This window comes from Peromyscus maniculatus, chromosome 17 (genome assembly GCF_049852395.1).
Source record: "Peromyscus maniculatus bairdii isolate BWxNUB_F1_BW_parent chromosome 17, HU_Pman_BW_mat_3.1, whole genome shotgun sequence".
Taxonomy (NCBI): Eukaryota; Metazoa; Chordata; class Mammalia; order Rodentia; family Cricetidae; genus Peromyscus; species Peromyscus maniculatus.
Window position 1 is genome coordinate 59,758,408 of NC_134868.1, and position 1,021,820 is coordinate 60,780,227.

Below are 1,021,820 nucleotides of genomic sequence, written 5' to 3' on the forward strand. Positions count from 1 at the left end.
TATCCTCTTATCTATGTGGGATTGGCCTTGGTCTGCAGCATAAGCTTAGAATGATCCACTTTATTGTGGGCCATTTGTCATGTCCAGGAATACACTGATTCTCCATTGCGGTTCGGTGACACCCGCATTGTAAACTAAGTCACCCCAGAATCTAGAATCTGTGCCTCCCTCTGCTGGGCCAATGAACCTGGCAGAGTGCTGGGACTACTCAGGTTGCCAGTTCTCTGGTCGTCAGGCAGAACTGGACAGGCTGCGCTGTTGAGTTTTCCTGGCTATTTGTGTCTTCCATTATTCAAAGTAAAATTTAGAATTTCAGTCTATTTCCAGTACCGAGATTTGGTACTTTTTTTTTTTGGTGCTGTGTCAAGTGTTTGAATTAACTTAAAAGAACTCCAGCTTCTCTGATGTTGAGTTTTTCACAAATCTTTGTGTTTGTTCCTGTTTCTTGATGTCTTATAAAATTTTCCTGACACAGCTCTCTGGTGTCCCTCAGCATCACCTCTACCTCGCTGCCCCTTTTGGGGGACTTTTCTTGTATCATAGTTCATGGTGCCCTTCATGTGTGGTGCACAAAATTGTTTATCTTGGCAGCTGTGAATGGCATTGTGTCATCTGAGATTTACTAAAATAAAGTCAATGTTTTTATTCTAGCTTGAACTTTGAACTCTTGCTGACCCAGTTTCTTTCCCTACATTCTCCTTTTGTAATGGCTTTTCTAAACTTCATGCATAATTTTCAATTTTATTTTGCTTAAATTTTATCTCATATTTCCTCAACTGTAGCCCTTCTAAACTGACTTAAAATATGGGCATCTTCTTAGAGAAATATTATCAGCCACCAGAGTCTACTCTTTAGACATGAACTAAGTGTAAAAATTCCTGCTCCCCAGAAATAGTAGTAACAGTACTACCAACACCTCAGACACTTTCCTCTAGGCCCTCCCTCCCTCCCTCCCTCCTTCCCTCCCTCCCTCCCTTCCTTCTATTTATATATCTACCACCAATCTATCTTCCATCTATAAATGTAATACCTATCTTTATTATTTTGTCTTTTTTCAACCCATTATCAATGTCATCTATATATGATCTATCAATCTACTTAATATCTGTCATTATCTGTAATCTATCATCTAAATATTATCTACCTATGTTTCTTTCTTCAATCTATCTGTCTGCCATCTACCTGTTGTCTATCAATCTATTATCTATTTATGTATTTATCATTTATCATCATCTATCTATATATCTATCAATCTAACTACCCACCTGTCAATTATCTCTACCTAGGTCTAAATGTCAGTGTCTTTCTATATTTCCCAAAAGACAGCCTAACCCCAACGTGATAGTACTGAGAGGTGTGATGGTTAGGGGTGCTCAGGACCTCATTATGAAGTCCTTAGGGTTGAATTTGGATGCACAAGGGCCAGCTGCCCCTGTGGGAAAATACTGCAGAAGGTGATGTTCTGTGAAGCAGTAAGTGATTCAGAAGCCCATTGAACATGAGCAGCTCAGCTCTGAGGAACAGAGAGGCTATGCCTACTACTTTGTAGAGTTTCCTAGCATGCAAGCCCTTGAACTTGGGTGCATTGTCCACGCAGCCTGAAAAGACCCAGAAGGCAGCATGGTGCAGGCTTGTCCTGGGGTCCTGGGCTGCTGTAGGGATCCCTTCTCAACTGCTTTTGCTGGAAAGCTGGAGGCAAGGTGTCTGTGTGGATGGGAGGCCACCCTTCTGCCATAACAGTGAATTTCATGGAGAGGCCAGTGAGTATTCCTAGGCAGGTGAGACTGGGGATGTGGAAGGAACAAATGTGGAGTCATGAACTTGGGAACTGGAACTGTTCCTTCAGATCATCTGTGCCAATGCTCAGCCTTGACTCTTAATGACTTATAGCTACACCCATTGATCAGTGCACCCCTCATCCCTCATCAGAGAAGCTCCTCCTTGTAGTAGATGGTAATTATCACAGAAACCCCCTAATGTTGGCAGACTCCCCCCCCCACACCTTCCATTTCCCAAATAACTGACAGAGGGCTCAATTATAATTATAAATGCTTGGCTGATAGCTCAGGCTTATTACTAACTAGCTCTTATAACTTAGATTAACCCATATTTCATATCTAAGTTCTACCACGTGACTGCTGGCTTGTTACCTATTTTGTACGCATCTTGCTTCCTTTGTGTCTGGCTGGCAACTCCGCCCTTCTTCCTCCCAGCATTCCCAGTTTGGCTCTTCTACTTAACCTTATCCTGTCCAGCTGTTGGCCAATCAGCTTCTTTATTAAGCCAATTACAGTGACACATATTCACACAGTGTAAAGGAATATTCTGCACCCTCAAACTGGTTAATGTGGAAGGAATTAGAGGCTATGGACCGCTCAGTCCTACATGGGACATACATAGTGCATCTCTCCTCCCAAGGCACAGAGATCTTTGTGCGAGAGGGTATAAAAAGATTTTAAGAGCCAGGGGGTGTCAATAACATCAAAGAAATGGTGCTTTCCAGACACAATGGAGAAGTTTCATATATGAACTCACAACAGTTGTGACAACACACACATAAGACCTCTGCGAGCTCCAGTCAAACGAAATTCCAGCATGGAGTGGGCAACGTGGGCACAAAATACCAGCACGAGCTGAGGAGCTGTCGGCACTTGATAGCTTCTGGGAGAGGGAGTGTACTATGAAAAGACACCATGACTAAAGCAAATTATAGAAGAAAGAGTTGATTGGGGGGGTTACAGTAACAGAAGGTTAGAGTCCGTTACCATTATAGCTGGACCGTGGCAGCAGGCAGGTAGGTACAACCTTTGCTGGAGCAGTGAGTGAGAGCTCAGATCTGATCCACAAACATGAGACACAGGAGAGAGAGGAAGAGAGAGAGAGAGAGAGAGAGAGAGAGAGAGAGAGAGAGAGAGAGAGGGAGAGGGAGAGGGAGAGGGAGGGAGGGAGAGGGAGAGAGGGAGAGGGAGGGAGGGAGAGAAAGAGAGAAGGGGAAGAGAGAGAGAGAGAGAAAGAGAGAGAGAGAGGGAGAGGGAGAGAGAGAGAAAGAGAGAAGGGGAAGAGAGAGAGAGAAAGAGAGAGAGAGGGAGAGGGAGAGAGAGAGAAAGAGAGAAGGGGAAGAGAGAGAGAGAGAGAGAGAGAGAGAGAGAGAGAGAGAGAGCGAGAGGGAGAGAAAGAGAGAAGGGGGGGAGAGAGCGCTTGCTAACTGGGCCTGGTGTGAAACTTCGAAGCTCACCCCAAGTCACACACCTTCAACAAGGCCACACCTCTTAATCCTTCCCACACAGTTCCACCCACTGGAGAAAAAGTTTTCAAATATACGAGCCAGTGGGGGCCGTTCCCATTCAAACCACCACAGAGAGAATCATTTTCTTTAGTGATGTGACCCTGGTTACGCTAACCACACTCCAAGGCAGGCTCCACTCCCAAGATGAGCTGGGCAACACAATCTGAACTTGATAGGGATAGAAAAAGAAATCTTAAAGTTGGGAGGGGAGGGATGGAAGCCATCATGACTGGTTCTTATTCACCCCTCTCTTCCAGTCCTCCCCGGCTCCCATTGACCCCACATGCCGCCACCCCCCTTTTTTCCCTAAATTCCCTCAGGCTTTTCCATGACACACCTTCCATCCACTTAAGTCCCCTTTCCCTCGTGGCCTGGTTCTTTTTCACAGGTGTGTACACATATAAATTCATTCCACAAGTGAACTGGCACTCGCGTGTGTCTGGTGAACGCCGTATGGAAACTAACACCGTGCATGTTTCCGTTGGCTATTGATGACAAACCTATTTCAATGTCCCTTTGTCTTTAGGCTCAGGGAGAACAGAAAGTGAGTCTGGTAACTGGCTCTTATACAACCCAGGGCACACACAGGGTTGACCAGTCATCCCCGAAAACCAGGAGGGATTCACTTCTTAGAGAAGTTTGGGGTTTCAGTATCAGAAGACAGACTGAAGGAAATCCCATCTCCACTTGCACAGTGCTACGTTAGAACTGCACCTTGGGCTGAAGGCTTAGTTAGGCCTGGCTCTATTTGTACACATGGGAGGATGAGGAGGAACACAAGTGGGAGGAAGGAGGAACTAACTCCTCCTCCTGAGGGGTGCAGAGGTTGAAGAAGAAGCAGGGCCACCAGGCAGGAGTCACCGTGAGGGCCCAGGCCTCGGTATCGCTGGTCACTGCTTCAAAGTGGAAGCAGTTCTCCGTGACGCCGCCACAACATCTTGACGCACATCTGGTTTTGTGACCTCCACCAGGAAGCCTTCCTAGATACTCAGGCCAGAATGTTTCTCCTCCTCTGGGCTTGCACACCGCTGCCCTCTGACAGGTGCCTGTGGCTCCAGGAGCACACTGCGGCAACGGGACAAGCAAGGCTCTCCACCCATCCGCTTGCCTCCTCGCCAAGCTCTTTCCATCTGGCCTACAATCTTCTCCCTCTCTGACGTTTGGCTGGCCAGGTGACTGCCTGGAGCCAGTGAGGATCAGCACCCCCGAGGCCAGAGAGGCCAGGCAGGTGTTGGTGTGCTGCATCTCACTGCTCGGAAACTCTGTCCGGCCATGAGAGCTTGTCTGAGAAAGGTCGGAGGAAGCAGAGTTGAGCCACAATCCTTTTATCTGAGGTCACCTCCTCTTCAAGCCTCCATTTGTAAGCAAACCCAGCCAGGCCTGTGGAAGCCGTCTAGATGGTCCACACTGACCAGGTATGAACTCCGTCCAGGTCAGCAGAGACCCATAGAGTTGGGGATCCAATGGCACTTCTGTGTTAGGTGAGATTTCCTGTTTGCCACTCACATTGTTGAGGCAGCAGATAGCTGATACACCGGACTGACGCTTGGCATGCTGGGAACTCATCTAAACAACACAAAAGGATCAGATGCCGGGACAAAGGGTCTAACCTCCTGTGAGATCTAAAGCCTGTTGTATGCTTGGCTTGCTGTAGCGCCCACGAGGGCCCATCAAAAGCTTCCTACACAGTTTGAAATCACACTTTGTAAATTCAATGATTTCTAGTCCTTCTGGAGCACCCAGCCGGCAAATGTGGGTTTTAATTAAGCAAATGCGAACACTGAATGACCCAGGCTGAAAGAAATCAGGAGGAAGAGAAACCCATGCCTCAATTTTACCCCATGAATTCCAAGTGTCTGGTGATAAATCTTAAAATGATCTAAGGCTTGTTTTTCCATGATGCCAGGAGGAAAAATGTATAGAAAAGGGGTCATATTTTAGAAGAACAATAGTGTGCCTGTTACAAACACATATATATTTCTGTTCGTCATTATGGAGGTATTTGTGTGCTTGCCAAGTGTGCTACACGCCTCAGATTTAAAAAGCCAGAGAAAGATGGTTTTAATAAAGTTTCCTAATGTAATAGAAGACGCATAATAACATCCTGCTTCAAATCTCTGGGAAAAGAAAAGTTCTTTTTGAAATGCTTTTTTTTCCCCCTTCAAGAATTATTTTCAACTAACAAGAAGAGGAAGGAGCAGTGAGGCCCCGAGTTGCCCCCTAGACTCATGGCTGCCCTTTTCATGTGGTTGGTTGGGGATATTATTAGGGGTTCAGATATGCTGTAATCAGACGAAACAGCCAGAGAGCTGAAGACGAAGGAAGGTCCCCAGGAAAGCCAGCTTTCCACTTCTGTCATGGGTCACATCGGTCGATGACCTCACACGAAACCCGCACACGGAGATCTGTGTCTTGTGACCCAGCGCTGGTCCTGGAAGACAGGGGCTGTTCTCACGTGAGTACAGGCGGTCCTTCAAGTCAAGGCAGTTACATAACTGCAAAGCAAAGACACACGATCTCTGCAGTCACCGAGGAACCTCTGGCAACCAGTCAGCCGTGACCTCAGTCGCACGCACGTCAGAGCAGCCACACTGGGCTGTGGGTCACGGGGACGTCTGTACCTGCTCTGTGCCTCGTGATTTAGTCTCAGGAGTAAAAGCACTGGGTTTTTTTTTTATTATTATTTTATTATTTATTATTTCTGTGTTCTGTGGATTTTGCTGGAGGCATGCACACTGGGCGAGCTGGCGAACAGGACCTGCTCGGGGACCCAGGAAAACCCTGCTTCGGCCCTCCTTCGGCTTGTTCCTAGAAAGGAAGGGGTTTGAATGGCACCCTTTAGTGTCAGGCAATGCCCTGGAGGAGGTAGTGACCTCAGTGCTGTTTGTGAGGGACAGAGACACCCAGGGGAGGCACTGTCCTTAGCAAACAGGCAGAGGTGGCTATTCCCGATCGTAATCAGGCACTTGTTGTCTGTGGAATTGTGACAAACTAGGACAGGTCCCAGAGGAACCGCTCAATGATAGCCTCATCCTCCAGCCTCATCTTCTCATCCTCCAGTTCCGGGTCTTCCCCCAGAACTCTGTCCTGGCTCTCAGAGCCCTCTCCCAACTGTCAGGCATACCCCAGTTTCTTTGCTTTGCCGCCCCCCCTTAAGCTCAAAGGGGTGGTACCAAAATCCCGTGGCCTCTGAGTACACACTTAACTGCTTTGGCATCGGTTCTTGGTGTCTGTTATTCTTTCCACACTAGAGAGGAGGAAGCCAAGGTGGAGAGGTTGTCCCTGACGCTGCCTGCTTAGCAAAGACATGCACACCCCAGGTCTGCCGGGGTTCGAGGCCTGGGTGATGCTGAGCTGTCTCGCTGTGTGTGTGCCAGTGTCTTGTCAGTCATCATTTCCTGGGTGGCAGGGTGGACACTGCTGTGGTGTGGGGACCATTCACGATCAACACCACGGCAGCAGCACCAGTGACTAAAGCAGATGACCCTCCATCACACAGAGGAGTTCATCTGATGGCCAGAAGGTTTGGTCTTAACAGTTTGAGGCTTCCAGAGGGGCAAGGATGGCTCTTAATCACCTCTGGTGTTCCCTGGCATGTCCTGTTGGTTTACTAAAATGCTACTGAAGCGTGATAGTAAACTGCAGCCTGCCCTTCCATAGCCCCTGCCCTAACTTCAGACTTCCTGAAAGCTGCCCCAGGACAGTCCTAACCCCATTACTCAGGATGCTATGTCTTTCTTTTCTGTTTCAAGAGCCCGGCATTCACTCACCGTCTCTGTTTCTGGCCATTCTGGGCCGCCAAGTGCATTATCTCTTCCTCCATGGCTCATACAGAATGCCCTTCCACCCCCCCACTCCTATCTCCTTAGTAAAGCTTTAATGAAGGGATTAACTGTGTGAGGCTTGGATACCTTCTTTCTTATCCACGGACATCATGGCCTGAGGAAGACAGTGTATCAGCTGAACTTGACCCCTCCCTCGGCATGGGGCTAACCGTTGTCTCCCTTGGTCAATGAGATCTAGACTCTGAAATAGTAGCCCAAGAAAGAAAGGATTTTTGTCAGGTGCTTCCTGACATCACCATGAGAAGATGCCCAGGCAAAGATGCTGGCCTCGGATACAGAGGAGGGCTGTGGAGCAGAGCCATGGACCCTCACCTCATATGGCCACAGCCAGCTCAGCCCCGGACCACAAGTGAGTCCATCAAGAGCAGATGAGCCCCCTCTTCTAAATCTGAAGGCAGCTATTAAGAGCAGATGCTTATGGTTTGGGGCACTGGGCTTCTGGGCGTTTCCCACACTGCCCTATTGTATCAAAGGCAACTGATATCTATCTATCTATCTATCTGTCTGTCTATCTGTCTATCTATCTATCATCTATCTATCATCTATCTATCTATCTATCTATCTATCTATCTATCTATCTATCTATCTATCATCTATCTATCTATCCTCTATCTATCATCTATCTATCTATCATCTATCTATCTCTATCTATCTATCTATCTATCTATCTATCTATCTATCTATCTATCTATCTATCTATCTATATCTGTCTATCTATCTATCTATCTATCTATCTATCTATCATCTACCTCTATATGTATATAGATATTTTCATTCTAAATTAACACTCAGTTAATTCTGAAGTCAGTGCAATATAGCCTGAGGTTTGAGAATATTTAAAAGATGGTGAATATTAGAGAATTGGCTTTTTGATCCAAGCATTTTTTCCCTATTATATCAAGGATGAAGCTTGTTTTTTTGTTTCATTGTTATTGTTTTAATGCCTTTTTATGGGCATCTTCTTAGATGATTTGGGTTTCCTTTTAATCTCTTAATATGGTATATTAAAATACCCGTGTGTTCCTTGAATAATTTTACTTGAACATGAACTATTGTCATTCTAATACAGACATGGTCTGAAATCACTAGCATTTTATTTGGAATTTTAATAGGCCTATTCATAGCCTGTCACTTTCTTTTTCTGTGGCATCTCTGTCAGGCTGGGGGCTCAGAACTGTGCTGGCTTTGTGTGAGCATTGGGGGGGGGGGGCTTCCTATAACCTCCTCCTCTCCAGCGCAGCCGGGCAGTACGCTATCAGGTCCAGAGCTGAAGAGAGCAAAAGCCCCCAGACTCCAGACCTGGCCTCTCTGGGGGATAATACCGTGCAATCCTTCATATTTCCCTCGAGACTGTTTATGTTAGACCACAGACTTATTCTTCAGTAGGATTTTTTGGGAAAAAAAAATTTCCATTCTCTACCCTTCTACCCTTGAGAGCAAACCTATCCATTTCTGTAAGCTTTTCCAAGGTATAATCACAGAGTCAGCCATGCGTATTATGGGGGTGCTTACCATATTATTAATCTTCTACCCACTATGTTCTCATTCCCTATTTTGTATAATGTGTTTTCTCATTTTTCTGGAAGCGACTGCCAGATGTTTGGCGTTCTGATTCATTTTCTTTTTAACTCAAAGAACGAGCTCTTAGATGTGTTATCAAATCTGGCTTTATTCTATTTCTGCCCTTGATTTTCTTTTTAAAAATCCCTTCCTTCCTCTGCGTTGTTTCCCTCTATTTAACTTCCCAGAGTGAATTCTTCATTTGTTTCTGTCCCCCCCACCCCCCACCCCGGTCTGATAATCAGTGCTTTATGGATAGACTCTGCCTTTGAACAAAGACTAATTTTATTTCACTGTGGTCAGCATGCTTGGTCTCTGTTATTTCTGCCTTTGAAACTCAGTGTGGGTTTTTGAATCTGGTCTGAGGCAGCCTGGACTTCTGTATGTGTCCCGTAGATGCCCATAAAGAATGCACACTTGTCAGGAGAGTACATGTTAGAAGGGTACTATTTTCATTTACAATGCTGTCACTCAGGTATGCTGACAGTTGATTTTCTGATTCTGTTCAAGGCTGGGGGACAGTTCTTCATTTTCTAATAGCAGATTATTTACTTTCTTGAATAAAAGGGCATTGATAAAGAGTGTCTATAAAAGAATGCCTTCAGAACTTTCCTCCCATCCTTTCTCCATCTTTCGAGTCCCCTCACCAAAGTAAAGATAAAATCAGATGAACAGATCTCACTATTTTGGTTTTTGTCTGCCCTTCCAGAAGCTTCTGTGGCTAGTTAGGTAGATGCCAGTGCAAATCCTCATTTCACACCTTGATTCTTAACATCTGTGATGACAATGTCTTCAGATTTAATCTTTTAAAAGTTGTGACATCTCCCTAGTTAGCAAAATAATTCCATCCTGATTCAAAGGAAGGTTAATGTCCTTTTACCTGGAGTTCAGAGAGCACGCCTATACTGCCCCGCAGTGTGTCTCGTTGGCGGTGTATCTTTACCTGGTGCCCACGAGTTATCTTGTCTCTCAAGTCTAAAGTCTAAAGCATTTGTTTTTCTTACTTTTAAAATAGTTCATGGTCTTCAGAGAAATGAAGAGTATAGTCAGCCATTAGTTTAGTCAGCAACACAGGCCAGGAAGGCACAGGCAGACGTGGACAGAGCATCACCGCCAGAGATGGTGGGTGCTCTGCACAATGTTTTCCTAAGAGAAGCATTTCAAGTCAGTTATAATCTCTGTGCTGATTTGCATGAGAAATGTCCCTCATGGGCTCACATCTTTGAGCACCTGGTCTCCAGTTGGTGGCGCTGTTTGAGGAGGTTGTGGAGCCTTTGAGAGGAAGGTGGAGCCTTGCTGGAGGAAGTCCATCAGTGGAGGTGGGTTTGGGGGTCTATCATCTTGCTTCTAGTTCACTCTGTGTTGTGTTTGTGGTTGAAGATGTGATCTCTCAGCCTTTTGTTCTGGCTGTTAGCTGCCACACTGCCCCTGGTCTTTCTGAAATAGGAAACCAAAATACATTCTTTTATTTCCTGAAGTCACTTATGGCTGTGGTGCTTTATCAGGGAGCAGCAAAAGGTAAATACACTCATTCATTCTTGATGCCCTACTGTGCCCGGGTTTGGCCCAGAGAGCACCTTTTACCATGGTTCAGCAAGCTCCATACCTCGCCAGCAGTTGCTTGCTGTCCTGTTCTCTGGGTTGAGAAGCTGATGGAGAATCACCTGACTGAAGGCTGGTACTGGGGATCCTGGCCCCGAATCATTCAGGAAAATGTACTGGGGAGCTCATGGCTGCCTGAGTGTCAACACATCTGGGCACTTGGGATAGTTTGAACATAAAATGTCCCTACAGGTTCTTGAGCGTGAATACTGTTCCCAGCTGGTGGAGCTGGTGGGACGGTCATGGGACCAGCTGAAGCAGGTCACTGGAGAGGGGCCTTGAAGGTGATATCTGCTCCTGGTGCTGGCCTGAGCTCTACTACCTGTTCCACCAAGGCGTGAGGGGCTACAGCCTCACGTGCCCCAGGGGCCCTGCCTCCCCCACCACGGTGGACCCTCTGAAGTCAGATGCTTTCCAGTGGCTTCTGTCGGGTGTTTTCTCACAGTGGCAGGGGAATGGACTAAGGCATGCTTCCAGGAATGGTGTAATGAGCTTACCTTGCTATTTTCCATTGAATTTTAATGTAATAATGTTTACACATACATATTCCGGCTCCATAAATGTGTCTCTTTTCACTCAAAGTAGCGGTTTTGACCACTCACATCATTTGCATGATTACTAATTTATTGTGCTACATGAAGAAACTTTTTTTCCAAATACATGAATGTATTCTAAGTGCTAATCTGGCTGATGCAGGGACAGGGGAGCACGTTGTTTCCTCTTGGCCTCCTCTGACCTTAGAGCAGAGTACTACATGCTAAGTAGACTTGAAAGAGACCTCCACGTGAATATTCGGTAGGTTCCAAAGGAAGTTCTGCTTACTCATCATCATAGGGATTGATTTTTACATTTAAATTGTATTTTGTAAACGCTACTGAATTTCTTTTTATTTTCTTTATTTTTAATTCGTGTGCAAGTGTGTGTGTGTGAATGTGCGTCATACCAGGGCAGGAATCCATGGAGGCCAGAAGAGGCTTTGAATCCCCCAGAGCTGGAGTTCTAGGTGGTTGTGAGCTGCCCACTGTGAGTGCTGGGAACCAAACTGGTTCTCTGCAGGAACAGGAAGTGCTTTTAGCCTCTGAGCCATCACTCCAGTGCCCGCCCCCCCAATACTGGATTCTTAGAAATCACATGAGACAACAGAGGAGTCCTGCTCTGTCATCCTTGCATGAGACCCACTCTGTGAAAATGACCTCATCCCCTGTTTATTTTCCTCACTATTGTGGCAGGGGTGTCCTCTGACGTCACCCGAGAACACAGTTGCCCAGCCCTCCATGCCACAACACTGTCCACGGGCCCATCAGTCGTTTTGTTTAGGTTTGATGACCATTCATTTAATGCCTACTGTAGATCTTGTAGCATTGATTTCATGGCCAACAGGACTGTAACACACCGTTGTGCCGTCACGGTGGATCAAGCGCATCCTCAGCTCTGTGCTTGGGGTGATTTTAAACCAAATCGATAATAACAAGCACAGAGCGTATTCTCACGAGGACAGCAGAGGGCAGAGCATGATCTCTGGTACCCCAGCTAGATCGGAAAGGTTCTGCTCAGCACGTTCTCCCCGTGCACGTCCACAAGTGTTGTAAGCATTGACCTTGGTATCCGAAGTAAATTTCAGTAAAAAGACAATTCACAACCATGAAATCTATAAACAGCGACTGTGTCCCAGCTGAGTCTACCCACTGTAATTCTAACGTGAAATGTCCCCCACAGGCTGATGGTTTGAACAGTTGGTGTCCAGATGGCGGTGCTGTTTCGGGAAGGTGTGGAGGGGATGGGGTCACTGGGCACAAGCCTGGGGTTTTATAACTTGTTCCCGCTTCTTGGTCTCCTAAGATGGGCGGCATCTCAGCCCGTGTTCCCACCATCACGAACTTCACCTGCCGTGGTAGACCACGCACTCTCATGCGTTCTGCAGTGCTCTGTTTGCCACGGGCACATCTGCTATGCCTACTTCTTACCGACCGATTGAGCTTCCTTGTTTGGAAGTTTTTCTGATGTTAGAATTAGCTATCCTGGCTTTTGGGAACCACCTATTCCCCACACTGGGTTGCCGCGCCCAGCCTTAATACAAAGGGAGGAGCTTAGTCCTACCTCAACTGGATAGGCCATGCTTTGTTGACATCCATGGGAAGCCCACCCCTTTCTGAACAGAAACAGAGGAGGAGTGGATGGGGAGGGGGGCTACAGGGGAGGTGGGGGTTAGGGGGAGGGAACAGAAGGAGAGGAATGAGGGGAAACTGAAGTTGAGATGTAAAATAAATGAAAAAATTAATAATAAATAAATAAATGAATAAATAAATAAATAGAATTAGCCATCCTGGCTTTCTGGTTAATGTTTGGTTGGAATATTGTTTTTCCACCTTTTCACTTTCTGTCTAGATCATTAAACCTGCCTTTGGCTGCCTTCTGTTTTGATTTCCTTCTGACAATGTCTTCTCATTGGGGCTCTAAGCTGTTCGTATTTAATGTGGTCACTGAGACGCTTGGGTTTGAGTCTCTGGTTCTGTTGCTCAGGATCTGACATCTGAGACCCCTGAAGCTCTGCTCTTTGATTTTGGTACCAAGAGACATCCTAGATCACCTCACACTTTCCTCGCCTCAGTCCTGAAGCAGCTCCAGTCGTCACCGGAAATTGGCGTTTGGGAACCAGGAGATAGGTAGGAAGCATGCTCATTGCTTCTTGGGTCAGTCATTGTCTCTAGCCTGATCGATGGGCAGACCAAGAAAAAAATCTACAGATTACACATGCCCATATCATATCTATCTCTAGATCCACGTGTGTCTGTGTACACATGTTTACAACACCCGCCTCTCACTCCAACTCAGCCTAACAGCGTCCATGCACCCCCGACCTCTGTGAGTAACTCATTTCTATCATGAGCCCTGGCTACCGTTACCCCAACAAAACAGCTCTTTCCCCCCTCAGTCTTGGCATACACATAAATTGGCTTCAGAATTGCCAACCCACACCCCCATAAAAACAAGCTTGCCAGAGCACAGTATTTTTAGCTCATCCTATTGGAATCTTGAACACTCTCTGTCCTGTGCAGAGGCCAGGCTCTGGGGCCCATGTGTCTTTCATCTATGTTGTATCTGCCCCTTTGACATTGCTTTCCTTCTTGGTGGCCCAGTCACCTCACTCTTGGGGGGAGAATCTACTTTGGGATGATGGGAAATACACCCCACCCCCGGGGCAGAACCCCCAGCTAGAAAAGATGAACTGATGTGGTAATTCCCAGAAGGTGCTGCTCCTGGCCCTTCCGGATGTGGTACCTGGCCCTGCCAGTGCCATACTCCAGAGTCTGCTTTTCCTTGGAACCAGCTTGAGGTGGTTTCAATAGCAATGGTCCCCATAGACTCATGTGTCTGAATGCTTGGCTCCCATAGGCTCATAGGGAGTGGCACTATTAGGAGGTGTGTGACCTTATTAGAGTAGGAAGTGTGGCTTCATTGGAGGAAGTGTGTCTCAGTCTTTTCCAGCTGCCTGCCGATCCAGATGTAGGACTCTTCAGCTACCTCTCCAGTACCATGTCTGCCTGCATGCCACCATGCTTCCTGCCGGGACAATGATGGGCTAAGCCTTTGAACTGTAAGCCAGCCCCAATTAAATGTTTGTTTGTTTGTTTGTTTTTTATAAGAGCTGCCATGGTCGTGGCGTCTCTTCACAGCAATAGAAACCCTAACAAAGGCACAGCTGAACCAACATGGGTAGAGGAATGCCTAGAACTGACCTTGAAACCACTGAAAAGAGTTCTTGTGGGGCAGAGGAGTGGAGAGGAGAGGCCACAGTTCATGACCCAGCCTTGGGACCAGGGTCCTCATTTAACTTCTGGCTCTTAAGAAATTTCTGGGCTGGGAGATAGTGATGCACGCCTTTAATCCCAGCACTCAGGAGGCAGAGGCAGGTGGATCTCTGTGAGCTTAAGGCCAGCCTGGTCTAGAGTGAGTTTCAGAATGGCTAGGGTTACAGAGAGAAACTCTGTCTCAAAAACAAAAACAACAAAGAATAAAGTAAAACAAACAGAAAGAAAGAAGGAAAAATTTTAAAAATAAAAAAAAGAAAGAAAATAAATCTCTGGTCTGGCAGAGCTGGGCACTGTTATATCCCATTTTTTTCTAGAACATACATCTGATTTCTTTCTTAGTTTTCACTTAAGGAAATTTGGAAATATAATTGGAGGAAGTTCTTCATGCAAATATTCATGGAATCACTGTTCCCAAAGGCCTCTGCATTACTCCAATGCTAGAAAGTTGCTTGTCTGTTTATTCTGATCGTCTCAACAGTTAAGAAGATGTTACACTGTCTTAAAATTTCAGCCTCTTTTTTGGAGGAGGAGGGTTATTCTGTTACAGAATTCATCTGACTGGGATTTGGGAGGACTCTCAGCCCTGGGCCATTTCACCAGGCTGTGTGACCAGGCTGCATCCAGGGCACCACCTCTGGATCCTGCTCCGGTCCGGCAGTGACTTGCATGTGCAGGCGGTAGAGGCTTGAATGGTTGCCAGTAACTCGAATCGGCGTCAGCAGAAACTGTGCTTGATCCCGAAAACTTGGTTTCCCTGTTTTGTAGGTGACTTCAGGAAATCAGATTATTTCTCCTCGGTGCACAGATGACTGAGCACTCACAATAAGTGTATAGTCCTTGGGTCTGTTTTAAGACAAAAGGCGAACCCTGCGTACACACAGTACTGCTATTCAAAAGGTGGTACACAGCATTTGCATTTACTGACTCAAACCCTGCTCTGCACAGGTACCCCGTCCTGCGGCACCTCGGACACCTGCCCCCAAAGCTGCAGGAAATAAATGAGAGATACGCTTTTGAGTGCTAGCCTCCTGTGCTCTTGGTTGCAGCAACCCAAGTGGACTAAGACAGAAGGCATTGTGCCATTAATTTGAAACTGTCCTCCGCTATTCAGTAGTCCAAGCTTCAGAAGCCCCGGCATGGACCAAATCCCAGTATCCAAGGCAGTGCTTCTTCCTAAAGAGATAAGGCACAAAGACACCTGCTGGCAGGTCCAAACTCTTGCTGTCCCTGGCCCCCCGAGAAGGAAGACTTATACCCTGAGCAATGTGTGAGGTTCAGAAATTGGGAGAGAGAGTGCATTGTACGAAGCACACAAGCATGGATGAGGCAGCGCTCCGCACAGAGGCCAAGGTTTCAGAACAAGCATTGTAGGCAGAGTGTGAAGAGTGCCGAGAAGCTGACCGATCCTGTGCCCCGCCACCCTGGACAGTGTTCATTCTCGGAAGGGTCTGCCTGCCGGCGGAGCCTGCTGCTGTCGGGTGTGTGTGTTGCTGTTGGTTCATTTCTTCAGGGATGGGGCTCACTAGGGAGATCAGGCTGGCCTCGAACTCACAGGCTCCCACGTGCTGGGATTCCAGGTGTGCACCTCTGCCCTGTAGGGCCATTGCTTTGAAGGGAGCATCCCACTTTCTGAGAAGAATATGAGCCCTCTGCTGTGGGTGATTTGGAGCTATTGTCAGAGTGGAAGATTCTCTCTCTCTCTCTCCTGTCAATCATCTATCAATTATCTGTTCATATCATTTATACCAATCATTTACCTGTCCATCCATCCATCCATCTGTCTGTCCATCCATTCATCCACCCATCCTTCTAATAAAAGCAGAACACAGAAAATCAGGCATATGGGACTGTTCTCAAAGCAAGGAAAAACCCCTCTCTTTGGATAGTCAAAGGCCCGTGACCAGAATGGAAGACCCACACTGTCACACCTGGCCCACGAGGAGTCTTGCTTTCCTGGCTATGTGCATTGGTGGGGAGTCACAGTTGTCGGAGCCCCTCACGGGGGCTGAGGGAGGGAGGATGGATGGCTAAGGAGGCCTCTGCCATAGGCCTGGTCCCACTGTTGCCATTGTGAGCACATTGTGACAGAGATGTAGGCAAGCACGCCCGTCTCTCCATAAGGTCAGAACTTACTGAATAACAACAGATTCACGGAGTTTAGCAGTTTTGGTGGCGGCGGTTTGACATATGACCTACTTACCCTGACAATCTGGGCGAGGTGAATGAGGTTCTTTTGCAAAGTAGTATCATTTCCATCTTAATCAGTGATGTCAGCTCCCGTATCGCACAGCACAGAGTAAGCATATCCACATGTGTGTATGTGGTTTACAGAACGAACGCGGGTTAAAGAGGCCGTGGCAGGGTTCAAAAGGCTTCAGAAGTGGCTGGGAATGTCTGTGTTGATAAGATAAAGAACCAGACCAGAGGATGCTGCTGCTGGAGTCAGGGTTTGCAGGCGAAGCCGTGGAGTCCAGCTGCAAGGTAAAAGTCTAACTGGGTTGGAAGCTGGAAACAGCGGGCTAGCTCCGGAGGGGCAAACTGGACGAACCGGCAGTCAGTGGGACGGACTGTGTCAACAGTGGGGCTGGAGCGGGGCTGGAGAGTCCTTGGTCCTTGATGCACACACGGGGTGCATGGGGTCCAGGTGAGGGTGTTACGCTCTTTCCTTAGTCTGGTCAGCCTGGTAAGTCCTCAGGCATGGTTTCCCTAATAAGATTTTAACACACTCGTGTGCCCCCACAACACCCCCTGGTAAACCCAGAGGGTGGCTCCCTTTCCACCTCCAGGAATGAGTAAAGTCATTTATGTTTGTGCCGCAGGGTAATGCCTGGCAGATGGTGCTGTCTGTGTGCCCACCTAGGGGCTGGAGTTCATCCTTCTCCCTCAAAATGGAGTCTCCTAGGGCGATGGGCAGCCTGGAGAGCCACTGTTCCCTACAGCACAGAGTATCTGGAGCAGGGCACAGCCTGAGCTCTACAGCTGGCCTGGTTTTCAGCCCCTGTTTAGAGTCTCGGTATGAGGCTTCTCTTTGCCCTGCATGTCCGACTCAGGAGTCCACACCATGAAAGGAAAACCGAGGGAATGTCGCTGGGAGTCGGGGCTGGCTCCTGACTTTTCCCAAGCTCATTGCAGAGATTTCAACGTTCGCTGCAGCAATGATGTCACATCATAGACACGGGCAATAAACACCTTCTATTGTGATCCTTTCTCAATGGAAATTATTGTTCACAGGAGACAGACACTTGGGGAAAAGGTCTCAGCTTTGGCAAGGTGGGCGAGTCGCTCAAGGTCTTAGAGCTGTGAGAGGCAGGGCCGGAAATCGCAGCTCAGCCAGTGAGATTTCACAGCTGATGCTCTCTCCTTGTGGCGCACAGGGAGTGGGCAGGAAGGCAGACACTTTTACTTAAATGAATTAAGCAAGTTTTTCCCACTGCGATAAATAATTCAATGGGGGTAAGGTTTGGGGTGACCCCAGGGCTGGCACCAAGAGAGAAGTGCTGGGCTACCAGCTACCTTGAGACTTGAACCAACTTAATCTTCCCCAAATTGAGTGAGTAGTTTCACAAAGCAAAGTGCACTCCATGCTGGCTCTTACGGGATAAGTAAATCAGCATTTTCCCCTTCCTTAAATTATCCTGAAAGTGAGGAGCAAACCACACCAGGCCACGAGCTTCTCTGCATGTCATGACGTCACCACATCTGGGGAAATGTGAACACATCTGGGGTCTCGGATGATGAGACCATGATGGGCTCTGCTGGACTTCTCAAGACACCCCTTATAGCTCCACTTGCCATCTTTCCCATAAAGCAAGGGGCACCAACGGTTGCGCTGGGCATTGATTGGCGAGGCACAGTTCTGCTCCTGCTGGGCCAGCATTGGCTTAGGGATGAGGACCAGAAGACATCAGTCCTTTTGTCCTCACTGGGGAGGGCAGGGATGCTGCAGTCTTGGTGGCTGGGACCCATCCCTTGGTGGAGGTGCCTTGTCCTGAAGGACAGCTGTGTCAAAGCTCCTGAGAAGCCTCAGGGACAACATGCAGTTGGGACAGGAGTCATCATGTGGGGTTTGCAGTCAGCATCAAGCCTCCTGCTTCCTCTGCTCCAGAGCTGAAGACCTGTGCCCACAGCAACAACCATCTCTTGCCATCACTGACTGGGTCTTCATTCACATCACACTTCTATCCCCGGCATGGACGAACTGGCAGAACAAGGAGGCAGTCATGGGCTCTGCCCCACCCGGGTGCCACTTTTTATTTTATGCAGCAGCAGATAGATGACTGACATGGAGGCAGATGAGTTCTATGACACCAGCTCACGCTTCAAGCTCAACTGAGGGGCCCACACTTTAAAGGGAATGGTGATGGAGCCTTTGGAAATCTGCTTCGCCATTCTGTAGTTTACTACCTCTGAGATGGGAAGATAATATGCCTGCTTCCTTTTGCCTGAATTGCAAGTCCAAGCTGAGGGTGAGCCAAGGAGACAGTAGACAAACTTGAGTCACATAACAGTCGACTTCCCATGAGAGATCTGTAGGGAGCAACATAAACACCCTCACTTAGCAACAGAACAACGACCCGACTGAGACCCAGCTTTCACTGTCGCCCGGATGCTGAGTGAAACCTGAGGCATCTTAATTCAGGAGAAACCTGTGCAGACTTCCCCTGTCTTCTAGCGCACGGGAAGACAAGATGGCTCCATTTCCCTCCATGCTCTGGTTGTTCCCTGAGGAGTGAGTCCTAAGCGCATTGATATGCACCGACATAAGGGCTCCTCACTAGGAAAACAGATTCTGGTCCTTTGGGGGAAAGCTGTTACCGTAAAACCAGTGCTCTGAATGATCAGGTTAATTTAGGATCCATTATGCAATGGTGGCCATGATAGCAAATGTTACACCAGGATAGTCTCCGAGGGTTGTAGCCATTGCACTCAGACAAGCCCTGGGCATGAATGATCTGCAGGTCTTTAGAGATGTGGGCTTCGGATGGCTGTCGATCATAAAGATGCTAAAATGAACATTAACTAGTAGCAGAACACATGTCTCAAAAAGATTTATCATCATATAAAAGTAAAACCGATGGCACCCTCCTCACCAGCAGAACGTGGGCAGCAGGGCCGTCTCTTCTGAGGAGCACCGTGAGTGCTCCACAGGAGGCACAAACACCAAGAATGGTAGGTGTGGCCGGCTAAGCCCAGCCAGCCGACACCCTGGAGTCAGCTATGGCTGTGACTGCCAAGGAGCTGAGGCTGGGGGATTATGTGTGAGGTGCCTGCCAGTCGAGATGAGGTTTGCTCAGCTCCTACTGGCCACAGAAGTGGGAGGCTTCCTTCTTGGCAGGCCTGGTGGAGCCACTGGGCACAGCTGAGCCAGGTCCTTGGATGTCCTAGGCATAGGCAGGCTCCAAGAAGCCAGGCGCTGAGGAGGAGGCTCTTGGCGGCAGGTCCTGTCCAGTTCCTCTCCTCCAGCATGGCTCCATGGAGGAGAGGAACAGTCTTTAGGTGTGCTAACACCTGTGGTTGTAAAATTTACCTTTCATACAAGGGCACCAAAAGGCTAGGAATTTCCCCTAAACAGAAAGATTAAAAATCCCCAGGATCACTCATTGTTTTCAGTGGCTTGATCATAGGTTATGAAATAGACGGCAGACATTGCTCAATGTGATTTTCGCTTCTTTGTGCAGTTTTTGCATAAAGCTATTTCCCTGGAAATTGGCCTAAGAAATGAAAATTAGAGAAAACCAACAAAGATCACGAACTCTACAGAGGAAATCAAGTGTTCTAGTAATCTAATCAAATTAGAAATGATCAAATAGCCCAGTTCTGGCACAGGAAATAAACACTTGTGCATAATTCAGTCCCCACGCTACTTCCACCTTGTGGTATATGCTAAGTAGTATAACACCCAGTGTCTGTGGCCCCTCCAAACAAGGAAACAGACGGCCAAGTGGGCAGAGCCATGGCAAATAAGCAATTTTAATAGTAACAAAGTTGGTCGCATTATTGAGATTATGCCTCTCCGTCCATAAAATACTTTGCAGTGGTTTCCATTTTTAAGGAAGGAGAGCCCTACAGTCTTCCTTTTAGACCAGTGGTTCTCAACTTGTGGGTCGAGACCCCTGGGGGTCAAAAGACCCTTTCACAGGGGTCCCATATCAGATACCCTGCATGCCAGACATTTACATTATGATTCACAACAGTAACAAAACTACAGTTGTGAAGTAGCAACAATAATAATCTTATGGTTGGGGTCACCACACCATGAGGAACTGTATTAAAGGGTTGCAGCGTTAGGAAGGCTGAGAACCAATGCTTTAGAATCTTGCTCCTCTGAAACAGTGCGTTGGTTATTATCGTGGCCTCACTGGTGATAGGAGCCCTCCCTCCAGTCAGAAGGACCAGAGTCACTATTGTGGTGGTAATCTAATTGTACTGAATTATTATTTTGATTGTATGTTAATAAATAAAGTTGTCTGGGAGTCAGAGCTATTAGAGCCATAGCAAGAGTGTGGCGGTGGTGGCACACGCCTTTAATCCCATAGATATCTGTGTGTTCAGGGTCAGAGCTATTAGAGCCATAGCAAGAGTGTGGCGGTGGTGGCACACGCCTTTAATCCCATAGATATCTGTGTGTTCAGGGTCAGAGCTATTAGAGCCATAGCAAGAGTGTGGCGGTGGTGGCACACGCCTTTAATCCCATAGATATCTGTGTGTTCAGGGATACAGACAGCATTGGAGACATATGCCTTTAAGACCTAGGGGGTTGTACATTCAGACAGTGACGAGGCAGTCATGTGTTTGGGTTTACAACCAATGAGAAGGCAGAACAACATACTATAAAAAAACGAACCGACAGGAAGTAGGTCTCTTTTTCGCAAAGCTGGGACAGCAGGAGGAAGGGTGAGATTTTAGCTCTGAGCTCTGACTTCTCGGCTTTCTCTTTTACATTGTTTCTGTGTTTCTTATTTAATAAGACGGTTGGTTACATCTACATCTGGCGCCCAACGTGACAAGAATCCATTAAAAACCGCTTGGCTTGACGGCAGGTCCGCTTTCCCGCAAGGGCGGCAGGCGGTGGCAGGCGACGGAGGAAGCGGCAGGAAGCGGCCGGCGTCCTAGTCCGAGCTGCCGGCTTCCTAGTCCGGGTAGCAACTTCTAGCCCGGGCCTAGGTCTGTGAGCAGCTTGCCTAAAGCCGGTGCTACAAACAACTCAGACCTGCCCTGCCGAACAGGGCCCTGCCTGTAAAGCCAACGCACGTGGTCGGAGCTTAAGGAAGCCAGACCCAAGCCTTGACTCGGCACAAGAGGGAACACGTGGCTGCATTTAAGCTTTAGCCGGCTACGCTTTCTTGTGCGTTCTCTCTTTCCTCTCTCTCTCTCTCTCTCTCTCTCTCTCTCTCTCTCTCTGGATTTACACCTGGGACACTAGGTGGCTGCTTTGAAAATCCCCTCGGATTTCTACTGTTCTACGCAGATTTGGTAAGTCATAATATATCAGATATTTTAAAGGAAACTATCTAAAAGAGAATTTTTTTCCACATTAAAAAACAAATGGGTTTTATGTGTACATTGGAAGAAAATTGGTTTTTGTTTGAAATTTTAGGCAGTCTGGCAATGGAACAACTATATAATATTAGTATTGGTGGAATTATGCACCTTATCACTATAATAATCCACATTTTAATATTTAAAAAGATAGTCAATTTAAGTGCCAGGATAACAGCTTTAGAAGAACTTGTTAAACCTGTAAAAATTCAGACAGAAGAAATTAACAGTGAAGTTGTTTCAAGTCGGGATCATAAGGTTGCAGAAAGAAAGCCTGTTTTCACACAGTCACCCTTAATTTATCCTGTAACCGTACAGCATATGCCTGATCAAATGGCTACACAAAATACTTGGGCTCCAATTGAAATGTTGGATTTAAAAAGGTTTAAGGAGGCAATAGTATCTTATGGCATGCATTCCCCATATGTAAAGCAAATGTTAAACACTTGGTCAACATATAATAGGATAATACCACAGGACTGGCGGGACCTTGCACAAGGTGTTCTGGAACCCAGCCAGAGACTTCAATTTCTGACTTGGTTTAAGGAGGAGGCTAAAAACATAGAAAAACAATGGAGGGATAAAGGAATACAAGTTTGCCAGGATCAGCTTATGGGCGAAGGCCAATATGCTTCAGCACAAACACAATGTTTATATGATGTCCAAACCCTAATTTTATGTCGAACGGCAGCCTTGAATGCATGGGACAGAGTTGAGGAACCAGGAAAAAAATCTGAGTCATTTACAAAGGTGATGCAAGGCCCAAAAGAGTCTTTTACAGATTTTTTACAAAGACTGGCTTCAGCAGTAAAGAGAATGGTCTCGGATTCAGAAGCTAGTAAGGCAATAATTGAATCTTTGGCCTTTGAGAATGCGAATGCAGCATGCAAAAGAATAATCAGGCCATTAAGGGCAAGATCTGCACCTATGGAAGATTGGATTAGAGAAACAATTAATGTTGAAGCTGATGAGCATGATGATACATGGGTAGGAGAAGTAATTTCAAAAGGTTTGAGGAGTGTTAGATGTTTTGGATGTGGAAAGCAAGGACATTTGAAAGGGGACTGTAGACAGGTCATTCCCAGAAACAATGTTTCTTCAAGGAACAATGGCAACAGAATGCCCCTTCCTTCTGGAGTATGCAGAAGGTGTGGTAAGGGAAAACACTGGACCAACGAATGTAGATCAACAAAGGACAGACAGGGTAATCCTTTGCCTCAGTCTTCAGGAAACTCCCAGAGGGGCCTCAGGCAGGCCCCCAGTGCAAATCCAGTTCAAACCTTTCCTGCAGCCATAGAGGAAATGCCTGCTCTGGAGAGCGATTAAATAACCAAATGCCTATTGGAATAAATCATGCTGGTCAGGATGATGAAACAGAGAGAATAGAAAATTCAGGAGAAAACATAAAGAAAATTTTTTGGCAAACTTCTATTAATGAACAAAGACCAAAATTAACAATAAAAATAAATGGTGTTTTGTTGTCTGGTCTGGTAGACACAGGTGCGGACATTACCATAATTGCACCAGAATTTTGGCATCCAACTTGGCCTCTTCAGGAGGTAAACGTTCAACTGTTAGGAATTGGGACATTATCTCAGGTGAAACAGAGTGCAAGATGGCTCGAATATATAGGTCCAGAAGGACAGAGAGGAAAATTAAAACCATATGTGGCTAACATAACTATGAACCTGTGGGGTCGAGACTTGTTGCAACAATGGAATACTCAGATTAACATCCCTCCAATCTCAGAAACAAATCATAAACTAGCACATGTTACTGAGAGAAATATTAGAAGATATTGTTCTAATGAGTGGTCACCAGCCATCCATATTATACAAGAACAGGGCACAATAACTGATGATCTTCCAAAGACACCAACAGCTCTACCTTTAAAATGGTTAACAGACAAGCCTGTATGGGTCCAGCAATGGCCTTTAACAACAGAGAAACTCCAGGCTTTAGAAGAGCTGGTAGAAGAACAGTTAAATGCTCAGCATATTGAAGAATCAACCAGCCCTTGGAATTCTCCTGTATTTGTTATTAAAAAGAAATCTGGTAAATGGAGAATGGTAACAGACCTTAGGGCAATTAACAAAGTAATTCAGCCAATGGGTTCTCTACAATCTGGGATGCCTTTGCCTACTCTGTTACCAAAAGGATGGCCTCTCATAGTTATTGATTTAAAAGACTGTTTCTTTTCAATACCCTTACAAGAAAAAGACAAAGAAAGATTTGCTTTTACAGTGCCTACTTATAATAATTCTCAACCGGTTAAAAGATTTCAATGGATGGTCCTCCCACAGGGAATGTTGAATAGCCCAACTCTGTGCCAATATTTTGTACAACAGCCATTGGAAGTGATACGTAAAAAATTTCCTAAATCTATAATTTATCATTATATGGATGATATTTTACTAGCTGACTCAAATGCAGATACTTTAGAAATAATGTTTGAAGAAGTAAAGAAAATTTTGCCTTGCTGGGGATTACAAATTGCTCCTGAAAAGATACAAAGAGGAGATTCTATTAATTATTTAGGATATAAAATAGAGCTACAAAAAATTAGACCCCAAAAGGTGCAAATTCGGAGAGATAGACTACAGACTCTTAATGACTTTCAAAGATTATTTGGAGATATTTCTCATCTACGAACTATTGTTGGGGTAAAAAATGATGAACTGACTAATTTGTTCAAAACCTTAGAAGGTGACAAGGACTTAAATAGTCCAAGAGAATTATCACCTGAAGCTGAGAAAGAATTAGCCTTGGTAGAAAAGAAAGTGCATGAAGGACACGTGAATCGTATTGATCCAAAGCTGGATTGCATTTTGGTTATCTTACCTTCTAGGCGTTCTCCTACTGGAATATTAATGCAGAGGGAAGATATTATATTGGAATGGATATTTTTACCAAATAAACCAAATAAAAAATTAAAAACTTATGTGGAAAAAATCTCTGACTTGATTTACAAAGGAAAATTGAGACTTCGTCAATTAGCAGGCATAGACCCAGCAGAAATTGTCGTACCATTAACTAAGGAGGACATTGAAAAATTATGGGCAGAAAGTGAACCTTGGCAAAGAGCTTGCAGTAATTTTTTGGGAGAAATTAACAGCAAATATTCCAAAAGCAATAGAATTGATCTTATAAAGAGAGCTGAATGGATCTTGCCTCGAATTGTACAGCAAAAACCCATATCTGGAGTTCGTACATTTTATACAGATGCCAACAAAGAAGGAAAGGCAGGTTACAAATCAGAAAATTTAAGTAAAGTGGTTCAAAGTCCGTATAATTCAGTTCAAAAATCAGAATTGTATGCTATTCTGTTGGTATTAATGGATTTTTCAGAACCTCTCAACATAGTAACTGACTCTCAGTATGCTGAAAGAGTGGTGTTACATATTGAGACTGCAGAATTTATCCCTGATGCTTCAGAATTAACTTCACTATTTATTCAATTACAAGATACAATCAGGAAAAGGAATCATCCGTTATATATAACTCACATTCGATCCCATACTGGTCTGCCAGGCCCTCTAGCACAAGGCAATGATGAGATTGATAAATTATTGATAGGAAATGTGCTGGAGGCCTCAGAATTTCATAAAAAGCATCACGTCAATAGTAAAGGTTTAAAAAAGGATTTTTCCATAACCTGGCAACAAGCCAAAGAAATAGTAAAGAAATGTCCTACTTGTTCCTTCTACAATCAAACGCCATTACCAGCAGGATGTAACCCAAAGGGTACTCAGAGAAATGAAATCTGGCAGATGGACGTGTTTCACTTTGCAGAATTTGGAAAATTGAAATATGTACACCACACTATCGATACTTATTCAGGATTTCAATGGGCAACTGCTTTGAGTTCTGAAAAAGCTGATTCTGTAATCACTCATTTGCTAGAAGTTATGGCCATCATGGGTATACCTGCACAAATCAAAACTGACAATGCTCCATCATATGTCTCTGTTAAAATGAAACAGTTTTTTGCTTATTACAATATAAAGCATATTACAGGCATACCACATAATCCTACAGGTCAAGCAGTTATAGAAAGATCAAACAGAACTCTAAAGGATATGCTAAATAAACAGAAATGGGTAACAAAACCCCCCAGAAATAGACTGCATAATGCTCTTCTAACTTTGAATTTTCTGAATGCCAATGAGAAAGGAACAACAGCTGCAGAGAGACATTGGATAATAGAAAAAACTACAGAATTAAATCAGCCTATATACTTTAAGGATGTGCTGACCTCAGAATGGAAACCAGGGTATGTATTACATTGGGGACGAGGTTTTGCTTTTGTTTCTGCAGGAGAAGATAAGCTGTGGGTACCGTCAAAATTGATAAAGGTTCGATTTGAACAAGAGAGACCTCTTAATTGAGGAGGTGATAGTTCATTAACCAGCATGAACATCCAATTTAAACTAACTTGTATCAATAACACATGCCTTTTCATTTAATCAGATAATAACTTGTCAAAAGGAAACATCCCCAAAATTAGTCTTGGGGAAAGGTTTTTGTTTTTGTCTTGTAGGAGAATGAAGGTTAAGGAATCTGAAGAACACTGGACAAATGAGACACCTGAAGAAAAGGGACAAATCATCTATCCCAAGAAACAGAATGAAACGGTGTATGGGTATATATTATCTAAAAAATTTTATGTCTTCTTAAATGTTTGTTTCTGCTTTTCTCTAAAGATTTAACACTATTGGTTTTCTAATAGTCCCAGTTCAATTAAAATTTAAAGCTGACTTTGGAGTTGGAGAATGGCTCTCTCCTTCTTTAAACTCAAGCATGTTGTTAAAAGGAAAATGCAAACTCCCTGTATCATGCCAGAATAAGAGCCATCTTCTGCTATGGTACAGGACAAAAGCAAAATTAATTAAGGGACTATTCTATTACTAATCTCAACTCTTTGATTCTATTCTGATTCTTTAAACTTTTCTCAAAGTATAAATTTTATATCAAAATTTACAAGATTAATATATATATACATTTTAAACTTTGTTAAGATATGTATGGTCACATAGAGTACTAACTAATTCTAGAAAAAAGGCTAGCTGCATATATATGTTTTTGTGTTCGAGTCTCTTATCAGTTTTCAGCAGGAAATCATGGCCAGGCCTAACATCAACTGAAGTCTCCAGAAAGAAGATGGGGCCCCACAACAACAACAATTCCACTTGGACAATAATAATATCATTAAGCTGACAAACATCATCCATAGATCAGCTTTGAACTACAAGGTGCTCAGAGCAATTTTGAGATGACTAGCTGAGATGATCCAGTCTCAAAGACTACTTGAATAAGGACTTGAGATAAACCCTGAACTTTGGCCTTATACACAGACTGGATAATGAAGGATATAGTTACCTCTCCTAGAATTTGACAATTAACCTAAAATTTTTCTTTCAGGATAAAGAAAACTTCGCCCATACCCAGCAGGAAGCAATTTTAAGAATACGACGCCCACATTCCCAAAGAGGTGGTGTGGGGCGGGTGGTCTTTTGGTCTTTTTAATGGGTTTTGGGTCTGGGATAATTTTCAGTATTTAGGGGGGTTGGTTACAAGTTATTGTCAAGGGTTAGGAAAAAGGCTAAGCAAAGGAGATTAGATTTAAGGTTCTTGTTTAAAAAAAAAAAAGAAAAAGAAAGAAAGAAAAGAAAAAGACAATTACTAATTTTAAATACTTTACATTGGATTGGATTGTTTTATATTGTATACAAATTTGAAATTGATATTGTTAGAAAATGCTATATGTATATTTCTAATTGTATTTATACCATTCATTTAACAATGTAATGCAAATTTCTGATCCTTGAATGTTATTATTATCAACTATTAGGATATAAAGAAATGAAAGTTAGTAGTTAGACATTACAATAGAACTTGTAGTCATATTAGATATGTTTTAAAAATTGAGCAGAGATGTTTTAGACAGGTCATCTTCAAACCCTTCAGAGATCTACAGAATATGGCATTTACAATGTTTTAATAACTTAGAAAATTTTTCTTTTTTGAGACATGTCGGCTCCTGGCAGTACCAATCTACTTTAGAGAAAATATGGGCATTGAAGAAACTGCATATGGAGTCAACTTTCATTCTGGCCAAAGTTAGCCACTGGACAACAAAGTATCCTCGAATCAACAGGACAAAATGGACAGACAGATCACGAAACAAGGGACTACTGATTCTTGCCAAAACAAGTGTGGTTATGGCTTTATCAAAAGGCATCTTCTGAGGCCAGGACAATATGGCCCCATCCCTGAAGTGGCCTTCGCATGCGGAAAAGGTACGGTGCCCTTTTCTTCGAAGGCAGCTTAACAGGCAGAGGGCCGATGGATTCTGTTGTACAACGGAACAGCAGCTGAAAGCTCATGCCTCTCAAAAGTAGACTGGCATTTAATAGAGGGATGTGGAGAAGAAGGGGATGCTGAGATGAAGCCATATATACACAGCCAAGAAGAATGGACAGCTGAATTAAAAAACTGTCAACAATTTCCAGAATTTAAAATCCTGAATCATGACAGGACACTAGTGGAATTCAGGTGTTTCTGGTACGTGGACTGCTCTCACCCAATGTGAGGTTGAACTGTTGACCTTGTGTACATCCTACTTCACAAATGAGTCTGTCAGATACACTAAGCCTATAGGCTGAAGATGATGCCCCAACACTGCGGAGAAACCTCAGGTGACTGTCCAGGCAGCTGGCTGTTTCTGTCAACTCACAAAATTTTTTGGAAGTTGCTTGCATGCACTTCCTGTTTTTTATTTTTGTTAGCTAATTATTCCCTTCTTGGGTCTCTGAGGGAGTTGAAGATTAGTTAGTTATGGTTGAAGATTAGTTAGTTATAGTTGAACATTAATTAGGATAGAAAGTACATTAGATACATCTTGGAATTACCAAAATAGGATAGATAATGGAATTATTTTCTCTGATTTGTCAAATACCTGTTTAGGTATTTATTACTTGTATATATTGTATATAGTTATTGTACTTTTGTATATAGTTTTTCTTTTGTTAGTTATAACCTTTTGCTTTTTTTCTTTTTATTAAAATAGAAAAGGGGAAATGTGGTGGTAATCTAATTGTACTGAATTATTATTTTGATTGTATGTTAATAAATAAAGTTGTCTGGGAGTCAGAGCTATTAGAGCCATAGCAAGAGTGTGGCGGTGGTGGCACACGCCTTTAATCCCATAGATATCTGTGTGTTCAGGGTCAGAGCTATTAGAGCCATAGCAAGAGTGTGGCGGTGGTGGCACACGCCTTTAATCCCATGAGATCTCTGTGTGTTCAGGGATACAGTCAGCATTGGAGACATATGCCTTTAAGACCTAGGGGGTTGTACATTCAGACAGTGACGAGGCAGTCATGTGTTTGGGTTTACAACCAATGAGAAGGCAGAACAACATACTATAAAAAAACGAACCGACAGGAAGTAGGTCTCTTTTTCGCAAAGCTGGGACAGCAGGAGGAAGGGTGAGATTTTAGCTCTGAGCTCTGACTTCTCGGCTTTCTCTTTTACATTGTTTCTGTGTTTCTTATTTAATAAGACGGTTGGTTACATCTACACACTATTAGCAGGAAGCCTTTACAAAAGAGGTTTATTTTTGTGTTGTATGTGTGTGTTTCTGTGTGGATATGCGCACTTACGTGTGTGCAGGTACCTACAGAGGCGAAAGAGTGTGGGGGATCCCCTGGAGCTGGAGTTACAGGTGGGGAAGCCTCCCAGTAAGGGTGCTGGTAACTGAACTCCAATCCTCTGTAAAGAGCACCAAGTACTTAACGGTAAAACCATCTCTCCAGGCCCTCCCCAAGAAAGTCTTAATTATTGTTTGAGTTCTTAGTTTATCAATGAATATTGATATCGATGGTTACCAGTGAATGAAAGAACTGCAAAAAAATGTTTACTAAGGTGCAGAAGAGTGACGCCTGATCCTGCCTGGAATAGGCTTATGTTTGGGTAAAGAATTAGTGCTTTAAGGTGAGATAATCTGTGGGTCTCCAGCACAGGTGAACACAGGCGTCTGTCATACCCGAGTGAGGACAGTAGCACAGTGTCCTGAGACGGTGTGTGTAATGTTTCCTGGGGTCCTAAATTTGGAACTTCTGATTTCAAGTCTTAAATTCTCCTTGTGAGTTCTCCTGATTTAATAACCAGGCTATACACATCAATGGAAGTGCATTTAGAAGGAGCATTCTGCTCCCTGATTCATGACTCTCTAAGCTGCTCTCTGTCTCCGTCTGTCTCGATGTGCATGCGAGTGTAGGCACGTCTGTGTCATAGCTCATGTGTGAAGGGTCTCCTCTTCAGAGCTGTTTGAGATGGGCCCTCCCTGTGTTTCACAGTTGCATGCACCATGCTAGCTGGCTCAGGAGCGTCTGGGGTTTTCTGGGCGTCACCTCCCCTCTCACAGAAGTAGAGCCAGGATTGTAGATGTGCCCACTGCATTCAGCTTTACGGAAGCTCCCGGGACCTGAACTCAGGTCCTTGCATTGGCCCAGCGAGCGCTTTGAGCACGGATCCCTCTGCCCACCCCTCCAGGCTCTCAAAGGACCAGCAGAGGTGTCTGGGTGAGGCTTGCAGTCGCCACACCCTTGCTTGTTGGCTTGGCATCACTGTGATGTTCACTGGTGACCAGGCACCCAGACTGTAGTGCCCTGCTTAGAAATGCCAACAGGGGGACTTTAAAGGACATTTTTAAGTTGAAATTGCCCAGGACTTCAGAGCCAAGCCACACATATGCTAATTGCATACAAATCACATACAAATCATATGCAAATATAGCTTTCATCTCTTCCGTTCTCCTCCTGCTTTGATGTGGCCCTGGGGAAGAGTCCTCCTGCAGACCATTAATCTAAAAAGTTGATTTAACAGCTTCTTCCTCTTTAACCTTTTGTTATCTAATTGCCTTCATTAGCTGGGGTGATGCATAAATGCACTGTCCAGAATTTCTTAAGAGGTCTTCGTTCCCATAAAGGGTTTCTTATCTGGTAAGCAGCCTTAGTACACACACACACACACACACACACACACACACACACACACACACACACACACTAATCTACTCACACACGCACATGCACGAGTGTGCACAATTTGAAAGAGGTCATAGAAATTAACATACAATAGAAGGGGTGGCCGTGGGAGGGAGTTTGGGGAGATGCCAGGCAAGATTCCTACACTTGCAGATGAGAGGGGTTAGTTCGAGAGCTCTACCGCACAGCCTGTGACCACGGCAAACAGTGACAGACTGGGCAGTTGACAAGCGTAAAGGGAGAGAATAAACGTCCTCGTGAAAATGAAAGCTGTGTGAGGAGCTGCTGTCCTTCCTTCTCAGGGGAAGACATCCATCCCTCCTTCTGAGGTTCCAGTAACTAACAGAAGCAGGACTGTACCAAGGTTCATGCTGAGGAACCGGAGAGTTTATTGGGTATAGGTGAGGGGTTACCTACAAGGGCGTAGACACTTGTCACACCTGGAGAGCCTTTACCCAGCAGGGAAGATGGCTTCCCCACAGCCAAATAGATGGCGCACCTCCTCTCCTAGTCTCCCCCAGCATGTATACTCTAGCTCCTCCCCAAGGCCACAAGCCACCAAGGCACAGATGTACACCACAGGCGGTAGAAAGAGGCTGGACACTCAGGTCAGGGTCTGGTGGCCCTCTCCATCCCCCCACGAGGGGGTGTAAATAATCAACAAGCCCAGCTCGGGAAATCTTTTTCAAGAGAGCATAGCTGAGATCTCCAAGATGGCGACTCACAGCATGAGGTGATGGGTGTTCGCCAGCTAGGTGCCAAATTCCGCAGTGTGCCTACGCTTCAAACCATCACATTTCCCCACAGCAAACACACAACAACCCCGGGTCAGTTAAGAATGTACGCAGAAGACAGATTTGTCACAGTTCTTATGTTCTAGAGGTGCTGTGCGCGGATAGGAACGGCCTCTCTGGGAACTGCTCTTCGAAATGCTTTGCTTCCTGTCCCTGGGAAAGTCCAACATGCCCAACCAAAGCTGCACCCACAGCAATGGAGATCATTCAGCTTTTCAGAACTCTGTCAGGTACGTTGCTACCCATCATTATCCCTCAGGCCCCTGGCATAGAGGAGAGTCAATGACTTCATCTCTTACATCCATTGCCAAGTACACCCAAAGTACTCAATGAGTGTTTACAACTGGAAGAGGGAGCCACAGGCCTGTTGTGTAAGGCAGATAGCTCCAGGGAACGGTGCCACAGCACCCCCAGTGTGAGTCACACCAACACAAACTCCCCCTTGGATAGAGTCCCTGGGAAGCAGTAGAAAAGAGCAACTGGGTTCCAGCCAGCGGATGCCTCCCTGTTTCGATTCCCTGCCTCTCTCTGGCTTCTTTAAAACCTTCAAAATCCCACAGAGCAGCAGCTGTGGGTGAATCCCACTCATGCTTGGCAGAAGAATCCACGGTAAGAGTGCAGAGCCCACTCCCACCCAGATCACCTCAGCAGCCAGCTTCCTTTTCAGCTCTGGGCTGGCAGCCATCTCCCTCCGGTCCTCTTCCCTCCTGCAGCCAAGGGCACTGGTCTGCAAACACAGACAAGGGGTGGTTACTCCGTCCTTAGCTGGGCCATGGCCCCGGCTGTTCCCTGTGATGGGCAGGAAGGAGGTTAGTACCTGGTGCAGTCTCAACATCCCTGAATTTATAGGAGGTCAAGGGGAAGATGTCTTGTAGTCAAGACATCCTGCTGCATCTGGAGATACTATGTGCCCGCCTGGACATTACTTCAGTGTATTGTATGATTCACAGACCTATCTAAAGTGGTGCCTGTCATTAGTATTAAAGAGAATAGACTTCAGGCGATAGCAGTGACCTTTTAAAATGGCCCTGGCCTCTCAGGAACTACACAGACCAGGCAGAGAGAATCATCGTGGACTTAACTGTGAGCACCTTCTGTTTTGTTCAGCATTTCTCGTTGCTGTTTAATGAATGCTGATATGGTGGTCACCATGTGCCAGGATCCATGCACGTGTCTTCCCAATATTAATTCTCTAAACATCCCTGTGTGGCATAGACCATTTCTGCTTTCAAGCTTCAGTAAATAATTGGACATAAAAGTCTGAAGTATTAATATTTGATTTAGGCAGTGTCAAGCCCAAAGAAACAGAGTCTCAAAGCCTGAGCTTTGAGCTGTTACATGTGGTGGTACCTGGGCTTTTTTTTTCCTTTCTTTCTTTCTTTCTTTCTTTCTTTCTTTCTTTCTTTCTTTCTTTCTTTCTTTCTTCCTTCCTTCCTTCCTTCCTTCCTTCCTTCCTTCCTTCCTTCCTTCCTTCCTTCCTTCCTTCCCTCCTTCCTTTCTTTCTTTTCTGTTCTTTTCTTCTTCTTTTTCTTTTCTTTTTTTTTTTTTTTTTTTTTTTTTACCATAGCCATATGTCTGCTGAGAACTTTTGCCATTTGTTAGTCAAATGCAAGAATGATCCCCAAAGATCTGACCCTGGAAGTAGTCCCAAGAAAATTAGGTTCTTTCAGAGTTGGGGAGAGCCTGCACCTAAGAGTTCATCCGAAAACAATCAGAGTTGGGTGTGATCTTCTGGCAGGAAGCGGCTGCCGAGGCCTGGCCATCTTCCATCGAGGGTGGCTGGGTTCTGTTCTGCCAAAGACACAGGCGTCTTGAAGATGATGTGCAGGGCAGATTGTTCTCAGAGCCCAGGCAAAACGGTCCATGGAAGCTGAACAAAAAAAACACCTAAGATTTTAAAAACTCTGGTGAGCAAGGATAAGGTGGGAAGCACCAGACCTGGCCCAAAGCAGCAGGAAACCTCTCTGCCAGCTTCCCAGGGAGCCAGCCACCTTCATCTGTAGGGCTTCTGAACACACTCGGAAGCCAGAGGGCTCCAAGGCCATCTCTCACTGTGAGAGTGCACAGGGCTAGTTCCAAACAGCCACATGCTTCTCCTTGAAGATGAGCATTTGGGGCAGGCATGTTTCCAAGCCCCTTTGGACCTCACCTGCTGCCGTCTGGACTTTGTATGTGTTAAATAAATCTTTGCTGAGTGAGCCCGTCACAGAGCTCATTTCATTCTGTTATGGTTCATCTTCAGAGCTGACTTGATCAGATTCAGCATCATGGAAGAATCTGGGGAGACACACCTCTGGGCATGTCTGTCAAAGTATTTCCATATAGATTAACTGAGGGACCGAGAGATCCACCCTGGGTGAGTGGCTGAGGGCCACACAGTACAAATGGGAAGAGAGGAGGCCAAATGACTGCTAGTGCTTCCCTCTGCCCTACCTGTCACCATGCTGTGAGATGCTCGTCTCCACCACATGCTCCAACCACCATGATGCTGGTCGAAGCACATGGGGCCAAGCAAGCATGGGCTGAATCCCCTGGAACTACAAACAAAGGAAATCCTCCCTTCCTTTACGTTGTTTCTGCCAAGGATGTCATCACAGAAATGGAAAGAAACCAGTGCACTTGGTTACTGTGCTGGAGAGTTTTGTATCAGCTTGACACAGGCTAGAGTTGTTTAGGAAGGGAACCTCAACTGAGAAAACACTGGCTGGTAGGCAACACTTTGGGGGTGTTTTCTTGATTCATGATTGGTAGAGGAGAGCCCAGCTCACTGTGGGTGGTGCCACCCCCTGGGCTGGTAGTCCTGGGTTCTATAAGGAAGCAGGCTGAGAAAGGCAGAGGGAGCAAGCCGGTAAGCAGCTCCCCTCCATGGCCTCTGCACCAGCTCCCACCTCCAGGTTCCTGCCTTGACTTCCAACTTCCCTTATGACCTCCCCCACCCCACTTTTTATATGGTTATCAGTACTAATAGATCAGGGATCCACCCTACTTCTGGATGACCTCATCTTGACTAGCAATATCTACAGTGATAACCGCTGCCCAATCAAGCCATATATCCTGAGGTAGTGGGGGTTAGAATTTCAGTTAGAATTCAGCAGGATTTCTAAGGGAACAAAAATCAAAATGTAACTGGTCTTGTTACAGCAAAACCAGTGACACCAGCCACAGTTGATTTTTACAGGTTCAGACAGGGCCAATGGGAAAGGCTTTCTCACAGTGCCTGTGGCCTCTACAGGAAGGACTCATTGTAGCATGAATCCTAATTGGTATTAGTAATAAAAACCCAGAGTCAGATATGGGGGTAAATGCTGAAAGATCAGAGAGACAGAAGAGCAAGCCACAGCCACCTCCTCTTACCTGGCCAACTCCTCAGCCTGAAAGAGACCAAGCCCCTCTCCTCCTCCCTTATATCCTCTCTCTGCCCAGCCATATCACTTCCTGTCTTCACCTCCCAAGGGCTGGGATCAAAGGTGTGTGCCACCACTGCCTGGTTCTGCTTCTCTTTAAGACTGGATCAGTCTTGAGTAGACCAGGGTGGCCTTGAACTCACAGAGATCCATCTGCCTCTGCCTCCCGAGTGCTGGGATTAAAGGTGTGTGCCACCACTGCCTGGCCTCTATGGCTAACTAGTTAGTGGCTTAGCTTCACACTCTGATCTTCAGGCAAGCTTTACTTGTTAGATCACAAACAAAATATCACCATAACTCACAAGTGATCAATGGCTGGAAGCCCGGAAGGCCTGTTTACTTCCATTCCTTATGGCTGGGCTGGGATCTTCAGACAGGCCTGTCCAATTGAGTGCCTACATGGTCCTCCAAGCTGAGCTTCCTCTACACAAGGCGGCCTCGGTGCTCTGGGGGTGAAGGTCCAGAGAATGAGGAAGAAGTATCTTTCATCGTGGCTTCGGGAGGTCCACAGCCATATTTCCTCCACATGCTATAGATGAAGCCCTACCGCCTCCCAGATCTGAGGGAAGGGGAGCAAGCCATGCCTGTTGATGGTGAGGGGGAAGGAAAGTCGTACTGAAGGACGTGGGGCAGTGGATGTAGTACTGGAGGGAAGTGGTTTCATCCTATTTCAATGTGACCATTGCCCACGGTGGAGTAGAGACTGTTGTGATGCCTTCAGACCTCAGCTCCAGAGTTACAGCAGAGGGATAATAAGCAAGCACCAGGGGGGTCTTTGGAGCAGTGTGTGGGAGGGTCACCAGACCTTCACCCACTCTCCTGGCCACCCCCTCCTCCATTCGCATGTGTCTTGGAGATGCTGGTGTGTAAGAGGTCGATGGATGTCTGAGGATGAGAACTCCAGTGAGGCAGCTAGCAACTTCACATCCATGCTGGGGGGCAGGGGGACTCTTTGGTGATGCAGGTGTTTTGAGCCATCCAAGCTCCTGTAGGTAGCCTCATGGCTTGTTATCTTACTAAGCTGAGCTTGGATGGAGTCATGTCTCTAGCTTGTTGTTGGTGCCTTATCTGGGATGGAGAAACCTTTCTTCATGTCTCTCCAGGAAAAGTCACACAACATGTGGTCATGTTTGAATTTTTTTGCCTGCCACACTCAGCCTTCACGATGGGATCGGGCATGGTTAGCTGTAGATCAATAGGCCATTGACGTGAGCCTGCCTGTCCATTGGGGTTCTTGCTCATCTTATAGTTGTTTTTCTGTTTGAAATTATTTATTTATTCTTTCATAATTATATATATATATGATATATATGTATGTATGTATAGTACTTTGTCATATTCTTCCTATTTTCTCTCTTATGTCCTCTCTTCCCAGTGAAACCCCTTATTATTCTCAGAAAGCCATCCTACTTTGTTCTATTTGTGTGTGTGTGTGTGTGTGTGTGTGTGTGTGTGTGTGTGTGTGCACATGCGCGTGTCTTACTGCATTTAATTATATGATCATGGGGATGGAGGAGTTACTTGAACAAAGGAGGCTCACCAGTGGCTGCATCACTGAGGAATCTAACTTCCCCATTAACGGTCTTCATCCCCTTAGGAAGAGGTGGGGTCTTCTGAGACCAGCCCTTACCAATGATGGGATGTTAGTGCTCTTCTCCCCACCCTCCACTTCTTTCCACTACCCTCCTCTTCCCCTCTTCCTCTTCCCCTCTTCTTCTTCCCCTCTTCCTCTTCCACACTGGACATGCCAGACATGTGCTCCATCACTGAGCCACTGTGCAGTATTGGCAAGAATGCTAGGTCTGCAGAATCTAAACTTTGTCCTCAAATAACGTCTTGTCACACGGAACTTTCCACCCCTTCCTCCCACACGCCCTGCACTGTGGATGCCTGCTTTTTGTGCGTTCATAAGGAAGTTAGAATTAGTCATCATGTTTATGTAAAAATACATCCATTGGCTTTTAGGGGGCTTGTTTTTGGATCTTGGACTGAACATAATGTGTTTCTTTGATGCTTAATAACTGAATCATTTAAGGACGAGAGTTTTGCCTCGGGGACAAGCTTTAGCTACAATTCTTGAACTTCACAACTTTGTAGTCTTAAGGTTTTATCTTCAGAATAATTTGTAACACCCCCTATGGTAAACACTCAAATGTGATGACAATGGACCAGCTGCAGGGCCAGAGACCCTCTCCACAGACCATTCTGGAGACACCCAATGGACACAAACAGCCGAGAGCAATGCCATCCTCCGACCCTCCATGCGGGTCTGACTAACCCTCTCAGTGAGCAGCTGCACACACACACCCAGCCCTGTGCAGAGGATTGGACGGTAACCGGGGAAACCCCACACTGTGGAAGAGGGAAATGCATGGTTTCCCACCGCGATGATGTCCGGATTCTGGGTGTCCTTCCAGAATACAAGGGGAGGTCTGCACATGTCTGGGGAAAGCCCACACATCTGACAGGGAAAGCACTTGAGTGTTTAATGGGGAAAATTATTTCTGAATCCCTCCTCTGGGGTCCAATATTTGGAGTTCCAGGCTGATGTTCTGCGGGACCTGAGGGAATGCCAGGCTCTGGTAAGGTTTATAAAAACTTGAAAGTAAGATAGGATCATGTAGGAGCCACATCTCCACATGCGTGTAACAACTTGGTGGGCCTGGGGAAGGGCAGGACCTGTTCACTGTCTTCTTCCCAAAGCAAACCGTAGAGGTCTTCATGTGAAACCATTCAGCATTTATCCCAGTCAGAGAAGAGGCGGATACCCTATATTCTACACTGGGGCAAGGGCAGGCCTGTTGACCAGTGACACTGGACCCAGCGTTCACTCATAATGAGGATGGAAACTTGTCATGTCTTGGGAGTTGGTCCTGGACGACAGCAACTGTATGGGAAGTGTGTGGGTGGGGGGTCCCAGGTACAGTCTTCCCACCAGGGATGTAGGTGCCCTGCTGTTCTCCCACTTACTCATGAGAGGCAAGAATCACTCTTCATAATCTGGGCATGGCAGATCTATCTTCCTAGTTCCTCACCCCAGTTGGGGAAAACTGGCCACCACGATGGTTTTGCTTGTTCCCACCACACAGCCCTGCCCAATGAAGAGTAACCGGGACATCACCAGGAGAGTGGCATAGACTTGTCTTCAGAGCCTCCTTCTTGGTCCTTCCACCCCTTCTGTGGCCAAGAAGCAACCTGTCCCCAGATGTCCCGTTCTGATGGTTTTCCGCCAAGTGAAGCTGTGAATGCCTTAGACGCCCCGTTTGGTGTGTTCACAAGGAAGTTAGAATTACTCATCGTGTTGACATAAAAACATATCCATTGAAATTTCTGGAGCCGTTTCTGTATCTTCTTGGACTGACTGTTAAGTTGTTGTTATTTCTTTTATGCTTAATACTTAGTATGTTTAAGGATAAAAGTTTTGCCTCAAGGGACCACTTTGGCTACAATTTTTGGATTTCATTATCTCGTACTCTCCAGGTTTTATTTTCAAACTAATCTATAATGCCGGGTTTAAATTTAATTTTGACCCAAGAGTATTTATTAGACTTTTTATTCTGGAGAGATATGTTTTAATGAGAAAAATTACAAAAAAGAAATAAAGCACACATTACAGAAACCAGGCGTACTGGCGGCGATCAGACACAGGACTGTCATCTGGTCTTGCTAGTTCTCCCAGGGGTTCTGTTAACTACTCATGCCAAACATGTGAGTGCCCTTCCTGAAGGAAGTAAAGGAATAGCACACTGCCTTCTACCATGCCACCTGACACATGGGGAAACTAAGGCAGCCTGATCTGTCCCCACTTAGGAGAGTCGGTTAGGGACTGCGTGCTTGAATAATTTTCTTCACCTTCTAGATGCTTCTTTTCCTGAATCTCCCTTCAGTGGTGCCAGCCTCACCCTTCAGGCACCCTTTCCCTCTCTTCCACACAAACACAGACCCTTCCTTACCCCGATGCTTTCTGGAGAGCTCCTCAAGCCCCTCCAGCCTCATTTTCTGATCTTCCACCATGCCGACTCTGCGGTCCACCACTCCTCACCCTGCACGCTTTCTGTGTTACATCCTGAGTTGCTTCTTTTCATGTCTCCTCTGTTTTCCTTCGGCGTCAGATGTGTGGGCCTTCCCCCGGACACGTGCAGACCTCCTCTTGTATTCTGGAAGGGCACCCAGAATCCGGACATCATCGCAGTGGGAAACCATGCATTTCCCTCTTCCACAGTGTGGGGTTTCCCTGAGCACAGGGCTGTGTGTGTGTGTGTGTGTGTGTGTGTGTGTGTGTGTGTGTGTGTGTGCATGCAGCTGCTCACTGAGAGGGTTAATCAGACCCACATGGAGGGTCGGAGGATGGAATAGCTCTCGGCTGTTTGTGTCCATTGGGTGCCTCCAGAATGGTCTGTGGAGAGGGTCTCTGGCCCTGCAGCTGGTCCATTGTCATCACAAGTCAGCAGGGCAGCCCTGTATCTCCAGTGTTTCCCACATGCCCAGGCCTCATGCCCTTCCCCACGGTGACCCTCATAGCTGAGGCATTCTCACATTTCATGGTGTACATCTCGTAGATTTTGTGGGCATCCCTGGTTGTCTGTTATGACAACTGATGTGACATATGCTTATAGTAGTAGCTTTCCTATCACTGTGACCAAACTAAGTGACAGAAAGAAGGAAAGAATGATGTATGGTGGCGTACCGTTTCAAAGGGCTTCAGTTCATTGTAACTAGGAAGGAATGGCATTGTGCTCAGTTCGCGGTGGCAAGGGCTGACCCTATAATCTTCAAAGGCCAAGGGATCCATTTCTACCAGCAAGGTCATGCCTCTAAGAATCTACAGCCCCTCCAACAACAACAACAACAACAAAGCACAACCAAAGCTGGGTGTCGTGGTGCACGCCTTTAATAAAGACAGAGGCAGGAGGAACTCTGTGAGTTTGAGGACAGCCTGATTGACATAGTCCATTCTACTATATAGTGAGAACAAAACCAAACAACAAACACACCACCAGACGGGAATAAAACACTCAAAATATGAGCCTCCGGGGCTGCTTCAGATTTGAATCATAACAATCCTTCAACATCATTTCCAATGGAATGGTCACCAGCTGCATCCGTTCCTTCACGGGGAGACAGCTGAACCGTCCTGGAAGGCCTGATGTCAAGGAATCACTAACTCCCGGTTGGTACCCAACAAAGGAGAGCAAGTTTGTTGAGTTTACAGGGTTAAGGGGACGGGAGGAAAGAGAGAAGGACGAAGGAGGAGAGGGGACTGAGTTCTTGATTCTGAAATTTGCAGGATAATTAGAAGCACACATGAGGTGGAAGCAGAACCTGTTCTGACTGCAGACCAGAGTCCCGGTGGAGAGAGAGGCCAACACTAAAATAAAACAGGCCGAGAACATTTTGTTTTATGTGCATATATGCTAATATTTTTTTCTTTAAGAGCTCTAACTGGAATGCAAATTCTATCCGGGCAGTTTTATTGATGTTTTGTTATAATTTTAGAAGCGAAGAACATATTATGCTTTTTATAAACCTCGAGGCTTTTAAAGCTGCTGGCGAGCTGGCCAGCATCCAGGTTTTTTTTTTTTTTTTTTTTTTTTTTTGCGTTCTGGTGAAGATTCCTATGTTGTTCTTTTCTGTGCTATCTCTCCGCCAAGGGCCCTCACCACCCCTCCACCTCTCTCATGGGAACCTCATGGGGCCCTGCAGGTTCCTTCTACAGCCTGGGACAGCCACATACATTTGGTGTCATTTGTCTACAAAGGAGGTTTTCAGATCTTTACAGTGCAGAGCAGGGACAGCATGGGAACCAAGTCCTACCACACAGCTGTCCCCACCTGGCTCACGTAGGTTTCCTCCCAAGCTAACTTTGGCTTATCATCTTCCCTTTAGGAAAACTTTCCCCAGGTAAGCCTTGGATTTGCACTCCCAGGGGAGAGAACCTGGCGTCTCTCTGAGAGGGGCTAGTGACCAGGGGCTCTGTCTGGCTGCAAGCCAACTGGCTCTCAGGTTGTCAGCAACACAGGACACAAGTAAGCCTGCCGTCTGCCTAGGACACCCAGGGACTTGCCACAAGTGGTACACTGCAAATTTTCAACTTGCCTTAACAAAATTTTCCTTTAAACGTGTACATTTTTGTCATATACTCCAACACAGAGGAATGTGAGCCAATAGCTTCTTGTGCCAAACTGACGCTTTCTGAGTAAGTCATAGCTGGAGAGTGGAAAACAGTCTGAACGCTCCCCTAATTAACATGTTAGACGGCAATTAATCAACTTTTCCTGCAGTACGGGGCACGGATGACATCGTTCATTACAGAGGAGACCATATCTCTGCTTAGATAAAATGCTAATTTGGGGTTCCTAAGACCCTTGAAAGCTTTAACAAGCTAATCATATTTTAGCAGGGAATCTCCTAATGTCATGGTAACTGACACTGATTGGAGAACATTTTCGGCTACCTGTAACAGACATCCATGTCACACACTCCTGTCCCTTATCCTGTGAGTATTCTGGGGTACTGGACTGTCATGGGCCACTGGGGATTTCTCTGCCTCATAGTTTAGTGAGGAGAATGGAGTGTGTGTGTGTGTGTGAGTGTGAGTGTGAGTGTGTGTGTGTGTGTGTGTGTGTGTGTGTGTGTGTTAACCATGTCAGACGCTAGCTCAAACCTGCACTCAGTAGGTCTGGTGTATTGGTGATGATAAAACAAATAAATGGGTTCTCTATTTTTCCCAGGACGGCTGCCTCTCACAGGCTTTTCTGTTTTCTGGGGGAAAGCAAGGAAGTCCGGCTTTAGTGGAAAGGAACACATTATAAGAACTTGGAGAGAGGTGAAGGGTGTGGCAGAAAGGGTGTGGGGATTATCGCAGCCACGCAAGCCTCGCTATAGCGGGAAGAGTGGTGAGAAGCCAGCCAGACATGACTTAGTGTGCAATACAGCTGAAGGCTGAGGACCAGCCACGTGTCTGTCTGGAGCTTGGTCCCAGGAGCCAGGGCCATTTAACAAGGGGAGTCGCCCAGCTAGACTCTCCTGCTGTGCTCTCTCCCACTCTGACCACAATTCCAGGAACAGGGAGTCTGCAGGTGGAGGGATGTCTGGGGTTTGGCAGTCTCCTCAGCTTGCGGTCCAACTTGTCCTCAAATCAGAGACCCTCTGGGGGCCAGAAGCCGGAAATGGAGACACCTTAAACCCACATCCACCTTGAGTCCCACAGGGACCATCGTGCTTCCTGCCCCGCTGCGCCATTCACCCTCCTCCCCAGATGTGCTTCTCCTGTCCCCAGTGACTGTGTGGAGAAGGCGTTGGTGCTTCCAGCCGCGGGCCGGGACTGTGCGGGCGGTGTAGTTACTGATGTGGCGTCAACACAAACTGACATCAAATCTGACAAAGAGGCAAGGGTGTGCCTCTCCCATAAACCACAGTCTCACCTGAGACCACCCCTGCACACAGATGTGCACACTTCATAAACTGTAGACTTGTCTATTCTGTGCACACTTACACTCAGAATAACAGCAAACTGGGTTGAGAAATCTTTAAAATGCAGTTCTCCATAACTGAGCATATTTGATCCAGGAATGTGATAAAAAGTCTTGGGATGAGCAGTGTGTGTGTGTGTGTGTGGTGTGGTGTAGTGCATGTGTGTGTGTGTGTTGTAAATATGTATGTGTGTGTATTGTGCATGTGTGTGTAGGGAGTGTGAGGGGTGCGTGTGTGTGTTGGATGCATATATGTGGTACGTGTGTGTTGTAAATGTGTGTGTTTGTGGTGCATATGTGTGTGGGGCGGTGTGGCGTGTGTCTGTGTGTGTGTAGTATGTATGTGTGGTGCTTATGTGTGTGTGTATGGTGTGTGTGTGGTGCATGTGTGTGGGGTGCGTGTGGTGCTTGTGAGTGTGGTGTGTGTGTGTGTGGTGCATGTGTGTGGGGTGTGTGTGGCGTGTGTCTGTGTGTGTGGTGCTTATGTGTGTGTGTGTGTGTGTGGTGTGTGTGTGGTGTGTGTGTGGTGTGTGTGTGTGTGTGTGGTGTGTGTGTGGTGCATGTGTGTGGGGTGAGTGTGGTGCTTGTGAGTGTGGTGTATGTGTGTGTGTGTGGTGCATGTGTGGGGGTGTGGATGGGCACATGTGTGTGCATGGGAGCATTGGCTCACATGACAGCACCACCAGAAGCTCAGAGGCTGCCGTGTTAATCACATGGCCGAGAGCCTGGAAGGTGGGGTAATTCAGTGGAGCTGGCTTTCGAAACCTTTCAATATTTTATACACTCTCCTACTTCGTGTTTGCTTGTATTATGAGGTTCGCTACAGTGTTCACGCCTCAAGAGTGCAAAGGCAAAGGGCACAACTAAAATGTTGGAATGCTGTGCAGCCACACTGGAGCATTTGTGCAGCGGACCAGCGAGCCCATGGCACGACTCTCAGACTAAAGCTCCAGTGAGACACCCGGGTGCATGGGTCAAAAAAATCTAAAACACCGTTCCCTGCACCACTCCCTCCTCTTATTCCAGACATGCTTGACTTTTTTTCTAGAATTTTATATAAATGAATGGCATGTGATCTTTTGTTTTTTTTTTTTTTGTTTTGTTTTTTTTTTTTTTTTTTTTTTTGGTTTTTCGAGACAGGGTTTCTCTGCGTAGCTTTGCGCCTTTCCTGGAGCTCACTTGGTAGCCCAGGCTGGCCTCGAACTCACAGAGATCCGCCTGGCTCTGCCTCCCAAGTGCTGGGATTAAAGGCGTGCGCCACCAACGCCCGGCAACATGTGATCTTTTGTTTAGCAAGGTAAAAGTCCCTCCAATCTCTTTATCTATCTATCTATCTATCTATCTATCTATCTATCTATCTATCTATCTATCTATCTATCTATCTATCTATCTATCTATCTATCATCTATCTATATCTATCTATCATCTATCTATATCTATCTATCATCTATCTATCTATCATCTATCAATCTATCTATCTATCTATCTATCTATCTATCTATCTATCTATCTATCTATCTATCATCTATCTATATCTATCTATCATCTATCTATATCTATCTATCATCTATCAATCTATCATCTATCTATCTATCTATCTATCTATCTATCTATCTATCTATCTATCTATCTATCTATCTATCCATCCATCCATCTATTTATCTATCTATCTATCTATCTATCTATCTATCTATCTATCTATCTATCTATCTATCTATCTGTCGAGAGTAGTGGTCCAGGCTGGGCATGCCTATGTTTACTCCGCTTCTAGTGTGTTTCCTTCTGCTTTGCCTCCTCCTTTATATGTTTCACATATTAATACTTTCTAAAACAAAAACTACATGTTACCTCTCACATGCGGATTCTAGCTCACCATATCTGTCTGTCTATCTATATCTATCTGTCTGGGTGTAAATGTGGGTAAAGTCTAAAAATCACTAGAAAGGCCACCAGGCCCCCAGGCCACCAAGACAGTTAAGAAGAGAAGCTAAGGAAGGGGTGTGTGAAAAGGACACGTGTGCCAAGAGAATGGAAAGGAACTGGGGGATGACGCCATGGAAGATGGGGACAGACAACGGGGGTGATAAGGGAGGCAGAGAATCTATAAGACATGCTGTGGTTGAAAATTCCAAATGATATCTAGTGCCTATCATGCTAATTTAAAGTTAAAATGATCTCCATCCATTGTATACACGTATGAAATGACCCAAGAGTAAAAAAAAAATAATAAATAAAACTAAAATTTGAAGGAATGTTTTCTATTTCCTCCTTTGGCTTACTCAGCTCAGATCTAGACTCCTACTCCCAAATATCCATTGGGTAGACATCTCATCCATCAGGCACTGGGTAGCCATCTCATCCGTTGGGCACTGGGTAGCCATCTCATCCGTTGGGCACTGGGTAGTCATCTTATTTAGTTTCTGTTGCTGTGGTAAAACACCGTGGCCATGAAAGCACAAAAACCGCTTATGGGGGGAGGGGTTTATTTCATCTTACAGCTTACAGTCCATCATGAAAGAAATTCAGGGTAGGAACTTAAGTCAAAAAACCTGGAGGCAGGAGTTGATGCAGAGGTCATGGAGGGGTGCTACTTACTGGCTTGGTCAACCTGCTTTCTTATAGAACCCAGGACCACCAGCCCCGGGATGGCTCCACCCACAATGAGCTAGGCCCTACCCCCATCAATCATCAGTGAAGAAATAATGCCCTACAGACTTCCCTCAGGCCAGTTCAACAGATTCATTTCCTTGATTGAGGTCCCTTCTGCCTAGATGGCTCTAGCTTGTGTCGGGTTGATGTAAAAACTACCAGCACTTGGGGTAGAGCTCCATGGCAGAAGGCATGACAGTGGGGACATATTTTCCAGAGCTACACTCTCTCACCCTGTTCATCCCTCCTCCCCAGACATCTTTGGCACATCTGAATTCAGAGATGTTTGGCTCCGAGGTAGGGGAAATGTATTGAGGTACACCTACTACCTCATCCATCTTGTTATTTGCTAACTCCTGGCACCAGGAGCCTGGGACCTGGGATTGGCTGAGAGGTCCTGAGCAGAGATTTGGATGAGATGAACTACAGCCAGATCCCTGTCTTCCCAGCAGAGGTCCTGAGGAAGGCAGCCCACTTACACTGCACCCTGGTCTCTTTCATCTGCTCACTCGGGGCCAGGTTCATCAGCCCAGAATGTTCGCTTCCCCCAGTGAACAGTGAGAAAACAACACACCCACATAGTGACCTGAGCTAGCTAACCGTCCATCCTGCCTTGGAGACAGAAGGACTCTGGGATTTCATTCTGGAACAGGCAGATTTTATAGGCACAGTCTTTCCGGTGTTTTCCAGTTACCTGACACAGAATGTTTTGATATTGTTCCTCTAGGCTAGTCATTAGTCATGTGACCTATTGGTACCATACAGCTCATCACCAGCCCAGCGTGGTGAAGCAGGCTGGAAGAGAAGCAGCCCTGTCCTTTGGTGTTGGGCTGGCCTCTGCACCAGCCCTGGCACCCACAGCGTACAGGACCGAATCTCACTGTGAAGCTTGGCTTTCGCAGCCAAGGGACAATGCATTTGTGCTGAAGCACACACCTAAAGTTGCACAGGGGTAACAAAGAGCTGGGCATAGAGTCCTCACTTCTTAACCAAAATCCAAGCTGTCCACACGCTCAGCCTCCTTTGACGGCTTTTGTCTTTACTAAAAAAAAAAAAAAAAATAGTGAATTCTTCCAAAGTTCTTAGAGATGTGATTTAAAACTGTTTTAACTCAAATATGCCCTGTGAATGCCTATGTCTTCAGACAAAATCCCCACTGTGCCTGCAGATCTCTGTAAACAAGCCTGGATTTATTTAATTTTTAAATATCTGAGGTGCTTTTTATCCTTCTGAGAAACTGACACCGAAAGTCTCACATCTTTGAGAAGGAGGAGGAAGAATGTGACCAAGTTTTGTGCAATCCTGTCAGAGCCGATCCTGCTGTCTCTGTAGGCCTGGGCCCCTGGATCCTCATGTGCAGAATTTTTAGGGTGTGTATTTGGGATGATAAAAGGCTGGGGGACACTGGGGCTTCTTTTTCAAAAGACCTGAAAACATGACCAGTATTAAGCAGCACCTTCACAAGGAGGCTGCAGAGGGTCAAGGTCACCAGCATAGCCCGCCAGTCAATTGTACTGCCTCTCCCTAGCTGGGAAGCTGCCCGGAGTCCTGTGAGTCTCCATAGCTGTAAAGCAGAGATGCCAATAGTAACCCCAGAGGGCAGGGCTGTGGGTGGAAACAGAGGCGTGACTTACTCTGCAGGCTTCATGCTGACTGTGACAGCTGCCTGCAGAGGTTCCTCTCACAGCCATCCTCTCCTCCTCTTCAATGGGATCAGGAAGAGGGCACTGTATTTCTCTCCATGCAGCTCTCTGGGGTTTCTACTCACTGGCCAACTTCCTAACATCAGGGAGTTCTGGAGGACACGGGAAACCAAAGCTCTCAAAGTGCAATAGGATCAGTATCCTCATCTCTACACACCCTGTGCTGTCCCTCCTCAAACCCTGTCCATTCTCTCGAGCCAGTGTATGTGTCCACTGTGACACTCTCATGGCCAGAAAAATGCTTGGGAATGACATTACCAGAGTTAACAGTCACTGTCCTCAGCATCCTCTATCCCCAGCATCCTCTGTCCTCAGCTTCCTCCATCCTTAGCATCCTCTGTCTCCAGCATCCTCTGTCCCCAGCATCCTCTGTCTCCAGCATCCTCTGATTCCAGCATCCTCTATCTTCATCATCCTCTGTCCCTATCTTCCTCCATCCCCATCATCCTCTGTCCCAATCCTCCTCCATCCTTAGCATCCTCTGTCCCCAGCATCCTCTGTCCCCAGCATCCTGTCTCCAGAATCCTCTGTCTCCAGCATCCTCTGTTCTCAGCATCCTCTGTCCCCAGCATTCTCTGTTCCCAGCATCCTCTGTCCCCAGTGTCCTGTCTCCAGCATCCTCTGTCTCCAGCATCCTCTGTCCCCAGCATCCTGTCTCCAGCATCCTTTGTCCTCAGCATCCTCTTTTCTTGCATTCACAGTCTTCAACAGAAAATGTGCCCAGCATCTGCTATCCCAGTATCTGTTACCCACATCGTCTTTTCCTGGATTAACATAGGGAAGTTCTGTCCATCCACTGGTGTCTAATTTTTCTTTCCCAACACTGACTGAGCTAAGCATCACCCTGTATAGAATAGAACAAAACCAAAGACAGTGGTCCCACGTCTCCTAGGAAAAGCCCCTTTGTGTTACTCTAGAGGTAATCCTGGTCTTTGGAGCAGGACTGACACCCACATCCCTTCCTAGAGGTGGAGCTCTGCCTCCGCTGTCCTGTCCTATTTGCCTCATTCCTGCTTGAAGGTGAAGCTCAGTCAAGCCACGTCCTTTATTCCTCTTCCTCCTCCTGCCTACAAAGGGGGTTGTTTGGGCCTGAGTCTCCTCCAGTCTCCTCTGGCATGGTATAAGCTCTATTCTATTTTTCATAGACTCTTTCTTGGTAAATTACAAGCTGCTGGAGAGAGGTGAATGTGCTGTATTCCTCGCTCACTGTATCTCCACAGTCAAACCTGATGCAGGATAAATTCTTGACAAGCCTTGTCAGAAGGACTAGAAATTGCTGGGCCAGGCCAGCAGGCAGATCCTACTCCCAAAACCATTCATTACATTGCTCTCAGGAGTTGCAGCCAAGGCCACCCTCTATTTTTGCACGGGACAATGTTATTCCCTTATGGACAGGACAGTGCAGGCTCTGGACAGAGGCCCCTTGAGCAGACCCAGTCAGACGAAACATCAAAACACACACACACACACACACACACACACACACACACACACACACACACACACACACAAACCCAAAACCTTGGTCTGGAGCAAATGCTTCCACTATTGACTGCAGCTTTGTCAATACGTCCTGGAGCTTTGGAAATCTTGGGATTTCAAGCCCTGTGGCTGAGTGACCTGGTCTGGGGTGTATTGTGGGTTCCAGAGTTCTGGAAGCTCACCGTGATTCTAGCCTCATGTGTTCATGCAGCAGAGACTGCTCTCGCTCCCAATGCCATTGTTACATTGCATCCAATTCATTATGTAAAGCATTAATTACACTACGAGATGTTTAATAAAACTGACATGGGAAGAATTCAATGAAGATCTTGCTTCAGAGGATGGAATTATTGAGGTAATTACATCAGCTGCTCTTCTTGTTGCTGTGATAAAACTCTTGAGAAAAGCAATGTAAAGGTTAATGTTGACTTGCAGTTTGGAGGTATATGTAGTCCACCATGGCAGAAGGCATGGCGTTGGGAACCTCAGGCCTCTGGTCCCCTGCATCCACCGTCAGGAGGCAGAGGAGGGTGACTGTGGGGCTCAGTGTTCTTTCTGCTTTTTATTCAGTCCAGGATCCCAGCCTGTGGTATGATGTAGCCTGTGGGGCGTTTACCCACCACCCCCACAGCTTCCCAGAGTTTTCTTGAGTGCGAGCAGCAGGAAATATTAGATAGAAGGATTTATAGCGGAGAATCTTGCGGAGATAAACAGATAGAAAATAAAGGATAGCCTCGAGAGGGCCTGGAACCTATTCCAACGGGCCCCGACTGTCTCTGGTCCAGGGTTTTTATAGAGACGCCAAGGGGTGGAGCAAAAGACCTCCTCCCCCAGCACAGCCAAGTGCAGGCCATCTCAGACACCTGCACTCAGGCCCGTGGTCCTGATCATCCTCTATTCGGACCTGCTGGGTAAAGCCACGAGGAACCCCAGAACGGGCTCCCACAGTAGCCCACATTCAAAACGGCTTCCCTCCTCAGCTGAACCTCTCTGGAAACCCTCACAAACCCTCGTGGAGGTGTGTCTCCCGGGTAATTCCCATTCCCACCAAGTTGACAATGAAATAACTTTCTCTGCAATTACATCATTCCTGTGAGTCTATATTAGTTCCTTGAGTAATTTCTCTTCCTTCTGAGGAAAAGGGATGGAGGTTGAATAAAATCCTACTGAGAAGCTCTAAAGTAAGTCTGAGTCAGGAACCTGGCTCTGTCTCACCTGGACATCACAGGCTTATGCCATATTGACCAGCTGGCCTCGGGATCTGTGATCAGACAGGGGGTCTCTGCGATCTGAGAGACAGTACAGATCCACACCTCAGACCCACGGTCATTCTTCCATCCACCCACCCCTCAGTTCTCTGTAATGAGATATGCCAGCGTTGATATGGAATAGGCAGTCAGCAATCTGTTAAAACTGTGTAGGGGCAGCTCATGGTGTGCTAAAATGTTGGCTTATATCCAACAGGTGTGCCGACAAAATAGGAAGTTAATCATTTCTCCGCCCTTGGCCCACACTTAGCTTTTATATCTGGTATTACAATCACTTCCTTTTATCCCCTGTCATCTCTTTGACATAAATTTTATGTTGGATGTCCTTTATGGTTTTCTATCTATTTTTATCCTCCTGTGAGCTTTAGAGTTGAATGACCTTCACTAGGAACACACACACACACACACACACACACACCCCTGATGTTCTCAAGGTGGATAGTCATGTTTTCTGTAGCATCTGCATTTTTTTTCAGACACAAGATTACCATCATCTGTTGTCAATAGAATCTCTTAGTGACTGCCTCTACCAACAGTATTTGATCTCTTTGCAGCTCATTGGTCAACCTAAATCAAATGCACGCACAGGGAAGTTGTCCCAATCTTAAAATTCTAACAGTGACCATTGTAAAGCCACATGGAAACAAGCAATCATCCAAGCTCTACTTCAACCCATAACTTGTGTTAGAAAAAATACGCATGCATATATATATATATATATATGTATATGTATATGTATATATATATATATATAGTCACACAAAAAAGGGAATCTGAGGTATATGAGATACACGGTAACATTAAATACAAAGCCACATCTGTGAAGATTGCAGGAAACATCACATTAACACTGTTTTAATTATATTTATTTATTTATTGATGTGTATTCCTGCTGTGTGTACCACGGTGAACGTGTGGAGGTCAGAGGTAACACAAAGGACTCAGTTCTCTCCTACCATGTGGGGCCTGGAGATGGAATTCACGTCCTCAGGGTTGGCAGCAGCTCCGCTACCTGCTGAGCCATCCTGAAGGCCTGCAGCATCACACATTTTAGGGTGTTCTGTGCGAAGAGTTGTCGAAGTGAGTCCATATCAACACGCAGAGGCCAGGGATGGGTGGGGGTGTGGCATTTCCTGATGCTGACGTGATGTTGCTCCAGTGTGTATCCACAGGCCAACCTCTTCCCTTGCAGACCACAGCTATGTGAAGAAGACTCAGAGCCCTGCTGCACTGCATGGGAACCTCTCCGCCCCCGCCCCTGCTGTCATGGTAACAGGAGTTAGGCCTGGCTTGTCCTCCTACTGAGATCTGGACCTGTACGGCAAGCATGGGGTCTGTGCACACAGAAACCCTCTCTCACTCCATGTTGCAAAGCATGGCCTGTAGACCAGGGTCCTGGCATTTCCAGGAAACTTGTTAGGGAGGCAGAGGCAGAGGCATCCCCCAGACACACCCAAGGAGAACCTGTAATGTGCACAGATCCTGGGATTCGATCCTCACTTCCTCAGGTGATGTGGGGTCGGCTCCCTTCCCCTAGGCTGCCCTCTGCTCTGGCTGTCTGCGCTTCCTGATCAGACTGTGGATAAGGAGACCCCAGGCAGGCCTGGGGCGGATGCCAATCCACGGCTGCTCTGCGCATGTTTGGTGCTGCTCACCATTGGCTAGAGAATGAGAGCTCCTGGGATCAAAGTGGCTGTTTCTGTAGCATCACCCCACTTTTCCATTTCAAAAGGAGGACACCACTTGCATAATTATCCTATTCACAGCCAAATACTAATAATTACTGATAATTATTGAGGATTAAACTCTAAATATCAGTATCACGCAATAAAGCCCCTTATTTCTGTGTAGGAGAGAAAAACATACACCAATCTTACAGCTACCAAGTGTTGGCTTCTGACCCATGGCCTATCAACTTGTGTGTGTGTTAATTTATAGTCTCTATAGATCCAAAGTGCATTTTTTTGCTTTGCACACACACACACACACACACACACACACACACACACACACACACACACACACACACAGCGTGTGTGAGAGGGAGGGAGGGAGGGAGGGAGAGAGAGAGAGAGAGAGAGAGAGAGAGAGAGAGAGAGAGAGAGAGAGAGAGAGAGAAATATGAGGGTACATTAGTTTCATAGTGGGTCACTGTGGACTTATTCAGGTTTTATTCCTATTTTAAACATTTGAACCAGATTTAAAACTCAGCTCCTAGGGACCCTGAGCTGTGTGTGCCTGTGACCTGTTTTCTTGAAGTGTGTATATGCATGGACTATGTTTGGCAGGGTTGGCAGGGTAGTGAGGAATTCTCCACATCTCTGAATAGACATAGACACCAGACAGACTGACACTTGCCAGGCAAAGCAATCGCTCAGTGGAAATAGTCCCTGGCTTGTTGGGGGCACTTTTGGCCTCCAGCATTAGCGACCCAGTATAGAAACCCACTGCCCCACATGTACCTGCTCACAGGCCTGGGAGTGCTGATGGCCATGGGACATTGAGGAGGCTCCTGCGGCGACAGGCAGATGGCCACCCTGCAAAGCCCTCAGAATGGGAATAAACAGAGCCTGAGCTAATGTTGCCGCCTTAGTCTGTAGACGCCTCTGCCTCCTTTCCCTGCCTCTCCGAGTGAGCACAAGACTTTGAACGTAAGAGTTATTCAATCAATACTTAGTTAAATTAAAATTCTCTGAAATATTTGTTTGGGTTGACATTTACAGCCGATGCCTGCTCTTGCTGATTGCTTGATTGCCTTTGGGCGACAATTAGAAAGCGCTTTCTGTAGTATTTTGAGCCTTGACTTGACAGGCGAACACAGGCAGCGAGGAAACCGGGGTCCCTGTGAGTTAAGCTTTAAGTCTGGCTTAAATGTATAAAGTTGGTGTGGAAAAATAACCGGGTAACCCTAAAGCCGCATCACCTGAGGGTGACCCATACTGCGGAGTTCAGTCGAGAGTGAAGTGTTCCTGGATTTCATCTGAACTGCTGCGTGTGTGGGAGGCAGCCAAAATGCAGTTTGGGTTGATCTAGAATGTAAACAAATAAACACATTAGGGCAGATCTGTAAATACTGACAACGTGGAAGCAAGGCTCTTTCCAGGGCTTGCTGTTCTTCCAGAAGACCCAAGATCGGTTCCCAGGACCCACATGGAGTGACTCACATGTCACTCCGGCTCAAGGGGATCTAGTGACATTTACTAGCACTCACACTCATGTGCACACACTCCCTCTACACCCACATGCACACAATGAAAGATAACACAAAACTTTACAAATAGAATCTTTAAGAGCCGCGTTGTAAAATAACGTGCGGCAGTTACACTGGGCTGCGGGGGGAGCCCTTTGTGGACCTGGCTGGCTGCACAGCACAGCCCCCTCTGTGGTGCCTCCAGCCCCCGAGCTCACACAACATCCCCATGACATGTTTTCAGGAAAGCCTGCTGGTGGGAGCTGGTTTTAAAATGGTCCGAAAGTGTCCTGGGCATACCAGCTTGCAGGCTTGCAGGCTTTCATGGTCCCTGCCCTCCTCACCCCATAGCTCTAAGGCAATGGAGCATCACCAGTGCCAAGGTCTGGTTGTCATGGTGATTCAGTGTCCCTGGGCGGATTCCTTGGGAATGATCAAGTCCATTTGGCATCTCTTCCATGGGAGAGCAACCTGTGCTCCTGGAATAGAGTGGGAAGGACCTTAGAGTGGATACGAAGACCCTCCTCCCACAGATGGGATGACATCCCCAGGTTCCTCAGGACATCCTGTCACCTGGCCCACAACTGGAAGATCCAAACTACAACAGAAACTATGTGATGCCTTACAAGAAGGAATTGTGCTTGAGGGAGGTCTGGCTTTCAAACTCATCACATCTCAACAGACGGAGAGGGATAGACAGTCCAACAGACCAGCAGGAAACATCTGGGCTCCAGTGCCATCCTGGACCTTGGTTTTCTGTGTGGTTTGTGACCAAGTCTCTTCATGGTTCTGACAGCTTCCTCATTGGGGTGAAGAGTCCAGATGACACTTGCTAATGCCCAGACATCCTTCAGGATGTCCACACAGAACGCTGATCAGCGGGAAGTGCTTCTGGACTCTTCCTCTGTCCACATGCCCAGGAACTGCTCAGAGGAGGCTGCTGGCTGTTTGGCACTGTGCCTCTCATCTGGCTTCCTGTTCTTGTCTTTCTAACACAGACAACTCAAGTTACCTTTGAGAAAAGTCAACCCCAATCAGCCCAGGCGAAGGATCTGTGTGGAAGTTTGGTGGAGCTGAAATTCACATACTAAATAAAATAAAATAAAATAAAATAAATAATAAGAATAAATTAATAAAATAAAAAACAAAAAAAATTCACATTCCTCTTGGGTCCTGTTAAGGTTTGAGTCTGAAATGTCTTTCAATTTTTTACTAAGAAGTCAACTCTTCCAAAGTTTTTAGGGATGGAAATTAAATACTTATCTTTATTCAAAGGTGCCCTATGGAAACCCAGTTTCCCATCAGAAAGTACTGGACATTCAGTACCCACTGTGTCCTGGGATTGCTGCAATCCAGGTTGAACTTGTGTGTGTGTGTGTGTGTGTGTGTGTGTGTGTGTGTGTGTGTATTCCTCAAAGTTCCTCAATCTGACACCAGAAGTCACTCATCTTGGAGGGACGCTAAGTGGGGTGCAAACCAATTCTGTGCGCTCCTGATGTGGAGCCCGGAAACTGATGAACTGATGCTGTCACTGAGAGGCAGGGTCTCCTGCTGGCTCCGTCTGTGCAGGAGTCTTGGTGCCCCTGACTGGATGGTGAACTAACTCACATGGGGAGAGAGGCTTCCGCTGTGGCTGCTTAACGCCAGCAGCCTCTGGATGCTGGGAAGCTCTGGGGGTGTTTGGAGATGCAAACTGGCTAGGGGACATGGGTCACTATGCGTGCAGCTTAAAGCTTCTGTCTCATGCCACCTTACAAGCTGTTTCTGTCAAGAATTTTGGTCACAGCAGTGGGAAGTAACCAACACAACTCGACAATTGGCTTCTTACGGTCCAATCTAACTCTCAAAATGAAATCTTAGATTCACAGTGGTCACCATTCTTCAACTGCTTAGATGACATTTCTCTGCTCCTGGGCAGAATGCACACCATGCCCGGAGCTCAGCATGGTGTTGATGTCTACCCCAGCCCCCCCCCTCACCCCACCCCCACTCTGTCTGCCTACTTAGCCATGAGGGAAGAAAGAGATGGCTCAGCCACCATGAACATTCCACTTTTCCCTGGCTTCTGACTTGCCATCATTTGAAGTCATTTTGTCTGCTGTTTGTTTGGTGATTTGTTTATTGTGTATGTTGTGGTGCATACATGTGTACATCTATTTGTACACGTGTGTGTGTGTGTGTGTGTGTGTGCGTGTGTGTGTGTGTGTGTGTGTGTGTGTGTGTGTGTGTGTGTGTAGCGGCCAGAGCTCAGCACTGCATGTCTTCCTCCCTTGTTCTCTCTGTTGTTTGTTTGTTTGTTTGTTTGTTTGTTTGTTTGTATTCAGACAGATTCTCTTCACTAAGCCTAAAGCTCATCAATCAGATGAGGCTATACAGCTGATGAGCTCTAGGGATCCACCTGTCTCCACCCCTCAGCGCTGGGCTTAAAGACACGGCACCATGCTCGGTTTTCACATGGGTGCTGGGGGCCTGAACTCAGGTCCTCATGCCTGTGTGGTGAACCCTTCCCTGACTGAGCCATCCTCTGTTCCTGGGTGTGGAAGATTATCCTGCACCGGGGGAGGGGGGGGGAGCAGCAATGTGTGCAGCTTCTGTGCTGAGCGCGGCCGTGGTCGATGTCCTCACGGAACACCACGTCCCTGCTCTGCCCGCAGACTCCACGTCCCCAGGAGGGGCTGCTGACTGACAGGGGACACTTGCCAGGGCGACACTTTGCTCCCAAGTCCCCAGGCGCCCATCACGCTGCTCTGACACATGTCCACGACACCGGGACAGATGGCGGAGGCTCCGCTCGTGGTCACAGGTGGCTCGGCTTCACTCAGCACCAGAGAGAGGCTTCACCAAGGTCAGGGGAGGATTGGTCAGTCAGGACTTAAAGAAACATTACCGGGAGTCATAAATCAGCAGAGCAAACAGAGTCCCTCAAGAACAAGAGGAGCCGGCAGCAGATGCCTTGAATCTCACAGAAAATTTCTCTTTTAAGTCAGTGTTTAAAGTGACAGCATTCATGGGGGGCAGGGGGGGCAGGGGCAGGGGGGGCTCACTTTAACTAGAAAGACCTCTGTACTTGTTGCCAGTCCTTAGACACCTGGGGTGGGCAGGATCCTGGGAACCCCCCTGAAAGTCGAGCCTGGACTCCAGGTGTACATCTCTCACGCTGCGCGGCCAGCCTCTTGAGGAAGAGGCCTTGTCTGGGCCCAGAAATGCATGGACTCACAGCAGTTGGGAAGCCAGAGAGGGGCAGGTCTCGGCCTACAGCCTCTGGACGGTAAAGCAGCGTCTACATAAAGAGGATCCTGACTGGCTTACAGATGCTGGTCTATCAGCGGCAGACCCTGCAGGCATTCTAAATGAGGCCTGCTGAGTGGGCTGGGGCGGGCCTTCCCTATTCCCAGGATGCCCCTGCCTTCCTTGCTGTTTTGTGTTCTTTTCTATTTTCGGTTCTCTTTTGAGCCCAGAGCACCAGTGTCTATCAAATCCATTACAAAATGTGATTGTGAAATGCCTCCTGCCTCAGCCAGCTCAGCAATGCTCCAACCGGGGCAACTGTCCTGTGTCATCATTAGGCCATTAGCAAGCTGTGGGGCTGTCCCTGTCCCTGGACAGACATCCTCATTCTGCCAGCAAAGAGACGAGCTGGTCTTATTATTCCCCCCACACACACACTTCTCAAACCCTGACTGGAACCTAGGCCAGTCAAGCCTGAGACCTCACTTTATCTATGAATGGGTATCAAAAAGTAAGGGTGTGTCTAGCCGTCCAGTTTCTTGAATTTTTTGAGTGCTTTCCATACCCTTTGAAACATTATTTTATCGGTGACCTTTGTGGGCTCACTCTGCAGTTAATAGGAAAATATTCCACCACTGTGAGTTACGTAATATTGAAAACTGTCGAAGTCTAGACAGTGCTGGGAAGGCCATAGCTGGAGTACATTCTTGGCCAAGAAGAACCATTTGGCAATGGACTACAGACCGGGGTGGCTCGCTGTCTCTGCCACCAACCCTCTGTCCCTCTCCTGTTTAGTCTCCATACCCTGTGTCTTTAGCGGGGCACAGAGGGATTAGTATGGAGTCAGGGGCACTCCGCCCTTTCTGGCGGTGTGCAGCCGGTCTGTGTTCACCGGGAGATTTCTCGCTGTGTGTGTTTGCTGCTCCTGGTCGGACAGTTTGAACTGGTGAAGAGGTTTTCAGAGAAGCCGAGGTAAGAGCAGTGACTGCAGAAGATCCTGCCCGTGCTCAGTGTAAACGGAGGAGGGCACAGAGTCTCGGGCGGCACCACCATGGAGCAGTTGCTGGCTTCCTGCAGGCTAGAACACAGCACGCCCGCCCAGTCCCTCTATCCCTCTTCCAGCATATGCCTGTGGCGGGAGGAGAAGTAAAATAAATAAATAAACAGACAAATAAAATTAAAAAGACCTGGCCACTCAGTCCTCACCTCCTGAGACATCCCATGGCTACTCCAAGGGTGATGGGATGTGTGAAAAAAAAAACAAAAAAACAAAAAAACAAAAACAAAACAAAACAACAACAACAACAACAACAACAAAAGCTGTGCACTGAGATCAGGGACAGCCACAAGAAAATGTGGCAGATGAGCCTTCAGAAACTAAAGCGGTCCTTTGTAAGCCCAGTAGAAGCATGTTTAGAAGCTAACAAGCCAGGTGTGTGTGTGTGTGCGCGCCAGGATCTCCGTGCAGGATGAAGCGGCTGGAAAGACCTGGGAGAAGACCTGCAGTTACTCCTTCAGAGAGTAAGTTTGGATAAAGAGGGAAAAGAGCCCTCTGGTCACGGGCACATCACCTGACTCCGGGACGGAGATCACGCGCAGCGGGTGGGTGTTGTGCTGCACACAAGTTTGGCACTCGTCACACGGACGGTGGCTGAGCACAGCCTCTGCCACCTGCCCATTCTCCAGGGCCCTTGCTCGCTCTGTGCCATCATACCTAGGAGAAGGTCTGGGAGGGTTGGCTTGGCTGTGCCAACAGCAGACCTGAGACAAGGCTCAGGGGGGAAATATAGAGGACAAGAAGGTGGGTGTCTGAGGGTCAACAGCCAGGGGACCCCATCTGCTTATCTTTAGAGGAGCCACACCACACGGCTGTCTCAGCAGCTGAGCCAACAGAATCCCACAGGTCAGCAGAACGTCATTTGTATGAGTGCCTCATTCTCTCTCCTCTTCTCTGGATGCCCAAAGCCTCCCGTGTGACGCCACCTTTTGATATCACAGGCCCTTGGGTGTCCCCCACCCTGGTTTGCCGCTGGGATCTTCAGCTCTAACCCACCCTGTGCTGTCCCCAGGGGTGCTGGAGGTGAGTCCGCATGGGGCTGGGAGTAGAGAAGAAGGGCGGGGCTCCCCGCACCAGCAAAGATCTAAAGGGACTCTAAGGTAGACAGGACGAGACGTGGGACCTTTATCAGGACATCAAGCTTCCTAGTAACTGTTTCTTGGAAATGCTCTGATAGTATAACATTTATTGATTTGTTTGACTGTTGTGCCTAGCGCTTGTATCTGTGTGTGGTGTGGTGTGTGTGTTCCACATTGGGAGCTTTCTTTAATCACTTCCCATCTTTCTTCTAATGTTTATTTTGGGGGAGCGAAGTGTATTGAGAAGCAGAGCAGAGGACGCCAGGCAGAGGGGAGCGGGTCTTGAAAATGAATTGCCCCCCACTTTATTTCATGACATGAGGTCTCTCACTGAACCCAGAGCCCATCACTTCATCTAGTCTGAAGTTCCAGGGATCTGCCTGTCTCCATCCCCACTGCCCAGCGCAGGTCTTATGGGCATGCACAGCCACATCTAACTTCACCTGGGTGTTGGGGGGTCTGAACTCAGCTCACCATGCTCGTAAGGCAAGCACTTTATTGCCTATGCCCGTAAATACTGGCTCAGCTCTGAAATCCAACAGTTTACTAGGGAAAGTTATCATTCACTCGCTCTTCTTCCATTGGGAAGAAACACGTCTCCTGGAAGGATAAAGGGCTCGGCGCTGACATGCTATAAGAAATGCAGCGTGCAGACAGGGCTGCTCTCCTTACCAAGCGGGTGATTCAATTAGTGCATTCAATTAAAATGGATGGACAGCCCCCAGATGCTGCGGGATCTGGTTTCTTCAGCCATCTCACCTTGCAGGGGCTGGAAGTTACCCGCAGTGGGGCAGTTGCACCAAGGTCTGTGTGATTATTTGAGAGAGCCAAGGCTTCCAGCTTGCCCCATGAGTCTTTCGATAATTACCTCACTCCTCCTCAAACCAGCCACTTCTCCTATCAGAGCTCACTGAGGGAGAGCGGCCCACCCGAGACAATGCTGCAAAATGCTGACTTGCCATTCTTGAGTGTGTGAGCCAAACACTCGCGTCTTGGTTGAGTCTCCAACCTGGAGAAGACTTTTCTGTGAGAATGCATGCATGTGCGCGCGTGCGTGCGAGAGAGAGAGAGAGAGAGAGAGAGAGAGAGAGAGAGAGAGAGAGAGAGAGAGAGAGTTTGCTCTCTTCCTCTCCAGTTACGGTTTAGAGAGACAGCCCTACTGGAGATGACCACCTACACAGCACTATGATTGGCCACGCAGCTCGGAAACTAACCGATGTAAACTGACTCAGAATAAAGATATGCAAATCTGCATGATGGCCCACATGTGGCCGGTGTGGGGTAGAAGTTACCAGGACTAACAGCTTAGCGGGGATGTATGGTCAAGGATTACTGCTTTCATGTGTCATAATTATTACCAATAAAATGACCTTGAGGGTTCACCTTCTCCCCACACTGAGAGCCTTTGGGGGATGATGCCATTTGAATCTTCCTGGAAGCTGAGGCAGGAGGTCTTGTGAGTTACCAGGAGGCATGACCCACCTGACTCATTTTACAGGCAAGAACATATGTTTGAGCTTCAGTGTTTAAACAGTGCTCACTTCAATGACACTAAATCTCTTGTATTTCCTCAGCCACCAAGGATGATGTCCCTGTGACCAGCATTTGTTAAGTGCTTGGTAGCTCACCAGCATAAGGCCTAGCGATAGGCCACGAGGCCCTTGAGGAGAGGAGGATGTTCGCGTTGCCTCATTTCTGGACCCTTCATTGGCTTGGTGCAAGCCTGTGACACTCAAGGTGGGGGTTGAGACATCACCTCCTGCCGAGGCATAGGAGCCCTTGACAGGAGATGGGCCCCTTCACAAATGCTTGGGTGGGCGGGGCATGGTGGCTGTGGTGCTTTCCTGAGCGTCTCACGGGTTGGTTTGCAGCTTGGAGACTCTGCTGCTTCAGTTCTTTCCGACCTCCAGAGATGCACCGCACACCCCCTCACTTAAAAAAAATTATTTTATGTGTATGGGTGTTTGGCCTGCATGCATGTGTCGTGTGTGCATGCCTGGTGCCTGTGGAAGCCAGAAGAGGGCCTCAGATCTCCTGGAACTGGAGTTACAGATGGTTGTGAGCCACTGCGTGGGTGTGGGGAACCTAAGCTGGGTTCTCAGGAAGAGAAGCGAGTGCTCTTTATTGCTGAGGCATCTCTCCAGCCCCAGCTCCTCTCTGTTCAGGGTTAGCAAGACCCCTCATACACCTTCCTGTGTGACCTGATATTCTCTCCTCTGCTGTCTGTATCCCTCTGTGCACTCACAGAATGAAGTCCTGGTACCAGTCAGCCTCTGCCGGACCACAGGGAGGGCCAGTCTGGTGCGCTGTAGGAAGAAGGAGTCGCATGGTTGGTCCACTCCACGGTGACAGCTCACAGGGCCGTGCATGCAGTGGCGCTCTCAGGTTCACACGCTCCCAGAATCTTAAGGACCCACTTGTCAAAGAAAGCCAGGCCGGGGGCTCAGCTACTTGGGAGGCTGAGATGGGAGAATTGAAAATTCAAGGCCTGCCGAGGCTGCAGAACAGTTGAGGGCCGGGATAAGTAAGGAATATTACAGTGAAGCCCTGTCTCAAAATACAAAGTTAAAAGAGGTAGAAGACTTGCTTTGCATATACAAGGGTCTGGGCTCAGTTCCCACTACTACAGACAGGAGAAAGAAAGAAATAAGGGAGGAAGGGAGGGAGGGAGGGAGGAAGGCTGGCTTATCAAATAATGAACAAGAGAACAGAGTTTGAGACGAAAATGCGGCCCCCGCAGAGGTGTCCAGCTGTGGAGAGGTGCAGCTGAAACCCACCAGCAGACCTTACCTCCCTGCTCCAGATGAGAGAGAGAGAGAGAGAGAGAGAGAGAGAGAGAGAGAGAGAGAGAGAGAGAGAGAGAGAGAGAGAGAGAAGTCCACAAGGGACATGTCCTGGTTCTAAAGGGTTATGATTAGAGCGGACTTCAGACAAGCTGCTTAATCTTCAGGTTCTCAAGTGACTATCCATGGACCGTCTGAAAGTTCTTAGAGGAACATTCTAGAAACACTTCCAAGGATCCAGCTCCAGAGGTTCCTACGTTTAGTGTGACCCTCCCTCTGCTACTTAATAGACAGACACAGGACTCGTGGCGCTTGGGTGGGTGGCTTTAACAGGACTGTAGAGATAATGGGCCATGGCGTCAGGGACAGGCCAAGGGCAGGGAGGAGGGACCAGCAACATGTGCCTGCTCCCTGTTCCCCCCAGAATCCTCAGCGGCAAATCACCATGTTCACACCTGAAGGTACGATCCTTCCCTCACTGACACTAAGGGGAAGTACAGGGTGCTCTGTGGGGTGGAAGAGACAGCTCCATGTCACGGAGGCCCGGGGACTCATCACTTTTGACCTTGGCTCTACCTTGTGTTATTAACTTCCTGTGGGCTTCCTCTCAGATTCTCAGTTGGATTGGAGTCTGGTTTCTGCTGGGTGAGACTCTTCCAAGCAGTCATATAACTCATTGTGGGCAGACACACCCCTTCTCCGTCAGTACCAGTGGGACTTTCTCAGGATGCAGAGGACAGGACATGCAGCAGGGCTGTCTGGAGGTGGCCTCCTGGTGCCGCAGCTGGCTAGCCTTGGAGACCTAGCAGAGCCATGGGGTCGGCTCCACTTCTGTCCGCATCTAGAGCTCTGCCACTGGCTAGCAACATTTTCTTTCCTATGATGTGGGATGGGTCTCCTCCTCCTGTCCTGTGATGGGCGTGCTCACCCATTGAAATGACAGAATGATTCCCGAGTCCATGGGCAGCTCCTCCATATACTTGCCTAGGTGGCTGGATGCCACGGAAGTTGAATGTCTGGTGTATTTTTCAAGTGACTATCCTATGTAGTTTCTGGAAAGGTAGACTCCTGTCAATCTCTGAGATTTAAACGGCAGCCATGGGGGTGGGGTGGGGAGGAGATGACTAAGAGATGGGTGACTTAGAAGGGCTTTGGAGCTGGTCTCTGCTTTGCTTTCTGCCATGAACTAAATTGACAAGGACCTATATTTGTGGGGCCCTCACTGTGTGCCCACCCCAATTCTCTTTGTCGGGTCGGGGCTCACCCAGAAACAACAGCAGCTAGCTTTCTGAGAGACAGACAGCGGCAGCATTCCAGGCCCCTGCACCTGCCTCCACTTGTCCCCGAGGTTCTGCAGGACAGGCAGCCTTGACGACAGTCCTGTTATTTGTCACGTTTCGAGGCACTGGGAAATGACTGATGTCTGCTGACCTCGGGGTCAAGTTCTTTCTCAGAGTTTTATGAGCCATGTGATCTTGTGGAGGTAATAACAATAAAAACGCGTGTAACGCCAGGACTGTGACTACTGGGCGCTTGCTACGTGTCAGGTGTGGTACTGGGTTCTCGCTAGCACATCAAAGCTGTACCCTGGGAGGCGGGGTGCCACAGACCTTATCGGGCCAGCTCCAAAGAATGCTCTGGGCATCAGACATAAGTGTCAACATACTTTGCTCTCTGTAAAGCTCCAGCCGAACAGGCTGTGCTATTGACTGATCCTGTAGGAACACCTTCCTGACTCAGGGCGGACAGGACAAGGGGTGTGGCCAGGAGCTGGGTCAGGTTTACACTGCTGGGCACAGAGGGGTCCCCTTAGTGTCATCCAAGCAGAGCAGGTGAAGGCACAGACAGAGGGGCTGCCTTCAGACAGGACGCCAGCTCTCCAAATCTACTGCCCTGTGTGTGAAGGCCAGCAGAGTGGCCACGGTCCACATCAGTTCCAACAATGGTGCCTTCATTTAAAAATAAAGCTAACATTTTATGGTATGGCGAAGTCCGAAGCAAGAGCCGGCCAGTCAGCTTCTCAGGAACATCACTGCTACAATCTAACCAGCGGCTTCCACAGAAGGTCTGATAATTACCACTGAAGTAGGATGTTGGACCTCTTTCAATGACTTCCTTAGTCATCCATCTAGCGCTAATTATTACCAACACATGCTTTATTGTCCCAAGTTATGTGCTAAATGCGCTGTGTGTGTGTACTTTGAACTCAACTATACAATTTGCCCCCAGGTACTGGAGGGAAATTGTATTTTCCAAGAGCAAACTTTAATCAAAAGCCAGGATTTCATTAAAGGACCACAAACACTTGACAGTCGTGTGTGTGTGTGTGTGTGTGTGTGTGTGTGTGTGTGTGTGTGTGTGTGTGTATTAACAGTGCCATGTGATAAATTAAGCATGCCAGAGTCATATGTTGGAGTCGTAATTTCAGAATCTCACAATCTGGCTTTATTTGGAGATGGGGGCCTTACTGAGGCCATTAAAGCAGGATTTCAGAGGTCTCAGGCAAGGCGCCTGATTCTCCTGAAAGGGAAAATATGGACATAGATGTGCACAGTGGGGACATCCTGTGGGGAGGAGACAGGGCTCAGGGTGGCACATCAGAAACCAGGGAACCCCCAGGGTGATCAGTACTTCACCAGAGGCTGAGAGAGGAGCCAGGACAGCCCCTCCAGCTCAGAGGGCCCGCCATGTGTCACCTGCACCCTGGCCACTAGGTCCAGTGTGACACGGCTGGATCCTGTTGTCAGAGCCATTGGTTTACTCTACGTCACAGAGGGCCTCAAACTCATACAGATTCACAGCTGCTAGAAGTCAGCAAGATGGACAGATGGTCGACAGCAGGTTCATCAGCCACTGGGAAGCCACGATCCTTTTCTTACCCACTGTAATCTACGTGTACATGTCCTTTCAATTTTCTTGATTAAAAATAATGTGAAATCAAAAGTGCACAGGGGCATACAGGTGGATGACGTGGCCAAGAGAACACGCCTGCCTCACCTTCATTCAAGTCAACAAAACAACGCGTGGCCTGCATTCCAGGGATCGCGTTCTTGCTGTGTCCCAGGCACTGCATGCATAAGCCAGCACCCTCTGACTTCCATTAAGCACAGACTGCTTTGTAAAGACGGGAGCAAGTGCCAGCTGCCACCTGGTCACCTGTCATTCGTGTGCTGCCACTGGCCCATGGTACTGGGTCTTCTGGATAGGTGCCACTCTGTTGCAGGACTACGTCACAACACACCCCTGAGTCCACCATTAACGGATGTAGGTATTATAAACAGTGGTGCGGGGGATGTTTGTAGTTAGTCTCTGGTGCACAGCCACGTGCAGTTCAGGTGAACAGGAAGCAAAGGGCGGAACGGCCGGACTGTAGAGCGTGTAAGCTGAGTGCCAGCTGATACTACCGATGATATGCCATTCTCATGTGGTTCTGGCTGGTTCCATGGACCCTTCAGGGATGGGCTCGTTCAAGTCCTGGCTTTTTAAAATGGTTGCTTTTGCCGGGTGGTGGTGGCACATGCTTTTAATCCCAGCACTCAGGAAGCAGAGGCAGGTGAATCTCTGTGAGTTCAAGGCCAGCCTGGTCTGCAAAGTGGATTCCAGGACAGGCTCCAAAAAGCTACACAAAGAAACCCTGTCTTAAAAAAAAAAAACTAATAAAATAAAATAAAATGGTTGCTTTTCTGGTCTACCCTTTTTGGGTACAGGTATGAAGAAATTCCCTGTCCTAGCAAGCATCTCATTATAGAGACCTGCACTGTGCCCAGGTGTATTGTAAAGTCCTTATCCACTTCATGTATGTTAATTCTACAAAGTATTTTTATTGTGACATCTCCATACAATATACAAGGCACTTTGATTCTATTTACCCCCAACCACCCATACTTACCCCTCCCCTAATCCACTGACTGTAGTCCCCACTTGTCTTAGGGTTTCTAGTGCTGTGAAGAGACACCGTGATCTCTTATAAAGGAAAACATTTAATTGGGGCTGGCTTACAGTTTCAGAGGTTCAGTCCCTTATTGTCATGGTGAGAAGCATGGCAGCAGGCAGGCAGACATGGTGCTGGAGAGGGAGCTGAGAGTTCTACATCTTGATCTGAAGGCAACAGGAAGTGAACTATCACACTGAGGATGGCTTGAGCATATATGAGACCTCAAAGGCCCCCTCCACAGGGACACACCTCCTCCACCAAGCCACACCTCCTCCACCAAGCCACACCTCCTCCACCAAGCCACACCTCCTCCACCAAGCCACACCTCCTCCACCAAGCCACACCTCCTAATAGTGCCACTGCCAATGACTAAGCATTCAAACACGAGAGTCTGTGGGGGCCGTTCCTGCTCAAACCACAACACCATTATACCGCCATGGGTATTTTTCAACTTATGACAGAAAATATGGGACATTCGCCTTTCTGAATCTGGCTTATTTTACTTAATAAATGATGTTCATTTTCCTACAAATGGCGTGCTTGTGTTCTTTGTGGCTAAGCCATAGGCCCTTGTGTGTGCCCACCACCACGTCCTCAGCTATTCATCGGTTGGGCACCGCGGCTGGTTTCCTATTTTGACTGCCGTAGGTGGTGAGAAGTGAGCACAGCATGTGGTGATCTCTGTGGTGGGACGGCTTTCCCAGGCGTAGTGTAACTGGGTCTGTGGTAGCTCTATGCTTGGTTTCTGCCGGGTCCTTCACAGTGATTTCCACGGCTACTCTTTTCCCCACCTGTCTTCACCAGCATTTGTTGTCCGTTTTCTCTGTGGTGGCTTCTCACTGGGATGAGGTAGCATCTTGCTGTAGCTCTGATTTCCACTCCCCTTTAGATAAGGACGTTAACCACTTTAAATGTATTATTTATGGGCCACCCGTGTTCCTCCATTTGGAAGGCATACATTCAGCGGATTTCCCACTGCATTTCCAATTCTGTTAGTGGTGACGTTCATGAATGAGGTTCTTAAGGAAGGATAATTTACCTTGCTCCTTCCACTTCCGGGTAGCATGCGTTTCACAACTATGTAGGAAATCTTGGCATACCTCAAGGCCATGAAAGTTCTCCACATCTCACAGAACTCCCTCCTGTGTGGGCCGCGCTCTTTTGTTGTGAGGTTGAAATAAACACACTTGCAATCACAGACTTCGTGTGCTGCTGAGATCTTCACCCAAATGGTGGTATATCATCTCTGCACATGTGTGTATAAAACACTAGAACTCACCACAAAATCGCAGTCGAGCGCACGCTCTTCACTTCTGATAGCCTTTCTAATTTCCTATTCCTAAAGTACCTGGAGGTATTTTTGCTGAGACTGAGTTGAATCCACAGATGAAATCACAATTTAGTGTCCAGCCCCTAATCCACGAACAAAGACTCCCTTTATCTAAGTGTGCGTTAACTTTTCCCTACGACATTCCTGCCATGCCTGTGTTCCATGCTGACTCCTGGGCGGGGGTGGGGGGCGCTTTCCTTGCTTCCGCAGCTTGTGCTGTTCACAGTGTCAGATTCCCACACGGTCACTCCCGGATCACAGACGTGCATCCGCACTGGCATGCTGACGTCATCCTCCTCTACAGGCGACGTCAGCAGTCTGTGGCCCCCTTAGGTTTTCTATCTAGAAAATCGTGTGTCCTGTGAGTAAATACAGATCTGTTTCTTTTCGTTTCATCTTCATAGTTTTCTTGCCTTAGTGCGTTGGTGAAGAACTCCTGGAGGATAATTTACCCCACACGGTGACACTATCTCATGACTGTGGAGAGCTGGGACCCCTCACTGGAACAGCCATTTCAGTCAGTGTCATCAATACACATCAGCCTTATCTGATTTCAGAAGCCCCCTTTTTACCACTAATAATGTTTTTTAAAAATTCATGCCTATAACTGGGTTTGATAAGATAACTCATTCATACATACTAAGGTTTGATTATTAATGTAACGGGTTATAGTGGTCGAATCATTTGCTTTTTGTGATCGTCTTGCCTTACTTAGCCTTCTGAGTGCTGGATTCCAGGTGAGCCATCATTCTACAGGAACTCATTTTTTAATGCTGAATGTCGCATTTCCTGTCCCATTTGGATGCTGAATTTGCATTTTAAGTATCAATTGCACTGTGGTTCGATGTACTGCTTGCTTAACATATTAGCGGATTTAATTTTCTAGTATTGTGTCTTAGAAATTTACACCCAGACAGGCAGGTCCTCCTCCAGCTCAGTGACAGAACCAGAGGCCCACACTTCATTTCAGTTCCCCTGGGCTCCAGGACACCCTTTCCTGGGGCTACCTCACCATCAGGGGTCTCCCTGGGGAACTTCTTGCCAGGCAGCCCTGTTCATCCTGACCCTCTCTGACCTGCATGGCTCTGCTGTGCGGCCGAGGCCCCTTCCCTCACCTTGACTGCAGCCTTCAATACAACACCATGACGTGCTGTCGTGAGGACGGACCTAACGCCACAGCCCCTGTTGAAATAACACCACAATTCCCCATTCCCTGCAAGCTGGGAGCACACCGGAGAAGCACACCAGCTTCTCACATCTATCCCACACCTGTCCATTCCCTTAGCATCACCTTTTGAGTCTGTGGCCCAGCTTGGTGACTCTTCACACTGGTCACCCCCTGGAGTCATCTGTGGGGACAGAAATACCGAAGCAGCAATGGGATAGCCCCGAGGAGCTGTGGGAGGGGAAACATGGCTCCCCAAGGCCTCTGAGCTGTGACAGACAGCCATCTCTGGAGAGCAGGAAAGAAAGCGGGGGCGCTTTGCCAAGGTGGCCCTTCTTGTAATCTCCATAATGGGTTTCTCCCTCACTCCAATTTAGTGAAGACGGAAACAAATGTAAGAAATGCAGGGAAAGCCACTCTCCCAGGAGGGAAGGCGGCCAGCGTGCAGTCACATAACTGCCCTGCAGTAGTGGAACAAGGGGAAGGAACACAGGTCTGCAGCGCTGTCACAAAAGGACATTTGTCATCGAGCTGTAGGAAGTAAGGGAGTGGGGTGGGGTGGCAGAGGCCCCTTGTTCTTCACAGCACTCTGCATCAAGCTAGCATGGCGGTGAACGAAACTTACCTGATACTCTGAACTGGGGAGGGGGGCGAAGGGGGAGGGGAGCCCAGTTAAAGATTCCAAAGAGAGGGAAAGGGCAAGGGAGGAGGTGAGGGGCATGGGGGAGGCAGAGAGAGAGGAAGAATTTAATTCCACATTTTACCTCATCTGTAATTTGCCAAGATATTGTAATGAGTATCGACCATGTTCTCCATATAACTTTCTGAACTGACTCTTTCTAGAACAGTGGAGTACATTCCATTTTGTATTATATCAACAGCTGGGTTCCCTGGCAGTTAGCAGTCACCTCAAGAATGTGTTTCTTAGTCTTTAATCCCAAAGGCGTAGTTTTGTTGATTGTTTTATTTTGTTTTCAGACAGAGTCTCACTATGTAGCTCTGGCTGTCCTGGAATTCACTATAGAGATCTCCCCACCTCTGTTTCTCAAGTGCTGGAACTAAAGACATGCACCACTATGTCCGGTCAACAAATACGTATTCCAAAACTTGTTTTTAAGGGGATGCTGGGGTCTGCTCTCCAACCGACTAACAGGTCTCCTCCCAGGACACAGTCCTATAGAGAGGAGCATTGTCAGGAGCAGAGCCCAGTGGCAGGTGGAAGTGACAGCCATACACCTGAGGGGTTCATGAGAGTTACGACATGGGGAGCTGTGGGGCCAGGGAGGTGGAAAGCATCATAATCCTGTGGTGGTATTGTGTCCCCCAATACACTGTGTACTCTAATAAACTTATCTGGGGATCAGAGAACAGAACAGCCACCTGATCAGACAGGGGTGGCACACACCTTTAATCTATCACTCGGGAGGCAGAGATCCATCTGGATCTCTCTGTGAGTTCAAGGCCATACTAGGAACAGAGCCAAGCAGTGGCGGCACACACCTTTAACCCTAGCACTTGAGATCTCATGCCTTTGCTTGGGAAGGACACACACCTTAAATTCCAACACTAGTTAACCATAAAGGTCTGGAGGTCTGTACAGACAGACAGAAGTGATGCAGCTGGGTGGAGAGAGGAAGTGATGGCAGGGCACAGAAAGGTATATAAAGGCGTGAGGACCAGGAACTAGAGGCTTTTAGCAGCAGTTCAGCTGAGATCCATTTGGGTGAGGACTCAGAAGCTTTCAATCTGAGGATTCGTGGAAACAGGATCAGATGAGCAGTTGGCTGCGGCTTGTTCTGCTTCTCTGATTTTTCAGAATTTATCCCAATATCTGGCTTCAGGTTTTTTATTGACGAGACCTTTTAAGATTTGTGTTACATAATCCATCTCTTGTTCCCACAAATGCAGGGACCCTCCCTCAGGTGATGAGGAGCAGCAGAAGGGGCCATAGGGTGCCTCCGGTTAATCCAAGGAAAAGGGGATGCTCCTGCGGAATGGAGACCTCTCCCAAAGACACAGAATAGAAAGAGCAGTGCCTCAGGAGCTCCAAACGACCTCCATGAAATTCAGAAGACATGAGCAATGTAACAAAGAACTAGTGAAATTCAAGGTGGTGGCGGCCCTGCCTTCTAGGAGGAGTTAAAGCTGAGACAAAGCATTCTGGGGGTGAGCAGGGAATGAGAAGAAATGAAATGGCATCCCAGAAGGCTGGGAGGAAGGAGACGAGGCGATAGGGAAGGATGTTTAGGAGGGAAGCTGGGGATGGCTCAGTGGCCCGAATGCTTGCTGGGCATGCATAAGGACATGGGGGCAGACTCCTAACACCCACATAGTCCCAGGCATGGGGGGTCTGAAGCTCCCTAGCCAGCCAGCTTAGCCAGATCTGCGAGACACAGGCTCAGTGAGAGACCCTGTCTCAAAAAAAAATCAAGGTGGGGAGTAACTGGAGAAGATCTTAGTGTGGACCTGCAGCCTTTGCACACACGTGTGCATCCCACAGCCTTCACACGCACGTGTGCATCCCGCCATTAAAAAATGAATTCAGAGATTAGATAGAATTTCACAACAAATAAGCAGTGGGATAAAGATGGAACATTGGAACTCCACTGGTGTCTCTTGATATAAAAAGGTCGAGAGTGCTAACACGGGCCCTGTGTTCAAGCCTGTGGTACCAACAGGCCCAGGATGTAAGCCGTTGATTTGACTGCAGTCAAAAGAACAGGGAAGGCCTTTGGGTATCTGGGCAATGAAATTAGTTACTTTATGAAGAAAGGAAAGTCAGATTGCCTTCAGAAAGTCTAATGGCAACATGGAATGATATTTGTTATACCAGAGGAAAAAGTAAGCCAGCAAAAAAAAATTCCTTATTCTAGCATATGGTAGCTACATATGAAAGGGGAAGGCTATTATATGCTCAGAAACTTAGCCTTGTTCTCGTTTAGGCTCTCTCTCTTCCCAAAGAATGTGCTAGAGAAATTGGTCCAGACAGTCAAGTTAATAAAAGGACAGTGAAGGAGACCTTGGAAATTCTGCAGGTAAGATGCCAGGACGTGAGGGAGCCATGGCTTTCCTGGTCACCAGGCAGATCAGGCACAGTCCAGAGCACATTTAGAAGTAGTGACCAGTCCCCTCCCCCTCCACCCCCCAGTCCCAGACCCAGTGACCACATCTCCCCAAAACCAGCTGGACCACTGAGATAAGAGTCTCCTATTAGAAAGAGAGGCTCAGCCCTTGTATTGATAAGCTCTGAGGTCAACATTGAGGATATCATGCTTCTAGGGGGACTGTGTGGTCTCTAGGATATGTATTAATTCACTTTTCCACATTCAAAGCAGAGTTGACAAGGAGGTATTTGGAAACTCCTCTTGTCTTTTGTGTCTTTTGGTACTTTCCAAAAATGTCCCACTCTGAACACTTATTCATTGCATATACCTCAGAAATTTCTAGAATTTCCCCTTATCTTCAGATATATTTAAATATTTACTTATGTGTTTAAATATTTAAATATCCAGAGTAAAGAGGTCATCACTTCCAAGGACTCGATTTGTGTGATTTTAAGATTCTGGTGAGAGACAAGACTAGTTTGAAAACACCTCCCATTCCTGGCGGGCACCAGCCTGGAGGGCTCTGCTGAGGGGTCACCCTATGTAGCCCTGACCTCAAGCTTCCTTATTCATTTGTGTTCCCTGTAACTTGCTCTGTATAGGTGCTCACTGTTCTAGGCTTCAAAACAATTCTCCAGGAGCCTTTTTGTCCATCTCAACATTTACTCCAAGTGTTATTTGTGACTGCTTCTTCCCACTGCCCTTCTGAGGCCAGCAACCAGTCACCCAGCCACCGCGAATCATCCAGGGATCACCTGGTTCTAGTCCCATCTGTATTCATTTTCAACATATAACATCCTTTAACTGATCTGTACTTAAACTCAATACAGTCTCTCTCTGTCACACACACACACACCCACACACCTCTCCCCCCACACTACTCTGAAACCCACCTCTAAGGACAATGCATTAGTTTATATTCCCAGAAGCCCCAAGGGTCACTGTTTCAAACTCACTCAGAGAAAATGTTATCAAACTTCTGCCTCAGCCAAGGGATAAGAGGGCCCCCCATGGTTTCAAGTCTTATCTTTTCAGAGAGAAGCCGACTTGCTTTTCCTCTGGTGTGAATCCTCACTCCGTTCTTCAGCTATTAATCTGAGAGATAGTCTTCTATATTAATCAAGTAACTATTGCATCTAGCAAATAGATCACCATCACTTCCCCCAGCTTTGCTTCTCTCCTAATGCCATCAGGTCTTTGCAAAGTTTTCTGGGTTTGCAGCTTCCAAGTATTGGAGAAGTTACCCATGTTGGACACCTGCCCTGAGTCTGCAAGAGTGTCCTGTCACCCTCCATTCACATGCAAAAGTGACCTGGCCCTTGCTCCATCCTTGTTCATACACAGCCTTCTCCACTCTCACCCAGAACACACAGATCTAGAGTCCCCACACATCCAAAGACTCCCTCGATGCTTCCACTGAAGTAGCCCATCTCCAAGCCATGGCCTGATGCAGCTTTCATGGAAACTCCTTTCCCATCTGTAAGTCTCCTGACTGCCAAAGTTGGTCAGCAGTCCAGGTACCCTCCTACATCCCCATCCCAAACTACCGGACCCATCCTGGCCCTCCTCGATGTTTCTGAGTCAGTACATCTGATCCTGTTGTGTTGAAGGCAAGGGGTGTATGCCACAAATGTTTACTTAGTGTATGTGTGATGGGTGACATTGCCGACCTGACAGAATCTAGAATAGCCTGGAATACAGACTTGTGGGAGTTTTGATTACATCAATGGATGTAGGAAGGACCCATCATACCTGTGGCCAGGATCTAGACTTAATAATCCAGGAGAGCAAGCTAAGCACAGGCCTTAACAGCTGCTGTTCTCTGTTCTTGGTTAGGGATGCTGTGTGGCCAGTTCATCCCAACTCCTGCCGCGTGACTTCTTTGCCTGGATGGACTGTAACTGGGACTGTTAGCCAAAAATAAACACCTTCTATCTAGGTTGCTTTTTCTCAGAGTATTTTATGATCACAGCAACATTGGGAGCAGCCACACAGCCTTTTATGAGCTCTGCCTTGATTTTAATTATTACAACTTGCAAAACACATCGCGTGAAAGATGCACCACTACACTTTCGCCCGGCTGTGTTGACAGTGTGCAGGAGCCGCTGAGTTTCTGAGCAGAACAGCATGGCTGAACTATGACGGCTGGATATTTGCCCCGGCACCCCCTTCTCTAGGTTGGAGCAACTGAGGAACACGCCAACTTGAAATGAAAAGAAAGAATCACTTCCTCTCTTAGGTCTCTTGAATTGACGAACGGCATGTTCCCTGAGCGCCTCTTCTGAGGCGCAGAAAGCCATTGTAGAAATACATAAGACAAAGCCCCCCAGAGGCACCTTCTTTCCGACAGATTTCAACCAGAGCCGATGGACAGGTGATTGTGACTGTCTGGACACTGTTGTGGGTCACGTATGTGACAGAGTCTGACCACAGAGAGGGACCGACCCAGAGATCCAAACTCTAATCCTGACATGCGTCACTGCAGGACTGCTAGGACGATTCCTCACTAGGAAACACTCTGCTGGGTTTATTCATGGGCATATCGGAAAGAGAGGCCACTGTGAAAGTGAGGAGCGCGCAGGAGAAAGTCCACTCCCACACGGGGAGCAAGGAGCAACCTGGGGCAGGTCTGGCCAGGCATAGGGCAGTCTTCTCCCTTCATTAACACAAAAGCACGTGGGTGGGAGTGTTTACCCGCACTGGTGTGTCTGATGTTCTCATGAACCCCCTGCCATCTGCGGGGTAGATCAGGTGTACTGCTTTACTCTGTGCTAGAGGCAGCCGTCCTGACGTTCCGGGGATGGCTGCTGTCACTGTCACCTCCAGGGTCACTGCGGCACGTCAGAAGGTCCCTTGTCCTTTTAGGCGAGAAGACAGCAGGACCACACGGCAAGACGTCTTGCAAAAACAACGTGAACTTTCTTCAGGTCTGAAACACAGAGCAAGTTCAGTCACTTTCCCTTGGTCCTGATTCACAGGAACTAAGGACACATGCACAGGGACTTCTGTGGTCCACGATGTTATCTACAACCCCCCAAACAGTGACTCTGGAGAAGTGACCACTCTCTCCTCGGACAGGGACAGATGTGGGGAGTGAGGCTGGGTCTCAAGCCTGGGTTTCTAGTGTGTCCCACCCCACCTGTCACGCACATGGATCTGCCTGCTTCCCTCCAGGGGTCATTTGCTGCTGGCTGCTTCCTTTATTTTCTAATGAGAGATCAACACAGTGTGTCCCACGACAGGGCGGATGCCTCGGGCACAGCTGCCCGTGGACAGTTATGCTGACAGCTCCTTCCATCCATGGTCTACTGAGGGCCGACCCACATGGCTGCTCTAGGCATCACAAAATCATCGCTCAACACTGCAACATAAATATTATGATTTCAAATACTTAGTCTTATGACCATGAAGGTGGTGGTGTGTATGTGTGTGTGTATACACTCTTTTAAGATTTTATGGCTTTATTCAATTGTGTGTGTGTGTGAGTACACATGCACACATGGGCACAGGCTTGCACGTAAGCATGTGTGAATTGAGTCCAAGTGCCTACAGAAGCTCAAAGGGAGAGTTGGATCCCCCTGCAACCAGAGTTATAGGTGGTCATGATCCACCCAACTTGGGTACTGGGGCACAAACTGGGGTCATCTTCTTAACTGCTGAGGCGTCTCTCCAGCTCCATACGTGACACTCGATATGACTAACGTGAAACTGAAATCCAAAGGCTCTCCTCGTGCTGAGAACATCTCAGCTGCTATGGTTCCAGTGACATTCAGAAAGGGGCCCTGCAGTACAAGGGAACACAGGGCCTGGAGTCACGCCAGGCAGGCTCCACCGGCCTCTCTCTTCCCGGCCAGCGGCATTTCTCAAGTTACGCTGTCGGGTGGCCAGGATATCAATGTCATTGCCCAAAGTCAGTACGAACTCTGTTGATAATAAAGTGGGAGATGAAAAAACAAAACAAAACAAAAAACTAGACAATGTTGAACACCTGCACACCCAACAGGAACGAAGGTCCAAAGCAGGTCTGCTAGTCGCAGGTCTGGGACCCAAGGTGAGTTGGCCGGGGTTGTACTGTTCTGTTAGCTCCGTAAGCTACTCCCTGTGTGGAGAACAGCAACACTAGCAATAGTTGGGCAGGGAACCGCTAAGCCCCAGGGACGCCGTCATTGAATTGGCTTAGCTTTCCGGAGAGCATCCTCCTCTCTCCCAGCTGGGGCCTCTGCTCGCTCTCCTAGAACACCTCTCCACTGCATGCCATACTCCAGAAGGACACACAGGACGTGACTGTCACTCGCCTTTCCCTGAACCCTTTATTCTTGAGGAAAGAGATGGCGCCTTCCACATCCTAACTTTATTTATTTAACCCTCTGCAGAGGCATTTGGAGATGGAGATGGGCTGCACCTGTAATCCCAGTCCTGGGGACACGGCAACAAGAGGATCAGGAGTTCAAGGTCCTCTTCGGCTATAAACCGAGTCAGAGGCCTGCCTCGGCTGTGTGAAACCGTCTCAAAAACCCGAACAACAACAGAGACATTAGAGAGGAGCATATGCCCTTGTGGTTTGTTCTGAGGAGCAGGGACGCTGGGCCCACACAACACTCAACCTTGGTTCCTACCTCACAGGAAACAGCTGCCACTCAAAATGGTGACTCCCCACTTAGGGCTCTCATTCCTATCCAGCTTTCCTGTATTCTCTTCAATGACTCCTTCCCTCATAAATATATTTTTAAAAGTGCTTCCTGCACCTCTGAGCTATTGATATTGGTGTTCTTTGAGTATCAGAAGAAACTGACTTTTACAAATTGACTTGCACATTAATCTATTATACCCTTGAAGCTGTGGGGTATACTCATTAGAAACTTAATAGTAATAGGAAGTTTTTGTCTTCTGTTGCATGCCTCAGAATCATATGACCTACTAAAGGCTGACAGGTTATATTAATTTTTCTCCACTAGAGTTAATCCAGTCAATGGATTAGTTTCTGCTCTGCTCTCATGACTTCAATAAAATGTATTTGTGTTTGTATATATGTCCTAGTCACTAGGGACAGTCAAGGTTGAAAATGTCTAATAGCAGGAACGAAAGATGGCCACACATCAGTTTGAACTACTCTAGAATTTCCCTTACATTGTGATCATCTGAACTGGGCAGAAGTAGGAATGAGTGAGTTCTCTCTCTGTGTTTCTCTGAATGGTGACTTTTCCTAGGTAAAGAGATATTGCTTTGTTTCTGGGAGGAACCATTCAAAAGCAAATGGGAAGCCACCTTCATGAAGTTCCTCCCGCCCTTGACTCTACAGAGTGTGGGAGCCCTTGATGCACAGAGGCCAGAAGATCCCTGTTCCTCTTTGAGGCAGGAGCCCTCTCTACCACCGTGACTGTGGGGACGGAAACTGGACAGGGTGGCTTCTTGAATAAGTGGCTTGGTACTCCAGAGAACACACTGAGTGTTAGTGCCAGGAGATCTGACACATTTTTAAGGGAAGGTGCAGGGGCTGTTGATGAGAGGACCGCCCACAGAGATTTCTCCACAGGACACTGGATCCCCTGCAGCTAGAGTTATGGGTGGTTGTGAACCCTCCGATGTGGGTGCTGGGAAGCAAACTCAGGTCCTCTAGAAGAACATCAAGTGCTTAACCCCTGAGCTATCTCTCCAGCACAACGTAAAACAGCATCTTCGTGTGTGTATAGTGTGTGGTATGCATGAGGGGGGGGGGAGAGAATATGGGTAGACACGTGCCACGTGTACAAGGAGGGGTTTTAGTTCTCACCTTCTACCTTGTTTGAAGCAGCGTCTCTTGTGGACCACATCCCTGCTTGGCTGACCTGCAGTTTTCTATGGCTTCTCCCATCTCTACCTTCCATCTTACCAGGAGCTCCAGGATTGCAGATGCACATCACCAGGTCTGGCTTTTATGTGGATACTCGGGGATCTGAACCCATGTACTCATGCTTACATTGATAGTGTTCCACCCAGGGAGTCATTCCTCCAGCCTGACCTGCCTCAACCGGTAATGGAGAGCAACCTGCCTCCCAAATTAACTTCCCGCAGTCCTAGGAGCAGAGCAGAGGCAGGTTCTGTTTGGGTGAGGGGAGATTCCAGAAAAGCTGTAACTAGAACTCACTCGTCTCCAGTAGTCAGTGCTGTGCCCCACAGAACAAAGGGGCAGAGGGAACTAGGGAGCGTCTCGGGGTACTGGAAGGCAGTTCTGAGTGCATCTATCACGTAGTCGTCTTTGCGTGGCTGAGTCCACCCTGGCCTCATTGGCACAGGGCCCACACACTCTGAGAAGGTACAGAGGTTAATCTCTCGTTTTGTCGAGTCTCTAAACTCAAAACCTCTGAGACAAGACTTGGAAATGGCAGATGAAATCTTTGCTGTGTTTTCCTCGACTCTAAACTATGTTTTAAAGTAAATGTTTCACTCTTATATGTGCAAAATACAAGTACCCCATCTTGTGGGGTGCTAGGAGAGAAGTTTTAAGATGGCTACAGACCAAGCGAGTTGGCCAAGAGTACTCCCGAGCCGCCGAAGGCTCCCCTTTGTCCGGGAGCTTCCTGGAAACGGTTTTGGAATACAAGGTCCTGTCGGACAGACTTCCACCTCCCTGGTCCTGCTGTGTGTGCATCCGTCTGTGTACAGGGATGTGCTGCAAAGATGGGATCGTAACTGCGTGAGTGTCTGCAGGGGCTTGGAGTTTTCGTGCAGGAGAAGGGACGGGGTGCGAGTTCCCTGTCCCAGGGGCGCTAAGGCTACAGTGACAGATGACAAGGGTAAGTGTGTCTAAGGAAGGCTGATGCTGCTTGGGGGACAGAGGGCATGGGGAGCTGGGTCCCTCCTGTGGGACTCTGCTTAGGGGACAGAGAGCATGGGGAGCTGGGTCCCTCCTGTGGGACTCTGTTTAGGGGACAGAGAGCATGGGGAGCTGGGTCCCTCCTGTGGGACTCTGCTTAGGGGACAGAGAGCATGGGGAGCTGGGTCCCTCCTGTGGGACTCTGCTTAGGGGACAGAGAGCATGGGGAGCTGGGTCCCTCCTGTGGGACTCTGCTGGGAACCTCTTTCTTTCACTTTCTCATTTCCACCATTCCTGGGTCCTGCGGGAAACCCACATAGTAACTGCTTATCTCCACCTTCACGTCCAATGCCACACTACACATGAAGAAGCTTGATAGGCAGGCTGAAGCCATGAGCCAGGAAGGCCTAGCTGTAGCAAAGGCAGCCTTGAGCTTATCCTCAGTCAGTCCATGGGGGAAGTAAATACAGGAGGCAGCTGGCTCTGATTTCAGGGAAGAGGACATGGTGACTCTGCTGGCCACCCTTCACCCGATTCTAGTCTCGACTCCTCATCCCTCAGTTCATCATCGTTCTGGGCTAAACGGTTGGTCTTTGGTGGCTGTCAAGCAACCGAATAATCTTTAGATTTATAAATGTTCCATAATGTCAAAATGGCTCTACAATTTGGGGGAGGAAACGATAAATATGTTTTTTAAAAAAATGTTTTACAGCCGGGGTGGTGGTGGTGGTGGTGGTGGTGGTGGTGGTGGTGGTGGTGGCACATACCTTTAATCCCAGCACTCTGGAGGCAAAGGCAGGCAGATCTCTATGAGTTCAAAACCAGCCTAGTCTACAGAGTGAGATCCAGGACAGGCATCAAAAGTACACAGAGAAACCCTGTCTCGGAAAAAAAAAAAAGTTTTACTAGTCTTAAAGTGGCTCAGACTGTAAGAGCCAGCATCCATAGCAGAGCATATTTTTGTCACTGGCTTTGAAAGTGGATAGAAAGAACTTTGGTTAAGGGCTGGTGAGATGGCTCATGCCCACTGCCCAATGACCCAAGCTCCATCCTAGAGTCCACAGAAGAAGGAGAGAGTAACCTCCCAAAAGATGTCCTGTAGCCTCCATGTGAATGCTGTGGGATGTGTGTGTATGTGTGTATATGTACGTGTGTGTGTGTTTGTGTGTGTGTGTGTGTGTATGACTTCTCTCGCATGTGTACACACACACACACACACACACACACACACACACACACACACGCGCGAATAAATGAATGAATGAACAAAGAGTATTTTAAAAAAGAAATACGCTCAAAGGTCTGAAGTCTTGCAAAGCTAATGAACACAGATAAGTCTGAAACATTGTTTCAGATGTTTATTGAACAGCCAGTGAAGCAAGCCTCCACAAGGGGCAAGTGGGGCCTTTTAAAGCACACAGTCACTCCCGGCCTCTTCCTCACCAAAAGCCAAGGGAGGTAGAGGGCTTGTCTCTGCTGTTTGCTCAGTAAGAACTTCCAGCAGAAGGCTCTGCTGTAACCAGAGGCTTATGCAATGAAAATAAAGTGACCCCGTGGCCCATCCCCTTGGTGACTTCCCTTTCTGACTTCCTGGAGATTAATATTTCCCTATTGACTTAGCGCAGTGGTGTGTGTGTTGGGGGAGGGGGTTTTTTAGAATCCAAAATATTACAAAGAGTGTTCATAAATATTGTCATCTGATCTAGGCACCATGCCAAGTTTTTAATCTTATTACAACATCAGAGAGGTAATTTTTTTAACCTGACACATACCCAGGGTTCTATTAAAAGCCAGACTCTGGAACCATCTGGAGTAAACTGTGGTAGGCTTTGTCCACAGGAGTGGACGCAGCCCTGATGGATAGGGGAAAGCGTAGGTTTATATTAAAGCCCAAAGAAACTGGGTAAAAACTATCCCTTAGGTGGTTAGACACCAGGGTAGTTTCCATTACATCAACAAACAGGGAAACCAAGCCGCAGGAAGAAGCGCTCAGCGTCGTCGCATGCATCTGTGTTAAAAAGGCAGAAAAGCCAGAGCGCAGGGCGCTGACCGAGTCATGCTCTGCCCTGGAAGTGAGGGGCTCCCTTCAAAGAATGTGATGGCAAGTGTTGATCTGGTGATTTTACAGAACGATGTCTGCGCTACCCCCCACCCCCACCCCACAGTGGCTCTTCCTCTTCTCGCTGAACATCTTGGATGCTTCCTGGGCATTCATTTAAACTGTTCCCTTTCTGTCTCCACTGATCCGAGGACAGACAGCCCACATTATCAGTGAGTAGGCTGCATGAGAGAGGATGTCTCTTCTGCTCCAGGTTCAGCGACAGTGAAGTCTAGGACTGGCATTCGTGGCTGGCCACATGCCACTTGGCTGAATTTCTGTTTCCATCAGAAATCAAGAAAATTTCATGGAGAGATAACAAGTGTTGAGATCCTCGAGTGTCTGATGGGAATCTCTTTAAAATTCTAGAAAATCTAGGGCCAGAGAGTTGGTTCATTGAGTAAAGGCTCCTGCCACCAAGCCTGGTGACCTGAGTTTGATGTCTGAACCCACACAGAGTCAGGAGAGAACTGACTTCTGCAAGTTGTCCTCTGACCTCCACACAGTGAATGAATGAATGAATGAATGAATGAATGAATGAATGCAAAGTGTGAAAAGAAAGAAAATCTTACAAAGTGTCAGCTTTGAGCTCTGCTGCATGGCCGTGTAGAGACATCAGGTGTTCACAGGCGACTTCCCGTCGGCTGACCCTGTTCCGGGCCTCACTCCTTATCAAACAGAATATAGAAGGGGCGTGTTGCTCTACTTAGAGCAAGGATTGGCTGGGGAACTAGAGCATCGTTCTAGATTATGACAGCATTATGTCAATAGGAAATGGCCAATCAACACATAGGGGCTTGTTCAGGAAACTGAAAGCCTGGTGTTTCAACCAAAAATTTTCTGGGCAACAGAAGCGAAACATTCCCTTTTTACTCATCATGGTGACCCATTCTCATGGAAGGTGGCGGGAGCAGGAGCAGGAGCAGGGACAGGGTGCGGGGTGCTTTATTTAACAGTGCTGGGTAAGGCCCAGTGCAGTGGCTCACCCCTGTAATTCCAGCACTAGAATGGCTGAGACAGGAGGATTGCCAGGCAGTCAAGGTCAGCTGGCGCCGCAGAGCAAGACCCTGTCTCAAAACAACAGCAGTGGGAGGCTGCTGGGAGCAGGTGTTCTGGAGCACACAAGAGTGATAAAGCCAGGCTCTGTCTCCGTTTTGTCAGATTAGTACAGGAACCTCCGCAGCTGGGAGATCCTAACAACAAATCCGTTGCCTGCTGCATCTCTCCTTCTCCCACAGCACCTCTTCTTCCTGGACATCACTGGGACTCTCCTTAGGGAGAAGACACCCGGTGACTCCCTTTACCATCCATTAAGACGACACTGTCTGTGTGGACCCCAGAAGAGGTTCCTTCTTTCGCGGACACACAAGGTAAGCTACGGCCACACCCCACATGGGGCAGAGGCAGGAGGATCCCGATGGCATCCTGTTCTATCCTGTCTCAGCCAACAGACGGACTGGGGGTGGGGGTGGGGGTCGGGGTCGGGGGCTTGGGAGAGCATCCTGATGACAGCAGTGCTGGAGAAGGATCCAAAGAGGAGCTGGGCCGTGTGAATCTCCTGGCTTCCCTGTTGTCCTGTAGCACAAGGGGAACCAGGTGACGAGAGAGAAGCAGAGGATCTCTCCAGACTACGTCCATAACCTTCTCTTAACCTGTAATTGTAGTGGAACAAAATAAAAAAGATCCCTGGAATGTTGATTTTAACTGGCCTTTCACTGGCCGCCTCAGCACTGCAGTTTGGAGGTCCAGGACGGGCCAAGCTCAGGGTGGCTCGGGCTTCTAAGGCTTTGGCTTCTTCACGTCCATATCTGTGTGCCTGACACACCTTTTAAGATAGATTTTTAAAAAACAGATTACCTTAGAGGAGGCATTTCCAGATTTCCACTTGCAAACAGTGTGCTTCCAGATACTTTTCAGTCCACACTGTCCCTCTAACGGTCTGGGCACCTCAGGGTGGGCGGCAGCAGCAGCAGCAGCAGCAGCTGGGGATCTTCCTCCATGGGTTTGTTTGGATCATAACAGGAATTCTGGGTACTTTTCCCTCCAGGAGACTAAAGGGCAGTGTGAAGAGAGTGACAGGGCATGGCAGTGGAAAATCCCAGCTCCCCTCCAAGGAGTGACTTCCCAGAGAGTAGCCCTCACCAGTGGTCTTTGTTTACAGCAGTCACATGCCCTGTAAGATTTATGCCTGTGGCACAGGACTTGAGGGTGGAGTTTTCCCCTCTGAGATATGCAAATCTGCCCTGGAAACAATGGAGCTGAATTAAAATATCTTGCACAGCGAGCGGAGTTGCTGCTTTCTTGACAATGTTAGCAAAGCCATTGTTACCTCTCATTGCACCAGCCCTCCGGTGACTGTCACATCTGCTCCTTAGAATGAAGTTCCCTTCTTAAAAGGAATTGCAGAACAATATTTTATAATTACCCAGCGCTGACTGCAAATGAACTGCATTTTAATTTTTCCAAGGAATTCGAGACCGTTGCTATTAAGGCGTCCAGAAAGAAGGGGAAAAGGCTGCGCCTGGCCTTTGAAGTCCTTTGAAATTTAATTGACCATCAGGCCACTGAGCGTCTTGGCACATGACCATTTAATAATAGGAAACTCAGCCTTGCATCAGGAGGAAAGGTGTAATTCATCAACGCTACACCCCATTTACATGGCCGTCCACCGAGATTTCTGGGGAAAAGTGCAGAACACACACTTTTAAGTAATTTATGAGCCTTTGAGTAGCGTTAAAGCCACTGAGTCCTGGCAGTAAGAAAAATGTTTGTCGACAAGTATGCTTAATACTTTTAAAAACTTGAGCCATGACTATACCTTGCCTGCTGCCCAATTAATAGAGTCACTGGGGTGGGTTTTTTTTTTTAATTAAGGATTCTGATAAATAGAGGAATGCCTTAAAGTGTTTAATTTAAGCAAGAATACTGCTTTACATCCAAACAAAACCAATTTTCTGACAATTCTCATTTGATCCTCAGGAGACTCAATTTAAACATACCAGTGAACTTTCATACTTCCTCTGGGGCCCTGAGGCATGCTTATCATAAAGAGATAGAGCCACCTTTTTTTTCTTTCAAAGTTTGATCTAAAAACAGCTCAGGCCCTGTGGCCTTGGGGTTGTGGGAGGAGGACTCTGAACTGAGACACCCCCGCCCCCCGGAGCTCACAGGGACTCTGTAGCTGGTGCTGATCTTCCCTCTGAGGACCTCTAAAGCCAAGAACAGTCAGTCACTCATGTCTGGACAGAGGTTTCCAGGTGTGTGATGCTGAAACCTCACAGAGGATTACAGTGTCCAGTCTTCAGTCACATCAGGACCATTTCCCTAATATCAACGGACGCAGACCTGCACACAGTAGGGTGTCCCCCATCAGTCTGCACCAAATGTCATATGTGTTATATACATCTATAGGTGCACACACCTACAGCATCAAGACCTCTGTTATATGAATGTGTGATGGAATTGCCACCCCCAAATTCCAAAAGTCTTAGCACACAAGTGTAAGAAATGAGGCTCACACCTTCTGTGCAGTCTTAAGACACCATCATGTATTTGGTACTGAGCCAATTATACACTCGACGCCGTACACATACAAGTTTAACTTTTTTTTTTGTTTGTTTTTTTTCGAGACAGGGTTTCTCTGTGTAACTTTGCACCTTTCCTGGATCTCGCTCTGTAGACCAGGCTGGCCTCAAACTCACAGAGATCCGTCTGCCTCTGCCTCCCGAGTGCTGGGATTCAAGGCGTGCGCCACCACCGCCCGGCACAAGTTTAATGGATGGAGAGAAGAACGACAGTCTGATAGGTCACTAACCTGCTCAAGGTCACAGAGTTAGGAAATGTGAGCATACTGAACTCTTGAGGACCGCTGCAATCCTTAAATCCCCACAGGCACCGACCACAGGTCAGACCCTGCCAGAATTGCCTGTACTTGGGCTTCCTCACTGCACTACAATGCCTGACGTTGAACAAAGCCCTCCTCACCACGCACGCACACCATCAGATGAAAAGAACGCACCCTGCTTCATTTACCTCACGAGCACGTGTTTACTCAGTTACTTACAGAGCTTGCTTTGAATACGTGCAAGCAAATAACGTCCTAGGTAGATGAGTGTGCTGGTTGATAACGACCTCTTGTTCTGATTTGATAGGACTTGCAGACTGTTCCCACGAGAAGATGAGAAGGGCTGAGACAGTAGCTCAGTGGGTCAAGTGCTCCATGTGCAAGCCTGAGCACCCGAGTTCAGTCCCCAGCACTCACATAAGAAACTGGGTGCAGTGGGCCGCACCTGTCATTCCAGGCCTGGAAGGTGGAGACAGGAAGATCGTGAGAGCTTATTTGCTAAATAGTCTAGCCGATCAGTGAGCTCTCGATTCAGTGGGAGATACTGTCTCAAAAATAAATAAAACATGAATAAGTGGGGGGCAATCGGGAAAGATGCTCAATGTTTAATCTCTGGAACATTCACCTATGTGCACATACAGGTATGTTATATTTGTGTGTGTGGTGGTTCATATTTGGAGAAGTTGGCTTCAGGTAAGCAAAACAAAATGATGACTTCAAGTTGCTTTTGCTAGACACACTGTATGATTTGCCAAATTGTATAAACAGCTATCATATAGGAGCCTTCCAAGATAAACAATGATTGAGTCTGGCTGTGAGCACAAATATTCAACAAGGAATTTCCCATTGGACTCTAAGGCCCATCTACACTGTCCATCCATGTCCCTGGGAAAGCACTGTTGATATAATTTACCATCTCCATGTAAGTTTTAACATCTGTGATGGAAGAATCTACTTGCCATGATAAACACTGCACGACCAGCCATAAGGGGCTGCGCCTACGTCGAGCCATTCTGCCGAGGGAGTCACAAATGCAGCCTGCCCCACACCTTCAGGTCATCTTTTTTTATGCTGGTGTGTGCCAGGCAGCTGGCTGCACCTGAGGAAATCTGTTCCATCTGACCCCAGAGCTCAGGGTTGGGCTGGGCACCCAATAACGGACAGCGCAAGCCAGTCAAATGCACATCTTGCTCATTGTATTCTCAAGCGACGTTTTGCCTATACGCAATGCATTTGCAAAGCTGCATCTGCAATAATGCAATAGGAAGGCACACTCCTCCTCATGTCAGGATCCTGGTAACTGAAAGGGACATCATCTCCAATGCAGCCCTTCAATGCATTCATATAAAACCTGTTATTAGCGTGTCTCCCACATAGAATGGGGCTGAAAGAAGGGACTAGTCCTAATATTTTAAACCACATCCTTTATTCAGCTGAATCCATTTACTTCAAATAGTCTAGGAGAGATAAAAATTTCCCTGCAGGAACCCACTTATTCTGGCAACACTTTAGTGGGATGTGACTTTGCAAATGCTCAATGCTATCTATTTTCCATGTTCTGCTTCCTGTTGGAATTTGTGCCCATCGTATTTGCCCGAAATGTGTATAGTTACAGAGCTGCAGAGATATCCCTAACGATGTTTTTGCTGAGCTTAAAAAATAACCAGTGCTTCAAGAGAGCCTGCTATGAAGCGTGGCTGTCTGACTTGTCCCTAGTAAGTACTGTGACACGCACCACACTGATTCCAAAGCAAACAACAGCCTCTTAACAATAATTGTTAATTAATTAATAGATAACAACCTTTGAAAGCGTGCCAAGTAAACTTTTCACCAGCAATTTCCACATTAAAAAAATCTATAAACCTTTTTTATTTTGACAAAAATAACATACTCCAGCCTGACCTCATAACATTTGTTTTAGTTTTTTTTTTTTAACTTGAGTGTTTTGTTGCTAAATCCCATGTATGGCTGAGTACTTCATTTTGAATAAAAAAACAAAACAAAACAAAACAACAACAACAAAAACAAAACAAAACAAAACAAAAAAAACAGAGGTTCGTGTTCTTTTAAGGGGGCATATCCTCCAAAATAGTTGACAGATTCAGAAAATGTGTTTGGAAGGCATGGAAAAACAAGCATCAACCAACCACCGCATGGCCACAGAGGCTTATGCTGTAAGTAGCTAGCGTGTCCGTGAACACGCCCTCGTGGGCTGACGTTCACACCATGGGAAAGACACTTTGAAGAGAAGACACTGCAGATGAACGTGTCATGCTGTGAACTCCAAGTGACCAATGCTGTGAGCAATAAAAGAGCAGGAAAGGCAAAGAGGGTGGATTAGGGTGACCTGTGAGCAAAGCCTGGAAGGGGACGGGAGGCAGGGGACACTTGGAGGAGTGTGCCTGGGGTGGCAAGAGGCCACCTAGTCAATGGCAGAAGCAGCAGAGAGAGGCAGAGAGCTGGGGAAGAGGAGCAAAGAGGTGACACCAGGAGCTATCGGCCCTTGGAGGCACTGGAAAGCCCCAGGCTTGTCCACAGAGAGACACAGGGAGTCCCACAGGGGTCCAGGAGAAGGTATCCTGGGCAAAGGGAAGAGAGCCACAGGTCTGCCTTTAGTGGGACAGACCGCTCCACACAAACATGTTCGAGTGCTGGCCTACCATGACTGAGACATGCTTTGCAGAAGTGACTGGGTCCAGATCAGGTCATTAGAAAGGGTCTTACTCCCCTATGACTAATTCGCTACAAGGAGACAGATGTGCGGGTCCCGCCATGGGGACTTGGAGACAGACTGGTTCTGTGCCCTACATGCTGACCTTGGAGCTGCTGTTTCAGAGACTTTTCTAGGTCTGTGAAGAAACATCATGACCAAGGCAACTTATAAAAGTGTAGTTGATTGGGGCTCATGGTTCCAGAGGGCTACAGTCTATGACCACCATGTCGTAGAGTGTGGAAACAAGCAGGCAGGCATGGTGCTGGAGCAGCAGCTGAGAGCTCACATTCTGATCCACAGACGAGAGAGAGAGAGAGAGAGAGAGAGAGAGAGAGAGAGAGAGAGAGAGAGAGAGAGAGAGAGAGAGAGATATGATTGGGAATGGCATGGTTTTTTTTGAAACCTCAAGCTTACCCCAAGTGATAGGCCTTCTTCAACAAGACCACACCTTCTCACCCTTCCCAAACAGTTCCACTAACTGGGGCCCAAGTATTCAAATACATGAAACTATGGGGCCATTCTCATTCAAACCATCACAGCCACCATAGGCTGAAGTGAGGATAGATGGTCCCTTAGAATCTCCCATGGCAGCACAGATCTGAAGACACCTCAGTTTTGGACTTTTAGCTACCAGAATGGTGGAGAATAATGTGGTGTGGCCCTTGGGGGTAGCAGGGAGTGAGACAAGTGTGAGGAACTGTATGCCTTAGGCCATTGCTTGTTTCAAAGTGTTTATTCGTCCACAATGCAGGAGACATGATCTGACAATGCTAGTGCATGCTGGGGTACCCGCTCTTCCTAGTGCATGCTGGGGTGCTGGCTCTTCCTAGTGCATGCTGGGGTACCCGCTCTTCCTAATGCATGCTGGGGTACCCGCTCTTCCTGGGTGCATGCTGGGGTACCCGCTCTTCCTGGGTGCATGCTGGGGTACCCGCTCTTCCTGGTTCATGTTGGGTACCCGCTCTTCCTAGTGCATGGTGGGGTACCCGCTCTTCCTAGTGCATGCTGGGGTACCCACTCTTCCTAGTGCATGCTGGGGTACCCGCTCTTCCTACTGCATGCTGGGGTACCCACTCTTCCTAGTACATGCTGGGGTACCCGCTCTTCCTAGTGCATGGTGGGGTACCCGCTCTTCCTAGTGCATGCTGGGGTACCCGCTCTTCCCGGTGCATGCTGGGGTGCTGCTCCATTCTGGCCATCTCCTTGGCTGCTTTTCATCTCCTTCCCTGGTCTCTTCCTCAGTCTCTTGTACTCACAATGTGTGTATGACTTCTGCCATGTGGGAAAACAAACATCCAGTCAGAAGGCTCTGTCACAAGGCAGGTGCCTTGTAACCCAGCTGCCCGGCAGTCCCTGAAGGAGGGATATCAAGGTGTGCAGGTGGTGCTCACAGCACAGCATCCTCCACTAAGGCCGCATTCCTCCTCTATAGCTGTGTCGTTTACATGTGATGGACACACGTGTGAGGTGAGGCTCTTTAATGTACCCATCAGCAAATCTACCAGCAAGGACTCGGGCCAACTGCTTCATGGGACTCTTTTAAAGAAGAACATACTAGAAAAAAATAACCATGCCATAATGTCTATATTCTCTTTAAATGGACTCCGCTTCATCACTCAAACGTGCCAAAAAAAAGAAACAAACCCTGTTTTCCATGTCTGAGTAATTTGGCTGAGGCAGAGTCTGTGGACACCTGCTAGAGGCTGAGTGTAAGGAAGGGTGAGTGTGGAGGAGTGGAGTTTGAGGGAAGAGTGTGAGGAAGAGTGTGAGGGATGAGGGTGATGGGGAGTGTGAGGGAAGAGTGTGAGGATGAGTGTGAGGGAGGAGGGTGAGGATGAGTGTGATGAGGAGTGTGAGGGAAGAGTGTGAGGATGAGTGGTAGGGAGGAGTGTGAGGTGGAGTGTGAGGTAGGAGTGTGAAGAGGAGTGTGAGGTGAAGTGTGAGGATGAGTGTGAGGAAGGAGGGTGAGGATGAGTGTGAGGGAGGAGGGTGAGGATGAGTGTGATGAGGAGTGTGAGGGAAGAGTGTGAGGATGAGTGGTAGAGAGGAGTGTGAGGTGGAGTGTGAGGTAGGAGTGTGAAGAGGAGTGTGAGGTGAAGTGTGAGGAAGTTTGTGAGGATGGATGTGAGGGGAAGGAGCGTGAGGATGAGTATGAGGAGAGTGAAGGATGAGGGTAAGGGATGAGTGTGAGTGAATGAGAAGGCAGGTCTCTCGGTCTCTGGGATTCCAGCTGAGGCGAAGACCTTCCCTTGCTCAGCACAGACACCCAGGCTTCCTTCAAAATCAAATCTTTTGGTCTTGCTGGGATATAGTCAGGAAGCCCCTAAAATTTCCACCCTTGCCTTCCTGATGTGGCTGATGCCGCCACCCTGGCTCTCCAGAGACGGGGGTCCTCTTGCTCTTATTCTCGTGAATACTTTGTGCTTTTATCAAAGTGACCATGGAGCTCCCTGGTGGATGCCCCAGGCTTGTGACTCCCTCCCTGCGTCTGCCCTGGGAAAAGGTAGTGGGCTACTCCAGCTCCTGAAGTGGCAGCCACCCTGCCTGTGGGAAACCAGACCTGTTGGTTCCCTGCCCAGCTCAGGAAGGACTCGCCTCTCTCACAGGCTTCCTCATGGTGCTGTGCTCTCTACCTGTTTAGCTCTGTCCATCAGTTCTGGGGTCCCTACCCCTTAGCAGCTCCAGGCACACTGATCCATGCAAGTCTTGTAGGACTTACAGCTCAGGAGGTCACCTCTCATAAAGACAGTTGCCCCTCTGTATCCGTGAGCTCTGCCTCTGGGGATTCAATTCAATGAGTTCAATTCAAGTCAGATTGAAAACATTTGATTTTTCTCTTGTAATTCCATAGAGTAAATGGCTTTTGTTTTCTAAAAAACCACAGATATGACATGCTTAAGGTTTATGAACACATTGATATAATTTTGTAGTTAAGGCAGAAATCTGTGGTGCCCTAATACGAACCATTCCTGTGCAAAGAATGTCTGTGGCTCATGCTGGTGTGTGAACGCATGGACAATTGCAGCTGTGATATGTGTGATGTTATTGTCGGTGAGCACTGCAATCTCACCCGCAGATGAATCTCGGATTATTACCGCTTGTCCTCTTAGGTTTTTTTTCCTTATGATTTATTTTGGTACATAATTAAATATTGTTTTGCGCACACACACACACACACACACACACACACACACACACACACACACACACACACAGACGTACTTAAAAAGAAACCTGCCTCTGTTCTGAGTACACAGTTACTTTCCTATGCCATTGCTTCTTAAAGACACAGGATGGCAATTGTGCTCAGTGCTTACATCATAACAGGTGTGTCAGTAACTTGCAGATAGTTGTTGGTATAATATGCAGAGGCTACATGCAAGACTGTGCCATTTCAGGTGTCCACTTGAGTGCCCCCATGTTTAGGCAGCTGCAGGGTCTGGAAAGGCCGTGAACCTGGCCCCTGTGGATCCTGAGGGATGACTTCTTAGTGCCTCTCATCAGCATCCACTAGATCTGGGAGAACAAAGTCCACCAGTCTACACCAGACACGCTACCCAGGTTCCTGAATGCCCCTCTTCCGATACCTGCTGACAAATGACAGGTCAAGGATGTTGGATGCGGCTCTGGCCACATTCCTGTTTACAGGGCAGGCAGCTCCGCCCCTTGGCTTTGAGGCCTTAGTGAAGCTCAAGGCAACATCAAGTAGCCACAGTTTGGACTTACCCACATGCTTTGCAAGTAAAGGAGTCCTGGCACACGCACACTTCCTGCTGCTCACTCAGTCCTGAGGGTCTGTTTTGTACGGAAGCTTGCTTTTCTCTTGGAAGGCCCTATAAAGGCCAGGTTTATTAATGGTACATCCCAATCCCCTGCCATCCATTTGGCATCCCCCAGGAATTCCCCTCTGCCCACACAGAGGCCTGAACATTCTCTTGGCCTGCTCCTAGCAACCGATGCCCATGAGTTTGTGGAAAAGCAAGTCGATACAGGAATGGATGTACTGTCTTCTCCAAAGGTGCTCAGGCTGGTGATTTTCCACGTGGAAGTTCATGATCGATTTTCACTCTGACCAGAAATAAAAGCATTTCCCACCTCTACAGAAAAGTGCGTGTCTGTCTCCATTGACACACAGAATGAGAGGTGAGCTCTCTTCTTCGGTGAGCCCAGAGCAAGAGCCTTGGAGAGAGAGGAAGTGAAACACCCCCGTTTGGAAACAGGAACACAGGAGTGTTTGTGGGTAGATGTGTTTGGGAGCACACTTGCCTGTAGAGGCCAGATAACCACCACAAGCGTCGTTTCTCGGGTGTGCTTTAATGAGACAGGGTCTCTCATTGGCCTGAAACTCATCAAGCAGGCTGGGCTGGGTGGCTAGGGAGCCACAGGCGCCTGCCAGTCTCTCTGCCTCTCCAGTGCTGGGGTTACTAACACTCACTATCATGCCTGACATTTTTAAAATGTGGGTTCTGGGGATCAGACTCAGAACTTCATTCTTGCAAGGCAAGTGCCTTCCCAACTGAGCCAGCAGCCCCCAGGAGCATGCTTCATGACATAAGAAATCTGCAGTGGGTTGATCCAAAGCCAATGCATTGGCTAAGTGGCCAATACTAAGCCAGAGTCCCAGAAGGCCCTAGATGGTCTTCTCTGCAGCCACAAGCCCCTCCTTTCCGGTTAAGCACCCCCTAACTTTGTGTCAGCCACCCCCATTCAGTCTTATGTACCTTCCCACTCTGTTCTTACTCCTATGGCCCATCTGTTTACAGCATGGCCATTCCCAAGACCACATGAGGCTGAGTCATGATGGCACATGGCAGGAACCCCATCCTTTATATGGCTGGATGAAAAGGTCTGATTGGATTCAGGTCCCGTTCCCCCAGCAATGTTACCCATGCCACTGTGCACACATGAAGTGGTTTGTCACCTTTTGTAATGACAACTTTTATTAAATGTGCTCTTTGACAGCTTCACACATGCGTATAGGGTGTCCTGGCTGCTCTCACCTCACCCTCGCTTATCTATTTATTATTATTATTATTATTATTATTATTATTATTATTATCAAATATCTTATCTATTTACCTCTCCTGTTTCTCACATTCATGTTTTCTTTTTGCTTTGCTTTGTGAGCCATTCAGTTAAATATTGGCCTGTGTGATCACCTGTGTGATCGACTGCAACTCTGGGCATGCAACTGAAGACATGATGATCCCCCTTCCCAGTATCCATCAGGAGCCGGTGCCTAACGCCTTCATCTGAAGGTTCCTCTGGAATTGGAAAGTTCTTTCTAATTAATTTACTAGTTAGGATCTTTGGAGAGTGACTCTTCTCCTCATCAAATATTCTGGCACTTGCCATGGCGTGTTGAGGTTGAACAAAGAAAAAACGTGCCCTACTCCTTCCTCTTGCCGCCAATCCAGAACGGTGGACTCATTTCTCACAGGTGCCCCCTCCAGTCACCGATGCTTAGGCTACGGTAAAGATCCTGCCAAATTGCCAAGGTCAATATATACATCAGCTGTCTGGAGGCAGGGTTACCAAGAACAGAAGTGGTGTCTGGGCTGCTTTCTCTGTAAACACGAACTTGACATTTCCAGGGACCTGCCCAGCCAGCTGTGTGGAGTAGCATTACACTGGCCCAAGGCTGACTGGGCCACTAAAAGAAGGTGGTCTTTCTGGGCCTGCTTATAGCAAGGAGACACTGCACAGGCCTCCGCCTGGGAGAGCAGCTCGCCCAGGCCCAACCTAGCACATTCATGCCATCGCCCTCCATTTGGGCACTGGGGGATCTGGAGGTGGTTAGATTCTAGGCACCCTCTAGGTTGCAGCTGCTGCTGTGTTGGCAGCAATAGAAGCCACCTTCCAACTTGAAGGACACCTTTAGGACCTTCAAGAAGCGCAGGGCTGAGAATGTCCTCAGGTTGATGGCTTCCTTCTGTGTCTCCATGGGGTAGGAAGAGGGGAGGGGACATTACTATAGCCCCAGTGACCCCTGTCTGGCTGTCCCTATGGTGTCTGCTTCCTAAGGCAGACACTGAGGACCAACATTGCCTCCCCCATGCCCGACGTGTGGCTCTGTGCATGGCACACAGACGGTGGCACACGGCTCAGCTTCCACCTCTGGCTCAGCGAATCATAGCATGCAGGAAAGCAGGCCACTGGCAGCTCTTCCCGCCTGGCCGGTTTTGGGCTTCGTGAGTTCCGTGCTTCCCCCATACCGTGTGTGACACGGGGCTTCCAGAGAACACCCAGACTGTGACCCAAAGAGCCACTTGTGTGGCAACGGTCACCTCCACATCCTTTCGTTAATGACTCTGAGTGAAGAGGCCAGACCTTGGGTCTCTCAGCAGCCAAGATTCCTATGGATAGTTCATGTTTAACAAATGCAGAGAGAGAGAGAAGAGCTGTACCCCTTGATCCAGGTGTCGGCCTGCATCTTCCAGCACCTGCTGGATCCACAACGTGGACACACTGACTTCCACACCTGCAGGCTGACATTTAGCTTGCTCGCCCCTCCTTTCTTCCAGTTGGGAGAAGGCGACATCTCCCTGTACATGAAGCATCCTGGCCACCAGCCTTCTAGTAGAAGTGATGTCCTCTGTACCAATGCAGCTCTAGTGGGTTCCTGTGCCACCTGCTGACTAGGGAACAAAGAGGCAGGGCTCCCACTAGTCTGTTGGACAGGAGGTTGACCGGGGAGGTCAAACCCCTTTGATCTGGGTCCCCATTCTTGTTGTTAAAAGAATGTATGCATTGATACAACAGGTCAGCAAGCGAAGCATCCATCGAGAAGAGGACATTTTGAGAAAACCAACACCTATCCGTGAGGGGACAATGTGGAGTGCTCCACCTGGAGGACCATACTGAGGTGCTTGGGATAATGATGTAGGGTGTTTAGTGAGCAGCCCACAGCAAAAGATGTTTCATAATTGTATCTCAATGCTGGAGCTGGAACTACACGTGACTCAGGGCTAAGATCAGAGTCACTGTGGCACAGAACCAGGCTGACAGCCTCTGAGGGGAGCTGGGTGAGAGAGGACGGCTCTTTACAGTCCAAAGGGAGGATGCACAGGAGAGGGGGAGGACCGGGAGGGCCAGGCACACAGCCTCGGGTCCGACACTCCTGTCGCACTCCAGCCGTGGTTTATGGAGTGCTCCTGGTTCCGTCTGACTCCATTAAGCACTTCCATTTCCCTAAAAGACAGATTAATCTATTTTACTAGGTTGATAATTGGAGAGTATTAAACCTAAACACCATTTTAAAAGTCACTGAGAGACTTCCAGCTGCTTCTCTCAGGAAGTGCAGCGTGCTGGCTATCCCGGAGTCCCAGGAGCCAGCCGAGGACACGGCACTGCCCAGGCTGGGGTGCATCAGCCTCATCCCAGTAGCCAACTCTAACTCTATGTGGATGAGATAGAAAATAGAGCTCGTGGCCACAAGCAGAAAGGCCCAGCAGTGAACTTGATGCCCGAGACACCTGACAAGAGTCTTGTCTCTCACGGTGTCTTCCTTGTGTCCTTGGCTCTACTGTTCCCTCTCCCATCCACCCTCAGAGGCTCTGGTTACTCTCCACCTGCAAAATATTCCACCGAGCCTAGGAGACGCCATCAATTCCCTTCCACATCTCCCTCAGGAGCCCCACCTTCCTGGGGAGTCCCCCCTCCCTCTCTGTCTCTGGCCAGGTCACAGATCATTCATCCATTACTCAGGTCTACAGAGTAGGGTGTTCAAACAGGCTGAGGAAACAAATGATAGCTGGATCCTTATGGTGCTTATGTGGATCCTTCCTCTCTAGAACACTGAGGACAGAGGCCACCCTGAGTCCTCATCACCAACTGTGACATCGAGTTGACTAGTTACTTCCCCTCTTTGGTGTAAAAAAATGGCTGATAAAAGCAACTTAAAGAAAATGGTTAATGCTGGCATACAGTTTGAAGAGATACAGTCCATGGTGGAGGGGATGGTGGGCAGAAGGAATCCCAGGCAGCTGGTTACATTGTGTCCACAGTCAGGAAAAAGAGATGGGGGAAAGTTGGTCCTCAGTCCATTTCCCACTGTTGCTCCTTATTCAAGGGATGTGCTCATGTCTGCTGGTATGCAATGATCCACTCTACAAAGTTTCCTAATTATCACCCATCTTGTTTGGAGACAGACTGAGCTCAATTCCAGTGTCTGCTACTATTAAAATACCTGTTAGCCCCATGCACATGCAGACAACACTACATGAACTCAGTGGGTTTTTTATTTTAAGAGAAAACACTAAGTTGGGAGGGGAAAGTGTGTGGTGGGGGGAGGGAGACAAGGTAAGAACAGGAAGTGAAGGGTTCCAAACACATTATATCCATGTGTGAATATGAAATAAAATAGGTTTTTAAATAGCCGCAAGCAACATTCCTGGACATAACTTTTTTCACTTCCCCCCCTTTTATTGAAAATAGATTCTTTTCTCATTCAATATATCCTGATTACAGTTTCTCCTTCCTCTATTCCTACCAGTTCCTCCCCAAGTCCCCTCCAGATCCATTCCCTTTCTGTCTCTCATTAGAAAAGAAAAGGCTTCTTTTTAAATTTTATTTATTTTTATTTCATGTGCATTGGTGTTTTGCCTACTGCCATATGGGTGCTGGAAATTGAACCCTGGTCCTCCAAAAGAGCAGTCAATACTCTTAAACACTGAGCCATCTCTCCAGTCCCAAGAACAGGCTTCTAAGATCTAACAATCAAACATGACATAATAAAATATAATAAAATGAAGCAAAAACTATCATATTGAAGTTGGACATAGCAAACCTACAGGAGAAAAAGAGTTCGAAGAACAGGACCAAGAGTCAGAGACACACTTAATGAACGTAACTTTTAAGTGAGTCAAATATAACCACCTGTGTGGGGCTGGAGAGATGGCTCATTGGCTAAGAGCACTGACTGTTCTTCCAGAGGAACCAGGTTCAATTCCCAGCACTCACATGGCAGCTAACAACTATCTTTAACTCCAAGATCTAACACCCTCACTTAGAAATACGTGCAGGCAAAACACCAATGCAAATAAAGTAAAAATAAATTATTTTTTAAAAGGCTAAAAAAAAAAAAAGAAGGAAAGAAAGAAAAGACACCTGCTGATGCTGGTTACCTCCTCAGGTACACAGGAAAATGTCAATAACAATGCCTTAGATTTTTATATCAATTACGAAAATAAGAGAATCAGAATAAAAACAGTAAGTTATAGGAAAATATGTGATTCTGATGTCTGACTATATAAGAAATCTCAAAGTATTCAGGGCCACTGAATAAATGTTAATGTAAAATAGAGAACAATTTTCACATTCACTAAGAAATTTTTACTTTCTTAGGTTAAGGCATGAAAGGAACAAAATTACAATTCATGTAAATTCAGAAAACACCTAGAGTAGATGTATCATGAAGGTATGGTAATAAAGGTATGGTAATAAACGTGTGTGAAAAGCTTGGGCAACCCAAGAACTGTAAAACTGCAGGAATTGGACCGAAGGGATTTCCCAGTGGTTAAGGGGATAGGCTGTTCTTGCAGAGGACTCAGATTTGATGCTTGGCACCCATATTGAGGCACACAACTGTGTTTAACTCCAATTCCAGCACTCAGCACCCTCTTAGGGCCTCCATGGGCACCTGCATGCACACAGTGCACATAAATTCACACAGGCACATACATGTACACATAAAAGACCTTTTAAAAAACCTAACAGGATAGGAGAGATAGATGGATAATGGGATAGAGGAGGTACAGGTGCTCCTCTGCTGAGAACACTTGGCTTTGTCATCAACCAGAGAAAAGTATACGATATGTCACAAGGTACGACTGTGACTATTCAAGCCTTGCAGTGAAGAGGAGTGAAGAGAGGGGCATTCTCACACACAATTGGGACGGATTTCTTTGGAAGCCTTTCAGCAGTGTATGGGACACTCTCTGCTGTTCAGTACCTGAGGATCATCACTCCTGTGGGTAGAAATCTGTATGGGAATGATGTAAAATATAAGTAAAAGTGTGTAGAACACATCCACTCAGATGCTGTATGTGACTTCAAAATAAATCCTAAAAGCAGTGATACCTAACTGCAGGGAAATGAAGACGAGCAAGTGTCCTGTGCATCTGCAGAACAGGGCACAACCATTAGATGAGGTCCCTACAGTGGCTGGAAGCGCATCCCTCACAGGCAGATCCAGGGTGGCAGGTGGCAAGGAGAACCCCCAAATCTACCTGCCTTGCTCAGGAAGCTCCCACAGTTAAGTGGGTGCAAGTGTGGGTACAGATATTTAATTCCTGGAGAGTGTCCGACCCTTGAACTGTGATCCTTAAACTCCAAGGCTGGAGAAGCGCTTCTGGGTTCAGGACCTTGGAGAACTCCAGTGCGGTGGTAAGAGGGCTGAGGGTGGCAGGCTGCGGTGGGAGGCCATTACCTCCCCGCGAGAGATGCTTGCTGTGGGGCCACTGTGGCTGAGTCAGGCAGGGCCTCTAGAGAGGGCAGGGCCATATGCATGGATGTACCGATGCACAAGACCCAGGCCTTCTTCCCGAGCAGGTGGGAGAGGCTGAAGTGGGAGGGAGCATTTACTGATCCCGTCTTGAACCTGGTGTGGTACAGGGTTCAGGCAACGTTAGAGCTCCCTGAGGAGAGAAGGAAGAATGAAACGAAATGATGTCACCTCACTCAGGGGTTAGGCTGAAGGGACGGCGGTGGGAAACCAAAGTGAGCATGCCACTTGGCAGCTGTCCTTGGCTTTGGGCAGTGTGTTCTGTGGTCATGCAACCAAGTTTATAAGGATTTGAGGGAGTTCTAAGAGTCAGCAAAGCTGTGCCAACCCCCAGACACTCAATGCCATGCCCTGTGCCGACCCCATGCCCTGTGCTGACCCCATGCCCTGTGCTGACCCCATGCCCTGCACTGACCCCATGCCCTGCACTGACCCCATGCCCTGCACTGACCCCATGCCCTGCACTGACCCCATCCCTGCGCTGACCCCATCCCTGTGCTGACCCCATGCCCTGCGCTGACCCCATGCCCTGCGCTGACCCCATGCCCTGCACTGACCCCATCCCTGTGCTAACCCCATGCCTGCACTGACCCCATGCCTGCACTGACCCCATGCCCTGCGCTGACCCCATGCCTGCACTGACCCCATGCCAGCGCTGACCCCATTCATGCAGTAACTTCCTGCACGTCGTCCTGTTTGTCCATCTTGTGAAACCTCATCTTGATTCCATGTAGTGAGTCACCAAGTGTGACTTCTGGGGTGAAGGCAGCCTCACAGAGGGATCTGGGATATGCATCCCAGTGCAACACCTGTTGGGGTACCTTGTGGTTGGTGTGGATTCCTGCGGCAGTCTTGACCACACAGAAGTGAGTAGAACAAGCCCTCAACATCAGGCTCTGCCATCTCCCTTCAGGAAGTCACATGACTTTGATCTGAATGTAAAGGAAGGATGATTTACATGGAATTCATTTTGAAAATAACCATCCATTCATATACAATGTGTTGAGAAAGTGATTTGCCCTTTTAGGATTCTTTCTTTCTTTCTTTCTTTCTTTCTTTCTTTCTTTCTTTCTTTCTTTCTTTCTTTCTTTCTTTCTTTTTAAGTAACTTCGTTAAATATATTTTATTTAATGTTGCTACCAATTAGTGTGGCTTAGCACTATATCAAATTCTATTTGAAGGACATACATAAAGTATTATGTTCTTTCTAAGTAAAAGGGAATAGCTAATAAACACTTGCCTAGATTGAAAGACTGAATTCTAATACTTGAAGGGTAGGGTGATAATTTGGTTGGAGAAGTGATTGCCTTGCAACCATGAGGCCCTGAGTCTTGCTGGGAAGCCAGTCTATTCTAATCAGTGACTCTTAAGCCAACTGGAGATATCTTAAACAAAACAAAACAAAACAAAACCTACAACATGGAGGGCACCTGAGAACTGACCCGAGGCTGGCCTCTGGCCTCCATACATACCTGCACACGCAAAGATTTGAAAGCCTCTGATTTTTTTCCCTTCTGGAAAATGCCTCGGCTATGTTCTATGAAATACTAGCTATCACATGCCATAAGCTATAAAAGAAGGGGACAAGGTCATATTTTCAGTTTCATAATGACTGGAGCTTCTATGTAGTCAGAAACTAAAGGAGCCAGGTTCAGAGAAAAGACAACACTAGACCCACCTGCCTTTCTGAGAGTGAGAAAGACTACTTGAAGATCAAGGCACACAGACCTACAGCAGGCAGACAGACGCTGACCCCTCCCCAACCCCCCTACCCCATCCCCTGCCCACCCCACCCCACCACAGGTGCGGAACAGATCCCAGAAATCCCAGATGAGGGGTCCTTACCTTGCTACCATGTCTGACTCTTGAACTATGGAACCCCAAATTAAAGAAGGACCAAATTAGATTTATTCTAAAATGTAAATTTCAGTGAATATTTAAAAAAATCAGTTAATATAATTCACTATTCACTATAGTTTTTGTTTGTTTGTTTTTTTCAAGACAGGGTTTCTCTGTGTAGCTTTGTGCCTTTCCTGGAACTCACTCTGTAGCCCAGGTTGGCCTCAAACTCACAGAGATCCGCCTGCCTCTGCCTCCCGAGTGCTGGCATTAAAGATGTGCGCCACCACCACCCAGCCATAATTCACTATAGTTTTAAATTAGACCAGAAAGCCAGATTGTCTCACTAGTGTGAAAAAAAAAGTCGATATAAACTTTTATATCGTTTTAGTTTAAGGTTATTAGTCTATTTGAATGGAAGAATTTTTATTTAAACTGAACTTAAAAAAAAAATCTTAAAACAAATATTTTACCAAATCACAGAGTGTAAACATCTCCTCTACAGAGGAACAAAGGGGCAGGGGAGAGGTGGCTGAGCCAGGATGTGCCACGGAAGCATGAGGACTTGAAGCCAGGCTCCCAGAACTCATGTAAAAGCCAGGAGCAGCAACACGTTCCTATCCTCCCAACATGGGAGAAGTGGACAGGACGATCGCTCCGGGTCACCGGAGAGTCAGGCTGGCTGACTCTGTGAGCTCTAGGTTCAGTGGGAGACTCTGTCTCAGAGGGTAAGGTGGAAAGAGATTGATGATGACACCCAACATGGACCCCTTGCCTGTGTTCACACACACACACACACACACACACACCTTGGACCCCTTTCCTGTGTACACACGCACACACACACACCATGGACCCCTTGCCTGGATACACACACACACACACACACACACACACACACACACACACACACACACACACCCCTTGGACCCCTTTCCTGTGTACACACACACACACACACACACACACACACACACACACACACCCCTCACATACCTGTGCGCACACATAGGAATATGCACACAAGAGTAGATTAAAGAAAGACTCCACCCTTGTACAATGTTAGTGGCTCTAGCCTGGGAGTAAGATGAGGTTTGCTGAGGAACATAAAGGAATTTGAAAAAGAAGACATAAGAATAATGGTATCCCACAGTATCTCCAAGGAAATCTCCTCATATGTTCAAAATATGAGGACTGGTAAGAGCGTTGAACAAAATCAGTGTTTTATTTCTTTGCCCAAGCAACAATTTAAACAACAATTTTTCAAAAAAAAAAAAAATAGAGTTTTGTATACACATAGTATTGACAAAAAGAACAAAGGATGCAGAATGCTCGGAGGAAATCTAACTAAATCTCTACAAGGCAACATTACAAGATTTTGTATGAAGAAAGTTGAAACTCTCCTAAGCGGATGGGGAGATGTTCCTTGTCTGTGGGTAGGGAACTCGGTGTCTTTGAAGATGTCCAACATTCCTAAATTCATGGCGATCCTCGCGAGTGGCTCATTAAACTTGTCAAACTAGTTCCAATTGTAACAGAAACAGAGTTCCCTAGTCGTCTAAGAGCCTTTTGTAGAATGAGCTGATGGGGTTTGCCAGTGGGGGTTCCTTTAACTGCCCAGTAGTTAAGACCCTGATGTATCGGCCTCTGGTAAACAAGGGCATCATCATAGGGAAGAAAAGAGAACACTGAGGTTGACTAGGCAACCGTGCAGACCTGACATCCCAGGGAGGCTCAAAGTCACACAGGGCGAAGCCACATGTTCAAAACCACCTTCCAGAGGTGGGGAGAGAAAAGTGAATTTGTATTATCATGCTGCAGACACAAAGATTTGATACAGGTGCAGTCAGCCCCAAGCAGAGAAAGGGGACGTGGGACTAACTACTTGAGAATTCAGGTCGGGAGAAGGAAACAAATGTTTAAACAAAACAAAAACCCCAATCCAAAGGAAAGTGGAGAAATTTAAGTAAAATTAGGACCTGCCACTCATTCAAAAGACAGCTTAAAGAAAATGGAGACTCATGTAGCCCACCGGGGAGCATGCATGTCACAAAGCATGCCCGCAGGCTAGGGGGAGGACGTTGACGTCTGTGCTGGTGGAGGGGTTTGCAACTTGCTTGCTCACTTGAAGTAATTTTCATTATGTGCGAAAATTATAGATGCAGAATTAATATCAGAAATCCAATTCCTCTATATAAAACAGTATGTGAGAGAATATACGTGTATGTTCAAGTGATGTTGAGTAAGAACTTTGTTAAAAAGTATATGATGAAGATGGGGAGATTCACTGCAGGGCACCCTCTGGAACTCCTTCATGTTTTTTTGCAAAGCAAGTCCCCTGGATCCTGAGATGTCTACACTTTGCTGCCGTGTGGAGAGGCTCCTTCTGTAAGTGGCTTACAGCCAGAGGATGAGACAGAATGACAGCAGCGACTGAATGTGTGAAGGTGGCCCCTTTCTTTTTTAGAAGATTCATTTTATTTGTTTGTTTTGTATATGTGTGTAGTGTGTATGCACATGAGCATGCAGATGCCCATAAGGTCAGAAGAGGGCGTCTGACTTCCTTGAGTTACAGTTGGTTGTGAGCTACAGAACATGGGTTCTGGGAGCCGAATTCTCACCTTCTGGAAAAGCAGCAAGTGTGTTCTTTTTTTTTCTTTTTTTTTTTTTTTTTTTTTTTTTTTTTTTTTGGTTTTTCGAGACAGGGTTTCTCTGTGTAGCTTTGCGCCTTTCCTGGAACTCACTTGGTAGCCCAGGCTGGCCTCGAACTCACAGAGATCCGCCTGGCTCTGCCTCCCGAGTGCTGGGATTAAAGGCGTGCGCCACCACCGCCCAGCCAAGTGTGTTCTTAATTGCTGAGTTGTTTCTACAATTCCCTCTCCCCCACAAAAAAAACCTACTTTTTTTTTTAAAGATTTATTTCTTTATTATATATACACAGTGTTCTGTCTTGTATGCCAGAAGAGGGCACCAGATCACATTACAGATGCTTGTGAGCCACCATGTGGTTGCTGGGAATTGAACTCAGGACCTCTGGAAGAGCAGCCAGGGTTCTTAACCTGTGAGCCATCTTTGCAGCCCAAAAAATACTTTTGAATTTAAAAAAAGTCCAAAAATTAAACCAAAAACATAGAACAATCTTGCTAGAGTGCATGGGGCATCCTGGAAGGCCCTTTGAGAATGGGCTTCAAGAGAGGGGCGCGAACAAAAGGTGCAGGCTGTTTTCCCGTTGGTGACTCTCTAGCTCCTGCTACCACTGTTGGGATCTTGGATGTTTTTGATCTCATTATTATTTTAAGACAATCGTAAGGTACTAAATACTCATGAAATTAGTACTTCATCCTAGACAGCAGCGGCCATTTCTTCCCCTTTCAGTTTTCACTCTTTTCCTCATGGGATTCTATTTTACAAGATCAAATCATGGTATTTCTTTGTCTTTTCCCCTAAGTTTCATGGTTGCATGTTTTAACACTTGGCTCGCTCTGTTCATCTGTCACCTCAGTGAAGGAAGACTGGGGGAGCACCTTCAAAGCATCTTCAGTATGGCTTTTGATGATGCTGACCACACCTGTGGAAGGTCCTGTGTTAATCCTCAATGCAGTGAAATGCCAGTTTTCCAACCCAGCATTTTACCCTGTATGGCAGGGTTGATTTCAGACTTACACTTGTCTTTCTGTCCTGCAGGTGTGCTCTACGCCACCCTCCAGATTCTGCACTTCCTAGGGGAACTAGTGGCATCTGCAATGCCATCCCACTCTCTTTATAGGGAACTGAGAGGCCTGTTCCTGGGACTTCCATGATGTCAGGGAACACCTGCTTCTTGAACCAGAAAGCTCAGAGACAAAAAAGCAGCTTGACCTGCCTGGGCTGCTGTTGCTCCAAGCAAGGTGAAGCAATATGCAGGGGCCGATAGTTGCTCCTCTTTCGGGGAGGTACCTCAGGCGATAGCCTGTGCTGGATGGGAAATGAGCAAGATGGGTCTTCACCTGAGGACTTCATCTGGCAGTGTGGTCTGTTGTCCACACTACCCTTGGCAATGACTGCATGGGGTGGTGGTGTCAGTATCTAGTATGCCTCTGCTTTATCCAGGAGACAAGTGAGCACTAAGAGATCCAGGGGGACCAGGAGACCTGGGGGACCAAAAGGCTTGGAAGACCAAGAATCCTGGGGGGACCAACATACATCATGAGACCAAAAGACCTGGGAGGGGACTGAGACACCTGGGAGACCTAGAGACCCCGGAGAATGTAAATCCCTGGAATTTGGGGGTAGTCCCCACAGTGCCTGTGGGACCACTGAGCACACCTGTGGCTGATGAGCCTGAAATGATTCATTTTGTCCTTCGGTCGGTACAACTTCATCGCCAGGCCTCATAACTCATAAGCATGTCAGGTGTGACCGTGAGCTACACAGGCAGTTCCTGGTACTGTCGTCCAGGGGGATCAACCAGACACAAAACACAACAGTAATCACTTTTGATTGAGTGACATTCACAGACTTTGCTGCAGTGTCCCTTTCCTGTGAGATGGTCAGCTCCTAATCTGAGAAGCAGGTGTTGGCTCTCTGTGACATGGGTACTCTCAGTTCTCATTTTAAAAGTGTTAACTCTCACAGTTATGTTTGAAACTGAAATCCACCAGGGCTTAAGGAAAAGGGGGTTCCCTTCCTGTGGCAGCGACTTGGGACAGCAGACATCATTTTTGTCGGAAAGAGAAAACTTATTTCAAACTTAAAGAAGGAAATGACCACAGAGGCAGGTGGCCAGTGAATGAGTTACGTTTGAGAAGCACCTGGACAGGAAGGGAAGGGAACGTCATGCCGTGTGTAACTGTAAGAGTTACACGTGGAGCTGATCCTTACATTTTACCCATCCCCTGCCGTTTTCACTCCTGGAAGGTTCCCCACAACACAGGCTGATGGTTACAGGCACCTCTTTGAAGCTGCGGTGCCGGAGACAGATCCAGCCAGCTTCCAAACCAATTTAAACATGATGTGCTCAAAGTCAGACGCTGATGCCGTAAAATAAAAAGATGTGTGAGAACAGGATTTGTCTTAAGAGTTAACAGTTCTCTTCCCGCTTGGCTACATTTATTCCTCTTCCTGGGCACACATAATTTCTTCAAAAGGCAAATCTATTTAACTAGGAAAGAGGTTAATCTCCCTCCCTCCCTCTCCCTCCCTCTCTCCTCCTCCCTTATTCCTCTCCCTCTCTCTCCCCCTCCCTCTCTCTCCCCTCCCTACCTCTCCCCTCCCTCCCTCCCTCCCTCCCTCTTCTCTTCTCTTCTCTTCTCTTCTCTTCTCTTCTCTTCTCTTCTCTTCTCTTCTCTTCTCTTCTCTTCTCTCTCTCTCTCTCTCTCTCTCTCTCTCTCTCTCTCCTCTTTCATTTTGTTTTGTGTCTTTGTGTTCTGAAACTGCATCACTCTGCATAGCCCAGGATAGTCTCAAACTTTTGCAGATTCTCCCGCCTCTGCTGGCCGAGGCTGGACCTCAAGCTTGCTTACCCCATCACACCACATACTTGTTTCCTCGTTCTAACTTTGTGTCATCGTTTCCTGGAATCTTCCCAGAGGTGGACCCTAATGTGACATTTGACAATGAAACTCCCAAGGTTCAAAGATTAAAACCATATCAAAGCAGTCTATTACCATGTTTTTAGTAGGTATACATAAAGTATGGTCTTAAGAGGAAAATGGGGGGTGGGGGCAGATAGAAACCACTTTCCCTACAAGTTGATAAGGATGGGCTAAAACAGCAACACCAGAAATTAAAACTACAGTTAAGAAAAATACCAGATGATGTTGTAATAACATGTGACAATTTCTGTTTTCCAATTCTATGTCACAACCATAGATGCTTATGAAGACCAAAGTCCTAACCACATAAAGAAGTGAGCCCTTATGGAGGCAGAAGGGTACAGAAGCAGAGATCTGCACTCTGGATCACTGCACAGGACGAGGCTCCCAAAGTATCCACAGCACGTTCAGTCACTTGGTGCTTGCTGGGTTTTATGATCTGAGCTGAAGATATACTAATGGCCAGTACACCGGTCCATTCTAAGACACACAGTGCAGGATGTGAATGTCACCCTGGACCCTCTACGGTGCTGTGAAGTCTTAAAAAGGAGCTCATATTTACCCAGATGAAGGTCAAATATCGGTACATCTCAGTTTTTGTTTTGTTTTATTGTTTTGAATTACACTGCATAATGGGGTTTTCAAACGTTCAAACTCAGAACCTAGAAGGTGGGCACTGTTCCACTCTATATGGAGTAACATTTTAAGATAGGGTAACATGTCACTTTCTTTCAGCCTGGCAGCAGTGCTGTGGTCTCTAAAACACTGAGAAGAAGCAGCCAATGATGGAAGGCCTGCTGCTGTTAATCTCCCAGCAGTAATTCTTAGGGTGTGTTTATCCATAGGGCAGTCAGTCTTCAGTCTTCAGTTCCTCCATTTCAGGGGTCGTGGCTGCAAGGTTCTGCCTGCATGTCACAAACGTCACTTTGCATTTGGGAAATTTGGAATGCTCACACTTCTCAGTTACTTCCCTATGGTTACTGTCGTTTGTGTTAGATGTGTGTGAAATAAGGCCAAAGTGTAAGACATGTGTGAGGAGGCAAAGGGCTCTGACTTTTGGTTGCAGCCTGGAATCTAACCCAGGGTTCCACTCATGCTGGGTCAGTGATCCACCACTGAGCTACATCCCCAGCCCTAATTCTTCCGTTGTAACCTTTTATGAATCCGCGGACTCATAGGACAGGTGGTGGAAATTCCCTATTCAGGAATTAAAAACCTTCAGCTCAGCACCCCTGACTAAGAACCGGTACTTAAGACACCCGTGCTTGGAAGGGTGAAATTTTTAATGTCCCCACATCCTGCTAAGACCGTCATGTCGTCGTGTGTGAACCCAGCAATGAAACACTTACCAGTTCACTGTTGCTGAGACATTTTTTTTTAGATTTATTTTTATATGTATGTGTGAACATCTACACATATGTCTGTGCACATGCCTAAATGGTGCCCATGGAGGCCAGAAGGTGCTCGATCTACCCCAGGAACCAGTTACAGGGAGTTGCTGGCCTCCACGTAGGTGCAGGAAACTGAACTCCAGTCATGTGCAAGCACAGGAAGTGCTCTTAACACTGACCAGTCTCTCCAGCCCTGGTAATTCACTTTTCTAATATTTATTTTATTTGTGTATACGTATGTGTATGTCTGAGTAAATGTCACGAATATTTGGGTGCCCTCAGAGGTCAGAAAAAGGCATTGAATTCCCTAGGGCTTTGTAGACAGTTGTGAACCATCTGTCATGGTCCTTTGGAAGGCAGTAAGTACTCTTAACCACTGACCCACCTCTCCAGCCCCAATTACTGTTATTGATACTGTATGCCCACTTTTGTTTTACATGTAGAATCCCAAGGATATGATTGGCAGTGCACACGTCAATCAAGCCTTTGGGTTCCTCCCCTCCAGGTAAAGAACCACTCTCTCTGAATACAACACTAACTTTCCTACTGCCATTATCTAGCAGCATACAGTAAAATACAGCATCCCCTAAACTGAGACTAAGCAATTCAAAAAAGAAAAAGAAGCCCAGAGGTGGTGGAGGCGGCGGCGGCGGCGGCGGCGGCGGCGGCGGCGGCGGCGGCGCACGCCTGTAATCCCAGCACTTGGGAGGCAGAGGCAGGCGGATCTCCATGAGTTTGAGGCCAGCCTGGTCTACAGAGTGAGATCCAGGAAAGGCACAAAGCTACACAGAGAAACCCATCCCATCTCCCCCTGCAAAAAAAAAAAAAAAAGAAAAGAAAAGAAAAGAAAAAGAAATGGCTGCATATTAGAATGAACTAAGGAGTTGTTAGCACACAGTTCTAATTATTTTGCTCAGAAACATAGCCATGGTGAAGACATGTGGACTGACACTTGTCATTCATAGTTTTGAGGGTATGTTTTCTTTTCCACTCATATTTTTCAAAAATTTCATTTCAATATCTTTCTATGTGACTTTGGCTTATTCTAAAAAGAATCTGAGGTTGAATGGCCAATGTAAGGGAAAGCATGTTTTGTTGTTAACTCAGGTGTGATCTAGTAAGCATCGAATAACCCTGAGCTGCATTCTTGATTTATTGTGTTGCTTTGTTTTCTGAAACTTTAAATCGTCATTGATAAATATTTTCCATCTGACTGTGCTGAAATGTGCACGGATGAGTTCTAAAGTTACTGGTCTGTTTCCAAGAAGTCTGTTATATCTCAAATCACTTTCCTCCAGGAGTCCAGCAAAGTGAATATGTCAGGTGGGAAACAATTTCACAGAAAACCCTCCAGCCACCAGTGGAGGTAGAGCTGTGCTCACTGGATGTCTTGCGGAGAGATGTCGCCAGTGGGTGGCAGTATGGGTAAGAGGCAGCACATTTCCTGTGTTATCCTTGGGCTGGTTTAAACACCTTAAATACAGACTCTAGAAGCAGCCTGCTCACGGCTGTGGGGACATGGCAGGTTTCAGAGGCGGGCATAGTTCCACCAAACATCGGGGTACCTAGCGGGAGGCAGCTGGCTGTGTCTGTTACTTTGGGAGCAACCTGCAAACCCAGGCCAACTGCTTGCTCCTGATCCACACACAGCACCCATCAAGGAGCACAGGTTGACTTTGCTCTCCTGAGGCACCGGACTGACAGAAGGTCACTCCCAGCTGTCTCTACTCTACTCTGCATCCAGAAAATATAGCTGTGTCATTTTGGAGACATTCTTAATGTCACCGGCATCCGCTCTGTGGACTCAGGAACACAGTTCTTACTTCAAACGTGAAGGTGATTTTTAGCATCCAATAAGCTTTTCTTTTAGGAAAGCCCTCACTGAATGAACACCCATGACTATCAGAACTGTTGAATCAATATTTTTTAATGAGCAGAATGAATACTAAGTGGAAAGACACCACAATATCCAAGGAATTAATATAATCAATTTATACAAACTCCTTTCTTTCTTCCTTTCCTTTTCCTTCCTTCCGTTTGTTTGTTTTTCTTCATGTTTGAGGCAAGTTTTTACTGAGCAGTCCGGACTGGGCTGGAGCTCACTATGAGTAGACCTAGGCTGGCCTTGAACTAGATTCACCTGTTTCTGCCTGCCTGTCTTTACAAATCCTGATTGTGGAACTGTTTGCACTGCCCAGCACAGATACCAAGCGGAGTAAACAACAGTTAACATTCTCGCAGGGAAGTTATCCTGTTGCAAACACAGAGTTCACAGGTTACAAAATTCTTGTGCAATTTCAGTTGAAACATACTAGCAAAGAGATGGGAGGGGCATATAATGCCGGAAGTCCTCTCATTAATCCTAGATGGGCAAAAGTCTGCGCAAGGTTCATTCACCAGAGATGCAAAGGCTTTGAATAAGCTTGTGAACCAAGTTACGAAGCCCAGCAAAACAACGCCATCCTTTCTCAAGAGTAAACAGACCTGCCAACATAAACTGGTGTTAGGCTTCCTGGAACACGTTTTAAGGGAGGGCTGTTCACACTGGCCATGTAGCTTTCCACTTAGTCAGTTTTTAGACTTGACCTAGACAGAAAAGCCTGTCAGAAGAATTGAAGAAAACCTATGTACTTCTCTCCCATACTTGCCTCTCTACATGAAGAAAAAAAAATCTATGATCCTTTTTGGTAATAGTATTTATATCATGGGTTTTTAAACACATTTTACCCACTTATACAATTAATAACTTAATGAAAATACTTAAATTATTCCAGTAAGAATTTTTTTATTTTAATAAAAGAAGCATAATTGTATGAATCTATGTTAAGAAAGTCCCAAATCTTCCTTGATAACAAGTTATAGACTCTGGGTGTGGTGGCATATATCTTTAGTCCTAGCGCTCAGGAGACAGAGATGGGCAGATCTCTGATTTAGAGGCTAGCCTGGTCTACAGTGTGAATTCCAGGACAGCCAGGGCTACACAGAGAAAACCAAAAAACAAAAAAACCAACCAAGCCAAACCCTATGGCTATTTGTCAGCTGTGAATGGGAAAAGAGGGTTTTAAGATCCTAAACCAGGGAGAAAACCTGTAGGCAGGCTCTCCACTGGCAACTGTCCAGGTAAGGGGCACCCAGTCCTGTGAGCCCAGCAACGTTGACAGATGTGAGGAGAACAGTTGGAAAATCACAAGCTACACAACCAGTTTCCAGCAAATAAACAGCTTATCTGGCAGCGGGAAGGAGAGGGCAAGGTGTGCTGAGGGGAACCTCTCATTTTTGCACTTGGAGCTTCAGAACGACAAACACCGCGCTGTAGAGAGCCCTGCCGCCGCCGCCGCCGCCTCTGTGAGCAGAAACGTCCTAAGTAGTGGTGTTTCTCCCTGGCCCCTCCTGTGTCACGTCAGCTTGGCCACTGAGGCAGCACAGAGAACGGCCCACTGGCCAAGGAGGAGCTTCTGACTTGGGGTACTTCACACTAACACAGCCCCAAGGAAAGCCACGCTCCAGCGGGCATGGGCACAGAACGTCACCACTGAACGCATTCCTAAAAATCTAATTTTGTATGAAGAGTCAAAATAAAAAAAGGAAACAACATGGTTACCAAAGATACTTTCTCAAAGGGAAGCACAGGACGCTGACATAGCGGCCTCCTTGTCCTTTGCTACTGCAGGTTACAGAACGCACAGGCCCATTGATGTGTCTCATAAAGTGGGATGTAAATTATCACAATCAATAAAATCGAGCCACATTTTCTTCAAGCGCTAAGACAAAAAACCCTGCCATGTTGTCATGTTTCTTCTGGGTAGAGATAACACTTGGCGATAGAAGAGGAAGAGCCAGCACCCACAAGACAGGGTGTTCCGCACACACATGGGTGTGCGGTCACACGTATTCGCACAACGCAGGAGCGCACATTTGCAGCGGCGGCCTTCGCTGCTCTTACTCTTAAAGGGTATAGTTTAAAATGGAGGACTGACTTCAACGCACCCTTGTAAAGGTAATTTTATGATGATATTTACTACATTGATGATTTTTCGCAAACTTTTGCTGCTCATCAATAATCCTAATCATAACCATATACACGCTATAAACAGAAGAGGTCCAATATTAGCTTGGGGTTATCTTGGCACATAAAACTCACCATCAGAGTGTTTAGGGCACATTTTATACAAAGGTTAAAGCAACCATGGTCTTCAAAAATCACAATACGCAACTGTTTTTCTTAAACGTGTCATTGTATTGGCAATGATTTTTGTAAATGACGCAGGGCCTTCCAAGGCGAACCTCCAGGACTCAGTACAAAATAACCAAGGTTATAGTGTCAGATAAACTCTTGTCGCGATTTGTTTCATTTAGATACTTTCCCCCGGATGGGCAAGGGTTTGTTTTGTTTACCCACCACGATCAGGATTCCTAGCCTGCCCTCTGTGAACTCGGATCACTGCCCTTTCTAGCGGCCCTCACTCTGTCAGTTAGGAGACGTGACGGGCGGGTGCTTATTTGCCCTCGACTTTGAAAGTCACAAAGGCCACGTAGATAGAGAAATTCAAAGCAGTAGTTCAAGGGCATCTTTGGCTTGGCTCTGTGCCCGCGGCCGCGCTCTTAGGTACGGCCACGCCCGCCAGCAACCCGGGTGCGAGGTGAGCAGGGCTCGGGGTGCGGGCCGGGAGCCGTAAGGGCGCGGGGCGCGAGGAGGACGCCCGCCAGCACCCGCTCCCAGCTCCCCGCTCCCGCCCAGGCCCGCCCTTTCCCGGCACTATGGAAACCGCATTTTCCTACGCCAACACGCCCTCCTCCTCTCTCCTATTACATCCAGAACAGGCGACTTCCACTTCCCGGGAACCTGACAAGTGAATGGCTCTGATGACGCCCCGGAAAGAGCCCACGGCCGGGGGCGGGGGCGGGCGCCCGCGGAGGGTGGGGCGGTTCCGGGGCGCCCCTCGAGCAGCGGCGAGCGGCCGGGGAAAAAGCACGGAGCTGCCATCGACCCAGGGCTCGGGGCAGCGATGCTCGTAAACAAGCCCGGGCCGCGCGCCTGCCACCCACTGCGGGCACCGCCCTGCGCCGCGCGCCCACCCCGGCTGCTGGGGTCCGACCCGCCGCCCCGCACCGGCTCCGACCTCCCGCCCCCGGCCCCCCCTCCGCGGCGGAAGCCTGGGACCAGTTAGTAGGGCTCGAGGCAGGAGCAAAAACCCCGCACGCGCCTCCGCCGTGGCCAGCTTCCCGCCCTGGGTGGCATCGCCCCCGCCCCGCATCCACAACGAGCCCCTGATTAATGAGCCCGGCCCGGCCCCCGCCGAGCCCCGGCCGGGCCTCGGCGGGAGGGGGAGGGGACGGCGGGAAACGCGGCCCCGGTGTCGGCCCGCCCCCCCCCCGCGCCTCACGCCCATTGGTCGGTCTCGCCGTCCGTCGGGGGACGCGGCGCCAATGCGGGGCGGTGGGGCGGGGCGTCCGCGCGAGTGTGCCTGCGTAACGCAGAGTCACGTGTTGTTTTGCTCTTAGTTCAGTCACTCGGTGCGCGATGTGTTACTCACTGTGCGGCGGGGACCGCGACAAGCCCGGGTCGTCGTTGGCGGCGGCAGCAGCAGCAGCAGCAGAAGCAGCAGCAGAAGCAGCGGCCCGAGTGGCAGCGGCGTGGGCCCCGAGTGTCCGGACGCAGCCCGGCGTCGCGCAGCGCGGAACGGCAGCAGCAGCAGGCCGGCCGCGCGCGTCCTAAGCTCGGCCCCGCGGCTCGGGGACCCCGACTCTCGGCCCAGCCAGCCAGTCCCCGGGCGCCGCCCGAGAGCCCCGGAGGCAGCGTCCGCGGACAGTCGGAGCCGGGGGGCGGCCACCGCCCGCGCCGAGCATCCTTCCGAGCGGCGGAGGGCCCTGCGCCAGCGAGCCGCGCGCGCCTCCTAGCCCACCGCTTGGGCCCGGGGGACGCGCGCGCGCGTGGCCGGGCGGCCGGGCGACGGGTGGCGGGGAGCCGCCCCCGCCCGCGCCCCTCGGCCCTCACCATCCCCTGCGCGCCCAGCCGGGCGGTGCGGCCTGAACTAGCGGCGATGGCTAGCGCGCCCCTGCCTGGGCCCCCCGCGCCAGCGGGCGGGGACGGCCCGAACCTCAACAACAACAACAACAACAACAACAACCACAGCGTGCGCAAGTGCGGCTACCTGCGCAAGCAGAAGCACGGCCACAAGCGCTTCTTCGTGCTGCGCGGCCCCGGCACGGGCGGCGACGAGGCAGCCGCGGCCGGGGGGTCGCCACCGCTGCCGCCGCGGCTGGAGTACTACGAGAGCGAGAAGAAGTGGAGGAGCAAGGCGGGCGCGCCGAAGCGAGTGATCGCGCTCGACTGCTGCCTGAACATCAACAAGCGCGCGGACGCCAAGCACAAGTACCTGATCGCCCTCTACACCAAGGACGAGTACTTCGCCGTGGCGGCGGAAAACGAGCAGGAGCAGGAGGGCTGGTACCGCGCGCTCACCGACTTGGTCAGCGAGGGTCGCTCTGGCGATGGGGGCTCGGGCATCGCGGCCACCGGCGGGTCCTGCAGCGCCTCTCTCCCAGGCGTCCTGGGCGGCTCGGCGGGCGCCGCTGGCTCCGATGACTACGGGCTCATAACGCCCGCCACGGCAGTCTACCGCGAGGTGTGGCAGGTGAACCTGAAGCCCAAGGGTCTGGGCCAGAGCAAAAACCTGACGGGTGTATACCGCCTATGCCTGTCTGCGCGCACCATCGGCTTCGTGAAGCTCAATTGCGAGCAGCCGTCGGTGACGCTGCAGCTTATGAACATCCGCCGCTGCGGCCACTCGGACAGCTTCTTCTTCATCGAGGTGGGCCGCTCGGCCGTCACCGGCCCCGGCGAGCTGTGGATGCAAGCCGACGACTCGGTGGTGGCGCAGAACATCCATGAGACCATCCTGGAGGCCATGAAGGCGCTCAAGGAGCTCTTTGAGTTCCGGCCTCGCAGCAAGAGTCAGTCGTCCGGGTCGTCGGCCACGCACCCCATCAGCGTGCCGGGCGCGCGCCGCCACCATCACCTGGTCAACCTACCCCCTAGCCAGACCGGCCTGGTGCGCCGCTCGCGCACCGACAGCCTGGCGGCCACCCCGCCAGCAGCCAAGTGCACCTCGTGTCGGGTCCGTACGGCCAGTGAGGGCGACGGCGGCGCGGCGGCCGCGGCCGGGACGGCGGGAGGCAGACCGATGTCGGTGGCCGGGAGCCCCCTGAGTCCCGGGCCGGTGCGCGCGCCCCTGAGCCGCTCGCACACCCTGAGCGCCGGCTGCGGAGGCCGGCCGAGCAAAGTCACGCTGGCGCCGGCAGGGGGCGCCCTGCAACACAGCCGCTCCATGTCCATGCCCGTGGCGCACTCGCCGCCTGCAGCCACCAGCCCCGGCAGCCTGTCCTCCAGCAGTGGGCACGGCTCGGGCTCCTACCCGCTCCCCCCCGGCCCCCACCCGCATCTGCCTCATCCGCTGCACCACCCCCAAGGCCAGCGTCCGTCCAGCGGCAGTGCCTCCGCGTCCGGCTCCCCCAGTGACCCGGGTTTCATGTCCCTTGACGAGTATGGCTCCAGCCCTGGCGACCTGAGAGCCTTCAGTAGCCACAGGAGCAACACGCCCGAGTCAATCGCGGAGACCCCGCCAGCTAGGGATGGCAGTGGGGGCGAGTTCTATGGGTACATGAGCATGGATAGACCCCTGAGCCACTGCGGCCGCCCTTACCGTAGGGTCTCTGGGGATGGGGCCCAGGACCTGGACAGAGGACTGAGGAAGAGGACTTACTCCCTGACTACACCTGCCCGGCAGAGGCCAGTACCCCAGCCTTCCTCTGCCTCCCTGGATGAGTATACTCTCATGCGGGCCACCTTCTCTGGGAGTTCAGGTCGCCTCTGCCCATCTTTCCCGGCATCCTCTCCCAAAATGGCCTACCACCCTTACCCAGAGGACTATGGAGACATTGAGATTGGCTCTCACAAGAGTTCCAGCAGTAACCTGGGGGCAGATGATGGCTACATGCCCATGACCCCTGGGGCGGCCCTCAGGAGTGGTGGCCCCAGTAGCCGCAAGAGTGATGATTACATGCCCATGAGCCCCACCAGTGTATCTGCCCCCAAGCAGATCCTGCAGCCCAGGTCAGCGGCGGCAGCCTTGCCGCCCTCAGGAGCAGCAGGGCCAGCGCCCCCTTCAGGACCAGGGAGGACCTTCCCAGTGAACGGGGGCAACAACTACAAAGCCAACTCCCCAGCGGAGAGCTCCCCAGAAGATAGCGGCTACATGCGCATGTGGTGTGGCTCCAAGCTGTCCATGGAGAACGCAGACCCAAAGCTGCTCCCCAACGGGGACTACCTCAATATGTCCCCCAGCGAGGCTGGTGCTGCCGCGGGCACGCCACCTGACTTCTTCTCAGCGGCTTTGCGCGGAGGTGGCGAGGGCCTCAAAGGTGTCCCTGGCCACTGCTACAGCTCTCTGCCCCGCTCTTACAAGGCCCCCTATTCTTGCAGTGGGGACAGTGACCAGTATGTGCTCATGAGCTCCCCTGTTGGGCGAATCTTGGAAGAGGAGAGGCTGGAACCCCAGGCCACCCCAGGGACCTCCCAGTTGGCCGGCGCCTTTGGGGCAGCTGGGGGTGGCCATACCCAGCCTCATCACTCAGCAGTGCCTTCCCCCATGAGGCCGAGTGGTAGCGGTGGCCGCCCTGAGGGCTTCCTGGGCCAGCGCTGTCGGGCAGTAAGACCCACGCGCTTATCTCTGGAGGGACTGCAGACCCTTCCTAGCATGCAAGAGTACCCTCTACCCACAGAGCCCAAGAGCCCTGGCGAGTACATCAACATTGACTTCGGGGAGGCGGGCACCCGTCTGTCCCCGCCTGCCCCGCCTCTGCTGGCCTCAGCGGCTTCGTCCTCCTCGCTGCTTTCAGCCAGTAGCCCTGCCTCGTCCCTGGGTTCGGGTACCCCGGGCACTAGCAGTGATAGCCGCCAGCGCTCCCCGCTCTCCGACTATATGAACTTGGACTTCAGTTCTCCCAAGTCCCCTAAGCCTGGCACCCATAGTGGGGACACAGTGGGCTCCATGGATGGCCTTCTCTCCCCAGAGGTCTCATCCCCATACCCACCACTGCCCCCTCGCCCTTCGGCCTCCCCCTCTTCCCTGCAGCAGCCTCTGCCACCCGCCCCGGGAGAGCTCTACCGCCTGCCTCCAGCACCCGCTGCCACTTCCCAGGGCCCCGCTGCTGCTGGCCCCTCATCGTCCTCGGAGCCTGGGGATAATGGTGACTATACCGAGATGGCCTTTGGTGTGGCTGCCACCCCGCCACAACCTATTGCGGCACCCCCAAAGCCCGAAGGTGCCCGAGTGGCCAGTCCCACATCGGGCTTGAAGCGCCTAAGTCTCATGGATCAGGTGTCTGGGGTAGAGGCCTTTCTTCAAGTCAGCCAGCCCCCTGATCCCCACCGGGGTGCCAAGGTCATCCGTGCGGACCCACAGGGCGGGAGACGTCGCCACAGTTCAGAGACCTTCTCCTCTACCACCACCGTCACCCCTGTGTCCCCGTCCTTCGCCCACAACTCCAAGCGCCACAATTCGGCCTCGGTGGAAAACGTCTCTCTCAGGAAAAGCAGCGAAGGCGGCAGTGGCATCCTGGGAGGAAGCGATGAGCCACCCACATCCCCGGGACAGGCACAGCCCTCGCCAGCTGTGCCACCGGCACCGCAGGCTAGGCCGTGGAACCCGGGCCAGCCCGGAGCTTTGATTGGCTGCCCCGGAGGCAGCAGTTCTCCCATGCGCAGAGAGACCTCCGTGGGTTTCCAGAACGGCCTCAACTATATCGCCATTGACGTGAGTGATGAGCCGGGGTCCTTGTCGCCGTCTCAGCCGCAGCATCCACAGCCAGGAGACAAGAGCTCCTGGGGCCGGACCCGTAGCCTTGGGGGGCTCCTCAGCTCCGTCGGAAGCACTGGCGCCAGCGGGGTGTGTGGGGGCCCAGGCACTGGAGCCTTGCCCTCAGCCAGCACCTACGCAAGCATCGACTTCTTGTCCCATCACTTGAAGGAAGCCACAGTCGTGAAAGGTGAGGTCCTTTGACCTTGAGGCTGGGAGGGAGGGTGGAGTATTGGGTGGCTTTGGATGTCACTCTACCCCAGTGGTTCCTCGGCTGCCATGTTATTGTTGTCTTTCTTCAAAGAGCTCGTCAGGAACATTGACTTGGGTTTTGAGTTAGAGTTAATGCCTCCCTGTGGGCAGGAGACTTTGACCTTGTTTTTCGGGCCAGCCATCTCTTGCCTGGGTCTGTGTGGTCCTGCCCTTCCCATCTGCTGGCTGGGTGGGGTTTCTACAGAGTGTCCACTCCAGAGGAAAGTTGTTTAGATCTTCACAGTTGGTGCTGAGAGGCTCCAGCTACTTACTGTCTCTGTGTGTGAGTGACTGGGCCCCAGGTCACTGCTGCCCAGCTCTAAGGTTTATTGAAACATATCCAAGAGTCCCTCAGGAAGTAAGCATGAGTCTTGGTGGCTGCTCATAGGAGCCACCTGTCATTTCAAGTTCACATTGTAGACTGGGACAAGCTTGTCCATCAGAGGCACCATGGTTCTCATAAGGGAAATGGTAGTAGTGTGGCTTGGCTTACATAGCCTGATGGCAGCTGTTCTCACCTGAGCATCACTGGGAGTTTCCTGGAGGGTTTCCTGTCTGTGGGTACTAGGCAAGTAAACCTCCCAGGATTTCTGGTGCTGTAGGTCCAGGACCTGGCAAAATGGCGTTGTTAATAAGTCCCCAGGTAATGCTGGAGCTGTTGATGTAAATCCCTAGGGAGGTTTGGGAACTCGGGAGCCACTGGAAGGCCCTCGTGGGCTGGGTGGAACAAGGAATAGGGTTGGCATAGGCACAGGATGGGCTGGGCTTCTCAGAGCACCCCAGGCGGTAACACTCAGCCATGTTTCAGGATCAGGGATTGAAGTGCAGGTCTTTTCCAGAAACAGTGGGACTGGAGGATGCCTAGCACAGTCTCTTCCCCGATTATCAAATATCCCCCAGCACAGAAATGGGCTTGCTGTGCACCTGGCAAAGCCTTCTGTGTGTCAGAAAGGCTGGAATGTAAGAGGAGTCGGGGGCTGCAGTACTGTGTTTCTATATGGGGTTGCTGGCAGAACAGGCTGGGGGCCACGGTGGAGCCAGTTGGTGTGATTTGGAAGCAAGGTGGTGGTCTGTTTCACAGAGACCTGTACATTTTCAGTTCTTAGAGTAACCGGAGCAATGGAATGTTATCTATATTCAGACTGTGTTTTCTAGTATTTTGGGGGCTGTTAATTCATAGGCTTCAGGCTTATAGCTTGGGGAAAATGCCGTTATTCTAAGGTAATGGATGAAAAACTCATTCTTTTATTATTATAATTAAAACTGGAGCAGAGGAAGAGGAGTCTCCAGGAATTACCAGTAGTACAGCGCTTCAACATCTAATTAAATCAACTAGAAGTTGGCACATTGTCTCCTCCATGGTCAGTCGCTCAGGTGAAGGTCATTTTGTCAAAGCTTTATTAAATAGTACAAAATTTCCAATGCTGGGCAGTTAAGAATCAACAGCCACAGACCATCTAAACACGGCAGGGTGTGACTGAATGGGGAGAGTCTGTCAGCCCCCACACACCACTACATCCCCCTACACACACACACACACACACACACACACACACACACACACACACCCGCCACACACTTACTGAGCAACGTCCATGTCCCTGGTGGAGGGGTGGGTAAACAGGCAGTTGGGGTTGAGTGGGTGGTCTCCTCCTCTGGGAAAACCCAGACTGAAGTCTACACTTTGAAGCCTGAAGCCTGTGGTACAGTCATTACATTCAAAAAAGGATTCACTGGCAAATTAGAAAGAATGCTGATCCGCAGGGGTTAAATTTGTTTAGACACCTGGTTCATCTAGCCCTGCCTAGGGTTTCCCACCAGGATAAAATTCCTGTCAGCCTGCAGGATTCGCACATGTGAAATCCAAACAGTTCTTCCTACAGGAGACATCTTGGTTACTGTTATTCTGAATTCTGTGGATATTATGCTAAACTCCTTTCTGAAAAGGGGTATTTTACAGGAAGAAGAGATAACTACAATTCATCTATTGTGCCAAAGCCACATGTTCAAAGGGAGGCATGTATGCCAAATTAGATTTCTAGCAAATTGACTTGAACAGAGAGCAGCGTGTGTGGGGGGGGGCGTGCATGAGCACTCTTCCCTCACAGAGCTGAGCCCTTGATTTGTAGAAGCCAGGCTAGAAGCAGGAGTGTGACACTCAACTGCAGAATGTCCTTGCCGCTTACCAAGCTGTGCCCAGGCTCTTAGCAGTGCCCTGTGCTTCTGCCCCAAGCTGCTCACTCATACTCTCCTGGACAGACCCCATTAGTTACACAGACACGGAATAATTTAGCTCACCCCGGGTAGTATGTAGTACCTAAGTAATTCAGACATAAAGTCCTGGCAGTATTCCATAGTCGATTGCAGTTGAATTGGGAATGGGGGTGGGTTTTAAACACTCCTTATTAAGAAGCTGGTAAACCCCAGGTATGTGTATATGTGTGTAGTTTGATTAATCTGTCAGAATTATCTTGTTTGGGAACTGGAAATTAATTGGATTAACTGTGTTTTAAAACTTCTTATAAAAGTATGCACATTATTGACAATAGGATTATAGATTGGTGTGCTCCTTCAAATGTCAGTTTTCCTCCATAGAGGGATTTTCATTCCTTTAGTTTCTGGTGGTAAAGAGGCTGATTGGATAGATAAGTACTGTGGAAAGCATCTATATTTAGTTCTGTTTGCTCAAAAGACTATCCACACATCCTTCTCTAACAAGGTTGTCAGATAAATGAGGTGTTTCCAAAGGAGCTGGGGCAGGGTGTGTGTGTGTGTGTGTGTGTGTGTGTGTGTGTGTGTGTGTGTGTGTCTTGATTTAGTCTAGAAAGTTCCGCCTTTGGAAGTGTTTGATCCCCGGAGTCAGCCGGCACAGGAGCTTTGCAAGCCTTGGTGGGTGCCTTCTAGACCTAGTGCCTGGGGGATGAAGTAGGTGCTATGCAGGGTGCTCTCACTTCCTAGGGACCAGGCAGCTGAAGTGCTAAGGAAAACACTCTGGCTTGGGTGAATGAAAGTCACGTGGCCAGTTCTGCTTCCTTTATTGAGAGAAAAGCCTTTAGAGAGTGAGAGGGAAGGAGGGTGGAGGGAGGAAGCCGGGGTTCTGGTTGCTAATCTCCTCGGAGAGCCGTACCCGCGCTTCTGGCTGTGTTGTCTACAGAACAGTTGATTCCGGCCCTTCCCCTGCTGGGTCACATAGACATGAGAAGAAGAGTGTCCTCGGCCCTTCCAGAGGGAGCAGCGTGAGGAAAACAGCAGTTCTGTCTGGTCAGGAATGTGGGCCGCCGCCACCGCGAAGGGACTTTTGGAAACGAGTGCTCTTGAATTAAAACTTAATAAAGAAAACCCAAACTCAGTAGTCTGGGAGTGGAGACAAAGCCTTCTTAAATGCTTACCGTCCCTGACGCATGGTTGGCTGTGCTTGGGGCTCTGAGAAACCCACCTTGGTTCTTTAAGAATTCTGTAAAGCCAGGTGGTAGCTCAGCCTTAGAGCAGTGTGAGAGGAGAACAGCAAAAAACAAAAACAAACAAAAAAAACCCACCAAGATTTGTTCCAGAAAGGGGGGAAAATGAAAGTAACAATGTAGAGATTCCAATTACATAGTAGCAGAACAATTAGGAAAAACAGGCCTGCTGTCTGCCCTGGCTTCAAAGCGCACTTTACATTCCTGTCTGTGATGTGCTCAGGTATTAAAAGCTGTTGACAAGATGAGGATGTGTAATTAGAATATACATTTTAAAAACTGACTCTTCATGCTGGAAGCTCTAACTAACAGCCAGGCCCACAAACTTTAGATGTTTAATTAGCCGGAGTTCAGCAGGGATTCAGTTCTGTTTGTTGACTTAACTTGGGGGTCACTCCTGAAGTTTTGATTTCAGTACTGTGCTGTCCGTCTGTAGGGTAGGAACATGCTGGATTCTTTGCTCTTCACCCCCAAAAGAGCAATTTTCATAGCCGCAGCTGGGCATAAAGGCGTTCTGTTAGATTCCTGTTAACATCTTTCTCTGGAAGCATATTCTGAGAGCTAGGTAACTTCACTATCAGATTTGGCAAGACAGCCCGCTTTTTATTTGGTTTTGGGAGGGGGCATTGGATACTACAGAACTGAATGTTTTCCGCTCACCTTGGGAACTTAAGGGAAAATGTAACTTTATTCTTCTATCTGCATTGCCAGTTAGGGTGGGGGCCCCTTTGACTCGGAGGGGAGCTCAGCTCCAGATGCAGCCTCTTTGCCTGGAGAACTGTGGTAGGGGTGGAGTCTCTTCAGTCCCCCTAGACCAGCACAAAAAGTGTATGTTTTCCTGCAAGATGTGCCAAGCGTTTTACTGTTGCCATTTTAGTACTGACCTGCTGCAGAGGTTGTGTTCCTTATCCGGCTCTGGGTTTTACGGCAGCAGTGCTTTCCAAATCTAAACAGAATACTCTTTATTTTCACTGGTCTGAATTTATCAGTCAAGGCTGCAGGGGGAAGGGGCGCAGTTGAAGGGTTTAGTTGAGGTGGGTGGCACCGGGAGGGTCGATGCCAGTGTGTTTCTGGAAGGGGCTGGTAGGGGATGCTGGGGTCAGTGGCGGCCACTGGTCTTTTGTGGGTAGTTTCCTAGGCTCATACGGAGGGTGCCCTGAAGTAACACATGCAGAAGAAAGTTGGAATAGACAGGGAAGCAAGCTGCACACCAGGAGCTGCTTGCTGGGTACAGAATGTGCCAGACACTTCTGGGCTTGGCAGTCTTAATTGAATTCATTGTGTTAGAATGCCGAAATAGAGTTGGGTTAAAATATACAGGCTGTGTATGGATGATAAAGCAGTCCATTTAATAATTGCAATTTCTTTTTCTGCTAAACTAGAAAACATACTGAGTTTTACACAGTCATAGTTATTTGTCCAAAGACGTGCTAAAAAAGAGCAGGCAAATGATTTAAACACTGTCCCACTTTCTTGCGTGGTATTTATGCAATGACATTTGCAAAATATTTCTTCTTGTGCATTTACTGAAATTGGGTCAAACGTTTGGATCTACAATATATCTTAAAGATAAACCTTTACATGAACTTTAAGTACCAAGTCTTTTAATATTTATTTTAAAAAGCACCAGGTTTTCTAGAAACACTTGTTTAGAGCTGGTATCTATGTTCCCATACGTTTTTTTCCCCCCAAAACCCATAGTTCTTTTTTTTTCTTTCTTTCTTCCTAATTGAGACTTGAATGCATCTGTCTTTTCTGAGGACATTCAAATCTTTATACAGTCACCTCAAGAATATTGATCCTCTATTGTTTTACTCTATAGAGAGTTGGTATAATTCCTAGTGATTTATCATGGTATTTAAGCTTGGGGTCTTTTTCAAAGCATAAATGTAAGCTCTATAGTTCATCCTGGAATACCATTTTCACTATCGCTTCAAAAGCCTTATGTTGGCATTGGGGTGACTCTGCTTTTTCCCTGTGGTCACAGTGTAGTGTTTTAATATTTATTACTATGACACAAGATTTCTCTACTCATTCTGTGGACTTAACTCAGGCCATCTTCAGGGACCAAAGTGTACTATTAACAATCCAGAAACGTGGTAAACACAATATGATGCTGAAAGAATTCTGCCCATTGGGTGTGATGAAAAAGAAACGTATTCTGAGCAGTACTGAACGGTAACTTCACAGGGCACAGTGGGCGAAATTCAAACCTTTATATGGTGTTTTTATTTCTGTAAGTATAATGTCATGTGACATTCATGCATCTTATGATATATGCAGAATCCGCTTCTATGTGTGTGGGTGTTTTGCCTGTATTTACGTCTGTTTATGTCTGTGCACCGTGTGTGTGTGTGTGTGTGTGTGTGTGTGTGTGTGTGCGCGCGCGCGCGCGTGCGCCTGCCGGAGGCCAGAAGAGAGCATCCGATCCCATGGAACTGGAGTTACAGAGGGTTGTGAGCCACTGTGTGGGTGCTGGGAATCCAACCCAGGTCTTCTGAAGGAGCAGCCAATGCTCTTAAGAGCTGAGCCATCTCTCCATCCCATCTCAGTTTTTGATGGAATTACAGAGCCTGGTGGTCAGAGAGTCAAGCGACCTGTCCAAAGTCACGAGGACAAAAGGACGGAGCAGTGTTGGCTCCTGTGGCCGTAGCCCAGGCTCTTTATGTTGGGTTCTCAGCTTGGGAAGCACAAAAACCACGCTGCCTCAGAATTTCCCGGCTGACTTCTGTTTCCTGTTTCTGTGGTAGTGAGTTAATCTCTCCTTTTCCCTCTCACTTCCCTCCTTAAAATTTCAGAGTAAAGTGGGAACAGTTCAGGAAGAAGAATGGAAGGATGGACGTTGTGGGAAAGTCCTCTCACTTTTTAGATTTTTTTTTAAGCCAGTTTCCACCTGTTAATTTGAAGAACTTTGGTGTTAATTTCCAACCCGCCCCCCCTTTTTTTAATGAGCCCTCTTTTGTCCATGGATTTGTGAGCTTAACACCTGGTGGTAACTTCTCAAGGTCCAGCCATGCTTCCCGGATCTCCCCTGAGTGAAACATTTCTATTCCTCCAGCAGTTTTTAAGTTTTAGTAAAGAACACAGGGCACGGACATAGCACTTGATACAAAATTTAGCATCCACGTACATTGAGCCCCTTCAGCTCAGTGTGGGAACAGTAGGGGATGTGGGGCGGGCTCCAGGAGAGCATCTGAGGACACAGAGCCGGAGTGGCAGCCACTGCTCAACAGCGATTCAAGATCAGATTGAGCTAGGGTAGAGCGGTTACGACGTACCACCAGGAGAGCATTGAGAAGGTGGTCCAGAGGCTGGCACGCCTTGGGTGCACTCCTGAGCACTGTGCTCAAGTCTCTCCTGGGGTCAGCCTGCTCCGGTGGATGACAGAGCAGCTGAGCATGCGCAGCAGATCCCACCAGCCCCCTGCTGTTGCGGCCCGTTCAGCGAACTGCTTGGGTCGAGACAGGGATGCATTTGAGGGAGAAAAGCAAAGTGCCTAGTGAGAAGATTGCTCACACAACAGACGGGGGCCGGGGCGGGGGGGGGGGGGGGGATGTTGTTAAAAAGAAATGTTTCTAGGCTAGTTCAACATGAAGGCTGAGGCGACCTGGCAACCCTGAAGCCTTCGCTCTTCAGGACAGAATCAGCCCTGCTGACCAGTGATGCAGGCTGGGTTCATAGTCTCAGCCTCTGTGTCCTGTCCCTGGAATATCATATACCTCTCACAGCCCGTTAGCAGCTTCCAAAGAGATGAGTCATTAACTCAGCTAATGATGAGTAGATTTGGAAACACCAATTCAGAATTAGCCTCAGGACCAACCAGTTAGGGGCTAATCATCTGTTGCTGAGGTGGTTATCTTTTTTGGGACCAAGTATTCCATGGGGTCTTAATGTTCTTAAGGTCCTTAAAAAAAAAAGTTGCGGGGAAAATCATTTAGCTAGATTTTTACAGGATGACAAATGGGTTTCATTCAAATTGAATTGGACACAAGCTGCCCCCTTCGGAGGTGGTGTGGTTATGAAAGAATACTTAGGCAGAATACACCAAGAATTCATTAGATGCTCAGAGTTAGAACTGGAGGAGCGCCTTGGAAGGCCTAGTGCCCTAGGTGATTATCTTGCTTATATGCTGGCTTCATCCTAGAAGAGGATTCCTTCTCACTAGCTGAGGGCAGCCCTGGGCCAGGAGCCTGCCATCATGAGCAGCGTGTGCCCAGAGCGGGCTGATGGAAGGAGACTTCCACAGGACAAGCAAACCAGAACCAAGGCAGCTTCTCCAAGGTTCAAGGGAGGGTCGGGTTCAAAGCTGACCGTCTCAGCCTTCATGGGTCTGTGGAGCACTCTCTAGACAGAATGTTTAGGACAGAAGATGGACTCTGGCTGCCCTAACAGACCAGTCCCAGCCACTGTCTCTGTAAATCAATTAAAGAGGCAAAGAGACACGTGCTCCGTCAATGGAGGAGGAATGAGGAATGGTTCCACGCATCTTGTGACCACGGGTCCATCTTGGGGCACCGACTTGTGTGTTGGGTTTAAATAGAGGAAGGATTAGGGCTAGGGTCAGGGGTCTTGTGTAATTAAGCAGCCCCTGCCGAGCTGTGTCATCCTTATCTCAGTTCTGATTCTCCAGGATGGTCCAGAGAAGTACTTCCTGCCTGGGGGGACAGCTGGCTCCGGCGGGGTGGGCTGCCCGCGTGTTCATAGGTGATTGCCCTCGTGGGGGTGGGGGCGCTGCCTCGGGAGTCTCTGCTGTTCCTGGAATCACAAGTGGCTGAAAGTCTACAACAGCAGCTTATCTCTGTTCCTTCAGCGTCAGAGGGGGGTGGGGTAGATTAGGCAGAACGAGGCTGGACTCTGAGCCAAAATGAGACACACACACACACACACACATGCACGCACGCACACACGCACACAGTTAACATATCAGGCTTTTGTCCTGTTTTTAGTTACTTTGTAGGCTTATATGAGAAGGAAACACTTTTTTGCTAAAGTAGCTTCTAGCTGTATTTAATTATGAAGTTGGTCGTGAGGACTGGGGACTCCATTTCCATCTTCCGGCGTGCTGTGAGAGCTCTTGCTATCACAAGCATAGAAGACTTTTCCAAGTATGGCGTGTGTGGATTCCCTGAGCGCGGCCCTGTGCCTCGCTGTAATTGAGCACACGCCGGGGAAAACCACCTGTCACTGCGGTGACCCTGTTGTCCTCTGCCTTCTTAGTTGTCAGAGAGGCAGGGGGATCCTCTCTTCTCCCCTGGAGTAGGCCACCCTGGGCCACTGCCCTACCCTCACCCCTGCTCAGGATCTTGGCTGCCTGGCCCTGGCAGATGGAGAAATAGTGACGTGGGGTGAGGAATCTTAGAAGTAGATTGAGATGACCCCGCTAGATTTTAAAAGTGTACCAATAAAGCAGGAGCGTCAGGCGGGGTCCACCACAGTGGTGGGTTAAGGAGCGCCACTGAGAAGCTGGTTTTGTGTGACGAGGTCAGAAGTGGAGCTGCTTCGGACTGCGGCACCCAGTGGGTATGGGAGGCTCTGGTGGTCACGTGGGATGCTATTCTGGACGTGGAGACCTGGCTTGCCTTGCTGTGAGTGTGGAGCGGAGGATGGCCAGCGTGAGCTTGGAGTTCTTCCGGCCTGTTGGTGTGCGGAACGTGCATAATGGATGGGTCCGGCCAACAGCACGCGTGGTTTTAAAAACTTGCTGGTGTTTGGGAGTGGTTCAGCCTCACTTTGCTGAATTCCATTTTAACGAGTTATTGCAGAGACAGTGCCTCAGAGCACTGTCCGCCTTGGCAGGCTAGGCATGAGGCTCATCCTCTGTTTACCTCCACAGTTTGTTATCCTCCTGGAAGCCAAGGCATGACTTGCTGCTTTCCAAGGGAAATCGAGGGGAAAAATTCTTTACCATGGTTCATGTAAACGGGATTTCACAAGTGTATACACATAGAAAATTCCTCGTAGGCAGATCAGTGTATAAGCTGGTGTTCCCGAGGGCACTCTCCTCACAGAGAGGCATTCTCACTCTGGGGCACATCTTCGTCCCCAACCCTCCAGCATCCTTTCATCGTTCAGAGATGGGGGGCCGCCTCCCTGCAGACCTGCATTCTGAGGGGCCGTGCCTGGATGCTGCTGGGTTTCCTTCTCTTGAGTGGCCCCTTCCAGCTGGTGCAGGGGGGGTTGGCAGGAGACTGGAGTGCATAGGACGGGAGTGCCTGCTGGGCCCGAACGACAGGAGCAGGTGGCATGTCCTTGTTTGAGGTCTATCTAGCTATCCAGGAGGGTTGGCTTTGTCTGTACCCGCAGCCCAGCTTTTCATCCTCTGTCTCCAGGAGCCTTGACCCTGTCTCTCTGACCCTGGGCCTTAGTGCCCTAATGTGGGTGGCCTGGGCTGAAGTTGTCTCTCTGGAAGTGTGGTCCATACGGACTGGCAGGCTTGGGTCACCTTATGAGCATGCTGGCCTTTGGCTGCTAGAGCAGTGCACTGCCTGAGGAGTCCCGTGGATCGTGTGGCGTTGGCTGAACCGTGGGCCAGCGGGGGCTAGAGGGAGGCAGGGAAGGGCAGCTGCTGTGGTGGCTGGGTGCTGTGCCACATGGTGGTATACAGTAGGTTTGGACTTGGTTCTGTCTGTCAGGGTTTGTGTAGAGCAGGGAGGCAGAGACCCCTTGGCCTTCTGAGGCCCTTAGCTTTCAGTGGGCTGGAGTCACCTCCAGCAGGAGTTCCCCTTCCCACCACGGTGGTTCACGCTGTCAACTGAGCTGGTTCTCCTTTTGCGAGGACCTGCTTGCCTGCCTAGTTCCAGGTGCTTCCCAGTGGTCCCTGTTTGCATTGTTCCTGGAAGCATCTTAGGGGGATGGGGCTGTGACAGCAGGTCCCCTTTGCCCGACTCCTGTGACTCTCCCAACAGCCAGAAGAGCCAGCCTTCCTCAGCAAGCTCAGGGCCTCAGGGTCTGAAGAAGTCTTTGTAGTTCACAACATGGCATGTGGCTGCATGCCTTCATGACTAATGTGAAGGAGTCTGGCCCCAGAGTGTGAGTCACATGAGAAAGCATGTGCTCCTTGATGTAGAAAATCAGTATTCATGTATGTTTTGTTTGTAGTCATTATGGTTTCTATATACAATCTCCTTTGATAGTTTCACTGTGATACAGGGGTTGGCGGGGAGCTGAGGTAGGGAGAGAATATCCCTATCTTCAGGAGTAGGTGTGGTTGACCTAGCTGAGAAATCACCTGGTTGATGGTGGCCGTGGTCCACCTTGAGTCTAACTCTGGCTATTGTAACCTCGTGCCTCCCAAGCATACATCCCATTGAACCAGGGAAAGCTGTGTGGGCTTCTGGGTGGGTGGGTGGGTCTTCCCAGCTCTGTTAACCCAATCTAGAAATTCCTTCTCGACAATCAGTATGAGCCCTCGTATCTCCCAAGCGGATTGGCTATCAGTTGAAGGAGAGTACATGAATCTGCTCTGAATATTTATTCTACTTCTCCATAATTTGACAGGAAAAAAATAGGTTTTATAACTCCAATTGTAAGCATTTTTATAGTGTACATAAAGCATAGTTTTTACATCTGTGTAAGCATCATACAAAAATGTGCTGCATCTGAAAAAGGTGTCCTTAGAAGATACCTGCCATTTTAATGCTAGTTCATGCACCAGCTATGGAAGTATAGCCCTTGGCATCACATTTTCAAGCGACCTAAGAGAGCTTTGGCTTGATGATGAGTTGCAGGTGGGGTCGGTGTCGGTTTCTCTTTGCGAAGCTGAGTTTCCCCCAAGCTTGCGTTTGGAGGTGACCAGATGGAATGTGTGCCTGGCTGTGCTGTAAGAAGCCAGAGAGGCTGGGTCTAGAGAGCGCTGGCTTCACACTGGTCTTATGACTCGCAGGGTCCGTAAGAGGATCGCTTGGCCTTTAGCAGACAGTGTTGCATTTCTGAGGAGCGTAAGCTTGCAGATAATTTCCAGAGGCATCGGTTAGTCTCAGGTGTAACACACAGGTGGAAAATGTGTGGTGATGTTTGGACGAACCTGCCTGTGTCTCCTCTTGGCGTTCCTTGTTAAAGGCTGGTGGGTTCATGTGCCTTTGAAGGGTTGGCGGACTGGTTCTGTGAGGGATTGGACAGTGAAGGTTCATGCTTGGTTGTCATAGCTACCCAGCTGTGCTAGGTGAGTGACAGTGGCTGTGATCCCGTAAGACTTTATTTACAGAGATTCGGCCGGCCCCTGCTGCGCACCACCATCCTTTGTGAGATGGAGAGTATTCCCCTTCCTAGGTATCTGAGACACCACCTTCAGGTTTCCCTTTGGAGGTTGTGTTTATCTTTTCTGCTCCGGGAAGTGGCGTAAGCTGTAAGGGTGTCTGTTGTTGTTAGTTGAACTTAGCTTGACTAAGGAACATTGTCCTGAGGGCAGAGGACATGAAGGCCAGAAGGACATGGTCACATGCAGTCTAGCAAGCAGGCTGGTTTCTCAGGGCATGTGTATATCACCTAGTCTTACTCATTACATAGGATCAGATACTAGTATGGTATTTAATGTCCCTTGAAGAGAGTTCTATAAAAAGCCAATGAAAAAAATTTGCCCGATCTCATACATAGAATCTTTTAAAAAAAAAAATCCAGGTTAAATGTACAAAGAGCAGAGAGCTCCATGAACCTGGTTGTCATGGGGCTGGGTTAAGTGTGGAGAGGGAAGAGGGACAGACACAAGGAAGCCAATGCATAGGGCAGCTGGCTCTTTGGAGTCCACAGCGTGGGACAGCTCTGTTAGGGAGTATTGTTTCTGTTTTCAAACAAGTAACCTTTAGCTGCTCCTTGCTACCAAAATGTAACTAGAGGAGGTGACAGCGGGGAACTGGTTAATCCACTTCTGGTAACCTTTCTACTCTGTAAGCGTGCCCCATAGCATCCTGCCTTAAGCCTCCTTTCTTACAAAACACAACCCAACAAATGGTTCAGGGCAGAAGAGGAGACGGGGCTTGAGTGGACTCTTCTTCTTCCCTCACTCCCGCTGGGCCCCCAACATCTGTCCTGGGGGGGCCAGAGGGGCCTCCCGTTTGACAAACATTGGGGAGAAGTTGTCCCTGGCTCACTCGGGAGGCCTCATCACTCTGACGTCTCCCTCTGGTTTTAGCCGGGGTTAGAGTGTCCTAGTTTGAGAGAAAGGGTCCCCTAGGATATAGAAGACTCTGGACTCCCAGGGCCCTGGGCCGGAACATGAAAACAGCTTGGCCCTGTGACGTTGGATCTGCACCTGCCGGCAGCTGAGGCTTCCTGTCGGGGAGAAGCTCGCGATGCCCACATTAGGAAACAGCCATTGAAACCTTAGCTTGTAAAAGCCGCCGAGGCTGAGCTGGCAGGTTCCCATGGGCGAAGCTTTGGGTGTGTAGAGAAAGTTTAAAGTGGGGTACTTCACAGGCTGGGGGGCCTCTGAGCACGCCGTGGCTGGGCCATTAAGAGGCTGTCTTCCTTGAAGGATTAAAGCTGCGTAAAGGGGAGATGGTTCCAGTCTTGAGAAAGCTACGCGGCTTCATCTCCCGTCTGGGATGGATTGTTCCATTAGCAAGTTCCAGCTCGAAGGTAGGGAGTTTGTTTAATAACAAGCACTCAGAATGAAAGGATTTTAATTGTCGGTGGAAGTGAGAGCTCACGTGAAAGAAAAGTCCGACTCTCTCAAGCAGGTCGTCACAGGGAGCTTAATCATCCATGTTTTCCTTGTAAATGATTTTTTCCAATTTAGATGAAAGGTTAAGTAACCGTTTGCTTTTCTTAGAATCTCTGGCGGCTTTGTTATCACACCCAACCTGACTTTTTTTTTTTTTTTAATGCTCTTAGCAAAGTAAGAAGATACTAAATTATCAGGCATATTTTTCTAGGAATTTCTCTTCCAACTGAAAGGCCTGTTTTCCCAACTAGTTCTGTGTTTAAATAAAAAGCCTAAGCTGGGCATTGAGATGGGCTTGAAGGATATGGGACCTCACCAAAGGGCTCATTTCTTCCTTAATTTGGTTTGCTACTAGAAACATAAAATACGTGGCCTCCGGTTTTCTTTTGTCATGCAAATCAATATTCATCTAAATAGCAGTAGTGACCCGGAACCCTGAATAGGTTAGGAGTCCACACCTGCTCTACTCTGTAGTGCGCAGAGCCTCCCTGGGGCTCCAAGTGAGGGTCTGTGTGTGGCTCTTCGTGGGAGAGAACGGCTTGCAGAGGTCTGGAGACAGAGCCTCAGCTCCCCAGGGCAGAGCTGTCCTGACCCAGGTATATGCCTGGGATCTTGAACATTGACGTGTGAAAGGCCTTGATGTCAAACGTGCAGAAACCCAGCGTCTCAGGAGACATCCCAGCAGAAGTCCACCTGACTCAGGCGCCCCTGTGTCTGTCTTATTTCTTGCTAACAGACTCTGGGGTTGGTGCTCAGCTGGGTAGTGGAGTGGGACTTCCTTGTTTTGTTACTTGTCCCACAAACTGTGAAGACCTTCTCCCTGGTCCTTCAGCAGTGTGTCTGTCCTCTGTCTTGACCTCAGTCCCCTGTCCTCTCTCCTCCCGCCGTCTGCTCTTCTCTTGAGATCTGAGCAGAGTCTTTGGAGGTGGAGCCACTGGGGCTCATTGAATTCTTTCTGCCCTGGGAAAAGGTGACCTGAAGGCTCGTCCTCGGGGACTGTGTCCCACGTGGTGCATATCAGTGACATAAGTCATCGGTGACAGCTGAGGGAAGGTGAAGCATAGTTGGTCTCTGTGGCAGAGCAAACAGACGGAAGTTGCTTTGCTAATGGCTTTCATTGTTGCTACCTGTCTGCTTTTCGTGGCTCCAGGCACTTGCTGCTTTGCAGGGTTCGTCTCAGATCTTATGGATTTGGGTGTAGAATTGCAAGGAGATTTCAAATCCTGTGACTCCGGTCTCAGTATGAGCTACCGCCAAGCTCCGGACAGGGGTTTGTGGGTCTGTCCTGTGTGCAGTGCAGGATCTTCCCGGGTCTTTGTTTTACCACTGGGACTGGGCAGCGCCAAGTCTCTCCTTTCTGAAGGCACATGCAGAGCAGAGTGACCATAAATTAATCATCCTTGTGTTGCTTCCAGTGGGTTTGACATAGGTAATGAATAAATAAATGTATACTGGCATCTTGTCCTTAGGAACTATAAATATTTAAGGTTGGGGATGTCAGATTAGCAGGGTTAGAAAATACTTTCCTTCCTTGTATTCTACGTGAACCAGCCCAAAGTAAACAGAAAGGCGTGGGGCACACGCATCCTGGTTCACACGCAGAGGGCACACATCCTACTTTCCACCCGGGTCAGTTCCCAGCTATGGTTCCTCTCCTGATGGACTGGAAAGGGTTGGTGAGGGCAGAGGCCTGACCTTAGGTGTCTAACCCCCAGGCCTAGGCCAGCCTCTTGAATGTGGCCCTCCTCAGGCATACATTATCCTGGCTATGGTAGGCCAGGGCTCTGGCCAGCATGGGCAACATAGATTTTGCCACCTGCTCACACTGGAGAAAGGTGTTTTGGACGTTGATGTAAAGATAGCCAGCTTCAGTCTTAGGCCTTCTTTTCATAAGGATAGACAAGTGGAAGTTCCTTTCTCTACCTCCCTCTTCAGTGGTACTTCCAGTTTTAGGGCTCCTTGGAGTGGGGGTAGTTATGAACACTTGGCCTTATCTTAGCTTCTATTTCTTGCTGTCTCTTATAACTTAAATTATCCTGTTTCTCTTCGTGTACATTTTACCTCGGGACTTTTTACCTTTCTTTCCTTCTGTACGTCCTGCTTTCATTACTGACTGGCAGCCGCCTGGCTTTGAGGCATGTCCTTCTCTTTCTCCCTCATTCTCTCCTCCTTCCTCTCTCTTCTTTTCTAGATTCTTTTTCCTCCTCATTTTCTCTGCCTGCTGGTTCAGCCTAGTCCTCTCCTGCCCAGCTATTGGCAGATCAGCTTTTTCTTAGACCAATCAGGTGCCTTAGGCAGGCAAGGTGAAACAGCAACACATCTTTACATAGTTAAACACATCTTTACATAGTTAAGTACATCCTTATATCATTAAACAAATGTGACACACCTTTACACAGTTAAATAGTCCACAGCAGAAACAAATGTAGTTACATTTCTACAACTGTAGGTCCAGTGAAGCTCCCAGAGTCCCCTTGGTTCCCTGTTTCTGCAGCTCCCCCCACCCCCAGGGTGGCTTCTGATGTCTCATCCTGTTGACATTCATAGAGGTTCCCCAGGTCTCTCACACTGTCTCTGTCAGCACTGTGGCCACCTGAAGACTTGTCTTAAGGAGCTGTTGGTAACTGTGGTTCTCTGTTAGTGTGTAGACACACTCAAGTTGAAGTCCCATGATCCTCAAGGAGTCCTGAGGTCCCCATACTAGTATTAGGATCATTTGTAGGCTGTAGGAGTGTTTGACCTCACAGCAGACAAATTCCATCACCTTGTACTGCCCTGGTGTGTGTGTGAGAGAGAAATCGTGGGATGCGCCCATCCTGAGCACACCGGTCTCAGAGCTGGCTGTGGTGCTGATTTCCCTGTCCTGTTGCGCATGTGCTGGGCACTCGTTCATCCCCCCGAAAGAATGCTGTTTTTTCATGAAGAGACCGTACTTGAGGATAGAATTCAAAAAGAATCATGCTGAAAGGACCGTGCATGGCGAACGAGATTCTTCCTGCTTCTCAGCTCAATCTTTGTCTTTAAATACTGTTTGACTTGATATGTGCTCCCGAAGACCTGATGCTTGGGGTTGGATGTCTCGGCCACATGGCATCCCTAAGAAAGTGCAGCCCTCACTGGCCCTTGAACACACCCGTGTTGTAGCGGAGACATGGAGGGACTCCCAGAGCTCCTTCCAAGAGCGTGGGTTCAGCTTCCTCTCCCCAAGTGTTGTGTAGAAATCAGTGAACTTGATTGGTGTTTTCCTGGAGGAGTTTCATTAGGTGAGGGTCACCTGAGTGACAAGATGCTGTCATTTTGTTGTGAAACTTAGGCCCTGCTTGTTAAGGTGTGCCAGCAGCCAGGTGCCACCGTACCCTGGAGTCTCTTGGGGTGAAAAAAATCACAGTGATCAATGGTCAAGACAGGACCTAGATGTCCGACATTTTCCTTAGGAAGAAATACTGAATTCAGTGTCTGTCGACTTCATTTGCATAATGTGTATCTCCTAATTGTTGAAAGAATGTAAAGCTTACAAAACAAACAACCATGATTTGCACAGCCTCCAAGTGTCACGTTCTCAGGGGAGGTAGAAGAGTTGGGGTGTTTCCTCTGTCTGCCCAGATCTGTGTTTTCCTGGAGAGTAGCCACACATTCTTATTTGTGCTGGGTGTTCCTTAGGGGCTTCTTTTCAGCTTCAGGGCACACTGCAAATGTCCTTCCTGCTGAGTCAGGCCTGTGAACTCAAGAACACACTCACACGCACACTCATTCTCTCTCAGTAGAGAATGAGGTTCAAGAGTCAAAGATTAGAATTCCATTCGATGTTGGAATGTTGGTGTGCCTGGCTGTATGATGATATTAGAGCTAAGAGAGAAAAGGTCTGACCAGTTTAAGACCTGGTGTAGCCTTGTTGCTATCATCAAGAGTGATGTAGTGTGGTGGTATTGTGTTCCCCAAAATATTGTGTATCTTAGTAAACTTATCTGGGGTCAGAGAACAGAAAAGCCACTAGATACTTAAGATAGGCAGTGATAGCACACGCCTTTAATCCTAGCATTCTAGAAGCAGAAATCCATCTGTTCAAGGATACAGCCAAGCATGGTGACTCACGCCTTTAATCTCAAAAAGCGAGCCTTTAATCCCAGGGAGTGGTGGTAGAACACAGAAAGGTATATAAGGCGTGAAGACCAGAAACTAGAAGCATTTTGGCTGGTTAAGCTTTTAGGTTTTGAGCAGCTCAGTTCAGCTGAGAGCCATTGGGATATGAGGACACAGAGGCTTCCAGTCTGAGGAAACAGGATCGGCTGAGAAGTTGGCCAGGTGAGCTTAGCTGTGGCTTGTTCTGTCTCTCTGATCTTCCAGCTTACTCCAATACCTGGCTCAGGTTTGATTTCATTAATAAGAACTTTTAAGATTCCTGCTACAATGTAAAGTTAGTATGTCAGTTTATTTTAAAAGCCAAGGAACTTTTAAGATAAAAAGACAGGGTCATCATGATGTGACATCAGTTTTCCAAGTTATGCAGTTCATTGACGAAAGAGCATAAGTGTATACGTGTACACACACACACACACACACACACACACACACACACACACACAAAGGTAAACAGGGACTTTACACACTTAAGAGTGGAGTCTGGTGGTAGAGGTATGCTGCCCCTCCATGGGAGGGGAAAACAGGTGCAGCTGGTCACATGACCCCATGATAGTCTTCCTGCCGCCCAGCTCAGCAGGAGAGTTGGTGCTTGGTGCTTGGTACAATGTGTACAGGCTAAGAGGTGCTGAGAGCCGTGTGGCAGCAGGCATGTGGCTGTGAGAACTTTCAGGTTTAGGGTGTGGTTTTGTCGAGACAGGGTTTCTCTGAGTAGCCATGGCTGGTCTGGAGCTCACTGGGTAGCCCAGGCTGACCTCGAACTCACAGAGATCCTCCTCCCTCTGCCTCCCAAGTGCTGGGATTAAAGGGGAGAGGTCCCTGTATTAGTATTGCAACCATCTGTAGACTGTAGGAGTGTTTGACCTCACAGCAGATAAGTTCCGTACATTGTATCACCCTGCCCAAGTCTGGGTCTTGTTAACAAGAGGGGAGATAACAGGCAGTTTCCTGGGGCAGAAGAGTGGACTCCAGGCAGCCCTTCTTCCCTGGAGGAGTCAGAGGTTGACAGTGGTGGTACAGCCCCTCCGCAGATCAGTGAGGTGTGCGGTGGCTGTCATTCATCCCCAGTGCCTGGGGAGGCAGGCCGGTCCCCCCAGCACAGAAGCTTGTCCTGAAGGCCAGAACCCTGCCCATCCCCTGTGACTTCTTGGGAAAGCGTCGGGGACGGGACGGGACACGTTCCTCACCTATGTGCAGATGGATTTGAGTGCACCCTGCTGCCCCATCTCCAGGACGGCCATCTTGAATTTGCATCTCCCTAGTGCCTCATTTCTGGGGAGAGGCCCAAATCCCAAATTCAGGTCCATGGGTTTGGGGGAGCTCTGGGCTTGCTGTGGTCCCTGGAGCATGGCTCACCAGTTATCTGATCTTTTTTTTCAGAGTGAAATGCTGCCGGCTCCATCCCCACCACACGGAACTCCGAATCCATTTGAAGGAGATGCTTAGCATGTTTCCAACCGACGCTGCTCACTTTCCTTTCAACGGGAGCAACTCTACATTTTGAGACTTCTGTGAATTGTGTTAGATAAGGAACCAAGAGGCAAGGCCCCCCCTCTCGCCTGTTCCCACACGGGGCACTCGTCGCCATCACACCGTTTGTGTTGCGTTTTGTTTTGTTTGTGAACAGATGAGTTGATGGAGTACACTCCAGGAGATTGGACGTTTCCATTGGCCCTCGTTGATCCTGGCCGTCCTTGTCAGTCCTCTGTTACTTTCATTTTGGCAAAGTGGATTAATCCCTCAGCATGCAAGGAGATGCTACAATACCCATGAAAGTGGTCAAATCTGGTATTTACTGGCTTATGGTCAAAACTACCACAGTCCTACCTCAGTTCAAGGTGAAGCCCAATTGTTTGGCAGGGTTCAGGGCAGCTCTGCCCCAGTGTGTCACATGCTGACCTCCGTCTCTCTGATAAGTGGGTGTGGATTCCAGTCCAGGTACCTGCAAATGTTTACTTATGCACAGAGCCCGGTGTGGGACTGACAGTTAATTCTCCGTGGGATTGGACTCGAAGACGGATTAATCCTAGTAATTCCTGAATGTGACTGGAGCAGCCTCCTTCTGGAAATCGTCAGCCGTCTTTGGGGGTAGGGGTAGGGAGGGGTAGATCTCTGTCCCTTTAATGGGTTTCCTGACTCTTCTCTCTTCAGATGGTAAAAGCCTTTTCTCCTGCCCGCAAGCCTCCTGACTGAACCTTAGCTCGAATTCATTGAACCAAAAACTCAATGTAGGCATGCTCAAAGCTCAAGGCTGGTTTGGGTTTGGCAAATTTTGTTTTTTTTTTTTAAAGATATTATCTCTGACATAACGTTGCTTTGTTGGATCAACAAGGCTGCCCTGAACAGGAGGGGAAGGCATTCCAGCCGTTGTCCTGTTAATGGCAGAAGAGGAAATCCCGCCTCTCTCCCTACACGCCTGTCAGCAGTTCTTGACAAAGACTACCCTGGTTCTGTTTTCAGTGTTCTGAAAATGTCAGTGTTGTGGAGTTGTTTTGTGTGTCATCTCGAAGGGCTGAGCTTGCCATCAGAATATCTGTCACCTTGCTGCTCCATCACAGGGCTGGAGACCCTGCCTCCCCCGCCCCCCACACACCCCCGCCCCCCAGTGCCTGTCTCCTTCATAGTCCTGTAGAGGCTACACTAATTCTTGGAAATGTGAGTTGCTGGTTTGATTTTTTTTTATTGTCATTTTGTTTTTGTTTGGGAGAATATATATATATATATATATAAGTATATAGATATATATCACTATAGAATAATACAGTGGTAGGAAGAGGCTTTTTAGAGGACGACCAAAAACTTCCATGTCTTAAAAATGTATTTAACAGCAGTGCAGCTGTCTCCCCGCTTCTGTGCCGGGCTTGTAGAAGAGGGCTGGATTGCAAGACAAAGTTGAATGTAAATTGGCCCGCACCCCTCACGCATTCTCAAGGTTTACCTTCCTGTAGTTACACACACACCACAGCAGTGCACGGGGTGAAGCGCTCCAGTGAAGGTCCGTTTGGGTGTGTGCTGTGCTTTATCGGGATGCTCGAGAATCCCCTGAAACTTGGAACGCGTGTGGGGTCTAGGGACCCGCCCCGTGTTTGCTTCGTAACTAAACCCCCCCCTCCCCCACCCCCGGGGACAGGAGGGCCCATCAGCCGACGACGACGACAGCACACTTAAGCAGATGTGACGCGCCCTCCGTGTTCGGCACGGTCACCGATGGCACACGTCCCTGCTGCGGCCAGAATGAGCTAAACAAGAATACACTAAGTTCCCCTCATCCTGTACATTTCAAGAAGAGCAGGCATATGCAATATTTACATCCTCAGTTTAGTTTACAGAATGGAACCAAAATGTGTGAGTGTTACGTCGGCCACACTTCGTGCTGTGTACTGGGTCTTTGTACATTTTGCCTGACTTAATCTTAAATTTAAACTATTTTTTGCTATATAAACTTTTAACAGTTATTAAACAGTGTTTTCTTTGGGTACATGTTGTTTCAGGATTACCAAGATGTTAAATATATTTCTCGCTATTGTGTTTCCACAAGAGGCCTGCCCACCCTGCCGTCTTCCGCTGTACATGCTGTATATAGGGGTCACGTGATGCCGCTGAAGACGAGAATAAACTGGAGTAGATTAATGTGCTGTATTTAGTCTGTATTGACCATGGATGCCCTCCTTAATAGCCATATGCAATAAAATAAAATACATTATTTATGAAATGAATACGGATTGGAGGATGTTTTTCTGCATACATAACCAGTTTAGCTTGAAACCAGCCTAAGCAGTGTGTGTGTGTGTGTGTGTGTGTGTGTGTGTGTGTGTGTGTGTGTGTGTGTGTGTGTGTATGTGTGTTGTTTGGGCTTTTGTGTGGTTGGTTGTTTTTGAGACAGCGTTTCTCTCTACCTAGCCCTGGCTGTCCTGGAACTTACTCTGTAGACCATGCTGGCCTCATAGAGATCCCGCTTGACTTTGCCTCTCGGTTGCTGAGATTAAAGGTGTATAACACCACCCTTGGGCCCCACTTGGATGCCTTTTGATTTTAAAACTTTTGTTCTAAACCGAAAATGCCCCCTTAGTCATAAACTGACAAAATCGACTCAAGGGAGGAAGTGTTTATTTTCTTTCACAGTCTGAGGGTCCAGTCGGCCACGGCAGGAAGGTCAGAGCAGGAGCTTGAAGCTGCTGGTCACATCACAGCTGCAGCTTACCTCCCGCTCCCCTTTGTTCTGTATTAAATTGTGTGTGTGTGTGTGTGTGTGTGTGTGTGTGTGTGTGTGTGTGTGTGTGTGTGTGTGTGTGTGATGTGTATGCCATAGACAACTTTCAGGAGTCAAGTTCTCTCCTTCCACCCTGTAGGGCCCAGGGATAGAACTCGGTTTGCCAGACTTGCCTGTGGGTGTCTTTACCCACTGAACTGTCTTGCAAGCTCCACTTTGTCCTGTTGATACCACCCAGGATTCTAGCCAGGGGATGGTGCCGCCCACAGTGGACGGCTCTTCCCACCTCCATTAACCTCATCAAGATACCACCCCCCACCCCCCCGCAGACATTCTCAGAGACCCATCTCCCGGATGCTTCTAGGTTCTGTCAAGCTGACAAAACCACTATTTTAAAGAGAGTCCTTGTGGTGGGCTGGGTGCTGTTCTAAGTGTTTACTTCTAAGTGTGTTAATTCCTTTCTGGCTCGCCACAGCCTCACAACACTGTGTTTTTCTCTTTTATGGAGTGTGTGTGTGTGTGTGTGTGTGAGAGAGAGAGAGAGAGAGAGAGAGAGAAGAGAAGTAATTAGCATAAAGCAGGCCATTGGGGCAAGAAGCATTCCCAGCATGGTGGAGTCAGTGTACTCCCTTCAGACACTGTTACACCTGAGGTGTGGCCTAGGAGCAGATGACACTGAAGTGATATTGATAACTCATTGGTTTTTTTTTATTTTTTTAATCAAGGGCAGCTTTGCCTCTGCCGGAAGTGACTTCTCTGCATATATCCATCCACTTTGCTCTGCTTAGCACTTGCAGTTAGTTACTAAAACCTAAAGGATCCTTACCTCAGAAAACCTCTGTAGGCTGTGTTCACTCACACTAGAGAGTAGACATGAATCAGCCTCCGTGGGATGTGTGCTCTGGCCTCAAAAAGTTTCCAGACATTACTCCATTGCTTTTCCTACACTGCTAACCCAAGGGAGGGTCTCGACCCACAGGTTGAGAACCACTAGTTTAAATGCTTGAAAAATTATGCATTTGCTTTTTTGTTTTGTTTTGTCTGGAGATTGGGTTCTCCTGCCTCAGTCTACCCAGTGCTTGGGGTTGCCGGGTGTGTGCATCACACAGCTTTCTGCCTTTGCTCTTAAGGCTCACCCAGCATGAATCTCAGAACACTGAGCATGTCGCTGTATCTAATTGGGAAGACTTGGAACCCTGTGTGGCTGGATTTTCCTAATTCGAAGGAACATTGTTTTTATCTTTGAGTTTCTTTGTTTTCAAGTGTTTGGGATTCCCCGCCATGGGGACCATTTCCCCGCCAGCTTTACCCTGATCTGTTCATCCATCCACGTCTCTGTGTTCACTGGATCCCCAAAACTTGCCTCTGTCTGGTCAGTGCCTGTGCCGGCCGGGCCTGCATGTCTTCCTGTAGCCGGTGTATTTATGAATACTGTACAATGTTGGTGCCCATCTTGGCTTTAACTGAAAAGAGTCAATTGAGAGATTGTCCAGCTCACACGGCCTGTGAGCATGTCTAAGGGGGGTGGGATTGATTTTTTTAGCTGATGTAGGAGGGCCTAGCCTACTGTGGGTGCCAAGCTTTCCTGGGGAGGTGGTCTGTATAAGAAAGCAAGCTAAGTTGGAGTCTGCAAGCCTCCAAGGTTTCTGCTTCAATTCCTTCAGAGATGGACTGTGACCTGGAAGTGTGAGTCACCTGTACCCTTATCTCTCCTAAGGTGCTTTAGTCACAGGGCAGGAAATAAGGACAGTGGGGTTTCCTTCCTTTTACTAAATTATGTTTTAACTATTTCAACTCAAGTGTCTTTTATTTTGATAGCACTGGAGTTCCAATCCAAGACCTTGCACGTGCTGAATGAGGTTTCTGCCGTGAACCACATCCCCACCCTGATTTTATATTGATGGAAATGATCGGGTTAACCTGATACAGTCCAACCTCTCCCCTTCCCGTCTCTTCAGGCTCAACCTTTGCCTCTCACCCCAGGACCCAGTGGTAGTAAAGTGGCTCTTTATTTTAATGTCACCAAATTTGAATCTCTTTACAACTCTGCGCTTTGCATAAAAATCATTTTACAACTGTGCGCGTCCTAGTGCATTGAAAGCTTTTTGTTCTAGAGAACTAGTCACTCTGGTGTATGAGTCAGGATGGGCAGGCAAGGCTGCCGCAACGTGCAACCCCCTGATCCCAGAAACTTAACTCCAAACAGCACACCCAGTGGTTGCTGGCCACAGCAAAGCGTTCTGCTTTACAGTGTTCTAGAATCCTAGGTGGGAGGAAGACACCGTCATTAGCTCCATGATCCCTGCCATGAATGGGAATCATAAGTTGACTACCACACCCTATGATTTACACTCAAGGGACTTCTGTCATACCTGCTGTTTTCATTGGCCAGTGTGGAGGCCTTGGAGACAGCTTCAAAAGCAGAAGGAAGCAGCCTTACTGTGCACCTGGAGGAGGAAAACTAGGCTGTTCCGCAAGCTGATGATTTTAATGTCCACACAACCACTGGTCTTCAGTGCAGACCTGGTAACTCACCATCTGGTTCCAGAGTGCCACCTCCATCTTTGGGTTTGCGCATGAGTGCCCTCAAGGGAAAAGGAACCAACCGTGAGACACAGCAGCTGGCAACACTGCATCCCTGTCACGTGGCCACTGTGCGCAGAGACACCACGCCCCACACCCGTCTCAAATGTGAAAACCCTTGGTAATAAACCTGGGTGAAGAGGGTCTCGACCTGTCCCATGTTCTGCTAGTGATGGGCTCAGGACTGAAAGCAGTCACAGGTCTTCCTCACTGTCAGCCTGGACGGAGTGCAGTCGTGTAACACCCCGTGAGTTTTCACTCAGCTACTTTGTATCCGGCTGCAGCGCTCACACTCGGCCCCTCCCTCCCCTGCTTGCTCTGAGCCAGGGTCTCCTGTAGCCCAGACTGGCTTCAGACTCCCGCCAGGTTTATGTGGCGCTGATGGTGGACCCTGTGCTTTCTTCATCCCTGCTACAAGCGCTCTACCAGCCGAGCTCCATCTCCACACAGCCTTGCATAAGCATTTATCTCATCTGTTGGCTTTGGGGAAGGATGACCTCACTCAGGGAATAAAGCCCTGAGTCGTCCTAAATAAACACCACTGAGTCCAGGTGACACATTAGTGTCTTACACGCGTGGGAATCGCGCTTGACACGTTACAGAAGAGGCCAAATAATAACCATCCTGGCACAGTTAACTGCTGGCGAGGAGACTCGTGAGGTTGGTCTTGTTAAAACTGCATAGTCCTAGGCTATGGGACATCTCTCTTTTTTCAGTGAGAGGGCACAGATAGGGTACAGTCACCTGGGTTCTGGCAGGCAACTCCTAGCTTGGTGCCCTACCGAGGTGCCTTGGGTCAATGGAGCGATTGGTTAATGAAAATTCACGAGACTCTGGAGGCCTTTCAGGCTCTCCCGCTGAGAAGACAAGAAGTGTGCCGTGGGCTCCCGGCTGTGAATGGTGGCTGCCTCTGGATGCAGACAGGAGAGACGGGGTACTTGGTGTGCATCAGAGAGGCCCCTCCTCACCCTCCTCCTCCTTGTGCAGTCTCCCTGGCCCCGGAGAGGGGGTGGCAGAGCTGGGGTCTTGTATCCTGGGCCACAAGTCGGAGAATTCGGACAGGGCTCGAGTGGAGGGCGAGGAGAGGGCATGGCATGCTTGCTTGGTCTGTTGTGTGCATGAGAGGATGGGAAAGCTTCACTGGGTGGTCCAGGAAGTGCCAAGGCCCTGAGGCAGGGCCATGCTCAACAAATCAAAGAGGCAGGAAGGAGATCAAGGACCAAGTTGTGCTCTGCCACGCCACTCTTCGCAGCGGTGAGAAGCGATTACAGACACAATTGATCACAGTTGGCCCTCTGTGTGGCTGGCCTTCTCCACTACTTTGTAACTCGGTGTGGGGTGCTAGAGGTGAAAGGTCAGCCTTAGGCAGAAAGCAGGAGCCCCTTCTTCTGAGGGTTCTCTTTGGAGGTGGGTCTGTTTTATGGCTGAGGGCAGGCCACAGATGGACTGACCTTTGAGTAGACAGTATGTTCCACAGCAAAGCACACACGTGGTACCTAGACCCCATCCACATGCAGGTTGAGGGCCAGGCATCGGTGAAGTCCTGGGGACCAGTTTTCTCTGCTCCTGGGTAAAGGGTTTGGTTACCTTGGTGACCCAGCACTGGTGCAGAGACCGGAAGGCAGGACCCCGGTGCCTCTCATCTTGGCATGCCCAAGGACAGTGTGTAGGAAGGCTGGCCTTGCTGGTCCCTCAGGGATGACCTGCTGCACTTCAGTCCTGGTGCCCTGCGTGTACTGTGCAGGCCAGTCTGGTCTCTGTTGCAGGACGCCATGTGTGTACCTGTCACTGCTGATCTCTTGGAAGGTTGCTGACCTGGGAGTGAAGGAGCTGGACCCATGCTGATGGAATATGATGCTGATGGGACCATGCCCCATGCTTTCAATGGCCAAAGTACCAGGCTGCATTTTTCGTTATCTACTGATGTAAATGTTAGCCATTCTCTCATTTGTCACATTTCTGGAAAGGTCCATAATGCTTAGAGAAGGGGAAGCCAGTGATGGCTCCCTGGTAGAGGTATTGAATGCTGAACACATGATTAGCCCAGTCGGGAGGAGGTGGCCTCCTCCTGTCACAATAACCAAAGCACAGCTTCAAGTTAGAACCCAGCTTACCTTTACCACCCACTGCCATGGTTGCTTGGTGCTACAAGGCTGAGACCTGCCCAGAGCTGTGGCACTGGCGGTGGGTGAGCAGCTTCCCTGGAACGCACGGAGACCAGGTGGTGGCTGATGCCACTGCCCCGTCTTCATGAACTTCTTGTGTGTGTAAGAACGAACCTGGTTCAGCCCTTTTGCCCCTGAGACAGAAGGAGAAAAGTCTTCAGAAGTCTGTGGTCATGACTTCTGTGGGGTCACAACCACCGCATGGGTAAGCAGGGGCTGTAGGCTTGCCATGACTCCTGGGTGAAGTCCTTGGCTTTTTTTTTCCCTCCTCCTCCTCCACCACTGGTCCTTGGGTTAATTTTCCCCAAGCCATCCATCACTGGCTCTCTGTCCCCTGCCCTGCCCTCTCAGCCAGGCCTGGGCAGAGTCTGGCCCTACTGCTGGACTTGCTGGGGTCTCACAGACAGAAACAGGCTCACGCCGCTGCTTCTCCAGACCCAGAGGGAGGCGGCATGGATGCCCTTGGGCTTTCTAGGATCGGCTCAGCGTCGTCCGGTCCATGTCTGCGGCAGCTCCCTGGCCAGCGGCCAGGCTTTTGTTGACTGCTCTGGGAGCAGACGTTCTCCTTCCTCCCGCCTGGGCCATTTTCTGAAGACATTAAGCTCTTGGCTCACTGTCCTCGCCTCCTGCTTCCGGCTGCGCTGCCTGGCACAACCACGTCCGGTCAAGTGGCCGAGCCAGCTCTGAGTTCCTCTGTCCTCCGAGCATCGCGGGCCACAGCAAGGCCAGCGTTGGGTCCTCTGTGAGTTATTAAGGTGGGTGCACTTCCCAAGGCTCTGAAGGCAGGGTGGGCACATGAAGCTCCCCCCACCCCACCCCCCCACCCCACCCCCCGCTCCCCGGCAGTGTCCAGCTTGAACAACGCCTTTGGTGTGAGTCAAGTGTGTGCCTCCCAACTTGTCTGAGGGACAACAGCTGCCTGGCTGGGTTTGCCCTCCACGATGTAAATCCCAGCCTTCCTCTGGAATTGAACTCGCCTCCTGGCATCCCTGGCAGGCCGATGGAGGTCAGCAGGCAGCTGGCAGAAGCTCCCAGTCACTAGCGGTTGTCTTCTCTCCGAATCGTGTTGACCACAGTTGCCCCCCATCTATCCCTAAGGCACCAGATACATTAACAACGGCAAACACCCACCTCTTTGCGTGGCACTCTCCAAAGAGAGGCTGCAAAGCCCCCAGGCTCAGGATGGTGACCCATCCCTCCTGTTCACCCCACCCCGCACCCACATCCCACTGCTCCCTAGAAAGCTACCTAGAGGCACCCAGGCGGGGCTGAGGACCTGCGCAAGGCTGAGTCAATAGCCAGCCACACCTGAGGCCCCGCGTCCTCTGCAAAGCAGCTTTCCGGCTGCTCCCTGGCGGCAGCACCTCCACTCACAGCTGTTCCTCTGGTGACTCAGGCAGGATGCGGGGCCAGATGGTTAGCTTCTTGACTGTTTCAGGAAAGCTCCCACCCACAAGGGGCCTCACACGGGCCACTTGCGTTCTGGGGCTCCAGCCTTTGGTTAAGGGCCTTTACCAGCTATCTTGGAGAAGGGGAAGAAACATTGTTCCCTTTGTAGTCAAGAACAGGTGGGTAAGTGAGACTTTGAATGGCAGTGTGGTACATAGTACAAGTTAGCCTCTGCCTCCTGCCTGTCTCTCTGCCTGTCTCTGTATCCGTGTGTATCCTTTCTCCCCCGCCCCCTCCTCTTTTCCTCTCTGTGTGAGACAGGATTTTTTTTTAATGAACTTGGGGCTCACAATTCAGCTAGGCTGGTTGACCAGCCTGTCAGCCCCAAGGAGCTCTCTGTCTTTGCCTCCCTAGTGCTGGGATTACTGACAGTATGGTTGCACCCGGCTTTTATGTGGGTGCTGGGGGTTCATGCTTCTATGACGTCACTTACTGAGCCATCTCCCTAAGCCCCTTCGTGTTGTTTTCCAGACAATAAGATGATTAAAATACCACCTTGGATATGGAGGAAGCTAAGAGGAGCCATCTATGTGGGACTCAAAACTAGTGGCCAGTGAGGGACAGAGCATGTTGCTTCGAACCTTGGGGACATTGATGATACCGGGCAGGAAGTTGTTTACGAAGTTCTCAGGCTCTGTGATCAGCAGCAGGCAGAGGAGTGAGGTCCCTCAGCCTGTCTGTGTGTCAAGATGAAGCCCTCAAAGATCAGGCTGCAGCGCCTCGTAATCTGCCTCGTTTCTCTGTGCTCTGCCCCCCCAACAGTGCTGGGGTTTAGCGCAGGGCCTCACAAGGCTAGACAAGCACCCCACCACTGAGCCATCTGTCCACCCTCTTCTGACTTTTTATTTCCAGATGGAGCCTCGCTGTGTCGCCCAGAATGATCTTGAACTCGTGAGCCTCCTGCCTCAGCCTCCAGAGTAGCTGGGGTTTCTTTTCTTTTTATCACTCGCAAAAGCCTAATTGATAAAGACTGAAATGAGGTAAGCAGAGGCAAGGTTGAAGAAGGTTCTTTTGTGTGGCAACGGGCACAGTAGGACCTCTCTTCTACATGAACGATCTCCCCAGGAATGAAACTCGGTCCCTGACAGATGTCCTCCTTGATCACCTGTCTACATTAGGTAGAGGTCTTCCGTAGAAGTCATTGATTTTATGATAAGTGACAAGCTTTCAAATAATCCTGTAAAGGAACCCTGAAGGCCCTTCACAGATTCACTAAGTGACATGCTCCATGACGGGTGACAAAATCAAACAGCAGCTGGGAGCATGTGGGAGGCTTAGCAGGAGCTGGAAGTGAAGAATCCCTAAATCCCGAGCCTAGGGGTCCCCCCACCCCATCACTGCATACGGATCCCCAGCCCTCCTTCAGCTGGGAGCAGAAGAATTGCTGAGAACCGCTCTGCTTCCTGTTCTCCTGGTCCTGCCACTGATCCCCCCACAGCAATGCTGCTGCCCCCATGAGAAGCTGTAGCACAAATGCACACACACACACACACACACACACACACACACACACACACACACACATGCACACACACACACACACACACACACACACACACACACACACACACGCATACACACCCCTTCCAGCAGCCTTGCAGCTTGCTGAGGCCAACAGGATATGGAGGAGAACATGAGATGAACTAACAGCAGCTTCAGTGTACCCATGAATCCAACTTCCTTCTTCCATGTGCTCCATGCTGGGACCCTGCTCCCCTCTTCACTGCTTTCAGCAGCGGGGCCAACAGGACAGATGTGACCGTTGACCGTGTCCTGAGGACTATCCTAACTCATCCCTGCTCATACCCTGCTCATGCCTCTGGCCAGCGCTGCTGTCTCCACGACTACCTGTAGCCACCTGTCATGCTCTCCATCCTTGGTCTCTCTACTTCCACCAGGGTCATTGTTGCTCCTGTCCTAGGGATGACTTCCTCCTTCAGGGCTGTGCTCTGTGGCCTTCTGTCATGGGCCAGCATGCTATAGAGCCGGGCTTACGTTCTCCATCCCCTACTAGCCCCCTTGAGACTCCTCAGCAAGGTGCAGATTCCACTGCTGCTGGACTAACTCCCTCATGCTCACACCCTCCCTCCATCGAAGTCCTCCTTCTGGTCTCACCTTCCCAGCTGCTTAATGGAATCACCTCCCACGTGAGTTCCTAGGATGATTGTGGGTAACACGGAGATGGCTCCTTCGGAATAAAACATCATCAGTCATTAACAGTGGAACCTCCAGCCACCGCCTCTGTCGCACAGACTCCTTTCCTGCTGGACATCTGTCACTTGCTAATGTCCTGGATGTTTGCCTGGCTATCGGTCGTGACTCTTTCCTATCAGAATTTGACCTGAGCGGTTGGGCAAACTTTGTTCCCTTCTGTTTCTTCACACGGTGGGGGCTCATTGACGACTTTGCTAGCTTCATGTTACAAAAAAATCTTAGACATTTCTTTTCCATCGGGTGTCATAGTGAATAGTCTTGGAGTTGGGGAGTCCCATGCCCTCTGGAGTACAGAATCCTGGGAAGGCACACCGGACACACGACCCCCTTTTCCTCCCAGCCTTTAGCTATTCTGTGGGTGGGGGTTTGCTCTTCCACAGAGCCAACCCCTCTGTTAGAGGATTCAGTTAACTCAGTTCATGACTTTTTTTTCTATGATGACTTAATCCTGCTCAGTCCTTAGACTTTGCATCCAAGCAGGCAGGCAGCTCGCTTGCTGAGGGAGGGAGGTGCTGCCCTGGACATCCTGTTATTCTTTTGGGCCTCAGTGATGGGGAGGGGTATGCTGGGGCCCAGGGAAGGGTTTCACGGCCTGACTGGGAGGTCTTCTGTATTTGGGATATTGTGCATTCCTCACAGCTTGATCGCTGCCAGCAGTCAGTTTGGCTGGGGGTGTGGGGTGGGGGAGATGATTCGTGTGTGTGTGTGTGTGTGTGTGTGTGTGTGTGTGTGTGTGTGTGTGTCACAGGAAGGGCATGTCTGAGGATGAAGCTCAGGCTGTGTGCAGACACAAGGGATCTCTCAACTCCTCCATCCACTGCAGTCTACACTCTGGGCTTCCATATGAAGCTCATCACGTGTCCTCACTAATCTCCTTTTCAGAGGAGTCTGAAAAGGCCAAAGGACGGCATGCAGGACGTGGACATGTGACAGACACATTCCTCAGGGCTGGTATGTGGTAAGCAGGAGGCCTCCTTTCCCCACACTCCTCTCATGGGGAGTTTAGGTTATAATTAACTCTTTCGTGGACATACAGGTGAATACAGGAAGAAAACAGCCCTTTCGTTTGACTTCCAGCAAGGCTAGAATTTGATTCTGGTGAACATAGGTCACTCCTCATATCACAGATATTTGCCTGGCTAGCTTTGTTGTCTCTTGCCTATCAGAATTTGACCTGACTGGTTGGGGAAGCTATGCTCACTCTTGTTTCATGCACACAGTAGGCACTCACTGAATACTCTGCTAGCCTCATGCAGTGAAAAAGCTGAGCATTACTTTTGTGTAACCGTCTACAGTCTTCAGTCTTCGGGTTGGAGGCTTCAGTTCAGTTTGAGTTCTGTGCCCTCTGCTACACAGACAACTATTTCCACGGGCTGGGACTCTGTTGTTTGCATTTTAGACTCGTCTATTCTTAGGCATATGAAGTCAGCCTGCCTTTGCTGCAGATTGCTGTATCACTGCATTTTATAGTTTGAACTTGGGTTTTGTTGTTGATTCTTTGTTGCTGTTTTAAACCGGCTTCTATTCTGTATCTCAGGCTAGCTTGGAACTTACTATATAGCTTCACCTTCTGGTCATCCTCCTGTCTCAGCCTTCCAAGAGCTGGGGTTTCCATTACAAACCATTACTGGCTTTCCCTTAGTTTTTACAGAGAATGGGATCCCTGTAGTTCTAAATAAATGGTTACTTAAGATAACCCAAGGGGATCATGACATGGTCCAAATCATGAGTGATCAACCTGAGGACATCACTGTGACTTGATACCACTTCCTTAGGTCACAGAAGCATTTCCTGTGTAGACCTCAAAGGAGGGCTAATTGTGGGAGATGGTTTACATCCTCACCACCACAGCAAATCTTCCATTACTGAACTATAAGCTGAGTTTCAATCTGGGACATAGTCTGATGGTTGCTCGGGTGACCGAGTGACTGATCTTTTGTGCCCTTCAAGCATGAAGCCACCATGTCTCCCTCAAAAATCAGGAAATAAAACAAGCCCACCCAAGTATTCCTGCAGCGTGAGTCCTGCACACACTTTTCCCAAGCACTGCGGGGGTGGGGGGTGGGGGGTGGGGGGTGGGGCTGGGGGCTGGGGAATGAGAAAAACAAAAACACTAGAAAGCACTAGACCTAACAATGAGGAAAGCGGGGCTGGAGCCGTGCACACAACTCCCGCCCCCGACCCCCACCACACACTCAACTCTCCGTATTATGCATCCCTAGGGGAGAGGCCACAGTTAAGCCCAAGACAGAGTTCATAGAGGTAAGGTGTCTGAGCGGATGGGGATTTCAGAGTGAGCTACACACACACAGGCATGCTGGAGAGCCACAGAAAGCGAGTGTCTGTGCAGAATCCAGGCAGCCTGCAGGCAGTCCCGAAGAAAACACTTTAATTAATATGTAAAACAGCAGTGGGAAGAAAAGCCAGGTTAATTTCCAAACCACATCAGTAAGGGCACATTCGGGTTAGGAAACCTTGGAGACTTAGAGGCAGGCCGTCTTGTTTGAAGCCACAGAGGTGCTTTTGTGTGAGAGCCGCTTCCCAAAGGCCCTTTGATCTCCCCGCACAGTGCATTCCTTTCTCTGTGCTTAAAGACGTCCCGTTGACCGGCAGGCTGTTGTCTTTCATTCGCACTGTGCCCTCTGTTTTGGTGGGGACCTAGGAGCCGGGGCAGTTTCTCCTCCCGTTTCTGGCTGCTTGCCCCGTCTCTCGGCCAGTCATCTTTGGCCTGGGTGACCACGGCCACCTTTTGGCTCCCCACAAAACTCTTCTGCGCACGTCTGCGCTAAGCCTTCAGCTTACCTATTGGGCTAAGGTCCAGAAATGACGTGAGCTGAGGGCATGGGATGCGTACTGTGCCCAGGGCCAACATCTGCCTGAGATCCTGGAGTGTTCCAGTTCAGGTGGAGGACCCCGAGGGACAACGCTTTCTTCCCTTGGCCAGATCACCTCTGCGCCGCCGTACTGGCAGTGAGCGCCATGAAAACACTCCTACAGCTTCCTGTGTGAGCTTCCTGGCTCCTCCGTGCAGTGTGTGTGTGTCTGAGATCCTGAAATTCAGAATAGCCTGTGCCCACCTCACCCCCTTAATTGCCAGGAAAAACCCAACCTATCCACTCACCACCCTTAAGGCCCTAAGACGGGCAGGAATCTACCCTGGGCCACACACTCCTTGGAGAATCAAACTTCCTAGGGAATTTCTGTGGTGGAGCATTAGCCTAGCATGTTCAAGGCCTTGTGTTCCATCCCCAGCACAGCAAACCATTTGACAAACATGCAAGCTTCTTCATACTTCTTCAGAGGTTTCTACCCAGGAAATGTCTGTACCTTAGTCCCATTTTCTTTGGCCCCTTGTCTGCCACTGGTTCTGGTCCGGGGAGTTGCTGTGGGCTCCCAGTCACTAGCCGTTTGTTGTCTTCTCTATCATGTCGGCCAGAGTTGTCCCCCATCTATCCCTAAGGCACCAGTTACATCAGACACTGCAGACACTGGCGTGGAGATCAGATCGCGCTGAGCTCTGCATCTCTTGCTATACCTCCAGTGCGCCTGCCAAACCCTCTCCATCCATTTCCGTGAGCGCAGAGGCTCTGCATGGGAAAATGAAGCCCACATTCCAGGACCATCCATCAAAGCAGCTCCCATCAGATACTTGCATCCTTGTGGCTGGAGACGTGCGGGCGGCCTGGGTGCCAGCATTCCCGCTGAGGAGGTCCATTAGGGCTGGCTTTCACCATCTGCCCTGGTCGATGGTCTCTGCCCAAGCTTCGCATTCGCCCCAATCTCCAGGATGATGGGAGAGTAAAACTCACTTCCTCTGGTTGCATTTATCTTATGGTACAGATGGCAGAAAGGCAGAAAGGAAGCTGCCTGGGAGAACAAAGGAGACTAACCAGAGGGGAAGGGGAGGGGAGAGTAGCAGGGTATGGGGCGGGGGATGCTCAAAGAACATCATATACTCACACACAAAAAGGGGTTACGTAATTCCAGTCCAATAAAATAAAAAAGTTGACAAACAAAACAGAACATTTCTTGTCTCTTAGCTGATCCTTGCAGCTCCAGGGTTCTCCCTTCCAGAACCCCTCCGAACTCCGTTCGCGAGCATTCCTGCTGAAGCTTATCCAGGGGCCTTAGGGCGAGTGTGTCTGTGGAGAGAGTCCTCTACCCTCAGCATCCTTTGTTGCAGGAGCTGGCCAGCACAGCAACATGGAGGGTGCTGGCCACCACAGCTTTTGTTCACTGGACATGTATTCCGTGCTGACGGAGATTGTCTAAATTTTTTTTATGGAAAGCTCCATAAAGCCAGTGAAGTCAATGCTGAGTTTTACAGGCCAGGAAAACCAAAGCTCCCACAGGATAAAGGTTTCCTCAGGGGGCCACATGGTGAATACAAGATGTCGCCTGGGAATGGGGGTGTCCAGCTTGCCTGCATCTCCACATCTCACTCATTGTTTACTCAGCCCTGGTTTGGATTTCTCCACCAAGAACCACCGTGAACACGAGGTTGTGGATGTTTTTTCTAAAGTGGATTACTTACAAGTTCTCTCCCTCCAACACGCAGTGAGGTTTTGGCAGCCGGAGAAGACTCATTCCCTAGCTGTTACCATAGGTGATTTTCCCAAACTACTTCTTTGAGCCTGGGGCCATCATCCAGTTCACAGCCTCTGTTAGCACAGAGGAAGCCTCAGGTAACCCTGCCTGATGCACCTCTGATTTTGGCACTAAATTCCTGCTGGAATTTGAGTAAGGGAAACGGGACCGTCCTTCTCATTTTCCTTGGGAGCAGCGGGCAATCAGCTGAGCTTCAGAAGCGGGGCCCCTTGGTTCCCACCTGCCCTGTCCTGCTTTCTGAATCTGAGATGGGCCACTGGGGAGTCCTGCTGCTTTGGCAAGCAGGTGGCTTAGCCTGAAGATCGAAACTGTGCTTCAAGTCTCAGGGTGTGAGTCCCTGTGGTCTGAGGGGAAACCTGTCCATACCGCTTCCTGTCTCAGCACAGATACTCAGGATGTGATTTACACATCAAGGGTATACAACAAACTCAGCACCTTCGTGGTTTTGCTGGCCTCGTGTGAGCTCTCTGCCTTAACAGCTTGCCACCTGCCTCTTGCTTACGACCGAGTGAGTCAGCCTGACGAACCAAGGAACCACTGCTCTGACTTGAGCCCTTCAATCAACCCAGACTCAAGAATGAGAGCCACGGCAAACTCAGATCTCCTTTCTGCTTGGGGACAGCTAGATCTTCAACCCTGGGGGCCAAGTTTGGGTGTGTGAACAATGCCAGCCGAATCTGGACGAAGGAGGCACAGCCTGCCCTGTCCAGCCTGGTTCTGACTTACTGCCCTTTCCTCTCTCGATGATTAGGTGAGCCTTACCTGGGAGGAGCCCAGAGGAATACCTGGGTGAGGACTAAAGGAACATTTGGGGACAGAGAACGCCTGGTGGATTGTGCCTGTTAATGGGCATTGTGCAAGGTGAGACCCACATACTCTCTCCTTAGAGTGAAAATCCACCTGCAGTGATGGACATGGAGGACATGAGGGTCTGTGCTCACTGGGAGTGACCATCGATCACCAGCACATGACTGCTTTCCAAGGTCAGGTTCATGTGCATTCCTGTTTTGCCTGCATGTATGTCTGTGTGAAGGTGTTAGATCCCTTGAGACTGGAGTTACAGTTGTGAGCTGCCATGCCGGTGCTGGGAATTGAGCCTAGGTCCTCAGGAAGAGCAGCCAGTGCTCTTAACCACTGAGCCATCTTTCTAGCCCCGCCCCCCTCTCTTGAGACAGGGACTCTTCTGGAATTCACTATATAAACCAAGTTGACCTCAAACTCTGCCTCCCCAGTGCTGGGATTAAATGCATGCACCACCACACCCACCTTTCTTTCTTTCTTTCTTTCTTTCTTTCTTTCTTTCTTTCTTTCTTTCTTTCTTTCTTTCTTTCTTTCTTTCTTTCTTTCTTTGTAATAAGGTGGATTAAGTTTTTTTCTGATAAACATGTGACTTCACTTTTTGTACCACCCACAAAATGACTTGGGTGCATTCAGACCCGGTTGGAGAAATGAGGATCGCCATCCAGCGCCTCTGTTGTTTAGAACCACAGAGCAGGGAGTGTGGCCTTGTTGGTAAAGAACCTGACATAGAAGAAGGCCCTCAGTTTAATCTCTAGCACCCGTGTGTAAAAGCTGGGCACAGTAGCATGTGTCTATAGTCCCAGCACAAGGCCAATGTAGACGACAGATGGACCCCTGGAACGCACACTGCCCAACTAGTCTTGTCAAATTAGTGGGCTCCAGGTCCACGGAGGCTCTGTCCCAAAAATAAGGTGCGTGAGTTGGCAAGAGGGTTCAGTGCTGCCCAGCATAATGGCCTGAGTTCAAGCCTTCGGGCCTCCGTGGTGGAAGGAGAGAATCGACTCCCACAAGCTGTCATCCTGACTGTCACACACGCCTCCCTCCCCCACACAAAATAAGTAAATAGATGTAATAAGAATAGTCTTTAAAATATGACGGGAGGTGACTGAGGAAGACTCCCGACATCAGTGTCAGACCTCCACACTCACATGCACACACATGTGTGCACACAGGTGCACATCCACGTACTGCAAAACACACAGAATTCCCACCAATAAAAAGCAAAATGAAGTAAAAACAGAATCACAGGGCTGGGGATTTAGCGCAGTCAATCGCAAGGCCCTGGGTTCGGTCCTCAGCTCAAAAAACAAAACAAAAACAGAATCACAGTGCTATCTTCAGTTTTCCCAGTCAAATAAGAACTACAAGGACCCGAGTGGAACTGATAGGTCTCCCCAAGACCACACATTCACACAGTCTAGAGTTCCCTGTGTTCATTGCTCAGGCCTGAGAGAAGCTGAGAGGTGTGAGTCCTCTGGTGAGTTCCAGAGGATTCCATCCATTCACCGCCTTGGCTGAGGAGTCCAATCAAACAGCGTCTGTGACCTACTCCGACAGGAATTCGGGATGTGCAAAGGGGGGATTTTTCTTTTCCACTATCTTATCAGCCAGACGACTCATCCATGTGGCATCGGCTTGGTTTTGCAGGCTTCAGCTATTCTTGGATCCCGGGAAAAAAAAAACTTTCTGCTGTGGAAAAATCAATGCACTTGTCTCTGACATAGATCTACCAGGCTGCAGGACCAGATAGATGCCCGAGTGATACCTGGAGTGATCACCCTGACCCTATCTCTGTTTGATGAAGAGACTTGAAGTTAAATAAAACTATCCAGCTTAGGTAGGCCATTGTTTTCATAACAAACTTGGTGATTTCAGAAGCAGAAGGAAAGCCACTAGAATGGTTTAGAATGATTTCCTGGTGTTTTTGAATCCAGGGTTCTGTTTGTAGTTTCAACGGTAAAACCTTTGAATTTGGCTCTGTTTGGAGCTCTGCAAATTAGTGTGAGTTGGTGTTTTTTGTTTTTTCTTCTTTTCTCCTGGTTTTATCTGAGATTCTGTTTGGTCTGGGTCCTGGTGCCCATGTGTGTTTGTGAACAAGATCTGCTTCTGTTGGCTCCTGTCAATAACAGGAGAAGCTGCGCTGCCCGGCTGCCCGGCTGCCCTGTACCCCTTTCATCTGCATTGCCCCGGAGGTAAAGAGCTGCTGCAGGTACCATCCAGCCTTGGGGGCCAGAAAGAGCTCTTAGGACAATCAGCCAAGGGGTGGCCAGTCCTGGCACACACCAAGGAGTCTGACTTCCCTGTCCTGCCCTCACACACCCGCTGAAGGGACCAGAGGGAGCAGCCTATTTTGCATGCTTGTGTCTCTGTTGGGACAGGGAAGGATGGCCCCTGAGTCTCTGCGGTGAGAACTTTGCCCCACGTTTACCCTTGAGGAAGGACTGGGATTTGGGAACCTTGTCCTGTGAGAGTTGAAGGCTTTCTGGTTCCCCAACTGTAACCTCTAAACATCCAGGGAGTCGAAACATGGGGACTTTTTTGTAAACTTCAGCGTTTTCATAGTATAAACGTCAGCGTGAACGTAGTTGTATAATTATAAAAATCCCACCTAAGTATAAATATTTTAATACGGCAGCAGACAGCAGCTCCCTTCATCTGAATGCAGGCTTATTACAGGGTCAGCAGCTCCGGCCTCCTCACACGCAGTCATTACACAGAGCGAGCCCGTCATTTTCATAAGCCGTCTCTCTTACCCTCTGTACCGCTGGCTTTTCCTGGGCTGCAGCATGCTGTGGAGCCTCTCTCTTGTTTTTCTCTTCACCAGAAGTGAGCGGATGTGGGATGAGGGAGGTGACCCTCGGGACTGCTTCACGAGCCCCCTCATTCCAGGCCCACGATGTAGATAAGCCATGCTGGGAGGAGTGTTCCTTGGTTTTCTGTTACTGGGCTAGAATTCAGAGACAGAGAGGGAAAAGGGCTGATTGCAGCTCACAGTTCAAGGCACAGTCCATCATGGCGAGGAGGTCAAGGCAGGGATGCTTGAGGCAGCTGATCGCACTGTATCCACAAACAGGAAGCAGAGAGATGAGCTCCGGCTGACTCCCACTGTCCCGGGAATGGTCCCGCCCACGGTTAAGCTGGGTCTTCTCACATCAGTGGACACAACAAAGGGAATCTTTCACAGGTGTGCTCAGAGACCCATCCACAGATGATTGTAGATTTTGCCAAGCGAGGGCACATTCACCCTCATACACTGCCACCCAGGCAGCAAGCTAAATCTTGAAGGTCAGTTTGGAGCCCATCATAGCATATGACCGACAGAGGCCATGAAGTTGGCATGACTCTCTGCTTGCCTCGGCCTCAGTGACCTGAGCAGGCAGGTGAAGCACACCGTCAGAGGGAAGACATGGATTGAACGAACCAGCCAGTGACAGCGGCTGCCTGATTCATTTTCAGTGAGGCTCCCTCAGCGTGGTTCTTATGTGAATCTTTTCTCTTTGGAGGGAGGGGGGGTTTAAAAATGAAGTTTGAGTAGGAACTCAATGCCTTGCACATTCAAGGTAAGCATTCTGCCAGTATGCCACACACCCTCGTTTCCCCTTACTTGCTTTTCAACAATAATTGGAACTCAACAACAAAAATGTTCTCCCTTCCTTCCTTCCTTCCTTCCTTCCTTCCTTCCTTCCTTCCTTCCTTCCTTCCTTCCTTCCTTCCTTCCTTCCTTCCTTCCTCTTTCTTTCTTTCTTTCTTTCTTTCTTTCTTTCTTTCTTTCTTTCTTTCTTTCTTTCTTTCTTTCTTTCTTTCTTTCTTTTCCTTCCTTCCTTCCTTCCTTCCTTCCTTCCTTCCTTCCTTCCTTCCTTCCTTCCTTCCTTTCTCTCTCTCTCTCTCTCTCTCTCTCTCTCTCTCTCTTCCTTCCTTCCTTCCTTTCTTTCATTCGTTCTTTCTTTCTCTCCCTTTCTTTCTTTTTTCTTCCTTCCTTCCTTCCTCTCTCTTTTTTATATCCTTCCTCTTTTTTCTCTTCCCTCTCTCCCCCCTTCCCTTCCTTTTTACCTCCCTCCCTCCCTTTCTTCATTATTGGTATCTTGTGAATATACTCCTAAGCTTATCCACAGCATTTCACCTTCCTTAGCTGTGCCTTAATATATCACCACAGTGACTCTTACAGCGAACAGAACAATCCCTTTGAACCCTGAGACAGGTGAATGACCTTTTGAAATACACACACACACACTGTGGTGCAATGCAGCCAGGTACACCAAATGACTGACAGCTGAATAAAAGGTAGTTTTCTCAATTGAGGTCCAGCTGCCAGCCAAGGCTGGCAGCTGGGAAATTCTTGCACATTCTCCTAAGTGTCTGTCATCGATAATATCGAGGCTGTGCGTATGGGTAAGTAGTTACTGCTGTGATATTTAAAGAGCCTTGTTCTTTTATTTTTTTTTTCCTTCCTGGAATAGAGAACCAAGAGAACAGAGTTTTACAGACTGAAAACGAGAAGCAAACAGAACAGTGCCTCATTCTTCAGAGTAAACAGAGCAAAGGCCAGCGGTGGCAGATGCAGCCAAGAGCTGGCTCTGTGCAGACAAAGAGGAGATTATGAAAACAAAACTCTCTATCCACTGAAATCATTGTCTTTAATTACCGACCCAGGAGCCTCGTTTAATTCTTCCCGTTTGCACAAATGTTTGGAGCAAATGATGCTGAGAAGCACAGGTCGGAAACCAAGATTGTTCCGTGGACCGGGTGGGGAAGAGCTGGGGGTGACACAGATCTGTCCTCCCCTTCTTTTGGCAGGCTTGGACTGCTTCTTCTTCAGAGTCCTGCAGAGACCCCTCCTCACTGCCCCATCCCCCGCACCAATTCTCGCTCACCTCCTCCGTGGTTCTGAAAATCTACACAGTGGTCTTATCGCCACCGCAGCACAGGGCACCAACTTCAGAGCCCTCTCTCACACTGACGCTGGGGACAGGAAGTGGGCTCTGCCCAGGACTCAAGTTTGGGAGATCAAATAGCAAAAGGGAACATGCCTCTGCTGTGCTCTGATATCTGTAGTTCCGGACACACCACGGCGCAGGAAGCTCCCCCTGGGGCAGGGTGCTCAGTCTGCCTCCTTTCCTCCCACAGCCTGAGCATGGTGTGTGAATGACTAAATTGTGAATGACTGATGAACAGATGTGGAAATGGGCCCAAGCGGTTGCACTTTTGTTTTAAAAGAGAGAGCAAAACTCTGTGCTTTAGCCAGAGTAGAAAGAGAACAAGGTGGACTGTGAGACGCCCCAAAGAGACACCCGCATCCCTCCGCACACGTCGGTAGCCTTCCCCTGGGTTCGCCGATGCCCGATAGCCCTGGTGAGGTTACTCTTGTGTGCCTAACAAGCTATGAGCACCCTAACAGGAGCCCCTAAAGATGGAGTAAGTTCAGCAAGGCAGCTGTTTGTTTCCCATGAACTCACTGGTCCTTCAGAACCCTGGGGCAAGTCTCTTTTCACGGGTTTTAAAACAGAACCCACTGCAGATTGTAAGGATGCCCAGTTAACATAGATGGCACCAAGTTCCTTTAATGCTAACAATGAATTCTTGCTTTGGACTCCATCAGAAGTTTCTGCAAATGTAATACAAAGGACTGAGTAGCTTCTAAGAAAGGGTACTATCCCTCTCATTGGGTAAACATTCATTGAGAACTGTTCAGCATCCATCGGATGCTGTTTTGAAAGACTAGTTACCGTTTCCATGACTTGAGTGTCATCTTTGGCTGCGGCAGTTGACACGGTGATCTGTTTCCACGTCAGTGGTCATGGCCTGAGGTTGGGACCATGGGCATCAGAAACACATTTGGTATAGAAAATGATTATTATTAGTGTGTGGCACATGTATGTGACATGGTTTTCAGTACTTTGTGAGTGTGCATATACACCCATGCACACCCATTGATATATCATTTCTTTAAACACTTCTTTCCTTTCATCTCAATAAAATATTTGTCTAACAAAAATATATTTGACACGTTTAGGCTGTTGATTCCAGAGATTTCTTCCTGGGAAAACAGACAAACAATTAAGATCTTTTCAGGCCCATAGTACTGTTTGAGGCCTTCTACAGTCTAAAGCCCAGCTCCTTAAACTGGGGGTCATGAACCTGCATGGGGTATGAATGGAAACATTGGGCTTGCAAAATTTTGACAAAGCAAAAAAACCTTTGGACACACAACACCCAAAAGTTAATTCAGAATCAATCATACAGTGCATCTGAGGTGATTCTCACGATACCTACTCCTGTATCAAGTTCACCACAGCCTCGGCTCTAAGCACACCGAAAGTGTGCCTTCTGTGGTGCAAGCCCTCACACCACACAGTGCCAAAGAAGGCTCCCGAAATGCCTCGGTTCAGACTCACATCTCTTCCATGCTATGAATTTTAGTGCTTTGACTGCGTTTTCTGTCCTTGGAGAAACAGGACACTTTAATGATGGGAAGCAAAGGGTTTTTCTATTTTCCTTCTGCCATGTAAGTATCATGTTACTATACCTTTGGACTATATTGTATTAGAATGTTAGATCTTAAAACTTGCTGCTCATGATGTTGACTTGAATTTCATGAAAAAAAAATTGTTCAGTGCATTTTGGCTTGAAATTAGGACAGAATTTCTGATAACTTCTGAGTGGTCCGACTTACCCCTCCCTGTCTGCACAACACATTTATATGAAGTGCTGCCCTCAGCACTGTCGTTTATAAAAGCAAAATATCCATCAACTCAGAGTGGTGACCACTTAATCCCAGCACTCGGGAGACAGAGGCAGGGAGCCCTATGAGTCTGAGGCCAGCCTGGTCTACATAGCAAATTCCAGGCCAGTCAGGGTTACACAATGAGGTCTTATCAAATATTTAGCCAAGTTTTAATTCTTTATGTAAAAATGAACAAGCATATCCATCTTATCAACATGCAAATGTGCTTTTCACTTTTAACAAATGATAAAAATAAATGTAGCAAAGACTTGTCTTAAAATTATGATTTATTATCCACAAGTATCTGACGTGTATACCTGTTTTATACAGCTGTATACCCGAGGTCACACTGTAATTTATCAGGTGGAAAGTGGTCACCAGTGGAATGTCATAAATCCCGCTTCAGACGGCAAGGCTTCCTATGTGTGCATATCGTGTGTGTAGCTGTGTGTGTCGGTCATGAAACCATAAACGAGAGCGTGAGAAGGGAAAGGCGGTTGTACACAGGGAGAATGCAGGAAGGATGATCAGCAAAATAGAGTGTGGCAGAAAATGCCACGGGGACAACGGTCCTGCGTGTGCTGACTGAAAAAGCCCCATTTCTAAAACAGAGCAAGAACCGTGTTTAAAAAAATTGGTGTCGTTGTCCTTTCTGTAACCCAGGCCGCAAGCAGCAACCGGACAAGGAGCCTGCCCTGCTCCATCCGCCCTGAGAGTTTTATGGCTGCCCCCTCCCACTAAGCTGCCTTCACTCTCTCTGCTGGCCCGGAGCCCTTTCCCATTAATCAGCCCTGCTCTTCATCTGTTCCCTGGACCTGCAGTGGCCCAGAGGAATTCCAAGAATTCCTTTAAAGAAAGAACATGAGATTTCCTGGTAGGACTCACAAGTGGCCCAGAGGCCCTGCCTGCAACAATCCGCCAGGAGCTGTGGCTAGATTTAGGAGCTGTGTGCCCACTAACCTCACAGGACAGTCTTACCTGGGAGTTATAACTCAGTCTTTGCTTTTCAGAGGGTGTGTGTTAACCGGCATTATGACTTCTTAGGAAAAGGTTTGGTCTTCAAAGTAAAGTTAATTTTCTCTGGCAGTAAACGTACACAAAACAGACGGAACATCAAAGTCTCCAAGTATGAGCCGATATCCCCGTGCCTCCATTTCCTCTCAGGAGTCAGTTTCTTCTGCCGTCCAGTTAATTAGGCTGCAGGACAATCTGACAGCAGGGTGGTTTTCTGGATCCATCCCCCAGGTGGCCTCACTCAGGAGGCCCCCCCGGAAAAGAGGTGGAGGCCTGGGTTCCTGCTTGGCCAGCTTTGGTGTCTACATGCCTACAAACACATCCATGGGGGAGAGAAGGCCTCTCTAGGACTCTGCCCCCTCCCTGGCTGGCTGCAGGCAATTGGGAGAGTCCAGAAGCTTAGACTTCCCTAGAGGGCAAAGGTACCTCTGACATTTGTGTGTGCCTGGAATGTGCGGGCTGTGAGCGGTGGGCCTCAACTTCCTCGGTCTTCCGTCCTGAGTGTCTGTGCTGGTAGGTGGCAGAGGAGAAGTAATTTGCTGTGGCCCAGGTGGTAGGTGGGCGGTGGATGTGGACCTGCCCCGTGGCACTGTCCTCTGGCCTCAGTTCCGTGATCGCGGCATGCTTTGTCCCCCTCCTGCCGCCATCATAGCGTTCCGGATTCTTTCTGGGTCCCTCACTCCCATCTGCTGCTCCCCTTAGATGTTTGGAGGTCTGTCAGTCATGTATACCACGGATTGTTGGGTTGAGATCTCTATTAAGACTCCTGTATTGCTCCCCACTCATTCACTCATTTCCTTTATTTGCGTGACTTCTCCTTCAGGACATTCAAGGCAGCAAAGCAGGACTTCTCACTTCCAAAGATCCTGGGTGGAAGTCCTCTGCTCTAGAAAGGACAGCCACCACTGCCTGCGTTACAGTTCACAGAAGCTGTGCTGCGGATGGAACTGTGTCTCCTCCATGTTCACATGCTAAACTGAAGGACCCCCAGTGCCGTATTTGGGAGCTAGGGTCTTACTGGTCTAATTCAGTGTGATGGGGACCCTCACTGAAAGAGGGACATTTACACGTGTAGAGGTGCAGAGGGAAAACAGAAGGCAGGGAGGAAGTGGTGACGGAGAAGACAGAACACCAGACTCCCCAGCTTACACCTCAACGTCCCCGTGAGCTGTAAGAGAATTGACCCAATCCGTAGCACTTCCGGTGGCTTCTGAGGTGGCCCCAACAGCGTAATAAAAACAGCAATAAATAGCCTAGTACCCTCCTGCTATCTGCCTTTAACAGCAAAATGCTTTGAACATGGCATCCGAGTTAACCCTCCCACAATTTAATGGGACCTGTAGATCTGGGGCTGGGGCCTGAACCTGCCCTGGGATGGGCACAGCAGCAATGAGACACCAGGGTCTCCCAGTTTGGCTGCCATGGCGTGTTACTTTTTCCCTGCCTGTCCCCACTGTGAATTGTTCTTGTGTCTCAAATGTCAGCAGCAGCCGCCGCCGCCGCCACTGTAAGTTCTCCAAGTCAGGGGGGCTTGATGTTGAGGACTGTGGCTCTCAAGATCCACGTCTCCCGAAGCCCAGGCTGTGCTGAATGGAGAAGGTGATCTCCCAGGCAAGCCACGGCCTCAGATCGGAAGCACATACGCTGTTGTTACTTCTGGCAGCGGATGAGTGTGATCTGAACAAAGCCAGCCTGGTGCTGTGCGCAGGCCGTTTATGAATAGATCACTGTTCACAGTGCGCGGCTGAGCGTGGCCTCAGCGCCAGCCTGAATGTGGGTCATGGGTAGTGGCAGCAAACTGGTGGAGGAGGGTGGGTCTGAGGGTTTCTATGAGAATGGGACATTTCAGCTCCTTCCTGTCCCCATCCCTCAGTAGGTAACCACGGGTCTTCCCACTTGGCCGGCCTTGCTGGGGGCTTTGGGAAGCCGACTCTGAAGCTGTTTTGCTATATATAGTGATGGATTCACATTCTAATCTTTGGTCTTTTCGAGTGAGTTTCTTTTATTTGATATGCATTGCTTTTTCCAGAGATTGGCCTTTTCTTTTTCTTTTTCTTTTCTTTTCTTTTCTTTTCTTTTCTTTTCTTTTCTTTTCTTTTCTTTTCTTTCCTTTCCTTTCCTTTCCTTTCCTTTCCTTTTCTTTTCTTTCCTTTTCTTCTTTTCCTCTTTCCTTCCTTCCTTCCTTCCTTCCTTCCTTCCTTCCTTCCTTCCTTCCTTCCTTCCTTCCTTTCTTTTTTTTGTGGTAGGGTTTCTCTGTGTAGCCCTGGCTGTCCTGGAACTCACTTTGTAGACCAGGCTGGCCTCAAATTCACAGAGATCCACCTGCCTCTGCCTCCCAAGTGCTAGGATTAAAGGCGTGCGCCATCATCGTCCAGCAAGGCTGGCCTTATGTATACATAGATTACCATACTAAATTATTAGAGATATCATGGTAGGTGTTCAGTGTTTCTAAGCGAACAAACAGAACTTTCCCCAAACATCACCTGAAGTAAAAAGTCTTCCCAAGTCTGGTGCCTCGGGTCTGCCATACCAGGTACTCTCGATGCTGAAGTATAGAAGAGTCAAAAGTTTAAGACCTGGGGCTGTAGAGATGGCTCAGTGGTTAAGAGCATTTGACTTCTCCTCCAAAAGACTTAGGTTCAGTTCTCGGCACCCACATGGAGACTGGGCCACCCATAACTCCAGTCTCAGGAGATCTGACATCCTCTTCTGGCCTCTGGAGGCACCGGGCACATATGTGGTGCACATACAGAGAGGCGGGCAAAAAATTCATACATATGAAATGAAAATAAATAAATCTTAAAAAAATAAAGTTTAAGGCCTACCTGGGCTACAGAGTGAGTTGAGGGCCAGCCTGGGTAACTTAGTGAGACCCTGCCTCTAAAGAAAAGAGGGCTGGAATGTAGGGGTGGAGCCCTCACCTAGCATGCACAAACAAGGTCAAAGTTCTCCCCTTAATGCAAATCTTCAAGCCAGGGATTGCTCTAATTACCCTTCCTGAACCACTGCTCTTGCGAATCTGTGAGGTTCTTGCTGCAAAGGGTGACTAAACAGTGGATCTGGAGGCTGTGTGTGACATTGCTCCCATAGGACTTCCTTTCGGGAAGAGTTACAACATAAGAACTTGAAGCCTCGGTTTCCAATCCACCCCACTTTGAACACACGTCTGACTTTACCATGCACACCCTTCATTTACACAATTGTGCTTTTTCAATAGTCCAGGTGAGAAACAGGCCACCCCATACCTCAGTGGGCAGTGGGAGGCCAATGCAGAGAGAGAGGAGAGAGAGAGAGAGAGAGAGAGAGAGAGAGAGAGAGAGAGAGAGAGAGAGAGAGCTAGGACCTAGACAATTTAAGAGCAGAAAGGATATCCTTGTGGACAACTGACAGTTTTTACAGGAGACAGACTTCCAGTTGAGGGGACATGTGGACTTGTCCAAGGTCACACACAAGTAAACAGCCATACCGAAGCTGTGGACTTGGCCGTTTCCAGCAGAGCCAAATGCTAGCAGTTGCTTGTCAATTCGAGTAGTGTTGCTGTGTGGTGGATGGTCATTGCCATTTTTTTAACTCCTTGACCCCTGAGGGCCTAGGATAGAGCCTGGAGCCCAGAGCTCAACTGTGTGTCCTTAAAGCACCACGGGACAAAAGCCTCTTTGTCCCCATGGTCACTTTAAAGTGAGTCTAATATTCACTCAAGTATACAGACACCCTCAGCCCTTGAATAGCGTCGCTGCAGTCGGAATGAAATTCACTTTTTTTTTGCTACCTGTAGCTAATGATTGCAAACCTTTATGGGAACAGAAAATGACAATCTCCAGAAAAACGGGGGAATTCATGGCAGAATCCCCGTGAACCTTCTGTGTGGGCTCCAGGAATTTGCATCATCACAAGAGGAGCCACAGTGAAATGATCTGAACAAAGGGCATGTTAATGAAATCCTTACTCAATAGCTCTTGGTGATATTTAAGGCCACCGGGTCCCCCAGCACAGTCCTAGATCCGCAGAGGTCAACTAAAGTTTTCAGGGAGTGTTGAGCTATCCCGCCTCCAGGTACAGAGGTCCCAACAACCGTGGTAGGGGCTGCCATCTGCATATTCACTCAGCTCCTGTGGATCCAGACAACTGTGGGCTGAAGACAGTTAGAAACACTAGATAATTAAAATAACTGCCCAATAAAAACCAAATCGAAAGCACACAGCACAGCTACACTTGCACAGCGTGGACCCACCATTAGCCTTTCAACCCAGATATGATCTGAGGAGGGGGGAGATGCTGTGTGAACTCAGTGCAGTGTAGCAGCCCCCCCCCCCCCCCCCCGCCGCCCCCAGCCCCCGGTCTCCTAGAGCAATACCCTGCAAGGAGCAGGCATTTGCAGGTAATGTTGTCAGGCCATGCGGGCATAGTTCATTGTGTTCAGAGTAACAGAATGATTGTAAACATTCCTGCAACAGAAGTCCCACATCCCTATTCTCTTAGCCTCTTCCTTGCACCGTTCAGGAATCTGAGGAATCTTTCATGTGGAGATCATGAGCTGCCGGCTGCCCCCTCTCTCTTGTGCGTTTATAAAAAAAAAAAAAAAATGACGCATTTATGGCTTTAAAATTCAGATCTTCGACACAAACACTGCTCTGTGACGCCCTGAATGTGTTCTAAGCACAAAGCCACTACTTTCCAGTTATACATAGGCGAGCCCTTGTGTTATTTGTTTTTCCGAGCTGACGGAAATTGTTTCCCAGATGACGTGGGAGCTGCAGCCTGATGAATGAAGCAGACCTGGGGGGTGGCGTGGGGGGAGTCATGCCCTGCCCTGGCTCAAGGATGTGGAGGTTTGCGTTGCCACTATAGACCCCAAAGCTGTAGAGTGGGTGAAACTCACCCACCCATCAAGGTATCACCGAGCTATGCAGACTGGCTGTCCTGTGTACCCGGCAGTTGCCTCGGCTACACCGCAGACATTCCGTCTCAATCCCATCTCGCTCTTTGCCCAGGCCTGCTAATCTCTCTCTCCTCAAGTGCTAGCTGATAATTTAAAGTGTGGTCACTCCCAGGAGGATTACATTTCACGAGGGGCCTCCAAGATAGAAAATACCTCCATGAGAGGAGCTGGAGGAGGGGAAGGGGCTGTTATATTTTAACCCGATCACACACTGAGTTTCAGATCATTTCATTCCCATCCAGCTAGAGCCCAGGGAAGTCTGCCCCCATGGGCATGACAGCGCCCTCCATCCCCGAGAGCTCTCAGTACTATTTCTTCCCTGGAACGCAGTCCATCACAGCAACTTCAGCCTAAAATCTGGTCTATCTACCTGTGTCCTGGCTACAAATGGCGTCGATTTCATCTAGAGCAGAATCTTGGAGACTGCCACTGCTTGCTGCCTTGGCAGCGTTGAGTGTGGGAACTACATCTGTGGGCTCCATGATCGCATGTGCAGGTGGACCATGCTGTTGGAAACAGAAGGCTGTATCTTATGCTTTGAGCTTAAAATACTATTGCAGCATCTGTTACCTGTTTGCTCAGGTATTTGTCATGCTTGGGGGAGGAGCCACCGGCCTACCAGGCTTGACTCACAGTGGTTTTATGTTGCCAATATCACCTATGTATCAGATCACTATAGATGGGCATGCATGCCATGTCAGTCTTTTCGATCCGTTCTGAATGTCAGGAGGATTATAATAACATTGATTTATGAGTTCAAAATCAAATGTTTCTGGGATTGTTTCTCCAGTTATCTGACACTACACCTGGGCATGTAGCTATAGATGCTCCAGTCAGAGGGGTTTTTCTTCTCTGTCTCCCATTTCAGTCTCCTTGACACCCCAGTCAGGGGCGTCAGCATACACTCACTATGTGGGCATGTGGGAAACAGGCTTTGTACGGGCTCCTTTTGCTTTCAAGGTGATGATGTCTGGTTTGGACTTGGTTTGGCCGACACCACAGCTAACATAATGATAGTATTCTCTTGAAAGAGGCTTTGCCCTGTGTTTTAGTTAATGTGGAAGCCCACAGAGGTTTCCTAGTGAGAGTTGAGCTTTCCTTACATAGCAGAACTGCATAAGAGGATGATTGAACCGTGGACCTGGATACCAGGTGTCTGGAAGGGTCTACACTTGGTTGTATCTAGCAAGGGGGAGGTCTTTTGCCTTGCCTCTTGGCATTCTTTTTTTTTTTTTTTTGGTTTTTCGAGACAGGGTTTCTCTGTGTAGCTTTGCGCCTTTCCTGGAGCTCACTTGGTAGCCCAGGCTGGCCTCGAACTCACAGAGATCCGCCTGCCTCTGCCTCCCGAGTGCTGGGATTAAAGGCGTACACTACCACCGCCCGGCGCCTCTTGGCATTCTTATAAAAAGTCCTTTGAAATAAAGTTCTGGGCCGGTGGATAAGGATCCAGGCCCTCCTGTGTTGCTGTTTCTCTCCCCTGTATATTTCTATCTAAATCTCTTATCCCTCACTCCTCAGAAGCATCCAGTAAAGGTAGGAGCTGGTCCCCCACCAGTTAAAGAAGATAGACTTCAAAGTCCCATGGGTGGGACTGCACACTGCCCCAGGGGAGGGACACACAGCAGTTAATGCCCAGCTGTCCCTGCTAACTCTTGGCAGCTGTCTTCATCCCAGGGTATGGGGTCTACTTTGATAGGAAGCAGAAATAGTATCAGTCCTCTTGAACTTGTAACACTTTGGTGAATGACTGACGGTTGCTAGGTTTTCTTTCAATATCACCTTCATCATCATCACCATCATCATCATCATCATCACCATCATCACCATCACCACCATCATCATCATCACCACCATCATCATCATCATCAGCAGCAGCAGCAGTGGCGGCGGCATTGCCATCATCATCACCACTGTTATCACCATCATCTTTGCCACAATTATCTCTATGATCATCACTACAGTTATCTTCCTCATCACCACTACCATCATCACCACCATCACCACCACCACCACCATCACCATCATCACCACCATCACCATCATCACCACCATCACCATCATCACCACCACCACCATCACCACCACCACCACCATCACCACCATCACCACCACCACCATCACCACCACCACCACCACTACCACCACCACCATCATCATCACCATCACCACCACCATCACCACCACCATCATCACCACCATCACCATCACCACCACCACCACCACCACCATCACCATCATCACCACCACCACCATCACCACCACCATCATCACCACCATCACCATCACCACCACCACCACCACCACCACCATCACCACCATCACCATCACCACCACCATCATCATCACATCACCACCATCACCATCATCACCACCATCACCACTACCATCATCATCACCACCACCACCACCACCACCATCACCATCACCACCACCATCACCACCATCACCATCATTACCACCATCACCATCACCACCATCATCATCATCATCACATCACCACCATCACCATCACCACCACCACCACTATCATCATCTTAATCAATTTGTAGTGCTGGGGGTAGAACTGACCTGATATTTTCTTCTATTTATTTTTTGATTGACTGATTTTGAGTCAGGGTCTTGTTGTAGAGCTCAGACTGACCCCTAACTCTTGACCTTCTGCCTCTGTCTCCCCAGTGTTGGATTATAGGCACACACCATCAATTCCACTGTCATGTAATCCTTACCTTTCATCTGAATAATACATTGTCCCATGGGTTAAGAGACTTACTTTTCCCAGAGACAATAAGGAGGTTCCCTTTTGGTGCCGTGTTTTACAGTTGGTCGAAGGAAGGCAGAGGCCCCTATTCTGGTTTAGGAGGTGACCCCCCCCAAGCTGCCTGCACATTTAGCCTCTATCCTACCCAGTTTTGCACGCCTTGTAGGAAACTCTTCTAAGAAAACTCACCAATTTCTGGGCAACTCTCTTCTAACCACCTTTGAGGGGCATGTTCATTTCCCAGTGGATATTAGGCCTTTAATTTAAAAACATTTTTCATGGGTAGTTAAAAACACACAAAAGCAAATAGCACAGTATAAAGAGACACACCATCACCTACCATTGGCAATAACAAGCTCTCTGTCAGTTCCATTTCATACATTGTCTCCCACCCAGGGTTAGAGTGGGTAAGTGAGGTGTCTGGGTGAACAAGGCCAATCTTGTTGGTGTGTGTGTATGTGTGTGTGTGTGTGTGTGAGAGAGAGAGAGAGAGAGAGAGAGAGAGAGAGAGAGAGAGAGAGAGACAGACAGACAGAGACAGAGAGAGACAGAGACAGAGAGAGACAGAGACAGAGACAGAGAGACAGAGAGACAGAGAGAGAGGGAGAGAGAGAGAGTTCTGTAGGAGAGCTTGCTTTTCTAACATGTAGGACTGCATGTATGTAGCTCCTTGAAACAGTACCATCTGCGGTATGTCCTGAACATCCCACCCTTTGTCTTGCTTTTAAACTGAATTACTTCATGTGTGTATTGGCAAGGTATCAGATGTCCATATGTAAACAGAAAATTACAGTTGGTTCTCTGGAAGTCGCTGTCTCCAGATGGCTGTCACTGTGGGATGAGCAGTATGTGTTCGAGACTGGCTGAGGGGACAGCTTCACAGTGAACCCGGGTCTGGTCACTCCGGGTCACCTGAGGCGAGCCACTGAGTCCATTCTTTCAGGCTATACTTCCCCCTTCTCTTCTTTGTTTTGAGACTAGGTCTCTCTATGTATCTCCAGGTGGCCTTGAACTTAAGATGCCCCTGCCTCTGTATCCCGTGTGCTGGTTACAGGCTGGTTCCTGAAGCCCAGCTCGTTCACTGATTTATTAAGTACATATTGAGCAGCAACCCTATCAGGCGTGGTGGAAGACGCAAGGCCAGTGCATCCCATTCTCCCAGTCTGCGGAGAATGGCACAGGACTATGTGATGGTTGGTTTTCAATGTCGACATGCCATAATTTATAATTACCTGAGCAGGGAGCCTCAACTTAGGACCTGTCTTGATTGCTTTAATTGGTGTGGGAAGATCGTGTCTTAGTTACTTTTCTATTCCTATGATAAAGCACCATGACTAAGGCAATTGATAGAAAGAAGGGTTTATTTGAGCTTATGGTTCCAGAGGGATAGGAGTCCATCACCATCAAGGTAGGGAAACCCAGCAGCAGGAACATCTGGGAGCTGAGGGCTCACATCTGGAACCACAGAAGGAAACAAAGAGTGAACTGGGAGTGGTGTGTGGCTTTTGAAACCTCAAAGCCCACCCACCCCCAGTGACAGGCTTTTAGCAAGGCCACAACTCCTGAGCTTAGGATCCTCCGTATCATCTTGAAGAGCAGCTAGTGTTCTTTACCATTGAGCCATCTCTCCAGCCCCTTTAAGAAACATCTTTAAGACCTCAAGTGGCAGGATTCTTGTGTCTCAAGGCCCCGACAGGCATCTGAGGGTTCCATCACCCTTCTCAATCAGAAAGTTTCCAATCTCAGCTGTTCTGTTACTGAGGGATGAGGAGATGGGGTTTATCATCCGTCCTTTCAATGCTGTACGGAGAGCAAAAGAGAAATCACATCCCGGTGTCTTGGGGGAAAGCTCTTGGCCAGATCACTGAAAACCGGACCTGCAGAACTCAGCCAAGATGAGGTGCAGAGCAACTGAGGCAGCCGAGAACACCAGGTTTCTAATGAGGCCGTGCTGACAGCAGACTCCCAGCAGAGGCGTGGAGGGCAGTTCCCTCAGATTGCTGGGAGCCAGACTCCCGCTAGGTCCCAGGCACACAGCCAACCTCTTCCGGCTATGTTTCCTCATCTGTGAAATGGGGTGTGCGGCCTGCCGCGCTTCCCGGTGAGCAAGGCTCTGGCATGAATGCCTGGCAGGCCGCCAGCCAGCAGTGTGCATTTGCTGTTATTTTTATACAAGTGAATTTGATAACAAGCTAATTACTGAGAGTCAGCTTCCTGTGAAATCTTACTTGTCAAGTTCTGCCCCTGATTCCGTTTATTCATTTACTCAGGATAAAATACACATTCTAACTAGCTGTTTCTCCTTCAGGTGTTCATGAATATTCATTGAGAGTCTGCGACCTAAGGACAGGGGCTGGTGCTGGGTGGCTTGTGTGACACCTGCAGAGCCACCCTGCCTGGCTCTGTGGGAGTGTGGTGTGTGTGTGTGTGTGTGTGTGTGTGTGTGTGTGTGTGTGTGTGTACGTGTGTGTGTGTGGTGTGTGTGCGTGTGTGTGTGTGTGTGTGTGTGTGTGTGCATGTGGTGTGTGTGTGTGTGCATGTGTGTGGTGTATGGTGTGTGTGTGTACGTGTGTGGTGTGGTGTGTGTGTGCCTGTGTGTGTGAGCTCGTGCGTGTGTGTGTGTGTGTGTGTGTGTGTGTGTGTGTGTGTGTGCATGTGTGTGTGGTGTGGTGTGTGTGGTGTATGGTGTATGTGTGTGTGTGCATGTGTGTGTGGTGTTTGGTGTGTGTGTGTGTATGTGTGTGTGTGCATGTGTGCGTGGTGTATGGTGTATGTGTGTGTGTGCATGTGTGTGTATGGTATATGGTGTGTGTGGTATATGGTATGCATGTGCATGTATATGTGTGTGTATGTGTATGTGTGTGTGTGTGGTGTATGGTGTGTGTATGTGGTGTGTGGTGTAGTGTGTGTATGTGCATGTGTGTGTGATGTATGTTATGTGTGTATGCATGTATGTGTATAGTGTATGGTCTGTATATGTGAGTATATGTGTGTGTGTGTGTGGTATGTGTGGTTTGTGTGTGGTATGTTGTGTGGTCTTGAACATCATTTTCACCTTCAAGAAGGGCATAATAGCTAGGTACCAGTGAGGGTCACCACAATGAAGCAGGGGACACAGGGCTGACTTCCTGTGCCTCTATTGGCTGCACTGGGTTCAGCAGTGATGCTCACAGATTAGCCTCTCTCCCTGAGGATCAGGGAAGGGAAAGGCTTGTGTCCCGTCCGTGGCTTTCACATGGGAAGGGTGCTACAGTCCACTAGCATCGCTCCGTGGCTTCCACGGATGCCCACACCGAGCTCTCTTCCTGTGGCCCGTGGGACATTCTGACGTGAGTGCTATCTTTACACCGAATCCCCTGTTTTCTGTCAATGCCGCAGCCTGATTTTCTTAAAACTGTGCTGTTTCCAGCGGCCTCCCAGGAGGACCGCTGGCTCCGCTCCAGGCTCCTATGAGTGTTTCTGCGGCAGCTGCCGGACCCCCCCACCCCATTTCTCCTGTGACAAGAAGTGCGTGTCTTTGCATCAGGTTGCATCAGATGATGTCAAAAGGCTGGAAGAAAACAAAGTGCTTTCCCAGGGGAGTGGATCCTTCGGGACCAGAGCAGAGATCCTGGGAGGCACCACACGGGTTTCCAGCCGGGACTGGCTTCCTTAACTTTATCTTCCGGGCCTTCCTCACGGTGGTGGCTGTTTGTTTCCTGGTCTAGCAAGGCCTTGGATGTGGCTAAGTAAGCAGAGGCCTTGCCTAGAATGCTCAAATCCCTGCGTTCCACCCCCAGCACTGAGAACACTGGGCACTGGGATCTACTCTAATCTCAGCACGAGGGAGGTGGTGCGGGTGGGGGGTGGGGGTGAGTGGGTGGGGGGTCAGAGGCTCAAGGCCAGCCTCTGCTACATAGCAAGTTCAAGACCAGCCTGAGCTTCATGAAAATTTGTCTCAAAACAAACAACAAACAAATACCAAAAAACAGGCAAGTGAGAAGAAAACCCCAAACCCTGAACCAGATGTGAGAGAGATGGGCAGAGCTGGTCCAGTTCACAGGACTTTGTGTGAAGTTCAGGATAACACCTGTAGGTGTGTCACAGTCGTAGTGTGAGGGCAAACAGGATGAAACCAGCCACACTCCTCCCCCATTTATAATTCTCCACTGCAGGGAAAACAGGGTGTTGTGAGCTCTGAGGGGTGGGCGGTCCACTGGGTCTCCCAGACCCATCTACCTTGGTGCCATTCTCTGGGGCTGATAAATAGGAAGGACTGGTCAGGGCCTCTGTCCAAAGCTGTGTTTTCTCAAAATATCCTTGGCACTTCCTACCACACGTTCCCAACTCCAGGCCACGAGGGAGCTGGAAGGCCAAGGAAAGCACTCGTGTGTGGTCAGGGCCTCACCTCACCTGTCCTAGCTCTGAGTGTGTCTGGTCTGGTTCCCCTCACTCCCCCGTGGGGGCTTGGAGAAGGTGGTGACGGAGCTGGGGGTGGGGAGGACCCAGGCTTGGCACCAGGGACTTTTCTTGGGGTCTTTGAGTCCATGGATGGTTAGTGAGTAGATGCCAGGCATCACACAGGGTTTGTGGGACGGCGCAGAGGGTCAAGGCCCCTGTCGCACAAGCCTGGCAACTTAGGGATGAACGAAATCCACAAGCTGACCTTTGACCTGCGCCTGTGTCATGGCATGAGCACCGCCCCCCTCTCTCTCTCTCTCTCTCACACACACACACACACACACACTCCAAAGTTGTCACACAAACCCAGCAAGACATCCATCCAGTGGTATCATTAGAGTGAGGCCCCCACAGCCCCCCCCCTCTCAGTTCACTCCACCTCAGTGCAGAGAGGGATCATGTCTCCAAGGGGACCAGTCCTGTCCTGCTCTGCCTACAACTCCCAGCGGCCCACCCACCGCTGGCTCCTGCTCTCTTTCGCCTCTGCCCAGCCCACCGTTCCCAGCTCCTGCTTTCTCTCTGTATTTTGCAGCCCCGGGGTTGGTCCTGCTCCCTCTCTCTCTGGCTGTTTGTGGGTGTTTTTTTCCCCCTTGCTTAAAACCACTGGCCCCTCCCTTGACCAGGCCCCTGGGGCCCTTCAGAGCTAACTACCTCAGGGAACCTTCCTGTCTCTCAGATGAGGCACAGGATCTGGTGCTATCCCTGGGCCACTGTGTGGGAGTTTCTTCCTCAACTGTTAAGGAACAGGCCGAATACTCTGGAAGTGTGCTGAGGTAATGTCATGCTTTTCAGTTCCAGGAACAGGGTTACCTCCTCTCAGCCACAGCAGCCACCTGCTAGGGTGAAGGGTAACCCACGAGGACACAGAAAAATACAGTTTATTCCTCCAGCAGGCCCCTGACATGCTGACTAGAACATGCTGACTGGGACTTCAGAAGCACAGAGGCACCCAGGCCCCAAAAGTAGGCTCTGTAGACAAAGAATAAGGTCTTCCAAGCTGGGAGTCTCTCCTTGAGACAGACCCACAGCCGGGCAAGATGGATTTGATCATGGAGGTCTGTGTGAGCTGGGTGCTGACGGCAAAGGAGGTAGATTGTGAGGGCCCACTGAACTGGAACCCGAGCTCAAGGCAGTGAGGTCAAAGCATGTTGTCAACCTCAGAGAGGCTCCTGTGTCTGTGTGGACTGGGGGGAATGTGGGTGAGCAGAGTCCTTGCAGAAGTCCCTGGGTGGAGAGGCAGGCTGTCTGCTCACGCATTCTATGAAAGACTCTGAACACATGTGAACGTGGGGGTTGCCTCTGCTCCCACCCCGAGTGGTCCCAGCACACACAGGCAGACAGCGCCCAGCGCAGTGTATCATGATATTCCCACAGGTGCGTGGGGGCATGGAGAACACGGAAAACAACCCAGGGACATCTTAGAGACAAAGATTGCCTGGACCTGGAACGTAGTGGAAGTCAGGAACGATTTTAGGGAACCCATGGGCCAAGGAGCAGGGGTATTGGGTGGTGAGTCCTGCGGAAGACAAAGGCAGAGTCAAAGGAAGCAGCCATTCTCTAGCTACCAGCTTCAGAGCAAACAGGGGATCACATTGAGTTGGCATATGGTGCCTGTGACTCTCGGGGGGGGGGGGGGGGAGGATCGCGATAGGCTGGAGTCTGACAGAGACTTGGCTTGTCTGTGGTTATTGCTAGTCATGGTCTAACCTGTGTTACATTCGGGTCTGTATATGACTCTTGTACCCATAACGGAGTAGAGAGCAGCAGGGATATTATTCAAGTTCTGTGGTCTCGGTAGCTCGCCGTATCAACCCAGTTTACTGTTGTAAAAGTTCAGTGACAGCAGGACAAGTGGAGCCGTGAGAATGGAGCCCCCTGGACAGTGGCTCCATTGTTGAGGCCCAAGGTGAGGCTGGGCACCTCAGGGCAGACAAAAGAGGGGGAGGGCTAACTAGATTTTTCTTTCCAGACAAACCCTCCATAACCCACTTCTGCTAGCTAGGGCCCGCCCCTCTCTTTCCAATAAAACCATTGTATTATGAATCCATCCTGGAGTTCTTGAGTCCAATCACCTCTCAGTGAGTCAACTTACGAGCTGGGGACAGACTCCAACACATGGGCCTCTTTAGGGGTCATGTCACATTCAAACCACAGCAGTGACAATCCCCTCGCCAACTCCACCTCAGTGGCTGCTATGGCACCTGCATACAATTGAAGGCAAACAGTATTCCTGGTGTCAGTACCTAAACCTTTAAACTGGAACAGGAAGCTTATTTTTTTAAGGGGTGTGTACTTATGTTAATAATAGTGAACAGTGGCCTAGAAGGAAAAAAATACATAATAGAATAACTAAGATTGCTCACTGCAGCATACAATAAATATAGTGGGATTACATTTTCTTCCTTGACAACATGCAGAGTCTCATACTGACTTTGATACACAAACACATGCATTGGAAAGCAAATGACACTGAAAAATGTAGAAGGGAACTGATAAGGGACTGGAAGACAAATTGAAAAGTTAGTGTTCATATCAGTTGGAGTAGACTGTAAGGAGAAAATAAGGGTTAAACTGGGTTACTCTACACTGAATTTAAAAGGGACAGTTAGACATAGCATGACACCAAGGAGACATGTTTGGAAGAAGATGGCAAAATCTCAGGATATCTCACAGAAAACCACTAGGCAGAGAGTAAGAACTTGGCAAAGTGTAATTTGAATAGGATACTTTAATAATATTCCTATTCTTTTAAATGTTTATTTAAATTTTTGTACATGTGTATGGGCATGAGCATACAATGGCACTTGTGCAGAGGTCTCAGGACACTTCTAGAAGTCACTTTCTCTTTCTACCACCCGAGTTTTGGGGACTGAACTCGGATTGTCTGGGCTAGCAGCAATACTTAGACCCCCTGAGATACCCCACTGGTCTGTCTCTGTGTTTTGTACACATTAAAGAGGTGTATTTTTTAAAAAGAGAAGTGAATAGTGTGATCATCATGTTTTGTTTACTCAGAATTTGCTAAAAACAAAACCAAGCAACCAACCAACCAAAAACCCCTGCTCTGTTCAAATGCCTGTGGTCTAGTTACATTGTTGTAGTCTCAGGAATAGCACATCAAGATAAAGACCAAGGCTCTGCTTCCTGCCAGGCACAACAGCCGTACCTAGAGAATGTAGCAACCCCTGGAAATTAAAAACACTCAATGGAGAAATTGAAAGTGATTAAAGAGATTATTAGAGGATAAGGATATCAGAATTCATGGATGTAACAGGGTGGGTGCCAGGGGAACCTTCATGAGTTTCAAATGAGAAGTTGCAAATCAACTCTCCATCCACTGGGATGCAGAGACCCTCCGGGACAACAGCCTGAGAGAGCAATTGATGAAGGGAGGCAGCTTGGCGAGTAAGTGCCTGCTCTGTAAGCAGGGGAGCCTGAGTTCAGATCCCAAGCACCCACATAAAAGCTGGAATACTGGTGCATGCCTGGAACGCCAGAGCCTGAGAGGGAGACAGATGGGTCCTGGGGGCCCATGGACCAGCCAGTCCGTCTAGCTCCAAGATGCTCCAGACTGAGCAAGAGATCTGTCTGAAAAGGTGAACAGGGATAGGGAAGACATTGGCAATGACCTTTACCCTCCACACGCATGAGCAAGGAGGAGGGTCCTTGTGCACACATGTGCACAAACACACGGACACCACACACAAAAGGAGGCCGGGGGTGGGGGGTGGGGAGGGGAGAGCGCAGCTGGTTAAAACCCCTGCTTTCTGTGCTCCCGCTGGCTGCCCTGGTCCCAGGGTGCTGAGCTGTGAGTGTCTCCCTGTTGTGCTGGTTTGAGACGGTCCAGGGACCACACGGGTAGGAGGGACAGCTTTCCCCTCTCAGTCCTGGCTGGACTTCAGCCTGGCCTTAGCCATCTCTGACGCCCAACTCTGATTCTCTCTAACATTCCCATCCTCCGCGTGTTTTGATCTGTTGTGTAACTGACTGACCCTCTCGATACACCTGGCTGGACTTTTTTATGTTTTTCTTCTCCTTCTGGTCGCCCCAGAGGAGGAGGCTGCTCTTCTAAGCAGCCGGCCGGTGCCCACCCAAGCTTTGTTTTGCCAGCGCCTCTTGGCTCTTGGGCTGTTTTCGCTTCTCCTTCCCCTCCTCCCGCTCCTGACTGCAGCCGCTTCTCTTTATGGGTGCAATTTCCTCGGCTATCTCGGCTATCTCGCTGGCTCAATTGGGTGTTTGATTATTATTTGTTTCCTCCTGGGCCAGCCCTTTCGCCCGTTCTTCGGCTGCCACTATCAGCTTGGCGTGTTCCTCTGCCTGGGATGGCCCTCGGTTCGGTTTTTATGAATGGAGGGCCGGGCCGCTTTGCGCAGGGCTGGTGCGGGTTCCCTCGGCCGTGTACACATCTGTTTCCTGTGCAGTCTCTTCCTTGAATGGCCACTGCTGCTGCTTGGCAGTGGGCGAGGCAGCAGGAAGGCCCGGGCCACCTCCCCACGCTTGCCTGGGCCGGCTGCCAAGCTAAGGGAGGGTTTTCCCAGGAGCTGATAACTGCATTACGGAGACTTCCTGGCTTTCTTGGTTCAGGGCGGCCTGGTTGGTTGCCTCAGGAAAGGTTCGCAGCAGCCCAGGCCAAGAGAGCTTCCGGCGGAGGCAATCGGTGCAGCCCCCCACCCCCAGCCCACCGGCAGTCACCGGTGGTTTAGCTGCTGTCTGCAGAACCCATTCATGGAAACTGAAAGGAAAACAGTATTTTTTTTTTCCAATCTCTAAATCTCTAAAACACTGCTGCTTACTGAAGGGCTGTTTGTGTGCTGGCTTCCCAAGCTTTGGGTATGGTTTGGGATTGAAATGTCTCTCAGGCTCAGCTGCCAGGCGTTGGTGCTTCGTGGAGGTGACTGGATTTTCGGGTCTGCGGCCTCTCTGGTGGCCTCATAGCTTGATGGCATCGTTGGGAGGTCATGGAAAGGAGGTGGGTCCCCAGAGACCTGTGTCTTTCTTTTCTCCGGGCCCTCTCTATGTGTTTACTGGCCACCATGGGTGGGACAGCTCTACTCTGCCCCATGCACCTGTCATGATGCTCAGCCCAGAAGTGATGGAGCCCAGGGGACCACAGACTTGCAGCAGGCCACCACGCCTATCTGTCAGTCTCTGGGAAAATGAGTTCTGTCTTCATTCCTATGACACACACACTTTAGTCCCTAAGCCATCCCCGCAGCCCCAAATCTTTCCTTCCTTTGTGTGGTTTACACCAGGTATTCTGTCACAGTAAAGAAAAGTGACTGCTACACCCTGGGACTGGATCGGACACCCTCTGTCATCTTCTATTCACACAGGTTTCCTTGCGATGAATATTTTTTTTTTATTATGGCAGCGGATAGGAATTTGCTCTTCTAAGACAGAGCCTCATGAGGCAGAAGGGAAGGCAACCCGATACCAATACTGGGAGTGTCCAGGGCATGAACTCCAAGCAAGTCCAGCTGTCCAAGAAGGATGTGTTTCCCTGGAAACACATGGCTGCCCTGGGTGCAGAGTGGCAGTACCCTGTGAGTTTGTGGGAGTCGCCCCGAAGTTTGTAGCCTGGACCACAGCCTTTGGGTCTGAGTCCTTCCTCTCCAGCTAAAGCGAAGGGCTAATCAATCTACTTACATCAGGCTTGCAACCCCCACTGGGAAGTACATATCATTGAAGAAAGTATCTGGGCCTCATCTTGGGAAGACGTTCTCAATGCTTCTCCTCTTCTGCCGTTCCATTTCCCCCCTTTCTAGCACTGTTATGATTTCATTTATGTGTTTATCTTAAAGAAATAATACTAATTAGTGAGAAAGAGGAGGGTTTATATGAGCGAGAATTGTTGAAGCCAAGGTTGGATAAAGCACAGGGACAAATAACCAAATGAATGGAAGCACATGAACTATGAACCAAAGGCTGAGGGGCCCCCAACTGGATCAGGCCCTCTGAACGGGTGAGACAGTCATTTGGCTTGATCTGTTTGGGAGGCAGCTGTGCGCTGGTGCCGGGTCCTGGGCTCGTTGCATGAGTTGGCTGTTTGAATCCTGGAACTTATGCAGGGACGCTTGGCTCGGTCTGGGAGGGGGGAATGGACCTGCCTGGACTGAGTCTACCAGGTCAACCCCGGTCCTCGGGGGAGACCTTGATCTGGAGGAGGTGGGAATGGGGGGTGGGCTGGGGGGAGGGGGAGGGGGGCAAGAGGGGGAGAACAGGGGAATCTGTGGCTATTATGCGGAACTGAATGGTGTTGTAAAAAAAAAAAGGAGTTAGATTAGTCATTGATGTTACAGAAAATTTTTAAAAAATTTCAGTTGAGCCAAGAGCTAAAAAAAATGTAAAAGAATTAAGTAAAGATGTATGTATATTTTAAAATTTAAAATGCCAATAAAAAATAAAAATCTACCATAAAAAAAAAAAGAAACAATACAACTTGGAAAATAAGTAAAATGAAGCCCTCTGCTCAGAATCCCTATTGATTTCTGGGCTCTTAACCGTTAGGGGAGGGGGCAGCACATCAGGCTAATTCCTAACATTTGTTTGATGGATAACACTGCGTTTGAGAGCACATTGACTTCCATAGTATTTTATTCTCTTGCTTGCTGTTTTGATTGACTTGAATCCTAAGCCAGGCACACATACAAAATAGTCAAACTGTCCGTGGCTTTTGCCTGTTTAATATAAGAACCTGACGCTTGAAATGAGCCGATTATGCACCATGCTCAGGAGCCAGTGAGACAGGGGCAGGAAAACGGCTCCTCTGTATCACTGATGACTGGACCCGAGGACAGTTCCCTAAGACTGGAAGAGAACAGGTCAGAATCATCCACTCTCAGGGGCCAATAGCTATGCTTGTGAAAAGTTTGTTGTCAAGGCCTGGCAGGACTAGATGGTCTCGAAGAAGAAAAACCTGGCACACCTGCTGGAAAAAGTGAGCGACAATGAAGAGAAGACTCTTAAAATATTGCCGTAGGACCCAAGAAGAAAGAGGCCATTTGGACAGAGCTCTGCCTCGGCCTCTGAGGACAAACTGCAGATGGTTCCATCGCTTCTCACATACATGCCTTTCTGAGAACTGGAATCTTACCACAGGATGGCACAGCTTCCCTCATCCCAATCCGTACAGAAGTAGCTCATCCAGTCTCCCTTTCGGGGGTGTGAAGCTTTGGGACTTAAAGGTGGAGGCTACACACACAGCTCCAAGCTTGACGACTCATCGTCCTTCAGGGTTCCAGAACCCAGCAATGTGGAGATGTCTCATAGTTGACAGGGGTGTGTGTCTAAATTTCCAGATGCCTCTTGGGCACGTTTGGAGAAACATCCCAATTCCTGGCGGGAAGGCCGTAGAGGTGCCTGGCTGTGGTTACAGCCCATCAGCACCACCTGGGATTCTGCAGCTCATAGACTTCCTGGGGTGGGCTCCCATCACACCATCAGGACCCCAGCCTGCTGTCTCCTCCAGAAGTAAATGTCCCTGCCTCCTCCAAGGTGAGCTCACGGACTCTGACTCCATGACTCTTTTTTCCTGTGTTGCTTCTGTGCAGGCTTCATTGTTGGTGGCAAGTCCCTTTCCTTCTCCCACACCGGGCTCCATTCTCCACCTGATGTTTCGAGCTCCCCTTCTTGACTGCTTATCCTTTTAGCTACGTTTCCCTCCGAGTTCTCTTAGTGTATCTTTGGGCCAAGGAGCAAGGCTGGAGCACTTGTAGTACCCAGTTTCTCACTCTTCAGATTTACTCAGAAAAGAAGCTGTGAACTTAGAACTCAGACACACGGCATCCACTTTTTTTTGGGGAAAAAAAAAAGACATGTAATTGGACCGATTATAAGCTTTTGCAGTGTTCGTGGGAAGCCTGTGTGAGTTTCCCCATTTGTGAGAAATCCTGTGTATAACATATAACCCGTATCCCAATGAGCAAATGGCCAATATCTGAAGAAAGAAAATGAGAAGGTGAAGGGTAGGGCAAGAAGTCAGTCTGGGAACCAAACTCAGGGGCTTAGAGCTAGTTCAAGAACAACGCTTGAATTCTACTGGTTGCGGAGAGAGACCTAAGGAACTAAGCAGATGGACTAGAAGCCACTGTAAATGCATAGAAGAGTGGAAAGAATCCATCCTTTTCCGACTTACTTCGGTTGGGATGGAGGGTGATTTTTCCCAGCAAGCAGATGTAAGTAAGGGCAGTGGGTGAATAGCATAATCTTATAAGAAGGTTTGATATGGGTTTTAATGTGGCTTCAACAAAGGGGACTGAGGGCTGCATTCCAGTGCCCTGGGGGGTCTCCCAGCCTGGTTCCTCAGCAGAGAAGTGAAAATCTAGTTGAGGTGACTATGCAGGTTTCTTGTGGTGGACAACATCTTGCGTATGGGATCCCTTGTAAGCTCAGTGACTCATTAGATGCTACTAGCTGAAGACACTCTGGAGTTTTCATGATGGCCATGGACCCTGTAGGCTCTATCCTGCTCTCCACAAGTTTTGGGAACGTGGCAGCTACCTGCCTTGCCCTGTTCTCTGGCTGTGCATCTTTATTCTCTTTTCTCTTTATTTATTTTTATTGCCCTCAGTTCAAACCCAACATGATATCCCCCTCACTGGCCTTCCATCCAGTTCATCAAACATCAACTCTCAAGTCATTATTACTAGCTCAGATGTCTTTCTGGAGCGCCATATAGCCAACCCCACAGACATCGTCCCCCAGCATCCTACCTCTCACTCCAAGTGTACAGAGCTGAATTTGTGACCTTTCTTTATAACTGATCCCTTGTGATAGAATACTGTTTTCCTTCCCTTCAAAGTTACCTCCTCCAATCCTTCTGTCCTGTGTAACAGAGTGATCCCACTAAAAACCAAATCTAATCACGTTTTCAACTGATTACAACTCTCTGGTTTCCTCGTGGCACCCAGAGTTATTTGGAAGCTCTTTACGGCCCACCTTCTCGGCTCTTCAAGTGTTTGTTCTCTGGCACATGAGCCCTTCAGCCATACAGGAAGGTGGGCTGTTTTCTTTTGGCATGCACGTCTGTCGGTCGGGACACATGTACAGATGGGCGTACTCTACCACGATCAGGATTATAAACAGTTCCATCGTCCCCAACCCACCTCAGGTCCACCGCGCCAACTGTGCACCGCCTGCCCACTCCTGTTCTTGACAACCCTTCCTCTAGAGAGTGTCACTGCGGGTTTGTCTTCTCAGTGGTGTCCCTGTCAGGGACGGGGCTTTACAGACCCGCTCGCCGGCGAGCCTCTAAGATCCATCTGTGCCGTGGCTGTGAGCTCACCTCCTTTCATGGCTGAGTTGTAGCCAATGCCCACAAGGCCCACGGCTCGTTCATTCACTCACCTGTGGAGAGACACTTTGGTTGTTCAAGCATGGGGCAATTATGACTAGAGTTGCCACACATGCATTCCAGAGTGGGTTCTCCTCTGAAGACCTAATTCTGTTTCTCTGGGGCAAACACCCAGGTGTGGAGCGACAAGGTCTCACAAAATATTGTGTCTTATGACTTATTCTGAGGCTCTTTTTTATTACTTTACTTTTTTACTCATTTATTGTTTTCTCTAGGCTAGAATTCGGGCCTAGGAACGTTCACCTAGCATGTTAGGTGAACCCTGAACCTCTGAGTTAGACCCCTTGGCCCTGTTTTGATTTTTAAGGACAAACAAAAGCTTTAAGACCAGAGCACTTTCATTTCCTATTCTCAAGGCTCTGGGACAGACCATGAACTTTACCCTGTGGCAATAAGTTCAAAGCATTTCCAAATACATTTAACTACAGCATTAGGTAGTATGACAACCACAAACAGCTTTAAGAAGTTTTAAATTTTACTTATTGATTGAGTGCATGTGTGTGTGTGTGTGGGGGGGGATTGTAATGGAACATCCATGGAGGCCAGAGGACAGCTTGCATGAGTCAGTTCTTTTCTTCCATCACGTAGGTCTCAGCATTTGAACTCAGGCCTCTAGGCTTTGTGACAAGAGCCTTTACCTACCGCCTGTCTCCCCAGCCTCCTTATGTTCATCCTGAGAGTTTCCTATGTTGAGATAAAAGATGACCACAGTTACAGGGCTGTGAAGTTCCCTTTCTCTCTCGGTTACATCAACAAACTGATAGAGCAAAAGGGTCCACAGACACGGATAAGACATGGAGAACTTCTAAGTATGGCCTCATCCTACCTCTCTGAGATACATGGCGGACAGTGGAAAAGATGTCCCCTCTGGCTATCTTGAGTGAAAGTATGCATGTCGTATCTCTTCTGCAAACACGAGGGTGTGATTTAAGATTCCTGAAGAAGTCTGTAGGTAGGCCAGGGCAGGGGGAGACAGTTTTTATGTGGGAGCCAATTAATGTCGGCCCTCAGCCACACTGCTCTGATCTGCCTTGGGAGGCAGGCAGGCAGGCAGGCAGGAGTGCATTGTCGGGGGAGAGGTGCTGCCACAGGTTTCTATCCAGAAAAGGCTGCGGGTTGTTGGCCCTGAGTTGGAGGCGCATGTGTCCCAAGGAGAGCAGCACTAAGTACTGAGGGGAACTCCCTTGTGTTTTCATTCTCCATTGATGGACAATACTAGATTTTTGCACTTTCCCAAAACCCAGAAAACAGATTAGAAGTCATAATTTACCTGCCTGCTTTCTGTCTTCCTCAGGCTCCAGGCTCTTGCTCCTCAGCCACCCTCTGAGGCTGTGGGACGTAACCTGGAGCTTGACTCTGAGATGCGCAGTGGGGTGCCTGAGGGTGGCTGCCTACTCTATGCCTTCCCCCACAGGGGATGCATTAGCCGGGGATGCTGACCTGAAGGTCACTAAATCAGGTCATTGGGTCATGCCCTCTCACTGAAGAAAACAGACCTCACTGGCCAAGTTAGGCAAGAACGGCAAACAGCAAGGCCATCTGCTAGAGTACACAGTGTTTCCTGAGTTCTCAGTGTGCACGTGAACATCTGGGCGCCCTTGGTAATAAACAACTCCTAGTGGGGAAGGAAGCCGCTCCTGAAAAGACGAGACTTTCGGGACAATTCAGTGGCGTCGCTCTGATTTAAAGTGATGTGTGTACGGGACAACTGGGGGGAAAGCAAGGAGGAAAACAATGCAGGGAGATTCCACTTCTAGATCAATTCCCAGAAATCCCAGTAGGACCAAGAAACAGGCAACAAAAGTGTTGTTATCAATGTAAAAGAAAAGATGGTGGTCTCCGGCCAGTAGGCTCACCCTTTAGCAACGCCCCTTCCTGAGGGACATGGAACACAAGTATGGGGCATTTAGACACCAGTCTCCAGAGATTCCTAAGGAGCATGAAATGACCCACGCTGGCCGGTTTTATGCCAGCTTTACCCAAGCTACAGTCGTTTAGGAAGAGGGACCCCTCCACTGAGAAAAAGCTCCTACTAGATTGGCCTGTGAGCAAGCCTACTGTGTGTTTTCTTGATAGATAATTGATGTGGGAGGACCCATCCCGCTGTGGGTGGTGCCATCCCTGGGCTGGTGGTCCTGAGTTCTATACGAAAGCAGGCTGAGCAAGCCATGGGGAGCAAGCCAGTAATCAGCACTCCTCTATGGCCTTGGCTTCAACTCTTGCCTCCAAGTTCCTGCCCTGACTTACCTGGGTGATGGACTACAAGCTGCAAGATGGAATAAACCTTTTCCTTCCCAAGTTGCTTTTAGTCATGGTGTTTTATCACAGCAATAGAAACCCTAGCTAAGACGCAGACTCTGTGAGCCCTGCTTACACCCATATACACGTTTGATGGTCTATATTTCCTTCATTCCTCCTTGACATCCTCTCATAAGGATGGTGGGTGCTTTCCCCTCATCTGTGACCTGGGTAAAGGCGAGACTGACTTCGGCACAGATCAAGAGTCTGTTTTCCAGTTCTCCCTCTTCTCTGTCCCATTGGCTGATTTGGATCCTACGTCTTTCAGCCATACCTCTTGCACCTTGTCAAGAGACAAACTGTGCTGTGTCTTAAGGGAAGAAAGCAAGCCTCCCATCCCCAGGCTTAGACTGGATGGTACTGATGGGGTCAGGCGGGAAGGCTTGGCTTGTAGCATTTTCCTTCCCAGAAGGGTCCTGGGGAAGGCACACTGGGGCAGGTTTTAGCTCCAGCCTGATGGTAGGTAGGCTCTGCTTTCCAGGGGTGTCCTTTCAGAGAGCCCACGGAGGACATCCCCATGTTGCATGTACAGGATGGGATGAGTTAGTGGGAGAACTTTACTGTGCTAATGAGACCAGGAAAGTCCAACACAGGGTAAAAATACACTATGAGTCATCGGTGTTTAGAACTAAAGGCAGAAAAACACCTACTCATGCCACCATCTGAAATAGCTGGACATAGGATGCTGAGGCGGCCCTTGCTCTGTTCCACATGCCACATGCACAGAAGTGTGCCCACAATATCCTGCTGTGGTTCAGCCTGAAGCTGTTTCTTTAATAGGGTGGCTCTGGCACAATGCTAATACGAATGAGAAGATAGGGTGGCCTTCCATCACGGGTCAATGTCCATTACCTCCTGGTACCCAAGTCCTGGCACAGGCTGTCTGCCAGCAGGTTGAGGAAGCACTCAGACCTGTGTATAAGGCTGCAGGGTACTCCTAGGGACCAAAGGGCCACAGCATCAGCTGATGGTATGGGTCATGTCGCATGTCACTTCTATGGAGTCTTAGCAGGGTGGAAAACATGTTTTGACATAGCTTCAGGGATGGCATGCCAGTGCTTCTAATTGCATTTTCTTATAAGATTGTCAATTAACATGCAATAGATTCTGTAATGTGAAGCAATCATGTCGCCAGCCTTTGGGGGACAAGGAAGGGGTGTGAACGTTGATTGGCCATGCCACACATGCAGATATGCAGATCCATCTAGGACAGAGGGGTTAGTTCTCTCTTTTCAGCACGAGTTCCGGGACTCAAAACTCAAGGTATTGGGCTTGTAGGCAAGTGTCTCTACTCACTGAAGGATCTCTTTGCTTCTTCCTTCTCAGACATTTAAAATGATCATTCTTACTGGCAAAATGATGGAGCTGAGCACCTGAACACACTCTTACCTGGTGGGTTTGCCTCATACAGAGAAGCCAAAGAGAGCCAGGCGGGCGGTGGTGGCGCACACCTTTAATCCCAGCACTTGGGAGGCAGAGGCAGGCGGATCTCTGTGAGTTTGAGGCCAGCCTGGTCTACCAAGTGAGATCCAGGAAAGGCTCCAAAACTACACAGAGAAACCCTGTCTCGAAAAACCAAAAAGAAAAAAAAAAAAAAAAAAAAAGAAAAGCCAAAGAGAAGCTCTGCTTGCCCTACCAGCAGCAGTGACCCGGGGTTGGGGGGCTGATCTGGCCCTTCCTGCGTCAGCCTCAGAGTTTGTTTTGTGATTGGCGAGATCTACATGTGACTGCCGACACATTCTCTACCCTGGCAGCAAGTTTTGCCCAGGGTTTGCCGTGAGGTGTGATGGTGAATTGAGACTTGCCGCCGTGTGCAGGCAGTTGGGGGGACACTTAGGCAGATGTCTGTCCTCTAAGCTGGCAGGCTGGGGCCACCATCACCGCACTCACGTTCTGCCTCTGTTTCTTCAGCTTTCTGTGCAAATAGGACTCTGGTAATAACCACGGACCGAAGTGTGGCCACACAGAGTGTCAAGTCGGCCCCACGTGGTTCACCCATGTGTTCCAGTTTGTGAGCACCCATCCTCATTCTCACTGAAAGGAAAGGAAAATGGAGGCTGAGACTTGGGGAGCGCTGGGAGTCTTCCCCTTGCTATTTAAGTGGGAGAAGAGAGGCTCAAGGCATCATGGGAAGTGTTACTCTGAATAGCCAATGGCTTCTTTGGAAACAGCTGCTAAGGACTTTGAGTTTCACTTTGAGATGCTCATGAGCCCAATCTTCCACAGCCTCAAGGCCAGGCAAGCCCATGCATATCCAGGCCTTCTGTGGAGAAGACCCAGCCTGAGCTCAGGGCAGCTGCTCTGTATGCCTAGGCAGGTGAGGCCAGGAGGCCTGGCTGTTGGTTTCATAGAGAGTTGGGCCCCAGAAGGAGCATGGCCACTGTTGTTCAGAAAAGTAGAGTGATAGGCGTGAGCAAGGCTGGGGACCTTGTCAGGGTTGTGTTCACATTGATGGTGGATTACCTATCACAGAGTTGGGGGAAAGGAAACCAAAGACCCAGCTGCTAGAAACTGTAAGAAACACGTTGTCCAAGGCCATGCTCACAGAAGCACCCGCTGGACACAGTGTTAGGATTCCTCGCAGACAAAGACACTCAGCCTAGAGGTCTGAGACTTTGTACCTGTCTCATGAGAGAAAGCAGTGGAGGCTGTTTAAACATCAAAGTTGCAGGGGCCCAGATGTGGACAGATGTGTGTGTGTGTGTGTGTGTGTGTGTGTGTGTGTGTGTGAGAGAGAGAGAGAGAGAGAGAGAGAGAGAGAGACAGAGAGAGATAGAGAGAGACAGAGAGATAGAGACAGAGACAGACAGAGAGAGGTCCTGTCCACAGCATGGACGCCTGTCTTTCCCTGACAGGCCCCCATGTGTGCAGAGGGCAACACACATTCCCTGCATTCTTCTCTGTCCCCTATTTAATCTGCAGGGTGTCCCTAAATCAGGACAACACACACCTTCTCTCTTCTTGGCACCACTGGGTTCCCACCAGTCGGGCACCTGCCTCAGTTTCCCTTTGGGGGTATCAGCCTCCCAGTGTGCGCCAGCTATTTCAGCTGGTGTGGAGCAACCCACCCTGGAGAGGTGTGGCCAGCGTAGGGCAGGCTCTCGTGGGTTAATTATTCACCTAACAAATAAGTGATTGAATAAAATGACTACTCAGAAACTCGAAAACTCATCTATACTCCTGGACTTGGTCTCAGGAGGGCCGGTGTTTGTTTTGAATTCTGCTGCATTCAAGTAACTTATTTATGCCTCTTCCAAAAAGAACACAGGGTATCTTACAGAATGTCCACGAAATGAGTAAAAATAGACACTGAAACCACAGGAAGAAGGAACACAAGGCGGCGGCTACCTTCTTATAGACAGGAAACGTGTGTTTAAAAAAGTACCTCTCTGGTATATTCCAAGGTAGAATACAAGAAATGCAAGGCACCCCAGGACGATGATTCTCCAAACATCAACGTGTATTCTCCTGGCTAGACCAAGGATTTTACCCTTAAAGCTATGACCCTTCTGAAGGGCACTTTCAAGGTTAGGACTATGGAAAGACCTTTCTCGGTACACAAAAACAAAAAACAAAAACAAAAAAACCCCAAAAACTCTGCAGTGGGTTACCTTTTTCTTAAGTCTTTGGCTCATTCCACAGCTTATCTGCCAGAAAACGCTTGAACTGATAAGAAAAAGAGCAAGTCCCAGCCTTTTCCAAGCAGCTGCTGAGACATTTCTGTGGGCAGCTGGGCTCCTGGGAGGAGGCTTGCAAAATGACTGGAGGTTTTTTTTTTTTTTTTTTTTTTAACCCAGCAAGACGAGAAAACAGTCCAGTTTGGCAAGGGGAGGCTTTACTGTGTTCTAATTTTCTGATTCCCTAGATAACCAACAGTCCCGGCACAGCCACAGTGACCCCCCTGTGCTGTCTTAAGCATAAGTAGAGGAATCTTCTTTAGGCCATGTCCCCACAGAAGCTGTGTGCCCCTGTGTGCCCAGTACCAGCCCTTTCCAGGGATCCAACTGCATCAAGTGACTAGCGAGGCTGCGTGTATTCGGGGATCCCCGGCACCACCACAGAGTCAGCCACAGCACGGTACTTGAATGCAAAAGTCCAGATTTGTTCCTGTCTCCGTGGTCCGGCAAATGTACATTTGGGCTTGAAACCAGTATGTGTCTCCTCAACAGCTGCGGTGAAGCGATCCGTGGAAACCCCGTGGAAACAACTCAGCAACTCAGCAAAGGGCAGATTCGGGGAACACAAGTGACCCCTCAACAAGTGCAAGCTGAGGAACCTCACGGAGGCGCTTCCTTCTCTCTCCTCTGCCCCCCATCAAGGTCATTGAGAGCGGACTTCTACTTAGCACGTGGAGCCCACATCTAGGCCAGCCCACCCGTATTTGGGCTTCTCTGACCTCAGGCCCCCACACCTGTCCCTTTCCTCCTTATTTGCCTGCGTTCTGGCCTGCCGAGCCAGGCTCAGCGCCTGCGGATTTTCAGTACCGCGTCGCCTCCCCCCACCCCCACCCCCTCCTGTTGCCTAACTTTTCCTTTAGCCCAGACCTCAAGGAGCCAGAGCCAGGGGCCTCTGCGCCTCCTCGACACCGGGCTGCTGCTGGGTCAGCTGTTGGGATGCAGTGAATCCTTGCAGCCTGGGGTAAACATCACCTTTTCCCTAGTTGACCTGCTCTTGTTGAAAACACACCCACCCTTGCTGCTCGGATTACAAGTTTAGACTTGACCTTGAGCCAAGTTGCTTGTTTTCTGCTTCTCACTGGGTTTTGCATGGGAGGCCACTGGGCAGGCTGCTTGGACGCTACACAGGCCCTCTGTTCTCCGATCGGCACACAGCGGGGCACATTGATCTTGATTAAGTGATGCTTAATGTGGCAGAAGCATCATCTGGAAGGCCGTGTCTCACCTGTCTCGTTTTAAAAGATGTGTCGGTTGCCTCCCCGACCTTATTTTCTTTTCATGTAGGATGAGATCTGACGTCAGTGTGCTTAATCCCTTATTTGATCCTGGGGTGCCATATGCCTTGTGGAGAGGTTCAACATTTGAGGCAATCGCAGGATGTCCTGGAGTACAGGTGGGTAGTCTTGGACCTTGGAATTGTAATTTGGAGATTAGTGACATCACCACCAGGTTGGGAAATGTTGACATGCAACAAAAATCCTCAAAACTGAAATAGCACTGGGTGGGGCGTACTCCTTCTACAGCCAGGCTCCGGTTATCTCCACGTTTGTCCGGCTCCATGAACTTTAAACTAATGAATCTTCCCTTTGTGAAGCAGAGCTATCTGCACCACTAGATGTACTCAGGCCATTCTGTGAGCCCATGAGCCCTCTGGGGATTTGTCTGCTGCTCTGACCTCTGATCCTGCTAGATGTGTTGAGCTCGTCCTGGACAGGGTACCTTATTTCACTCTCTGCATCTCAGGGGTAGAGGCTTGCCCTGGAAAGGTGTGGCAGCTGTGTGGAGGGCTGTCATTGCAGGCGATGTATCCAGAGAGCTGGGCATTGAAGCCACTGGGGTCTGCATGTGTGGGATGCTCCGCCCCTTTGCTAGGGTGAGTCCCAGTATACTCACAGGCTTTTCTTCCAGTTCCCCTCCTCGCCCTGAACTGAGCACCTAGCTATCTCCACATGCCTGGGCATTCTCAAGGGGACAGACACACTCAGGCAAAGCCCTGAGCTTAGAAACACTGCCCATTTATCTCATCTGTCCATGGGAACGCTCCCCTCGTCCCTATCAGGGTGCACAGCCCATTGCCTCCTAAGAGCTAATCTCTGTGTCTTCAGTCTTGGCTACTCTTGTGAGGGACAGGCCAACCAATACCTTCCTGACACCTTCCCAGTGTTGAGGTCTCTCTGGGTCTCCTCTTCTCCCTTCCTCTCTCTGCATTTCCTTTCCACAGCTTGCGTGTGCTCCTGGCATCCAAGCCCCTGCCCCTCCCCACCATCAAAGGATGTTCCATGGCTTGTCCTCACTTAGTAGGTTTATTAAGTTTGTTATTTGTGTTAGAAACTGGGCTGGACCTTATAGAAGAGAAAAAGAAAAAGCAGGTCAGCGAGATGGCTAGTTTAATAAAAGCGCTTGCTGCACAAGCTTGAAGGGTTCAACACTGGAAATTCTCATGGAAAGAGGTGGCAGTGTGCATCTGCAATGCCAGCCCCCCACAGAGAGGTGGGGGGTGGAGAAAGGAGAGGCGCACAGCAGTGCACAGGCTGGCTAGTCTGGAATACACAGCATGGCAGAAACAAGAGAGGTCCTGTTTCAAAAACAAGACGTAGGAAGAGAATGGCTTCCCAAAGCTATCCTCTGACCTGCACAAGTATGCTCTGGCATATGCTCACAAGCAGTGCATGTCCACACACACACACACACACACACACACACTTAAATATGAGTGTGCTTGTGCACACGCAACAAATTGCAAAGAAACAAAACATTTAAAAAAGAAAGACAAGGGAAAAGTCCATTATTCAGAAAATTGCTCTTCCCTGCTTTCTCTGAGATCCAGTCTCCACATATCATATGTCCCTGAATGTTCTAGAACTCAGGATGTAGCTGATGATGACCTTGAACTTCTGGTCCTCCTGTGAGCTGAGATTACAGCCAGGAACCACCAGACCTGGTTTCTGCAGCACTGGGGATAGAGCCCAGGGCGTCGTCATGTTCCGCACACACTCTATAGTTAAGTCTATGTGTAACCTCACGGTTCCATTCTTTGCTCAATGGTGTCGGATTTAGTTGACCTGTTACACTGGAGAGCATGAGGCTGGGAGGGGGTATCAGAAGCTCAATGTGAGGTCGACAAGGACCTCAGGGACTTAAGGACCTCAGGGACTTAGAGGTATGGAAGACAGAGGCACTGGGAATGGCCTTTAAGGAAGGGCCTTGGATGGTAGGAGCAGAGGATGAGATGCAAAAACTGGCAGCTATAAAAAGCTCAGGGCTGGGCGGGTGGCATGGATCTGGATCATGGAGCAAGGTCGTTCTGGAATCTTCCCCCCTCTCCACTGCTGGCGTTTGAATCTAGCCCCTACCGACATCACACTGAACAAGCGCTGCTCTGTCACAGCACTATCTCCGGCCTCCAGCCCTGGGAGCCAGGATGGCGGCAATAAGCCGGATCAGGATGGTGACATTCACACAAGGCTAACAGCAATGGGGGTGTGAAGACACACGTTACAGCCACACCGAGACATATGACAGTCCCCAGCAGGTGATATCGGGATGAACCAGACTTCGGTATACTGGCTCTGGATTCTGTCGTGTTCATCCCTCTGGTTTCTTCAAAAGCAGGCAGTGGCTGTGTGAGAGGCAGGTGACGGGTCCCCAGGGTACACACAGTTTCACAGAGCTGGCACAGGTCATGAGGGCTTCTCTGAGCCCTGCTCATTGCTACAGGTCTTGGTAGCTTCGAGGTAGCTTCATGGCAGCTTCTTTCTCATTCTGTCTTGATGGTTCTTGATGCAACTCCCAGGTCCAGGGTTGATCGACAGAGTCCTGCACTTTTCTGTCTTCATCTTTTCCTGTGCCTTCGCAGGGGTTCCACGGGAAGTGGCCACTTCTTAGTGCCACAGAGGCGGCTAGCCCTCAGGAACGGGGGTCTTGTTTTCCGCAGCACTGGGAGGGGCCAGGGCACATTGTTTTTCAGCAGGCTTCACACTGCACACCAGCTGGTGTCCTGCAGGGAGCCCAGGGCTTAGAGTCCAAGACTTACCAGTTAAGCAACCTGGGCTGTTCCTGGATGGGGAACATAAGACTTATCAGCCACCAGCACTGGATATCTGTAACTTAATGAAATAATTCTGACTTGGTGAGTTAAGTTTGGTGGAGGATGTAATGATGTCATGTGGGATCCTAAAAGACCCTGTACTGGTTGGTTTTGTGTGTCAACTTGACATAAGCTAGAGTCATCAGAGGAAGGAGCCTCAGTTGAGGAAATGCCTCCATAAGATCCAGCTGTAAGGCATTTTCTCATTTAGTGATCCATGGGGGAGGACCCAGCCCATGGTGGGTGGTGCCGGCCCTGGGCTGTTAGTCCTGGGTTGTATAAGAAAGCCAGCTGAGCAAGCCATGGGAAGCAAGCCAGTAAGCAGTACCCCGCTGTGCCCTCTGCATCAGCCCCGGCCTTCAGGATCCTGCCCTGCTTGAGTTCCTGTCCTGACTTCCTTCAGTGATGAACAGCAATGTTGAAGTGTAAGCCAAATAAACCCTTTCCTCCCCAACTTGCCTTTTGGTCATGGTGTTTCATCGCAGCAGTAGAAACCCTAAGACAGACCTCTTTTCTAACACTAGCCCAGAGATACGACCACCGATGTTCTCCAAATTAAAGCTGTTTCTCCAGTTTTTTCTATTATTTTTATTCTTAAGATTATAATTAAATTACATTTATTCCTTCCCTTTCTCCCTCCACCCCCCTCATGTGCTCCTCCCTGTTCTCCATCAAATCCATAACATCTTTTTTCAGTAACTGTCATTGCATGCATATATGCATGTGCATATGCATATATATTCCAAATATAACCTGCTCAGTCCATAAAATGTTACTTGTATGTATGATCTCAGGGCTGACCATTTGGCACTGGAGAACCAATGGATGTGCTCTTCCCTGGGGAAGGCCACATCTCCTGCTCCCAGCTTGCCTCAGTTGCCTGTAGTTCTTTATGTAGGGTTGAGACCTCATGGACTTTCCCCTGGCCACTTGGGCATATCCATTGATGTCACCGTTGTTCAGCTCACAGTTGGGTAGTCATGTTGGTGAGACTTTAACTTCTGATGTTACTAAGAGATACAATTACACAGCAAACTCATCAATCCTCCTCCAGTCTTTCTGTCCACAATGTCCCCCGAGACTTAGGTTCCAGAATGTTTCATAGTTGTTTTTCAGGTTTTCAAACTGCACAGCCTCGAGTATGTGTACTATGATTAGCATTAAGACTTTGCAAAGAGTAGTGTAAATGTTGGAGCGGAACTTCAAGATGACGGGCAAAGTAGATGACAGCGAGCCGAATCCATATCCTGTAATACAATAGAGTATGTCTTATCTGTTGTATGTCACCTTTTAAAACAGTAAGTCTTGCCCGCACTTGTATGTGGCAGACAAGGAGAGGATAGTGGCCACATGACCCGATGAATGGATGAGCCTCCTACAAAGTTCCTTCTCCAAGAGAGACTGTTCCTTCTTCCATCTCTTCATGCCACCACACAGGGATGCCCTCTACTTTAGAGCCAGATTTGGTGTTTTGTAGAATCACATACCATCAGTGGCCATTTTCTAGCTAGTGGGGTCCTTGTGTGTGGATGGACTTTTACATTGGCTGTCAACACCAGTGGCAAGGCCATGTGTGGGTCTTGCTTCATCCCAGCATTCTTTACACACTTCCTTTTCCGGTGTGTGAAAATAAAAGCCTGGTAGCCTGGGAACTCAGGTCCCAGTCTAATACCTCAGTTCCAGTGCATTTGAGGTTACGGTGTCTATGCAACAACAATAACAAAAACCAGAAGCCAGACACTGGGTTTTCATCCCTACCCGAGATGTTTGAAGTAGAGGAGGCTGCAGAATAGGAAAAGCCATTGACTCGACGAACAGATACTTATTAAATCCCTGTTGTGTTCCGGGTATCTTGTGGCAACATGCTTTCTTGTGCTCCGCCGGGCCTTATCCTCAAGAAGCATGTAACCTGGAAAAGGAAGGTCGGTCAGATGCTGCCTGCCGCATAATCAACAATGAGAAGATGAGGTCAGGTAAGGGGTGGTGTCCTGCTGGGCCTGGGACCTGAAAGTTTAGATGGAGTTGTCAGGGGAGGCTCATGGGAACAGCCTGGTAGACCAGGATAGTTCAGATTTTATGTTATGAGTGCTCAGGCACATGGTAGAAAGGGATATATTTGAGATGTAGTTTACCAATGACATTTGTATGAGTTTTAAATGTAATTTAGCTATTTTTTTTCTTTAGCCCACACCCCACATTATAATACTTCTAGAGATAATGGCAAAATTAACTGAATAATGTGACAGAGTATTATTATAAAGTGGAGATTTATAAGCCCGCAGTAGATAGCTTTGAATCTATTTTAATTTTCACCCAAGGATCAGAGTCCCCAATACTGATTTAATAAATATGTCTCAGTTTATTCTCTTCACTTAGCCCCCATGCACCCCATTGCAGTGATGTTTGGCTCTTGACTTTAATCAGTCTCTTTGACGGCTCCTTTTAACTTTGCTCCGTATCTTGAATGTGACTAACTGATGCCTTAAGACACAGCGTTTGTAACTTGTATTCCTCAAAACCACAGCGATGAAGTTAAAGGCACAACATAATTATTTTCAAAACAAGTAGACTTAAAAACACATAAGGCTATTACATAGTTAGATTCATGTGCAGTTGTAGGAATAATAAGAACAGATTCTGTGCCAAGTTTCTCCCAAGGGGGAGATTTTGGAAAACTACAGTACATGCATAGCACATGGATCGTGCAAACGGGCCACACTGTGAGCGCCTGTAGTCTGTACTCAGTTCTTTTCCCTGTGCGGGTCCACATATCTCCCAACCCTGAGTGACGCCACATCCCCTTCCCTCTCTCCACATTTCCTCCATCCTTGACTCCTGGAAAGCATACTTGGTCTTACACTTCTGAAATCGTGCCATTTAAAAAGTGCTAAGCAAGACAGGTCTTGAGAGATGTCTCAGTGGTTAGGCACTTGATGCTCTTAACAGAGGACCCGGGTTCAGTTCCCAGAACCCGTATCAGGTGGTTCCCAGCTCCTTCTAACTCCAGTTCCAGGGGATCTAAAGTCCTCTTTTGGAGTGAGTGCACAGGTCAGGTAGGACCCAACACATCAAGGCTTTTGCAGATACAAAGGGTCCAAAGAGAGGGCTGGGGCTTCCTGGCAGGGTGCCTGCTGTCCTGGGAGGTGGTTTTGTCTCGTGTCTTGCTTGGAGGGCAGCATGGACGCCTTGAGAACAGCCCAGGGAACTGCCTGAGCTTTGGGGAGAACCAAGCCTTCCTTTTCTACTTCCATACTCATTTTCTTTCTTCATGCCCCAGGGTCTGTGCTTACCAGGCTATCAGGCCATTTACCTTTAGGTCTGTCCTAGGTTTCCAAGCAACAAGGAGATGCAGCTTATTTTCCCATCACGGAGGTGGACATTTGGGACCTAAGCCCAGGGCTCTGCCGTCATCAGGGCTTGGACAGACGTGTGCACCCTGGAACACAAAGCCGGCTTACTCGGGTTGAGAAATCGGCTTGTCCGCAGGGCCAGCTCCTACTGGCAGTGCTCCGTCTCCTATAGACAGCAAGCGGCAAAGCCCCTGAGAGGAGCTGAGTGAAAACACATTTCATTGAGTCGGGGTTTTGTTACAAAATAGATAAACTTGCGCTGTTTCCAGGCCAACGGGATTCAAACCGCTGAGCTGCTGACCAAGTTGGCAGGGCCTTCTGGAAGTCTCTCGGCTCCACTGGAATGAGCTGCTTCTCTGGGAGAAGCCCTCAAAGGGGAGCGTGTGAGCGAGCCAGGAAGTGGAGTAAACCGGGTCCCCCAGAACATTTGATTGTAACACTGGGCATCCGTCCAATCCCAGGGGCCTTCGTCCCGGAAGAGATCATGGCTCGGTGATGATGCAGGGGAGAGGTCATGTGTGCAGCGTGGTGGAGAAGCCAGGGTCTCCCATTAGTTTCATTGTATTTTTGTGAAGGTGTAATCACGTGTTGTGACGATGTGATGGTGTCCCCATATGGTTGCTTGCGGATTATTCACAGAGCTGTGTCGCTGATGCCACAATCCCATGTCAGGACATTTTTATCATGCCAGAAAGAAACCCTCCATTCATGAACAGTCACCCCCTCCCCCCAAGTCCCATCGACTCCACCCCCTGCCAACCACCAGGCTCTTTCACAACCAAAGACCCACATGTATGTGGGTTCCGTCCCTTATGGGTGATTCATGCTATCACCTGCGCCAGTGCTCTTGTGACTACATACCATTCTGTTGTGTAAATAAAACACATTTTTTGGTACCTTCACTTTTAAAATCAGAATTAAAAAACAAAACAGAACTATCCAACACAAGAGGCTGTCTTCGATTTTGCCAGCCTTGACACAACGCCTAAGAATTGATGACGGTTCCTTTTGTGGTTTTGCTGAGGTTCCCATGTGTTCTCACCCCATCTGGCCTTCGTTCTTCTGCTGCTTGAGTGTGGCTTGGCTGGCACTCTGGGCTGGGTCTCAGGTAGCTCGTGAGGTTTCCCAGCGAGGGGCCGACCCTCTGTGAGGCTCTGGGGCGGTGGACTAGGTGTGAGGAGGCTCATTCTTTCGTCTCAGATATTTGTTGAGAAAACATGTCTATGTCCTCCCCCAATTCAGGCCCGAAGTCATGCTACCCGATGTTCCGACCCGAGTCCCTGGTGGCTTCATGCCATTGACAACCCACCAAAGGACAAGGGTTCCAGCTGGACAAGGCAGGGAGTGACACTGGGCCAGTACCACGTCCCAGTGAGGCCTTCCTGGGCTCAATCAAGGCACAATACCAGTGAGCCAAGTCGGGGACAGGGTGTCCAACCCTGGGCAGAGGCAGCCAAACCCAAGGCACCAGGAGTTCCAGCAGGTTCCCCGGGGTGGTTGAGGTAACTGCCGCACAGTTGCAGAGTACCTCTTGTGAGTCGGCGGAGGAACTAACACAACCTCCCTGCCCACCAGATGCCAGGCTGCAGGGGTCTGCACAGAATATGGGAGGGGAGGGGAACCCTCAGCACAGGCAGCCTTGCTACTCAGGGCTGTGTGCCTTTGCGCCCCAGTGCGGGGAGTGTGGGGGGGTGTCACTGCCCCGACTTGACCCTGCCCTGGATCCTTGTTAAGGCCGCAGCAACTCTACCTTCTCCTATGAAGTCTTCGGGAAGCTTGCAGGCTCTGAGGACTGTGTTCCCTGTTCTCAGAGCGGTAGTTACTGCCTTTCCTGCTTCAGGCCCAGGAACAGTCTTGGCCTGTCTTGCCCATGCAGAATCCGAACCAAGACATCCAGGAGACTGGCTCCTGGACTGTCGCTCCGTCAAGGGTCACCTGCTAGGAGCATCGCCCCCAGGTCTGTGTGCGGAGCCCAGGTGTGCAGGGACAGTGGAGACGACACAAAGCAGCCTCTGATGGACAGTTGCCTCGATGGTGGGAGTGGTGGACAGGCTGTGCTGTCTCCTTTGAGTAAACGGAGAGGTTGCCAAGTGCTGCCTGGCCTCCGCTGGCTGGCAGAGGCTCCTCCTGGCACCGTGTGGATGTGAACTTCCCCCTCAATCCCTGGATTTATTTTGGGATAATGGGCTGTGGAAAGGTTACAGGAGGCCGAGTCTGGCCTGACAATGAAGCTCCAGCCATGGCCAGAGGAACATGGGGCTGTGGCTGAAGCTGCCTCAGAGCCCATTTCCTCTGATGCCATCTGAGGATCCATGAAATGGCCATTGCCGAAGACCTTCAGTTGGTGGGGGATCTGGCGTCCTCCTCGCCCCCCCACTTTGTCCCTGTGGCAGGGCCAATGAGCTTGGCGTGTCTGTCTTGGGGGCATCCTCTACCAATGCTCTGCAGTGGGTACTTTGGAACAAATGCAGACCATCCTCAAGGAGGAGGAGGAGGAGGAGAAGGAGGTTTGGGCTGTGTTCTTAGTGCTGCTCACTTTGGACAAGCGGTCCCTGCTGAGGAAGCACCAATATCTCTCAGGCCTCCAGGAACAGCTGTCTAGGAGTGTGTGTGTGTGTGTGTGTGTGTGTGTGTGTGTGTGTGTGTGTGTGTGTGTGTGTGTGACTTTCAAGGACTCCTTCCCTCAGTTTCTCTCCCTGTGCCAGACAGTCTTCCCAGCTCCCCTGGCAGCGAGCGAGCGAGGCTAGTTCGTAGTTAACAGCTCCTGACCTTTCAGCATAGGCTGCTATTGCAGAGCTCAGGTCTGATTGACACCAGGCTAATTGGTCCACTGTAGCTGCAGTCACTAAGCTGTCGGGAGAGTCTGCACCCCGAACCCCATGGCTGCCTTTTGGTGGTGATCAAATACCTGACCAGAAGCAGTTCACAGCAGGAAAAGTTGATTTCGGTGCGGTGGGGACTTCCAGACTGCCGCGGTAGAAAAGATAGATGCACTGTAGGACAGGCCCTCAGGGTGGCGGCTCACACACCGGGGAGGGGAGGAATAGGCGGCAGTGAGCGGACAGGAAGTGGGACTGGCCCCCTCCGGAGCAGCCCCCCCTCCCCTGCCTCTCCCTGCTTCACCTGTGCAGGGAGCCCCCCCCCCCCAGAGCTTGCTGAACGGACCAGATGGGGTGGAGGGTACTTGGTCACTAGGGAGTGGGATCCACCACCCACGTCTCCATTAGCCTGTGAGTCAGAGCCTTTCAGGCCAGAGGGCCAGAGAGCTGGATCTAAACGTTCCATCCATTTCCAGTGGGGGCCTTGGTTTTCCCTGACAATGTGAAGCCATTTGGAAAAAAAATCAAAAGAATAGAAGCAGAAAGGTTAAGTTTTCAAGCAGGCCAAGAGGCTCAGGTGACCTCCTCCCACGTCAAACAAGTCTCCCGGTGCAGGCCACCTAGGGCCCCCCTTTCCTTGAAGGCCGTTAGAAGGCGCCTCCCCTTTTGTTTTTAAATCCCATTCTCTGTAAAGCAGAATGTCTGCTCTGGCCATCCCCCTTCCCCTGCCTTGAGTGGGAAACAATTTTATTTTGACTGGTTGATTTTTTTTCCCCTCCTTTAGAATCTGCGCCTTTATTCCCAAATGTAAAATTCAAGCTTCAAAGCAAATCCCCCTCCAATCAGTGCCAAATAAGGCAAGAACCCTCACAAAGCCTGGGATTGTCAAGGCCTCTGTTCAGGTTTCAGCCAGGCTTCAGCAGGGCATTCCTGAAATAGTGCAGGCCGCCTCTACCTCCAGGCACTTAGCAACCCGACGCCTTTGAATTTGCTTAAAACTATTAAGAAGTAATTAAGCAGTTAAAGGGGCTTTTTCAGCCGAGCTGAGGTTGGGGGGAGGGAGGTGGACTCAGTGAATGGAAGGCCAGTGTCCCGGCCTTGCTTTCCTCTGAGCTGACCTTGCAGGGTAATACATTCATCCTGTATTTTTCTGCTACTGCCAATTTATGGCCTACAGGAAGCTAATCTTGTACAATGACTACCTTCCTGTTCGTAGTCCCTAAGTAGAGGCAAATGGATTTGGTGGCTGATAGGCTCTCCAGCAGTTCCCGGGAAACAGTGCTGAGCCCAGCAAGATCTGATAGGGGCTGCCGCTCTTAACGGAGGCTGTATAATTAGGTTCCTGTTTGGGCTGCCCTGCACTTAAGAACAGAAAATAAAAAGCTGTCCTCCGGCCCCGCCTACCTCTGTGGTTTCAATCCCAAGCTAGAGAGAGAGAGAGAGAGAGAGAGAGAGAGAGAGAGAGAGAGAGAGAGAGAGAGAGAGAGAGAGAGAGATATGGGCTTTGAAACGTGCTGGAGAGATGCAGTCACCATGAGTTCAGGGAGGGAGATGAGGGCCACCCACAACACTGTGTTATCAAAGTCTTTGATGAGAAATGGAAACCGGTGTTGTGCTTAAGAAAAAAAAATTCACATAGGAGTAAATTCTGTAATGAGTTAATGAAAGATGTTCTCATTTCAAAGTCAAATGCATTCTTAACCAGAGAGAGGGGGAGAGAGGGGGGCGGAGAGCTGGAAGAAAGGAGGTGAAGGGTCAAGATGGGGAGGAGGAGACAGAGGAAGGGGAAGGGGGAGGAGAAGAGAAAGGGAAAGAGAAGGGGGGAGCTTTTCTTTTTTGGGGAGGGGTAAATTTACAGGCTGAGGTGGCCTGGATTAAAATGTAGGATGTTGACAAAAGACAGGGTAATTAATGAATACATATACTCACCTGTGTGTATGTGGGCGGGGGAGGGGTGAGGGGCAGGTGCATATGCTCACCTGTGTGTGGGGGAGGGGAGAGGGGCAGGTGCATATGCTCACCTGTGTGGGGGGGGGAGGGGAGAGGGGCAAGTGCATATGCTCACCTGTGTGTGGGGGAGGGGAGAAGAGAGAGGGGAGAGGGGCAGGTGCATGCGCTTTTCTGCCTGTGGGTGTACATTCCTGTGTGTGCAGAGGTATCTTCTTTTATCTCTCTGTATTATTATTATTATTTTAATTATTTTGAGACAGGGCCTGGAGCTCACCAGCTGGTTGACCTGTCAGCTCCGGGGAGCCTCCTGTTTCTGCCTTCGCTGGACAGAGGTTACGTGTGTGTTACCCCACACCCAGCTTTTAGGTGGGTGCTGGGGGGTCTGAACTCAGCTTCTCAGCTGAGCCCAGATGAGTGATACCTTTTCAGATGTACAAATAATGCAAACAGATGAGGCGGGAAAAGGTCTCTCTGACAAGCTCCTGGCTCCCCCCAGCCCCGCTGCCCTCCTCAGCCCCGCCACCCCCACAGCCCCCTCCACCCAAGGCCTCCCTGGCTCCCTAGCTCACTGATAGAAGCCGGACTTCATGTCCACATCGATCTTCCTGTGAACTGCATTCACTTCCTGTTTTATCTTGTTCCAGAGATATAATGGGCCTGATAATGCAGCAGGAGACAGACTCTTCTTCAAGTTTGAAAACATCACCAAGACCAAAAGAAAACGATAGAGATAATCTTATGGAGGGGCGAGAGAGACATGCTTCTTCAGCAGGTACGACCTCCTGTCTAGAGGCTCTGGCTTACAACACAACACTGTGGCCCAGGGCTCAGTATTTCTCAAAAGTTCTATGGGATTGGGAAGGACCACATTACCGTAAGCACAAAATGACTGAAGGCCTGGTTCCCTGGGACCTCGGTCCCAGTGTCCTCTGAGGATGTCTAGATGGGCCAGCTGCTGTGAAGTAACCTTGAATGAGTAAGAAGGCTTGGCTTTGTCCTGGTCCTGGGCAGGGTTGTCCATTTCTACGTCACACCCTACTGTAAAGGTAAGCACATTAATACCCGATTAGTAGCACCCTATCAAGACGAGGGATCATGGGAAAAGGGAATGAATGTACATTGCACATGACCGAGGCAAACATGTGATCTAAAAATTCTCTATGCCAGCGAGCAGCCAACTACATTATTATTAGAATTATCAACATCCATAGGCTTGCCTTCTGACTTAAGCACTGTCCATAAATGGAAGAAATGGTATGCTGGCCTGAGTGGTCTGGAGTGGGATGGAATGGCCAGATAAGGAGACTTCAGAAGGGGTTTCCTCCTGTGTCTTTTTAATGGTGAGATCCTAAAAGTCACGGGGCTCTTGTGTGTAGGCTTCTTTCTGCGTGTCTCCTTTAAACATGTGAGCCGAGGCAGGAGTCAGGTCTGACTGCAGAGCCCGCCCGAGGAAGGGCGCTCCAGTTGGCCAGCATGGTCCCTGATGAGCTGTCAGAGAGAGGAGGGCAGAGCCACAGTCTGGGCCTGCTCCCTCCAGCTGTGGAGAAGTCACAGTTCCTGTCCGGCGCTTTGACAGTACAGAGGCCTTCCCTGAGTCCCCGTGGCTCATTACTTGTTGAAGTTGCACATTCAGGCCTGTGTGTTCTGCCCTTCCCTAGTCCCTTCCTGTCCTAAGACTTGACGGGAGCCTCCTCGGAAGGGGTTGAAAGATGCATGTGCAGGGTGCCTCCTTGCATTGGACCATCTGCCTCTCCCACACCAGCCATCTCCTGCCTGGGTTGTCAGATCGGGACCTGCCGCCTTTCTTTTTCCTACAGTCCCGAGCAAAGAGCAGCCTGCGTGGAGCACATGGCCATCATTGCCGCTATATGCTGGCAGGATGAGTAGCCGAGGAGACACATGGAGTGACCTGGGGTTGTCCCCTGGACTTCACACCCTCCTGGACATTTTCTCTCCCCGCTCACCTCTCCTTGCCACCTAGAAGGGAGACAGGCTGGGCTGGGCTGGGTGTCCAGGAGACTTCTGTGACCACAACAGTGAAGAGGCAACAGCCCATTAACAGACAACTGCCAGCCGGACTCAGGGCTCAGCCAGCATCGCCACAGAGCTCTGTTTCCATGGCAATATTTCCGGGGTGCTTCTGGACACAACTGCTGAAATAGCTGAGATGACTGGGATGGCTTTGTGCTCGGGCCTGGGTGCTGTCACTGCCCAAATATTGGAAAGAAAAGGCCCCCTTCAAGTTGAGGACGATGGGCGGAGATCTTCCAGTCCGCCCGCCCGCTCTTCATGCCTAGTATGTTCCAGGGGAGGTCACAGTCTGCGCCATCGCCTGTCTGAGTGGGACATTTCCAAAGAGGGAATTCACATCACAGGATTTCCAGAAAGTGAGGAGGTTTTCTAGGAAATCAGAACCTACCTGTGTTGGAGGCTGGAACGGGGGCCTCCCATTGCCTCAGGCTGCTTGAGAGTGAGCTGTGTGCAAACGTGTTCAGAGCACTCTTGCTGTAAAGGGCTTTGATATTCAGGACCATGTCAGTGAATGTAAGCCTATAAAAAGAGAAATACTGCTCAGCCTCCCTTCCCCCAGGGGTAGTATGTGAGTGAATGAGTGAGTGAGTGAGTGAGTGAATGAGTATGTGTGTGTGGTGTGTATGTGTGTATGTGTGTGTATATATGTGTGTATGTGTTTGTGTGTGTATATATATGTGTGTATGTGTGTGCATATGTGTGTGTGTGTGGTGTGTATGTGTATCTATATGTGTGTGTATTTGTGTGTGGTGTGTATGTGTGTGTGGTGTGTATCTGTATCTATATGTGTGTGTATGTGTGTGTGGTGTGTATGTGTACCTATATGTGTGTGTATGTGTGTGTGGTGTGTATGTGTATGTGGTGTGTATGTGTATCTATATGTGTGTGTATTTGTGTGTGGTATAAGGGAAGAGGGTTGGTGACTAGAGACAGAGAACCTGAGGAGTCAGGTCCCCTATCCTATAGCACAGTCAGATGCCTGCGGTCAGGAGTCACTTACTGTGTCTTTCAGAACAGCTAAAAGAAAGGGTCTGAGTGTCCGCAGCACTGAGAAACGCCCAGTTGAAATCACAGAAATAGTCACCTGCTGGCGTTGATCACTGCATTGAACACATGCTGGAGCATCACACTGCACCCAGGGACACACACAATTATTTTATCAGTGTGCTGGCTAGTTTTATGTCAACCTGATACAGCCTGGAGTCACGTGGGAAGAGAGAACCTCAGCTGAGAAAGCGCCCTGCTTCAGTGGCCTGTGAACCATTTTCCAGATTGATGAATGATGAGGGAGGGCCCAGCTCACCGTGGGTGGAGCCATCCCTGGCCCGGTGGTCCTGGTTCTATAAGAAAGCAGACTGAGCAAGCCAATTAGCAGCGCCCCTCCATGGTCTCTGCACCAGCTCTTGTCTCCGTGTTCCTGCCTAAAGTTTCTTGCCTGGCTTCCCTTAGTGACGAGCCTATATAACTCTTTTCTGCCCAAGATGCTTTCGGTCATGGTGTTTTATCACAGCAACAGAAACACTAAGACATAAAAAGGAGAAGAAGATGGTATAGAGACCTGTAATCCTCGCTACTTAGAAGGCTGAGGCAGGAGGATTGCAAGTTTGAGACTATCTTGGGTCATTTGGTGAGCCCCCGTTTCAAAACAAAAAGAGGGCTGAGCACGTAGTTCAGTGGAACAGTACCTGCCCAGCAAGCATAGGAACCAAGTTTCATCCCAGTAACAAAGAGGAAAAATAATAAAACCTAAAACATAGAAACATAACAGCCCGGAGGAACCATTGACAGCACTCATAAATCAGAATTCCCACGTGTCCTGTAATGAGTCACTTGGGGTTAGGTGAGGTTCCAGTTGCTTCTTTATCTTGGGCCCTGCCTCTGAGGGACAACATTCTTTGCTCCTTCACGGGATCATCGTGACTGCCTCAGCCAGGTGCTCTCGAAAGTGTCATGTGAGATGGTGTGTATACGGGCTTAGCAAGCAGCTGAATGGTGTCACCATTGTCCGGGGGCTAAGATAATCTCATCTCCCCTGGCTGGGTGTTTGAAGAGAGTCTGAGGACAGCAGTGTCTGGACTCTCACATGTACACAGCCTGTGACCAACCTGCCTTGCATTTCCTCTCTGACGGGGCCAGCTGATCGTCTCCAATCTCTGGGTGGGCAGCTGACAGGCATCAGCCGTGGGTGTCACTGCCCTTCATTTAGGATGCTGCAAAGCTGTGAGGGATTTCATCACTGAGCAATGTGTTGGCTTTGAGGGGTGTGTGTCTGTGTGTGTGCACGCACTCACACGCGCATACACATGTGCACACACTCGAGCTTTTCTCATTAAGCTGGGACTTGACTTGTGTGACCCGGGACTACTCTAAATCAGAGCTGTGGAGCCAAATGGGCGTGGATTGTGAAGCCCCCACAGATTTTCAAACCGCTTTTGAAAAATCTGAATTGCTTAAAAACAAGTGTATACTACAGAGAAACCTCACGTTCCAAACAAGCGACCTTTTCCTGTTCCTTTTGGAAATGACTTGTCCATCGGTCCCGAACCCTGCTCCATGGCTCTTCATGAACAGGGAAACGGTGCTGCAAATTTTAGCACAGCCAACAGAGGCAGGGGATTGGATGGACTCATTGCCACAGCCTGGCAGTCCTCAGGCTCCATTCATGTTTGCCTACAATGTACTTAAAAAAGATTAAAAAAACAAAAAAGGAAGCTTAGGCAATGGTGATATATGCCTTTAATCCCAGCACTTGGGAGGCAGAGGAAGGCAGGTCTCTGAGTTCTAGGCCAGCCTGGTCTACAGAGTGAGTTCTAGGACAGCCAGGGCTACACAGAGAAACCTTGTCTTGAAAAACAAAACAAAACAAAACAAAACAAAACAGAACAAAACAGAACAAAACAACCACAACAAAATGGATCTATCCTGAGACTCACTTGTGTCCAGCTGCCAGCTCTTCTCTTTGTCTTCCCAAGCCTTGTCTCGGATGCTGCTGAGCTGGGCCTGTCGGATCCTTCCTATGACTGGTCCACATGTAGCATCTTTGGCCGCAGAAGTCCAGGGATGATCCTGTGGCCCCTTGTTCTGGTCTCCCCGCGAACAGCCTGTGACTAACCTGCCTTCAGATCAGTACTCTGTTACTCGGGTGGGCCTGGGACTTCCTACTCTTTTCTTCTTCTTCAGTCAGTATTGTGGGGGTTACCTACTTTTAGAGATTTGTTTATTCTTATTTTATGTGTCTGAGTGTGTCTACATGTATGTCTACGTAACATGCGCATGCAGTGTCTGCAGGCTGGATGCCCGACTTGCTCAGGGTCAGCCTTTGCAGTAGTTAACACTTTAGTGTGCAGACACTACCTTATAACCACACATGCAGTTGGAATGGAAGGCCACACAGGAAATGCCAACAAGCCGGCAGAGGAGACTGAGCTTACCACTGTAGAATAAGGAGCCAGGCAACATGATGGGGTTGTGTTAGCTGCTTCCACATCATTGACCAAAACATCCAGCAGAAACGACTAATGGGAAGAAATATTTGTTTCTGTTCATGTTTTTACACCATTATGGAAGAGGTCATGGCATCAGGTCGTAGGCTGTAGCCTTCAAACGCACCCCTCTAGTGATCTACTGCTTCTACCAGCTAGGCTCTACTTCCTTGAGGTTCTGCAGCCCCCCCCCCCCCCCCCCCAGTGTAGTGCAACCAGCTTCGGAACAAGCCTTCAAGACATGCACCTGGGGATAATTCAGATTCAGGGATTTGGACCATTGTACAGGGACCGGCTGGCCTCTCGGAGAGCACAGACACAGGCTTCCAACTTCTTAAATCCCTCAGAGGCACAGTGACAGTCATCCTTGGATAGATTGTCAGGGCTTGTAGACAAAGAATTTATGTGATCAAATTGGCGTTGGACATCAAGTAGATAAAAGAACTCACTTTTCTCCCCCTCAGACAGGATTGTGGCCCAGGCTGGCCTCCAACTCGCTATGTAGCTAAGGATGACCTGGAACATTGGATCCACCATTTCTATCTTCCCTGTGCTGGGACTACAGGTGTGTGTCGCCACACCCAGTTTTATGTAGTGTTAGAGATCACACTTAGGGCTTGGTGCATGCTAACTAAGCCTTAGTTCCTGGGCACTAAGCCCCAGGCCCAGCCTGGAAAATGAATGTTTTCAGATGACATACAAGTTAAAGCATCTAGTTACTTTTTTTTGCATGTTCCATTACACTTTAGCCAATGTCAGGACACCTTCAACTATTTATGAAAACAAAAACCCAAGTGCTTACTTTTTTACTTACTTTAAAATAGTCCCGCTAGGGCTGGGGGATAGCTCGGTCGGTTAAACACTTGCTACGATGGAAACACGAGGCTCTGAGTTCAAGGAACCGGTGTTGGATTCACGCTCCTCACTGTGGGGGAGCAGACACATGCAAACCCCTGGGGTGCTCAGCCAGCTGGTCTAGCCTAACTGGTGAGCTGCAGGCCAGTGACGACTCTGTTTTCAGAAACAAGGTGGAGTCTAGGGGGAGTTGGGGGAGGGGAGAGAATACGACCAAACTATATTGTGTGAAAATTTCTAAGACTAAATAAAATCACAAAAAAAGAAACAACGTGGATCAAAAAAAATCAAGGTGGATGTCTCCTTAGGAACAGCTCCTGAGGTTGACATCAGGCCTTCGTGTGCATATGAACACACGTGCAAACACACATACACACATATAGCTACACAAAATCTGGTTAAATTAGGAATTCAAATATAGGAAAAGTGTGAAGATCTTTGTTAGAACACCAACTAATCTAGAGAAGGTATGTTTTAAGCAGTAAGCCCACTGAAGAAACTGTAGAAAAAGTCCATAGGCCCAAATATGCCAAACCAACATTAAAAATTCTAAACTAACAAAAAACAAAAACAAGAACAAAATTAAGACAGCTACAAAAGCCTAAATAATTTCAGTATTTTTTGTAAGTCGTCAGTCACCCTATAGATGTAAAGTAGGCCTTGATTGATGTTACCCACCAAGAACAAAAGGGTGACTACTCCAAAAAGGATTTCCAAGCACAAGAACAACCAAAACACAACTATAAATGGTCATGAACTTGACCAAGGATCACAAAAATGGTGTTAGCTAACATAAAGTATCCCTGCAGCACCGTGTGTCCATTGCATGTGGTCATCGCAGAGGGTGAGTTCGGTGGGACAATCATCACCACCATCACTAACATCATGACCATGACCACCGTTACTTTATCATCAGTATCATCATTACCATCACCAACTGTCGTCGTCATCATGACTACTATTACAATGTCACCATCATCACCGTCACTACCAACATCAGTATCACCATTATAGTCATCATCACCGTTATCACCACCATTATCATCGTGGTCCTCATCTTGAGAAGGGGGAATTGAAAATAGGTGATTGACACAAATATCTCAGGTCAGCTACGGGTAGAAAGACTTCCCACATCCACATTTTACGGTCAGTTCAGGTTAGCACACTTGTTGCTTCCCAGGTCTAGAACTAGCTGGGCCAATCAAGACTCCCCCAGATCATTAGACAGCCAACACGATTCTCTTGATTTAAGAAGGGACATTGTGATTTCGGGAAGGAATGCAGTACTCTGCCTACAATCAAAACCACCTAAGTAGCAGAGAAATAGAGACTATGCTGAAAGCCCCCCTTTCATCTGCTTCTAGTTTATTTTTTCAAATTTTACTACTTTAAAGCGTAGAGTATAGATTCTGGCTTTTCAAAAGACAACAGAGCCTTGAGTTGTCCTTTTTAGGCACCCTCCTGCCACTTTGAAGTTCTGATTTACAGCCCAGATGTTACAATTAACCCTGCCACTGGCAGGAAGCCAAGCTGACCTGCATAAAGCTGGGACCCCAGTGTCTGGTCAGGTCCTCACAAATCCCACTGTGGAAAGATACTTGTTGGATTATTCAAGAAAAAAAAATAATACAAGCAATTGGTGGCATCTAAAACATGAACTACTTTCAAAAGAGGAATCTCTGGTATGATCTGATAGCATCCCTGTCAGGAGCCAGAGGTCTTATGACTTCGGTAGCATATCTTCCTTCTGCTCCCTGAACATGCTGGACCCGTAGCATTGGACGGGCAAAGTATGGGCATTCAAGAGCCTCAGTGAATCTAAGAGCCAGGGTCAAGTCTTGGGATGGGCATTAGCTGGTCCTCTGTGCTCTGAGCCCTCAGCCCCTCCGCGGTTGCATGGGTTCTGGGTCTAGTATGTGCTAGACTGGGTCTCCCCGCACCCATGGGGTGGCCATTTGAAGGGCGTTTTCCCAAGTGCATATCTAATTTCACATCTTCCAAAGCTTCCCTGTGTCTCACCCTTCCCTGCCAGGCTCTCCTCATCCCTTCGGGGGTCTTGGGGGTGCTTTCCTGGGCCACTCAACAAAGTGCCACAACTTGGTTGACTGAACATGGCAGACTTGCGTCAGCTCACGGCTCTGGATGGGAGGGGTGCAGTCACCCGTGGCCGGGCTGTTCCTGGACCGGAGGCTGACCCTGCCTCTCTCTCCTCATCTGGTCCTGTCAGCAGTCCTTAGCTGGTTTGCCGACACCTTCCTCTGGCCTGTGCTGTCTTCTTCACATGGCTCTTCTCTGTTTGCATTTCTCAGAGTTGCCCCCACCTCTTAACTCACCCTGATCCAGCAAGATGTCATTACAACCGATTTTATCTGTGGAGATTATTTCCCAAATAAGGCGCCATTTTGAGTCCCGGGGGGACGTGAGCCTGGCACCCCACTCCAGCAGGGATAGAACCATTGCTCCAGAATGTGGTTCTGCCTGGCCCCCAAACCGACCGAGTTATTAGTGCTGAGATGGGAAGGTGGCCGTGTGGCCTTCAGGGTGATGGGATGGGGTTATGGCATTGATCTGAACAGTGTTCTTAATTCCCCTTATTTTGGAGGACTAGATCTCTTATTTTCTGTGGTTACATCCTTTCATCTTCTGCTTCTAAGACCTAGGAAAGGGTTCAGGTTCACTTTGAAAACTGCCTGTAGCTGGAGGCTCCTCTCTACTCTGCCCTCTTGTTCCCTGTTTCTCTGCCATCCGTGCCCCTGACCTCCACCATCACTGACCCAAAATTCAGGCCTGATAGATGCTGCTTCATGGTAACCCCTTATACCTACCGCTCTGTGTTTGGGGTACATTCTTTGAAAGCAGGAGAGGCATATCGTTTATTTTTTGTGTTTTTACTATTGAGTAGAGATATAAAAATAAGCAGGGCATGAGCCTAGCCAGAGATGGTCACTGAAGGTTGAATGAATGGGGAGTGATATGTGACATGCACAGGGCTGTAGGCTCTGGCAACCGCTATATCTAAGGGGCTCGACCTTCTCCAACAGGACCAGGGTAGGGCTGTGAAAATGAAGAAAGGCTGTGTGTTCACTTGTCAAGTTGCTCTGGGAGCCGCTGTCTGAGCCACGGGTCATCAGTCCTGACTTTCTGCTGGGGTCACTTATTTTTAGTAAGAAGGGCTAAGGTGGCTACGGAGAAACACATGACATCACCTGCTCTCCACCACCTCCAGCCTCGGTCACTGCAGGCAATCCCGAAGGGCAAAGCCCTCAGTGATGAGGATGCTCATTTTTGCCCTGAAGTATTTTCCATCAAGGAGGGCCCTCAGACTTACTTCGTCTGTTGCTTTAAGTACCTCTTCTGGGAAGGATTCTTTGGCTGTGCAAATAATTCTCAGCCACCGCTGCTTCTAGAAGAAAAATAGTGGAAGCCTCAGCTGACCTCTGCCTGAAGGGCCGTTACCCCAGGGCAAGGACTGGCTGGCAGGAACAGTGCAGTGAGGGTCTGTGGTGGCTGGTCCCTTGGAGAAGCTCCTTTTCTGTTCCAACATCTTTCCAAGGGATGCATTAACATTTATACATGGTGATGGTGAAAAGTTTTCTGTGTTAGGCTGATGAAAACATCCACCAGCACTCTGTGTGCGTGCGTGCGTGCGTGCGTGCGTGCGTGCGTGTGTGTGTGTGTGTGTGTGTGTGTGTGTGTGTGTAATACGTATGTGGACACGTTGAGTTGGAGTTCCATATGTAATAGCTGAGGTCCTAGAGTCATAAATCATATTAAATCTCTAGATTTCTTCATCTGATGTATCTGCTGCTAGGTACGCCTGACCCACAGCCACATATCTCCATTCCCCCTGACCCCCTCCCCCATGACCATGGCTCTGCTTTCTCTCTCCGTATATTTTAATTTTTCTTTTAGATTTTTACATAAGTACAATCACACATGTCTTTCTCACTGTTTAGCTGAACAGGATGTGTTCTGGGGTAGTAGCTCCCTCCATTTCAGAGATGACTGTGGAAATGGCAGTCCAACACTACGTTGCCCATTTTGAAAATGTATAAGGTTGCTATGTTACTGTTCTATGATGCTTTTTTGAGGGAGACATCAACGAATGTCTCTTCATGCCAGAAAGGCCGCCAGGGGCAGACTGAATTGCTGATTCCATTTGGGTCTAGCTTGGTGAGCCCATGAGTTTATTGGTGTTCCCTACAGGGGCAGGGGTGAGGGGTGATTGACAGGAGCAGGGGTGAGGGGTGATTGACAGGAGCAGGGGTGAGGGGTGATTGACAGGAGCAGGGGTGAGGGTTTCCCTACAGGAGCAGGGGTGAGGGCTTCCCTACAGGAGCAGGGGTGAGGGGTGATTGACAGGAGCAGGGGTGAGGGTTCCCTACAGGAGCAGGGGTGAGGGCTTCCCTACAGGAGCAGGGGTGAGGGGTGATTGACAGGAGCAGGGGTGAGGGTTCCCTACAGGAGCAGGGGTGAGGGCTTCCCTACAGGAGCAGGGGTGAGGGGTGATTGACAGGAGCAGGGGTGAGGGCTTCCCTACAGGAGCAGGGGTGAGGGCTTCCCTACAGGGGCAGGGGTGATGGGTTCCCTACAGGGGCAGGGGTGATGGGTTCCCTACAGGAGCAGGGGTGAGGGGTGATTGACAGGAGCAGGGGTGAGGGGTTCCCTACAGGAGCAGGGGTGAGGGGTGATTGACAGGGGCAGGGGTGAGGGCTTCCCTACAGGAGCATGGTGACTCAGAGTCAGGCACGTCACCAAGAATGTCCACCCTGGAAGGGGTGAGAACCCGTCAGGGCTGCATCTCTGGAGCTTCTTCACAATGCCCAGGCCTCGACTCTTCTAAGTCCCAGGAGGTTCCTTAGCCTCGGTTGTTTTATTCCCTGCTTGAGCGTGGTCAGCTGTCGCCTTCCCTAGCTCCACGCGCCTCCTCTTCCCTCCAGCGGGGACGGTTTCAATTCACAGATGTGAATTTGAATCACCACACAACATACATCAAACAGAATGATCTCTTGTGAAAACAAAACAAAACAAAACAAAACAAAACAAAACAAAACAAAAAACAAAACAAAAAAACCACACGAGCATTTATTAGGGCTCTCTCTAGAACTGACCCTTGCTGAATGGACGCGGCACTAATTAAACCTTGTTGGTTATCTCCCAGGACGAGTTGGTGTCTTTAAGTCAGCCAGGAGACATAACATGAACGAATCTGTATTTATCTAGACGGGCGTCCAGGCGGGACAAACACCAGATCCAGGTAACGGTGCTCCCTGGCTGTTGGTGAGACTTAAACCAACTTACAGCGGGCGAGTTTGCAGCCTGGTTTGAGCTCATAGTTGGACAAATCTCTTCTAAAATCCCAGCCGTAGTTTAGGGCTGTGCTCTTGGTCCCAGTTTTGCCCGGTGAGGGAGGGTACCGTTGCTTACTATGACTTGCTCTTAGGTTTCTGGATTTGTAGCCTAGAAAAGCGCATCCATTAAAACGAACTGTTTGTAGTTTAGTCTATCCCAGGAAGCAAACGTACTCTGGGGTGTGCGGTGTTCTGATGCTGTCGATTCAGACACACACGGATTAAAAAAGGAAAGCAGCCGTCCAGTTCATTTGATACCTGGTTTCAGATCAGAGAGAATCCAAATGCGCTGTGTTCTGCCCTGCCTGCCTCCCTCTGAATCTCCTGAGACTCTTTCCTCTCTCAGATTAAACAGACTCACCTTTAATATCCTGTTTCTGCAGGGCTTGGGAGCTCTTCTATATTATAAACCAAAGCTTTGCACTGGGATTCAGAAACCTTTGAAAGCGCAGTATTTAGATCCTGACAGTGTGGCCTCAAGCGTGGGCCACACTGTCCCTTTGTCTCATAGACGGCTACTCTAAGGCCCACTCACTTCTGATGTTGCCCGTGAAAGTGGACGGCTGTTTTCTCGAACACGCAGTTTTACAAAGCCATGGCCCAGTGGACAAACCGCAGCCGGTAGGAGAGGCACAGAGCCCAGGAGGTGAGTGCTGGGCAAAGCAGGGTCAGAGGCCATGTAGGGACACCGGGCATGGGGTGGCGTGTCTGCCGGTTGAGCTCACATCATGTGAGACAGGAGAACAGATCAAAATCATCAAACACAGGAGTGCCTGACCTCGGGGAAGCAAATGGAATTCTCCCATCTTGATACCACTCACTGTTAGATCTACCGTATCAGAAGTCCAGATGCATTGTGACCACTTCAGCTCACAGAGGTAAGTCATGTGAGGGTGAGGGAAGCTGCTGGCTGGTATCCCCCTTTGGGGGGAAGTGTTGAGAGGAAAACTGGTGCCTGCCCAGGTATCAGAATCATCTGCCACCTCATGTTCCTGTTCACACGACACAGCTTGCATTCAGTGGATGTTTTCCTTGCTGAGCAGAGAGCTACAGGCCAGTATGTCACATGCTGTTCAGGGTACTGCTGCCTTCTGGGATGAGACACGGACATTGTCCTCCACACAGCCCAGAATGTGCATGGTGCTTCAGTTTGGGAGCCAAGACAGAGTCTAGACTGGTCACTTGAGTGTTCCAGATCCAGCAGCAGCCTCCAGCCTTCTGTGGAGTTGCGGTTACCTCGGGGAGGACATGCCTCAGTCAGAGCAGCTTCCTGGGAATCCAGGGGACCCAGTCCACCACAGGAAGATATTCACACTGTCCACTGTCCACACCGCTCTGCAGCTTAACCACTGCTGACTGTCCAGAGAGATCTGCTTCCTGAGAAGGAAGTCTGTCCACAGCCCTTAAAGGTTTGCCTAGTGATCCATGGATATGAAGATGTTTTTAAGACAAAGTTCCACTATCTGGCCTGGGTTTGGCTTACTCTGTGGTAATCCTCCTGTCTCAGCTTTCTGAGTGCTGAGATGATAGTTGTGCACCCCCCACCTACGCATAGGATCCAGGCTTTTGGTATCCTACATGAAGTCTGTCACTGCTGTGAGGTCGGTCTGGACTTGTTTCTTCCCTCTGCCCAGCTTAGCTGGCTGTTATTCATTGCCGGCCTGGGAGAGTTCTTGGGAAATATTGTACTGGTCCTCCCATGACAGGAAGGAATTAAAGGCGGAAGCAAGGCTCTGAGGGATTAGAGCTGAATTCTTCCTCCCATACTGGAAACAAGCCTGTGGATTTGGTCTGAACTCCAGCCTGGCTTAGCTCACCACACACAGTCAGCCCTGCCAGACTCAGTCACCGAGTTCATGCTGCCCTGACGGGATGCAGAGCCCTTGGCTCAGCTCCTCTCCAAAATCTCAGGGGAGACCTTTGACATAATTTCAGTGTGTCCAAGTTCAAGCCACTCCGGTTCAAATCCACGGGTGCTTTCTGGCTTAGCGTCGTCTAAGGGTTTAGAAACCACAGTCACAAATCCCTGTCCTCAGACTCACAAGCATGTGCGCACACAGATGCCCAGAGTCCCTTCTAACACAGCCTAACCCCTCTTCCAAAGCATGAAGTGAGCCCCATTTCTCTTTGAAAAGCCACGGTCTCTACGTCTTTGGCTTTTTCTTCACAGTTTGCTTCCTCAGATTGCAGCCCCCCTCTTCCTCTGTTGCAAAAGTTACATCTGGATCGACAGGAACCGTCAAGAGCAGAACACCTTGTTCCAAGCGAGAGCCGGATTGTGACAGGGCTGTCCTCACCATGGCTTCCTGAAAACAAAAGGGTCCCTGCAGTCTCCACACATGACAGCCATTCTGAACATACAGATTCCACGCCTGTGGGGTTTTCCAGGTGGTCAGAGGCGGAGAAGGCAGACCTTGCTGTGTGAGCACTCGAGTCTGGCTTCTTGTTATTGGCCACGAATTTGGTGGACTATTTGCTTTGTCTCGTCTTTTCTGATGGGGAGCTCCAGGGAAGATTCCTGTGAAGCCACACGCTGAATCCTTGATGAGAGTTCTCTGGGGGAAGTTCATGCCCCTGGATGACTTCCCGTTCTGGGATGTTTAGCCTCTCTATCTCAGGTCCTTGACAATAAGGAAACACTTCATTCCCAGCCTGTGAGGGAGAAAGCTGTTTCTGCAAGTTATGACAGGAAATAGCAACCCGGACAGCCACAGCCCCCCCCAGACTCTCGTTTCCTCTCAGTGAACTTTGGCGTTGCCTGGCCTGAGCCATGGCTGGTTACCAAGAGGGTGGCTTCCAGATGCCAGATCCCTCAGACAGCCACCGCTTTCCAGAACTTTATCAGAGTGACCCACGTCAGGGTCCCAACTCTGCGGCCTCTGTCTTCTCCTGTGAGGATGAATTCTGGGTGGGTGCTAAAGCTGGTCGGCCATGTTCACAACACCATAGATTGAAGGTTCAAGCGGACAGCCAGTACTAGTCTTCCTGTTTCAGACAAAATGGGTACAGGCAGAAGGGAGCTATGGAGTGTCATTTCCTGGAAACTGCCAAGCTGTCTAAACCTTAGAGCGATCGATGGGGGCCAGTCATATGCTTTCCTGTCGGGCGGTCATTACAACTCCTAAAATTGTGTCCTGTGAACCACTGAGCCCATATTTTACCCCATATGCTCATGCTATATGTGTGGATTTTCATTTGGTAGCAAAGGGGAGGAGAATTTACAGCCCCCCTCCCCCCCACCCCAGCCCACAATGGGCTCTGACTGCTTGACACTTGTCCTCATTTGCCATTGATGGGCAGGGGGTCTCACTGACCGGCTACTCGCTGGCACAGCTTGGTTCTGTTTTTGTGTTTGGAGCAGGTGGCCTCCCTTCCGGTCCTCTTAAGTCAGATCAGATCCTGCCCTGTCCTCTGGCGAGGTTCTAGACACTTCTCTTTCAGCTGTTACCTCCCAGCAGCACAAATACAGGTGGACCCTGGGCCTTGGGACTCCAGATGTGCAGGCCGGTCAAGGTTCTGGAAGGCAGCCAAGGGGCGAGACGTCAGAGAGAGCCGGAGCCACAGAGGGTTTTGTTGTCTGAAGGAGCTGCCAGAAGGTTCTAGATGCAAGGCCTCGTTGTTCTGTCTCAGAGCTGATGTTCTACACACGTCTTCGGCTGTGTTTATCTGGCTACAGTGCGGCGGGCACCTTCCGTTCCTTCTCACTGTCCACGTCCCTCTCCGTAGCAATGTTTTTTCTTTTTTATAAAAAAATAGTTTGTGACATTTAAATAAGATAAGATTGCCAAAAATAGGAAAGCAATTGGATATTTTTATATGTTTTCATAAAACAGGACTTTTTTTTTTTTTTTTTGCTGTGGTTGTGTGTTCTTAGTAAATGTGTGTTGAATATATGAACAAATGATGACCTGCCATTGGAAATGGGCTTGTTTCATACTTTGAACATGGTTTAATGTGTGTGTGTGTGTGTGTGTGTGTGTGTGTGTGTGTGTGTGTGTGCTTGCACAGGCACATGGCCATGCATGTAGAGGTCAACATCATCAGGTTTCTCCCTCAATTGCTCTTCACTTTGATTTTTGAGTTAATGTCTCCCATTGAACTTGGAACTTACTGATGCATCTAGACTGGCTGCTGAGGGTACTCTAGGCATCATCTTGTCTCTGCCCCTACAAAACAGAGTGTCCAGATATTCACCACCATGACAAGCTTTTGCAGAGGTGCTGGGATCCAGGCTCTGTGAGTCAGCACTATGTCAACTGAGCCATCTCTCCAGCCCTTAATGCTAATTTACTCAGATTTTCTTCTTTGAATAAACTTTTAAAAAATCTTGAAATAAGTTAGATTTACAGATTTGATTTCCAGAGCCAGACTGGAGATTCAATGTTGATGACATCTTGTATAATGATGAGACTCTTGTCAGAACCTAGCAATGAACACAGAGAGACTAATATGCACTCAACTACAGGTCTACTCGTAGTTAACCAAGTTGTTAAATTAATGCTCTTTCATCTACTTCAGGGTCCATTTCAGGATGCCACATTGCATTCACAACAAGTTGAGAATTTTTTTTCCTTGTGAAATTATAAGAATAAAATGTCCTCAGAAAATAGCAGTCAATGGATTTATAAGAGTTTGGCAGAATTATTCTATAAAGAACAAGGTAGTATTTTAGATTTTATGGTCCATCTAATCTCAGCTGCAGTTGCTTAATCCTGACACGGCAGTGCAGACAGTGACACTTGGTAAGCGATGTGTGGGCCCAGGTTGCAATAAAACTTTATTTATAAAGACAGGTTGTGGGGAGAATGCATCTTATGCTAATGGATCTAAGTAGTCCCCATCCTGCTCCTGGAATACTTTGTGCTCCCATGTTCCTTTCTCCTCATCCCTCAAATTCCTGGCCACCATGGCCCCTTTGCTGCCCCCATAGTTGGCTACAACAGAATGTTGTATAGTTAGAATCTTATAGTCCTTTTCAGACTGACTTCTTTCTCTTGATAGATAGAATGGATTAAATTTCCTCAATTGCTTTTTTTTTTTTTTTTTGCGGGGGGTGGGGGGAGAGGGTTGCGCTAGAAAGTTCTTTGGTCCTTAGCACCAAGTGATACCCAACTGCCTGGATAGGTACCACGGTCATCCATTCACTCACTGAAACTGATCTTTTTTCTTTTTTTTCTTCCTCTTTCTTTCATGGTCTGGTAATTACAAATAAAGCTGCTGTTTAAACGTTGTAGGTATTTGTGTGGACATAAGTTTTCAATTTATTTGGGTAAATAACCAAAGGATATGAACGCAGGATCATACCACAGGAATGTGTATAGTTTTGTAAGGAACTGTCAAACTATCCTCCGAAGTGGTATACCATTCTGCATCCTCCCTAGCAACGCAAAGAAGCTCCAGCTGCCACCTCTGTGCCAGCACTTGCTGTAACCAGTGTTGTGGACGTTAGCCACTTAGTGGATGTAGATCATCTTTAATTTTCAGCTCCTGGCTGGCCGGAGGCTAAGCATCTCCACATGCTTGCTCTTTCTCACCTTTGTGTGAGTCACCCAAGGTCTTCCGACCGATTCCCAAAGATGGCTGTTTTCTTAGTTTTAAACTTTAAGAGTTTGTACATGTGTCTTATAGAACACATACAGGATGTGCTATTATCTTTTTTACAGCAGAAGTTTTAAATTTTAATGAGGACCCCTTATCAATTATTCCTCGGGGATCTGGAATCTTATATATTTTGCCCGAGGACTCATTACCCCACTCAAGACCGCAGGCTTTCTGCTCGGAGTTCTGCGGGTTTGTGTTTGCTTCTAGGTCCGTGAAGCAGTTAGAGTTAATTTTCATGAAATCTCTCTAGGTTTGTTTTTAAAAACATGCAGTCCAGTTTCCCCAGCATTTGCTGGAAATGCCTTCCTTCCTCATTGTACAGCTCGTGGGTCTTCGATAGGGGTCGTTAGCTTTACTGGGGAGGGCCTCTTTCTGGATCATCTGCCCTGCTTTGTGGGTGTTTGTCTGTCCTGAGAACTGTAACGCCGTAGTGAGCCCTCCACTTCCCGTCTTCTTCAACACTGTGTTGGTTGTTTTGTGTTTTTTCAAGTCCTTAAGACTCTCGAAGGGTTAGGGATATGGGTTTCTCCAACTCTGTTCTTTCTCTGAAGGTGTTTGCTAACAGGCTTTGAGTTTTTTTCTTTTCTTCAAATGTCCTTGGCGCTCACACAGCTCTTTGTGTTGCTTCGATTTTCCTTCTGGGTCGACTGTGTGCATGATGCTGTTTGTTTTTGTTAAGGTTCTGGAAGTTGTCAATGCCCTGGTTAGATCATATATACAACCCAGTTTGTGTTTAGCACTTGACAGCTGGAGACACTGAACTTCGCCGCGTTTATAAGGTGTGGCTTTTGGCATGCTTAGTGAAAAACAAAACAACTATAAAAAGGAATTTCTGAGAACATCTCAGCCTCTGAGTAATCTTACTTTACTTCCTGCTTGGTCTAAGAGCTGCTGACCCTCCTGGGAAGGCCAGGATCCACGGCCCTGGGGATGGGGCTGATGATGGGGAGGTAAAAAGGAGGAGGTGGGTGTGGCGTGGTGGAAGCCTGAAGGCTGCTCCCATTGGCTTGCCAGTGAAGGCTTTGGGGCCCTAGGATGAGAAGAAGGACTTAGGATCCAGGGATTGTTATTACTGGGGAATTTCATAGAGTGACTGATGTATTCATCATGAGGAAGAATGAGGATTTGTACACTGATATTTACCACTGGGTTTTGGGTTTGTTTTGTTCACCCTCAGCCTTCTGGGCAGCAGGCCATGATGGATTAGAAATCTGGGGAAAACAGTTGCATAAAGGTTTGCTTATGATTTTTTAAAGGCATCACAGACCTCCTGCACCCCTGAATGTAAGTCTGCCCTTCGGAACCCTGGTTGAGAAGGCCCTTTCTGAAAGACGTATTGCCGCATGTCCGCGTGAGGGCTGCCAAAGCATGTTACAGACGTGTGTGCTCTTTGAGCCATGATGGTTTTCTCCTAATGCTGTGGACCCTAGCCTGTCAGTACACTATGGCCTATGGGTCCAGTGAGACCAGAAAGCTGTTTTTGTAGGTGAGAGGGCCTTGGACCACAGCCGTGAGAGCGGAAGCGGGGCAGGCGGAGAGGAAGTGGGACCTCCCTGAGTGCCGCCCGTGCCTTCCTCCGGTTTCATCTCTAGAACCCTCCACTCCCCTCTGCTGCAGGTTCTGGGTTCGAGGCTACTCGGTGCTCTCACTCCTTTCCCAGCTGCCGCAGCTGCTTTCTGTTCCCTCCCACTAGACTCTGGCTTGCTGGGACCTTGTTTTTTTGGACTCAGATCTGCTCTCAGGCTGTCCTAGCCCTGATAATTTCTCCCGAGTGATGGTGATAATGTAAACTGGAGTCAAGATCCCTCCAATCTCTTTCTTCCACGTGCGTCTCAGCATAGAGGCTCAGCAGAGCGTGGCGAGCCTCCCTTGCATCAACTCACACCCCCACGCGCCTCACCCCTGCTTTCCTCAGATCTGTACTGGGGCCTTGCTGGGAGCGGGTGTCTGGCCTGTCTAGTTGGTTCCTATATCCCCTGCTCTTTAAATAGAGCTTACTGTGTGATGGTAAGAAGTGGTTGAGAACCTGAATGGATAAAAGCACTCTGTTTGCTGTTGATGGATGACGTGAGTCTCCCTTTCTTACGTGACTACTGGGACAGTCCAGGGAGAGAGCATGTCTTACACCTGGCCATCACTCAAGCAAGTGCTTCCATTTGTATATCCTGAGCTCAGGAGAAGGTGATATACCGTGGTTTTAAGTTTCATTGAGGGGCTGGAGAGATCGCTCAGCCTCTGAGAGCACTGGCTGCTTTTGCAGAGACCTCACATTCATTCAATTCCCAGCACCCGTTGACAGCTCACAACTGTCTGTAACTCCGGTACCAGAGGATTTGACACCCTCTTCTGGTACCAGCAGGTACCAGGCACACATGTGGTGTACAGACATATACATAGACTAAAAACATCTATATACATAAAATATAATAATTATGCATTAAACAGTATTCTAACAAAGAGTTTCATTGATTCCTTATTCAATAATTCCTTGGAAAACTCCGCACATGCAAACAGAAATCCCAGGAAGCACGATGTGAGGTCAGGGTCCAATGGCAGAGGCTGGATTCCAAGTCAGGCCTAGGGGCTTATTGCAGAGCTTTGTCTCCTGACTAAGCATCAGCTCTCATGGCTGACTTCTCTCTCATCCACGAGAGAAGGAAAGCCCAGTGCCCTGAAACCCTGTGTGTGGAAAATGGGTTATCTTTTTCAGGATTAGTTCTTAAGAGTTTACTCATATCTGAAACGGGCAAGGCCAATAGAAGATTCAAAAATGGCCGCCTGACTCACTGGTGTCTCTATGTGGTGACAGGATCCCCTGCTGTGGTTAGAGGGGCCTATGAAGGGTCAGCAATACTCCCAGTGAACCCTGGCTTGCCCCGAGCTGCAGGTCTATGGGAGGTAGTGATGGTTGTTGGGAGCTCAGGAAGGGTCTTCTGGGAAGAGTGGCTCATGGTGAAGAGGCACTAAGGCCCTCGTTGCTTCAACTAGATGTGCCAGAGCTCAGCTGGAGGGCTTTGTGTCTTGACCCCTGCAGAGCTCAGCCCACATGGAACACAAGGGAAGATGGCACCCTCTGTCACCCCTCATGAAAGGATGAGCTTTAGGAACCCGGCTATCACCCACAAAGGGCAGACTGGTTTTGATTAAAGATCAAGAGCGGTGTACATATCTGTTCCTGGACACAAGCTATCGTGACAGACATCTGTGGGCCTGGCATCCGGCCACACACAGACACGAATGCCAGGCACTGTGGAGGCACCAACCACGGGTAGACAGACTGGTGTGTCGGTGGGGAAGTATCTGCTCCGGTTATGTTGATTTGTTTGCAGAGAGAAACCAAGCCAGGCCTGCTACCTTCTGCAAACAGCCAGGAATGCTCTTGAGGGCTGTTGAGAAACTAAGGACCTTTGTGTTAAAATTAATACACATTTTGCCTATTAACTCATGACACCTTAGACACTTCAATACTTTCCTTTTTCTGTTCTGTTTTTTTGAGACAGAGTTTCTCTCTGTGTAGCCCTGGCATCCTGGAACTCACTCTATAGACCAGACTGGCCTTGAATTCAGAGATCTGCCCATCTCTTCCTCTTGAGTGCAGGGACTAAAGGTGGCCACCACCATGCCTGACTTCAAATGCCTTCTATCAGTGTGTTGGATGGTGACTTTTTTTCATCTTTGATATACAATGCCTAGGATGGTACCTATCCTCACACCCGCTTAGTGACTCACTTATCTGTCTTTTTTGCCTCCCTGAAGCCAACAAAATCAAGAGGGAAATCTCAGTCACCCTGTGACCTCGCAAAGCTCTAATCCTTACCGGTGTGTTTCTATGGCCCCAGGAACCCAATAGATTTTAACCAGGAGGATCATCTGCTAAGAGCTGCTCACTTGGATTAAAGAATGACAACCATGGGAAGATGGAGCTGCTCTCCAGACCCCTTCCTGTAAACACAACACAGGGGAATAATTGCTTAAGTAGCACTCACACTTTGGAAATGACTGGTGTCCCAGAGAGGCAAAGATCCTATACTATGCCATATTTTGGGCACTTCAAATGACTACCATGTGCCCACACCTATATAGTCTATGATTTAGGGAAGAGATCTTCTGAGAACCACCACTGGACAGAGAGAGAGAGCAACCCCAGACCCAGGCATGCTGCTTTGACTAAAACAGACTCAGCACAAACCTGTCACGAATGGGTTAACTTCGAACTGTAGGTCTATCACCATTCCTTAACCCCTAAGCCATCTAAGGAGACACTCACCTGCTTGGCCATAAGTAGAATCCACAGATACGTGTCTGAAGGTGTTCTGCACAGTCCAGAGAACGGTCTGTGACAGCTGTGTTTGTGGTTTTGAATGGGTGAGCTTATTAAGCAGATGGTGAAGAAAGTTGACTTAGTCACTGTCCTACTGATGTGAAGAGACATCATGGCCGAGACAACTTACAGGAGAAAACATTTTATTGGGGGGTTTGCTCATCATTTCAGAGGGTTAGTCCATGGTCATCACAGCAAGAGGCATTGCGGCTGATAGACTGGCCTGGAGATGGGGAGGTAGCTGAGAGCTACATCTTGATCTGCAGGCAGCAGGAAAAGACCGAGGGGGGAGGGAGGAATGAAGAGAGAGAGGGGAGAGAGAGAGGTGGGGGAGACTGGGCCTGTTTTGGAACCTCAAAACATACCTCTTCCAAGGCCATACCTACTCCAAGAAGGCTACAGCTCCTAATCCTTCTAATTTTCCTCACCCGGTTCAGCAGCTGGGGACTAAGCTTGCAAACAGACGAGCCCATGGGGGCCATTCTCGTTCAAATCACACAAAAAGTAATAAAAATAGTGAGTAGCAGAGAGAAATGACAGACAGCAACACACCACCCAGTCATATGCTCACAGCAGCTGAGACGACTGGAGCAGCCGAATTGAGAGAGCAAAAAATAAGACAACATCATTAAATACGGGGAGACGGGGACTCCAAACATGGAGCAGAAACTGACCAGGGAGATCCCATTGAGGCAGCTGGCTGCAGCTCTTGATTGAGATAGAGTCCAGAGGAGGGCAGATTGTAAAAGAGGCTTCCAAGTTAAAAAAAAACAAAAACAAAAACAACAAGGCACAACAGAAAGGTGACATCATCAGATGAAGCATCCTGGACGTCCAGCCTAAACCGACTGGGGAGGTTGACGCAGACAGCTGGCGTTCCTGATTGCATTGTGAGGTCTTCTCCACGCAGGTCATGGATCAGCTCCCAGCTTTCTCACTACAGGCATTTTTATATCACGTGGCAAACTATAGTAACCTCCGTTGGAAACAAGTTTTCCTTTAGGTGCTCCCAAAGACACAATGTTTTTTGTTTTTGTTTTTAACACTTTGAGACTCTAGGGGAAGGGGTGGGGGAGAGAGCGGACAGCCTGAGCCAGGGCAGGGTTTCTTTTGTTTGTGGACAGGGGGTCTTGGAAGACACTTGACAGAAACCCACTTCAATCTGAAGCATGGGGGCAAATCCCACTTCCGTAGACAGCTTTTCAGTGAGCTCAAACAGCACACGGCTCTTTACCAACACAATGTACATTAGAGGAAATTAAGGACAGTATTGGGGAGTCAACCCGGACCTTCTAAAGTGAAATGGCATGTGGGAGAGGAGGAGACCAGGGACTCAGGCTGCAGCTGGCCGAGGGACCTGCAGATGCCCAGATGAGTCAGCGTGGGGGGCAGTGTGGGCCACACAGCCTCTCCGTGGGACGCTTCCATAAAGCGTGTGGCTTCATGTGTGAAGAGTGTCTCTGCTAATGTGATCAGACTGGCACCGTGCAGGTCGGGGCCGTGAGCAGGCCAATGAGCAGCACTTACTAGGAAGGGCGTTTGGGCACAGCTGCCTGGGTGAGAAGAAAAGGGCAGGATGGTGGGGCCACTGTGTCCACAAGCCAGGGCTTCAGACTGGCACCTCCACTGGTGGCAGAGAGAGGCAGCAGGGGTCCTCTCCTGGAGCTGTGGCAGCAGACTTCAGGCTTCCAGAACTGTGAGAGGACAGCGTGGTGGCTGTCCTCAGCCACTCAGGTTATCATCCTTTGTGCCATACCTAGGGACCGGCACGGGGGCTGAGCAGGGGGGAGGGGTAACCTGGATGCAGTGAGGCCACAGCATCTGGCATTACAGAGTGGCAAGCAGAGCGGTGTAGGGTGTGGCACAGTGCGGCTGCCCTGGCAGTGTCTGTGCGCACATTGGACCGTGACGTCACGGTGGCGGTAAGGTAGACTTTGGTGATGGGTTCAGACACTCCTATTGAGAGCAGAGCAGAGGAGGGGCCACTCACCATGCAGAAGTGAGTGAGAACCAGGACGGGCAGACAGCAGAGCCCCCAGGCAGCTTAGTACTAAGCGTGGCTTCCTGGGCTGAAGACCATCTTCCCGTCTTTCTCGTCTCAGAGGCAGATGCTCAACCCTTTCCACTGTGGAGGAGTTGGCACCTCATCAGCCCACAGGTTCTCGGATAGGAAGCAGGCATTTAATTTAGGCGGACCTACCTTTGGTCAGACCCAGGCTGCCCTGAGCCCTCCAGGGGATGGGATGCGATGCAGTTTTTCCCATCTCTGCCAGGGTAGCCACGGCTCTACCCCCTCTCGTCACTGTACCACCCGATCCTGCAAGGCTGTTCTGAGGGCGGCATCCCCAGCTCTCAGCCCTTTCGGCTTCCCACGGGGAACTCAGAAGCATGCTTGACTTCATCTAATCCTTTATCATTGTACATGGTTCATTTGACTTAATTCCCTCCAGTTTCACGTCTCAAGGAAGTTTTTCTTGAGTCGTGTTTCCGGTTGTTTGGGGAGGTTCTACCAGCTGGACATGGTACCTGTTTCCAGACCTCACAGGAGAGTCTTTCTGGCGTGTGAGGTACTTGTCTTGATACTTGGACAAACTACCCGACAAAGCAACTTTTGGAGGGAAAGATTTGGCTCACAGTTTGAAGGACAGTCCACCCTGGTCAAAAGGTCACGGGTGCAGGGGACTGAGGCAGCTGGTCGAGTTGCGTTCGCAGAGAGGAAGCAGGGAACAATGGACGCTGGTGCTCAGCTCACTTTTTCCTTTTCATTTGGTCTGGGTCTCAGACGGTGAGAGTGTCACTCACATCTAGTATGAGTCTTCTCACCTCAATTAACCTGACCTAGAAACTGTCTCAATGACATGCTCAGAGACTTGTTTCCATGGTGATTAAAATCTCACCAAACTGACAGTCAAGATGAACTTTTGCAGAGAGTAAATGAACTCAGGAGATGTGGGCTCAGAATCTCCCAGAGGCTGCAGCCTGACTCAGGTGGATGGTTGGTCTCTTCACTGTTTCCATGCGCCCTCAGGGTACCTCCCACCAGCCCCTTCCCTCTCACCTTCCGCATCCAGTCTGCAGTCTTCTTGTGGGATCAATAAGGGAAGTAATAGTTAAGGAACTGATCTTTTCCCCCTAGAAACAGATAATCAATGATCTATAATTAAAATCAATCAAAACTCACTATATTTTCTATTATTTTAGAATCTTCGATGACTCGTCACAGTGACAGGAATATTTGTTCTGTGACTTCCCAGACTCCAGTGCATGCACTCTGTCCTGGGCAGAAGTCCGCACAGTTCCCTCATCTTCCTTAGCCTGGAATTTTCCCTAAAGAGAGAAAATGTCCAAAGGTGAGGAGGACCATCCCCCTTCTACCTGGAAGTGCTTCTGTCCTTATTCCTGGAGACTTGGATAGGGACACTAGCACACAGAGAAAACAGTGTTCCCAAGCAGTTATGTAATCAAGACCGCTGCACCACACAAACAGGCACGCAAACGTGTTGCCTTTTCGGTGTTTGTGGGGACCTATTGCGCAATCTGAATTCATTGCACTGACCTTGTAAACAGCAGTGAAAATCCCACTGAAAAAAACAGCCAGGGTTGAGCTGAGGGAGGACAGGGGAGAGGAGGTCATCCAGTAAACAGGCACCTGACCTAAGTTGGCCTTGTTCCTACCAAAGTTTCTGGACAAATAAATGATGCTCCCAAGGTTAAAAACCTAAGAGCTTGCAAACGGAAAAAAGAACCAAGAAAGGGATTGTGGGGAAAAGGAATCCAGGTCAACAACAGGTGAGAAAAACCACGTGTGTGGATGCCAGTGTTGGGAACAGTGAGACAGAGGAAAACGGTGTCTCTTGTCTCTCCTCAGCCTTGGCCAGACTGAGCACTCTCCTCCGAGGGAACAGGAGTCCTGGGAACACAAATGTGAAATATGGAGAGTTGGTACCCTGTGTTTTCTCTGCTTCTGAACAGCACAGACTGGTGTCAGGCTATGAAAAGAACCAGTCTGTCAATATGTCGTTGTTTTTCTCTACCAGCAAGGAACACTTTCAGAAGCCCAAAAGATCATGGCTGCCTTTCTCATCAAATGCCCCCAGGAACTCAGATGTGGGAAGCTAGCTACACTTTCCTGAGGGGCAGTGGCAGCTCAGCTCGTCTGACCCTGTGCTGTGGGTGACAGCACACTGCTTGGATCAGGTTTCCTTGAAGCCCACATGCCCCCACTGTGGGGGTACATCAGGCAAGAGAATCATTTGGTTTACACTGCCCAGAGGAACACACACTTCTGCACAGTAAGAGATTTAAGAGAGGATGTCAGGCCACTCAAGAGATCTAGGCCACCTCAAGATCCCTTTCCTGGAGTTGTGTCTTAGTTAGGGTTTCTATTGCTGTGAAGAGACACCATGACCACAGCAATGCTTATAAAGGAAAACAATGAATTGGGGTGACTTACAGTTTCAGAGATTTTGTCCGTTATTATCATGGCATGGTGGGACATGGTGGCATGCAGGCAGACATGGGGCTGGAGAAGGAGCCGAGGGTTCTACATCTTGATCCATAGGCAACAGGAAATGAACTGTGTCATTGGGCATAGCTTGAGCACAGGCGACCTTAAAGCCCATCCCCACAGTGACACACTTCCTCCATCAACAAAGCCACGCCTCCTAATGGTGCCTTTCCCTATGGGGAGCATTTTCTTTCAAAGCACCACCAGCTGTGTGACTGGCCCCTCTCATACCTGCACAGCCACCCCACTCAACACTCAGCCCTCCTGGGAGTTCGGGAACAGAAGTGAACAAAGGCTGTCTTGTCCCCAGCAGGGTGGTGAGTAGGAAAAAAAATGCAACTGTAACCTGTCTTCTGTTTACAGTCCCCTCTCCTTCTAAACACCTTTCACCCCAGCCTTCTTGTCTTAAAGAAAGGAAGAATTTATATCAAGCTGTGATGTATTCTCACCACCTGCAGTGGACCAATTAATTGTTCCAGGCTTTAAAAATTGTGTAAGAAAAAAAAAATAAACACAAACTCCAAACCACACACACACACACACACACACACACACACACACACACACACACCAACGTAGTGATTTTAAATACACACTAAGTGAGTGACAATGTTATCTTTTATAAAAGGCCTTTAAATACAGACTCAGAAGAAAAACAATGGAAAATAATCATTTGGTATATTTCCCCAACATGTTGCCTTTTTACTTCTCAGTGTACATATTTTAACTTTGGCCAAGAAATCTGTCCTCCTGCTCATTGCTGATCAAGCAGCATCTCTAGGCACATCTGTCGCTATGGCAAAGGACTGGGAAGGATGGTGGCTCTGGCAATGTGTCACGCTCACACAAGTGTGGGCCTTAGCATTGTAAAGGATGGTGTACCACTAAATCAGAACCACAATGAGCCATTTCTGGAGATGCAAGCCTCTTATCCTTAAGAGTTGTAGGTGAGGGGCAAAGTCTGGTCTCAGCCGCTTTCATTGGACGGTGCAAGCATAATCCCAGGAGAAGTTAGAAGACAGACTTGAAACAGGCAGACAGTTATCTCAAGGCAACTCGCGCATGATTAACCAGGAGATGAATTATTCAGATGAGGGCTGCTGTGGGAATCCAGAGGAGGGAGGCTCAGTAGGCATGTATGATCCAGAAAATGCTCATGGAGAAGAGGGCAGACTGATCCTAACACTGGTCAGGGTTGGTATGAGCTGGGGAAAGTCACAGAAAAGGTAAAATGTGTGTCGAGGGCTCGAGAGGTTTTCTAAAATAGGGAGTCTGTGGTGTGAGAAGGTCGGGGTTCTACATTGAAAAGGTTTCTGTCTGAGATGCTTTGTTGAAACGCTGAGGGGCATTATCTATTTTATCCATATGGGGAAGGAGGGGATGCTGAAGGCCTTCGGATGGGTTGTGTTTCCTACACATTCCTGAAGGATGCCAACTCTAACAATGACTGTCATGTGCACACTGTGTGGTCAGCCCTACCCAGCTTGGTTTCAGGGTGGCCTTACTCCAGACCCTGTATCTAGAGAGGTATTTGAATCCCAGTGGTATTTTCCATTTTATGTTTTCTGACCACCTATAGTTCAACCTCTCCAAACTAAGTTCCTAATCCTTATATAGCCTTGCGCTCAGTGGCTGCTTCTGCATCTCTCCCTAAGTTCATGCCTGCTTTCTGCAACTGGCTGGTTTTCAGGGTTGCAGGGCTAAGTCAGGTTCCATCCTGGCATTCTGGTGTTGTGGATAGTCCTGGCTTTTATATGAGAGGCACCAATAGGCCATATGTCTGGCTCATCTCTTGACAACGTTCTGGGTCACTCAATTCTTCTGCACCTGTTTCTAAGTGCCAAGTACCAGAGGAGCTTCTGGATTAGCGTGACAGTAATAATTCTGTTGTGCATCCCATCTTTCATATAGCCAACTTAGCCATGCTGACTATGGGGGATAAAGACTCCTTGAGGCTGAAGAACATATAATATTGTGTGAAACACATTAGAAAAAAATGGCTGCCATAAATGTAGTGAAGAAGTGTAGGCCTATGAGAAGTGAGACGATCTGAGCTATAGTAGAGGTCAGAATTTTAAAAAGTGATGTATGTGGGAGACTCAAGTAAAAGAAGGCCCAGGATGGGTGGAGCTGGGTGGTTTATTGGCTCCAGGGAACAAGAGATGACTGGAGATGTTTCAGGGTGGACTTTACAGAGAATGAAGAAGGATGCCGAAGGAGCTTTGAACTGGTGAATGGCTCAGTGTAAATTCATAACCAGGCAAAAGTGGGCATTTCTCAGTGTCTTCCAGAGAGAGGGATGGCCTTCATGGCATTTGAGGGAGTTTTCTGAGGTGTATAGTACCAATGCAGTAAGTTCAAATGAGTACGTTTGTTTAGGAAGAGGAAAAGGTGGGTGCGGTATCAGAGGGAGAAGAAGGAAAACCGAAGGAGAGCAAGACAGGGACGTTGATGTGAGATGACTCAGGGTCACAGATGTCCAGAAAATAATGTGATTTCAAAACGAACAGAAGGCCAGCCATGCCCTCTACCAAGAGGTAATTGTGAATACGGAACAAGCTCACAGTTGAGTAGTGAGGAGCTCACTGCATTCACGGGCATAGCGATCTCCAGAGATTAGCTGGACCAAGGCAGCCAGGCTGTTCACACCACACCTCAATGAGTTTCCATCTGGATTACACTTGGGTGTAAGAGTTAAACCTGAGAAAGCTGGCAGTGAGAAGAATGAAGGCTGTATCTCTAATGCTTGTACTCTCCATCCATGTGTGTGTGTTGGGCATGCATGTCTGCATGCATGTGTGTGCATATGCAAAGGCAAGAGAAATCAGTATTCATAGTTATTCCCAAAGATGGAAATGACGAGAGAGAGAGGACTTAGTGACTGAGAAAGGAGGAAGATGCTGTTTCCTGGTCCGTCTCTTGACCTGTTTGTAAGCAGCCGGAGGTGAAGTTGTTTATCTTGAAGTAGGTGTATTTGTACTATGTCTGCACGGTGTGATGGGGGAGGCCATAGCACCCAACAGAGAGGGTGGGTTGTTTCCAATGTCGTCCTTGAGGCTACCATAGCAACACACCACAGGCTGCTGGCTTAGACAACAGAACACTGTCTCCTCACAGGTCTGAGATCACGTGCCAGCTCAGTTCCTTTCTGGGAGGCCTCGCCTCTTGGCGGGCGGCCTTCTTCTGTGACCTCAAGTGTCTCTGTCCTGCGCATGTGCCCTCCTGCCATCTTCCTATGAGGACAGCGGTCCTGCTGGGCTGGGGCCCGATTCTCATGTCCTTGTTTACCCTGAATTGCTCCTCGGAGAATCTCTTTCCAAGATCAGTCACACAGAGATCTGGGCTTCACCATGCAAGCTTGGGGCAGAGCTCTTACTGCGACCTCATCCTTTGTCTCTAGGGCTTCGAGTGGGCATGGGAAGAGTCTGGCTGGAGAGGAAGCTGAATGGCCTGCCCAGTATGCTCATGAGGGCAGACGCACCTTCCCTTAGGTCTGAAGATGGTACAAGATGTAGACGGAACAGAGCGGTGAGTGGCCACAGGAAGGACCATGGAAACATCAAGTGCTCTAATCAGGCGTGCACAGGTTTCCCAAATGGGAAGAGTGCTTTCGTGGCACAGGAGGGTGTCTGTGGCACCGGAAACACGCGATGTCTCTAAGGGGAGCTGGGCAGCCCACTGTTCCCACAGCTGTGAGAAAGCGAGAATTGGGAGACAGTTAGACGGCGCTCTATTTGTAAATATTTGATTTTACTTGTTGACAACGTTGTGTACGAACACACTGTTCTTTGCCCCCTCCATCACCCTCTCTCTCTTCCACTGAGACAACTTCAGCAAGCATCCTCCTACTGCGTCATCTTTGTGACCCACTGAGTTTAGTAAAGGTTGCTTACAGGAGTGTCAGCGGGGTGGGGGAGGGGGGCGGGGGAGGGGGGCGGGGGCGGTGCTTATTTACTAGACCGTTCACAACTTATCAGCAGCTATGGTAGCACTGAATAAAGTGACACCCCCTCAGCTAGCACCCACTTCCTGCCGAGAGGGTGTCCCTCAGTAAGAGGTTTGGTCTCCTGAGTCCCTTCTCCATGCATGACAGCATGGTGACAGGCCAGTCTCGTGCAGGCTCTAACCTCTGTAGTAAGTTCCCGAGGGCAACAGCCATGTCATGTCCAGAAGACACTGTTTCCCAGCATTCCTTGCTAACATTTCTTGTCACCCCCTGTCTTTGGATAGGTGACATGTTGCAGTCCTCTTGTGACCCTAGGTTGGACGCGTTCCCAGCAGTCACCTGCACTGGCCCAGGCTTCCCCCTGACCATCACACAGCGTTGATAAAGTCAGTAGCCATTGGGCACGATGGAATGCTGAGTCCTGTCCCCACCATCTGCGATTACCACTGCACTCAATGTCACTCTCTGTCCCTCATGGTAAGACCGAGCTGCGGCAGGCATATTGGGTATCATTTCGAGCATTTCTGCTGTGGATACCAATGGAAGTGGGCGATCCACTAGGATCTTCATGGCTACTGGGCCATAGTCTAATTCTGATGCTCTGTGTAGATTCATCTGTAACCTGGATGTTTTTTTAACTTCATATTTAAAAAAAATTGATAAGACACATTGTATAAAGACCTCCCCTCCCCTCTCTTCCCATTCTCTCCTTCCCCTCCCTTCCTCTCCCCTCCCTTCCTCCCTTCCCATCCCCTCCCCCTTCTCTTTCTCTACCCTCTCCTCTTCTCCCCTCTCCCTCCTTTTTCTCCCACCCCGAGAGAGTAAATGGCCAGTAGCAGCAGCGTTTGGTTGGGAAGGGCCTCCTGGGAGTTCGGTCATTCACAGAAGCAACCATGTCCCCTGATGCAGTCCCTCTCCTTTCTTACAGCTTGTTAGTAAACCTTTCATCCCAGCTTCTTCCCTGGTGCGCTGCTGGCACTCTAGGGCTTGCCTCTTCCTGCCTTTGATGCAGGGACCTTCACCTCCCTGGCCGTCTGTGAGGTTCAATCCCCTGGCTTTCTCAGCCTCTGCTTTTAAGCCAGGAATGCCCCACTTCCTTCCTTCACACGCATGCATCTCTCCTACCTCAGCGCTGGGCGAGCACCCCCAGACGAGGCGGAGAATTTCTAATGGAAAGCTGCTGGTAGCCTACCGTCAATGCAAAGCATCAGCCTTGCTTCCTGCCTGTCTTTCTCTAACAAATCCATCCCTGGTGAACTGAACACTGGTGTAATGGGTTTAAAATGACAATGTTAGGAGAAACTTAGAGGCATGCATTACAGTTGCCAACAACACATCCTCCTGGATACATTTCCTGTGGTCTTGGATATTAAAAATGGATGAGGTCTGTGCATCGCTTAAGTTCTCTGTTGGCACGAGCCCTCCGGTATAGACCCACTCGGACACGAGCTCTATGCTTTACAGCACACTCCTTTCACTGCGAGCCCGCTCTTGAGTTTGAACTTGTTCCTGTCGAACTTTTCACAAGCAAGAGTCACAGGTAACGTGGCTCACGGAATGGGTAGTGGCTCAGTTGTCATTAGTGGCTAAGATGTATGCTGAGAGGCCACCCAGAGCATCCTTCTACGGGAGAACCCCTGCATCTCGTTTCCTAGGTGAAGGCAGTGCACCCGTGGGATACCTGACAGGCATCCCTTGGCTTTGGAAGCTCGACCTTGAGGTTGAGCAGCTTCTGCTCTTGCTGTTCCCTCTGCCTGTGAGCTGATGCCACCGAGTTCCTGGGGACAGCAGAAGAGACAGGACAGGAAGTTCGAACGCTTATTGTACAGTTGGAGGTCAGGCATTAAACCAGGTGGGAATGCATAACCAAGGAGGCACCAGCAGTGGGGGTACTCGGCAGAGAGCCATTCCTAGAGAAGGGAATTGAAGGGGACATTGAAAAGGAGAGAAGTCACTGGGCAGTGGTGGCGCACGCCTTTAATCCCAGCACTCGGGAGGCAGAGCCAGGCGGATCTCTGTGAGTTCAAGGCCTGTCTGGTCTAGAGTGAGTTCCAGGAAAGGTGCAAAGCTACACAGAGAAACCCTGTCTTGAAAAACCAAAAAAAAAAAAAAAAAAAAAAAAAAAGGAGAGAAGTCAGTAAGTAGTGGGCTGGCTCAGAAAGACCGTCTGTGGGGGAAGGATAGCTACACACCCGTCTAGGTCTTGGCCTGTGGAAGGCTCATCTGCAAGACAGTGAGGCCTGAGGCATGGAGGAAGCAAAGAGGGCGGTGTGAGGCCTCAGGGCTGAGGAGTTGGGAGCAAGCTCAGGTTTGAAATTTGTCAGCTTGATGAAGGTGCACACGGTATGGCCGCACATAGCCCGTCTACGTTTCAAACAGGGCCCTGCATCTTGGGAATGAACAGGAAGATGCAGGGGTGGATTCCAGCTGAATGATGTGTCAGTGGTGAACACTTGACATAGCACAGAGCGTGGGGGTGACTAAAGGCACGGGACAGGCATGGGCTATCCGGTTTTGTGCAGTTTTGACCTGACCATGCTTTTCAGGAGGCCAGTGTGCCTGGCTCTGACACACCCTTCCATAGACTCTCAAGTACAGGTAGAAATATGAGATGGGAGTTTCAGTTCATCACGCATCTGATTGTTTTCTAGATAGGACCTGTGGGTGGGATGGGGACTGGACGGGGAGAATAAGCTCTTGGGAGGGGAGAAACTGAAGTTATGGACAAGAGAATATAGACTTGGAAGATGGGATGTGAGGATAGAAAAGGGTGATGGGAGAGTGATGGGGAGAAGCAGAGGAGAGGGTCTGCCAGGCTGGAGGGAGTTTTTTAGCAGATGGGAAATTTCTGGTCACTTTGAGCAGAAATGAAAATAATTATACCCAAGGAGGGTGAAGAAAGGCGCGATGAAGATCCTGGTCTGCGTGCTATTGAAATTCCTCCCATCTGGCAAGGTCAGACTCTAAAAACAAAAATGTTTAGTCAATGAGAAAGATTGGTCAGGAAATGACAGGATGCAAGCTTTGTAGTTTGGGGACGTTGCCATGGTTACCTTGATCCAAGCGCTATTTCGGGAGCTGCAGACATAGCTGTAGTCAAGGCTGAGGACGTCCCCCTTGAATGGCGCTTCCGCACTTGTGGGAGAAACATGGCCAGCGTCCAGCATGGAGAGCAGGGAGAAGGTGGAGAGGCAGACATCGCACAGACACTGGATCTGGGGCTGGAAGGGAAGAGAGTGGGAAGTTGCTACTCAGGCTGAAGGTTAAGTAATCCTAGGGTGCTGAGGGCTAGTGATCCTGGGGGTGGCCATGTTGTTTCTCTGCGCTGGTACCTGGTACTCGCCCAGAGAGAGGCCCAGCCTTTGTCCTCCTGGTGAAGGCTCCTCCTGCCCTCCTTCATCATTAAGACATTGGCAACTGGAAGGCCTTGTTGCCAATGTAAGGACTTCCCTAGAAGGAAGACTTCTGCAGGCCCAGGGCCCCCCATGAACGGACAACCCCTGTCATCAGGCTCGATTTCATAGGATACAGGAGGCGGAGTCAGCAGCCATCTTACTTTACCAGTGGAGACCTAGGCAGGAAATGAAATGAGCTGTTACAACCCGCATTTATAAGTAGACTTTCCTTTAACCATTAAAAAGAAAAAAATCCCTTCTAGAAGTTAAAAAAGTGTAAATGCGGATTGATCTAACATTTTTTTAGGGCCATTGCCCTAAAATGTAAGTTTAACATTTCTGCATCCCTGCCGGTTATATAACTTAGTTCCAGGCAAAGAGCATGGCGTTTAGAAACTTCCAGGCTAGACTGTGAGACCTCCCCCCGCCCCCATACCTTGCTTTTCACTTCAAACTCCAGTGCAGAGCCCTGATCAGGAAGTGTGCCCTCAAGTCCCATGCTTATCTCATAATGTGAAATACAGCCCCAACTTTAAAAGCCCTCAAACCTTTAATAGCTCTCTTTAGAAGCCCAAAGTCTCCTAACTGGGAGTTCCTATAAAATACTGTTAAGCTTCTAACATAGAATGGCACGGAACAGACGTTCTTATTCCCAAAGGGAAGACTCAGTGACACAGCAAGGAATTGTCACATGAAAACAAACCCCAAGCTCGTCAGGGAAACACCAACTCCCACAGCTCCATGTCCAGCATCTGGGGCTTAGAACAGAGTTCTGGGCCCCAAAGGGCTTGGGTAGCCTCTCACCTCGAGCTCTGCACACATAGCCCCTGCAGAATCTCCAATAGCCTAGGGTCTCTATTGCAGGTGTAGCTTCACCATTATGGCTCCATGAAATGGCTTCTCAGGGGCCCTCTGCAGGGGCTCCAACAATGCCTCGCCTTAGCAGCTCCCACGACCCTGTCAGTCTTGCATCTTTCATGCCTTCAAAACCAGCACCATGTGGGTGGTGCTCAGGGCACCGCCGAAGTCTGCTCCTGGGTGGAGATGTAGTCTGCCTGCGTAAGTCTCTACTGTTCTTTGCTGCTGTGAAGGCTAGACTAGTTGGCCTGTGAGCTTCCCTGGGAGTTTTCTATCTCTATATTCCATTTCCAGCTGGAGTACTGTCAATACAGATGTGTGCTACCTAATCTGGCTTCCCACATCTGTTCTGGTGACTCAGCTCAGCTTGCCAGATCTGCGTGGCAAGCTCCTTACTCAAAGTCCAGGAGTTGCATTTTATTTTATTTTATTTTTAAATCTCTGCCCCCTCCCATATCCATTAATGAACATTGGGTAATGATGATGCTATATATGCCAAGCATTCTTAAGTAAAACAGTTCTCTTGTTTTGAGACAGGGTTTCACGTAGCCCAGGCTGGCCTGGAACTGGCTATATAGCCAAGGATGACCTTGACCATCTGATCTTCCTGCCTCTGTCTCCTAAGCTTGGGATCACAGAAGTGAGTCACCACACCAGGCTTTTGAAGTGTTGGGGGGGGGGTGCGTTAAACCCAGTGCTTCATGAGCGCAAAGTAAACACTAACAATGAGATTCATTCCAGCCTCATTCTCTTGTGCTGAACTAACGGATTCAAGTAAGGCTTAGGAAGGTGAAACAATGTTGAAATAATGTCAGCGTTGTAAGCAGACAACCCCAAAGAACGCCAGGAAATTAAGTGGAAAACAGAGCGAAACACAATCACCAGGAGACAGTCCTGATGCATATCTAAAAACGACAACAATTGCCCATTTTCACAGGAAAATTCACCCGAGACCCTTACTTTGGAACTTGTAAGTTTGAGGCCAATAGAGCACAAGGAAGTATGGGCAAACCCCCTTTGATGATGGGTGAGGGAGGCAGGCTAGCCAGAGAGACAGCTTCCTGGGACACTGGCTTTACCTTACACCCAAGTAAGGACAGCAGATGTGACTTCAGTGAGGTCCAAGGTACCAGAGTTGATGGAATCTAGAAAGCATCTTCCTTGTTACTGATGAGGCTGGTGAATCTATGTCTCCCACCTGTCAATTCTGGCTTTGTGTTCAACTACCAGGAACATGACAATCGCAGCACATTAAAAGGTATCAAAGTATTAAAAGCAAAGCATCCAGTGCATAGCCTCCGGACAGCCATATAGTGTTGGCAGATGCAGACTGCGTATGGCTCCCTGCGGCCTACGGAGCATGCTTCAGTTGACTTCATAATGAAGTTATAGCAATGCCATTTTCACTTAATGGGGTAAGTTTATTAGCACAGCTAAAACTCTCAAAATAATCAATTTATAAATTGAAATGAGCCAACAGGGTGAGAGAGCCCCCGCAGATACCAGGTCAACGTTTAAATCGATAATATTGGATGTCACTGGCAACACGTTGGTCACATAGCAGAGCTGACGCTGCAAATAATATCAATGGGCAATCAAATATGATTTAGCATCAAAAAAGACATGTAGTGGCATCCATACACCTAGTTCCTCTGCCTAGGATGTAGGAAGACACAGGAGGTTTACATCAACGGAGTATCTGGAGAGCAACTCGCTAAAGAGTTTTGGATACTTCCGATGTATGAGACCAAAATGTGTGGGCAGTGGTGCCAGCGTGGCTTTGTGAAAATGGGACTGGATGGAAGCAGGGCCTTGAGATTCATGTTTGGTCCCTCTGCTTCCTGGCTGGCTGACCTCGATGAGCCTTGTGTCTCTCTCTGTCTCCATCATACATCTCTGTGAGGTGGGGAAGAGCAGTTCCAGGGGAGGGAAAGTCAGGGAGGTGGAGGCATGTTGGGAGGGGCATAGCCCCACCTGGCCAGAGGCCCTGGAAGAGAGGGACAAGGTGGTCCTAGGCAGAACTCCGGACTCAGGCAGCCTTGCATGTGGGAGCAGGTATTGGGCTTAGGGACCAGGGGCAGATAGAAGCGCATCTGAGGTCAGTTTGCACTGTTATGCAGGGACCACTAGCGCTGGCACGGGAGGATGCTGGGCACCCAGCTCATTTCCCACTGAGGATTCTGCACCTGTCCAGTTGCCAGAAGCCACCTTGCTGTATATGATCTAGCTCTAGCTCTTAAGAGCTTCTGGGACACAAGACCCCACAAGGGAGTTCCCGATAACAGGAATTTGTTTTCCTGATTCCCCAAGTTCAAGGTCAAAGTGTTGGCAGCACTGTGTCTCTGTGAAGGCTCCAGGACATTCTGAACGTTGTCCTTTGTCCTCATCTTCCCACCGTCTGTGTGTCCAAACCTCCCCTGTTGCTCCAGACTCGCACAGGCCTCAGTGGAAGCTCTGCCCTCACTGTCTGTCTTCCCACAGGGTGTGTCTGAGTCTTTGCCTCTTCTGAAGATCCCCAGACTTAGGTCTCATCCTGTACAATCAAAATACCCTCACCGGAGCGTGCCCAACATTTGTTAAGATGCTGTTCACCATGAGACCACGTTCTGAAGTCCTTGGTGGACATGAATTTGGGTGGCTCTTTCAATGCCTGTTTGTCTTACCGTCTCTGACATTGCATCCTCAGGATGCCCCTGGTTCCTGCCACTCTTTGGTTCTGGGGCAGTCATCAGGATTGATGCCTTAGGAAGAATGGAGCTTCGTCCAGTTTTCCTTCCCTCTTCCGAGAAGCTTGGTCTTCAGTATTTCTCCTTGCAGTTATTGCCCTCACCTTGGCCGCCTTCACTAAGCTTTTGTGCCCTGGGAGGACTGTTCTCACACAGGCTGCTTGCTATGGCCGGGAACAGAGGTCCATCTTCCTTGTTCCTGCCTCCTACCTTGCCTCGGTACATCTTACCTTTTATAAGCTGTAAAGTAATACCTCTCGGAATTTATACACAGTACACTTCCTCTAGTTACCAACATGTAAGGAGTGTTTCAAATCTATAAAACTATGTGAGTAGCTTTGGTAACTTTTTAACTATGGTAACCTACGTGTTCCTTTATGTGCACCATTCTCACAAGCAACTCTTGACTTGCTCATGGAAATACCTTTTCCTCTTTCAAACCTGGTCAAGGACGACACAGAAATTACTGCCCTGTGGGTAGTGCATCCAGGCAGCCAAACACGGTGCTGTGGACTGAACTAGCTGATGACATTCCCCGGGTGGAAGACACAGGTACAGGGAGAGCATTGCTGGCTCCCTGAAACCAATGGTTGCCTCGGGTTTTCCTTGTAACATCCCGTGCCTGCTGACTGCTTCTGTCTTGTTTATGATACCTCTGACTAATTAAATATTAGTGCATTTGATTACCTCTCAGGACAGAGGGCTTCCATGGGAAATAATGATTTATTCATCTCCATAACAAAATTGATTCCTGTGCACTTTTCTCCTCCGCGGTCGAGGTAGCCTGGGCTGCTGGCTCCAGGAGTCTGCACTGTATCTGGCTTTCTGAGTAAACGTGCAGGAAACTGAAGTCAGCCGTTTCACCCCTGTGCCTCAGTTATTCGATCTGCAAATGGGTGATAATTAGACCTTCGTTAGAGAGAGGAAGCAGGACATCTGGAGGGATGGGGAGGCGATGAGCCCAGCATTCGTCTTATCAGAACCGCGGGCATGTGAAAGTGCTGTGTGCGCCTATTACTTGACTGTGAGATGCTTACATGCACCAGCACTGGGTTAGCCATGGGCTCACCAGGAGGCTGAATTTTAAAGATGGCAGAACCCTGCCCTTGGTATTTAATGATTTCCTGACATGATCAGAAACCACAGTGCCGGTCGTACCATTTGGCATCTTTATGAGCATCACATACAAGGATGCTCCGGCTTAACCTCTCCAGTGGGAAGAACTGGGAGGGGACCATGGGCAGGGAGGGGACATTTTTGACAGCAGACAACTAGTGTCTTCCGAAGCTTTCTGCAGCCACTCTCCTCAGAGCTCAGAGAGTACATTCCATGTCAGAGTCCCCCAAGTATGACCCCACACTGTAGGGGACGTAGCCTTATGCACGGTACTCACCAGTGATACTTTTGTTTATGTTGCCGCATTCTGTTTTAACATGAGTCACAGTGCCAAGGCAGAACAGCTGAGAACAGTGTAAATCCATCAAGGGGGATAAATAGGAAAGTGTTAAGCACATGACTGCTAGACTGTGGTAGAGGCCTGGACGCTGCTTGGATGAGCACAGTGTGAGACTCTTCACCACAGTCCCCAGTGACCAGGACACTAGCCGCAAAGCTTGGCAAACTGGTTAAACAGGAACACTTTGTTTTAAATCTGAACTCTTGCACAGGCTCTAAGGCGACCTTTGTTTTTCCCTTACACCTTGAGGCATCTTTCCATGTTGGTGAATATGCCGGTCAGGAGTTGGTGTCACTGTCCACACAGCTGTGGAGCCGTTGGGTCTATTTGGTTCTTTAGAAGGGGGATAGAGTCACAGCGAGGGAGTGTCTACACTGAGTTGGCCCTCAGGTTATCTTAGGTTAGTTTAGGCGGGAAGACCCAGGACACTGTGGGTGTTACCACTCTCTAGTCAGGGGATCCTGAGGTGTAAGAGTGGAGACATGGAGCTGAACGCGTGAGCAGTGACAAAATTTGCATGTGTTAACTTCTCTCTGCTCACGACTGGTCGGGATGTGACTATCCATTGGAAGTTCCTGCCTTGACTTCCTCATAGTGATGGGCTGTTACCTGGAACTGTAAGCTGAAATAGGGCCCTCTCTCTCCTGAACTATGTGTGTCAGGGAATTTTATCACAGAGACAGAAATGAAACTAGAACCACTGAAGGTTTCAATCCACAAGGGAACTCCCCGCAAGTTTCATCTGATCTAATTGGGATGACTCTGCCTGTGACTTTCAACAAACTTGAAAAAAAATGCAGAAAGAAATATAAAGTGTGGGATAAACGACAGGAGTGGAAAGTCGTATTTCCAGGGTGTCTTTTGGGAGACAGAGGAACTCATAGATTTTGTTTATATTTCAGGACCGTGTTGTGGAAGCCTTTTTGCTTTAGTGTTGTGGGCTTTGTTTTGTGCTGTGCTGTTTCTTAATGGTTTCCCAGGAATTAAACAAATGAAAGTAATGAAAATGTTAGGGCACTATAGACAAGAGGCTTCGTCTCAACATGGGGTGGGGTTGGGGTCCCAGGTTAAGGAGCTGGGGGCAGTTTGTTGGGGGCACCTGTGGGGACATGAAGATGGGGAGGTGATGGATGCATTGAGGGGGCAGGACTGGGAAGGGGGAAGCCCCACATGTCAGTTCCAGCCCTCAGGCCCCTGGGCAGACACTGATCCTATGTGTGCTCTCTTCATGGATACACGTTGGGTGCCCAGACACCTGGCAGGTCTAGGTATCTAAAGCGCACGTGGGGTGTGGCAGAAGAAGCCCCAGACCACCATCCTCTAGATTCCACGTTCTTCCAAGAGTGGGCAGGACCTGTGTTAGATGCACAACCCGAGTGTCTGGTACCCACATATGAATATCATTACCTGTCTAGTCGGGTAACTTGGTAGATGGGTGATGTCATGGTCTCTCCTTTCTTACTCCATCTTTAGATCTGTCTCTGTGGCTCAAGCTGTCTTTCCCAGTGTCTCCCAGGTCCCTGCTCTTCTTTCCTTCCAAGCTCTCCCTTTACCCAAGGGGAAAGCCTTTAGAATTTACTATTATTATCATTATTATTGGAGACAGTGTCTAGGCTCTCACGTTGGAACTCACTTTGTAGCCCAGGTTGGCTCTGAGATCCCAGCAACCCTCTTGCCTCAGCTTCTCAAATGCTGGAATCGCAGGCATGAACCTCAATGCTTAGCTCCGTTTTGACCTTCAAGAAGCCTCTTTAATGGATGTCACAAGTCCACACGATTTGTGGTGGATTTTTTCCAGCTTCTTTTTTGCATTCATTTGTTCAGGGCCATTGTTTCCTTGCTAATCACCTCCCACTTCATTGATCTTGTCTTTTTTTTTTTTTAATTATGGAGTATGTTTGTCACTGAGATATAAAATGAATAAAATAAAATAAATGTAAAGGATGACAGAGTTAGTTTATTTTTTTGTGCAAGTCTGTTTGGAAGACAGAGTTAGCACATACTGATAACTAAGAAGAGCAATTGCAAATCATTTTCACTTCAGACCCAAATTCAGTGGTGAGAGTTTGGAGATACGGAAGATAAGCACAAATGACAGATGATGGTGTGTGGTGGTAATCTAATTGTACTGAAATATTATTTTGATTGTATGTTAATAAATAAAGTTGTCCGGGGGTCAGAGCTATTAGAGCCATAGCAAGAGTGTGGCGGTGGTGGCACACGCCTTTAATCCCATAGATCTCTGTGTGTTCAGGGATATAGCCAGTATTGGAGACATATGCCTTTAAGACCTAGGGGGCTGTACATTCAGACAGTGACGAGGCAGTCATGTGTTTGGGTTTACAACCAATGAGAAGGCAGAACAACATACTATAAAAAAACGAACAGACAGGAAGTAGCTCTCTTTCACGAAGCTGGGACAGCAGGAGGAAGGGTGAGATTTTAGCTCTGAGCTCTGACCTCTCGGCTTTCTCTTTTACATTGTTTCTGTGTTTCTTATTTAATAAGACGGTTGTTTACATCTACAATGGTGGGCCCGGGAGACAGCCTCAAGACCCTGTACATGGCAGTGAGATACCTCAGCAGCCACAGAACCCTGCAGCTGACAGGAGACCCTGTAGACTGGGATGAGACCCACCGATGATGGTGGACTCTTTAAAACAGCTATAGGACCTGGTGGATGGCCTTGGGATCCTTCAGATGACTGTGGAACCAACAACCCTGAGACCCTGCAGCCCATGGTGGGATGGCTCTGGTTGACCATAAAGAGAAGTTCATCACCACACTGCTGTTTCCTGGAGCTTTCTGTAAAACCCTTTGTTCTTGCAGAAACTTTGGGAAACGTGTGACAATGGGAAATGCCGAGACACTGTCGCTCTGTCACAGGATGACCATTCCTGTGTGTATTTATCCTGACCATTAAAGCGACATTATTCTCCACAGACTGAATATCTTGATTCTCAAAATTAAAATTATTCTATGATTATTTCAAGCTTTTGTTTTCTGAAATATATGGAACAGGTGTAACATGATTCCTAATGTTTAGCTATCCTTCAGTTCTTAGAAATAAATTTAACCCAATGGGAAGGAAGCACAACAGTTAGACAGGTCTCACTGGTATCATGCTTCTGGACACAGCTTGGTGCTGGCAAAATTCACCCAGGATTCTGCTGCTGCAAACACCTAGATATGCTGAACAAAAATAGACCAAGGCTCGCTCCAAGGAAGGGACCAGATTCCAGAGCCAAAGCCAGTCCGGTGGCACTCAGTAGGAGCAGCTGCATTAGGCCAGTGGAGGGTACTGGAGGCTGGAGGCATCGTTAGCCCAGACACATGAGGACAGGGGAAGAGCTGAAAATCTTTGTCCCGTCTTAACCTGAGAACTTGACCTATTAACATCCTCAGAGAAAAGACAGCAAACCCCTCTGAGTTTCCCGTTAAAGAAGTGACACAAATTATCCCCTTTCCTCGGGAAGACAGTGGAAGATTCTCTATGTTCTGGGAAGAAAATGTTGTCAGCCTGGAATTCTGATGCGGAGAAGCAGTGAGGGTACCCAAGTGCACTTTGTGACAAATGCCAGGAGTTCCACACAGGAAACGCTAATTGATGCAAATTCTGAAAGTTGCAGGAAGAAGGGAGGGATTTCCTGTGGAGTGCCCCAGACAAAGAAAAAGAGCACAGAATGGAGGCGTGAGAGGGTGGGCTGATCTAAAGGAAGATCAAGCATGTGGAGTCATAGCATGGTTCCCCAGGTAGCCACAAATGGAAGGAAGCTGCATCGCCCCAAACAACACTGATATCTGTAATAAGCAGATATTGGAAAGACTGGCTTGGTTTGGACTGGCCTGAGCCCATGGGGTTTTTTGCCATGTCCAGACTATCACTTAAGAATTATAGAGATGCATAGTTCTAAAGAGATGGATGAAAAGAGGATAAATAAGCAATGAAATGTATTCTATTAGCACATTATCAAGTGATGAAAACCAGTGAAGTAACATTCAAAGAGAAAAACAAAACAGATCCCATGTCACACAAATGCACAAAACTCCAGAATAGTCACTTTACTGGCATGTCCAACCATCATCAGACACATCAAAACAGGCTCAACCTTATGAGTGTGTGTGTGTAACTGTGTGTATGTGTGTGTAACTGGGTGTGTGTGTAACTGGGTGTGTATGTGTGTGTAACTGTGTGTATGTGTGTGTATACATGACTGGGCTGTTGTCTCCACTTGTATGGTGATGCACTGACCCTCTGTGTGACTGTATTGTATTTGGAGTTAGTTTTTAAAGAGGTAATTAAGGTTAACTGAGGTCACAGGCCAGGCCTTTATCCAATATGACGAGTGTCCTTCTAAGAAGTGCCGGACACTGGCATGTTGGCACCAGGGAAGAGGGCGTCTGAGGACACAGAGAGAAGAAGGTATCAGTTGTCATGGTGATAGGCCTCAGGAAAAAACAAGACTGGACCTCCAGATTTCCATTGCTTACGCCTCCAATTTGGTTATAGCATGTTGGCATGGAGAACATACACTAAGCGGCGGCATGTACGTACATTCCAGAACATACGAGGATGAGTGAGACGAGGAGAAGACAGGAAGGGACTTGCGGCATGTCCAGCTGGTGGTTTCTGTGGTGGGGGTGGGGAGCTGGACATGGCTGAGGCGGAAGATCCCTTCGACATGCAACGGAGAGCAAGGCTTCAACCTGGCCAGTACTCGCCCCTGTACCTACTGTGGCTTACACTTGGCTACACTGTGTTAACGCCTACATGAGATGCAACACACAGACAGAAAGATGAACAATTAAAGAAAAGCTCAAGGGGCTTCCAAGTAGATAACTTAGGGCAGTGCTTGGCTTTATTTGAAAATGTGAACGTAAGAATAAAAGGGCCCTCGGGGTTGTAATGAGTGTCTTTCCGTACACCAGGAGGCAGTGGGCATGTTCATCTCATCACTATATGTTTTTATAACGTATCAGCAGACTATCCATTTCATGTGTACTCAACACTTCAGAAAATCAATTAAAATGCTTCAGATTTATTTATTATTGTATGTGTATGAATGTGTTGTCTACATGTATGTGTGTGCACCATGTGCATGCCTGGTGCCTGCAGAAGTCAGAAGAGGGTGTTGAGTCGTCCCTTGGAACTGGAGTTAGAGACAGTTGTGAGCCATCATGTGGGTGCTGGGAATCAACTCCAGGTCCTCTGTAAGGGCAACAAGTGCTCTTAACCACTGACCCAATTCTCTGGCCCTCATTAAAAATTTAAAAACAAGAGCAAGAGTAAAGAATAATGATGCTGGTGGGTTCAGAAATTCAATCACGTTTTGTTTATCAAAGACACCTAATTAATAAGATTATTGGGGAAAAAGATTTGTCTAGTAAACCCCCAAATCCAGACAAACAATGGGGGTTTAAGGGAAGACTGTCCCAAATACTGTCTGAGATCTTGGAGTACTATTCTGAAGTGTTGCCCCCTGTTTACAGGAGATGCCTAGTAAACTGAGGAAGCTCCCCCTTTAGATTGGAGTCTGGTGAGCCTAGGAAGCATGAGACCATTCACGTTCTTGTTCAGAGAGCAGCCCCCCACCTCCCCCCTGCCAGACTGAATTCCCTTCTGACGCCAGGCATTCTTCTCTTAGCTGGGCTGCTGTACAGATGTATCTATTCCTTGGGCACCTTGCATGTGTCTAAGAACAAACTCATTATCTTGTCTCTTAAACAAGGTAATGGTTCCTCCCCGAACTCCCTGTTTGTGTCAAGGATGTTGTCTTGGGATTCTTTGTTGCAACTGACAGAAACTCAATGGGCCTGAGTGGAGCTGAAAGACAGTTTGCAGCGGCCTGGGGGTGGTGTGAGTGGAAAGGGGATATCCTTGGGCCCCAGGGGTAAGGAGGGGGCTCTGTGCAGCCTCTTTGCCTCACCTCTGCTCTCTGCTCTGCGACCTCGTTTCTCCTTGGGTGTTTGTAGCTCTCCCGTTGAGCGTTACTGTAGTTAGTGTTCTTTTTCCCTCTTCTTCCTCTCCTCCTCCTCCTCCACTTTGTTTTCTTTTTAATTAGCTGATAATACCTGTGCCCGTCTGTGGGGGTATGATACGGTGTTTTATAGAATGATCATGTCAGGTATATTAGCATGTCTATCACCGCAAGTATGTGATTTCTTTGCGGAGAGGACATTTGCAACCCCCTCTTTTAGGGCCTAGAAAATGCTCTGTAGGAAAGAGCATGTGCTCTTCAAGATGAGGACCTGAGTTCAAAACCCCAGTACCCACTTAAAACGCTGGGCCAGGCTGTGTGTGCCCATGGCCCCAGCACTGGGCAGCAGTCAGGCAGCCCTAAGAACTCACTGTCCAGCCCGCCTCGCTAGAGAGCCGGCTTCATATTTGGTGAGAGACCGAGTCTCAAGGCAAGAAGGTGGTGAGCACTATAGGAAGAAACCTGATTCCTTGCCTTGTTTTCCACATGCATACTCACATGCTGGCACCACATCCACACACATAGCACACACACACATACATAACACACACTCACACACACACATACATAACACACACTCACACACACACATACATAACACACACTCACACACACATACATACATAACACACACTCACACACACATACATACATTCACACATATAACACACATACACACACACACTCACACATATGCATACATAACACACACACATACACACACATAACACACACATACACATGCTCACACACATAACACACACATATATAACACACACATACATACACACATACACACACATAGCACACATAATACACACACTCACACACATAACATACACATACACACACATAACACATACATACACATACATAACACACACACTCACACACATAACACACACACACAAACACATAAAAATTGCAGAACTTGTCTCTCAACAGATTTTGGAATGTGCATTACCTCACTGTTAGCTGCAGTTGGCATTCTGTGCTAAGCACCCCTATTCAACTGAAGCTTTGATTTGCTCCTTAGGTCCCCTCTCCAGATGCACCCACTGAGTTGATTCCTTGGTAACTACGTGTCTACCCTCTTCTGTAAGTTTGGTATTTATTTTTAGAATCTGAGTGACACCATAGGCATTTTATTCTTTGTGTTCTTGCTTATTTCATCCATGCTGCAAGAAACGATTGGTTTTCTCCCTTCTCTGCTCGACCATCCCTTCCTTCTTTTCCTTCTTCCCCCTCTTTCTCACTTTGACAGGATCTTGTATAACCCAGGCTGGCTTCAAATTACTACTCAGCTTAGAATGACCTTGACTTCTGACCTTCCCACATGGACTCTCTTGCAGCTTTGTGCTTGGACTTTTATCTGGTCAGGCTACTGGCTAGGCCGTGACTGACCTCACATTCCCCATTGTACTCACTCTGGTCACTGTGTGCTGGTCCTGGTGGTGAGAAGCTTTCCTTCTGCTCAGTCTCAAAGCTGAAGACTCTTGCTGCGAGTCCAAGTGGTCGCACCTTCACAGTGCCTGACTGGCAGCCATGTTTTCCAGACCGGCACCAGCTTATCATCAAAGCATTCTGACTCAAGATCCATTGTTCTGAATACAAATCATGAGGCTGCACCCAAGAAATGGTAGTGGATCCAGAGTCTGCCCCATAGTTCTGAAATCTCAGATATTTAGCTATATCAAGAGATATGACAATATTTGGATTTAACGTCAGAGCAGAGCTCAGATTCCAAACACAAGGTTGTTGCCCTTCTACAAAGCAGGGTTCAGAGCACAGACCACAGGAAGGACCATCCACCTGTGCATTGCACCTCTCGTTAGCTCCTTGCTCTCAGGGTAGCCCTAAGGTCTGCTTAGGTTTTACAGGTGGAATTTTGGGCACCACTATATCAAATGTATTAGCATCTCCATTCTATGTGTCACCTCCATCTGTAAATCTGTTTCCATCAAACAAGCAATCAGAGTGTCTCTGGGAGGATTTGTTCCCCCACCAACAACTCTGATGGAGAATTTGTCCCCCAACACCTCTGATGGAGGATTTGTCCCCCGGCACCTCTGATGGAGGATGTTTACCCCCGGCACCTCTGATGGAGGATGTGTACCCTCAGCACCTCTGATGGAGGATGTATACCCCCAGCACCACTGATGGAGGATTTGTTCCCCCGGCACCTCTGATGGAGGATTTGTCCCCCAACACCTCTGATGGAGGATGTTTACCCCCAGCACCACTGATGGAGGATTTGTCCCCCAACACCTCTGATGGAGGATTTGTCCCCCAACACCTCTGATGGAGGATTTGTCCCCCAACACCTCTGATGGAGGATTTGTCCCTCCTCAACACCTCTGATGGAGGATGTGTACCCCCAGCACTTCTGATGGAGGATGTGTACCCTCAGCACCTCTGATGGAGGATGTATACCCTCAACACCTCTGATAGAGGATATGTACCCCCCATATCTGATAGTTTCATCACCCTGTGGCATATTGCAGGCACCACCTCTCCTTCCTCCATTGCTTACTGGAGACTCAAGATGTTGAGGATAATTCTGATCCTCCAGCTTGCACTGATTATAACAACATTAGGTAGGAAGATGCTCCCGTCATTCACCAATGAAGAAAGTCAAAGTGACGTGAAGTGCTTTGAAGTTGCCATCATTTTCCTTTTAATCACTTCAGATTCTTTTTAATTAGAAATTGGGGATGGAAGAACCAGCTTCATCTGTCCCTTCCCTTGGTTCACTGAAGCCGTGATTTGGGCGCTCACTCTGGATGCTGTTCTTGTCCTGCTCGGAGGCTGCCCTGGGCTCGAAGGGCTGGAGCTAGGAGGTGCTCGGTGGCCTCCTGGCCCCAGTCTTCTCAGGAGGACCTTGTCTCTGTGGAGGGCAGAACACTTTACAGCCGGCGTTCCTTGGTGGCACAAATGCTTGAGCAAGTTGGTGGCAGCACTACAAGAACTGCTTTGGCCCTTGCCTGGTTGTGGCTGCCGGTCAACGACAGGAAAGCAACATCTCAGAGTAGCTTTCTAGCTAGAACTGCAAAGGAGGGAGTCTGAGCCTCCTTAAGTCCCTTCTTGTAAAGCGACAACACTTTATTCATCTCATTTATGCAAAGGTCACCAAACACATATACAGCTGATGAGTGGGAAAGAGTAGAAGCACTTCAGAGAGCACCAGACTGCAGAGACCCAGCAGGAAGATGCGGGCATCACTGTTGGGCTGTAGCAGAACTTCTGCCAGCCAGGGCATTTTGTCAGGCCCCAGTGCCCATCGCAGGGTTCTGTCGAGCCTTCCTGTGTCTGTAATGGAAAGGTCTGAGTCAGATATGCAAACCACGAGTTTGAACATTCCCAGCTGTGCGTGCCTCTCCTGCCTGGACTTTGCACTTCATGTAAACTCGGTGCTCGCGCCTGACTGTGTATAAAGGGCAACAGATTGTGGAAAACAAGTCAGACTCGCCCCTGTTTACCACAAACCAGCCAGCTAACAAGGGGAGGGTTGTGAAACTGGGTAGTCCAGGTCACCCTTCTACATACCTAAGAGCATGGCCCTGTGGCGATGGAGCCATCTTCTAGGGAACAAGGGACTGCCGGGCTGTAGGGTGACCTGTGTGTCACCAGCCCTTCCAAGCGTCCAGAGCATGAGAGGTCTCACTGTGAGAATGGAAAGATGTCCTTTGAATGAAGCATGCAATGGGAATGATTGGGCCACTTTGCTGTATTTCCTGTGGTCTTAAGGGAATGTGGAGTTGAGGAGTCTGGGTGTGTGGGCAGCACTTCAAGCTTGCTTCCTTCAATTTGAAGAGGTTCTGCCCAATATGTTCCTCCATCATCCCTCTTCAAAACCAGAAGTCAAATGAGGCTGCCATTGGCATCCTTGTGACTTTAATCTACTCTTGCTTCCTCCTGTTGATGATGTGTTGATGATGCTCGTGATGACGGCCTTGCACACTGTCACGTGCATTAGCAAGGACACATGGTCCCTTTATAAAACAGAAGGAAGACTGGCTTTTCTAATCATCGGTGATGAATGAGGGAGAAAGCGTGTTTGAGTTTCTGGAACATTCCTGGTTTGCTTTGATCCATCTTACTAGATGTAAGCTGTCTTGAAGAGTGAAGACTTTGAACGGCTTTGCAAAGCTAGTAAGTTTCTTGCAAAACCTTCAAATCAAAAGACTATTGATTGGCTCTGACGTCAGCTGACTGCTAGCTGACCACAGGCTGCGCCTGAGGGAGGCCAGCGTTTTCTCATGACATCAGTCCTTTGGCCAAGGATGAGAGGGACAAGACAGATCTTCAGCGGGGAGACTTCAAAATAAATGCCTTTTAAATAATTTTTGTTTTCTTCTGAAAAGAAAACTGGAACTCATTTCAAGGAACTCCGTAGCAAGCAGCAGTGGCGGCCAGCGTGTCCGAACACAGCTGAGCATGCTGGTGCAAGTGCATCACTTATCTGCAGGGCTTCCCTTCCCCGTCATCAGTGCGGGAGATGGGATGATTGTGACGATCCACCTCCTGTTTGCATGGTGAACGTGTGCCTTAGCCTGCAGGCCTTCCAGTGAAGTCTTTCCTGTCCTTTTGGGGCAGTTGCAGCAGAAAAAGGAGCATCAGAACCTCTGCCATGTGGTGGATTTGAGGGGGCATTTTGCAAACAGCTGCAGGAGACTCAGCCAGCTGTGTGTGTGTGTGGGGGGGGGCAAGGTATTCATGATCGCAATTTCCTCTGCAGATTCACCTGTCTTGCCGGGCCTCTTCGCTGGTTCTGTCCAAGCCGGGAGCACTCGTCCCATAGTACTGTCTACAGGCCACGATCCACTGCTTCTAACTGGTAGACAATTAACAGCCCACACTCACTGTCTTCAGTTGCCTTGAGCAGTGGATTTGGTGACTCTTAAACCACTGTTGCCAGGGGAAGCAGAGGGATCAGCTCTCCTGACATTCTGGCCACATTTCTACCAACTGCTCCACAGGCTTGTCCCATGCATGCTTCTGTTTAAGGAGCTCTTATTTTGTACAGTTGCTAACTCAAGCCCAAACCAAACTTCTCTAAAGTGCACACATTTTCTGGAGGGCACATCACAGTATTCTTGCTCTATGAGAAACTGGGTTGCCCGTTGGTGTTGTGTTTGGGGGCTGTTTTAAATTATAAATAAAAAAGCACAAAGGAAAAAAAAAGACACGATGCTCACTCAATAGGAGGTGCTTATGTATGACATGAGAAAGCTAAGGTAGGCATTGCTGGGAGCATGGGCGTCTGAAGGGCATCCATACTCAGCTGCTGTGCCCCTGTCCTTGAACCTTGCAGGCAGCATGGTCTTAGGTTAAGCCTGAGGGTGACTTGTACTCAGTCACTTAGTATGGCCACTTCCACCTGCCTGTCTATGTAGACAAACCTGAGTGTGTGTCGGGTCTCACTCAGTCCCAGCAGCTGACCTCCACCCACTGCTTGTGCCTGTCAATCCAGAAACTTTCATGTCCACAGACACCTCCTCTGTTTTGGGTCTTAGCGATGCTGGTCTGACCACATCTCTGCAGAGGTCCTGGTTCTGAGGGTCTGCCTGACCAGTCCTGGCACAAGGCCATCAAGACCAGGATCTTGAAGTCTATTGCAGCTTGGACTTTGTAGTTCTGGATCTACACATACGTTTTAGAGAATAGGTAGCTGTCTCAGACAGAAGCGAGGACCAGCTGACCCAGATTTTTAAACTGGGGTCACAGTTCTACACTGGGTACATATGGGGGCCATGAAAAAAATGGGGAACAGTAAAAGGTTTCTGAATAGGCATTGGGCAAAAATGAATTCAAAAGCAAGCACCTAAGGACTCTGAGGTGTTTCGGTGACTGCGTTGCCGCCTTGGTCCTAACTACGCAGCGTGGGCATTCTGCACCATGTGCTGTCATTTGCCACAGCCATGAATGCAGCCTGAAACACCTCAGCTCAGACTGGAGACCACTGTGTGTTATCAACTGTAGTGTTTTCCGGCACATGCTGAGTTTTCTTCTGGTATAGAAAGCTAATGCGTTCATGTTGGAAGACATACTGTTACAATGTTCCTCCTGTCCCTCCTCAGCACCAAAGTATCAGATTAGTCATTCTTGGGATTGCATTGGGCTATGTTGTTTGATTTTTAACATTTAATGTTTGAGTCACTGACTTGAACTTCATAACACACACATACACACACACACACACACAGGCACACACACACACACCCATTGGATACATTTTAGCTTTGGATTGAGAGGGAATTTCTAACAATTTTTTAAAAGATCCTGACTACACACCTGCTATTTTGTGCTTTGTATTTTGTAAAGTAGTGTTCTCAGCACTGATGGTTATAAAACTCAAAATTTCAATCAATTGAAGATACCCTGTCCTGCAGTATCAATTATTCAGCCATGGGTTTGCTCTTTTTTTTTTTATTATTATTATTATTTTACAACACCATTCAGTTCAACATAATAGCCACAGAATCCCCTGTTCTCCCCCTCTCACCCACCCCTCCCCCCAGCCCACCCCCCATTCCCACCTCCTCCAGATCAAGGTCTCCCCCGAGGACCGGGGTTGACCTGGTAGACTCAGTCCAGGCAGGTCCATTCCCCCCTCCCAGACCGAGCCAAGTGTCCCTGCATAAGTCCCAGGATTCAAACAGCCAACTCATGCAACGAGCCCAGGACCTGGCACCAATGCACAGCTGCCTCCGAAACAGATCAAGCCAAATGACTGTCTCACCCGTTCAGGGGGCCTGATCCAGTTGGGGGCCCCTCAGCCTTTGGTTCATAGATCCTGTGCTTCCATTCATTTGGTTATTTGTCCCTGTGCTTTATCCAACCTTGGCTTCAACAATTCTCGCTCATATAAACCCTTTTCTTTGGGTTTGCTCTTAATGGAAACAACAAAGAAGCCTGCCCATCTCATCTGAATGGATTAGAACTTTACATTTGTCTTTAATAATTGGTAACATTGTATGTACACTAAAGGACTGTTTTAAAATAGGTTCCTTTGTAATTTGTTATTGGTAAACCTTTTATTTGCTTATCTGTCCTATATACCTGGATGGCATATGTTTGTTGAATAAGGAGACATGAAGGGAGAACTTTAAGGACCACTGATTTATGACTCTAATCTCTCCTGGCTTCAGCCTCAGAATTTTAATCCTAAGTGTGCCAACCAGAGAGGCTCTCTGGCTTGATTTGGGACTGATGTGGCTGTCTGGGAACCTTTCTCGGGGGCTCTTCCTGGGGGTAGAGGCTGAATCCATGCATGACTTTCTCAGCCCTCTGGTTTAGGGCTCTCTTCCTTTCTCTGAATAGCTTGGAAAGATGCCCTTTGGCACCCTGAATACTGACAGGTGTCAGAGGCCAGAAGTGAAGGAGTGTGGTTTTGCAATCCAATGTAGCTTTCCCATGAGTTATGGGAACCCAGGGAAGGCATGCAGTTTCAATTCACTCAGTTTCTTTGAACCTTCCACCCCATGTCTGAGAAATTCTCCTGATATTCACTCGTCTGCTCTTTATAGCACAGTGATGATCATGTGCAGAGATTTGAACCTTCTGAGTGTGGGCAGACACAAGACACGGCAGGGTGAGTCTGCAAGACTAGCCATGAAACTAAGCCAGCATCCGACTATTACTATGCTATCAAGAAATACAGCACAGGGGATGCTTCCTCTGACACTCCACCTTGAGTGTGTGTGTGTGTGTGTGTGTGTGTGTGTGTGTGTGTGTGTGTGTGTGTGTGTGTGTGTGGTGTATGAATAGGTGTGCACATCACGTGTATGTACATGCCCCCATACATGTGCTTCTGGAGGCAGAGGTCTATGTCCAGTGTCTTCCTCTATTGCTCTCCACTTACGTTTTGAGACCACCGTGGAGCTGGTGGACTGTCCAGGTGGGCTCACCAGCAAGCCCTGGGATGGATCCTCTTCTTTTTGTGTCCTAGTTCTGTGATTACTGGTGTGTGTGTTTCCATGGACAGATTTCTAAGTGGGTGCTGGTGCTCCAAACTCAAGCCCTTGTGTGTGTGTGTGTGTGTGTTGCAACATCTTACCACGGGGCCATTTCTCCCTCTTTTATCCAGAGGTTCCTAAAAAACAGAATTCTCAGAAGCAAGCAGGGTACATTAAAATCCCCACTCGGTGTTTGGTTTTAACTCTGGGGTAGGAGCGAACCAGTCACCTCTGAGCTGCAAGACAGGTTAGGAGAAAGCATTGGTCAGCGGTCTCTCACCCATGCCTTTCTTCTTTGTCCCAACAAAGAGGCTTCGGAACTTTATTATTTATTTATTTATTATTTTTATTTTTTTTTACTCATTTGCTTTTGTGAATGGGGAAGAACAGAATGAAAGACTCTCTCAGGGGCCCCAAAGCCTGGGCTCTGTGATTTAAACTAAGGTATAGACATGATGCAACTTGCATTAAACATACAGTGGTTGTCGGCCTGGGCAGAGTCTGGACATCTGGTCGGAGCCGCCCTGAAGAGAACAGCTACCTCTTCATAGAGGCAGAGCCCCAGACATGGCTGACCCTGGAACGTACAATGACCTTGTTTAGAGCATACCGTACCTCCATGAGGTCATCAGTGAGATGTGTGATACACTCATCTCACAGACCGGATGTGTAGTAGGTCTAGGGGTGGGGTGGGAGGAGGTTGCTTGAGTTTACTATGACTTCTCCCCTGCATTCATACTTAAACTCAATCCCCATGGGGCAGAGTAAGTGGGCTGGGGCATGATTAAGTCAGGCAAGCTGGGAGGAACCAACCAGGTGCGTTTCATTCTTCCATCCTCCATAGCCATGTGAGGTCAAGGGGACATCTTGCAGCAGAATCTCAGCTCATCAGACCCCAAGCATTCTCAACCTGATACTGGATACCTGGTTTCCAGAACCATTCATGAGAAACTCACTGCTCTTACTTCCAAATCCCCACTTTGGGGTCCTTTTTGAAGTACCAAGAGAAAAAGTTGCTTACAACCTCCCAACTCTGACGAGCTTTAAAGAATTCAAGTCTGGTCCCTGTCCTGAACCTCTGAGGCATGACAATGACATTGCCACCATCAGTGATTCCTACGAGACAGTCCAAGACTGACCATTCACACCGAGCAGTGGACTTCACACTGTCCTCAGCAGCGGACAGTCCATCACTATAGGGCCACTCCAGTCACTGTACTCTAAGTCCCTTCCTCTGCTCAGTCTGGCCCTCCTAGGAGACAAATGTGACAGCTATGTTCCCCCGGGGTTTCCCATAATCTCAGGTCCTGCCCATCCTGAAGCAGGTGACTCAACCCCAGAAAACCACTTCCCCTCCAGATCACCATCTGCTTGGGATGAAAGAAAAAGGGGTTTCTTGTCTTGGTTTATTATTTTTAAAAGTCAAGGTCTCAATTAAGCCCCAGTGGTTCCCAGGGACATCTCTAGCTCCCAGCCTTCAGGGCTGGAGCAGGCACAGCCAGTTGGATGGTACAGGGGACGGGGATAGCTTGTAAATCCTTCCCAGAGTCACGGTCGGTCTCGTCGCCGTCAGCGCCAGCTCCCCAGCTCTTACCGACCCGTGATACGGGCATCATTACAGCCTCCTTGCACTCATCCTTCACACTTTCGGAATGGGGGAAAAGGGAGATTAATTGTAGAGCGAGACTCTTCAGCAATTTGCTGAACCTATACATTCCTGGCATTAATCTTCCCCCAAGTGCCCTATCATTAACTTGGAAAATCACCCGGGCAAAACCATCACGTAGATACATGCAAATGCAAACACATAAATAGTGTGCAGAGCCAGAGGGCGGGGGGAGGGAGCTGTCGGGCACCAGAGAACCAGCTGAGAAGGAAGATGATCCATGGGGCTCTTTCTCCAGAAAGCTCTGTCTGTGACTGTGCCATTTATCTACAGCCATGCACTATTTATTAGAATGGCTTACTTTGGGCTTGGGCTCTGGAAAACCTTTCCATGTCCAGGTTGTGCTCAAATCTTATGAACAAAAATCACTTCATTGTCGCTCTCCCCGAACACTCTTCTGCCCACTAAAGAGTCTAGGGACCATTTGCCCACTAAATTCTCCTCTGCTCAGAAGGAAAAAAATAGGCAAACATATGCTGATTCTGAGGTTTTTCACATTGTAGCATTTTTTATTATGCCGAGTTAGATTAGTCTTATCAGATATAAAATTGGCCAGAGCACTGGACTGCTCGGTGCAGCCTGGAAGACTGACTGTCCACATGAAGATTTGATTTTTAGATAACCAGAGGTCTCTGTGCTCATAAAATCATACTGGCCAGCAAGGCAGGGAAATCGGCGTCCTCCGGAGGACAGTGGCCCTTGAGTCTGGGGGGAGGTTGCGGGCTTTGTTCAGGCCACTCCTCTGCATTCTCTACTCAGTGCGGACTGAAGCAGCCAACCCGACACTCAGCACTGCCAGCATGGGGGAAAAGAGGAAGCGTGGGCCCGTGTCCCGTCCCCCTCCCCCACCCCCCCACCCCCCGCCTTGTCCCCCCTCCTCGTGACCGCTGGTAAGTAGGGTCTTTTAAGTGTTTGGACCAAGAAGGATCTCTAGGCTTAGTTCTGTACCCACGTCTTCCAGCTAGCTGAACTAGCTAGAGCAGAAAATACAGGTACGGTAAATGAACACATAGTGACTCTGAAAATGGAGATTTGGGGAGACACCAGCACTTAGGTTCTTTTCTAATTTTATTTGAAAGGTGGGTATGCTTGTCATATCCATCCTGTGAAGCTGATGCTTGGGCACCAAATTCAAGCCTGAATTTAAATTATTTAAAGCAGAGGTGGAAGCTCTTTGCCAGGACTTCTTGAGGGTAGAGTGGAGCACACGGTAAGAATTAGATCCTAGACCCTCATGAGGCCATATGTAGAGATAGCCATATGTAGAGATAGCCCCACATTCTAGCAAGGTTCTTGAAGTAACAAGGGGCTTGCTCTTGAGATCTTTCAGCAAGCAGAACCGGTGACTTGGGTTCTCTCAGCGAATAAGAAAGTGTGTTCTTGGGTTGTCATGTTAAACGTCAAGATCTCAGCAGCACCAGGAGGTGTAGAGCAGCAGCAGCATCTTCCAGTTAACAGGAGAAGATGCTGTGGCCTCTGAAGATCAAAACCCCCTTCTCCTTGAATCCTGCTCTGATTATCAGGAAAATCCATCAGTCACCATCCATGACACTAACTGAATATATAGGACAGTAAGTAGGACAGTCACGTGACACTGCGAAAGAGCGCCCGACAGAGCAGCGTAAGGGCTCTCAAGCTGGCGCACAGTTTCAGGGGGATGGAGTCCATCACAGCGAGAAAGACAGAGCCTGTCTGTTGTGGGGGAGAACAGCAAAGGCGGGTTTTTAACACGGGGAACCGAGAAGCAGACAAGAATTGGGAGTGTGTGCCAGGTAGTACCCTTCTAAGGCCCGCCTCCTGGGATCGACTTCCACCAGCTGTGCATCTTCCAAAGGTTACACAGTCCCCAGAATGGAGCCACCGGCTTGGGAACAAGCATTCAAACCTTGAGCCTGAGAGAGGAGATTTCAGAGTCAAACCACAGCAAGTCGTACACAGAGTATTACCAAAGTAAGAGGAGTCGGACTGAGCTCTACAGAACGCAGTGGGTTTTAAAAGATACTTTAAGCCAGGAGGTGGTGGTGTATGCCTTTATTCCCAGCACTTGGGAGGTAAAGATGGGAGGATCTCTGTAAGTTCAAGGCCAGCCAGGTCTACAGAAGTAAGTTCCAGGCCAGCCAAGCTGCCCAGAGAGACCCCATTTTCAAAACAAACAAAAACAAAAGATACTTTAAATTATGTAGCAAACTTATTTTTAAGGACTAAATATGGTAGGACCTGTGTACACAATGCATTGAGAATGCATGGCTGTTGGATTTCAATAGTATGTCTGTGATGTGGGATGTCCTTCTATATGCTGTGAATATGTGTTGCTCTCATTGGTTGATAAATAAAGCTCCTTTGGCCCATGGCAAGGCAGGATAGAGCTAGGTCAGAAATCCAAGCAGAGATACAGGAGAAGAAGGGCAGAGTCTGAGAGATGCCTTCCAGCTGCCCAAGGAACAACATGTCAGCAGACCAGTAATGCCACAGCCATGTGGCAACACTTAGATTAATAGAAATGGGTTAATTTTAATGTAAGAGCTAGCTAGTAATAAGCCCGAGCCTTCAGCCAAGCATTTATAATTCATATTAAGCCTCTGAATGATTATTTGCAAGCAGCCATGGGACAGGGTGGGACAGAGAAACCTCCGATTACACATCTGTATGCCTATGTATATGCATATGTGTGTGAATTCATGGGTGTCTGTGCACACATGTGCAAATATGCATGTGCATAATTTAACAGTCTCAATTAGCAATGTGTGAACTATGCAACCCTGTGTAATCTGTCCAGGACTCTTCAGATGGTCTCCCAAGACCCAGCCTGCTCTTTCATATATGTGCCTATCATGTACTTCTTATATTCCTTCACTTGTTCGGGCTTCGTGATGGGAAAGGCTGAACTCTTCTGCACTGAACATTTTCCTATTGCAGTGCTCTGATAGAATTCTGTGTATTTGGGTGGGGGTATGTGAGCAATCTTTTCTGATATGAAAAGGGACACACATTGAACATGACACCCAGATCCAACATTCCCGAGGCTCTCTGAGTTGGCTGTCCTGTCTTTTGAAGCTTGCTTGGCAGGTTCATTTTTGCCCCGAGAATGCGCCTAAGGGAAACGTTAGGCTTCGGACACTCTAAAAAATGTCATCAGATGACTGGACACAGCTCTCACAAAAGACAGATGGCAGTCACCAGAGAATAAAAAAAAATAACCACAGCTAGGAGTTATAAATAGCCTATAGAGGCTATAGAGGTGGTGCTAGATGAGTCCTAGTCAGGATGAGCTTGAGTCAGGAGCTCTGAGCTTCCCAGCCCTGTGATCACACACCACTTGAATTCTTAGGCTTGAACACTGCCTGCTTTGTCTGCCCTGGGAGGGGGAGGGGGATGCAGCTGAAGGTCCCTGTGTGATGTTCCTTGTATACCAGGAAGCATCTCAAAGTGAACACGGCACAGAGAGTGTATGGCGGCTGCCGAGATGCTCTTCCCAGAATCCTGGTGTACAATGACTCGAGAGACCGCCAGCTGGAAACGATTCCATTCCTTACCTCTTCTAGATGAAACTGGAATGCTGTGTTCTCATTGTATTCTTGGAAACAAATTCTCAGAAACAAAAAGACATCATTTAGCTGCAATTACGCCAAATGTTCCTAAACAGGTGTTGGTGAAGAGATCAGAATCCTCACCCACGTTCCCTGGGAATGTAAAGTGGTGTAGAGACTTGGGAAAAGAGTTTGGCAGTTCCTCAGAATGCTAACCGCAGAGTTAGCACGTGACTCTGTCATGCCACAGCTGGAGACGTGCCCAAGAGACTCGAAGACTTCATGTCTACGCAAAAAACCCGCACACAAATGTTCTTGTGTGCTTATCCATACGGGCCAAGTTGGAAGTAAGCACCCATCAACAGATGGCTGAGTAAACAAAATTCGGGGTGTCTGTGCCATAAAACACTTATCAGATATTTTATATATAAAAAAAGATGAAGTCCTGATCCATGCTGCAGCATGCACCAACCTTGAAAACATTATGCCAAGTGAAAGCCGTAGCAATAGGGCACATATTGTGTGATTCAATTTATACTGAAATGTCCAGAATAGACAACTCCATGAAGAGAAAGTAGGTTAGTGGTTGCTAAGAGATTGGAGGGGCATGGGAGGGGAAGGATGGCCACTGTTAACGTGCTTCATGTGGAGCGGATGACAGACAGCGGCTTTGCAACTCTGTGAATGAACTAAGCAAGTGACCGGGTTATATGGTTTAAAAGTGAAGTTTATGATTATGTGAATGACATTTCAATACAATTATTGTGAAAACACGAGCTCCCTCTTATTACTCTTATGGAATCTCATACATGCATATAAGGAAATGTGATCGTATCCATCCCCACGTCCCCTCCCGACTCCCTCCACATCTCTGCCCACATTCACCTCCTAACGTCACGCCAGCTCACCCCTGGCTTTGAACAGTGAGCTAGGTTTCCTTGGTTGCTGTGAGACACGCTCGGCCTCCAGCTAAGCTGAAGCTCAGAGCTGGAGACAAACGAGAACAAAGCAATACCGAGTTGCACTTCCACGTTGGAATTTCGTGTTTTCAAACATCCAAGGAAGATCATCCAGAGAATGAATCAGAAAGATAAGAGACTTTTGTGCAATACTGTCACAGATGGTCTGATTTAAACACATTTCGGGTGAGGATAAATACAGAAGCCTGCAGTGTTACAGGATATGAGACCAGATGAGCAATTCTTCTGAGAGAGTGTTTCTTCAGCGTCTATGGGAGCTGACAGGAGGTTAACAGCACCACTGTACCTCAGCTGTGGTGTTTTGAAAGGCCTCAACCAGCCATAAAATCGACATCCCATTCTCTTTGAGAGAACGTAATTTCAAAGAACAACCTATTCTGCAATAGTATATGTTTGATAAAGGTTTAATGAAAGAATTCATAAAATAATAGGCATGTGAATAGGTAAATGTGGCTTCCATAAAAGTGGAGTGAACTGAGGTTCAGCCCCACCTGGGTGGGAGCTAGCATCTCCCCTCACTTTTATATAAGTATTGAGGTTTTAAAGCATTTTAAAAAGCCAAATATCCAAAAGTATGTCAAACTACGTTTGTTTATGGCATGTGTTCCAAATGGCTCTTTCATGGGTTCATGATTAATAAGAATAAGAATTTAAACAATAAAAAATGAGAATAGTATTTCCTGAAAAGTAATTATTTTGGAGTAAAACTTGCTTCTAAGTTGCATCATGTAACTGTAAAATGATTTTGTTAGAATAAAGGAACTCCAAGATAGGAGGAGGCTTTTCATCAATCTTTATTGGTTTTTCTCCCACACACTCACTGCACCTAGAATTCCACAGAAATAGGTAATGTTCTGTGCACATCTATGGACATTTCATGGTATAGTCATCTGTAAATGTGTGTCGTTTGCCACGGGCACAGGGAGCTCACTGGAACATTCTCTAATGTGACACTTTTCATGGAAATTCCTTTGATATTTTGGGTCATTTCCCAATTCTGGAAACCTTCCCTTTTTTTAAATGTGAAAATTTTCTGTTTCAGACTGCCTTGGTTCACAGGTCTTGACATGTGATAGTTGCTACTTGAAGGACTGTGAACGCTCTGGTTGCGTTCTTCTGAAGTGACCAGTGACATGTATTACAGTCAAGGTAGTCCCCATCAAAGTCTCTGACAAAGCCAAGGCTTGAGGATCGTAGTGGACCGATGCTTCAGGTAAACCTGCTGGTGTTGGAAGGTTGCAGAAACTCTTGGCTTGTGTCTTTCTGTAGATATGCACACTCTGAGATTAGCATGGACCGAGAACAGAGGAATGTTCTTAAATTCGAGTAGGAATATGTCACAAAGCTGGTTACTCTCACTTTGCCTTACAAGTAGAAGATATGTTCTCAACCCAGAGTCTAGATTCCCTAGACTTGATTGGAAAGCAGTGTCTTCCTCAATTTTTTGGCCCTCTTCACCACAACTTTTAATGAATGAGGAAAACTTTATCACCCACCTTCTTGACCCTGAGCCCATGAATGCTGCTCTTGATGCTTATAGGGGGCAAAATTCTCTAAACTAACCCTCTTTCTGTAGTTTCACTGCCTCTTTCTACTTCCGGGTGTCTTGACCACTTCAAAGTCTTACTACCCATTTGTTTACCCAAACGGTGAGATGGCTTCATCCATGACAGGGCTTCTGAACCCTACACATTTATAACCCTGCTCCGTACTCTTCACGTTTATCACCTGTCTTGGACATGTGGCCAGCCCATTTACAACTTTGTTTTGAAGCTAGCGTGTGTGTGTGTGTGTGTGTGTGTGTGTGTGTGTGTGTGTGTGTGTGTGTGTGTGTGCCAGGGGCTGGGTTATGAATCCTGGGAGATCAGCGAGTACTCTGATTGATAGTTGCAAGGTATTCCACACGTGGTAAACTTGCAATAAACGTCTGTTGACTGAATGAGGGAGTGAGGAGAGATTAAAGCTGAGTCAATTGCTCATCTGAGAGGAGCCTCAATGGTGAATGATTAAACTGGGTGTGGTGACTTCCCAGATCTCTTCCTTGGACTTGCCTGTGTTTTGGAAGCTGAGGCGCCGCGGTCACCTAGTAATCAGACATATGGACATCCTCCCCTGAACTGCTCTGGGAGGAAGAACTTTGATCACCACACACAGTGTTCAGAGGAATGTGGCTGTGCGGAGAGCCCTGGCTGTTCATTCTGTACACTGTCCCTGTCACTCTTCGGTCCCAAAAGTCATACCTGCTTCTGAAAAATGTAGAATTTCTCTCCAGAATCTATCCATGTAACCCAAGACGGTTCTGTTTACCTTGAGTGACAATGGGCTTGCTCTTGTAATTGAGACTTTAGTTTTGGTTCCCCCCCACCACCACCACCTTGCCCCTCTCCCTTGCAGTAAAAGGTGGTAGTGAGAGAGAAGGATTCCAGCAGAGACCTGGGTACCTTCTCTCAATGGGCTGTTTTCAAAGGTTCCAGTGCAGGCCCCTCAGGTGCCAAGGGTCAGAGGCAGTCCAAACAAATGCTTGACAATAATAGGTACAAAGGACTCCTGTCCTTGGTGAATGGTTAACCATTAGCTATCATAAACAAAAAATGTCCCATACATCCGATAAACAGCCTTGTAGAAGAACGCAGCACACACAGAAAGAAACCACATCCTTCAAATTTGAGTCAACAGCAGACAGTACCTGAGGGGCTTTTACTTTTGAGGGGTTTTCATTAATCATGTTGATGGACATCCTGCCTGATATCTTGGACCTGGTGACATGCTTGTACCATAGTGAAAATGTATACTCAGCCTCCTGTGTTTCTCTGTTCCTGTCGCCATCCAGTAGCTATTTCATGGGGGTCCATGCCCAGAAGCCACAGTGTTGGGATGCCTCATCCTCCCTCTCCCCCTCCCTCACCTCCAGTTTCTCTTACTCTAAGGAATAGAGCAGCTAGCTCTGACACTCCCTGGGACAGGAGGACTGTGAAGCCTTGAGAAGGAAACAAACAAATAAAACAAAGCCAAACAGTTTGCTGTGTTTTCAGAGAAGCCTAAGAATAAAAGTGTGACTATATAAAAAAACACAACCAAACAAAACACAAAGACGCCATTCCACATTTGGCTGGAATGTAGGTAGGTGCATGTGATCACTGAGTGGCCAAGTTGGAAGATTATTCAAATATTTTCCAGCATTTTAGAGATTCTATTGAGGATTTGCTTTGCAAGTGGTGTGAGAAATGATTTTCTTCTCTAGGTTCTGAGTCAACGAAGGCACAGGCAGAATTAGCACGGTTCTTGTGTAGAGGGGATTATTTAGCTTTGCAGCTCTGGTTGGAATGAAGCTTGTAGACCGGTCAGAGCCAGGGCAGACCTCAGGGACTTAGGCAAATTATCATAAAAATGAGAACGAATTGGACGTCATAATTGGTGTGCTCGGCTGTCATGGGTCAACACAGATACTGGAGAGGAACTCATTAGCCTGGTCACTAGAAAGACACAGTCAGAATTTGGCTACAGAGATGGGTCAGTGGCTAAGAGGATTGAGCTTTGGTTCCCAACACCCATATGGGGCAGCTTACAACCTCCTGTAACTCTAGGTCCAGGAGATTAGATGCCCTCTTCTGGGATCCTTGGGCACCTGCATTCACACACACACACACACACACACACACACACACACACACACACACACACACACACTAAAATTAAGAGGACGTCAGGAGTCTCTTCCATTCTTTCTCCAATACTCCTTTCTCATCTTTGTTACATGTCAGCAACAACACAACACAACATGTGGACCTAGAATATTAAAGTCATGCAGGGCCAGGGGCATCATTGGAGACCAGGAAGGAAAAGGGGCTGACGAGACAGAGTGTACGCAATGCCAGCTATATGTCTTCTGAAGCACAGCCTGAGGAAGTTTCCTATTGTGGCTGCCTTGCAGGACGCGGATGAATCTGGTGGAGCCCATGTGCTGTGCTGCTCCGGCTGAACCAGACTCTGGGCTTACTGTCTGCTCCCTTGGGGACTCTTCTCACTGCCAGTGCGGAGTATGGAGACCAAAGCCTCAGCCTCGAGAGGGTATCATAGCATACATTCTGTGGTTCTGTCACCACACAGTGTTAGCTCCAAGAGAGCTGCTGAAGGGCTCCAGGACTCCTTGCTGGAGAGAACCCCCTGCCTCAGAGGTGTCAGTGTTAAGCAATGGTTAAAGGCTGGAAGCCACCAAGTACTGGCTCAGGGTATACCAAGAGTACTGTGACAAAGTGCTGTAGCACGAATCCTAATTGGTTTTAATAATTAAAAACCCGGAGCCTGATATCAGGGTAAATGCTGAAAGATCAGTAAAGGAGCCAGTCACTAGAGAGACTTCTTACCTCTACCGAATCCTCAGCCTGAAAGGGGGCTAAGCCCCTGCCTCCTCCCACCTTATATTCCTCTCTCTGCCCAGCCATATCCCTTCCTGTCTCTCTCTCTCTAGTGCTGGGATCAAAGGCGTGAGATCCCAAGTGCTGGGATCAAATGTGTGAGCCACCACTGCCTGGCTGTTTCTCTTTTAGACTGGATCCATCTTGTGTAGCCCAGGGTGGCCTTGAACTCCCCATCTTCCTGCTTCCTCCTCCCAAGTGCTGGGATGAAAGGTGTGTGCCACCACTGCCTGGCCTCTAGTGGCTAGCTCCGCCCTCTGATCTCCAGGCAAGCTTTATTTGTGAGAGCACAAACAAAATATCACCATAAAGTACTTTCCTTCAGAAAGCTTGGACAAGCAGAGGTGACCCTGTCCTTACTGTTCAGAAATGTATCCCCCGTGACTCAACCTTTTGAGTGTGACACTGTCTCAACCCACATAAGAGGACAAGCTTCTGAAGTAGCTTCCCTGTCTGCTCTTCAGCTAGTGCGTTGGCCACATTTTCAACTGTCCCCACAGGTTTGTGTCTCTTTTCACCATTGTTTTTACATTTAGCATTTAAACCAGACACTTAATTGTTACCATTTTGATTTTGTTATTTTTAAGGGAATTCTCTCTCTCTGTCTCTGTCTCTCTCTCCCTCTGCCCCCACTCTCTGTGTGTATCTGTTTGTCAAGCTCGTGACTTACTATTTTTTTTAAACGTATGCTCCCCATCTTAAATGTTCATCAGCCATGCTTTTACTTTTCTGATTGACAGTGGTGCTGGGAGTAAGGTAAGTCATCAGCTCTTGCTGTAGACGGAGCAGAATCCTGGCATCCCTGACTGTATTGACTGTCTGTGGTGTTCACCGTCACCATTATACACTAAACACAGCAACTCAAGGCGGGTGTGAGAGAAACCTCCGTTTACCAGGACGCAAGGACAAAGGCCAGATTCCAGCCCAGATAAGGTCGGTTCTGGAACCTCCCTTGCACTCTGCTGTACCTTTCTGCTCCTTCGTTCTCTGAGCTTGGCTACAAAGTCCTTTACCATCTTTAATCTGTAACTCCAGCTCCCCGAGTGGGTGACTGTGGCAGTGTTTCGGAGACCCTCCTCTGCTCACGTTGCATGGAATGCATACCACACAGCAGAACTGAGAGTGGCTGGCTGTGTCTGGTACCGTCTGCCTGCTTTGTCTTCGCCTGAGTCAGAAATGTGCCTTGCCATCCGGGTCCTCTCTGAAACCCTCCTCCTGTCCTCAGAAGCCCTCCAATCACCTTCTAGATGCCTTTGACACCTGGTGGCTTGGGAAAGCCTTTGCATCTTGGTCCCCGCCTCCCATAATTCCTCTTTCCTCTTTTTCCAGTTCACTTGTTTTTTCCAACCCCTGGGGAAGTGGATCATCCATGTGTCTGTCAGCCTATATACATCCCACAGTGGGACTGTCTGTCCTGCACCTGAGACGTCCACACACACTAACCTGCCCACAGAGGGACTGTCCACCTGCACTTGAGATGCCCCCACACACTAACCTGCCCACAGAGGGACTGTCCACCTGCACCTGAGACACCCACACACACCAACCTGCCCACAGTGGGACTGTCCACCTGCACCTGAGATGCCCCCGCACACCAACCTGCCCACAGTGGGACTGTCCACCTGTACCTGAGATGTCCACACACACCAACCTGCCCACAGTGGGACTGTCAATCTGCACCTGAGATGTCCACACACACCAACCTGCCCACAGTGGGACTGTCCACCTGCACTTGAGATGCCCACACACCAACCTGCCCACAGTGGGACTGTCCACCTGCACCTGAGACACCCCCACACACCAACCTGCCCACAGTGGGTCTGTCCACCTGCACCTGAGACGTCCATACATGCCACACACTCTTACTCTTCCACCGGCCATGTCACTTCATGAAATGCGAGCTGGAGGGGCACATGATGTGAGCTTTGGAAACAGAAAGAGATCTCACCTGCTTCCAAATGTTTGCACTGAGATTATGACATTCTCAACTCAGGGCACACATGTGTTCCTGCTCTTCATTACCCCGGCTCCTATACAGACTCTGGTCTGTGTCTGGGGAGATATTCTGTCCGTGCAGGAACACGGTCAGTTTAACAGACTAAATATGTAGATCTGTTTTCTATCAAATAAAAGATGCCACTGCCTTACAAGTTGTTCTTAACTATCAAGGGTATAATAACTCATCTATTTTTTTTTTTAACTTGGATGTTCCAAGTTTGTTAGCTCTCTTTTGGGACTGTACCTACATACCTGGGTCTGCATTTATGAATGACTCTGGGAGGGAAAAACCACCCTGAATGAATGAAACATGGGCTCTGATTTACCTCATAGGAAAGCTCAAAAGATAGTTAAATGTAACAACAACAACAACAACAACAATAATAAATCTCAAACAAATGAGCAGCAAAAGGTATTAGCTCAGCTTGGTGTGTGTGAACTGTGTTCATCCTGGCTCTTTATCTCTGTAGTGCGCACAGGTGTTCCATCAGGGACTGCGCCTTGGGCAGATACCGTATCTTACAAGAGTCAGCTGAAGAGGGAAGCTGGAGGGATGTGGAAAGAAATTGGGACACTCGGTTTTCTCCGTAAACAATGCCTGTTCTCCTGAAGAACTCATGACTGGTCAAAGTGCAGAGAATGAGTGACCGTGGAGTGTTCAGCTCTCAACGGAACATCTACATCCCTTCCCTCCCCTCACAGGCTCTGGGAACAGTGTGAGAAGAGAGGTCAGCACAGAGTCTTCTGGACCGCACACGGCCGGCCGGGGAACTCTGAACTCGGAGCAGCTGCTGTTGCCCGCACACAGATCAAGCCGGTCAACAGAGATGCAGAGCGGCTCCCGAGGTCCTGCTTCCAGCTGTGGAGATTTTGCCAGTCGCTGGAGAGTTTTCTTCAGGGGTGTGGGCTCTAGTAGGGCGCCCATCCTCCATGGAGAGCTCCAGAGCCCTGCAATGATGGGCGGCACTAACTCGAGTCAGAGTTTTCTTGTTGTTGTTTTTTTTTAATGGAAGACAAGAAGTCGTGGAAGGCAGATGTGGCAGGGAAGGGGACCAACACGGTTCAGATACACTGAACCTCAAATAATAAAGTAACTTGCCAGGCAGTGGTGGCGCACGCCTTTAATCCCAGCACTCAGGAGGCAGAGGCAGGCGGATCTCTGTGAGATGGAGGCCAGCCTGGTCTACAGAGTGAGATCCAGGAAAGGCACAAAGCTACACAGAGAAACCCTGTCTCAAAAAAACAAAAATAAATAAATAAACAAATAAACAAACAAATAAATAAATAAATAAATAAATAAATAAAATGACTTTATGTGGTTTATTTTTAATGAAATAATTTTATATTAAGAATCCATAAAGCCACAGCAGGAGCCCCTTTCCTGTTTCAAAAACTATGGCTTTCCTCCCCCTCCCCTTCCGAGCCGTGGAACCTGGCACACTCTCTCCGCATGAGCTAACTGCCCTGGATCTGAGCATCCCACTGGAAGCCTACCCGCCCCGCCACCCTCCGGATAGAGGCTCCGTTTTCAGGATTCCTCCTGCATCTTTCTCAGCAAGTCCCAGCCGAAGGGGGTCCTGGCCAGGGAAGTTATCCCAGTGTGGTGTTCCTTGCGACTCTAACTGACTCAGTCACACCCCTTTCTCTGTGGGGAAGAACCCGTGTCCCTAGCCTGACATTTGAAGAAGGGCATGCTCCAGTTTCTGCTCCAGTCTCCGCCCCAGGCAGACCTGAGACACAGGCCGGGAGGCAGCCTTGGCTTGACCAGTGTAGGCTCACACAGGAGCAGGAAATCTTACCTGGGCTGCTGCTGACATCCTGGATGTCTGCCACCCTCGATGCTGGCCACGGAGGAAAGCGAGGGAAAGGCTAGTGCTTGTTATTGTTGAAGGGGATCCAGACATTGAGCAGAACTGGGAGGGCCTTTCTCTCATGTCATAGGCCATCACAGAAACACAAACTTGTGAATGGCACGTTACCCTTTCCAGACCGGATTACCCAGGAAGTGGCCTCCAGAGGAGCTGGAACCATCCAAAACCAACACCTGGTGTTAGAAACGTCACAGAGCTTTGTTTATATTTCACGAACCAATGGTTGAATCCTATTCTGGTTAAGTGAGACCTATAGGTTTCCCAGCTTGAGGCATAGGAAAGGTGACGGAATGGACTCTGGTGCATGCGTGGGACGGGCGTGGCTAGGCGTGGCTGCATCTTTCAGGGGAAGCACCTAACAGCTCAGGGCAGTGCAAGTATGGAATGGGTGTCCCTTGGGCATGTCACAGCCAGTATTTGCAGGCCTTATGTTTTCACGGTGACTCCGGTTCTCCCAGTGTGGGCAGCAAATCCACCTTTTCCCACATTTGATTTGGTTAGAGAGTGAAGCATACTGTATCCATGGTGGTGTTCATGTTGGGAGAGCAAATGGAATGCACTGGAACCCAGGACAGCAGGCCACATGCAGGCAGAGGACATCCATCAAAGGATGAAGGAGAGAAGTCACAGAGGAGGTCTCACTGAGCTTTTGCTCTCTAGCAATTGGTCGTCCAATCGGCCTTCCCTCTGGCCAGACCGCCTTCCCATCCTGGCTTTGTTGCCCGCCAAGCTATTGTATTCTCTGTAGTCTGCTGTGTGGTTCCCACGCAGGAACCTTGTCCTGTCCCTGAGGAAGTGCAGACGCCTCCAAAGGGAAAATCGCCTGATCATATGCAAATAGGGCCGTGTTTCTTTAAGGAGCCACTGGGAGTGCCTTGTGACCACCAGGGCCCTGGTCAGGATGGGATGTCCAGTCCGAGACTCTTAGACAAGATACTTAGCGGAGTCAGATGCGGCCGTGTGCCCATCCCCAAGGGGAGATGAGGGTCTACCCTACCTGACGTGTTTAAAACGGCCGCAGAACATAGATAGAGAAACAAGCCCACAGCAGCCGGGTCCACATACGGGCTTCACTAATTGGACTCAGTGGGGGCTATTTAAAAAAAATGAGGATGGGATTTGTGAACATACCTCAGTACTCAGTATTTAGGACTTAGTTCCCTTCAGACCCTGTTCCCCTCCTGGTGACTAAAGGCTTGTTCTCCTGTCTGGGCACAGCCAGGCAGCACGTTGGTGTGTGGTAGGTTAGGACTGGAGACAGACAGACAGACAGACAGGAAGCAGGCGGTGGCGGAGCTGTGGTGGGGAGAGGTGGAGTCCCGTGTCAGATATTCCTTTACCTGGTACTGTGCACAGCACCTAAGAAGACTGCATGGACTTAGATACACACCGAAGTGGTTGAGCTTAGTCTTCCTGTTGTTAGCTGGCTGTGACTCCCACCTTTCCACGTTTGGTAAGAGTTCTTTAGAGAGGCAGAACCACCCCATCCCACCCCACACATTGACACGTGCATATACTCACACAGGCACAGTCATGCACACACGTGTATACACTCACATGCACACTCACACTTGTACACACACACTCACACACATACTCCTACATACACATGCATACACTCACACATGCACACACACACTCACACATGCACCCTCACACTTGTATACACATATTCACACGTACATATACTCACATGCATAACACACTCATTTACACATACTAACACAAATACATGCATTCACTCACATGTGTATTAAAACATTCACACACACGTACACACTCATGTACATACATGTATACACTCATACATATACACATACATACTCACACAAACATGAGCACACACATACACTCACACATTCACACTCACACTTGTACACACTCACACACACAGAGGACAAAACATATGCTGGGCAGTGAGCTTTCCCACATGATGAATCTTCCATATTCTCAGGGGAGGCCAGGCTTGTTTCATGAAGAGTGTGGGGCCTCTCCCCTGCTGGAAGTCAGAGTTCTTCATCTGAGAGAACATCTGCATGGAAGAACACACACACCTACATACTGCACATGCATAACACACACACACACACACACACACACACACACACACACACACACACACACCACTCATACATATACTTTCTCACATACTACACTTATACACATACAAACACCACAATACACACACATACACACCACACATACACACACATACAGACAGACACATACACACACACACATATGCACGGTCACACACAACATATGGACATGAACCTGAAGTGAGAAGTGAGAGAGAAGGCAAAGACTAAAAATACCCTGGGATCTCTCTGGCTCCCCTCAGTCAATCTTCAGGAAAATAGAAAATGTGAGTGAGAGTTTGATTTCCAACCCAAGGGAAGATCCTATCGTTACCAAATTCTAGCGTGTTCTGTGAGAGCTGTCAGTTAGGTAGACTTCTGAACTGAGGCTCAGCACATCTTCTGTTTAGAAGGAGGCCGCTTGCTGCCTTAGAATCCTCTCCTCCGCCCGTGTCTCCTGCTAGAGAAATCAACGGCTTTTCTACTTCAAAGGCAGAGCCGTTCCCAGGAGCCGAAACCTCTGGGTGGGAAACAGAGTGGACGAGAGGTGGACACGGGGCACGTAGGTGTGCTGATTACCAGGCGGCAGGCGGCGGCAGGGGATACTACCTGATAGACACCGTGCCAATCAACTGTGACAATCAATTCAGGCTCCACCCACCAGAGAGCCAGCTTCTCCAGCTGGGTTCTGCCTCCTGAAGGTTCTGTAGTTCCCCAGTGTTAGGGGGTGGGGACCATGTTTTCACACACACGAGCCAGTGGAAGACATTGTGGCTATCAAGCCTACCCAATATTTCAAATAAACACAGTTGAATGTACTAGAAAGGAATTTGAATGAAAAGCTTGATTTGACATATATCAGACAGACTTGACAATAAATATCTCAATATAATACTCAACCATGGAACCATTTATTATGTGAATTGATTGTCACCACAATTGCACACCAGATGTGCCCTGGATATCACTATCTGGGTGCTGCACTATCTCCATTCAAGGTCCACACATGCAGAATTAGGGTGCTGTGCAGGGACATGTGTCTTGTCTCCTGGTGACCTTCAGCAAGGGCCGAGCAGCCTTAGGGGTTCTCTGCTAGAGAGAGGAAAGAGTTAGTGTTCTCTAGAGAGAGGGAGAAGACCAGACAGACAGACGGACTGGAGAAAATGGAGGGACGTATTAGAGGGACTGATGGGTCAGATAGATGATTGATAGATGACAGATGAATATGTTAGACATGACAGGCAGGTCGGTAGACAGATGAGAGATGGAGAGATTAGATAGATGACAGGTAGACAGGTAGACTCACAGGCAGGTGAACATATTTGTTGGGTGGGGTGGGGGGTTGGCTCACGCAGTTATGGAGGAAAGAAATCCCACCTCGGGCGATCTGTGAGCTGCAGATCCTGGGCTGTCAGGGGAAGGGCTCAGTCTCATTCTTCACGCCCTTGAGCTAAGGAAGCAGACAGGATAATTTTTGGTCCTTGGGCGGAAAAGCATCTCAGCAGCAGGAAGAAGAAACCCTTTTTCCTGGCTTTTTGTCCTACCCTCCTGTAATGGCTGGTTTGTGTGTCAATTGAACACAGGCTGGAGTCATGAGAGGAAGGAAATTGAGGAAGGCAGTTGAGAAAATGCCTCCATGAGATCAGCTGTGAGACATTTTCTCAATTAGTGATCAGTGTGTGCACTGCACTGCCCCAGACTCCAGTGTGCAGGGACTGCAGGTGTGTGCACTGCACTGCCTCAGACTCCAGTGTGCAGGGACTGCAGGTGTGTGCACTGCACTGCCTCAGACTCCAGTGTGCAGGGACTGCAGGTGTGTGTGTGTGTGTGTGTGTGTGTGTGTGTGTGCACTGCACTCCCTCAGACTCCAGTGTGCAGGGACTGCAGGTGTGTGTGTTCACTGCACTGCCTCAGACTCCAGTGTGCAGGGACTGCAGATATGTGCACTGCACTCCCTCAGACTCCAGTGTGCAGGGACTGCAGGTGTGTGCACTGCACTGCCTCAGACTCCAGTGTGCAGGGACTGCAGGTGTGTGTGTTCACTGCACTGCCTCAGACTCCAGTGTGCAGGGACTGCAGGTATGTGCACTGCACTGCCTCAGACTCCAGTGTGCAGGGACTGCAGGTGTGTGTGTGCACTGCACTGCCTCAGACTCCAGTGTGCAGGGACTGCAGATATGTGCACTGCACTGCCTCAGACTCCAGTGTGCAGGGACTGCAGATATGTGCACTGCACTACCTCAGACTCCAGTGTGCAGGGACTGCAGGTGTGTGCACTGCACTGCCTCAGACTCCAGTGTGCAGGGACTGCAGGTGTGTGCACTGCACTGCCTCAGACTCCAGTGTGCAGGGACTGCAGATATGTGCACTGCACTGCCTCAGACTCCAGTGTGCAGGGACTGCAGATGTGTGCACTGCACTACCTCAGACTCCAGTGTGCAGGGACTGCAGGTGTGTGTGTGCACTGCACTGCCTCAGACTCCAGTGTACAGGGACTGCGGGTGTGTGCACTGCACTGCCTCAGACTCCAGTGTGCAGGGACTGCAGATGTGTGCACTGCACTACCTCAGACTCCAGTGTGCAGGGACTGCAGTGTGCAGGGACTGCAGGTGTGTGTTCACTGCACTGCCTCAGACTCCAGTGTGCAGGGACTGCAGGTGTGTGCACTGCACTACCTCAGACTCCAGTGTGCAGGGACTGCAGTGTGCAGGGACTGCAGGTGTGTGTTCACTGCACTGCCTCAGACTCCAGTGTGCAGGGACTGCAAGTGTGTGCACTGCACTGCCTCACACTCAGCTTTAGCACAGATGGTGAGTTTTAAAGGATGATTTCTGAGACTCTTTGGGACAAGGAAAGGTTCACCACAGAGAAGCCTTCTTCTACCAGGAGGCTGTGCGGCCATCGCATTGATCCCAGAAGTTCTAATGTTTGTGTGTTTTTAAGGTGCTCAGCCCTATGAGCTGTGTGCCTATGTGCATGAAGAAACAGGATGGAGCCTTTAGGCATACACCCTGGGTTCCCTCAGGTTTTGAGAAGACCAGTTGTATCTGGCTACGTCAGAACTCCTCTGGCTTGCCTCTGTCATAGGCCAGTCTAGAAAGAATGCAAGAGAGACAGTATCATTGATGTAGGACCCAGATGCTGCCTGCTTTTTACAAATGAAATGAAGAAATAGGTTCACTCCCTCTTGGCTCCTGGAAAAATGTCCCATCATACTCTGGGTGTCATACAAGAACACATCTGCTGTCCTACGGTAAGAATGGAGTCAGTCTAGCTTCAGTACAAATAAACACAGTGGCCCTGGGGAGCTCGGATTTCCTCTTCCTCTTTCGTGGTTCCTCTTGGCAGGTTCTCATGGGAATCTGGCTTGCTGTGAGTGGACCTTTGTGCTTCTTGCTCACAAGGATGAACCGAGGAGAGGTGGCTAAGATTGGCAGTTGGGTTCCCATTGACGAATGTGGGCAGATCTCTAGTAGATGACCGTCCATGACTGCTGTCTTTTTATTTGTGGACTCAATAATCTCACCAACTAAGCTTTGATATCCCCAGGTGTAAACATATCTACCAATGGCACCATGACTGGGATGGTGAACAGTGACCCAGGGTGAAAAAATAAAACAAACCATAATTTTCAAACTAGGATGCTTAGTGATGCTTCCTATAATTTTATCTTTTTTTTTTCCAGACTTTTACATTCAGGATACAGAATCTCATGATAAACCAGAACCATTCGAAAACATTAGGTGTAAAAGCCTGGAGTTTTCCTTGATTGCACAGTGCACTTGAGAGCCTAGAAAGTTCAAGGGTGTGCCCAAGGTCCCACGGCTCAGCAGGGGCAGAGGCTGGGCAGTGATACAGACCTCCTCTTCTTAAGTCCCTGCTCCCTCTGCTCACTCAGTGTAGGCTTATCTTGGATTCTGGGTCAAATGGAAACTTCTAAGTCACTCTGTGCTCACACACATGGGCTGTGTCATGCCAGTGACGTGCCTCCCTTGGGAAACAAAACATGTCCCTCACAGTTGTCCCCTTGTGCGTAGACAGTGGCAAATGCTTGTTTGCTAAGCCTTCTGTCTCCTCCACCTCTGTGTCCCATTGAGATCATGGAAACACAAAGTAAATAACCACAGAGAAAAATGCCCCTGAGAGTATTTATTTAAGAGTATTGTTCCAGGATATGCACAAAGATAAAGACTGTGTAATGAATGGTAACTCTGGAGGCCAAGCACCAAAGTGTTCTATCCTGTACCAGCAGTTAACCCTGGCCAGGAAGAGGCCTTAGAACATGCCCTTATAAAAGAGTCACCTTGCCAAGCTGCCAACTGGTTCTCTTTACCCTAGAGGATCAAGGAACAGAACAAAGGGAGGCAGGCAGGTGGGAGCTGATGCAGTCATAGCTACAGGGGTATACAGACAGGTAGGGGTTCCCCCCAGGGAAGGGACAACGGAATGGGTGTCACAGAAGAACATTCATACTAGGCTGTACCCAGAGGTCCCAGAGAGCCAAGGTAGGGTTGTGGGCCCATGAGACACTTGTACCCAGGAGCGATCGCTAGCAGAAGTGTGAGAGCAGGAGGATGCCAGCCTTGGAGAAGTCTCATGCCATGGTGGAACTCGGCATGCCGCTTCTCCGGGGCTACGAGGAGAACCGATGTGCTCCAGGTTCTGGTGTATCCAAGACGCAGGGAAGGGTCTGTGGTTCAGAGTCCAGTCCGTTTAGCTTTCAGCACCCCCACCCCCATGGAAGTAGCAAACAACCAGACACCAATTTGGAAGTGTGTCAAATGGAACGCAAAGCGGAAACCCGCTCACGTCTCTGCATGCTTAATGATCATTGACTTTTAAAATGGGTTTTGAAATAAAAAGCCTTCTGGAGGAAATACAGATTTGAAAGGATTACTAGAAAGCGTGGCTCAAGTACCCCACTCTTCTGCATTAATTCCCCCTTAGGTATGGGCTTGGCAGCCTCCTAATTTCTTATACTTGTGTATCTGCAGTGCAAATTGTTGGGCAAAAATGTCCAAGAGGCCACGGGGTGGGACTAGGAACAGATTCTCCCTAGCTAGCCCTGTTTATTCACCACTAGCCCATGACGCCACTGCACATGGGGGCTTATGAAAAATATAATCAGACAAGGCAGGGTATTGCAGCTTCCTGCTTCACAGTACATACACAGTCACATCTAATTGACACAGGATGCTTCCTATTGCTTTTTCTAGCTTCACCTCTTTACTAGATGTCGTGGATTAGACTCCTGTTTCATTGATGCCCCATTGGGCTGGGTTGGCTGGCCAGCCAGCTCTTGGGATCTACCTGTTTCCACCCCTACACAATTCTGGGGTTACTAGCCTAGGCAGCCATGTCTAGGTTTTTACCTGAGTGCCAGGGACTTGAACTCAGGCCTCCATGCTTGCCAAGCTCTTATTTACTGAGTCATCTGATGCGCAAATCTAATTAATCTTATCAAAAAAACCAAAAAAAACTAGGAATCAGACATTGGGGTAAAAACCTGAAAGATCAGAGAAGCAAGAGAGCAGCTGCAGTCGCTTCCTGCCTCTTCCATTTCTTCCGACTAAAAAGGGCCGAGATCCTGTCTCTGCCCCTCCTTATCGCTTCCTGTCTCCTCTCTGTACAGACCTCCAGACCTGTATGGTTAACGAGTGGTTAGCTCCGCCCTCCGACTTCAAGCAAGCTTTATTTGTCAGAACACACACAAAATGTCAGCTATCTCCCAAGCTCCTACATATGGAATGTCTCAGTACTAGCCTGGTATGCTGTGCGCTCTGTAATTCTAGTACTCAACAGGTTGAGGCAGGAGAACCTTGAGTTTGAGGCCAGCTTGCTCTCTATCGTGAAGACACTGTCTCAAAAAAAAAAAAAAAGAAACCAAGGGCTGGGCATGTGACTCAGTGGCAGAACATCTGCTCAGAAGTGTGCATCCAAGCTGATCCATTCCAGTGGCTGCCTCTGCCTCTCCCTCCCGTCCCGTCTCCCATGTTCTTCTCTCTGTCTCCTCTGCGTGTACATGTTTGTCTTAGGATAAGCTTATTTTTCCTTCCCTGAAGATCTTCGGCAGAAAATTATATATAGTATTCTATATAATTACATCTAATACATAATTATATGTAATTCTGCTAGGGATGTTACACGGGAAGCAGAGTCTAAGCTCCTCACTCCCTAGTGAGTCAAATCACGGCGATGGTAAAGATGTTTCCTGATTGAGATGAACTGGGACCCGTCTTTGCTCTTTTGTTTACTTTTCTAATTTACTCATGCAGAGAACACAGGAAGGAACGAGAGAATAGGAGCAGAAAGAGAAAGAGAGAGAAAGAGATAAGCTGAGAAAAACTGAGCGGAGACCAGAAAGCAATTTCGGGGAGATGAGTGGAGGGAGGAGACGGGGACAGAGGAGGGCCGGGAACAAGGGCCTGGAGAGAGCACAGAGGCAGGACAGGAGGAGCGTAGGGCACTTGCTCAGAGCCCCACAAGCTCTTCCCTGTTTGGTCTCCCAGCTACCCCAAGAGCAGCACATGGTGACTTCTCTTCAGAAGAGCTGGGGACCCTGCTGGTTAGGGTCCTGTTAGCACCTGGTGGCAAGGGATCAGAAACCTAGATCCAGTTCCTTCTACTTGGCAGTCCACAGTGCTCTCAGACAGAAGCACCCAGGACAACGTGGGTGCCTCCCGGCTAGAAGAAGGGGAGGGGAAGGGAGGGGGTGAGGCAGGGAGGGCTGCTGCCTTTACCATGCCGCTTCAGCTCTGTCATTGGGTTGTTGCATCAGAGAAGCCAGAGCTCAACCAGGCATTAGTCACAGAATTTTGTTTTTCACTTTTCTTTCTGTTGCCTAACGTGGGCCAAAGCTCAGGTTCCAACCCCAGGGTAGATTGCAAGGTCACAGGGTAGGGCCGCGGTCCCTCCTCAGTGAGTCAGCACACCCAAGGCCGCAGGAGCCTTGGGAGACACCATCAGATAGGAGTGTACAGGTACACATGTCACCTGCCAGCAGCTCGGTCCTTTCTCCTTTCTGGCTCAAATCACCTTAGCTTTTCCTCCACCAGTCTCCTGCAGAGAGGAGCAGCCGGCCGCCTGGGTCTCTGCTGTGCCCCCGGTCTTTGTACAGTTGGAAGTGTAAGAAGCTGTTGTCCTGAGCTCAGAGGAAGGAGCTGTAGAGGGCAAGAGGAGGAAGAGGAGGAGGAGGAGGAGGAGGAGGAGGAGGAGGAGGAGGAGGAGGAGGCAGCCAGCAAGCACCAGTGTGTGGGCCGGGTGCCAAGTCGGGAGGGGCAACTGGAAGGGTCCTGGCTAGCATCCTGACCTCTGGACGCATTCATAGGCCCCATCGCCCAAGAGGCAAGAGCAGTCACTTCCCTAGGGTCTGCAGCTGCAATATCTCCCTCCCAGTCCTACAATGCCCCTGGTCACCTCTTGGCATGGGGCGGCACTCCCGGGGGAAATGGTCACAGAGGGTGGTGTCGGTACCCACTTCTCACTGCTGTGTGGGTCCTGAGCCAGCAGGGATGTCACTGAGGGTCCCCCAAACAAGACCAGATCTAGCCAGTCTGCAGGGTGTGTAACTCTAAGAAATCTGTTCTCTTGAATAAACAAGCTGGTGGGAAGCACAAAGTCTGAAGGAAACCATAAACTTGCCCGTGTTAAGGTGGAAGGTTCCCTCCCGATCACGGCTCCTCACGGTCCCTGGAGACACAGACATTAACTTGATTCCGGCACAAAGGAGCCCGGCTGGCTCTCTGGCCACTTCCTTGCTCTTGGCTTTCCAGTAGTTCAAAGGCTGAAACAGCAAAAGTGATTCGACGCACTGAAACCTCTGTTCGTGGTTAGGAACTTCAGAGTAAACAACTCCCACCAATTCTCAAACACAAATAAAGGGGCCAAAGAGAAAACTCACCCACGGTAGAACAAACCCTTAAGTGGATTTTCAGTCTTTTGAAGTGAGAACTATGACCAACAGTACTGTGGTGATCTTGCGTGTGACTGCTGCTTCTTTACGAGTTTGCAAAAAAAAAAATTACACAGCCGTGAGAATACCCCGAGCTGCCTTGCTTACTTGCTGGAAGATGTGACTCAGTCTGACCAGAGAGTGGACCATACCAAAAAAAGTGTCAATATTTTGAGGCAGTGCATTAGAATGACATCACTTAGGTCTTCACTGGAACCTCTTTGGGCATCTGATTGGGATTTAATGCGCCGACTTAGGAAGGAAATGTATTTATTTTGAGTCATCCCATGTTGCTTTGAATTCCCCTTACACATTAAGATGTAGTGATGGGTCCCGAGGGATGCAGCAGTCCACTGACACTTAAGCCGTGTTTGAGAGACCGTTTGTAAAGTTGGTGACGTCTTAATGACCAAGAAGACCTAGTCAAGTTCAGAACTAGCCATCTTTAGATAAATCATCCTGGAAACAAAACCAGTGTGTTTTCAAGAGTTTCTGAATGAGTAGATTAATGAAGGTTTCTTACTGTTGGACAACACAGATATCCACGGTGCCTTTCGCTGTTGGGGCACACCTGGAGGAACTCAATCTTACTTATTTCACCTTGTCTCCGGAAGAGGAAGAAGACAAGAGCAGCAGGGGTGGAAATCTCTAAGCCAGCGAAGCACCCATCCCCAAATATGCCCAGGGGCTAGACACTGGCCCAGAGCTTAAAGCGCCCACTAGGCAAGCATGGGAGCTTGAGTCCGAATCCCCGGCACTCTCCTGAAAACTGGACACAGTGGCAGGAACCCAATCCCTGTGCCGAAGACGCAGAAGCAAACCTCTCTGGCTGGCTGACCAGTAGGCAAGTTCAGGGCTTAGTGAGAGATCTCACAATAGAAGGTGGAGAGTGACTGAGGATGGCCCCTGATGCTGACCCCTGGCGCGCACACACACACACACACACACACACACACACACACACACACTTGCTTATGACTCTGCCTTTGGCTATCTAGCCTCTCTGTTAACTTTGATTTCTGAATAAATCCTTTTGCTCATTTCTCATTTCCGTACAATCTCCAGTTGGGCATGGGCACGTTATCGTGCTTCACATTTTTGAGTAACTCCAAGGTTCTGCAGAGGTGGATGAGACCCAGGTCCTAGTGACCCACAAGGGACAGTCCCCTGGGTTGAACACCACTACAACTCCAGGGCCCATAGCCTTTGGACATGCGTTTTCAGTGTGACAGGGAAGAGGGACTTCATTTACAGGGCAACGGTCTGCCCAGGTACAGGCTGCCAAGAACCCAGCTCCTTTCCCAGAAATAATACTATTCCTAAGAGGGAAGATAAGTATCCCCTCCCAGCAGAGTTAAGGAGAGATAACTGTGATCGCACACACCCAAAGGTCGATCTGCCTGTGTGTGCATGTAACAGAAACCTCTCATGGGAAATACAAGGGTTCGGGGCACACCTGGTCAGTGTCTGGGCACAGCAGCCCCAGATGTGGGTACCTGCAGGGGTCATTTGCAGAGCAGCAAGAACGGGAAGGCCACCAGCTTAAAGTCCTCCAGTTATCATGGGCTGAGACTTCAGGGAGGTGAATCAGATCAAATCTGTTTTACTTGCAGCCAGATAAGCTCATGCAGCATCCTGCACAATAGCAACTTCTTCTCTGCCCAAGGTCCTAGAGTGCAGACTGGGAGCAAACGCTGCTTTCAGGCGAAACACCTTGGCTTTTGCTGTAGAGGAAGAGACTCCCAGGGTCTACAGGGGAAAGCTGAGTATATTCTTGCGGTGAATAAAACACAGGAAAAGGATCTCTCAGGCAGGACTTCCAGGGGACTATAGAGCAGGCAGCAAGTGGTTGGGGTGGGATGGGGTGTGGGGCAAAGGATGAGAGCCACCAGGGGAGCGTGGCAGGGAGACTTCAAGGACCCAAGTTTCTGCTGTGTGTTGTGGCTTCTACTGTGTGTCTCTGTGTGTGAATGTGTGTGTATCTCTGTGTGAATATGTGTGTTTGTGTATGTCTCTGTGTGTGAACTGCGTGTGTGCATATGTGCATGTGTCTGTACTGGTGCTTCCTAGGTGACCCTGGGTGATGTGTGCAGGACAGGAGGAAAGACTCTCAGAGAGGTCACGACTCCAAGGCAGACATCTGCATATGTACTGAGCATCTCCACAGGCTGGAAGAAGATATTGGATGTCTTAGCACAAGGAAATGACAAATATTTGAGGACAGAGGTACAGGGTAAGAAAATTCTTAGTGAAATAAAGTTTAGAGCCTTTGCGGCTGACACAGCTATGAGCTCATACCTGTGTGAGGAAGGGCAGGATGTGCCGAGCTCACATCTGAGGGAAAAGGGCAGCTTGAGCTGGCTGCCACCTTAACCTCTGAGATGCCTTTAACTAAAGGAGAAGCAAGGGCTACTTATCATTGACATGTGCTACTCACCTGGAACTTCGTGTCTTCCAGATTATTCCATAGTAATACTACAACGAGGCTGAAGTATGTAAACAGAAACATCCTAAAGTGAATAAGGCACCCTCCAGAACATTCTTCTGGGGTAGTGCCATGAAAAATAACCTCCACAGCCAATTGGTTTCCTCACACTGTGTGTGTGCCATGAGTCTGCAGACACAAAGAGATGTCTACACTTGCACTTCTGTGTGGGTGAGTGATCCAGGCAGTGGAGCCCCCACAGCCATGGCCTGTGACCTTCCCCATACTCTCCATGGCTTGATGAGACAATGGGAAGCCTCAACATGCCAGTAAGAAAAATCCTTGCTCGTTAAAAAAAGGGTATCAGGATGATACAAGAGTTGATTCATCAACAGAGAGCAATAGCCTAAGAGGAAAATATTCCCAGGGCTTATAAATACAAGAACTGGTAGTGATGAAGGAGAACTAGAGGAATCAGAAGATGCCAGAGATCTTAATACTTGCCTCTCAACAATGGAGAAAGAACGCAGAGAGAGGCCTGGTGGGGATTTAAAAGATCCCAGTAGCAGCAATCAACTTGACTTAACATGACCGTGTCTCAAATGCTCACAGACTGTTTACTAAGATATGTTTTTTTTTTTTTTCGGACATTAAATAAAGGAAATGTAAATACATGTGTACACAAGGGCGCACGTGCACACACACAGACACACACACAGACACACACACACACACACACACACACACACACACACACAGTAATGTTTTGAGCTGTTTAAATTTTAATATTCCAGGTTCAGGAGCAACCCGTAGTCTTCCAGCAACTGAGTGGAATGAGTGGATAAGCATGTTGTGGTGTGCCTCCATGGGGGACCGCGCTGCAGGGATGAGGATGGAGGTCTGCTTCCGGTCCCACTCACCTTCTTCTTCCAGGTAGAGTCTCACTTTGCTTTGAACTTGCCAGTCAGGCTCGGCTGGCTTCTCCTCAGCTCTGGGATGAAAAGAGTGGACCACCATGACCTTATTATTTCCTGTGAGTTCTGAGAATCAGCTTGTATGTCAGGCTTGTAAGGCAAGCACACGTTACTCACGGACCCGTCTCCCTAGTCTTTCTTCCATTTTAGAGTGGCAGCTACTGTGTCCACAGGTCACCTGGAGGTAAGTGGCGCCAGAAATTGTTTGCGCTGCCTGTAATCTCCAATATTTGGAGATCCCACCCCTTCCCCCTTTACCCCTTTACCCCCCCCCCAGTCACCAGCATTTGAGGAAGAAATGGACTTCCACCGATCTGACTGTGGAATACCTATTCTGGGTAACCAGAAACTCGAGGAGACTATGAGCAAAGGAACCACTTGGAGCAAGGGAGGACCTAGCCCATGTCAATCTCCAGGCAGGACTTTCACAACTCCAAAGCTCTTCCCAGCCACTTCCTCTCAGTTCTCCTTGCTGACTGCTAAGTCTGATATGGCGTGTGGCTTGACTCATGCAAGGTTTACTTAAGCAATTCATCATGGTGGTGGCAGCTTGGTTTTGGAAAGCCCTGCCTGGAATCTGGAAAGATCTGGGTTGAGGGCTGCCAAACCAAAGCCACAGGAAAGAATCGTCCCATGACATTGGGAGGGTGAGAGAATCATCTGAGCTCCACCACAGGCAAACTAAATCCCCACAAAGGACTCTCCCTTGGTCCCTTCATCAGATCCTGGGGAAGGCAGAGCAGGGAGGAGACAGCAGAGGAAGTAGTGTATTGTGGCAGTGACCTCACGTCCATGAGGATGCAGGATGGCCAGCCACATGTACCCCTGGACCCAAGATGTTGGTTCTTAGGAGCAGTGGCAGAGATTTAAATATATCTATAGTGTCACATCAATGATACATACTTGGTGGCCCTAAATTTTCCATTTATTACAAGAACTTTTCATTAGAGACACGTTGATAGATGATAGATGTAGATGATAAATAGATGGATGACAGGCGGATAGATGATAGACAGAGGGCAGACAGACAGACAAACAGATATCATCTCTCCCAAAGACAGCAAGGTCTCTGATAAAGGAGATGAACACAGGTAAAAACCTGGCGAATTGAAGGCAGAAGTGACAAAAGCTACCGAATTCGGGAACTGTGCAGCCAACTCAGCCTCGTGTCAGCCAGGGAGGGGCAGGGGATTTACAAGGCTCTTCAGACCGGCACGCAAGGGTGGAAGGTCCTGGAACTGCTCCGCAGAGACCCCTTCTGAGTCATGCTTCTGGCTAAGGAGAGGGAAGCGGGCCTCCGCAGTGCCTGTGAGCAGCATTCATTAGCACACGGCTTGAAGCACCCTTCCGTGGAAATCTGATCTACACCTAGGTATGATTTCATTAATATGTTCACATTATCTCAGCCCCGATTAGATCTGAAGATGGGCCCTGGGCTGTCTAGATAGGAGCCTCCTCAGATGCTCTGTGAGTACATTAAGGAAAGCAGGCTTGGACAGTGCTGGATGGCAGGAGATAAAAGGGAGGACCATGAGTATCCGGGGGTGTGTTGGGGGGAGGCGGCATAGGGGAGGAATACAGATCAGGCTAATCGCAGATCAGGGAGAGACACAGGCTGGATAAACAGGGTAGAGCCAGCCTTTCCCTTAAGATATTGAGAAGTACCCAGGGAAACTGAGTCTAGGAGGCTGTGGGGAGGCTGCAGGGAGCTGCATGTGGCCACAGGTCTTTCCTGTAGTTTGAAGCTGGTCTAGGGGGGAACTGAGCCCTCAACCGCAGAGTGGTGAAGTTTTTGTGGCCCCCGCCATGCCCACCCTGTGACCTCAGGTGCATGTGAATGGTGTTGGATCCCCCATCACCGCAGGCCTCCTGGGTAAGGATACAGTCACTAAGGGTTATTCAGCATGTGACCCCCGCTAGTGCCGGACACTCAGGAGCCGGGCAACAATTATCTGAGAAGATTTTAGCTTAAAAACATTCCAGAGCCAGCTGTCATTTAGCTGGGGAAGGAGCTTTCTTTCCTCTCAACCCTATTATCTGCCTGTTTTCATCTCCCTTTCTTCCTTGTGTGTTTATTGAGTGACTATCAGAGATGGCACCCTCAAAGATAGGCTTATGCTGTAGAAAGGAGGCAGGCAAGCTGCCTCAAGCTTCCCACTGGATTCCTGATGTGACCGACAGGAAGGATGAGCTGTTGAAGATCTCAAAACGGACACCGAAACAGCCCGGCCTGTGGGATGCTTATTTGATGCTTATCGCTTAGACTGGAGAATCCACAGCGGGCATCTCTGCCTGATGCGTGAAATGCCGGTCTTTTTGATACCAGGTGGGAGCCAGGTCATCTGTCTCCAGCAAATCCTGCCCCTGGGGCTGCTTGTCCCTAGCACCCCATCGTAGCAATGTGAAGCTGACATCAATTGATTTTAGTTTCTTCCAGTTCGGACGTCCTCAGTCTCTGTCCTGCATAGCTGTGCTGTCTAGGACAGTGTTGACTGGAAGTGCTGCAGGCAGGCACTCATGTCTCCTTCCAAACTTTGACTTTCCGTGGCTCATATACGGGCTTGTTCTGTTTGCTTTTTGCTGCGTAGATGCCAGGTCTTTCTTTAGTTAATTTGGGAGTATTTATTATTTATAATTTTTTAAATAAAGGTTGCCTACTTCTTTTTTAGATTTTTTTTATACCTGTAGATAATCCCCAGGATTGTTTACTGTGGTCTCGTGACCCTTTGGGTCTCCTTGTGGAGGGCACTGCCCCCATTTGATTCTGCTTTGAGTCCCTATTTCCCCTGCTAAAGCATCTCTCCGGAGCTTTATAGATTCTACCTTTTCAAAGAACCCACCTCTCATTCATTACTTTTTTCTCTTTTACCCAACTCTCTGTTTTATTTATTTCTGCCATTTTAAGTATTCTTTTCCCTCTTAACTGTGGGCTTAGTTGGCTCCTCCTTTTCAGCCCTTGAGATGCAGCATTAGGGCTGCTTCTCCAGGATCTTACTTTCTCTGATGTGTTTAAGGCCATCAGCTCCTTTCTTAGCCCCCCTCCCCCTGCATCACACACCTCTTTTTCCCTTGGGGCCCTGAAACTTTATACATTCTATGGCATGTTTTGCTTATTTCAAGTCCTTTCCTAACTTTGTTTTATCGATTGACCTCTTGTCTTTGAACGCAATGCCTAGTTTCTATGCATTTAAACTAGTCATCTTATTTTAAAATAGTTCATCCTAATTTTGATAGCCTTGTGGTTAGAAAGGTGCTATATGATTCAAAACTGTTGAAATTTATTGAACTACTTTGTAATTGGTCTTCCAATCTATGATGGAGATTATTGTGTAGGGGCTTGGGATAAAATTTAACATTCTGTGGTTGGACAGAATATTCTAGTTATAATCTAAATAGGGCCACCTGGCCTAAAGTGTAGGTCGAGTTCAACATTTCCCCATTGGCTTTCTTTCTGAGTGAGATCCATCATCAAGGTTGCCTTTATATGGATTGCCAGGTGCGGCTGTGTGTCCCCTTCTTGGGTACTTCCAAAGGATGGGTGTGGTGAGCTCAGTGGCAGAGTTGTGGATGCCATGGATGCCGATTGCCTTTCTTCTCTGTCCCTAACCCCCGTGCCGCCGATGCCACTGGCAGCCCTTTCTGTGGGGCATGCTTTCCTGTGCATTGCCGCAGACACTGGGGCCTTCCTGAGTTGGACAGGAATCTACGGTTGCTTTGTTCTGGGAGGGTGATAACTGAGATGGGGACGCCTCCATTTGGTCTGTTTGAACCTCGCTTATTTCCTTGGGCTCACTTCCCCTCTGTTCTCTGTATCTACCCTCCCCTCTGGAGGGACCAAATCAGTTTTGAGCCTCCCGGAGGCCTTGGAGTCTCTGATGAGCTCCCAGCCTGGGGCAGTTGGCTGCGTGCACAGCTACAATTCAAGTGCTGTTTCCCCGTTTCGGAAGGGTTTGGAAAGTCCCCTCTTTCAGCTGGCTGGCAAATAGCTAAGGGAGAGCCCTGTTTTCTGGTCATTCTCATATAGTTCTGTTTGGAGACACAAAGGAAGCATCGAGGTCTCAGAAATAAAACTTCAAATTGTTAACTACGTGGTAACTGACATGGACCCTCACTAATATCCCAACCGCACAGCATGAACGGTTACGAGAGGCCAGGCTGAGCTGTGATCTCCTTGTGCTGTACTTCTCCTTAGGAAATCACCCCATGAACAAGCCTTTCAGGGATGGGTCCCCATGAAAGGCTTTGACACTTCCTTCTAGTCACAGCCCATTCCGAGTACTTCTCCCGTCTCCACCATAGCTGCTGATACACCTGCCTTCAAGGTGGACACAGCACTCCTTCCTCTTTGAAGGTCCTTGTCCCTCCCTCCCTCCCTCCCTCCCTCCCTCCCTCCCTCCCTCCCTCCCTCCCTCCCTCCCTTTCCCCTCTTCTTCCTTCTCTCTCTCTCTCTCTCTCTCTCTCTCTCTCTCTCTCTCTCTCTCTCTCTCTATCCCACCCCCCCTCTCAAGACTGGATTTCTCTGTGTAGCCCTGGCTGTCCTGGAGCTCACTTTGTAGACCAGGCTATCCTGTAACTCACAGAGATCCACATGCCTCTCTGCCTCCCTTTCTCCCTTCTTATCTTCCTCCTTTCTCTCCCTCCTTTACTTAAGACACAGAATGCTAGCTTCTAGCTGCTCAAAAAGGTGCAGCTGGACCAATTGTAAAACATGCCCTGTCCTGAGGTCACCAGTCACCAGCCTCTGCTCAGTCACTGGGGGTTCAGCACTGCCCCACTGTAACCACATTCCCAGCCCCCCTGAAATGATAGCACCTGAGTGGTCCCCGAGAGGCCTTGCTCCACCTCCCTGGTCACGCCCTTGACATGAAAGATGCTGATTGTGGAAAGATTTGGGGCTGTACTGATGCCAGCACCAAAAATAGACACTCGTCCTTAGAGTTGAGGGGACAGAGCAGAAACACTTGGGGGAAAAGAAGACAAATTAATTAGCTTGTCAAATTCTTCTTCTTCTCGGCGAGCACCGATGCAGGACTCTTGCGTAATGAAGCATCATTTGCCAGCAAGGGGAGCGTCCATTTCTGTTCATCTCTTCAAATTCCGAAGGTGTTTTTCAGTCAGCACAGATTCCACAGCGGTTACACCAGAGGGATGGAGGGCAAGCCCATGACACCAAATAAGTCAAAGTGATCTTAATGCTGCATGTCTGTAGATCTGGCTGTTACAACCTTGAAGCGTAACGCGAAAACATGGAAACTCCGTGGATGGTGAATGAAAGCTCGTGGGCTGTTTAAAACAAAAGTAACAAATCCTCTCAAGTCTTCAAAAGCACATTTCAGATGGATCAGACACGGTGACACCCACTTACCTGTCAGTCACAAGGAAGGTAGTTTCCATAATGCTGGGATGAGTCACAGTGCCAAGTATTTGGACCACAGGGAGCATCCTTCTACTGTGGTTGGCTGTAGCATTCTTCCGGAGTGAAAACCTGAAGCAAACGAACAATAAGAGAAATCAACAGCCATCCTGCAGATCCTGCCACTGACTTCACCAAGAGTCACGTCCGGTGATGAAACAGAGGTGCTTTTCCATTTCCTGCTATTAGGCTGTTCTCTACGACCATAAACACAACATTTGGATGTGACATGCAGAACTCTGAAAACTGCCTCAGAGATCTCATTAGTAAGCCAGGTGGAATGGCACATTTTAATTCCAGCACCCAAGAGACAGAAGCAGGAGGATCTCTGGGAGTCTGAGGCCAGTCTGGTCCATGTAGTGAGTTCCGGGCCGTAGGGAGGCCATATCTCATGAAACAAACAATAAATAGATACACAAACTGATGACAAAATATTTTATTGTCCATTTTATCTGTTCAATGTTGTGATGTGCTTTGAATTAAAATAATCAAAAGAATCCCTATAAAAATAAGAAATCTAAAATAATGCAGACATAGTTGCTGTGTTGGAGGCTGGAGCAGACACTGTGTGAAAAGAGCTACACTGTAGATCCATCCTCAGTGACTGTCCTGAAGTCAAATCCAGGAAAAGGTGTTCCGAACACACTGTAACCGCATGGGCACTGTAAGGACAATACCTGTCCAGTGGGAGGGGGGGCAGGTCTGGGGGGCTGTATCCAGTCAGCAGTATGTTAGTTTGGTTGTCTGCATCCTTTCTGAACCCTGAGGTACATACCTTCATGGTGGCTCTTCCTCTGCTCCCTCTCATCTGGGATTTGTCTGGATGACTGAACCCAGCTTGCCTGAGAATGAAGCTTTCTCCAGGTTCTCTGGTTTCTTCCAGGGGAGTGGTCAGGAAGGGGATCTGAGGAACTCATCACCTAATGTCCCACAAATGACGTCATTCCACTGCCAAAATAATTCCGGGGCTTCTGCAGTCATCCGTACAGGAAACCAGTTCAGTGTCTCAGAATGGCAGTGTTGGAGTGGGTGGGAAAGTTGGAGTGGATGGGAAAGCAGGGTAGAGTTGATCTGGAAATGCTACCGTCCATGCAAAGGCAGGGCTGAAATTCCAAGCACTCTTCTTTCTCTTAGAAAGGAGTTAGATCATCCCTAGCAGGGAATTCTCAAGAGTTAGAGCTTCAGAAGCCTCATGTGAAGGAAGAGAAACTAGTTTATTCTAGCTTTGGCTGGGGAAGGCTCTGGGGGGCACCCACAGTGCCCTACATTGTCATATGGCAGGCAGGACATGACACCCAGTGAGTATCCTCATTAAACAAATAGCCAAGAGTAATTATGTCCATGAATGAACACCCGGAGTAGCTAAAAGAACTCACTCAAGAGCTTGGTTGCTGAAGAGAGGGCTCAGCAGTTAAGAGCTCTTTCTGTTCTTGTAGAGGACACAGGTGTGGTTGCCAGCACCCACATGGTGGCTCACAATTGTGCACAATTTCAGATCCAGGGGATCTAGCACTCTCATCTGGCCCCTGAAGGCACCAGGAACATGTGTGGTGCACATACAAACATGCATGGAAACACTCATCCATGCAATAAAAAAATAAAGGGAGCTTTGGCCAAGTTTGATGTTAGAGGTGAAATTTGGAAGAAATGGGATGCGTTCTCAAGATAGCGGCTGTCATTCCTATTGTCCTGGCCCTAGAAGGCCACCGTAGTCCTCAATGGGAGAGGATGCAGATGAGGTGAGGGTTTCATTTTCTCTTTCCTGTGTTTTCTTAGAATACCTGATGCATTATTGTATTGCTCGCCACATTTAGCTCTGCTGTTACTTCATGAAAAGCATATTACTGAATGCGAAGGCAAAAATCATGAGTTTCTATTTCTCCATCTGATCTCCGTCTACAGCTATGAATCCAGAGAAAACTGAGGCCAGATCTCTGACCCCCTGCAGTCCCTGATCACACTGGCTCATGTGCTCTAGCTGGGAAGGTACACAGCAACGCACAAGGAACCCACAAACTGACTGTGAGTGGGGCGAAAGGAGACTTGGAATTTTTCTTTATTAAAAATATATAAACACGGCTGGATTCTGTGAGTAGGACTGGCTGGTGTTAAGTAGAAGGTGACTTCTCACATTTTAGGAAGGCTGAGCACTCCCACTCAATGTGGGGCGGTCCCTGCCAACAGGATGGAGGATCTCTAAAGAGATCTGCAGCTCCAGTGCTCAGCCAGAATCCCTGAATCGTATCTCTCCTGGTTGCCTCAGGAAGACTGTCATCTTTGCCTCTGTACCCATGGACCCCTGGGAAGTTCTAGAATATTGATGTATTTCTGTGCTGAAGAAAGGGGGCTTGTAGGGTGGGGTCCGTGTTATAACAAGAGTGCTGGAGGTGAATCTGGAAGAGAGACTTGGTGGAGGATGTGGAGCCGACAGAAACGGGAGAATGGTGAGAGGGGGCGGGCATAGAGAGTCCTCAGGGTGTAGTAGAGACATGTACGGAACTGTCCAAGAACAGGGTTAACAGTTACAGGTAGTGAGGGATTAGGAAGCCAACAAGCAAACCTCAGGGTCTGGCAAGACTTCCTGGGGCCCAGCGACCACACTCCACCTTTAGAGCATCCCAAGATCCCCCATTCCTTCTCATCGTGACCCATTGGTGCTGAATCTGTCCAAAGCGTTGAAGACAAGGTTGTGGTGGTACCTGAAGTTCAAAGCCACCTTAAATGTTAGTAATGAGTCTACATCCCAAAAAAGTAGATTTGAAAATGCAGTCTTGATGGATTTTTAAATACAACCCAAGCCTCACGAGGGACAGTTCTTTTAAAAATAAGAAGAGGGTATGGGGGGGGGGGAGGGTCCTGAAGTCTCATGTAGCTGTGACACAGGCATAAAAGTGCTGATTCTGTGTGCTCAGGGCTCCCCTCCTTTTTCTTATGGAGACTTAGTATATTATGCAAATCACTTTACAAATTCGGCGCAGATGTCATTAATAAAACATGAAGGAGGCATTGGGGTCGTCAATTAGCATTTTCATTGTGTTTCCAGGCTCATCTTACAGCTTACTCTGCCCCGTGAAAACGGTGTCTCTTTCCCCAGAATCCACTGCTGGATGAGAGGTGTCGGGTCTGTGACAAAGGGTGCAGGCCTGATGGGGGACCATGGAAGACGTAGTGGGAACACAGCTGGATAGAGTCACTGGTGCCCCCATCCCTGCTGATGGCTGAATGCAGAGTCACTGGGTCACTGCTACTTGCCTGCTGGTGGCAATGTGGTACAGGCTAGCTCCTGAACCCTTGCTGATCAAAGTCATGTTCAGAAATAGCAGCAGCCTCCATCCATCACCTCCAATAGCTTACAACATTCTCTGCTGGCTGCCTTAGAAGCTGCCTCCATGGTGTGGCTTGACCTCACGGGGCGTGCTCTTGGGTTTCTGTGAGGAAGGTCATGGGTTCTTGGATACAGCATCGGGTTCTAGAAACCTGTCTGTAGTCTGTAGACATGGAAAGCCTTGGCTGCTTTGTTCAAAGCAGCTCACGCTGCTCAATCCATGTGAACTTATTATTTGAAGAGAATTAAGTTCCACTTAATAACTCTTGTGAGACTCTAACCTGATGGAGTCTCAGGTGGGAGGGTGGGGCTCTCACTTACTCTGACAAAATACCTACAAGAAGCAACTTAAGGAGGGGAGGGCTTATGCTGGTTCACAGATGTTCATACAGTGGAAAGTCACGGCGGTGGGAGCTGGAGGCAGCTGCTGACATTGCACCCACAGCCAGGAAGCGGGAAGATGGAAGCCGGAACTCAACTCTCTCTCTCCTTTTTATTCAGCCCGGGACCCCATCATGGGAGTGCTGCCCACAGTCAGGATGCATCTTTCCATCTTAACCTACTAAGAGATTTCCTCACAGACACGCCCAGAGACTCTTCTCTTAGGTGATCTTATGAATTATCACACAGATGGATCAGCGACATGGAAACTGTATTAGTTACTTATCTATTGTGACAAGACATGGCCATGGCAACTTATAAACTACAGTGTTTAATTGGGCTTCTGGTTTAGGGAGTTAGAGTCCACCATGGTGGAGGGAAGGCATGGTGGCAGGAACGGCTGAGAGCTCACATGAGCAAGAGGCAGAACACACAGGAATGGTGAGTCTTTTGTCTCAAAGCCCACCCCCAGTGATACACATCTTCTATCAAGACCACACCTCCAAAGCCTTCTCAAACAGTTCCACCAACTGGGGACCAAACACTCAAATTCCCAGAATTTGGGGGGAACATCTCCTTCAAACACCACAGAAAACACTGAATGAAAATCACCCTGCAGGCGCCAGGATGAGAGAGACATCCAAGTCTCCTAGCTCAGATCAACTTGGGAGAAACAGGCAATCACTCACCAGACAGAAAGCTTGCAGTTGCCCTGAACCAGGTTACCGGCAGCTTGTTCCTTAGGGACTGAGGAGGGCAGAGAACAAAGGAGGTGGATCTGATACCCCACCAGGTTGTGAGAGCCAAACAGTCCATGACGGCCGACCACTCCGAGGTGGGAACACAGGCTTGGAGCCTCATCTGCCCCAAAGACTGATCCCAGGGAAGTTACTCACACCCTTCCTAGGTATCACCTCATCTCGTCCCATACTGAGGAGGCATTGGATGGGCCACACTTCTCTGAGTAACTCTAGCTGTGTTCACCTTTCAAATATTTAACTTTTATCTGTTTAATATTTAGTAAGGTTGAAGGAAGAAAAGATGAATTATTAAAGAGATGAACGCTTTTAAAATCCGAAGAGGGCAAAGTTATAGACTCATAGCTTTGTCTCAAAAACTCATTCCATAGGCACTGATGTTTTGGGGGGCCATGTTAGTGGAAGTACAATTCTTACTAACTTTCGGGGAGCTTTGCTATTTTCCTAGGATTCCCTCTGCTGTGGATTCCAGAAACGATTCAAAAGGAACCAGCTGTGGAGGGGCTCATGTCCCTCCTAATCCAGAACCTGAACAAATATTTGGGGGCACAGGTTGCCTGGCACCCTCTGCCCAAGGGCTCTGCCCCTTCAGACTCTAATTCCATAGACAATGGGCTCGCCATTGGAACTGTGCTCTCCGTGGGTAAGGAGAGGTCTGGGAGGCAGGTTGGGCCCCCCACAAGCAGAACCCATAGGTGGGTTTGTTAGGAGGAATCCATTGCTGGTATCAGTGCAGCTGGCTGGTGGGGGCAGGACAGACATCTTGAAGGGAAGGAGAAAGGAGCGCCCTGCCCCCCCCCCCCCAAGCTTCTTTCTGTCACAGATGGGATTGAAATCATCACCTTTTACACTGGCCTGTGAGAAGGTAGGATGCTGTACCCACCCGGTAAACTGGGGAAACTCCTCACTCTAGCTTCTGAGGTTGTTGTTGGTGGCACTGGGGACTGAACCCAGGGCTTCACGTCTGCTTGATAGGCAGGCAGGCAAAATAAACTACGCATGTCTGCTTGCACCCGCCAGATCCCTTCAGTGAGATTTGACCTTGAAGAATGAGGGAATGTATTGGTTGAATTTGCTGTTTGTCCTTGAAGAGGCTACGGGAACTACATCAGGTGGCTTCTTCCCTGGAGAGCAGCTCAGGGGGTGGGGGGTGGGGGTGGGACTCAGATGCCCTCACCCCTGAAACATCACTGGAAATGAGCCTTCTCCTTTCCTCTCCCTCTTTTCCTCCCTTCCCTTCACCCCTCTTCTTCGGTTGAGTTCGGGGTTTTTTTTTTTTGTTCATTCCTCCCTTCCTTCCTTCCTTCCTTCTTCCCTCCCTCCCTCTCTCCCTCCCTCCCTCCCTCCCTCCCTCCCTCCCTCCCTCCCTCCTTCCCTCCTTCCCTCCCTTCTTCCTTCCTTCCTTCTTCCCTCCCTCCCTCCCTCTCTCCTTCCCTCCTTCCCTCCCTTCTTCCTTCCTTCCTTCCTTCCTTCCTTCCTTCCTTCCTTCCTTCCTCCCTCCCTCCCTTCCTCCCTCCCTCCCTCCCTCCCTCCCCCCCCACTTCTCTGTAGCAATCCCTCCGAACATGAGCTCTACATTTTTAACAACCCTAAAGAGATGTGGCACATTAATGTTGCCAGTAGCCACCATTCTGACCAACAGACCCCTGAGGTGCCACTGATCACCCCACTTTTCAATCAGTCAGCTCTTGCTTCTGAGAATGCGCTGTTTCCTTAGGTTTGTAGCATTAGGAGTGACCTGCAGATCAGTAAATCAATCCGCGAATCTTCCAGTGCGAGATGCCCTCAGTTTGGGATGGGGCTTGGGAGTGCCTCCCTCTCCTGCCCCAGCAAGGTCTTGCTGAGGTGGTTCTTGCCCGTTACTATTTTGAAAATACCTGGGCGAGCCCACAATTCTCCTTCATATCTGGGCCCACATGTGCCACAGTCCTGAAATTAGAGCCCAATACTATTTTGTAAATATCTGGGCAGGTCCATGAACCTCCCTGATAAGTGATGAATACAAAATTGAACAAATGAGGTTAATGATTAAACAAAGGTTTGAGACCCAAGCCAGGACTTCCCTCCTTATTTCTGCTCTAAAACCAAATTCCGACGGTCCGGCCACACGGGTTGTCCCAGAAGCCAGTGACAGAAGCCAGAGGACTGCTAACTGCAGATAAGGCACAAGGGCTTGTGCCATCTGCTACAGCCTGGTTCTAGACTGTCCACAAAGGCCCCAGGGGGCCATACTGAGAGGTGGGGGGGGGCTTTATGAGTCTGGGCCCAGCGAGAGGTTATAGGTCACCAAGAACAGTGCCCTGTAGAAGGACTGTGGGACACTGGTCCCTTACTCTCTCTGCCTTGTGGCTGCCATATGTGAGGTGAGTGGCGTGTTCTAACACACGTGGCTGCCCTAGTGTGCTGACTCATGACAGATCCAAGAGCAGGAGGGCCAATCGATCAGGGACTGGAGTGTCCAAAACACGGAACCAAACAAACCTCTCATCTTTAAAAGCTGTTTTTCCCAGGTGTTTTATAACAATGGGCATCTGAGTAACACAGCCCTGCTAGAGCGTCTTCATGGGAAGGAGGAAACAGACCTGTGGCAAACGGGTGATTGTGTCTCTTCTAGCCCAGTGATCTTTCCTACCTCGAGGCTGGTCCAGGAATACAGCCCATGGCACTTTTCCCCACCGTGCCGTGGGCAGGAGGGTATGTGTCCTCCATATGTAGCTGCGGAGACATCTGTGAATCAAAGTCCCTTGCTCTGGAAACCTTGACAAAGAGCTGGAAGAATCCTCTTCCTCGGATCTCATCGTGGACAGGGAAGAAAGGGATGGAGGAGATGGCTGGGTTTCTCAGCTCTATCGGCTCAGGGCTCAGGACGCTTAGTCTCTGGACACGAGCATGCTCTTTAGACAAAAGTGATCATTAAAACTGCAAGTCAGTGCTATAAATGAGGGGTATTGTGAGTTCATCCGGGTAGGGTGCTGCCTGGAGTGTCCACGGTGGGTCTTGTGTTAGAGGAAAGAATTGCATTAGAATGCACACACACACACACACACACACACACACACACACACACACACACACACACAGTGGGATGGTAACATGGTAACATCGTAGACAGTGACCAGAAGCAGTACTCAGTCTCAGTTTCTCATTCTGACTTTAGCAAGTTGTCAAGTTTGGGGCTATTAAAGTCGTGACAGTTGCCAGGGAACTTCACAGTTTCGTATGCATATTTCTGTTGCTTCTACACACAAAAATGAAGTTTAGACATAAGAAACTGAGAAACAGAACCCCACCAAACAGACTTCCTGACCCACAGGACAACTGTCTGCTTTTGGCCCCGCAGCCAGAGTACAGCAGATGCGCACACAGGTATAAATATGCTTTTGTCATTCAACACAAACTGAAGAAAAAGGGCAAATTGGAAACTCGAGATAAAACGTCTCCAAGCATTAGAGGAAGTGAGAAGGGAAACACTTGTCATTTGAGGTTGGTGGAGCTCTGGGCTATTTGTAGATGTGGGCGAGCTCTATGCTTTAGAGAGCCTTCCAATGTCATCCTGCTCCCCGTTCCACCAGCACACTGCTGGGGCCTTGCCATATAGAAAGGAGGCTCTCTCCACGGAGAGATTCCAGTCGTGGGCTGAGCACCTGGCTTTGGGAATTGCCGGATCTCAGATGAACATCTGTGGGATGGGCTGCAGAGATGGCTCTGTCTGTCACGTGCTTACTACACCAAAGTCTGAGTTCAGATCCCCAGAATCCGTGTAAAAATCTGGGGGTGGTGCCTTATTTACAATCCTAGCACCATGAGGGTGGAGATGGGAATTTCGCTCCCCCAGCTGAATCAGTGAGCTCCAGGTCCCAGTAAGAAATCCAATGAAAACAAAACAAACCAAGGAGGTCTCCTGAGGATCGACACTTGCACACGGTATGTGGAACTGAAATTGACCTTTGATGCTCTCTAGCTGTCTGCCATGGTGGTTGTTGGTGGCATCTTCATTTCACAGAAGAGAAGTCTCTTGGAGCAGCCCCAGGCTCCACCTTTCACCAGCCAGGCCAGCCTGAGCACAGGCTGGAGACCAAGCTTGACTCAGGTAACTCTTGATGTCCCAATTATTAAGTGACCTTCCAGAAACCACAAGATTTCTTCACTCGGTTTCCCCATCTGTACTCATTAGGAATGGTACCTATACTGGGTAAAACTGTGATGTCAGACAGCTAATCTTACTGCATGGACTATTTCGACGTAGATGTGAAAGTGTTTTGGTTTACCAATCAATCGATCTGTTTGTCAAGAGCTGCTGTGGGCCAGGACCGATACTAGCCAGGGTGTGAGAGCTGAGGGCGACCAATATGCCTTTCTCATGGAGCTCATGGTGCATCACGGGCAGCTGTTCATCAAATGAGGGTCTAATTCTGCATTTAGGACCAGGGAGGCATGCTTTGAGAGAGTTTTACAGAAGCTGCCATCAGGGGCAGTTTGGTGGTTTTGGTTCATCCAAGCAGACAGCATATGGGGGTAGCTTGTGGGGACAAGGTTCTGAGGTGACACCAACCTGAGAATTCAGTGTGCTGGAGCAGAGGGAGAGAAGCTGCAGGGATGGTCTGGGGGTGCACCTGTGGCCCCCAAACACAGGGGGAACAGATATTAATGGCATTGTGAAGCTGCTTGAGGGTGCTATCCGTGTCCCTTGTCTGTCTGAGCAACAGCAGACTACACAGCAGGGCTCTGCGGAGGCAGACATGGTTCCCCCTCCACTGTGCGTTGGCTAACAGGCTAGCTGAGGTCTGCAGACAGAAATGTTTACTTTGTTTTCTAAGCTGCACATTGTGTGGAAGGCCCTTGAGCCTGAAGAGTGGAATGTAATATCACAGCGACAGATGCACACACATGTTTCCTATGTGCTACTATTCACTGTCGCCACTCTAGGGAATCAGCCTAGGCATCCATCAGCAGAATGGATTTAGAAAATGAGACAGACACAGAGGAGTTTGATTCAGTCACAAAGAGAATGACATGGACACCACATCATCATCTTAGCAAAATGAGCCAGACTCAGAAAGACAAGCAACACACATTTTCCCTCATGAGGATGCGAGGTTTTCATATACATAAAGTCTATGTATTTAAAAATATCCATAGTGGGGCTGGAAGGATGTCTCAGTAGTTAAGAGCATGCAACACTCTGCCAGAGGGGCGACTCAGGGTCACCTCTAACTAAGCTCCAGGGCATCTGTCATCCTCTCGCCCCCGAGGTCACTGTACACATGTGCACCCCCCACACATACCTATAATTACAAATACCTCTTTAAAAAGTACCCATAGTGCTGAGTTTCAAAAAGACATGGACCAATGTGTCTTGACTATGTCTTATATTTTATATACATACAATTTATGAACATATATTCATAGAAATGTATTCACGTACATATATGTATATATAAAACTGGAAGCAAGACTGCATAGGAAAAAGGCAGGTGAGGTGTGGAGAAAGGGGTGAATCCTTGGCCAGATCCTATGAGGTGCTTACATGCAAATGTCTTCAACACCTGCTACTATCACGTGCGATGAATACACACCGCTAATAAAAAACCTTCCTGGTTTATTCCTTCCTGGAATAAGGACACTTTCAGAAACACACAACACAAGGAATGTTTATTTTGCTCTATCACTCTGACATGTTGTAAATTGTGGCAAATATTTTACACACTTGAGCCCCTGGTAGGGGCCAGGGAGAGAAAGTTGGTCAGGACAGAGAAATTTAGGAAGAAAAGGAATTTAGATCTCCCCAAACCAAGAGAATACGTTGGTGCTGCTCATTTTGTAAATGAATATTAAGGAGAGTGATTTAAAATGTGAAAAGAGAAAATCATCAGACCGCATGGGTGTGCGAATCACCAAGTAGGCACCTGACCAGGCGGTCCTGAGTCTAATGCAAACAGATGGTAAAGGAGTACCCGGAAAAACGCAGAGGGAAGGCTGGGCGGCAGGAAGGAGGGAGGCTGGAAGGCCCGCGGGGGCACATGATGGCGGGATTCAGGGCACACAAGCAAAGAGGTGAAGAAAACAGAGTTAAAAGGCAGATGTCACATGAAAACAATCAGAGGCTCTCCACATGGAAGAAACTGTCTCCTCAGGTCCCACCAGGCACCGCCCCATGTAGCGACACTCCAGACACCCCAGTACAATTTAGAAATCTGATGCTGCACTTTGGGGTGGCATTGGTGGTCGTCTGCACATTGGCCATGACGGCATGGCGGGTGCCTGGGCAAGGGCATGGTTTTCACCCAGGACAGGCACTGAGAAGGGAGGAGGAGGGAGGGGTGGGTGAGGAGAGCGTAGTCAGGGGGCCTTTTGATGCTCAGGCAGTAACTGGGGTTGGAAATGTTTGGGATTAAAGGATGGGACCACAGGTTGATTGAAGAGCACAGTCACATTTCCTAAGGGGCTCACGGGGTTGATCGCTCTGGGCTCTGTTAAATTCCTGGTGGCTGATGTGGGTACCTTGGAGTTACAGGGATGTAGAGGGATGGAGGTGTCCATCAGAAAGGCGACTGTCAGGATGTAATGGGGATGAGTGAGACTTGGAGAAGAGAGGCTTGTGGTGAACAGAAGCCTGAGGTGAACCTGCCTGCACAGGGTAAGCAGGACCCAGTCGTCATCACGTCTTACCTCATGGTGTTGTCGCAGGACACATGTGCACACGGCACCCAGAAGGTGGTCCTGCCGTGGTAGCCAATGTGTTGTGTTTTCCAGGAGGAAGCTGACTCTGGAAGCAGACTATATACAACCCAGTGATTAAATGTAAGTGGATCCTTTTCACCCCACAGAGTCGTGTGGTGTACACCGCACAGCCCTGGCGGGTAGAGAGCAGCCACCATGTTCGGACACTTGGCTTGGCGTCTGTACACTGTGGACATCATGGCCGTCTTCTGCAGAGGAAATGTGACCTGATGAGGCTCTGATGGGAACTTCCAGCTCCCGGGATTCCAGGTGTAGCTTTCTCTTGGTGAAGCACTCCAGGGGTTTGTTACAGTCTCTCCAGATAATGGCTTTCCCAATGTGTGTCCCTCCCTTGCTGGAGCAGTGTTCTGTGCTCCAGGCTGTAGTTTCCATACGGCAAAGTCTTTGTGCCGTTGTAAGCAAGAGCACGGCCCGGCACAGACGAGTCCACAACGTCAGTGCCCACTGCTGGGGTCGCACTGCAGCTCTGTCTTGACTTGTCAGCATTGGTCCTGGATGTGTGTGCCCAGGAACAGTTAATCGACAGCAGCGAGCTATGTGAGGGATTAGGGAAGGAAGAAGAATTACAATGAATGTTTTTAAAAAGAAACGACAAAAGGCATTTTGTTAAAGGTAAACTTTAAGGAATGTAGCAGAAAGATTTGGAGGACAGCCAACAATGTGCGTGTGTGTGTGTGTGTGTGTGTGTGTGTGTGTGTGTGTGTGTGTGTGTACATGCATGTGTGTGCATAGTTTCTCAGTCTTCAGATTTTCTTAAGCAGAGAGACTTACAATTCTAACAAGATTCTTCCCTACAAGTTCTATGGATGTTATGTTAGACCTTTCCCACTTGGTTGATGGGCTTTAAAAACAACACTCAAAGAACCAGAAGGTTCGCTAACACATTTTATTAAAAGTCAGAAAAAGCCAACTACGGTTGTAGACACAGTGCCTTTGTGGTTTGAATGATGGAATTCTCTTAAGTGTTGTCAAGGACTTGGTTGAATGTGTGTGCATGTGCTAAAAGTACCCCAGTATTTCTTTCCTGTCTTGGGTTCGGTGACAGACGGCAAGATGTTTGCTGTCTCTGCTTTGGCCCTCCTGCCTCCCCTACCCCATCAGATGCCAAAATAGTTCATCAGCTTTATTGATAAGAGAATGGCTTCTGTCGTTGGCTGCAGTTCATAGCCTGGCATTCTGGCTCCATCGCCTCTCCTTAATGCTGTGGAATGTCTTTTCCACTCAGTCTTGCCTTTCAACTCTCATGGTTTGGCTCTTCAAGGGAATGAGAGATGTTCTACTGTGTGTTGGGATGGGACACAAACATCCTCCGCTTACCCTTCCTCAGCTGGCTCTGCAGCTGGACTTGCTATCCACTGTTGGGACACAGCTGGGTCTGGAGGAGAGGAAGATGGATAAGGTGTGCACCCTGATCTGTCTGTCTGTCCTGTGCACTCACTGTCCCTCTGCACCCTGATCTGTCTGTCTGTCCTGTGCACCCACTGTCCCTCTGCACCCTGGTCTGTCTGTCCAGTGCATGCCCTACCTACCTCTCTGTCATGTGCACCACTGTCCTTTCTCATGGTTGAACCAAGTACGTTCTTTGCTTGTTCCTTTCCTGGACAGCAAGTGCCTTGTTTTGAGACACATAGAGCTGAAGATTTGTCCATTTGTTCTCCTCCTGCCCCATACACTCCCCATGAAATTTCATCTATCACTCTCTCTGAAACACCATCTGTTTGTGGATAATCCCCGAATCTCAGCCTCCGACACAGCATCTTCCAGGACATGCAGACTACAGGCCCACTTGCCAGGTCTGAGCCCACCTGCCCTTTATTCTGCTCTCCCTGGGGCTGGTTTCCACACAGTGCCGCCTGTCTCCGTTGGCGGCATCTCAGTGCCTTGCATTTGGTACTCGAGCTTGTCTTGACGCCCCTTTCTCTCACATTTCTTATTTATTTATTTATTTATTTATTTATTTATTTATTTATTTATTTATTTATTTATAACATAAACACTTTCAAATGACACCCTTGACTCTCCAAACCTCCTGCAGCTACTTGATCCAAACTTGCAGTATTCTTCTCCAATGACTTACAAAGTTGAAAATGGGCCTTTTCCTGCCTGGTAATGAAGGGGTTGAGAAATCGCCTTGGAGGGGACCTGTGGTATGTATTGAGGGCCCGCACAGTGTATTCTGCGGCTTAGACAGACTCTGGTCTCTGAGGGATACACACAGCATTGGTGGCAATCAGAGAGGCTTGGAAGGATCTAGATGTTTGTCTGCTGTGAGGGCAGCAGGTGAGCAGAATGGGGGGGAGGGGAGCCAGCAGTTGCTGTCTGTGCCCGGAAGACAGGAGTGCAGCATCATGGAGCTGACAGAGGCAGCGGGAGGGAGAGGCGGGATCCAGAACACAGCACAGCAAGGTGTCCTCACACTCACCTGAGTCTCCCGGGATTCACTCTCAGCAAACATGCTGGAGTTGGAGCTTTGGTACAGAAAAGACCGAGTCAGCGAAGATGACTCAGCAAAATAGAGAGAGGGATTCTCAAGGGACCAGCAGCCAAGGCTGCTGACTCATGGGGCCCTCCTCCTGGAGGGAGCTGGGGAAGGGCAGGGGAGGGCGGGGGAGGGCGGGGGAGGGCCGAGTAATAGAAGCAAAGAAGCTAGCGTAGCCCCACAGCACTGCATCTGCCTCAGTCTTTCTGGGGACACTCAGCAACACATGTGAGGGAATCCTACCATGACGGCTGCCTTCCAGGAAGCAGAACGTGGTGAAAGTTTGTGAGGGAGGGGGAGACCCAACTTCACAGCGTCCCCATGCTGAAGTGTTACTTAAAATACTTTCCTTGTGCACACGCACACACATACACTCAAGCGAGCATGCATGGACACATATATATGCTCACATAAGCATGTAACAATATACACATTCTCTTTTTCTGTTTTGTCTTTCCAGACAGGGTTTCTCTGTGTAACAGCTCTAGCTGTCCTAGAACTCACTCAAACTCACAGAGCTCTGCCTGCCTCTGCCTCCTGAGTGCTGGGATTAAAGGTGTGGGCTACCATGCCCAGCTCAACATATTTCCTTATACAAGCATGCACACACACACATAGTTGCTCATACAATCATGCATGTACACACATGCACTAACAAAAATGCATGTATATATACGTGCTTTCATACAAGCATGTAAGCACACACAGATTCTCATAAAAACATGCATATACATACAAAGACACTCATACAAGGATTCATGCACACATACAGATGCTCACACAGAATGTATGTACATACCCAAATGCTCATACATGCATGCACACACACATACCCTTATACAGCATGCATGTCAACACATGTGCTCACACAAGCATGTATGTACACACAGATGTTCACATAAGCAGGCATGTACACATAAAACATATAAACACATATACATTCACACACTGAAGAAACCTTTAAGGGTAGATAAAATGTGGATAAAAAGAAATCAGACCCGGGTGAAGGCAGACACTGAAGCTCCATGCCAAGTGTGGAGACCAAATTTCTCACCTATTAAATGTGGCCAAATATGAGTATGCATGTGCACATGTGCACACACGCCCACCCACAGTGCCCTGCACCAGGGGAAGCAGCCACCCACTGGAAATGGGAAGCAGAAGCCACCGTGACTTACTTCTGTTTTCAAAGACTTGAGACACCACAAAGAGCAGAATAAAAATGGCCAAGGAAGCGCAGACAGTGTGAGAGGAAGGATAGGAAGACGCACTGGCAGACTACTTCAGAACTGATTAAAATCAATGAACCAAAGACACCCATGGAAGGAAGGAGAACGTTGCCATTAAAAGAGCAAGCAAAACAAATGTCGCCCAAAACTGCTGTGTGTGGTAAATGATCTCCTAGAACCAAGAGAGAAATAGCTGTGTGTCGGAAAGAACAAGAACTGAAGGGATCGTAGTCCTCATCCTCTCTAAAGGGACCTCAGGAAGCATGGAAAACACCCACGAGGTTGGCGTGATCAGCTGATCCAGCAGGAAGTGGGGTAGTCTAAGCCAGCCCTGGCTGGAGAACGACAATCAAAACGTCAAACTTAATCTACAGCCAACAATATGAGACACTACGCACCGCTCCAGCCAATCATCCTGCTGGGGGACGGTGAGCGGACAGCTCCACGTCTGTCTTGTTCCTGAGAAGACATCGTGTCTGTTGAACTTGCAATTTTCCATCCTAATTGGAGACGTTGAGCAAATTAGGGAAAACTAAACATGATACAGAAAACAGAAAGATAAGACCAAGAGTTCAAAAGAAGACCATAGAATTAAAATGCAATAGTAATCTCAATGCATAAATTTACAGGATAGCAGAAGATTCCCGGATTGGGGGAAAAATCACATTATATGTCCTTTGTGTGAGATTTGCCTAAAGCCTATGCAGAAATGCTCAGGTAATTAATTGAAAAATGGATGTCAGGCAAAGAACAACCACAGGATGCTGGGCATGGCAATATTAATACCAGAGAAAAGAGCCAAAAGGCAAAACCACAATTACAGATGAAGAGGGCCATTATGTCTTGATTTAAGTTTAAATTTCCCAGGAGGTTATAAAAAGTCTAAATATTTATAGATGTAATAAAATAGTCAAAGAACATTTTAAAAAGTGACAGAATTATATGGAGATATAGGCAAATCAATTAATAGATGGAATCTATTCATATAACTTGGTTAGAGATTGATAAATCAGACAAGAAATATTTAGTACAGAGAAAAATATTTGAGCCATACAATTAATAAGCTAGGCTTCACAGACATTCAAGGAAAATTCAATAATTTCAGAATCATGACTTTCCTTGCTACAAAGGCAATTTACATAAATATCATGCCTGTATCACAAAATAAGTCAAAGTGAATTTTAAAGAATTAAATTACAACAGGTCACACTCTCTGATTACTGTAGCTAGAGTTTTCCTGCCTTGTCCACAGTCAGGACAAATCTTTGTCACCCGCCAGTCCCACAGCCGTTCAGACCCAACCAAGTAAACACAGAGACTTATATTGCATACAAACTGTATGGCCGTGGCAGGCTTCTTGCTAACTGTTCTTATATCTTAAATTAACCCATTTTTATAAATCTATACCTTGCAACGTGGCTGGTGGCTTACTGGCATCTTTACATGCTGCTTCTCCTGGCGGTGGCTGCAGTCTCTCCCCCCCCCCCCACCTTCTTCCTGTTTCCCCAATTCTCCTCTCTCCTTGTCCCGCCTATACTTCCTGTCTGGTCACTGGCTATCAGTGTTTTATTTATATAGAGAGATATCCACAGCAGATTACAATGCAATTAAGTTGTATATCAACAAGCAGAAGACCAAAAGTATGAATGATAAACACCCTTGAACATGAATACATTCCAGAAGTTTTAAAACTTTTGATTCAGATGTCAATCAGGAGATGGCTTGTCACTTGCTGGTCAAGCCTGAGTCCCTGAACTCCATCCTGGGAATTGAGGTGGTGAGAGAGAACCAGCTCTACTACGTTGTCCTCTGACCTCCACACTTGTGATATTGCATGCACATTTCCCCCTACCCATAACAGTAAATAAAAACTTTAAAATGTAAAGGAAAACAAATCAAACAATAACGAAAATGGCATCTATCAAAATATGTAAGAGCTTGTGCACAAGGAGCATCACATGGAGAGAGAGGAGGGAAGCCAGAGAGACCCAGGAGCTAGCTCACTCCTTTGTTAGAGCTCACTTCCAAGAGAACTAGCCAGAGCCTTCTGAGGGCACACCTCTAATGACCTAACTACCTTCTGCTAGACTCCGCCCTCCGAAGGATCTACCATGTAATGATATGGGCACACCAGAAACCAATGCTGCCTCCCTGGGATAAGTCTCCAGCACAGTATATGCAAATTAACACAGGATGTAAGGAAAGAAAAGAAACCTAACTAAGACGGGCAACTGGATACACAGAGCCACGGTGAGTGTGTGTTCTCATTCCATCCATTACTGCAGGATAGTCACAGAGGCAGGGGCTTGAGACGTATGGTCACATCACCTCCATAGTCTAGAGCAGAAAGAAACTAATGAACTATGCTGTCTGCTTTCTTAACTAGCTTTCTTCATCTTACACAGTCCAGGGCCGTGCCTAGGGGATGATGCCTCCCACAGTGTGCTGGGTCAATTAACAATGAAGACAATCCACCATAGACAGGCCCACCTGATTCAGACCATTCTTTAATTGGGACTCTTTTCCAAGATGGTTCCAGGTTGTGTCCAGTTGAGAGTTCAAATAATCAACACATCAACAGTGCATCAACAGGGACTGTGCCCGGTGTGAGGTGAAGCTAAGGAGAAATGAGTGCCTTGGAGACTGCCAGTGGAGATTTGGGGAGGAAAGCACCCAGCTGGAGTACTTAGAAATACGGCTGAAGTTGTTTATGCATAAACACAAATAAAACTCCATGTTTGTCCGCGGTGAGAGACGACAGACAGCAAAGATGGAAGATTTAACTTCAAGAAACCTCAACAGAGAGGCCAGATGAGTGTTTACCAGTTACTTTTCCACTGTTGGGATAAAAACACTGTGACCAAAGCAACCTATGGAAGAAAGAGTTTTATTTTGGATTATAAGAGTCCATCACAGCAGAGATGTATGGCAGCAAAGCCGCAGGCGTTCTGGATGGTGTCGGGGAGGAGGCTGAGAGCTCACATCCTCATCTGCTCTTTAGTCAGGAGAGAAGGGACCTGGGGGACGGGAGTGGGGGGCTGTTATGAAACCAGCAAGTCAGAAAAGTTGGATCAACCCCAAGCCTTCCTGATTCCCACAGGTGCTGCTGGATACCCCAGAACATTTCCCACCTGCCAGCACACTTACCATTCCAAGTTAAAAAACAAAACAAAACAAAAAACTCAGACAGAGAGGGAACTGTTCAAGCCCGACTTCCTTTTTTTTTTAAAAAAAACTCAGGAAGAGAAAATTATGTCATTGAGCATATAGTGACCAGCACTGAACTTCTGAAAATACCTGTAGTCCACGCCCGGAGTCTGTTTCTGAAGCCCGACCCCATAGCCCAGGCCTGAAGTCCACCTCTGAAGTCCATGCTTCACTCAGGATGTCCTCCACATTGGTTTTAAAAACACAAACATTGGTCTATCACTTTACAGTTTGTTCCACATGCTGCAGTCGGGAGTGGGTGTCCAGACACTCCACCCACCCGCCACCCCGAGTACTCTGAGTAGTTTCCTTACCTAACATTGTGGGGTTTTCTGTTCTATTTTTCTTCGGGCTCTGACCGAAATGCAGTAGAACTGTCAGGGGTTTGTGGAAATGCCGATGACTACAGCTCATCTTTCCAAATCCAGGTTGACGCTCCCCTGGTGGGAGTCTAACGTCTCTCTCTAGGTGATCTAGCTGTAGTTGGTGTGAGGCTGGCACTGAAAAGCACTGTTTTGTATGTCAAGCTTGCCAGAGGTTTTGCTTATCCAAAGAAGGTGTTATTTTGGCCTGGAGAGATGGCTCAGAGATTAGGAGCACTGACTGCTCTTCCAGAGGACCTGGGTTCGGTTCTCAGCATTCACAGTTGTCTGTAACTGGGAGTCAATGGGATCTGATGCCCTCTTCTGGTCTCTGGGGGGCATGAGGCTAGCATTGCAGACACGCATGCAAGACCCATACATATACAAAAAAATGTTTAAGAAGAAGGCATATTTGAGAGCATTTCACCACAAGTTGAGAAGATGCGGTTCAGTTTACTTCTTGTTGCTGTGATCAGGCCTCCCAACCAAAAGCAAGCTAGGGGATAACAAGGTTTATTTGGCCAACAGTACCGAATTATAGTCCATCACTGTGGGCAAGACACAGGTGGGTTACAGTCATAGTACATCCACACTCAGGACAGCGAGAAATGATTGCTGCCTGATTGTCACCTCCTTCTGCTCAGCCAGCCATTTCCTTTTTTATATAGTTCAGGGCCATCTACCTAGACAATGGTGCCACCCATAATAGGCTGAGTCTTCCTAATGAATTAAGAATGAAGAAAGTCCACCCCAGACAGGTCCACCGGCGGCGGGATCTAGGTAATCCCCCACTTGAGTCTCTCTGCTCAAATGATTCTAAGTTGTGGGGAGCTGACACTTTAAATTAGTCATCAAAGATACCTTTTACTGAGTATCTACCGACTGGTAAGCAAGTGTGTCTCCTCCCTATTGCAGTGAGCCCTCCACTTTACAGGTTCTGCTTCTGACGTCATCCAGGACCAGCCTGAGGCCACTTATCTCTGTCCTCAGACACTCCTACCAGGACTGTCCTGTGAGAGAGATCATGAAGATTATAATGAACATCCCAAGATGGAGTCCATTTTCTTAGAGGAACAAAGACAGAAGTGAAACCACTCAGCTATAAGCTATTTGGTAATTTAGATGCACCCCCCCATTTCCTCACATCTTTGATGCTCTAGGCCAAACCATCATTTGAAAAAATGAAAAGGTAAAAGAATTGGCATGCCTGTTCAAGAATCCATATTTAAATTGTTCATAATTTGATTATTTTTACTGGTTCTATTAATCAGAAGAGTAATTAAATGCAAATGTAAGCATTTAAGGCCTCAAAATTTATGCAGAAAAATCTGAGTAGAATTCTAAGAATATGTATGTATATGTGATATATAAATTATAATTGAAAGGCCTTTCCAAGAACATTTGCTTAATAAATAGAAATGAGAGTGGGAATTTTTGCAATGCTAATTACCATGCTACTTTTCTCTCTCCAAGTCTGGCAAGATGCTATGAGACATGTTACAGGTACCCAATTGGAAGAGACACAATCTCTAATGTCTATTTCATGCGAAGAACCAAAGATCAAAGAAAATCCACAGGATTGGGGGCAGAGAGGGCTTCCAAGAACCCTGTGATTATTAACGGATGTCTGTGCAGCAATGAGGCGGAAACACTCCACTCAAAGGCACCAGAGAGTGTCGAAGTCCAAGTCCAGAACATGATTTGGAGTTAGTCCATGCATCAGTTTAAAAATAGAAGACGGAGAGGGCCGGTTTCAGCCAAGACTGCCTCAGCTACCCTTTTACTGAGGAAGAGAGTGTGGCGAGACACACACAGGTTTGCTGAGGTGTCTCTGAAGCACTCATGTTAGCAAGTGAGCAAAGGTCTCATGCCGTGTTCTGGCACCAACTGTCCTCAGGTGGGTTCTGGAGATGTAGAGAGATCAGGCTGGAACTCAGGGGTAGCCACTGGCACCTCGCCTCCTGGTGAGTACTTTGTTCCCTGCGGGCTCTGCCAGTGCCTGTTCTCAGTCCTTTGTGTTGCTAGGTAAAGGCTGATTTCCACAGTCAGTGACTCGTAAACTAGGAACACACATCACCAGGGGTTCAAAGCCAGTAACAAAACCTGAGCTCCCTGGAAGATACTGGATGGTGCTAAGACAGTCGTGAAAAGCCCCTGCCTGACCAGAATCTCTGCCCTAGCCTTTAGCTTCCTTCTTCTCGATATTATGGCTCACACTGACAAACACGCGATTGTACCAGTGGATTCTACCTGATTGGAACAGTTGCCGTGAAGAAAAATTATCAAAGCATGGTGGCATTGACCTTTAGCCACAGTGCTGTTTGCCTCTCAACTCCTAGGTAGGTCTGCAGTGGGAAAGGACATCAACTTTGCATATTGGGAAATGTTGTGGGTAGCAACCGGGTTCTTTATTGGAGTCTGCAGTGGAAGCCAGGTGACAGTCAAGAACGTGGTCCTAGAGTCGTGCATTGGCCTGGAAACCTAGTGTCGTCTGTGGGGGTGAATCCAGGTAGCTCATAAGAACAACCAAATCACTACATCCTTCTGAAAGCATCACTCACTTTCAGGGGTAGTAGACTGTGCCAGTTCCATTTAAAATGGAAAAGACCGGAGAGAGTATCCTAGCACATGACCTAATTGCCATCACTATATGGGGATCCCAGACTGATCTAGTAGAATTTTGGGAGCGTTTGGTTTACCCATGACCTGCCAGGTAGCTCACCCTACTGGAGCAGATCACAGTGCACAAACTTGGTTCTTCGGTGCTCTTGTTTCCTGCAAAAGAGAAGCTTAGGTGTGGGAATGGGAAGCAATCTGGACTCTCATCCTGACCTCGGCTCCTTCATGCACCATACATTCAACAAGACCCCAGGGCACTGCTTTGGATGACTGTTGTATGATGTGTGACTGGCTTCCCCATGATAGGTTTAGTCACTTGTCACGACATCCTCATCCCTTCGTGTACATGGGATGCTATGGATCCCCACAAGGACAGTGGAATCCAAGGCAGCCATTTCTTTCTTAAACATAACATTCCTCTTTTGAATACTCTGTCTTCATGAACATGGAGCCCTAATCTAGTGTGACCCCAAATGCAGGCTGTGGATTAAGCAAAATATACCATAAAAGAGTTACTGGTAAGTGTCTTCCTTGGACTTGGCTCCTCAGTGGCTTTTCCAGTCACAGGTTTCTGGCATCCTTGCTGGAGGTGAGTTCTGTTGGTCTCCCAGCTTCGGATCCATCCCACACTCACTGCTCTAGTTTCTCCTCAGTGTGGAGTCCAATCTGGAGGATTCTCCCTTTCCTGTCAAATCCACTGTGGTGCTCCGGACTTGCCTCTGTGTGCCTGGATCTAACCTTGAGTAGATCTAATAGAAGGTCTGAGTCTCTGTTAATCGATTATCCTGGCAGCATCAGGGCAGCACATGGTTGGAATTTTCTTTGAGCTGCCATCTCACAAATAATAACACGGAGACTTCTTATTAATTATGAAAGCTTGGCCTTAGCTTAGGCTTGTTCCCAACTAGTTCTTATAGCTTAACCCATATGTTTTAATCTACATTCTGTTGTGTGGCTCTTTATCTCATCTGTCTGTACTGTCCATGCTGCTTCTTCCGCATCTGGCTGGCCACTCCACCTCTCTTCTTCCCAGAGACTTCTTTGTGCCTAGAAGTCCCACTTACATTTCCAGCCTAGCTATTGGCCATTCAGCTTTTTATTACACCAATCATAGCAGTACATCTTCACATCTTCACACAGTGCACAAATATCCCTCAACATCAGGACCACTCCTTGCTCTGTCCTCAGCACTTTCTAGCTGTTGCCTAGTGGGCAGGCTATCAGATACCAGTGACATGAAATTCTCTGGAATCCCTGTCAGGCCTTGCTGTGGGTTGGATGTGTCAATGTCTCCCACAGGGCTCATGTGTTTGAGTACTTGATCTCTGGCTAGCGACACTGTTTTAGAAGATTATAGAACCTTCAGGACAGGGGGCCTTACTGGAAGAGGTGGGCCACTAGGGGTGGACCCAGAGGTTATGTAATTTGGGCCATATTTCCCCACCACCATCTACTTCCCGATTGTCTATACAATGTGATCAGCCTCCACATGTACCTGCTGCCCCGTCTTTCCTTTTGTGATGAGGACGGCCCTCAGAACATGAGCCAACACAAGTCCTTCCTTCCTTAGGTTGATTTCGTCAGATATTTTGTCACTGTGATGGGACCGAGTACAGATCCCCTCTGTGTGGGGTGGAGGGGGCTCTACCAACATCAGGCAGCTCCTAATGAAATTACTTAATTTCTCACCACTCCAATCATTGCCATTTGCCCAGGAATTGGCATTAATAGCGATTTTGATTATATCTGTACCAGCCCAGGACTTCTTGACTGTTGTTTAGCTAAATGGTAATGGTCTGTGATGGTCATTCTCAAGCCTGGTATGGTCTCCATCCTCTAAAGTACATGATTTGAGTACCACACACTGTTGATCCTCAGGGATTCTGTATGGGCAAATTCCCCTCCTTATCTCAATTTCCTGGTAACTTCAAAGTCAAGGTTCTTGGTGGTTCTGCAGTTAATTGTGGACTCTATAATGAGTGCCCCAAAACTTGAGATGTCCAAAGTACTGGTGCCCTGCAGTTAAGGGGGAGAGGTCCTTCTCATGATCGCCCGGGCCATGTTTCTACATCTTCGTGTCTTTTGTTGTTGACTTCAGCTTAAAGGCTCCGTGGGCAGCACCGCTCTCTGATGCTCTGCAGGAATACGCATGTGTGAGATAAACTTCATTTGGACTGAGTTTGGTCACAGGCTTGGGGCTACCGAGTCGGTGATGCATAGACCTGACAACATGAAGCAGAAGCCCACCTGAGACAAGGTCACATGTTGACCAGTTGATAAATCATGACACACAGAGACTCTCGGACCCTGAGCCCCAAGGTCTCCCCAGCATCAACATCTTGGCATTCACAGACTCAGCAAGGATCCTGTCTTCAGAACACAATGGCTGGAGACATCAAGCATCCACAGCATTTCAGGGACGCCCCACATCTGACACTGATATATCTCCTTTGATGGATGTGTTGTGTTCCTGAGCGAAAATGACTTTGAATGAGACCAGACCCATTCCTCCAAGTGAAGGTCAAAAGTAGAGACCCAAACTCTTGCACCCAGACACCACACACCCAACTGAGAGGATCTAGGGGTGCTCTGTCTTGGACCACAGTAGCACAAAACACAAACTCTCTTCTTTAGGTTTCTTTTGTCCATTTTTCCTCCAGTGCAGAAAGTAGCCAAGACAGTTGCAGGGGAGAATGCCGCTGTGACACTTCTGCCTCTGTCCAGAGCTTTGCAGGCACCAGGTGTCCCCGGCAAAGGTAGTGCTGGTGACTCCCCAAAGAGACATTAGTCCTGTCCTGTTTTAGAGCATATCCTGGGAGGGGGGAAAAAGTCTCCCTTGCCAATCAGCTGGCTATTAAACTCCCATCTGCCAGTTCATTTCTGTAGGCTACAGACCATCTGAATGTAAAATAAGCCATTTCATAACTCAGCCCCTTACACCTTAAAAGAGGTGTCAAGTATTTTAATTGGTCTGGGAACTTACCTGCGGGAACTTCAGTTCATTCACTGCCGTGGCTTACTTAGCATGAGGAGCTGTGTAAAACAGATGGTTCCTTTTCCCCCATTGCCCCGTGATTCATTCAAGCCTGTGTTCTGGTATTATTCAGAATTTCACTTTCTCTCTTATGACCACATCATCACCTCATGAAGAAATCCCAGGGAAAATGAGTTCCAACACATACCAACTCGTGGATTTAACTGTACTCTTACATATTAATTTCTACCACTTACCGGATCACATAGTGTAAGATAAATGAGAATCAGGGACAGTAGTAACATCTGTGTGTCCTTGGTCATTCTACACGTATTAGACAGTTGCTGCATTCAAATGAAGGAATTAGTGCCACACAAATGTTGACAGGACTGTGGGGTGTGTCCTGTGCATGTCCTCTGCCTCTACCTTGCATGTGTAAAGAAAGACAAGTGGGGGCCGAGGTACAGCGACCTATGGGCTGCTCCATCTCATCCATCACACGGAGGCCCCACCTGAGTTCTCAGGATGGACTTCACCGAGCTCAGGAGTCAGGGCTCCTGTTTACGATGTGAGCAGGCACCACTAACACAACATGAGCGCCCTAACACAACACGAACGCCCCACTGGCCGTTCATCAGTCTTATTCTAGCTTTTACTATTTGTGGCTAACGTTGAGTTGCTGTTTCTTCACAGGCCCAGCTCTTTGGTCGTCGGCTTCATGAGCTATCAGACGTCGATCTGCTTCTGATGGGGAGACAGTGATGAGAGATGGATTGTTTTTTGAACGCCTTTCCCTTCTATTAACATCTAAAATCATCTCTCCTGAAAATCATAAACAGGGCAGCCAGCACCATTCTCCATCTGTGACGACGATGAGACAGCCTTTTGTCACCTGGCCTGGTCCAGAAATATTTCTAGAAAACACAGCTTCTGTGAAATCCAGGTTGTCAGCATGAGGGAAAAGCTGGCAGGACACAGGGTCCCGTTGCTAAGAGCTTCCTGGCAGGCGGCACGTGTGCATGGTGGCTGTGGGTGACACCATGAGAGAGGAGAGAGTTCCCAATAGCTGGAAATGTAGTTTCACCGTGACAAGGAAAAGGGAGGAGATCCAGGGCAGGGGCTTCAGCCAGACTCTGTCTATGCCGGGTCAGCCCTGGACCATGAGCAGTCACCTGGATTGGGAACGATGTGTTCAGATCAAGTAGCATCTCTGCCCAGTCCCAAGTCATTACTGAGAGCGAGTGTGAGAATCCGGGGTTTCCTAAGGGAGGGAGTCAAAGTGCCACATAATGGTCGGCACAGCCTGGGTTTGCTGCAGCTTTTAGGGGGTTTTGAGTACAAAAAAAGGTAAATATGCCCGTTGTTCACAACTCTTAGGTCTACCCCTTCAGAAAGATCAGGGATATCCCGGGAGCTTGTGACATTTGTTGTCAATACCATCCACCTGAGGAACTGAAGTGACCTTAAAATCAGGGGACCCCATCTCTTTCTACAGATGAGGAGAAAAAGCCCAGAGGTTAAACAGGTAGGTCAAGGATGCACAGATAACTTCTGATCTATTGGGACTGTAAGCCACCTTATTCCCCGGGTAGATTTCGGTAGATGGACAAAATTCAAACATGGGACATGGAGCACCTCAGTCATTGGTGACATACCAGCAAGGCTCAATGAAAACAGGACCCAGAGGTAGGGCCACCAAAGAGCCAGAAGTGAGAAGGGTGTTTTCTCCTCTGTTGCTGTATGCCCTTTCCCCTCCATTGTGTGTTGCAAATAATTCCCTTGTTTTTAATGAAATACATTATATTTTTTCTAGGCTGGCTGCTCTCAAACTTTTGATACATTCTCATGGTATTTTCAGCAACTCAACCTGACATCGAGACCCCTGACATTGACAAGGTCTCTCTCTATCTTGATGTATGAACCACGTCTTCTTGCACATTTTTGCTTTGCTGCAGCTGTGGAACACTCACACCCTCACATAGTCCCCAGGACCCACAGCAGTCATGAAACATGGCAGGAAGAATCAGAGATCCGTGACACTGCTGAGGCAGGGCATTCCGAGCATCACAGTTTTTCTAAAATGGAGAGATCATGAAGAGAAACAACAGAGGCCTGACAGCCCAGTGCTGCTGGACAAGAATGAACGAATGGTCCAGCATCCTCCTGGTTTCCATGGGGACTTCCCCACCATGCAGAGAACAGCGGGAACCTGCGTCATGTCTGCAATCCTCACAACCAACACTTGTAGTTGTGTTGTTGGCAGATAGAAAAATTCCCCAGTGCAGGATGTTTGAAGACTGTAGCAGAGTGTAATAAGGGGCCTTTGGACATGTGAGCCCCCTCTCTGGGGGTATTCCAATCTCAGAGAGTTGGGCCCTGACTCTGACACATCAGCCATGAAATCTGCTGAAGAGCAAGTTGTCTATCAGCTTTATTTTCTGCAAAAGGCAGAGAATCAAACTTGCCTACCTCTGGTGTTGCTGTAAGAATGAGATGTGTCCCTGTGTAGGAAGTAATCAGCATGCTAAAGATTTCTACTGTTTCTTCTTTTGCAAAATTACGACAATAAGGATAAGTGTTTCAGAAGCTGTTGTGAGTACTCGGTGGCCTACACTGGTCAAGTCCTAGGGGTTGACCAGTTGGCTGGCTTAGATGGTGTAATGGTGAGCTTCCTTCTAAGGAGGTGTGATGGGATCTGTACCAGCAGCATGGCTCATCCACATTGTTCAGGGGATACTGTTGTCCAGCCCTCTCTGAAAGTGTACTCTCATGAATATTTGTATCAGCAAGGTGAGTCTAACTTGGAAATATATACTCACTAAAGTTAAGCTCCTGGTCCCTGTGCTCATTGCAAAGTCCCTGGAATCTGTTCCCATGCTACCCACTTTAACCACAGGATACAGGTTACACCTCACCCTTCAGTAGGAGAGTCCTTTACAATTGGAGTGTTTCCTCTCTCCTGCACAGTTTAGTTTCCAAGGCAAAGGGCTAGACAGTTAGTGGACACTATCTCCAATTCACACATGAAGTCTATTATGTAGCTACTTAGGCAATATATCTTGGCTGGAACCAGTTTCCCCCAAATCACTGTGCTAGGGTGTTGTACTCAGGACACAGTTGCAAGTTAAGGACCTAGTAGTGACTAATAATTTAAGTTTTTATAGCCAATGCTTTCAGACTCACTGGAGCTGAAAGAGTTTCACATTTAGTAAACATTTAACATTGCCTTCTGTACTTTGTAAACCAGCATCGTAAACCAGAGTGGCTCCATTTTAAAATACTGTTGGTCTAGAATTGAAAATCATTTCCATGTTATGCAGCAGAGTGGGGAAGAGAAAAGAGCAGAGGCAGCCAGAGAAGGAGGTGTGGGTGAAAGAGCAGGATGTCGGCATCCAGAAGTCCTTTCAGAGCTATGTGCTACTCAATGCCACCGTTGACCCGCCACAAGGGAACTATAGCTTAAAAAGGGCAACCCAAAACGTTACCACCTAAAACTATCTATATACACTAAAACAAGACAAAACAATTTTTAATTTAAAAAATAAAAACTCTCTCTCTCTCTCTGTGTGTGTGTGTGTGTGTGTGTGTGTGTGTGTGTGTGTGTGTGTGTGTACATGGTGTCTACAGAGACTAGAAGAAGGCTCTGAATGCCCACGTGCTAGACTTATAGGTGGCTGTGAGCCATCCAGTCGTGGTACTGAGGATAGGACTCAGGGCCTCTGCAAGAGCAGCGAGCACTCTTCCTAACTGCTGAACCATCTCTCTGGGCCCCCAAACAATGATTTTTAAACCATAGGATAAAAAGCAACCCCCAAATATTGTAATACAGAAATAAAAAGAAGGATTCCCAAGCACTGCCCATCAGAATCTGCCACACACGGCAAGACAACATTGAATGGGAAACTGGAGCCTTAAGCAGTGTAAATAGAGGGACTGAGGCCAAGGAAGCGAAGGCTGAACTACACACATTAGAAAAGAGCAAAAACCCAGTTAGCACCGCAGATGGAAAGTACCAGTAAATATAAGGAAGAAACTCAGTTATCAGAAAAGTCGATGTTAAAAAAGGATCTTGGAAAAATGTAAAACCAGACCCACTGAATGCAAATGTAATTGCAGGCGTCACATGGAATATGGTTAGGCTTGCACAGTTTTGAAACAGTTAACAAAAGAGGAAAAAGTAAAAGCTTTATTAAGCCCAAGATTATTTGATTAAATATGTGCACCAAACACTGAGATCTAGACACATAGATGAGCCCAATACTAACGAAATTACCCGTCAGCAAGGCCCCCGATGCAGATGAATCATCAAAGAGGAAAGAGCTAACACTGAAAAGGCCTTTCTGAGTGTGTCAGCTCAGGGGGTGCTGGGGAACCTTTTAACGTGGATTCTGGAAAGCGCAGAAAGCCGATCCCCAAATTTAAAGATAATTCGACTATGAATTGTAAATAGGAAGAGATTTAGAATGTACGGATTAAACTCATGTGAATATCGATGTAATAATCCTACACTCACTTGCTTATGGGACGTAAATGCTTATAAAAAATGACAACCACAAAGAAACTCTGTAGTTGTTTAGATCAGAAAGAAGGCTACATCGGGGATTTCTCAGACAGCTTCTATCTGAATGTTGTCTCTATTGATCCTGGAGTTTACATCTGAGTCTGTTTAAGGACAGGTCTATGAACTAGGAATATATAGAGACTGCCTAGACATAAACAACTCTACATCTCAACACCCGACCCAACATAGCATCGTGTTTAGAAGCAGCAGTCTTAATAAGGGTGGCCACAAGCAAGGAGGGTTATAGTCAGGGCCACACAACTTTTGCACTATTATATAAGAGAAAAGAAACAAGGGGCATAAATTCTGGGGGGGAAATGTAAAATTTAAATAAATTAAGAAATATATGTGTGTATGTGGATTTCAGACATTGTAGCGATAACATAAGTATTTGGGGAAAGCCAGCTTGATTAGTTATGGTGCACCTTTTGCTTATAGCTATTATCTGCAGGAAAGAAACTGATGGAGTGCAGTTTCCTTCCCTATTACCAACACCAAAATAAGTTTCATATGGATGAAAATACTAACTGTTAACAAAAGCAATAGAGTGAACCCCTAAACACACACATGGACACACATGAAAACACACACTTGAACATGCACACACACGAGAGAGAGAGAGAGAGAGAGAGAGAGAGAGAGAGAGAGAGAGAGAGAGAGAGAGAGAGATACAAAAACATTTATTAAGAAATGGGATTCCTAAAATAAAAGAAACTCAGAAGACTGACGTATGTATTACATTATAATTTTGAAATTTATTATGAAAACATGCACACAATCAAAAATCTCCCTGTGACTTCAGCTCAGTGATGGTGCTTGTTTTGGTATCCTGGATCATAAAACTAGAAAGCAATAAAAACAGCAACTACAAAACCCATGAGGAAATGATCCATTCAGGAAAATTACCAATAACACAACTTTATTTTTTTATTGTGCATGTTCACAGTAGCAGATTAGACAACCTGTGAGATTCTTCCCGGATCTGAATTTCTATAACTGTGTATGTCTCATCCTTCACAGCTTTACCACCTGGGTGGTTACATCAAAATACTCACACTGAACTCCTCACCCAGAAAGCACCAGAATGAAGCTGAGATGGATGGGTGTGGCAACCTGGAGAAATGGCCACTGGGGTTTCTGGAGGGTGGTGGTGAAGTGCCTGTAGGTTTGGACCTCACCAAAAAACTCCATAAAAATAGCAATTAGATACCCACCCAAGTCATGCCAATACCATTTACAATTACATAAAATAATAAGTTCCCCCTCTGAACTCACATATGAGTTGCTGGAGCAGGTCACACACATCCTAAAGAAATGAAGAGCCATCCGACAATGAAAGAGTCAAATCCTGATAAACATGGCCAAACACGTCACCAACAAGAATGTTAGAGCTGTAAAATCAGAGACAGAACTGAGCACTGGACTCGTAACAGTCAAAACTTTCTTCCAGTTAGAATGAGATTTGATCTTGTGAACTGAAATAGCATGTCATGAACATAAAAAAAATCAGCTTAGATGAAATCAAGATATATTATCATTAAATACTAAATATAGAAGAAAATAGGATTATTTAAGCACGTGGCAGGGTGTGGCATAATACATGCAGAGGAGAATTAGGATGTCATCAGGTTCAATTTTTGAAAGAGCCCCTGAACTGTGGCTTTGGCTTGAGTGGCTTTCTGGGGACACACTTTATGTCATGAACAACACAAGACCCATGATGTAAATGCACAAACACAGTTACTAGAAAAACACTGTGCATTTGTCCCTCCCCTAACTTGCTCCAACTCCACCTTCCCTGGGTCCTTGACTGGCTAACCTGAGGCAGGGCAGGATGTTACTTGGCTAGAAGTTCAGCTCGAGCATCTCCCAATGACATTAGCAGACGAGGAAACCTTTGCAACAGACTCTGGGATGGAAAACAGAGATTTCCAACCCCGTGTGGGACAGAGCAAGCGCCTGCAGGGTTCTGAGGCAGGAGCTGTGGGATATCCCTGCACTGTTCCAGCATAAGACAAAGGGGTGTCTTTCGGAGCGAGCACTGAAGGCGAGCAACCACTGGCTGAAGTCTCTGGTGTGCAGGAAGAGACTTTGGCTCTGCCTCCCTCGGTCCCTTTGTTGGACGCTGTTTCATATCGCCATCCCGAGTGAGACAGGTTTCTGAGGGAAGGCACCGAGTGCGGAGCATCTAATCCCCGTAAAATTGGGCGGCTTTGCATAACCAGAAAAGACCTGTTTATTTCTTATAACTGACCCCCTTCGATGCTTGTGACCTGGCTGCTATTTGGGAACGAAGATTTTGTCTCCAGGTGAGAAAAAAGCTAAAGCCACTCAGAGAAGCAGCGTACAGGGAAGGGCTTGTCCCCCGTCCGCACAGTGAGGGTCTCCCAGTTCTTCCCACTTAATCCCTGCGTGGTGTCGGTAAGTGGGAAAGTTAAGGGAACTTTCTCTCTGCCCAGCTTCTCTTTGGGATGAAGTCTCCCATCATATTGAAGTGCTCTTTGCGCCGTGGAGTCTGAGAAACATTTACACAATGAAAAATCCCAGGCCGCACGTCTCCCATCCAGGGGAGGGAAATGCGGCCCCATGGCCCCAGGCTCTGAGAAATAACATCATGTTTGTCAGGGATGGAAAGGTCGCTCCTACTTGGGTGTTGCTCACCATGGACAGAGAATAATAGGCAGGCTGGGAGTGAGCAGGCGTGGGACGACATGCTGTCTGTCTGTCTGTCCACTCCCATTCACAGACTCTCTCTCGCTTCACTCTTCTTTCTGCGGATCGTGACCCCCCAGAGGGGAAGGAGCCAAGCGGTGACACCCGCAGAATTCTAAACAGAAAACAGACAAACAATCAGCTCGGTTCATAGCCAGGTCAGCTGCGAGTGAGGAGTCGGCAGGAGGAATCCGAGGCCACAGAGATGCTGGGAGTACAGTGTGCAGACTGTACTGTGTGTGTGTGTGTGTGTGTGTCAGTGAGTGTGAGTATGTGTGAGTGTGTGAGTGTATATGTGAGTATATGTGTGTGAGTGTGTGAGTCAGTGAGTGTGGGTGTGTGAATCAGGGAGTGTGTGAGTGAGTGTGTGTGTGTGTGTGTGTGTGTGAGTCAGTGAGTGTGTGTGAGTGTGTGAGTCAGGGAGTGTGTGAGTGAGTGTGTGTGTAAGGGTATGAGTCAGGGAGTGTGTGAGTGAGTGTGTGTAAGGGTGTGAGTGTGTGTGTGAGCACACATGTATGTGTGTCCATTGCTTCGTTCTGTGGTGTTCATTCTTCATCTCAGATCATAGCCCACAATGTAGGTATTTCCGTGTAGACCCCGTCACTGTTCTCACATGTGTGCCCTCCTTCAGCAGCACTGTGTGTCTTTAGCTGTGCGTGTTAAGATGCTCATGGAACCTCGAATCCTTACGGAGCAGATAACTGGGGGCTTTAACACCAATACCCACTTACAAGGCTGGAGCGTCACCGCGCAGCCAGTGCGTGTGAGATGGGGAAACATGATCTACACCCAAGCAGGGTCATCACAAATAAACGTGCAGAAATAAGACCGTGCTGCCTCCGCTTCTGAGGTGGTTTCTCAGCAAGCGGGGCCTCCTCCACGGCTTGACTGATCTGGTCTTTGACCAGGAAAGCGGCTCCTGAAGGAGAAGCCCGGATTGGAGCCTAGAGCAGCCAGAGTGAGGGTGTTAGCTCAACTTTGCGTCCTTGGGAAATATCCCTGTGCCGTTTACAGGGGAGGTGACTGTTGTCAGTCCCGGAGGCAGAGAACACAGGGCTGTAGTTTGCGCTTTTGCCCAGAGTGACTTGGAGATGGCATGTGGTCTAGAAGGTGCCTGCTGTCCTGGGGGAGGTTTGGCATGGTGGCTTTGACGAGCACAGGCTGAGCCTAGCGTTCCAACATGGGGGTTTGTAGAGCTCCTCAGACACAGCCACTTGTCCCTGTCTCCACACCAGCTGGCATCCTACACACCGCCTGGGTTGTCACATTTGTAGTCATGAGAGAAATTTACAGTCCTGCCTGATTTGATCAACAACTAAGTTTGGACCAAGAAGGTCCAGGACATTAATGGCACGTTTTGGCTGTATTTATGAGTTTCCAGAGAGGTTCAGTTGAAAGGAAAAGGTGTGGTTTGCATATTGTGGCACCTCCCCTAGGAATGGGGTCCCAGATCCAATGAAAAAGAAACCAGGAGAAATGACCTCTGTACTCTAGCTGCTCTGTACTCCAGCCCCCGGCACCCCAGTCCTGTACCCAAGCCCCCGGCACCCCAGTCCCCGTGAACCCCAGCCCCCCTGCACCCCAGCCCCCCTGCACCCCAGGCCTCCTGCACCCCAGCCCTGTACCCCAGCTCCCCTGCACCCCAGCTCCCCTGAACCCCAGCTCCTCTGCACCCCAGCCCCCCTGCACCAAAGCTCCCTGCACCCCAGTCCCTGCACCCCCCACTAGCCCGTCTGTACTTTAATCCTGACTACACCACCTAGCTTCTCCTTTAATCTACATGAGGGTTTTCTTCAGCAGACCTTGGTTGTGTTGATTCTCTCTAATTCTGACCAAGATGGCCTTACAGGGCCTTGATCCCTCCTTCTTCAAATATCGGCCACCAGCCCACTGGAGCATGTGGCTCTGGCAGGCCTTGCCCTTCTCCCCCATTCCCCCTGCCTTGCTAAAAACCCTTAGATTACATTCCTAAAACTAGCCGGCAAGGTCCATTCCCTTATTTGGCCACTTCCTCCCCCTGAGGCTGACTACCAAGGTCCAGCTATCAAAGTATTGAAGTCCAGCAATCAAAAGCCCCCTTTGGCTAACCTAATTAACATGCCCAATTAAAGTTAAACATCATCCTAACACGGGGTTTCCCCTTTACCTTTATAAACCACCACTTTCCTGTGGGCCACGCCTGTCTCCTCTCTATCCAGAGGCTGTCCTTTGTCCCTGCAGGAGAAATACCCCTTTCTCTTCTCCCTTGTTCCTGCCCCTTATCACCTCTACCTCCTGTCTTTGTCCCTTGCCTTCTGTCCTTCTTGGACGAATAAATCTCTTTCGTGCCGAGAACTTGGTCTTGGAGTGTCTTGCGCCCACTCTGAGTTGCCCTGCACCAAGAGGGTTGAAAATCTAGAGCAGGGGTTTTCTGGAGCTGGCCAACAGCCGAGGAGGGTCAGTGATCCTCAGGGGCAGAAAGAAATAGCAAGGGCCTGGCAGTCTCCAGTACCTCCTGTCAGGAGACTCTCCAGGCTGCCCTGCAGGGAGGGAATCCCCGGGGAGATGAAACAGGAACCCACAGAGGCCAAGGTCACTGAGCCCCCAGGAGGGCTCCAGGGGGGAGAACTGAGGGTCCCTGGAGAGAACGCTGAAGGTTGCAGAGGCCCTTGGGACCTTCAGCCCGAGGGCACTGTGTCCCAACCAGAACACGACCCCACACTTGGGAAAAGAACCCTTTGAACAATTGGGAGGAAGAGTCCCCTGAGCTCCCACAGCCTGGGAAGGTCACATGTTCTCATTATCTGGAGAGAAGACTGCTTGGGCATCAAGGGGATTTGCAGAAGGGTATTGCCTCAGGAGTGGGCAGGCTCAGCCCTGAACTAAAGGTCACTTTGGCCCCACTTTACAGAGCCAGGGTGCAAAACGTGAAAAGACCCAAGTGTTCCCAAGTGGTTTAACTGTGTCCTACATCAAAGAGCAGGGATGTTTACAGGGACATAGAAATAACCAATACCCAGCAAGGTCAAAGATGTAATATTAGCACACCAATCAGTCTGGCATGAAGAAAAAAAAAGGCAGATCAACAGACTTGAAACACAAATGCACCTAAAATAGCATTCGGAGTTGGTAGGACAGGACGGTGTGGGAACCACGTGGCTATGGCCTTGCGACCGAAAAGCTGCTGGAAGACAAAGCTTTGTTTGAGGCAGACGCACAAAATGAAGCCAGAGGCTAGGAGCGCACCCAAGGGAAGTGGTGATGTCTAAGAATGTAACATGGACAGCCAGAGCAGAGCATCCCGACGTACACACCAAGGCTGGTGGGTGAGGACTTGGCCAAAGAAAGCAGCCGGCATGAAGAACGGCAAGGGGGTTCCATATCCCAACAGCTTGCCTTGCAAACCCGAGGACCTCAGCTCAGCCCACAGGATAAAGGAGAAGAGAAAGTCAGAGTGGTGGCATTTGCTTGTGACCCAAGTGCTGGAGGCTGCAGGCTGGAGGCTTGCCCGATGGCCAGTCTAGCTGAGTCCATGAACTCTGGGACAGTGAGAGACCACGGGTGGGCAACATCTGAGGAGTGACTGCCGTGGTCCTCCCCTGCTTTCTAGCTCTCTCCACCTGCGCCTGTGCACTGGGACTCACAAGTGCACCCGCACACACTCGAACACATATAGGCATGCGCGTGTGACACCTCACCTATGCATCCCTAGAGCCCTTAGAGACAGGAAGAACAAGAGAGGCATTCGAGAAAAATGGTGTCCCCAAACTGCCCCCACATGGAAAACAGGCATTAACATTTCCCAGGAGGACCACCCTAAACATTTGCTTGTGTGCATTTGCACACACATGTACATAGCAGGAAGCAACCACCACCTGGGTGCTTGATGACAGACTGCACAAAGCGACTCACGTCCAGACCTTCAGAGGTATGACTTGTAGCAGGTATTTCCGTTTTGATCCCCAGAGGCACCTTCTTGTCCCTGAGTATTCACGGTCACCGTGAAGGACTTCAAACAGGCTGCCTCGACTTGGTCTCGAGGAACAACTCGGGGCTCTGTCACATTACCTACTGCCCTGTGCACCCCTCGGGCAGGACACAAACGGTCATCTGACCTGTCCCCAGGCATCTCAAGCCTTGGGGAGTGGTGGCTGCCCAGACCACCCACCGCTCTGCTGGTTTCTGTCCTGGGCCACCTCGCTCCAGGCTCAGTGTGGATGGCCTCTGCTGTCAGAATCATTGTGACCTGTGCCTTTACTTCTGGGCTGAGATGGACAAACAGCACACTCTGTCCCTTTCTGTCCTTCTTAGACATGTCTTATCAACACACATGCATGATACAGGCAGCAGGGTTTCATAAAGACAGTTCCTGCTCTCTCTCAGCACACTTGGCCTTGTTCACTTTCCTCCCCTTCCTTCCCCTGCCCTTCCTTCCTCTCCCCTTTTTTCCTCTCCCCTTTTTTCCTCTCCCCTTCCTTCCTCTCCCCTGCCCACTTCTGCTGGTTTCTTTGCCTCAGTTTGCCTTCCACAGGTGTTGGCCTTGCTGTTCCTGGAACTGCTGGCTGGGCAAGCCATGAGCAAGTCTCCTGTTCCAGTTGTGAGACGAAAGGAAGGACTTCTTGTATTTCAGTCTAAAAAGGGGGAACACCTTTTAGGGTTTTGTAAAAAAAAAAAAAAAAAAAAAGCATTAAACAAAGTCATGCTTTAAACCAGCTTCATCCACCAGCTCATGACTTCACTGTGGCTTAGGGAGTCTTGATTGTGCTCCTACATTTCTGTACAGAATAGTGGACATGGACCCAGCTTTGTGGATTCTATTAGGGTAGTCTCTTCATCAATTTGGGCTTATTTTCCACATATAAAAGTGTGTGGATAAATCATTACATATTCAAGTCATCTGCCATTAGGTCTCAAGCGTCTGTGAGAAGCGTTTCAGTATGTTTTTGTCCCCCTCATCACTCCCTCCCGGTCTCTCTCCTGAGGCAAGCTTGACCCTCTATCTGTTGAACCAATATAAAATACTTGGAGAGCTTAAAGGACATGCATGTACGTGCACGAGAGAACTCTCTCTGTGTCTCTCTCTGTCTCTGTGTCTCTGTCTCTGTCTCTCTCTCTCACACACACACACACACACACACACACACACACACACACACACGCGCGCGCGCGCGCGCATTCATGCACACTCCTTGCATTTTGGGGGTAGGCACATGAGCACACAGCCCTGCCCATGCTCAGTTGTTATTTGGAGTAAAAAGTAAAATCCCAAGAGTGGAAAAGTTGCAGTTCACAGTAAATTCAATTAAGAATGAAGATGCCTCGTGGTGGGTGTGACAGTGAACGAATAACTCATTGGTTTTAATTTTAAGACCACAATAGAATGCAGTGAAGCTTTGAAACAGTTTCCAATCTGTTGGGCTCCCTCGATGCTTCATTTGAGTGTACAGGGTTATGTCTCCTGGGTGAATAGACAAGAAAACTGAGGAGCCTGTGGCTGGTGATGAGGAGCTGAGCAAACTGACTATGTGAAGCTGGTTCTCAGCAGCTCTGTCCTCACAGTATGCAGAGGGGTGAGAGGTAGCTTTCCACCCTCCAGACTGATGTGAGTCTCTCCCCATCTGCTGGAGGACAGGTACACTCCACAGATGCCTTTGCAACATACAGAATGTGCTTCTGCTCTATCTAGATTCATCCATGGTGTGTGTGTTGTGTAGACCCTGTCATCAAATGGGTTGGCCCCCAGGTTCTAGGACAAACAAACTATGTGATTTTTTTTTTTTGTTGTTGTTGTTTTTTGGTTTTTCGAGACAGGGTTTCTCTGTGTAGCTTTGCGCCTTTTCTGGGACTCACTTGGTAGCCCAGGCTGGCCTCGAACTCACAGAGATCCCCCTGGCTCTGCCTCCCGAGTGCTGGGATTAAAGGCGTGCGCCACCACCGCCCGGCCTGTGTGATGTTTTTGAGAGCAAGAGCACACCAGGGCCCATTCAGGTGACTGCCTCAGACATGGCATCAGAGCAACCACTGATTCCTCCAGAGGCCAGCAGGCAGGAAGAAGCATGCACTCACCAGATCTGGCATTTTGACTCTAACCTTATCTATTTACCAAATCAACTTTAGTTGCGTCTTTGAGGCCAAGGTCTCACCCTATAGGCTCAGGCTGGCCTAGAACTCACTATGTAGAGGCAATTCTCTTGTCCCGGCCTCCCAAGTGTGGAGAGCACAGGCACTAGTCATGTCACAGAGCCCGGCTGGCTTCGCATTTCTGGATTATGTGACAATATCGTTCAGCAACTAACAGCTACAATTTGTGTCTTCTTTTAACAGCAGTATGGTGTCTGACATGACTTCAGAAGTGATATTCTTCACTTGGGTCTCCAGGGTTTGCTAGATGGGAGCAAGTGAATGGTGATGTCACCAAGGAGGGTTTGAGCTGGTCATGTTGTCCAGTGCTTAACATGACAGATAAGTGAGCTCCAGAGTCTTCTTTAACAATAATTTCTTGTTAGCCAGGCATGGAAGGGAATTACATCTAGCACATGGGAGGTAGAAGCAGGAGGATTAGAAGCTTGAGCCAAACCTTGGCTACGCAGGGAATTTTAGGGCAACCTGTGCTACGTAAGACCCTGTCTCAAAGCAACAATGATTTTGTCAACCTAGCGATGGATTCACAAAATACATCATCCATGTTCCCAAACATACTCTTTGTCTGCATGCCTGCCTGTCTGTCTGTCTGTCTATCTCTCTGTGTCTCTGTGTCTGTATCTATCTTTCTGTGTCTCTGTGTCTGTATCTATCTCTCTGTGTCTCTGTCTGTCTCTGTGTCTCTGTTACTGTCTATCTCTCTGTGTCTCTGTCTGTCTGTCTGTCTCTGTTACTATCTATCATCTCTCTGTTGTCTCTCAGTTACTGATAGATTGCCAAGTAGACTAGGCTGAGTGGCCATGGAACTGAAGAAATCAGCCTGTATCCAGGCCCCATCACCAGGATTACAAGCACACTCTGTTTTGATCATGGCCGGCTTTTCAGACATGTGTCCTGAGGGGCATATGTCAGGTCCTCATACCTGCACGGGGAGTACTTCACACGTGGAGCTATCTCCCCGCCCCCACCCCGGCCCCCGACTGATCTCTTTGTTCAGCTGGGCATGGCTGCTAGTGTAGAGCCGAGTGAAAGCGGCTGAGCTGGGCTGGACTGATCTGGACACAGGTGCAGCCATCCTCCTCCTCTTCCTCCTCCTCCTCCTCCTCCTCCTCCTCCTCTTCCTCCTCCTCCTCTTCCTCCTCCTCCTCCTCCCAGTAGTGGAACCATGGCGTGCATTCCTGACAGAGAGGAATGTCTTTCTAACCACCTCACCACAGAGCACTGTGAATGAAGAGGCCTCATGATTGGTCCCCGGGTGAGCACTCTGTAGAGAGCAACAGAACTGTCAGGTGAGGTGGACAGACACCAAGTCAGCTCTTAGCAGAGCTCTGGGAGGCTGGGTGTGCTTAGTTATACAAGGAACTGAGCTGCAGTCGGGGCCATGCTTTTGTGAGCCATTGCTGATGACTATTTAGTTTTGAGTTTATGTATTTCTTTTCCAGAGGCAGCAGGAGCTTTTGGGCCCACAGGCCTCGTTATTATTTTTGTTGTTCTTGTGGATTCTTAACCATGCTCAGCCGGTCCAACAGCACTCACCGTTCCCACTCTGCTGCGACGCTACGCATCAGTAACTGTGTCTGTTAGGGACATCTCGATCCATTAGCACCAAAATGTATTTTAATGTACTTTAATTTTAAAAGCAAACTCCCCCAGCCACGGTGGGACTTTTCTCAGAGAAGAAAGAGCATTGACAAGCTGAAATAATGAGCAGATGAAGAGATTCCGGTTGGTGCAGAAATCACAGCCCTGGAGCTCCTGAGGTCCCTTGGGTCTGGTCCTCCTCAAGCCTTGGGTTTTATTTAGACATTTGAAGGAAGCAGTGGTGGACAGCTTAGAAGGCCTGCCCACACTTCCAGCAAGCTCTCATTGTTTCTGCATTTCTCCCTCGAGTCTGCAAACTTGATATCTGGCTTTCTTTCTGGCTCAGGGTTCACTTGGTCTTAAGCTAGAGTCTTAAGCAGCACAGGGTGGAGCATCCTGGCTGAGGAGACGATGGCTCTCACTGCTTAGAAGGCTGCTGAGCGTCATATCCCATCTCACACAGGGCATCATCCTCTGCTAAGTGCAGTCTCTTAGCTCTTCCCCAGCCTGAATCGATTCCCATTTCCACTCTGGATCTCTGGGCACATGGGAGGAAGTCCTATGTCTCTCACATCTAGATGTTCAGGTACCACAAGGAGGTTCTCAAAGGTTTCCAGTTCTACACCACTGAGTATTCATTCCGTCTACCAGTCTTCTGGAACCCAGGGCTGTCCTTAGACACGGACACTGGTCACAGCAGGAGATCATCAAGGGCTGCTCTCTGTTTCTGGTTGTGCTTTTTGTTAGAACACACACACACACACACACACACACACACACATACACACACGTCTTTTGCTCTGTCCTGACTATTGAGCATGAACTTGGCTTTGACTCTGTCTGCTGTTTTTGTATAACGGAGCACCACCTCTTCTTTTGGACCCCAGCAAAGTGGCTGGCTTCCCCATGAGGCATCCTCCAGGACTACTGGTCTACCTCTTCCCGAGTCTTGCCCTTGAGGACTCCATAATAACCTTAGGTGTGTGGTTTGGGGACAGCATCTAGGAAACAAGCCAGTCTCCGTGGTAACTGTGTTCGGTGTGATACCGTGTGTGCCTCCGCAGGCACAGTAAGGGAGCTGTTTAGATGCTAGGCATGACAGTGCTGTCGATCCTAAATTACCAAAAGGCATTGGCTTCAGTTTGGACTGTGACTTGAAACTCAAGCAAGAATGTCTTCTCTCCCTTCAATGGACACTCTGAGCATTAGCCACAGCAAGCCTCGTTCTTTAAACATAGGAACATTTTCTGGAAGCATCCTTGGTATCAAGATAGCTTTGACCCTTTCTCAATTGTGTGTATTGTTAAAATTCTTCCCAAAAAAGGCTAAAAGGGAGGAAAATAATACAGATACTTGGACACAGCAGGCTGTGAAAATAGAACATTAGATGGACATTTGTGTGTTTCTGAGCGTCCAGGATCCCACACGAGGGGTCAGGAATTTCCACCAGATTTGTTCATGGTTATAATGCTGTCATGGTATCTGGCACAATCAGTAGAAATTACATTTCAGAAAAGGGAAATAAAGAGCTAAGGGATGGCGACATGACCAGTACTTGTAATAACGGGGATGAAGAGAGAGAGAAAGGTGGGTCCCTAGGGCTCAATCTAACCTCATTGATGAGTTCAAGCCAGTGAGAGACTGTCTCAAAAAAAAAAAAGGTGGATTGTGCCTGGGAAATACCACCCAAGGCTGACCTCCATCACCTACAGGCATGTGCACACACGTGCATCTATAATTGCACATACAAGAGTGCCCACATGAACGTGCATATATACGTATGTGTGTATGTACATGCATGCATATACACATAAACACACATGAACACAAATATTCAAGAACTGTTGAAAGCTTTTATTCCATTTATTTATTTTTTGGGGGGGGGTACTGCACACCGTGGAACACATGTGGGAGTCAGGAGATGACTCACAGGAGTCACTTTGTGCCACCTACTCTGTGAGTCCTGAGGATCAAACCCAGGTCACCGGGCTTCTCTCTGGCCCCAAAGAACATTTTTAATGGCAAGACTCAGTGTTGTCTGAGTTGGGACCCAACTGCATTGCATACACGACTCAAAATATTTTTGAATATTAAAAAAAAAAAGCCAACAAAACCTGGCTGTTTTTCCCCTGGTACTGTCTTTTTATTTTATTTTTTTTTATTTTTGTAACTCTAGCTAAGTGAAGTCACCCCCACAGCCAAGGTCAGCCGAACTGAGAAAACAGAACAAAAACACACAGAACGGTGATTTTTCAGAAGGAAACGCAGCATTCATGCCCATAGAAGCAAACTTTAATCCGGCAGCCGAGAGGGGGTGAGAGACACAATGGCCGCATGGGGCTGATGGAGAACTCCGGCTCCATTCTCCGCTGGAATATTTCATGGATGCATTCATCGCGCGCTCTCCAGAATGAAAGCAGCGAAACAAACGAGGGAGCTAATCTTTAGTTCAAATACATGAAAAGAAATTGAAATCCACTTCATTCCCCGAGAAAAAGGAAGAATACAAATGAGGCTCATTGTGAGGTTTCTGGAAAGGAACGACACACCACAGCTGCAGGAATGCGGCCTGACAGCCTCCGCCTGTCAGCGGGGAAGTGCCATTTGGTCAGGAAGGGTGAATGCTGCAGGCTGCAAGGACTGAGTGTGTCCTGCACAGGGCAAGAGCAGTCAGGTTTCTGCAGACATGCTGTGGCCCTGACTCCCCATCTGGTGTGTGTGTGTGTGTGTGTGTGTGTGTGTTTAGGTGTGCATGTATGAGTATGTGTGTTTAGGTGTGCATGTGTGTGTGTGTTTAGGTGTGCCTGTGTGTGTGTTTAGGTGTGCATGTGTGCATGTGTGTATGTATGTGTTTAGGTGTGCCTGTGTGTGTGTATGAAGGCCAGAGGATGATATCAAGTTTCTTCTTCAGTTGTTGTCCACCTTAGTTTTTGAGTTAAGGTCTCACACTGAGGCAGACTGGCTGATCAGGGATCCTCTTGACCATAACCTCACGGTATACAGCTTTTTCACATGCCTTCTGGGGCTCCGAGAGCTCAGGGCCATGTTCTCGTGTACCATGTTCTTTACCGACTGACATATTCTCTCCCTCGGTCCCTCCTCATCTGGCTTTAAAGCGTAACTTTGGGCAAGAGCTTCATTCTGTGCACGGGGCAGTGAGGATTGTTGTCCTTTGGACCTCACATGCGCATAGACAGTGCACCCTGAATCCATCAACATGCTTAGGTGCCTCTGTCCTTACAAATTGGTTGTGCAGATCCAGGAATACACACAAAGAAAAGAAAGTCTGTGACTTAAAATGATGGACTGTGGTTTTTTCCTTCTTTTGCTTCTTCCTCTGATTATTGGATGTGGTGAGTAATGCTTGCTTGGTGCATGCATGTGAGTGTGTGTGGTACCTGCATATGAGTGTGTGGTACATACATGTAAGTGTGTATGGTGCATGCATGTGAGTGTGTGTGGTTCACGCATGTGAGTGTGTATGGTACATGCATGTGAGTGTGCAGATATGAATGCGAGTGTCTTGGTGCATGCATGTGTGTATGGTGCATCCATGTGAATGTGCAGATATGTATGTGTGTATGCAGAGACCCGAGGAAAGTGTTGGATGTCTTCCCCTATTCTGTCTCATTGCATTGAGACACAGTCTCTCACTGAACCAGAAATTGGCTGGCCAGAGAACTCCCAGCATCGTGTGTCTCTACCTCCCAACGCTGCAGGGAAAGCACAGGAATCTCCACCTGGCTTTATGCTGGTGCCGAGGATTCGAACTCAGCTCCCCGCTCTTGTTTAACTGAGCCACTGGCACAGCCTGATGCATGTCACTTGGACTCCCATCTCACGTCCAGATAGAAAGAGAGGAATATGTGTGCGTGTTTATAATTTCCCCTCTCACTATCCCCCCCCCCCCTTGTTCTTACCAGGCGGAGACTTATCTACTGATGTTTGTGGACAAAACTCTTCAATATTCCTTGCTGTGGACCACTCAGATAATCATGTTGTCTACACAGAAAACCCATCTCAAACCCAGGCATCGCATGCATGTCCTCCTGAAGAACATGTTCTTTAAAGGACTTCATGTAGCATCATGCAAAGCAGGATGTCAAGGCCTAGATGGTCACTCGCATTAATGACCCGCTGAAGGGCAAAGCGTGCCCCTATGGCACGTGTCTTGTTTTCTCAGCCCTTGTCTGACGTGTTGTGTCCCGGGGTAACGTCTCAGAACTTGGGCTGTGCAATAACTGAGCTAGAACGAGCTGGACGACGGCTCCTCCTCAGCTCGCTATTTCACAAGTATGTAGCAAAAGAGAATAGGGGCAGACTCATTAAAAGCCAATGTAGCAGACAAAAAACGGACAGCAAACTAGACAGCAAAATCCATTTAAAAAGCAAGATTTAAAAAAACGATTTCTTACAATCTTAGAAAGGGTATTCTAAATAGAAAATGATGTTATGAAAGTTGTCTCCGTGAGTTCAGCTGCTGTCAGGAAAGAGGACCATGATGGGGCTGCAAAGGCAGCGTGTAGCCAGCTCTCCACTCTGCCCTCCGGGAAGCCAAGGCCCAGGCACAGCGGATGTGGTGTCCACAGAGAATCTTTTTGTGGCTCATGTACAGTCTTCTCATTGCGTCCTTCCACGGCCGAGAGCAGCTTCTCTCTCTCCTCTGCTAAGTGTTCCTCCCCACTCACCATGATCTCCTCTGCTAAGGGCCGCCCTCCCCCTTCCCTGGGGACTCAGATCTCAAACATGGGTTCTGAAGGATACAAATAAATACACCAAATACGCCGTCTGTCACGGAGATGGATAACACATTTTTTGACTACAACATGTTCACCATAGAGAAGATGAAAAACAACAGAAATGAAATAAATAAGAGAGAAAAAGCCACCTGCATTCCATTGAGAAGACAGAGTGTTAATGGCCATCCCAGGTAAGCTTATTCACACTGCAGAAAGAGCTCGGGCTGTGAATGGAAATCCACAATGGGATATAAAGAGCGAACAGAGAAAAATCTGTCTTGGCAGTTGCCAAAGAAATGCAAATCACAGCCATACCTGTAACCACCTTGTCTCTGTTCAAGAATTTTGAAAAGGGCAAATCCCAGCTGGGCCCACAGCAGGGCCGCCATAAGAGGCAGTATTGCCTTCTGGAGGCACATGGGCTCCACAGATAATGCCATGATCAGTCTGGAAACAGTGACTCCAGGTCCAGACTCCGACTGTCCTTCCTAAGCTGGCCAGATGCAGGAGCAGCCCTCCTTCCCTGGCCCTTCACCTGGACAGGATCTGGGAAGGAATCAGTGAGAAAGCTTCCAGCCTGTGGAGAAAGTTGGCCCCTTTCTGAAGGACCCAGGGAGTCAGTCTCACAGTGTCATCCACGAGGCCCACACCATGTCCACCTCTGCAAGCTTCCTCAGCTTAATTTGGCCATCTGGGACAGCTGTCCAAGAGTGTGGCTGCTTTTTTTTTTTTTTTTTTTTTTTTTGGTTTTTCGAGACAGGGTTTCTCTGTGTAGCTTTGCGCCTTTCCTGGAGCTCACTTGGTAGCCCAGGCTGGCCTCGAACTCACAGAGATCCGCCTGGCTCTGCCTCCCGAGTGCTGGGATTAAAGGCGTGCGCCACCACCGCCCGGCAAGTGTGGCTGCTTTACGAGGCCAGACTGCTGATGACAGCCAAGTCCTGCAGTCGGCCTCTGGGCCATCTATGGGAGAAAATGCAGTGTGTGTGCACATGGGATTTTATTTGTTCATAAAGAATAAAAAGTCATGTCTTTTTGTGGGAAAATGAGTGGAATCAAAAGTTAATATATAAAACAAAACAAACCACACACATATGGGATGAAATGGAAAGGGGGCGTTTAGGACCAGGAAGAAAACTGGCAGGATACGTTCTCTTCCTCCTTCCTCATCTTCCTCCTCCCTACCCTCCTCCTTCACCTCTACCTCTCCATCCTCCTCCTCCCCATTCTACTCCTCCAACCCTCCTCTGCCTCCCCATTCTCCCATTCCACCTCTTCATCTTCCTCCCTCTCTTCCTCTCCCATTCCACCTCTTCATCCTCCTCCCTCTCTTCCTCCTCCTCTCCCATCCTACCTCTTCACCCTCCTCCCCCTCCTCCTCTCCCATTCCACCTCTTCATCCTCCTCCCTATTCTCCCCGTTCTAGCCCCCCTCACCCCCTCCTCCTTTCTCTTCCTTTCTCTTTACTCTATACTCTCACCTTATTTGTGTTTCTTTCACACTATAAACCTGCCACTCTGACATGCTCATCTAAAGTATAAAATAATTTTTGTGATCAATTATTCAGAAAGAATAAGAAGTAGACTTCTGCAGTGGAATTGTGTAGGGAGGTGGTGGGTTCTTCTGCTTGTCAGAATATCTTCACTGTGCTTCTGAGGGCTCATGGCTTTGCTCCCAGGGCAGTGTGTGTGTGTGTGTGTGTGTGTGTGTGTGTGTGTGTGTGTGTGTGTGTGTGTGTGTGTAGGGGGTGATAGGAGTCTGTCTGTGTTTTAAGTGGAGCCTGAGCACCTCCTCTGAATAGCTAATCATAGGGTGAGTTGGGAAGAATAATCACACCCACAATAAAGTACTAATAAGCCTCAGGAACTATTGGTCATTGCTTTTTTTTTTTTAAAAAAAATCTGAAACTGCCTAGTTTACACAAAATACACTGAGATAGGAGTCCATATTTCAAGTTTGAATTATTAAATCAAGAATGGTTGTTTGCAGATGTGTTGGTAAAGTCAGCCTAAAGCAAATACAAAAATGAACAGATAAGCCAGCCCCACACTAAGATTTCTTTATGGGGATTTCCACTTGCAGCCAGAGTGACTGCTTTCAGTGGGTGTTGTCTTAGCTGCAGATGGGATCTTCTGCCCTGTCCTAGGCTCCTCAGAGCTTGCAGCTAACCCCTAGGGTGTGGTCATATGGGTGTAGAGGAGTCCTTATTTAAGCCATCTACACACAGAGCCTGGTGTAATGAAGCTGTGGTTCCTTACCCCTAGGGGACTCAGAATCCATCCTTTTGGGGAGGTAGGAGTAGGGTGGCATCTCTTTGTTCTTACAAAAGTTCCAAGGAGGATAGGAGGATATGAAGTGCTTGCTTATAAACACAAGGACCTGAGTCAGGTTCCTAGCATCCACAGAAAAGATGCTGAGGTTGGTAGGGTACACTTAAAATCCCAATACGGGGATGTGGAGACAGTTGGATCTCTGGGGCTTGCTGGTTGGCCAGCCTAGGATACTTGGCGGATTCCAAGTCAGTGAGAGATCCTGTAAGGTGTGGATAGTGCCTGAGTAAAGCCTCCAGGGTTGAATTCTAGCCTCCGAGTCATTTACATGTATGAGCACAGGTGTTTGCAGGCAAGAATGCTCTCATGAACACTTGGACACATGCACAAGCACAAACACACACACTCACAAATACATACACATTCCCAGAGGGAGTAAAAGACAACCGTGCTCATGTTGGTGATGCTTGAAATCATGGCAGCCATCCTGTAGCCAGGACTGGTGCTAATAAGGAGTGTCACTAGAAGGAGAAAAGCCTAAGAAAGTAAAGGACATGAGCAAGTGTGATACATTTGTGCAATGCATTTTGGTCATTTCCATCCACTATGGTCTCTCTATGGCTTCTCATAGTGCTTACCCCCATCTTCCTCCCAACTTACGCCTATACTTCATGAGTAGAAAAAAACACCTTATAGGTGATATCAGCCCAAGACTTCTATTTAATAAGATTATATTAGTTGGGATTTATGTTGCTGTGATCACACTGATACAGCTGAGACCTTCCGGCCTTGGAGACCTCGATCTGAGCTGTGGCTTTCACACCAGGAGCAATGCTCAAACCCAGAGACCAGGGCTCAGCGTGAGTCTTGCCATGGCCATAGTCTCTGTGTGTAGCTTCATCTCAACAGCAAAGCGGGGCCACTCTTGGGAGCAAACGTCCTGGAGGAGACTAGGGCCTTCTAGAGGTTAATAGTGCAAACATTTCCATGAAGACGTCGCTGAACATTTTCTTCCCCACATCTCACAAGGTACAGGCGGCGTGTGCCCGAGAGTGGCCTTGGACTGTCACGGGGGACGAGATGCAGATGTATGGGTGAGAGTCCTGCTGTTGTTTCCAAAGCCAGACATTTAAACGATCTTTTGGAAATGTGAAACTGCTCCATTTTACAGAACTGCTTTTAAATAGAGGCACGTTTTCATGGTGCCATGTGATGGCTTTCACATCCATCACACGTAAATGAGGGAATGTTTCCATTTTTTTAAGCTAATTTTCAGCTCAGCAAGTATTAGTAGAATCAGCCCACACAGAGCTTTGTAGAATTCTTCAAAATATTACTTTTACTGCAGTGGGGGCCACAGACCAAAATACTTGGCCACAACAGATAAAGACATACACTTAAAACATATCTTATTCATTTGTTGAAGTGTCATGTGTTTGCACAACGGATTTTGATCATATGATCCACTTTTATCTGCCTCTGGCTTCCCCTGGTATTGCCCCCATCTCCCTTCTAATTTAAACATACATATTTTGAATGGAAAAAGAGAACTCTTACTGGTGATTGCAGCCCATGGCTTTCATTTAATAAAGACTGTACTAGTTAGGACTTGTATTGCTGTTGTACGAAACACACTAACCAAAAGCAACTTGGGGAGGAAAGGGTTATTTCATCTTACAGATCACAGTTCCATCAAGGGAGGTCAGGGCAGGAACTCAAGGCAAGAACCTGGAGGCAGAAACTGAGGCAGTGGCCACGGAGGGATGCTACTTATCAGGTAGCTTCTGGGATCACACTCAGCCAGTTTTTAAAGTACAGATCAGGTCCACTTGCCTAAGAATGGCACTGTTCTCAGTGGACTAGACCCTCTTCTATCAGTTGGAATTTAAGGAAACATCCTAACAGTTTGTCCTCTAGGTCCCTTCTGGTTTGGGTAGTGGCCTGGCACTGTAGCCTCCTGAAGTCTGGGGTGATGTAGGTGGGATATCCTATCACCCCTTGGCCATTTACAGACTTGGTGCCCCTCTACCCTGGCACATAAGGACCACTCCAGTTTCCATTGATATCAGAGGCTATAGGAAAGTTGTTAATTGACGTTGTTTTATTCAAATTCTTAAAAGTTGATGATACTCTTCTCATTAACTTTGGCCTTCTAGGTCTATCCAATTCTATCTTAAGCATTTGAAGCCATGGCTGAGATGCGGCCTTCCATCTGTAAACCATTGGGAGCCATCAGCATCTGGAGGCAGAGTCGATCAGGCTAGCATCATCATGAATGCATATGAGTCCTTGCCTGGCTGTGAAGTTCATATTAAGATGTAATTTGGATAATGAGTTGCCTGCTATTCATTAAATTACTGCGTGCCATTATTAGGCTCTGTTGATAATGCCTTTTAATTTCAGAACACCATGATTCCCCATGGATGCGGAGGAAGAGGACAGAGTGTTAGCTTATAGAAGACAGGAAGGAAAGGGTGGAGCTTGAGCTCCAGCCACTAGGGCTTTTCCCCAGTGCACACACAGACAGCAGCTGGTCTTCCTCACAGCACCACATCTGGCAAGCTGCGTATTTACTGTGTGTGACTGAGAGAGGCTGGTGGAGAGGAAGTGTGGATATTACAGGTGATTAGGTGGAACTGCCGTGAGAGAGAGGGCAAAGGACAGTGGTGGTTTGTCGTGGAGAGCATCAGGGCATCTTTCAGCTCCTCCCTAAGCCCAAGGGTGAGCATAAGAAGGTGAGTGGAGGTGTGGAGGGGACTTCCGCACAGAGCCTGTAAGGCCTTCATCTTGACAGAGGAGAGAACGCCAAGTTGCTTGTTTCCTGGGTACTTGGATGATGGTGTCTTGATTATGGGTGTCTAAACATAATCGATGATTTCATTGTGGGACCTGTCATTCTGTGCTCAGATCTCTACTGAGGTCAAGTAGAGATTCAAAATCCATTTTCTGGGAGAACTAACACACACATGCGATGGGAATATTTGTTTCACTCTCCAAGGATGCCTGCTTTCTAATCCCCTGAATATATGCAGGCTGCCTTTTGGGCCGAATAGACTTTGCATGTGATGGAGTTCTGGATGCTAACATGGGGCGATCGTGCTGGGCCACCCAGGTGGGACTGACAGAATGACACTGGCTGGTTTATGAGGAAGAGGGAGGCAGGAAAGAGGGCCGGAGGCTCAGAGGGGCAAGGCTTGGTTAGCTGCTGCTGCCTTTGAAGACGGAGGAAGGATGAGCAGCCAAGGATGAGGTGAGGGAGAAAGAAGCTGGAGTCTCCCCTAGAGCCCTCAAAAGGAATGCAGCCCAGGCTGGGCCATGGCCGTAGCCAGGGAGACCAGTCGGGCCTCAGATTTGTAGAAGAATGTCTGCCTGGTTTCACATCACCAAGCGAGTGGCCACCGGCTGCAGCAGTGCAGAAAACAAGTTCAAACCAAGGTTTGTTGACATCAAGCCAAAGGAAACGGCAGATTTGTAGTGTGTGATCTACTGAATAGATGCGGAGAAAGAAAGATCCTGACGGGCCTCCAGCTTCTGTTACCGAGTTCTTCCATTCCATGTTTCAAAGGCTGAGATGAGCTGGGATTTGATTTCAGATTCAGAAAAAGATCTTGGCCTAGTGGCCCCCTTCCTTTCCCCATGTATAGAAACAGCTGCTTAGGAGGCTGAGGCAGGAGGGTTGAAGTTCAAGTCCTGCCTGGACTCTGGAGCACATTCAAGGCCCAAACTGAACAACTTAGAAAGACCTTGTCCCAAAAGTAAGAGGAGGGTTTAGGATTTGACTTTATGCATAACTGGCATAAGCAAGCCTTATGGTCAGTCCCTAGTGCCCCCTCCCAGTACCCCTCAAAAAGTTCAGAGGGGTAGGAAGATGGCTCAGTAAAGTGCTTGCTACATAGGCTACACCTGAATTTGGATACCCAGAACCCACATAAAGAAAGGTGTGTGTGGTGGTGTACACCTAGAACCTCAGTGCTGGAAAGAATATGGAGCTTTGTGAGCAGCCATTCGTTCTGAATGTAAGTACCACACTCTGATAGACTTCACCTCTGAATAATGAGGTGGTGAGCTATAGTGGAAAACATCTAATGGTTCCTCTGGCCTCCATGCTCACACATATGCATGCCCCCCCAACAGGTATGCACACACCAGGCTCCTCTGGCCTCCATGCGCTCTCTCTCTCTCTCTCTCTCTCTCTCTCTCTCTCACACACACACACACACACACACACACAGAGGTATGCACACACCAGGCTCCTCTGGCCTCCATGCTCGCTCGCTCTCTCTCTCTCTCTCTCTCTCTCTCTCTCTCTCTCTCTCTCACACACACACACACACACACACACACACACACACACACACACACACACAGGTATGCACACACCAGGCTCCTCTGGCCTCCATGCTCACACACATGCACACCCTGCCCCCCTCCCAACATGTATACACACCCCACGTAAGTTTCAGAAAAGAGAAAGCTCCCCAGTTTTGAGACATGGTCGCTAAGTTGAAGGGGTAATAATATCTCAACTTCTTTGCAGTGTATCCTGGAACTGGGTTCGGAAAGGACAAGACAGTAAACTGGATGGAAAAATCACTGTTTCCATGTCTTTGTCTTCTCTGAACCAGTATTTTTGTATCTTTATAAAAATCAATTAGAAATTGACTTAAGAGTTGTTCTAATAGATTTTCATGTGTGATGGTGGTCCCTAGGAATGAATCCTCAGTTTACTTTCTGCGTAAACTAAGGAGATTAACTCTTTATTTTTAAGAGTAGTAGTGATTTCTTAAATAAAGTAAGAATGGCCCTCTCTGTCTATGCATCTGGCAGGAATTGGGGGGGGGTTCATTCCATATTTCTATGGTAGTTAGCTTTATTTCAATGGTAGTTAGCTTGTTTTTGTGGTAGTTATCTTATTTCTATGGTAGTTAGCTTTATTTTTATGGTAGTTAGCTTGTTTATTTCTATGATAGTTAGCTTATTTCTATGGTAGTTAGCTTTATTTCTATGGTAGTTAGCTTATTTCTATGGTAGTTAGCTTATCTCTTTGGTAGTTAGCTTATTTCTTTGGTAGTTAGCTTATTTATTTCTATGGTAGTTAGCTTATTTCTATGGTAGTTAGCTTTATTTCTATGGTAGTTAGCTTGTTCCTATGGTAGTTAGCTTATTATTTAAATGGTAGTTAGCTTATTTCTATGGTAGTTAGCTTATTTCTATGGTAGTTAGCATATTTCTATGGTAGTTAGCTTATTTCTATGGTAGTTAGCATATTTCTATGGTAGTTAGCTTATTTCTATGGTATTTAGCTTGTTTCTATGGTAGTTAGCTTGTTTCTATGGTAGTTAGCTTGTTTCTATGGTAGTTAGCTTGTTTCTATGGTAGTTAGCTTATTTCTATGGTAGTTAGCTTATTTCTATGGTAGTTAGCTTGTTTATATGGTAGTTAGCTTGTTTCTATGGTAGTTAGCTTATTCTATGGTAGTTAGTGCTGTGGGCCGCAGGAATATATCATAAGAACTCAGCTGGTTATGGCAAAGTCACTACCTGGAGGAATCAGGGAATTCCTCCAGAGGAAGCCAAATCCCAAGGAGTTTTTGGTGTTACTTGGCTTGTTATATATCAGCTGTATTCTGTTATGAAAATCATGTGTGCTTTCATAGTTTTCCCAATTGATTTTTCCCTAAGAAGGGCTAACAATGTGGACTGATCACTCTCTGGACATACACATTCCAGGCATTTGGAGAACAGCCTCAGGAAAGGCTTTCTCTTGAATCAGATATCTCCCCTAGCCACTTTCAAGGACTAAAGGAGGCATCACCCAAGTGGTCACCCAATTTCCGAGGATTAACAGTGATAACAACCCACAGGCGAGTCTCCTGACTTAAGGTAAATTCCACAAGGGACACCGTCTAGGTCAGGTAGACATTAAGTAATAGCTTTACACAATTTAGCTCAGACCCCTCCTTTCTTACAGCCTTACTAACTTTATAGACCTCTAACTACTTACCTAACCACTTCTAGGAATATTTAGATAACCTTCTGTGCTAACAGCTATGCTCAGCCAGAACTCCCAGTTCAAGCCTCCCTGTAATTATCACTATTGGTAGCATCTGGCCAGGCCCATCACCGGATGGAGGAAAGTACCTTATCAGAGATACCTCTGTACTCTCTAAGAACAGACTTAAGCATCCAGGCTACCTGTTTGAGAAGGCCTGGCGGATGTGCTAATTAAGCTTAACTTTCTCCTTTCCCAAACCTTACCTCCAGTTCCAGATCTCCCTTTAACTATCACCAGAGGCATCTAGCTGTACACAGGTTGCCTAGAGACTGAGCACACTTTCCCCTACCCTGCAGAAAAACGGCAGACAGCTTGTACAGATAGGAGCCACAGGAAAAAAGAAGACAGTTTTATTTTCTCCCATTGACCTAGCAACTTATAGATTTTTAACATCTTTTAACAAACACATGTAAGATTATAGTTGTGCATGTAAGATCCCTCTTCTTAGGTATTACCCATATTTAGCCTTTAGTTAATTCATTAGTCACTTCCCCTTTGGGTCACAAATGGTAATTAACAACTAGTGCCCCTCTTTGTAATTCTTATCAACCCTCCATTTGATCCTGATAGCGGACAATCACTGCCTGAGGAAGTTCAGGCTGAGTGTCCTGGGTGGAGGGGAGGATTGTGATTTTGGGGAGATATATAACTGTAAAGTAGAGGACAGAGAGGGAGAAGAGAATGGAAGAACTAGATGGGTAAGAACTGGAGAGGAATAAACTGAGATGGGGAAGAAGTAGATTGAAGGGCTACAGGAGAGTACTAGAGGAACGAGATGGAAGATGAGAAAGAGCCAGATGGGGAAGAACAAGATGAAGTAGAACGAGAAGAGGAGAGAAGAGACGGGAGAGGAGATGATATGGGAAGGAACAAAATGGATGAGAACCTAGAAGGGGCAGAACTAGATGAAGGAATTAAGATAGAACCTAGAGGGGATCGTAGACAAGTGTAGAGAGAAATCCGGCTAAAGATGACCTAAATATGAGAGCAGAATGTAAGCTTATAACTGTCACAGAATAATAAAGTATATGGACAAAGGAGTTTCGTGTACATAGATTCATTTCTTTTCATCAAAGATTAATTATCAGCTGGTTGTAGATTCTTCCCGGACCCTGGGAGGGGACTATCGAGGGGCTGGACCTCCATAGTCCCTGATAAGTTAGCTCGCTTTCATCACTGCCGTTTACCTCTGAACTCTACATTTCTGTAAGCGCTTTCCTCAGAACCTCAAGGGTAGTGTGTTATGAAACTTATTTTTTCCCCAATAGCTATATAGATCTACTGCTCTCTGATGAGATTTGGGAAACATTTCAGTTTTTTTCCTTAAAAATATTTCCCTTTATTATCCTTTGGTTTCTAAAAATAGGCTGGAATTAAATGTCATGTACCTTTGGAATTCGTTTTACAAACATACTTGGTAACTAGGAAACTCACATCGCCATTATTTATAATCCAGAAATTATTTCCATGGCAACCGTTAGAAGGTCACAATTACGGAGTATGGTGGAGGCCGGAGACGGTTGAAGAATTTGCCAAAGAAGAAGGCTGACTTGCAGGAGCTGGTGGTTGATATCCCGGCTGCACACTTCTTTAGCTCCATCTCTGCTGCTGTGAAAACACTCACCAAAGCAAGCTGAAGGGGGCAAGCTCACGGGCTACAACCTATGACCCAGGGAAGCCATCCCAGGAACACAAGGCAGGGACCTGGAGGCAGAAACCCAAACAGAGGCCACAGAGGAATACTGCTTGCTGTCTTGCTTCTGGGTTCACATTCATCCCCCTTATACAGCCCAGGCTGCCTGCCTTAGGATGGTACCATCGATGGTGGCCTAGGCTCTCCTGTTATCAATTAGCAAAAGAAAAGAAATGCCCCGTGGATGTGCCCACAGGCCAGTGTGGGAGAGGCAATTCATCAACTGAGGGTCCTTCCTTCTGAGTATATCGAGTGACAACCAACTTTAGCTGTCACACACAGATTGGTAAGGAGAGGTCTCAGGGAAGAGGCAGCAGGCCATTTAGTCAGGTGCTCTGATCCACAAGGCTGAGGAATTGCACACCCACCTCACTCCGGGCTGGGCACACACTTATAGTGCTACTCAAAGACTGCTTGGTCTTGTGACATCGGGAGGAGTTTGATGGAGCTGGCTCTTAGTGCCTCGGGTGTAACAGAACATTGGAATGCATCGTCTCTCTGATACTTGGCCTAGTTCATACTGAGTATGTAGCATACCACGCTGGGCTGGGCAGAGCCTGGGCACAGACCTGCAGGAGAAGTCCTGGTCCTCTGTTCTTACTGAAACCCCCCAAAAGGTGGAGACAGACCTCACAGGGCCCGCATCTGCATAATCCCCCGAGACGGTAGAGGAGTCACAGGCCAGTGAAGGCCAGGGGTCGGACACTGCGCACAGAGTTTGCCTTCCTTCTTTTCCAAATGTGTGAAAGGCTTGACTGGAGTCTCAAAGCACTTGCAATCCGAAGCAGAATCGTTGGTGCAATTGCACACGTGTGCACGATGATTTGGGGAGGAGGAAGGGTTGTGTTCTTAGAATGAGGTTCCTCTATGTAGCCCAGGCTGGTGATTCCCCCTGATTCTCTCTCTCCAGTGTGAGATCAAAGGTGTCACCACTACCTCAGCAGTCGTGTGAAGTTTGAGAATAAGACTCATGAGGGTAAATCTATGGTACCAGTAAAGGACAAAAGCTCCGTATCTTTACAACTATCCTTGGGGTTAAGTCTACTGTCCTCTGTCCCTGTTGCTGCTCATTTGCCATAACCCAGTGATGTGGTGCCTAGACATGCTGCTCAGCCAAGCCCAGGCCCACCAAAGAACAGAGACTCTAGTCTGTTCCATGCGTCTGCAAAGGGAAGGCTGGAGACAGGGACCATCGCTCTCAGGTCCCAGTGAGCACAAACTGAAGGGTGATGCTTCTTGTCCACACCAACGGCATCATGAGACACAGAGTGGAACACGGTCCTTCATGAGGAACTGCACTCCAGGTGTGCATTCCTGAGGTACGGTAGTCCAGACGGGTCCCATGGTACTGCGCGGCTTGGCTGCTTTCTGGAGATGCGCCACACCTGTCTTCATGAGACCCTGTGTGGACAGGTCTTCTACTGCTGTCAGGCTAGATTCAAGGGCTGTCCCAGATGTCTACTTGATAAAACCCTCCTCCCTGGACAACAGAGAAAAGAAAGGCGTGTCTCCAAAAGCTCTGGAGCAGAGCATGGCAGGAGCGCAGCAGGCAGAATGCACACACATAAAACAACAACGCAAGGAAGCCCTGAGCAACTCAGAAGTAAGCCTCCGGTTCTACTACACAGAAGGGACTCATAGACAAAGTCAACTTCTCTAATGAAATGGAAGAGGCGGTAGAATGCAGAGGCCATGGACACCTTGGTGGTCAGCTGAGGAAGGAGACCTTAGTTATGCCCTTGGGCATTACTTCCAAATCCCCCGAACACAGGCCAGGACATGTTTCCTGAGGCCATCTCTGTGTGCTGTGTTACAGAGGGAGGTGTGTAAATGGATATTTCCTATTCTGACTGTCTGGTCCCAAATAACCAGCTTAGAGGCTGAATATGAATTATAAATGATCAGCCAATAGCTCGGGCTTGTTACTAGCTAACTTTTACACTTAAATTAACCCATATTTCTATTTATGCTTTGCTCAAGGCTTTTTACCTCATTTTTTACATGTCCTGCTTCTTCGGTGGATGGCTGGCATCTCCTCTGACTCTGCCCACCTTCTTCCCAGAGTCTTCTGTGTCTGGCCTATACTTCCTCTGTGTCTGGCCTTTACTTCCTGCCCAGCTACCAGCCTGTTAGCTTTTTATTAATCAATTAGAGTAATACATATTCATAGTGTAGAAAAGGATTGTTCCACAGCAGAGGTATGTGTGTCAATAGGGAGTCATGCTGACCCTGCTGTTTACAAACCCTACATACTTTCTTTTGGAGGGGGACAAGAAAGGGTTTATTTCTCTTCCACATCATAGTCCACCACTGAAGGAAGTCAGGGCAGGAACTCAAGGCAGGAACTGAAGCAGAGACCACAGAGAAATGATGCTTAGGGTAGGCTTACTTGTCCAGTCTCCTTTCTTATACAACTGGGGGCCACCTGCCCAGGGACAGCACTGTCTACAAGGTTCTGGGCTCTCACATTTAATCAAGAAATTAATCAACAGTTAATCAAGAAAATACCCCACAGACATTCCCACAGGCTGATCTGTGGGGACAGTTTCTCAATTGAGGTTCCCTCTTCCAAATAATTAGCTTGTGTCAAGTTGGCAAAAACTAACCAGGTCTCTCTTTCTCTCTCTCTTTCCCTCCTTCCATCCCTCCCTTCCTTTTGCCTTCCCTCAAGGGTGTAGAGTCCATGGCTCATTTTCTAAAATATATATTTTATATCACTATATCTATATCTATATCTATATCTATATCTATATCTATCTATCTCTCTCTATATATATATCACAAAAAACCTTACCAAATGCAAATCATCTTAATGATGAATGGCACTAAAGATTATTAGTGAGGAAAACTATAGAAATTACACAAATACACAGAAACTGAAAAATATACCCTTGAATGACCAATGAGCTGTTGAAGAAATTGGGAAGTTGGAAAACTCCTAGGTTCCAATAGAAATGAAATCACGACTTACCAGACCCGTTAAGTCCCACATACTTTCATAGGCAGTATCTCTTCTGTGTCTGAAGATTCCTGATCTGGAAGATAATGCAAATATGAGTTTGTTATGTATACTTTGTCTATTAATAAGAATGAAAGCACTAGGCCAGTATGACATGGCATAGGAGTGCTTAATCCTAAGACTAAATAACACAGAGTGAAAGGAACATGGGAAACCCTGCCACACATGGCTCTCCACACATGGCTGTTTTTACTGGTGCGTTAGTGAGCTTTTCCAAATTGTGCCCAAAATATCTGACAGAAATGAGCAAAGATGTATTTGCTTACAGTTTCCGAGGGTTTCAGAAATAAGACTGAGGATGACAACAGGGATCACACACACAATCTAAGAAGGTGACTCTGGGCTGGTGAGTCCTTGGTGGACAGTGTGCGGGAGATCATAGGCATGGCTGGATTAGATTTCCAGACAGAACTTAGGCCAGTGATGATGGAGACACAGATTAAGATCATGTGAGCAGGAGACATCTGATTTGACTCACACACGGGTCTCTCTGCACATCACTCTTTCCGTTTGCATATTAGTGGGCTCTTCCACATCATATTCAAACTATATAACAGAAACAATGGAGGTTAAGGAAAGAAGGATGCACTTGCTTACAGGTTCAGAGGGCTCCAGCTACCACGGTGGAAGATATGACAGAGAGCTCATTTGACAGTGGGCCAGGGGGCAGAGGAAGGGGTCTCAGAACTGCGCTGCCTTTCTCCTTTTCCTTTTTATTCCATCCTAGACTCTAGTGCTAGACCTAGAGCCTGGTGCTGCTCACATTCAAGGTGGGCCTTCCTCTACCAGCTAGTCTCTGCAGGTCCAGAGACGTACCTCACTAGTCTTCTTGGTGATTCTCAGTCCAGCCAAATTAGCAAGATGGGAAGACAGTGGGGTGGTGACTCAAACCTAGACAATTAGTTAGTGTGTCAGGTGATTACACTCTACCAAAATGGATCAGCCAGCGGAGTGCACAAGTTTAACAGATCATCCAACCATTGCAGGATAACTTCTAGCTCAAGTACCATCCTCTCTCTACAGTTGAGCCAGCCTGGGTAGCGGGTACCAATGACAATGGTGGCAGAACTGTGATGTAGGCCGTCCAGCCACATGCTGGTTAGGGCTGATGAACAAATAATAAAAAGTCTAGAGCAGTGGTTCTCAACTTCTCTAAAGCTGTGACCCTTTAATACAGTTCCTCATGTGGTGGTGACCCCCAACCACAAAACTACTTCATTGCTACTTCATAACTGTAACTTTGCTATTGTTATGAATCCTGATGTCAATACCTAATATGCCGGATATCTGATATTCCACCCCTGTGAAAGGGTTGTGACCTCCAAGGGGGTCATGACCCACAGGCTGAAAACTACTGGTCTAGAGGAATGCACTTTTTAGTGCTGCTTAAGTATCAAGAGACCCACAGCCTTGCTGGACTCTGCTAATGCTCAGGTAGCCACAGAAACATTCCTCTGCAGGAACTGGCCAGTCACATCCCTCTGCTAGCAGGGGACAGACAAGCAGTCAGTCCTACACACGGAAGAAGAGCCGGCCTAGAGCAACTGCAGCCATGACTGGTCACTGATGGCATTCACAAACACACTTCCCCACCGTCCACACGTATCCCCCGCTCAGGTGACCTGAGGCCAGCCTCCAGGTCGCCCTCCTAGTGCACATATTTTCTGTGCCTCTCCTTGCCTGTCAGGTAACTGCCCTCCAATTCCGCCTGGAGGAACCCATGTGAAAGGATACAGTGTAGAGCCATTCTGCCCGGAAAATACATCACTGGAAATGGATTCTCGTAGGTTTGTTGTTTTCAGTTCGTTGTTTTGTTCAACATAGAAACAGGAAGAAGGCTTGGGATCACAAGACTAGTTTCTATAGACTTAGAAAGCCTCCCCCTTAGAGGAGGCTCCTCTTGGGAGGCACAGAAGCCCCAACTTCTCCAACGGCAGATAGTGTTGCCTTAAATTCCCTGTTTTTAACTTCTAGGAAATCCTCCGCTCTGAACATTGTTTTTATTTATGTTTGTGTGTATTGGGGAGTGGGCATGCGCATAGGAGTGCCAGTGTCTGTGGAGGCCAACGCCATCGGATCCCCTGGAGCTAGAGTTACTGAGCCACAGTGTGGGTGCTGAGAACAGAATTCCAGTCCCCTCTAACAGCCATGCTCCAGCCCCACAAACCATCCTTTTTAAAATGAGGTGATCACCATGGACTGGGTAAGGAGGGCCACAAGTAACACAGGCTCTTACTGGCACATCACGGACCACAAGTCTTCAGTCAGTTCTGTTCCCAAGCTTCTGAACACACAGCAGTCCCCGTCATTTATCATTATACCACACACACTTCAGACAGCAAACTGCTTCCTCTGTGTGTGTGTGTACGTGTGTGTATGTGTGTATGTGTGTGTATGTATGTGTGTGTATGTGTGTGTATGTATGGATGTGTATGTGTGTGTGTATGTATGTGTGTATGTGTGTGTATGTATGTATGTGTGTGTATGTGTGTGCCTGTGTGTATGTATGCATGTATGTGTATGTGTGCGTGTGTGTGTGTGTGTATGTATGCATGTATGTGTATGTGTGTATGTGTGTGTATGTATGTGTGTATGTGTATGTGTGTATGTGTGTGTATGTATGTGTGTATGTGTGTGTATGTATGTGTGTATGTGTGTGTATGTATGTGTGTGTATGTATGTGTGTATGTGTGTGTATGTATGTGTGTATGTGTGTGTATGTATGCATGTATGTGTGTATGTGTGCGTGTGCGTGCATGTGCGTGCGTGCGTGTGTGTGTGTGTGTGTGTGTGTGTTCTTGGGGTACAGACTGCAATGAGTGTTACCAAATAGTATGTGTTGCAAACATTTGCTGTCACAAGAGCTTAACTCTCAAGTGTTTCCTATCGACACGAACAATGTGACCTTCATTATTTAGGAAAAATGGAGATATTGATTCCAGGGTTAGAGAGATGGCTCAGCAATTATGAGTTCTCTCTGCTCTTCCAGAAGACCAAAGTCCGGTTCCCAGCACCCACACTGGACAGCTCACAGCTGCCTGTAACTCCAGCACCAGGGGAATTCAATGCTCTCTTCTGGCTTCTGGTGGAAGACTTGGCACACACATACAAATAAATACAAAATAAATTTTTAAAAAATGCTTATTTATTATTTTTCATTTATACAAATTATTTGTAAAACTTAAAGACTAATTCTATCCCCTTTTACCTTAAAAATAATCTATATTTATCTTTCCAGTGTGTGTAAAAGTCCTTTATGTTTTCAGTACAGGTGAAAGTTCCTTAAGGGGCTAATTTTAATTGGTAGGGAGTGGAGTGTCTATTTCAGTATTTGACATATTTTTAAACAGTAATAATTTTCATAATAATCTAGAGTTGACTTAGTAAAGAAAACGAACTCTTGTATTTGTACACAAACATGTGGCCTACTCTGTGACTGCCCTGTGTGTTGCTTGTGACAGCCTCAGGGTGTCTCAGCGAGTGTAAGAGCCATGGCTCTAGGGTAGTCCGACATTTTGTTAAGAGGCATGGATCTAGGTGAGATGCAGATGAAGACTCATGCATTCACCAAGCCCGGGCTTGAGTTACACACAGTTCAGGAATCAAGCGCTAGAGGCCAGCAAGGCCACCGGCATCTCCAGTGAGAGTCAAGCCTTTTCACAGAAGTGTGGGGTGCTTTATACAGCGAGGAAAGGAACCCCGGGGAAAGAGACACCATCTCAAGTGAGAATTAGAACCAGGAAGGGGGTCCTCAAAGGGTTGACAGTGGAGAGTGGAAGAATGTGTGATACTCCTAGGAGGAAAGGCAGACTGAGGGCATTTCAGGCACAAAGGAGACCTGCACAGACTCCAGAGTCCACAGCAAACCAGTAGGCCTAGACTCTAGATCGGAGCATGACCTATGAGTGGGGGAGGAAGACTGGAAAAGCGAGGCCAACACATGCTCAACACGACCAGCGTGATGGTTTAACAGTGATTTTCAGTTTGTGTGTGTGCTCATGGGTGTGCAAGCACATGTGTGTGGAGGTCAAAGGTCAACACAAAGTGCCCCCCCCCCAAGAGCTCTGCATTATTTTTGAGACAGAGTCTCTCGCTGAATCTAGAGCTCATTGGCTTGGCTGGCCAGCCAGTGAGCTCAGGGGATCACCAGACTATACCCACCCAGCACTAGCATGAAGGGTGAGTAGGTCGCACTATGTCTTCCCGTGTTTCCTGTCTCTACTTTCTGGCTAAACCCTCTGCAACTGTGAGAAAAACAAGTCTCTACTGTTTTAGGGTGCTCAATTAGATATTTGCTCACAGCAACAGGAGAATCAGTGCCACTGGCCTCGTGAGAAAGGCTTCAGGCTATAATCTTGGACGACAGGTGTAATGAAAAAGACGAGTCAGGCAAAGGACCGTCATGCCTTTGTGACTGAACAGTGACTGGGACATTCTGGCATTTGGAGGTTACATCAGGGGGGAGGGGAGCTGTCTAAGGCATGACTGAAGAGGAGGGATGTGTGTGAATCTAGAGAAGCAGAGACAGCAAGGGGGAGAAGTGATGGGGACAAATGGTGACAAGTTCTTGGGGTGGTGGGGGAGAAGGAGCTGCCGTTGGGGAGGGGGATACGGCATCAGCTGGGTTGAGGTTCTCAGGAGACAGCCAGACAGGGCTTTCCGCCACGCGGCAACATCTAATCAAGTACCTGAAGGTAGAACATGGAAAGGTTTCAGTGAAGAGCCCTGCTGTGGTTCCATGGCCGCCGTTCACTCCCAGGGGCCATCTAGCTCAGTCAGCCGCATTTTCGGTGGTCACAATGGTGGTGTTTGCCAATGGTGTCTAGTGGGCAGATCTTAGGCACAGCCCTTAAATACTGACAAACCTTCCACAAGGCACAGCCCCCACTCCATGTGACAGTGATTTAGCTGGGCCCAAATATGAGTGGCAGTGAGACAGAGGTAAGAAGACGAGATTGGCCGAGTCCTGGGTCTGCTACCATCAGGAGAATGCATGGGGGAGCATGAGCTACATGATATTCTGCCTGGAAACCAAGAAAACATACATGTAAGACAAGCAAAGCTTTGGAGAGGAAAGAGGAGGAAGAGAGAAAGACAGGGGAAGAGGAGGACAAGGAAGAGAAGTTGCAATACTGAAACTGAGTTCATGGTCTCTGGTACCATGGCGGTAGGTTACAAACTACCTCTCCTGTGGTCTTCAGCCCTGCTCTGCGCTGGTGCCCTCACCAAATCTGTGGAAGACGCCCTCCACTTCACATTCTATTGTATTCTCAGCACCTGGGAGGGGGACCTGGCTCAAGGCAGATGCTTAACATGGAAGATTAAGTAACATCACAAACAGAGATGCTGTGGCTTGGGAGAGATTGTACGACTAGCTAAAGCTCCCAGAGCTGGTGGGGACAAGGGTAACCCAGCGCCAGCTCTGAGTGGCAGCTCATGATCAACTCTGTTGGTTCCTGTGTTTTGGTTGACATTCTAACTTCCCAGGGCCCACGCTCCTTTTTCTTAAGCGTTGAGGTCTACCCATTTCAAAATGAGCTTTAGAATCTCTCTGTCCTCCGGCCTGGACCTCCCCTTCAGTCATTGCAGCCCTTGCTTTCTGTCCTGAAATGAACTGTGGGAAACTGACCAGAGCCTGTGCACATCAGAGCCTGTTGTGAGCAGGAAGAGGGAGGGACCCTGATGTACACACACAGCTCCCTCTTCGTCCTGTCTATACAATCCCAAGAATCCAGGGCTCGATAATTGGTGGGAGGTAGAACTGGGATATGCAGAAAGCCTTATTATGGGTAAGGGGAGGGAAATTATACAGAGCCCGGCCACAGGAATGTGTTGACTCCTGTGTGGAACCTCATGGTGTTTGTTGCTGATCCGGAATACGATGTGTCACATTCACACCCGTTGTTATTATTATCACAGGAGGGTGGAATATAGTCCTGACGGAAGGGAAGGCTATTGATAGCCTCCTGATTCCCACAGAAATTCAGCATACCTTCACACAATGGAAGAGTGGGCCCAGAAAGACCGGTCTCGTCCTCTGCTGGGTTTAGTCTTATCACAGGTAACAGATGGTTTGCCTTGAACTCTATGGCTTCAGTACACTTGAGTAAAGAGTACCTGAGGTGGGGTGGGTGGTATTTGTGAAATGACTGGGTGTGTGTCGAGGGCTGCTCAAAAGCACAGGGTCTCTCATTATGCCTCCCACATCTGCCTCATCAGCACTAACTACATTGTAAGCGGTAGCGGCCGAGATCAAAGATTCACCATCACACCCAGGTCCACTCAGCTAGCCAGGTTTCTCATCCTGCTAGCCTGTTAAAGGGATGTAAAATGCAGGCAAGGGTGTGCTGAATGTCTCCGAGGGTCCCTTTGTGATGACCGAGATGATGGATGGGTGTCCTTATATCGAAGTTATGCGATTCTAATCACAGCCATGTTCACTACTGCATCCCCTCTCCTCTGCCCACAGCGATGTGCACCCCCTTTCTCCACCCCAGCTGCTTTCTCTTGTATCTTTCCTCCAAGTTAATTTCAATCCTTCTGGAATCTGTGAGATTTGCCAACTTCTCAGAAACAGCCTTGTCTTCCTATGGGGTGGTTTGTCGGAAGCTCTCTGAGTCCCCAGAGGGAATCGGCACACTTAGAAATGACAGAGATCCTGGAAAAGCTATACCAACTGGAGTTTTCTGGATGGCACCAAGCTGGGCAAAGTGAGCAGAGAAATTGCCTGAGAAACCTTGGTTCTCTTGGGGCAGAAGAGCCCAGTTCAGGATGTCAGTCATCCTCTGAACACGACTTCTGGAGACAGACAGTGTATCCTTCGCTTCTCGGATCAAAGAGGACAGAGTAGGGTGGTTGGATGAGCTAGCTGCTTCAGGGTCCCACTCCCCAGGCTCAGCCATGCACGGTAGGTCCTGGGAGCTTCTCTCCCATGGGGGAGAGGAAGAGAGAGAGACATGGCATCCTGCGTCCTGCAGGAGCCTCGTTGTGGTACTTCCGTTTAGACACCTGCACAGCCGAGGAGACCCACTGCACCTTCTTCTTCTCTCTCTGTACCTGGTCACAGGGCTGCCTCTTTCATCACGGCTTGAGAGGTGAGAGCATGATGTAGCGTGTTTGATTTTCTCAAAAGACGTAAGTGATGGTGGGCTGTCAGAAACAAGCACACATCCTGGAGACTCTCCAGTAACCTAACAGTGTCCTCAGGGGTTTGCCTCATGTGGTGAGGGATGAACTCGCTGGGTGATTGCCACACAAGACCCACCAGTGGTTTTGAAACAGCATACTCCATGCTGAATGTCTCATCCAATGAGGGCACTACATCCTGGTGGCTGCTTTTTACAAAGTGGACCCCAGATTCAAGATGGCCCACCGTGTATTTTGTTTAAGTGCTGTAAGTGTGGCCCCTAAAAGCAATCTGTCTCAGCAACCAAGTATGGAATCCATACAGGCCAAAGGGAAGCACACATATCATCCATAGCCTTACCATACAAGGGGCCCAACTCTATCAAGAGCTCTGGCATTGATATCCTGACACTACACACATAATAAGAGGAACAAGCCCCAGCCCTGTTAAAGCTAACCTTTCCCAAGGGTCATAGGGGAGTGCTGTTCGTGTGCTTCCATTAAATAGAATTTTCCTGCGCATCCTCCCTTTGAGTGCCTCACTTACACTTTTTTTTAAAGATATTGGCAAATTCCACACGGTGTACGCATCCTGAGAAGTGATGGTCCGGGACCCTCCAACCATCCACTCCAGCTTTGTCGTTCTAAACAAGGAGGCATATTTACCCTGCCCTCCAGGCCTCCAGGCCTCCAGCCCCATCCAGGGGTTCACGAGTCCCTGACACGATCACAGCGGGGTGTGCACTACTCGGCCCAATGCTGTGTCACAGCTGGGCTCACACACCCCGGGTTCATGGGAGTATGCCTGTCAGAGATCTCCCCACACATTTTATTACTCAATGGTACATGAAGAGGTGGAATTCTCCTTGGAGGATGCATATTTCAGACATTGCAGGCCATTATGTTTTTAACTGCAGACACATGCATTCCAGAATATGGTTTTAAACTCTGGCGTGTTTCATCCTAGGGAGGCTCGTGTTTCTAGTGAGGTACCCTGGTAATGACCCCGGTCCTGTGGAGACTGGTCACGGGTGTTTGTCAACACAGCTCACTTAACCCCACTGGAAGAAGGCTATGGTCTGAGGTAGGACTGCAAAGAAAAAGAGGAAAAAAGTATATGTAATTTGTTTCAGAAACATCGGTCCACTCATATGTTTAAAGAGACGGGAAACTGACAAGTGAATGTAAGTGTGAGTGACCACATACAAGGATGCCCAAAGTTACCTAGGGTCAGCACAGTGACCAGGCTGCTCTGGAAATTTCAGATTATCCCCACTTCCTCCCTGCCTCTTCCTTCTGTTCTTTCTTGAGCACATGCGCCTGAAGATGTGAGTTTGGATCCCAGCTCAGTGCTTGTTAGAGGTAGACTTCAGACACAGTGTTTAACATCCCTAAGCTGTGTTTTCTCAGAGCTGGCTCAAGACAGCAATCAGTTCCCTCCTCATGGCATGGGCTTAAAATTCCACTTAAGTGAGGTGTGCATGTAAATCTCAGGGCTCGGCTCCTTACAGCGAGCCACACATGTTAGCAATGACCACTCTGCTTTCCAACTTGTACTCGCTTCAATGAAAGGGGTGAAAACACACCACTGTAACCCGAGTTTCGGCGTGAGGATGCCAAGGAGAAAAACGACATGTTCTCGAGTAAGCTGTGCCATTTGAATGATCAGTGTGATGGTCGTCAGGGGAACGCTTCAATTTGGAGCAACGACTGAGACACTGTGGCTTTCCCAGCCAGTTTGCCGCCTGCAACAGCCCTGGAGGATATCGGGCAATGAAACCAGGTGAGCGACGAACATACTCCATAGCATGAGCAACCCTGAAGGGGTGATGCTGTGTGAGAGAAGCCTGCACGGTTCCCAAAACACGCAGTGGCTGCAGCAAGGAGAACAGTCGACAAAGCACGTGTGGTGGTATTGTGTTCCCCAAAACGTTGTGCACCCTAATAAACTTATCTGGGGTCAGAGACAGAACAGCCACTAGATATAGAGGCCAGAAAATGGTGGCACACACACACCTTTAATACTAGCATTTCAGAGGCAGAGATCCATTTGGATCTCTGTGAGTTCAAGGCCACACTGGAAACAGCCAGGCCTGGTGGCTCACGCCTTTAATCTCAGGAAGTGATGGCAGAAGGCAGAAAGGTATATAAGGCGTGAGGACCAGGAACTAGGATGGTTAAGCTTTCAGGCTTTTGAGCAGCACAGTTCAGCTGAGATTCATTCTGGATGAGGACTCAGAGGCTTCCAGTCTGAGGAAACAGGATCAGCTGAGGAACTGGCAAGGTGAGGTAGCTGTGGCTTGTTCTGCTTCTCTGATCTTCCAGCGTTCGCCCCAATACCTGGCTCTGGGTTTGTTTTTATTAATGGGAACTTTTAAGATTCGTGCTACAAGCACGTTTGTGATTGACAGGGGATGAGACGTCAAGGCCCAGCTTTGGCAGTGACAATCTACACCATGAAACACCGACAAGCAACACTCAGTTTGGTGCCAAGTCCACTAGAGCCCATGGTACCACGCTGCAGAAAGTGACATTTAGGACACGGGAATTAAATCCTGCTGTAGAAAGCACGCATCGCATGGAAGGTCTTAGAGCTCGTCAGATCTGACCAGAGCTGGAGAGCTGAGGAGTCAGCCAACGGCTTTGTAGGATTTATCAAACAGAAAGAGAGACAAGTAAGTGCTCATCCTGGGCACATCAACCTTCCAGAGCAGTCACCACACACAAACACACACACACACACACACACACACACACACACACACACACACACACACACACGATGGCAGGTTGACTGTCTCCGGCAGCACAGGCAGTTCTGAGTCATTGGAGGAAAGGCGTGCGTGAGCTTGCCTCGGGTAGAAGGTGGTCCCTGCCTGTTCCGCTTTGAAGGCGACTGTGAAACGTCTCCGAAGGCTTGTGTGTTTGAACGCCTGGTCCCCAGCTGGCACTGCTGTGTCAGGGGGTCTTAGAGCCTTCTGAGCTTGGGCTCTCACTGGCCAGCACTGGATCATAGAAGTCAGGCTGGAACACGTAGCCCCACTTCCAGGTGGGCTCTTCAGGTCCTGGAGGACGAATGCTGTCACATGGACCCCCATGGCCTCTGCAAGGCCTTCCCACCACAAAGGACTTTACCTGCTCAAAGTGCAGGCTTAAGTAGACCTTCCTCTAATAAACTACTGTTTCTTTCAGGTGTTTCCTCACAGCCCTGACACAGCGCTCCTTGTCGCGCTTGCCACAGAGAGGAACTCCCACTGCTTCTGGGTCATCGGCACCATAAGTACCAACTGGCACAAGTCCCCGGGCAGAGCACCCTGAAGAAACCCAAGCATGGTTCCAACTAACAGCCGAGGCTACAAGCTGCGGAGGCCTGATTCCAAAATAGAGCAGGAAAACCTCATAAAATGAAATTAAGAGGTGCCGTCAAAGCTATTAATTTTTAAATGCCATGGGCTGAAATGTGTGCAAAAAAAGTTGGTGTGTGGATTCACAACCCCAGCACCTCAAACTGAGCGCATGTTTGGAGACGGGGTCCTGATGGGGGAATTAAGTTTGGGCAAGGTCCTAGCATCAGACTTTGCAGCAATGTCATTGGTGGGTGCCCTTATGGGAAGGGAAAGGTGGAGTTACCAGGGAGAGGCGCAAGGGGAAGGTAGATCCCCCCCGCCGAGGAGAGAGAGCCCAGGATGGAGATCTTCTCAGGCTCCGTAGTCAGGCTTCCAGACACTTTGATCCAGGGCTTTGGGCCTCCTGAAGTTTGAGACAATAGATCTCTGACAGTGTGATGTCATCTCAAGTGAGTTAATACATCAAGGAAAACGCCAATTAGAACCACCATGTCCTTCTGTGGAAACTATAAAGTCACTGAACTGTATAAGGCTGCAATGGACCAAGAAGAGCTTTGGACATAGTTAACACAGACGTAAGTAACTAAAGGGTTAAGGACGGATGAGAAGGTAAGAACTGATGGGGGATGGGTTCCTAATGTATAAAAATGGGTTTTAAGACCTAAGACTGAGTGATGCTAATATTTAAATAAACTTTTAAATGTTGTTCTTAAACACAACGAGTAGGAATCATGCAGATTGCAAGAAAGGATGACATTTAATAATTAGATATTCCCAGAGCATCGTCTGACAGGGTGTGAAACCAGAACAGAACAGAACAGAGGTTCTTTTTCTAGTGCAGGAATGATTACTGCTTCCATCTGAAGACGGCAAAACCATGGGTATGTACAGCTACAACAAAACCCATAGCCTCATTATGGCTCTGCTATAAACGTCGAAAGCAAACACTCCTTGAACCTGGGGGAAATGCTGACTTTTTGATCCCCTCATCCTCCCAGTTGAGAGCAGCGAGGCTTTGCAGTTCCCAGGAGATGTGGTGTCATCAATGAACGGGTGTCCTGATGCCTGCACCCACCAGTTTGGTGCAATGAGGGCTTGAGTGATAGAAGTCCCCAGAATCTTGTATCAAAAGTATTGGTAACCTACATGAACATATTTTGAAAATTGGTAGAGCACCTTATATTATTTAATTGGAACCATTGATCATTATCGAAATTAAACAGTAAATGCTACTTCTAAAATAAATATTAGGGCTGTCCTGCTATCTCAGGTTCTCAGGAGGTGGAGGTAGGTAAACCACAGGCTCACAATTCACCTAAACTACACAATGAGTTTAAAGCCAGCCAAGGACACTTAGTGAGACCCTGTCTCAAGTGGAAAACAAAAAGAGGAGCCTTCAGTTGGTAAAAATGCGTGCCAAGCATGTGCAAAGCCCTAGGTTCAAGTCCCCAATTCCTAAAATAAAATAAATGCAGACTATGTTGAAAATTAGAGTTTTAGATATTGTTATCATGAACATTTTATTAATTCAAATAACAGTAACATTTTGGAAAAAAATACATACAGGTCAAAGCATTGAAAATTTGACTCATTTTCAGAAGGACAGTAATCTCTTTGGCTAACAAAAGCAGCCTGCTTTCAGTTGTACAATTCTATACAAGCATTTGGATTGGAGGTCACATAGTGAGTTAAACCAAGCCGACTCGTGAAGAAGACTCAGCGGTAAGTCGCGCCGTGAGTGTGATGTCAGTGAGGCTGGACACACGTAGACCTCAGATTGCATACTGTGGCTTGCACATTTTGAGGATAACTGCTGTTTAGTATGACAGATCATTCCAAGGAAGACTCACATCCCTCCCTTGAAGTCCTCATTCCCCCACGGCTTTGGAAGAGTCCTATGTAGTCTCCATGTCCAGTGGGACTCCTGAGTGCCTCCTATAACTGTGGACATTGGTGTTTAGACGATGACAAAAGCAATTATAAAAGTCACAAATTGTTTAGAGGTTGCTATCACTTTAGGGAAAGCCGTGCTAAGCACACCGCATGCTAAACATGCAAAATACCTGTAACACAATTCAGTTAAACAGTGTGTAAAGGAGGGGGTGTTTCTGTTTGCGGTGCTAATGTCTGACTAGTTAATGCATGATACACACGAATGCATTGGACATCATCACTCCTGTTGTTAAGACTTGTGTGATCACAAAATCACCAGTCTTCCCAGTAAGCCATTAAGAAAACATACAAATGAGAGCTGAAATAAGAAAAATGGAATTTTACAAAAAATTTCTTCTCTTGCGAAATTAGTTTAAACTTTGGGTTTAGTGTGATATCCGTGTCTTACGTTGCTGTGGTAAAATGATACCCTGACATGAACAGCAGAAGGAAGGAAGGGGTCACTGGGCTTATCACTCCACTTCCTGTCCCCCGCTGCAGTGGAGTCACAGATGGTCACGTGACATCCATATTCATCAAGAGCGGAGTGACAATGGACACGTGCCTGAGCGTGGCTTACCTTCTCCACACTCAGATGGCTCTCAATTGTGCTCAGTTCACACTGGAAATGAACCTGCACAATCAGTCTAAATACCCACAGAGAAATGTCAGGAGTGGTGCCATTGACAAAAGTATTCTGACATTTCTCAGGAAGATCAATCTTGAGAAACGAAAGACTAAGTTTTTGGAAAAAAAAAAAGAGTAAGGAAGACATGTTTTATTATGGGTTATCGGTGGCTGGTGGGCCAGGGAACAGATTGAGGGATAAACAGATGAGGTAACAGAGTGGAGAGCTAACCTACAGAGTGGGAGATAATCTTTGCCAATTATACATCTGTTGGATGATCACTATTTAGATCATAGGAAGATATAATCCAGTACTTTATTGTTTTAAAGTTTTTACTCTGTAATGTTACATCTTTCACCTCTATTAAATATTACAATACTGCTAAATGTAAATAAAAAATAGAATTTACAAATAACTGTAAAAGTTTAGCACCCCAAATAAATAAGTGGCACTGATGGCATAGATCTCACCGCAGGACTGAGGGCAAGCAGGCAGAAAGCGAGCCTCTCACTCCTAGTCCTTTTACCCAGACTGCCACCAAAAGTGCCACCCATGTTTACTGTGGGTCTTCCAGCTTCAAACAGTCTGATCAAGAAAATCCCTCCAGGAGCGGTCAGCAGCTCGCCTTTAGGTTGATCCCTGAGCCAGCAAAGTTGACAATCAAGATTAACCGTGACGTATGGATGGCTTGGGTGCCTCTAATAGCAGATGACTGAATTTTTAAAAAAAGTGGTCTATTGCCCCGGGAGAGCAGATCTGGATTATGTCATTTGGGGGAAAATGGATAGAGCTGGATATCATCATGTTAAATGAAATAAGTCAGGCTTAGAATTACAAATATGTCTTAGGATGACGTTTTTCCTCAAACATGGAATCTAGATTTAAACATGTATGCACACATGCAAACACACACACACACACACACACACACACACACACACACACACACACACACACACACGTGCACACCTGGAAGGAAAGCTATATAGAGGGAGGAGGATGTTCTTTGGAAGGGAGGAATGCTTCCAGAGGGTGCTGGGAAGGGAGCAGCGGCAGAGAAGAGTGACAAGTGCACACAGACGTCTGATCATGAAAATCGTTATAAAAGAGAAAATACACTGACTTACTTAGGAAATTGTCAGCGAGGTGAGCTGCCACAGTGTGGTAGTTTGAACGTCATTGGCTCCATAATCTCATAGGGAGTGGTGCTATTAGGAGGTGTGGCCTTGTTAGAGGAAGTGTGTCACTGTGGGGGTGGGCTTTGAGGTTTCCTATGCTTGGGAGACTGCCCAGTGTCTCAGTTGACTTCCTGTTGCCTGCAAGATGTAGGACTCTCAGCTCCTTCTCCAGCACCATGTCGGCCAACACACTGCCACACATGGTGATGATAATGGACTGAACCTCTGAAACTGTAAGTGAGCCACACCAATTAAATGTTTTCTTTATAAGAGTAGCTGTGGTCATGGTGTCTCTTCACAGCAATAGAAACCCTGACTAAGACACACAGTATTGTTTAAAAGAAAATAAATACCATGGCGTTACTCTAAAATAGTGTATCTCCTTTTAAAGGAAATGTCCACAGCAGTAGGTTCCAGTACATGTAGGGAAGACACAAGGGGATACTTTTCAACTTCCTAGACGGTGTCAAAGTTTACAATCACAACAGCAATGAGAGAACATGGTGGAAGTGGCCGGCACAGCAACACTTCACGAGAATGAAGTGTAAATCCACAGATTGGAAATAACAGGACAACCAGGATGGCTCACAGAGGTTGCCAGCGGATGGCTTATTAAAGAAATAATACATATAATCCATACACATGTTGATGTGTCTGCCTCAGGAGGCTGGGGAGACACGTGCTCAGTGGATGAAATACGCGTCATGCCAGCAGGAAGGTCTGAGTTCAGATCCCGAGCACCCGTGTACAATCTGGAAGTGCTAGCGTGTGCTTGGGATCACACCACTGGAGCAGCAGAGACAGGAGCATCCCCAGGAGCTCACTGGTCAGCCAGTGGAACAGAATTGTTGATCTCTGGGGCAGTGAGAGACCCTGTCTTAAAAATCAGGGTGGAAAACAATTGAGGAAGGTGCTGAGTATCAACCTTCAGCCTTCGCATACATGCCCATGTGCACATCCACACAAACATGTACACATCCACACAATATAAAAAAAAAAAAGGATATTTACCCCAGCTTTCAAATTAAATAATTTTTATCATGTTAGTGACTGTTTCCTCTTGAGTATATTTACAAAAATATATTGTTGTGTGCTATGGTCTTATTGTAAAGTTACTATTTTCCATGTGGTTACTAACAACTATGAGGTATTTAAGATGTTCCTGGCTGGACTGCAGGTATCACTTATCCTATGATGACTATTCTTGGTGGGAGCAGTAATTACCGTGGTGTTCATTAATGGGGGGTGGGGGGGCAGCTTTCTATTTCTGTTCTTTATCATATGCCTGTAAGCTGGATTTCTGCTAAAATTAAAATTTCTCCATCAGCTGATTTTCTATTTCTGCTCTGCCTCCTCTCTCAGTTGAAAGAGTTCATCATCCCTGGAAACACCAGACAGAAAATGGGGTGCTCAAGTGAGCCAAGATAACTTAACCTGCCTTTCCTGGTGTGTGGTACCAAGCATGTATGTCTCCTCTGTCACCAAGAGGAACTCACAGGGTATCAGAGAAGGGATGTGGATAAGGCATCTTGTCAGCATTTATCTTAGGGGTCCAGATCCTCTCATCTGAGAGGAGGTGAAGGGGATTTGGCAGCTCAGCACTGTGGATGTATGAGTTTTGAGTCTTATTCTGGAACAGAAAATGGACACTCATGGGACGGTTGGTGAAATTTGAGTGAAGTACGCAGGATGGCCAATAGCACTGTAGAGAAGTACCCCTTTTGTCCAGGATTGACTCCAGCATCATGGCTACTGAGAGGCTGTCGCTGGGACAGCAGAGGTGGAAGATGAACAGAATTCTTTATACAATGTTTGCAACTCTTTAAAAGTCAGCAGTCATTTCCAGACAGCAAGTCAGAAAGCATATACTGTGGGTGTAGTGAGGCCCGGCGGGTAGATTTTATCCACGCGCCTCCTGGGTTTTAACTACTTTCTGCACTGTATTCTGGATAATGACCCTTTTATGAGAGTGTTAGTGTTTCTGGCAAACACATGCTATAGTCCCATTTAGAAAAAAGTATTGCCACATTTCACTGCACAGAATAATAGGTTTCATTTTCACATTTTCATGCATGCACATAACATTTTTTGATCTTATACACACTCCCCATTATCATCTCCTTTAAAATGATTGACAGTGTCATACTTGAATATAGTGCCCTAGGATTACATCCACCCCAGCTGCCCTCTCTCAGTCCTTCACTCCTGCTTACTCCCTTCTTCTTCCCAAAAATTCTTTCTCCTTCCCTCACTTCTCTCCTTGGTTTTCTTTATTTTTTTGCTCCCTGACCCTGGGCAAGCAGTCACAGCTGCTGTGTGTTCGTGATTTTACCACCAACTTGTATCCAGAAGACAGTGCCCCCGACCCTCTCACTGTTCCTCATTCTGGCTTCCAGATCGTGCAGGCAGCTGTTCCCTGGGCCTTGGACAGATGGACATGGATGTGTCAGGGGTTTGCTGTGGGATGTTCTGTATGTTAAATGTGTTGCTCTGATTGGTTAATAAATAAACCACAGATTGGCCAGTAGCCAAGCAGGAAGTATAGGGGGGACAAGGAGAGTGGAGAATTATGGGAAGTGGAAGGCTGAGGAGAGAGATGCTGCCAGCCACCGCCATGAGATGATGTTAAGATAACGGTAAGCCACGAGCCACGTGGCAACTTACAGATTAATAGAAATGGGTTAAGTTAAGATAGAAGAACTAGATAACAAAAAGCCTGCCATGGCCATACAGTTTAAAGTAATATAAGTCTCTGTGTGTTTACTTGGGTCTGAGCAGCTGCGGGACTGGTGGGTGAGAGAGATTTGTCCTGACCATGGGCCAGGCAGGACTAGAGAAATCTCCAACTACAGGGGTTCAGTACTCACTAGTCACTCATTCTCAGCACTTAACTAGCGGTGGATCCCCATGCAGTCCCAGCTGCACTATAGTCAGACAAAGACTTCCATACATGCCACAAAATGGCATGTATCATACAACACTGTGATGTTTGAGAGCTTTAGTTGGGGGTTTATTTACAGGAGAGTCTCAAGCTGACCATGTCCCCAACAGAACAACCATTTAAAAGAGGTGTTTGGAGCTGTACAAATGTAGCTCACTACTAAATAATCTGAATTGTTAAGTTGCTATGATCAGGTGAGTCACCGATTGAATAGGCATCACACACCCCCAAAAGAGAAAAAGATTTACTCAGACTACACAGTGGTTTTATACAGCTATTTTGGACTCCTTTGGATAGTTCAACCTTCAATGACTCATATGTCGGTGGCAACCAACAGATGTGTAATTAGACTTAAGAACTCTTCAACAGGAGGGAAATCATGCCTTATACTGGAAATGTAACCAGCTTTCTGGGGCTAGTGAGGTCACGGACCTTAGAAAAGAACCTATTACCACCATTTAGCTAGAACAGTATAATCTCTTTCTACATTCTAAATCTTACCTTATATCCACAATAAGTGTAGCTACCATACCTCATCAAAGCAGTCTCTCCTTAAAGCAAATGGAGGTCATCACAGAAAATCACAGCTGCTCACAATGCAGAGAACAGGTTGTGGGGCGCTTAACACTGACCAATACGTCTACATCACAGTCCTACTTCTGTCACTTAAGGAACGCTGCAGACGAAGGGGTGGAATTACTGAAGGCCAGCACAGGACACAGGGCAGCGTGTGATGAAACGGCCTCTCCTAGAAATGGCTGTGAAGACTGGAACAACATCAACATCAACAGGCATGTTGATGTAAAGGGGGGAAATTTCATGAGGCACCACCCTCAGAAAAAGAACTACAGGTAACTAGCTGTAATGACTCCTGGGAGAGGGACAATTAGTCTCTTCCAGGGGTGAATCCCCTGATTGGTTGTGCAATGCAGAGTGGTCAGCCTTGAAACCAGATACACACCACCAACAAAAATGGACAAGTTGTATTTATATTTATTTATGCATACATATACATACATACATACGTCTAACAATAATATAATCAAAGAAAGAAAGGCTATCAATTTGAGAGTTGGAGGACATGGGAGGGGCTTGAGGGAAGAAAAGGAGGGGGGAAGTGACGTAAATCTGTTTCAATTAAAAACTTATTTCAAAAAACAAAAGTGCTTCCTCTGAGCACAGTGGTGGAATATGCTAATAAGATTATGAACTTGATCATAAATGTTCTGTCCATTGAAGTAAAGTGGAATCAGTTGACCATCTTCACATAAGAAAATGTTTTTGTAACTTATGATGAAAAAAACAGAATTTAAGTTTTATGGAACTGATGCCAATCGCAAACTACAGCATCTTAGATGGTTTGTACTGATGCATAGATTTAAAAGCAAAGAGAGAGACTACAGACAAGCTAACAGGCAATTATAGACAGAAAAGTGGATGACAAGTAATTGGATGAATTGATGGATGTATGGACAGATGGATATGTTAGTGGATGGATGGATGGATGGATGGATGGATGGATGGATGGATGAATATATAACGAGTAGATAGATTGGTAAATAGATGGATGAGTGGATAAATAGATGATAGAGAGATAAATAGAGAGATAGATAGATAGATAGATAGATAGATAGATAGATAGATAGATAGATGATGGGTAGTTTAATGATCAGAATGGATGGATAGATGGATGGTTGGGGTAGATAATAGGTAGATGATTGGTGATAGATTGATAGATGATAGATAGATAGATAGATAGATAGATAGATAGATAGATAGATAGATAGAAGATGGAGAAATAGACAGCTAGATGTAGAGAGAGAGAGAAGAAATGATAGATGAAAGAAATAGATAGATAGATAGATAGATAGATAGATAGATAGATAGATAGATAGATAGATAGATAGATCAGTAGATAAATAGATGAATGGGTGGATAGATATATGGATAGATATGAATAGGTAATGAGTGATAAATAAGTGAATGATGGATAAATGGTCAGATAGACAGACACACAGACAGGTAATACATAAGAAACAGAATGCAGAGAGATGTCTGTGCTATACTACACTGTCCAGGAGTATTGTTGTTTTTTGCTCTTTTGGGGGGCCCACCACCCAGCTCCCAAATAAATCACATACAGAGGCTTATTCTTAATTATAAATGCCCAGTCTTAGCTTGGCTTATTTCTTGCCAGCTTTCCTTAACTTAAATTAGCCCCATCTACCTTTTCCCTCTGGGCTTTTCCCATTCTCTTACTTCTGCAAATCCTACTCTTACTTTGTGGCTTGCTGTGTAGCTACATGGCTGGCCCCCGGAGTCCTCGTCCTTCTCTGGCTACTTTTTTTCTCCCAGATTTCTCCTTTTCTATACTCTCTCTGCCTGCCAGCCCTGCCTGTCCTTTCTCCTGCTTTGATATTGGCCCTTCAGATCTTCAGGTGTTTTAGGCAGGCACAGTAACACAGTTTCACAAAGTTAAGCAAATGCAACATAAACAAAAATAATACACCTTAAAATATATTCACCAACACAGGAAAGCTTGAGAATGGAAACCATGCCTTCAGTGGTCTCAGCTCAGGCCTTTGAACTCTCATCCAGGTCATATGGGCTCTGCACGAAGTTCTCTACCAAGATTCTCAGGTACTGCCTGGGACTTCCTACCTTTTTCCTATGCAGTGCCCTCACACAGGCTTCTTTCCAGGGGGAAACTGAGGCCCACATGCCTCTCCAGTGCTTTCTGAGCTCTCACACAGAAAACAAAAGCCTTCCTCAGTGTGTGAAACTGAGGCAGCTTCATGGGATGGCTGTGTTCAGATGGGAGCTCTGAAGTTCCTTGGAGAGAAACCATCACCTCTTCCTGCAAATGTGGAAAGAGACTGGAATCCAGTACTCCGGCAAGCCTTGGGAACCTCCTGTCTCCATCCCTACTGTATTAAAGTTACAGGCAAAATGTGGTCACACACAACTTTTTACGTGGGTCTGGGGGTTTAAACATGGGTCCCCAAGCTTGCACAGCAAGTGCCCTTATCCACTGAGCCGTCTCCCCAACCCTATCTATTTCTTTTTTCCTAAGATTTTTCTGGATCAGATATTCAATCTTATAATAAGAAAAAAAAAAAGCATAACCTTCCCTGCCCAAAGGGATCAGAGCCAAATGGGAAAGACAGAAATAGGGTGAGAGAAGCCGTGTTTGCAAAAGATGTGGTTGGTCCAAGACATAGGTCGTCCATATATGCTAGAATCTCTATTAGTGAGAACAGTTTGATTTTTGGGAACATACTGAGCCACACCAGCCATGCAGAGTGAATTCCATCACAGCCTCACCTGCCTTTCATGGCACCTCAGACAATTTATGACTTGCCACGGATATGCGCAAAGATATAAAATCAAACAAAACTGCTCTTTCCTTCAGAACATCTGTCTCCCGTATGTGGCAGTTATTGGGCAATTTCCTGAGGAATTTATTATTAAACCAGAGGGAAAAAAGAAGTCTCGGGATAACTACGGAAATCCCACTGTGTTAGGCATAGTGGAGAGAATGCGCCCTGAATGCTGGAATGCTAAGTAGGCTTTCAATGAAGGTTTCCTCACCTTCCAGCACTAACTCAAACTCATCCTTTGCCTTGGCTTTTTGGGATGAGAGACCAGGTTAGAGATGAGGCCGGCTCAGCCCCTGTGAGCACCAAGGCCCCATCTGGAGGCTTGAAACATTGTGGTGTCCACCTTCTTTCAGAAACTGTCAACCCAACTGATATTTTCTCCAAGATCCCTTAATAAGCGCCGAGTTAAAAGGTGAGTTCTGTAAGGGAGTTCTCAGTGTCTTCAAGACTGTTTGCATTTGACAGGAAGATCAAGACAGCTGTACTCCCAACTGGCCCTCCCCCCTCCCCCCCTCCCGCTGGCCCTCCCTCCCTCCCTCCCTCCCTCCCTCCCTCCCTCCCTCCCTCCCTCCCTCCCTCCCTCTCATCCTTCTCTCTTTCCTTCCTCTCCCTCCCTTGCTCCCTCCCATCTCTCCTTGACTTCTCTCCCCTTATCTGCTCCCCTCTTTACCTTCCCCGGCTCCCTTCCCACCGTCCTTCCACGTTTCCTTATTTTCACTCTCCTTTAGCTTTTTATATATTACTGTCATTCAGCAGCAATTAACTATAAAAGAATTGTACTGGTTAATATACACAACTTTTGTTTTATTTTTTTAATTTGGTGGAAACAAGGATAACAAACTTAGGCTCTGAATAAAAAGGCTAAGATGGTTTGTGTTGATCTTCACATGCTGTAGAATCCTGGACCCTCACAGCTCTGCATTATTAATGTCACATGGGTGTTACTGTATGGCTGCTATTGTGACTTTTATTTTAACAAGCCAAGGAGAGAAGAAGACCGATTGCTTAGCCACAGTGTTCATGAGAGTCAAAGGTGTAAGGATGCAGGGCATCTGAGAAAGCGGCGTGGAGGATCCTTGGTGGGGCGAGGCTGAGACGCTGCCCCCCCCCTTCTCCCCTTCACAGGTGCTGAGCCAGGCTGGGTTTCTGACACCCACTTTGTCAATGCCCCTGCATGGAGGGCACCCCAGGGTCTATCCTTTCTCCACAGAGGAGCATAGGTGACCCTTTTGTTCCTAAGTAATAAGAGGCATAGCGCAGACACCTCTTCAAACATCGTCGGGAGACAATGCCGTGCATGCAGCGAGTCTTTGTTCCAGTTCTCGATGAATCCTAATGGAATTTCCTCACCAGTTCCACCGCCCATTCCAAGCGGTTTCTTGGGACAGGGAAATTATGATCTCACCAAAGGGAGCAGACTGCTGCCCCTTTCCTGATAGGGCCTCCTAAAGTTCTGAGAAAAGGAGCTGTGGAGGGTTTTTTTTTGGGGGGGGGAGGGTGCAGCACAATGAAAAACAAAATAAAACTCCCTTTGCTTCATGTGCTTAGAAAGCGCCCATGTTATTTGTCCCAAGGTGTCTGCTCTGGAAAACTTGCCAGCCGCAGGGCAGGGCACTTCGGTTCTTTGAAGGTTGCATTGTGGTGAGTTGAATAACCCATACGATAAAGTCTGAGTGCACGAGTTGGAAAACTTGCAGCGTATAAACTTTTACTGAGCTAAACGTCCCTTCATTAAAGGGGGACAGCACCTTTGAACTGTGGGGCGAACGTCTGCGTGGTAATAAGCTGCGTGTGGATTATGACATTTCTATTTGATGTTTAACGGTTCTCGGAATGGCCCTGCATATCTGAGAGTCTGACTGAGGTGAAAACTCTTGAGTTTACAGCAACCTAGCTGAGAGCCCCAGCACTGGCCTGCCCAGCTTTCTCGGGGATGAACCCTGGTTCTGCTGCTCTGAGGAGGAGCTTGGGGGCCTTTGCAAACAGCTGGGAGGAATTTTGTTCAGCCTTGCAGGCCCCAGGCGATTAGGGTGCTGGTGAGAAGAGCCTGTGCTTGTGGCTGTCACTCCCCTTGGAGAAGGCCTGAGTTGGAGAGGACAAAGGAGCAGAGGCTGCCGCCCAGGAGCAGGCCGGGTGGCAGGAAGCACAGGCCTCACTCTGGGGATGGTTTTGACAGCCGAGCGCTTGCAACTCACAGTGCTCAAAGGGAGGCTTTTGGCAGAGGGCTGGAGGGAGGCGCTCCTGGCACAGCAGAGCAGATGGGCTCTCCCCGTCTAGACAGAATGGTAGTGTCTCAGACGGAAAGGTCTCCCAGGCCAGACAGTCCTGAAGCACCACTCTGCTGCGGGGCCTCTGAGGCCCAGGAGGAGGGAAATAAGAGAACAGCAGGGGCGTCCTTGCTGGCGGGGTAATTAGCAGGGTGAGCTGTCTGCACAGCCTGTGTGTGTGTGTGTGTGTGTGTGTGTGTGTGTGTGTGTGTGTGTGTGTGTGTGTGTGTGTGTGTGTATACGTGTGTGTGTGTGTGTGTGTGTGTGTGTGCACGCAAGCGCGTATGCTTACATGTGTTGTATGTGTGCATACGTGTGTGTATGCTCGTGTGTATGTGAGTGCATGCTTACATGCGTATGTGTGTGCATGCTTATGTGCATAGTGTGTGTATGTGGTTTGCAGTTCCCTACACATGACCCATGAGCTCTGTGTAACAGCCTTCCACCTGGTTTTCGAGGCAACTGTAGAAAGTAAACCATTCTGTAGCTGGATTTGCTTCGCAAATCAGGACAAAAAAATTCCCTTTCCATAGTTGATTTCAAATGTCAGATTTCTAAAGCAGGACCCCGAAACTCAGAATCCAAACAATGACGCGACTAAGTTGCCTCAGATTTTGCATTTAAAAGGATGTGTCGGAATGAATATTAGTGGGGAGGATGGATATTTTCAAATTGTGGACTCAGCAAACATGAAAATCTTATGCTTAAGGCACAAGTCCTTTGCAGCTTTTCTGTGCTGAGGGCCTGACTCTGCTGTCTTCTCCATAGGGAGTGCTCCTTGCATGGCTCTTGTAGCTATTGGTTGTGTGTGTGTGTGTGTGTGTGTGTGTGTGTGTGTGTGTGTGTGCATACATCAGCTTGATGGTATTAGCATAAATTTGAATGCGTTTATTTCTGTAGATCTTGGTTTGTAAAGAGCACCGGGGAAGGAATTTGGTCCCTTTCCTGGTGATGTGCTACAAGGCACAAGGCATCTTGTACCTGCCTTAGAACATGGGTGTCTTGGGTTCATTTATACACAGAGCAAAACCATCTCAGTGTATCTCAGTGTTTGCTCCGATCAACGTCCCGGCCCTCTGCTTATAGAACAGGGCAATTAATTGTCTTTGTCTAAAGTTGACACAGATTTGAGACACATGGTCTGTGCTGTGCTCATGGGGTTTAACTAGAGACCTGTTTTGTACAAAACAGTGCGGAACACTAACACTGAATGTGGATGTTTCCTCCACTGTTATTTCAAGACACCTTTTTAAACCATGCATAGGTCATGTGAAAGGTGCTGCATGGCAATGTCCAGAATGCCGTCCTGCTGGAACAGGCCCTGCAGTGGACAGGAAGGTGTGCATGACGGCAGAGTCAGGAGGCACCATTCTGCTGCCCTGGACTCCGTGTTCTACAAAGAATGTGCGTGTGGCTGTTCCAGAGAAGCATTCACCTCTCTCCCGGGAGTCTTGATGTCCATGAGGAATGCATCCCAAGCAAACGAGGTGACAATGACAGTGTATGGACAACGTGGTCCCTGTCCTCAGTCTCCATGCTGCCTTGGTCCTTACGGGATCAAGTGGAGAAAAGGATAGAGGCTTTGCTACATGCTTGGATGCATGGCTGCCAGGAACAGCCACGAGTCTATTTTAGCCTGTGTTTTGTTGACCTCAGCACTTAGTGTTATGCCTGATACATAATCTAAGATTGCTGTTGGAAATAAAATCTAGAGAGGTCCCTAGAAATGGGAAAGACATGGCAATCAGATAACAAACAGTGTCAGCCTCCATACAATAGGCACTTGGCACAAACTGCAAGACACAGCTGTTGCTCCAAAATTGTCTCTCCAAATATGGGTTTAGAATGGCTAAATCTCACTGTTAATAGAGCTGAGAAGTTGCTGCCTTTGAGCTTGGGCCTATAATAATTTAAGGTCACATTATACAGTGTTTAGTAATGTAAGGAGAATTATTTTTTAATTCGATAGAAACATATCTATCATAAAATAATTTACTTCAGAGAGAAAACTATTTTCTATGCTCAGTGGAAATGCTCATCATTTCCCTGTCCTCAGCATCAAACCAGTAAATGAATCTTTTCTCAAAAACTAAAAGCCCACATCTCTACATAAGGAAACAGAAAAGTCAACTACAGGCAAAGTACAATGCAGGCGTTTCTCCAGCTGCCCTAGTCATAACTCTAGGGTTAAATAGAGGCTTACACTTGAAATGGCTATGGAAATGGTGGCGAGTGGGTGTTTTGGAAAGCCGAGATTCTAGGGAAATTATTTTTGTTGTACATGAGGTTTTTCTGCTTTCAAGTTTTAGCATCAGCAATATAATATGGTAAATTTTAAAACAATAGAAATACTTTTTTTTAGCAGTTGACAAAAGAAGATCGCCTGTGGAGAGGCCGGAGGGAAGACAGTCCCATCGGTATTTCTGAGCTCTGCTACACGTTCTTGGGGGTCCTTTACAAATTCTCCCTAGAGCCTCGCTTTCCCCGTGGACCCTCGGGGGTCGCCTTCTCGGCTTGGCACATTGCACCTGCTCCTAGCAAGCAGCTGTCACATCTCAGTTGCCTTCCACCTCACTGTCACCACTGTCTGTAGCTGGTTCCATCTACTGCCCATCCCAGCCTCCCTTGGGAACCCCACAAGGCATTTGATGCAGACACCTTCCCCTCTCCAGGCTGAATCCAGCTGTATGTTTATATCGTCCTTTCTGCTCTAAGTCACATTGGGTTTTTCATCCAATGTAGGATTTCATTTGGAATCCCATGGCTTATCCTGATTCTGCCTCTCTCTCCCATGGGTCCCCAGTCACAGGGTCCCTATCAAAGATCATCTTCTTCCTTTCATCAGCCCTGGTGACCAGTCTGGTTTTCATTTGAATGCCCGTGTCTAATGACATCTTCCTCTGTTTTGAATCTTTCAGTGGCTTCATATATTGCTCTGAGATGAATTTGAACTTGATATTCTGGCCAGCAAATTTCATGGTCCTCTTCCGAGCTGTTCATGTGGTCAGCTTTTCCAAGACTTCCTGGTGCTGAACATGCAATCTTTCCTTCACAGAATATTTCCACTCTGTGCTCGGTGAGACCAAGCTGCTATCTCTTACTCAAAACCAGATCGACCACCATCTACCCCAAGAAGCTTCATGGAAAACTAAGTCAGAATCCTCTTCAGAATCAATCTATGTACTGCCTGAGGGAGACACTGTGATCCCAGCGACGTGTCAATGTAAGCAGTTCTGTCACTGTGAAAGCATCGTGCACATGGAGAAACTGGTCATACCTACTGTAGGAAAAGGATGGTCACTGGTTCCCCCGTTCAGGGTCCCCATCACTTTTCATTTTGTTTCAGTCTAACCACGGGATATGAGCTAACGCTGTTGAGACCACTGTCCTCAGAGTGTGAAGGCTGAGGAACCACAGTGGGATTCCACTGAGCCCAAGAGAATGTAGTGTAAGTATGAGACATCCCAAGGATCAGGAGACACACGAGACACTGCCCATGTCCAGGGCTGACTGTTTTACACCGAAGGTCATTTTTATAAGTGGAAATTTACTCTAAAATAGTGATAAAAAGTGTAGACCGGAAAACACATAAATCAGAAGAGAGTCATTCACCACCATCACTGCACATGGTGCAGTGTGCACAGCCGAGTGTGTCGTCATCGTGGGATTAACACACCACCTGTATCACCCCAAGTGTGTGAGCGACATACTGAGTGCGCTATGACATCACGGGGACTGCCCTGGCTCCGGGAGACTGGGAGCGTTTGGTGGCTCTGTTTTCCTCCCAGTGATGTGCATGTGGGTGGTCAATCACTGCTCTTGCTGTGTGGTTCCGTGTGCCCTGGCCGTCTTCCCTTTGTCTTAGAGGCATGCCCTGGCAGGACCCCCAAGTCCTGTGCCATGTGGTGTACAGTTGAGTACCTGTCTCTTGGGTGACTCAGTAGATGCCGGGCTGTGTGTAACAGATTTGGATCTGCTGAGAGGCAGAACTGGCTCATCATCTTGACGCCAGGATCTGTCTTGCCTCTCCCTGGGTTTTGTTTACAAGCCCTGTGGTAGGTTGAAAGGGACCGATACCCAAGGCCATAGGTGACGGAGACACCATGAGTATGTGTGGCATTGCCAAGCAGTCAAGCCTCCAGGCTCAAGCCTCAGTATAGCCTTTCCTGACCCTGTGACCTTATTCTGACTGCTGAGACTCTTTCAGCTAAACACACACCACCCAGGGAACTGGGAGACGGTTTAGCAGGTAAAGCTCTTGGGATGCAAGCTCATATGAGAACCCATGTCTGGTCTCTGGAACCCAAATTAAGGAAAAGAAAACAAAATTGGTGTGGCGGTGCGAGCCTACAACCAACAAAGCGGGTGTGGTTATTTGTGCCTATGTCCCCCAGTGCTGGTGGGACAAAGACCTGGCACTCACTGGCCAGCCAGTCTAAGGAGGAAGGCTCCAGGTTGGTAAGTGTGAGCAGCCTCATCTCAATAAAACAAGGTGGAGAGCAACTATGGAAGATGCTTAGGTTTGACCTCTGGCCTCTAGACACACGTGTACACACCCCCACACCCCCGTGTCGCACCTGGGGCCTCTTTCTACAACGCCCATGTGGGCGGTGGCCCCTGTGTGGGGTGAGGAGAGCTTCCCCGGGTAGCCGTTCTCATCTCTAAGAACTGTCATTTCCAACCAACCATCCCTTCATGGGGTCAAAGTGCTTTGTACAGACAGATTTCCCGAGTTCTGCCGGACATTTGTCTCCACACAGCAAGGCTTCTTACGGCTTGTTTGTCTAAACCGGGCATCCCTTTAGGTTGCCCATGGTGCTTTTCTTTACTTTCACACCGTGTGGTGCCCTGATACACAGTTTGGAAATAAGTCAATATTCAGAAGCAGTGACAAGAAATATTGACCCAGCATCTCTCACTTAAAATCCTGATGTTCACCCAGACGCCTGGCAGCACCAACGCCAAGTCTTCTTCTCACAATTTCACATTTCTTCTCCTCTGAGGCGCATCTGCTGTACATTTAATTACCAATAATTGCCCACCAGGTGGAATGGTACAAGAAGTAAATATCAATAATTAGTAATTGTGTAAGACAGTTCATTTTTTTTCCTTTGGAGAGATTTATTTCTACCATTGCTCTCGAGCACAGCCCTTGAAATATGAGATAATGGATTTTTATTGATTTTCAGCTGAACATTGAAGACGTACAAAATACATTTCCATAACTTTGATAGCCATGAGCTTGAGGACATATTGATCTGGGAGACATGATACATTTGTTTGTTTAGAATATGATCCTTATGAAAGGAAAGGATGCTCGCCAGCAGATGGATAAGGCATACTGCCCTGGAACAGGAAGTGTGTGGATTGAATGCATGCAGCCCTGTCCAGAGGGTTCAGAGGGTTCAGAGCCCCCTGCAGGCCCATGCTGGGCCAGCTCAAGAGTGCCCTCAGCCTTCTCCATCTATGTGAAGTGTGCACATAGGAGCCACCATATTTAGTGTGTGTGTGTGTGTGTGTGTGTGTGTGTGTGTGTGTGTGTGTGTGTAAGGAGGGCTTGGAAGAATGCAAGATCACACTCTGGCTTTCTCAACAGCTAGCTAAGTGGCTTTGTGGTCAGGGTCTCTTCCAGGGAAATCATTCTTCCTTGTGAGCCGCCAAAAGCAAGCGCCTCGGAGGCCCTTCAATAAGGAATCCTCTTTTCTTGCTGAGATGAGAGAGGTCTGCAAAGTTCATTCAGATGCAAATGGAATTAGTGAGAAATGAAGTGCTAATTTATTTGTCAGAGAGCCCCCTCGGCCTAGATAAAATAACCGGACCACAGCAGCCTCACTCCAGTCACAGCAGCCATCTTAGAAAGTAAATCAGTGGAAGCAGCCTATACAGTCAGCCCATCTGTCTATTGATCTGGAGGACTTCAAGCAGGAACCCGACAGCTCCCAGCCAGTGTGGCTGCTTTTTCCAGTTCCAGTGGAAATCAGATGGGATTTAAGCCAGGCCCTGGTAGCTGGTCATGCCCTGTTCCTGTGGTGCCCTCAAAGGGGAGTGGAAGGGCCCAGATGCGCAGGAGGCAGGATGGGGTTCCCGCCTCTTTTACTCATTCTGTGTGACTTGTATTAGAAAAGAGCACACATAAAAAGAGAATTCGGAGGTACAGCTCACACAGCTGCTGTCCGGAGCCTTGGCAGGAGCATGTGAAAATGTGTGAAGCTAGACAATGTCTGTCCTGATTATATGGGAGGGTGTGAGCAGGCCCTGGAAGTCAACAGAAACATGGAAGCCATAGACAGAATCAAGACACTATGCATTGCGTGGTAAAGGTCTGGCCACTAAATATCTGAAGCCGAGCAACTTCATCAGCAAGGTGAAACACGGGTGGCATGTCCATCTGGTGCCCGCTCCTCCTGTGCTCCAAGGTGGCAGCTTCCGGCAGGCGGGCGGTCCGTTTCTCAATACTGGATTTCCATCTCTGCTCGGCTCTCTTCTTAAAGCAAACCCTACTAGCTTAACGTCCGAGGTGTTGAGAGACCGGCTCCTAAGAAGCATCTGTTGTTGACCACAGCCTCATCCTTTTTGAAAGACACAAGTGGAAGATGTGTGGTATAATTCTCAGCCTCAACTACTTGTAGTCTGATTAGGGTCTGAGCACAATAATTCAGAAAAATTTGGAGCAACGTAGTCAAAGAAATGATCTTGCAGCCAGGTAGCCAGATGTTTCTCTGGGTCTGCCTTGCCCAGCAGTCCAGATGAATCTCCCCCACCCATGGTCCCACAGCTGCTTATAAAATAATCACTCAGAGGCTTATATTAATTACAAACTATATGGCCTATAGCTTCAGCTTCTTGTTAGCTAGCTCTTACATCTTAAATTAACCAATTCCTGTTAAGCTATGTGTCTCCACGTGGCCATGGCGCTACTGGTCTGCTGGCATCTTGTTGCTCCTTGGTCGGTGGCTGGTCTCTCTTGATTCTGCCCTTTTTTTTCTCTGTATCTCTGCTTGGATTTATTGCCTGGCTGTAAGCTTTCTTGCCATAGGCCAAAACAGCTTTATTATCCAATGGGAGCCATACATATTCACAGCATACAGAAAGACATCTCATAGCAGAGCTGTGAGGATACCAGAGTCATCCAGTCTCCCTCCCCCTGAAGTAGGAGTGTTAGTAGAAATGCAGAAATAACCCACTCTTGAATTTTAAATTATAGCCAGATTTTTTTTTCTGCTACTGAAATTATACTTTCAAAGATTCCCAATGTTTCCAAGAATAATTCATTAATAGAAGCAAAGGAAAGTGCACGCACCCAAAATAGAAGGTCATTATCTGGTATTTTTATGGGAGAAAGTAGCATGAATATTGTCAAAGAAATGTGTGTTTAAGAGCAAAGTTGTATTTAAAAATTAATCGCTGATCTTTTCTAATTGTATCCTTTGTCCCCATCCAGGATGTCCTTTGTCTCCACGACGGGAGGATTCAGCCTTCCAGCGTCACCCGACTCCAGGCTTGCCTGCTGGCCCTCAGCAGTGCCAAGACTCCATGTGTTCAGAGTCTGCCCAACGGGGCTTCGGGGTGGAAGTGGGTTCACGTAGCCCTTGCCTGTGAAGCCTGTCGGCCGTGGTCCCCGGGTGGCTCTTGTCTCACTAGATGCAGACGGATTCATTGCAGGCGCTCCGCAGATGTCCTCCAGCTAACCTCAGTCACACTCCAGGCAGATGTGGCTCCTGTGTCCCAGGGCACCCTGGAACAGCCGGCCACACAAGACCTCTCATCACCAGAGAGGAAACAGGCACAGGGATTCCAGGAGACTCGCTTGGTGATGACGTCAGAATCACTTTCCCATGACACTGCCACCATTTGCTTCCTGAGCACTGCGTGGAGAAGGCAATGGGTGTCCAAGCAGGGGAGAAGCCTGTCTAAGTCAGGAGAAGCAGAGAAAACCTTCCCAGGACACACTCCGGTCTTTTTTTTTTTAGGTGGAGTTTCTCTAGGTATCATTTGGCTTGCCTGTGGTTCACTATGTAGCTCCTGCTGGCCCTGAACTCTGAGATCCACCTGCCTCTGTTTCCCGGGTGCTGGGTTTAAGGACCCGAAGAACACATTTTTCATAGAGAATTAGGAAGCCAGTCTGAAAACATCAGATATACCCGCCTCATATTCGTTTTCTTCCAGGATGATGTGGAACAGTCTGAAAACCATCCAGATCTAGCCTAACATAATAACAAAGTATGTTTGGAAACATAAAATATCATCTCAGAGGAATATTTCCAAGAAATCCAGCTCATAGCTAAAGCTGGGAAATTACAATAGTTCCCCCACGTTCTGCTGCTGGACCTAAGGCTGCAGGAAGCTCCAGAGGATTTTGCTAAATGAGAACGGTCTGAAGCCGCGTTAAATCTCCCCCGAATCACACTGAACATCATGGAACAGCCTGTCAACTCTATCCCACCTCTGTCTACTGTGTTCTTCTGTGACCAGGAAGAAAGCACATCCCATTGCCTGTCCTTGGCTTTCAACCTTCAGCCGCCAGTTCCCGTGAAACCAAATGCTGTGTTGTCCACTTCACATACGTATACAACACACTGCGTTCATATTCACCCCATCACGTGTGCCCCCTTACGCTCTCTCTGTCCTACTTCTGCATCTTTCTTAGTGTTCAGGTGTCATGCAGGGGGTCGCATGTCCTTGCAGGGTTATTCCAAGAGCCTAGATGATCCTGCTGATTGCAAAGTTTCAGGGCGGCTGCATTGGACTCACGACCCAGGGTCACTCTCACCCATGTGCATCATTGCTTCATCTTTCTGGCTCCCTGGAACCCAGATCAGAGGAATTTAAAGAACTTCATGTGGTGTCTCTTCTCGTTCCTTCCCTGGAAGCGCACTGAACACACCTGGAGGAGCAGAATGGACCCTTATGAGTTCAGCAAAGCAAGCATTTGTTAAACATCACCTGGATTGTAATATGACTGGTCACTATCACCCTGAATCAACTGTGTGGCTGCTTTTCAGGCCAGACTGCTGCACCAACATGAGCCAGCAGAAGTGGCAGGAACCACAGAGCACCGAAGGAGGTGGACAGGAGAAAATAGAGGACTGATATAAAGAATGGTGTCGCCCGGGGTGAAAAGGATGAAGGGCCCTTTTGCCAGAGTTTCTCCACAGCATCTAAAGGGTGTTTTTGATGATCTATTGGGAACACATGGAGCTGTTGTAGGGCGAGAGCATTGGGAGAGCTTGTGTGGAACACTTTGTTTGGCACAGGGTGAAGTTCAGTAAGACATTTAAAGACAGGGTAAAAACATAAGTGTGGGGATAATAAGGAGAGAAAGTGATCCAGGGGAGGAGCCAGGGCCGGAGGGAATCAGAAGGAATTTTTGTCTGGTCTCTGCATCTTTAGACTCCTTTAAAACCAGTTTTGTCTCTAGGTCCCATTTTAAACCAGTTAGGATTTGTTGGCCTGGGAGCAGCATTGTTCGGGGTGGGCACAGATCCCATCCTTAGCAGGAGTCACATCTAATCCCTTTTACCTGTGGAGTACTGCAGCAGTCATGGGGTCCAGCTGGTCCTGAGGATGTTAAGCTGATCTGAGCTGGTGAGACAGAGAAATGAACTGATGAAAGGAAGGCTCAGTCCAGATGTTTCAGTTCTGAGTCCCAAATCCATGGTCAGAGTGGCAAGAAGAGGGATGAGTTGGATGGTCCTTGGCCCATTAGTCTCCTTTATAGGTCACCTGCACTGATATCAGGGCGTGTCAATCTCCTGATAACTGCTTCAAGGCTAGCAGAAGGGCACTGAGGGGAGCAGGGGTCAGACTGTCTCAAAGGAGGTTTCATCCAAGGAGCCATGAAAACATTTGACAGTTGGCAAAGATCCAGAACATAAGAAAGGAGGTAATAACTGTACAACTTTGTGTACAACAAGGCTACGTGAAGAAAACTTTAACATCAAGATTAACATGAATCAATAGAACATAGGGTTAAATATAGAGTTAACATAAGGTTAACTGCAATTGTACAAATGGCTGGACCATGACCAGAGTTCTGTAGAAGGATAAGGTCACTGTAATTAGCTGTTTGTTACATCAGACCCCTGCATAAGGACAAGCACCTGGAAGTTTTGTAAAAGAAGTCAAAGCATCCGAGGAATAAATCTAAACAAAAGGGGTCTAAGTGATATTCCTTTTACAAACGATGAACTTTGTATATTTGTTTTAAATATTAATAATACAAGCCATTATTTAATAAACAAAAACTATCTTAAGTAAAACAATTTTTGGTTAGGCACAATTTGATTGAGCTAAAACTTTAGTAATTGGGACTATTTTCAATGAATTAACAAAGAAGCCTGAAGCCAGCTCTTTCTCCCGCTGATACACAAATCTCTAGGTCACCACATACAGACAGCAGCAATCATGTTTCTTAACATCAGGTTATTTAAAAAAAAAAAAAACTAGATTGGCTGTTTAGAAGAATAACTTGTAAAGCAAGATAACCAAATTAAATGAGCTTTTAACTTTTGGGGTTTCTTAGAAAACATGCATAAGCCAAAGCCTGTGTGCTCCTTGTGGGCTTCAAGGTGAGTGTGGTACTGGCCCCGGAGCTCTCTACCCGGGTAGGGACTAGATTATATGCTCAAAGCACCGCAGGTGAACCCAGACCGGAGAGAATCTCCTTCATCTAAGTCCTGAAGAAGCGGAGGGCTTGGGATACCACTTAGTAGAATCATTTGTTGATTCTACAAATACAAAACCAACTGTCAAAGACACTGCTTGGGTTTCTGAATAACTTCCCAAAGCTGTGAGTTTGATGACAGGGTATCTGGCACCTTCCTTTAAGGAGGGAACATGGCTGGTGAGGGTATAGACCTGAAATTAGCTTCTGCTAAGAGGAAGAATTGGGTGCCAGGTAAAGGGCTTGACTGATTGAACTAGCATGCTGGTCCTGTACCAGCCAGTAGTAGGCTTAGGGTCAAGGCTTTCCTGTTTACAGCACACTCATATGTCCGTTTGGAGACACTGGGGGCAGAGTTGAAAGGTGCTTCTGGGGAGGACATCATAACATGCTGATGTATTGGACGGAAGTGGTGAGTATAGACCATGAATGGAACCCTCCTAGGTGACTGGAGCCCCTCACGGGGACATGAGGGGCTCTGAGCATGATGGACAATAATAGGCAATGACAGACAGAAAGACAGATTCTTGGTTCCTTCATGTTGGAGGTCAGATGTACAGCAAATAAGCTCGACTCTTCAGTATGTAGATAATGTTTAAAGTCACTGGAGAAATTATAGTGAAGGACTCCTACCCAGGTTCAGTATTTGGAGGCTACTGTGGGGGAGAATGTGAACACAAACACGCTAGGAAGGGAGAGAAATGCGATCAGGAGAACTTTGTGTCCAGGGTGGCCAGGATGTGGCAAGGACAGTGAGGTAGCTGGGTCCTGCAGCCGCTGTCCCAGTGACTTCTGGAGAGGAACATCTCCCAGGGCTGAGGGGACAGAAGCCTGTATGCAAGAGCTGGGAATAGGCAAAGGTCCAGAGCCCACCTGGATGTCTTCCCCTTTATGAGAGCAAAGGGACAGGGTATCTGTTGGATGAAATAAGGAATAAAAAATAAATTAATAAAACCCAAGCATAAGAGAACATCGTATGTGCAGGTGGAGGTGAAGGGGTGGGTGCTGATGGAGAAGAGGAACCACGACTTCTGAAGAGACAGGTGGCAGAAACAGCAGAGAGAAGTGGTAGATTGGCCATCACTCTAGTTCCTCTCTGAAGATCAAGGTTGAGGAGTCAGAGACTTGAGCAGTCATTGTGTGGGTAAGCAGGTGGCAGAGAGGAGGAGAAAATGAAGCCAAATGACGCCAAGCTTAGAGGGTTGAGACTGCCAAGTTCATGTGAACATTTTATCTGACTGAGGACTGCACTCATTAAGGTGATCTTTGCCTGGATTTTGGGACAAGTTGGGCAAGATGCCCTGTGTTGACATTATCAGGATCCTTAATGGCCACCAAACTGACCAGTGCTTTGTCCCAGTACTAGCATGGTTGCCAGACAGTGCTGTGCAGCTCTGTGAGGTATCCATCACTTCCCCCAGTCAAGGCACACTCCTCATGACTTGCTTTCTCCGCATTCTTCTCCACTTTACCCCTTACACATCATCATTTTCATGGCTTAATATCCATGTCTAGCTTTAAATAATTTTCAATTATTATTTTTTTGTTTGTGTGAGCATATGTGTGGGGGTACATGTGCACCACAGTACATGTACGGAAGTCAGAGGGTAATTTGTGGGGGTTCATTACTTCCTGCAACCCTATGGGTCACCGGGATTGAGGGGTTGAACTCCGGTCACCAGGCTTGGGGGCAAACATCGGTACCTACTGGGCCATCTTGCAGGCACGTGGAATGTGACTGTCTTACTTTCTTGTAAGGGAAATGAACCAATTCTTTCCCTCCAGTTCAGATCATAGTTTGAGAGGGCTCTTTTCTATTGCTGTGATAATACACTGTAACACAAATAACTTATTTTTTAAAAAGTGTTTAATTGGGCTAGGGTTTCAGAGGGTGAGAGTCCGTGACGGCAGAGCTAAGTCATGGCTGTGGGGACAAATGAGAGCTCACGTTTGATCCACAAGCAGAGAAAGAGTGCACACTGAGAACAGTGGGAATCTTCAGAAACCTCAAAGCCTACGCCCCAGGGACACACCTCCTCCAACAAGACCACACCTCCTAATCTTTCCAAATAGATCCACCAACTGGGGATCAAGTATTATAATATATGGGGGGCATGTTCATTCAGACTATCATAGCCTCTAATCTGAATCCTCTGCGTACACCCTTAGAACATCCCTCCACACATTCAGTTCATCCGATCCTCCAATCTCTCGTTCAGCAAACACTTATCTACAGTGTGCTGGGAATACAGTGCGGGCAAAGTTCCACAGCCCCTGATGGCAAGCAGCGCACAGTTCAGACAAAATGCTCTGCAGTGAACTTCCCAGCGGCAGCTTACCTCCTTTGCTCCTTCATTTATAAGCAGGCATCAAGCCACAGACTACATTTCCCAGAATGCCTTGACACTAGGTGCGGTGTGTGGATGAGTTCTAGCCAATGGCTTGCAAGTTCAAACACCAGGTCTAACCATGCAAAGAATCATCTAAAGCCAGGTTGTGACTTTTCCTGCTGGTTTCTTGCAGAGTCTCTTGGAATTCATTTTGACTGCTGAAGGCAGGTTGGCCATCCTGAACAGCTCTGTGGAAGCCAGAAGTCGTGTTTGAGTAAAGTGAGATTCTAGGAGGAGCTTGGATCCTTTAGAGTTCCAGTTGGCTCTGCTCAGCTCTGTGCTCCTTGAGCAACAAGATAGAGCCCTGTTGTTTAAGCTTCCGGTATTTCAAGAATTCGTTTATGCATATGTATGTCTAACTAAAATAGGAGTCTCCACCCCAAGAATGTTGGATGAGTTAGGAAGACATAATGGGATTCAGTCTGGTGCCTTGAAGAATTTTCCCTCAGTAGTTACTTTGAGTTGAGAGGGGAGTGTTTGAAGTTTAATGCAGTCATAGAGGGCATTACAGGTGGAGAGGAACAGTATTGAGAAGTATTAAGAGGATGAATAGGCCACACATCAAAGACCCAAGGATCTTGACGCCATCTGAGTAAACCAGAGAACCAGTGGCAGGGTATAAACCTGGCAGGCAGTACTATGAGAGAAAGGCTGGCAGGGACCAGATTCTCCCTGATGATGTAGGCATGGCAACAGTTCTGCTCTTGATTCTAAAAGGAAACAGGAGGTTACCCAAGAGTTTTACAATAATCAGACCATGACTTTTAAACTTTTATGCTTATTGTGTGTGGCGGAGAGAATTCACTGCTCAGGGCAGAAGGGCAGGAAGACCACCCAGGAACTCACCCTAGTTTTTCCTGCTGTTTGCTCTGGATAAGGGAGCTAGAATGACAGGCATGTTGAAGTCTCCTGAGAGGGTGGAGCTTGCCCTCCCTGCCCTGAACTCCCTGTGGAGGGTCAGGAGATTTCCTTAAGGTGAGATTTACCTTCTCCATCGTTCTGTGAACAGTGGCATGTGCAGTCTATTGCTCCCTAGCATACCTAAGACAGTAGAGCTGTATTTGACACACTGTTGTGTGTTCCCAAGCATCCAGCACAGCGCCTTGCTCACAGTTGGTGCTCAATACATATTTATTGATTTAGTTAACGGATGGATGAATAAACAATGGTTGTATAATTCTTCCCAAAGGAATCCAAAGATGTGAGCAGAGCTTGCTGGAAGGCTCCTTGGAGAGTTGTTTGTTTGCTGGCTCTGTTGATATTTGTAGCTAAGGCAGCAGAGACTGAAAGACTGGGTCTGATTTTGCAAATTCATTTGCCTGTGCAAACAGCCACGCCGTAGGCTCATGCACAGGACCGAGGAAGGGAATGGTACCATCTCATCTCTGGCAGAGAGCGTCTGAAAACACAACGTTAGCCCACTTGCTCTTTTGCAACCCTGACCAGGAACTGTAGGAGGCCCCCAGCGGCTTTTCACCTCTTTGGATGATTCAAGTTTGAGCGGCAAGATTTGTTAACAGTTTGATGGAGCCTCTTTAATCATTATGGTGGTTTTTTTTTGTTTTTTGTTTTTTTTTTTCATGACTTAAGATGCCAAGTATCAGGAAGAGTGAGGAAACAGCAAAATAACTCTTATACAAGATTTTGGAGTTGATCATGACTAAATAGAACCAAATATTTTACCCAGAGCCATGTAGTTGTCGGCAAGTGAGACTTTCCATGGTGGGTCAGAAACTTAGAGAAAACAGGGCTTCGCTCAGATTGTCCAGTCCGACTGTCAGCAGGCCCTGCGTGACAAAGGGAAGCAGCGGCAGGGAGGCTGCCGTGATGGGAGCTGAGAACTCAGGAAGAAGGGAAACAGAGGAGGGGAGATGAGAACTGGGCCTGTAAAGAATTCCTAAGTTGACCTCCAATTTCCAGTACTCATTCATTACTTGCAGGGCTGGTGTTCTAGGGGACAAGAGCTACTCTGCTGGGGGGTGTCTTTCTGTGTGCTGTGAATATGTGTTGTTCCCGTTGGTTAATAAACAAGCTGCCCTGGCCTATGGCAAGGCAGCTTAGAGTCAGGTGGGAAATCTAAGCAGTGATAGAGGGAAGAGAAAGGCGGGATGAGAGAGACGCCAGCCTGCCGCCCAAGGAGCAACAAGATGCCAGCAGACTGGTAACTCCACGGCCACGTGGCAACATATAGATTAATAGAAATGGGTTAATTTAAGATGAAAGAGCTAGTGAGCAAGAAGCTAAAGCCATAGGCCACACAGACTGTAATTAATATAAGCCCCTGTGTGTTTACTTGGGACCAAGCGGCTGTGGGACTGGGTGGGACACAGGACAACTTTTACCTACACTACTCTCCTGGTGGAGTAGGAAGCCAGTAGGCGTGCTACTGTCACTATGACCTTGTGCCCAGGTAGTGTATCATGTGTAAATACAAGACAAATTAGGAGGGTTGGCAGAGACACCAGGTTACAGGCATGCCATGTAACCATAGCCAGTCACAGCTGTCGGCCTACCACAGGTCGATTTTGCTTAAGAACTTTCCCCAAATATGGCGAAATACAGAATTTGAAGACAGCCCATGAAGGGTGACATTCATACTCCTTCTCCTTTCATCTCACCCTCCCCCATATTTGTATTATCAAATATTTTTCAAAGCCAGACTCTTCCCGTAAGGTTCTGTTTGCCAAGCAGCAAATACAAATCACTAGGTAATCATCCAGAGGCCTGCCGTTTAACCAAATTTGTGGCCAATGTGTAGGCTGCACTGTGGCTTTCTCCCCACTCGGTTGCTCTATTTCTTCCTTTCATTTGTGAAGGACAGAATTGGTTCTGTTTTGTTGGTTTAATTTTGAATACACAGAGGGCCCCTTGTATCAACTGTAACTTTGTTTTTGTTGATAATGTTGCGACAGTTTGGGTGTGAAACGTCCTCCACAGCCTTGTGTGCTCTTAGGTTTGGTTCCCAGGTTTGGGAATGCTACCTTTTGCACGCAGGAGTTAGCAGGCAGATGTGGAGCCATAGGGGCAGACTAGAGAGGAATGAGCCAGCTTGTGGGCTGGCTGTGTTTTCAGGTCCTTAGGCTCCCAGCATGACGGAAGGTATCCCCTATACTGAGTAAAAACAAGCCCTCCTTCCCTTCCCACGCTTCTGTCTGGTACATTGTTACAGTGAACAGATGTAGTCACAGTTACTCAAGAAAACTTACAAAGGTATATGCAAGAAAGGACCCTGGCCTCCCACTGTGAAAGGTTCCATTTTGAAGCTTTTTCTTGTTTCTAGGCACACAGTGGCTGAGACAGTGGCTACTGTTGACTGTGAACTCTGCATCCTTGGTGGCTTCCTGCCCTCACCCCAGTTGGTTTATTTACTAAAACACAACAACGTTGCATTCACTTCTGTTTCTTATGTGCCCTTAACATTCCAGGGTACATTTGTTTCCCCATCATTAAGATTTCTTCCTCCTCATGGTTTTGGATACTTGCATATTTTATAGAATGGATGAACTGCAGCAATTTAAAAAAATCACCAATAATAGGATTTGTTCAATGTTACATGAATATAAACTATATTGATGTTTTTATTTAGTTTGTGTGACAGATATTGCTATATGCATAAACTACAATGGCTACGCATTTATGTGAATCCTCGACTGTGTTCTGATTATGTAATCTAGACGCTAAGGAGTAAAGTGTGGGGCCAAAGGCCATGGCATTATGCATGCAGTGTAGCTCAAAGAGGAATTTTCACAGCTAAAGATATTTGACTCAATCTAATTTGGTTCACTGATATGTCAATTATCACTTGGAAATCAGTTCATCAATCAGACATCTCCCCAAACGATCAAGAGTGATTTGAATCACTTCCCGGCTTGAGTGATTCTCGCTGGCTGTACTTAAGTTATCTGTGGAAAGGGAACAAATTTACAAATTTACAGCCAGTGCTTACTGCCAGCAAGTCCTGCAGACACACTGGCTGCCCTCTGTGTGAGAGGAAAGAGACAAGCGGGGGGGGGGGGGGGGGGGGGGGGGGGGGGGGGCTGTGCTCAGGACCTGTGCGGATGGCAGAGGAAATCCTCCTGCCGAAGGGAGTATGTTGGAGGCCAAGGCTGGGTGCTTCCTTCCTAGGGGTGACCCATCCCTATGCTCCACCAAGAGAACACTGGTCTTATGCCCATTGCATTCTGGGAAGACCTAGGCCCACTACATCCGGCCGTTTAAACACAGTCACTATCTCAGCATCCTTCGCACTCTCCCACGCCTTCTGCTGGAAAGCAGACCTGGGGCACGTGCCAGGCTCGGGGGGAAGAGGTGGCTGGCAACGCTAAGCCTTTTCCCTCCCCTTCTGGAAGGTAGTGTCAGCAGTCTTTAACGGGATTGGATACACTTAACAATGATGCTCTCTGGGTAGTAGAGGCTCTTTTTGAAGAGAAAAAGAAGTAAATGAGCTGGGATCTACGGGGAAAGTTAGAAACCACTTCAGTCTTAGGAGAGGTGCCTAATTGCTGAGAAGTTACCACCTAGTGCTGAATTATGGATATGTGACAGCAAAAAGAAAATAATAGTTCAGGAGTTTACAAAGTGCAGGATGTGAAATGTTGAGAAATGTGCTCTGTTCTGACAATCAAGCAATGGGAGACATGTTGGGTGAGGTTGCAGGTTTGGAGGCTGACCTGTGAAAACCTGTCCATGTTTAATGTGGATAGCTCTGATTTAGGGGTACACAGCAATGAAACCAACATGGTAAAATATTTCAAATGTTTGGAGGAAATACTCAAGTAGTTAACACATATGAAAATCTAATGCATTCTTTGAGAAGAAAAATACAGATTTAAGTTTTCACAGGTTTGCTGGAGTCAGGTTTATGTACATAAGCTGCACATATTTCAGACTTACACTTAGAGGTGTGTCATCTATATACACCCCAAACCCAGCAGCACTGAAGGCCGTTTGCACCTTCACCCTTAAAGCTTCCTTCTGTTTCTCATCACCAACCCCCCTCTACCTCTTCCCGGGCCTTTTCCAGGACATTGCTGTTAAGCTGTGGCTGTTGGGGTGAGGACACATGTTCTAGAATGATGTATAAGTGGGGGAGTAAAACATGCTGTCCCTGTGGTCAGCTTCCTTTCCCTCTACATAATTATTTCAAGATTTATTCATATTTTAGTGAACAATAACAGGCATTCCTTGGTATTGCTGAGTAGTGTTCCCATGTATGGGCTTAAAGTCTGAGCATATGTCTTGGTTCTTTAACTCACATTTATTAATGTTCCATAGGAGAAAGACATTATTTACCTTATACTCGGATTTTTTCTTCATCTTTACCAAGTGGGTACATTTTTCTATATCATCAATGTTCTTTATGATTCAAAGGGATGCTGTGTATGGCATTTGTGTGTGTGTGTGTGTGTGTGTGTGTGTGTGTGTGTGTGTGTGTGTATGCACTCATGCACATGCATGGCCCACTGCATGTACCAGTATACATGCTGTATATTTGTCTGTGTGCATGCATGTATGTGTGTATATGTGTGTGCATGTGGGTACATATGTGCACGTATATGGGGGAGTGTTGTGTGTGTGGTGCGTGTATGTTTTTGTGTATGCATCTCATATGGAGGTCTGAGGACTATCTTGGGTATCAGTGTCAATCTGAAGATGCCACCCACCTTTTTTTGAGGCAGGGTCTCTCTCTTACTGGCCTACAACTCTCTGATTTGGTCAGTGAGCCCCAGAGCTCTGCTTATCTCCCTCTGCCCCATCCAGCCGTATGTAATTGGTGGGAATTGTTCTTTGGATATTGCCTTTGGGGTCCCGAGGCAGAGAAGCTCCCTCCCCTATTTCCACTTTAAGGCCCACATTCTATCAATTACGTGTGCGATACTCAACACTGTAGGAAAACAGGGCTCTGTCAGCTGACTCTGTCCACTGACGTTCTGAGCACATGAAGGTGGATGGACCTCAGCTGTGATACTCAGTAGTGTGACAGTGAACCTGACTGTAGATGGGACTGGGACATACACAGAAGACGGGCGAGCTCCTCTCTGAGTGTGTGGACGTATTCCCAGAGACAGGAATTGAGGTGGAAAGACCCTCTTCCAAAGTGTGCTGCACTGCCCAGCTCACTGGGGCCCAGATGGAACCCGAGTGAGAGGTGCTTTCTTCCTGCTTCCTGGCCTCCATGAGTAACAACTTCCCTCTGCTTTGAAGGATCTACCTCACCTTAGCAAGGAAACCAGTGGCCGTGGACCAGCTTCTGAGCCTAAAAAAGCCCCCTTTTCTTTAAACTGTTCCGAGTTGGCTGTTCCTGGTGTGAGCTTCTTGCCCAGCAGACCCTCGAGACCTGTGTGGTCTACCTTGGCCTTGTGGTCAGGTGAACGTCCTGAGTCTCACTTCCACATGCCAGGACACTGTCCTTTCACTGTTTTTGACATATCTCTGAAATCCCCTTCCCTCTCCCAACGTCCTGTGTGTGACCCCAGCTTGCCCAGTTGGCAGACCAGATTTCAGTCTCAGCCCCTGTGAGTCTTGAGCAGCTGTGCCTGCCCACGTGGAGAAGGCGCTAGCTCTCATGGCCTCTTGCTGCACACCACACCTTCCCACTGTCTCCATCCGGGCCTCTCTCCCTGCATGGGGCCCCACACATATTTGGGCTGCAGCTGGCTGTCTGGGTCCTACAGCGCTGCTGCAGATGAGGGATGTTTGGCTTCTGGTGGCCACCACTGTGCTTGCCTTCTCCTATGCCTCTCATCAATGCATCAAGTCATTGATAACAGTGCACCCAACAGCCCAGGCTAAAACTTACACACTCCGCTTCCTACCGACACCATTGTAATTCATTAGTCAGTGACCTGATCATGTTACTGGTTCTGTCGTGGACCCACAGCATGGCCACTTGCAGTGTCAAGGGCAATTCCTTTCATCTTTACTTCCCTACATCAAGGCAGGGGGTCAAAACAGGGCAGGTATTTATAGCGGGGAATAGCCGGGAGCTGGGAAGAAATTAACAGGAGTGGGCGCGGCAGGAGAGGGCAACCGGGGTGAATGTGATTGGAATATATTGTGTACCTGTATGAAATAGTCAGAATGAAACCATTACTGTGTATAATCAGCTTATGCTAATAAAACATTCAAATGAAATAAAACTAAATTAAATTAAATGAGTATTGCTTAGATAAGAGACCTGCTGAAGCATTTTCCTGAAGGCATTCCTGGGCTGGAGAGATGTCTCACAGGTAAAGAGCATTGGCTGCTCTTGTGGAGGGCCTGGGTTCAGTTCCCAGAACCCCATGGTAACTCACAACTGTCTGTCACTCTAGTTTCAGGAGATCCAGTGCCTTCTTATGGCCTCTGAGGGCACTGCACATGTGTGGTGTTCATACATATATGTTGGCAAAACATTCACACCTAAGAAAGTCAACTAAAAACCCTAAAATAAAATGGACAAGTATTGTCTGCCTCTTCAGATGTCGAGACTCCCCGATAAAGACCTGCCATTCCTGGCTAGTGCCAGGTAATCATGCCGCACAGCAGTTAATGAAACGTAGATCCTGGTAAATTTTCCAGGAGAAATGCTGTTACCGTCTGTGGCTTGCCCCAGCAGACCCATGTCTACGATGCTCTGGAAAGTTCCCGTGACTACTTCCTTTCCCTTCTCTGTTTTTCAAAGGTTGAAGAGATGTCTGGGGGACTGTGTTTCCAGACATTTTCTGGATCCCAAGGCCTTCCTTGTTTAGGGGTTCCTAGACCGTCTGCTTGCTCCACTCATGGATGTCATGTGACATTGAATCTGAGCTGCATTAGAATGTCTTTATGGGAGGGGGTGGGTGGCTGAAATAAGCAGGAGAAAGGCAGGAAGCAAGTGGGGTTCTGTGCTGACAGGAGCACGGGCTCACGTGGTCCTCGAGAACTTGGTGACGCTGAGCAGGGACTGGCTGGTGCCTTGTGTAAGGGCTCTCTTCCCGCTCTTGTCTTTCCCCCTCGTATTTATGGCACCAGTGGTTAGCCCCACTCCTGGCTGGCTGTGGTTAAGGACCTTCTCAGCTCCTTTCCCTTCATCTCACAACACGCTGATGCATGCTCACACCTCACGTGCCTGCCCTGACGTCCCTGTGACGGCCTGCCACGGTCAGCAGCACCAGCCTGAACTCCAGCCAGCCAGCCTTCTGTCTCAGAGTGTCTCGTTGCTGGGGCACAGGGGTCTGTCTGTATCAGGGCTGCCATGCAGGGTGGGAGAGGCAGGGTCAGGTGTCTGGCATTCAGTGCAGAGGAGCTCATATTGCTCTTCTTCCCACAGGATGGAGCCTGGCTTCTCATTCACAAAGAGAAGCAGGTAACAAAGGCCACATTCTTCTCCTGGCTTCAGCATGGACTCAGCCCACATTCTGTCCTGAACATGGCTACCCAAGCAATCTAGTGTAGATGTAGCCAACCATCTTATTAAATAAGAAACACAGAACCAATGTAAAAGAGAAAGCCGAGAGGTCAGAGCTCAGAGATAAAACCTTACCCTTCCTCCTGCGGTGGTCCTACCTCTCCGAAAGAGACCTACTTCCTGTGTCTTTACATAGTCTTTCTGTTCTGCCTTCTCATTGGTTGTAAACCCAAACATGTGACTGCCTTGTCACTGTCTGTAAGTACCGCCCTCCAGGTTTTAAAGGTGTATGTCTCCAATGCTAGCTGTATTCCTGAACACACAGAGATCTACCTAGCTCTTCTACCAAGTGCTGGGATTAAAGGCGAGCGCCACCACCGCCACGCTCTTGCTATGGCTCTAATAGCTCTGACCCCCCGGCAACTTTATTTATTAACATACAATTAAAAATCACATTTCAGTACAAATAAAATACCACCATAATCTAGCATCCCATACGGATGTGCCCTGGACAGGAAGGAGGACAAAGCCCCCAAACAGTGACCGAGTCCACTGCAGACCAAACCTCAGACCCCCTAAGGTTCTGCATCTGGAGGCCTTCCTACAGTGTGAACTTTCCCCTACTTCAACACAATGCTCTGATGTTCTCACGTTGGGGGAGACAGAGTGTCAGAGAAAGCCTCTTCCCTGAATTTCTCTATTTAGATGCAACCTGTGAGCATTAGTCTTCAGTCACCATGGAAACACACCTCTGGGTATGTCTGTGAGGGCATTTCTAGAAAGGTTTGACTGAGGACAGAAGACCTGCCCTGAATGTGTGTCCCAACATCCTATGGGCTGGGGTCCCAGAATGAAGAAAAAAGGAGAAGTTCTGTGGCGAGGCAGCCGAGGACCGGCATCCATGGCTCTCTGCTGCCAAGCGGTGCACACAGGTGACCAGTTACCTTCCTGCTCTGGATACCAGGCCTTCCCTGAGGATGGACTCGCCCTCAGGCTGGAAGCCAAAGTAGACTTTTCTTCTTTCAGCTGAGTTTGTTAGCTATTTGGTCACAACAGCAGGACAATGGCTGACACACAGTCCGTGCTGGAGTTGTCATGGAGGGATCGTGATAAAGACGCTCAACGTGTGTGATTCTGACCTGCTGGGCACTCGGACACGGTCCTTAGCTGCCTGGAGACTCACTGTGACCTGTGGGTGGGGCAGAAGATGCCTGTGTTTTTCGTGAGGGAAAACAAAGACTGGAGTGGAAATACACAAAGGAGGTGATCATGCTCAGCATGTCCCTTGACCCTGACCTTGGTGTCAGCCCCCTCACTGTCCTCTCTGAGCTACCCGCCTCCACTTATACTATCAGCCTTTTTAAGACGTTCTTGTCACTGATGACCTTTTGCTTAGCTTCTTTCCATGCATCTCTGGCTTTCCAGAGTGTCTCAACAGGGATAAACAAATGGTGTTTTAATCACTGTTTCCTTGTGTTTAAAAGAGAAACCCCCAATGACCTCATCAATTTAATGTGAGAGATGAACAAATGGATAATGATTATTATCCACTCATAAATTTGACATTCAAGGGACGGAAGCAGGAGGACTGCCGTGAGTTCTAGCTTGGGATCTATAGTGAGTTCCAAGGTAGCGTGGGCTAAAATGAAACTTTGCCTTCAGGAAAAATAAGCAGTCACCATAGGCTAGGTATTTTGTTTTTAATTGAAAAGACAGTTGTGGTTACATGTTAAAGAAAGGGCATCATCTCTATGCAGACTTGTTTTGTGTGTGTTTCTGTGGAATGATACCATAGTTGGTGTCGTCCCTTCATGAACATTGAAACCACTGCACACGCTGATTTCTTCTGAGGCTCACCTTTACCACTCACCACGTACTATGGGGATGTCCCACCTTGAGCCACAAAATTACCAAAAAACAAAACAAAACAAGCAAACAACCTAAAAAGAGTTTGACACTAAATGACCTGACTAGTGTGTGTGTCTGCATTGTGAAAGCCAAGAAGAGAAGGCAGAGGGCCACCTTACTCATCCTTGAGGAGTGACCCAGATTTCTGGCCATTCATTAGACAGCTATGAAGGACCCCAAAGGACAGAGAGTCCTGACTGGCTCTGGGTGAGAAATTAGCTGTAACGAACAGCAAGACGTGTCAGGACAGGATCTGGGATTGCTGAATGTCACTATGCCCCTGAAAGGGTCATCTAGGACACTCCTCTCTAGACTGACACGCTCTTCTACAGAAAACACTGCTGTCGTTTACGAGTACTCCCCGTCTTAGAAAAATCTCCCCAGACTGAACACACTTCCCTCAGATTCTCCTCTCCACTCTGACCCCTGCAGCAGTCTCCACCTGTGTGCCACCCGCTCAGAGCATAGCCTGCAGATGGCCCTGATGCCATTACTTTGAGGTCTGAGGTCATTTACTTCCAAAGGTATACAGGCAGACTAAGACCAAGGCCTGTCCGGCACCGAGTGACCTGTCTCCACTCTTCACCCTTGGAGGAGGGAATGACCCTGATGCAGGTGGATTCTCAGTAGGTTCCAGCAAGGTTGTACCCTGTTGTCTGTAACCCACCTGTCCAGTGGGGGCCCCTGCTGGCTGCCCCACCCTCCTGCAGCCAGACCCTTCTCTGGAATGCCTATTTCATAAGTGGACTTTGGACTAAACTCCAGAGTCAGCTTCTGCTCTCACGGCGATGATGATGATGATGCCCGAGGCAGACGTAATTTCCCCAGGATGTCTGCATAGAACACCTGCCATTTCTGCAGATTGTGGAACCTCCCGAATTAGAGAAAGTAGGAGCCATGTTATGCTTGTGTTGCTGTGACAAAATACCAGAGGCAACTTAAACCAGGAAAGGTTTCTTTGCGCTTATAACTTAGGGGCATCAGAGACTGTGGCAGGGTGAGAAAACCAACTCGTAAAAGACAGAGAGCAGAGAGAGAAAGCGGCGTGGAGAGGGGGTCTCCACCAAAGCACTCTTCAGGGTATGGCTTCTGTGGCAGTTTGAATGTAATTGGCTTCCATAAGCTCATAGGGAGTGGCACTATTAGGAGGCGTGGCTTTGTTGGAGTAGGTGGGGCTTTGTTGGAGGAAGTGTGTCACTGTGGGGTGGGCTTTGAGGTTTCCTATGCTCAGGATACCGCCCATTGTCACAGTCCACTTCCTGTTGCCTTCAAATCAAGATGTAGCCAGCACCATGTCTGCCTGCATGCCGCCACGCTCCCCACCATGATGACAATGGACTGAACCTCTGAACTGTAAGCCACCACCTCAATTAAATGTTCCTCGTATATGAATTGCTATGGTCACGGTGTCTCTTCACACAATAGAAGCCCTGACTAAGACATCCTCCAACCAACCCCCACCTCCTGCAGTGTCCACCACCTCCCAATAGTGCCACTAACCAGGGGACAAGCTTTAACCATATGAGCCTTTCTGGACATTTAGATACAGAGTGTTCTAGGAACCCTGTTGGACCCTGGTCCTGGCTGAGTACTCCCAAATTCCTTGATGCCCTGTTAGTACTGGGGCTGACAGTCAGAACTGATTTTCAGGCCAGCTGCTCAGCACAGTAGTTTGTTTTATTTCACAGTCCCAGATTCTGGAGTCTGAGATGCAGCTGTAAGTAGAAACTGGTTCACTCTGAAAGTTTTAGGAGACATTTGCTTCAGGCCTTCCGTTCAGCTTCCAGGGTCTCTGGTGGTCCTCAGGGCTCTTCTGCTGGTAGCCACCTCATTGCTTCTGCTCTGCTACACTTCATCCTGTGTGGTTCTGACTAGGTCTCCCCTTCAGTAGAGACCTGAGCCATTGGATCCAGGCCCATCCCATGACTTCATCTACTTTAGGTGAAGCCTGTAAAAAAGATCCCAAACAAAGCCTATGAGATGGCTCACCAGGTAAAGGAGCTTGCTGCCGAGCCTGATGATCTGAGATCAATTCCTGGAGCCCACATGGTAGGAGAGTACTGAACTCTGAAAGTTGTGGTCTGACCTCCCCAACCCACAGCAGAATATCCACATGTCCACCCCTCCCCCTACACACAAAATAAAAAATAAATAAATTCACTAAAAGAAATTTCACAGAGACCGTGCTAAATCTATCCCAAGGTCACACACACTGGAAGTTAGTGTTTACAAACATCACCGTGGAAATGGGTTTCAGCTGGTAGCTGTGTTGCACGCTCCATCTTTGTCTTGGTCATTTTTCCCACAGCTGTGGTTAAGCAATTTAAGGCAGGAAGGGTTTAATTTGGTTCACAGTTGGAGGGGAGACAGTCGATGGTGCCAGATGTCTCCATGCAACCAGTGCTCAGCATCTGCTCATAGCACAGAGGAACGAGGGGCAGGCGCAGAGCAGGCCTGTACCCGCCGGCTCTCGTTCCCCAGTTGGTCGAGTCTAGAACCTCAGCCCACGGATGGTGCTGCCCACACCGGGGCTTCAGGTGTTTCCTGAGCCAATCAAGTGGACAATTGAATTTGCAACAGAGTTTACCAAGAAACAGTCCTCTTGAGCAGTGCAATTCTGCTGTTTAGACCTCAGAGGTGGTTTCTCCTTTTTTCTTGGCCTCCACGACCTCAGAGGCTGTTTCTCCTCTTCTCTTGGCTTCCACTTCTCTTTGTGACTACAGAACAAAGTCACCATTCCCCACACATCTCACCACTTATTAAAACATTGAGAAAATAAAGCATACATCAGCTTGATGTCTCCCTGAATAATTATATTTTCAACCTTAAGTATTTAATTTTCTAATTCAATCTGAGATGCTCATTTGACATTTATAAAATATTATTAAATCTGCGGTGAAAGTAACAATTACCAACAACACCAGTCTCCCTCAGGACAATTACACTGCTCAAGAGAGGTTTTTCAGGTGCAATTAAATGAAATACTAATGTGAGAATTTTTCTGTCCAAGGTCTCATCAGGGTTTGCTAAGATCAGGGTTCCTTCTGCTCAGTTTAATTTGTATTTTCTACAAGGAAATGGGTGTGGGTGCAGCTGATGGTATCTCATTTGTCTATGAGAACACTGTGTACAGCTGCGGGAGTCCAGAGCAAGGCGGGCAACGGCAGTCGTAGACCCGACCCTGTCCCCCTGCACAGGATGCTCTGGCGGAGACTTTTTTCTTTCCGGTACTTATTTGGAAAGGTTTTGAATTCTTTTCTGTGCTCTGTTTACGATACAACAGCCAATAGGAATGAGAGCACAGTGCCCGTGAAGGAGGCGAACGGGCAGTGTATAGAGCTGCCAACCAGGACCCAGGCAGGGGTGTCTGTGCCTGGAGACAAGAGGCCTAGCTCAAGTTGCTAATAGCAACAGGCACAGATCTGGGTTTCAGCCACAGGAAGTCACGTCCATGCCAGGCTGGTATCAGCGACGGAGACAGACAGGTGCATCAGGTCTCCATCTCTGTCTAGCATCAAAGGCGTGTTTGTTACCTTGTTGTGAGGCATCCGCCAGAGAGGAGCACACAGACACGGTTCAAGCCCATAGAGAGTCTTTATTAGCCGGCTGGCGACTATACTGGATGTTTGGAAGCCAAGTTCAGTCCCTTTCATTTCTCAGGGTGAGCTTTTAAGCACAAAAAACTACATCCTGTATTGACACACCTCAGTTAGCAAGAACAGTTAGTCAAAAGCAGAACTACAGGAGCCAAAAAGCAGGGTTAGTACATTTAGAGACTTTCCTAGGACTATGGACTTTGATGGATTAGTTCTTTGTTCTCATTTCAGCAAGTGATGATGCCTACGTGCTAGGTTCCAAGGACGGAATAGTGTTTCCATCATGGCGTCTTAGTTGCGCTAAGATCTGGGGGCCTGCCTGCTAAGGTCTGGATGCTGTGGTGGTTTGAAAGGAAAGGGCCCCCAAAGGGAGAAAAGGGCCCCCAAAGGGAGTGGCACTCTTAGGAGATGTAGCTTTGGTAGAGTGGGTGTGGCCTTGTTGGAGGAAGTGTGTCACTGTGGAGGTGGGCTTTTCGGTCTCACATATGCTCAAGCCACACCCAGTGTCTCAGACCGCTTCCTGCTGCCTACCTACCAAGATTCAGGATTCTCAGCTCCAGCACCATGTCTGTCTGTACACCATCATGTCACACCATGATAATAATGGAATAAACCTCTGAAAATGTAAGCCTGGTCTGTAGTTCACGTGGGGACCCAAGGAAGCTGTGGTCCCGGTCACAGCAGCAGTAGCAACAGGACAGACACGTTCTCCTGTGAGATGGAGGCAGGACTTCTTTGTCCTTGGACCTCTCTATATTTGAGCTTTGGGAAGCTTTTCTATCCACTCCAGGGAGGGTCTGGAAATGCCTTCACAGACCTGTGCAGTTGTGTCTGTTAGTCTGTGCCAAATTCAACTGAGCCGGCACTCAAGGTCAACTACCACACCAGCTCACTCCAAACCCTACCTGTTTCATTTGGTTTATTGCTGGCCCCTGCTGACTTCTGTGTAAACAGGGGATGACTCTGTAGGACAGGGACGTGGCTCCTCTTCCTCACAGACTGTTGAGAAGTTTGCCAGCCCCCGACACTTGTGCCAAGTGTCAGCATTCCCTAGGTCTTCCTCAAGATGGACAGTTGAAAATAAGTATTCTAGTTTGTGTTTTTCCTAGCTTGGAAAGGAAAGGCTTTGCTTGGTTTACACATCCCAATCACAGTTTTACACATCCAATACACAATCCTGAAGAGAAGTCAGGGTAGGACCTTGTGGCAGGAACTTATAGGTAGGAACAGATGCAGAGGTCATTGAGGAATTCTACTTACTGGTGTGTTTCCAGGCTCACATTCAACTAGCTTTCTTACACCTCCTAGGACCACATGTCCAAGGGTGGCACTATTTGTAGGCGTGGGACCTCCCACATCTATTATTAATCAAGAAAACACCCGTTGGCCTGCCTATGGGCCAATCTAGTCGTGTTTTTGCTACTGAGGTTCCCTCTTCCCAGATGACCCAAGCTTGTGTCAAGTTGATAAAAATCTGCCCAGAACAGTGACGCACCTCAGTGTGGGGAAGAGAGTAATAAGCAAGTGCTCTTCTTCAACTCAAAGATTTGCCCAAAATTAAGGAATCTACCCCAAAGTAGAAAGATACAGGCTCATTTCTCATTGCATTCACAGGCTAACTGGCCAGTTTCCCTGTGGCCTGTTGTGCATGAGTCTAAGTGCCTAACTCACCACAGCTTCTCCACAGCTTTCCTGCTTTTCCCTTGGCCCATCAACCAGTTGATCACATGACATCCATTCACAGTCATCAAAATGGTGAGGGTCGTCCACATTGTCCCACCTACGTCTTCTACAATTTCTTCCAGAGGTGGTGGGGAAAGGCCTCGTTGCCATGTTCCTGGGAAGTGGGGTGGTGGCAAGAGCATTGTGTGACTTTTCAGAGCTGGAAGCAACTAAGAGCTATGCGGACACAGGAGCAGGTGGAGGCCTGGCTCGGCCCTGAGCTGCTGTCTTCTCTGTTCGCCACACTAAGGATCAGGAACTTGCTCTCATACCTTAGCAGCTACGCATGGTGCTCCCCAAGCAGCTGGCACCCAGAATCAAAAGTAGACTTGGTTTGTTAGGCAACTGCAAACTTCTCTGTCACTCATAGACTATTTCTTCTTAAGAGTATTTCCCTTACCTGCCTTGCCATGGCAACAGACCTGTGTGTATCCAACTGTGGGTGTCCATTTGGTACAGCGCACATGTAGAGGTCAGAGGACATCCTCCAGTGCTGATCCTCATCTTCCACCTCCTTTGAGACAGGATCTGATGAATGTGCTACCCTGTGACCTTCTGGAGCTGTTCCTGCCTTCGCATCCATCTCCCTGTAGGAACACAGACATCTTCTGCCCATCCTCCTTTTATGTGGATTCTGGGGGTTTGAACTCAGACACTCATGCTTTCACAGCAAGGGTCTTTACCCAGTGAGCCATTGTTCTAGCCCTGTTGGCTTTTTCTGATGAGAAGGACATGTGACAAAAATGACACCCCTCTGCTCTGATGACAGTGCCTGTCTTTCTCCTGACCTCACTGCTGAGCAGTGTGCTCTCTGGGTGTGTGTTGCATTGCGATAACTTCTCACAAGAAAACTAGTCAGCAAGTGGTTTCATAGGTAACAATGCATTCATTCTTAAGGACTGGGTTTGTGGGGGTCAAGTTTTCCAAGCTATCCTTGAAAATGAGTCTCTACCCAGCACCAGCTCAAGAAGTTCCCCAAATGCAAAGCTCTGGTGAACATAATATATGTTGACCTTCACTGTGGATTCCCATTAAGATGTTTTCAGTTCCTCAGCTCCCAGGGTAACCTGTTATGTATTCTGGGAGAGTATTGCCTGTTCAATGATATCTTCTCCAGAGAGCCTTTAAATGCTAATTAATTAGATAATGCATCCTTGCCATACCTTCAGGTCCAATTCACAATTGGATCTGGCATATGGTGCTAGAAAAATATCTCCCAAGACACGGCACACACTTACAGAGAGCCACTAGTAAGAGAAGCCTCCTCTGTGGCCCTAACTGGACCAGCAGAGGAGCAGAGGTCCAGAGGCAAGCTGTCTGCAGAACAATCCCTACCCCTGTCCCATGGTTCTCATCCAGGAGTGGCTTCACAGAGGGAGAACACATCTCCTGTTATTGGTCATTCTAACTGTGTGAGGATCCATGCTGATATCCTTGCAAAAGCACAATGTTGGTTCTCTTGCCTTTCCACACATGCAAGAAATATAAGCTGAGTAGGCTGAAGGTTTGGCTGGGAGCTGAGGTATGGTGGTATTGTGTTCCCTGAAATATTGTGCACAAAAATAAACTTATCTGGGGTCAGAGAACGGAACAGCCACAATATTAAACATAGAGGTTAGGCGGTGATAGCACACGCCTTTAATCCTAGCATTCCAGAGGCAGAAATCCACCTGGATGTCTGTGTGTTCAAGGATACAGCCAAGCATGGTGACTCACACCTTTAACCCTGGAAAGTGAGCCTTTAATCCTAGGAAGTGATGGCAGAAAGCAGAAAGGTATATAAGGCATGAGGACCAAGAACTAGAGTTGGTTAAGCTTTCAGGCTTTTGAGAAGCAGTTCAGCTGAGATCCATTTGGATAAGGACTCAGAGGTTTCCAGTCTGTGGAAACAGAATCTGTAGTGGGTAGCCATTCCAGCTTTGGTCTGGAAGTTCCAACCCCCACTGAGGCTTTGGTAACTATCATGCCTACAAGGTGGGGCCAAGAGAGGGCCCTGAAGACCCGAGATCTGGATGCACTGCCTTCTCTTGGTTCCTAGACCCTGGATGCAGGAGGCAGACCGAACAGAGTTTTCCAGAGAACACCACTGGACTGGCCTTGGATTTGCTCTTATTAATAAGAACTTTGAAGATTCATGCTACACTGAGGAGCCAGCATTGAGTGAGGCAGGTGCCCTGTGGGTACAGGGTCCCTCCGGTCAGGGTGGTATGGGAGTAGCACTTTCACCCCTGTACATCTCAGATGTTGAGATGTATAAGGGAGGACGCTCATGTGGCCCAGCTCTCTCTCCAGGAGCAGGTCCCTAAGTGCTAAGCTCTTGGAACGCAGGCAGGGTGTTGAAGGTTCATGGTTGAGACCCTCTCTGGGACTCTTCTCAGCTGAGTGATGTTTCTGGGGGTGAAGTTGCATGAGCGGCTTCCCATGTCACTAGATGGGCCTCCCCTCTCTGTGTTTTTTGAGCAATGTTTTGTTTTTACCATGACTTAGCACCCTAGCCTGCAGCTCTGCAGAGTCTCCAGGTTCCTGCTGTGAATTTGGCTGGTCCTTGCCTCTTGAGAACTCCCTTTCTTGTTTCAGAGATGCTGACTTCCCCAGCAGGTCAAGCCATGGATGGAAGAAGAGGTAAGGACCAAGTCTGAGGAGGCACCGTCAGGCAAAGTCCTTAGAGTCCTCACAAAGGCAAAAGTTGTATGACTTTAATGGGGACGCATGGCCACCTCCACTGGTCCAAAGGTAAGAGTATGCAAGGACTCTAGCTACTCAAGTCCATTTACCCAGATGTCCTCACCCCAATCTCAGAGGCCCTGCTTTACTATTGTAGTGTGGGCATGGCATGGCAGAGCTGCTAGGGTGGAGAATCAGTGTCTTTGGGACCTTAACAATCTGCCTCCATCCTCAATGTTTCCTGCTCCCTAGCTGAGAGGAGGGTTGCCACTGAATTTGGACAAGGAGCATCATTGTTAGCTTAGGTTACCACAACAAAACACTGTAGATGGTGCCTTTGATGGAATGTATTTCTCAGTATGGAAGCTACAAGTCCAGCCAAGGTGCTGGCTAGTTCCCGAGGAAGGCTCTTCTGATGGCTTCTGGACCACAGCCTCCCCACAGTGACCTGCTGAGAAGGAGAGTGAAATATGGAGTATCCCTGTCCTTTGGGTGGGGGGGCACCGATATAATCAGGATGGAGCATTACTCTCATGACCACAGTGCTTCCCAAGGGCCCCGATACCCAGGTCCACCACATAGACAGGCACAAGTTCCTTCTGTGAATTTGGGGAGACACATTAAGTGCACGGCCGAAGCCTGATGTCTACTCTTGTGGGTTTTCTTTCCCTTTCTTGATGCATGAGTTCCTATCTTGGCATTGTGCATACATGGTCTCCTCCTGGGAGAAGGACGGCCTATGTATCTCTCACTGGTATTCATCACCTGTCAGCACAAAGACCACCCCTCCTTCAGCTCTCGGACACTGTTAAATTTTCACTTGGAAGCAGAACACAGTGTTGTGCAGACCACCACTCTAACACATCAAGGCCTCAGCAGGCAATTCTGGATTGCACGGTCCCCAGATCCTTGCCGTTCTGTGGTCTACATGCCCAACACACCCTACACTACCCTAGTGCTCTCTCTCTCTCTCTCTCTCTCTCTCTCTCTCTCTCTCTCTCTCTCTCTCTCCCCCCCTCTCTCTGTCCTTTCCTCCCCATCTCTCTCATGTGGAGGCCAAAGGTCAATGATGGGCATCTTTTTTAATGGCTCCCCACTCTCCTTAGCTAGGGTGGCTGGCAGTCAGCCTTAGGAGTCCTCCTGGCTTCACTTTCCCAGGGCTGGGGTTATAGGTGACTGGCTATTTTACATCTTACCAACTGAGCCATCTCCCCAGTCCTTGTGTTTGAGTTTTTACATGCCTGCAACAGCCCATCACTAAGTGGGACCATCACATAGAAAGGCCCATGTGAGTGATGCCAACTCTGAGTAACAGTTCTTCAGCGATGGGCCTCAAGGTTAGGAGACTGTCTACAAGCAGCAGCAGCAGTCATATTACCACCAGCTCTGTGGACATCCTCGGGGATTCTGTCCCACGTCTTCACCCGTGGAGTCCGTGAGTCTGGCAACCCTTGTTGCCGGGGACTCTGAGGAGGATTTCTTTCCATTTTCAGTTGTGGCTGCTTCTTTGTTCATTCATCTGTCCATCTATCCATCCGTGTATCTGTGTGTCCATCCACCCATGCACTCATCCATCACCCATCCATCTGTTCCTCATTCACCCACTCACCCACCCATCTATCACCTACCCATTGCTGGAGTCCTGAGGGAGTATCCACGTAGCAGGCAGTTCCTAGGTCAGTTACAAAAAAGCCAGGTCTCTTGTTTTAACATTTCCTCCATGCACTCAGTGTGGGTGACCAGAAGTGGGAGTCCATGCAAGAAAACCATGATAGGCAAGCCTTAACGAGGACTATGGGGGTCCAGCCCCTCGATAGTCCCCTCCCAGGGTCCGCGGAAGGCTCTATCAACCAGCAGAGAATCTTTAGGGTCGGTAAATCAGTCTACGCACTCAGAGTTCTTTGATCCATTCGCTTTAATTCCTCTGGCATAACATCCTTTATACACAGCTTCAGTTCTGTTCTCATGTCTAGCTCCTTTCTTGCCTGATTTCTCTCTATATTTATCTACTGTCCCCTCTATGTTCTATCTTAATTCCTTCATCTAGTTCTGTCCCTTCTAGGTTCTCATCTATCTAGTTCTTTCCCCTATCAGCTCCTCTCCTGTCTCCTTCTCTCTCATCTGGCTCTTCCTCATCTTGTTCTTTCCCATCTGGCTCTTCCTCATCTTCCATCTCGTTCCTCTAGTCCTCTCTTTTAGCTCTTCAATCTAGTTCTTCCCCATCTCAGCTTGTTCCTCTCAAGTTCTTACCCATCTCGTTCCTCCATTCTCTTCTCTCTTCCCTCTCCTTCCTGCCCTGGGAGTTCTGATATATATACACTTACAAGCAGTATTTCCTTAGCAGTGCAAAGCCAGGCTTCCAGGGTCAAATGGAGGGGTGATAAGAATAATTACAGGGAGACTTGAACTGGGAGTTCTGGCTGAGCATAGCTGTTAGCACAGAAGGTTATCTAAAAATTCCTAGAAGTGGTTAGGTAAGTAGTTAGAAGTCTATAAAGTTAGTAAGGCTGTAAGAAAGGAGGGGTCTGAGCTAAATTGTGTAAAGCTATTACTTAATGTCTACCTGACCTAGGCGGTGTCCCCTTGTGGAATTTACCTTAAGTCAGGAGACTCGCCTGTGGGTTGTTATCATTGTTAGTCCACCTGAGACTAACAATGGGCGCCCACCTGGGTGGTGTTTCCTGTAGTCCTTGAAAGTGGCCAAGGGAGATATCTGATTCCAGAGAAAGCCTTTCCCTGAGGCTGTTCTCCAAATTACCTGGAATGTGTATGTCCAGAGAGTGCTCAGTCTACACTGTTAGTCCTTCTTAGGGAAAAGTCAATTGGGAAAGCTATGAAGGCACACATGATTTTCATAACAGAATACAGCTGATATATAACAAGCCAAGTAACACCAAAAACTCCTTGGGATTTGGCTTCCTCTGGAGGAATTCCATGATCCCTCCAGGTAGTGACTTTGCCATAACCAGCTGAGTTCTTATGATATATTCCTGCGGCCCGCAACAAAGCCTACCTTCCAGAAAATGCAAGATCAAGGGTAGGATATAAAAGAAGAAACAATAGTGAATTATTTTTTGCTCTTCAACTATCGAAATGGTATAAACAGTAATACTCCATGTGGATGAGAATGCTGGAAAAAAAAAAAGTCCTATTCCAGGGACTCTGAGTTGACCAGTCTTTTTGGTATCAGCTTAGTAACATCCTTTGCTCCCTTGAATTCTGGGAGTCTGCAGGTCTTCCTTTTAAGCAGGAAGAAAGAGCACGATGGAGAAGCAGCAGCTAATGGACTTGGAACATTTATCATAATGCAGAGTTGAGTAGGACAATAATATTGAAAGAATACCCTCACTGTTTTCAAAGCAGTATCAACCCAAAACATCATCCGGCACAGAGAGTACTGAAAACACAGGACATATTTGCTTCAACACAGAACCTCTGTGTCCTCATGGACATGCTATTTATGTGCCCTGCACAGCTGCCCATGTGACACTGTTTCTGGAACCTTTTTAGGAAAACATGTGTGTGAGCTGATTAGTATGCCAGCCATACCGATCACATGTATGGCAGTCATTTGTGTATTCTCTGCTCCAAGGTACCTCCCCTGGGGCTGAAGTTCCTGGGGACTCTGTTCCCTCTTGCCCACAGAGGTGAGTTTTCCCCCACAGATGGATGGACACAGCTGTCCTGGGAAAAGTGAAGAGGATCAAGAGTTCTCCGGGGCTTCCCTGTGTGGAGGCCTGAGTTGATTAGCTTTGCAGAAGAACTGCACAGGTATGTGTGCCTGTACGCTTCTGTGGAGGATGCACCGTGCAGACCTACTGTCCCTGGAGGAGATCTGTCCATCAGCCACTCCATTTCTGTAGGGGGAATGTGAAAATGGTTAGCGCTGGGTCCAGGGATCTACGCACACCTGCCATATCTTCTTTACTTGTGGGGTTTCTCTAATCCTTCCCCACACAGGCCTTCCAGTGAGGTTTTGGTTTTCTGTGGGATGTCAGCAGGCTTGCCCTGGCAAGCCTGGGGTGAAGATGCTGGAAATTTGGTTGTGTGACCCCTTCTCACCTTACTGAAGGTACTCTGTGTTGGAGAATGAGGGAAACAGGGTGTTGGCTGGAACAGCTTACCCCCACCACGGCTGGCCTTTGAACAGCTCTGGTAGCAGGAGCTGCCTTTGAATAGTATTTACCTTGCATGACCTGGTGAAGGCAGGGAGTAAATACACACAGCCCAGATCAGGAGCCCGGAGCCATGCAAGTTTTCTTCTTCCTTGTTCTGTGCCGTAGATAAAATCTGGGAATTCAGCCACTGAAACCGGGAGACGGAAGAGGGCACGGAAGGGAAACACTTCATTGTTCCGGAAGTTAGCTTTGCAAGATGATGAGCTAGGGATGTGAACAAAGTTGCAACAGTGCCCTGAAAAGGGAGGAGGATTTGAAGCAAGAACAGGAGGGCCCAGGGCAGAGTGCTGGCCCTTCCTTTGGCACCTGGCTGGATTTCCCCCCAGTTTTGAGGCACATGAATAGTAACACGCCTGACATTCTGGGCTGGCTTTTGTCTGTGCTTCATTTACAGAGGCTTCTCCAGGATAATAGAAAGAGGGTTTTCCCTAGCGAGAAGCCAGCCATCAGCTAGAATTCTGTGCCTCTGGTTTGCAAGCCCAAGCATCACTTGAGCCTGACTCAAATGAACAAGGCAAGCCCCTGTTCTGCTCAGGGGCCAGCCTGGGAATGACACAGGCCCCCTGGATGGAGCAAAGACACAGAGCGTGGGCATCTTTGCCTTTGGATTCAGAAGGGACCAGGAATCTGACGTTCTTTCGGGGTGGGGGCGGCGGGGGTGGGGTGGGGTGGGGGTGGGGGTACGGCTGGCATTGTCAAGTGTGGCCTCAGCACTTTCTCCATCAGGTTCAGGTGTGAGGAGGAGATAGGAGCCCTGTGCCCCCGAGAGACAGCAGGATCATCACCCAGAGAGTCCCTCTGAGGCTGCAGCAGGGACAGACAGGGACACAATGAACCCATTTGTGCTGGGAGGGCACCAAGCTGGCCAGGCTGGGGCAGGATGGCATAGATGCCCTGCCCGCCGCCCTCAGGGAGGCCCGGGCTTTATCAGAGCCTCTCCCTTCCGCCTGCTCTACTTTGGGAAGGCTGGGACTGGTGACCCACATGCTTTGAATGGATTTTTCTATTTTTGCTGCTGCTGCCTCTGCTGTCACCAACGCATTCTGGCATTTTCTACTCTTTTCACATCGCTTCCAGCCTGGATGGAGACAAAAACATCATACCCCGGGCCAAGACAGTTAGAAATCGGGGCACAAGAGACTCTGAGAAGAGCAAACAGCAACCCGCCTAAGTGGCGTGGAGCCTCTGCCAGCCAGTGGCATCTGTCATCTGTCACCGGAGGAGCTCATTGGCTGTAAGATGGCATTTTGGAGATTTATTGAAATTACAGTCATCTTCAAAAACAATAGTAACAAAAAAAAATCAACCTGCCTTTTATGCCAAAGCATCAGCTACATTGGACAGACCTACCTACAGACATATAAGTCTTTCCTGTCACTCATCTATTATGTATTAATTGTATATTATTATAGAAAACAAGCAGCTTCAAAATAAGTATATTGTGGAAGGCCCCAATAAAGTGGATTAGCATGTGCAGTGACCACCCCCACACACATACTTGGGATGTCCCACTGCAGTGAATTTGCATGTGCAGTGACCACACACACACACATACTTGGGATGTCCCACTGCAGTGAATTTGCATGTGCAGTGACCACCCACACACACATACTTGGGATGTCCCAATGCAGTGAATTTGCATATGCAGTGACCACCCACACACATACTTGGGATGTCCCACTACAGTGAATTTGCATATGCAGTGACCACCCACACACATACTTGGGATATCCCACTGCAGTGAATTTGCATATGCAGTGACCACCCACACACATACTTGGGATGTCCCACTGCAGTGAATTTGCATATGCAGTGACCACCCATACATACTTGGGTTTTTGCTGTTGTTCTGAGAACACCTAAAATCTACTCTGCAAGTTTCAAGGTCAAAGCACTGATATGACCTGTTTATTATTTATTTGTGTGTTTGTTCAGTAGTACTAGAGATTGAACCCATGGCAAGCACTCTTCCACCAAGCCTCACCCTGGCTCTCTTGTTCACTTTTGATTTTGGGCATGGGTGGGGTGGGCCCATGTCTGGTCACTCAGAAACCCCCAAGGGGAAGCACAGAATCATCCTAATGTTTCCTGTGGGACAGAGCTGTCTAAACACTAAGGGATGAAGGTGGAAAAAAACAAATCAGACCTAACTGGGATTTCTTTTTTCTCTATTTGCAATCTCTTGCAATGTCTGGTCAAAAGTACATGCCAGCAACACGAGAGAGCAGATAAACACATGCGTCTCTGTCTGTCTGCCTCTCCCTCCCTGCCGCCTGCCTCCCCTTTCTCTCTCTCTCTCTCTCTCTCTCTCTCTCTCTCTCTCTCTCTCTCTCTTTCTCTCTCTCCTCCCTCTCTCTTATTTCAGTGCACCCCCACCCAGGCCAGACATTTATGGAAGGCTTTTTCTTTGTCCTTTCATCTCTGTCTCACTTAGAACAGGCCATAAAGCCTTAATACAACCATAAATCTCGGGGTCTTCTAAACCAAACGCGGTGGTTGCTTTAATGTCTGTGTTTACAGTCCAGGTGAAAGAGGAAAGTCATGGGGAAGTGAGAAGGTCATGGCAGGCCCCCTTAGCAGGCCCAGGCCTGGGGTTTAATGAGGAAGGAGGAGGCGCCAAAGGGCTCAAGAGATTAAGCCAGACAAAGCCTGGGTTTCCATTCTGCAGCCTTGGCCCCTGGCTTGTGGGCTGTGGGTACCACACAAAGCATCCTGGGACGGGAGTGTGAATGGAAGACACTCGGTGCTGGTGTGAATGGAAGACACTCTGGGTGGTGAATAACTCTGGAAGCCAAGGCGAGAGAGCAAGGCATCCTGGGGGCGGCTCTCGCGTGGGTCTGGGGACGCGCTCTGCGGTTTCCTCACTGGCTGTTCTCGGGTTTGTGAGCTCTCACTCCCATCCCTCCCTCTGTCCCCACACAGCCTTCTCCTCCACCCGCGCTGGCATCCAGGCTGGGTACAAGGAGTTAGGACTTAGGTGTGTAGAGTTCAGCCCTCAGCAGACAAGCCTGAAAAGTGCCTTGCCGCCTCGTGGTCCGCCCGAGTGAGGGGTCTCTGCCACTCATTCTTTGTGAGGAGGGCTGAGGTCCTTGGGCTGAGCATGCTGCATAATCAGGGCGAGCTCACAAACCGCATTCAAATTAAATATTTATCCTGATCTTCCATGGCCCTACTTACACAAGGGGCAGTTATTGTGATGCTAATTAGTTTTACCAGCAGATAGTCCCTGGCAATAAAAGGTCTGTGCATAATTAGTTTGTATGAAAGAAACAACCCTGGTAAATATTAAATATTTAATAATGAATATTTAATAACTCAAAATAACTACCTATCCCACTTGGCGGGAGAATCTACTACAATCCAGGGCTCTGAGAACACCAGCTACCCAGCAAACAATTCGTAGGACCAGCACCTGCCCACTGCATTGTTTTACCCGGAACGGTAGACTGCTGGCCTGGGGGGGCTCAGCATGGCACCTGGGTGGCTTCACCTCACCTGGTACACCCAGCCCTGTAGCATGTGAATGAGGAAGGATGTGGCAGTGCCCAGCAGAGAACAAGTGCAGCCCACACAGTGAGAACCCCCTTGTTTTCGGTTTCACTGCAGGTGGGAAATGGGTCCCGCCAGTACAGTTTTTGGTAAATGTCTTGAACACGTCTATCCGTAATGGAACGGTGCTCCTCTGCCGTCACCGTCAGAGTATTAATGGCTATTTGGTTGTTGTGACTGAATAGCTGGTAGCACATAACTTAAAGGGGTTGATGAACGTATTTTGTCTCTGGGTTTAGGTGATATGGTCCACTGTGGTGAAGGCAGGGTGGTGGGAGGTTCTGGGTTTAGGTGATATGGTCCACCGTGGTGAAGGCGGGGGGCGGGGGTGAGGGGGTGGGGGGGTGGGGGGTGGCTCTGAGTTAGCAGGGACAGGAAGCAATCATTTGTTTGCACCTCTGCAGACCAGAAAGCGGGAAGAGATGGATGATAGCATCATCATAAAAATAGAAGTTTCTTTAAAAAAAAGTTTTATTCATCATAGGAACCTGCCATGTCGAGTGGTGTTAGGATCAATCCTAACATCAGGATTGATCTTCTCTCCACCAATTTTCCCCATAAAAGCCATCGTAGATGAGCCCAAACACCCTAGGTGTTTATCCATCCAATCAAGTTGATGATCTTAGACATCAGCCACCACCACCACCACCATCATCATCACTGATGATTCTTACACCTCAGAGTGTGAATGGAGCCCAGCAGGCGGAACAAAGAGAGAGAGGCTCAAACGCCGTGAAGAGTGTGCAGCTGTGGAGATAGCAGGGCATCACTGGATGTGTGGCGAGCCTTCGCTGCGGTGAAGGGGTCTAGGGAAGCAGTGGCTGAGGGGACAGTGAGAGGAGTGGCCAACATCCTCTGCACTAGGAGGGATGGGAGGTCCCTGCTATGGTGAAGGGTGGGTACGGGGTGGGGGGGTACTGCAGGCCTCCTTCCTGGCCAGCCACGTGCTACTTGAAAGCAAGTAAAGCTCCTGCCCACGTTTCAGGAAGCTCACAGTCTGTGGCCTGACCCAGGTCTGCATGGAAAGAGTGGGTGTCCCAGGAGGAAGAAGAAAGGAAGTCCCATGAGAAGAGTTGAGGAAAGTCTCCACCCCAGAAGGCTGGCGTGGCGCTAGACCCCAGAGAGCCTTCAACAGTTTGCTAACACTACAAAGCATTGCTGTTGAATAAGGGGAAAGAGAACAGCTCAAGACACCTGACCGCCAAACATGGGGCAGCCAACGGAATGGGCAGACGGGCATGTGAAATCCTAGCTCACTTCTTCTGCATTCTGTTCCCACGAACCTTTTTCCTCCATCACCCCCGCCACTAAGAACCACAGTTCAGCCTCTGGATAGAATCATCCAGCGATGTCTAGCTTGATGCCTGGGACCGGACTGTGGTCTGTGAGCAGGTAAAGTCATCTCAAGACAGACATGTTGATGCCATGACCCCTGTCTCTCTCTGTATGGCCACGCCCGGAAATCCAGATGCTGCGGGTGTTACTAGTCGAGCTCTGATGCAGGTACTCTGAAGTGGGTTGAGCCCTAGTCCCATCCAGTGGCATCCTCATAAGAAGAAAGCCACGTGCAGACAGACCGTGCGAGGAGCCACACAGAGGAAACAGAGTAGAACGGTGAGGTTAAAAGCCAGGGGGCTCTTAGCGGCTCGGAAAGTCGGGCGAGACTCAGAGAATTATTCTGTTGTTTGGTGGCAATGTGTTCTGCTGACCTGTGTGTTCACACTCTGGTCCCCAGTACTGCGGCAGAAGCGGTTTCTGCTGCTTGAAGCCACTTAGCCTGATAACACTCGGTTGCAGAGTGCCGGAAGGACGGTGTACCACAAGTCTTGGGCTCTAAGTCTCAAACGTCCCATCTTAAAAAGACGAGTAATGACTGCCTTACTTGAGATTGCTTTGAATATTGAGACTAAGTGGACGTGTGTTGGTTTCCTCTTTCGTATCTGGCCGTGATGAGATGGCCCTGCACCGGGCTGGTCCTCACTCGCCCTGCTTTTCTCCTCTTTAGGCACCAAGCACGGCCTTGCTTGCTCTCCACCCTCAAAACACAACAGCAGCGCTTACATATTCCATTCCGGGTTTGATTGATCTCTGCTCTACTTCTGGCATGGATTTGAGGCGGCTTCTCACCAAAACATGGGGGGCAAGTTTTATGCGTGCCAAAGGCGGTGACAGTTGGAAAGCACGCCAGTAAAGCATGTGATAATATACGGTTATGGGGCGGTGCGTGCCGCGAGGGCTGTAAATTTCTGTGACTTCTAGATGAAGATGTATCTTTCTAATACCGGGTGACAGGTTATTCTGGTTATTTATCTTATCAATTTTGTTCTTTTTGTTTTCCCGGCGCTTTCTTGGACTGACAGACCCATCAGGGTTTGATACGAACAACTGTGCATCTTGCACCCTCCTGTGTGGGGTTTACAGAGTAGTGGGTGGCAGGGGAGGGGCAGCTGTTGGGGGCTCTCAGTGGTCTCTGTCTTTGGGCACCGTTCTGGTTGATTGGTTGCAGCTCACACATCCATCTCCCTTCAGAATGCAGGGGGCATGCTCAGCTGTTCTGGGAGGGGGGGGTCTGTCTCCACCACTCTCTCTGTAAAGCAGGGCAGGAGATGTGACAACTGAAGTTTGTCGACAAGATGAAGATGCATCCCTTTGTGACCCTCTCCTACCCGTTCCTTCTAAGGCCAAGTTCTGGTCAGGGCTCACGTGTCATCTCCAAGTGTCTTGCTTTACTCTTCAATGAATGGACCATATGCCGCCTTAAATTAGTGCTTGGCAAACTTTTCATCATGCTCACCCTATTTTTCTGGGATCCCCTTAGTATTTTTCTAAGATTTTCTAGGAGACCACTGACCTCCTTTGGGCCACACAGCTAATGGACAAACTGGTCCTAAGGACGGTGGTCTTCCTTCTCTGCTCTCTTGGCTCTCACTATGGGTGGCCACTTTTGACTTCCAAGGATTGATTCTTTCGTTTGTTTGTTTTTTCGAGACAGGGTTTCTCTGTGTAGTTTTGGTTTCTGTCCTGGATCTCGCTCTGTAGACCAGGCTGGCCTTGAACTCACAGAGATCTGCCCGGCTCTGCCTCTCTAGTGCTGGGATTAAAGGCGTGTGCCACCACCTCCTGGCCCCAAGGACTGATTCTAACTTACAGTAAAAAGATTCCCTCCCTGCCATTTGGGGTCCCAGAGTGTTCAGGGAAGGCCAAAGCTTTCTCCCATGCTGACGACTAGTTCTCTTCTGGGGACCCTATGCGGGGTTCTACCAGTGTGAGCTTTCCCTCAGGACATTCCGTCCTGACGGCGAGGGTTTCAATCCCATGAAGTGCACAGGGACTTTCAAGACTCACGAGGGCCCTGGATGAAATAGTGTAAGTAATACACCACCTCCGGGGGAGCAGAGACTCTTTGTGGCAGGGCTGCGCCCAAGCTGCACAGGAATCTCCAGCCGTGTGGCTTCCTTGAGTTGTTTTCTATGCTGCGGTAGAATTTCTGGCAGTTCAGCTACTAGAGTCGCACACGCTCCTGTAAGGGACTCCAATAAACCCACCGATCCACCAGGATGGAGTCTGGTCTGTTGTTTCCCTTGCTCTAGCGTAAACAGATAGACTTCTCAGGATCCCAGAACTCCCTCGTGGAAAACCTTAACCACCATTTTCTCACCAGTAAGATCCCTAGAGTTATCGCACCCGCTTTCAGATTAGGGAAAGACAAGAGTAAGGAATGCTGGGGAACAAAACACTCCCGGGGCGAGAAGAGAGAGAGGGAGAGAGGGCTGTAGTCAGAGCCTGGGGAGCAAAGGGAAGAAAACACGCCGCCGCCGCCATCTTTAAGGACAAGGGGCCATGTGTGGAGTGGGCATCCGCCCCTTGAAAGGAGACAGAAAGATCTGGTCTCAAGTGTTCCCCGAATTTTCTCCCAGATCAGCAGATGTGATAGCTGTCAGTTGCCTCCACCCAAGAGACCAGAGATCCTGGTTAAGACAGGCGGAGGAGACGGGTCTGCCCTCAGGCTGGGAGGTCTTGGGCTTCTTCGTCAGAAGAGCATTCCTCTAGGCTCCCCAGACCTTGTGTCCTCAGCACTTGGGGTGAAGGTGGGAGCCAGCATGCTCCTGCAGGACCAGTCACGTCCTCTCCACTTGGTGTGAAATAGTAACTCAATACATCTGGTTGGAAAGAGGAGTCCAAGGCCAAGTGAGCAAACAAACAAAGCTGTGACCGAGGGCAAGGCCACGGGAGAAGCAGAATCCCCAAGTATCTCACAGTAGAGCACATATTTTATAGTCATCACTTCAATTCCATGTGTCACTCGGGACGTCGAAACTTCTGTGAGTACATCTCTGTGTCACTCAAAGGGTTGTTGCTGAGTGACTGGAGTGACCGAATTAAGCCTCTGATATTCCTTTCCCTGTGCACGCTTAACTAGCTCCTTGCAATATGGTACATGCCAGGCACCGGGCGTGCGGAGACATGAAATTCGTGGAGTCCACGCTGTCATCTGCTGGAAACGTTCTTTCTCATAGACGTTCAAGTTAGACCCTCAATACACGGGAAGATTCGGGCGACTCTGGTTGTGTCGGTCACAAAGAAAGCAAGGTCTTACACTCCCACGGAGAGTGTTGTTAAAGTTTGTGGGTCAGCGAACAGCTTGCTGGAGTGTTAGGAGACTGCCATGGCAGGACAGTCTACGGGAAAAGTGAACTGCAGAGTCAGCGGCCTCTTAGGATGATGAAGAAGAATGTAGAGACGTCAGGCGGATTCTGGAAGCAAATGAGTGGCTCCTCTTCTTCTTGTCCTTGCTGCCGCTGTATCACCTGCTGATTGCACACTTCCTTATTTATCTTCCTGGGAGTGGACAGAGAGGCCTAGACACCGGGAAGCCCAGCAGCGGCGCAGATAAATTAACTAGCTCCCCATTGCTACCTCAGGAGAAACTCATATTTCATGCTTCTAATGCAATCAGAGGCTACCAAATTTAATCAAGGCCTTCAGTATTTCATGCCTGTGAGAGAATTACTTTGAAATATTGTCTTCCACCACCCCCCCTTTTCTTTTCTTTTCTTTTCTTTAAGCTCAAGAAAAGACCAGAACTGATGCTGGATTTTTAACCAGAGTCATTGAAATATTCAGAACACAGATGGGTCTTATATTAGACGCCTAAATATTTCCCCCCCAAGGGGAAGATGCAGAACCAAGCTGTAGACAACTAATTTCTCTGCTTTTGTAGACATTGAGGAGTTGGGTGTTGAAATGTATAGTATAGTGTCCAGTGAAAGAGGGAGACGTTCCTAATAATTGTCTTGTTAAAGGGACACCCCTGAACTGAAGGCAAGATGTAGAATTGAGATTCTAGATTAGGTGAGAGATCACAGAAGTATAAGGTACCCCAAACCTGCAATCCTGTTAATTTTGTAGTAGACTCTTCCATGATGACTCTTCACAAGACTATGGACTCTCATCCCTGAGACAAAGTGCAAAAATGAGCTTTATGATCAGAATTTGGGAAAATGTTACATATGATGTCTTATGTGTCCTTTGGAAAACTCTTATGGGAAAAGACACACACAACTGAACCAGGGCACCAGAGCTGTGTCTCTGCTCCCTGACTTGTTTGTAGAGTAGGCAGGTGAATTCCCCCGGTGAATGTAGAGTAGGCAGGTGGGACCCAGTGCCCCCTGCCAGAGTGGATGGCCTCCTGGGGACAAGCCACACTGAAGGGGGAAATGGAAAGAGGATGTACAAAGACATTGATTAGCGTTTGGTGTTCTGTCACTCCAGGAAAAGTCCCTTGTCTTCTAGGAAGTTAAGTTTATTCACTATCCTTAGAGCTGTGGATGTATGCTTTTTGTGCCAGGCCTCTGCAGTTCAGCCATGGGAAGTATCTCTAGGCAGGCTTTAGTCTACCATGACAGATGTCCCTATAGAAAAGGAGGGTAAGGTCCCAAGGTGCATCTCAAGAAAATGGAGACAGGTATCTGAGTAAACGGAGTGGCTTTCCTTGGATAGACAGCATTGGCAGCTTCTCCAAATTTTAGCTCTTAAGAAGAAAAAAAACTTTAGGTGGCTCAGTGAACAAACAAGTTCCAGGGACTCAGAGGAACTTCAGAAGATAGACCAGGACTTGGGATGAGGAGTCCTGGCTCACAGCAGCTCTCCAGGGGACAGACTGGTACACTCATACTCTGTCTTATACACTCTCATACACACACATTGGTACAACAGGCCCATAGATACAGGCTCACAGTCACACACTCTCGGCTGCAGATAGATGACAATGTGTACACACATACACATTCATACATAAGCACGCACACAACCTCACTTCAGAGAAACGTACACAGTCGTCACAGGCTGTCGCACCCACACTCCTGGTGATTACACACTTGTAAGGGAGGGTGCTCTTTGGGGTACCTGGGATGGGACCTTGCCCAGGGCTGCTATTCATGCAGCACTAGGAGCTGGGGACTCCACTTCCCCATGTTTTCACAGGACTTCTGAGACAGTCATAAGGGACACAATTGTTCCTACGCCTGTATGTTAAGGAAAACACTAAACTTTTTCACCCAAAGAAGAAACAAGAACAGATTCATTTAGTATAGTGTGCTGGCCTTCCCATCCCCTTCCACATCTGTGCTGACTCCTGAGTGGGATTTGTTTTCCTTAACAGCAACTTTCTTTCAGAACATTCTTACCTGTGATCAGATGGTGTGTTTTATTGTCCCTACTTCAACATGTAGTATGCATGCATTTCTCAATATAAACCAGTCTCATTAAAAAAATAATAACAACAAGACATAACAGCCTGTTTCTGTTGTAAAGTAAGACACAGTGTGGCTCCAAAGAGCTCACTGGCTTTGGGTTTGTTTGTTTGTTGGGGCATGGGCATTAGCTACAGCCTTCAGCTGATTCACTACAGGCTCCATGTGTCATCCATGAATCTAAAAGGCTGCTTCACTTCCTTGGGTGAAAGCTGTGTGTGCTGTCTAGGTATTTTCATACCAAGGTTACAGGACAGCCCAACTGCCTTTGATTTCTGTGTGTACATAAGTGTTGGTCTATTTGAATGTGTGTGTAATGAGAAAACATTTCAATAATCCCCAAATGGGATGATTCCAATGTGATTTCCCATCCTTGATGGTTTACAATCTCTTCCCCCAATTAAGAGATTAGGAAGACTGGAGACTTACATTCTCTCAGCTTTTACCTTTCCCAAACCTTCATGGTCCAGCCCTACCTCAGAATTCAACTGACTCAGTTTCCCCAGAGGGGTGGGAAGGATAACTGTTGATCCCAGGTTCACATGTTGTGATTCCGAAGTTGAATCCTAACTGTGCCTGCCTCGCAGTAAGGCTCCATTCCGCCCAGGGTTTAGCTTGCTTCCAGGAGCGGGTCCCCGTAAGAGCAGAGGATAACCGTCTTTAAATAGCTCCTGATCTCCGTATCATTAATTTCCTGCCCCCAAAACTGAAATGCCTTGTAATTACCCAGCTGTAGGAACGCATAAGATGGTACTAAATTTTACTTAAGTACAGCCTATCGCCAAAACGGAAGCCAAAATATATAATTAGGCTGGCATTAACATTCAAGAGCTGTGCGAGTGATTTCAATGTCACAAAGGCTGTGGCGCTTGGGAAGGGCAGGGCCGGCTGGGTTAATGTAGCAGAAACTCTGGTGCAATAGTGCACCCCACCCCCACAGTGTCCCCACAGTGCAGGAGTCCCCACGTGAAGCCGGGCTCCACTTTGTAGGTCCCAGACTTCTGTGTCTCAGGAACAAAGTCTGCACCTGTGCATGGAGGTGAGTCGTCAGAGTCCCAGCATTCCAAGCTCTCTGCACAGCAAGAACCTGTCACTTCGTCTGTAAACACAAACGGACACCCCACTGTTACTGCCAGACAGTTGGGGCCGTGGTTATCCACCATAAATTCCGGAAGCACTTTCTAGTCAAGTAAACGGAGTGGTTATGTTGTGTGCCACCTGCTTGCAACAGCAATTAAAAGTCACAGGTGAATACGGGGACACGGTACGTTTTTCCATGTGCACTCACCATTTTAAAAAGCAGCAGTGTGAATTGGGCCAGTTTATAAGAAAACAAACATTTTTAGTTTAGAAGCGGCTTTAAGCATGAGAAATGTTCATAACACAAAACGGTGATACCAGCTGCTGTCGGGCTGACTACTTCAGCCTTCTGACCTATAAAAGGGAGGGTATTAACCATGCTAGCTGGGGAGAAGAAAAAACCTTAATCACTATTAATGAGATTCATTATAATATAGAGTCTCCCCACAATGAATTTTAAATGTCCCTTGTCCATTTCTCTATCAACATGGCACAAAAAGAAACATCTGCTCTGTGGTGGCCATGGGGCTGCATTATGATTAGCTGATATGGGTAATCTATCCATTATCGCGCCTGTCATGTTGATGGACAAAGGATCAATTTCATTCCCCTATCAATCTTCCACCTAAAGCTCAAAGCTGGGGTGTCTGTGTGGTGTGTTTTTTAAAGTCACATATTAAAATTAATGCCCAGAAATTCAGTGTTGCTCACTTTGTTCTTTGTCTTTCTACATTTTTCTATTTGTACTGATAGAAATCAACCTTGTTGTTTATTATTTGATGAAATGAAATCCTAGGCTAGTACATTTCAGGAAAGAAATCGAGTTATTTTTGAACAACATAAGGTTTAATATAGACTTCCTGGAAGTTTCTGCATTGAGCTGCACTCTGTGATAGAAATAGAAGACTAGCAGCCTACGGAGTTTCACGTGTTCTGGTAGACACGTTTAAAAGAAAGAAAAAGGAACATGCGAAATCAATACTAATAGTATTTTCTATTAAAGTCAATACTTTAAAACATCATTAACTCACATAATCAACATAAATACCATAAGTGCCCCGTTTTTCCTTCCCATTTTGTGTCTTGCCCTGACAGTCTTTTCCTGCTCACAGTTTAAGAACCAGACAGACAGAGGTGGCGTGGCTTCTGCAATGGACATGCTGGGCTGCAGGAAACACTTTGCTAGGATTCTCATTTGAGAAACTGCAAAACAGGGATCCGAGATGAAACGGAACAAAACCAATGGCAGCTGCAACTGCTCTTGGCAAAGGCTGCTGACAGCTCTGCTAGGGCGCTGAGGCCAAGCGTCCTAGCGGTTCGAAGCCTCCCTCCCTCCTCTAAAGTTTAATGATTTGCCACTGGAACTGTGATTTTTTTTTTAAATGATCTGACTTATCTAAATACACAAGGGATGAGCTTCGCTGGTCACAATGACTCAAGCTCCTTAGAAATATCTGGCCAACAGTTTCTGTTGAGAGCAATCAATCCAAACCTGTTCCATGTAGAGGGAATTTGCACTCTGTGTTTCTGTTTTGCGTGTACAAATGGAAGAACAGCAAAAACGAAACTTCCTTTGCGGTCCCTTTTAATGAGGCAATCATCTGGAAATATCTTCCTTTTTAAATTTGTGATGTGACTAAATTAGGAAAAGCACGTTTTGGTGAACCTGTGTTTCCACTTTAGTCTCGGGGAGGTTTCAGCATTCCTAGAGCAGACTGCAAAGACTATTCTATTTTGGTTTCCCTGGCAATTTCACCATGTCCGTTTCTTGTCAGTGACTGCCAATCATTTATACAACCAAAGGAATAATGGTCTTCAATCAGTATCTGCAAGGTTTGGCTTTGTACATGCTATATGATATCTGGAGCTCTGTGGGGGTCAAGATGGGTGGCATCTAAATAGGTGACCACAACCCTGAGGGTGTAGGGACTGTTGAGAGCTTCATTGGATGATGAAGCAGAAGACAATCGCAGTGCACTGTGAGCACTAGAGGATTCCAGGAGGGGAACGGGCTTCGCCTGGAGGGTCATTGAAAACCCATGGAAATCAGTGGAGTTCTGGCTTCGTTAGACTCTCAGACTCACAGGAGATGCAAACAGGAATACAGTTGGGAGACTGGTTCCAAGACATAACTACTTGCCTCTTGTCCTGATAACCCAGCCTTCAAAGAATGATCACAGAGAAGAGACAGATAAAAGCCGAAAAATCTCTCTTTGTGCTGCTTCTTCACAACGGTGTTTTATTTGCATCTACCTGTGAAATCTCGAAGTTCCAGATAAATATTTTTGCAGCCCTTAGGCATCGCATTTATCTCCAACATCCCTATTGTTTTGAAAGCAAAAATGTCCGCACAGGTTTTTGTTTGTTTGTTTGCCAAACACTGAGATAACTGTCTACTTTATGCAGATCAACATGGGCCCTGCAAGCTGTGTCCCTCTGAACCTTGGTCCATCTCTGCTACCTGCTGGGAGCGTGGCATGTGGAAAGGCCAGGCTCTTGCCCTGAAGTTCATCCCAGGTGGAAGGAACATGAGGGCGCTGTCCACACACAGTTCCAGCTGTCTTTGGAGAACTACAAAGTGGGAAGGCAAAGCCATGGGTCCAGGATGCCTAACAGATACACAGGAGGAACTTCTCCAGACACCTGCAGGAGTCATTTTACACACATACACACCACACACCATGCACACATGCACATGCATTTGAGCCAAAAAAAAAACAAACAAAAAAAAAAGGACACAGCTTGTTTCTCCAAGGGCCGTGGATCCTGGGTCAGCTTACTGACATCTCAGTCCAATGGACAGCTAGGAGGAAAGCCTGGACAGAAACACCCAGGCTACACTGGACAAGGAATTGTATACGTGCATGTGTTCCAAAGCACAGACAAGCCGGGACTGACCAAAACCGGATGAACTGTGAAGCAACTGGTAAACATTTTTCAAAAGCAATGATTAATGCACAGATAGGGACCTGGAAGGAAGTTATTAGTGGCGGGCCAAAAGGTTCTGATGTGATTAAGTCGGTTAGATGCTTTTATCAGGTCCTACATGAAGGCACAAAAAACATACTTCTCAAATTAGTGAGTGATCTAACCAGAGGGGAAAGCTTGCAGACAGGTCAGTGAGGAGTGAATCACGGAAGCCTCCTCCTTGGACGTGCTGTGGAACAAGCCAGGGTGCCCACAGAGGCCCCGTGAAGAAGCGGTTCTGCTTTTCAATGAGTTGAAATTTCCTTTCCACCATAGTATCTAGAAATAATTCCTAATTCAAAATCAAAACAGAAATGTGTGACCCTCACGTCTCAAGAAACAAACAAACAAACAAAAAAAAAAAAAAAAAAAAAAAAAAAAAAAAAAAGGGAAGAGAGAGGGAGCCAGGCAGAACATCTCTCGGGGGCCACTTCAGTCAGTGTGGAAGTTGTGAATGTGGACACCTGCTGTTCTGGGACCCAAGGAAGGTCAACAAAGTCCACATCTCCCATGGAGAGCAGCCCTTGGGTCAGAGGCAACCTTGAGTCCCGAGATGACAATGAATAATTCCACCTGCTCCTGGCGGAGACTCAGGACTGAGTCTCCCTCTGAGAAAGTTTCCAAAGGAGCAGCTGGGGGAGCCAGCAAACGCACAGGTGGTCAGACCACGTCTTCTGTGGCCCCTTGGACAGAGTGGCAGGGCAGGGACAGGATTCACTGGAGCCACACTAGGTTACTCCGTCTTGTTGGGAGGAAGTAAGAGGTAGGGTTAGTTTGCACTGCCTGGGGCTGAGACTCCTGCTGTCCTGAACCATGGCTTATGTCCTATTGGGAGGTCCCATGTCAACATCAGCAGGCTGTGTCCTTCTCTCGATGACCCCGAGTTTTGTGAAACAGTGGCTTCTCAGGCTGTGCCTTTTCCGGAAAGACTCCATTTCATAAATAGCTTTGGATGCCGTTTTGAGGATGGAGGATGCCTGTGTACCTGGGAGGACATGAGAACAACACCATCTGTCTGGCACCACCCATGCAGCGCAGACATGAATGACTGATTTATTCCTGAGAATATAAAGACCAAAGAGAGGGTGTAGCTCCTTCCCTTGGACGCAGTAAGAAGGCTGCCACCCAGCACTCCGATGGCAGCGGCCCTCCCAGCTGCCATCTGCTACCTGAGGCGCACTTCAAGGACCAAGAGGCAGGGCACTCTGGCTTCCCTGGTCTTCAGCCTGGCTCCCTTCCTGCTGTTGACACATCCTACTCGGGTGATTCACCTGTCCTCCTCTTCACCTGGACCTGCCGTTGCTCCGTTTTCCCATTCCTTCATCTGGACCTGATCCCGCTCTCTTTGTCTCTGCAGCTGGACTCAACTCAATGTCTCCGCTCTCAAACCTGCAGCACCCACAGCTGCTGCTCTGGCTTCTTCTGCAACTCCGTTCTGGTTCACTACATCATCAGGGTAGAGGGGCCCTGGCCTTGGCTTCTCAGGTATCTTTGAAACCCTGTGCCATTAACCCTTAGTAGTCACTCCCAACCTGCAAATATAGAGAAAAATGTATTTACCATGTGGCACTGAGATCAATATTAGTAAGTAAAATGGGAATAAAACAATGTTCATTTTAGCTGGGGTTACCAAGGAGAATGGGATTATGAGGCAACTCGCTGTCATTGAAACTTAAGCACCTTGTGAATTTATTGTTATTAGTGATTTCTAACACTGTGGGAAGACAAACATGTTCATTTGTTTCTGACATAGCACATTCATGCCAGTCTGTCTGAAAGCCCGCCTACTCAAAAGTGAGAAGGGCTAGAGACTGTCAGGGCACACAGGGATGGCACACATTTTCTGGTGAATCGAAAGAGCTCATAAGTTAGTTTCCAAGTGAAAATATGTGTTTTAAAAGTACTATGGCCACAGAGGGAGAGTTGTGACCCACTCTGCCTCCGGTGTTAGAAGTCATCCAACGCTGTCATCTTTGGGAGCTCATGAACAGCGTGTTGAAGAGCAGGTGGAGGCACTGTGTAAGCTGGTGTAGCTGGGAGAAAGTGAAAGAATATCTAAACACACCCAAAATGACAGCCAATTAGAGACAGAGCTTAAAAGAACCGTGGCTATGACTCAGCAGTGTCCGTAGCCGGCAGAAGACAGACAAGGTAAAGCAGTTGCGGGCCAAGCCACCCCTCACTAACAGGATTAGAACATCTAAGTGTGCCTGCACGAAGTTCCAAAAACAGGAACAGAGCAAATATTTTAAAACCTCATTGTATTCCACAGCCAAGAACTTACATTTCCAATTCCAATGGGTGCGTCACATCCCAAGAAAAATCCACACGAGAGAGATGTTCAAGGAATCCCAACCTTAGAAGATGCCTTGGCTCCCTCTTGCTGCTGTAGAAAAATGCACGAAGTTAAGAATACAAAATAATACGAACTTACGAACTCACTCTTAGTTCTGGAGGTCAAGGGTCCAGCTAGTCTCAGATTAAAACCTGGGTGTCTGCTGAGCAGTGATGATCTTCCTGGAAGTTCTGGAAGAATTATCCTGGCCTTTTCTAGCTTCTTAAAATGTCCACACTCTGCTGTGGCTCCTTTCTCCATCTTCAGAGATAGCTCATGGCATCTTCACATCTCTCTGCCCCCTGTCCCATGGTCGGTCAAATCTCTGCCTGACGTTCCTCCTGACAGATCTCTGTGATCATTGTTCCTCTGTAAGACTGCAACATTTTCAAAGTCCCTTCTGCCATTTCAAGGGAGCATTTCACACTCTTTGGAGATGGGGATGTAGGCATCTTTGAGAGGAGGAATTTTTATTCCTGCCACAGAATGCACATCAAGAATTTCCCTCAAGGGAGATAAAGAGAAAAGCTGAGCTGGCTCGTGCTTCTCCAGGCTGCAGGCAGAGTGGAAAACAGTGCTAATAGTTTTTGGCTGTTGCTTAACAAACGGCTCGAAGCTCAGTGGCTTAAGACAGCAAATGCTTACACTTCTGTGGTGAGGAAGTCAAGTGCTTTACTGTAGGGTACGATGAGGACTTCTCACCTTCAGGTGCATTATGCTTCCGAGTCTGGAAATGGATCCCTCATTGCAAAACAGCAAGCTTCCTCTGGGTCCAGAGAGCCCGGCAAGGAGCTCCCAGAGTTCAGGTATGTCCTGTCACATATGAAACAGAAGGACCATGTATCAGAGGATCCTATTTTTAAAAAATTATATCAGAGGATCCCATTTTTTTTGTTTTGTTTTGTTTTTTGTTTTTTTGAGACAGGGTTTCTCTGTGTAGCTTTGCGCCTATTCCTGGAACTCACTTGGTAGCCCAGGCTGGCCTCGAACTCACAGAGATCCGCCTGGCTCTGCCTCCCGAGTGCTGGGATTAAAGACATGCGCCACCACTGCCCGGCATCAGAGGATCCCATTTTTAAGAAATACCCAGACCCTATGGATCTACAGAAGTCTACAGGAAGCAGACTTGTGATAGTTAGGGCTGGAAGTGTGGCTAGCTGTTGTTGTTCGGTCTCTGGTCTTTTGCTCTTTGAGGGGCCTGCCATCCAGCTCCCAAATAAACCACACACAGAGGCTTACTCTTATTTATAAATGCCTGGCCTTAGCTTGGCATTTCCTTAACTTTAAATTAGCCCCTTTGCCTCTGGGCCTCTCCTATTCTCTTACTTCTGAAAATCTTACTCTTACTCCCTGATACCTTGCTGTGAACCTGGCTGGCTGGCCTCTGGAGTCCTTCTCCTTCTCTGACTGCTTCTCCCTTCCCCCTCCCACATTTCTCCTCCTATATCTTCTCTCTGCCTGCCAGCCCCACCTATCCTTTCTCCTGCCTTGCTATTGGCCGTTCAGCTCTTTATTAGACCATCAGGTGTTCTAGACAGACACAGTAACACAGCTTCACGGAGTTAAACAAATGCAACATAAGTAAAAGTAACACGCCTTGACATAATATTCCACATCAGCCGGCGGGGCTGGGGGATGACTGGGAAAATGCTTGGTTCTGCTAAGGGTGATGGATGTTTTCTGAAGCCGACTGTCAGTGGCCGCACAACTCTAGCAGCAGTAGAGAGGTTTAACCTGCAGTTAAGAAGGGGACATTCACGCCAACAGAGACGCAGCGCAAGGAATGATCCCGTCTAGTACACTGACAAACACAAGTAAACTGATCTCTGTTTTCATCGACTGAAAGAAGGGGACTTAATTCGCTTGAATGTGAGAATCTCTTAACAGTTCATTAGCAAATGCATGAACACATACACACACACACACACACACACACACACACACACACACATAAACATTTAATTTCATTTTTTTAAATGGCTGGACAAGACTCCGTTGTATTTGGATAGCACGTTGTCTTTATGCACTTTTTCTGATTTGGGGAACCTCAGCTTACTCTACTTACTGGCTGTTGTGGCGAGTACAGAAATACACGAAGATGTGTGGGCGTCTTTGGTGAGCAGAGCTGCAGTCCTGGTGAAACACCGTGAGTTACGTGAAGAAGAAAGAGTTTATTTGGGCTTAGGGTTCCAGACGGAGTGATCACAATGTCCAGGGAGGGACGGCAGCAGGTGCAGGGCAGGAAACGGAGAGCTCCCATTTCAGCCGCACACAGGAAGCCGAGAGAGAAGGGGAAGTGGGTGAGAGGTGACCCTCTCAAAGCACAGCGCTCCCATGTTCTTCCCTCAGCAAGGCTCCACTTTGCAAAGTTTCCATGACCTCCTGAACAACGCCACTCATGGTGGTGGTTTGAAGACTCTAAGTCTGAGGCACAATAGAATATATATATTTTAAATACTGTAGAGCCAAAAGTGTTATAAACAAAAGAGAAGCAATCAGAAACTAGAATATGAGAGTTGAACTCAATCTGTGGAAGATTATGGAAATAAAGGAGGGATCTAGACCACTTCTGTAAACATTAGAATTAAATTAACTTCATCAATTAAGTCTAATTAACAAATAATAAACACGTTAAAGTCATAATGTAATTTTTAGTGAATTTCAATAAATTTTACACCAGAGTTCTCAAAGATTCCGAGAAGCAGATGTTCTCTCATTTTGCCTGAAGGAAATGAAAACAGAAATAATTTTGAAGAAGGGCAGTATGGTCACTTACCAAAATGTTAGGTATGTGTACTCTTTGATCAATAATTCCACTACTAGAAATGATTTTCATTAACAAAATTGCAGGCTAGCAAGATAATTTGGAAAACTGAATGTGTGAATTATTCTTTGATTTTAATCTAAATATAAAATACATATTCACTGATCCATATTGACACAAATAAATTATTGAATAAGTATATAAGGGAAAATAGATAAATGTTTCACACCGCAAGGCATTCCCAATAACTTAGGTATATGTGCCAGCCTCCAGGAAGAGGAGCATAGCCTGAGTGGCAGCTTCCCCCCGGGAAGGAATGGATGCCCCAGGGGGAAAGCCCAGTGGTACCCAGTGCCCATGAACAAGGACACTATGCACAGTCATAACTCTTAGCCACAGCCTGTCCCCACTGTACAGTCTGGTTGAAACAGGACCTTGTCTCTGATTTCCTTCCTATAAACCTATAACTCCAATCTAATCATGAGAAAACCATTAGATGGATTCCACAGACAGGCTACAAACTGCCAGCCAAGCAGTCCTCCAAGATGTCATTATCCATAAAAATGACTGACTGAGAGATTGCCCTGACCAGCAGCACCCGAGGGAGACAGGATAAATGAATGTATTGTGGACGTTGAGATCAGACGAGATGGTAAAGTTAAGGAAATCTTAATAACGGGCAATCTGTTTAACAGAGAGTCAATGTCGGGTTATTAACTATTACAGACTCACTGTGGTATCACATAAGAAGGGAGACTGAGCATGGTTCATGAGAACTGTCTCTGCCATCTCATCAACTGTTCTAACTGCTCTAACTATTTACTAAAATTAAGAAGATAGGAAAATACAAAAATCATAATGTACTAAGGTCCCTGGGATACAGCTCACACATGCCTCATAGGGCACTATTGGCTTTATAAGGTTACAGAAGAGAGAGTGAGTTAAAGTCTGTGAAACATCAAAGGTGACAGTAGATTCAAGAATTTTAAGAAACTACAACAAAAAACACTGGAAACTAATACAATATGGAGTAAACAGACAAAAGAGTCATTGAAACTAAGGTCGATGTGTTCTAAAAATAAGACTTAGCAAAACAGGAGCAGAGGGCTTGTGTCCTTTTCACTTTTTTCATTCACGTTTTTGCTGTGGGACGGTCTGTATGTCAAATTGCTCTGATTGGTCAATAAATAAAACACTGGTTGGCCAGTGGCCAGGCAGGAAGTAGGTGGGACAAGGAGAGAGGAGAATTCTGGGAAGTGGAAGGCTGACGCAGAGAGACACTGCAGCTGCCGCCATGACCAGCAGCATGTGAAGATGCCGGTAAGCCACCAGCCACGTGGCAAGGTATAGATTTATGGAAATGGATTAATTTAAGCTATAAGAACAGTTAGCAAGAAGCCTGCCACGGCCATACAGTTTGTAAGCAATATAAGTCTCTGTGTTTACTTGGTTGGGTCTGAGCAGCTGTGGGACTGGCGGGTGACAAAGATTTGTCCTGACTGTGGGCAAGACAGGAAAACTCTAGCTACACATTTTGTTTGTTGTTTTCCAATTTTAAGAAATTTTCACATACTGTATTTGGTGGTTTGAATTGAGAAGATGCCCCATAGTCTCAGGCATTTGAATACCCATTTTTTAATGTTTTTGATGTTGTTGTTTGTTTTTCGTTTTGTGCCCTGTTTGGGGAGGTCTGGAGAGGCTTAGGAACTGGGGAATTGGTGGAAGAAGTGTGTCAATGGGGTGAGCATTGAGAGTTCAAAGTCTCACACCATTTCCAGCTTGTTCTCTGCTTTCTGTGGTTCAAAATTCGAGCCTGCAGCTTGCAGCTTCAACCACCAAGTCTGCCTGCTGCCACATTTCCTGGCTGTGAGGTGATGGAGCCCCAGGAAAGTCTTCCTCCCCTGAGGAGCTTTGGTCATGGTGTTTTATCCCAGCAATGGAAAAGTAACGAATACACTGTAGATACCAGATTTTTATCTGAGAAATTTTTTCCCCAGTCTCTAAACACCACTGACTTTTGCATATGGTGGGATAAAATATAAACTTTGGAATGCTTCTCATATTTTTATATTGTCAAATGTATCAGTTATTTATTGCTTTCCCACATAGAGCTCTCTTCTTTATACCGAAGTTGAGAGAAGTGTTTCCTATTTCCCCGAGATGCAAGGTTTCTGCAGTACATTTAGTTTCTTAGTCAAAGTGGAATAGGCTGACAACCCTCCTTCCTCATCATGGAGTGCTGTGTAACGTTATGTGAGGAAATGTCACATGATCTGCTCACAGAGCTGTACGCATGCTCAGTCTGTGGCTCAAGCAGGACTATTTAAAGACTTGCTTTGGACATGCTCAGAATCAAAGGGTTGGCACATGGAGCTCCTCGTAAAGGGGAATCTGAGTGCAGTGAGGGAGGCCCAAATTAAACAAAAGTGTTGTCACTGAGAACTGGCAATCTGACACATTGTTTTGCAGGTATTTCTTTTATCCCTAGTGAATTAATAAGGCTTATGGAAGTACAGCGTTTACCAGATGTGCTTTGCAGGTCTCCTTTCTACGCCACTGTTAGAATTCCTAGCCACTCCCCCATGACCACACATGTGCTGGCAAGATGCTTAGTCATCCCAGGGCCTTACGTCCTCGTCCTACATAATCCGTGTGCTGTGTGATCACGTAATCTACGTGCATGGGTGGTGTACCTACGTAAGCCCATATGAGTGTGTTCAGGGGGAGTCTATATAAGTGGGTTCCTCATATCCCTCTTCCTCTTCCTGCGACATCTTTCCATAGGCCTAAGCACCCCCTTCTATTTCCTCCCCTTCATAAACTCTTATAGTGGACGCTGTTGTACCTCGTGGCTTTTCTCTCTCGCATGGTAAATGGTGCCACTTAGCTTAATGAATGACGGCCACTCCTCCCTTTCCTTTGCTTTTCAGTGGTAGGGTCAAGGGATGTTCACTGTGAGGAGTGTGGGTCTGTAAAAAAGAATCTGTCTGGACTTCTGTCCATCAAGATGGTCCAAGCTCAAGACAGACTGCACAGCCTCCAGCTCGGCAGGTGTGTTGAGCCTTCAAGCTGCAGGGACTGACCCAGCTACCCTTCACTGTCCCCACGGGACACACTCGTTTTCACTCTTCAAACTGAGACCCCAGCTTTGTCACTGGACCTGGAAAACACCCCTGGGAGGTGCAAGACAAGCTGAGCATGACTGAGTGATCTAGAAGGACACAAAGCCACCTCCAGGGTGGTGGTTTTGCCTCGTGCCATTGACCTGCCATTTTCCGGTTCCTAATGGCAACCGTAAGTGAGCATGTGGGGACCAGGCATGCACAAAGGCGAGAAGATAGCTTGTTTATCAGGTGATGTTGCAGATACCACCATCCCCTCCGTCTTCCAGCCTTGGCCACTTTTTGCATTGGCAAATTGAAGCTTTGTGTTGAGTGTCAGCCTCCGGGCCTCCCGATCTTGCCCCTCGTCCGTCTCTTCATCTCCATGTAGACACTGGTTATTTTGCAACTCACTTTAAGAGCCCCACATTTCCTGAAGCCTTGGCCCTGGGCCTCCAGTGCAGGCTCCTCCTTCAATCCCTTTGAGCTGTTTATCTCTGCTGTCTGCCTGGCAGATTTATTCAAAACCTTTAGGCTTAAATACATTTTCTCGGGACAAACCAGCCATAATACTGCATTAATGAAGCTTATTCATTCAGACTACTGCAGGGGACTCTCTCCCATTGATATGCATATGAAGTTCCCATTAATGGTAATAAGAGTGAATTATGTGGACATATTGACATAAAAATAGGTCCCTTGGGTTCTACCTGTACAGTACATTTTGTTAATTGGGAAGAATTTTTTTTTTAAAAAAAAAACCAAACAATAAGAAAAAAAATCACAAATCAGAAAAGGGGGAAAAAGCCAGCAACGTTAAAATGACTTTAAAAAGGGAGAAGAAATCTGCTGAGTCAGGGCAGGGGCCCCTTGAAGGCAAGTCTAACTACAGTCAAGTGTCACCACGCTCACACAGGAGAACACTGCATGGGCTGTTTTTCTAGTCGCTGCGATAATTAAGAAAGGAAGAGTTTACTTCGGCTCACACTCTGAGAGTTCTGCCCATCACGGCGCGGAATGTGTGGGAGCAAGGGCATGAGGGAGCTGGCACCTGTGCCTGCAGTCAAGAAGAGGTGACTCAGATGCTCAGATCTGCTGCTCCTTCCTGCCTGCTATGCAGCCCAGGACTCCAGTGTTTGGAGGATCCAAGGCAGATCTTGATTAAGCTTCTCTCCAAACACCCCCGGGGACACACCCAGACTTGTGTCTTCTAGGTGATCGCAAACCCAGTCGAGTGGACATGCAGGATTAGCATTGTGGAAGTGTTCAGCAACTGCAGTGAGCTGTGCTGGCCTCTCCCAGTTCCCTCTCAAAGCACTCTGTTGTGGCTACAGTGACTTCGACTTCGGTGGCCTGGGGGTCTCCGTCCTGACCATTGAGCTTCCCCTCCAAAGCACGGCTGTGACTGTTAGAGGAACCCACGGACCTTCCCCGGTTGTCTTGAGGAAGTGTCTTCTTCGACATTTCCTAAGATTTGTTGGTTCTCACCAAGGCCAGCTCTACAGATACCTCCTGGGAAAGTTTATTGACTCATCCATCCTGTCTCCTGGAGAGATGAGTGAACTGGAGGTTGAGAGTGCTAATTTAACACACCGCCACACACAGTACAGGATCGGCCGTCTCTGAGGATCTGGGCCTAGCCTGGGCCACTCTGCTTCTCACACAGCCCAAGGCCTTGTGTTTTCTGAACTCTGGCTTGCTGGAAACAAACTGATTGTTCCCATTGTGATAGGAAGACTCACTGCAGAAACACCAGGTCTGTGCTCAGACCTGAGCCTCTTTCCCCAAGGTGTCCTCAGGATTAGACAACCTGAACTCTGTGGTAACCTGAGCAGATGGCATCAGTAAGTGTGTGTGTGTGGCAGGGGATGGGGGTGGGAGGTGGGAGGTGCAGATTAGCACCAGCTTTAGGCAAATCTACCAGACTTTGAATGGATGTATAAACTTCTAGAGAGAGGTGGGGAAGAAAGGAGATGGTGTAAGTCCAGACATCTCTCTGGTCTGCCATGGGGGGCATGTCCCAGATGTGACCCTTCATGTCAACTATTCCAAAGCCTGGCTTCTGGGGCATCTCTACCAGCCATGAGACTTCCAGGGATCTGGGCTTGGTATGGAGGCAAAATGTTTAGGACCCAGGAAATGCACACAAAATAGTAAACATGGGCTTTCTCCCCCAGCCCTGACCAGCCTCGTTAGCAATGCAAATATATTCAGGAGTTCCTCTGCTTGGTACCACCCAGAGGTGCTCCTGGCAGCCTGCTGCCCCGGGCAAGATGGGTAAAAGGAGACACAGCCCACACTGCCCCTCACAGCTTACAGACCTCCTTGTGATAGAGTCACTAAAGCATTTTGCCACCCTAGGCAACCGCCTGCTCTCCCTGCCTGTGAAACCACCCCTGTGCAGTTTAAGTCGTCTCTGGCAGATGAATTCATACGCAAGGAGACAATCGGAGGCCAGGGCAGAAAAGCAACTCTAATGTATTCTAATGCACAAGAGCGTGTGCCTCTCTCTGCAAAACACCACTGCCTCCAAATTTTTGTTAAGCTGTGCCTACCCGTTGTGTGCATTCACTTCATTTTTTTTAAAAAAGGGATTGTAGGTAAATGGTTAGAATAGAGGATGAAAGCTTGCAGGCCACTGCTGACTCTCTCTCTCTCTCTCTCTCTCTCTCTCTCTCTCTCTCTCTCTCTCTCTCTCTCTCTCTCTCTCTCCAGAATCTCATGCAGCCCAGGATGAACGCATAGCCAAGAATGATCTCCAACTCCCAACCCTTCTTCCCCTCAGGTGCTGCTAGGATTACACACATGCCTCACTCTCAATCTGGTTTTTTTGTTTTGTTTTAACACGTTTTCTATAAGAACAAATTTTAGTTCTCCGCCCCCCCTTTTCTGACTTCTTTTACAGTTTTCTTATAGTTGTAAATATTACACACCTCTTTGAACATTTCTTGGTTGATCACCAGTGCTGTATCATTTTATGTTAATTTGACACAGGCTAGAGTCATTTGAGAGAAGGGCCCCTCAATTGGGGAAATGCCTTAATAAGATCGAGCTGTGGGCAAGCCTGTAGGGCATTTTTCTTAATTTGTGATTGATGGGGGAGGGCCCAGCCCATGGTGGGTGGAGCCATCCCTGGGCTGGTGGTCCTGGGTTCTATAAGAAAGCAGGCTGAGCAAGCCATGAGGAGTAAGCCAGTAAGCAGCACCCCTCCATGGTTTATGCAGCAGCTTCCTGGCTCCAGGTTCCTGCCCTGTTTGAGTTCCTGTCCTGACTTTTTTTTAGTGATTAACTGTTTTATGGAAGTGTAAGCCAAAGAAACTCTTTCCTCTCCAGACTGCCTTTATCATGGTATTTCATCACGATAGTAACACTAAGACATCGCCATGCTAAAAATCCATTTGAAAAAGGTTAGAAGTAAAAGAATCAAGTGGTTGCTGTATAGGACTGTCTCTTGGTGTTGCTATGGATACAGTGTTACATGGGATATAGCCATCTTATGTAATATGTCCAGAATCTGCTCCTGACACACAGGAGATCAACTCAACGCCACAGACCGAGGCTTCCTACCATCTGTGCAGACATGCTGATGTCACAACCAGGCCAACACACAGTTAAACAAATAGACTGTGTCTGCCTTCCCTAAAACATACAAGGTGGTGCTCTGGAAGTTTAGATTTGAGTCTGGAGGCCCAGAGCCCCCCTTGAGCTAGAACCTGGGGAGCAAGGGAGGCCCTGCTCTCCCCTCACACTCTCCTTCTGCAGCTGAAACTGGGCACACAGATAGACTTCCAGGAATGTTTGCCCATGGCTTTCTGGTGCCATGGAGACCGCCCAGAAAGATGGACCCAAGTTTTTTAAGCTTGGAAATAAGCTACAGGTGGTTCTTCTGTACCTCTGGGTGTCTGGGATCTCAGCAGAAGGGTAGGAAAGGAAGTGAACGCTCCCGTGGAGAAGGACCCTTGTCCCTTTACAAAGAGCAAGGTCAGAAGATGGCGGGAACAGGGCCCTCAAAAGCCTCAGGGTTGTGCTGAACCTACTCCATGGGCTTGGGTCCTCCATTGGATGAGAAAGAGGTCAGGAGCCAAGCGCCAGCTTTCACAGCTGTCCGATTCCAGACTGAGCATGATGGTTGTCCTGTGTCAAGTTCTCTCAGAACAGATTGGTGGAGTGTCAGCACTCAGCAGCCTCCAGCTCATCTGGACCCTTCCCCTAGACTGTGCTTTCACAAGATTAGGAGTGCTGAGGCTCATGTCTGGTTTATAACTGCTGGGGAAGGTGGAGCTTAGGACCTTTGGGAAAAGTCGATCTACAGGACTCTGTGAACCTGGGAACATGGCCCTCAACAGCTCCAAGACTTTCTGAGAAACTTGATGCTGTGTTTTCTGTCACATCTATGTAGAGTCATTTTCCCAGCTGTGAAAGGGGGAGTTGAAATGCCAGCATTTCCTGGTCCACAGCCTCCTTCACCATTTCAGTTTGGTTAGTGTTGCCATAGTAACTTCCAGCCTGTTTTCTGATGCACTGATGATTACCAAGCACCTAACAATGGACAAAATATCAGGTTTCAAGATGTGGCTAACACAGAGCATCCTGCCTGCTCAACACCCAATCTCCCATCAGAGTGATGTTTCCGCCACTTGGGAAAGAGAGATGAGAAAACATGCCGTTAGTGACCACAGGAGTGTGCAAATATTGATCATACACATCATCAGACATCTGAGCGTGGGTTCTGCTTTGTCTTCTGAGAGGTTGGGTCAATGCCGTTTTCTCTGTGACTGCTGACCTAAACTGCCAATGTCCCCAAAAGTAAGATTTGTTAAAGCAACTCCTGTAACACATGGGAACATAGACACCGCATTTGAAAACACCACCTTCATTTCCTACCTGCCTCTGCTTGGCCATCTTCAGGGTGTGGTATAATGCGGCTAAGTTGGCAAAGAGGTCAAGCTTCCAGAGCTCAGGGAGGGGTAGCATGCAAGTGTGAGTCACAGGTTCCCTAGTGAAACGATGCTAGACGGCAGTCTCATGACAACTGATACTGGACTATAAGACAAGTTAAGTCGAGGCTGGGGACGTGAGTGAATGCATAGAATACTTACTGTGCAAGCAGATCCTCCACGTCACAGGAAAAAGATGAATGTGTGATATGTGCCTAGTGTTCTGGCACCAGGGAACGCAGACAGGAGGTTTCCAGGGGCTCATTGACCAGCTAGTGTAGACGAGAGAATGAGCTACAGGCTCAGTGGGAGACCACAGCTCTAAAAATAAGGTGAGGAATCATACCCAACATCCACCTCTGGCCTATATACACATATGACTGGATGAGTACACACAACACAGACACAGACACCCACACACTCACACACACACACTCACTCACACACACACACAGAGAAAGAGAGATAGAGACAGAGGAAGTAAAATAAATATTTTTAAAATTTCATACCTGGTACTGGAAACCTAGACAAGTACCCTGTGACTAAATCAGCACAGTCCCGACCTACACTCTAAACAGTTGTCCTTATACCCACAGGTAAGTGTAGTCTTCACTTTGCAATAGACAGAGACCATTAGAGAAAAGCCACAACCTATCAAAATGTGAAGTTGTGGAGCCCACTCCCAACGGCTACATCTACAGCACAACTTCTGCACCTAAGGTTCAGGGAACATTGTGGAAGGGAGGGTGGAGAGATTGTAGGAGCCGGAAGATCAGGATGTTTACTGTGAGACTGTGTCTCCTAGGACTATCAGAAGCTACAGCCATGAAGTCTCACCAGCATGGCTGCTTAAATCCGACCTGAACAAGAACACCACCCATAGACAGGCTAACGTGAATGGGGGTCGAGCTCACTAGAACTACAGGCCATGAAGGAACGCTGAGAATGGAGAAGACAGTCTTCCCCAGGGAAGAGCACACCAGTTGGTTATCCAATACCAAATGACCAGCCCTGAAAACATACATACAAGTAACACTATACAAAATGAGCAGGTTGTACTTATGAATATATATATATATATATATATATATATATACAAGTAACAACCATGAAAGAAAAAGAGGTCATGGATTTGAAAAAAAGCATGGGGGTGTGGGAGAGGGTTTGGAGAGAAACGGGAAGGGGGTATGATGTAATTATAACTAAGCACATGATACTCATGACTAAAGCATCTATATGAGGAACAAGGTGGCTCTTTTTTTGAAAGTGGCCACGTTTTCTGTGGTTACTTATGCGGTGGTTATTGATTTGCAAGAAATAAATAGGAGCGAGTCCTGATGGAGTTTAATGCAAAAAGGATGGTCTCTTGTCTGCTGCTGACATCATTATGATGTCAAAGACCTTTTGTCTCAAAGGCTGAACAATTTTATATGTATTTAAGCCAACGACGTGGCTCCTGAGGGAGGCAGCGCAATTGCTAATTCAGAGTTGAGGCAAGCATGGAGAGGCCTGCGTGTGACTCATCCAGGTCAAAAACAGATGATGAATCTCAGAGCTATGCATTGGTTAATTGGTTTTGTATGATAGCCTGGCGCAGGCTGTTCCTTCTGTGCCAACCAGACGACTCCCTGTGTGCATGTGAGCTCACCACCATGCAGGGTCAGAGTCATTGAACTTGTGTGGGACACTGAGTCACCGGAAAGAAAGTTTAAAACATGAGGTGGAGGCTGGTGATGGTTCATATCGATTATAAACTTGACTCGATCCCAAAGCAGCCATATCTTGAATTGGGTGGCCTAGTGCCATGGCCCAGAGTGGATAAAACAGGAAGACGCAAGCTGAGCTTCATCTGTCTGGCTAAAGAACCCAACCAGCTCCCTCACAGTTTGCCACTAACTTTGCCTTCTCGTCTAGGATGGACAGCGCCTTCAAAGCGTGAGCCGTGAGAAACCCTTCATTCTTTAGGTGGCTTTTGCCAGTCATTTTGTGCCAGCAGTGAAAAGCAACTAGCACGGGGCCCACCCTAGATGCACTGATCCATGGGTGACTTGTAGAAGTCTACCACAGGTATTTCTAATCGATACTGGGCCCTAGACGGAAGTGCCGCAGAGCCCCGGTTCCTGAAAGTGGGTATGCTGCGGAGCCCCCTAGATCAGGCTTGCCAGCACCTCCATCAGAGTTTGTGATGCACAGCGATGATTCTCACAATTCCCAAGTTGCACTGAGATTGCTATTCGTGGGCCAGGATCTAAGACAGACCTATAAGGGTAATTTCATGAAAAACTCACCACGCCAAGTACATCACCAGCTAGATTTTACAGTTTAATAATACATGTGTTTGGTGTTGGCATCTTACAACCCAGGGAATTTCTACCACCGACTCCCCTCTCCACCCCCCACCCCCCTCCTTGTTATAGGATGCTGTGAAGTGTCTCTGGAGGCATCTGGCAGGCATTCCCAAAGCCCAATTTCTGACTGATGCACAGATATACCCATAGAATGACACATTCTGTGCTTGAAGTCACTTAAGCTGCACAGGGGCAATAGGGAAGCCATTTGTAGCGTGGTCCATAGTTATAACGTTCTGCCCCCAAACTGGACTCGTGGGTGTGAGATATTATGCTCATTCCTTTCCCTCCAAGCTACCCATATGGCAGCAAACCTAGCAAAGAGTCAATTGAGGCAGAGTGGGAAAAGGTGCCCACTGAAAAGGACCTGGGGTATTCCTGCCAGGGGTGCTGGGGAGACCATGCCACATTGGAACACAGGGCCCTGTGTTCTCCTTGGTTCTGTCCTCTGGGCCCCTGGCGCACTTACAATAGCCCTGCTCTCTTTTCTTCTCTTTGGCCATCTGTGGTGTGGACCAGGCCTTCAGCATGTCTGACTTTAAAATGCCAAGTGCTGACTAGAGCTCTTGAGGGCTACTCATGCCCTCACGTGGGCATGAGGTCTAAGCATTCGATTTTCAGTTTGATTTTCTTCTAGGTGAGTGTCATGTGAGAATGAACGCAGATGAAAGCTTACGAAGATAGTGAGTTTCGCTGGCAAACGTCTGCAGGAGTGCAGTGCAACAGAAGATCAGATGCCACATCTGCCATGGCGCTGGTCAGCATACTTCACGACGTCTGTGTCTGAAGCCATCATCCCCGTGGCTGCAAATGGACACCTAGGTCCCTTCCCTGCAGTAGCTTCTGTCATTCTCTGTCACCTGTTAATGGTGGTGCTCTGGAAAGCTGCTTTGGAGGGTTTATTTATTTTTTTTTTTGTCCTAATGCACCAAGGAGAAAACTGGCATGTGCTGTCCTAGGCTTATCTATGCGGACTGACTTGATCAGAGTACCTCTTGTGTGAGACCCGGAATGAAGAGCTTCTACCTTGGACTTTTAAGAGCGCACTGTCCAGATAGATATTAACCCACAGTCTCTCCAAATAGATAGTAAGCCTCAAGGGGTCAAGTACATAGTCCAAGATAAACAACAAATGAGGAGATAATATGTTTGTGTTGAGAATGGGGAGCCTGGTGCCCAGACCTAAGCATTAGAGTCAATTCTCTCCACTCTCCATTCCGAGGAAAGCTAAACCAGCAGGGAGAGCAGAGAAGGGATATGGCCAGGCATAGAGGAGTTCACCTCAATATTTATACCTCCCAGGTGGCTTTACAGAAGAATGTGCTGAGAGAAATCAACTGCTCCAAGAGATGCACAGAACCGACTCCTCCAAAGCTATGTTGGGGTTGAGCCTTGATTTTTAAGAGTCTACTCACAGTTACTGAGTTGGGAGGGCTCAGGTAGAGCTGATTTGCAGCCTGCCTTCCTCAGATTCTTGTAAATTCTCTTTCGCCAGCTGTTGAGTTTTACCATGTTTTCCATAAAATCCAAATAAATGGGAAAATCTCATTAAACCATGGAACCTGATATTTATAAGACGTTATTAGGTGAAAAATATGGTCTTAAACATGGGAATTTCATGTCCTTTCCAAAGGGTGGAATGATTTTTAGACTCACCCGAAGCTGTCCTCAAGCATAATTTCCTATGTAACTATTTTGGTCACATCTGTCCTGTACTATTGCATGTACAATGAATGCAGTGTAATGTGGTATATCGAAAGAATGTGTAGTTTTGACTTTTTTTTTTTTTTTTTTTTTTTTTTTTTTTTACAGGAATCACAGTGAAGAGATTGCCATGAGTCTCACAGGAGATTTTGGATGCTTGAATGGTGTTTAGACTATAAAAGACTATGGGGACTTTTGAAGTTGAACTAAATGTCCTTGGGACTGTAAGATGGCCACAAGCCCACGGTAGCCAAGTGCCTGTGGTGGTTTGCTTGAGAAATATCTCCTGTAGGCTTATGTATTGGTGAAATAATTAAGGCCACTCCACATAGTTAAAAGGATATTTATTTAATGGTGTAACTCACAAATGAAGGGATAGGCAGGTCGCAGGGTCTAGGGAAGGTGTATCGCAATCCAGCGGTGTTCTCTGGAGCTCTGCTCCGTCCACCTCCACCGTCCAGGGTCCCTGCACAGAGAGATCACTCGCCCATTCAGATCTCGGGTCTCCAGGCACCTCCCCTGGCCCCGCCTCATAGGCAGGACAGTTGCCAGAGTCTCAATGGGGGTTGGGACTTCCAGATCCAAGCTGGAATGGCTACCCACTACACTTAAGTATTGAACGCTTGCCCCTTAGTTGTTGGCGCTGTTTGGAGAGGTTATGGAATATTTGGGAAGTACAGCCTTGCTGGAGGAAGGGCATCACCAAGGGGAGGCTTTAAGGTTTGTAGCCCTGACTTCCCACTGTGTGAATAAAAAATACGCTAAGCCACTTTGTCCTGTGATATTTTGTTTGGGTTCTGACAAATAAACCTTGCTTGGAGTCCGAGAGTAGAGCTAGCCACTAGTTAACCATAGAGGTTTGGAGGTCTGTACAGAGAGGAACAGGAAGTGATAAGGTAGGGCAGAGACAGAATCTCTGCCCTTCTGGAGGAAGGAATGAAAGAGATAGCAAGTCACAGGTGGCTGCTCCCCTGCTTCTCTGATCTTTCAGGTTTTTACCCCAATATATGACTCTTGGCTTTTATTGATAAGATTAATTAGATTTATGCATCATAGTTTCCTGCTTTATAGGAGGCATGTAGGTCCTTATCCTCACAGAGAAACACTAGGGAACCTGGAATGTTAACTACACAGGGCTGTTCCTTCAAAGGAAGGGATGCATAACCTGTTATACACCCAGAAGGCTGGGAGTGGATGTAGTTAATAGCCTGGTGATCTTTGCACTATCTGTGTGGTCAGGCTATGTCTGATCCTCTTGAGACCTTTATTGTAAGTTTGTTTTTCTCAGTCAATCTATAGAACCCATCTTTATGGAAGATGTCACACATAGTCAGTCTATAGAACCCGTCTTTATGGAAGGTGTCACATGTAGTCAGGCTATAAAACCCATCTTTATGGAAGATGTCACACATAGTCTATAGAAGCCATCTTTATGGAAGATGTCACATGTAGTCAGTCTATAGAACCCATCTTTATGGAAGGTGTACTTTACAAAAGTGTTTTTGATGAAATCAAACTGTCCCCTCAAAAGGACATCCTACTTCTTGGCTTATTTCTTGTTACTTTGGTCATGGTGACAGGAGAAGTCGCAAATGCCCTTTTTCAGGCTTTGGCTCCATTTATGAAGTGCAGGGAACAGCACTTCATAAATGGAGGGAGCCTTGCTCACCGGTCTGCTACCAAACGACAGCAGGAGGTGTCAGCAAGGAGGGGAAAGTGACTTCCAGGCGGCATGAGCGATTGTGTCTTGACTGTTGTGGATGTGCCCTTTGTGTTTTTGTTCAAAATTTTTGAGATTTAGCACGATCTCAGTGCAAATGTTCCACAAGGCAGGAGCAGAGACAGCACAGGTCACACAGTGAGCGCAGCTGTGAGGGATGCTCACATGCTCGCTGGCTCCTTCTCCTAGAGCTGTGTGTGCTTGATGGTCCCCCTCCCCCCCAGCAGAGACAGAAATGGAGCAGGGCTGCACCAGCTACCCTCTGTGCGAGAGGACAAGGTCAGTCACTTTGGCTCTGTGCACTCCATCACTTCTGTTCGACACTCCACTCCAAAGAGATCCTTGTTTTGACAGGAATAAAAAGTTCAGTTGTTTGCCTTCTACTGATGGAATATGCAAAGCACATGCACCTCATTCAGTCACATTCATGACCAAGTACAATGCACACCTCCTTTTGCCTTCAAATGTCACAAACCTCTTCCTATCTCAGCTCTCAGTCTAATATGGAATAAAACCCATCTACTGAGTTACTGGAGAGCACACAGGACTGCCAGTCGTGGTAGCAAGATCCTAAGGCAGGGTGGGAGCGGGAGACAAAGACCATGGGGGAGGGGCTGAGAATTTTCCAGATCGTTCTCACTGCCTGCTATTCCCACGGTAGGTAACACCAACTTCTGCAAATCAAGAGTTCACGTGAACAGCTGGTGGCATGGTGAACATAGCCTGAGCAATTGGTCTACAACATCCCCCTTCCCTCTCCTCCACCAAGCTCCTCTGTCCTCACACGTCCTGTTTTACTAATGAATAAAAGCACTGCAGTATTAGGCCTCTATTATTGTAGGTTAAATCTAGGTGACCACAAACATTTTTTCAAGGCTCTCCTCTCTCTCTCTCTCTCTCTCTCTCTCTCTCTCTCTCTCTCCTTCTCTCTCTCTCTCTCTCTCTCTCTCTCTCTCTCTCTCTCTCTCTCTCTCTGTGTGTGTGTGCACGCTTTCTGTTGCTTTGATAAAACACCATGGCCCAAAGCAGAGAGTTTACTTTGGCTGACGGTTCAGAGGGACAGAGCCCATAGTGGTGGGGACGGCAAGGCAAGTGGTAGAAGCAGGAGGCTGGCTGGTCACATTTTTATCCACACGGGAAGCAGGAAGTGGAGTGAGACTGTAAATTCTCAATGCCCATCCCCAGTGAAGAACTTCCTTTAGCAAGGCTGTACCCCTAAATGATCCATAATCTCCCCAAACAGCTCTATCAACCGGGGACCACGTATTCAAATATACAGCTGTTGGGGGACAGATCTCATTCAAAAGTCCACACCAAGTTTGGGCAGTCCATGCCAAACTGTTTGCTCCACAACCGAGGAGTGTGTACACATCTTTCCTTCCTCGTCTATCCCGGGAGGCTCAAGAGACTGCACCAACTACTCCTATCTCCTATGAACTTACAAAAATATGGTTTACTTCCTGGAGACAACCAACTGCATAACTGTCACCTGGCTTAGGGCTGCCAGCACAAGTGCTATGTTTAAAGGGGCAGAGAAAAATAGTAAGTAGAGCATGAGGACTTACTGGTTCTAAGATGCTGTTTTCTTCACTTTGTCAGCCATTCTTCTCCGGAGAATGAGAATCCAGCAGATGAACCTATACTTCCATGTTTATGTGTCTCCTTACCCTGGGGTTGGGCACAGACCTGACATCTCCCTGGGTCAGGACATGAAGGATCCTGCCCAAATTGGATGGTTGTGGTTTGCCCTGTTTCATAAACAGACATGGGAGAGTGGTGGGATACTCCCGCTACATTGTTTTCTGCCCCACGTGCATATGATCCACCTTGTTTGCCTTGAATCATCACCCCTGGCCACCCTAGCTGGCAGAGTGACCCACTCCCTGCCTAGTGCCACTGGTGTGAAAAGTCAACACGGCCCAGAGGCAATGTCCTTTTTCCATTGCTGGGGCCACTGGTGGCAAAACCCTCCAATCAGCAGAGTATGAGAGCGCAAGGACAAGAAGATAACTCAGCTTTTCCAGTAGCCTGTTAGAGGGACCGGGGACTAGAGAACCAGTTCCCTGGACTTCCAGACTTGAATCTTTACTAAATAAGAAACAGACACCATGTTTGTTTGCCAACTGGGAGAGTCTACAAGGCAGTCTGCGGCCATCATGAGTGGCTATGCCGCCATATCATCACCTACTGTTCACGTGCCATTTGGGGACAGCTGCTTCAAGGTGACGAGGTACAAGAGGAGATGAGTGACGCACACAAGCCAGGGAACACCGCTGCACCTCTCTGGTGATGTCATGAACTCCCTAACGGGCAGGGAGCCCCGAGTGGTGCACTTCGCCAGTGAGCTGTGTATTCCTCGGGCCCACGCAGCCTTTGGCAAAGCACTTCAGGCTATGACACCATAATGACGCCATTCGAGATGAAAACTGTGTGTTGTGATCACTTGTCCAAAGAGCAAATGGCCTTTCAACTCAGGCAAAACTGCCATGCTGGGGAGCCCAGATTGGTATGTGGGTGAGTGGGTATTCTGCTGTGCTTAGAATCAGATGGCCATCAGTTGACTGGAGTTCCATAACAGAGCCCATGTAAAACCTCCACACTATCTCTCCAGACCACTTTTTCTTGAGCCCACTGAGCAAGGGCAAAGGAATGCAGAAAAGATGATTTCCTCACACCCAGGAAGCAGGCCTTCCTGCCCAGCTGATGAGTGAAGGCCGCCTTTCAGACTTGGCTCTTTCCTGATGGTTCTCATGGAACAAGCAGATCCTCAGACTCTGTGGTCATTTAGAGAACTGCTTTTTTTTGGGGGGGGGGCACTGCTCAAATTTAGATGTGTTTCTATTTCTAAATCACTGGGATCTAGCCTGGGCACGGGGGAGTGAGCTGATTGGCTCCAAATTTAGAACACACCTAGAGCGGGGGTTGTAATTGGACCATGTGATGATTCTGCTATCCTTTCTTGTCATTTATCGGGATGTGGAGAAACCAGGATTGAATCAGGAAATTCTACCTGTGTCTTCCTCGTGTCCCAGTCAGGGGTGTTTGTGTCTCCAGGTGCCCCAGAATGGGACATCACATATTTCTTCCTTGGCAGAATAGGAAATAGACCTATTCTTAAAATCATTGCTCTTGTTCCATAGTGTCTCTTCCTTGGTGCTTCTCTGGCTTTTGCTGGGGTCAGAGGTGAGTCTGCAAACCTGCCTACAGGTCTCTCAGGAATTGTCAGGCAGGCATAGAAACACAGTGCACAGATGCACATGCCTATGATCACTGACAGGCAGGAGGGAGCATGTGCTGACTGACCCACACAGTGCTTAGAGCACAGAGCCCCGCAACAGAGAACACGGAGCCCCAGTCTAGAAATCTGAGCTTGTCCTTTCTATTTTTTATTTGACTATGTGAGCGGGAAGTAAGAAGTGTTGGTCATTGTCCACAAAAGAAGTTTCTCTCTCCAGTTCTTAGGGCACAGGGTTCGTCTGTTCTCTCTGTACTTGAATAGAGAAGGATTCCCATCCTCTCCCTTGCGTGGGATCCGGGGTTTGTCCACAAAGCAGAGACTGATCTCATGTCTACGTGTTTTGTTCTCCGAAGGCTTGTGGTGTGGTGGTGGGAGAGCCAAGTAATTAGAGAGGTTTGTATGGTTTGGGGCAGTTAAACCCGCCGTGCAGTGGGGCTCGCTCCAAAGTTAACAATTATCTTAACACAATATTTACCTCATGGGGAAGCAGCCACGCTGTCTGCCTCTTCCTTCAGTGAAATCTCCTGTGGAGCAGACTTCAAAACCGTGCAGAAAAAAACGCTAGCTTTGTAGCGAGCGCTGCTGGATCCCGGCAGCGCTGAGGATCGAGGTGGCCCGTGGAACTCTTTGGATCTGAGGTGGTCAGATACGTGTGACTGATTGACAGCTCTATAATGTTACAAACAGTGCTTCCTGTCGACTCAGGCACTGTGGTGGAGTCCTTGTCATTTTCTTCTGCTAACAAGAAGTGAGGCACCAGGAGGTGACTGTATTGATTATTTTTATTGATCGTATTATTCAAGTAGTTATCAAGCTTAGGCTAAACTGCATGCTCTCTAGAACCTGCTGTGACAGAGGGTGAACAGGACATCATAATAGAGTTTGCTGCAAATAGTGTGACTGACAGAGATGCAGCCATGTGTGTCTTAATGTCGACTGGGAGCAGGGCTTTCCGGGAGGCTCAGGAAGTTTTCTCCTCACCTTGGGTCTATTTCAGGATGGAGGGAGCCAACCACTGGACTGTCTTTCCTCTCTAATGTGTCTCCTTTGGATAGAACAAGTAGAGTTACAGGTCTTGGTGATGATGGATCTTCTGTGGGTCTACATGCTAGTTGGCTTCCTCGTTGTCCCCAGAATGAGAGGCTACCTCTCCAGGGAGGAAACAGCTATGGTGAACACAAGACAGCATGCAGTATAGACTTCCAGAAGAACTTGTGGCCAGGGTGAGAAGACGTATGGGCCGAAGGTAATTTAGTAGGTGCTTGGGTACTTACATGACTATAAAGACGGCAGGTTTATGAGGAGCGTGAAGAGTTCTGAAGAGGAGAAGAGTCCTATTCAAGGGAGGTAGAACTGGATTGTATTTTAAATATTTTTATTCTGTTTCTATATATTCATTCACGGCAACAGAATGCAACATAACATAATATAACATAACATAATAAATATAATATAGTACATAAACTGCCAAGCAAATAGATATACACACATGAGCTCACACATGGCCTCTCCCAGCCCCTTACCATCACACATCAAGCACCAAGTGCCGCAGACTAAACTCTTAATTCTTGAGAACGTGTTGTGATGCTGCCTAGTTTTATAATGCTCATCCTTAACTTTGGCAAACACACTTGGTGGTGGTGGTGGTGGGCTTCCAAAATGAGCAGTGTTGGGAGTCATAAATCCTGCTTTTGAAGGTGGTAACCTGGACCCGTACTTTAGGGCCTTACAAGTGATCTATATGCACAGTGAGGATGTGGACCATTGCTTTAGATAACTAGGAGTCGTTCTCTGCTCTTCAAATTCCCTCCGCCCAGTTCGTGTCTTCTGCATAGGTCTGTATTGACCACACAGTAAAATCTACTCACCCTCTTTCCCACTTTCAGTGGGAGGAGTCAGTCTGTGCCCTGCCTTGAAGTACAGAAGGCAGTGTGGAGTCCAGGTACGAAAGGCACCACCTCCAATGAGGACTGAGTGACCCTCTCAGAGCATTGCCCATGGGTATTCCCCCCCGCCCCCCCGCAACAACCAGCCCCACATCAGGCCAACCTGGAAGATAGGAGCCAGCTCCCCACAGACTTAGTGTAGTTAAGTTGGGGTCCCTAAAAAATTCCCTTTGAGGGTAAAATCTTGATTTTTTTGAGGTTAAGAGGGTGAAGAGCCACTGTGAACATGTCTGAAAAGCTAGGTGTGCTGAGCAAAACCACAGGGTGGCAGATGCCAGTATCTGAAGACTTGAACAGGACAGGAGTATGCTCGGACTGAGTGAGAGCCAAGTCCCTACCACAAGGAACCTTACTCACCGGAAGCATACCCTGTTCTAGAGAGCTTCTAGAAGGTTCTTCCTGATCGTGACTGTGCATAAGGCTGAGATAGAGAAGGATTTAGAAATAATATGCATAGCAGCCATTAAGAATAGGTGTGTGTGTGTGTGTATGTGTGTGTGTGTGTACACGCACACACATGCACGTGTGTGAAAGAGAGGGAAATTTTGTGAGATGTGAGATATAAGATGTCTGTCTCAGCGAGGTGAGCATCTCAGTGAGGCATTTGGATAAAATAAAGGACGAGGAAAGTCCTTCGTGCGTCAGGGAGTCATGACTGAGGACAAAGGCTTGCGGAGCAGGTGGTAACTACAGCTGAGAAGTCATTTACACGCTGGAGGAAACTCCAGATATGATCCAGGTGCTCACAGCCTTCCTCAAAGGCAGGAAGTGACCAACACATAGCAAGACAAGCATGAATCTCAGCGCTGGGACCCTCCTGGGTCTTCTCAGAAGGCCCTCCTTCACCAGCATCCCCTTGCTCTGGCTGGGGTTCCAGCTCTCCTCCACCCTTCAGAACAAAGCTTTCAGCCCTTTGTACCGTCATTTCCACTCTCTCCCCACCTGGCTCTTCCTTTTCTCCACGCTCACAGGCAGGGATGACCTGGGCCACATTCCTGCTGTGCGTGGTGAAACCTCTGTAAAGCCCCTCTGCATTTCCTGCATAGGTGATGCCCCGAGTCCATCTGTGAAAGCAGACATCCTGTTTCTTCTTTATCCCAGGTGTCTCCAGCTCAGTGCCCTTTACCAGTTCTTACAGGTCAGGATGCTCTGCCCTGATCCTCATCTTTCTCACACAGCCTTGGGACTTCAGGTGTATGTATCCAGAGGTCACCCTGAGGACTGTGTAATGTGAGTGGTCAGAACAGACCTCTCCCCTCCATGGCATTGTCCAATCCCATCGAGGCATCCTGGGGGATGCCTCAGGCATATCTCAGCATTCCTTGTGACCACTCCTACAATCCTGCTACATGGTCTCACATATTCACACACTTACATGAACACTGTGCATTATCATGCACACTTATGTGCACATATGTGCACACAAACACACATGTGGGCACTCATTCACATAGGCAGGTACACACACACACACACATTTGGTCTTTTTTTTTTTTTTGTACACATAATTCTATTTTTCCAGTGCTCTGTTGTAAATCCTAAGAGCCAACCTTGACCTCTCCTTCCAATCACATTCCACACTTAATCCTTCAGGAAATCATGCCGGCTCTGCATTCAGTCCACTTCAAGTTGGGCCCTTTCAGGTCACAGAGAGATTATTGCAGGAGCTTTTTTCCTGGTCCCAGAGTGACTTCCTACCTGCCAAGACAAGTTCATTCCAAAACAGTCAGCAAATTCAGTTCAACCCTCCTGTAAGTCTCCATTTGCCTCCAGAACCCTATCGATGGATTTCAAAGCCATGGCCAGGGTGGGCTGTGCCCCTTCTCTGCTCTCATGGAGTTTTGTCCCTCCCTCCAGTCCCGTGTCCAGTCCCCACCACCACCACCACCACTGCCTTCAGATCTTCACCCCGCAGGAGCCTCCCAGGAGCCTCTGTCCCTCCCGCTCCTCTGCAGACTGTCCCAATGTCACCCTATATAAAGGTACAGTTCCTTTGTCCCCTTACCACGAGGCCACCCTGGCCCTGCAGCTCACTCTCCCAGTGCCTTTTTCACCATCTAAAAGACCCACGGAAATTCCCCCTGTCTTTTGGGGTTCCTTGACTCCTGGGTTGAGTGCCAAGTCTGGACAGCAGGAGATGAGCTTTATCTGAAGTTGTGTGTCTGATTTACAGACAGCAACAAGAATTCAGATAAGACGTGAACTTTCCAGGCATTTACCCTGAGACCTCGGCGCCTGGGTCTGTGTACACAGAAGACCCCCGAGGTTTATTACTTTGCTCAATTTTTTTCTCCCAAGTACTAAAAAAAAAAAAAAAAAGATACATACTTGGATTGTTGCCTATTGTTCATTCCAAGATTCTAGAACAGAACTTCCAGTAAAGCAGACATTCTTTGTGGAGAGAGGGAGGGAGGGAGGGAGGGAGGGAGGGAGGGAGGGAGGGAGGAAGGGAGGGAGGAAAGGAAGGAGGGAGGGAGGGAGAAAAGAAGGGAGGAGGGAGGAAAGGAGGGAGGAAGGGGGAGGGAGAAAGACAGGGGAAGGAGGGAGGGAAGGGATAGATTTAAGATCTAAGCTGAATGAAGATGCAAGAGAAGTTGGGGAGAGCTAAGAGCAGCCCCAACATGGCCGCTATCTCTTTCGACTCTAAAGTGTTGGGATTCACCCATTCTTGCACCTGAATCTCCAAAACAAACCACATATCTCTTGCTGGCTCTGCGTGGTCCCTGGGGTAGTGGAATCTGAACGGGCATCCTTTGAACAGTGTGGTCCTTCCGTGTGGATTCCCGCCGTGGGAGCCCTAGCTTCCCTGTGCATGGGTATTCTTCGCAGGCACCTGGAAGCAGTGGAGCAGGCTCTTCGCCCTGGGCCCCCCAGAGAGAAGCTGCGGGGACCTTAATGTGGAGGTCATGTGAACTTCCTCAGGGGAGCAATGCCTGGCAGTGCTCATGCAGGCAGGGCAGGGGCAGGTGGCTTCTTCTGCCCTTTGGGGGTCAACACAGGGCTTCCCTGATGGGGCATTTCTGGTCCATTATCCCTGCATCATGCGGTCAGTGTGGGAGCTTCACCTTGTGCTCACTTGCACCCATTGGATGATCTCGTAATTTACTCGCTTTCTTCCATAATGGTATTTGCTGTTTTGCATAATGCAGCCAGAAGAAGTTTAAGTGTTTGTCCAAGGCTGATGTCGCATCTTGTGTGATCTTGTGTGGAGAAGTGTCAGCTTTCAGAAATATTCTTTTGTGGAAGAGGAAAGGAGGCAAGGGTATCAGCACTGGGGCCTTTTAATCCTGCTTTGTGATTTTTTTTTTTTTTTTTTTTGGTTTTTCGAGACAGGGTTTCTCTGTGTAGCTTTGCGCCTTTCCTGGAGCTCACTTGGTAGCCCAGGCTGGCCTCGAACTCACAGAGATCCGCCTGGCTCTGCCTCCCGAGTGCTAGGATTAAAGGCGTGCGCCACCAACGCCCGGCTCTGCTTTGTGATATTTAAAGCTGCTCTTATTCCTGTGCAGATTAACTACAAAGCACTCTTGGAGGCTGGGGACCCCCAGCCTTGGCACATTGGGCATCTCACTCAGGTAATTCTTCAGAGCTGTCCTGCTTTCAGGGTTCTGAGCTGCATCCTTCTTGTCCACCCGGAAGTTGCCATGAGCCACCCTCTCACATGAGTGACATCCAAATGTGTCTCAGGACCTGCTGGCCCTGTGTCCCCAGGATGCAAAATCATCCCCAACTGAGAAGCAGTAACGTGTGGGACTGTGTGACTTTCTTTGTCACCAGAGGAGCCAAGGAGAGGCAGCATGTTCCTCCTCCAATGCCGATCCAGAAAGGCCAGCTTTAGTACCATTTCCCTCGCCCCCATTCTGTCCGTATTAAAAAGCAAACAAAATGTTTGCTGTAGTTGTCCATTTTCAAAATTGTTTATGCCTTAGGTAGACATGATTTAGGAGGATACACCCCACCAGTCTGTGCTACGCCTCACTTCTCGACGGGGCTGGGAAGCCACCTGATGTTAAAGTTGGCAGTGACACACACGTGAGATCCACGTGGGGACAAGCAGGCGCCTCGTGTGGCTTTTCCACACACGGCACGTCAAGTCCCCTTTCAGCTCCCGGGCTCCGACCCCGGCCACAGCACCGCTGTCTCGGTGTTTACGCTGTGCTTCGCTGCATCAACCACGCGCCACACTTCACAAGAAGTCTTATTAAAGACATTTGTTTTAAATAATAAGGTGGATGAGGTATTCCAAGCAATCACAGCTTTGAAAATGCTATAAATACGTATTAAAAATCTAATAGATCATAGCCAGGACTTTGATTTGTGGAAAATTTGTCATTAACACAACAGGATTACTAATTCCCAACAAAGCATCTGAGACAGCCTACAGCCATGGGCAACTTACAAAGGTTAGGGGAAAAAATTTAAAACTATTATTACTTTTATAAATAATTGATTATCATTTATTATGAAATAATTACCTTTAAGTTATTACCGTAGCTAACAAGTGATTGCTCGGAGATTATTGCTTAATCACCACTAAACAACCGTGTGCATATGGCCTGTGATAGCCATTGTTCCTTATTAATTTTTACAAGCACAGATGGCTGGGTACAATCAGGAAGACTGACGGGAAGTAATGTTTTTTAATGTAATCACCACATAAATATGTCAAATGTTTTTCTGTTTGTTTTGCTAACAGTATAACACGATTTTAATGAAGATCTGAGGATGGTGATTTTTTTTTCCTATCTAACTAGACAAAAGGAAAATATGTACTCGAGCTGCATATAAAGCTTTATTATAAAAGCATTTATATCACAGAAGTGTTCATCCCGTCGGTACATCTAACCTTGATTTAATATCAGATGAAAAACACAGGAAAATAGTTATGACCCAGGGACAGTTCGACAGTTCATGGTACACTGATGCCGACAGTCCGTGACAAACACAGCGTGCTGGTGGGTTATGGATAATGCGTCTGGTTTTGGAAAGGCTGGTGCAAAGCCAAGGGGAGAGTGGTGATGATGACCAGTGCAGGAGATAATCTGGCCCGCAAGTCTTTTATTAGTGCAATTGTCTATGTGACAATACAGGACTCTAGACCTTGTTTATAAACACAGTTTTCGTAATACAGAAGTAGGGGTTTATAGGCAGAGTCCTGCACCCAGTGTCTCCCTTTCCTGTACTCTGAAGACCATCTCTCATTTCAGGGAAGAGTCTGAGCAGTGTCCCCATGCCTGAGAAAACAAGGAAGGTAGGAAATGGCCCCATTTAGGCATTGGTGCTGGGGCTCAGGAGAATCCAGTTCCTTGGGACAGCCTGGCTGCAGAAAATCTGGAGGTGGGGCTTGGGGATGACTATCGCCACCTACAGAGTGGCCCTGCAGGCAAATGGTCTGTAGACATCCTGCAGGTCAGGGGAGGACTCATTTGGTTGAATCCAAGCAGCTGGCCGGAAGTCTGAACCCTGGGTCTGGTCAAGATGCTATTGCTTTTGGCCACAGATGGCGGCAAGATGGTGGCACATATGGTCACTTCCGAGTACAGCAGCACCCGTACAGTCATCTCCCCATAGGAGGCTCAGATCACAAGCAAGCTGCTCCTAACTTGGGAGGCAGGGCAGGAACAGATGTTGAGGGTCTCCTTGGGGAGTCCCTGCATGGATCGATCGCAGGAGAAGAGTAGCTCCAGGGAACCTGCTGCTCGAGCCCCACACCCAGCCGCTGTCAGTCTCAAACCCAATTTCCAGTGCACGGTGTGTCCCCAGAGGACTCTGCAGAGGCTGCTTCCTGAGTGGCCATGTGCATGTCGTCTGAAGAGTCTCCCTTTCCTCTGAAAAGCAAAGTATACACAACACTTCTAGGTAACGAGAGGACTCAGCTGATGGGTCCTGGCAGCCCAGTCTTTGACAAATCGCTACCTTTACCCAAGTGCTTCCACTTCCCCGCACTAGCTAACTCAAGCCAGCCAATCGTGCACCTGAGAGGCAGGAACAGCCCCAGTCTCACCAAAAGTCCTGTGTCTCTCATGTAAATAAGGGCTCAGTGCCTAGAGCATGGTGGAGCTTAGCTTTCTGATGTGCAGATCTCCTCTGCCTAAGGCACCCTGAGGTGCTGCGAGGTACTGGAGAAGACTTTGTCAGTGCCCATCTGCCTCTGCTCTTTTTTTGACAGCACCATGAGAGTAACTTCCCCAAAGGGCTCTTTGAAGGTACCGCAGTCCTACCCAGCTCTCTATAGTGGTCCTGAGTCACTTAGTAGTGACCCTCAAACTTGGATGCAAGTTGAAACCATCCTAGGGTCTAACTGGACCTACATCCATGTCACATCACATCTGTGCACACACAAGATGACTCATTCCATCCTGCATTGAGTCCAAATATTCATGCAGAAGGTCCCATCACATCTTTAAGCCTATAATCGACTACTGGAGATCCACGCAGAATAACGAACGTTCTCTTTCTGACTGAAGAAGCAGGAGATACTCAACAAAGAAAGAAAGAGAAGGGGGCTGATGATGGCCACCCAAGCCTGTCGGTTACTAAGAATTGTCTGTTTCGGGGCTAGAAAGATGGCTCCATGGTTAAGAGCTTTGGATGTTCTTCCAGATGACCCCAGTTCAATTTCTAGCACCCATATGACTGCTCACCATGGTCAGTAAACTCCAGTTCCAGGGAATGATGCCCTCTTCTGGCTTCCACAGGCAGGAGGCAAACACATGGCACAGATACACATGCAGACACAGCATCCATACACAGAAATAAAAATATGTAGGAACGGCTGTTTCAACTGAGCCATTTCATCACATCCCAAAAGGAAGTGTTGAATTGTTGGCTGCTTCAATGAAAGGAGGCTCTTGACTAGAGTGATTGGGAGAAAAGATCATTCGGGCATTTCAGATTCCCAGACTTCATTATGTGGAGAGCACACCAGTTTTGATGCAACACGATGCAACCTACTCAGTTGATAAACATTAGCTCATGTCAAAATGTTTCCCTTAGAGTTTACCAGTTTCTGAGATCCCACTGTCATCCCCCAGGCTTGTGCACGCTGCTGTCCCTTTGAGAACCCAGTGTCATCCCCCAGGCTTATGCACGCTGCTGTCCCTTTGAGAACCCAGTGTCATCCCCCAGGCTTGTGCACGCTGCCGTCCCTTTGCGGCTCTCTGCCCTTGTCACCTGTGTCCATAGCCAAAGATGATGAGAATTGCAGGTTTGAGGTAAGCGACTAAAGGGCTAGGGGCCAAACTGATCCCAAAGGACTCCCAGCAAGAGAATCCTTCTACACCTGGTGACAGAAATCATCATTATTGCCAGTATTCATGTAAGAATTCGCCAATAACCTAGGTGAGTTGAAATAAGGAAGAGTGTCTCCAAACAGCCATCCTGGATGTTAGCGGTCCTAGAGATGCCGAGCTAGCAACTCTGCAACACCTCTCTCTCTCTCTCTCTCTCTCTCTCTCTCTCTCTCTCTCTCTCTCTCTCTCCTCCCTCCCTCCCTCCCTCCCTCCCTCCCTCCCTCCCCCCCCTCCCTCCCTCCCTCCCTCCCTCCCTCCCTCTCTCTCTCTGCCCTCCCCCCATTTTAGGATCAACTAACTAAGCAAATAATTTGATGCAGAATTTGGGAGAAATTTTGAGAGGATCTGATGATAATTAAGTCTGATTTTAAAGGTGTGATTGGTTTGGGCACATGCTTGAAGAGTGAGTTTGATTTAACCATCATGATTTTATCAAAGGCAAATAACCCATTTTAAAAACACATAACTTAAATCTATGGTGCCAATCAATATCCAGGCCATAGCACGTGGGGCTATTTAATCTGAATACAGGAAAATCAAATACAACTTAAAAACCGCACTTCGGTCACAGGCACCAGAGCTCATGTTCTCAGAGGGCCACCTTAGCTCCTTGCAGCTGTGTGAGGCAGAACGGGCAGAGGTTGTTGCCATCACCACAGAGGCTCACTGGATGATTCCCAGCAATCATATTCTAAACTTTCTTAGATTCAAAGGGTCTTGATGGCTTTAAGAATTTTATAATTGATGCGACAAATGAGAGAAGCTATCATTGGGAGAAGGACAGTGACCTCCATTGCTTTAGGATGTACAGTTAGGGACCAGGTTCTACAGCACAGAATAGCCTGGGCCACCACTGAGCCCTGCCATCATTTTTATTATTTCTGAAGGTAAGATGATGATTAATAGTCACGGTCATTCCTTTGTGCCAGGCACCCTGCTAGCTTTATAAACTGTCCCTGGTGAACTGCACGGCAACCGCATAGATTATCACTAGACCCGAGGACGACTGGGGGGACTGAGCCACAGGAAGCAACTCTCCCCTAGCCTACACTTCTAACTGATAGAGCTGGTTGATTATTATGTCCTGAAAGTGGAGGACCGTGCCTCACTCACCCTCTTCCCTCATTGCCCAGCCACAGCACCTGACCGAGTGGACATGGCGAGTCCTTGCTGAATGAGCACCTAAAGCAAGCTTCGAATACAGCTCCATCTTCCCCTGCTCCCCAAGCGTGTGTGTGTGTGTGTGTGTGTGTGTGTGTGTGTGTGTGTGTGTGTCCCCATGGTGCTCTGCCTTCAGATTTGCTGAATGACTGCTACATAAATCTGTCTAAAGCAGAGGTGGCCGAACATTCCCGTAAAGGGCCAGATACGGTCCAGCAGTCAGCAGGTGCTTGAACACCTACTCTGTCCCACTCCACATCCCAGGAGACGGCAGCTGTGGACAGCAGGGGAGTGACACTGAGGGAGGCATGTTGTTTGCACAGTCTGTCGTGTCTGGATTTGATCCACCACCTCATTTGCTGACCCCATAGTAACTGTCAGCAAGAGATAACCTACTGTTTGTTTGGTGTGAAGTTGGTCACACTCTTTGAAAACCCACACGCTATCATTGTCTAGATGAACGTCAGCCTAAGTTCCTTCGGTTTGTACAAAAGGTAAGTGTTCAGTATTAGTATTTCGTACTTAGGTCACCTCAGTAGGACTTTTCAGTCTCTCCAACACAACTGGGAGCCACCCTGTCAGTGGCGAACCCCCTGCCCCAGGACAGCCTGAAGAGTCCCGGCTAGTGATAGGGACAATCACCTCTACTGTGAGCTCTGCTTCCTGTCCCAGATGCAAACACACAAACAAAATTTCTGCTCACACTAGAGCTCTGTCACCCACTCAATAATTAGGATGTATTTTTCCAGGGAGAGGAATAAACGATAGGCAGGCCTCAGAGATAGGCAGAACCTAAGGGTGCTTTGCATGCTAATTGGAAAACAGACCCAAATCAGAAATTAGTGCTGGGTACGTAGCAGTGTTGAGATCCCTTTATGATATTTTGGTGTGTGTGTGTGTGTGTGTGTGTGTGTGTGTGTGTGTGTTGTGTGTGTGTGGTGTATATGTATGTGTGTGGTATATGTGTGTATATGTGTGTATGTGGTGTATGTCTGTGGTATATGTGTGTGTGTGTGTGGTGTATGTATGTGTGCTGTATATGTGTATGTGTGTTTTCTATTCACTTTGTCAAGCATGACTTGAGTGAGGAAGATTTAAATCCCAATCTCATTAGAAAATGCTGTTGTCCACCTGTCTTTTCCTGTTAGACTCTGCTGAGATCTGTCTATGCCAGAGGCGACTGTACAGACACGGTCCTTAGGTACAGATTAAAATCCCCAGGAATCAACCTTCCCAGTGGAACACAGAATATAGAGACCAGGCTGTTCCCAATCCTGCAGCAGCCTATCTCCGGCTTTCTTGTGGGTTAACTTACATCCTCCTGGTCCAGGCAGGGACCAGGGTGAGAGGGTAACCCAGTGGTTAATAGTGAGAAGGCATTCCTCGGTGTGGAGTGAAAAGGGCTGTATGGTCTCCATATACGGCAGCAACAGCCCAGTGCCTGCTGGGACTCTACACCGCCAAGTATTGTCTTGAACAAATGCCTGCCACAGCCCCTCCGATCATTTGGTTTGCAATATTGCTGTGGGTTCCCGGTCTGCAACTATTCATAATGGTACCTCGGGTTTCTACCTCCAAGGACAAGGTTGACCCATAAGCCAACTAAGCTTGGCCCAGAAGTCATCTGCTTGTGACCTCAGCTTTAGCTCTTTGGGGGCTTTCCTGTCATCCAGAAAGAAAATAATGCAGGGTGTAATCATTATCATCTGCCGTGTTGGGGGAACAAATTGAGATGCTCATCAGCCAGAAAGTACGAGAGAGTGGAGGCCCTGTGTGTGAGCTGCACTGTCCTCAGCAATGGGCCTCTCAGACCCAGGGCCATAATGCCAGCGGAGGGTCCGGTATCCTTAAATTATATAGCAAGGTGCATTGAATAAAACACATTTAGGGAGCCAGAAGTGGCTCAGTGATTAAGAGCACTGGCTGCTCTTGCAGAGGCCTTGGGTTTGGTTCCCAGCACCTGCATGGTGGCTCACAACTAATGCGACAATCCGTAAAATTAATTTATTAAGGGGGTGCAATGGGGATACAGCTCACTAATGCAGAACAAGGAAGACACCGCTGCTGGTCCTGCTGGTCCAGCTGCCGCTGTCCTGTCCCTTCTGCCCTGGGAGGAATGGGGACCAAGCTAATCCACTCCACATGACCCAGTCCTGGCCACCCAAGAGAGCAAAGGATGACTCTCCCTCAGCTCTTAAGGGGAGGATGCGCAGACAAAGCCATGCCCTAGGGTTTGTACCCCAAAGCCATTGGCTGAATGGAATGGATTCCCACATCACACAACCATCTGTAACTCTGGTTCCAGGGAATCTGAAGACTCTTCTGGCCTCCGTGTGCACTGCTCACACATAGTGGACAGACATACACGCAGCCAACATAAAATAAAATAATAAACCCTAAGAAATATAAATAAAACACATTTGGTCCCTCTTCCCTTCACATAGGTGCTTGTCTAGATATTTCTATCACTATTCTCACTGAGGGAGGAGAGGTCGGCCTCGGCCCCAGTTTCAGGGTCTGTAGTCCACGATGGTGAGGAAGGCATGATGGACGGAACTGCTCAGTGGGTCTGAGTGGGGCCAGTGTTACAACAACCTGTCACACCCTGGTGGACCAGAAAGCAGAGAGCTTGAAGTGGATGGAGAGTTGGGCTCTACACTCCAAAGGTCCACCTGTAGTGACACAATACTAAAATTGAATAGCAATCTGAATTTTTTGGGCCGAGCTCCAGTCCCCCTTCAGCAGCTATTGTGAGTGTTTCAGGTCCTTCAGACCCAAAGACAGGCCGGGAAAGGCAAGCCAGTGCATCCCAGACTGGCTTCCTGCAGTCTGCCAGGCTGCAGGACAGACAGACACTCTGCTTCCTCCTGCTGACCAGCATGCTAAGCAAGAACCAGGTGTGGCTCTCTGAGCCCTTGGTGCCGCATTACATGATGAGACTCACTATCGTGGGGTCAAATGCATTGAAATTAGTATAAATACCCATCTTCCATGAAGGAAAAAAATTAAATCATATGGAAGAATTTAGTAAAAGCGAGCTTATTAAAAACTGCCTTTCCAAATTGTTATAGACAAGACCACCGTAAATGGCAAAGAGAATGTTCTGGAAATAAGAACCAAATTGCTTCTCAGAAGTTGATAAGTTCTTATTCTAGCTTATGAAGTGGAAACGGGAAATAATAGACAAGCTATACTCTGTCATCTCTGAAACCTCCAGCAAGGTCCAGTCAGTTCAGCTGGTAGCAGAAACCCGGAGAGCAGACCCAGAGGTGTTGGAGAGTCAACCCAAACGTCTAGTGTGTCTGAGCCAGCTGTATAATTGTCTGCATCAGTCTTCCCACGTGCATAATCAGCTTGCAGCACACCACACTCGTGGAGGGCAGAGCAGTCTTCGGCACAGATAACATGAGAGGAGAGGGGAAGGGCGGGCTGGCTGGCTGACCTCTGCTGCGGGAGTCACCAGACGACACACCTACCACCAGACCTGTGTGGGAAGCATCTTCTTCTCCACGAGGGTTTGGTCAGTTCAGTAGTCAACATTTGTCTCACTCTCTTTACTCTGCCTCTCCCTGTATTTATAGTAGACACTTCCCTCTCTCCCTCCACCCCTTCCTTCTTTTCTCCTTCTTTTCTCGTGTGTGTGTGTGTGTGTGTGTGTGTGTGTGTGTGTGTATGTGTGTGTATGTGTGTGTGTGTGTGTGTGTGTGTGTGTGTGTGTGTGTGTGTGTGTGCGCGTGCGTGTGCACGCGCGAGCGAGCGCAAGAGACTAGAGGTCAATGTCAGATTATTCAGCCATTTCCCACCCTTCCCATCCCTCTCCCCTCCTCTGCCCTCCTCCTGGTCTCCTCTCCCATCCCCTTTCCCTCCTCCCTCCATCTCTCCCTCTCCTTCTCTCCTCTCTCTCTCTCTCTCTCTCTCTCTCTCTCTCTCTCTCTCTCTCATTCCCTTTCTCCCTCCATCTCTCCCTTCCTCCCTCCATCTCCCCTCTTCCCCTCTCATCCTTTCTTCCTCCCTCAACTCTTAGCTGTGTTCACTGTCTGGCAAACACTGGGCTTGTTTGTGGCATTACAATCTGATGGAGGACAGTGAATGAGTGAGCTGTTATCTTTATGCAGGACAGCCTTGATGGCCTGCAGGACAGCGCTACACTCTGGAGTGGAGCCTTGCCTGGCCACAGCTCCTTCCCCTTTGCTGGGCACCTCAGGCTCCTTTTCTGCTGACACTGGCCCTTCACAACGGCTCATTGATTGTGTTTGCCAGAGCTTTCTCTGACATTCTGCTGCTTCAGACAGAAACTCTTCTATCTCTCATCCTTTTCAGAGAGAAGCGCTCTCTCTCTCTCTCTCTCTCTCTCTCTCTCTCTCTCTCTGTGTGTGTGTGTGTTATTTGATCTTGTAAAGCATTCTGTTGTGTGCAGATCTTGGTGGCAGGATATTAGAAAATTCTCTGGCAACAGAACAAATTGTCTTTCCAACAAAAGTAAATAAACAGTTGTACAGAGGCTGAGATGGAAATAGCCTGAGGTCCTGCCTGGGCTGTCTACTTCTCACCAGGACCCAGCTTCCTACCATAATAGGGCACCATCACATTCATCCAGGCACCATAAGTCAGGAGGTAGAAGTTCTTTCAGCTCTAGAGATTTTGAGAAAAAGATTTCTCCTTTGGGACATAGTGGCCCTCGAAAGCCTTTCACTGGTCTCTATTGGAAGTTAGGCAGGCAAAGGCAGAAGCCAAGAAAATACACTGTATGTCACATTCTATAAGGCTTTACTTTTATAAATTAAATGTATTCTTAGCTGACACATGTGAACATAAGAATTGTATAGTTTATGGGACACAGTGTAATATTTAAGTATATGTGCATTGTGCAAGGTTTAACTCAGGTTGGACATGCTTATAACGATTTTCCCCCTCTCTAAATGGTAATAGTAATTCCAGAAACCATGAATTACAGAAACTATAAATCCAGAACAGAGTCTACTAATCTAGAATAGCATCCATCCATCCAGAATAGATTCCACCAATCCAGAACAGCATTCACATTTTCTAACATGTCTACAAGGAATCACTCACACCTTTGCACACACAGCCTTGCCCTACTAAGATTTATAACAACAAATGTGAGTACAGCAAATATCAACAACAACCCATGCCCGTGACCTCTAGTTACACAAGGACAATAAATGCCCCTGGCACATGCACATTTCCCATATTTTTTGAGGAACTATTGCAAATGACGATCTAAGATGAATACTTACAAATCACCCCTGCGGCAGTCACCAGCGATGTGAATTCCAGCCACTTCAGAGAACATGGTGTTGTGTGTCCCAACGTCCTTCTCTCTTCCACTCTTCCGCATCCCTCTCTCTCCTTCCTTTTCCTTTTTCGTGGTGACGTTATGTACTGCTCCTGCATTCTGTGAGAGGACCAGATGTCAGAGTGCCAGGGAGATAGGACAACACCAGCATCATGGGTGGCTGCCTGGGGTCCTGAGGCTGACATGGCACACCTGTACCACATAATACTGGTAAGCAACACAAAATTGGCAACACAGGAAGGCCCATAAAAAACAGACTAAGGCTTTCAAGGTTAAAACAGATCATTTTTGTATAATAATGACAGCATGACCATTTGTCAAAATTTGGATCATATGAGTTATAAAAAAAATAATCATAGGTAGTCTTTCAGAGATAGTTACAGCTAACATTTTGGCATTTCTTTCAGGATTCTTTTCATGACTTTATGTATAATAAAGAAAAAAGCCTAAGCACTACATCATGGGAGTTTTCCAATGCTAATAAAGCATCACATGTTCAAGCGTTTTACCATTTTTAAGGAGTGCATGGTAGTCCTTGTGTGTATCTACAGGGGTCACTAACACCACCTTAACAGTCGGTTCGGTTTTCTTTAGAAACTGCAGTGTACAGTTGCATTCTTAGAAGAAGAGGGTTGGGGTGGAGATGAGGAGAAATTTTTGGTTAGACATGAGCAAGAAATGAGGAGAATATAAACTTGTAGCTATGACTAATAACAACACATCAATTCATTAAAATTTCCAGAGTCCTTTAAAATGTCTTCAGCACATGCAGCATTAATTTTTCTCAGCAACACACACACACATACACACACACAATCTGATGTGGGGTGGGGGAGTCAGAGGATATAGTCCTACTGTATAATACTGTTCATTTTATCTCAAAAAATGTCTCACATACTATTTTATTCAGCTAGTGTGATTTGCTTATAATACACAGACACAGTAGTCTAAGATCTACACCAACAGCACTTTGCAGATGGAAGTTAAGTTAAATTGTAAAAATACAATAATAACTTGTATTTTTAAAGTGCTAGGAAATAATTTTAAAGTTTATCTTGAATTTTGTAATTTTTAAAGATGTGTGTGTGTGTGTGTGTGTGTGTGTGTGTGTGTGTGTGTTGATTGAAGGTTTGTTGATTGAATATCTAGAATTGTAGATGGAAGTCATGAAGCAAATATAGACAAAAAGATCTCTTGCAGAGAAATCAGGGATGAAGTAAATCCCCCAGGTGGAGATGAACATACACCGTTCAATTTTTCCTTTATGAATTCTACAGCAAGAAAATATACAAGGCATGCTTAGCCAGATGTGGTGCTGGGAACCAGGTCGGGGTTGGGAAGGGACACTCACTCCTCAGATGCCCACACCTGGAGTGTGGCCGAGTTGATGGCTGCTGTTACCAGGCTTTGTGCTCCAGATTAGCATGTCCATGGAGAGCTCGGTGAGGAGCTGAGGCCCATGCTGCCTCGTCATGATTCTGTGGGCAGAATTCCCCCGGGAGATGACCGTCATGACACATCCCACCTAAAGCAGAAAAGCTGACTAAGTTCAGCCTTTGCGTGGGGATGCCAAGCCAGGAACTATGTGGCCAGTTGCTAAGAGATGGCTGTCAAAGATGTCTGGCCACATCTGGGGCCGGTAGCAGTAGGGCTTCAAAGCTGGGTTTGCGTGAGTTGAGGGTTGTTAGTCCACACCATCTCTCAACCGCTCTCACTAAAGCAGGAGGTAAAAGGACTAGCAACCATGACTGGTTTCATGCAAGAATCAGTGTGTTTATAAATGAGAAACTAAAGACAAATATCCCCAGAGAAGAGAGAAGAGGAAGGGAATGAGGTGAGGAGGAGAGGGAGAGAGGAGGAGGGAGGAAGAGGAGGAAGGGGAAGAAGAAGGAAGATGGGAAGGGGAAAGAGAGGAGGAAGGGAAAAAAGAGGAGGAGGAAGGAGAAGAGGGGAGGAAGGGGAAGGAGGAGGAGGGGGAGAGGAAGGGAAAGAAGAAGACAGAGGAGAAGATGACTAGGAAGATCAGAGAAGTAGCTGTTAGCAAGGCATACCTAGAATGTTCTCTCTCTCCCCTCCCTCCCTCCCTCCTCCTCCTCCTCCTCCTCCTCCTCCTCCTCCTCCTCCTCCTTCTTCTCTCTCTCTCTCTCTCTCTCTCTCTCTCTCTTTCTCTCTTTGGTTTTTCGAGACAGGGTTTCTCTGTGTAGATTTGCGCCTTTCCTGGAACTCGCTCTGTATCCCAGGCTGGCCTCGAACTCACAGAGATCCACCTGGCTCTTCCTCCCGAGTGCTGGGATTAAAGGCGTGTGCCACCACTGCCTGGCTCTGGAATGTTCTTAGTTGCTGCACTGTAGGTAGTGTCTGTGTTTGCTGTTTGGTCTCACAATTCAGCACATCTTCCTGGAGTTGGATTTCATGAATTCACTCATTGCTTCAGATTCAGACTTCCAAATATGATCCAGCTGCCTTCTGTAACAAGATGGACAGCTTTTCCTGTCAACTTAGCTGGGCTGCAGTGTGGAGATATTGATCTAGCACAGTTCTGCCTATTTCCATCACAGTATCTCTAAATTTGAGTTAACTTAAAATTGAGTTAGGAGACTGAGTAAAGATAATTATCCTTCATACAGGTGGGCTTAATCCAATCCCTTGAAGCCGGACCTTAGCAGAGAGAAGCCTGTCTTCCCTCCAGAAGGGATTCCATGGCAGTTCTTGAACTCACAGCAACATTAGCAACCTCACTTTCCCTGCTGAGAAAATTCTGGACTTGCTAGGTTACTAGGCTTCACAAGAATCCCTAAAGTGCGTTCCCACCCCCACTCCCCACCCCCATGATCCTGTTCTTGCCATTTCTTTATTGCTTTTCCCTTCAAAGACTAAGGTAGGCAGCTGGGAAGGGGTTGAATCAGACATAAATAGGAAAACAGAAGCCCGGTTAAGATTCCGTTTCAGAAATATAAGAAATATTTTATGCCTCATGCACTGTGGGGGGCATCTTACGCTGGAATCCAATTTTAAATAGCTGCTCTGCATTGCCATTAGAATTCTGACCCCAGCAGGGCGGGAGGGGGGGGGGAGGGGGGGAGCTGGCTGTGCTCTGTCATACACTTACTACAGAATCTAAGTTTCCTTCTTTTTCCCAGTCTCCAGACTCTGCCCGAGTTTCCACCTGACTGTCTTCCTGGCCTTATCCCTTCCATTACAGCTCCATATAGAAGGTGCTCTGAAGCCTTTCCTTGGATCTACTACATGTCATGTCCACTGTAGGAAAAAAGCACGTCTGCTGTCATGGCAACCCCGAACCCGAGGCTTTTCTCCTTCTAAGAACCCTTTGTGGCATCCCTTACCTCTGCTTCTCAGCATCCATCTGCCTCTCTCAGCCCAGTTGACCAAGAGCACCCTTTCTTCTAAGAAGGTCAACGGTGGATTCCTGGGCTCTGCAGCGCTGTGGTCTGAGAGATAATAAACAAGGCTGTAGAAGTTCTGCTATAGGTCATGCTCCCCTTCCCAGGCACTCTGCCGACATCTGTGGAATGGATAAGTGGAGTTCTGCAATAGTGTGGGTGTGATTAACCATACAATGGTAGGGTTCAGAAGTTCTGGGACATTCTTTGTTATAACTATATGTTTCATGCTCATCTAGCTCAACCTCCTCCCACTCAGACAGCTCAGAGCCTTGGCAATATTGAATAATGATCCTTGTTGGTGTCCATTGGTCCTCACTGTGTCTGAGGCATAGCCACGTTTGAAAGGTTATTGCTAAGGGAACTGGGTGTACCGGTTCGTTTGTATCATCAATTTGACACAGCCTAGTGTTGCCTGGGGAGAGGAAACCTTGGTTGAAGGGGTTGCCTCTATAGGGTTGGCCTGTAGCCATGTCTGTGAGGAATTGTTTTTAACGACCTTTAATGTGGGAGGGGCCAAGGCTACTGTGGGAGGCAGCATTCCGAAGCAGATGAGTCTGGGTTATATATATATAAAATGGCCAGAGAGCCACATTCTTCCATGCTTTCTGCTTCAGTTTGTCAGTGAGTCCTGGCCCCTTCCTGTCTCTGTGCCTCGTGATGGGTCCTCTGCCATATCTCCATTTCGTCATGTCCCACGTTGCCTCGGGCCCACAGTAGCAGAGTCAGAGACCACAGAGTAGCACCTCTGACTCTGTAAGACAAAATATAACAAATCTGTCCTCTTTCGAATCATCTCTTTCAAGAGTCCAGTCCACACAGGTAGACATTAACTAGCACAAGTGAAATCATCCAAGTAGACTTCATCATTGACAAGGAAATGCTGAGTCTTTGCCGGGGGAACGACCCTCTCAGTTAACCTAGCTTACTATGAGGGTTAGAACTGTTGTTGCGTGATTGGGGTTGGGGTGTTGTGGTCTACGGCGAGTCCTGTGGAGAGGCTCGGGGCTGGTAGTGCTGTGCTTCCACGCACGGCTACACACAATGGGATTCCTAGCCTGCCGTCATGGTTGGTAATAACATAGGGTTAAGAAGGAGACAGGGAAGGTCCATTGTGGTGACACAGGGAAGGGGTGTGTGTGTGTGTGTGTGTGTGTGTGTGTGTGTGTGTGTGTGTGTGTGAAATCAATGGAGACTTCCCAGCTTCCAGTGTGCCATGGATGTGATGCTAGACAAAACCGAGGCCACAAGAACCACCCTGAAGTCATTGGCTTCTGGCTCGCTTGAGTTCCAGTGCAACAGGAAGGTGGGTTTGGAAAGGAGTTTTTCACAGGAGTACAGGGAGAGCTTAAGAGGAAAAGCAGAGCTCCTGTGTAGGAGACGTGGGTGAAAGGATGCCCATCGGCGCTGGTGGCGGGGTGGAAAGGTCACGGTCACAACAGAACCCAGTATCAGTATTCAGAGCTTTATTAGGAGGAAAAGGGTCAGGGGACCAGGCCTGGTGAGAGAGAAAGATGGTGGGGTGGGGAAGGGGGGGAGCAGAGCAGAGCAGGGAGCAGAGAGCAGAGAGAGCGTGGGGTCTGCATCCGGCTTTTAAGGCGCAGATTGCATGACTACTCCTTGCGCGTATGTGGTCACTGGTACCCCCTGATGACGTAAGACGCAAGTCCCCGAGCTGTGCAATGTGCAGGAGTGAGGGCAGGATCCTAACAGTAGGTCCCAGAAAACGAGCTGCCTTCAGGCTTCGAGTCTAGGACTTTTACAGCTATGGACAGGGCATTCAGAAAAGATGACCAGGAGACAGTGAGCCAGCACAGCTGAACCTAGTCATCAGTGAGAGTCCCCATGCGGAGGGAGCTGCATGGGTCATCCCGCCAGCCTCCATCAACAGCCCAGACCCCAGAATCCAAGACTGAGAAAGTATAGAATAACCTCATGTTAGCCAGTGACCGCAATCTGGCTCTCAGAGTCTCCTGATCCTTCCTCAGGTTCTTCTTCTCGTCTCTGCTTCTGGGAAGAAGATTTCAGGAGGCTCAAGCACCCGTCCTGTCTCTTGACTTCTTCACATTCTGAGAAGCCGTGTGGGGTGACATATTCTGAACCCCATTGTAGTGGGGTCTTTCAATCTTTGTCTCTGTAGAGCAATAGGCACACAGAATGTTTGAGCTGGCTAGAAATATCTGGATTTCACACACCTGCTCATGTACACATCTGGGCTCCCACAGGGGAGAGACGTGGCACACCGCTCACTCAGGGAGCAAGGTCCTGGGATCTTTAGCAACATTCCTTTCTCTCTGCCCTGTAGCTTCCACAGACTGTGCCATCAAAAGGGAACTTTAAGGAAAAGACAAACGTCTCACCGGCCCTCATAATTTCCCATCTCCTATGTGTTCACTGGCCTCCTGCAAGGCAGAACCATGCTTTGGGAATTCTGGGGATTGGCTTCATTACACTCTGTGAAGTTTCATTCACATCTTTGTCAGCCTCCAGACTCTTCTGGAAGGGTCCTTGAATACCATGCTGGCTTCTTGCTAGACAACTGATTTAGTGATGGTGCTGTGTGTGCATTTACACACATGTATACACGTGTAACTGTGTGTGTATGGACTCCCACTGATCTCTATATGGATGGAACTCTCCCACAAAAAAAAAAAAAAAAAAAAAAACCTACAAAACAATTATTGAAGGTATCTTAATTTAATTTGTTTTCTTTATTTCTTACAATAATTTTGTTTCAGACATAGTAGAGAATAAAATATTTCCTTTCATTTTGTTTTTATTACATTGAAAAGGACCATGTCTATGCTATGTGTGACTGGCTTGGAATTTCTGGAAGACATTTGAAAGACCAGGCCTTTAGCTCCAGGCAGCCTGATGCTTAGCTTAGGGACCCCTCCTTTTTCTTCAACAAAGGAACCCTCAATTTACACCTCTATAGACCCATCTCAGCAAGTTCAGTCTTTCCATTAGCCCCTGGTAGCCACAATGACTTCCTAATACCAGTTAATTAACAAACACTGGTTCTCCAACAGATGAATTCCTGGGAGAATCTTTGGTGTGGTCCCCAGACTGCTGGAGCGGAGCGCAAGCGTCTCCTTTGTTCTTCCAACACTTTCCTTGTGGGCCGAGAAGCACTTTGAATCTCAAATGAGCTCCCTAATTAGCCTCCTCGCCATCCTGCGGGATGGGCAGGGCTGTCCATTATCTCCACTTTGCAGATAGTAACAATTTACAGAACTTGGCTGAGGTCACCAGAACATTAGCATCTAAGCCAGAATAAAACTCTTAGTTCCTAAACCCTGTCCTCCTATCCTGTCCCTCGACGACGCCTTCCAGCCCGTTGGCATCAGATGGTAAGTACAGTGAGACTGTATTACAGCACTGTGAACTCCTGTTTAGTATTTAAGGCCCGGAGGTTGAGGGGGATTTGGGGAAAGGTGTTAGGCGTGTTTGTTTAGATTAGACTCTGCTGAATGGTTTGCCAGCACTATGCATGCCCTAGTCTCTAAGAAAACAATGCCATTCACACCATCCATAGACTGTCACCATTGCCCAGGTGTTTCAGGGCAGGACAAATGGGCACACAGCCTGCCTGCAGGAGATTCTCAGTAATAAAGCATGCATGTGAACGTTTCGGAGACTCACTGTGTCCTGTGGTGACTGCAGATGCCATCCCTGCCCCCACTACCCCCCACCCCACCCAGCACTTCTGTGTATGTGACTTGAGCCTCTTTCTGACCTGTTGGATACTTGTGACGTGAGAAGGCGCGTCTTTCCCTGCCTCCGGAGACATCAGATTTCTGTGTGGCCAAAATACCGGGCTGTGACCAGAACTAGGTCTCTGATGGGAAACACGCTAGTGCAGACTGTACAAATCGAGCCCATCGTTTACGGATGCCCCAGCCAAGGACCAGCCAGTGTCAGGGGCTGTTATTGGATGATCTGCAGGTGAATTTCCCAGAGTGCCTTGGGAGGGCCATAGATGAAGAAAGAGGACAAGGCCTTTGATTCCCAGAGCTCAAACGCTCAGGAATGCTGTGGTCACTGCAGATGTGTGCTTATTCATGCTACTCAGCTGACACAGACTCCCAGACTCCATTCCCCACCCTCTCTCCTCACAGTAAACAAGGCTACACACTGACTGTGGGAACAGACCAGTGAGTAATTACGTGTTTTGAAAGTCACCAGAATGGAATCCCAGGGTGGACCCCTGGGTAAAGGAGAGTTTTGGGATAAATGCAAACACATTCTTGGGATTCCAGATCCCAGTGTGGTGCCAGGGTGCAGCTCGCTCAGGGTGGGGTGGAGATTACAGTAGGAGGCAGAACTGACCCTGTTAGCCACCTCACCCAGGCACCGCATCGAGGGAGACTAGCTAGAAACCAGAATATTGTGTGGATCTTTGCTCTGTCTCTTTGAAAAATGAAAGTAATATAGAAATAAGGCAATTGTCTATTTTTAGAAGTATTAATCTCAATCCAAAGCAAGGATTGATTTTATTTATTATTGTTGCTATTATCATTCTTTTATTATTGTCAACATATTTGAGTTACTGGTCAAAGACATAGGCACCGTGTTTAGCCTTCAAGAGACACAACAAACATCTCTGAAAACTATCAAAACTAAGTATTTAGTAAGAAGTCCTTTTACCCATAATCAAAATATGGCAGATCTCACAGCGGGGCAGGTAAACTGCATCCCCTATGTGTCTGTCATGGGTAGCTGGAAGAAACTCCAACCAGCTGCTCCCTTTGGCAAATCTGCTGATCATTTCAAACAAGGTAGTTGCCCAGACATTAACTGAAATGATAGAAGCATGTCACTTCTATGGCATAGAGTGGAGGAGCGGAGGATTGCTCTCTGGGTAGTTATCAGGTTTGTATTTATGCTGGGAGCTGTCTTGAAAGGTTCGCTTCACCAAAGGTGGCTGATGCCCTCCCAAAGATTCCTCCGGTCCCCACGGGCTGACTTTGAGCATAGCTGGCCCCTGTTCCCATGGGAACCTGAGAAGTCCCTGATTGTTGACAACAGTCCTTTAATTTGTTCACCGTTTCAAACTCTCGAACAAGCCCCAAGGTTTAAATTCTACCCCCAAACTCTGCTTTTCTGATATTTAAAAGACAAACGGGAAGAAGAGGAACCCTTGAGGCTATTTCCCAAGAAGTTCTGAGGAACTCAAATTTCTCCGAGGCCAGCCTGTTCTGTTACCTATGGGGAAGCTGAAGCCAGAGGTTTAGTTTCATATCCTCGAATGCACACGGCTAAAAGCGTTGTCACCTTGCTGGCGCTTGGGGTCAGTGCGGTGAGAGCAGAGACCGTCGTCCAGGAGTGTCATCATACCATTCTGTTGTCATGCAGTGGTGTCTGGATGGAGTCACAGAGCTCAGACTTGGAAGGCCGGGAGAATAGTCGATTGGTCGATAGCTCTATGGCTATTTGGATTCTTGGGAGCTGATGAAACTGCCAGAGCATTAACTTATCAGGGGCCTGCTGATGCTTCCTGTCTGCCACAGAGAGAGCCCTGGCTCGGTGGAAGGTGTCAGAGGCTGGAAAGAAGGGCTGAGGAGGCGATTAGTGTGTATCCTGACCAGGTCGATCCAGCTCTCTTGCAGAGCAGCCCATTAGTGAGATAAATAAAAACTGGTAATAGGGCCATCTGGTTCTTCACCATAGTTAAGGCAAAATCAAGTCATCAACAACTCAGACCAGCTTTTTCATAATTTGTCTCCATATAAGGTTCAATTAAGTGGAAGGGATTCACTGGATTGAATTTCCTCTGCTTTTGAACCTCCTCCATCAGTTAGCTACCTTGATGGGAGGCCTGGGCATCATCTTGATAAGGAATGTACTAGACACAGCTTCCATGCTTGGTGGTGACTTCCTATGGGCCTTCGCCCAAACAGACATCCAGGTGTCAGGCCTACCCCAGCCGGGCCACTACAGCTGAGCCTGCTGGGAAAGAGCAGCAGCAGCATGGCCAGTCTGTGTTCAGGAGAAGGCAGCATTCCCCCACTCCCTGCCATGGCAAGCACAGAGGCCCCCTGTGTCCTCTCAGTTAAAGGGTCCCTGGACGGGAAGTAGAATGTAAAGTTACAGCTTGACACTGAGATTCTCAGGCAGCCTCTTTGTGCAAAGGGCTCTCTGTAGAGAGAGGGAAATCACATCCTCCGGCTTCCCTGCCGGGCACCAGCAGGGCATGGGCACTGGTCTGACATGCCAGTCCATTACGGTGAATGGTCTCTCAGGCTCTTATCAAACACAGCACATCCTGCTCATCGGCTCTGCTTTGAGTTACCTTATCTTAGAGGAAAGCCTTGGGCCAATTTCACTGAAGATTGAAAAACACCTTCCGCCTTCCCCTTGGGGACCGAGCTGTGTCCAGCAGCACCGGCAACAGAAAGCAGATTGTACAAGGAGATTTCCAAGCAGCTAATTAGATTTGGAGACAGGGGGAGAGGCTGATATCAAAATAAGTAAGTGGCGGATGAGAAGAGTCTTACAGCTAAAGAAAACTCTGGAAGAGGGGTAGGAGTGCATGTGAGTGATTGTTTCCTGAATAATTACTGTTAGAAGGAAACAAACCGTTTCCAACCACCTGAGGGGGTGGGGGGCCTCAGAGCAGCAGATGCCTGGGATAGCAATTTAGAAAGAATGCCTAAACACTGAACACAGAAGTAGGAACAGTTTTATTATCTACTATTCTCTGTCTGTCTCTGTCTCTGTCTCTGTCTCTGTCTCTGTCTCTCTCTCTCTGTGTGTGTGTGTGTGTGTGTGTGTGTGTGTGTGTGTGTGTGTGTGTGTGTGTGTGTGTTACATGTGCATGAAAGCTTCACATGAGTTCCTGGAGCTGGAATTACAAATAATTGTGAGCCACCAGACATGGATTCTAGGACAAGGACTAGGATGGTCCTCTGCAAGAGCAGTGAGCTTTCAAAACTGAAGAGCCGCCTCCCAAGGACCCACAATCCTCTTTGGAAGGTTATTTTATTATCAGCACATGAGGTGGTTTTGAATAAGAATGGCTCCCCTAGGTGCATAAATTTGTATGCTTATTTACCAGGGAATGGAACTCTTGGAAATGATCAGAAGGATTAGGAGGCATGGCCTGTTGGAGTGGGTGTGGCCTTGTTGGAGGAAGTGTGTCATTGGAGGCTTTTAGGTTTCAAAAGCCCGTGCCAAACTCAGTATCTCTCTGCCTTTGGATCAGGGTGTAGCTCTCAGCTACTGCTCCAGCGCCGTGCACACCGCCACGCTCCCTGCCATGATGATAACAAACTAAACCTCTAAAACTGTAAGCAAGCCCCCAATTAAATGCTTTCTTGTATAAGAGTTATCTTGGTCACCAGAGTCTCTGCACAGCGATAGAAGAATGACTAAGACAGCATAAAACATGAATCTTGCTCTAAAGGTAAGAGATGGTTTATACTGAGTCTCTGTGACCTAGGAACAGCAAGTCAGACTGCCCAGAATAAAACGTCCTGCTGTGGAAGTGATAACATGAACTCTCATAGTCACAGAACCAAAAGAATCATAAGCCAAGGCATTTATCAGAAACACTGGTGAGGACATCAGGTAAGCAGGATGTAGCAAAGTGGGAAAATCTCTGCTGTAGGCCTCAGATGCTCTCTGGTGACATCCTCAGCCAGCGCGGGTCAAGGCCAATGAGTTGCTATCTAAGCATTACTACTTTCATGCGATGAAACACCATGTCAAAAGCAACTTGGGGAGGAAAGGGTTTATTTGGCTCACACTTCCACATCACTATTCATCATTGAAGGAAGTCAGGACAGGAACTCAAACAGGGCACGAACCTGGAGGCAGGAGCTGATGCAGAGGCCATGGAAGGGTGCTGCTTACTGGCTTGCTCCTCATGGATGGTTCAGCCTGCTTTCTTATAGAACCCAGGACCACCAGGCCAAGGGTGGCACCACCCACAATGGGTTGGACCTATGAAAATGCCCTACAGGCTTGCCTACAGCCTGATCTTCTGGAGGCATTTTCTTATCTGAGGTTCTCTCCTCTCAGATGACTTTAACTTGTGTCAAGTTGACATAAAACTAACCAGCATGGCTGCTAAGTTAATGCGTTCTTGTGGTAGATTCAGAAGGTAGGTGGTATGTCACTATTAAAAAGACTAAAGATGGTCCAGGATAATTTTGGCTTTTGATCTGCAACCTTCCAGGGCTCCACAATCAGGAAGTTCTAACCAGTCAACCAGTATGTACAATCTAAGACACAGGTGTGGCTGTTACCAGAAGCTTTGGTTCACAGAAGATAGAAAGTGGACAGGCAAGCTTCCAACAAGGACCCTAAAAACTCCAGTCCCAGGAACGTTCTGGCTGGAGAGCAGGAATGCAGAGGGCAGCTTTGGGTCTTAATTCCGTCTTATCTCTTCTCCTCAATGAGCTCCCCTGCTTGGAAGCTCCGCATGAAGTGTGACCGACTCCAGTCTAGACTCTAATCCACTCCTGTGCATAGCTTTGGAACTATATCTCTGGCTTCTCAGGGTAGAAATTAGTTATATTCAGCCCCCAATTTCAGTCATCTCCTAAGTGATTTTAGGGTCTTTGCTGTAGTGGATAGCCATTCCAGCTTGGATCTGGAAGTTCCAACCCCCATTGAGACTCTGGCAACTGTCACGCCTACGAGACGGGGCCAGGGGAGGCGCCTGGAGACCCGAGATCTGGATGGGCCAGCGCTCTCTCTGTGTGCTCTCTCTGTGCCGGGACCCTGAACGGTGGAGGTAGACTGAGCAGAGCTCCAGAGAACACCGCTGGATTGCGATACACCTTTCCCAGACCCTGCAACCTACCTTTCCCTTTTTGTAAGTTACCCACTAAATAAATCTTCCTTTTAACTACTTGAAGTGGCCTTAATAATTTTGCCAATATTTTGCTCTGGGGAGGAGAATGTTTTAGGAATCTCAGAGACCATTGAGGAGGGACCCCTTCAGAATGGGGTACTCCTGGCCCTGGGTGGAGACATGATGCTCTGCTATCCTCAAAAGATTGGAACACTAAATGCCATTGCCTCCTCCTGTCAATCACTTGGCCAAGAGCCTTCCCTTCAGGAAGACTGATTCACCTAAAGCCTTGTGGCAGACATGGCGTGAGAAGGGCTATGGGTTGACTATGTGGGACTATTTTGGTACTTCAAAAATGGGAGGTTCTTAAGAAAAAAAAAACTGAGAAGAAAAACAAGCCAAGGATATAGGCTCTCTGCAAAAGTCAGCTTGATCTCACTGTTTTTGATAATCCTATATTTTGGCTTTTGTAACTATGTGCTTAGTTCGCAGCTGTAAGAAGGGAACCTTGGGGACGTTCCAGCCAGAACGTCATTTTCTTGCTTAAATATGGACTCTGCGGAAGTCTCAGGGCTGCACTTGGGTTCCAAATACCCAGGTGCAGCCTCCAGAGGGTTGTGATGAAGACTCTTTGTGGCTCATAGACTTTGAGTGATCTTCTCTGATGGGATCCCCGCAACAATGGGAAAAACAATTGCTCCTTTAATGTTCTTTTCCTCCCTAAAACCTTCCGTTGTGCGGTTGTCTGTGGGGCCGCAGTCATACAGCTCAGCTAAGTCTGCCGGCTTTTCTGTCCTAACTCAGAAAAGCGCAACTTTCACTGTCTGTCTGTATGTCTGTCTCTCTCTCTCTCCCTCCCCCTCCCTCTCCCTCCCTCCCTCCCTCCTACCATCTCTTCCTTCCTTCCTTCCTTCCTTCCTTCCTTCCTTCCTTCCTTCCTTCCTTCCTTCCTTCCTTCCTTCCTTCCTTCCTTCCTTCCTTCTTTCCTTCTTTCCTTCCTTCTGTCCCGTTCTGGCTGAAGTCTAAGCACGTTTTCTCTGAATCTTGGGGTCACCTCACTTTCTCTGAAGCTGTCTCCACTTTCACCACACAGTTACTGGCTTCCATGTGGCGGCTTGCTGAACCTCCGTTGCCCAGGACCCCAGGCTGACTCAGAGCCATGGCTTCTCACTTCTCTTTGTCCCTCTTCCCCGCTGCTTCTGAAATGTAGAGCCCGTTTGCCTGTTGTTTTCTCTTAAAGTCTAATAAAACCGCCCTCTAGTTTCTTTTTGGGTCTACTTGAAAAATGCTTTTACTAGTGAGTATAAGACCTCAGAACAGGGACCCAAGTCTTCCCAGTACCATGTAGTGCTCAACATGGGGCTGACGGAAGTTTCCAGTAACAACACGTCTTGGTGAAGTTTTGGGGTGGGCTTCGGGAACTCCGTTCCAGGGCAGGACTTGAGCAATAGCATAATGGTTATATGTACACTCTTGTGATCCCCTTACTACATATGTGGGGACAATAAGTGTTTGGTGGCAGTCAGGTGACCTTGACATTTTGCTTTTGCCTTCTCATCCCCTACTTTTTTTTTTAAAAAAAAAGATTTATTTATTTATTTATTTATTTATTTATTTATTTATTTATTTATTTATTTATTATATACAGAAGAGGGTGCCAGATCTCCTTACAGATAGTTGTGAGCCACCATGAGGTTGCTGGGAATTGAACTCAGGGCCTCTGGAAGAGCAGTTGGTACTCTTAACCTCTGAGCCATCTCTCCAGCCCCTCACCCCCTACTTTAGCTCCGCCCATTTAGTCCCTGACATCTCTAAATATGCAGAAATGTTTCAGCCTGAGGGAGGTCGCTGTCCTGATGGAGTGCTCAAATGTCTCAATAGGAATTTGATTGCTTCCTCCTCGAGCTTATCAAGGCTCCAAACAAATATCAGTCACCGATACTGGTTGATAATAAATGCCAGCAGCTAAGAACGCATGCGGTAGGTACACCTTCAGGAGACTGGTGCCTCGGGATTCAGGCTGCTGGCTCAGACTCTGCTCTGTCTCCTGCTGGTGACCCTGGTTGTACCATAGAGGGCAATTTAATCAGCCTCTCAGAGCCTTGGTTTTCTTATCTTCCGGAAGGAGACAGTCACGCTGCTTCATGGTGTGTCTGAGGATTAATGAGACACCCAAAGCCCTGCCAATACTGTTGGCTGCGTGAAAGTGTCCGGAAAGGGTAGCTGGCTTGCGAAGGGATCATGTGAATTTGACAGTTCCCATCAGCTTCTTCTCCTCCCTCTTCGATGGTGCGCACAGAGGGCTTCAGTGCTCTCTAGGCATATCTTTTTGTCCAAGGCCTTAAGAACCGGGGATCGGGTTTGTAAAGCAAAAGATCAAGCTGATGGACACAGGAGAGAAAAATGCCTCCGCACAGGTGCAGGTGGTCTAGGCTTCTAGAGCAGAGCCAAGTCTGACTCCTCCACTGTCCCCCCTCACTCCTTCACCCTGGTATTTTTCAAACAGCAAGTCATAGGCTCATGAATATCCAACCTACAGCACTTCGGAATGTACAACTCAATGGGCTGAGAGAGTTCATCTCTTTTCAGCTATCGTCGTACCAACTCCCCTCAATGTTTTGAAGCAAATTTTGAACACAGTGTCATTTCTTTTGAAGCTATCTCGAAATACTTATCTGAGCTCTTAGGTTTTGAGGTCTCTTTGAAAATGTGACCTCAAGGGCATTATCACACTCAAAATAGGAAGTAATTTTTTTTCCACAAGTAAATATCCAGTTAGGGTTCAAGTTTTTTTGTCCCCCCCCCCTTAAAATTTGTCTGAGTCAGGATTGCCCACACGATCTGTTTAGTCCTTAGGTACAGTGTTTTGAATGAGAATGGCCCCCACTGGTTCCAATATTTGAATACTTGCTCCCCAGTTGGTGGAATTGTTTGGGAAGGTCCAGGGGGTGTGGCTTTGTTGGGGGAGGTGTCACTGGGGGTGGGCTTTGAGGTTTCAAAAGCCCACATCATTCCGGTAAGTCAAATGAAATGCTTTCTTTTATAAGTAACCTTGGCTGTGGTGTTTCAACACTGTGACAGGAAAGTAACTAGAGCTGGAGGCGTTGACTCTTTCCTCCCTTGTAGGCTATTTTTGAAGAAACTGTGTTGTGTGTCCTGAAGAAATATGTTCACAGCCCTAGATGGAGCCACACTATTGTCTTCTGTGATCCTCTGGCTTACAGACAGCCTGTCACAAGACTCCCGTGAGATCCCTTCTGACAAAGCTGTGCTTCCCCTCACAGCCCTCTCTGGAGAAACTTCACACAGGCAGTCATCACTTCTATTCCCTACTGGAATCAGAGACAAGAAGTACACCCCGCCCCCGTGAAATATACACATACATATATAGAGAGGGGAGATTTATTAGAATGGATTACAGTCTAATAAATTAATTACAGGCTAGTCCATCAATGGCTGTCTACCAATAGAAGTTCCAAGAATCCGGCAGTTGTTCAGTCCATCAGGCTGGATGTCTCAGCTGGACTTCGGCATATGCTGGAATCTCGAAGAAGTAGGTTTTAATGCCAGCTAAGGAATGGACCTGCCAGAGAGAGCAAGAGAAAAGCAAACAGGCAAACTTGATAGATCCATTCTTTCATGTCCTTTGTATAGACCGCCACCGAAGGTGTGTCCCACAGTAAATGTGGACCTTCCCATCTCAAAAGATCTGGACTAAAGGTATGTCTTTTCACCTCAAAAGATCTGGATTAAAGGTGGGTTTCCCCACTTCAAACGATTTAATTAAGAGAAAGCAATCCCTCATAAGTGTGTCCAGACACTCGGGTTTTAGTTAATTCCAGATGTAGTCAGTTGACCACCAAGAGTAGCCACCACAAGTCCTTTCCTCGTCAGCTTGGCACTCAGTCATATCTCCTTACATCTCGCTTAATTTCCAAAGGAAAACAATAACCAGCTCATAATTACACAATGTAGCTATCCCTCATACAAATGTGTCATAAATTTTAGAATAGGTGACAATGTCCCTTGAGGGATATTCTGTTAGTACTTCAACATTTTTTTTTTTTTTTTTTTTTTTGGTTTTTCGAGACAGGGTTTCTCTGTGTAGCTTTGCGCCTTTCCTGGAACTCACTTGGTAGCCCAGGCTGGCCTCGAACTCACAGAGATCCGCCTGCCTCTGCCTCCCAAGTGCTGGGATTAAAGGCGTGCGCCACCACCGCCCGGCTAGTACTTCAAAATTTATATATGATAACTACTGATATTTTCTTAACTGGTGTTATATTATATGATATACTAAGGAAAGAAAACACAAGTATCTATACAAATACACATTCTTAACAAAATGTGACAGAAACACTCATGCCAGTTATAATCCTTGCTTCTGCAACTGGACATGTGGCAGATGAGGCCAGTTATCTACGGCAGTGAGGTGGTGCTCTGGAGCAGCTCACTTGGTAGAAAGTATATAAACTGATGCCATGAGTGCTCCATGGTCTGGGAAGGTTTTACTGTGAATGTGTGAGGGAGAACAGCCAGAGACACTTGGGAGAGTCCGGAGCAAAGAAAGTAGACTAAACATGGCCAGCAGACTGGCCAGGACCAGGGCTGTCTGTGAGAGAGGAAGAACAGCAGAAGACAGAGGATAGATAGTGAGCATGGCCAGGGTTATGAGGAGGGTGAGCAGCTTGGGGTCGGGGAAGGCCAGGATGTGTGGACTTTGTTTGGAAGATAAGTGCCATGGGAATATGTTAATTGGAGGGCCACACATCCTTTTGATGGAGCTAAGGGAAATAACTCCTGTTGGTAGATGGGAACCAGCTTCATAAGTTTCCTGAGGAATGCTCGCTTTTACCTAACCACCAGAAATCTTCCTGTGGGCCAGATTAGGGCCATTTCTGAACATTTGGACTGCCTTTTGGACTTGGGTGGGTTGGAGTTTCCTTTAGACATGATATCCCAGCCTTTTGTTGATGGTAAGGGGCAATGATAATTTCTGATTGCTTCAATGCTGAGGATGGTTGTCCTGGACTTGTTGTAACAGTGAATGTAGCCATCTCTTCTGCCTCCTCCTGTGGCATAGCCCAGCACTGAGGACTTGGCCATTACTTGCATGTATTTTGTCTCTCCTTTCCAGAACCACAAGCAGAATCTATCTTCGTTCATTATAAATTAGCCTTAGGTATTCAGAAACTGGCCTAGACAGTGTCCCTGGTTTATCCTTCCTCATGGATTATGGCATGAACTCAAGACAGTCTCATTTTTTCCTGTGTCTTTAAACATTTTTCTAGACACTCTGATTCTATAGTAATAAACACACTTCAGTAGCTACTGTAATTATTATGTCTATGTTCATTCAGTTTTTCCAAACACTGCCATATGTATGATTCCCCTTATAACTACTATGACTATTGTGTTTTGTGAAGAACATGAATGTTTAACACAGACCAAAGTACTTGTCTGGGGTCATCTGTCTGGGAAGTGGTTTGGCCTGTGTAGAATTTAGGATTTCTGACTCCTGGTAGATGCTCTTAGCACTTGTAAATGGTCACACAGTCCATAGCCAGGATCATGTTGCTGAGAAAGTAGCCTCGGAGTCATTTAACTTGGAAAGACAATACTCTCCTTTTGGGGCAGTGATGCAAACAGGGCTTCTTTGAAGGATGACTTCAAATGGTCCTACGCAAGCCCAGTCAGGTGCTGCATGCCTCACACATTCCACAGAGTCCGATTACACAATGTGCTTTGACTTTCTCCTCTGAGTAATTTCAACCGTTTGTGCTCACATGTCCTGCTGTGGGGTTACGGGAGAACCTGGATGTTTAGTTTCATGATAGACTGGGATTCCTTTCTGTGTGGAAACAGGCAGGCCAGGCCAGGCTAACCCCATACAAGGCCTTGGGCTGCTGGCATTTCTATTGTGTTGATACTCTATTTACAGGGAGCCTGGGCCTTACATAACAAGGATTTGCCAATGGTGATGATGGCTTTCCTTGGGCAGCTCATAGGCCAGCCCCGTGGTGAGCAATGCCACACGCATTCTCTCCCTTAATCCAAAAATCTCGAATATGCTCCCTGATGCAATCCCATAGATTTTGTTTTGGTATCTGACCTGGAAAACCAAATAGCCGGGAAGGACTCTGACTTTTCTCTGTTTGCCTTAGCACACCCAAATATGGATCAACATCCGGTCCACAGTCCCTAGGAGACAAGTGTCACTTGTTTCCTCCCCCCAGACACAGAGCCAGTGGCAAAGAGTGAAACACACACACAATCTACACATTGACAAACACAAAACCTCATGGAAACTACAGTTATATGGGCTCTCTTTTGTCTATACATTTATCTCTTAATTCCCAATTTAAAAATACCAAGGCAAAACTTATTGTAAAGAAATTTAGTAGCTGTAGTGTTGATGCAAACACGTTTTGTCCCTTTTAGCATTCATGGTAGCCTGTCAGGGATTCCACATAGGAACAAAGAGAACCTGGTTCTTTCACTGGATTGAGCCACCTCATTCCAACTTTTATTCATACTTGAAGTGCTGGAAAACATAAGAATCAGCATCTTTAACACTGATAAAGGAGCATTTGTATTTTCGTCATTTTCCATGTAAAATATAGGTTTGTAATTTGAAGTAAATCGGGAACTGGAGGCTTTGGAGTCTGTGTTGCAATCAACAGTCTCTCCTGCTCGATCGCTTGGGTTCACTCAGTGCATACTCGTTCAAGTGCGTCTGTCTCCCTGCCGTACCCACGTGTCCTTCCATAGAAAGTGACTGGAGGGTTCCCTTTGCAAACCAAGTCCTGTGTGTCTTGTCTCTTTGAAGCCATCAGGTTGAGGATGAGTCCTAGAGCTGATGATGTAACTGGAATGTTGTGAAAATGTTCTTCCATGTCATAGAAAACATTGCTTAAAAATGGCCTTTCGTGGACTCAACATGAAGAGAATGGGCCCACGAGAAGCCAGCAGGGAGAAAGGGCCAACGAGAATCCGGCCCCCACTGTGGTCTGACATGGATCCGTCTTTTAGTTCTGCTTGAGTATGATTCTTTTCAGTAGAGTTCTCATTGCATCTTCATTGTGACACATGGAGGGAAAAAGGCATCCCATTTGGGGTGTTTCCAGAATCTTCCTGACCCCACTGGTCCACTTGCAGGTCTGCTGGCTTGAGCCCCTGTGCTCCAGTAAGGAATGTGTGTACACTGTGCCGGATAAGACCCCAACTAGCTCATGTCCTTGTGAACTATGAAGGTTGGAATTTTACTTGAAAACTAGTGGATCAATTCAAGGGACTTGCGAGAAACCATTTAGTTCCCTCAAATCAACCATTCAGATTTGTATGCTGTGTTTCAGAGTTTCCTGATAATGAGCGCTTAGCAGTATTGACCTGTGAGACGCCCAATCTTACCTTGACCAAATCCTAGAGGGAGATGGGAGTATTAGACTGAATCTGGCAACTGCTTAGACAGCTGTGGGAAGGAGGTTGATGTCTACAGCAGAGACAGCAGAGTCTTTAGCTAATCACACAGAAAAACTGTCCACGGGGCTTTGAGCTTTGAAACCAGAACCCTGAAGAGAGGGTACGGTCTGGCGTGACAGGGCTGTAGGCATTGCCTCACACCTGTGAGGCTCGGCTGTGCCTGGATCCTGAGATGCTCAAGGAACGTTAAGCTTGGCAAGATCTGGATTAGCGAGTGATAAGAACAGCAGTGGAGTCCAAGACTAGTGGGACAGAGAGGTGGGGGTGGCATGTGAAACGGTTCCTTTATGTTTTTTTAAAAAAAGATTCTATCACTTTACATTTTTTTCATAAAGTATGTATTTTAGGTGGAGCATATTGCTAGGGTACCTGTTAAAAGTACAAGTTCATTGGGTGTGGTGGCTCATACCTATAACCCCAGCACCCAGGTAGCTACAACACTAAGGTTAAGCAGGTGGCTGCCACATGAAGATTGCCTTGAGTCTGGGGCCAGCCTGGGCTACAGGGAGAGACTTTGTCTCAGTAAAACTCTCTCTCTCTCTCTCTCTCTCTCTCTCTCTCTCCCCCCTCCCTCTCCCCCCTCTCTCGTGTGTGTGTGTGTGTGTGTGTGTGTGTGTGACGATAAAACGATAAAACCAAACATCATAAGACAAAGACCACTTTTCATGCCTTTCCTAAACAAATTCACCCCAAGAGACTCCATCATGGAGACAGAGGCTCATAGCCTAAGGATGGTCCATCCTGTGAGGTCCACACACCCTGGGTTGGGGGGTCCTGTTTCCCCCTCCACCTGCATGTTTCAATCCTGGCTCTGCTGTGACTTCCCTCTGTATTTCCAGTGTCTTCCCAAGGGCAGTAAAGATTCCCACAGCAGCCTGAAGCCACACCTGGATCACAAAGCCTTTGAAACGTGTGGACAATAAGTCCCGGTGACTCTCTCCTAAACTGTCAGTTTCCAGGCCTCTCTCCTTCAGTTCCCTTTCTGTCACATGTCTTCTCATGACCTTGGGACAACACCCAGCAATTAGGAGATGGTTTGTTAGGCCAACTGCCAGGAGAATTAGGTGGCGCTTGTCTGTTGTGTGGCAAGACTCCCAAACAGTGTAAACAAACATCTGCTCTCGTCTGATATGGCACTAATGACAGACCAAAGTAAGGATGCCACAAAATGTCACCTGGCAAACGGATGAGTTGTGGTGACTTACAGGAGTATGGGTGAGGGGTTATTTATGGACCAGAAATGACTCAAAGCAGCAGCATCACCAAAGCCCACCCCAGCATGGGTGACAGCTCACAAAACCGGGGACCGGGAGCTCACTGTACAGCTCAACAGGTTGCAGGATGTCTCTTCCAGGCAGCTGGGCTTCCCTTCCTAGGCAGCTCAGCATGTCTGAGGGTGTCTCCCAGCAGTCTACTGTATAGGCTTGGGGAGGGAGGAGCCTAGTGAACTGGGTCAGTTTCAGGGACTTCCTGAAGCTAGTGAGTTGTTCACTTCCTAAACTTAATCCTTGCAGGATGGGATGCTTCACCCCCTTAGAACATCCTGGTCTTTAGGAGCCTTCCTCCAAGATGGAAGAGTTTACCTGGGAGGAACTGTCACATCACAGTGCCATATGGCAGTCACTGCGGATTCAGGAGTGAGACCATGAGTCTTCAGGCTTTAGAGAGATGCCGATATACAGAAAGGAATGCTTCTACAACACTTCTACAGTTTGGCTTTACATGTATCCACCATGACCATCCCTCCCAAAGTCCTCTAATTGTCTCTTTTCTTTCTTCAGTAACTTAGCACATGTGCAATTGATGTGCAAAGGGTCACAGGTGTTAGTGGCCAACAGGTTGACTCAGACAGGGGCACATGCTCCTGAAAGCACCAAGGCCACCAGGATAACACCCAGCCACTGCCACTGTTTTCTTGCATCCACAGCACTTCCAGCCTGTGCCTACTCCTGTCCTTTGGTGTCTGGCCCACTTTCTGTCTTCGGTTAATTTGCATTTTCTAGCATTGTATGTCAGCGGAATGATGGCAGCTTATTCGTGCTCCTTCCCACTATATGGTTATTCTGAGAGTCTCTGTGTGGTTGTTTGTTCCCGGTCTTCCCCATCGTTCTGAGTAGTGCTCCAGCTCAGAGCTCTCCTACCATTTGTCCCGTTACCTGTTAACGGACACTTGGATTCCTTCCCATCTCAGGCTACTACAAGTAAAGCCACTTACGTGTTCACGTATGAACATCTGCTTTCAGTCCCCCCGGTTAGACGTGTTAGAGGAAAATGATGGGGTGTGTTTGCATTCTCCACGCCTCCAGACTGTTTCCTGAAGGGGCTGGGGATGGTGCAGGCAGGAAAGTGACCACTGTGCAGTCATGAGGACCGTAGCTTGTATCCAAGGTCATGGGGCTGAAGAGATGGCTCAGCAGTTGAGAGAGAGCACTGCTCTTGTAGAGGACCTAGAACCCAAGTCCAGTGGTTCAGTTGCCTGTAACTCCAGCTCCAAGGGCTCTGACACTCTCTTCTAGCCTTTGTGGTCACCTGCACTCATGTGCACAAACCCAGAGAGACACAGAATTTAAAATAAATAAATTAAAAGCAAGCCGTCAAGTGTATGTACTGTGCTTATAATCCTAGCTCTGTGTGTGTGTGCATGCGTGTGTGTGTATGTGTGTGTGTGTGTGTGTGTGTGTGTATTTTGATTCGGTCAAGAAAGGAAATCCAGACCTTGACCCCTCAACAGAGTAGAATTTTTTGTCCTGTATTGAAGTTGGCATTCATAATTTTGAGTTCATTTTTCTCCCATCACAGTTGGATCATCCAGCTCTGTGTACTCCCACCATGCAGAAAATAAAGGACCAGACGATGGTCTAAGGTTAATTGCAACAACAGACGAACATTCTGAGGGCACAAGGAACAGAAAACATCTTGTGCTGTGGAAGCAGGTAGAAGGCCCTGGAAAAGTTCTAGATGTCCCCATCTTATTCCTAAATGGCAAATGAAGTCAAAGATCAGGGAGAAGAGCACCAGAGACCTATAGAAGACCTCACCCTACTCACCAGAGGATGACTCTGCAACAGGAGCACACAGGGAGTTTATCAGTTTATTATGTTAAAACAACAGAGATGATCCCAAGTAAATAAACAGCATCACACGTGGACTGACATCATCAGACGTGGACTGACATCATCAGATGTGGACTGACATCATCAGATGTGGACTGACATCATCAGATATGGACTGACATCATCAGATGTGGACTGACATCATCACACGTGGACTGACATCATCACACGTGGACTGACATCATCACACGTGGACTGACATCATCACATGTGGCTGATAGCATCACACGTGGACTGACATCATCACACATGGACTGATATCACACGTGGCCTGACATCATCACTTGTGGCCTGACATCATCACACGTCTGACATTATCACACGTGGACTGACATCATCACATGTGGACTGAGATCACTGTCAGGTGGAAAGTGAGAAAGCCTGGTGACTGACTCAAGGTGACATGTCCTGTGCTTAGAGCTATGAAGAGCGGAAGTCAGTGACTGTGCAGCAGGTGGACACACCTCATGTCTGTAGTTAGAAAGAAGGGAAAACGGAGGGGTGGAAGGAAGACGAGATGGGGTGGAGAGGACGAAGGGAGGACAGGCGGACACAGAAGGTGGATTTAGATCCATCCAAGAGAACATTTCTTGAGAGGAGAACCTTTTTCTAGAACTACTGTCGGATGGAATCTTCCCCAAGCAGGCAAGGACGGGTGGCCTGCTCCCTCATCCCACCCGCGGACATCCCCACACGCCAGCCACTTGCATCCTGCTGGTGCTTGTTAGGAGGCCTGTTCCCCCAGCAACCTTCAGCCTCTCAAGGATTCTGCAAGTCCCCACTTCCAGCACAGCCTTGGACCCTCCAAAGTGAAGGGCACCCCCCACCCCCCAGCCCACTGACACCCTACCCTTCCTCACCATGTAACCACCCGTGACCAGAACAGCTGGTCTCTTTCATGTTCACAGCAGCACCCCTGTGCCTTCCGGATGGTAGATGGCCAATGGCGGCTGTGTACTTATTCCTTTCTTGTAAGCAGGTGCAGTAGGGAGCCGGGGATGAGTGCAGGACAGAGGTCCCTGTTGTGCCAGCCAGCCTTTCTTATTGGGTGCTCCCGAAGCAGAGACATTACACGTGGCCTTCTTAGAAATAAGAATAATCTCAGGGTTCACACTGCAGGGCTGAGTGGCTCTTATCCCTGAACACCTAACAAAGCCTGCAGTGCCGGAGGCTGAAGAGCATGGCCAGTGTGCTGCAGAAGCCACAGGAGAAACCTTAAGCACAAGGGACCCCCGGAGAGGAAGGGAGGGCACAGAGACAGACTGTGTGCTCTGCGGAGCTTTGTTTGCTTCAATCCAAGTCCATTCTTCCGGGGACCTGAGGATAGGTTTTTCTTTTCATTTCCCTCTCCCTCCCCTCCCCTCCCCTCCCCTCTCCTCCCTTCCCTTCCTTTTCCTTCCTTTGTTCCTTCCTCTCTCCTGCCTTCTCCCCTCTCTTCTTCTATCTCATCCTTCTTTTTCCTCCTTCTTATCTCTCCCTCCCTCCCTCCCTCTCTCCTCTCCCTCCCTCCCTCCCTCTCTCCCCTCCCTCCCTCCCTCCCTCTCTCCCCTCCCTCCCTCTCTCCCTCCCTCCCTCCCTTGCTTCCTCTTGTGCTTTTGCTGTTTTAGATTAACAAAAGTTTGCTGAAGACGGTAACACTAACTTCTTAACCATGATGGCTGCTAAGAGATTTCCATACAAGTTCCCACTGACATCACGGCTCTACATGAATAAAAGCCTCCCCGGCCACTCCATCATACGTTCCCCATCTGGTTTTCTAAACTAAGCCTGGAAACTAATCGAGTATTTGGGAACTTGGAGTTCCCTGGTTTCTGAGTCTCCCAGGAAGCACTGGTCCTACGCTCATACTTATCAGTGTGAATCAGAGTATCCAAGTGCCTGGAGAATTACAAGCCCCACACGTGGCAAGAGCCGTAGATAGAGGCACGGTCTCAGAGAGAAAACATCTTGGCATTGATGCAGTTGCTGGAGATGGAATATTTCCCAGTCCCCGTGTGGTTCTGGAAGCCATCCAAGTTATTAATAGCCATGGTGACAGGGCTGTACATTATATTGTTTCCTCGTCAATGGAACAGAATGTCAGGCTGTGGGGATTGTGACATGGAAAGTATGTGAGCTGGCCTCGTCTCTTTCTCCTTTTCAGGCCTTTCTTTCCTGTGTGTTTTTAAACTACTGTTTGTGGGCAAACTTCATAGGGAATAAGAAGTCACAAAATGTCCTCCTAGAAATATACCGGTGGTGACCCAGAGCTGATTGAAATAAGGTGGACACATTGAAATAAGGTGGCTCCCCTAGTGCTGACCATATTTGTCCAAAACAATAAACCCAAACCCTCTGAACTGTACACATTGGATCGAAAGGCTTATGTTGTCCTAGGCCAGTCTCAGGTTCCCATCTGATCTAAAAGAGAGCAGCTTCATTGGTCTGGAGATGGAGATTTGGGAAGGGGTGGTGTGACGATGGCTGCCCTCAGCAAAGGCAGGCTGGCACCAGGGGCAGGAACAAGGGGCAGCTGGGTGAGACCCCCAAAGGCCAGCACCTTTGCCAGTTGTTTCTGTGTGCCGTGATGTCCCTGTCAAAGGGACACCATGGATGCTCCTGTATCCAGTGTTGGAATGGCAAGGTTTCTGCAGATGTTACACAGTGTCCCTTACACAATTTCTTCTCCAATCTTGTGTCTCCTTTCTTCAGAGTTCACAGCAGCTTCTCTCAGACTGGGGAGGACCCACCCTCCATTATTCTCATCTCGCAGCCTCTTGGTGCTGGGTTGGCAATTGATGTATTTAACTCTGAAGTCCGGGCTGTCATGGTCTCATGACTGGAATTCTATTTTGCTTTTGAGAAATGGGCCGACCACATCTTTCTGCTTGGTGAATACATACTCATGACATACTGAGGTGTCAAGAAGCCATGGTCCTTCTGTAGTTACTCAGGCACTTGTACAAGTGTGGGGGTTTTTGTTTTCTTGTTATTACTGATAAAATATCAAAATTAGGGGCTGGATAGATGGCTCAGCAGTCAAGAGGCACTCTTCCCGAGGAGCAGAGTTCAGTTCTCAGCACCCAGATCAAATGGCTCAAAACCACGTGTGACTCCATCTCCAGGAGATCTGACACATCTGGCCTCTGAGAGCACACACACACACACACACACACACACACACACACACACACACACACACACACATTAAACTTGTTGGTTTGTTAACCTTGACCTGAACAGAATTATCTGTCTGTATCTCTGAGGGTTCTGAGTGGTAAGCTGTGCATTTAAAGCACATAGCAGGGCACCTGCTCAGGGCCTTCACCCACACACTGCTCTTAGGACTTTCCTAGATTTCTTACATTTTCACTTTACAGTTTTTGATCAATTTCAGATGTCACAGCGGCCTTTGGCCTTCCACAGGTGAGGCTGCCTGTGGGAGAAAGTGTGAGAGGCACAATGCTTCCTGCTGAGCATCCCACCCACGACTTCCATTTTTTGGAAGAGCTGTTCTGAAGTTGTTAATCTCCATCCAGACTGCCTTCTGCTCCTGATGTTCCTCTGGGCAGGGCTGACCCCTTCAGAACCGGCATGGGGGGGGGGGTATCCTCCAGCCTCAAGTCAATTTTTACTCTTCATCCAGTAAGCAGCTCTCCCAGGGGTCAGCTGAGCCCTGGGCCCGTGATTGCATTTCTTCGTTTGTTTTAGAAATACCTGAACGCATTCTTAAAACTCTCCGTTTTCCTTCGAATGGGCTTCCTTCTCCCTCTGGCCAGACCTACGCTCTCAGTTGAGAAGAACACTGTCCCTTTAGACTTTCTGGTTGGGACAACAGCCTTCTGGCTGTTCTGCCTTACTTTAATTATCCAATTATGATATGAATAATGAGACTTGAGGTCTGTGCTCCAGAGATTTACATACACTTGACTTCATGTCCCAACTCCCCCACCCCATTCTCTATCACTCTAGCCCAGTGTTTACTACGAAGGGCAGTTTGTAGGCTCCTGCACCCATCACTGTGAGTGTTCTGTGACTCTCATCTTTCCTCAGGTGTAGCTAGAGTTTTCCTGCTTTGCCCACAGTCAGGACAAATCTTTGTCACCCGCCAGTCCCACAGCCGCTCAGACCCAACCAAGTAAACACAGAGACTTATATTGCTTACAAACTGTATGGCCGTGGCAGGCTTCTTGCTAACTGTTCTTTTATCTTAAATTAACCATTTCCATAAATCTATACCTTGCCACGTGGCTGGTGGCTTACCGGCGTCTTCACATGCTGCTGGTCATGGCGGCGGCTGCAGTGTCTCTCTGCCTCAGCCTTCTGCTTCCCAGAATTCTCCTCTCTCCTTGTCCCACCTACTTCCTGCCTGGCCACTGGCCAACCAGTGTTTTATTTATTGACCAATCAGAGCAATATGACATATAGACCGTCCCACAGCACTCAGGTAACATCAAACAGGGACAGGCGCATGTTTCTAGCTCTTTGTCTGAAATCACTTGAAAAAGCAAAAGCTATATATCCCTTGGCTGTTTAGAGATCCCCAGGTGGTTTAGTTGTAATGAGATAAAAGGGGGTGACTATTGTATGTGCAGTTTACAAACCTCTTTCCCGTCAGTGGGGACCTTTACTCTGAGTGAGTGACATGACTACACCACCCCTTTATTGCTGAGCCCACTGAGGACGGATCAGGAATGGACTCCCCAAGCCCCCACACCCGGCATGTCCTACACCGAGCTGAGTAGCTGCTCACTAGGCCTATGTCCTCCCTTCCCTTCCGTCCTTTCAGAGGTCCGACTTGAGTCTCCCCCTTCCATACATGGAGATCCACCCCCAGGAACATCCTGCCATTCTGGATTCACACCTGGGTTTCACCATACTCCTCTGCTTGTCTGTCTTGGGTCGCCTGCCTGTGTTACTTAGTGGGACTGGATTTGCCGTCTCTAACATTTTCCTCTGTGGATGACGACTCCTGTAGGATTGCTCTTCAGATGTTTACAGGACAAGTCCCTAGGGCTGCTGGGAGTCTTCCCAGCCAGCGCTGTTGGCTGTTGACATTCAGTGAGGGCCTCCAGCTCAACTCACGTTCTCTCTGATCAACAGGTAAAAGTTGCATTCAGAGGCCCATGTCTGAGGGCCGGCCGGGGTGCTCCCCATCTATAAACCCAGCATTCTTGCTCACCATCTCCATCTTATGCCAGTAGCTCCCTGCTTCTCTGGTGAGGATCTGGTCTCAAGCAGCAGGAGTTCTAATGCTCTCTTTAGGCCTACACCAGCCAGACAAAGCTTCAGCATTATCTTGACAATGTGGTGTCTGTAGCAGTCACTGAACTATATAGGGTTTAGAAACTACATTTTCACAAAGATAGGCAGTCAGAAAACTCTTCCAAAAGCTGCACTGGCATCATTTCTTTATCGGAGGTGATATGATCTGCAATGGGATGGGGACCTCGATTCAGCTGAGTCTGTTTCTAAGGTGGGGGTTTACTTTTTATAGTAACACAAGCAAGATATAAGGATCGCAAACTCAGTCCTTGTTCTGAACTCATGTGGTATTTGCGAACTGGTATTTATAACTCGCTTTTTCCATTACCTCCTCTGCGCTCCTTTGCCCTCAGCCAAGAGGATTCTTATCTAGTGGAGAGTTCTCGGTCTCGATTTGTGCAAAGTCTGAATCCTGCTGAGCCATTTACTCACACCATCAGGAAGACACATAGTGGGGTTTAACTAGAGGATCCCCTTTGGGCCTCCAACTCCATACTCCTTGCCCATTGTCTCTTTGCTTAGTGGCACGGTGGCTCCCCTCTTGCTCCAGTGGGTCTGGAAGGCACTGAGCTCTGGAGTCAGCAGGATACGCTTTCCCTGGACTTTTCTAGGAACAGGTACAATCTAAGATCTCATGAGTGTGCAGGGAGGTGGAGGAGTGAGGTATTCCTTCCCCTGCTTCGTCCATCATACACTCATGTGGCTGTGAAGTCGTCCCTACTACATGTTGGTCTCTGATCTCATTTAAGGCAATACGCTGCATTTCACTGGGGAGTGTCCTTCTTTCCACACAGCTACCCGACTGGGTCGGTGCCAGGTCATCAGAGGAATATCTCAGCACCCTCCAAGACCCAGATATGTCACAGGAAACAAGTCCCATGAGCCTTAACTCATCAGTTTGCTTCTTGAAGGACTGAAGTTTTAGGTCAGAATTTTCTAGGACACTGGAAGTTCACAGTACTCTTTCTTTTTCTTTTCTTTTCCTCCTCCTCCTCCTCCTCCTCCTCCTCCTCCTCCTCCTCCTCCTCCTCCTCCTCCTTCTTCTTCTTCCCCTTCCGCTTTCAACCCCCTCCCCTTCCCCCTCCTGCTCCCTTTCCTTCTCTTCCTTCTCCTCCTCTTCTTCCCCTCCTCCTCCTCCTCTTCCTTCTTCTTTTTCTTCTTGAGACAGGGTTTCTCTGTGTAACCCTGACTATCCTGGAACTTACTCTGTAGACCAGGCTGGCCTCAAACTCACAGAGATCCACCTGCCTCTGCTTCCTGCATGCTGGGATTAAAGGTATGCACCACCATGCCAGGCAGTACTCTGGGGTTTTAATAGCCAATATTATGGAGAGAGGCTTGGCAGGAAGGGGTGAGAAATCCATAGCCAGAGTCCAGGAGGAGAAAGCCCCTCTGTTGTAGCCGAGGTCTATGGTAATTGGTCTGCTGTGAGGACTGGCTGGTACAAAGGGTAGCTGATTCCCTCAGTTAATTTAGAAGATGTGATGAAACTCATCTGTATGTCAAACCCATATTTTATACCTGCTTTTGTTGGCATGACCACTTCCTTCAGTGAGAGGTCTTACGGGCAGCAGAGAAACCAGGTGGTCTGGCACTCACAGCAAAGGATCAGTTTGCTCGAACCCCCCAAAGCTAGCTCTTTGAGACACTATTCCCATAGGACTGGGTTCTGAAAGTCTTTTGTTCTCTCTTACCAAATCCTCCTTAGCCTCCATCTTCCAGGGATGTTTCCCGGGTTGTCCATCTGAGATGTTCTCTGTGCCCAGGACTCCTGTGGATGCCTATCCCCATCTCCCCTGGGGGAGTATGCAGGAGTTCTCTACCACTGACCAGGATTTAGTAACTCCAGCCTTTCTTAGCTTCCAGTCAGTCTACTCTGAGGGCACAGAAGACACACTGAATATACAATTGTGCAAGACAAGCATCTGTCAAATACTGATAAATACTGCAGACAAAAAGCGATGAGAGCCTACATCACATTCATACCTAGGGCGGGCAGTTCCCAGACCTGAGAGTCTTGTATCCAGGATACCGCTGGTTCCTACCACCATGTTCAAGCAGGCTCCTGTGAAGAAATACCTTGGGCCAGTCTGTGTAGTTTCAATGGAATAATAAATGGCAGGCTATGGAGGAGCTCAGTAGAGCTTGAAGGAAAGCCTCCTAACTCGACAGAAGTGGTCTGTTGTAGGGACGCGGAATTCCATCAGGAAGACATCTACGGAGCAGGAAGGCCATCTCTAGAGCAACCTCCCTTCCGTCTGGCTGGAGAGCTGCCACCCAAATAATCTGCCAAGTCAACACGGAACTCTATGTCTGTCGGCCTCGACTGTCTCTTTCCCTGGCCATAGACTCTTCTTGTGTTAAGTCGTTGGGTCTCCTCTCCAGGACTTGGTGACACTCGACTCTGTCTTGCCTCTTGAGTTCGAGGCAGCTACATTTTCTGCTGCACTTACATGTGTTGCCACCTCATGGAATGGGGGGGAAGGTGTAGCTGGGCTTCATTTTCCTTAGGAGATGAGATGAGGGTGGAGAGATCCTTGATCCATCACAAGAAGAGACCTGGAGGGCTCTGGATATCTGGTGTCTTACTCTGTCCTGGGTGCTGTAACTAAACATCATAAGCTGGATGAAGTATACACACAAGAAATGTACTACTCATGGTTCTGGAGTCCAAGGTGAAGGATGCAAGTGAGTCTGCTGCCTTCTCAGGGTGTCATGATGGATGCACTGTGCCTGGATGCCTGCATCTGTACACCATAGAAAGAACATGTAGCCTCCTTCTTTATAACATCACTAACTCCACTCATGAGGTAGGGATTGGCCATCTCTCAAAGAGATTGCCTCTACATACAGTATTAGGTTTCAACTTATGAACTGGGGAAGGGGGCAGGGCACTGGTATTTAGGCCATAGAATGGGGGTGTCTGTCACCTGTCTGAGAGAGCACTTACCTGCGCTGTCTCTGTTGTAGGAAATGGGAGATGCCTAGGGTTGCACGCTCATCTCAGGCAAGCACCTTTAGGAGGTCCCAGAGCCTCTGTGCCTCCATGGGTGGCAGCTCTTCTTCATCCATCCAGGACACAGTTTGCAACCTCATTGTCTTCATCACCTCTGTTTAGGAAGATATTCCCCCCTACAGTTTCCTGTTCATCAAAACTCCTATATAATAATTTAAGTATTAAAAACCCACGTGTCTTCAGAGATTTGGGATGGGGCAGGCTTCTGTAAGTGCTAGAGTCTATACCCTGGAAACTGTCCCTCACTTGCCCACGTATCCTTCAGTTTATTCAACCATTAATGATGGAAAGATAGCCAGTGTGTGCCAAGGACCATCCTGGAATCTAGGGAAGATGAGATTTCATAAGTTCTTTCAGTTTTGAGGGATGACAGAAATTATGATACCAGTGGACAGGTACTGTGGGAAAGACATATGAAAACTTAAAATGTTCTCATCCTGGAAGATGCTGCATGCTGAGAAACATTCAGATTTTTGCCCGCCCTTTAAAAATGATCCTTGTGTGCCAGTATAAATGTGATCTTAGAAAATTCTTCATGACTCCTTTAAGAAAAAAAATCAGTATTTTCTTTAGATTTTTACAGTACCCTATATTTCACCTTCATCAAACTTGGCGATGCTGCTTGAGACATGATATGTGTGGAGTGCCCTTTGCAGGGAGTGGACTTTGGAGCATTTCTCCTGCCCACTGCAACGGGACCTTCGAGGAGCTGGAAATGCATCTACCGGACAAGGAGACCCAGCACCAATGTCCCGAGTGCAGAAGGGAACTTCAGAAAGATATGCAGATTGAAATCAGTGCATCTGTTTTAGGCGTCACAGGGAATTTCAGAGAACCAAGCCGGAAAGCAACGGGCGTTCTTTCTGTGTAAGGGCCTCTCAGCTCGGGGGAGTGGCAGCAGCTCCCCAACAGCAGAAGCAGAAGGAGCCCTGGCGTTCTAGCCTCACGACTGCTCAGAAGTTAGTCTGGTCATAGCAAGATGATCTTACTGAACATGTTCATGGAAGTCCAACTGCGGGGTCCCACTGTGGGAGTCTGCTTCTCCAGGCACCACATGAGCTGCTCTGTGCCAGTGAAGTACAATGTGTCCCCCAAAATAGGCTCAACGTCTTCTCAGCACACAGAAGGACCGATGCTCGGCAAATAATGACTACACATCATGGACTCTCAGCTCCTTTGTGTCTTAAATCTTAAAGATCAAAAACTCAAATTGAACTTGGTGTTAGTCTGTTTTTCTGTGGAGCTTTGGCCCTTCTTTAGAATATATCAATAATCTCATTCTCTTTCATTTCTTTAGACATTATGCACTAAATGGTAACATCAGGGGACATTCTCTTTCATTTCTTTAGACATTGTGCACCAAATGGTAACATCAGGAGAACGTGAGGCTGCTAGCTGCCTTCTTTGAAGCAGTCCATATTCCCTGGGGCTTTGGAGAGTGCCTGGGGGTGGGGGGTGGGGTGGGTGGGGGTTGCAATGGCTAAACTCAAAGGCAGTGAGAACATGGGGGGCATCCCCATTACACCTCAACAATGGGATGAATGCATTACTTATTCATCTTGAATTAGTTTCCTGTAAGAAACTCCTACCATTGAGATGTCCCGGTTCACTGCATAAAACCCAGATGACAGTCCTCTGGTGTTAGAGCACACACAAGTGACATTTAAGTATAAATACACTTCAGAAACCCTGGAGAATGATCTGAGAAATTAAAACAGATGACAGATGTATGATAGGCTTCTAATAAAACTCACCCTTTGAAAATATCATCTTTAAAGTTTACAACGCAGGCTGGATTTTAGAGAAATTTGTGGGAACCATCACAATGGAACCTCGCAGGGGTCTGAAGAACTTAGGCAAAGTGGCAGAAGTATAAAAGTGATTCTTTCCAGGCTGAGTCTTGGCTCCCACAGTGCTCTGTCATCTGAGGAGATCATTGTCACACACAGGGACACCTTGCAGAGCAAGCCATTGTTCACTGCGGAATTTATGTGATAGTCATTGCCTATGAATAGGAGGGAAGAGAAAGAGTGAGGCGGAGGGGCTGGGTTGAGGCTTCTGAGACGCGAATTTCCCATCCTGCACTGCGCAGCCCTGTGTGTGCCCCTAGACACAGTTTGAAAGATGAAATAAGTTTACACTGAAATTTACCTGGAACACAGTTTTAATTTTCCTCCCTGACCAATTCAAGAATGCTTTCAATGAGACTTGAAATAAAATCTGTTAACTCCTTGTCAAGAACTTACTGCTCAAAGTTGGTGGGCGAGGATTGCTGCTTGGCGTGCCGGAGGAGGAGGGTGAGCTGGGCCACTGTGGGGCATCAGATGTGTGTGTGTGTGTGTGTGTGTGTGTGTGTGTGTGTGTGTGTGTGTGTGTGTTCACATGTGCATGTTGAGGCCAGAGGTCAGCCTTTGCAGTGCCCACCATTTTCCCCTTTCTTTTTGTTCATGATCTTTTACCTAGTTAGGCTGGGCTATGTGACCAGTGAGACCCAGGGACCTCCCAATCTCTGTTTCCCCAGGACTTGGGTTGTAATCATACACCTCCACACTAAACTTCTTTTACACAAGTCCCAGGCGCTTGAACACAAGTCCTTGTGCTTCTGTGGTAAGCACATCACCTACTGATCCATTTCCCCAGCCCCCACCCCTGGGGCTGGTGTGGACACGGGACTTGAGTTTGATACCCAGCTGGAATCTGACAGCCACCGAGTTCTGGCAGAACTTTAGCCATCATGCTAAGCTAGGAAATTTGTAATGTATTATTTTTGTCCAACAAAGTAATTAATATTTCTGCATGAAGTTCTTTCACCAATCTTGGATTTTAATTGGTCATTACTTTTATTGAGTAGATTTATATAATCATAATTCTACTAAATCAGATACCACTACTTAAGAATAGTAATGAGGTATTTTTTTCCACTCTGGAAAATATGTTTTAGGTCATCTTAACTCAATATAAACATTTTGATAGTAGTTTTTAGAGGTCCCTCATAAATAACGTTAAAAAAAAGAAATAGAGTAGGTAGTGTTTGAACGTAGCATCATAATTCTTACCAATTATATTGTTAAACATAAGGTTGCAGGTCTAATAATATATCATAATTCATACCTTATGGTCTGGTGGCAATTAAAATGCCATCTTTCTTTGCAACCACATGTAACTGAACATTGCTTTTGTGAAATAATGGCCAGGGCTTGATTATTCAGAACACTGCCTCTGTTGACTTCCTTACGGCGTTATCCTCATTACAGAGCTCTACTGAGGACTTGCAATGCACACAAAGTGCTGGACTTGATCTCAGTTATTACGGCTAGTAATTATGGATATTATGGTGCTGGTGCTGGTGACTGTGCCATCCCCCTACCGTGTGAGTTCCACAGTCTCAATTACACACACAGCAATGAATGCACAGGCCATTTCTCTCCATAGTCAGGAAACAGACAGCCAAGCACAGATGGCCTCACACGCTGACGGAGGAGTTGGCGATTACAGTCTACAAGGGGTTGGCTTCTGGCCTCTGAAGGTCAACCAGTGGCCTCTGGAGAGACCGAATAGTTCATACTTTGTGATTCCCACAGTACTGCAGTGGTTGAGTTCCTAAGGTTGTTCAGCTCTCTAGGCTCATGGACCCATCTTCATGTAAGGTCTCCCTACAATGGCCTTGTGACATAACCTCACACAGTTGTGTGTCTGGAAAAAGTCACCTACACTGAAGGTTTTACAGCTCTACTTAAAAGTAAGAAGTTGACAATGTGGGGAAGTCACGTCATAGTGCCGTGCTGGAACCATAGAGACGAAAGGCGATATTTGGAGGGACGTCTTTAAAACTCATACCTGTGATTTTGGTATTAATGTAAGAGTGACCTTCTGGGTGTCCGTCAGTGCCACTGAGCCTCTGAGTGTTCTCCAAGTTGACAGACTGCAGCTGAGACCTTAGTGTGACAGCAGGAGGAAGTGGACCTTTGAGGGGTGACAAGGTCCTGAGAACGGAGACCCTGTGACAGACACCCCAGCAGCCTTATTCCCTCCTCCCTTTTCTCTACCACGTGAACGTATGATGGGAAGACAGCAATCTGCAAGCCAGGCAACTGCCCCTCACCAGACATCAGCGCTCAAGGGAGCCCAGAACTTGGCCTTTCTGGTAAACACCAAGAGCTCTGAGACTAGGTGTTTTCTAGTCCATTTCTTTAGGGTAGCTTTCTGGACAGCCCAAACCAGACAGTTCATTTTAGTAATAGATACCGCATCCACACAGTCTGAGCACTGCACACAGGAGCAGTGCTGGTAGTTCATGGTCTACTCTGTGTCGGAAGCCATTCAAGCTTCCGATTCGACCCAGACCTTCGAGAGTTTACAATATACCAGGGCTGGTGGAGGCCAAAGAAGTCTAGTCAGTAAGGAGCAAGCTCATCCCTAGCCCGTGGGCTGGACTCAGAGAGACAGAAGTGAAGAAATGATAGGGGGCTAGCTAGATCCGGTCAGGGGCAAACTGAGCACCTCTTTGACTTTTGGAGGGCAATGGGGATGAGTCACGATATTTCTTTCATTCTGCCTGTTCTGATGTCCTGGAGGGGCTGTGGTCCCCAGGTGAGCTAATTCTTAGATGCAATGTGTGATCTCTCCTGGAGCGTTCAGGTGCCAAGCCACCGATACAGAGCTCCCATCTCAACGGCCCCCTTTATTGCAGGCCAGCTGTATCCAGAGCCCCCGACTCAGACCACCCCAGGTCTCAGAGTGGTCAGTTCTGGGTTGCCTGCTGTGGCTCACTCCTTGATTTTTTTTTTTTTAAAGACCGTGCACCACTCCCTTTGTTCGAGCAGGTGTCTCCCGAAGCTTGCAAATGGCTGCAGAGACCAGAACACGAAAGAAGTTTGGATAAAGGTGCTCCATCGCTCCTACACAGCTGACCAAAAGACAGGAATTCCCAGAAGACGGCACTGACCACAAATGACTGAAACAACAGAACACGGTTGCACCCTTTTATTGGCACAGTAGCTCTGTAACGGCTGAAATGAATAAAGTGGTCCAAGTGGCGGGAGAGACGGTGGCAGGTGGCTGGTGGAGCCACTGCTGCTCGGGACTCACTGACAGTGGGCAGAAAGACATGGAGAAGGGAATCCATCGCACGCACACACGCACGCACGCACGCATGCACGCAAGGCACGCACGCAGCGGGTGGGGCGCACAGCGAGGGGATCATGCAGTGTTCCCAGGCAGGGCAGGACGCTGCTCTATCCAATGAGGTTCAGCCTGCTTAACGTTACTGTTTGTTGAAAGTCTTGTGTCCCCAGCTAGGAACCTGAAACCCTATGTTTTGAACCACAAACATCCCGTCATCTATGTGGAGCTGAGGAGTTGGGTGGGGATGAAGCTTAACCGACCGACGAACGCCAAAGCCACGCGTATCCAAGGGAAACAAACGCTGGGTGCGGGAAAGGGAAGAAGAACGTGAAATGGAAACTCTAGTTCTCAACCTGCATTCCCGCAAGGGTCCGCTAAAGCCAAGGCAACACACAATCCCCAGGCCTTGAGGGGCTTTGGGTTAAAAATAAGTATGTGGAATTAAAAAAAAAAAAATCCCTAGAAATGATGTTTTAAAATCTGCATTTTGAAGAAAGGGAACACACGGGGTGCATAAAGTTATAAAACACAGTAATAAACATGTAAAACAATCGTCGGGTTTGTGATTCTAATGACACACAAACATCTACAAAGAAATGAACCATACATCCTAGGTGCTGCACCGTGTGAAAGCCGCTGGTGGGGTAGCGGCTCGTGTGGGGTGTCCTAGACACAGCTGCCTGGAGGACCTCTTCCCACTGCTCTGCCCTCCTGCCTCGTCTGCATGCCTCCTCAGCTCTAGCTATCTGGGAGCAGTGTGGCCCTAAAATTCAGTGTGCTACCAAGAAATGGAGAAGGAACCAACACACACACACACACACACACACGCACGCACGCACGCACGCACGCACGCACGCACGCACGCACGCACGCACGCGCACACAGGCACGCACACACATACACACAGGAGGTCTTGGGTAGTTATCATGAGTGTCCTGTGCTTTTGTGGAGACGCCTGGAGAGGAGGCATCAGAGGGCAGCCTCTTGCCCTGTTCCTGCAGTCACTAGATGGCTCAGTCATGTGGCCACAGGCTAGGTTGTCAGATGCTGCTGTCCCAGAGTTGGGAAGGCAGCCTGGTGCAGGAGCCCCCCTCGGGCTTCTTTAGGAGCGTGGGCTTCTTGCAGGGTGGCGGTGGTGGTGCCCGGGGCTCCGGGGGCTGCAGGGCATCCTGCCAGCCTTCTCTGGCCTCGCAGAGCTTCCTCCTCCAGTCCAGCAGCTCCTGCAGAGCCACGCTCTCATTCTCAGAGAGCCTCAGCTGATGGATGACCTGCAGCAGAAGAGAAGAAGCAAGGTCGCTGCAGATGTGGCGACTGAGCTGAGGAGGGGGCGGGATCTATGATAGCAGTGCCAGGGGGTGAAGGGCGAGGCTGGGGCACAAAGAGTCAGTGGCTTCCAAACCTCCAGCGGCAAGACCACCAGAAATAGTGTGGACCCAGGGGGGCAGAAATAGTCATCAGGAGGACTACAGAACAGTTCTTGTGTACTGCACCCCGCAACGATACAAGCAATAGCAGCAGCAGCAGCAGCAGCAGCAGCAGCAGCAGCAGCAGCAACTTGCCCTGCATTCCCTGAGTTCCCCAACACTCCTGTGCCAGCTTGTATTTCCTCATGAATTCTTCTTTGAATTTGCTTCTAGAAAAAAAAAAAGGCTATTCAAGTGTTACCCCGCTGCAGGAGCCCCTCGCCCATCTGCACGCACAATGGACGGGCACACGGGACTATCAGGGTGACATGCCCCACCTCAACCATATACTTTAGCCCAAGGACAGACTCCCCTACTCAGAACAGCTGCTAGAGCTGGGCCATGCTGATGTTGAAACCGTTCCCAAACATGGATGTAATAAGAGCGAGGCACCCACACGCCGCTTGCTGGAGGGAGGCTAGCTGTGGCTGAGAACACACTTGCCACCTGCCGCGGTCTCCAGCCACAGTCTCTGTGTTTGGACAATGAAGCAGAGACTTCTGTCTAGGCACTGGGCCCTCTCTCAGAGGCCAAGTCCTCTAACACAGGCACAGCCCCCCCACCCCCCCCACCCCCCCACCCCCCCACCCCCCCCACCCTCCCACCCCTACCCCCCACCCCCGTGGAGGACAGCTCCTGATAGGCAACTGGCATTAGCTGCTCCCACGTGGTTTACAATCGTTCCTGAAAGCTGCCCCAGCTTCAGCCAGGGCACAGTGGGAAGAAAGGGAGTCTTCCTAGGGGCATCTCTTTTCTGCCAGTGGCTGGAGACCTATTAGGCAGATCATTACGGGCACCATGCACTGGCTATTCTAACATGAAAAAAAAATTCTTAAAAAGAATGAGATACTAGAAGCCGGAGGGGGAGTGCTGGGGGACAGCTGGGAGAAAACTCGGAGATGGTTCACCCCATCCCAGGCCCCCAAAGGCTGTGCACCACTTCCATCTTATCACGACTTCTGGTTAAACCGGAGAGCAGAATCCAGTAGGACACGCAATGTGACTCTGACATGCAGAACGTTGCCTAGAAAGACTGGCCTTGCTGGTGGTCCTTATCCAACCCTGAACCCACACCCGAGGGGGCTGTGCACCCATGCAAATGGTCATGAAAGTCAGATCCGTATTCAGAGTCCTTATCAGCAAAAGGGATTTCCTAAATGAGCGGATCTCACATAGGAAATGATCATCAAGGTGGCTGTAGCACCTCAGTGTGGACACCTCTGGGCTCCTGGACTCCTTGGACTGTCTCATCACTATCACACCCTCAACACATCTGGAGAAAAGGTCTCCAAAGCAGGAGGGACCCTTAGTACTTTTGTAGGTCTCCAGGATGACCTGTATTGAGCATAATTCTACAGATGATGTCGTGGAAGGCAGACTGCTTCTACCCACCATGGAATGAACCAAGAAAGTGGGACTTTGGGGGAATGAACAGAGTTTATTCAGCTAATAAATGTTATGGAGGGCTAACTTGTACAGGCAACTTTCTGTGAACCAGGCTCCTCCTATGAGTTCTAAAGAGTTGGTGCTATATGGATGAGGACACCGAGACACGTCACTCGGAAAAGGTGGCTTCAGAGCCTGTGTTCTAAGGTGTGGCTTTGTCCAGCTTGTCACTCAGCAATGCTGTCCAGACTCTCAGTGAAGGGGGAGTGAGGGTCTCCTATCCTAGATTCATCTCCTTTTGCTAAGTGTGAGACACCAATGTGACTCTTCACGGGTGCATTTTATTGCTCAGTTCCCCTCCACTAGTGTGGGAGTCCACTGGGGCCATTCTCCTGTGCTCTGCACACGTACAGCATCCTCACGTGAGCTCCTTCGCTCACATTCAGCACGTAGCATCAAGGAAGGACAGTCACTTTTCTTTAGGAGTGTGGTCACTGCTACGTTTCCCCATCATCCCCAGTGGATGATCTCAAGCCTGTTCAGGCAGCTCTAACTGGACTAAATGGGTTAAGACAGACAAACAAAGAAACACATAAATGAATGAAGAAAACATGTAAGAGAAGGACACATAGTTGGAGGGAGATGTGATGGGGGATTCTGGATTCTCAGGGGAGTGGAAGGAGGGGATTGAGAGGCGGATATGATTCAGATACACTGTATATGTGTGTGTGTATGAAAATTTCAAGGAATAAATAAAAGTAGGATTTAAAAAAAACTAAAGGAAAAATCACACTTATATTCAGAGGTACTACAATGAGAGCAGAAACTTACTCCCTAACAGAAATCCAGGAAGCCCGAGAGCAAGGAAACATGGATCGTGTTATTGAGAGTCAACCTAGCAGAGAGACAGCCTTCAGAACTCAGAGTGAAATAAAGACGTCACACAAACAAAAATGTCCTCAGAGATCTTGTGTTAACAGAAACACAAAAGGAAGGTTTTTCTTTCTATAGGAAGAAAGTGATCTCAGATGGGAAAAAAAGTAAAATTGAAGGCTCAGGAACACTGTAATTAGCAAACCTACAGGTAAACATCAATTAGGCACTTGGACTGTCTCCTAGACTGCAAGTCACACACAAAACACACGGGTCTGCCAACAGTAACTGCACAAGCCCAAGGGATGGAGGAAAGGTTAAAGCCTTAGTTCTGGAAATGTCAGGAAAGCGATAGAAGCAATAAAATACGCTAGAATGTAATGAGTCAAGCATGCATATCTCACCCTCCAGTCAAACCAGGAAAGCAGTGGTTCTCAGCCTTCCTAATGCTGCGACCCTTTAATACAGTTCTTCATGCTGTGCTGACCCCCAACCATAAAATTATCTCCTTGATACTTCGTAGCTGTAATTGTACTGCTGTTATGAATCGTAATGCAAATATCTGATATGCAGGATATCTGATATGGGATCCTCAGAGCGGTCATGACCACAGGTTGAGAACTACCATAAAGGACCAGGAACAGTGTTGAAGCTAGGAACTACAACAAAAGAAAGCAAGTAACAAATGCTCAGCTTATCTATGAGAAAGCCAGGTAAGGCAAGGTGGTAACGGAGACATGTTCCCAACAAAGCGTCAAATTCAAAACCCCAACAAAAGGACCCTCGTCTCCACTCAGCAGATGGCATCGGGCTCCCCAGTGGCTGTGCCTCTTTCTCTCTGTGCCAGGCACAAACACCCGTCTATATTTCCACTACAGCATGAGCTCCTTTCAGCATTTTCCATGACAACCAAAAAGTGGCCAGATGTGAAACCTCCACTAAACCTCCGAAAGGAACAGCTTCGAAGTCGGCACCACACACCAAAGCACACAGGTGCCGGTCTCCCGGTGACTCTAGGTAGCTGCCGATACCAATGAGACATGTTTGGAGGGAAGTTGACAGAAAATGCCCCAAATCTCCAGCTTGAGTCATGGTGTCTTATCCTGTGAGTTCCGATGTGTGTGTTCATGTGTGCATACTTGTGTGTAGACAAGAATATGAGTGTGTGTGTGTGTGTGTGTGCATGTGTGTGCGTGCACGCGTTTGTGTTGTGGATAGGTTATAGAGCAACCTTGGACATTGCTTCTCAGACACCATCTCCTTCGTTTTTTAAGGCAGAGTAGCTCATTGGTCAGGAGCTTGCTAAGGAGGCTAGACAACCCCACAGACTCACTTGTATCTGTCTTCCCATTGCTGGGATTGCAAGAAGGTGCCGTTTATAGCAGTTTTCATTTGTTTGTTTTTAACGTGGTTTCTGGTGCTGAACTCAGTCCCTTATGTCTGTACAGTAAGCACTCACTGACTGAACAATATCCCCAGTCTTTGCTTTTTTGAGGGGGGAGGGGTTCTCTCTTTTGAAAGCTTTGCTGCATTTACTAAAAATACTCAAATTCCCAAGTACATTATGAAATGTGAAGCTCTCACACACAAACCATTAGCAAGACCTTCCTTAATGAGGGTGTCGACGGTTTGAATGCCGAGGAGAGTCCAGAGGAACATTATCTTGAAGTCAACAGGCTTTCAGTGGTTCCCCAATAAGTGAAAATCTGACTGATACTTTCGATAATCAGCTGGAGCTCAGAATAAAGCCTTTCTTGGGAGAATACCACAGAACATTCCTTAGATTCTATTTTGGAGATTAGTAGCGATTGAGGGAAATTTATTAGGCATAAAAGGAGAGCTGGCAGAACCGCATAAAAGGGATTCCAGAGTGCCAGCATTATCGTTCTTCATTAAAAAATAAGCTTGGTCACAGGTATGTCTAAACGGCAGTTAGGCATTCCGAAAGCCCTTTGACACAGAGGGATTTCAAGACTATGGTCTTCAGAGGCTTGCCCCCAAAGGAAATCACTCTGGGGCTAATAAGATTTAATCTGCTTCATTTAGATCTATTAAATTTATTAGATTGCAAAACCCACATATCATGGTCTCAAAGGTGATAAAAGGGCTTTGGTATCTCAGAATAACAAGCCAGGGCTGTTCTGTCCAGGAGAGCATAAACAAGGAGCATTTTGAGTACCACCCAGTGTCATAGAAATACCCACACCAGTGTCTGTTCACTTTTTCAATCTTGCGTTCTATTGGTAACAAAAAACACACATGAATTCTTTAACTGCTGTTTGATATTTCCCAGATAAACTGAATGTTACCATTAAAGGGGAAAGCTGATTTTGGTAACAAAAGTGTCCTTTTGCTTCTGAAAGTGAATCATTTCTTTTTAAAGAGAGGAAAAAAACAAAACAAAACCAAATCACAGGAGGTCAGGGTGCTGCCACACCTGGGCAGGGTCAGCTAGCTTCACATGAAGTGTAACTCACCCATTTATAAGACAGAAGTCCCCCTTCCTCTTCTTCCCCTCTGGAAGGTTGCACAGAACTGCCATTAGCATTTGCAGGCAAGAGGCAACCCTTACACCAAGGCATAAAAGGCACCCCCTCTTTTTTAAACCTTTGGAGCGCTTGGGACAGTCCTGGGCTCTATAAACATAACACATGCCCTGATTTAAGGAAATGCGATGGATGCCTTACCATGATACCCACAACACAGGCAGGACAGCTCAGCAAGGGAGATCTGTTCACTAGAACTCAGTTTTCAACCATGCGACTTGGTTAAAAGGTACCTTGGTTTGCAGAGAGTCTGGGTTTTTAGGGGGATGGTCAGCTGAGCAACTAGGAAAAGGAACTAACACAAAAGGGTTTTCCTGGAAAGTGGGGGGATTCTAAGTCTGTGTACATATGTTTTCGCAGTGATCCTGGACTCCACTCTTTACAGGTATCATGAAGCCATGGTGGATGTAGAGTTGGTATTGAGTGGCAGCACGGCCTGAAGAACTGCCCTCTGGAGAGTAGAGACCGGGCTGGATGTTGCCTCTGGCCCTAGAGCTTGGTCGGTCGCAGTATAGCTCACCATCATTCAAGCAGTAAGAACTGGTGAGGGATGGGCAGGAGCACAGAGCGGCTGTCGAGTCTTGGCATTGCTAGCTCCTTTGACTTGATGAAAGTTCCCTAGAATTCCCGAAAGAATCTTGATGCCCAAATCAAATAACATCCAAGGAAAGGACTTCTCCCAGCAAACGGCCCTAGGAAATGGACCAGAGCTCTTCCTTGGCTGTGGAAGAGGAACTCTCCAGATATGGAGCCATGCTGGAGTCACAATGTAAGTATGAGTCAGGTGAGGTCGTTTATGACAGTGTCAAACATGACTTTCACCTAAGGAAAGCTGGGACAGGCAGAGTGAATGGGTGAGAGTCGTTTTCCTGTTTTAATTTTAAAATACTATAAGCATGTTTTTATGAGCAACTGAAGCAACTCTTTTAAAATATTTGACTATTCTTTTACGTATTTGAGGGTTTTGTCTACATGTATGTCTGTGTACCACCTGCATGCCTGCTGCCTGCCTTGGTCAGAATGCCATGGAACTGGAGTTACAGGCAGTTGTGAGCTACCAAGTGAATGTTGGGAACTGAACCTGGGTCCTACGCAGGAGCAGCAAGGCTCGGACCAGTCAAGCTGAGCTTTCTCTCTAGCCCCCTCGAACAACTCTTAAACACGGTGGTTCTGGAGCAGTGGTTGCATGCTCAGGAGTCCTCACGGTAAAATGTTTGCATATGTTCGTGATTTTTCTTTTTAAGGAATGCAATCATGCTTTGCGTTGTTTGAACACGCTCTTCTGTGGATTTTTGTCATCTTCCTACTTCATGTAAAAGAAAATCAATACAAGTAATCTATACGGTCTTGCCGAGTAGATAGCTGGAAGGAGTCAATGCATTCCGTTTCTCCTCCAGGCGAACCTCAGTGACAGCTGAGAGGCAGGTCGGCTCGAAGGCTGCCCTGTACCACACATAGAAAGCAGCTGTGGAGGTCATGTGCCATGGCAAGAATGACCAAGCTGATAGAAACTGCATGTTTCTGTCAACCCCTCCACGGTCCTGGTTCCAGCAGTCACTGGGCTAGACACATTCTCTACCTGAGTGTCACGAATCTTAAATTCTCTGTAGGCTTTTATGCTACTTGATCTGTAAATTTGTTTAGTTCATAGCTGCAAAATGAGCCACATGGATAGAGATTTTATGTAGCGCTGTGCGTACGTGTAGCTAGCACTACTATAAGCTACTTGTGAGATATTAAAGGTCTAGGAGAAATGTTGATCAGTTCAATGGGCATCCATTACAGCTTGACCAGACCATGGCATCCTTTAGAGTCCAAGACTAGCAAGCAATTTCTAATCACATTCAGCATCCAGAGCATGGACTTAGAGTATCAGTGGAGTGACCATGAATGCCAGAACTGGGTTCAAGAGAAGGAAGGTATCCTGTCACGATAAATTTCACTCGTGGGTTCATTTTTAAGAAAAAGACAAGGAATCTTGTCTTCATCCATCTCTGTTTTCTCTATGGCAGACGGCAGAGGTCTAAAATGTCAAGCAATGCCGGGCTCACCTTGTCACATTGAAAGCATTCTTATTCCGGGACGCTTCTCACGGCTCACAGACTCAGATGAGACTCTTTCACACCAGGGAAGGCCCTGGGCACTTAAAATGTGCTGCTGGGAAGCCCCAGGGATGTAGGTGGCCTTCCAGCCCCAGCTCACTGTGCACTCAGTCACGCCCACCTGGATGAGTCTGAATAGCCAGTGGGTGGGGTCCTGGAGTGAGAGGGCACTGAGGGACCTTCTGCTGGCAAAGAACACGGAGACTTCAGCCACATGGGTGTAGTCCGGCTCTTGGTTTGGATGCCTTCATAAGCCAAATTCTTTGGTAGAAGATCCGGTAAGATACCTGAAAACTGTTCTGTGATTTTCAGATTCAACATTCCAGAGATCCAAAGACTTCGACAGTTCTTCTAATTTAGTCGTAAGAGGGTCACATGTCACAGTGCATAGAGAGTCACAGAAATCAGATCCGCCAGATCCAAGAGGCTTATTTCACAACAAGCAGTATGAGTAGAGCCACCAGGAGACAGCTTTTGTGACCAGCGCCCTCCTGTGAGGTCACACCACCTGACTCCACCCAGGTTCATCCACAGCAACACTAAATACTGTGCTCTGTTCCCAAGGGGAGCTCCTATAAGGAGGACATGAATCCATGTGCGCTCAGAGACCTCTGTCTCTACAAGGCCCTGATACACCACTTAGATATTGAGACAGCCAAGGTGCAAAGCCACTAACCAGCTCCTGAGGCTGCTTTTCCTCCAGTCAAGTCCCTTTCTCACAAGGTCTGCAACAGGACGATCCCTTGACAGAACCAATGATCCTTATTAAAGAATTGTGCAGCCCAGAGTACCGAGCTGGGGAGAAAAGCCATGGTTTCACTATGTTTTCAGAGAGGCTGGATGATTTCATGTTCAAAACTGAGCTAGTGGCATAGTTTCTGCTCCCCTTGCTCAGACTGCAGAGTCTCCCAGGTTGCCCCACAACCAGGAAACAATGGACTAGAAATTAAGACAGAATTTGTGACAGTGATATGAAGATGAGGTTCATGCTTATTTTTTCTTTTAAAATATTTATTTAATTTTACGTGTATGTGTGTGTTTGCATAAGTTCATGTGTACCATGTTCATGCAAGAGCCCTAGGAGACAGGAAATGGGTGTCAGATCTCCTGGAACTGGAGTTACAGAGTGTGGGCCGACCCATGGGTACTGGGAACTGAAATCAGGTCCTCCACAAAAGCAGCAAGTACACTTAACTGTGGAGCCACCTCTCCAGCCCGTATTCTCTCTCATGAGTGAGACTTACAGCAACACCTGTGGTTAGGAAAACAGTGACCCTGAGCCTAGATGGAAGCGCACGGGGTCTCAGGCCTCCGGAGGCCTGGTACTCTGCGTCCATTTGCTCAGTTTCCAATGGCTTCCTGCCGTTCTATTAACAGAGCTCTACAGGGCGAACTCATTAGATTGCTCACGTCTCCCAGACTTCTGATGGATGTATACTCCTTTGGACAAAGCTAATTATTCCCAGTGAGTAACTGGTGCCCCGGATTTTACCTTAAGTCTTTCATTTCAAGGATAAAAATAATCTTTGTAAATAATTCAGATGTGAAGCCATATTGCTGCTCATTTATCTCAGAATTGGTTTTTCTATTGACTATTTACCCAAAGGTGAAAGAGGCCTGTGCTGACATTTATGGAAATTGAAAGAGGGGCCGTGCCCTGGGTGTCCGAATGCTAAAGATTAGTGTTTAAGATCGGATGCAAATCTTATTTCTATTCGCTGCTAACAAGACACTGGAAAAAAGAAATCAGGAAACAAAATGTGAAAAGTACTCTATAAAATCAGGTATGCTTAAGTGAATCTTAAAGATGTGACCTAAAACAGGTGAGACCCAAGACAAAGACCATGTTTGTTCTGTTGTTACTTCTTGTTGGGTTCTGGGATGGAATCTCACTCTTGCTGACCTGTCCTGCTATCTGGCTGGCTTGGAAAGGCTATGGAGCTCAGGCTGGTCTCCAACACACCATCTTCTTTCCCCAGCCTCCCAAGCAGTTGAGGTTGTAAGTGTGAGCTACCATGCCCCATTGGAAAGTCTGTGGTTATTGGAGTGTATCTATCTCTATTTCTTAAAGTATAAAAGAAACAAACAAACAAACAAACAAAAAAAAAACCAGACAAACGAAATTAAAAAAAAAAGTCTCTTAAAGTAGAAATAGTGTTTGTGATTTGGTCTGAACAAAGTTGGTCCCTCCTAATTCAGGAAAAGTTGCCTGTGTGTCAGTCCAGTGACATTTACATTTGGGATTTAGTTCCTTTATGGCCTCAGGTTTAAACGCAGGGGGAGATATTCCCTGTAAGGTACACTGGGCTTTTACTGACTCCAAGCATTGCTGTTTCTAGACCTTAGGAGTAGGTTCCTCCTTCCACATCTGGAGGAGGTGATTTCCTGAAAAAGCAAGAACTATTCTTACTGGTAATAATTAGCATCATAAAAAAACACCTGCTGTGATTTCAATAGACATTTGTTTGCATTTGTTGCTGATTTTTCTGCTATCAAGTTATAAATTAAAAAAAAAAAAAAAAGCCTGTGTGTTTCTTTATGTCAATTGAAAGTGATGAAACCCGGGACTGAGGATAGAGTTCAGTGTCAGCACTACTATCCCACAAGTGTGAGGACCTGAGCTCCAATCCCTAGGACCCACTCAAAAGCTGGAGAGGTGTGGAGGGCACCCTCTATACTCAGCTAATGGAAGACACAGACAAGGGATGCCTGAGGCAAGCTGGCTGGTTAGACGAGCCGACGGTGAGCTCTGGGCTCAGAGAGCTGTAGCAAGTTTCCTTGTCTGACTGTCTTTGGACTGCCAACCTACATGGAGGCTTATTATTAATTATGAGAGCTCAGCCTATAGCTTAGGCTTCTTCCTAACTGGCTCTTAAACTAACCCATTTCTATTAACCTACATTTTATCACGTGGGGTTTCACTTTCCTTTCATTCTGTATGTCCGACTCCCTCTGCGTCTCCTGTGTACCTCGATTATCTCCTCCTACTTCCTCTCTCTGCCCAGAAGTTCCACCCATACCTCCTGCCTAGCTATTGGTCATTCAGTTCTTTATTAAACCAGTCACAGCAATGCATCTTCACACAGTGTACAAATGTCCCACCGCACAGAGTAATTGAGGAAAACCCCGCTATTGTCAGCTTTCATGATCCACCCCACACATGCATGCAATGCACACACCTACACATGGGAACATGCATACACACAGACACAGACACAGACACAGCCACACACACACACACACACACACACACACACACACACACACACAAAAGAAGAGAAAGTGATGGAACAAATAGCTATGGTGGATGGCACAGGCCTAGTGAATATTTACAGCAATGCCTTGTTACTGTTAAATGACTCAGACCCAGGGAACTAATGGAAAAGTTTAAAATCTGTTAGACTGGAAACACAAAAAAAGCAAATGTATGTTAAAACTCCCTTTCCCATGTTTTCTTGGAATGATAAGAGAGTTGTTACAAGTCCAAAAGGAGCCTGACCAAGGACGGTTAATCCACATCTCCCCTCCAAGCCTGGCGCGCTCACAATCCCCCACAGCACTGCCCTCCTTCCCCTGCCTAAAACATTAGGCCTCTGTGCTGGAGCCTATCAGAAGGTACCAGAAGTTTTGGGTGCACGGATTCTTGTCTTGTCCTCCTCTTTTCTCATATTTCAGTTTGGACACAGAGATGCAAACCCTCCCTCGATTCTGTTTCTATTCCCTGCCATGGTGCCTGTTTGCACAGAAACCAACACCCACTGCCTGATGAAATCCTGCGTCCCGGGCCTGTCTCCGTGTGTCAGGTCCACATTATTATTCTAGGAACCACCCTCAAGCACTGGGGAAAAGCTGGTTAAATATTGTTAGCACCTTTCACAGGCTCAGGAATTCATCATTAGATGCTAAAGCCACTCGGCTGTAAGTGTAAAGTGAGAATGTAAACTCAGATACACAGGGTGTAGTCAGCCTTCCCAGGCTCTAGTGGCGTTGTCTTCTAAGAGGTTTCCCTTTCCATCCATCAACCGACAGATAGATTTAAGTCCTTGTGAAAATGGAAGGAGCTGTAGTTTATTCTGTAAGAATAACTAGTTTAAGAATAAACTTAGGGGAAGTCTGTATTCTTCTATAAGGATGGACTTAAAAGCACCAAGCATGACCTCTCTCCCTCCAGATGTCTCATGAAAAAACAACAGTGTAAACACACGTGAATTTGACAAGTCAATGTGTGTGGAGGAAGCACATGGAGAGATCTCAAGGTATCTTCTCATTCAACAATAATTTATCAGAGCTAGAGAGACACCTTAGTAGTTAAGAGTGCATACAACTCTTAGAACCCGATTCGGTTTCCAGCAACTGTGTCAGGGGGTTCACCACCATCTACAACGTCATCTCCCAAAGACCAAAGCACCCATGTTCCAAAGACACTAACACTCCCATGCACATAGCCATACACATACACATAACTGAAAATGAAACAGATCTTTTAAAAACATCCCTAATAATTTGTTCATGTAGTTACTCTTGGAACATGGATGAGCATGGGTTCTTAAGTTGTCAACATGAAAACTGGGTTGTGGGATTTGAGCTAGACTGGAAGGATGGGAAGGTGGAGGAGTGTGAACAATAGTGCACATGTGTTGCTCACGCCTATCCTCCAGTGATGGAACCGTAGAGATGTTATAGGGCCATTCACAGTGGAAAACCACATCAGATTCGGTTTCGGGGAAAGAACAGAACTGTGGAGGAAGAGGCAGTGAGGTAAGGCCCAGGTGAGTGAGGGCGGCCAGGACCAATCGGGCCTCCCCCACTGTCCTCAGAAGACAGAGGAAAGGAGCCTAAGCCTACTTCCCCCCACCTGATGCATTAGCTGGCATCTTCGCCCACAATTTTCAAGGCACAGCTGACCAGCCTTGAGAAAAGACAACACACAATATAGTCATTATAGGCATTTTTACAGTTAGCCTCCTTCTCCTCTCCAGGCCTGCACTGTAACTGTGGGAATTCCAGCTTTCTGTAACAAAGAAGCAGGCAATCATGTCTCCTCAGCTGCCAGGCACCTGCAGCTCTGGCTCTCCTCCTCCAGAGGTCCCTCCCATGAGCAGCAGACATCGGTCTTCCCAGCTGGTCTGTGCTTGACGCAGCTTCCTGGGTCCCCTGACTCTCAGGCTCCACTAGGCCCAGATGTACCCCTGCACAGTGGTCCTGGTCTCCTTTGACCCAGCTCAACTCCCCTTCTCTCTGTTGATACTGCCTTAGGTGGATTATCCACTTTACCCAAATGCTGCTTAGCACTTGTTCTCACTGCTGGAACTGGACTTGCAGTGAGCAAGGGTATGCATTCTGCAGACCAAGTATTCAGTGGACCAGGCCTGTGTCCAGCACAGTGGAGCCTCTGTGAACACTTGATGGCAAATGGGTAAATAAACAAATAAATCTCTGAATATACAATATTATGTAATCCGAAATAGTATACACACACACACACAAAAAAAAACAACAACCATGTGCTTTATGTTGCATAATATAACATTGATAAATGCATTATGTAATTACATGATTGATTATAATTAGTAGTAAAAATACTGCATAAGGATACTTCTGGAACCCTTCACACAACATGACCTTTTGATTCCACCCCTTCCAGAGCTGGTAACACAGAGTGTGAGTGTCCTATTTCCTAAGTTGATTGGTGTATTTTTAACAAGGGCCTAAATAAAAAATATTTAATAAAGCTATGGAATATTACATCAATTTATTTGCCTTAATTCTTCTAGGACTGCCACTGGTTGACAATTAAATTGAGCTGGCAATTTATTGAGTGCTGGTGTGTGCTTTCAATACAAAAGTAATTAAAATGCACTTGGTCCTCAACAGTACCAGGCTGTATGCACACACGTGTGCATACACACACACACACACACACACACACACACACACACGGACACACACACACGGACACACACACACACGGACACACATGTGCACATTTATGAAGGAACAAAAAGCTGGCTGCATGAAGAGATCTGCAGAACAGAGCCATAACCACAGCAATGCAGAGGTAACTGCCCCGTTTGCTTGGAAGGGCACTCAAGGAGGCCATGTAAAGAATGAAGACATTGAAGAAGACTCAGGAAGGTCACAGTAAGCACAGGAGACATTTCTGGCAACGTTTTTAGCACTGTTCCCCAGAAACCAGTGCAAGCATGGCCTCACGATGAAAACACAGGGAGCCACTATTTTCTGATCTGAGAAATGAAAATTATCACCACTCACACTGATCTAAGTTCAAAGCCCGAGCAGTTAGATTCCTACATGTAAAAAACAAAAGAGAACACTATCTTTGCAGAAAGCGAGAAGAAATTACTTTAAACTAATGACCCTGAGTCTATCAACAAACTTCCAGGGGTAGATGCCTAAAGAGGGTCAGGACATGGACAACCCAACATGAACACCCTCTCCAGGACTGCAATTCAACTAGAAGGAAATGCAAAAACATCCATCAGCAGAGTCAGGAAAGTAAATAAGCATGTAAATTATGGAGGGGAAGGAAAATTCAGAAGATTAAAACAAAGAGAATCCTGGACCTGATTTAAAAAGGATACTGCAGAATGAGCTTCAAGCCAACAGGAAATGATGCCGGAGATGATGCTAGAGCATCACCAGCATCAGTAACGCAGGGTGGTCTTGGGGGTGGTCAGACTGCCGAGATGCTAGCTAGCCCTCTCCAGCACACTGTGTTTCTTGCTGTTTGATGGTACTGATTGGTTTTGGTCAACTCAGTAGGAGCCACAATCGTCCAGGAAGAGGGAACCTGAACTAAGGAACTGTATCCCTTAGACTAACCTGGAGGCAAGTGTGTGGATCATTTTCTTGATTCATGATTGATGTGAGAGGAGGCCACTCCTGGGCTGCTGGTCCTGGATTGTATGAGGAAACAGGCTGAGCAAGCCATGAGGAGCCATAAGGCAGCATTCCTACATAGTCTGCTCTGCTTCAGTTTTTGTCTTGAGTTCCTGCTCTGATTTCCCTCAGTGATTAGACTGATGGGGATGTGTAAGCCAAAGAAACTCCTTTCTCCCCAAGTTGTTTATGACGGTGCATTTACGACAACAGGAAGAAAACTGAGATGATGACTTTTGAAAGCAAAGTGACAAGACTGCCCAGGAAGTTTCTACGCACGCAGATGGATGGGGACAACTATGAAGTATAAAGGTCAGGCGTGGAGTGAAGAAGAGCTGACATTATTGGCCCCAGCAGACTAAAATTTGGTACATGTCTACTACAATCAGCAAGGCAACCACAAACACACTTACAAGATTATGCAGGTAAGAAACCAAGAGGTCAACGGAAACAGGGATTAAAGGTATATCAAATCATCTAAGAGAAGCCACCACAGGGAAACAACAAAATGAGACAAAACAAAACCAAACAGCGCAGACAAACAGAAAACACACAACAGAATGGGTTCTCCTAATCAGCCCTGTCAGCAATGACAAGACGTGTATGTGGTCTGTCAGAAAACTGTCAGGCTGTAGAAAAATAAAGAAGACCTTAACAATGCCATGGGCGATAGCTCTGGGTTAAATAGAGGAGCACATGTACTGAGTCGTGAGATGGGCGCTTTACAGGAGGGGTGTAAGGGGTAAAAGTTGGGATTGTAGTTTCACGACCCCAATAATTCTCCTCTAAGGGCATGACTTGTGTAGACCAGGGATTGGGTCTTGTTGAAGTTGTTTTAGAAGATTCACAAGAGGAAAAGCTACACCTTCCAGGCAAGAAATGGAAGAGTAATGGAGTGGCTGGGGACCTCACAAGAAGGAAGGGTCCTGAGTGAAAAGGAAAGGGACATCAGGGACATCGTGCTGACCCCCCTGGCCCAAGCAGACCTTCTAGTACCAGAGGCAGAACCAGGAAAACAAAGGCAGGGTACATGCTGTGGTGGTTAGGGCTATGGTGGTTAGGGCTGGGCTGTGTGCTTTCTGCTCAATCACAGGCAGAAAATGAACGAAAAGACAGAGCCAAACTCTCTTGGTGGCTGATCTGATTGTCATTTCCAGGAGATTCTGTCTAGTCCCAGCGGAGTGTACTCCCTCTTTTAGAACACTAGGAAGTTTCACCAATCCAGGCCACACCCTGGGTGGAAGAACAAAGCCCAAGCAACCCAGGGAATGGGGATAATTCAAGGTGCATTCTCAGATCCAAACAGGATCAGCCAGAAATCAGTAACAGACCGTTAACAGGAAGTCTCTGATCATTTGGAGAGTGTACAACATTGGTCAGGAGAATGTCCCAAGAGGAATTAGAGAATACTTTCAACAGAGCAAAAGTGTAAACAAAGTCTCTGAAAGTTAACATGATGAAACTTGGAGTGCTCAGAGGGAAATGGAGGACGTTGTCTTTTATTAGGAACATCAAAAGTAGTTAGCTGGTTAACACATACACACATGGGGGGTGGGGGGATGGTAGCTATTCAACTGATATCCAATAGATAATCGGTGGCTAGCCACTAGGCAATCCATTAATGTCAACTGACCAGGAAGGAATACAGAATAAGCAAAGTGTTGGCCACACATGAAACTGAAAAGCAGCACTAGCCAGAATATGTAAAGAATTTCTTACATTTACATGAGCAAGGAAACAGTAAAAGAATAGACCTGGACACACAGCTCTGAGGGCTCATGAAAACAATAACAACCAGGAAAATACAACTCGACTCAAGTCACACTGGTCATAGTGGCGAGAATAAAATCATTAAAGGGAGCATCTACCAGTGGAGAACACTTTCAGGGGTGAGTAAACGGGTTTGAGGATTTTAGGGAGTAAGTTAGCAAGGACAGCCACAGTTAGGAGCACCCATGCACAGAACCTCGCCCCCCCTTTCCTGGGACCCCCACAGCTGTTTCCCCCTTATTGAGAATGAGAAGCATACCCCAGGTGTACAAACCAGCGTAGTTGGTGACAGCAAAAACATGGAATGTTGTTTTTTATAGTTTTCCATAACAAGTTGTCAAATTGTGGGCATGATCTCAGCAATTTTATGACTATCTTTACTTAAGAGCTGGATTTGAGAGAAAGCCAAAGTGGAACAGACTAGCTCACACCTAAAACGTGGTAGCTTCTGGCCACTGAACATCACCATCTCTCTGCATCTTTGGTGAACTGAGGGCCAAGGCACAGTGTACGCCAGACGTGCACATCTGGAGGACAGAGGTGAGGACCAGTGCGACCTTTCACCTTGGGATCCCAGGTGGCCAGGGAGTGAGACTGCCCTTAGGGCAGGGTCGGAGCGGTGTCCCTAGACCCTTCCTGTCCTCTTTAGTTTGTTTCCTCTGAGGTTGCTGGGGAAAGCTCAAAGTCATGTCGGGCTGGTGAGTGCAAGGGTGTGCCTGTCATCATGGGTTCCGTGGGTCAGAGGGAACATCTCAATCTCAGCGCTTTCTCATTGAGTCTACGGCTGACACTCGGGCTGAACTATCAAAAAGACAGTTACATATCAAACTGAGACAAAACACTGCAGCAACATCAATCAATCCGTCAGTCAATCAAACCAGAGAAACAGTGGCAGAGTAATATGTGGAGCGATGTATTTATTGAGGCCGAAAGCACGCACAATGGCGGCTGCTATTTCACGGGGACAGCAGGATTTACGGGTTTAGTTTGGCCAAGCGCAGCTGCACACGAGGGCTCTGTTGACTTCAGAGTGATGCGTCACTTCTGGTCTGGCAGGAGGGATGGGATCAAGAACTCCCCTACTGATTTCTCTAAAAACAGAGCTCAGGAGCTAATACGGCAACGTGTTAAGGTTTGTCAAAGTGCTGTGTTTTAACTAGCCACTGTGGTTCAAACAAAGTAAGCTCAGAGTATTCTGTAATGACATTTAAAAAACAAATCATAAATATGGGACTGAGGATATGGACAGTGGGAAAAGTGCTCGCTTGCATAAACATGAGGCTCTGAGTTCAGATTCCCAACACCCTTATAAGAATCAGACTTGCCTGGCTATGTGTGTTTGTAACTTCACAAATGACAGATGGAGACAAGTGGACTCTGGGGACATGCTGGCCATTCAGTCTAGCTAAAACAGCTCTAGGTTCAGAGGGAGACCTTTCCAAAAAAAAAAAAAAGTGGAGAGTATTATGGGAAGACACCAAAGTGATCTCTGGCTTCTCTCTATACATACCTGGATGGGTACACCTGCGTGCACACACATGCCTACCCATACCCCAACACACACACACACACACACACACACACACACACACACACACACACCCTAATTTCTTTCACATTCCAACTAGGTACTGGGTCCTTTGGATTCAATCAATTCTCCTACATGCTAGACTCCATCTATGACGTTAAAGTCTGGCTGGTGTTTCAAATACTGACTCCAGAGAGAGAGATCGGTTCACGATAGGAGTGACGATCCTTTGTGAGCTCCTCTAATACACTAGTCATCATGCTGCTCACGTCACCTGCATCTTCTTTAAATAATCTAAAAATAACCTAGACCTGCATGCTAACAGAGCTGAAAGTCTTACTCAGTTATTTTTTTCTCCCCTTCTAGTTAAATATTTTAATAATTTTTAGGACTAATATTGTAATTATGTTGGCTAGGATTTATGGACCAACACAAATGTGTTCTTCTCAGGGGGCATCACTGGCCTTATCCACATATGTGGCTACCCCCTTGCTCTCCACCAAGGATGATCAGCTTTGCAGACACCACAAGGTCTGTTTTTCTTTGCACATGTGGTCACTCCTCTGATTTCCCATCCTTGTTCTTTGAAAAACTGTTCATTTTTAAAAACTGAATTTACCTCGTTGGTAATAAATGATTAATATCTTAAAAATATAAAATACAATGAATCTTCTCATATTCAGGTCACACACGGAGAACAACACAAAAATACAAAACACAGGATTTACGTTTTTTTTTTCTTCGAATTTCTACTTATCTAAGCAGGGCATGGCCTGCCCCTGAGGAAAACCCTGTCGTTTCACTCAAACTATCAAAGTAATTTACTGTCTTCATTTCTCACACGCAACGTGTAAGTCATGAGTGTGGAATACTGATTCCCTGAAAGCTGGGGTGTGGGAAGGCATCTCCTAGTCTACAAACCCTCCTGTTTATACCTCAGATAAATAGATAATCAGACAGACACAGACAGACAGATAGATAAAAAGAAAACTGATGATAAATATACAGACAGATATATAGATGATAGACAGAGGACAAGATGATGAGGACAGACAGGCAGGCAGCTTCTTTTGTAAGAATTAACTAGTTTCTGGTCTGTGTCACAGGCTTTAGAGGCACCCTGATGCTTAAACCGAACATATCTACATATCTTTATTTCACCCGACAGTTCGTTTCAATTCTGCGCTAGAACAATTTCTAGCAGTCTGTACCACAAATATAATGAATAGAGAAAGCAAACACTGGATTTATTTAGTGCCTGCTATTCTTCATTTTGTTGATGCATGACATTACAAAAAGGTTTCTTTGATGGTTCAGTAAAACAAACCACGTAACAATTTGCTCCTTGGCTTGGGTCGATGTTCTATTGATCCCAGTCTGGTATTCCACCAGCGGCTCTGTCAGGGGTGGACGAGGCATTTACGAAGGTTGCAGAAGCTGGCCTGCAATGCATTTATCAAAAAATCATCAACGATCTCCTATGATGGGTATTTGGATGTGGCCAGCGCTCCCAATAACTTCGTACGTTCTTTGAAACACTAGGGAAATGTCTTGTAAGGTTTGGCCGGATGTGTCAGTGTCCACCATGAAAATAAACGATAACAAAGCACGCAGTATAACCGTGGAAGGGAGGTTGAGGGCAATCACAGGGCTACAGAAAAGGTGTTGGTGCAATGTGAGCATGTGAATGTAAATAAGACACGATGGAAAGAAAAAAAAAGAAACATCTTCCCTCACGGTGTCCAGTGTGGACCCATCAGCAGTGCGTAGGAGGCGGTGCTCAAGCCCCGGGTGCCCACCCGACTCTTGGTGAAATTCGTCCCCTCTGCCACCATCGCGTCTGCACACCCCCAGGTGGTGCTCTGGGGATCCACACCTGCTGGCTTCTTGGGACAGAGTCTGGGCCCTCTGCTTTGGTCGTGGGCACACTCACTGTTGGAGGAGGATCCACAGGGGGAGGGGGAGGAGCAGGAGTGGGAGATGGGAGGAGTGAGGAAGGAGGAGGGCCAGGAGGAGGGAGGGGGAGGAAGGGGAGAGATAATGATTCCTGGATGGACACACCAGCACTGCACTCACTGGTGAGTCTTTCCAGCTTTGATGTCTAAGAGACCAAATCATGCCAAGTAACACAAACTTTGAAGAGAATTATTCAAATTTCATAAAATGTACATAGATAAATGTCATATTACTCCTGTAAATGATGCCTAATCCCCAAATAAGCCTGCAATGCCTCTCTAACCTAAAAAAAAAAAAAAAAAAATCTATCTGTGCATCTACAAGATCCTCCAAAAACCAATGTGCACAATTCATTGCTGGTGTTATTCACGCCTAGAACTGTGCAAATATTCTACTGTGACTCCTTACAGGACACACTGACATACCAACACACCAACACACTGACATGCAGGGACTCTACAGGACTGCAGAGGACATCAGCCCCAGATTCTGTCATCTGCACCTGCTTTAACTGAAAGTTAGCTTCCTTTGCTCACATGAAAAGGCACTGCATTTTACAAGTGAATAAAAAGCTACTGTGAAAGACAATGTATCATTTATCTGGAGGAAAAGAACAGCCACTGTTCCCAGAGGCTCTGATACTGTTGAAAGTTTATATTAAGAACAGGTAAGGGTCAGGGAAGATAGCTCAGGGGATAAAACATTGCCCTTGCAAGCAAAAGAACCCGAGTTCAAATCCCCTAGACCTGTAAGAAAATACCGGGCACTGTGACACTTGTCATCAGAACTCTGGGGACAAAAACAGACAGACAGATACCTGGGACTTGCTGGCCCAGCACCAAGGTGGATGGCACCCAAGGAAAGATGCCGAAGGTGTTCTCCAATCTCCACATTCATGTGCACACACGCATGAACACACATGCACTGAAAAGGGCTGGAAGTACAGATCAGGTGTTCCACATGCACGCTTTCCATCAACGCACAGGATTCAACACTTAGCGCCAAACAGAATAAACTCAGTGACTTTGTACGCCTAGCCTAAAGAAGACACATTTGAAAATAAATGGATCTCACGGCTGGTAACGATGAACTTAGTGTGCCGATCAGATGCATTTGCAGACGTGAGAAATGAACTCCGGGCTTCGTCAGCGGGCAGGGCTATTTGGGAAAACAGAAGGCCAGGAAGTCTGGAGAAAAGGCTGGGCAGGTGGACAGTGGACTTCTGACTAACATCCCTCTGCTGTCCCCCAGAAGTCCTTGAAAAGGGCTGCATATGCCTTTCATCCCTTGTGTTTTAGGTCTCTTGCTCACTATCTGCGGTAGATAGTAACTCAATGCCCTCACATGTGCTTGCCTTACGGTGGGAGTGGAGAAAGGAGGGGGTGAGCATCTTTCTTATGGCTCATCAACGGAGACAAGGGATGTTATAGCTAGGCCAGTACCTAACAAACAAAGGTTCAAGTGCAGGGAGAGGGGAGACAGTGCCCTACTGCCCTCTAGGCAGTTTACCCTAAACTCCTTTTAGAAGCAGGCTATGTGGTCTTAACTTGGCATCTGACCCTTGGCAAGTGACCCACTCTCTGTCTTCTTAATAGCACATTTTATCATCATCATCATCATTATTATTATTATTATTATTATTTTATTATCACTGGTGACACTAGTTACAAAAACACAGGCATCCGCAGTCAGGGATTTCGGTGGTGGTTCCCTTTAATCCCACTGCTGTAGGACCAGTAAGTTCAGCACGGGTTTTATGCAATTCCTGTGGAATTGTTCTGGCACAAGATCTAAAAGGGGGCATGCCTTGCTGTGTCCATACTTCCTCTATAAATGTCATGGAAGAGATAAATCCTGGGGACATGGGGTGGTTAAACCACAGTGTCCCATAACTCACGGCTTCTTGGCAAGTGAGGAATCTGCTGCTACCTTTGAGTGCCTACAGTCAGCACAGCAGAGAAGGAGCGTGGGCTTCCATGTTTAGGGAACCAGGGTGAGGTGACTGGGTACTTTTTCCAGGGAAGGGGTTCACATTTGAAAAAGCCTCTCTGAAAAGTGGAGATGCAGACAATTCCCCAAACCTTTCCCAGTGTTCTCTGTCTCTTAGCTAAACCCCTGAATGAACAGGAACATCCATCCAAAGGCCTCACTTCAGGAACCAGCCTCCGACCAGCGCCTTGCTCCAGGAACACAGTGTAGGAGCTGAGAGAGGGCAGGGCGGGCAGCTTCTCCCTGTGTATAACAGAGGAGTCAACTACAGCCCAGCGGCGGTGGCGCACTCCTTTAATCCCAGCACTCCGGAGGCAGAGGCAGGTGGATTCCTGTGAGTTCTTGGCCAGCCTGGTCTACAGAGTGAGTTCCAGAACAGGCTCCAAAGCTATACAGAGGAACCCTGTCTCAAAACAAAAACAAAAACAAAAAACAAACAACAAACAAAACCAAAGAAGTCAGCTCTGACACAGGCAGCCCCTGTTCAGGGCAGGGACTGCTGGGCATCTGCAGGGCTTGCAGAGTGAAGCAGGTGAGTCTCTCAGGAACACAGGCGAGACTAGGACGATTTATTATCCCCACCAATCAGCATTTTCTTCTCATTCCAGTACCTATAGATCAGTACAAGTGATTTCCGCAGATTGCCCACTGTAGAGATTTATTTCTAAGATTAAAATTATTGATTTTTTTTCGCACCACCTCATCAGTGTTACTTAGAAAAATCTCAGCTCATAATGTGGCTGTGCCTACATGGCATCCAATATGTCTATGAAAGCTAACCTTGCTGGGATGAGACTGCTTCATCCTGGATTCCTTTGCATTCTGAAGCCGTGAGTGTTCTACTTTCTCCTGAATGATCTTTGTTTTGGTGCAGTTTCCAAGGTCAAATGGTGAACATGAATGTGCAATTATGACGTACACACAGGATTTTTTTTAATTCAAACATATTCTTATGATAAGCAGTGTCTTGCATGTGTTTGTGTGTGTGCACATGAGTGTCTGAGTGCATGTGTTTATATGAGTGTGTGTATGTGTGTGTAAAGGTGTCTGTAGACACATGTGTGTGCAGATGCATATGCATGCTTGTGTGCAATGAGGTAGAGGCTAGATAGGACTCATCCCTCAGTGCCGTCCCTCAGGAGATGTTAAGTTCGTTTTTTGAGACAGAGTCTCACACTGGCCAAGAAAGCAAGGCTGGCTGGCCAGCAAGCCCTGGGGACCTGCCTCTCTCTGTCATCCTTGCAGTGAAGTTCAAGCATGTGCTACAAGCATCCAGCTTTCCCCCCTGGGTCCTGGATGTCTAATTTGAGTCCTCCTGCTTGCACAAGCAAACACTTTATTGACAGAACCATCTCGGGAGCCCCACGTACAATATCTTAAATGAAGCTGATTATGCAGAACTTGGAGGTTCTGAGAATGAACAGCAGGCCTCAGGACCTCAGGGCATCTGGATGTTGTTTTCCAGGTCCCTGTCATTGCAATCTTCTCCTGTAACCCAGGCCAAGTGCAGAGAACACCATCACTGTCGGAAGGTTTCCTAGCATCACGGCCACCATCTAGTGACTTTTAACGTAATGCAGCAAAATGGTGTCTGTAACACTCTACTAAAAACATGTTAGGTTTTAGCTGTCTGGGGTGGTGCTCTTTTTCCCAAACAAGCAGAAAATTGTAGAGAGCCGAGGTGCAAAAGAGAGAGAAAAGTTCAAAGGACCATAGATGGACGTGAGAACAACCTGAGTTCTCAGTCCAGGCAGGAGACTGGTGGTCACGACTCAGTGGCTGTCTGCCATGGTTTAATTCCACTCATTGCTGCATGGAGGAATACCCAGTGTCCTTACCTGGGTGGTGTGACTCTCCCGAGGTCTCTGAAATGATGAGGTCCCCATGCCACTCAGACACAGCCTTGAGCATCCATCATCCTCAGGTAAACCTGTGGAGATCAGTACAGAGCTGCCGTGAGGTTGTGTCTCCTTGTCCAAAGGAAAGAAAAACAAACAAACAAACCCTTCGCACTTAGTTAATAAACAGACACTGTAATACTCCTTGCACTAAAGTGTTAGACAATAGCAGATATCCGTTGAATATTAAAATTTGCAGCACGATGGGAATACCTTAAGCTCCTGCAGTTTCAGTAAACAAAAGAGGAGACACACTGCCAGAGAGACAATGACAGCCAGCCAGTCAGAGCAGTGCAGATGTGACTTCAGGAGGAGGGAGAAGGCTTTCCTAGAGCCTGGAAACCACTCAAAGATGCTCTAGGAAGAAGCACAAGGCTGGCGCCGTTTCCCACACGCAGGATGATGAAAGTTCGGATTTCATTTGTGGGGCAGCATGGAGGAAAAGCAGGGACTGAAGAAATGTGAGACAGAAGCACACCTGGGTGTCATGGAAACCATGCCTGCGCTCCTTTTGTTTGCAAAGGTGGGGTGGTGGGGGTGGGGTAGAACTGACCAATCACAACCTGCCAGCTCTTAGCCAACCACTAAGTACAAGTGACCTCCGGGAAACGCACACGCCCTCCCCCAAAGGACACAGACATCCTGTGAGGCAGCAGGTGATTTTCTTCATTATCCTGCACAGCAGAGGCCTGTCTGACCCTTGGCATTTGGCCTGTATAATTCTCTGTTCTAAACCTGTCCTGTGCATCATAAACAGTAGCATCCCTGGCCTGTACTCACTGGTGCACCCTGACTCGTAGCAATCAAAATGATTTTAGACATTATTAAATGCACCTTGGGGACAGATCTGTTCCCCTACAGTGACTGAGAGCCGTCATGATGGAGATGGCATGCACTGCCCCAAGTGACTTGATTAATAAACATGAACAGATAAAAAGAGAAATAACTGCCCAATGGAATGAATTCAACCAAGAGAACTTTAAATACTGAAGCAATTACTCATCTCCTCTGGAAACATAATTAACTAGCACAATTTAATTGATTAAACATATACATGATTCCTAAATTAAAAATCATTAGGAAATCACTGTGCATTTTTCCAATTACAGGAGTGCATCAGTTCCTTGGGGGAGTCTGAATCCAATCAACGTTAGACGGGCCAGTCTGCCTTCTTGGTAAATACACACATGCCTTGGTGTAAAAAACTTCTGTCAATGTTTTCCATAGGAATTTCCTCTAACATGAACCATTCCATTCTGGAGGAAAGCTCCTTAAGACTCAGAAAGTTTTACAGGGAGACTAGTTAAGACTCAGGAAGACAACAACTCACTAATCCCAGGAAGTCCCTGAAACTGACTGATTTCACAAGGCTATCCATCTCCAAGGTTATACAAGCATGGGAAGGACTGCTAAGGAGAGAAGACCCACTAATCTGTTGAGTAGCTTGCAGATCATGCAGAGAGCTCCAGAGTTCCATTTTTGATGGGGTGGGTTTTCAGAGGTGCAGTTGTCTATGAGTAGTACCTGCTCCTGTAAGTAGCCTCAATAAACTCCTTGGTTTGTTAACTTGGATTTTGGTGGTATTACTTCATTCTCTCATTGGTTCAGTTTTCTATCTGGCGTGAGTTAGATGTTTGTTCACATCTCCCCAGAAAGAGTGTTACAAACCTATCAGGACAGGGTCAATTATGGGTAAATACTACCCCACCACCGAGGGCCTGTGGTGATAAAGTCTGGGTCCTCATCGTGAGCATTGGTGATCACCAGCAGGACAGGAAGAGGTTGTATTAGACATGGGTAGTGATATGTTGTCCCACCCAATTGTGTGGCATAATTAAGAGCTTAGATAGGTGCATAGGAACCTGCAGGTCTAAGACAAGGCACCACCTGGAGAAAGACCCCTGGTCAGAGGACATGAGGGGCAAGGGATGGGGACAGAGGTACCGAGGGCCAAGTTCAAGGCACGGCATGTGTCCAGTTTGTCTGGCATCCTCGTAACGTCTGTTGCTGTGATAAAATAACCCCACAGAAGCAACGTCAGCAAGTATTTCGTCTCACAGTTCTAGGAAGGCACGGTCCATCATGGTGGGGAGGGCATGGGGGCAGGAGGAGGAAGCTCACTGGTCAGATTGAGTCCACAGGCAGGAAGCAGAGGATGAACAGAAAGTGACGCTGGTCTATGGACTCTCAAGGCCTGTCTCTAGTGATCCACTTCTCCAAGGGAGGCTCCAACTTCTAAGAGTCCCAAAACCATACCACCAGCTGGGACTACGTGTTCAAACCTGTGAGCCTCTCTGTGGATGTTTCACCTTCCAGCCACGGCACTCAGTGTCTTGAAGACACAGGGCACCAAAGGCAGGGAATGTGTGACCCATCTTTCAAAAAAGTAACAATTTATAAATTAGAAGTTTGACTCTTGGTATCAAAAGGGAAAAATCAGTTTAGACCATGATCACAGAGCCAGAACCAAGGCAGTAGCATAGTGCACTTTCCAGAGAATCGATGGATAAAATGAAGAAATATTTGTTAGCGTTCTCTGAACACGGTGCAGAGAAATATAGTGGAGAAGAGAGAAAGAGCCCCACTGGTGAGGATCCCACAGCTTAATGGGCCAACACTTAATTAGAAAGCAGCAGAAGGGACTCAGGGCTGGGTAGAGTACAGGAAGGGCCTCCGTGCAGGGAGAAGCAGAGTCCCACCTGTGAGATGGTGAAGGCACACATGGAGGACATCTGCCCACATGCCCCTGAGGAGACAGTGCAGAGGTATCTCTGCCTCTGGGGAAAATGGGTCAGAGAAGTTTATTCAAGTGAACACACACATGCACCCAGCAGAGAATGTGCATTTTGTGCATGGATGTGTCTCAGCTGCGAGCACTATTTATTGAGTCACAGTGAAGCGAATATCAAGTAGAGATTTCAGGCCGTCTTTTTTATAGCTAGATGGGAAGTAAGGAACATAAAATGTAGGTATTGCTGGGTGCGGTTTGAAGGGATTAGGGGTTCACCCCGAGGGGAGGGGTCCAAGAAAGCTTCCTGCTGGGACGTCCTGGGAAGAAGACCATAATAAAGTGAACTGGGAACGGCAGGCCCAGCTGAAAACAGAGACAAGCTAGGCCAAGACACCCAAGGTTGCACAAGGAACAGCCCGTAAAATGGCATGTCCATCTCAGAGAACTGGAGAATGTACTGAAAGGTGAAGCTAGCCAGATATGAGAGGGCACTGAGAGCATTTTGTGGGGGTGTGACAATGTTTGGCAGGCAACTGGTGATGTTGTAGACTTCTAAGAGATGAGACTGTTTTAATAAAGTCCTGCATGAAAAGGCATTTGCCACCTGCTGAGGACATGGTAGGCTTGGGATCTGTGGGGGGCTCAGCAGAGAGGGAGAGGGTGCGGACCAGGGTGGTGTATTCGCAGAGGTGGGGGCTGGTGAGGACTTAGGTGGGTAAGCAGGGGAGCTCGACAGAGAAGAGGTAAGAGTGGGGTAGGAAGGAGCCATGTCCCCCAAGAGACACCCGGGCCAGAGAAGGTCTTTGTAGCTGTGGCCAGCAGTGGGGGAAGTTCAATTCTGCCAGAATCTCACAAGAGGGGAGCCAGAGGTGCTAAGCAGCAGCTAGGAACCTGCCATGTAAAGGAGGTTAAGTGTGTGTGTGTGTGTGTGTGTGTGTGTGTGTGTGTGTGTGTGTGCCAACAAAATAACACTTTATTGATTATTTGGGAATTTTATACAAGATGGTTTAGTCATATTCTCCCTTCCTCCCTCAACTCCAGATCCAGTCTCCTTCCCTACCCACCCAGTTTCATGTTTTCACGTGTGTTCATTCTCTCCCCGGAGTGTGGCCCTAATAAAAGGAGCCACACCATTAAATAAAACTGACTCTCCCTTTCCCGGCAACTATGAAATGGCAATAGCTCCTCAGCCAGGGATGGGACTCTGCGCCCCCTCCCCTTTGAATGCTGGGATTCTGTTGGGCTTGGATTGCATTGGTCTTGTGTGTGTTCTTGCAATGGCTGTGGGTTCATATGTGCGACTGTCCTCTGTGTCCAGACAACATTGTCTCCTTGAAGCCATCTAAGGCCTCTCTGGTCTAACAGTCTTTATGTACTAGCCTAGACAGGTCACAGGCCTTAGGGGGATTCTGCTAAAGAAACCACTCAGTGACACATTGCTATACCCACAGATGTCACTCATCCCTGGTGAGAGAAGCTTCTTCTTACATGAGACGGTCGTTATCACAGAGACCCACAGCTGGACAAGGTACAGAGAATGGGAGACTACGGTGTCCGGCCCTAAACTGGACATCTCTATCACATCCCTTCCTCCCAAGGTTCAGGGATCTTCATGGAAATAATACCCTTCTAAGACAAACTATCTAAAACCATTACCAAAGTCACAAAACATGCTAGGAGAACAGAGATTAAAAGTTCTACTTATGAACATGAAAATGAATATATACTTAAAATGTCACAAACTAAAACAAAAACGTAAGACCAATATAAAATACTGAAGTACATTAAATAAAAGTCTTACTATCTTTGAAACCTCCACAAATAAAGGACCTACAATGAATAATTTTGGGGGGAGAGACGGACATAGAACATACATAGAAAACTGAGGAGAAATGGGGTAAGTGACCAGAAGGCAATAAACCGCTCATTTTCATCAAACAGTTTGAGAAAATGTGTGTATAACCACAAGAGCTTAACTGATTTTGCCTCTCAAAATAGCAAAGGCGGAGAAACTATTATAGGAACTTTGGATTTATGTAGAGAGAGTGTGACTGGAGACCTGACAGCCATTCTCGAACTCTGGAATTGTGTATGCTTCCGTCTTTTCCAATCTGTTTCCGCTCACTTTGGGCCAGACATGGCGGGCCCTTAGAAGTGTATAGGGTCGCTCCAGACCGTTTCCGGTGTTGCAGACTGAGTGGCCCAGGAAATCAATTCATCACCATGCTCCTCATCTACCTCACATCTAACTTCTCCATGCAAACGTAGAAACCCTCTAAGGTCTGGTGAATGGGTGCTGTCGACTGAACACTAACTGGGCTAGCCCTGCCCGGCTAGGTCCCCACAGAAGTTCTGACACGGCCATTTGCACCACTCCCTTTTAAGGCTGAGAAAATTGGGAAGTGAAAGGTTAAGTACCATGGCCATGGCTGGGGTGCTATCCTGTCAGAGCTGGGGTTTGGATACTGGCAAGATGACCCCTTAAGCCCCAAGAAAGCCAGCCAGCCACTTGAGGGAATGGCAGAGCATAACCCTAGCTCATTGGTTTGCAACGCGCAGTTCCCAACACCAGTAAGAGAACTTTAATTAAACGAGGTCCAAATTAGAGATGCTTTGACATGACTTCAAAATGTCTCTGTTCATGAAGAGTGGGGCAAGAGCTTGGCAGGTCAGGCCCCTCCTGATTCTCAGCAAGGACAAATGCAATGCCCTTCCATTTGTGAAGTGGAGGGGTGCTTCCTTCTCTTGGTCCTGAAACTGGAATCAGACGGCATTGTGATTCCGTCCAAAGACCCCGTCCAGCTTCAAAAACAGAGTTGGAGACTGGAGACTGACACATGATGGATGGGGCCCTCGTCTAGGCTCCCTGTCCTGGAGGGGTGACTGATGGAAACTATACTCTGCTACCCCCAGGTCCGTGGGACTTGGTTCTGACGTTCCCCAGCTCAAGACAAAGGAGACAGTGCAGAGAGATTCTGGGTTCTGTTGTGAGATCCGCAGTCCTTTCCCCTCATCCAGCCTTTGTTGACAAAGACAACCCAGTCTGCACAGAGAGAGTGAATATAATGCATGTAAAAAGAAGAGAGATAAATGTAAGCTCAAATGTAACGACTCCATCCTTAATTGCCATTTTTCCTGATGCTCAGCAATAAAATGCATATTCATTGAGCAGCAAGAAAGAAAATCATACTGATCATAAAATGTCCTAGTTGGAACTTTTTTTTTAATCTCTCTACTTTGCCACAAAATAAACATCTTTATATTTACAATATTTTTGTTTGATATAGCCGAAATGTTCTCACACTAAAGGCGGCTCTCGAATGCAATGATAAATAACCACAAGTCCAGGGAATAATTAAATACACAAAAAAAGTATCCAAGTCTGTGTTCACATCAGCAAAAGGATGGCAATTAAAGTAAGTGATCGCTATAATTAGCCGCACATAACTGTATTTCAGCAAATGAGCAAACATAATTATTTCTGGGAAACAGAGGTAGCATGCAGATCCTGGCACTCCAAAGAAATCATTTCCTAGAAAATAGTGCTATTTTTGACTCATTCAGAACTTTAAATTATTTTAAATATTTACTTGCTTCTGGTGCCTTTATTTAGAACGGACATTGACTGTATACTATGGGCACAGGCACGATAAATCCATATCAAAATTCACCCCCCCAGGAGCTGGCAAGAGGGCTCAGTGGTTAAGAACACTTGCTGCTCTTCCAGAGGACCTGAGTTCAGTTCTCAGCATCCACAACTTGTGAATAGATAATGTTGACCAAACACTAACTCTAGGCTAGCCGCATCCTGCTAGGTTCCCGGTAAAAGTCCTGGCATAACCTTGCATCACACCCTTTGAAGAGGAGAAAATTAGAAGGTGAAAGGTTAAGTACCTCCCCATGGTTGAATATTATTGCCTTGGGTATGGGGTTTGTAGCTGGGCAGGATGCTACCATACTGGAGGGAATCGTGTTCCAGGGGAACTGAGGCCCTCTTCTGGCCTCCACAGATACTTTTACACAGGTGGTGTGCACACTTACACACACACACACACACACACACACACACACACACACACACACTTGCGTGCACATGCATACACACATACACCAAAGAAAACAAAATAATCAAATAAAATAAAATCTAGAGGTACCATGGCCAAGTGCAAGTCACAGGCTCCCCGTGTGGAAATTGCTCAGCCCTGTCACACTAAGGACTGGATTTTTCTTGCTGTCTGCCTAGCACTCAATGGTTCATTTGCAAGCTGTACCCTGGCTTCAATAGGCAGATGCTTGCTGGGGGTCCAACACACAGGGCCTGGAACTGGGCAATTTAAGAGTCCCAGGAAAATATCATGGACCAGAAACTCACAGGGCTTGTAGGTTCATCAACTTCAACCTGTTAAAATTCTTTGGGAGACTTGAGTCATCCTGTATTGGATTTATCTAAGACCATTTTCCAAGTTGTACCTTTTCCTTTTTTACAATGTTTTTGATAAAACACAAATGAATGAAATATTTGTCTAGAGGGAAGTTGCCTTCCTCTCTCCTTCTCTAATTTATTTGTTGATTGAAATGCAGCCTTGTAAGGACTGTAAAGTCAAGAACATGGTGATCTCCTTAGGGACTCAGGTGCTCTCTGAGACAGAGGGGACTCAGTCTTCCCTCTCCTGGGAGACTCTTTTGGGAGTCTATTTAGTTAGTTCTTCAACAATTTCACACATGTATATGACATTCTGGCCACTCTCTCTTCCTACTCAGTCTTACCTCTCTCTTATCCTAACACCTCACCCCTCTTCCCCACCTGTCTTTTTCCCAGATTCATGACTTTTTGCTGTTTTTTAACCCTTCATTTTCACCAGGGCCATCTGTGTGACTATGGGGCTGGGACCACCTATTGGAGTCTGGTGGAGGCGTGAGCAGTGGGTACACTGTAGGCAAAGACTCCTTTCCCTGCATCTACCCACAGGCTATCTTTAGGACTTATGGTGGGCCCTGCTGGTCCCCTAGAATTCTGAAAGATGTGTGGGCATAAAGTTCAGCCTTCACTTACATTTCCTGTGTGCAGACAAGGCTAGACTCCATCGAGTACGGCTATGCCTGAATTGTTGTCTTTGATCCAAAGTGTACTTGATTATGTTTTGTTTACGAACAGAGTAGGACCCTCAGCTTGTTACATGTGTGGAAATGATTTTCTCCTAATAAATTTTTTTCCCACCATTTCTTTGGGTCTACACACTTCTCTGTCCCAGTGAAAACCCCTTTTCCCCCTGTGCTTTTTTTTTTTTTCTATAATTTTCACTGCTTTACATTTGGCATTTGGATCTAGAAGTTTCCTTGTGGGAAGAGGTTCAATTACAAAATCAATTAATTTACTATTTATAGACTGCTTAGCTTCCTTTCTTCTACAGTTTTGATAGAAACGTGTGTGTCTATGTAAATTTCCAAGTTCGGCACAAGTTTGTTCATATCCCCCCTTGTGTCCCCCGGTGATTTCTGCCGGCTGGGAGTAATGCCCCTTCCTACACCTGGAATCTGTGCCCCTGTAGCTGACGACTGTTCTAAGATGTTTGCCGGCTCTAGACGTGTGTTCAAGGTAACGTTCTTGAGAGAGTCAGTTCATGCTTCCTAGTTTCTGTACTTCGGCAAGCATGCTTTTGTCTTTAGTTGCTTTTTTTTTCTGCTCCCCTGGTGTTTGCTTTTGTTGTTTCTAGGGTCTTGACCTTTTCAGTACATGTACACACGGAGCATGTGCTTCAGGCATTTATTCCCAGCCATGAAGACATTAGCCGCATCCAGCCCTGTGAGTTCCCGTATGCTCCTGTTATATGAGCTTTGATTAGAATGTTTTTATTTTCAGTTTAGATTAGGATCTGTTTATCAAACGCACTGATTATTCAGAGATGTGATTTTGATTTTTAAATTTTCTAACAAAGGTTGATGATTTCGGTTTGCTACAGGGGTGGGAGGTTCAGCCTTTGCAGACGCTTTGTTCTTCCACAGAGCTGCTCACCTACCCCGCTGCGTACACCTGAATTACCCCAGATTGGTCACTTTCCTCCCTTAGCTGCATGTGATTGTGTCGCCTGCTCTGGTGCACACAGGCTCGGATCCGTCTTAGCAATATCACAGATGTGTGTTTATTAAGACTGCCCAATGCTCAGAGAGCGTGTTCTGGGCACTCAGCTCTAAGAAATCCCTTCCGTGGAATGTGGCTAGATTTAACAACTCACTTCCAATGCACAGAACTTGGCCGAGTGCTGCCGTGTAGTGGAAAAGCTGTGGCTTCCATCCTGGAAGCTCTCACTGAGACAGACGGCCCTTGGGGACGAGTCCCCTACAGCCTTGCGAAGCTGGCCTTTGGGAAGGTCGGTGTGTATAGACTTGGGTGTGAACTTTCTGATGTCCGCCCATGTCATTGAGTGATCTTAGATGTGAATCATCCTCCAGTCAAGATCTAAGGCGACCATAAACAGCTTTCCTGACAGCTTGACTGCTAAGCAGTGAGGAACCTTAGTAAGCTACGTCCAGCCTCCAGACCCTTCGCAGATCTGAGATCATTCCAGTTTGCTGCATTAACTCTCTAAATTTCGGAGGGTAACCTCTCCCATAATGATGGATAATGAGACATCTGGTCACTCGTTGAAGGGTGCTGAATTGATTTTCAGCTCTATGGGTTACGAATCGAGTGCACAGAAGCGTCTGCCCCAAGTGTTTGCATCGACACTGCTCATGACTGGGGTCTCTGCAGAGTTTGCTGGGCTCTGTAACCGACTCCCAAGTCAGATCCATGCCAGGATGCTTTCACAAGGGCTGGGAAATCAGCAAATACTTCTACATTTAATCACTCCATCTTTCCCTAGAACCCTAGCAACCTTTCCCATGGTGCAGGGCTGACATCCACATCGTTTTCTAGAACTCATATTCCCCTCCTAGAATCTGATGCGTTTAGCTGTAGAGATGGTCTGCCTATTGTCCACCTGAACTACCTGCCATCTGGTTAAATTTCACATCATCTGATACAGGGCTTTGTTTTAGTGACATGTGTTTTATTTTCAGTTCCTGTTGGATGGTTGATGTCCCATTCAGCAGGACTTTCCTCCTTTTGTCCATGTCCTTTAAGGCAGGTGTCCCTCTGCTTGGGCCTTTAAAGCTATCACAGGCAAAACACAATTGCCAGTTCTGCCTCTGATTTTTCTACCCGAGTTTTTGTGCTCGTTTGTCTCATTAATCTTGATTGTGTGCTGGACTTTGCATCTAAAAAATGGTTTGTAATAATATTAAGGGGCCTAAGAAATTTTTGTTGTCTTTGGTAACAGATTTACATATGTTTTTCCCGGGGGCCTATGAATGCTATAATCTCAGTTCAACTTAGGGGTTCCAATGAGCCTCAGCTAACCCATGGCCCTGGTTCTGTTACAAGTGACTCTGTGATGAGTACTTCAAAGCCCCACCCCCTCCATGGCCTCAGTGAGCCCTGAACTTAGTCTGTGTGCCCAGAACCACAGGGCTATCAGAGAAGTAGGCTTTTCCCAGTGTCCCCAATGCATATGGGAGGACGGTCCAGGACCCAGAATGCCTTGCTAGACTAGCATGACTGTCACAGTTAATCTTGATTGTCAATCTGAATGGGTTTCGAATCACTTAGGATGCTATTTATAGAGATATTTAACTGAGGCAGAATGGTATCCCCGAATGTGGGTGGCACCCTGCTCTGGGCTCTTGTACTAAGGAGAAATAATTAAGCCAGCCAAGCACCAGCAGGCATCTCTCTCTCTTCGATCCTGGCTGCTGGAGCAATGGAACCAGCTACCTCAGCTCCCACCACCAATGCCTTCTATGCACAGTGGGCTGTATCCTCTCAAAGCATGGGCCAGCACACCCTTCTCTCCTTAACCAGGCCTTTGTCAGCACCAACAATAAGCACCGAGGCCCCTGGTCCCCACTTTGGCTCCTTCCCAATAGGTGACTGTCCCATGGGCTCTCCAGCCCCTTTTGTCAGAGTAAACAGAGATGTTTTGTCAGTTTCTCCCAGGCTTTCTCAGGAAAGAACAGCCAGATATTCCCATCAGCCACTACCAAATTCATATCAGAGAAAACATCTGTTCACGTGGACTTGGTTGTGGCAGCCCAGTCAGTTTCTAAGTGATATGGAGTGATAGACTCACTCCATAGCCAGTCTGTCATCTGCAGCCCCTCAATATTATTTTCCTTTGCATTTCTTAGCTGTGTGAAAACATTTAGTTCAACAGTGTTGGTTGAACATTCTTGCTCTCCCCAGCACAAGATGTGCCTTCTACTGGTCCCTACAGGTCGACACCCCATCAAAACTCTGCAAAGTCATCAAATAGTGAGTTCAACTCTCCCCTCCGACCTCAGAGGTAGGATGCTGACAGTGTTACCCATGGTGGACCTTTATAGTTTCCATTCTCACTCCAGTTACCAAGCCTATGTCATCTTTCTGTGTGAGATGCACGCTTCCTCCAACGGAGCTGTAGCTTAAGACTTTGACCCCCGACTCTCGAGGCTAGAGGGGCTCACCGTTTGTGACAGAATTTCCGTTTTCAGCTGTGACGGCACTAGACAGAGAGCTGGATAGTTGAGTCCCATGGTTATTTGCATTTCTGTCTTGAGTCTCTGAAGCCATTTCTGATGAGCTGGGTTCATCCTGGCTAGTCAGGTTCATGTTAGTTTCAAAACCTAAAATAGATTTTAGAAAAGATTATTCTTGTCTGGTAAAGTTTATTGCAAATTTGAGTAGACCAGAAGAAGAGACTAATTAAACATTAATCATACTTAAAACAAATGCTCCAAAATCCTTAATGAAATCTGTAGCCTAGATAGCAGTAATAAAAGTTGTTACAATACCCTTAAATAAAAGCAGGGGGAAATAACTTATAATTTGCTATTTCCAAACAACCTATGTAAAGTTTCTGTTATGTATCCAAGAGCTTGTTATAACATTTCCAATGCTGAACAGGTAATGGATTTTTGTGCCCAAACCATTTACATATGATATGACAAGCTTACAGTTCTGAAAAAAAAATGCATGTTGAGCAAGATCATAAAACTTGTATTATTGTTGCAATTTGGGACACTAAACTTCAAACACACAAAAATACATTTTCTACACTAGAATATAAATATATACACACATATACATATACACTTAGAAGCCAATGTCCAATTCTAAGGGGGGAAAGGGGGACTGTAGAAGCTGTGTGGTGTTCTTGAAGCAAGATTTGACACATTCAAGAGCATGTGATGATGTGTCCTCAATACAGGCTCCCTGTGACTGTCACATGGTGCTCGGGGAGAGCTGGAGGGCTCAGATGTCAGCTCCTGTCCCTCACCCCTTCAGTGTCAGTGGTTCCATATTGTGCTTCTCTACGTCACCTGCCACCTGATTCAGTCTCCCTCTGAGGCAGGGCAGGTGCACCCGGGATAAGTTCATGTTTTCCTAGGATCCTCAGTGTCTCTGTGACCTCTCAGGATGTGTTTGAATCTTACTGAGTGTATTGTGTGTGTCTGTTCTTTCTTGTCAGTGTTTCGTGGATCCTAACTGTCCTGGAAGAGGAGCCTCTAATTTTTGGTGCTAACAGGTCATTTAAAAGACATGAGAAATATCATTTGCAATATTGTACTTTGATTGTAAGAGCTGGGTATTGTCGCTCTTGACCCCAACGATTCAGACCCCAAAGAAACAGAAATGCTAGCCTTATTTTGTGGGAAGTGAGTCCTGGAGCTGCAGAAACACATAGCAGACCTTAAGTACAGATATTATGAGTACTGTACAGTCAGTTTTATTACCAAAAACATGTTATCTGTTTCTTCCTAAACTTTTAGAGTGGATGACATTGAGAGAAGAAAGGAGGAGGCAGGGAGAGAACAGAGAGAAGAAAGGAAGGAAGGAAGGAAGGAAGGAAGGAAGGAAGGAAGGGAGGGAGGGAGGGAGGGAGGGAGGGAGGGAGGGAGGGAGGGAGGGAGGGAAGAAGGAAGGCAGGTGAGCCAGTTTAGCTCCCAAAGTCTGGGCCTGGCAATCACGTGGCACTGCGGGCAAAGACTTTACCACAGCGCTCCATCTAGACCAATGCTTCAGTGCTGGCCACATGCACACCCTGTGCCCACAGCATGCTTCCCACACATCTACCTGAGGCTCACTACTCCCTAGCCAAGACCTGGGCCAGGCCACCCAAGGCTTCTCACATAGTCTTCTCTGCTCAGAAAGAAAGATTTAGAGGTAGGAATTGTTGACTGGACAGAATAAAGGGAAAATGATTAGAACTTCATACGCCCAACCTTGACTCACCAAAGCCACCTTGAGCAAAAGAACAAAGCCAGAGGTATTATGCTACCTAGCTTCAAAGCATATTGCAAAACTCCTGTAACCAAAGCAGTGTAGACCAACACAAAAACAGGCACAGAGACCAAAGAAACAAGAATACAGAAATAAACCACACACCTGCAGCCAGCAGAATTTCTACATGGTTGCTAAGAATACCACTAGGCATAGGATGGCCATTTTAATAAATGGTGCTGGACAAATTGGATGTCATAGACTCCTACTTCTTACCAGTTAAAATCAACTCAAAATGTATTAAATTCTTAACTTCACGATTTGAAAGTATGAAATTACTAGAAGAAACAATAAAAGGGACGCTTCAGGACATTTTAATGGATGGGAGGGAGGGAGGACAAGACCCCCAAAGCACAAGAAACAAAGCCAAATAGGATTAGAGCAAACTGACAAGCCTCCAGGTAGCAAAGGAAACAGTGAAGAGACCCCCTATCCACTGGGAGAAAAGCATTTGTGAACCACACATCTAAGGAAAGGTTAAAACACAGAATCTGCAAGGAACGCCAAAAACTCAACTGCAAAAAAAAAAAGAACTAGACTGAAAATGGACTGTAGACCCGGACACCCGTCAAGAGAAGACATCGGAATAACAAGAGTGTACAGGAACAAGAACAGACATGAAGGTGTGCTCAGCATCGCCAGTCCCCAGGGAAACACAAACCGTTGCCGCTTCATTAAGAAGAACAAGGAGAACATAAAGAACAAGGTAGGTGCTCATGAGGACGGGCAGACCAGGAACCCGTGCACGCTGTCGGTAGGAATGTAAACTGGGACAGCTATTTCTCACAGTAGGACATTCCTGATAGAGACAGAACTCATGTGACACAGCAACCCGCACCTGGGTAGGTACCTAAAGCAATGTCAGCATGTCACAGAGACACCTCAACTCCCACGTTCTCCGGGGCATCACTAATAATTGCCACTCCGTAGAATCAACCTAAGTATCTATCAACAGCCGGATAGATAAAGAAAATGAAGGATAAATACATAAAGGAATACCATTGGGTCATACAAATAAAAAATTTTGCAACTTTGTGGCAATGTGGATAGAACAGATTACTCTGTTTGATGTAACAACCCAGGTACAGAAAGACACATGCCTTAGAATCTCACTCATCTTCTGAATCTGAAGAAATTGATCTTACAGGAGTTGAGAGGAGAATGATGGTTACCAGAGGCTAAAGAGAGTTTGAGAAAGAGAGAGGAGAGGTCAGTCCATGAGCCACAGTGACAGTTAGGAAAGAGAAGTTCGGATGTGCTGGCACACAGGAGGGCAACTAGAAATGATGATAATATAGTGTACATTTCAAAAAGTTATAAGAAATAATTGCTAAGCATAGAGAAATTCAATATGTTTGAGGAGATGTGTCTAATCTGACTTATACATTACAGGCTGCGTATACCTACTGAAGTATCACTTAGTACCCTGTAAGTACAAGCACTCGCCTATCTTTACCAGTTAAGACAAACTGAATTAAAAGTGATCACAGCTTCAAACACCAAGAAGAAAACCCTGTGCTTAAAGGTCCGAGGAGCCACAAGGAAGTCAACTCTCTGGCGTACAGACACAAACACAAACAACACAATGGTCTTTGTGGAGTCAGCACCTTTAAGGGGCACTGACACAAACAGGAAGCCAGGCTGACCCTCTTGTCTGGGCTCCTGACAGTGGCCAGTGCTGGAGCTGAAGGAGCAGCTTCTGCATGCCACTCAACCAGACTCAGCTTCAAAGCTGTCTTAAGATACAGACAACCATCCATGTTCCTCTACGTATGTGTAGACACATCCTCCTTATGTTTTCATTCTTTTGACCAGTCAGTGGTTGCATGCCAGCTATGTACCAGACACTCTAGATGCTAGAGTTTGGCAAAGAGACCACAGAGTCTTGTATCTTGAAGCTCATCTCCTGGAAGGGGCTGTATGACCAACAAGCAAACATTCATACAGGAAGAGTGCTTGCAGGAATAAAGTCTTGGATGAGTGAAAAACCTGAGGGGTAGAAAAGCTCATGGGTCAACCTATGTCTGCATAGGAAACATTTCAGCTCAGAGAAGGAGCAGAGAGAAGCTGTGGGTACGAAGAGAAATTCTACACTTAGTTTTGTGATGTCGCAGCAAGAAAGGACTGGCATTTCCCAGGAACCATATAGCAGCCGTTCAGATGAGCCATGAATATGGAAGCAAAGGAGTGGTATGGGGGGGAGGGCATTGGTGGTGACATAAGCCTGTCACTCAGACCTACATGCAGCCCAGAAAGGAATGGAGGCCTTACTGTCACGGGAATGGGAAAGCCTCTGCATGCAGGAAAGGTCAGATGAACACAAAGTCAACAGAAGAATCAGTCTCTATCTCTATCTGACAGTCAAAGACACAGTCTTCCAAGCCATGGGGAGCCTTCAGACTGATCTATTGATGCTGGCCCTCCTGATAGATTATTTCTATCTTATAGACACATTGGCACTGTAGACTAAACCTTCACTTTGGCCATTAAGACTTATCTTCCCACTTCCACTCAGCAGGCTCAGCTGGAGCCACCGTGTGCTCAAACATTTGCTACACAGGCCAGACCACAGCCCTTATGTCACCTACTGGTTCTGTTTTTATCGTAAAAAAACAGGTCTATTTTAGGGTGGCTGTGGACAGGAAGGGGGGGGGACCGGTGCTCCTTAGAGTAAGTCTTGAGGATGAACAGTCGACAGGGTAGCCGTCCCAGACACTCTTGCAATGGTCGCCAAGTCTAAGAGTCGTGGTCACTCCCGTTTTTCAGGATGAGGTTATCAAACCCGAAAAGTGGATTAATCTTTGTACAAGTCTCTCCCACTTGTAAGCACCCATGCAGGCCCACTCAGAGGGCTCTACTGTGCGCCCAGTCCTGTGCTCTCTTCCCACGTGGGGCTTTCTCTCAGAAGCTCATTTGATGATGGAAAAGCTGAGGTGGCTTCTGTCCTTGACGTTATTCCTGATGTTCTCCCGGTGATGAACCAGGAAATGAGTCTAAAAGATGACACTGCGACAGACGAAAGGCCTGACCATAGACTTGATGACCTCAGGCTGGGGTTAGCACACTTCCGTCAATGATAACCACGGGATGTGTGGCTGGTGAGTAACAGGCCAGTGTCTGCTCTCAAACACCCTTGCTCAGACTTAAGCCCAAAGAGGTAGAAGTCTATGCCCTAACTTGTTGACATTTAGACTCAAGCAGTCAGCATATTGCACTTTGCTGCCTAGCAGCCGCTTGGTATCGGATCAGATGCTGCATCCCTGGCTAAAGGCGTTGGCCCTGCCTTGTGCTTAAGCATCGATGAAACTACAGCAGAGACGAGCCACGAGTCCTGTGACCCTGTCTGTAGAGTTCTTCAAGCGCACACTTTGTAGAGGATCTGAGGAGTCACCTGGGGCAAAGTCCTCAGGCCTGTTCACACCTCGGGACTGGAAGGGGGAGAAAAGTCACCAGACAGCAAGGTTGCAGACTCTCGATGACTGAGCAAGTAGAAAGAGAAGAAGCAAAGCAAGGAAGGTGCCATGGAAGAGGTGAAGTTTGTCCTGCGACGTGTCTGCGGCTCTGCCCTGTGTGATGCATCTGTGTGTGAGTCATTCCGTCTGCCTGTAGGGCGCTGCTCACACTCAATGGCCTTGAATGCCTGCTTGCTGCAGAGGGTACAGGTTCAGAAGAAATGAATCACACCAGGGTGTGACTCCAAGGCAAGGGCTTGGCCCCTTAATTCTTGATTATGTATACATTGACTTTTAACCCAGTGGGGGAAATCCTTCAACAATAACACACAGAAACAATTCAGGGGCCTTCTCCTAGCTCTTCAATAATTAAAATAAGCATTCTGGGAGAGTGTCTCCCTTGGGAAACTGTGGGTGCATATGCAAGGTGATTCCCCCTGTCCAAGGTGACACTCAGAAGTATCTGAAGACTTCTTAGTTGGAAGTCCCAGCTGAAGGAGGGCCTGTGGCTGGCATCTGGCGGGTGGAAGCCAGAGATACAGCAGAAAGTATCCAGCGCCCAGAAAGGCTGGCTGCAGATAATGGCTTACCTGGCCTAGAATGTAGTGCCTTCATCCCAAATCCCCTGCTCTGAGATGAGGTCACACAATGCCACATTCCTCTCCAGCTCTACGGTTGTGGGTTCATCTGAATCAAGATGCCAATGTATCCTAGCATGGAGAGGACCCTTCAAGATTCTGTTAGCCTCAGGCTTTGTCCTTGTCAGCTTTTGCCTCCCTGCATTCTTACCACCAGAGACCCCAGACTTCAGGGAATGGTACAGCTCTTCACCCATTCATGACTCTGTCCCCACTAAGAAGGCCTTCCAGGTTACCTCCTCAGGTCAGGCAGTTTCTCCCTAGTCCTACTCACTGCTTGGCACAACGCTTCTCTCCAGCTTGCCTGTGATCTGCCTCTTTCCTCCAGCATGGTGGTGCTTTCATTCAAATATATCTTCTGATGCACTGATAGTAGCTACAGCATGGTGAGCCCATAGAGGGAAGTCAATAAGCCATGGCAGAAAGAAAGAGAAATACAGTGTCCTGCACACTGTAATCCTAGCAGTCAGAAAGCTGAGACAGGAAAATTGCTGCATGTTTGAGACCAGCCTTGACTACAGAGCAAGACTCTGTAATGTCAAGAAAAAAAGGAGAGAGAGAGAGAGAGAGAGAGAGAGAGAGAAGAAAGAGAGAGAGAGAAGACGGAGGAGGAGGAGGAGGAGGAGGAGGAGGAGGAGGAGGAGGAGGAGGAGGAGGAACAAATCTGACAATGTGGTTGCAGGAGCTTCGCTTTTCAAGTACAGCCATGCTTCCCATTGTGTAAACTACCTGTGTGTTTACTGAGAATTCATAGCAAGCCTGATTGGTGGCATCAGGCAGGTGGTAATTTCTCCCCAGTGGCTAGAAGCTGGGATGTAGGAAAGGACTGACTATTGGTGGTAACGACATGCCTTTGTGTTCCAATGACTACTTATTTCAAATTACAAGGTAAGGTCAATATCCCATTGCACACTGGATGTCTTCTCTTAGAACACCACAGCTGTGTGCTTTTTACTGGAGCCCAGCAGCCTGTAGGAGGAGACGCTGACAGATACTTAGAGTTAATGACTGACCCCTGGTTTGAGGTTCTATAGCTTTTGCCATTATCCTACCAATTGTCAATATGCAAGGCCTATAAGGATTGTTACTATTTAAAGTATTACTTTATGTTGCTTTATAATTTTTTACTCAGGGCATTGGAGTTAATTTGGTGGGGACTGACATTCTTCACTGGAGCTACACGTAACTCTGGAATTTTGGTGGCCAGCTTCTATCTCTGAGCTACAGTGCCAGCTCCTAGAACACCTTCTGAGGGTGTTTTCTCAGGCTTCCAGAAAGGGTAGGTGATTACTCCAGGGCAATGGCCTTGAGGACACCCTTGCAGCTTCTAGTAAGTTAGAGAGGATGTGGAGTAAGGGGAACACTCCTCCATTGCTGGTGGGAGTGCGAACTTGTACAGCCACTTTGGAAATCAATATGGTGGTTTCTCAAAAAGTTGGGAATTGATCTACCCCAAGACCCAGCTGTACCACTCTTGGGCATATATCCAAAGGATGCTTAATCATACCACAAGGACATTTACTCAACTATGTTTATAGCAGCTTTATTCATAATAGCCAAAACCTGAAAATAATCTAGATGTCCCTTAATCAAAAAATGGATAAAGAAAATATGGTACATTGACACATGGAGTATTTACTCAGTTGTTAAAAACAATGACATCATGAAATTTGCAGGCAAATGGATAGAACTAGAAAAAAATCATCCTGAGTGAGGTCATCTAGAAAGATAAACATGGTATGTACTCATTTATAACTGGATATTAGCTGTAAAGTAAAAGATAATCAGGCTACAATCCACAGACCCAGAGAGGCTAAGAAACAGGAGGGCTCAAGGGGGGACCACTCAGATATCTCTGGGAAGGGGAAATAGAAGACATTTTTGTGGGTGGACTGGGGGGCAGCTGGGGATGGGAACATGAGTCATCAGGTTGGGGAGGAATGGAGGGGGATGCCTAATGACATTCTCCTATACACACAGATTGGTGCCTGGCCCAACTGTCATCAGAGAGGCTTCATCCAGCAACTGATGGAAACAGATGCAGAGATCCACAGCCACACGCTAGGCTGAGCTCAGGGAATCCTGCTGAAGAGAGGGAGGAAGGATTGTTCCAGACAGAGGGGTCAAGGACATTGTAAGAAAAGCCACAGAATCAACTAACCCGGACTCATAGGAGCTCACAGCCAGGGAGCCTGTGTGGGACTGACCTGGGCTCTCTGCATCTGTGACAGTTGTGTAGCTTTGTCTTTTTGTGGGACTCCTAACAGTGGGAGCAGAGCTGTCTCTGACTCTTTTGCTAGCTTTTGGAACCCTACTTCTCACATTGGTCGCCTTGCCCAGCCTTAATACAAGGGGAGGTGCTTAGTCTTACTGCAGCTTGATATGACAGGTTTGGATGACATCCATAGGAGACCTGTTCTTTTCTGAATAGAAATGGAGAAGGAGAAGATGGGGGGGGGCGTGGAGGGGAATGGGGGAGGGGAGGGGAGGGACTGGGAGGAGAGGAAGGTGGAGAAACTGCAGTCAGGATGTAAAATAAATTAATTTTAAAAGTTAAAAAAAAAGGTAGTGAGTGTTCAGAGGCTTGCAGAGGAACTCTTGATCCACAGGAGAATCCGGAGGGTGGACAAGCGCAGGGTAGTGTATCAACAGGGGTGGGGGTGGGGAGGAGGAGAGCATCCTGGCATCTCTGCAGGGGAGGTAGAAAGAATGGGGGGTGGGGGCTGAAGGGACATAACTGGTTGTATCAAGAGAAGGAAGTCAGGTCTGCCGCAGCTTTGGGGGCGGGGGTCTGCGGTGTCTGCTGCATCTCAGGCCTGGCTCCCTTCAAACCCCCCACCCCACCCCCATTGTAAGAGCCGAGGAAGAAGAAAGGAGCCTGATAAATATTCACCTGGCAAAAGCCCTGGAGCTTGGAGGTGAGGCTATAAATAGAAAAGCTGTAAGGATTTAGACTGGTGCCCTGCAGGAGGGCCAGGCAGTAGGGTAGGGGGAAGTGCACTCACCATGCCAATGGCTGAGGTGGCAGCTGGCAGGCCAATGAGCACCCTCGGGAGGGAGGAGTCCAGAGAAGGAGCGAATGCTGGAAGACCGACGTGGGTCTGCCCGGGGACCTTGGAGGGACTGCCACACACCCAAAGATTAAACTGGGCAGCAATTTGGGAACAGGAGTACTTATGATGAAGCCCTAGGCAAGGAGCATTTCTCCCAGCAGGGGGGATTCTTAAGAGCCAGGGCAGTGGGAGAAGGCAGGGGGGAATAAGCGAGCCGAACTTACAGAGAGGGAAGGACAGGGGTGGGGTTGGCAAGGGGTAAGGCTGGACCAGGCAAGGGGAAGGAGCTGACCACCCAGAGTCCCAGTTCTGCCAAGGAAAACGGGCACCCAACACGCAGTGGAGTGTTTCTTTAAGAGAAATGATCAAAAAAAAAAAAAAAATTCTCTGTTAGTTACCTTCTTAACCTGAGATAACCTCAGCTCATGGTTTGGAATCACATGAGCTGGGATCAGGGTTTCCGTAACACTGGAGTGAAGCAAACTGGAGCAGTCTAGCGGACTTAATGCCGAGAGTGCTATGTGAGGCAGAAAGCATGTGAGGATGCCAGGCGGTTCAGACCCATCCCTCCTGCTGGCTAGGGCTCTCGGCAATGCCACGGGAAAAGCCCCGCGGGGAGAGGCCACTGGGCCACTCCGGAAAGGCACAGCTCTTGTCTTCTCCTACTTGGCATAGAGGACAACTAAAAATGCAGAGGGAGGGCCTGGCACCGTCCCCCACCCTCCCAAGCTCTTGTTTCTAGGATTCAGGAATTTGTTACCAGCTCCATGTGCTAAGACCTCGATAAATTGGCAGTGGGTTATATCAGGCTAACGGTAGCCTATATTGCATAGGGCAGTCTCCTTTAGGCATCTGAAAATTGCTAATCCTTCCATCCCCATGCAGAAATGATCAATCACACATAAGGACTCGTGGAGGTCGTCCCATGGCGCAGCACTTGCCTGACATGATCATATGCATGGCCCTGGGTTCAGTCCCCATATGGCAACACACAAATGAACCAAAAATCCAACAAATGAAGATTCAGCTGTCAGTCTTAACCCTCCCACTCCACCGCCTGTGAGCTGGAGGGAGCTTTTTTTTTTTTTTTTTTTGGCATGCTGGCACAGCCCAAGCTTTTGCCTCATGGTCTTTCAGAAAGATGAGAGTTAGTGGGAAGAGTTCTGTAGAAACAGCAGCTCAGGATGCTCTGACGGGGAGATCTCCCTGTTGGAGAGACTCAGGAGAGAGAGAGGCAGGGAATCCCTGAAGGAGAAGCCAGGGTAAGGGCAGGCCAGCAAGCAGCATGCAAGGCTGGAGTCTGCTCTGCCGGGCATAACTCTAAGCGACCACGAGCATGTGTGACCATGGCAGAAGTGTGCAGGAAGATGTTTCGGCAATGCTGGTGATGGGAGATGTGGGAACCCGACATCAGGGAGCGTCCAGGCACCCTGTCTGTGCCGCAGCTGGACCAATCCACACTATGTTGACTGGCTGCACCTCTGTGAGAACACGATACTTCAGAAACCCCCAAAGCACAGCCCTGTGGCCCCTGGGACCGGTCAGTATGGACAAAGCTGAATGGTTCCCTACCGTGCCAGCTTGAAAAGTCTGGCAAGGATAGCTGTCCAACACAAACCAAACCCAAAGGTGTTTTTGGAGTGTTTGTCTCATTCATTTTGCTTTATTTGGGTGTGTGTATGTTTGTGTGTGTGTGTGTGTGTGTGCATGTGTTGTCTAATGAGTCTTGTTTGCATATTTTTGTTTCTGTTTTTGTGTTTTGCATGCATGATTCTTATTTTATTTTATTTTTTTAGGAAGAGAGAGAAAGGGCATAAATGGGTGGGTAGGGAGGATCAGGGAGGAGCTGAGGAGGGAAAAAGTGATCAGAATATATTGTATGAAAAATTCTCAATAAATGACAGCAATGCATTTGTACACACACACACACACACACACACACACACACACACACACACACACACACACACGTCGAGAGCTGGGCCTTACAACTCTACCCCAACGATGCCCCTGCTCTTGGGAAGACGACTCCTCTATCATGCTCACCTCCCCAGCAGCGCCTTCCCAGAGGGCTGAGTGGCGGAAGCAGGGAACCCTCACTTGTCCCTGCTCAGAACTCATCGCCCGCTCTCTGCCAAGTGTGGGGAGATGCTTTACAGTAGAAAACACCGACAGAGGCAGCAGACTGGTACCCGACGCCATATGTGCCCAGCCGGGAAAAACGTAGGGATGGCAAAGCTGGGGAGTGACTGTCAGTGTAAACAAGGCTCTCAGACCCAGAAAACGCACAGAAAATTAAGTCCTGCCAATTTTCTTTTAAATTTAACTAACTGGATCCTTGCCCCCCATCCCCAACCCCAGTTTATTTCATCTCTGCCTTAAAAGGGGGAATCCTTGAACCCAGAACCTCCTGGCTGGAGCCCATCACTGTGCGTGGTCTTCCAGGCTATGAGGTCTTTGATATTCCTGCCAGGCTCCCATCTCCTCAGTCTGGGGTGGGGTGTGGATCCAGAAGACCGAGACGGTGCAGAGAGGCAGTATGGCGGCTGCTATCCCTTCAGGCCAACAGTTTTGTTCACTTGACAGGGAAGGCAAGGGGGTGGGGACGATAAAGTCCTCAACCTTCTGTTGGAAGACTGTAGGTAACACCCGGTCTAGATGGAAAGCTGGTAATGCCAAACATTTGGCAAAGGGGGCACAGGCCAGGCAGAACCAGCCAAGTGAAAAAAGTCGAAGCCAAAAAAGCAACAACCAGATCTCAGAAGGGTCAGGTGTGTTGAGGTCTCCCCAGACGCCTTGCTCACAACTCATTGCCAATGTGCCCATAAAAAATATGACAAGACGCTGGGCGGTGGTGGCACACACTCAGGAGGCAGAGGCAGGCGGATCTCTGTGAGTTCGAGGCCAGCCTGGGCTACAGAGCAAGATCCAGGAAAGGCGCAAAGCTACACAGAGAAACCCTGTCTCAAAAAAACAAAAACAAACAAACAAACAAATATGACAAGAAGGCACAGGCTGGGTCCAACAGAACGTGTCTGAAACACTGAGATCCTGCTGCAGGAACACAGCGGAGATATAGCCCAGGACACCTGGCATAGAGAGCCCAGTGTTTCAACAGCCCAGGGGTATGGTGGGTGCCACCTGTCCACACTGAGGTGACAGCAGCCACTCTGAGGCTTCAGGTAACAAGTGGGAAATCTCTATGGGGATTGCAAGTCCGATTAAAAATTCCACCAGGCTGCTGAGGCTTCTCTCTTTGATAGGCTCGGTGGCTAAGGATGCACCAGTGGTCGACAGGCAGGCCCAGATAATTCCTTGAGTCTCCAGAGCATGGGTTCATGGTCTACACTTCCCTCGATCCACGGCAGTGATTGCCACAGAAAGGTCAGCCATCCAGAGGGCAAGCATCAAAGACAGAGGTGACAACAGAGTCATCTGTGGGCTCCCATTTCATCCAGAGCTACCGGAAGGGAGCTGCAAACAGCCGGTGGGTGCTGGGGGTTTTCCTTCCCACGAGGCTCCTCAGGGAGTCAACTGTGACGAATCCCAAGAGGAGTGATAGATGCCTGAGCCTCCCAAACCAGAGACCATGGTTTCTGGTGTTGACATCTCCAAAGCGAAACACTATATTGCACGGACTCATGCACCATGTTATTAAACACTATGTAAAATACCCTCTTGTAGTGGGTAGCCATTCCAGCTTGGATCTGGAAGTTCCAACCCCCATTGAGACTCTGGCAACTGTCACGCCTACGAGGCAGGGCAAGGGGAGGTGCTGGAAACCCGAGAGCTGGATAGGTCAGCGCTCTCTCTGAGCGCTCTCTCTGCGCCTGGACCCTGGATGGTGGAGATTGACTGTGCAGAGCTCCAGAGAACACCGCTGGATTGCGATACACCTTCCCCAGACCCCCGCAACCTATCCATTCCTTCATTTGTAAGTCATCCACTAAATAAATCTTCCTTTTAACTACGTGGAGTGGCCTTTATAATTTTCACCAATACCCTCTTGTTATGTGTACTTTGGACACATAACATATACATAGATTTCAGGCTTATGCTGGGTCCCATCCCCAAGATATGACATTAGGTATATGCAAGTACTCCAAAATTGAGAAAGCGGTATAAGCTGTTTTACGTTCATAAGTAATTGGACTTAGAAAGCTCTCCTGGCATGCGTACACACCTTCCATCCATCCCAGCGATGGAGGTGGAGGCTATGCAGTAAAACTATGTAAAATAAAATAATAAAATAAAAATAAAAATAGCAGGAGAAACAAACTTGTCCTTTCCATGCACCCTGATGCTGAAGTCAAAACAAGCTACACCATCCCTTCCTAAGTCCTCCCAGGGTGACCTCCACTCTAGCCTCCACCCAGAGGGCAGATGTCCTCCCATCCTGCCTCTTTCTCTCTTGCCCCTCTAGGATACTCTACTCCCACCCATTGTACCATGTGTGGCCATGTGTGAACTGGGGAATTAACTCACAGGGTCTGGATAAGTGCTTAGAACGGAAAGGGAAGAGAAGACTCTGAATTGAAAGGGTGGCATTTCACTAGGATGAAGCCGAGTGGGTTCTGTGAAACCCATATGCCATCCCCAGGTGATACGTGGTTTCTCGGGCACCCCTGTTTACAAGGAAAGCCCACATTTCCCTCATAAAATCCATGCCCCTGGGGTTGGGGAGATGACCCAGTGTGGGTAAAGCCCTGCTGTGCCAGCATGAGGCCCTGAGTTCAAATACCCAGCCCCATGTAAAGAGCAGGGCATGGCCGTGTGCACCTGCAATCCCAGTGCTCAGAGGCAGAGATGGGAGGGACCCAGGGACTCACTGGCCAGTCACTCAAAAAGTCAGTGAGTCCAGTGTGAGACCCTGACTCAAAAAAAAAAAAAAAAAGGTGAAGAGTGATGGGGGAAGATCTCTGGCACACACACACACGCACTCCTGCCCCCACCATACACACACACACACACACACACACACACACACACACACACAGGAAAAGAGAGAAAAACAAAAATTGAATCCATGCACTCTAGACAATGCTTTGGAACCAGAGACCCACAAGTAGATTTTGAATAAACAAATCAAACTTGTGCACCCCCAAACAATTTCTCTCAGTCTCTTTAAAGACTCCAGGCAATTAGCAACACTGACTATGAAGGCTACTTTATTATTATTTTGCCTGAAGTGAACCTGTGATCCTTTCAAGTCCTGGAAGGAGCTACGTGTCCTGAGGCCACATGGAAGAATAATTTCATTATCTGTTAAATGAACTGTGTTTTTCAAAGTTGTCACCAAGAGCTCCTAAGATGTTTTCAACCACACAGATATGGAAACACACTCTGATTTCCAGATGGGTCCGATCACCATGCTTTCTAACGATCATCGAATTAAACAGACTGTTTGACGACCGCCCCGCCCAACGCCGTATCTGAAGCACAAACCCTTCCCCCTTGTCACCCTCCCCTACCCCTAAATTAATGACTCCATCCTGGGTGAGAGGACGGTGGAGAACCCCCACCAAGCGGTAAGGAGGGCAATCGGCAATGAAATTAATGCTACTAACTGGGGCTTTCTGTTCTGGTGCAGCACGTAAGCGACCGGATAGATCTCTGCTAGGGCCAAGGTCAAGTGATGCAGATGGATGTGGTCAGGATGCAGGCGAACAGTGTGTTAGGGACAGAGTGATCTGGAGTCTCTGTGGATCAGCAACTGTGGGTGACATCTCCATGGGGACTGAAGGTGATTTATCTGTTAAGAATCTTGGGGGACTCCATTACTAGACACAAAGGTGAAGGTAGCTAAATACTAAGGGACAAAGTAAATTCTCAAAAAAAAAATGTAGAAGATGCTATTTTTTGTAATCAGAGGCTCTCTGTTCCACACCATTCTGCAACTGCTTTCAAATAATCACTCAAAGGCTTATATTAATTATAAATGTTTGGCCAATGGCTCAGGCTTATTACTAGCTAGCTCTTACATTTAAATTAACCCATAATTCTCATATATGTCTAGCCATGTGGCTTGTGGCTTGTCATCTCATTTTCTATATGTCTTGCTTCCTCAGTGGCTGGCTGGAGTCTGCCCCAACTCTGCCCTTCTTCTCCCTGTATCTCCATTTGACTTTCCCACCTGGGCTTATTCTGCCTGGCTATAAGCCAAAACAACTTTATTATCAACCAATGAGGGAAAGACATATTCACAGCATGCAGAATGACATCCCACAGCAATTTTTCCCTATAGGATCTGTAGCGGGGCATTGGTTACTTCCCCAGAGAAACGTGCAAACGGTCAGGAGGATCACAGGGATTCTCAGTCAGGTGAGTTGTGAGTGTGTCCTATGTCCCTATTATATCCAGGCTTATGCTGCATTCTAAGAGATTATACCTGAAAACTGAAGCCAGGGAAGTTATTGGGCCACACAGATGTGACTTGGCAAGTAGCATGGGCGTCTGTCTCCACAGGCTCGTGTGTTTGAACACCTGCCCTCAGGTGGTGGTATAGTTAGGGAGGCAGAGACGGAGGTGGAGCTTTGCTGGGTGAAGTGGGATGCTGGGATTTGGGCTCAGAGGGGTATAGCTAAGGCTCACCTCTGGCCACAGCCTGTCTCTGTTTCAACCCCCAACATGTCACCAAGCAGCCTCATATTCCTAAATGCCCCAGCTCTGAGGCGCCACTCTGCTGTGTCTTACCACCATGACAGCCAAGGTGAACCCTTCTCCTGTAAGCTGCTTCTCGTCCTGAGTTTTGTAATGGGAAGGAGGTCTGTAACTAACATGCCCCGTGCCTGATTCCTGGACTGGCTTGCCCAGACCCGCGGCCAGGCCAAGTTTTCTTCTCACCCACTTCTTTTCACATAGAGGAAAAATGGTAAAATCAAACTCCCTGATGCACACAACATCCTTTGAAACACTCCCATGTGTGGACAACTCTCTGGAGGATTATTGTTGATCGCAATCCATGGCTTGGAGTATGAAAAAGCTCTTTTGGTGGGTTTTGTTGTTGTTGTTGTTGTTGTTGTTGTTGTTGTGTGTGTGTGTGTGTGTGCATGCGTGCGTGCGTGTGTGTTGGTTTTTAAGGGACTTTGGGTAAATCGTAGGTCTTCAGATGCCATGGAACAGTTTGGGCTATGGTTTGAATCAGTGTCTGCTTCCAGCCCTACTCCTTGGCTGGGTGTGAGCAGTGGCGTGGGAGGGAAGCGAATCCTACCATCCTATGTCCTCTTACCGTAATTCACATAGTAACACAGTCCCGGGTATAAATAAGAGAACTGCAGATGTCAAAGAGAAATCTGGATGTCACAGCTGGAGCCCAAGACACTTGGGCATTGTGAAGGGAGACGAGTGTGTTCCCCTCCAGAAATAAAGCCCCAGAAAATGTGGTCTTGAGTATGGTCAGCTCTGAGACTGCAGAATTTTCTAGGCCACTTGTATAGATGATTACAGTCAGACACAGGTAGATAATTACACTGGCAAGTAATTATGAATCAGTCCTGTCTCCCAATGCTTTTAGCACAGTGAGAGCTTAGCATCAGTCTCTCTGTAGGGAAAGTGGTTTTTGTTTTTGTCTTTCCTCTTTTCAAGTGTGTGTGTGTGTGTGTGTGTGTGTGCGCGCGCGCTCATGTTTGCCTGTATATGACCTTGCATCTGGAGGCCCTAGGCTAATGCTGGGAATCATCCTTAGGCATTCTCCCACTGTATTCATTGACACAGAGTCTCATACTCAAGTGCAGAGATCCTTGGTATGACTAGTATTGCTATCCCGTTTACTCTAGGGTTGACTATTTCTGCCTTTGGAGGCTTAATTACAAGTGGGCCACCACACCTGCTAAGCATTGATTTGAATTACTGAGGATAAGAATTCTAGGCCCCTGTCTTTCTTAATTAGCATTTCTATTGCCAAAAGGCAAGTTGGGGAGGAAAGGGTTTATTTGGCTTACATTTCCATATTGTAGTCCATGTTTGAAGGAAGTCAGGACAGGAACTCAAACAGGGCAGGAACCTGGAGACAGTAATGGATGTAGAGGCCATAGAGGGGAGCTGCATATTGGCTTGCCCAGCCTGCTTTCTTATAGAACCCAGGACCACCAGCCTAGGGATGGCACCACTCACCATGGGCTGGGCCCTCCCCCATGGATCACTAGTTAAGAAATTGCCCTACAGTTGGATCTCATGGACACATTGTCTCAATTGAGGGTCCCTCCTTTCAGATGACTCTAGCTTGTGTCAAGGTGACATAAGACGAGGCAGGACATTTTCGAGCTTGCCCAGCAAACACCAACTGTCTAAACTGGGAGACTGCTAAACTGTCTCCCAGTCCTTGAGTGGGGTGGTATCTTGTCCTGCACATCACTTGTGACTATTTCTTCATGAGAGGAATGAAACACTGGAGAGTGTGTTATACAGCAACAATAAGGCGCAGATCATTAGGGAGGCCTGTTTTCTCTTGCTTAAGAATTGCTGAGTGGCTTGCAGGATGGAGCAGTAGGCTTCTCTTGTGAGCCCCCGAGGCATTTAATTTATAATCCAGAGTAGAAGCACACCGAACACAATAGCTGCTTGCTTTCACAGGTTGGCAGTATGAAGAAATTTTTTGCTGGTTATGAAAGGCAGCCCACCTCTGAAAACACTGCATTATTTCCAGAGCTTTAGGTATCAGACTCCCCTGCTGACAGTACATTCCAAACCTAGCGGCTTCTTGGTTACACTTGGCTCATCTGAGAAGATGATGCCCTATTTATTCCAGGTGCAGAGCCTTGGACTGACTGGCATGCTGGCTACTGCAGATTTACAGATGATATGAGAAGGCTTCAGCTAATTCGCTTCATGCAAAGCTGAGTTTTATATCACACTGAACTAAATACTTAATTGCATAACCTTCTGCTTGGTTTTGTCCAAGGCATCACAGAATCAGGAAGTGGCAAGAACAATTCGAGCTGCCATTTTTAGGAGTGGGGTGGCTTTGACGTCTTCCCAACAAATGGCCACCATGGAGCCAAGTACAGGTCTGAGGTCAGCTCTTGAGTTAGCCTCATTTCTCGCTTGGCTATCAGCGATGACTTCATCTCTGTGTCTACAATATTCAGTAGACAGTGATGTCCCATTGACCTTCTAGGACAGTGCTAGAGAAGACACGGGAGTTCTCGGGGCATCTTTCTCCCGTCCTTATCAAGTGGCTGCTGAAGGTCACTGTCCATTACCTACATTGTCTTTACCATCCATCCCGACACATGCTGAGGGCTGGCTCGCTTCTCATCTAGTTTCTGGGGGCCCTAGCTAGATGTCTGACATGGACTTGTGAGATGACGTACTATGTCCTCATCCCTACTAGGAGGAGCCCATTGCTTTCTGTGCAAGATTCTTGGTGGGCATGCCCATGATGGAGCTTCAGCATGGCTTGCTTTGGGTGGTAAGAGCTCAGCTCCGGTGGTAGTTTGTCATTTCTTGCTGTGACCAAACACCAGGCAATAAGCTATTTAAGGGAGGGGGGGGGTTATGTTGACTTCACAGTTCAGGGGATATTGTCCGTCGTAGCAGGGGAGGCATGGTGGTGAGGCCAGCTCCCGTCTGTCAAGGCAGGACAGCGATTCCTTACATCTCCGTTGAGCAGGAAGCTGAGAGGAGAAGGCTGACTCTCACATCCATTCTCCTTTCACTGAGTCCAGAACCCCAACCTGTGGGATGGTGCTACCTACCTACCGTCAAGGAAGCTCTTCCCCTCAGCTAACTCTCTCTGGAAATGCCTCACAGGCACCCACAAATGCATGCCTCACTCATGCCCCAGGTGTTCCTTAATCTAGTCAAATGAGCAATCCAAATCACACACCACAAGTCCATCCCATGCCAGCCTGACATCCGATATCCACTTCTCTCTCCAACCATGACAATCTCCAGTCAGAACACTGAAGAGGCCGGAGACAAGGGGTGCACAGAATGAGGACAGGGTGTCATGGAATCCATTTTCCCTGCAAGGCCCTATGGCAGCATGGTGGACTTTGGGGACAGGGCTGTGTAGAGAACAGGAGCAGCATTCTAGAACATTCTCCCAGCCATGAACCTGCTCCTGGAAGTCTCTCGGGAATGCTGACGAGGCAGTAGAATTTATCTGCAGCTCACCACATCTGTTCCCGGTAATGAGTTTGTGTTTAACTTCAGAAGGGAATTGCTTTCACAGGGAGGGTCTTTGTATCGTTATTTTAATGTTAATTGTTTTCAGAGACTAAAAATAGAATCGTAGGGGTTGGGAGGTTTGACTGTTAACTGTAAGATGTTAGATTTTGTGAAAAAAAATCTCTTAATCCTGAAAGCCTCAGCTTGCTCCTCAGTAAACAGGGAGGCAAAACACCTGCTACTCTCTCTCACAAAGAAGAGGAGTCAGCAGCCGGACCAATGGGAGGGAGCGGTAGGTAAAGCGGCAGCTGCTACACTGTGGATGAGTGCCATCACTTCACACAGCGTATGTGAGGGTCTGCTCACACCAGCACGGCCCCACCACCGTACCGCTCCTCCGTCTTCCCGGCCTCTGCTCTGCTGTGGGAGGTGCCCAGGTTTCAGTGGTCATGCCTGGTTTCTATGGTAAGAGGAAAAATGGAAGTGTCAGAGCCTCACCAGGAAGCTGAGAAGTAGCCTCCAGACAAAAACCCGACGTCTCTCTGGACCTCAGCAGCGGGAGCTGTCTTCTCTGTCTTCCCCGTCTTCCCCTGCATCCAAGGCTACATTCATCTCTCCCAGGCCACTGCTATTCTCTGACAGAGGACATTTGTGACGTTCCTCCACTAATAAGGTATATATAAAGAAGCAAAGCGGGTTCTGGGGACACTTGGAACTTAGTCAGGGGTCCCAAGTGCCTTAGAACCTCATGTTAGAGATTTGTTCCTCCGCTGGGATTTCTCTCACTGAAGTGGGATTTGCAGTAGCCAGCCCTGCGCTGATGCTCTGAGTTACTGGGTGACTGTCATGGGATTCATTCTTCAAGTCTATCTGCACAAGCCTGGCTGTACAGTTTGTTTATACAAATTATTGGTTATTTGGAGAGGGAAACTATGGTAAGTTGTGAGGTAAATCTCAAACTACAATAAGCACCTAGGCATTTAAAAAGTTTTCCCCAATATTAGCGGACAAAGAGCTCTGTCCTTTCTTTGCATGGGTAAATTTGGCTACTGATCAATTTATTAAAATCACAGGGCACTTCTTAGCATAACTGACTAAAGTATGATTTTTCCAGACGTTGGAGAATTAGAAACACTCAACTGCGTAGTTGCACCCCCCCCCCCACTACAGGTACTTTTACTTGATGCAGAGGGGCCAAGAAATTAGTGAAAAAAGTCCCAGTAACCAGAGACATGGCACACCAGAGTCCTGGGCATGGAGAGGGTCACGGTTCTGTTGGGAGAACAACCCTTGCCCAGTTCCTCTTGTGCAAGGGCCTGACCTGCACTTTGTTGTATGTGGAGACACCAGCCCTCTCTGGGGACGCCAATCTAGTTTCTCCAAAAGACATCCTCATTTGGACCCTTAGGACAATTCAGTGTTGATTTGAGATGGTTCCAGAATGCAAGGGACTGTTTTCTGCTCCTGAGGTAACCTTCTGTGCTAGGGACAGGCTGTTGGTGGCCATGAGTCAGCGAGGAGACTCACACAGCAGTGAACTATGTGCCGGTTCTGTCGACACCCTTGCTCAGATTCAGGCCCCTCAGGGCTCCCTTTGACCTGCACCCAGGAGCATGCACACACATTCCAGCACATGTCTCACAGAGGAGGACATCTGGCGCAGAGAGGAAACTGAGCAGCTGTGGACGACATAAGGTCTGTCCACGGGCAGGAGGTCTAAGCGATGCCTCCTATTTCTTGGGGTCAAGATTTGCATAAGGCAGACTCATTTCTTGTCCTGCCGTCTCATCTGAATGTATCAGAGATTAAGTGACGATCATGCTGTAATTTCTGCTTCAAACACCATCAGTGGAGTGTGGTGATCCTGTGTTCCCCAAAATATTGTGCACCCTAATAAACTTATCTGGGGTCAGAGAACAGAATAGCCACTCGATATAGAGGCCAGAAAATGGTGGCACACACGCCTTTAATCCTAGCATTCCAGAGGCAGAGATCCATCTGGATCTCTGTGAATTCAAGGCCACACTGGAAGCAGCCAGGTGTGGTAACAAGAGCCTTTAAACCCAGGAAGTGATGGCAGGAAGCAGAAAGGTATATAAGGCATGAAAACCAGGAACTAGAGCTGGTTAAGCTTTTAGGCTTTTGAGCAGCACAGTTCAGCTGAGAGGCATCCGGTCTGAGGAAACAGGGTCAGCTGAGGAATTGGCGAGGTGAGGTGGCTGTGGCTTGTTCTGCTTCTCTGATCTTGCAGCATTCATCCCAATACCTGGCTCAGGTTTGTTTTTATTAATAAGACCTTTAAGATCCGTGCTGCAGTGGAGAGCAGGTGTCTGCAAACACAGAGCTTGATGGAGGAGGCACAGATTTCTGCTGGGAAGTCAGGGAGGCTTCTCACTGCTAAACGGTGTCTAGGTGCTTGCGCTGTACCTGGAGCAGAAGCATTGAACCCCCATAAAACACTGACCCAAGATGCCACTGCCTTTGTCTTTGGGCAGCAGACAGATGGCAATTCCTTCTGAACCTCAGTTTTTCACATTTAGCAGCGTTAGGATGTAATATTTAGAAATACATCTCTTCCCCTGTAGCGGAAGGGTCGTGTATATCGCCTATCTGTTCCAGGGAGGGTTACCAAGACTGAATGGAGGCTCTCGCTGGGGTGTGTACTGGTGGCACACAAGTCCTGAGCACTGCAGTGCTTATGCAGTGAAGAATGAACCCTGGATTCCAGGGTCAGCTTTGCTGTGGGCAGTGGGCACTCTTACTAACGTGGATGAGATGCAGTGCCCGCTCTGTCTGAGGTAAAGGGACTTAAGAATGTGCCTTTCCCCTTGAATAACATAAATATGAAATATATAAATATTAACAAAGACTTGCCCTGGTGTGTACCTCCTGCTCACCCAGTCATGGGGAGTGGCATGGGCGCAGGCACAGAGCGCTCTCTGTAACCCATTCCCTTTGGTACATTCAAAATCATCTACAGGCAAACTTTAAAGTTCTTCTCAAACAAACAACGTTCGGAAACAAAAGCACGCTTCCATAAAACTTCACTGTAAGATACAGACTCCCGAACTCAAAATAGTCTTATCTGGAATGTTTACATAATCAAATAGAATGTTTGAATTTACAGTAATTTCCACTTGGATTAAGCGAACCTTAAGTGAAAGTGTTGGCTGTAGGAAATATCTGTCTCTCTCTCTCTATTTATGCCTCTGTGCATCTCATCTGCTCTATTTAAGGCAGATTTTCCATCAAGAAAAGATTCAGTACACCTACTGTACACAAGACACACTGTATAGTCATCTTTGGTTGTTACCATTTCCAGTACCTATTCTTATCTTGCACTCTCTGGATTCACAGGGTCAGAAAATAATGAAATGAGTGTTATGAATCAGACTCATCTTAGTTCTGCCTGGCTCCCTTCCACTCCCACCCCGGCCCAGACTCCCACCATGTCTGTATTTCTATAGACACCCCATCTTCCTGACCCTTTCCAACGGGCGAAGGGTCACTAAGACAAGTGTGCAAGGCCTGAACTACCACTCAGAGCAATGGTGCCTCCTAGTGGCCCGGCCGAGCCTCGTTTACCATTTGAGTAAGGCCTCGCGTTTTCAAAGGAAGCAACTAGAAATGATTACTATGGTAATCATCAAACCATCACATGAAAAATATATGCCAGTTAGCTTGAACTTCAGCGCCTGTAGGGCAAAGGCAGATAGTTATCTGTTCATTTTCACCTCAAGGGCCAGATGGTGTAATTCCATGTCTACCTGTAATCTGAAAAGTGCATGTTGGGCATTTGTGAGTTTTCTCCCCTCGCCCCACGCCCCAAGTTCTAAGACTGTTACTTGTTGCACAGCTGTGATAAAACATGTATTTAACCCTCCACCCCTGATCTTTCCTTGGGTGCAAGCATTGTGCAAAGAATTTTGGGAAGAGCTGTTCTAGACAGACCCATGGTACTCTCGTCAGGCTTTGCCTCCCATGAGCAGAGGAACTCTAAGCAAGCTTCTATTTCTCCAGGCCTCAGTTTCCCCACCTGCAATATGGGCATATGTGTAGCAGGCACCTTAGAATGGAGTGTGGAGCAGCAGGCTGTTAAAGTAGTGCGGGGAGCCCCACTGCTTTTACCCTAGCACGGTTATTCTTTGCAGTCACGCACATGTGTTGATTTTTTCCCCAATTCTGCATTCTGTACTATTAGAATGCACAGGTTTCTTTAGCTTACAAGAAAAATCCAAAGCCTGGCATGGTGACTCATGCTTGTAATCCCAGCACTCTGGAGGCAGGAGGCTTGCTACAAGTTGTAGGTCAGCTTAGGCTGGCTGACCTGTTGAGACTCTGTCTTAAAAAATCAAATCAAAACAAAACAAAACAAAAAACAAAAAGCCAACTATTTTAATGAACATGGTTACTCATGAAATCCTACACAGAAGTCTCTAGAACTAATGAGGTAGAATTACTTACACACCGGAGAACCGCACTTGCTTGCTCACTGTTGTATAACACATCTGTACTCAAAATACCTGCAGCAAGGAATTTACTGACCTTTTAATGTCCTCAAGGCCACCATACCCCACAGCAAGAGAAACACTATGAACTATGCTACAGAAAGTGCAGACCAATCTCCACACTTCATGGCTATCCAGGAATGAATCTGAATCACCCCTGATGCCCGCCATGAGGGAGAATTAGCCACACACAAGATGAATCAATACCCAGGTGATTTTAGGTATAAAAAGGCCTTTCAACATAAAGAGGCCAGAGAAGAAGGCTGAGAATGTTCAGGAAAGCAATCCTCGGGCACACTGTGGATTAACAGCCGGTGGACCCTTCAATAGAAAGTGGATTTACTCTGCTCAGGATGAAACCCTGTAAGCCTTAATAATCACGTAAGCCGCTCCAGCACACGGCAGGGGCATTAAATCTCTCCCTTCCATATCTTACCCATAACCCCTTTCACATTCTCAGAAATCAGCCTGCTCTATCTCACGAGAGCACATCACACACGCGTGTAAGCCCATTTCCTCCACAGGCCTGGGAGAATTCCCTCATTCTTAAGGGAGTGCTGGAACTCCTACATCTGAGCAGGGAGGGCCTGGCCTCATGTCACTGAGAATTCTGGTGTTAACAGCAGTAGTCAGAAATGGTTCAAAGAATTTTCTGTTCAAATTAGAATGTGTTTTGTGAAAACTCGAAGGAGGAACAGAAATGAGTTGTACTCTTCGGTTACAGTGCTGATTGATGTCACCTGGGAGAGGGAAGCAAAGTCACAGGATGTGCCTACAGGTCTGCTGACACCTCAGTTGTCTGCACCCTTGAGACAGGGGCTGCTGATCATCCTCCTGCTCCTCTTGCTCCTCCTCCTGCTCCTGCTCCTGCTCCTGCTCCTCCTCCTCCATTTATTTCATTATTTCTCTTTGCATATGTGAGTGCATCTGTGTGCCTGTGTGGGGGAGCTTGTGGAAGCCAGAAGAGGGCTTTAGACCCCTTGGAGCTGGAGTTACAGGCTGCTGTGAGCTACCTGATGTGAGTGCTGGAACAGAACAGCAGGGGTTCTTAACTGTTGAGCCATCTCCCCAGCCCCACCCTCAAGGTTTCTAAGTGACAAGTTCTGTCTAGATTTAAACGGACTTCTCTACCTTTAGTGGAAAGGAATCTAGGAGAGTCCACCCAGTTCTGACCTAGAGGAAGGCACATTTGATGATTGATAAACGTTTAGTTCTGGCACCAAATAGCAATTTTTGACATTCTTTAATGCTTCCTTTTTAGGGCCTGTTTTGGTTGTTGTGATAAAACATAACTTGTAGAAACCCAACATTTTGCTGTCCCTTACCAGTATGGTTTCATTTATTAGCAGCCTATAATTAAGAAGAAATTGTTAGAGAAACAAATAATCAGCCGCACTGAGGCGTTGCTGAGGAATGGCTACTCTTCCTCTTGCCAGGGATTCCTAGCCTTGCTCTGCATACTGCTTTCCAGTTTTTCCTGATTTTACTATCTAAGATCCCGCTTTCATCACACCAGGGGAGCTAACATATCGATGCTTTCTTCTTTGAGGAAAGAGCAGGTTGATGAGTGCACGGAACACCGTGCCCTGGCTCCATCTCTTGCAGTCAGTCCCTAGGCTTGCCCCGAGGAAGACAGCTCCCTATTCTCAAGTCTCTTATCTGAAGAGGCTCGGGTACCTGGTGCCTCTGTCCTCAGTGGGATGTGGGGGTCTGGCTGTTACACTTCTTGGGATAGAGAGATAACTTGTTTTCTCCTCCAAAAGACAGAACATTAAGAAGATATTTTGATTTTGTAAAAGAGCATTTATATATATATATATATATATATATATATATATATATATATATATATATATATTCCTCTATGATTGTTGGATCTGCAAGCACAGCACGCTGAGCACAGGGAAGGAGCAGATGTGAGCTCTGTCTCAGAGATCATCAGAACGTCCTCATAGACTAGTGTAGCTGGCTGCATTCCTCATTTGCAGAACACAGGGTGTTTCTTACTGCTGGCAGCTGCCGCTAGCTGCAGCAGCCTAACCCCCAGCTGGCTGGAGCGGCCAGGAACTGCAGACTGTCCCTTCGGCTCAGCTGTGTCTGAGAAAACAAAAACAGAACCAAGCCTTGCTCCTCTCTGGGCTGGAAAGTGAGAGACCAAAACCTGGCCGTCCAGGGCCACACTCTGTTAGGGACAAGGGAGTAACTGGACAGGTGACAATTCCAGACACTATGGGACATAAGGGCACCAGGGATGGAAGCGACTAGCAAATCAGTAGCGTCATGCCGGCAATGGATGCCACGTTCAAATTGTAAGCTAGTGTCATAGGGAAACAATAACAACACAACTGAGTAGGGACATTTCAATTTTGCTCTAGCTCACAGCCTCAAGTGCTACTTGGTCAAATCATGTCAGCGTTTGGCATTGAGAAGTCACAGAACGATGAGTTCCTACCTTATTGCTACCAGTCGCCGGGGACCAGTTTTTAGATCTGACATCTACTCGGAATGGTCCGGCACATGGGACGTGGTTTATGCTGCGCGCACACAGGAGCATGCACACACACCAGGGTTTCTGCTCACCTTCAGCCTCCCTGATCCTCCGTCCCACTGCGGACCGGCGCAGCACGCTCCTCCCCGAGTTGAAGAGGCTGGCCAGCTCATCCAGGGGGCTGGAGAGTGGCCTGCTGTTCGGTGGGCTGTAAGGGCTTGGTGGGGAGAAGGTGGATGAGGCCTTCCTGAGGTCTGCTCTGGCTGTCCTTCCGGGGGAATATGGAGCCTTGACAAAGGAACTGCAGGGACCCGGCACCGGGGCTGAACTGGGCTTGGGCGGTGCTCTGGGCAAGTCAGAGTTAGTCAGTGCCTTAGCTGCTGTGATCAAGACGGAATCTGGCGGGAAGGCGAAGTGTGTGGGCGGCCGGCAGGGTGCAGGGGTTGGTCCACAGGGTGCAGGAGGTGGCCCCGGGGGTGGGGGTGGTGTGGAAGGTGGTGAGACTCTGCTGGACCCATTAAATACAGAGAAGCCAGGGGATGCCGGCTGGTCACTGTCCCCCTTCTGGGCTTTTGAATACTGGGGTGACAAGGGACTGGAGCCTTCGGACTGCACCGGGTACTTGAGGTTGGTCTCCAGGACTGGCAGTTTCTTCACCTCCAAGGGTGTCAGTGGTGACTCATCAGAAGCTGGGGAGCAGGTCACTGGGGTGGGAGGGAAGACTAGGAGGGGTGGCCTGTGGGGAAGCAGATTTGGGAAGGGGGGAGGGATGTCACAGGTGTCCTTCAAGGGCTGGCAACTCCCTTCACCAGCCTCCAAGATGATGGCTTTCCGAGTCTCCAAAAACAGAGGAGGCGAGGCTGGCAGGAAGGTGAGCATCCCCGGGCCGCAGCCCTCCTCAGGCAAGACATACTTCATCTCTTCATACACAGACTCTCCCTGGTCGGGGCTGTTAGTCTCCGAGCCTCCTGTCCTGGCTGCATTCCCTACCATCTCTATGTACACAGGCTCGGCATCATCGTCGTAGTCCCCCTGTGGCAACGGCAGGTGCAGGGGCAGCTGTGGTGTACACTGTGGCACCGAGTCAGGCCTGGCCCACTGCACGCTCAGTGTCCCCGGGGCCTGATGCCTGCCCACGTGGCCCATCACACCAGGAGGCCGCGGTCCCCAGATCTCCTCGTAGGAGCCGCTGAGCTTCGTATGGGGACTTCTCTTTGGCTTCCGAGGAGGTATCTTCTTCATGGTGCTGTAATCATCACTGTGGGGTCTGGGGCGTGTCAGAGCTAGGGCAGAGGACAGAGAGAGACAAGGGTCAGTAGGCAATGTATCCCAGAGAAGCCGGGGCTATGTGGGGTTGAGTGACCCTGTCCGGCATCATCTTGGTGACCACTGCTCCCGCATCCTCTGAGTAGAAGAGGCCCCTGGCTTGTGTTCCTTCTAGGACTCTGGGGGGGGGGGTTGGTTGCCTGAGACCACTAAAGGAAACTCTCTGAGTCTTGGTGCCAGAGGAAGATGATGGCCCACGGAGAGGCAAGTACAACAGATGCGTGAGGATGAGGTGGCTGCTCTCCTGGGTGACAGAGCCGTGTGCTTCGGGATGTGTGCAGATGAGTGCTGGTGTGGAACGGCCATCGTGCAAGCTGTCTGGCCCGCCCTCAGCCTCAACGCGGACACACGTGGCATAGGGGAGCCCTTCCTTCAGAGGCAGAGGATGGCTAATGGGTATGAGCAAAGTGTCTGTGCTGTGTGCCTGGCAACCCGCGCTGATACTGTGATGGTGATGACGGAGAGCATGGTTGCTTTTCTCCCTCCATGGCCGTCTTTGCAGGATGGAGTCATACAAGGCCTCCACCGTCATACAGGCCGACGCTGCTATAAACAGAAGATGCTAACTCCCTAGTTCCTAATGAATAAGCATCACTCCAATCCCCCAGAGGGCTGACCCACAGCAGCCCCTGAGCTTCCTCCAGGCAGCCTAGGAAGCCAGTTGGCTCAATGCCACCACAGACCCACTTCACAGACACCGGAAGCAGCAGCTCTGTAGTGGATAGCATTTTCCCCTGCTGGCTTCTGAGTGGGAGGGTCCCTGGCTGTCCCAGAGAGAGATGTTGACAGGGTGATACTGAGAAGATCCTGCCTCTGAGGCTGGGCCATGGCAGCGCAGCTTCTGCCTGGTTCTTACTCTGGAAGGAGCCTCATTGAGTGAATCCTGACTTCACTTGAGAAGTATGGATGCCTCACATGGGATATGTGGAGAGACTTCAGGGAGGGAAAGAGATACCATGTGGACAGGAAAAGGATGTTTTAAGGAGGGAGAAGCCTTACAGAGGGGAAAAACTGAAGTCAGAGGGTCCAAAAACTTTACCATCAGATCCAGAAATATATAAGGCATGCCTTTAAGGGTCCCAGCTGTGAAGATGGCCATGGTCACACTGTGGAGAACCAGCCCAATGCTAGACTCACCAGAGAACACCGCCAAGATCCTTGAATCAGAAGTCACTGACTTCTGGGAAGTTTGTTATGGAACCCCAAACATATCATGCAGATATTGGAACCTCTACGTGGATGTGGCTCTGACGGTGACACAGTGACCTCACTTGGGGAAGTCAGCCCTGAAGTGACCCTTAGCAGCAGCCTAGTGGCCCTGAGGAAGCTCCCAGGACAGAGGCGATGTGGAAGCTGGAGGAAGCCATCCCGGCGTCAGGCTTCTGCTGAGAGGGAGAGTGGAAAGTTTCCAGCCGGCTGAGAACGCTTTCGGGCACAGATGAGGCAAAGAACTTAATGCAAAGAAGGATCAGGGCTTTCTTATCTACAAACCCCCCAGCACTCCCTGGAATGCTTTGAAGAGGGCACACTCCTCTAACATGGACGGACTTGGACCTCCAGGAAACCTGCTCTGAAGTTGGAGCCAAACACACCCAACAACACCCTCCATTAAGACTCCAGAGAGACCCGTGGTGTCCTTCATTGATCTCCCCAAAGAAGCAAGGCCACAAGCCTGGGTGTTGCCTCACAGACAGTGAAGAAAACCCAATACAGGAGAATTGTGGATATGGCTGCTGACTCATGGGATGTGCTACCAATTGATTCATGAGCAGTTCACGAAGCTTTTAAAGGGCCTATGTCCATATACCCTGAAAATGGTAGTGGCAATGCCCAAAGAAGAGATTCTGGCCCCTGGAATTCATGTGCAGAGAACAGGCTGAGAGAACACTGGCCCTGAGGCTACAAGATGAGGAACTGTAATTCAAAGGGAGACTCGAAGATTCCAGAGCATCAACTTAAAAGGCAAGGGTGGTAGTAGTCAGGGGCCAGGTCTCCGTTCCCAAATCCCAGCAACACTGTCAGAATGTTCTTCTAGATGGCATGCACAGAGGATCCCATGTGCCACCTCACTTCCCCTGTCAGGCAGGAGCATGTGTAACATGTGGCTGATACTACTGTCTGTCCAGTTGTTGTGGGCTGTCATTTTAGATCACAAGTCTAATGACCCTTACCCTGGTGAACATGGAGAGAAAAGCATGGCCTTGAAGAGGCCAGGAACTCTTTCTCTGTTTAAGGAATTTCAGTCCCACCCTTGAGCTTTGGGGGATGCTGAAAGGAGGCTTCGGGGGCTTCAGGAGGAGGTGACTCTACTGTACAGAGAAGAGAATGAATTGTTTGGTTCAGACTGGATTTTTCCAGAACATTTGCTACAGATTTATTTTCAGTCCTACCAGGTGACTGGATCCATATCTTCATCCCCAAACCTGGAAAGGGTGCTGGGACTGTCCTGGTAGACAGGGTGACGTAGAAGCAATGATTCGTGTCCCCTCAGGTTGGTGTATAAAAGGTGGCATCTATCTGCCTGCCTCTCCTCTCCTACGCTGAGTGCCCTGGAGCAGTGCTTTCCATGTTAATCCCAGAAGCCTCTATGGCATCAAAGCAGAAGCAGAGGCCAGAGAGAGGTACAGAAAGCCTTGGATGCCGAGGCCTCAGATGACTAAGACATCAGACCTGGTGACTTGTGTCATTCATGTGGGACCTTGAGTGGGAACCACCAGACAATCCACGTCTACTGAGACCCAAAGCCCGAGAGACAGAGAACAGCCATCACCTTATTTAAATCACTGTTTGGGTGGGTTGCTAAGCAACAGTAGGAAATGAATGTAGCACCCCTCCAGACATGCTTCAAAGGCAAAGTCTTTTGTATTAAACGACGAGGAGCCTGTTGGACGAGGCAGCCAAGAAACAGAATTCTGGAGTCTCCCCGATTGGATCAAGGCTGGATTGATCTGAGCGACAACGGGCACGTCACACCCTGCCCCCTGACTCAGTTACTCCATCTGCCTAGGGCCATGATGATTTGCCATAGGGTGCCTGCCGTAAGGATGCGAAATACTGAGAATAAGACCCCTCACGTGAGCAAGCATTTCTCCTTCTCTTCTGACGACTCAGCTAGAGATTAGCTGTTGGAAATAGTCATGGGAGCTAGGTAGTGCCCCTTAAAGAATGGCTGGAGTTCCAGCAGGGGCCTTGCCCGGAGGAAGACTGATTCTGCAGGGAACACAGCTTCCTGCTTAGCCCTCTGAACATTAGTCTGGAGTCTCTGCGGGCCAGAACCAGGAACCTTCATTCTCCATAAGCTAAAATTAGGGAAGCCATAGTTAGAGTATTGAAATCTAATTTGGTCTTGTGGCTATTTCGGGGTGTGTACATGTGATTAGCTTATTTGCAAGTACGGATGTAAGGACAATTGAAATTTACTTCTGTCAGGCATTTTCCTTTTTTAGTTTCTAAGTTTCTGCACAAAATAGTCACAGGTCCTCAACAAGGCCAATGGAACAAAGTCTGCGACAGCCCGGGTCACGGGGTGGAATGTTGGGGCCTTTTGGCGTGTGACAAGAATTCAGAAGCCAGGCTGCATTTTCCCGGCTCAGGAGCTCAGAGAAGCCATTCCTACCCATGCCATTTGGAAGTCATGTTCAACGTGTCCCAAGCTCTGGTAGGAGAGAAACATTTCCTCACACAAAATACTTCCCTTTGTGGTTTTTTGTGTTGGCATGTTGGTGGCGTTTAAGTCACTGTTCAGAACAGCACTACCTAGCCCTATTAGCTTCTGAAAATAAAACATGGTTCAAGAGAGTAAGGGGAAATTGAGAGACAATGAGGATTTGCTCAGGAGCCCCTGACTGCCAGGTCTACCTGGGTGGTTTTGCTTAGGCTCAGTGCTTCTTGTATGTTTATTACTGTCTGTTTGTCCATCCCATGGGTCCATTCTGCATTCATGCTTTCTATTTTCTTTTTCTTCACATCTATGTGACTTTTGGCTCCTCAGTGCCAAAACAGTGTTCTCCTAGTATCCCCATGAACTTGGGGACCTTGGATTGGGCGTCACAAGATGTTCAGAGGCCTGTGTAAGGAGCTGATAAAGCCTGCTTTCTTGGTACAAAGGGAAACAGGGCTTGGCTTTGCAGACAGGGCAGTGTTCAGCCTTACTCTGTATTTGGGAGACTTTGGTGTACTTTGCGTCTCCAGTCAGTACTACCCCATCTCACTCATCACAGCATGGTGGACACCCTTTCACTGTCCACATTGCTCAAATATCTTTTCGTCTTATTCCACTCACCCCTTCTGAGATTCCCTCCTGGATCTGGAGCTGAGACCTTACAGCAGTGGTACTGGCACTGAAATTGTTCCACTACTCCCCCACTCCATCTTGGGTGACGTGCTGATGGGAAACTGATTCTCACAGACCCAGCCTAGTGGAAGAGCAGACCAGCTTCCTGCCAGTCCCTGTTCTGACCCTCATTCTGCATCCAGGGGACATCTACTGCAGACCCTTGGCATTGTTCTCTGGCCTCCTCCGCTCTCCTGTTTGTGGGTCTCTTGCATCTTGCACTAGACCCTCCACCCTGCACACGGAGGACACATGAGCCTCTCCCACATCACCTCCTAAAAGCCACAGCAATGCACCTGGTACATTAAAATAGCAGCCCTTATTTTTGAGTCAAAACATTCCTATAAAGACCTTTCCTATCTTAGTCTTTCTAAAATAAGATTAATTTTTATTTATGTGTGTGAGTGTTTGCTTGCATGGGTGTATGTATAACACACACATGTCTGGTACCCACTGATCAGAGGAGTGTATCAGATTCCCGCGAACTAGAGTTATAGATGGTTGTGAGCCACCATGTAAGTGCTGGGAATCAAACCTGGGTCCTTGGAGGAACAGCTAGTGCTCTTAACTGTCAAGACATCTCCCCAGCTGTGGTGATATTGTGTTCCCCAAAATATTGTGCACCCTAATAAACTTATCTGGGGTCAGAGAACAGAACAGCCACTAGATATAGAGGCCAGAAAATGGTGGCACACACGCCTTTAATCCTATCACTTGGGAGGCAGAGATCCATCTGGATCTCTGTGAGTTTAAGGCCACACTGGAAACAGCCAGGTGTGGTAACAAGAGCCTTTAATCCCAGGAAGTGATGGCAGAAAGCAGAAAGGTATATAAGGCGTGAGGACCAGGAACTAGAGCTGGTTAAGCTTTCAGGCTTTCAAGAAGCAGTTCAGCTGAGATCCATTTGGATGAGGACTCAGAGGCATCCAGTCTGAGGAAACAGGACCAGCTGAGGAACTGGCAAGGTGAGGAAGCTGTGGCTTGTTCTGTTTCTCTGATCTTCCAGCGTTTACCCCAATAACTGGCCTCGGGTTTGTTTTTATTAATGAGACTTTCTAACAGTTCATGCTATACCCGGCCTCTTCCCCTTTCTGAAAGGCATGAAGGATGTGACTTTGAAGGGACCCGGGAAGCTGCCTCTGCTCTCGGTGCTGTCAGGGTTCAGGAGCCTGGGTCTTCCTTACGTTGTGTTTGTTTTGCTGTTTATCACTGGATCACTCAGCTCCGTGTCACATTCACATGCTAGGTTTCAGTGAGGTTTTCTCAGACATTTTCTCTAGAATCTCCTCCCACTTACCCAACTCTCTTTCTCCCCACAGCAATGGTCGGTGGCTAAAATCATCACGCGCTGACTCGCTTATTACCCCCCCCCCTTCCCCATGAGGCTTGCTCCGTTTCCGTGAAGGGTACATGCACACAGGTGTGTGGTGGTCATGTACCCTAAGATCCACCTATGCACACTTATCTATAGTCTGTTAGATTTCCGAGCGCCCTGTTGAGAAGCACTTGCTTGGTTTTTCCAATTCTAGCACCGGTCATCCGCGAGCCCTTACAGTATTTGGACTTGCGAGAGTTGACGTAACGTTTTCTTCACCCCTAAAGCACAGCCCTTTGCCATCCGGTTTCAAAAAAAAGTTACACAAACTGAACTTTGCGGCAGCCCCCCTCTGCAGATACCGTTTCACTCACCCCATACAGAAGCGGGCTTACATTTTAATTAGATCATGATCAGGAAAGCCTGGTGAAGAGATTTACCCTTTAATTAGTGAAAAATGATATGGTGTAGCAACCAACTTTTAGAACTGTTTCAGCTTTGAAGCTTCTAATTCAAGGCAGAGGTGGGACCCTGAGTGAAGGAAATGACACATAAGAAGCTTTCCCCTAAGAGGCTTAAGGATTTGAATATTATTTATATTTAATGATTAAAAAGCTGCTGGCAAGCCAACAATTGGATTTATCTCTATTAAAAAATATATTAGGGCCGCGATGGTGCCATGGGCACTAACAGACCGGAACCCAGCACATCAGTGAGCCATGAGAACAGGGTTCACTTAGCCCCCTCTGGCTAACCTTCACTGGTTGCATCCTTGGCCGCTGAAAGACAGGCGCTCACAGCCTCATAGGAGGCACTCAGCCGGGTGTTGGGGTCCCTCTTTGGCTTAGGAGGAGGCTGTTTCCGCGGTGACGGGAGGCCAGTGCTGTCATCCATGCTGAACACAGAGTGCAGTGATGGTGACCGGATGGATGGTCCAGCAAGAGCCTGGGCGAGGCTGTCCACGGCCATGGAGACTGGCACGGAGTTGGAGTGGATGTGCCGGGGTCCTCCTTGGTCTTCAGCTCTTCAGGGAAAACAAAGCACAAACAGCCACAGAGGCCCAGGTATGTCATTCAGGTGACAGTGATGAGCCCCTCCCCCGACACACAGAGTTGCTTGGCAGGGAACCTTTCTAGCTGGCCTGGCTGGAAAATCCCTGTGCAGCTCTTAGCAACCTGCTCACCCAAGGAGAGCTGCCCAGGCCTGCCTGGCCTGTGATGGAGCACTGGGGATGGCCATCACGGCCGCTTTTCAGTATTCTCCCAGCAATGCTCCAAGTGCTTAAAGGGCTTCGTGTGTTTCCTATCAGCCATCCTCAGAATGGATTTTTCACAGTCTGATTCTTAAGCAAATCAAAAAGGCAGCATTTCAATCTGAATGTTAATTTGTGGGAAATCCATCTTAATAGAGAGTTAGTGTCGCAGCCGGTGTGGGGAGGTTCATCACCATTTCCCTTGGCAGGAAGATGAGTGTGCTCCACACACCACAGCGGAAGTTCACAGTTTGGCGTTCTCTCTCTCTCTCTCTCTCTCTCTCTCTCTCTCTCTCTCTCTCTCTCTCTCTCTCTCTCTCTCTCTCCCTCCCTCCCTCCCTCCCTCTCCATCTAATCTCACCAGCAATTACTAATTATGTACGGAATTATTATTCTTCCTGAGATTCTGCACACAGTCACCTGGTGCCAAATGAACTGCCGGTATCAACAAATAAGAGACAAATTTTTCTTCACTTAATTTTATACCAGGCAAATAAAACACACAATCAAATTGAGAAACTGGAGTGATGGGTTAGTTCCAGCCGGGAAAATAAATATGATTTGGGAAGTCACTGAAAATGAGTAGTTGTCTGGCTTAAATTTTTTTTTCCCCTGCCTTCACATGTGAGGGTAATCATGTGAGATGCTGGTGAGTTCATTTCCCTGGACTTTCTTCCTATTTATTTCATAATTATATCTTTGTGTGTCAGAGCACCAAGAGCGCTGGAACCCACCAGCATGCGAGCTGGCTGCCCATGTGGAAAATGAAGTCACTGAGGATGAGAGCAGAAGCTGCTCGGTGAATAATTTGTTTCCCCTGTAATGGTTAATTACAGTTTTCTGTACAAAAGACATCTTTTCCAGTATTTAATCACTAAAATATTAGAAGCTAATTGGCAAAGACACATAGCCATTTTCACTTTAATAACAACAACAACAACAACAACAACAACAACAACAAAATCACTTGACAGCGATGGCCGGGGAGAGTCATTTTCAGAGAGAAATGAGGGGTTCCTGAAGTGTTTAGGAAAAATTGACAGCTCGACTCCCTGGTCACGCATGCTTGTATAGGAGCCTGGTTCCTGCCCTCCCGGTGTGCGCCTCATATATAGGTGTTTCAATTTATCCACCACTTTTATGTCTTCAAAGTGGTGTCTGAATTCTTTGGACAAATTTCTAGAAATTTCTACTAGCCAGCCTCATATGCCTTGCACCTGCATAAGCATGTTAAAAACTCTTGGTGGCTGGTTTTGCTAGCTCGGATCTTAGAGTGAGGCTTTCAGTAATGTCAATGTGGCTGACGAAGCAGCATTATTTTATGATACTGAACTGACACATGGAGATCATGGTTCTTAAAGGGATTGCCCAAGAAAAGCAGTCCTGAGATTGCTGGGGTGTCTCAACAGACACAGCGTGCAAGCCTGTTCCCCAGCTGTTCTGTTCAGTTGAGCTTCATGTCGAGGGCCATCGGAAGGCCCTGGCTCCCGGGACCTGTCTCAAAGGTAGTTAAGGTTACAGACAGCTCTTACCTCTTGGTTCCTTCCTCTGGCTTGCTCCTGTGGTAGGAAGCATGGACCTCCTTCCGGAGCCTGTCATGCTCCCTGGCAATGTCGGAAGCATTCTGAATGACCAGGGCATCGTAGGTTTTCAGTGCCATGTCCTCTGTGCTCTGTAAGAAGCTCTTGATGGACGTGACCTCTTGCTGCTTGACATTCATTCTCTGAAGTAAGTGTTGGCGTGCCAGAAACCCTCTTATCACTTCATAAAAGAACACAAACCTCAGTCAGAGGGCATATCTGAAGCAAGAAACCCAATCTCTCTCTCTCTCTTTCTCTCTCTCTCTCTCTCTCTCTCTCTCTCTCTCTCTCTCTCTCTCTCTCTCTCAGACACACACACACACACACACACACACACACACACACACACACTGCAACCAGAAACTAACACATTTAACTCAGAATAAGAATTTGCCAAAACACCCCAATTTCAAATTGGGGAGTGTTCTGTTTCAACGTAAAATGTTCCCCATAGTCTCACATGTTCGAATACTTGGTCCCCAGCTGGTGGTGCTATTGGGAAGGGCAAGAAACCTTCAGTAGGCTCATCATTGCTGGAGGAAGTACATCACTGCAGATATGCTGGAAGGCTGTGCAGCCCAGCCTCACTTCCTATTCACTCTCTGCCTCCTGGCCATGGCTGCAATGTGATCACCCAGCCTCCTAGGCATGGCTACAATGAGATCACCCAGCCTCCTGGGCATGGCTGCAATGTGATCACAGCCTCCTGGGCATGGCTACAATGAGATCACCCAGCCTCCTGGGCATGGCTGCAATGAGATCACAGCCTCCTGGGCATGGCTACAGTGTGATCACCCAGCCTCCCAGACATGGCTACAGTGTGATCACCCAGCCTCCTGAGCATGGCTACAATGTGATCGATCACTTAGCCTCTTGGGCTTGGCTACAGTGTGATCACCCAGCCTCCCGGGCATGGCTACAATGTGAACACCCAGCCTCCTGGGCATGGCTATAGTGTGACCACCCAGCCTCCTGGGCATGGCTACAGTGTGATCACCCAGCCTCCTGGGCATGGCTACAATGTGATCACCCAGCCTCCTGGCCATGGCTGCAATGTGATCACCCAGCCTCCTGGGCATGGCTACAGTGTGATCACCCAGCCTCCTGGGCATGGCTACAATGTGATCGATCACCCAGCCTCCTGGGCATGGCTACAGTGTGATCACCCAGCCTCCTGGGCATGGCTACAATGAAATCACCCAGCCTCCTGGGCATGGCTACAGTGTGATCACCCAGCCTCCTGTCTTATCACTAAGGTTCCTTACTAAGATAGGTTGCATTTCTGTGGAACTATGAGCCCAAATAAAATATTAAGTTACTTTTGTTTGGGGTATTTATAACAGCAAAGAGGACATAACTAAGAGGGCACGATGGGCATCCCTTTCCCTACATGAGGTTTCTCCTGGAAAATTTGCAAGAGCCACCTCCACCCTTTTGTTTTCTTTTTGTAACACAAGCTGACATCGCTGGCCTGGATCGAATCAATGAGAAAGACCTCCGGTGTGGCTTCCCCTGGACCATTTTGGAATGCACGATAGTCTTTCAAGATTCCTGGTCATTCAAGAACTACTCAAGGCTCCCTGGGTTAGTTTGTAAAATGCTTGTTCATAATACTCCTAGGATTTTTGATGTAATTCCTAGAGACTGACATGCCTTGAGAGTTAGAGAGACTTTACAGATACAACAGAAAATGTACCCTTCCTGCTTCTCAGGATTGCAGGTCTAGAAAAATGTGTAAAATCTGGGGGATAATTAACTTGAAATTCAGTGAAACTAATTATTGATCAGCAGGGATTTTGTTGAAGAGAATAAAAAAGTCAGAAGGCAGGATGTAAAGACACTTGGCCATCTCAGAGTTAGTGCCATTTAATTCAGAAACAATATAACACACAGAGATATGTGTGTTGATCACAATGATAATGGGATTCTTTTCATTTCCAGGAAACACAAGCAAGGAATGGCAGCGCATGGGCTCAGATCCCTCTGTGCTTGGGAGGCAGCTCCACCCCGCAAGCCTGCAGCCCTCTAGATGTGATTTGTGGCCCTCCAGGGGGGACAGATCAGCAATAGGGGAAGTCACATGGAAGGATATTGCAATCAATAGATGAAAGAACTTGCTAACAATTAACGTGGGGTGGAAATGGAGTAGGCTGCCTTCTGAGAAAGGGAACTGGCCTTCATCCCTGAGGTGAGCAAGGCGGGGTACAAGGGCTGCCCCTGAGATGCTTGGGACCAGCACCGACTGCCGGCTTCTGCCTTTAGCCTGTCAGTCTCTGAGATGCCATCCCCCCAGGTTCAAATGCCCCAGATTAGAGGACACTGTGGATTAAAAAGACATGGAATGTCGGAGGGAAATCACTGTGTGAGACTCCCCCATGCCTGGAAGGCAACACACATGTGGACTGTCTAAGAGATGCTGTAACGTTAGACCCAGCCTTCTCAACTTAGGGCTTCAAAGAAAAAAAAAGATGCAAGGAGCTCCAGCATCCTCAAGGCTTTCTCCCTTTAAATCCAGATGACAATGCTAAATGGAAAGTTACTTTAGAACACAATTGCATCAAGTTCCCTACAAGACAGCCATGCTGAAGTAATCTATGAACAAGGAAATTCTAACAGTAATGGCAAGTCAGACTTCCCGGAGCATAACATGCCGAATAGGCTACAGAAGCACTGGACATGTGATGGATGCCCCAAAGGGGACTGGAGACCTTTGTGGCCTGCCCACCAGTCTCTTCTTCTTGCACTGGACGAAAACAGTCACTGCCCTCAGAAGGCAAAGGTGGAAACAAGCAGAGGCTGAAGCTGTTGCAAGCAGAGGCAGGCTAACTTGGAGAGCAAATGCAAGACTTCCCAGGATGCCCCTCTGCTGTGGATATTGCTCTATATAAATAAAACACTGATGGCCAGTGACCAGGCAGGAAGTATAGGTGGGACAAGGAGAGAGGAGAATTGGGGGAACAAGAAGATGGAAGGGGAGACACTGCCAGCTACCGCCAGGACAAGCAGCATGTAAAGATGCCGGTAAGCCACGAGCCACATGGCAAGGTATAGATTTATAGAAATGGGTTAATTTAAGATATAAGAACAGTTAGCAAGAAGCCTGCCACGGCCATACAGTTTATAAGTAATATAAGCATCTGAGTAATTATTTTATATGTGGGTTGTGGGACTGTGGGGCTTGGTGGGACCTGGAGAGAAGCTCTCCAGCAACACCCCTCTGCTCACTCAGAGTCTGCTGTCCCATGGGCAGATGGCTCCATCTACTTATCCTCTCCTACTGGCCAGCCTTCTAGAATTCTTTTACAAAGTCATATGGGTTGCAGAAAACTCCCATTCTCCACAAAAGGACACAACAAAACAAGCCTGCTGGGAATGGGCAGCAAGATTTATTTGCCCACAGTTTTAAAGCCCACCTCTGCCACTGGGACACTGGCTGCTTCATTTTGTTTGTGTTTAAATTTTACTTTTCTCCAGACTTAAATGTAAAATGCTCTTTTCTTCAAGTATTTACTAACAGTAAGAAAAACATGAAATAAAAAATGGAAATGTCTCCAGCTTACATAAATTTTGAGTGAATTTAATATCAATTCTAAGAGATGAAAAAACAAAAACCAGTAACTAATGCTCACTTTCAAAAGCCTGTACTTTCTAAAGTGCCTTTTTTTTTGGTGTCCATTATTTCATTTATTCAAAATGAAATTATAGTTTTTCTCTTAATGCTATTTCAAGGCTTCTCTCCACTGTTACCTTCAGAAAGTTCCCATCCCCCTCAGGTTGGGTACAGTAGCAACTGAGTTTGCGAGGCTAGCTAGAGGAGAAATGTCAAGTGGGCGTCGTGCGGAAGAGGGCCACGGATTCCTCTAATTATATTTAAGGACACTTCCCAGGAGCACCGGTGCAGTGCTCTGTTCACACGCAGCATGGTGTTAAATGGGGCTCTTCCTGACCCAGATTCAGCTGTGGCTGGGAGCCAAGTTTGGATTCAGTCAGTGTGGGGTGGTGCTGAGGTTGCATTTCCAACCAGCCTCCAGGTGAGGCCGGGGTGCAGGTGCCACCTGGAGTGGGCCAGGGGAAGGTTCCAAGTAGTCCCAGCCGCTACCTCCCCTGCATGGATGCAGGACGGAGTCACAGGGGCCCGTTTGTCATAGCCGGAGAGAAGGGGGATGCAGAACCACGAGCTGAGGACTGCTGCTTCCTCAGCCCACACTATTACTGCACCGGGCTGGAAAAAACACCAACAGGAGACTAGCTGAGAGCTTGCTGCGTGTCTGCCGAAACTGGGTGAACACCGCAGGCTGCAGGGTTCCAAAGCCACAGCTGCGACCAATGGGACGTGCCACACCTGTGGAGGCATCTGCCCGTCTCTTTCTTCAGGGCAGGGTAGTTTTCAAAGAAGAGATATCTGCTGAGAGAAGGTGACCGGGGTCTGTGAGTCGGTGACAAGGGGCTGGCCACAGGGCTGCTGCCGGCCAGTGCAGGGACTCAGAGTGACGCTTCTGGAGTGTAACGAGCACTTTGACTCTGTCCCAGCCAGGGAACCAGTGCAGGGTCACAATCCGCCTACTGCAGTCCTTGCCGCCACCTTCCCCCAGTGCCGTCCTCCTCCTCTTGCTTCTCCCTTCCCTGTTCCTCCCTTCCTCCTCCTCCTCCCCTCTCTTGACCTTGCATAACCCAGAGGCATCTGAGAGACAGAGACCAGTCCCTCTCATGGGCTGTTCTCTAAGGAGTGGGCCCGAAGTGCCCAAAAGGGATGCTTGGACTTTGATGCTCTGGTTTGGAACAAGGCTCTCAACTTGGGCCAAAACTTAAACTGGGTGTGTTCAGTTCTGCACATGGTAGGATTTTTATCATCAGACACTGAAGGGACCCAGGGGAGATTTCTCACCAGGCCACAGCCAAACGAGACCCACACAGGAAGTAGAGAACAAGATGGAGGATGCTCACAGCACTTTTCTAGCATGTTTCCCATTTGAAGAAATTTCAGACACACACCAGACCTGTGCTCCTTATGTCACACTGAAATGTGGTATGCGGATTAATTTATTCTTGTAGTACTCTTCTACAGTGAATTAAACCACCCCCCCCCCAAAAAAAAACTGTTTGAAGGGGCTGAAAGGTAGCTCAGTGGGTAAAGCGGTCACTGGAAAAGCGTGCAGACCTGAGTTTAGACACCAGACCTTCATGTGGAAAAGCATGCAGACCTGAGTTTAGACACCAGACCTTCATGTGGGAAAGCTGGTATTTCTATGACCCAGCACTGGAGGTCAGAGGTCTGGGGACCTGTGTACACGGGTGGATCCTGGGGGCTCCTGGTCAGCCATCTAAGCTAACCGGATGAGTCCCGGGCTTAGTGAGAGACCCTGTCTCAAAAACTAGAATTGACCTCTGACCTCTATGCCTGCCCAAGAGAGATATCACACACACACACACACACACACACACACACACACACACACACACACACACACGTGCACACACACGTGCACAAGTGTGGACGAGCCTGAATGCATCCCCAGCCCCCATTTTTTTTAATGTACTGAGTATATCCATTTTATATGAGGAATGGCTGTTTTGTAAAAATGTACATTTTTAGTAGTCATTTAGATTTGGATAGAAAACAGATTCAAAGTGAAATCTATCCCAAAATTATAATGAAATGGGTGCCCACAGCCATAAAAGAAATCCCACCAAATATTATCATCACTCCCTGGAGGAAACAGAGTCAAGGGTTTTCTAAGTCCTAAGGAGAGTTACGGGACATGCTGGTTGGGCAATTAACTGGTTCCAGCTCTTGGAACCCAGCACAGCTGAGACCTGCACTGGATGCCACAGAGCCCTGCATCACAGCTGCCACCAGGGGAGGGGGTAAGGGGTTCCCATTGCACATTTCCAGGCACAACCTCACAGTGTCCTGTGCTTCCCAAAGAGACCGGAATAGCTGGCAATCTGCAAGGTGCAGAAATGGTAAGATGTGTTTATTCCCTCCCCCAAATGGGGACTAAGTTGAAGACTTTACACAGTTTCATATAGAATATAACCAATGAAACAGGAAAGGTCTACAAACGCTGATACGGGAACTGGGATCGAGGAAACTAAGAAATAAAGCATCATCAATATCCCATGAGTCAGCTGTCTGGATGGAGCTTCCCCAGGGGTTTGGGAGGCCCACTGTGATGCTGACCCTGTTGACAGGTAAGCTCAGAGGTGCACTGTGTGGTTGGGAAATTCACGTCATAGAGGCATGAGGGCCTGGAAGCGCTCACCTTTCTGGCAAGTTATAATCTTCCTCTGCATCTGAAGCCACAGGTCGCTGAGCTGGTCCACATGCCAGTACTTCAGGAATACTTTGTGGACTCCCATCTACAACATGAACAGAGCCGTAAGGTCACATTTCACAGCGAGATGTCAGAGGGATGGTAGGAAAATGGTCAGGCAGGAGATTTTTTTTTTTTTTTTTTTTTTTAGGGCAGAGGACTGAAAACTACAAAGAACAAAATTAGCCAAGGTATTCATTTCTTAATTTGTTTCATTAAAATTTAAAGCAGTTTGTTCTAGAACATGCATTGGCTGTGCGTGTATCCTCAACGGTCAGCGTGTGAGGGCAGCTCTAGGCTGCTGTCACGGTGGCGGCAAGGTGGAGTTGGTCTCAACGCTGTGTAAAGAGAGCGCTGCCCTCCGTGAACCCTCCCAGGCCAGGACCCCTCACCTCTCAAGGGTGGCTTTCATCTCATACTCTTCCTGCTCTCAGAACTTGATACGGCACAAAAGAACCCAACCCCACAAAGAGACCAAGACCAAACAAACATGGTGTCTCTGTTGCCTCACCTCGGCACTGTGGATCACTATGCAGGAAGCATTTATGTTTCTCTCGTTACTGTGGTAGTCTGGACGTAATTGGCCACCGTAATCTCATAGAGAACGGCACTATTGGGAGGTGTGGCTTTGTTGGAGGAAGTGTGTCACTGTGGGGACAGGCTTTGGGGTCTCATACATGCTCAAGGCACACCTAGTGACTCAGACCACTTTCTGTTGCCTTTGGATCAAGATGTAGAATTCTCAGCAACTTCTCCAGCATCATGTCTGCCTGGGGACTGCCATAATCTCAGTCACTGTGCTCTCTGCCATGATGATAATGGACTAAACCTCTACAACTGTAAGCCACCACTTCAGTTCAATGTTTTCTTTTATTTGTGAGAGTCGCTGTGGTCATGGTGTCTCTTCACAGTGATAGAAACCCTCACTAAGACAGTTACTGAACTTCCACATGATAGAAAAACTCCGCAAAGTAATTTCTGAGCACCTGTATTACAGCTGTTTCCACAAACAGTAGCTGTGCCGTGGATACGGCTCTTCACAATTTTGTTTTATAAAGGAATTTCAGCATGCCGTCAAGTCAGCTTCTATGGAGAGCACTAGAGGCATCTGTCTAAGCTTATCTAACAGTACCACTAGCAAAGACGGTGGCATGGACTACGATTGATAAAAACAGCTGTTCTGAGAACGTCTTAAAGTCAGAATGGCGAGCTACAGCCATTTAGAAGCTACGGAGATTTTAAAATGGTCTTTACTGTGGGTTACACTTCTTGTCTAAGAAGCTACAGAGTGGAGGCATGTGTGTGGGTGGCCGCTCACAAAGCCAGTGTTCAGAGGCGTCTAGAGAAGCGGATCCTAGATGATCCTGCTGTGTCCCAGCAGGAAGTGTAGAGGAAGCCTGGAGTATCATTCCGCTATGTAGAGATCAAATACTGCTCCTGCAATTTTCACAATCAAGAGCTGGGCGCTTGAGACAGCCATCATTAACATAGGGAGACTGGCATGTGTGCTCCCAAGCATGATTAGGGGACAGAAATGTGACAGTGGCCCTCAGTCTACACCATACATCACAGCCACACTAGAGGCTGGCATGTGTGTCCACACCTTAGGTATTGGAAGGGTTTTCAGGTCACAGCTGTCTTCAGAATGCTTGCCCAGAGGAATTTATGTGCCCTTCCCTGAGTAACACTCAACACACCGGTAGACTCCAGCTTCCCGTTGAAGTCTTCCCTAACTGTGGCCCATTGTCTGACTGGATGACAGTTTGTACAGAGTGTGACCCTGAACTTGTATCCTGCCAGCTTGGGTGAGCATGCAGGTCAGTGGAGAAAGCTCTCTGTTCCCTTCCCAACAGCTCTTGGATTAAGCAGTCATGCATCTTGTCTGGTTTTCTCTGAGCTGTTTGGAATCTGAGACAGTCACACAGGAAGGCTGCTTCTGAGTAGTGTCCATCTTTTTCCCTATTATACTGTAATTCTCCTTCCCTCACCATGCTCCATAATCCATGGTCTGTCTAGGCTTCTAACTGCTGACTTATTTGGTAGTGGGTAGGAAGAACAGTTGGCCCAGTCTCTGAGCACTGCAGAACAAATCTGTGAGATGGACATGTTGAAGGAGGAAAGCCTCTTTGCTCTACATCCTAGTCTGTGGGACTCAACTCATGGTGAGAAACCGAACCCCAACCAAGCAAGACAGGAACCCTCCAAACAATACAGAATGGAAGGAGCTTAAAACCGCAGAGAGGCCTGACGCAGGGAAGCAGAGCACATGGAGAAGATCAGGGAAAGAAAGCAGGGGACAGACAGTTCTAGCTCTGCAGCCTGGCTGTGACAGGATCTTGGGCAGGAGGCAGCTAGAGAGGAAGCAGCTTCTTAAAGTGACATTTCCAGAAGCCATTTAAAACTCTAGAGGCGGTTTATCGGGAGCATTGTGCTGGGCTTTGGGGAAATAAGGATGGTGATCCTTGCTTGTCCTTGGGGAGCTGATTGTTTACTCGGGGATGTTAGCGGTGAGAAAACTCTGGTAACATGTTCTATCCAATGACTGTATTATACACAAGGAACACAAGGATCCAGAGGTGTGATCAAGATATGACAGAGAGGATTCCCAGTTTCTTTTCCTAGGGCATCTTGAAGGGTCGGGGAAGATGACCTGAAAGGCCCTCAGATGTATAGCTGTGTGACAGAGGAGGAGGAGGAGGAGGAGGAGGAGGAGGAGGAGGAGGAGGAGGAGGAGGAGGAGGAGGAGGAGTACCTCATGGAGCTGGTACCACACCACAAAGGGCATGTCAGCCAAAACCTGTGTGTGTGTGTGTGTGTGTGTGTGTGTGTGTGTGTGTGTGTGTGTGTGTGTGTGTGTGTGTACAATCTGGCTAGGCTGGAAGGTTAGAGACTCAAGTCTAAATTTCACAAAGTAATTTTGGAACTTTGGACTGAATTTTATGAAGTTCATTTAAAAATGTTTAGACACTGGATTGTCCTGATGAGTTTCAGGAGTATGTAGGTAAGCAAGCAATGTGGATCCATGGACCATTTGGGCTTGGAAAGGTTCTGCATTTGCTGCTGGTCTGTTGGCCAACCTTCAATCACCCTTCACAACTGATGTCAGTGCTTGTCAGCTCCACAGTCAGATTAAAAATTGGCCTCTCCACTTTCAGTGGGGCTTTGGTGCCGTTCATTTCAGTCCTCAGGGATGACCAATTCTTCATTCTTTTATTAAGGGACACCACAGCTACACCTCTTGAAGAACAGAGATTCACATTCTTGAAGTATGAAGCATTAGAGATGTGAATAAGGACCAACTCAGATTAAAAAGAAAAGAAAACAGAGGAGAATTGTAAAGTTTTTGTATAAGGTGGTTTACAAAGGCAAGAGAGAATATACTCTGGCCTGTAAACAAGTCCTAAGAGACACCGAGAACTTAAATCAGGCCCTGATGTCTTTCAGCAAGCCAGCTGAAATGATGGAGTTCAGTAGTTGATAGAATGAATGACAGAGGGAGCAGAGTGAGAAAGACAAGCAGACTGAAGATGGTCCACAGGGGAGCAGCCATGGGATGGGGAAAAGACTGAAGATGGTCCACAGTGGTGTAGCTACGGGATAGAGAGCAAGTACTCACCTGCCCTGCTTTCCACCCTGAAGAAAAAGGAAGTAAGACCTCACAACAGGGGATTTCCAAGGAACAGCTTTGAGATCACATAACAATGCTAGACGAATGCAGAACTACAGAAGTGCATTTTCCTCACTACTCCAGAGATGTAGTGATGCTGAAGATGGGTCGTGGAGATGAGGACTGCAGGGTCCAGGGGGGATCTGCATGCCCAGTTAGAGTGGATGTAGGAAAACAGAGTTCTTTCTGGAGCCTTGGGCTGGGATGATAACAAGGAGGAAGCAGCAGGGACCCTGATGCTGGGCTGTGAGGAGGGAAGGAAGAATGCTGGGTAGGCAGACACTTGCAGGGATAGGATTAGAACTGTGGCCACGCTTCCAGAGTTCTAGGTCAGTGTTTGGCAGAGCTTTGCCTCTATGAACCTGTATTGATAGGGTGGGACGAGGGCCTCTGAATGTGAAAGGGCCCCCAGGCTTCTGAGTCACAGGAAAGAGGATGGAAGTCTGAACTCACATATAAATAGCCCGTAAAGATGAGGATCAGATCTCTGTGAAATGGTCGAGTTCTTACTTTCGTTGTGTTAGACAGTTTTGAAAAATCCCTCATTCAAATATTGGGACATAGTCTACAGATTTCCAGCAAACAGAGGCCTTTGCAATATCCTGTTAAGTGCAAGGCATAGTCTACAGGTACCCAAAGATGGTGGACCTGACATTATTTTGTGCTATATAATTCGTTTGTGAATTAGGACTATTTGGAGATGTTCTCTGGAAGCTTCAGTATTTGTATGATTTCGATGGCCTCTTTGGGTTTTCATTTGAAAAAAAAATCAACAATGTATAAAATTGTCTATCCACAAGGAACAGCATACAACATTATGGGCACCACAGGATGTCTGGCATGTAATATTTAAACCAGGAAGAACATTCTTGTTTTCCCAAGTGTTTATCATTTCTGTGTACTATGGACCCTCAAACCCTCTCTCTCTCTTTTTTTTTAACACAATCTAACACAATTACTGTGTACAGTCACTCTACTGTGTAATGAATACCCGTTCTCATTTCTACTACTTATTTTGGTCTGTCTTCAAAAGATGCTACATTTGCACCAAGTGCTTCTTCTCTAGCAAATGAATGGAATTAGCAGGTTGTTGGCATTTTAGAGTTCTTCCTGATTTAGTCTCTTGCTTTCCATGATGTCTGGGATTAACAAGGACAGAAGCCTAAGAGCCCTCAGGAGGGAAACTTAGATACATTGAATCTGGAAAGCCAGGTATGTACATGGCCAGTACCAGCTAATGCCACTGACTGGGGAAACACTTCTGGCCCAGACTGCCATTGCTGTCCTAGCAAATGGCTGCAGAGGTGTGCGGTACTGAACCTCAAGTCAAGACTCAACAGATGTCAGTCCAGGGACTCAGCTCACTACTGTGAGTGGTCTGGTCACATCCTCCCCTGCAAGGCTGTTTCTCACCGACTAGACACCAGGAGAGCTCAGAGGCCCATGTGCACTCTAGAGGCACAGTGCTCTAGCTGAGGACTGAAACTCTCATGTCACTCTGACCCGTGTAAGAGCAAGCCATCTGTGGATCACACCAGCAGGATGCTCCTCAGGAAAACATTAGGATATTTTTGCTTTGAAGTGTCAGATTTTAAAGAATTAAAACAAGATTGTCATTGATGACTTCCAAAGCTCCAATTATTGTTCCAGTTCTTGGGGTACTTTTTCAGAAGTGTGGGCTGTGGAGGCAGACACGCACAGGAACAGCGGTTGGTAGGGTGTAGGTGGCGTGGGGGCTAGATTAATACGGAGGTAACAAGGAATCCTGTGAAACTCTCCCTGTTCCTTGAGGGAAATTTTTAGAAGTACCGTGTGTTTCTGGCAGTACCTTTGAAATGGATCTTACAACAGAAAAATATGTAACTATTATCCCTGGATAATTCGCGTGAGTCAGACTTCCCCCTGCCTTACAGAAATGAGGGAAGATGCACATGGAGCCGACCTTACATATAGGAAGCTGTATCACTCTCCGTGTGTCCACCTATCCCCATGAACATGAACGAGACAAATCCATTATCTGAATCCCAAGTGTGGGCTCATTTAATCCATTCGCGTCTTACATCCAATAACACAGTGAGTAAGTAACTACCCCTCCTGTGGGTAAGCTAAAGAAGGATGCTAGAGTCCTGTGTCTCTACTTGAGCATGAAAAAAGATCGTACCCATTAAAGGATGCGTGAAGGGTTCTGGTGATACATAGGCAATATGGAAAAATGGTTTGGAAATGACGCTATGAAGGAAACGTGCCTCCAGAGGAGATGAATAGAGCCACTGTACATATAGCAAAAGAGGGGTCACCTGTGAAGCATGCAGGTCCAGCCTGTAGGCCTTGTCTAGCTGAACCTCCATCTCACATGGAGAGGAAGAGATAGATGATGGACAGAGCGGGTGGCTTTCTGGGCTCCAGAAGGATCTGGAGGTTTACATTACATTGAACGACTGTCTGAAGTTGCAGTACGCTTATTCATCCCTCGGGCAGCTTGAAATGTGGGTTCTAGTTCAGCAGGTTGGGACAGGGCCTGTGACTTCATGTCTCCCTTGGCTAGAGGCTGCCATGATGTCTGTTGGCCTGCTGGCTGCATGCTACATGCTGCGTAGTCAGATTCTAGTCACTCTGGAAGGTTTCCTTCCGCCACTGGCTCCGTGGCCACATCTTCTGCCTGCTGCCTCCATTTCAGTGTTGACCACAGGTTCCACCTGACATTCTGCACCCCCAGAGTCCTCCAGTCCAGTCCCCACATGTCTACATTCTTTGATGAGTTCTTTACCCTTAAGTTTCCATCACGGATGACTCACACATCTACAGGTTGCTGAGGGGACCTGTTGGCCAAGCATACACTGAATTCCACGTTTCTAGTCGGGACTCTCCCACACTTTGCTCTTCTGCGAATGAGTTCCTCTCCTATATTCACACCTCAGTGAGTGTGAGGGCCTTGTTCACTGGGTGTCCTGAAGTGCCTCAATCCCAAGATATGTACAAACGTCATTTCTCCCACACAGTTTTCATCTCTCCACGCACACTGTTTCTTTTCTGGGATAGCAGACATCATCAACAACTTAGCTTTGAAGACAGAAGCACAGGTGTATCTAAGTTTGTTTACAGCTTTCCTTTAGGAAATGGATAATAGTCAAAAACCTCAATTATTTAAAAAGAAATCGTTCATATAAATAAATCTTAACTATTTAAAATATGCTTAAACTGTGTATTTTGTTTTATAAAATGTGTGTAACATAGTTCAAAAACAAAAGACAACACATCTCACCCTCCCAGGGCCACTTTTTCTGAGACAGTCCTTCACCTGACTTGGTCTCCATTCTCTGCCTGCTCTTGGAGTCATCTTGAATATTGGCTTTGATACACATTCATCTTGCTAAAACCTTGGTTGTTCCATGTAGGCTACAAGCCAGCGTGCGAACTCTTGGATTTTGCATTCAGAGCCCTCTGTGGCATGATTACTTGTCTCTGAGAGTGAGCCCCTTTCCCTCCTGTGAAAGAAAGGCTATATACTGTCATGTCAGCTTCCTACTCACTCTTCTGAAGCAGAAAACTGATGTGAGGAATTTTTATATACCAGCAGGGGCGGAGGCTTAGACACACAGCCCTTACTGAATGATTCACTGTTCGTGTTAGTGTTGTGTTCAGTAATGTCTCTTTATTTCTATGTCTATAATTATTGGACTGTGCTATTTGTATATGTTGTATTTTAATGAGAAATATCTTATTGGAGATGAGTTTCTATGCTTCAAACAAAACACTTGATTTTCATTATTATTGATCAGAATCAACCTTTAAAATTTCAAATTTTCCTTCATCTAAACCCATATACTATTTTAGCAACTATACCATGTTTCATGACATTATAAAAATAAAGTTGCATTAAAAATAGCTATCTTCTTTCACTGGGATGTTAAGATTCCAGAAAGTGTCCCGGTATCTTCTGAAGTCCACTCCCAATGTCAGTTTGCTCCTGGCTTAAACACATTGCTCCTCTGTGCTGATGCGAACAACATGATCTTTCTTCCCCACGTTCCCACGTTCCCACGTTCCCACGTTCGTTCCCACGTCTGCAGAGGCCCCACTGGGCTTGTTTGTCTCCCTGCGGATCTGAGAATGTCACTGTGCTCCTGTAAAATGCTGTGCTATTTTTACTATGCAAAGCAACTTCTGTGCCTACCAGGTCAGCTCCTCCCAGCAGGAGTACCCTCCAAAGTCTGTCACTGTCACCTTCACCATGTGCCAGCTCTCCTGGCTCTCTCCAGACCCTACAACGTCCTGGTACAGTGAACAGTCCATTGCCCCCATGGCAGCTCTTTGGGTTCTTTTTTCCTCATAGCGCAAAGGTGCTTTGCTCGTACATTTCCCCCGACTGTCCTACACAGGCTTCTCCACCACTCTCCACCCGTGTACCCTACACACACGTGCAGGCATGCACTTCTCATGACCACTCTCCACCCGTGTACCCTACACACACATGCAGGCATGCATGCACTTCTCATGACTACTCTCCACCCGTGTACCCTACACACACGTGCATGCATGCACTTCTCACGACCACTCTTCACCTGTGTACCCTACACACACATGCAGGCATGCACTTCTCATGACCACTCTCCACCCATGTACCCTACACACATGTGCAGGCATGCACTTCTCATGACTACTCTCCACCCGTGTACCCTACACACACGTGCAGGCATGCACTTCTCACGACCACTCTCCACCTGTGTACCCCACACACACATGCAGGCATGCACTTCTCATGACCACTCTTCACCTGTGTACCCCACACACACATGCAGGCATGCACTTCTCATAACCACTCTCCACCTGTGTACTCTACACACACATGCAGGCATGCATGCACTTCTCATGACCACTCTCCACCTGTGTACCCTACACACACATGCAGGCATGCATGCACTTCTCATGACCACTCTCTACCTGTGTACCCTACACACACATGCAGGCATGCATGCACTTCTCATGACCACTCTCCACCTGTGTACCCTACACACACATGCAGGCATGCATGCACTTCTCATGACCACTCTCTACCTGTGTACCCTACACACACATGCAGGCATGCATGCACTTCTCATGACCACTCTCCACCTGTGTACCCCACACACACATGCAGGCATGCACTTCTCATAACCACTCTCCACCTGTGTACCCTACACACACATGCAGGCATGCATGCACTTCTCATGACCACTCTCCACCTGTGTACCCCACACACACATGCAGGCATGCACTTCTCCACCACTCTCCTCCACCTGTGTACCCTACACACATGTGCAGGCATGCATGCACTTCTCATGACCACTCTCCACCTGTGTACCCTACACACACATGCAGGCATGCACTTCTCACGACCACTCTCTACCTGTGTACCCTACACACACGTGCAGGAATGCACTTCTCCACCACTCTCCTCCACCTGTGTACCCTACACACACATGCAGGCATGTACTTCTCATGACCACTCTTCACCTGTGTACCCTACACACACATGCAGGCATGTACTTCTCATGACCACTCTTCACCTGTGTACCCTACACACACACATGCAGGCATGTACTTCTCACGACCACTTCTGAAACCACTCAGCAAGTAGAACATGGCCCATAATTTCCAGATGCTCAGACAAGTGACTACCGGTCTCAATTCCTTCTCTCCAGGCTGAATACACACGTTTTTCTTCCTTGATGCCTTGCTTGGCTCCTTGGAAGGACAGCCATTATTTTCATAATTTGCATAAACATAAATATATATTAATTATACTATGAAAAGCTCAACATGTTACATTTTCATGGTAGCTTTGAAAATCTACTAAACAGAAATGTTTTTATGTGCAGTCTGGTTCTGACTGTCTGAATGTACTTTTAAACATGCTCAAGGATAAATTTACACAAAATGCAAGTGCTCTTTGTTATAAATAGACTGCTTTTGAAGTTTCACTCCAACACAGAAAAGATAATCACAAATACACACATCTGATGGAGTACTGCATAGTGTGGTCTCTGCAGAAGATAGTTTGGCTTGAATTTCATGTAACTGTATGTTAGAAAAATTAATTACTCTCACCTACAATAGAGGGGTCTGCAGAGCAGGCAGTGATAAATTGAACTACTATTTTGAACCCACTAGGGGATGAGTCACTGTGTGATTCTATATATTATTTCATTATAGAAATCATATCAACATGGCCAAAAGTGCTCATAAAGATATTCCATTCCCGAAACATACATTGCCAAGAGCCAGGCAAGACCATGCCTCCAAAATGGCAGATGCCAGCGCACCAGGTCCAGTGTTCATTTAGGGAGCACATTTAACCTTCCAAGCAAAGGCCTATATGACGTGGATAATGGCTCTCTCCCTTGAGGAAGGTGTGAGTCATGCTCAAATACAGCCATGACGGCCCCACAGTGAGACACCACTGCAGCCACTGGAGTCACCAGGCTGTGTGTGCATGCATGTGAGTGTGAGCCTATGTGTGCATGCACATGAGTGTGAGCCTGTGTGTGCATACGCATGAGTGTGAGCCTGTGTGTACATGCACATGAGTGTGAGCCTGTTCTCAGTTCTGCCATCGTTCACCACTGTAGCCACTGGAGTCACCAGGCTGTGTGTGCATGCATGTGAGTGTGAGTCTGTGTTGTTCACGCATGTGAGTGTGAGCCTGTGTATACACACATGTAAGTATGAGCCAGTGTATGCATACACTTGAGTGTGAGCCTGTTCTCAGTTCTGCCACTGTTCACCACAGCAGCCACGGGAGTTGCCAGGCTGTGTGTGTGTGCATGCATGTGAGTGTGAGCCTGTGTGTGCACACATGTGAGCATGAGCCTGTTCTCAGTTTCTGCCATCGTTCACCACTGTAGCCACTGGAGTTGCCAGGGTGTGTGTGCATGAACGTGAGTGTGAGCCTGTGTGTGCATGCATGTGAGTGTGAGCCTGTTCTTAGTTCTGCTATTGTTCACTACAGCAGCCACTGGAGTTGCCAGGGTGTGTGTGCATGCACGTGAGTGTGAGCCTGTGTATGCATGTATGTGAGTGTGAGCCTGTGTGTGCATGCATGTGAGTGTGAGCCTGCTCTCAGTTCCTGCCGTTGTTCCGTCACACTGGGCTTGGATGCTCTCTTCACTTCTAAACATAGGACTATCCTTGCCACTTCTTCCTGGAATCTGATTTGATACTGTTCACCACAATTTCAGAAATTCAAAACTACTTATATTGGTTTCTGATTTTCCCAAAACTTGTCAGGTGGCATGTTCATGCTGAATTTTTTTTTTTTTTGAATTACCTCCTATTCACAGTCTCTGCCATCCTTTGGGGTGCCACTTGTGATTTTTGTTTAAGTAAATTTACACTTGTAAAGGGCCAGGTGTGTTCCACATCTGCACCGATATTCTGATCGTGGCGACTCTAATCTCAGCCTGTGACTTCAGAAGTGTGCATGCTGCAGGCTGTAGAAGGCAGCCTGTGCCCCGTTCCGCCTCCCCTGCCATCTCCTGCCAACACCACTGCTCCTCTGCTGGCCCGCGGCAGACAGCAGCAGTGAGCTTACTGGCCTCCCAGGCCTGCTCTTGTTCCCATTAGAAGCCCCCGAGGACCCAGCACAGACCACGTCACCAGCTTCCTCACAACTTCTCAGGGGACAACGCCGAGGTTCCTTCCCTGAAGTTCGTGGTGTGTAACAAGTGCTCTGAAAGACTTGCAGGAGAACAACTCAGGGGGGTTGACGCTCAGGTGAAGACTGAGAACCCAGTGCCCTCCCCTGCCCTCTCAGCTGGCACACACCACTGCCAGTTCTGCCTGGCCACCTTCACTCCACGGGGTCAGCTCCCTTCCTCCCCTGGACCCCCCGGTCCTGCTCCATCTCGCACCTGGCTTCTTGTCACCCCTAAGAACTGAGTGGCCTGGGAACTGCACAGAAACTCTTTTCCGACTGCCACTGCCCCATCTAAACCCCGTCCCCTGGATCTGCCGACACAGTGTTCCTGCCTCTCTCCCACTGTGGATCCTACTCTGGTGTATGTTGCTCAGCTCTTGACCAGCTCATCCCTACAGGACTGTTAGCCAGCGGTACTTCCTAAAGGGCTCTCAAACTTCCTTTTCAGGGGTTAAAAAATTACGAATACGTATTGTTTTATAACAAAATGTTGATTTCTACACATACCGCGTTCGCAGGTGTGTGAGTATTCAGCACACGAGAAAGGAGGGAATGAGATACGAACACACAAGGATTCCAGTTGGAGTACTGTGATCAGAGATTCACTTACGTCTCTTGTGTTGACTTTTTTTTCAACACTGTTAATTCCAGAGAAAGAGGAGTAATAGAAAAAGTCACTTTATAGGCTATTTTCTGGCTCACAGTTACGGGTGATTTATGAAGTGCTCCTGGAGTGATAAAATAAAGGTTATAAACCATTAATTTATTGTGCTAATAAGAGCTGAGGGTTCTAACACAACCGCCTTGTCTTAAAACACATTAGAAAAAAGCAGGGCAGTTAAAACTTTCACAGTGTCTTGACTCCTCCTTCCCCTGTCTTCTCCCTACTGCACTATTTTAGATTAATGAAATAATAAATCCTTCATCCGGCTGATTTTATTTAATGTTATGGTAAATGCTCATCTTGCTGTTCTCAGCACGGCATGGGTGGATCCTTTCAAATCACGGATTTCACAGATGCAGAATGAAATGTGGGCCGTTCTGCAGCAGTCACACTAAGAAGGGACGTGTATTTCATTAGGATTCAGGGTTTGTGTAAATGAGTGCAGCTCTCAGTCCTCATCAGAGAATTCCCTTTGTGCAGTGGGGGGCGGTTAACATAGAAACTCACAACTGGTCAAAGTACAGAGAATCAGTGACCGTGGAGACCCAACCATAAATGGGACGTCTAGATGACACCCCTCGCCAAGGTGTAGGGACCATCATAGAAGAAGAAAGGGGATATTGTAAGAGTCAGGCATCAGGAAGACGGGAGCCAGAATGTCTTCTGAGCACGACAGGGACACTGTACTCACAAACTCACAGCAGCTGAGGTTGCCAGGACAAGACCTGCAGAAGATCAAGCCATCCAGGGCACAAGAATCCACCCCAGCTGAAAGCTACCGGCAGGTGGCGGCTCCTAGGGGTGGGGCAGTCTGTTTTCTTTAAGGTCAGAACAAACTGGAAATCAGTGGGCTATAAAAAGTAAAATAGAGGACATGGAGTTTGGACAAGGTGATGCCTTGGGAGCTGGGGGCCTCTGGGAGGAGTTAGCGGAGGAGTTGAGGTGAGTATGATCAAATTCATTATGTACACGTATGAAATTCTTAAAATATTAACACTATGTCAACATTTTAAAAATGATTTAAGGGTTTTGTTTCTGTGAGTGGATTTTATTATTTCTTTGAGTCTCTCAATGTCAGTCTCTCCCTTCTTTTACACACACACACACACACACACACACACACACACACACACACCAGCTTCCCATCTCAACACACAGGTGAGGTGAGGCTGAGGATCCCATTATATGTCTTCCTTCCATCTGCATGATCTTGAGGAAGCTCCCAGGAGCACCGTGTCCACTGTATCTCTCAGCTACCAGATGACACACTATCTCTGAGGTTGGACACTCTAAAACCTGCTGCCTCTGGGGAAAACATCCCAGGACTTATTTCCAGGGCTGCACTGGATGCTCCCACCTAACCTGTCAGGAATCTGCACAAAACACCCCTTCTATGGGTCTGTCCGAGAGCCTCCTGAGAAGGAGCAAGGCCACCCCCAGACCGAGCCCCCATGGCTCCCAGTGTCAGCTCTGTGTGCTTGGCATCCTGGGACACTCCAACAGATCCAATTCTCCATCCACCATCCCTCCAGATGGCCGAGAAGTGAATATAGCATTCAAATAACCGCACAGAAGAAAGCTCCCTCCAGCCAGTTGATGCATATGAAACGTGTGAAAATTGGATTATAGCACTTATCTTTCCACTTAGAATTAGTTTCAGAGGTTTTTTACTTTACAGAAATGAAAGACCAAGTAAAATAAGAATATCCCAGAGGGGCCTAGTGTCTGCTGATGGGGCATCTGTCCAGAGGTGTGTAACTGGAGATGGGTTACATCAAAATTTTCCCACAGTAACTCTGAATGAAAAGTGAATATGTTGAGAGAAAAGACAAAAATCAACATTGTGGAGACAGTCATGAAGATTCTACTTAGGCCATTTCTGGCAACTTCCACTCCTCTTAGCAAAGACACTAGTACTCAAATTCTGTCTTGCAAATAAGGGTGCATCTCTGAGCTCTGAGTAGTTTCACACACATACACACACACACACACACACACACACACACACACACACACACACACACACACATACACAGGAGTAATTTATCATTTTATGTGTATGTTTATGTCTGAGTGTATATATGCATGCATGTATGTATGTGTATGTATGGTGCACCACACACATGCAATGCCCATAGAAGCCAGAAGGGAGTGTCAGAGGCCCTGGAGCTGGAATTAAAGGAAATTGTGTGATGCCCGAAGTGGGTGCTAGGAGCCAAACTTGAGTCTTCTGCAAGAGCAGCAATAGTGTGAGTGTGTGTGTGTGTGTGTGTGTGTGTGTGTGTGTGTGCGCGCGCGCGTGCGCGCGCGCACATATTTGACTTTATTATTTATTTTATGTTAATAGCATGTTGCCTGCCTGTGTGTCTGCTGCCCCCAGGGATGAGAAGAAGGCATTGGATCATCTGAAAATGGAGTCAGGGATGGTTGTGAGCCACTGGGTGGGTGCGGGGAGTTAAACCCGGGTCCTTTGGAAGAGCAGCAAGCGCTCTTAACTGCTGAGCCATCTCTCAGCCCAGCAGTTCTCTGTGGTTTTTAAACATGCTTTTCTGTGTTAAACATGAACAGGAAACCACCAACAAGAAGGTTCCCTCCCACTTTGTCCTGATTTTCTTCCCCTTTCTTTGAAATAAAGCCACATTATGTAAGGGCAGGGATTCTGAGTATTCAGAGGACAGCATTGTGGGGGAGTTTGCCAGAACCCGCACTTACCAGTTGACACCGTGCAAGAAAGCTAGAGTCCTTCTGGTGCAGCAAGGGGAGAAATGTGTGAAAGACACAGTGGGAACTACAGGTGGAAAACCAAACCCTCTGGAGGAAAACTCCACGACCCGCAGCTTTTACACAGATGCTCAAAATGATTTGGCCTAATGTATAATAGCCTATGCCTAAACTATACTTAGGTAACGTTTACACATTGTACAGTCATTTTCATCACAGACTGGATGGGTCAATATGTTATAAGCACAGACAGAGCACACCCCCACCTGCCCCTCCTCTAAGACAGCTTCCTGAACCATGTTGACCGGTCTTTTGTGTGATCCAATTTGACAGTTCCCAATTTTTGTGTGTCTATGTAAAAAGTACCCGGAATGTATTGTTGATGGTTTCCTAGTCACAGAAACGTGATTCTTGGTCCAGCTGCAAACCTCGGGTGACAGCAGGGTGATACTGCAGGGAAAGTGGTCTGTCTGGGCAAGGAGGACTCCTTCAGAGCCAGCCTGCGATGGGCAGTGGTACTCGGTTTTCCCTCATTGGCTCAGTGAATTATAAACACAGGAAAGACACCAGCTGCAAAGGGCAGACTGCTCACTGATACAGGGATATGGAAGTGCCCGAGATCAAAGCTCCGTAATTAAGCACAATCTGTCTCTTTCGAGTTCTGAACCCTGAATAAAATGACTCCAGACAGCTATCATGAAAGGCAGAGATGGAGCTAAGTGCTGAAGCAGGAACAAGGCTGAGACAGAATCCAGGTTGGCCTCAGCAGAGCTGTCTTCCAACGAGGCAAACTTGAGCCAGTCTGCTGATCTGGCAGTCCGGCTCTCGGGGCTCAGCGCCCTCACATCTACACTGTGGCTACTTTCCTCCTTTTCCATGGAGCTGTTATCAGGCTCAAAGTCAACAAAGTGGGGGAAGTGCTGAGTGGGTGCCTCCCCACATGCAGATGAAAGCAGTGACTATTGACCCCCAATTCCTCACATACTGACCCCAGCCCAGGGACACTTCCGGAACAAACCATGTGTTTGTCCCTTGCTACCTCTCTGTACGACCCCCCCCATCCTTCCTCACTCTAACATCCTCTACCTTCCTTCATTTTTATCTCAACAAACAAACCTAGCAGCTCCCGAAACTGGATGCCTCGAATTAGGAGGAGGCTCTGGTGCTCATGAGCATCTGTAGCAAGCAAGAGGCGGGATCTGAACAGTTGGAGTCCCTCTCTGAGGACTCAAGACTGACCTAAGTTAAGGAGGACTGACAAAAACCACAAGATCCCCAAGACTCGTTCCATTGATGATACAAGGATAAAGTTGTAGGGGCTGGAGAGAGGGCTCTGTGGTTAAAGGCACTGGGTGCTCCTGCAGAGGACATAGAAGTTTGTTTCCCATCATCCACGTCAGGTGACTGAAAACCGCCTATAGCTCCAGTCCTAGGGGCTCTGGTACCTTCTCCTGGCCTGGGCCGGCACCCAGAAAGAAGTGGCGCACGCTCTTAGACACACATGAAGAAGTGGTATCTCAGTACAGAGAGGTGAGCTCCTAGCTAACACTTCCCACAGGTTCGTAAGTCTCTTCTGCCTGCGAGTGTTCCTTTTAAAGACGTGGGAAACAACCACTAACATAATGTGAACCAGTCAGGGGCCCATGCTGAGTGTCAACTGCTTAACCAAACACACTGCACTGTGGCGGTGTGGGAACCATGCTCCAGGTGCCCGGAGCTGCCATGGCTGCCTTTGGCACTTCCGTCAAGCAGACCCTTGCGTAATTTTACTGAAGTTCTGAACTGATTCACAGCCCAGAACAGAATCAAGGGCAGACCTTTTTGTCACAGCACATTTCAGACAAACACTTTGCTTTTGAAACAGAGGACTCTGAATCTCCATATCGGAGCACTTGAGTTTTTAAAGCAAATTGTTTTCTGTTTAACTTAAAATTAAAATACGAGCAAGCATTATTTCTGTGAAGACAAAGATTCATCTCATAGCATGAAAGATCTAAATGGCCCCACCTTGACAAAGTCGAAGAAAACCAGTCTTCTCGAACTGAGAACACAGAACCCGTGAGCAGATACACTTGGGGGGGAAAGTCATACACACACACCCCTCTCTGTTCCCCTCCCCTTTATATTTTTCCACTTTCTCCTGTAGGGAGAAAAGATCAGGAGGCCCTGGGGAGGTGGCTCAGCCATTAAGAAAGGTTGCTGCTCTCACAGAGGATCTGGGTTTGGGCTCTAACACCCACAGGGTGGCTCCCATCTCTCTGTAGTTCTGGTCTCAGGAGATCCCGTGTCCGAATCCAGCATCTGCCAGCACCAGACATGCACATAGTGCATGTACATGCAGGTACTCACAAATACACATCCAACAAAAATAAACACGTCTTTTTCTTTAAGTGAGCAGAAAAGAGACTTGTGTAATGAAAACTCTCCTCTATTAAAATACATTTGATTTTTGTTTTAAGGTACCAGTGTATGTTTCAATTTAATACCATCCTCCGCAACTGTCTCAAGTGTCCTATCCAGGACACAGCTCTGGAAAGACTGGTGTCTGCCAGTGCACATCTATGCTCATCCCGGCCTCGTCCTGTGATGGACACCATCCTCTACGTTGGGATTCCTGCTTGATACTCATTTCCCAACTGGGAGAAGTATTTCAGATTGTCTTGGTGTCTCAACACACACACACACACACACACACACACACACACACACACACACACACACACACACACAGTGTTCTTTAGAGGAAAATTACACACCCTGAAACCTTTTACATCACGCTATTCTTAAACCACTACTCTACAATTACCTATTTAAAAATCCCAGCCATGATTAAGCGGAAATGACCTCAACTCCCTCCGATCTCACTAAACCATATTCTCTGTGGAGCCCACGTCGATGTCTCAGGCTCCAGGACCGGGAGCTGACATCACTCTTGGTTAGTAATTCCTTCCTTTTAAAATCCAATCTCAGCACTGATGTGCAACCATGACAACCCAGCATGAGTAAGCGTCCTCCCTCAGACTGTGACTTAAAGTCCAACTTCCATCAAGATGAAATCAGAAGGAAAGGAAGGAAGGAGACAAAGGGAGAGCCTGGGTGGTACAGAGGGTGAAATCGTGACTTCGCCGTGCCCGAGCCCTGTGCCCTTTGTTCTGTGTCATAGGCAAGTGTCCCCGTGACAGGCCAGCTTTTGCTGATGTCCCATGAAGGTTGTGCAGTTCTCAGACATGTTCTAATATGTGGAGCCATCTGCTCGCTCCACGTTTGAACCAGTATTACTGTGCTTCCTCCTGATCAATGATCATGCACGTCCATGCAGAGATACGCAATCCACTTGCAAACCCAAAGGCTGTGGTCGTTTTCCAACAACATATGCCTCGCCGAAGTCCCCCTCACCATCCTCTGTGCCACCTGGGCCCCAGGGAGTGCACAGTGCCCAGGACTTCATTCTCCTCCACTCAACCCCCTTCTTCCTAAAGCTAACCAAGGACGCTCCTGTTGCCATTTAAGGTGCTGTCCTGTCTCTAGTGGGGGACCCTGGGATGGCTTGCCTTAAGTCATTTCGTCCCTGTCCTGGCTTTGTGATAGCTGCCCTGGGTTCCTGAGCTCCAGTTCATGTGCAACACAGAAAACAGTGAGACGCTCTGAGACTCAAAGCTCGTCCACACGGGAATGCCCAGAGAGAGCGACCCCTTCACTGTGCGCCAGGTGAGAAACAGAGCACAGAGAACCGAAGAAAGGGTCCATGAACAGCTTCTCCAGCCTCGCAAGCCCAAGTCTAACTCAAAGATCTTGGTTCACTCAACATTATTTCCTTACTCTCTGGGTTTTCTCAGTTCTGCTCCATAAGGGAAGTTTGATTCTGGAGTCTGTCTCCTAAATGCTCAAGCGTGGAAGCCTTGGTTTCTAGCCCGCGGCTACGAAGAGGTGGTGGTCCACTGAAATCTGAGCCCTAGAGAGGGGAAGTTAGGTCAGTGGGGGTCTGCCTTTGAAGTAGATGGCACTGGGGTCTCGGGGTCTCCCTCTCTTTTCTTCCTCTCCTCTCCTCTTCCTCCTGAATGTCATCAGGTGAACAGCTGTGCTCTCCCCTCCCTTTCTTCCTGTCTCCTTTTCCCGTCTCCTCCCTCCATGCCATGATCTGAACATCTCTGTTCGTGTATGTACCCTGTGGTGTGATGTTCAGTCTGCCACGGGCCCAAACACAATGGCACCAGTGGACCGGGAGCTGGAGCCGTGAACTCAAGGAAACCTTTTCTCGCGATCCTTTGTGTACCTCGGGTATGCTGTCACAGAGTGGAGCCCATGACTAACATGGCTACAAAGTGTCCGTGAACAGGTAGGAGTCCAGCATAGTGACCTGAGCTCAGTCACTTCTCTGCGTGGCTGGAAAAGCCGGCTGGCCTCTCCCGTGGCCTCCATGGTGCTAAAAACCCATAAATCATACAGAGCGACATGTTTCCAGCAAACACACTGAGTGCTGGGCCTTGCCAAACATATCAAGGGAATTTGTTTTTGCCAGGGCGGCTGGTGGCTACTGCCATGACTCACGCCTTTCAAACCCTCGCCTTCCGTTTTCACAGTCTGTGGGCCACCGACCTGCCAGCCTTGTAATTGACACCGCTGGAGAACAAGCCGACATCTCTCCTCAGCAGGCTGACCCCTCTTCTCGCCCAGGAGGACAGAAGCCAGCGGCTCGTATCTGTCAGGGAACAAGCACAAGAACGAACGGCCGTTAACAGATGGCCAGACTCAGCAGGGCTGACGGGTCCGTACCATGTCTTAGATTCTTTTATTTTATCTGGAAACCCCCAAATATCTCATCCACAAGGCACATGTCAGCCAAGGGTGAACAACCCTTATCTTCTACAGAGAAAATTATCCTTAAAATGAGTCAGCTATATTGTTTATAAGTGGCACTGGCACACGATGCCACAAACCATTTATTCATACAAAATTGGGAGAGGGTAAAAACTAATTTATTGGTTGCCATTTAAATATTTGGCTTGGCCTTGTGAAAAGAAACCACCTTTTAAAGAAATCCAAGCATCTTTTAAATGACCACTTGAGGATAAATTTAGTTTGCAGTAAAGAAATATTAAAACAGTGGTGATTCTTATTTCAAGGGAGAGAGATCAGCTTCCTCCCCATATATGAGGTGTTGAGTTTTTTAAATTCCCACCAGACATTCCTATTTTTAGAAATTATCTCTGGATGTTTGAGTTCCACTCTCCATTTCAGACTCACAGCAATGGTGTGGTTTCCTATAGGGCTTTCAAACATCTCAAAATTATATTGGCCATTGAAACTTATCTAAGTATTTTGTACTTACTCTATTTAATTGGACATGTAAGTAAAATGTCACCGAAGGAAGGGGGCGGGGACAGTGGGGAGCAACAGAGGAAATGCCCGGAGAGCCCTGCACCTGCATGGTGCTGCATTCAGCCTTCACGATTCTCACGCGGAATGGCTCTGCAAGCTCATGGGAGTTCAATACCGAAATTCAAATCGTGTATTTTTAGTTAGTCTTTGTACAATACTTCAGTGTCCCGTCTAAAACACGCTGCAGAAAAACTGACATCTGCTACACTGAGCTTTTCACCCCCTTAGCTCACTCCGTTTCAGGGTGGCATGACTGAGCCCACACCTCCATGTTGGATGCATAGCCTGGGATACTTGAGAGGGAAGTTCTGCTCCAAGCCGTCTGGTGTACAGCCCCGGCAGGGAGTTGTAGAGAAGTGGTGATTCTTGGGTGGGTGGCTGAGATGGAGGGCAACCAGGGTCACCTGACTCCAGGGCCGGCCTCTCCCCTGACATTGCTAAAGTGCAGCTGAGACCTAGAAGCCAGACCCAGACAATCCTAGAGCAGCAGAGAGAGACCATGGGCCACAGAAGATCAACAGCAACTATCATGAGACTGAGCGTGTGGGTGGGAGAAGGGTCCTTGGTCTGCTGACCTCCGGGTGACTGGGGCCCCTTTGCCAGCAAAGCAGAATCTGTATTAAATGTCGATCAACTGATGCCCCAGGAAAGTCCAGGTAGACACAGTGAAATGAGATACCTCAAAGTATCTTTTTAGTCCCACTGATAATCCCCTCATTCCATTTTGGAACTTCGTTCATTGTAACCAAGAATGCAATTGACATAATTCAAGTGTCTGAACTTGGTATTAACAAGTCAGAACGAGCACTCCTGCACTGGCCGCTCTTCCCTTTTTCAATTGCTCTTCTGACACTCAAAATGGAATAATCCTGACATTTCAGCAGAAAAGACGAAGACGTCATCTGAGACACTGTGGTGAGGATTGCTCTCCTCTTGTGGTTTAAAAAGTTGTGCATTGTACGGCTCGAGTGTCACCTGTGAGGGTGTCTCTTGAAGAGAAGGCATGGTCACGTATTTCCACAGAGTCGGACATGTCTTCCTGAGGCAGGCAGGGCACCTACAGCTGTCGTTGGTCCAGAGCACAGGTACCATCAGACAGGACTAGCATCCATACCTCCGCACTGTGGTTCCCAGGCAGGTCACCTCCATCTCCTGTAGGCCCTATGTGCAAGCTCCCGTGTGTTCTCTAGTGGAAGTCAACTGGCTATAAATAAGAGACAACTTCCTGGCTAGCCTGCTCTTCTCATCTCCCTGCTCTGTCTGGGACAGAGGGACTATGGTGACTTGACTGTATATCTAGAATTGTGGTCCCAAGTCCCCTCATTCAGGCTCAATTAATCTATGAACAATTATAAAAGGAAGAAGAGGGTGGACACCTGCAGCCCTCCCCCGGGAACATGGAGGAGGTCAAAGTGGTTGTGAGAAAGGAGCCAGCAATCCAGGATCACTGAGAGGAATTTAAAAGGTGGGCTCAGCAGGGAAGGACAGAATGGCCTACAGGTCACCAGTAGGACTTGGTTTTGATGGCGCCTGTGAGCAAGGGACATGCAAAAGGAGCCACCATATCTGACTCCGCAAGCATCAGCAGGCTGTGACGGAGTAGGATTTGAGCAAAGATGGGCCCAAGAGACTGGCCCGTGGCGGTGACCTGGGTGGAGATGGGGGATGCTGGGAAGTCCGGTCAGTTCAGTGGACGAGACTCACAGGAAAGCGTCAGGGAGACTGTGAACTGAGGGTCACAGGGAAGCATTGGCGAGACCGTGTAACTGAGAGTGGAGGGGGAGTTCCAGGCGGGGTGTGGCCAGAGGCACCGACAGTTGTCTGTGAGTGTTCAGAAACTCCCTGTTGCCAAGTGGTCATCTGCGGCTGGTTCCTCCACTGCCATGACCTTCTGAAGATGGAGCAGGGCAGGAATGGCCATTTTGTAAACTGAGTCACTTCTGGGACAGTGCTCGGTGTTCAGTGCCCCCATGAGTCTCACATCTGAAGATGTACTGGAGGTTCCATGCATCCCTCTTTTTGTGTACAGTGTGTCTCTCTGCCCTCTCGGCCCTCTGTCTGTCCTACCCTCTTTCCTTCCGGATGTGCACTTCCTCCTCTGCCATCTGTAGTAAGAGTGGGTTTCAAGGCTCCCGAGAACATCTCTCACAGGGGTACTTCGAGCCATCTCCATGTCAAGGAACCCAGCACAAATCTTTCTTCAGCTCTCAGCACGGTGAGTGTGATGGAATAAAACCAAGAGAAACCCAATGCCATCCAGAATCCCGTGTGAAAAAGCCACACCACACTGGGCTCACTGTGAGGTCTCTGTGTTTTAAGAGGTCAAAGTGAAGGACACAGAGAAAAGCCAGTTCGGGGAGGTCCTAGGAAGGGCCCCAGGAAGGGAGGACACAGGCAAGCACTTCTCTCATGCAGGTCAATGCTCCTTTTAGTGTAAAGGACAACTCTGAAATCCTCTTTCATAGAGTTGGGGATTTGTGTTTTCACTGGGATTAACGTAGAGGTTTTAAAATAACAACTTTCAAAGGCAGTGAGGAGGTAGCAGAATTGTTTTCTTAGGAAAATACAAGCTAAGTAAATTAAGCTATCTTTTCTAACTAACCCCCAAGAGTTCCTGTGAATTTGTTTCTGTTTGTTGAATATTGACTTTTCCTTTTACTCTCAAAGAAAGTTCTGTTGTAAAAGTGAAAGTTCCGTGTTTTTTTTTTTTTTTTTTTTTTTGGCTCCTGAAACCCCTTAAAATTTTAATTATCTCAATAAATATTTATTGAGCATCTATTATGAGCAAGCTATCCTGCCAGGAAATGTCTAGATCAGCAGTGTGGTGGGGTAGTGATCTGCTTTCTCTGCCTATACTCAACTGTAAAGCATAGCTTTCCTGGATGAAGACTGTGCTTCAGAAAAGAAGTTGTTTTTTGTTTTTAATTTCAAGAGCTTATGAAATGCATCTCTTTCTGGTCATTATAAACCAGGAAATGTTTGGGAAACACCAGTTTCTTCTTCGCCCCCAGCCCCTGAGGAACAGACACGGTAAAGGAGACTGTCCTTAGAACTCACTGGAAGGCTGGCAGGCAGGCACCACGGGTGGGGGTGGGGTGGGGGAGTGGGGGGGCGGAGTGTGTTCCTTAGCTCTTTGTCCACTTGACACAAGTTAGGGTCACCCCACCCGAGGAAAGCACACCTCAACTGGTTCCCTGGAGGCGAGTGAGTGGAACATTTCTCCAATTAGTGGTTGACATGGGAGGGATCAGCCCGCTGTGGACTGTGCTATCACTGGGTAGGTGGTTCTGAGGTTTCTTAAGCAGTGACCTTCCATGGCCTCTGCATCAGTTCCTGCTTCCAGCTTCCCACCCTGGCTTCCTCTGATGGTAGACTATGATAGGTAAACTGAAATAAACCCCTTCCTCCCCAAGTCGCTTTTTGTCTCAGTGTTTATCACAGCCACAGAGCATAACGGATGGATGCCCCAGGGAAAAGAAGACAGCAAGGCCGAGTCTGGACTGGACCACGATGTGCAGCGCTGAACACTGCAGCCATTAGAATGAGTCACTGTGGAGAACTGGCCGTGGGATCTGGGGCGCGGAGGGTTAAGGGCAAGCTGGGGAAGGTGGAGGATGGAGCGCTATACACCCTGATACAAATAAAGCACAAAAGCCTGTGGGCTACACAGAGGTGAAAGTTTGGGGTGTTCCATTTTGCAAAGACAAGGAAGGAAAACTAACGCAGCTTACAGATACCTGACATTCCTGGAAGCTCTCACTGCCTACATCCCACTCATTTTTCTGTATCTGCGTTTTAGAAGCGCTAGAGTCCATACCCTCAGGACCTCCCCAAAGTCACCGCGTGGCCACTGCACACACCATAGGTGCCCCAACATGGCTGCCTGGTTCTGGCTGAAGAAGGCTGCATTTGGCTGCCTCTGCGGACTTCCCCGGATGTTGGCTTTGCTCCCATGTTCTTGCGAACGGTAAACACTGCACAGGTGTGGAGGGAGATTTTCTAGCTTCTTTCCAGCAGTCTCGGGGCTGAGCACAGCTGCCTAGCAACAGACCTGCCAGGAACCATGAAAACATGGAAGAGGAGGATGGGAGGGAGCCTAAGTGGGCTTGACTATCACTGCGTGGGGAGTGGGGGTCAAATCGAGGGTCAGGGCGGGCATCTGTTGTTTTTGTCCAAGGCCAAGGATGGGAAAACGCAGATCAGGCTGTGGAAGTGTCTCTCACATGGAGTAGGCTTGGTCAGCCTCTCCCTCCCTTCACTTGGGAGAGGTGACCCCGCCTTCCCGCCCGCCTGCTACACGTCTAGCTCAGCCTGGTTCTTGGTTTGCTCACTGCATCCTGACACCCACACAGGGCTTTCTGCATCCAGATGAATCAGTTCTCTGTGTCCTCCCTTTCACCCCGTGTTTCCTGTGGCCTCATTTTGTAGCCAGTGACAGAAGTTCTGGGTCTCCTCTCATCCTGGGGCCCTACACGCCTTCTCGTATTTACAGGAAGGTCAGCGGAGGTAAAGTTCCCGCTGCCTGCGAGACTCCTGGGTGTTTGGCTGTGAGTTCATGTTTACCTTGATTGGGACCCACCTGAGTCCTGCTCAAGCTCACCCTGGAGAGTGCAGGGCTCTATTAAGGAAGAGGAAGGAAATCTGTCAGGAAGGTGACAATCCCTCTCCTTCCACCTTAGAAGTAAAGGGCATCCTTGGGTAGAAGCAAGGACGCATTGTTTTCTTCCTGTGAATGTCTTTCCCATGCACTTTCTGGCTCAGGAGCGTCTGAGAGTGGGGTCCGAGCAGAGGCCATGGAATGTGTGAACAGGCTCTGCAGATGCAGGCCCTGCCTGTAGGTGCTTCGGAATACGATGTGCCTGGGGAAATGGTCACTTGTGTCAAGGAGCAAGTGAGAGAAGAGCTGGCTTCCAATACGGTCCCCAGCCACTGGGTGTGTGGTGTGGCCTGGGAGACTGGCACAGGTAGGAGCCTCTCCACCCTCTACCATATTCCCTGGACTTGCAAAGGAGCAGAGAGGAAGAGAAGACTGGATTGAGGAAGACTGACAGGGTGGGTATAAAGTCCAGGAACACTCTCAGGTGGTTTGCAAGTCATCTCGGGTCCTGCCATGGGTCTTCACAATCCGAGGATACATTTAGGAAGGCAACGTAACATCAAGAGCCGGGTTCTGGCAGAACCACAAACTGAATCTAGTGTGGGATCCTTCACTAAATGTAGATCCTGCTTAGCAGGGACATAGGCAGAAGAAAAATCTTACACCTTTCAGCTTTGTGCTTGGAAGGATAAAGACAACCGATATAAGCAATAACATATAAATGAGGACTAATAACATGCAGAGAAGGTCAAGGGCCACAGTCCATACCTCCATGCCCTTCCCTCAAAGTCCAAGCAAGAGATCAAAGTCATTGACTTTCTTCACCTCCTTGTGGCAGTGACTGCTCTTACCACTAAGGGTCCACCTGGTCACATAGGTTAGGCATTTATCTGTTAGTCAAAGCACAACATCTGGGATGAGATTTGGCTCCACTCACACCCAGCTGTCAGAAGCCCAGGGGGTTGGAAGATACCTGTGGAATCCCAGAAGGCTTGCACTGGGCCAGAATGTTCTGCACCTCCCTTGAGTGTGTGCCACGGGGAGTGTCACATTCTCTTCTACGGGCACCTTTGCCCAGGTTCTGACGGGTAGTCTGCACACACGTGTGGCATGAGAAGATGATATGTATGATTGGCCACGAGCTACACATAGCCACGTTCATTCTGGTCATTATTATGCCCACTAAATATTGTTCAAAACCCCATGGCAGGGCAAGCTGCTTGGACACACAACTTTAACTCTATCCCATGTTTTCATGGACATCATGGAATCAAACCCAGGGCCTCTCACACTGCATACATGGGAGCTGAATAGTGAAGAATAATGCTGTTATATTTCAGATGCTGGGATAGGAAATGCCCTTATGCACACAGTAAACAGCTTTGGACCATCTGCCATAGTTTCCATGACGACGTTCTTAAGCTCCGAGTTGAAGCTGGTCTCACTCCTTTATCTTGGTTGTGTGATACAACAACATTTGACTCATTCCAGAAATGAATGAAGGACAGGCTAGATGCCTCAGAGGGTAAAGGCACTTGAGGCCAAGCCTGAAGACCTGAGTTCGATCCTCTGGACTCACATAGAGGAAGGAGAAAACCAATTCCTACAAGTCCATGGATAAAGGAAACCAAAATATAAAATAAATAAATAAAAATAAAGAAGGAAGGAGAGGATGAAATGGCATAGAGGAGGTATGTCGCTAAGTTCGTTTCTGGAACAGCCTTGCAACATGCAAAGCTTGTTTCAGCCAGGTTAGCCCCTGGGCCTGAGGCAGCCCCAGAGTATTTACCCCCACCCACCCCTCTGGCCCTTCTAGCCTAGGGAGTGTCTAAAGCACGCCTCCCTCTGGACGCCAGTTTTGTAGGATGGAGCTGGAATAGCGAGCGGTCTTTGCAGAAGTGGGTCCTGCTGCCTTGGAGACAGCCGTGCTTTCCAGAGGACACTGAGCACAGCCAGCTCTGTGCACTCAATTTGATGGCTTTATTTCTCCATCCTCTGTGCATTTTGTGATTTGCTGCCTGAGCCATAGCTTGTATGTATCAGGTACAGGAACAGCCTGTCTAGTTGAGCTGAAAAGAACAGATGTTCTCTTGTTTAAGCCCAAATGAGAGACCTCTCGAAGCTGTGCAGTTTAGATGCAATTACCCCATTCCTAAGGCAATTTGCTCCTTAATCTAATATTCACCAGGGCCACTCTGACCTGTTTCTGGGCAGGAACAGGAAGCTCACGCAGGTACATTGACTTATCAGGGTGTTTGTTATTCTGTTGGTTTTTTTTTCCCCTTGCAGAGGAGACAAGTTCGTTCTTGAGAATGGCTGAAAAGTCCTGTGGCCACTGCAGAAATCACACAATTTAAAGAAATGTATGGCTAGTGCTCGCATGCTCAGTTAGGAGGCCATTAAGAAGCTTGGGATGGGATGAGTTTTCTACAGAGCAAGGCTGGCATGGAGATCAGATTGTACTGTTTCAAGAGGAACAGACCTTCCCTTGGACAGCCACACTGTGTGTCAGGGCTGAATCAAGACTGAGGCTTCTGCTAGTGAACGTGACTAGGCTCCTTATGGAAAGTACTGATTTTAAAAAGCGTGCAGCAAGCCAGGCATCAGTGATGCACACCTTTAATCCTAGCACTTGGGAGGTAGAGCTTCTGGGATCTCTGTGAGTTCGAGGCCAGCCTGGTCTATAGGGCGAGATCCAAGACAGGCACCAAAACTACATGGAGAAACCCTGTCTCAAAAATCAAAACAAAACAAACAAAAAGCATGCAGCAAATACTTGCAAAGTTAAAAAAAATCAATATTTATCCGTGAGCCATTAAGTACTAGGGAAACTGAATCTTGATATCCTAAAAGACAATTCTCATTAAAGACAATATAATAACAATATTAATGTGAACTGTGGGACCATTCAACTACCAATTGATTACTTTTGCTTCATGCAACAATAGTGAGAGATTTTTCAGCCACATTACGAATTTGAATCCAGGATGCTTATGCTTGGTGAGAAAATTGTGCAATGAATTGTCATATAATATTTGGTTATTTATTCTTGTGGTTTGTAAACACTGGTCAGAAAGAAAGGTCTAAGGGACAAAAGCTGGGTGACATTTTAAATAACTTAGTAATGTAGTGATATCATTATTCACAGATAGGCTCAAGTACCTGGAGGGAAGGTTTTGTGTACATGTGTGTTTGTGAGTGTGCAGCTAGTGCATACACATGTGTACAGCACATGTACACATGTGAGTAAAGACCAGAGGACAACCAAAGAGTCACCTACTTTTTTTTCCACCTGAGACAGGGGCTTTCACTGGCCTAAATCTACAAATAGATTAATCTGCCTCACCAGCAAGCCCCAGACCCTCCTGTCTGTACCTCCCCAATGCTTGGATTACAATCATGCCCAGTTCGTTCTGGGGAGGGAACTCAGGTCCCTATGCTTGGAAGACAAGTACCTTAAACTGGTTGAGCTATCTCCCCAGCCCTGAAATGGAAGTCTTTAATCAAAGAAAAAAAAAATGACAAAAATTGACACTACCTACGGCCTGGCAGGAATTAATATATAAAAGGTCTTTGGATGCTCATTAACATACCCCACCTCTTTGTGAAGCGTAAAAACTTCACCCTGTTTCTGCTGTTCTTGCCTTATTTCTTCCAATAATTACTCATCAAGAGTACTATTTTTGGGGGCCTCCCGTGGGCCCTCTGGACGTTAACAAGCCCTGGGAAGGTGTGAGTTCGATTGCATTTGACTAGGTCCTTCCATAGGTTTTTTTTTTTGCAGAGAACTTGAGATGTGGGACACCACAAGTAAGCCCTGTCCATAGCAATGCTGGTGACATCCTCCCTGGGCAGGGCCAATAAATTCTATCACGAAAATAAAAACCTTTATAAGTTGAAGGTTCACTTGAACTGGCATAGACTTCTTGTGCACTTCCTCATTACAGAAATGGTGAGATGTACTCCTAATCCATTCCTGTGTCAATTGTGATTCTGTCCAGTTGAAATCCCACCTTAGCAGGATAGCCTTGTGGTCATAGGGACCCAACAAGGGATGGGAGCAATTCCGTGTGGTGGTCAGATAGCATTCTGGTTGTCCTGTCAGAACAGCCTCCAACTGCTGCAGGCAACCTTCTCTGTTTTGTGCACACAACCCTTCATCAAAACACTCCGGGTCTACAGAGCAAAGAGCTTTCTTAAGTCAAAGTAGTTACAGCATTTCAGGGTCTCCCATCACACTCTTCTGCTTCCAGAAAACCTGATGTTTCTGTCACCTGTGTCTGCCTGAGGATTACCCTCCCATTCTTAACTTTTCCCTCCTCTCTACCTCATAAATTCTTTCCTCTCATAGGTACCATCCTCCTTTTTTCCCTACTAGAGGTATTCGTTCATGCTAGCCAGGTTTCTTAACACTGAGACAAAATACTTGGCCGGAACAACTTACAGGACAGACACTGCTGGATGCAGGGCTTCAGAGGTTCAGTTTAGGGTTGCTTGGCCCCATGGGCTTGGGTAGAGTATCATGGCAACAGAAGTGTGTGGTAGAGAAGGTTCTTCACACAGTGACATCCAGGAAGCCGTGAGAAGGGACCCAGGAAGGGGGTCAGGGCAAGACAAAGCCCACAAGGACATTTTCCAGTGACCTACTTCCTCTAGCTAAGTCTCACCTCCTCGCATTTCCAGGTCATGTCTGAGTCCTGTCACTAGCTGGGGACCAAGTATTCAACAGATGAGCCTTTAGGGGACAGTCTGTATCCCAGCTGGGGCAGCACACTTCAGTCCCTGCATCCTTCCTCCGTCCTTCCTCAGCACCTCAGACACACTCAAGGCTGAAGCAGCCATGGATACACTCAGGACTTAACTCATGCATGGGAACATGACAATCACTTCTCACACTTCTTGCTGACACTCCCAATGCCCACAGGTAGCACAAGGTAGATCTCCTCGGGGCTTCTCAGAACCATCAAGTCCTGCACCCGTTCTCCTCACACCCTGGCTTTGGACTCCACTTTGCCAGATCTGTCTTCTAACTTCTTCCCTTCCTGGGAGTTCATTAGTCTTCAAGTCTACATCTACAGCATGCTCATGGCTGCCTCTTCTGTACCGACAGCAGTGTCGGCCATGTTTAGGAACCGCATTCACACTAATCAATAAGGCATACAGCAATGGAGGCGCCTCTCAGCCTTCAGGTCTAAGAGACCCCAGGGGTAAGATTTAGAACAAGAAACAAAAGACCTTTAAGAGGGAAGTGAAGGAGGGGAGTCTCAATAGTGTTGCGCTTTGCTTGATTTTATTTACGATTGCTCATTTTCTGGGTGGTAAATGCATTGTCGGGGAATCACGCTGAGAAGCGTATCTGTGGTGTCATGTGAAGGCTTTGTTTGCAAGCCTGTCCTGCATTTTCTTGATTGAGGATTGATGTGGGAGGGCCCAGCTCATTGTGGGTGGTCCTGGGGTGTAGAGAAAGCAGGCTGGCCAAGCCGTGGGGACCAAGTCAGTAAGGAGTGATTTTCTGTGGCTTCTACTTTGGTTCCCATGTCAGATTCCTGCCTTGAGTCCTTGCCCAGACTTCCCTCCATGATGGACAGCGATGTGTAAGTGTGGATGAAATAAACCCTTTCCTCCTCAAGTTGCTTTTGGTCATGGTGTTTTATCATAGCAATAGAAACCCTAACTGAAACATTAGACAAATTGATTATATGTGAGGATAATCAAGGTGCATCTATTTCACAGTGTCCTCTGTCTGAAACCCGTGAATCACTGCTAGTATGCAATTTTATACAATTTTCCATGACCACTGACACTGAATTCCAACAGCGTATAACAAAGGTCAGGGGCATTTTGTTTTAATATTAACTTCATGAGCTTTATTGCTAACCTGATAAATATCTGGGAATTGTGGCAGGCGATTTTCACTGCGTAGATTTCAGAGTAATATGGAAGAAAGATTAGTGACAGCCATGGCTTGCTCTGAGGTGTTTCCAAGCTCCAGGAGAGGGTCCAACACCTCTGCACGTGCAGGCAGGATTAAGTGAACCCCAGGATGTCTGTAAAAGCTCAGCAAGCTGGGAGGGGAGAGCACTGGGGGTTGGTGCTGGTGAGAACTGGAGGGAGGGAATGGGGAATGTTCAAAACATGGTACACGTTACATACATGTATGAAATTCTCAAACTAACTTTTTAATAAAGGCACAGCTTACTATTTTTACTTACTTATTAATTTCTGAAACCTCTTAAGATATGTTACCATCTGGGAGTACCCTAGGCTGAAGCAGCGTCATGCCATTAGTAAGGGAAAGTTCCCTGTTGTTAAATTCTACTGTGAGCTTGGCAGGCGGCACATTCGTGAACAGGGCACTGTGCTGGGAGGTTTGCGGAGGGACTCAGAGTGCTCAGGATTCTGTTCAGGGCCTTGCATAGAAGGATACAATTTTGACCATTTGGTGACTGAAACCCTCAACCCAGATTTCTCCAAGAATAGGCTGACAGTCACCGGCTTCCTGGACAATGTCTGGGCTGCTTAATTTTAACTTAATTAAAACCAGTGCAACTTTAAACAAATCCAGTGCTCGCCCCCACTTCCTACCCCAAACCTATGTCTAGCATCGTCGCCTTATAAAATACCAGCTGCTCTATGCTAATTTTTATACAGAGACATAAATCTGTTCAGAAAGAGCTAGTGTATATAATCTGAATAATCAGAGCAGAGCAGCGCACCATCATCCACATTCGTAAAAATTACCTGAGCGTGAATATTCAGATGTAAACGCCAATGTCGAGAGGACTTCTGTAAGACTGGGTTACTGGGACTCAAAGGATAGCCCAGGACCAATGAACAGGCAACATGTCCACCCAACAGGAAGCAGACATCACAGGTATCGGTCAGCAGCCATCAGGATGAACCTCTTTACTGATTAACATCTCACTGTTGTGACCAAACACCAAATAAGCAACTTGAAGAAATGAGGGTCTATTTTGGCTCGTGGTTCAGAAGTGAGCTATCATTCATCACAGTGGGAAGGTATGGCAGCAGAGCCTACAATCTGACAGGTCACATTGCCCCCACAGTTAGAAAGGAGAGAGAGAGCAATGAATGGTGATCCTTACCTGGTTTTCCCTTTTTTCCCATTTTGTTTAATCTAGAACCCCAGCCCTCAGAAGGAGCTACCTACATTCAGGGTGCCCATACTCAGGTAAACCTACATGGACATGCCATCCTAGATACTGCCCAAAGCTGTGTCTCCTGGATTACACCAAACCCAGCCAAGTTCACAGTCTCTATCCCCACACAACATACAACCAAATAACAAATGCCAAGCAGTTCCCCTCAGGACAGTGGATGCCAGTTCCTGAGTCCAGTGATCTAAAGACAGAGAGCAAGGCAGACCAGCCCTAATGCTGCATCATGGGAGAGTTTCCAACCTTCCCTATGGAGAGGGGAAGCCAATGAGATGCTAAGTCTCTCCATAGTAGAGAGATGGAGATGGAAGGTGAGAATGTCCAAGCAGTTTCCAGGACAGAGAATCAGGAGAGAGAGAGACAGAGACAGAGACAGAGAAACAGAGAGAGACAGAGACAGAGAGACAGAGACAGAAAGACAGAGACAGAGACAGAGAGACAGAGACAGAGAGAGACGCACAGAGAAAGTTAGAGATCCATAGAGTGTCACCTCATGTCCTACGCAGAAACCAATTAGCACATGCACCTAAATGAGCTCCTGAAGTCCTAGAAAGGATCAGAGGACACAGCCGTCAAGACAGGGAAGACACAGGGTTGTCCTCACGCACCAGGTAATACAACTCCAGATGCCTACGTTCCGTGTAAGGCAGTCACCAGATGTGCATCAGAAGAGTGAAAGAGTGCACCCTCCAGGACAACTACTGTGGCCCCATGTGACAGAGCCAGTGATGTCTGGAGCACCCACAGGCTCATGCTTGAAAACTTGGTCCCACCTGCTGGTGCTGTTTCCTAAGGCAGTGTGACCTCTACGGGGGGTGGGACCTAACTGGTAGAAGTGGGTTAGGGGGGCTTGGAGCCTGTCCCTACTTCCAGACCCCGAAGCCTTTGCTTCTTGCCCCACTAAGGAGTGGGGAGATGAGAATGCTAGCCGCATGCTAGCCTCACTGAGGGGCTGTCGCGGCATGTTTCCCTTCATGCTGGACCGTGGTGCTCCTGTAACCACAGCCCAAACAAGTCCTTTCTGCCTTCAGTTGCTCCTTACCAGATACTGGTCCCAGTGACTAGAAGAGTTAACTAACAGAAAGCTGAAAAGAAAAGCTCCAGTAACACCCTGTTTAACTGTATACTTCCTTGACTAAACTATACAAGACCTGGAGAAACAGAAGAGCAGAATCAACCTCAGGAAAAAAGTTCTTAACTTCTGAAAGCCTGTTCCAAAGGCGCATCCCTGAAAAGAAAATCAAACCAAACCAAAACATTTAAACCTCAGAGAAAGTCATCCACTAATACTGAACAGATAAGGAAATTCCCAAGTTAGGAGACACTGAAAGGGATAGAAACTACCTTAAAAACATGAAGAATTAATAAAAGGTCTGTCTTGAGCTTATAGAAATGAAAACTTGTAAGACGAATCTTAAAAAGCCTTATTAATAAAAAAAAACAAAAACCTGGAGCCAGATATTAGGGTTAAGACTGACAGATCAGAGCCACAGCCAACCTCACCTCACCAACTCCTCAGCCTCCAGAGAGCCACTTCCTATACACTCATGCCTACAGCCTCTCTGTGCCCTGCCATCTCACTTCCTCTCTCTGCCCAGCTACATCACTTTCCTCTTTCCTCCCAGCTCTATCAGACCTCTGTACAGACCTCCAGACCTCTATGATTAACCAGCACTGGGATTAAAGGTACGTGCCACCACGCCTGGCTCTGTTTCTGGTATGGCCCTGAACTCACAGAGATCCGGATGAATTTCTATCCCTTCAATGCTAAAACTAAAGGCGTGTGCTACCACGGCCTGACCTCTATGTTTAATACTGTGGCTGGCTTTTTCCTCTGATCTCCAGATAAGTTTTATTGGGGTGCACAAAGAAAATAATCACCACAAAAACTCTAAACACTGAAATCAGAGAAAAGTGTAGATTGCTTTAGTTCAGAAATGGTTAGTCCACTTGAAGACTGTCATGGATGCGAGCGAAAGAAGCAACCAAAGTAAGAAGACTACGTGAGAACACGGGCTGCTGAGGAGAGAGGTACGTGACGTCATGCATGGAACCGTAATTTTTAAGAGAGTACAGAGAGGAGGAAAGAAAAAAATAGCAGACAGTCATTGATAGGATTGCTTTGAATTTGTAAGACGCCAAAAATCAGAGATCTGAAAAACCAGGAATGGGGAAGCCAGAAAGAACTTCCCTCAAAGACATTACAAACAAGTTACTCAAACAAATGAAGAGAAAAAAAAAAAAAAAAAAAAACCATCTTCAAAGCACACAGACCTGAAAGGCACATTATGTACAGACAAGTGACGTCACGGAGCACGGCCAGTTTTCTTCTTGGGAAAAGGCAAGAGTGAAGATTACCACCTTAAAAATACTAGAAGAAAAATATCAACCGTTGATGGCTAATTTCATAAGATTATCTATTAAAATTGAAGGTGAGACTGAACCGCTGGCTCCGGCTGTGCCCTTGTGACGCTGTGTCCACGAGGGGTCACCTACCACCACACACCTCCCAAGCTCTTGGGGAGAACGTGCGCAAAGGAGGACACAGACTCTGGCAAATCTCTGGAACCCTGGCCTCGTTTGGCTGTGGAAGCACTGCTATATAACAAACATGCTCTACAAATAAGTCAGTAAGTGGAGGAAGGGTAAGCAGCGTGATACAAGACAGGTCAGTCCACGAGTTCATCGGGAAAGAAAACCAGAGTGCCTTTCTGTCCTTCTCTGGCACCCAGACTCTCCAGGGGCATGCTGTCTCCAGGTCTGTTCTTCTTTGTCCTCCAGGCTGCAGCCTGGGGTTCCTACTCCTTTTCCGGCCTGCATCTGTGTGTTACAGGTTGACAGGAAAAGGAAACATCAATGTCCCTGGCCCGTATGACCACCACTTCTGTGGGACAGAAGTTTCCACTCTAGGAAAGGGCTCAGCATGTATGGGCCCTTAGCACAGGGCTTTCGGTGTGACGCGGGACAGTTCCACACCAGGACACAGCAGTTTCTGGTCTTGATCCTTGATTGAGCCTGAAGCAGAGGCTTCCTGGGAGTGTTTTTCCAATGACACCAGTGTCTACACCCAGGTCACAGGATACTGGAGCAATGATGAACTGCCCCTCATCTCTGTGCTATTTAATCCAACAGTAAGTATCTGCCTTGCATTCTTAGGTTGAAACAGAAGAAAGGACCAACGTTGCTAGCCAGACGCCCACCTTCGGATGGAAGACACAGAACTAAACAAACCCACAGGAAGCAGGAAAGAGATACTCAAGTCTGAGAGGTTAATGACATGGCTTTGAACAGTTATTTGACAGGAAACAATAGAGATAATATCAAGGTCTGTTTCTCTGAATAAATACACACAAGGATGAAACTCTAGCTAGAGGGCGAAGAAGCGAAACAGGCCATGTTGATGCCGATACTTAGGAGCTGACTGGTTGAAGCATAATGACTCTTCCCTCAGGCTCTCAGGGACCCAACGCAGGACGAGGGCCTGGCACCTCTGTCTTCACTGTGTGTCTGTCTGTCCTATCTACTTTGGTTCCCTTCCTTCCTTCTGAATGTAGGCAGGTTAAACACCCAAGGAGTGTCTGTGTCACCTTCAATGCCGGAGGCACACAGATAGTTCATTTTCTAGCCTTGCCATCATTTTAGATTCTAGGAAGAGCCCAGCCTCCCTGGACAGAAGAAACCCACCCAAGATGACAGCTACTGTTCAAGAGGGAGAGGCTCCGTGGTCTCTTGAGAACCAGCTCGTCCCCTCGACCAGTGAGGACTCCCCCTAACCACTCTACAGGACTGGAGCTAAGACCAACCACACCACACCTTAACCAGGATGGCCACCACACCTTAACCAGGATGGCCCTCCTGTGCTTGTGCACCAGGCCTTTGCAACCAGAAAAGGAACTTGAGGTCACCAGGTCACTTTGATTTGACCCTCTTTGTGATGTGGCCACCAGGAATAAATGTCCTCTGTGTGTTGGGATGCTGGCCAACCCAGCTTGTTGGGGCTTCTTCCCTAAAAGCACCAATCCCCACATCGTGCACAAAAAGACATCACACACCCTAGAACAGGAAAAGGATGATATGGGAGGATTCTGGGTAGCAAACACACATGACAACATGGCTAAGAGACTCGCTCCTCAGAAATCACAACCCCAGGTATGGTGGCTTATACCTGCCACCCTGGCATTGGAAGCTGCAGGCAGGGGCGGTCATCACAAGTGTCCTACCCTCGGCCAAGAAGCTGCCGCTAACAGGGGCTGATAGAGGGTAAGTCGGTTTTCTTTGAGTGACACTGCTCTGTCAGCCGCAGGGCAGAGCCCAGGCTCGGGAGTACTTGGCCAACACACATTGAACTCCCATTTTTGTGTATGTGCTTTTTGTTTCTGTTTTTCTAAGATGGAGAGACTAAAACATGAAGTTGGATAAGTAGGCAGGTGAAGGGAGGAACTAGGAGGAATTGGGTGAGGAAAAAGAATATGATCAAAATATAAAAACATATGAAGTTCTCAAAAGATAAGAAGAAACACACACACACACACACATACACACACACACACACACACACACACACACACACACACACACACTTCCCTTATAGACTTGCCTGCAGGCAATCTGATGGAGGAAATTCCTCAACTGCCGTTGAGAAACAAAACCTTTTTTTCAGGGTTCTTTTTTGTGTCAAGCTGACAAAACCCAGATAGCACAAAAAGTACAAACTACCAAAATGACCATGATGAAAAAGCCTGAAATATGAGAATAAATTGAACCCATACTGAATGACTTTCCAGATGAATCTGCAGGCCTGAACAACTTCAGGAGCAAATTCTCCCAAACATTTAAGAAGAATCAGCACACAGTGTTTTCCCCAACACTGAGACAGGAAACAGTATTTTCTTCAACACTGAAGATAGAACGCAATGCTGAAGGAACTATTTGCAAAGAAATAACTAATGCAAACAGACCATCAGAAAATTCACAGAACTTTACCTGTTAAAGAACCCAACACAATATTAGGCAAGATGTTGGGACAAAAAGTTCAGCAAAGACACATGGATGGTGATTAAGCCCAAAGACAGATGTGAAATGGCCTTAGAGATTAGGGAAGTACAAAGTAAGTCACAAGACAGTAGTGTGTCCCCTAAAATATCAAGATGAAGACCAACTCATCTTTATGACTGTGAAAAGCTGTCCGTATAGTTGGAAGAGCAAAATTCTTTGTCTTTTCTCTTATAATAAAGAAAAAGTTGGAATGGGAAAGACTCTAATCATCCCATTCCTGAAGCAACAATCTGACATGGGCTGTGCAAATTAACCATTCTGAGCAAGCAGGCACCAAATCCTGGGAGAACATAGAGCCTGCACCATGAAGCCAGTGAGCCCAAAACGAGACACAGGACACAGAAGCTATTCCAGAGACCGTCGGTAGTGTCAATGGTCAATTTGATGTCAACCAGACTGGGTAGTGTCAATGGTCAACCAGACTGGATTTTAATCCTCTTGGAGGCAAACATCGGGGGTGCCAGTCAGGCACCCCCAGAGATGTTTCACTAAGATGAGGAGACCTTCCTTAGTGGGGCAACACTATCCCAAGAGCTGAGTGAAAAAGAAAGGGAGCTGAGAGCCAGCATTGAGCTCTCTGCCTCCTGACTTCAGACACAATGTGACCAGATGTCTCTCCTGCCCACCTTCCTGCTTCCCTGCCACAGTGGACACGGCTGCTGGAGAGCAAAGTAAATCCTCGCTTCCTGAAACTGTCTCTGTGGGGCGTTTTCCACAGCAATGAGAAAAACAATAAATGCATTTGGGATGTTATCAAAGTGTGTCCTTTCCATTGGGAGTCATAGCCAAAGCAGAGTCAAAGATCAGATGTCAACATGCAGCTGTGTGTTACTGTGTTCTGAGATGTTTAATTCAAGGGTGGGAACGGACTTACTGCAAGGGTGTTGGTTTCGACAGCAGGGCATGTTGAGTTTATAAAGGGATCATTCTGCATGTGTGCCTGCCTCCAACACAAGCTCAATGGATCTATTTTTTTTCTATGTAATGGCTACTTTGTAAAAGACTCTTCTTGGTAATTTAATAAATGTCAGACTTGACATGAAATGCAGGCCATCATCAATGAAAACAAGTCAGCGAAAGTGTAATTTTGTTTGCCTGCCTTATCCCATTTCCTCATCTGCTGACGGCCTCATAGAAGTTCCTTCAAAGCAAAGCAGGCAGCTTTCAGCCATGCTTCCTCGGATTGACGGTGCTGGTGAATGGAACTTGAGTATTTAGTGTCATGGCCATCATAACTGGAAAAGGTCACTCTGGTCCTCTCCCCATCCACTCAGCAGTTGTTGAGACTGCAGCACCCCCTTCATTTCACACTGATTCCCTCACATACTACACACAGTCTTCCTTTCTAATCAATAACACTCATCTTCCTACAAATGTTATTGTTTTGAGTATATTAATGGCTCCTTTGTAGCTTAAGTTATTCAATGCTTGATTGCTGTGGATTCAAGTCCTACATAGAGCTAAATAATTTAGTCATTTAGATCTTTGAAAAAAGACAGAAGTTTACAAATATAATTTTATCCTAAAACAGTATGTTTTTGTAAGACTATGGATTTCTTGACAAGAACACATATTACTTCTATTCTAAAATTAAATACTCCTAAAAGTGGATGGCATTCATTCCTATACTGTAAATATTTTCTAATTGAGCTGTCACAGAAGTCAGACTTTAGGTTTAAGAAGTGCGGACTTTCAGGAGTACGGTGGAATGTTCTGTATTTCGCACGTTTTCTGTAAAGTGGGTCAGCTCTACTTGCGATCTTTCCTAACTTAAAAATAGTCTTTTACATAAATATGAGATCAATACAATTGTCTCTTGTGGTGTGGTGTTTTTATTGTTAAACGATATTCTTGCTGCACCATTAATCTCTGACTTCACGGTGTTCAGAGAACGTATTTAGTTCCTTCAGCATGTCAGAAACCCAAGAAAGAAACAGAAAACACAGCCTCTTTTTCCATATAAAACAGAAATGTGAATTCATAAACTTCTGTTAGCTACTATGTGGCAAGAAATCAGCCTCAGAGAAAGGTTCAGGGTACTTGTTTGAAAGCGGTAATATTACTAAATAAACTACAGACACAACGGCCAGGACCATTAGCGCCCGCATCTAATGAACGGCTCTATGGGGAAATAGTTAGGACCGAAGGAAACATCATAAACTGTTCAGGCAATAATAAGCACATTGCCATTAGCACATTTGCTACAGGGTATCAATAAGTATTATGTTCCTACACAAGATACAAAGCTCAAGAAGGAAATTGCACAGAAAATTGCATCAGTCACTCAAGTATAGTTCACGCCACAGGTATTTGCTATCCACCTGTCAACCACCTCGTGACTGACACTGAGTGGCCTTTTCCTAACAGTAAACTGTCTGCTGGTAATGCAAAGAATTTAGTGGAGAAATAAGATGAGACCTTAACCCTACCCTTGGCCAAGATGCCTAGAACCAGTAAGACTGAGCCAAACACAGCAGACAGGGGAATTCAGAGATAAGACCTCAGCCTGACATTCATGTTGGGGGCACAAAATAAAAAGACATGGAATTTCAGTTCCTTTGGAGTTGAGGATCTCTGCACTTTTTAAAGTATATTAGTCTGTGAATTTTCATTTTTCACTGGGGTCTTAAAGTAGTCAAATATAGGGAATTTCTGGGAGACTACATTTTCTTGTCAGAATTGCTCTTTTTTCTCATTTTAACATTTTCATTTATTCGGGGTGAAGAGTCCTTAATGAACTATTTTGGACAACTCTGGACAAGGCTTAGAGTGAGGAATGAAATGTGTTTCCAGTCTTAAGATTGCTGCAGTAATGAATTGTTGGTCACTCAAGGACTAGAGTGCAGGGTCTACATTGTTTACCATGTCCCCAGGTGGTTGCCCAGCAGGGCACTGAATTGCTCATGATGGATGAAGGGTCATTTTAGAAGATTACCATTATTTAGGACAAAACACATGACAATTGAGTTTATTTATTTACATGTGAGTGTGTAGATGTGCTGTGTGCATGTTTTGCACATGTCTGTGTGGGTGCACTTACCTGTGCATGCATGTGTAGAGGTCAGAGGTTAATCTCAGGCACCTCTCTCCATTGTTGTTCACCTTTTATTTTCAGATAAAATATTTTGAGAACCTAAAGTTCATAGATTCCTCTAGACTTGCCAGTGAGCCCCTGGAGTCCTCCCATGTTTTCCTTCTTTCTACAGAGCAGGGATTATGGGTATGTGTTGCCCTGTCTAGCTTTTCATGTGGGTGCTGCGGATCCAAACTCAGGTTCTTGTGCTTTTGCAAAGGGCACTTGACCCGCTGAACCATCTCCACAGCACACAAAAAAAAGTATTGCCAAGGCAACCTCACATCAATGGCTTCCTTTGATTATAATTTTTCTGGCAGTACCAGGGGTTGAACCTAGGGCCTAGGCTATGATGAGCAAGTGCTCTACTACTGAGCTTCAGCTCTGGCCCTTACAACAATTAGTAATTACCTAGTACCCATTATCTGCACAATATCAATAATTACTCTAAAGGGCTCCTCCATCAGGAAACACAGTGACCATGACCCACAAGGCTACAGCTCATGGTGACTCCAAGTCACAACGACTTTCTGACTCGATCAAAGTTTGTACGAGGTAAGAGTGAATGAATAAGTAATGAAGAAATGAATGATGAATGAATGAGTGAGTACTGTCCCAACGGGACAATAAAACCTGAAAGAGTAGAAATTGGGGTCTGAGCCAGATGGTGAGAGCGAGCACTGAAGACACTCTCCGTGGGCTCAGCTATGGCTCGGTGGTAGAGCAGCTGCAAACCACGCCAAGGCCTGACTCCAGCACCGATCACCCACCACCATCTACTCACTTCAGAGAGGACACTACCCACCATGCTGTCTGGGAAAGAGACAGATCTGTATCCGTTGTCGGTCGCCTCGGGCCAAGTGCACACATCCTGCTTGTGTCAGGGCCCTGAACGCTCACTCTCCTGTTCACTTCCACACTGCCTGTGCCACGGCTGAGCATGCCACACGGCCCGCGAGTGTTCAGTGCCTGCTGCTGGGGCCTTCAGAGACAAGCTCTGCAGACTCTTGAAGTCGAGTATGGAGAAGCTGCTGAGCCACAGTCCACAAGCAGTGAGCCAAGTTATAAACAAAGACATACCTGACTAGGCTCAAGTGGAAATGAATTTCCAGCCATTACATAAGCTTCTCTCTCAGTTTATATTTCACTGAAAAATTAAAGGCCTTCCTTATTCCCAATTACACTAAATCTTATATAAGCACAACCAATTTGGCACAATGAATACAGTCAGATTTGGCAAAACTGCCTTGTAAGAAAATGTATCATTGGCCAATCAAAACTTGCAGAGGCTTTAATACCCCCTGACCTTATAAATCTCATTTCTATTAAAGATGTGTTGAAAGGGGCTGGCATCTGCAGCCCGCCACAGGGACACTTTGGGATGGTTTTGGGGCAGACGGCAACCCTAAGGACTGGCTGCTTCACTGGCTAGCTGCTGCCCTTGAGTTTGAATCCCATCAACTCATGTGTGCTTCCTTTCAGTCCTGTCCCCACACCCTGTTCACCATCATGGCTCTGTTTCCTTTACAGTGCAGCCTTTCATCAGCCCGTGTGGCTTCGACAAGCCGAATGATTCAGGCTATTTCCAGGCAGGATTTCTCCCAGTGTTGATCTGAAAACACAGCTCTGGCTACTCCCCAGGCCAAGCATAATAATATAGTCATCCCAAGGCTCTTGCTGGACAAATCCTTCTGTCATTTGCAAATGCAGTCACCTCATGAAGCATAAACCCCTCTCTTCAGTGACAGTGTCTAACACTCAATGCCAAACTTAAATCACCCCTAACAGGAGCCTGGCTCCCCACCACCTGGACTACAAAAGATTCCTGATGCCAGATAAGGACAGAAACTGAGAAGGAAGGGGAGAGAGGACAGGAGGTCAGAAACAGAGGAAGAAACATAAGTTTCTGGCACCATTGTATCGCCTCACAGCACACAGTAAAACAATATGGATCACAGCATCAGTAGCAGGCAGAGTATTTAAGAGATCACTGAGAAAGATGGCCAGGTCAGACAAGGTAAGTCGTTTAAAGACTTCTCAAAACATTCTCTCTCTCTCTCTCTCTCTCTCTCTCTCTATATATATATATATATATATATATATATATATATATATATATATATATATATATCTTTCTCCCCCTATCTATCTCTATCTCTCTGGTGTGTGTGTATGTTGTGTGTGTGTGTGTGTGTGTGTGTGTGTGTGTGTGTGTGTGTGTGTGTATGCTCCCATGTTCATTTGGGTATATATGAGTGTGTGAGCGTGTAGGTCAGAGGTCATCCTTAGATGTCATTCCCCAGGAAACATTTGAGACAGCTTCTCACTGAACCCCATGCTCTCCAAGTAGGCTAGTCACGTCAGCTGTCAAACACCAGGAATGTGCCTGTCTCTGCCTCCCCAGACCTGGGATGACAAGCGTGACCTACTGTTCCCAGCCCTTTTCCTTGGGTGCTGGGGTTGAACTTAGGTATACATGCTTGTGTGGCTTTTTTAGGAGGCGACATGACCTTTGACAGTTCCTTCCTTCTATAATTTCATAAACATTTGGCAGTATGATGTTTTTCAACACATGGAGTTAATTGTAGAAACAGGAGGACAATGCAAATCATGTCAGTTCACACCTGAGGCCTGGCTGTGGAGGGCTTTCCTTTGCTTCTATGTATCCCTTGTCTCAATATTACCATGTCAATTGCTTCTATTCTACTGAGAAGGTCTGCACTGGCTGTAACCATTATGCCTCACAGAACAGAAGCAGAACGTGCTCTGCTTAACTGAGGAGGATCAAAGCTTCCTTTCTTGGCCCTTGAGTGCTTTTTTTTTTTTTTTTTTTACCAAGGTAAGAAATATGGGCTGCTCTGCCAGAGAGACTGTCCCCAGGGGACAGCCAGGTGTGCAATATTCCTTTACATTCCTTTATATATTGCTGTGATTGGGTTAATAAGGAAGCTGATTGGCCTATAGCTAGACAGGATAAGGTTAGGCAGGAGAATCAGAACACTGGGAAGAAGAAGGGTGGGGTCAGAGGAGCTGCCAGTGAGACAAGGAAAAGAAACAGGAGGTACAAGATGAAAGAGAAATAACGCCACATGGCAGAATGTAGATTAAGAAATATGAGTTAATTACAGTTTAAGAGTTATCTAGTAATAAGCCTGAGCTAATGGCCAGTCATTTATACATAATACATTTCCGAATGGTTGTTTGAGAGACACAGAGAAACTCTGCCAACAAACAGCAAGGCATCAGACATGTGGGTGAAGAAATGCTCTTATATCCAGCTCCCCTGCTGTCTGGCCACATCCGTAAGAAAGAAGCCACTCATCCCAGCCGACTGAATAAGGAAGAAGAACAAATTTTTGTTTTGTGCCACTAAATTTTGGGATGGGCTAACAAGGCAGATTGACTGAGGTAGGATGTGCACACTCTGCTGTGTGTTTTACGTACCCTTCTTGTAGGTAGGGTCTTGCTCCATCCTGTGGGTGCTGCTTCAACCAAATTTGAGAGAACACTAGGCCCATCTTTTCCATGTGGCCCACCAAAGGCATGTCCTGGACCCAAGTGAGTCCTGAAGCCTGGATTCTGCCATGAAGCAAAACCAACTTCACAGCTCAGCTGAGCTCCACTGCTCCTGAGCCGCAGTCAAATGAAGAAGACTTGGCTGTTATAAAGCACACAGTTTGGACTATTGGTCTTTGTTGTTGTTGTTGGACTACAGAATAGGATGGTGAGAGGTGATTCTTACAACGCCACGATGAAAGGTCTCACAAATTAAAGAATCCGACAGCAATAGAGAATGTTTTTGAAATGAGGACTCAGATTAGTCACTCTTGCTACAGGGAGGCACAGACCCAGGCCCCTCTTAGGGTACAAAGTAGTGACAATCGAACTCTCCATAGAGAGCCTGAGAGTGACTGTAAGCAAGCACATTAGATTCCATGGCAGATGCCATGCTTCTATCAGGTTGGCCTGTAAGAAAGTCTGTGGGGGGTATTTTCCTAATGACTGATGTGGGAAGATTTAGCCCACTGGAGGTAGTACCATCCCCTAGGCAAGTAGTTCTGCCTGTGTTGTATGAAAAAAGCAACCTGAGAAATAGAAATGAAACACTTTCCTCCCCAGCTTGCTTTTGGTAGTGGAATTGTGTTGCAGCGATAGGAAGCAAACTGAGACACACGTCTTCCAAGCAGCACACCAAAATGTCCTTCTCTGTGCTTGTCAATCAACCCTCATTCTATAATCCCAAAATAAATGTTATCTGGATAAGCAGTTGTTTACTTCCAAACTGCAAAACTGGGCTACTTTCTCCTTTCTTCCATCCAGGACTTTTGAGATGAGCCCAGCTTTAACGCATGGCGAGTCTTTTGCTTTGATGGGTGTTAGTTTTCTGGTTGCTAGGATAAATTGGTTGTGACCCGAAGAGAAATATTTTATGTCATATTTAAGTAGAATGCAAGACGCTCTGTTTTGCATGGGAATGATATAAGCTGCTATCAGGGGTTTCACCAACAAATGTTTTCTATTAAATTCTACCTCCTTGCCTGGGGTCATTTCAGGGTGCTGGTGTACTTCTGAATATGCAAGGAGTGTCACATCGATTCAGCTCATTGACAACAGGGTTTTGATTGCATTTTAGTCAGGTTCCACAGAGACTGGTAATCTCACTGCAGATCAGTGTTTGTTTGTTTGTTTTTGTCACATTCAGAGAGACGGTGACATATTTCTGTTGAAATAAGTTAATAATGCCACTTCTGCTTAGCTATTTAAAACAAAGATGAGGAAATCACATCCCTTTCAGATAAGAAAATGCTAAAAGGACTACACAGATTAACTCACAAATATGTCTTCCACACTCAAACTCTTTGTCTATTATAAACTCAAAAGTATGGTTATTATTTTTATTATGCAAAACTTTTACTCTAAATTGAGCATCAGTTAATTGCCTATTCCAGGTTTTGTCTGAAGACATTTATTTATGTGTGTGTGTGTGTGTGTGTGTGTGTGTGTGTATGTGTGTTAGGAATTTAACCTGGAGCTTCATACATATTAGGCAAATACCATCAAGTTATATGTCTGGATTCTAAAGATATTTACTTAGTGTCAACAAAGCTTGTCAATAAGAGATGGTCCCTTGCCGAGAAGCCATTATCTTAGGAGACGTATAGACTTAAAACCTGTTCCTTATTTCAAAAGGTTAATTGCATAGTCTATTTTCATTAAGGTAGGCTCTGATGGAGAGATACACAAATACAAAAGGCAAAATAAAATAAATTTCTAATCATCATGATGTATAATGTCACACACCACACACACAGAGTCATGACCCCAACCCACCATATTCTGTAGGGACACCACAACTCAGGTGTCTGCTTGTTGTGATAAGCATTAGGAAGAAAAATAAAGCTACCTGGAAAGTCTCTGAGGGAGGGATCCCTTAATACAGACTTGACTGATGCCACTAAGACAGCCTCACCAAACAAACAAGTCAATGCCAGAAATGTGCTCTTTCTGTTGGTGGACGGATCCTGCCTCTTGTGCCTCAGAATATCTCAAACTTGGAGAAAGGCTCTTTAAGAAGCTTGACAAATCAATATTTGGATTTGGTGGAGTTTGGGTCAGCTGGAAATTTTACATTTTCTACATTAGGGTTTTTTTTCATAAAGGAATTGGCTTTCAAGAGAGACATCAAAACAAAACAACAATTTCCAGAAGAGGTTATATCAGGTTTTTCAAAGCACTACCCACCCTTCACCAACTTCAATATTTCTGGCCAGCTGTTGGAGACACTCATTTGTAGCATTCACCTCAAGCCACAGAATAGGAGAACCTGAGCTCAGATGTATTGTTCTAGGGATTCAGATATGCATGGTATGGAAGAGTCTTTTGAGCTAGAAATAAAGTTGGTCCCACTGACCAAACTCTAATCTATCTAGACCCGCAGCCTTGAGAGAGCACAGGATGCTGGATGATGACATCCCTCATCCATAGCCCAGGACTACCATTCAGCCTTTGGTACTGAATCAGGGATCCCTCCCAAAGCACTCACTCTTGGTCCCACACTGCATTGGCCCCCATTCTGAAGGTTTAGAGTACATTTGGGGATCTCTTAGTTTTAAACTCACACGTGGATCCTCTGTTTTGTTTTGTTTTTTCTTCAGATAGCATAAATCTTTCACTTTTTAAAAACCTTACCTATGAGCAGGTTTATGACTCACTCACCCAAAGACCATTCGTACCTAACGGTACAGGAGGGCTGACCTCTAACAAGCCAATGATAATGCATGAAAAATTACAGGCTCATCTTAAAGCTATATATCTCTGAAGACTGATTTGATTTCTACTTAAGAAACAGGCAAAGCTGGGTGAAAAGACATCCTAATGAACAATAACCAGCAATGTGCCCAACCACTCCCATCTAAGACTCATAAGGTTCATGCTTAAATCCAAGCCTAGTTTGCTCCCAATTCCCAACTTTGCAACGGTTCCCTATAAATGATAAGTCTATAAAACAGTTAAAAGAGTTACTACTATTTTTACCACGGTTAATGCTTACTTCATCTGAAAGCCAGCTATGCGTGGCCCTCCCTCCTAAGCTTCTGTGACGTATGGCACTTGTTCAATCACAAAGCCCTGCCTGCTGCTTAGCTGAGCATGCAGGTACCTGCCTGCTGCTGGTCTGTGAGCATCTTCAAGCCAGGATAGAGTCCTAGCAAAGCACTGGACTAAAGCTCCAGACCAAGCGAGTGACCATTAGCATATATTGGCAAGCTAAATGAATATTCATCAGCTACTTTCTTTAAAGTAGATTCATTTAGATTATTGATTTTCTTAAAATCAGACTAAGGTTTATGGTTAAGTAAAAAACATTATGGACAGATGGGCTGGGGAGGATGGTCGGCTGATTCAGCCCTCGCCTCTTCTATTAGCTACTCTTCTGTTGCTACAATAAAACACCATGAAAATAACTTAAGGAAGAGTTTATTTTGGCTTATGGGTCCAGGGGGTTAGATGTCTGTCATGATGGGGAAGCCATGGCAGTAGAAGCAGGGAGCTGAAAGACAACATCTCAACTTCACCGAAGGAAGAGAGAGTGAACTGGGAGTGGGGTGAGGTTATAAACCCTCAAAGCCCACCCCTAGTGACATACTGCCTCCAGCAATGCTGCAGCTCCTGAAGGTTCCATAACCTCCCTAAATGGTGCCACTACCTGGGGCCAACTGTTGAAATACAGGAGCCTCTGGGGGACATCTCTCATTCAAGCACCATACCCCTCAAGCATGAGGACCTGAGTTCAGGTCACCAGCATCCACGAGAAAAAGCCAGACAACCTGGGAGGTGCCTATAGTCCTGACACTGGGGAGGCAGGAACAGAGGTATCCCTGGGAGCTTGCTGGCCAGGTCTTCCCACATTGGTGTGTTCCATGTTCAATGGGAGACCCTGTCTCAAAGAGTAAGATTGGAAAGTGATGGGAGGAAGATGCTTGGTGTCAATCTGTGGCTTACACACACACAGGAACATGTACATAGATATACGCCTCCCTCAACAGGCATACACAACGCATCGTACCATACTTAGAGTGAATATGTAGCCCCGGAGCCTGGTGCAGCTTTGGAGAAATGGTGAGTCCTCCTGGCAAACTGCTGTGGTAAAGGTGTGTGCCAGTGGGCTCATCCCCACATAGACAAGGCTCTGTTTCCCAACGTTCCTCTCGTCGGTGTGCTGTTTAGGGACATCGTGCCTCGGGGTTGAAGTTAGCTAATATTGGGGTCAACAAACTTCTCTATGGGGCCAAACAGTAAAAACATCTTACCTATATTTTGCACTGTGTTACCATCTCTGTGACCATGGTAATGAAAAAATGACCACAAACCACATACACATACATGCTCCTGCTACATTCCGGAAAACCTCGATTTACACAGACAAGGAGTCAATTTTCCACCTGTGCTGTCATCTAAACTGTGTTTTCTTCATACAAGATAAAGGACGAAGAATAACCACATTTGTACCCATCATAGGAATGTGATACAATACCATTTCATAAATCTCCGTGTCTATGGATAGCCACACTGGAGGGGACCAAATGGTCTCCAAAGCCCTGCCCTCAGGACATTTGGTCACTGTTTACATAAGCCCTGTCACTCTTCCCTGCCTCCCAGACCATCTTGTTTTCACATGACAGTAGAACCACTGAAAGTTATGTTCCAAAAAGAAACAGAAAGGACTTCGCTGACATCAGCGTGGCATCTCCGCGGAGGGCAGAACAGTGCTTCCAGACTGACCTGGACAGGAAGTCCTCGAAGGAAAGGCGCACCGGGTACCCATAGCGGAACAGTTTCACCAGCCCTAGGACACCGAGGTACTGCAGCTGAGCAGACACGTAGAAGTGATCGAACACGCCAGGCAGCTGGGAGGTGTTGGGCTTGATGCAGTGGATGAAGTGCGGGCTGCCCCTCTGCAGCTTCCCGGTGATGTCAGCCAGAGATTTCTACGGACAGAGAAGAGCAAAGCTGACCCTACGGAGGGACAAAGCAGTCTACACAGGGTCTCTGGATGCAATCCGTGACGTATTTATGTATTGCGCATTGGTTCAGCACGTGGTGTGTGTGTGTGTGTGTGTGTGTGTGTGTGTGTGTGTGTGTGTGTGTGTGTGTGTGTGTGAGCATAAGTGTGGCTTTTCTTCTGAAGGTACTCAAGACATTAGAAATGGAAAACTGCAACATTGACACACTGCAGTTGAAACAAACATGGAGATTTTGAACCGGAATGCCACTAACCGTGAGTTGTGATGCGGTGGTAACCGGGTTTCCGCGTTCCAGTCTTTGAAGGAAAGTTGAAGATCCTTTCTTTTTTAATAACTGTGTGTGGGGGGTGACAAGAAGGACAGATTTATCGTATTAGCTTCTGGTTTAGAAGGAAAAAAGAGACATTGAGCTTTTTACTCATGTTAATGCACTTGTAGGCAAACACATAAGGCAGAGGTCATAAAATCAGGACCAAAGGACTTTGATGATGTTATCACAAGTCTGGGAAATGGGCAGCTGTGAGTAAGGTGACAGTCACTGCTGCTAACCTTTCATGCTCAGGATGCTCAGGGCTCTTCCTTAAATGACCACTGTCTGCCCTCATCTTAATTTCATAGCAAAGACAGGTTAGATCAATACAAGAGGTTCCCTACAATGTCTTGGCTATTTACCAGCTGTTCACATTAGTTGTGAAATGTAGCTTAGGTTGGGGCAAAATAAAAGACGTTATTTTCTTACAGTTTTGTTCTTATACTTGCTACTTTGCTCTCTAAACTTTAAGACAATTAGCATTACACAGATGTATAGGTTTGATGCATTCTTGCCTCCCCCCCCCCTTATCTGCTAAAAGGAATGGGTTAGTAAGGTGCTTATCCCTGGAAACTGACAGAAAGCTGTGTTCTTCAATAAATAATAAAACCAGCTTTAAAAAGAAAAACACCATATGTAGTAAAAATTTAGCGATAATGGGAAAAAAATTTAAAAGACAGTGAAAACAGTGCCATTGAGTGAAGAAATAAAGGGCAGGAGGTAATTAATTAAATCTCACTGGGGGTTTAAAGATGCCACATTACATTTCAAAGGACAAGGATGTAGACTAACATACCCACCACTCTAAGATAATTTCTCTTAACACTATGGAAGAGAAATTCTGATGAGACACAATTATCTGCTTGGTAGTCTGTGAGGCCAGTAGCTAATGAAATACCGTCATCTGTTTGGTACCGCGAGGAGCGCAGCTCATTTCCTCCCCTTAGGATGAACTGTGCAGGGTGCTGATTCATTGCGGCTGACAAGGGAATGCAAAATGAAACACTTGGCCAGCATCAGCCCGTTTCTACAAACTCAATGCCAGAGTCATGTCCAGTCAAGGCATGGGTAAAATTCCATGTGTCTGGCCCAGGGGTAGATGTACAAGGACCGGGATGGGTCGAAGAGAAAAGCAAGGGCAGCGGGGAACAGAGTGTTTAAGGAATCATGACAATGTGCCCCCGTCCCTGGAGGTGGGCACAAGGTTCCTCTTTCTGGACTACTCGCTACTGTGAATTATGTCTCTTCTCTAGTCCTTCGGGGGAAAGCCGAATGGTACCCAGGTCTCCAGCACTCAATCATTGAGGTCAAAAACTGCAGTTTAGAGGCACGTGTTTTCTTACTGTTGATGTGCAATCTACATGAAAAGTGAAAGGCCAGAGGCACAGAGACCCTCGGAACCAAGCTCTTCCCATGGGGAAGCTCATCTTTCTAATGCTGAGATGACTTTCCCTAGGCCGTGACATGGGATTCCTGCCAAGTCTGATGCTGCAACCTGCCAAGAGGCCATTGATCCTAGGGTCTACTAACTAAAGGCACAGGCACACACAGGCACACACAATGCACATGCACACACACAGGCACACAAACAGGCATACACATACACATAGGCACATACACACACATAGGCACGCACATACAGGTACACACAGAGAAGCACATACATACACACTCAAGCACACACACACAGTCATGTATACCCACAGGCATGGACACATACACAAACATACAGATATAATCACATATATACATACACACAGGCACACACAAGCATTCACACACACACAGGTATGCTATGCACATACATACAGACACATACACATGGGCACACACATACACATAAGCACACACATGCACACATACAAATACACATATACACAGGCAGGTACACACATATACATTAACACAGGTACATTCACAAACACAATGATCATACATATACACATTTACACAAAAGCATACCCATACATGCACATATATACATATACATGTTTATATATATATATATATACATATAGACACACAAACATGTACACACACATAGACACATACAGAAACACAATGCACATACATATGAATACAAGTACCCACATACACACACAAAATCCACATGTGTATACATATATCCATATAATATACACGTGGAGGTATATGCACATGTACACATACATACACACTTATACACAACTTCACACACACAAATCTGTCACTTTTCAAAAAGGGTGGCATTTCGAACTCTGCTTTCCTTGGAACTGGAGAGCTAAGGTATGTTTCAACTTGCCTCAGTAACTGCATTTTCAAAATCAATTGTTCTCATATCCTCTTCTATATTTTGGGAGACACAAGAAGGGAACAGGAAAGCAGTCTGCTTTTGTGTTCTCAAGAAACAAAGCAGTGACTATCCATTACCACAGCACTGGAAAGAACTGCAAGGAGATTTTAGTTCCCTTTTAGACATGGAACCTTTAGTCATAAATCTAACATATGTGGAAGAAACACACTGACAATTAGTGTACTACAAAAGCAAGCTCAAAGTCTACAAATACATAGTGGAAACATTCTGCTCCTGGGAAAAGAGAAGTGACAATTTATCATTTACAGACCCCAAACTTTGGAAACAGTCAGATCCATAGGATAAGATCTAAGTTTATTTCTTCGAATTCAATTGCCCTGAAGTTCCTTTACATTCATCCCAAAAGATGGTTATAAAGGTGAAACATAAGCAGGATATCTCACAGACAACCAGTGATGTCACTATAAAGCTGCGCTCACACCGAATTGTCACCCTCCTGAACCTTTCTGTGTCTCCTTACCCAGTTATAACCTTGGAAGCTACCTATCTTAGTTAGCATTAACTGTTAACTTGACACAGCCTAAAGGCATCTGGGAAAAAGAAGTCTCAATTGAGTAACTAACTGTCTTTATCTATTGGTCTGTGAGGGACTGTCTTATTCAGTGGAGGAGAGTCCAGCCCACTATGAGTAGCATCATTTCTTGGACCAGTGGCTCTGAGCCGTGCTGTATGAGAAACCTAGCTAAACACAAACCGGTGAGCTAGCCAGAGAGTGAGTCAGCAAGTCACATTCCTCTGCGGTCTCTGCTTCAGATGCCTGCCTTGAGTTCCCGCCCTGATGTCCCTCAGGGATGGACTGAGACTTGGAAGTGAGATGAAATAAGTGTTTTCTCCCCTAAACTGTTTTTGGTCATGGTGTTTGTCACAGGAACAGAAAGGCAGCCGGGCCAGCATCTTCCTCTTTAATTCCTTCTGTTAGAATGTGGGTATCTGTCTAATGTATTAAGATGGTGCTTTTAGGAGAGAAGAGTTTGCACTAAGGAAACTTAAATACAGCAAAAGTAAGAACAATGTAACTCCTACCTTGCTAAGTTCTAGGTAATTCTTGTTTGCTCCAATCATTGAAGAGGCAGTTCTCTTACTGAGTATGGTGGATTTCTGTCCTCGGAATTTAAATGATGGGTAGGAAGATATAAGCGATCCCGTTTGTGACAGTTTTGACTGGAACAAATGACTGATCACAACATTTTCACTCGCTAGGAGATAAATAGATGAACATTGTAAGTGGCATTAAAATCACTGCCAAATGTTAGGCTTGCTCTCCATGGAAGCGCCCCTCCCCCATTCTGTGTGGACAAAGTCATTGATAGAGTGGACAGTGGGGACTACTTTTTCCTGGGTTCCATGTTATTTCCACCAGCATTCATTTCTCCTGACAGATGGTGGCTCCCATTGCTCTTGGCTTGAGTCTTGATCACAGCTTTCCAACCTGAGCTCTTGGCTCGTGGCTCTCGGAGGAGTACACGTCCCCTTGTCTGGGTTGTCAGCTCTGAATCTTACCAGCTCCGACCTGACAGGCTTTTGTGTACCTGACACAGTCATAGAAACATGGGTTTTTGGCAGCAACTCCCACTGCAGGAAAATAACTAATCCCTCTAGAAGACATGCCACCATGCTAACCCTGTTGAGAGAAGTATTTAAACACTCGTGGTGACTCTGCCTCATTGGGTTGCATCTGTCACTAGGTTCAAGTAGCAAAAGAGCCCCTCTGAGTTCAGCTGCAGAGGTGAAGCCGTCCGTGCTGACACCAGACTCCTCAGATCTAACGGCCTGGGGTCACGAGAGCTTGCTCAGCTACTCACAGCAGGGCCAGACCTCCAGCAGGTGGGTTTTGGGTTATGAACCTTTTGCATGTCAGAGAAACAATAATGCCTGCGTTGGCTATGAATCTGGAGGGAGCCTTTTGCTACTGGTGTGCATATGCAGATACCTTCTGAGCTCAACTGGCTTGTTAAAAACACAACAAAAATGACAGTACCCATACCTTGAAGACTACTGCAAAATTAAAAATTGGGATAGTTTACGTAACTCCTTAGGATCGAGGTCAGCCCATCAGACACGTCACAATGTTCAACAGCTAAGCGGGTTTGTTTCCACCTTTTCCCCACACAAAACAGCCAACCACGTAGTGTATGTGTGCGTGACTGTAATATCCTCAGCGAAAACTCACTACAGTCGTGAGCAAGCAGGAAGCCAGCACTATCAGAGAAGAAAGCTGGGACTGGGAGAGACAGTCGAGGGAATGCTGGGATTGGGGGTTGAAATGACAGGTTTCAGGACGAATTGTTTCATATCTACACATGTGCACATCATCTACGTGCATCTATGAGACTTTCTGAGTTCTGAACATGCCTAACCAAAATCCTACCCCAGTAATAAGAGCTCGCCCAGCCCCTGGCCTTGGCATGTCTCATTGCCAATCCTTCAGCAGGACTAATCGCTGGTTCAGCATTGGCAGTGAGGACGGGACGGTGGTCACTGGAGAGGCTTGGGAAGGCCGGTTGTCAGCAAGTGCTGAACATCAGTGAACCTGTCAAAAAGAGGTAGGTGTTGGCAGGAGTGGGTCTGATGGTCAAGCCCTCGCCTATTAATGAAGGGCTAATTAACACACGGGAGAGGGGCCCGGTAGAGCAGAATGCCTCTGCTGATGGAAAATCCTGGCCTCACAGCTCTGAGAGGAAAACCTTGGCTTAGGCAAGAATGATTACTCCAGGCAAAATCACCGGGTAGAATTCAGACGGGACAGAATGTTTCCATGTTCTCACAGTGCTTGCTCAAAGATGACGAACCGGCAACAAAGGAAAAGTAATCAGGAGAAACCAAAGATGCCTTATCCCTTTGGAGAGGGTGAACACCACCAGTGATAAGCCAGACCATCACCTCCTGGAACTCAGTGCATGAAGCATCCTGCATTTCTGTGGGGTTCCAGCTTCTAATGCAGGGAAACGCCAATCGACTCCCAACTCTTGCTCAAAAGCAGCAGTCTTTCAGTTTTTAAATAGTGCTAAGAGGGGTACTGCGAAGTTGGGGCATTGCCTATGAGTAAAAATGATGAAAAAGAAATGACCCCTGGTTGGGAGAAAGTGGCAGAAAAGACATTCGTGGCAGAGTGACAGAGGTGTGTACGGGTTCTGTCCACTGTGCGTGTGGCATCGATGAGCAAATGTGTGATAATTCACTCAGTCCATGGAAGATGATTTCCTGATGTCCAGGAAGAGCACTGAGGGTCGTTAGATGTGGAGAGGAAAGTGTTTCAGAAAACACAGGAAGAGATAGAAGGAGAGGAGAAGACAGAAACAAAATCTCCATCTCTAATTTTTTAAAACCTTTAAAAGTTTTTTTTTAAACTACCCCAAGATAATAAGGTAAACAAGAGGCATAAAGTACCACCCATTTAAAGATATATAAATTGAACAATTAAATAACTGAACAATTTTCATATGTATTTAAAGTGTGTATGTGTGTGTGTGTATGACAGGACCCATTTATAAATAATAAAAAATATTATTCTTCTAATAGGAGTAAAGTGCCTTAAATAAACTAAAACACTACACACTAACATGGGCCACAACATATGTTTTTTGCCCTGTTTCTGTCTTGTCTCTAAGTCACATGATCAGACTGCATGAATAAGAGCAGGGACTGATATCTTTCTGTCACAGCTGAAGGCCTCCTGGGACATCCCATCACCGCCCTGGCCATGGCTGGGCAAGCTCCAGCAGAAAGCAGATGTGCGGGCATCCTGCTTGCCTTGTGCCTCTTAGAGCTGGGTGAGTGAATCTCTGCGGAGAGCTGGTTTTACTCATGTGTACTCTTAGGCTCAGATGGGTAGAACCCCCTTACCTTACTCAAAGGTAGACCACTATCTTCCTCAAAAGCAGACCCCTCCATCTTCCCCAAAGTTAAACCTCTCACTTCCTCAAATGGGTTTCCTACTGCAAAGAAGATTGTACTGGAAGTCGTTGTTTATCAGCTCTGTGTCCTCACAATTGCTTACCATGGTATCCCGACATTCTGCAGATTCATATAACATTATCACAGCCAGGCTTCTTTCACCGGCATGATGAAAGATGTGAGTAACTACAGTTTGTAGGCCAAGGGTGGCCACCACGTGTGCCTGTACACACATTGCTACCAACTCCATGCTTCTTATCTTTGCACGGTCTGCAGCTACTGTCCTGTAGCAGAGCTGGCTAACTGCAACTGGACCTTATGGTTCCCAGAGCCTGACACACCTTCCATGCTCTCCACACGGAGCATCCACCACCTCACATACGAATCACAAATACGCCAGAGCTTATTGTAAATTCAGCCCTCCTGCCGAGAACTAAGCAATGGTCACCCATGCTTTCTTGGAATCAAATTAACTTGTTGACGAGTGTAAACAACAGAATAAGTTTAAAATATGGGCACTCTATAAGACAAGCAAGATTAAAACACCCCCACTCATCACCTCATTCTAACTACGTACATACCTCATGAAATACCTGAAAGAAACAAAGCTTTGGGATGATGTGTAAGACACGTTCTGTGTATGGGACCTTCACATAGGGACCAAAAGGGAAGTGTGTTAACAGTGAAGTTGAAATAACCTCAATAGGAGGCCCGCACTTCCCAGCAGGTAAGAGAGGGTGAGCGTATCAAGTCCCCCTTGGTGATTTCACCCCCACTCCTGTTCCCTGCAATTTTCTCAGCTGAGAGAACTCACAATAGCTAGGTGACTGAGAGGCCACCACCAAGAGAGCCCCTGTGTAAACAGTGCGTCACGGCTACAAGGCTGTGACGTAGGCAGAGACACCCTGAGTCAGCAGTGACGCACATGTCTGACCTCCAGCTCAAAGCATCTGCCCACTCTGCGAAGCCTGAATTGTCCTTCCAGGAAAGACAGATGGTTCTGCCTCAGCAGGGGACTTAACTCTTCCTTGAATAGGCTACCAGGAAAAATGTGAATCACCAGGACTCTGCTAAGAGAGTGATTACTAGAACAGACAGAATCACACATGTATGATTATGGTGTACATGTTAGAATATAGTGCTACATATTGTATGGAATAATAGTTGACATATGTATATAAAATATTAATATCTCAAAATAAGAGCATATATATATATGCATTTATGTGTGTGTGTATTTATACATGTATACATTGATCAGTTTTCTACTTAGTGGGCATTAATACTTCATAACTGAAAGTGCATAAAAATAAAATACCACTCTAGTTGTGACCTGGAGTCATCTTTAGTAATGGAATTCACCCTGCTGTGGTCTAAATAAGTTCGGAAGCCATGTTCATCTTTATTAGTCTCCACAGACAGACATGCTCTTTCATATTCAAGCACTGAGACAGGAAAGGTGTTTTACTTGCCTGCCTGCTAAAAGCTGAGTCAAGCTGGGGTTTCTACTGAACTCCAAATTAGGTTGTAATCAACGTACAGTGTGGCAACATCCTCGTTATCCCGAACACGGGAGAGTAAATGATGTTCCCACTGCCCATGAGGCGGTAGCACATTTTACAGGAAATCATCCCAAGATCAAGAAGTAAGTATGGGGAGAAAATCAACTCACTTTTCATCACAAACAGGAGGTTCTGGGAAAGGCAGTCTCTGTTTCTCTCAACCGCCCCATGGATCTCATACATGACCTGCAATGAGACAAACAGCAAAATCACTTAAGGATAAAAGGGGACTGTGAAAAGTCCTTTAAATAAACCACTTGGTTTACTTGGGTCTTTAAAGGTCCCTGTAAGGAGGACCTTCAGGTTTTAAAGTTCACGTTACATGCCAGGGCAGAGCTGGTTGCCTGGTTGTCTATGGCACTACAGTGTGAGCTGGGAATCACAGAACTTTTCATTGGACAGCCATTGCTAACTATCAGCAGCTTCATCTACTCCAGAGAAGCCTTTCTCTGCGGGGCTGGTCATGACCAGATGGGACCCTCAACAGAAATTGGATATATACCCCCCCCACACACACACAAACACATGAAAAAGGATCACACAACCCATAACTCCACAGTGTGGAGGTAAACCGGTCTGGGCTAGAATCCTAGCTTCTCTGTTCTTCCTGGGTTAGGGAGGTCAGTCCAATGACATCACACAAGACAGCCACCTCATTTTTTTTTTTATTATTTTTTACAAACATCTGGGTCTCTGATGAGCCCCTTTAATTTTCAGAATGGTGGCAGGCACTGTCCTGTGCTGCCAAGTCTGTGACGGAATGCATGGGAACTTCTCTGCAGATTGTCCAAAAGTTAGACAGAAAGTCTCCGGTGCTGACTCAGCATCTGACCAGCCCATCAGACTTGGCTGTCACTTCTTCAACCCATTTTTAGATAATGAATGGCAGCTGAGCTCACCTTCTCCTGGCATAACCTCCGGTGTCTGAGAAATAGGTGCTGCTTTGGGCTCCCTTCCCAGATTCCCCAAGCGCCTTTCCAGATACCCACGGCATTTTTGTGAAGATTGGGTCCACGCTCCCCTCTCCCAATATCCCTCTTCCTGGCTTCACGTGTTCCTGGTGCAGACACTTGGCAGTTCTCCGACACCAGGTATTTAAACCACGGCCCTCATCCCTAACAGCCTATGGCATCTTCTCTCGGAACTTGCCCGCATCCCATCCCTCAAGTCCTCTAGAGCTCTGAGACTGCCGCTTCTCTCAGCTTGTTTCAAGTCCTGAACCTCAGGCTGGCCGCAGGAGCAGCTGACTGGCACTGGAATGCCTCCACATTCCTGCCTGTAACAGCAGGGACAGGGCAGTCCTTGTCTTGCTGTCAGGGGGGATCTTCTGCACCCACCATCTCATGCTAAGGTTTCAGATCAGCCCGGTTTGCTAAGAGGTTCCCGATTCACCTCTTGATGACATCACATCACAGTACACCCTGGAACTGTCAGACACACTTTTCCTGGTCTTCAGGTTCCCAGCACCATTTCCAGTTTCACTTGTTCTCGGTAGCTGACAGTATTTCTTACATTCAGGGAAGAGCTAAGACTCTCTTACTTGAAAACATCTCCGGGCTCCTGTTTCCTTTCCAAATGGCTATTCATACCATCTTCTGCACACTCTCAAGGTGGAGAGCTTGGTATGACCAGGATGTCCCCCCCCTTCCTGGGATTGTCCCTGTCATCAGACAGTGGCTAAAGTCCCTGCATTTGTCTCTTCAGTTCCCACTTCTTATACTTAGTAATTCATTCTGGTAAAAAGGACTACTACTTATTATTATAGATAAAATAATAAAAAAGACCAAGAATTCATTTCTGCCTTCTACATTCTCATCTGGGTTTAAACCAACTCCACAGTTAAATGGACATGTCATTTACATTGAACCCCTGAGACTCTGGAGTATAGGTCTCTTTATTTTATGGTTCTAGTCTATAAGAACAGTCTGTTTTCTACATGAGAATCTAATGATTCCAAATGAACACACACACAGGTACACACACACACATGTACACACACAAACACAGGTGCACACACACATGTACACACACACATGCACACACACATGCACACACACACAGGCACTCACATACCAGCATTCAATGATAGCTTGGTATTTATAGGAAGCATAGAGTGTGTGGCTAGCAGAATTCATCTTATGGCAAGTGCTTTTGCATAAAACATCGCATCACCATGTAGATGAACTTACCTACTTATGCTGTACGGAATAAATTTATGAAGTCTTTAAGTCCTCTTTTAGGGGGGACAACTTACATTCTATAGAGTTTTCCAACTGTAAAACTTCTGACCGAACTCCTGAGAAATGGATGAATTCAGTAATGACAAGATTTGAGTTAGCAGCTCGGTCTGAACACTGGACACTGCTATAGCCAATTCAGTAGTCAAAGTGGCTTCGGTGTTTCTTATGATTGGCAGGCGTGGATTCTCCAAACTTGTATTCAAATGATTTTCCTAGTCTCAAATCTGAAGTCAAGTATTTTATAAGGCATCCATGGAATGGATTTTAGTGGGAAATGATGTTAGACACAGTCATCCATACCTGAGGCTGCACAGCAACCTATTATTTGGGGATGGCTTCTATGTGTTTTGCAAAGGACATACACAATGCATGCATATGTATATAATGTGAGCATATATGCAGACACACAGGACATTTGTTCAAATACATTTTTTAAAGCTAAAACACAACCAGACTCCAACTTTGGTTTCTTAATGGAGACGATTAATTCCATCTAATGAGTTTGCTCCTGGCATTGCAAATCTAATATGACATGGTTGTTTCAGTCATGAGCATACAGTGAGACTGCCTAAGCAGGGCCTGAAGTTTAAAAATAACAAAAAAGACAGGGAGGGAGGGAGGGAGGGAGGGAGGGAGGGAGGGAGGGAGGGAGGGAGGGAGGGAGGGAGGGAGAAGAGAGACATGAGGGTACGGCAGGGATCAGTTGGTAAGAAGGGGGCTGGCTGGAGAGGGGGATTAAAAAGGGTAATAGAGATGAATGTGACCACAGGCCCCATGTTCAAGATGAATTTGTCAAAAATAAAAGTAAATACAAGGTGTCCACCTGTGGCACTTATTGCATGAAGAGTACCTTCCTGCCTTTTAAATATTACAACTTTAAATTTAGGATACCTTGAGTCCCATTTATGCAAGTGATAATACAGGTAAGGTCTATGTGTGCCTAACTGCTTTCCTTCCTTGGCAGGGTCCTGTAATATAATCAAAACTGGGAAATTGATCAATACAGTGAAACCACAGAGTATTTACATCAGCATGGGGACGTGTATGCAGAATTTCTTTTGATTTACCCCTGTGGTGATATTTTGTTGTACTCTAATAAAGTTTGTCTGAAGATCAGAGGACAGAGACAGCCACTACATTAGACATAGAGGTCAGGTGGTGATGGCACACACATTTAATCCTATCACTCAGGAGGCAGAGATCTGTCTGGATCTCTGTGACTTCAAGGCCACATTGGGCTACATGAGATTGACCCAGTCAAGGACAGAAACAGAGCCAGGCAGTGGTGGCACACACCTTTAACCCCAGTATTTGGGAAGCACACGTGCAATTAATCCCAGCACTAGGAAGGTTGAGACAGGAAGTGATATGGCTGGGCAGAGAAAAGCATATAAGGTGTGAGGAGTCAAGAACTAGGCCCTTTCAGCTGAGGACTCAGAAGCATTCAGTCAAAAGATTCGTGGAGCTGGCGAGGTGAGAAGTGGCTGTGGCTTGTTCCTTTGTCTCTCTGATCTTTCAGCAATGACCCCAATATCTGGCTCCGGGTTTTTATCATAAGACCATTTAGGATTTGTGCAACACACCCCCTCCAACAGCTCAGTCATTGTATGTCTTTTCTTGGGTTCTTTGCTTGGTGGGGCCCTCTGCCCTCTGCCACTGTCTTGAATACAAAGCTTTGAGATGTTATGTGAAGTGTGGTCAGTTGATTCTTCCCACTTCACTGTTTATAAATATCATTGTAGCCACTTTGGTGCCTGAACCTTTCCTTATACATTTTACAGTAAGCTGGACTATGCTTCTAGATCTACAAAAATATCTGTTTTGATACAGGTCTCACTAGTTCATGTTCCTCCTGCTTCTGCCTCCTTAGCATTGGCATTATTACAGCCATGCCCCCCCTTCCCCCACACACACACGCACAGTGGCTGTGGTAGGAAATACACAACATTCATCTGGGAGGCAGGCTACACCAGTCATTCCTAAGCTGACAACTCACTGCCCTGTCTTCTATCCATGAACACAGTATGCTTCTCCTGTTTGGACTCGGACTCCTTCAGAAACGTTCCTCCCTTTTCAGTGCTCTCTCTCTGTATATGTTGGATGAGTCTTTCTTATACCAGTGTTTTTTTATTGTTTTTTTTTTTGAGTGATTATGAATGTTATATTTAATTTCAGTGTCCATTACTGACGTGAAAATACAACAAACTTTAACGTTTTTCTTACATCTTTTAAAATGTTTTAGTTGTTTGAGAATTTCATGCTCAAGTACTGCATTTACCTCATTACCAGCCCCCCCTCCCCCTCCAAGTCTTCCCATGTCCCTCCCCACACCCCCTCTCAACTTTGTAGCCTCCTCCTCCTCTTTATTATTGGTATGCCACATGGTCTGGCTGAACTTATTTCTGTGTGGTTTTCTTTCTTTAGTTGATTCCTTGTGGTTTCTGTCCACTGACATTTATGTCGTGTATACATAGAAATAGGTGTGGTTTTTTTTCCTTCCAATCTATCAGGCTTTTATTTCCCTTTCAACCTCATTAGATTCACTAGAACCTCTAGTAAACACTATCCTGCATGGTGATGACGGCCAGCATCTTTGCTGGCCTCTTGATCTTAGGAGTAAAGCACCCCATTTCCACGGTTATACACAGCATTAGCAATAAGCTGCTGTGGGTGCTCTTTCTTGGGGCCAGCCATCTCCTCCAATACTGTCTTTTTTGGGATTACATATGCTAATATTTGTGGGTGCTCCTTCATGGGGTAACACAGTTGTCTTTTTAGAATGTTCGCTGTTGTATGTTGCATTTTGTCAAATGCTTTTTCTGCATTTATTGGTTCAACAACATGATTTTTTTATTAATATTCTGGATTATCTTGAATGATTTTCAAATATTGAAGATATTTACATTTCTGGAAAACATTAACTGACCATGGTAAATATATATACTACAAATTTCTCAGTTCGGTTTGCTATAGTTTTTGACTATCCATCCAATTCTATTCTTCAGGGACAGTTTCCTGGTATATTCTAGATTTTGCCTGGTTTTGGGATCAGGGCAATGCTAGCTTTGTAAAAGAAATCAAAAAGCACTCTGTCTTATGTTTTCTGGATCAGACTGTGTGGAGATGGTACTAATTTTCTTTTAAACATTTGGTAGAATTCTCCAGTTAAGCCATCTGTAAGAAGGAGATTTCTTTTTTGGGAATTTTGAATTTTCAAATTCCTTTCCTTGACTGGCCTGCTGGGACGATCTGCTTCACTGGGGTGAGCTGAGGTAGCTGAGCTTTCTGAGGAAATGGTCCATCTCAGCCTCACCATCAGATCATGGGGGAGTACTTAGGTTCCCTTTTGATCTTCTGAATGCTGCCAGGGCCACAGAGGTGTTTTCTGTCTTGTTCCTGATATTGTTATTTATATCTTTTTATGGTCAAACTTACAAGAAGTTTTTCATTTTTATCCATGTGTTCAAAGGACTATTTCTTTAAAAAAAAGATTTATTTTGATAATTTTTAATTATGTATAGAAGCGTGTGTCTCTGCATGTGAGTGCAGGAGCTCACAGAGGACAGAGCATTGGATGCTCGGGACTTGGGGCTACAAATGGTTGTGAGCCACCTCACGTGAGTGCTGGGAACTGAACTCAGGTCCTCTGGAAGAGAAGCAAGTGCTCCGAACTGCTCATCCATCTCCCTAGCTGCAGTCGCCTAGTTCAGATGGATTTTTATTCTACATTTTTTGTTTAAAGTTTTTTTCCATATAATATATTTTGATCATTTTTTCTTTCTCCAACTCCTCCCCGACTCTTTTCGCCTCCCCCCACACATAACTTCATGATCTTTTTTACCTCTTTTTCCACAACAAAACAAGAAACAACAACAACAAAAATAATCAAAACAAACCTCTCCATTCTTGAGATGGAAACTTAGATTTTGGAATTTCTCTGTCCCCCGAATAGATGAGCATTTGATGTTATCATAGACCTTCCTGCTGTACTGACTAGTGATATGTGGTGTTTTCCTTTTCAGCCAACTACATATACATATGTCTATATTTTCCATGTGTTAATTCTCATATATATAAATATATTTATGTGTGCGTATAAAAGCTTATATGAACATACACACAAATTCTCTCTAGACTTTTCTCTGTCACTTTTGCATGATGTGTTATTTAAGGGGCTGTTTAGTGGCAGGGTATCTGGGGGGTACTTTTCACCCTCCAAGTGTCTAGAGGTTTTCCTTTCGTCCTTTTCTCGTTCGTTCACAGTTGAATCCCACCACAGTTGGTGAACCTTTTCTCCATCCCTCCCATGCTTTAGGATTGGTTGAGTTTGGGGTTGGGGTCCAGAACATGGTCGACACTCATGCATTTTCCCAAGTTCTTAGAAGAATGGGATCCTTGTCTTGGGCAGCCGAGGTGTCCTATGAATGCCACTTGTGTCCTCTGCCTGCTGGTCCTTATTATACAGTTGTTTTCACGGTCACTGGGAGGGACGAGCTGTGCCTTCCACTTGGCCTTCTGTTCCTCATCTTCCTCTGACGCCTCTGATCAGGGAGGCAGGTACAGCCTCACTGCCACCCATGGGAGCATCCGCCTAGTTTCCTTGGACCTCTTCAACACTTCACTGGTGCTGGGTGCCCTCCTCCTGGCCCCCATCAGCTGCTACTCCCAGCTGCCTGCCCAACAGGAAGACTGTATGCAAGAACTATGCCTAAACAGAACAAACCTCCCAGGGAGGCTACTCATAAAAGGCATCAGCCATCATAGCTCACCAAGAGGGATGCCACCGGCAAGAGTGGCCATCCGCTGAAGGCAACACAAAGTCAAAAAGACACAAAGTGAAGCTGCTGTGGACCAGGGGAGCAGGGAGTTTATGGGGACCTTGAAGACCAGGGAACCTGTGGGGATCAGGCCACTGTGTCCCAGATGGTGTAAAAGCAGGCAACCTCAAGGTCCGGTACAGCGGACAGGTTCCTATCAGATAAAAATCTATCATAGAACCACCTATAGCTTAGCAACTGGTTGTCAGGGGAACAGAAAACCATCTGTTCTCACCATGGCAGCACCCACCTGGGGCAGCAGAGAACAGGTTTTAGGCAGAAGGCTTCCCTGGGCCATTAAGGCAGCTCTTCTGCCCAGGGCTCTGTTCCTGTGGTTTATTACGTGGGAGACAAAAGGAGAGATGTGGGAAAAGCAAAAGAGGGAGGCCAGGTTAATTCCCTCATTTCCCATCATCCTCCCATAATGGGTCCTCAGGTCTTCCTTATTTCTCCCTCCTAAAGCCTGAAAGACAGGCTTCATGCTGTGAGTAGCAGCGCTGCTCATGCGTGTAATAGAGAAATTTATATGCACACAGCCCAGAACAAAAAAATCTTTAAGGAAATCGTCACGTATTCAAAAATTCTCTTTGGAATGATTCTGCTCAATAAAATTACTCAAAAGAAACCTTAGCATTCTGCTTCTGATTCAGCTGTGAGCCACAGTCACTAAAGCCCCACTGTGACGGTGCCAGGCAGAGGGTGGGCAGCAGCCAGGGAGCCACTGAACCAGACTGCTTAGTTGGACATACTCACTACAATACTCCTGTACCACAATAAGTACAATTAAAAGATAAATTATGTGAGCTACGCATGCACGCGTGCACACGTGCATGCACACACACACACACACACACACACACACACACACACACACACACACACACACCAGGGTGGTATAAGAGGCTTACCACAGCTGCGAATCACAGCTCATCAAAACTGCCCATTTTCCTGGCTCCACAAGGAAAATAAAAGACACAAAACACTAGGGCATGTGCATTTTCCTCCTAAGTGATGGCTAGCAAGCTTGAGCTTGGCTCGTCACCAAGGAAACGGGAATGGAAGGCAACACAGAGTCTCAACCATAGCTCCATCTACACACAAGCATAGTTTCCTGAATTGCAGTTAAGAGTCCCTGGCTGCCTTCCTTTGGTGAAGAAGTTTGGGCAGGGGTCAGTCTGTACCAGCTGCCTCCTCGGCCTGTGTGAACCTCGGGACCAGTGGGAGCGTCAGGCAAGGGTGTGGGGAGGATCCAACCCTAAGTGCCAACTGTGTGGCTGGTGCAGTCAGTGCTTCTGAATATAGGGCTTCCGGGTTTCCCATCAGCCAGTCTTTATTTTTCCTTATTCATGTGAAGCAAATCCTCCAGATCTCACCCAAGCTCCAAGGCCGCCGCTTCTAAGAGGCAGGCCAGGAACACACAGTTGTCACTTCCTCACTGGTTCTGATGCGTGATAAAGCCAGAGAACCAGGGCGGGAGAAAATGAAATCATCGAATGGTGTGATAAAGTCCAAGTGAGCATCAGCAAGGTAGGGTTCCCGTTTTAGCTTCCACGGTTCACCCACAGTCATTCCTGGGGCTGAAGGGTAGTCAGAAGTGAGTCACTCCCCATGCCTCAGTTTCTCCTCTGTCCAATCATCATTCACACCAAACTCTAATGATTGGCTCACATCATTGGCTGTTGCCATTATTCTCAGTTACCCTCTAGAATATGACAGTAAGACCCTACTGCTGAAGACACCACACGCTTAAGTCGCAGAACATGGAGAAATCAGGCTTCATCTCTACTGGCTAACTCCCATAGTGCTGGAAGGCGCTGTGTGACTAGGGGAGAAAGGTCTTCATCTACCTCACCCAGCCATGAATTCCATGAGCTACAGTGATGAAGGGCCCATTATTGCTTGGTAAGATATGCCCACTGGAGTAACCGTGGCACAAATGTTATGGGAGTAACCAACCATTTCCTAGTTATGTTTAAGGACTGATCCATGAGATGGAATTTATACCTGGCACTGTCAATTAGGACAAGAACCTGAGACTAGAGAGGCCATGGGTCTAGGGAAAAACCTACCCTTATTATTCTGGTGAATGGAAATAACACCAAAATGACCCATAATGATGTATTGCTATACCCATAAATTCGTGGATCACTCAGTCCTCATCATATGAACTTCTTTTTGTCACAGAGACTCACAACTGGTCAATATGCAAAAAATAAAGAGACTTCACAATGGGCAGCCTTAAAAGGGATGTCTAGACCACACCCCTCCCCTCAGGGCTCAGGGATCTTCTAGTAAGAGGGAACAAAAAGATTCCAAGAGCCAGAGGTGGTAGATGACTCCAGGGAATAGCATTTGCAGGGTCCAACAGGACAGTTGCACATATAAACTCACAGCAATTGTGACAAAGTCCCAGCATGGAGACGGGGGATGAGGATGACATCTCACCCCTGACTGAGGAGCTACTGGCATTTTATGGATGCTGAGGGAGCAAGAATCAGTTTCCTTTAGTGCTATGACCTCTGATATATTGACCGCCTTCCAGGGCAGGTCCTACACCTAAGCATAGTCAGTCAACACAAATGGGACTCTGTTGGGGGTGGGATAGAGGGGGCAGGGAGAGAACATAAAGTTGGGTGGGTAGGAGTGAATTTGATCAAAATATAGTGCATGAAAATTTCAACAATTAAGAAGAAAAATTAAAGTATTTTAGATTTTGGTATTACAGTTTCTCAACTAGTAAATTCTATGAGTGATTTCAAAATCTGAAACGTATATGAAACTGGAAATGCATTTTGGATGAGGGACATCCAGCTTGCCCTTAGGTTTCTTGTTTTGCTAAAATTTAAAAGTGGTATAAATATGGAAACTATTTTTGAATTGATTTCATTTTCAGAATGAGCTGAGAGAAAGGGAGTATTTGGAAGGTTGCAGCAAGCTCTGGGAGGGTGAAGCTCCTGAGAGAGGCAGTCGGATCACATGTCTGGGGAGTCTTCTTCCCGGGACACTGAGTTGTAAGTGCCCACCAGCTTGGCACTCAGAAGATCATCAGTGTTTATGGAGCAGAAGTGATCTTCTGCACATCCTCCATGTTTCCACTCCCTTCTTGCATCTTGTTATTTACAAGATGCAAAATATCCTCAGAGAAGTGGTTGGGATTAACAGATGATAAAAATGCAGAACTTTGCAGACATACTTGTGAATTCAATATATCACATCAGAATATATGTGAAGATTGGTTTTAGCAAAATAAATAAATGATCATTTTCAGGGAATGCAAATGCGTCTGGTTATTTTTCATGCCTGGGTGCAGCTTTCTATTCAGTCTGCCGCAAGGACCTTGATCCCTTGAGGGCTGGTGACTTTGTTCTCTTTGTCACCAGAAATAAAGCAGGGCACTCAGGTCTGCTCGTGCAACATCCTGCGCAGGCTCATCTGTCTGGGGACTTGGTACCCCACTAATGGGAGAGTTCGGGGAGGTGGGGAGAAGTTGTTGGAAAAGGGCTGCCTGGACAGGGACAGGGAGTGGGGTATGTTATCTGCTCCCACTTTGCTGTCCTCTTCTCTGCTTCTAGGTCCACCTGGAGGTAAGCCAGCTCCTACCACCACGCCTATGTGGCCCTGTTGTTACCGTACCTCCCCAAGCATGAGCAACTGCACCCTCAAATCATGAGTTCAATTCAACCTCTTTCATGGAGTCCCTTCTTGTCAGGGTTCAATCACAGCATTGCAAAAGGTAACGGAAATGACAGGCTTTATTATTTTTCCAAGAAGTGATTTCTCCCAACAGCTTTTAGTATTTCCTTTCGGTTCTGATTCACGACAGGCACTGGGAACACTGAGCAGCATGAAGAATCATTATCTCAATACCAAGACGTCTGGATGTTACATTTGATATAGCTGAGATTATTGAGTATAGTTCATCTCTTCCTTTTAAGAGAAAAGTCTTAATAGGAAAATGCCAATATTTTAGGAGATTCAAAGCTTCATATTTACAACTTTCTATCTGGCCATTAAAGTAAGAGGAGGTACTGGACTTAGAAATAAGGGGAGCCCAGGAGCCCCTGTACTTGTCATTCCTGGGAGGAGAGAGAGAGAGAGAGAGAGAGAGAGAGAGAGAGAGAGAGAGAGAGAGAGAGAGAGAGAGAGAGAGAGAGAGAGAGAGAATCACCCAGGACAACCTTCAAAGGAAAATTGATGTAGGAAGAGACAAGAGGGCCCTGCTGAGACTAATTTTTATTTTTAAAAACACCTGACCAAGACAGGAACAAGTACAGATTGTGAATTAAGCTCTTTCCACGTGGGTCAAAACGTTTTCATCAAATAACCTTTAATAGCATCAGCTTTTCTGAGACCAGACAGAGTTGATTGTTGTGTCTGGGGATTCTGCCTGGAGAAAGAGGGGGAAGAAAAAAACAACAAAAAAGAGGCCACCCATTGATTTGTCTGTCTGCTGTGTCACTTCATTTACGGGTTCACTTCCAGAGTCTTCCGGGTACATTGTGTCTCCAACAAATCTTCAGAGACAAGGGCCAGGGCACAAGCTGTAAATGTCACTCCTGAGACAGGTACACCTGCAAAGCTGAATGGGCTGAGGGGTTCTCCATGCACCACCCATGTCCATGGTCAAGAGTGCAGAGGTTGATTGTAAACAGCAGGCCACCTAGAACACTCTAAAATTATCAGTGGGGTAAAGGTTTTCCTCTGCAGGGAGATGTGGGCGGCAGCATAATTCTAAACAAGGGGTAATTTTTCAAATCCAGCTTATTTGGGGCAGGGGGGGGGCGGGATGTCCTTTCTGAGGGGAAGAAAAACGTTCAGGTGTTTTATAGATGGTCCCTGTTTCAATAAAACTTCTTACCCTCACTCCATATCCATCGGCAACATGTTAGTAACAGACTTCTGCAGCGGCCTGTAGAAATCACAACAGTGACGGTACTGATCCAGGCTTACGTGTCTGGGATGACAACTCTTCCCTCGTGGATGTGGTGTAGGGGGTTGGGGAAAAATCCTGCTGCATGCTTTCAACCATAAGTGAACTATAGCAGGAGACTACAAACTTTTATCTCGTCATAAAAACACAATGCAGAGTATATACAGAGATCGCAAGGTTTTAATTTTCTTAAGGGACATAATATTTAAAGGTTATCTTTGAATGCACAGTAAAATCCCACACACCTGTGGGCTCCCTTGCACTATTAGTTATAAATCCAAATGCTAAGGAATCTAACAGTTCTGCAGAATTCTTTTTAATCAAGGTATAGCTCCTCACCACAATGGGGCCGTCTAGTCAATGAAAAAGAGAAGATCACATTAGCAGAAATTAAGACATTCATCTGCATGTTTTCTCTTTCAGTGCAGTTTTATGACTTTCATGAGAGAGAAATCACTGAGTTGTCTCTACTTATCTTTCAGGGAAGTCTATAAAGTGTGGTAGGAAAACAGTAAGAGATCATAATACAGCCAGAGTGGTTACAGCTGCCCTAACGTTCATCAGCTTGTGTTAGGAAAACGCCAACTATTCAAACATGCATTACTAAATCTGCTGTCCACAACACACGCACATTTATAACAACATAGGAATTTACAAACCCTGGCAAAGCAAATAAGGATATTTTATCACTTAACTCGAATAAGTTCATTGGCCCATCAATATTCTCATCTGGACAAAAAACAAAACAAAACAAAACAAAAAAAAAAAAACAGTGAAGTGACTGAATAATCACTCGGTTGTTAATCTCTCAGATTGTCCATTCAAAATTTTGATTAACCGTGTGGCCTATATACACTACAGACCTTCAACTATTGTGTCAGGGGGTATGATAGATAGGTATATTTGAGGGAATGTGTAAAAGTAATCGCTCCTGCATGTGTGCCAGCCTAATACTTAAGCCCCAGAAGAGACTGTGAGATTCATGATTGTATTTCCCCAGTTATAAATTTCATGGGTGTACAACTGAGGGTCCTTGTCCTCAGCATCACATAGCTATAGAATAAAACTCAAACTCAGCTTGTGTAGACCAATGCCTCTTCTTTTTCCTCTACACCGTGGGTTCTACAAAGTGCAGATGATAAAGCCTTGAGCCTGTTGACCCAGTGGGTGGAGGGGAGACGAAGATGGAGATGTATGGAGTGAGAGAGGGGCCTGCCGCCCACCAGCAACTCATGTCCACCCAGGATGACAGACCTTACTTTGCAATTTCCTTTATATATGTAATTTGTTAGACTCAGAGGGGACCATATTACATTAGAGTGGGCCTAAAATGCTTATGGAAGAGGAAATGACACAGGACACCCAGAGAGGCAGGGTTGGGAGTAATGCATTCCCAAGTCTGGGACCGACTACATTCTGTTTGCAGAGAGGCCAGAAGGAACCTGCAGATGCTAGAATGTGAACTTCCATCTTTCATTACTGGAAATATATATTCCTGTGTGGTGAAGCCACCCAGTTTCTCGTCTTCTATAGGAACAGCGCTAAGTTTACCCATAGCGGTAAGATCTTGATGAGTCATCGACCTTCACCAAAGGCCTACTTAGAGAAAACCAACAGAGAACTGTTTATAGGCAAGGATGTGGTCACGGTGCAAGTATCAGGCATCATTATTGATGACGACATAGAAAGTTGAAAGTAGTGTAGATTAGGTCAGGAACCCGGTGTTCAGAGAGATGGCCCAGATCTAGGACAGAGGATGTGGAATTTCCAGGTGAGGAAAACCACAGGAGACAAAGAAATTGAGAAGTGCCAGAGTTAGCTAAAGACAGCTCAAGGATTAGGAAGAAACTCTACAAAGTTCCTTGTTAATGTGCTTCACTTTCCTTGTGTGTGAACTCACATGAAACACTGAGTGTTTGTATTCTCTTCCTTAGGCTGCTGCTGCCACAGTAAACACCGATGGGTGACTGGAAATGAGAGAAGTCTGTGGTCTTGTAGACCTGAAGAGAGAAGGTGGCTGGAGCTCTGGGAGCTTCTGGACCTGCCTCTTTCATCTAGGAAAGCTCGGGTCTTCCTTGTTCATGACCTGAATCACTCTAACCATGACCTGTTGGAGTCACGTGACTCCCCAGCCCTCTCTGCACACTACCATTGGAGTTAGGTTACCCCACCACAGGTGTTCTTACACTGTAGCTGGTGAGACACAGACTAGGACCTCTGCTCTGAGCAATGCAGTATTCACAGAGGACCTGGCCATGGGAGGGGGAGATGCATACTTCACAACTAAATTTTTACTAAATTTCATCAATTCAATCTTTACTTACAGCCTCAGATCAGTTTACAACTTCATAATCCACTCACTGTTCTCACATCAAAATTTAGGAGCTTTAAAGCCCAATTTCCGACCATAGTCAGTTTAGAATCATCTTAATAGAAATTCAACTCTCCTAAGAGCTGATATTGTCAACCTGTAATTCTTCTTTCCTTCAAGATCCTTAATTTTAACAGCCAATGAACTCAGACGCACTTGTGGATTTAATGCTTATCTGTCATTTAAATCACCAGGTTAAGAGCAAGCCCTAAAACAGGTAACTTCGTATGTGATTTAAAATTGGCTATAACAAATAAACAAAAAGAAGCCAAGCCCCAAGGCCCCGAAGCCTTCTTTAATTCAAACGTATGCTCATTAATGAGATCTTGTTAATATTTCATGCACAGCCTCTCCCCATTCACTTTAAAATATTTCTGTAATGGAGACTGGAAGCTGCAATACGTTCCTAGGGGTAATGAAACATTCAGATGTGTTTAGGAAGGATCTTCAGATGTAATTCAGATAATGGTGCTTAAACATTCCTAAAAGGACCTCTGAGCTTCCGCCTTGAACACGCTTCCGGAGGAGCAGAGTGGAGGCTCCTCATTAGGGTTCCTACCCAGAGCCCATGCAGGCTGGGACAGGGGAGCCATGCTACTGTCACCTCGAGCAGGGACAGCTATCCCTCCCAGAGGGCACAGCATGTTCTCACTAAAATAAGCGAGGAAGACCAGCAGGAAGGAGCGGAGTGAAGAAAAATGCTTTACACTGTCTACCTGGCAATAAGAGGCCAAGAGCGTCCAGGATCATTGAGGTCTCCCCGTGGGAGGCAACCCCAGGGTCAAAGATTATGTAATATATCATAGACAATGCATGCTGCTTTTAGGTGGGTGGACTTTTTCCACATCTCTTCACCGGCAAAATGTAGAATGTTGTTTTCTGATGCAACAGTTCAACACGCAAGTGCGTGGGGCTACATCTGACAATTCAAAAGGCATATGGGCTGACATATTGCTGCAAATCACATAGAATCTACACTGTAGCGTGTGAACGAGTCCTTGGGGAGTCCTTTGGCTACAACTCATTAGTACATATCGCCGAAATGAAAGATTTCTGTAAAGCCACAAAATCGACTCCAATTATGGAAAACTCTCTTAAAAAACAAAAATGCTTTTAAAGGAAAAATACATGATTCCACAAGGGCTTTGGCTCCGTATCAACTAATCACTGGGCAGTCCCTGTGTTCTTCCATTTCTCTAAGAACTCGGTGAATAATTCCCTATTATATTAAACTGTCGCTTGTTTTCCCCTTAAATTTTCAAAAACAAAATTAAAACTGAAATGCTAATAGGTGCTCAGAAAAATAATTACAACCAAATTCAAAATTATCAGGCCATGATTCTGAACCACATTGTTGATTTTCATGCAGTCGGCACTTTTTATGGGCCCTGGTTTGTCTTTATGGCACAACACAACAGATTTATAAATAAGGGCATTCAAATACATGCCTAACGGAGCTGCTTGGAAGCTCTTAAGAAGATAATTTCCTAAATATAAGGAGTCATGATTCCTGATGATAGCGTTGTACGTTTTTTTCCTCTAAATTCAGAAGGCAGTTTTAAAACATCTAAAGACAACACTAGAACATTCTTCTAACTAGAAGGACTTTGAATAGGCCAAGGAGAAATTAAAAAGCAGTAACTGCTCAGAGATCACAGGATCTCTCGTCAATTTCTCCCCATGTCCCACAAGCCTCTCCACATAGCTAACGCCATTAGTCCACTTCTCCCAGGGGCGTCTCACACCACACTGCCACCTCGTCATGTGGGCTCCCGTCGGCCTATCTGGGCTTCCGAGAGTGTCCTCTTCTCCACAGCTCTTTTCTCCATGTTATTCTAGGGTTGGATCGTCGGTCAAAATGCACATTCTAAACATGTGGGTTTGCTCATCCCACCATCCAATTAGGGTTTGCATGAAACTCCACGCTGCCAGCTTAGAATACCCAAACCTGAGCGTTTCCACCGTTTCCCTTCTCCAGGAGCACATGCATTGAGCTGACACAGTGAGCACTCCCCGTTTATCAGCCACATGAGGACTGTGGGGTCCTGCTGGGCTCCGAACCACAGCTTTGAGCCTCTCTTCTATCACTTCCTTCCTGTCTTCTTTCAGTGGACGTCACTTCCTTAATCCTTGCGACTGCTCAAATGTGGATGCTGGCCAGTCATTGAAAAGTCTGCTTTGCCTTTTCCCCAGTCTGTCTAATACTACCTCCTCAGTTATCACTGCTTCATCCTTTCTCCTGTCTGAAAATATGCCGGGAGTCGAGAGGAGGAAGCCATCAGCGGGACACACACAACCGTCCATGGGTTAGCCAAAACCAGTAACGGCAGATGCTTCACCTATGGCGCGTTCCACGTTCAATGAAACTTGTACCCTTTCCCAAATAATGGGTGTCTATGGGGGGCACCTGCCCACTCACCCATACTGCTTTCCCCCTACTGCAGATGTTAAAGGACAAGGAGCTCTTTCCAAGACTACTTTGCACCATGGAGATCACCGGTCTCTGGTTTCTACCTGTCCCACACTGCCGACCTGGCTTAGCAGGCAGAAATGAGGGCGGCGACATAACTGTGCTTCCTGACATTTTGCCAGGTAAGCCCACCGCGCGCACAAGCTTCTCTTTGCTGTAGCAGTGGGTCACACCTTTGATACCGAGTGTGAGGGTGTGCGCGCTACTGTTTGGCAGGTGCCCTGGCAGCAGGCAGCTTGGTTTCATGGCACACCTTTAAGAGCACCCCTGAAGTTTTGACTTAGACTCTCTCAAAGCTCTTTTCCTAAGCTGAGCTGTTTCCTGCCTGGAGAACGAGAGTAGATGCTCTCTATTGCCACTGAGTTCCATGTAGCACAGTGACACACATTTCCAGGGCCCAAGTCTTCACCGAAACATCTCCCCTTCATAGCTAATGAGCGCCTCTGAAGAACGTCTTTACGCTTTTCTGAGACAAATAATTGCTTCCTTACATAGTACTAGGCTGGTAGCAGCGGGCGCCGCGTATTAATTTTTGTTATTCTGACATCTGACTGTTCAGTGTGTGCGTGTTCCTGGCTCATCTCTCATCCTCTTTTGGTGGACAGTGGAGTCTCCATAAACAAGGGAAGAGATGAACTGGGATACATTGATGAGTCCCTCATTTTTCACTGTTCAAAGTGTGTGTGTGTGTGTGTGTGTGTGTGTGTGTGTGTGTGTGTGTGTGTGTGTGTACTTATAATTCTAAAAGTGGAAGACATCAATAATAAACAAGAGTTGGGTATAGAAAAACAGAGGTGCTTTAGTTAAGAGGTAGATAGATGTGTTGTTAAATACACTGGAAGGGCATTTCAAGTCTGCCTGGGAAGGAGTTTATGGCAGTGAGAGGGACTTAAGAACATGGGATTAGAACACACGGCCTAAAAAGAAGACTTGCCTGAGGGAGTTATGACAGGTAAATCATGGGGCAAAGATGCACTGGCTTGGAGCAACTCTAACATGAGAGGACAGAGGAGGTGTAGCAGACATCACTCCAGGCAGGGGTGAGACTCCGGAGTGAGAAACCAGCTTGACAAACCCAGCTGCATGCTGGGGGAGGTCAGAGGGCTTGCTTTCTTAGGCTCTCAGAAAAACACTTCAATATGAAGGCCACGTTCAGGCCAAGCACACTCAGAAGCCCAACATTTATATAAGAAAAATAGCCCTGAAGTGTGGAACAAAGCTGTTTATGCTGATCCTGGGGCTCTTTTTCATATTAATGAAGTCTATATACACAGTGAGATAGTTACCCTGCTAAGCACATACCGTTCTGAGATGTCAACTCAGCCTCAAACCAAAGCAAAGAGCTTGTAAAAGTTAATGACTGTGGGCTGTGTGTGTGTGGCTTTTGAGTGTCTAATAGCATATCCTGAAATCCTGTGCTCTAAAGCTTGCATCCCTCTGGCGCACCGGTATACAAGGCTCATCACGTGGCACACAGGTCACAGGGCACATCAATCACGTGGCACACCGGTACACAGGGCACATCACGTGGTCCTTCTACTCACCCTTCCTGCATAGTGCATGACAGTGAAGGCTGGGCCTTGACCTTTGAAAGCCACGTTCCCATTGCCGTCCTTCATAGGGGAATACACTGTATTCGTGTTTGACGATTCCAGGAGACTCTGCAGCTTTCTGGGAAGACTGGGCTCCACGGACCAAATCACTTGACTCTCCTCATCCAGTATGGAGAAGAATCCTGAGGGTTTCTGGAAGTCAGCAAAAGTCAGACGTTTGCATTTCGTTACTCCACTTGGGGTCCTTGACGAGTGCCCTCCAATTCGAGTATGTTCACGTAGCTACTCAGAACAGAGTGTCCTGCCTTTTATCACACACCTATGTTTGCCCGTGCGCTGGCTCTGCCGCCTTGGATCTCTCAGATAGAACTCTTATCCTGACCATTTGGTAGCAGGCATGAAGAGTGGGCTACAGTGTTAGGGAAACACACAGGAGAAGCAATAGAGACAGAAGGCAGAGAACGAAAGCCTGAGCTTTCCAAATAGCTGGATGGTGTCTGTTTGAAACACTAGCAAGCACTTAGAGGTAATGGGTGACTCCATACAGCACCTCATGCAAACAGAAGTTGCTGTTGACATGCTTGATAAAACAGCTTATCACATGTTTTTATTATCCACCCCCGACTGTGAATGTGTGTGTGTGTGTGTGTGTGTGTGTGTGTGTCTATGTGTCTGTGTGTGTGCATGTACACATGTTTACACAGCAGGGTATTCATGTGGAGGTCTGAGGGCAACTTGAAGGAGTTGGCTATCGCCTTCCCTCAAGTATGTCCGGGATCATAATCTAGGTCATCAGCCTTAGCAACAAGCACCTTTTCCACTGAGTCATCTTGCTGTCTCACATAATAGATCTTTACTTATACAATAGAGATATTGAGTCGAAAGCTTTTCACTGTATGCAGGATAAAAAGTATGAATATAAATACATGCTGGTGCCCTCAGGCTTAATTTTAACCAAAGATTAATTTAACCAAAGATGATATATGTGTATATACTTTTCCTGCCAATCTTTCAAAATTTAAATTTTAGAACCTCTGAAGACCAATACAAAAATGTATAATATATTTCAAGATATCACTGGCCTTGTATATTAGCTTATGAAATTCATTTTGTATATTGGCCTCTTGTAACTTTCCAAAAGAAGTTTTTAGGTTTGATAAATAAAATGGTGAATGTCCTTATATCATCAAGTTTGGATATTTCTTGTCCTTCAAATGAAGTGGTGAGTTTTCCAATGCCCCTTCAGGCAAGGGTAATTTGTGCTCCTCAGAAGACTTCTGGGGACTGAAAAGGCATTGCAGCGTCTCATATATAAGGATACCTCACAAACAAGACCTTCAGACAGAAAATTCTCTCTCCAGTGCACCTGAATGCACGCATCCTGTTAAGTTTCTAATTATGTTATGTAAGTACCTGGAAGAAGAAATCCAAAACTCCAGCCTGGTTACCAGGAGAATAGGCAGTTTCCATGGCAACTCCCTCCTGTACACACTCTGTTTGCTCTTGTAGGAAAAGCACTTCTTGGATATAGTGATGCATCTTCTCATTGGTCAGGTTGACACAGAGCTGTTCAGGGAAGAGAACAATACAGCAGATAACACAGGCAGCCATGCAGAGCCACTTGTCCTGGTGTGGTGTTCCCCCCCCCCCCGCGGCCCCCCCACCCCACCCCCGACAGTGACACACAGACTGGGGACATCTAGACTAAGTAGTCCACCAGGATGACGCATGAGTCTTGCCCTCAAAGGCAGCTTCACTTAAGTCACTCCTGGGGTCACACTGTCCCAATGTTTAACGTGAAGTGGGCATGCCAAAAACGAGAAATTTAAGCACAGTGCCAACTTATAAACACCGAGCCTCAGGCACTGGAAGCAAAAGGAGAACCATTCCTGCAAGGAAGATGTTTGGGCTGTTGTTGACAGCTGGAGAGACACGCCTGTCTGCTGTGGGTTCCTGGCAGAGGGGTATGTCTCTTGTGTGCCCTGTGCTAGTTACATATCGGCGGGAAGATGAGAGTGGACACAGATTTTCTCTACACGGAACGTCCAGACTAAGGGATTCCTGACACCAAGAGTGTTCTTAACCAGAATACACCTGTGGAAAACCCTCTCTCTCTCCAGTTTCCCAAAGACAGTCCCTAGAGGAAAAGAATGTTATTTCTTAGTTGTTTTTCTTTATCTTGAAATGTTTACTCATTCTTCTGAAATTCTCCTCTCTCACACACAGTACCTGATCACACCAGCCTCATTATCCTCTCTTTCCCCCTCCACTCTGTCTCCTCCCCTTCTTCCCATGAGCCCCCTCTTCGACATTCTTGTCCTTTTGGAAATCAACTGCATTTAACTGGGGTTTCCCTTCAGCCTGGGTGAGGGCTGATTTAGTGAAATAAGGGTAACTCAGCAGTGGCTGCGGCGCCTAGGAATCCAACTCCTGACTCCCACCAGCCATCAACTGCTCTAGGCAATCGGGGAGGGGTGGGGCCTCATGAGCCCTTCCCCTCCCCATGATGAATTTTGACAGGTCTTGTGCGGGAGCCATCGATGCTATGAGTGCAGCAGGCATGTCTCATGCAAAACAATCAATTTGAATCAAACTTAAAACATCACTTTTCTTCCAGGCATGTTCTCATTTATTCGCTTTCTTTTTATTTATTTTTAATATTTATTTTTTAATCCTTTAAATTTTCATACATGTGAACAGTGTGTCTTGATAACATCCACACCTCGCTTCTTCCCTCCAACCCCCTGAGCCACCCAACACGTCTCTCTTCCAGTTTCATGACTTCTCCACTCCCCCCCACTCTCCCCACCCCCCACCCCACCACACACACACTTTTTTAAACCCAAATGAGCCTAATTAGCCCATCTGTGCAAGCATGTAGGGCCATGCCCTAGGGCATGGGTAACCTACTCGTAGTCAGCTCCCAAAGAAAAGTGACTTTTCCTTTCCCATCAGCCATCAACTGCCAATGGTTCCTCAACTAGGGGAGGGTTGCTGCCCTTTGGTGGAATTTTCTCTAGCCTGATCTTGTGGAGGTGTTATGCAGGTAACCATGGCCTCCTTTTACATTAAAAACTAAAGTAAAAAACACAAAGGCATGCCCTTACTTATGAAGTGAAATTCACCTCTCATCTTTCCTTAATATGTCTTGGTGCTACCCTGCTTTGGAAGTCTCCAGAAATGCCGCATTTCCAAGTCAAATGCTCAGTTCTCAGCAGCTGTGTCCTTGGAGCCCCAGTGACTTACGCCAGACATCCACCCCTTGGTCACATCTCCCCAGTCTTGGGCTTTGGCCTCTCTTGACCTCTTTCACCTTGGCCATTCTTCTGGATTCTCTCCCAGGTGCTTTTCAGCTCCATCCAGCTCATCTCTGCTTTACTAGAGCATAACTCCTGCAGGGCTAGGCCCTTCGGGCTCACAGACCCCCTCATCACCTTCCATCTGCTCCCTCAAAAATTTCAGATCCTGTCACGAAAACTAGCATTTTCTAGTGGTTCCATTCCATGGTAAGGATCATTTCTCTTTTGTGCACTTAAGGTAAACATTGCATGCTAAATTGTAATAATTTCATATCAGTTATTTCTTAGTATTACTAAGTATTAAGGGAATTCAACGATATTTTAAACGGAGGAAACGCAACAAAATACACTTTTGAAATAAGGTGAAATAAATTAAATTTTCAGTTTTCCTTCTCTACTGGCTATTTTCATGAACATTTCTATCTTTTTATAATTAAAATGGAAGCGGCAAGCATAAATGTTCCTTTCACAGCGGGGATTTATCATATACAGACTTGACAGTTTCACAGATAGTGCTTTTCTTCCAGAACCCTGCTGGGGATTTGTACACCACTAAAGAAATACAGTTGCTGGTGAGGCTCTGACGGACAGGTATGAGCTTGGATGAGATAAGACAAGCTGAACAGTGCCCACAGTGAGGCAGGTTTTGCTGTGGTGCTCACGTGTGGAACGCACGCTCCCTTTGCCAGCCATAGGGCTTCAGTTCTCTTTGCCGCAGCCACATCGCAGGAAGAGCGACATGTCCCATTTGGGTCACCCATCTCTGCTTCAGCTCCACCTTCAGCCATCAGTGCAGTCCCTGATCTGTGCTTATCTAAGGAGCCTTCTGTTTTAAATCTCAGAAACTCCCGGCTTTCCATACACCCCACGAAATACAGTTGTCTATGAGCAGAGAAGAAATGTTCTAGGGATCTGTGGGTCAAATGAAGAAAAGGGGAGGAGCTGGAGAGGTGACTCTGCTGGGTAAGGCACCTACCGCCAAGCCTGATGACCCGAGTTCAATTCCCAGACCCACAGGGTAGAAGGAGAGAGAGCTGACTCTTGCAGATTCCTCTGACAATGCACTATGGCCATGTGCACACACATGCACGCACGCACGCACGCACGCACGCACGCACGCACATGGAGGTAGGGGGGTGGCGGTAGTAAATTGTCTTAAAGAGAAAGAAGATTCCTCGAGTTCCAATGGTCATGACAGAGTAGTCGTGGGGAGACCATGATGGAAGCAGGGATTCCAAGTTTGAAGAGATTTACTTTTGTTCTTTAGGCTTTACCACGATTACAAGGCAACAACATGCTGTGCAGTTCCTGTTCCAGTAGATCACCTTCAAACCTACAGAAACTCTCTTAGACCCAAGACGAAGTGATCGAAAGGACAGTAATCCTGGGGTGTTGGTTTTCTATCTAGAGCTAAGATTTTTGTTACTGTATAGCTGTCAATAGTTCAGATTTACATTTTGTTTTTAATGTACTTACATTGATGAATATATTTTCATGAACATACATATTTATATCTACTTTGATGTAATTGCATTTATTAATACTGTGTTTGATATCTTTCTATATAAAACTCTCCATGTATCATATTAACAATAAAAAATTTGTCTACATGATCCCCTCCTGGTGCTGGTCACTGAGAAGAGGCTCACGTCACTGATTGGCAGATGAGAAACAAAAGTTGCTCCTGATTCTCTAGAAAGAAAGCAGACACCAGCTCCCACAGGAGGGATGGGTATCTAGAGGGGATTAGCTGCTACAGGGGGTACAGTGACATTAGACCTGGGAAGACTTGGGGACCCTGGGGAATAGGAATCTAGAGAGATCTTTCTGAAGAAAATGGGAGACCCTCCAAGTTTTGCTTTCTGAACGAAGCCTATGTATTTTGTTTGTATTAATTTTATTCTAAACATAATCTTAGCTTTCGCCTCCATCTCACACTCGTGCCAATCTCTTGGCTTGAATTTTCAGTTATACGTCTACGTCAGTCGTTTATCTTTAACTGCACTGAGTTACCAAATACTAGAAGTGATAACTTTGGACTGTACCTGGTGTAGCTCAGGATACTCAGTTAAATACAGAAGCCTTTTTGGGGAATGAACTTGAAAACTATCTATGAATGTCAGTAAGACAACTAACAGCCCTTCTACCTCATGCCTGGTACCTACTTGAAACATAAAAGGTATACTTCACTAACAAAAAAAGGAACCCAAACTGCCCAAACTCAAGGATTCTGCCTTCGTTTTTACTGTATGAGAAATGTGTGTGCATGTGAGTGTACATGTGTGTGTGCGCGCACAACACCATCAGAGGAAAACTTAATAAGCACGTTAGTCATGGTTCTAAAAGTTTCTGGAAATTTGAACTTGCATCAATCATCAGTAATCTAAAGGATCATCAACTTCAATGCAAAAACAAGTGTTATTTCTCCTTTTCAGATCTACCCATCGGAGATGTATGAGAGGTATTAGATTTCCAGGTATTTCTCAGAGCAGACTCAAAAGTGGGTGAAAGGTAAGGATAATATTGCATAGCCATTCAATTAGTATGGATACTGCTCTTATTAAACCACATGCTTCATACGTTCAGTGAACTCACAGGTTTAACAATAAAAATGACGCATTCCTTGAAATCTCTGTTCAGCAACAGAACCTCGCTGCTTATCCAGATGGTCCATCATTTGTATTAACGACAAACTTAATTTCTTGAGTAAATTTTCACCAACTGTTCTCCTTTCATTTTTACTGCTCTGTGAAATCTATCCGGAGCAAAACTAGACAGTGCATGACACGTACATCACAAAATTAAAGGGGAGGATTAATTAAAGCTGACTCCAGTAGAAGGCAGAGCCCTGGGTGTCCGACAATGGGGACAGTCATCCTTGCTGCTCACTGGAATTAACTGGAGCTTTGTGGAAGAGGCTGAAGTCTGCGTCTGACCCCGAACCCATTAAATTGGAGTGGGGCCTGGGCACTGATGTGTTTAAAAGCTTTCCAGATGGCTGTAGAACACACCAAGCCAGATAATGAAAAGGGAACGCAACTCATTTTGTTCAGCATTTAATCTAGAAATATATGCAAAGTGTGCTGTGTATTAGTGTGTGCATGTGTGTATGTGTGTGTGTGTGTGTGTGTGTGTGTGAGAGAGAGAGAAAGAAAGAGAGAGAGAGAGAGAGAGAGAGAGAGAGAGAGAGAGAGAGAGGCAGAGAATGTGCTGAAATTTCAGATAGTGGACATTTCTCAAAAATGTCCAGAATATTTAACTATCTGAGATGTGGACAGCTATTTTCTAAGAAAGCATTGAACAGGCTGATGCCTACTGGAGAAATGCCGGAGTAAGCTAAATTCACAGGCTCCTGTGTAGGACTTCCCAAGGCCTTTACAAAGTCAGGTAGATGGTGGGTCTCCAATTTGCCTCTTCTGAACACTTCCTGTTGTCTACGTTGCTGGATGTGTTTCCCCAGGGAGTCAGCTCTGCCTGAGATCAATACCTTGTCTATAAAGTAGAAGCTGTGGGAAGCTGGTGAGGACAGCATATCTCCTCCCCGTTTCCCTTTTAACCGTCTTGGATCTTGTGTCTTTGCTCAAGGCTTCCTACCCCACCATTCTGGCTTAGAAAAGGTACGTTTCCTGTCTCCTACCATCCTCTATCCCCCAGACAGAGCATCTCACCTCTGCCAGCAGCCTGGCCCTATTGAAACAGCATTGTACTCATTACTGTAGCAGCATCAGACTCCTGTGGGAGACCCTCCATCAGCAGATTGACTTCCTTTTGTTGGTTCTGTTTTCAATTTGGAGCTAATGCCAGCAGGTCCTGGTCCCTGCAGTCTCTATGTTAACAACTTTACTCTCAATGAGGAGGTATAAAAATATGGAGTTTTGAGGACATGTCTGGGTTATGTGGGCTTGGTCCCTATCTTCATAGGAGGAGGATGTTCTTTATGGAGGGCCTGCTAAGCCCTGCCTCTTCCCTCACCTTCCTGCTCATCTGTTCTGTGAGGAGCAAGCCTCCTACCACAGTATGGGGGCAGTGGGGGGCATAGTGTCCAGAAGATATCTTAGGAATGGACACAACATTGCCATATATAATGAGTACCTTGACAGGTGGCATATCAGAAACACCATGGTACAATAAATCTCCACTCTTCTAAATTATCCAGTAACAAGAATTCTGTTACCACAAGCACAGAACTGTCAGTCAAATCATAGTGTTGCATATGACAGCTTGGTCCTCGGGAAACAGCCAGCCAACAACAAAGCATTCCATCACATTGGATTCAGTATTCTACAAAATAATAGCTAGCTCAGGGTAGAAGAGCATCAGTTCAAAGGAAAATGATTTTAGATATTTTGAAGGACACCTCATACATCACACCTCAGCTCAAGCAGAAACTAGGCTCTAGAATTAGAAACAGAGCCTTTGGCCAAAATGTCCTTAATTCAAAGCTTGTCATTGTTTCTTATTGTTTACCACTTTTCAAAGAAAACAATGAATGTATATTTTTGTTCTGTTTTGGCAATAAACTTCTGGCTTAATTAACATACTTTCTTCATGCACAGTTACAAGTAGAGGCCTAAAAATGATTGACGTACAATTTCTGCCAAATCTATCATTCTTTTCTACATCACGGTCATTTTCTAGAGGTAGAGGCTTAGAGATATGAATTGCAGACTGACAGGGCACTGCACTCGAGGTCCTGTGGATCTATGTCTGAGTTCCAGTTTGGTCCCATGAGGTCTTTGGGCTGTCCATTAGCATTCTGAAGACAGAGATCAAACAGGAAAACAGTCTCACTCAGAGGAGAAACCTAACGAAACCTAATCATCTTCATCGTGTGCAAACACCACCCATAAGCACTTCCCTAGTTTGTACCATTACGACTTCAGGGTTGTTTTTCAGATAGCCACTGTTTTAATCTGGAGAACATTTGTTCTTATCTAGAGTTATTATGTAATATTAATGAATATTCAATACAGTGATATTGGTTATTAAAGATAAATATGCAATAATGAAGTATTATTCATTGTCTTAGTTCTTTCTCTTGTTGCCATGACAAGGGAACCCTGAGGGAAGAAGCCTGGATTTTGCCTCATGGTGGGAGGGTGCAGGTCAGCATAGCGGGGAGGTGTGGTGGCCACTACCAGAAAGAGGAGAGAGGTGAATCCTGCCCTTTATCCAGCTTTCTGCTTTCTCCTTCTACTCAGTTCAGGACTTCAGCCATGGGGTGGAGCTGCTCCACATGCATGGTAGGACTTCCCTCTTAGGGTAAACCTTTCTGGTAATGTCCCCAGAGCTGTGTCCCCCTTAGGTGATTCCAAATCAGTCAAGCTAAAGTGGAGAGACCATGAGATTAACATTGAATATGTTTCTAATATGCACATAGATTCATATGAATTCTTCATTTTTGTGTTGATGTATTTTCTCTTATTTGACCTGGTGCTAGGGTGGACAGGCATTCTGGCCTCTTTGGTTTTTAACTAATTGACTGATATTAAATGGATTTGGTATAAAATTCAGCTGTGGAAAAAGTAACTAACAGTGCATAAAACTTATTAAAGGAGTATTACCTTTGCACTTCTCGCAATAGCTACTATACTATCTTTAAAGAAATAAAAAAATGCCAATCATTAAGAGGAAGTAGTTGCTTATAGTAAGAGCTTAGATATATCTTCTGATAGACTGCTAGTTGGACTGCCTTTACTAACAACATGACACCAGGCTGGATTCTGAGCCTGGTTCTATGGGAACTACCGAGAGTGACATAAACTATCTGTGCTTTGCTTCAATCCCAAATGATGCAAATGAATGTACAGAACACATTTGAGAAGCAGAGTCATTAAATGCACAGTTTATATGCTCACAGTGTCTATATTATAATATACATACATATATGCATATACATACACACACACACACACACACACACACACACACACACCAGCTTCTGAAGAGGCCTCCATACTCTTATACATAGACTCCACATTCTTATACATAGACTCTGGTATTATGAGGCATATATATTAAAAATGTCATGTGGTCATATAACTATTTGTTTTTTTTTCTTCTTTTTCTATATAACCGTCAAGCAGAAAACATGTAAGACAGAGCTCATTGTGTTACGTAATTATGGTTTTGGAATTCACATGGGAAATGTGTTGAGATTGCTATGAGACTGCCCACCAGGTACTCAGCTCACGGGTCTGTACTGAATATGCTATGTCTAAAAATGGCATGGACGCTGCCCACCTACAGCTACAACAGCAGCAGCAGCAGCAGGCCGTTTGCACCTTCCCCTCACGGGAACCACTAGAAGCAGCCCTTCTCCATTGCAGGGATGGCCTCAGCCTACTGAAAAATCAGCCTTGTGGAGCTGGCGCACTGATCAGGCTACACTGCCCAAAGCTTGCTCCTTTGGGAAGCTGCAGAGGGAACTGGCTGAATGACCGTGAAAAAGCAAACTGGCCTACTGAGAGCAACCTCCACAGAGGCCCGCCTGGAGAGAGCCAGTGCAGGCAGGCTGAGGTCCAGCTGAGAACAGGCATTTCCCTGGGTTCTTGACTGAGGGAGACTCAGATAAGAGCCCTCTAGCTGAGGCCTCCAACTCTGGCTCCAGGGGCCGCCCATTCCCTGGCCATGCTTGAGAATCAGGTGTTTGTGCCTTTAACTTCTTGGGCATTCTCTGAACCCCACTCTGGGTAGCATCTTAACTTTCATTTGGTATCTCGAGTTCACACTCCTTAACCTGCTCACAGTCTCTTACACTTAACCGAACAAACCAGGGCCAACGCTTTTCACATACCAACTGATTTGTATGTGTTTAGATTGGGTTTAATTTATACCATTTCCTGTCACCACTTCCCCTGCATCTTACATGAAAATATTAGTCATCATGCACGTTCTCCTGCTGGATTGTGCAGAGGACAACCTCATGGTTTATCTTATTGTATTCTTCTGCTTTGGATTTTTTAATTTCTGGCTGGCTCATGAACACCCACTATGTAGGTTTTGTTCCCCCTACCTTCTGCTCCCATCACTCTCCTGTCTTCTTTCTTCCATCCATCCATCAGGTGACAGACTACCGTAGTATATTTCTCTCCACTGAAGAACCGAACACCACGGAAGAGTTATATAATCTAAAAACTATGTTCACTATTGTGGTAGTTTGAATGTAATTGGCCTCTATAAGCTCATTGGGAGTGGCACTATTGGGAGGTGTGGCCTTGTTGGAGTAGGTGTGGCCTTGTTGGAGTAGGTGTGGCCTTGTTGGAATAGGTGTGGCCTTGTTGGAGTGGGTGTGGCCTTGTTGGAGTGGGTGTGGCCTTGTTGGAGTGGGTGTGGCCTTGTTGCAAGAAGTGTGTCACTGTGGGGATGGGCTTTGAGGTCTTACACATGCTCAACCTATGCCCCGTGTCTCAGTTCACTTCCTGTTGTTTGCAGATCGAGATGTAGCACTCTCAGCTCCATCTCCAGCACCATGTCCGCCTGCATGCTGCCATGTCCCACCATGATGACAGCAGACTAAGCCTCTGTAACTGTAAGCCAGCCCAATTAAGTGTTTTCCTTTTTAAGAGGTTCCATGGTCATGTGTCTCTTCACAGCAACAGAAACTCTAAGACTATTATTATAATTCAAGAAGTTGTAACTCATTAGAAAGTTGCCTCCAAGACCACCACCTGCCTGTGTTGAAATCTCATCCCATTGGTTATGGTGCTGGAAGGTAGTGAGGTCCATGGAAAGGACTACTATCTTTGTGAACAGCATTACTTCTTTTACAGAGGAGGGTTTTGCATCCCACAATGTAAAGACACAAAAGGAATCTCCAAATGAGAGGAGGTTCTCAGCAGACTCAGAACCTAGAAACAACGGCATCTTGCTCTTGGGTTTCTGGACTCCAGAACTATAGGCAATGACTGTACTGTTTATCCAGTGTAGGACAATTTGTGACAGCATCACAAAGATGGTGAAGAGTACCATAACATCAGGCTGACCTGGCAAAGTGACAGAGGACACAAGGTAGGGATGCTGGGGTTTTGGAGCATTTCCTGCTAACTCCCCTAGGGTGTCTTTGAACCACCCATCAGTGTTCGCCGCAGAGCAAGAACCACCAGCAAACCCACAGTGAGGATTTCTTCCTTACCAGTCTTTTCTTCTACAAATTTCAATCACAAACATATTTGATAAAATTCAGTTGTGTGCAAAATAATGTACCAGACACAATTTCAACCCTTCTGGAGTTGGCACTCTAGTCAATAGCTGATCTATCAGTCAATAAACTCGAAACAGGATAGAATAAATGCTTATAAAGGCAATGCTTTCCCTTAGGTGTGCTCATAAATACAGCAATGTTTCCTTAAGCATGCCAGCTTAAGTGCACAGTGGAATGGAAAATGAGGAAGTTCTTCTAGCAACAAAGGAATCCACAGAGAATCAAACCAGTGGCCTTAAAAAAAAAGTTTATATGCAAATTTTGGAATTTATTGCTTCCAGGTAAAGATGTTGTTTGCATTTAGACTAAAAAACAATCTTATCTTTCCAGAAGATTCCTAGTAACCATTATGTACAGCAGCAAGGCAGACCTGCTAAGAAAATGGGTTATTAAAAAAATTATTCTTGCATAATCAAAGTCTAAGAATCGATCTTGATCTTGACATTTTACCCATCAATGCTTAAAACTAGCATTTGAACAAAAGATCAATTCATGTGTTAGATCTTAAGGGAAAAATGTCCCTTCCTGATACCCAGAAATCACAAGCTGTGAGTATATTCTGAAATACATCATTAAAACATTCAGCAGAAAGAAAGAATAAAGGATCTGTGTAATGGTGGTACAATGCCTATATTTTAATAAAGAGGCTACGTGAATACTGTGCATGTTATTTATGAGCACAGACTGAACATGTGAGCTGAGTCTGGGTGTGGAACAGCTTTATAGAAGGCCAGTCTCCCCAGAATGGGACTTCCTGGTATAGCCTCCTACCATGATTTCTATATGTCATTTAGTGGGACACAGGTACACAGTGGATGTCATTGTGTACATGGAGGTGTGTGTATATATATGTGTGTTTGTATTTTCTAAAATGAGTATGTGAGGTCTCCAAACTAGAGCAGACAATACTCAGAAATCAAGAAGAGATGCTCAACAGAGCAGCTGCAGACCTGTGCAGTGTGCAAGCTCTCCTGATCATACCCCTCCCACATCGTTATAACTCCTGTTACATAATACATATATTTAGGTATGAACAAGTATGAAAGAAGAAACCTCTGGCCTGTGTGGTCTTCTAGCCAGTGCTCTCTTTCCTAACCCTGGGTTGGAAGAGATGTAGAGCTGTTTTCATCTAAAACTGGGTAAATCCACACTGTTTTCAGTGTTCCTACAAGACAGAAAATTATGCAGGGGAATATCCTACACCATCCCAGCCCTTATTGTCAGTATCCCATTTCTCATGCTGCATGTTGGCTGTTCACATTAAATAGGGAATCCAGGATGACAATAAACAATCCACCTTGGCCTAGATATTTCTGCTACTAAAAGTCACGGATATGATTTTTACATGGATTCTATCTAAATCCTTGTCCAATATTACTGATAACCACATTGTACATCTAAGAAAATAAAGGTAAATATATCAATCACAAATTACATGAAGCTCCACAGACAAGCAGTAACAAATTCAATTTTCTTCAAGTGCTGTATTCTTATATGACCCCCATGCAGGTCATTAATAGCTCTGCTTTTCTTTGATATTTAAGTTTGAACTATTTTTAATTTGATTTAAGTACTATCCCTGCAATACTATTAAGATGTGTATACAAATTAGAGCTTTCTTAAAAGCATCCTAGTTGGGTGGTGGTAGTACATGCCTCTAATCCCAGCACTTGGGAAGGCAGAGGCAGGTGGATCTCTGTGAGTTCAAGGCCAACCTCATCTACAGAGCCAGTTACAGGACAGCCAGGACTGCTACACAGAGAAATCCTGTCTCAAAAAAAAAAAAAATCCTCAATAGGAGGTGAATAAAACACAACTAATTCTCCAACATGACTGTGGCTCTCCAATAATTCTATGTGTGAATGTCACAAGAGATGAGCCCACAGACTGCAGCAGGAGACACAGCAGGGACCCTGCATTCTGATGCAGGCTAAGCTTTCCGGGGGCTGCTTCCTGATTTCAGATGCGTCTGCTCTCCATCTTCTGATCCACCACAACATTCATGTGCCCACACACAGCTAGGGACCTTCACAAGAGCATCAAACCTCATGACTCTGAGCACACGAACCATGGAGAGATGATGGAGTATCAAGCCACCAGAAATGGTAACTTCAGTTAAAGAGAGGGCATCCTTCTTTAAGCCCATATTTGAATATCTTAATGGGAAGCACAAGTTGTAAACTCAATTAACATTCACATTCACAAGATTTGAAAAGATTTGAAAAGAAAACCTACTTACTTGCTCAAACTCATTCTTTTGAAATTCCTCAAAACCAAAAATGTCCAGTATTCCAATGTCCAGTGTCTGTGGGCTGAAAGGGAACACAGCAGAGTCAGTGGGCATTCTCAATAATCTACTCTTTGAGAGGACCACAAATACACAGCATGGCACTGCCGAGTGAGATGAAGAATCAGCAGATCGTGCCGGAAAACTCTGAAGGTTGGCAGCACCTCTGCACTCCTTGGGGTTGCTTCTCCAACTATGCATTCATAAATACACCTCGTTACCAGGTTAAAAACAGAACTACGGATAGGCGACTTCAGGCTTGTTTCTCTAAAGCTGTGTCTGTGTCCTTCCCACCAGACCAGGCCTGCTGACCCTCAGAACACGAATCTCCGTGCTCCGTGACTCCTCCCCTCCTCATCTGCACTCTTATATCTTAGCTCATGGAGTCAAGAATTGTTTCATACCATCCAAGCACTACCTTAGGAGATGAGTGAAGTCTGGCGGGTCAGACTTAGACACCCCATACTGTGATCTTCCCCAAGGACTATTTACAAGGAAAGGGGAACTTTCTGGGAATTTACAACAGTCTTAGATGTGGTCCCCATGTTGCGTCCGCGTGGCAGGTGAGGAAGAACAGTGAGGGTCACTCTGAGCACCCCGACTCCAGGCACGGAGGAGAAGATACGCGACATACGCATTTCAGAAATTTAAATTGACAGAGATTTCCTCAGAAATTATTCAGGGAGATCGTACAAAGCTTGAAAAATGTTTGAATCATTTGCACTGGCATTCCCATATTGAGGCGCTCCTTCTAAGAATATGGCTAAAACCTCACTGGAGACTTATAAACAAAGTTTTCCATTGGTTTAACTACAATCACATCAAAAGAAATGACTAATGTCCCACAACCAAGACGCGGAACTAAATCTCATACATGCATAGTACATTGACGTAACAAAAATGGTCCCATTTATAGGGAGTGAAATACACACACACTCTACACAGAGCATTGCCCAAGCTGAGACACAAAATGGCCAGGGGGAAATGGGGCGAGCCCCGAAAAGGGAAACAGGATTCCTGCTTACCTCCCACCTTTGCTTGGTGATTTCGATAACCAGCAAAGATTTTGTCGGTGTTTTAAAAAAATCATATAAAAACATAAGAAACGTTCAGCAACAGCAGTAAGTCAAGAGAAAAGCGAGAAACCAATGCATCCTCTAGAAGACTTGCAAATCGTGTAACGTCAATCTGTTTTTAAAAACGCACAAGGGTGGCACAGTGGATCAAGCCCTTGCCGTGCAAGCATAAGGACCTGAGTTTGCAGCCCCAGAACCCATGCAGACAGCTGGATGTGGTGGCTTGCGTCTGCAGCCCTAGTGCTCCTACAGGGAGATGCAGGGGGAGGCAGGCAACTCCCCGGGAGCTTGTAAGTCGCTAGCCTGGTACACACGCGGCCCTGAGGGAGGAACCCCTGTCTCAAGCAAGGCAGAAGGGGAAACCTGGCACCCAAGGCTGTCCTCTGACCTCAGTACTCAATATGGACGTCTTGTACACATACACATACACACACACACACACACACACACGCACACGCACACACACACATGCACACATGTGCATGCGTGTGTTAACAAAATAAACTCATGGTACAGGAAAAAAAAAACATGAAACACACAAGAAGAGAAATTTCAGAGTGGTCAGCCTGAGGGCATTTTATAATTTTCTCAACATCCTGCACTACTATGATAAAATTTTCACTAAACACATGCTCATTTTACTTCCAAAGTAGTTACAGTTGGGAAGGAAAGTGACTTGAACCAGTTCCATGAGGCCGGGAGCCCCAGTGCCAACACTGAGATGGCACTGTGTTATCTCTGACACTGACAGGGAGTAGGCAGGGACCACAGCCAGGGTACAGTCGAACGTCTCTCCTGAAAGCCAAGTGGCCATCTCCAGGGTAGACACCATCCCCTCTATGTCCATCTTGGGAATGGACACCTCTCTCATGTGCATGCTCATCTCAAGAGTGAATGCTTTCTTGCGTGTGCCCATCACCTCGACAGAGGACTCTCCTGTGTGCCGGTCTGGAGAGTGGGCACTCCCTCTGTCTACTCTGAGCTCTCTCCAGCTTGCTCATCTGCTGGTCCTGACTGGTTCCCACTGACGCTGGCAGTCAGGCCCTTAAGATCAGGACACAATTTTGGGTAGAACTTAAAGAAAGTACCAGTAGGTACCAGGGACCCCGTGCCCGCCTCCCACTCCCAAAACCTTCCCTTTGCCCAGGATAGCAATGTAACGTTGACAGGCAGGCAGAGGGGCTTAGTCACCATGTACAGAGGGCAGGAACATCCACTAGGGATTCTGACCTGGGTTAGAACCAAAAGTGTCACCTGAGGGAGGCATTCATGAGCTTATAGAACAAACCTCTTTCATGTTATTATTTTTTTAATATTTGATTGTTCCAAACGTGTAGCCACAAATGTAAAAGATGATTTAAAAAAAAAAACAAAATCTGGAGTTACAAGGAAAATTAAATGTAAGTTTAGAGCATGGTGCGGAGATCTGTCTACAAGGACTGCAGGGGAAGGCATGCTCCATGACAAGCTGGTTTGGGTTCCTTACAACTGAGTAGCATTGTGTCTATGACCTCCATTCCGGGAACGTGCAGCCAGGGGAGGGAGGGGGCTGCGCTACACAGTGGCCAACACAGCTGCCGTCCCCTGGAAAGCAATGGCACCGCCACCCAGGTGTGCCTCTCTGTCTATAGGCTCCAGAAGAGAGAAACATAGACAGCCCCAGACCCACCAACACCCAGTCTTTCAGGTGAGATGAACATAGCTGTGACATGGGCCATTTTACATTCATTCTCTGAGGGTCCTACTTGGAGCTTTCCTGGTGGCTAATAACGCACATTAGCTTATGAGTAAATTGAACATCTTTTATACCACACAAATACTAACTGCTGTACCACTAATCGGTGTTTGACCACATGAATATGCATAGGTAGAAGGTTTGGATCTAGAGTAACGTCTTCGGACTCGACCACACAATCTGAGCTGAGGTGTCACTTGGCTGTCACGCTCAACCCCTTAAAGGTCCCCTGGAGGGTCCCCTGGAGATTCCCCTGAGCCATAAGTAGGCTCAGGAAAGGGACTCTAAGCATAGTTAGTTGTAAAATAAAACATTTTGAAAAGATAGTAAGTCAAGGAAAGTCTTAGTCAGGAACCATGACGGGGTGGGGTTAACCCCAATTTCAACACATGGCAAGGAGGCCTTCTGCAAGGCCTGCATGTGGGACATTCTTCCAGACAAGCTATTGGCAGGAAACCTCAGCAGAAACCCCTCAGCTGTTATAGGTGAATCAGCTTCTTTGGCAGATAGCAGACCAATAGGGCGTGAGGATGAGCAAGAATTACTCCTGGTGCATTCCAGACTTGAACATCATTGTCCGCCTCACTGCCCTCGGGGGCTCCTGGATTCACACAGAGGTTAGAGTTGGGGTGTCCCTGAAGGGGCTGACTGTGCCGTGACACCCATGGCTGTACCTTCACCAGCCATACGATTGTCATAGAAGTGCATGTGATAAAAGCCATTTATTCCCTTCTTATCTGTGAGATCTGCAGCTCAGCTCAGTGCCGTTAATGAACACATGTCCCCTCACGAGAGCCTGCATTTACAGCCCATGGCGTACGTGTACGTAGACTCGTTACCAAGAACATCTTCAGAAACGGGAGTCACGTCAGCCTGCTACATGGTTTAATTATTTTAAAAAACCATAAACAATATTTAAATGATATCAATGCTTATGCTTGCATTCTAAATCTAAAACAACTCCCATTTCAGCATGACAGGAGGCTGAGTAAATAAAACATCACTACTCCACCAATTGCTCCCTAGTCATTAAAATGATGGTTATAAAACTCAGAAACACAGATGAATAGTTCCTGTAAATGAAAACAGCCAGGTGCAAAACTCAGTGTTGAAGGGAGGAAGCAGCTAGATCCTTCATACGTGCCTGGAGACAGCCTAAATTGGAAGTTTGGAATGTGATTTGGCTCCCTTTACTGAACTAAAGAACTGATTGTGGAATGACCCAGAAATTCCACTCCTGGGCATGTGTCCAAGAGAGCAGTCCATATGCCCCGTCCAAGGCATATACGCGCATCACGGGACTTCTTTGTTCGTACAAGAAGACTGGAAGTGGTCAATCAAATAATGCGACAGTCACCTGCACCGCTCTGTTGCTGCACGTTTTACAGAGGAATCTCGGGTGGAAGCAAAATAAGAATTAGTAACCAATGACGGTTGCATTCAGTGTTGAATGTGCATCTCAAATCTGAATGTTGAGTGGGAAAAGCCACCCAAGTAAAAGAAGAGGAAGGAGGCAGGTCACCCTAAAGTTCAAGCAGTTGGAGGCCACAGGGTCAGGGATGGGTGCAAAGTCCATAGAACCATGGGGATAACAAGGCACAAAGGTAGGCTGGGCTTCAACAGAATGGAAAGGAGATGTATGTCCATGTGGATCTCAACTATGCAGAGGACAGAGTTTGCCAGGTAAATAAACGTTAAGTGATAGGCTCTTAGACACCTGTTTATCTTGGCAAAGGTAAGTCCAGGATGTCATGAGGGTATGATATTTTATGACCAACCTTGCCTGCTCCAAGTCACCACACACCGTTTATTATCAGAAAGATAACTGCAGGCAAACGCATTCCAGATAAGGCTTCTGCATGGCCCAGACAGACCTTGAAGGAGAAGTGCAAACGTATTTTCAAGAAATTGAACATGGTCACCATAGTGTTTAATACATTCCATCCCTGAGTTCATGTATGTCTGGGATGGCTGATTTTCATTGTCAGCTCGGCTCCTGGGGATGTCTACTAGGGAGTTATCAGAGATGATTAGCTGAGTAGATAATACCTTCCCTGAATGTAGACAACACAGTTCTATGGACCAAGAGTCTAGACTGGATAAAAGGGTGTGGGGGAGGAGAAAGCTAGGCCCATGGCAACACTTCCTGGTCTCTGCTTCTTCACTCATAGAGATGTGAGGAGGAATCTCAGATGCACACTTCTGTCTGCATGGACCACACTTGCTCACCATGACGGGCGGTATCCTCAAATCGAGCCAAGGGAGTTCCTCCCTTAACTTGCTTCCTGTTAGGTATTTGATCATAACAACAAGAAAAGCAACCAGTACAGCCTTGGTCTATCCTCCTTTGTCTGTGGACATCTTCAGCAATCACCTGCTGTGGTGAGCTACAAGCTAAATTTTAGGGGTGCAGTCAGGACAAAGATGTTACTTCTGGCAGAGGAAAAAAAAGTGGCTTCATGTATCCTGGGCCAGAGGCACAGACTAGAGGGGGGGGGCGGTCTTGTGGTTGCCATACATTGTCACGGAGGGAGTGATGATTGTGAAAGTTTGCACATTACACATGAATCTTGGGGCGGGGTGGGGGGAGCCACAGCAAAGAAAGCAGACCAGACACATGCTCCCCCTGCTTTGTGCGCATGCTTACAAAGCTCGCGCTGGCTGTTTAGGACTGAGGGCCATGCAGTGGTAGGTATGATTATCTCTTTCCCCTTCCACAGGTGGGTCTTGCGTCCTTGGCTTTGGACTTCCCATGGTAAAGAGCAACAGTGGAGTAGAAGCTGCTGTGAGGATGGCAGATCCACGACGTGGTCCTTTCCAGGTGATGCTGGTTTCTGTCAATGCTCCACTTTGCTTTGTCTGTGTCAGTTTGCAGGTGACCAGGGGGCAATGCTTGGTGATGGGAGTCAGGGCTTGCGATCATGTCATTGCAGTGGTGACTGTCAGGTCTTGTGTCTGAGGAGGATTCATTCCCATCACAGTACAGCACAAGGCTGAAAGGAGAGTGAATTCAGAGGTATTTCAGAGGTCCGTAGTCCATTTTCAGTAAGCCGTTGGTTCACAGAGGTGAAGGACAGTGTAGTGGGTGGTTGTCTGTGCCATGCCCTGAAGCACCGCCCCTACTGAGGTAGCAGATAGCTGGTAGGTACCTGTCCCTGGGCATGGCTGCCAGGGACCCTTAAGACCTGGGATGCATGTATGTAGGCTCTCTTTGCTACCTTGTGGTCTTGCATGCTGATTCGGATCAAGGCAGAGCTCTCCAGAGAACTGTGTTGGACTGTGCCCCACCCCTGCAGGATTCTGTGACCAACTCCTTTATTCCGGTTGTGAGTTAACCCCCAAATAAATTCCTTTGACCATCAAATAGACTCTGTGGATTTATCCTATTAGGATAGTCATCAAATTCTCAAGACCAAGTAAAGAGAAACTTAAAAGGTACAAAACCCACTATATGGTCTGGTTTGATGGCCAGTGGTTCAGGGAGACAGACCAAGGCAGGACACAGCAGGCATGAAAGGCTGGGCAGGAGGATTTCTGTGATCTTCCAAGAAGAGGGACTACTACTAACCATGGGAAAGAGATGTTCCCCTAGCAGTTAAAGGCTGGTAGAATGCATGGACAAGTCTAGATTTCAGCTACATGCTTCTCTTCCATAGAAAGACATGTGTGTGGAGGGCCACTGCATCCCAGGCAGGAAAGCCATACCCTCCATGGAGCTGTTACCCTTCCCCAGAGCTGGACCTTCATAGGGTAAAGCCACACGCGGTCACAGGATTTACAAGAGTGACCTGATTTGCAACTTTCAAAATTCACCTGCTAACAGAGCCAGACATGGTGGTATACGCATGAAATCCCATCGCTTGAGATGCTGAAGCAAGAAGATTGATCACATGGCAAGACCTTATGTAAAAAAATCCAAAATCCACCTACCAAAGGCAGCCCTCTCAGTTCCACTGAGAATCAAAGATATGTATGAGCATGATCTGAGTTAAGGAGGGTAGTTCAGAGCTTGCCTTGGGTGGCCTGAAGTGTAAGACTCCATTTTCAAAGACGACATTGTCTCATGAGGATTATATAGAGCTACCCACTCAGTCTACAAGGAAGGCTCCTGAACACCACTGGTCCTTCAGCAAAGTCTCAGGACACCTGGCTTCTCACAGGGTGGGACCTTCCATAAAGCCATCGATCTTAGTTTGCCTCTCCCCAGTGTCTTACCAGTGTGGTAAGATTGCTTGCTACAGGGAACTGTGCCTGCCTTTGCCACAGAGGGAGCTCTGCAAAACTGCTTTGTAAATGGAAAGGGGAGAGGTCAGTGTAAATGTTTACCATGTGCCTCCGAGCTGCTCACATGGGGATGGTAAACCGCGTCATGTCTCCTAGCAGGTCTCATATTCACAGAGTGGGGAGCTGAGGGAAGTCATGGACAACCATGAGGACATGGGCTGGTTTGCATGTCTCCTCTTGCAGAGACCATCAGGATGCTTTGGATCTCCAAGCCCTCGAGTGCCAGACTCTGGTTGCTCAGGAGCATCTCAGCGGCTGTCACAGACCCCAGTGTTCGCTGTCTTAAGGATAGTACTTTAGAACTGTGCTGGAGCCCTTCCGGGAGCAAGAGTGGGTAAGAGGAGGCCTCTTCCTAGACTTGCTGAATCTGCTTTATGAACACAGTGGATCGACAGTCCCTGGACGCTCTGGGAGACACTGACCTCATGCCATCATTCCCCCAAGGGCTCAGATGAGCAGTTGGAGCACTGTGGCAGTGAGTAGAAGGTAGAAGTGGTTGGCTGTGCTTCCATACAGTCATGCTGTGTCCTTGGGAGGCATGTTGGTCTGTACTTCAAACCTGTTCCGTAATCTAGGCTTACCTTGTTGTTCTCATTTTGTCTTTTGACTTAGGATATGTTTAAAAAAAAAATCAAAATTTCTGTCAGTCACAGGGAGAATCACATTGGAAAAGTGGAGTTTGATAAATCTGGAAGAAAGTGATCCATGGTTTCCTTTCAACTTCACCTGAGTCTTGGGTGCTGTGTGGGTTTTTCAAAGTTAGTGTAGCCAAACACATAAACTCATGGGTCACGAAATCAAAAAGGCGGGCCAGAAATCTATGAAGTGGTAGCTCAGAAGAGGAAAGCAGGTCCTCTCTTTGTTAATTCTTAAGCAATGAAGAGCCAGCTGCAGGTTAAACACCATGCACACAAATCAACAGCCTTAGGTGCATCTCCACGCACAAACCGTGAAGTCTACATGTGTTCCCAACACACAGGCTTCAGTCGGACGGTCCAGGTATTGTCACCTCTATCTTATTATTATCGTTTTCTGACAGCTTTTTTTTTGTCCCTTCTGAGAACTGCATTCTCACCCAACCCCTCCTTTTGTCTTTTACTACATTTTGAAAAATAAATGCTAGCACACATATGTATACTGCATAGTGTGGCTGTAGGTTTAAAATGTGTTTGTCTCTAGTGTCAGGGCAGATCCCGAGTCCTCCTCTGAGAGGTAAGAGCAGTCGCCATCGGCTCACTGAGCTCTCTGCACCTCTGCATGCTCCATGTCCACCACTTTGTGCCTTTGATCAGCATTTTTCTGCTCACACCCCGAGGCTCGGCTCTTACCGTGTGCTTTTAAAGAAAGCTTCTGCGTGTCTTTACCGTTTAATGCAAGTATTGGGAAGCAGAAGTCTGCATCACCTGGAGGTTGGGGACGGTGGGGCTCTGTCGGATGATGGATGAAAGCGCCGAGGGAACACCCAAGTCACATTGAGAAGCCATGCAGGAAGAACAGGCAAGAGACCAGCCACTGCAATGCAGCAGGCGCCTCTCCTGACCATGGCTTCCAGCCAGGCTGCCTGTCACTTGTCAGCTCATCCTCCAGTTCAGCCAAAAGTGTCCGCAGCAGCACCCAGTTGAGCAGAGCCAGATGCGGAGAACCAGAGGACAGCCTTGCCCTTGGGCATGGCTCACATTCGGAAGTGCTTTACTGTAATCCTGATTTCACTGAGAGCGAGGAAATAACTTACATGAAAAGAATTGACTCTCCACCCTCCTAGCTGTAAAACAAAACCCTCATTCCCCAGGCCCAGTCGCTGCGTTTTAAAAATTGTCTTGTGTGCATGGGTATATGTATATGTGCTCTACATGTGCACCCTGTGCCAACAGGGGCCAGAAGAGGGCGTTGGATTCCCTGGAACTGGAGTTCCAGGTGGTTGTGAGCCACCACATAGGTGACAGGAATCGATCCTGCATCTTGTCGGAAGAGCAGCCAGTGCTCACGCGTCTGCGTCCTCTCGTCAGCCCCCCTACTCCTTCATTAGAGGAAGCATATTAGGAAAACAGCAGGGTTTGGAACAGGGCCTGTCGGGTTCACACGCCAAACCTTTGCCTCTGTTGCTGTGAATCGCACCACATTCATAAACTCTCTGAGTTTCTTTATGTAAAACAGAAAAATGCCGATCCGATGCCCTGTGTCAGTGCACAGAATGGCAGTCCTCGGTGCCTGGTCTAGTGCACCGTGTTCAGTATATGATAATCGCAGTCAGTGTGCCTTCCCCATGAACCCCAGCTACACACCTGAAGGAGCCAGCATGGATGGATGTGTCTGCAGCGAGGCAGTGTGTGCAGAGAGAAAACAGACCAACTCCAGCAGGCTTTGCTTCACTGCACGCAGCCCCCTCAGTCAGGAGCCAGTTACAAAGCAATGGTGTTTAACTATGGTTACTGACATAACCTGCACGGACTTTCCGAAACTGGGGTGTAGCATGCGTACAAACTCACAATCCTGCCTCCACTTCCCCAGGGCTGCTGTGTGCCACCCTAAGTGGCTTTTAGTTCAGACACAGGATCTCCAAGAGCCAGGATAAAGACTTTCTGTTCCCCATTCTTCTTCTGGGGTACTGCTTATTCTGAAGTAACTTCCAACATGCCCCATTGGCAGGCATAGGGAGTTACGGAACTGATTCTGTTAACTTCACTGAGTAGGGCGGGTCACAGGCACTCAGAGGACTGTAAGCAAAGATGGCAGGCACTGCCCTGAGTTCGGTCCTTTGCATCAAAAAGACATGTGCTGGCTTCCATATTCCTGGCTCAGAAAGAGTCAGGAAGTAGGATGCTGGAAGTTTATCTGCCCTAAAATCATTTAATTACTTGGAGAGTTTCATGAGACCATTTGGCCTTCAGATACTATTTTCAAAGAATGCAAGAGTCATCAAAAGAAGAAACCTCTGACATTTGATGCTAAAACAATCACATTTCTAGAAACCAGCTGACTCTCCTGAAAACATGGAGTCAGGTGTGGTGATCTTTTGCTTACGATCTAACAAACAAAGCTTGCCTGAAGATCAGAGTGCGGAGCTAAGCCACTAACTAGTTAGCCATAGAGGCCAGGCAGTGGTGGCACAGAACTTTAATCCCAGCACTTGGGAGGAGAAAGCAGGAAGATCAGGAGTTCAAGGCCACCCGGGCTACACAAGATTGATCCAGTCTAAAAGAGAAACAGCCAGGCAGTGGTGGCTCACACATTTGATCCCAGCACTAGGGAGGTAGAGACAGGAAGTGATATGGCTGGTGGGAGAGAGGACTATAAGACGGGAGGAGACAGGAGCTGAGGTCCCTTTCAGGCTGAGGATTTGACAGAGGTAAGAAGTCTCTCTAGTGGCTGCTCCTTTACTGATCTTCCAGCATTTACCCCATATCTGGCTTGTGTTATGGTCAGGACTGAAACAGACAGGCCTCCTTAATTACACAAGCACGGTGCCATTCTTGAAAACAATTCACAAATGTTAGGATGGATGTTTAAATTCAACCATGATTTTGTCCAAGGTGTCTGGCAACTTCCATAGTAAGAACAGCACATTCTAACCATTACTTGTCATGTGGTCCCTTAGATCTCGTTTAGATGCTAGACTTTACCTGGGGCTACAGTAAAACCTTCGTAGTCTTCTAGACCTTCCTATTTGGAAACAGAAATGCACACAGGGGATCATGAAAAGAAGATGCAGTTATAGAAGAGGATGGCTGCCATCCTGTGCCATCACTGTGCATGTCAGTATGTGTGTGTGTGTGTGTGTGTGTGTGTGTGTGTGTGTGTGTGTGTATATGTGTGTGTATGTCTGTGTGTGTATGTGTGTGTGCATGTCAGTGTGTGTGTGCTTGTGTGTGCGTGTGTGTGTGTGTGTGTGTGTATGTGTGTGAGTGCATGTCAGTGTGTGTGTGTGTGTGTGTGTGTGTGTGTGTGTGTGTGTGGTTGGAGTGGGACGCTTGTTTAGAGAGCAGGTTTTGCTTCAGATATTTGCTAAATTACTGAGTTTGGGTTGTCATGGTAATCAGCAGAATGATTTAAACAAGTCTACCCAGAAATAGAAATCACTTGTACTGTATTCATAAAAATCAAAGAAATCTCTTTATTTAATGGAAAGAAATTTCTCAATTTGAATGAAGGGAAACATGGTGCTTCGGGTTTCCTTCACTGATGAACTGCTTGCTAGGATGTCTCTGAAAAGCTAAAACACGGAGAAACCTCACGGGACGAGCTCAGAGGTCCTTAGACGGTTGTTGACAGGCCCAGAGCAAAGAAAATCACTGAAACACACCAAACAAACATTCAACTTGTAAGCTCAGAAAACAAAAGAGCAGTTCTGAAAAAGAGTAGAAATAAGACCACAATAACCCACAAAATATTTAAAACAACATCGCATGAGACTTGACAATCAAACACACGCACAAAAAAAAACGTTCTTTTAGAAACAGTTCTTACAGGCTGGTGTTGAGCCAGACCAGAGGTGAGCACAAACCAGGAGAGGCGCAAAAAATCACCACTACAGTTATAAGTTAACTGAAAGACCATAAAAACACACCTGCAATGGACAGGGAGCCTTAAAGTGGGTGGTTCTGTAGGAAGCATATGTGACTCAAAACAGAAACAAAATTGCATGGTCACAGTCGATCTGCTCCCCGACTGTTGGATGCCATTAGGAACATGGCAGAGAGGAGAGGAACAGAGTGAGTGACCCTTGTACTCATTAGCGTGAATTTGACAGTCAGGGGCTCTATGGGGGAAAGAACTAGAACCTTCTCTCTATCACAGAAACAAAAACAAACTAAACCAAACAGGGCTGGCGACCTTATAGGGCGAATGAGTCAGTGTAAAAATAAAATGGGGGCTCAAGAGATGGCCCAGGGGTTCCAGGCGACGGCTCCTCTTGTAGAGGACCAGCTTTGGTTCCCAGCACCTACCTGGGCTCGCAACCATCTGTAACCACACTGCCATGGAATCTGATGGCTCCTCTGACTTCTGTGGCTACAAGGCACTTACACACGTGCAGGCAAACAATTAATAAAAAACAAAAAAAGTGTAAGTAGCTCAAAATATTTTTAAAAGTAAAAATGGACTTAGTGAGTTATATGTGTGTGTGTGTGCATGCCTGTGTATGTGTGAATGTGTGTGTGACAATAGTAATTAAAGAACGATTAATTAATTAAATGGGAGGCGTTGTGGGGGGAGAGGTGGAATTGACAGATTTAGAACTCATATATGATAGTCTCAAACAAAAACGGCTGGGGGTGGTTGCACGTGCCTTATTCCTAGCACTTGGAGGCAGAAGCAGGTAGATCTCTGTGAGCTTGAGGCCAGTTCTAGGCTGGCTAGGGCTCTGTGACCCTGTCTTAAACAATAAGAAAATAAAAAATAAAACAAAGTTCTCATTAAAAAATAATTAAAAATTTAAAAATTAATTTAAAATACATATCAAGGCAGGAAATGAGATGGCTGTCATCATTCCATGTTAAAAATGTAGATTTTTAAAACAATGTTTAGAAGAAACATAACAGCTCTTCAGAAAAGATGAACTGCCAGGATTTTAGTAAACATGTGGCGGAAGGGCACATCTTAGCACCACTGCCATCATTTTGGAAAGAAGACAAGATGCGCCGTCACACATTGCCCACTGTGTCTGTCAGTGTGGTCAATGCGATAAAACAGTCAGAGAAACCAACAGGCACAGAGGGAAGAGACACCCTCTTGATTACTTCTTAGAAAACACCAAGCTATTCCATCAGAAATTTTATCAGAACCAATAAGAAAAATTTGCATGAAATTTAAGATTCCTAGACAGAAGATAAACTTGGGAAACTCTCCATTCAGTATTTCAATAAAGTGAAATAGAACAGAACAGCGTCCATGGCAGTAACACCTCATGAAGCGTCCAGAAAAGAAAAGCAGGGAAGGACACTCCGGGCCAACGGGAAAGCTGCAGGTGCTGCTGACGGGGTGAACGAACTCCAGATAAATGCTGCAAGGCGGAAGCGGTGGCCGAAGAGGGACAAGCTCCCCATGCCATCTGTGGATGTGTTTCTGGGCCATGCCCTCAAAGACTGCTTCATGAAAATCAGAATGAATACACAATGTGTGGGAAGGAATAAAGATCACCAAACCCAGGGAGAAGACTGGAATCTATTAACACAAACCAAGTCATTACAATATATTATTGATATAATTTCAATCACATTAAAACCGGGAGGGGACTGAACTCGGATGCTAATAGAGCAGAGTTCCTTGAATACCCAAGTTGACTATGAAATCATTTCAATCCCTCCTATGTGAAGCAATATTTATGATTTGTTGAAAATCTCAGAGTTTTTGAGGAGAAAATGTAAAGTAGCCTCCTTGCAATAAGAGAAGACTATGATAAGGACCTGACATAGGACTAAAATATGCGGTACACCTGCACCACGTCGCCAGGCCACGCTGCAAGGCTGCCTTGCTGGAAGAGTCTCTGCTCGGTCAGAGAAATGCAGACTCATGCTCTGACTGCAATCCTGTCACTAAGGCCCGGCCCAGGGGAATCCTGAGTGTGTGTGTCAGAAGCTGTGCCCAAGCATGCAGCCCTGCTGGCAACCGAGGAAAATGTGGAAAGAGACCTAGCCATCTGCAGATGAAGTTTCTGTATCCACAGGAATTAACTCAGCAAGTAAAAGCAGTTCTTTCCTGATGGGTTGATGTGGTTAAATCTCAGAACCAACATGGAGTTTAAAAACGGAGCGCAGAAAATACACCTCAGGCCTGCGCCCCTGTGCTTCTGATCGCGTCCTGTTCTTATGTAGCCGTTGTGGAAAAGAAGATGGCTGGGGAGCCTAGGAATATCGGGGAAGTGCTGAGCCGGGTCCAAGCTAGCAAACAAAAGGGACCTCTGCTTTTAGCTCTAGGTGTCTGTTCCTTCTGTCCTATTAAAAATGGAATGTCAAGTGTTACTCATGCTAACCCTCGGCTGCAGGTAAACGGGCTGCCTGCCATGGAACGCTGTACTCATCTTGAGTATTCAGTCTTTTCTAACAAAGAATAAAAGACATATGATAACAAAGGATATTACTCATTAAATGGAAAAAGAAATCTTGAGTGAGACTACCTTCATTTTTCTAACAAATGCACAGCGGGCATTTGATTATTTTTTTGAGGCATTTAAAAATTAATAGCATGAATCCATTTATTGAGAATTAGGTGCTTTCGACAGGATTAACAAAGAATGCGCAAACTTGTCTTGTTTAAACCCCAGCGCTTAATTATGTGCTGATCTCTGGATTTTCACTGTACACATCCTATAGTCTTTCCCCTGCCTTCTGTTTTCCCGGGCTAACTTTATAACTTGCAACTCTGACAGTTTAAATCTTCGTTGTCCTTTTAGTCAAGTCCTGCAAGGGGAAAGTCAGAGTTCGTATGTAAAGTAACATGTCCATCAGATCTCTATGCACAAGTCGGCTCTAAATTTCACACTGTTTCCTGTTTTTGTATTTCTTACATAAGGATAGACAGTGTGTCCTTTCCTGGGACATAACAATGACAAAATATAAAATGTAGGTCAAATGAGAGTGGGGGAGGGAGGCAAGTGACTGTCACTCATCCCACGGGTGGTGGCTTGAGTGGCGGTGGGCCACAGGCCCACACTGAAACGCTCGGTTCCCAGTTAGTGGACTGTCTGGGAAAGACTAGGACCTGTGACCTTGTTGGAGGAGGTGTGACCTTGTTGGAGGAGGTGTGTTGGGGGTGGGTTTGGGGTTTCAAAGACCCATGCTAGACATAGTCTCTCTCTCCCTCCCTCCCTCCCTCTCTCTCTCTCTCTCCCTCCCTCACTCTCTCTCTCTCTCTCCCTCTCTCTCTCCCTCTCTCTCCTCTCTCTCTCTCTCTCTCTCTCTCTCTCTCTCTCTCTCTCTCTCTCTCTCTCCCCCCCCCCTATGACTTGGGGATCTGATATGAACTCTCAATCATTGCTCCAACACCAAGCTTGCATACCACCATGTTCCCTCACCATGGTGATCACAGAGTCACCTCAAACTGTAAGCAAGGCCCCGGTTAAATGATTTCTCTAATAAGTTGCCTTCTTTTCTATCCACCCATCAGCCTCAGCACATGGAACCAATGATAAGGTGAGGCCGTGACCTCACGCCTCCTGGAGAAAGCCCTTGTTGTTAATACAGCGAGCTGAGCCCTTCCGCTCTGTCCCCATTCCTCGGCATTCCCAGGGACACGGGAGCTCCTCTGCTCTTCTCTCTGTGGAGCACACACCACTGGTATCCACCATCTCCTCTGCTCAGGTCCTGTGCTGGCTGGTCTTATGTCACCTTGACACAAGCTGGAGTCATCTGAGAGGAGGGACCCTCAGCTGAGGAACTGCCTTCATAAGATCATAGGAAGGCCCATGGTCTCATATGTTTGAATACATCATCTCCAGTTGTTGGTGTCCAGTTGGTCAAGCTATTTGGGAAGGATTAGGAGGTGTGTGTGGTAATATATTTTGGACCCTAATAAAATTTGCTTGAAGATCAGAGGACAGAACAAGCCACTAGATTAAACATAAAGGCTAAACAGTGGTGACACACACCTTTAATCCTAGCACTTGGGAGGTAGAGATCTGTCTAGATCTCTGTGAGTTCAAAGCCACCCTGGACTACATGAGATTGATTCTGTCTAGGAGAGAAACAGAGCCAGGCAGTGGTGGCACACACCTTTAATCCCAGCACTTGAGATCTCACGCCTTTAATCCCAGTATTTGGGAAGCACACACGCCATTAATCCCAGCACTGGGAAGGAAGTAATGGCTGGGTGGAGAAAGGTGTATAAGGGTGAGGAGACAGGAACTGAAGGCTTTTTCAGCTGAAGAGCTTTCGGCTGAGGACTCGGAGGCTTTCAGTCAGAGGATTTGTGGAGTTGGTGAGGTGAGATGTGGCAGCGGCTTGTTCCTTTGTCTCTCTGATCTTTCAGCATTAACTCCAATATCTGGCTCTGGGTTTTTTATTAAAAGACTGATTTATCAATTTGAGCAACAGGTATGGCCTTGTTGGCAGAGGTATCATGGGGGTGGGGAGATGGGGGGAGCGGCCTTTGAGGCCTCCAATGCCCATGCCATTCCCAGTTAGCTCTCTCTGCCTCTGATTCTGTCTCAAAACCGGAGCTCTCAGCTGCTGCTCCAGGCTTGCCTGCCTGCTGCCCACCATGATGGTCATGGATCAACCCTCTGGAAATGTAAGTCAGGATAAGCTCTTTCTTTATAAGTTGTCCTGGGCACAGTGTCTCTTCGCAGCAATAGAAAAGTAACTAAGACACAAAAGAAATGCAGGAGTCTTTTCTACGCCTCCGGTGGCTGGCGGGGGGTGGGGGTGGGGGCGGAGGTGTTTATCCAGACTTGGCTCCATGCTTTCAACACAGAAAAATAAAGGTCAAAAATCCCTCTAAATAGGAGCTCCAGGCCTATGTCATCTGCATCCGCGGGAGGTGAGGCTATCCGGAGCTCTGACTCTCAGCAGGCTGGGAGAGCAAGAGAAAGCCCGGGAGGCAGGCTCTGCATGCATTGCTGTAGGTTATGTTCCTGTTTTAAAACATATTAACATGATTTTATTATACTATACTATTATAACTTTCCTATTTTACTACTGTTGCTGAATTGGGTTTTTTTTGGGGGGGGTTGTTTGTTTTTTGTTTTCATTTTTGTTTTTCAAGACAGGGTTTCTCTGTGTGGAGAACTGGAACTCATTCTGTAGACCGGGCTGGCCTCAAACTCAGAGATCCGCCTGGCTCTGCCTCCCCAGTGCTGGGATTAAAGGCGTGCGCCGCCGCCCCTGACTGATTACATCAGTTTTTAATAGTGATGTTGTCATCTACTCCTCTCATAGCTGAGAAAGAGCAACATCCCTAGAAAGGATTAACATCGGAAAACTGTGGTTTTAAAATGTGCTTTTCAAAGAGAAAGGCTTTGGGAGGACCGTGAGGGAGGCCCCCATTCCACCGTCTCACTTACCGCTCCTCTAACAATAAAATATGCCCATTTTAGTTTTTAGCTATTACACAGGATTTTACCCCAAAGGCACTAGTTTACATATGCTTTGAGGATGGTAAAGTTGTAAAGAAATGTGAAGGATGGTTGCTACAGAGCTTCCGGTGTTCTCGTTGCTGTTGTTATTAGCTCTTTCTACCTCCTTGCATCGGGTCACTCTGAATCAAGCCTAATAAACGGTTCCAGTCTGCTTCAATTCTGACCTGCTTCTACTGTGACCTAAAGCATCCAGAGAGAGCCACACAGATGTCAAGGTCACAGCAGACAGGAGCCCAGGAAAAGCTCACATTAATCTTCCAGGCAAACACAGAGACAGTATGTGTTCATCTCAATTAACTAGTCATCAGAAGTCCCCTGCCTGACACCACAAGGTTTCCTCATAGGAAAAAGTCTTCATGGAATTCAGAAAGAGAAAGTACAACTGTTTCTTCATAATATGTTGTGGGATATTTGTTTAACTATGTAAAGATGTGTTGCATTTGTTTAATCATGTAAAGATGTTTTTATTTGGGAGCTGGTTGGTGACCCAAAGAAAAGACCAACTATAATAATATACCCATTTTACTTTAGGAAACAGGGTGATCATTCCAAGAGAATGCATTGGTTTGCTTTATCTTTGCTTGGCTCTGCCCACAGTATCTTAAAGTTAATGCTGTACATATCCACTGGCCAGCATCCACTCTCTTGGAATTTTCACAATAAAATGCTGTGTGGAAATGTTCCCACCCCAGTGTTTAGGTGGGCTTGCCACCTTTAACCACCAAGATATCGGAGTTTTAAATTCATTGTCTTCCACACAATTGTAATACTTTCAAACAAATGGGGACTGGTACCTACCACAAGCCTGTTGTGAGGTTATGCAAACCTATCTGACCTTTCTCTCATTCAAAAAGCGGATCTTTAGAATATGAAGTGCCTGGGAATTCCTAAGAGTTAGAAACGCTGCAGATAAAACTTTCCCTTGTTTTGCTTAGGATTTAAACCTGACTCTGGGTGATTCTTGAAAAAAAAAAGTTAATGATTTCAAGGAGGTGCCATCTCTTAGAGGCGGAGTATGTAACTATAATTTGTGATTCATTTCTCATTCTCCACAAATACTTTCTTCATGTAGTTGCTTACAAAGAACAGCAAAAGCTAAGGCTGCCATCTCCCTTTCCATTCCGACACACCAGACAAAGTATCCACGGTAAAGGAGGCCATGTCTCCTCTCTTTAACATATCTGTTTCCAATTGTATAAACTTAAGACTCTGCAGGATTCAAATGTCAAGTGGAAATTTTCTAGAAGTTTCTGTGCCCCCAGGTTTATGCATTAATTAAACATTAATTGATCATCATCCATGTGAGCAAGGATGCTAATATCTTTCTACAAGGTTACTTTGGTAAATTTAGCACATGTGTGCCAGCTGTGAATATCATCACATTTATGGGCTGTGACATCTCATTTCCATTGTCAACTTGATCAAGAACCGCACCGGGGGGGTGGGGGGGTGGGGGGGGTGGGGGGTGGGATTAGTGAGGTCCACCTTTGGATGTGTGTGTCTGTGAGACTGGGGAGACTCTCCCTGGATGTAGACAGTACCATCCCAGGGGCGAGGTTTCTGAATCTCCCCTTCCTCTGCTTCCTGGCCCACTGACTGGTGAGCCAGGTGCCTTTGACCAAGCTGATCCCACCCCCAGCCTTCCCTTCCATGCTGGAGTGTATCTCTTCCAAACCCAAACCGAGAATAGACCCTTCCTGTCTCAAGCTCTCTCTTAGGTATTGCATCACGGGGAGGGGAAGGGCTGGGAAGGCAGAGGACCACAGACCAACTAATAACCAGACAGTGAAGCAAGAGCTGAAACCCCATGGCACTGAAGGGTCGGGCTAGAGATCCTTCATCACACCAGAGAAAGAGCCAGGTGTCTCTGCTAAAACACTTGACCTGCCCTAAGCTCTTAGAGCAGCTTTGAACACATGGAGTGCTGAGTGCCGAGACTCTGCACAGGTACATTTGAGGGATTCTAATATCCCTTAGTTCAAAACCTGAAATGTCTATACTCACAACTTTCCCATTAATTGATGTTAATTTTAATATTTTCTAAAAAAAAATGGCTTAATTCAGAATTTGGTAAAGAACTCTAAGACAACAGAAAATATTTCTCAGAGAGTTTCATTCAAAGACAAGCCAGCCTGTGAAGACTTCTGAGTTCAATTTCACTTTCAGATGTCTGCTCAAGGTCATTACCAGTGACAAGAATAATAACAGAGCTTTTCATTGACAAAATGCCATGGAAATCTATAATTTTTAGATGATCAAATAGCCCTGAAAATCTCTACTGCTTAGAGATGATTAGGGGTATGAACCAAGAGGATTGCCACAGAGACCCTTTGTCAAATAACCCATGGAGCAAGTAAGGAATCTCGAGGCAGAATTAGACACATCATCATACTGTTTCTGAAAGAGACGCACGTGGGTTATCAACCAACTCCTGAGCTTTAGATATTCTTAGACATCTTGCTCCTAGATTCATAAAACTTCCATTCTTCTCAGTGCACAAAAGGCCACATCTATACCTTCATTCTAGAGAGAGCACATTTGCATATCCATGCATGAGAGACAGGTTGATTCATCCATCAGTGCTGGTGTGTGGGGAGGTGGGGTGGGGGCTTATATTTCTAAAGCATAATCACTAATACCCTTCCAGTGAAACTAGCTTGCTGAAATGAAGTCTGAATGAAGCCTACCCCTGGGCTGGGCTGTAGCAGGACGCATCTCTCTGAGGTAAGGCCTGAGTTAGGTATGGCCGAACAGCCCAGGGGTCAACATCCACAGCCCCTGCGTTGTGTGTGACTGACTGGGTGGCACTGGGGTCAGTGGGCCCACAGCTCCTGAGCTGCGACACAGTGACAGAGACACAAGCATCCACGACTCCTACCTTCTGTGTTCATCTTGATTCTGGAGGCAGCAGTTCACGGTGTTTATCAGAAAACCAAACAAACGACTATACAGTGATTTGGCCAAGAGATCACGGTAGAATGCAGCCATCTGTGTGGTGTGCCGACGTATTATCATGTCTCCTGGAAGAGGAGAAGGAGAGGAGGTATAAGGACAAGCGGTCCCCTCATATTAGAAGCCAACACAACCATGGGTCTCGTTCATTCTCTGTGGCATCCACACACATCCAACAATGTTAAAAACGACCCTGAAAGCGCCTGTCAGTTATCACACATGATGCCATCCCATGAGTGTCAGGTGCCTTGGCTGACTAGAATCTCCGACCATGCTGTTGCACCTCTCCACAGCTGAGCCATTTCCTCACAGATAGAGAGCTAACTTGGGGTCCTGTGAGTGAGTTTTCTGATAACAGATCCCTGGCTGGGCATTGAACTAGCCTGGGGCATTTGAACACTTGCCTGTCTGGAAAGTAATGGTAAAATCAATCACAATGTACTTGTGGAGCTAGGGGACAAGACAGGCCTTCAGTAGGAAGTATCTGTCATTCTCCAAAGGAGAGGTGGAAACCATGAGAGAGAATTTCCGGAATGAAAAGACCAGTGAGGGGACCCAGGGAAGAGAGTTAGGGTGACCTGTGGCACAGGCAGAGCTGTTACAGATAGTGAGGAAATGGAGGTTAAAATTCTCACCCGGGGTCTTGGCCGACACAGTGCATCCTTGAGTCTCAGGCTGAGCAGATAACAGGGACAGATGTGTCCCTTCAGTTTGAAAGAGAGAGGAGCAGCCACTGAGACAAGATAGAACTGTGCCGCCGCCTTGAGAGAGCAAGGTCAAGGCTATGGGTGTGGAACAGCACACTGAGGCAGAGAGACAAGCGCAGCCTAAGAGATGCCACCTCCCTGTTTCCCAGGCTAACACAGTTGAGGATTTCTGCAGAGTGGCCAGTGTGGTGGGGGAGCGTGGTGTGAGCAGAGGAAACCAGATGGTCGCGTGATAAGTGACAAGTGAGTTTAACGCGTCTTCAGAAACACACGACACAGGGCCCTGCATCTGGAGAGCGTCATGGTGCTTAATGTGGCTGGGTGCAGAGGTGTGGATGGGGACATGGTTAGGAGTGACCTGGAAGTCCAGCCTACTGGGAGGGGCTCAGGAAAGGGGCATCTTTGAAAGACTGTTGACCACAGGTGAAAGCACACTTGCATCCCGTGTTGTTGTCCCTACGGGACGAGGGAAAATGGGCAAAGTCCAGAAGAAAACATCAACAGAGTTTGCTATCGTGATCCAGGTCAAGAAACCAAGAGGGCAGTGAGAATGGGGGCTACTTATGGGGTCACGGGGGTCTGATCTACTCGGTAGAGAAGGAAGAGAGGGGAGAGGAGACAGCACTCCCTGGTGAGTGGCTGGGTGGATCGTGAGAAAACTCACTGAGTAATGTAGAGGGGGATTCTAAGAGGCTGGGGTCATTGGCCAAGTGACAAGATACCCTAAAGTGAGACCCCCTGATAGCAGGTGAGTTGGGTATAGAATAGCGGGGCGGGGGAGCAAGCCCTCACAGCTGTGAAGAGGAAGGTTGGATGGAGAAGGGCATCGATCCCGAGTTTGCAGCAGATAACTGAAACACACCTAGGAGAGTCGGTCTGCTTGTGCTCTGAGCAGGGCCACGTACCACGCCAGGGAGTGGGCGTGCACAGAGAAGCTGTGAAGCCGACCTGTAAAGGGAGACAGCCTCTTGCTGCTGGCTTGGCGTTAACCCCTTTTACTCTGAGTGCTTTCCTCTCTGAGGACAGAGACAGTTATGCCCACCTCGCGACCATTTGTGAGATCAAGAATGACAACACTCGGAGTACCTGGCACTGTGCCATCCACTCATAAACACCCAATAAATGACAGCTCCCATTACAGGCGGAAAAGGCAGAGAGAAGCCTGCCCCACCCCCACAAAAGGTCCGTGTTTTACGAGAATAAATCCTCTTAGATTGATGGCTTTGTTTTTCTGAACTGACAGGTTGATTAGGAAGAGAGCTAGTTAATCAGAATGATCTCCCAGGAGCATGGCAGTGTTCCCGTACAGTAAAGGGGGACCAACCAGGCTCGTTACGCTCTCTTTCGGCACTTGATCCACACAGTTTCCCCATGTGGAGAAAGGCATGGTTTATTTAATTTCCCTACTTGAAAGAAGCCCAGGAACCATACAAAGGTAAAAGTCAGACTGCACAAAGACGTACCTTTAAAATACTGAATATCAGTCGTTAAGGCAGATGCCAACTCATCTGTCGATACTTGCAACATGCCAGCCACTGAAATCAAAACAGGCTGTAAATATGAAATCACTGTGCATTTTGACACACTTTATAGACATGCTTCATGTAGACACATTCAAAAGAGGGAAATCAACTTCTACTCTCCAGGTTAAACTTATCTAGAGAACTCCTTAGTACTCCAAACATTAAAGGGAGCTCATGTCTCTCTGGATTCAGTCATGACACATTTTTTGCCCTCATTACCCTCATAGTGCTGGATTATTTTTTTTCCCAAATTTCTTATTAAATAACTTTGAAACAGGTGAAATAGGCTGTTGATGGACAACTTGTAGTTTAAGGGTATTTTAAAAAAGTAGGCCTGGCTAGAAAGGCAATGCCACAGGAGAGAGATCTTGAACAAGACATTTAAAGGGAAGTAATTGTGTTTATAATGTTTAGCTCATGGTCTGGTCTCTAAATCCTGTGGGGAGAGTGACGGGGACAAAGACTATTGAGACAATATCACATGAACCGACCCCCTATGCTGTCAGTGTGGTCTGCAGAATGGGAACGTGAAAGCGCATTTATCCGTTACCCCCTGAGCCCTTTAGAGAAAGAAAGAGGTTCTCCCCTCCCCCATGACTTCAGCCCTGGGACGTGATTTTTTTTCCAGCTGGCTTTTTGTACTGTGTCTCCATCTACCGGCAGCTCTGTGAAACTGCACGGCAGCGATGTCCCCGGCAAGGTGGTGCTCCACTGACCTTGTTCCAGAAGCCGGAGGTCAGAGACAAAGGCAGAGTCAGCTTCTGTCAGCGCCGTGAACTGGATGTCTCCCAGGTGCAATATGGCCGCTAGGATCACAAACAGGTTCTCCACCTCCTAGGTGTTGACAGAGAACAGACAGACTTGCTCAGAGAAGGGGACTTCTCTGGAAGCACAAGGCGAGCGCCATGTGCTCTCCACTCTTCAGACCCACAGCGCTCCACGAAACTGCCGATGCGGACTCAGAATCAAATCTCCACACAATGTGCATTGCTCTTAAACCTGTGCTGTGCTCTGATATGAATCAGCGGGTTCTGGGTAATCAACATTCCAAAAAATTAGTGATCATAGTCCACGCTCGGACAGGAAACACCCCTGGGGTCCCAAGCTTTCCTTGCATAGAAGGTGCAGGAAGCTGGGGAGGAGGGTCTGGAAGCCTGGAACTGTGCAGAGGAGGAGTCAGACCTGAAGTTGGGAATTTCTGTCATCTTCCCATCTTTAAAGCGAGAGCCTGGAGACATCCACCTCAAGTAATGCCTAGGTACAGCATCCCACAACTATGGCAGACAGCATTTCCTCCGGGCTCTCCCTTGTGTTATACAGAACAGCATTTCTACAGCACAACACATGTCCACCTCTTTAGTGACACGCATAAATCTTCCTTCAGTGCTCTGCAAGCTGGGCACCTCTGGACATGCAGGCAAGGAGGATCTGGGCTGCTCCTTCAGTGAGGGAGGCAGAGCTATGGACATTCACTACAACCCACAATACAATGTGGTGGGTTGGCATCAGGAAAACCTCCCTGAGGGGGTGCGGAACCCTGGGATTCTACCGCTGTCTGCAGTGGGCAGTCATGCCCTCCGAGGCCTAGTGAGCTTGCCTGCTGTGAGGGATGGGATGCAGAGGGATGCAGAGCCTCAAAGGACCATCATCCCTTGCAGATTTTGCTCCAAAGGCCACACCTGCCCAGAAATACTGTTCTTTTTCATGGACAGAGGCCATCACTCCAAAGTGGAATAACTTTTATTCCTCGCATTGCTTTAAAGGCTTAGGATAAAGGGAAGGACATTGGGCTTTTTGCGTGTATTTTGCTTGCCCTGCTTTTGAGGATCAAGTGTGGAATTTCAAAGCTATGTTTCCAAGCGAATGGTATTTTGGTAAAATTCTCCTGCCCCTGTCTGCGCTCCTGTTCCCTAGGGGATCTAGAAACTCTGTGTCGGGGAGGGGGAATAAGAAAAAAGACACCACAGAAGTCTGTGCAAACACAGAGCCTGCAAGTGGGCGGGGCCAGGAAGTCTGTGCAAACACAGAGCCTGCAAGTGGGCGGGGCCAGGAAGCCAGTGCAAACACAGAGCCTGCAAGTGGGCGGGGCCAGGAAGCCAGTGCAAACAGAGAGCCTGCAAGTGGGCGGGGCCAGGAAGTCTGTGCAAACACAGAGCCTGCAAGTGGGCAGAGCCAGGAAGCCAGTGCAAACACAGAGCCTGCAAGTGGGCGGGGCCAGGAAGCCAGTGCAAATACAGAGCATGCAAGTGGGCGGGGCCAGGAAGCCAGTGCAAATACAGAGCATGCAAGTGGGCGGGGCCGGGAAAAGAACAAAATGTAGACACCATCAGACTACCTCTCCCTCCTAGAACCCCGGGCTCTGAAAGGCGGGGCTTCCTGCCAAATACAGTGCCTCAGTGAACCCATGGAGGGTGAGTCATTTGCCAACTTCCCTGGATGCTTCTGCCTGCCTCTCCTGCCCCCCTCCCCCTCTCCTGCCCCTCCTGCCCCTCCTGCCCCTCCTGCCCCTCTTGCCCTCCTGCCTCTCCTGCCCCTCCTGCCCCTCCTGCCCTTCTGCCCCCTGCCTCTCCTGCCCCTCCTGCCCCTCCTTCCCCCTGCCCCTACCTCTCCTGCCCCCCTGCTCCTCCTGCCCCTACCTCTCCTGCCCCCCCTGCTCCTCCTGCTCCTCCTGCCCCTCCTGCCCCCCCTGCTTCTCCTGCCCCCCCTGCCCCTCCTGCCCCCCCTGCTCCTCCTGCTCCTCCTGCCCCTCCTGCCCCCCCTGCTTCTCCTGCCCCCCTGCCCCTCCTGCCCCCCCTGCTCCTCCTGCTCCTCCTGCCCCTCCTGCCCCCCCTGCTTCTCCTGCCCCCCCTGCCCCTGCTAGCAGAGACTGTGGGCAAGGGTGACAGACGGCCTTCCGAAAACAAAGGAGCTCATGCTTCAGACTGTATTTAGGACCAAGAGCTGTGGGCATACCAGGGCCCCCAGGGACCTCTTGTTAATTGTTCCTGAGGACTTGGCACAACCCAAAATATTTCTGTATTGAGGGTGGAGATAACCCATCCGGAAAACAAGAATGAACGTCCTCGTGGGGCTGAACCATTCATGTCTAGTTCTCAGGGTCAGCCCTGTCCAGAGCAGTGACCTATAACCACGTGGTTATTTAAATTTAAATTCGTATTGTAAGATAGGAAAAATTAATTTCTTCAGTCTCATTAGCCATGTGTGAAATGACCAGGATCCAGATAGGGCTGGCAGTCCCAGGCAGTTTGGCATGAGCCACAGGGCCTTTCCATTGTCTTGGAAATGGCTGTGGCACAGAGGTGGGCTAAACCTTTCCATGCATCCTCTAGCTTCCTAGAGAAGATATTTAAGTAAAGTGATTACATTAGTTTGCAGGGTGACCATTTAACAGCACACAGTTTCTTCAGACTGGCCAGGTTCCACATGAGCCAATCAACACAGTTATTTGGTTGGCACTAGGTACATATGTGGAAGGGTTTTCCTATTTCCATTGAAAATGGCAGGGCTGGAGAGATGGCTCAGTGGTTAGGATAACTGACTGCTCTTGCAAAGGACCTGGGTTCGATTCCCAGCACCCACAAGGTTGCCCATAACTTATGTAACTCCTGTTCTAAGAGACCCAATGCCTCCTTCTGTCCTCCATGGGCACTGCATACAAGCAAAACACCCATACACATAAAATTAAATTTAAAAAGGAAATAACATTAATGTCCTTTTACTATGTGTTGTCTAGTATCTGCCTGTCTGGTATCCACCCCGTATTTGTTTATCCCCCCATCCCTACTGGACAGTAAGCCCCAGAGGCCAGATAGAATCCCATTCCCTGCTGAAACACTGTCAAGGCCAACAACAACCAATGGACTACACTGAGGCTCAGGGCATGGTTTGGGATGAGTGAATCTTTATAAACTGGTAGAGGCTGGTTTTCTGTGTTACACCCCTGACTCACCAGGCTGCTGAAGCCAATGACATTCAGGGCGTGTTTCAGAACTACAAGTCTCTCCTTGTTCAGCGAACGCTCTGCTGTGGACACATCTTCCTGCATGCCTTGGTTCAGATACCTGTTAAGATAAACATGTGGCATTATGGCTTGCATTCAGACACCAGTGTGAAAGGTTACCTCCTCCACACCTGATCTCTGTCATAATGGAAATCACCTGGACGTTGTGTCCTCAGGTGTTTACAAAACTACATGGGAGCACGTGATGTTTTGGGGAAGACAGTAATTGTTGTACCTGAACACCGTCACATTGCGGACATGAGCTCACCTTATCTGAACCCTTCTTGGTGAGGAGAGACAGTCACCAGCTGTGAACTTCATATAGGAAGTTGGCAGGAGCCAGAACAGGCAATGCAACTCGCATTTGCATGGAGGATGCTTAATGTATACTAATGTATTATCCCTGCTTGCCAGGAGCATTTCATTTTAAGGTTGCTGATTAATTCCCTTCGCTTGATAAACACAGAATCATCGATTACCAAATGCAGGCATGCTAAAAAGCTGAAGACACAAAGACAAAAGTCTCCGCCTGGAACCTCAGCAGGAACAAATTAGGTACCCAGGGCAGAGAGGAGAGGAGAGCTAGCCACAAGGCAGCGGAGCAACCGACCTGAGCCCTGCGTGTAAGATGCTTGTAAGTGTGGAGGAAGCAGGCAGGCACCCGGAGGAAAAGCTGGGGAGGGGCGAGGCTCCCTTAGGAGAGCCTAAGTGAGAATGGGCCTAGTTTGCAAGCAATGTTCATGTCCCTGAGAACATGCAGCAGCACATATGAAGAACACAAGCAATGCCCGTGTCCCTGAGAACATGCAGAGGCACATATGAAGGACACAAGCAATGACCATGTCCCTGAGAACATGCAGCAGCACATATGAAAGACACAAGCAATGACCATGTCCCCGAGACCATGCAGTGGCACATATGAAGGACACAAGCAATGACCATGTCCCTGAGAACATGCAGCGGCACATATGAAGAACACAAGCAATGACCGTGTCCCCAAGAACATGCAGCGGCACATATGAAGGACACAAGCAATGCCCGTGTCCCCAATAACATGCAGCGGCACATATGAAGGACACAAGCAATGCCCATGTCCCTGAGAACATGCAGCGGCACTTACGAGGGGACACAAGATTAGCTGTGAATGGTGTGCACAAGGTACACAGGTCAACAAAATGAGACTAGGCTGGGCAGGGGAGGGGCTGGGGCAGAGGGGGTAGACTAGGCTGGGGGAGGGGAGGGGCTGGGGCAGAGGGCATAGACTGGGCTGAGGCAGGGGAGGGGCTGGGGCAGAGGAAGAAGCACTTATGATGTTTTGTCCTGGTGTCAGTGTCCTTGGGAAGGTGACTCTATTCCATCCACCAGGTGTCATTATCAAGGGGGAGGTATCTTTTGTGAGAAGGCCTCATGTTGGATCAGTCACACCAAATTTAAACTAAACTGTTAGGGTTTAAGCCACAGCCAGAGAAATAACAGCTTCAATAATCTGGAACTCAAAAATGGCAAGAAAAGACACCTGAAAAACCTTCCCTGTACAGAACCCTGAGACCACTTGAGTAGACCGGCTCACAAAGTAGGAGACTATGAACAAAGGAGGCTGTCTTCTCCCCATAGGTTCTGCACATGAAGAAAACATATAATTTTTGAGTGCAGAAGGAAGATTAATGGAAAAAATTATAAGAGCATGAAGGAGGGTAACTGAGTGAATAAGCTCAGTGTTCATCCCATAAATACCTGAAGATGCCAGAAAGGGTCATGGAAAAGAGATGGATGGATGGATGGAGTTAGGTAGGTCTATAAAAAGACAGACAGATGGATGACAGATAAGCAGAGTTAACAGGTAGGTAAGTACATAGATAGATAGATAGATAGATAGATAGATAGATAGATAGATAGATAGATAGATAGATAGACAGACTGACAGACAGACAGACAGATAGATAGATAGATAGATGATAGATAGATACGATAGATAGATGATAGATAGGTGATAGACAGACGGATGGATGATAGGCAGATACATGATAAACAAATGACAGGCAGATAGACGAATGAGACAGAAGAGTAGTAGATAGACTATAGAGAGATGACAGATGACAGGTAAATGACAGCTGATAGAATATAGATGGATGAGAGGTGTTACAAACATAGATATAGACGACACATGGACAGAAGATAATCCAGGTAAGGTGGCACCCTTACATGCCTGAGTCCCAGGATACTAGGACAAAGTGACCGAGGACTCTGAGGCCAAGACCACCTCACACTGCACAGCAGCAGAGCAGGGACAAAGTGAATCTGGCAACTTCACGACACTCTGCCTCACAAGAACAATTAAGGAAAAGGCCACGGCTGCAGTTTAGTGATACCGCATTTACCTCGTGCACACAGGTTGTGGGTTCAATACTCACTTAATGAAAGACAGGCAAACAAACAATAAATAAACAAATACCAGAGTGTGGTAGCACACACTTAGAACTCCAGTGCTTTGGAACTGAGGCAGAAGTATCAGGACTTCAAGCCTAGCCTTGGGTAACTACTGAGGGAGAGGCCATCCTGGACTACATGAGATTCTGTGTCAAGAAAACAATCAGCCAAATAAACATGAATATAATGTTTATTATAATGTTATGATGAATATGTTCCTATCATTCTATAATGAATATGTATCTATAATGATGTTTCTATCCAAATTTGAAAGACCTTCAATTTTTCTGTCGTATCTAGAATGACAAACCAGAAACATATTTCATAATTCCCAGCAGACTGTGCCGCATCATGAGAGAGTTGGTGATAAAAAATTACATGTTTATATTTTATTTATTAAAGGTAGTAATTTTCCCTTTGACATCTCTCATTATGAGACCACACACGAAGGCACAGGAATACTTGGAAAGTATGTCTGGGGAAATAGCAAAACTGTCTATCTCCAAGGAGACTTGACTCTGAGGAACATTTAAACCCCCCTTTGCTCTCTACATGATGGAGCGAGCTCACAGGAGACTCAACAGAATGGAAAGCTCCATTTCTGCCTCACAGTGGATGGGGGCTACTGTGCGTTCCACACTCAGAGTTTAAGGCATGTGAGGATTTCCTAGGTGGGTGGGAAATCAGTCACATGTCCCACCACTGACAACACCCTTTATTAAGTAAGTAACTGATCCAATTACAGTGAGGGGGCTTTATGAGAAACTCTAGCAATGTGGAATACCTTCTTCTGTCAAGGTTTCAGCCTTTCCCTCAAACAGAAGTAACTGGCATCAGCCCAAACCTCAGGGGTCCACATGGCCATTGATGGTAACAGGAGCCAAGGACATCAACACAGACCCTGGCTGCAGCAGGGCCACGGATCCAGACATGGCCCTCAGCTGCAGCTCTGGCCTGCACATCACCATGGCACTCAGATCTGTATGGCTCCGGCTGCAGTGTGGCTCCTGGACACCAATGTGGGCTCAGGTGGCTGACCTGACCCCGGGCAGCCACATGGCCCTCAGTTGCAACAGAAGAGGGGTGGCCCCAGGGGCCCAGACTGACCAGCTCAGCTGCTACCCAGGCCTCCATCCAGGGCCTTGGGTTGTCCCACCCTGGCATCTATCTACCCCATCTGTGCCCTGCTGGAGCTCATGAAGGGACTGGTCCTGTGGAACTAGACTGAAGGATCTTCATGACTCGGTTGGCCGAGGGATATCAGAGAGGAGTTTCGGTGAGGGCCCAGTGGTGATGGTGTATCAGAAACCAGAGGCCTTGAACCGGACCAATGACTCGTCATAATGATCATTTGCAAGTAAAGCTGATTGGACAAGAGGCTACCCGTGTGACACACCGAGGCCCCCAAGACACTGAGAGGAAGGAAGAGGTGCTGGAAAGGCGGGAAAGGTGCAGGAGTGAAGTGGCTTTGTTTGTTTGGTTTGGTTTTAATTTTTTAAAAGTTTCTTTCAGGGGGGACACTGCAAGGGTGAGGGGCAGATACGGGGGGACTGGGAGATGAGCAGAATTGGGGTGCATGATGCGAAATTCCCAAAGAATCAATAAGGAAATTATGTTTTTAAAAAAAATCCCCACAAAGTGTTAGAGCCCAGGAGCAAGACCCCTCCACTAGTCAACGTGGGATCTGAGCAGCTGCTCTGCGTCCTCCTTTCCTGGTGCTTCTCTGATCGGAAGTTAGCTAGACCAGCTGATCCAAGCATGGTGGGAGGAACGCTGGGCCCTCACCCCCTTTTCTTACAGACCAGCCGTGTCTACACTGTACCCAAGGTGCCACGTTAGTGATGCAGAGCCCCCCATTCCTGCCAACTCCAGTCATTCAGCTGTCTGTAGAGAAGCTGTCACTGTACCCTCCACGGAAGATTCCCATGTGCCGTGGTTCTCGGCGGGTGACAATATTGCTCCCGGGACATCTGGCCACCTCTGTACACATATTTTTTTCCTGTCACTGTACTAAGGGTACCTCCTAGACGCTGGGAGTGCCCCTCAGCATCCTAGGATGAGCATGATGGACCCTCGCCAGAAGGGAAGGGGCAGCGCCAGCTGCAGCACTACCTACATGAGCAATGCATCTGCCTGAAGTTATGGAGACGAAGGTCCACGCAGTGACGATGCACCATTATGAGAATCCTAAGAGACTGGAACTTTTGCTGGGCCCCACAGCCAGAGTTAATAATACACCTGAAGTCGCTTTAGGCTTGGTGGCTATCGTACTGTGTGCTTAGCCTGATTGTTCGACCTGCCTCTAAGAGGACCATATGGCAATCAGCCTTCCTTGCCTTGGATGTCCCATGTAACCAACTCTGACAACCTAAGCTAATGCATATCCTAAGTCATGCACTCTCCCTGGCCCTGACCCCCCTCCCAAACAATGCATGTTTGTATGCATGTTATGGTAATAAATGCCGTAAACAGAGAAAAAAAAAAAGGAAAATAAGTGAATAAAAAGGGGATGATCATGACTTTAAAATTAGTTCTTTCCCCCAGATGTGCATTACTTGAAACGGAGGATCATCTGTGCCCCATGACAGTGACCTTTGCAGATTCTATGGCCCTCCAAGGGGGCGACTGGGGTAGTCTGCCTTAGCGCCTAACAGATGTCCTCCACTAACCATTCACAGTAGCTCCATGCTCCCTCAGCAAACACATCTGAATCAATATCTGGACCAGACTTCGGTCTCTAGCTCCACTCACTGACTAATCAGTGTCTCTCAGTCCCCAGAGTTCTCATCTTAACTTTCCATGTTCAAAGTCTTCTGTGTCACACAGGAGTGACGATCACACACCTATGGCGGGCACAATCTACTTTCTCACCTCCCTCTTTAATTCACATATAACAGGGCACAGAACCACTTGATAAAACACAGGTATCTCAACAGCCAGAGTCAGGATTTTAGAGCTAGATCCTTGTCAGGAGAACATTTCAGATGCTGCTTCTCTCATAGCGCCGGAAAACGTAATATAAAGGCTACATACACTGATAAAAATTTTGTTCATTTTTTTGTTGTTGTTATTGTTTTTGGGACAGGGTTTCTCTGTGTATCTTTGAGCCTGTCCTGGAACTCACTCTGTAGCCCAGGCTGGCCTCGAACTCACAGAGATCGGCCTGCCTCTGCCTCCCGAGTACTGGGATTAAAGGCATGCGCCACCACATCCCGGCCTCATTTTTAAAGTACTCATTTTTATGTGTTGGGGGACAGGCAACTTGAACAGGTCGGGACCAGAGGGCAACTCCTGGGAGTCAGTTCTTTCTTTGACCCCGTAGCTTCTAAGGGTCAAACGCAGGTGGCCAGGCTTGGCAGCAAGCAAGCACCTATCCTGCCGCGTCCTCTCTCCAGCAGGGGAATAAGCTGCTTTTGCCTCCAGAGGACACAGCGATAACGTTTGCCTGCACAATGAATCTCCAGAGGTTCTCTTTCCCTTGCTGCCAGAAGGATCCGCCGTGAGTATCTCTTTCTGGATCTGCTGTGCAGAAGGGCGAATATTAAACGCTCTGCACAGGCTGTGGCTTCTCTCCCAGGATGGGGATCCAGAATAGCAACGGCAAGTTGTGAATAACAAACACAAAAATAATCCTTTGCAGAAAATGTCAGCACAGAATTTCAAAGTCCTGCAACCTTTCCGTGTGCCACACCTGTGCTTCAGGGAGGCATTACGCATTGGCACAGCAGTGTGCTCATGCTCAACAGGCCAGCGGTCCTTCAGCATCCATGAAGTGACTCTCATGACCTGGATATGTACCCCTTGGACATGAGAACAATTCTTATTAACTGGATGTGTGCCTTCAGTGCACGCCAATGGCAGGGGAGGCTCAGACATGAAAGATCCTAAGAGCTGAAAGCAGGTGTGGACCCATTCGCCAAGTTGGAACTCATGGGCTGCAGTGTGCTTTGCTCTGCTTTCTATCAGCCCTGTGCGCACAGAAGACATGTTTTCTCCACCAATGAATAAGAAACATTTTCCATGGTGATACTTAACACACAAACACAAGCCAGAAGGTGAAATCAGACAGTTGACCTCCACACGGACAGCAGTTTTGAAGAACCTGAGAAGTTTTGCTCCACGCCCACCCTGCTCTCACCTCTATCCTCCCCTCACCTCCATCCTCCCCTCACCTCCATCCTCCACAGAAAATTCTTTTCTTACTGTTTTCAAACTATCTGGAACATAGTAACCAACCTTCAGGCTCCCATGATGTAATATGAATAAAACTCTTTTAGTAACTACACGTTCAGACCCATAAATCTCCACTGATGAAAATATTAACATATTATTCACCTATAGCTGTTGGAAAGAGAACACCTTTCAATGGGTCTTCAGGACAAAAAGAAAAATTCACCAAATGAATAGATGTTTACCCTGACTTGAGATCCTGTAACATTTCCAGAATAGCTGATGCATGATTTTCTAATCAATTAGAAAATTGCTTCAAAACCTTTGGTAAAATTGGCTCCAAGCTCCCTCCATGTTGCACATGGTGAATGATGGAGTGGCCAGTTACAGACAGATCTCTCCAATAAGGCAGAGGGGATGAGTGGTCTTGTCCTGCCCAAAGGACCCAGGACTTGAGGGGGGCTGAACCCCAGCATGAACATCCTCCTAACCTCATGAGAAGTAGGGACCCAGAGGAAAGGTTGCCTTTGACTTCTCCCAGGATGACCCAGAGAGCTGCCAGTGCTGAAATGGGAAAGCGTTTTCTAGAACGTGAGGACTGGTATGGCCATGCTGATGGTGGCATCGACTGAACAAGCCAAAACCCATGAGGCTATGTGACGACTATTCTTCGTTGTCAACTTGGCTGCGTCTGGAGGACACACCTGTGAGAGATTTTTTGCATGATTTGAAGTGGGTGAATCCACCTCTATTCTGGACCTTTAAGAAAGGAAGACACACACACCTTTAATCCATATCCTGAGGTGGGAAGACACACCTTTCATCTGGGCCACACCTTCTGCTGGAAGTCTATATAAGGACATAGAGGAAGGAAGCTTTTACTCTATCTATGCCTGCTTGCCTTCGCCTTGCTAGCACGTCCTTCACTGGCAGTGGAGCCTACTTCTTTGGAATTCCAGCATATGCTGAAGACCAGCTGAGATGCTGGACCTACTGGATTCTTGGACTTCCCGTTCACAGCCAGTCATTGTTGGATTAGCTGGACTGCAGCCTGTAAGTCATCCCAATAAAGCCCCTTCATTTACAGACTGCAGTCCAGCTAATGTTTCTCTCTCTTCTCTCTCTCCCATATTGGCCTACTGGTTTTATTGGTGCTGCCCATATCACATGAGTGTGGGGGCATCCACCGGGGCATGGGTGCCACCACTATTCAACACTATTTTTTTTAAGTATCTTAAATTCCCATTTAAGAGCAGAGTAACAATGAGGATGTTGCTAAGCATACACTCTCACCCACACATGCTTCCCTTCATGATCTTAACACAACTACCCACACCCATCTTTGCTATGACCTAGCTAGTCAGGAGAGGTAGGAAGGAGGAGATTTAGCTCAGGACTTCCTATTCTGTTAGCTGCCATTTGGCTCTTACTGCTCAGTGTTTTTTATCAAATATGGCTACTTGACTTTCTTATGTGATTATTTATGAGCTATGTATTTTTAACACAAATTATGTCCTCCATAATAGTATGCAATGTTATGATAACCAATTTTTAAATAAAAACAGTGTCCAGAAAGTCTAAAGCAAAGGTTGCAAGCCCCATAATAAAGTTAGTTATTGTTTAGTTTGTCCTAATATCTTTTGAGCCACTCAGCTATTCCTACCTATGTGTTTAATTCATACTAAATAAATAATCACAAAATACCTTCACAAAATGATGAAAGTCTCCCTAATAACAAATGACACTCTTAATAATTTGTCCCCAGTCATATAGTGAGCTTTCAGGTGAGAAGGGCTTCTACCTTAGGACAGATTAGAGAAGAAGAGAAGAGAGGAGGGGAGGGGAGAGGAGGGGAGGGGAGGGGAGGGGAGGGGAGGGGAAGGGAGGGGAGCAGAGCATTCACTGTATGTTTAGAAATACAGACTATATGAAAGTCAAGGGTTCACAGAAATTATGATGAGTGAAGGTCAAACTGATGTGTCTTGGCTCTACAAGCACTGTCCTAATGTCAGGATGCTAATATGAAAAATGACAGCGAGTCACAGGGGAGTGTGACATCCAGGTCCACAGGGTGGTTTCACATCAGTGAAGGCCTCTGAAGACACCTTGTAGACGATGGATTCTGAAACCCTCAAGACCAGTTGACACAGGTAGCTGTCACCTGTCAACTCAGGGAGCAATTAGCAGTATTCTGACTTTACAGGAAGTGGAACATCACCCTGACACGATTATAAAATGAATCAAACAAGCTTCCAGATTGAGCAGAGGTCTTCCTCGTTTGCCATCACGCCACTCCCAGTGCCAGGCTCCTCTTCTTTAGGAAATCATTTGAGAATCTTCTTTGTCAATCACAGCCATTAAAATGTTAACAAAATAATAAATGAGGAAAACTGTGATTAAGCTCAGATGCACATTAAATGTCAAAATTATCTTCAGCCTTCAAGTGTAACACAATCTGTTTCCTTAGAAATAAATGTCAGTAGATTCTCGGTCCTGTGGACTCGAGATGTCTCCACAGTCCCGTTCCTGTCTTCCAGTCCCCTCTCCTCTTTCATCGCATCATGGTCTAAAACCAAAGCAATGGTTCTTAACCTGTGGATCATGACCCCCTTCACAGGGGTCGCATGTCAGATATATACATTGCTATTCACAATAGTACTAAAATTACAGTTGTGAAGTAGCAATGAAAATAATTTTATGGTTGGAGGTCACCACAACATGAGGAACTATATTAAAGGTTTACAGTTATCGGGAAGGTTGAGAACGGCTGAGCCAAAGCATCACACCAAACAGAGGTCATGGACCATCAGCGTTCATGAAGACAACTCACACTCACCAAGGAACCACCAGTCCAGTTTTCAAATCCAGGTGAAAAGGTCCCATTCTGCTTCCTTTTCTTCCTGGACACCAAAAGGCAATGTCCTTGAGAAGCCAAGTTTAGGGGTAAGCCAGATGGAAGCTGGGCATGGTGGTGCATGCCTTTCATCTAAGCACTTGCTAGGCAGGGGCAGGTGGATCTCTGAATGTGAGGCTAGCCTACTCTGCAGAGAGAGTTTCAGGACAGCCAGGGAAACTCTGTACTGTGAAAAGGGATGGGTGGACAATGGATGAGCATTCCTGCTACAAGCTTGTTCAAAGGAAGGTGTCTGCATGTGGTGCTGGAGAGAGGGGAAATCAAGGGAGCCACGTGTGGCCGACAGCAGCCATGGTGAGGTCGACCCTATGTCCCACCCTGTTTGAATTATCCTGGCTCGGAACTCTTGTCAGCAGATTTGCTGACATTATTCCTACTACGTTGAATGTCCTCCACATTCCAACTTTCCTCCACATGGGACGTCTCGCTCACATGAAACCTCTGCTCTGTGTCACCAACCACACGTTTAGCCAGATGAAAGAAAATCCACTTCAGGAAGTGAGACAGTGTGAGGTATCTCAAATGCTGGTGGTGGGGCTGTGGAAGTGGCTGGGTGATGACTCAGTTGGTAAAATACTTGCTATTCAATCATGAGGACTCAAGTTAAGGTCACTGGTACCACCCCCAAATCCAGATGTGGAAGTGTGCACCTGCAACTCTTAATACCAGGGAGGCAGAGATAAGAGGGTTCCTGCAGCTCACAGCCCAGCCAGTCTAGACAACGGTTGAGCTCCAAGTTCAGTGAATGACCCTGACTCAAAAAAAAAAAAAAAAGGTGGAGAGAAATAAAAAACAATACTTGCCATGACCCTCTGTCTTCTATACATGTGTGCACACAAACAAAGACACAGATGTTTGCCATACACATATGCACACAAAATGCTGCTGATGCTGTGTTAACAGGATCCTGCTTCATCTCTATGATGAACCAGATCCGGATAGGATGCTAACTAAGGCCTAATTATGGGCAATGATGTTATTTTACATCTTGTACACACTACAAGAATCCATGTCACACTGACAGGCTTGCAATAAACCCCTGTCAAAGGTGACATTTCATCTCCACCCATCAACTCCTCCTGAAAACGCAGTATTTACAATGGCACCATGCACACCTGGGAAGGTACCTTCACATCTTTGTCTCTGCATCCATTTTTCTACCACTGAGTGGGCATCTCATCATATGGCTTTGAGTGTTCATCACCCCACAGGTGCTGAATGTCGGTCGACTCTGCTTCCTATGCCAGTGAACCCTGAATGAAGCAGAGCATCTTACCCCATCACTAAATAACATGGAAACTTTAAGACAAAATGAGGGATGATAGGATTTTCTAGTATACAGGTAAGGTTAGCATTCTGTGATTCTCAAGGGAAGAAGGTCTGCACAGAGAAGCTGAAAACTGCAAGGTCATGTCTGACACCATCCCGTGTCTTTGCTATACACTGCTGATCTAAAATGATGAAGTTTCCGTTAAGACAACAGAAACAACTATGTTTCTATGTGGGCCAAGGGCTGTGACTCATGGGGACCCAGAGGTGAATGAGGTGCCTAAGAGCCCTCAGATAGTAAGCAGCTCAGCCGTAAAGGAAGGTCAAGATATCTCCTACAGGCACAGAATACAAACAAGTGTGCACTGTGGAGACTTATGTGTTAAATACGGAATAGCGATGATCATTTAAGTCTAAGAGGACATATCAATATTTAAAGCGTGCTCTTGGTTTATCTAGACTCTGATACGCTGGGACATGTTTAGATGAGACCAGCTTAAGCAAAAAACTAAGTACATTTCATCAGGATAGGCGAGACACTCTCAGGTCTTCAAATGCGCTGCCTGGGCAGTGCATTCCTAGAGGCTTTGCAAGCCTGGGATTCTTCAACACTGAAAAAACAAACAAACAAACAAACGAAAACCCTTTTTAAGGGAGGTGAACTCAGAGTCCTGTGAATGCTTTGAGCAAGTGTATTCCTTGTAACAATTGTGTCACACAAGCCAGAGCAAAATCAGCCAGATAATAGAATTACCACCTGAAACAACAAATGAAGGACTGGAAAGCAGATCTTCAGTCAGAAAGAGTTTGGTGGCTCACCTGCTGAGCAGGATGTGAAAGGCAGCCCCGGAGTCCGCAGGCTCTGGGCAAGGGATGGTCTGTGCGGACCACAAATTCACAACGGGCCATAAGTGTGCCAAGGAATCCACAAAACATCGCCTGTTGTATGGATGTAAAACTAAATTGGCCTCTACGTATATCATAAAATTGAGTCAATTGAACAAAGCAAAATCAGTTTGCTTTGAGTTAAAGAGGACACCTCTGCTGTAGCCTCACCACGTGGCGTGTGCATTGTAAGGTCACGTGGACTTCATAGCTGCACCGCACCTGTGACAGGGTGTGTCTCTCAACTGAATCCGTGCCTCGAGAAGACTCTGCAAGGGGACGAGCTGAGGCACGTGTCTATTTTTGGGGTTCCGGAGGAGTCTCTTGGTGGTGTTTGGCCACATCAGCATGACATGTCTCTCAGAAGGGCAGGGATGGGATCAGGAGCCAGAGAGAGGAGCTGCCTGTCACTGTGAGTCCATCCCAGGCTTCACCTCACACCACTGACCACAACCTCTCCTGTCTGGCTTCCTTTTTACCCTACATGGATTCAGACTCTATAGTCTACACACTCTACCCGGTCATTCACCCAATGCAGGCCTCGTCAGAGCCCTTCTCCCTGGGAGCCATGCACACCAAGCCTCGTGCAGCTGAAGTCCATGCTAAATAACAGAACTTAAAGTGGGGGAGCCCAAAGTTGAGGAGAATGTCCTACAAATGAGCCCTCGTAGGAAGCGTACTTAGAAGCGGTCTACTGTGTAACATGGACTGAGATTCCTGAGCTACGTCCTGGGAAGTGGGGCTCACTCTGAAGGTCTTCTCTGTGATACTGGGGTGCAGTGACTTCTGCTCCCCAGGCACTGACCACCTTCCCTGCTGGTCGCAGTGTTTATCTCAAGGGAGATGAGCAGGCATATACCTTACTCAGGAAAGAGGGAGATGAGCAGACATACACCTTACTCAGGAAAGAGGGAGAAGAGCAGGCATACACCTTACTCAGGAAAGAGGGAGATGAACAGGCGCCCGAAAGCAGATGTGAGTAGTTCATTGTGGCTGTGTTGTCCCAGTTCAAAGGTCGAGTTTCTTATTCTGCTTTCTTATTCCTGAGTAACCTACTTACTTAGTTAACATCAAAGCTTCCTGGTTTCCTTTCCTCCTTCCCTGTCACTTTCCCCCCGTCAGTCACCTGGTGCCTTCTCCGCTGTCTGCAGTGCTCACATTCTGTTTTTAATTGACTGTTCAAACTCGCAGGCAAGCAGCAGCCCCAAGGCTAGAGGACACAGGGAAAACACGGGCATTCTTTCCCTGAGCTGGCAAGAGACGATGAGGAGGACACACCATGGGGATGAAACGGCAATTAAGGAAAAGAACGAGTCCTCCTTGCGTGCCGTTCTGTTTACCACACAGTGTTTGAACAGGTGAGCCATCACAGCATGCTTGGGGCAAGGCAGTCTGTCCTGGGTGTGGCACACAGATGTTATGCAAATAACACATGGGGTGGGTGGGTCATCCAGGGCAGGTGTTGGAACTGTGAGTGATGCCACCCAGGGCCTTCTATAGACATTGTAGGCATGTTATTTCCCATGACCATGCCAGGTTAATAATCTATTTACAAGCTGAAGGTCTGGCTCAGCCATTTCCAGGGATGTCTCACAAAGGCATAGAGACACATTTAGAATTTGACAGACAGGCTGCTGGAGTGAAATTTAGTGAGATCCATTTCATGGGCTAATACAGGACACTTACCTGCAGCATAGTTCCCTGTCAATAATAATGGCGCACACACAGGGACTCATAGATATCCCATCAGTATTAATAGGCAGCCCAGGCAAGTTAAAACAACCCAAGAGCATTACCCACTTAGAATGTATAATTTAAAAAAGAATATCTTCATTTCTTTAACTAGGAAGAGCATTAACCCAGAATGCCTTGTTAGTTCAACTCTGAAACACTGTAGACCAGCTCACCTGCAACCATGGCTTTTAGAAAGGGAACAGGCATCTATGGACAGAAGGGACCACTTGGCTGCCCAAGGAGGCTGCACCTGTTCCTTAGTGTGCACAGAATCTTCTTATTCTGTTTCCTCTACCCAAAGGTTCTGCTTTGAATGGCCATGTAGGGAAAGAGCATACCACTAGCCTAGAAATTCATTAGGCTTACAGCCAAGGTGCTGGGCCTCAGTATTCTGCAAGACCCCTGCCCATGGTACCCAGGCAGAGGGCAGAAATGCTCCTCTGGAGTAGATGCTGATAGTTACATCAACATCTGCCCCAGAGGAATCAAGACCGCTGCTGGCCTTTTCCTGTTTCTAGGTATTCAAACTTAAGTGGCATGCTAGTGATTCTAAGCTGAGGGTCAACCTGAAACAGTCTGGAGGACTGACCAACCAATGGAAAACATCTCTGAAGAACCCACCCTTCGCACAGGCCATGCAGGTTCCCAGCCAGTACTTAGCAATATCATGTGTCCTGGCTTCATTTCTGTCGCTGTGATAAAAATCTTCCAACCTACAGCCACTCAGGGGAGAAAATATTTATCAGCTCCTAATTCCAGGTTGCTGTCCATCATTGGGGGTTGGGGGAGTCAAGGCAGGAACTTGAAGTAGTTAGTTGTATCATAACCACAGTTAAGAGCAGAGAGAAATGGATGCATACATGCTCGTTAGTGCTCAGCTCACACTCTACACTTATACAGTCCAGGATCACCAGCCTAGGGAATGGTGCTGCCCATGGTGATCTGGGTCTTCCAACACTGCTTAACATAATCATGAGAATGCCTCATAGACATGCCCACAGGTCAGCAGATCTAATTTCACACTGAGACTTTCTTTTCAGTTGATTTTAAAGTACGGCAAGTTACTGATGAAAACCAACGGCCACAAAAAGTTACAGGTTACGGAACAACCTCTTTGGGCGACCAGTGGCAAAGGTACCAAGCAACCTAAGGATTTCACGTAAGATGGCAGGCCACAGACCATACAAAAAGCATGTTTAAGACTTCTGTAGAAATAAAGTGGACTGGGGGTATAAGAAAATGGACAAGAAACAATATTTGAGAGAAAAACAGACTTTAGAAAGAGTAAAACATAAATCTCAGAAGTGTAAATTAAATCACTAAAATGAATATTTGGAATATGGATTAAGCACCTACTTAGGAAGGATGAGCCATGTGGTAGTACCATGGAAATTACCCAGAGGGAAGTGCAGGGTGAGACAGGTGTGAAAACATCAAAGATAATTCAGGGAGGAAACAGAGTATGAGAAAGCATGGCATCATCTCCAAGGCAAGACCCACACATTCCAGATTCGGTTAAAAGGGTGCACCTGGCAATGTGCTGACCAGCTGCCTCCAACGGCATGAGCTTTTAAAACTTCAGGCCCCTGTGGTAAACTAGATAATGACACATGCACGCAGAATGGTGTGTGTTCGTTTGTTCTGTTCTTCTCTTTCGCGCTCACTACGTGATACTCATGACGGAGGTACTTCAGCATACCGAGCTAGGTCAGAGTTCTGAATCCCATAATGAGTGGTCCTGGGAGGAGTCACGCAGCCCACACATGGCCACAGTGAATGCCTCAGTGCACACTAGCACATGGTACCTCGGTGTTCAGAAGGTGGAGGGAGAGCGGTGACAGGTGGGGGTGGCCATGGAGAGCAGTGGGCACACAGCTACACTCCGAGGAAGAGAAGGGGAGGCTCTTGGAGAGTCACTGGCGAGGGGCAGCTGGAGGAGAGTTGCTGTGGCTGACTGGGAAGGGACCAACTTGTAGAGGGACAGACAGAGATGCCAACGGGGCACCTTTAGATAGCCTGAAATGCCTACAGCAGTGCGTTTCGGAGTTTTTCTATCCTGGCAACTTCCAAACTGAATCCCAGGCATGTACAGTTTACAGGAGAGAGTGATGATGCCAAGCTGCTCACCCTACAGAATGGAAGAAGCTGCTCCAGAAGGAGGCTGCTCTGCAGAGGGAGCCCCGACTGCCCGTGGGAACTACACAATTCAGGCTTTATCCTTCAGCATGGAAAGGACCCTTGCAGGACGCGGCCATGCAGGTGCAGAAGGCATCACTCGGTCCTGTCTGAGGACAGCTTAGGAACTGCCATGCCGGCTGCTCTTCCATGGGGCCATGTGAGCCCATGAGTCTATAGAGTTGGGCTTCTTCTTCTTCTTCTTTTTTTTTTTTTTTTTGGTTTTTTGAGACAGGGTTTCTCTGTGTAGCTTTGCGCCTTTCCTGGAACTCACTCACTCTGTAGTCCAGGCTGGCCTCGAACTCACGGAGATCTGCCTGCCTCTGCCTCCCGAGTGCTGGGATTAAAGGCGTGCGCCACCAGAGTTGGGCTTCTTAATCCTTTCCATTCATAACCCCACTTCAGCCAGGAACTTTTGATGCTACTCTACATATTTAGAGAAGTATACAAAACAAGTATACAAATCAAGCATTTCCCAATACATCATATAAAGGAATGTCTCATAAGATTTGTATGATTTTAATCATTTATTAAAATGGAAAGGAAATATACACACTAATGAGATAGGTCGCTTATTTATTTTTACATAAAACCTACCACAATTCCTCGGGCCCCTCTGTACATCTTGAGTGTGGTATATGTCTCTCTGGTCAGGTTGAAACAGACACACCTCCTACCCAAGTAAATTTCTTGTGTATAACAATACGATTATTGATTGCATTAAAATATATCCTCAACTGGTAGGGGGCAGAGCTTTGTTATAGCCTGTGAGACTCCGTGAGCTTCCTGTGGCCCAGAAAGCTCAATAGCAAAAGACAAGCCACAGTCACAACCAGGTACACATTTGACAAATGACATGTGATGCCTGGGTGGCAAGCAGTGTATCTACTTAGGTATCCACAGCCCAGAGCAACCTGCCTGCCTGCTGGCTCGGGGCAGACCTTGCAGAGGGTAAATTATGTAAAACACAATTTCGTCCATGCGCACTCACGGACGTAAGTAAGTAAGTAAGCTTAGCAGAAGCTGCAGTGAACGCGAATGAGAGAGCAGAGATGGCAGAAGCTTCCACCTGAATTCGGAGATTTCCACAACTGCCAGCCGGGATGGAAAGTGTGTGGAAAAGGCTGTGGGTACAGCACCTTGGCCAAGAAGCCTGGCACATTTGGAGAGATGGGAGAAGAAAGGCTTGCGGAGGGGTGGGGAGTAGCAAGCCTGCCTGGAGCATGGGTTCAGGTTCCTCTCACCTGCCAGCCTCCCTGTCAATAGTGCCGCACAGCCAGGGAGACTCCAGGGCCTTGTGCTCTCTGCCCGCTGCCTGCACCTCTGCAGAGGTCTTTTCCCAGCAGCCGGACTGTTAACCACAGTGGTCACCCAGCCGGCTGTCTCACTGGGGACTCCGATGACTCTACTGCTCCCTGAGGTCTGCGTTTCCCTTTTCATGTCCCCGCTGGGTTCCCAAGCCACCCAGCGTCCCACCAGGGCACTAAGATTGAGAAATGCAGTGTGTGTCTCCTCTGTGGCAGGCATCACCTTTGTGAGAGGTCCTCATGCCAGGGGCTGCTTCCAAGTGTGGCTGCCGTAAGGGGAAGGCACACGTGTCTAGGGTTGAGTGGGTTTACCTTCTTAGCAAAGCACTGGTCTGCACAAAATCCACCCCCACTGAAGCTGCCGTGAGTCAGTAGCTGGAGGGGCCTCCCTCAGAGCCACAAGGCCTGGCCACCTTCCTGTGTTGAGGAAAGGCATCCTCCATTCCTTCTCCCACAATTCCTCCCCTGTCTGCCCCCCTCCCACACCTTTCTCTCCCAATCTCATGAGCTCTGCATATTTAAAGTCCACTGAGTTCACTGTGGTGGGGTGAATGAGATGTCGCCACAGTCTTGGGCCCTTGAACGTTTGGTCCCCGGGTGCTGCTGCTGTTTCTGTACATGACTGGGATGGGATTTGTGGTTTCTCGAAGCGTGTTCTCTGTTTGGTGGTTGCAGTTGGAGATGTGAACCTCCGGCTCGCTTTGCTGTTGCCCAGCCGCCATGCCCACCCGCTGCCACGCTTCCATGCCATGACGGCCATGGACTCTGATCCCTCTGGAACCACAAGCCCAAATCAACCTTCCTATAAGCTGCTTTGGTGGCAGTGTTTTTATCACAGCAATCTAAGCATGATGCTTGCATGTGCTCAGGTATAGGATCATCCATTGGAACATGGGTAGCCTCTCACGGGTTGCATCCCTGAACAAAGCTGAGCTTCCGGTGGGTGAGTGTTTGTAACTCAGAAGAGTAAGGTCAGATGGGTTCCCACGCTCCTGGCATGCCACCAAATATGCTGTTCTACAGTTCTTTCTTTTTAAAACATTTGTATGATTCAGTTTATTCAAATAGTTTAAGCTTAACAAATTTGGCAAACACAAGGAGGCTAGACAACATTCTTTAGCCTAAAGGGACCTTGGGTAAGGAGAAATACTCTTCATTTCACTGGTTCTCAACTTTCCCAATGCTTTGACCTTTCAATATAGTTCCCCATGTTGTGGTGACCCCCATTATAAAACTTTTCCCATTGCTATTTCATAGCTGCAGTTTTGCCATAGTTATGACTCTCAATTGCAAACATCTGACATACAGGTGGTCCTAGGCTACCCCTGTAAAAAAGTTTTTTTTCAATCCCCTAAGGGTCAAGATTCATGGAGTCAGAAGCTATTCCAAGCCCTTTGTCAGACTGCTTAGGTCATTGTCTTGCTGCATCACAAGAAATGAACATCCCAGTTTCTGGTTAGTATTTGGTGCTTATGGCTGGGACCCTAATTTTTAGCCTTTTATTTTAAGTCCTAGTATTAGCAATAAAGATAGAGCATTTTATAAACTTAAAATGTCCCACAGTCTTCTAGATTTAAATATTTTTTAAAAACTGTTCTTAAAAAGGTTAAAATCTCTCAAATGTCTTTCTGCAATATCAACAATACAGCACCTTCTTTCACTTTAAGAGGGAGAATACATGCCATAACCACAATCTGTATAAAGTAAAGCCAAGCTCCAGAGTGCAAACAATCCCAGAGTTCAGTATCTGGAATTTACTCACATTCCTTTTGATTCTTTTACTTAGACGCTTGGATCATTTCTTTGACCCTACCCTTGGCAGCATACACATAGCCTGCCTTCTATATCTCAGCCTACTCCATTTCATTGTGGCTGGTGTTTCTGGTGATCATCACCTGTCACTGGCATTTCCAAAACTGCTAAGGTCCACCATTGCAACTGGACTCTCTTTGGAACTCTAGTCCTGCCATACATTTGCAGATATCAGCTGTTCCCCATGATCTCTTCATGTCTTTAAAAATCATTATCATCTTATTACATTGGTAAATCTTAAACTATAATGTTCAGCTGCCAGAGCAAGGCATATTCTTGTGTACAAAAGCATTGAGGTACTGTTTTAATGTTTATCAATTACCTTATTTATTAAACACATCTATTTAAATTCTCTTGCTGTCGAACACTTGGTAAAGACATAAGTATCAATTATGCTGTTCTATTTCTTATCTGCAGCCTCGGAGAGCTGCCTGACTTCCTGGGCTGGATACAGCTGGAACAGAGGTGTGCTGAGCCTTATATCAACTCAGTCAGACCAACAGTGGGTTTGCTGATTTCAGTCCCAAGACCCCAGGTCCAGCCATAGATTGAAGGATCAAGAGCAGTAACTTCTGATTTTAAGTATGTAACTTCAGTTTAGACACGCACATGTGTAAACACATATACCTGATCCCAGGACTCTGTAGCAGCCAAACGTATGACCCACACAGTTGATGTAAGCCCGAGGGAATCCTCTAAAACAGACAGAATAAGTACTAAGCCCCTCCCCACTTCAGGTCCTCCTCACCGTAATTAAACAAGTCAGACTTAGGGAAAATCCTCATTTTTTTTTTTCTCTCCACTGGCTAACACAGGATGACAATGTATTTTAAACCCCTCAGATGATGTTTGACTCTAGGGAATGGGAGCAGACATTTTTACAGAAGTGTTTAATAACTATCTGTTTTTATTTTGTTGTTCTTATCTTGTTGCACGTGATATTACTCATGTGGCCCAATGGGAATGGAAGAGGGGCCAGCACCAGGCCCAGAGGGACTTGCTGGGAGTTCTGACCCAGGCCCCTGGGGCCCTCCCTCTCTACTTCCTTTCAACCTCAGATGCAACATCTGTTGATCAAAAGATACAATGGACTTCAGTCACTCAGATATGTCAGTCATCAATGTGACGGGCATTCAAAGCTCTGACTCTTGATTCAGCAGCCCTGAGCATGTCCCTGGGCAGAATCACAGTGGGGTGCCCACACAGAAGCATGGAAGGAATATACTGGAGTCCAATCCTTCTGTGTGTTTGAGAATCCTAACTGTTAATCTGTAATCTTTTCATAAAAATATTATCTCCAAGCTGAGCAGTGGTGGCGCATGTCTTTAATCCCAGCACTTGGGAGGAAGAGACAGGCGGATCTCTGTGAGTTTGAGGCCAGCCTGACAGCCAGGTCTACATAGAGAGACCCTGTCTTGAAAAACCAAACACACACACACACACACACATACACACACACACACACACACACACACACACACACACACACACACACACACACACAATCTCCACCATTCTCTCTATGACACCAACAGGGAAAAGCTTCTTCAAGAGCAGTGGTGATCTGGGGAGCCCTCAGGCACACACTTGGTCTTGAGTGGGAACCCAGAGAATCTTCACTCGCATGTGTTGAGTGGTCTGCCTTGGCCCAGAGAAGAGAAATACTTCTGAATTACTCTGCTGGGGAGACCTGTTCTCATTTCAACTGCATTTAGCCACTGAGCGTGCGGCTTTGAGGGGGCAGCTCACATGTATGTGCCCCTGAATATTCATGGACTGTGCTTACCGTTGCATATTCATGGGTTGTAGACAGTCTCCCACACTGAAGACCTCGCCTTCTGAATGTTGCCAGCAGTAGCTGTGGCCATGTGACTACACAGGTGGGCTCAGCGGACAGCTCTGTCACAACATGAGCTTTGGCAGTGTGGTTACACAGACTGGACAAAGGAAAGAGGCTATCTTCGACTGTGCCCCACGGTACCTGGGGTGGTTTGAACAGCAATGGTGCCTGCAGACTCGTGTTTGAGTGCTCGGCCATAGGGAGTGGCACTATTAGGGGGTGAGGCTTTGTGGGAGGAAGTGTGTCACTAGGGGGTGGGCTTTGAGGTCTCAAGAGCTCAAGCCAGGCCTAGCGGGACATTCACTGCCTGCTGCCTGCCGATCTGGATGTAGGACTCTCGGCTCCTTCTCCAGCACCACCTCTGCCTGCACGCCGCCATGCTTCCCGCCATGATGATAATGGACTGAACCTCTGACACTGTAAGCTACCCCCAATGAAATGCTTTCCTCTGTAAGAGTTGCCATGGCCGTGGTGTCTCTTCACAGCAATAGAACACTAACGAAGACAGTACCTGTGTCCCCCAGGCTACCCAGACTGTGGTAGTTCATCTCAACTGTCACCTTCATTAGATTTGGAGTCAACTAAGAGGCCTGCTTCTGGACAGGCCTTTGAGTGCCTTTCTAGGAAACATTAACAAAGGGCAGACAGGAGAGAAGCAGCACTGTCTGCCTTCGCTCCTGGCTGGGGGAGGGGCGCCCACCCTGAGGTTTTAGTGCTTGCCACTGCGCTTCACTGACATTAGAACCCAACTCCTTCTGCTTCCCAGTGTGGACCGAAGCAGCCCTCCCAGAGTCCTCCTGGCCTTCCAAGTCAGGACGTCCATCTTTGGAAGACCCTGCACATACCATGTAAGCCAATCTAGATGTCTCCTTTTGTAATAGATAGATTCTGCCTGTTCCGGTCCTTAGGGAACCCTCTCTACTGTGAAGACTGGGGAGTCCTCAGGATACATGGAGGCTCCAAAAGATGCTTCTATGTGTTAAGGCCTAGACACAGAAGAAGTGGGCTGGGGTGTGGACAGAGGCCCACCAGGGCTCCACGAAGTTCAGGCTAACACACAAAGGGAAGGGTTACTCCACTCCATCCTCAGAGGGAGGCGCTGCAGATAGAGCAGTGTGGACGCCCAGCGCTGTGGCAAAGTGTCCCATCTGGAGAAAAAGAAACTGCAACCATTACCAAAATGGCCACGGAGCAGATGGGACTAGTCACTGGTCTGACACTTTGCTAGAGCCACATAGCAAGGTCTGAAAGAACACACACACACACACACACACACACACACACACACACACACACACACACATGAGCACACGAGCTATGAACATGATCTTGCAAAAAAAAATCTCAGCAGGGCCGCCCAGCAGCCATGCCCTTGCCCTTCTCAATTTGCTGAAAGCCAAATCTCCATCTACCTATCCAGTCACAATGACCAGCAGAGTAAACTGAATGTTCACTCTATCTGTGCCCATCTAGCATACCATAATTTTCAGACCATGAAAGAGATCTATACTTCTAATAAATAATGAGGGAGGGAGGGGAAGGGAGAGGGAGAGGAGAGAGAGAGAGAGAGAGAGAGAGAGAGAGAGAGAGAGAGAGAGAGAGAGAGAGAGAGAGAGAGAGGAGAGAGAGAGAGAGCTATCAGAAACTGAGAGATGAGGAGGGTGGAAGCAGGAGCCTCCTGTCCAGAGGTAAATTGGATCTGCCGAGCTCCACCAGCCAGGGCTCCGCCGGGGTCCTGAGGTGACAGGCATCCTGAACACAGGGAAAGCCAGTCCCTACCCTGGTTTGGACCCACACAGCTGTGCTACAGCAGCCTTCTGCTTTACTAAGGCAAAGCTCATTCTGGAATCCACATTTTTCAAGTTAAAGCAGTGTTTTCATCCCTGGTAGATCTGGGGCAGCATCTTCTAGTCAAAGTGTTTAACCCTGAATAAATTGCGCGAGTGTTCCCAGACAGGTACACAAGGTTCAAACCACCTGGGTCTCACGTCAGTTTAGAGTGTACTGACGAGCAAGTTCGGGCCAAGCCTGGCTTTCCATCACCATGTAGGTTGTAGGTAAATGTTTGGTTTTCAGAAAGTTTTGAATTTGGGCGTAGTACGTAAGTCACTGAGGACAGATCCCTGTGTGCCGCAAGCGCACAGCTAATACATGCCGAGCCCAGGACAGTGAGTTCACTGGCGGGGAAAGCAAGATTAGTGCTGAGCCCTGTTCTGAACCAGGAATGACTTTCTCTTTCCATGACTGGGACGCACATGCCCAGTGGGATTCAGTGGGTTTATCTGCTCCACTTAGTCAAGTACCGGCTTCAGTAAAAGTGAGTCTGTAGCTGGAGGGGCTGGGAGGGTCGGTCAACAACCCTCTCCCGCAGAGCCGTGTAGCCTGGCCTTTGGGGGGCCACGCAGAGAGCAGGTTTTGATAAAATCCACCACATAGTGTCTCCTCTACTCCCTCAACGCTTTTCTCTCTCAGCTTCATTTGCTGTTTTATTTACACTCACTGAGTTCACTCTATTTTTATATGAAAGTGCTTCAAAGAAGAATAATAAAAATCATAAGGAAGCATGTTTACATCCTAAGCATATGTGACATTTCTCCAGTCCTGATTTGTTCCTGGAAATCTCACCAGAAATTCCATTTTTTTTGTTTTGTTTTGTTTTGCTAACAGACATTGTCTCACCGCCTTGTGTGATCCTTTGACCTCTGGTTTATTATGCGAGTTCACCCTCATATCCGAGCAGTGGTTGCTGCTGTCGACGACATGGTGGGGGAAGAAGAGGTAAGAAGTCGATTCTCTTCCCAGGTTGAGCATGCAGTCTGAGATGACGCGGAGCATTTCCAACTGGAATAGTGTAACAGACCTTGACACCGATAACGGAGAGCTGGGAAGCCTGGCACACCCCTATCAGCTCTGCCCTGCAGCTCATCCACACCATGGTGACACCAAGGGTGACTTCCACAGCCGCCGAGAGTGAACGTCGCCCTGGCTCATATTATCTCAAAAGCTTCCGCTGTCAACAACAGAGCCAAGAGCAAGCGATGCCTCCACATATGATGAGCTCACCCATTTAAAGCTTGTACAGAAATCTCACTTTTTAAGACCCATTCACATGACACATGCAGAGACATTCGTTCAAAATTCCCACATATAGCTGCTTATTGACATTGCGGACGGAGCGACTCACAAAGCCTCGTGATACAACCTCCAAAATAACATTTAAGTGGAAAAGCTACAAATCACAACTCCAATGGCCATGGTGCAGTTTTCATGCACAGGTCTCACATACCATCCGTTTTCCCTGGCCTAAAACCTGTGACAGAACAAAAGTTCACATGCCATAAAATCGTGGCGAGTCACCTTTAAATGACACTGAAGTTTTTCTTTACCTGAGAAAAAAATTCTGTGAAAAGCCTTCAGATTCTGCTCAGCCCCCCTGATAACCACTCAGCAGAGAACATGCCCTCCTGGGAGTTAATTGCTCAGCTCTCCCGTGACAGGTGTTTGCAGCCATCACAAGTTCAAACCACAGTGACTCAGCTCTCTTTCTCTCACAGGAGGTGAGGACCGGGGCACCTGCTCTCAGTCAAATGACTGTTCTTCAGCACAGTTGAAAGCCTGGCCCTTGCTGAGAAGCATTAGGAAGCATCCCACAATCCTCCCCATGATCAGTCAGCAGGGAGGGAGCTTAAGAATCTCTTCTTCGGATTTAAAAGCCTAACCTTTCGGGGGCTAACCCCACAGAAATAATTTAAAGTAAGTTGAAGGCAAGCAATTATGGCATACTGCGGCTTTCATTAAATCTCAGTCTGCAGGAATAGAACTTATATTTGTCTCTCAGCTATAACATGTAATGCACACACACATGGAAAAAGAAATCCTATTTAAATAAGAAATAGAGGCAAAGAAAAGAAAAAAACACAGAAGAAACAAAAAAGAAGAGTTTTTGTTTGCCGTTTGGCTGGCTGCTCTGGTTTGTCTCCCTCTGAGCTGTGGAGAGTGCGCCCCCTTGTGGGGTTCCTGGTGCATGTATTCTTTCTAACCACAGCCCCGCAGCCCGGCGTGCTAGGGACGCTACCGACCAAGCTCCAAAAGTGTGGAGTTCAAACGACAAAGGAATATAAAATTCTTCCAAGTGTTTGTAAGTGCTGCTTTGATGCACCAGAGGGATGGATGGGTGCCTACCCCTGCCCCAAGGGAGCTCTGCAGTTAGGCAATGTGCCATTGTTCTCCAGCGCCTTCCAGTGCCGCAAACGGAGAGGTGTGTGTTGGGGGATTTTTAATACTGCTACGGGGTCCATCCATACTCATGTGAGGCTTAGGAAACCTCGCAACACCAGAATAGGTGAAGTTAAAGAGGCTTCGGCTGCAGGGACGCCAAGACCACGGGCAGAGATGCCGCCTGTCCTTTGGAGAAGTCACAGAAGGCATGTTAAGTGCAAGGGTCCTGCAGGCCCTTGCTGCATGCACATCTTACTGTTTCATGTAGGTAATGAGCTGCTGTCTATGAGGAAGAGACCGGGCAGGTTGCAGGGTGCAGGCTGTGATGGTCTGTAGTTATTATTTTAAGACTCGGCGTACTTCAGCAGCACCTCACATGGCTGTTCTGTGTGTGTGTGTGTGTGTGTGTGTGTGTGTGTGTGTGTGTGTGTGTGTGTGAGAGAGAGAGAGAGAGAGAGAGAGACAGACAGACAGACAGACAGACAGACAGACACAGAGAGAGACACACAGAGAGAGACAGAGACAGAGAGAGACAAAGAGAGAGAGACAGAGACTGAGACAGAGAGAGAGAGAGAGAGAGAGAGAGAGAGAGAGAGAGAGAGAGAGAGAGAGAGAGAGAGAGAGAGAATGTAGATGTGGTTTGTTCTGTGTAAGACAGGTCAGCATGTTTCTAAAGAACACAGGGTAAGCAGACACACACATCCTGCAGCAAACACACAGTGATCTTGTTCTCATGCAGGGTCCTGTTAGTTCACCACCAGGGACCTCCTTTACTGATAAGCACCTAGGGAGTGGACTCATAAAGGAGGTTTCCTAACATGGAAGGTCTGGTCTATCAACATTTAGAAAGTTAGCAATTCAGATCTAGATCTGATTGGATACTGACCAAGCTCCAAATGTGGTATCTAATAGCAACAAATAATGAGCCAAGATCAGACCCCCAACCCAAATTCAAACATCAAAGGAATATAAAATTCTTCCAGCATCACCAATATTGCTAGTAAGAAAATCCTTCAATATGGTGTAAACTCAGTAAGACCCACAAAAGTCTCAAAAGTACTGTAATAGACACGAGATTTTTCTAGCTGGTAATGGTATGCTTTCTTGTTAAACAGTGTAAATTCCAGGTGAGAGGCCATCATGCACACGTTCCCACTGACATCTTTATGTAACTGGAGCAGCAGTGTGTATTTTTATTGAAAATGTTGTGGAGCACCCATTAGCTATTCATAATGCATATTAATAAGACACCCGCTTTGTTCCGGGGCACTGAACTCCTTGACTCCTGAGCATCCCTGCTGGGGTTCCTCACAGCAACAGTACAAGCTGCATGACTTTGTAGCAGCTTGGGCACTGCAGCCACTCTGCAGAGACAAGTTTCTGCTGTGTCCTGTCCACAAAGCCACCATGCATTATCCCTCCCTCCCCGTACGCCGATCACATGCATTGGCCTTCTTTGCTGTTCCTCAAGCCCACACTTTCTAAGCCCCCAGCATTTCTCAGTTGTCCAGAATATGCCCCCAAGTCCTTGCATGGACTCCTTAGGTATCTGTCCATCGGGTGCCATCTGAAGCGACCTCCCTGAGACACCAGCCAAAACAGTCATCGGCCACCACCTGGCTCCCTGACCCGATTTATTTATCATCAAATCACTCTGATGACTATGCACTCATGGATCACATGCTTCCCCACAGGAACACAACAGACTACACCAGGAAATTCAGCACAGTGAAGCCGAGATGAGCTGTAGGTTCCCTGTTCCACCAGCGTCTGTTCTGGGTAGCAACCACCCCTTCTAACGTCTTTCATTCAAAATAATCTGGCCCAGTGCTATGTCGGCTCAGGCTGGCAGCTGGCAGGAAGGCATGTACGGAACAGTGTTCCCCAGCTGACCGTCCTGCAACCTCTCATGCCCAACATCGTCACCAATGGCTCCATTTTAACAAAAGCCTTTGCCTTCGGTGAAGAACATCTGCCCCCGATTTTGAGGTACAGTTCCTCTCTTTACTATGTGATCTCATCTGCTGCAAATGAATGCTGGTTATTCACACCAACACTCCAGACAATGGCAGATTAGACAGTGTGTCCAAAACAGCCATAGGCATTGGAATGTTTACAGACACACTAGGTTTTTGTCTTCCCTTCTGAGGCCTGGTAAAACAGAAATAAAAGTTCACGCCAACAAAGGAAGATCCCCCACCACTCAGCACATCATTAGAACCCTGCTATCCAGACAGCTCAGACGTAACAGAAGCCAACAGTCTTCCTTTAGCTACCATTCCACTGAATGAAAAAAGGAAGACAATTTGAAACTGAGAATGTGCTCGCAATTTTCAGGAAAAACTTGGAAAATCCTTGACTACTCACCGGTGTCCACAGAAGTTACTTAGGTGAAGTCCACATTTTTCTTCAGGGGATAACCCATCCATCAACCAGGAGAAAATCAGAAAGCTGCCCTGGCCAGGAGGCTGCGCCACAAGCCTGGACTTCTCCAGCATATAAGTGGAAATTCTGGCTGGTTAGGAAAAGAGAAGGGGTTCCGTTAAATGGCATTTTTAGTTCAATTTCCATAAATTTACATGTTAATTAATTACAAGCCATGACAACAAAGCTTCTTTTCCAACACAGATATTCAAAAAAAAAATACAGAGACTTTACTTTCTACAGTAGCTTAGGTCTCCAGAGATGCTGAGCCCAAGGTGTCAAGACGTCAGAGTCCCCAGCTCCTGCTGCCACAGTCAATACGGTCCCTGTTAACAGCTTGTGTGATATGTGTATGGTTGAGTCCGAGGAGTCAGTATCGGCCCATGCTTATCAGTGAAGTTCATATTTTATAGGAGAACTCACTCTCTGTCCAACAGTCCTGTCCCTTTAGAGAAACCTGTTACAGCATGGAGGATCCACCTTTCTCTCTCTCTCTCTCTCTCTCTCTCTCTCTCTCTCTCTCTCTCTCTCTCTCTCTCGCTCTCGCTCTCGCTCTCTCTCTCTCGCTCTCTCTCGCTCTCTCTCGCTCTCTCTGTCTCTGTCTCTCTGTCTCTGTCTCTCTGTCTCTCTCTCTCTCTCTCTCTCTCATACACACACACACACACACACACACACACACACACACACACACACACACCATCACAAGGGATTTATTAGAATGGATTATAATCTAGGTCCTGCTAGCCCAACAATGGCTGTCTACCAATGCAAGGTCCAAGAATCCAGTAGTTGTTCAGTGCACCTGGCTGGATGTCTCAGCTGGTCTTCAGAATACACCAGAATCCCAAAGAAGTAGGCGCTAACGCCAGTGAGGGCATGGACTTGCTAGCAAGAGCAAGCAGGCAGAGCGTGAGCTTCCTTCTTCCATGTCCGTTATATAGGCCGCCAGCAGAAGGTGTGGCCCAGATTAAAGGTGTATCTTCCCACCTCAAATGATTTGCTTAAGAAAAATCCCTCACAAGTGTACCCAGCCACTTGGGTTTTAGTTCATTCCAGATATAGTCAAGTTGACAACTAAGAATAGCCATCATACCCTCAGTATGCAGTGTGTGTGTGTGTGTATGTGTGTGTGTGTGTGTGTGTGTGTGTGTGTGTGTGTGTGTGTGTGTGTGTGTGCCTATCTTCATGGCTACTTAACCAGGGAGAATTTTGATGTTGAGATCTTATAGTTTTCATTCATTTTTCTTTTTGAGCAAAAAAACTGGCAAGCTTTCTGCTTTAAAAGTCTGAAATGAGTTACCCCTCCGGTGACTCAGTACACATGACTCTGCATGGGTGTACAGTAGATCTCCACACTGGTCCCATTCACTGTTTTCTATGTCAGATGTGGGAGCCCACAGAGGTTTCCTAGTGAGACCTAAGCTTGCTCTACCCAGCAGGGCTGCATGAGGGGATGAACTGATGTGCGTGGTCACCAGGTGTTTGGAAGGGTCTGCACTTGGCTGTGCTAGGGGGAGGTCTTTTGCTCTACCCTTGGCGTTCCTAGGAAAAGCCCTTTAGCAGAGACAGAAGGGGCCTGTGGATAAGGATCCAGGCCCTCCAAAGGCTATCTATCCTTTGTTTCTCTCTCTCTCTCTCCCCCTCTATATTTCTATCTAAATATTTCTCACTTCTCCTTCTTCACGGGTACCCTGGGGAAAAAGTGGGGGCAGGACTCCCATAGTCAGGTAAGAAGCACCAGGTGAGAAATGAAGGCTGAGAGGTCCTTGTGCCTCTGGCCTTGGACCCCTGCTGATGCACACAACACTTCTCCCAGCAAAGACAGCAGCTTCAGTTGAAGCAGTGTTCAGTTCTGATCAAATGCCAAGTCACGAGTGACTGGAAACCCTTCATCTAAATTCCTAAGCAGAGTAATTATTAATCATGCTAGTTAGCACATCTCCAGCAGTGAATAAAATTGCTTGGGGTTAATGGGTTCTGATGCACAAGATTGAAAGAAAACAGCACTTTGAAGGAAGATCTCCAGGCAAACTCAAGCACAGGCTAACACAATCCCAAACAGAAGATGCTGTGGTGTCTGCTGTGAAGCTGTGAGGTCAGGGAGGCATGGGACTCTGGGTTTAAGAGGTTCCAGCACTTACTGCAGCCAGGAGGCCCATTTGAAAGAACCCCCCTCAATCGACAGCCTGATCTCAACACTGGTGTGGTTTTGAAACAGCTTTTAAGTTGGAAACAGTCTTGATCAGAAATGCAGGGGTCACCCTCCACAGCAATCTCCTTGTCAACCAATGATTCTGGCAAGTCTCCAGACAGCACACATGAATATATTTACATTTCTCGAGAAGTTTGACTCCATGGGTCCATGCTGTCTGATTGTCCCCAATGCAGCATTTCACAGAGCCCAAGCCCTTTGCTCACTTTTAAAGGAAGTAGGAGGATGAGTTACTCTCCTTCAGGCTGTAAGTTGGAACCTTCTTCACTGCCTCATCAGCTCCCACCTCTAGCTGTCACTCAAAGCAGGTATGGGCACAGAGAGAAGACAGCCTTTCACACACGCCTTTCTTCTTATTTCGCCACCTGAGCTGGCTCATGCTGGGGTGAGGGACCATCTACCCATGAGCCATCGTGGATAGGGGTGTAAGAGAAGGAGTTTTGGGGGGATGCAATCCCAGGCATTCTGCTTCCAAACCTGGCATGGCCACCCCTTTTAACTGTAATTTCATCCATCTTTAATATGAGGAAGAACAATCAGAATGTCTCAGGGTCCCTCTGGAGTTCCAGAAGGTACCACTAAATGTATCCATTGCATTTCAGACACAAGGTGCCTTTCAGACACGGCCTCTTCGAAGTGCTGCCGGAGGCCTTTGTACTTTAAAGCCATCTTGTTTATCTCCAGAGCCAGACTGCTTACAGCTCTTGATGTGAGATAGGATCAATTAAAGTGCTCTATTAAAAGCATGTCCAATGAGGGTGCGCAATGGTAAGGAAGCTGATGAAATGATGATGATGCTTCGTCTCTTATCACCCCTCTCATTCATTTGAAAATCAGGATTTGAAAGCAAGGTGCCAGGAGCAGCCCCTCACATGTGTTCTTTCTCATTAAAAAAAAAAAAAACAAAAAACAAAAAACAAAAACAAAAAACTCTTAATGTTTCCATTACCCAAGAAGGCCACACAGCCATGGTACATCCACTGGAGGTCATTTCCCACTGTGAGCAGAGTGTGGTTTCAATTGAAGTTGATCTGGGGGTTTTCAGTCCACAGAAAAGGCTGAGAGCCAAATACTTTCCCATTTCGTGCCAGGACACTGGATCTATATCATTTAGCAGCAAGTCAGTATCTCCATCTGGGAAAGGGGTGGTGTTCATAGACAGGAAAGTGAAAGCAAAGAGAGCTGTGTTGATGTGTCTCCGCTCCCGGCAACCGGAAGAGTTTGGAATGATGATCATCATCATAATACAGAAGAGAAAAACAACATAAAGAAGTTCAGATGACTTGTCCACGGTGGAAGAGCTGGAAAGCAGAGTAGGGGCCACACCAGGTTGGGATGGCTCCTAACCACGTCCAGGGATCGCTGGCCTGGGAATTGTGTACACATTGGGACCCTGCTGATGTTGCCTGAATTTGTGCCCTAGCCTCACAAGATATAGTAAACCACAGCCTTACAGACTCTTGATGTCCACTCTGCCACTAGGAAGTTTCATCGGAAGCCACAGCTCCAAAAGAGACTATCACCACGCCAATGTGTTTACACAAGGCAGGGAGATTCTGTTTCCTGGGACCAGGGTACCTTCACATAGTCCTTCCATCAGTGTTTTGTGAATGGCATTCTTCTGAGAGCCAGGCCAATTCAAGGCTTTCTCGGAGAACCTAATGAAAGGACAAAAGGAGCCTAGTTCTGCACCCTTGCCCAGGAGCAGACCTGGCAAGGGCTGGGCTGGGCCTGGGGCTAGGGCCTTGAAGGAGTTTAGGTTTCAGTTCTTGGAAACTTAGCTTTTCCCTCTGAAGAGACTGGAGTTGTCAGTTTTGAAGCTGCTATGCGCTCTGTCTGTGATGCTCTTGAGATACTCCATGTTCCTTGTGTGCAACATGGCTTGGTTAGCTTCTTGCTGACATCATCCAATTGTATGGTGGCTTTCTGCTGATTCTGTTCCATATTTTCCACTTCAAATTGTACATGAAACACTGTGCTTCTTAATCAACTTCCTTGCCCTAAGATATGACTTGTGCTAGACCTCTTGTCTCAACATTCCTACCTTCCTTATTTTTTTTTCAGAGTCTTAAGACGTTTATTTAGAAGGCTCAACTTTGACAAACATCTCTGAATTTGCATAGCCACACAGACTTGAACTGCTACATAGGCAAGTATGTTCCAGCTGTCCACACCATGTGTACTGAGGTGGAACATGTGATAGACCACTGCAACTTGATAGAAAGGAGGTCCCAATGCTCCACCATTGGGCAGATGCTCTTTCCCACACGATTAAGTTTGGGATCAACCCAGGCAACTTAGATGGAGCTTTAAATTGGAGGGTTTTACTTAAGGTGTTTAGGACACAACACACCTATATACAAGACCAGTGTGGGTGCTAACCACAATGCAATAATGTATTACAGTTGGTCACTAAAACTCTTGGTTTTGAAATGCCACCCCGGCTCTGGCCCCTTTTCACATGTCACTGCAGTGAACTGACAGATCTGAGACCCTCCAGGAAGAGAGTCCCCTCTTTACCCTGGACCTGACCCATTCTGTGTCAGGCAAGCAGCTCACAGGAGCTGGGGACATCTCACTGGCCTCTCTTTTTGTCTGGAAGCATTGCCAAGGCCTCTGCAGTGTGTCATTGATAGAGGGCTGGGTGACATTCTTGGGTGTTGAGTTTTTATACCACAGATTGATCTTCACAGCCATCAAGGACCTCCCTGGAATTACATGATTGAGCAAAACTTAGACTGGCCAGTGTCCTTAGAGACCCCAAGCTGGCTTTTGTCTCGGACTAAGATGGCCTCATTTCCGTACTGGGAGTACCACATGATGCGGCTCCTGCTCAGGTATGTGCTAGGTGGTACAGACTCCAACTTCTGCTGCTGCCGTTGCCAAATCAGCAAGGAAGTGTCCCTGTACCAGAGACGGGCATAGCATTCTGACAGGGCCTTCTCTGCCAGCGGGACCCGACCGCTCATCCCCCAGCCCCAAGCTCCTGCATACCTGGCTTTCCTAGGTCAGAAGCAGCTGGCTGCTTTGGGCTGTTAACTAGTTGGCCAACAGCCTTGATGGCTGTTTGGTTAAGGAGTCCTCGTTCAACTTAATAGTGGAAGTAGGCAACTCAGACCTTCCATGGGCAAGATCTCAGGAGGGCAGGGGAAGCCAAGACACCTCTGACCCTGTTCAGAAGCCATGTGAGAGCCATTCCTGACAGAAAGTGGGTCAGATTGGCGCTGTGGTCCAAGCTCTGTACAGTAGAGTTGTATAGCGTTGACGAAAACTCCACACCACTCTTGGCGGCCTGTTAGGTGTCCACTGCCTCTGAGATGCTTCTGAGCTCAAGGAGATGTATCCAGGGTCCCGAGAGAACGAGCATTATAAAGTCTGAAGCAGGGGCTGACCTGTCCACACCACTCGAAACGCAGTTGGAATCTGTACTTAGAGCTGGTTCAGGTCCTTTTCTAGCCAGTCTTCCTCTCTTACCAAGGGTGACACCTTCACTGCTGCTGCTGTCCTCTTCAGCCAAGAGCCCTTCCTTATCTTTTAATCTTCCGGTTCTTCCACTCGGGACCCTGTCATTGAAGAATGATCTGCAGGTCCAGGTCAACATACTTTTCAATAATAAACTTTCTATGAGAGATCACATCACTGAAGAATTCTCTGTTCAGAGCCTACAATTTTCCTGGGGGTAAACATTATGGTTCATCTTTGAAATTCTAGTGACATGCAAGATGTGGGACACAGGACAGGCTGTTTTCCTCAATGCTGTCCATAAAATGGGAAGCTCATGCTAATAACTCTAAGGCCAGCACCCATGGCAACTTCCTAGCCTTGTCTCCATCCTTCAAGAAGCTATGCTCAATGGCCATAGGTGAGAGTGTATGTCCAAGAAACAGGCAGCTTTGGAGGGTAAATGAAACACAGATGGAAAGAATGTGGGCAGGTGCAGAGAGCAGTCTTCTCGCTCTGTAGCTGAGAAGAGGTGAGCAACACTCTCCAGGCCTTACAGCTCAATGGCCAGGCTGCCGTTCAACCCAAAGCCCCTTACCCATGGCACCAAGTAGCCCCACATGAAGGCTGCTTTAACTAGACTTCTATTTCCCAAGAAGCTAGGGTCTTACTATAACAAGGCACCAGCTGCACAGGCTAAGCGGGTGAGAATACACTCAGATTTTTGTCAGAGAGTAAGGCAGATAAGGAGGGGCACAGGATGGTCTTGTACCTCATCTCTAAAGCAGCTATGCGCCCTAAAACAGTCTTTGTGTGCTCCATTAAACAACGAACAGACTAGAAGTTTTCTAAATGTATACATATATGAAGGTAATTTAAATAAAATCACCAAATAATGGGGGGAGAGAGCCCCAACTGTCCATCACTCGTCACCAAATGAAGCTTCCAGTACTGGGACCAGGTTACATCTAATGGAGTTGTTGGCCAAAGGGGTCCCATGGGAATGCCCAAGCAACCTAGGTTGGTGCCAGACTATAGGTTTTTCCCCACAAACTGATGGTAAGATCCTATAACTAAAGACAACACTGACGTAGCTCATTGAACGTGGAGGGGTTGAGCCATGCTACACAGGGCCCTCAGCCCCACTTCCAGGGTCTTTGGTACAGGAAGGTACTCTACACACCACCAAAGGAAACTGTAGACACCAACCTGGCCACAAACTCTTTGATCTGCAGTGGTTTACTACATGCAAGACATGCTAGGGCAATGGTGGCACAAAGCCTGTGGGAGTCACCAACCAGTACCTGATGTGACATAAGGCCCACCCCACAGGATGGAACCCATACCGGACACTGCTTGGGTGACCAAGAACCAGAGACTAGATAGACCAGAGACCTAGGGTAAAAGACCATAGTAATAAAATGACCATCAGTGAATTCTGCTACAGTCATAGGTCAGTGCCTCACTCAGCCAACATAAGAGAAGTTCCCTCCTGCAGCAGATGGGAACAAATATAGAGACCCACAGGCAGACAGTGTGTAGACAGTGAGAGACCTTGAAATACACAGCCCTAAACTGTATCTCTCCTTCAGATCCCTCCCCTCAGGGCTTAGGGAATCCTGTGGAAGAGGAGGTAGAAAAGAGCGTAAGAGCCAGGGATGGAGGACACCGATAAAACAAGACCCTCTGAATCGACTGAGTAAAGCTAGTATGAACTCACAGAGACTGAGGGTGCATGCACAGGGCCTGCACAGGTCTGCACCAGGTCCTCTCTGCATGTATTATGGCTTCCATTTGAGCGATTTTATGGGATTCCTGGGTGTGCAAACGAGTGGGTCTTGGACTCTTATGTCATCTCTTGGGTTCATTTCTTTCTTTTTGTTTTTTTCCCAATTCTGATGTATTAGTTTTGTCTTATATATTATGTTACATTAATTACACCACATTATTACATTCCCTAGAGGTCTCTTTGTTTTCTAATGAGAGCTCGGAAGTGAGTTGATCTAGTTGGGAGGGGAAGTGGAGAGGAGCCGGGAGGGGCAGAGGAAGGGGAAACTGTAATCGGGGTCTATCATGTGAGAAAAAGAAATCTATTTCCAATTGAAGGGAAAAACTCGCATATGTTCTAGTGTGACAATCTCATCGTTTTGTTCACTTAGGAGAAAAGCTGTAGTCAAGATTCTAAGAAGACACTGGGGATGAGAGTCTGCCACAGTTTCTTCCCTAATCTCCCAGGCACACTGTGTGGCACACTGTAAACCTCTGCTTTCTTGGACAAGAGGTGTATGTGGTAGGGCGAAGCCAGAGGATGCCTCAAACACAGGACTTCCTGGCTAAATGGAACCTTCCTCAGCACATCTTTCCTTATTTTTACACACTGACTTCCTACACTTACCTGTGGGGTGAGAATGAGACAATTCAGCAGCCCCTCCATCCTGAAGGGCAGTGGTTCCTACTCTGGAGAACCAGGAACAGTGGCTTTGTCATAAAAGAAATCAGCTGGGGGGGAAACACTGAGGTGGGAGCCAGACTAAGATGTTATTTGTTAATAAAATTTATACAGAATAAAAATATCTATTTATTTATAGCTGGTGGTTCATAAAACTAAGCCTGGTGTTTCTTATGTTGCAATTTGTGGTTACATTCTGGCAAAATTACTGGTGTTGAAATATTTAAAAATCACTACTAACAACCATAGGAGAAAGCATCTATCAGCCTTAACATTAGTATGATAATTCCGTGTGGCCAATACAATGGTAGTCACCGCTTTATGCATGTTGGTAACTTAAGCAAATATGGTCTACTTTAAAGCGTAAAAGCATCACATAATCTTCATTTACTTGACCTGGCTTGAATATAATAGCCTTAGTGTAATCTCATTAGCCGTTTTAATGAATATTTACAGTTCAGCTGCTTTCACAGCAGCTCAACTTGAGTGAATGAGCTCTCTTGGTGTTCTAAATTAAAGTAACTTTCCTTTTTATAAAAAGTGTGTGTGTGTGTGTGTGTGTGTGTGTGTGTGTGTGTGTGTGTGTACATGCACTGGTGCACTCCCGTGCACATGTGGAAGCCAGAGTTGCCATCAGGCATCTTCCTCTATTACTCTCCAACTCAGTATTTGCGACAACATCTCTCACAGGAGCTCGCTGACTCGGCTGGGCTCGCTGGGCCGTGAGCTCTGCGGTCGGCCCGTCTCTTCCCATCCAATGCTAGGGTCACAAGCATGCAACCACATCCAGCTTTTGCCTGAGCGCTGGAGATCCAGACTCAGGTCCTGATGATCACAAGGCATCTCCCAGCTCCATGTTTCTCACTAAAGAGAGCCTTGGTTCAGAAGCAGAACATTTTAGTATAGCTTTTTAGTACAGCCATGTTAACTTTCCTCAGCAGTGGAGGTATTCAATCTTCAACGGAAAACAATTTTGGACAGTGAAAGCCTTTCTTCATTCCCTGCAGGAGGCTGAACTGTGCCCTACAAAAGATGCTCCAAAGCCCTCACCTCAGGACCTGTGTGTGAGGCTTTGCTCAGGAACAGCATCTATACAGAGGCACTGGTGGTGCCCTGAGGTCACATTGGAGTAGGGTGGGTGCTGATGCGCTATGACCAACACCCTTCTAAGAAGACACCCTGCAGAGGCATGGTCAGAGGAGGCAAATCTGGGGGGACAGGCGTATACGCCCAACACAGAGCTCAGAAGTGGGCTTTGGTCAGCAGGCTCCACCCTGGAGATGGCAGGAACACAGGTCTGCAGACACCCAAGTCAGGCTTTGAGAGTTCAGAAGGTCAGTCAGTCCATCCCTGCAGGCTTCAAGCAGCTTGTTCAAGCATTGGGGGTGTATGGCAGCTTCATTAGAACCAAATCCTTCCTTCCAGAAAGGGGGATGGGCCATGGGACCCAGCAGGTAAACAAATGTCACCTGTCTTAGAATGCTGGAATTTAAGATACCCAGGGGCTCCTCTCCAGGTTAAAAGAAACAGAAAACAACTGCAGGAAGGGAGACAGACCAGGGGGCCTGCAGAGGGGGATTCTGGGAGCAGTGAGGGGAGCTGCAGAGGGGGATTCTGGGAGCAGTGAGGGGAGATGGACCAGGGGAGCTGCAGAGGGGGATTCTGGGAGCAGTGAGGGGAGATGGACCAGGGGAGCTGCAGGAGGATTCTCAGGCAGTGGAGCGGTCTGCTAGCTGTGCAGAGATCTGGGTTTGCAGCTGTGTGGGTTGTCACTCACGCTAGGACTGGCTTTCAGGTGACCCACTGCCTGCCAGTCATTCCTGCTCCTTATAAGAAGCCACTCACCCCAAGTCCCGTTAGTGACCCCAGTAAAAACTCACTGATTCACCAAGTTGGACTTCAGTGAAATTGTTACTTTGGTCTGTTGTGGATTCTCTTTCTGGGGTGAGTAGATGTGTGTGTGTGTGTGTGTGTGTGTGTGTGTGTGTGTGTGTGTGTGTGTGTGTGTTGGGTCTCCTCAGGAGAAGTCACACACAACAGTTTCAACAGTTTGTTACAGAAGGTCTCAGATACTGACATTCTGGAACATTCTCAGGCTTCATGCCCATTCATTTATCTATGCTAACATGAACTGGGAAACAAGATAAGGCTGCCAAGTCCTTCAGTGGACCTCAGAACACCAGACTAGCAACAGGCAGAGGTCTCATCTTCAGACTTAAGGTCTTCTCAGCACAAAGAAGTGTCTTCATAGCAGCCTTGCCTTAGCGTCCTGACTGTATACAAGGCTTTTAACGCCCCGCTGTGCACTCGCTCACCACAGCACTCCTAAGCCTCTATGGTGGATGTTTCTGCGATTAACTGATTAGCATGGACCAGGTCTTTACACTGCACTGCAGACTTGGTCCTCCAATCCGTCCATGAGGGAAGTGAGTAAGTCGGCCACAGGGCTTTCCCTTGAGTCTGTCTGCCCAGTGTGAGCACCGTCACTCTGCTCTCTCCAAAAGCAAGGCCCTTGAGACTTGACTTCCACCATAAGCCCTCTCCGAACAGTCATCATTAATTTCCTTCTTACAAAGAGCAGAGGCGAGCACTCAGGTTTCGTAGGACCGGGGTGATATCTCCAGGAACCTGAGAATGCAATCCCAGAGCGGTACTGACTTCCCGTTTTGTTTCCAATTCACTTTACTTGTCTCAATTTTAAAAATCACAGAAAAATAATCACCAAAGCATTTGACTAGATCTTAAAAAAAAAAAAAGAACACAGCAGGAAGCTTTCAAAACTACAAACGTAAATGATAATGTCTGAGGGGCGTTAATTAGAACAGAAGGAGAAAGCAATGTGGAAGGGGAGAAAGGCAGAGAATGCTTTCCATGATGTCTGCAGAATAATTTCCCCAAGAGAAGAGGCAACCAAGTCACACTGAGAACCCAGAGTCAACCAAGTCACACACACAGCCCAGAGTCAACCAAGTCACACTGAGAACCCAGAGTCAACCAAGTCACACACATAACCCACAACCAACCAAGTCACACACACAGCCCAGAGTCTACCAAGTCACACATAGAGCCAAGAAAATCAACTAACTTACACACATAGCTTAGATTCTATTACACTCGGCCAAATTCTCTTCCCTGAAGAATCAGAGGTAGGAATGCACGTGAGTATACCACACCTACTCGCATGAGCATGTTAAGTACTTATGGCTGTGGCTGGCCAGGAACCATGGGAACTACTTGGCAACAGAGTACAGTAACCAGAAAACTCTAGAAGTTTCACTGCAGGTTTCCAGCACTTGTGTGTGTGTGTGTGTGTGTGTGTGTGTGTGTGTGTGTGTGTGTGTGTGTGTCCTTGTGAGTATGTGTCATGTTATACATGTGGAAGCAAGAGGACAACCTTGGATATCAGCCCTCGCCTTCCACCTTTTTTGAGACACGGTCTCTTCATAGTTTGTTGCTGCATACACTAAGTTAGCTGGTCCACGAGCTTGGGGAGAATTCCTGTCTCCACCTCTCATCTCACTGGCACCGGCATCACAGACACATGCTACTGGCGTTACTCGGTTTCTGAGGATTCAAACTCAGGTCCCCTCGACTGCAGAGCAGCGCCCTCACCCACCCTCTGCTGCTTCACTCATGTGACAGTTTTCTACACTGACATTCCTGAGGAGAGGACGCATGGAGTCTCTCCAGGACAAAGAGAAGAAATTCAGGAAGAACGATGGCCAGTCCCTTTGGGGAGCAGTAAACACATTCCTGTGATGAAGAGCATTTGGATAGAGAGTCAGAGAGCCTCAGGTGAGGGATTTCTCCTTGGCAGTGTGTGGACTAGGGGCCTGTGATGCTTGGCATTGGCATCAGGGTAGGGTGGAGGATGCTGCTTCAGACTCAGTAGGAGGAGCCATGCAAGAAGGTAGCCAGTGGCCTGGGACTTAACACTGTTGACAGACTACCTGATCAACTGGACCACAGTCTTCATCTGGGTCTGCATATCCATGTGGCAAAGGACAAGTCACAACCTTTCCTGTTTCAGCTTCTGCTCTCTAGGAACATCTTACCAGGGAACTTTACTGCGATGCCCAGGACGCACTGGTCAGTGAAAACTTGAACTGTAAATGGGTTCCCAGACAAATATACAGCTAATGTTTAAATCAAATAGGAAACCAGTTCTGTTCCAGCTGTTGATTTTATCATTTGGATTGGTTTTAATTCCATCATTTAAGAAGTTCAAATTCTATTTAAGCAGATTCCACTGTGTGCTGTGTGAAGGAACTGCACATGGCTATGATCTGAGTGTGTGCATCTATCTGGGAGAAGTCCGATTCATGTCCGCTCTTTTTTGCTAAGCCCTTCTTCTGTGCTGTATAATTTATACAGCAATCCCCCTGGGAAGGCTGCACTTGAGAATATTTTTGATTCCCTGTAAAGTTTGAACTTGAAACCTGACATCTCGGGATGCAGATGACACCTCCAGGCCCCTCTCAATATACCTGGCCATCTTTATTATAAAACATTTCTGGGATATGAATAAGAGGTTTATAAATCCACAGCTGGTGGCATGTAGATGCCTCCCATGATGATCTGTAATTGGCTTCTCTCTGCGGTATGCTGACTTGGGGTGGTTCTAGAGTGAATACAGGCTGCACAGACCCCATGGCCTCCATCTCTCTGGACACAGGGGCCCTCTGAAGGCTAAGTGCAAACTTACCTCCTGTTGCATGTTTTCTCCTCTCACAGAACTGTAGTTCCCAGTATTGTATGAGACAACTGGACACATTGTTGAGTGTGGTCTTGGCATGTCCGAAGGCTTCCAAGATGCACATGGCCTGCAGCACAAGAGAGAATTTGATTGGACGACTCCTTAAAAATAATAAGGTTGGGGAGTCATAGCAAAGAGGCTGGGAATATTCTGCTATCTGGAAGGCTCTGTGCTTTCCACATCACACAGGCTGAATTTGTAAGGTTACTTTCTCCTCAAATGTAAGTTATGAGTACAGCAAACAGTACACTGTTAATAAGGTGTCACATATTTTACTTTTCTTGTGTAAATGGAGGCCAGTGTACACACACACACACACACACACACACACACACACACACACACACGCACACACACTATGCAGGGGAGGGGGCTGGTGCCTCATGTACACACGTGTGCAGACGACGCTGGGTGCCTTACTCTCGTTATTCTCGACCTTATTCCCTTACAACAGAATCTCTTCTTGAATCTGGAGCTAAACTTGAAGCCAAGAAGCTTCCTACGTCTCCTGTCTCTGCTGCCACAGTACCGGAGTGACAGGCATGTAGATGATCATTCCTGGCTTTTCATATGGGTCCTGGAACCTGATCCGAGGCCTTACCAACTGAGCCACATCCCCAGCCCCTAGATGTTTTTAAAGAGAGCAATTAGAAATGACATAAACCTGAGACAGAACTTCCTTTAAAATGATGTGTGGGACACTGGCATGATTGCACATGCTTCAACATGTGGGCCTGCTAGCCTCTTTCTTGGTTGCACTGTGCCCCTGGTAACTCATCCTCTCCTGCAGAAATGGAACGGAACACCTAGATGAAGTTGCTATCATGACTCCTCACTGCCCTGTGCTTTGTCTCAAAGTTCGTGAGCCCATGGTTCTAAAACTGTAGTACAAAGTCCCTTGGGTGAACCCCAGGATCTGACATTCTCTCTAAACAAGTTTCTTCAAATATTGAACATGAAATAAAATTCACTTCTCATCCATCAGTTGACTGTGACTCTAATAGAGATGGTGGCCGAACAACCCTCCAAAATATATGGAAATCTGGCATGTTATTTCTCTTTTAAGACATTCTACAAATACATTAAATACAGCTTCCAACTCAGCCACCAGACGGAAAAGGGCCACCCTCTACTGAGTCACTGGGTCCTCATCCTAGACTCTTTGATTTATGACATTATTTCTGAGGTCATTATTATAAATTTTTAACAAATATTTTGAGATCATTTTTAAAAGTCTTTTTGGAATTTGATACACTCAGGCACTTACTAATTTGAGAAGCATTTTGCATGATTAACTATTATAAAGCAACACTTTGATCCCAATTACAAATCAAAAATGTTAACCATGATAATGAAATGTGTTTAACCATCTGGTTTTGAAGCTTGGATTTCTGAAGACACATTAAATCTTTACAAAACTCCATGATTTGGGCCTGAAAATTAATATAACCAAATTGATAGCAGGTGTGATAGGACCACCCTCCGCCAAAATAATTAGTGATTGGTATACTCTTATTTTTCTTTAACATTACTCCGAATAGAGAAGTATGCATATGTTGAAGTTAATATTGTGATTTCTTTTCACTGCACAAATGTTTTACAAAATAATTATTTAAAAAGCCATAAAAGGATGAATTTAAGAATATTTTAAATTTGGTGCATTTCTGTGTTGTATTTAACAATAAAGTTATGGTTATATTATTCTACAAGAAAACGTATCATACATAATGGAGGATGTATTCCCAGGCAGAAAGCATGGGGCAACGATCACATGCACATGCCTCCCCCCCCCATCAGTAGCTGCCTCCCCATTTCAAGTTAGTAGATGGCACATTCTAAGACATTCGACCTCCAACCCCATCCTCCTTTACTCTAACAGAGGAATTCCTTCTTGGTGCTTTTCAGTGTCGTGTGGGTAAAGCTTTGTGCCCACCACAGAGCAGACGCATGACAAGTAATTATTTTCTTTCCGTTGTAACTGTAGACTACCCACATTCTAACAGGCAGTGCATCTGCCCAGATATACATGTGTATACATGTGATGTTTCCAACATTTATCATCAAAGTCTCCACTTTACTGTCAATGAAACAGAATCGCCAGCGGCCAGGATCATAGACTCCAAATACCCTAACTGGGATTTGAACCCAGAAATCCGGGTGCAGAGTCACACACTTAATCCCAGCTTCATACTGTTAACCTCATCCAACTAGTGTTGGATTAGCAATAAAGACATGTGAGGTGTGACACCGGTATAAAGCCGAAGCCACTGTAGAATTGAAGGATTGTAAATTCTTAACAGACTTGTTCAGTGCACTCGCCTGCTTCCAGAAGACAGTGCCAAGCTCCAAAAAGCCCAGTTTTCTTCTGTATTAGCTAGTCAGCCAATAGGTGGCGCTAAATAACTGTATGAAGAGAAATGCTGGGAAAACTCCTAACAGTATTCTACTGTCGCCCTTGACTTTGAAACAAAATTATGAGAACAGCACACAGCCACAAAATTTTAAATAAAAATACACAGGAAAAAATGCCTACTTGTACCCTCAATATTTACTGATTAAAATTGTATTGGCCTGATTTTTTTCCATTTAATAATGTGTTGTAAATTTCAATAGTTAAAGTGACCATGTGCAATGTAGCTAATTATATTGTATGTCCTAGAAATAAGGGTCCATGGGCTCCTTAATGAATATCCTCACATCTACCAATCTTCCTGAGCCTGTCATTCCCCTCTGAAAGGGACTTTTCAGTAAAGCCTTATTTAAATGATTGCAACAGAATTGAATGAACCTAAAACTCATTTGGGATGCAATGGGCAAGAAGTCCCAGGCAATTTCTCTTAAAAAACATGGCTTTTCTGTTCCAATAAATCCAATGACATGGAAAAACCCTGCTTCTGAGCTTCAAGATTCAGAGACAGAGGTTAGAGATCAAACATTGTTGCTGGGGCTTAGCTGCTCCCAGACTGAGGAGAAGAAAGCTACTTCTCCATGGAGAAAGCAACTTCTCCGGGGAGAAAGCAACTATCTGTGGAGAAAGCAACTCCTCAGTGGATGGGTCTCCACCTTCCCCTCACAACATGGAACACAGCAAACACCCTGGCAGGCTTCTCTCCATCTCACAGGATGCAGCTTTAGTGCAAGACTGGACTTCAAACACCTTTGCTATGTGGCTTCAGAAGTGTATGACCTGGAGAGGCGAGCGGGTTCACTTCTGGACCTCAGCGCCCACCCTCCCTCCCCAGCATCTTTCATACCCAGCTATTTCTTCATCTTTACTCCTCCTGCATGACTCCTGGAGCACCATGCACCAGGACCGTGAACCTCTCAGAGCCACCCGCTGCTCTTCTGGGCTGCATGTAGCCTTGAGAAGGCTGTCTGTCACTGGCGTCCGTGACGGGAGGTTCCTTCATCACCCTCCACATGACTTTCACTGGCAACGCCTGCTGCCAAGCTCCCACTTTTATCTATCCAGCTTCCTTCCATTAGCATCACCTTTACTGACTGAATAAAGCCATCAGTGACTTTTCCTCTCACACAACAGTCTGCTTTGGACATCAGAGCCTCTCCAGCGGGAGGTGTTTGTCATGGGCTAGGCCCAGGTGCAGAACTCTTGAGGGCTCAGTCTCTCAGGGCAGCTCTCCTGCCCTTCCCAAGTCACCCGAGAGCTTCCTCACATCGTAGTTGGTTCTCACTTTCAATCTCACTGCTAAATTGTTCTGTGCACCAAGGGTGCGCTATTATTCCGCTAACCAAATCTTTCTCTCACACAGGATGCAGCAGCCCCTCAATCTACTGCATTGCACAGATGCCCTGTAACATTATACAGATATACAGTTGGTTTACAAATTCTTTTGACACTTGCATAGATCCATTTATTCCCCGGATGCCTGGCCGAACCTGCCCTGAGCTTCAGGAACTTAGACAACGATATTCATGTGGATGATATTCAAAGTGGGGGACTCCCACAGTTAGCATGGAATTTAAACGTGTCATAAGGAATGAGGAAAACCCACATATGAGTTAGAATGCATTCCACTCGACATCTGCACAGAACCAATGGCTCTGATTCCCCGTTACCAGCAGATTGGATGGAGTTACTCCTAACTTACTCCCAGGAATGAGAAGTTACTCACTCCAACTAAACAGCAAAGCCAATTTACATAAAGTGATCAGAATACATTTTAGAAATTACAGCGCCTGGGCTCTCGCCAACAATCATTTTAATAGATGATTATTTTAGCCTGTAATTTAGAGGGGAGACTATTGTTCCCTGTCATTTCAATTAAGTCAATAGATTCTGTTATTTCCATTAGTTAACCTGCATTTATCTTATAACCGCGCCGATTTATTCATGTTCTCACTTGGGAGTATCAGCGGCTGGTGCATTTGCATGTTTAAATAAAGACCATGGGCTTGCTGGGTTTCCCAGGTTGACTCCAACTGCTACCTTGGAGTCGTGGAGTGGGCTGACGTGTTGCTGAAGAGGGTCCTAGCTTAATAAAGAGCTATAGATTAAAACCACCCATGTTTTCTGGATCCACTTCTTTTAAAAACACTGAAGCTTTGTCGTTAGCTCTCAGGATGCTCCCAGCTTTGCTTCTCAGGCAATCCTCAGCAGGAGTATGAGCCTGGGAGGGACTTTCTGTGCAAACACCCCAAGATCTTTTCTTTTTGCCTATAATTCTGACCATGGTTTACCATGGCGATACATCCTTGCATTTGCAAGTGACATTGCTCTCGGCACATATTCAACAGAAACCACTTACGTGCTTGAGTCTGGCGTCAAACATGGCGCGGCTGGCGCTGGCCCTGCCAGTCAGGTGCCTCAGGATCTGCTTGCTGGCCTGGGTCTTCCCTGACCCTCTTTCTCCACTGCAGAAAGATACGGGAAACACACATTCACTGGCTTAGAAGATAGAGACAAAGAAAGAACCAGAGGCAACTCTCAGACCCGGAGATGGTAGGAGGGTAGCACACACTTTCGGGGAGTTGATGGTCGGGCTTGACTCTTGAATCTGATGGGTTTGACCCGAGTCGGCACGCGTTCTGTCTCGCTCACAATGATGTGCTGGACGTCATTAACTCCAGAGGACCACCTGACACCTGTCTTCCAGCGGCTGAAGGTCAACCACTTTCTAATTAATTAAATGGAATTTTCTAGCAAAATGTTGAAATTTTAATAATTGAACTCTCAACTTGAAGAATGCTCCCCCCTGCCTTTTCTCAACTCTACTGCCCTAATTCATGTGTGTTACTGGGACAAAAAAAAAGTCACCAACTTTAAAATGTGACGTTAAAATAAATTAAAAAAAAAAAACTAATGTTCCATTTGGTGCTAATTTATAGAACATCTATTTTAGAGATATTCAACTTTTCCCCCTTTTATTGAAAATAGATTTTTTTTCTCACATCATATATCTTAATTACAGTTTCCCCTCCCTCTGCTCCTCCAAGTTCTTCCCCGCCTCCTTTCCCATTTCATCTGGATCTACTACTTTCTGTCTCTCTTTTTAAAAAAAGGAAAGGCTTCTAAGGGGTAGTAATAAAATAAAATAAGATAAAAAAAAAAAACAAAAAACCAAACACCTAACACATTGGAATTGGACAAAACAAACAGAAGGAAAAGAGCCCAAGAGAAGACGTAAGAAACAGAGACCCATGTTCATACACCCAGGAATCCCACAAAAACACTAAACTGGGAGCCATAACATATACACAGAGGACCCGATGCAAACCCATGCACATCCTGTGCATTTCGCTTTAGTCTCTGAGTTCACAGGAGCTCTGAGCATGTTGATTTAGAGGGTCTTATTTTCTTGGTGTCTCCTCCACCCCACCCTTACACTCTTCCTGCTTCCTTTTCTACGGGGTTCCCCAAGCCCTAGAGGGATATTCAACGTTGGATGACTAAAATCTGGGTTACCATCTGTCTGCGCTACTTTTGTGGCACAAGAGAAAAACACAGTCGGTGGGGAGTTTTTAGCTCCCGCTGAGCTCTTTCGGGACAACCTGAATGCAGGGGTAGACAAGGCTGAAGCCTTCTCCCTTGTCACCCTGTTCCACATGGGGACCATGCCACCGTACGCAGCTTTAAAAGAAGGGCCAGGTGACTCACGCCACCACTGAGTCTTGTCACCTGAGACCCAGTTCTGCTTATAAGGACTTGGGAGGCTGCTGTTTAACTTAACTGAAGAAATGAGGTGCTGTTTTTCTTCCCCTCAAAAAAGCATTATTAGCTTTAAAAATCTGTCCTCAGGAAACATCAGTGGGGGAATGTTAGTGAGGAGTTTGGGGGAGGGAGTTACCATGAGCAAATGAATGCAGAATTTGGGACAAACCAAATTTAGGCAGGTCGTCTACCATGGCGCTCCTAGAGGACACTGTGGGCTCACTCTCAGCAAAGCCCCCAGAGCCACCTCTCCGCCCCCCCCACAATGTCCAGTTTATTAAGAAAGTGTGGAAAGAGGTGGCTCAGTGGTTAGAAGCACTGGCTGATGTTCTAGAGGACCCAGGTTCGATTCCCAGGCTGTCTGGTGTCCGATCACGCCAGGATAAAAGAAAAAAATAAAGGAAGAAGGAGGTGTTTTAGTATACATGTGAGCATGGGCGCATGGGCACTGTGTGCGTGTGTGTGTGTGTGTGTGTGTGTGTGTGTGTGTGTGTGTGTGAGAGAGAGAGAGAGAGAGAGAGAGAGAGAGAGAGAGAGAGGGGGGGGGGGCGTGGACAGTAACAACCACGCTGCCCACACTGAAAGGCCTCTCCAGAGACAGTAGCCCAAGTCTGATTTTAATCCTTAACTATTTCTAGAACCCTCTAAGTGCCTTCACATCCCACCCCGCCTGTGGCACTTCCCCTCACATCTTCATTTGAAGAGAAACCTTATCCCAGGGTAAACTGTCTTTCCGTGGTTTGAAAAATGGCTTTACGTTTCCAAGAAAACCCACCTCCAGAGGCATCCAGGGGGAAATGGCAGCAGGTGAATGCCAGCAACAGGCCAGGGAAACCCTGCCTTGCGACTAAATAAAGCCGCAGTTTGAAGCCTGTCAGGACCCAGCATGGAGCAGCAGCTTAGAACCAGCCGTTCAGCAAACTTGTCTCTCTGTGTGTTTCTTCTACTTGAAGGCAGATTCACTGTGTTGCTGTTTTAAATCTTCAAGATGAAGCATGCTTCCCGCTATTGGTTACTATAGTGGGTAGCCATTCCAGCTTTGATCTGGAAGTTCCAACCCCCATTGAGACTCTGGCAACTGTCACACCTATGAGGCAGGGCCAAGGGAGGTGCCTGGAGACCCGAGACCTGGATGGGGAGCCCGCGCTCTGTTCCTGGACCCTGGACGGTGGAGGTTGACTGAGCAGAGCTCCAGAGAACACCGCTGGACTGCGATACACCTTCCCCAGACCCCGCGACCTACCTTTCCCTTCATTTGTAAGTTATGCCATTAAATAAACATCCTTTTAACTACGTGGAGTGGCCTTAATAATTTCACCAATAGGTTACTATGGGCTCTGCTACACCTGGGGTGACGTCTAGAAGAAATCTGTCTGTCCCTTCTAACAAGACAAAGGTGCTTATTGGAAAGACAGACTGCAGACGCCGTGAGTGGGGAAATGGAACACGCCCCAGTCCTGGGGCCTGCATGGGACAAGACAACCTGACTCACCTGAGGAGGATGTTCTGCGGCCTTCGCTCCTGGAACAGCCTGTGGAAGGCCCTCTCTGCACAGGAGAAGAGGTGAGGTGGGAGTGATGGGCTGCGCTGGCCTGTGGGGCTCAGGTACAGCTGGGACACCTGTGGGCAGCAGATCAAAGAAGGAAGAACCATCTACTTCTGTCCGCATACCACTCAGCTGAAGAGGAAATCTTGAAACTGAAACATGTTGCTGGGCTACAGAAACCTGAGGTGTTGAGAAAACACTTGTATAATCACTCTTCTCTCAGTCCAATAGTGACAACATGGAGGTTTAGATTTTATCCTCATTTTTTTTTGGTCCACACACCTTAAACTATTCTGATGGTTTAAAGAACAGCACTTCACAAGACTCCAATCCAGTAGATGTCCATTAGATAAACTTAAACTGTGGCATTTCACATTACGCACAATTTCCCCAATACTTGGTGCCAGCGCTCTAAAATCACTGGGATTGTGAGCACAGGAGTTTATTTACACAATTCTCAGAGATATGGCAATGTCATCACCTTAATTTCAGTGACTGGTGACCTATGGCTGCCACTGGGACTCACTGCTAGTATTCTCAGTTCTCTGGTTTCTGGGGACTTTTGTTTTCTTCTAAGACACAGGGACTAAATAAAAACCAGGTGACAGGAACAGTTCAGAGTCATGAAGAAATGCCAGGCACCTCACAGGATAGCACAAAAGAACACAGCTCTTGTACTTACATTATTGCTAAGATACTACTCATGCCTGGATCCTGGGTCTGTGTGGCAGTTTCAAAGGGGGCATTGCTAATTAGAAGTGAACTGATCACCGGTATGCATTTACCAGGCATAAGGTGTACACTGCCTATATATCACTACAGCAGACTTTGTAGGAACATGATTCAACAGCAAAGGACAGATGGAGTGCCAAGCCTTTCCCTAGCACCTGTCAATAGCCATCCATGAACTAAGTCAATAGCCATCCATGAACTAAGTCAATAGCCATCCATGAACTAAACACCAGTCAATAGCCATCCATGAACTAAATACCTATCAATAGCCATCTGTGAATGAACTCTGTGCACTGGGAATTTTCCAAAGTGACCGGGCAGCATCACCATGAGACTGGTCAACCCAAGAGGTGAATTGCTGTGGGAAGTCATTCTAGCTAACAGTACAATTTTAAGACTAACAATTACAATCTTCTTGTATCTTAGCTAGAAAATATTAAGTATCAGATTCAGGTTCTTTAGGACAGGACACCTTTTGGAATGATCTCTGCGACATGCCATTTACCCATGCTCCAGACTTCTCTGGATTTTAGTATGTGTCTCTTGTTTGATGTTGCTCTCGTTGGTTGTAGTTCCATTTGTTTACCTCATTACCCTTTATTTCTCCTTGATAATTATTCCTATTGTATATAGTTTTGTGTTAGGTTAGAACTTTCCTCCTTAGACAAAAGGGGGAGATGTAGGGGTGGTTGTCTGTACCCTGAAGCACTGCCCCTAGTAGGCAGCAGGTAACTGCTAGGTATCTGCCCCCTTACCTCCTGCATGGCCTAGATGGGAACTCTTAAGACCTGGGATGAGCATGTACTGGCTCTCTTGGCTACCTCGTGGTCTTGGATGCTGGTGCTGCAGATCAAGGCAGAGTTCTCCAGAGAACCTTGTGAACTGCGCCCAACACCTCCTGGTTGGTCATAGATAGGGGGAATGATGGGGTGGCCAAGTCATATCCTGGGGTCTGGACCTGGGCAGCTGGAGGGTTGGTCTGCCAGATGTGAAATGGGGACAACTCCCATGCTTACAAGTTTGGAACTGGCTTGGGACCTGACCTGGAGATGCAAAGCTGCAGGATCTCCACAACACAAGGTAACAGCAGGATATGCAGAAGGAGCCCTAGAGAAGGCCCAGAATCAATGGGGTAATAGAAACCAGAGGCCTTGAACCAGACCAATAATGATTCTTTGCAATGAACACTTGCAAGTAAAGATATAGGACAAAAGGGTTTACAGCGACTCACTGTGTCACACTACAGCTTCCATGACAAGATTTTTAAGTTTTTTCCTTTTTAAATTTTCTTTCGCCGGGTGGTCATGGCGGCACACACCTTTAATCCCAGCACTCGGGAGGCAGAGCCAGGCGGATCTCTGTGAGTTCGAGGCCAGCCTGGGCTACCAAGTGAGTTCCAGGAAAGGCGCAAAGCTACACAGAGAAACCCTGTCTCGAAAAACCAAAAAAAAAAAAAATTTCTTTCGTTTTTTTCTCTTAAATTTTGTTGTATTTGGGGGGTGTGCAGGGCAGAAGGTGGATGCAAAGGCCACATTAAATAAATAAATAAATAAACAAACAAACAAACAAATACATAAAAGAGAGAACTTCTTTAGCAGGAAACCAAGTGTTCAGATAGGGGATCTAAACCACATGATACCAAATCAGTCAAGGATGCATGGAAATACACAGTATTATTCAATTTATTCTGTCTGGTAGGCACCAGTGGAGCAGAGTTACATATTTAAATGTAAAAGACACCTTTGGTAAAATAGATTTGGTTCCCTGAGTTGCCTCAGAATACATTAACATGACCATCGTGCTAATTCAAGTGAGAACAGTTCTGAGAAATGTTGTTTGATTAGTTGTTCCTTTAATTTTATGTCACCACATACACATGTGTGCCCCATGAATGTCACGCTAAAATGATATTTGGGGGGTTATACTCACCATCGTGGAGTAAATTGGGAGTTCTTTGAATGGATTAACAAGCAAGAAGATGTCCCCAATAAAAGTCTGTCAAAAAGATGCAAATAGTTCATCAACCACATAAATAGAATCATTTAAAATGATATAACTTAGAAACCATTGTGGGAAACATGGTGAATCAATAAAAGTCACATTTTAATATTTTTAATTGACTCAAACATTCTTAAGAAATATAGATTCATATTAGAATTAAATCAAGTTATCAGGTTTGGTTCCACAAAACACAACCAGTGAAATGGTTAGATTCTAAGAATTTATTGCATAGGGATTTTGTGAGACTCAGTCTGGGTAAACAGTATAGAAATAAAATAAACAAACTCATAGTAAGAAGAAAATGGGACAGTTAATTTTATGCTACTATAGAGTTAAAAAAAAGACACAAAGTGTTTGTAAAACTCAAAACTCAAACATTTTAATTAACAAAGTTGAAGTAATGATATATCAAGGCTTAGGAATAATGGAATAGAGACTATAAATAGAGATTTAAGTACATATATGTCTGTAATAACAACAAATATAAATGTTCCAAATACTGCAGCTAAAAGACAAAGACTATGAACTGTGTGGAAATGGTAGACATTGCTACTTTAAAGAAAAATGCCACAAATATGAAGATCAGGACAGTTTGAAAGTAAAAGAATAAAGCCAGATACACATTTAACAACAGCAGAAGAAAAGCAGACCGCACGGCATCAACCCATAGAGATGTGGCTTAGGCAGCAACACTGGGGGTTAAAAGGGGCATTTCATAATGAGAGATTGATACAGCAACCAGGAAGACGGCAATTCTATGCTTCCATGGTATATCAATCTACCATCAAGTATCTAAGACAAACAATGAGAGGAGGAACCTGGGCCCACCAGGACAAGAGAGATTTTCCAGTTTTGTTTATTGGAATAAGCAGATGAAAAATTGCAATAATTACTGATTTGACCAATGATTCATCCAGAAAGCAGATGCTAGAGACAGTAGGCGTGTATCCTCTAAGCCAAACACAGAAAAGTTGTTTAAACCTGGAGGATGTAAGGGGCATGGTGTGAGGGTAGGAAAATTCAGATGCAATGCCCTACTGAACACTGGGAACCAGCGAAGGCAGCTTAGTGTTAGTGTTAACACTAGAAAACATACGGTAGCTGTTTACAGTGGTGGTGAGGCTAATTTTAACTTCAGCAAGGCTTCCCTGTGCAGATCTACCATCAACTATTCAACTTCACATTGGACACCCCAAATAGACACTCCACACTGAGGGAAAAAAATTACATTGGGATAATTACTAAAGGAACTTGAGGCCCTCCTTAAATATGTGTGTTGAAATAGGCAAAAATGTGATTATAGAAATAGGATTCAACATTATGATAAAGTCATCCAAGGTGACACTATTGAAACCCTCAGAATTGAAGAGGACACTCTGACAAACTGGACCCCTGCCATGCTCTGCAGTGAAGGGATTTTCTCAGCTGTGGAAACAGTGGCTCCCTGCGCTCATTGTCCTAAGGGGTCGCTTTCTCATCACTCTGCCCATCTTCTCTTCCAGAAGCATCTTTCGAGCAGTGAGCAGGCATCAGAAAGCACATCACAGTGTGTCACAAGAGAGCCCTTGGAGAGTGAGGCCAGCACGGGTGCTTCACGCCATTTGACCTCCCACGGAAGTGCTCCTTGGGGAGGTCCTGCCACCTGACCAGGGCCACCTGAGCAGAAACGGCATAGGCATCCTGTGGGGGGATGGGCCATGAGGGAGTGTAGGCCGGTCGGGATTTCCTTGCTCCAGCACTGTCTTTAGAACTCCCTGGGCTAGCCAGATGTGCCAGGGGTTTCTGCATTGACTCTGCAGGCTGTTTCCTGGTGAGCCTCGAGCCCGGTAAGTTTCTATGCAGAGAATACTGCTGACTGGCTTCTCTGCAGCCCACAGAGGACTCTGATGTGTGTGGTATTCTCTGTGGTACTGAGGGCAATCATTATTCCGGACATGCATTGTTCTTATTCTGTGCATTTTCTGGCAAGCTCAGGCTTCATCACCTGCAAGCCATTTTCTGTTTGAAGGTTTGGGAACTTCCCGTTGTGGCAGACTTGTGGAAATTCCCTGAATTTCATCCAATTGAATGTGACACACTCAGGACCTGAGCAGGGGACAGCTGGCATGGAAAGTGACATCCCACAACAAATGAGATGCAGAAAAAGGAGACAGACATTCTGTCAAACGATCAGGTCAGCTGCAGCGTCTGAAATATTAATAGCTCATCTCAGACTCAGCTGTTTATCACAGATAAATTCATAGTAACTTCTTTCTCTTGTGCTAGAAGGTGCATTTGATCTAGGAGGCATTCTCACATATTCAGTCTGTAAGAACCTTACATGCTACTGTGGCACGCACATGCACATGCATGGGAGCATATGTGCTTATGTGTGTATGTGCATTTGTGTGTGCTGTAGGGAAGACAGACACCAGCATATAAATACGGAGAATAGTCAATCCATGAGCGGGCGGTGTGTCTGTGGAGGAAACCACATAAGAGAGAACACAGAAAGCAAGGGTGAAGCTGAAAAGCTGTCATGGGAAGTCCCCTGTGAGTGAGGCCACTGTGTGCAGATGAGAGAGGAGCAAGGAGTGCTGTGCACCTGGTGACACTGTCATAGGAATTCAAGGTGACCAGCAGGACAGCTGTGGCACCGACGGTCAAAACCACAAGGGGCCAGAAACAGTCCCTGGGTTCTAGCTTTCTCCTGAATGACCGACCGTGAGTCCCTTTATGCAGAAAGTGACACAATGCAGCATGTTCTGACAGGCAGCACCGTCTGCTGCATTGAGAACAGACAGGAGGTCAAGGGACACCCAGACCTTTACCTAGAGGATGGCGTGAGATGCCGCAGTTGGAGCAGGACTCATGGCTGGGTAGCAGAAGTAGAGGCTGCGTCCTGAGTACATCTTAAAAGGGATTTGTAGGATTCCCAAGACAAGCAGAAGTGGAGTGGGAGCCTAGCCAGGTGTTCACACCGGAGTCCTCACCAGAGACGGTCACCCCAGCTACTTGGTAGGCTGAGCATGGAGTGGGGCTGCCAGAGCAGGGGTGATGGTGACCCCAGTGACCCCAGGAGCGCAGAGTGGGGCTGCCAGAGCAGGGGTGGTGGTGGACCATAGTGTGGATGGGGTGAGCAGATGTTTAAGAGACAGAGCAACTGGACAAGCAGAAAGGAATTAAGGAACAAAACCAACCCAGTCTTTCCATGGATTTGTTGGCATAAAACCCTCAGAAGGCTGAGGCAGGAGGATTGCAAGGTCAAGTCCATCCTATGCTACTTACTGAGTTCCAGGCCACCCTGGACAATTGTGGTGGTATTGTGTTCCCCAAAATATTGTGCACCCTAATAAACGTATCTGGAGTCAAAGAACAGAACAGCCACTAGATACAGAGGCTAGAAAATGGTGGCACACACACTTTAATCCTAGCATTCCAGAGGCAGAAATCCCTCTGGATCTCTGTAAATTCAAGGCCACATTGGAAACAGCCAGGCATGGTGACTCACACCTTTAATCCCAAGAAGTGAGCCTTTAATCCCAGGGAGTGATGGCAGAAAAGCAGAAAGGTATATAAGGCGTGAAGACCAGAAACTAGAAGCATTTGGCTGATTAAACATTCAAGCTTTTAGGCTTTTAGCAGCACAGTTCAGCTGGGAGCCATTCGGATATGAGGACACAGAGGCTTCCAGTCTGAGGAAACAAGACCAGCTGAGAAGTTGGCCAGGTGAGGTTAGCTGTGGCTTGTTCTGCTTCTCTGATCTTCCAGTGTTCACCCCAATAACTGGCCTCAGGTTTGATTTTATTAATAAGACCTTTTGAGATTCATGCTACAGACAATTACCAAGATCTTTCTCAAGTTAAAAAGCAAATGACCAGGGATGTAGATCAATGGTACAGAACTTGCCTAGCATGCATAAGGCCCTGGATTTATAATCCTTGATGCTACAAAAATGAAACAAGTTAAAAAAAATAATAAAAATAAGAAACACTTCCCGAAAGCACCAGGGAGGTAATAGAGACTGAAGCGATCAGGTTTCACCACTTATGCCCATGGCAGAATTCCAACAACTGTGATGTACGTGCTTAATTTTAAATATATTTAGAGTGGCAGGCAGTGTATTGAAGCCTTAAGAGGCTGGGCTGCAGCTTCGGGGGTTAATGGGGACCTGACAATTCATTACTTGTGCCTTCACATTTACATGAAAATGACTTAATCAGATTCTCAGTAGATTAGGACTAAATGGGTGTTATCAGGGAGTGTGACAGATTCATGCATAATCAGAAATCTCCACAGGCATTCTGACTGAATTGTCCTGGGCTCTGTAAGGAACAGAACAAAATCAACCAGCATGTGGGGAGGGGGGGTTGTGGGGGCCCCCCCGAGATGCGTCTTGAGACTACAGGTTATCTGCACCCGTTACCAGCATTAGAAAACGTAACATACAGGAAAAGGTCAGAACCACTTTTAATTCCTTCTCCATCTGAACAGTACTCTTCTGAATCCTTACCAGGATTAGAAATCTTGCACGCATAGTTTACTACACGGAGAGATACTTCCTGAGGACTGGGAGTGGTCAGACTCGCTCTGTGCAGCCAGGGGCAGCACTTAGCACAGCCCACAGAGTCTTTCCATTTCCTTTTCCTGAGTGGAAAAGTGAAGGTCTCGGAGGCAGGCTGAGATCAGGTAGGCAGCTCATCCACAGGTCTTGCTGGTCCTGGAAAGAGCTCCCATTCAGTCAGGGCGACAGGAAAGGGCAGTGTGATTGAACAAAGGAAGCAGAAGGAGGAGGACAAGACTGAAGTCTAGAGAAGATTTCATTGTAGATGTAAGAGAGAAAGCAGGGAGAGGGAAGAGTCCGGTGGAACACAACCAGAGACTAAATCAGACCATGAAAGGAGATGGGGAGAAGTGCGAGAGAGGGGCCATCAGCCAGGAGAAGCAGCTAGGACCAAGAGACCAAGAGAATTGCCTAGCCAACATGGTGGGATTCTATAGGGATCAGGCTGGGAGAAGGGGAGGGAAGCCCAGACCCTGGGAGGGAGAAGTTTAGGGCATGGTGCAGGATGTAAAATGCTGGGAGGAGCCACAGGTACTGAATGATGCCAGGAGAGCTGGCCAGCATCTGCTTTTACATGTGACTAGGTGCCTCAGTTAACCCTTTGTCCCAGGTTTCTGAGACTGAACACACAGCCTACCTGCAGAGTACTAGCTAACACTTAATTTGGAATTTTGCCGGACGCCACAGGTAACCTTCCCAAAATGAGCCTGAACTCTGTGAAACTCAACCCAAGACGTCACCAGGGCCAGAAGCCTCCAGGGACCCATCACTTGCAACATTTGTGGTCCGGAGAGGGGATTCTCAATGTCAATGGGACACAGTGGTGTATTGCAGTTCTGCGGCCACTCACGTGTATCTGGTCATTTCCGAAGCGCTTCTGGATTTCATACAACAGGCTGCTGTCATTAAGCTCACTGAGTGTGGCTAGATCATCACTGGGAGCAGGAGGCATGAGCTGGACCTGCGGGGTGGAACAAAGGTCAGTCTGATCAATTTTAGTCACTCTCCAATCAGCTCTTCACAGGTGCATGTTCCAATTCCAGAAGCTTCCCAAACTTCTGAGACCATGCGAGTATGACTCCATTGTTAAAAGGCGAGGGACTAACTTGCTATGCTTATATTCTGCTACTGTAACCCTACCTATTTTGCCTGTCAAATCCCCCATTTGGAATCCCCCTACCCCTGGGCTATAAAACCTTGTCTTCCTCACATTCAGGGTGGAACTCTTAAACCCACACCTTAGGGAGAGGCAGCCTGTGTACACAAATAAAAGAGCTTGCTTTAATTAATTGCTTGCTTTAATTAATTTGGCCATGATGATTCGGGTGGGTTTTCTTTCTCCTCCCCCCATCTTTGAGATTAACGTGGTTCAAGGAAGACAAAATTATTCAGATGAGAATTTGTGTGTTGTGCATCTACACACACACACACACACACACACACACACACACACACACACACACACTACATGAATGGCATCTTGTACCAAGGTCCTTATGCCTTGAAGACCATCAGCATGTGGGCTGACCCCTCCTAGCCCCAAACTTTAAGTCAGATCTGTGTGTACCAAGTCCTCGAAGAGCTCAGCTGACAAATTCAAGCATTTGTAATGCTTCCAAAGCTAACCGCATGCTACTATTTTGGACATAGAAAGGCAAGGGTTCAGTTTCTGCTTTCTCACAGGACAGGGTCAGCAGGGTCAGGTCTTCAGTGTAGACCCCAGATTTGGGGCCTGTGATTTTTTTATTCTGTTTTGCATTGATTTTAAAATTAATGTATCTGTGCAATTAGGTAACCATCAGGAAGAAAAAATTAACACCTTCTACCTATCAAACAGAGCAATATTTCAATGATTATTTCAAATAAATTATTTCAACATAAATATTTCAAATAAATCTAGATGAACTTGATCTTTTAATTAGATGAAAATCAGCAATCTCCATGTGAGAACGGCACATGCTTCATCTAATGGGCACAAAGCATGCTCTGGCAGTAGGCACGTGACGAGATAGAGCAGGCTTTCTTACATCAGACACAGGAAGTAACAGGAGAAAAATCGCGAAGGGTCCTGTGAGCCGGGGATATACCAGGAAAGCTTACATGACAGCAAGCTGGCTTGTGCTTCCTGTTTTTCCTGCAGCCCATGTTCTCCTGGAATTTCATATCTGTGTCGCACACTGTATTATTTATTATGTGTTCCTATGCTGAATAATTTAAATATAGTTATCACTGTTTATCAGGTTAGTATCTACAAAGTGAAAATCATTACACATCTTAAAACACTAAGTTTAGAACTCTTCTCCCAAAGCTAGTGAATACATAACAAGATGAAACCTTTCTCCTGTGTCTGTCAGGCTGCATCTTGCCCATGTTGAGACTGTCCTGGGCATCTTGATGCTCAGGAGGGTAGAGTGTTATATAACCCACTTAGAAGACACCATGGGTAGGGGGTCTTGGGCAATGGATACCACCCCATTTCTCTACATGAAAACACAATATTCCAACAGAGGCACGTTTACTCATTGAAAAACCAATTTATACAATATTCCTGGTCTCTAAATTTCCAATCACCAGCCACCTGTCCCTAAGACTCAACTCATATGGAGAACTTGGCCCAATGTCAGCTCTGAGGCTGAGTGTGTGGCTTTGGTGTGGTTAGTTACACACCTCAAGGGGACTCCAAGTCAGTGGCCACTCTGACAACTTCCATGAGGGACACCCTGGAGGGGGGAGGGTGGTAGGCAAGTGTGGACATTGCTGGCTGGCCTCTTCCTAAATAGAAACTTTGTCAGTGATAATGGTTGAGGGAGCGGAAGGTTTGCTAGGATTTATTTGGGAAAAGAGGAGTAGGTATAGGGAACACTATCTGTGGTGAGAACTTCTAGGGTAGGACAGAGACAGGCTACATTCAAATACTTGGCTGGGTTAATGATTAATGAGGGGTCATCAGAGGTCATAACAAGGGACATGAGGGAGTAGAAGGAACCCAGAGAAGTGGATATAACTGATTCTTGCTAAAGGCAGCCCACAGTGACCAGACCCCACATGGAAGAGGATGAAGGCAGAGGGTTCTGATAATACATTCAGCAGGATTTCAGGATGAGAGTGGAAAGAGGTGATTTCTCTAAAGCCACACAGTTGGTGATTAGTTATTTTTCTTGTCATTATAACCAAATACTTGACAAAAGGTGATTTAGAAGAATTTGGGCTCAGAGGGCAGGGAAAGGCAATCATGTCTGGCAGGGGGGCTGTGGAAGTGAGCAGCTTGGTCTACAGTGTCAAGCAGGGGTGGGTGGGGGGAGCCAGAGCTCAGCTGTTGCCCTACTCATTCAACAACTTTTATTCAGTTGAATGCAGCCACTCACACTCAAAGGTAGATCTTCTCTCCTCAATCAAACCTCTCCAAAACACCCTCACAGACACACTGGAGGTGTGTCTCCTAGGTGATTTCAAATCCCATCAAGCTGATAATAGATTAATTATCAGAGTTGGTAAGCTAGAAGTTGGCCTGGTTACCACTGAGCAACCATGCATGAAGGGAGGCAGGCCGTGATGAGTAGCTCTGGGAACATAGGCAGCAGTTCACAATGTTTCTAGCTTATCTACTCTCTGACAGACTTTATGTTAGCAGCTTGATGCGAAGACAGAGAGAAAGAGAGAAAATATTATCTTTCATCTCAGTGTGTTCTCAGTTTCCTTGAGGGAGAAGCAAGGGCATAAATAAAACATCACAAGTGTAGAAAACACAAAGAAGAAAGCAGATCTTTGGAAAAGTTTGCTCTGCGGTAATGTAGACTGTCCTCATTTGGGGCTGTGCGCAAGTTCAAAGTGGGAATTATTTGGAAGGACAAGTCTTTTAGGATGGAAGGGGAGAATCAGGATTATGTGTGGGAAGTCCTTGAGGATCCAGCATGGCTGTGAGTGGTAGCAAAGGGCAGCAGGTACGCAGGAGGAATGAATCCCTGAAGACCACAGGAAGGGCTACATAGTTCCAAGGATTATGGGAAGCTGCTCAGGATCTTAAGCAGCAGGGACACAATTGGCTTCATTTTATTAAAGTGTCCTTTTGGCACTTGGTAAAGGTAAAAGGTAGAAGTGCTGATCCCACTTAGTAATCACCAAATACTGGAGGCTCACAAATGGAGGCCAGAGAGGAGGCAAGACTGGACATGCTCACTATGCTGGTTAGTTTTATGTCAACCTGACACCAGTTAGAGTCATCAGGGAGGAGGGATTGTCAATTGAGAAAAAGCCTCCATAAGATGAGGCTGTAGGCAAGCCTGTATGACCTTTTCTTAATGAGTGATTGATGGGGGAGAGCCCAGCCCATTGTGGGTGGTGTCATCCCTAGGTTGGTGGTGCTGGGTTCTATAAGAAAGCAGGCTGAGCGAGCCATGAGGAGCAAGCCAGTAAACAGTACCCTTCCATGGCCTCTGCATCAGCGCCTGCCTCCAGGTTCTAGCTCTGTTTCAGTTCCCGTCCTGACTTCCTTCAATGATGAATAGTGATGTGGAAGTATAAGCCAAATAAACCCATTCCTCCCCAGGTTGCTTTTTTTGGCATGGTGTTTTATTGCAGCAATAGAAACCCTCACTGGGACACTCCCTGAGGAAGAGGAGGGACTGGCATGCAGGATTAAATTAGACAAGATGGAAGGTTTTCTTCTGTCAGTGAAGTTTTTTGTTTTTTGTTCTTTTTTTTTGTATTCTATAGTCACAGACTGGAATTTTTATCCTTGGGTATAAGAGAAATCTAGAAAAAGTGAAAATGGAAAAGTATACATTTTCTAAAAAGAAAAAGTCCTTACATGGAGAGATGTGAAACTAAATCTTTACCATGCAGGCAGGCACCTGTGGAGGTCACAAGAGGGCCCTGGATCCCCTGGAGTTGAGGTTGCCAATGGTTGTGAGCCACATGATGTGGGTGTTGGGACTAGAACCCAGGTCCTGTGCAGAAGCAGCAAGTGCTATGAACAGCTGGGTTAGTTCTTCACCCCTATCATTAGGTTCCTACTATTAACATCTTTGCAAGCATTTTTCCCCAAAAAATATTATATATGATATAGATACATCCACAAGTATACATGTGGTTATGTGGATAAATGTACAGTCAGAGAGATGAGTAGATATATGATATGTGATATATATATGGAATGTGATATATATCACACACACATATATATGATATATGATATATATGTGGAAACACATAGGATTGCAAGAATGTTGAACAATTAATAAATGAGGACAAAATTAACTGCAAATCAGTATACATTTTTAACCCCCCCCCAAAAAAAATCATAAAAACAAGAAAAATTAAGAGGCATGCCTTCCACCAAGGCAATAAAATTCATCTTATACCCAAGGAGAAGGCTAAGATGTTCAAGTCAGTTTCTGCTTCGAGTAGAGAAGGCATGGCTGCTATTGACAGAAAGTCCACGTGTTCTCTTCCCAGCATCCAGCTGGAATCCCCAGTTCTCAGCCCCAGCTGCACATCTGCACTGGGTGGAGGAGAAGGCACTAGACTGATGGCAGAAGCAGTGTGCTCTCTAGCCACTTAGAGTAACACAGTGTGACCATCATGGCATCAGAGCCCACTGGGAACAGGCAGCTCTTTGTAGTTATCAAGATTCCAAAGTAATCAGAAGAGAGAGCTCTGGTGCTCACATCTAAGCTTTCCAAGACATGGATCCTTTACAGAGATTTCACACACACACACACACACACACACACACACACACACACACACACACACAGGAATTGTTCTATGCCTTTTGCAGAATGGATGCATCCATAGATAGTCACTAACTATCCATTTGCACAGTTACAATTTGATCAAGCTGCATCTTATAAAGACCCAGAAGAAGAGATGCTAAGTGGCTTTGCTTTAATTTTCAAAAATGTTCCATATTACCTACTTGTTTCTAAAATGTTACTGTGTCCTTTGTTGATTTGAAAAGTCTTTTCCAAGACTTTCCTGTGGTATGTCAGAGCATTACCCAGGCAGCTATATGGCACAGCCTCTTCTACAGAGAACCATCCAGTGGCTCACTGCTCAAAATGTCTGTGATGTGGCTTGCAGAGGGGACCCTAATGGGTTGAGTAAGTGCTACAGGTCAGTTAAACCCAGATCCCCACCATGCCCTCCTAGAAGGCAAGGTAAAGAAAATGGTTAGGGTGCCAAGGATATGTAAGTGTTGATAGCAAGGACACAGAAACCCTACGAGGTTCCACAGATGCAATGTAATGCTGTGATGATGTAAAAAATCACCTTAGTTTTGAAGAATGCTTTATATCTTCTAGAAACCTCATATTAAATGGCCACTTAAAATCTATTAATTTGCTAGACAGAATAATTTTGTCCCCACAGAGACCCAAATCTCAGAATTTACATGAAAGAATGGGCCAAGTTTGTGCTTCTTTCATTAAATAAGGATTTATTATTATACTACTGCCAGGCCAAGGCAGATATTTAATAGCTTGAAGACAAATTAATGGTAACACAGAATAACTCACATATAATCACTAACTACAGGGCACTTGAGGATTAGCACTACATTGTAATGATTCTGTTAGTAAATCCATTAGTGGTAACTAACTGATCTCAGTTTCTACATACCCTGTAAGCCAATTAAGAAAATACTTCAAAATAATGGCCATCAAATGGCCTCCTCCCAAACATTTTTTTTTGATTTATCTAAAGCAATTTTAATTAAAGTTTAATCCTGAGAAGAGGGTATCCTGTTTGGTGTTAACTATCAATGAGACACAACATAGAATCACCTGAAAAGAGTGTTAATAAGAAATTATCTAGATCAGGTTGGTCTGCAGAAATGTCTATGGGGGAGTGTCTTGATTATTAATTGAAGTAGAAATACCAAGTCCCTTGTGGGCAGTGACATTCCCTAGGCAGGAAATTTCCTGAACAGCTTAAGAAACAGGAAAGTTAACTGAGAGCAATTGAGTAATGATGTATTTATTCTCTTTGTTCTTGACTGTGGATGTGATGTGACTAGCTATCTGAGTTCCTGCCTTGACTTCCCTGAAATGACCAACCGTGACTTGGAACTGTGAGCTGAAGTAAACTTTGTTGTCTGCTAAGTTGCCTGTGTCGGGGTATTCTTTTTCACAGTAACAAAACTGATGCTAGAACAGAGGGTATTTGAACACTGAGTGAGGTATGGTACTCTGAATTAGAGACATCGAAACAGGAACAAGAGGGAGAATAACTCTGCCATCCACAACACACCAAACACAGGAAAATCATTTTGTCTGTCACAGTGAAAGAAGAAAGCAAATTAATTTCTATTTCTCAAGCCTATAGCACTCCCAAGCACCAAAGCAATCTGCCCTAAATTGGGCACTGAGTCTTAAGTGACTGCACATGCACACACACACATGCACACACACACACACACACACACACACACACACACACACACACACACGCACACACGCACGCACACACATGCACACACTGCGATATCATTGCTACTTTAAAAAAGAAATGTCCCTCAGTGCCTCTTTGACCTACTGATGTGTATTTGAATAATTGGAAAAAAGAGAAAAATACTACTTCACAGTCAAAGATACCTGAAAATATGCAACAGTAGGCTAATAATGGACTGTAAAATTCAAACCTCTCTCAAATTAAATAGCAACATTAATGGCCACATTGACAGGAATTTTAAACAGAACCCTAGCCTGTGCATTCATTAATTTATCTTCTCATGGAAGGTAGCAGACTTCGGCTTTGAACACGGGAGGTTTTCAGCATGACCTTACAGAGTACTTGAGGAAGCAGCGCCGTTACCTGCTCTGACTTGCTGCAGCTGTTCGCCATGCTGGTCTCGGGGGCCCCGTCCTGAGACTCCTGCTTGCACAGACCCTTTGTTGTGTCTTTGAACATAATGTCTTTTTCCAGTAAACTGTCTTGCTTGGCGATTGGTAGCACCAGGGGACCGCTACGAGAAACAATCAATACCACAATTAGTTTTCTTCTAACATTGTTGTATCAATCAAAAGCTACAGGAGACTGGGCCACAGAAGGTGTGTTTACTCAAATAAAAACACGTTCTCTGAGCTGCAGGAAACATGTACAGTTTTCCCTTCGTTTCATCTTTCATTCAGTTTCACTTCTGAAAAAAAAATCCATTCATTTCAACTCCAAAAGAAAATGTTTACCAAGATACATTTAACTGTAATAGAAAGATCAATAGGTAATTTAAAAGGTGTTTGAAGCGCACAGTGGAACTAGACACTGTATTTAAATGTGAAAAGGGATTTATAAACAAATGAAGAAAGTTAAAGTCATGATTAAAATATAATGGGTTTAGGATTTAACATATAGAACTATGGACAACATTTTGAGTTTTTATTGAAATACAAATATTAGAATAAAAATATTGTTAAGGACAGCCATATTACAAGCAGAAAAAAAACACAAATAATGTGTGTAACTTACAAACAGCTCAAACAAGGCAAAGAGAGAAATCAGCAAAAGTTACTTCATCACCTGTCATCTTAAAGTCCCCTGACAAGAGAAAGCTCCGAATTTGTTAACGTTCACCATGAAATAACTACTGCATTTGCAATGTGACACTTTCCTACAAAGTTTGAGAACAATCTCCTTTAATGTTAGCATTCAAGCAGAAATGCACGTCCCCTTTATCAAGGGCATGTATGCAAACAGCTGTGCCATGTGATGTGCAGGGGAGGTAATAATTCCAGTTAGAGCTGGTTGAAATTATTCTGTTAAGGTTAACGTTTGTCTGCCTCATACACAGTGACATTGATTCATTGTAGGTATACAGTACAAGGGTGTGTGTGTGTGTGTGTGTGTGTGTGTGTGTGTGTGCCTGTGTGCGTGTGCGTGTGCGTGTGTGTGTGTGTGTGTGTGTGTGTGTGTGTGTGTGTGTGTTTGCCTGAGCAGGAATGTGAGGAAACCAGAGGTTGATATCAGGGTGTCTTCCTCAGCTGCTTCTCAACCTAGTTATTTCCAGGCAGGGTCTCTCTCTGTCCTAGTTAGGGTGACTATTGCTGTGATGAAACACCATGACCCAAAGCAACTTGGGGGAGGGGGAGGGTTTCACTCACACTTCCATGTAACAGTTCCCCTCTAAAGCAGCGAGGGCAGGAACTCAAGCAGGGCGGGAACCTGGAAGCAGGAGCTGATGCAGAGGCCATGGAGGGGTGCTGCTTACTGGCTTGTTCCTCATGGCTTGCTCATCTTGCTTTCTTAAAGAACCCAGGACCACCAGCCCAGGGATGGCTCCACCACAATGGACTACCCCTTCTCCACATACACACCTCAGTCATTAATTAGGGAAATACCTTACACTCACTAAACCTGAGGCTTGTTGTCCTGGGTCAGCTAGCTGTCCAGAAAGCCTCTAGGATCCAGATCCACACGTTGCTACCTGCCCAGAGTGGGGCGTAGGTACACAGCACCACACTCAAACTTCAGAGGTATTCTGGGGATCCAAACTGAAGTCTTCATGCCTTATCCACTGAGCCACCACCCCAGTTGCAATCCAATGAGATGTGACAAAGGTGTTTACAGTCCTGTAATCAAAATAACCAGCCACATAGAGAATTTGTTTCATTCTCCTTTCTTGTGCCCATTGGAATCAATTATTGAACATGCCAGTGGCTTCTCATTGTGATTTTAATTAGAATCTTGTGTGTTTTAAAATATTAGTTGTTAAATGAAAGCTGAATACGTTTAAGGGGTTCATCACGACAGCTTGGCACCCGCTGAACAATGATGGCCTCAATGGTATTGATTCACAGGTCTGTCAGTGCCCATGATCAGCATGACCTCAGAATATATTCATTTTATACCTACAAGTTTGTGCCTGTGACCACCACCGCCTCAACCCTCACAGGCACTGATCTGCTTCTTTCGTGTCAGCCTTTAGATTTTCTGCCTGAGAAAGGTGGTATGCCATCTGTGTTTACCGTCCTGCCAGATTCTATCGGATAGGATGCATTTCAGGGATATCTATGCTGCTACAAAGGGCAGGACTATTTTCCTAGCTTGATGATTTCCCAGTGTAGATTTGTCCCTGAGTTCCCACCTACCCAAGGATAGGCCCTGAGAAATTTTCTATATATTGTTCATCATGAATAACATTGATATAAACACGGGGTTCAGATGGGTCCTTAGGGTCTCCACTTTCAGGTTTAGGCCCAGGAGTTGGGTTCCTGCATCACAAGGCAGGTGAATTTGAATTTTCTGAGCAACTTCTACAGTTTTCTATAACCTAGCCTGAGCAGTCTCCTTCCCTCTGCACCCTCCCCAGAACTGCCTTTTGTCTCTTCCATGGCAGCCATACTAACAGGTGAGGGCTTATCTCTCTGTAGTTCCCGCTTTCATTTGTTTGAGGTTAGTGATGTTAGGTGCTTTCCTAAAGACTCCTGGCTGCTATGTCTTCTCAGGGAAATATGGAAGGGCGTGGCCTGTTTTTTAAATTACATGTTTTTGTTGTTGTTCTCATTTGTTCTTGAGGTCTCTGAATCCCTCATGCATTTTGGATATTTACCTTTTATCATTTATAAGGTTTACAACGTCAACTCTTCTGTTAGATACTTTAAAAATTACATTTATTTATTTATTTATTTATTTAGTGTGTGTGTGTGTATGTATGTGTGCACACCATGGCATGTATGAGTTGGTTGGAGGACATATGCAAGTTTTTGGTCTTTTCTTCCACGACGTGGGTCCTGGGAAATACATCAAATCATGAGGCTGGGTGGCAGGTGCCTCTGCCTGCTGAGCCATCTTACCGGGGCTTGGCTGACTGTAGTTTTGTTGACTGAGATTCCTGCTGTGTCTTTGGTGTGATGTAGTCCCACTTGGGGATGTTTGCTTCTGTTTCTTGTGTTTTTGGTATCATACCTGAAAAGTCCATGTTAAACAATTGTTTTCCTTGTTCTCTCTGTGGGGTCTTGTGCGTTCTATCCACACATTTCAGTCCTATATTAGCTTCTGCTTTATTTCTCTACAAGTGTGAAGTGAAGAGCCTGGTCAGCCTTCGGGTAGTCACAAGGCCACGTACGGAGGAGGCCATTGTTGCCCTACCGTGTGTCCCTGCAAAGGCCCAGCTGACCAAACCTGCTCAGGTCTATCTCTGAACTCTCTATTCTGTCCTTTTTCTCTGTCAGTTTCCAACCCAGTTTCACCCTGGTTAAGCAGGTTTGTAGTATAGTTTGAGATCAGGAATGAGATACTTGAGCTTTATTCTTTCTCAGAAATTATTTGGCTGTTTTAACCCTCTTGTAGCCTTGGTCAGTTTCTCTTTGGTGAAGTGTGGGCTTAAATCCTTTGATCATGTGTGCTGGGGAGGTCTCTGTTTTCAGATAATACATATTCTATATTCTGGATACAAATCCTTAGATGAACACTGGGGATTTGCTTCTTCCTCCTTATGTTCTTGCCCATTTATTTCCATAACAGTATACTATTTTTTTCTCTTCAGTTTTTCCTTTCTTCTATCTTATCTAAGAATTATTTTCCCAACCCAAGATCAACAAGGTTCACTTCTTAGGTTTTATTCTGGAATATTTAGCTCTGTGATCTCCTTTGTGTGCCCCCCTTTTTACATGACTCCATGAATCACAGCTCAGGGTCTTCTTTTACAGCTGTCTGGGTGTTTCAGTGCCCATTTCAAGAACAAACCCTGTCTTTCCTCAACTAATTAGCTGGATGTGCTGATTAGCAATCAATTGGCACAGGGATGTGAGTCTATTCCAGGGTTCTGCCATGTGTTGCGTTGATATAATACATTATTGACTTGACTGATACCCTGTCTCAGGAAGCCTTGGTATTAACTCACATGAGACTTCCAACTTTGTTTGCCTTATTTTATTTTATTTTTTTGCTATTCAATGGCCTTAACATTTTCATGTGAAACTTAAAATCTATGTCAATTTTCACAGAAATGCCTGTTAGGATTTTGATGAATGTGTTTAAATGACGAATGGATAGGAAGAGAATTTCAACACTAGCAGTGTTGAATTTTGTCATTCTGAAGAACTCTCAACTGGACTATTCTGATCTTTGGTAATTTCTTTCATCAGTATTCTAGAGCTTTCCTAACTGAAACCTCCTAAGTGACTTGTATTTATTTCAGCACAATCCATGTTCTGTGTGATTGTCAGTGTGATTTTGAATTTGACACAATCATTGACTCTTAGTCAATATAGAAACAGAAATGATTTGTATATTAACCTCGATGGGGGAGGCACAGGATAACTAGGAAGACTTCTGGAATAATGACAGAGTCTGACTGTTTTGCCATCAGTATCTGTGTCCTCTCCCCTGCCACACTTATGAGCATCCTTCTCCCTGGCTTCATGAAACCCTTTCACCAGCTCCCAAGAAAGAGCTTCTGTGAGGGCAGCAGCCCTGGCCCACCTCTCCCCACCACCTCAGCCCTGAACGAAGTCTGCAGCCAGCTTGTCTACCCTGGGGCTGCTTCTCTGCAAGGCTAATAATGAGGGATGGTTTTCTGCGCTTTCTAATTTTTCATCAACAAACAAGATTTTCTTTGAGTGAAAAAAAGAAAATATTTTTAAAAGAAATCTACCAGTGAGAATCAGAAGAAACAGAAGGGAAATACTATGTTTTCTAAGAGAAGCCCTCCCCAAGGCCAGTCTCCATAAACACACGGATAATAAAACCCGCCTCATGCAAGGCCAGTCTGGTCACACCAATTTGCTTCCTGTTATATTTATTCATAACCCCACAGTAGAAATGACCAGATAAAATATGTCACAATCAAAAATTATAAAAAACAAATGTGAAAAGTGCTCAGATGACAACCCCAGCCCATCCCCATTTATTTACCGTTTTCTCGCAGAGTCAAGGCAACACAATGGGAAGAAAATGTAATTAAACCACATTTTTAATCATGTAGAACAAAACAAGCCATTGATTATTCTGTTTGTAACCAGATTAATCCATTGTTTAGTCAATAATATAATAGCCACGAAAGGCACCAATTAGAAATGCATTTTCTGCTTCATCTTTAAAGTAAACTAAAGCACAAAAGAAACTATAGACTTTGTGAAGGAGCATGTGTGCCTACTCTACATAATCTTGTTTATACTTTTGAAATTTTCTTTTTTACTGGCTAGTTTTCTTCTTAGACATTTTCATACATGTATTGAGGGTATTCTGTTTTTCTCTCTCTCTCTCACCTTCTCTTCTCCTCCACCCTTGTCATACCTCATTGTCCCTACAGAATCCCTTTCCACATTCATATCTTCCTGTTGTGTCGCGCGACTCACTGATTTTACCAGGACTCTCTGTATGGCCATGGTCTGGACCTGTCCATTGGAGCTTGGGTGGGCTCACTATTTTGTACATTGCTGAGGGCAGTGACTTCTTCCTCCATATTCCATGAGTTGTCAGTTGTTCAGGTTTGGTTAGGGCCCCATGATCCCTCCCTCCAAGCATGATGCGGTGTTTATGTTTTGCTGTCTATATATTTGGAAAGGCATAACACAGTGGTAAGGTAGAGTGGATCAGTTGCTATCACAGTGACAACCGTCCCCCTTTTAATCACACTTCCATCCTCTCAAGAAACCCTTCATCTATGAGAAGTCCGTTCGCACTGGCCTCTCTCCAGTCACAGTAACTGTTAGTACGCTTTCTGCTTTTTCTATCCAGGGTACTTCATGTGAGGCTGTATGATACATTAAGTTGCTGAGAACCAAAATGTTCAAAGTGAAAATAGTGATCATATTTTGAGTCCAAAGGACACTTGTCCCCCAGTAAACTAACTAGAGTGGGCTTCTTCTTATCAGCCACACTTTTTATTACTTTTTCAGGCCTTGAATGCAATGGCAATTTTCACTCCACCACCCAACACTTAAGCATTACCTTGGTTTGTTTTTAGAAAGTATGGGTTTATTACATTTATGATTAGAGGAAAAATAAGGTATATTTGCATTTACTACCTCAGGACAGTCAGCCATTATGATAACCACTGGAAAGCTTACATTAAGTTTAACTAAGATCTAGAAGAAGGATGAGTACACTATCTTTGCTGTCAGAACCACTGGAAACGTAACAGCTTGACTTCATAGTGAAGTCTTCTGAGGCCACACTAATTTCTTTAGTTGTGCTCAACTCATTGTTGCAACTGACATTTTTAGTAACTGTGTGACAAACAGCTACCGTACGTACAACACTTTGGGTTGAGAGACAGGCTCTTCCGTCTGTGAAGTGGTGGGTGAGTCAAGAGGAGAGGAGAAGGCACCTGGCCTCCAGAGGATTGCCCAGCTACTTCAACCCATCGGGTTGGAAGTACTTACAGCTTAGTGGAAAGCTGTGGGAGGTCATGAAGGATCTCATCATACAGCTCCTCCTGTACTAAGCTAGGGACAGATGGAGACTCTTTCATCCTTTCTTCCCAGGCAATTTCGGCTTTCAGCAGCATTTCCTCAATAAACTCAGAGGCAGCGACATCTACAAGACACAGTGAGGACGTCAGACCTGGGCAGTGAGGAGCAGCAGATCAGTGTTTCCTCTCAGTAATGCAGATGTGCGTCAACTGAGGATGTATCAGTCAACACACCAAGTCAACCAAGAGACAGCAGAAGTTTAGGGTCAAGGTAAAAATCTCAGCCCTGACAAATCCAAAACTGTCCTGACATCTATTCAGGATAGATATATGGTGATGGGTAATGAAAAGTCACAGGGAAGCTGAGCGTGTAAGGCTATGTGTGCACACTCCACCGGGAGAGAAGGCACACCATAGCTCCTCCCTGAGCCAGAGCTGTGCATCTGGCCGCTTGCCATGATCTTTTCTGTTTTTGTTGGAAGTATAGACCACTGCAGGTCTTTAGCCCGTGGCCCCTGGACACACTTGGGCTGCGGTACAGATATCCATCATTCAAATGTATGACCAGCCGTAACTGCCAGCGAGACCTGGTGAACTTGGGGAAGGGTTTGCATTGACACTAGCTGAGGCCCCGCAGAGGCAGCCACCCCCCAATCCTCACTAAGCCTGACAGCCATTATCTGTACGTTCTAGGCATGTGGTTTTATAGGCTTGTCAAAGTTGTTTAGCTCTCAGGGGATAGTGTGACCGCCAGCATTCTGTCATGACGGGCCTAGGATCAAGGAGTAGGCAGGGAAAGGGAGAAGAGACCTTGGGCACCTCATTTGGGAGACTGCAGTTCTAGTGCACCTATAAACTAAACTGCAGACTACCTTAGACATTATTTACTATGTCTGTCCCCAGTCCAAGCCCTGGGAAAATGGAAAGAATTTAACATGGCATTCATGGTGACTTTCTCAGCCACCACAAGAATGCCCCATTTGTATCCTTTATGTGGCATTTTATTTACCTGGCTAATTATTTTTCCAGATGGAAACTGCATAACTAAAGGACGTTTTCATGTAACGAACACTCATTTATTGAGGGTCTATGACGCACCCAGTGCTGCATCTCACTGCAACGGTTCTATGAAGAAGGAACTGGGAAGATGGTGGACTCTGCAGGGATAATGTGGAGAAGGCTGTCGGAGTCTTTGTGACCACACAGAAGTGGCCAGGGCTGGAGCTAGGCCACAAGCAGGATCATTCACTGGGCCCCAGAGAGTCAAATGCCACTGGGAATCGGTTGTGTAACACATGACACTACACCCAAAATGAGAAAAACACTGGGATGGCGGGACAGGCAGCCCTAAGTTGTATTTCCTCTGTCTGAGGAAGAGCTGAGAGTGGGCACTTGGCCATGAAATCTCCTGAGAGAACCAACAGACAAGATACAAAGTAAAAAAAAAATGCTTTTTTAAGATAAAAAACTACATTTTTTTTGTCGTTTCACTTTTATGTTATTGTTTTATTTGATTTACGTGAAGACAGGGTCTCACTGTGTAACCCTGACTCATCTGGCAATCAGCATATGGCCCAGGTTGGCACTGAACTCCAGCTTCAGCCTCTCGTGCTGGAGTTACAAGTATATACCACACACAAGCTGCATTTTAATTCTTGTGATTAGGTTTAAAGAACTAAATTAACTAAAACCAATTTCAGTTCATGTTAAGACGGTTAGACTCTCAGTATTAGCTTAACTCTAAAGTTGGAGGCTATTGGAGGCTACTAAGGGTGCTAAGCAATGCACCCCCATGTGTTTAGACCCTTGTTTATTTGAGCAGACACAATAGAGCACTCAGCAGTAAGCGATGGCATTTAACTCCAGTCAAACAGGAAAGAGAGTAAGTTCCTCACCCTGGTTTACACTTACTCCTGGAAGTGACTGGAAGGAGGGTCAAAACATGAAGGGCTTTTAAGTTAGAAAGGGCCCCGGTGAAAGAAACAGCAACAGCAACACAGCTATTTTGTTTTAACGATAAATTTTCACCACTAAAGTTTCTTATATTTTTCTTATGCTAGACATTTCTGTTATTTTTGAATTCTCCTCTGAATATGGTAAAATTAACAACGGTAAGTAGCAGTAGTTAAACTTTAAAAGCTACAAAACTAAGAACATTAGATGTAGGGACATATTAGTGACAAAAAGGATTATAGAAATCTTCAGAAGTATTTCCACTTCTGAAATCATAAGTCGAGAGTTTAGGGATCTGAGTTAGCACCAGACTACTAATTTCTGTTTCTTTAAGTCTAAATACTCACATAGAAAAACACACTGTTATAGTATTTGAATAAGTGAATAGCTAGCAGCAGAGGAACAAGTTCAGCAACAATCAAATAGACTTTGGAGTGACGTGGGGTGACCTGGGTGCGGGGCTCAGTGGGTAAAATCTATGTGAAAGGGAGGTGGTGGGAACCCGGCAGCACCTACTGCTGTCATCCTCCCACGACGCCCAGGAGACGAACCTGCTGGGGCTGTGGGCGTCCAGATGTCCACTCACATTTCTCACTGCACCAGTGATGGATGAATAGTGTCCATGTCAAAAGAGGAAGAGGCTCCCAGCATGCTCCAACCTACCTGATGGCTTCTCCCCATTGCAGTTCACCAGGTGTGGGTTTGCCTGATGCGACAGAAGGAGCTTCACCAGGGTTGTCTGCAGCATAAAGACAACTTCAATCAGCACTGCCGCGCAGGACCCATCAGTAAGTACACAGGATACTGGAACACACCGGCAAATACTGAGGATGCTAAGGACCCATCAGCAAATTCCCAGGGCTAAAGATCATCACTAAATATCCAGGGCACTGAGGACCATCAGCAAATACCCAGGGCTAAAGATCATCACTAAATATCCAGGGCACTGAGGACCATCAGCAAATACCCAGGGCTAAAGATCATCACTAATTATCCAGGGCACTGAGGACCATCAGCAAATACCCAGGGCTAAAGATCATCACTAATTATCCAGGGCACTGAGGACCATCAGCAAATACCCAGGGCTAAAGATCATCACTAAATATCCATGGTACTGAGGGCCATCAGCAAATATCTAGAGCACTGGGGGACCTATCAGTAAGTACTCAGGTTAATGAAGACCCATCAGGAAGTACCCAGGGCACTGAGGATCATCAGTAAGTGCCCTGGGCGCCAACTCATCAGGAATCACCCAGGGTACATGGTTGCGGCTCATGGCTGCTGCTCTTTCAAGGCAGCTGACATGGCAGGAGCCTGAGGATAACATTCTTCTTGGCATTCTTATCATCCCCAGATTCTTCTCAGAATACATCACATACTCAAACTACTTAAGAATTTATATATTAGGGAAAAAAAAATTAGCAGATGGGGTTTAACTTCTGAAGGTCTGAAAAGGACATTTTATACATTTAAAGTTCCTTTTATGATGTTTTGTGGAGAGATCATCTACTAGTGGGTGTTTTGCTTCCGTTTTTTTATTCACTTTAATCATTCAGCCAAGTCTTGGCTTGTTGGCACCACACATCCGTCACAATGCTGCACAGGGCATTCAAGACCTGTAGCTGTGCTGCACAGACCGGGAGACACACTCACACGCATAGGACAGAAGGGTCAGAGGCAGGAGTGCAGCGCAGTGGTGGAGCACATGCCTGGTGCAGCTGAGATGGCCTGAGTCCCTAGTGCCACCATTATACTTCTGGGTGATCAAATGCATGGAAAGCATTTACCCCAGAGCCTTCGACCTGGCCCAGCTGACTTTGAAAGAACGCCATTGTATCTTTGTGCATCTGTCTAACCTGACCCCGATTTCCCAGCACTGATCACCATCACATGGGTTTAAACCCCATTATCACTCTGCTTCTCTGTATGCTTAGGGAATGTAGTCACAGTCCTCCTAAGCACAACATTGCACAGTCTGCTTGTGACCTTGGAAATGAAATCCCATTTGCATGTTTCTACCCTTGCTCCATGGCTTCCCTGTGCACTTCAGAATCATCTGAGTTGTCAGGATTTACTAAGATCCATTTATTTTCTTGGTTATGTGAAACTACATCAAGAGACTGTAACATGTCTGCCTTTTTCTAAGCTAATGAAAGCATAATTAAATTTTAAATTCAACCTTACTAAATGTTTCTGGACTCAGGCAGAATGTGGCCCAATTCTTCGCCAGAACACAGATGAATCCCAGTCTACACTGTCCACATTTCTCTCGGCATTCTGGCCCTCTGAGCATCCACCAGAACCTCACATTAAGCCCTGTCTTTTTGTCTTTCTCTAGTCTATTTCTCCAGATTTCTCCTACAAATCAGTCCCAAGGTCTTGAGGACCACACCTTCAGATGTGGCTACAGTGATCACCCCACTCTTGGTACTAACTACCTCTATTAGTTACTTCTGTGTCCCTATAACCAATATCTGAGCAAAGGACCTTAGAGAAAGGAGGACTTCCTTGGTCTCATGGTTTCTGAGGTTTAGTCTATGGTGGCTCCATGTGCTTGGGCAGAACATCACGCCTCCACTGGGAGCATGTGGCAGATGCGATACAGGGAAGTAACTTCTACAATAAATGTTGAAAAGGAACACTTTCTCCTTTTTCTCTCCAATCTCTAGTGACCTGTTTCTTCCAACTAGGAATCATATCCTAAAGATTCCAGAACCTCCCATTGTGCCAAGAGCCTGAACACATAGCTTGTGGGCTACATTTCATGTTTAACCTACAGTAACAGGCAGTGAATGAATTCCCCATTGATTCATGCCTAGAACAAGTATGGCTTGAATCACTGTTTATAATTTAAATTCTCAATGAGCTCAGTTAAATCATGAGGGCGCACAAAATGTAACTCTCAAATGATTCATACGAGTAACTAACAGACCTGGTAACATCTCGCTAATACCAGAAACTTCCTCCTCCTCCTCCAGGAGCTATCGGTAGTTAATGATTGCTGGATCGTGGGGGAGGGGCATTTTCATCAATGGTGTACTCACTGATAAGCCCCAGTTTTTTTTTAAACCCACCCATTCTCCTGTAGGCAATGGATTAACATACATTAATTAATTAATATCAAGCAACCGTAATGAAAGCAGAAATGAGGACGAGAAGGGAATGGATGGATGATTGTGATCAAAATGCATTATATGCATGTGTGAAATCACAAAAACATCTGGTTCTGGAACACAAATACTATTTTTGTTGAAGTTTTACTAGTGATAATATGAAAAGAATAAGTTTTCTGTGCAAAGAGATTTGAGCTGAATTTCTGACTTCAAAATAGTTTGGAGTAAAATCCCACCCAGAATGTCTTAGAAGCCAACCAGCAATTGGGCAATGCAACTGTTGAAATGATTAAACACATTTGCACTCCCTGGAGGAAAGGAAACACACTTCTCTGGAAAGGTGTTTTAAACAAGAACGTTGTTTTCCTTTTCAATATTTATTGTAGGAAGAAAATTCATTTATTCAAAAGCACTGTGTTGACATGCTCTTCACGTCCACTTCCAGCAAGGAAGCATGGGCGTGAGTAAACGGATTAGGTGAGTGGAGTTGCCAGCAATGGAAACCCGTCGCCTCGGGCTCTAGCACCTGAGAGTCTCACGGGACCATGAGGTGGCAGGTCAGGGTCTCAGGTCACTACCGCCTTGTCAAGACTGCTGTCTAGTGCCGCAGGGAGCTGGGACACGCTGGGGGAGAAGTCCTGTTATTCCTAAAGAGAGCTGCCAGCTTCCAGGCTGGTGTGCTCCGTTAGACAACCAGCGGTCAGCCTTTCCCGGGGCAGTGGTGAGCAATGGACTGCAAACGGCAAGGTCGGGGCCACCTCTGGAAGGAGGCAAGTCTGGAAACCGAGTTCTCTGGGGAAAAGGTCACAAAGCAGCACACCAGCATGAGAGGTAAAGGTTCTGTTTGGTCCATTTTCACATTCTTTCTGATTGGACTTAGAGTACGTCAGAGCAGCTTCTTCCCGCGGTTCTTCAGTTCCCTCATGGAGTTGGAGCAGGAGGCTAAACCACATACAGGGAAGACGTCCCTGTGTCTAACCTGTCTGCCGCCACTCTGCTCCACCCAAGCGTGTAGATCCAAGCAGCTATGCGCCGACCCCTCTGAAGGTCTGAACCCTAACAAATTTTTCATCATCGAAGGTGCCTTTCTTGTGTCATTGGTCACAGCAGCACAAACGTAGTTAATCCAACATCTTTTATTCACTGAAACGAAGTGTAATTCTCAGAGTAAAACGGGACATAAAAATGTAATTTGACTGTAGATCCACTAACTGTAAAAGACAAACAGAGCACGGAGGGACTGGCGTGGTTGGCTCAGCAGCACCGCAGTGTGAAAGCACCACTAACCCTATTCTGCGAGGGATATTTACGGCTTCTGAGCGTCTCTCCAGTGAGTTCAGGCGTGATGTGCAAGCTCAAAGGGGTAAGTTTCATGGGCCCTCGGGAAAGCAAATGTTTTTCCTTATTAAATTATTTGCATAGTAGGATGATACCATTAGAAGTCAAATTATATAATGATTAGCATATAAATTAGAAGCAAATCAAAATTAAATATGAAGGGTTTTTTTTTTTTTGTAAATTGTTAATAATATTCCAGAAAGGATTCGGAAAACCACATTACCTGGCCGTACTTGGCTGCTAAGTGCAGAGGCGTCCAGTACCCGTCATCCATTCTGTTGAGGTCTCCACCGTGCTCCAGGATAAGCACCACCACCTCCTTGTAGCCGCTTGCGCAAGCCATGTGCAGCTGAAATACGGGCATGTTTGTTACTCTACCTTTGCAGAAAAGTAGTCTTGCCAACACTACTGGTTCAATAGTTTAGACATTTAAGTAAGTATTGGATCTGAACCACGACACTATAAAATTAAACAAAAACACAGGTTTGCAGTTTTATTATTTTGTGTAAGTCATCATTAGCACGTTTTGGAAGAAACGCTGTGACTTGTGAAGCAATGGCAGGTTTTCACCATTTCTCTTCTGACTGACTGTGTGCACTTCTCCCAGGTAATCCCCGCTCCTCCCTGAGCTCCCTCTGGCAGTAATGAGAGCTGCTAAAAGCGCACACCCACTAACTGCACACTCAAGGCCTCCGGCCCACCCGTCAAAGATCTGCTGACTAGCTCCCACATTCAAGGAGTGTCCCTGGTGCTGAGCGGGGTGACACACAAACAGGAAATGCGCTGCAGGTATTCTGGGGGCTCCTGAGATAGTGGTGAAGTTTCATTGTCTGACTTAGGCAAACTGTCTATCCTGGGTATAATTTAGTAATGAGAGGTTCCATGTGTGATTAAGATTAGAAGGTTCAAGAGGCATTTGAGCTGGTTAATACCATTTTAGGACAAGCAAACCACCTGTATACACGACTACCTCAGTGTCTCTTTGAATCAGAAGGAACCAGAAGCCCAGAGGCGTACAGATGGGATACAGCAAACACAGCTTAAGCAGGTAACCCCAGTAGGTTTTGGTCCCAGACATGGAAAAGGCTAGAATTCCAGAATCCAGGGCTAAAACAGAAATGGCAGGGACGATGCATAAAGTTTTGGGGCAGGTGGATCCATTTCTGGTGCCACCTAAATTACAGTCCAAACAGTTCAGCCACAAGGCAGACTGAAGGCCTCTGGCCGAGGCTCCTTCTGGGCGACATGGAGTGGAACTTTAAGAACGTGGCATGGATGTCCAGAGCAACGCACAGTAGTATCTGCAAGCCCCCGCCACCACACTGCTCACTGTGCTGGAGGACTGTCCTTTCAAGCCACCATGGCTCCCCCAGGAGTTCAACCAAAACTGAAGGAAAACACCCGAAGTGACAGGGTCCCTGGAGACACCCTTTCTAATACAATTGCCATCTACACTTCCATATGGGTGTCAGAGGATTTCAGAGCTGCATCTCCGCTTCTCTGGAAATAGACACCACTCTCCAGCTACCTCGACACTGCCTGCTCCTGCCTCACATCACGTCTGTGTAACACTTGAAGCCCCCTTCACTGATATGGCCTTCTTGAAGGTTTGTGACCCCTGACACTCTACATGAGCATACCACACAAGGACGATACATTTTCATGAAAGTCATGTTAACAGTCAATGAAAGATCAATCCTTGAGAAATTGATTCATTCATTTAGTAGCCTGTGGGTTCAGTACAGCCATTCTACTAGAAATAAATTATAATATATATATATAATATATATATTATATATATAAAGAAATATTATATATATATTATATATATATAATTATATATATATATATATATATATATAAAGAAATCTCACTTCTTCCACATCTACCCAGTGAGATGAACAAAGGTTTTTACTTCCTCAGTGGCTGAGATATAAGTGCGTGTGCGTGTGCGTGTGCGTGTGCGTGTGCGTGTGCGTGTGCGTGTGCGTGTGCGTGTGTGTGTGTGTGTATGTGTGTGTGTGAGAGAGAGAGAGAGAGAGAGAGAGGTGGATTTGGATGAGTGGGAAAGTGGGGAGGATCTGGGAGGGGCTGGGGGAGAAGAACCATAAGTAGAATATATTGTATGAAAAAAAAATCTATTTTCATTTAAAAAAAATTCCACAACCAGCAGTGACCAGTAACACAAACGAACAACAGAAATAGAGAAGGAACTTGAGTGTTAGAAATATGTGGCCAGGGGTTGCAGTGAGATCTTCGGGGAAATGTATGCCCTCAGACTCCAAACGCTGTCTTCAGATTCTATGGAACATGGTGTTTACAAAAGTGTGAGGCCTAGAGAAATACTCAGAAAATAAGAATGTTTACTGTTCTCGCAAGGACTTGGGTTTGGTTTCCAACATCCACACTGCTCTCAACTGCCTGTAACTCCAGATCCAGGGTATCTGATGCCCTCTTCTGGCCTCCACAGGCACCTTCATGCACACAGTGCACATTAAACACACACACACACACACACACACACACACACACACACACACACACAAATAAATAAATAATAATTAACTAAATAAACATCTTTAAAAACCTATACTATTTTCTGAAGTATTATTTAATTTTTATGAAGATCTATCTAAAATTTTAAAAGGCCTGTATTTGGCTGTTCTGTTGGACATTCTAATAAAGGAGTCAAAAGTGTATAAAACCCACTCACTGCACTAGCAGATCATTGCAACTGAACATTTTGTCAAAAGTTTGATCCTTTGAACACAGCCATTTAACTGTGAGAAATGATGCCTCATTCTGAACCACAACTGGCATTCCAATTCAGTCTAAGAAATCCATCTGTAGACAAAGGCGTGTTCTTATCATGATGTCTAACAATAGACAGAAAGGCACTGCATCCCTCCCAGAACAAAACCCCCCAGCAATGACACACATCAACAGACAGACGATCCCATTCAGACTCCGGAATTGCCCCAGACAGCCCCCCATTGGCTGCCATGACTTCCTGGATAGCCTCCGAGATGTTTATCTGTTGCTATTTTCTTGTTCAAAGCTCACAGATAGCACCCAGGGGATTCAGTTATTACAGAAATCGTTTACGCCTTTTGTGTTCTCTTCTGTTCAATAAAAAGCAAGAATCACACAGAACATCAAAACTGAAGGGATTAAATGATTGCTGTGTGCAGGTTTGCATGCATTCTTTTGGCAGATTGCTATCTGAGTCTAAACAGGGGTTGGAGCGGGTGCCTGGGCGGGGATTTTTCACAAACAGAGTTGCACTATTACCTAGTGCATTGTATCCGGGCCTTATTGTGCTTCTATTGTGGGGGAGTTGTCTACTCAAAGCAATAAGTGAATTGTCAGTGGGCCATGCCACCCCAGTCGGATGGCTCACCAACTGTCCTGCAGAAGACCGAATCCAAGGTGACTAAGCCCAGGAGTCACCCCACAGCCTGCCCTCAGCTGCCACCTCCTTCTCCCTTCATCCTTCTCCCCCAGCCTCACTCTCTGCTCTCCTTCCAGGACTCCGATCTCCCTCACCGCTGCTGCTCTGTCTCAAACCCTCTCTCCTGTAGACGGAATTGATGACTTCACCAGTGCCAACACTGCTACTGTGCTCCAAAAAGCCTTTTTCTAATTAAGGATTTCAGATTCCATTATTCAAACTAACTAATGCCTCCTCTGAGATGGCCAAGAGCCCGGCTGCACCCCCAAGCAACCTCACCCTCCTTGTTCCAGCCCCTTTTAGGTGGCAGCCATCTCTATTTTCTGATGTCTGCTCCATCACATGGGGAGGGAGAACTGAGAACTTGTGACTCTTTCTGAAGTCTCCTCCCTCAATACAACGAAATGATATTTTAACGGCTAGCACATGGGTGCTGGAAATTGAGTCCCAGTTCTCTCAAAAGCAGCAGCAAGTGCCCCTCTATGCTGAGCCGCCTCTTCACCCCAAGATCAATTTGCTGTTAAGCTGCTGCATTGTTTCTCATCCCAATAAAAGGTAACGGCAGGGGTTTGACTGAACTTACAAAGTGAATTAGTTAAAAAAAAAAAAAAAAAAAAGTAACCCACGGTCTGTTTCATTTAGAACCCAAATGAAAGTCTTTTTAAAAGTTCCATCTCAAAAGTCATATTGACAAAATAAGACATAGAATTGTATTTTAAACCTGTGAGAATGGCATATGTAGAAATAGTTGAGGAAAACACATCAGCTCGGATGCTTAAGCCCTCTCTGGGCCATGGTATAAATATTTTGTATTTTCTTCTCTATTTATTTGTGTTTTCCAAGGTATCTTCAAAGAATATATGTGCATTATTTTATGATAAAAAGACCCCTTTGAACGGTAAATTGTATCCAATTACATGCTCTGTAATCAACTTCAGTTGCTCACCAGCGTCACTCCATCTTCGTTCTTCTCATTGACATCTCCCCCTGAAGATAAGAAGTGCCTGACGTCTGTCAGCATACTCATGGGCCGCTGAAGCTTTATCTGGCGCAGCGAGGTGAGGTCCACCCCTGGGAGAAGAAGACCTGTTAGCTCCAAGGAAAGTCTGGGGTTCAGGACAAGGTAGTCTTCCAACACACTCCTTTCAGAGCCCTCTTCCCCCCTTCAACTCTCCTCCTCTACTCAAGACTTCTTTTGCTTTGAATGCACCCTGTTGTAATCATTACATAAGTATAGCCTGCCTGGTAAAAACTAAGTTCCAACTGGTCATTTCCCCCAACATGATAGGATGTTTGTACATGGCAGGCTGCTCAGGAATACCTAAGTTACTAGACTAACATGCTTAATATACTGGTATAAATTGCCCACATGCGCTAGTCAAAAGTATCTTCAAGTCCTTAAATTAATTAGATTGAAAGAAGATGTGAAGTCATGGTTTTTGTTTGCTTAGGTTTTCTCCCAGAAATACTTGCTCATAAATACAGTGTGATGTCCTAGACAAGCAAAGTTACTTCTTCAGAGAAACCAGCGGCCTATGGACAAAGTCTGAAACTCATGACAATACTCTACACATGTTAACTCAGGAGTTCTGACAAATATACCAAGCTGCATTGGTCTGGCATTAGGGGGTGCTTCAAAACACATTTGGGGGTTCTTTATTAGGACTCTGACACTTTCCTGTATATGTGAATTTATTTTAGGATAAAAGTTTAAAAGGGAAGACTGGAGAGATAGCTCAGCGGTTAAGAGCACTGACTGCTCTTCTAGAGGTCATGAGTTCAATTCCCAGCACCCACATGGCAGCTCACAACTGTCTGTAACTAAAAGATATGACAGCCTCACACAGACATGCACACAGGCAGAACACCACTGCACATAAAATAAAAATTAATAAATTATTTTAAAAAAAGTTTAAAAGTTTGCTCTAGCTGAACAGGCCAGGGTTATTCATGTCAGGATAGATACCCAACACTGAGTGAGAAACAAGCATCCTTGACAGACAGTATTGGCTTGTGCATCACAGATCTCCTTACTTCAGCTTACAACTTTTATCAGCATTTATTTCCTGATATTGCAGAGTAGGACAATTCTGAAGTAACTCAACTTCTCATTATGGATTCCTTGTTCCTACCATTGCTTCCTAGACACAGATCTTTACTGAGGTGACTGATGCCTCTGATCTGTCAGCATGAGATTTTATCACTTTCTAGTTCAATTCTGAGAAAGGTATCTGGACTTCATAAACCTCAGCCATTTGAACAATAGGGTTCCAAAGAGAAGAGACTATGGTTCCTCTTCCTGTTTCCAAATAAAGATGAAGAAAACAATGATGGTGGTGGTGATGGTGGTGATGGTGGTGACAATGGGGATTCTGATGGTGGTGATGTTGGTGGTGATGACGGTAATAATGATGGCAATGATGATGGTGTTGTTGTTGTTGTTGATGATGATGATGGTGTTGATGATGGTGATGATGATGATGATAGTGAGATATTTCCTACTTGGAAGTGTTGGCTGTGAACTATTGTCATGAACATATTCTATGTCTTATCTGGTTGAGTCCTTACTGCACACATCCAAGGAAAGCATCCTCCAGTGGGTCCAAACACTTTCTGCAATGATGCTCCTGACATGCTCAGTATGAGATTTTCTTTCTTAGGCCAAATTTGAGAAAAGTCCTTTCAGCGTCAGCATCCTCAGGCATTTGGATAATAGCAAATTGTTATTTGGATAACATTTGGATAACAATAAATCCAAACCAAGGGATTGAGGTTACAGTTCACAGTTTTAAGGCGTGTCTCGGGGCAGAGGCCATGGCAAGTACATTATCTATAAATATGTGGTAAGCAAGGCCATTTACACTTCCGCCTTTCCTCAGTGGGCTCCTCACATCTGTTCCCCAAAGGCTTGCCTCTGAACCTGAGTAGGGAAAAGAACGGAAATGCCCAGAACCCTGTCATCTGGGCTTCACAGCTGTGTATGTAGATGCCTCTCTGTGTCAATATAGGCGGGTTAACTAGTCCTCTGCCTCAGCATCTGGATTTGAAAGGATGGGTGGACAGATGTTGTTTGATCAATTACTGTACTGAATTAACACATGGTCCACACAGAAGAGTATTTGATCTTTAGTAAGAGTTCATGAAAGTAAGTTTTGGTTGTTAGCCAACTGTGGTGAAGCACAGAGCTGTGTCAACAGCACCCCAGACCAGAAGCACCCTGGCTGCACCTCACCTTCTGATCACCATGTATCATGCTGGAAGAACCAACAGACTTCCTTTTGTAATGGGGCGTTGGAGGTCTGGGGGAAACAACAAGTCACTGCATTCTCATTTGTAGGATTATGGAATTGGACATGTGATTTAAGTACTGAGCATGCTTCATGGACATCAGCAGAGATTCACAGAGGAAGCAATGGAAACCTCTAAGGTTCCACTGCCTGGTGAAATTCCACAATGCTGTTGTACTTGCTGAAGTGTGCACCTCCAGGAACTGTGCTTAAACAGCTAATTAAAATTAAATAATAAATGTAGAATGCAGCCAAGGTGGAAGACAGGTTAAAACGTGGAGGTAGGATACCTCTCGTCAAAGGTCGTCTACACCCAACACAGAAGAGCAAACAGTTTATTTCTTGTCCCCGTTACCAAGATACCACAGGGGAATGTTTTGACGTTATATTGATTTGAATTCAATTTTGAGTCAAATCTGGTGCCAACTAAAGTGTGATTTTTAGATTTTTTGTTATAATTTTAGGAAAGAAGCAGTCTCTTTTTGCTTAGCCAAATACAACAGAAATTCTATCTCTTCATGCCAATCAAGTATCTTTAACTGCCTCTGAATATACCAACCAAGCTGGCAGAGCTCTTTCCCACCGCCATAAACCTAGTCAGGGATGGAGAGTGGGCTCAGTCTCCATTCTCCCTTCTTTATTGTGAAAAAGAAATCTAATTTATGTTCATATTATTTTCTGGAAGGAATAAGCCTGAAGATTCTTTAGATTTATTATTTGGGAGGAATCTGGTAATTCTTTAAATTTAAGAATTAAGGAAAATCTGTTACTGAAGTTATTGCTTGGTCACATTTGCTGACTATGGGTACTAGGAGTCACTGGAATTGTGTTAACATGATAAGTCAGTCTTAATCTCTCTAACTTTGCTCCACTGCCGTTCTGAACGACCCATTGTTTTTATAGAAACTCAACCTCCTTTGTCTGAGGCTGAGTTATGTGGGTGGTGTCACGGTGTGTGTTGCAGTGGAACTGTCCCTGTAAGTGTCCCTGAGCTCAAGGGGACTCTGCACTGTCTCTCTTCCACACTGCTCCAGACACTTTCTCTGTAAACCCTACTCACATGAACCCATGTGGTTCTCCATGCATCCCAGCCCCTCGACCTAATGTTTGCATGAACATCACTTCTGTGAAGCCTTCTGCAGTGGTCTCAGGGGAAAATTAAGCCTGCCTTCCTTAGCAGGTTAGTGAGATAACCACACATGAACCTTCAGAGTCCGAGGAATCTGCACACCCTTGTTTTTATTCTCTATTACATCTATCTCTACATCATCACTTGAGTAAATATAAAAAAATAATTTTGCCCTCAACAAAACGGAAGTAACAGGCAAGCAGGTCTAAAAAGACATTTGCAGTTCAATGACATGCCACAACATGCTTTTAGCATGTGGTTTCTTAGCTTACAGAACTGAAAGTTAGTTCACTGGGACTCCATGGTAAACTTCCTAAGAAACTGAGGGAGGCTACTGAGCCGGGCAGGCAAATCCCTAACAGTGACGTAAGCAAAGAGCAGTAAACACATTCAGGCGGAGGGGAATGTTGCTCCTGCCTCGCCCTGTCCTGGCCCCTGAACAGCAGGCACAAAGGGACTGTCTCATGCACACTGGAACGTGCTGCCACCTCAACTATGTGGGATTCTGAAAGAGCCAGTGCCCGAACAGGACCTTGATTAAACTTTGTTAAGCAAAAGAAAGGTCGAGATATTGCTGGGCTGACTGCGTTGGAGGGTCCTCTGAAGGATGAATGGGGAGGGATAAGCCTAGTGTACTGAGACCAGGCTTGGAAGCTACTGCGCTAAGATACGTTAGAAAGACCAGGCTTTTAACTAAGGCAGAAACAGGGTGATTAGTGAAGGTATGGACAAGGTCTAGAGGCATTAAGGAAGCAGGTGCCATAAGACTTTGTGACACCCAGACAAGAAGGACTAGCAAGAATAAAATGGCATTCAGATGCTTACATTGTCATTGTAATGGTAAATAAGGGCCACAGAGTGAGAGTAGTATCTTTCACACGGGACAAGTTATTTTAAACCATCTGACCTCCAACTCAAGATGCACAAGAAACTAACATACAGGACTGAAGGTGTCAGAGGGCACCTGAGTCACAGCAGTGATTTTTGGGAGCAGGCAGAGCAAGCAAAGGGTGAGCTCACCTAGCACCCATGTCACCCTGTCCCAGAAGGATGTTTCTCAAGGACAAAGCCCAGAAACAGTTCACAAGTGGGGACCTAAGGATATGAGTGTGGCTCCCCAAAGTGTCACAGGAAAAAGTTTCAAGAGGAGGGAGCAAAGTATGGAGAGACCACTTCAGGGGAGACTTGGCCAGTGTCCACACCATGCAAGGTCACAAAAATATGAGTTCAAAGAACAGAGAAATGAGTCCCAGAAAGTAAGTTCAGGAATCCAGGGGCAGCTATTAAAGGGGGATTCTCAGTGGGTAGGAAGTTGAGCATTGGATGACTGAGGGACAGGGCAGACAAACAACTAGTTCCTAAAAGGGTGGAAAGAGGAGGGAGACTAGGTGGAAAAGTGTGCAGAAAAAAATGACAGATAGATGATGATAGATAGGTAGAAAGAAAGAGGAAGGAAGGAAAGAAGGAAAGAAAGAAAGAGAGAGAGAGAAAGAAAGAGAAAGAAAGAAAGAAAGAAAGAAAGAAAGAAAGAAAGAAAGAAAGAAAGAAAGAAAGAAAGAAAGAAAGAAAGACAGGTAGGTAGGTAAGATAAATAGACAGATAGGAAGATAGATGGGTAGACAGACAGACAGACAGATGATAGATTCACCTATGCAGATGCATATACACACATGCATGTATACACAGGTGGCGGGATGAATGATTAGATAGGAAGGTGGATGGATGGATAGATACATATAAACTTGCAAGAAGAGATACAGACATGGGCAGCTGAATAAAGGGGTAGATAAATACCACACACACACACACACACACACACACACACACACACACACACACACACAAATGCAGACATTTTTCATGCCTGTTTTCTGTCCTGGCCACCTTGAGCTCCCCCTCCCCTGGGCTCTTCCTTCCCCCAGAGGCTCATTTCAGAACTGATTGCTTTCCTTGCATGCCCAGCTGTTTTGCCTTGTGCAGAGATGAGGTATTCATCAGATGCTCAGTCAGCCCCAGCGTGGGTCTCATTTCACAGCCCTGGAACCTACGGCACCGAGCCGAGGTTAATTGCTGCAGCCAGCTTTACAGTGTAAGTCGGTGGTGACGGTACAATTAGAACTTGCAACAGAGACTTTCTATGTAATCAACTTGTTCACGATGTCTCCTGCCCCCTCTGCCCCCTGTGCTCCGACCTGACAGGATGATAAGTATCTGATTTGAAACAGGATTTTGCAGAGCCGGGAGCACCCCACGATGGCAAGCACCTGCAAAGAATAATGTGGTGACAAGACAAATAATAGCAAAAATGTCACCCTGGACTATTAGAAATTTCTGATGGCATCGGTCCCAGCTGTCGCGGCAGATAACTCTCACAGCACACCAATGAGGGGGCCAGGAATAAATGGAGTTAGACAGTGTTTACCAGGGACAGGGGAGGTGACACCGATAAGCAGGAGGGACTCTGACAGGGACAGCAGCAGCTGTGCAGGAGGGCAGCGGAGGGCAGGCAGGAGGGGCCAGGCCACAGCAGCAGCAGTGGCTAGTGGAAAACAGAATTAAAAACTAAAGAGATATTAAATTGAGTTCGTTCCAGCTAACCTGCCTTCTGCAAACTGATCGTGACAGCCGTCGTGGCGACAGCTTTTCCCTGTAGCAGAATCAGGGACTGTCTCTGGTTTCTCCTCTCCAATATTTTCATCCACCTCCCACAAGAAGAGAGTTGCTTTGGTTTGGTTTGGTTTGGTTTTTACATACAATGGAAAATATTGATTTTGCAGAAATCAAGCTTTTCTAATAAACACAATGCCTTGGTGGGTTGGAAGCTTGTCAGTGATGCTGACACATTTGCAGGTGGAGATACTGAAGTTGGTCTTGCGGCCCAGGAGGGATCAGGAGCGGATAAGACAGCCACGAGAAAGGTTCCCTGGCTGAGCGAGACAGCTCAGTTCCTTCAGCTTTAGAGTTAGTTGACTTAATTCTTCTGCATTTCCTTATTTGTTTCACTTGTTAATTTATTTTAGAGAAAGGGATTCACGTGCCCAGAGTGACCCAATGTCCCAGTGCTCCTGTCCTCACAGGCAAGTGACAGATGACAGCTGCGCTCCACCAGGCTTGGCTTACCCCCAGCCTGTGACTTATCTTTTTAAAAATTCATTCACTTTGTGTGTGTGTGTGTGTGTGTGTGTGTGTGATTTACATCTGCCTGCATGTGTGCATATGCACCACATGTATGCAGTGCCCACAGAGGCCAGAAAAGGGCATCAGATCCGCTGGGACTAGATTCACAAATGGTGGTGTACCAGCATGTGTGCTGGGAATCCAGTTCAGGCCTCTGTGAAAGCAGCTCGTGCCCTTCACTGCTGCGGAGTCATCTCTTCAGCGCCCATGATTGAGTGCCTCAAACGAGCTTTTATTTTGTGTGTGTGTGTTGGGGGGGGGGGTACATACTGAAATGTAAAAACTCCCCTCCCCCTCCAGCTCCTCTCATTTAAATCCCTCCCGGGCTTCCCACTCACAAGTTGACAGCCTCGATTTGATTATCATTGTTACGTATGTATGTATGTATGTATGTATGTATGTATGTATGTATGTATGTATATATGTATGTGTGTATGTGTGTTTACTCACACACACACACACACACACACACAACCTGCTGCGTCTGTTTTTGTTGTTTGTGTGTCTGTGGTTTCAAGGCTCAGCACTCTGGACAACCAATAACAGGGCTCCTCCCTGGGGGAGGTTAGCTCTCTGCCCAGCAGTCATTAACTGAGTGCCGTCCTTTGCGCAGGGGTATCCTGTGAATTTTCCCCTTCCATGTCGGCATGGCCATTGATAGTGCCATTGTTCTTGTCTTGTTTCTGCAGCCATTTTTTTTAGGAGAGTCACGAAACCACACTGCTGCGGGGCAGCGCACACCCAAAATGCTGTACAAAGTTAACACGTCCGAGTGGATGGGCGTGGAGGTCCACGTGGAGGAACCAGCACAGGCCAGTTCACCGAGTTACTCTGGTCACCATTACTATGTTGGTGATCAGAACATGTGACATAAAGAGTTCTTGGACCACTTTTCAGTAGTACAAAGATGTTAACCTCGGGCTCCCCTGCATTTATTGTACAAACCCTGAACTCTGTCCAGCCTGGGAAGCACTTCAGAGGTCGGAGTTCTGAACTGCCCGCTAGGAAATCCAAATCACCTGGAGTTTTGTTCCTGGTTGAATGCATGAACTTTTCTCCAGAGGATCACAGCCTGCATGGGAATCTTGGGGGTCTGGGGGGAGGGCTACTGAATGCTGTGCCCCACAGATTCTGAGTGGGCAGTTCAAGATGCTGCATGCCTCTCCCCAAGCCTGCTTTTGCCCTAACCTTGCCTTGGTGGCCTTTAGCTTGGGGGGGGGGCGGCGGGCAGTAGCAATCACGCCCACCTTGCTTTCTAAATTAATGAGACGAGTTCTCATGAAGAAATCAGGGTTGCTAAGCACTAATTATTATTCTATGCATCCTCAAAATAAACCTTTGGAGACAAATGAGGTGGAGGAGGCAGATGTGATGGCAGTGAGGTAAGCGCTTCTCTAAAGAAGAGAAGCTTCCAGAGGCTTGGAATATTCCAGAACACTGTCTCTGGTCACCGGAGGGGCTGGAGTGCCTGGGCTGTTATTTATGTTTAATCTTCAAGGAAGAGGAGGGACAGGATCTGCCCTTCCAAGCCTTCCTTATCACCAGGTGCGGCAGGGGCTCCACTCAGCCCACGCTGAGCTGACTCACTGGTTCACGCTGGGGCTGTGTCATTAATGTACTTGTGGGGGATACACCCGGGCGCAGCCCCATTTCATCGGGCCAGCCCTCTCTTTGATCCTAGGCTTTCTTCTCATGGTGCTTTGGCTTCTGAGCGCCACTGTGAATTCTGGGATGTGCACATGCTGCCCTTGTCTTCACTGAATGGGCTTGCAATTCCTGCAGGGATCGCCCGGCCCTGGAGGATCCACTCAAGGTGACCTGGCTCTCATTAGCTCAGAATTCAATTGTGTGGCTCACTTCCCTTCCTATCCCCAGGGAGGAGAGTTCATAATTACAAGCCCAGTCCCACCAATTACGGACCCCAGGCATCTGTTCGGATCTCCTTCGCTGTTCCCCCTCCAGGTGCCCACCAGTTTGCAAGAGTGGCAGGCAATAAACAAAGGTGGGAAACTGCCTCACGTTCCATCCCCGAGGGAGTCAGCACAGTCTGAAACAATGTGTGCCCTTTCCTAAGAATGATACCCCTTTACAGTTCTGCCAATGTATTTCTTTCTGCAGTTTTTTTTTTCTTTAAAGGAAGCTTTGGGCTACCGTTTTCATCCAAGTAGGCCAGCAGGATAGCGCTAGATTCTGTCCCTTCGACGGCATAATCTAATGGGATATTTCCGTTCACATCTTGCAGAAGGACGTTGGCTCCAGCCTGTGTGGAAACAAACAAAAATAACGAACATTGCTGAGAGATTAGAGAGAAAACCACGATACTTTTTTTTTTAAAAAAAGACAAATACATTAAATAATCTGTGGAGACTCCAGGTTGCAAAATGTCCCTCCGAGTCTTGTAACATCATAGCCCCTGAGCTGGCACGATTGTCTCTCCTGGGTTCCTCCTTAAACCCAAACCTTATTCAGTGAGTGGCTGTGGAGCCCTGCTCTCTGGTGGTAGTTTCTGTTCTGTCTTCTTGAAATACCCCAGCCAGAAGGAAGACCTCTACACTGGAGGTCTCATCGGGCAAGCTGAGCTTGGACTGATCGTCCTGAAGAGAGGCAGGGCAGTCTAGAGTTGGGGTTAGGGTAGCTCTCAGTCCTCATCAGAGACATTTCTCTGTGCACTGATGCCGACCAAAGCCCAGAGAACAATGACTGTGGAGGCTGAGTCCTGTTCCGACAGGACAAAAGCATCATGCCTGTCTCCAGTGCTGAGTGACCACTGAGGGAGACGGCAGCGCAGGAGGATTGAAGGAGGCAGAGGAGGGGAAGACTAGATAGAGCAGAACAGTGCCTGCTGGGCATGACCGAGCTGCTGCACCCATGAGCTCACAGCAGCTCTGTTTTCTGCACGGGATCAAGCCAGTCAGCATCCCAGCATGGAAGGGTCCATAGTCCCCACCTGTAGCAGGTGAACTATGGACACTGGATGACTTCTTAAGGAGGGAGAGCCAGTTTCCTTTAAGGGCGTGGCTCCTGGTGGGTCCATTGGATGGTCCCATACTCATAAGGATAGGAACAGAACAAAATGGAATGGATGAGTTATTAAACTTAAAAAAATAATGCAACTGAATCACAGATATATCAGGTACATGAAGAGACAAAAATGTGGATTAGAAACCAGGTATGTGTAAAGGGACTTGAAAGTGGGAAGAGAAGGGAAACATTCTTTTTCTTCATGAAAGAGCAACACGTGGTAATAGTATAATGGTCTGAGCCATAAAGATGTGTGTGCATGTTTATATTTGTGTGTTCACATGTATGCGTGTTGTATGTGTGTGTTTGTACATGCATGAAAGCTCCTATGTGTGGAACGGCCTCACACATTACATCCTGCACCTGACAACAGATGTTGCGTTTCTTATTCTGAGAGCGCTTGCCTGCCATATTCCATCTCACTTGGGAAGAACGTCCGGGACAAAGACTCCTAGCTTTGTCTGACTTTCTCTTCCTGTTGGAATGACAAAGTACTCCGACTAAAGCGATTTACAGGAGAAAGGGTTACTGCAGTTTTCAGTTCTGGGTGACAGTCCATCATGATGGGGACTCGGGAGATTGACGCTGCTGGGCACATCACACCCAGTTAGAAGCCAGCAAAAAGATCCATCTCTTTTTGGTTCAGTCCAGGGACCAGCCCCTAGGACAGTGCTACCCACATTTAGGGTGAGTCTTCCCACCTCCAAAAACCCACGGAAGAAAATTCCATGCAGACAACCTGTGGGGCAACCTATAAACTCCCCCACACAGTCCTGCACTGAGACTCCCTGCTCAGGTCATTCCAGAGTCTGACCTTTGAAATTGACCACCACAAGCTCCAAAATACCTTGCAGTGTGGACGTCCAGCCCAGGCCATTCTACCTACAGTTAGAACTTTAGAACTCTACTAGTGAGCCAGACCCCCAGACCAACAAAAAGTTCATTTGTACAACATAAAGTGCAAGGCAAAGCTTAGCATTTCTTTCAGAAAAATAAATCAACCACACCATGGTTGCTTTTTATAATTAGGGAAGTGAAGGTGATACATTTTATAGGTGTAGAACCAACAGGGACTCTTCAAGTCAAGTGTGCAGCTGAATGTTTGGCAGATCCTGCCGGAGGCCTTGGGCACATTTACTCTCTATTTATTGAAGCTGGAAAGCCATTTAATTTCCAATTTGCCCTAAATTTTGTTCTTGATGTATTAGAGTTGGGACTCACATATATCATTTCCTCTAAATGAGATTCTTTTTAGTTCATGCCAGATGACATATGGACCAATAAACATTTTATTGGCTTGTGCTATGTAACAATTTAATCTCAACAACTGTGTTTGTGCATGGTTTTACTTAGTAATAATTCTTTGTCACATTAATACTGAAAGCTTAATAAAAGTCATGTAATGGAATTGTAATGATAAAACGCCACTTCTTTCTACGTGATTAAACTTTTTCGTAACTTCTCATTTTTAAATAATTACAAATCTACTGAAAATTGAAAGGCTAGCACCAGAATGCTTCATCCCTGTTATGAGTTTAATCTCACGCCCCCTCAGAATGACATTTTGAAACTCTAACCTCAAGTACCTCATTTGGGAATATGGTCATTGGAGACAATGCTAGTTTAGAGGAAGTGACCTCAAGTAGTATGGGGCATTATCTCAAGATGCCCAGTGTCCTTAATAAGAGAGGCATTTGGATGGAGAGAGAAGCCTTGGGGGACACAGAGCTGGAAAGATAGAAGCATAGCTTGGACCAATATTATTATTAAGAGCCAAGGCATGTCTGGTTCTCTCAGGAGCTGGAAGAGTCCCTTGACTGGGGACTTCTAGATGTGTGAAAAAGAACTATTTGTTCTTTAAATCCATACTATGTAGACTTTATGACTATAGCAAACTAAGATGGTATCCTGTTCCTGCACAATGGACTAAATGTTTATGGCCCCCTTTCTGAATTCATATATTCAGAACCTAGCCCAAGGGTGGTAATATTAAGAGCTGGGGCACTTTGGAGTGATTAGCTTGTAAAGCTAGAGCCTCCAAGATGAAGACCGGTATCTTTATGAAAGAGACTCAAATCTATAGAATTGGTCAAGCTCTGGCCAGAAGAAGAAAATAATAAAAAATTATTTTGTAAGATTTTTTTCTTCAGCATCTATGTACGTGCCTTCTTATGTTTATGTGCATTGTGGGAGGCAACTCTCCCTTGGAGTCCAAAGAGGTGTTGGATTCCCTGGGACTGGAGGGACAGGTGGCTGTGAGCCACTGATGTATGTGCTGGAAACCAACCAGGATCCTCTGCAAGAAAGGTAAGTGTTCTCCAGTCCTGGAGCATCTCTCTAACCCTTAAAAGATACAAATTAATGCCCCTTTAAAGATCCATAGACATGGGGAATAAAAAAAGGCATTACAAACAGCATATGTCCATGTTTATAGCCGATATGAATAAACTAGTTCCCTGAAGGGCAGACTGCCCCAGACTCACGAAGATGAAGGCCAAACCTAAACCTGGTAATAATTCCTAACCCAATCATGAAGGTGCGTTTGATTCATGGTGAATTTCATAAATCCTTTAGGAAGAAAGTGTGTCCATTCTCTGAGAGCTCTTCCCGAGCACTGAAGCAGATGAAAAACTGCCACGTATTTTATTAGTCCAGCATCACTCAACGTCTAAGATAAATGAAGGCTGAAAGCCACAGGCTCTCATGAACACAGGGGTCAAATCCGCAATAGAATCTTAGCAAACTGATGAAACAATACATGAAAGTAATCATACACCACTACCAAGCAGGGCTTCAGTCAGCTGTCGGTAGGGCCCTGCTACCTTTGCTTTTAAGAGGGAGGACCAGGCCTGAGAGAACCAGGCATGTCTTCGTTCACATAAACTCATGTAGGCACATAAACATACACATACAAAAATCTTTCTTTAAAAAAAAATGTGTCTTTGTCTTAACCTGGCCAGAGGTTCAGCATTTGAAAATCAATAATGCAATATCTCACACTAACAGTCCAAAAGCTAAAAAGCATATGCTCATATCAGTGGATTGATGAAGCTTTCGGCACAATCCAACATCTGTGTGTGGAGAACCAGGAAGTAGGCCCAGAGTGTGACTTCTTCTGTTTGACAAAGAGTACCTGACAGCTGACACCATAATTAATGGTAAGAAAGTGGAAAGTTCACAGTAACACCAGACATTAGACAAGGTGTCCCTTTCCATTATTCTTTCCCCAAATTCAGTGCGATGCCTTAGCTAACAGAATATGACATGAAATGGAGACGAGAGGTATACAGCCTGTAAAAGGAGGAATAAAACAGCATTTCCTCACTATTGAAATAAACTTTTACATAGAGAAAGTTCCAAAACCAAAACAAAGAAGAGCCTGCCTTCCTTAGTGAATGTCTGGGTCTCAGGATGGAAGGTCCCCGTGAAAACAACTTTTCTTCATTTCTCCATCCTGCAAATATGGGGATTGAAAATAAAAACTTGCTACTGTTGCTGTTAGAACCCCAGGGTAATAATTAGTTAGATTATGAATGTAAAAACTGCTTATGGGACAAGAAGAGATGGAAGACTCCCAAGAAAGCCGCTCCAGCGCACAGTTGGGGAGATGGCCCATGGCAATGGGTAAAAATGCCAAGACGACAGTCATTCCAAACTCTTCTTGAAGAATCCATAAAATCCCAGTTGGAACCCCAGACAATTATTTGGCTAACAAATAATTGAAGCTGATGACAAAGTTTTAGGGGGTTGGAAAGAAACCTAAATATCCAACACTAATTGGAGTAGAACAGTGCTGGAGGGCTGCCTTCATCCAACCACCAGACTTCCCGTCAGGAGATACAACTGACATGTGTGATATTGCTGAAAAATGTACGAACAGATCAATATACCAGAATAGAGGTCAGGGACAGACCTGAATGTATTCAGAGTCCTCACAAAAGAAAGGAAGGCTGCACAATACAGCAGAGAGAGCTGTCAACAATAGTGCTAAGGAAACTGCAGACCAGTGCACAAAAGAACGGGATCACAGACTCTCTCTAGCTCCTGCTCTTTCCCCCAGGTCAGGCTACACCATCCTACTGTCTTTCCCTCAAGCTGGCTGCAGAGAGCTTCTGTGAGCATGCCGCTGTCAGGAGACCTTCTGTTCACACCCTTTGCAGCTGTGAGCAGCCAGGCCTGTCCCCTCCCCACCTTACTGTGAGCAGTCTCCAACACAGGCTAGGTCACACACATGGCGCTTACCCCTCCTAAAATCCCTGTCAAAACCTTGCTCCATTCTCTGGAACTGAAGGATCCCTTTCCCTTCAGGCCCCACCATGCCCACCTATAGTCTTCATAGTGCCCCTCCCAATAAAGGTCTCTTCCTAGGGGCAACTTGTCTCAGCTTCCTTTGTACAAAGTTGTAACAGACATGTCTTTCTTCATACACACACAAAAAATCATTCATAATAGATCACAGACCAGAATGTAAAGAGAAAACTTTGAAACACTCCTCAGGTAATGTAGGAGAAAATCTAGATGTCACCGAGCGTGGGGTGATGGGATTGTTGTCTCAGGACCAAAGGCACCAGATATAGAACCAACTCGTGACAAGCTCATCGTGAACACCACTGAAGTCTCAATGGAAGTTTTAAAATAGTTCTATGAATGAAGCTCCACTGATTGTTCAAAAGGATGGGGCTCCTCAGAGCCGAGAATCATCCAGGTTAGGATACCAAGTGCTTTGAAGAAAACTTAGAAATGGATCACTTCAAAAATTTGTCATTAGAGCCTGTCAAGATGTCTCAGCCTCTAAGAGCAGTTTCTGCAGTTACAGAGTTCTGACCAGGGATTGGTCCCCAGGGTGGCTGACAACCACCTGCAGTTTCAGCTCCAAGGGATCAGCGGTCCTCTTCTGGACTCCTCACTTAAGCAAAAATAAATCTATTTTTAAAAAGAAAACAATGCTTTTATAGAAATTGATTTTTTTTCAAGACACTGTTCTGGAACTCATTCTGCAGACCAAGCTGACTTTAAAAACTCAGAGATCCACCTGCCTCTGCCGTCCAAGTGCTGGGATTAAAGGCATGTACCACCATTGCCTGGCTTAGACACTGATTTTTAAATTATCAAATTAATCACCAGAAACAGTAAAAATAAAGAAACATATAGTCTCCCTTCTCAGAGTTAAAGAACACCAGGCTTTCAATGTCTTCTGTGTCATTTAGTGTATACAGACATCATGTGAGCACACGTACTGGATCCAGGCCCTTAGTGAAAGCAACCAGAACACAGTAGACTTATAGTGTCACCTTCCCACCTTCAACCTAACACCTAAACCACAAGCCCTTCCCTTCCCATGGCACTAGACACTAATGCAATTCCATTACACTCCCATACAAAAGTCACCGTAGCCTCCTGTTCTCACACACGAGTGTTCAGTTCGTCACCTTACAAACCACAGTCTTGCACTTCATTCTCTGACCCCAAATAAAAGGTTTCCACCAGCAGGATTAATACCATGTCTGCAGCCCAACATTATTCTGGCACCCAGGGTGTTTGCCTCAGGCTTCAGTGTGAACACTTCATGAACTATCCTGTGACTTCACCCCACGGTTGCTCTGGTGCTGGGGGATGTCTTTCTGTGCGCTGTGAATATATGTTGTTCCCATTGGCTAATCAATAAGCTGCTTTGGCCTGTGGCAAGGCAGCTTAGAGGCAGGCAGGGAATCCAGGGGAGAGACAGGAAGAAGAAAGGAGAGGCAGGAGAGACGCCACCTGCCACCAAAGGAGAAACGAGATGCCAGCAGACGGGTAAAGCCATGGAACATGTGGCAAAACATAGATTAATAGAAATGGGTTAATTTAAGATATAAGAGCTAGTTAGCAAGAGGCCTGCCATAGACCATACAGTTTGTAAATAATATTAAGCCTCTGAGTGATTATTTTAGAAGCAGCTGCAGGACCGCGGGACTGGGCGGGACAGGAGAAACTTCTGGCTACACTCTGGTTCCATTCCAGCCACAGAGGGATCTTCATTGCCCCTCAAACACTCCCACTTCCTGCAGACTCCTCTGTATCTTCTACCCAAACCAGAATGTCTACAAGAGTCATCCTGAGCCATTTGAATTCTAGCCTTCTTAGAATTGTTTATCTCCATTCCCTCCACACTGTCCTTACACACACCTTGCTCTGCCATAGTATTCTCAGAGTGATTATTATTCTCTAGTGTTTACTAATTCTTTCTCTTCCTTCCTTCCTTCCTTCCTTCCTTCCTTCCTTCCTTCCTTCCTTCCTTCCTTCCTTCCTTCCTTTCTTCTTTCCTCCCTTCCTTTTTTCCTTCCTTCTACTTCTCTTCTTTCTCCCTCTTTTTTGGGGAGGGGGTAGATACAAGGTCTATCATGTAACTCTGGCCAGTCTGGAACTCACTATGCAGATCACGTGGGCCTCCAACTCACAGAGCTCTTCTTGACTCTGTCTCCTGAGTGCTGGGAATAAAGGTATGCTGACGGCAACACCAGACTTGGCTTTAACTGTGGGAAAACCTACTTGTTGTGAAACAATATTTTTTTTTTTTTTGGTTTTTCGAGACAGGGTTTCTCTGTGTAGCTTTGCGCCTTTCCTGGAACTCGCTTTGGAGACCAGGCTGGCCTCGAACTCACAGAGATCCGCCTGCCTCTGCCTCCCGAGTGCTGGGATTAAAGGCGTGCGCCACCACCGCCCGGCTGTGAAACAATATTTTTGTACGCAGTGAATATGTGTTGTTCTCATTGGTTTAATAAAGGACACAATGGCCAATAACTAGGCAGGTAGAGGTTAGGCAGGACTTGTGGATAGGAAGTGTGAGAGGGATGAAGAGGGGCAGAGTCACTAGGAGATGCAGGGAGAAGCAAGATGAAAATGCCATATTAAAGAACTACCATGTGTAGAGCATAGATAAGAAATGTGGGTTAATTTAAGTTGTAAGAGCTAGTTAGTAACAAGCCTAAGCTATTGACTGAGCATTTATAATTGAAAATAAGTCTCTGTGTGGTTATTTGGGAGCTGGCCGGCAGGACAGACGATTCCACCTACAAATGGGACCCAAAGTCCAGCCATGTATATCCACATAAAACTGAAAAAGCTTAACAAAAGGTTCCAAACACAAAATGGAGCTAAACATGGCTTCCTAGTCTCACAGTATCATGCCAGCCATGGTACAGAGATGCACTCCCAGCAGCTGGCTTGCAGGATGGAGCCAGACAATAGCCACCATGCACTAGCACCATGCACTAAGCTGAGCCAGGTGTATAGCTAACATAACAGTTTATGATTCATCTCATGCAATCAAAGAATACTACAGATGCTCAGTAAATACAGATCCAGATGAAAGAGACTACTAAACTGGTTAGAGTGTGTTTAAAAAATGTACACAGGCTGAAGAAAGAAAGGAGAAAGGGCATAGATAATCATAAAAAAAATAGTTTAAAAAGAATAAAGTCTTAAAGAAAGAGTAAAGTAATATAAAGGGCAAAAGCTACGTAAAGATGGAAAATATACTAGGATCCTGTGTGATATTGTATTGACTTTAAATTTTTTGATTGCTGATGAAGGAGTGATAGCTGCTGAGATACATTGAATTATGGAAGCTGCAGGATTAGACCAACCTATATATTTTAAAACTGTCTTGACTTCAAAATGGAAGTCAAAAGATGTGCTTTAGGGAAGAGGTTATGCATTTGTTCCCAAGAATGTGGATTCATTCAGCATTGAAGAAAATCAGGTTTGATCAGGGGAGACCCCCTGGAAATCCTGGCTACAGACATAAAAACTACAAGACTTGTGACATGTGTTTTCATTCCTGCTCAAACACAGAAAAAATCATCTTTGACTTGTGTCTGTCTGTCTGACTGACATGCACACTGTATACTTGTGTTAATACGGATATGCATGTTACCTTTAAAAGCTTATGTGTTTTCAGAACAAGCAGACCAGACACCAATGAAAACAAATGGCCTAGGCAATACATCTCAGAATACATCATCTGTCTTTGTTGCAGTTTCCTGAGTTCTGCAACCAGAACAGCTTTCAAGGCTGCTGACTGACATGGTCCAGACTCATAGGCTTTTCATGACAGTGAGACACATCTGCTCCTGACAGCACCAATGTACTTCAAAAGAAGATGATAGGCATCAAAGAAACTCTATATGGAGTTTACTTTCTTTGTGGCAGAAGCTATCCACTGGGAAAAGAAACTGCCCTTGCCTTGATTTCTGACAGTCATTGTCCAAACTTGTCTAGCAGGATACAAAAGAAAGCAACTACCAAACTTTGCCAAGACAAGGTAGGACAGTCCTTCAAAATTCCCTAGTTCTCAGAAATGTCTGTTAGATATACTAGGCCTGTAGGGCAAAGATGGATGTTCCAACATTACAGAAGAACTATGGGTGACTATCCATACAACCAGATGTCCCTGTTGTTAGGTAATATTACACCCTTTTGGAGTCTTTGATAGAGTTAAAGATTAAATAATTAGACTTAAAGTTATCCTATTTATGATAAAAGGTAAATTAGGTATAAAACTTTAGACTCACGAAGATAGATAATAAAGCATTTTCTCTAAATTTGCCAAATGCAAATGGACTGAATATTGTAATTCTTACTTGATAAATACTTTTATTGTATATAGTTATACTGTAGAACCTTACTTTTAGAACCTTACTTTTTAATTTGACAATAAGGGGGAAACATTGTAGCATAATCTTTTTGTACACTGTGAATAGGTGTTGCTCTCATTAGTTTAATAAAGAGCTTACTGGCCACTAGCTAGGCAGATAGAGGATAGGCATGACTTGTAGACAGGATGGGAGGGTGAAGAAAGGCAGAGTCAATGTGTTAAAGAAAGGTACTGAGCCATGTGATTGAACTTAGATAAGAAATATGGGTTAATTTTAGTTGTAAGAGCTAACTAGTAACAAGCCTAAGCTATTGATTGAGCATTTATAATTAGTAATAAGTCTCTGTGTGGTTATTTAGGAGCTGGCTGGTGAGACAGAATATTCCACCTACACCTATTTCTTAGGGTACCAGTGGCCATTTGCACTTCTTACACAAATATCTGTCTAAGCCCTTTCATGATAACAATCATAGTTGTGTTTTCATTGATGTTACAGGATATTTGCTATTTTGTAAATATACACCTATATCTTTGAGGTAAAATATTTTCCCCAGTTTTGCCTTATAATTTAAAGGACAAACTTCAAAGGTTTGCTAAGCTGTCAAAAGTATCAAGCCAAAGGCAGGAAACTCTTTTCATAAGAAGACAAGCAAATCCTCCTAAAAATACAAAGTCAGAAGTAACCGGAGAACAGGAGTGCTAAGTCCAAAGGTCACACAAAGCAGCTAGGAACCACAGAGCTGGTCTCTTCTGTGAAAAGCCCTGCTCTTCCCAACTTGTTGTTACATGTGTTTGTTTGTTTTTGTTTGTTTGTTTTTATGTTGTTGAAATGGGAAGTTTTAGAAACAGTACTTCATGAGGGTCACTCAGAAAGCAAATCTTCATGCAAAAGACTTAAGGGAGGTGGAGAGATGGTTCAGGGGTTAAGAGCATTGGCTGTTTCTCCAGAGACCCCAAGTTTGGTGACCAGCATCCACGTTAGGTAGCTCCCAACTGCAACTCCAGTCTAGGGCATAGGAAAAACTCTTCTGCTTTATTTGCCACACACATGTGTGCTAGTGTGTGTGTGTGTGTGTGTGTGTGTGTGTGTGTGTGTGTGTGTGTCATTCACACATGAATGAAAATAAAATAAACTTTTTTTTTGAGAAAGCAGTCTCTCATGGTGAAAGTTTTAGACAGAGAAAGGACCAAATGAGGACAGCCCTTACCTTCCTATCTTATGACATTTGAATTGGGACATCTTGTTTCAGGGCTCAGCTGAGATGCCAGAGTCCTAGGCTATGAGGGATGAGGGTGCAGTCAGAAAATTCAGTGCCCAAGCCAGCAATCAGCTCTCCCCAGTGAACAGGTTGGGGAGTTCACTCTACAGTAATCCTTTTTTTAAATTAATTTTTTAAAGTTTATTTTACATACCAACCACAGTTTCCCTTCCCTCCTTTCTTCCTGTTTTCTCCTCCTAACCTCTTTTTTTCCTCTCCCTCATCCACTCTTCAGGAAGGGTAAGGCCTTTCATGGGAATCAACAGCACACGGTATATCAAGGTGAGGCAGGACTAAGCTGCTCCCCGCTCTACAGTGACCTCTGAGGCCTCAAGGCAGCAGGTTCTCGCATCTCTCATTTCTAGCAATCACTGCCCATGGCTTCCATTATTTATACAGAGAGAAAATTAGACGCACGTAATTTTCTTTTGGATTCTAGACTTTTGGCAGATAATACAGCTGGTAATAGAGTTGGGTGGCCCACTTATTCATTAAGGAGCCATGCACTGAACTTTTATTATGATTAAAATGTGCTTTGAGAATTTAATGCTTACAAATTTTTCATGGCAATAAAAATTAAAAGCCTTTATTATGGCTGTTTAAAAATTTATAACAGTTGAGTTATATTGGGACAGAGTTTTATAGCTCCCTCTACAAACCTTCTTAGGTCAATGGTTACTACTTGGGGAGACCATAAATATTTATGTGTGCCCTTGTTGCCATGGTAAACACCACAGTGAAGCATGAAAAAAAGGAGAAACCATTCCTGGGATTCCAAGGGGCTGGGTGTGAGTAGTATGTACAGTCAGTTATCCCAAGAACATCCCCAAACAGCCACAGGATGACAGTTCGCTACAGTGGTAAAGGGAGGGTGGTCCTCCAGGCTGTGAGGACAGAGGTCTCAACGTGATATCCCAGACCAAAGAAGAAAACTCAGTATGGGCCGATGTGAGCACCGTTACCTAGCAGAAGATGAACATGAAAACTGGCAGAGCCCTCTGAAAGAGTTGCATCAAAAACAGGAAAGAAAGTTAGAAGAGGAGCACTGGTGTGCTTGTGTGGAAGAGAAATTAAAAAGGAAGGCAGACAGGACTACAGGATGGAGATGGTTTATTATAGAAGTAGGGGACAGCATAAGAGGAAGGAGAGGTGTCTGGAGGATTCCAGACTGGACCTTGCCAGCAGCTTGAGCTGTGAGCTGTGAGAGGAGACAGGGAGGGGGAAAGGGAGAGTGAGGAGGCCAAGAGGTCAGGGACCGAGAGAGGAGTCAGGGACCAAGAGAGTGGGAGGCCAAGAAAGGGGTATATCCAGAATGGCTCAGTTATCTAGGCGAGAGCTGAAGAGTCATATTGATAGGGAATGTAACCAGTACGGCAGTCAGGAAGTATGTACCATGAAATATCACATAATAATAAAAACAATCAGTAAAAAAGATCTGCATAGAATATGCAATGATATTTTTTATGACAAAACTACCTATTATTAAAAACCATGTTATTGAAGGGAGTTTTCAGGTCTGGAGATGTGTGGAGAATGTGTCTAAATGAGGACACTCTTGATCTTCACCCTTCCTGACTTGAATCTATTGAGTTATAGATTCTTATTTCAGGGCTTATTGAGGTACCAGAGCCCCAGGCTACCAGGGAGGAGGCTACAGGAAGAATGTTAGGACTGAAGCCAACAGTCAGTTCTGCATGGTGAATGGAACTGGAAAGGGTGAGGACTGGCCACACCCTCACCCCTGAGTTACCTATCAGAGATAGGCTCCTGTTGGGTCTCAGGAAGTGCACCTGTGCAGCTCAAACTGGACTACAGATGGATTTCTAGTAGTTAAGTAAAATATGCCAAAAAGGGGTCCTTTCCCTCGCCTTTGGCAGAGGGACATATGGCTCTCCATTGACATATATGCACGGTTGCATATCAAAGCCAATGCTGGCCTCCATGTTCCTTCAGCCTCCGCTCACATGTTATATATCTCAAAGCCCACACTAGTGCCCTGGCCCTTCTCACCTCCTCCTCCACTGTGTTAGTTCACAGGCTGTTGCAGTTCATAGGTTTCCTCCACCCAGACACTGGTTTGATCTCTATACAATGGCTACGTTTCTCCCCTGCTCCCTCTATCCTACGGTGTCTACTCTTCTCTGTCTTGCTAGTCTCTGCTGTCCTCTCACTTCTTTCTTCAACCAAGAGATGGCCCTGGCCATGTCCAGTCTGCTTCCTGTTCTCTCTACCCTGGATTCTTCCAGGTGCTCTTGATGGTTCTGTCTCTCTTATCCATACTAAAACCTTCCTCCTAGGTTGAGGACACCAGGGGAACACTGTGCACAGAATCAAGTAAGTGTGGCTCATAGGGGCTCGCAGAGACTGAAGTGACAGTCACAGAGTCTGGGTGCATCTGAGCTAGGTCCTCTGAATATACGTTATGGGTGTGTGGCTTGGTCTTCTTGTGGGGCTCCTAACAGTGGGAGCAGGGGCTGTCTCTGACTCCTTTGCTCTTGGGACCCTTTTCCTCCTACTGGGTTGCCTCATCCAACTTTGATGTGAGAATATGTGCCTGGCATTACTGTAGCTTGTTATGCCCTGTTTGGTTAATAACCCTGGGAGGCCTGGTCTTTTTTGAAGGGAAACAGAGAAGGAGTAGATCTCAGGGAGGAGGGGCTGGGATGAGAAGAGGGAGGGGAAATTGTGGTTGGGATGCAATGTATGAGAAAATAATAATAATAATAAAAAAATCTACCTCAAAAAAACAAACCAAAACCAAAACCTTCCCCCTAATCATGGAGTGACCATTTTGGTGTCTTCTTTACTGGCCCCTTACTTACATCTCCCAATATGTATACAAGTTATATGAATTTAATGATTTCTCTAAATATTCTGATGGGGGGCACTGGGGTACTAAGAATGTCATAGTACTTGATGATCATCTCTCTGTGATGCAAATATTCATCATTTAAAACTTTATCCCTTGTATTTGGGTAGACTCTTCCAACATTCTACAATAAGCATGGTACATTTCAATGCATTATGTCTTTTGAAAATAAACAAGGAACAAAATTGTCTTTGAGGTGAAAGCCCAGAGCCCCTCTGGCATGCCCCTAGCAAGTCTCATGCCTGCTAAATGCAAAGGTGAGGAGAAATTTAGACACATTAACGATTATCTGGGGAGCTAGCTGGAATGACATTTGAATCGATTAATAGTCGGAATATAATTAAAGGTCGGCTCTCTAATTAAAAGAAATAGTTTTACAAGAAAGCCCATTGAGAATGTGCTTCTGAGAAAAGGCCAAGGAAATGGGGTCATGAGGTGAGGACAGGGGTGGAGGGTGGGGTGGGGTGGTCACATGGTACAGAAATGCAGCCTGGTTCCATGTCACTTAAGCTTCACATCTAGTGAGCGGGGCGTGCCCTCTGTGGGAAGCTTTGTGTGCAACACACGTAGGTGCTTGGTAAATGTTTATTGACTAAAGCCTTGCATTAAACCAGCCAGTGCCCCGAGCTCATTAATCATTCATTTAATTATTGTGCAAAAGCAGCCTGCTTACTTTGTTAAATGAATGTTTGGCTGATCTGGAGTCCATACCTGCCTTGAGAAAACACAGCCCTTTCCAGATTTACAAACAAATCAAGGGTTTAGGAAGTTGACATTTTCTGTCCCTCTAATGGCCCAAATATGTGATTTCTCTCTGGTGTCTTAAGATGCCAGCACCTATGTGCCATGTTCTTCCTTCGGTTAAACATCATGGCTCAGGGTAAGGACCCTTATCGCCAAGCCTGAAGACCTGAGTTCCATCCCAGGAATACACACAGGGGAAGAAGACCCACAGCTCCACGTTGTCCCCTGACCTCCAAATGCACACCACGGCACACTCATGTACACACACACACACACACACACAGTAACTCAATACTCAAAGAGTTTTTAAAAAGTATCTTGCCCTATCTTAACCTTCCACTCAATAATGTTTACATCTGTAAGCAAAAGAAACCACAAAAAGTTTAGTCTGGTCTTTACTCTCGCGGGAGGAATGTGGTTTGCAGTTTTCTCCATCTTTGCCTGTGTCTGACTGGCTAACAGCTCCTCCCAGAAACACAGCCCCGGAGGGGATCCTCACAGCGTTTCCCTTTGCCTTTCCAGAGAACACAGCACTGGCTTTTACAAACCTGGCTTCTTTCCTCCATCTTCACAGCCTCCAGCTTCCCTAAAGATCATTTATAATTGGCTTACTTTTCAGATGCTCTTTCTGTTTTTAGAGTCCACATTTCCTGGGTTGATCTGATTTCCTGCTGGCTTCTGTTGCCGTCACATGAAAATACGACTGAGTTCCAGCACCAGCTGCTCCTGGGCTTCTCCAGGCAGAGCCTCTAGGAACCCAGTGCTAACACATCCTACAAGACACGATGGCCCTTCTCTTATTGATTCACTGCTGCTTTTTACTTTTGTGGTAAATGGTGCCAGTCCTCCGGGTTTCTACAAAACACACTGTGGAATAATTAGGTGTGTGTGTATACAAACATATGTGTGTATTTGTATGTATGTATGTATATATATATATTTCTTATTTCTTGTTGTGGGGAGTGGGGCAAGCATTCTACTCTGTGTGTGTGTGTGTGTGTGTGTGTGTGTGTGTGTGTGTGTGTGTATGTGTCTCTGTGTGTAGGTGTATATATGTGTGTATGTGTATTATGTGTATGTGTATTATGTGTGTGTATGTATATGTGTCTCTGTGTGTAGGTGTATATATGTGTGTATGTGTATTATGTGTATGTGTAGTGTGTGTGTGTGTATGTATATTATGTATATGTGTCTCTGTGTGTGTGTGTGTGTGTGTGTGTGTGTGTGTGTGTGTGTGTGTGTGTGTTTAGGTCAGAAGACAACTAGTGGGATTAAGTTTTCTCCTTCCACTATTTCCACCATGAGGGGTCTTGGGGATCAAACTCAGGTCATCAGTCTTGATGACAAGTTCCTTTACTCACTGAGCCACCTCTCCTAATTCCTGGGTGTGGAATGCATTCTTAAATGCAAACATGAAGGCCGTTGATGAGACTGTAGATCTCGTCTTCAGAACACACCACCTCTGTGCCCTCCACTCCCATCACTGTCTCTCACAGAGACGACCATCTCTTCATCCATGATGCCATCCATGTTGGATGTGGTGTTCTCCTACAAGGCACATCCTCTGAGGTCTCCCTCCATACTGTGGCCCAGAGCTACCTGCCCAGCCCAGGAGCAGAATCTAGGCTACAGCTTCAGCGGGTTCTTTATTTAGTCCACTACAATCAAGAGCCCTGATACTGAATAGCATGCAAACCAATTGTGGAAATACTTTAGTGCATTAAATACTAATAAATGAATCAGTGCACCACAAGGATGACCCACGGTTAAATGCAGAAACCATATTTCCCAGTTTCTGTCAGACTCTCTGAAGTAAGCAGTGTCCAACTTACAGGGAAGTTTCAATAAAGAATGTGTTACATGATTTATTTTTTGCAGTGCTGGGGTTTGAACCTATGGCCTTTCACATATTAGGTAAATGCTGTTCCTGCTATGCACCAATCACTTTCATGTAAATTTTAGTATGTGTCAGGGTTGTGTTACGTTGTCCTGGGGATGACAGCCTTCCCTGCAACAACTGAGTAACTCGTATTTCCCAATTCCCAAATCCTGAATTCACCTCTACACTTCAAGCTCTTTTTGGGTTCACCTACCCGCTATTCTCAGGTGAGGATGCATAAATGCTTTAACAATACTAGGTGAGATTCAAGATGCTTACACTTTGCAAGACAGTTTAGTTACAGTACAAAATACATACACACTCATGAGCATCAGGCGTCAGTAGGAGGAATTCAGCAGTTACAGAAATGGGGGGCAGTAACGTGCTCGGGACAATGTGAGCCTCGAGATCCTCAGTCCTCATGATCCCTGACCCGAGATCTTCCTGGTGTCAACACCTGGGAATAATGCTGCTCTCACCTGGAAAGGAGACTGAGTCATGTTCCCAGGGACTGCCATGCTGTGTCTATAGTGGCTGTGAGGACACTCCATCCTGCAGACTCCATATATCTTCACTGATTGCAACTCTACGGTATTTGACCATAATTTATTTTCTCTACCTATTACCCTCTGCGCAGATGGTCAGAGAAAATAGCCTATCAATCGAGGGCCCTTTATCCTCTCACAGGCAGCCTTGTTGCATCAGCTTTACACTACATTTTGTGGCACACTGTCGAGAGGTTTAAGACCTCCCTGGCCACGCTACACGATACCCTTGCTTACTCTCCCAGCGACGTAGCCCTGGGTCATATCTTTATGCTGGGAGGCACTAGGGTAAGATGGAGATGTGCTTGTTCCCATGCTCTGGGCAGGACTGTGTTGGCAATGAGCTCAAGGCACAGTCAGTAAGGTGTCAGTGGGATACTCATCCCGAAGATGCCCTGACATCCTCCTCTGTGGTATTGCTCTTGTCCAGTGGTTTTGTTATCACAGACAAGTTGGTGCAGTCTCCCATGATGAGGGAGTGTTCACGGATGCTTAGGTGCCGAGGAGGCAGCTGCAGGATTCTGCTGCCTGATTCTGAGGAACAGGCTGGAGATGAGCCAGCTCTCTGTGTGTGAGGACAACTGCGCTGGACCATCTCATAGCCACCTTGACTTCTGTCTTATGTGTCCTTGCAAATCTATCTTGACTTCTGCCACCAACTGAATGGTCACATTGATGACAGCATCCAGTGGCTCCTCACTTCTGTTTCTTGTATACATTCAAATTACAGACTTACTACAGATCTGATTCTTCTTAGCTGCAGAAAATTCATAATGACTTATTTTATTTGGTACCATCTGACTTTCATTAACTGACTTTTTGAGGCTAAAAATATGTGTTTCCTCGTGTGTTTTATAATGTGTATTTCTACCCGACTCAGGGCACTTAACCTTTCAAAGACATTACTGAAAGTCTTCAACTGTTACATGAAGGACTACATGTCTGCTAAACATTCCATATTCTGCTTTTTTTCTGCGTGGGTTCTGTGTGAGTTGAACTGCTATACAGCTTGGATTTCTCAAGCATTGCCAACCAACCCTGGTTCTTTTGTGCATCATTCCCTAAATTTCCCCTTCGGCTTCTGAGGGACAGTAGTAGACAGTGCATTCTTCCTGAGTTGTGCTGTGACTAGCCAACAATTTAACTAACGTAACAGACTGACATGTGAATAAGACAAGACAGCCAAGATATGGAAGGGCAGACAATACAGCAGGGCATGTGTATATGTGTGTGTATACATGTGTATGAATGCCTGTATGTGTGTCTGTATTTGCATGTGTATATCTGCATGTGTGTGTATGTGCATGTGTCTCTGTGTGCATGTATGTGTATGCATGTATGTATGTATGTGATTCTCTGCGTGTGTATGTGAGTGTCAGTGTGTATGCATGCATGTGTGAGTGTATGTGTGTGTGCATGTATATGTGTGTATATCTCTGCATGTGTGTGTGCATGTATGTGTGTGTGTATCTGTGTGTGTGTATGTGTGTGTGTGTGTGTGTGTGTGCTTGTATGCATGAGTGTGTATTTGTTTGTCTGTGTGCATGTGTGTGTACTTATGTGTGTATTCTATGGAGTAGAAATTACCCCCATGTCCACAAAAAGGCCACTGGTAATATGCCTACTTTTACACAGAATTCTGAGATACACGGAGATAACTTTGCTTGTTCAGCCCCAACAGCAAAAGTCTTATGAAGGTTTTGATGTCACTGTACTGATTCTGAGAATACAGCGTGTAAAATCTGCCGTGGGGATTTTCACTTGGCGAGGCCGGGCTTAAGCTTTCCAAATTAAATAATTTAAAAAGGAGCAGATTTCATCATGCCTTCATTGGACATGATAAAACAGCTAACATATAAATTACCCAACACCATATTTCTATTAATATTAAAATACCCCAATGCGGCAGTTGTAATATATATAATATTGGGAAAGGAATAAGGATGTCAAGCCCTGAATGAAGACAAGATATCATCACACTAGGTTGAGGAATGTGCCAGTGTTATGGGTCTCATAACCTTGAGCTCCACACAATGAATACATCTTTACAATGTTCTGATATTATAACATGTTTTCCAAAAGTGCTTTCAGACAGAAAGTTTCTGCAAATTTGAATGTAGAGGAATGTTTGACTCCATGCAGCTTGATTTATTACTCATCAGGCATCCTGCTCAGGCCCCCTGGGTGAGTTCCGTATGGAGGGGAAAACATCACCCTCCATGTCTGAAAGTGAATGTGTCCCAGGTCTGCTTCTCTGAGGACCGAAGTCAGAGACTCACTTCTTCACCTGCTTCCAGGAAAGCTATGGATTATGAAGTATGTTCTATATCTTCCCTATGGGGCACCCATGTAGAACAAACATGGGCTGGCCTATGATCACCAACTTTGGGGAAATCAAATGCAGAGAGATGTGATTTGCACCAAAGACAGAATCTGCCCTGAGTGTATGAATCTGGGTTGTCACACAGGGGATAAGAAGTTTACAGACACCAGGAAGCACTGAGTCTCACTCTCTGGAGGCTGGTTCCAAGACCAAGGCACAGTCAGAAACCACATCCACATTTAGTGAGGTCCCCAAGGCTTACAGAGATGTGCTAAAACGTTAGAAGAGGCTAGTCAGCTCTTAGTAACCTATTTGTATTGACATCAATCTTAATCCTAGGGCCTCTATCCTCATGACTTAAGCGTTCCTCTAATATCCTCATCCCATTATTTTCTGGGGTAGGAGTCTAACGTGTGAATTTTAGGGGACACACTCTTTCAGAACACACCTCTGAGTCCTTGCATTATTTGGATGTTAGAAGGATGCTCCGATGTAACATCCTCTGCGTTGGGCAGTTGTATAGTCTGATGGTCTGGTGGCATGTAAGTGACACTAAATTTGGAACACGGTCGTAACAGGCATTTCTAAAGTCCCTGTGCCTTCAAATCACCAGTTCAGGGTTGGGAACTCAAGTTATAAAATGGAAGAGTCCATAGACAACTTGAAAACAAAAATGTCGAAGTGCTGTTGGTGAATTTAGCACAGAATCATGCCCTCAGCTGTAAGTAGCTACTCAGTCATGTCTGTATGTATTTATCACAGAATTTTATTAGAAATAATCCCATCAGATGCTTTTATTTTATGGGCTATCCCAAAGTATGCATCTGTTTCTCTAATAGATGGTATTTGTTTTTACAATTTTTGTATTTTAACTTTTAATTGTGCATATGCATGTGGATGGGTGGGTGTCTGTGCACACGAGTGCATGTGACCCAGGAGGCTAGGAAAGGGTGTCAGCTCTACTGCAGCTGGACTTACAGGCAGTTGTGAGCTGCTCAGCATGGATCCTGGGAACTGAACTCTGGTCCTCTGGAAGAGCAGTAAGTACTCTTGACAGCTGAACCACACTCCCTGACACAATACTTCCCTTTTCAAAGTAGACGTTTCTAGGAACTCCTGGAGTGAATAGTAAAAGTTAAATTTTCTCTCACATTTATGCCATCAGTATTTTAGAGATGTACAGTAATCTCTAAATTGACTGTTATAAATTCTTCCTCAGCATCTTCCTGGGAAGTAAAACGCACTTGGCAATCTGTGTGTATATGTGCATGGTGTGTGTATATGCATGCTTGTGTGTGTGTGTGTGTGTGTGTGTGTGTGTGTGGCTTGAAGAGGTATGGCCTCCAAAGACTCATGTGTTTGAATGCTTGGACCATAGAGAGTGGCATTATTAGGAGGTGTGGCTTTATTGGAGTGGGTGTGGCCTTGTTGGAGGAAGTGTGTCACTGTGGGGGTAGGCTTTGAGGTCTGGTATGTCACCAGTATGGCACAGTCTCTTCCTGCTGCCTGTGGTTCCAGATGTAGAGCTCTCAGCTCCTCCAGCACCATGTCTGCCTGCATGCCGCCATGCTCCTCATCATGATGATAGAGGACTAAACCTCTGACTGTTAGCCAGCCCCAATTAAATGTTTCCTTTATAAGAGCTTGCGTGGTCATGATGTCTCTTCACAGAAACAGAAACCCTAACTAAGACAGTGTGTATGTGTGCATGCCTGTGGGGTGTGTGTGTGTGTGTGTGTGTGTGTGTGTGTGTGTGTAGGAGTAATTGGTGCGGAGGTCAGAAGACAGCCACACTGTCATTCTCAGGCATTGTCCATGTTTTGTTTGCTGCTTCTGTTTTGAGATAGGGCCTCTCATATTTACCCGGAACCTGCCAAGGAGGCTAGACTGACAATCACAAGCCCTTCTGTCCCCCTCCCCTCAGCACTGGATTACAAGAACATTCTGCTGCACCTGGCTTTTTATGCGGGTGCTAGGCTTGAACTCGGGTCTTCCTGAGCAGCAAGCACTGTATCTTTGCCATTTGTAATAAAATCTACCTGACCTTCCATCCTCTTCCTCCTGTCTCCAGGAAAATCTCCCAAACACTGCTACCTGGCTATAGACCCCAATGACCCTTGCTTAAAAGTCCTTGTAGGTTTCCAGACATGGTTCCTCACACGGCCTCCTATACATGCTCTCAACCCTCTTGCCACCTGCTCTAGACCTCTTTCTTCAGGTCTCCTTTGGCTGATCCACAGCTGAACACTTCTCAAATCTCTGTGTCACATGCCCTCATCTCCCCCAAGAGTTTAGACAAAGCCTGTACTTGTCCTCTGGAATGTCGCGTGCTCTTCAGAGAACAGACTCGCTGACCACAGTTTCATGTCACTGCCCATCTCTCAGCATCCTGCCATTCTAGGTGCTAATCAGATTTTCTCTGTGATTCTGCAGCAGCCAGTCCACTAATTCAGGATAGGTTCCAAACTCAGGATCCTTGATTGCTGAAACCATCTGCCAGTCATGTCATTGCTGGATCGAATGACATCGGTCTATTGTGTGTGTCATGGTGTTCATTCTCCACCTACAACACAATTCAGGTGTGCCTCTCTGCTTCCCAACCAACACCCTCTCCTCTGAATCTCACAGTGCCCACTGACCCAGTGTGTTCTAGCATTGTGAGTACTGGCATTCTTCTTGGAAATGAGATCTTCCCGAAGACTTCACAATGGCATTTCTTCCTCTAGCCATGGACACTTTGCTTCAGGTCACAACAGAGGCTCTTCTGTTTATTTTACTTCGTGTTTCTGTACCCACTGCAGAGCCAGTGACACAGAAGTTGCATTCCAAATCTAAGAACGCTCGCTGCAGGAGATACGCGGGTGGACTTTTCATCATCAGAACTCTATCCTTGAGTTACAACCACAAGACCAAACTCAGAGAAGGAAGTAAAGCTCTGCAGGACACTGTATGGCCTGTACATGAGGACTTTCAGGTGTGCTGACCCACGCTGGGCTCCAGGTGTGCTGGCCCATGCTGGGCTCCAGGTGTGCTGACCCACACTGAGCTCCAGGTGTACTGACCCACGCTGGGCTCCAGGTGTACTGACCCACGCTGGGCTCCAGGTGTACTGACCTACACTGGGATCCAGGCGTACTGACTCACACTGGGATGCAGGTGTGCTGACCCACGCTGGGCTCCAGGTGTACTGACCTACACTGGGATCCAGGCGTACTGACTCACACTGGGATGCAGGTGTGCTGACCCACGCTGGGCTCCAGGTGTGCTGACCCACACTGGGATGCAGGTGTACTGACCCATGCTGGGCTCCAGGTGTACTGACCCATGCTGGGTTCCAGGCGTACTGACCCACGCTGGGATGCAGGTGTACTGACCCACGCTGGGCTCCAGGTGTACTGACCCACACTGGGATCCAGGTGCAGAACTGAAGTACTGCCAGGCACAATGACTCACAGCCTTTCTCAGTCACAACTCTAGATGTCTAATTTTCTCAACCCTTCACAAGATTATACACTAGGGACACCTCAGAGGTGCAGCCCAGTTACCTCATGTCAGAGCAGGAAGCCGTGGCTAAGGCTGTAACTAAAAACCTAGAAGTATTGGAACTGAAGGGCTTCGGTATAGACAGGGCTTTGTCAACACCTGGACCAGGCTCCTGCTAAACTTATTCTAGTTCACTCACAGAGGAAAGAAATATGGTAACTATATTTTACTGGAAACACAGATCTCTTAAATTATGAAGTGATAATCATCCGTAAGTATGAGGAAGTGGAAATTATCTAAGTTGCCAAAAAAGATTCTTAAAATATAACACCTAAATATGGAAAACCCTGCACCACTCAATTCATGTTTGGGTAAAATGTGTTAAAATGTGGAAAATAGTCAGGAAAGTATGTGAATTTAAGTCTCCCTGAAAAATAAGCAATATGTACCTGTATAAATCTATGTATTAAGTGTGCATTCTGCATACACACACACACACACACACACACACACACACACACACACACAGAAATCTGCAATGTGAACATAGTATGAATCCAAGTATTAGTACAGGCACATGGTATTCACATGCACATACATATACATGTATATGCATATTCATATGTACATATACTTGTATACACATAGACATACATGTACTTCCAATAGATGCATGCATATTATGTACACATATATACATACATAACAAACATGTACATAGTACACACACATGCTCATAATACATACACATAGGGAAAGAAAACTGGAGTGGGTATTCCTGACAGGTGGGAGTGTAGGTGAATTTTCCTCCCTTCCTCTCTCTCTCTCTCTCTCTCTCTCTCTCTCTATTTCTTTTTTTGTATTTCCAATGCTTCTGAAGTAAATAGTTCTTGCAATTAGAAAGAAAAAACACCTATCAAAAAGGACATCAGAAATTAAATACCCTGGCTGTGCTTTATTAACACAACAATTACACTTTAGGAACCATCTTTTCCCTGAAAGTGTCAGGCTGAGGCAAGTCTCCCCGCTTTTCCCTCAGGTGCTTCTGAATTGCTGCCAATGATTATAAGAATCAACAACATGATTTAAATAACTGTAAAATCAAAAACTTAATGTAGCTCATCTTTGAATTTATGCTTTTGTATTTTAAAACCAGTTTTTTTTTTTTTTTTTTTTATAAAAAATGAAAGTATTAAGAATGTTAGAGATTCCAGTGTGGATAATGTCACAGCAAACCACACCTAATCAAAAAGCAGAACCAACTGCTCACAGAGCGCCAGCCCCATGGAGACCTGTAACACAACTCTGCACCTAATGTTCACAAATGTTGCTGAAGAGGGAGTGGAAAGATCTTAGGAAGCAGATGACCAGGAATCTGCCATGGGGTTGCATCTCCTAGAAATGACTTCACCAATGATACCTCGACAATATGGCTGCCCAAACAAGATTCGAACAAAGTTAGCATCAGCAAACATGCTAACATGGATGGCAGAGATCTCATGGGGCCGCACCCCAAGACGAAGAACTGCAGTTACCTAAGGAATGCAAAGAATGGGAGAAATAGTCTTCCCCGGGGAAACGTCCTCCAACTGTCTACCCAGTATCAAGAGGTCATCCCTGAAATCACACACACACACACACACACACACACACACACACACACACACACACACACACACCCCAATAAGTTTTAATGAAAGAAAAAGAGGCCATGAATTTGAAAGCGAGTTAGAAAAGGTACATGGAGGGTTGGAGGGAGGAAAAGGAAGCGGCAAAATGACGTAACTATATTTTAATTTAAAAGACAGATTGGACATACTGTGTTAGAAATCTTTGGAAAGTTTGAGTAATTGTAAATACAGGACACAGCAAAGCAAGGAGGCGCAGAGGCTACTGACAGACCAGGGCTCATCTTCTCAAACACACGACACACAGGGCAGCCTTTAGAGCGTTCCAGTTGAAGCCAGGCAGTGTAAAGAGAGAACAGGTCTCACTCTCCGGCATGTGATGACAAGACTCAGGCCACAGCAGTGCTAAGGACCGCAGAATGCAGCCACGGTGCAGCCCTCCTTCCCTTTGTTTCTGGTTTAAACAGACTCTCCCTATACACCCTTGGCTACCCTTGTGGTCCTTTATACTGTCTTCTGAGTGCTGGGATGACATATATGGACCACTATATCTAAATAAGACCACTTCAAATGAAAACAAAACCACAATCTCCCAAACAAACACACACACCCATACACATACACAATCACACACACACACAATCACACACACTCACAATCACACACTCACACACACACAATCATACACACTCACACACACTCACACAATCACATGTACACACACACACTCACATAATCACACACAGAATCACACACTCACACAATCACACACACTCACACAATCTCACACACACACAATCACACCCATCTGTCATGTCTTACACAGCAGCCTTGTCACATACTTAGTGTTTCTGACATACAGAGAAATTTAATACATTTTCATGTCCATTTTTCTCCACAGTGTAAGGTTACACATTCTTTGAAATTAAAATGAGAACCTCCAACCTCACATCAGCATTAATTGTGTGTGCTCTCTAAGGGTCAAGGATGGGGTGGCTTAGCTATTCCCTTTTGGCTATTTCTGTCTGTTAAGAATGGCAGTGACATTCGCATTTATGAAGTGATCGTGGACTCCAGATAATCCTGTGTCTACAACTACACCAGGAAATTGACTATAACCCTTGTATGAATTTGTTCATTGACAAATGTACCTGACCTACAGTTTAGGAGATGATTTTTTTATACAGGAAAGTCTGGCACAGTTCTTTCCAAAGTAAATATTTTGGAAAAGAATATAACAGAAAATGGCTTATAATATTATTTTTAAGTTACTTTGAGCAATTTTTCTTTGGTCTATAAATATATTTACTCTATTTATATATTTGAACAGTACATATTTATGTGTCACATATTTCTAGTTTCTGCTGAAAATCCTGTTTTATTTTTCAGAATTTTAGTTTTTTAGTGTTCTGGTTTTGAGCAGTATCAGGTTCACAGGTAACTGACAAGACTATGGAGTGCTCCCTCTCACATTGCACATATATCCCGCACTGTGACCAACGATGGTACCTGGTGTGACGAGAAGGAACTGCTGTAGATGACTGCCTTCAGCTAAAGTGCACAATGCCTGTGCTTTGTCCAGGTTGCAGCCCACTTTAGTCTACCCTAAGAGCCGCCTCAGACCCTGAGTAATCGCCAGCCTTATCTCCTTGACTTCCTTTTAACTGTGGGGGTTTTCTCAGCTTTCCACTGACTCTTACAACCTTGGAAAAGAGAGGCGAACTGCTACATATTTTGTGCGATGGCCCTTGACTGGGGTCCATATGGAAACTTTTCATGCTGTTCTTTGTTTGTGTGTGTTGGTAGACCACCGGGGATGTGGAATGTCATTCTCAGAACACCAAGGACACCTGAGATGAACACATCTCATCACTGCTGATCTGGGTCTTCAACTCCTGTCTGAGGGAGCTCTGGTCCAGTTCCATGATGCTTAGCCTTCCTCTCTTCCTCTCCACACTGTCAACTTCAGAAGGGAGTCACTGGCAACACCCCAATATCTGAGGACAAAGGTGTGCTGCATGTGACTGAGAGTAGATGATCCACATGGATCTTTCACAGTTCATCTGCACAGTACAACTGTGTGTTCTCTCCTGTTGGAACAGTCCAAGAAGGGAGTCATGCCAGGGGAATTCTCCGTGCTTGTGAGAAAATGCCAAGAAATCAAGACAAGTGTCTTGTGGCCTCAAAAAAATCCAGAACTGATCTTGGAATGTGCTTTCATGCTCTTCTCAGATGTAGTGGAGTGAGGTCACTTCAGCTGTTAGTATTCATACTCCCCTATTGGAAAACATGTTTTTGCCATGTGTGGCTTATCTCTGTGGTTGAACACCATACTCATGCAATCCTTCTTAACCCTCAGAGTATAAATGGCCTGATGCTCTGAGTACAGTTGACTATTGCATGAGACTTTAGTCTACCTCATTTTTCAGGCCCTGCTCACCCCGGTTTATACTGCCAACTGGAGCAGTCAACACTCTCCTGTTTTTTAAGCATGAGCACAGTGATATTTACTGCCTTACGTTACAATCCATTATGACTACTTTTGATTGTCCTTCAAATTGTCCCAGTGTGGGCTGTTGGGAAGGGTGTGTTTAGATCTCCTCTGTATCCTTTGCAAAATTTGCCTCCCTCTCTTTACAGATAATGGAAACTCCATCTTGCAAATAAATGCCCCTTGCCTGGATTCAGTCATCTTTCCTTCTTAGCTTAGCTGATTTATCAAAGAAAATCCTGCTACTATTTTACAGAACCACCATGTACTGTTTACTATATAAAATAGCAAACTATTTTCATGTTAGCTTTGGCTTTTAATCTATTTTAGTTAATGTTTTCCTATGTTCAATTTTATTTATTTATGATCTGATTTTTCTATTAATTTTTCTACTTGATTTAGGCTTAAACTGCTCATCTTTCTTTAACTTCTTTAACTAAAGTTAAATTTCTAACTTTAACTTTCTTTAACTTCTTAAATGGAAAGCTAAGTATTCATTGTTCCTCTTGAGGGCATGGGGGAATAAACCGCAGTTTAAACAAGTTCACACTCACAATGAGGTGGGATGGTGAAGAATGCAGGTAACCTGCTGATAATTTCAGGGGTAAACAAGGGTCAAGTTCAAATGTTGAAGGATGAATTGAAGGCAGATGATGAGCATGAAGAACTCCCCACTCTGTAAGGAGTCCAGCACTGAGTCTCGCTCTGGCATGTGGCATGCATCCCAAGTTGAAAAGATGATTCGGCATTTCTTCAGAGAGTCACTCTTCTAAACATTTATTCTGAGGACTCCGGTAAATGTCACTATCTATTGATTTTCCCTGGAAGAGGCAGTTTAACTTCAGTGTCCACAAAGTTCACATTGATTTCCTCATCCGTGCAGTCTCAGAGAGACCTAACGAAGTTGCCACTGTGTAGTTCATCCTAACGCTGAGTCCTTGTATAGTAAGTGTAGTTCATCCTAACGGTGAGTCCTTGTATAGTAAATGTAGTTCATCCTAACGGTGAGTCCTTATATAGTGAGTGTAGTTCATCCTAACAGTGAGTCCTTGTATAGTGAGTATAGTTCATCCTAATGGTGAGTCCTTGTATAGTGAGTGTAGTTCATCCTAATGGTGAGTCCTTGTATAGTGATACCTCGGGCACCCGTTTTCATGTCCAACCTTACTCCACTCTTGGCCTATAAACATGCAGCATTCTGTTTCAGTGTGCTCCCTGGGGAGTGCTGCCTCCAGCCCTTAGTGGTGTTCTGAAAGTCACACTTCCCATATCACAGTCTCTCTAGTCATGGTCTTGGATCAAAGGTCTACCTAATGAGCCCTGAGATCATGATGCAGTCATGTGCTGAGCTCAGCTTTGCTGCTGGTAAGGTCTGCAGCATCAGTTCTGCAATGTCAACCCTGCCTTCCATGGAGACATAAGGAGGTAGCCTTTTGCCCTGTGCCTTTTTTAGAAGCATTGGCATTCTACATTAGAGGGGGGCATGTGGACTTGCAATGGAACCAGATTTGAGATCCCTGTCTGAACTTAGAAAGGAAAAGTCACTGATATCCAGTGACACATACTCAAGCATGGGAAGAAACGTTGTTGTTATTTAATTTTGGGTATTTCATACATGAGCACTGTATTTATATCATTTCTACCTCTTTTTCTCGCCCCCCCAATTTCTCCTGTGTCCTCTCCACTCCCTCCCAAATTCATGATTCCATTGAAAGAAATGTTGCCGTGGGATGGTCTGTATGTCAAATTACTCTGATTGGTCAATAAATAAAACACTGATTGGCCAGTGGCCAGGCAGGAAGTATAGGCAGGACTAACAGAGAGGAGAACTGAGAGAACAGGAAGGTGGGAGAGACAGTGCCAGCCGCTGCCGTGACAAGCAGCATGTGAAGATGCCGGTAAGTCATGAGCCACGTGGCAAGGTATAGATTTGTAGAAATGGATTAATTTAAGCTATAAGAACAGTTAGCAAGAAGCCTGCCACGGCCATACAGTTTGTAAGCAATATAAGTCTCTGTGTTTACGTGGTTGGGTCTGAGCGGCTGTGGGACTGGCAGGTGACAAAGATTTGTCCTGACTGTGGGCAAGGCAGGAAAACTAGCTACAAAATGTCTTCAAAAGTTCAACTGCAGCTGCCTGAATATGGATTCTTGAGAACAAACATGGTCATTCCAATAATACTGATGTGTATCAAAGCATGCAGTTCTAAAGCTTGTCATGACATGAACATGGATATTTCAGGAGCTTCATGAGTGACAGCTTTGTTTCTAATTATCTGCATTCTTGGGGCATGAATGGTGACATAGACACATGCTTTTCCCAGAAGTAGTGTGAGAGATATTATTAAACACGTATCTGCCATGGAGTTTTCAAGTGCTAGGTCATCTGGATTCATGTACTTACTAATACGAGCAACAGGACAATATCAGGGTTGTCACAGGCACAGGCAATGTGCATTGGTGTCCAAAAGTCCTCATCCTGGTGGTTGACATTGACACCCCTGTCAATGAGCACTTCCGCGATGAAGACATTGTCATATCGAGCACACTGAAAGATAGAAAGGAAACACAAGTTATCATAAATGATGCAAACACCACTGACAGTCAGGACAGGCAAGGCCAAAAACGTGTTCTCTGTCTCCAGTGAGACTAAAGGAAAGAGGCAGATGTCAGACTGATGGGAAATCTGGGCAATCGGCTTTGGGATGAAAACAGTAACAAGGGACAGATACTTTATAAATTAAGCCAGATCTTGATTAGGTTCCTGGGCCATGTGCAGTGAGGGTTCTAAACTGTGCCCTTGAGTGCATGATCCTTCTGACTCAAACAGTTCATTGGGACTGTTAAAATGCACATAACATTTCTCTCCTGTGGTGGACACGCTTTATGTAGGGTTTATACACAGGCTTAGAATAGACTCTTCTTACTAAAACATTCAATATCCCCACTGTGACACTTCACCCGCCATGACTGGACAGCACAGTGAGGAACGCAGCATTGGAAGAGCCTGCTGCTGACTGACAGCCGCCAGCACCTTCATCTGCTCCAGTCTGTGACCTCATAACTCTGGGGGAAGGACTCAGGTACAGTTGTACAGTTAAGAGTATACACTGCTCTTGCGCTAGACCTGAGTTCGGTTTATTTTCAAAGTACGGAGATTTCATGGCGTACCGTGACAGACAGAAAACAGCTGTTTGAGGGAAGAACTTCTGGAAGCAGGCCCTCCAAGCCTGCAGCTGAACGATGATGGGCATGGTTCCCAGGAAGCTCCCTGGGGTGGTCTGAATGAAAACGGCCCCCACAGACTTATAGGGAGTAGCACTATTAGGAGGTGTGACTGTGCAGGAGTAGGTGTGGCCTTGTTGGAGGAAGTGTGTCACTGTGGGGGCGGGCTTTGAGATCTCTTATGCTCAGACTTCCCTCAGTGTGACAGTCAACTTCCTACTGCCTTCTGGTCAAATGTAGCACTCTCAGCTCCAGCACCACATCTGCCCACACTCTGCCATGCTCCCCATCATGATGATAATGATCTGAATCTCTAAAACTGTAAGGGAGCCACCCCAATTAAATGTTTTCTCTATAAGAGTTGTAGTGGTCATGGTGCCTCTTCACAGCAATGGAAACCCTAAGATACTCCCCATGTCAGGGAGAGAGGCCACTGGGGTGATAAGCATCATGACCCACACAGTAGAAACTGGCACCTGTTCCCTCTGGCCAGACTAGATACCTGTATTTGTCTTCAGTGGAGGGGACACTAAGTTTCAATTAAACACCATTCTTTTCCCACCAAATAAATCATAACTGTAAGCCCCAACAGGATCAAAGAGTTTCTAAATAACTACAGTCCCCTAAAGTACTGAATATTATTTAAAGTTACAAAAAATTTCAGCTAGTACTTAACAGTCAAAATATCCCATGCCTAGAACCCAGCACAAATGATTAGGGAAGCATCACGGCAGAATCAGTAGAGTCCACAGGATAGGGCATGAATGATCAATGGCGCTGCACTCAGAAAAGGGGCAATGCCTAGAACTCAGAAACCTGGGGACTGGAAAGGAAGCCATAGTGAAGAGCGGCTATGATCTCTGAGGCAGAAGAATCACAAGATTAAGGCCAACCTGGATACAGAGGGAGATGATGATGGTGGGTAGACAGACAGACAGGCAAACAGGCAGATGATAGATTAGATAATAGATGATAGATAGGTAGATAGATAGATAGATGATAGATAGATGGATGGATGGATGGATAGATAGATAGATAGATGATAGATAGATAATAGATAGATAGACAGATGATAGATAGATAGATAGATAATAGATAGACAGATGATAGATAGATAGATAGATAGATAGATAGATAGATAGATAGATAGATAGATAGATAGGTAGATAGGTAGATAGATACTCAATATACTGTTTTAAAGTTACATGCAACAGTAGAAAACAGTGCTGGAAGCTACTGGAATTAATGAGTCATACCTTAGGAATATTGAAACACACACTGAATTAAGTTCTATGTACAACACACAAGAACACAAACCTGAATCACACCAAATAATTCAAAAGAAGGCAGAAAAGGTATGTGTATGTGTGTGGGTGTATAAAATGGGAACTATGGACAAAAAGCAAACACCAGATTTCCAACCTAAGCACATCAGCAATCTGATGAACTCCATAACTTCAAGGTGAATGTTACAAGATGGAATAAATGTTTCTCATTGATGAAAGCAGGGATGGGTCTGTGTACTCTCACACTCCTCAGTACTCCCTGGAGGGCCTTGCTGGACGTGTAACAAGGTGTGAATAACAGCTACAATGTTGTCATTAAACCTGCCTCCACTCACAGAGGACCTGTGATATGGAAATATATAAAAAGAATCATTTTACCTAATACATATGTATGACAGGGTTATTAGACACAAGGCCAGAGCAACAAATCAGAATTTCTATACAGTAGCAACAACATTTTGGAAATTTTTAAAATATTGAATAGTTTCAAAATTTTTGAAACATTTGTGATTAAGACAAACAAAAATATGTAAGCCTGGAAGTAACAAAGTAACCACATTTTATAGGCTTGGAGAATCTTACATGTAGACTGTGTTAGTGAAGAAGAAAACACAGAACTCTCAGCTGATTCTTCCTATGTCTGTCTGCATTTAATTAAACGCAACCAGAAACACACAGGTCTATCTGCACTGACAAAAAAAACCCTGAATCTAAGATTCATAAGTTAATGAGTAAGACCTAGAATAGCTTAAAGATCACGGACAAGGAAACAGTTTGTGGACTGAAGGACCCAGTGCCGAGACTTGCGTAAACCTGTGATCAACACAGTGAGCTGCTGACAGAAGAGCAGAAGAATCACGGAGACACACAGCAGAGTCTGGGGATGGATCAGCACACATAGAGACAACTGGTATCTGAGAACATCTCAAAGGCAGTTCGGTGGCAATGGGTGTTCTTTCAGCTAATCGTGACAGGCGGCTGGGTATGTGTGCACATCACACACTGCGGCTGTGCACTTTGCACAGACAACACTAACTCATCATGGAGAAGAGAAGACAAATTCAAAGTCTAACATTACAAAAAAAATCTAAAATTGGACAAGGGGGAAAGCCCTGATATGAGGCCATTGAAGACATTCTCAAGCACCCTGTAAGGGGTTCAAGGAACAAGCAGGTAAGACAAATATAGGTGGCTTGACAGAGAAGCACCAAGTCCGTGTCTCTTACGTCCTAGTCACGTAAATCACTGATAAATCACTTGAAAACTTGTTGGTGTGAACTGGGACTTCAGCCACAGCAGCATCAGTTTTAGGAATGATTGCGGGGGGGGGGGGGGCGGGAGGGGGGGTGGGGACCTGAACAACATAGTGTGATCTGGATCCATATGAAAGTAATTCCTCTCTTTTCTTCTTCTTTTGGAAGGTTCACTGTACAATCAACGATGATGTGAATGATCTTTCATTCTGGGCCTGTTAAGATACCCTGGATGGGCCTCACAGACGGCTCAGTGGGTAAGAGTGCTCCCAGTGCAAGCATGAGGAGCTGAGTTCAAATCCTCAGCACCTATGTAAAAAGCCAGGGGCGGCTGTGCATCCTGTAACCCCAGCACTCAGAGAGGGGGAGAAGAAGGGAGAGACTAGTGGGTTCTGAAAGACTGCTGGCCAGCCAGCCTAGCTGGAAAGGAGAGAGTCCAGTTCAGTTGGGAGACCTTGCCCCGCAGTAACCAGGTGGAGTGTGATCAGTGGGAGACCCTGCCTCATAGTAATCAGGTGGAGTGTGATCAGTAAGAGACCCTGCCTCGCAGTAATCAGGTGGAGTGTGATCAGTGGGAGACCCTGCCTCATAGTAATCAGGTGGAGTGTGATCAGTGGGGGACCCTGCCTCACAGTATCAGGTGGAGTGTGATCAGTGGGAGACCATGCCTCACAGTATCAGGTGGAGTGTGATCAGTGGGAGACCATGCCTCACAGTATCAGGTGGAGTGTGATCAGTGGGAGACCATGCCTCGCAGTAATCAGGTGGAGTGTGATCAGTGGGAGACCATGCCCCGCAGTAATCAGGTGGAATGTGATAGAAGACACCCAGCAGCCTGCTCTAGCCTCCACAGGCAGAAATATATCCACACACTCACCTGCATGCACCCCTGTACACACACACACACACACACACACACACACGCACTGCACACTCATACACACAAACACAAAGACTTCCCTGACCTAGACTATGGGAATCCACACTGACACCTCACACTCACTCACATGCACATCCCTCCCCATACACACATTGCATACACATACACACAAACACAAAGACATCCCTAACCCACAGTGCAGGAATCCATATTTACACCCCAAATGTGCTTGGAGTTTGGAATTTCAGAAATTCCAAAGCACACCTCTTATTTCAAGGAGAATAAAAAAGCTATAATTAGATGCAAAGCTGAAAGCGACACCCACCCTTCTCTAGTGATGTACTTTGTGATTCACACTTCTAAAGATTATGAATAATAATTTGACAGCAATAAATACCTTTAATCACACTTGTCTGAAAAGATTATGAAGGCTGAACATCTCTGTAACAGCGGTCTTACACTATTATCACAGCTTAGCAAAGCTCATGCTCCCTAGAAAGAATTTCCCTCAAGCTAACACCTCTTCCCCCCAATCCTTGCTGATTGTCACCACACCAACTAGTTTGCGGTGACATTTCACTGCAGAAAGAAAATGAGCAAGGTGCCTGCCATGCTCAGTAGGCCTGGGAACCGCTTTTCTGCCTGTCACCCGGTGTCACATCCCCAGGCCCTCTGCTGCCCTCGTCTCTTTCTCCACATGTCAAGCAGAACTCAGCAGCTGGACTTCACACAGTTTAAAACGTAGTGTCTCTGGCTCAAAGACTAAGCATTTCAAGGACCAGGTCGAGTGTCCTATTCAAGGCCCATGCCCTTCTGCACAAAACCCCTCTTACAGTTCACGTGCCCATGAATCCTAGTGTTTCTCTAACACAAGTGTGCTCCCCTCTCTCTCTGTATTGGGGGGCACCTGCTCTTAGCACCTTCCCTGAATCACCAAGTTCCTCCCCACTGCCACGTTCCCCCCCCCCATTTTCTTTTTACTCTTCCTTCCCCAAAGTCTAGGTCCTGGACATTTTAAATGCATGTCTCTCACTTGGAAATGTTCAGAAAACCTAGGAGAACTCAGTCAGCCTGAAAACACCATCTCTCATGGCTACTTCTCCACTTCAGGGAAAATTATTGACCCATGGGGCCGTGAAAAAGCCTAGATATGTTCTGAGTTAATGTTTCTTTCTAAGCTATACCTCATTTTCTATCATCTATCCAACCATGTATTATTTACTTATCCATATATTATCTATTTATCTCATTATCTGTGTATCTATTCTCTATCAATCATATATCATGTATCTATCATCTGTCTGACTATCCATCCATCTCTATCTGTCTATCTATCTATCTATCTATCATCTATCTATCTATCTAACTCCATCCATATATCAGCTATTTAACCATGTATTATCTACTTGTTTTTCATCTATGTATCTGTCATCTATCAATAATCTGTCATATATCTATCAATCTATTAATAATCTATCATCACCTCTCTATTTTTCTCTCTCCATAGTGTCTGTCAGTCTATCCTCTCCAACATCTTTCATCTGTATGTATCTATTATCTATCATATCGTCATCGTCTGTGTATATATCTCCTCCCCCGTTTTCCGCCCTTACCTTCTTCACCTCTGCTCTCCATCATCTCCTCAATTACATTAGACACTCTGTTCTCTACTCTGCTTTTCTGAGTCCCAATGTGTCTTAGATATTTTTGTAGCCATCCTGACACTTACATGAATTCCTTGTCTTTGTATTAAAACTAGAATCCCTTCAGTCGAAGGATATCTCTGATTCTTAAGGAATTTGACTTCAGCTTGACTATGGTGTAAGGATGTCACAGTGTAGCATGGAGGATGTCTGAAAGTCACTCTCCATTGTGTGAGCATTGACAGTCCTTCTCTTGGTTCATTAACTAAAACCAAAGTCACAAACCCCCAGCACTTTATTAATTCTTACAAATTAATAAAATTGTAAATAAATTAATGAAACCTCACTCCATAAATTCTTACAAAGATTGAAATCTGAGGATTCCTCTATGGTACCCTCATGAGACACCTTTCCTGAGGGCACAGTCATGGTTGCTTTTACCACTACCTCCCTGTCCATCATCCAGGATTTGATACCTGCCATTTGCTTACTCCAGGGATTTTTTAAGGACCAGTAGGCAAAGGGACTGAGACAAATGTGTTTGCAAAACATGCATTAAAAAGAAGTTAAAATAGAGATATACAGTTAAAATATTTTCTATGGATTCTATATCAACCTTAACCCTTTTGGAACATTTGATTCCAATGTGAAAATTTTTTCTCTGGGACATTTAAGAGAAACGTCTTACAGAAATCAGGACTTATAGCAGTGGTGCTCAACCTGTGGGTCACAACCCCTTTGGGGGTCAAATGACCCTTTACAGGGGTCACATATCAATTATTCTTCATACAATACATTTGCATTATGATTCATAACAATAGCAAAATTACAGTTATGAAGTAGCAATGAAAATATTTTTATGGTTGAAGGTCACCACGTGAGAACTACTGACTTAGAGCCTGGTGCTCAATGAGTAATATTGGAGTTAAATAAACATAACTCTGAGAAAGCCCAACAGTGCCTACAGCTGGTCCTTGACCCCCATGCACATGCACTGTGCTGCCTCCCTTCAAGACATCGATGGAACAGTGTGTAATCAGGACCCAAGTCTGAAGAGCATCAGGCATCCCACTGTGGGATGTCCCAAGGCGTGGGCTCCCTATGAGGCAGTTCACACTTGACACCCTAATGGCTAAATTGTCTTTCTCAGCACCTAAGGCATTCTGAAACCCTGTAATTTTTTCCTCTCTGGCAACCTGCAATTGTCCCTTTGTTTTTATTTACTCAGTAATTTCTGCTAGAGGAGAGTACAGCAGTGAGTCCTCTCCCTCACCCAACACTCAGTTTCCTTGTACATCTCCCAGACCCAACCTATGACCATCCACGACAGCATCAAAATTCCTGCCTCAGCCTGGGAGGCGATGAAGTCTCTCAACACAGCCTTTTCCTTCTTGCTGAACTCTTTCTGAATCTTTGGTTTCTATTATTTGGGTCTAGGGTAACTACCTTGCCATTAACCATGGAGGCCCTACATCCTTGGGGGTCTTTCATTCACGGCCCCTTCACCGTGCCTTAAGTGCTCACTGCCTCACTGGGGAGAACCCAAAAATGACAGTGACAGCCACATGGTATACTCACTCCATCTATCGTGACATCTAGACAGAAATAAGGATGGCGTGTGCAAGACCTTGATGGAAGGTCAATGGGTATAACCAATGGAGGGAGCTCAGACTTGACACTCTTCCTCCACCCACTCCTCCTCAGGTCTGGGAATCCTGTGACTCTCTCTGCCTCAGAACATCAAGCTCAGCAGCTCTTTATCCACACCTGCCATCTGAAATGTGCCTTTTTTTTTTTTTTTTTTGGCTCATTGTTTGATGCTCTTTCTGGAACTGACTTTTAGAACCTTAATTTATTCTCTGCCCCCAGTTGTCACCACATGGCCCCTTCAAGTATCCGCTCTTACCAGGTGGAGTAAGGACCCTCCTGAGGAAAGGAGAGATAGTGGGTCCGCCCCTTCCTTCAAGAGTCGAAGCACTGTAAGAGAAGAGAGAAAACAGAGTTGGAGCAAGCATGTTCCACGCCCTGAGCCCAAACCGACAGTCTTTCATTAGCAGCTCGGACAAGAGCTGTGAGGGTCACAGGGTGAGGGTCACTGTCAGATCTCCCACATCGCACACCTACGATCACGTGCGTTTCTCCTTGTGTCCAAACCTGTTACCTGGCATGGAAGTTTGATTACTCACCACAGGCATAGAAATTAATCAGAAAGCAGAACTGACAGAAGTGGATTATTTTGAGGCACCACGTTTATATGTCCTTTGCAGAACAAAAGAAAGCATATAAACAAAAAGGATCTGCTCTCTGGCCTCCGGAGGACATTGTTTTGCAATTTGTGATGACCGATTGGCTTAAAGCAATGAAAGTTTGCACTTTGCACACTAGGGCTCCATTTGTGCCATTAGCCCTTGACCATGTTTCTCCTACTGTCACAGAGCACTGTGGGACAAAGCCATAAAGTCACATAGATCAAGACATATATTAATTATCAGAGCAAATCCACAGCTAGAAAATGACCAGTGTGTCCATCTGCCAGCAAGGTGAATTCGTTAGCACATGAATGTCATGAGGCACACAGGGATCTCCTAGTCTCTGCTGATTACAGTGTCCTGACAGGGTAGGCCTCCTAGGAAGGTCCTTGGGTTCAGGGACACTCCCCTGGTCTCCATTATCAGTAGCATTAGTCATGGTTTTAAAAAATAATCACTGATGTACTTGCCACGAAAAGGCAACAAAGTAGCAGCTACCTTCTTTGTTGTTTTGGTTTTGTTGTTATTGTTGCTTTAGTTTAGGTCAATGGTTCTACGTAGGCCAAGTCAGCCGGACGTTTTCAGTCTCAGGCCTCAGTCTCCCCGGTGCAGAGATGACATCCATGAACCTACACACCCAACATCAGCCACTCTTTCTCTCAACTGTGACAGGGCACTAGTCCAAGTGGCTCCGATTCAGTCACCCTCATGGAGCCATATTGCTTTCTATCCAGTTTTTTCTCTGTGACCTGAAATGTGACCTGATGGCACCTTTCTATTCATCACAGAACCAATGCCTCCCGGTATCTGGTCTCTTGTCTCCCTCTGAGTAACTCCAAGAGGACAAGAAATCTGAACAGCTGGCTGCTCCTGTACAGGTTCCAGGCACAGAAAGTCCCCTTCTCTGCTGTGTATCCCATGAGCATGATGGGAACAGCCATCTACCGTAGAGGGACCTATGAAGGTAGCCTAGAGTGCCCATCCTCAAACCTTCCTCCGGTCAAAGCACCCCACATCCTAATCTCTCTCACTACAGAACAGATGCATGCCTGCTGTCTGAGGGAATGAGGACCAAGCCTGTCCTTACTTCTTTGAGACTACAGCATGTCTACTCCAGGGCTATTCCCAAAAGAGCTTCATAAGGAAAGTTTCTAGAACATTCCCTCTCTGTTCACAAACAAGCATTTTCCCTTCCACGATGCTGTTTGTTCTTCAGTCCAGGATTTGCTTTCATAAACAAGGTCCAGTTTGCTGAGGAAACTTCTCAGAGGTGGCAGGTCTTAGACAGATTGCCAGCTGCCTCCATTCTGAGAGAGCTGAGTGAGTCAGGCAAACTTAAAGAATAGCTTAGCAACCTGGGACTCCACTTGGCTTAGGCTGCAGGCTATACACACCCATCTCTAAACTTGCAGGCAACTAGGACCCCTACCTGTATCAGACAGCAGGCATACCTTCTTTAAACAGTGGGACTAAGTCAGTTCCCTTGAGACCCTTTGATAACACCTCACTTTGGTTTAAACACATCAGGGACCACAGTCTGGAAACTGTGGGCAATGGGGTCAAGTTAAATTATGCTGGTTTAGGATGAATGAGACAAACTGTGCTCTCTGAGTGAACTTCTGGGGGAAATCTGGTATTTACCACCTTATTCCTACGCACAGTTGGGCATGGGTATGACAATAAGATGCTGTCTCGCATTATTAAGAGACTGCTAGTTTTATATTATCCCCACACTACAAGTGGAGAGGTCCAGCACTAATAGGACACAGCTGTTGGATGGGGAAGCATGGACTTGAATTTTAATGGTATCGGGGGATCCACTGTCAAGCTCTGGGGGCTCCTGTAAGTTCAGCAGTTTTCAGGGGAGACTCCAGAGGACAGCAGTTAACACTGTCTATAATAGCTATGCATAATGAGCTAGATATACTTCGTTGCTTGTTCCCAAACACTTAAGAATGAACTCTTTCCCCATAATCATTGTGGTAACTAGGGGTACTGGGAGAAAATTAAGAATACACAGAAAATAGAATAATGTTGAAAATACGTTAAAAATAAAGAGAAGCCAGGCATCATGACACATGTCTAAAATAATCAGCCTGTCTAGATAGTGAGGCATTGTCTCTAATTAATTAAAAAGTAAAGAGGGAATTGGATAGCCCATGGGTGATAGCTCAGGGGTGAAGGCACTTGCCACCAAGTACGATGGCCTGAATTTGATCAACAGTGGGAGAAAAGAACTGACTCCTTATAGCTGTTCTTTGATGTGCGTGTGCATGCACAGACAAACATCCAAAGAAAGAAAGAAAATCAAGAAGAGAAGGAAGTCCTAGGATGGGCAATGCAGACTTGAAAGATGACGTCTGATAACACCGAGTAAGCGTTCCTGTTTTCATGGGCACACAATGCACACTCAGTCAAGCTTGCTGCTCAGCGCTATCGAGGGTGGCCAGAGCTACGTGGTCCTGGTTGTGCTCTCACGGTCCTGTCACGAGGACCTTCTTCACCAATGTCCTGACCAGGGCTTCTAGCCCGTGTAGAACAAGCCATGGCAGCAGAGTCACTCCATTCTTTACAGGGAAAACTGGGGCTTTGGTCTGCCCCATCTGGTGTAATGTTGGCTGGGTTTGAGTAGGCATCCTGTGAGAGAAGCTGAACCCACCCCACCTCTGCTGTTTGTTGAGTGAGTTTACTTGTGGGAAAGTCTTCTGTTTTTTAAAGTATCTACTGAGATGGTGTGACTGTGTCCATTATGTTCATATCAAGGACACGCTGTATTTCACTGACTGGGTTCTCATACACAGCAACGGTCTTACATTAGTAGACTGAAATCCACTTGGTTATAGGCTATGCATTGCTTGGCTTCGGTCTGGAAAGATTCCAGAGCCTGGCCCTGCGGGGCCATTGAAGCTTCTCACTGCCTTATCAGCCTATTTTCCTACACTTGGTGGCTCTCAGTTGGACTCTGGGTAGTATCAGCCTCATGCAGCATGTTGTTACACTTTCTGTGTTCTGGCTCATGGACACATTTGCAGCTTTGTATCAGCCTCTCTTTAGTCATTGCAAGAGTTCCTCTGGGAAGCAGCGTGCTGGGCTCCACTGTGGGAAGATGTTAATTCAGTCTCTCTGTTCCTCGAAGCCTGTTGCCCAGTCTACATCACTTGGCTCTTTTCATCCTGATTTGTTGATGGCTCATGCCACTCTAGAGGGTTTTCTGTCTCACATGGTCAGCTAGGCTTTTGGTGTACAACTCTATATTTTAGCTCACTTGATTTTTTTAATTAGCACATAACTAAAACTTACCTTCCTTCATTCCTGATTTTTGTAGTTGGAATTTTTTTGCTTTCATTTTCATTTTTTAAAAAGAAAATTTGGTCAGTTTAGCTAATAATATTTCAAGTATGTTGACCATTTCATAGAACCATTTTTTCCTTTCATATACGTTATTGCTTTTCTCAACATTTTTCTCGCTTCCAACCAAGTATGTATACCTTTCTTGGGCACTGGCTGTTGCTTTACTGGGCTTTTCCTTTCAAATGTGGGAAGTTAGGTAATTGGGTATTCGTATGCTTTTCTGCTGTAGGCATTTACAGCTATGGAGATGTACCCATGACTTCATATGGATGGAGGTTGGTAATTGTGAAAAATGCACCTCCAAGGCAGGAGACATTGGTGAGGGTGGGTGTGCAACAGGGTGCTGGTGGCCGTCTAGGTGGAGGTTACCAAATTCATTTCCTGACACAGACAATTAATTGAAATCCAGGAAAGACTAAAGACTAGGATGCAGAGAAAGAGAAAGTTACAACTTAATCCCTTCAGGGTGGGCGAGCCAAGGACTGGAAGTCCTTGAAACAAATGCTGGCTGGGGTATCTTATAGGTCCCTTGCATCTTCCCCTCAACCCTATGGGTACTGTTGAGATAACCATCCCCATGCCCTCCTCACATGTCTTCTCACAATGTCTTCTGGGAACAAGAAGCCAGCATCTCAGGGAATCTGCTTTCTCTGGCCTTTTCCTCCTATGTCCTAACTCTCCTCAAATTGACCACCTCAGCAAAGGCCATGTATTGAGACTTGACCACGTTCTGAGGTATACAGGGTGTGGTAGTTTGAATACAATAGCCTTCAAAGGCTCCTACACTTGAATAACTGGTCCCCAGTTAGTGGAACTATTAGGGAAGGACTAGAAGATACAGCCATGTGTGTATCCCTTTCTCTGCCTCATGGCTGTAGATCAAGATGTAAGCTCTCAGGAGTTCTTTTCCCACCATCACGAACTCTAATCCTCTAATATCATAAGGCAGATTAAGTTATTTCTTTTATAAGGTGCCTTGGTCATGTTGCCTCATCACAGCAACAGAAAAGTAACCAAGACATGGGTTAAGAGCTCACCAGAAGAACTAGGGGAAGGGCATAATTCAAGACAAAGAAGCTAACTTTTATGTACTTGCAAATTTCCTTAAATTCTTTAACAATCTCTGTTAAAGGTTTCTAATTTCATTGTATTGAGGTTAGAAAGTGAAGTTGTCTGTCAGTCCTTCTGATAGACGAAGATGCTTCCTTTTGCAGCCTGTTACACGGCCCATCATATTCACAAGTGCTCACGACTGTGTGGTCTGCTGGTGTGGGAGGCACGGGGCCGCCTGAGTGGCTGTCAGGTCTTCTGCCCCTGACTCTCATGCACCTGCCCCGTCTGTCACTAGACTACTACTGAAGTCACACCAGGAAGCATGCTGTTTCCCTTGTCAGCCTTCAGCTCCACCTCATCCGTCCTGGATCTTCGTGTGGGTGTAGAGGTATGATGACTTCCTTGTCATTTAGATGGGATAATTTCTCTTTCCATGCCGTGTCTTTATTTTCCTCTAACAGTTTAACTTTGAGCATTTTAAACAAACACTTTATTTCGCATGCTGAGAGCTTTCCCATCAATGTGCTTTGTAACTGGGAGCAGGTTATGTAATTAATGCCTGGTTGCTGCTAGTCAGGATGGGAAGTTTGGGGACATCCGTTTAACTTCCCTCCTGAAGGCCCTAGCTAGGTGTTCCTTTTAGACAAAACACAGCTGCTCAGTTCTCTTATACATTCTTCTGAGTTCTGCCCCTTGAGTGTTTTTTTTTTAATTATGTTTTAATGTGTAAATTCTTTTTTGTTTGGTTTTCTTTGTCTGTTTGGTTTTGCATCCCAACCAAAGTTCCCCTCCCTGCCCTCACAGAAATTGTGAGGGTGACCAACAACTGATGGGCCCAGCTGGAGACCCATACCCTGAGAGAGAACTTACCCTAAGGGCCGAGACCTAGAGGTGGGATACCCCAGACACCTAGGATAGAACCAAACATGAAACACAAAGCAAATAAACAAACAAGTGAAGGAAAAGATTCCCAGTGATATTCTGCTGTTCTCATAGACTGGTGCCCAGTCCAGTCCTCGTCATAGAGGCTTCGTCCAGCAATGGTGAGTGTTTTAGTCCGTTCAAGCAATTCCTGAGAGAGTGGGACTCATATGTGATATTTCGCTACTTGTTTGCTGTGTGGATTGTGTCCTTTTTCTTTCCTCTAAACCTCTCTTGCTGCCTTCTCTTTGGTTTTTGCTTTTCTGTTTGTTTGTGCTTCTTTTATTTTATGAAAGAGGGTTTCCCTGTGTAGCCTACACTGATCTGAAACCCATGACCCTTTCTCAGCCTCTTAGGTGCTGGCTTTACAGGCAGGAGCCACCACGCCCATTCCGTTCTTCTTTTGTGTAAATAGGTCTTTACATATTGCCATCTTAATTCACAAGCATTTGGATGAATTATTCATTGGAATTATAATTAACATTTTAATGCATACCAACCTAATTTACATTAATTACTATTGACTGAGGTTCAGCAGTGAACAAATACTTCATTCCTGGATACTCCTGTCTCCCCAGCTTCGGCCCTTTAGACTCAACGGAGCACCTTTATGCATGTGTACACCCCTGTTAACAGGGGCATGCCTATTTCTTTTGTAGTATCTCTAGATAGCTTAGGTTAAACTTGGCTAACACAGCACCACTGTACTGTCTTCCCTAAACACTTCACTTTGCAGAGCTTTTCCTGTGAACTCAACAGTGTCTTTCCTGTCAATCCAGAAAATCTGTGCACCACAAATTCTCTCAGTTTCCATTTGTCGAGAATGCTTTAATTACCCCTATATCTGAGAAAGACAGCTTTCCTGAAATCACACTTCTTGACGATGTCCTTCTGTTAGCATTTGTCCCTCACAGTCCCCTGACCTCTGAGTTCACAGTGTGAAATCAGCTGTTGACCCTATGGGGTCCTGGAGCAAGGTGAATGCCTTCTTTGATGATTAGACAGCACTTCAATGTTGCTTCTTTGTGCATCATGGCTATGCTGTGCCTAGGTGTGGCTCCTCTGCGCATCATGGCTATGCTGTGCCTAGGTGTGGCTCCTCTGTATAGCATGGCCATAAGTGCCTCTCTGCTTCAGGCTATCCCACTTGGAGTCTGGATAGCTTCTTAAATGTAAGTTAATAGCCTAGATCACACCCACACAGTTTTTGCCCTTGCTTCTAATAGCCCTCTTCCTGCTCCTTTGCCCTCTCCTCTTGGCTGTGATTTGCACTATGTGTGTTGATAAATTCCATGATGCGCTGTACTTACTCCAGGATCTGAGGTCTGCTCACGTTTCCTTATTCTTCTCATCTCAGACTGGATAATCTTAAAATCATGTTCACTCTCCTTCCAGGACAGCCAGCCTCTCTGCCTGTGATCCTACCTGTTTCCTTCCTTTTGAAACTTTTAATATCTCTATCCTTGGCAAAGCACTGAAGTCTCTATCCACTTTACCAGTGCCCATGACTGAAATGTTTTCTCAGATACCTCAACAACTCTCCCAGCACTCCAGAGGAACTTTGCGTGTGGTTTATGTTTTAGGGCACTTCTTTTGTGTGTTGGTAAATGGTAAACATTTTCCCTAGACTGCACTGACCTTGGGAAGCATTCATTTCCTTGAGCATTTTAGGAGCATATCCTTAGCCGGGATATGTGTCTAGCCTCCAACATTCTAAGGAATACACCATCCCTGTGTGGATGCCCTCAGTTAACTCCCCAACCATGCACAGTGTTCCTCAGCTCTAAGAGACAGGTGCCATCACAGCTTCAGGCTGAACATTCGCTGCAGGTTCATTTCTGCAAATACTCCCTAGGAACAGATTTGTAGGTTTGGTTTTTTTTTTTTTTTTTTTTTCTAAATTAAGTAAAATAAAAATAAATCTTTCTTAAGAGCCTAGTTTCTGGAGATCTCACAGACAGGTAAACATGATAGTCATCTGCTGCAAGCCGCAAGAATATATTATAGAGATTCAGCTGTGTATAATAAAGCTACACCTAGGAAGGTCAAGGAATCTTTCTAGAGAAAAATCATGTATCAGAGAATATTTGGTGTTATTTAGCTTTTAATATACCAGCTGTCTTCTGCTATGAATTTCTTGTGCACTCATATACTACTAGGCCTTAGTGGCAAACAATATAAGTTTCTCAAACCTATTACTGATCTGAACTAGGTAATACTCCTACAGAGCCTAGGAGACAGGTGCATTGTAGATGCATAGCTTTGTTTCTTGTGCAAAAGAAGCTCAGACCTTCCTTCCCCAGAGAGTGAAAATGGCATTCCAGAGCAATTGACTCAGAACAAAAGAGTTTTTTGCATATCCAGGTGGAGTGAAGGCCGGGGCAGAATTCCTGGTCTGGGCAGAATTGCATGGCTAGAGAAAGGAGAACAGGACAGAGTTTTGGGCTGAGTGGGGGTTGGGTCAGATCAGGAGAAGAGGAAGGAAAGATGGGGGACAGAGGGATGGAGGATATTATTAGGGCTATGAGGGGACAGAAAAAGAAGGGACAGAGAGGAACTGAGTGTCAGGATGGAACTGAAACTATGTAGACAGAATTTTGTCCTAGAGAAGTAAAGCAGACAGACAAAAGAGCCAGGTGTACTTGGATTCTTTTCCCTCAGATCACCCCACCTCCCGCCATGACATCTTCCCCAGGACTCTGGGAGAAATCTTCCCAGGGCAGCCCCTGGGAAACATTCGTTAGTCATCCAGTGATAGGCCTTCTCGGGAATCCCCAGACCCTATTCCCACCGTCAGGACAGCGTGTTTTCAGAGCTACCAGGACGATAAGGATGGGGGTTTTAAAGGCAGCCATGAGGCCCACAGAAGAGCGTGTGACCAGGGGATGTGACTGGAGGCCTACGCTGTTCTAGCTGAGATTCAACCACGTTGAAAAAAGAAAAGGTTATCCCAAGCCTGTTTGCAGTATCCAGAATGTTTTTATTCTTTTACCAGCATTCTGGTTGATTCTGTGGAGGGCAGGTTTTTAGTGTCTCTCTATTCCCAGCAAGGTACACCTCATACATTTTAATTATTCATCTGAGTCCCTAAGAATATTTACCATCCATAAGAAGAATAAGCTAATACTATTGATGATGAATGATGATAGTAATTGTTTGAAAGCTTAAATTACCAAACTTTCATATGATGAAAAGTCATTTTAAGAGGTCGTTATGAACCTCTCCTGTCCCTCAGATCATCTATGATATAGTACTGTGGTATAGCTTGCCTGGTGGGAATTAGGAATGGCCTGCTTACTCGACCTGGCCCTGAATCAACACGTCCCTAAATATTCCAGAACACACAGGAGCGACAGTTTTATAATGACATACATTGGACCCCGTATTTCCTCAGAGTCCAGTGCAACAGCAGTAAATCCAGAACGCACATGATGTAAACACATTTTCAGGCTTCATTTTCTCTCTATTTATGAACCTCTGCCAGGTGACAGTTTGTATGTAAAATGTTCTTACTCTGAACCAAGTTTAGAAGATGCTGCGTTTCATAATGAGAACCACTTTGCAAATAAAGTCAATGGAGCTCAGAACCTGCACAGCCAGCAATTTATATTTCCATAAATTAGTCTGTCTATAGTTCTACAGACTACTAACTTAGGTTCACATCTTGGTGTAGTAAAAACAAAATAAAATAGTCCTCCTCATATTCGTGGAGACAGTTAAAGTATGATTTGCTTTCATTAAAAGCCCACACCCACACCCGAGTCCTCCAATATCCCCACCTCTCCCACACCCACACCCCACTCCTCCCATATCCCCCATACTCACAGCCTCTCACACCCCACACCCCAAGCCCCCACACCCACACATCTAGAGTCTTTTTAAAGTCAGGTGACCAGGGAATAAATATGTTGGTATTGAAATCCTTACAGCTGCCTAAAGACAAGCCAGAACTCAAAAAGAACGCACCACGATGCCAAACACGGCACTTGGTGAGTCCTTTACATCTCTGGGCTTCAGCCTTTTAAACTGTAAACCAACATACAGTTAACTATCACTGCTGAAAATAAGATGATTTAAGTGAGGTGAAAATTACTGCTTAGTCGGGTTTGGAAACTGGAAGGAAAACAGTTAATGGAGGGGAATCTCAGGAAAGTGAAAGCATCCAGCAAGGGCTTTAAAAACAAAAGTTCTGCAGTAGCGTTGACCAGCACAGTCTACTGGGTTAAAGAGTTTCCACTTCCTCCCTGACCCTTTGGTGCCTGACTTTTGTTCTTGTCTGAAGGGTGGAATTTAATTCGCCCTCTAGCGTCACTGTGGTCCCCTGTATCTTAGGTAATTTATGACATCTTTACTTCATAGAGGGTTTTAATTAATCAACAATGACTTGGCGCTTGTACAGCCACCGTGAGAACACCCCAGAAGCACATGATTTCTCAAACCCTCGGGAATATCATGAAACTCTAACTACAGTACCTTAGACGTGTTTAGAAGTTGGAGTTCCACATGAAATGTCAGGCCTGACGCCCTGCTTCTTCTGTTAACTGTGGAAACAAGTAGCCACTGTCTGCTGAGGTCACCCCTCCTCTGCACATGCACACATCTCTCCCTCTAATCTCTGACTGGACCCAAGGTGGACACCACATCTCAGGCACAGCTCGTTTTCCAGCTGGGACTTGGAAGCAGTAACAGAGGCAGGTGGTGTGTTGGACCATGGGGCCAGGACACAAAGGGTAAACTGAGAAGCCCAGCTTAGAGGCCGAACAAGTGAAGGCACATAAGAGACAGAGTGGAATGAAGGGAGAGAGGAATAGCTAGAGTAAGAGTCCTCACTCGACGGTCCAGTATGACAACAATACACAGACATCCTACGTCCTTCCCAGGTCCCCAAGATGAGCCTCACGGCACATTCATATTCTGAGATGAGCCCATACTTTGAATTGTCTGCCCTTTGCTAAGCAGGGCTTGGGTTATCTCTCTTACAAGAAGCTCAGATGCTATGGTAGTCCTCATGAACCCAGATGAAGGATTGAAGGAGACATGAGAGTCACATCTGAAAAACAGACACAGGTCAAGACCTACCAAGACAGCTGGCTGCATGTGGTTCCTGCGTGCGTTCAAGCATGTGTGGATACACGTGGACATATGTGAGTGTGGAGGCCAAAGGATAACTTCAAGACGTTCCTCAGATGCTACCCACTTCCTTTTGAGGCAGTCTCTCCCTGACCTGGAACTCAGCACTTCGGCTAGGCTGGCTAGCCAGTGAGCCCCCAGCATCCACTTGCCTCTGCTTCCACAGCCCTGGGATTACAAGCTTGCCTGTGTGCTGGGGATCAAGCTTGGGGCCTCACACTTGCAAGCCTGACACTTTGCCAATGGCGTTGTCCCCCAAACCCGAGGTATGGCTCACTTAACCAGATCTCCTTCAAGGTTATCTTGGGGGTGTGGTCAGGTAGTGTGGTCTAAGTGGGTCCCTCTCAAGTTTGGGGCCAAGGAGGCTCAGGGACCGGAGAGCTGGGTTCTGTGGACACCCCCTCTACACGCATGCATGGGCTCTGCGAGTGGAATACCCACACCGTGTCTTTGAGCAGGTGGGATGTCTTACGTGGGAACCGGAAGCTCATAGGGCAAACATCCCAGGTTTGCACCATATCTCATGGTAACGCAGTTATCTGCTGACTAAATCATGTCACACAGAGTCTTATTCCCTTAAAGAGGAGACAATGTTGGCTCCATGGCTTAAGAGAGGGAAACCGGAACTGGCTGGCCCCTTTCCAACTTCCTCATAAAACACGACCCCTGCAAGTCTGTGGTGGTTTGAACGAGACATGTCCCCCGTAGGTGCTAGTATCTGAACACTTGGTCCCTCATTGGCGACAGTGTTTGTGGAGGTTTAGGAGATGTGGCCTTGCTGACAGAAGTGTGCCACTGTGAGAGAGGGACTTCGGGGGTTCAAAACCCCTTGAGAAACTTCCACGTTTCTCTCTGCTTCACGCTTGAGGTTTAAGATCTGAGCTCTCAGCTTCCTGCTGCTGCTGCCATGGCTGCAGCTGGCTACCACGCCTCCCCCTCACCGTGGCAGACTCTATCCATGTGGAACTATGAGCAAAATGTACACATCACAGCACACACGCATCGAGGTCAGAGGTCAACTTCGTGGAGTTAGTTCTCTCCTCTTTCACGTGGGTTGTGGGGACCAAACACAGGTCACTGGCTTGCATGAAAACCTCCTTCACCCTCTGAGTCTTCTTCCCATCCCTAGACCAAGGTTTTAATTAGATGTAACTGTCATCCATTTGTAAAGGAAGCTCATGATAAGTTTTTATAAACCAGAAGCTATAAGTAAATCACACACCGGGCGGTGGTGGCGCACGCTTTTAATCCCAGCACTCGGGAGGCAGAGGCAGGGGGATCTTTGTGAGTTCGAGGCCAGCCTGGGTTACAGAGTGAGTTCCAGGACAGGCACCAAAACTACACAGAGAAACCCTGTCTCGAAAAGCAAACAAACAAACAAACAAAAAAGCAAGTCACGCAAGTTGACTTTAAGAATAAAAAATTACTCATTTACCAAATTTTATTTCTTCTAGGGACAGTCTGCTTACTTCACCCCCTCGGATCAAGGTAAAGAGAAGCCCTCTGCAGGGAAATGGACCGCACTGGATAGGGAGAGTTGGCTCTGAGCAGCCAGACACAAAGAGAGGCAGAAAGCCTGCGCGCAGGGCAGGTCGCCTCTCCCTGGCCGTTGCTGGCACACAAACCCGATCTTTGTCTGCCCCATGTAATCCTCAGCAGGGTGAATGACAGACACTGACTACAGGGGGTTTTTATGCTTTCAAATGCATCATAGACATGATTTACTTTTAACTTATTTCAAAACTGAAATTCCCTAGACTCAAAGTATGCCCTGCTGGATTTCCTGTGTGTGTCCATACACCGCAGGTGAGGGTGGATGCTAGTTTAGACAGGAGCCCTAGTTGTTTCAGATTGATGTAATACACTGGGCAGCCTATCCCCTCTGTCTACACACACTGTGGGTACATCTCTTTCTGCACAATGCACCGAGCTACCTAAGAAGACCCCTGGATCCCCTCCTGTGTCAGGCTACCCACACCCATCCAGTCCTTGAGCAACAGTATCGGTTTCTCCACCCCTAGAAACAATCAGACTTGGAGCATTTCTATTCAAGTGTGTTCTCTATGTATTAGTGTGAAGGCTGATCTGACCTGAGCTGGTTTGGGGTACATGTTTACTAAGGCAAACTCTGACCGCTGTGTAAACTTTTAGGAAAAATCTCCATTTACCACCCTACGCCTATGCACAAGTGGACACGCACATGATTAAAATCAGATGCATTATGGGAAGAGATATGTGCAGAACTATCAGTCAAGTAGAGAACCACCAAAACTACACCCCTAAATAATCAAACTCTCTTTCTTCTGCATCCCATGAATGGAAGCCAAGGCACTCATCTGGGCCCTGTGTACTCACACACTCCTGTCAGTGTGCCTGAGAGTGTGCCTACCATAACCTGCTCTACCAGTGTGCTCTTTTCCAAATCTGTGTGACCCCTGATTTTCAGTTCTCTGATTTTGAGGTCAAGAACTTGGAAACACCTGACTGTGGCTCATCCCCTGAGACCAGAGGGGTGGACAGAAGGTCAAGCCTGTGACAGGACAGTGTGGTTTAAACGGCTTGGAATCTTCAGTGAGCTAAAAATCGAGCAGCTAGCCAGGTGGGCTACCAGGTTCATTAGAAAGTTTCTGTATCAAATCCTGGAGCATTGGTCCAATAGCAGACACCAGTGATAGAGTCTGCAGTGAGGCTCACACCTATAGTCCAACTTCCCACAGATGTGCACTTGATGCAGTAGACAAAGAGGCTTCTCCTGCATCGAGGCATCATTTACCTTTAGTAAAACGCACAAGTCTCAAATGTATACATGATTAATTTGTGCTTGTGAAGAGACCTGAATAACGCTCACTTAGCTCACGGTGACAGACTATCCATCATTTCAGACAGTTCCCACTTGGCACCCTGCGGTACGCAACCCCGGCTGTCACCCGTATGTCCAAGAGAATCAGCATCAATTAATTTTGCCTAGCATCAAAGAACACAGATCATTATGCCAAAGAAAATAAGCCAGACTCAGAAGATAAGTGTTCTGTGTTTTCACTGGCCTTGAACTTCAGTGATCCCCCTGCCTCTGACTTCCAAGTACTGAGATAACACGAGCCACGACACCCAGCTACACACTCCCTAAGCCATATATACCATGTTATCTTTATGTCTCACAAACTGTCCTCACGGGGCATTTAATATAAATAATCTTGTTTGCATGACTCTTATTGTACTTTTTAGGAATTCTGACACAGGAAGGGGAGATATTTATAGGGTAACTCATGGCTTTCTGACTCATCTACTGTTTGCTGATGCCTAAAATATACGTGGAGTCTTCCAAATGACCCATGAGAACAGATTGTATACAGAGGTTGACTTTGCTCCCCTAGGAGGGCTCCATGGAGTCCTCACACTCCTGTGTGAGCCTGCTGGGTGCACACCGCTGCTCCTCATGGTTTCCACGCAGATGCAAAGGAACCTGTTCCATCCCAGGGTGGGACCGCTCCAGTCAGCACCTTCCTTCTGTATCTCATTACAGCGCATCGTTCTTCTCAACCTCAGATACATGTCCTGCTCAGCACTGATAACTGTCGTCTCCAGAGAGGCTCACACAGAAGGGCAGGCCCCAGTGGCACAATGAGAAAGAAAGAGAAATGGAGCCCTCAGGACACTGCCGACTCCAATTTCAATAGTAGTCAGAAGTTTCCTCCCTTAACAGAATCCTTCCGCAGCCAGAAAAAAAAAAAATCTATCCATGATCAATGGCAGGTCTTCATAGGGGAGAGCCCCCTTCAGAGGCAGATCACCGGTGTTTCATGTCAAGCTTCAAATACTTCATTGCAATCAACTCACTTTCTGCTGCCTCTCAGCTGATTTTTAAGATCTGAAGTTATATGAGCCACACGAGTTAGGGTGATGAATACCAAATACCTCAGTTGGTCTCAGACCTGCACAGGACATTTTTGTCTCATGAAATGTCAAGAAAACACCAGGACCAGGATGCATGGAGCCACTCATTCGATTGTAAGTGCCGAAGAGACAGCTTTTTCTAGTGCCCAAGTCCAACTCAGCTTCAGTACCCCTCACCTTTAAAACTCTACTGCCAAATGTCAAGAGAAGGTCAGACATGTCAGAGCTTGTTGCAGTGAGTCAGGCTTCTGGGAGTTCCCCAAATGCTATTGGAAATGGTGCCTTCAGATCAACTGAGAGTCACTCCCAGGGTCCTTCACATAGGTGACATCTGAGTCAAGCCCCCAGCCTATGCAGAGTGTGACTTCCTGAAAGTCCAGATCGGAGAGTTGTAATAGCCCCAGCTCCTTCCCCCAGCTTATTTCTGTTCATCAAAGGCCTCCACAATGGCCAGGGTGCAGTGTGAAAATCAGAGTGTGTCAGCTCGACGGATTGGACAGACAGGAATTAGAGTAACTCCCCCAGCTGCAGAGATTGCTGCATGAGTAATCACCCGCCCTTTGGAAATGAAGAGGAAATCAATCTTTATTTTAAAACTGAATAGTTGCAAACACCCCCTTTATCCCCAGAGTAAAATGGTTTGATCTCCCCTGCCCTGTATGCTTGGGCTGCCTCTCTGTCTCTTTTCTCCCCGCTTCGACTTTGTACAGCCTACTTACCCTAGGTTACAATGTCCCTTTCTGTTATTTCAAACATAAAGACCTTTAGAGGTGGCTCCACAGTTAACAGGGCTTGCTGTACAACCTGAGGGCCTGCCTCCAGCTCTCGTTGCTACATAAGCCAGGCATCCCACCCATACCCTTAATCCCAGCTCTGAGGGATGTGATGCCTGTTTTTGACCTATGCATGTTTCCACATACACTCATTCAGGCAATACACATACACACATATAAATAAAAAAAATCATAAGTCATAAATGCCTCCATAGGTAAAGGGAATTATAGCCAAGTCTGACAAGCTGAGTTAGATCACTAGGACTCATATTCATGCACACATGTGCACACGAATAAATAAACGTAATAAAAAGACTACAGTAGGGAAAATTGGCAGACAACTCACAAAACAACCCTTTATATAAGCAATAATCAAAGTAACAATGAGAAACTTTCATGTAACTCATACTTATTGATAGTACATCAAATGGGGCTGAGGTCTGGCTCAGGGGTTCAGACCGATTGCAGCTCTTCTGAGACCCCAAGTTCAAGTCCCAGTACCCACATCAAGCAGCTCAAAATTGCCTGTAACTCTAGCTCCAAGGGATCTAATGCCTTCTTCTGGCATCTGCAGGCACCCACATACATATGTACAGATCCACACACATTCAAACACATACATGAAATTAAAATTAAAAAGAATATACAAGGCACTCGGCCTTCTGTAAATCAACCAATATCTGAATACAAACGTCTTGTTTTCTACCCCTCCCTCCTCCCCTGCCTCTCTCTGTCCTGGGGATGAAACTGCCCTGGTCCTTTGACACACTCGACTATGGAGCTAACCACTGAGATGCATCCCTGGTCTTTAAATGTCTTTTAAAGATAAATTTACAAATCCAGCTGTAACTTGGCTGGGACTGTGTTGTACCATATATCACCCTCCTCCTGAGCCCAGTCCCCCACATTTGGTGGCCAGATAGTGACTGACTTATTGAGGTGTACACTACCCAGGAAATCTCAAGGTCACAAAAGTCAGGTCAAGTGTCACAAATTGATTTGTTCCCTAATTAGCTCCTAACTCAGTCCAATTGTTAAATTCTACCTTGGAACAATGTCTATGTTGCCAATAGTTGCAGGTCTCTGTGCTTTTGAACCTCAGATAGCGACCCTACAGAAAGCTTTATTCTCCTTCTAGAATACAAGCTTGTACTGCCAAGTCAGCAAACTATTTCTAGATCATAATCACCTAGCCAGGCTTATGAAAAATAATTTGTAATAAAAATGTATCTGGGCTTTCCATGTATAGCAGAACGTGGGTAAGCCTCCAACTAAGGAAAGATAAATGTGTAGGCTTTTATTGGATCAAAAAGACTTAGCAACTATGAAGCCTGTAATGCGTTGGAAGCTACAGACCAGACTACAGCTGTCGAGACACACAGCAGGCCAGGAGATTACGGGATTGGAGAAAGAGATGAGAGAAATCAGATAAGTCACTCCCCTCTGGAATTAAAGTCAAAGACGACATCAGGAAAGCAAGAAGATAGAGAGATGGGAGACAGGGGAATGTAAAATAGCAGAAGAGGTGAGCAAAAGATGGACCTAGGGGACAGACCCAAACTAGAGAGGCAGGAACGGCTGCTCAGTCCACAAGCCCCTCCAGAGAGGCTTTGAAGATCCGGCATTCAGGGTACAGATGCCCAGATGCATATGGTATGGAATAGCACAAGTCTGTGTGTGTGTGTGTGTGTGTGTGTGTGTGTGTGTGTGTGTGTGTGTGTGTGTGTGTGAGAGAGAGAGAGAGAGAGAGAGAGAGAGAGAGAGAGAGAGAGAGAGAGAGAGAGAGATCACCAGATTGTCCTGTAGGAAAATCTGTGGGTCATTTTCTTAATTAATGCTTGATGTGACAGGGCTGCCACACTGGGCAGGTGGTGCTAAGTTGTAAGAAAGCAGGCTAAACATGCCACATAGAGCAAGCCTCATGCCTCTGCTTTGGTTCCTGCCTGGCCTCGCCTGATGATGACTGCAAGCTGTTAGTCAAATAAACCCTCTCTTCTCCAAGTTACTTCTGGTCGTGATTGTTGGTATCTAAGAGAAGATACTTTCTACCGTGCTGTTCCCACAATCAGAAACCACCTTCTCGTACCATGGTGCTCAGTGTCAAGATTTCATAAAATAGCTTCACCGTGCTTTCCCCCTGACCCATGTCCTCTGCTGGAGATTCCTGTCTATCTAAATACATCTTGAACCTGCAAGCAATAGAAATCATATTTAGGGACTCTGGGACAAAACCATAGCTCACACTGCACTCCCCATAGTCACATCAACACGTGATAAATCATATCACACAGGATTTGTACCTTGGTTCTGTCTTATTGCAGCAATAGAAACCTAAGACAACCCATAATCTCTTCAGCAAGGTAGCCGAGTCTCTGCCAGAGAAGCCCTCAGTAGGTGACAAGTCCACTGACCTGGGACTATAGTCTCATTATGCCCTAAGCAGAGGCCTGGCTATGCCTGGCTAGAGGCCTGTCCCATTAATACTGTGCATGATGAATGCATCTAAGGCACCAAGTCTGAGGTGTTTCAGGTCAACAGATACTCAATAATACTACTAAAGGAATTCATGGAAACACAAAAATGAACCAAGGAAAGTACTACTTTTTTTTTTTTTAATTATTATCTTGGAAGGAACTTTTACTGACCATAGACAGGAAAAGAAGAAGCAGGATAAAGGGAATGTGAGGATACTTTGGGAAACGTCTTGGTTATAGATATCTTATCTTACTCAGTGGGGGCTCCAGGAGGAGAGAGAGAGAGAGATGGAGACAAAGAGACACAGGGAGAGACAGAGAGAAAGAGAAAGACAGAGAGAGAGAGAGAGAGAGAGAGAGAGAGAGAGAGAGAGAGAGAGAGAGAGAGAGGAGAGAGAAAAGGATAGCATTTTCAGTAGAGACAATGCTTTGAGGGAAGGCATGTAGGCAAGCAGGTGCAAGATGCATTTAGATAGCCAGGCATCTCCAGCAGAGGACATGGGTCAGGGGGAAAGCACGGTGAAGCTATTTTATGAAATCTTGACACTGAGCACCATGGTACGAGAAGGTGGTTTCTGATTGTGGGAACAGCACGGTAGAAAGTATCTTCTCTTAGATACCAACATATGGGGTGTGTGACAGAGGGAAGAAGGAAGCAGAAAAGATACAGCCTCATGCACCAGATAACTACTCTCCGTCGAGTGGAGTCCAGCTCATTCCAGCTCAGACCTGCTTAGAGTAAGCACAACCGCCCCACACAGAGCAGAACAGTGTGCTTTGGACCCTTGTTTACCTTCCCAAGCTCTGTAATATTGACTAACTTAGGAATTTAAACATGAAGGGATGGAGGAGACCAGAACGTGACTGCACACCCCCAGGAAGAGCCATTCTCCACCCGGCAAATGTTGATGAAACAGGAGGGACCCTGTCTCAAAAGAGCCAACTGTCCACCTGTAGCCTGCTGGGTCTTCTGGTGAGGAACTGGCTGTAGGAATCAAAGGGAAGGGAAAGACTTGCAAAGAAATTAGATGACGGAAAAGGGAAGAGAAAAACTTGGAACAACTGGTCAACCTCTCCAGCCCACAAGAGTTCCCAGATGGGAGGAGGGGTTCACAGGAGCCCGAACAGGGGCATCCTCCTTAGCTTTGCATCACATCCACCTTCCAGGACAGGGAGGTTTACCCTCATGTGAGGAGAGCAGAGAGTCTTGAGTGGCAGGTATTGGGCTTCCTGCTGAGATGGGAGGATTTTTATCAATGTTTAGAGAAAGTCAGACATTCCGTAACAGCTGATTCTTACCTGGACTGCATAGACCAACTACACACAAAAAAATCCATCATATTTACAGAAACAGTGGTGATGTTCTCAGGCCCCATTGTGAGTGTTGGATGAAGAATCACTGTTCAGCAGTTTCTACACGGCCCTTCTCTCACTGGGCCTCTCTGACCTACTCTCTCTCTACCTGGAAGGGACCTGTTGGCTGAGGCAGCACCTCAGGCCCGGAAGGCACCAGCTTCCTGCCAGGAATGTCTTTGCTGCTGTTAGGTCTGCCCCTTTCATATCACACAGGCTCCATACCTTGGTTCTGTCGTTAATAAGAAAACAGGAAATGGGTGATTTTCCCCCAAAGTATAGCGTGGTAATTTCTGACAATGAGAATTAATTGAATTCTTATGACATGTGATAATTGAAAAGATAATAAATGCCAGTGATTCACTTAGAGATCCCTTTGGCAATTCAAACAAAATGACTCATTTTAATTACAATGACATGGGATCATGATAAAATTCTTGGGTTCTTTTTAAAGCGCATTAATTTAATAAGTGGGGATGGACTCAGAAGCAACTGCTAATCGCATTTAGTTTGCTTATTTATAATTTTATTACATTTATTTACTTATATCTCTGTGTGTGTGCATAGGTGTATATGGGTGTGTCTGTGTGTGAATATGCCATGGTGTGTGTGGTGGTCTAAAGACAACTGGTCAAGGATTGGTCTCTTGCACTATGTGGTCCTGGAGGTTGAATTAGGGGTCATAAGTCAGGGTGGTAAGTACCTTTACTCTGAGCCACAAAACCAGTATACACATATTGCATTGTAAAGGTAAACATGAGCATATTAATATAACTACATTTACAATTATTTAATATATTTGAAAGATTTATTTAGTAAAATTTAATGTCCATATGTATTCTTGAAGTTTCTTTGTGATAAAAATAGGATATCATAAACAATAAAAAAAATCAAAGCACCAATTCTTTTTCATGTAGCGGGTTTGAAGTTCATGTGAATTTTGAAATAAATTTTACTTTGGTATCAAATGTCATACTGACACATGTTCTGAAAGTTTATAATCTGACAATTGTTTTTTCTTGTCTTCCTCTGAGCATTTATGGGTTGTAATAAGTATGACGAGTTCTCTGCAAACCTTTGGCAGTTTGGAACTAGAAAAACCACCATGTACCCAGAGTCTTGAGTCCCAGTGTTCACCACAGGCTTGTCTACGCTGCCATCTCCAGGTCACTGGTGAGAAAGTGGAAGCCCAAGGGTCCAACAGCAATGTCGCTAAGTTACAGCAACGCATGGGACAAAACCATAGCTCATACTGCGCTCTGCATAGTCACATCAACACGTGTAAAGCTATAGGTCACACCACGCTCCCCATATTCACATCAACATGTGTAAAACTACAGGTCACACCGCACTCCCCATAATCACATCAACACATGTAAAGCTACAGGTCACACTGCGCTCCCCATAATCACATCAACACGTGTAAAGCTACAGGTCACACTGCGCTCCCCATAATCACATCAACACGTGTAAAGCTACAGCTCACACCGCACTCCCCATAGTCACATCAACATGTGTAAAACTACAGGTCACACCGCACTCCCCATAGTCACATCAACACGTGTAAAGCTATAGCTCACACTGCGCTCCCCATAGTCACATCAACACGTGTAAAGCTACAGGTCACACCGCATTCTCCATAGTCACATCAACACGTGTAAAGCTACAGGTCACACCGCACTCCCCATAGTCACATCAACACGTGTAAAGCTACAGGTCACACTGCGCTCCCCATAGTCACATCAACACGTGTAAAGCTACAGGTCACACTGCGCTCCCCATAGTCACATCAACACGTGTAAAGCTACAGGTCACACTGCGCTCCCCATAGTCACATCAACACGTGTAAAGCTATAGGTCACACTGCGCTCCCCATAGTCACATCAACACGTGTAAAGCTACAGGTCACACTGTGCTCCCCATAGTCACATCAACATGTGTAAAGCTATAGGTCACACTGTGCTCCCCATAGTCACATCAACATGCTGTGTAAAGCTGCACTCTCCATAGTGACATCAACACATCCTGCAAAGCTTACAGATCACACTGCGCTCTCATAGCAGGTGTATTTATTAAGTAATACCTCCATACAGGGCTTTAATAAAATGATACAGGAGCTATGCTTTGATAACCTGCAGGGAAAGCGCAAGAGAAAGGCAGGTGGAGTCCTCAGGACATGGTTCTTTGCCTGAATCTGCTGCAGGCACAGACGGCAATAATCTATGATTGATGATGGAACCCACAGGAGACCCGACCCTTGGATTTTCTGGAAGTGTGGAGAAGTTTCAACTTACCCTATACTGAAGCTCCTAGACACAGTCTCTGAGGCACAAATAACATCAGGAGGGATTCTAAAGATGCATCAATTCAGCAGTGCACAAAAACAACCAACTATAATAGTTGTGGTTGTAGCTCACAGCTATGAGGCTCAAATTCACACTCCCGGTACCCAGAATATAAGTATCATTTATTACCTAAGAGCAACCTGCAATGCTGGGACTTTGGTTAATTTTCACGGCATGCTCACCATCTCCCAAGGCATCCTGCACAGAGTGCATGAGATCACTTTCTTACATGGAGCCAAATTGTTCCCTCTGTGATTGCCAGGCCTGGGCTTTTCTTACACATCGGATTGCATGTTGAACAAATGTGAGGCCCAGTAGGAAGAACAAGCTGTAAGATGCTGTCCTACAGAGCCAATACTGCAGCTACTCAAGGCTGTCTTGGCCTTGGGTGCCTCCTCCCTAGAGCCATCAACCTTGGTCCTCTGTCAGCAGGTTCCAGGTCACTTGATGTCCTTAAGATGTAGGGTTCTGATGTGTCTAGGACCCACTTTCTAAAAGTGTCAGGGGTCCAAAGTAAACTCCTTGTGGAGGGCATTCTGTCATTTGTGGGATTTCACGCTTCCCAGTCATAGAGGCTCTGTTTGCATGGATAGGAAGGAGTTGTATCAGTCACGCCCTTACCAACAACCACACCTGACTGCGACCTCTAGGTGTGCCTCTTCCTTGTAGCCATGGCAATTCACAGACCAATCCCCAGCCCTCTACCCTCCCTGGGATGGGATGAAGCTCCCAACTTCTAATCATGGCTCAGTCACTCTGAGGATGAGCTCCAGCAGAGGCCACCGAGTACCCCCATCAGAGCTATTAGCTCAACAGAAATCACAGAGGAGAGAAGGCCTCTTCCTAACTCTGGTCTCTCTGGAGGAAGAATTCCACAGAGCCTGACAATGCTGGGCAGACTTGACATCGAGTCTCATCTTTAAGAATTTTAAATTGATATAAAATCCACTGTGTTTCTAATAGTCATTGTATTTGAATAAGAAGTGAATAGTTATTTAATAGAATAATTTTGTAGTTGTCCTGGGATATTGAAAACTAGTTCCTAGAAATCCCACAGCTGTGGTCAGCATTTTACATTCTACACAGCAGTTCCACAGAAATCCACTCATCTACCAGACACAGAATCCCAGCTTACAACTGGTCCGATATTTGATTCCTTGTTTGTATTCCACCAAACCGCCAGTTAAGTCAGTAGTTTCCACTGCAGGCACTTAGAGGTTACTATAGTGAAGAAAAGGAAGAGAGGAGGAGAGGATCGTCTTCTAGGAGCCTGCATCCAGCCAGCACTTCCCTCTCACTGGGATGGAGAATGACGAGGGACATATTTCTGCATCAGAGTGACTCAGAGCAGGGAGGTGTTGGTGTGGAGTATCATGAGGTCAGTATAACAAGTGGATTCTAGATCCATGGGTCTAATACCCATAGACACAGCTATACATCTTACACTGCTGTGGGCATAGAACCAGCTCTGTCATATGAAGTCAGTGCGGTGGGTCCTCAAACGTGAAAGTAGAACTGTCATGTGACTGGGCTCTATCACTCCTGAGTCTATGTGTCTGAAGGACGCTAAGTCAACATACCATAAAGATTTCTGCACACTCAGCCTTATTGCTTTCCTATCCACCAGAGCTGAGAAACAGAACCATGCCAGCTGTCTATCAGCAGATAAATGGATAAAGAAAAATGTGCTTCACACACACAATGCAAATTGTATTCAGCCACAAAGAAGAGTGAAATCATACCCTGGCAGAAAAACAGATGGGCCTGAAAGCCATCACATTACCCACATCTCTAGACTAGACAGATACACTGCTTCCTCACACATAGGGACACAGACATGGGGCCATGAGCAGGAAGAAGGGACACTAAAGAAGGAGGGTCAGGAGAGGGTAGCGAACTCCATTTCAACGACATCATAAGGGTGACAACTAGGAAGGGAGAAGAGAGGCAAGGGGGCAGGTGTGATGGGGGAGGGAGCATGGGATGCATCAGAACACAGTACAGTGACATGTGTGAGGATTCAGGGCTGAAAAATGGCACCCGGGAGAAGGCACTTACTCTACAAGCCTGATGACGTAAGTTCAATGCTCAGAACCCATGTCAAGATAGAAGGGGAGAACAGACTCCACAAAGTTGTCCTCTGACCTCCACATCCACTGTGGCATGACATGAGCCCTCATGCAGACATCATACACTCATGCCCATACACACAATGATACTCAAGATTTGTTGAAGGCAGCATCACTGTGTATCTCTGGCTGGTCTGGAACTCAGTATGTAGAGTAGGCTGGTCTTGCGTTCACAGAGATCCACCTACTTCTGCCTCATAAGTGGATTAAAAGCATGTGCCATCATGCATGGCTGTTTATTTATTTTTATATGTATATGTGTGTATGTGTGTGAGTATATGTAGATCACATGCATGCATGAACCTTCAAGGGCCATATAAGGGCACCAGATCCAGTGAGACTAGGATTACAGGTGATTCTGAGCTGCCACATAAGTGCTGGGAACTGGACCCAGGTCCTCTGCAAGAACAGTAAATACCTCTAACACTGAACTACCTCTATAGCCCTCACACAATAATAACAATTTTTCAAAAATGGATTTTAAACAGTACTTTCCATATATCCTGCTGTAAATTACATAAATATTAGCTAATTTAGTCACCCAAATAAAATAAACAAATTAGTTACATTTCCTGTTGCTATGGCAAAATTCCTGACAAGAAGCTACCCTAAAGGCAGATGGGGTTACTCTGGCTCACAGTTCTAGAAGATATGGTCCACTGTGACAGGGCCAGCATGGAGGCAGGAGTGTGGAGTAGCAGGTCACCCCAATGAACAGTCAGGAAGCTGATGTTCACTTTCTCTCTTTCTGTACTACAGGCCTCCTCTGCTCAGCTCATGGAACAGGGCTGCCCACAGTTAGGGTGAGTCTTCCCACTCCATTAACCCAGGATAACAAAGTAGACATGCCCAGAGGTTTATCTCTTCCACGATTCCAGATCTCATCATGTGATATGAGGTCATGGGAGGCGGTGGGATGGTGGGATCGTCAGGACAGTGGCAGACAGAAGGCAGTCGTCTTGCCTACAGTGAGAACTCGATGGCCTTCTCAGTGTGCCTGGAATCTGCTGTAAATATGATCAGTCAAGGACTCTGAAGTGCCAGGTGGTTTATCCTCTGTGTGGGGGAAATGTTACGAAGAAGGTCATTTGGAGGTGACAGTGTGAGGAAGCTCGGCAATAGGGTCCATGGTGTCTTACTCCGTTTTGTGTTGCTAACATAATACCTGAGGCAGGACAAGTCATTTGAAAACAGGTTCACTTGGCACAGCATTTTGGAAGCCATAAGTCCACAAAGGCCCTAACTGGTAATATTGTAATGTCAGAAGCTCTCACAGGAGAGAACACCACAGGACAGACAATCCAGGATGCTGGAGTTGGGAATAAACCATATTTGTTCTTTTCCTACAATCTACTTCCGTGGGAACTGATCCAGTCCTGCTAGAGCTAGCTGTCTATACAGCACCATCTCTTTCAGAGGCCTGGCAATTTTCCTTCTCTACAGGCTCAGCATTGTAAGTAATACTGGAGAAGAAGGCAGGGATGTGGAAGATGAAATGGAAACTTGCTGCAGAATAATTGTTTAACTGTGCAAAGATGTGTTGCGTTTGTTTAACTATGTAAAGGTGTGTTGCTGTTTTACCTTGCCTGCCTACGGCACCTAATTAGTCTAATAAAAACCTGAATGGCCAATAGTGAGGGAGGAGGTATAAGTGGAACTTCTGGGCAGGGAGGGTAAGGAGGAGGAGGAATTTAGGCTCAAGGAAGAAAGAAAAAGAGAGGATAGGGAGATGCCAGGGGCCAGACAGACAGACATGGAGGAAGCAAGAAAGCAAGACATACAGAATGACAGGAAGGTTAAAAAGCCCTGAGGCAGAAATATAGATGAATAGAAACAGGTTATATTAAGTTAAAAGAGCCAGTGGAACAAGCCTAAGCTAAAACTGAGCATTCATAACTAGTAATAAGTTGCTGTGTCTTTATCTGGAAGCCAGTTGGCAGCCCAAAGAAAATTCCAACTACAGGACCTGAGCACAGTGTAACTTGAAGCCTCTCAAGGGATCTGATTTGCTAGAACAAGATTTGCTAGAACAAGAGAATAATTCGATAGTATCTCCCATCAAATTTTAAGTTAAAACCCCAGCACAATGGCACTCTCTGGCAGCTGTAAGGGAGCGAATGAAGGTTATATGAGATCATAAGGCTAGGTCTCAAGTCCAGTCTGACTGATGCCCTTATTGGAAGGGACAAGTCACCAAGTGGGAAATCCTCAGGGAGAGCAAACCCACGGGTCCATGAATCTGGTGTGCCCCAACTTCCAGAGTCAGAGGAAGACAAGATTCTTCTGTGTAAACTCCACAGACTGGTGTTTCATCATGTCAGTCTGAAAAGATGAATACAGGTGCTGTGGGGTGTAGACTACAGAATGGGGGAGAACTATCCTGCCAAATCTAGCAAGGAGGAGCATCACAGACATCTGCAGAGACCCTGAGGAGAGCAAGGCCAGTGAGGAGAGCCAAGGAAAAAGCAAGAGATGGCCAGTGAGGTCAGTACTAGTTGCAAATGAATAAAATGGGCACTAAAATATTTCCAAGGGGCTGGAGATACAGTTAAGGGACATGTGGGGATATTTTGTTTGGGCTCTAACAAATAAGGCTTGCCTGGAGATCAGAGTGTGGAGCTAGCTAAGCCGATGGTTAACCACAGAGGCCAGGCGGTGGTGGCACACACCTTTTATCCCAGTACTTGGGAGGAGGAAACAGGAAGTGATATGGCTGGGTGGAGAGAGGAATATAAGGTGGACAGAGACAGGAGCTTGGCCCCCCTTTCAGGCTGAGGAGTTGGTAAGGTAAGGGGTGGCTGTGGATTGCTCCTTTGTCTCTCTGATCTTTCAGCATTTACCCTGATATCTGGCTCCAGGTTTTTACTATTAAGGCCAATTAGAATTCGTGCTACAGGGGCACTTTGTGTGAAGCCCAGATTTCGGTTCCTAATATCAATGTAGCACTCCAGGAGTCCCACAGACCCCTGTGCACTCCAGTCCCAAGGGATCCAATGCTCCCTTCTGCGTGTGCACAGGTACATCACATGCTCACACAGGTACAAACAAACAAGCAAATAAATAAATAGTAGAATGTTTTACAACTTTTCCTGAACTTAGCAACAAGTCAGGCACAGGTGTAACTGTGAAGACAAATCCTAAAAACAAGAATGCTCCAGGGGCAGGGGCAAGAGGAGGAGCCAGGAGTACTCGGCCAATGGGGCTTTCTGGATGTGTGGGGCAACAAGAAGCAAGGTGATGCGGCTCTGCGTTCTTGTTACTTCAGAAAACACAAGCCATGCTGCCAGGGACAGGGGCCTAGACCTTGAATCCTGCCTCGGGGAGGGCGGCTTCAGTGCCAGAGGCAGGTGCTGTTTCAGACATAAGCACTTGCAGTCCCATTCAGAGAAACCCCCTGTACACTGACACAGTGCAGGACATACTCTGCTAATATCTTCCAGTCTGCACATCCTGTACACACTACATGGCTTCTCTGATCTTACAAATGGCACATCTCTGCCCTCCACGTACAACATCTCATTTCTGCCTGGGCTACAGACGCCGGCAAAGGCCAACACCATCTGCAGATTGGCGGCTGAGCATGTCAACCATCCAGCACTGCAGGCCGCTGACAGACTATGCCTCTTCCCATGAAATCACCAGTCACCCTTTTCCCCCCTCTTCCTGTAGAGTATTGGAGCACAGTGAATCATCACCTCTATGCTCATCTATCTGAAAGTAGAGCTATCTGAAACTTGATGGAGCTGACTTGAGCTGGGGCAACAATTCACTCAACTAAAGTATTTGCTTTTTTTTCAGTTTCAATGAAAACATGATCTGAGTGTGTAAAGTATCAGCAATCAGAGATTTCAGTTCTACCATTAATTGCAACTAGAGGTTTTCTAGGAGAAGGGAGAAACCTAGGCCACTGGCACCTTGAGAACAGTGACCCGGTCAACAGAGAAGGACTCAGCACAGGCTCTCCCTGTGAATTTTCATCAACACCAGTGTATGCATGGGAAGTGCTCTAACAGGAAAAATGGCTCCAGACCCCCCAATCTCCATGGCTGTACTCGACATGGACTGTGTACAGATTCTCCCTGAGAGTTAGGTTTAACTAATATAAAACTCTCACAGACCGGACAGAAAGGATCAGCCTGCCTTTAAGGAGGGAGAGAACATTCTCCATGAAAAACCATTACTGTACGCTGTGGCGTTCTTTGTCCATGTTCCAGAGTGGGCAGCACGCCTGAACTGAGTGGGCGTGAGGACGGCTTGTCCAGCGTGATGGTCAGTCCTTTACCTGCTAGCTAACGTGCAGGAGGCAGACTTCAGCTCAGCCCAGGACAGGGTATGCTGCAGGAGGAAGGTGGAGACACACAACAGCCTGACCCCCCCGAGTTTCTTCTCTGTGTGAGCAACTGTGTCAGAGACCCGGGCTTCTGTGTGTACAGCATTCACACCCACAGCGAGCATGGCTGGGCTGGGCAGCTGGTGGATTTACATAGCTCTGTTCACTGAACTAGGATGCTTTCTGACAATAGGCAACAGCTGCTGCATAATTGAAGGTGCCCAATCATGAGATATAAAATCATGAGATGGTGGTGATTAAGGGCATTTAAATTCTGAAGGGCTCTGCATGAAGTCAATGCATGGTTTAGGGTCTCAGCAACACTAGATGAGCATTGTGCAAAGTGGCCAGTATTTTAACCGCCTGCCTTGTGGTCATAACTTGACCAGCTACTGGCATAGTAACTGGGAGGAGATTTAAGACGGGCCATATGCATGTATATGCATTATTGCACTGTCCATTAAAAAGGTCTGTCCTATGTGGACGGCTTCACTAAAGTGAAGTGGCGTGACACAAATCTGACCATGTGTCCTGGCTTCCACATGAAGTGTCCCTCACAGACCCACACATTGGAGGTTTGGCTGACAGCTGATGGGCTGTGAAGCAGTCAGACCCTCAGAGCTCTGGCCTCATCATTAGATCAGTTCATCAAGGGTTTCACAATGTGATGCATTGGGGGGAAGACGGCAGGCGGGATGCGTCCTTGGGGGCTGTGTCCTGCCCTTCCGGCATCCCTTTCCTCCATTTCCTGTCCCTTGGTGTATGAACTGCCCCCTCCCTGCCATGACAGGCTGTCACCTTTAGGCCTTTTGGCCAAATAGAGCGTTCCTTTTTTAAGTCGCTTCTGTCTAGTATCTGCTCGCAGCGACACACAAGTCGCAAACACAGAGTGGTAGAAGTGTGGAGCTTTGTGGACAGAAAGGAAGGGGTTCTAACAGGTACGGAAGGACAGGCTTCCACAGGAGGGTGCTGGGTGGCAGCATTGTGAGGGCCTGGCATCATGGATCCCTAACTCTGAACTGGGTGCAGTGGCCGATCCCCATTCCACGGCTTAGGACCTGCGTGTCCTTGGCCAAGGTAGCCCCTGTTTCCTCTTCATCCCTACAAACAGTGTGCTGGGGGATGTCTCTCCCACAGCAGCTGCTAGAATCCTGAGGAGGGTCCTGTATGCAGGGACCTTCAAATGACATCCGCCAGGCACCCCTACTGTCCACGCATGCTAAGTAGTCTAGTCGTTGCTCTTGTGGCCTGAAGAGGAATTCACAGATAGAATTGGAGCAGTGAGGAGTGGATTTTGACCTTGGCCGCTGTCTGATTTCCGGGTGTCACGAATTGACTGCGTGTGTGAGAACATAAGAATGAGAGCGGGACTTTAGGAAGGTCTTGGGCAATCATGCTATAAATTATAATGAATTTATAATTATAGGGAGAAAGGCTGAAGGTAGACGCATGAGCTCAGAGTTTTTGTAACTATGAATTAGTGAGAAGCTGGATGGCTCGGCCCCTTTGGAAATGGGCTGAAATTCATGTCACTCATCAGCACTGAGAGCGTCTGCATCTGTGCATTCTCCAATGCCATATGCCAGTCACTTAAATATATTTAGTGTCCCATTTAGTCCTCAGATGACCCTGACAGGCACTGTGCTGGGCTCCCACTAAAACGTTGCCCCTGTTTTCCCCTTAGTTCTGGCTGCATCTGGCCACTCTGATTCACTTCCACGAATTATTAATTCTAGAATTCCTTAGTCCTCCACCTGTGAGCTCCTGGCAGTCTGAATAGACAAACGCATGTCTAGGCAGCTCTAGCCATTCTTTGCTGCATTCACAATCCTCCGGGCTCCCCTGTCCCTGCCCCTCTGCTCCACCCGCATGCTTGCTGAGGTCTAGGTCGTTAGTGAGGCATAACACAGTCCACTGAAAGCCAAGGACGCCTTCTGTCCCATCTACTAATGCCATTATACAGTCTCATGACTTTCAATTTTTTTGTCTCAAGCCAGCAAGTCGGGTTGTCTTATAAAAACGCCTGGAGGAGTGTCTAACTAGTAATTAATGGCATCATGTTATTGTCATTGTCCAATAAAAATCTGTGGCATCTTCCTTTCTTGGTCCTATGCAGGATTTGGGGTGACCTACTTTTGCCTATGGATTTTATGACTGTGGATATGTTAAACTATATAAGAAATGCAAATTATAGCTTTTTTTTGTGCTGTCTTTTAATAGTCCAGCTATCTGAATGACCTGGGTAAACTCATGGTGACCACACAGGGCTCTGGAAGATGGTGAGACAGACAGAAGGATGGATCAAAGAGATGGAATTACAGAAACATGGCAAAACACTCGAGGTGTGAGAGGGGTCTGGGTCTGCCTTGGCTCACCTTGAAGATGGAGGGGACTCTGGTCCAAGGGATGCTACCGTCAGCTATGGCAAGAGCCATTCCTACACAACCCAATTTTCATTCCTCCCATTGAGCCCCAGACCTGACTTCTCACTTACAGCAAGGTGAGATAAAATGACGCGTTGATTCTCTTCTGACTACTGAATGTGTTCTCATAGCAGGAGAAAATGAATGCTCACCCTACAGACAGTTACTCAGCATTTCCCACCCCCTCCCTCTGCCTCAAACATGTATTTAAAACCTGACTGTTTCTCACCATTCTCGTTCTACTTCGGTCCAGTCATCCCCTGGCCAGCTCACCCCAGATCCATCTCACTTGCTTCCCCAAGTCCTTCTTTCTGTCCATCCAGGAGGCAGCTACGGGCTGATCTGTTAAGTTCTGAATGTCATGAGATCAAAACCCCCTACTGGTGTCGGGAATCCCTAAATACAATGGGCAGAGTCCTTTTACACACACCTCACAGACTCCTCATCCCCTCTCCTCGTGTGCCCTCTGCTTGCTCTGCCTCTGCTGCACTGCTGGTCTTGCTGTTCCCTCAGCATCCCGGGACATCCTCTACCTTAGGACGCCATCAAGGATGCCCTCCCCAGGTTTCTGCATAGTGGTCTCCCAGGCCCTCCAGGAAGACTTCCTAAGCATGCGTCATCACTGATCACACTATATATTCCTGTGACCTTATTCATGGCCACTAACAGCCCTCAGTGGTCATCAGGGCGCGGAAGCCTTGGCTGCTCCGCTCCAGGCTATTCTCCAAAGAACAGTCTTTGCTGCATGAATTCCTAAAAGGCTTTATATTACTACTACTACTACTACTACTACTAATAATAATAATAATAATAATAATAATAATAATAATAATAATAAAAACCCGGAGCCAGATATTGGGGTAATTGCTGAAAGATTAGAGAGACAAAGGAACAAGCCACTGGAGAAACTTCTCACCACTACCCAATCCTCAGGCCAAATGGAAGGCAAGATCCTATCTCCATGAATCCTCTGACTGAAAGCCTCTGAGTCCTCAGCCAAAAGGCCTCTAGTTCCTGTCCCCTCACACCTTATACGCCTTTCTCCACCAGCCATATCACTTCCTTCCTAGTGATGGGATTAATGGCGTGTGTGTGCTTCCCAAATACTGGTAGCAAAGGAACGAGATCTCACGTGCTGGGATTAAAGGCTTGTGGCTCCCAAGGACTGGGGTTCAAGGTCTGTGCCACCACTGCCTGGCTCTGTTTCTCTATTCCACGGAATCAATCTCCTGCAGCTCAGTGTGGCTTTGAACTCACAGAGATGCAGGAGGATCTCCACCTCCCAAGGGTACCACCACTACCTGGCCTCCCTGCTTAATCCAGTGGCCGGCTCTGTCCTGTGATCCTCAGGCAAGCTTTATTTGATATACAATATATCACCACAGTCTTAGGATACATGGGATGAGTGCATGGACTTTTCCTGTGATATGACTCTTGGGGTTGTTCTGACACCCACTGCAAGAATCCCAGCCATGCATCTTAATGCCGAGACGACATCAACAGACCCTTAGCTGTAGTTCATATCCACCCTTCAACCCACTGAAGAGCTAAATATCCAGGAGTATTCTTTGCTGAAAACGATTTGCAGTGTATCAAGGTCCCTTTTAGGAACATGTGATATGCACCCCCTGCCCCCCGCCCCTATTCAAGAGATTCCCTGGAAATCTCATGACACTTAAATGAACAGAGAATGCAAAGGCACAGACAGAGGGAACAGAAACAAAGGGGACTTTCCAGAAGATACTCGGATTAAAAAGCACTGCTCTGCTCCCATGCAGCTCACCCCGGCTAGCCGTCTGATTGTGTCCAGGTGTCCGTGCCTGCTCGGCTGCCCTGCCACCCATGGCAGTGTGCTCTCCTTGCCTTCCCTCACAGGTCAAGCCTGAGCAGAGGTCAAGGTCAAACTTCTCCAGGACCACGCTCTCCCAGAAGCTTCCCCCAAGCACCACCTCTCTCAGGTTCACTCCGCTTGGCTCATGCACTGTCTTCTCGTCTGTCCTGGGCTTTTTCTTCTTTCTCCCTAGATTGGGAAATTTCACCCCCCTTCCCGCCTTCTGATCACTGAGGACAGCATGGTTTTCCGCTGTAACAACCGCTGGAAAAAGAACCATTCAGGTTGTGTGGCAGGAAGGACTGCACAAAATATGATTTATAACGTTTTAGGGAAGAAATATGTAAAACAGTTTGCTTTGGACTCTGATTTATTACTTTATCACTCTTAATTTCTTTTAAGACCAGAGACATCATCTTGTAATATCTGCGGGTGTTTCATCTAAGGGGCTTTATAATTTTACACACTTATTTTGTGTCTCATTACTTTCCCACCAATACAGGGAGACGGTGTGAAGATCTCAGTGCTGTGTACACTTTCTGTGGCAACAGCTGACCAGGAAGAAGATAGATGGCTTTAAACTTCTACTCCACTCTCCTGAGAAGCACAAGACAGGAAGAATGGAGCGAGAGTATGAGAAACACAGCTCCTCATATCAGTGTGGCTGCTAAGTGATCAGTTACAAATGTGAACAGAATGATGGGGAGCACCATGGCCACCAGCATAGAGATTCAGGTGCGGTCACAAGCACTTGTCCTTTCAGGTGTCATGGGATTAAAGGATCTCTCAGGCTACACCAGATCATACATCTACTGCCACATGCACAGGCATAAAAGCAAACACGTTTAAATGAGATGTACGAACTTCTCAGCAGGGAGCAGTTCAACTGGCATGCCCACACAGAGGGGCGGAGAGTCTTATTATAGCCGTGGTTGCATAGGACGTGCTGACAGTTCTTATGTACAGATTCACAGTCCCGATCTGAGAGCCTTGGAAATGCATACATTCCTAAATTCATGAATTTTCCAGACTGAGCACATTAAAAAATAAAATAAAATCAGGTCAGGAAAATATCTTCTACAGTGAGCTACAAAGAAAACCTGGTGTTTCTGAGTCCTTATGATTTCAAATAGTGACTAATTCATTAAGAAGGATGTCCATTTTAGAGTCTAGACTTGGCCAACCACTGGCCTCAGAGAACATACTTCACACTGGCTAAGAAGTCCTCATTTATACTGTATTAGGTACAATAAGGTCTCTGTGACAATGTCCTTGACATAAACAATTAAAATGAGTCAAGATATAGCACAGCTTGTTTCAACCCATGCTTGGACCTGGACCTAGGCTTTTAGGAAGAACACTCTGGCTGTCTGAATACTAAAGGAAAGGCTTTTGGCCTCAGGGTAGTCAGCAAACAACTTGGAAGTGATTGGGGTCCACATGTAACATTCAGTGGCACACACGAGTGAGCTACTTCCTCAAGTGAGGCCCTCCTTCCTAAACATCCCACCACTTGGCGACAGCACAAAGATCTGGGGACCGATCATCCAACAAATGAGCCTGTGGGGAACATTTCAGGTCCAACCCATAGCATTTCAGTCACTGCCCATGTAGCTCGAGGCTGACATATAATGACATCATATTTAGTTTATCTCCAAGATGCCTGAAAGCTTCTATCAGCTCCAAACTTTTTAAAAAGTTCAAGTCCAACATATCCTTTGAGAATCAAGACAAACTCTTAGCAGACAGCCCTGGTAAAATTAAAAACAAGTTACATACACCTAGATGTGGTGGTATAGCACACATGTGTAGATGTGGTGGTATTGCACACACGTGTAGATGTGGTGGTATTGCATACATGTGTAGATGTGGTGGTACAGCACACGTGTAGATGTGGTGGTACAGCACACATGTGTAGATGTGGTGGTGTAGCGCACACGTGTAGATGTGGTGGTGCAGCACACACGTGTAGATGTGGTGGTACAGCACACGTGTAGATGTGGTGGTACAGCACACACGTGTAGATGTGGTGGTATAATATAGTGCTCCCCTTCTGAGGGGAGGAGTAGAAGACCTTGGGAGGGAGGGAACCCTAATGGCTGAAACACAACAAGCTAAGTCTTTCCCACAGCTTGTGCCAGCATTTACACTGACATACTGAGTTATGAAGTAAGATCCCAGGGCCTTTTACAACTCTGTGCCTGTGGCCTTGCCAGATGAATCCATGAGGCATCTGACTTGGGCTGGCTCTGCTAGCTGCCTGTGGCTTTCCTTGGAAGGAGTTCCACACGGTTGGCATCTTCGGCATCATGGGATCCTCACTACAGTTTAGACATCATTCTCACAGTTCTATGCATTTCCCTTTCTGGAGCTACCTACAGGAACTCCAGTCTTATCACATGTTGTTTGTCCCCCTACCACAGCTTCAGATTTCCTTAGCATTTTGGGTAGGAGTCTCCATGGTCAGGTTTTCCTGCATATTTTCCACTTCAGTAAACCGCCCCACTACATGGACTACACCAAGGTCTTATGCAAGCTGGATGTGTAGCTCAGTCCCCCACTAGACCATGATGTTTTTGGCCTCTGAGTATTTGGGCAGCTGAGTACGCTGAAATGAATCCTGGGAAACAACTTCCTAGGTGGCCCCATGTGAGCAGGGAGCCCAGAAGAGCTAAGTTTTCAAGAGAAAGTTTCCAAGGACCTTCATCTCCTTGAAGCTGTGACAAGCAGGATCTAGGGTACTACGGAGATGTCCCCTAGGACTGTTTCCTCGTGGTCCAGGGAAGAGTGTGTGGCTTTCTTTATTGGTGTTGATCTCTTCTGAAAGTGAGGCTTCTTCAGCCTCTACTTTGTACAGGCTTTTCTGACCAAATTCCAGTTTTCGAATCTTTTGGCTGTGCTTTTCATTTCTAATTCTCACTGAGAAGCAGAGAGAAACTACACCTGAGCCTGAAGACTAGATGCCTTTGACATTTCTTCTAATTGATATAGTAGTCATTCACCTTTAAACATAGCCTGCCACAAAGTCTCAGGACACGGACATAAGACAGACATGTTTTTCATGATAATAACACGTCTGGCCTCCACTGCAGTCTGAACAGTGTCCTTATTCCCACCTGAAATCTAATCAAAATGATTTTTAATTCAAATATTGCTGTTGGCATTCTGGTCTTCTGAGCTCTTATCTGAATTGGCTATTAAACTCATCTCAATATCCTAGGACTCCTCTGACCCCCCAAAGGTGTAATTCCTATGGCTTACTTCTTCTAGCTAGGCCCCACCTCCTAAAGTTTTCACTCTCAGAAGAAGACCAAGCATCAAAATATACTACTCTGGTGGGAGAAACGTCATATTCTATCATAACATACACCCAGAAATGGAGCATTTATCTCACAGTAAGATGAGTAGATTATAAAAGCCACAACAAAAAAGCAGAAAGAAAATCATACATAAAAATGTGTGAATGGTGATGAAATTAATCATGTGAGGACAAAAGGGATTTTGATCAGGCATGCTTAAGAAATCTTCACACCATAACCCAGGATTTGTGGAACAAAAATCTGGCTGAACCACCCCCGTCCCCCAGCTCCAAGGCTAACTAGAAAGCTTCACAGCAGGCTGATGGTGGTAAAAATTGACACAGAGATTAATGCGATGGAGTAGAGATTCCCCCAAATAAACTCACAACTCACGACCTCCTGGGAAAAGTGCAGTCTGAACACATGATACAGGGAAACTGAACACCAGCATACAGAATGCGGAAACTCAACTCCACACTGAAGCAAAATCAGCCTTTCACAAAACAAAGCTTAAAATGAATCAAAGACCCAAATGTAAGATCTGAGGCCATTCACCTACTGTATGAACACAAGCCAAAGTCACAATGCCAGCCTTGGAAATGATTTTTAGAAAAACTGACTCTTAACCCTCTGAGAACTTTGAGGCCGCTGACTTTGCCACCATGTCTGTGTGTATGTGAGGAAAAAATGAGGGGAGCAGTCGCAGCCATCACCTCAGGCAGTGGTTGTCCACCTTCCCAAAGCACAGCCCTCTAACACATCTCCTCCTGTCGCGGTGACCCCAGCCATAACCTTATTTCATTGCTGCTTCATCAACTGTAGTTTTGCTATTGTTATGAATCATGTGAATACCTGATATGCAGGATATCTGATATGTGACCTCCGTGAAACGGTTTTTTGGGGATGGATGTTGCCACCCACACGTTGAGAACCACTGATCTAAGGCCACAAGTCTGTAGATAAAAGTGCCCTGGCGCACGCCTTTAATCCCGGTAATCAGGAGGCAGAGCAAGGCGGATCTCTGTGAGTTTGAGGCCAGCCTGGTTTACAGAGTGAGATCCAGGAAAGGCACCAAAACTACACAAAGAAACCCTGTCTCAAAAAACAAAACAAAAAACAGAACAACAACAACAACAAACGAATTAGAGTATGCAATTTTAAAAGAAGTCATTGCTTGGCTTTCAGATAAATAATTCTCTTTCAGGCAATATATAAATATTTCACCAAAATTTTACTTTTTCACATATCTTCTAAGAGACTGATGACTTCTCATGTCATTTTTTGGAAGGAACACTTTTTTAAAAAAGCATTCTCATCTCCCTAGAAAACAACACACAAAAATAGGCTGTAAGAAGCCCCACGGAGAAGGCATACCCTCTTTGTCATGATGGTGGATGATGGCGTCCTGAATCATGTCAGCAAGGCTGAAGCGAACCTTCTGGCTTTTCCCGGGCTTGGTTCTCTTCAGGAGCCCTTCCTGCTTCTGGAACACTTTCTCTCGCTCATAGTAGGCTTTGATTTGCTCACAGCGCATGCGCTTCACCAGACGCTGACGCTGGCCCAGGGGAAGGGACTCCAGCAGGCACTGGTCAATTTCCATCTCATGGGATCGAAAAACATTACATAGCTGATAGCAACCTGAAAGAAAGAAGAGAGAAAAGTCACTGGATACACCCTCACTTCCTGCCAGCAGCATTGCACACATTCAGACACAATAAGGTCCATGGCCATGAGAGATTCTATATTGCCTATTACCATGCCTGACACTACAATGCCCACTGCATTCCTGATTCTGCAATGTCCACTGCATTCCTGATTCTCCAACATTGGGTGCATTCCTGATTCTGCAATATCCATGGCATTCCTGATTCTACAATGCCCACTGCATTCCTGATTCTGCAATGTCCACTGCACTCCTGATTCTGCAATGTTCACTGCACTCCTGATTCTGCATTGCCCACTGCATTCCTGATTTTATAATGCCTACAGTATTTCCAAATCTTCAATGCCCACTGCAGAGCAGGAACAACCCACCCCATCTCCTCTGTGCTCAATGCACAAAGGCAGCATGACCTATTGTACAGAACAGGGAAACAGTAGAGCAACCCTCACAATTTCGTAACAGTAAAACAAATTACATTTAGATACAAACATGAACTTTTCCTTGACATAATAGTGAACTGAGCCCACCCTCTACCTTGTCTATAAATTTATGTGAAGGGCTCAAATATTTAGTCATTACTCTCAATTATGACTGAATACTAGGAACTAAACCTGAATTTGGGGCTAAAATTTGACACACAGTTACTATTTCTTGGCAAGTCTTCATTCACACGCATAAACACCAGGCACACTGATATGGCCATGTCCCTGTAACTCTTTCCAGCCATGCTAATAAAAGTTAGTCTTCCATTGAGGGGAGGGCCCAACACATTGTGTGGCATTTTAGCTGACACAGTGGAATGGAACATGTAACACATGCTGTCAGTTGTCCATGGTGTTAGTTATTACCCCCATTAACTTCTAGCTGGACCCCTTTTCTTGTGATAGGTAGCACTCATTTCTAAGAGACCTAACTACGGTCAAGTGTAAATACAGAGTTGGCATAAACTTTTTTTTTATCATCTCAGAACTATGGATTAAATTGTGACTATCATCATCATCTTATTAATATAGTGACTAATTGAAGTCTTCATTCTTTAGAACATTCATTTTATTCTCTCATTATATCCCACTAAACCTCCCAAAGTACAGGGGACAACATTACACAAATACATTTACCATGTGGCTAAAAATTATGATTGAAAGAAAATTATCATTATGAATGATCAGATCTGGCTCATGTATTTAGTTAAGTCTAACTGTTCTTATTTTTAAATAAATCTTTTTTTTCATTTATTGACTTTGAATGGGGGTGGGTGTGCATGTCCCATGGGGTGTATGTGGAGACCAAGGGGCTGTTTGACAGAGTTCATTCTCGCCTTCCCTCATGTGGGTTCTGGGGTCCAAACTGTATTATCAGGCTTGATGACTCTTGAGCCATCTCTCTGGCCTGAAACCTTTTTTTTTCCTTTTTTAGTCTAGTGTTTTAAGACAGGATTGAGTCTAGACTAGCCAGGATCCGTGCTATGTACCCCAAGCTGGCCTCATACTTATGATCCTCTTGCCTCGGCTTCTAGAGTACTGGAGTTACAGGCGTGTTACATTTACTGTATGACCATGTCCAAATATATGCTCTTTTCTTAATGTATGTGTTTCCAAAGTTCCAAACAAGTGAAAAATGTTCTACACATGCACAAAATGTGGCTGATTTTATGCTGAACCTGAAAAAAACATAAACTCGCATGCAAAGTCTCCACTTCATCAAAGACTTTGCACTGTTGCTTTGGAAGGACAAGTGGTGGAGATTCTGTGTCCCACACCCTGTTTTCACTGTTACTTTGTAGACCATTGTTCTCATACACACCCAATGCACCATGCTGCCTATCCCTGTTTCATGACTAAAGAGCATGGACTTGAGAGAAGTTACGGCTTTTCTAGGACCCCAGAGATGTCCACCTACTATAGACAAAAGAGCTTCACACAGTAAGAAAACACGGTGACCACCCCCCCAAACTGGGATGTCATATTCAATTGCCTACTTTGAACTAGGGGGAGTTGGCATCTAAGAGTGTTGGAAGTTTCAACTAGTCACCCTTTCCAGTGACCTCAACAGGAACAGGCAATAGTGGCACTCGCAGCATGACAAACTGACGCACAGAAAGCTGAGTTAATGAAGCCCTGACTGACGCTGTCGAGGGCTGGAGAGTGCTCATTAATGTTGAGTAGGAAGTGTTCTCAACTTTCAGATCATCTGGAAGACTGTACCATGTTTGCCTTATTGACTTTGAGCTCCTGACATTCTGGCTTCTGTGACCGTCCTGACTTGTCATTGGATACCCAGGGGACTGTCAGGCCATAGGAAAGCCTGCAGAAGGAAGCAGTGTCCCAGGGAGCCATGCATTGATGAGCATGGTGTTGACAGGGAGGATAATCTAATAAACACAGTGGTCTTCTGGCTCTTAGCCCTGAGAAAGGGTCACTTGGTGAAACTGTCAATCAGCTGCTAAGGCCTCTGCAGTGACAACCATGATACATTGAGTCACCGTTTACAGGCTTCCAAAGGGGTCAGCAAAGGTCACTAGCCAACAATTTTCCCGTGTCTCACAGCCACAGTCGCTAAGCTTCAAATTCACACAGACTCACTTCCAGTATATTCTCTTTGTTAATTTTTTTAGGTTAGCACACAAAGGCCTGTGTTTCCTTCTGACATTTTCATGCATATGTCTCAGTCTACCTTGTTCTAATTTAGGATTTCAGCATAGTCTATTGTTAAATAGTACCATATGCTTTGAATCGTCTATAAGTTGAGTATAGTCTAAAAGTGTTTGATGTGCTGTGATTTTTTTTTTTTGTAATTACAGGAGAATCAAAAGCGACCCGTGGTAAGAGAGTCTGCTCACCTGTTAGCTAACACATTAAGAATAACAATTAAGAGAAACCAAAGTTTTATGCAGCCACTGGGCATCTGTAAACTCTACAAGGCAGACACTAAGCATGGCCTAAGGGGATACTGGACACGGCTCTCAGGCAGGGGCAAAGAAGACATGAGATGGGCTGCATGCCCTCACTGCACACCTCTCTGCATCTCTGACTGCCCCATGACAAAGTCCCCAAGACTCATCTGGGCAGTGGCAGGGCCAGGACTAATAGGGACTGATCTCTTTGCTGGCTCTCTACCCTGTGTGGAACTTACATGGACTGAGAGGTCTCTACTGTCACTGGAGACAATATACAGATGAGTGTGTATAATAAGAATGCCTGCAGAAAGACCCAGTGTGTGCTTATTGCTGTGGCTGGGATTGAGAAGTATCATTGGTTGGTCTTTGGTCTTTTTGGGGGGCCGCCACCCAGCTCCCAAATAAATCACACACGGAGGCTTATCCTTCATTATGAATGCCCCGCCTTAGCTTGGCTTAGTTTCTAGCCAGCTTTACTTATATTATCCTGATTACCTTTTGCCTCTGGGCTCTTATCTCTTTCTATTCCTGTATACCTTTCTTTGTTTCTTACTCCATGGCTGGCTGTGTAGCTGGGTGGTTGGCCCCTGAAGTCCTCCTCCTTCTCTGGCTGCTAGACCTTAGATCTCTTTCTCCCAGATTTCTCCCTCTATATCTTTTTTTCTGCCTGCCAGTCCCATCTACCCTTTCTCCTGCCTTGTTATTGGCCATTCAGTTCTTTATTAGATCCTCAGATGTTTTATACAGGCTCAGTAACACAGCTTCACAGAGTTAAACAAATGCAACATAAACAAAAGTAACACACCTTAAAATCATATTCTACAACAGACAAGATCTATACAAAGTCAGCTTTTTCTTCTGGGAAACAAGTACATGCCATTTCCAGAGTTTCAGGCCCAGTCTGCCCTGCTCTCACATTTTATGCTCTTGTCCCCATTTCCTTCAGATTGATGCTTTCAAGCACTGTGCTCATAGAGGCCACTGTCCCCAATGTCCACACTTAGAGCCCTTTGTCATTGCCTAGAAGGGCACCTCCCACAAAGGAGTGCTTACTTTGACTTGACTGAGCAAGAAGTAAATGTCCATGGTGGTTGGCCATCGGCGCTTTGCAAACTCTCATTGTCTCAACAGCCTCTACCAATGTGCTACTGGGCTTTTGTTTATTTTTCCAGAATGCTGAATTGTGTCGTGAGAACACTAACATTTCTGAATGAAAACCTTCACCATTCCTAGCTACAGAGTGGCGTGCTGGAAATGTGGAAATGGGATCTCTGATTTGTACTGTTTATTTTTTCTTTTCTTTTCATCACAGTGTAGATTTCCAAACACGGTCAACTCCATGAACCACTGTGACATCAAAGAAGAAAACATCATAGAAAAAAATTTTAATGACCGTCCATTGACCAAAAATTGGAAAACATCCAATCATTGGTGGTTCTATTGAGGTGCTATAGTACACAGTGACATTTTAGGTGACATTTTGTGGCTCATTGTTGGAGCCCACTAGTTTCCTGCTGGCTGTACCCAGCAGGACTGCATAAAAGAATGACTGGACCATGGGCCTGGGTAACAGGTGTTTGTCTAACTAGGAAGGGGAGGCCTTTTGCCCTCCCCTTGGCACTGTTATAAATAGATCTTTGGAATAAAGTTCTGGGCTGGTGGACAAGGATCCAGGCCCATCCGAGGCTATCCTGTGTTTCTCTGTTTCTCTCCCCTCTTTATTTCTACCTAGGTCTCTTATCCCTCATTCCTCAAGAGTCCTTCGGGTAAATAAATGTGGAAGCTGGTCCCCCACAGCTCATCAAGACCCTTCTGGATAGTGTCACAAGTCAAGGCTTTGACACACTCTAAACAAAGGTAAGCTGTGCTTCCTGGAGGCTTCTGCCTTTTAATACCTGAGGCTGACCCACGCCCTGATGTCAGGGTCATCACAGAAGAATGGCTTGCCTGTCTCCTGTGACTGATGGCTTTTCTGAGTTTTCAAACTAGATTTTGGAGCATTTTTTTCTCTCAGGACTGGGTTTCACAAAGCTGGGAAGGAAAGATATCTGCCAACAGGCTCCGCGGATTCTGGGCACCATTGGGAATAGAGAGCTTTTTACCCAATTTCCCAAACAAAAAGAAATCTTGAAAATGAAATAAACAATACTGCAATTTTCTGTGTGAAATGAAAGAAAATACGCTTTACAATTTGTAAGCAAAAATATGGATTTATATAAAACTAGGAGGGTGAATAGCTTTTCAGGACACCAGCTCGTGTCTGTAGTTTAGGGAAGGCTTCTGCCCAGGACAGAAGCTGATGTGGCTCTGTCCAGATCACGCTGTTGGCTGGGTTCACACCTGTCTCCTATGGCCTGCGTGATCCAGGCACTGAAAGGCCCTCCTAGATATAAACCACGGTCACAGAAAGCCACATAGACTATCAGCCTGAGCCAGTGAGAAATGGCCTATGGCATGCTTTAGAGCAATGGATGGCTCTGACCTTTGCCCAGGCTCATATAGTTTTCTCTTTCCTGTTCTCTTCTACTCCCGTTCCAATATGTGTTTTCTCCAATTAGCAGCCCCATGATGTGCAGTACTTCTGGATGTTCTTCTCAGGATTTGCTTGTAAGGAACACAATCAAATGCATCTAAGGCATATTGCAAGACAGACACACGCATATGCACGCACACACATATGCACATGCACATGCACACACACCCTCTACAATTATCTGTTTATGTCCATAACTTAAATTAAGGGACTGATTTTTTTCCAAGATTCATTTTTTGGACAGGGTCCCTCTCCATAGCCAAGGCTGATCTGGAGCTGCGTAGCTTAGGCTGGCCTTAGACTTTTGGGATTCTTCCTAAATATACTTAGTACTAGGATCACAGGCATAAGAGATATTGACTGCTATAGATTATATATATATAGATTTTATATATATAGATTAAATATATATATTATGTTATATATATTAAACATATGCTCAATCTGTACAGATGCAAATTTTATGCAGATTAAAGACACTAATACTATGGGTCTTAAAAGTGGCATTTTTAAAAAGAAAATAATAAGTAAAGCCAAAAAATAATGACACGCGTGCTAAAGAATTAACATAGATCTTTATTTGGGTCATATGTAAGTTACCTTAAATGTGGATCAAAGGTCTTGAGGGGGGGTCCCTGCAGGTGTCATATGGCAAGTGAACCTCATGAAGAGATGAGAATGAAAACCTGGTGCAGATCAACTTCGTCACCTGGATCAGACTTCAGGGAGTCAGCACATTTAAAACACAGCACAATTTGGGGAAATTTTTTCCAGGCAACAATCAGTGCAATCCCAGGTGCACAATAAAGCTTAAGGTGGGACTACATAGAGACTCCTTGACACAGTACATGTGACCATGAGGGTGGGTTCTAGAGCTAAGGGGCCTAGAATCTAGTGTGGTCTCTGACTGATAGCATAGAGGTCAGCAGGTTATAACATACATGTGACATCTCCCCTGAGGATGGTAATGGTCTAGGGAGGGGAGAGTCAGGGATAATCATTCTGGGGATTATATAGTGATGTCTACCTCCACAGATAGCAAAAATGTCACCATGTTGTTAACAAAAATCCACTCTCAGCTTTCTGGATGGAGTGAAGGTATTTGGTTTTTATCTTCTCCATTGAGGAGACACCCCTGCCTGATTAACATTCCTGGTTCTCTTGGTGCTTCTCTGTGAGTATAAGGACCTCTTTGCCCCCAATAGGATCCGAAAATAAAGCTTCAAACCACTTGAAGAAAATGTAAAGACTCCCTGACATTAGATATAATTCCGAAAACACAGGGAACAGCAGCGGAGATGGACAAGGAGACTTCACAGCGTCTGTAAACTGTTGAGCATCAGAAGACACAATGAACTGAGGAAAAAGATAACCTGTAAGGTAAGAGAAGTGACTCAAACCCTAAACAGTCAGGAGGCTGGCACACAGAGTCCATGAGGAGCTGTTACAGGCCAAACCCCAAACCAAACGACCTCATTAAAATGGGCCAACAACTGGACAAGTGTCTGTTCAGAAGCGGCAAACACGTGATGCTCGGCTTTTAGAACCATCATCCTCATCACTAATCATGAAGGCAAGTCCTCCCTGGACACTTACTTTTAGCATCTGTTGTTACAAGACCCACAGACTTTCCACGTCTTTTGTTTTTTTCCATATAGAAAATAGCAATAAAACAAAGGAACAATGAGGATTTTCAAAGACAAGAGCACAATCATGTCTACCTCCTCCCCCAGCTGTAAGTCTGCATTGAAGAACGGAAGTCTTTAGAGACTGAGATTTTAGCATCTCTGTAATCAAGTTACTGGGATCTGCCCTTCCTTACAGAACAAAAAATAGAAATTACATTTCAGCAAGATGTACACATCACAATCTGAAGGGGTCTGAAGATCGAGGTTCACAGCATCTCGCTTAATTCTTTTCTAGAAGCTGGAGATGTGAAATATTCAAATAAACTTTAAGAATTTGAATTAAGCTCAAGAAAATCAATGACGTTTTACAATTCACTGTTTTTCAGATTACTTTCATCTCCAAACTTCTTTCCATGTTTAAATTTATGTACCTAGAGGATATTTCTTGGGCTCGCATCCAATTATTTCCACCTAGGGAGGGAATCTGATAAAGGCTTTCTCATTTTAAACAAAACTGGAAACGAAGCAAACACTCATGGATTTTCTGTGTAATCTGTACTTCTGCGTCTGCTTTTCTCTCAGAGCACTTCTTAACAACAGGATGCTTGGTCACGACATACAGCCTGATGGTACTGATTGAAGCAGTTTCCTCTCTGGCCTTTGTTTCTGGCTGGCAAAACCTGGCTCTTGTTTCCCAGATGCCGGTTCCTAGTTCATCCTCCAAGTGAACCAAACTTGCTGGGTTTGTCCTCTGCCTTAGGTGTCCCCACATGACAACCCCCCCCCCCCCCCCCCCCGGCAAAGCTCTTCACAAAGACTTGCCTGACACATGGAAGGCTGGCCAGTCAGAGTCAATCCAGCTCCACCCAAAGCTGTTATCTTCAGCCCCATGATTGGGTGTCAACCATGACGCTTCAGACCTACACTCAACAACGTGCTTGTTGGGATAGTCACTCAAATGTGTTTCTTCTCTGTACCTCTTACAAACCACACAAGCAGAAGCAAAATGGCAAAAATGAAGAGCCAACAGAGGCTCTGTCTTCTCGGGTGTTCTCTCTGAAAGGCCTCCTCTGGAGAAGTCCAGCCCTGTAAGGCCACACCCTCCTCCTAACAGATGTTCAGGGCCAGCCATACTGTGGCTCTCAAGGCTCCTGATAGAGGTAAACCCCAGGAGTGCTCAGCTGACTCTCAAGATTGGGAAACAGGAATTGTCACTCTGTAGTTGAAGTGGTGTCTAAGAAACACAAACTCCTGGCTTCTTCATGTTGCAGCTCCCGAGGGTTTGCCTTGGGTTCTTATACCATGGAAAAGATTTAGGCCCTTTCTCTCCAATATGCTTGTTTGAGCCCCAAATACTAAATTACTCTGAGCTCTGCACCCACTTGAACATAATGCATCCTTCATCATCAACATCTGCCACTCCAGCTGGGACTCAGCTTCCATGCATCCCAGACAAGGTGTTTACTAAGCCAGCTGCTCAGGGCCCAGGCTGTACCAGCACAGGGTCTCAGTTTCAACATTCCCTGACATTTCAGAGCAAGAAGTTTAGTCTGAGCGCTGAAGCCACATGCTAAGGCGAAGAAGGCTTGTTTCAGAAACTACACCAAAGATCATGGGTTTCTACTCACCCCTCTTCAGTGTCCGTCATTAGACTGAAAACCATATGTTTGTACATTTCAGCTTCACAGTTACAAGTAAAAATGTGTATGTCATCATATTTCTGAATGTTCAAAATAAACATTTAAAATACTGTTTTGATATAAAATGTTTCATTCCCTAAAGTGGACTGAGACAACATTGAAAATCACATTTCATTTTAATTCATGATGTTTATTCAGTCTCTTTCTAGTATAAATATATTAGGATAAAATAGAATTATAATTTGTATTCTTTGGAGAGGGAAGGGACTTTGAAGTTGAAATGATCCCCATTGCTATTCACATCAATTTGTAAAAACTTTCAGATGACAGACAGTCTTCAAGTTCCACCCACAAACCGACAGCAGAAAGAGGACAGAGGGTGGAGAGCGGCCATTGGTGTGCCCACCACGAGGGCACTGGTTATCTCGGAGCTTGCTTACTGCATTGCACACCTTGTCTCTAGCCTCCCAGCACACACTCTCCCAGGCAGGCTTGTTTAAAACACCGATTTATCTTCACACTAACACAGAACAGTAGTGCGGTAGAGGACATTGGTCAAGATTTAAAAGTTTACCCTCTGTAGCCCATCCTGCCCACTGAAGGTCTCTGTGAACTTGTGCCCATTCATACTGGCACACTAGAACACATTTTCCACCTGGTTCATATTCCCAATATGGCACAGTCTATTTGCTCTTACCTAGAACAGTCTGTGATCTTTCCCGACAGCCTACCTCCCTTGGGAAACTCCTTTGCTCTGTGTGGTTCTAGTTCTAACCAGCAGGAAGTTTGCCCAGAGCAACTGCCCATCGGGACTGAAAACTGATGTTGACTGAGCCCATCATAATGGCTCAACACTGAAGAGGGTCAAGGTCCTTTTGGGGTGCTGTCCTAGTTTAGACAGTTAAGGATTTTTTTCTCTGAGATCTGATTGATAAAAATAACACTTGGAAGACTTATTTTACGGGCACATCTTGCCTTAAGATCATCCCACTAGGACAAAGATATTTGATACCAAGGCAGAGAAAGAAAAAGAACAATTCTATCAGTTACATTCTCAGATACCAGCGCCTGCAGTACTTGAAGGCAAAATAAACTCAGCTTGAGACTTTCCAGAGAGGAGAACCAGTAATTGCATTCTGTGTTTAAGCCACTATGTATGACTTTCTGTCAATGGCCAGCAAGTGACTCATGCAGAAGACAACAAGTCAGCGATGTTCTGGGGACGCCCTTCTATGACATCTGGTCATATCCACACCCTTATAGAAGATTTACTTATTTTTATATTATTTTTTCTGACTGTGTGTATGTATGTATGTGCAGTACATGTGTGCGGTGCCCACAGAAGCCAGAAGAAGGAATCAGAGCCTCTGGAATTGGAGTTACAGACAGTTGTGAGCTGCCATGTGATGCTGGAATACAAGCCAGGTCCTCTGGAAGAGCAGCCAGTGCTCTTAACCACTGAGCCATCTCTCCAGCTCCCTCCCTCTCTCTTTAAAACTGCATTTATTTTGTTGATTGTCTGTTTGTTGTTTATTTATTGTGGTGGTCAGAAGACAGCCTGCGGTAGTCAGTTCTCTCCTTCTATCATGTCAGCTCCAGGGATCAAACTCAGGTTGTGAGGCTTGGCATCCTTCATCCACCAGCCATCTCACTGGCCTGTTTTCTTTTTGCCATGGACATACATCTCACAGAAACACTAAAGATTCGAATTATATGGTACATGGCAAATTCATTACATATTAGCCAGTTTTAAATAACACTTCAAGGTTTTGGCTAGCTTCCCATTCCTTGTTCAATGTGTATTGTCCATAAAACAGAATACAAAATACCCCTAGTCAATCAACTGCTATTAAATCAACCACTGACCGGATGCCTTCCCTTCTCTGCCCTTGGCTGTAAACTAAGGCATGGAAAGTCAAAATCCCTGCTGAAGAAGGTACGGTCACAGGACTGAAACTCACTGCATATGACAAGGGGAGTGGAATAGAAGTCAGTGAATGGTGTTTATCACGCTGCCGATGTCACCCACTCAGACCCTGGGAACTTGGCATCCAGCTCCTGGAGCACAATGCTCACACCGGCCCTCTTAGGCCTTTTGAACCCGTGGAACTCAACCCTTGCACTTAATGTTTCTTTCTTCTGAATGTGTCTGAAAACTTGGTGCAAAGCAATGGTCTCTCTGTAATTATGCTCTGATTATTAAGAGGATGCTTTATCTTTTCTTTTTCTTCTTCTATGTTGGTTTGTATGTGTGAGTGTGAGTATGGGCTTGCGTGTGTCAAGGAGGCCATAAGGAAGTCAGAGAACAACTTCAGGTGCCAGCTCTCACCTTCCACTGTTATCTGTTATCACTCACCACTAAGTATGCCAGACTAACCATCCTATGAACTTCCGGGGTTCTCTCTACCTCCCATCGCTCTACAGAGCACAAGATTATAGTGCATACTACGTCATCTGGATTTACAAGCACCTTGCCTACAGAACCATCTCCCAAGCCTTAAAAGAACACAACAGTCAATATTCTTCTTCCTCCTGCCCTGTTGGTCATGGACTCTGTGAAGGCCTGGGCTATCCCCTATTTCCATTCACAGATGCAGCAACAGAACACATCTGAGGGCCAGTCACAGACCATTCACACATTTATTCCCTCACACACTAACTTACTCATTCAAAAATACCTTTTTTTAAAAACAAAATACTTAATTTTATTGCAACAGGAACACAAAAATCATAAAGTTGCATGTGGCAAAAGTATTCATATAACATTTCAAATACTGTCTAAAACTTAGTGTTATAATGCCAGTAGCTAATATAAATTACTATTTATTTTATGAAAACATTAAGTTAACCCCAAAAAAGCTAACATTAAGTTTTCAGCCACCTTTCACTTAGTTGGTTATTAAGTACACATGAAGGGAGCTAAAACTCAAGCCATTTCTGTTAATCACTATGTTGCCACGTGTTCCATGGCTTTATATGTGTGCCATTACACGCTGCTCCCTGGATGGTGGGATGGCATCTCCTCTGCCTCTGCCTTTTTCTTCCTGTCTCTCTCTTCAATTTCTTGCCTAGCTATAACCTGACTTTCCATAGACCATATGGCTTTATTTATCAACCAATTAGAGCAACACATATTCACAGTGTACAGAAAGACATCCCGCAGCATGTTTCTGTTCTGTGGCACAGTCATGCATTCAGCATTGACTTGAGGACCTGTTGAATTGACGTTTGCTGCGAGTTCTCAGGAAAAGTTGCATAACACTCAACTCATCCCAATTTTCAGGAATCCTGGCATTTAAAACAATACTTAGGATTAGCCCTGGGAATGTGGAAATTTTTTCATAATAAAATTTAAAAGGGCTGGTGAGATGGCTTAATGATTAGGAGCACTGCTTATTTTTGCAGAGGACCTGGGTTTAACTTGAAGTACCTACATGGCAACTTACAACCACCTGTAACTCCAGGCCCAGTGGCTACGAAGGCCTCTGCTGACTTTCAAGAACACCGGCACCAATGTGGTGCACATACGTACATACATTGAAGCCAGATACTCACACACATAAAATAATAAAGTAAATCTTTTTTTTTTAAATTTACATTGGTGTGAGGGTGTCAGATCAACTGGAACTGGAGATACAGATGGTTGGGAGCTGCCATGTAGGTGCTGGGAATTGAACCCGGGTCCTCTAGAAGAGCAGCCAGTGCTCTTAACCCCTGAGCCATTTCTCCAGCCCCCAATAAAGTAAATCTTAAAAACTAAAAACAAACAAACAAGCAACAACAAAAATCCTTAGAGCTTCAACACTAATAAATCTCCACTCTTAGTTGGGTGGTGGTGGTGCACTACTTTAATCCTAGCACTTGGGAGACAGGCAGGTAGATCTCTGAGCTGGAGGCCAGCCTGATCTACAGAGTGAGTCTAGGATAGCCAGGGCTACACAGAGAAACTATCTACAAAACAAATTTTATATATATATATATATATATATATATATATATATATATATATATATATATGATTTGGAATGTTGTAATCTTCAGAAAAAATGTATCTGCAGATTATCACAAATGTAGTCTTGCTACATTCAGTATAAGCTTAGTAAACAATAGTGGGAGGCAGGATTTAGGATTGAACTGAAGCACTCTTAAGATGTTCAGAATTAGTTAATTCCTCCCCCTACTTTTGTTCAATAGCACCTTTATACTAAAACAACTATTTTGATCAGCTTTTAAAACATTCGAATATATCTTTAGAGGCCGCTCTAAGCAAAGGTCAGTATTCCCATTTGTTGGCTTTAAGTTTGATCAAGTCTGCACTTGGCTATCCTGTTGCTGATCAACTAAGAAAAGGGGAGTGTCTCTGAATCATACCCAATTGAGATAAGTGAGACACCAGGATGAAAAGGAACTGGAGACTAATGTGGAGTTATTCCCGAAGTCTCCTGGAGGGACAATAAGAGTTACCACCCAAAAAAGTGATTTCGGATGGCTTGCTGTCTCCAACAGCCACACAGCTGCATCTGTAATCCGAACTCCCACCAGCCAGGGACACCAGGCCATGTTTTCCAGGCAGAGTTTACACCAGCTTCTCAGGGACGATGGCCTACAATTGTTCTATGTGTGGCTGGGGAGGTGGCTATTGAGTGGCTAAGACCTGTTCCACATCCCCTAAGAACAGAGTAAGTGAAACGATACACAACTCTGCCTGGATTCAGTTCCCCGGTGTCATGTGCATCTGGCTTCAGCAGAGCCCCCCAAAACTAAGCTGAATAGGTGGTGGCGTTGGGAGTAAAGAATAATGAACCCAAAGTTTGGGGGACAACTCTGTCTTAGAACAACTTCACGTCCTCCAATAAAGAGGGATAGAAATGTGTTTTGCGTCACTGAATGAGGTCCCTCGAGGCATGTCTGCCGTTAATTTTGCATGGGTTGCTAGCTCATCCAACTCGTCACTTCCTCTTCTGCCGTTCTCGCTGGAATGAGGAAGAATGGCCGATTGATTTCACAGACCACTCATTAATTTGTATCTACCTCTCCTGTCATTCCTCATTTCTAGGTAATAAATAATTCAAGTCTCTTATTCTCCCTTATTTAGAGGACACAAGCTTCTCACCTTTGCTTATTTTTCTCAAGCCCCTTCCTCTCAGCACAAGACCTTCGAAGAAGAGCTGAACAAATCAGGAGAGGAGTTCGTGGGCACCACTGACTCATGCAAATTTATCATAGTGTTTCTTTTGCGTTTCACTATCTTCATATAAAGGCTAGAGAGCTGCTAGTTAGGGTTCTTAGCCATAACTATCTCTGGAGATGACTTATCACTTGACCTTTCCAACAGGACCTCCGGGTAACATCCTGAATACACAATATGGTTTAAAATGCTTTGGTTGTCGAATCTTTTACGTGTAATTCACAGTTGCATCAAGCATTAATTCCTTCAGAAAGCAATGAACAAATAATCTCTGGCTGGAACCTCCAATATTCACCAAAGGCTGTTCATACTAGAAACATGAGGTCATAGGTTCTCCTCTGGCCTTCTCAGTTATAACAGTGAGTGAAACACTTCCCCGATGTCACGGGCCACTGAATCCCGCCTTTCTCAAAGTTGTTGCTGGGATGGTGGCATTACTCCTACTGTTGGAGTGGTGGTTGGAGTCATTTGATTTTCACAAGTAATTGGAAGATGCCACCAGAGTAATGAAGAACCAATACAAACCCTCCGTGGTTTTTGCTTCACTCCTTGTGGATACTGAGCAGAATACTTATGGCTCCAGAGACATAAGAGAGACACAATGAGAGACAGATGGGTCTCAGTGTTCAAAGCCAAGGAAGAGATTCACAACACATTCGTGAGCCACTGTGGCTGGTGATCACTCCTATACTATTCTCCCTATCTTAAAAATAGATGCTTCTAAGCACTAAATCCTTCTCCAATGACTCCCTGTGTGACCACTTAGTGGTCAGGTGAACATGCATTCCATAGACTCATTCTGTCCCTGTGATAGCTGAAGTCACTACATTTTAACCTGACCTCCCTTTTTCCTGTTGGCTCCTTTGCATGTATAAGCCATGAACTCGGTCCTTGTGGAATGTTCCCAAGCATGCTCCTCATGCATAATCCCGTCACCTCTGCACACACTGCTTGGCACTGTTTCTCTTATGTTCCTGATGGAAGACATCTCGACTCCTGTGAGGATAGTTCTTTCTGACTGTCTTCCTGGCATCCCCGACTTGAACCATCTCTTGTCTGGCTGTTGATTTCTTCTCCTTCCTCATCTTAGTTGTCAACAGCGTGCTGATGGCTCCCACCTCTCTGTCACAGACATCCCCCTTTGAGCTTTAGTTTAGTGCAATGCTGTGTGTGTAACACTGTGCACAATGACCCTAGGCAGCTCTCCTGGAACTCCGTCAGCCCATGCTGAGCCTGTGTCTTCACCATGCTCCCAGCTGAAGCTCACACACACTACCACACACAGTTGCCTACTACAATTCCCTTTCTTTCAGCCTCCACAACTTCCGAACCTGCTCCAAGACCTCATCTAATTGACTCCAATTCTCTTTCAGATTCATCTACTTTCCTTCCTTCTCCAGTGTGCTAGTTATCACAGGATCCACTTGGGCAGCTTCCTGTATCTGCTGCTCCTCTCTTCTAGTTGTTTTTCAAAAGTGATCTCCCTACACAGATCTTTGATAATTCTGTTTCTTCTTGTTCTTATTATTATTGCTATCATCAGTATTATTGTTTTGTACATGGTGTGTGTGTGAGAGAGAGAGTTTGTGAGTGTGAGAATGTGTGCCACTGAATACATGAAGAGGTCAGAGAACAACTTTTGGAACCATTATGGGTCCGGGGGATGCGATTTAAGCTGACAGGCTTACACAGCAAGTTCCTTTCCATGCTGAGCTGTCTCCTTTGTGCAGCTTCCATTCTTATGGTCTGGATAATCTCAAAGCTCCTGCTGTGATCAGGAAGAGTCCCCACTTGGCTGCATGTTTCCCAACCTTTCCTGACTGAGACTTTATGGACGGAGGGAGAAAAAGCTTCAGCTAGGACATTTCAGACTTCTGAATCTGGTGTGTTGAAGGTCCTGCTGGGACCAGATTGCACAACTTTAGGCATTTCCTGGAATTCATCCACAGAGATTTGGGAGACAAATAACTCACCTCAAGGGAACAGTAGAAAGAACAAAAGAGCAGAACTTCTGATTATATCGGGACACTGAATTCAGTCAACCCAACCGTGAAGCCACTGCTTTCCTCAGACATGGCCATAGCATCCCAACATTGCCATCCTGATTGCAGCTACCACCAGGGCGGCTTCCCGCCTTCTCCCTCTCACAGCCCTGCCTTCAATTCCAACTCTCCAGGACTAGCAGGACAGAACTGACACCACACTCGGGAATGAGAGATCTTACGGGGAATCACACAAAGAGCAACATGAACCTCAGCACCTTGGCCCAGCTCTTGCTTGTGTGCATACACTGCTCCCCTCCCCCACAAGCACTTCCACCCCCCCACCCCCCGCCACCCCATGCCTGAACAGCACATGGAGTTACCTCTGCTCATTCCTTGAATGCTCAAGTGTTCACAGCTTCCTACATGGCGTCTGCTCTCACCAGTTTCTCATTCAGGAACTTCACTGAAAATCTACTCAACCTTGTATGCCTTCTCACTCCCTCCCAGGAGACTGACTAGTCTCCAGCTCCCTTTCCTTACAGCAGAACTGGTGAATAGCAGCTCCTCAAAGGAAGGCATGGCATTTGTATGTGCCCTTTCAACATCCACGGAATCTACAACTGTTTTCTGCAAAAAGCCTACATGTGACTACATGTCGTAACTCCTAGACAGCGAATTCCTTGAGGAATGAAAATCCATATATACATATAAATCGAGTGCATGGCCTGGTAGCTTGCACAAGGAAGAGGCTGCAACACTGAGAAACACCACCCGTGAGAGGAAACACTGAGCCAGCAGTCTGCAGGAGCAGAGGAATCATGCTGCATTCGGAGGCAGGGGGACCAGGGTGTTAGGCTACTAGGGAGGTGATTAGACATAAATAAAGAGAATAAGAGCTCAGTGTTTCGGTAGAGCCATGGTGTGGAGACTGGCACACAGTAACTAGGTGACAGAAAACTTGAAGAAATGACTTTTTAGAAAAGAATACTGGGCCAGGCGGTGGTGGCACACACCTTTAATCCCAGCACTTGGGAGGCAGAGCCAGGCGGATCTTTGTGAGTTCAAGGCCAGCCTGGGCTACCAAGTGAGTTCCAGGAAAGGTGCAAAGCTACACAGAGAAACCCTGTCTCGAAAAACCAAAAAAAAAAAAGAAAAGAAAAAGAAAGAAAGAAAGAAAGAAAAAAGAAAAGAATACTGGGGGTAAAGTGAGCACCTGTGTGTGTGTGTGTGTGTGTGTGTGTGTGTGTGTGTGTGTATGTGTGTGTGGTCAGCATGTATAGCACGAATCTTACTAGGTCTTATTAATAAAAACAAACCTGGAGGTTTGTGTTGGGGTGAACACTGAAAGATCAGAAAGACAGAATAAGCCACATCCAACCTCCCCTCAACAACTTCTGAGGTGATCCTGTTTCCTCAAACTGGAAGCCTCTGTGTCCTCATCCAAATTGATCTCAGCTGAACTGCTGCTAAAAAGCTAAAAGTTTAAAAGGCTAAAGTTCCAGGTCCTCAGGCCTTATATACCTTTCTACTTCCTGCCATCACTTCCTGGGATTAAAGGCGTGTATCATCATGCCTGGCTGTTTCCAGTGGCTTTGAACTCACCGAGATCTGGATGGATCTCTGCCTCCTGAATGTGTGCCACCATTTTCTGGCCTCTTTGTCTATCTAGTGGCTGTTCTGTTCTCTGACCCCAGATAAGTTTATTAGGGTGCATAATATATTGGGGGGACACAATATCACCACAAGCTTGAGTAAATAAAAACACGGAAATAAAAAGTATGTAGTCATCTATCACTTTGGAAAGAATTACAATGTTCAAAAAACCCCACTAAGTCCTAGAGGTGAGACTGTCTCAGCTAACGTTTAGAGCGTGCTGATGGCCACCTAACGGGAGTTCACTTGTTGGCTTGCTGGCTCTGCAGCCTGTCCCTGAGAGCTCATGTTCCTAACTCCCACACTCCATTCTGTCACTTCCTATAGCACCTTAATAAAATAAATAAGTCACTCAAGACTTAGAGGAGAAAGTTACTAATCTAAAAGAGACATTCAGTAAGTAGAGATGCTAACAAATGGAACAAATGGAAATCCTTGAAATGAATCAATTCGATCAAATGAAAAAACCCAACCAAAACATAGTCAATAGAGCAGACCAAATGGGGAAAATTCTCAGGTATCAAGGACACAGTTAAGGTATTATTACTTCCAGACAGTAATAATGAAAATGTAATAAGACAGTTATGACTCACAGCTAAAAGGCCAAATCTATGAAACTGTGATATAGAAGAAGAAACCAAGATGTAGCATAAAGGCATAGGAAACTATTCCATAAATTACTGCAGATATTCCCTTACATCGGGGAAAAACACAAACATCTCAGTGTAGGAGAACTTAAGAACCCAACAGACATGACCAGGAAAGAACCTTCTCTGTGTTATATTATAATTAAACTGCTAGAAGTACATAACAAAGTAACCGGATATTTCAAGAGAAAAGCAAGAGTTCCTTATAATGGGAACCATCAGAACAACAGCAGGCATCTCAGCAAAAACTCTAAAGGCTAGGAAATGAGGGGCTGATATTCAGACCCTGAAACAAAATATCTGTTAAACAAAATGACTAAATCCACCAAGACTAGCCTTTAAATTGGAGAATAGATATAAAGAAATTCATCATGATAAATGTAAACTAAAGAAATCTAAGATCATTAACACAACACTGTAGAGGAGATGTAAAGGACACATTTTTACATATGTAGAATAAGAAAGACATACACAAATGTCTCAAAACCTACCAAAAGAACACAAAAAAGAAAAAGAGAGAGAGAGAGAGAGAGAGAGGGAGGGAGGGAGGGAGGGAGGGAGGGAGGGAGGGAGGGAGAAGGAAGGGAGGAAGAAAAGAGAGCTGAGAATCAGACATTTGACCAACTAATCAAGCACACCTCCCAGAGAAATTAGTACACACCTGCGAAAATAAGCCTGCATTAGTCACTTTTATGTTGCTGTGATTAAACACCATGACTAAGACAACTTTTAGAGAAGAAAGGCTTTATTTTGGGTTACAGTTCCAGGGGGATAGAAGTCTATCACGGCCAGGGCAGGGAGCAGATAGACATGGTGGCTGGAGCAGCAATCTGAGAGCTCACATCTTAAAACTTCAAGCATGAAGGGTGAACTGGGAACGGCTGGTGTGTGGCTTTTGAAACCTCAAAACCCACCTCCAGTGACACATTGTCTCCAGTAAGGCAACATGCAGACAGTACCATCAACTGAGACCAGATATTCAAATGCCTGAGACTATGGGGGCAGGCATCTCATTTAAACCATCACAAAACCACACCCTCCTTCAATAAACGGCATGGGGGGGGCAACCACCACACATGCAAACATATCTCATTTAAACCACTGCAAAACATCAAATGTAAACAGCCCCATCTCACAAATTAAAAGAAGTGGACTGGTTGAATGGATTTAAAAAAAAAAAGCCCAATTATTTTCGGCTGCAAGAAACTCACCACCCTGATACAGGCACACGGAGACCAAAAGTGAAATGGTGGAAGGTGACATATTCTAACTAAGTGGAGTCTGAGAGTAAGCAGGAGTGGTTATACTCACATGGGACTAAACACACATCACACTGAAACTAGTCAGGGATAAAGATGATCTCACATGTTAATGAAGTGAACCATAGGTCATGAAGCTACAACAATGACAGACAGCTGTGCTATTAATTGTGATGATTAACACAGTTTCATAAGACCAACGCTACTAGACACAATGGACAGACAGGTCTAAATACAACAGTAATGGGTCACTTTAGCACTCTATGCTCATCAGCAGTATATGGATTATCCAGATTAAAAAAAAAAATCTAACAGGGACACTGTGGTAGCTTGAACATAATTGGCCCCCATAATCGCATAGGAAGTAGCACTATTAGGAGGTGTGGCTTTGCTGCAGTGGGTATGGTCTTGTTAGAGGAAGTGAGTCATCATGGGGTGGGGGCAGGCTTTGAGGTTTCCTGTGCTCAGGATACTGCCCAAGGTGTCAGTCAACTTCCTGTTGCCTGCAAGCCAGAATATAGTCAGCACCACATCTGTTTGCATGGTGCCACGCTCCCCACCAGGATGATAATGGACTAAACCTCTGAAACTGCAAGCCAGCCTCATTCAAAGTTTTTCTTATAAGAGTTGCCATGGTCATGGCATCACTTCAAAGCAATAGAAATCCTACCCAAGACAGACTCTTTGGAGTTCATGCCTCTGATCACAGATCAGATGGTTTGAACACAGGCCTACAGGACATTCTATCAACTGCTGCTGCAGACACATTTTTCTCAGTACTCTATGAAATTGTCTTTAAAATCATGTTGTAGGCCATACAGAAATACCTAAATACATAAAAAGAATGAAATAATGTCTCTAATGTATCTAATAGAATCACAATGCAATAAAGTTACATCAGTAATAGAAACTCTATAGGACATACTCAAACATGTAGAGACTGAACAACATAATACTAAATAATTTGGACAACATTTAAATGATAAGTGAGAATTTTAAAAACATTCCTGAAATGTAAGAACAAAATTCATTATTCATACAATTTTAACATGAAAAATACATTGCAACATGAAAAAAAGAAAATCCACTTCTTATGAGAATTTCCTTATGGCCTGTTTAAAATATCTTTGTACCCCAATTCTAGGCTCAGGTCACTGGTAATTTCCATAAATTATCTTATAAAAACAGTTTTTACTACTTACTTATTCTTTATCTCACTGACCTCAGTCTTTCAAGGGAGCAGGGTCATTACCCAGATTTTGTGTCCTTAGCTGTATTCCCATGCTTAGAAAATAGCAGATATTTCTTGAATTTATGAGTCAAGAATGGAAGACAGAATAAAGGAAACATGAGAAAATGAAATGCATACAGCTCAGTTAAGAGAGAATGTTGTGCTTATGTCCTTAAAGTAATTCTGAGCATGAGAGGCGACTGAAAGAATAGACAGTTTTCATTCAACAAACAGTAAGGGGAAGAGAGGGAGAGAGAGAGGAGAGACAGCGAGATAGAGAGACCCAGAGAGAGGAGCATATCACATTGTAACAGCAGATGTCAAGTGGCTGTAGGTATGGATCCCTCCAGATACAATGGGCAGCTTTAATAATGCAGTGTCAACATAGCAGTACACAGAGCCATATGGTCAGACCCATGGAACACAAACCGCCTGTGACATTCTTGAAAGTCTACGTAAAAGTCCTGTGCATGGAGACTAAAGAGTAGACACGCACAAACAAAACTTTGTCACTGCATAGATCTTCTTCAACTCTGCTTCCTCATGACCTGAGAGGGACGTACACACCCTCACCCATCCCCCACACCTACACACAAACATGTAAAACAGTAAGACACATGCTGTTTTCTGTGTGGACGTAACATAGTGCTCTGAGCCTAATGACTTTCCTGCTGCAGCATGGTCAGTGACTGCTGTCTTTCTAACTGTAGCGTGCTATTCAGATTTTTCTCTATTTTAAGAACACCATTTACTTTAATAATTTTCCATCCTGTATTGCTGATAAATCAACAATGCTAAGTAATTATAGATTTACTTGTGGAAAGATAAACATCAGTTTCGAATAGCCGAGCTCTGTGTTCAAACTCATTGGGCAAGATGTGAGCGCTACAGATAGAGAACTTACTCTGGGGTTTATTTTAATTTAAACTGCGGGATATAGTTTATAAACTGTGACTTCTTATTTATTTCTGCTTTGAGCCTACTTATAATTATTTTTACTATTTAAAAAATGTATACACTATATTTTGATTAAAAAATTTCCCCTCTTCCAACTCACTCCAAATCCTATCCTCTCTACCCATGGAACTTCAGATTCTTTCTCGATCTTAAAAAAAGTAAACAAACCCAAACCTAAAACCAAAAAGCGCGTGCACACACACAATGAAAAGCAAAGCAAAAATACAGTGTTCTTTGTGTTAGAAAATTTTTTCTTAATACTCAATGTAAAGTATCAAAGAAAGTGAAGAGGCCTCACAGTGAGGATTTGGCTTTTCAAATATCAAAATTGATTATCAAGCCAGTGAGCTCTGGTGAGTGACCAACCATAAACAAGATGTAAAGACACTTAGGTATTCCACTTAAAATGGGATAAAAAATAGGGATTTCAAAGATAGTATATTGTCAGTGAAGAGAGAAAAGTATAATTAATGGTAAACCTAGCTTCTTCTTAAATACACATCTTAATTTTATAAAATATTTTAACTCTAAAAATTAAGGTTTTTCAAAAAGGTGTAGAAGACTCATCATTAGACTTCAGGAAATACACCACAAGACATAAAGAAACCCAAAACCCATGAGAGTAAACAGAGTTAGAGTTTGGTCATCATTACAGATAGACAAAAAGAGAAGAGGTCGGGGCTAGAGAGATTGTTGGGTGGTTAAGAGCACTGGCTGCTCTTCCAGAGGACCCAGGTTCTATTCCCAGCACCACATGGTGGCTCCCAGCCATCACCAAGGAGAAAACCTTGAAAGCTGAAGATGAACAAGGGAAGGTCGGCGTCAAGTGAGAAATCAACTGATAAGAGGTAGAGCGTCTACTGTGTGCTGAGCTTCCCTAACCCGGATTCAGGGAGTCGTGAAGACCACAGCAGAAGGAGCCCCTGAGACAGTGAAAAGGGGGTGAGTGTCGGACACCCCATGTCATAACCATTAAAGAAACTAGGTGGGCTTGAAAATATGGGTAGACCAGGGCTCCTGTTTACTCTTGAGGAATCTGATGTCACAGGAGACACGGATAGTGGAAGCCGGTGAGAGGCCTTCAAAGGGACAGGGGACTCTGGTGCACACCAGCTTTAGTTCCTAGGGAGAAAATTCACTATCATGGAGGAGAAGTCCTCAAAAAGAATGTTCACACGTGTGCACCTTTGGAGATTTAACTGGCTGTTCTCGCGGTGCTGACTGAAGGCAGATGAGGGTATCCAGGCAGCAACCGTGTGCCTGCTGGGAAAAGCTGACAAGGCTGTGGTGCCAGTGCCCACCGGCACGGTGCAGATGTGCAATCTCGATGCTAAAACGCAACCGGTCTGTGCTCACTCTTCCGTCCTTTACCGATCACCCCACCCCCACCCGCACTGCCGTTTCTCAGGACTGACGGACAGGTGGGGAAGTCACACTCAATGTTAGTCATTTGTCACTTAGGTGAAGCAGAGGGGGATGGGGGAAGAGCTGAGTGGCTTCAGTTACTGACCCTAGGTGTGGTCTGGGGAACGGGGTTAGGGGCCAGCAAAGACAACCAGGCCAGGGCTCTGTGAGGCAAAGAACAGGGGCATCACTGCCCAGAGGTTCCTGGACAGTGAGCAGAATGCACAGTGGGGAGAGGAGCAGGGGAGTCTCTTGGTAGAGGGTCCTTTGTGAGAAAGAGGGGCCAGAAGGTGGAAGAGGGACCTTGCTCTATGGGGACAGTAGCAGTTTTAGCTAGGGCCTGGCTGCTGCGGAGAATCGGTGGCCTGGAGACATTCACAATGGACAGCTTTAACCTTTCTCCTGTTGTTGTTTGTACTGCTGCTTTGGCGGGGAGGGTCCGCCACCCAGCTCCCAAATAAAACACACAGAGGCTTATTATTTCTTATAAATGATCAGCCTTAGCTTGGCTTGTTTCTTGCCAGCTTTTAACTTTAATTTATCCATCTACCTTTTCTCTGGGCTTTTACCTTTCTCTTATTTCTGTAAATCTGTGGCTGGCTGTGCGGCTTGGGTGGCTGAGTGGCTGGGTGGCTGGCCCCCAGCATCCTCCTCTCCTTGTTCTCTTGCTCCTTCTTTCCCTCCCACGTTTCTCTTCCTCTTTTATTCTCTCTGCCCACAAGCCCCACCTATCCTTTCTCTTACTTCTCTATGGGCCAGTCAGCTCTTTATTAGACCATCAGGTGTTTTAGACAGGCAAAGCAACACAGCTTCACAGAGTTAAACAAATGCAATATAAAAGAATATAAAATGTCTTTGCATCATTAAACTAATGTTCCACAGCATAAACAAATGTAACACACCTTAAAATAATCCTCTACAACATCCTCCTATTGAAGAAGGTGCTTCCTTGAATCCACATGCGAAGAGAAGGACTGAACAGGAGAGAAACAGGCCAGGGAGTGACTGGCAGGCTTGGACCCTGATGCAAGGCAGGAAAAGCACACAAGGCAGATAGGATGCTTCTGCTCCCATTGGTTAAGGGGAAAACAGATGTCTAGCTAGCTGCTCATGCTGCAGTAAAACTGGGGACCATTGTCTCCCAGATCCAGTTCGCCTTCCTGCTGACATCTGAATCTAGTCATGTGACCAAGTGTTATGACCACTCTGACCTCCCAACCCCAGGCTCAGCACAGGATGAACTCTCACCACAGATCTATCTGAAGCACTGCTCTGACCAGAGGCGCCCTCAACATCAGCATTTCTCCTAGAGGTCATCTGGAACTTTCCTGCTGACGCTACCTCCACGATGAAATGTTTGTTCTAGTTTTAAACATTACTATATAAGCTGGATCAGGTTTGCAAAGTGAGACCCATTCTTGTGCCAAAGAGAAGGACACAGGCAGAGAAAAGATCCAAAATGATTTGCCTCCCTGAACTTCTGCTCACTCTGCTTCAGAGTTTTCTCTCTCTGATGGTAAAAACATATCCACTGCTGACAGTGTTGTTTTGTTTTCTTAAGACTTACTTTGCTTTCAATTAAGTGTTTGTGTGTATGTCTATGAGTGGGTATGTGCAAGTGAGTGCAGGTGCCTGCAGAGGCCAGAAGAGGGCATCAGATCCCCAGGAGGTAGAGTTACAGGCAGTTGTAAGTCTCTCCATGGAGGGACCGAGAATCAAACATGGTCCTCTGCAGGAGTGATAAACACTGAGCTCTCTCTCCAGCCCCACTATTTGCAGCACTGAAAGAAAAGAATAATTTCTAGAAACAGCAGGTCACCTACCTTCAGACTGAGGTGAGACCTTTCAGAGTGCATGGCTTACCATGAAATGAGTACTCCCCTGGGTGGCTGAGGGGGTTTCCCTGACCATGAATTATTGGTCACCTCACACTCTGCACAATGGCATCCTCTGCCCCATGGGGCCCACATGAGATACTGAGGTAAGGCAAGCGAAAGTTCTCGCTTCTGCCCAGGAATCTGCTCACTTCCAGCACGACTGCTTGGCTCTGAAGGTGAACACAGTAGGGTGATAAAGAAGGAACAGAATGTGGAGGAAGTCACACAGGAGGGTATGGAGAGGAAAGAGTGAGTGTAGACAGAGAGTGAGACCCAGTGCATGCTGCCTGAGCACCAGGTCACAATAATGGACAAAGCAACAGGAACTGGGAACATTGAAGGTGTCAGGTGTAACTTCAACACTATGAACTGTGACCTTTATCAATAAAGCCTCCTCACTGTTCTCCTTACTCTGGTCATTTCTTGAGATGTCACTAAGACCCACAATTCTGGGTTGGAGAGGTGGCTCAGCGGTTGAAAGCACTGACTGCTCTTCCAGATGACCCGGGTTCAATTCCCAGCACCCACATGTCAGCTAACAACTGTCTATAACTCCAGTTTGAGGGGATCTGACACCCCCATACAGACACACCTACAGGCAAAACACCAATGTACATAAAATAAAAATAAGTTAAACTCCTGCACTCAAGAGATCCTTTAAAAAAAAAAAAAAGACCCACAATTCTATGGTAAGAAACAGCCACTGGCCGCTTCATCCATTCAGCCACAGTAAAACCCGGCTTCTACAGTCCACGGTGGAGGCTGGCACTGGAGGGCAAGCCTGCTTTGCAGCGAATAGCTCAGGAAATAGGTGACTTGTAAGTAAGCACTTCTTAATTACTTTGGTAAATTCATCAGGAATGCTTTCCCCAAGCATTTGAAACATTTTCATTAATGAACATTATTCATTAATTAGATTCATTAAGTCGGCTTTTATCTCTTATGGTGGCCAATAGTAGGACTCGCCTAAAGCATTCCATTAGGTTTATGCCACTGCCTCTTCCAAACTCTGAAATTCTAGCAATATCATACACTTAAAAAAGGTAAAATGAGGCGGGGGAGGGCAGCCTCATGTAATGTCTGGCCACCACCCGATCCCTCCCCCTCCCCCAAGTCCTCACTATTCCATCCCACTGTGCTTCTGCACCCCCCATGCCCCCCACCCCCACCCTGCTACATTCTACCAGGTGTGCTCTGTCTTCTGCAATGAGCCCGGTCTCCCTGGTGAAATGATGCGGAGGGTTTTGGGAATTCCCTTCCCGGAAGCCAGACAGGAACATGCCTGTCACTGCAGTAAAACGTAACGTAAGCGGCTGTTGCAGAACCAGGCAGGGGCATGGCACGATGTGTGTCACCAGGTCAGTCACTTTGAGACTTAAAGGGTTAAACCAACGACTACTCTGTGCCTCTCAAAGAAGCCGCCCTGTGCCAATTCTTATCAGTTAAAGTGAATTTCCAAATGTTCAGGCTGATCAGTACATTCTTTCTTGCTTCTGGAGGCAAGGCTTTTGAACGAGGATATTTATTTTAATAATCACGGGGCCATCACCCTCTTGTCTATTAGCCAACAACAACTAGAGCAAGACAACTATTTTCTCCTCAAACATGTGTTTCAGTCTCCTTTAAAACAAAACCCAAGATCCATTGAAACCACATTCCTTCATCAAGGTGCTTAATTAACATTGGTATGTCCTTGTCTGCAAACCCATAATCTTACTAGAAATCTGTCCTCTGCCAATGTCACCTGTCACTGAAAGGTCATGATATGAACGTGCAGAAGTTTTCGGAAGTGCTAACAGAGAAAAGAATTCTACTCCCGGAGTGGGTGTGCTCTAAATATGTCCTCTAAGTCCTTGTCACTATCAGGAGAAGGCTTAGGAGCAAATAGAGTCTAGCTCAGAGCACCCTGCTGGAATTCCAATATTAAAGCCTTAAGGAGAGCTGCCGGCTGACTATTCTGTACCACATGAGCTTCTGTGCAGAGCTTGGGTGCAGTCTCTGCAAGGTGAATGGCACAAGGACAAAAGTTCCCAGCCAAGGATTACCCCCTGACAGGCTGAGAAGGAAAGCCCTGAATACCACAGCAGCAGCGCACCTGGAGAGGGAGGTAAATCACTAAATGACTTCAGTCATACATTCGCCAAGTAAGTTGTACAAACATCACCCAAACACCTTAACAGTGTGGAAATCCTTCAGCAACTTTTGTTTATGTATTTCTTTTCTCTCTCTGTTTCCGGTATCCAACACATCTCTTTTTTAAAACGCAGCATTTTAAAGATTTTTTTCACACTACAGCATTTAGATAAAGAGAGAATTATTTTAGAATCTGAAATAAAATGGAACTCAGCCTGTCAACTACCCTTCACAGCTACCAATGAGTGTCACCCATCTGGATGCCACACGCCAGAACACCTGCCTTAATTTTGGCATATGTTTAAAATAACACTTTAAGAGACAAACATACACACACACAGGAGTCAGCGAGTCTACTTACAGCACTTGATAAAATGATAGTGAGACATTGTCCCTTCTCAGGCATGAACCCTGCCGTGGGTCCCAGCATTCTCTTCTGCTATGACTGCTGTCCCCAGGCAATGCATAATTCAGGGTCCCTGCTCAGGTAACAGGGCACCTCAGAACGCATCACTGAGCAGAGGCTCCCGTCCATGATCTTGCAGAAAGCACCAAACTCATTCTCATTCAGCAGCTGGCGTCCAGAGCAGCCACTGCTGCCGCTGCACGTGCTACCCTAGCGCCCTTGATTGACACACTCCAGTGCCACCGTCCTGGGGAGGGTCGCTCTAATTGGTGCTCACGTGCAGCCACAGCCTTCCGCTAGTGTGGAGGTGTGCTGCAGTGCGGCGCTCCCTCTCCGTCCTGCCTGCTAATGGCTTCTCAATAGCTTTCAAAATGCAGAAGTCTATGCTGATGAGTGGGCAGGAGGGAGATGCTGCACAGGCATCCTGAATCTTACTGGTGCTCCCCGTCTGCTGCCCCCGATAGGACGACAGGATTCTTTAGCTGCTGGCCAAGCTCATTATTTTAGTTGCCACCAGTTGCTGCGTGTGAATATGAAATGGACAGCAGGAGCTCAAAATAGCCCCTCCTTAGGATGGGAGTGCTTGGATCTCTGCCTCTAGCCAGGAAGCGTGCTCACAAGGCATCGTTTTGGTTATCTATGCAGAATGCAAAATTTAAATTACCCACAGAAAGCTGTTGATTTGCACAGCTTTAAAATTTAGGATTCTGCTACCTCTGCAGACTGCAATGAATTAAACTGCACAACCTAAGCCAGGGAATGAAGTTTTCCTGGGTTGCAATCAGAAGGGGACACATGGTCTCCAAGGCTCTATTGTAATGGAGATAAATATCATATTTTAATAGCTAGTTAGCCAGAGAAAGTCATCTGTAAGTCACTTACAAATGAGAAAGTCTAAGTGATTACATTTTAAAGTTAATGTATTTTTATTTTTAGCAATATTTTTATTTATTCTTTGAGAATTTCATACAGTATATTTTGATCATACTCTTTCCCGTTCCCCCAACTCCCCACCCACTCAATTTCATGTTCTGTCTCTCTTTAAAGCAAAAGCATGGAGGCCAGTTTTTCCTAATCATTGTATTTCCTCATCATTCCTGAGCACGGGGTCTGCCCTGGAGTGTGGCTGATATACCCAGTGTCATTCCATTAAAGGAAACTGATTTTCCTCTCCCAGTATAAGTTTAGTTACCATATAATATGTGGGACAATACCTCAGCTGGACATCATAGACTACCAAATGAAAACCCCAGCATTGGGAATGGGTTGTATCTTTTTGAGTCATTGGCCAACAGTTTCCCATAGATCCCAAGCAGTGCAGGTTATTGTCAGTGATATTGGTTACCCTCCACAACCTGATGCTGAGACCCTAATGCTGAAGATATCACTCACTTCCATCATAGGACATGGAGAAATTGAGCTGGTACTCATCTGGAAGCTCTACCTCCACTGGCTAGTGTCAGAGAGAAGTAATCATCATTTTCACCCAGCTCTGAACCCTGCAAGCTACATTAAAGACCTGGCTGCAAGGTGTTGTATTTTTATGCTAATCTTCTTTGAAAGCACAGAGTCATAATTTGTCTCAGCTTTTGGTGGCATTGAGAATGTAAAAATGAAGCATGTGGTAAAGGTTCACACCTTTCTGTGGTGGAGCATAAATCTTGAGTTCCCTTATGAACAGAACTCAGTGAGTCTGTCTTTATTAAATTAGATGATAAAAGCCAGACCTGTACAGTGAAGGGTCATGAATACACTTCAAGGGACAGTGTCCTGACCATCATAGTCACACCTTGTCATGTTTTCCTTCAAAGTTCAAATGCATACTCTACCACTTTCCAGAGTGTCAGTTGAGACAGAACTCCACCCCCACTTTGTGGCTGGAAAGTGTGGTACCTAATCTCCATTATACGGTTAGAGATAAGACAAATAAAACTGTTGATTAGGTTTTTGGTGTTCAATGAAATGACTACTAAAATTAACAAGGAAAAATATTTTACTATGTATCAAATGACCCTGTCCACACTTTAACTTTCTCGAGAATTAGGAAGACTTTCTGCCTTTGTTAAAGTGGATCCTTCATTATTCATCTATTTAATAATTACAGTGCCCCTATCACCTATGACCTGTAACATGTTGGGTGATTATGGGGAATAAAAATGTGTCTAAAACAGGTCTGAAATGCAGCATTTATGTACAGAAATAGTGTAGCTTATTTTTGAAACTTCTTTGTGTGTTTTGCAATGATCCAGTAAGACAGCAGACAACTGTATACATCTCTTACTGACCATCAAGAAGAACATGGCACCTTCTTCTCAAATCAGTGCAAGCCTCCATATGCACAGCAATTCCATGTTCACTGGAGTGGTGTCTGGTCTCTTTAGGGGACTTTCTGCTACCTAGTTACTCTGTTGCTCCTCCTCTTAACACAGTGACAGACAGACAGTGTGCTGCCTGTGCTCCTCCATATATATGAAGTTCTATCCTCTGTAACTTGCATGCCTCTGAATGTGCACAACCAGCCCATATCTTGTGATGATACCATGAATCACTCCTTAAAATGAAAAGCACGAGTCCAAAAAGATGTTATGAAAGTATGATCGACTGGGACCTACCTAGTGATCTATTTTTGAATAACTTAACCCCACCTCTGGCAGAACTCTGACCAAAGCATGCCCTTGTCCTTTAGGTGCTCATTGGTGAAGTGCAGATGTCCATCAAGCCATGCACTGTGATACATGAGAAACAACATGGCTGAGGACGTGGGACCGGGAACTATGCAGAGGAACAACACTAGCCACTGCCACTCTGAGGAAATAGAGATGAATGCACATACTGTGAAGATTCTTCACTCTGCCTCATATGTATGAGCTGTATACAAGAACTGTACTGTACATGTGTTACAAAGAACTGCACATGAGCTGTGTATGAGCTGTGCATGAGCAGTGTATGAGATGTGTATGAGATGTTCATGAGCAGTAGATGAGATACGTATCAGCTGTACATGAGATGTGTATGAGATGTGTATCAGCTGTACATGAGTTGTGCATGAGCTGTGTATGAGCTATGTATGAGCTGTACATGAGCAGTGTATGAGCTGTGCATGAACTGTACATGAGCTTTGTATGATACGTGTATCAGCTGTATATGAGCTGTGCAGGAGTTGTGTATGACCTGTACATGAGCTGTGCCTGAGCTGTGTATGAGATGTGTATGAGCTGTGTATGAGATGTGTATCAGCTACGCATGAGCTGTATTTGAGCAGCGCATGAGCTATGTATAAGCTGTGCATGATCTATGAATGAACTATGCATGAGATGTACACAAAGTATACATGAGATGTATATAAACTAGGCATGAGATAGGTTTGGACTATGCTTACATGTCATTTTTACACACTCTCAAGTTGTCTTATATTGAATTTGGAACTTTGTGCTCATTTTGTCAACCTTTGAGTACATTCACAGCCAAAAAGAGATACAATTTCATTTTCCCAGTCCTACCAAACAAGAACTAGTTCCTTATTCAAGTGTAACTATGATGGGAACATAGATAGGATTCTATTAACTTTCATAACATTGGACAAAGGATGACTAAAAAATTTATTACATTTCTTGAAATACATCTTTCCTAAGAAACCCAGCTCTGGTAGGGATCACAAAGACCACATCGCAGCTCTTTGAATCACATATTTTATGGGTAATATCAGATTCGATGGGAGCAGTAAGGCAGAGCTGAGACTGGAATGGATAAGTTACTAGAAATTCATTTGTGTTGTGGAATTGGTCATTAAGCACAATATTAGATACAAGGATTTGATAGGAGCTGTTTTCCATTGTCAGAAAACTCACAACTAATAAAGCACAGTTATTTTATTATTTTGCAGCATTTTTACAATACCCTGTTGTTACCAGTGAAAATGCCAAGAATATTTCAAAAGCACTTTTCATTTGTCATGCATCAAACAAGTGCTCACTGTTGACACTATACAAACACATGCTGTTTTTTCTTTTAAATGTAGTCATTATTACATACTTTTTTATTTACTGTGTCCCAGATCAGGTACCTCACCCCAGTTCTACCGAGAACCCATGCTACAGGCATTACAAGATGGGATCCAGGCTTCCTAGTCCAATAGTTCATCCATTTTTATATAGTAGTCCATGATGGAATTAGAGACCGAAGCCCTCAATCACCACTATCAGTAGAGAGCCTATGCTCAGTGGGTGTGATGGTCAACTTCATTATCATCGTGATGTGGTTTAGATACACCCAGGACATAGTTCCAAGTCTCTGGGAAGGCGTTTCCAGAGAGTAGTTTAACTGAGGAGGAAAGACCCACGTTGAATGTGAGTGTCGTCACGTTTTGGGACAGAAAGCAATAACAAAGAAGAAGGCAAACTAAACATCAGCATCCCATTTGCTCCACTTCCTGACTGTCTACACCAACTGACCAGTGTCTCCAGCATCCCATTTGCTCCACTTCCTGACTGTCTACGCCAGCTGACCAGTGTCTCCAGCATCCCATTTTCTCTGTTTCCTGACTGTCTACGCCAACTGACCAGTGTCTCTGGCCCCTGCTGCCACAGTTAGTCAGTGTTACCACCACGCCTTTTCCACCATGGTGGACTATATCCTCTCAGCCCCTGACATAAGGCATCCCTTCCTCCTTTAAGTTTCTTTCGCCAGGGATTTTGTCTAAGCAACAAGAAAAGTTACTAATACAGTAGGCTACATTGCCACCTCCAACAAAGGAAGATGTGAACTGTATACAAGAGGCCTTCTGTGATGCAAACCCAAACTCTAAGACAGGGGATCCTGTCTCAACTCCGGGAACAGATTGGGGCTTCAAACACTGACGAAGAAGTACAAGGACCTGCAACAAATGTGATGCACGCCACCATTACTAAGATAATGCATGTTCTGGCCACCTATCACCAACTTCCAAGGTTTCTGGGTGGGTGGGGTCCCAAGCTCACCTGTGACCATGGCATTAGTCTAATGATTTCAGGCCCTGCAAGCTTACATGGTCTTTTCCCAAAGACAGCAGAGAAATGGGCATGCTACAGCTGGTCTCTCTCAGAGCCTTCAGTTCACCGTGTTGCTTGGAGCCTGGACTGGCCTCACAAGCCACCAGCTTACTTGTCTCCGCTTCAGCTCCCAGCAGTGATGTACCCACTTCTGAGGCTGACTTGTCCATTAGACCGTGGCTGTCTGTCAGACACAGGACTGCACAGAACTGCCCACTGGCCTCAATGTGTCTGAGGACAGAACAACGGCCATTGATGTTACACGTATACACACCCAGGGCAAAGGGTGGGGAATGAAAGCGCAGATTTGCCCAGGCAGAAGCAAGGCAGGGGAAGCTGTGCACTGCCCTCGGTGTGTCGGAAGACTGCTGACATGCTAAACAAGGCTTCCGTGCCTCAGAGAGAGCATGCTATGTCGGAACCAAAAATGTCCCCCACCATTCCCTCCGCTGTTGTCAGACAGTGGCAATGTGGAGACAGAATGGAGGTGTAAGACGGCCGCCAGCCAGGCTCATGGCTGCTCTTTCAGTAACAACACAGGTGAACAGACGAGCTTTGACGGGGACACAGGGGACCAGATGCTGGCTGGATGCTCTCGGTGCTCGTCTGGGGCATCTGGTCACCCACATGCCTCTTGAATTTTTTTCTGCTAATGGAAATGAAATGTTTTTAACTTTCTATAGTATCTAGGCAGGAACATTTGTAAGGTATTTTTATATGGATCTTTTCACTTAAATGCAAAATGAACTTGGAAATCACTATAGCATGCATGTTAGGATGAACCACGAGGAACACCCCACTTTCTCTCTCACTGAAGTTTGAAGCTGAACCCACGTTTGTTTATCCTAACAGTGAAATCAGAGCAGGGTACTGTTAGTTTATTTCTGCGCGTATGTGTGCATGCACGTGCGTGTGTGTACTGTGTGGGCAAGCAGAGGAGAGACAGAATATTCTCTGCCTCTTGGCTCATTTTGAAGAAAAAACAGTTGTCTGTTTACTGAAAATAATACAAATGTTCTTGAAAAAGATAAAATGAATTTTGAGGTAGTTGTATATAGGAATCTCTTTTCATATTTCCCAACTGATACGTATTGAACTGTAGGACATACACATGCTTGTTTTATTCATATACATATGCATATGTGTATATATATGCATATGTATCTACACACACACACACACACACACACACACACACACACACACCACGCACTGGGAACCTGGCTAGCCTCAGATGTTCCAATCTTTGCCTCCAGGTGCTTGAATTCCAGGTACATGCCACTGCACCTAGCTAGAGTCTTGTCTTTTTTTTTTTATTAGTTTTAATTTAATTAATTACCCATGTCCTTGCCTATATATACCCAAGTTTACTTAATCAATTTCTATCAGTTCTTCAGATTTTCTATCAAGCTCATTTTGCCTGCGTGTATATTTAGCCTAAATTCATCTCAGCATTCCAGCAATCCCGTATTTATTTATTTTTTCCTTTACCAATCAACTCAGTGTTTTAATACAGTGCCCTTTTATGTCCCTTGGCGCCAAGTGAAAGCCTCTTTCTTGCTAGATATTACTTGAAGCTAAAGCCCCGAGTTTTCCTTATTGCCAATGAAGTCTAAAACATCACTGAACATCTGGGTCACAAAGAAAGAGCCACAGGAACTGGATGGGCTAGCCTTGTCTAGGGTACACCACTGGAGGAGGCCAGGTGGGTGCGTCACTGAAGGCAGGTGACAGGCAGTCAGGCAGACAGGATTTGTGGCTGTCAAGAACAAGAGCGGAATGGGGAAGCAGAAGACGGCCCTTTCTCCTCCTAGTCGCTTTCCTCTCTACTTAAAGCCTGCAGTGTTTTAGAGACTTGAGTTAAACAATAGTCGTGTGTTAATTCTGCCTGCACTAGGTAAGCCTGGCTGTGTGCAATAAACAAAAGGCAATTCCAATGTGCCAGGCATTTTTGTAATGGCATCCTAAGTATCCACTCAGCTAATCTTCATAAGAGAGTGATCTTCATAAGAGGCCACTATTACTCTTTACTTTGTAATAGATGAGGAAACTGAGGCATGAAGATGGAGCATGTGAGTGTGAGCACTCGGGCATAGAGGAGCAAGACCAGATTCATCATGAAGTTCTCATCACAGGGGCCACTTTGGCTGTGGAGGAGCCCTGCATCCCATTCACTGGTCAATGTCATTTTAAAAATGACTTCTAGATATTGCAGGTGCCATTTGCTGCAACTCCCGGCATCCGCCTTCCTTCTGCTTTCCAGGTTCATTTCTGCCTCTTTTTGTTAAACCACCCACCTTGTCCTTCTGTGCCCGGTGAACCCCAACCCTTCCTATCAGATGCATGGAGAGACGAGACAAAAACATGGGAACAGAAAAGACACAGGAAAGGATGAGGAGGGTCACAGACTGCAGGAAAACCGGGCTTCAAGGGTGGAAGGATGATGGACAGCATCTCTAACCTCTCCCTGCCCCTTTCTTCTGCAATTGGTCAGTGGACTGGCTTATTGCTTGCTCACCCTGGCTCTGTATCCTACATTACATTACATCCATCCACCACGTATTAACTACAGCAGATGTATGCACCAGGTGGACCTCTTCTGAAATGCGAATGAGGCGCTGACACCATGATGTTTACTTTGCCGCCCCTGAGTGTCCAGCAGGCTAGACAGTGCAGCAGAACCAGTCCACCTTGAACACAGCAACATGGGGAGTCAGGCTATCCAAATATAAAAAAAAAAAATGACATGTCGGTGAAGATTTACAAACAGCTTTGGCATGGTGTTGGCCACCTTTCAACCCAGCTTGGAAGGCAGAGGCAGAAGGATCTCTGTGAGTTCGAGGCCAGCCTTATCTACATAGGGAGTTCCAGGCCAGCCAGCACTTACATAGTGAGACCCTGTCTCAAGAAATAACAACACAAAGACACACAGACAAGAAGTAAGTCCTCATTAAGAAAAGCAAGGTGTATTTTTATGTACAGAACTTCAGTGTGCACAGAGGAATGGGATTTGACTCCTATCTAATAACTCGATGGTGATAATTTTAATGGACATTTTCAGAATATTACTATGACCATTAACACTTATGTCTAAGCTGTCTGTATTAGAGAAACTACTTCCATGCCTCCATGGACTTCCTGCCACGGATACGTATCTTCAACCCTACTTGTAGGTGTTAATTAAGTGTTTCAAAGTAGAATCACTGTGGTGGCTGTGAAGAAAAACCCTCCGAATTAAAATCTCACATGAACCCGTGGGAGATATTTTGAAAGTGTTACATTTATGACCTGGTTCACTTGCATGAAGTTCAAGATTTATGATATTACAGAAAGAAAAAATAGATTGTTGACATGGAAAAAAGGTCATGGAGAAGCTTCTAGAACTAAGAAAATGTCTTGTATTTTCATCTGGGAGGTCAGAACCTGTCTAACTACACAAGACTGAGGTCTGTTGAACTGTGTTGTCACATTTGTGTATTTTATTCTATACAACATACACCACTTTTTTGCTATATGTTGGCGGTGTGCATGTGTATAAGCCAAGGGTTGTCAAGGGTCTTCACCAATTGCTCTCCACCTTATTTTTTTGAGACAGGGTCTCTCACTGAACATGGAGGTCATGAGTTTGTCTAGACTGCCAGGCCCAGAAGCTCCAAAGATGCTCCTGTCTTCTCCTACCCAGCACTGGGATTACAGGCAAGTGTCAAGCCTGGCTCTGATAACGTGGTTACGGGGATGGAAATCCAGACACTTGTGCTTGGATGGCACTTTACTGAGAGATCTCCCCAGCCTCTGGTATTCATCAATTTTAGTGTTATGAAATGCGATATTCTAGCACAGTAGCAATTGAATGAGAAAAATTCTCAGAGATGAAAAACACAGGTGCCTTGAGGTGTCAGTTGACCTCACATTTTTCACTCACAGAAGCACATATATGAAGACAGAGACTTCCTGGCACGGTAAACAGGCTACTAAGGTTACTACGGCCAGTGGGAGCACTGAGGATATGCACATCACTCTGGGAAGTGGGTGCAGCAGAGGGGGGGGAACCCTGCGCTGTCAGCATCAGCATCCTGGCAAGGGCACTGTGCATCCACAGCGGCGCCGTGTGCCACTGTGACCCTGGGTTATCTGCACCACACACAAGCAGCCGCTAAAATTGGAGTTTTAGAGACAGACCATGAATGACACTATGGAGTCAGGAATGCCTCGGCCACTTTCTCCGGGCATACTCACAGACTTTGCAGAGGGCCAGAGACGTCATAGGGCTCCCTGACCTGAAATAGGAGGACATCTCTTGCAGCAGATGAGTAACACCCATGGGATTCCCAACAGAGTAGTTAAATTGTACCATGGGGACGAACAGGTTCGAGATGAGGTAGCCCTCAAGGAAGCAACACAAAAGCTCTCCTTTTAGTCCAAGCGTAGGCTGAGGTGGGATTGAAACCATCACAGTGCTGGGGTGGGGCGGACTCACTGGATTCTCACCAAATGACGGCTTTGCGATTTCCATGATGGAAAGTGGGATGGGTTGTGAGAAAAGAAAGGGGAAAGCTTGTGCATTGGCTAGTTTTTTGCCACCTTGACATCAGCTAGAGTCATTTGAGAAGAGGAACATTAATTGAGAAAGTGTCCCCATGAGATTGGCCTATAGGCAAGCTTGTTGGGCATTTTCTTGATTTTTGGTTAATAGGGGAGGGCCCAGCCTGCTGTGGGTGTGGGTGTGGCAGGTGGGTGTGGCAGGTGGTCCTGAGTTGTGTAGAATACAGGCTGAGGGAGCAATGAGGGCACACCAGTAAGGAGCACCACTAGGCGGCCTCTCCTGCAGTTCCTACCTGCAGGTTCCTATCTTGAGTCCCTCCCCTGACTTCCCTCCATGATGAAGCGTGACCTGAGAGTTGTAAGATGAAATAGACCCTTTCTTCCCCAAGCTGCTTTGGGTCATGGTGTTTTGCCAGCGATAGGAATTCTAACTACGGTGGCCTGGTCGCTGAGTTTTGAAGAGGTTCAGTCAGATGGAATGAGACTACCCACCGGCTCAGAGTATAAGAGGGAGAAGCTGGGAGAGACAGTGGGGTGTTCTTTAGCTGGGATGAGTCTAGACACCACGCACGATAGAATAAAAGGTGAATAGCAGGGACTCAGAAAGCCTTGTCCTCAGGTCTCCATGGGATCTCCACCCGCCACTGTGATGAATGCACACAGTCTCCTGCTACATCTGAAATTTCAGGATGTTTTGGAAACGTTTCCATGTTTTCCTTTTATGTGCTTTTAAGAACTTGTACCCTGAGCCAGAGTGCTACGCACTGAGTTACAACCACAGCACGGCACAGCTCAGAGCCGCCTCGTCACTGCCTTTTGGGTAGCTCAAGGAGGATGCTCAGGCATTTACAAGAGACCAGCAGGAACTACAGTTGGAAAGCCGGGTTCAAAGGTTAGCACGTGAACATCTCTTTTCATCCCTGGGGTCTGAGGAGGCCTTGCTGAAATCATCATCTCACCTGAATCTGAAGGATGGGCAGAAGGAAAGAGAATTAGCAAGAGAAAGAGAATGCCTGGGTCCACGTGGTCCATGGACCAGCATCATTGGCGTACCCGTGTCCTGAGTGAGGCCTAGCACTCTGAGATCTTACAGGTCTTCCACACCTGTGACTGTGAGAACCTATGCTCTAGGCAACCAAAAACTAGATGAAAAAGTTCATTCAAACCGCTGCAAGAGGAAATGGAAGGAACAGAGTTGTTGAGAAAAGGAGTTGGGGTGGGTGGGTGAGTCATATGTGACATGGAAAGGCTACTTGGGGTGGATGGGCACAGGAAGAGAGAGGAGAGAGAGAAGAAAGGGGAGAGAAAGATCCTTTGTAAGACAATTAAAATAAATTAAATTTGAACAAAATAAGAGAGGGAGGGAGAGGGAGGGAGGGAGGGAGAGAGGAGAGAGAGAGAGAGAGAGAGAGAGAGAGAGAGAGAGAGAGAGAGAGAGAGAGAGAGAGAGAGAGAGAGAGAAAGCCATGTGCAGGCACCAAACGCAAGAATAAAATGAACTACCTGTTAAGCAGATCCCCACCACTCCAGTGTGAGTATGGAAATGGGAGAATGGGAATGCTCAGTGGAGACAGAAAGATCACACTGGGGAGCCGTGTGGTGATATCAGTGCAGGGAGCAGCGCCAAAGTCCTGAGCTCCGGTGATGAGGTAAAACCCTGTCAGCTTTGAATGGAGTCATGCAGACTTCAGGACTGGGCAATGCTGCTCCTGGGAAACATGAACAGAGACACAAGGTGTGTAACATCACTGGGGAACACTGCAATTCTCAGGACGGTTGCTGGGCATTTTGAATCAACAGTTCACAGGCACTAGAGCTATGAATGTGGTGACAGATGACACTAAAGCTGTGGGTGGGAGAGTGTCAGGAAAAGTCCATAACTCTGTCCCCAAAGTGGAGTTCACACAGACACACCAACCAGAGTACATGATGAAGACCAGACAGAGAGGGAGGGAGGGGTTTTCCTATTCCTCCATGAACTCCATCTACTCACAGGACCACACACGCCCCTGTTTGCACTATAATTTTAGTTTCTGAATTTGCTCTCCACTCATCTGTGCACAAAGACAGTCATCTTAACCCTTCACTTCCTAGCACGTGGTCACCGCTTAATCAGAAAATTGATACATAATTAAAATCCCAGACAGTGGCAGTCCTGTGACAGGTTCACTCTACACAGCACTTTTCCTTTCTTCCATCTTCCCCCACATGCTATTTGGACACAGTGACAGTAACAAACAGACCTTAACACCTCCCTTCTTTCTGCTTGTTCCCTTGCTTAATGAATCCTGAAAACTTCCTCAAGGCAGTAAAGGATTCTTAAACGATCATGGAGTTGAGTCTGCTTTGAGCAGGAAGTGATGACCTCAGGACACCATCCTGGACAGATAATGTCACGGGGTAAAGACAGCAAGGGCGGTTCCCTGGCCTGATCCCACATGACCCATCACCAGTGGCCAAGAGGGCCAAGCAGTTTGTAATCACTCGGAACATGTGGGTTCTGAGCTCAGCGCAACCAAGTCTGCCCTAAACATTCCAACCAAAGTTTTATGCCGCCAAGCTGACTTAGATAAGATGATCTAAACGTATGTGTTGCTGGTTATAGTGGGGCGCGCCTAAAATCCTAGTGCTTGGGAGGTAGAGGTAGGTGGTCAGCGTAGTCAGCTGTAGGCCAGCCGGGGCTACACAGTCAGATCCTGGCGCTGTGTTGCATCCTCAGGTAACTAATGTCCTGGAGGGAGGAGGGCAGCCATGCAAATCATCAGCACCCTTGAAAACAAGGAACAAGAAGGCAGAGCAGTTCATTCCCGTCACCAGTCCAGGGGTGGGTATCTTGGAACTAAGCAAGGAGAACCGAGGAAGCATTTTTCCATGTGGACTGAGACAGCCAAGACAAATGTGCCTGTGTTCCTCCAGTGTAACAGACTGCCCAGGATGGAGGCAGAGCGCTAAGGATGAGACTGTGCAAAACACCGGGAACACGCTGCTGCTGCTGCTGCTGCTGCTGCTGCTGCTGCCGCCGCCGCCGCCGCCGCCGCCGCCGCCGCCGCCTCTGCTGGCATCCTCCCATTTGCCTCTGTGTCTTTAGATTCCCAAGCTCTGGTCACGTGATGGATAGGAATCTTACCCTGCGTGGCTACTTGCCTTGGGCTTTTTCCACACAATGTTTCCATGTTTCCTCCACTCTGTGGCTGGAATCAATGTCATTTCTCTTTAAAGTAAGTGATGTGCAATTTTGTGGATGTGATATATTTCCCTACCTCTTTGCGCCTTTCCTGGAACTCACTTGGTAGCCCAGGCTGGCCTTGAACTCACAGAGATCCGCCTGGCTCTGCCTCCCGAGTGCTGGGATTAAAGGTGTGCACCACCACCACCCGGCTCCCTACCTCTTTTAATGGGTGGGCCCTGACACAGCTTCCATAGTTTTGGCTTTTATCATTTATCTGTTTTGCTATCATGAATAATCAGTGCTGCTGTGAATGTTATCGTATGTGTTCTGTGTGGACATATAATGTCCCTTCTGCCACCTGTATCTCCAGGAGAGGGCATTTTGGGTCCCATGACAACTCTATATTTAACATGTTGCAGAGCTGACAAATTGATTTCCAAAGTGCACGTACCATTTTACCACGATCCCACCAGTGCTGGGGCTCAAACCTCTTCATCTCCTCAACAGTGCATGCTGCTCTCTAATTAATTTCTTGGTCTTTAGGCTCTGGCCGACATGGAGTGTCTCTGATATTTTTCAATAGCATTTCCATATTTATTAAGATTGGGTAGTGGGGTTTTTTTTTGTACTTCTCTTTATTTCGTCTATAAATACAGGTTCCTCCAGGTTCTCCAGCCTTCTTAAGAGTCTGTCTTCTTTTTATTGTTGGATAAGAAGGGCACTTTATCCCAAGAAATGCTTGTGCTTTGTGGTCTCAACAGTGTCTCTCAGGAAACCTAACAGTTACAGGTTATGATTCAGAGAGATGAACCAGTGTTCATTTCTGTCACTGTTCGTGCTAGTGGTGTCAGATACAAGATTTTTGTCTAATCCCAGCTTGAAAAGATTTACTCCTCTGCATTTCACAGCTGTGGTGATATTTTATTTGAGCTCTAACAAACACACCTTTAATCCCAGCACTTGAGATCGCATGTCTTTGCTTGGGAAGTAATATGGCAGGACACAGAAAGGTATGTAAGACATGAGGAAACAGGAACTCATCTCTGGAGGTTGAGGAGTTGGTAAGGTGAGGTTGGCTGTGGCTTGTTCTGTTTCTCTGATCTTTCAGCTTTCACCCCAATACCTGGCTCCAGGTTTCTGTTAATAAGACCATTTAGCAATCCGTATTGCACATGACGTGGTTGCTTCAGCCCTTCTTAGGTCCGTGATCTACTTTCAGGCAGCATTTGTGTGTGCTGTGAGGCTGCATTCCTGTACACATGGCTCTCTTCTGCTTTCCCAGCACTGTTGTTGAAAAGATGCTTTCCCCACTGAATGGTCTTGGAACCTTTCATCAACAGTTGATTGACCATAACTAAAGGGTTATTCTAGACTCTCCTTTCTTCTCCATTAATTTGTATATCTAGTCTGAGGCTGGTGCCACACTGTCTTGACTCACTGTGGCTTTGTAGCCGTTTTGGAATTCTGACACGTTGCTCCTTTTTTGTTTTTCCTTTCTTTTTCTAACCGCCATGCTTAGCCTGGGAACTTTATATTTACATATTAATCTTAAGATCAGGCCACCAATTCTACAAAAAAAAAATCCCACTGCAAACTTAAGAGAGATTGCATTTATTCTCTGGATCAATTCAGGGACCATTGCCCCCTATGTAACATGAAGCCATGCAATTTATGAATAAAGAGTGCTCTTTTAATTTAATTCTTTAACTTCTTCAAAGTATTTTGTTGTTTTAAATGTACAGAATTTGCACTTCTTTCACTGAACGATTCTCTAAGCAGTTTACTATATCCAACGCCATTGAAAATGCAGTGGTTCCTTAAGTTGTGGTTGGTCACTGCTGGTTATTGAAATGTGGCTTCTGTCATTGGTCACATATATCCTGTAAGATGGGATGACTTTCTGTGTGTGTGTGTGTGTGTGTGTGTGTGTGTGTGTGTGTGTGTGTGTGTGTGTCCCTTACATTATGCATGTGTAAGATCATGCTATTTGAGAATAGATCTTTTCCTTTTCTTACTTTCTAATCTGAGGCCCCTTTATTTTGTTTTCTTACCAAGGTGCCCTTGCTAGAGGCTCAGGAAAGCAGTGAGAAGCCACGATAAGGACAGTCCTGTCAGATTTCCAGTATTAGAAATGAAGATAAACCATGTAAAAGTGTCTTTTTTAAAAAAAATATTTTTAATTTTTTTCATATAAATGGGTTAGATCTTATCATGTTTTTCTATTCTATGAGAGCGACAATAGCCTTTTGTGTCTTATTACATTGATAGAGTCTACTGAGTTCATTGATTTTCATGAGTTGAACCAATCTTACAATCTGGGGTAAATCTGGTGAACAGACCTTTTTAAGTTTCTCCATATTTGATTTACTAGCATTTTGTTTAATACTTTTTCATTGACTTCTGTCAGCTTCCCAGCATGCCTTCCTCAGGTTGGGATTTTTGGTCATACTTGAAGGGCTGTGGCGCTCTCCTCTCCAACTGTGACGCTCTGTTCTAAAAGTTTTGTTTTTTATATACAACTGACAGAAACAAAACCCAGGGCAGGGAACCAGTCGGATGTCAAGAATGGAAGACTGGGAAGAAGTCGGGATGGGTTTTGGAATGCGTCAAGCACATTGAGAAATGAGGACACATTGAGATGAAGTCGCTCATTTGCATACATCCCATGCTTGCTCAGGGAGAATGTCACATCCAGAAAGATTATGCAGATTTCCCCAGACACACAAATGTGCCCTACTGTCTTCAGGAAGAGCTAAAAACAATTCTTTTAATGAATCCCATTAAACTTTCGGCATGTTGATTTGGGCGTCTGTGTGGCTTCCTTGACTGCCACATGTATTGGTAGCAAATCCTACCTGTCCAGGCCATCAGTGTCACAGTCTACCTGTCCACCATCAGTGTCATGTCCTACCTGTCCACCCTCAGTGTCACAGCCTACCTGTCCACCATCAGTGTCACAGTCTACCTGTCCACCATCAGTGTCACAGTCTACCTGTCCACCATCAGTGTCACAGTCTGCCTGTCCATCATCAGTGTCACAGCCTACCTGTCCACCATCAGTGTCACAGTCTACCTGTCCACCATCAGTGTCACAGCGTACCTGTCCACCATCAGTGTCACAGTCTACCTGTCCACCATCAGTGTCACAGTCTACCTGTCCACCATCAGTGTCACAGTCTACCTGTCCACCATCAGTGTCATGTCACAGTCTACCTGTCCACCATCAGTGTCACAGCCTACCTGTCCACCATCAGTGTCATGTCACAGTCTACCTGTCCACCATCAGTGTCACAGCGTACCTGTCCACCATCAGTGTCACAGCGTACCTGTCCACCATCAGTGTCATATCTACCTGTCCATCATCAGTGTCACAGTCTACCTGTCCACCATCAGTGTCACATCTACCTGTCCACCATCAGTGTCATGTCACAGCCTACCTGTCCACCATCAGTGTCACAGCCTACCTGTCCACCATCAGTGTCACAGCCTACCTGTCCACCATCAGTGTCACAGTCTACCTGTCCACCATCAGTGTCACAGTCTACCTGTCCACCATCAGTGTCACATCTACCTGTCCACCATCAGTGTCACAGTCTACCTGTCCACCATCAGTGTCATGTCACAGCATACCTGTCCACCATCAGTGTCACAGTCTACCTGTCCACCATCAGTGTCACAGCGTACCTATCCACCATCAGTGTCACAGTCTACCTGTCCACCATCAGTGTCACAGTCTACCTGTCTACCATCGGTGTCACAGTCTACCTGTCCACCATCAGTGTCACAGCGTACCTATCCACCATCAGTGTCACAGTCTACCTGCCCACCATCAGTGTCACAGTCTACCTGTCCACCATCAGTGTCACAGTCTACCTGTCCACCATCAGTGTCACGTCCTACCTGTCCACCATCAGTGTCACAGTCTACCTGTCCACCATCAGTGTCACAGTCTACCTGTCCACCATCAGTGTCACAGTCTACCTGTCCACCATCAGTGTCTTGTCACATCTGCAGCTGTTGCCAAGCGGCCTCACAACCTTCCCAGGCACTGTGCTGCTTTTCTGTTTCACAGTCACTGTGTTAGAACAACCCGCTCTCTCCATCCTGCCACACTCTGCCAGCTGTGTTCTGGTGCGGCTCAGAAGAACTCGCCCTCCTCAGTCCCTGCCCTCACTAAGCAGGTCAAGCTCAGTGACTAGGGGGTAGGAGTATTCATCAGGTACAGTCTTGACCCTTGCGACTATCCAGATGGAGAAGAGGGGTGACACTGTATGTAGAAAGTGGGGTGACCCATTAGCTCCTAACTTGCTCTCTCCTCCACATACAGGACCTGAGGCTTGAAAATCCTTCCTGTGAGCATCCTGGTGTAGTTCAGGGACCATCTGAGCACCTGCCACTTTATCTCCTGCTTATCATCTCTTTGGATACCTCCTGTGAGTTCCATGTTGGTAAAGCTTAGTGCCTTTTTGGCATATTTTAATTCAGTACAGTATTTGGCACATGTTCAATGTTAAGTCAATAAAAATGCCCCTGAGGTGGTACTTGTGAAATGAAGGTATTTCTGTGGAGACTGTAGAGAATAGTTAGACAGGTCTACACCCAAGCACACTGTTTCTGGAGACTCTTATCTTTCTTTCCAAGGGTTGGGTTCAGCAGAATTGTGCTGTAAGTAGACACGACTCCTGGAGGGTGCCAACACTTTGCCTTTCGTCTTCCTTAATGTCATGAGGATCCCTTCTACCTCAGGCATTCATTCACTCACTGCGCATGCTCATGATGGGACTCTGAGAAACAGTGCTCACAGCAGCTGTGCACAGGGTCAAGGAGAAATGGCTGAATGAGCACCCAGGACAACATCCTAGTTGGGTCGTATCAAGAAAGCGTCCAACAGACCAGTGCCTCTGTGAGAACACACTTGTGAGAAAGGAAACCGCGGCTTGTGGGTACTTTACCTTCTTTGATGCAGTTTACCCGCATGTGACTCTAGAATGTGAGGATTTGGCCACGGTGTATCCGTGTCATGGTCTTGGCTATTTTCAGCAATGAATGTGCCTCACGCCACGGTGTGGAGCTGTGGTGTTAAACCTGGTGCTTCTGTTTGCAGGCTGGAGGATGGCAGCACACTTACTCGCCTGTTTCCTCTGAGTGTCAGCATGCCCGAAACCATGCTTCCCATTGTGTGGGAAGGAAGTTGTATGTTGGAAACGTGTGAGGCTTTGTGGAGGATGGCGGAGCAGACGGGACATTTGGACCCACCACCCAGCAGATGTGATGTATCTTTTCTGCAGTTCCTAATTACTAACTGTATTCCTGGATAAGCCCCAATATTATTTATTCTGATTTTATGTTCTTCAAATGGCCTTAGGAAAAAGCAAAATATCTCCTCACGTGTGAGTCTCTATGGACTGTAGTATTCAGACTTTACTGGGTTCTTGGGGTGGCAGATGGTAAAATATAAAGTCGTTCTGACTTTAAATTGAACCAAATCCAATACTGGCTGCATGTCAGTTTCTGGTAGTTCTAAATCCACTCCTGTCTCATTTCCTTCAGAGAGACTTCCCTTTCGAACTTTGCTAAATGATTAATTTGATTCACTGAGTGGGTGACGTTTTAAAATCCCTTCTTGCTTCCTTCGTGTGACGGAACAAGGTTGGAACAATAGAGAAAGCACTGCCCGCTGCATGCCGTGGAGGCTGCGTGCCGTGGAGGCTGCGTGCCGTGGAGGCTGCGTGCCGTGGAGGCTGCGTGCCGTGGACGCTGCGTGCCGTGGACGCTGCGTGCCGTGGACGCTGCGTGCCGTGGACGCTGCGTGCCGTGGACGCTGCGTGCAGGAAGGGCCTCTGCTTCACGTTGCCATGGGCACCTCTGTGTAGAGTGCTCAGTCTTGACATGACACTCCCTCCAGATGCAAACAAGAGACATGCCATTATTTCCAAAGTGATATATGTAATATGTAATAGATATCTTTAATTTTTAAAGTTCGCATAGGAATCCATCACTTATGACGGCTTCTGTGTGTGCGTGGAGGACCTCACTGTCTCCTGTCGTCACTTCCATTAAAGTGCGTCAACTTAAGTTTTTATGGATGCGTCTGGAAATTAACTTCCAGCAGACTTCCCTTTATCTGGAGAAGAAAGAGTACTGTCTCCAAGGCAAGGTGGCTGCGGAGACAAAAATCAGAACAAAAAACCCCTGCTCTCACTGTTTTCCTAGCATCCCTTTATTCTCCCCTGCTGGTTCTGCTTGCCTGCCTCTTTTCTGACTCAAGGTCACCTCTTCCTTGTCAAGACAGCTCTGGGCCTTTTGCTTCTCAGCGCCTCTGCCATCCCCGCGGCTGGGAACAAGAGCCGAGCAAATAGAAAGACCGGATTTACTGTGAGTTGCCAAGCAATGTGGCTGAGGCTCAGGTGCTGACACAGCGTCCATGCAGAGCGCCACCGTCACCACCTGCCTGAAAGTGGGAAGGACACCTTGGAAGACCCTGCTGTCTCTGTGTGGCCATGAGCTGCCACTGCGCCTCATGGTCCTTTTTACCAGAGAAACAACAGCTGGGCGATTACAAAACACAACAGAAATCACCCTTTACCACCAAATATGCAAGACCCCAGAGAGCTTGGAGTGCAGCCCAAGCAAAGAATTCTAATGCCGTGTTGTTATTTAAGGGACAGCCAAGAGAGGAAGAGGCCTGTGGTGGCTAATATGGCCAACTTGACAGTATCCAAAATCACGGTGGAAACAAACCTCTGTGCGGGAGTTTCTAGATTGGGTTAAGTGATACATAAGGCCCACCCTAAATCTGAGTGGTGTCATCCCCATGGACTGAGATCCCAGACCGAAGAAAAAGAGAGAAGGCTTCTGAGCGCTGCCATTCATTGCTCTGTGACCATGCCTGGACACAACTTGTCCAGTTACCTCACACTCCCAATGCCCTGCCTTCCCAACCACAGTGGACAGTACCCTAAAACCATAGCTCCAAACGACCCTTCTTCCTTAGCTTGCGTTTGTTATAGCAATGAGAAAGAACTCGTTCATGGCTGCAGCTGGAGGACTTTGAAGGTTAGCACAGGCGGGAAACGCCCATGCCCAGCCGCCAGATATTTGTGAAATCCTTCCAAACAGCTGCTCTTTTTGTCCTCACCAAATCCCTCTGAATTAGGATCCTGTCCTAACCCTGTCTTACCCATAAAGAACCAATGCTCAGAGAATTTGTCCCAGAGACACCAGAGAGCATGCCTCAACACGAGCTTCCAGCACGACCGCGTCACAGCGACCGCTGTCCAGTCTTCGCACACAGAACTTCCTACCTCCCCACTACAGGTTGTAGCATGAATCTTAAAAGTTCTTATTAATAAAATCAAACCTGAGGCGAGTTATTGGGGTCCATGCTGGTAGATCAGAGAGACAGAACAAGCCACAGCTATCTCACCTCGCCGGATCCTCATCTGGTCTTGTCTCCTCAGACTGGAGGCCTCTGAGTCCTCATCCGGAATGGGTCTCAGCTGAATTACTGCTCAAAAGCCTGAATGCTTAACCAAGCCAAAAGCTTAACCAGCTAAATGCTTCTAGTTTCTGGTCCTCACGCCTTATATATCTTTCTGCTTTCTACCATCACTCCCTAGGATTAAAGGCTGGCTTTCTGGGACTAAAGGCATGTGTCACCATGCCTGGCTCTTTCCAATGTGGCCTTGAACTCACAGAGATCCAGATGGATTTCTGTCTCTGGAATGCTAGGATTAAAGGCATGTGCTATCACTGCCTAACTAGTGGCTTTTCTGTTCTCTGACCCCAGATAAGTTTATTAAGGTACACAATATTTTGGGAAACACAATACCACCACAACAGGGCACGGCCTTGAGTTCCTTTAAAAGATACAGGAGTCTAACTGCAGACTCTGCTTCTCTCTGGTCTGCTCTGCTTAAGCACGGAGGGCAGTTTCCTGAGACTTTTGCACCAGTTTGCCAGGCCTTATCTTTGGCAAGCCTAGCTGCAGACCTCCACGTTCCCTTAGAGGGCAGGAGTCTCTGTGCCCTGTTTGAATCAGAGAAAGAGTTGCAGTAAGTTTAGTTTAAGATTTCCTACAAATAGAAGGAAAAGTGAACACCATGAATCCATACAGGATGCATATGTAGTGTAGTGTGACACCTTATTTTTTTAAAACTTAAGGGGAAAAAATGGTATTTCCCATCCTGGAGAGAACAGCCCAATTTTGGCTTGGGCTATGCTCACTTTAAGTCCTCTGATCCCCCTCTAGTGTTCTCAGCTCAGTACTGCATTTGCTCTTCAAAGCTGGTTCTTCCTCCACTGTTTCTTCATCCATGCAGTGCACTGATCCACTAAGCACCCCCTGCCTCGGGCCTCATGACAGGCTAGCATACCGGACTACGGGCAAACCAGATGAGGGCCTTGCCTTTGGGAACCTGGGTCTCTGCTGAGCAGCACCAGGACCACCTTGCTCTGTCAGCCCCAGGCATGTCTATCACTTCTGTTCCCCCACAGCCCAGTCCTCTCCCTGAGCCCCGGTTCTCACTTGGGGTAGTGCTCCCCAGCTGTTTTTGTTGAGGATCCCAGGAACGGCCAGTGAGGCAGGAGGAAAGCACCCAGAGCTGGACAGTAAGAGGACTAGGAAGGCTCCTTCCTCGTCTCTGTTCCACGGCTGGAGGCTAGATCGTCTGGCCAATGAGAGGCGCTTGACTTGCTGTATGAGGAGCAAGGTGGCGAGGAGAGCAGATAGCGACAAGTTACTGGGAACAAAGACCATGTCCTTTCAACGCTCTCTTGTGAAAGAAAAGAATTACCCCCAGACTGAGTTGGAGCACAAGAATATACTCCTAAAAACAGTTTTGTGTCACAGAGTAGGCAAACGGGATTGGAGACGTATCAGTGTCATTCCCAAGCGTGTACCGAAGCTGGGAGCACTGTGAAAATGCCTGTGAAGATCAGGAGTGGGGTGGTTACGGACGGGAGAGGGAACGGCGTGGTGGAACTTTGGAGGTGGGAGGGAGCACTCTGGAGTGCCTGGGATGGGGGTGTGGATGATGGATGTGCTGGCAAGGGAGAGCACGAGGCAAATTATTCACAGATGCACCCTGGAAACACCTCACCAGCTGGGTGGGAGTAAACAGTAGGAGGTTAGAAGTCTCTGCTCAAGTAGGAGGTGTCAGTGCTCACTAACAGGCGTGTGAGCCGTTCAGTAAATACAGGGTTGTGTGTGAACAGCGCGGCAAAGGTTTTTCTGTCTAAAACAGAAACGAGAGCCCTCTAAAACAACCCCACAATCTAAAACCAGAGTTCCCAGAAATCTGCAAGACGGAAAGTGATAATTACCCATCACTAGAACCACCCTGGGTTCAGCAGGGAAGAGATCCCCACTGGCTGACATTCAGACTGCCTATTTAAAAGACAGTCCTTGGGTTGGGGATTTAGCTCAGTGGTAGAGCGCTTGCCTAGCAAGCACAAAGCCCTGGGTTCGGTCCTCAGCTCTGGGGGTGGGGGTGGGGAAAAACAGTCCTTAACCCTTCTGAGATTCCAGGAGGGAGAGAGGCAGACAAGCAAGGCAAGACCTGGACCCATAGAACAGTCAGCATGCAGGCATTGATGAACAGGTGTGGGTGCCACTGTGTTACTGATCTGCTTTTAAGACTGTGAGGTCATAGAGTCCAGCCCCTACAAAGTGTCAGAGGCACAATGCAGGTACAGAATGATTTTTCACCACCAATATAAAATTCTGAGATCAGCCTTCATCACTTTCAGACATTGAAAGCTGGAGGGAGATTTTGCTGTTGTTAACAAGCAGATTATTTTTAGATAGGCAAAGGTAAAATACTGGAAAAATTCCTTGGAAAATGAAGTCATTATATTCTGGACATTTGTAGCTATAGTTAGCTCCCAAAAGTAATTCTTATAAAGGAGTCTGTATTAAGGCTAAGATCCAATCTTTAAAAATGGGGGAAGCAGCCGGGCAGTGGTGGCACACGCCTTTAATCCCAGCACTCGGGAGGCAGAGCCAGGCGGATCTATGTGAGTTCGAGGCCAGCCTGGTCTCCAAAGCGAGTTCCAGGAAAGGCGCAAAGCTACACAGAGAAACCCTGTCTCGAAAAAACCCAAAAAAAAAAAAAAAAAAAACAAGAAAGAAAAAATGGGGGAAGCAAATGCCTATGGTAAAGCACACAGAGCCTTTGCTGGAGACCAGAACTCATTCCTATGACCAGACATAGACTGCTGCTCACTATAGCATAGTCTACTGGCAGCTCCTGGGAAGGAAATATGTTTGCATTTCCAAACCTGTCATCTTATGGGGGGTGTTCTACATCTACCCCCCCTCCCTGGATGTCAACCAACCAATCCACCCATCCACCTGCATGTCAACCAATCCATCCAACCATGTGTCTATGAAATAACTCAGCCATCCAACTGGTAAACAACCAATTCATCCATCCACCTGGATGTCAACCAACCCACCCATCCACCCCCCTGGATATCAACCAATCCACCCATCTACCTGGATGTCAACCAACCCACCCATCTACCTGGATGTCAACAAATCCACCCATCTACCTGGATGTCAACCAGTCCACCCATTCACTTGGATGTCAGCCAATCCACCCATCTACCTGGATGTCAACCAACCCACCCATCCACCTGGATGTCAACCAATCCACCCATCCACCTGGATATCAACCAATCCATCCATCCACCTGGATGTCAACCAATCCACACATTCACTTGGATGTCAACTAACAGTTCCCTCTATTTGAATGTTAACCAATCCACCTCTCCACCCATTCTCTGGGCCTTTTTGCTATAGTTTTTCTTCTAGACATTTCATGTCTTTCCTAAAAGGGAGTCTTAAAGCCAGTTCTTTGGTATAGGGACATTCACTCATCAAAACACTGCTAGCATCCTTTACAAGGATACACAAAATAGATACTTAAGGAATGCACTGAGTATTTGTTATACTGAACCACAATCAGTCCTGATTAACAAAAAATAATTGTTTTCTACCAGCTTTAGCTTAAAGATGAGATGGTCTCTCAAGCACATACTGCAACAAACATTTAGAAGCTTCTTTTGCTAAAAACCTTTGACTCCTCGCTTTGGACCTCGGGTAACCAAAAGTAGAAGGGAAGCCAGATGTCTCTGCCCTCGCTTGTGACTGTCTGTCTCCTTTATTTTACTTGAAGGCATTCAGATCAGACACTGACCTAAATCTTCACTCTTTGTGGATTCCAGGAAAAGTAAAACCTCACAGGGCAGAACACGCTCCCATATGACAGGGAGGCTGCAACCTGGGACGGAAGCAATCATTTGCTGAGGATCCCCTTGACCCTAGAGCAACCGTGACCTCTGAGGACCACCTTGCAGAACTGAGGCTGAGACAATGTCCAAGGAGACCACACCTAGGCTAGCTTCTGAGTGATGCACACCTCTTGCATCCTCATCATCCCCTGCTCAAACCTGAAGCTCTTGTCAGTATCCCCAAAATGGACTTGGGGTCCTGGTCAGGTGCCTGAGTCTGCAGAGGTTGCTAGAGCTCAGGCTTTGGCCCTAGGGGAGCAGAATTGTTCATTGACTGCCTTTGTCCCTTTTCTCTGGCATGATGATAGTTATCAAACTGAGAAATATAGATAAACATGGTCCCTGACAAATGGACCACTCAAATTAACTCACAGGAAAAGAAATTAATAAAGCCAACTGAAGAGCACTAACCCTACCATTTATAAGCAAAGAATCAGCAACTTCCATTTAAACTATAGCAGAGAGACCAAGCCAAAGATGATAGCTAGCATCTGATAATTCAAATATTTGATAGTGAGAAGATTCAACTTCCAAAATCAGAAAGAACATTTCAAAGCAAAAACCAGTTCTCACCTCAAAAGGAATAAGAGATGGTTTATTCTGGAGCCAAATATCAATGACTATGACCCCCCAAAAGACTCAGGTTTCCCCAAACACCATACTCCACTGCAAAGACAGTTACATAACAAGAAAGCAAGGATTTTCCTAATTAAGTGGTAGAGGACATGGGAAGGCAGGACACAGCAGAGCGAGGAAAGCTCTCCTATGGCCTCAGGTGTTATCCGATGGCATTCTTAACTTTCGGGTTGGTAAACGTGAGTGGTGTGCTAACACATTTTAAAGTCTTGCTGGTCCCAGAGATGTTAGGTCAGATATAAGGATGTACAGTAGATGGATTTCAAAGAGAATAAGCATGCCTAGGCTAATTCAACTCTGGCTTGTAACACTATGACACTCCAATTGAGTCATTTGGCCTCACAGAATCTTTATTTATTCATTTTTTGATATCACAAGTATTTTGCCTGCCTGTATGTTTATGTATCACATGTGTGCCTCTTGTCCTGGAGGACAGAAGAGGGTTGAGAATTCTGTGGGAACTATAGTTACAGATGGTTAAGAGCCACCATGTTGGGTGTGCTGGGAGTCAAACTCAGGTCCTCTGCAAGAGCAGCCGATGCTCTTTACTGCTGAGCCCTCTCCAGCTCTGTGGATCTATAAATGCTTAAGACAGGTATAGTTTTTCTTTCCCTTCTATGTTTCTTGTGGGAACTTTAGTTCACAAAGCTGTAAATGGACATTCAATAGATAAACTGCATATTATGGATGTAGCCTGTAAATTGTTGCCACTATTGACTCAGTTTAGAAGGAAGTCTGGGTACTCTCAGAGCCCACTGGGGAGTGATCCAGCACACAAGTGCAGCCCCCTTAGGAGAAGTCGTTTCATGGCTTACAGGTTGATTACAGCACGTAGGGTGATGTAAGCAGGAGCAGGGTCTTCCTGAGGAGCAACACTGGCCAGTTCTCCCCCACCCTCCACCCTCCCCCTCCACACAGTCCTAGCACGTCTAACTTTCGGCTGCATTTTAGGGAGGATCCATGTTTCGCAAAGCTTCATAACTCCTACGATGTGTCTTGTGAAACAAAGCAATGGTCCTTAGCATACGATCCTCAGTTCCCATTCCTCCAGATGGACCTTTCCCTTCATTTCAGGCCATCTTCTGTGCGCCCAAGGCTTCGCTTGCTAAGGGACACGGAGAAAGTTCAACATGACTCGGAGGTTCTTTCAAGTTCTCTCCAGCAAAGTGCCCCTGGTTAGGCTGTGTTCCTTCTGTGCTGGCTCTGCTGCGGAGAGCCACATGTTGACTTCGCTCTAGTTGTGAGATGAGGGGAAGAGGAAGAGGGAGGTGAAGATGGAGATGAGTGAGAGGGAGGTGGAGAACCAGGTGGAGATGCGACAAGCAAGTGGTGGTGGTGGTGGCGGAGAGTTGTGCTCTGTCTTTTCTTATATCAGCTATAACCCCATGGCAAGGCTTGACCCCCATGACCTACTTCTCCCCAAAGGCCGCACCTCCTGGCACTGTCTCATGGCTGAGGACTGACATTCATGATGAATGTGAAGGAGACCTGACAGAAACATCAAAAGTAACAAGTTAAAGGCCGCCTACACCAGGGGCTGGAGGAAGCTTGGCTCATGCACCTCTCAGTAAAATGCCTGGAACCGCCCTCCTTGCTGAGGAACAGATGCACAGCAGTGCCAACAGCAAGCCTCCTGGCTGCCTTAGTGTGGGGACAGAGTGCTGGGGACTATACTGTGGGGTCTGGACCGGAACACTGTCCTGGGAAACAGGAGAATGCAGTCAAGTCTGCAGGCCTGAGACTTGTACCCAAGTTCCTCCAAGCACAAGTTCTATATTCAATGCAGAGACATTCAGAATAATCTAGCAACACAATACCATATAGCAAAGAAATATGACTAATTGCTAATAGAAATTCTGCCCATATGAATTTAAAGCTTCCGTCAATGGGAAGAAAAAAAATCCACTTTTCCTATTTCCTGTGCAGGTAATATCTCTCTATGTGACAAAACGTGTCCTGTACCACTTAAGAGAAAATCCATGTCTGCTGTGAGAGAACCTGATGTAAGTTCGGGTCATTTACTCTCCAGGCAGTCAGACTCCACAACAAATAATAGGATGTTGTGTGGCCCGGGTTTTAGGAAATTTTCCCTTTCCGACATCTCCTAGCACGCTCCTAAATCCATCAAATACAGACCGAAAACCTTGGAATTTAATTGCATTTCTCCACAGGCCACATCTCTCCAATGAAACACCATGGGCTGAGTAGAAGCACACAGACACAGTAATCTTTGACCGGCCTCCCAGGAAAGCTGTCCTTCTGCGTGGCTATTATATGGGTCAAATCACCTGCATGCTGTGTTCAAAGTCATGTGAGCACCTGCCAACTACAAAGGACCTGGTATCACATTGTTTTTTTTTATTCACAGAGCCAGAAAAAAAAATCCTCAAGGTGAGAAATTTAGTCAAAAAAAATATACCATTTAATAGGACCTACTGGAAGATAAGGAGCTGAGATAGCTGAGTTGCTTATACAAATACTATAAATAGATACACGATAAGCATTCAAGACAATGTTGTTTTCAGTAGCAGGACACTGTCACGGGCTACATTGGCTGAGTCTCCCCCGGCAACTTCAAATTGAAAAGGAGATGGTTCAGCCATCGGTACAATGGTTGCTAAGGTTCAAAGCATTTTCACTTCAAAGTCCTGGAATTTCTAACAGAGAGTCAGAGTCCAATCTGGACATGGAGTCTAATGTACGCTCTTCTCCCTCCCATTCACGCTGCCGTTTTTGTCCTGTCTGTTTGTCTCCCCGGGAACTATTTTTAAACGTAGTAAAATTTATAGTAGCACATTTTTCTAAAAAAGGAGTGACAGAACTTAACAAAGGCAAAGTCTCCTGGGTGCAGACGAGTCCACAGAAGCACTGTGGAGAATAGTGCTAACAAAGGGAAGGTATCTGCTGCTCTCAGGGTGCTGGCGCTGGCCCATGCTCCTCAGATGCATCCTGGATGCTATAGTTCTGTGAAATAGGCCATCGGCACCATCATCCTTACCTCTTAAGGGGCAGCCCGAGCTCAGGAAGCTCAGGCAAACTGTTGTCAAAGGTTGATCAATCTGAGAGCCACCATGCAAACGGTCTGTTTGAATTAGTGTAGACTCTGGGGCGTTTTCTGTTCATTAGTCCTTACTCCCCACAATCTCTAGGAAGTGCAATCAAAAACTGCAGGGAATCGAAAGTGCCAGGACGTGTAGGGTCAAAGTTGATGGTCAATGGGATCTACCACGATGCTGACTTTGTTTAAGAACGTTCAAGGACTGTGATGTGCAGGAGGAATGCAGTAGACAGCCAGGCTGCCGCAGAAAAACGGACACCTTGCTCCAAACTTGGACCAAGTCTGCTCTACTCCAACTGGCCTTTGTGAATGGATCTTGTTTCTCTTCTTTCCTTACTTAAACAAGTATGTGAAGGACCAGATCAAGGACCTTGTTCCCTCTCAGAACACAAGACCGAGAGGGTTGCAGCTCTGTGAGACAAGCAGGATATATCACCAGCTGCTGGAAGAAGTGATTTAGAGGCAGAAAGAAAAGAAAACCCTTTGGAGCCCGGGAAACTCATGCCAATCTCAAGGAAGCATGTGATTTTTTTTTTTTATGCCATCAAATGGGATTCAAGCTAGTTCTATTCCTTCTCAGGCACATTTACTAAGAACTCACCCTGTGCCCGCCACTCTTCTGCATGGCCTGGGCCTGTCTTAAAAATTATAAGACTGTGGCCTGTTACTGGCACTTGGATGAAAATAATTCTTTTCCCATGGTAGCTATAGACTAGAAATATCTACACAGAGGGCAAAGGAATCCTAGGCAATTTGCTTCAATATTTCAGTTGTTCATACACAGGTTTCCTATGCTGGCCTGCAAGCAGGACACCATGAGACAATGATTTTACGTTATGTTCCAACGAGTTAAAGTTATAGAGTCGGGTAGGTGTGACTCTCCAGGCTGCACAAGAAGTACACATGTGTTATAGAGTGGGGTAGGTGTGACTCTCCAGGCTGCACAAGAAGTACACATGTGTTATAGAGTGGGGTAGGTGTGACTCTCCAGGCTGCACAAGAAGTACACGTGCATCATTAACATTGCCAACCTTCCTGGAAGCAGAAAATCCAGCCACAGAAGAAGGCCACTTTCCAAAATCATCAAAAAGGCAAGAAAAAGCCTCAAACTACCAGGAGAGTGGCAGTGCTTTAGAATATATTTTCCTACCAGTGAAAGAAAACTCAATTTTGCTTTGCTTTATCCTTTGAAATTGAGTTTTTAAGATGGTAAGATGGTGGAAACAAGAAATCTTTTAAGAGAAGATACCACAAATGAGAATTTCACCAATCTCAAGTTAATGATTAGAGGGGGAAAGTATCAGTACAATAAACATATTTGTTCCTTATCAGCATGTAATAAAACAACAGCATTGAAAAGATTCCAGCTCAGAGGACTCTGAACATTCTCTGAAATCTCTGGGAATTTGGGAATTTGGGTATCATCCCAACACATGTTTGCTTTTTTTTTTTTTTTTTTTTTTTTTTTTTTGGTTTTTCGAGACAGGGTTTCTCTGTGTAGTTTTGGTGCCTGTCCTGGAACTCACTTGGTAGCCCAGGCTGGCCTGGAACTCACAGAGATCTGCCTGCCTCTGCCTCCCGAGTGCTGGGATTAAAGGCGTGCGCCACCACCGCCCGGCTACCTGTTTGCTTTTGCCTGCACACTTAATCACTCCAATATTTGTTCTACAAAGAGTCACACATAAAAACCTTCTATTCATATGTCAGTCCCTTATAGACAGGCCTATCTGTGACCCGCCTTTTGATCCCACAGTCCCTCCCTGGTCCATGGCTACTGCTGTAAACTGAAAGACAATGAAAGTTAACAGTGGTGCTGGCCACTATTTTTGTGAGGAGGGAATGACCAGCCTTGCCAGTACTAGAGGGACCTCTAACAGGCTAAGATAGCCTCAGAGGTAGAGCAGCTGGCCCCTAGACAAAGCAGGGCAAACTGGTACCCTGGAGCGCCCCCAGTGAGGCTGAGGAAAGAACCATTACTTTCTCTGGTGTCCTAAAGCCAAAGCATTCAGGAAGCTTCCAGAATATAAATGTCATAGGTTGGCTTTTCATCCTGAAACCATTCTCCAGGTATGAAACAACGAGCAGGCAAAATTAAACACCCTATAATGCTAACCTTCTTCCCCAGAACCCCTCGGAACTCCTGTTGGCACAGATCAAAGCCACTCTCTGACAGCAACTCTGTGGATGTCAAGTTGGCCACAGAGAAAGCATGGCCGGGAGAGGCTGGGACACAGAGGGGTGTGAGAGCAGGGGAGGGCGGGAGAAGTCCCATCATGCTTTGTGCCCGGGAGCAATGCTCTCTGTGGTGGACAAGACACAGAGGATTTGGTTCTTCTCTTGGAATTACCACGGCAACGGACAGAAGAAGAGTAAGAGTCATGTGTGGACTCAATAGAACGGATGACAGTGGTGGGGGAAGCATCAGAGACGGGACCACACTGCACACTCACGGCAGTGGCAGTAGACGGTGTCTGGAGCTGGAAGTGCACGACTGGAGTCTTCTTTAGGGATCTGGAGGCAAATCCCAATCGTCCTACACCGAGAGACAAGTGAGTGTGTCAGGCACAAACCAGTCAACAGCAGAGGCCTACAGTGAGCTGTATGCTGGGATCGTGTTAACCTGGAGTCCGTGTCATCTCCTCAGCAGGTGACAACTGTCTGTGTCGTGAGTTTGTTCTGAGGCCGCAAAGGGATACATTCACAGTTGGGGTCGTCAGGTCAGAGGTGAATAACCACCAGGCATTTTGGAACGCAAAGACCCCACAGAAAAAACTTCACCTGTGGTGGAAAGGGGATCCATGGGAAAGCATCAGACTCTTCTGAAGAACATGTGCAGCCTTCCCCTACATCATCTGTGTTCTACAGGTGTTGAGTGTGTGTGTGTGTGTGTGTGTGTGTGTGTGTGTGTGTGTGTGTGTGTGTTCACCACAGATCACAGTGAAGAATGGTCAAAGCATGCGCAACTGAGAAAGCCTCTGTCTGCCAGAACTTTGTCTGCATTTCCACACTAAGGAAGATGTTTCAGGACAGGGGAGGTTTCTGGATTTTCATTTTATTCAGAGACAATAACTTAAAGAGGGAGCTTGTATGGCACTGAGCTGAGAAGATCAGGAAGGGGAACAGCCCAACACAGAAAAATCAGAAGACATTTGATGAAAACCCTCCTGCAGGGATGGAATGGTCAACCCTACTTCCCCAGGAGGAAGATTAAGCCACCACAGACCCACTTAACTCAGTGTAGACAGAGGCTCGAACCTGGAGGAAAGCAGAACTCCGTGCTCCTCTGCTATGCAGAAGGCTCTGGTCCTTGCACAGTCTTCTCCTGGCCCTCCCCCACCCCGGCTGAGGGCTGGTTCCTTCGAGTCAAGTCCGACTTACGAGAAAGTCATTCCAAAGTCAGCACTGCTCTGGCCAACTCAATGGCAGCCCACGCTCTGTCCCACAGCAGTTGGCCACTGTTCCTTTGGGACTTTGTGCAGCTCTTTAATTAACACAAAGAGATGCCTCAGCCTGTGTGAGGTTAAAAGAAAGGGCCTGGATCTGTGAGTGACTGGCTTACAGTGAGTGTAGCTTTTTATGTCTAGAAACATTCTGAGTAGCCAGAGTCTTGAACACCAAAATTACAGTAAGTTAAAAGTTTACTGGCAAGAGGATAGCAAGGGATGGGTTGGAATACAGGGACAGACTCGGCGCAGGTGAAGAGAAACTGAGCTGTAAGGCACATCAGCTTCATTTACCGGGGTCTGCCTAAGGATCTGTGTCAAAACCACTGCGGAAGGTGGGGGAGATTAGTATGTAGAGGGGAGAGTCAATCCAGGCTGACTTGGCCATCTGATGGAGCCGTGCTCTCCCCTCCCGAATCTCATCAGCATTTCAGCCACTTAGCAACTCAGTCTTACACAACACACAAAATCGTTTTCCAAAAAACAACAGCAAGCTCTAAGCCAGACGCTTCACAGAAACTATCAGGCAAATGTCTGTGCAGTCACGTGGGATGAGGAGAGACGAACTAATTCCATGAATCCATTCAATTCCGTTAAGTGAGTCAAACAAGCCCAATGCTCCTGTGAAAACCAGAGCAGAGGTCACAGCACCAGTGCGATCTGGGCACTTCCAACCCAGCGCTGGATGACCTCTCTGACATGTCAATGAAACAAAAAAGAATACGTGCATAAAAACCAGCCAATAAACATCATAGCAGAGAAGGAATTACACAAAAGACAAATTATCTATGGAAGTCAGGATTTTGACATTTATATTTCAGAAAACCCTTGACAGCGCCATGAAATATATAGGTTGAATTTGTAGAAGAGAAATCAAAGACACCTTCCAGCAAGAGAGGAATATAACTGACCATAAGGAAGCAACACTATCTTCCACTGACTCAATTTCTTCCATTCATAACATCATGCACATTTTCAGATTCTTTCTAACACAGACACACATCTCAAGGAAAGCTTGATGCCTCCTGATCAATCATAGCCATCATGCTTATGGAACTAAATGACTGGGACTTGATCAGACTCCAAGGACTGTGTCAAAGGGAGCATGGAGGTGTCAGGGGCTAGGGCTTCAAGGTTGCCTGAACGTTCAGACGTCCAGTGTTGATCAGCTAGAGCCAGTCCACTGATGCCGAAGCATTTGTTAGTAGATGGCAGGATGCTAATACCATGGCTAGGGATGTGGAGTGGGGAGCTGCACTGGGAAGCATTTACATAAACTAGCTAGGATGCAAGAGGAGGCTTAGAGGCCATAGATGAGAGGAAAGCATCATCTGGGTGATTGACAGTATGTACCCCAGTTCACCTAGCTCCAAGAACACTAGAGGACGAACCATCTGAGCTGTCACTGCTCCAGGTGGGGACAGTGCTGACTGAGGGAAAGCTCAGGCACCTGAGTAAGAGGGTGCTATAGAACATGGGTTTGTGTTAGACAATTTTTGACTGAGTCGGTCGAAGAAGTGAGCTTGATGGGGACTGAAGGCTGTCTGGACATGGGGTTTAATTTTCCTCTTGGGTATCTTGACAAAGCTTATGTCTAAGGAAGACAAGAGGGAGCCTAAGGCTGTGGGTGGTCACTCACGTGGCGTTAGCCTGGTTGGCTTCTAAGGCTATCATCAGGCCTATGTTTTGTCCATCTTCTGACGTCTCAGATTGTTCTCCATCACTATCTCAGAGTGGTGGTCTTGATGGTGGTGGTTGCCAGAATGACTTATGCTCACCAGGAGAAGCCATGGGGCAGCTCTGCTTGCTAAGGAGTTCCTGGGTGCCTGGGGTCATCAGCTCTTTGTGAGATTGTAGGAGAGACATTGTCGTGGGGCAGGAGGTCTCATGGGCTGAGCAATAGACAAAAGATTTCCAGCAAGCTCTGTGTGATCAGGTGAAGGAGCTGGTGTGGTGACCCCTGCCTTGAGGATGGTGTTTAGTGGGCTCATAGAGAGGAGTCTCACTAGTTAACCAAGACTATATACATCTGGTTTTACAGTAACTTCCCAGTATCGTAGATCAAAATTCACCACCATGTAAATATTGTCATAGTTCTTCACCTTTAAGATACACAAGAAAACCGTTTGTCCTGCAAGGGTCTTAGACCGTAGTGACCAGGTTGTCCCATCTTCAGCTGCAAGGCAGCTGTGTGCAGATGCAGGACACCCCAGGGTCAGCAGCAGAGCCATGCTCGCAGCTCTCCTCTGGGCAGCTTGTGCCAAGATCCCTTCCACCTTGTTCTGTCAGCCCAACAAGCCCTGGCCTTCTTGATTCCACAATCCAACACAAGCAGAGCGCACTAGTGTGTGAACTCGTGTTTCATGCTGTCCCGTGAGTGCTGTGGTCTATCTGAACCCTTCTGTGTGCGACATCATACTCAACAACCTCTCTTCATGGGGAAGCTTGCCAATCCACTTCTTCCTCGCCATATTTGCCCCCACTTACTGCTCTATATTTACTCGGTTTAAAGAGAGTATTTCCTGACTGGAGAACACTGAGATGGCTGTGTGAGTGCCCAGTCCCTATTTGCTACTGGTTAAAGATGTCACACTTCACCCTGTTCAGGGGAGTACAAGACGTAGTCACCCAAACTGGCTCAGCTTAAGCATGGCCATATGGGTGAAATACTTTATTGTGAGGTCATTTTAATTATAGATATTACATATGAATATTCTGGAAACAGGATATTATTAAATTACAAAAATGGACAGCTGTATAAAAGTCATCCACGACAAAGGAGCTCAGTATGCTTTCTCCGTTAGACAGCAGCCTCTGCCATCACATACTGTGGAGACGAGCTCTGTGCAGGCACCAAAGACACGTAGAGGGAGTCCCAGTGGCAAGCCACACACTGACGCACATACACGTGTACACACATACACACACACACACACACACACACACACACACACATTTGCAGGCATGCTCACACACCACATACTGACGCACATGCACGTGTACACACACACACACACACACACACACACACACACACACACACACACACACACAATTTGCAGGCATGCTCACACACCATGTTCCCTTGAAAATAGCCCGACATCCTGTATCTTTTAGCCAAATCCAGGTAGGCGTAGAGTACAGACACTGGCAGGTCTGACCCTTTCCCTCAGACTAGAAAGCTGCCCCGAGCACACCCGCAGATGCCAGGCCCCATGCTTTCTCGTCTCCCTTCTCTCGGCCACGTTACACTCACAGTCAGGACCTTTTCCAAATTTTCTAGAAAGGGACAGAATCGAGGGCCAAATAAAAGCCCATTTAACTTCTCTTTATTTGAAACTTCAAAGTAGGTCATTGACACAGCGAATGGGATGGGGGAGTAAAAAGAGACAAGAATGGACAAAGACGGAGTCAACGAAAGTCAACCTCAATCCGAGCACTTTTTTTCTTTCTCTGTGGCACACTGCCCACTATTGTGAGAAAAATAAGTCATAAAATTGGATTTTGTTGTTGTTTCCTCCCCGTCATTATGAAAGGCCATGGACTGGAAACCAAAAATGGAAAAGAAAAATAACCCAGTGCCCAAAGGAAACGATGGGGATGTGGCCACTCACAAGCGTGAGAACTAGACAGCTCTGGTCTGAAAAGCTAAGGACTCAATAGCGTCTGCTGACCTCAGCATTCTGCTCTGTTTTCAGATTGAGGCTGGATGCTCGCTCCTCTTTTGTGTTTAGGATGAAGCTGAGTTCTTAACAACCAACCCCACTTTCTGAAAGACTGACGGACCGAATCATCTTAAACAGTCTCTGGACTGCAGTACCCTCGCCCACACCTCCTTGTGCCTTGCTGTTCCCTCTAGGCATGGCTTCCCAACATATAATTGGCTCACAGAACCAGATATGAAGGAGCAACAGGAGTGTCCCTCTCCTAGGTCTGGACCAACTGCAGAGAGGCACAGGGTGGCTGAACTAGGGCCTGTAAGGGCATAAGAGCTAAAGGGTTCATCAGCCCAGGCCCATGGAAACTCACTGAGGTCCATGTGTAATGCAAGCTGAACCTCTTCATCTTCAGCAATCCCACGGATGTTCATGATGCATCATTGGTCCCCTGGGTCACCATAACCCCGAAGCACAAACCAGAGGCTTGTTCCAGAAGTGAGCTCTCTCCCAGTGTCAGATGCTCTGTCTCTGTCTCTGCAGTCAAGGCTTATGCTCTTGCCCAAGGCTCTAGAGAAGAATCTGTCCTCACCTCTCCTGGTTTCTGGTGGGGGACAGCAATCCCTGGCCTTCCTTTACAGAGTATGGCTCTCTCTCCTCCTCCTTCATCTCCCCGTGGCCTCCCTTATTGTCTCTTCTGTCTGAATGTCTTCACGTGGTTTTTCTCTGTGTGGATCCAGTGCCTCATTTTCTTCTTCATCTAAGGACAATGGTGACTGGAAGGGATCTGGGCTCACCCTAATCTGCTACGAGCTTTGACTGAATCTGAAAAGACCTCATTTCCAAATACGCTCCCACACACAAGTATCACTGACTAAGGGCTCAACATATTTGGAGGGAAGGGTTGTAATTTAATCCACACGTGCATGCCTACACTTGGGGTCCACAAAGGCTGTCATCTCCATGGTGGCAGCTCAGTAGGATTGGAAGAAGGGCATAAAAATGGCACCATTACTAAGCTACAAACCCTATTAAATATAGTTCTAGGGGTACAGCTCGATACTGTTATTCTTCAAGAATTCTCATGTCATTCTACTGCATAGCAGCATCCAAGAACCACTGAAAAGACACACATTTCAGGGTTTTATTGAAAGTGACTGATATTTTTAAATGGAATGTTTGCTTTCTTAGGGTTCAATAGAAAATGTACTGGTGATACAATTTATGCTAGAAATACATTCTTTTCCTTTTTAGAAAACAGAGGGTTTAAAAAGTGGCCTTCAAGAACTCAAAGCTATCTCACTGATATGGTCATAAATACTTTATACTTTTAAATTAATATCTTATATATTATGAAACAGTAATTTATATTACTCTCTCTCTCTCTCTCTCTCTCTGTGTGTGTGTGTGTGTGTGTGTGTGTTGTTTATATTCAGAAATCCAGGCAAAGGCAGAAAGCAAATACTGAAGGGATTGTAGCTAGAGATTTGATGTGAATAAATTCATGACATCATGGACCTGTTTTGAGGCTGGCCTGCGGCTGTGTATTCCTCCTTTTGCTCTGAAGTGACTAGAAGAATATCGAACTGTCTTTGAACTATTCTTCCAGATTAACCCCAATTTTTCAGAGTCATGGTTCCACAAAGTACTTAATAAGGGCTTCTGATCTTTTCAAATAGATAAATGTCATCACTTGGGAGGAGAGATAGACATAGACTGGGTGAGTGGTAGAGACAGAAAGACAGATACAAAACAAAAGCTAGGAAAATATTCAATATGCACCTATCTGAATCTCTAGAGAAATCCAGTGAAAGAGGCATCAAAAGTCATATTGAGCATCAGTTTCTTCTTTTGCTTTTCTTTGTTTTGGTGATTACTGGCTAACCACAATCAGTGTTCGAAATAGTAAATTTCACACATTTGTTATAGGATGATACAAAGTATGTGTGAAAGAGATACCAGTTTAGCCTAATCCAAAGGAAAGGCAACAGGGAATCAGTGGAGACACCATGGGCTTGCCCATAAAGAGCCACAGCATGGTAACATGTGAGAAGCAAAATCCTAATGCAGACCTACACTGGACCACTCACTAGGTCAGCAGTCACAAATCAGAACAGTTCAGGAGCAGAAGGTGTGGCTACAGCGGGCAGTGCATGCTTTGTACAGAACGGAAACAAACTTGTCATCCGAATCAGAATCCTTGAGGAGGAAACAACATGGATCACATCCAGGAAGCTCATCATGGTACCGAGACCACTTCCAACCAGGATGCTTGTGTGGGTTTTTATCCCCCCTGTAGCTCTGGCTGCCTCCGCCTGTACCATTATCTTAGCTGTGGAAGCCCACTTCTTCATCATTCAGTGACTATTCCTAGAGGGACCCTTCACTCCGAAGTCTCACAGACGTCCACAGGAATTGCACGTAGTCATGACTCTCTCCTTGTTCTGACAAAATACCAGTAACGACAACATAGGGAAGGGAAGGTCTGTTTGTCTCACAGTTTGAGGTCACGTGGTAGGAACGTCACAGTGGCAGGGGTGTGCGGCCAGCTGCTCACCCTGCATCCATCTTTGGCAAATGGAAAGAGACAGGTATTCCTTCTGCACACTTGTGAATGCTGCTCAAATTACGCAGTCTAGACACCCCCTCATGGGTGTACCCAGAGGTTTGTTTCCTGAGCGGTTTTGTATCCTGCCAAGTTGACGATCAGTAGTGACCATCACACAGAGTGTGCAACTTTGGGAAGACTTGATGAGTAAGGTCAATGTACTACAGAATCAGACACTTAGTCAAGGATGCCCTGTGCTTATTGGACACATGCTCATCCAGGTAATTCAGTGTGTGTGTGTGTGTGTGTGTGTGTGTGTGTGTGTGTGTGTGTGTATGCATGCGCACGCATTCCTTGGTTACAACTCAAAATAGCTTCATATTTGTTCTTACTTTTTCTGATGGGAATTGATTGTTTCCACCATTGAAGAAGATATGTCAGAAGGAAAGGAGGAGATGAGCGAAGCCGCTATTGTACATGGTAATCTAGTGTGTGGGGCCCAGAGTGTAAGGCCCGACTAGGCCAACATTAAGAGCAGTGGAATGCAGGGGATGGGAGAGGTGTGAGGAAGCGGAAGGCGGGGCCGATAAACACCAGCGTTTAAGTATTAAATTGTGTCCGAGAGCTGAACAGGTTGTTTCTGTGCAGTTTTCCGTTCCCAATTTTATATTTTGCGAAAGAACACTAGCCACACCTTGATCACAACCCTCAGTGTGCCAATCTTTAAAAACATTTTGGGTTTTTTGGGAAAGTAATTGGTTAGTTTGTGTTTTCCTTATCCTTTCTCATATCTACTGCCTCCTCCTTTATAATTATTCATTGCTTCTTTATACTGTGATAAAATAATCAAGACAGTGCATTATAAAATCATTATGAAATATTTATTACTATGAGTATTTTTGTGTTTTACCTTGATTCATCTCCCAAGCGTTTGCGAGTACATGTAGATGGGCAATTTCCTCCAGAACCCAGTGTTGAAAGTCCATGCAAAATTTTGCAAATGCATTTGAACAGCAAGACTTAAGTACTTGCTTATGAGTTATGATGTGCTCATACATTTTTTTAAAAGGCTGAAATGATACACCACCCTTTCAAGTATCCCAAAGTCTTCTTTGTCAATGTCCTCTGTGCTGTGAAGGTTGTGTGGGGATGGCTGACCTCAGAGTAACTGAGTCAGAACTGGAGAGTGTCACTGTCCCCAGTGCGTCCCCGGAACAGAAGAATCTACAACACAACGTTCTTTCGGGTTAATGTTATTTCCATAGCACTTTATTGCAATAGTTCAATAACAGCGTATGTTAGGATGTACTTAGGAGGCTACAGTAAACACTCAAACCACAATACCCAAGCCACGTCCAAAAGACAATTCATAGCAATCCTCCCCATCCTCTGGCTCTTACAACATTTCTTGTCCCTCTGAGATGTTTCTTGAGCATTAAATGGATTTAGTGGATTATTTGAAAATAGAAGAAAGGAGGACATGAAGTTGAGAGGAGGAGCATGTTTGGGAAGATCTAGAAGGAATCAGAGAGTGAAAATGTGAGTGTGTGTGAGTTTACCATAACTATTGTGTATATGTATGAAATTCACACACAAAAAAATTCTAAAAACAACACATGGTTTCTATAAGAGCATGCCTTCTCTGGTTGACTTTTTCAACCTCAAAAACATGAACAAGGCACAGTGCCGAGGTTTAGAGGTACAAACCACAATTGCAGGCCTTGACTTTTGCACACAGTCAGAGCCGCATCAGTCACTGCAAGGTGCCCAGTGAATGCAGTGTAAGACCTTGACATCAGATTCCCATGGTTTAAAAGGCAAGAAAACTTCAGAGGTCAGGGAGTTCACAGCTGCAGCAACTGTGGCCTCTCTAGTCTGGGAGAAGCCAGGCAAGGGACTGGAGTGGGAATGTGGGCCTGGTTGTATCCTGGGATAAAAATAAGGAAGACAGTTCTTTTGAGTTTAGAAAAACCACAGACAGGAATAATTCATTATAGCCTCTTGCTACTGGAGAGAACTGCCAAGGCCAACCTTGCTACTTGAAATAATCATGTGATTTAAAAAAACATATGTATGTATATATACCAGGCCATGACTCTGCATGTGTCTTTGAAGCAATGCCCAGGCAAAATGCCCCCCAGGAAATCCAGTATCTATACCTCAATTTTAAACATATCTGTATGAAATCATTTATCTGCCAACCAAAGTGTCTACATTATAGCAGAAATCTAATTCCTTTTGTGCTTAAAGATACACATTAGAGTGTGGTCAGAGAGCCATTGAATTGACTGTAACATGCAGGCATTTCTGAATAAATGTTTTAGAAAAATGCTTTTCATGCCACATGGATGCCTCAAAGGACAGCTGTACATGAAGAATCTGTACGTGGGAATGTGGGTGAGCATGTCCACTCCCCATCGTTTCTAAGCAGGGGAAAGGGTTAAAGCTGTATCATCAACCCCTGTTGAATTTCCCACAAATCTTTAATAAGTTTATGATTTTTCAGCAAATGTGTGTATAATGTTCTGATATTTAAATAACAAAGCGCATAGGAGCAAGATGCAAATACCCAATAATTATTCTGATCCCCACAGTCTGTAACTGTGAGCACGTCACAGCATCAGGGGGACGGGTCATGGACCACCCTGTTCCCCCGGTGCTCAGAGCTGTCTAGCTGAAGCAGGGGTTCCCAGGTTCTAAAGCAGGGTGTAGGAAGTGCCAGCACATCAGGACCCCCGGGGCTCCTCCCTTCAAACAACCTCTCATGGGGAGAGGAGGCTCTAACGGGAGGTTAGGAGCCCTGAGGAAGCATTAACAGTCTCGACAAGGAGACAGTTCACAAAAATCCAGAGCTAAGCACATGGAAGCACACAGCATGGACCACAGGCCTCATACACAGCAAGCCTCTCCTCAACTATCACTGCTCCCCTTAAAGCACGGGAGTAGGCAGGCAGCCTTTGAGGGTGCCTTGACACCTCACTTTGTGTAATAATGGCAGCTGTGACAGGGATTGGAATTAGACATCTCACTGTGTAGACCTACCAAAAAGTTTCTCATTGCATGCTTCCTGCATTTCAAATGGAATTTTACATAATGCTGTAAACATTTTAATTAGTGAGTGAAACTCAGGAACAGTCAGCAGAGTTTTCCCAACTCTTCTAAGTCATCTGAGGCAAAGGCACAAACTATGGCCACCCACCATGAGCACTGACTTCTGCACCAGGCAAATACCAAGCCAGCTATTAACCTTAAAGCTCAGCTCGGCGTTAGTAACTATTCCTTAATTTACAGAATATCAAAGCACAACAGCATTTCTTCCATAGAATTTAATTGTCTTGAAAAACTGAGTTTTCCATATAATACTCAGTAGCATAAAAAAACCACACTTCCTTAGTGATAAATGTTATGAGAAGTGACCATATAGAAAACCTATCTCTTTCATTAAGCTTGTTAAATACACTCTTCACATAGACTCAAAACATAGATTATTAAAATATATGTGGTAGGGATATAAATGATAAGTCTTGGAGGATTGGTTTTTTTATTGTTTGTTTTTAAGACATGAGAAAACATGATCTTCCTATGAATTAACTGCTGGGTCAATTTTATGGAATACTCAAGGAAGGCTTCTTGTCCACCTTTACAAATGTAAAAACAGATGTAACCAAAATAGAACATGCAAGAATGTACCTGGTCTCTGTGACCCCTCAGTGATGTATAGTAAAGAGGTCCAATATTGAGAGTCTAAGAATAACAAAAACAAAACAAAACAACAAAAACCAAAGTGAATTTGGAAAGGTTCCCAGGAAAAATGAGGCATGGTCAAGAACTTGATACACAGGGAAACGTTGAGGTTGGCAGAGTTTGTCTTAATGACTTTTCTATTGCTGCAACACAACACCATGGCCAAGGCAACTTATAAAAGAAAACATTTAACTTGGGGCTCATGGTTCCATAGGGTGAGTCCATGACCATCATGGTGGGGAGCACAAGAGCAGCCAGGCATGATGCTGGAACAGTCGCTGAGCATTTACAACCTGATCCACAAGCACAGAGACAGAGCTAACAGGGAATTGTATGGGCTTTTGAAACCGCAGAGCCAACCTATAGTGACACACCTCTTCCCACAAGACCACACCTCCTAGTCCTTTCCAAGCAGTTCTGTCAGCTGGGGATTCAAAAATATGAGCCTACAGAGGTCATTTTCATTCAAATAACACAGACATGGAAGGCAGCCCCAAAAGGAGAGAAGCATGATAGAGGATATGTAATTCCTAGACAAGAACCTGCCTGCGGCAAGAGCCTCAAGACAGAGAGCTTCAATGATCCATAGCTGTAGACCAAAAACCAGGCTCACACTAACCAAAGGAGACCATCAGCCTTCAGAACTCAATTATGAACCTGCCTTTTATTGGAACCATGACCCTGTCTAAAAGACACTCAGACAATAAAGAGTCCCCCATATGTGCATGGCTTCCTCACTGTTCACAGACATAGCATTCTAGCAGGGTATCTTACCACAAGACTGAAAACTCACCTAAAGCCTTGAGAAAAAGACATTTCAAGAAAAATCATGTGCCGGGCAGTGGTGGCACACGCCTTTAATCCCAGCACTTGGGAGGCAGAGCCAGGCAGATCTCTGTGAGTTCGAGGCCAGCCTGGTCTACAAAGCGAGTTCTATGATAGGCTCCAAAGCTACACAGAGAAACCCTGTCTCAAAAAAACCAAAAAAAAAAAAAAAGAAGAAGAAGAAAGAAAAGAAAAATCACATGGTAACACTTTCAGAAAGAGGGACTCAAATAAAAGTAAATTGTAAAGCTCATCAATAATCCAGTATAAATTGATGCACCTGTAAAATCATTAGAAATATAAGCTGTAGCCATTTTGACAAGTCATAACATTTAATTTATATTATAATTTAATTAGTTTAATATAATTAAAATATCTCATGAATGAATAATTGCAAGTTAAATATAATTGGCCAAAATGGTAACAATTTTTCAGACATAGCTTTTCACATTTCATATCTCATAAGTGACAAGGAATGGCTCACGTCAATACTGTTTTTCACTCCACAGTGGTTTGTCCTTACAGACATCTAAGATCACTGCATAACACTGCAGTGTTACCAATGGACTCCATCGTCAACATGACTGTGGTCAACGTCTCCCATCCCTAGACTCCCTTGCATTCCAGAAGGGCTGAGAGGTCCTGTAGCTGCCTGATTCCCACGAACATAGCAACCTGTGTTTACAAGAGTGCTCTGGCTGGGAGGGTACCTCATCTTCAGAGCATGAGCTTCATCCAGACCCAGCAGCCACGCCTTGTCCTCCCCATGACTAAAGCCCCAGCTAATGCCCGGAATCCTGATCTCACCCTTGGGTATTTTCAGTATATTCTTTGGCCTTCTGGAGTTTGACACCTGCGTTTACCAGAAGAGTGAGGGCAGTGTCAACCAGGAGAGGGAAGAATTTTGAAGAATGCTTTGGAAAAAAAAATCGTGATAGGTTCTCCCCCAAGGAAGACAAGTTCAACTTTGTGGGTTCCTTGGGGGGCCACTTGGAAAGCTTGGTTTGTTCCCACGGTGAAGGATGTGGGAGGCTGGGGCTTGGTCCTCTATAGAAACCTGGGATGACTTCAAGGTTGGAAAGCTGCAGCCTGAGGTCAGACATGCCTCTGACCTGCTATGTTGTTGCGGTGTGACAACCAGCTTGGGTCCGGACAGAGTCAGAGGTGGGAACGGGAACACTGGGCCTCCGTCTGTTGCTTTAAGAGTTGACAACACCATGCAGATGAACCTGAGCTACCTGTTTCCTACGGCTGCAGCAGTGGACCCTGGGACATGGGCCACTCAAAATATGAAGGATATAATGGTGACAGGCTCTTTGAACTGGACAGAGGGCATCCATGAGCCCATGGGAACTTCCTGTGCATCAGGGATGGCTTTAAACACAGTGTGTGTGTGTGTGTGTGTGTGTGTGTGTGTGTGTGTGTGTGTGTGTGTGTGTGTAACTCACAACACAATCAATCAGGTGTGGCTTCTCCTATCCAGCTTTCCCTTTGCCACTGGCCCCACTCTGAATCTGTGATTAAAAACTATGTACAACAAACTGGAGAAAGGAAATGCTTTGTAAAGAGAGAACTTTGCCTTATGGTTTTGCAAAATATATCAAATTGTTTAATTAAAAATAAACAAAAACTCCTCTCTTGTGGCCTCTGCTTCTGTCCATTATAGCAGTAATTACCAGAGCCCAGCTGCAGGGAGATTTTAACTTCAGAGCAGCTTAGGGATGGTGGGGATTTCTTGACACTGGCTGTGCGAAGTTGCTATATTAAAACCTTGTTATGAATTAATCGAGGTCCTTCTGTTCCTAAGTTAGTGAAAACTCACCAGGCTTGTCATCTAGTACCGAGAAAACAAGTGCTCTGGGCTTCATCAGTCATCAGTGGAGAAAGTAAAGTTAATTTTGAAACTTACTTATGATTCCTTATCTGGGAACCTGGACCTAGGCTTTGGACTCAATCCTGTAGGATCTCAAAACTGCACTCTTCCTCAGCTCACCATGGAAGACACTGATGGATCATCAACGTAACTTTAACCTACTTCAGGCAGTAATGGGGCTTGGAAGTTTTCTGAACTCCATGAAACTACAGAGAGCTGGGCTGCACCAGAAAGACAGAAGCCAGGGAGGATTCAGAAGATTCACCCACCCACTGGCAGGAGTGCTGTCCAAGAAGCCCATCTTTCCCAAACCATCCAGAGCTCTATGGTTATTAGTCGGCTTTCCCTTGTGAGTAAAGAAATAATGTATAGGAGTGAAGAATTGAATATGAAAAGCTGAGGGGCTGTACCATCCTCTGTCACATCACATTTATCTGTGGCCTCTTTGTGCCCCTAACCTACCGTGAAGACAGTTTGACTACTTGACCTGTGCTGTTTGAATCTTAAATGGTCTTTTAATTAAAAAAAATTAAAAAAAAAAACAGAGTCAGACATCAGGGTGAAAGATGAAAGATCAGAGAAGCAGAGGAGCAGCCACTAGCTCTTACCTCTATGAAATCCTCAGCCTAAAGAGAGTGAGTTCCTGTTTCCTCAGACCTTGTATACCTTTCTCTGCCCAGACATCACTTCCTGGGATTAAAGTTGTGTGTGCTTCCCAGTACTGGGATTAAAGGTCTGTGCCACCACTGCCTGGCTGTTCCCAGTGTGGATTTTGAACTCACAGAGATCCAGAGGGATCTCTGCCTCCTGAGTGATAGGATTAAGGGTGTGTGCCACCACTGTCTGGTTTCTATGTCTAATATAGTGGCTGGCTCTGTCCTTTGATCCTCAGGCAAGTTTATTAGGGTACACAATATATCACCACAGGCCTGCTCCATTTTCTCTTTAAAATCTACCCCAAGTCTACTCCTGGTCTGATTCCCATAGCTGCCATGAAAATGTTAATATTCAGTTAGTAATAACATCAGTAAAACATAAATATATAAATACCAACTACTGTTTATGCAAAGCATGCCTATTAATTATTAAAATATCTATATAACTTTGAACTTAGCATTTTAATATAAGCCTATTTTTTAAATTGCCATTTGAAATATTATTTTCCCATCTACAAAAGTAAGTGGTATTTATTATAAAAAAAACTTCTAAAACTGAATACTAATAAAAGTGAAATTACCCCTATTCTCACTCCCTGCACTGGATTCAAACTCACAACCTTCCCTCGGAGTTCATGTAAGCGTCTCCACCCTTGTGTCTCTTCAAGGCCTCGTGGGAAGGGAAGGCACTTGGATATGGCCACAGTTCTCTCAGACAGTGTGATATGGGTGGAATAAGCAGGCTCCCAGCTACAGGCAGAGGAGTCGGGAGGCACAGACAGTTTCTGATTATCCATATAAGCTCCCATCTCATCCCAGGTACACAGCGACCCATGTTGCACTGGCTTCCTCCGCCAGAGTGAACAGAATGAGAGCAAACAGGGCCAAACCAAGCCCAGCTCATCTGTGACCCGTGCTCACAGCCCGTGTCAGTTCACCAAGCAGTAGACAAGACACCAGGGATGGTCAGACAGGAGCGGCTAGTGAGTGCATCGTGGAAATATCCTCACTAGAGAACACTACTAATAAGAGCTTTGCAACCAATGACCCTTTTATGGCTAAGTCCCCTGGTTCTGCAATTGCTATGATGCTGTGAAATTTCAAGTCTTATTTTCTTTCCAAATAAAACAAATGTTGCCTGGATTTTAGACACTGCAAAGACGCAGATTATACCCAACAGCTTAGGGAGTGGACTGAAGTCAACAGGCTGCAGGAAGCATCAGTGTTGCAGGAGCCCAACCCTGTACACAAAGATGAAGGTGGCATTGAGTCACTGATTCCTCGTTGGGCTTTTCTCTAGGCAAAGCTATGACGATTCATATACAGACATGCATAGAACTTGTTGGCCGGCTCTGCTTTCCAGCATATGAAACCTCTTGATCCATTCCTGGCCTTGCTCTGGGCTGATAACATGTATAGTTCCACATACGTGCAGGTCCGCACAATACGCAGGTCATACATAGGTTGCTGACTAGCAGCGATGCACTTAACTCACGTGTCCACGTCCTGAGTGCATGACAGTTCTTTAAAATAGTGTACTGTGGAATATTATTTTAACTGTGTAAAGGTGCATTACATTTGTTTCTGCTGCTTTTGTTAACAATACAAAGGCGTGTTACATTTGTTTCTGCGGCTTTTGTTAACAATGCAAAGGCGTGTTACATTTGTTTGATTAAATAAGTTTAACCTGGGGTCAGGATGCTGAGTCAGCAACTGCCTCACAGGAAGTGGTAGGAGGAGCTAAGTGTAGCGAGGGTTCTTCAGTGGGCAGAGCAGAAGGACACCCTGTTTTGGGGGAGACGCAAGCTCTTCAGCCTCTCTGAGCTAGCAGGATTTCACCTCAACCTTTGAATCCTGAGTTCTACAGAAGGATAGAGATGTAGATAAAGTTCCCTTCAGCAGCCATCATTGAACCAGTGCCCCAAGGAACAAAATCCCCGCCTGGCTGCGGCCCTTGCAGCCAGGCCGCCGCTGGTAGCTGTGAAGTTGCACCTGTCCGTTGGGACAGCAGATGCTTAAGGTGCAGCCACCATACTGAATGCAAAACAACAGTGTACAACTGACAAAGAAAATTAAAATTTAATTCCCTCCGACACTTATGTCAAGCCCTTGGCTACTTTAGAAATTTCTAGCACTGTCACCAACATCACGCCACAAACATCTGAAGTCCTTCCCAGCTTTGGCATCAATTACTTTGGTTTTGATATTCTTAGCTGCTCACAAACCTTGACAATTTGGTCTCTGCTCGGTCCTGGGGCTAATCATCAGAACTGTGCACTCCTCTGATCCCCGGGCTTTCATCTTCCCTACATCCTCTCATTCTCAACCCGTGAACCAATTCCCAGATCGCCAAGGCTCACACAGATACAGTCATCAAAGTATTCTCTTAGTGCCGCAAGGAAAAACATGGGAACGGAGCACCCCCTGCCTAGTTGTGACTTCCCATCTAAGTGATTGACACCAACATAATGTGCATTGGATTTATCTCAAACGTACTAATAAAAAAAAATCACAAAATATCACACTATCACCTCAGACCTCCTTAGAATGTCTCCCTTGAATATTGTGTCCTTAATACCAAACTTTAGTAAGTGCCTGTGGACACAGCAGCAGTTTCAATTTGGAATGGTTTTCCTATACATGTATACCCATGCTACATGTTTATTTACATATTAACCACTCTGTAAATAGTTATCTCATCTCTCAGCAGGAGCTTTCAACTAAGAGAGATCCCAAATCCCAGAATGGCCATTTCCTGGTGTTAAGATTCAGACAAGCCTGACATCCGACATCCTCCCATCCAAAAGGGAGTGGAGGGCGACAAGAGGGCTAGCACGGAAAAGAACCTGGTACAAAGCCCGGCAACCACCGGAGCCCAGTCCCCAGGACCCAGCCGGGGAGGGAGGACTGATTCCGGCACGTCATTCTCTGAGCTCCGCAAAAGCACCATGGCTGGAGCGTACACACACACACACACACACACACAAACACACACACACACACAGACACACACACAAACACACACAAAAAAACACACACACAAACACACACAAAAAAACACACACACAAACACAAACACACACACAAATACAAACACACACCAAATAATTCAAAATAAATTGATAAACTAAAATGGACATGATAGCATCCCTTTAGAGGGTGTTTTTAAGAATTCACTAGCAATGAGAGTGAAGAATGCTGCATGGTCCCAAAACATATTCAGTATTCAGAAAGTGGCAAGGATATTTGTCTGTTTTTATTATTGTGTTAAGGCTGTTATTATTTTTATCATAGACAGAATTATTTTCTAAATAAAATGTCTGGATTAGATGTGTTATAATCATGAATACAAAATCATATTTTATCTTTCAACGAAAACAAATTCCATGATTTTTAAGCTGTCTGTGAAAATGAGTTTTTAAAAACAGTATAAACACATGGTTTCACAACCTATCAAAAACACACAGCTCACATCACTTTCAACTAGTCATATAAACTCTGACGTACCCTGTCTAGGATACGCAAATGAAAAGAGGTCACAGGAACCCACAGGGCCAAAGTATTCAAGACACACATTATATTATCCATGCCCGCACTTAGTAAAGGCCTGTCTGTAATAGAAATTTACAGAGGATTAGTGGCTCATATACAAATTCATACATGTGTCCATATGTGCTGAAATAACTCAAGGGTCCATGAAACAGTTTTAAATGCATATATTGTCAGCAGCCTGCATGGCAGTGGAATTTGTAGAAAGGATGCTACCATCTAACAGAAGTCCATTAAAGTCTCCACTGAACCAGGCACTGGTGTGAACTCCACAGTGCTTCTAAAGGAATCCTTATGCCCTCGACTTCCCAGCTCTCTTCTGTCCTGACAGAATTCTGTGATACCCCGAATAGATTCTCTCGTGTGTTCGAACCTCGACCCTCAGTGTGGTAGGATTTGGAGTCAGGGGCTTTGGGAAGTGATTAGGTGAGGAAGTAGAAAGTACACAGATCATATAGCACCTCAGTCAAAGAAGCCCCAGGGAGCCCCTCAGCCTCCCGAGGCCCGTCAGCTAACACAGAGAAGGTGGCTGCCATGTCTGCGGAACTTGACTCTGACCTCAGACCTCCAACCTCCACAGAAATGGATGGCATATCCCATTGCTTAGTAACCATTCAGGCAGTGGTCCCTTGTTATACCAACCCAAACTAGCCCAAGCTAGCCCAGACAGGTTATCCATGTGTAAAAGCTCAGTCAAAATAAAAAAATCGGGTTCAGTTAACCCAGTGACCAAACTCAGATAGCTCATAAACCTAGATGAAGTGACATTGTGCTTAGAGATCCCTCCCGTCTCTGTGACTCTGTCTTTGAACACACTTACGCTTTCACAGTAAGAAACAGCATCGTGACCAAAGTGACTGTGGAGTGAGGAAGTGGGTGGGAGTGTTTGCTTGAATGGTTCGCTTTATTCAGGTTCACATGGGTTGACAAATTTAAAAAAGAGGTAACAGCTCTTGATACAGACAGACTAGTGTATGATTAAGTTTAAGATCAAATTTAATTTATGGCATTATTTGAATGTGCCAATTTATTCAAGTAAATACCAGCACATCATCAAAGTTTCAGTCGTGAAACAAAGGGAGCATATTTTTGAGTATCCTGCCTTGGGTTTAGTTAAAAGCATAAGCCCTGTCTCCCTGGAACCATGAAGGGCTTTGCATGTAACTATCAGGAAGCCACAAGCATAACCAGGCATACTTTAGTTCAGAGCATTCAATTTAGTCAGCAAAGAAAAACCTGCACTGTGAGCAGGGGTTCTCTGCCAGGGTCTGGCAAGCACTCCCCATGGCAGTCTATGCCAGGAGGATAAAAGAGCAAATATTGGTTTCTGTTATGCAAACAAGTCATGCTCCTCTGTTCTACAAGTTGAACTAATGGGAAAGTCGACAGCCCTTGGTACTGGGGGAGGGGTGTCCCCAGAGATGAGCCATGCTCTCATTTCAAGCTGACTGAGCTTGATGAGTGCATTCTGTTAAAGTGAGCTGCACCAGATACCAGAGGGAGGGGCCGGCAATTAGCACATCCCAGATAGACCCTTCAATAGATCCTTACAGATACTTAGACCCTTAGATGGACCCTTAGATAGAACTATAGACAGACCCCAAGATGGTTTCTAAAAGGACCCTCAGACGGTCACTTAAAAGGACCCTTAGATAGGATCATGTCCTTCAGTGTGCTCAAGAATCTTCCAGTGTAGACAAAGCCTGTGTGTAATGAGTGGGGAAGGAAAGGACGCAAAGTCCACCATTTCATCAGATCTCCCCATATACTCAATTCACCTTAAAGAAACACAATTAACATGCTCAAGGCATCACGCTTAGTGCCTAGACATACTGTATGATGGATGGCTCCTAAAATGAGTTCTAAACACAAAGCAATATTGTGTGAATACACCATTTCCATAAAGCCAAACCACAGTCTTCCTAAGTTCTGAAATATTAAAATACTTGCTTTTCCTGATTTGTACTACCTATAACATTAGATACTGTTCAATGCAAAATGCGATTTACAAATGTTACATTAAAATAATGCTGGCACAGAACAACCTCCATTTATAATTCTTAAACAAACAAACACTGCTCTAAGCACGACAGTCTGAAATAACCAAACACTTGAGCAGTTTAACTGCCAAGGTAGCTGCCTGAAATATTAATCTCAAGTGTAAAACTCTGTATTAGATACCTAAATTTAAATGAATGAAAACAAAATAAGTGTTACCTGAAATAAGTACAGAATAGGAATTACATAATGCAGCATAGAATTAGCGTAGCACACTTAATTTTTAAGTACCATATTCCTGGAATATCCAAAGCAAATATTTAATATCATATTCATAACATGTAAGTCATTAAAAATGCAGTTTCCTACCAGAAATTTTATCCTCCTCACAAAATTGGCTTGAATGTGTTCCTGTGTACAACTGAATCAATTTCACACTTACTCACAGCCCTGTCTCTGGGAGGTGGTCCATTCATCGGTTTGATGTTGCCATAGCAACCCTGCAGCATGGTTACACGCCAGCTAAGCTCTACTGGTTGAGTCCTAGCATTGGGCAAGCCACATATGAACCCACAGTACTGTGTCTTCCTAGCTCTGGACCCTTTAACGCTCATTCCTCATCTTAAACACGAAGAAAGGAAATTGAACAGTAACTTCTGATGTTGGAAAGCATATTTTAGGTGCACACATAAAATATCTGTACGGTCCTACAAAAAGGAATCTGAGCTAACAACTTGAATTGCTGTTGTGATGGATGATTGACTATCCAGTGAGTGTGTGCTTTCAAATAAAAGGCTGTCTAGGAGCGACGGCTTGGAGTCCTCGTCATGGAAACTTTAGTGATAAGACACCTTCTCTCACAGAATCTCACTGACCTCGTGATCGTCCGTTTGTATTAGTGTCCTCACTGGCATTGTGACACAAAGGAAGAGACTTAAAACACTGAAGTTCAGCTTCTCCCAAGTCAGGCTGCCCGAAGTGCAAATGTTGCTGTCTGCAGGAACCCCCTCCCGCTCCTCCTCCAACAACCTTTGGGGTAGGGTTGTCCCCGCCGTGGATGCCTATGGCTGCCAGCCACACTGTTCCTTTGCTCAAAGTATGTCCCTCCCATCTCTGGCTCTGTCTTTACATTTCCTTCCCTCTCTGCTCTTTTCAGGACTCTAGTCCTGCTGGGTTATAGCCATCCCTAGGGTCCTCATCTTCCCTTGATGACATGTGGAAGACCTTTTTCCACAGGTCCACCTAGTTCCTGGGATTAAGAACTCAGTACTTTTCAGGGAAGCGACTTCAACCCTTTACCATGCCATTAATAAAACATAAGCAATAAAGGGGAACCAGGTATTCTGTCAGCTCTGCTTCATTCATCCACCAGGAAAGGAAGTCACAGTACTAAACAGTACTCACTCACACACAAGCAGTGACACAATGTTAGATGTGGGTACATACCCAGGGATCGGGCACATCGTGCCTTCCTGGGAGTTTGAACTGTTCCCGCACAGACAAACTCACTGAGAAGATCATGAGGGATCTACCAGACACACAAGATCAAAATACCTTCCAACAAAAAGCATCAACCAGAGATGGGAAGGACAGAAACATTAAACACAGATTCCAGGGCCATGATCTTGCAGCTTGTGGACAATTGTCTCATCTGTGTCATCCTAATTTAGCACCTACATGTATGTTCCCATTGTGAGCTCCAGTAGGCTGATGCAGGTCCAGTCATTGAGACAGTAGCTTATTGAAGAGCGTGGACAGGGGCAGCCAGGAGCCTGTCCTCCAGTGGAGGAAGCATGTGTCACTGGCCTAAGACTTTCTACTCCTGGGTATCTTCCCTCCTAACCACATTGGCGTGAGTAGTGTTGCAGGGCTGAGGTAGGGAATGGCCTTTCTGCCTGCTCACAGCCTCTCCTATCCAGGTTGACTTAGCCACGTCTTCTTCCTCTTGCTTCTTGTTATGTGTTTGTTTAAGCTAGTAAGCAGGGAAATTCATCAGTTTGGATTTTGTGTATGAGTTTTTTTTCTGTTCGGAAACTTCTTGGATAGCTTGGTTAGTAGAATATGTGGAAGCTAGAAATGCATCAGGATTACTTTGCAAAAGACAGGTGTCCATAAGAAAACCACAGTGGGTGTTGGAGTTCCAATGTTACCTGAGCTATGAACAACTTGATCAAAGAAGACATGAATCAAACTATAAATGATTTTTCCTATTATGATGTTCAACCCTGGTTATTAACTTAACAGGATCTAGTCACCCAGGAGACAAACCTATTGGGCATGGCAGTGGAGGGTTGTCTAGATTAGGACAATTAAGGTGGGAAGGCCCTGTTAACTAAAGGCATTGCTGAATGAATAACAAGGATGAAGTGAGGTGATCCCCAGCATTCAGCACCCTGTACTTCCTGACAGAAGACACGGTGTGACCAGTGGTCTCAGGCTTCCGCTGACATCTTGGATTCTCCTTCAGTCTATAAGCCACAATAGAGCCTTCCTTCCATAAGTCACTTTGTCAGTGTGTTTTGGCACAGCAAAAAGAGAGTGAGTGGAGCCGACCCTGGGCTAAACCTGCCATGTGGTGCTCAGGCTTGCAGGCGTAAAGTGGGAGTATCTGGAGCTGGGTCAGCAAGGCTCTGGACTGGTCTAAGCAGAGCTTAACAGGCCATTCTGGTGGGGATTTGGAATACCAGGATGCTGAGAGAAATGCTTCAGGCATCTGGTACATCAAGGTTCAGAGAAGAACAAGGACTCTGTCATGACCCAGGCTGGAAGTAACTTGCTACATTCCAGGGAAGAATCAGGTTCCATTCTGCCCCTGTCTTTAGAACTTGCCCGAGGTAGAATTAGAGTAATGCACTAATTTCTTTGGTGGAGGAAATTTCAAGTTGGGATTGAGTCTGGAGCATGACAGGTGCCCAGTAATCAACAGGTAAGAAAGCTGTCAAGCTTTGTGAGGTGCTGTGCAGGCAAATTTAAAATGCCAGGAAGGCGTGTGAGCCGGTAAAGACTCGCTCTACTTCACAGAGTAGAAAGGCAAGATCTCACCTGCCAAATCTGTGAAACACAAACTCATCTGAAAGGAAAGAGGCAGGAATATGAACACCAAAAGAGCCCCTAGTTTCTGAAAAGCAACTGTCTGGTAAGTCTGGAAGAATTTCCCCAGGGTCAACAGAAGAGCTGCTACAACCATGGTCTGCAGGAGCCAGGCTCCATCCCAAGCTCATAGCAGAATGTGACAGTATGGGCTACATAATATTGATGTTATAGGCATGAAAGATGCAAGATTAATGGAATCACCGAGCCCTGTACCACAGATCCCAAGAGGATGTGTGGCATGGTTGGATTCCAGACTGAGGCCCTGAGAGTTCACCACATGAAAACCTAAGTTGCATAGAGACCTCAGGTTGTTGGCATTCCGGGCCAGGAGGTGTCCACTAAGGAAACTGCGAGCATGGGGGTGGAGTCTGCCCAAGAGAGCATCTGTATGTGCTGCAGGCGCAGAGCTGGATAAGTGAGGCTGCCCAATACTGTTGGAACGCAGATGGTTCGACCAGGAGTCCCAGATGCCAGACATGGGGTGTAATATTTGTTGTTTGCCTTGCTGCGTTTCAGTCTGCTCTGTCCCAGTCTTCCCTTAACATGCCCCAATCCCTCCCTTTTGGAGTGAGAGTGTTTATTCTCTCCTGTTGTATGTTGGATTTTCCTCTTGTAACCTTATATGAATTCACAGGTGGATTGCCTTGAGTTTCAGATGAGACCTGGACTTTAGGACTTTTACCACTTGGAACCACTGAAGACTATAGGGACTTTTGAAGTAAAGCTGTATTTTGTTTTCTGAGATGGCCGTGACCCAGTGGGAACAAGGTTGGGGTTGAGGGGCTATAGGTTGAATGTGACATATGTTTAGTGTTTAGTTTAAAAGGGTGCGATTGTGTTCAAGGTGGGGCCTTGAGAGGTGACTGGATTGTGAGGGTTCTGACATCATGAGTAAATTAATCCGTCGAAAGTTTCACAGCTAAACAAGAGACTGAAAGGTAGCAAAAAGCTTAGGAGGCAGAGCCAGGTTTAGCAGAAGTAGAGTATGGAGGAGCGATACACCTTGTTGGGTGTATATGTTGTCCCAGCCCCTTCTTTCTCTTTGATTCTTGGCTGCAACGAGATGACTGGTTTCCCACCACACACTCCCTGCCATCACGTACCTCCTAATGCCACATGCCTAGAAGCAATGGCGCCATCTTACCATGGACTAAAAATCTCTGATGTCATAAACCCCAAGTAAACCTGGCTTGATTTGTGTCAAGTGGTTCATCACAGAAGTGGAGGAACTAACACAGTCAGTGAGATAGTGTAGATTTCAGAGAGGATGAGCAGAGATGAGATGTCAGAGAGATCAGGAAGGTTGCCGTGTACACATGGAAAAGGTATCGAGGGGCAGGCAGTGTGCTCCGTATCAGTCTGAGGAAACAAGAGGTGAGGAGACAGCTGGGTGCATGGACATGTCTGAGTCTTAGAAAAGCGGGTGAAAGGTGTAGGTTAGGACATTAGCGGGTGTGGTTGCAACAGAGAAACCAGGGAACAGATGAACTTGCTCAGGGTAGCTGTGTGCTAAGACCAGAGAAGCTGGTGTGAAGGGTGGGGTCCTCTAGAGCCCCAATGTGAAGAAAGACATGGAGGCATTGAGGATGGGAGCAACGTAAAGCAGAGGCAGGAACTGGAGGGCAGTGCGATATGGTGTTGTGCCTGGGAATCCAGGAAAGACATAAAAACGCAGAGCACTCAGCACCAAGGGCTCCAAACTGCAGACGCCGTGCCTGCGACGATGTTTGTCAAACAGACAATGTACCACAGCCATTTTCAACCAAACACCACCATGCTTGTGGATACAGAGTATCTCCGAGATGAACTCTAGCAAAGTAACATTGTTAACAACATGTTAAAGAAAGTAAGAGGACATTTCTCCAAAAGGCACTAACTCACTTCCAAGTATTAGCAGATACTCAATATTTTTAATAAAAGATCATCTTCCGTCATGGGAGATCACTTCTGGTAAGCACAATAATAACCAAGACAAATGGGGGATATTATTCCCCTCTTTCAGCTCCATTCAAGGCAAACTCAGGCGTCACCTCACCAATGAATCTCAAATTGCTGTAACTGACTCACTCGTATTTGGCTTCATTAAATGTCATGACAGGGCACAAATGACAGCTTTGACATCCACTGCCTGTCCTTCTATTTTTTGATCTTGTGTATACGCCCAGCAGATGAGCGGGAAACTATTTTTACAGTTCCTCTAAAGAAGGAAAGAGTCCAGATTCGGGACTCGGTGGAGTCTGTATCACTTACAGGTAATTTGATGGCATCCGCCAGCGCGCATGCTCCGTGTTTTATCCACAGGTGGCTTCTGAGTAAAAAGCTAACAGCTACAAGGTGGCTCTGAAATGCGAGGCAATAGAAAGACCGGGTTCTTCCTGAGAGCCCATGGCTGCCAAAAGGCTGATGCCTTGGAAAGAATAGCGATGCCAAGAAGCAGATGGGTGAAGAATCTTGTTGTCAGTGGCTAAACTGTCTCTGAGACCCACTGTTTCTTCAATCGCTCCACTTCTTCTAGCCAATTGGTCATCCAGCCCCAGGATACAAAAGCAGTGTGAAGGAGGGCTGGCCAGCTGGCCCCATCCACGTGGTGGAGAGAGGAAGGGGTGGACTAAGGTTCAACTGCACAGGAGTGCATGAAAGACCCAAGTGGGAAGTGTTTGCTCACCCAGGGGCCAGGGCGTCTGCAGCACTGTGCAATCCAGAAAAGTGCGATTCAAAGTCACGCGACTTTGAGTTACTGCCAAAATTAGTATCTATTCTAAATCAAATTTACTAGGAAAATTTTAACCTTTAGTCTCTTTCAAATGTCTTCAAGCATAAAGATAAATCAGCTCTAGGGTAGTTTCCATCTTATGTGTGTCCACTATTCTATACTCTGAAATTAGAATCCACTCCACCTGCCTTATTTCTTCTTTTCCCAAATCCCTTCCCCCAAAGATGCTTCCTTCTGCTTATGACTAAGGACTCTCTGTTGCTTACACACATACTAGAAGGGTAAGTGCTCAGCCTATACCCTAGGTTGTCACTTGGCTTACAACTCCAGTGTTTAGTGACTGACATTACATGTGGGTAGAACATGGGGAAACAGAGGCCAGAGATATAGGCTCCCCCAGGCCCTCCTGGGAAGTCAGTTCACCCAGTTTCCACAGATGCCAGGTAATATTGAAAGACACTCAAAGGCCACCATTATATCCCCCAAGGACTTCCAAGTTTCAATTTCTGCTATAGAGGCTATTTTATCATCGCTAAGTACAGCAGGTATAATATATACTCTATAGAGAGGAGTACATTTCCAATCCCTGTAGGCAGAAATTAAAAACTGTGATGCATTCCTAAGAGACATAAAAGGATGTTTGGAAGCTGTTACCATATTCTGTGATGGGAATTTGGATACCACAAATCCTCAACAGCTCTAAATAGCCATTTTAAACATGTTTATGTTAGCACAACTTGATCATGCCGAAATGGATTTGGGAGGTGAGCAGTAAGGAGAGGGAGTAATCTTTATATTTATGTTAACTTACTGATCAAATGTTTTTTGAGTTTTATCACATGCCACATGCTCTTCAAAGGGCTGTGTTCCATGTGAGCAAAATAAACAAATTTCTCAGGATGTCATGCTTTGAGGGAGAGACGAAGAGAATAAATTAGTGAACAAACCCCATTTTAGTGTTATGGAAAACAATATATATCAAAGGTATGAGACAGACTTCTGTGTGCATCCGTACACTCTTTGCTTCATGTAAGTTTGGCAACACACACAAACACACACACACACACACACACACACACACACACACACACACACACACCCCTCCAACCCTTACATGTGCAGAATAAAAATTGCAGTATCCTCCTGAGAAGGGAAAAAAAAGCCTGGGCAACAGATACCACACACTGTGCTACAGGAATTTTGGTACCACAAACCCTCTACAATATTCCATGTACCTTTATGATATTCTAAAAGCATGGATTGACTTACAAATTATGACTTACATAGCAGGGTAAAATGCAATTAAAACTGTGTTCCATGGAATATAACTATATAATATATGCACATATAATATAATATTCCTGAATGTTATAGAATATATAAGTTATCAAAATCACAAAGGATGAATCCATGCAAGCTCAGGTCAGATTTCTGGGCTGAATAAAATTTTCTTATATATCAGATGATTGCAAGGCTAAGAGGTACTGAAGTGGCTACTTGGAATGTGTCTTGTTTATTTTCTTATTCAGAGTTGTGGATTGATAGACATGTAAGTGCAGCAACACCTACCAGAATTTACAGAGCCATGTATTTGGCGATGTGTGGCTCTCAGACGGAGCAGTGAATCTACCAGCAAGGCCAGGATACTATGTGAGGGGAAAGCAAAGTCTGACCAGACTGAACCAGTTGACAACAAATAAATTGGAACCAATAGGCAATCACACTACCTTATCATTTCATCTCTGCAAGAAGAAAGACAGATATTCTGGGACATTTGTAACCAACACAAACAGCCATTTAACACCCTGGATTCTATTACTAGGTGTGTGCGGCAAAGGCGAGCACTGTCATGGGGTAAGTTATTCTGATGGATTGCCCTTGCAAACGTCTTCTCCTAAATGAAATTAATCACTGCTGATGAAGTGTGTGGATGTGAGCATGCACACGCGCACAATGGCACATTCACACAGCCAACTTAAAGATTACCAACAATGAAAGCTCAATATTTGAAATTGTAGTTACTTTTAAATGAGATTGTGATAGCACGTGGCAATAAAGTACAATTACAGCAGAAAGTCTGAATAATATCATTTGGTAGGAAAGGCATTTGTAGATCTCTATAGACATAAACTACTTCAGACGTCAAATACCACCCTTCCTTCACCATTAACATTGCCATGTTCGGCACCAACTGTTGTGGAATATTATTTTAACTATGTGAGGAAGTGTTACATTTGTTTCTGCTGCCTTTGTTAAGGATGTAAAGATGTGCTACATTTGTTTGTGCTGTATTTGTTTAATTATGTAAAGATGAGTTGCTTTTTTTTTTTCACCTTGCCTGTCTAGGGCACCTGATTGGTCTAATAAAATGCTGAATAGCCAATACCTAGGCAGTAAGGTGGGTTTCTCAAGCAGAAAGAATCAGTGGGAGGAGAAATATAGGCTTGGGGAAAGAGAGAGAGGAATAAAGAGAACCTGGGAGAAAGAGAGGGGCAGGCCCAGGGCCAGAAGCCAGGCAGCCGACAGCCAGCCAGACATGGAGACAGCAGAAAAGTAAGATACACAGAAATAAAGAAAGGTAAAAAGCCCTGAGGCAAGATGTAGATAAAGAAAAACAGATTAAAATAAGAGCTAAGCTAAGACCAAACATTCAAAACTAATAATAAGTCTCTGTGTCATGATGTGTGAGCTGGTTGGTGGGCTAAAAGAAAGCCTGCTACAACCAAGAGCACAGGACTGTCACGTCAGCATCATCTTCACCATATCCCACACCCATGTGCCTAGCATGATCAGCAACACCACTATCATAACACACCATCGTTACTATCACCATTATCATCACCACCACCATTACCGTTACCATCACCAGCAACAGGTAATTCACACCATCACCAACACCATCACCATCATCATTAGCATCATCATCACCACCTGAGAGTCACTCTGCATCATCACTACTCTCTTCCATCTCACCATGCCTACCACCATAGTCAAAACCATCACAATCACTACCACCACCACTGTCCACACAGTCACCATCACCATCACCACCATCATCACCACCACCACCATCGTGACCATCCTCACCACCATCACATGCAGCTGCAGCAGGACACCCAGTGAATTTATACACTGATTTTTGTATTTTGAATACATCTTGTGTTTCTCAAAAAAAAAAAAAAAGAAAAAAGAAAAAAGAAAAAAAAAACTTGCAAAGCAAAACCAGCTTTTCTTTCACATATGAAGAAAGTGTGAGCTGAGAGGAACTAGGCCATTAAGGAGATGTCCCCACCAACGGTTCATGCTACAAGTTAACAAAGCAGTTCTTTACCTGACCCTCACATGCTACAAGTTAACAGACCAGCTCTTTACCTGACCCTCATTCATGACCAGAATCTTTCCTCCTGACTGCTGTGTCTTGGAAAGGAAAACTCAATGTTTTAGAGCCAATGAGAATGTAGGTGGCAAGCTCAGAAGAGCCTTCCAGAGTAGAAAAGGAAATGGGGATGTACTCACTGCTCAGGGCACACTGGAATCCCTTTCCCTACATCCACCCAGCCAGAGCCCTGCCCTTTCAGTCCTGAGAGACCTCGCTCACCTGAACCTTTCCGTGGAGAGCTTTACACAGCCAATGACCAACTTCATCACAGTCCCCTTATGCCAGCCCACTCACATCACAGTGTCCGCTGCCCCATCCCACCCACATCACAGTGACCCTGTCCCATCCCACCCACATCACAGTGACTCTGTCCCATCCCACCTACATTACAGTGACATCTGTCCCATCCCACACACACATCACAGTGACTCTGTCCTATCCTATTCACATCACAGTGACCTCTGTCCCATCCCACACACATCACAGTGTCCCCTGTCCCATCCCACCCACATCACAGTGACCTCTGTCCCATTCCACCTCACATCACAGTGACTCTGTCCCATCCCACCCACATCACAGTGACCCTGTCCCATCCCACACACATCACAGTGACTCTGTCCCATCCCACTCACATCACAGTGACCTCTGTCCCATCCCACCCACATCACAGTGACCCTGTCCCATCCCACCCACATCACAGTGATTCCTGCCCCATCCTGCTCACAACATAGTGTCCCTTGCCTCATCTTGCCTGCTAATTTCATCTCTCTTGGATGATTAATATCTTGGAGTATGTTTGCTTATAGCTGTTGCAGTACATTGGGCTGTACTTTAAATGACACAGTAAAGATCTGACAAATTACTGAATGTCCATAAAGGTTTATCCAGAAAAGGATAAATGGTACTATGCTGCACAGATTGCTCTCAAAGCCAATGGGACCTTCTGCTTGCTCAGCAACACCACATCAGGAGCTTGCAAACAACCATGACAGGAATGTTCACACTGCAGAAACACTCACATGCTCTGAGAGCCCACAGGTGCCAGCATTAAAGGTGCATGGACCCTGCTCTGAAGACACAGGTAGATAAACAACAGACTCAAGATTCAACATCCTGCATGTGTTCCAAGGCATGCTATGGCTCACTAACAAGGACCGTGGGAAGTTCTGGCTTCTGGCTCCTGTTTTCTTCTGGAGGATGGATATGGGTACCAGTAGCAATTCATCCAATTCTTATGGGTTTTTGTTCAGAGACCATGAAATCAGCTCTGACAGGTGCATGGCACACAAAAAAATCCTCTTTTATTTTAATAAGAAATAAGTATGAGACAGGAGGTATATAGGCAAGGTCTCTGCTGTTTTCAGGACTCCCTCTTTTGTGTTGATACAAGAGTGGGAGGACTAAGGACCAACAGAAGATGCCACTCTGGTGGGTAGGTTCTCTCCTCTTTTGAGCTGTGTATATGACAAAGACAAGAGTGAGGGAGAGAAACACATAGAAGTTGTCTTAAGAGATCGTTATTTTCTCCATTGGAGTCACACAGCAGCATCTCACACCATAAAGGTCTTAGGACTGTTGTCAAGGTCATCTTGGACTTGTCCAACATGCTTAAAAATAACTACTATGGAAGTGCATATTTTCACACGAACTCTGAACAGACATAGTGTCCGTCCAATTATAACCAGAAACCAACAGAAAGGGGCCGGGTTTGCCTCTGGGATCTGGTGCTTGGGAGGCGCGTTGGAGTCTCAAGCAACAATGGCAACTTCTGTCTAGAGTTTTGGTCACCGTCCAATAGCCATGTGCAGCTACCCTAACCCACTTATGTCTGTACCAGAGTTGGCATGCTGGAAGCCTCCAACGTATGTGCAGAAAACAGCTGCACAGAACATGAGGAGAGGATGCCCCAGCCACTGGTCCCAGACCACACACAGATGCTCTGCCTTGGTGGCCCTCACACAAAGTGAGAAAATGCTATAGATGTGGCACCCATGTCTCAAACTGGTCCTTACAGGAGTGATGAATCAGTGGTCTCCAGAGAAACGCTGGGATTTAGACATCTTCATAGACACTGCCAGGTATCTCCATGGAGACCTTGACTTAGCTATTTCCACTGAAGCAATGAATTAGGTACACTGGAAGAAATGATGATGAATCCTCAGAAGCCAGGAGTTCATCCAGTCAGATAGTTCCACAGACTATGATAAATAATCTCTTTATCTTTCTTACAAACTCATCTGATAATTTTATAGAGAAAAGATTTGTATATGTTATATTGAACTATGCTTTTAATCTATGTAGGTTGGCAAACATATTAGGCTTAAATGAAATAATTGTTTCATGAAAAACAAAACAATATTTGATCACTTAAGATGTGGGTATATTTTTTCTTGTTTTCTCCTGTTATAGAAAGTAATATTTCTCCAGTATATTGTGAAAATTGATAATCAGTCTTCCTCTACTATTATGGGGAATGTCCCAAAAGCTAGCCAACATTTCTATAGCAGCACTTAAACATCAGTGTATTTTTATTTCTGGGAAATATATGTAAGATTTCAAATCAAGGGCCAATCCCAAGAACAAATTTGTTCTTTTAACTCCTTTCAAGAAACACTCAGAATTTAAGGCACCAAAGGAAGTCATAGAAACAAACAAACAAACAAACAAAAAACTAGCAATCTTTTGTTAAGAATAATTATCATAATGGAATTTCAATATCTAAAGCCTGATTAGTATAGATCAGTTTTACAGTAGATTAGAGTTTTTAATAGTAAAAATGTTAAAAAGAATAAAAGAAATATTAAAAGAAATGACATTTTTGTGTTGAACATCGTGATGTTTCAAAATTCCATATGCAATATTGTGTGCATACATTTTTATTCTGCTGTCCCTAAAAACACATGCATTAATAGATGTTTATTATGTCAATGATTTAGTAACATTATTATAAAGTCATTGTTATGGGAGATATGTTTTTTTGTTTACTTTTTTTGTTCTGAATAATATTGTGGTGACTAGCCAGTGTTGAGGGCTCTGCAAGTCTGCTGACAAATTTCTGAATGACAGGCATTCCATAGAAACCAAGTCTCCTGTGAAACACCAGGACTCCCTGACCAATCACAGGACATCAACCTGATTCTGTCTGGAGATTGACCTCACCTAAGTACATCTTCGTGTCTCCCAGACTTCAAATTTGATGCTGGGCTTGTACACTCATCAATGAAGTTTCAAATTTTGTAACATTTTAGAAATTAAAAATTTCCTTCATGCTTATCAATAAATAGAACCTAAATGTTTATTTTATTTTTAATTCCATGTCCACATTGGGGGTATGCACACAGGAGGGCCGGTGCCCACTTAGGCCAGAAGAGGGCACAGGATGCTCTCAAGATGGAGTTTCAGGTTGTAAGATGGATGCTCTGTGTGGGTGCTGGGAACCTGACTCAGGCTTTCTATGAGAGTCACAGAGAGGATATCATCTTCCCACCCTTTACAGAAGTGAGCCTTTGATAATCTCACATTCCATGTGGTTTCCTCCTTGCAAGAAGTCCTGTCAGTCAAACCCCAGAACCACTGGGGGGTTTTGAGTATTCCATCTCAAGTGCCAGTGTTGGAGACGAACACTGTGTCCATTGCCTCACGTTGCGAAAGGGCTACAGAAAACTAGGTGGACACAACATACCATACACACCAGTTATGTCACTCAAACTTCATTTCGCACATTGCTTGTTGATTCTGCCAGCCCTGCTGGGCACCGCAGGGCTGACTGCATGGATGTGTATGAGGCCAAACTTCTTCCTTCTCGTTCTCTTCACACAGTCCAGATTGTTCACACTCAGCCGCCAGTGACCTCAGGAAAGTGGTGAACCCTCTAACTTAAGTGTAAGAGCAGGCTGGTGTTAGCCCTTGCACTTCCCAGCCCTGTCCTTATGAAGGCCCTCTGAGGACACACGCGGCACCTCTCTATCCACAGCATTGTTAACTTTTAGTGGCAAACACTAGCTGCACGACCTTGGTGTGTGCTATTACCATCTCGCGGTGACACAAATGATTGCACGCTTTGTCCAGTTCACACCTCTTCTGCACGCCACCAGAACTGCGCAGGTGTGAGGCCAGAGGGGAGGGGAGGATACACGTGCATCCTTCCACGTATCCGGTAACAAAAGACAAAACAAAATATTGATCCTTTAAAAAAAAAAAAAAAGATCTTCTTGAGGTTTCCATCCAGCATCCCCTTTTCTTTGGACAGAGCAAAACCGAAAATTGATTATTGCTCACTTCTAGACCTGAGCTTCATGGATCTCCAGCAGTTGACTAGTTAATTAAATATCGTAATGGAATCACAGATTAGTCCTTTGCTCATAACTATGCATTAATAAGCCCATTTTTCAGTGCAGGGAATGTCTGCACACAACCACAGTTATATTACGCAAGTACAGCATTCCACGCACTTTCTGACAGATCGTAAGTTATTTGGCCCCCTGGGAGGGCAGACCATCAATTTCCAGTTTCATGTCTGGTTTCCTGGATGAACTCTGGAGTTTAATACATAGTTTGGGCCTCTCATCATTCTCCTGCTCTGGGGATGAAATGCCCGGTCTCCAAGACGTGTGACTTGAACCGGAGGAGGCCGCCCATTGTCGCTTGCCTATGAAGTGTGGACTATGGCTGCTTCTCGGTATGCTCTGGTGAAGGCTTCTGAGGTCTGTAAAATACTGTAATCTCCACCAAACAGATACTGAACACTAGGTGTTTGTGCATTGTGTAAATTATTAACGTTAAAAAGGGTACCGCTGACAGACAAATTCTGGTCAGATTTCTTTTGACTCAAATACAGAGCATGAAACACTGGAAAGTAATTTTTTTGATAAATGACATCTCCAGAACCATTATTACCTCTTAAATCCAATAGTGCAGCAAGAAAAGGGGCAGAACTGTGGGCAAGAGGGGCAGGGGCAGGTTCTGTGGGCAGCAGGACAAGGCAGAGGGGTCCAGGGAATGAACAGTAGGGCAAAGCAGAGACGCATGGGGAGTGAGAAATGGGCATGGCAGAGGGGCCCAGGGTGTGAGCATCAAGCAAGGTAGAGAGAGACACAGTGTGAGCACCAGGGCACAGTGGAGAGGCCCAGGGTGTGGGCAACAGATCAAAGCAGAGGGGCACCAGATGTGAGCAGCTGGGCAAGGCAGGGAGGCACAGGATGTGGATATCAGGGTACAGCGGAGAGGCATGGAGTTTAGGTAGAAGCAGCAGACTCATCTCAGCTGGACTCAGTATCCATTTGAAATCCCTTCAGGAACATACATGTCCCTTTCTCACACTGAGTGGAATGTTCTTACAAACATCGGAGGAGAGATCCAAGTCTGGGACCAGTGCCTGCCTGGGGTAGCACAGACACCTTTGTTTTGAGAGAAGGTATGAGAGGCTGTCAACCATTCCACATATCGAGTTTGATAGTCTGGCCTTGGAGCTGAGCATGAAGGGTGGAGGAAGTGTCTTTTAGTCATGGAAGACAGTGAGGCCAGACTATCACCTCAGTAGTGGCTCATCCTAACTCCCGAAGGCTAGGTTTCAAAGTCCCTTACTCGCCTCTCCCTCCTGCCATCTGAGTCAATGCAAGGCCGAGCTCCAGGGATGAAGAATCAGAATTTACTGCCTAGACTTTATTACCAGGACACCCCACTTTCCACTTACCCTCTCAATATGTTCTGGATTTGGACCCCCTTCCCCACCCACACAAAACAACCATGACCTTTCTCCTGCCAATGCTACCAACAAAATTAATTGCCTGAAAGAATGATCCTTGCCAATTTCAAATTCAATTCTGTTTCCCAAAGCACCAGCCTCCCTGGGGCTCTCCCTAATTCCTCGACTATATTTCATCTCTCTGCTTCCATCATCTCCATCCCATGTGTATTTTATCTTTGGGTCACACTTTGTCTTCTCTCAGTGACACTCGGCATTAATCTGTCTTCTTGGATAAAATTATTTCTCTACACAATAATATGTGAGGCTGTAAATAAGATGTGGAGTCTAGACAAGAAACCCCAAACTTATTTCTAATAACACAATTTGTATCAATTAAACAGCTGTTGGGATTTATTTGGGGTTCCATTCCATTCGATCCTTCTCAGTCTCTTTATCAGAAGAAAATGCCAGTTTCAGATTGTAAGTACTCCACTTCATTTCTGTAAGTGTACTTTGGGACCGGCAATCATTCATTCACATATACAACAGAGAAAGTGAGAAATAAACAGAGGCCCCCCCCCAAAAAAAAAAGCTAGTTGCAGCTACAATTCCTTGCCATTAGATCTTCCTCACATGATTTATAAGAAGTCAGGCTGACTCATTTGTTCTCCAGATTCTTCATTATTAAACAATTAACCGAGTAGCCTGTTCATTTTCCTTCTCTGTGGAGAAAGCAGAGGTCCCATATCACAGTCTGCTACAATTGCTGGCGCTATTAAGACCCGATCCTGACTTTGCCACACGTCACTGCCGCATCCACCCTGAGCTGGTGGCTGTCCCCAGTGACACTGTTTTCAAACTCTCTTCTCTCCCTGGCCTCAGCAATCACAGGCTCCCACCGGGAAATTCCGGAGTGGTCGCTGGCAAACTAAATCCCGAGCTGTGAGGAAGGTTTTGTGAGGAGCACTGAGATCGCTGGCCAAAGAGGTTAAAACAAGCCTGTGGCGATAGCTATGCTCAGGGGGCCCGAACGAGACAAGGTTAGAGCCAATAAGAAGGACTTACGTTTGACCTACACCACACATTCTGCGGGCATTGTTCTTAGAACACGTGGTACCCGGCAGTGTGCCCATAGCTCACAAAAGTAAACACACACAAAAGTAAACACACACGTGCACACACGTTAGTGTGGCGTCCCACTAACATGAAATTTCTTTGCATGCACCTGACACTGCCATAAACGCTGCTCTGATAAATTCTGTAGGGTGAGCATCAAGGTTACGATGCAAATAATTCAGCAATTAGGAAAGCCTTGGAGCCTATCTAGCAGAAACAACCGGCCATGCTGACGTTATTCCAAGTGTGGTTCGTGAATTTTCCCTTGGGGAAACCTGAACTAATGCCCACTCCCCCTCCAGATAGACAGAACAAAGCATGATTCCACCAAAGTTCAACTTGGGGAGCCAAGCTTAGTGTGGCTGCTTACAGGGCATGGGTGATAGGTTACTTATAGGAGAGTGGTGGACTCCAAAGTAGTCACACCACCAAAAAGTCTCACCCAGCAAGGATGTCTTCCATATAACTGAATATTTAGTTATCTCTTCAGTTACTTCCTCACACTATATACTCTAACACCTTCTACAACCATGAAATTAGGGTAGAATTACATACTGAAAAGTGCAAGAGGGCATGCCTGGAATCTCAGGCCAGGTACAGTCTTCTTCCCAGTGCTCCTTCTATGAGGCAGCATCAGCAGTAAACAGGGAATTCTTGAGGGTCTCCTGTACATGGTCATAGCTGCTCTAATGAAGACAGTGGCTATAATGCTTTGAGAGAAATACTCTGCAATCACATTTTTTTAGCCTTCAAAAGAATTAAACTCCAATAAAGCAATACACTCCTGAGTGTTGTTGGACACCAACCACATAAGAGGAAAGAGTATATATCACATTGTCTCTACAGCTGGGCGAAGCGACTCAATGAATCCCAGCCCGCAGAACAGAAGGGGATGGGGGACTAGAGAGGGATGTGAAATGGTCTTCACTCTTTTCCCAAATGCAGAAAAATAAAATGCAAAAACAAAGCAAAATGCACCCAAGGTCTAGAGCGGCCTTCGTGGGTCAGGAGAAATCAGGCGGAGGCGACGGGTCCAGCACGGGCGTGGGTCGCCATGCAAGCTGTGCAATAGAGGAGAAAAGAGACACGCAAACACAGGCAATACCCAAGCCGGCGGTCGAGGTGGCTTAATCCTGCTTCTTCAGAAGAGAGTTGACCTCTGCTGCTGCTTGGGGGCTGCTTTTTCTACTCCCCCCATCCCCACCTGGCTGGAATAACAGGGACAACTAACCACCACCTGCCAGCATTACACTCTCCGATGGAAATTTTCTGGCTGTGGTCCGTGAGACCGTGAGGATGCAGAGCTGAGGTTCCCCATTGCTCACCCCAGGAGGAAGCAGAATGAGGTAGAACGGCCATGTTTGCCCCCTCAGTACTCCTAAGAGGACCTAAGAAATGACTGCTTCTCACAGGATCTGGGTCCCTTACATGTGGACATGCAGGGGACACCCCAGCTGTTGGGGACTCTGAGGACAGTGTGACTTGTTTTCTAGCTTTATTTTGTTGTCATTACAGTGCATCTCTAGATGCCAAACATGTCTAAGCACAATCAAGTAGACAGTATTCTGAGCCTGGTGCCTCTTCTGGGCCTAATGAACATTATGTAGATTTGACAGGAACCTTCTGGAAGCTTCTGAATAGTTCACGTGATTCTTCCCACTTTCAATAAGGAAGACACAGTGGTCCAAGGGACAGAAATTACTTCTGAGAATGACCCAAAAGGATGTTACTAAGATACTGTTTTGTTTGAAGTTGACTTTTTAAAATTCCCATTGACTCAATGAAACATAAAGTACCACTTAGAGTCATGAAAATGGCCTGCAGACAGACAGAGGATGCCAGAGCTGAGGGGCAGCATGAAAGAATAGCTTTAGATCAGTAAAAACAGCATTTCTATTCCCGCACGTCGATCACACTCATCAGGGTCCTCACATGTTCAGTGACATCCTGCCTATCTGAACAAACACAAAATCTGCTTTTATAACTGTACAAAAGCAAGCGGTGGTGGGCGGCCCAGCTAGGGCTCCAGCGAGGACAGGCCTGAGATTCAGGACTCATTTACCAGGACTGTGGACAGCCCATTGAACATGGGCAGATCAAACCACTAGAAAAGGACATCTGCATTTTTTATTCAAGGCAATTATTAATTCAAAGAAATAGGAATTCATTCAAAATGAATAAATTATCACCCCAAATAGAAATCTTTTTTCCCCTGATTGCTATTCAGTGAGATACGCACTTAGCCCATTAGACACATCATATGTGTCTGTACAGCCGCCAGCCAAGGCAAAGACCCTCGGGTAGAAAGTTGACATGGGATGGCATACCAAGAGCTTTGTATCTGTGTGCAGAATAGATTTGACTATGTGGCTCTTTCACTCATCAGCACCATCCATCACAGAGTGTTTTTTTCTTTCATTTACAATGATTTGCTGAATTCTGAAAGCATTTTAGTACTATGGGAAACACACACACACACACACACACACACACACACACACACACACACACACACACTTCTCTACACATTTTCTTTGGAAAGCAAATAGGAAACACCTATGACACTCTTTCCAGGGAATTCTCCATCCAGGAGACAATGCTGCTCTAGACTCCTGCAGCCCCTGTCCTGCCCTTGTCCCTCACTCATGACCTTGATGGACATGATAGTCCTTTCACACATCACCCCTACATTTAGGAGCTTGATCTTTGCCTCAGATGTGCTGTAGACACAAAATACATTTCATAATCTGATGCCTCCAAATATTCCCTAGCGAGAAATGCCGTTCTGAAATTCTGCTCTTCCTGTCTCTAAAAGCTCTCTGTACCTGGATCCTTCATCATTTCTGCCATTTGTGCTACCAGCTGGCAAACTGGTAAGGGTACACCAACAGCTCACTATCTACAGGTTTGACTCCAATGCCACACACCTCCCACCAATGCCTTGACACAGGAAGCTTTCGCCCAAGTTCCAGTCATAGTTCTGAGCGTGTCAAGATTAAACTCCTCTTTGTGGTCAGGACTGTTACCTCACCATCAGTCTCCACAAAACTTACTGGAATGTATTGTACAAGTGATTATGTTTATCGTAAGGCAAGTGTGCAGATTAGAAACACCCTAGGGAGATTTGCTCTCCTCGAGAACATGTTGCACACCAGCATGCATGCATACCACACTCACTGAGCATGGCAAAGCCAAGTTTACCCAAGAGTGTTTCACAGTGTTTACTGAGGTTCCGTTCCAAGGCATGGCTGTTAATGCACATTGCACACTGGGCTAAAGTTAACTTCTAGGTCTAGAGTTTGACTCTGTGGTTCAAAGCTCACAGCAAACATCATGGACTACATCATGGTTTTCTGAGCAAAGAACCCCACCCTTGGGCATCTACTAGCCTCAAGCTCAGAGTTACTGCCCCAGAGCACACACTTTGGTGTTTACCCCTACCCTGCAGAAATCAGCCAAAATCCGGAGAAAAGGTGGGAGCATTAGAGCAGATACCAATGAGATCCAGGGGATCATTAAAGAATACAGTGAAAACTTTATTCTAATACTTTGGAAAGTCTGGAAGAAACGGATAAATGCCCCGACATGTGTGACCTAAGAATCATATACAAAGAACATATAAACACCTTGAATTGATCTATAATAAGCAATGAAATTGAAGCAACAATAGTTTCCTAACAAAGCAAAACAAGACTGGATGTGCCCAGTGCCAAATCCTACCAGACAGTTAAATGAAATCCAACACCAAAGCTCTGCAATATGCCCTGTGAAATAGATGGTAATTCCACAAAGCTCAGTCTGTGACTACAAAAACTGAAGAAAGTCAACACATAAAAAGAAAACTGCAGATCAATTTCCTCCATGATTATAGATTCGAAATTTCTGAGTTAAATTATTGCAAAGCAAATTCATCAGAACATTTAAAAGATTGCATACTATGATCAAGTGAGCATCATTCCAGAGACAAAGGGGTAATTTGAGCTGCAAAATCTGAATAAATTCAAAATACAATAAGGGAAATAAATCACATAATCATCTGGATAGATGCAGAAAAGTTACTTGGCAGAGTCCAGTGTCTCTTTTTGATAACAGTCCTTGGAGACACTAGAACATTCCTTTCCTGGTCTGCTTTTCTGTTACCGTCATAAATTCCCTGTCCTAAAGCAACTTGTGGAGGAAAGAGTTTATTTGACTTACAGGTTACAGTCTGTCACTCAGGGAAGCCGAGGCAGGAGCCTAAAGTAGACATCCCAAAGGAACACTGCTTACCGGCTTGCTCCCCACGGCTTCCTCATCTGCCTTTCTTACACAGCCCAGGTCCAGCTGTGCAGGGGCAGCACCACATAGAGTAGGATGGGCCCTCCTACACCAGTTAACAATTAAGGAAATATCCCCAAAGACATGCCCAGAGGCCAACTGAAGGGAGGCAATTCTTCACTTGAGGTTCCCTCTTCCCAGTGTCTCAGGTTGACAACTAAAGCTGACTATGGCCTCCATATTTATTAAATAAATACAACATAAAATATGCAGATAAACGAATAAGTAGCTCTCAACAGGAGTACCAATAGTCAACACATACACAGAGAGATGCTCAACATCCTCTAGCCATGAGGGAAATGCAAATCAAAGCTACATTGAGATGCCACTGCATCTCAGACAGAATGGCTATCACCTTGGAAACTAGAACAAATGCCAGAGAGAAGGGGGAATGCTGGGTAATGGGAGATATGCACCCATGCTGTGATAGATAGCAATAACAAGAGCTGTGCAAACTCAGCAAGACCAAATCCCATCACGGAGAGGGTAACAGGGGAGCACCCGGCCATTGATAGCACGTGGAAGAGGGAGGGTCCGCGTTCCCTGAGCGTAGCCCCGGGAGGTCCACCATGTTCTGGTGTGAGCCCACAGTCAGGAACATTAGTGGAGCACAGATTGGCCTTGGCGGATTTAAAAAAGACGTAAGGCAGGTGGGTATGAAGAGGGGCCGAGCTTTGAGGTGTTAGGGGTGAATATGATCAAAACACATTGTCCAAAATTCTCAAATAACTAAATAAAGATGCCTTAAAATAAGTCAATCAATAAAAAGAGACACAAAGGAAAAAAAAAAAACCCTCCCCAAATGGAAATCACAAATATTATATGATCCAGCTACACCACGTCTGTGTGTGTATCTGAAGGGATCTTGGTCAAATATGATAGGGATCCGACACCCCCATGTTTGCCGCAGTTACCAAATGCCAACATCAGCCTAGGCATCTGCGATGGCTCTTCTTGGTTGCCAGCTTGACACCATTGGGAATTAATAAAACCGAAATGACCTGGCACACCTGTGAGGGATTTTTTTCCCTCAATTAAATTATTTGAGGTGGAAAGATCCGCCTTTAATCTGGACCACACCTTCTGTTAGAAGACAACCTAAGAGACATGGAAGAAGGAAGCTTGCTCTCTTTGCCTGCTTCCTCTCACCAGCCAGTCCACTCCATCACTGACATTACAGCCTTTGGGATTCCTGGGTATACTGAAGACCAGCTGAGACATCCAGCCTTGTGGACTGAATAACTACTGAATTCTTGGACCTTCCATTAGTACACAGCCATTGCTGGACTAACTGGACCACAGCCTGTAAGCCACTCTAGTAAATCCTCTGTGTGTGTGTGTGTGTGTGTGTGTGTGTGTGTGTGTGTGTGTGTGTGTACATATATCTGTACACACACACACACACACATATATCTGTACACACACACACACACACATATAGAATATACTATAAGTTCTGTTCCTCTAGAGAACCCCGACTAAACAACATCCTTCAACAAGTGAATGGATACAGTGAAGTATTATTCAGCCATAAAGACAAAGGAAAGGATGTCATTTCCAGGAAAATGGATAGAACTGGAAGTCATCATGCTAACTGAAATAAGCCAGACTTAAGAACACAAATGTGTCTCATATGTATGTACAATTTAGATTTTAATACATAAGTCATGAAAGTAGAAAAAAAGACAATTTGGGCAGGTGCTGAGGACCAGCAGGAGGTGGTGGAGGGACCCAAGAGGGTAACAGCATTACTACATGCCTGCATGGAAATTTCATAATGAACCTATTATTCCATCCAAAATATATATGAATAAATGGTGAAAATTTAAATATCTGTTTTTAAAATATCTGCATCCCATTATTATTAAAACAATCTACTGAAGTCTAATTTCACTAAAAGAAAGAATGCCATGAACATAGCAAAGTCCTACACTGCTGGCCAATCACACCTTTAAATAACCATTATCCATTCCTTTACTGGTTTTCAGTTACATCTCCCTCCCTTTGCATCCTTTCCCCCAGCATCTGTATTGCTGTAGTTCTCATCCCCTTCTCGGCCTGCCGTTCCTTCTGACTCCCCACATGGGGAATTGTGAGACCTGTGTTCCCTCAGCTCTTTTGCCTCTGTATGTGGAAGAAAGCTGGAAAAGGTCCAGGCTGCAGCAGCCCTGGGGGCCGTGCAGCAGGATGTGTGGAGGTGCCTGGGGTCTTTGAGAGCTGCAGGGAATGGGAAAGAGGGTCTCTGATCCCTCGGGAGGCCTTCTGGGAATGACGGAGAATCAGTGCAGGAGATGAATGTTCCAAAAAGCCTGGTGAGAGCAAACAGGATCATCCCCAACAAATGGCCCTCTCTTTCTGTACCTTGAAGGAGTGGACTAAGGACACCCAGGTGGCACGGAGTCCAGGGACCTCCATTGACTGAAGTAATCAAAGACCAGGGCCCACTGAACAAAGGAAAGCCAGGCGAGGTGTTCACTCTTCCCTCTGAATTATAAATGTGAGCCTTGGTGGTTAATCAAATTGGCATTAATTATTAAAGAACATTATTCAAAATGAGGCTTTAAAAAAATAATCGATGGTAACTTGCCCGCCTAATCCAGTTAGGCAATCTACAAGTGTCAGGCTCACAGGGACACCCTGAGGATGCTCTACACAGATCCCTAACCCCCTTCTCCAAGCCTTGTGCTACCTCCACCAAGCCCAGCCACTCCATCAATTTGCACAACAACACTGTGGCCTCTGGTGAAGCCAAGCACTGTCCCCCGCTGTTTTAATCGGGGGGGGGGGGGGGGGGGGGGGGGGGATGTGGCAAGTCCAAAACTACGTGGAGGAGATGGTGTCCCTCTCTTACTGGAATGCTGGTGTGCTTCCAAACAGGAACATTTTATTAAGGTATGAAACAGGCTTAAAACAGAAATGCATGAGATACCCAAATGGACAGTTCCAAAGACAAGAAACAGGGTCTCGAATGCCCTCTTAGGAGCTGAAATATAAAGAGCTCTCCACCCCCACCCTGCATACTCCAGCAATCTGGTGACCTCAAACCAGGGGAGCATCCGAGACCAGAGCAAACCTGAGGGAAATATTTATAACGAAAGTGCCAAATGCAGCAACCTGAAAGCTGAGGATCAGGAGCGGTTGGTGAATGGGATCAGCGTTTGGAAGCGGGAGATTATTTGAAGTTGGAATGGGTCAGTAGAAAGGTTTCCCTGGAGCCAGTGTTCCTGTTTTGAATAACTTGGTAATTAGAAGAGAAATGGGGGAGCTTAAAGTGGTGGTGTTTCCTGCGCCAGGGGCCACTATTGACTCACCGCTTCCCACTGCAGAAGGTTAAGCCCCAGGGGCAGACCCTTAGCTTGGCTCTTTCTCCTGTCACCCTCACTCCCTTACTTGACAAGGTTCTATTTTTTTTCTTTCACACACATATGTTTGGGAGAAAATGAAAAGTTGAAAATGCCTTTGTCAGCTTAGGAGACAGCTCAGAGGATGCAGTATGTGCCACGCAGCTCTCATGTAAATCCAGGCAGACTGTGGTTGGTGAGATGGATCATGGTTGGAGTGCTCACTGCTCTTGCAGGGACCCAAGTCCAGTTTCTTTACTCAGATTGGGTGGCTGACCATCACCTATAGCTTCAGCTCCCCTGGGGATCCATTGCCTCTGGCCTCCATGGGCACCGGGACTCATTACCCATGCCCATACATACATACATAATGCAAAATGAAAAATAAATCCTTAAAAGCCGAGGAGGCGTGAGGGCCACCTGTAATCCTGATATGCAGGAGGTCGAGACGGGGATCCCTGGGTCAAGTTGGCTGGCTAGACTAGATAGAATTGGTGAACTCTGGGTTCATCGAGGGACCCCACCTCACCTCGATACATGAAGTGGAGAGCAAGGGAGGAGGATGTCGCAGGATGTCAACCTTGGATATCCACACACAGGCTCACATACATGCACAAGTACATGCATGCTCACATTTGTATGTGCACAGGACAAAATGCATGCACTATAAAGAAAGAAGGAGAGGAAGAGGAGGAGAAAAAGAAGAAGTGGAATGAAGTAAATGAAAGGAGAGGGGAGGAGGGAGAGTCACTGCCAGCCTGGGAGCATCTTGAGGTACTGTGTATTCCCCAGCTAACGTGAGGGTGCACATGTCAGCCCTGCTGTATTTATTCAGGACAGATAAACACCACACTTTCTCGTCACCCTAGTGTCTTGTCTTTTTTCTTGGCATTATATCTAATGTTTGTTGTTCCAAACTCTGTCCTCAGATCTCAGTAAATAGCCCCAGGTTGTGCCATCTGGTAAGTGCCGAGTCTGTTCCCTGGGGAGTCTATCCTCTCCTGGTTCTGATGTTTTCAATTAGGATAAAACGGGGCCACACTATCACAAAGCTCTCTGAACGGCAGGGGCACATGCTGACCTGAGTCCACTGAGTGTTAGGCCCATGTCATTGCTAAACCTCACCTCTGTGTCAGCCCATCACCTTTCACTTCTTCCTGTTTCTGTGGACTCATGGGGAGCCCAAAGTTACCATTTCCTGGGTGTGTGGCATAATGCAGTCACCAGCCAGAAAGCCGCTGTCAGGAGGGGCTCACACCAGAGACAAGCCATGATAAGTCGGTGGAGACGTATGAGCAAGTAACATTGAGTGTACTGTCCTTGGCACACCTGCCAAGATAGAGTGCTGGAAAGCTCAAAAGATCTAGAAATATCTAGAAGTATCTTCCAACAGCTGGAAATACCTTCCAAAGAAGGTGGCAGGTAGGTGGGAAGGCTGCTGAGCTGGGGTGCCAATGCTGTCTGTCCCCTCATCCTCATGCAGGCAATGAGTCAGTTATAAAACTAACAGCTCACTGTCATGGAAGCACTTTTTGACATGCACCCTTGGCCCCTGGAGGCTAGAAAGGCCACTTCACACACGATGGCTACTCAGCCATCCACCACACGCTAAACAACACAGATACCCAACTGTTGTGAGCCTCTGCAATAATCCACACGAAATGATTTCCTAAAGGGGCGTTTGTAGGAACTTATAAGCACTGCATTCTTTGATTCTTTAAGCAAACACCTGGATGCTAGGGATCCAGGAATCTAAAGTATGCGCTCACCCACCACAACACACTCAAAACAAAGGAAAGCTGGGGGTGAAAGGTCCCTGGTAATTTTTACCACACTGAAGCTGACTCTAAACTTCATTAGTGTCCTATCCGTTAAACTTGAATATTGTGTGAAATTCCCTTTGCTAAGGATGAAAGCAGTGTTTTCCTTTAATGACAAAGTTCCAGGCCCTTGTTTGCACATGCTAACTGTGAAAAGCTGTGTTTGCAGGAGTTTGTCTTGGAAAGCTGTGTGGCTCGATGAAAGCCATGAGCCACGTTGTCAAAGGCGGTGGGTTTTTATGCACCAGCCTCCTGGTAATTATCTCGCCATCTGTGGCCTCACAGGGGTTGGTGATTTCATCCAAATTCAACAACTTGACCTTATTTGTCAGCGAGTGAACAAGAACAGTGTTTGCTGAAGTAAAGTCTGAGCCTACAGTTTATCAGCACTTCTGAGCTCAAGCTCAGCCCTGCTCAGCTTTTTCTGGGGATGGAAGTGAGCTACCACTTAGGGAAATGTCAGCTGAAAGCAGACTCAGGGTTGGTGGCCACTGGAGGCAGAAATAAAACAAAGTGTATAGGGTATCTAGCACATGGCATACTTTGACCAAAGTTCAAACATAGTAGGTTAAGTGAGAACTAATATACTAATATACAAATTATATTATGAGGTTATTAATCTGTGAATCTTACTTTGAGGTGATTAATACGCAAAATCTTATCCTGAAGTTATCAAAATCCATTCTTTCAACTTTATAATTTATACTAAAACAATTACAGTTTTAAAGACTCTACAGTTCTATTAGTTCAGCCATGATCCTCTTGGTTTTTCCCACCTGTTTTTAGGAAACTCTAATTCAATTCCATTTAAACTATCAACTAGACAGCATGTGGGGGGAGCTGTCTCCACAAAACTGTTGCCCTGAACACAGCTGTCATCTGGAAGCATTTGAGTATTGCTCTCCTTCCATTTCAAACCCGATACTAACAGAAAGAGTCATCACAATCTCTCTGGAAGCTTCCTGCTTTTAGTCACATGGGGTATAATGTATGCCGGCTCCTTTTGAAATGTACTGATTTACCAAAAAAGTCCAAGTTGGTGAATTAACAAATCCTGTGAGGGGTCCCCGAGACAATAGTTTGCATGCAGTTTTCTAACACAGCATCTGTGGTGGCAAAACGTGTGGAGTCCAAAGCCCAAAGCCTGCAACATATGCTTCCAAAGAAAAGAATAAAATGCCGGCCTGGTTACTAGGAACCTAAAAGGGCAGGAGCAGCTGCCGCTGTCATCAGAGGGTGGTCACCCATGTCTGCACTTCTGAGAACAGCAATCTGTAATTAATTCTGCACTCACCAGCTGGCCTCTGCCACCCCCTCCCCTGGCCCCTCCTGAAGACCAAGTGTGGAGAGATGAGGAGTGAGCCTCATCTGTTGCCAGGCTGAAGAAAAGAAATGGTATTGTTTGCTCAGGCAAGACACCCAGAACATGTGTGAAAGAGTAACAGTAATTAAATTTCTAGAGAATGTAAGTTGACTACAGTACATTCAATCAAAGAATCCTAAGTCCACAGACTTTATTTTTAGGATTATCATTAAAATCTCCTTAGTAAGTTAACCATCTGATGGACATGGCCCAGCTCCACAGCTGTGTGCTCGGCAGGTGTCTTTCAAGCCCACCCAGGACGAAGATCAAGGTTGCAGGGTTGGTGCTGACGTCTCCATCCGGGGCTTTCTGTGTCAGGCCATTTTGCTTCCTAACCATGTTGGTGACGTCTAAAGACAATATAGTTAACAAAACTGGGTTTGGGGGCTCCTTTCTGGAGTGCAGAAACAGGTGAGCCATAGAGTTGCCACAACAAGGGTTCCCTGGCTCCAGATGAGGTCCAAAAACCCCAGTCAGAGCATACTGACTCCTCAATGTGCATTTATATTCCCAGACTGACTGACCTCTGTAACCGTCCAGCAGCCGTGAATTGGACAAGGAGCTGTACAAAGGTTATATCTAAGGCAGGCTTATGGGCACATTAAGCCCGCGACATATGCTTTCAAAGAAAAGAATAAAATGTCTGGAGGTTGGGGCCTGGAGGCTGGATCTGCGTCTTAGATCTAACCACAATTAAATCAAAAATCAAACCATAGATGCCCGTGTGGGATGGAGAGAACATCGACATGGAAGGAAACTAGGAAGGTGACAATGAGGTTCAAGGTCTGGGAACAGAGAGAAAGGACCTCGCTGTTCTTTGGTCCGTTTCCACTTAACATGAGAAACACCAAGTCAAAGGGAATTCAAGATTCACCCCTCCAAGGAGTTTGCCTGTCGCCTGTTGTTGTTTGGGGACGAAAAGTCCCTTGTCTGACCCTGGGCTGACACGAGAGAATAGAGAGGAGTCCTCGCTGCCCCGCCTCCATTGGTGGAGCAGAGAGCTCAGGGCCAGGGGCCAGTTTGCTTGCAGACCTCCACGTACTTTTCAATTCGTTGGTCGGACCCTTGTGTTCAAGTTCCTGTACATCCTTCGATGAAAAGCCCCCTGACCACCCTCCACCAGACATGACCACCGCACCAGCAAAGTCACCCCTGCCCCGAGACCTCCTTGCAACCCGTATTCATTTCCCTAAGTAGCCGCCATGTCTCCTTTCCAAACTGAACTGATTGGGGGCTCTGTGTGATTCGGGTTGTGAGGGTTGAATCCTGTTGCCCAATTCTAAAATTTCTGTGTTGACAAATTGAAGCCTACAATTTGTCCTTACTGGGATTCGGGGTCGTGGCGGCTGTTTAAGATAACAAGTGGGTTATCAATGGGCTCTACATCCAACACGACTGTGTCCTTTCGGGTGGAGAAAGGTATTCAGCAAGAACAGGATACAAAGAGTGAGACTGAGTTCTGCAAGCCAATGACAACAGCACACACAGCTGGTCACAGTGAGTCAGAACAGGGCTGGATGGATTGACTCTCAGTCACCACCCGCAGTAGAAGCCAACCCTGCCTATGCCTCAGCTTGGACATCTAACACCCAGAGCTGTAACACAGCACAGTCAGGCTGCGGAAGCCACCCGGTCTGTGGTGCTCTGTGACGGTAGCCCACGGAAATGCATACAGCCATGAAAATTAGGTTCCCGCATTTCTGTTTGGAATTTATGGTATTCACGAACTGGATACCTTCCTGGCATTCACAGACTAGATTGTAGTGGGTAGCCATTCCAGCTTTGACCTGGAAGTTCCAACCGCCATTGAGACTTCAGTAACTGTCACGCCTACAAGGCAGGACCGAGAGAGGACCCTTGAGACCCGAGATCTGGATGTGCTGGCTCTCTTGGTTCTGGGACCCTAACGCTGGAGGTAGATCGAGCAGAGTTCTTCAGAGAACACTGACAGACGGTGCCATGCCTTTCCCAGACTGTGTAAACTATCCATTCACTTGTAAGTTACCCCACAAAATAAACCTTCTTTTGAACTACGTGGAGTTGCCTTAATAATTTCACCAATACTAGATACTTTTCTAAACTACAATTTAAAACCCATGCATGGACATGAAGCAGAAGCTAAGTGAAGTTTCCTGACATGACCATTTGCTCAGTAACTAAGTAAACAGGAATGAGCAGGCACTCTGGAGTTGTGCTTTGTTGTAACATATAATCACAGGAGCCCTTGTGTTCTGAGCGGAGAGGGACTTGGGGATGGAGAAAACACTTAGCCAGTCCTGGTCTGTGTCACACTCTTAAAAATCTCCCCATTCTGGCCAGGTATAGTGATGTGCGCCTTTCACACACACACACACACACACACACACACACACACACACACACACACACACGCACACTCAGAAGGCAGACGCAGGTGATCTCTGTGAATCTGAGGTCAGCCTGGTCTACACAGTGAGTTCAGGACAGAGTTGCATGGCAAGACCCTGTCTCAAGGAGAAACAAAAGGTGCCCCATTCTAGAATACTGTAGGACATTGCTAAAATACCACCTGCAGTGAGGTCTGTGCTCTTCTTCCTGGCTTAGCTTTTGTATTTGGAAAGTAATTAATAACTATTTACCACACTAGAAACATTGCATTGAGAAGCCGGAATGGAGAAATCCAAAGTAAAAAGATCCCCTGTGCCTCCAGCAAATGTTTACACAAATCTAAATAAGTTCGAGACCCTTTGTGATAAAAATAAATGTAAATTTAGAACAAAGTGTAAAATATGCATAATAATAGGAACATCTCCGAGATGTGTAAAGTTCACATTTATTTTCTTAATTATTTTCACATTCAAATTCAGCCCAGAGAAAGGAAAAGCCATTGTATTTACAAAACAGATCATTAACTATAATTACACTTAGAAGAAAAACTACTTAAGGTCCCACAGGCCGGGCTCAAGGGCACATTGTCAGGCACACAGAAGCCAGTTTTCAGTGTGAGCGGTGCTGTCTTCCAGCCAGCCGCAGAGAAGGTGAGGGGTTAAGTAGCACACAGACACCTAAGACGTTTTATATCACAGGCAATTATGTCTGCAGCCGAAGGGATCAAGACACAAGACTTCTTTTGCAGATAACTCTGTTGCAAATAGAAATTTGTAGATAATTAAAAGACGCTAAAATCCAATTTAAAAGTTCCAATCATTGGCTCTACTTATCACCCAACACAAATGTACAAAAAGAAATGTCAATAAACTACTGAGTCTTTTATAATCTCCACATAGCAGCCACACAAATGACCTGAGTCCTCCCTTCTAATGTCCCTCAGAAGCCACCTCCCCAGCCTAGTCTCGCCAGTCTCTTCCCTCCCATGTCTGTGACATGGTGTCCACTGCACTTCCTGGAACAGATGGTCACCCACAGGCTGCCCTCCACCTGCCCTACCATTTCACCAGGCCGGTTCCTTCCTAACTGGACTGAGACCCAGGGGGCCAGATAACACGTCTGATAGCTCTCTGGATACTTTGGACAGGAAGGAGAAAACTGAAAACAGAAGAAGCAAAAGAAGGAAGAGGGGGCAGGAAAGAGGAAAGAGAGAGGGTGGAGGAAGGAAGGGAACACAGGAAAACAAGAGTTTACCAAGCCCAGCATCCTCAGTGTAACCAAGGTGGGTTCCCGACCTCTCTGCTCCTGGCCACCACTGGGAGAGAGAGACCAGAGGATGCACACGGGCAGATGGTCCAAAATGACCACTGCTAAGGCTTTGCTTCTGATAATGAATGCTAGCTTTCTCTTGGGAGGCAATTTCTCTTCTATACTTTCAAATTGTATGTAACTGTACCGCAGAAAGTTAAACGTTTATTGATTTAAATATACCCGAGACAGAAGAGAATTTAAATCCCCATCACCGTTAAATGAATTGTGAAAACGTTTCAGATTGTCTATGGATTTTACTGGCTAATTTTCTCTCTGACAAATACCAATTGTGTTCAATTTGCCATAATTTTCTAATTCGGAAAGAAAATCTACTTTTTCTACCTAATGAAAACTTTACTGACAAGTTGCTAAAATATAAGAAACTTCATGTTCACAATAAAGACCTTAAAAATAATCCCTAAAATCCAAATAGTAAAAGACACGGTTCCCTTATATTTTGTCCTTGCATGTAAACTGAATTTCCCTCAGGTAAGGTGATCCACAGACAGGTTATGTTTGCAGCCCCTGTTTACCGGTGTAACAGTGGCGTGTGCAGATAGATCACACACATCGTCTGATTCTCATCACAGCTGAAGCGGCTTAAACTGATCTTAGATACCAGAACATCACCACCTACGAGTAAATGCTTGTTCAGGGCACATACAGAGCAGGGGACAGAATGAGGCTCCACCAAGGCCAAGCCAGAGGGAATGAATTATGTAGAATTTTTAGTGAAAATTTTCTACATGAATACTGTATTTATATCATTTCTACTCCTCCCTCTCACCCACTGTGCTGATATTGTGTCCCCCAATTTATTGTGCCCCCTAATAAACTTGTCTGGGGTCAGAGAACAGAACAGCCACTAGACATAGAGGCCAGAAAATGGTGGCACACACACCTCACTTTAATTCTAGCCTCCTGGAAGCAGAGATCCATCTGGATCTCTGTGAGTTCAAAGCCACACTGGAACAGCCAGGCATGATGACACACGCCTTTAATCCTAGGAAGTGATGGCACGAAGCAGAAAGGTATATTAAGGCATGAGGACCAGGAACTCGAAGCCGTTAAGCTTTTAGGCTTTTGAGCAGCACAGTTCAGCTGAGATCCATTTGGATGAGGACTCAGAGGCTTCCAGTCTGAGAAAACAGGATCAGCTGAGGAATTGGCAAGATGGGGTTAGCTGTGGCTGGTTCTGCTTCTCTGATCTTCCAGCATTCACCTCAATACCTGGCTCCAGGTTTGTTTTTATTAATAAGACCTTCTAACAATTCATGCTACAACCCATTAATTCTCTCCTTGTCCCCCAACTCTTTCTCAACTTCATAGCCTCTTATCCATTATTGTTACATACATGCGTGTGACTAATACAGTAGATATGTATGTATAGCCTACTGAGTCCCCTCATGCATACGCGTCTTTAGAGGCCAACCACTTGGGATCAAACCACCTAGAAGGGGGCTTCTCCCCAGAGAGGACTGAGTCTCCCCCTCAGCAGCCGGTCATTCCCTGTAGCCCTTCATCTGGGGGCAGGGCCTCGTGAGATTTCCCTCCTCTGTGTTAACACATCCACTTGTGTTGTCACTGTTCATGTCTTGTTTGGGTGACTGTTTTGGTGATAGTTTCAATGTGTACTTTGTGAGTGACAAACTGTTTAAAAATTCTAGTAAATTATTAACTTACAAACTGATGGATCTTGGATTAGAGCCTCAGATCAAAAGGTAAAGTGTGGCTAGATTTGAGTCTCTATCCCTCTGTGGTGTAGTGGTGCGTGTGTGCGTGTGTGCATGTGTGTGTGTGCATGTGTATGTGTGCATGTGTATGTGTGCATGTGTGTGTGTGCGGGTGTGCACACACATGTACGTGGGTGATAAACGTAGAAAGTAAAAGCAGAAAGGGTTCCACGGTAGTGGAGAAGAAAGGGGGTCTGATGGTGTGATTCCAGGGTAACGGGATGTGTGCAATACAAAGAAGGGGAGTCTACTCAGGGGACAGAAGATCTTCAGAAAAAGTCACCATGAAGGGGGAGGCTGTGAGTGTCAGGACAGAGTATACATGGCAGATACGCACAAAAATGTCACCATGTAGCATAATACATTTTCTAATTAGAGACATTAATAAAAATAGGACAATATTGAGCAGAGCTCACATATGCCGGTTTTCTATTCCTTTGGCTTCTGCATTCAGTCTCGCTGTGGTTTAGTGCACCGGTCCTTCATCATCACTTTGTTTCCTGGTGATTTGTCATTATTATCTGACCCTCTGGTTAATTGGGCTGTTTTGTCAGCCTCCTTCTCAGAGAGACCCGAGCTAGCAGCCGCAATGGTGCTGGGCTTTCATTTTCTATCTTAAGATTTGGGTGCTTACTCTGTTGGTTTTGTATCTTGCAATGCTGTTCAGTTGGTACATCCGTTCAGCAGTTTTTACATAGAGCCTTTAGACATGTCCTTATATAAAACCATGTCATCTACAAAAAAAGGGGAGGAGAGTAGCATTAAAATTCAGGGTATGGAGACGCCTCCGTGGTAAGAGTGCTTGCAGAGCAGACCCAAGAACCCAAGCACTCTTGGAAAAGCTGAGTGTGGCCATGCACTGCTGGAACCTCAGCACTGGGAGGGAGAGGCAAGCAGAAGCCAGGAGCTCACTGGCCCAAAGTGCAAGCCTGAGGCTCAGGAGGGGACCCCGTCCCAAGGTGACCATATAGAGAGTGATGGAGGGCAGAGAAGTCCTCCTCTGAAGCCCTATGTGCACACAGGTGCGCGCACACGCACGCATGCACGCACGCACGCACATTCACTCACTCATGCCTTAAATTCGTAAGACAAATACAGTATTAATACATGAAAGCACTGGACTTTGTGTCTGGTGTTTCGGTTTATGTATGTAATGACCGCGCTCTCTTTAATGAACGGAAGCCAGATACCACCTTCCCTAACACTTTGACTCTGAATCCTATGGAGTTCTCACTGTTATTAAACACATCCATTTTTTAAAATCTATTCTATGTGCCTTTTACATCGAATATCCTGGTCCCATTTATTTCCCTGTCCCTTCACATCCACCCTCCGCCCCTGCACACACCACCAAATAAAACAAAATTTAAGAGAAAAAAAAAAGGAAGAATAAAATAAAATAAAAAGGGAAAAACGTAAAAATCTCATCATGGAAGCTGCCGTGGGACACAGTGAGTCACACCGTGAACCCCTCTGTCCGTGTATCTTTACTTGCACGTGTTCATTGCAGAGTCATTGGTCGGGTTGGAGGCCCTGGTGTCTACTACACTATCAATGCTAGGTCCTCACAGGGACTCTTCTTGGATGTCCTGTTGCTGCTCTGTGTTGTGAAGATCCTGCAGCTTTGGGTCTGCAGTCAGGCCCCTTCATGTGCTCCAGCAGATCATAGATGGGGTAGATGATAGGGTGGGCCAAGTCATATCCTGGGGTCTGGGTTTGAGCAGCTGTAGGGTTGGTCCACCAGATGAGAAATGGGGACAGCTCTCCCATGCTCACACCTTTGGGGCTGGCTCACCCACACCTGCACTAACAGGGTTGGCTCTACTGTGCTGTCCTGGCGAGGGGCAGGACCTGCTCCCCTGAGTGCTGCAGCTGGTGGGGGTCAGGGAGAGCTCACCCACTCTTATGACCACAGGGACAGCTCTCTCACCTGCCACGGGCCATGCTGTCACAAGACAGATGAGAAGTGGGAAGAGCTCTTCCATGATCACAACTTGGGGGCTGGCTCACCCACCCCTGCGCTAACAGGGTTGGCTCTATTGTGCTGTCCTGGTAGGTGCAGGGCCTGTTCTCCCGAGTACAAACCCATTCTTGAGACAAACTTTGTGAACTCTTAAAGCAGTACTTAGCCTTGCCTATGCATCTGGTTCTCCCCAGAAATGTGTGTTCTACACATTGCTTAGCTTAGTCAAGGAAATACCTTTTCCCCTTTCATGTTGTTTGGATTCAGATGTGAGGCACACTTGAGCAACTGGTGAGCTTATGCCTGCAGTTTTACAAGGAAGAGAACAACTGAAAAAAAAATCATTAGCAAAAAAACATGAGTAAAGGGACCAGAGAAGCAAGAGAGAAGGAGGCAGAAATGGGGGAAGGAGGAGGAGACACAGAGGCAGAGGGGCAGGAAGGGGAGGAAACAGCGGCAGGACAGAGCTGGAGACTGATTTCTATACTACAGAAGAGTCTCCCTCCTGTTAGGTTTTTACCAAGCAGGTGCACTCCAGAGTGCTGGCTTCCCTACCTCTCCATCACTTGCTGCAAATTGGCCACTGACCTGGAGCCGTGTGCTATGCAGATTAAACTACCCTATGCTCACCTGGTGGAATCTGGACTTCCAGCCTCTGGCAAAATGATCATGGGGGATGGGGGTTTAACAAACTTATTACCTCACTCGTCTCCTGGAAATACACACGTTTCTAAACAGTGGGAGGTTTCTGTCAAACCATGTTTATTGCATTGTTGTTCCCAAATGCTTGTGGCTCGTATTTCTCTCAAGGACATTGATTTGAAGGCATATCACAAAATGTGTATGTATTCCTTGCCCTGGCAGAGATTTTTAATTCTAGAAGATAATTCCTATACTTCTAAAGCATCTGGAATTCAGACAATTAAATACACTCCCATCCAGGTCTGTTTCTGGGTCCTTCTGAGCTTCTGAGTCTCTAGAACTGCAGTTACAGGTGTTGGGAAGCTGCCACATGGGTGCTGGGAATCAAACCCAGATCCCCTGGAAGGGCGGCCAGCACATTCAAGCTTGTGGCCACCTTTCCAGCCCCTTCCAGTAGTAAGACTCCAAAGGAGCCATAATGGTAAGTGTTACCCTCAGCCTTGTGACTTTGGAGCAAGGCTCTTTTTCAAGGACCTGTGCCCGCCTCTCCCTTTGTTTTGACTTTATCCCTTTACAAGCAGTAATTATTTGTGAGGAAGGCGGGGGTGGCTGTCTAAGCCACGCTGCACATGTAAGTGGAAGCTGTAATTTAGGACCAAGAAGTGCTTCTCTGTTCAAGAAGGCAAATGTTGTCTGCAGAGCAGTTGAAAAGTCCCGGGATTTCCCTGCTGAAGACCATGCACTGTTCCCATTTCCTGTGAAAGGGAGGTGTACAGAGGTGACCTCTAAATTCAGAACCTCAGACATCTAGAGAGACATCTGTTTCATTGGTTCCTTGAGGACACACTCCACTGAGTGTAAGGTCATATTTCTCTTGATTTGGAATTCTTAAGGTCAAATTTACATTGGTTTATGAGCCACAAGAAACACGTTTTAATATAATCTTCCTCTACCCAACCCACTGGTCCAAGATCAGCTACACATGGGCAAGATCATTTCTCTACACGAAAGATACATTCTTTCCACACTTTTCTGGTACTAACCTTTCCAGGGAAATCCATCCATGCTTCCCTTTCAGGGTTTCAACCATTCTGGTTTATTTTCACTGAATGTATTCCATTTTTGAAACATCTTTAATTTTTTTATGATTCTGCAAGATGAATGTGTGGCTCTAAATATTGACTTATCAATGAAGCGGTGAGGCTCTGGCCCCAACGTCTACAGCCCATCTGCCTGTTCTGCCTGTGTTGTGCTGATGTGGCCTCACTGTGCTGGGTGTCAGTCAAGAGCTAATGTCTAGTCCACATGTTCTCTCAAGATGAGCCCTTGACATTTTTAATTTATACCACTGGTATTTTGAAAGCATCGGCTGCAGGTGACAATTCTTCCTGATAAGTGACCTCTCATTCTTGGCCCTAAATACCAACTCACTCAGGTCTTTCTTTCCGTGTTAATCATTTAGAGTGTTCATGTCCAGGGCTCTTTCTCGCCTCTGTGCCCAGACCTGGAAGGAGAAACATGATACATACCACAGTCATGGCAGACACAGCCCTCAGTGTCCAGTAAAAGAGAAAATACATTCTGGCGTATGCCCAGGAACGGACTCACTCAGAAATGAATGACCCGCAGCTTGGGCAGCAATTCCCCACAGTTCCACTTATGAACACTCTGTCATCACACTGAAAAACCTACAGTGTTCAGAGGTGGCAGATGCTGCCCATAAAAGTCTATCTTAATATAGCTTAATTCCAATGCTGCTGGTATACACTTATGACATATTTATCTTCTCTATGGCCTTCTAGTTTTCATTAAAGATGTCTGAAGGAATCAGTGGGTAAAGGCACTTACTGCCAAGCCTGAGCACATGAGTGCAGTCCCTGGAACCCACATGGTAGAGGGAGAAAACCAGTTGTCTTCTGACCTCCACATGTGTGCCATGATACATGTACACACATACAAACACACACGTGTACACACACACACACACACACACACGTACATTTTAAAATAGTAAATATACTTAAAAGAATAACTAAGGCTAAGTATGAAGAATAATTGTGACAATCCTTCTGCATCCCACCAAAATTCCAGGTTTCAATTTATAGGTTATCTGATAGGGAATAAACCCACCCGTGTGTGGATCAACTCCAGCCAAATTCCACAGACTCCTGGAGGCTGAGTCGGATCAATTTCACCCAAACCATGTTGCTACCACATCATGGGGAAAGTTGAAGGAAGAACTGTGATCTTGCCGCCCCCCTTGGTACAGATAGAGACCACACACACCTGCGCTTTCATGGCACTGTCTACCAAGTGCAGATGTGCACAGGCCTGCAGCCTCCTGCGGCTTCCCCTTCTTTCTGGTTCATCTGTACTCTGCATTACTGTACTTTGTATTACCCCACCGATCCCAAACCCTCGGTGGTGGTTTCAATGAGAGTGTCCCCCCATAAGCTTGGCTACTGGAATACTGGGTCCCCACTTGGTGGCGCTGGTCAGGGAAGGTTAGGAGGTGCAGCCTCCTACACCACCAGGGGGTGGGCGTGGAGGTTTCAAAGCCCCCTCTTCCCATTCCCAGGCCCCTACCTCTGATTTGTGCTTGTGGTTCGAGAGGTGAACCCTCAGCTCTCAGTTCCCAGGTCAACCTCCGCGTTTGCCGCCTGCTGGCATGCTGTCCCACCATTTGGACCTCAATCCTCTGGAACCATAATCACGATAAACCTTATCCTGTAAGTTTCCTTGGTCACTAACACACCTTCATCCTGCTGTCCTCATGGATGCTGCCTTTCCCTGTGCAGAGCAATTCAAGGCGTGAGGCGCTGCCTTGATGTTGGTGTGTCCACGGGGCTTTCTTTCAGTCTCTCTTCCTTCTTTGTGATTTGGTCTTGATCAATCCTCTCCTGGGTTTCCCCTAAAGTCACCACATTTCTTTGTCTGTTCTTGCAAGTACATGTCACTGGTGTTGGTCTTTGGTGTCTCGAGGGTGATGCTATTTTGCTGGACAGCTAACTAGTTTGACCTGGTCTCGTCCTACCCAGAGTCCCCTGCACTTGGCTGGCAACGACAGCCGACAGGGTCAATGTTGACACTCTGAAACATTTGCCAAATATCTTGTTGAGATCTGACTGAATGCTGATGGATCAAACAGTACTAGTGAATTAGGAAATAGTAGAATAGAAATCCCTTTGGGGTACTCATGAAAGGGGCATGCCCTGAATCACTGAGCGTCATTCAGAATATGACAGGTTATTTTGGCTTGTAGTGGTCGCAGCAGAGAACTGTGACCATCGTACAAAGGCACTAGAGGGAGTATGAGCATGGGGTTTCCAGCAAAAGGAAAGAGGAAAGCCTCTCCGACTAAGAATATGTACAGACATACCCAGGGAAAGAACCATCCACCACCACCACCCACAGCCCTGCCAGACTGGACATGAAGATCTTATCCTGAAAGGAGTCAGTCTGCAAGGACTGAAAAACGTTGGTTAATTTATTAAATACCCAAGTCTCAGGAAAACTTAAACCAAAAATATTCGAAGGTAGGCGAAGAAGCAGGGACTCAGTGCTCAAACAGGTGGGTAAGATTCCTGCCCAGAAACAACCCCACACAAATAGATATCTGTTAGCGACCTGACAAAGAATACAAAGTCTCATCATAACACAGTTCAAAGAGCTTAAATAAAACACAGTTTGACAATTAAAGAACCAGGGAGACAATACATGAACAAGAAGAGAATGTCAACAAAGAAAAAATAAATTATGAGAAAAACCAAAATAGAATATAATACCTTCATAAAATATCACCAGAGGGGTTCAGTGCAGGTGAGTCAAGCAAGGAAAAAAACATAACTAACTGATTCAATTTGAATCACTGAGTCAGAACAGCAAAGACAAGCATCTTAAACAAAAGCAAAGGGCACAGAGGGGACGCTATGACTGCACTGAATGGTAAGTGTAGGTGCACTGTGTGCATCCCCGAGGGTCCCAGTGAGAAAAAAGGAGCAGAGAGAGGACTTGAAGAAATAGTGGCTTCATGGCTGCAGGTAACCCAAATCCGAGCACCTGCACATTCAGAGTCAAGAAACTCAACAGACCCCAGAAGCATGATCCCAAAGCGGCTCCCACATTCACATCACATTGTTAAAAGTCAAAGACAAAGGTGAGGCAGCTGTGGCTCTCACCTGTAATCCCAGAGTCTCCTGCACAATGCGAGTTCCAGGACAGCCAGAGCTGTTACACAGAGAAACCCTGAAAGTCAAAGATAAAGGAGGATCTAGAAGGCAGTGGAGGAGAGGTGACCTGCCTCCTAGACAGGAGCTCCATACGGTCCTCAAATGATCTTAGCACAAACGGAACTGGTTGCAGGAGAGTGGGACAAGACATCCAAAATGCTGAATGAAAAACAAAAGCCTGACAATCAGCAATATCATGTTTAGTACAACTGCCTTTCAAAAACAAAATGAAGACGTTACCTGACAGACAAACCTAAGGGAGTTTGTCTTACTAGAGATCCTATTGGATAAAGCAGGTACTGAAATCGCCTACTATTTGTGGACTGATGTTCACCTGTGTCTTTAATCTGGTAGTACATTTCATTTTATGAGTTTTGGTTCCCCAGAGTTTGGTGTATATGTGTTTAGGACAGTGGTGACTTCTTGGTTAACTGTTCCTTTGATTAGAATGAAGTGTCCCTCTATGTCACTTCTGATGAGTTTTAGTTTGAAGTCTTTTTTGTCGTAGCACATCAGTGTTTTGTCTCAGACAGCTTCCTGGCTAAATGTCACTTCACAGAGCACCCTGGAGAGTGGACGGCAGTTCCAGTTTTTTCTTTTGCTTTTTCTTGACAGCATAGGTGACTGTGGAGGGACGGCTTTGCCGTTGAAAGCCTCTGGGTCGACTCATGTCCTAGCTGATTTTACAATTTCTGCTCACGATTCTATAATTATCTCTCCTAACATTTCAAAACCCACAACACAAACTGGCATGTAAAACCATTCCCTCTAATTTTCTTATTGCATATCCATCACCAGTGATTTCCTACTTATTAATTAGATCCAATCTCGCTAGAGCATGCCTTTCCATTATTTTTATTTCACGGCAATATCTTTTTAGAAGATAACTCAAACTTTGTAAATCCCAAGACTTTTTCAGAGTGAATGAAACATTCAGAAAAGCAAGGTGTGGCGGGGGAGATATTCCTAAGTTGTCTTCTGCATGGCAGCTCAGCAAAAACTGAGGTCTGCAGGTCTCTGGATTGGTGGAAAGCCTTGACTCTTTTACCCCCATTCAATCCTGCATTTAACCCTGCAAAGCATTTTGCCTGGCTGGCTGAGCAGACAAGGCCTGGGCAGCTTGCCCCAGGTTTCCATCCACTCAGAGAGAAGTGGATCTCAAGCCTTTTCCTATCTCCTTATAGATCATGTGACACAACGATCCTTTCCAGCCTCAGGGACAGGATAACCCACATTAGGACAACCCCAGGACATGTCTCTATCCAAGGACTTGTGCCGTAGTGAACTGCCTTCCGAGGAGTGAACTCCAGACCCTACTGGCTGCTTCCGCACAGTGTAAATCCATGCTAGGCCATGTTCCCCCACTCTCATGTTTACTCAGCCCTGGTCACGATTCTTTCTTTCTTAGGCTGTGTTCCTTTAATCTCACAGTGAGTTTTAAATCACCGAAGTGAATTTCTCTTTCCCAAATAAAAAAGATAAAAGGAATATTAATAGACGTTTTAAACCAGGATTCGAGAGCTCAGAGAGTTATCTCTACCCAGGGATACTCCCAATCACACAACACTGGGCTGCTAATAACTGAGACTCGAAATTGAGAAGGAAATGAGCGGCCGAGCGAGAATGTATCCTTCTTACAGGAGTTACTGAATATTTCAGATGTGTTTACTAAAAGCAGAGAGAGGCACGTGCCAGGAGCTTCAACCTCCGGATTCATTTTAAAACAGGAACTAATTCTGATAATAAGAAAGAAATTAAAACACTTTCAATATGTTTTCTCTTGGAAAGAATCACTCCGAAGCTGATTTTATGCATAATAATTTGATTTAGCATATTACAATTTGAACTCATCCTTCTATACACCCCTAAGCATGTGTTTTAAAAAGATGTATTTTATTCATGTGCATGTGTGGTTTGTGTATAGTGGTGCCGGCAGAGGCCAGAGGGCATACGATCTCCTGGAAATAGAGTTATGGGTATGTGCGTACCACCCCATGGGTGCTGGGACCTGAACTCTGGTCCTCTGGAAGATGAGCATGGGCACTGAACTGCTGTACCTTCTTTCCAGCCCTTCAACCGTACATTTTAACAACAAATGCTCACAATGGCATTTACGCATTATGAGCTAATTGGCTTTCCTATATTGTGTATAGTAATCCTGTGTATTGTGTTTAACTATGTATGGATAAATGAAGAGACCTAAAATCTTAACGAATGGATACCACATCAAGTATTTGAACACAGTATGGCTCATATCTTTTTTTCTTACAATTCAGTCAATCTATGTAAAAATATATCTCTTTAATTTCATTTATGTGTGTCTATGTGAGTGCATGGTGTGTGTGTGTGTGTGTGTGTGTGTGTGTGTGTGTACCCATGGAGACCAGAAGAGGATGTTGGATCCCTGGAATGGAGCTAAAGCCTGTTGTGAGCTGCCCAATGTGGGTTCCAGGAACTGGACTCGGGTCCTCTGGAAGAGCAGCTGGAGTTACTAACCACTGAGCCACCCCCCAGCCCTACAACTGTCTCTTTCTATGTCTAGTTTGCTCCCTTCTTTCAACTATCTGCCAATGCCTGGTAAGCTGTACTTAATGTAAGCTCAACTTTCCACTGTTGCTATTGATGGAGGGATCGAGGCTCAGCAAACACTGCCGGTGCTCCAGGCTCTCACTAGGCCATAGTTAGGATCTGCGCACATGCTTTGTTTGGGCTATGTTATTTTTCATGATAATTCTAAAGTGTAAGTAAGCTAGACATGGTGCCTCAGACCTGCAATCCCAACACCAGGAAGATCATGCCACTAGGGCAGGACCAGCCTTTGCTGGAAAGTGAGCTGGAGGCCAGTCCGGGCTATGATCTCACATAAAAACCAAGAAACAAAACTGAGACAATGTGCCTAGCATTCTGGCTGTCTACGCTGTAATCAATAGGCCACAGGCCACACAGGCCCTGCTGGTGTCACATCCTGTCCCACCAGTTGGCTTTCTGCATGACGTTTTTTTGTTTTTGTTTTTGTTTTTGTTTGAGACAGGATTTTTCTGTGTAGCCCTGGCTGTCCTGGATCTCGCTCTGTAGACCAGCCTGGCCCTGAACTCACAGAGATCCACCTGCCTCTGCCTCCTGAGTGCTGGGATTAAAGGCACGCATCATCACTGCCCAGCTTGAATGGCACACCTTTAAGGAGGTAATTATCTTTACTCTTAAAAGCAGGTAAGAGCACAGGGTAAATAATGAGAGTGTCATACAAGTGTGGCTCTGAGATAAACCAGCCTTGTGACAAGAGTCCCTTGGGCTCTGTGTTTTCTTTCTTTCTTTTTTTTCTTTTGCCTGTAAAATGAAGCAGACTTTTGTGAGAAGGGGCTAGAAGGAGTCAGGGGCATGAAGAGGATCTGGGATGGTGCAGAGAGGGTAGAGGCAAACAGAAAGTTAGATGGGGCTCCATCGGTCAAGGGTGATGGCAATGGGGCTGGAATATTCCGGGATAGGCTTGCAATTTGGAAGCAGCTCTCGCTTCATTAATCCTCATGCCCGTTGCCTATACACAAGGAACCTGCTAAGCCAGGGACAGAAAGGAAGTGAGATCACAGGACAGGAAGAGACACAGAAGCACAACCTAGTACCTCAAAGTTTACAGACAAGGATGTTCTTACACTATGGAGGGGTCGGGAGAGGAATGGGGATGGTGCTGGGGGTTTTGAGCACCCCCAGCTTAAAAGATCTACTGAAGATCCACTGAACAAAGTCATAGGATGCTCACACCCAGCCTCCAGGAGAATGAGTGCCAGAGGAGCAACCGAGGCTAGGGTCTACGTGGAGAATAAGCCAGCTGGTATTATAAAGCAAAGGATGGGGTGCAGCAGGAATCTTAAAAGTTCTTATTAATAAAATCAAACCTAGAGTCAAGTATTGGGGTGAAATGCTGGATGGTCAGAGAGACAGAACAAGCCACAGCTAACCTCACCTGGCCAACTTCTCAGCTGATCCTGTTTCCTCAGACTGGAAGCCTCTGTGTCCTCATATCTGAATGGCTCTCAGCTGAACTGTGCTGCTAGAAGCCTGAAAGCTTAGCCAGCCAAATGCTTCTAGTTTCTGGTACTCACGCCTTATATACCTTTCTGCTTTCTACCACCACTCCCTGGGATTAAAGGCGTGTGTCATCATGCCTGGCCGTTTCCAAGGTGGCCTTGAACTCACAGAGATCCAGAGGGATTTCTACCTCCGGAATGCTAGGATTAAAGGTGTGAGTGCCACCATTTTCTAGCCTTTGTATCTAGTGGCTGTTCTGTCTCTGACCCCAGATAAGTTTATTAGGGTGCACAATATTCTGGGGGAACATAATACCACCACTTCTCTTCAGGAGAAGTGGAAGAACAGATAGGAGGTGGACAGGAGGACTATGGATGATCAATAGACACTACGTGGCTCAGAGGAACCTGCCACAGTTTACACGGTGGGCAGCAAGAAATTGCTGTAGTCCTTCCGCAAGTGGTCTCATGGCCGAATTTGCATTTAAGACAAATCACTCTGGCAACTGTGAGCCTGATTCAGAGGGGAAGAGTGGAACAGGAAGATGGATGAGGTTCCTGAGCCCTGGCAGGGAATGATGAAGCCCGGATAGGGGCAGCCAGAGAAGGTCAGAATAAGGAAAAACTAATCTGAGCAATATTCATGAGAGAAACACCGGCGACTCCATGATGGATGGGCAGTGAAGCGGGGGAGGGAAAGAGGATAACTGAGCCCATGAATGAGAGAACTCTGGTATCACAACACAGCACCATGGAGCCAGAGAGAGCAGGGTCTGTTTCGCATATCAGAAATCAGGTGCTGTGCCAAGCGTCCAGGGAAGGGGTCCTGCAGGCAGACGCTGGCTGAAGACAAACCAGAGTCACAGACTGAGGATGTACAAGGAGAGCTCAGACACAGGCAGGTAGTGCTGGGGACAGGATGGGAGGGAGGCGAGGAGAGTAACAGGGGTGGGGGGTGGCAGGTGGACAAAAGGAGAAGTTCAGAGAGCGACGAGACAAGGAGAGATGGGGGGGAGGGGCAGGACTCGGAAAGGTGGATGGTGGCAGGGTGCTGAGGCACGAAGTCTGTGGAACTTACAAAGACCAGGTCAGTTTGTTACAAAGAGTTAACAAAATTGTATGTGTGTCAGATAACGTGGAGTGTGTGTGTGTGTGTGTGTGTGTGTGTAGCATTCTAAAACCTTGTGTGTTTGTTATTATATACTTAGCTAAATATAGAAACAAGCTCCTAATTCTCAAAAAGAAAGAGAGAGGAGGAGAGAGGGAGGGAGGGAGAGAGGAAGGGAGGAAGGGGGAAAGGCTCAAAGAAACCACAACATTAGCTCGCTACTGGAAAATAACAATGTATTTGAGATTATGAATATTGTGGATAATTACTTTAGGCTGCAATTAGATAATGTAAATCTAAACATTCTCTTAATTAATGCCCTGATGTATTGTCACTTTTCCTGGTTATCATAGTAACAAGAATTATTATCTAAGAAAATCCTTCCAGGCCCCTGCTTAAGTAGGGAGGAGAGCTAACTCACACCAGATGGACATGAGCTTGCATTCCTAGACTCGGTGGTTTTCAAATGACAGCTCACAGGAAAATGGCCCAGGCATAATTGTGTTTATCACCAGACCCCAAATCTGTAGGACCATAGTGTGCTAGGGAAGTCCTGTCCTCCCCAGGTACCAAGAGGGAAGTCCTGTCCTCCTCAGGTACCAGGAGGGAAGTCCTGTCCTCCTCAGGTACCAGGAGGGAAGTCCTGTCCTCCCCAGGTACCGCAAGGGAAACCCTGTCCTTCCCAGGTACCACGAGGGAAGTCCTGTCCTCCCCAGGTACCAAGAGGGAAGTCCTGTCCTCCCCAGGTACCAAGAGGGAAGTCCTGTCCTCCCCAGGTACCAAGAGGGAAGTCCTGTCCTCCTCAGGTACCAGGAGGGAAGTCCTGTCCTCCCCAGGTACCACAAGGGAAGTCCTGTCCTCCCCAGGTACCACAGGGAATCTAGAGTCATCAACCAAGGCGCACCCTGACTCCACCTGAAATGTGTATACTATTCTTTCCAGAATCAAGTTGTTGCGTGCTTCAATCACTTACCATGTATTAATCAGTTTTTTTTATCACTCTGACCACACCAGACAAGAAACAACTTAGGAGACAAGAGGTTCACTTGGGCTCACAGTTTGAAGAAAGTCTCTGTTAGGGTGGAGAAGGTTCTACAGCGTGTGGCCTCTGGTTGCACATATCAGGAAGCATTGGGGAGGGTCTGCTTCCTAATTTCCGTTTGTACTCAGCACAGACACCCCGCCTGTGTGATGGTTCTGCCCTCATGTAGGATGGGTCTTTGCTTTCCGTTAACTCTTTGAAAATGGCCTTGCCAGCACACAGTAGTACTCTATGAGTTCCATAATCCAGCCCAGCTAACCATGAAGGTGAACCATCACAAGTCTACTTCTTGTCAGCATGATACCCAAGTACACTGCGTTTAAAGCCATGGTGACTCACTTCCACAGAATGTTGCAGAAGAGCTGATGGTATGTTTCTTACAACTTTATGTCAGAAAGACTCTGTTTGACTCATTCCTAGAACATGCCCATGATAGAGAGAAGCAAGTTGATTGGCCAATTACTTCCTTCATTCTAAAAAGCATTGCCTCAATTCTTAAAGAGCAGTTTCCGGGGCAGGATGGGGGACCAGAAAGACAAAGAAGCCTTGGAGACAGGACACACACAAAACAATGTTCAGCCCATACCACTCAGCTCCTGTAGGAAGCTGCCATGGAAGGCAAGCACATTGAAGAAGGAAACGTGGAAAGTGATGTTCATCTCTCAGGCCCTGCTGAGTGTCTCACTGTCCCTGGCTTAATTCTATAAAGGGAGAGGGCATAGGATTCAGAGGCTGGAATCAAGGAACCTGAAATTAATGACCACTCTTGGCCTGCCTCATGGGCATGAGAACTGTGAAGGTCAAGGACGATCTTAGATGAAAAGGCAATCAGGAACGAGGTGTCCTGTGAGGACCCCTTCAGCTCCTCCGGGGAAGACGGGCAGTCCTTGCGCCAGCCTTCTCACCTTGCATTTCAGGTGAAAATGCTCACGTGTACTACCTGGCTGCTAACTCATGAGATCAAATCACATGCTCTGTCACATCAATACGGTTCCTTGTCGCTTCGATGTCCACATTAGCACCATGGAAATCTTGAAGAAAAACGAGTTGCATCGTGAAGAGGCCAGAATCTATGAAAAGGGAGTGGCCAGAGGGATGCCCAGGGACAGAGGAGGCAAATGAGAAATATCCCAGTCTATCTAATTCGACCCAGTTCCTGCAAGCTCTCCCCTCAGAATCATGTCACCAAGACCCTCCCATTCCCACAACTCTAACACTCCAGGATGACTGGGACAGTGGGACTCAGGAGATCTGCACACATCTAGCTGGTAATCAAGAACAAAAGCAAAAAACCAAACAAACCAACAAAACTGCTCAACTCCTCTGAGTATTCGTTGCTTCCCAGATGATAGTGGAGGAGCCTGAGACAATCACTTTCAGGGTTCCTTTTTACAGGCTGTCTGTCACCGGCTCAGATTCACCCCTGTGATGACATACGCCGAGGGCAGACACCTGGTTCAAGTGCTCTGCTGAGCACAGGCTCTAATGGAAAGAAACACTATTTTTCCCAATAGCTCAGGTCGGGCTCGCACATGTAGCTGATGTTTAGCACATTCACTATCTGCAAGCTGTGTATATACACCTACACAGACACAAATATGCGTATTTGAGTCCCATGTGAATTCTGTGCGTGCTTGTGGCAGAATCCAACAGACTTTCCTTCAGAGATGTTTCCATTTTTATTTAGTCTCCTCCAAGAACACTCATGTCTCACTGAAGGCCCGTGTCCTGCAGAGGGCTCCAGTTCTGCAGACTCTTTTATCTGTACAGTGCGGAATTGCCCACAGATAACATTAATGACTTGGTGTAGCAGCCACTGGAGTGTCTGTCTTGAAGCATTCCCAGACTGTGGGCAGAGGTGTCTTTACAGAACAAAGTGCCAGCGCAAGGCACTTCAGCTATTTTAGTGTACACGGAACACATCAGCGCTTTTCTTCACAGCCGCCCCAGTTCTCTCGGGACACAAATGAACATAACCATCGCATTAGGCTCTCTAGATGACATTTTGATTAAAGTAATTATTCCTTTAGTAAACAAATATTACATTCTAGATGACTTTAATGGCATGTAATAGAGTCTGTAATAATTCTGGTTACAAAGCAATGACATGTATCCTGGCTGCCACAAAGTCCACCAAATGTTAAGTCCTGTGGGCTCGTACAGATCTCCACGCGCACTAACCTTAATTCCCGTTAACTGTCCATCACACGTACCTCTGTAACATTAACAACTAAAACAGCTTTGACATGTTTCAGAACACTTTTCCTATGGATGGGACAGACTGCCCTCGAAGCAAACGGGAGCGATGCCGGCAGCTGTAAAGAGCTCCGTTGAGACAGGTCGGCAGCGGCCCCTCCTGAGCCTGGCTTTCTTTCCAGGATCTCCTAGGTGACTTTGCTGCCTCCTCCTATTCTAAACTAAATGCTTCAGGACAAGCATGACAGGGCTGCAAGAGCTTTACACACTGGCAATGATATGGGGCAACTGTCACTTTGGCAGGACACCAGAGGCTTCCCAAGACTCCCAAAGAAAGCCCCACTAAAGTGGTTAAAGCTTCACACACACATACACACCTGCACACACACACACACACACACACACACACACACACACACACACACCTGCACATACACACACCTGCACACACACAACTACACACACACACACACACACACACATACACCTGCACACACCCCAGGTAAGCACTGGACCCTAACCCTTCCCTCTTGTGGTGATCTCAGAATAGCCAGGGCTCAATTGACCTGGCTCCTTGATGGTTTCTGCAGTGTGGTCAATAGTCCCTTCAGCGGGCAAGTGCTGAACACGAGATTTTCACACACTGACCCCAAATCCATCCTAAGCCACAAGTGAGTAAAAGGCACAACCAGCTAGAGAACTCTCTGAAGATCACCTGTTTCCTTTAGAAGGTGTCCAAGGGACTAGTTGAAATGCGCTCTTCCACCAACCCAGCTGGGCTAACCCAGCCTGGGAAGGCAGGCTTTGTGGCCCTGGGAGGCACCGCACTGCAAGTCCTGACCTGCCCCTCACTTAGTCGCCGGCCTCTAAGACAAAGCGCTGACAAGGGGTCGAGGCCAGGGGTCAGAGGGATCAGTGCGAGAGGCACCAGCTGGCAAGCTCCTGCCTGCATCTTTGTTCTCCCAAGTCTCTTTTCCATGACCAAAGGAGAGTAGTAAGTGGCATCCCATCGCCCCAGGAGCGGTCGCATAGGTGACAGCGCGCATCTCCCATGGCAACTAGCAGCTTCTTCCTACAAATTGCCAGTTTTGCCTCCTTCTGGATAGATCCAGAGTTCGGAGAAGGATTCTGGTCCTTCTGGTCCTGGCCTTCTTTCCCATATCCCAAAGGTGTCGGGGTCTTCGCGATCCCTTGCCAGGAAGAACCGAGAGAAACCGCTTCTCCACGCCCTAAGCCCGGCGCCTGTCCAGCGCTCACCACGGCAGCTGGGACTGGCGCTGGGGACCCAGCGAGGCTGGACTCCACGCTCTGCAAGACCGCAGACCGAGGCTCCCCCAAGTTCCCCACGCGAGGGATCCCTGCCGCCGCCCCTACCTGCCGGAGAACGGTCCTCTGAGCCCGGTGCCCCGCGATCCAGCGATGGTCCCGGCTCGGCTCTGCTCCTGGGCGCCCGGCCACCACGCACAGACGGGTGGGGATGCGCTGGGGACCCGGACTCCACCCGCCTGCAGCTCGAAGCCCCCGCCCCTCTGGCCTCAGCCTTGTCCCCGCTACTGGGTCCTGCGCCCCGCCCCCTCCTTCACAGCCTGCAGCTGGGCTCCGGTCCTTCCCCTGTCCTCCTGTCTCCTCCGGGTCTCCGCGCAGCTAGGGAGGCCGCCTCCTCGTCCTGGCGCCCTCCCGCCTCCCTGCCGCGCCCCGCTTCCCTCCCTCCCTCTCACGCGCTCTCACGCGTTCGCGGAGACCGCGCCTCCCAGGCTGGCTCTGCCACCCTCCCTCGGGTTCCTCCTGCCTCCCCCTCGCCTGGTATGCGAGAAAGGGGCTCACACCTCAAACTTTTCCGCCCTGACTTCTGTAAGACCACGGGGAAATGGATGGCACTGTGCGTTGCAACGGGGCTCCCCTCGGACATCCCACCAGAACAAAGGCTACCCCATCCTGGTGACTGTGGCAATTGTCCAGACGGAATGGGTGACCACTTTTAAAGCTACAGAGGCCAACACAGTCTTCTCTCTCTCTCTGTCCTTTGAGATCCTGTTGAAACCGGCTACAAATTAAGAGCTCAGGCATGGGACACTATGCTATGGGTTCATTCGCCATGACCAAAACACAAGATGTGCCTGCGCCCTTAAGATTTGGTTCTCTATCAGCCCTGTAAAGTTTGCTTGCCTGTATTTTGCCAAAAGTGAAGAATGTTCTGTTAATTCTCTCTCTCTCTCTCTCTCTCTCTCTCTCTCTCTCTCTCTCTCTCTCTCTCTCTCTCTCTCTCTCTCTCTCTCTCTCCCACGGAGATCAGTAGGGTGCCAACAGGCAAGTGGATGAATGTGTGTGTGACCAGGTTAAATCTTGGACATGGGGATAAACTGTACAACACAAGTCCACACGACCAGTGAGAAGCTGTAGATCTCAGGATTTAGTGCAAATTTTGCATTTTGTGTGTAGGTGATAGACCTTACATTTCAAAAGGAGTGAGTTAGATCATCTGGAAGACAGTCTGAGAATGTCAAGATCGGCCCCATTGAACCGTTGAATCATCATTATAATGGAGGTGAGGGGCTAGGGAGATGTGGTTTCTGTCTTTAAATGCTTGCCAAGTTTGAATGTCCCAGTTCCACCTCCTGGAACCCAGCTGAGAAGCCAAGTGCAGTCTAAAAACCCCACAACTATGTGGCTTGCAGCCAACAGTTGCCAGGATGGTGAGCCCCAGGACAATGAGAGATTTCATCTCAAAAAACAGAGTGGACAGGAGTGATAACCACGGTTGTCCTCTGGCCTCCACATCCCCACACATGTGTCCCCACACACAACATGCTTATACAACATACCCACAGGAAACTATGAGGTGGTGATGTGAAGATTTTTTCCCCCACATATAAAGTCAGACTGGATTCTTGAGTCAGGGGTGGCTATTTAAAGATAATTTGTAAAAAATAATCCAACAACATTACCAAGCACAGTGTACCCTGGCAAGAACGGCTGGACAATCCTATCCAAACAGACATTTCTTCTCCTGACATCTTCTGCACTTAGCAAGATAGAGATATAAATGCTGTGTGAGAAACGCCAGCCACTTCAATGAGATGTGCTGTGACATTTGAAATCCTAGCTTCCTATTGTACTCTGAGATTCCTAGAGACAAAGAAACACACAGGGATTTAGTGCACTAAAAGCCAGACTTGGTCACCAGCACTTACAACTGGGCAGGCATAAAGCAATTGGTAACTAAAGTATGATTCTATTCCTTTTGAGAGTTTGACTTTCCTGTCATCAAGCAGCATATATTTCTAAATTACAGCTATGTGCTTGACATATGTTTGAATCTTATTACCTATCTAAGATTCTGTATTAGCAGAGAAGTCATAGGATAATCTTAAAAAAAAAAAAAAGGTGTAATATACAGCATAAAAGCTAAACACGTACATTTGCATTTCAACCGTTCCCAGCCCATTCTGCACTGTGAGTAGCCAGAGGCCTGGAACACACAGCTGACTCTGATAAGGGTTTTAAAAATGATTATACTGCCTAAGAGTATGGGCAATGTATTATTAAGAATGTCAATATTGGCTCAGCTCCCAAAGGTAATTTTCCTCTCTAAACTGAGATATAAATGCTGGTTTGCAGTTGATCCCCGTGTTTACACACACACCTCCCATTCTGAAACAGCAATTAGTTCGCTACCATAGAGGCATGTGTTATCTGGCTTTGCCAACCCCTCGAGACAAGTGGAGCTGTATCCAGTAGTAAAAGAAGATGACCTTCAGTGGGAACCCCAAAGAACAGGACTAGCATGAAGTTCTCAATTAAGATTTTTGTTATTTTTTGGGAGAGAAGTTATTCATGGAAAAGGAAACTCTGTGAAGGATCTACTCTGTCACTATAGACTTCTTTCTCAAAGTCACTGGACACTGGAACACCAAAATGAAGTCATCTCTTGAACAGAAGCATTCATTCACCATGAAGCATCTCGTGAACTTTAAAGCCCTCCCCACGAGCACCAGTTTAAGACTCAAGGACTCTCACTTAAGATGGTGGGAAACACCTCTGTTTCAGTAGATACACAGTTTAGACCTCTGCTCCCAAGATACCATGGATTGAAGCTTCACTTCTCCAAGTCCATTTTAAAACGCCTGACATGTACAAGCCAACACTTCTTCTCAGAGCATCTCAACTCACACCTTCTAACAACCACCAATCGGCCATCCACATGCAGCTATATTATCCCTGGAGTGTATTCTCTTCTGTGGATCCACTTACATAAATTCACATGATTAATACGCTGTTTTGACTTCCTGTAACTTAGAGTGTCTGAAGGTAGAGAGTGTAAATCGTCCAGTGTGGTTTTCATTTTATCAGATGTTTTTTGTCTTTTCCTGTCCTCTGCATTTGTTTGTAACAAATGTCAAAACAACTTGTTGAATAATCAGAAAACGGAAGAGATGTGGCCCAAACTACACGAAGTCTGTAATGTATAGGCTAAGTGACATTTTCAGTCTGTATCCTAACTTCTGAGTATTTGCATTTATGTGTCTCTAGATTGGCTTGGGTCTGATTTTGCAAAGGTACATTTTAGTTGTCCCTGTGTAGTTTTGCCCGTGTCTGTGATACTCACTGTCGCCACTCATATGCTTATGAGCTGCTGTTCATCTCTCTGTGGTCACTACTAACACACGCGAAGCTCATGGCCTGTCCCGGTGCTTAGCCAACAATTCTAGAAACTTATTTGAAAGTTCTGTGAGACCCTCCACAGAGATGCCCGTGCTTCTTCCTTTGTGACGTCAGTGTGTTTTATACCTCTCCCTTGCTTGGTGCACACATCAGGACTTCAGGGTCCAAGGCAATGGGAGTGGATTCCTCCCTGGTTCCCAGTCTTTAAGGGGATAATCTGGTTCTCTACCCTTGCCTGTGAGGCTGATTTCTGCTTGTTGTGGATTCCTCTACAAAGGTAAAGTTTTCTCAGAAACAAACACTGAAATTTGGCAATTGCCTCTTTTGAGAAACCAGGTAGACCACTTCTTCCTTATTGCTGTTGTTAATTGGTAAAGTGTGCAGATTAAATTCCTAATGCTAAAGCCATCTTGGATTCTGGAACAATCAATACTCGGTCATGAGATAATTCTTTTGAAATGTTGCTGTATTCTGTTTGCCTAAACTCAATTAGAAGTTACTTTGTCTCTTTTCATGAGAGGATTAATTTGTGGTTTTCTCTTATTGTCATGTCTCTGTCTGGCTTTAGTTTTAATTTGCCTTCAGTGAATAAATGGAAAATTCTTGTGTCCTCTTTATTTTCCTGAAATAATTTTAATATAAGGAGACTGACTTCCTAAATTGCCCGATATGATAAAGCTCGCTATCAAATCCATCTGAGACCAAAATTAACTTGGAGATAAGAACTTTACCTTTGAAAGTAAAGACAAATACAGGACTACTTGTGTTATCTATTTCCCTACCAGAGGCGGTTTATGTTCTTTAAGGAACTTACCCTTTGCATATGAACAGTCAAACTTATCAACATAAATAATAATAATCAGCATTACAGCCTCCTATATTTCCACCATCTTTAGAATGTGAGTGGGATCAGTGTTCTCGCTCCCCAAATGGTGAAGTAACTTCTTTTCGCCCTCCTGATTGCTGTCGATGGGACCAGATCATGCTAGCGATCGTTCAGATGGGCACCTCCGGTCCCTTCTGTTCTTCTCCTGTTGAGTTTCCTGTGTCTCTCTCTGTATGATGGCAGCCATCGCTTTGTCTCTTTGGCTGTGTTTGAGTCGTGAATTCTCTCATGTTATCCCCTACAGCAAAGGCACGAGACGGCTGGCATCTCTGTTTTCACATGTTCATTTAGAACCACACACTCTCAACAGTTCCTCTTTAGCTACATCTGCAGTATCTCAACGCCTGCCACTTTCAATGAGTTCACCATACTTTCTAAGTTCTCTTTTGACTTCCTCCAACCTAATGATCATGGAGGCCAAAGTTATTATTTGATGTCCAAATGTTTGGGCATTTGTGAGATGTTCTTGTGGTTTGGGTGTCTAAGTTAGTGGAAGTGTGCTCATCAAATTTATTCTGCATGCTTCAATCATTTTATTTTTTAAAAATTTTGATGTGTGTGTGTGTGTGTGTGTGTGTGTGTGTGTGAGAGAGAGAGAGAGAGAGAGAGAGAGAGAGAGAGAGAGAGGTGCACTCCTGTGTTGTATGTATGTTTCCATGTGTACAGGTGAACATGCATACGTGGGTGTATACAGGTGAACATGTATGTGTGCATGTGGAGCCCCAAAATTGACATTGAAAGTCTTTTTGTTCAAGCCCCACTGTGTTTTTGAGATGGGGATTTCACTGATCTCCTTGAACCTGATCTGCTAGTTTAGCCAGCTGATCCCAAGGATCCCGAATCTTTACCTCCACAGTGCTGGGATTACAAGCCTGCTTCACACTCACCCAGCTTTCACATTGTTTCTGGGGAGCAGAACTCTGACCCTTGCTCTGACAAGGCAAACACATTGTCCACTGAGTCATCTATCCAGCCCTGTTTCGATGATTTTAAATGTATCAAGTTCTGTTTGAGGGTCCAGAACTCGGTCTACTGTGGTAAACATTTCCAGAGTCCTGAAGTGTTTACTGTGCTGTTTTTAGTCATTTTATAAAATTAATTTAGATCAAGATAGCTGACCAGAGTCATTTGTTTATCCGATTGCCTATCTAGTTGCAGTAATGATTAAATCTGGAATTTTAACAGTTTAATTTTTTTATTCTGTGTGTAGACTTTAGAATTTTATATACTCCTGGTAAAGTGATTGCTTTAACATCACACAAGCTATATCTTTATCCCTGGGAATATATCTTTATGTGAAATCCACTACCCACACATGTATAATTAATTATGTGGCCATTCAGCTGCATTTGGATCAGCATTAGTACGAATCTTAGTTCTGGCATCTACCGTACAGCAGGAGCTAGTCAATGCCCACCTCTTCCTCACAGTTATGGATGCTGGGATGTTCCAGATAAAGGAGCAGCCTTCCTGCAGACACCACCATCCAGTGTCCTCCCGCATGGCACAGGGAAAGAGGCCTCCAAGCATCTTCTCTCCTTTTCATGAAGCCGTGTCTCCCATCCGAAGGACCTGCCCCACGTGACATCAGCTAATCCTAGTTTGCATTGCATTGGGATAAGTATTTCAATATATGATTTTGTGGAAATGTGGAATGAGAACATGCAGGGCATCATAGTGCAATCTCCGCCATACTCTGAACTGACTGGGGTCCTAATATTTTGTTAGTCTCTTGTAAGAACTGCATAATTGTCTTGTATTCTAAGGGAGTCATGGGTCTGGTTTTTAGACATGGATAACTTATCTTCTATAGACAGAAAGGGTATCACAACATTACACTGCCATGTATCCTGTATGTGGACCCAAGTCACAGGCGTCAGGAAGGTGCTGTGGCAGAGATTCATCCAATTAGGAAAAGCAGGGAAAGTAATTTAACTCGCCATAAATCCTCTGGCTGAGAATTCCATCTGCACAGCCTGCCCCACGATTACACTGAAGGGCCGTTATTAGAAAAAACATGCAGCCACAGAGGCTCACTTACCCACTCCCTTTATTTACCCCACACCATCTGTCTAATAAAGTAAGTCGACGCTGAAAAGACACCACTGTGATATCATGGAATCCCCAGTCTCTGTATGAGAGATGAGGATGAGTGGAGCCCCACATCCGTGTCAGAGGACGGCCACAGAAGCAGGCTGACTCTGCCAATGGAGAAGCTGGTTTGTTCAGTCCTTGGCATAGAAATGCCATCATCCCCTCTGTAAAGTGACCCCTTTATTAGCACCTCCGCTTCCTGTCTGCAGCCTGCCCTCTAACAGCAGAGACATTTACCCCCTTATTCCAACCACTTAGAAAACTTAAAAGGAGTGGATGTGTGCATCCAAACCCATCCCATTGGTTTAATATCAAATGATGCCTTGTCATTAGGGAAAATGTTTCTTGAAGCAATCTGCTAATTAATGCACAGAAAAAAACATTAAAATTTAAATCTTTCTGCAATAAAGTATCTCATTAAAAATAACTGTTCTTGAAACATGTACAAGCTAATCTCTCTCTCTCTCTCTCTCTCTCTCTCTCTCTCTCTCTCACACACACACACACACACACACACATGCTTGCACATGACAAGTGCTAACATGGACATGATCAGAATAGTTGTTTTTCAAGTTTTAACTTTTAGTTAAATAAGCATTTACTCTATACCAGGCATGTTTGAGTACACATGCCTCAATAAATGATAAAACATGATCATGGTATGACGGCCATCTTTGTCCAGGTATGACTTTCATCTCTCATCAAAGAAGAAGCATCTCTTTGCAGCAAACAGAGATCATCACAGCAAACCAAAGCTGATCCGAGTACCTAGAACAACAGATCAACATATCATGGGTGCTGAACTCCAGTGGACACAGGTACAGCATGGCCCCCCACACCTAAGGCTCAGGGAACACCCCAGAAAGACTGTAGGATTCGGAGGACCAGGAAGTCTTCCGTGGAATTTCATCTCCTACAGATGACAAGGATACTTTATCCATGATATCCCAAGAATATGGCTGCCTAAACAAGACCTGAAGAAATTCAGCACCTAAAAAGGTGCTAACACAGAAGGGGACCAACTTGTGGGGGCCCTGTCCATAGACAAAGAACTACGGGCAGCTAAGGAATGCTGAGACCAGGAGACATAGACAACCCCGGGGATGAGCCCCCTAATTGGTTATCCAATAACAAGTGGTCAGCCCTAAAATCATATACATATAAGTAACATGAAACAGACTCAGCAGGTTGTATTTGTATATCTACACATACATAGGCATACACACATGTGGACATATATAACAATAATAATTAAAGATAAACAGGCCATAAATTGGAGAGGGGGTTGGGGGAGGACATGGAAGGAGTTGGAGAGAAGAAAGGGAAAAATGTAATTAAGTTTTAATTAAAATCAAAAATTATCAAGAAAAAAAAAACATAACCATGAAATAATGAAACATTTTCCCAGTTAATAAAGCAGGAAGAAGCCCAAGGATAAGTGTGTGGGGTCCAGAAGTATACAGAGCAGCTCCCAGCAAGGGGCAAGGAAGGGAGCTGACCAAGGCAGGGAGCTGACCAAGGCAGGGAGCTGACCAAGGCAGGGGCCTGACCAAGGCAGGGAGCTGACCAAGGCAGGGAGCTAACCAAGGAAGGGAGCTGACCAAGGCAGGGAGCTGACCAAGGCAGGGGGCTGACCAAGGCAGGGAGCTGACCAAGGAAGGGAGCTGACCAAGGAAGGGAGCTGACCAAGGCAGGGAGCTGACCAAGGAAGGGAGCTGACCAAGGCAGGGAGCTGACCAAGGCAGGGGGTTGACTAAGGCAGAAGACAGACCAGCAAGTCTCACTGTCAGCACTGTGTAAAGTGCATGGGTTTGCCTGCCCACAAAAGGCACGCCAGCCAACTAGGGCAGCGTGGTTACTCTAATATCTGAAAACACGACTCTCTTATTGGCAGGATGTAATTTAGCAGCATTGGAAGACACAGAGTAGATTTGCATGAAAACCGTGTGCAGATTCCAAGCAGAAGAATTTCCACCTTGTTAAATGTCAGATCACTTGCCCAGCATGTCAGACTTCCACTGTTGTGATAAACAAATGCCGTCTTCAGCGGGTGAGCTATGATGGAAGGACATCTCATGAAGCAGCACAGCTCCTACCTCCACCCACCCACTCACACCCCAGGATCTTTATTTCACCCTATGTAATGGCCTGCTGGTCTTACTCCCATAGGCTTAGCTGTGTCTGGGCTCCTAAGCTCCACGGACTCTAATCCCAGTTAATTCGCTCAGTTCCCCCTATGTCTTCATGTAAGTAGACCATTTACACCCTGACCTAAATGAGCTGCATTCCCCAAGTCCTGTAAACTTCCTTCCGAGATTGGATGCATATCAGACTGGGACTGATTCTGCCTGCAACTGAATTCAGTTGGCTTAAGCTGTAATCCTCTGCCTCCTTTCTGCTGATACTCATCCTGGACTGGACATGATGTCACTAAGCGATGTGGCACAGCCTGGGCCTCTCATTCCTCTTTACCGTCTCACTGTTATCTACACACTTTGGCAGGCGCAATCAGAGAGTAGAGATGAACGAACGTACAGCATTGCTAGGATAAATAGTCCTTGGAGACTGGCATTTTTTTCTTCTGCAATATCAGGGATTTAATTTAGTGCCTAGCATGTTCATAGAAGCAAGTCCTCTACCTCTGAGCTATATCCCTAGCCCAACATGTGTGCAATAAATCCCTAATCACCTTGTGATTGGCTAACCACGGCTCTCAACATGACACACTTGGAAAGAAGGAACTTCAACTGAAGAGTTGCCCCCATCAGACTGGCGTGTCGCAGTGTCTGTAGGAGGGAGGCCTGTGAGACTGTGCACCGAGTCACCGCTAGGCAAATGGCCTTGGGCCGTGTAAGAAAGTATCTGAGAAAGTCAGCGGAAGCACGCAGGTTCTCCATGGTTCCTGCTTCTGCTCCATCTTGAATTCCTGTCTTGACTTCCCTCAGTGATGGTGATGTGGAAGTGTAAGCCAAACAATCCATTCTCCTCCAAGTTGCTTTTGGTCCTGGTGTTTATCATAGCAACAGAAGGTAAACTAGGACACACCCGACTCCCTTATATTTGGTGATTTGCATAATTACTGTGTCTCAAAATAACTCAAAATAACTAGACAAGAATGAGAGCCCATTGTTCTAGAATGTTGAAGCTAACATTGTCTTCTTACTCTTTCTCTTGTTTTTAAAATCTTACAACACTTACAATTGTGATGTTCAAACAGTTATCATCTACTCTTTCTCTTTCTACTTTGACCTATTCTGGATGTCAAGGATAAAGGCTTGGTTAGTCATTCTCCAACACCTTGGTTATGTTGTCTTTCACAATCTTAGACGCCCATCCCTAAGATTCTAATCTGTCTGCTCCCAGGTCTGATGAAGACTTCATAGATGCCAAGCCTGGAACATGCTCTCCATAGTGATGCCGGGTGTCTGAAAGGATCAATACTGACTTGGGACCCCCAAGAACAAGTTCTCAGCACAAAGGGGATTTATTTGTCCCACAGGGACAGAGGGTACGGAATAGAAACAAAGACAGGAGAAAGAAAAGGGGAACAAGGGAGAGGGGGAAGGAGTATTTGTCCCAGAGGACAGAGAGGAGACAGACGAGACCCATAGGCAAATGATGGTTTATAAAAGTGAAGAGGGAAACCCCGTGTTAGGATGAGGTATTTAATTTTAATTGGGCATGTTAATTAGGTGAGCCAAGGGGGGGCTTTTGATTGCTGGACTTCAATACTTTGATAGCTGGACCTTGGTCGTCAGCCTTGGGAGGAGGAAGTGGCCAAATAAGGGAGCAGACCTTGGTGGTTAGTTTTAGGAATGTAATCTAATGGTTTTTTAGCAAGGCAGGGGAAATTAAGGAGAAGGGCAAGGCCTGCCGGAGCCGTGTTTGCCACACTTGGGCCAGCTAGAGTGCCTTCAGCGTCCTTGCCAAGGAAGGCGAGCGTGTGTTTAGACAGCAGTAGGAAAGGAAAGCTGACTGATACAAACAGCAAGAGGATGCTACAGACTTTCTTGGTGAGTCACTCAGGGTTTTATTCTGTCTTTCACTGAACCCTAAAAACAATCAAAGTAAGCATCAGTCCTGAATGTAAATATAAAATCTGGAGCATCTCCTCCTATTTAAACAAAAATCTTATTTTCAGATTCATTGAAAATCCCTTACCAACAAATATAGTCATTACCAAACAATACAAATGATTTTGAGAGGCAGAAGAGTGAGCTAGAGAGCCCCAAGACACCCTTAAATGAGAGAGGGCAACGGAGGTGAACTACAAGAAGCCAAAGAAAGACCAGGCATGCCTCCCCAACCCTTCTTCGGGTTCTGTACGGTGCACCAGCTGAGCGGACAGGGCAGACAGACTCAGATGTGACTCCTGGAAGCGTTTCATGCCCTCGGGAGTCTTGGAAGCTCCTGGGCCTCCTGGGTGAAGAATGATGATGGGCCAGCAGCCAGCTGGATTCTCAATCCAGGCCAGGCTTCACCATACACTTAAACCTTAAAGGCAAATGCCAGTTTTCTGCTGAGATCCCATTTATTTTCATGTTGAAATCTCAGTAATCAATCTCTTTGCTTTGTTTCAAACCAACTGCTTAATGCCATCCCTTCTGGGTACGTTTGGAAACTTCTTTGTCCTAGGATACATTTGCCAGAGAACATGAACCATTGTTTCAAATAAATGTCCTGGGGGAGAAAAGTTGTAGGTCTGTTGTGGGAGCCCGTTCTGGGGTTCCTCGTGGCTTTACCCAGCAGGTCCACATAGAGGATGATCAGGACCACGGGCCTGAGTGCAGGTGTCTGAGATGGTCTGCACTTGGCTGTGCTGGGGGAGGAGGTCTTTTGCTCCACCCCTTGGCTTCTCTATAAAAACCCTGGGGCAGAGAGTGTAGGGGCCCATTGGAAAAGGTTCCAGGCCCTCTCGAGGCTGTCCTTTATTTTCTATCTGTTTATCTCCGCAAGATTCTCTGCTGTAAATCCTTCTATCTAATATTTCCTGCTGCTCACACTCAAGAAAACTCTGGGGAACTGTGGGGTTGGTGGGTAAACGCCCCACAGTTTGGGCATTACATTTTCATAAAGCTAGCTAGTCTTACTCCTGTTAAGAAAAACGTCAAAAAAAAATAAAGGCAAACATATCATTATTGTCTGGAAACAATGCTTACACCTGTGATTTTATAAGCACCATCTGCCTTTTTAGTGATACTAAATTTAGAAGCGGCTATTATCATTTTTGAATTTGATTCCAGCATTAAACTCATCTCCAGATCCATGTATATACCCTCACGAAGCACTGTGTCCCTCTTGTATATTCATAATGTGCGTTTATTTCAAACAGAACTAGATTGTGAATAGGTATTCCATGCCATCTTTTTATTTGCATTTATTGCTTTGCCCTTTCTAAATGGGCAGAAGAAAGCTTACAAAGGCAGATATGAAGTAGGAGTGAGCTGAGGAGCACAGGGAGGAGCTAAATGGAGGCAGAGCCTTATGATGGAGGATGTTGCTGCTCAGCTGCCTTTAGGGTGTCATAGTCTTACATGGGATGTATCAATAGCACAAGGGATGGGATCAGAGTGAGCGTGAATGGCCCATGAGTTGGGAACTTACAGTTGCTTTCAATATTCTTAACAATAACAATAAAAAAGATGCAAATATTTCATCAGTTATGTCTTTCATGAAATAAGTGGGTGCTTCTCTGTGGAAATAGCACACTTTTTGTTCATGTTATTTTAGTCATGAAAAACATCTTCCAGTGAACATTTATTTATACAAACATGTTTTCTAAAATCCAGCCTTTTAGGAACAACTGTAACTAATTCTACAAGTGAGGTGCACCTGTGTAGAATATATAACCAAAGTGATATATGCTTTCAGTCAGGTGAGGTCTGATGATGGTGATATCACTTAGGCATGGGGAGCAGAATGATGATTTCCAGAGGCTGATCAGGGGAGAGGAAACAAAGGGCAGATGATGACCAGAAGATGTATAATTATAGCTGTTTAGGGAAAATAAGTCAAGAATCCATTGTAGAGAATGGGGGCTATCCATACAATCAACACCTTATATTCACTGTGTGTGTGTGTGTGTGTGTGTGTGTGTGTGTGTGTGTCTGTCTGTCTGTCTGTCTGTCTGTCTGTCTGTCTGTCTGTGTCTGTGGAGGCCAGAGGTTGACAGGTTGACATCTGGTGTCTTCCTCATTTCCACCTCATATTTTGAAACAAGGTCCCTCATTGCACCTGGCTCACTGGTTCAGTTCAGCTAGACTAACCAGTCAGTGAGCCCAGATGTCCTTGTCCCCCCAGCTTTGGTGTTATAGCCGTGCCACTCTGCATGGCTTTCGATGTGGGTGTGGGGAGCCAAACTCGAGTCCTCACACTTGTTCAGGAATCACTTTACCGACTGAGCTGGCTCCTCAGCTCCTGTGCTCTGGAAAACATGAACAAAGTGGGTGTTAGGTGTTCTCACCACCAACATGACCCCCAAAGCAACAAAAACTATTAGTTAGCTGTGATTCACACATCTGTCATCCCTGAAGTCACAAGGCTAAAGCAGATCACGGGCCTGGAAACAGCCGAGGCTGCACAGCTGGAATCGGTCTCAAAAAGATAAAATAAGACAAAACGTGACATCATACCACAGTTAGCATGCCATGCTTTATCCATGCACATAAACAACATTTCATCACAGCCTTATTGTGGGCGATGCCATCATTATAGCTACCTAATTTCTCTGGCTACTTCACTCAGTTTACCTGACTAGATGAGGGAGAGCTTGAGGTCTCAAATTCAACTCTCCAATTGTCTTTACAGCACACCCTCTCCTGTATTTGAGACAAGCTCTGCTTTTAGGCTGAGTATGCTATTTTTAGTTTTAGTTTTCATTGAAAGTGCTTTCTTACGATTTTGGTCAAGGTAAAGAGAAGAACTCCATTGACCCACAAATAAAGTGAACCAACAGAATTGGTGTAGGTTGAAGATTCAGTTGAGTTTCTGGATCGGGGAAGATGGTTTAGCAGACCAGTTCTCACTCTTCACAGAATGTATCAGTCACATGGGAATTTTGTTAAAAGATGCTATGGTTCAGTGGATGAGGGGCAGGACCTGAGGCTGGGGTCTTTGCATTTTTTATGATGCCATTTTTATCTCCGGAGCAACGATTGCAGTGCAGTGTGACTCTTTTCCATTTGCAGACTTTAGCACGGCGTATCCGTCTTGAGAAAGTCACGGCCATCATGTTTACTATGCAGGCTATCAAGTGCCATTATTGATCTTATTTTGCCAATAAAACTGGGTATTTCAAAGAGGTCAGTAGGTGCCCAGATATGCCCAGCTTGCGGAAAGGCAATTATAAAGCCAGACTACAGACTGGGTTTCTGATTCCGCAGCTCATTCTGCCATCTAACCACTGCTTCAAAGAAAGTGATGCACCCGGCCCTTAGGTCTACACTTCTGTGCGCCTCCACCCTGACACCAGGCATCAGCAGAAGCAGGGATTGGCTCCTGGTGCAGGTGCAACACCCCAGAAGACTCATGAACATCTCGGAGCCCCAAACACCCGGGGTGTGTCGGTCTCCCACAAGCAGACCTGGGTTCTGCTTCCCTGTGTGCCCCCTTCACGGACCCCAATGATGGGCTAGTGGGCAGACTTCATTTGCTCCATTGATCTGAAGCCACTTTTAGTTCATAGCTGGAGCAGCCGCTCCTAGGCCCTCCACACTCTCCCTTCTCCTGTTACTTAACTCCTTCCTGTATCCCATACTCAGCTCTGCCTTTCCCCTCCACGCCATCTAAGAACAGCCTCATCCTTCCTCATTCATGGGGATGACTTTTATTTTGCATCCTTTCCCTTCTATCCATGACATGTAAGAAAAGAATCAAGACTAAACCACGTTACAGGAAATCGATCCATCCTTATGCTTATGAGGGAACTGCACTCTGTCTGCTTTGCAACGCATTCGGCCCTGAATCCTCTGTTTTAACCTTCATCACCTCTGTCATTTCCGTAGAAAATTGCCTTCCCCGAGGTGGGAAGAATATGTTATAGGTGTGTGATTGACTCTTCTGCCCGCACGTCACCTCTGGGCACACTCCTCCGCTGTAGATAGGCAGGTGCTGAAAAGGAGTCCTGGTGGCCGCCGAAGCCTCATCTCATGGAAGTTTCAAAGGTGTAACTGGCCACCACAGCATGAAGAAATGTTGTCAGTTTCACTGAGAAAATCTGCACTGACATTCAGCAGCACCATAGAGTTGTTCCAGCACAGAGGAGTTTTTAGGCCCTTCCTGATTGCTACACTGTTATTTTATAGGACATCTTGTATTGTCTGTGAGGTGTCTAATTTAAAAAACGCAGCTCCCAGGCAAAGTTAGGCATCACTTAAATTTACAGGGGATACAGCAACACTCTTATCTTTATCCCATGTGTTTGTTCAGGCAGTTGGTATAACGGGCATTGGAAACATTAAATGAATGAATGAAAAATAAATAAATAAATAAATAAATAAATAAATAAATAAATAAATAAATAATAAATAAATAAATAAATAAGAACACTTTCCTGACCAAAAGAACCTTGAGTAATTATATTAAGAGTAAATATATATGTTTGATATATAGTCATACATATATGACTATCCTGATGTATGTAAAACAACTACGTACCTAGTTGCCAATCTGCATATGGGCAGAGATGTGTTTTAAAATGTAGTCTTGTCATCATCAATCTAGGGTGAGAGCAACCACTCAGGAGACAGCTATGGAAAACACAGGGGACCACAGCCACATTGGGAGATAATTGTGGCTTCTTCCTGAAGGGCAGAGGGGTTGGTTGAAAAGGCTCAGGATTCGCTAGTTTGGGCAATGTCAACAGGACCTGAGGCGCAGGGACAGGTTCTCACTGTCTGGTACGAGCCTTCAGGTGATAAGGGCAGGATGACCATGGCCTAGAGTGTAGGATTAATAAAGTCTCTATTTTTAAAATGTGAACTCTGGATTAATTGGTTTATGAATGAAAGGCATTCCCAGGCCAGTCCTTTATTATCCTCAATTACTGGACTTTGGGGAAGGTCATTTTCCCCAAGTTCAGAAAGACCTTCAAGATGCCATTGCATCAAAAGTATAGAAAAATAAAAAAGGGTTAATCCCACATCTAATAGATTAAAGCATATATGCAAAACATTTTATTGTTCATTGTACAAATTCACAGTAAGAACTTGAAGGGTTTGGGACTGTAGCTCAGTTGGTAGAATGCTTTCCTAGCATGCATGAAGCCCTGGGTTTGGACAGCCTGCCCCAAGAACTGCATAAACTGATGGTCATGTTTCACATCTATTATCCCAGCATGGAGGAGGTTGAGACAAGAAGATCTGAAGTTTAAGGGCATCCTTGGCTACACAGTGAGCTCAAAGCCAGCCTGGGCCACAGGATAGTCTTTCTCAGATGATGAAGAGACACAAAATGCCAATGCAGATTCAGCCACAAGGACCTTGATCAGAGTTATTTAAAATGGCGAAAATGCATAGTGGTCATAATAACAAACTTTAGAGGGATTATGACACATGCCCCTGTAAGCAAAATACTATGGCCCCTTTTTGCCCCTCCATGAGAGATGTGGTGGAAACTTGTGAAATTAAGAAGGTGAAAATGTAGCGACTCCCTTCTGAGTGCAGGGATATTGGAGAAAGGGCCAGAGCCCAGTCAAAAGCAAGCAGACTGTGTGAAAAGCACAGCTATGTTCCAAAAGTAGTGTGCTGATGCAGGCTGACAGTTTCCAGGTCGTGTTACGACAGTGGCATGTTCCCTCCAGCTCCCAGACCTTCAGCCAGTCACATGCTCAGATGTCTTCCGTGATATTTTTTAATACGATAAGGAAAATAACTGAAATTCACATCTGGCCAGTGTGACAAGGAAATCCTTCGTGAGACAGTCACAGGATTCTACGGGAACTCATTTAATGGAAGCCTACATGCAGAGCCGGGATTGATGGCGAGAAAATAACACCCCCAGTAATTTACAGAAATCCTGGGGAGGGCATTGAACTTCCTACAATCTATTATAGGAGGATTTTGAGTCCATCTTATCTACAGCTTTAGGAAATGGGCTGACCCCAATTTGCCATTTTGATTGTCAAAATCCTAGATTTCTTCGCAGCCCTTATAAAGGAAGCTTCCAAGGGCTGTGTAGTGGCAGATAAGATTTTCCAGGCTTATATTATTTAGTGAGCAAGAAGGTACAGAATTACACAGCGAGTGTTATAATTTAACATTTTAATGCATAGATAAGACATGACTATAAGAACCGTTAATAGTGGCTCTCGGTGGGAGGTGGCGTGCACAGTGATTTTTGTATTCTTTGTTCATCTATATTTTATACACTAAAGACAGTGCTATCTTCCTGAGTCTGTCTGATGCACAAACCCTCGGCAAGGTTATCTGTGCACCTATGCATCTTAGGTCGGCTTCTGAAGAAACAGAACCCCAAACCAGGTGCCTATTTGAGGGACTTTAAACTCCCTGCAAAAGAGAAGTATTAATACAAGGGCAGAGAAAAACTCCAGCATGATGTCTGAAGATGACTGACATGTAGCAAGACTCATGTTCCCTTTCAAACTGGCTCCCAATATCTAAAGGTAAAAGATTGGTTTAGAAATTGAGAATGCACCCATGGTGTTTCAGAGTGTTTTGAAGCTCTGAGGATCGAGCTTGGCTAGGAGAGTGCTTGCTTGGCATGCAGGATACCCTAAGTCCGACTTCCAGCACATGGCCTGAGTGAGGTAGTGCCCACTGTTAGCCCCAGTTCTCAAGAGGCAGAGACAGGAGGATCAGAAATTCAATGTCATCCTTTGCTCCAGGACAGAGTTGACACCAGTCTGGACTACATGAGCCTCTATCTTAAAAGCACAAACAAGGTGTTTTAAATATTTCCTCCTGGGCCAGGTCACTACTGAAAGTCTGACTGGGTGATCTAGAGGCTGAGTGCTCACCAAGAAGCAGCTCCATCCTGCCTTGTGTCCTTCTTGGTGGCACATCCGTCCACCCATGCTCAGATTATTCCCTAGTCTCCCCACTAAAGAACACAGCATCTCTGTTTCTCACTTGTTTGGGCCCAAACCATCATCATCAGGGTGGCCCTCTCTCTCTACACAAGTAACCCTGAGTAAACCCTGCTGGAACTGCCTTCCAGTCACAGGTCATATCCGTCCATCACTTGCGTCCCCTGCCACATCCCGACTCAGCCATCACCATGGACATCCTGGGCTGGCATCACCCCACTAGCGTGAGCCTTACATGACTGGTGGAATGACGCTTGGGATTCAAGTTAGATCTTATACCTCTTGAGCCCAAAGCCCTCCAAAGCCCTCTATTCCAGAGTCCATTTGCCTCGTCATCCTCAGAACGCCTCCCTCCTCCACAGTCTGGTTGCCACCATCCTCTGCCCTGCCCCCCACGGGGTGCAGAGAGCTCAGCCCCTCCCATCGCTGCCTTCCGGGGGTGCTGCTTTGGACCTTGCCATAACAGAGTAAAAAGTATGAGACCTAGTTGTGGTTGACACAGGAGTGAACAGAGTTCCTACATTAGTTGTCTTCGTTGTATTTATTTTTAAATTTGTTTTTAACTTGTAGGAGTAGCCCGCTCATGTCCGAGTTGACTTAAGGCCACTCCACAAGAAGGAAAGTAACCCGACACTGCCTGGGTGACCAAGAACCAGAGAATAGATAGCCCAGAGACCTAGGGTAAAACAGAACACTACTGTTCTTTAAAAAAAATCATTAAAATGATTTTGAATGATATTCTGCTATACTTACAGATCAGTGCCTTACTCAGTCACCATCAAAGACGCTTCCTTTGGCAGCAGGCGGGAACAGATCCACACCCAGACATTATGCAGAGAAATAGTCCAAATGGGATGTCATCAAACTCCCTCCCCTCAGAGCTCAGGGAAATCCCATGGGAGAGGAGGTGAAAAGATTGTAAGAGCCAGGGAGGACAGAGAACACCAGGAGAACAAGGTCCTCTGAGTCAACTAAGCCAAGTGCATATGAGCTCACAGAGACCACAGCAGCAAGCACAGGGCCCACACGGGTCTGCACCAGGTGGTCTGCATATATATATTACAGCTCTTAGCTTAGTGTTTTTATGGGACTCCTGACTGTAAGACCCAGTGGGCCTGACTCTTGTGCTTGCTCTTGGGACTCTTTTTTCTCCTGTTGGGTGCCGTGTCCAACTTGGACATGACAGCTTTTGTTGCGTCTTACCATATTTTGTTGTGGTTGGATGTTGTCTCTTGGAAGCCTGTTTCATCTAATGAGATAGAAAGGGAGTGCATCCGGGGGGGAAGGGAAGTTGGAGTGGGAGGAGTGGAGGGAGGGTAAACCATAATCAGGATATATTATATGAGAAAAGAATCTATTTTCAATAATAGGGAAAAAGTAATAAGAGTGAGAAGTAGCTAAAGAGACAGACCCTAGATTCGGAGCTGACATGGTGTGCAGCAGAAGCCGGCAAAGGCAAATGCTCCATTCCCAGGAAGGTCAAATTGCCAGTTGGGTTTGATTAGGAGGCACCAGAGGGTTTGGTTTGATTAGGAGGAACTGGAGGGAGGGACTTCTGCTGTGCCTCCTTTGGGAATACACCTATGTGAAGGTGCCTCGACCATGCAGTGGTTCCACTGTAGTATCTGAGGACCAAGCATACCCTTCCTTCCCCCATGGTGAGAGTTGTTCATTCGCTGCCCCAGCAGCAGTGACAAGAGTCTTCTTCCTTTACCTCTTCAGCAGACTCTGTCCATCTGTCTCTAAGAACAGCCGTTTGGACTGGGATGTCATCCTTGTGGTTTGGAATCACACTTCCCAGGGGGCTGGTGGGGGCTGAGTGGTACCCCTCGTGGACCCTTCAGCCATCTGCATCTTTTTTTTTTTTTTTTTTTTTTTTTGAGAAATGGCCTCATACCTGGAAGTTAACCATGTTGTCCTCAGAGGAGAGAACAGGACAGTGAAGAGAAGCCACTCTGGAGGGTAAGAGAGGAGGAAAAGCTGGGGGACAGGCGGGGACAGGCTGGAGCAGCACAGAAGGATGTGGTGTGCTTTACAACAGAGCAAGAGAGGTGCGTAAAGCCTCCAAAGAGGTGACAACACTGGAAATTCTAATGACCTTAATTTGATAATTAGACCCTGCGAACATGTGCTGAATTTTCTTACTGTGTCCAACAAATATGTACTGTTATCATGTTTCCAGCAAAGAGAAAAAGTAAAAAAAACAGTGCTCTTCCTGGAGAGAAGTCCGTATCTCACGGAGGTTCCCGAAAGCCTCCCCTGGAGACACACACTCTCTTCCGGCACAAAGTTTGTCGGTTTCAAGCCCTTCTCTCCCATCCACTGAGCAGCAGCCCTTCAGCTGGGACTCTGTCAAGTCTTAACAATCCAGGTGCCTGGCACCTCAAGTTCTTAGAAGACTTCTGTCTTCCTGTCCTGCCTTTCCAAGCCCGTGAGCCCTTCCCTCCATGGAGAATCTCCCCGATCACTAGGTGACCTTGCTCCGTGAAGATGCCCCCCTTTCTCTCTCTCGTCTCCTAATGACTTTCCTTCACTCATGCTAGCTGACTGCACATAAATATTCTCCACCATGTGCCGGGAAGTTGTCTTCCTCTCCCTGGCACCTCATGTCATCACTTCCCACATTCCTAATCTGTATAAGTTGGACTCTGTGTGTCCCCTACTCTATTTTCAGGTCCCCACAGCCACGGAAATGAGCTTTCCATCTGTGTCATTTTATTAAGACCACTTTCTGAGATCCCCAATCATCTCCCTTTCCATGGGGTTTTTTAACAGCCCTCTGTCCCGCCTTCCACAGGAAGGTAGTCCTTCAGAAGCACAGACTAAAGCCTCGCCAAGTCCTCTGAGCTTGGGCTCTCTTCAGAATGATGATAAAATCAGCTTCTGTTATTTAAGCCACAGAGTCTGCAGTGTTTTGTCACAGCAGCCCTACAGGACGAACACAGTGACACACACCCACTGAAGGAGCTGTGAGTTCACACAGGCTTGTACTGTATAAAATGCCTGACCACAGATGGCCGCCTGAAGTGTCCTCTGCCTGGCTCTAACTGGATGTTCAAGGGCCCTTATGAGAAAGGGTTAAGCAATGTTTAGCCAGTATGTATAGTTAGCTCTTTTTTTTTTTTTTTTAAATCTCCCAAGACTTATTAGCACTCTGGGTATCAATTCACCAAGAATGAATAATAGTTTGAATGACATCAGCTTCCGCCAACACGAAGAGGTTACTATGGTAATGGAGCAAGTTTTTCAGAGCACAAAACAACTACCGTGCTTGATATATTGGTCAGGCAGGGAAAGCAGTCACAGGAAAGCCGAGGCATTCACTCAGTGAATAGCCATTTATGCAGCATGCATGTCAGCAATTCCGCCCTGGTTCTCTGAATATCAAAACCGGGGTGGTTGGACTGGGAATCCTGGCAGATGTACACAAGTGTTAACACTCATGTTCAGAGCTTTGTTTGTTTGTTTGTTTTTGTTTGCTTTTCCTTCTTCATTTCTTGGAATTCATATTTCCAACAGGTTCACGGGGTTTTCTGCTCACATGCCAAAAGGAACGCCCTCCTTCGGGGTCCTTCACCATTCTACTATGAACTCAGTGAATTCCTTCTCCGGCCATTTAGATCTTACATTGTCCTGCTGTTAATTCCAGTTGATGTTTCTAGTATAGGTTGTTGCCTGTGCATATTTCCTTGAGATTTTTTTTTATGGACATAATTGAGATGGTTAAACCCTTATTTAGATTCCTCCAATTAATCTTTTCCAGAAAGACTTGGAAACCGGAGAGCAGTGGGAGACTATCAAGCCTGCTGTGTCCAATCCTGTCTTCTGGGGGGTGAGGAGTAGACTTTGAGCAATGAAAGAGAATCCCCTTGATCAGGAGCAGGTAATTTGAGGAAGGATAAATCAGAGCAGACAAGAACTAGAACAGCACCTCTAAAAGCCAAGTCTGCCACAACAGGCCTTCCCCTATCATGTTCTGCTGCTGCTGTACACAGCAACCCTCCTGGAGTATCTCAAGTTTAGTAAACTCATGGCCCCTAAAAAGAAAGAAAGAAAGAAAGAAAGAAAAAAAGAAAGAAAGGAAGGAAGGAAGGAAGGAAGGAAGGAAGGAAGGAAGGAAGGAAGGAAGGAAGGAAGAAAGAAGAAGAAAAAGAAAAAGAAAAGAATAAAAATCTCTTTTTTTTTTTTTTGGTTTTTCGAGACAGGGTTTCTCTGTGTAGCTTTGCGCCTTTCCTGGAGCTCACTTGGTAGCCCAGGCTGGCCTCGAACTCACAGAGATCCGCCTGGCTCTGCCTCCCGAGTGCTGGGATTAAAGGCGTGCACCACCACGCCCGGCTAAAAATCTCTTTTACTGCTCCTACTATGTGAATGGTGTAGTGTAGTCAGAAGGTTTATCCGGTCCCATCAGGCCTCCACAGTCCCATGGCCCACTTATGAAATAATCACTCAGAAGCGTATATTAATTATAACTGCTTGGCCATTAGCTCAGGCTTATTACTAACTAGCTCTTACACTTAAATTAACCAATAATTCTTACTTAAGTTTAGCCTCATGGCCTGGTACCTTTTCTCCGTTCTGCTTTGTCATCTTGCTTCCTCTGTGTCTGGCTGGCAATTCCTGACTCTGCCCTTCCTCTTCCCAGAATTCTCCTCATCTACTCACCCACCTAAACTTCCTTCCTAGCTACTGGCCAATCAGCATTGTATTAAACCAGAGTACAAAAACATTATCACATAGCATTTCCCCTTTTCTGTCTAATCAAAAATGAAAGTTTTAACTTTAACATAGTAAAATTACATATAATAGAATAGTTATCAAGCAAGAATTACAGTTACAATATCTAGTCTATTTGTATTTGGCAAAATTAAAGAAAATATTTTATCATCTATCTTATATTTGTAAGTCTAAAATTTCATATCTAACTTATCTTTTATTGTAACCAAGGAAAACTATAACTGTTTAGTCTTCAACTACATCAAAGACCTCAGAAGGATATAATATTACCTAAGTAAACAGGAAGTGCATTGTAAGCAACTTCCAAAAATCTAGATTGACAGAGACAGTTGGCTGCCTGGACAGTCACCCAAAGTTCCTCTGCAATGACATTGGGGCACCCATCTTCAGCCTATAGGCCTAGTCTCTCAGTCACTTCTTCCTGTGTCTTATAGAATGGCTGGCAGTCTCCTCTGCAAATCAGGAACCTGAAGGAACATCTCACCTTGTTCTGGCAAAATTTAGTGGTTACCTTCCTATGGGTCCTGTATGTCCAGTCGATACAACATTTTATCAAGCAATCCAGGCAAGAACAGTTTCTTGCCCAAATGACTTTTTGCCAAGAAGATGATAATCTCCATATGAAGTGTCTTCGATGCCCATCTTCCTCTTTGAAGTAAATTGGTGCTGCCAAGAGCAGACGTGTCTCACTGTCCAGAAAAGTCTAATTTTTAAAAATATTTCAAATGCCATATTCTGTAGGTCTTTGAAGTGTTTGAATATTACCTAATTAGGTAATTGGAATATACCTAGAAAACTTAACTAACATGACTATAAATTTGATTATCCTAGATGAATATTAATCTGTATTTCTTAACTATATATTATAATTTCAAATGAACTGCACAAACATAATACCTTAAACAAGCCTATAAATATACATACAGTATAACAAGATTAACTTTAAATTTGTATAAATAAACTAAAATCCATAGCAACATAAAACATTTTCAAGCAAGCTGTTGCTCTTTAAATGTGGATTCAATAATCTACCCTTTCATTCTATCATATCTATATCCCCTTTTCTTCTTTGGAAAGAGATTGCTTTTATAATCAACCACCTTTAAATAAAAATAAACATTTATAAACAATATTTTGGGAATTTGGGTATAGCTTCTCATATTATTTCCTGCTGGTTGAGGGCACTAGCAATCTTATGGGGATCCTGAGAAAATTAAGAATTATGGTCAAGTCCTGACTGGAGTAGTCTGTGAGGCTGCACTGTCTGAGCCAGCTGCCTTGAAGCTGTTTTAGATATTGGAAAATCTGGCGACCTCTCAGTGGGTCTTCCTTGGTCAAACTATACTGGCTTAGAAGCAATCCATAGATTCTCATCTTCTGTGGAAACAAAGCAGAACCTCTTTTCAAAAACAACATATCCTTAAGCACAAATTTTAAAGTCAAGATACCTTTAAAATGTATATATTGATTTAACTCAGCAGTCTTTAGAGTCAAATGTTTTTCTGCAGTTAAAAATCACAAAGACAACACAATCCAGATTCTCTGTGTAATATCCATCTTTACATGGCTTACTTTTTATATTACCTTTACTGTCTCTTTAAAGACTTTATTTTTTAAAATGTTTCCTATATATGTATATATATATAATATATTCATTTTTTCTCTTCCAAGCCCACATACATTTTTACACACATTACAAACCATTTAAAGTCTCATTCCATATGAATCTGCCTTATTGTGAATCTATTGCTTTAAACTACAGTGGCTAGTACTGAAGCAGAAGCCTTGGCTGCTGACTCCACCCACTTCAGCTTCCCAATATGGTGGTGGTACATTCACTACCAGCTCTGGGAGCCATGCACACCACCAACTCTTGGAAGCAGTGGGTCTACGGCTCCATCAAAGCAGCATGTAGCCTAGAAACTACTTCTTTGTCTGTACTAACAAGAGCTAAATGCACTGTATGTCTTAGAGAAACCTCTGTGTAACTTGCCACGTATCCAACACCATGCTGTAGCTCCATGAACTAGCCACAGCCAGGGGACTCATGACTGTACCTCGGCCTGCCACAAGCAACATAAACTAGGAAGGTGCTCTTAGCTACGTTTATAATCTCTTCTTAAGCTCTCTCAGGTTTTAGGTGGAAAATCTTGCCCCACATTGGGTACCAACTGTAGATGAATTGCTAAATGGTCTTATTAAATAAAAAAACATGGAGCCAGATATAGGAGTGAAAACCTGAAAGACCAGAGAAATAGGAAAAGCCACAGCTGGCTGTTTCTGTCATAATTCACATTTTTTTGTAGTCACTTGTTTGCACTTCCTGTTTAAGTAGATAATATTATTTCCTCCTCGGGTCTCTGAGGGAGATGAAGATTAGATAGTTGTAGTTACAGTTTTCCTTATTAACAATTTCAGAAAAGAAACTCATTAAGAGGTGTAAAGTGTATACATTTGAAAGACATCATAAGATAGTTTTCTATTAGTAATATAAGTTAGGATAGAAAGTAAATTAGGTACATCTTAGACTACCAAAATAGGATAGATAATGGAATATTTTCACTGAATTTGTCAAATGAAAGTGAACTAGATATTGTTGATGTATTTATTTGCTTGTATATATTGTATATAGTTATTATACTTATTGCATATAGTTTTTCTTATATTAGTGACAATTTTTTTTATTTTAGACAAAAATGGGGAAATGTGGTAATATTTTATTTGTGCTCTAATAAATAAAGCTTGCCTGGAGATCAGAGGAAAAAGCCAGCCACTATACAGAAGTCAGACAATGATAGCACATGCCTTTAATCCTATCACTTGGGAGGCAGGGATCTGTCTGGATCTCTGTGAGTTCAAGGCCACACTGGGGAACAGAGTCAGGCATGGTGATACATGCCTTTAATCCCAGCACCAACCACAGAGGTTTGGAGGTCCTGGACAGACAGTCAGGAAGTGATAGAGCTGGGCAGAAAGAGGAAGTGATGTAGCTGGGCTGAGAGAGCAAATCAGATGGCAGAAGAGCAAGGCATATAGGTGTGGGCATGCAGGAAGTAAGACTTTCTCTCTTTGGAAGCGCTGGAGTTGGTGAGCTGAGATTAGCTATGGCTTTTCCTATTTCTCTCGTCTCTCCTGCATCTGGGTTCATGTTTTTTATTTAATAAGACCATTTAGCAATTCGTCTACAGTGTAGGGCCATCTGCTGGACCATGGGGAGTCTACCTAGGGCTGTGCCCCCAAAGAACACTGGTTCTTTCCCCAGCAGCTGCCAATAGCTCCTCAGGAAAGGTGGCCCTTCATACATGCTGAGATCTTGTCTGGTTTATCTTGTGCACGCAGCCAAGCTACCTTGAGTTCCCGTGAGCAATGGACGTGATATGTCTAGAAAACGCTGCCTTGCAGCTGACCTCCCCGAGAATCTTCTGCCTCTTCTTCTCCCTGAGCCTTGGGGGAGTAGATCTGATACACATACTCATTTAGGGCTGGACGTCCCACAATCTCTGACTTTCTGTGTATTACCCTCTCTGGCTCTTTTGGGAAGTTGCTCACAGACACGGGTCCCTAGACAGAGGCCGTTGAGGGTTCTAGCTCAGCCCTGCTCCAAGTGCCATTCTCTCTGCTTTCTGACTTGCAAAGGTGTGGGAGCAGCAATAACAGGCCCCACACCATGGCCAGGAGCAACTCCGCCATGGCTGCTCGGCCTGCCTCGATGACCCCATTCCCAGAACCTGTGCACCAAGACACCCCTGCCCTCCCATCACCGGGTGACGGTTTCTGTCCAGCACTTTATCACAACGTAAGGAACTTCTCTGAGCTGGACTGAATGTCTCTCAGAACTGTGGGAAGAAGGCTTCCGTGAGATTAGCACACAGACGTACCTGGATGGGTGGTCAGGGCAAGCTACGCACCTTGTGAATCCCCTTGTGAAACGGTTTATATTTCTCAGCGAGAGACACATTTCATTTGTCTGATCTAGCATTTGCTTTTGCCAAATGTTTTCTGAGACAAACAGTATACTGTCCCCCAAAGCAGCTGCTCTTCCTGCTCGATATTGATGACTGGAAGTGGTCTGAGGAAAGATGAGCCACCCACCCGAATCCAGAGAGGCCCCAACTCACGCCCTCTGTGAGGTGCTGCACACAGCGTGTATAAGAATGGCTGTGACTCAGCCATAGGTCCTTTCTGGGTTTCTTTTATGTGAGTACAGGTCCAAGAACGCCATGTGGAATGCCATGTCCGCGCTTCTCCTGACAGTGAGCGTTCTGACCAGGGCCACCTCTCTACCCCAGCTCTCAAGCCACCCAGTCACAGCTGGAAATCAGTCACTTCAGGGGTGTCTGGGACTCTCGGGGGCAACAGTGAGTGAGGCCCCAACAGCTCCAGTTCTCTGGGTACTAACGTTCATGTTTGTGCTCCCTTTCTTGCCAAACACACTGCAAAGCTTGGTTTACTTAGCAAACTTCATTCCCATAGACGATTAATGTCCATGCTGGGGAGTAATTCTGGAAAGTCACATTTCTGATGGCTGCTCAGATTCTGAGGACTTAAAAAAAATCAAGTATCGCCAGGATTCTTGCCACATAGAGTCAGGAGTGGTGTTGTGGGTCTAGGTTATTCCCAAACTGGACCACTTATCCCTCATATCATGTGAAATAAAACCACCTTTCTTCTCTGTTATTATAAAAGCAATGCACAAATAAAATTAAGAGTTTGAAAAAATAATTGAAAGTATAAATTATTTTAAAAATGAAAACATACCTCAGAGGTAATGATCCTGCCTTTACATGGATTTCATAAATTATTCCCTTACAAATTCTGAGATATGCTTATCCTATGGGGATAATTATTCCTACCTTCAAATATATTATGAGAAGTTTCTTGTGTCTTTAAATATTCTTCAAGAAAGTTACTTTCAGTGGTTTAGTGACCATTCTTACCTGGGCTGAACTACAAAAGCACCTAAATATATCCAACAACTGCTCTATTGTTTGACATTTCTGCTGTTTTTAAGTTTGGGGGTGGCAAGGGATCTGAGGTCTCTGCGTGTACGCTACCCGTTGTCTCTAGTTGTCTCCTCGGGGTAAATTAAAAATGTGGTTACAGAGATAAAAGATATAAAGATGCACTCAAATGAATCACCAAATTGCTTCACAAAGGTCACCGAATTCGTGTTCCCGCAGGGGCACCAGCGGAAATGCCTTTACCAGCTCCTTCAAGGGGACGTCGGGTATGAAGGCCAGTAATGCAGTAATTGTAGAAGGACATGCTGCCTCTGCACTCGGAACGGCCCATGGATAAGGCAAGGCTCACACACAATTCACTGAACCAAACACTGAGGACGTGAAATATGAATGAATTAAGTTCAACTGAGACTCTTCCTGGGAATCTAGAAAAAAATATGTCAAAATAAAACAAAGGAGATGAGCACTGATGGTGCATACAGCCAGATGACAGTTGCTACCCTCATCCACATACACAACTGCAGATTGAAAATGTTCGAAAATTAACACATCTGTACCGAAAACCTTGCTTTTTCTTATTCCCTACACTGTGCGATAGAGCTGCTACATACTGTGTGGGGTCATAAGTAATCCAGAGATGATTTGAAGTACACAGCAGAATTCGTATACAGATTGGTAAATATTGCATCATTTAAGTAAAGAATTTATGTGTGCTGGTATCCTGGCAATTCCTGAGATCCCATGCCCAGAAGATCCCAGAAATAAATGCATAGAAAGTGAGGGACCTGGGGAGATCATCCAGAGGGTCAAATGCTTGCTGTACAAGTGTGAACACCGGAACTCAAACCCCAGGCAGAGGCAGATGAGGCAGCAGATGCCTGTCCTCCCAACACCCCAGCAGCAAGATGGGGAGACCACAGGAGAATCTCCCCAACATCAGGAGCCATCCAGCCTGTATATGCAGCAGTGAACAAAGAGACCTTGTTTCTAACAGGGCAAGATGAGAACTGACCCCTGAGGTTGTCCTCTGATTTCCACACATGTGCTATGTGACACGTGTGTGCTCAGACTCACTGACACAAGTACTTACATGATGCAAAATATATAAAACATTTTCAAAGGAAATTAGAAAGGTACAGGAATTGTAACAAAGAAGGCAAGCTTTGCACTCTGAAAACTTTGGGAATTTTCCCTTTAATGACTGGAGCTGTTTCTTGCCCCAATTTCTGCACGGATTTCCAGAACCTGGAGAGGGAGGGAGGGAGGGAGGGAGGGAGGGAGGGAGGGAGGGAGGGAGGGAGGGAGGGAGGGGGAAGGAAGGAAGGAGGGAGGGAGAAACAGAGAATCTGCATGCAGCTTTGAGTCACACACTGTTGCTACCTCTGTCTGTCTCATTTTAGAAAGAAACCTGCACGTTCATCCCACAGACCCTCAGAAGACAGGATGGCAAAAGAACATCCTGTAGGCCCTGGTGGAAGCCACGGTGCCATGGTTTCAACGTTTTCCTCCCCATGGTGAAACTTGGTTGCCATGGAGATAGCATTGAGAAATGGGGTCTTTGGGAGGTGGTTAAGCCACAAGCGCTGATTCCGAGGCGGCATTAATGCCATCGTCACAGGATGTCCCAGTCCTTGCCCTTTCACCTCCATCAGGAGATGAAGAAGCGGGAAGACTTCTGGAGCCTTGACTGTGGCCTCAGAAGAGTGAGTGGCGAGCTTGATGGTCACGAGTCACCCATTCGGGAAGGCAGACAGACAGCACCAGGACACACTCCTCTTTCTGCAGAGTCACCAAGTGTGAGCATGGCCCTGCCGGGTCCTTCATGTTAACAAGTTCAAGTGCCTTCCATCTGTCACTTTGAGTTATGAATACAAATCAAGGTTCAAAATACTTTTGGTTTTTTAAAATACCTTCTATCCTGTGATCAGTTTTGAGTTGAATGTTATCGAGTTTTTCAGGCAAAATGAACTAGTTTTGTAAATCTGCAAACAAAATTCCCAGTTAAGCATAAACGTAGAGAGGGGGTTTATGTGCACGTGAGGATTGAAAGTCCACTGGAGCGCAGAGAGGCAAGCAAAGAAAAGGACGGTAAAATGCTCATTGTTTCTCCTTAACAGAATCAAGGACCAAGTGTTGTGTCAGTGTTTAGCACACGGATGAGATGTCTAAAGGGGCCTAAGCGTCGAAGAGAAGATCTTGTGGTGAGGGGAGGCTTGTTGTTGGACTTGAGCTGGCAAGAGCAAACAGCTGTGGGGTGAGTGCAGGGGGGTGCACAGGGAGGAGGCTTCCTCAGAGGATGAGTTCAGAGAGAGACAGATGGAGGACATGGGCCCTGGGAAGCGAAGTGGAAAGGGAAGAATCTGGGGCAATTGTCACTTTTAGCTTCTTGGACTTGAGGCACCCTGCAGACGCCAGGCACCAGAAGTACAGTCCAATCTAAGTAGGCTGAACGCTTTTCAAGAGAAAATTTAGAAGCTGCATTTCTCAAAGTATGTAATGCACGGATAGAATAAATCCGAGTTTGCTCAATTTATGAAAGTTAAGAAATGTAATGGAAAGCCATTGGCTGGAAAAATTGAATGGGAAACCATTATTTTGGGCTGGAGTGATGGCTCAGCAATTAAGGGAACACAGTGCTCCTGCAGAGGGCCTGAGTTCAGATCCCAGCACCCACATCGGGCAGCTCACAACTGCTTATGAGTCCGAATCCAGGGGATCCGATGCCCTCTCCTGTTCTCAGCATGCGCCTTCATGCATGCAGTACACAGACACACGTGTTGGCACATACATACACATAAATAAAAAATAGAGTGTTTTAAAGAAAGCAGAAAGAAAAATCATCATTTTTCTATCATTCATATTCACAGAAAGGATCACTATTTCAGTTGCTCTGAGACTTGTGAACTTCACGATTGTGAGGCACACAGCACTGGTGATTGCAAAGGTCATTCTCCTTAGCAAGGTGCAAATATCCATACATTCACACAGGGGGAAAGAGACATCATAGTCACTGAGATAATGACAACATACAATGAGTAAAAATAATGTGTGTGTGTGTGTGTGTGTGTGTGTGAGAGAGAGAGAGAGAGAGAGAGCATGTGAGTACATGTGTGTGCATGTACGCAAATGTGTATTTGCATGTGCATGTACATGCACATTGAAAGATCAAGCAAAGAATTTTCAGAATTGGTGTGAATACAGGATATTATATGGTATAAATGAACACAGCAGTCAGGTGTTTTCTTACTGGGAAACTCTTTTGTCCTTGGTCAGCAAAGGAGGATGCGTTCGCCTTCACAGCACACCGAGTCTGGGTGGCCGGCTCAGAACCCTGGTTCCCTCCTCTAGATAAAGAGAGGGAAGCTCGAGAACGGAGCGGCATCACCATGAGGGCCCCACACAGCTGTGCAGGGTGTGCTCCCTGGAGGCCCCTGCGCTGCCGGTGCTGGGAAATCCACCTTGAGTTTTGGAAAAGAGGCCATCACTTCACTCCCCACTTAGCCTTGCACGTAGACAGCTGGTCCTGTTTTAGGGCTGCAGACCTCACAGTGATACAATGGGGTCAGCTTGGGCGAAAGTTCTTCCCACAGCTGACAAAGTGTAGGGGCTCTACAGTCCGTGGGCTCTGAGTGGAACTGTCTAGCCCTCTGTATGGCGAGAGGGCCGTGGCTGATGAGGCCGAGGGCTCTTCTGTCTGTGGGCCTCAGGTACAACTGTCTATCCATGTCTAGTAAAGCATACTGATAGGCCTGCTTCATAGGAAACGTGTGTGCCAAGGGCCTGCCACAGTGCAGACAGGATCATATGATTTGAGTGTGTAGTCAGTACAGTCCTGGTTACTGCTACTTCTGCCTGTTGAAATGTTGGGAAGCAGAGTCAGCCCATGCTGCAAAACTCCCTTGCCACAGCTCGTACCCCAGACTTACAGAGCTGGATATAAAAAGTGGCAAAATCCAACAAAAGAAAGACTGGAGATCCCTTTCTACATTTTCAGTAAAATGAATTCACTCATTTGACTGAACACATCCTAAATAATCGGAGATACACAGTTGATGTTTAAACACTTGGTGTGTACTTGGAACACAGATGGTGTCCCTCTGTTCAGAGCGTATACTAATGGTTACTAATAAAGACACTGATACAGTTATGGGCTCAAATGGAGGCTGAGAGGGTGGGTGACTGGGTGATGAACCCTCCAGAGTGCAGCTGATCAAAGTGCTACAGAGACCCAGTGCTCTGTGTGCAGTACCTGTCTGAGGGAAGGTCTTGAGCTCAATGGGTTCATGAACCATTATATCCTTAAATATCCCCATGAGTGACAGACTGACCCATCCCCCCCACCCTCAATTCCAAAGTGGTAAGATGTGGGAGAGAGACTTCTGGGAAGAGATCTTGGGTAATATTTGTAGTCGCAAGATAACACACACACAATTACAGTTATTCTTTCATCAAAACCAACATGGTCAAGGGGTGTGTGAGTAAAAATTAATACAACAATTAAATCCATTGTAAACCAATGTATAGTGTGGGTGATTGGGAGCCTCATTGTTTTTAAGGGACGTTTAAAAATGTATCAGCCAACCTGAGTCACAATATTAAGCCATTTGCACAACCTGAATATGATTCCTCCCTGCCAGAGAATAGCACAACAGACAGCCTGCCCAATGGAAACATTGCCTATAATGAGATTCCAGGAGGGTCATGAGTCCCCAGGGTGACAGGTGTTATTAAGATTTGAAAGGACATTATTGTTAGAGTTGGGCAGGGAGTTTGGCTATTGGCATGGAAGGCCATTAATGCCATCTGTCTTGCTTTATGCTCCCACTGATATCAAAGAGAACAGAAACCCACTGGGATGCATTTGAAGTAAGACGGAAGGTTAAAACCATGATCTTTAAGCATGCATTCCGAAGTTGAACCCCTTCTCAGTTTCCAGCTTGATTGCTGCACCTCAACCCCTTTCCTCCTCACTGTTCCCCTCTTTCTGGTGTTTCTAGTGGGAGCTGCTCACCAAGCATGGGGGTGGAAAGCACATCTGTGCCGAGTCTGTGTCGTCTGCAGCCACTAAGTGAGTCACATAATCACATAATCATCGTACGCTCTTGGAAAATATCTCTTGGAAAAAATTTTTCTATTTGATCTAAAGTATGAATGTAGCTGTTTTTGCACACTCCTGTCCATTGAAAACATTTCAGCAAATGCTTCCCTTCCTCTGATGCAAGGTTTCCTGGGCCCCCTCCAGTCCTATCACACTCTGATGTCAGTCCGATACACAGAGTACCATGGATTGGTTCTCTCTTTTTGGCACTCCCCAGACCTCCGGGTGTAAGAATTCCTTGATTTGAGCTGAAGACACCCTGGGTCTCCCTGCTTTGGATAGCAAGTGGTATCAGCTCTGTGCTCTAAATGTGTCTTTCCCGGTGTGGATGCTCACAGCTTGAAAAAAGGTTCCCCTGCTGATTGACGGAGATCAGGACGGCTCATTTGTGGATCTATTAACTTGAATTATCCAGGCTAGACACTGCTTTATTATTTCCCAGGTGCATTCTTAACTTCCATTGTTCTGCTTCAAATATTTGGTTCCATCCCTTAGTAATGACTTCAACACTTTCCAAATTGAGATCTGTTCAGAAACAACAAAAGGAATTGTTGTTCACCCCCATTTTCCAAGCCTAAAACAAAGATACGGTATGTGTTCGGCTTCATGTTCATCCTGTGGTCCTGAGAGTTGGTCTGTTTGTGGTCAGAATGCACAGTCCCCGGACCTATCAGGCTTCATTCACGCTTTGTTCAGTACGAAGCAATTATGAGCTAATTTCATTTCCCTATCTTTTTTTCTTATATAAACTGCCTCGCACATTGGTGAGACATTTTGGTAAAGTGAAATTGCTTTCTGCATTGAGTGAAAGTCTGCATCATGTTTGTGTGGCATGATCAAAGTGTGAGTTCAGAGTCTCCATAAATTTTTCCATCAACTAACAAAGTGCTTCTCAGGGGTAGAGATCTGCACTCGCGAAATCCTGCCTTAGTTGGTCTCTGTGCTCATTTTCCATGGTTTGCCAAGAAACCTGGTGCCGCCACGGCATGAGACCAAGGAAAATTTCTAAGGAACAAACTGTAAAGAGCCCTGACACAATCCCTGCACAGAGGCTGTCTGAACTGGACCAGCAGTACTGAGTGTGCAGAGAGATGTTTAAACGGCCGCCCATCTCAGAGGGATATTGAAAAGTGGGGTTTGCTGGGAGGACATGAAGGAACCAAAAAGCTAAATTGCGAAATGACAACTAAACATTGCAGCAACCGCTTAACATGTGGAATGGGTGACACAGGCCACTGGGGACCGAGCTCCTTATAGAGTACTTCAGGGGCCACTGGTGGAAGTCCTCAGGCTGGCAGAAGAATATATGGAACAAACTGAAATTAAGATAACCCAGCGGAGTGTTGTTCTCAGTCAGGATATTAGCCGAGTACCCAACACGACCAATGAGAGGCTGTGTAGGTCACCTGACTCAAATGCTGAGTTCACAAGGGTTACAAATCTGGTTACTTCTTAGATAAATCCCTGTTTTGTTTTATCTCTGATTTGAAGCTTGGAAAGTTACAAAAAGACTAGACTCTATCCACCTAGACACACTGACAGGAAACATTAAGAGTGTAGGGGGTCTGTACCTTGGCAACAGAACCAAGACGCAGCTCCAAAGCCCTGGGTGGCATCACCCAGGCATGTGTCCTTCTGCTCAGAATCTTCCCTGAAAACAAGACAGAGGAGAGACCTGAATTCAATGCACACACTGCAGGACCTCTGGGTCAAGATTCATGATGCTTCTGCAAGTTGTAAATTAGCATGCAAGTGTGTGCTTGGGATGCACACAATGTCTAGCATCAGAAGTGACAGTGCTGTAAAGCAAAATGGGATGTGGTGGTTTAAATGAGACCGGCCTCCACAGGCCCATGTGTTTGAACACTTGGTTTCCAGTTGGTGGAACTGTTTGAGAAGGATTAGGAGGTGTGGCCTTGATGGAGGAGGTGTGCCACTGGGGATAGGCGGTGAGGTTTTATTCCAGCTAGTTCTCTTTCTCTGCCTTTTGCCTGTGGATTTGATGTAAGCTCTCAGCTACTGCTCCAAGGCCATGTGTGTCTGCCTGCTGACATGATGGTCATGGACACTAACCTTCTAGAACAATGAGCCTCTAATCAAAGGCTTTCTTTTATAGAATGCCTTGGTCATGGTGTTTTGTCATGGCAACAGGAAGGTCACTAAAACAAGGGGGAAATGGCTCTTGACCTTGGGAACCATTTTTCGTTCCATAATTGTTCCTGATTATAAGGAAAATGGGGCAGATAGATGGCTTCTAAAAAGAGTAAACACTGCAACCTCTTCCGCAACCTTTGTGACTTCCTTTGAGTGATGTGTGAACCAGTACCTGTTCATCATCTCTGGTGTTTATAACACAAAGGGATCACTATAATTAATCATTCATCCATCTAGAAGGGGTCTGCAGGCCAACTTAGAATGAAGACAGAGACAATGAGTATCAGGCATGCCTTTTATTCAAGTTTGGATAGGGCCAAACTCTAGCCTCTCACCTACAGCGTGCAGTCTGCCATTTGCAGCCTTGACTCCCACAGGTTTCTGCTGGGTGGGTAAGCACATGTGCTTTGCACTTAAGAAAAGCATCGTTTCATTTGGAAGAAGGGAACTTCTGGGGTAGGAAAGAAATTTTGATAAAGAAGGGATTCAAAGTCTTAGTGGTAAATTTCGATTTCAGAGCAAATGTGATCACAGTTTGTTAACACTGCTTAAGTGAACCCCTAGCCACTAAGGCAGAATGATGGTGGGCAGTTTGATGAAGATTGTGTGTTTATTTCCCTTCCATAGGCATAACCCAACAGGGCTTTCTCTCATGCATAACTATTCTAGAATTAGATGATGAAAAGCACAAGGTTATCTAAATACAAATTCAATATGGACTTAAACTCATTCCATTTTAATAGAAGTTTCTGGACTTAATCTCCACTGAAAGACATCTTTTCCTAAGGCTGCGACTTCTCCTGCCATCTATGAATCAAGTATCCCAGGGACATAAATTAATAGTTACACCTACAATCAGATAGTTATGGTTAGAAAATGAGACGAAGCAGCTCAAAGCCTGGAGCAGCCTGGAGTGAACACAGACCAGCAATATTTCCACACAGCAGAAAAACAATATGCTGTAGTTCAAAGTGAAATGGAATAAGTTGCTCTGAAGGCAATAAATAACAGCCTGCACCAAAGCCCCCAAAAGGAGGTCAGAAATGAACCCATCCACATACAGCTCACGCAGTGGAAGTTTAGAACTATGCCACCAAGGTAGCTCTGTCTTAGACTTTCCCAGGCTTTTCTCCCAGTGCAGAAGTTCACATTGCCAATCACAATAGAGCCTTGTTGAAATAAATTACCATTATTGTTGGTTCAAGATGCTTCCATTCCCAGCTTTTCTAAATTCCACCCACACTGTCATTTGCCAACTCCCTTATTATATTGTTAGTGATAAGCATCTACCCAGTCTCGTAAAGCAGAACAGAACTGCATACATCTCACTGTGTGAAATGTGGACATCGCTTTGTCTCCAGAAGCTACACAACGTAGTGGCTGGGAATGTTGAGCCCAGCAAGATGGGAGGTATGGCCCAGAAGCAAGTGATCTCTTTCCCAGAGACAAACCTGAGAGAGGCCAGGAGACACAGAGATGCAGCATGTTAATTTCGTTTCTCTGTTGTTGTTTTTTGTAAGAAAAACATGATAGTCACTCCCTTTGACCAAGTCAAGTTTTTAATTTGCACAATGGCAAAACTGTAAACATGTTTCAGTACTACACATTTAATTGCCTTATTTTGAGCATACAAGAAGTCTCTAAACAATAAAAGTCCAGATTTATTGTACATATAAGGAACATTAACTTAAAGGTATATTTGTTTTTACATGCATAATTTTTTAGCATTTTTATTTTATTATTGTATGATTTTATAAAACTACTGTGGAGTTTTAATAACTCCATAACAATTTACAAAACAGGCCTTTAGCTTCTGGCCTGGAAAGCAACCAGCTTGCTCACTGACACAGAGAGTCACAGTAGGCTATCCCTCGAGATCTTGAAGTACTGCTGAGGACTAGGCCATTGTACCTGGTGCCAAGAGTGGACTCTCTCAGGATTCTGGTTCATAACACCCTCTACCATGGGTGTCCATCATGTCACCACCACCAAGGTGCCTAAGGGAATCCTGGAATTCCACAGGAAGCTGGAAACAGCCCCATGTCAGGTTGCATCTTCAGACCTGATGTGTGTCCTGTCCCTTCAGGACCCCCTTAGCTTTCTTGAGAGACAATCCTTGCGTAGCTCAGGCTCTCTGTGGCTCCTCTCGTGGCTTTGTGACATCTGCCCTCTGATGTGTCTGCAGGCTCGTCTCGGGTGGTGGTGCACCTTGCTCCTGTCTCTGCAGCTAATGTAGACCCAGAGTTGGCTAGAATGTGCCTCCTAAGTGTTCCAGATTTCAGAACTGCACATTCAATCTCAGAAAAAGAATGTTTTCCACTTATCATTGCTAACAAAATTGCTATTACTAAAACATTTTGGGAAGTGAGGCAGATGAACAGAAAGTCAGCTACTAGAAGTGACCACAGCAGTGTATAGTTTTTAAAGAAAGAGGTGATGTTACATTATTTATAAATAAAACACAAAAAAATCAAATTAATCATGACTAAAATAATGACCAAGATCAGTAAGGTTGTGAGTTCAGAATTTATTTGTATGTATGTGTGTAAGAGACACACACACAGAAAATTTATATATATATATATATATATATATATATATATATATATATATATGTTGTATTTGTACATATATGTAAAAGAGATAGAATTTATTATATATGTGGGTGTATGTAAGAGACACAGAGAATTTATACTGTGTGTGTATAAGAGAGAGATAGAAAAAGAGAATTTATATTGTGTGTGTATATGTAAGAGACAGAAAGAGAATTTATAGTGTGTGTGTGTGTGTGTGTGTGTGTGTGTGTGTGTGTGTGTGTGTGTGTTTCACACAGAAGAGATTTGACGACCAAATACAATGCTTGCTTCTGATCCTCTGCCACAAGAGGCATCATTGGCATGCCTGGTGAAGATTGGGTGAGGTCTCAGGATTGTAAGAAGCGGCACATCAATGCTAATACAAATGGGGATCTTTGTTACTCATTAAATCAACAATTCTGACTCTAGGGATCGAGCCTAAGCAAAGTATTTTTCCTATGAATGTCTATGAATTACTGTATATCACATTGATGAAACCATTGACCACCAATAGTGAACTAGCAGATAACCAGTTCCGGGCATCAGGCCGACATGCAGTCTGCAGCAATGTGCATGGAAGTGTCAAGTACAGCGATGGGGAGAGAATGTCGAGTCATCCCCCGACTGAGTACAACAGGGCCTCCAAAACACCGAACTGAGAGCATGCCAGAGAACTGAGGCACACGGTCTCAATCAGGATGCAGGGTCGTGGAAGGCTTTGTAAACTGTTGGTATTACAATTGAGTTTTCTGGAATATGATTTAATTTGAAGAAGAAAGACTGATGTGCCTCAAGCCAAGAGAATATGCAACAGCTAAGTCAATGCCATGACTTGTTTGAGGGAGTCCCAGGAGGTCCAGAGGGGCCAATGCAATATGTCTCTGAAAGGATAGATAAAGGAGAGTTGGCATGACTTGTTAGGAACTTAGACAACATATTCATATAGTGCAAAGAATTTGCAAGACATTGTTTGCTAGAGCAGTGGTCTATCTGTGGCATTCAGGACAAGACATATCAGCTTCTCACTTTAATGTTAAAATGTTGGTGGGATTGGTAGCTCTTGGCTACACTTGCAGGATATTTCTCTTTTTCAGTTCTACTTTGCGCCAGACAAGGAAGTCTGAGGGAAGAGGAAAGAATTAGGGTGAGAGTCCTTCTTCAAAGTTTACTCTTACCAAAACTGTTGTCTGTGGCCCCCTGCCTTCCAGGATGAGGTCTAGGTGGGAACAGGCAAAGTGACAGGTCCCTTTGCAATCTCTGAGCTTGGGAGAGGCATGTGTGGTCCACTTTTGTTCTTCTGCAAAACCCTGGTGCAAGTGTGCTGCCCTGGGCCGGACAGAGAGGTAGGAGTGAATGGCTCCAAAATGAAGACTTGGTTCAGAGAAATCCCTGGACACGTCTTGCACTTATCCGGCAGCCTGAGGGAACACGGGCTTCTCTTATTTTATGTTTCCATCCATGAGAGGCCATCTGGGAAGTGCCTGATTGTTAGCTGAGTTAAGGTGACATTTAACCAGGCTAGACATACACACACAGATGTATCTAGAAGAAACAGCATGCATGCATGCACACACACACACACACACACACACACACACACACACACACACACATGCACACACACACACACATACTCACACACACACTCATGCACACACACACTCACACACATTTTTCACTGGCCTCTATTTTACTTCACTTTCCTTCCTTCAAGAAGTCAAGGCTCTTTGGGTCATTTTATTCTTTGTGCAAGCACTGGATAAAGGCCATCCTTGTCTGCAGAGCACTGCTGCTGGGTCACAGCTCATGCAGCCTGTGCTGAGGCCGCTGCCAGCTCCGCCCCCAGCTCCGCCCCGGCTCCGCCCCTGCACCTGCACAGGGGTGTTGTGGGTAGAACTCTCAAAACGAACTCAGCTCCATCCAGAAGGATTTTGGCACTTGCTTTTCAGAACATGGTGAGGAAACCCACTCTTGCTTCCTCCTAACTCTTATTTTGGTTTTATTTACTTCTTATTTAATTAAAGGATGACTGTATATATCAAGAAAAATAAAAATATCATAAAATACTAATTCATTAGTTCAATCATAGTGTTCTACCAACCAGCTAAAGTTCTCACCTTGAATTTTGTTTAATACTCCATGTAACTTACCCTCCTCAGAATCTTGCCTGTGTGCATTTCACAGCAGAAAATGCATGCCTGGTGCTGTAAATCTGGCTTAGAACATGTGATTGGGAGCTCATAGGCCTGAAGGGTTAACCTACTACTGTTATTTTACTAAATGGATACAGTATCAAGGTACCTCTATACTCACTTATTAGTGCAGCTCTCAGACTTCAAAGAAATTTCCTCGTGCAGTGGATGGCAGCTAACTCAGAAACTTGGTTATTAAAAGGAAAGCTAGTGTTGTGGGAATTTGTTCTGCTAATGGCTTGGGGGGTGCAAACCCTAGGAGGAGACTTTCTGTCTGCCTACGTGACCCCTTAAGAGTGGAGGGAGCCGAGTGGGACGCTCTCTTGGGTGGGGAAGACTGGCTCAGGAGGTGTGAAGCAGCATGTCATTGGTTCCCAGCTTCCCGAGGACTCTGCAACTGGATTTACCATATCCTGTATTTGTGAGTGTATTTCTCCATTTCATATCTGAATAAATCCTTGATACCCCTTAAATAGACTCTAGGGGATTTCACATACAAGCTGTTTCTATGGGAAGACCAAAACTGACCATACTTGCAAATACTGATTTTAGAAATTTTTGAAATTAATTAAGAAACAGGTTGTAGAGGGGCAAATTATTAATGTCATTATAAAACACTTGAAGACTCATAACAAATGGAATTTTTCTTATATATGCTAATAAACTTTAAGTCCTAAATCAAGTGGTTGAAATTTTAAGAGCTTTAAGATATAATCAAATATGCTGAGAAGTAAATTAACTTGAATGACCAATAGCAATTTAAAGCATATAATGGTTATCAAAATCTCTTCTATATGATCCTACACAAATTCACACATGTGCATCACCCACATTCAAGCAAAATTAATAGTTATTGACAAGAGTGTTCTGCAAAATGAAATGTGTCAAAATTTCTCCAAATCCATGCATTTTTGCAAATGGATACTTAAAACAGAACAGTAACTACGACGACCCAGAGAATTAAAAATGCATAAGGAGAGTAATGGAATGTCAATGCCACAAATAAGTAAGATTTCTAAAGCTGTTAGCACTAATAAAACTGTTCTATATGAAACATTAACTACCAAAATCTATTCACTACTCATGCAACAGTATTGTAGAAAGAATACCCTGAAACCGGTTTGTTCTAGAATGCTTAGATGGTTTCATGCTGTGACTCTGTATGTCCATGGTGGCTGAGAGAAGAAACTAACAATCGTCTCAGCACAAACGTGCACATTAGAGTCAAGAGAACTATGCTAAGCCCCAAAAGATACGTAGAACACCTTTACAAATGATTGGTTATTTCCTTGCCATCTATCTCTCACGAACCTGTAAGAAAATAGCCAATCAGCAATCAGCTTCTATGCACTGGTCACACTACAACAGAAGCCTGGGTCTGGACAAAGGTGGCCTCAAACACTGAGACTTAAACCACACGGCTATTCTCAGCTACCGCTATAATTAATGGGGTGGAAATTAAATCTAGAGTGTTATAACACTTCCCACCTATCAAATAAAGTTTGATGATTCATTTCATAGCGAGAGCAAATTGAGGTGAAACAGACTCCTTGGTGCCAGTGGTGGGAGTGTAAGTTTTCACAAGTTGTCTAGAAGGAACAGGGTAATATTTACCAAAATTTAAATGTATACCTTCCCCATTTCCTGTGTAGAAATTAGGGCCCTAATATAACCACTAATCTAATCACATATATGTTGGAGTGTGTGTGCAAGCACACTCCCTTCAGCATTGATTATGACTGACATCGCCATGATTAGCTGCCTACTAGAGGTTTTTAAACTGCTGTGGAGTCACAAAGCAGAATGAATGTCATCAAGCACACTGTTGGAGAACAGTGAGAAAGGATCCTAGGAAGGCTTGTAAAACTGAGGCACAGAACACAGTGCATGGTATACACGTAGTACAGTAGACATAGCACCACTTGTGAAAACCAGGATCGTTCCGGAGCCACACAGATATGTGCATTTCAGAGGAAGTGTGTGTTGGAAGGATGGCTTGGGAGTTGGAATCGACCATGTGTGACAGGGATGTGACTGTGTGAACATCCAGTCTTCCCCTGATCTGGGCCATCTCTCTGTAACATGCCTCTGGATGCTTCTGTGCTGACAGACATGCTGCTGCCGCTGTGGTCATCCTGTGAGCCTCTTCCAACCCTCCTCCTGTGACCATCTGGCAAACAAATGGATAATCCGTTCCTAGAACAAGAATCCAACCAGCAGACTGAGGCCTCTCTACGTCTTGCTACCTGTCGCTCTTCTCTCCATCCTTCTCCACCCTGTCTCCTTTTCCTTCCCTCTCTGCTTGTAAACAGACTAGTGTACTTACCAACCAGGTTAAAACCCAGGGCATTGGCAGCCTCCGAGACTCCATCCAGCCCCTTGCTGCTTACCATGTGACGCTGGCCATCACTGTTGGTACGTCTTCCCTGTGTCCTGATCCTGGTGCACATTATAAAATGGAGTTGTACAGAATATTATCATTCGTATCTAGTCTTTATTTTCTTCTCTCCCTTTCTGTGAGCTTGGTCCATGGGTAGCAACCCCTCTCATCTTCCTCCTACGACTGTTTATACATTCCATGAGTGTTGCTCATCTGTTATTGATACACACTTGTGCTGTCTCCAGTTGGGAGCTATCTACGTAGAGATGTGGGGAGTATGTGCACAGTCTACCTGGAGGCACACACCCACCCTTCCTGCTCTGACACATTTGCAGGCACTCTGCATCTGTGATTAGTGTAAGTAGAGGACTAGCCAGGCAAAGGGCTGATGTCTAAATCAACAGAGCGAGGAGAACAGTTCATCACCTCTAGGTCAACCCTGGAGGTGGGTAGGCAGAGTGGGGCAGGGAGGAAGGACTTTGTACAGGCTCCTTTGTCTCGAACGCTGCTTTTGTAAAGTTGTGGGAGGGGGCAGACAATCTCAGGTTCCTAAATGCCGTCCACGCTGTCTTTGGAGACAGGGTCTCTCAAAACCTGCTGTTAGGCTGTCTGGCCAGCTAAACCCAAAGATATGACTGTCTCTGTATCTGCCCCACCACACACACACACACACACACACACACACACACACACACACACACACACACACTGAGGTTACAAGCACATGTCACCAGGCCTGGCTTTTAAAAGTGAATCCTGCAGCTTACACATGGGTCCTTGTCCTTGCATACAGCAAACAACTGATTGACTGAACTATAACCCCAGCTCCACCTTCTTAAATAGATACTGTATTAATTTCCACCCTCAGTCAAGATGTTCCTTTTTGTCTTTGGATGCGTTAATACTTTATGATCTATCAATTCACTATGAAGAGGGAGTTATTTGTTTTTCTAAAAAAATAATTTCTACTTCATATTTAGATATATTCTGGGGTCAGTTTTACATGTTATACATTTTCCTGGAGAATTATCATCTCACCCAGTTTTCGTATTTCTTGGCAATAATAATCACCTTAACTGTTTTCATTTTTTGTGTGTTTCCACTGTTTTTCGTTTGTTTATTGTTCTTTTGTGTCTTCATTAAATTACTACATTGTTTCTGAGTAAATGACCAGTTCATGTATGTTAGTTACTGTTTCTGTTTCTGGACAGTTAAGTAACTGGAGATTTTGTGTCCATTACCCAAAATTTTTGGAATTATTGGAGTGGCCTGAAGAAGGACTTCACTCTGCTGCATTTTCCTGCTGTGTTTTAAATGTGTTTAATTTCTCCTACTTTCTGCATCTGGCTCAATTCAATTTTTCTAGGAAAATTCTCTTTATTTACTTATTAATGAAGTGTCTCTGTGCATAGTTCAGCTTTTCCAGTAGCTATGATTACAGATGTGCATCACCAGATGAGCCGTGGGCCTGTTTTTGAATTATATTCTTTCCAAATAAGCACTGTTTTACATTGCCAGGTGTGGTGATGTTTTATTTGTGCACCCCAATAAAGCTTATCTGAGGGTCAGAGGAAAAAGCTAGCCACTATATTAAACATAAAGGTCAGGCAGTGGTAACACATGCTCTTAATTCTAGCATTCAAGAAGCAGAAATTCATCCGGATCTCTGTGAGTTCAAGGCCACACTGGGAACAGAGCCAGGCATGGTGGCACACACCTTTAATCTCAGTGCTAGTTAACCATAGAGGTCTGGAGGTCTGTACAAACAGACAGGAGGTGATAGAGCTGGCCGGAAAGAGGAAGTGATGTAGCTGGGTGGAGACGAAGTAAGATGGTAGGGCACAGAAAGGTATATAGGCGTGAGTATACGGGAAATGGCTTTCTCTAGAGGCTGAGGAGTTGGTAAGGTGAGGTTGGCTGGGGCTTGTCCTATTCCTCTGATCTCTCAGCTTTCACCCCAATATCTGGCTCCAGGTTTTTTATTAATAAGACTATTTAGCAATTCATCTTACAGACAGGTTTGAAGACCAGTTTGAGAGGAAGGCATCGGGCTGGGGAGGGGGTGGTTTGAGGGCCAGGCTGGGGAGAGGGTGGTTTGAGGGCCAGGCTTGGGGGGCCAGGCTTGGGGAGGGGGTGGGTTGAGGGCCAGGCTTGGGGGGCACCTCTGCTCTGACAATGAATGATTTGTACAAGTATTTTCAAAACATGCAGGTAGTGGGAATTCCTGATGAAAGCTGGCTTAAAACCCATATTCTAATTACAAACTGTCAGGCTTCATCCATCTAGTGCAATGATGTTTCCTAGCCCTTTGTTATAGAACAATTATAGCTATAATTCCATGCAAAGCTGTCCAATTTTGGCACATGGGTTCTGTGGTTACTCAGTGCTGAAGCCATAACGGGCAAGTGCCCTTCCTGTCTTGTGGAATAGCCAGTGGTTTCCCACTGCCCTTTACATAGTGAGCTAAATCTCCAAACCAGCATGGATAGGGAGATTCTAGCTAGACCTTCAGTGAGGGGGACGTACAGCTACATCTTGTGGCCTGTCCCTTTCAATATACAATCACAGGAATAAGATATCAGGTATATTTCAGATGACATAATCATCGAGAGAGATGAGAGGATAAACACAGAGGGGGAGTTACATAGGAGGACGGATCTGGGAGGAGATGTAAAAGCCAGGTAGGTGGTTGAATATGATCAAAATACATCGTATGAAATTCTCAAAGAACTAATAAAAAGTGAGGAAGAAAAACACATTAAACAGTATAGGTTGAAATCATCTAAAAAAGACCACAGTTTTCAGTAATCCTGACCACCATGGGCACCAAGCATGCATGTGGTACACATACATCCAAGCAGACAAAATACTCATGCACATAAAATGAAAGAGACAAATCTTTAAAAATAGTAAAACCTTGATAACTTGTATATACATCAGGAATAAACATGCAAAGAAAGAAATAAAGGACAAGTGTGATTCGCAACAGTCCCAAATAAAAATACATAGAAATAAATCTAACCAAGGAGATAAAAGAAATCCACGATGAAGACTTTGAACCATGGAGGAAGACACTGAAGAAGACAGCAGGTAGTAGGAAGTCATCCTATGTTCTGTGAATCACAGAGAGAATAATCCCTAGAACTGAGTGCTGGAATGTTACATGAAACTCAAAATCCTCTACACAGACAAAAAACAAAACAAAACAAAACAAAACAAAACAAAAAACTATTAATAGAGTCAATAGACAACTATAGAACAGGAGAAAGTATTTGCCATTTACACATCTGAGACTGAATTAATATCTAGAATATATAAAGAGTATTCAAAAAGTTGACTCACTGACCACCTTTCCAAAAAAAATCACCCATTTTAAAAATATGCAACTTAAATGAACAAACCTTTCCCTAAGTATGAAGTATAGATAGCCAATAGATATATGCAAGTATATTCCATATCCTTAGCCATCAGAGAAATGAAAAATGGACTATATTGTGCAGCACAAATCCTAATTGGTCTTAATAATAAAAACCCTGTAGTGGGTAGCCATTCCAGCTTGGATCTGGAAGTTCCAACCCCCATTGAGACTCTGGCAACTGTCATGCCTACAAGGCGGGGCGAGGGGAGGCGCCTGGGGACCGGAGAGCTGGATGGGCCAGAGCTCTCTCTGTGCTGCGCTCTCTCGTTCCTGGGACGCTGAACAGTGAAAGGTGGACTGTGCAGAGCCCCGAGGAGCGCGGAAGCGGCGCTCAACCTTCCCCGGCAACACTCCCGGTGGCACACTCTCTGTGTGCTCTCTCGGTGCCCCAGGCGCCTCCCCTCGCCCCGCCTCGTAGGCGTGACAGTTGCCAGAGTCTCAATGGGGGTTGGAACTTCCAGATCCAAGCTGGAATGGCTACCCACTACAAAACCCAGAGCCAGGTATTGGGGTAAATGCTGAAAGACCAGTAAAGGAACAGCCACTAGAGAGACTTCTTACCTCTACGAAACCTTCAGCCTGAAAGGGACCTCAGCTCCTGTCTCCTCCTGCCTTACAGTCCTCTCTCTGCCCAGCCATATCACTTCTTGTTTCCTCCTCCCAAGTGCTGGGATTAAAGGTGTGTGCCACCACTGCCTGGCCTCTATGGTTAACTAGTGGCTAGCTCTGCACTCTGATGTCCAGGCAAGATTCATTTGTTAAAGCACAAACAAAATATCACCACATTTCCCATTTTTTGTCTAAAATAAAAAAGGTTATAACTAATATAAGAAAAACTATTTCCAATAAGTACAATAACTATATACAATATATACAAGCAATAATTACATTAACAATGTCTAGTGCATTAATAATTGACAAATTCAGAGAAAATGCTCCTTATCTATTCTATCTTGGTGAGTCCAAAAGGTTGTCCTTAATTCACTTTCTAGTCTAACTTACGTTACCAAAACTACCTTTTAATGTCTCTCAACTTTATACACTTTACATCTCTTTAGTGGATTTCTTTTCTGAATCTGGTAGCAAGGAAAACTATAACTATAGCTATAAAGTCTTCAAATCTATCAGAGACCCCAGAAGGAAATAATATTGCCCAAATAAGCAGGAAGGGCAAGCAAGTGACTTCTAAAAAATGTGAGAAATGACAGAAACAGCTGGTGCCTGGACAGTCACCCAGGTTCCTCCGCAACATCGGGGCATCCATCTTCAGCCTACAGGCCTAAAATACCTGACAGACTTACCTGTGAAGCAGGATTTTCTGAAGGGCTGTCATACTTTGTCTTTGCAAGGTTCAGAGGTCTTTTCTTGTGTCCTGTAAGTCCATTTTGGACAGCATACTGTCAGCAGTTGAGGCAAAGGGCACTTTCTTGCCCAGTGGCTAACTTTTGCCACAAAGAAAGTAAACTCCATTGAGTTTCTTCAAGGCCCATCATCTTCTCTGAAGTAAATTGGTACTGCCAGGAACAGACATGTCTCATTGTCATAAAAAAATAAAAAAGAAACGATGCCATTAAAACATCTTAAATGTCACACTCTGTAGATCTCTGAAATGTTTGAAGATGACCTGTCTACCTAAAATATATCTGTTTGACCTTAAAAACATACCTAACATGACTACAAGTTTAATTGTAATAGATGACTAACTAAGAACCTGCATTTCTTTATTACCCTAAATAGTTTGTAATAATAATTTTCCATCTCAGCCCTGTGAGATTGGCTCTCATTAAAACAACCAATGCTGGCATGGACAGAAGGTGGGTCCCGTGTACACTGCTGGTGGTGATGTAAACTGGTACAGCCAATATGGAAACATGGCAGACGTTTCTTAAAAACAGAAAAGTGATCTTCCTAGGACCCAGCTACAACACCCCTAGGAAAACGCCCAAAGGAGTCAGAGTAGGCCACCTGCAGAATCATTTGTGTTTATTGCAGAAGAATTCACTACAGCGAAATTATGGAATCATCCAAGAGACAGTGAATAAGGAAGAAACAGTATATACACCTGGGCTTTACCCAGTGCAAATAAGAAAGAAATTATGTCATTTACAGGAAAAAGGAGTGGAACTAGAAATCATCAAGTTAAATGAAATAAACCAAACCCAAGAATACAAATAAATCATTCTGATTGTCCCATGTGGAATGTATAATAATATAATGTAATATAATATAATATAATATAATATAATATAATATAATATAATATAATATAATATAATATAAGGTATAAAAATAGAAAAGGGATTGTTTGGAAAGAGAAGGAGCAGAGTGGGAGTGGTCTGGACAGGGGAGGTCAAGGAGGCATGAGTGAGGTCAAACTACAAGATACACTTAATGTCATGAGACCTGCCACTTTTTACAACAAATATATACTAACAATGTTTTAATTACTCAGATCACTTCTACAGTTTCTCAACTCTATAAGCTTCTACTAAAATATCATTTAGATATTATCTTTGAAGTATTTTGAAAATAGAATTTATGTGAACTTACATGGTGTTCCTGAAGTCAGCTTACTGAATGGTGTGGAGGGTGCCCAGGTGCCATGTGTTCAGCAGTTAGAGATCTCTTTCAGCTCGTGTTGGGGGGCAGAGGTGAGCAGGAACACAAGGCCACTGTGGACGGCGGTAATGCAGGGAGTTCGTTCTGACTGTTATCAGTAACTATCACTTGCCTATAAATGATTTAGTATCCATTATTTTAAAAACTGCAAAAATCCCCTTAAGAAGCTTAACAAGTCAAACATTTCTAACATTAATTACATTTTTTATTTAAAAGGAGGAAATTTAGACATTAGTGTGTTCCTACTATAAGATATTCTCAGTTCCTTGTTCACTTGCATTTAAACGAAGTCTTAAAATACATATATAAACATTCACACATTCAGCTCTAGCTACTGAAATAAAACCAGCTCCTTTTTAGACAGAAATGGCTCTCGTTGGATCAGCCACACCTGCTGTCTTGTGTGAGCTATATTTTAGTTCTGTGCTTTTTAAGCTGCAGGGAAAATGGGGATTTTATCACCAACTACACTATTAGTGTAATCCTGGATGTGGAAGTTAGCATATATTTCCTAGTCTGATTGATTGTTAAAAGATCAGAGCATGAGAGGAAATGTAAATCTGACGTATCGAATGATCGACAATTATATTACTTTATAACGTGTCTGGGATATAACTGTTATAACTTTGCAATAGTCTGTATAGAGAGGAGCTAAGTTTAGCTGAATTCTTAAGAAAGAAAAGACATTGGCTGCTTCCTAAATTAGTGTAAACCCCAAAATACACAATTTCCTTCTTAGTCTGGGCTTTGTGAGACTGACTTAGTTTAAATGCTGCTCTTAGCTAACATTTGAAGACTCTGCCCTCACATGTTGCTGCTCCTTTGCTGTGTTTATGGATTTCTCTGAGTCAGGTGTAAAATTTATGGAGAGGCAGTGATCACCCCCCTGCTGCTTCTCTGTTTGCTATCCATCCTCACAAAGCAAAGGCTTCTGTCAATCTCAGAGGCTGCAGAGAGTGGGTCTCCAGGGCAGTGTTTGCTAATATGCACAACTGATGCAATGCCTGTGCGCATGCGTGTGTGTGTGTGTGTGTGTGTGTGTGTGTGTGTGTGTGTGTGATCAGTGTGTCTGTTCTCCAAATAATGAATAACCGCATGCATCAAAAAATAATACTGTTTTAGTACAAAGGCATGCTGAAGATTTCTGTAGACATGACATCTCTGCACACCACTTTTAAAATATCTATATAAAGGGAAACATTTCACTGGGGCTGGCTTACAGTTTCAGAGGTTTTGTCCATTATCATCACCATGGGAAGCATGGCGGTGTGCTGGCCGACATGGTGGCTGGAGGAGGAATTGAGAGATCTACCTCTTCATCAAGGTAACAGATCAAGGTAGCGAAGAGCCTGTCCCACTGGGAGTGGCTTGAGCATGTGAGACCTCAAAGCCCACCCCCAAGGTAACACACTTTCTCCAACAAAGCCACACCTACTCTAAGAAGGCCACACCTCCTAATAGTGCCACTCCCTATTGGCCAAACATTCAAACACATGCATCTATGGGGCCATTCCTCTTCCAACCACACTGGTGCTAACCACTGCTCTCCCCAGTGTGCTAGCCACTTAGCTGCTCAACCTTCTCCCTGATTTCTACACATCATTTCTACAAAGTCAGTCACACTCCCCCATAAAACCCATTCTATTACATTCACTATTTCAGTATATTCAGAGTCGTGTAATCCTCCTGTGCTGGCTAGTTCTATTTCAACTTGACACAAGCTAGAGTCATCTGAGAGGCGGGAACCTCAACTGAGAAAACTCCCTTCATAAAATCTAGCCCTAGGCAAACCTGTATGGCATTTTCTTAATGATTGGTTGATAGAGGAGGGCCCAGCCCACTGTGGGTGGTGCCATCCCTGGGCTGTCGGTTCCGGGTTCCATTAGAAAGTGGTGAGGAGCAAGCCTGTAGCAGTGCCCTCTACAGTCTGCATCAGCCTCTGCATCCAGGTTCTTTTCTGGTTTTGCTTCCTGCCCTGACTTCCCTCAAGGGATAGTGATTCAGGCTATGTAAAGAAATTGACCCTTTCCTCCCCAGGTTGCTGTTCGTTATGGTGTTTCATCACAGCAGTAGTAACCCCAACTGAGACACCCCACCACTAACTCTAGGACAATCTCATCACCTAGAAGAAACGCTCTATGTTTTACCGTCTGTTCCCGTCTCCCCTGGCTCCACATGAACACCAGCAAACATCTTGTCTCTGCAGACCCACCCTCCTTTGCACACTTCACACGTATGGAATCACAAATAGATGACCTAATTTTATCCTTTCATACAGACTTATGATGAAGAGAAGATCTCATTTTGTTTCATTCTCTCTCCTAACGTTATTTCATTTAAAAGAGTTGCCTGATAAGAGACAGAAAACATACACAAGGAATTATGCTGACTCATTTCCCAGTAAACTGAATTATCTAGTTTCTTTGGGGTATACATAAGCAATCAAAATCATTAAAAGCAAATTAATAATAAATATTAAACCATAGCACATTCTGTTTAAAGAATATGCTTATTCCATATCCGTTGGGACTAACACTTGGGCAAAATCAAATTCTTGCAACTGACATGGAGGGAAAGATATTGGGAAGTTGGGACAAACTGTAGTTCAAGGGACGGTTTGAGCCAGGAGGTGGCAGAGCACTCAGTGCAAGACAGGAAACTCATTCTTACCCCAGGAGATTCGTATGGCCATAGTAAGTACAACAGAGTTGAAAAAGGGATACTTTAGTAATGAAAAATTCCTGTGCATGACAGGAAGTGAACAAGAAACAGCTCATCGTACAGTCTTCATCAATGCTGTTCACCCAGGCCGAGAAAGTTCCAGGTCTTCCTTGCAGAGTCAAAGCATTGCACAAAAGTAAAGACATGAAAACGTACAAGTCAACAGTGGAAACAAGTGTGTCCAAATCCACCCTTTCTCTGTTCTCACCCCGACACCCCCAGTAAGCTGTCCTGGTGGACCTGAGGACTGTGTCAATGTCTTCCTTATGGAGGAGAGCCCAGCACCACAGACATGCCCTTTCTGATGGAGCTCTGCATCCATGCAAAAACACAGCTCTCTCCTCAAAGAGGATAAGAGCTGGTTATCTGGGGTCAAATATGAATGACCATGACCCAGAACACAGAACTGGGTTACCCCGAAATCCATACCCAGCATGGAAGCAACGTCATGAAGTTTTTTATAGTAGTAGAAAAAAAGAAAGTCATAAATCAAGACACTTTTCAAATTGCTTGGTGGAATTCTTTGGAGTTCTGATTAGGAAGCCGTCTTGCAGGGTTTTCAAAGGTGCAGCCCACCCCTCCACTTCCACTCACAAGCGTAGCGCTACACTTTAGCAGTCAGTCTGCGGTTGCTACCGTGACATTAACACAGCGTCTCTAAGAGGCAAACGAATCTCCGTGGACATGTGTGGGGTGTCCAGTCCCAGGTGAGAACACCAGGCATCTAGGAAAAAAATAAACAGCCTCAAGAGTGGTGCTATAGAGGAAGTGACTAATAAAATTCTGCTCCACCTGTGTATTTCCGGCTCCTGAGAGGGCTCTCTGCTAGGGGGAATACAAAATGATCAAGTCAAAAAAAAAAATCATCGACTTTAAAGAATTCTCTGCAGCAAATGGTGATAATTATCCTCAAAAATAGCACAAAACCGAAAATAGAGGCTTTGCAAAGTATTATGAAGCAGAGTTTAATTTTTAGGAATATTGGCACCAGACCTGGGTTTTGAAGAATGACACAGAACTTGGAATTTATTTTAAAATTAGGAAAAGGAAAGAAGGAAGGAAGGAAGGAAGGAAGGAAGGAAGGAAGGAAGGAAGGAAGGAAGGAAGGAAGGAAGGAAGGAAGGGAGAGCAGAATGTTTTACAATGTAATAGAAAGTATTAGCCGGGCGTTGGTGGCGCACGCCTTTAATCCCAGCACTCGGGAGGCAGAGCCAGGTGGATCTCTGTGAGTTCGAGGCCAGCCTGGGCTACCAAGTGAGTTCCAGGAAAGGCGCAAAGCTACACAGAGAAACCCTGTCTCGAAAAACAAAAAAAAAAAAAAAAAAAAGAAAGTATCAACACTTTCTATTCCGACTCAGTGTGCTTGGAGCAAAATAAAGTGTACGGCTCTGGCTTCCGTTTGTGTGGACTCAGGAAGCCCTGCTTAGAAACAAAAACGCCCTTCTCTGCTGAGCAGCAAGTTCTTCTCTCTGGTAGAGACAAGCTTCATCAAGACCTCGTCAGGGCGCCTCACTCAGTTTTCCATCCCACCCTGTAGCCATGGTGACATGGCATGCACTCGAGAACAGTAGTCTTGACCAAAGAAGGGAACCTGGCCTTTAATGGTGTAGTGAAATAATCAGGGCAACAAGCCCTTGCCAAACCAAGCAGAGAGGGGAGAAGGAGGTGGAGATGTCTACAACTTAGAATCAGCCAACACATGCTTAATGGTACTTTTCTTGGTTACATGTGTTCGAAAGAGGCAGTGGTGGTGCTTTTAGAATTTTGGATGAGATATAGGTCAAGTGGAAAGCACCAAATTTCTGGATAAATTGGATTACAGAATATCAAGGTGTAGTTGTCCAGTTCATTCAGAAATCACCACTGTGTATCTTTGACTCACAAGAAAATAGTGAGGATACCACTGCCATATGCAGAGCAGCCAGGTAGGGCATAGACCCCCAGGAATGTGAGAGAACTGTGAGAGAAAAACAGCCCTGTTGGGGAATATTATTTTA

The 1,021,820-nt window shown here is 46.6% G+C and overlaps 4 protein-coding genes and 6 long non-coding RNA genes across 13 annotated transcripts; 4 read left to right on the forward strand and 6 right to left on the reverse strand.

The window, feature by feature from the left end:
* Window positions 1-15,972: 15,972 nt before the first annotated feature.
* On the forward strand, window positions 15,973-17,306 carry LOC143269125 (uncharacterized). The gene is made up of 2 exons (XR_013045490.1): window positions 15,973-16,586; window positions 16,925-17,306. It is a non-coding gene; the product is annotated as an uncharacterized LOC143269125 (long non-coding RNA).
* Window positions 17,307-87,768: 70,462 nt separating this feature from the next.
* Window positions 87,769-111,089, reverse strand: LOC143269086 (uncharacterized). 2 transcript variants are annotated; one of them, XR_013045428.1, is made up of 3 exons: window positions 110,626-111,089; window positions 89,511-92,975; window positions 87,769-88,562 (listed from the first exon to the last, which is right to left on the reverse strand). XR_013045428.1 is itself a non-coding variant. In XM_076553759.1 (2 exons), the coding sequence occupies exons 1-2, from the start codon at window positions 111,087-111,089 to the stop codon at window positions 92,828-92,830; spliced, it is 612 nt and encodes a 203-aa protein (XP_076409874.1). In that variant the 3' UTR covers window positions 87,769-92,827. The 2 variants fall into 2 exon arrangements, 1 of the variants encoding a protein (XP_076409874.1); XM_076553759.1 differs by having other exon boundaries at window positions 87,769-92,975.
* Window positions 111,090-111,132: 43 nt separating this feature from the next.
* Irs2 (insulin receptor substrate 2) lies at window positions 111,133-136,169 on the forward strand. Its single transcript, XM_006981333.3, has 2 exons — window positions 111,133-115,138; window positions 133,834-136,169. The coding sequence occupies exons 1-2, from the start codon at window positions 111,133-111,135 to the stop codon at window positions 133,836-133,838; spliced, it is 4,011 nt and encodes a 1,336-aa protein (XP_006981395.2). The 3' UTR covers window positions 133,839-136,169.
* A 44,039-nt stretch (window positions 136,170-180,208) lies between these two features.
* Window positions 180,209-181,124, reverse strand: LOC121823588 (uncharacterized). The gene is made up of 3 exons (XR_006065107.2): window positions 180,978-181,124; window positions 180,534-180,653; window positions 180,209-180,391 (listed from the first exon to the last, which is right to left on the reverse strand). It is a non-coding gene; the product is annotated as an uncharacterized LOC121823588 (long non-coding RNA).
* Window positions 181,125-227,287: 46,163 nt separating this feature from the next.
* Window positions 227,288-238,759, forward strand: LOC121823442 (uncharacterized). The gene is made up of 3 exons (XR_006064917.2): window positions 227,288-227,564; window positions 228,267-228,459; window positions 238,462-238,759. It is a non-coding gene; the product is annotated as an uncharacterized LOC121823442 (long non-coding RNA).
* Window positions 238,760-245,048: 6,289 nt separating this feature from the next.
* Window positions 245,049-246,526, reverse strand: LOC121823519 (uncharacterized). The gene is made up of 2 exons (XR_006065026.2): window positions 245,942-246,526; window positions 245,049-245,704 (listed from the first exon to the last, which is right to left on the reverse strand). It is a non-coding gene; the product is annotated as an uncharacterized LOC121823519 (long non-coding RNA).
* Window positions 246,527-433,060: 186,534 nt separating this feature from the next.
* On the reverse strand, window positions 433,061-437,243 carry LOC121823518 (uncharacterized). Its single transcript, XR_013045429.1, has 3 exons — window positions 437,123-437,243; window positions 436,529-436,588; window positions 433,061-436,420 (listed from the first exon to the last, which is right to left on the reverse strand). It is a non-coding gene; the product is annotated as an uncharacterized LOC121823518 (long non-coding RNA).
* A 2,486-nt stretch (window positions 437,244-439,729) lies between these two features.
* On the forward strand, window positions 439,730-445,732 carry LOC143269087 (uncharacterized). 2 transcript variants are annotated; one of them, XR_013045430.1, is made up of 4 exons: window positions 439,730-440,103; window positions 440,707-440,772; window positions 444,279-444,411; window positions 445,623-445,732. It is a non-coding gene; the product is annotated as an uncharacterized LOC143269087 (long non-coding RNA). The 2 variants fall into 2 exon arrangements; XR_013045431.1 differs by lacking the exons at window positions 444,279-444,411; window positions 445,623-445,732 and adding an exon at window positions 440,977-441,083.
* A 41,259-nt stretch (window positions 445,733-486,991) lies between these two features.
* Window positions 486,992-969,952, reverse strand: Myo16 (myosin XVI). 2 transcript variants are annotated; one of them, XM_006981334.4, is made up of 35 exons: window positions 969,659-969,952; window positions 843,096-843,359; window positions 806,073-806,143; window positions 798,284-798,427; window positions 769,155-769,263; window positions 760,357-760,481; window positions 756,183-756,308; window positions 752,172-752,247; window positions 749,527-749,680; window positions 743,018-743,168; window positions 736,056-736,166; window positions 730,591-730,656; window positions 727,876-728,003; window positions 724,981-725,086; window positions 720,164-720,281; window positions 707,300-707,447; window positions 680,131-680,242; window positions 676,898-677,015; window positions 676,122-676,193; window positions 673,878-674,019; window positions 653,788-653,860; window positions 641,460-641,612; window positions 640,038-640,238; window positions 621,776-621,851; window positions 617,233-617,405; window positions 613,800-613,880; window positions 613,305-613,510; window positions 584,339-584,441; window positions 564,965-565,061; window positions 558,654-558,882; window positions 556,625-556,893; window positions 548,988-550,178; window positions 522,831-522,989; window positions 511,499-511,590; window positions 486,992-488,415 (listed from the first exon to the last, which is right to left on the reverse strand). In XM_006981334.4, exons 2-35 carry the CDS (start codon window positions 843,319-843,321, stop codon window positions 488,188-488,190), a joined length of 5,634 nt encoding a protein of 1,877 aa, XP_006981396.2. In that variant the 5' UTR covers window positions 843,322-843,359; window positions 969,659-969,952; the 3' UTR covers window positions 486,992-488,187. The 2 variants fall into 2 exon arrangements, with proteins under 2 accessions (XP_006981396.2, XP_015855306.2); XM_015999820.3 differs by lacking the exon at window positions 969,659-969,952 and adding an exon at window positions 870,777-871,144.
* Window positions 712,232-713,048, reverse strand: LOC121824304 (uncharacterized protein BRD3OS-like). The gene has a single exon (XM_042264897.2). The coding sequence runs from the start codon at window positions 712,535-712,537 to the stop codon at window positions 712,283-712,285; it is 255 nt and encodes an 84-aa protein (XP_042120831.2). The 5' UTR covers window positions 712,538-713,048; the 3' UTR covers window positions 712,232-712,282.
* Window positions 969,953-1,021,820: the final 51,868 nt, after the last annotated feature.

Coding starts and splice junctions, on each gene's coding strand:
- LOC143269086 (XM_076553759.1), bottom strand. CDS start 111,089: ATGGTGAGGGCCGAGGGGCGCGGGCGGGGGCGGCTCCCCGCCACCCGT. Junction 92,976..110,625: donor GTCGCGGTCCCCGCCGCACA/GTGAGTAACACA, acceptor TCTGTCTTTTAG/GGAAATGGAAGTGCTTAATG.
- Irs2 (XM_006981333.3), top strand. CDS start 111,133: ATGGCTAGCGCGCCCCTGCCTGGGCCCCCCGCGCCAGCGGGCGGGGAC.
- LOC121824304 (XM_042264897.2), bottom strand. CDS start 712,537: ATGAGCGGTCGGGTCCCGCTGGCAGAGAAGGCCCTGTCAGAATGCTAT.
- Myo16 (XM_015999820.3), bottom strand. CDS start 870,804: ATGTCTCACTATCATTTTATCAAGTGCT. Junction 843,360..870,776: donor CTATCATTTTATCAAGTGCT/GTAAGTAGACTC, acceptor TCTTTCTTTCAG/GTTGCTATCAGCTATGTAAT. Junction 676,194..676,897: donor CCTCCGGCTTCTGGAACAAG/GTCAGTGGAGCA, acceptor TTTTGATTTCAG/TGGCTGGCATGTTGCAAGTA.